We start from the raw sequence: 1,086,186 nt of genomic DNA on the forward strand, positions 1-1,086,186 counted from the left end.
CAATGTGTGTATTTTCTAGAATGGAGCTGGAACTTCCTGTGTGGCTCTTGTCTGATCTGACAGCAGCTTTTGCATATTCTGGTCAATAGGGAGAGAAGAAGCTATGAGGGCCCAGCCTCCCACCCAAACTAGGCAGCTGTCCGAGTTAAGCCATGGCTACTAATGGGCTCAAGTGCACCTGATCTGTGCACAGCGGCTGCGCCAGGAGTACAGGCTGTTCTTGGCGGCAACGGGGGCAGGTGCCAGGTTTCCTGGAGCTCTGGGCCCTGGCCAGCCCCCACCCAGAGTCTTGGCCAGAACAGCGGCCTGATCCCCTGTCAGGACTCCTCAGTCCTGGACGAGCTTCTGGATGGGGCTTGGGATTGGCAAAGCAACCCTACCCCTCCTGTGGCAGACAGAAAAATGGCCCCTAAGATGTCTGTGTCCTAATCCCCCAAACCTGTGAATGTGTTACCTCACATGGCAAAAGGAACTGCAGGTGTGATTAAGTTAAGGATCTTGAAATGGAAGGATTATCCTGGATTATTCAGATGAGTTCAGTGTAATCAACAAGGGTCCTTATAAGATGGGGGTGGGGAAGGAGATTTGAGGGAAGCAGAGGTCACAGGGAGGCAGTGTGCTGGAGAAAAGGGCCATGAGCCAAGGAATGCAGACAGCCTCTAGACACTGGCAAGGGCGAGGAAATACATTCTCCCCTAGAGCCTCAAGAAAGAATAGAATCCTGCCAGCGCCTTGATTTTCGCCTGGTGAAACTAATTTTGGACTTCTGACCTCCAGAGCTATAAAATGATAAATGTGTGTGGTTTTAAGCCACCAGATTTGTAGTAATATGTTACAGCAGCAGTAGGAAACTAGTACAGATTTTGCTACTTGAAGTGTTGCTGTCACAAATACCTAAAAATGGAAGTGGCTTTGGAAATGGGCAGGAGCTGGAGGAAATTTGAGGTGCATGATAGATTGCCTTGAATACCTCTGCTCTGAGAAGGGGGGTGGCTGAGGTGGGGATGGGGAACACCCCTCCATCTGGAGACCTGAGCTGCCCAGGCTCCCTATCCACAGGTCTAACGTGGTAGAGAAGACTGGAAGACTGCTCGGGTGGGCCCTGGAGTGGCTGGCCTGGCACCAGGGGCAGCTATGGAATAGGACTGCAATCAGGGGAAAGGAGGCAAGGCTGGCTTCCATGGCCCATCTCTGTGGCATGGGGGCCACCCAGGCCTTCAGAGAGGATGTCAGGGACTGGATCCAGCACCTCTTGAGTATATGAAGATGAGCAGGGGCCCTGCACTCTGGGTTGCCAGTACCACATCTGTGAAATGGGCACAAGAGTGCCTGACTTCAAGCTGATGGATCTGAACCCTCTGTGTGAGTTGTGAAGGGTTTGTCTCCTTCCAGTCATCAGCCAGTGCCCAGCTCCTGCTTCGGGTCTGGACTGGGCTTTGTGGCTCAGATAAAATTGAGTCATTCCTGGGATTCTCGGCCTGCGATAACCAAACCTGAAATGGCCAGCTAGAGTCCTTGATCCTGTCCCTGTTCAGGCTGGCCAAGTCCTAGGGCTCTTGAAGCCATGGTCCCATCTGAGGAGCCACAAGGAGAGCTACTGGGAGTCCAGGCATGGGCTGATGTGCCTCATGGAAGGTCTGGGAATCTGGATTCTCCTAATATGCTTTCGATGAAGCCAAGAGGGCCTGATCATATTGGGAGGGGTGGATTTTTAGCAAGACTAACGTCTACTCCTTGATCTCCCTCTTTCCAAACAGTTCCAAGGAAGGGGCTTACTAGGAGTCACATAGCACTTACCTCCTGACTTGTTGTGCAGTGCTCTCCACCTCCATTGCTGCCAAGGGCCTGTGGTCATTTACTTGGATGGTGTGGCTCTTTCATATGGCTCTTCAGGTAGCTCCTAAACAGAACTGACTTCAACCATTGCTGAGGGGTTGGGTGGAGGAGATGTCAGGGACAATGGGACCCATGACTCTGACTAGAGCCTGGGGCCACCCTAAATTGGAGAGTGGGATGTTAAGGATAGTCAGCTCGAGAGTGTGGGATGCCATCAGACATGCCAGAAGCAGTGTTGGACAACGGACAAGGGCGTCAGGAGATCCAGATGCGACCAGTGGTGGCATAGGTCAGAGACAGCCCTTGAGGTAAAATTGGGAAGACCACCCTCCCAGGCCCAGTAACCAGGCATCTCCACATGCCAGGTGCCAGGTGCTGCACATGCTGGCATAAATCCTGTCTGCACATCAGGAATGGCTTTCTTGGCCACTAGACAGGTGAAGAGACTAAGACTTAAGTTGCCCAACATCACACAACCAGGAAGCGGCCATGCTGGGGTTAGAACCAGTCCTCTGATGTCCCAGCTAGTGGGCGGGGACTTTGAGCAGGCCCCCTCTGGAGGCTGACTGCATCCCAGGGCCTCAGTTCCCGGAGAGGCTCAGATCCCTGGGGGTGGGGGGAGCGGCAGGGCTGACCTGAGTTTCCAGACAAAGGGGAAAGTGGCAAGTCAAACAGAAGCACCAGACGTGGAGCAAGCTTCCTTCCTTCCCAGGTGCCCAGCTTTCACACTCCGCAGCAGAGGAACCAGATGCAGAGCCCCTGCATGCGGGGGAGGGGAGGGCAGTGAGAGTGGCTGCTACCGAAAGGAGACTGATGTCCCCTGGACGTGGGGTGGGACTGATAGACATCAGACTCTGCTTCTCAGCTGACAAGTGGGCGGGAAGGTGAGTCCTACCTCAGCATAAGGGGTATGAAGCCTGCCTGGTGGTGGAGGCGTTTTAGGTCCCCAGGCCCGGGAGATCCTGGGAGGAGGCGCTGGGTGGATGTGCCTAAAGCCCTCCTTGAAGGCATTCCACAGCTCAAGAACTAACTACAGCTCCCTCTCTCTGCCTGCACAGAAGTGCGCCATCTCTTCCTCACTCTGCCCAGCCCTTTAGAGCTGTGGAGTTTGTTCTTTCAAAGCAAGCTTCATGTGCAACTCCACCATGTAGTTTTACAAAGATAAAAGCAGTACCTTAAACATGAATGTATTTTTAAAGTTCAAATTCTCAACATTTTCTCAGTGTTAAGTCCATCAGGAGGACAGCAGTGAACACACGTTTGAACTGGGGGTTGGGATAGGAGTTGCAGTCTCGGGTCAGCTTTGGTGTCTAGCTTCTTTCAGGGTTTGATTTCAGTGGCACAGGACCAAGTGACCCCTGACCCCCACAAAGAGGTGGTTACAAGTGGTGGCAGTGTTTCTGAAGGCCACCTTGCAGTCTCTTTCATTCACAGGGACAGCAAGAGAAGCTTTATTTCAAGCTCAGCACAAACCCGGTTCTCTGGACACAAGGGGAGGAATCTAATGTGTCATAATTTGGTGGTGTGCCCATTTGAGTCTGTGCGTGGTTTTTAAAATTGGGCTCCTTACGATAGCTAAAAATATGAAAAGAACAGAGAGGGAAAGCGAGAGGAAGGAAAGGAAAGGAGGAAGGGAAGAGAAGGGAATGAGGAAAGGGAAGGGAAGGGGGAGGAAACTCATGTGTGGCTCCTTTGGGTTCTTGGTGTTGGCAGCCTCTGCCTCCGCCTCTCCTGGGAAGCCCACCCTGGGCTGCTTTACCCCCACAACCTGGAGATTCCCAGTGCCTCCTTTCATTTAGTGTCTGTCTCAGCAGGTGAATCTGGGCCACATGCTCCTGAAAAGTCTCAGGAGTCCACAATCCCCTCTCGGCTCCAATGTGGACCGATTCAATCCCTGATTCTGGGGTATGGAAGAAGGCACCAAGCAGGGAACAGGGACTAGGGGCTTCCCCCCAGGGTGTATGGTTGTGCCTGCACGGGTGGGAGGACTGGGGAACCCGGTGCCCCTGAAAGCCTGGGGTTTCTGTAGTTCTGGGTACCTTCATTTCTGAGAATTTGCTTTGGAAAGAGAGAAATGAGAAGCAAAACCCTAGGGCCCAGCACCACCCCCCCCCCCCCCCCCCGCCTTCCTGCCTTCCTTCCGCTGAGTCACAGCCAAGAGCTCAGCACCTCAGCCTCCTCTTGGGGCCACTTGGGTGGGGTGGAATTCAGGGTCATGTGAGGATGCAGCATCTGGGACAAGTCTTCTTTTCCTGCCAACATCCTCTGTGAAGTTACTGAGGGCTGAGGCTACTTCCCAAGCTTGGGGAAGGGGTGGCTGAGGTCCTTATCTGTCCTGTCTCTCCTCCCATTGTCAGGCCCATTGTTCACCCACAAGCACTGAGCACCAGCTGTAAATCAAGCCAGCGTTGGGGTGGTTCAGGCAGGAGGTCCTGTCACTGAGGAACTTGTGGACTTGGACAGGGACTTCTCCTGACAGACCCCCAGTGAGTGGTTATGTCCTTAGGTTTGCTCTAGTCAGCAATGGGGAGCCACAGGAGGCCCTAGGCTCTGGGGAAACCAGGCCACATCACACACGCACCTGTTAGAGACTTGCACACCCCTACACAGGTGCCCCTGTATACAGGCATGTGCACAGGTGTGGGACTTAAGCACTTGGGTCCATGTCCATGATCACAGGTGTCTGTGCAGGGCTCCCATGGTTGGAGGAGCTCTATGCTTCGGGAGCCAGGTCAGGACTTTGTGTGTGTTAGGGGGGTATCACCCCATCTGAGGCCCAACCACTGTCTCTGAGTCATGGGAGCCCATGGGAACTTGAGTACTATGCTCCCATTTCATGGGGAAAAAAGCTGAAGTCTGGAGAGGCCCCCCATCTCAGCCAGGCTCACACAGCAAGTTAGGGGAGATCTGAGAGGGGAGTGAGCCTGACCTGGGTGCCTTGCCCACATTCCTGACCTCTTTGACCTGGCATTTGGGGCTTGACACCCCCCTGATGACCACACTGCGTTAAACTCTGCGAGATAAGATTGGTGATTCTCCCAGAAAACTCACCTGAGGACCTACCACAGGGTCTTCCCAAGCTTTATGGACCATTCCCAGGGATTTCCCACATGCCACGTCTTTGGTTGGGCCATCCTAGATGCTTGGAATGCTGTCTCTTGCTCTCACTCTCAATCTTCCTCTCTCTCTCCCTCTCTATTAATCAAATGAAATCCAGCTTCCATATTCGACTTAAATGCTTACTCCATCTTTTCTGACCCCATGGAACTTTTCCTGTCTCTGGCCTCCTCTGAGCATCTCTTCCCCTTCCACCCACTGCTCACCCACCTACTAAACATAAAATTGATCTTTAGAGGCCAAGGCTGGCAGTGGAGAGTCCTTGAGTTAGAGACGGTGGGAGCCACATCCAGGCCAGCTCAGCCTTTCAGACTTTGTCAGTCACTGGGGTGGGCCTGGAGCTAAGACAGGAGACAGCACTACCGGGTGCCACCACCTGCCCCCAGTCCTGTCCCTTCTCTGAAGCGGCAGCAAAGTCCTGCTGTGTCCTCCGAGGGCGGAGGAGACTGCAGCTGACAGAGAAGGCCTGTAGCACTGCGCTCGAGGCAAGATGGGCCCCTCAGAGTTTGTCATTCCGGATTGTGTTTATTCCTTCACACCCCTGAGCACCCCTCAACTATGTGCCAGGTCTGTGCCTGTGTTTGGCAGGTGAAGGGTGAGGGCTGGACAAAGTGTAGAGAACCCTCAGGTTTGTTGGGTGCTGCTGTTTCATAAAATGGCCCCAGACTGAGTTCTCCGCTCCTTCACAGAGCTCTTCCCTTCCACCTGGTCTCGGGAAGGGGGCTTGGGGGCTGCCTTTGCCCCACGAGGCTCTAAGCCCCATCGCTACATGGCCATGCCCTCACCCCTAACAACTAAGAACTCTGTCCAGGGCTTTAGCTGCTGGCTTTGCTGTGTCTCAGGGAATGGACACAACCGACCTACCCTCTGGAATGGCCAGCTTGTGTCCAGCCTCTAGTGCAGAGGGCCCAGCTTGGGGAAGGCCATCGGGATTTCACCTGTGCCCCTGGCTCAGGGCCCTGGAGAAAGTTTGGTGGCTTATGGGGGGCGGGGTAGGAGGGGAAAGCTCACAGCTGAGGGGAAGGTGGTTTTCAGTTGCTCGTGCCTCATTTCCTCCCCTGGCTATCCCAGACCCATGCCCCTAATGAAAAGTCAGCTTTGCTGCTTATCTACTATACAGCTATACGGTGTTTGTTGTTGTTTATTATACAGGGAGATAGCCTAACTGGTTCTTGCTGGTGTACTGGAAAGCTGTTAATGTATGTGGTTTATCCTATAACTGGCCACTTTTTGGTTTCTCTTAGATCTGTTGGTCGTTGCTTCCCTTGGATTTTCTATGCCGATATTTTACCACTGAAAATAATGATAAATTTGTTTTTTTCCTTTCTAATATTTATAGCTCTTATTTTTTTTCCTTGTCTCATAGCTTGGCTAAGACCTTCAATATAATATTGAAAAATGGTGATGGCTAGAGTACTTGTATCGTGTTTCCCACACATGGAGTGATACCTCTGGTGCCTCCCTACCAAGTGCACTTGCTTTGATTTTGGGTAGACAGCCTTTCTCTAGTTAAGGATGGCTCAGTCTCATCCTGGCTGACTCTGTTTTGTTCATTTATTTTAGAAGCTTATTTATTTGCATTATTCATGTAATAAACCTTCAGTGAGTGTTTGTTGATTGTCAGGCCTACCCTTGGTACCAGAGTATGAAGGAAAAATGGACACAGATGCTGCCCATAAGGAGTTCATGGCCTAATGGAGGATAGAGGGACGTAAACAGGCCTTTATCCTTGGACCACATGGCATGCACTTGATGGCGGTCTGCTCAGCACTGTGCAGGGCACTGGGGATGGGCAGTATTCGGATAAGACCCTGCTCACACAGAACCCCTGGTGGGGTCACATCCTCTCCCACTGAAGTTCCCACACGGCAGTTGCAATGCTCAGCCTAAGGCTTTCTCTGATGCACAGGCCAGCTTGGTAAGTGCCTGAAAGGTCATCCCCCGGAGCAGCCCTAAACCAGTGAAGGTAGGAGTTGGTGGATATGCATCCCAGCTTTCCCACTCCTTGGGTGGAACAACCATGAGGTGTGTTCTATTTCATCTCTCAGCTTGAGGACTGAGCTTCGGTTGCCTGCAGAGGGAAACTGCTCATTAACACACCTGCCTAAGTTTCCTTTCTTTCCCTGTCTCGCTTCCCCTCTCCTCTATGTCAGAAACTGGGAAGGCTCTGTGATTTTGCCCCACTTGCAAGCTAACAAGTTAGCCCCTTATATTCCCAAGGATGCTGGCAGAAGGCACAAGACTCGTGGTTCAGAAATAAAGATCAGTTTGTTACAGTAACAGTGGTAGACCCAGGATCAGCATTTTCTTGCACCACTCCTGTGAAGCTCAGTTTCCACAGGATGACCCAGTAAGTACCAGATGGTGCCTGCACATGCAGTGGTTTGCATTACAGGAGAGAAACCCTGGGGTCAGGGGGCCCAGATCTTTTATAATAGGCTGCAAGCAAACCTACCAACGTTGCCTCAGAGGGAGATACTATCTTTGTTATACTGGACAATAAACAAATCCTCCTTTTTCCCCTAGAGGGAGATACTATCTCTGTCTTCTAAGGCTGTTTGGTATAATAATCACCCTTGAAAGGATTGCTTGGAACAAGGGAGTCATTGAGCCTATGGGCAAGTATACAGAAATATACTTTCAGAGGACCATGGAGAATTGTCTCCCAATACCCTACTGGTGATTCTTGGCATCACCTCCCAAATAAGCTGTTTGTATTTGGATCCTTGTCTTAGGGCCTATTTCTAGGTGAAGCGCCCCCCACCCCACCCCCTGTGCCTGAGACAGGGAGGTGACATTAAATGGGCATTAATGGATTTCTGACGTGACTCTCTTTGCCCCAGACTAACCTGTCCTGAAAATGATGCAGGGGAGCACATGAAAGAAGAAGAAGTTTCCTCACCCAGAATCAATATTGTTGTAACCCCTAGGGAGATGCTCTAAAGGGCTTATAGGGTTTTCTCTTTCATGTTTAAATATTTAACATTTATGATGGTTGGCTGCCTGTGCGAGGGAGACGTTGGACTTCCTTTTTTTCCCCCAAAGCTTTCCAATACCATCTATTGGAAGTTGTGCCTGATCTGTAAACCATTCTCCTCTCATCTGCCTGGGGCCTGCTATTTAGAACATATCACAAAAACAAAAACAATCAATTCACAATAAATGGATTAAAAAACACGTGGGCATCACCATCACTGGGGATTTGACACTCAGTGCTGCCATAGTGTGAGACAGACCCAAACACCCACTCATGCCCCAGGGAAATTCAGGGAGGTTGTGACCCTGCCTCAGAGTTCACAGAGGATTTGAATGTGAATTGGGAAGGTTTATCTCTATAGAAATATAGAAATATTTAACAGTGAATAAAAGTTTTAAAAAGTTAAAGTTTTAGTTTCAAATCTTTTTTTATTTAAATGTTGACATCAGTTCGCTATAACTTATAATGTATATTTTGCCTTTTCATTTTTCTAATTTTGCTTATTTTTAAAATAGCTTTCTGGAACATATTTTAAATAATTTTCAATTTTTTAATATATTTAGTTTAATTTATATTTTTGTGCTCTTTGAATATATCACTTTAGTCTTTTAAATCATTACTGCCAAGAGGATAGAAATTATATGAAAAATCTTGATTATAATAACATAACCAATAGTTTTAATGGAATAAAACAAGAACAGTGAATGTTACACAATAAATATATAATACTCTGTGAATTAGGCATGTCTTTATTTCGTCTAACACCACTGAACACCTGGACGTGAGCGATAATCGTGAAACTCAATCATCTTTGATATCTGACTTTCTGATATTTTTAAAAAAAATTTTATAATGTTTATTTTTGAGAGAGAGATAGAGTGTGAGTGGGGGAGGGGCAGAGAGAGAGGGAGACACAAAGTCTGAAGCAGTCTCCAGGCTCTGAGCTGTCAGCACAGAGCTCAATGCAGTGCTCAAACTCATGAACCATGAGATTATGTGACCTGAGCCGAAGTCGGACGCTCAACCAACTGAACCACCCAGGTGCCTCTGACTTTCTGATATTTTTATGTGACTTCCAGACATAGAAAAACTACAGGTTTTCAGATTTTGTATTGTTACGAAAGTTTCTTTGTTGAGTAGGAGAATAGAACACATTTTACTAGCAGTTTATAGCTTGATTTAGGATTTTTAAGTATTTAGATTCTGTAACATGGGCTTCCATTTGTCCTTTTGCCTAGAGCACTGCAAGCATCAGGGCCTGTGCTCCAGTGGGAAAAGCAAATGTGTCCTCGGGTCCCTCTTGCTGCAACAAGGGCCAGAGAAAGAGCACTGCTGGGGCTCATGTCTACATGGGCTCATGTTACGGGGAAGCGGAGGGGTGGGGTGGGATTAGGGAGGAAAAACCCCAAAGAGAAAGAAAGCTACACATATACTCCTTGCCACGATAAAGGTAAGTGATAACATCGTCTCTGTTTTACAGACGATGGCTCACAGACGATTTGTGACTAGCTCAAGTCACGCAGGTGGCCTGGCTCTGAAACCATCTGCAGCAGGGCTCCAGTATCCCCTGAAAACCCAGTAGATGACACCGGCAGTTCTTCTCATTCCTGTTGGGTGGGCTCCGGGTCCAGTTCTCCCATGGTGGGTTCTTTCCAGCCGGCTTGACCTGGGTGCAGGTGCCCAGGCATCTAGGTGGTGGAGAACTCAGCCTCCCCACCCACTGCCAGCTGCCTCAAGTAGCCTCTGAGAACCGGCACTCCCAAGCACAGGCACAGTGATGAACCATGTCCCTAGGCTGCCCCACCATCCTCGTACAGGGGTCAAAGGACCTCTCTCATAGGCCTGCCTCACGGCTCCATCAGGGCACTGAACCTCAGCCCTTCTCAATCTCAGGACTGGCCCTGCAGGATGGGTTGGGGGCCCCATTCTCTGGGATGTGTTAGGGTTGGGTGGTAGCAGGCTTGGGGCTGTGCTCAGTGAGAGGCAAAGAGTGACCTGAGGGCATGAGGGGAGAGGCAAATCTCTGCCCACACTGCTATCCAGGCTTGGTTAGGGAGGGTTCTCCATTTTTCTGAAGGCAAACATGCCCTGAGTGGTTAGAAGGCTGCCCCTAGCCAGAGAGGGAGGTCCTTACTTGCCCTCTGTGCCCATCCTGACCTGCCCTCCAGCTCCCTCAGCCAAACTTCCAGGCTCCTGCTCTGATGATGCTGACCCCGCGACCCTGTAATGGGAACACTGAGCTACACCCTCGCAGTGTAGCTGGACCCTAACCCTGTCCCAGACCCAGGTCATAGCCCCCACAGCCTTCCTGGGGGCCCTGTAGCATCCCCCCCCCCCCCATTATCCAGGCAGGGAAGCTGAAACTCCAACTGGCCAGATGTGTGCTTCAGGCTGCATAGCTGGGCATTGGGCTGGGACTACTCTACATGGCCTGACTCTGAAGCCAGGGCCTGTACCCCAACCGTGGGACAAGGATCTGAGGGAAAGGCCATGTAGGAAAAGACTGGCCTATAGGAGTGATAGGAGATCTGGCCAGAAGCTGTCTGTCCATCAGGAAGGGGGACTCTGTGAGTCAGGCCTGGCATTGCTGACCCCACCTTGCTCTCCCTCCTAATCTCCTGAGCCCTTCACACCCTGGCTGCTCAGTGGTCTGGGCAATATACTCATGCCCAATAACCCACCTTCACCTGTGTGCCCACACCTGCACAATGCCCCCCACTTCCCTACTGTTTCTGGTTGTCCACTCTGTGCCTATTCCTGGGCTAGATGTTGAGTACTGCAGAGGCCGTGCCAGACTTGGGCATCTCCTGAGGCCCAGCAGACTTAGTGCTGAAATGGGGGGAGTCCTAGGAGACCCCTGCAGTCAGGTAGGGCTTCCTGGAGGCAAGGACCAGAGCTGAGGCCCCAGCACCCTCTCCCCCTCACCGAGGTCACTGCCTGCCCTCTGAGCCTCTCTCCCTGGAGTGGCCAGCAGGTTCCAGGAAGCGTCCCCTCACCCTGCAGTGCTGATTCCAAGAACTGCAGCTCCTGGCAGCACTAGCTCAGGATCCTTTCCTAGAACACAGGCCTCACCCCGCCCGGCTGCTGGAATCTCATTGGGCAGCTGGTGGAGATAATGGAGGAGGGGGTGCCCTGGGAGGAGCCTCTGTAGGAACCAGACACTGGGAGGGGGGCCCAGACTGTCAGCCCAGAGGGGGCCAGGAGGTCAATGAGTGTGAAGACACTCTGACTCTCCCCCGCTTTCATTTGTTGGCTGTTGGGGGCGGGCTGGGGGGGGGGGGGGGCGAGCCCAGTGAATTCAGCTCAGAGCCTCCCTGCACACACAGGAGCCTTGCTCCTTGGATCCAGAAATTCTGCTGGCTGCTGCAACTTCACCCTCCATATCCGATTTTCTGCCACCAGCTTGGCATTCTAGGGTTCCATTCCATGAGCGAATGGCACAGGCCTTACTCTGGCCCCATAGCAGGACTTCATCAGATAACCTCCAGAGGGACAGGCCAGGGGACAGAAGCATCAGGTTCTAAGCAAAGAGTGAGGGATGGGACAGTCTTAGGGCCCTTGGAAGGACATGATATCATTAACATTATTAATCCTGTTATAATTTCACCTAGTGTGGTTAGGACAGAGGAAGTCACCCCACCCCATACCCCGGCAAATCAGGTCAGGTAGGTGGGGATCTGGGGTGACAGCCCCGGATTCATGGACAAGGACAGGGCCCAGCTTCCCTCAAGGTCACTGGGCCTCTCCTCTGGGGCGAGTCCTCCACCCCCACCACCTCTGAGCTGGCAGCAGGCCTGCCTGCCCGCCTGGGACCTGCCAGATCACGTTGAGCAACCAGTTCCTGAGAAGCGTTGAAGGCTGTTTGGTTTAAAATTAACTCCCCCGCTCCTCCCTCCCCTGCCTGTGGGCCTCCTCTGAGTTCTTGGAAGAGGCGCTCTGCTCTTTCTTCCTGGGAAGAGGCCTCCAGCCGCAGCTATGCTGCGATTCTAGTGAAAACACCTCACTCAGGGTGGGGGTGGGGGAGTGCCCATACCACGCCTTCTCTGCACTCTGAAAGACCCAGGGATCCTCCTGGAGTTTAGCATGCCCCAGTTTGCCCACTGAGACCCAGAGGAGAAAGGGGGTGATTGTCAAGGTGCTGATAGGGTGCTACTGCCCCCAGAGCCCACAGCCCCCAATCAGGGACACGGTGCGCTGGCTCTCAGCAAAGAGGTAAAGGGCTATAGAGACACAGTCTGGGCACCTCTGGGGTAAGGAGATCACACACGCTGGCAGTGAACTCAGGACTTTTGCTTCTTTGAGACGTATATGGATCAGAGAGATAAAGCAACCTGCACAGGGTCACCCAGCTTTACTGGCCAGGCTGACAACACTGACCAGGCAATGGCAATAATGCCTAGGGGCAGGCCCCACATGCACCTACATTGGGGTTAGAGTGCTCTCTGAGAGGAAACCGTTGTTTCTCACCCACACTCCTCTAACTGCCCTGGGAACCCATTTTCTTCCCGATAGGTCTTCATCTTCCAGTGTCTCCTTGAGCTCCATGTCTCTGGCGCTTTGGAAAAAAGGTTTTCTGAGAACCTGCTCTTCTAACAGCACCTCCTGCCATGGCCATCTACCCAAAAGAGCTGAGGAAAATAAAGGAATGTTGGCCAAGTGGAAAGGTCAACACACGTGCACGTGCACGCACATGCACACACACACACACACACTCATAATGATGTTGCTCAGAAGTGGGACTGGTGGGGGTAGGGAGCAGTGAAGTACTCTTTGGAAAGAGGCTGAAGGCCTAGAGGCACTTTCGAGAACAAAGGTTTGGCCCAACCCAGACTACAAGTAAAATTTTCACCTCTGATGGAGGAAGACCCCAGCTTTGGTGACATGAAAAGCCCTATCTGGCTCATCTGATGTTGGATGAAGGGAGAATCCTTGGAACAGGGCTCCACCTGGGGAGCATTTGCTGGGCATCATTCCCCTTCCAGCAATACCATCCCAGTGTGGGTCTTGCTAGTGGGGACTATACGTGGAACTATCCTAGCAGACTGCCTGGAGGAGTCATGGCAGTCCTGAGTTCCCTCAGGCCTCAGAGACCACTTCTAGTGCTCTGGGCCCTGCCTGCTTCAGCCAGGCCAGGGTCATGGAAGAAACTATCTTTCCATTAAGCATAAAGCTTTGGCCACACCAAAAAGGCTCCTCCTGCTCTAGGCCTGCCTCATCTCACGTTCATAGGTGAGCATCATCCCACTTACTCCTTGTTACCCCAAAGTCAGATCCAGTCACTCTCCAACCCCCTGGGGCATGGGCACTACCAGTATTTCTATTAAAGGGAGAAACTGAGGTTCTTAGAAGTTAAACTACTTGCCTGGAGTCCCAGAGTGATTTTGGAACTGAGATTTGAACCCTGCCTATCTATTGTTTTCAATTTGGCTGGTTTGCCATTTCAAAGTATCCCTAGGGGACTTTCATGGGAAGTATGGTGTGTGTGTGTGTGTGTGTGTGTGTGTGTGTGTGTGTGTATGTGCGTGTGAGATATTTCATAAGAAGACAAAGAATGGCTGTTTTGAATCTATTATTGAAAGTGTTTTCTCCTCTCCAGGCTGGAGACAGTTGGGAAAACTCAGGCTCCAGGGAGATTCCCCAGGATGCAGTAGGTATCTAAAGTAGACAGGAATAAATGCTGGGGAAGTTAGGGAAGGCTTCTCAGAAAAGGGGCATTTGAGTTGGGCTTTGAAGGGTGAGTAAGAGTTTGCCCTGGACATTCCCATATGAATGATACAGTGTGATGGGCTATTAAGAGGGAAGAGAATGGAATGGATTGCCAATTTTGGAAGCCATATCCTGGAACCTGGGGTAAGGCACAGGCAAGATATGGTGGGGGAGGGGGAGCCTGTGAATATCAATAAGTGGGGAAGGCAGGGCAAGGTCCGGTTTGTGAGCACCTCAAGATGGTGGTAGGGCTGAGGAGGCCATCAGGATGGTCCAGCTGGGTGAGTGAATGAGGCTATATCTGGGCAAAGCAGCCATGGGGAGCAGCAGGAGGGCAACTTGAGAGGGACAAGGGGCAAGATGGATGGACATGGGGATGTGAATGTGGGGGTTGTCTCCAAGATGGGGGGACAGTGAAGGTGTGTCTAGGGGCTAGTAAAGAGTCCAGGTCTGGACATGGGGAGTCTGAAAGGCCATGAACCCAGCTTTTTGAGTTGCCAGCTAGCAGGCAGCTGACTCCAGTTCAAGAGTTCTAGGGGGAGAGGGACAAGTCCTGGCCTGGGACTCAAAGTCCTGGGCTCTAACCCCATATGTCCACTTCCTCTCTTGGTGACTATGGACAAGCTACTTTGCCTCTCTAGGTTTCAGGCTTGCATCTTTGAAATGGGGTAGACCCAGAGGCACCTGCCCCACTCACCTCCATCACCTGTAGCTCACCTATGAGGTCACAGACCACTGAGGGCTGGGAGAGGAACAGGCCTGAGGGAGACCACCCCCTAGGTGTGGGGCAAGGGTGGCAGATGGCCTAATCTTTATTGTCACTGCGAGAGAAGTTGCTAGAAGGTTGGGCTGGCTTTGCCTCCATCCTAGCCTTTGCAGAGACCAGGCCAAAGGGTCTGTTCACTAGGACCAGAACCCAAGGTCATTGGCAAATGATGCATGAGAGTGGAGGGCTGGCCTTGGAGGACAGAGCTGATGGGGAGAGGGGCCACTTACAGCTCCAGGTGGTTCCAGCCCAGCTCCCCTGCAGCCCAGATGGGGACCTCAGCAGACATCAACACCTGCCCAGACCACCTCTCAAAAAAGATGAAAACAATGGACAGAAACAGTTACAATGACAGCTGAAGCAGGTGCCAGATTGAACCCTATCACACTCTCCTCAGCATTACCTCATTAATCCTCCTGGGCTCCTCATGTCCCCTCTGAGGGAAGTGCTGTCACTCTCCTCACTTCACAGCCAGGAACCCTCTCAGGTTCTGTGAGGTTGAGGGAAATTCCCGAGAACCAAGTGGACAGCACAATCCAGACTGGAGGGGAGTTTGGGGTAAAACCAGGGTGTAGGGGTTGTGTTATCCAGGATTAAACCTCCAGGGGTCTCTTCTTCTTGGGTCTCAGATGTGGGAGGCTCAGCCTGCCACCCAACAGTGACCATTGCAATGATCCCTCGGGCAGCTGGTTGCATGGCCTAAGCTGGGGAGGAAGGCCTACACCGTGTAGTCGGGGTGGTGAGAACTCACCATGAGAGGTTGTAGAGTTTCTGGCAAAGCTTGAGCCTGCTTTATATTAAAACTGGTCTAACAGGTTGGTATGAGGGGACTGCCTAGGCCTGCACAGGCTTTACTTATCCTGGAGTAAGAGAGCCTCGGCGAGGTCCCCAGAATCCTCTCCTGCTTTCTTGGTCTGGACTTCTTTCAAGCACCTGTCCCCCACTTGACCGTGGGCAGCTCTGCAGGGTGGGAGAGAGCAAGCAGCCCCTCTGAGATAGCAAGCAGCCCGGTCCTGCCCTCAGCCCTATTCAGACTGGCATTCAGCTTTGGCCCAGCGAGATTTGCTCAGTTGCAGATTAAAAGCTGAGCCCAGGTACAGGGGCACTGATGACCCAGGTGGTGTTAGGATACTTGGTGATCATGAGAGAAACATCCCAGCAAGACCTCACTGACAAGAGGAACCTGGCTGACCTAGTGGTAACTCTGTTCCAAAGTCATTCCAGAAGGCTGAGTCTAGCAAGGGGCACCATGCAGAATCATCCTCCAAACCCACCTCCTCATGACCTGGTGGAATCCTCTGGGGGTGCAGCCTCCACCCCCTGCCTCTGACACCTCCTTCAGAAAGTGTTCCTGACCCCTTACTTCCTTTCTGTGTACCCTCAGCACCTGCAGTTGCCAAGGCTTTAGTATGTCAGCCCCTGGTGGCAGAGCAGAACAGAGGTCATTCCAACAAGCTCTCAAATAAAGGTTTGAACCCTGGCTCTGCCCCTCACAAACTGTGAGACCCTGAGAAAAAACACCACCTCTTTCTGAGCCTTATTTCTTCTGCTGTAAATGGGGACAACCTCTGCCGGTATTCAAGGCTGCAGCATGAAGTCCTGGGGCACAAACTCCACCCAGGATCCCCAGGCTGTAGTCCTCTCCTCCTGCTCCCCACCACAACCACTCCTGCCATAGCCTGTACCTCTCAGCCTCCTTTCCAGCTTCCTGTCCCCAGGCCCTGTTGGAGGCCATCCCCCACCCAGCTGACAGGTTCGCCCCTGAGAAATGAACATTAGATTATAGCATTTCCCTGTTAAACTCTGAGGAGGCCCTCCACCACAGTAGAATAAAATTCATGTGCCCCCTCTTCTCTCTCCACCTTTCCTGTGTCTCCTCAGCCCTCCTGGACAGCCATTCTGGACTTCTTTCTCCTGATCATACCAAGTTTGTTGTTGCCTCAGGGCCTTGGGATTGGCGGTTTCTTCTCCCTGGATGTCTTTTTCCTATGTTGTCTGCATAGCCAGCTGCTGCTCTTTGCTTGGGTGTCCCAGCTCAGTGGCCCCAGAGCTTTCCCGAACCCTCTCATCTGCAGCAGTGTCCCCACACCCAAAAGCCACTCTCTGCCCTGTCCCTGCTTTGCTTTCTTTACACTCTTAAAACTTGTCCTGAGTATCTATTTGCTCATTTGTTTATTGTTTCCTGCTCACCAGCCCAGGAGTCCCATGAGGAGGGGGACTGTGTCCCTCCTGTGTCCCCAAGGCCCAGGTGGAGTCTGGCCCAGCTGGTGCCTGAGGAGCATGTGTGCTAGTAAAGGACTTAACCAATGGGGGTTACCATCAGTTATTGTTTGTATATTGTGCAGGGTCCTCCACACCCAACCAGATGGCTCCTCTATTTCTCCCTGGCCAGTGCTGTTAGGGCTCCCATTACTAGCCCGGAACGACCCGGCAGTGAATGTACTGACCAGAGGGTTTTCAGCATCTGTTAGGCTGGGTCTCTGACTTGGGTTTGGGCCTGATGACCTGCCCTCTACTGTCCCTGTTCTGGGCAGGCACCACTCACTCCCCTGACAGGGAGACAAGAAAAGATTGAAGCAGAAAAATATCAGGTGTTGGAAGTATCTGGCAGCCCCAGGCAAGGTGACAAGTATCTCAGTCCCAGGCAAGAGCTGGACCCTGGCTTGGGCTAAGGCAAAGGTGAGGGGGACAGGACCCTGTTGATCAGACCAATGTCTGGTCCAGAGACCTTAGCAGGCAAGGACATAGGGGGATAAAACCAGCATCTAAGATCAACTTGCCTGCAAGCTGCCAACCCCAGATGCCTGTCCTTGCCATCTCACATAGCAGCGTGGGGACAGACAGGCAGGCGGGACCCCTCAAGGTAAGCTCTGCTCTGTACTTTACTTCCTCAGCCACTGCCTTGCCCACTCTGGGCCTCAGTTTCCTCATCTGTGGAGTATGGGTCATATTCAGGCCCACTCCCATGGTTGTGGTGAGCACTACAGGAGGTGCAAAGCCCTTGTCCATTGCCAGCACCTGGCAGGCACCCTGAGACACCTCCCCCTCCGAAGAGTTTGTGGGTTTCCTCTTGCTACGGCAGTTTTCTGTCCAGGCCATGGCACCAAGTGGGGAACACCCTGCCTTCAGCCCCTCTGTGTCTACTACTCACCCATTGGGTGACTCAGATTTGTAGGTGGAGCAGACAGCAGGGTCACCTCAGGCACTTTGGGAGTCACAAAGGGGCTGAGATCCAGGCTGAAGCAATGAGGAACAGCAGACATCCCTGGCAGGTCATGGTGACCTGGAGGAGGTGTGCCGTCGGGCCCTGCAGCCAGCAACAGAGAAGGTGCCAGGCTGGGCACCTGGGCCTGGGCACTAGTCCCAGTAAAGTCAGCCTTCGCTCACCTCTTATTCACTCACATCCAGTGTCAGCTCTATTCTTTGCCATAACTATCTGCATGCCCATAACGTTTGGCTTTTTATCCATCCCTTCCTGCCTCCTCCGTGTCATCCACATACCAGTCCTTATACCTTCCTGCTCTCAATCTTCCAGCATTTGTCTCTTCTAATCATCTAAGTCCCAAGAAAACAGGAAGGTTAGGATTATTTCTAAAATAAGGGTTAGAAGGTTATGAATGAGCTTCAGAGGATCTTTCCTATGAGTTATTCAAGTGAAGGTGCAGAAAATTTCAGGACACAGTGGAATTTACATTACAAAGTCAGACCATCAGATAATGGAGAGTTTTCATTTTAATTGCCCTTCCATCTACTTCTGGTGTGTAGGGCCCTGAAAGGAGAGGGTCCCCCAACCCCAACTGGCCTGTGCCAGAACCTCACCAGGTCCCACCTCAGGCCAGACCCTGCCAGCTTACTGGCCGCCATCCCCAACTCCATTGTTCTGTCCCACTGCACAGCATGACTCCTTCCCCAGGCCTCCTTGTGGTTGGTAGGGAATATGAGCTTCCCAGTCATGCCCTGGTGCTTTTGTACTCCCTGTACTTTCTCACTGGAATGACTGGCCCTGACTTCTCTGTTGGCCTCCTCCTCTCAAAAGACACTGCCTCCAGGAGTGGGTGCCCCCACAGCACCCATCCCCCAGCATTCTCTACTTCCAGTCTTTGATATCTCCTGTTTACACGTCTCTCCAGTCTGGTGCTCCTCTGCCACCATCCCCCGCCCTGGCAGTCACCTGGTCAATGACCCTGCAGGCAGTCCAGCTGGCCTTCACCTCCTGCCTCCCATCCTCCAAGGGGAGCAAGAGGTAACGAGAGAGGAAGGCTGCTCCCTGTACCTCCCCGACTCTTCAAAGGGTCCCCTAGCAGGGCCTGCTCAGCCACAGGTCACTGGGCCCCAGCTGACCCAGATGTAAAGTGGGGGAAAATAATATCAAAGGGGACAAATTGTGTAAGAACTCAAAAGAGGTCTCACTGAGGTCTCCTTAAATGAAAAGTACAATTTTATTGTCAATACAGAAAAATCAGTGGAAGAAAAAAGACTACCAAACTGGGTTTTGCTTGTTATAATACTTATTTTATAAAGTCTTATCAGATAGGTATTTCTTTCCCTCTCGTGTGCAGGCACCTTCCTGGGCAGGAAGCCGACCCAGCAGAGCTGGAGCAGCAGCTGTGGAGCCAACATGCTGGTTCCTGACACTGCACACATGCTCCCGCAGGCTGGTGCCCCACCGAGACCAGCTCTGTGCAGACAGGGCTCTGCCCTGCGAGGGGGTGAGTGGCAGGCTCTGCTGGGCACTGACACTTTGGCTTCATTTTCTTGTCTGCTTTCCCACCCTCCCAAAACAGGGCTGGGGGCAGAAGAGGGTGCACACATTCACAGGTGGGTGGGTCAGTGCCAGGATATCCAGAACTGCCTTGGATCCAGCAACATGTCTCAGGATGGGGCTCTCCACCAGGAGGAACCAGAGAAGTTGGGGCAGAGCTGGGGTCTCCAGAGCACTCAGGGCTCAGGGCAGAGAGGTGGGATTGGCTCACCTTGAGACAAACCCAAGGAGAATAAATAAATAAATACTGTATAACTTTATAGTTCCTCAGCCTGGCCTGTTCCCCCATCAAGGGACTGTCACTGTCAACCTCAGTTCCTCTGGCCGCCATCCTTCCTGAGACAGGCTGGCTAGAAGGAGGGGGCCTGCCCCACCCTGTGGACTGAGACACCAGGGCTGGCAAAGTCTATACAGTTCAAGAGCCCACAACAGGCAAATGGGGGCCTGGGCCTCACCCACAAGGTGAGACAAGGTCCCGCCTGTCTCCCTCTCTTCTGACACATGGCTCACCACAACGGAGCCACATGGGAGCTGGGGCTGTTGACCTTCAAGTTGTGTGACACTTTTCTCTACCCTCACCCCCAGCCTTGCTCCTGCTGACTCTTCCTGGTCCAGCTGTCAGGTGCTTGCAGTCACTAGGATAACTGGAGGAGGGATGATGGGAGCCCAAGTCCAGCTGGGGCCCGTGTCCCTTCCAGGGTATGTCTGGGTGAGGCTAGGCGGATGCTCAGGTGGGTCAGAGCTGGAAGGGGTACTGTCGGAGGTAGTCAGCCATGCGCCGGGGCAGTGGCAGGCAGTCTACATCAGCCACCAGACGGTTGATGACAAGGCGGCACAGGTGCTGCAGGCTGCGTGCACTGCTTCTGCGCACAAAGGGCTGCACCAGTTTTAGGTGCACGGCGGTGACTGCAGGGGCAGGTAGTGCTGGGTCACCAGGTGCATCTTCCTTAGGGGTAGGCAGGGCTGGGGTGGGTGCAGGTTCAGGGCTGTCACTTCGGGTGTCAGCAGTACAGGAGGCCACATAGTGCTGCACGAGGCTGACCACGTCTGGGAAGGCCAGGATGCGTGGCCTGGACAGGCAGTTGGAGTCCAGGCGGAAGCTGGAGTCAGCGTACTCAATGCGTACGTTGGTGGGGCCTCGAGTGGTTTTGACAGACAGAGTGAATAGATAGCTGGGGTGGGTGCTGTCACGTACCAGGAACGTGCCCTCTGGCATCTTCTGCAGGTGTTGTCGGGCCTCGCTGGCCGTAATGGAACCCCAATACCAGCCTAGGCAAGTGGAGACGGGGCCAAGAGACTAGTCACAGTGGAATTTAGTTGGGGGCACCAACACAGGGCAGAGCAGGACTCTGCCTCCCCCTTTACACTTCCATGGGGAGGACTGTACCCCCCCCCCCCCATCAGACTCTCCTGGGCAGGGCCATGTCTCTCAAACCAGACTCAACAGACAGAGCTAAGCTTTCCCCATTGGACTTCCCAGGACAAGGCCTGCTTCCCTCCTCAAACTCACCAGATTCCCGAAGGTAAGAGAAAGTCTTGGCTATGCATAGCAGATCCTCCTCAGGGTCCAGCACCTTGGGTTCACTCTCTGGCTGGGCTGGGGTCTCCTCTGCCACCTCCTCCAGGAAGGACCCGGCAGGCAAAGGCTGCATAGCTGGTTCGGGCAGCTCCAGGGACTGGGTCCACAGGGGCCGCTGCCCGATCTGCTCCACAGCCAGCAAAGAACAGGGTCTAGAAGGGGGTGGATGGGCAGTGAGTGGAGGCCCTATGCCCTCCTGTTACCAGAGACCCTCTATACCCCAGACCGGCTATATGACTTCTGGCCAGTCCATCTCACTATGAGCCTCAGTTTCCCCTTTGCCCACTCATGGGCTCAATGAGATCAGTACCCCGCCTCCCAGCTGTCATCACAAAAGGCTCCTTGATAGCTTCCCCTACATGTTGATTCTCTTTTGAAAGAGACTTCTCCACCCTCCTGCATTTATTGAACATTAATTAGTCTATTTTGCACCAGCTGACAACACAGATCATGCCCTATAAGATTTCTAGCTCACAATGGACAACTGATGTCCCTGACAATGGTAGGATCCAGTGCAAAGAAGCCTCACATGGGTGCCCTGTTGGTTGAGGTGGGCTGATTAGATTAAATGGCGCTGGTTCTGCTTGAGCCATGGCCTGGGCCTTCATGGGGTGCTCCAGAGAGGTCCCAAAATTATGATAGGATGCCTAAGGTCATATGCTACCTCCCCATGGATAGGAGTATCTGTAGGAGGGACCGCGGTCCACACTGGCCAGGGCTTAGAGGCTGGAACAATCTCCCTAAACAGGTCAGACTCCCATCCTGTTTTCTGCTCCTCCCAGCTGAGGGTCTGGGGTGGACAGTGGCTTTAAAGGCACTGGCATATCCCACTTCCCATAAACAGGACCTCCCACCAAAGAACAGGGGACTCATTCTACATTCCAGATCCCACCCTGGCAAGCCAGTCCTACGAGGCTCTATGACCTTATGTAAACCTTGCTGTTCACTAGGACTGTTCAGCTTCTCTACCCCCTCATAAGGGATGCTACCAGCCCAGATCCTGAGGGGGTTGGCAACACCATCTTGTCAGGTGACTAGAGTTGGGTTGCTGAGCCAGTCCCAATCTGAGCAGTAGCTTTTCTCTAGGGGAAGGCCACCCAGCATGGTGATCCCGGGACTTCCAGGGAATGAGGGGCAAGGATTGGCTCCCAGGAAGAGACTGCTGATCCTTCCTCACTCCTCAGAAAATACATCCTCAGGCCTCAGTTCTGGGTCTGGTCCCCTACTGGGCCGCAGGACACCAAGATAATAAAACCATGGGCCTTGCCTTCAAGGAGAACTTATAACCCAAAGTCACAAACACAAAGGGTGTCATGGGGGAGTCAAGGTCTGCCTGTTCCTGAGCTGAGTCTGCCAGGCCAAAGGAAGGAGTAGGGGGAAGGCACTCCAGGCAGAGATGAGAGCATGGGTAAACTGTGCCAGAGATTGCTTATGAGGCAGGATGAGGTAGGCAGAAGCCTTGGCAGGATGCAGGCAGAGGAGCCAGATCTGACAGTGTAGGTTATAGGTGAGCATTAGAAGATGTTAACAAATTGGGAGAAGAGGCCACAAGACCCTGGCACACCACAGTTTGTTTAATACTTTTCCATACCCACTCTCGGTGTACTGTGGGAGCTCTGGAATCCTAGTGGGGGAGCCACGTTCCAAGGAACTAGCTGGTGGCCTGCCTGCTGGGACCCAAAGCTCAGCTCAGGCTAGCCAGTCAGGCCAGAGCGCCTGGGGGTGGCCATGTCCAGACAGCTTAGCAGGGCACTTGTGGGCATGGGCACCTCCAGGGTCAACAAGGTATCTGGGTGTGTAAGGAGCTGTATTGGTCCCCACAGTTCCTGGTGAGTGACTGTGTATCTTAGGAGGGGTGTGTCCACAGCTGTTGTCATGGCGGGGGCGATGGCTTGTGTGTTCCAGGTGTGGGTGGCCTGTACCTGTGTGTGCCTGTTGTGGAACCCAGCCTGTGCTTCCCACCTGGGGATGCATGCCAGTGGGGCAAACTCAACCCTGAGGGTGGACCCCCTCAAGCAAAGCTGGGAGCCCAAACCTATATTTGGGAATCTCTGCCCCCTACCTTGGGAGGGCACCAGCTGGTTTGTGGCTGTGTGTGTGGAGGTCTTAAAAATCTTGCTCCCTGACACCCAACACTGGTCCTGAGGTTCCAAGGGACTTTTAGCTGGAACAAAGTAAAAAGAGAATGTGGGACTTCAGAACTGGGGGGATCTGGAGGACAGGGTGCGGGGGTGTTCAGGAGTCCCAAAATTCAGAGGAGGGGTATGCTGGAGACGGCCAGGGAGAAGTATAGTAGTATAGTTTTCCTGGCACCTCTGGGTTTCCTCCCTGGAAGCAGACCTGCTCAGAGCAAGGGGCACTTCAGCCTTGCCCCACCTTCCAACCTTCTTCACTTGGTACTATGCCAGTTTTGATAACAACAGCCACTGGGCCACCCAGCTCTTCCTGGGTGTGGAGTGCTCACTCATATCTTCTTTCTCACTCCCTGGAGCTTTCTGAGCTCCTGTCAGATCAGTCTGGAGAGTATCAGACCCATTGTTGAAGGGGATGCTGAGGTGGAAGGAATGCTGAGGAAGAATGCTCAGTTGAGGCCAGGACTCTGTCTTACCAGCCTCCACACCATCCTAGTCTTTGAGGAAAGTTGGAGAAGGGAGGCAGGAGTCAAGTCCTCACTGGGATCCCAGACTGGACTGAGGAGGGGCAAGGCAATTGTGGGGGTGCCACGGGCAAAATTCAGGCTCTTCCAAGACCTGCTGCTTAGCCAACCTGGGGGGAGGCGAGGATCTCAGACTGGCTTCCCAAGAAAAGCCTAATTGCTAGCCCATGGCAGAACAGTGAAATCGGAGAGGGGCAGGGGCTAACCTAAGGTCAGCGGTAGGCCCTGCGGCCTGCAGGCTAGGGTAGAGCGCTCTGGGCCCAGAAGGGGGTCTGGGCAGGTGAGCCACGTCTTGGAGGATGAACTCCGCTGGCGTTCAGCTGCTCCAGCCAGAACCCAGGCTTAGGCTACCCGGTGCTCCTCCCGTCGCCAGCCGACCCCCAGTTTCACTACCCACAGTGCGAATAGGGTGGTGACGGTGTTGTCACCATTCCCTGTTGTCACCCTGAGGTCCTTCCGCACTCGGTCATTTCCGACCCGTCAAGCCCTCTCAATAGCCGGCAGCTAGCACGAGGCGGTACTCTCCCGAACGCCGGGCGCCGTCGCCCGGCTGGGACGGCGAGCCGCGCTTACCCCTGAACGCAGAGGACCATGTCCCGGCAGCGGCAGCGGCAGCTCCGGAGCTGAGGCTCAGCCGGACGGTGGCGGCTGGAGGGAGCCCGTGGGCGCAGGTCTCGCTCGTAAGGCAGGCTCCCAGGGCGCACCGGCGACGGGATGGGAATGAGAGGCCAAGGCACTGGCTGGCCGGGAGGGCGCTGGGGGCGGGCCGGGAGGGTGGGGCGGGGCGAGCCGCCTAATCTTTTGTCCTCTGTGTCCCAGCCCTTCCCGGAAGCGACGTCTTCCTAGAACCGCCGGCAGTGCTGCCGGCCCGGGGAGGCGCTGGCGGGGGCGCCGGCTCCTAGAGTAGGCTCAGGGCCGCTAAAGGAAACACCTTTGACAGATTTCCAAGAACTTTCCAGGAAAATGGGGCGGGGCCCCACGCGCCGACCAATCGCAGCTCGGGGGGGGGGGGGCGGGCCAATTGCAGTTTTGAGATGCGAGGCAGACAAACTAGCCGGGTTGAGCGTGACCTAGGGACCACCAGGGAAAAACCGGGTTGAAGAAGGCCAGGGCGGGGCAGGGGTTCTCCGGGACAGGGGTTCTCCCCACCCGAGCGCAGACTTCTTTCGGGCATTCCGCTTCACTGGGGACAGGCCCCTGTATCTCTCTGTAGAACTGGTGGCAGCACGAGGCAGGGTCTTGGGTCTGTTCTCCCAGCTAGCGGCTCCCTCAAGGCGGTCTGTCTGGTGTGCAAGCGCCCCCTGTGGGCCGCACTTGGATCTCCGGACTCTGTGTGCGGTGGTGGGGAAACTGGTGGCATGGGGTGGGGTTTGGAGAAGGACATGAGAGGAGGGGAGGGGCACAGAGGGGGGCCTCAGATCCGAGCAGGTCCGCGGGGGTCAAGGATCCATCACAGCCAAAAGGATCCAGGCGAGAATGTTTTCTCTGAAAGACTTGAGGGAGAAGGCACATCCCAATCTTGGGATGGGGGCAAGTGTGGAGACTTCATTACTCACTTGATGGCTTGGGCACTGGGAGACCACAGCATGGGGCACCTATGTAGGGTGCAGTCTCTTCAGTAGAAACTGTCTACCGCTCCATTATTATGAAGACAAAGGGGCTTCAAGCTGCCAAGCAACAACTAGGATTTGAACCTGGGTACCTGAGTCTCTATGGGGTCAAATCCCAAGTTCTCTACCTCAAGACTCTGTCTTCCCTCTAACTGTGAGTATTTTACAGAACACTTAGTATGTGCCAGGTGCTCTCAGCGATTTCCAGCCTCATTTCATTGTCTAACCATTATATATTGTGTCCTCTTTACAGGTGAGGAGATTGATGCACAGAGAAGTTAAAATGCACCCTAGATCTCACAGCTGACAAGTGGTTAGTTGGGGCTTGTAGCCCAGTTCCCCCCAGTGCCCCATCGTCTCTAAGTGCCTTGACCTAACAACTCCTGGGCATCCTTCAAGATCCAGCTTTAAGGTCCTCAGTGAAGCTTCCTGCCTCCAGGCCAGTCCATGTCAGAGTACCCCAATGGTGTCCCCTTGAAAGCTCCCTTACAGATGTCAGTGATTATGCAGTTCTGTATGTTAAATTAGAGGGCCCCAAGGGTTTTGCCCTCCAGCCACCTTTCGTGAATTTGACAGTTATGCACCTGTGTGCACAGTATGTGGCCTGCCCCTGTTTTGCCCCAGGTGTTGTGGGTCCCCTTGGCCAACTCTTTATCACCTTTCCTGCTGTCTGCTCCCTACCCACTCTTGCTCTAACTGCTAGGCCCACATCGCCACCCAGTGGCGAGTCCTCTCATGGTTTCACTCAACAAATTTCCATATTCCAGAATAACCCCTCCTCCCACTCCAGGGATTGGCCTTGTCACAGGATCTCCCTGCTTCTTCCTACCCCAAACAGTCACAAGATGGGTCAGTCACAATAATACCAGCAGTGCCTTCCTCAAAGTCTGGCTTATTTGGTCTCTCTACTCTCATCATTTGCAGCCTCTCCTCCCCCTGAAGGACAGTTCACATGTGTATGTGTGTAGGGGATATATTTAGCCCTCTCCCCCTCTCCCCACACTCACTGGACCTCTTTGCCACTGTAAGCTATTCCAAAGGCCTCAGCCCTAGACTTCTTGGACATACAGCTATCATGGAGGACTGTGTGGCAAAGTCTGCCACCATGAACCCACCCCTGCCCAGCCATCCCAAATGCTGAATTCTCCCATCAGTGTGCAGGTGGTTGCTGGAAAATGAGCAGCTAAGGGAAACCACACCTTCTGACTCTCTTGGATTAAATGAGCAGTTGCAAAACATTTGTCTATGATGGACCTACATGGGAAATGTGTGTGCTTTTGTAAGCACTGGCATTGGTTATGGAGACTGCAAGAGGACAGGCATCACCAGTGCTTACTTTTTACATTTCCCTATGGTTTGAATTTATTATAACAACCAAGTTTTACTTATGCAATTAAATTTTAATTAAAAGGAGGTAAGTTAAAAATACAATTATAAAATGTTTAGAATAATTGTAATCTAATTCCATTTTTAGAAAATAAGATATCTCAGCAACTACAGCATACACTGAGATAACTTTGGCTGGGACAAGGAGCCACCCTCAGCTGCCTAGCACTCTGCTTTTGAGTGGGACCCTGCTTGTCCAGAATGAGATCTTGCTCAGCTTTGGGCTCACCTGGCCCAAATAATCACCTCCAGAGGGAGGATCCTTCTCCAGTCTCCAAGCTGCAGAAGTTTCCAGATCACAGGGCTTCCTCCAAGGCTCTGAGATCTTGGATCAGATTCTTAAGTGGGACTCAGGGAGAGAGATTCTGGGTCCAGCTAGGCATAAATGTGTGTATGTGTGTGGTGTGCATGTGCATGCCCATGTGTCTGTACACATGTGTACATATTTGTGCATTTGTGTGCATATTTGAACATATGTGAGAGCATATTTGTACATGTGGATGTAGGAATGGGGCAGGGAGGCACAGGGGAGGAGAGCATCATTTGAGGGTAAGAGCTGGGCCCTGGAGTTGTTCTTCAGGGGTTGGGATGGAGACTCTGCCATGACAGCTACTGATCTTAGGCAGGTTGCTTGATCTCTAGGGCTTGTCTGTCTTGTAGGCTGTGTGGGATGTGTTTAGCCCTGCCTACTCTGGTTCCAGCGAGGTCATGGAGTGCCCAGGTAGAACACCCACACAGTGTCTAGTCCAAAAGAAGGGTTCAGTACGGTCAGTTGAGGTCATCATCAGGGCCTCTGCTTAACTGAACTCTGCTAGCTTGAAGAGTGTTTCAAGGAGACAGGGCAGAGCCCTGGGTACTTTCCTCCAGCACAGCAGGTTCCAGCTCTCCAGGAACTGCTCTGAAGAGCCTTGGACCTACAGGACCCCAGGAATCCACGTGCACCTACGTGCGTATTTGTGCTGGGGCATGCATGGGAGGTGGGTGAGAGCGCTAGTCCGGCCCAATCCCAAAGTCAGAAGGACTCAGAGACACCTACGGGTGGGACCTAGGCTGTGCCTGCAGTTATGCCAGTGGCCTGTAGATGGCAGCAGAGGCCCGCGCAGATATCATGACCCAAGGCTCCCTTTCCCAGTACCAAGTGAACCACCTTGTTCCAGTCCCTCAGTCTGAGGGTTGGGGAGTGAGAGGGGTGTGCTGGTGTAGTGCAGATTTGTCCCAGGAGAGAACAACACCCACTGCGACTCTAGACAAGTTGTTTCCTCTCAGGGGTCCTCAGTTTCCTCATCTGTGAAATGAGGTGTTTAACAGCCTGTGTTGGGAAAACTATCAAAATACCTAAGGTATAAAATGGGCTCAGAATAGAGACCTAAATGTGGAAGGGAGCACCACATAGCCAAAGAGTATCTGGGGTGGGAGGAGGCGATTTTGTAAACACGATACCAAAAGCTCAAACCAGAAGGTGAAAAGTTGATGGATCTGACAAATGGGAATTTAGGATATCTGGTCTAAGGACGCTTCATCCCAAAGGGGGGGGGGGGGGAAGCCACGGATATGAGCAGGAGATGCACAGAAGGCGAGAGACACCCAGAGCCCACAGGGATGGGAAAAACGCGAATCACAACGAAATGCCATTTCACGTGGCTCCATGGCAAAAATTAAGACTTTAGGTACGCTGGCGGTGGGCCACCACTAAGGAAGTCGCAAGCCTTACAAGCCTTGCTAGAGGGCCGTCTGGCAGCGTGCAGAGAAAACGCCCGACTCAAGTGGCTTCCTGTGGCTCCAAGAGAAACTGCGCTGTCACTTCGTAGGTCGCTGGTAAGCTCCGGGGCTCTCACTGCCCTCGCGGTCCCGGGGCCCCGGAGCCTAGGAGGTTTCCGCTCTCCTTCGGGAAGCCACGCCCCCTATTTCCGTCGGGGCTCCGGGGCGGGGCCCGCCGGAGGCTCCCTCCACGCCCGGTCCTGCCAGGGCCCGCCTGGCCCTTTAAGGCTGACCAAGCCCGGCCTCAAGTCGGGGACGCGCGGGGCGGGAGGGGGGGGGGGCGTGGAGGAAAGGAGGGGGGCGGTCACGTGGGCCGCCGGCGGCGCGACTCGGCTCTAGGCACTCGCGGCCGCTGGCTCCCGGGACCGCGGTCCCTGCCCCTCGCCGGCGCCGCAGCCAGGTACTCTGCTGTCAGATACGCCCTTGCCAGGTACGCCCTCATAGGGCCCCCTCCACCTCCCTCTCCCAGAACCTCACGGTCACTTGGCGCCCGACCCTTTACCCTCTAGACAGGTGTCAGGCCGGACTCCCTAGTGCTTGGTTGTGCGACCACCCCTCCTGCCTCGCCTCTGTACTCTCCCGCAGTTCGTCCCGAACTCCCGGCTCCGTCCACGACCCGCAGCCCAGACAGGCTCTAGGGCTCCAATACTGGGGTGTATTGGAGGAGTCTGAGAGGAACTCATTCTTCCCTTCTCCCTCAGGTGGCCCTGGACGCGCCAGGCTGGGGTCGCCTCTGAGCGCCCCGCGGGGGCCATGGATGACGAGACAGCAGAGGAGCAGGGGGGCCCCGCGCCACCGCAGGGTGCACCCTGCGGACCCGGCTCAACTGGCGCTCCTGCCCTCGGGGGGCGGAGGGAGCCCAAGAAGTACGCAGTGACCGATGACTACCAGTTGTCCAAGCAGGTGCTGGGCCTGGGTGTGAACGGCAAGGTGCTGGAGTGCTTCCACAGGCGTACTGGGCAGAAGTGTGCCCTGAAGGTCAGTGACCCCTCCTGGGTGACTCGGAGGGCCCAACAGCAGAGGCTTGTGGGTGCACATATGCCCAGGACCCCTGCTAAGCTTCTTATGATCAGTATCTCCTTTCATCTTTACACTACCTTGTAAGGTCAGGCTCCTGGTCCTCCTTGCTTTACAGGTGGGGAAGTCGAGGCTCAGCTTAGCTAAACTCAGGATGTCCCTGAGAGCAAGGGGTGGAGTCAGTGTGAGTAGAGTCTGCTCTACCCGGAAGCAGGGAAGGAGCGGTTCCTGACTCTGGGGTTATTGCTGGCTGGGCTTCTGTGTTCCGGCAGGGAGTGGGGGTGGGGGGTGGGGTCTTACTCAGCTTGGTTGTTCCTTCCATGAGAAACTCTTCTTCTCTTTCTCCTCCCCCCACCCTTCCTACTCCCCTCTCCTCTTCTTCTTTTTCATGAGAAGCTCTTCTGACTGGAATGAATCTGAGTTTCCTTCTGCCTGAGGCTGAGTCCCCACCAAGGCTTGGGGTGGGGCTGCTTTCTCCTATGGCCCCTGCCTGCCTGGGCTGGAGGGGTGGGAAACTCCCAGGGCTGGCTGGTGGGTAAGGATGGTGCCCATCACATCTGTGAGCAGGAAGCTGCTGATGGGCTCCAGCTGAGTCACCGGCCCCATGTTGAAAGGGGCAGGCCCTGCTTCAAGCCTGACCCACCCTGGTTCCTGGGCAGAGGGTGGGCCAGCCATCTATTCATGTCACACCACAGCCTCCCCTGGAGGCCTGGCTAAGAACTCACTGATACAGATGGAATCCAGGGAGTTCTGGAGGTGGTTGATCTAGCCACATAGTTCTGGCTTAAGTCACTTAGTTCTTGGCCCAGGACCCTGCCTCATACCCAGAATGCCTTGAATCTGTCATCACTGGGAAGTTCACTCCATTGTGGTTTGTGCCAGTGGCCACCTGGATGGGTAGATCATGGCAAGGAGAGCAGCTTTGGAGGTTAGAATACAGCGAAGGATCTTCTCATTTTACAGACATTGCAATTATGAGCTTGAGTGCAGGGTTCTGCAGATGTGGCTCTAATCTCTGGCCTGCATTTGCCAGCTCTGTGACCTTGGACTAGGTCCTGGACTCTGGAAACCAGGTTTCTGCCTCTGTTCAGGGGGAAAGATAAGGGGTTTATGTGAGCTTGGAATGTGATGGTGCCTGTAGAGTAATTGGTACTGGGTCTGGTGCAGGCCTGGAGAGGCTACAGGACTTATTTAGGGTACAGTGTCTGCAAGTAACTGAGCAGGGACCTGGGCCCAGCTCCTTGTGTCTTTCTTAGGGGCACTGGGGCTGATAGGATGGGTCTGGAGGTGGCTGGTCTGGGCTGGCAAGGCTGAGTCTCAGGCACAGCTTCTTCACCTACTAACCCAGTAGTGAAGTGGGGTTTGGGGTCCTCCTCTGAGTCCTTCGAGGGGGAAGTGGCTGTTCTCAGTGGGGAGTTTCCACCTCTTCCCTCAGCACCATCATAGCTCTCTCACCTCTTATGAGGTCAGGGGCAGTTTGGGTAGGCAAGGGGCCAAATGAGGCCAGAGAACCTCTTCTTAATACCAAGCCTTTGGCCCTGTGTGCCACGGCTGAGTTCTGACCAGCCCCTATGGTGTTCCAGATGCTGTGAGCGAGGCAGGGATAGAGGGGGAGGCCAGAGACTGTGGGCCCAGGCAGCACCGCTTTAAGCAGAGCTGGGTCTAGGCTCTTCCCCATAGATGCTGTGTTTGACAAATGACTTGGGGGGGGGGGGGAACTTCTGACTACAACAGTTTCCAAAGCACTTCCTCTTGAATCTAGGGCTTCAATGCTTTCTCTGTTCTGGACTGCGAACTAGGACAGGCCTAGAATAAATTCTCCTGCTGTACCCCTTTAGGCTTTATGGGTGAATATGGCTAGGGCTACTGCCTTGGAACCTTCAGGACCTGGCCCTAAGTTGGCCCTCAAGGGGTACATGGATTAGATGTGGGCCCCACTCCAACACTTTCCTTTTCTTGCCCCCAGCCCCCTTCCAGTGACCAAGTCTGGAAGTTTCTACCATCTGGCAGGTCTTTACCATCTTTCAAGATGGCACTAGTACAACCTCTGGCACATCGTACGTGTACTGTGAGTGGTGGCTCTAACTTTGAGGAAGAGGGTAGCATTTTTCTGCTTAGCCTCTACCCCCTGCCATCTCTGCCCTTCTTGGTGGTCCAGGCCAAGTGCCCTGGCCTCTCTCCATGCCTGTCCTCTTGGCCTTGTTGTCCAAGATGGCAGATACTGCTTACCCTGAAGCCTGGAATGTAGCAGGCCCTCATCAAACAGGAAGAGTTGTGGTCAATGTCCTGTAGCCGTTGCTATTCTCTGGGGGCCCTGGAGGAGCAGGCTCCTCCCCGGGGAGCTGGGCCTCTTCCCCTTTCCCTCAGCTCCTGACACTGCTGTGGTTTATCTTGGCTTCACTCACACTCAGCTATTCTCTCTTGAGGCCAGTTTCTGCTGCTGGCAGGTCCTTCCACTCTTCAGTCCCCCCTAAGCACTTGTTGCAGTCCCGTTGGCAGGACCTAGAGAACTGCCCGCCAAGCATGGGGGGTAGGGGACTGCCTCCTACTGACCTCCTGCCTACCTCCTTCTAGGCCTACCTAATGAAACAGTATGCCTCAGTTTCACTCCTAACTGGGCACAGCCTTGTATATCTGTCCCCCATTAGTCACCCCACCACATTTGAGACACAACCCCTCAATCCTCATCACATATGTGAAAATTGTGACCTGGAGTCTGTGGTCAGAAATCATGTAGCTTGATTAAGATTATAGCAGAGGCCAGAATCTCTTCCCCTCCTGATTTCCTGCCCAGCCCACTTGTGGTCCTCTGCCTCAGGGCAGGCAGAAGTAGCCATGGCACTTAGATAAATAAAAACCTAAAAAGCTTTGAGAAGACAGAGGGGTTCTGCATGCGGAAGAAGTGGATTCTTCTTTCCTACCACTGCTCTCTGGGCTCTGGGGCTAGGGGCCCTCCTCTCTGACCACTGAGTATGTTGGAGGCCCCAGGGCTCCCAGTGCTCTCCTCTTCCCTTCTTCTTCAAATAGAATGGAGTGGTGGGGTGCTGGGTCCCCATGCCGGGGAGTTCCCCACATTGTTCCATGGGTGGGGCTGGCCTGTTGAAGCTGGTGCTGTGGAGCTGGATTTGAGGCTGGGTGGGGCCACCAGGCAGGCCGGTACTTTCTCATTTGGCAGCAGCCACCCCCTCACCTACCAACTCCAGACCGGTCAGATCAGCCTTGGCGGGGCCATTTGTTACCGAGTCAACAAGTCAGGAGGCGTGTGGAGGGGCCGGCAGTCCTGTGCAAAGGAGTCCCCAGTAGGGCTTTCACTGTGCCCAACCACTTCCCCCACCCCCACCCCAGGCCGTCCCTCTCCTGGAAGGAAAGAATTTGAGGAGCTCATGTGCTACCATGCTGGTAGAAAGTTCTGAACTGCCAGAGGTGGGCAATTTGCTGTTTAAACAAAGATTCTAGGAAAGGCATCAAACCCTAAAACCTGCAAATAGTGGAGTTTTTGGCAGAGATTGTTTGAGCTGCTTCGTACCTGCTCATGCATTTGCAAGCTGTGCTCAAAGCCTAAACTGCTGCTGGGACTGCCAGGGTCTTCCCACCCTATCCAGGAGCTGACACAGTCTTCAGGCCTTGGTGCTGCAGATTCTAATATTCTCAAAAATGGCCAACAGTTTCCCAGACTGTTCTGATGGGTCCTATCCCCAATGCATGAGATGTGTTATGTTACCTAATTCTTGTCATTCCCATTTTATGGACAAAATTGTTGCTATTCAGCAAGGCGAATGACTTGCCCAAGATGCACAGCTGATGAGTGGCAGGACTGTGACGTGAGTCCAGACAGTTTGATGCCAGAGTCTTAGCATTTAAGTCACCCTGTGCCTCATGCTAGTTTATGGGGACAGGGGATGGTTTCTAAGACTTGGCCCCTGGAAGGGTGCTGTCATCATCTTCCGTGGTTCCACTGGGAGCCCTGATAGCCCCAGCTGGGCCCCAAGTGATGCTGCTGGTATTTGTCTCTATCTGCCCAGCTCTCCTCACTGTGTAAGACTGTCTGCTTGTGAGCAGACAAGTAGTCCTGCAGGCCAGCACACAAGGACCATGACGGCTGTGGGACTGCCTCAGAAAGGTTGTGTGGTTTGTCTCAAGCCTTTTGAGTCTCAGACAAGCCCAGCCCAGCAGAGTCCAGGCTGCCACAGGCAGGAAGTCAGGGTGGTGAGTGGGCGAGAGGAAACTGTGTCAGGGGTGGGCCAGCCAGGGTAGACTTCCTGGAAGAGACCGCCAGCTTTAATCCAGGCCTCTGATCTGAGAAGGATGTGGATGACAGAGGAGGGCACGGGGTGTGTGTGACAGCATGCTGGTTTGGACAGCTCAACACCTACCAGCTCAACACACTACTCACAGTCGTGTGTCCTGGCAGGACGTGGCTGACCTCAGCAGGGCAGGTGTCCAGACCCCAATAAACCCTGGGGAGCCATAGAGGGACTGAGGGCTCTGTGGAAGAAGGGCCTTGAGAAAGGGCAGCCACTTTCCCTCTCCATTTGCCCACAACTCAGATTCATACCTCACCCCTAGGGGCCTCTGTCTATCTTTGGTATCCTTCCTCACAAAGTGGGCAAAAATCCTCCCTCCTTCCCCCAGAGCTTTCTTTCGTAACATCATCAGAACCATTGTAGAGCACTGTTGCTCAGGGTGCTCGAGGAGCTTCTGGGTCACCTGGGCTGTCATTCAGTTCAGGCTGTGTGGGAAGCGCCCGGTCTCTGTAACGACAGAGGTCTGTCGTGTCTCTGCTGAGGTTTGTACTTGGGGAAGTGAGTTCCCTGCATGGATCCCTCATCTTTCTCTCCAAGGGCCTCCTTGGGATATCATCATGGGATACCCCTGTGAGTGGGCAGCAGGTGGAGCATCTGGCTTTGCAGTCCCCCCACCTCCTTTGGTTCCAGCCTCGTGACTGGCTGCCATGTGTCCAAAGGTGATGGTCACCAGGCAAGAGCTGAAGACTGCAGTCAGCCGTAGGTGTGGTAAGAGTGTGCACCAAGCCCTCCTGCATGGGTGGGTCTCCTGCTCTTAGGACAATAAGAACATGGCTTTCACTGGCTCCCGTGATTCTCTAGGAGAATTTTGGTTCTGCTGGCCTGCTCCTGTCTGTTCAAGATCTTATGTGTTCCCACATGAGAGGCTGCCTGGGGTTGAGAGAGAGCAAGGCTCTGGGCTTGAAATCCTTCCTGCCACCTTCTCCCTGAGTGACCCTGGACAAAAAGGCACTTTTGGAATCTTTTGCAAAATCATCATCTCTGTGGTGTACTTGAACCCTGGGTTTGAACATGTGGCCGGAAGGAAGATTCAGTCTTGGTGGCTGTACCTATCCCTGTGTTCCTGTTATGATACAGCACAGGCCAGTAGACACTCTTAGAGGGCAGAGCTCTCATTTGGGGCTGCTAGAGTGCATTTTTTGGTGGCGTGTTATCAGTCTTTATGAGGACTCCCTTGGGCTCATCTTGCACCTGGGGAAGCCAGCCCTTTGTGGGGTGAGAAAGAATAGTGTGAAAGGAACTTTGTATCCTGGACTCCCCCACTCCCTACCCTCCCACCCTTTTGGAATTAAGTGGATTAGGCCCTGTGTGATTGTGAATAAAGTCCTGCTGCTGGGAACCATGGGGGTTTTGCTTAGAGCAGGAGTATGAGAGGAGGCTGCTGCTTGGGGGAATAAGGAGCCTCAGGAGGCCTTTTTAGCACTGGACAGGCCAGAGATGCTGAGAATATTGATTTTGGGTTTTTTTGTGGGTTTGGTATTAGGGTTGCGTTTTTTTTTTTTTTTTTTTTTATAAAAAATTTTTTTTTTTTCAACGTTTATTTGTTTTTGGGACAGAGAGAGACAGAGCATGAACGGGGGAGGGGCAGAGAGAGAGGAAGACACAGAATCGGAAACAGGCTCCAGGCTCTGAGCCATCAGCCCAGAGCCCGACGCGGGGCTCGAACTCACGGACCGCAAGATCGTGAGATCGTGACCTGGCTGAAGTCGGATGCTTAACCGACTGCGCCACCCAGGCGCCCCGCCTTTTTTTTTTTTTTTTTAAGGCTAGGGCTTTGTCCTTGCTGCTTTCTCTTTATGGCACTTTCTGTTCTGTCTCGTCCATTTCTTCTTTCCCCTCTCTGTTTCTCCTGCTGTCACTTAGTCCTTCCCCTCTCTCACCTTGCCACTTTCTGTCTGAGGAGTTTCAGGCTTAGCTGGGCCTCTTCTCTGCGGCCCACAGGCTGAGGGCAGGCATAGGACAGATGGGGCTGGCCAGGTGCTGGGAATTCATCCTAGTCACTCTGAAAGTCTCCCCCCAACAGGGTAGGGTAGGTGTAGGGCAGGAAAGAGGAGCATCTGGCTGTGCCCATGCCACTCACAATGTCCCCTCCTGCTGCTGGCCTTGACCAGTTGCTGGTGGCCTTGGCAGCCAGAGCAGTGGAGTCAGGAACATTTGGGCCAAGCTTGTAACCCGAGGTGTCTTCTGTGGAGTGTGGGAAGTTAGTTTCAACTGTAGCCTCCACCTTTGGGTCTTCTTTTATGGCTCAGTGGTTTGAGACTTTTGCTCAGGACAACAGTGTGAGACCAGGAGCACTGTGACTCCCAAAGATTCTCTGGCTGAGACTGAGGAGAGGAGCTGGGGTCTGAACCAGGGCCTCAGAGCCAGTGGGAGGAACTTGTGGAGAGTCTGGGAGGGCTTGAATGTTAGATGCAACCTACCTCTACTCTAGAAGCCAATACTGTCTATGGGCTGCCCCATACTAGCTGGGATGAGCACCCCAGAACATCTGACTCTCTAGCCTGCACCCTGAACCTGACCCCCTCACCTTACTGACCCTCAGAGGCTATTTTCAGGGGTGTAATGGGCCAGGGCCTGGAGCTGCCACACTCATCACCCCATTCCTAAGGGTTCAGCCTCCAACAAGGGGCTCACAACTTGTTCTGTAGGTGTTCCCCCAACATAACATAAAGTTTAATCCCCCTTCTCAGGCTGTGACAGAGGGACTGGCAAGTACTCTCCATGCTCTCTGGCAGGCAGTGGCACACAGAGTAGGAGTTGGGGGTGGGGGATGGGATAAGAGCACACACTTATCCCTTGAGTGCTTCCTACACACTAACCACAAACAGAAGAATCTAAGAATGGGTTGTATCACTCCAGTGTCAGGATGCAGAGACCGAGACTCAGAAAGGCAAAGTAACTCACTCAGAGTCACAGAGCAGGGGCATGCCCTGGCTGGGCTGGAACCCTGGCCTGTGGGCAGCCAAGTTGTGGCTCGCAGCTATCCCTGGGGATCAGGAGCCAGATCTCTCTCCTAGGTCACAGTCTACCCATCTATAAGATGAGGAGCTGGCTGCTCTGCTTGACAAGGTCCCCCGCTTCTAGCAGTGAAGACTTTTTTGGTGGGCAGTGATCGTGGGCAGTGCTGGGGAAGCAGACAGGCAGGTAGTGGCACAAGTAGACAGGCAGCGTGGAGACTGGCTAGAGGGGGCCCCAAGATGCCACTCCTGAGCTAGCTAGTAAATGTGCCAGGGGAACAGTCAGCTGTGTGACAGGGACAGGAGCTCTGGGTTTATGACTCAGCTTTGAAGACCTTTTTCCACTGTACTCCATTGCCCAGTTCAAGCCTTTAGTCAGGCTGAGCCTGTACCAGGGTGCATCTTTACCCTAGGGAGGCCTGAGAGAATGGGGATGAGTCACTGTTTGCCCATTCCTATGACAGGAGTGTCCCTCAGTGCTGCCAGGTTACTACCCTGGTCTCTCAGAGGACTTCCCCTTCCTCATGGCTATGGCTCCATGGCATGATCAGAGACCAGGAAAATTTCCCAGAAGCTGGCTGGGTGTGGGAACCCTCAGAGCCCTCTAGCTGAACAGGAGCAGAAGAGAGAGAGGGGCTGGCAGGGGGTGGTGGTGGTGGTGGTGGTGCTGGGGGGCACCAATGGAGATTGGAAGCCACTTGCCCCTGCCTCTCCTGGGAGAAGACTGAGTAAGGTAATGGATGCCTGTGCTCACCCAAGCCTGTGTGGGGAGCTGCAGGGACATGGATGAAGCCAAGTGAATTGAGAGCGATGCCAGCAGATACAGTGTTGGCTGTTGGCTTCAGGAAGAGCAGGTCTGGGGGATGGAGTTAGAAGTTTCCCTAGGGTCTTTGCACTGTGCCTCTTGGAGTAGTCCAATATGTCCCCCCTCCTGTCTCCCACACACATTTATTCCTTTGTTATCTTTGTGACATCTCCAGGGGGACAGAATCTCAGGGGTGCCGAATCTCCTATCCCTAGGGCTGGCCAGGGGCATGGCCTGATGGGTGCCCTGGTCATATCCTCACTTGCCTTGGTCACCTTTTGCTTAGGGAAGGTGGCCACTGCCCTCTGTAGCCCCAGCAGCTATGTAGGCATCACTGTGGCACAATGTGGGACACACACTGGCTGAGGTGGGAGTCTTCGTGAGGAGGGACCATTGAAGGAACATTGCTTCTGAGGTTAGAATAAAACATTTGTATTTGCTGAAATCTTCCAGTCTTAGGGTGAAAATGTCTCATTTTTACACTGTCATAGGAGAAATAGAACCAGGGTAATGTTTCACTAATTATGTAGCTGATTTTGACAGAAAAATGCTTTTTTCCTCTAAGAAGTTAAAGGAGGATAATAGAACCTGTACCCTCTGAGTATGTACTCAGGGACCTCACAAGGCACCTCAGCTCCTCCCCCCAAACCCCCCACTGTCAGAAGGCTGTGGGCAGAATGCTGGGATCTGATACCTGCCTGGGGCAAAGGGAGTTCTTGTCCTGCCACTTCATGTGTAATCTCTGAGTGGGGTGTGTTTGTGTGAAGGTTGTAGCTCTCTCTGGGCCCCTATTTCCACCTGTGAAGTAGATGTTGGTAGTCCCAGACCAGCCTGTCCTCCTGTCCCCATTGCCACGTGTGAGGAGCCTGCACACCACAGATGGGGAACTGGGGCTCAGAGAAATTAAGGAATAAGCCCCAAGGTCATTGCACATTTTGCAGAAGGGGACTTTGCTCAAAAGGATGTATGGAGGACTTGAGGGTATAAAGGTGGCTTCCACTTGAGGGAGTGAAGATATGCCTCTCCTCTAGTCTGCCAAGCTGAGAGCTGGGTGAGTTCCCTGGCTTGGGTCCCCAGCTCTCCACCTTGCTTCCCCACCTGCCCCCAGGGTCTCTCCCCTGAGATTAGCCTTCTCATCCTCTCACCACCAGGAAGGGTCTTTCCCCTCCTCACTGAGCTTTTCACAGCAAAACAGAATCCATAGACTCTTGATTTTTCATTAATTTTTGCAAAGCCAGGTCTAATCCTGCCCCTCTCAGGATTTGAGACCATTTTCTGTGACCTGCTGGATTCCAGAGGCTGGGATCCCTCTGGGTGCCAGAGGCTGCATCTGGATTTCCCCAAGTTTTGAAGAACAGGGACATGAAGAGTGTGGGGCCACCTGAGGGCAGACCCAGGGGAATCCTGAAGCCAAGCAAACCTTGAAGCCCATATCCACTCAGTATGCACTTGGTACTGTGCTAATCTAAGCCCTCTGTGTATTCTCATTCCATCTTCATGGCCATCTGGGAACTTGCATACTGTCACTGTTCCCATTTTCCAGATTGGACCAGTGAGGTTCAGAGAGGTTGAATGGTCTGCCCAAAGCTTATAGGCAAGTGGAGGATGGAAGCGACCTCTGCTTCTGGCATCCGGGTCTATCTGACCTGGAGTCCCATGCCCATAGCTAGTCTTTCATACTACATGGCTCCCAGCCTAGGGTACTGGGATCTCTGGGCTTGCCCAGCCCACACTTATGTTCCTGCTGTTTCTGTCCCTCCCTGCCGTGGAGCCCAGCTCAGCTCTCTCTTTCTGGAAGCATTCTTCCCCTCTCCCACCCATCTCCACCTCTCCTCAGACCTGGCACTTCTGCCTTTGTTTCCAGGTTGTCTGTAGCTGGTGGGAAACAGATAAACTGAGGCCATCAAAATTTAGCAAATCGAAGGAGTCTTGCGTTCCTGACTCGACAATTTCCAAATGTGTGTCGGATCTCCTGTCCGCAGAGGTTCCTGGGAAGACAGCCACCTTGGAGCCTCAGCCACCCTCTCCCATCCTAGGGAGATGGTCAGGGAAGCTCCCAGCTTATCAGCTGTCCTACCCTCGTCCCCGCACTTCACTCCCTGTGATCAGGTGCTCTGGCCTTGGCCTAGAAGGGGGTTATTTGGAGGCTCCCCTTATTCCTAGGCTCCCTTGGCTAGGCTTCCCCACCTTGCCTGCTCTGCCAGGTTCTGGATCTAGAAAGAAAAGAAACGGGAGAGAAGGAGCCAGGACTAGTTCCCTAGGGCTTGTATCCTCACCAAGTACCCTAATTTGCAATAACTCATCAATAAACCCCAAAATCCTTGAGGACAGACTGCCTGTGGATGCATTCCCAGCCCTATCTCTGGGCCTAGCCCTCAGGCAGGGCTAGTAAATATTTGCAGAAGTAAGGAAGGGATTTGTAAAATGGGCAGGCCTCCCTGAGCATGAGGGTTGAATCTTGGTTCCCAAAAGACTCCTGGATGCCAGAGGTGGCTTACATATGTAAGCCATGAGACCCCGAGAAGCCCCAAAACCTCCCTGCGCCTGAGTCTCCTCGGCCACTGTTACAATAACCACCAAGTGGCAGAGCCTAGTCTAGACCCCAGGGTATGGGGCCAAACCCCACATATGAAAGGAGCAAAACAGCTATCTGCGTGGTCCCCACTGCCTAGATACCAACAGGCAGGTTCAAGTCCTGACTGTCACTGCCCAGCTGTGTGACTTTGGGCAAGTCACCTAACCTCTCAGAATCACCATTTCCCCACAGTTAAAAGGATGAAATCTTCTCATGATATGGTGAGCACTGAATGAGGTGATGTCTATGACCAAATGCTGTGGCCAACACACCGCTGGCCGAGCACCAGGGAGACAGTTGTCATGAAGGGGTTGCTAAAACTGATCTGACTTTATCAGTCCCCGAGCATCCAGCTGGGGCCTGGGCATTTGGGGTCTGTGGTGTCATGCAAGCTGACCTCCCTGGAACTTAGCCTCTGAGGAGGAGAGGTAAATGGACAGGGCAAGTGGAGGACAAGATATGGTCAGAACTTAATGAAGCGAGGTCTGATCTGGCATGAAGCCAACTAATGCATAGCTGCAGAATTGGTTCCATTAGCTCCTTTAATGAGCTACAAAAGCTGGGGAAATGAGTGTGTGAGAGAATAATGGCACACGTCTGATGCTCTAATTCGAAGCTGTGGCTAAAAAGTTAGATTTGACACTGCCGGCACCTCTCCAAACAGCACTAGTGTCCTTGGATGGGGATGGGAGTGGGGGAGTGGAGGCAGTGAATGAGGGGAAGAGGGGCATGGCTCTGGCTTTATAAGAAGATACTGAGGCCTTAAGAAGGAAATTCCTGCTTCTGAATCCTGAACTTGAGGTCAATCCATCCCATCCCATCTCTGAGGCTATGGCTACCATTCTGAGTGGACAGAGCAGCTTGCAAGGGTCAGGGGCTAGCAGGGGTGGCCCTCATTGGTGTTAGCAGCACAAGGCAGGGGTGGTCTCAACAGCTGGCTCTAAAATGAATCTTGCCATTCCAGTGGCATGTATTTCTCATAAAATTAGAGATCTGTCACCATGGGAAAAAAATAATACCAAATAATCAGACTGGGAGCCAGAAGGGATCTTAGATATGGCTGAGTTGAACATTCTTGTCAAAGAGGGAATGTGGTAGGTTCAAAGTGTGTTTATTTATTTATTTATTTATTTATTTATTTATTTATTTATGAACGTCTTAAATTTTTAGTCCTTTCTTTACAGGTTACCTAGACCACTTTTGATTAAGAAAACTGTAGAAAGTTATTAAGTGCCACAAGCAAATGCCAGGCGGTGGCACGTGTCAATTTTCCACAGAGTCCTGCTTTGCAGGGTGTCTGAATGTGCTGCTCGGGGTCTCCACTCACATTCGCTGGAGTCAGTTGCGGCAGAGTTAAGTCCACAGGTCGCTTCTCCCCATATTTATTTGTAAACTCTTCAGTGTTCTTACAGAATTTTTTACGGTCCTTAAGAGTATTCTTCAGCTAGATCAGCCTGAAGTGGTACATGGGCTGGGGGTCGTTCACCAGTGCTCTGAGGGACTGGATTACTTGGTCGGCTTTGGTTGCTGGCTTCCAGTTTTCAGCACTAATTACCGGCAGACAGACCTGCCCCTTTTCATTGATGTTTGGGTGATAGATCTTTGTTTTAAATATGATCTTCGGTGGTTTGAATGGGTACTCTGCTGGAAAGTTTATTTCGATTCTGAAGACCCCCTTATCATATGGAGGGTTGTCAGAACAATAAGCCCTTGCCAAGTCAATAAATTAGCTTCATCAACCTGGATGTTCTGGAAGCTTTTCATTCCACATTTGCGGATTTCTTCAAGCTCCTTCATCAGCCTCCTGCCGGCCGCCATCTTGGATCTGGTGCTGCTTCAAAGTGCTTTTTCTTATCCATAGCCTCTCTCTGTAGAGAATAGAGGTTTCCCCACAGTGAACAAAATGTGATTTTAAAACCTGTATTTTCCTATAACATTCTGTCCAATTCTGCTGCCCGAGTGTTGGGTGTTGAACATGATGTAATCAATAGCCCAGAAATGCAGCTCTTCAGCATTCTGGTCTGCCCTTGCCTGAGGCTGGGACTAGACCCCCAAGTGGGAGAAGATGTGATAGGGGTTAGGGACATACCAGTCCTTCTACCTCTCTCTTTTCCATACTCTGGCACAGAACAAAGCTGAGATTCCCCAGAAAATAAAGGGTCTGGTGATGTTATCTCAGCCTCCTGGTGGATGTGCCAGGCTACAATGCCAAGTGCTGGCCTTAGTCTTTAGGAGGGAGTTTATTATCAGATAGTTTCATGCAAATCTCTCTGTATCTTGGAAAATTATTGTCAAAGGCGTTTTCAGAATGTCACACTTTTCCCTCATGTAAGGTCTGATGCAGAATCCCTTTAAGAATTTGGTCTTGGAGGGGTGCCTGGGTGACTCAGTTGGTTATGCATCTGACTTGGCTCAGGTCATGATCTCACTATTTGTGAGTTCAAGCCCCACATTGGGCTCTGTGCTGACAGCTCAGAGCCTGGAGCTTGCTTTGGATTCTGTGTCTCCCTCTCTCTCTGCCCCTCCACCGCTCTTGCTCTGTCTCTGTCTCTCTTAAAAAAATAAACATTGAAAAAATAAAAAATAAAAATCTTAAAAAAGAAAAATAATTTCGTCTTGAAAAAAGTTCAAGGAATGTCTGTGCTTCTCTTCATGGGGTGATAAAAGCAGCAGAACCTATCTGGTTTTCTTCTTTGCCAAAACTCCCAGGAAGCTCAGAATTAAATTGTATTTTCAGTTGTAGTTATGAGTTAGTTACATGGGTGTCTGGTATATTTAATTTTTCTCTTCATTCTAAAGAGAATCTGATGTTTTTTGTTTTATTTGTCATGCTTTAGGATTATAAAATGCCTGAAATCATGTTGTCAAATGAATAGAGGAGTGGAAATAATAGACTTCTAGTGGCTCACTGGACAGTGAGAACAACTGGATACCTGGCTTCCAGGAGATTCCCTTTGCTGTAAGAATGATGTCTCTCAAGCCGTGGGTTGTCAAGAACTCCAGAGTTAATATTTCTTAATTTGTTAGTGCCTCACTGATGGGAGAGATTGGAAGCCAGCTCTCTTTCCCCGGAAGGAGTGGGTGTTCCCCTAGAGGCCACACAGCAGCTTGGCCCAGGCTGCAGGTTAACTGGCTGGAAGTGTGGGGGTTGGGGTGGGGTGGGGGAGGCTGCCTGTCCAGGCTGGTGGCCTTGGGACTTCCTGTGTGTGAGACAGATGGAGATAGTGTGAACACTTTTACCTGAGAAGAGCCCAGCCCTGGGGTTAGCTGGATGTGGACACTAGATATGTGGGTGAGCATATGGGCCTGTGTGGATGGCCTTTCTGGGTCTGGGAGGTGGTGGTAGTAGGGTGTTGGGGCTTGTCCCAAAACTGCGTCTTCACAGAGCCACTGCAGACATCCCAGCTCTGTTTGGTGCCCTAGGAAAGCAGACAGAGTGCTTTTACAGCTCTGGATAACGTGAGGTGATGCAGAAGATGGGGCCTCAGTGAGAGAGGAGGTCTGAGCAGAGGGGTCTGGGCTTGGTCACCTGCTTGGGCAAGGCTGTCACAGGTTGAGTTGTTGTAGCAAGACCTCAAGTCTTTCTTGGGCACCTCTCTGTGTCCAGTACTCTGGTAGGCACTTCAGAGAGAGAGAAAATGTTGGATGAATAGATGGACAGATGGGTGGTTCCCATCTCTGGGGGTTCAGAGTCACTATTGCAGGGAATGGAGACACATGCATACCCACAGCCCCTCACTTGCACACTTCCCCCACCCCCCATGCTCCCTATACCCATACACCCTCAGGGACACACCCCTATACATGCATGTACCCATGTTCCCGTGCACATCCCTACACACACCCCTGCTCTCACACACACCTATGCACACGTTTATTTCAGAACAAGTTTCCCGAGTCTTGTAAGCAGTAGTTTTGGCCAGTGCCTCTTCAACTTGGTGTCACCCCCTCCTCCCATTTCCCCTAGGGGAGGGGTTGTCTGGACACTCTCTCAAAAGTCCCTTCTCCTCCCTGTTCAGCCTTGCCACACTCCAGCTTGGTGGCCCCAGGGCAGTGACTTCATCTTCCTGAACCTCTCTTTCCTCAGTCTATAAATTGGGGTTGCTCGTCCCGCCCTGCTTGCCTCATAGGGCGGCACCAGCATTCCCATGAGATAAGGGGAAAGAGAGCGTTTTGTCAACTACAAATTGTTTTCCAAACAGTCAAATGTTGCTATTGCTTTCCCAGCTCCTGAACTCAGGACCTCCTCCATCTACATGTGAAGGCTGTCCTTGGGTGGGACGGAACACAGCAGGGAGGGAGAGAGGGAGCCTGGCCAGTCCCAAGGCTCCCGTTCCACCTGGTGCCGCTGGAGGGGCATGGGCCCCGCTGCCTCAACCTTTGTCAGGGTCTACTGTCTGCTGGGGTTGGCAGGGATCTTGGCCATTTGGCTGTAGGGTCTGGGGACAATTTGGCAATGGAGAGTGAGGGAGAAGGGAGAGGTGGAAACTGCTTCATCAAAGCCTGAGTCTAGAGTGGTGTCATTTGTTCAAGGATATGTCATCTCAGATTTGATGCTCATCTACCTGTGGTGCGGGCCCTTACCTCAAGTACAGCCAGGAGCCCACCCTTAGGAGAAAGCCAGGGTTCTGTCTCACAGGTATGTGGGTGCCTGCTGGGCATAGCTGGAGCTGCCCAGGAACCATCACTGACACTTAGTTTTGGTGGACCCCTGGGGGGTCCAGGGGACATGGGATGGGAGTGAGGCAAGGGTGGGGGATCTGCTGAGGTGACAGATCTTTTTCTTTTCTTCCTGGCCGTGACTAGGGACCAGGTGGCCCCCATGAGGTTCAGGTATTTGGATAGGTGTCCGTGGAGACTCAGGGGCTGCTCCATGAAGGCAGTGATGTGGGAGTGGGGCTATGGTAGTTACTTTGCAAGGAGCTTCTGACCTTTGCACCTCTGAACCTCTGAGAGATTCCCTTCTCCCAATCTAGCCCAAACCCCATAGTTTCTCTCTGTGAGAAACTGAGGCCCAGAGATGCAAAGGAACCACCCAAGGTCACACTGAGAGTAAGAGTAGAACCTGAGCCTCCTATATCTTACCCCTGTGCTCATTTCTATGCCTGGGAAAAAGGGGCTCTTGCTTGGAGACATCTTTTATGAAGGATTGTATGGACTCATGTACCTGCATGACTGAAGCCAGTTTATAGCAATAGCCTGTGGGCTGGAGCAGTCAGGATGGGCTCCTTGGAAGAGGTGGTAAAATCTGGTTCACAATTTGTTGAGCTTTCCTGGGTCCTCCTCAATTTAATCTTATTCTGTCCTCATGGTGAGTTGTGAGGGTTTCATCCTCTTATCTCCACTTTCTAGGTTTACTTGTTCAATAAATATACAAGTATTATCTGAGCCAGTACTCTGTGCCAGGCCCAGAAACTGGGACCCGCAGGTGGCCAGGCAGATTGGCCATGCTCTTGTGGGCCCACAGTCTCATGAGGGAGGCAGCATGGTGCCAGCCTGGCTGGGGAATCAGCCGTGTGGCCTGGGACCAGTTACTTTCCCTCTCTGTGCCTCCATTTCTCAGCTAAAGAATGGTGATAACAAAACCCCTTGCTCCTAACATTTATAAAGTGCTCAGAACAGAGCCAGGCACATTGAAAGTGCAATATCTATATGTGTGTGTTTGTTTAAAGAGTTATCAAAGGAACAAGCTAATTGTAGGTTGTGAGCCAGTGCTTCACAGGAGGGAGGTAAAAAGGGTGATGACGTGGGAGCTTGCTGGGGAGCTGGAAGTGTTTCTATCTTGATGGGGGTGTGGGTCACGGGGGTGTGCAGCTGTCAAAACTCATTGAGTTGGGCTCTTGAGACCTGTGCATTTTACTGTATGTGAAGTATACCTTAATGAGCAAAACACATGTATAAAAAAAGAAAAAGGGTGAAGGGAGAATGAGGAACTCTTGAGGTCCTCTTTAGTCGGGGTGGTCAGGGAGGGCTTCTGAGAAGAGGTGACATTGGGGGGACTCCTGGAAGAGGAGAAGGCTCTGGCTATGGAGAAGAAAAATGAGGAAACTGAGGCTCTAAGAGGTTTGGGGCCACACTCAAAGCCAACCCAAGGGATTAAGAGTGACAGCTCAGGAGATTTCTTGATAGCTGGGCCTGGGTGGGACCAGGTCCACGGCTCTGGCCCCTGTGATCTCCCCTGCAGAGAAGTCTTCTGGGGGCAGCCATATCTCCACCCCTGTGCCTGTTTTCAGGGCCTTGGCACTCAGAAAAGGACTATTTTAATCCGTGTGGGAAATGGGTTCCTAAATATGGACTGAGTAGGGTGGGAGCCATTCAGAGGCTCCAACTCAGGGCAGCTCCACCTGCTCCTCCACTTCAGCAAAGCACAGGGTACAGTCTTAGGCCATGAGGCCCTCTGGCCCTCCTTGGCCATCCACTCCCTTCCCCCCACTCTCTCCCACACCTCCCTTCTAGCACTGTGCCCACCCGCCCGTCTTTTGTTTGTTCAGGAGCTCAGTGTTTTCTGTTGGCCCCAGCCAGGGACCTGCAGCTGGACCTGCCCTGCCTCTTCTCTAAAACTGCTTTCAGCCTGATTGGAGGTACAGAGACAAAAACCACAGGGGGAGGTGCTGGGAGGTCTTTGCAGACAAGGAGACATCTGAGCTGAGCCCAGAAGTTTCCTCAAAAAGAGGGAGTTGGCCCAATGGGGAAGGAGAGAGGCAATGGTACATGTGGCATAGGCATAGAGTAAGGCTGTTTGGGCCTGGTAAGTACATTATTCTGACCAGAACAGGAAGGGTTGGGAGCCAAAGGTAGCAGGCAATGAGAGGAACGCAAGCCCTGAATGGCAGGGGAGGTGGTGGCTATTATTTGGAGCCATGGGGGAGGGGATTTAAGGGGTTGGGGCAAGGATAGGTAGGGCCGAGGACCTCACTAGGAGTGTTCCAGCTGTGCGCTTGGGATTTTATGAGAGAAGAGAGAGGACTCTGGTGTAGGAGTGAGATGCTAGTAGCAGGGCAGAGTGAAGAGGGGGTCCTGGAGCCAGTCTGAAGACCCCTCCAGGACACAATCAAGTCAGACCAGACTGGGCAAGAGATAGCAAGGGGCAGGGAGAAGTGTAAGGAGGCCACACAGAAAAGAGGTGTAGAGGGAACAGAGCAGGGACGGAGGATGGTACATCTTGGGTCCTGTGGCTAAAACTGGGGTACCCCTGGCTACAGCCACCTCAGGTAGTGTGGTGAGTGGGAGTGACTGAGCCCCTGCCTCCAGCACTGCAAACAAGAGTCTGGTACTCAGGAGCTGTGTGGGCAGAGAACTGAGGGATGTTCTGGGAGGCAAAGGCAGCGTGAGCAAAGGACCCATGGTTTCCAGGCTGGGAGTCTGCCTACAGCAGCCTCCATGCACACCCCCACCCTGGACTGGTTAATGGAGCAAGGACCCCAAAACTGGTGGAGGGGCTTGCCCAGCTCCCTGCACCCCCAGGCTAGGTCATGGTTAGCTGCTGCAGAAATGGGGGAACAGCTATGGGGCAGCAGGCATGAGAGCCTACTGCCTTCCTCTGTGCTCCTGTCTACCTTAGCCTAGAGAGCTTGGTCCCAGAGCTGTTCTTCACAGTGCCCTGCAGAGGGGAAGGCAAGGCCAGGGATGGTACAGGGTCCTGCAGGTACTGAGCAAGATAAAACTGCTCTGAGCCGTAGGCTTGAATTCTGACCCTGGTCCTCAACCCTGATCAACTAGGAAACAAATGGGGCTGGGTCTCAGGTGAGCAGCCCTGTGGGGAGATGGTTTGTCCCTGTTCTCCACATTCTGGACCACCTCACCCTGCATGCTGACTTCTCCTCCTCCCCTATACCTCCTCTGAGCAGGACCACTCTGGGGGGCCTTGCTCATTTCCAGCAACTGGCATTATGGTTGGCAACCATAGCCTAGGGCTGAGTTAACCTGAATGAGGATCCTGATGCCCGCCCACCCGCCACCTGCCTTGCTGTGATGCATCCTGTAGGGATGACTCTGTTATTACTCCATTTTACTGAGTTGTGGGCTTTGACTTGGAGCTGTGAATGTTTGCCTGAGGTCATACTGAGTCACTGGGAGAATTCAGCCCCAAACTCAGGCCTCATCTGACCAGGATGTTACCTCCCTCAACTAGGGTGCCCCCTGCCCCCAGACACTACCTATGGGTCTACAACTCTTGTGCCATAACATTGCAAAAGTGCAGCTTGAGGGATGTGTGGCCCCTGACCTGGGGTCTCATACCTGATGTGTGATTTGCTTACAAAGCCCACTCAACTCCCACTTCCCTGGCTGCCCTGGAGAAGGCATGCAGGGCTTCTTTAGCCTCTGAGTCTTTCTAAGCTGTCAGCTATCCCCAGGGCCTTCCTGTGGCCATTGGACCACAAATCAGAGAAACCTAGATTCAAATCCTCATTCTTCCCTTTATAAGATGGGTGACTTTGGGCAGGTCACAGGCCTCTCTGTGCTTATGTATTCTTGTCTGCAAAGTGAGGGCAGTGGCACTATCTGGGTGGCTGCTGGAGAAGTGGGCTGTGAGCCTGACACTTTCTGTGCCTACCTGCCCTCAGCTCCTGTATGACAGCCCCAAGGCCCGGCAGGAGGTGGACCACCACTGGCAGGCCTCAGGAGGCCCCCACATCGTGCGCATCCTGGACGTGTATGAGAACATGCATCACAGCAAGCGCTGTCTCCTCATCGTCATGGAATGGTATGCTGGCCTCATTGGTACTCCTGTGGCCCCCAGGCTCCCACCATTATTCTAGGGGCCCTCTCTGCTCTTCAGATAGCAGCTATGGGAGGCACTCCAGCCCTTGAGGAGTAATGGAGGGGCAGCTGCAGGCATTGCCCATAGAGCTGTGCAGCTGCTAGCCACAAGGCCGTTCCCACAGGATGGGAAGGGAACCATGGGGGCTCCAATTTGGCTTCCCTGAGTGTGATTTCACTTTGGGAAGAGGGGCTGGAAGAGTTGTCAGAGAAAGCCGCCAAGTCCTGATTGTGGGTCAGGGGAGATTTGTGGGGGAAGCAGGACACACACAGTCACCTCCTCGGTTTGTACTCCTGTGGTCCCTCCAGATACTGGGAGCCAGTGGCCTCTTCTACCTTGGGCTTCTCCCGATAGCACTGTGGCTCAACCCTAGCCTTCCTCAGACCCTGGGCCTCGTGTCTACACCTCAAGCTCCTCCCCAACTACCTTTAAGTCCTTCCTCATCCTATAGGTTAACAGCTCTGGAGTCAGATTTGGGGTTCAGATCCTGGCTCTACTACCCACTGGCTGTGTGATTTTAGATAGCCCTTAATCTCTGTGAATTTTTGTAACTGCCATGTAAAATGTGGAGGAAGATCTAAATGTAGTATTCACCCTGTACCTGACTCCATTCTAAATGCTCCATGTGTATTGCTTATTCAATCTGTGCAACTCTGTGACACTGGTGCTATAAATCCCATTTTACAAAAGAGGAAGCTGAGGCACAGAGAGGTAAAGGGACCAGCCCTGGGTCACATAGCAGTGCATGTGAAGGGTTTGCCCAGGGTACAACACCCTGTAGGTGTTCAGAAAGCTGTTGTCATGATGATGACAATTGACATCTCCTCCCTTATATGAAGAAGCTGAGGCTTGGATGGAGGGTTAGGGTGCCCAAGCCTCAACCAGATGGGGGCAGTGATCCTGGTGAGGATCCCTGGGGAGCCCACCCTATTTCTAAGAGTCCAGTTAAACCCACCCAAGCTGATGGCCCACTACGCACCAAGTTCTTCAAGGCACAAGGAGGCTGATGCTGACTGTTTCCAGGGGCAGAGCGGCAGGGCCTGAGGTCTGGGCCTGTGATTCAGAGCAGGGGCAAGCTGACACTTGATTAGCCCACTCCCTGCTTACAGTCACTTTTCTCTTCTAGCATGGAAGGTGGTGAGCTATTCAGCCGGATTCAGGAGCGTGGCGACCAGGCTTTCACTGAGAGAGGTATGTGCATGCAGCTGGACCAGAGGGGGTGTTCCAACTGAGATGAGTCACAAAAAGTAGCTGTGTGATGCTGGGCAAGGCCCTGCTCCTCTCTGTGCCTCAGTCTATGCAGCTGAATAAGAGATGGTGGGATAGAGTGTTCATCCTCCCAAGGAGTTCCATGAATTCAAAATACCTTGTCAGAGATGGACTCTTCATGGCTTTGGGATGGAGGCCTCAAAGCCTCTTGGTGCCAATGAGCATCTCAGCTGGGAAGAGGTAGCCCAGGCCTGAGGAAGGAGGTAGAGGGGGACTGTGCTTTCTACCCCCAGAGGAAATTAGGATGAATGGGGGTGAGGGTATAGGATGGGTGTCCTGGGTGGCAGGACTGCTATCACCATCTTGTGCTACTCCAGGGGGGTGATAGGGTGGGGGCCCCAGGCTGCTCGACTTTTGACTGGCATCACTGCCCCCTCCTCTATGTCTGCAGAAGCTGCAGGAATCATGCGGGATATTGGCACTGCCATCCAGTTCCTGCACAGCCGGAACATCGCCCACCGAGACGTCAAGGTGAGACTCTAGGACCCAGGTTGGGGGACCAGAGAAGGGAGTACACAACCCTCAATGGCTCCCAGTACCCACTAGATGGAGGCGAGTTTCCTTGATCAGCATTCAAAGCCTCTACCCCCTGGCCCAGACTGCTCTTCTCAGCCACTTCTCCCATGGTTTCAGCATATTCCTTCTGCTCTAGCCAGATGGGTCTCCTTGTTTCTTTTAAACACTGTGTAATCCCAGTAGGCTTAAGCATAAATGAGTGCTTGCCTCAAGCCAGTAGACACTGACAAGCATCTTGTTTAATTCTCATATAACCCTGTGAGATAGGAGCCATTACCCATTTTACAGATGAGGAAGACAGGTCTCAGAGAGAGATTGTACCTTGCCTAAGCCTGCACAGATGCCACACTGGGATTCATTCATTCTTTCTTTCAGCAAGGACTTTTATGAACATGCAATGTACCAGGTCTCAGACAGGGACTGCCTGACACTGTTGTGGCTTCTGTGAAGTAACAGCCATAGTTTTGGTAGATTAGGCCCTCTAACGCCAGCATTTTAAGGGAAAGAAGCCATTTGCTGGGAGGCAAGGAGGAACCAGTTGAAGTAGTCCCAGCTCCTGGGTCTGTTTGCCCTTTCAGTGGATGGGATTCAGACACTTTCTAGAGGTTCAGCTCTCCAAATGTCCTATCTAGGGAGGACTGGGTCCTATAGGTCATCAGGATTGGATGCATAAAATGCAAACCGCATGAGGCAGTCCCACACACATATGTATACACGTGCCAGCCACCATCAGAGCAGAATCTGTGAGTCCTGAGCCCTCTACCCCAGGCTTAGAGCATCACCCTGAGGCTTACTTCCTCCTGAGACTGGGCAGAGAGGAGTGGAGGGCCCAGCTACAACATCAGGCTCCTCCTCTGGCTGAGTACTGCCAGTCCATTTATCTTTTGATTCTGGATACACATGGAGCCAGGACAGACTCACCTTCTGAACCCTTGCTTTATTTTGGTCCTGGCTTCCTTTTTTTCCCAAGGAGAGAAAAGCCTTCTTTAGAGGTGACTCCCTTGAATAAACTAAACATGCTTTCCTGCTTTCATCCCAATCCAAGATCAGATCATCTCAAATAGAACTGGAGAAAAAGCTTTCACTGGCTCCAAACTGGAACTCCATCCAATACCGTGTCCTTTTACCCCAGCTCTGCTTGAGGGTCTCTCCTTTCCTCCAGAGCCCTAGGTCCTACCTATTCATTAAAAACCAGCTTCAGGACTGCCTCCTCCATGCAGACCTCCCCGCTTCTCTTTTCCTCAGGCTCTCTGTGCTTTGCAACCAGGAAGAATAGCCTCTGTGCAGCTCCTGGGACCTAAGTGGTGGGGGCTTTCTTCCTGAGCAACCTCGGGCAGGGCTGCCCTGCTCACTTGTTCCAGGTTGGGCACAGGACACGGGCTTGGCAACATGACAGCCTACCTTGCCCCAGAACCTTCATTTTGGTATTTCATGGCAGCATTACCAACACAGGCTTCAAAGTCCCTGCCCCTGGGCTCTGTGTGGCACTTGGCTTTTCACAGCTTTGGCTGAACACCTGCCTCTGTTTCCCTTCTGTGAAAGGAGGCGTTACCTCCCAGCCACCTTGGTCTTCTCCATATTTGGCCCACATTGTTGGTAACCAGGGTCTTTTTAGTGAGATGGAGCTGGTTCCTCCTGAATGGATTGGGGTGAAGGAAGTCTGCCTGAAGATCATTTTGGGACTCTGCCCCTGCTTGGTGCCTAACTCCAGACCAATGTTTTATCTTCCTGGCCCAGCCTGAAAACCTGCTCTACACGTCCAAGGAGAAAGATGCAGTACTCAAGCTCACTGACTTTGGCTTTGCCAAGGAGACCACCCAAAATGCCCTGCAGACACCCTGCTACACTCCCTATTATGTGGGTGAGTCCTTGGGATATGGTTTGTATGTCCCTACTCCCACTGGACCCTGCTGTGGTGTGGGGCAGCCTATGGGTTGCAGAAGCCAAAGGGTTAAAGCCCAGTAAGGAGGGAGGAAAGGATTCTATGGAGGCGGTGACGTGGGGGGCCGGAGGCTGCAAAAATATTCTCCCAAACTTCAGCTTCTGCTTTTGAAAATAGATCCAGGAAAATTCTGGCTGTGGCCTGTGAGCTGAATGACATCACAGCAGCTCTAAATATATACGTGATAAAAGGCTGCCATCAGCTCGGGACGGAGCCCAACCGAGGTTGTTTTTCTCCAGTTTTTATCTTCCTGGGATTCATATTCACAAAGTAGGCAGTCCTCCCCTATTACATTAGAAGGATACAGGGCACCAGCCACTTGTCTTGAGGGAGAGGGTCCCTTAGACGAGGGCATGGACAGGATTTGGGGGTGTCACATACTCATGCTTCCAGAGAAGCTCCCTGTGTGAGTGGGAAGCCCAGATCTGGAAAGTGTCCCTACTGTGAGAGAGGGGTGATGACTCTATTTACAGAGGGCTCTTTTCTCTCAGGGAGGCCTTCCAAGAGAGCTGCTGAAGGGGTGGGGAACCCTTGAGACAGCTGAAACGGTATCCTGTTTACCAGGATGTGTTTTGCAGTATTTTGGCTTGGAAATCTTCTGGCCTGCCCATCATTGCACAGGTGGGAAGAACAAGGCCCCATGGGATGGTAGCCAAGCTGAAAGTGGAAACCAGAGCCCTACCCTTGGCCCCTCCTTGCCCGTGATCTAGGCTGTACATTTAGGGAGACAAGGGACACAGAGCAGCTGGTGGCCTGAGGCCCTTAACCTGTGGCTGGACTCCACCAAATCCCAGACTGACCTTCTCTCCCTCTCCTCCGTCACCAAGGCTGATATTGGCCTGAAGAAGCTAGGAAGCTATCATTCTTTACAGCCCAGCCTAAAAGCGGGTTTATTTTTTCTGGGAGCCGTTTTTCCTCCCCCAACTTCACACACATGCTGCCTTCCCAGAAGGTGCCAGACACCAGTCTGCTCTGCCCCACCCCCCAGCCCAGGCACCTGCTCCCCACCTTTCTCAGGCTTCAGGCTCCTATCTGGGCTCTAAGACCTTTGGGCTGAGAGCCCTCCTGTGCCCTCTGCCCTGCTAGCTCCTGAAGTTTTGGGTCCAGAGAAGTATGACAAGTCGTGTGACATGTGGTCCCTGGGCGTCATCATGTACATCCTGTGAGTACCACCACCTTCACCCCTATACTACCTCCTCATATCCTCAGAACCACTTCTGCTCTGCCCCCCTCAAACCTTTGGTGAACCTTGAGTGGGTCATTTTTCATGCAGGCTGCCCTTCCCTTTTGGTCAGGGGACACCCCTCCTTCAGGCTGCCTGAAGGTCTCTCCTTGCCAAGGGAAGATGGCATTCCTAGCATGACCCCAGAGTCCAGAGGGCTGGTATTCTTGCCAAGGTGGCTGCCATAGTGGCTGCCTGTCTTCCCAGTCAGGGATTTGGGGAGGGGAATGGGTCCACCCTGGTGCTGCCCTCACACCTGTGCTGAATGACCTCCACTCTCCTGCAGCCTATGTGGCTTCCCGCCCTTCTACTCCAACACGGGTCAGGCCATCTCTCCAGGGATGAAGAGGAGGATCCGCCTGGGCCAGTATGGCTTCCCCAATCCTGAGTGGTCGGAGGTTTCTGAGGATGGTGAGCTTGCTCCACTGGACCCCATCAGCCTTCATTCTGGGAGATACCACTTTGGTGTCAAAGCAACCTACGTTCAGATCTTGTGTGTGTGACATCCCATATCCCATATCCCAGCTGTGTGGCCCTAGGAAGGTTACCCAAACTTTCTGAACCTCAGTTTCCATATCTACCAAATGGGCTCAAAACTCACCTCCTCAAAATTTCCTCTAACTCCTGTCCCTTATTAATATTTTCCCTTTGAGGACCCTGTATCCATTCTCTATGGCTACTTAATGAGCTCTTCCCAACACTTAGTAACTTAAAACAAGAAACAGTTATTAGCTCACTGTTTCTATGGGTTAGGAATCTGGGGGCACATGTAGAGTGGGGTGGGGGACTGACTCTGAGGGACTCTGTAACTTAACCCACTCTCCATTCTTCCTCTAGCCAAGCAACTGATCCGCCTCCTGCTGAAGACAGACCCCACAGAGAGGCTGACCATCACACAGTTCATGAACCATCCCTGGATCAATGTGAGTGCCTCTGTGCCCTGTGGTGGGCAGAGTGGCAAGCTGGAGTGGGGCCATAGGCAGGAGGGTGATGTCTCTGGAGGTCCTGGGGCAGGCCACAGATGTGTGATAGGACCCCACCAACAGCCTGACTTTGCCACTGCTTCAGTCAGGCTCCTTTGCCTCCCTGAGCCTTGGATGTCCCATCTAAGACAGGAAGAAAGGGGGTGGGGTGGGGAGCCAGTGCTGTCCCAGGTGCCTGCAGGTTCTAATCCATGGGCTTGGGGCTCCTTCCAGCAATCGATGGTGGTGCCACAGACCCCACTCCACACGGCCCGAGTGCTTCAGGAGGATAGAGACCACTGGGATGAGGTCAAGGTAGGTGGATGCTGCCTCAGTCTCCTTACAGCTTCCTGGGTTTGGAAAGAGGGACTCCAGGGTGGTGGCTACCAAGATCCTGCGTCATCAGCCACTCCCCCATGCCTAGACACAGGACACCTGACTGCACTGGTGTCCAACTGTGGCACTCAGAGCACTGGGCTGTGCTATTGCATTCAGGATGGTGCTCCTGGCTCATGGGGACTTTGGGCCAGGGGCTTAGTGAAGGGGCTTTGGCCATAACCCCCCTACAGTTTCTATTTTGGAGAGTGGTCAGCCTGGTTTTAGACTTAGCGGAAGCCAGGTTTGAGCACATGGGACAGCAGCTCAGAGCCCCAGGATACCCTGGACACAATCTTCAAGCTTCATGTCCTGGGTGCCTTTCAAGATGATGTCCCCTGCAGGCCTATGGTTCTTAGCAGGTGACATTGGCCAAGGTCCCTCTCCTACTTACACTAGTGTGGTCCCAGGGAGTCACTATACTTTCTGTGCCTTAGTGGATAAGCTCAGGGTCCACCAGAAAGGACTGTAGTGAGGATTATGTGACACAAGGGGATGGCCCAGTGCTGGGCGCTTGGGCAATAAAGGCTGTCACTGCCCTCATTGACATTAGTAAGGGGCTAGAGGCAGGAGGGTGATGGTTCTTGAGGCCAGTATGTCCTGACCTCCGTGGGTATCTGTCCGCAGGAGGAGATGACCAGTGCCCTGGCAACCATGCGTGTGGACTATGACCAGGTGCAGATCAAGGACCTGAAGACCTCTAACAATCGACTGCTCAACAAGCGGAGAAAGAAGCAGGCAGGCAGCTCCTCAGCCTCACAGGGCTGCAACAACCAGTAGCTCATGGGGCCTTGGATGAGCTGGGCCTCTTGGTGTGGCGTATAGATCCGAGTGTGCTGTGGCCCTGACCCAGAGGGCCTGGGGTCATTATTTGTAACAAAAGGATCGTTTTTTGTTGTGTTTTAATTTGTCACTTGGAACATCAGGGTGGGAGACCTTGACTCCAAACCTCATTAGACAGGGCCCAGAGCCTGGGAGTTAGGGAGCCACCTGCCTCAGCTGCAGAGACTTTGGCCAGAGTGGCCCCAGTGAGACATAGGTCTGTTCTGCGCTGGGACATGGCCTTAGACTTCTAGGCTACTGGGGGTTGTGGCAGGCTTCCCTCCTCCCATGGAGATACCCCCTCTGTAGGGTAGGCAGATGGGCCTGGCCTTGGGAAAGGCATCTGGCCATTGGTTGCTATGGTGACCAGGGACCCAGTTGCTGTCTCTGAATGCTGAGTAAGAGAGTAAGGGAGGGAGAAGGGCCAATGGAGGGTCCACCTCTGCCTCCTTGGAGAGGTTTGTCTCCCTCACACTACTTGCCCCTCTCAGGATTCCTCCCTTTGGTCTCCTCGAGGCACCAGGGTCAGTCTGCCTGCCTCGCTGCGGGGTCCAGCCCTATCTTGCTGCAACCCCATCCCACAGGCCCCTTGGAGCTCTCTCTCTGCAGAGTCCCTGGGCCTAGTGATCCTGTTACTACCCCTTACCCAAAGAGTGGCTTCTCATCTCAGGTGAGGGTGGGAGGTATTTTTAACCCTTTTCTACTTTGGAAACTGTCACTGTGACAAAAGCCAGCACAGTTCTCCTGCCCCCACCCGCTTACCGGATCCCAGGCAGGAAAGCTTCTCTCTGTAACAGTTCATCCTCCACCTTGTCCTGGTTGATGGCAGGGACTGTCTCTTGGTGTACTTTTTTGAGGGTGGATGGCTGAGGACAGGACCAAGAGGCTTCCCGTTAATCAGGAGTCTCTTTCTACACTCCAGGTCAGACCTGAGGCGGTAGAGGGCTGCTGAGTGATGCTTAGAAGGTCTGGTTCTGGGTCCTGGCTTCAGCCTGAGTGGGACAAGAGAGGACCTTCCTTGCTGGTCCAGGTTTAACCAGGCCCACACTGCCCAGAATAGCCTCAGGGTTCTCAGTGCCGGATATGGACCTGACAAGTGCCTGATACACATCCTGGTTCCTGACCCCTCTCTCTGGCTGGGAAGCCCTAGACCACATCAGATAGGAAAACACCACTGGGGTTTACATCTAGATATTAATAAACACCATTTTGGCATTTTCTCCTGGTTCCTAGGTTTCTCTGTCTACGAGTGGACAAAAGTGGCCCAAGGGCAGTTGCTCACACCTACTAGTGACTGCACCCCCTTCAGGCTTGGTAAACATGCCAGGCTGACTCCAGGGCCACTGTGGCCTTGCCAGGCGTGGAAAGGTCAGAGGAGTGGAGGAATGGCAGCTGTCTCATGCCACCAGCTCTGGGGTGCCCAGTGCACTGTGTGTGTGACACCCACCCCCAGGCCCCGCGTGCACCAGCGTCTGCCCACAGTGGCCACCCCCAGCTGCATGCCAGCCTGCTGAAGGGCGGGCAGAGAGCCTGCTGCAGCACTGAGCTATTTTCAGAAGCTGCCAGATTTCATTTGGCAGCGAGAATGTCGGGGAGGGAAGGGGGCGGGACGCTGGAGACTGTCTTTTGACTATTCCGGCAGCAGAGCACCCTCTGCCCTCGGGAGCCCTTGCGGGCAGCCTGGGCGGGGGGGGGGGGGGGGGGGGGGGGGGGGGGGGGGGGGGGGGGCTGACTCTGGCATATTCCCTCAGCTCCTATCTTGAAACCTCCCAGTTTTCCAAGAGCTCATCTGGCACCTGCAGCTCTCCCTCCTCCACCTCCCGTCCCCTCAGGGTATGGAGGAGGGAGAAAGATGGTAGAAGGCAGGGAGAAGCCAGCACTCCTGAGATGTAGACTCCTTCCTAGTTTGGCGACCTTGGACAAGTCCCCAAGCTTTCCCGCCTCATTTCCTCAACTGCAGTGAGGAGGTAGTACCCACCCTGGGGAGTCATCTGGGGGATCCGGGCCAATGCTGTGTGTGAAGTGCTTAGTGAGCTGCCTGGTGCATGGCTAGTGCCCAGCACTCATGTGCTACCCTAGCATACTTAGCCATCAGGAAGGAGAGAAATACTTGAAGTTGCCAGAGGGATAAGGAACCCAGCCCCAAATCTACCTCTGGGACTTCCCGCCCAGAAAATCAGGCTTTTGCTACCCATGGGGTTTCATTTCCAAGAGCCTGCTCTCCAGAGCAGCATCATATGGGCTTTCTGAATCGCAGTTCCAGTCCTGGGCTTCAAGAAGGGTGGCCCACCCTTTTGAAGGGCTCCTGGGCTCCCCAGATGAATTCTGGGGGCCTCACGGAACCTGTGGTTCAGACCAACCCTCCTCGTGTACTCTGCCCAGTGAAATGCCGGCCAGATGCAAAGACAGATAGTCTTTCTAGTCACAAAGCTTAAGAGCTGCAGACAGACTCCTTTGCTTGGTTGCTGAGTATGCACTGTGCCTGAGCCCCCGTGCTGGGTGCAAGGAAAGCAGCAGTGAAAGCTGCATACAGGGCTCTCAGGAGATTTATACTCATCAGGAAGAAGGATAAGCTATCACACATATGTGCCGAATCACAGGCTCAGTATGATCTGTGAAGAAAGGACGTGGCTTGAGAAGGAGGTGTCATAGGGCCTTTTAAGCCAAAGAGATTAATGCACACCAGTGGCTAAGGAGGGTGCCTGATTAATTTATAGGATTGAAGTCAGAATTGCAGGGACCAGGGTCTTGGGGACAGAGGGACTCTGTGCCCCTCAGCTCTGCTTGTCTGTGCTTCTCCCTGGGGCTGGCCTTGATCTTCTGCCTGCATAGCCTTCTTGGCAGCTAAGACCGTGGTTTTAGCAGTCCCAGAGGGGAGGCATCTGCCAGGTGCCTACACTCCAGACCCAGGGAAGGATTTTTATTGGCCATATGTCACCCATCACTGTTGTGGGGAAGTGGCAGGGGGTGACTAGGCCAGGGGGGTGCAGCAGAGGTAGTTAGCAAAGGAGAGGGTGGAATGATTGTCCATGTCTACTTGGCCACTTTCAAGAGCCCAAGAGAAGCATGGCTCCTTGATCTCTGGTATCAGGTATAGGTCTCACAAGCCAGGGCTAGGAGGCTGGATGCCTGGCTAAGTCACACTCTTTGGGCCTCAGTGTGGCTATCTGTGAAATGGGAGCAAATGTCTAACAATCAGGTAGAATTAGGTGAACTAAAAAGCCAAGTGGCCACATGTTCTCATCAGCCTGTTCAGATACAGGCATTTGCTTGGCCTGCGTGGTGGTTTTCCTGGGAGCTTTCAATAAAGAATCCATAGAGGTGTACTCACATGTGTGCATGAATGAATGCATGTGTGTGTGTGTGTGTGTGTGTGTGTGTGTGTGAGAGAGAGAGAGAGAGAGAGAGGTTGAGAGAGAGAGAGATTGCTTCCCAGTGATGCTTCCCCTGACCCAGCTGACAGCAGAGTTCTCTGTCTTGCAAACCTGGTGCTGGCTGGCTTCCAGGAGGCTGGTTCATTGCTATTCCACACCAGCCCCTCTCCACCCTCGATTCAGCCCCTCCAGTGCAGCGTCAGAATTGAGCCTCAAATGCAGCCAGCCGCAACCTCTGCAGGGGGCTCAGTGCTCCCAGGCCTGCTTGAAACTCTCTCTGGCAGGCATGGGGAGGAAGCATAGGCCCTGGGTAGCTGTCTCCAGACCTGACTGCCTTGGGCTGAGCCTTTGCATCTCTAGTGGGTCCTCACAGCTGCCCTCAAACCCAGCAGGATAAAATTCTTCCCTTTGTCCCACTGGGCACTCAGCATGTTCACCCCTTGGAATTGAGGCCAGCAGCCAGGGAAGGGTCTGGGAAGTTCACTTCCTTCCCTTCGAGTGGGGTAGGGTGGGGTTGGGTTATTTAGTTTAGAGCCAGGACACCTGAGTTTTGGTTTACATGAGGCCTTGGGCAAGGCTGTTCCACTTTTTGAGGTTCCCCAACCTCATCAGTAAAATGAGACATTGATTAAGTAGGGCCAGATCCTTTCTGTACCCTTGGCACACATGCTGCCACCAGTTGATGGCAGATCACACACTTTGCTGGGTCTTGGTTTTCTTATCTTTTAAATGGGAGTAATCCTCACAAGGGTGGGCAACGTGTGGTGGAAAAGGGGAGAGGGACAGCAAGTCCAAAGGCCTTGGTCACCAATGTTGCCCAAGTGTCTGCTAGGTGACAAGTCAAGGTGCCAGGATTCTGCCAGTTCTGCCCTTTCTCTGTTTTCCATCACCAGGAGAAAGCAGCTAGAGAGTCAGAAAGTTGGAAACTCAGGGAACCAGTTTGCTGAGGCTCAGAGTAGTTGATCAGGGCAGGTTAATTGGGGTGTGGAGCCACCTGCTGGTCACCTGAGTGAGCATTCAGTAGATGCCTACTGTGTGCCAGAGCCTGAAGGAGCTGTGGTCCTGCCCTGGTGGAGGGGGAGGCTACAACATCACAGTGAACAGCTGCTGTTTATTGAGTGCCTACTGTGTGCCAGGCACACAGTGCTGGGACTTTACATGGAGCATCTAAGTCCTCACATTCCCACCTTACAGATGGAAAAACTGAGCCCCAAGCTCTTAGTCACTGCTTTTCATACTGGAGAAGGTCAGAGGAAGGAATACTACTTTTAGCTGGGGACAAACATGGAAGGATTCCCAGATGTGGTGACATGTGAATTTGGAGAGACAAAGATTTTGGAAAAGGGCATTCCAGCTGGCAGGTAGAGGGGGAGGCAAGGTGAGGCAGGAATGGGATGTGCTTGTGTGAAGAATGGAGAACAAGTAGGTTTAGTGGGTGAGAGGCAACCATGGCAAGGAGATCTTTCATTTTTTTAAACCCCATCTCCTACAGGAAGGCAGAGTGGGGGCCTCAGGGATGAGGCAGTGGGCACCTGGTAGCAGCTTCCCCCTCTGAGCACGCCCAGAGCAATCTCATGTATCCTCCCCTCCCCACATCCACATGTGCTTCCCCTAGAGATACGCACAGCTTTTGATGCTAGTTTATCAAACAACCTGTCCACCTCCTCTTTCTGCTGTGGCATTTTCAGGTGGCTCCTGTGTTGCTTGTCAGGGGCCAGATCTTTTGACACCTGGTTCTCTGGGTCTTCAGGATGTGGTAGAGGGGTCCTAGGGCCCTCCACCCCTGCTTCCAACAGAGCTGATTTGTGTACTGGAGTTTCTCCTGAGATGTAATTTGAACAAGAGTTTACATGGTTAAAACATTTTTATTGACCACTGAACCAGAGACAAATAAAATGTATCTCAAATCCTGCAGATAGGCATTGCAATCCCATTTTACAGATGGGAAACCAAGGCTCAGAGTGGCTAAGTGGCTTGCCAAAGTCCATGACTGAGCTCTGAAATGGCAAACTATCTTCAAGATGGTCCTTGCTCCACTATCCCCGTCCTCATAGAGGCCAGACTCCATGAGGACAAGCAGGAAGCAGCTGCCTGCACTGTCTGGTGGGCTCCAGCCAAGTGCTAAGGGGGAAGCAGTGGTGACCTGTGATCATGGCTCTTATAGGCAGGCTTACTTTCCTCTTTCTTGTGGAGAGTTCAGAGAAAGGACAAAGAAGAGGTAATGGGGATGAGGTGGCATTGGGGAGCCTTCCTTATCCCAAAAAACCTGCTTCTGCTGCAGGGGCAGTGTGGATAAAGCAGATTACACCCCCATCCCCACCCCCAGGCTTCATCTGTGTTCACAGCAAACTGATCAGCCCTCAGACCTGGCCGTGATTCTCTGTGCAGGAACCTGGTGAATCCTTCAGCCACCCCCTGGAGCGGCTCCCCAGTGTCGAGACACTCCCCAGTACACCTTCACATCCAGCTGATGAGACCTTGGTTCATGGGCCATGTCTCCCAACCTGGGCTGTTGGGGGTGCATGGAAGGTCTCAGGGCCTGCCATGGAAAGGCCAAGTGAGTGAGGGGGCTGGGCTTCCCAGCTCTGGGCCTAGCCCTCCAGTCCCATTTTCAGCCCATGTTTTGAGCACCTAGAATGTGCCTGGAATGTCTCATATAAGATCTCCTTTAATTTCTGTCTCTCCATTAGCCCTCTTGGGCAGAGGTTATGCTCATCTTGCAGGCAAAGTCACTGAAGTTTGAGGAGTACCAGCTTCCCATATGTGGTATGTGGCAGGGCCAGGTCAGAACCTGGAAGTTTGGGGCTCTATAAAAACCTCCCTAAGAGGAAATCTGTCCTTGCCCAAAGAGTCCCAACCCTGGCTGATTCCTTCCCTGACCTGGCCTGGCTGAGGTGTCACAAGCCTGTCCTTTCCTTCTGCTGGTCTTCTGTGCCCCTGGCTGCCAGAGGAAGGGCTCTTGAGGATCACTTCCTATGCCCTCTAACCTCTGAACCTGGGAAGGGAGTGCCGGTCCCCTCTCAGGGTGGCTTAAGGTCAGGGCACTTTCCTGAGGATTAGATGGAAGTTGGGCCAGGTTGTGCAGCCTGGGGTATCCTCCCAGCTCTGTTCTGTGACCTTGGACAACTGTCTTAACTTCCCCGAACCCATGTGGACAAGTGACACTTGTCCCCTAGCCTATGAGACTGTGAAAGGGAAGGCACAGAGCCCTGTAGAGCTCTCAGCATGCTATAGGTCCTGAAAAATGTCACCTCACACAAGAGACTGTGGGGTATGATGGTGTACAGGAAAGTATTGAGTCTCAAGCTAAAAGCCTTTAGAAAGGAGGCTATCTTCCTGGGAAACGCTGCAGTCAGAGCTCCTGTCTGATTGAGCTGCCCACCTATCCTCGGGACATCTTTCTGTCTCTGAACATTCCTGCCAGGCCAGAGCCTAATGGGTTGTGCAGAGGGGCTGGCCAGGGCTGTGGGGGGGAGACACATGAGGTAGAGGAAGCTTTGTGCAATGGCAACCAGGCAGGTCCAGAGAACTCCTTCTCACAGGGTCATTAAGGATTCCTGTGGGGGCACAAGTCTGGTCACCGCACCAGCCAGATGAGGGGATGAGCTAACCCAGAGTGCCTAATGTGGGCAAGCCCTCTGGACTATTGGCAGGAGCAAGCTAAGCAGATGGAACTCCTTCTTTAATGACAGAGCTCATAGCCAAAGTGGGGTGACAGGGATAGGGGAGTCAGGGAAGGTCTTTGAGAAGGGCACACTCAGCTAAGGAGGAATACAAGAAGTTGGCCATAAGAAGAGCAGGAGGAGGGGCACCTGGATGACTCGGTTGGTTAAACAACCAACTTTGGCTCAGGTCACGATCTCACAGTTTGTGAGTTCAAGCCCTGTGTTGGGCTCTGTGCTGACAGCTGAGAGCCTGGAGCCTGCTTCAGATTCTGTGTCTCCCTCTCTCTCTGCCCCTCCCCCTCTTGTGCTCTGTCTCTCTCAAAAATAAACAAAAAACAAATTAAAAAAAAAAGAGCAGGAGGAAAGGCATCCCAAAAAGGGAGACTAGCAAGTGCAAAGGCCCTGGGGCTGAAAAGATCTTCAAGTATCTGAGGAGGAAAAATTAGCATAATGTGCCTGGAGAGTGCTATTCTAGGTCAGCCTTCCTTGTACAGAAGTGAGTGTGTGGGCAGCCTTATGGAACACCAGGAAATTGGAATTTTGGAGGTGTCTTTCTCTAGGCTCTGCCAATGACCATCAAGAATAGGATCTGGCTCAGGACAGCTCAGACAGATGTGAATCAGCCCTCACCTTGCCTTTGACTCTACAAATAGAATATGAGCTCCTGAGACAGAGTTAATATCTAATTGTTGGCAATCATTTGGATCCACTAAACTGTGGACATAAAGCTTGCTGGTGTTGTTAACATCAGCAAAGTCAGTGCCCGTGTCTGTTTCTTTAAAGATAAGAAGCAGTAAGACAGCACTTAACTCTGGAGGCAGATTCTGTAGAGATAGGGTGCTGCCCTCTGGGCCCAGGAGAGAGGAGCTTGCTTCCAATCAGTGAGCTCCTGTAACCGGGGTTCACTCTTATTAGAGTTATGTGACTGTTCAGGTGTCAGATCCTGGGGTGAGGGGTTTGCAGAGATTCTCAGCAACAGTTACACACCATAATCTCAACCAGGAGAAGAGAAGGCCCTCCTCTCTCCAGCTCCTGAGTCAATGCAGGCCTCCATCCTGGGCTGGGAACACTGCCAAGGGATGAGGGGACCCCAAGGTATTCTTCTCAGGACAGGTACCCCATCTCCTATGCCTAGCCCTGGAAGATTTTCTTCTTTCTGTGGCTCTTGAAGTCAGGTGGGTTTTCTCAGCTAATTCTGTGGAATAAATCCTGCCCAAATGAAGCAGGGAGGGCTGCCTGGAGGAGGCAAAGATGCAGTGGGTGGGAGGAGGTTTAGGAGAAAGACAGGAGGCCAGGTTCTGTCCTCTGGGAGGAAGGAGGTCAGAGGTCAGCTGACTCATGCAATGCCACACAGAAGGTTAGTAGTGGAGCTGTGGACAAAGGAAGGCTCCTTGGAGATGGCCATAAAGTTGGGGGTGGGGAGGAGGGCATCAGAATGAGGGGGACCTAGAAGAGCTTGTGGGTTTAGGGCTTCTGATGTTTTCTCCTCGGAGTCCTATTACCTGGAGGGCAAGTGGTGCCTCTTGGGGCCCTGTACTTTCTCAGCTCCATGTGTGCCCTCCTGGATCGGCCAAACCTAGCCACCCTCCAAGGATGGGAGTGGATCCAGGAACAGTGAAAGTCCATACACATGTCGTTCAGACACAGCATTGGGAGCAGTTCTAGATAGGATCTGAGAAGGTCAGGGCTGGAAAGCGCCTTATTGTATTTCATTCCCATTTTATAAATGAGAAAGTTGAGGCTCATAAGCCAGCCTCTTAACTTAGACTGCCTGCTCCCACATGTCCAGCCTCCCTGTCCTCTGGTTTGCCAGCTTCCCTTCTCTGGCCTCAGAGTTCTCTCTCAGGTCCTCCTGGTGCCCACCTTCCTCTGCAGAGCTGTTTTCTCTTTTCGCTTGCTCTTAAATGGGACCTTGTCAGCAACTTGCCATGACTCTCATTTAGTCTTCATTTCCATAGGCCTTCATGTGAGAGGAGTATCAGTGCTCAGCACTGGGAGCAAGAGGTAAGGGGCTCTGCCGGGGGCATGCACAGAAGGGCAGGTGTGCAGGAAGGCTGGTCCTAGGCATGCTGGGAGGCAGCGGCCTAAGCCTGGAGGCCTGAAGGGTGGGGCTTCCCTATGCAGGGGGCTTCTTTGAGTCTGAGACCTCCAGCTCCTGGGCTGGCTGCTGATGTCCCTCTCTCTGCCACGCCCAGGACTGGGACTGCCGGAAGGCTGGACATATAAGGGATTTCCTGGTTGTGCCTTGAGGACAGAGAGGGCTGCAGCTGTGGAAATTTTGGAAGACATGCCTGTTTGATCTGGAGTCCTTGCTCTCCAGCTGAAGGCATGACTGCTCCCTGTAGCCTCCTTCAAGGTGGGAGCTCCAGAGAAGAGAAGCTGCCTCAGCCTGGCTGGCACCTACATTTACTACCAGCTCCTTGAGTGATACCACTACTTAGCTTGGTTTGGGGCTCTTAGCCTCAGCTGGCCACGCCTAGTGCTCTCTCACTGGCCAATGGTTGCCAATGCCAAGGGCCACTATCATTCTCCCTTCTTGGGGTTCTCTCTCCATCTAGACAAGATGTGGGCCACATCCTTGACCTGGATGGAGGTGGGAGAGGGGAAAGCCTCCCCTCCTGCCCTCTTCCCCCAGAGTATCTTCCACAGCCTCCAGTCTTCTCCCCATGGATGTCACAGTGCTTGGTCCAGCACTGCCTATTCCAGGTTCTACAGTAGGCCAGCCCCTGGAAGACTGGTCACTGCTCTTTCCTGGTATAGAGAAGGGGTTTTGGTGTCAGGAAACACCTGCAGCTCTGGGGCTGGCTGCTGCCTGTGATCTTGGACAAGGCTCTTCCCTGATTTGGAATCTTAGTTTCCTTGCCCATAAAGCAGCCACAAGGATGCTCACAGGGTTCTTGAGAGGATTCAATGTGAGAACATAAGAGAAAACACCATAACCAGGGAGTCTGCTGCCCCAAGAGTTGAGATAGTCTAGCTCAACTGGAGGGAGTGGGGGGCTCTGGACTATTTCTAGTGTGGGGAGAGGAGAAGGGTCTGGAGGGAAGGTGGCATCTGCTCTGAGAAGAGGACCTGCTCTGAGAGGGGAAGTTAGGAATCCAGAGGCTCCCATGCTTTGCCAAGGCCTCTGACACTGAGGGTGGTGTGCCATTTACTCCCAAGGATTTCTAAGAGTCAAAGCTTGGGGCTCAGGGAGCCAGGGGAAAATAGTGTTGGGAGCCAGCCTGAAAGAAGGAGAGAGTAGAGGGAGGGAGCAGGAGATGGATTTCTCTTCTCCAAAGGCTACACATGAAATTAAGTCTTCCCTCAGGCCTTGGGTGTTGCATTCTCCCACCTCCTGCCCACAGGACCAGTTGGCAGGGATGAGAGAGCTTCATACTGGTGAGGGCCAAGGATCACCTCCCAAGCACAAGACAAACCCTGAGGTTACCACCTGGTTCTAGGCCCAAGGAGGGAAAGCATTCATCCCCCTGCTCCAGTCCATTCCTGGCAGTCTTTGTCCAGCTCCCCAAGCACAGATCCATACCTACTCCTGCTCTCTAAGGCCAGATTTCTGAGCCCAGAAGTTAAGACCTGGCCTTGATCTGATGAATGAAGCAGGTCAAATACATGCTATATGCTCCCAGGCCTGATTTATCTAACCTTTCAGAGCATGTCTGAGATGGAGCTATGGAAACTACACAAGGAGTAGCACTGGGTCTGTGATGGGCTCCAAGAACAGTCTGTAGGTTTGTCATTTGGCCACTGTTCTGGTCAAGCAAGTAGCTTCCAAAGTGTGTTTCTGCATTATAGTTTATATAAAGTGAAATCTTAAGTGTAAATCTAAGTCATACTTTATTTTTAAAATATTTATTTATTGAAATATTTATATTTTAATAATATTTTAAAGACATACACATTTTTTTTTCTATTTTTTAAGAGGTTTACTTTTTTATTTTTTTATTTTTATTTTTATTATTATTTTTTTTAATATATGAAATTTATTGTCAAATTGGTTTCCATACAACACCCAGTGCTCATCCCAAAAGGTGCCCTCCTCAATACCCATCACCCACCCTCCCCTCCCTCCCACCCCCCATCAACCCTCAGTTTGTTCTCAGTTTTTAACAGTCACTTATGCTTTGGCTCTCTCCCACTCTAGAGGTTTACTTTTTTAAATGTTTGTTTATTTTGAGGGGGAGGGGGGCAGGGAGGGGTAGAGAGAGAGGAAGAGAGAATCTCCAGCTGGCTCTTTGCTGTTGGCATGGAGCCTGAAGTGGGGCTCGATCTCACCAACTGTGAGATCATGACCTGAGCTGAAATCAAGAGTTGGATGCTTAACCTGATGAGCCACCCACACACCCCCAAGAGGTTTAACTTTTTAAAAATAATTTTTAAACATTTGAATATAGTTTTGTGACGTACAATGTCACATTAGTTTCAGATGTACAACATAGTTATTCAACTTTGGTATACGTTATGCTATGCTCACCACTAGCATAGTTACACTATGTCACCAGACATGCTAGTATGGTACCATCGACTATATTCTCTGTGATGTGACTTTTATTCTCATGACTTACTCATTCCATAACTGGAAGCCTGTATCTCCCACTCCCCTTCACCCATTTTGCCTGCCCCGTACCCTCTTCCTTCTGGCAACCATCAGTTTGTTTTCTGTATTTGTGGGTCTGAGCCTGCTAACTTAGATTATTTTAAACTAATGCATATACTCATGTAACCAGGGTTCTAGTCAGAATATAGAACATTTCCATCACTTCAGAAAGTGCCTAATAGTCCCCCATCACAGATGCTGATCTGATTTCTATCACCATAGGTAAGTTTTGCCTATTCTAGAAGTTCATTTAAGTGGGATTACACAAGTATGCGAGTATGTAGTTTTTCGTGTCTGGCATCTTCTGCTTCTTTTCAAGATTTATCTGTGTTGTTGCATTAGTAGTTCTTTGCTTTTTATTGTTGAGTAATATCCCTTTTATGAATATACCACAATTTGATGGTTATTGGGCTGTTCCAGTTTTTGGTTACTATGAAAAAAAGCTGCTATGAACATTCACATATACATCTTTATATGGACATCTGCTTTCATTTCTTTTGGGTAGATATTTATTTATTTATTTATTTAAATGTTTATTTATTTATGAGAGAGAGACAGAGAGCGAGCAGGGGAGGGGCAGAGAGAGAGGGAGACACAAAATCTGAAGCAGGCTCCAGGCTCTGAGCTGTCAACACAGAGCCATACGCAGGGCTCAAACACCGTGAATCGTGAGATCATAACCTGAGTCGAAGTCAGGCACTTAACCAACTAGGCCACCCAGGCACTTCAGTTTTGGGTAAATATTTAGGACTGAAATGGCTAGTAAATAACTAGAAGTGAAATTTCTCGACATACATTAAGTATATATTTAACTTTTTAAGAAATGCCAGATTTCAAAAGTGGTTGTATCCTTTTATGTTCCCCTGGCAATTTATGAGACTTCTGATGGCTCCACAACCTCATCAACATTTGGTGGTATCAGTCCTTTTTATTGTAGCTATTCTGATGGATGCATAATATTTCATTGTGGTTTTTCGTTGTTTGCCTTTCTCTAATGATTGATGATGTCTTCATGTGATTATTGGCCAATTGTAAATCTGTTCAAGTATTTACCCTATTCTCAAACACTGGGTTGTTTGCCTTTTTATTATTGAGTTACAGTAGTTCTTTATATATTCTGGATACACATCCATTGTCATATATAGATGTTGGAAGTGTTTTGGCTTATCTAATCCTGGCTTAGCTACTCATTTTCCTTTTTAAAAAAATGTTTATTTATTTTTGAGGGGGGTGCAGAGAGTGAGGGAGACACAGAATTGGGAGCAGGCTCCAGTCTCTGAGCTGCCAGCACAGAGCCCAACGCAGGTCTCGAACACATGAACCATGAGATCATGAACTGAGCCAAAGTTGGATGCTTAACTGACCGAGCCACCCAGGCACCCCTATCTACTCATTTTTTTAATGGGTGCTTAAAAAATTTTTTTAAAAAATATTTATATATTTTTTCAGATATAGAGAGACAGGGTGCGAGAGGGGGAGGGGCAGAGAGAAAGGGAGACACAGAATCCGAAGTAGGCTCCAGACTCTGAGCTGTCAGCACAGAGCCAGATGTGAGGCTCGAACTTGCAGACCATGGGATCATGACCTGAGCTGAAGTTGGTTACTTAACCGACTGAGCCACCCAGGCACCCCAATGGGTGCTTTCGATGAGTGGGAACTTTTAGTTCTTTTGAAGTTCAAGATATCATTTTTTTTCTTTTATGATTAGTGCTTTTTATGTCCTCTCTAAGAAATCTTCACTTACTCCAAGGTCATGAACATCCTTTTATGTTTTTCTCCCCCCCTTAATCTGTATAATTTTAGCTTTTACATTTGGGGCCATGATCCACCTGTTATTGATTTTTGAATGTGGTAGGAGCTTAGAGTTGAGGTTTATATTTTTCTTGAAGAAAAATAAGTATTTCTTTCCCTGTCAAACTGCTATGGCACTCATCAAAAGCCACTTGACTATATATGTGTGGGTGTAGTTCTGGACTCAAATATCTTCTGTCCATCACCTGATTGTCTACATATCTGCCAATACCATATTGTCTTGATTACATTCAATCCATGAACATGGCATATCTTTCTATTTAGGTCTTTTACATTTTTTTTCTCAGCAATATTTTATAGTCTTGCACATCTTGCATTACATTAACTGCTAGTATTTTCAGTTTTTGGATGTTATTATAAGTAGAATTAAAAAAATTTTTAAATTTCCCAATAGTTGGTTACTAGTTTATGAAAACACAATTGATTTTTTATGTATTAATGTTATATTCTGTGGCATTGCTAAACTTACATATTAGCTCTAGTAGGTTTCTACATTTAAAATAATGTTATCTGTGAATAAAGACAGCTTTACTTATTCCTTTCCAATCTTTATGCCTTTATATTTCTTGCCTGTACACTGTCTGGGACTTCTAATACAATGTAGAATAGCAGTAGCGAGAACAGAGTAGAGGCTTTGTTTCTCTGGAGGCCATTCTTTTGACTGGAGGAATGACATGCTGTGATTTACACTTAAAAAAAAAATCCTCTGGCTGCCTGAGAAGAATTGTAGGAGCAAAGTGAAAGCAGGGAGACCAACAAAAGGCTGTAGAATTCTGAGTGAGAAAGGGTGTGGTTTGGTCTGCGATGGGAGATCTGAGATATATTTGGAGTTAGAGTCATTGGACGTGAGACCACTCAATGGATGTGGGGGAAGGAAAGGGGCAGCAAGAATGACAGCTAGCATTATTGTGAGCTGTTGGGGTGATGGATCTGCTGCCTCTTGAGAGGAGGAGACATTGGGTGTGCAGCTTTGGCCACTGTCATTTCAAGGTACTATTAAGACATCCAAGGTGTCAGGAGGTCTGCCCAAGTAATGGAGCTAGGGGGCACAGCTTTTGGGAGACATTAGACTTAGATTGGATCCAAAGCCACAAGACCAGACAAGAAAGGGGAGATTGTGGAGGAGGATGAAAAGGAGACAATCTTGGGGCAGAGGCCCAGGAAACTTGAAAGAGCTGGGAAAGCAGTAAGGTAGGAGGAAAACCAAGAGTAAGGTTTTTGGAACCTTTTGCTTCTCTTGAAGCAAGTGTTCCAAGAAAGGGATGGTTACTGTGTTGGATGCTCCTAAGCAGGAAAAGTGGGACAAGGACAGAGAGAGAACATCACAGTTTCCACCACGGACATCTTTGGTGGCCTTCACCTGGGCACCTCAGTGGGGTGATACAGCTTGAAGCCCAGCTGGAGAGATGGGGGCTGTAGATAGGGGAAAAGGAGGCAGTGAATGCAGTGAAGGGGGGTGGTAGCCTTGTCCAAGCAGTCAGTAAGGAGGATTGCAGGGCTCTAGGTGTCTGCTAAGAGACCTCACTGGCCAGGGGGAAAAAGAAAAATCGGCTCTGTGCTCTGGAAGTCAGGGGCCGGGCCAGCCAGTGTAGATGAGTAGATAAGACACCCTGGGGAGGGAAGAGAGGATGAAGCATAGGAATCTATGCTCAGTGCTGTCCCTGGCTCTCTGTCATGAAAGCCCAGCTTCAAGAACTCCTCCATGCTCATCACCAGGAGGGATGATCTCTAAGGAGGGTGGAAAGTGGACCCTGGGGTGCAGGGCAGCAGTGTGGCCCAGTTCCATGTGCCGCATCTGTGTTTTGTTTTCTGAGAAAGCTGCACTGCTTTGTACAGGTAAGTTTGTCCTGAGAGCAACATATACTCTTTGGGGAATTGCAGAAAAGAGGGAAAGGTTTACTTCTGGGTATATTTTACTCTGGTTTGTTTCTACATGCAGTTGTTCTTGCATAATTATAACTATGCTATGAACAGAATTTGGGGCCTGATTATTTTTCACTGAATGTTATGTAATAGATATTCTCCATGTGGATATATGGCTTTCATTGTTGTTAATGGTTGCATAAAACTGCAAGGGGGTAATGCCCCATGTTCAGTAAATTCATGCCCTACTTGTGGTCATTTGGGTTGCTTCCAATATACAGACAGTATTGCAGTGAATATCTACGTGGATGAAGCTTTTCCTTGATCCATTTTCACAGAATTAATATTTGTGGGTTTGTGATACTCACTTGCCTTATTGGGGGGTCAACTAGAGCCACCCGAGTGAGAAATACTACATGAGGCAGACTGCTCTCACATACCTGACTGCCTGCGCACTGTCATTTAATTTTTTTTTCTTGTTATTTGATGGACCAAAGAAGGGGCCTTGTAGCTTCAATCTGTCTTTCTTTGATGGTTAGAGAGGATGCTAATTTTTCCATTTGTTCATTTACTCAATTTCCATTTGTTCTATTTTCCCTCATTGGGAGAGGAGATCCTATCAAAGTGACCTAGTGTGGCTTTCCCAGTGGCTCAACAGGCCCTGCCAGGGCTTTCCTCACCCACTGTAGTGATCTAAGGTCAAAATTTTGTAGACACAAAGTTTTGTGTCTGTCTGTTTAGACTGTCTCCCCCTCACTCACCAGCCAGTTTTTGTGGTCACATTCTTTCTCCTGAAGGCCTCATGAGGCCCTGGCTGCCCAGTTTTCAGTGCCAATTCTCCAGGTTAGACCCACATCCTAATATCAGGGAACCGTGGAATAGTCACTGCAGCCTTTCAGCCTGCCCTGTACTTTCTCCTCTAAGCCATCCTCAACTCTGCCCCCAGCCACTTCCCCTAGATCTGGCAGAGCCTTTGGGCAACATGCCTTGACCGACTGACCAATCTAGTCTCTACTGACTGCTAGGAATTCTCTGTCATCTGCCTCCATCCACCTGCCACCTCTCCCAAGGAAATCTCAGACTCAAGTGTGACCCAAGTGTGACCCAAGGTCACACTGGCTTCGTTGCTGCGTCCCCCACATCTTTACTACTGCTTCTCTCTCTGCCTTAGTTCATAAGATCTCCAGCAAGAGTGCCTCTTTACTCCTGAGCCATGTTCAACTAGACTCATCCTTGAAGACCTTGCCTCCTTAGTCAAGTCTTCCTGGATTTTTCCAGTCTACTTGGTCTCCCTGCCTTTGAACATCTGTAGCACTTGTAATCTACATGGGCTCTCTGTAGATTACAATAAGTAGTCCCCTTTCCCCCATCCCACTTCTGAAGGAGTTGAGAAATAAAACCCAGATGGAGGGTAAAGCATCACCTTCTTCATTGATGAAGGCTGGTGGAAGGGGGCAGGAAGCAGCTTACTGTGAGACCAGTTGGACCTGTGAACTGAGCCCAAGATTCAGCCAACCTCCTCCCTCCTCCCATCCCTCTAGCATCACTGCTCTGGCGAGTGAGGCCCAGGGATCACAGCCAGTGGAGACCAGCATCAGGAAAGGAGCATCAGGAACGAGAAATCCACCCCTTTCCCCACAGTCCATACCTCAGGGAGAAGTACTAAATTCTGTCTTGAATTATTATTTAGTCACTTTCTGTGGGTCTGGTTGCTTCTACTCCACTGTGAGCTCCTTAAGGTGAAGTGTGCACAGCTTCTGATCCTCACAGTGCCTTCAAGTGAGTAAAGAGAACTGGCTCTCAGAAAGCCCCTCCTTCTTCATGCACACCCACCCCTGTGAGGTCTGCAGTTCTGTTCTGAGGGCTTCATTTCTCCATTGATGCTAGTGTGAGTAGATGGAAGTCCTATAGGTGTAGGCAGGGATGTAACCACTGCCATTCACTCAGGCTGCCTTTCCTCAGAGCAGGCTTCCATGAGGGTGCAGAGTGTGGGGACACAACTCCCGGTGCCCTTGTACTAGGAGTGAGAAGAGAAATAAATAAGCAGTTGGGGTGCTACATACATGCTTTGCTCAACCCACAATTGTGCTAAGAGCCTACTTTGGGCCTTTACCAGACTGATGAATGATTGGATCATCCAAGGCCTAGGGGATTAATTATTTTTGGCTGGGCAGGGGATTCCATGGACAGAGCCAGGTCACAAACTCCACTGCTCTGCTGGCTGCTGCTTTCTAGAGGAATCTGAGCCCTCACACAATTTGGAGCCCACCTGGTAATGCCTGGATCCCAGAGCTGTGGGTGCACACACATCATTGCACCACGTAGAGTTAGAAAAAGATTTCTCTAAAAATAACCACCGAGGAATATTTAATTTGATAGAAAGACTGTGACTAATGCATGAAACAGAGAGAGTCTGTGTGACAAGACACAGTACAATAATGGGGAAAAATTCATGTTTGACCTTTAAACCAGTGCAAAATGAAATCGATCTAAGCCTTGGCAGCTGAAGACCCTGTGGCTCTAGGGAAACTAGCTATGAGCAGGGTATGGGATGATCATGGAGGAAAAGTGAAGGGAATATGTGGCTTTTAAAGGTGTTGCATCATGGAAATAGATCAGGGAAATCAATACCTTTTGGTGTTAGATAGAGAGAAGGTGGTGCTGAGCTAAGTGCTGGCTGGTGAGAGGCGGACGCGGGAGGCCAGCCCAGCTGGATGGGGGTGACTGAATCACAGGCTGGCTCTAAGGAGAAGCAGATTCCACAAAGGCAAGGAGACCCAGTGTTTCTGGGCAGCAATTGGAGCTGACGGGGCGGGGAGTGAGGTTCCAATGTTGAGCAAACACTTGCCCTGTACTAGACTCTGTGTTGAGAGCTTCATAGGCATTATCCTCCTAATCATCCTGACACATAAGCTGTTATTATTCCCATTTGACAGAGGAAGAAACTGGGGTCAGAGAGATGACGCTACTTGCCTGGGATTGCCCAGTTGGGAAATGTCTGGAGCTGGATGTGAACGCAGAGCCTTCAAGTTCTATTTGCTGCTACTAGGTCATTTAAACTTGAAAAAGCCCAAGAATGACAGGTTGGGTTTGGGGCAGGCTGAGTGTGTTGTGGTTTCAGTAGGGCCACATGGTGACAAGTTCTCATGGAAAATTGCCATGGATCCTGGCATGGCAGGTTTCTGGGTTGTGATCATTATCCTTATCTTTCCATAATTCATGACTGCATTTTATAAACTCTGATCCATCAACCTCATTGCTAACTGGAGAAGAAAATAGTCTCCATTTCTTAGAGTTGCTCTTCCTCAGTGGCAACAGAGAGAGTGCTGGTCCTACAGGTCAGGGTCCTGCATGTTCCAAGTACACATCCAAGGTGTATTCTCTGGAGACAGTTCCTCAAACATTTTTTTTTTTCATCCTCTACTATATACATGTTCCTGGAGGAAGAGATTAGCAATGGTCCCTGATTAGATTTAGGGCCAGTTGTTTCTTGGGATGCTTGGTGATATTCTTTCTCTAAAAAACTTTAGCATGGGCAGGGCTGGGGGTGACGAGCAAGGTGTTGAGATCAAAGTTGAAGAAGGGGGGCAGAGACCCTCCTGGACTTTGGAGGGTTGGCTCTGACAGGAGGCAAGCTGCTTTTCCTCTCTGAGCCTAGAAATGAGGGCTGAAGCTAGGTTTGGTTGTGCCATCGTGAGAATCAGGGAAGGATTGGCTTGACCAGGAGAGAAGGAAGCCCAGCGTGGTCCTGGGTGAAGAGTAGTTCTCCATAGCCTCTGTTGGGTGATCCAAGAATTGGGGAGTGTGCCTTTGAGCCCAGTACTTAAGGGGATGGGTCTTTGCCTTGGTTGTTCTCCCAATAAGACCAGGATCTCCTTGAGGAGCCTGATCTTAGGGCTTGGTCTTACTCTTGTCTCTCATCTCTGCTTCTGATCCAAGGCCTGGTAATTGTTGGTACCCCCAATATCATGGGACCCAGCAAGGCCCCAGAACCTGGCCTGCTTCCCACACCAGCCACATCTCTCCCCATTCTCCTCTTGCTTGCACTTATCACATCCTGGTCCCATTTGCCTTTTCATTCCTCAGATACATCAAGTTCCTTCTTCACCAGACCTCCCTCCCTAAATGCTGCTCCCTCTGCCTAGAACACTTTCCTTCTTTACTTGGCTGATTTGTCTGCATTGTCAGTTTCCAGTTTAAACACCACTTCCTCCAGGAAGTCTTCCCTGATTTACCAAACTAGGTCAGGCCCCTTGGTAGATGCTCCCTTTGTACACTGTACTCTTCTGTCCTAGTACTTATGTCTCTAATTAGAGATTCACTTGTGTGAATAATTGATTCAATTCTTCTACTCCCCAACAAGATGGCAAACTCTGTAATGGAAAAACTATCAACAACTTCTGTTCTGGACCTGGTCCATAACAGGTATTCAATAAATATTTGGTGACTGATTAAGATTTTCCACACCTCAAGGTGAAAAGTATAAGGAACTGGTGGGAATGAAGGTTCCCTTTCTAGCTCTGGCCACATAGCAATTCAGAGATAAAGTAGGTGGTGCTACACCAAACAGGCTTTGTTTTGCACTTAACTCAAGTGAATTAGTGAAGACATTGCAATTGGTTGCTTTTTATGTGTAGAGAAATTACCTCTGTCCTGATTTGCAATATCTATGCTATTTTGGGCTGTTTTTCTCTTTTGGGCCTATTTGTATTGGAGCAATAATTTCACCATTTGGCTACGCAGAGGCCCAATTAATATTACAAATATGGTCCCATAAAATTCACTTCTTGACATTAGAACGTTTTGTTGCTAATTACTCTCCAAGGTTTTTAATTTCAATTCCTCCTTGGTGACTGAGTGCAGAAATTCAAGGGCACAGTTATTTCCCCCGAAGGGAAAGGAGAACTAAGTAATGCCAAGTTTCTATCTACTTGCCCTTCCTTCCTGTGGGGTATTTGTTTTTCATGCCTTCTCCTCCCTTTTTCCTGGCCAGAAACAAACAACAAACAAACAAAACCCATTTTGGAACAATGATATACATTTCTGGGAAAATAAAAACACTCATTTGCTAATGTATTCATTCAAGCAATATTTACTGAGCACCTACTGTGTGCCAAATCCTGTGTGCTAGGCACTAAGAACACCAAAAATAATATAGCATGGCACTGTCTTGGGGTAGCTCAAAGTCTTGAGTGGGCAGGGAGTCCTGAAGAGCCTGTGACATATCTGGGGGTACTTCTCATGGTAGAGCTTGATAGACACAGCCCATCCACGAGCACCACATCAGTCCCAGTGGTTGAAATCAGGGAGGTTTTGGGCATTTTTCATTTGAAAATCTTGGTTAATCACAGGGAATCTGCATTTTAATAATATTTTGAATGGGTTGATAAAATAGGAACAGATGGTTAAAGTTTGTCATTTTAGGGAAAATAATGAAATATTGCACTGCTTAATCTGTCTTTTTCACACTCTTCCCTATCCCCTCCCCACCGCGAACATATTCAGATGTAGCAAAATTTAAAGCAAAATACTAATAATATCTTCTTAGTCTCTTAGGTCTCTTTCCTGAAAGGACCCCAACTTTGGCAGCCAGTTCTGTGTTAACCTACTCTGTTAGCCCTTTACTCCAATGTTGCCTCCTGAGAGGAGAGTTCCAAAAAGGTGTTGCTTTGGGGTGTTGCTTTTTGGGATGCTTGTGCATCTCTCTGCCATGAAGAAAACTAGCTTTGTAGATGCTCTATTAACCAGAGTAGACTCACTCCTAGAGGATCCCAGTGGGGCAGAGATGACTTGGGAAACAAATGTTTCTGAGCCTCCTATCCACCTGCCCCTGGGCTGTTTATGTGCATAAGTCCTAGTTGCAAGCACTGCCTGATCAAGAGAAGGCAGAGCTAAGTCTACCATCACCCGTACTTTGCTTAGATTTGCCACCATCATCTGTACTCTGCTTAAATTTGCCTCTATTACCACTGCATTTCTCTGAAAATTTCCCACCATTCTGCTTGGACAGAGTATCTGATGAGATCAACCATGAGAGAAGGAAGCGAATGCTGCTCTTGCACCATGGCCAGAAACTCTTGGGAGACTGAGCATTGTGTACCACTTGCCTACTGCTCACCGACTTCAGTAGCAAGAGCCTCCAGGATGCTCCTGGATAAACATCATCTTTGTGGCCACACATTGTTTTACGAGCTGAGTCATCAGACTGGCTGGCTCCTTAAATACTGGTATCTGATTCTCCAGGCAACAGAAAAAAAAAAGGGGAGAAGATGTGAAGTGTAGCTCATTGAGCTTTGTAGAAGAGTGCCAGTCTCGTTGTCCGAAAGTGATGGGGGGATTTATCATTATGATGTTTGCTTATGTTAAAAAATTGATTAATTTAAGTTCTATTTAAGTGAAAAAGATGATGCTGTCTGCATTTCTTGTATGTTATATACAAAATGTTTGGTTATGGGCTATTTTTAATAGCCACCAATCTTGAAGAACTTCCTGTTGAAGACTTGATTCCTTCTTTAGTCAGCAAGTTGCAATTTATCATCTGAGGTAATGAGTTCCATCCAAAAGTAATAGTGACATGTTAAGTCAAACTGTTTGCACACTTGTTTCTTAAATAGCAAACCATGTTTATATTTTACATAGCTACTCAATAAGATGTCTCAATGAATTTTTTAAATTTAATTTAATTTTCTTAAATGTTTATTTATTATTGAGAGACAGAGAGACAGAGCATGAGCATGAGCATGGGAGGGGCAGAGAGAAGGGGAGACACAGAATCTGAAGCAGGCTCTAGGCTCCGAGCTGTCAGCACAGCCTGACACGGGGCTCGAATGCACAAATCGCGAGATCATGACCTAAGCTGAAGTCGGACGCTCAACTGACCATCCAGGCGCCCTGATTTTTTTTTTTTATTTTAGAGATAGCGACAGAGAGAGAGCGCGCAAGGGAGAGGGACAGAGGGAGAGAGAGAGAGAGCGCAAGGGAGAGGGACAGAGGGGGGGAGAGAGAGAGAGAGAGAGAGAGAGAGAGAGAGAGAGAGAGAGAGAGAATCTTAAGCAGTCTCCATGTTCAGCCTAGAGCCCAACACAGGGCTTGATCCCATGACCCTGGAATCATGACCTAGGCTGAAATTAGGAGTCAGACGCTCAACCAGCTGAGCCACCCAGGTGTCCCATCAATGAATTTTTAATTAAAGCCTATATCAAGGAAATGTGCCTATATCAAGGAAATTTACTCTTTTTAACTCAAGTTTCTCAATTGGGAGATTTGTGACTTGCTGAAATAAATTTCTCAGTTTTCTTTTCCAACCTATTGCATTATGATCTCAGATAACATACAGGTAGATAATTCACCCAAGAGTATATGTTGAATTCCTGTTTGATGGTAGGCATTATGATAGTCTCTGTGTGGGGTAAAAATAAACAGAGCAATCTTTGCCACTTAAAAAGGAAACAGATGTTTGTCAATGTGCAAGGCAGACCCATCTGATCTCTTGGAGGAAAGTGGGGTGAGTAGGTGCTACAGGAAAGGCCCTCATGGGAGAGCAAAATCTCCTTTTGCCAAGGGCTGTTGGGAAGTTTAAGGGAAGAACAGCCCTTGGAGGGTGAGGAGGATCCATGAGTTTCAAGAGAGGAGAATACATGGGTTGAGTGATACTGTATGCAAAGGCCCAGCCAGAGCCAGGGAAGAGTAGCTGCTTGTATATAGAGTTGGGACATCCCTGGGGACTTCTGGGAGAGCAGTTTCTGGAGGTGACAGGGTCAGAAACCAGATCATCTGAGAGTCAAATGAATTGCATTAAAATAAAGGGATTTGGAGTGGTTGATTATTCTTCACAGTCATCTAGAGGAGGAAGAAAGAAGGAATGGAAGCTGAGGGTACCAACAGGGCAGATGTTGTTGGTATCACAGAAGGAGCCTATGGAACAGAACTGGGTGAAAATGGAGGGCAGAGAGCAAAAATGGGGTGGTGAGTTCTGGGGATCCTAAGAAGGAGCAGGCAGTGAAACTGGGTGGTGGTGAAAACATAAAGAAGTGGATGGAGAGGAGGGGAAGGCAGGGTGCCAAGGGTCCTGATTTTCAGAGGCAAGTTGAAGGTTGGCTCACATGTTGGGAGGGGTGTGTGTATGGGGGGTGCAGTGAGAGTGGACTGACAGCATGAAGAAGGGCTCAGAACAGATGCTGTGGGTATATGAGAGCAGGTGTATATCTCTGCTGAAGCCTGATTCTCCATGACGTGCTCTTTTGCTTCAAGAAAACAATCTAAATTTAGTACAAAGAGCAAGACTGTAGGGGTCTGAGATTTATCAGATGCCCCCTTCTCACCTTGGCCCATTTTCTTTTCCCTTTACCAGTTGGGATTAATGCATTCCCATCCCTGAGCTGAGGTGTGCAGTTGTTGATTGGGAGTGTCTTTGTCTGGGGAAGCTGTCATCTAAGATGAATCCAGACTGGGAACAAGAGAGTAAACTTTGGGAAAACCAGTCATTGGGCTCCGAGACTGTGATCATGTACATCAGCCAATGGAGTGGAACTAGGAAATGAAATAAGAGCTTTAAGTTTGTTCGTTCAGAAGGTCTGTATAACTTGGCCCACTTGCTAGATAGCTCCCTTTTTGGGAATGTGGGCTTCATTACATGGTGACATTCCAGGGTGGTCATTGGGCAGGGGTCTTCTGGGAACACTTAGCTACATAAATAAAGATAACTCCTTTATTATGTTCTTGGACTCCCCCAACCCCTCAGTGTATCTAGCTCTTGAGAAACTCAATCATTTACAGAATATTTTCCTAATACAGGAGTGTGCAGCCTTCACTGGTGGAAGGAGTGAGTCTATAGGTCAGGATTTGGGGATCTGTGGCAATAATCCAGGTGAGCTTAGTCAGGCCTGGAATGAGTAATCATAAAGGGCATTATGAAGAAAGAACCAATAAGATCTGTTGATTACCAAGATATTCTTGTACTAGTCTTGCTTCCTACTCAACAAGTGCGCATCAGGTGTTAGGTAGGTGCTGAGAGTGACTTTAGCCTGGAGCTTGCCTTTTGGGAGCAGTCTTAATGGGAGAAATAAGGCACAAATGCACACAGCTGGAATCCTAGGCAAAAGAAGGGGAGGATCCAGTCTGCTAGCTGCAGGATCTGGGAAGCTTTCCTGGAAGTGATGCACTGATCTGGGCTTGGAAGAGTGTTCAAGGATGTTCAGTCAAGTGAGGAGTGACACCAAGGTTTTGTCTGGTGACAGATGCTGGTGACAGAGATGGATAAATATGCTGGGATTAGGGCTGGGACCACAACGTGGTCCAGATGCAGGTTAAAGAAGTCCTGCAGTTGCCAGGATTATCCTGATCTTTGGAGAATGGTTGACCTAGGGTCACAAGGTGATATTTGGAGAAGTAAGAGGGAACAGATTTTTTTGGGGGGGGGGTTGGAAACAAAGGAGGAAAGTTTTGGGACTGAGCCAAAAGTCCGAATAGCCTATAAGGCAGAGACCTAGGAGGAGCAGAGGCGGTGCCCAGGGCAGGATCCCAGATCCTAACAAGGAAGGGTTTCCTTACTAAGAAGGCTACTCTGATTGTTCACACTCCAAGAATTTACCGCATAGGACAACTCAGCGAAACAAGAACCAAGGAGGCGGTAGGGCTTCGGCCTAGAAGGCATCCCAGAGACGAAGAGCGAGGGGCAACAGCGCCCCACCTTGTTCTCCCGCGGCGACCCCACCTTTCGGGTCCGGCAATACGCAGGGTGGCTCCCAGGACCTTTCCGGGATGGGCAGTGTCCACACTGTTAGCGACACTGGGATGGGTCTGAAAACAGTATCCTTCCCTCCTCCCTTCTCGATCCTCCCTCTCGGACAGAGTCCCGCGGCAATCTCGCTGTGCCAGGCAGGAAGCACCGGACGCGCAAGACTCTAGCGGCCTAGGGCCTCCCACCTGCCCAGCCCGCCTCTACCATCATTTGCTACCGCCGAGGGCGGGGGTCCACGGAGGAGCTAGGTCTGACCCCCGCGGGGCCGTCCAATCGCCTCTCGCGGATTTCCCTCCGCTGGCGCGCGGCGGCGGCGCGTGAGCTCGCGCGCGGGCTCGGGGGGCGCGAGCCCGGGCAGCGCGAGCCCCCGCGCGCCGGGAGTGGCGCATGCGCGGCCGTCCTGCGAGCCCGCTGAGGCGAGCCGAACCGCGGCGGCGCCGGGAGCAGAACAGCGGAGCTGTGAGGGACCGAGCGGCGGGGCGGGAGCAGCGGCGACGGACAGGTGGAGAGACCTCGCCCGCGCCTCCCGGGACTGCTGGGCCGCTCGCGGGAGCCTCGCGGTTCGGACGTGGCGGCGGCGGCATCCCGGACGGCCTGTGAGGGATGCGCCGCCCACTGCCCCGCGCCGCCTGACCGCCCCCGCTTCGGCTTGCGGTGCGCCACAGCCGGGCCCGCGGCCGTCCCCGCCGCGCTGTCGCCCGGCCGCCGCGCCCGCGGGGCCGCGCCCGGCCCGGCCATGTGGACCCCCACGGAGGAGGAGAAATACGGCGTAGGTAGGTGAGGCTCCGGCCTGGCCACAGCAGGGGTCCCAGGGACGCGCCCTTGCTCTGGGCCCCGTAGCGGCCCCGCCTCGATTCGCGCCCGCGCGCTCCCGCCCCTGCCCGCAGGCTGCGCGGCCTCGGCGCGGGGCGGGCGCGGCGGGGGCGGCGGGGGCGGCGGGGCGTGTGGTGCTGGGGTGGGAGCGGGCCTCCGGGAGTGGGGAGGGCGGCAGGGGGCGCTGGCGGTGCGGCCTCGGCAGGTGCGGCGGGCGGGAGGGGCGGGCACGGTGGGCTGGGCCCCTGTGGCTGCGTGAGGTTTCTGGTGTGGGGTACAGGGCAGTTTTACCCAAGAAGCCAAATCCTGAGAGTCTTGTTTTCTCCGCACCTAATCTCAGTTTTAGCGAGTTTCCGCACCTGAGTTGCTGAGCCCGATGACTGTTTATTTTTTGGACTGGAACCTTTCAAATGGATAAAAAACGTTGACATCATTTTTCCAGTTCAAAATTTTGTAGACATTTGACTGCAAGTGTTTGGTCTGTTTTAATTTGTTCTGCATTCAGTATTAGAAATAATTACAGTGGGAAGTGTTTTTGGACATGTCTCAGTGTTACGTTTAGTGTGTGTATGTAGTACAGTGTCGTTAAAAACAAAAACACCAACAAACCTGTTTTCAGGTGAGACTGTTATTCATCTTAGAATCCTCTTTTTATCTTACAAGTGTTAAACTCCAGAAGCTAAATGATTCTTGTAACATTAAACTTCTTTAAAAAGAATGAATATTTAATAATACAAAGGGTTGAATGTTAGTTTTCCTTTTAATAATGCTAGTGTTTTGTGGCAATAACATGATAGAGCTCAGCCACAATGCATTATTGTAAGTCCTGTGCCATCTTATTGGGTTAAAAACAGATTTAAAAGGTTGAGTGTACAGGTTCCCCTACCTCCCAACTTGTAATGGAAAACTATGGATGGGGAAATCTCTCTAAACATAGATTTTTATTTCTCATGTTTTTTTTCACCTCAGTTCAATCAAGATTTAACTCACAATTCACTACGAAATAACTTAAAAAAATTTTTAAGAAGAAATTTATTGTCAAATTGGTTTCCATACAACACCCAGTGCTCATCCCAACAGGTGCCCTCCTCAAATGCCTATTACCCACCCTCCCCTCCCTCCCACCCCCCATCAACTCTCAGTTTATTCTCAGTTTTTAAGAGTCTCTTATGGGAGCGAAATAACTTTTTAAACTGGCAGTAGTAACAAACATTTAGGAATACAATCAGGCAAGTTATGTGAAAGTTGAATTTATTGAATTTTAAGGACCTGCAGAGAGATCTTCTATGTTGGTATAAAATCCTGTTTTGAAAGGTAACTTTCTAAAGTTTTTAATTAGCTCTGCTACAATGGCATGATAGTATGCTAGGATGGAAGCGATAAAAGAAGCCCTAGTGCTTGAGTCTCTGTTGAGAAGGAATTGGGAAATGATGCAAAGAGCCGGGATTCGCCTGTGGGGACATTTTACCTTTTCTCTTAGTTCTCTAAATACTATATATATATATATATATATATATATATATTCCATGAAATGAAGAGTTGATGGTTTATCTTCTCCATAACTTGCTTTCAGAACTGCTGAACTAGAATAACAAATAATTGATGTGAAAGTGGCACCTAAGTGATGATTCCTTCTGGGAAAGAATCCTTCAGTAGGAGAGTTAGCAGATTTCTGAGTCCTGGCTTCTCTTTACTGGTGTTGTGGGCAAGTTAACATCATTTTCTTAATGTGTAAATTGGGGATAATATTTACCTACAGGGTTGTGAAAATCAAATGAAAGTGTACCAGATGCTTAATAAATGTTAATTTCTTCTTTTCCCTGTAGTACTCAGAGTAATAATAATACCAGGTATTTCCTCTGATGTGTTCTTAGAAGGACACAGTGCAGGGTAATCAAGATAGGCATATGTGAATCTCCAGGCACTAGGATTTGGTGTGTGATTTAATCAGGAAGATGGAATGAAATTCTTGCATTCTTAGGACTGTGGGTTTAGCTTTAGAAAAATGGTTATTTCCTGTGGAGAGGACACAGCATTGGGCACAGGGAAGGACCTAAATGCTTTGTAAATGAGAGATGTTGTTATTCTGAAGATATTAACAGTTGTGATTTAGCGTACTTTAGATGCTTTTCCTGCCAAACAAGGCATCTCTTTTCCTACTTTCTCTCACAGCTTTGTTCTACTGTCCCTTCCTCAGTTATGGTCTGAAAGTTCTTGTAGAAATTGTTCAAAACTCAGGGTACATCTCTTTCCGTAAGCACGTTAGGATACACTCTTAGGCTTTTTATTTAGTAAAATCTGGTTCAGCCTATAAAGTAGCTTAAATGTTATACTTACAATAAGAAAAATAGTCAATCAAAAATAGTGTGTTAGCTGCATTATTTAATTGCTAGTTTGAAAATCTATTATCATTATTCCTAGGAGGTAGTATTTTGAGTTTCAGCTTTGATTTTTATGACCAGCTTGGAGCATAGGTTTCTATCTCTGCTTGTTTTGCTTATTGCTTATTGAATCCTTACAGCAAGGAGGGAAAACTTGTACCTACTCCCTACCAATTTGGAGAAACTGCTTGGATGTTAGTGAGGGGAAAAGTCCCCTGTTGCAGCATTGCAAAGGATTTTTTTTCCATTGCAGCTATTCATCTGTATTTGACATTGGTAAGGTGTTTGAGATTCTGTAGAAACATTTTACTTTAGCTTTTGTTTTTTTTTAATACAGGAATTCTATACAGGTTACAACATTTTCAAATTATTTGATTTATTCACCTAGAACTAGGTGATAAATGAGCTTCTATTCATTGTAATATTCTGTGGTTGACTTTAGAGGAAGGGGAGAAAACTGTTCTTTTTTGAGGTTTAGTCTTGGGTCAGTCACCGTGTTGCTAGGGATTCTTACTTAATGTTATACCATATAGAGTCCCAGAGCAGTTCTAATGTTATCTTCATCATACAGATGAAGAAACTGGATCTCAGAGGTGGTTAGTCCTTTTTTGTCCTTCAGCAATTGAATATTCTCCTTATATTTCTTCTTGGCAATGGGCAATATTTTGTGATACACTTGGCTTTTTTGCTATCCTTCTTTAGTATTAAAAGGGCTGTTTTTTACTGAACCCGTTAGCCATGTTTTGACTCTTTATGTCTCTTTCCCTCTGAGATTCTGTTTTCCTTTCTGTTGCCATGAATGCTTAGAAAGCCCTGTATCTTTCCATTCTTTATTTTACATTTCCAAGAAGCTTCCTCTTCTAAAATGCATTAGGTGAGAACAATCCACCTATTTTTGTGAAATAGTTGTCTTTTCCCATGTTGATGGCACCCAAACTACCCAATATAGAAACCAAAGATCAAGAAAATACTTTTCTCATCCTCTGACAGCAGCAGCAGCAAACACTGATAACAAAACAAGAATGTTTATAATTAACTTCTAAAATAGAATAGCAGCAAAAGTTTGAATACATATGTACTAGTTTGTCATCTTAGGGCTGGAAGCTTGCCTCAGGTCATTATCTTGTTTATTCTGCTGTCATAAGGTAATTTTTTTTTTTTAATAACTCAGGGCATTTGTTGTTTATTTCCTAATCCACACTTAGTAAATAAACCATAACAGTTTTTCCTCATCACCAACCAGAATACCTGATATTTTAGTTTTGTAATGTTATATTTATTTTTATCTTGTATAAAAAGTAATTCATATTTTCTGCCTTATTTTTACCAGATTTCCTTTTGCTTGATTTTTCCCAGATAGAACAAAAAAACACTTTTTAAAAAAAGCCCTGGGTCCTTAAAAGAAATTTACCTTGTAAAGATCCTGTGGTGCAGAGGCATCTGAAGGCGGAGAAGGAATAGGTTGATGAAACCAGATTGGAAAGAACCAGTGATCACAAAATTTCACTAAATCTGTTGGTAAATAGGCTAAAATAGGCTACGGTTCAGTGAAATAGTGCAAAGGCAGTGGGCTTTTTAGTTACTTGTTCCATGAGGGAATCCCAGTGTTTGAAACCTCTGTAAGGGCCCCATACCTCTCACAGGTAAAGGCATCTACTAGGGATAGAGAATATATCATATACCCAGGACTTTATTTTGTTTTAAAAAATGAGGATGGGGGCGCCTGGGTGGCTCAGTTGGTTAAGCGTCCGACTTCGGCTCAGGTCACGATCTCGCGGTCGGTGAGTTCGAGCCCCGTGTTGGGCTCTGGGCTGGTGGCTCAGAGTCTGGAGCCTGCTTCTGATTCTGTGTCTCCCTGTCTCTCTGCCCCTCCCCCATTCATGCTCTGTCTCTCTCTGTCACAAAAATAAATAAAGGTTAAAAAAATTAAAAAAAAATGAGGATGTGCTTGATGTTTTATGATTGGGGTTTAGTGTTTACAGGGAGCTTCCACATTATGATTCTACTTGAGCCTTACACCATAATATGTCCTCTCCCCTCTTTTTGAAACAGGTGGGAAAGAAACTTTAGCTGAGAGGAGTTAGGGACTGATCTAGGGAATTTAAGTCAGTTAGTGCTGAGTTGAGATTTGAACGTAGAACTTTGGGAGTCTAAGCCACAGCTTCTTTTATTACATCATGTTGCTTCTGAAAGGACTTTGTCAGTAGCGTGTATCTGTGGCTCAAAAGATAAGGCATTCTTGTGGTGCCTGAGTGCCTCAGTCGGTTAAGTGTCTGACTTTGGCTCAGGTCATGATCTCACAGTTCGTGGGTTGGAGCCCATGTCGGGCTCTGTGCTGACAGCTCAGAGCCTGGAGCCTGCTTCAGATTCTGTGTCTCCCTCTCTCTGCCCCTCCGCTGCTTGCACTCTGTCTCTCTGTCTCTCTCTGTCTCTCTCAAAAATAAATAAACATAAAAAAAAGACTACATAGTTATATTTATTGTTCTGCTTCTAATTGTAAAGACTTGCACTGGTAATGAATACACATTTAGGACATGACAAGTCAGAAGGCACGTTTTTAAAGAGCTCTGAAGGATATGTTCGCTTTTTTAAAGACACTATTAGCTGAGAGGAAAGAAGTTGAGTTTGGCAAATATTTATTGAGTGCCTTTTCAAACCAAGAGGTCTTTGTTTTTTTTTTTAATTTTTTAACGTTTATTTATTTTTGAGAGAGAGACAGAGTATGAACAGGGGAGGGTCAGAAAGAGAGGGAGACACAGAATCTGAAACAGGCTCCAGACTCTGAGCTGTCAGCACAGAGCCCGACGTGGGCCTCGAACTCACAGACCGCGAGATCATGACCTGAGCTGAAGTCGGACACTTAACCGACTGAGCCACGCAGGTGCCCCAAGAGGTCTTTGTTTTGATCTGTAATTCTGTAAAGTAAACAGGAAATAGCCAACAGGAAATTGTCAACATTTTGTTTTAATGTTTATTTTTGAGAGAGAGAGAGAGAGAGAGAGAGAGAGAGAGAGAGAGAGCGCGCGCACACACACACACACACGGGGGAGGGGCAGAGAGAGAGGGAGACACAGAATTGGAAGTAGGCTCCAGGCTCCGAGCTGTCAGCATAGAGCCTGATGTGGGGCTTGAACTCACAGACCATGAGATCATGACATGAGCTGAAGTTGGATGCTTAACCGACTGAGCCACCCAGGTGCCCTACTGCTTAATAGAAAAGTCACTATGCAACAATATTCTGTAGTCTATTCAAATATTATAGTTCATTTTATCATGCAGTGTTAAGGGGCGCCTGTGTGGCTCAGTGGGTTGAGTGTCTGACTTCGGCTCAGGTCATGATCTCGCGGTTGATGAGTTCGAGCCCTGCCTTGGGCTCTGTGCTGACAGCTCAGAGCATGGAGCCTGCTTCGGATTCTGTGTCTCCTCTTTCTCAGCCACTCCCCTGCTCATGCTCTGTCTCTCTCTGTCGCAAAAATAAGTAAACATTAAACAAAAATTATCATGCAGTGTTAAAAGAGAATGTGCTTTAGAAACATTAAACTAAATTGTAAACATGACACCTTTTTCTGTTTAGCAATTTTAGACATATTTGGAAACATAACAGTCTCAAGATAATGGTCATTGAGGTTTGAGGTTGAAAGTACTTTATATATATTCATATCATATTTTTACATTGGTGCTAATTTTAATTTTTAATAGTTTGTATTTTGAATCTTTCTTTTGAAATCTGTGTCTTTATTCTTGATGATAAGAATGATCTGAAATTATTCCCAGTGTGTAAGCATTATTGGATATGCTATATTAGGGTTTTAATTCTAAGATTATGCTTTTACTCTAATGAACAAACCTGTTTATGATTTTGCTCTCGACTCTTGCATAACCCCTTTTGACACATTTTGTACGGAAAAGCAAGATTTTTTTTTTCACATAAAGCCTCAAGGAACTTAAAAAAGTCTTCAAAAATACATTGCCATATTATTTTAGCTGTGGTCCAGGTACTTGCAGATGATTTGCTATATCACACAGTAGGATACTCTAGTAGAAATAATTACTATGTTGGGAAATGTCATTCAGAAGCTTCCTGTTTTCCTACTTTTCTGCAGTGGAATAAAATCGCAGCCTCCTGCTTCCATCTGTTTCTCCTTCTCTCTTCGAAACTCATTCATGAGCTCTTACTCACTGGTGAGTGAGAACCAAAACTGATGGAAGAATTAGTGTTATGATGAATGCAGAACTTTGTATTATAGACTTAGTAACATACCTCAGATAGATGTGCATTTGGCCTTTATTCAGATTCATCTAGTGAAAAGCCCTAACCACTTTTTGGGATAGCCCTATTTTATTGTTTAGAGAGCTGTAATTCGAACATTCTTCCTTACTGAATAGACTCCCTATAATTTCTTAGAAGTCTGTGTTCTGTGCCTATATTTAAATAATTTGCATCATAGCCCTTCAGTAGTTTATAACATTTTAGAATTGTAAGGCATTTTAGAGATACATGGGTTTCAGGCTCTAGAACTAAGTAAGTCTAGTTGGAATAGCTGACATTCATTAAGTGATTAAGTGTTTACCACATGCCTAGCACTTTCATGTTATGTCTCAAATTTGCTTTTCAGCCTCATCTGCTGACCTACTGGTACTTTATAATTTAGTGGAACTGAACTTTCACCAAGTCTTTCAATCTCGACTTAATTATACTAGTGCTGTCATGTGCCAGGACTATTTGTCACCAATTAAGTACTTGTTATTTACTGCATCATGTCTCATTCATATTATTCCTTTTATGTGGGGTCTTTTACCTCCTCCATCTCTCAAAGTTTTTCCTGCCTAGCTAGGCTCCTTTCATATATTGTTATCTTTGTAAATCTTTTTAGACCCTTGACCCTCTCTTTCTCCAATTAGATAGATTTTATTCTTTTAAGTTCATAAAACTTTGTACCTTATAGTGGTATATTTATTTTGTCCTCTTCCACTAGACTAATGTGTTTCCAATTTTTTACTATGCCCTACAATAAGAAGTACATTTAAAGTTGCTATCTCTGGGGTGCCTGGGTGGCTGTAGTTTCGGCTAAGTATCAGACTTCAGTTCAGGTAATGATCTCGCTGCTCGTGGGTTTGAGCCCCACATCGGGCTCTGTGCTGACAGCTTTGAGTCTGGAGCCTGCTTTGGATTCTGTCTCCCTCTCTGTCCCTGCACTTATGCTCTGTCTCTCTCTCAAAAATAAATAAACATTAAAAACAAAATTGCTGTCTCTTGTGTGTGTATCTACACATACATAGACTTGTATACATATATATGAAAAAGTTAAAAGTTTTATGATATAGTACTGTGTATTTTGTACAGTGTACTCTGATATTTTCTGTTAAGTGAGAAGTATTGGTGGCAGCTCACTCAATGGATCTTGTGACCCATGGTTAAAAAAAACCACTGCTTTAGGCTATAAACTCTTAAAAGTAGGGATTGTGTCAAATTTATCTTTGTATTCTTGGCAGATATAACTCAGTGCCAGGCATGTAGAAGATTTTAAAGCTTGATTTTTGGACTTTTGAGCTACTATCTCACACTAATTACTCATACTGAAGTTACAGCAGTTAAACCCTATATTTTATTTTACATGAACTGAAGTCAAGTCTCTTCCATCCTGAACTTGTACAATTGATAATAAATATAAAAGTAAAATTATTAGTTTTATTTAAAAAAGATTTTATATTTATTTCCATTACATTTCATCAAAGGGGAGCATATTTGATTTGCCCCTATTGGTCCTAAGTTGGTAGGGGGCTAAACGTATTTGGCTCAGCAGTACAGCCTGTCAGGTCTTTTTGAAGCTTGAATTTTCAATGTCATATATTATTATTTTTTTGAACCTTTATCTACCCAATTGACAAATTTGTTTTCTTTTTCCAAGTGGTTGGTAAAAGGGTTGAACAGAATCAGAAAAAAATGTTATCTAGTGGGAAATGTCTAGTTTATAGACAAATATGTTTTGCTATTTTGAACACAAATAATCTGAATGACTTATTGACATTTTATGAAATTGCCAGCTGTGCCACTTTTGTGAACCTATTCGTGTTTGGGATTAGGGTGGGCTCATAGCCAGATTGTGGTCCATAACCAAGGGGGAAAGATGTTGCTAAAGTGGTCTGTGTGGCCTTATATTTAAGTGTGGAGAACAAAGAAATTATAGCACTAGGAAGATGTTAAGTCCATTTTCATCTTCTGTATGAAATTTCATGTACATTTCATGTACAGGAGGAAGGGTGGCCCCAAACTTTTCTTGAGTTTTGTTTTTGACATTCTCTTCACATTCCCTATACTCTAGATATGCTGGACAACTCATCCTTTTTCCAGACAGGTTTATAACGGCCCTACCTTTGTCACTTTGCTTAGATTATTATACTATGACAGGAATGCAATGATTATCTTTCTCTGCCTGGGAAATGCCAACTTAAAAAGCTCAAATGTCATCCCTTTGATGCCTTCCCAGCTCTGCTGGATATAAATAAGCACTGTTGCTTGCTCCTACAGCAGTTGGTACCAACCTTTGGTATGGAACTTATCCCTTTAGATGCTTAATTACATCTCTTTGCCTTGGGGAATTAAGCTTCTCTAGGACAAGGAACTTTATCTTCATGTTTGTAACCCCAGGACCTAGCAAATAGTGAGTGATCAATAAATGCTTAATTAGGATTCCAATCTAGTGAAGAATTTTATTTTGCTTTGTTAATCCTTATAGTATTTTATTTTTTTCCCAGTAAAAACTTTTAGTTTTATTAAATAATAGTTAAGAAAATATATGCCAAATGGAGCTATGTTTTAAGTCAAATGCTATGAATCATTACCTTTCACTGATCAAGTGACCTTCGGGGTGTTTACCTCTACAGAAGCCTTCTCCTTAGTTCTATAACAGTATGTCCAAGATTGTTTATATAAAACTAAACCTTAATGAAAAATAATTTCTTTCCTCTCTTAATATTCTTTTTTTTAAAAATAATTTACATCCAAATTAGTTAGCGTATAGTGCAACAATGATTTCAGGATTAGATTCCTTAGTGCCCCTTACCTATTTAGCCCATCCCCCTTCCCACAATCCCTCCAGTAACCCTCAGTTTGTTCTCCATATTTATGAGTCTCATGTTTTGTCCCCCTCCCTGTTTTTATATTATTTTTGTTTCTCTTCCCTTATGTTCATCTGTTTTGTCTCTTAAAGACCTCATATGAGTGAAATCATATGATATTTGTCTTTCTCTGACTAATTTCACTTAGCATAATACCTTCCAATTCCATCCACATAGTTGCAAATGGCAAGATTTCATTCTTTTTTTTTTTTTTAAATTTTTGTTTCAACATTTTTTATTTACTTTTGGGACAGAGAGAGACACAGCATGAACGGGGGAGGGGCAGAGAGAGAGGGAGACACAGAATCGGAAACAGGCTCCAGGCTCCGAGCCATCAGCCCAGAGCCTGACGCGGGGCTCGAACTCACAGACTGCGAGATCGTGACCTGGCTGAATTTGGACGCTCAACCGACTGCGCCACCCAGGCGCCCCAAGATTTCATTCTTTTTGATTGCCGAGTAATACTCCATTGTGTGTGTGTGTGTGTGTGTGTGTGTGTGTGTGTGTATGTATATGTGTGTGTGTGTATATATATATATATATATATATATATATATATATATATATATACCATATCTTCTTTATCCATTCATCCATCGATGGACATTTGGGCTCTTTCCATACTTTGGCTGTTGTTGATAGTGCTGCTATAAACATTGGGGTGCATGTGTCCCTTCGAAACAGCACACCTGTATCCCTTGGATAAACACCTGGTAGTGCAATTGCTGGGTCTTAGGGTAGTTCTATTTTTAGTTTTTTGAGGAACCTCCATACTGTTTTCCAGAGTGTCTGCACCAGCTTGCATTCCCAATCCTGATAGTATTTTTTTAAATTTTTTTATTTTTATTTTTATTTTTAAATTTTTTTTCAATATATGAAATTTATTGTCAAATTGGTTTCCATACAACACCCAGTGCTCATCCCAAAAGGTGCCCTCCTCAATATCCATCACCCACCCTCCCCTCCCTCCCACCCCCCATCAACCCTCAGTTTCTTCTGTTTTTAAGAGTTTCTTATGCTTTGGCTCTCTCCCACTCTAACCTCTTTTTTTTTCCTTCCCCTCCCCCATGGCTTTCTGTTAAGTTTCTCAGGATCCACATAAGAGTGAAAACATATGGTATCTGTCTTTCTCTGTATGGCTTATTTCACTTAGCATTACACTCTCCAGTTCCATCCACGTTGCTACAAAGGGCCGTATTTCATTCTTTCTCATTGCCACGTAGCACTCCATTGTGTATATAAATCACAATTTCTTTATCCATTCATTAGTTGATGGACATTTAGGCTCTTTCCATAATTTGGCTATTGTTGAGAGTGCTGCTATAAACATTGGGGTACAAGTGCCCCTATACATCCTGATAGTATTTTAAAAATCAAGCTATAAATCTGATAATATTTAGTTGTTAGAATTTTGTGCCATCATGAATACACTTTTTTCCCCTCTTAGCCTTTCTATTTCTTGAGCCTGTTAAGAAGGTTTACTGCTGAGTTCAAATGACTGACTTTGGGTGGCAGCCTTAGAATTCCAGTATGAATCCATTTCACCTAGAATTTCACAGTTATCACAACAATGATTCAGAAGTCTTGTAGCAGGTAATTGGGTGTAGTTTGAAATTACCCCAACAATTCTTCTTTCATTTGACATCTTTGGGGAAGCTGTGTTTTGGATGAGTGACTTTTCCAGAGAACTCAAGGTTAAACCTTTAAAAGCACCAAGAAAAGATTTTGTCTTTTTTTTGTTGTTGTTGTTGTTGGAATTTTTTCTGAAATGTAATGTATTCTTCCCTGTATTGTGAATTCAGTATGTGGAATACATTTAAGCTTTCTCTTTTTCTGTGTAATAATTTTCCTTTTGAGTACATTATATATGTATGTTCATTAGAGAAATGTCAGTATATATAGAAAAATACACACAAAAAGAAAATAAGGATGATATCGTACTTTTGGTACCCACACATAACCCCTCTCAACATATTAGTGTATCTTTCTAGTCTTTTTGTATAAACACATTTAAGTAGACATTTTAAAATAAATTTAAGGCCATACTGTATATATTGTCCTATAATCTTTTGTTTTAAATCTATTATACTGTGAATCTTTTCTTATGTCTGGCATGTTCATTATTTTATTTATTTTTTTATTTTTTATTTTTTTTAACGTTTATTTATTTTTGGGACAGAGAGAGACAGAGCATGAAGGGGGGAGGGGCAGAGAGAGAGGGAGACACAGAATCGGAAACAGGCTCCAGGCTCTGAGCCATCAGCCCAGAGCCCGACGCGGGGCTCGAACTCACGAACCGCGAGATCGTGACCTGCGCTGAAGTTGGACGCTTAACCGACTGAGCCACCCAGGCGCCCCTGTTTATTGTTTTAATGACTGCTGTTCCATAATATGGATATACTATAATTTACCTAGCCTCCTACTTCTAAACAGTTGGTTGCTTGAAACTAACTATTGCCAGGACAGTGAGGGTTCTTATTTCTCTGTACCCTTGTCAGCTTAGGACATTATTTCCTCCACAGATTTGCGTTTTTCAAAAATTCAAAATTGATACATGCTTGAAAGGAATAAATCTTTAAGCATTGCAAAAATAAAGTGTTCCCTATTGCCAGTTCAACTTCTTGGGCATCAGTTATTTAACTGAACTTTCTGACTATTTGATATTATTAATAGAAACAAATGATTATGATGCTAATACAGTGATACTTGTTTACTTCCTCACTGAAATCCCTAATTCCACTTAGTGACTCTCTTGTTTGCTCCTTTTCTCATCTGATTGTGATGCTCTTAGGGAATTTGGGGTGATATGTGGGACTCTGACTCACTATCAATGACTTGAAATATGTATTTAATTTTTTTTGTATGTCTGTACATTCCTTTTCTTGGTAGATACTTTGAGTATTATCCTTTTCTTTCTCTTACTGGTTAGCCATTCATTGTTGTTCTGTTTCTGTCCCCAGCTATACACTTGCAAGCTAGAACTGAATTGAACTTGTTCAAGGGAAATTGGGTGATCAACTGTGTGAAGAACTAAAGTGGCTTCTCTCTTTTTTGGAGTGAGATTCAGTGCCTTTATGATAGATTCAGTCCTGCTGAAAGAACTTTCTGACTCATGGTGAAGGTGGGGCTCTATAGGAAGGCTCATCTTTGGAACAGAGGCAATGCTGTGAGAGTGATAGAACCTGATGCATATTTGGTCTGTGCAGAGGGCACTTTCCCTGTGAATGGGTGTTATAGACATGACATGACCTGGTAGTGCTGCAACCATTTTGTTGTCATGAGGAGAGCCAGGAAGGAGGGGTTTTGTTTTACTTTTAGGTCTGGGAAAGGGATTAAAAAGCATTATGGTTTGAGGGAAGGAACCTTTGGAAAATAAAATCTTTTGATACATTTAAACATTGAAATATTAAACAATTTTTAATGTTTATTTTTATTATTTTTTAATATGAAATTTATTGTCAAATTGGTTTCCATACAACACCCAGTGCTCATCCCAACAGGTGCCCTCCTCAATGCCCATCACCCATCCCCCCCTCCCTCCCACCCCCCATCAACCCTCAGTTTATTCTCAGTTTTTAAGAGTCTCTTATGGTTTATTTATTTTTGAGAGAGAGAGAGAAAGACAGCATGAGCAGGGGAGGGCAGAGAGGGAGGAATCCAGAACAGGCTCCAGGCTCTGAGCTGTTTGCACAGAGCCTGATGTGGGGCTCTGTACCATGAGATCATGACCTGAGTCGAAGTTGGATGCTCAACGGACTGAGCCACCCAGGCACATATTGAACATATTGAAATATTTAAGCTCTAATGAGACAGTGGTATATGACTATAAGTAATGATACTGTGTTTGTCCCACAGAGCACTCATTGTTTTTATTGATTTGCTTTCTCAGATGCTGTAGCAGGTTTCTGTGTTAGTAATGATCTATTTTAATTGGTCAATTCTTTACCTCAATATTTAAAAATTATTTTTATTATGGTAAAATACATTTTACTCATTTTAAGTGTACAATTCAGTGTCATTAAATACATATAAGTTTTGTATAATCATCACTGTTCTTTATTTCCATAACTTTTTGATCATCTCAAACAGAAAGTCTATACCTCTCCCTACATCTCTTGGAACCCTTTATTTTACTTTGTTTCTCCATGAATTGGACTATTCCAGAAACTTCATATAAATAGAATCATACAGTATTTGTCCTTTTGTTCCTGGCTTATGTTACTTATAGCATAAGGTTTTCAAGGTTCATTTGTGTTGTAGCATATTTCAGAATTTCATTTCTTTTTATGACTGAATAATATTCCATTTTATGTGTATATATGACTTTTTTTTATCCATTCATCTGTTGATGTACAATCGTGTTGTTTCCGTCTTTGGGCTCTTGTGAATAAAGCTGCTGTATGAACGTTGGTGTGTAAGAACACTTAGTGTGCAGGAAGAGTCCTTTTTTTTTAATGTTTGTTTTTGATAGCGAGAGAGAGAGTGCACACATGCATGTGCACAAGTTGGGGAGGGGCAGGGAGAGAGGGAGGGAGACAGAGGATCTGAAGCAGGCTCTGCGCTGACAGCAGAGAGCTAGATGTGGGACTCAAACTCATGAACTGCTAGATCATGACCTGAGCTGAAGTTGGATGCTTAATCAAGGTGCCCCTTGAATCCTTATTTTCAATTCCCTTGGGTATGTACCTAAGCTTGGAATTCCTGGATCAAATAGTAATTCCATGTTTAACTTTTTGAGAAATTGCCAAGTTTTCCACACCAGCTATGCCATTTTACATTACTAGCAGCAGTGTGTGAGGGTTCCACATCTCTACCAACATTTCTTTTTTAAAAAAAATTTATTTATTTAAATTCAAGTCTGTTAGCATACAGTGTAGTATTGGTTTCAGGAGTAGAACCCAGTGATTCATCACTTACATATAATACCCAGTGCTCATCTCAACAAGTGTCCTCCCTAATGTCCATCACCCACCTAGCCCATCCCCCCATCCAGCTCCCCTCCAGCAACCCTCAGTTTGTTCTCTGTGGTTAAGAGTCTCTTACGGTTTGCTTCCCTCTCTTTTTTTTTTTTTTATCTTATTTTTCCTTCCCTTCCCCTATGTTCATCTGTTCTGTTTCTTAAATTCCACATATGAGTGAAATTATATGATATTTGTCTTTCTCTGACTTATTTTGCTTAGCATACTACACTCTGGTTCCATCAACATTGTTTCAAATGGCAGGGTTTCATTCTTTTTGATTGCTGAATAGTATCCCATTGTATATATATACCACGTCTTCCTTTTTTAAAAATTTTATTTTTTATTAAAAATTTTTAAAAATTTTTATTTATTTTTGAGAGAGAGACAGAATGCGAGTAGGTTAGGGGCAGAGAGAGAGGGAGACACAGAATCTGAAGCAGGCTCCAGGTTCTGAGCTGTCAGCACAGAGCCCGATTCGGGGCTCGAACCCACGAACCGTGAGATCATGACCTGAGCTGAAGTCAGGCGCTCAACCGACTGAGCCACCCAGGCGCCCCTATTTTTAAAAATTTACATCCAAATTAGTTAGCATATAATGCAACAATGATTTCAGGAGTAGATTCCTTAGTGCCCCTTACCCATTTAGCCCATCCCCCTTCCACAACCCCTCCAGCAACCCTCAGTTTGTTCTCCATATTTATGAGTCTCTCCTGTTTTGTCCTCCTCCCTATTTTTATATTATTTTTGTTTCCCTTTCCTTATGTTCATCTGTTTTGTCTCTTAAAGTTCTCATATGAGTGAAATCATGGTTTTTGTCTTTCTCTAATTTCACTTAGCATAATACCCTCCAGTTCCATTGATGTAGTTGCAAATGGCAAGATTTCATTCTCTTTGATTGCCGAGTAATATTCCATTGTGTGTGTATATGTGTGTGTGTGTGTGTGTGTGTGTGTGTGTGTGTGTGTATACACCACATTTTCTTTATCCATTCATCCATCAATGGACATTTGGGCTCTTTCCATACTTTGGCTATTGTTGATAGTGCTGCTATAAACATGGGGGTGCGTGTCCCTTCGAAACAGCACACGTGTCTCCTGTAGCACGTCTTCTGTATCCATTCATCAGTCAATGGACATCTGAACTCTTTCCATAATTTGGCTATTGCTGATAGTGCTGCTGTAAACATTGGGGTGCCTGTGTCCCTTCGAGTCAGCATTTTTGTATACTTTAAATAAATCTATTTTTTATTTTTTTGAGGAACTTCCATACTGTTTTCTAGAGCAGCTACACCAGTTTACATTCCCACCAACAGTGCAAAAGTGTTCCTTTTTCTCTGCATCCTTGCCAATATCTGTTGTTTCCTGAGTTGTTAATTTTAGCCATTCTGACAGGTGTGAGGTGGTATCTCATTGTGGTTTTGATGTGTATTTCCCTGATGATGAGTGATGTTGAGAATCTCTTAATGTGTCTGTTAGCCATCTGGATGTCTTCTTTGGAAAAGTATTCATGTCTTCTACCATTTCTTGACTGCATTATTTGTTTTCTTGGGTGTTGAGTTTGATAATTTCTTTATAGATTTTGGATACTAACCCATTATCTGATATCTAATTTGTAAATATCTTCTCCCATTCTGTAGGCTTCCTTTGAGTTTTGTGGATTGTTCCTTTGCTGTGCAGAAGTTTTATCTTGATGAGATCCCAGTAGTTCATTTTTGCTTTTATTTCCCTTGCCTCCAGAGACACGTCTAGTAAGAAGTTGCTGTGGCCAAGGTCAAAGAGGTTGTTGCCTGTTTTCTCCTCTAGGATTTTGATGGTGTCCTGTCTCACATTTAGGTCTTTCATCCATTTTGAGTTTATTTTTGTGAATGGTGTAAGAAAGTGGTCCAGTTTCATTCTTCTGCATGTTGCTGTCCAGTTTTCCCAGCATCATTTGCTAAAAAGACTGTCTTTTTTTCCATTGGATACTCTTTTTCTGCTTTGTAGAAGATTAGTTGGCCATACAATTGTGGGTCCATTTCTGGGTTCTCTATTCTGTTCTGTTGACCTGTGTGTCTGTTTTTGTGCCAGTACTATACTGTCTTGATGATTACAGCTTTGTAATACAGCTTGAAGTCCAGAGTTGTGATGCCTCTAGCTTTGCTTTTCTTTTTCAGCATTATGTTGGCTTTTTGGGGTCTTTTCTGGTTCCTACAAATTTTAGGATTGTTTGTTCTAGCTCTGTGAAGAATGCTGGTGTTATTTTGATAGGGATTGCATTGAATTCATAGATTACTTTGGGTGGTATAGATATTTTAACAGTATTCTTCCAATCCATGAGCATGGAATGTTTTTCCATTTCTTTGTGTCTTCTTCAATTTCTTTTTTAAGCTTTCTGTAGTTTTCAGCATGCAGATCTTTAACCTCTTTTCACCAACATTTCTTACTTTTTTCATTTTTTGATAATAGCCATCTTAATGACTATGAAGTGGTATCTCATTGTGGTTTTGATTTGCATTTCCCTAATGATTAGTGATGTGGAGCATCTTTTCATGTGCTTATTGGCCATCTGTAGATGTTCTTTGGAGAAATATTCCATTGTATATATATGTCACATTTTGCTTATTCATTCTTTGTGTTTGGACATTTGGGTTGTTCATACCTTTTGGCTATCGCAAATAATGCTGTGGTGAACATTTGGCATATGAGTATCTGACTCCCTATTTCCAAATCTTTAGGGTATATACCTAGAAGTAGAATTCTTTATCGTATGGTAATTCTGTGTTTAGTTTTTTGAGGAACCACTATACTGTTTTTCATAGCGCCTGCACTATTTTACATTCCCACCATCCATGTGCAAGGATTCCCAGTTTCTCTACGCCCTTTGCCAGTACATGTTACTTTCTGTTCTTAAAAAACATATTTTTATTACAGCTATCCAGATGGCTGTGGAATGGGATCTCATTGTGGTTTTGATTTGCATTTCCCTAATAATAATGATGTTGAACTTCTTTTTATGTGATTATTGGCCATTTATAGGTTTTCTTTGGAGAAATGTCTATTCAAGTACCTAGCCCATTTTTTTTTCTTTTCCAAATTTTTATTTAAATACAGCTAGGTAACATACAATGTAGTATTAGTTTCAGGTGTAGAATTTAGTAACTTATCACTTACATACAACACCCAGCGCTCATCACAAGTGCTCTCCTTAATGCCCATCATCTATTTAACCTATCCCTCCTCTTCCCGCCTCTCCTCCAGTAACCCTCAGTTTGTTCTGTGTAGTTAAGAGTTCTGTTTCCTGGTTTGCCTCTCTTTTTTTTCCCTCTATGTTCATGTGTTTTGTTTCTTAAATTCCACATATGAGTGAAATTGTGGTATTTCTCTGACTTATTTTGCTTAGCATAGTACTCTATAGCTCCATCCATGTCATTGCAATGACAAATTTCATTCTTTTTTTTATTTCTTTGCCTGTTTTTAAATAGATCTTTTGTTGTTGTTGTGCTTCTTTTTATATTCTGGATATTAACCCTTTATCAGATACGTGGTTTGCAAATTTTTTTCTGATTTCATGGTTTGCCTTTTCACTCTTTTATACTGTCCTTTGATAGTATAAGTCCTTTGATACACATAAGTTTTTGTTCCTGTTTTTTTAAAATTTTTTAAATGTTTATTTATTTTTGACAGAGAGAGAGAGAGACAGAGCATGAGCAGGGGGAGGGGCAGAGAAAGAGGGAGACACAGCATCGGAAGTAGGCTCCAGGCTCCGAGCTGTCAGCACAGAGCCTGACGACGTGGGGCTCCAACTCACAGACTGTGAGATCATGACTTGAGCTGAAGTCGGACGCCCAATGAACTGAGCCACCCAGGTGCCCCGATACAACATAAGCTTTTAATTTTGACAAAGTCTAATTTATCTGTTTTCTTTTGCTGCCTGTACTTTTGGTGTCATAGCCAAAAAAAAAAAAAACAAAAAAAAAACAAAAAAAAAACATGACCAAATTCATCATGGAGCTTTTCTTTTGAGAGTTTTATAGTTTTAGCGTTTACATGTAGATCTTTGATCCATTTTGAGTTAATTTTTGTATATGGTGTAATGTAGGGTTCCAGCTTCATATTTTGGCATGTGGATATCCAGTATCCCAGCACCACTTGTTGAAGAGTCCTTCCCCATTGAATGGACTTTTAGCATCTTTGTTTGAAAATCACTTGACTATATATGTGAATCTCTACTTCTTTTTTTTAAAATTTTTTTTGTACATTTATTCATTTTTGAGAGACAGAGACAGACAGAGCACAAGTGGGAGAGGGGCAGAGAGAGAGGGAGACACAGAATCTGAAGCAGGCTCCAGGCTCTGAGCTGTTAGCACAGAGCCTGACAGAGGGCTCAACTCACAGATTGTGAGATCATGACCCGAGCTGAAGTGGGACGCCCAACCGGACTGAGCCACCCAGGCCTCCATGTGAGTGTTTACTTCTGAGCTCTGTTCAAGTATTTATCTGTCTTTATGCCAGTACCACATTGTTTGGATTACTGTAGTTGTGCAGTAGGTTTTGAAATCAAGAATTGAGTTCTCCAACTTTGTTTTTTCTCAAGATTGTTTTGGTTATTTGGGGTCCCTCAAGATTCTGTGTGAACTTTAGGATGAAATTTTCTGTTTTTGCAGAAAATGTCATTGGAATTTTGATAGAGATTGCATTGAATCTGTAGATTGCTTTGAGTAGTGTCATCTTAACAATATTCTTCCAATTAATGACCATCGATGTCTTCACATTTATTTTGGTTGTTTTTGTTTTCATATTGTTCATTGTTAGTACATGGAAATACAACTGATTTTTGCATGTCAGTTTTATATCCTGCAATTTCTGATGAACTTCTGAGTTTATCTATTAACTCTGATTTTTTTGGGGAGGGGTATAGATTCTGTAAGGTTTTCTACATGTAAGACCATATCATCTGCAAAGAGAGATAATTTTAGTTTTTCTTTTCTAATTTGGATGCCTTTTGTTTCTTTTTCTTGCCTAATTGTTGTTGTTGGGACGTCTAGCATTATGTGGAATAAGTGAAAGCAGGCATTTTTGTCTTGTTCCTGATCTTAGGGGCAAGAAAAGCTTTCAGTATTCATCTTTGAGTATGATGCTAGTTGTGGATTTTTCTTATTGGTTATTTTTTCTTTAGCTTTATATTAATTTTCCATTTCACTTAGTCCAAACTATTACTTGTTAATGGCCTTGCTTTGCATGTTTGTATCTATAAAAGTATGTATCATATGAATCTGGGCATTTAATCTCTTCCTTCTCAGAATTCATGTTTCATTTTGCTGGTCGTTCTGTGTCCTTCCTCAGTCCCGATTCATTCTTTCTTATCATATTAGTTAATATTTAAGGTGAATATACTAAGAACATTTATATAATTTTAAAGAATAATTTATTTTTTAAATTTTTATTTATTTTTTAAAGAATAATTTAAATCTACACAAGTTAACATGTGGTTATTGTTGGAAAACTAGATGGTAGAGATGAATAAAACACAATTTATTTGGCCCTAATCTTACTACTCAGAGATATTTATATTATGGTTCCCCCTAGATTACTCTAATCAAATGAAAATGATTTGGAAGTTGAATTTGAAGATAAGCTATTTAAATCTTCTTGAGTCAGCACATAAGAATGGTTCTCACATGTACTTTCACTTAGGGATATTCTAGCTAATTCTTCACTCCATAGAGACTATGTAGTTTAAATTCCAGTGTTGAGAGAAAGGAACTCATGCGATTGTAATGGTTGGAGATTGGTGGAAGCATTTTAAACAGATTTAATATGAAGATATAAGTGGATAGAAATTGTTGAAGAATAATTCATCCCCAAAAATGTAGAATTTGAAATGATTTTAGTTATGATTTGGGGGTGGAAGATAAAGATGGTACTGAGATTAACATGATACAAAGATCGGCAAGATAGTATCAGCTTTAGTTGTTATATTGAGCCTTTGGTATTAAGAGGGAAAGTTTCTTGGCAAGAGTAGAAGAGGAAGAAGTTTTTTTTTTTTTTGAGGTAATTAAAAACATAGGTAGTAACATGAAATCAAAAGTATAAGTCTAACTGGCAAGTCAAGATACCTCACTGAGTTTTTTTTTTTTTTAATTGATTCAGTATACATTTGTAGAAGATTTGGTACCTAGGCTCTGTGGAACAATGAAGGAAGAAGGCACAGGTGTATCTAAAAACCTTTAATCTGGAGGATTGTGAAAATTAGATTTGGGAAGTTATATTTTATGAAGGTAATAGTTGAAACAATGCCAGTAGACAGGAGTTTTTAGCTAAGAATTATATATTCATGGAATTTTGGGTCTGGAAGAGACCACAATGATGTAGCTCAGTCTTTATGTTTTTCTGATGGAATCAGCAAGGTCAGAGATGTATAGTGACTTGCTCGTGGTCACCCACTTTGGCTGGCTATTTAGGTCTTGAATTCAGATCCTGATTCCCTTTACAGGGTTTTTCTCCTGTATCACTCAATCTTGGGAAAAACAAAAAAAACCCACATGAGAAGATAGGAATCAGCCTAGAAATATTTATCAGATGCCTGCAATGTGGCATCAAACATTCCTGCTCTTGAGGAATTTATTCAAAGGATTCTTTCAATTATAATAGAAGTCCATCTCAAATTGAAGCAGAAGGGAGAATGTATTGGTTTATGGAACCAAAAAAGACATGAATGAATCTGGCCTCAGGATAGACTGGGACCAGGGCCTCAAGACATCAGAACCTCTCTGTCTCCCTCTTATATTTAGCATATGTCTATGTGTTAGATTCTTTTTTTGAGGTTATTAACTTTAAATTTACTCCTTTAATTATTGGGAAACATAGCTCCTGGAATCTCTGGGGTTACATCTTTACAGTGCATCATGGAATAGGAAAAGAGTTATTTCCTGTTGGAAAGACTTCAGGGAATGAATGTTATGGCCCAGTCTACTTCACATGCCAACCTTTGGTTGAAGGGGGTCTGACTGACAGTCCCAGTGAATGACATAGAGTGGGGAAACTTTTGTAAAGGGTGAGGATTAGGAATGCTTGGCACACAGAACAGGAAGAAGACTACCGGACACACATACACATCATGCACACACAAAACCATAGTAAATGTCAAATGTAGAAGTAGAATGTGCCACAGGAGTTCAGAGTCTGGGGACACCAGGAAATATTCCCAAGGGTGAAATAACTGAGTCTTGATGAGTGAATAGGATTTTTGTGAGCAAAGAGGAAGCATGAAGGGAGATTCAGCCAGTAGGAAACAGTGAGATATGACCTAGAGACTTGTGCAGGGTGTTTTTGGAGAACTACGAATAGACCCAACTCCTGTGACATTGGAGAAAATTGGGAAGATGCGTTTGGTTGATAGTGTGAAGGGCCTTGAATGCCAAGTTAAGGAGTTTGACCCTTATTCTGTGGCAGTGGGGAGCCATTGAAACATTTTGATCAAGGGAAAAGATATTTTGGGAAGGTAATCGGAGGAGCAGAAGAGTGATTTTAGATCAGAAAAACTAGATAAAGGAATAATGGAATTTATTTCCAGAGGAACTAAGCAATACTGTTCCTAACATAGAAAACCTATAATAATTGTGAACAAATCACTTAACTACTTCCTGTTTGCCTCATCAGTAAAATAAATATATCCATCTTTCCTTACTTGAGATCAGAGTTTATATCTAATTTTAGTAAGAAAATATTGTGTGGTAGTAGGCATTATTGCTTTATAAATGACTTTATTAACTTTGATACGTATGAGTGTTCTTCTCTATGGTATTTGGAAATTGTAAGTTGGAAATAGATTATTTGTTGAGGAAATGACAGTTATGTTTTATTAGTTCATAAAGTAAATGGAATTAATACCTTGGGCTTGATTTTCTTTTAGAATATTTCAATTAGTTAAATGACAGAAACAAGTTCTGAAATTAAACTTTAGTGTGATGTGTTAATATTCTTTTTTTCATTTTAGTCTTACAATTTTTTTATTACTAAGAATTCTCAAAACTGCCTTTGTAACTGGGATTTTTGACACCTGTACCCTTTAAAACAGTACTAGAACTGCTGTGTACACTGTTTGTGCTCTGGGGGTCTCGAATTCTTGGAGACAATGCTCTTTCAACTCTTCTGTCTGCATCTCTCCCTAGTAATTCATGGTCTCTGTGGCCAGGATGGGAGACAGACCCACTTGCTGTCCTTTTTTGTCTATCCTCCATGCCTCTACCCTTAGCTTCCCCCTTTCCCACTCTGAAGGCGTTTCTTTGAAATCTTTGTACTTCTCCTGACTTACCAGGCATTACATGCTCACCTTCCCACCTCATAATTGAAACTCATTTGGGACTCTGAATAGCTAGTTTATCTCTTACATTAAGGCATTTTCAACCCCTTTAAAATTTCTCTTTGCCCAAAGTGTGTTTGAAAAACATTTTAAAAAGGTAGCCTCTAACTTAAAGTGCTTTATCTAGAAATTGAGAAAGATTATCCAGTATCTCTAATTTATAAGCAGCTGGTTTTTAAAGTTGAGGCTCAGAATTTTGTTCTGAGGACTAGTGTTTGTATTAAAAGGTTTAGCAATAATTTTTTTTTTTAAATTTCACATAGAGGAAAGTAAGATTTACTATTCTATGATATTTTCGTATTACTAGAATTATACTGAAAAGAGTACAACTTTAGAGACACTACAGAATGCTTATGTAGGTTCAGTATGCTTATACGTGGCATAAGCAAATACAGTGTACTTAATTCAGAAGAATCCTTATGGATTTAAAAAAGTTATGGAAGTAATGCTTGTGAGAGACTCCTTTTAACTCATACCCCTACACCTTCCTCCCAGATGTATCCCTGTTTCCCCCCTCAGGTAACTGCTGTTGGTGTTTCAGACTCTTTCTATGTGTAGATAAAAATGTACAGATGTACATATTTTTTCACAGTAAGCACTGGAATAATAATTTTAAACACATAGCATTTACTTTGTACTAGGCACTATTGTTAAGTACTTTACATTTATTAACTCTTTTTTTTTAAATTTTTTTTAACGTTTATTTACTTTTGAGACAGAGAGAGACAGAGCATGAACGGGGGGAGGGTCAGAGAGAGAGGGAGACACAGAATCCGAAGCAGGCTCCAGGCTCTGTGCCATCAGCACAGAGCCCGACGTGGGGCTTGAACTCATGGACCGTGAGATCATGACCTGAGCTGAAGTCGGCCGCCCAACCGACTGAACCACCCAGGTGTCCCTATTAACTTTTTTTTATGTTTATTTATTTTTGAGACAGAGAGAGAGCATGAACAGGGGAGGGTCAGAGAGAGGGAGACACAGAATCTGAAGCATTCTCCAGGCTCCGAGCTGTTGGCACAGAGACTGACGCGGGGCTCGAACTCACAGACTGGGAAATCATGACCTGAGCCGAAGTCGGGTGCTTAACTGACTGAGCTACCCAGGCGCCCCAACATTTATTAACTCTTTAAATCCTCACTGTAATTCCATGAAGTATATATTATTATTAGCCCTGTTTTTAAAGATGAGGAAACGGAGACACGGGAAGGCTAAGCACCTTGCTCAAGGTTATACAACTGGTAAGTGGTAGAGCTAAGATTCAAACCCAGGCATTCTGGTTTTGGAGTCTGCTTCTTCAGCCACTAGCTTTAGTAGGAAGATGCCTATGTCTCTGTGGCCACTAAGTCAGAACAAACCTACTTTTGTCCCAGATCATTGACTTAAGGAAACAAATCTTGGTTTTGTTTTTAAAACCTTTTAGGTAAAAGTTTATTATGTATCATTCGTGTTTTATAGCTGTCATCTTTCCTCTATTCTCATGGTGCTTTTTTGAGGGGGAAAAGGGGTAAATGTCAAATTCCATTTTGAGAATCTGTTTAATGTTATGGACCATTTCTCTTCAGGAACATCCACATATGCAAAAATAAAAGTTTACTAGACATATCGGAGTATTTATGGACTTTAAGCTCATCTTTGGGCTAAGCTGAAGAACCTCTACTTTAAACATTTCAATTTGTCTTTTCTCTCCATTGTATATACATTGTTTTTAGCCAGCTCTTTATGTTACTAATTTACTTCTTTATAGGGTTGTTTCTACTTCTTTTTGTTTCTACTTACTATTTTGCTATTTTTCTTCTTATTTTAGTATCATTATGTACTCATGGATTTTTATTTATTCCATATGATATAATTAGTAATTTTGACTGTAATTCTCAAATTGTTTTAATGATTTTTTTAATGTTTGTTTATTTTTGAGAGAATGCAAGTGGGGAAGGGGGAGAGAAGGGGGATAGAGGATCCAAAAGCAGGCTTAGCCCTGATAGCAGTGAGCCCAGTGTGGGGAGTTGAACTCACAAACTGCGAGATCATGGCCTGAGCCGAAGTTGGGCACTCAACTGACTGAACCACCCAGGTGCCCCAAATTGTTCTAATGCTTTTATTTTATTTTTTTAATTTAATTTTTATTTTTTCTTATTTATTTATTTATTTATTTATTTATTTATTTATTTATTTATTTATAATATGAAATTTATTGTCAAATTGGTTTCCATACAACACCCAGTGCTCATCCCAACAGGTGCCCTCCTCGGTACTCCTCACCCACCCTCCCCTCCCTCCCACCCCCATCAACCCTCAATTTCTTCTCAGTTTTTTTTTTTTTTTTTTTCCAACGTTTATTTATTTTTGGGACAGAGAGAGACAGAGCATGAACGGGGGAAGGGCAGAGAGAGAGGGAGACACAGAATCAGAAACAGGCTCCAGGCTCTGAGCCATCAGCCCAGAGCCCGACGCGGGGCCTGAACTCACAGACCGCGAGATGGTGACCTGGCTGAAGTCGGACGCTTAACCGACTGCGCCACCCAGGCGCCCCTGTTCTCAGTTTTTAAGAGTCTCTTATGTTTTGGCTCCCTCCCTCTCTAACCTTTTTTTTTTTTTTCCCTCCTTCCCCTCTCCCATGGTCTTCAGTTAAGTTTCTCAGGATCCACATAAGAGTGAAAACATATGGTATCTGTCTTTCTCTGTATGACTTATTTCACTTAGCATAACAATCTCCAGTTCCATCCACATTGCTACAAAAGGCCATATTTCATTCTTTCTCATTGCCAAGTAGTATTCCATTGTATATATAAACCACAAGTTCTTTATAGAAATGGATTATTTTAAAAAACAATCTGTGACTCTATAACTTTTGGTAGGACTTTATCTGCCTCTAGAAGTGTGTGTATCTGAGGTTGAGGATTTTGAAGTGAAGAGTTAAGATTTATGATTTACTTTTGTATTCTTTGGGAAATTTCTGAAATTATAGAGAATAAATACGTTGTTTTAGTGAAATTAAAAATATGGGTAATGGAAATAAATGAGTTATAGAGCTTATTTTGCGTTTATACAGAAATTCACTTTCAGTTCATGAAAAACTTGTTGAGGGGCACCTGGGTGATTCATTTGGTTGGGTGTCCAACTTTGGCCCAGGTCATGATCTTGTGGTTCGTGAATTTAAGTCCCATATCGAGCTCGCTGCTGCCAGCCCAGAGCTCGCTTCAGACCCTCTGTTCCCCTCTCTCTGCCCCTCCCCTGCCTGCTGCACTCTCTCAAAAATAAATAAAACATTTAACAAAATTAAAAAAAGAAAACTTGTTGAGAACTTATTTTGTGTTAGGATGAGCTCCTCTTCTTCAAGAATTCATGGTCACATTTAGCATGTTAAGTACAGTAATTCTGGTATGTCTTATATATTGTGGGTGATACAAGAAAAGTGTTATTATCTTTACTCTTATAAATAATATTCTTTTAATTTTTTAATAATTTTTTTACTTTTAGAGAAAGAAAGTGTGCATGCATGTGAGGGCAGAGGGGCAGAGGAAGAGGAGAGAGAGAATCTTAAGCAGGCTCCATGCCCAGGACAGGGCCCAATATTGGGCATGATCTCATGACTCTGAGATCATGACCTGAGCCGAAATCAAGAGCTGGATATTTAACTGGCTGAGCCATCCAGGCACCCTGATAAATAATATTCTTTATTTCAATATGTATTTTGAGCTCCAGATGCAGAAATTCCAGTATTTATTAGGTATCTACATTTGGGTATCTCACCAGCACATCAGCTACTTGTCTAGATGACTTATGATCCTCCACAGTCTCTTTCAGCCTGTTCTTGTTTTAGTACTTTTTTGCCTCAATAAATGATACCAGTCATATGAAGCTAGAATTTTGCCAGTCCATATTCAGTTAGTCACCAAGTATTAAGGATTCTAAACATCTCTGGGGGTAAGGGTAGCAGGCCACCATTATCTCTTTTTGGATTGCTGGATCAGTGTTTTTGATTGGCCTACCTGCATTCAATTTTGGTATTCTTCTCTACTCCCTTCTCTACACTGTAGCTGCCTGAGTGATTTCACTAAAAACAAATCAGATCTTTTACTCATTTGCTTAAACCCTTTTTATTGCTTCTCTTAGAGTAACATCCGGATTACTCAAAATGATTTAACAGCCCCTTGGACTTTTGGCTCCTGCTTACCTCTCTAGCTTCATTCTTTGTTACCAAGTCATTAATCTGCTATATCGAACTTTTAAGTTGCTTAAAATGTTGCATGTTCTTTCTAGACTCTGGATCTTGGAGATTTGACCCTGGTTTATTTCTCTTAACTAGATAACTGCAAGTCTCACTCTCTCCAACTGTATTCAACCAATCTAACATTTGTTAGTTCTTAAGAAAGTTATGCTTTCTCCTGCTTCTTTGCTCTTTGTGCATGCTGTTCTAACACATTTTTTTCCCACCCATTTTTGTCTTATATTCATGCTTCAGTTTTCAGCTTAAGTTTCCTCAAGGAGGCCTTCCTTGTCCCTAGACCAGGTTCAGTTCCTCTGCTCAATGCACACATTGTACTTTTTATGTACTTTAACATAGCTCTCAACACATTGTATAGGGATTGCTTGTTTTTTCTTCTCCACTAAAGTGTGAGCTCTGAAAGGGTGGCAGTGAGGTATTTATTTTTTTACTACTGTATCCTCTGCACCTGGCATCTTGCCAGACATATGGAAAATGCTCAGTGTATGTATTGAATGTTGACCAGTGAGTGACATAATTAACTTTGCTTGGGTAGGTTAGGGAATATTTCAAAGAGAAGGAAATGCATGGGTTGAGGCTGAAAAATGAATAGAACTTTTCAGGAGGTTGGAGAGAGAGTGATGAGAGAAAGGGCATTTTGGAGAACATCATTTACAAAGGAGTAAAGGTATAAAAAAGCATGAAGCATAAGGGAACTGATTGCTCATAGTTCCAACCAAGTCAGGTACAAATTTGAGGAATTGTTGAAAGATGAAGAGATCAAGTCATAGAAGGCCTGATACGCCATATTCATCTGTTGGTATTGGGAACCATTCATGTTAAGGAGAGAATTTTATCATCTGCTAAACTCTTACTGTGTCATGGGATTTTTCTTAAAATATATTATCTCATTTAATGCTTACATCAATCTTCTTTCTGACAACTGAATTTCATCTGGGCTGACTGAAGGCTGCTATCTTATATATCCTGATATATTTGGTGTTTATAATTATATCCTAAGCAGAATCATATTCTTGGAAGTCAGGTTTTATGTATTATGCTTCTCTGTATCCCACAGAAACTTTAGGTCAGTGTTGTTATAGTTTTATCTCTTCCTCCAGTTTTGGTATAGTCTTACCAGTGCTTCTTTTAAAATGCCTCTCAGTTGATCACAGCATACCAGATGTAATGTGATCATTTATTTTACAGTAGACTAGAGCTTTTATTGTCTGTGTTCTGTGCCCTGAGCTCTTTGTTGATGAAATTGACAACGACATTGACATTTTTTCTGGAGTAGCCATTTTGTATTGTTTGTTTGTGTTAAGTCACCAAATCTAACCAAGCTTTTCACATGAAGTACTTTTTTTTTTTTTTTAATTTTTTTTTTTTTTCGAACGTTTTTATTTATTTTTGGGACAGAGAGAGACAGAGCATGAACGGGGGAGGGGCAGAGAGAGAGGGAGACACAGAATCGGAAACAGGCTCCAGGCTCCAGGCTCCAGGCTCCAGGCTCTGAGCCATCAGCCCAGAGCCTGACGCGGGGCTCGAACTCACGGACCGCGAGATCGTGACCTGGCTGAAGTCGGATGCCTAACCGACTGCGCCACCCAGGCGCCCCCTTTTTTTTTTTTTTTTTAACGTAAGCTCTACATCCAACATGGCGCTTGAATTCCAGACCCCGAGATCAAGAGTTTCATGCTGTATCGACTGAGCCAGCCAGGCATCCTGAAGTACTTTTAAGAACTTTTGTATTTGTTTAAGTGATGTTTTGGAGCATAAATTAGGGATTTCCATCTTTCTTCCTTTTAGGGATTTCCATCTTTATTCCTATTAAACTTCATTCTATTGGTTTTAGCCTTGAATTCTGACTTATTTATCTATTTGGATATCTACGTATCTATCCATCTATCTATATCTACACACACACATGTTTATGTATTTATTTTGAGAGAGAGAGAGAGAAAGAGCAAGAGCAAGCAAGCATGCTCATGTCCACTAGCAGCGGGAGGGGCAGAGAGAGAGGGAAGAGAGAATCCCAAGCAGTCTCTGCCCTGTCAGCACAGAGTTGGATGTGGGGCTCGAACCCATGAACTGTGAGATCATGACCTGAGCCAAAATCAAGAGTCAGATGCTCAACTGACTGAGCCACCTAAGCACCCCAGATATTTTTTAACTCATATATTTAAATAGCTAATAGATGGCTTAAAAATCTCAAGATATAAAGGGCTATACAATATTGTGGTTTCCCTTGACCACCCAGTCCTTCACTCTTTCCACAGTTGTTCTTTATGTATTCTCTCAGAGTTTCTATATGCATATACAGTATAAGCAAATATTAATGTGTATTCTTATTTTTAAATATTTTTGTGCACATAAAATGCATGTTATACTTACTATACTTAGTGTTTAGCACTCTTCCCTCCTATCCCAACTTAGTGTTTCTTGGAGATATTTCCAAATAATCCATAGAGAGCTTTCTTATTTTTAAAAAATGTTTATTTATTTTGAAAGAAAGTGGGGAGGGAGCATCAAGAGAGAAGAAGAGAGAGAGTCCCAAGCAGGCTCTGCATTGTCAGTGTGAAGCCTGCCACAGAACTTGATCTCAGGAGTGTGAGATCATGACCTGAGCCAAAATCAAGAGTCAGATGCTTAACCCACTGACTGAGCCACCCAGGTACCCTGAGAGCCTCCATTCTTTTTTTTTTTCTTTCTTTCTTTCTTTCTTTCTTTCTTTCTTTCTTTCTTTCTTTCTTTCTTTCTTTCTTTTCTTTCTCTTTTAACTTTTTTTTAATGTTTATTTGAGAAAAAAATTTTTAATGTTTATTTTTGAGAGAGAGAGCGTGAGCACGTGTGCACGCACACATGAGTGGGGGAGGGGCAGAGAGGGAGGGAGACCCAGAATTCGAAGCAGGCTCCAGGCTCTAAGCTGTCAGCATAGAGCCCCACGTGGGGCCCGAACTCACGGACTGTGAGATCATGACCTGAGCCAAAGTCGGATGCTCAACCGACTGAGCCACCCAGGCGCCCCTAATGTTTATTTTTGAGAGAGAGAGAGAGAGAGAGAGAGAGCGAGTGAGCGAGAGCACAGGTGAAGGGCAGAGAGAAAGAGGGAGACACAGAATCTGAAGCAGGCTTCAGGCTCTAAGCTGTCGGCAGCACAGAGCCTGACACAGGGCTCGAACCCATGAACCATGAGTTCATGACCTGAGCCAAAGTCAGACGTTTAACCAACCAAGCCACCCAGGTGTCCCTCTTTTTTTTTTTTTTTTTTAATGTATGGCATCTTTTTCTTTCTTTCTTTTTTTAAGTTTATTTTTGAGAGAGAGAGAGTGCATGAATATGCAAGTTGGGGAGGGGTAGAGAGAGAGGGAGAGAGAGAGGATCCCAAGCAGGTTCTGCACTATCTATGTAGAGCCTGATGTGGGGCTCAAACTCACGAAGTGTGAGATTATGACCTGAACAGAAATCAAGAGTCAACTGAGCTACTAGGGTGCCCCAAAAGCTTTTGTATTTTTAAAATGTGCAGGGTATTCTAGTTTATGGATATGCCATAATCCATTAATCAGTCCTTTATTAATGGATATTTGAACTATTTACATTTTTCACTAATCTGTGTTATAGGGATTGACCTTGAATGTACTTGTCAACCTTCATTTACACTTGTGCAAGTGTATCTGTAGGATAGACCATAAATGTTAGAGATGTTAAGTCTGTGGGTAAATGCATTTGCCCTTCAGTGGTGGTTAACATTTTTTTCTATATAGATCTTGCATTATTTTCTAAGTTTTCTAAGTTTGTTCCTATTTATCCTTTTGTTTGCTGTTGTAAATGAGATCTTTTTTATTGTATTTCTATTGATTGTATATGTTTGTTTATATTTGTGTATATATACACATATGGACACAATTTTAGTCTTATTTTCATTTTGTTTTTTTAGTTTATTTTGTTGGTTTTCTGAGTATGTAAAATCACTTACAGAATAGATTTTCTTGTTTTCCCACACCAAATTGTATTTTATTATTTATTTATTTTTTTAAATTTGGGAGAGAGAGAGAGGGAGGGAGGGAGGGAGGGAGGAAGGAACAGAGAGAGAGGGAGAGAAAGAATCCCAAGCAGGCTCCACGCTTTTCACGCAGAGTGCAATGTATTTTATCCATATTTCTGCTTTATTAAATTTATTTAATGTTTATTGTCAGTTCTTTTTGTGAAGTTTTCTCAGAATTTCATCCTCTGATACTTTCCTCAGCAAAGAATCATGGACAAGAATTTTTGGTTGTTTAGAACACATTTGTAACTTTTATACTTTAACTTTGTACTTTAAGGACACCTTGGTGGCATAGAACATACTTTGCCTACACTTTATTTCCTTTAGTTTCTCTTTCTTTCTTTCTTTCTTTCTTTCTTTCTTTCTTTCTTTCTTTCTTTCTTTCTTTTTTTCTCTCTCTTTCTCTCTCTCTCTGTCTCGTTTTCTCTTTCTTTTCTTTTCTTTTCTTTTCTTTTCTTTTCTTTTCTTTTCTTTTTTTCTGTGTAGTGGTGATTTTATTGGTATAGAATACATTTCCAAGGATGGAATGTCAGGTTCAAAGACTCTATGTATTTTTAATTTAATAGATATTGTTACATGACTCTTCATAAAGGCCATAACAATTTACATTTCTAGCACAGTGTATGGAAGTGCCCATTTCTTGCATCCCAGCCAGCAATAAATATTATCTGTCCTTTGAATTTTTTTTCTTGTTTGAAAACTGGGAAGTGGTTTCTCACTGCTATTTCAATTTGCATTTTCCTAATTAATTTGCATTTGGATTTGATCTTGTTTTTGTTGGATACTTGCATTTGTATTCTATGTGCGTGCATGTATTGATGCTTTGTCTCCCCCTTTTTCTTTTGGGTCTTTTGTTCCACTCTTGCCAATATTTAAGAGCTCTAGATACATTAGAATATTATTTCTTTGTCTTTCATTAGCCTTACAATTGTTTTTTAAACTGTCATTTCTCTATTAACTTTGTTTATGCCATTTGTTACAGCTATTCATATATAGTCAATACGATTTCTCACTGTCTCCAGAATATATGTGTAACCGCCTAAATTTATTTTTTTCCACAGTTTTATTATTTATTTATTTTTAAATTTACATCCAAGTTAGTTAGCATATAGTGCAACAATGATTTCAGGAGTAGATTCCTTAATTCCCCTTACCCAGTTAGCCCATCTCCCTTCCCACAACCCGTCCAGTAACCCTCTGTTTGTTCTCCATATTTAAAAGTCTCTTAGGTTTTGTCCCCCTCCCTGTTTTTATATTATTTTTGCTTGCCTTCCCTTATGTTCATCTGTTTTGTATCTTAAAGTCCTCATATGAGTGAAGTCATATGATATTTGTGTTTCTCTGACTGACTAATTTCGCTTAGCATAATAGCCTCTAGTTCCATCCATGTAGGTGCAAATGCAAGATTTCATTCTTTTTGATTGCCGAGTAGTACTTTGGCTATTGTTGATAGTGCTGCTATAAACATTGGGGTGCATGTGCCCCTTCGAAACAGATAAATACCTAGTAGTGCAATTGCTGGGTTGTAGGGTAGTTCTATTTTTAATATTTTGGGGAACCTCCATACTGTATTCCAGAGTGGCTGCACCAGTTTGCATTCCCACCAGCATTGCCAAAGAGATCCTCTTTCTCCACATCCTTGCCAACATCTATTGTTGCCCGAGTTGTTAATGTTAGCCATTCTGACAGGTGTGAGGTGGTATCTTATTGTTTTTTTTTTTTTAATATGAAGTTTATTGTCAAATTGGTTTCTATACAACACCCAGTGCTCATCCCAACAGGTGCCCTCCTCAGTACCCATCCCCCACCCCCCCTTCCGCCCACCCCCCATCAACCCTCAGATTGTTCTCAGTTTTTAAGAGTCTCATGGTTTGGCTCCCTCCCTCTCTAACTTTTTTTTTTTCCTTCCCCTCTCCCATGGTCTTCTGTTAAGTTTCTCAGGATCCACATAAGATGTTTATAGCAGCACTTTGAACAATAGCCAAATTATGGAAAGAGCCTAAATGTCCATCAACTGATGAATGGATAAAGAAATTGTGGCTTATATACACAATGGAATACTGTGTGGCAATGAGAAAGAATGAAATCTGGCCATTTGTAGCAACGTGGATGGAACTGGAGAGTGTTATGCTAAGTGAAATAAGTCATACAGAGAAAGACAGATACCATGTGTTTTCATTGTGGTTTTGATTTGTATTTCCCTGATGGTGAGTGATGTTGAGCATTTTTTCATGTGTTGGTTGGCCATCTGGATGTTTTCTTTGGAGAAATGTCTATTCATGTCTTCTGCCGGTTTCTTCATTGGATTTTTTGTTTTTCGGGTGTGGAGTTTGGTGAGTTCTTTATAGATTTTGGATACTAGCCCTTTGTCTGATATGTCATTTGCAAATATCTTTTCCCATTCCGTTGGTTGCCTTTTCATTTTGTTGATTGTTTCCTTTGAAGTGCAGCAGCTTTTTATCTTGATGAGGTCCCAATAGTTCATTTTTGCTTTTAATTCCCTTGCCTTTGGAGATGTGTCAAGTAAGAAATTGCTGTGGCTGAGGTCAGAGGTTTTTTCTTGCTTTCTCCTCTAGTGTTTTGATGGTTTCCTGTCTCACAGTCAGGTTCTTTATCCATTTTGAGTTTATTTTTGTGAGTGGTGTAAGAAAGTGGTCTAGTTTCATTCTTCTGAATGTTGTTTTCCAGTTCTCCCAGCATCATTTGTTAAAGAGACTGTTTTTTTCTTTTTAAAGTTTTTGAAGTCCAGTAAAATTTCTAAGCTACATCTTACTCTGAGCATTCTATAGTACTGTTTCTTGGCACAAAGCGTGTGTTTCAATATTTACCTTAAAAATCTTTATTGGGGCACCTGGGTGGCTCAGTCAGTTAAGCATCTGACTCTTGATTTTGGCTTAGGTCATGATCTCACAGTTCGTGCGTTCTAGCCCCACTGTCTGTGCTGACAGTGCAGAGCCTGCTTGAGATTCTCTCCCTCTTTCCCTCTCTGCCCCTCCTCTTCTCTCTCTCTCCAATCAATCTTTTTCACACCCCCCCACAGGAAAACTTCCCCAAATTATATCTTTATAATTATATTCCTAAATTACATCTTTCTTTGTTTTGTGTTTGTTTAGTTATTTCAGTTAGGCATATATTGGATTCCTTTTGCTGTTTCTCTAGCTGTACTTTTCCCTTTAATTCTGTTTCAAATTTGTGGGTTGATGTTTTTAATCAGTTTTAGAAAGATGTCAAGCGTTACCTTTTGAATATTACTATTTTTCCCTCTCTTTTAGTGGATACTAGTTGTCAGTTTCTTAGGCCTTTTGAATAAGTTCCACATGTCTATTATATACTTCTTGTTTCTTCCCCATTCTTTTCCTCTCTGTTTCAGTTTAGGTATTTTCTATTGATCTCTCTTCAGTTTAATTCTGTGTTCTGGTGTGTTCAATCTTTTTTTTTTTTTAAGGTTTAATTTTTTTGAGAGAGAGAGAAAGAGCGAGCGTGAGCAAGCTAGCTGGGGAGGGGCAGAGAGAGAGAGAGGGAGACACAGAATCTGAATCAGGCTCCAGGCTCTGAGCTGTCAGCACAGAGCCCAATGTGGGGCTTGAACTCACAAACCATGAGACCATGACCTCAGCCGAAGTCCGATGCTTAAGCGACTGAGCCAACCGGGCACCCCCTGTGTTCAATCTTCTTATAAACTCCTGTTGAGTGCTTTATTTCAGTTATAGAATTTTTCATTGTTAGAAATCATATTTGATTAGTTTTTATAGATTCTAGTCCTCGTTGAATATCTGAAACATTATTTATTTTATATATTTTTTCTGAATTTTCTTTTTATTTATTTAAAATATTTTTAATGTTTATTTTTGATAGACACAGAGCACGAATGGGGGAGGGGGCAGAGAGGGGGAGACACAGAATCATAAGCAGGCTCTAGGCTCTGAGCTGTCAGGCCATGAGATCATGGCCTGAGCCGAAGTCAGTCGCTTAACCGACTGAGCCACCCAGGCACCCCTGAATTTTCTTTAAAAAAAAAAAAGTTTATTTTTGAGAAAGTGCGAGAATGCACAAGCAGGAGAGGGGCAGTGAAAGAGGGGGACAGAAGATCTGAAGTGAGTTCTGTGCCGACAGCAGAGAGCCTGATGTGGCGCTTGAAGTCACAAACCATGAGATCGTGACCTGAGCCAAAGTCAGATACTTACCCCACTGAGCCACCCAGGGGCCCCTCTTAATTTTCTTTAACTTACTAATCATAGTTTTTAAAAAAATCCTATTTGGTTAGTACAATATTTGGATCATCTGTGAATCTTCTATTATCTAGGTTTTCCTCTTGATTATTGGTTATATTTTTTGTCCCACTGCATGTCTAGTAAGTTTTTATTGTATGATGGACATTGCATATAAAAGAATAGTACAGACTCCAGATACAATCTTCTACTGGAGAGTGTTTCTGTCAGTCCAGTCAGGGATTTCAGTAGTTAGATCTGTGTTGCAGTTTTAGTAAGAGTTGGGTCTAGGTCCCCCTTATGGTAAAACCTTCCTGAGCTTTTTTATTTGAGAGACTGGTAGATCATGGTCTTTGTGAGTCCTGAAATGCTGTAGAAGTTTAATTTATGTCATTGAGAGGTTTTTGTCTTAGCACACCACTAAATTTGGCAAACTCCTTTGGGTAAGACTGGTTTTCTATTTGAAGCCTGTCCTTTCCTTTGGCAAGTGTTTATTTCTAAAACACTGTGAAACTTCAGGAAATTTCATTCTCCCATAGAGACATTTCAGCACTTCTTTGTAATTCTCTATGTATCTCCAGAATTTAGCAGATCCTGTGGGGTCATGTGTTTGAGCCCTGTCAAATTTCCAATTTATTACACCAGTCCCTTGTAACTACTAAATGCTTTGCTGGTTTCTTTTTGTTTTGTTTCAATAGCAACTCTTTGTCTGGAACAAACCCAAACTTCAACCTATATACATAATTGGCACATGCTCTGAAGGAAGAAAAACAGCTGACATTTGTCATCTTACCTTGGACTGTTTCTCTCTTCTTTGGAATTTTAGGTCATCTGGTGTTTGTTGTTTCCACAGTTTTCTAATGCCTTTGGAAATATGATATTTGTGATTTATTTAGCTTTTTCTAATTGTTATGGGAATGTTAGCCTACTGTTACTACACATTAACTGTATTGCAATTTACATTTTGTGTTCACTTTTCTAATTTCTATCCTCTACCTTTTACTATGCATTCTGTAATTCTGTGGTGCTTATTTTTTCTTGTGCCTCTTTTAATTTTGTCTTCATTTCTGTTACTTTTTTTTCTTTTCTCTTTTCTTGAGCTGTGTACATTTTTGTCTAATTTTTTTCTGTTGTCCTAACATCTCTTTCTTGAGTTCTTGTACTTATGCTTTGTGGTCCTTTTTCATAGAGGCTTTATTATGTTTTTTAATGGTGAAATGCTTGATCACAACTTTTATCTTCTCCAGTGTAAAGTGATGGATATTCCTTGTCTGTTGGTAAATTTTGCTGCTCTTGTCCACTATTTTTCATTTCGTATTTTATTTTTTTTTATTATTATTATTTTTTTTTGCAGGCAGTAATAGACTTTGTTTATTTTTTATTTATTTTTTTTATATATGAAATTTATTGTCAAATTGGTTTCCATACAACACCCAGTGCTCATCCCAAAAGGTGCCCTCCTCAATACCCATCACCCACCCTCTCCTCCCTCCCACCCCCCATCAACCCTCAGTTTGTTCTCAGTCTTTAACAGTCTCTTATGCTTTGGCTGTCTCCCACTCTAACCTCTTTTTTTTTTTTTTTTCCTTCCCCTCCCCCATGGGTTCCTGTTAAGTTTCTCAGGATCCACATAAGAGTGAAACCATATGGTATCTGTCTTTCTCTGTATGGCTTATTTCACTTAGCATCACACTCTCCAGTTCCATCCACGTTGCTACAAAAGGCCATATTTCATTTTTTCTCATTGCCACGTAGTACTCCATTGTGTATATAAACCACAATTTCTTTATCCATTCATCAGTTGATGGACATTTAGGCTCTTTCCATAATTTGGCTATTGATGAGAGTGCTGCTATAAACATTGGGGTCCAAGTGCCCCTATGCATCAGTACTCCTGTATCCCTTGAGTAAATTCCTAGCAGTGCTATCTCTGGGTCATAGGGTAGGTCTATTTTTAATTTTCTGAGGAACCTCCACACTGCTTTCCAGAGTGGCTGCACCAGTTTGCATTCCCACCAACAGTGCAAGAGGGTTCCCGTTTCTCCACATCCTCTCCAGCATCTATAGTCTCCTGATTTGTTCATTTTGGCCACTCTGACTGGCATGAGATGATACCTGAGTGTGGTTTTGATTTGTATTTCCCTGATAAGGAGTGACGCTGAACATCTTTTCATGTGCCTGTTGGCCATCCGGATGTCTTCTTTAGAGAAGTGTCTATTCATGTTTTCTGCCCATTTCTTCACTGGGTTATTTGTTTTTCGGGTGTGGAGTTTGGTGAGCTCTTTATAGATTTTGGATACTAGCCCTTTGTCTGATATGTCATTTGCAAATATCTTTTCCCATTCCGTCGGTTGCCTTTTAGTTTTGTTGGTTGTTTCCTTTGCTGTGCAGAAGCTTTTTATCTTCATAAGGTCCCAGTAATTCACTTTTGCTTTTAATTCCCTTGCCTTTGGGGATGTGTCGAGTAAGAGATTGCTACGGCTGAGGTCAGAGAGGTCGTTTCCTGCTTTCTCCTCTAAGGTTTTGATGGTTTCCTGTCTCACATTCAGGTCCTTTATCCATTTTGAGTTTATTTTTGTGAATGGTGTGAGAAAGTGGTCTAGTTTCAACCTTCTGCATGTTGCTGTCCAGTTCTCCCAGCACCATTTGTTAAAGAGGCTGTCTTTTTTCCATTGTATGTTCTTTCCTGCTTTGTCAAAGATGAGTTGGCCATACGTTTGTGGGTCTAGTTCTGGGGTTTCTATTCTATTCCATTGGTCTATGTGTCTGTTTTTGTGCCATCATTTCATATTTTAATGGCAATGCTATTCTGGTTGTTTTTTTTTTGTGTGTGTGTGTTTTGTTTTTCTTTTCTTTTCTTTTCTTTTCTTTTCTTTTCTTTTCTTTTCTTTTCTTTTCTTTTTTTTATGAAATTTATTGACAAATTGGTTTCCATACAACACCCAGTGCTCATCCCAAAAGGTGCCCTCCTCAATACCCATCACCCACCCTCTCCTCCCTCCCACCCCCCATCAACCCTCAGTTTGTTTCTGGTTGTTTTTTAAACACACCTTTATTGAGGTATAATTCACACACAATAAATTGTATATATTTAGAGTGTGCCGTGTGATACATTTTGATATATGTATGTATAATATTTAACTATAAATATATATGCATTATGTTTCTAATTATAATATATATTTATAATCATGTTTCTAATTATGATGTTATATTTATAATTATAAACTCATCACCACAGTCATGATAATGAACATATCAGTTACTCTCAAAAGTTTCCTAGTTCCTTTTGTAATCCCTCTCTCTTGTCTTTCTCTCACCCATTCTTAGGCAACCCTGCTCTACTCTGTGTCATTATAGATTAATTTGCATTTCTAGAATTGTATATAAATGGAATCAAAAGCATGCATTTAACTTTTGGTATGACTTTTTTTGGTAAGTTTATTTATTTTGAGAGAGAGAGAGAGTGTGTGTGTGCAGGAGGGAGAGAGAAAGAGGGAGAGAATCCCAAGCACCCTCTTCACTGTCAGCATAGAGCCTGATCAATGGCTTGAACTCATGAAATGGGAGATCATGATGTGAGCCAAAATCAAGAGCCATACACGTAACTGACTGAGCCACCCAGGTGCCTTGGTCTGACTTTTTTTACTCAGAATAATTATTTTGGGATTCATTCATGTTGCATATCTCAATAGTTTTTTTCCTTTTTATAACTGAGTAGTACTGTTAAACATTAAATTACAGAGAGACACAAATATTTTCTAAGACCAAATAGACTCATAACTGGCTGCTTTTATCCCAGGGGAATGGTGGGAGGAGGTGAGAAACTGTCACATATAGGATAGAAGTCAACTGAACTTTCAGAGAACTTTTGACGATTGATCAGAATCTTGAAGACCTCCAGTCACAGAGCAAGTTTGCACTCACCTGCTAGTCATTTTCCACTGTGTCTTCACTTAGTTTGGGGTGGGAGTGTGCCAGAGGCTGAGAAAAGGGCAGGGGGACTGTGAGGAAACCCCCAAGATTCATGGAGTCTTTACCAAGTGAATGGAAGTGATGTGCCAGTGGTTGGGAATAGGGCATGAAAGGTGAGAGAGATCTCCCTGAGATAAATGAGCACTTCATCGGGAGCATAGCAGCAGCTGCTGAAAACTGGGAGAAGGCAGGTGGGTACAAAGTGATTTCCCAAGATATAAAAACCAAGGTGCCTAAGAGGCTGGTAGCTTGGCTGTAAATCAGAGAGAGAGAGAGGCTGAATGAGATCGAGATCTTCTGTGGCATATGAAGCAGAGACATTTCTTATGGTTCAGCTGGGCTGGAAAGTCATAGACCTTAAAAATCTTGCTGGTGCTCAAATCTCTAATCTTGCTGAAGAAAAAGTTATGATTCTCTATCCAAACATTTGTGAAACAGTGGTGAGCTAAATTAAAATAGTTGAAATAAATCAAAGGTGAAATAAAGCTAGACCCAGCCTAAGTACCCAGATTGACTCAGTCTCCTAGCCTAGTGGCTCCTATTATTGTCTGGCATACAATAGAAAATTGTGAGACATGCAATGAAAGAAGATAAAAATGACTCATAATCAAAAGACAAAATAGTCAATAGAAGCAGCCTCATAGATGACCTAGATGTTGGCATTAACAGAGAGGGACTTTAAAGTAACTGTGATAAGTATGCTTTTCATACGTGTATGAACAGGTGAAGAATTTCAGCAGGGAAGTGGAAACTGTAAAAGAATGAGCCACATAGGAATTTTAGAACCAAAAAGTTCAGGATCATAAATGAAGAATTCATTTGATGGGCTTAGCTGCAGGACAGGACATAGCAGTAGAAAGAATAAGGCAACTGATGGTGCCTTAGAAGTTATCCATGCTAAACTAAAGAAAAAGATGGATGATAATAAAACTGAACAAGTTTTGAGATCTGTAGGATACAATCAAATTAACATATGGGTGCTTGGAATCCCAAAAGGAGACTAGACAGAAAATGGAATAAAAAATAATTGAGAAAATAATGGCTGAGAATTTTCTAGTATTAATGAAAGATACCAGTGCATAGATCCAAAAAGTTCACAGAAACCCAAATAAGATTACCTAGGTAAATTACATTCAAAGAAAATCTTAGAGATAAAAGGCACCTTAGTGGAGAAACAACAGGAATAAGTAATAATGTCTCAGAGTTTATAGCATGTGTAGAGGCAAAATATGACAATAGGAACACAAATGATAGGAAAATAGAGATACTGAAGTCAGTTCTTACATTGTTTCTGAGGTATTAAAATATTACTTAGGGAAAGACTATAGTAAATTAAGGATGCATATCGTAGTCTCTAAAGTACTAAAAATACCAAATAGTGTACCTAAAAAGCCAGTAGAAGAAACAAGTGAAATTGTCAAGTATGTTCAATTAACCAGAAACAAGGGACATGAAGTTACCAGTAATAACAGAGTAGGGAGGTTTAAAGATTCACCCGTCTACTGAAGCAACAATTAAGCTGGTAAAAACTGTTATTATGAACTTTTTTTGAGCTCTGGAATCTAACAAAAACTATAAAACCAGGTGAATGCTTAATGAAGAAAGAGGCTTATAAATTTTGGTAAAAGGGTATTGTGGTCCTCTTACTTACCCACCTGCTATCCCCTACATTGCCCAGCTGGTAACAGCTGTGGGAGCAACAGCCCATGTACCTGGTATGGGTTTCTAGTGCCAGAGTGGGGCAATATGGATTTTATTCTGAAAGAATTAGGGTTGTGTACTTTGACCTGTCTAGTAGTGCCATGAGTGATTAGCTCAAGGTCTTACATTTGTTTTGACCCCTTCAGAACTCTCTCAGGCTGGAGTAGCCTTCTTGGACAATGTTCATTTAAATCACTTAAAGGTGTATGGTACCTGCAGCCACCTGGGGCAAAGGACAACAGATGGGACAAGCAGCAGAGACATTGAAAAGCCTAGGAAGGGATAGGGGGTGAAGGAGATAACATGGGGAAGTAATAGGCTTTACACAGTGTTTGCCAGGGAATCAAAAGTCTATGTGTATGCCAAGGGCTAGCCACATGCTCAGAAAGACCTGAACTTGCACTTCTGGCTTATTTTTAGGCTCTCTGTATGCAGAAATGAAGGTTAGGGCAGAATTGTAAATGGCCTGGCTAAGCATTGAAGGAATGCCCTAATTCAGGCCAGTCTGCATAGACCAGGAGAGTACTTCTCCTCACCTCCTCATTTTGGCTCCAGGTCTTTAAGAAAATCTCTGTCAGATCTCAGGCTGAGCACTAAGCCAGTGAACAGAGACTTCAGTGGTCACATACCACAAAAAATACACTTTTACAAAGCTAGTTTAGGAAAGTCACTAAACAAACAATTATAACCCACAACAAGCAGAAACAACAAACTCTGGTGAGTGAGAAGAATCAAAATTGTCAGTTACTACATTATAATAAAAGTGTCTAGTTTCCAAGAAAAAAGATTATGAGACATGCAAAGAAACAAAATCTGTAGCCCATTTATAGAAAAAAAGAAATGAACAGAAACTGTGCCTGAGGATGCCTGGACACTGAACTTACTACACATGACTTTTTATCAGCTGCCTTAAATATACTCACAGAGTTAAAGGAAATCATGGGCATAGAACTAAGAAGTCCAGGAGAATGATTATCCACAAAAAACGAAGAACAGAGGAACAAAGAACAAATGGGACCAAAAAAGCCAAGATTATAGACTTAAACCATATAAATAATTATGTTAATTTTTAAATAGACTAAATTATCCATTTAAAAGATCAACATTATCAGACTGGATAAAAAAAGCAGTACATAACAATACACTGTTAACAGGAAATATACTTTAAAGATGAAGATATAGATAATAACTAAAATAGGTTAGAAAAAGATGCTGTACAAACATGCATAAGAAAGCTGGTTTTGCTGTATTACTATGAGACAGAGTAGACTTCAGGGAATACTACCAGAGACAAAGAACAGTTAATAATGATAAAAGTTTCAATTTACTGAAGATTTAAAAATCTTAAATGTGTATATAACAATTAATAGAGGTTTAGCACATGTGAAACAACAGTTGACAGAACTAAAGGGAGAAATAGATGTATCTATAATAATTGGAGATTTATCTTTTAAATATTTAATTTTTTTTTCAACGTTTTTATTTATTTTTGGGACAGAGAGAGACAGAGCATGAACGGGGGAGGGGCATAGAGAGAGGGAAACAGAGAATCGGAAACAGGCTCCAGGCTCCGAGCCATCAGCCCAGAGCCTGACGCGGGGCTCGAACTCACGGACCGCGAGATCAGGACCTGGCTGAAGTCGGACGCTTAACCGACTGCGCCACCCAGGCGCCCCGAGATTTATCTTTTAGTAAGTGATAGATGAAGCAGACAAAATGTCAGTTAGATTTTGGAAGATTTAAACTACACTACCAACCAAAACTTGACACAATTGAAATTTTAGATGACTATACCCAACAGAGGACACAATTTTTTTTTAATGAAGGTATTTATTTATTTATTTATTTAGTAAATAAACAGGACACAATTTTTTTTAAAATGAAGGTATTTATTTTGTTTTGAAGTTTATTTATTTACTTCATTTTATTTTTTAAATATAATTTATTGTCAAGTTAGCTAACATACAGTGTATACAGTGTGCTCTTGGCTTCGGGAGTAGATTCCCATGATTCGTTACTTACATACAGCACCCAGTGTTCATCCCAACAAGTGCCCTCTTTAAATTGCATATGTTATCACCAAGATAGACCATATGCTAACCCAAAAAACGTATCTTAAAAAAATTTCTTTTTTATTTTAGAAAGCGAGTGTGAACAGGGGATAGGGAGAGAGTGAATCTTAAGCAGGCTGCACGCTGAGTGTGGATCCCAGTGCGAGGCTTGAACCCATGACCCTGGGACCATGATCTGAGCTGAAATCAAGATCAGTTGCTCAACTGACTGAGCCACCCAGGTGCCACCAAAAAACATATCTTAATAAATTTTCGGGGATTGAAATAGTAGAGTGTGTTCTCCAACTAGAATAAAATTAACTTAGAGATCAATGATAAGATAATCAGGAAACCCTCACATATTTGGAAATATTTCTAAATAACTCATCAGTCAATTATAAAAAAACCACAAAGGAAATTAGAAAATGTTTTGAATTGAATAATGAAAACATACTATCAAAATTTGTGGATGCAATAAATATTGCAATGCTAGAGGAAATTTTATAGTTTAATTTTTTTATTTACTGAAAAAAATTTTTTAATGAGCTTTTTACTTTGGAGTGATTTTGGGTTTACAGAGAAGTTGCAGAGGTGGTGCAGAGGGATCCTGTACCCCTCATGCAGTTTCTCCTGATGCCAGCCTCTAAGGTTTCCATGTTGCTTTTGTCCAAACCATGGAAACAGTATTGCTCCATTGACTGATAGAAGGCTCTTTCCCCTGGGCATTACTCTCAGGCCTATTCTACCCAGGCCGCACCTCACACATAGCAATTCTGAGCCTGCTCTAGGCTGTAAGAGTGTCTCTGTGAGACTCATTCAGGGTCTATCTGACATAAGGTGAGGTTCTGGACTTTCAGGGGGAATTGCGCAGGGGTGACTGCTCTTCTTGTCACATCATAGAGGGGAAGTTTTATTTATTTTTTATTTTTTATTTTTTTTAATATGAAATTTATTGTCAAATTGGTTTCCATACAACACCTAGTGCTCATCCCAACAGGTGCCCTCTTCAATGTCCATCATCCACTTTCATAGTGGGGAAGTTTTAAATGCTTATATTGGAAAGAAAGAAAGATTTTTTTCTTTACAAGTTTTTATTTAAATTCTAATTAGGTAAAATTCAGTGTAGTATTAGTTTTAGGTGTCGAATTCAGTGATTCATCACCTACATACGGCACCCAGTGCTCATCACAACAAGTGCCCTCCTTAATAGCCATCACCTATTTAACACATTCCCACTCCCCTCCCGTCTAGCAAGTATCAGTTCTCTATAGTTAAAAGTCTGTGGGTGCCTGGGTGGCTCAGTTGGTTAAGTGTCTGACTCTTGATTTTGGCTTGGGGAATGATCTCATGATTCATGGGATTGAGCCCCATGTCGGGCTCTACACTGACAGGGAGGAGCCTGCTTGGGATTCTCTCTCTCTCCTCCTCTCTCTGCCTCTCCCCTGCTCATGTTCACTCCCCCCCCCCAAAATAAATAAACTTAAAATAGTCTGTGTCTTGATTTGCCTCTTCTCCCCATCATGTTCATTTGTTTTCTTAAATTCCACGTGAGTAAAATCATATGGTAATTGTCTTTCTGTGACTTACTTCATTTAGCATAATACTCTCTAGCTCCATCCACATTGTTGCAAATGGCAATATTTAATTTTTTTAAGTTTATTTATTTATTTTGAGAGAGAGAGGGTGTGTGAATTTTGCAAGTGGGGAGTGGCAGAAGGTGAGGGAGAGAGAGAATCTCAAGCAGGCTCTGCATTGTCAGCATGGAACCTGATGGGCTCAAATCCATGAACTGCAAGCTCATGACCTGAGCTGAAATCAAGAGTTGGATGCTTAACTGACCGAGCCACCCAAGCACCCCAAGATTTAATTCTTTTTTTTTTTTTTTTTTTTTTTTTTAAATTTTTTTTCAACGTTTATTTATTTTTTTGGGGACAGAGAGAGACAGAGCATGAATGGGGGAGGGGCAGAGAGAGAGGGAGACACAGAATCGGAAACAGGCTCCAGGCTCTGAGCCATCAGCCCAGAGCCCGACGCGGGGCTCGAACTCACGGACTGTGAGATCGTGACCTGGCTGAAGTCGGACGCTTAACCGACTGCGCCACCCAGGCGCCCCGATTTAATTCTTTTTTATGGCTGAGTAATATTCCATTGTATAGATATACCACATTTTCTTTATTCATTTATCAGTCGATGGAGACTTAGGCACTTTCCATAATTTGGATGTTGCTGCTGTAAACATTGGAGTGCACGTATCCCTTTGAATGAGTATTTTTGTATCCTTTGGGTAAATAGTAGTGTAATTGCTGGATCGTAGGATAGTTCTATTTTTAACTTTTTGAGGACCCTCCATACTGTTTTCCAGAGTGGTTGGAAGGCAAGAAAGATTTAAAGTGAATAATCCAAGGTACCTACTGGAGAAAATAGAAAAACAATAGCAAATTAAAATAGAATGAAATAAAAAAATCAGAGCAGAAATCAATTAAGTAGAAAATGGATGGAGACTAGAGAAAACTAGTAAAACTAAAAGTGATTTTTTAAAAGGATTAATAAAAATGATAAGTTCTTAGTAAGACTAAATTAAATAAAACATTCATAATGAGAGAACATTAGAGAATATTATGAATCATTTTACTTAAATTCCTTGAGAGGCACATTTGAACAAAATTGACACAGGAAGAAATAGAGTGATACTAAATTAAATAAATTGTTTTTAATAAAATAATTTTCTCACAAAGAAGACTCAAGTCCCAAATGGTTTCATGTGTGAATTCTGTGAAACATGCTTTTCGAAAGCAAAAGAGGGTGAAACATTTCCTAACTCATTATGAAGCCAGTGTAACTTTTATCTAAAACCCTAATAAGATTAAAAGAAAATTATAGACCAATATCCTTTATGATTATAGATGTAAAAACTCTTGATATAAGCAAATAATTTATATAGATTTATACAATGTATATATTTTATATAATGCTGGATTTACCAATATAATAAAAGGCACATATGAAGAACCCACATCTAACATTATGCTTAATAATGAAACATAGAATGTTTCCCTTCAAACTTCAGGAACAAAATAAGAACATCTGCCTTTATAAGTTTTATTGTTTTATTTTTTTAATGTTTATTTATTTTTGAGAGAGAGAGACAGAGCGTGAGTAGGGGAGGAGCAGAGCAAGAGGGAGACACAGAATCCAAAGCAGGGTCCAGGCTCCGAGCTGTCAGCACAGAGCCCAATGTGGGGTGCGAACCCACGAACTGTGAGATCATGACCTGAGCCAAGTTGGATGCTCAACCAACTGAGCCACCCAGGCACCCCTGTAAGTTTTATTTGACATTGCTTTGGGAGCTTTGTTCCATAAATCAAGAAAAAAAGTACAAGCATACCTTGGAGATGCTGCCGGTTTGGTTTCCAGACCACTGCAATAAACTGAATATCACAATAAAGTGAGTCAAATGAATTTTTTGGTTTCCTAGTGCATAGAAAAGTTATGTTTATACTATAGTCTATTAAGTGTGTAGTAAAATTATGTGTATTAAACAGTGGACATCCCTTAAGTCAGAGAAAGACAAATACTGTATGATTTTACTTGTATGTGGAATTTAAGAAACAAACGAGCAAAGGAAAAAAAGAAAGAGAGAGGCAAAGCAAGAAACCAATTCTTAACTAGAGAGGACAAACTACCAGAGGGGAGGTAGTTGGGGGGATGGGTTAAATAGGTGATGGGGATTATGGAGTGCACTTGTTGTGATGACCACTGGGTGTCATATGGAGGTATTGAACCACTATATTGTACACCTGAAACTACTATTACACTATATGTTAACTGGAATTGTAATAAAAACTTAAAAAAATAAAAAGCATTTAGAGTCTCCCTCCAAAAATTAAAAGATGCTGTATTGCTAAAAAAAATGCTAACTATCATCTGAGCTTTCAGCAAATTATATTATTTTTGCTGGTGGAGGGTCTTGATGTTGACAGCTGCTGACTGATTAGAGTGGTGGCTGCTGAAGGTTGAGTGTCTGTGGCAATTTCTTTAAATAAGATAACAGTGAAGTTTGCTGCATTGACTCTTCTTTTTACGAATGATTTTTCTCTGTAGTATGGGATGCTGTTTGATAGCATTTTACCCACAGTAGAACTTCTTCCAGAATTGTAGTCAGTTTCTTAAATCCTGCTGCTGCTTTATCAATGAAGTTGATGTAATATTCTAAATCCTTTGTTGTCATTTCACCAGTCTTCACAGCATTGTCACTAGGAGAAGATTCCATCTCAAGAAACTAGTTTGTTTATCCATAAGAAGCAATTCCAATGTTAAAGTTTTATCATGAGGGGTGCCTAGGTGGCTCAGTCGGTTGAGTATCAGACTTTGGCTCAGGTCATGATTTCATGGTTCGTGGGTTCGAGCCCTGCTTTGGGCTCTGTGCTGACAGCTCAGAGCCTAAAACCTGCTTTGGATTTTGTGTCTCCCTCTCTCTCTCTGCCCCTCCCCCACTCATGCTCTGTCTCTCTCTCAAAAATAAATAAACGTTAAAAAAAAGTTTTATCATGAAATTGCAGCAATTCGATCACAGGTTCAGACTCTACTACTAATTTTGGCTCTCTTGCTATTTCCATCACATCTGTGGTTACTTTCTTCACAGAAGTCTTGAATCCTTCAAGGTCATCAATGATGGTTAGAATCAGCTGCTTTCAAACTCCTGTTCATATGGATATTTTGACCTCTTCCTGTGAATCACGAAAGTTCTTAATGACATCTAGAATTATGAATTCTTACCAGAAGGTTTTCAATTTACTTTGTCCAGATAAAGGAACCACTATCTATGGAAGCTGTAACCTTAAAAAATTCTTTTTTTTTTTGCCTCAAAGAGTGACGTTTATTCAAAGAAAAAAAGAAAAAAAATGACAAGATGTCCATCCCTTGGTTCCCTTCCCTCCCCTCTCCTGCTCCTCTTAAGCCCCCCATGGACTGAACCCTCAGTAGGGCTAGGTAGCAGGACAGTTCCTTAGATGAGTTCAGGAACATTGAGGGGCATCTCCTCAATGGAGGTGTTATGGAGGGTTTCCCTGTATTGAAGAATCCTCTTGTCTTTTTCTGTCACTATGTCAATAGCCACACCATTATGGCCAAATTGTCCACCAGGACTGATTCTGTCAATATAATTTTCCCTGTTGGTGGGAAGGTCATACTTGATGACTAAAGAAACCTGTGGCACATCAATGCCTCTGGCCAGCAAATCAGTAGTAATCAGTACTCTGCTAGAGCCAGTACTCTAGTACTCCTTCATGATAACATCTCATTTAACATCTCATTCCATATCTCTGTGCATAGCAGACATGGTGGGGTCTTTGGTGTACATCTTTTCAATGAGTCAATAAACCTTTCTTAGGGTGTTGATGAGTATGACTGCCTGCATGATGGTCAGGGTTTCATACAAGTCACACTATGTGTCCAGCTTCCACTCCTCTCCTTCCACATTGAAGTAGAATCAGTGGATACCCTTCAGGGTCAACTCCTCCTTTTTGAACAGAATCTGAATGGGGTCCCTCATGAACTTCTTGGTCACCTCAAGCATGTTGGAAGGCATTGTAGCTGACAGCAATACCACCAGGGTGTTGCTGTTGAGCTTTTGGAATATGTCATAGATCTGGTCCTTGAATCCGCGGCTTAACATTTCATCAGCTGGATGGAACTAGAGGGTATTATACTAAGTGAAATTAGTCAAAGACAAATACCACATGACTTCACTCATATGAGGACTTAGACACAGAACAGATAAACATAAGGGAAGAGAAGCAAAAATAATATAAAAACAGGGAGGGGGACAAGACATAAGAGACTCTTGAATATGGAGAACAAACAGAGGGTTACTAGAGGAGTTGTGGGAGGGGGGATGGGCTAAATGGGTAAGGGGTATTAAGTAATCTACTCCTGAAATCATTGTTGCACTATATGCTAACTAACTTGGATGTAAATTAAAAAAATAAAAGAAAAAAACATTTCATCAACTTGTCCAGTACAAGCTACTTGATGTATTTGGGAGACAGGTATTTCTGGTTAAGCATATCAAACACATGACCTGGGGTACCCATGATGTTATGGGGATCTTCCATCTGCAGCTTCTGCACTTCAGAATGTACATTGGTCCCCCCAATGCAGGCATGGGAGGGGGCACCCATGTAATATCCTAATACCATGACTACCTTCTGTATCTGCTGAGCTAACTCTCTAGTGGGTGCCACGACCGAAGCCTGTGTAGTCTTTAGATTCAATTCCATCTTGTTGCAGAATTAATGTGGCAAAAGTGGCTGTTTTCCTAGTCCCAGATTGGGCTTGAGCAATCATATCATAACCCTGATACAAGGAAGAATGCCTTGTTGCTGGATGGCAGAAGGCTTCTCAAAAACATAGGCATAGATGCCACAGAGAAGGGACTCACAGAGGTTCATGCCATTACAGCTGTCAACTTATTTCAGTTACTCTTGATGATACCTTCAGGTGCTACCCATCAGGCCATTCTCTGGATCAGGAATCCTGACCTCAGAGACATGATCCTTAGAAACTAGACAAAATATATTTCTTAAATAAAAATACTGACAGTTGAAACTATTCCATGAGCCATGGGATAAAATGGATGGTTAGCAGGCATGAAAACAATATTAATCTTGCAGGATATCTCCATCAGAGGTTTTGGGTGATCAGCTGCATTGTCAATGAGAATAATATTTTGAAAGGAGAATCTTTTTCCTGAGTGATAGGTATTAACAGTGCCCTTCAAATATTAGTAAACCATGTTGTAAACAGATGTGCTGTCTTTTAGGCTTTACAATTCCACTTATAGAGCACAGGAAGAGTAGATTTAGCATAATTCTTAAGGGCCCTAGAATTTTCAGAATGGTAAGTGAGCATTGGCTTTCATCTTAAAGTCATCAGCTGCATTAGCCCCTAACAGGAGAGTAGCCTATCCTTTGAAACTTTTAAGCCAGGCATTGACTTCTCTCTAGCTTTCTAATGAAAGTCCTAGATAGCATCTTCTTCCAATATAAGGCTGTTTTATCTACATAGAAAATCTGTTGTTTAGTGTAGCCACCTTCATTAATTATCTTAGCTAGATCTTCTGGATAACTTGCTGCAGCTTTATGTCAGTACTTGCTGCTTCATCTTGTACTTTTATATTAGGGAGATGGATGTCTTCTTTCCTTAAACCTCATAAACCAATGTCTGCTAGCTTCAAACTTTTCTTCTGCAGTGCCCTCATCCCTCCCAGTCCTTTGTAGAATTGGATTAATTTGGGGGCTTAAAGGAATGTTGTGGCTGGTTTGATCTTTTATCCAGCATATGTCATCCATATCAGCAATAAGACTGTTTTGCTTTCTTATAATTTGTGGGTTCACTGGAGTAGCACTTTCAATTTCCTTCCAAAACATTTCCTTTGCATTGACAACTTGGCTAAGTGTTTGGTGCCAGAGGCCTAGCTTTTGGCCTATTGGCTTTCGACATGCCTTCTTCACTAAGCTTAATTATTTCTACCTTTTGATTTAAAGTGAGAGACTTGACTTTTCCTTTCAGTTGAATACTTAGAGGCCACTGTAGGGCTATTAATTGGCCTAATTTCAATATTTTTGTGTTTTGGAATAGGGAGGTCTGAGGAGAGGGAGAGAGACAGGGGAATGGCTGGTTGGTGGAACAGTCAGAACACACATAATATTTACTGGAGGAGTTAAGATGGCAGAGATAGGGAGACCCTGAGCTTGCCTTGTCCCTTGAACACAACTAGATAAATGTCAAATTACTTTTTTTAATGTTTATTTATTTTTGAGAGAGAGAGAGTGTGTGAGTGGGAGAGGGGCAGAGAGAGAGAGGGAGACACAGAATCTGAAACAGCCTCCAGGCTCTGAGCTGTCAGCACAGAGCCTGACACGGGACTTGAACCCATGAACTGTGAGATCATGACCTGAGCTGAAGTCAGATGCTTAACTGACAGAGCCACCCAGGTGCCCCAATATCAAATTATTCTGAACACCCAAGAAATCGATCTGAGGACTGAGAGAACAAAACTGCACATCTGTAAGTAGGAAAACAACCCCCTCGTGGAGGTAAGAGCTTTGGAGAGTTGATTTGGTGGGCACTGTGGAGGGGAGGGAGCTCTGATCACGGGAAGAGGAGTGAGTGAGTGAGAGACGAAGAATGAAAACAGAGTGACATCATGTGCAGGGGATTTCACAAGAAAACTCTTCCCCCAAACCATTGACTGGGAAAAGAAGAGGAGCTAAGCTTTTATAAGTGGCAGAGCACAAAGTGTGAAGTTGGAGGTCTGTGCCATTGCCAGGGTCTCTCCTGGCAGACTTGGTGGTGCTCCAGTGGAGAAGGAGGGCAGAAACCCAGGAGTAAGTAGCATGGTCTGAGGATCCCCTGGGTTGCATGGGGAGAAACAGTTCCCCTTCTTGGTGTAGATTTGGGAGAGGTGGCATGGCTTCTCTGCGTACAAAAGACCCTGCAGATGCCATTGAGCTGCCCCATTCACCAGCAAAGAAACAGGGCCTCCCACTGAGGGCCTTGGTGCTGGCTTTCTGCTGCACTTTACCATAAACTCTAAGCTGCTATGTACTTGCATGATCATTTTCTGGGACAAACCAGCAATCGGCTACAATGCAACAAGACTCTCCCTTAGAAGATCAGTGCAGGTCTGTGTCATAGGGTCTCTGAAATTTGGAGTTTTGAAACCCAGCTACACCTGAGCTAAAACATGGGATGCTGTGCCACCTGGCAGACAGACGACTTGGACACACACCGGGTGAAGGCAGGGATCTGACAGAAGCTGGGGACACAGGAGGGTTGATTGTTTTGCTCTTCTGTGAGGGCTTCCTGCGTAGTGGCAGGCGGGAGCTCCTGTCTTAAGATGAGAGAGCGGGGAAACTCCCATTTTCTCTCCCATTCATGAGCCCTGACCCATGTCAATGAGTAAAACAGTGCCAGCAAGTAGAGGCTGGAGCCACTTACATCAAGCCCCGCCCCCCTGCATCCTGCAGGTGCATCTCCACTAGGACAAGACCTTCTGAGAATCAGTGCAGCAGGCCCCATTCCCAGAAGACCAGCACAAACCCCTGGCTTGTGCCAAGTCTACTGATCATTGAGTTCTGCAAAGGTTTGGCTGTAGGGGAAACAGGATCTAGTGTCCCTTGGGTTTTTTTTTTTTAATGTTTATTCTTTTTTTAATTTTTTAATTTTTATTTAAAAAAAATTTTTTTTTCCAACGTTTTTTATTTTTGGGACAGAGAGAGACAGAGCATGAACGGGGGAGGGGCAGAGAGACAGGGAGACACAGAATCGGAAACAGGCTCCAGGCTCTGAGCCATCAGCCCAGAGCCTGACGCGGGGCTCCAACTCACGGACCGCGAGATCGTGACCTGGCTGAAGTCGGACGCTTAACCGACTGCGCCACCCAGGCGCCCCTTTTTAATGTTTATTCTTAAGAGAGACAGAGCATGAGCGGGGGAGGGTCAGAGAGAGACAAACACACACACAGAATCTGAAGCAGGATCTAGGCTCCAAGCTGTCAGCACAGAGCCCCACGGGGGCTTGAACTCACGGACTGCAAGATCATGACCTGAGCTGAAGTCAGACGCTCAACCAGCTGAGCCACCCAGGCGCTCCTGGGTTTTTTTTCTTTTTAATGGGATACAGGAAAAGCATTTTTTTATTTTTAATGTATTTATTATTATTTTATTTATTTGATCTAGCTTCTTTTCATAAGCAGACTCAAATACACCTAGGATCTACTTTTGCTTTTAACAAGCAGACCAAAACACACAAAAGAACTAGCTTCCCTTTTAATTTCATTTGTTTGGTAGTTTTTGGTTCTCTTCTTAATATAGCCATTACTCTCAGGAGCAGGAATAAAACAGGCTTTACTAACAAAAAACAGTGACCTTGATAATTTGACAAGATGGAGGAATTCACCTCAAAAGAAGGAATGGGAAGAAGTAACGGCTAGGGATTTAGTCAATGCAGAGGTAAGTAAGATGCTTGAACTAGAATTTAAAACAGTTAAAAGGATACTAAGTAGACTTGAGGAAAGCATAGAAGACACTAGAGAATCCCTTACTGCAGAGATAAAAGAAATAAAAACTGGTCAGGCTGAAATTAAAAATGCTCTAACCAAAATGCAAACTAGAATGGATGCCATGACAATGAGGATGAATGAAGCAGAGAATGAGTCAGTGATATAGAAGATAGAATTATAGAAAATAATGAAGCTGAAAAGAAGAGGGAAGCAAAGGTATTGGGTCATGAATGTAGACTTAGGGAACTCAGCGACTCCTTAAAGTGTAGTAACATTCATATCATAGGAGTCCCAGAAGATGAAGAGACAGAAAAAGGGACAGAAGGTTTATTTGAGCAAATTATAGCTGAAAACTTCCCCAGTCTGGGAAAGGACACAGATACCAAATTCCAAGAAGCACAGAGAACTCCCATTAAATATAATAAAAGCCAGCCATTACCAAGACATATCATAGTCAAATTCACAAAATACATAGACAAGGAAGGAATTCTGAAAGTAGCAAGGGAAAGGAAAGCCCTTCACCTGTAAGGGAAAACAGATAAGGTTCTCAGTATATCTGTTCCAGAAATTTGGCAGGCCAGAAGGGAGTGGCAGGATATATTCAACATGCTGAATGGGAAACATATGTATCCAAGACTACTTTATCTAGCAAGACTGTCATTCAGAATAGAAGGAGAGATAAAGAGTTTACCAGACAAACAAAAACTAAAAGAGTTCATCATGACCACTAAACCAGCATTTTAAGAAATATATATATATATTAAAAAATTTTTTTAATGTTTATTTATTCTTGACAGAGAGGCAGAGCATGAGTGGGGGAGGGGCAGAGAGAGAGCGAGACACAGAATCCAAAGCAGGCTCCAGGCTCTGAGCTGTCAGCACAGAGCCTGATGCAGGGCTCGAACTCACAGACTGCAAGATCATGACCTGAGCCGAAGTCGGATGCTCAAGTGACCGAGCCACCAAGGCGCCCCCGAAATATGTATATATTTTAAATGTTCATTTATTTCCTTTGAGAGAGGGGCAGGGCAGAGAGAGAGGGGGTGACAGAGAATCCCAAGCAGCCTCTGTGCTGCCAGAACAGAGCCTGATGGGCCCAAACCCCCAAACTGTGAGATCATGACCTGAGCTGAAACCAAAAGTTGGACACTTAACTGACTGAGCCACCCAGATACCCCTATTAAAGGGACTCTTTGGGGGGGGGGAAGACCAAAAGCAACAAAGACTAAAAAGGAACAGAACATCACCAGAAATACCAACTTTACAGGTAATACAATGGCACTAAATTCATATCTGTGAATAATTACTCTGAATGTATATGGACTAAATGGCTCCAATCAAAAGACGTAAGATCTCAGAGTGGATGAAAGAGAAAAACCACAAGATACATGTATATGCTGCCTACAAGAGACTAATTTTGGATCTGAGTCACCTGCAGATTGAAAGTGAGAGGGTGGATGGGGCGCCTGCTCAGTCGGTTGAGTGTCCGATTTTGGCTCAGGTCATGATCTCACAGTTTGTGGGTTCAAGCCCCACAATGGGCTCTGTGCTGATAGCTCAGAGCCTGGAGCCTGCTTCGGATTCTGTGTCTCCTTCTTTGTCTGCCCCTACCCCACTTGTGCTTTATCTCACTCTCAAAAAAAATGTAATAAAAAAAAATTAAAAAAATAAAAAAAAGTAAGGTGATGGAGAACCATCTATCATGCTAATGGACATCAGAAGAAAGTCGGAGTAGCCATACTTAGACAAACTAGATTTTAAACCTAAGGTTGTAACAAGAGATTAAGAGGGCATTGTATCATAATTAAGGAGTTTTTCTATCAAGAAGATCTAACAGTTGTAAATATATGCCCCCCAACTTGAAGAAGCCAGATATATAAATCAGTTAATCACAAATGTAAAGAAACTCATTGATAATAATACCATAATAGTAGGGGACTTTAACCCCCCCCTTAGAGCAATGGACAGATCATCTAAGCAGAAAATCAACAAGAAAACAATGGCTTTGAATGACACACTGGACTGAATGGACTTAACAGATATATTCAGAACATTTCATCCTAAAGCAGCCAAATACACATTCTTTTCGAGTGTACACAGAACATTCTCTAGAATATATCATATACTGGGTCACAGATCAGCCCTCAACAGGAACAAAAAGATGGAGATTATACCATGTATATTTTCAGACCATGATGGTATAAAACTTGAAGTCAACCACAAGAAAAAATTTGGAAAGACCACAAATAACATGGAGGTTAAAGAACATCCTACTAAAGAATGAATGAGTTAACAAGGAAATTAAAGAAAATATAAAAAGTACATGGAAGCAAATGAAAATGAAAACATGGCAGTCTGAAACCTTTGGGATGCAGCAAAGGCAGTCCTAAGAGGGAAGTATATTGCAATACAGGCCTACCTCAAAAAGCAATAAAAGTCTCAAATACATAAAATAACCTTATACCTAAAGGAGCTAGAAAAGGAATGGTGGCGAATAAGGCCTTAAGCCAGCAGAGGAAGGGAAATAATAAAGATTAGAGCAGAAATAATATAGAAACAAAAACTCAGTAGAACAGATAAATGAAACTAAGAGCTGGTTCTTCAAAAGAATTAATACAATTGATAAACCCCTAGCTGGACTTATCAAAAAGAGAAAGGACCCAAATAAGTAAAATTATGAATGAAAGAGGAGAGATCACAACCAGAACCACAGAAATACAAACAATTATAAGAGAATATTATGAAAGATTATATGTGAACAAACTGGCTGATCTGGAAGAAGTGGACAAATTCCTAGAAATCTACAAACTAACAAAACTGAAACAGGAAGAAATAGAATATTTGAGCAGACCCATAATTAGCAAAGAAATTGAATCAGTAATCAAAAATCTCTTGACAGGGGCACCTGGGTGTCTGATTCAGCTAAGTATCTGCTTCTTGACTTCAGCTCTGGTCAAGATCTCAGGGTTCATAAGATCAAGCCCTGCATTGAGTTCCATGTTGACAGCACAGAGCCTGCTTCAGATTCCCTCTCTCCCTCTCTGTCTCTGACCCTCCCCCTGCTCACTCTCTCCATCTCTCTCTTAAATAAATAAACATTAAAAAAAATCTAAGAAACAAATGTCAAGGGCCAGATTGCTTCCCAGGGGAATTCTACCTGACATTTAAATAAGAGTTAATACCTATTCTTCTCAAATTGTCCTAAAAAATAGAAATGGAAGGAAAACTTCCAAACTCATTCTACAAAGTCATCATTACCTTGGTTCCAAAACCAGACATACCTCACTAAAAAGGAGAATTACAGGCCAGTATGCCTGATGAACATGGATGTAAAAATTCTCAACAAGATACCAGCAAATTGAATCCAACAGTACATTGGAAGAGTTATTCACCATGATCAAGTAGGATTTATTCCTAGGCTGCAGGGGTGGTTCATTATCTGCGTATCTATCAATGTGATATACACGTTAATAAAAGAAAGGATAACCATATGATTTTGTCATTAGATGCAGAAAAGACATTTGACAAAACACACCATCGATTCTTGCTAAAAACCGCACATACCTCAACATCATGAAGGCCATATATGAAAAACCCACAGCTAATACCATCCTCAGTGGGGAAAAACTGAGAGCTTTTCCTCTGCAGTTAGGAACAAGACCCGGATGTCCACTCTTACCATTACTATTTAACATAGTACTAGAAGTCTTAGCCTCAGCATTCAGACAACAAAAAGAAATAAAATGCATCCAAATAAGCAAAGAAGACAAACTTTCACTATTTGCAGATGACATGTATGTAGAAAACCTGAAAGACTCTACCAAAAAATTGCTAGAATAGATGAATTCAGCAAAGTCACAGAATATAAAGTCAATGTACAGAAATCGATTGCATTCCTATACACCAATAATGAAGCAGCAGAAAAAAGAATCAAGGAATTGGTCCCATTGCAATTGTACCAAAAACAATTAGATACCTAGGAATAAACCTAACCAAAGAGGTAAAGGCCTGTATTCTGAAAACTGTAGAACACTTATGAAAGAAATTGAAGAGGGCACAAAGAAATGCATTCCACGCTTATAGATTGGAAGAACAAACATTGTTAAAATGTCTTTCTACCCAAAACAATCTACACATTTAATGCAACCCCCATCAACATACCAACAGCATATTTCACAGAGCAAGAACAATCTAAAATGTGTATTAAACCACAAAAGACCCTGAATAGCCAAAGCAATCCTGAAAAAGAAAAACAAAACTGGAGGCATCATGATTCCAGATTTCAAGCTATACTTTATAGCTGTAATCATCAAGACAGTATGGTACTGGCACCAGAACAGACCCATAGGATTAATGGAACAGAATAGAATACCCAGAAATGGACCCACAACCATATGGTCAACTAATCTTTGACAAAGCAGGAAAGAATATCCAATGGAAAAAAGACAGACTTTTCAACAAATGGTGCTGGGAACATTGGACAGCGACATGGCAGAAAAATGAAACTGGACCACTTTCTTACAGCATACACAAAAATAAATTCAAAATGGATGAAAGACTTAAAGGTGAGACAGGAAGCCATCAAAATCCTAGAGGAGAACAGAGTCAGCAACCTCTTTGACCTGGCTGGAGCAACTTCTTACTAGACACATTGCCAGAGGCAAGGGAAACAAAAGCAAACGTGAACTGTTGGGACTTAATCAGGAAAAAATTTTGGGGTGCCTGGGTGGCTCAGTTAGTTGAGCCTCTGACTTCAGGTCATGATACCACAGTTTGTGAGTTCAAGCCCTTCATCAGGCTCACTGCTGTCAGCACAGAGCCCACTTCAGATCCTCTGCTCCCCGCCCGCCCCCGTCCCTCCTCCACTTGTGCTCTCTTTCTCAAAAATAAATAAAAAAAGATAAAAAGCTTCTGCCCAGTGAAAGAAACAATCAGCAAAACTAAAGGGCAGCCTAGAGAATGGGAGAAGATACTTGCAAATGATATATCTGATAAAGGATTAGTATCCAAAATTTATAAAGAACTTATTAAACTCAACACCTAAAAAACAAATAGTTCTGTTAAGAAATGGGCAGAAGGCATGAAGAGACACTTTTCCAAAGAAGACATCCAAATGGTTAAGACACATGAAAAGATGGTCAACATCACTCATCATTAGGGAAATACAAATGCAAACCTTGATGAGATACCACCTCACACCTGTCAAAATGGCTAAAATGACCAACACAAGAAACAACAGGTGTTGGTGAGGATGTGTAGAAAAGAGGAACACTCTTGCATTGTTGGTGGGAATGTAATCTGGTACAGCCACTCTGGAGAACAGTATGGAGCTTCCTCAGAAAGTTAAAAATAGGACTGTCCTATGCCCTAGCAATTGCATTACTAGGTATTTACCCAAAGGGTTAAAAAATACAGATTCATAGGGGTACATGGACCGTAATGTTTATAGGAGCATTATCAACAAAAGCCAAACTGTGGAAAGAGCCCAAGTGTCTATTGACTGATGAATGGATGAAGATGTGGTGTATCAATACAATGGAATATTACTCAGCCATCAGAAAGAATGAAATCTTTTCCATGTCACCATTTGTGACAACATGGATGCAGTGGGAGTGTATTATGCTAATCAAAATAAGTCAGAGAAAGACAAATACCATATGATTTCAGTCATAGGTGGAATTTAAGAAACAAAACAAATGAACACATGGGAGGGGGCAAAAAGAGAGAGGGAGCAAACTATAAGAGACTCTTAACAATAGAGAGCAAACTAAGGGTTGATGGTGGGAGATGGGTGTGAGGTAGGCTAGATGGGTGATGGGTATTAAGGAGCACTTGTTATGATACTCACTGGGTGTTGTATGTAAGTAATGAATGTCTGAATTCTCCTCCTGAAACTCATATTTCACTGTATGTTAACTAAGTAGAACTTAAATAAAAATTAAAAAAAAAGAATATGTACATTTATTGATGAAGTTTACCTGTCTTATATGGTCACGGTTCATTGCACCCAGTATAGTTACAATAGTAATATTGAAGATCACTGGCCACAGATCAACATAACAAATAAAATAATGATGAAAAAGTTTAAAATATTGCAAGAATTACCAAGATGTGACAAAGAGACATGAACTGAGCTAATACTGTTGGCAAAATGACAGTAATAGACTTGCTCAAGGCAGGGTTGTAACAGACCTTCAGTTTGTAAAAAATGCAAATCTGTGACGCACAATAAAGCAAAAGTGCAATAAAATGAGATATGCCTGTAGCAAACTTGAATATTGGAATTAAAGAAAGAAAACCCTTAAACTTGCAGCTGACCATGATTATGTACACTGTAAAGAATCTAAAAAGAAATTACTGGAATTAATTATGTAGTTGGCAAGGTCTCAGAACAAAGCCAATGTATGTAAAATCAGTTGCTTATTTTTGTTTTTCTAATGAGCAATTTGTGCAATGGAAGAACATGCTTTACAATAACATCAGAAACATTGAATACCTAGGGATAAATACAACGAAATTTGTAGGATATGTAGGAGCTCTAATTTGAAAATAACAAAACATTGTTGAGAAATTAAAGATCTAGATAAGTTGAGAGATAACATGTTCATTGGTTGGAGGACTTATTATTATTATCCCAGTCAATATCCTACCAGAGTTTATTCTGCAGAATTTGAGAAGCTAAAATTTATATAGCCACAACAGTTTTTAAAAAGAGTAGTGTTGGAGAGTGTATGCAGTCTGATTTCCATACTTCTTTTGAAGGTACAGTGAGCAAGGTAGTATGGTTATTGGTGCAAAGATAGACATTTAGATTAGTGGAATAGAACAGAGTCCATATATACATAACTGACTTATGTACATATTGATTTATTTGTGTGTTATATGGACTCATGGATGTGGGGATTTTTGACAAAGAGACTATGTAATTGAGTGAATAATGAATGAACAATCTTTTAATCAAATGGTGCTAGAAGGCCTTGATACTCATACATAAAAATGAATCTTGACCTCCGCTCCACACCATATACAAAAACTAATTTGGAATGGTTCATAGACTGAAAAATCCTCTTTTTTTGAATTTATGAATCTATTTTAGAAGTCTTTTCTTTTGATACAAAGCATGTAGTTGGGTCTTGCTATGCTTGTCAAACTGAAAATGTCTTTTAATGGATGAATAAAGCCCATTGACATTTATAAATATGACTTAATTTTTGTGTTGACCCTGCCACATTTTAAAAAATAATTGATATATGAATTATACTTGTTATATTTTTTATACTGTGATGTTCTCTACATCTTTCTGTGCCTTTGTTTTAATCTTTTAGGTATTTAGCAACACTTCTGTTTTTATCCAAGTAATACTTTTTTTCAAATGCCCTTAATATCCTGTTTTAGGGTTTTTTTTTGTTTTTGTTTCTTTTTACTATTTTTACTGTTTAGTTTGCCATTTTCCTGTGTTATCCTTTGACTCTTACCTTTATACAATAAACAGTAAGCTAATTTCACTTTTCTTCTTCCTTCTCTTCCTTCCTTTAATATTTAGTTGCATTATTTGTATGTTGTCGAAACATACAAAATTTATATATTATTTTAATCCTCACTTCTGCCTCTTTTATTAGATCTATAATTAAATATACCAAATTCACAGTAATTTCCCTTGTAGTTCTTTCTCTAGCCATCTCTTGTTTGGATGAGCCTCATTCTTTAGTAGTTTGTTCAAGAAAGGGAAATGGGTGTAGAATTTCTGGATTATTTAATGCCCAACACCTAAAAAAATATCTTGGTACTTGAAGGACAGCTTGATTTGATAGACAATTCTTTTTTAAAAATTGTTTTTAAACATTTATTTTTGAGAGACAGAGACAGAGTATGAGCATGGGAGAGGTAGAGAGATGGGGAGATACAGAATACGAAGCAGGCTCCAGGCTCCAAGCTGTCAGCACAGAGCTAGACACAGGGCTCGAACTCACAAACTGCGAGATCATGACCTGAGCCGAAGTTGGACGCTTAACCGACTGAGCCACCCAGGCGCCCCAGTTTGATAGGCAATTCTTGATTCATACATGCCTTCCTATGGTTTCTTGAAAATGCTGCTTTATTGTTACCTTGTTTTTGAGATTTCTGATGTCAGTGTAGTTTTCTTGTTTTCCTGATTTTTTTTGATGCCTTCAGGGATTTTTTTTTCTTTAAAGTCTATTAGCTTTTCTAGGGCATGTCTCAAAGTTTTTCATTATGGGTCAATTTCCCAAGTGCCTGATGGATGATTTCAATATGTAGGTTCAGGTTTTCTTTTGTTGTAAGAAACCTTTTTCAAATTACAGTTTTAATTATTAGGCACATTCCAGTGTTTCGCTTTTAGCTTTTAGGAATTCCATTTAAACTTTAAGTTTAAAATATTCACTTGTCTTCCATTTCAACTACTTTCACTTTCACTTATTTATCTCATTCATATTCTCATTTCCTTTTTTTTCTTCAATACACAGTATGAAGTTTTCATTCAAATCTGATCTTCATTTCTGATATGATTTTGACTTTTTCTTCTATTTTCACTGGATTTTTTTTTGAATCAACTTGTTTCTTTCCTTATTGTTTTCTGGTCCATTTTTAAAGAACGTTTTGTTTTATTTATTTCTGACAGAGAGATGGGGGAAGCAGAGAGAGGGAGAGAGGATCCCAAGCAGGCTGTGCTGTCAGAGTGAAGCCTGATGTGGGGCTCAAACTCACAAACCATGAGATCATGACCTGAGCTGAAACCAAGAGTTGGATGCTTAACTGACTGAGCCACCCAGGCACCTCCATTTCTGGTCTATTTTTGTTTTTATTTTTCAAACTTATAATTCAAGGTTTTTTTTAAATCCTCATATACTTAGATGCTACAAGTGTGTAGTTGTGAGTCACAGTTTTCTTCTGCTCCATAGTTAATTTTTTGGTGGGTTGGTGAGGGGGGAACTTAGGACTTTTATTAGTTGAAGTGTTTTCAGCTTTGCTTTTCTTTTTCCTCATAGTAATTTCATATAGATGAAGAATGTTTCTTCATCATTTCATGAGCACAGCTGGTTTTTGGCATGGTTTATAAGATTCCTGGTTCAGAAGTGATGTTTTCTGTTGTAGCAAAGTATAATCTCTTTACTGGTTCTCTTTTGAATGAGTGTTGGTGGTGAAGGTTATATGTCTTTTGACTTTTCTTTCTTTGTTTTTTTTTTAAGTTATTTTTTCAGGATCCTAAATTTCCCTCTTTTTTGTCCCTTCATTTTACCATTTAAGAAGATTGCCTTTCCCGGCACCTGGGTGGCTTAGTTAGGCGTCTGACTTTTGCTCAAATCATGATCTTACGGGTTTCTGGGTTCAAGGGCTCTGAGCAGACAGCTCAGAGCCCTTGAACCTGCTTTGGATTCTGTGTCTCCTTCTCTCTCTGCTCCTCCTCTGCTCGTGCTTTGTCTCTCAAAAATAAATAAGATATTAAAAAAAAAAAGATTGCCTCTCCATTATCCCCTGAATAAATCCCTTCCTAAGACAGTTTTTTTAGTTCCATAGCCACTTTTAAGCACTTTCTCTAAGTTTACACTGATCTACTAGAGTTCTTTTTTCAGTAGTTTTCCCCTTGGAATGGATTTTCTCTTTTTGGGGCTGATTTTTTTTTTTTAATTTTTTTTCCAACGTTTATTTATTTTTGGGACAGCGAGAGACAGAGCATGAACGGGAGAGGGGCAGAGAGAGAGGGAGACACAGAATCCGAAACAGGCTCCAGGCTCTGAGCCATCAGCCCAGAGCCTGACGCGGGGCTTGAACTCACGGACCGCGAGATCATGACCTGGCTGAAGTCGGATGCTTAACCGACTGCGCCACCCAGGCGCCCCATTTTTGGGGCTGATTTTTGTTCAATCTTATTTCATCCATTTTCCTCTCTTTTTTTCATTGCGGTACACCCCAACCACCCATTTGATCTCTACAAAGGGTTGGAGTGAGAATTCTGAAAACATTTCTGCTGGAAATTGGTATTTATTCTACTTATAGGTAATTTGAAGTTTTTAGTGTTTTGTATCTTTTAGTTGTGTTGACAATGTGGAATTTTTGTGATTTTACTTCTTTTCCTTTGTGGTCTGTAGAGTTTGGGAGGATTTGTTGTGATTTGGATTTATGTAACTGCCATTACCCCAGTAGTCAAAGATGGAAGCTAATGACAGTCTTGAAGGTTTTATAAATCTCAAAATCGTGTAAGCAGCAGTAATTATTATGTAGTTGCTAGTGTTATGTAGCAAATTTTTAATAATTATAAAAGCATCCAGGTTGCAGTGGTATTCAGTTGGTTATCCTTCTGCATTGTTTTCATTTGAAGACTTACTGCCCTGACTACATGCTGTTCATTTCACAGTATGCCTTATAACTCTCCTTTGTAATGGGATCCTATTCTTGTCTTTCCCAAATGATATCATAAAGTATTTTCAAATCATGTATCTAATAAGAGGGTAATATCTAAAATATGTAGAGCACTCATACAGGTCAATAAAAAAAATCTGATTTAAAAATGGGCAGAGGAACTGAATGGACATTTTCCAAAGAAGATCTACAAATGACCAAGAGGTACATGAAAAGATACTCAAAATCACTAATTATCAGAGAAGTGAAAATCAAAACTACAGTGAAATATCACCTCACATCTGTTAGAATGGTCATCCTCAGGGGCCCTTGGCTGGTACAGTCAGTAGAGCGTGTGACTCTTGATCTTGTGGTTTTGAGTTCAGGCCCCATGTTGGGTAGAGATTACTTAAAAATAAAATCCTTAAAAAATAATAAAATCTTAAACAGAAGGAATGGTTATCATCAAAAAGGCAAGAGATGTGTTGATGAGGATGTGGGGAAAAGGGAACTCTGGTGCACTGTTAGTGGGAGTGTAAATTGGTGCATTTACTATGGATAATAGTATGGAGGTTCTTCCAAAAATTGAAAATAGAACTACCATATGATCCAGCAATTCCACTTATAGGTATATACATAAAGGAAATGAAATTACTATCAGGAAGAGATAACTTCATCTCCAAGTTCATTACAGCATTATTTACAATAGCCAAGAAATGGCTACCTTCTAAGGGTCCATTGACAAATGAATGGATAAAAAAAGTGGTGTACCTTGGAATGTTATTCAGCCGTAAAAAAGAAGGAAATCTTGCCATTTGTAACACAGGTGGACCTTGAGAGCATTATGCTAAGTGAAATAAATCAGGCAGATAAAGAAAAATACTTTATGATATCTAAAACCTCAAATTCGTAGGAATAGAACACATGGGAGGTTGCTAGAGACAGGGGATGGAGAATGGGGAAAATGGGTGAAGATGGTCAAAAGGTACAAACTTCTTTTTATAAGAAAAATAAGTTCTGGGGATGTAATGGACCATATGGTGACTATAGTTAACAATACTGTGTTTTACATTCGAAAGTTGCTAAGAGTAAGTCTTAAAAGTTCTCACCGTGAGAAAAAAAACATTGTAACTGTGTGAGGTGATGAATATTAATTGAACTTATTGTGGTAATCATTTTGAAATATATATTAAATCATTAAGTTGTACACCTTAAATTAGTACAGTTATAGTTGTATCTCAGTAAAACTAGAAAAAAGAGATTAGAAAAGCTAAAATGCAGTTCTGTGAAATATTGACATAAGCAAGGCAGAAAAGGAGAAACAGAAGAACAAAAACCAGGGGCAATAAATAGAAAAATAACTAACAATCACAAACCCAGTTGTATAAAATAATCATGTTAAATGTTAGTGCACTAAATATTCCAGTTAAAAGGAGGGCTTAATTTAAAAAAAAAACAAGACCCAACTATATATATGAAACTACCTATAAATGAAATTCATTTTATTTATTTATTTATTTATTTATTTATTTATTTATTTATTTATAAATATATTTATTTATTTTGAGAGAGAGAGTGTACACACATGAGGGAGGGGCAGAGAGAAAAGGAGAAAGAGAATCTCAAGCAGATTCCACACTGTCAGCACAGAGCCCAACATGGGGCTTAATCTCATGAATGGTGAGATTGTGACCTGATCCAAAATCAAGAGTGGGATGCTTACTGACTGAACCACCCAGGCACTCCAAAACTCACTTTAAGTATAAATATATAAGTGGTCTGAAAGCAAATGAATGGCAAAAGATACATCATGGTAGCAGGAGGTATAAGGAGATGGAGTGGGTATATTAATACCATAGAAATGATTTAAGGTTAACAGAAATAATGAGGAACATTTCATAATAATTAAGAGTCAATCCATCAGTTTCTCCTTTCAGTTACAGTTGACATAAAACTAAAAATCAGTAAATCAGTAAATCAGTAAAAGCAAAGATCTGAACATTACCAACTTACCTTGACATTGATATATATAGGATACTACGCTCAACAACACAAATGCAGATTCAAATGCACAGATTCAAATTATGTTTACTAGGATATATCCTATTTTGGGTTTTAAAACAATATGTAATAAATTCAGAAAGATTGAAATCACAGAGTATGTTCTCTGAAAACAGAATTAAGTTAGACATCAGTAACAGCTGTGAAAATCTCAAAAATTTGGAAATTAAAACATTTCTCAATAATACTGTGATCCAGGATGAAATCATGGGGTGCCTGGGTTGCTTAGTTGGCTAAAGGTCCGACTCTTGATTTTGGCTTAGGTCATGATATCACAGTTTGTGGGATTGAGCCCCTCACTGGCAGCACGGAGCCTGCTTGGGATTCTCTCTCTGCCCGTCCCCGCACTCCCCTCCCTCCCCCTCCCCCGTCAGACTGTCTCTCTCTCTTTCTCAAAAATAAATAAACATTAAAAAAGGATGAAATCCCAAGTGAAATATGGGAATATTTGGAACTGAATAATGATTAATACAACATATCAAAATTTGTGGGTTGCAGCCAAAGCCATACTTAGTGGGTAACATGTAGCTTTAAATGCTTATATCAGCAAATGAGAGATCTAAAATCAATGATGTACAAAATAAAAATCAGTGATCTGAGTTCCCACCTTAGGTAATTAGAAAAAGGAAAAGCATATTAAGTCCAATTTAAGTAAAAGTAAAGAAGGATAGCATAAATCAGTAAAATGAAAATAGAAAAACAATACAAGAAATCAATGGAAATGAAAGCTTGTATATTGAAAAGAGAAAGTCACTAAGCTTACAGACTGATAGAAAAAAGAGTGGAGACACCAATTACCAATATGAAGAAGAAAAGAGTGTACTACTACAGATCCTACAGATATTAAAAGGATAATAAGGGAATATTATACATTTTATGCTTATGAATTTTGCACCTAAGGTGAAGTGGAAGATTCTTTGAAATATACAAATAACAAAAGTTATTCAAAGAGTAATAGGAAACTATAATAGCCATATATTCACTAAAGAAATAGAATTTGTAATTAAAAACTGTTCCACAAAAAAACTCCAGGCCCAGATGGCTTTAATGACAAATTATATAAAACATTTTAGGTAGAAATGATACCAATCCTAAACAAATTGTTTCAGAAAAGAGAGGAGAGAACAGTTCCTAATTTATTATTGGAACTGATATTAACTAATACCAAAATCAGACAAACATATTACAAGACAACTACAGACCAAAATTCATCATAAACGTTGGCACACAAATCTTTTTTTTTTTTTAATTTTTTTTTTCAACGTTTATTTATTTTTTTGGGACAGAGAGAGACAGAGCATGAACGGGGGAGGGGCAGAGAGAGAGGGAGACACAGAATCGGAAACAGTCTCCAGGCTCTGAGCCATCAGCCCAGAGCCTGATGCGGGGCTCGAACTCACGGACCACGAGATCGTGACCTGGCTGAAGTTGGATGCTTAACCGACTGCGCCACCCAGGCGCCCCGGCACACAAATCTTTTTAAAAAATATTTATTTATTTATATCCAAGTTAATTAGCATGTAGTGCAACAATGATTTCAGGAGTAGATTCCAGTGATTCATCCCCTATGTATAACACCCAGTGCTCATCCCAACAAGTGTCTTCCTTAATGTCCCTTAACCCATTTAGCCCATCTCTCCTCCCACGGGATATCCCCTCCAGGGACCCTCTGTTTGTTCTCCTTATTTAAGAGTCTCTTATGTTTTGTCTCCCTGTTTTTATGGCACAAAAATCTTTAATACAGTTTTAGTAAATTAAGTACAAAGGTATATAAAAATGATAATACATCATGAACAATTAGGGTTTATCAAGAGAATGTGAAGGTTGGTTTAATATTAGAAAATCATTCAGTTTAATTTGCTGTCTTAATAGGATAAATAAGAAAAATCATATAATTTTCATAAATGCAAAAAAGTATTTGACAAAATTAAACATTCATGACAAGAACTCTCAGTAAACTGAGAATAAAAATGGCTTTGCAGCTTCATTAAGGGGCATTTACAAAAATTCTATAGCTAACGTAACTCTGTTGTGACTAGTTCAGCGCTTTTCACTAAGATCATGATCTGTAAAAGTCTAAAGCTGACGTCATAAATAATGATGAAACCATACATTTTTTTCCTCTTAAGATTAGAAACAAGGCAAGGCTGTCCATTCTCGCTTTTTCTATTCAGTATTGTATGGTGGTACTAGTTATTGCAATACAACAGTAAAACACACACATACACACACACATTGTAAATATTGGAAAGGAAAAGCTAAAACTCTTTTACTTTTTACTTTTTATTATTTTTTAAAAAGTATTTATTTTGAGAGAGAGAGAGAGAGACCTGCGAGTGTGAGCTGGGGGAGGAGCAGAGAGAGAGGAGAGAGAATCCCATGCAGGCTCTGTGCTGTGAGTGTGGGAGCCCGATGTGTGGCTTGTCTCACAAACCCTGAAATCATGACCTGAGCTGAAATCAAGAGTTGGACACTTAACCAACTGAGCCACCCAAGCACTCCTAAAACTCTTTTATTTATTTTTTATTTTTATTTTTCTAAAATTCTTTTAAATGCACACATGATTGTGTATGTAGAATTCCCTAAGGAATCTAGGGAAAAAAGCTGTTAGAACTAATAATTGAATTTAGTAAGGTCACAGGCTGTAAAGTCAGTATACAAAGCCAATAATATTTTTATGTTAGCAGTGGGCAATTATAAATGGAATTATAAAACAACTTCTTTTGCTAAAGAGACTGTCTTTTTTCCATTGGATACTTTTTCCTGCTTTGTCAAAGATTAGTTGGCCATACATTTGTGGGTCCAATTCTGGGTTCTCTATTCTATTCCATTGGTCTGTCTGTTTTTGTGCCAATACCATACTGTCTTGACATACTGGATAAAGGGCTAGTATACAAAATCTATAAAGAACTCACCAAACTCCACACCTGAAAAACAAATAATCCAGTGAAGAAATGGGCAGAAGACATGAATAGACACTTTTCCAAAGAAGACATCCAGATGGCCGACACATGAAATGAGGCTCAATGTCACTCATCATCAGGGAAATACAAATCAAAGCCACAGAGAGATACCACCTTACACCGGTCAGAGTGGCTAAAGTGAACAAACAGATCAGGAAACTATAGATACTGGAGAGGATGTGGAGAAATGGGAACCTTCTTGCACTGCTGGTGGGAATGCAAACTGGTGCAGCTGCTCTGGAAAACAGTGTGGAGGTTCCTCAAAAAATTAAAAATAGAACTACCCCATGACCCAGCAATAGCACTGCTAGGAATTTACCCAAGGGATACAGGAGTGCTGATGCATAGGGGCACTTGGACCCCAATGTTTATAGCAGCACTTTCAACAATAGCCAAATTATGGAAAGAGCCTAAATGTCCATCAACTGACGAATGGATAAAGAAGATATGGTTTATATATACAATGGAATACTACCTGGCAATGAGAAAGAATGATATCCTGCCATTTGCAGCAATGTAGATGGAACTGGAAGGTATTATGCTTTGTGAAATAAGTCATACAGGGAAAGACAGATACCATATGTTTTCACTCACATGTGAATCTGAGAAATGTAACACAAGACTGTGGGGGAGGGGAAGGGGAAAAAAAGTTACAGAGAGGGAGGGAGGCAAACCATAAGAGACTCTTAAGGACTAAGAACAAACAGGGTGGATGAGGAGTGGGGGAGGGGAAAGTGGGTGATGGGCAGGAAGGAGGGCACCTGTTGGGATGAGCACTGGGTGTTGTATGGAAACCAATTTGACAATAAATTATATTTTAAAAAAACCACTTCTTTTATGATAGCATTAAAAAATACTTAGGAAAAACAGAGTGCCTGGGTGGCTCAGTCGGTTAAGCATCCGACTTCGGCTCAGGTAATGATCTCATAGCTCATGAGTGCAAACCCCGTGTCATCACCCCTGTGATGATGGCTCGGAGCCTGGAGCCTGCTTCAGATTCTGTGTCTCCCTCTCTCTCTCTTCCCCTCCCCCACTCACACTCTGTCTCCCTCCCTCTCTCTCAAAAATAAGTAAACATTAAAAAAAATAAAAAAAATACTTAGGAACAAAATAGGGAATGATTTGCAAGACCTGCAAACTGAAAACTGCAAAATATTGCAAAGTGATATTAAAGGAAACTTTAATATATGCAGAGACAAATTATGTTTATTGGAAGTTTCAGTGTTGTTAAGATGGCAGTTCTTTTCAAACTGACGTATAGATTCATTACAAAGTCAAAGCTTAGGAGACTTTTTCTTGAATAAGTTGAGAAGCTGATTTTAAAATTTATATGGAAAGACACCATACAATAGTAAAAACAATCTTGAAAAGGAAGAATAATACTATACGATACACAATATCTGATTTTTTTCCTTTTTCTTTTTTTCTCTTTATTTTTTTTAAAGTAGTCTCCACGCTGACCGTGGAGTCCATCACGGGGCTCAAACTCACAACCCTCAGATCAAGACCCAAGCTGAAATTGAGTTGTACACTCAACCAACTGAACTAACCAGGCACCCCTTACAACACCTGATTTTAAGACTGGGTGATGGGCATTGAGGAGGGCACTTGTTGGGAGGAGCACTGGGTGTTGTATGTAAGTGATGAATCATGGGAAGCTACCCCCAAAACCAAGAGCACACTGTATACACTGTTAGCTAACTTGACAATAAGTTATATATTTATATACTTACTTACATCAAGCTACTGTAATTAAGACAATGTAGGGGCGCCTGGGTGGTGCAGTTGGTTAAGCGTCCGACTTCAGCCAGGTCACGATCTCGCGGTCCGGGAGTTTGAGCCCCGCGTCGGGCTCTGGGCTGATGGCTCAGAGCCTGGAGCCTGTTTCCGATTCTGTGTCTCCCTCTCTCTCTGCCCCTCCCCCGTTCATGCTCTGTCTCTCTCTGTCCCAAAAATAAATAAACATTGGAAAAAAAAAATTAAAAAAAAAAAAAAGACAATGTAGTATTGTAGAACTATTGACATAGAGATCAATGAAATTAGATAGAATCCAGAAGTAGACCCATACTTATATGTTCAATTGATTTTGACAAATGAGCTAAGTCAGTTCAGTGGGGGAATGGATAGTCTTTTCAAGAAAGGGTATAGGAACAGTCGGATTTCTGTATGAAAAGTAACCTCAACCTTTTTCTTAAGGCAAAATTAACTTCAGATGTGTCACAAACTTAAGAGTCAAAACTATTAAATTTCTAGAGGAAAATGAAGAAGAATATCTTTGTGACTTTACGTTAGAGATTTCCTAAATAGGACACAAAAGGCATAAAGTATGAAAGGAAAAATTTTGATGACTTGCACTGAATCAAAATTAAAAATTTTGCTTTGCAAAGGACACAGTGAAGAAAGCAAAAAGGCATCCGCAGTCCTGGAGAAATTATTTGCAGAACATTTGTATGGCAGATGATTTGTAATCTCAAAACCCAGTAATAACAACAAAAGAATGGGCAAAAGGTTTGAACAGTCTTTACAAAAGAAAACATAACCAATGGTCAATGAACTGAGCCATTGGTTCAGATGTGTCCACATCTGCATCACCCAGTGGTCATTTTGGGATTGGGTGAATAGACAAAGTGTGGTGTGTCTATAGAATAAAGTACTACTTAACAATTAAAAGGAATGAACTGTTGATACATGCAACAATTTGAGTGAGTTTCAGGGGGGTTAATGCTGAATGAAGTAAGTCCATCAAAATGGTTACATAGTGTATGACTTTATTTTTATGGCATTCTCCAAAAGACAAAACTATAATAGATAGAAGACAGATCAGCAGTTGCCCTGAGTAAAGATGAGGGAAGGTGAGACTTGAAAGAGATAGTATAAGGGAGTTTCTTTTGGGGTAAATGGAACTGTTCTGAATATGGTTTGTGGTTATAGTAGCACAAATCTATGGATGTGCTGATTCCTAGAACTATATACCAAAAGAAAAAGTTTCACTATTATAATTTTAAAAATAAAAAGTTAAGTCTAAGATTCATCAGTATTTTGTGTAGCTCTAGTATATTGTACTTCATTAATCCATTCTTCTGTCAGTTCATATTTTTTTCCCTTCTCTTTTGTTATTAGGGGCAGTGCTGCTATGAACCTTCTTGTGTTGCCTCCTGGCATACATGTATTTTTTTTTAGGGTATGTGATTAGGAAAGGAATTGCTGAATTGTGGCATATGCAAGTTCCAATCTGAGAAGATAATGCCAAATTGTTTTCCAAAGTGCTCTCAGTTTACATTTTTTTCCTACAGCCTATAAACTTTTTGCATGTCTGAGAATATCTTCGTTTTTAAAAAATTTTTTTCTTAAAAACTGAGAATAAACTGAGGGTTGATGGGGAATGGGAGGGAGGGGAGGGTAGGTGATGGGAATTAAGGAGGGCACCTGTTGGGAGGAGCACTGGGTGTTGTATTGAAACCAATTTGACAATAAATTTCATACTAAAAATTTTTTAAAAAATATTTATTTATATTTCAGAAAAGAGAGAGAGAGAGGGGCAGTACGCAAGTGGGGGAGGGGCAGAGAGAGAGAGACAGAACTGGAAGCAGGCTCCAGGTTCCGAACTGTCAGTACAGAGCCTGACGTGGGGCTCAAACCCGTGAGCCATGAAATTATGACCTGAGCCAAAGTCAGACACTCAACCACATGGGCCTCCCAGGTGCCCCTGAAGATGTCTTCATTTTATCCTAACTCTTATCAATAGTGTAGATATAGAATGCTAAGTTAGAAATTATTTTCCTTCACCATATTTAAGGCAGTGTCTATTGTTTTCTGGCTTGCAGTGTTAGAAGTCTGTGACTCCTGATCTTTTAGGTACAATCTGTTTTTCCTATTTGGAAGCTTATTAATAGAATCATAATTCTCCCAGAATTCTGGGATTTCACAATACGTTCACAAATTTCACAGTTATGTTCTTTGGGTTGGGTTTATTTTTGTCCAATATGTTGGGTCCTTGGGGCCCCTTTTTATTAACTCTAAATAGATAGCATGATGCATGAAATAAGTCAGAGAAAGGTAAATACCAGATGATTTCTTCACTCATGTGGAATTTAAGAAACAAAACAGATGAACAAAGGGGAATGGGTGGAAAAAAAGAGGGAGGCAAACCACAAGAGACTCCTAACTGTAGAGAACAAAATGAAGGTTGCTTGAGGGAGGTGGGCCAGGGATGGGCTAAATGAGTGATGGGGATTAAGGAGGTCATTTGTGATGAGAACACTGGGTGTTATACATAAGTGATAAATCACTAAATTCTGCTCCTGAAACCAATATTGCAATATATGTTAACTAGAATTTAAATACAAATTTGAAACATAAATGATAGCATGAGAATGCCTGAAGGGTAAAAAGTGTTGGATACTAGAATTTGGAGAGCACAGTGTTAGAAAGGGGCTGGAGTTTTTTTTGTGTATGTTCACATAATCCTATTTTTTGTACTCATTGCTACTCCTAAGATGTGCCTGGTGTCACCCAATCTAGAATAAAAATGCATTTACTTTTCTGGAGAATAAACTTCCAGCCATTTTCCTGAGTGGAGGAAAGGGGATACACTGAGATAATGGATTGGAGGAGGTAAATCTAATGTTCTAAATGCTGCCTAGAAATTTTATATCAATCTTTTCTTATTTTAGCATCTCCCTTGAACTCCTTCCTCCCTACCTCCTTCCCGCCACTTCCAGAGTTACCCGTTACTGCCAGTTCTTGAGCTTGTTAAGAATTTTGAGGTGTAAATTGGGTTGGTTCTTTTTACTATTGGTACGGGTTTGGTTTTCTCAGACTGGTCCATCTGTTTTTCAGCTTTTAAAATTACTTAAGTTTTGTTTCCTTTCCCATTTCTTCATCGTATGGGTTACAGGATTAAAAATAAATTTTTTTCTTAACTGTGGTTTTAGTTAGATTTTAGGAGAGAGTGAAATTAGATGTATTTGGCTAGCTTCCTTTACACTTTAAATTTAAAAATTTTATGGTTTCAGTATTTGGTGGATCAGGGAAAATGATGATTTTTAAACTTTTACATCCTAACACACCTGGTAAATCATCAAGAAATTACTTCTCATGTATTAGGATACTTGGAGTATAGGGTCTGAAGAAGTTTTTCCTACAAAGAACCAGAAGTTCTGTTTTCTTGAATGCTTGACCCAGGAACTTAAGATTGAGTGCTGTATGCTTGCAAGGTTTTTAGAAATCTGTGGCTGTTTTTCCATGGATGTCAGTAAACTTAGGTGCATGTTCCTCAAAGAGTGGCCATAGCTTTCATCAGTTCTCAGGCAAGTTAGGTTTTAAAGTGAAGTGATATACGGGTTTTATCCTATTTTCTATCCTAGGTAAAGATTGGATCCACCCTCTGAATCCCAGCATTTTGTCAGTGTTGGCCTTTTATTCAGGCAGTTATAACGAGGGACTGTTTCCAAATCACAATAGAAAATTTTAAGGTGTTTTTTCTGCCTTGAATAAAATATCACTTTCTTTTTATTACCTGTTTACAGTTTATCTGCTGTGTCTAATGAGCCTGGTTTGTATTTTCTAGGTTTATGATTTTGCATCAGTAGTCTTAAAACATTGATATTTCAGGGCTCAGTGTATGGTTGCTAGTAGGATTTTTTTAAATCAGTTTTTGAAAATCATTTTTTTGTATTTCTAGGTGGAAACAATTCTCTATAATTATGCTACTGCATAATGACAATTTTCCAGCTAAATAAACAGCATGTTGAGATTGTGTGCTATGGTTATTGTACTAACTTTTGGAGTCATGTTCTTCCACTTGAGTTTTTTAGAGTTTTATTTAGATTTAGGTGTACTTTAAAATATCTCTAGTCCAGTACTTTTCATCTCTTTTAGTTTTTTGTATTATCTTGCTGTCTTGTTTTCTCATTGACCTATAGTGGGGAATGGTTTAATTGTCCTTCAGGCAGGACAGGTATATATCAGTGTATTGCACTAAATTATGTTTTTGTTAGGTGAAGTCAGTCTACCAATGTGTCTTTCCCTTCTTAATTGTTTTTATTTTATTTTTAGACTAGCTGTCATTTTGTGACTATATATTTTGCATTGTCCTGCAGTATCTTCCTTCAAACATTTCTGCTTAAAAAAAATTGAACTACCCATTCTTCAGCACTTCATTTTATTTTTCACTTTAGCATGCACTTGACCATCTGACATACCACATATTTTTGATTTTTTTTACAACCTTTTTATTTCCAGAATGTTTAAGCTTCACAGGCACAAGGGTTTTTGTATCTTTTGTTGACTGCTGTGTCTCCAGAGCCTAGAATAGTGCCTGACATATGATAAATACTTGTTGAATGGATTTCTACCCATTCATATGATTCTCTTTTTCTTTTCTTTTTTTTTTTTTTCAACGTTTATTTATTTTTGGGACAGAGAGAGACAGAGCATGAACGGGGGAGGGGCAGAGAGAGAGGGAGACACAGAATCGGAAACAGGCTCCAGGCTCTGAGCCATCAGCCCAGAGCCTGACGCGGGGCTCGAACTCACGGACCGCGAGATCGTGACCTGGCTGAAGTTGGACGCTTAACCGACTGCGCCACCCAGGCACCCCTGATTCTCTTTTTCAAAACAAGTATAAAGAGAAAGGTTTTGTTTAGGACACAGTCCTAGATTTGAATCCTAATTTGACTTCTTACTAGTTTTGTGATCCTGTTCACTAATTGAACAATTTGTTACCTTTTTCCTTCTCTATGAGACTTGGCAACTAAATTTGGATTTAAAGTGAGCCATCCCAGTTCACCTTGACTGCTTGAAAAAAAAACATTACCGAATTATAATTGAGATACAATAAGCTGCACCTACGTAAAGTGTCCAATTTGAGGGACACCTGGATGGCTCAGTAGGTTGTGTCTGACTTCAGCTCAAGTCATGATCTAATGGTTCATGAGTTTGAGCCCTGCGTTGGGCTCTGTGCTGACAGCTCAGAGCCTGGAGCCTGCTTTAGATTCTGTGTCTCCCTCCTTTCTCTTTGCCCCTCCCCTGCTCACGCCTGGAGCCTACTTTGGATTCTGTATTTCTTTCTCTCTCTGCCCTCCCCCACTGTACTCTGTTCCTGTCTCTTTCTCTCAAAAAGAAATAAACATTAAAAAAGTAAACTGTACAATTTGGTAAGTTTTGACATATGTATTCACCCTTGAATCCATCACTATAATCTCTCCCAAAAGTTTCTTTAATCCCACCCTTTTATCCTTTATCCTTTCTTTCCCTTCTTGTCCCTTTCCTTATCTTCAGACAACTACTGATCTGCTTTTTGTCACTGTACATTAGTTTGCATTTTCTAAAATTTTATATAAATTAGTCCTACTGCATGTACTCTTCTTTTGCCTGCTTCTTTTCATTTAGCCTAATTATTTTGAGATTTATCTATGCTTTGTTTATCTATTGCATGTATCAATAGTTCATTCCTTGCTGAATAGTATTCTATTGTATAGACATGCCACAGTTGTTTATTCATTCATTTGTTGATGGGTATGTGGGTTGTTTCCATTTTTTTGCTAATTACACATAAAGCTTCAATGAGCACCCATGTATATAGGTCTTGGAATGGTTGTCTTTTTCCTTTCCTCTTGGGGAAATAAATACCTGGGAGAGGAATGGCTGGATTATGTGGTATGTGGTTTAACTTCTTTTAGAAACTGCCACACTTTTTCCCAAAATGATAGTGCTGTTTTATAATCCCAGTATATGAGAATTCCAATTTTTTCACATCCTTGCCAACATTTGGTATGGTCAGTCTTTTTAATTAAAGCTAACTATCTGTAGGTATGTAACAATATCTCATTGTGGCTTTAAGTTTGTATCATGTATTAGAACTCAATTACTTTTTATTGTTGACAGTATTTTTTTTTTTTGGCTGACAGTATTTCTGTGTGTGTGTGTGTGTGTGTGTGTGTGTGTGTGTGATGTCTGTGTGACATTTATTTACTAATTTGTTGAAGGACACTTAGATTGTTTCCATTTTTTGGCTATTGTGATTAATGCTGCTGTGAAAATTGATGCATATGACTGAGTCCCTGTTTTTAGTTCTTTTTGATATACACGTAGGAGTGGAATTCTTGGATCATATGGTAGTTCTATGTTTAACTTTTTGAGGAACCACCAAACTGTTTTTCATAGCACCTGCACCATTTTACATTTTCACCAGCAATGTACAAGGGTTCCAATTTCTCCACATCCTTGCCAACACTTACTATTTTCTGTTTTTAAAGAGAAAACAGTAGCCATCCTAGTGGGTGTAAAGTAGGTTTCATTTGCATTTTTCTAATGACTAGTGAAATTGGACACCTTTTCATGTGCTTATTACAGCAATTTGTGAAATGTCTATTAAATCCTTTGCCTGTTTTTGAGTTGGATATATTTTTTATTTTTATTTCTGTTAAGTTGTAGGACTTTTTATAGATTCTGTACATTAAAGACATGGTTGTCTTAACATGGTTAGAGATATTTTCTACCATTCTGTGGACTGTCTTTTCACTCTGTTAATAGTGTACCTTGATGGACAAAAGCTTTTAATTTTGATGAAGTCCAATTTATTTTCTTTTGTTGTGCTTTTGGTGTCCTATCTGAGAAACCATTGTCAAATCTAATGTCATGAATTTGCCCATTTTCTTCTGTGAATTTGATAGCTTTAGCTCTTATATTTCGATCTTTGATCCATTTTGAGTTAATTTTTGTATGTGTGTAAGGTTAAGATCCAACTTCATTTTTTTGCATGTGGATATTCAGTTTTCCCGGCACCCATTTCCCAAAGTCTTTTTTCCCCCATTTGATGGTCTTGGCACTCTTGTTAAAATCTGTTGACTATGTGTGTCAGGATTCATTTCTGGCTTTTAATTATATTCCAGTGAATCTATGTGGCTGTCTTTATGCCAGTACCATATTGGCTTTTTTCTTTTTTTTTTTAATGTTTTTTTATTTTTAAGAAATCTCTACACCCAACGTGGGGCTTGCACTCACCACCCCGAGATTAAGAGTCATATGCTCTTCTGACTGAGCCAGCCAGGTACCTCCCATATTGTTTTGATCAGTGTAGTAGGAAGTTTTGAAACTAGAATGTGTGAGTCATACAACTTTGTTCTTTTTTTTTTTGTTTTTTATTAGAGAGAGAGAATTCACGTGAGCAGGGAAGGGGGCAGAGAGAGAAAGAATCCTAAGCAGACTCAGTGCTCAGCATGGATCCCAATGAGGGACTTCATACCATGATCCTGGGATCACAACCTGAACCGAAATAAAGAGTCGGAACTCAACCAACTGAGCCACCCAGGCGCCCCAAACTTTGTTCTTTTTTCTTTTTTTAAATTTTTTAATGTTTATATTTGAGAGAGAGACAGAGCGTGAGCAGGGGAGGGGCAGAGAGAGACGGAGACACAGAATTCTAAGGAAGCTCCAGGTTCTGAGCTGTCAGCACACAGCCTGATGTGGGGCTCGAACTCACACATCATGAGATCATGACCTGAGCCAAAGTTGGACGCCCAACCTATTGCTTCACTCAGGCACCCCACTTTGTTCTTTTTTAAGATTATTTTGGCTACGTGGAGTCTCTTGAGATTCCCTATGAATTTTAGGGTGGGTTTTTCTATTTCTGCAAAAAATACTCTTGGGATTTTGATAGGAATTGCATTGGATCTGTAGATAGCTTTGGGTGGTATTGTCATCTTAACAGTATTAATTCTGTCAGTCATGAACATGGGATATGTTTCCACTTATGTAGATTTTTAATTTCTTTCAGCATTGCTTTGTAGTTTTCACCATACAAGTCCCATGCGTCTTTGGTTAAATTTATTTCTAAGTGTTTTATTCTTTTTTGATGCTATTGTAAATGGAATTGGGTTACAACCAAGGAAAGTATCTGCACTGGTACATCAGGGATATATCCAAAATATGTAACACTGAATTTTTGGTGGACAAGACTCACACTGCCTGCTCTGGCACCAGGCAGTTACTCCAGGAAAACCAGTTGCTATTCCCATTGCTGGACAGGGGTGACGAATGGGTTGGGATAGCTGATTTGCATATATTGTTCTGCCCAGGATCAGCAACATCTCCCTTCATCCCTTCATAGTGAGCACTCCTCTATAAGTGTCCAGTTAGGTTCCAGCATTCCAAGATAGTTGATTCTTGTCATTTTTTCCAGTTCACAGGTTCTTTCAGTGGAGGGACCAACTTGTAGAGCTCTCACTCTGCTGTTGTGTGTGACATCACGCTTATTTTTGGATTTTAAGAGTTTTTAAAAATGTATTTAGGACACAAGTCCTTTATCAGATATATGATTTGTAAAGGTTTTCTTCTAGTCTGAGTCTTGTCTTTTCATTCTCTGAACAGTGTCTTTCAAGGAGCAAAAGTTTTAAATTTTGGTGATATGCAGTTTATCAATTTGTCCTTTTATGGATTATGCTTGTCAAAGAAATGTTTGCCTAGCCTGAGGTCACGATGATTTTCTCTGACATTGTCTTCTGTAAGTTTTATAGTTTTAGGTTTATATTTGGGTCTATTATCCATTTCATCCATTTCAAGTTGTTGTTGTTGTTTTTTAATACAGTACAAGGTATGGACGTAAGCTCTTTTTTTTTTTTAATTTTTTTTGTGTAGCTATCCAGTTGTTCTGGCACCATTTGTTGAATAGGCTATCCTTTTGACACTGCAGTTTCTTTGTGTCTTTTAAAAAAATTAGCTGTCTGTATATGTGTGGGTTTATTTCTGGAATCTTTATTTTGTTCCACTGATCTGTTAGTCTGTCTTTACATTAATACCATGATGTTTTGATTATTGTAGCTTTATAATAATTATTGAAATCAGGTAGTCTTATTTTTTGAGAGACAGTGCACGTGCACATGTCCATGCATGAGCAGGGGAAGGGCGGAGAGAGAGGTAGAGGGAGAATCCCAAGCAGGCTCCATGTTGCTTTCAGCACAGAGCCCACCCTGGGGCTTGATCTCATGAACCACGAGACCATGACCTGAACCAGCATCAAGAGTCAGATGCTTAACCGATGGAGTCACTCAGGTGCTGATGAAATCAGGTGGTCTTAATATTCTGTTTTCTTTTTTAAAGTGTTTTGACTGTTTTGTCTTTCATTTCTATATAATTTAAAAAATCAGTTTGTCAGTTTCTACAGAAAACTGGGATTTTGATTGAGATTGCACTGAATCTGTAGATCAACTTGGAGAATATTGCCATTTTAACTGTATGAAGTCTTTCAACTAATAAACAGGGCATATCTATCCATTTATTTGGGTCTTCTATAATTTGTCTCAGGAATATTTTTCTGTGTACAGATTTTTTCCACTTATTTTTGTCCTATTTACACCTATGTATTGCATATTTTGATGTTATTTTAAATGATAATATTTTTCAAAATCTTTTCTGTTTTCTGCTATTATACAGAAATGTGATTGATTTTTGTGTAGTGATCTTGTAATAAATAAGTGTACTAAACTCACTTGCTAGTTCTAGTTACTTATTTGGTAGATTCCATTTGATTTTCTGTCATCTGGATAGTAGATAATAGATAATCCTGTCATCTGCAAATAGAGTTTTACTTCTTCTATTCCAATTTTGATGATGCTTTTTATTTCTTTTTCTTTCCTGACTGTGCTGGGTAGGATCTTCAATACAATCTTAAAGGTGGTGAGAGCGGGCATATTTTCTTTTTTCTGATCTTAGAGAGAAAGGATTCAGTCTTATAAAGTTGACTTCTGAAAATTAAACTAGTGAGCTCTGAAAATTAAACTAGTAGATGTCAGTAACCACTGTGGGGGAAAACCAAGAGGTTATGTAGGTTGCCAAAGAGTGTGAAATGTTCTCTGTAGAGAGCAAAGACTGCAGTGTGGTCATAACTGGGGAAGGAATGAATAAAGGGCATGGACGGTCAAGAGAGTGGAAAAGAGAGTTCCAGAGAGCCAGATGTTGGTAGTATTTGTGTGCTCTTCAGAGAAGAGAGACATGAGGTTTTTTTTTGTTTGTTTGTTTGTTTGTTTTTTTAACAAAGTACAGTTTCTGGAGGATAGTGCTCTATGGTGGGATAAGGTTGGTACTTTTAGGCTTTGTATGACTTGTATGAAATACCTCCTTTAAACTCTTCACCCCCTTTTACAATGGTTTTTTGCTTACCAAACTGCCTTCTAATACACTTGTGTATTCTCCTACCAGTAGTATTGCCTTGAAAAAGGCACATCAGTGTCTTGGATGATGGGAAAGAAAGTTCTACATTAAAAAGTTAATTATTTAGTAGATTAATTATTTGGGGGGATTAATTATGAGGTGACTACTGTGACTCAGATGAACTCTCTTGGAATGCCTTCTCATTTGTTGTAAGAAGTAATGCTGTCTTTTAGTTCTCTTAGAAGACTGTCATTTTAATTCCTCTTGCTGATAACTAACTTCCCTCTCCTCTCTCCTCTTCCTCCCTCCTTTCCCCTCCCCTTCCTCCCCTCCCCCCCTCCCCTCCCCTCCCCTCCCCTTCCTTCTTAAGATTAAATGTGTTAATATATGTGATATGCCTAGGAAAGTTCTGGAAATGGGAGTAGGTCTTCATCAGTTAGTCTATTTCTGTCAACATTCATCTCCTTCCTATAGCCTTTATAGGTATAGCTTTAAATAGCCTTCCTTTACTCCAAATATTTAATTAACATCTTATTCTGTTTCCACAGACTAGCACAATTTAACATTTAATGTTTGCATAGCTGTAGATGATATTCTTTTTGTCACTTATGTTGGAAGTACATTTCTAGTATGGTATGGCACAAGGGAGTGGGAATAGGGAAGGAAAGATTATATTTAGGGCAAAGGGAAGTTGAAAGGAAAGTAAAAGCTATGGTTTTCTTCTCTACCTGGCCTTTTAAATAGTTTCAGACAGTTTTCTTATTAGTACCTGTGTTTATCTGGTTTAAAGGCCTAGTGGCTTATTAAGGATAGACATTTTCATGAATCAGTTTACAGTCAGTATCTCTTTCCAAACTTATTTTTATACCTATTTTTCTCAGTCCTGTCAGTGAACATCATGTTTGACTCCCTCTATGGATTAAGCATGGCTCATAGAAAAATTCCATTGTAGGTGCTCCTTATCACTCAGTAACTATTCTAAAAAGGAAGGAAGGGAAGTATCTCTAGAAGCAAATTACAGTTACATTGTTATATTTACTTTCTAGTGAGATATTAAATAAAAACTTGGGCCCTTTCTGTAAATTTAATCATTACAGATGCACTGAGGTGGCATTTAACGGATATATCTATCTATCTATCTATCTATCTATATATATATTTTTTTAGAAACTAGCTCCATAGTTAATACTCTTCTTTCCATCTCTGTTTTCAATTTGTTATACACACTAGATTTTTTCCAGTGTCCTACTAGCCCTTAAGGAATATATAGTATACTTTTTATTTTGTATTGCAATGTTTCACTTGCTTTGCATGAGGTAGTGCTAAAGTAATGGCTAATTACCAGTTGTGAAAGAGGTGTGGGTTACTTTGGCATTATCCATGGCCAATTTTGTGTGATTGCTATCCATGTTCTCCCAGGGTGTGCTGCTCCCTCAATCCAGCTCAAGGAACGCAAATTAACTTCATTATGGGCTCAAACAAAACTTAGTTAAGAGGACAAATCTGTTCGAAGAAAGCATATATTACCAAGCCAAACAAATTATTTTTGTTTGAAGCACATATTTTTCTTTTTATTTTCATTGGTATGGATAATACAGAAATGACTATTGTTGGGATTGTTTCTCATTTAATCTAATAATTATCCTGGCGTTAACAAATAACAATGCAATAATGCTTCAAATGCAAACTATTTTGTAGTTTTTTGACCTAGAAATAAGAAAAATAATCATAAAATATGTAAGAGACTGAAAATATTTTTGTGGGTTTCTTAAGCAGTACTAAGGTGATAATGTGGTACACAGTCTGTATTAAAACTATTAAAAATTTTTTTAAATGTTTATTTATTTTTGAGTCAGACATTTAACCAAATGAGCCACCCGAGTACCCCTTAAATGGTCTCTTAACATTAATGTTCCCTATGATTAGAATCAGTCGCAAATCTTCATCTGTCAGTGCTGATCTGTAATGAGATTTTATGTTTTTCATCTTTAAAAAAAATTATTTTGAGAGAGGGAGCACGAGTGGGGATGGGCAGAGAAGAGGGAGAGAGAGAATCTCAAGGGGCTCAATGCTGTCAGCACAGATCCCAAAGCAGGGCTTGAACTCACAGTGAGATCATGACCTGAGCTGAAATTGAGTGTTGGATGTTTAACGACTGAGACACCCAGACGCCCCTCTGTTTTTCATCTTTATAAATACTTTTTAAGACAGATAGATATTACTAAATACTGATGTCAGTCTGTAGGCACATATTTAATTTGAGAATATTCATTATTTGGAAGGCATTTATGGAATTTATTAGCATCTTCTCTTGTTATTTGCCTTTTAGCCTGTCATTACATTTGAGATTAAAGTATTTCCAACCGATGGTGAGGTGGAAGTTCCTCAGTTGTACCATTATATGGGTTTTGAAATACGAAAATTTCCTTTGCAGTTGCATTGAAGTTTATTTTATTTTTTTTGTTTTTTTTGTTTTTTTTTCCTGAAATTTATTGACAAATTGGTTTCCATACAACACCCAGTGCTCATCCCAAAAGGTGCCCTCCTCAATACCCATCACCCACCCTCTCCTCCCTCCCACCCCCCATCAACCCTCAGTTTGTTCTCAGTTTTTAACAGTCTCTTATGCTTTGGCTCTCTCCCATTCTAACCTCTTTTTTTTTTTTTTCCTTCCCCTCCCCCATGGGTTCCTGTTAAGTTTCTCAGGATCCACATAAGAGTGAAACCATATGGTATCTGTCTTTCTCTGTATGGCTTATTTCACTTAGCATCACACTCTCCAGTTCCATTCACGTTGCTACAAAAGGCCATATTTCATTTTTTCTCATTGCCATGTAATATTCCATTGTGTATATAAACCACAATTTCTTTATCCATTCATCAGTTGATGGACATTTAGGCTCTTTCCATAATTTGGCTATTGTTGAGAGTGCTGCTATGAACATTGGGGTACAAGTGGCCCTATGCATCAGTGCTCCTGTATCCCTTGGGTAAATTCCTAGCAGTGCTATTGCTGGGTCATAGGGTAGGTCTATTTTTAATTTTCTGAGGAACCTCCACACTGCTTTCCAGAGCGGCTGCACCAATTTGCATTCCCACCAACAGTGCAAGAGGGTTCCCGTTTCTCCACATCCTCTCCAGCATCTATAGTCTCCTGATTTGTTTATTTTGGCCACTCTGACTGGCGTGAGGTGATACCTGAGTGTGGTTTTGATTTGTATTTCCCTGATAAGGAGCGACGCTGAACATCTTTTCATGTGCCTGTTGGCCATCCGGATGTCTTCTTTAGAGAAGTGTCTATTCATGTTTTCTGCCCATTTCTTCACCGGGTTATTTGTTTTTTGGGTGTGGAGTTTGGTGAGCTCTTTATAGATTTTGGATACTAGCCCTTTGTCCGATATGTCATTTGCGAATATCTTTTCCCATTCCGTTGGTTGCCTTTTAGTTTTGTTGGTTGTTTCCTTTGCTGTGCAGAAGCTTTTTATCTTCATAAGGTCCCAGTAATTCACTTTTGCTTTTAATTCCCTTGCCTTTGGGGATGTGTCAAGTAAGAGATTGCTACGGCTGAGGTCAGAGAGGTCTTTTCCTGCTTTCTCCTCTAAGGTTTTGATGGTTTCCTATCTCACATTTAGGTCCTTTATCCATTTTGAGTTTATTTTTGTGAATGGTGTGAGAAAGTGGTCTAGTTTCAACCTTCTGCATGTTGCTGTCCAGTTCTCCCAGCACCATTTGTTAAAGAGGCTGTCTTTTTTCCATTGTATGTTCTTTCCTGCTTTGTCAAAGATGAGTTGGCCATACGTTTGTGGGTCTAGTTCTGGGGTTTCTATTCTATTCCATTGGTCTATGTGTCTGTTTTTGTGCCAATACCATGCTGTCTTGATGATGACAGCTTTGTAGTAGAGGCTAAAGTCTGGGATTGTGATGCCTCCTGCTTTGGTCTTCTTCTTCAAAATTCCTTTGGCTATTCGGGGCCTTTTGTGGTTCCATATGAATTTTAGGATTGCTTGTTCTAGTTTCGAGAAGAATGCTGGTGCAATTTTGATTGGGATTGCATTGAATGTGTAGATAGCTTTGGGTAGTATTGACATTTTGACAATATTTATTTTTCCAATCCATGAGCAGGGAATGTCTTTCCATTTCTTTAAATCTTCTTCAATTTCCTTCAGAAGCTTTCTATAGTTTTCAGCATACAGATCCTTTACATCTTTGGTTAGATTTATTCCTAGGTATTTTATGCTTCTTTATTCCTAGGTATTTATGCAATTGTGAATGGGATCAGTTTCTTTATTTGTCTTTCTGTTGCTTCATTGTTAGTGTATAAGAATGCAACTGATTTCTGTACATTGATTTTGTATCCTGCAACTTTGCTGAATTCCTGTATCAGTTCTAGCAGACTTTTGGTGGAGTCTATCGGATTTTCCATGTATAATATCATGTCATCTGCAAAAAGCGAAAGCTTGACTTCATCTTTGCCAATTTTGATGCCTTTGATTTCCTTTTGTTGTCTGATTGCTGATGCTAGAACTTCCAGCACTATGTTAAACAGCAGCGGTGAGAGTGGGCATCCTTGTCGTGTTCCTGATCTCAGGGAAAAAGCTTTCAGTTTTTCCCCGTTGAGGATGATGTTAGCTGTGGGCTTTTCATAAATGGCTTTTATGATCTTTAAGTATGTTCCTTCTATCCCGACTTTCTCAAGGGTTTTTATTAAGAAAGGGTGCTGGATTTTGTCGAAGGCCTTTTCTGCATCGATTGACAGGATCATATGGTTCTTCTCTCTTTTTTTGTTAATGTGATGTATCACGTTGATTGATTTGCGAATGTTGAACCAGCCCTGCATCCCAGGAATGAATCCCACTTGATCATGGTGAATAATTCTTTTTATATGCCGTTGAATTCGATTTGCTAGTATCTTATTGAGAATTTTTGCATCCATATTCATCAGGGATATTGGCCTGTAGTTCTCTTTTTTTACTGGGTCTCTGTCTGGTTTAGGAATCAAAGTAATACTGGCTTCATAGAATGAGTCTGGAAGTTTTCCTTCCCTTTCTATTTCTTGGAATAGCTTGAGAAGGATAGGTATTATCTCTGCTTTAAACGTCTGGTAGAACTCCCCTGGGAAGCCATCTGGTCCTGGACTCTTATTTGTTGGGAGATTTTTGATAACCGATTCAATTTCTTCGCTGGTTATGGGTCTGTTCAAGCTTTCTATTTCCTCCTGATTGAGTTTTAGAAGAGTGTGGGTGTTCAGGAATTTGTCCATTTCTTCCAGGTTGTCCAATTTGTTGGCATATAAGTTTTCATAGTATTCCCTGATAATTGTTTGTATCTCTGAGGGATTGGTTGTAATAATTCCATTTTCATTCATGATTTTATCTATTTGGGTCATCTCCCTTTTCTTTTTGAGAAGCCTGGCTAGAGGTTTGTCAATTTTGTTTATTTTTTCAAAAAACCAACTCTTGGTTTCGTTGATCTGCTCTACAGTTTTTTTTAGTTTCTATATTGTTTATTTCTGCTCTGATCTTTATTATTTCTCTTCTTCTGCTGGGCTTAGGCTGCCTTTGCTGTTCTGCTTCTAGTTCCTTTAGGTGTGCTGTTAGATTTTGTATTTGGGATTTTTCTTGTTTCTTGAGATAGGCCTGGATTGCAATGTATTTTCCTCTCAGGACTGCCTTTGCTGCATCCCAAAGCGTTTGGATTGTTGTATTTTCATTTTCGTTTGTTTCCATATATTTTTTAATTTCTTCTCTAATTGCCTGGTTGACCCACTCATTTGTTAGTAGGGTGTTCTTTAACCTCCATGCTTTTGGAGGTTTTCCAGACTTTTTTCTGTGGTTGATTTCAAGCTTCATAGCATTGTGGTCTGAAAGTAAGCATGGTATAATTTCAATTCTTGTAAACTTATGAAGGGCTGTTTTGTGACCCAGTATATGATCTATCTTGGAGAATGTTCCATGTGCACTCGAGAAGAAAGTATATTCTGTTGCTTTGGGATGCAGAGTTCTAAATATATCTGTCAAGTCCATCTGATCCAATGTCTCATTCAGGGCCCTTGTTTCTTTATTGACCGTGTGTCTAGATGATCTATCCATTTCTGTAAGTGGTGTATTAAAGTCCCCTGCAATTACCACATTCTTATCAATAAGGTTGCTTATGTTTATGAGTAATTGTTTTATATATTTGGGGGCTCCGGTATTCGGTGCATAGACATTTATAATTGTTAGCTCTTCCTGATGGATAGACCCTGTAACTATTATATAATGTCCTTCTTCATCTCTTGTTACAGCCTTTAATTTAAAGTCTAGTTTGTCTGATATAAGTATGGCTACTCCAGCTTTCTTTTGGCTTCCAGTCGCATGATAAATAGTTCTCCATCCCCTCACTCTCAATCTAAAGGTGTCCTCAGGTCTAAAATGAGTCTCTTGTAGACAGCAAATAGATGGGTCTTGTTTTTTTATCCATTCTGATACCCTATGTCTTTTGGTTGGCGCATTTAATCCATTTACATTCAGTGTTATTATAGAAAGATACGGGTTTAGAGTCATTGTGATGTCTGTATGTTTTATGCTTATAGTGATGTCTCTGGGACTTTGTCTCACAGGGTCCCCCTTAGGATCTCTTGTAGGGCTGGTTTAGTGGTGACAAATTCCTTCAGTTTTTGTTTGTTTGGGAAGACCTTTATCTCTCCTTCTATTCTAAATGACAGACTTGCTGGATAAAGGATTCTTGGCTGCATATTTTTTCTGTCTAGCACCCTGAAAATCTCGTGCCAATTCTTTCTGGCCTGCCAAGTTTCAAAAGAGAGATCAGTCACGAGTCTTATAGGTCTCCCTTTATATGTGAGGGCACGTTTACCCCTTGCTGCTTTCAGAATTTTCTCTTTATGCTTGTATTTTGCCAGTTTCACTATGATATGTCGTGCAGAAGATCGATTCAAGTTACGTCTGAAGGGAGTTCTCTGTGCCTCTTGGATTTCAATGCCTTTTTCCTTCCCCAGTTCAGGGAAGTTCTCAGCTATTATTTCTTCAAGTACCCCTTCAGCACCTTTCCCTCTCTCTTCCTCCTCTGGGATACCAATTATGCGTATATTATTTCTTTTTAGTGTATCACTTAATTCTCTAATTTTCCCCTCATACTCCTGGATTTTTTTATCTCTCTTTTTCTCAGCTTCCTCTTTTTCCATAACTTTATCTTCTAGTTCACCTATTCTCTCCTCTGCCTCTTCAAGCCGAGCTGTGGTGGTTTCCATTTTGTTATGCATTTCGTTTAAAGCGTTTTTCAGCTCCTCGTGACTGTTCCTTAGTCCCTTGATCTCTGTAGCAAGAGATTCTCTGCTGTCCTGTATACTGTTTTCAAGCCCAGCGATTAATTTTATGACTATTATTCTAAATTCACTTTCTGTTATATTATTTAAATCCTTTTTGATCAGCTCATTAGCTGTTGTTATTTCCTGGAGATTCTTCTGAGGGGAGTTCTTCCGCTTGGTCATTTTGGATAGTCCCTGGCGTGGTGAGGACCTGCAGGGCACTTCCCCTGTGCTGTGGTGTATACCTGGAGTTGGTGGGCGGGGCCGCAGTCAGACCTGATGTCTGCCCCCAGCCCACCGCTGGGGCCACAGTCAGACTGGTGTGTGCCTTCTCTTCCCCTCTCCTAGGGGCGGGATTCACTGTGGGGTGGTGTGGCTCGTCTGGGCTACTTGCACCCTGCCAGGCTTGTGATGCTGGGGATCTGGCGTATTAGCTGGGGTGGGTAGGCAAGGTGCTCGGGGGCAGGAGGGGCAGGCTTAGATCGCTTCTCCTTAGGTGATCCACTTCAGGAGGGGCCCTGTGGCAGCGGGAGGGAGTCAGATCCGCTGCCGGAGGTTTGGCTCCGCCGAAGCGCAGAGTTGGGTGTTTGCGCGGAGCGAGCAAGTTCCCTGGCAGGAACCGGTTCCCTTTGGGATTTCGGCTGGGGGATGGGCGGGGGAAATGGCGCTGGCGAGCGCCTTTGTTCCCCACCAAACTGAGCTCTGTTGTCCGGGGGCTCAGCAGCTCTCCCTCCCTTTGTCCTCCAGCCTTCCGGCTTTCAGAGCAGAGCTGTTAATTTATGACCTCCCAGACGCTAAGTCGCGCTTGCTGTCGGAACACAGTCCGCCCGGCCCCTCCGCTTTTGCAAGCCAGACTCGGGGGCTCTGCTTGCCGCCCCACCTGCCCCGGCTCCCTCCCGCCAGTCCCGGCTCCCTCCCGCCAGTCCGTGGAGCGCGCACTGCCTCGCCGCCCTTCCTACCCTCTTCCGTGGGCCTCTCGTCTGCGTTTGGCTCCGGCGACTCTGTTCTGCTAATCCTCTGGCGGTTTTCTGGGTTATTTAGGCAGGTGTAGATGGAATCTAAGTGATCAGCAGGACGTGCGGTGAGCCCAGCGTCCTCCTAAGCCGCCATCTTGCCGCAACTCCTGCATTGAAGTTTAAAAAAAAAACTGCAGGAACTGTATTTTGAGCACAAAAATGTGTACAATCCAAATTTGGGTTAGAATGGAGATGCTGTTTCTTTTTTTTAACTTTTGAAAGTATGAGGAGTTTATAAAGCAGCTTAACATTAGTTCACATTGGCATCAAAATATCTCTAATATAGTTATGTTTCACAAATAAGTGTGATTTTAATTGGATTCACTAATAAACATTATCAAGACTGGAAGCAAAAATTAATTTCCAAAGCCATTTATTATTTGATAATAGTGGATGAAGGAAGTTCTCATTCAGAAAAATTGCAGTCACAGCTTGAAATACAATAAAACTGCAATAAAACTTGACCACTACTAAGCCATCTTGCTGCTGGATACTTTAGCAAGTCAGTATACTTCCCTTATGTTTCTTATAAAAATTCACAGAGGTGAAGATGATCAAGTCCATGTGAGCAAATGAAATGAAGTTCATTGTTGGCTAATGGCAGACTAACACATGAGAGTCATATAATTTCTGTAGAGTACTTGCTGATGATCATACAATGAATAACCACAGGTTTTAAACATCTTACATTTTTATAAGCTTTGGAAATTGGTCTAATTAAGTTATTTTCAGCTCATGTATATATTTACTACCATTAATTATAACACATCTTAGTAGCTTCCACTTCAGATGGTACCGAGTTAATGTCTCAACTTGTTCAGTCACTTCAGACTTGGAATTGACTTCTTGAATATAACCGAGCAGTATCAGTAATATATGTTGACTTATTAAGAGTCAAGGAAAGCCACTTGCATTTCTTTGCCTTTAAAAAAAAGTATATCATTCGGTGGTTTTAATGTATTTAAAAAGTTGTGTAATCATCATCACTGTCTAATTCCAGAAAATTTTCATCTCTATAAAGAATCCCTGTATCCAATGACAGTCACTCCACATTCCTCTCTCCCCTCCAAGGATATAGAATTTACTAATCTCTCTGTATCCATGGATATGCCTATTCTGGACATTTCATATGAATGGAATCCTACAATATGTAGCCTTTTGTGTCTGGCTTCTTTAATTTAGCATAAGTTTTCAAAGCTCATCATGGTAGTAGCATGTATCAGTACTTCATTCTTTTTTATGGATGATACTATTCCATTGAATGGATATACTGCATTTTGTTTATACCTTTATCCATTTGATGGATATATGGATTGTTTCTACTTTTTGACTATTACAATTGTGTTATGAACCTTTGTGTCTAACTTTTTGTGTGAGCATATGTTTTCAAGTTTTCTTGGGGTGTATACGTAGGAGTGCAAATTCTGGATCATATGATAATTACACGTTTAACTTTTTGAGGAAGTGCCAAACTGTTTTCTACAGCAGCTGCACCATTTTATATTCCAGCAGCAATACATCCCTACATTTTTTAAATGTTTATTTATTTGAGAGAGAGAGGGAGAGAGAAAGAAGGGAAGAGAAGAGAGAGAGGAGAAGGGGCCGAGAGAGAAGGAGACCCAGAATCTGAAGCACAGAGCTGTCAGCACAGAGCCTGATGTGGGGCTTGAACTCATGAATGTAGAGATCATGACTTGAACTGAAGTCAGACACTTAACTGACTGAGTCACCCAGGATCCCCAGCATCCCTATATTTTTATTGTCAAAATTTTTTTAATTTGCTTTTTAAAAAAATTTTTATTTTTTTAATTTATATCCAAGTTAGTTAGCATGTAGTGCAACAGTGATTTCAGGAATAGATTCTTTAATGCCCGTCACCCATTTAGCCCATCCCCCTCTCCCACATCCCCACCAGCAACTCTCTGTTCTCCATATTTAAGAGTCTCTTAAGGACTGAGAACAAACCAAGGGTAGATGGGGGGTGGGGGAGAGGGGAAAGTGGGTGATGGGCAGGGAGGAGGGCATTTGTTGGGATGAGCACTGGGTGTTGTACGGAAACCAATTTGACAATAAGTTATATTAAAAAAAAAAAAGAGTCTCTTATGTTTTTGTCCCCCTCCCTATTTTATATTATTTTTGCTTCCCTTCTTTTATGTTCATCTGTTTTGTGTCTTAAAGTCCTCATATGAGTGAAGTCATATGATATTTGTCTTTCTCTGACTTATTTCGCTTGGCATAATACCCTCTAGTTCCATCCATGTAGCTGCAAATGGCAGGATTTCATCCTTTTTGATTGCTGAGTAATACTCCATTGTGTGTGTGTGTGTATACATATACATATACATATACATATACATATACATACACACACACACACACACACACACACACACACACACACACCCCGTATCTTCTTTACCCATTTACCTATCCATGGGTATTTGGGCTCTTTCCATACTTTGGCTATTGTTGATAGTGCTGCTATAAACATTGGGGTGCATATGCCCCTTCGAAACAGCATACCCGTATCCCTTGGATAAATACCTAGTAGTGTAATTGCTGGGTCGTAGGGTAGTTCTATTTTTAATTTTTTGAGGAACCTCCATACTGTTTTCCAGAGTGGCTGCATCAGTTTGCATTCCCACCAGCAATGCCAAAGAGATCCTTTCTCCACATCCACACCAACACCTGTTGTTGCCTAAGTTGTTAATGTTAACGATTCTGACAGATGTGAGGTGGTATCTCATTGTGGTTTTGATGATGAGTGATGTTGAGCATTTTTTCATGTGTTGGTTGGCCATCTGGAGGTCTTCTTTGGAGAAGTGTCTATTTATATCTTTTGCCCATTTCTTCACTGGATTATGTGTTTTTTGGGTGTTGAGTCTGATGAGTTCTTTATAGATTTTGGATACTAACTCTTTATCTGATATGTCGTTTGCAAATATCTTCTCCCATTCCGTTGGTTGCCTTTTAGTTTTGCTGATTGTTTCCTTCACTGTGTAGAAGGTTTTTATTTTGATGAGATCCCAAAAGTTCATTTTTGCTTTTGTTTCCCTTGCCTCCGGAGATGTGTTGAGTAAGAAGTTGCTGTGGCCAAGCTCAAAGAGGTTTTTGCCTGCTTTCTCCTCAGGGATTTTGATGGTTTCCTGTCTTACATTTAGGTTTTTCATCCATTTTGAGCTTATTTTTGTGTATGATGTAAGAAAGTGGTCCAGGTTCATTTTTCTGCATGTCGCTGTCCAGTTTTCTCAGCACCACTTCCTGAAGAGACTGTCTTTATTCCATTGGATATTTTTTCCTGCTTTGTCAAAGATTAGTTGGCCATACGTTTGTGGGTCCATTTCTGTTTTTTTAATTCTATTCCGTTGATATGAGTGTCTGTTTCTTTGCTAGTACCATACTGTCTTGATGATTACAGCTTTGTAATACAGTTTGAAGTCCGGGATTGTGATGCCTCCAGCTTTGGTTTTCTTTTTCAAGATTGCTTTGGTTATTCAGGATATTTTCTGGTTCCATACAAATTTTAGGATTGTTTGTTCTAGCTCTGTGAAGAATGCTGGTGTTATTTTGATAGGGATTGCTTTGAGTATATGTAGATTACTTTGGGTAGTAGCGACATTTTAACAATGTTTGTTCTTCTAATCCATGAGCATGGAATATTTTTCCATTTGCTTTGTGTCTTCTTCAGTTTCTTTCATAAGCTTTTTATAGTTTTCAGTGTATATTTTATCTATTCTTATCTTTAAAATTTTTTTTCAACGTTTTTATTTATTTTTGGGACAGAGAGAGACAGAGCATGAACGGGGGAGGGGTAGAGAGAGAGGGAGACACAGAATCGGAAACAGGCTCCAGGCTCCGAGCCATCAGCCCAGAGCCTGACGCGGGGCTCGAACTCACGGACCGCGAGATCGTGACCTGGCTGAAGTCGGACGCTTAACCGACTGCGCCACCCAGGCGCCCCTGTCTATTCTTATCTTGATGAATAGTTGGGTTGTTTCCAGTTCTGGGCTATTGTGAATAAAGTTGCTGTGAACATTCTTGTGGAAGTTATTTGTTTTGAGTCACTTTGGTGAGGAGTTTATCAATTTTTCTGCATCTTTTTTTTTTTTTTTACTGAAGTATAGTTGATGCACAGTGTTACATTAATTTTAGGTGAACAACATAGTGATTCAACAACTCTATAGGTTATGCTATGCTCATCACAAGTATAGTTAACCATCTGTCACCATATAACATTATTATAGTAGCATTGATTAATATTCCCTATACTGTACCTTTCATCCCTGTGACGTTCATTCCATAAGTGAAACCTGTACCTTCCACTCTCCACCCATTTGCCCATTTCTTCAAATGCTGCCCCTCTGGCAACTACCAGTTAGTTCTGTGTAATAATGGGTCTTTTTCTGTGGTTTTTTGGTCTGTTTTGTTTTTAGATTCCACACATAAGTGAAATAATATGGTATTTTTCTTTTTCTTTCTAACTTACCTCACTTAGCATAATATCCTCTAGGTCCATCCATATTGCTGTGAATGGCAAGGTTTCTTTCTTTTTTATGAGCAATATTCCATTGTGTATATACACATATATATGTATACCACATCTTCTTTATTCATCTACTTACAGACACTTAGGTTGCTTCTATATCTTGGCTATTGTAAATAATGCTACAGTAAACATAGGGCTGCTTATATCTTTTTGAATTAGTGTTCTCATTTTCTTTGGGTAAATACCTATTAGTGGAATTACCAGGTCATATGGCATTTCTGTTTTTAATTTTTTGAGGAGCCTCCATACTGTTTTCTGCAGTGTTTGTACCAATTTACATTCCCATGATGAGTGTTCCCTTTTCTCCACATTCTCACCAACACTTACTACTTTTTGTCTTTTTGATACTAGCGATTCAAAGAACTTACTTTATTTTTATTTTTTGTGAGCAAAATGTAGCTCTTTTTTGTTTCAGGAGTAGAATTTAATGATTCATCACTTACATATAATACCCAGTGTTCACCATAACAAGTGCCCTCCTTAATAGCCATCACCCATTTAGCCCATCTCCCTCTGTCAACCCTTAGTTTTCTATCATGAAGAGTCTTTTGTAGTTTCATTCCCTCCCTCTCTTTTTTCCTCCTTCCCATATGTTCATCGGTTTTGTTTCCTAAATTCCCACATATGATTGAAATCGTATGGTTTTTTTTCTCTGACTTGTTTCGCTAGACATAATACACTTTAGCTCCATCCACATCATTGCAAATGGCAAGATTTCATTCTTTTTGATGGCTGAGTAATATTTCCTACATCTTCTGTATCCATGTCGTTGCAAATAGCAAGATTTCATTTTTTTATGGTTGAGTAATATTCCTGTTTGTGTGTGTGTGTGTGTGTGTGTGTGTGTGTGTGTGTGTATTACATCTTCTTTATTCATCTGTGGATGGACAGTTGGGTTGCTTCCATATCTTGGCTATTGTAAATTATGATGCAATAAATATGGGATTCTGATTGGTATGACATATTTTCTCTGTTGTACATTTGCTTTTTATTTCATTAATTTCTGTTTATATTTTTATTATGAGTACTTTGTTTCTCACAGTATATTCATATTTATTTGATGATTCTGTTTTTCTCAATGTTTATTTTTGAGAGAGAGAGACAGAGCGCAAGTGGGGCAGGGGTAGAGAGAGAGGGAGACACAGAATCCGAAGCAGGCTTCAGGCTCTGAACTGTCAGCACAGAGCAGGGCTTGAACTCATGAACTGTGAGATCATGACTTGAGCCAAAGTCAGATACTTAACTGACTGAGCCACCCAGGTGTCCCTACTTAGTTATTCTTTGTAAAACTATCTGTTTTGGGGTGTCTGGGTGACTCAGTTAAGCATCTGACTCTTGATTTCATTCAGCTCAGGTTATGACCTCACAGTTGTGGGATCGAACCCTGTGTTGTGGTTGTGGGATCCACACCCAGTGTGGAGCCTGCTTGAGATTCTCTCTCTCCCTCTCCTCCTACTCCTCCCCTGTGCATACATGTGCTCTCTCTTTCTCAAAAAAAAAAGCCTGTTATATTAGATCAGAAGCCTCCAGTGTTTATTTCTTCTTAAGTAATTGAAGTATATTTGCCCCAGAAGGACAGGTGAACGTAAGTCATGCTGATGGAGAGAGACACTCTGATTACAGAAGCATTTTCACACACATGCACATACCACTGAGGAACAGTAATTTTGCCAAAATATATTTCGGTATTCTGAGCTACTTAATATTACTGCTCAAAATACAGATTAAGTTGAAAGGGGCTTAGAAATTTGAAAGATGAATTAGTGAAGAAGGGAGAGTATATATTTAAGAAAAGTTAGGGCTTAATTTCAGTGACATTGACCTTGTCCCAGTATTTAAAAATGCTAACAGATGGGGTGCCTGGGTGACTCAGACTTTAGCTCAGGTCATGATCTTGCAGTTCGTGAGTTTGAGCCCCACCTCGAGCCCCATATTGGGCTCTCTGCTGTCAGTGTGGAGCCTGCTTCAGATCTTTTGTCTCCCTCTCTCTGCCCCTCCCCTGCTCACGTGCATTCTCTCTGGTTCTCTGAAAAATAAATAAACATTAAAAAATCTTTAAAATGCTAATTGATGTGTTTGCCTTTGTTTTTCTAGTGATATGCAGCTTTCGAGGATCTGTCCCTCAAGGGTTGGTCTTAGAAATAGGAGAAACGGTCCAGATTTTTGAAAAATGTGAAGGTAAGTATGGATGTATACAGCACACAAATAGTGATGCTTTTGGGTAGCATTATATATATTTATTTTGTGGTAATAGATTATCAGCAATCGTTTTGAAATGATAAGCAACCACATTATGGTACATTGGGTAGCATTATATATATTTATTTTGTGGTAATAGATTATCAGCAATTGTTTTGAAACCCTAACCAACCACATTGTGGTACATTGTTATAAAATCCTTCCTGATCTATTTTTATCATAAAGGTATGAGCTATTTTGGCTCTAATAGCAACAATTAAATAACTAATTGTTAGCTCTCAGAATGTAATTTTTACATATTATGTCAAATGATTAATTTTGATTTTACAATCAAATAGATAATTTTCTACCCATGCTTAGCTGCATTTGAATAGAATTGAATTGTAATTAGTTCATCTGTGTGTTTCTGTTTGATTGGCTGGACATGATGATCAGTTATAATTAAAACAAGGCAGTAAATATGTGCTCAAATGAAGTTTGGCTTGACTATTAGCCTCTTCTGTGACATATGTGAGTATTTCTGCTGTAACATTTATGTATTATTGAACATGTGATATTTTTCAAAATCATGTACTCAGGAGTACTCCTGTGTCCCTTGGGTAAATTCCTAGCAGTGCTATCGCTGGGTCATAGGGTAGGTCTATTTTTAATTTTTTGAGGAACCTCCACGCTGTTTTCCAGAGTGGTTGCACCAGTTTGCATTCCCACCAACAGTGCAAGAGGGTTCCCATTTCTCCACATCCTCTCCAGCATCTATAGTCTCCTGATTTGTTCATTTTGGCCACTCTGACTGGTGTGAGGTGATATCTGAGTGTGGTTTTGATTTGTATTTCCCTGATGAGGAGTGACGTTGAGCATCTTTTCATGTGCCTGTTGGCCATCCGGATGTCTTCTTTAGAGAAGTGTCTATTCATGTTTTCTGCCCATTTCTTCACTGGGTTGTTTTTCGGGTGTGGAGTTTGGTGAGCTCTTTATAGATTTTGGATACTAGCCCTTTGCCCAATATGTCATTTGCAAATATCTTTTCCCATTCCGTTGGTTGCCTTTTAGTTTTGTTGGTTGTTTCCTTTGCTGTGCAGAAGCTTTTTATCTTCATAAGGTCCCAGTAGTTCATTTTTGCTTTTAATTCCCTTGCCTTTGAAGCTGATATTAACATTTATATGAAAATGCAGAAGGTTACAAATAGCCAAGATAATCATGAAGAAGGCAATAAATGGAAATTTTATACTACTGGATATCAAGTTTTATTATAAATGAAGACATTGTGGTTTTGGGGTAAAGACAGAATAATGAAACAGAATAGGGAGTCCAGAGACAGACTATGATGTATATTGTCCAGTGATATATGAAAAAGGTGATAATTGCAGTGCATTGGGGAAATGATGTCCTTTACTAGAGGTGATACTGGGCCACCTGGAATAAAAAAATGATAGCCTATTCAATAAATGGTATTGTGTCAATATCGAAAGCAATGAATCTTGATCTCTACCTCATACCATTTGCCTTATATACAATTCCAGATGGAAGGTAGACCTAAATATGAAATGTAAAACCATAATGTACCTTGAAGAAAGTAGAGGCAAATATTCTTCTTGGCCTTTGGGTAGACAGACAATGATTTTTGATAAGGATCCAAAAGCACTAAGCATAAAGGAAAAGATTGGTAAGTTGTACTTTATTCAAATGAAGATCTGTTGTTCAGAAGACATCATTAAGGAGAGAAAAAAGGCAGGTTAGAGAGTGAGAGAGATGTTTGACAAGACTTGTATTTGAGTATATAGGGAACTACTACAAATCAAAATTAAGACATTACAATAGAAAAATGAGCAGAAGGCTTGACTAGGCTTGGCTCTTCACAAAACAGATACTCCAGTGGCTCATAAACATATGGAAAGGTGTTTAATTTCAGTCAGCAGGTAAATACAAATTAAAACCACAGTGAGATACAACAGTACAGCCACTGGAATGACTAAAATCCAAAACACTGGCAATACCAAGTGCTGGTAAGGATATAAAACAACTGTTAACTTTTATACACTGCTGGTGGGAGAGGAAAAGGGATAACCAGTTTGGAAAAGTATTTGGCACTATTTACTAAAGTTGAATCAACGCATACTGATGATGTAGCAAATCTCTTTGTAGGTATATATCCAAGAGCCAAATACATGTATAAGATGTTAGTAATTGCTTTATTCATAATTGCTGCAAAGTAGGAAAAAACCACATGTTCATCAACAGTAGAATGAGTAAATAAATTGTGGTATATTGCTTCCAATGAATGTGATATGGAATGGAAAATGATATATTGTTACAATACGGATGAATATCACAGATACATTCTTGACAGAAGTCAGATGTAAAAGTTTATGTTATGGTTCTGTGCTCATAAAGTACAGAACCAGGTAAAATCAATAGCTGGTGATATTTGTCAGAATAGTGGTTAGAAAACCACTCCTATCTCGCTTCTTTTTCTGAGAGTATATCTATGATATTGTTGTGTGTAGTAACAATCCATTTTCCTTTCTGTATCACATTCAGCTTAAGGGTGTGTGTATGTGTCAAATGACTGGAAGACAGGAGTGACATTTGGGATGCTGATAACATTTTACTTATCTGAGTGGTGGACATACAGTTGTATATTCTTTGAAAGTTTACTTAGTTGTAGACTAATGATTTGTACACTTATGAATGTTACATATCAATAAAAAATTTACTTTAAAAAATAAAAGGACTTGGAAAAAATTTTTATAAAAGTTAAAAAATGTAACAACATGGAGGCATCTAAAAAAATGTGCTGAACAAAAGACCCAGATGTGAAAGTTCACATTCTATATGATTCCACTTATATGAACCTCAAGAACAAGGAACACTACAAATCTGTGGTGATAGAAGACAGAATAGTGATTTCCTGGGAGAGTATTGACTGGAAAGAGGCATGAAGGAACTTTCAGGGTGATTGAAAATTTCTGTCTTGATGAAATATGGGTTACATGGCTGTTACATTTGCCAAAGCTTATAGAATGGTACATTCACAATGTGCATTTCACTGTGTGTAAATTATGCATCAATGAAATGGATTTTTGCTAAAAAAGGACAAAAGTCAAATTACAGACTGGAAAAACTTTTTTGGTGATATAACTGACAAAGATAAATAGAATATAAAAGAACTCATAAACCAGTGAAAACAAGTAACAGATGAATAGAAAAATGGAGAAAAATATGACCAGGGATTTCATAGCAGTCTTGTCAGCAGTCAAGGAATAGCAAGTTACAATCAGGATGATGAACAATTCCATACTCATTAGAAGACTAAAATGCCTCACATATTGAGTTGTTGGCACAGTTGTTTCAGTGGGCATGCTTATACACTGGGGATATCTTGTGATGGTATATGTGCATATCCTGTGATTTAGCAGTTTAACTTCTAAGTTTATACCTCAAAGAAGTGTTTTTAAGGTAGCCTAATAAAATCATAAGTGGGTTACAAATTCTATTTAGTGCTCACTATCAGCATTAATAAAAAATAGATTAAAGTGTCAAGAGTATATTGCTGTATCAGTTATGATCCAATTACAGTAATAATTTGAATAGGGAATATTTAATATAAATGTTAACTAGTAAAAAGTGGCTACCTATTTACTGAAAGGGGTAAAAAACATTCAAAGGGATATAGAAATAACAAATGCAGAAGTCAGCAACTACCTCAGCAACTGAGGTAGAGCCAGTAAGCAAGGAACTAAGAATTTAAAAGAATATTCCCTTGCCTCAAGGCAAAGATTCAGATCCTTTTGGAAAGGTCATGGCTGTCATAGGAACAAGTAGCCTGTCAAAGGGGAAGAAACTTTCCAGAGGGCATGGATTAGAACTCATCTATAGGAATAATCTGCTGGGTAGCAGAAAAACTTACGGAATGACATGAGTGAGCCAGAGCTGTCCATAGGTGTAGCTCCTCAGACTTGCCAGAGCCTAAGAGCCATAGCTTGTCTGTGGAGGTGACTGAGGTAAGCACCACTGGGCCTCCAACATGCCAGTCACCTGGCTAGGCTGCTTACAATAAAACAACAGTGCACCAGAACCAAGAAAGGAAGCTCTCCTTTCTGCTCTGGCCTTGCATTGTCCCATTAGTGCCCTCTATTGACAAAGCCTAATGCTGGACGTTTTGACAAAGAAGAAATGGTGATATGTCTATATTAGTCTGGGTTTTCCAGAGAAACAGAACCAGTAGGAGATATGTGTGTATTATATTATACACACATATATATGTGTGTGTATATATATATGTGTGTGTGTATATATATGTATACATATACACATATATATACATATACACGTATACATACACACACATATATACATATACACATATACATATACACATATACACATACACATATATACATATACCCATGTACATATATATGTATATATATTACAAGGAATTGGTTTGCATGGTAATGGAGGCTAACAAATCTTAGCATCTTCAAATGGCAAGCTAGAGAACCAAGAGAACCAATGTTCTGGTCACAGTCAGAAGGCCTGAGAACCAGGAGAACTGATGGTGTTAAGTTCCAGTCTGATTCCAAGCCTGAATGCAGAATACCAGAGTCCTAGATTGAAAACAGGCAGAGAAAGTGAAATCTCTCTTACTCCATCTATTTTTTTATATTCAGGCCTTCAGTAAATTGGATGAGGCCCGCCCACATTGGGGAAGACAATATGCTTTACTCAGTTTGCTAATAAAAAATGTCACAGTATGATCCAGAAATGCTCTCACAGACACACCCAGAATAATATTTAACCAACTATCTGGGCACTCGGGTGGCCCAGATAGTTGATACATAGGATTAAACATCATAGGGTTCACTTCCAGGATTAAAAAGCAGGTTAGAGAAAGGTAGATTTGGTGCAGGGGTAGTCAGTTGGTATCTGGCTCAATTGCATGTAACATCATTAAATTTTTTTTCCTTGAGATTTGCTTCAATTTTATGTGTATGGGATTGTGATATAAAATATATTTATAAATCTGGGCCATGGTAAAAAATATTTGAATGTATTGATCTGGAGAAACTTCTATATATGTACACATAAAGACACCTACAGCATTGTGTGTAGTAGTAAAAAATTGATAACATCCTAAATGTCTACCAACAAGAGAAGGTTAGAGAAATAAATTATGGGATATAACATACATCATGGTGATTATAGTTAGTAATACTGTATTATATACTTGAAAGTTGCTAAGAGTAGATCTCAAATGTCACCATAAAAAAGAAATGGTAATTATGTGACTTGATGGAAGTGTCAGCTTGCTTTTATGGTTGTAATAATTTTGCAGTATGTAAGTGTATCAAATCAACATGTTGTATACCTTAAATTTACACAATGTTGTATGTCAATTATAGCTCAATAAAGCTGGAAAAAATTTTAAAATAAAAGCAATAAAATAAATTAATAAAACAACATGAAAAATAACACACTTATATTTCTTTTTCTTATTTTTTTTCTATTTTATTCTTATGTATTCACTCTGTAGTGGAACATAAGACTTTAGTTCAGTTATTCTCTCCTATCCCAAAGATATATAAACATGCTTCTTACATTCTTCCAATATACTTATCATCCTTGTTAAATTAGTATTTTTTTATTACTGTAATTAATTCATGGCTGATCTATATAGCGTATTGTCATTATATCTTGTATTACCGTTTTGTTCATCTAGAATTAATATTTGACATATATATTTAAAAAAATATATTTATATACTTTATATATACATGTATCACCTTTGCTTTACCCATTCATCTACTGATGGACACTTACATTGTTTCTGTGTTTTGACTATTGTGAATAATGCTGCAGTGAACCTGGAATACAGGTATCTAGTTTTAAGTTTTTCAGCAACTTCCATACTGTTTTCCTTAGTGGCTGTACCAATTTACATTCCCATCAACAGTGTACCAGGGTTCCTTTTTCTCTACACCCTTGTGAACATTTGTTATCTCTTGTCTTTTTGATGGTACCCATCCTAACAGGTGTGAGTGATATCTCTTTGTGGTTTTGATTTGGAATTTTGATTTAGAAATTGTTTTGTGACAGCAGTCAGGGGACCTCAGACTATTACTTGATTTTGGTTGGTTAGTTAATGTTATTTTCCCCGTCATAAATAATGTCAGAATCTAATTGTTGAAAAAGCCAATTCAGGTGGGTACTCTGTCTTCATCACATCCCCTCTAAGCAAGAATTACATTTCAATTCACTTGCTGGGCTCATGCTTGTAAATGAAAGTATGTAAAAAAAAATCTCTGGTTTCATTATTGAGACAGTGTTTGTTGCTTATAACATATGCTTTATGCTTGAAGATTCATGCCAGTTATCCAGATTGTGTGTTTCCTGATTTGTTGTCTGTATAGCTCTCTGAAGACATCTTATTCATGCCCTGTTTTATTATCTAGATTCATGATCCATAGCCTGATTTGACTTTGAGTCTCCTGCTGTAGATTTCTCACTCAGTTCCAGTTTCCACTTTACCTTGAACATTTCTATCCCCTTCCTCCATTATCTTAGTCTGATTTGCCTTAGGTGCCTATTCCTGTGCTGTCCTTAGCCCTAAAATTGATGCTTTCTTTTCTTTTCCCTTTTTTAAAAAGTTTATTTATTTTTTTTGAGAGAGAAAAAGAGAGTGTAATTGGGGGAGAGTAGAGAGAGAAGGAGACAGTGAGAATCCCAAGCAGGCTCTGCATTGTCAGTGCAGAGTGCAATGTGGGGCTAGAACTACTGAACCAAAACAAACTGTGACCTGAGTTGAAATCAAGAGTTGGTTAGGTTTATTCGTAGGGATTTTATGGTTCTTGGTACAGTTGTGAATGTGTACAGAAAGTTTCTATATTTCTCTTTTTGTTGCTTCATTATTAGTGTATAAAAATGCAACCGACTTCTGTACATTAATTTTGTACCCTGCAACTTTGGTGAATTCACGTATCAGTTCTAGCAGACTTTTGGTGGAATATGTCAGGTTTTCCATGTAAAGTATCATGTTGTCTGTGAAAAGTAAAAGTTTGACTTCATCTTTGACAGTTTTGATGCCTTTTATTATATTTTGTTGTCTGATTGCTGATGCTAGGACTTACACTACTATGTTAAATAACAGTGGTGAGAGTGGACATCTCTGTCGTGTTCCTGATCTCAGGGGGGAAAGCTGTCAGTTATTCCCCATTGAGGATATTAGTTGTGGGCCTTTCATAAATGGCCTCTATGATGTTTAAGTATGTTCCTTCTATCCTGACTTTCTTGAGGGTTTTCATCAAGACAGAATGCTGTATTTTGTCAAATGCTTTCTCTGCATGTATTGACAGGACCGTATGGTTCTTAGCTTTTATTTAAAAGATCTGTACGCTGAAAACTGTAGAAAGCTTATGAAGGAAATTGAAGAAGATACAAAGAAATGGAAAAACATTCCATGCTCATGGATTGGAAGAATAAATATTGTTAAAATGCCAATACTACCCAAAGCAATTTACGCACTCAATGTAATACCAAGCAAAATTGCACCAGCATTCTTCTCAAAGCTAGACCAAACAATCCTAAAATTCGTATGGAACCACAAAAGACCCCGAATAGCCAAAGTAATATTGAAGAAGAAAACCAAAATGGGAGTGATCACAATTCCATACTTTAGCCTCTACTGCAAAGCTGTAATCATCAAGACAGTATGGTATGGGCACTAAAACAGACACATAGACCAATCGAATAGAGTAGAGACCCCAGAATTGGACCCACAAATGTATGGCCAACTAAACTTTGACAAAACAGGAAAGAGTATCCAGTGAAAAAAGTCTCTTTTTTTTCATTTATTATTTATTATTTATTTATTTTTAATATGAAATTTATTGTCCAGTTGGTTTCCATACAACACCCAGTCCTCATCCCAAAAGGTGCCCTCCTCAATACCCATCACCCACCCTCCCCTCCCTCCCACCCCCCATCAACCCTCAGTTCTCAGTTTTAAAGGGTCTCTTATGCTTTGGCTCTCTCCCTCTCTAACCTCTTTTTTTTTTTCCTTCCCCTCCCCTATGGTCTTCTGTTAAGTTTCTCAGGATCCACATAAGAGTGAAAACATATGGTATCTGAAAAGACAGTCTCTTTAACAAATGGTGCTGGGAGAGCTGGACAGCAACATGCAGAAGAATGAAACTAGATCACTTTCTTACACCATACACAAAAATAAACTCAAAATAGATGAAGGACCTGAATGTGAGACAAGAAACCATCAAAACCCTAGAGGAGAAAGCAGGAAAAAACCTCTTTGACTTCAGTGCAGCAATTTCTTAACACATCTCCAAAGGGAAGGGAATTAAAAGCAAAAATGAACTATTGGGACCTCATGAAGATAAAACGCTTCTGCACTGCAAAGGAAACAATCAACAAAGCGGAAAGGCAACTGATGGAATGGGAAAAGATATTTGCAAATGACATACCGAACAAAGGGCTAGTATCTAAAATCTATAAAGAACTCACCAAACTCCACACTCGAAAAACAAATAATCCAGTGAAGAAATGGGCAGAAGACATGAATAGACACTTTTCCAGAGAAGACATCCAGATGGCCAGCAGGCACATGAAAAGATGCTTAACATCACTCATTATCAGGGAAGTACAAATCAAAACTACAATGAGATATCACCTCATGCTGGTCAGAGTGGCTAAAATGAACAAATCATGAAACTATAAATGCTGGCGAGGATGTGGAGAAATGGGAACCTTCTTACACTGTTGGTGGGAATGCAAATTGATGCAGCCTCTCTGGAAAACAGTGTAGAGGTTCCTCAAAAAATTAAAAATAGAACTACCCCATGACCCAGCAATAGCACTGCTAGGAATTTATCCAAAAGATACAGGAGTGCTGATGTGCCCCAATGTTTATAGCAGCACTTTCAACAATAGCCAAATTATGGAAAGAGCCTAAATGTCCATCAACTGACGAATGGATAAAGAAGATGTGGTTTATACATACAATGGAATACTACTTGTCAATGAGAAAGAATGAAATCCTGCCATTTGCAGCAACATGGATGGAACTGGAGGGTATTGTGCTAAGTGAAATAAGTCAGGCAGAGAAAGGCAGATACCATATGTTTTCATTTATATGTGGATCTTGAGAAACTTAACAGAAGACCGTGGCTGAGGGGAAGGGGAAAAAAAAAGTTACAGAGAGGCAGGGAGGCAAACCATAAGAGACTCTTAAGGACTGAGAATAAACTGAGTGTTGATGGGGGTAGGGGAGAGGGAAAGTGGGTGATGGGCAGGAAGGAGGGCACCTGTTGGGATGAGCACTGGGTGTTGTATGGAAACCAATTTGACAATAAATTATATTAAAAAAAAAGAGTTGGACACTTAAGTGAGCCACCAGGTGCCTTGATGCAGGCTTTTCTGTAAGAACATTTCCACTCTCAAGCTGAAGATTGTAAATATGATATTTCTTGAATTATATTATAGGTATAATATAGGTATATATTATGTTATATTACATTATATTAATTCATATGTATATAATTATATAAGTATATAATATATAGGTATAATACACTGTATTATATACTTGAAAGTTGATATACTTACATACTGAAAAATTATAACAACCATAACAGCAAGCTGACACTTCCATCAAGTCACATAATTATAATTTCTTTTTTACAGTGGCATTTGAGATATACTCTTAGCAACTTTTAAGTTATATATAATATAGGTATATAATATATAGATATATATATAACCTAGCTTCAGCAATCAGACAATACAAAGAAATAAAAGTCATCCAAATCAGCAAGAAGGAAGTCAAACTTTGACTCCTCTCAGATGACATACTTTATATGGAAAACCCAAAAGATTCCACCAAAAAACTGCTAGAACTGATCCATCAATTCATCAAAATTGCAGGATATAAAATCAGTGCATAGAAATCGGTTGCATTTCTATACACCATTAATGAAACAACAGAAAGAGAAATCAAGGAATCGATCCCATTTATGGTTGCACCAAAAACCATAAAATACCTAGGAATAAACCTAATGAAAGAGGTGAAAAATCTATACAGTGAAAACCATAGAAAGCTTATAAAAGAAATTGAAGAAGACACATAAAAGTGGAAAAATATTCCATGCTCATGGATTGGAAGGACAAACACTGTTAAAATGTCAATATTACCCAAAGCAATCTACATATTCAATGCAATCTCTATCAAAATAATACCAGCATTTTTCACAGAGCTAGAACAAACAATCCTAAAATTTGTATGGAACCAGAAAAGACCCCAAATAGCCAAAGCAATCTTGAAAAAGAAAACTGAATGGCACAAAAACAGGCACTCAGATCAATGGAACAGAATAGAAAGCCCAGAAATGGGCCCACAAACATACGGCCAACTACTCTTTGACAAAGCAGGAAAAAATATCCAATGGAATAAAGACAGTCTCTTCAGGAAGTGGTGCTGAGAAAACTGGACAGCAACATGCAGAAAAATGAATTTGGACCACTTACTTATATCATACACAAAAATGAGCTTAAAATGGATGAAAAATCTAAATGTAAGATAGGAAGCCATCAAAATCCTTGAGGAGAAAGCAGGCAAAAACCTCTTTGAGCTTGACTGCAGCAACTTCTTACTCAACACATCTCCGGAGGCAAGGGAAACAAAAGCAAAAATGAACTTTTGGGATCTTATCAAAATGAAAAGCTTCTACACAGTGAAGGAAACAATCAGCAAAACTAAAGGGCAACCAACAGAATGGGAGAAGATATTTGCAAATGACATATCAGATAAAGGGTTAGTATCCAAAAATCTATAAAGAACTCATCAGACTCAACACCCCCCCCCCCAAAAAAAAATAATCCAGTGAAGAAATGGGCAAAAGACATAAATAGACACTTCTCCAAAGAAGACCTCCAGATGGCCAACCGACACATGAAAAAATGCTCAACATCACTCATCATCAAAACCACAATGAGATACCACCTCACACCTGTCAGAATCGTTAACATTAACAACTTAGGCAACAACAGGTGTTGGTGTGGATGTGGAGAAAGAGGATCTCTTTGGCACTGCTGGTGTGAATGCAAACTGGTGCAGCCACTCTGGAAAACAGTATGGAGGTTCCTCAAAAAATTAAAAATAGAACTACCCTACAACCCAGCAATTACACTACTAGGTATTTATCCAAGGGATATGGGTATGCTGTTTCGAAGGGGCATATGCACCCCAATGTTTATAGCAGCACTGTCAACAATAGCCAAAGTATGGAAAGAGCCCAAATGTCCATCAATGGATGAATGGATAAAGAAGATGTGGTGTATATATACAATGGAATATTACTCGGCAATCAAAAAGAATGAAATCTTGCCATTTGTAGCTGCATGGATGGAACTAGCGGGTATTATGCTAACTGAAATTAGAGAAAGACAAATATCATATGACTTCACTCCTATGAGGACTTTAAGATACAAAACAGAACGTAAGAGAAGGGAAGCAAAAATAATATAAAAACAGGGAGGGGGACAAAACATAGGAGACTCTTAAATACAGAGAACAGAGGGTTACTGGAGGGGTTGTGGGAGGGGAGATGGGCTAAATGGGTAAGGGGCACTAAGGAATCTACTCCTGAAATCATTATTGCACTATATGATAACTAACTTGAATGTAAAAAAAAAATAATAAAAAAATATGTGCATTTCCAAAAAGAAAGTCTTGTGGGTGAGAGACTTATACAAATAAAGCGACAATCATTCAGGGCTTATCAAAAAGAGTTTATGATGAGCAAATGTTTGGGAAATCATAGTAAAACAACATCTTAGTGTGTATCTTCCTGTAAGTGAAGGTGCTTTAAATTAAGTGTTATTAAATAATGTGTATATATAAGAAATGATAGTGAATATTGATGATTAACACATTAAAATTAGAATGACTATTAAGAGTTTATTTCTGAATTTTATCATTTGTTTATTTTGAAATAGCATTATAAAAAGGACTTCAAGAAAAAATATTCAACAAGATTTAAATAACTACTTTCTTAAAAAATTTTTTTAACGTTTATTTATTTTTGAGACAGAGAGAGACAGAGCACGAATGGGGGAGGGTCAGAGAGAGAGGGAGGCACAGAATCCGAAACAGGCTCCAGGCTCCGAGTGGTCAGCACAGAGCCTGACGCGGGGCTCGAACTCACAGACTGCGAGATCATGACCTGAGCTGAAGTTGGCCGCTTAACCGACTGAGCCACCCAGGCACCCCATTAAATAACTACTTTTAGTAACTATTTGAGATCATTGATTTTTATGGAACACAGAAAACAGTTTGTAAGATAGGAAAGAGAAAAATGTCATCCAAAATTTTGAAACTAAAAGTGTACAAAAGAAAAAAAAGTATAAGTCCTCAGTCTACGAAAACAAGAACTACAAACAAATCTTGATCTGTTCATACTGGGTTTGTTTTTCATAGTGAAATGTGTACATCAGTCCTGAAACTATTTTGGGTGTGTGTCATCTGATTGAATAACTGAGAAGGGAGCTGCAGACAAGGGAGATCATTGTGTGCTTAGAACCAAATTGGAGGTATCAGTATAAACTCATCATTTCTAATATAAATATAGTAGTTTGTCTCCAAATCTGGCTACTATCAACTTCTCTCCCTGTACATGCACACCAGTCTGCCTAAGAGAGGTGGTATCATTGTCTCCACCTGTTTGAATCCGAGCTTGTCTGTGTCTACTTTTACCAGTAGAATATTTAGGAAAGGACATTGGGCAACTTTGAGACTTGCCTGCAAGAGCAAAGGCAGTTCTGTTTCCCCCTCATACTCGTGGGATACCTCCTCTCAGAATCTACCCATCATGCAGTGTAAGCCTAACCTACATGGAGAAGACACCTGGAAGTGCTCCAGTTGAAAGTCTTGGCTGAGCTTTCAACTGATGGCCAGCAGCAACTGCCAAGTCTTGGATGTCAATTCCAGTCAAACCTCTAGACACCTCCAGCCCTGACCACCATTTAACTACAACTGCTTAAAAGCCCCAGGTGAGAACTGCCTCGCTGAGCCCAGTCATAAGTGCGAGAGACGTTAATAAGCTGTTGTTTCAAGTCATTATGGCTTGGGGTGCTTTGTTATGCAGCAACAGACAGCCAAAAACTACTGAAAGACCTTGAGGGGGAAAAAACCACTCCCAAAGCAATGATCTTAATGCCCAGATCAGAGTTCAAATTTTTCTAAATATCATTCCTCATTAAGAGCAACCAATTTTTTGTTTGCTTTAGAAATGGATGATTCTGGGGGCACCTGGATGGCTCAGTCCATTAGGTGTCTGATTCTTAATCTTGGCTCAGGTCACAATCTCATGGTTCATGAGACTGAGCCCTGAGTTGAACTCTGCACTGACAGCACAGAGCCTGCTTGGGATTCTCTCTCTCCCCCTCTCTCTGCCCCTCTTCAGCTTGTGTTCACAGGCTCTCTGTCTCCCTCTCTCTCTAAAATAAAAAAAAAAAAACATTAAAAAAAACCCCACAAAAACTGAAGCTGGAGGCATTACAGTCCCGGACTTTAAGATGTATTACAAAGTTGTAATCATCAAGACAGTATGGTACTGGCACAAAACAGACACTCAGGTCAATGGAACAGAATAGAGAACCCAGAAATGGACCCACAAACATATGGCCAGCTAATCTTTGAAAAAGCAGAAAGAACACCAGTGGAAAAAAAAGACAAAGTATGGTGTTGGGAAAACTGGACAGTGACATGCAAAAGAATGAACCTGGCCCACTTTCTTTACACCATACACAAAAATACTCTCAAAATGGATGAAAGATTAAACATAAGACAGGAAGCCATCAACATCCTCGAGGAGAAGCAGGCAAAACCTCTTTGACCTTGGCTGCAGCAACTTCTTACTCAACAGGTGTCCGGAGGCAAGGGAAAGAGAAGCCAAAATGAACTGCTGGCACCTCATCAAGATAAAAACCTTCTGCCAGGTGAAGGAAACAATCAACAAAAGTAAAAGGCAACTGATGGAATGGGAGAAGATATTTGCAAATGACATACCAGATAAAGGGTTAGTATCCTAAATCTATAAAGAATTTACCAAACTCAACACCCAAGAAACAAATAATACAGTGAAGAAATGGGCAGAAGACATGGATAGACACTTTTCCAAAGAAGACATCCAGATGACTAACAAACACATGAAAAGATGCTCAACGTTACTCATCATCAGGGAAATACAAGTCAAAACCATAATGAGATAGTACTTCACACCTATCAGAATGGCTAAAATGAGCATATCAGGAGACTATGGATGTTGGCAAGGGTGTGGAGAAGTGGGAACCCTTTTGCACTGCTGGTGGGAATGCAAACTGGTGTGGCTACTCTGGAGAACAGTATGGAAGTTCCTCAAAAAATAAAAAGCAGAACTACCCTATGACCTGCAGCTGTACTGCTAGGGTATTTATCCAAAGGATACAAAAATGCTGATTTGAAGGGGCATATGCACCCCCAATGTTTATAGCAGCACTATCAACAATAGCCAAATTATGGAAAGAGCCCAATGTCTACAGACTTTGAATGGATAAAGAAGATGTGGTGTGCACACAATGGAATACTACCTGGCATTCAAAAAGAATAAAATCTTGCCATTTGCAACACCATAGGTAGAACTGGAATGTATTATGCTAAGTGAAATAAATGAGTCAGACAAAGACAAATACATGATTTCACTGATATGTGGAATTTGAGAAACACAACAGATGAACATAGGGGAAGGGAAGGAAAAATAAGATAAAAACAGAGAGGGAGGCAAACCATAAGAGACTTTTAACTACAAAGAATAAACTGAGGGTTGTTGGAGGGGAGGCAGGTGGGGGGATGGGCTAAATGGAGGGGAGGCAGGTGGGGGGATGGGTACTAAGGAGGGCACTTGTTGGGTGAGCATGGGGTGTTAATTGTAAGTGGTGAATCACTAAATTCTACTCCTGAAACCATTATTATACTATATGTTAACTAACATGGTTTTAAGTAAAACTTAAAAAAATATATTTAATAACAAGTTTCTCTTTTAAAGTAGTGTGAAGAATACAAACTAGTTGAAAAATTAGTTTAAAAAATAATATTTTATTCTAAGGGATCTAAGTAATATAAAAACTTACTATGTTAGTTTTTCTGTGATTAGGATAAATCCAAATATATATATATATTAAAATTTTTTTTTAAATCTTTAGTTTTTAGAGAGAGAGAGCATGAGCTGGGGAGGGGCAGAGAGAGAGATGGAGACATAATCTGAAGCAAGCTCTAGGCTCTGAGCTGACAGCACAGAGCCCAACATGGGGCTCGAACTCACGAACAGTGAGATCATGACCTGAGCCAAAGTTAGAGGCTTAACTGACTGAGCCACCCAGGTGCCCCAGAATGAATCTAAATGTTGCCATAATTATTTTGTTTACAGAGGGAGGAAAGTAATTCAGTTCTCAAGTTGCTCAAGGTGAATCTGTCAGTGAGTCAGCAAGGTCAGCCAGGTGAAGTCATCTAGAAATCTCCTGATATCTTTTCTAATTTTTGATTTATGTATATTCCAACCAATAAGACTATTTTGTGCCAGCTTTCAATTTGTTTAAATTTGGTTTTCCTTTTCTTATCTTGTCTCTCTATAATATTCAGACTAAGAATCAATATCCGTATCAGTGTACTAGTTTTAACTTTCTGATACAGCTGTAGAAAGAAGATATTTCATTATAACTTATATTGTTGAAAAGTTATATAATACCTTCCAAGGTTGGGTACCTGCCTTATTAGTGTACTTAGTGTACTACTGTACTTTGTTGGATAAACATTCCTGCCAATTTTTAGTGGCATTTTATTTATTTATTTTTTATTTAAAAAAATGTTAATGCTTATTTTTGACACACACACACACACACACACACACACACAGAATCGCAAGCACACTCCAAGCTCTGAGCTGTCAGCACAGAGCCCATCGTGGGGCTTGAACTCGTGGACTGAGAAATCATGAGCTGAGTTGAAGTCGGACACTTAACCGACTGACCCAACCAGATGCCTGTTTAATGGCATTTTAAAAACTTAAATTTTAATGAGATTTTATGGATAAGAAAAATGTACATCTTTCTGATAAGAAAAAAAAAATTCCCTTTTAATGATAATGATTTTATTTCTGTTCACTTTAGGAAATGATTTATGAATGAAAATTGTTACAGATATTCAAATCAGATGACTTAGTGTACATTAAGATAGTTCTGAACACTTAACCATGTTTTAAATGCCTTTGGCAGATTTTTTCATTATGTTTGCAACTTAAGTTAATGTTTAAAATTGATAAGAAGGGAGCCTGGGTGACTCAGTCAGTTGAGTGTTCGACTTCAGCTCAGGTCTTGATCTCATGGTTTGTGAGTTCAAGCCCCACATCAGGCTCTCTGCTGTCAGCACGGAGCCTGCTTTGAATCCTCTGTCCCCTTCACTCTCTGCCCCTCCCCTGTTCATGGGCGTGCTCTCTCAAAAATAAGTAAACCTTAGAAAAATAAAAGTAAGAGTTTCATAATAATCATTTGCTCTCTACCTACCATATTTTGGCAATAGGTAGATATTATACATTCATTTTTTTTTCAGTTAATGCTCAAAATGACCTTTGAAACATTACTACTTCCATGTTTAGATGATGAAACTTAAGCTTAAGGTGAAGGGAACATAGGTGGTACGTGGCAGACAAGAGGATTCTGCTTGTCTGCTCTGAGTCAGCTATTTGGAATTCATTGAGACTCTAGTTTGGAAAAACTATTTCTTGAGATCCATTTACATTTTTTTAAATTGTTTTATTTCTTTTTGAGAGAGAGAGTGCGTGTGAGCATGAGCGGGGGAAGGGCAGAGAAAGACAGGGACAGAGGATCTAAAGGTGGCTCTGTGCTGACAGCAACAAGCCTGTTGTGGGGCTCAAACTCAGGAGCTGTGAGAACATGACCTGAGCTGAAGTTAGATGCTCAACTGACTGAGTCACCCAGGTGCCCCTTGAGGTCCATTTCTAAAGCCTATTGGGTTTTGTGGAGCTTGGTGTTTCTCCAAATAGGTTACTTAAAAAGTGAACAAATGAACACTTAACAGATATATTTATGAGATTTTCTATTTTTGGACATTTGAGCAATAGGGTTTTAAATTAATGGTTTTCTGGTCACCGGGAAGGTTTTCATTCATGGAGTATTTTATGAGAGTTTGTTAAGTTAGTAATATACTTTGGACTATAGAAAGAAGACTCAAAGTTTGAAGTTTAAAGTCTTTAAAGATTTTTTTTTGAATGTCTAGTTTTGAGAGAGAGAGAGAGAGAGAGAGAGAGAGAGAGAGCAAGCAGGGGAGGGGCAGAGAGAGAGGGAGACACAGAACATGAAGCAGATTCCAGACTCTGAGCTGTCAGCACAGAGCCCGATGTGGGGTTCAAACTCATGACCATGAGATCATGACCTGAGCCAAAGTTGGATGTTTAACTGACTGAGCCACCCAGGTGCCCTGAAGTTTAAATAGATATGTGTTTGTCTCCCTTGGATCTGTGGTGGGCAGAGGAGGATTGTAAATTTTTTTGTAATTTTATGTATATACTTGAAATCAAATTTGTCAGAGGTTTAGAGTGATGCTGATAATCTAAGTCTCATGTGATCTTTGACAAGTGAATGGCCCAGGCATTTCAAACTTTTGTTTCTCTTCTCTTTGTATTCTCATTTCCTACACATTCACTGCTCTTTCCTAGTGTGTCTTCATTGGGATACACCATTAGTTTTGTGGAGAGGATACATGAAACAGATCTTTGGAGATCAGAGTTCTGTTTCTAGTTCTGTTGTGGATGATTTATGACAGCATGACCTTGTGGTGCCTCAGGTTCCCCTCTATAAGATATGCAAGATAGCTATTTTTTTAATGGAAATTTTAGCTACATAGGTGAAGTTTGAGCTTTTGGAGGAAAATTACAGTTTATTTTAAGAAATTGCTCACAATTTTTTCTATCACAGTTTGGGTGCTACTACTGGGACTGAAAAAGATTATGTATCTTTGCATCAGATCTTTATTCTTTTTTGTGTCAGGTCTTTATTCTTTTTAATTGTATTTTTATTACTAAATATGACCATAAATTTACAAACACTTTAGTAACAATTTATTATGGCATATATATCTGGATGAATCTTATGCTTAGAGAAGGCACGTTGGTAGATTATATAAGGATTCTAGTAATATTGAGTTTTTTTCAAAAAATATTTGGAATGCCCCTCAAAGTAACCTTACAAACTCTAAAATGTTGAAAATTTGCTACTGTGTTGAAAATAATGGAACTTTTAAGTTACAATGGAGTATTGAATATTTGTACTTGATTTTGCTTCTTTCTGAAACACTACAGAATGAAAGTATAGGGATTTAAAAAATGCAATACACCCACTAGGACAAGCAAATTTGGCAAGGCATTGGAAGAGTGGAAAACATGACTTAACACACCCAAGATAGCTGAACCCCAAGCATGTAGTAGGAATAGCTGGGAACCAACCTTATTTACACTGCAGATCCTTAAAAGGCATAGGAAGTATAGCATCAGGTACTTTTAGAAATGAGGATGAAATCATACAGGTCTTCTCCCTTGTTTCATCTCCTTTGGTGGCAGCTCTCCCTCCCTCATACTGATAAAAGTTTTGAGGTTTTTTTTTTTTTTTTTTTTTTTTTTGATAGAGGATAGAGCATCTGTGGATTGGGAGACTTCCTGCACAGTTCCAAAGGAAATAGGCTTTGTATTTAAAATGGGATTAAGTGACAGCATTCATACTGAATATTGAATATAGAAACTTCTAGCCTTCATCTCCCACTTGGCTCTCAAAATCCTGGCAGCCAGACCTTTACCTTCCAAAACAGGAGATTAGAAGACTCTTTTGGGACGGTCTAAATAGGGCAAGATGAGGGACTTAAAGATGTTGATTGTGCCAGTTATTGACTTACTGTCTCTGAGTTCTGAACCTACCCTTCTTAGCCCTTTTTTATGATACTAGAGCTGGAGACTCAGCAAACCACATTTCTTCTCTGCCAGCTGAATCTTTATTAGGTTCTGCCAATAAGAAGGCACTGTAGGGAGACTACTAGGCTGGAGGATGAAGGGCTTGGTTCTTCCTGTTTTTATTTTATCCCTGTAGCAAACTGCTCTGCAGGCAGTTGGTCCCTATAGTATTCTCTATGGCAAGCAGTGGTCTTGGTTCTGATGAGTGGCCTCCAGCAATTCTCACTGTAGCAGTTTCTGCAGTAGTCTACCATTTCATCAGAGATCAGTATCTTAGCTTTTTGGGACCCCTTCTGTAAGTTACTAAGCTTTTTTTCTTGTTTACTTTTAACTTAGCCTTAAAGGTGGCAATATCTTTTCATAGTTGCTACCTTGGTTATATCTTAGAGTTCATTTTTACATTTTAGTCATTCACTATCTTTTACCTATTTAATGATTTAATTTTTTTTTAATGTTTGTTTATGTTTTGAGAGAGAGAGAGAGAGAGAGAGAGAGAGAGAGAGAGAGAGTGAGTAGGGGAGGAGCAGAAAGAGAGGGAGACACAGAATTGGAAGCAGGCTCCAAGCTCTGAGCTGTCAGCACAGAGCCTGACATGGGGCTTGAACCCACAGACCTCAAGATCATGACCTGAGCCAAAGTCGGACACTTAACTGACTGAGCCATCCAGTGCCCCAATGATTTTTTTAAATATTAAATTTTCCTGTTTGAAAGATTGGTTTTTGTGTTCTGACTAGACCCCAGTTGATACCCTGATGTCAGGGTTTTCACAACAAATGGTAGTCCCATCTCCATATAGTGAATCATAAGGTCAGCAAGATTCACCCATGCATTTAGAGTTTCCAGTTAGCTTTTTATTTCCTTTCTTTTGAATATGAACAGGCAATTAATGCTACAAGATATTTGAGGATGCCTCTAATATGAAAGATGGCTCCCTTCCTGTCCCCCCCGCAAAAAAAAAAAGAAAAAGAAACTCATGGGAAAGAGTCTACATAGGGTGAAGAAAACTTAAAAAAAAACACAAATAAAACTTCCGAATAATGTCCTCAGAGATAAAGGAAGATATTGCATCCATGAAACTAGAATAGTATACTATTAAAAAGGCAAATTAGACAACAGCAAAGAGCTCTTGGAAATTAAAAACATAACAAGAATGGAAAACCTCAGTAGAAGGATTTGAAGATAAAATTGAGGAAATTCCCCAGAAAGTAGAGCAAAAATACAAGTCATAGAAGGTTAGAAAAGATAATACAATTCAAGGTTAGCTTCAAGAGGTACATCATTTGTAGAGATTCAGTAACTCAGAGGAAAGAAACTGAAAGATAGAAATAAGCTATGAAATAATTCAGGAAAAATTTCCAGAATGTAAGGACATGGGTTTCCATACTAAAAGGATGCAGCAAGTACCTAACACAAATGAATGAAAATAGACCCATATCATTGTGAAATTTTAGAATATTGGGACTAAGAAGATTCAGCCACCATTCAAAGATAGAAATGTATGTACCATACAAAAGATTGGACTTTAACTATGGAAGACAGTGGAGTGGTGTCTTCAAAATATTGACGGAAAATGATTTATAACCAAGAATTTTATAACCTGACCAAACTATGAATTGAATATGAGAATTTTACTAAATATATTTTCTGACATGTGAAGTTTCAGTTGTCCTCCCATATAACTTTACTCAAGAAGCTATGAAGGGATGTGTTTCTGTAGAACAAAGCAATAAGTTAAAGAATAGAAAGATGTGGGATTCAAGAAACAGGAGAACCCAGCACAGGAGAGAATCTTGAACACCAGTGCTCATCATAACAAGTGCCCTCCTTAATAACCATCACCTATCCAGCCCATCCCCTACTCACCTCCCTTTGTCAACCCTCAGTTTGTTCTCTGTTGTTAAGAGTCTATTGTAGTTTGTTTCCCTCTCTTCTCTTCCCCCCATCCCATATGTTCATCTGTTTTGTTTCTTAAATTCCACATGAGTGAAATCATGTGGTATTTGTCTTTCTCTGATTGACTTATTCCACTTAGCATAATACTCTCTGACTCCATCCACATCATTGCACATGACAAAATTTCATTCCTTTTGATGGCTGACTAATACTCCATTGTAGAGATTTATCACATACATCTTCTTTATCCATTCATCAGTCGATGGACATTTGGGCTCTTTCCATAGTTTGGCTATTGTTGATAATGCTGCCAAAAACATCAGGGTGCATGGACTCCTTTGAGTCTATATTTTTGTATCCTTTGGATAAATATCTAATACTGCAATTGCTGGATCATAGGGTAGTTCTGTTTCCTTCCTTCCTTCCTTCTTTCCTTCCTTCCTTCCATACTTATTTATTTTTGAGAGAGAGGGAGAGTGTGAGTGGGGGAGGGGCAGAGAGAGAGGGAGACAGAGGATCCAAAGAGGGCTCTGTGCTGAAAGCAGAGAGCCTGATGTGGGGCTTGAACTCCCAAACTCTGAGATCGTGATCTGAGCTGAAGTTGGACACTTAACTGACTGAGCCACCCAGGTGCCCTTATATATTAAATCTGAAGACAGAATGACCAGTTGAGCTTGCCCTGGAATTTTATGTGTACTTGACTTATATAGACAAATTCCTACTCTGCTCCATACTCTGCTGCCTGTATAGCTGAGAATATTCATTCTGCCACTGTAAGTCTGTAGATAGAGGGCAAGGGATAGTCTGAAGAGTTTTTGTGAAGAAAAGGGACATCTAGAGGGGAAATAGATGGGTAGAAGGGTGGCAACTTTTGGAGATGTGGCAGTGAAGAGCTGTCTAGTAGTGCAGAAGCTTTAGAATTAGCTCTGTTGTAACTTGGAGTTTTTCTCTGCAAAAATGTAATTTGAAGTCCATAGTATCCTCTGACACTTAGTAATGCTGAAGGCATAAATTTTATGTGGCTTTATTAGCTGTTTTTTTTTTTTTTAATATGTCTTTTTGGAGGTCGTGTGGAGAGATTTGATGCCTCCTGTTATTCTGGTGCCAAGTAGGAATCACCTATTCCTTTAACTTTTATGTGTGTGGTTTTTTTTGTTTTGTTTTGTTTTGTTTTTTGAGAGAGAGGGCACCAGTGAGTGAGGGGCAGAGAGAGAATCCCAGCAGGGACGCGGGACGCCGGGGGGGGGGCGGGCGGAGAGAGAGAAATAGCATATAATAGGGCTTTATTTTTATTTATTCTGACAATCTGGATTATTTAGTCTATATGCAGGTGATTTAATTATTTTTTTAATTAGGTTTAAGGCTGTCACCTTGGTCTTTGTGCCTTATTTTATTACTTGATTTATCATTTTTTGCATGCCTTAAATTAACTTAGCATTTTTATTCTATTATTTTTCTCTATTAACTTGTTGGTTTTGAAATATTTTATTTGTAGGTGGTTATCCTAGAGTTTAAAACATGCATTATTGATTTATTAGAGTCTACCTTAAATGTGTACTTTTACTACTTCCAGCAACACGTGAACGTCGCAGTGATTTCATTGCATTTACCGTCTCTTGCCTTTTGTTACCACTGTTGTCATATATGTTGCTTCTATCCATATTCATTTGTTTGTTCACATTTTTAGCCTTTCTAGTGCTTTTCCTTTCTCATTTTTCATGGTTCTACCTAGGATCATTTTCTTTTTACCACAAGTACTCCTTTTAGTAGTATTTCTTTTAGTTCAGGTTTGCTGCACGTTCATTCAGCTTCTGTTTATGTGAATCTGTTTTTAATTTGTCGTCATTTTTGAAAGATGTTTCCCCTGGGTATAGAATTCAAGGTTCATGAAGATGTTCTTATAACATTTTAAAGATTTTACTATCGATTTTCAATTTCCATAGTTTCTGTTGAAAAGTTAGTGTGTGTGTTTTATTGTTCCCTTAAAGGTAATGTGGTTCTTATCAGCTCTTTAGCTTCCTGGCTGCTGTTTTCTGCTGGGCTTCTTGGAGCCTTTCCCTGCATCCCAGTTAAGGAATTGGGCAATCCCAAGAGTGGAAATTTTATTGGTAGCTCTCAATGTTAACCTTTTCCTCTTTATATCAGTGGAACGGTCATTTTTGCTGGCATGCTTTTATGGAAAAAGTCAGGTGAATGAAGATCTCACTTTAATGTTCTCTTTTCTAAAGGATGATAGTACCTCAAGTCTTATCTGTGATAGTTGCTATCTTATGCTTTTCACAGTTGTTTCATGTATTCATTCAGGCTTATATTTGTCCAGTATAAATGGTTTGTCAAGGCTAAAACCAAAAGTTTGTAAATGTATTTTATATATTTTTGAATTCTACAAGAGTTTTAAAAACATCTTAATCAATGGCAGTATTATTGAAATTTATGGCTCTCCAGAGTGACTAATAAAGGGAAGAAAAACTCATTTGAAAGTAAAGGATGTCAGTTTTTTTAAAAAAAGTTTATCTATTTCGAGAGAGAGAGACTGAGAGGGAGAGAGAGAATCCCAAGCAAGCTCTGCCCTGTCAGCGCAGAGCCTGATGTGGGGCTCGAACTCAAGAACCATGAGATCATGACGTGAACTGAGACAGAGTCAGACACTTAACCAACCGAGCCACCCAGGTGCACCAAACGATCTTAGTTTTATTTTTATTTATTTACTTATTTTTTTCAGTATAGAATTTTTTTTCAATATATGAAGTTTATTGTCAAATTGGTTTCCATACAACACCCAGTGCTCATCCCAAAAGGTGCCCTCCTCAATACCCATCACCCACCCTCCCCTCCCTCCCACCCCCCATCAACCCTCAGTTTGTTCTCAGTTTTTAAGAGTCTCTTATGCTTTCGCTGTCTTCCACTCTAACCTCTTTTTTTTTTTCCTTCCCCTCCCCCATGGGTTTCTGTTAAGTTTCTCAGGATCCACATAAGAGTGAAACCATACGGTATCTGTCTTTCTCAGTATGGCTTATTTCACTTAGCGTAACACTCTCCAGTTCCATCCATGTTGCTACAAAGGGCCATATTTCATTCTTTCTCATTGCCACGTAGTACTCCATTGTGTATATAAACCACAATTTCTTTATCCATTCATCAGTTGATGGACATTTAGGCTCTTTCCATAATTTGGCTATTGTTGAGAGTGCTGCTATAAACATTGGAGTACAAGTGCCCCTATGCATCAGTACTCCTGTGTCCCTTGGGTAAATTCCTAGCAGTGCTATCGCTGGGTCATAGGGTAGGTCTATTTTTAATTTTTGAGGAACCTCCACACTGTTTTCCAGAGTGGCTGCACCAATTTGCATTCCCACCAACAGTGCAAGAGGGTTCCCGTTTCTCCACATCCTCTCCAGCATCTATAGTCTCCTGATTTGTTCATTTTGGCCACTCTGACTGGTGTGAGGTGATATCTGAGTGTGGTTTTGATTTGTATTTCCCTGATGAGGAGCGACGTTGAGCAAAAAGATCTTAGTTTTAAATGTGCCACTGATTTGTCGCCCATTGTTATCTTTTATACTTAGTGCTGATAAATGAAGATTTAAAATAGCATGAAGTTAGTGCAAATAAGTACACTAGATCATTTGTTGACAGTTTTCAGTGAAAATAATGGAAAGATAATTTTTTATTAATATAATTTATTGTCAAATTGGCTTACATACAACACTCTGCTCATCCCAACAAGTGCCCTCCTCAATGCCCATCACCCATTTTCCCTCTCCCCCACCCCCTTGTCCACCCTCAGTTTGTTCTCTGTATTTAATAGTCTCTTGTGATTTGCCTCCCTCCTTCTCTGTTTGTGTCTCTTTTTTCCCCCTTCCCTTCCCCCATGGTCTTCTGTTAAGTTTCTCAAGATCCACATATGAGTGAAAACATAAGATATCTGTCCTTCTCTGACTGACTTATTTCACTTAGCATAATACCCTCCAGTTCCATCCATGTTGCTGCAAATGGCATGACTTCATTCTTTCTCATTGCCAAGTAGTATTCCATTGTATATATAAACCACATCTTCCTTATCCATTCGTCAGTTGATGGACATTTAGACTTTTTCCATAATTTGGCTATTGTTGAAACAACTGCTGTAAACATTGGGGTACATGTGCCCCTATTCATCAGCACTCCTGTATCCTTTGGGTAAATTCCTAGTAGTGCTATTGCTGGGTCATGGGGTAGTTCTATTTTTAATTTTTTGAGGAACCTCCACACTGTTTTCCAGAGTGGCTGCAGCAGTTTGCATTCCCACCAGCAGTGCCAAAGATATCCTCTTTCTCACGTCCTTGCCAGCATTTGTAGTTTCCTGATTTGCTCATTTTAGCCACTCTGGCCAGTGTGAGGTGGTATCTCAGTGTAGCTTTGATTTGTATTTTCCTGATGATGAGTAACATTGAGCATCTTCTCATGTGTCTGTTGGCCATCTAGATATCTTCTTTGGAAAAGCATCTATTCATGTCTTCTGCCCATTTCTTTACTGGATTATTTGTTTTTTGGGTGTTGACTTTGGTAAGTTCTTTATAGACTTTGGATACTGGCCCTTTACCCAATATGTCATTTGCAAATATCTTTTCCCATTCTGTTGGTTACCTTTTAGTTTTGTTGATTGTTTCCCTTGCAGTGCAGAAGCTTTTTATCTTGATGAGGTCCCAGTAGTTCAATTTTGCTTTTAATTCCCTTGCCTTTGGAGATGTGTTGAATAAGAAATTGTTGCGGCTGAGGTCAAAGAAGTTTTTGCCTGCTTTCTCCTCTAGGATTTTGATGGTTTCCTGTCTCACATTTGTGTCTGGAAAGATTATTTTGAATGTAGACCTTTTGAATAAATTTCCACATTTTGAGGTTGAATTCTCTGTATAAATTTATGCAAGTGGTTGGCACTTTGTTTCTTGCCTGTTATATAACAGGAAAAAGGATACAGAATTGTGTGAGCTGTGCATATTTTTTTTGATGTACCAAAGGAAAAAAAATCAGTATTTTTAGATAATTATAGATTTTGGTTTTGGTCCTTGATTTTATAGTTGGTCATTTAAATGATTTCTAAAGTAGATCTACATGGAAGTCTGCCTTTCATAATGAACCATGATTTTTTATTAAACTATTTTTAATCATGACATGGAGTAGAAGAGAAGTTTTGGCTTGTCTCTACTTCTGTGCCACTACTATCCCAGGATGGCGGTGGGGATAAATAAATTTCCACTTATTTCCTTTTGTTGATGAAGACTATGTTACACCTTTGAAATAAAAAGTTTGAAACTTCTTGTTGAAGGGTACTTTTTGCTGAACTGCATTTGGTGCTTTTGATCTGACTTGATTGTTTTGTACCCAGAATCTTTGTAAAGAACTGCTGTTTGTTGACCATCACATGGCCTGATCTATACAGAGGCTTCATTCTTTTGGGTTAACACTGTTGACACTGTTCTGCAGCCTCTTTGTCAGTAGCCATTGTAGTGGTACTGTTGGCTCTTTTTGATAGTATAACCTCACTTACATTGGGTGACTGGGAAGGACAATTCACAACCTAAATAATAATGCATATTTAACAAGGCAGTAAAGTCAACAGTGTTTGAGATTATAAATATGAAAACACCTAGCACAGAGCATAGCATAGGGACAGGTGACCACTATATTTTTTTTTAAAGGGAAAGTTTTCCCTGTCATTTTATTTATTTATTTATCTAAAAAGTAAACTCTACTCCCAACGTGGGGCTTGAACTCACAACCCTGAGATCAAGAGTTGGAAAAAAATATATATATATAAAAGGGAATGAAAAAAAAAAAAGTTGGATGCTCTAAGGACTGAGCCAACCTGTGCTCTGACTACTACTTTTTGTCTATATGTTTAAGTAATTGTAGCTTTCAGATGAATATATAGAGATATATATTTATATATCTATAAAATAAATAATATATATGTTAAATAAATAATTAAATATATATTTATATATATTAACACACAAGACTCAGAATATTTTTCTTTTTTAAAAATGTTTATTTCTGAGAGAGAGAGAGCACGTGAGCACATGTGCAGGGAGGAGCAGAGAGAGGTGGAGACAGAGAATCCCAAGCAGGCTCTGTGCTGTCAGCACAGAGCCCAATGCAGGGATTGAACTCATGAACCATGAGATCAGGACCTGAGCTGAAATCAAGAGTTGGACACTTAACCAACTGAGCCATGCAGGCACCCCCAGAATATTTTTCTAAATAGACTTTTCTATTAATTAATTGGTATTTCCATTTTTACTTATTGCTTTTCTAACCTGAAGGGATTAAATTTTTAAAAAGTTTCTTTTAAAAAAATCAGAGTTTAAGTGACTTTTTTTTTTTAATATACACAAAGGGTGTTTAACATGACTAATCATGGAAGATGTAATCCAAAGTTGACAAATGTTAATTTTTGCACTTATCTCATTTCCTTTTTTTTTTATGTTTATTTTTGAGGGAAGAGAGAGAGAGAGAGAGAGAGAGAGAGGGCTCGAACGCACAAACCACGAGACCTGAGCCGAAGTCGGACGCTTAACTGACTGAGCCACCTAGGCACCCTTCTCATTTCCTTTTTTTTTTTTTTAATGTTTATTTATTTCTGAGACAGAGACAGAGCATGAGTGGGGTAGGGGCAGAGAGAGAGGGAGACACAGAATCAGAAGCAGGCTTCAGGCTCTGAGCTGTCAGCACAGGGCTCGAACTCACAAACTGTGAGATCATGACCTGAGCTGAAGTCGGTTGCTCAACTGACTGAGCTACCCAGGCACCCCTCTCGTTTCCTTTTTTAAAAATTATTTAAATTTCTTTATTTAAATTAAAGTTAGTTAACATACAGTATAGTATTGGTTTCAGGAGTAGAACCCGTCACTTAAACACCCAGTGCTCATTCCAACCAGTGCCCCCCTTAATGCCCATCACCCATTTAGCCCTTCCCTCCATCTACCTCCCCTCCAACAACCCTCAGTTTCTCTTCTGTATTTAAGAGTTTTTATGGTTTGCCTCCCTCTCTGTTTTTATCTTATTTTTCCTTCCCTTCCCTTATGTTTATCTGTTGTGTTTCTTAAATTCCACATACGAGTGAAATCACATGATATTTGTTTTAACTCACTTATTTCTCTTAGCATAATACACTGTAGTTCTATCCGTGTTGTTGCAAATGGCAAGATTTCATTTTTTGATTGCTGAGTAGTATTCCTATATATATATATATATATATATATATATATATACACACACACACACACCACATCTTCTTTATCCACTCATCAGTCAGTGGACATCTGGGCTCTTTTTATAATTTGGCTATTGTTGATAGTGCTGCTACAAACAACAGGGTGCATATGCATTTTTGGTAACCTTTGGATAAATATTTAGTAGTGCAATTGATGGATGTTAGGTTAGTTCTATTTTTAATTTTTTTGAGGAGCCTCCATACTGTTCTCCATAGTGGCTATACCAGTTAGCATTCCCACCAACAGTGCAAAAGGGTTCCCCTTTCTCTACATCCTCACCTACCTATATCTGTTGTTTCCTGAATTGTTAATTTTAGCCATTCTGACACACCTATCTCATTTCATTCACATAGTAAGTACTTAGCACTTATTGGCAATAAGGACTCATACACAGTACTGTGCTTCTCCCCTACTTCTGTGGCAATTATCTAGTATTCTCAGTTTCTTCTCTTTATACAGTAATTACCTTTAAACAGTATAATGCTTTCCTGAGTTCTGTTGTTTTTGAATGTATAGTGAATCCTTAGCTGTCTTTCTAAAATTTATAATTTGCTTCTTGCTCTTCAGTCTAATGTGGTTATATTTAAAAAAAATCTATTTTCTATATTTTTTTCATCTCCTTTGTGGACCAATTGCTTAAGTAGACTACACTTTGAATACCTTTTAAATTCTAAAATCCCTAGTGATTTCAGTATGAAATAGGATGTAGCACTACATTTCTGCTAGAAATTTAGTTTCATTTGTTACCTTAATTTTTAATCACATTTTACAAAATGATATTGACATGACATTGGTATCATGGTATGATATTTTTAATGTAAAAGTTTAGTTATACATTACTAAATTTTCTAATTTCACTAGTATATAATTTTATAATTTATTTTACATGATTTTCCATTTTTAGTACATATAGTCAGTGATGTTTAAGTTGATGAAATGCATATATGTCACTTTTTCAGTGATCTATAGTAGGATTATGATATCTGGGTGAAAGAAGTTTACAGGTTGGGACTGTTTCTATATCAGATGAGGCCAAGTTTGGAGGAATGTGAACTCCATAAGCAAATAATTTTTTTAGATATTTGTGCCACAGTGTCACTACAAGCTTTCATCAGGTTACTAAAATCAAATCTGATTTTTCAGTGTCCACTTAATATCCTAGAGTCTTTCGTTTTAGTGTTATTTTTCCACTTTACTTTTCTATTGTTTGTCATTTTCCATCTTGTGGACCTTTATAAGTAAGTTTTTTTAAAATATGAGATTATGATTTGCATTGATTTTTTTTAAGTGGGATTATAGCCTGCATTTTATTTTGTTTACTTGTTGTTAGTTCTTTTCCTGTCTCTTTCCAGCAGAGAACTTTTCTCAGTAGTGACTCTTATTTCTTGTGTTGATGATGTTGATATAAAGACTTTTTAAAATATAATTTATTGTCAGATTGGCTTATATACAACACCCAGTGCTCATCCCAACAAGTGCCCTGCCTCACCCCCTTGTCCACCCTCAGTTTGTTCTCTGTATTAAGAGTCTCTTGTGATTTATCTCTCTCCCTCTCTGTTTGTAACTATTTTTTCCCCTTCCCTTCCCCCATGGTCTTCTGTTAAGTTTCTCAAGATCCACATATGAGTGAAAGCATATGATATCTGTCTTTCTCTGACTGACTTATTTCACTTAGCATAATACCCTCCAGTTCCATCCATGTTGCTGCAAATGGCATGATTACATTCTTTCTCATTGCCAAGTAGTATTTCATTGAATATATAAACCACATGTTCCTTATCCATTCATCAGTTGATGGACATTTAGGCTCTTTCCATAATTTGGCTATTGTGATATAAAGACTTTTTGTAAATCTAGCTTAAGGAAACCTAGTTTGGCTTTTCATGGAAAACTACACATACACCTAGTAATAAATTATATATGAAAACTATATAATAAACTCTATAGACAAAGAAAATAAGCCTTTTCTCTTAGGCCAGTCTATGTTTTAGGATATTAAATCAAAAGAGACGTTTTGGTTTATTTTAGCTCTCATATTCCTAAAGTACTATCTTCATCTGGTGGATTTTGGTAGAAGTCTAAGTCACAAACAGGACGGCCATTAGATGGAAAGCTCTAGATAGTACTTTGTATGAATGTGAATTATGAGTGAAAGTTGAAACAGAGTTACAAGCATGAGAGATTCACTGGTGGCTTTTTAAAACAAAGTTTATTTGGGGGGAGGGGCAAGAGAGACAGGGGGAGACAGAGAATCCTAGGCAGACCCCACACTGGCAGTGCAGAGCCCGATGCAGGGCTCAAACTCATGAACCCTGAGATCAGGACCTGAGCCGAAGTTGGATGCTTAATCAACTGAGCCACAAACGCACCCCTCACTGGTGGCTTTTTAATAATAAATAAATTGTGATTAAAGTCATATTTGTTAGGCAAATAGTTTAGATTCTATCAGTGATCACTAATTACGGACAGATTATATGGTAAAAAAAATTCTTATTTTGCTGGAAGAGTTATTCACTTTCCATGGGTTTGGAGGCTCTTTATACTCATTTACTCTGATTTTGTGTCCAGTGATTGTACTTTCTGTTGCAAGTAGTAAATCTTCTCTGTAAGAGTGTATCAACATTTTGTTGGTAAGAAGGGAAGATACAGATGTTAGCTTGTGCGCTAATTTGACCTTTGTTAATTGGGTAAGAGTATTTTTTCTTTTAATTTACATCCCAACTTTTCCAAAAATGACTTACGAGAGCTGTTTAGGAGTTCGTATTTTTGGTCCCCCAATGTTTCTTAGAATGAGTCGCATTAAGAAACTTCAGGCTGCAGTTATTTTATTTCATAAGCCTAGTCTCCCCCATGAAGTCTCCACTTGATAGTACTTAGCAAACAGAGTTTTTTAGTGTATATTATTTCTCTGTCACACCCTGCCCCCACCCCACAACTGAATTACTACAGTGTGTCAGACATTGTGCAAGGCACTTTACATGTATCAGTGCTAATTTTATCAACAAACTTGCCAGGTAGGTATTATCACCCCTTATATTACAGATTCACTCTTTCTTGTATTTCCCAAATATTTGAGTACCTAATGGAGGTGAAGCACACTTCTATCTCTTGGAGCTCAGCTGTAAAAGAATGAAATGAAGTCCCTGTTCTCATTGAGAAGAATAAAGGATAAAATAGGAAGAAGGAAATAGACTATGTGCATTGGGGTGGGGTGGGAGGCTTCTGCTATGTATTTATATAGGATAATCATAGAAGGTCTTTCTGAGAAGATAACATTTGGACAGAGAATACGTGGAAGTGAGGAAGCAATCCTATGGTTTTCTGAGAGAAGAGCAGTCTAGGCATACATGCAAAAAGTATAAAGGACTGAAGTGTGAGAGCTTGCTTAGTGAGTTGAAGGAATTGCAGGGAGACTGGTGTGACTGTAGTAGAGAGGTTGGTTGGGAAGGAGCAGAGAGAGTGGTGGGAAATGAGTCCAGCAGACTGTAGTAAGGACTTCGGATTTTACTTTGAGATGGGATGACATTAGACAGTTTGACAGAGGAATAACATGCTCAAAGAGTTATACTTTACTTTTGGAATTTGAAGACAGTACTCAAACTTTTCCTAGTAGTTCTTGCATTGTAAAGTTTCATCACCAGACATTTGGGTAAAGGGAAGAATTCTGTGTTTCTCACAATAGTCCTGTGAATAACTTGTCCCTACCTTAGAATTAGAGAGTTGCACCCAGTTACTGAGGAAAGGAAGATCTGGGGTTTCTGAAGGCAATACTTGTTTAGCATTTCTTTAAATTCAATCATGATATTATGACTTAAGTCAAAGATATACATGATAATTGATTCTCTGAAAGCAGCAGTTTTTGTAGTAAATTATAATATTGAATGTTGTAATAATGCCTTCCTTTCTTCATTCAATATTCCATAAAAATTTAAACCTGAAAGTGTTAGAGTATAAAAATGTGTCTGAATCTTAAGTTCCTAATAGTGATCAAGCCATCAGACATTGACTTAAGATGGGAAAGACTCTGATATACTCTTCACTTAAATGCATATGATGACAGTGAGATTGATGAGGACTCAGGCAATATGACCAAGGGGGTTTTACTTTGTGTCTCAGCATTGCGAAATCTTGGTAGTCAAAGATAAATGTGGAAAACGAAAGGAAGGATTATAGCTAGATTGTCCAGGGTGCTTGTAGTAGAAAAACAGACATTTAAAATATGCTTTATTGTGTTAGCTAATTAAAAACGTCTCTTTCCTGTTGATTCTTAATGGTTTTAGAAATATTTGAGTTGTTTTCTTTTTGATTCTTTATCTGAGAAGTTATGAACTTTTTTGTTCTATATGTAAAAGACAAAACGATTGAGTTCTCTTTCTTCTCTCTTTTCTTTCTTCTTATGCTTTCTTCACTCTCTTCAGTTCTAAATCTTGTATAGAATGGGCACATTTACCAAAATTTGTAGCAGTGTTTTGGTTTTAAGAAAAGGTGATGCCTGAAATTCGTTGAGCACAGTTCTCATGACCCTCACAATGGTAGCATCCCATGGAGGTGATAATGTATTTTTGAAGTTGCTTAGTATTCAGAAAAACTGGTCTAAGTCTTCCTCTCTTCTTTCTTCCCCACCTCCCAATGAGAAGCAAGAGTTTGTATTGCAGTATAATATATATATTTAATTAATAAGGAAACCGCTTTTGATAAGCAATATTTTGAGGATTTACTGGGTGAGAAATCATTGACCTTTGTAAACATGTTACCTGATCAAGTGTTTACTTGAAGTCTTGAGGTGGTGCTTTATCCTAATAATTCTCTCATTGTCATTTTATAAAAACCTTAAAAAAAGTGACATATAGTCATGTGCACCAAAACATCTGTGTAATTATATTGAAGCATTTGGATTCTGTAACTCCTTAATAGTTTTTCTTTGAGTAGTACAAGGGAGATGTTAACATGAATGGCATTGCAGTCAGATAAAAAATGACCTGTCATAAGATTTAACAAGGTAGCCTCAAGAATTTGTGAAATATGAGAAAGTATAGAAGGATGACCAGTACTTTGATACTGTGTGTAATATATTAAAGGCAACAGAGCATTCCTGTAAGTCTCCTAGTGCATATGTATAGAAAATTCTCTAAGGATATAATTCTCAACCTTTTCAGGCCTAGTACTAGCCTGCCTTTTTATCCCTTTATAATAGGTTTATTGAGATAGAATTCACATACCATAAAATTCACCCTTTAAAAATATACAGTTCACAGGGCACCTGGTGGCTTAGTTGGTTGAGCATCTGACTGTGGATTTTGGCTCAGGCCATGAGCCAGGGTTGTGGGATTGAGCCCTGAGTTGGGCTCCATGCTGGGCATGGAGCCTGCTTAAGATTCATTCTTTCCTCTCTCTCTCCCTCCCTCCCTCCCTCCCTCCTTCCCTCTCTCTCCCCTTCTAGCTCTCTCCCCCACTTGTGATCTCTTTGCGTCTAAAATAAAATTTAAAAAAATGTACAGTTCACTGTTTTCATGGTACAGAATTGTGCAGCTATCACCACTAATTTTAGAATAGTTTTATCACTCGAGAAAGAAACCCCATTTCCATTAGCAGATACTCCCCCACCCCTTGGCAACCACTAATCTACTTTGTGGATTAGCCTATTCTGGACATTTCATATAAATGTAATTATTCAATTTGTGTGTTCATGGTTCATCTATGTTGAAGCATGTATCAGAACTTGATTGCTTTTTATGATTAAGTAGTAATGCGTTGTATGCGTATGCCATATTTTATTTATCCATTCATCAGTTGACAGACATTTGGGTTATTTTTACCTTTTGGCTGTTATGAATACTGCTGCTGTGAACACTTGTGTGCAGATAGTTGTTTGAATACCCATTTAAAATTTATTTGAGTATATACTTAAGAGTGGAATTGTCAGATCATATGGTAGTTCTGTCTTAAATATTGTGAGGAAATAACAAACTGTTTTATTTCTTTCTTTATTATTTTTTAACCAATAATAATATTCCTATTTATTAATCTACCAAAGGAATTGCTACATTGTATGGTAGTTCTTATTTTGATTTTTTAAATATGAAATTTATTGTCAAATTGGTTTCCATACAACACCCAGTACTTATCCCCAAACTGTTTTCTTTAAAAAACTTTTTTTTTTAACATTTATTTTTAAGGGACAGCATGAGCAGGAGAGGGGCAGAGAGAGAAAGAGACACAGAATCTGAAGCAGGCTCCAGGCTCTGAGCTGTCAGCACAGAACCCAACATGGGGCTTGAACCCATGAACTAGGAGATCATGACCTGAGCTAAAGTCAGACACTTAACTGACTGAGCCACCCGATGCCCCTGGCAAACTGTTTTCTAAAGTGTCTGCACCATTTTACAACCTATCAGTAATGTTTGAATGTTCCAATATCTCCATATCTTTGTCAATACTTGTTATTGTCTGTGTTTGTTATTGTAGCCAGTTTATTGGGAGAGAAATGGTATCTCACTATGGTTTTGATTTGTATTTCTTTAATAACTAATGATGTTGAACTTCTTTTGATTTTTTTATTAGTCATTTGTGTGTCTTCTTTGGAGAAATGTTTATTTAAATCCTTTTGCCTGTTGAAAAAAATGATGTATCTTTTCATTTTTAAAAAAGTGTTTATCTTGAGAGAGAAATAGAGAGTGAGCAGGGGAGGGGCAGAGAGAGAGAGAGGGAGAGAGAATCCAAAGGAGGCTCCAGGTGACAGTGTAGAGCCTGATGTGGGATCCGAATTCATGAACTGTGAGATCATGGCCTAAGCCGAAATCAAGAGTCGGACACTTAACCAACTGAGTCATGCAGGCGCCCCTATCTTTTTATTTAGTTGCAAGAGTTCTTTGTATATTCTGGATACTGGTCTTTTATTAGGTATGTGATATACAAATATTTTTGCCCATTCTGTGGATTGTATTTTTTTGATGTCCTTTGGGGAATAAAACTTTTAATTTTGATGTAGCTGAATTCATTTATTATTTTTTTTTCTGTTGCTTGTGCATGAAACCAGTGTTTAACACAAGGTCATGAAGATTTTCATCTGTATTTTCTTATAAGAATCTTTGAATTTGGAAAGCATAAATATTTTTAATATCTTCTCTGGCAACTCAGACCCCCCTTGCCAATTTCTAGAAATTTCTCTAAAATGCAGTAATATCCCCATTTCAGTGGTAGTGTTTAAGGGATAATATACAGAAGTAGAATATCAGTGTCATACAGTATGCATATAACAAATACTGCATTGTTTTTGAAAGCGAGGACCATTTATTATCACCCTCGCTAGCAGGATCTGATTTCTCTACATGCTCTTGCCAATATCTGCTTTTGTTAGAATTTAAAATAAAGAGTTAACCAATGTGGTAGATGTGAAATGTTATCCTGGTGTGTGTGAGTGTGTGTGTGTATGTATGTATATATATTTATTTTAGTCAGGTTATTGTGGTATAACTTATGTGCAACAAATGTCACCCTTTTGGAGTGCTTGTCTATGCATTTTGATAAATGTATAACCCTATAACCATCACCACAGTTAAGATACAGAATATTTTTGTCACCCCCATATGTAATATCAGGCTCCCTGTAGGCAACCTCCCTTCCAATGCCCTTCCCCCCAGCCCTGGCAGCCCTGATGTATTTTCTGGTCCTCTAGTTTTGTGTTTTCTAGAATGTTATATAACTGGAATCATATATTACATAGCCTGTTGTGCCTGGCTTTTTTTTTTCACTTAGCATAATGCATTCAAAATTCATTCATGTTGATCTGTGGCTTGCTTTTTCTGAGTAGTATTTCATTGTATAGATTCAAGCCACATTTTATTTATCCACATAGCAGTTGATAGATATTTTAATTGCTTTATTTTTGAAGATTATGAATAAGGTTGTTTTAAACATTGTATATAGATTTTAGTATGGACTTTTTTTTCATATTGGTGGGATTGGTGGGTCATATAGTAAGTACATTAAAAAATACTTTATTTTTTAGTGTAGTTTTAGGCTACCAACAAAACTGAGAAGAAGTACTGAGAATTCCCATATACCCTCTGCTCTTACACATGCACAGCCTCTCACACTATCAGCATCCACACCAGAGTGGTGTACATTTGTTACAGTCAGTGAGCCTGCATCAACACATCATTATTACCCCAAATACATAGTTTACATCAGGGTTCACTCTTAGTGTTCATTCTGTTGGTTTGGATAAATGTATAAAATGACATGTACCCACCCTTATAGTATCACACAGAATAGTTTCACTGGCCTAAAAATTCTCTCCACCTATTTATCTATCCTTCCCTCCAACCCTTGACAACCACGATCTTTTTACTGTCTCTCCATGGTTTTGCTTTTTACAGGATGTCATGTAGTTGGACTCATATAGTATGTGAATTTTTCACATTTCCTTTTCTCATTTAGTAGTATGCATTTAAAGTTCTTCCATTTCTTTTTGTGGTTTGATAGCACATTTCTTTTTATTGCTGAATAATATACCAGTGTCTGGATGTACCACAGTTTATTTATCCATTCACCTACTGAATGATAACTTGGTTGCTTCCACATTTTGGCAATTATGAATAAAGCTGCTATAAACATTTGGTGCAGGTTTTTTTTGTGGACATAAATGTTCAACTCATTTGAGTAAATACCTTGGAGTCAGACTGATGAATCATATGGTAAGAGTGTATTTAGTTTTGTTAAGAAACTGCCACACTGCCTTACAAAATGGCTTTACCATTTTGGATTCCTACCGGCAATGAATGAGAGTTCCTATTGCTCCACATCCTTATCAGCATGTGGTGGTGTCAGTGTTTTGGATTTTGGCCATTAATAATATGTATGTGTAGTGGTATCTCATTTTAATTTATAATTCTCAAATCACACATAATGTTGAACATCTTTTCATATGCTTTTTTGATATCTGTAGATCTTCCTTGATGACGTGTCTGTTCAGGTCTTTTGAACATTTTTTTTTTTTTAATTTTTTTTTTCAACATTTATTTATTTTTTTTGGGACAGAGAGAGACAGAGCATGAACGGGGGAGGGGCAGAGAGAGAGGGAGACACAGAATCGGAAGCAGGCTCCAGGCTCTGAGCCATCAGCCCAGAGCCCGACGCGGGGCTCGAACTCACGGACCGCGAGATCGTGACCTGGCTGAAGTCGGATGCTTAACCGACTGCGCCACCCAGGCGCCCCTGAACATTTTTTTTTAATATGAAATTTTTTGGCAAATTGGTTTCCATACAATACCTAGTGCTCATACCAACAGGTGCCCTCCTCAGTGCCCATCACCCACTTTCCCCTCCCTCCCACCCCCTATCAACTCTCAGTTTATTCTCAGTTTTTAAGAGTCTCTTATGGTTTGGCTCCTTCCCTCTCTGTAACTTTCTTTCCCTCTCCCCTCCCCCCTGGTCTTCTGTTAAGTTTCTCAGGATCCATGTAAGAGTGAAAACATATGGTATCCGTCTTTTTCTGTATGACTTATTTCACTTAGCATAACACTCTCCAGTTCCATCCACGTTGCTACAAAAGGCCATATTTCATTCTTTGTCATTGCCACATAGTACTCCATTGTATATATAAACCATAGCTTCTTTATCCATTCATCAGTTGATGGGCATTTAGGCTCTTTCCATAATTTGGCTGTTGTTGAAAGTGCTACTATAAACATTGGGGTCCAAGTGGCCCTATGCATCAGCACTCCTGTATCCCTTGGGTAAATTCCTAGCAGTGCTATTGCTGGATCATAGGGTAGGTCTATTTTTAATTTTTTGAGGAACCTCCACGCTGTTTTCCAGAGTGGCTGCACCAATTTGCATTCCCACCAACAGTGCAAGAGGGTTCCCATTTCTCCACATCCTCTCCAGCATCTATAGTCTCCTGATTTGCTCATTTTAGCCACTCTGACTGGCGTGAAGTGATATCTGAGTGTGGTTTTGATTTGTATTTCCCTGATGAGGAGTGACATTGAGCATCTTTTCATATGCCTGTTGGCCATCTGGAGGTCTTCTTTGAAAAGTGTCTGTTCATGTCTTCTGCCCATTTCTTCACTGGATTATTTGTTTTTTGGGTGTGGAGTTTGGTGAGTTCTTTATAGATTTTGGATACTAGCCCTTTGTCTGATATGTCATTTGCAAATATCTTTTCCCATTCCATTGGTTGCCTTTTAGTTTCGTTGATTGTTTCCTTTGCAGTGCAGAAGCTTTTTATCTGGATGAGGTCCCAGTAGTTCATTTTTGCTTTTAATTCCCTTGCCTTTGGAGATGTGTCAAATAAGAAATTGCTGTGGCTGAGGTCAGAGAGGTTTTTTTCCTGCTTTCCCCTCTAGGGTTTTGATGGTTTCCTGTCTCACACTCAGGTCCTTCATCCATTTTGAGTTTGTGTAAGAAAGTGGTCTAGTTTCATTCTTCTGCATGTTGCTGTCCAGTTCTCCCCGCACCATCTTTTGAACATTTAAAAACAAATTATTTATTAATTTTGAGAGAGAGAGAGAGAGAGAGAGAGAGAGAGAGAGAGAGAATGAATCCCAAGCAGGCTCCACGCTGTCAGCACAGAGCCTGACGTGGGACTCGATCTCACAAACCATGAGATCATGACCTAAGCCAAAATCAAGAGCCAGAGGCTTAACTGACTGAGCTACCCAGGCACTTCTGCCCATTTTGTAATTGAGTGTTTTTTGTTAAGTTTTAAGAATTTTTTGAATATTTTAGTAACAGATTTATATCTGATATGTCTTTTTTTTAAATTTAAAAAAAAAATTTTTTTTTTTTTAACGTTTATTTATTTTTGGGACAGAGAGAGACAGAGCATGAACGGGGGAGGGGCAGAGAGAGAGGGAGACACAGAATCAGAAACAGGCTCCAGGCTCCGAGCCATCAGCCCAGAGCCTGACGCGGGGCTCAAACTCACGGACCGCGAGATTGTGACCTGGCTGAAGTCGGACGCTCAACCGACTGCGCCACCCAGGCGCCCCCTGATATGTCTTTTATAAATATTTTCTCCTGGCCTGTGGCTTGTCTTCAAATTCCCTTGAGAGTGTTTTTTGTAGAGCAATAGTTTCATTTTAATGAAGTCTAGCTTGATTCTTTCTTTCATGGATCATGCATTGGGTGTAGAATCCAAAAGGTCGTTGGCATACACAGGTAATTTAGATTTTCTCTTATGTTATCCAGAAAACTCTAGCGTTTTTAAATTTTATTTTGAGAGAGAGAGAGAGGGAGCACGCGTGAGAATCTCAAGCAGGCTCCACATTCAGCACAGAGCCTGACATGGGACTCTATTCCACAACCATGAGATCATGACCTGAGCCAAAATCAAGAGTTGGACACTCAAATACTGAGCCCCCTAGGGTGCCCCTCTGGAGTTTTAAGGATTGTATTTTACATTTAGATCTTTGATCTGTTTTGATTTAATTTTTGCGAAGGGTGTAAGGTCTGTCTCTAAATTTATTTTTTTATGATGATGTCCAGTTGTCCCAGCACTCTTTGTTGAAAAGGCTACCTTTTCTCCATTGTATCACCTTTGTTCCTTTGTCAAAGATCAGTTGATTATATTTATGTGGGTGTACTTTTGTGCTCTCTGTTCTGTTGATCTGTTTGTTCTTTCTCTAATACTGAACTGTCTTGATTACTGTAGCTTTATAATAGTTTTGAAGTCAGGTAGTGTCAGCTTCCATCTTTTTAACTCTCCTTACGTTAGATTATGTTACATGTTACCTATTCCAGGTCTGTTACCTTTTCATATAAACTTTGGAATCAGTTTGTCAATATCCAAAAACAATTTGCTGAGATGTTTACTGGCAGTAGGTTGTCTTATCATGCACTGAAGTTTTAAGTTCTGATGTAGTCCGGTTTATCTATTTTTACTTTGTTGCCTGTGCTTTTGGTGTAATATCCAAGAAATAATTTTCAAGTTTATATCCTGAAGATTTTAACTGTTTTTTTTTTTCTTTCAACGTTTATTTATTTTGGGGACAGAGAGAGACAGAGCATGAACGGGGGAGGGGCAGAGAGAGAGGGAGACACAGAATCGGAAACAGGCTCCAGGCTCTGAGCCATCAGCCCAGAGCCCGACGCGGGGCTCGAACTCCCGGACCGCGAGATCGTGACCTGGCTGAAGTCGGACGCTTAACCGACTGCGCCACCCAGGCGCCCCCTTTAACTGTTTTTTAAGAGTCTTTTTAACTCTTAGAAGAGCAAAAGCTTAAAACTTTTATGAGGATTACATTATTAATTCCTTTATAGAGTATGCTTAAGAAATCTTTGTCTAACCCAAGGTCACAAAAATGTTGTCCTGTTGTACCAGTTTTACACTTTTACATCTAACTATATGATACATTTTGAGGTAATTTTGTTTATAGTACAAGGTATGGGTAGCAGATTTGTTTTGTTTTATTGTTTTTTTTTTTCCTTTGGTATACTTTTTTTTTTATTTAATTTTTTTTCCAACGTTTGTTTATTTTTGGGACAGAGAGAGACAGAGCATGAACGGGGGAGGGGCAGAGAGAAAGGGAGACACAGAATCGGAAACAGGCTCCAGGCTCTGAGCCATCAGCCCAGAGCCTGATGCGGGGCTTGAACTCACGGACCGCAAGATCGTGACCTGGCTGAAGTCGGACGCTTAACCGACTGCGCCACCCAGGCACCCCTCCTTTGGTATACTTATGTCCAATTATTTCACCACCATTTGTTTAAAAAAACTTATTTCTCCATTGAAGTACTTTTGCACCTTTGTTGGAAATCAATTGTTCATTTAAGTGTGCATTTATTTCTGGGTTTTCCAGTGTATTTCATTGATCTGTGTATCTATTCTTTAGCCAGTACCATACTATATTTATTAAGGTAGGTTTATCTTAAGTCTTGAAATTAGGCAGCATGAGTCATTCACATTTTTTATACCTTTTCAAAATTATTTTGGCTATGCTAGTGGTCAGTTGCCTAAATTTTAGAAATAATAGCTATAAAAATTTTTGCTGGGATTTTGATTGGCATTGCATTGAATCTACAGACCAATTTAGGGTTAATTGGCACCTTAACAAAACTGAGTTTTACAATTCATAAACATGGTAAACCTCTTAATGTATTTTGGTCTTCTTGATTTCCCGTTTTGTCCTTTACAGGGCTGTTAGTTTTCTGATTTCCATCACTAATGTGGGGTTTTGGTTTTCTTTTTTTTTTTTTCAGTATATGAAATTTGTTGTCAAATTGGTTTCCATACAACACCCAGTGCTCATCCCAAAAGGTGCCCTCCTCAATACCCATCACCCACCCTCCCCAACTCCCACTCCCCATCAACCCTCAGTAGGGGTTTTGGTTTTCAAGCCTAACACAAGGCTGCAGGGAGGATATGGGATAGGGGAATTTTAACAAGTCTTTGTTCTTACCAAGATTCAAGTTTCTTGAATAAATACTGTTTGGATTATTTCAAGTAAACTGTTAGACATGTGAATTCAACAAAGTCACAGGATATAAAATCAATGTACAGAAATCAGTTGCAATTCTATACACTAATAATGAAGCAGCAGAAAGAGAAATCAAGGAATTGATCACATTTACATTTGCACTAAAAACCGTAAGATACCTAGGAATAAACCTAACCAAAGAGGTAAAAGATCTGTATGCTGAAAATTATTGAAAGCCTATGAAAGAAATTGAAGATGACACAAAGAAATGGAATAACATTCCATGCTCATGGTTTGGAAGAACAAATATTTCTAAAATGTCTGTACTACCCAAAGCAATCTATACATTTAATGCAGTCCCTATCCAGGATAACACCAGCATTCTTCATAGAGCTAGAACAAACAGTCCTAAAGTTTGTATGGAACCAGAAAAGACCCTGGATAGCCAATGTAACGTTGAAAAAGAAAACCAAAGCTGGAGGTATCACAATTCTGGACTTTAAACTGTATTTCAAAGCTGTAGTCATCAAGACAGTATGGTATTGGTACAAACACATACATATAAATCAATGGAATGGAATAGAGAACCCAGAAATGGACATACAAACGAATGGCCAACTAATCTTTGACAAAGCAGGAAAGAGTATCCAATGGTGGGGGATGAAGACAGTCTCTTCAGCAAATGGTGTTGGAAAAACTGGAAAGTGACATGCAGAAGAATGAAACTGGACCCCTTTCTTACACCATACACAAAAATAAATTCAAAATGGATGAAAGACCTAAATGTGAGATGGGAAACCATCAAAATCCTAGAGGAGAAAACAGGCAGCAACCTCTTTGACCTCAGCTGCAGCAACTTCTTACTAGATATTTCTCCAGCGGCAAGGGAAATAAAAGCAAAAATGAACTATTGGGACCTCATCAATGTAAACCTTCTGAACAGCGAAGGTAACAGTCAACAAAACTAAATGTTTACTTCCAGAGTTCTATACAATTCGAATTAGAAAGTTTTTGCCAGGATTCTAACTGCTTTTATTGAGGAGAGGCTTTTTGGAGATCCTTACTCTGCCATTCTTGCTGATACCGTTCTCTGTTCTGTTTCTTAAGATATTATAACAAGTATTAATAAAGATATTGAAACTCTCAAGGTATAAATTGAGTTTCCCAAATTTATTATCTCAGCTGTTGAACTAAACATAAACAAGGATATTTCTTCTTTTATTGTTTGTTAAGATTTCAGGAAAGTTGATTACTTTCCTCATAGCTTTGTTGTGAGATTTAAAGGTTAATACATGGAACAATCTCTCAATTACAGTACATGGAATTAAGAACAATAAACTCTCAATTATTATTAGCTGTTATCAATAATTTCCTTTCCTTCATCTTCCTCCTTTAGATACCACTCATTGGAGATTCCCCCCCACCTTTTTTTTGATGCAAAGCTGAGTTTTACTATTGCTTTTCAAGTCATTGGTTTTATACAGTGCAAGAGAAAATTCATCACTTCTTGTCCAGTTCAAAAGGGCAATGGCATTGGTATATACAAGAAGAAAAGACTTGAACATTTTCTGCAATGATAGCTCAAAGCCTATGGAGAAATCATTCTCAAAAAGTTTTATTTGTATGTGAGATTTATCAATATGCTTAGTTCTCTAAAAAAAGTTTTCATAAGTGCTTTTGGTGTCTTTCAATTGTTATTTTTTTTTTTCCAACGTTTATTTATTTTTGGGACAGAGAGAGAGCATGAACGGGGGAGGGGCAGAGAGAGAGAGAGAGGGAGACACAGAATCGGAAACAGGCTCCAGGCTCCGAGCCATCAGCCCAGAGCCGGACGCAGGGCTCGAACTCACGGACCGCGAGATCGTGACCTGGCTGAAGTCGGACGCTTAACCGACTGCGCCACCCAGGCGCCCCTCAATTGTTATTTTTAAAGGACATCCAATTATATGATCTGCTTTTTCCTCTGTCCCTGTATAATCATTCAGTTTCCATTTACTAGAAAATATTTTATAAGAGTACAATATTTGGGATAGCAAAGAGGAAAGGACGTTGATTTTTTGAGATTATAGATATCAAATACTGTTATTCTGAAGGCAAAGATAACTAATAAATATAAGTAGGAAATGAATATATATTACTAAAAAGAGACTGTTTATTAGGATCTAAATTGAAAGGATATTTCCCCAAGGAAATCAAAGAAACTCTATGCAGGCTTAGAAGCAAAAATCTTCAGAAAACATCTGCTTTTAAATAATGGAGATTTTCCTTTTTAAACCCAAGAAGAAAAACTATAACAAAACTCTAAAATAATAGATTAGAATTGAGAAAATTTGGTAATATTTCCTTTCTCTGAAAATTGTTTTTATTGTGTAATGGAAACTTTCATTATTATTGCTGTGTATGAATGCTGAGAGGGAATAAATGAAGCACAGACGTCAACATCAGCATCTAGAAAACCAAGAAATGTTCATAGAGTTTAAGTACAGGTCCTTTGAGGTATTTTAAAATTTTTTGTGTTTTATTCAGTTGAAAGTTTTGCCTTTTGAAGAAAATTGGAAATGTGTTTATTGTAAGACTTTTCCTTTTAGAGTAAACTACTCCTAATAAATCCACCATACTTGTACCTATCTTGGCAAGTTTTACATTAATTTTTTCCCTAAAAATTCTCATATGGTGTGTCTTATAGGAAATGACAACAATATGATGTTAATTTCCTTTGTATGCTTTGTTTTAGGTTGGTACAGAGGAGTTTCAACAAAGAAGCCAAATGTAAAGGTATGATAAGTTCATTGTTACTTTTTCTAATATAGGAACCTAACTAGTATGTTTGTTGGATATAAAAACAATTCTTACCTGCACATCTTTTAATCTTTTACAGTAGGCGCACTCATCCTTTCCTTTACAGAACTATATCAGATGCTGCTGTGTGTCAGCAGTATTAAAATGTTTCTCTTTCTTTTTTTTTTTTAATTTTTTTTTTCAACGTTTATTTATTTTTGGGACAGAGAGAGACAGAGCATGAACGGGGGAGGGGCAGAGAGAGAGGGAGACACAGAATCGGAAACAGGCTCCAGGCTCTGAGCCATCAGCCCAGAGCCTGACGCGGGGCTCGAACTTGCGGACCGCGAGATCGTGACCTGGCTGAAGTCGGACGCTTAACCGACTGCGCCACCCAGGCGCCCCTCTCTTTCTTTTTTAATGTTTATTTATTTATTTATGAGAGAGTGAGAGAGCGCACATGCAAGCTGGGGAGGGACGGAGAGAGGGGGACAGAGAATCCCAAGCAGGCTCTGCACTATCAGCACAGAGCCTGATGTGGGGCTCGAACCCACAAACCATGAGATCATGACCTGAGCTGAAATCGAGAGTCATATGTTTAACCGACTGAGCCACTCAGGTGCCTTAAAATGTTTTATTTTTTTTTAAGGACAGAAAATGCATGTATGATCATAGCTGCAAAGTTTATTTTGAAAAAGCCCATTAGGACACTTAATATTTTTTTCCTTCAAAAAGTAGAGACTTTTTGTAGAGATTTGACAAAAAGTAAAGACTTATTCATAGTCCTAGTCCTGTGGATCCATGGGATTATTTAGATAAGTTTATTTCTAAAATACAAAATAGAAAAAACTTTCAAATAATGTTCAATTAGATGTCTTTGTTGATGATGATATTCTTGTTAAAATATAAATTTAAACAAGACTTTTTATGAATAGATTTTATGTATTTATTCTGTTTCCAGTTAATATTAATTTAATCAAACAAAATATATTTTAATTGGCAGTTATAATACATTTAGGAACATTGTTCTTCAGGAATGTATTTGCAAAAACTGCTTTCTCCTCACTCTTTCATATCATTAATATTAGAAGCTTTTATATATTTCTGTAGCTTAATGTTTAATGTATTTTGCTATTTTCTTGTACAGATAAATAATCAAAATGATCATATACTGTTTTTATTAAGAAAGAAAATTGTTCAGAGTTCTAATCATCAATTTTTCCAGTACAATCATTCATTTTATTAGTTTTTATTAGTTTTTAATGATTTTAAGAAGACAGTATCTTCAAATTTTAATTCCTTGCAGCCAGGGCATCTTACCCTTGGCACTGTTCACATTTTGGGCCAGATAATTCTTCATTGTGGGGGGCGGTCTTGTGCATTATAATATACTTGGCAGCATATATGACTCCTACTCAATAAATGTCAGTAACATTTCCCCCCTTGAAGTTGTGGCAGTGAAAAATGTAGACATTGCCAAAATCCCTTCTCTACCACTACTCATCAGTAATGCTTTTGTGAAAATAATTTCTGTATTTTATGTATTTGTCTTGATTTAAAATTACCAAAAATTTAGAATTTGAATAGATGAGAAATCTCATAAATTATTGGAAAGTTGTAATTTGTGATATTACATACTTTTTATTTATTATAGGTAATATTTGTGACCTTGGCCACCCTATCACCTTGTTTCCAATACTAGTGTTTGAGGATCATTGTGGAGATGATAGTCATTCAAATTATAGTATGTTTGTAATTAAACCAACAATTGATGAACAGTGTATGGCTTTGAAACCTTGTTGAGTGAGACATGAACTATGACACCCTTAAAATATTATCTACTACTGTATAACAAAGTGTATCAAAATTTAGTGGATTAATTTAATCACCATTTTATCTCTCATTATTTTGTACCTTGACTGGGGCCACCTGGACACTTAGTTATATGGCTATAATCATCTGGAGGATCAGCTGGCTGTGGTGTCCAAGAGGGTCTATTCACATGTCTGGCATCCTGACAAGGATGGCTGGAAGGCTCTCCTCAGCCAGATCACTGATATAGCTAGACTTTCCATATAGTCTCAAGGCTTCTCCATATGACTTGTCTAGCAGATAATCAGAATTCTGTTTTAGAGTTAAGGAAAGGTGCTCAGAATCTCATACCTATTTTTTAAATTTCCTGCAACAAAGGTGTTTAGAGACTGTAGGAGAGACTACCTTGTGATTAATCTTAGGAATGATTTCATAAGCCAATCAAAATGAAGAAACCAAATTAAACTAATCTTAAGCATTAGAGCTCATTTTTGTCTGATCAGACTCTCTTAATGTCTTTACTTTTGACTAATGACTTCTGTATTTTGGTAATACCAACTTCATTCTAGCGTCTTAGGTTATTGTAGCATTTATTAATAAAATAACTGTATGCCTTTGAATAGCATGTGTTTGTATTCTTAAACTTTAAAAATTTAACAACTGGAAATAAAGATAGAGATAACCATTTCATGTGGCAATGATATTTTGTGGAACCATGGTGAAAATTCTTTATTATTTGTAAAATATAATCATTTAATGATTCTACACACTTTATTTTTTTTTTTTTATTAAAAAAAATTTTTTTTTTCAACGTTTATTTATTTTTTTGGGACAGAGAGAGACAGAGCATGAACGGGGGAGGGGCAGAGAATCGGAAACAGGCTCCAGGCTCTGAGCCATCAGCCCAGAGCCCGACGTGGGGCTTGAACTCACGGACCGCGAGATCGTGACCTGGATGAAGTCGGACGCTTAACCGACTGCGTCACCCAGGCGCCCCAATTCTACACACTTTAAAGTGATAAAAATGCATTTCTATATATCTTTTATATATAATTCTGTTTAATTGTATATATAATTTTATTTTATATTAATTATATATAATTAATATAATCACAATAAGTAAAAATTTCAGTAGGTTTTTTATAGCTGTTCGTGTTTAAAGAAAATTAAAAGGCGACTTATTAGTATGTCTTGAGTTGCGTTTGACTTATAATAAAACTCATAATAGCCTGAATAAAATAATATCTGAACTAGATAGCAAATAGAGCATTCAGAAGTATTAATAAGTGGTAAAACATTTCTTTCTATAAAACAGTTTATAAAACTCTCAAAGCTTAATTGTTTTGTTCTTCATGAATACTTTGTAGTAAGATACTACATTCTTAAAGAAAAACTGGGATGAGGAGCACCTGTGTGGCTCAGTGAATTAGGCGTCTGACTCTTGATTTCAGCCAGGTCATGATCTCATGGTTCATGAGATCGAGCCCTGTGTTGGACACTGTGCTGACAGCACAGAGCCTCCTTGGGATTCTCTCTTTCTTTCTCTCTCTGCCCCTCTCCTGCTTGTGCATGCTTGCATGTTGTGCGCGCGTACACTCTCTCTCAAAAATAAATAAACATTAAAAAAAGGAAAATAAAAACTGGGATGATTATAAAATATGCTTTAAGTTACATATTTTTGTGACTATATATTGAAGTTTTACATTTTAAGAGGATACTATGTAGGAAAAATAAACTACTAAATTTTATGCCCAGTGATCTTAAGAATGATAGGTTTTTGTCTTTTGCATTTTTTGAAGGCTTTATTTTTGCATCATACACTCCAGGGTAAAACTTATTTAGGCTTTATAATTTTAGAAATCAAAAGTTTTTGAGACATAATATCTTTTGGTGAAATGTCATGTTACATAATTGTTAGGCTTGCCAAAATATTAGCTTTCTTAAGAGCATACATAAAGAATTAAAAAATAAGAGAGTTAGATAAAATTAAGAAAAGGACAACAGATATTTGATAATTTTGTGTTTTTAAATAAAATATATGCTCATGAGGAAAAGAATGAAATTCTAGAAAGTTAATATTTCCCATTTTGTAATTAGGTTTTATGTAATAACTGTCAACTAGATACCTAGAATTCTGCCAGATAGCTACAAGGCCTTATAGAATGTTTTACATCATAAAAGCAGAGGTATAGAGGCATGAAATTGCAAGGCATGTTCAAGGAATGTTAGATACTCCAAACTGGCAAGAGCATAGTACAGAAAAATGATGGATGCCAAAGCAGGAAAGGTAGGTTGGATCTATATTTGAAGACTCTTATATGCCAGAGAATATAAGGAATGCTAAAGAATTTGGATTTTGTCTCTCTGGCAACAGGGAATCTGCCATTTAACAGAGGAGTGTATCTACCATTGCCACACAGCATAATTATAAAATGGAGTTTATTGGAGAAACAGTAAGCACCTGTTAAAGATACATATTGAAGTATTTATGCATGAATTCTAAAATTCTCTCTAACGTACTGCATTAGGTAAAAATGTGTATGTGGGGATTAATGAATCAAGATTGACAAAATGTTGGTACTTATCAAAGCTGAGTGATGTGTTCATGGAGGTTCGTTATGTTACTCTGTCTAATTTTGTGTGTATTTGAAATAGGGATAACATTATTACTTCAAAGAATTGTTATGAGGAATCAGTGAACTTATATGAAGCTCATAACAAAGTGCTTATTAGCACATGATAACAGCACAATAAATGTTTGCTTCTGTTGCTATAACAACTACTGCTATGGTAGTATAGGGCTGCAAGTGAGACTTGAGATCACCTTAGAGGACAAAAAAGAGGAACTAGCACAAAGAGACTGAGAAATGGAGGTTATAATTGGCTAAGGAGAAGGAAGTGTGTTTTTTGTTTTTTAGAACATGGTGATTAATGATTTCAAGTACTGTGGAGTAGCGTAGTAGAATGTACTGAATAGGGGGTATTGTGTTTTACAATTAGAAGGCCATTGGTGATTTTTTTTTTTTTTAATTTTTTTTTTTCAACGTTTATTTATTTTTGGGACAGAGAGAGACAGAGCATGAACGGGGGAGGGGCAGAGAGAGAGGGAGACACAGAATCGGAAGCAGGCTCCAGGCTCTGAGCCATCAGCCCAGAGCCCGACGCGGGGCTCGAACTCCCGGACCGCGAGATCGTGACCTGGCTGAAGTCGGACGCTTAACCGACTGCGCCACCCAGGCGCCCCAACCCATTGGTGATTTTTAAGAGACTCCCTTTATGTGGATCCTGAGAAACTTAACAGAAGACCATGGGGGAGGGGAAGGGAAAAAAAAAAGAGGTTAGAGAGGGAGGGAGCCAAAACATAAGAGACTCTTAAAAACTGAGAACAAACTGAGGGTTGATGGGGGGTGGGAGATGGGTATTGAGGAGGGCACCTGTTGGGATGAGCACTGGGTGTTGTATGGAAACCAATTTGACAATAAATTTCATATTAAAAATAAAAAGAGAATCCCATTTAATAGGATTGATAGTAGCAGAGAGCCAGAGTCTAGTGAGTGGGTAACGGGTGAAAGGAAGGAAGTAGATGTAGATTCTAGGGAGTATAAGGTTGTTGGTTTGGGGAGTAGAGAAGTCTGATGAACATTTTGCATTTGATTTATGTAAAATTCTGGAAAATGCTGATAATTTATAATGCCTTAAACCAGTTTAGTGGCTGCCTACTAATAATGTTGAAAAGAGGAATGGATTACAGAAAAGATAAGAGAAAACTTTTGGGGATGATGCAAATTTCTTTATTTTAATTGTGTCCATGGTTTCACTGTATATGTACTATATGCCCAAACCATCAAATTCCACACATGTGTGCAGTTTATGGTATATCAGCAGTGTGTCATATATCAGCTATACCTCAATAAAGTTGTTTAAAAAAACCATTAAATGGTTTTTTACATCAGACCCTGAAGATGTGATTTCACATTCACTCTGAGAGTTATCATTTCAGTTTCTCAATTTACTTCTACCTGTGGTGGTTAATTTTGATACAGACTTGGTCAAATATGAAGTAATCCTGAGAACTTATCTGATGTTATTTTTAAATGAAGGGAAACTATAGTTGTCATCAGTAAGAGTTCTAACTGAAAATCTTTTTAAAATGACATTTATCGTTGTTACTCAACATTGGAATTTTGTGTTTGTGATCTGGAATTTATCTAACAGCCACATGTTAAGTATACTCCATCAATGGGCCTTAATTATTAGTGTGTTTGTATTGTTGTAGGTGGGGAGAAAGTGGTAGAAGTTGAAAAGAATGAAGGCTAGGTGGTATTTTGTGCAAGGCTTACTTGTGTTTGGAAGTCCTCAAGACCACCCTTAAGTTTGAAGATTTGCTATGAAGACCCACCGGATTCATTATATAGTTGCTCTCAAAAGCTATGAATTACTTTTTGTATTCTATGAGGAATCTGCAAAGGGAAAAAGATGAATGCAGTAAAGTCTGGAGAAATCAGCTACAGGGTTCCAAGAGTCCTTTTCCAGTGGAGTCACACAGGACAAACCTAATTCCCCCAACAACACTGTAACAACACATGTGAAATGCTGCCAACCAGAGAAGCTTGTTTGAGACCTGGTGCCCAGAGTTTTTATTGTCACTGGTGATATAGGCACCTTCTACTTAGTACATAACAAAATTCCACACTCCCAGAAGGAAAGCACGTATTTAACATAAACCATATTGTTTGTGCCAAATAGTTTAGGCACAGTGAGCAATTCTTACCAGTTAATGGTGAGAACTCTCCACAAATTTAAGTTTAAATATGAGAGTTTCAGTTGGTCCATGTTTCAGCAACAGTTTTCATTTTTAGTCTTTTAAATTTTAGCCATTCTAATGAATGGGCCAGCAGTATCTTGTTCTGATTTTAATTTTTATTTATATGATGACTCAAGAGGTTAAAAACTTTTTCAAATGTTTATTGACCTGTTGCCTCATTTTTCTGTGTAGTATCTGTTTATGTCTTTCACTTACATTTTACTGGGTCTTTTTTTTTTTTATAGAGTTATGTGAATTCTTTATTCTGAATACAAGTCCTTGTAAATATTTCTTCTAGTTTGTGGCTTGCCTTTTTCTTTTTTTTTAAAGTTTATTTATTTTGAGAGAGAGAAAGCGAGCACGCAGGGGTGGGGTAGAGAGAGAGAGAGAAAGGAAACTGGAACTCTGGAACCATGAGATCATGACCTGAGCTGAAATACTTAACTGTCTGAGCCACCCAGGTGCACCTGGCCTTTTTATTTTCTTACTGTTGTGTTCTGAAGAGTAGATTTTAATTTTGAGGAAGCTAATTTGTCATTTAAGTTTATTTTTGTTTTGGTAGAGCTAATGTTCTGTCTTTAGTATCTTTGTCTAATTCATTTTCTGTCAGTTAGGTTAGTTGTATTTTGTAGGAAATTTGTCAAAAATACTTTTGATTTTTTTGTTATAGTTATTCAAGCTATTTATTATTTTTTAATGTCTGTAAGATATTCAGTGGTAATCCCTCCTTCATTCCAGATTTTAGAAATTTGTGCCCTCTTTTTTTCTTGATCAAATCTACATAGATTTTTGTTGTTTTGTTGATCTTTTGAAAAAAATTAACAACTTTTGACTTCAAACATTTTTTGGTTGATTATTTCAAAGATCACTGCTTTCTATTATCCTAGTCATTTTATTTACTTTCGGATTATTCACTTTTATTTTTAAAAGGTGTTTTTGGAAGTGCCTGGGTGGCTCAGTTGGTTGAGCATGCAACTTCAACTCAGGTCATGATCTTAGGGTTCATTAGTTTGAGCCCTATGTTGGGCTCTGTGCTGACAGCTCAGAGCCTGGAGCCTGCTTCAGATTCTGTGTCTCCCTCTCTTTCTGCCTCTCTCCTGCTCACACACACACACACACACACACACACACACACACACACACTGTCTCTCTCTCTCTCTCAAAAATAAATAAAAATAAAAACATTAAAAAAATAAAAGAATGAAATTTTGCCCTTTGCAATGATGTGGATAGAGCAATTATGCTAAGCAAAAATAAGTCAGTCAGAGAAAGACAAATACCATATGATTTCACTCACATGTGGAATTTAAGAAACAAAACAGATGGACACAGATGGGGAAAAACAGTAAGAGAGGCAAATCAGAAAACAGACTCAACTGTAGAGAACAAACTGAAGGTTGCTGGAGGGGAGGGGGGCAGGGGGATTGGTTAAATAGGTGATGGGTATTAAGGAGGGCACTTGTGATGAGTACTGGGTGTTGTATGTAAGTGATGAATCACTAAATTCTACATCTGAAACTTGTATTACACTGTATGTTAGCTAACTGGAATTTAAATTGAAAAAAAATTTTAAATGTTTTATTTATTTTTGAGAGTGAGAGTGCAAGCAGGGAGGGACAGAAAGACAGGGGAGCAGAAGATCAGAAGTGGGCTCTGCGCTGACAACAGCAACCCAATGTGGGGCTCGAACTCACAAACTGTGAGATCGTGACCTGAGCCTACATCAGATGTTCAACCAATTGAGCCACTCAGGCACCCCAATTAACTGGAATTTAAATAAAAACTTACACTGTTTTATATTATCTCACAGTTTTTTTGTTTTTGTTTTTTTTACTGCTGTTTAATTTTTTAGGCTTTTCCTCAACTATGTTCCTTTATTTGTGTGGTTTTAATACTAGGTCTTCAAGTGTGCTGCTCTTTCTTCCACAGTATTTAATCTTCCATTAAATACCTTGAATGAAGTTTTCACTTAGATGTGTTTTTCAGCTCTGTTATTTCCATTTTGTTCCATTTTGTATATTTATTCCACTTTCATTATGTTCATGGTTTCTTTTAAATTCTTGAGGAAACTTTAATAGTTATTTTTAACTTCTTTTCTGCTAGTTACAATTGTATATCATTTTTGGTCTATTTTTATTGATTACTTTTTCTTCTGATTATGGTTTATATTTTCTCATACCTAGTAATTTTTTGTGTTTTCTTTTCCAGAACTTTGAAGTTGTGTTGTTGAATTTATTGATCTGAATTTTGTCATCTTCTTTTAAAGAAAGTTTAATTCTTTTCTTTTTTTAAGTAGGCTCCATGTCCAGTGTGGGGGTTGAACTCATGGACCCTGAGACCAAGAGTTGCATGTTCTACCAACTGAACCAGCTAGGCACCCCAGAAGTTTAATTCATTTTTGCAGGCAATTAATTCACTTGTAATTCAGCTTGATCCTTAAGGTTTGTTGCAGTATGTCTACAGTAGCCTTTACTCTAGGATTGTTTGACCTTGCTCTTTACATGCAGTCTTACTGGGTCTTCATTGCAAGACCATGTGTTCACGGAGTTCTTTCATTCTGGTGGGTTAGCATTTAAATGTGTACCAATCTTATGTTTTTTCCAGGAATTGTTTAGTTTACAGATGTCCATTAATTGCTCTTTTCCTGGACTTGTATAGTCTCACTCTGTACGATTGCAGCTTAGTTTTCAGGCAAAGACTCAAGGAAATCTCTATGGGGAATCCTGTAATTCTTAGCCTTCATGATTTCCTTCTGTTCTGTCACACAGAATCCATCTCTTCCACTCTTCTTTACTGACGTGTACAGTGTTTACTAATGTTTACAAATGTTTACAGTGCTTTGCTCTGTGCTGTCCTGTTTTGATCTATAAAGGCCTCTAGACAAAAAGTGTTAGAAAATTGTATGACTCACTTCCTTTGTTTCCCTTCTCCTAGTGATCACACATTACTGTGCTACTGGTTGTCTAGTTTCTGAAAACAGTTGTTTCACATACTTGGTTCAGTTTTCTAGTTGTTTTTGACAGAAGACAGGTCCTGGTTTTCTTTGTTATACGTTATATTTTTGAGATAATTAAGGATTCATATGCAGTTATAATAAATATAAAGAGATCCAAGTCTTCCATTGATAACATCTTATAAAACTGTAATACAATATAAAAACCAGGACAGTGACATTAATATAATCAAGAGGCAAAACATTTCCATCACCACAAGGATCTCTCATTTTGCCTTTTTGTAGCAATACCCACTTCCCCTCCACGTCTACTCCCTTGTGTTTTCTGGCAACCAGTAATCTGTTTTATTTTTTTTAGAATTTCATCATTTAAAAATGTATGTAAGTGGAGCCATACAGTATGGCAACATTTTGGAATTGGGAATTTTCACTCAGCATAACTGTCTGGAAATTTGTCCATATTGTTGCATGTATCATTCCTTGGGGCATCTGGGTGGCTCTGTCAGTTTAACATCTGAATTTGGCTCAGGTCATGATCTCATGGTTTGTGAGTTCAAGCCCTGCATTGAGCTCTGTACTGACAGTGTGGAGCCTGCCTGGGATTATCTCTCTTGCTCGCTCTCTCTGTCCCCCTCCTTGTGCGCGCTCGCTCTCTCTCTCTCAAAATTAACAAATACACTTAAAAAATAGTGCATTCCTTTTTATTTTTGAGTTATATGTTATGGCATGGATATACCATTTGTTTAACCATTCATATTTTGAAGGTTATCCAAGTGTCCAGTTTTTTGCTATTAAAAGAGAACTGTTATAAACATTTATGTACAGGTTTTGTGCTTTCATGAATAAAAGTTTATATTTCCCTGGAGTAAATTCCCAGGCATGCACTTGTTGGTTTATAGGGTAGTTGCAGATGTAGTTTTTAAAGAAACGGTCAAACCAATTTCTAGAGAGGTGGTACCATTATACATTTCCACCTGCAGTGTAGGAGAGATCTAGTTTCTTGGCATTCTTACCAACATTTGATTTTGTCACTGTTTTCTATTTAGTCATTCTGATAGGGGTAGTAGTATCTCATTGTAATTTTAATTTGTATTTCCGTAATGGTTACTGATGTTGAACACGTTTATTTGCCATCTGTATATGATCTTCACACCTTTTACCCATTTTCTAATTGGACTTTCTGTTTTTAACTATTATGTTTTGGAGTTCTCTATATATTCTAGATACTAGTTTTATATCAGATGTGTGGTTTGAAAATTTTTCTCTCCATCTGTATGCTCTTGAACAGAGTCTTTCACAGAGGAAGTTTTAAATTTTGGTGGAGTGTGACTTGAGAGGGTTTCCTCTCATGGATTGTGCATTTGGTATAAAATCTAAGAGTTCTTTGCCTTCCCTTAGATTTCCTGTGTAGAAGATTTTCTCTTATGTTTTTTCTAAAAGTTACATAGTTTTATCTTTTAAGTCTTTGATCTATTTGAAGTTAATTTTTAGAGCAGGTTTGATGGTGAGGTTGACTTATTCCATCTATACCTGATTTGTTGACACTATCAGGGATATTGTTTTGTGTATGCATGTCCGGTTGCTCCAGCTTCATTTGTTGAAAAGATTATTTTTCCCCTATTAAATTGCTGTTGTAAAAACAGCAACAGTATATTTGTGTGGGTCTGTTTCTGGTTTCTCCGTTCTATTCCATTGATCTATTTGCCTGTCTCTGTGCCAATACTGCAAGTCTTGATTTTTGTAGCTGTCTTGAAATCTGATAGACTGATTTTATTCTCACACTTTATTCTGTTTAAAAATTCTTTTATGTATTCTAGTTTATTTTTCATATAAACTTTAGAAGAATCTTGAGAATATGTAAAAAATCTTGCTAGGATTTTTTAGGGATCATATTAAACATGTGTACTGGTTTGGGGAGAAATGATAGGTTGAGTCTTCAAGTCCATGCACATAGTCTATCTCTTTGGTTATTCAGCGTTTTTGACATTTTCATATACAAGTTATGTATCTGTTTTGTTAGGTTACACCTGAGTATATCCTATTTTTGAGTGATTATAAATGGTATTGTATTTTAAATTTCAGTGTGCTCAGGTTCATTGCTAGTATCTAGAAATACAATTGATTTGTGTATGTTTATTTGTGTCCTGTAACCTTTGTTTAACTCTCTTATCAGTTATAGGACTTTTTTTTTTAACTTGGGATTTTCTACATAGATAATCATGTCATTTGCAAGCAGAGTCATTTTTATCTCTTCATTTCTGAACTGTATGCCTTTTATTTCCTTTTTAAAATTAGTGCTTTATTGGGGCACCTGGATGGCTCAGTCGGTTAAGCATCCGACTTCGGCTCAGGTCATGATCTCATGGTTGTGTGAGCCCCAGGTCAGTCTCTGTGCTGACAGCTCAGAGCCTGGAGCCTGCTTTGGATTCTGTGTCTCCCTCTCTTTGCCCCTCCCCTCCTTGTGCTCTGTCTCTCTGTCTCTCAAAAATAAATAAATATTTAAAAAAATTTAAAATTAGTGCCTTATTTCACTGGCTAGACTTTCCAACACTATGGTGAATATGAATGGTGCCCTTGATCTTAGGGGGAAATATTCATTCTTTCACCATTAAGTATAATGCTTCTTTGTAAGTGCTTTTCATCAAATTAGGAAGTTCTCCTCTATTCCTAGTATTAATTTTACTTAATATTATTTCAGCTTTATTGAGATATAATTGATAAAGTTGTATATGTCTAATGTGTACATGATGATGACTTGATATATGTATACTTTGTGAAATGATTTACACAGTTAATTGATTAACACATCTGTCACTTCACATAATAACTTTTTTTTTTGCTGGTAGAAATGCATAAGATCTATTCTTACAGCAGATTTCTAGTACACGACCCACTTTTATTAGTCATAGTCAATATGTAATACATTAGATCCTCAGAGCTTTTTGTCAGCTTATATAAGTTTATTATTCAGCTTATAGCAGAAAGGTTGTACCCTTTGACCAGCATGTTCACAATTTCCCCACTTCCTAGCCCCTGGTAGCAACCATTCTACTCTCTGTATGAGTTCAATATTTACTTATTTATTTATAAAACATACACTATTTGTCTTTCTATGTCTGGCTATTTTCATTTAGCATAATGTTGCAAATGGCAGAATTTCCTTCTTTCCTTTGGCTGAATAATATTCCATTGTGTGTATGTGTGTGTATATCCCATCATCTATCTGCTTATCCATTGGTAGACACTTAGGTTGTTTCCATATCTCGGCTATTGTGAATAATGCTATAAGGAATATGGGAGTGCAGCTGTCTCTTTGAGACATGATTTGTAGTTAAGATTATATCTTGCAGATACATAGCCAGAGTGGAATTCCTTGATCATATGTTGGTTCTCTTTTTAATTTTTTGAGGAACCTAAATAGTGTTTTACATAATGGCCAGAGCAGTTTACATACCACCAACAGTGTATGGGATTTCCTTTTTCCACACTCTCAGAGACTTATCTTTTTTTTTTTTTTTTTTTTTTTTTTTTTTTTTGATAATAGCCATTCTAACAAATGTGAGGTGATATCTCATTTTGGTTTTGGTTTGTATTTCCTTGCTGATTAGTGATGTTGAACACTTTTTCTTATACCTTTCGGCTGTTTGTATGTCTTTGGACATACAATGAAATGTGTATTCAATTCCTTTGTCCATTTTTAAGTCAGTCAGATTATTTGTATTCTGCTTCTGAGTTGTAGGAGTTACAGGAGTTATCAGATTTATGGTTTGCAGATATTTTTGTTTCAGTATGTTTGTTGCCTTTTCATTTTGTTGTTTTCCTTTATTGTGCAGAGGCTTTTTGGTTTGATGTAATCCTAATTGTCTGTTTTAGGCTTTTTGTTGCCTGTGCTTTTGGTGTCATATCCAAAAAAGTCATTGTGAAGACCAATGTCAGGGAGCATTTTCCTTGACTTTTCTTCTAGGATTTTTATGGTTTTGGGTCTTATATTTAAATCTTTAATCTGTTCTCAGTTGATTTTTGAGTATGATGTGTAAGGGTGTATTTTTATTCTTTTGCATGTTTATATCCAGTTTTCCTATACAATTAATTGAAGGGAACTATCATTTCCTCATTGTGTATGCTCAGTACCTTAGTCATAAATTAATTGGTTGTATATGTATGGATTTATTTTTGAGCTCTCTATTCTGTTCTTTAGATTTATGTGTCTGTTTTTATGCTAGTGCCTTACTCTTTTGATTACTATAGCTTTTTAATATAGTTTGAAGTCAGGAAGTGTGATGCCTCCAGCTTTGCTCTTCTTGCTCAGGATTGCTTTAGCTCATTGGGGTCTACTGTGGTTCCAGATTAGTTTTAGTATGGTTTCTTCTGTTTTTGTGAAAAGTGCCATGGAAATTTTGGAAGAAATTGCATTGAATCTGTAGATGGTTTTGTGTAGTATGGCCATTTTAACAGTAGTAATTCTTCTAATCCATGAACATGGGATATTTTTTAATTTTTTGTGTCTTCTTCATTTTCTTTCATCTATGTCTTAACAGTTTTCAGTGTACAGATCTTTCACCTGCTTGGTTATATTTAACCCCAAATATTGTATTCTTTTTGATGCTATCGTAAGAGGATTTTATTAATTTTTCTGTCTGATAGCTCATTTTAGTTTAAGAAATGCAGCTTATTTTTTGTATATTAATTTTTTATCTTGAAACTTTAACAGCTTTATCAGTTCTGAAAGTTTTTTGGTGGAGGCTTTATGGTTTTCTATATATAAGATCATGTCATAGGCAAAACAGAGACAGTTTTAACTTCTTCCTTTCCAAATGGTTGTCTTCATTTATTCTCTTGCCTAGTTGCTCTGGCTAGGACTTCTGTGTTGAACAGAAGTGGTGAAAGTAGGCATCCTTGCCTTCTAATTGGTTGTAGAGGTAAAGCTTTCATCAAATATGTTTTCTGTGAGCTTGTCATATGTGGCCTTTATTATGGCAAAGTGTATTCTATCTATACCTCTCCATCTATACCTGAGAGTTTTTATCATAATAGGCTATTGAATTTTGTCAAATGCTTTTTCTACATTTATTGAGATCATATTTTTATCCTTCATTCTGTTAATGTATGTATCACTTACTGATTTTCATATGTTGAACTATCCTTGCATTTGATGGATAAGTCCCACTTAATAACAGTATATGATTCTTTTAATACGCTATTTTTAAATAAAATTTTAATGTCTATTTATTTTTGAGACAGAAACAGTGCACGTAGGGCAGGGGCAGACAGAGGGGGAGAGAGGATCCAAAGCAGGCTCTGAGCTGACAGCTGCGAGCCCATTGTGGGGCTTGAACCTATGAACTGCAAGATCATGACTTGAGCCAAAGTTGGATGCTCAACCGACTGAGCCACCCAGGTGCCCCTTTAATGTGCTGTTGAATTTGGCTTGCTAGTATTTTGTTGAGAATATTTTTGTATCTGCATTCATCAGGATATTGGCCTTTAATTTTCTTGTTTTGTTAAGTCAGCATTACCTTGATACATGACAAAGATGTCTGGCTTTGGTATCAACATAATGCAGACTTTGTAAAATGAGCTTTGAGGTGTTACTTCCTCTTCGGTTTTTTGGAAGACCCTGAGAAAGATTTGTATTGATTTTTCTTTAAATCTTTGGTAGAATTCATCAGTTAAACCATCTGTTACTGGAGTTGTCTTTGTTCAGAGGTTTGAAACATCTGATTTAATCTTCTTAGTCATAATTGGTTTGTTCAGATTTTCTTTTTTTTAATGTTTATTTTATTTTTGAGAGAGAAAGAGAGAGAGCATGAGCAGAGGAGGGGCAGAGAGAGGGATACAGAGGATCCGAAGCAGGCTCTGCTCTTACAGCAGAGAGCCTGATCTGGTGCTTGAACTCACAGACCATAAGATCATGACCTGAACCGAAATCAAGAGTTGGACACTTAACCAACTGAGCCACCCAGGTGCCCCTATTCAGATTTTCTATTTATGATTCAGTCTTGTCAGGGTATATGTTTCTAGCAATCTGTCCATTTCTTTTAGGTTAACCAATTTGTTGGTATATAATAGTTCATAGTAATCTCTTATAATCCTTGTATTTTTATGGTATCAGTTGTAGTGTCTCCTCTTTCATTTAAAAAAAAACTATTTTTTTCCAGTGTGGCTGCACCAGTTTGCATTCCCACCAACAGTGCAAGAAGGTTCCCATTTCTCCACATCCTCTCCAGCGTCTATAGTCTCCTGATTTGTTCATTTTAGCCACTCTGACTGGCATGAGGTGGTATCTCACTGTGGTTTTGATTTGTATTTCCCTGATGAGGAGTGATGTTGAGCATCTTTTCATATGCCTGTTGGCCATCTGGATGTCTTCTTTAGAGAAGTGTCTATTCATGTTTTTTGCCCATTTCTTCACTGGATTATTTGTTTTTCGGGTGTGGGGTTTGGTAAGTTCTTTATAGATGTTGGATACTAGCCCTTTGTCTGATATGTCATTTGCAAATATAACATTGTGGAGGTTCCTCAAAAATTAAAAATAGATCTACCCTATGACCCAGCAATAGCACTGCTAGGAATTTACCCAAGGGATACAGGAGTGCTGATGCATAGGGGCACTTGGACCCCAATGTTTATAGCAGCACTTTCAACAATAGCCAAATTATGGAAAGAGCCTAATGTCCATCAACTGATGAATGGATAAAGAAATTGTGGTTTATATGCACAATGGAATACTACTTGGCAATGAGAAAGAATGAAACATGGCCTTTTGTAGCAACGTGGATGGAACTGTAGAGTGTTATGCTAAGTGAAAGACAGAGAAAGACAGATACCATATCTTTTCGCTCTTATGTGGATCCTGAGAAACTTAACAGAAGACCATGGGGCAGGGGAAGGAAAAAAAAGGTTAGAGAGGGTGGGAGCCAAAGCATAAGAGACTCTTAAAAACTGAGAATAAACTGAGGGTTGATGGGGGGTGGGAGGGAGACGAGGGTAGGTGATGGGCATTGAGGAGAGCACCTGTTGGAATGAGCACTGGGTGTTGTATGGAAACCAATTTGGCAATAAATTTCATATTAAAAAAATAAAAAATAAAGAAAAACAAAAAATAAAATAAAAACTATTTAACTTCAAGTTAGGTAATACACAGTGTTGTATTGGTTTCAGGAGTAGAACCCACTGACTCATCACTTACGTATAACACCCAGTGCTCATCCCAACAAGTGCCCTCCTTAATGCCTATCACCCATTTAACCCAAGCCCCCTGCCCACCTCCCTTCTAGTAACCCTCAGTTTGTTGTGTATGTTTAGGAGTCTCTTATGGTTTGCCTCCCTCTCTGTTTTTATCTTATTTTTCTTTCCCTTCTCCCATGTTCATCTGTTTTGTTTCTTATACTCCACACATGAAGTGAAATTAATATTATGTTTGTCTTTCTCTGACTTATTTCGTTTAGCATAATACACTCTACTTCCATTCATGTTGTCGCAAATGGCAAGATTTCATTCTTTTTGATTGCCAAGTAGTATTCCATTGTGTATATATATATTGTGTATGTATATACACATACATACATATTGTGTATATATATACATATATATATATATATGCCACATACATACCATATATTCTTAATCTATTCATCAGTCAGTGGACATTTGGGCTCTTTTTATAACTTGGCTATTGTTGATAGTGCTGCTGTTAACATTGGGAGGCATGTTCCCTTTTAAATCAGCATTTTTGTATCCTTTGGATAAATACCTAGTAGTGCAATTGCTGGGTTGTAGGATAGCTCTATTTTTTTATTTTTTGAGGAACTTCCATACTGTATTCCAAAATGGCATCCTTGCCACTTTGGAAACATCTGTTGTTTCCTGAGTTGTTAATTTTAGCTATTCTGATAGATGTGAGGTGGTATCTCATTGTGGTTTTGATTTGTATTTCCCTGATGATGAGTGATATTGAGCATCTTTTCATGTGTCTGTTAGCCAACTGGATGTCTTCTTTGGAAAAGTGTCTTCATGTCTTCTGCCCATTTCTTCACTGGATTATTTGTTCATTCTCTTTCATTTTTGATTTTATGTATTTGATTCTTTCTCTTATTTTCTATGTTAGTCTGGCTAAAGGTTTTTCAATTTTTTTTATCTTTTCAAACAACTAGATCTTAATTTCATTGATGTTTACTAGGCTCTATTTTATTAATTTCGTCTCTAATCATTATATAAACTTCCTTTTCCTAATTTTGGGCTTACTTCATTATTTTTAAAAAATATTTGTTTATTTATGTTGAGAGAGAGAGTGCACATTCATGTGCAAGCTGAGAGAGAGGCAGGGAGAGAGGGAGAGAAGAATCTCAAGCAGGCTCCATGCTGTCAGCTCAGAGCCCGGGCAGGGCTAGATCTCATTAACCATGAGATCATGACCTGAGCCAAAATCAAGAGTTGGATACTTAATGACCCAGTCACCCAGGTGCCCCCTAAGTCATTATTTTTATAGTTCCTTGAGGTATAAAGTTAGGTTGCTCTTTGAGTATTGTTTCCTTATTTTAGGCATTTATCACTATAAACCTTCATCTTAGAGCTGCTTTTTCTGTATCCTATAAGTTTTGGTATGTTGTGTTTCCATTTCTATTTGTTTCAGTTATTTTTTGACTTCTCTTTTGATTTCTTCTTTGGCCAATTTGCTGTTCAGGAGTGTGTTGTTTAATTTCCACATATTTGTGAATTCTTGTTATCAATTTCTAGTTTCATACCATTGTGGTTAGAAAAGATAATTGGTATGCTTTTAGTCTTCTTGAGTTGAAGACTTGTTAAAAAAAATTTTTTTTTTAACATTTATTTATTCTTGAGAGACAGAGTGCAAGCAGGGGAGGGGCAGAGAGAGGGGGAGACACAGAATCTGAAGCAGGCTCCAGGCTCTGAGTTGTCAGAACAGAGCCTGACATGGGGCCCGAGCCCACGAACTGTGAGATCATGGCCTGAGCTGAAGTCGGACGCTTAACCAACTGAGCCATCCAGGCACCCTGAGTTAAAGACTTATTTTGTGGCCTAGCATGTTCTCTACCCTGAGACTAGTCTGTGTGTGTTTGAGAAGAGTGTGTATTATGCTGCTGTTAAATTGAATATTCTTTATATGTCTGTTAGGTCCATTTGTTTAAAGTGTAATTTAAGTCTAATAATTTCTTACTAATACTCTGGATCTAACCTTTGTTGAAAGAGGGAATTGATATTCCTTACTTTTTTTGGTAATGTGGTCTGCTCTCCCTTCAGATCTGTTAGTATTTAATATATTTAGGTGTTCTGTTTTTTTGGGGTATACACATATTTGCAATTGTTTTATCCTCAGGATGAATTAACCCCTTTGTCATTATATAATCAACTTCTTTGACTCTTGTTTGTGACTTGAAATCTAATTTGTCTGACATAAGTATAGCTAACTCTGCTTTCTTTTGGTTTACATCTGCACGGACTATATTTTTTTAATTTCCTTTGAGCCTTTGTTTATCCTTAAAGGTAAAGTGAGTTTCTTATAGGCAGCATGTGATTGGGTTATATTTTTAGTCCATTCAGCAACTATATTGCCTTTTAATTGGAGAACTTAATCTATTTAAATTTAATTATTAGTAGGTTAAGGACTTAATAATGTTATTTTGTTAATTGTTTTCTGGCTCTTTTAGTTCACTTGTCTTTCCTTTTTCTCTTCATTTGCAAATTGGTGATTTTTCATCATGGTATGGTTTGATTACCTTTTCTTTACCTTTTTTTTTTAAATTTTTTTTTAAGTATTTATTTATTTTATTTATTTATTTATTTTTTTTTATTTTCAAGTAAAGAGAAAGTTTTTGTTTTTATTTTATTTATTTATTTTTTTTTCTGAAATTTATTGCCAAATTGGTTTCCATACAACACCCAGTGCTCATCCCAAAAGGTGCCCTCCTCAATACCCATCACCCACCCTCTCCTCCCTCCCCCCCCCCATCAACCCTCAGTTTGTTCTCAGTTTTTAACAGTCTCTTATGCTTTGGCTCTCTCCCATTCTAACCTCTTTTTTTTTTTTTTTTCCTTCCCCTCCCCCATGGGTTCCTGTTAAGTTTCTCAGGATTCACATAAGAGTGAAACCATACGGTATCTGTCTTTCTCTGTATGGCTTATTTCACTTAGCATCACACTCTCCAGTTCCATCCACGTTGCTACAAAAGGCCATATTTCATTTTTTCTCATTGCCACGTAATATTCCATTGTGTATATAAACCACAATTTCTTTATCCATTCATCAGTTGATGGACATTTAGGCTCTTTCCATAATTTGGCTATTGTTGAGAGTGCTGCTATGAACATTGGGGTACAAGTGGCCCTATGCATCAGTGCTCCTGTATCCCTTGGGTAAATTCCTAGCAGTGCTATTGCTGGGTCATAGGGTAGGTCTATTTTTAATTTTCTGAGGAACCTCCACACTGCTTTCCATAGCGGCTGCACCAATTTGCATTCCCACCAACAGTGCAAGAGGGTTCCCGTTTCTCCACATCCTCTCCAGCATCTATAGTCTCCTGATTTGTTCATTTTGGCCACTCTGACTGGCGTGAGGTGATACCTGAGTGTGGTTTTGATTTGTATTTCCCTGATAAGGAGCGACGCTGAACATCTTTTCATGTGCCTGTTGGCCATCCGGATGTCTTCTTTAGAGAAGTGTCTATTCATGTTTTCTGCCCATTTCTTCACCGGGTTATTTGTTTTTTGGGTGTGGAGTTTGGTGAGCTCTTTATAGATTTTGGATACTAGCCCTTTGTCCGATATGTCATTTGCGAATATCTTTTCCCATTCCGTTGGATGCCTTTTAGTTTTGTTGGTTGTTTCCTTTGCTGTGCAGAAGCTTTTTATCTTCATAAGGTCCAAGTAATTCACTTTTGCTTTTAATTCCCTTGCCTTTGGGGATGTGTCGAGTAAGAGATTGCTACGGCTGAGGTCAGAGAGGTCTTTTCCTGCTTTCTCCTCTAAGGTTTTGATGGTTTCCTATCTCACATTTAGGTCCTTTATCCATTTTGAGTTTATTTTTGTGAATGGTGTGAGAAAGTGGTCTAGTTTCAACCTTCTGCATGTTGCTGTCCAGTTCTCCCAGCACCATTTGTTAAAGAGGCTGTCTTTTTTCCATTGTATGTTCTTTCCTGCTTTGTCAAAGATGAGTTGGCCATACGTTTGTGGGTCTAGTTCTGGGGTTTCTATTCTATTCCATTGGTCTATGTGTCTGTTTTTGTGCCAATACCATGCTGTCTTGATGATGACAGCTTTGTAGTAGAGGCTAAAGTCTGGGATTGTGATGCCTCCTGCTTTGGTCTTCTTCTTCAAAATTCCTTTGGCTATTCGGGGCCTTTTGTGGTTCCATATGAATTTTAGGATTGCTTGTTCTAGTTTCGAGAAGAATGCTGGTGCAATTTTGATTGGGATTGCATTGAATGTGTAGATAGCTTTGGGTAGTATTGACATTTTGACAATATTTATTTTTCCAATCCATGAGCAGGGAATGTCTTTCCATTTCTTTAAATCTTCTTCAATTTCCTTCAGAAGCTTTCTATAGTTTTCAGCATACAGATCCTTTACATCTTTGGTTAGATTTATTCCTAGGTATTTCATGCTTCTTGGTGCAATTGTGAATGGGATCAGTTTCTTTATTTGTCTTTCTGTTGCTTCATTGTTAGTGTATAAGAATGCAACTGATTTCTGTACATTGATTTTGTATCCTGCAACTTTGCTGAATTCCTGTATCAGTTCTAGCAGACTTTTGGTGGAGTCTATCGGATTTTCCATGTATAATATCATGTCATCTGCAAAAAGCGAAAGCTTGACTTCATCTTTGCCAATTTTGATGCCTTTGATTTCCTTTTGTTGTCTGATTGCTGATGCTAGAACTTCCAGCACTATGTTAAACAGCAGCGGTGAGAGTGGGCATCCTTGTCGTGTTCCTGATCTCAGGGAAAAAGCTTTCAGTTTTTCCCCGTTGAGGATGATGTTAGCTGTGGGCTTTTCATAAATGGCTTTTATGATCTTTAAGTATGTTCCTTCTATCCCGACTTTCTCAAGGGTTTTTATTAAGAAAGGGTGCTGGATTTTGTCGAAGGCCTTTTCTGCATCGATTGACAGGATCATATGGTTCTTCTCTCTTTTTTTGTTAATGTGATGTATCACGTTGATTGATTTGCGAATGTTGAACCAGCCCTGCATCCCAGGAATGAATCCCACTTGATCATGGTGAATAATTCTTTTTATATGCCGTTGAATTCGATTTGCTAGTATCTTATTGAGAATTTTTGCATCCATATTCATCAGGGATATTGGCCTGTAGTTCTCTTTTTTTACTGGGTCTCTGTCTGGTTTAGGAATCAAAGTAATACTGGCTTCATAGAATGAGTCTGGAAGTTTTCCTTCCCTTTCTATTTCTTGGAATAGCTTGAGAAGGATAGGTATTATCTCTGCTTTAAACGTCTGGTAGAACTCCCCTGGGAAGCCATCTGGTCCTGGACTCTTATTTGTTGGGAGATTTTTGATAACCGATTCAATTTCTTCGCTGGTTATGGGTCTGTTCAAGCTTTCTATTTCCTCCTGATTGAGTTTTGGAAGAGTGTGGGTGTTCAGGAATTTGTCCATTTCTTCCAGGTTGTCCAATTTGTTGGCATATAAGTTTTCATAGTATTCCCTGATAATTGTTTGTATCTCTGAGGGATTGGTTGTAATAATTCCATTTTCATTCATGATTTTATCTATTTGGGTCATCTCCCTTTTCTTTTTGAGAAGCCTGGCTAGAGGTTTGTCAATTTTGTTTATTTTTTCAAAAAACCAACTCTTGGTTTCGTTGATCTGCTCTACAGTTTTTTTTAGTTTCTATATTGTTTATTTCTGCTCTGATCTTTATTATTTCTCTTCTTCTGCTGGGCTTAGGCTGCCTTTGCTGTTCTGCTTCTAGTTCCTTTAGGTGTGCTGTTAGATTTTGTATTTGGGATTTTTCTTGTTTCTTGAGATAGGCCTGGATTGCAATGTATTTTCCTCTCAGGACTGCCTTTGCTGCATCCCAAAGCGTTTGGATTGTTGTATTTTCATTTTCGTTTGTTTCCATATATTTTTTAATTTCTTCTCTAATTGCCTGGTTGACCCACTCATTTGTTAGTAGGGTGTTCTTTAACCTCCATGCTTTTGGAGGTTTTCCAGACTTTTTTCTGTGGTTGATTTCAAGCTTCATAGCATTGTGGTCTGAAAGTAAGCATGGTATAATTTCAATTCTTGTAAACTTATGAAGGGCTGTTTTGTGACCCAGTATATGATCTATCTTGGAGAATGTTCCATGTGCACTCGAGAAGAAAGTATATTCTGTTGCTTTGGGATGCAGAGTTCTAAATATATCTGTCAAGTCCATCTGATCCAATGTCTCATTCAGGGCCCTTGTTTCTTTATTGACCGTGTGTCTAGATGATCTATCCATTTCTGTAAGTGGTGTATTAAAGTCCCCTGCAATTACCACATTCTTATCAATAAGGTTGCTTATGTTTATGAGTAATTGTTTTATATATTTGGGGGCTCCGGTATTCGGTGCATAGACATTTATAATTGTTAGCTCTTCCTGATGGATAGACCCTGTAACTATTATATAATGTCCTTCTTCATCTCTTGTTACAGCCTTTAATTTAAAGTCTAGTTTGTCTGATATAAGTATGGCTACTCCAGCTTTCTTTTGGCTTCCAGTCGCATGATAAATAGTTCTCCATCCCCTCACTCTCAATCTAAAGGTGTCCTCAGGTCTAAAATGAGTCTCTTGTAGACAGCAAATAGATGGGTCTTGTTTTTTTATCCATTCTGATACCCTATGTCTTTTGGTTGGCGCATTTAATCCATTTACATTCAGTGTTATTATAGAAAGATACGGGTTTAGAGTCATTGTGATGTCTGTATGTTTTATGCTTATAGTGATGTCTCTGGGACTTTGTCTCACAGGGTCCCCCTTAGGATCTCTTGTAGGGCTGGTTTAGTGGTGACAAATTCCTTCAGTTTTTGTTTGTTTGGGAAGACCTTTATCTCTCCTTCTATTCTAAATGACAGACTTGCTGGATAAAGGATTCTTGGCTGCATATTTTTTCTGTCTAGCACCCTGAAAATCTCGTGCCAATTCTTTCTGGCCTGCCAAGTTTCAAAAGAGAGATCAGTCACGAGTCTTATAGGTCTCCCTTTATATGTGAGGGCACGTTTACCCCTTGCTGCTTTCAGAATTTTCTCTTTATGCTTGTATTTTGCCAGTTTCACTATGATATGTCGTGCAGAAGATCGATTCAAGTTACGTCTGAAGGGAGTTCTCTGTGCCTCTTGGATTTCAATGCCTTTTTCCTTCCCCAGTTCAGGGAAGTTCTCAGCTATGATTTCTTCAAGTACCCCTTCAGCACCTTTCCCTCTCTCTTCCTCCTCTGGGATACCAATTATGCGTATATTATTTCTTTTTAGTGTATCACTTAATTCTCTAATTTTCCCCTCATACTCCTGGATTTTTTTATCTCTCTTTTTCTCAGCTTCCTCTTTTTCCATAACTTTATCTTCTAGTTCACCTATTCTCTCCTCTGCCTCTTCAAGCCGAGCTGTGGTGGTTTCCATTTTGTTATGCATTTCGTTTAAAGCGTTTTTCAGCTCCTCGTGACTGTTCTTTAGTCCCTTGATCTCTGTAGCAAGAGATTCTCTGCTGTCCTGTATACTGTTTTCAAGCCCAGCGATTAATTTTATGACTATTATTCTAAATTCACTTTCTGTTATATTATTTAAATCCTTTTTGATCAGCTCATTAGCTGTTGTTATTTCCTGGAGATTCTTCTGAGGGGAGTTCTTCCGCTTGGTCATTTTGGATAGTCCCTGGTGTGGTGAGGACCTGCAGGGCACTTCCCCTGTGCTGTGGTGTATACCTGGAGTTGGTGGGCGGGGCCGCAGTCAGACCTGATGTCTGCCCCCAGCCCACCGCTGGGGCCACAGTCAGACTGGTGTGTGCCTTCTCTTCCCCTCTCCTAGGGGCGGGATTCACTGTGGGGTGGTGTGGCTCGTCTGGGCTACTTGCACCCTGCCAGGCTTGTGATGCTGGGGATCTGGCGTATTAGCTGGGGTGGGTAGGCAAGGTGCTCGGGGGCAGGAGGGGCAGGCTTAGATCGCTTCTCCTTAGGTGATCCACTTCAGGAGGGGCCCTGTGGCAGCGGGAGGGAGTCAGATCCGCTGCCGGAGGTTTGGCTCCGCAGAAGCGCAGAGTTGGGTGTTTGCGCGGAGCGAGCAAGTTCCCTGGCAGGAACCGGTTCCCTTTGGGATTTCGGCTGGGGGATGGGCGGGGGAAATGGCGCTGGCGAGCGCCTTTGTTCCCCACCAAACTGAGCTCTGTTGTCCGGGGGCTCAGCAGCTCTCCCTCCCTTTGTCCTCCAGCCTTCCCGCTTTCAGAGCAGAGCTGTTAATTTATGACCTCCCAGACGCTAAGTCGCGCTTGCTGTCGGAACACAGTCCGCCCGGCCCCTCCGCTTTTGCAAGCCAGACTCGGGGGCTCTGCTTGCCGCCCCACCTGCCCCGGCTCCCTCCCGCCAGTCCCGGCTCCCTCCCGCCAGTCCGTGGAGCGCGCACTGCCTCGCCGCCCTTCCTACCCTCTTCCGTGGGCCTCTCGTCTGCGTTTGGCTCCGGCGACTCTGTTCTGCTAATCCTCTGGCGGTTTTCTGGGTTATTTAGGCAGGTGTAGATGGAATCTAAGTGATCAGCAGGACGTGCGGTGAGCCCAGCGTCCTCCTAAGCCGCCATCTTGCCGCAACTCTCTAAGTTTATTTATTTTTGAGACAGAGAGAGACAGAGCATGAACGGGGGAGGGTCAGAGAGAGAGGGGGAAACAGAATCGGAAGCAGGCTCCAGGCTCTGAGCCATCAGCCCAGAGCCCGACGCGGGGCTCGAACTCATGGACCGCGAGATCGTGACCTGAGCTGAAGTCGGACGCTTAACCGACTGAGCCACCCAGGCGCCCCTACCTTTTGAATATCTGTTGTAGGGTTTTTTTCAGCAGTTTCTTTTATTTTATTAAATTTTTTATTTTTAAAATTTTTTTAACGTTTATTTTTGGACAGAGAGACAGAGCATGAATGGGGGAGGGGCAGAGAGAGAGGGAAACATAGAAACGGAAGGAGGCTCCAGGCTCCGAGCCATCATCCCAGAGCCCGACGCGGGGCTCGAACTCACGGACTGCGAGATCGTGACCTGAGTCAAAGTCGGACGCTTAACCGACTGAGCCACCCAGGCGCCCCAGTTTCTTTTATTTTTTAAAAACAAAACAATTTCCAATTGTTGATGGCTAGTATATAGAAATACAGTTTATTTTAGCATATGGACCTTATATCTTGCAACCTTGCTAAACACATTTAGTTCTATTATTTAGGGGGTAAGAAGATTCTGTTGGGTTTTTCCCACAGATATTATGTCATTATGACTAATGAAAATTTTACTTCTTCCTTTCCAATCTGGATGCCTTTAATTACTTTTCTTACCTTTTTGTACTAGCTAGAATGTTGTAGGTTTTTCTTTGTGGTTGCAATGAGGCTTATATGAAACACCGTTTAACAGTCTGTTTTATGCTGATAATATTTTGGACTTCAATCTTATATACAAATTGTACCCTTTTACTCCTACCCACATTTTATATTTTTCATGTTGCAGTTTACATTTTCATATATTATGCATTCTTTAACAAATTACTGTAGCTGTAGTTATTTTTAATACTTTTGTTTTTTACTCCATACTAGAGTTAATTGATTAATATGCCACTATATAACAGTTCTAGAGAATTCTGAATTTATAAACTTACCTTTACCAGTGTGTTTTATATTTTTATATGTTTTATGTTACTGATTTGTTAGTGTCCTTTCATTTTTGCATGAAGAGCTTCTTTCAGCATTTCTTATAAGGCAGATTTAGTTGTGATGAACCCTCTCAGTTTTTGTTTGCCTTGGGAAATCTTTCTCTGTCCTTTAGTTTTGAAGGACATCTTTGCCAGGTAAAGTATTCTTAGCTGGCAATTTTTTTCTTTCAGTACTTTGAATGTATCATCCTACTCTCTTCTGGCCTGCAAGGTTTCTGCTGAATTCTGCTGATAGCCTTATGGGGGTTACCTTGTAAGTTACAAACTTTTTTTTCTCTTGTTGCTTTTGAAATTCTCTTTGTCTTTGATTTTAGTCAGTTTTATTACAATGTGTCTTTGAATTGATCTTTTTGGGTTGGATATTTTTAGGAGACTTAGCTTCATGAACTTGGATATTCAGATCTTTCCCCAGATTTGGGGACTTCTCAGCCATTATTTCTTTGAATCAGATTTCTGTTCCTTTTTTTCTCCTTTCTCCTTCTGGAACTGCAGTAATGCATGGATTGTTTCCCTTGATGGCATCCCATAATTCACATAGACTTTCTTTACTCTTTTTCATTCTTTTGTCTTTGTTCTCTTCTGGCTAGATAATTTCAGACTTCCTATCTTTAATCTCGCTGATTCTTTCTTCTGCTGATGTAGTCTGCTTTTGGCACTTTCTTTTACATTTTTCATTTAATTTATTGTAATCTTCTGCTCCAAAATTGTTTTCTTTTTATGATTTCTGTGTATCTGTTGAACTCATTTTGTTTGTGTATTGTTTTCCTGATTTTGTTTAGTGGTCTTTCTGAAGTGTTTTCTTGTAAGTCCCTGAGCTTTTTATTTTATTTTATTAAGAAAATTTTTTTTAAACATTCATTTAATTTTGAGAGACAGAGAGAGGCAGAATATGAGCAGGGGAGGGGCAGAGAGAGAGGGAGACACAGAATTGGAAGCAGGCTGCAGGCTCAGAGCTGTCAGCACAGAGCCTGACGCGAGGCCCGAACTCACAAATTGCGAGATCATGACCTGAGCTGAAGTCGGACGGACGCTCAACCGACTGAGCCACCCAGGCACCCCAGTCCCTGAGCTTTTTAAAAACAACTACTTTGAATTATTTGTTGGGCAAATTGCATATCTGCTTCTTTGGGCTTGGTTACTAGAAAAAATGTGTTCTTTTGGTGTATCATGGTTCTTTTATTTTTCATGTTCCTTGAAGTCTTGCATTTCTTTTTTTGTGTTTGAAGAAGCAGTCACTTCCTCCATTTTTACTCACTGTCTTTGGTAGAGAAATACCTTTTGTCATCCTGGATGGGTATTCTGAAGCTATCTTAGACCTTTCTTTTGAAGGTACCTGCTCCACACTGCATACTCCTTTTTGGAATGGGTTTCTCAAGATTGTGTGCATTCTCTCAATCCTGTAAAATCAGGCCAGTTGCTAACAGTCTCTTGTTTGCTTTACCTAAAGTGGTGCTGAATGTTCAAGTTTCTGTGCTTTTTCCAAGTCCTAAGGAGTTGGGTGACTTTCTGCATGTGTTCAGAAACCATCTACAAAGGGTTACATTTGTTGTTGCCCTTGGTGGTACACACAAGGAGCTGGCCATGGAGTTGGGGAGTTGGGAGATGCACAGCATGTTGAAGGTGCCATTGCACCAGTTGGGAAGGTTTACAGGTGAGGTGTCCCCATTGGCTCATGGATAGACTTCCTGATGGAGCCTGTAAAGTGATTAGTTGGATCCTTTTATGTCTTTTGGGAGCCCTGACTGTTCTCCTAGCCCCTTCTTGCCCTACAGTTGTGTAGTACACCTCGGTATTCTGGATAGGGTGAGAAAGAAATGAGCCTCTTCAGCAGCATCCCACAAAGTTGAGGAAGCCAGGTGCTCACTCAGATGCTCTCATATTCCCCCATGGGAGAAATCACAGATCTAGAAGTTCTATCTTGGCAGTGATCTGGGCTGCCTCGTGAGGGATAATGCAGGTAAAGTGAAATTGTTCTTCTTACCCTCTTCAGTGCATCTAGTCTCAGATTTGCTTTTTTTCTCCAACAGTGTGCTGGAACTTCTGAACTTCCACAAGGTCATTCTTGTCTGTGGTTGATTATTAAAAGTAGTTTATTGGTGGGAAAATGATAGAGAACTCCTTCTCCATTTTGCTTATGGTACTTCTCTGATGTTTTTTGCTTTTTTTCCTGAGAGTTTTCTTTTTGTCATGAATTGGTGTTGAAGTTTGTCATATGCTTTTTATGCATTAATATTATTATGTGGTTTTTTTTCATTAGATTTAATTTGGTAGATTACATTGATTGGTTTTTGAATATTGAAAATAACTTGCATCTCTAAAATAAACCTCATGCATAACTCTTATATATTGGATGTTCTATTTGATAACATTTTGTGAAGAATTTTTATATCTATATTCATGAGGGATATGAGGCTATAGTTTTCTTATGCTATCTTTGATTTTGGTATCAGAGTAATACTGGTTTCATAAAATGAATTGCAAAATGTTTTTATTTTTCTCTTTTGTGGTTGTGTAGAAGTAGTGTTCACTCTTCAATCATTTAATAGAATGAAGCAGTGAAGCCATCTAGGTCTGAAGATCTTTTTCTTAGGAGTTTTAAAATATGAATTCAGTTTCCTTAATAGTTATAGGTCTAGTCAAGCTAGTCAAATTATGTTAACCCTTGAATAACATGGGTTTGAACTGCCTGGGTCCACTTCTATGTGAATTTTTGATAAATACAATACAGTACTGTAAATTTGTTTCCTCTTCCTTCTGATTTCCTTAATAATATTATTCTCTAGCTTACTTTATTGTAAGAATACACTCTATAATATAACATACAATATATGTGTTAATTGACTGTTCATATTGTCAGTAAGGCTTCTGGTCAACAGTAGGCTAATAATAGTTAAATTTTTGAGAGGTCATCGTTATATATCGGGTTTTGACTGTGTGGGGGATTGGTGCCCCAACCCTGTGTTATTCAATGACTAACTGTATGTATGTTATATATATATATATATATATATATATATATATATATATTATATTGATTGAGTTATGGTAGTTTGTATTTTAAAAGGAATTGATCCATTTCATGTATGTCATCTATTTATGTATGTAGAGTTTTTGAAGTATTCCTCTATTATCCTTTTAATGTATGTGTAATATCCCATTTCATTCCTGATATTGATAACTTGTGTCTTATATGTTTTTTTCTTTGTTAGTCTTGGTAGAAATTAGTTATGGGGCGCCTGGTGGCTCAGTTGGTTAAGCATCCAACTTCAGCTCGGGTCATGATCTCACAGTTTGTGGGTTTGAGCCAGCTGTTCTGACAGCTCAGAGCCTGGAGCTTGCTTCGGATTCTGTGTCTGCCTCTCTCTGTCCCTCCCCTTCTCGCACTCTGTCTTTCTCTCAAAAATAAATGCTAAAAAATAAAAAAAATAAATTAGTCCTGTTGATCTTTCCAAAGACCAGCTTTATATCTCCTTGATTTTTCTGTTGTTTTTCTGTTTAAATTTTGTTGATTTTTACTCTCTTGTTCTTTTTGCTCACTTTCGTTTTATTTTGCTCTTTTCCTTCTAATTTCTTTTTTTTCATTTTTATTTATTTTAGGGAGAGAGTGTGAATGGGGGAGAGGGGCAGAAAAAGAGAGAGAGAATCCTAGGCAGGCTCAGTGCTCAGTATGGAGCCCAACGTGGGGCTTGATCCCACAATTCTGAGATCATGACCTGAGCCAATCAGGAGTAGGATGCTCAATCTCCTGAGCCACTGAGGTACCTGTCCTTCTAATTTCTTGAGGAGAGAGCTTAGATTATTGATTTGCAATTTTCCTTTTTATTTTAATTTTTGAAAAAAATTTTAAAAATTTTATTTACTTATTTTTTTTAAGTAGGCTCTGTGGTTAACATGGGGCTTGAACTCAAGCCTGAGATCAAGGGTCTCATGCTCTACTGACTGAGCTGGCCAGGCACCCCATGCATTTTCCTTTTTTTTTTTTTAATGTTTATTTTGCACAAGAGAGGAAGTGTATGCATGCATGTATGGGGGTGGGACAGAGAAAGAGGGGGAGAGAGAATCTGACAGCACAGAGCCCAAAGTGGGGCTCAATCCCACGAACGAGCTGAAATCAAGAGTTGGATGTTTAAATGACTGAGCCACCCAGGAGCCTCTCCTTTTTTTTAAAAAAATTTAATGTTTTATTTAGTTTTGAGAGAGACAGAGAGACAAAATATGAGTGGGAGAGGGGCAGAGAGAGAGAGGAGACACAGAATCCGCAGCTCATGACACAGAATTGAAAGTCATGAACCACGAGATCATACCTGAGTCAATATATACATTTGTATTTCTCTAACTTATTTCACTTAGCATAATGCACTCTAGCTCCATCCATGCCATTGCAAATGGAAATATTTCAGTTTTTTATGACTAATACTCTATTACACAGACACACACACACACAAGCACACACACACACACAAGCACACACACACATACCACAGCTTTATTCATTCATCAGTTGATAGACTTTTGGGCTCTTTACATAATTTGGCTATTTTTGGTAATGTTGCTATCAACACTGGGGTGCACGTGACACTTTGAATCAGTAGTTTTGTATCTTTTGGGTAAATCCCTAGTAGTGCAATTGCTGGGTCATAGAGTAGTTCTATTTTTAACTTTTGGAGGAAGCTCCATACTGTTTTCCAGAGTGGCAGCACCAGTTTGCATTCCCACCAACAGTGTAAGAGGGTTCACCTTTCTCCACATCCTCACTGATATTTGTTGTTTCCTGAGTTGTTAATTTTAGTCATTCTGACTCCTGTGGAATTTAATAAACAGATGAACATGGGGAAGGGGAAAAAAAGAGAGGGAGGCAAACCATGAGAGACTCTTAACTATAGAGACCAAACTGAGGGTTGTTGGAGGGGAGGTGGGCAAGGAATGGGCTAAATGGGTGATGGGTTTTAAGGAGGACACTTATGATGAGCCTGAAGTTTCTCCTGAAACCAATATTACATTACATGTTAACTAATTACAATGTAAATAAAAAGTTGAAACAAACAACAAAATAATAATATATGCATTTAATGCCAATAAATTTCCTTTCAGCATTTCTCTACCTGTGTCCCAAAAGTTTGATATATTATATTGTCATCTTAATTCAGTTCAGTGGAATTTTTATTTGCTCTGAAAAGTTCTCTTTGATGTGTATGGACTATTTAAATGTTTATTTACTTTGAGAGAGAGAGAAAGGGGTAGAGAGAGAGAATCCCAAGCACACTCTGCACTCTCAGCACAGAGCACAACTCAGGGCTTTATCTCATGAACTGTGAGATCATTACCAGAGCCAAAATCAAGAATCAGATGCTCAATGAACTGAGCCACCCACGTGCCCCTGATGCATGGATTATTTAGAAAAATTTTTTTTATATCTAAGCATTTGAAGATTTTTCTGTTATCCTTCTGTTATTTATTTCCAGTTTGATTTTATTGTGGTTGAAGGAAACATTCTGTGTATGATTTTGATTGTTTTAAATTTGTGACATTTGTGTTTTTGCCCATGATATATATCTTGGTATGAGTCATATGTGCACTTGAAAAGAATGTGTATCTGCTTTTGTTGAGTGGATTATTCTGTGAATGCCACTAGATCCTATTGGTCAGTGGTAGTGTTGAGTTCTTTATCATTGCTCTTTTTCTGTTTAGTTCTGTAGGTCTCTGACTATAATTGTAGAGTTGTCTATTTTTATTTCTGTCAGTTTTGCTTCACACATTGTGTAGCTCTATTATTTAGTGCATATACATTTATGATTGCTGTGTTTTCTTGGTAATTGACTTTGTATCATTATATACTGTTCCATTTTTGTGTCAGAAGAAAAAAATTATTCTGGCATCTACTTTAATATTAATTATTGCTTTTTTTCATTAACTTTTGCATGTTTTTTCATGCTTATATTTCTAATTTGCCTAGGATGTTGTATTTATAGTTACATTTGTAGTTAGTTTTTTGTAAACAACATATTATTAGGTCATGTTTTATAATTTCTCTGGCTGTGTGTCTTTTAACTAATTTATTGAGATTATCTACATTTAATGTCATTATTGATTTGTTATTAAGTCTTCCATTTTATTTTTTGATTAAAAAAAATTTTTTTAATATTTATATATTTTTGAGAGAGAGGGAGAATGTGAGGAGGGGAGGGCAGAGAGAGAGAAGGAGACACAGAACTCAAAGCAGGCACCAGGCTCTGTGCTGTCAGCACAGAGCCTAACACGGGGCTCAAACTCACGAACTGTGAGATCATAACCTGAGCTGAAGTTGGACACTTAACTAACTGAGCCATCCAAGGGCCCCTTTATTTTTTTTATTTCTATTATTCTTTTCTCTGCTTTCTTTTTCCTCCTCCTTGTGGGTTACTTGAACATTAAAATTTTTAAAAATGTTTTTATTTATTTTTGAGAGAGACAGAGAGTGGGGGGTGGGGAGGACAGAGAGAGAGAGGGAGACAGAGAATCTGAAGCAGCTTCAGGCTCTGAGCTGTCTGCACAAAGCCTGATGCAGATTGAACCCATGAACCATGAGATCATGACCTGAGCCGAAGCCAAATGATTAACCGACTGAGCCATCCTGGCACCCCAGAGCATTTCTTGAGAATTCCATTTTAATGTATCTGTAGTGTTTTTGAGTATATGTCTTTGTAGATCTTTTTAGTGGTTATTCCTAGGTATTATATTGTGAATGAGGAACTCATTACAGTGTATTGGAATTGCCATTTTTCTGGTTGTGTGAATTGTAGAAAACTTGTCTCTCTTTATATTTGTTTACTTTTCTCTTTACAAGTGTGTCAAATATTTTTTCTCATACATGAACCACAACAGATACTGTTATAATTTTTAATTTTTCAAACCATCATACATAATCTTAAAAATTCAAGAGGATGAAAGTCAATCATATTTCCACACGTTTTTGCTTACCTTCTTTTTTCTTTCTCCCTGATGTTTCAAGATTATTTTGTTTTACCATTTTTCTTATATTTAGAGAATTTTCTCTTCTTTTAGGCTAGATCTGCTGGTAACAAATTCTTTTAGTTTTCTTTCATCTGAAAATCTCCTGACTTCTCTTTCATTCCCAAAGAATATTTCCAGGGGGTATAGGATTCTAAGTTAACAGTTATTTTTTTTTTAATTTATAACATTTATTTATTATTGAGAGACAGAGAGAGACAGAGCATGAACATGGGAGGGGCAGAGAGGAGGAGACACACAATCCGAAGCAGGCTCCAGGCTCTGAGCTGTTAGCGCAGAGCCTGACTCAGGACTCGAACTCCCAAACTGCTAGATCATGACCTGACCTGAAGTTGGACACCCAACCGACTGAGCCACCCAGCCACCCCAATAGTTATTTTCTTTCAGCAGTGAGAACTTTTTGCCACTTCCTTTTGTTCCTTATGTTTTATTAATAAAAATTTAAAAATATTTGGTATTATAAAATTTAAAATTTTACAGTTATATTATAAAATTTAAAAAATAGTGGTAAGATTCACATAACACAGTATCTTCTGTGTTGACATTTAGTACATTCCTAGTGTTTTACAACCATTACCACTATCTAATTCCAAAATCTTCTTGTCACCCCAAATATGAACCCTTATACCAATTCCCCTTTCCCCCCAGCCCTTGACAACTACTGTCTTTGTGGGTTTGCCTATTCTGGATACTTTCGTGGCCTTTTGTGTCTGACTTCTGTTACTCAGTATGATGTTTTCAAGATTATTTATTGATGTGACATATATTTGTACTTAATTGCTTTTATGTCCGAATAACATTCCATTTTATGACTATACCACAGTATGTTTGTCTGCTTATCAGTTGATGGAGATTTGAATTGTTTCCATGTTTGGCTACTGTGAGTAGTGATGCTCATCCTCTCTCGTTTTAGTGAAAAACTCACTGTCATTTGAATTTTTTTTCCACTTGAGGTTAGGTATTGTTTCCCTCTTGCTACTTTTTTCTTTTCTTTTCTTTTCTTTTCTTTTCTTTTCTTTTCTTTTCTTTTCTTTTCTTTTCTCTTCTCTTCTCTTCTCTTCTCTTCTCTTCTTTTCTTTTCTTTTCTTTTCTTTTCTTTTCTTTTCTTTTCTTTTCTTTTCTTTTCTTTTCTTTTCCCTATAGTATTCAGAAATGTAAGTATGTTGTGTCTTGGTATGTGTTTCTTTTGGTTTATTCTGTTTGGGGTTTGGTCAGCTTCTTCAATATGGAGGTTTTGTCTTTTGCTAAATTTGGGAAGTTTTCTGTCATTTTTAAAAATTTTAAGTTTTATTAGACTTTATTTTTTAGAACAGTTTTAGGTTTACAGAAGAATTGTACAGAAAGTACATGGGGCCCTCCTTCCTCTTTCAGCTTCTCCTCTTATTCACATTCTGCATTAGTGTGGTACATTTATTACATTTAATGAACCAGTATTTATACACTCCTAATATTATTTATAGTTTACATCAAGGTTCACTCTTTGTGTTTTATGGTTTTGACAAATGCATAATGTCATGTATCTATCATTACAGTCTCATAAGAATAGTTTCATTGCCTTAAAAATACCCATCTATTCATCCCTTTTCTTATCCTCCAGGACTTTTGGCAACCACTGATCTTTTTACTGCCTCTATAATTTGCCTCTTAAAGAATGTTACTTAGGATCATATAGACTGTAGACTTTTCAGATTGACTTCTTTGTGCAACATGCAGTTAAGATTCCTCCATGTCTTCTGGTGGCTTGATAGGTCATTTATTTATTTTTGATTTTTTTAAAGGTGTTATTTTTTTTAAGTGGTCTCCACACCCACATGGAGCTTGAACCCACAGCCCTGAGATCAAGAGTTACACACTTCACTAACTGAGCCAGCCAGGCACCCCAGTAGCTCATTTCTTTGTATTGCTGAATAATATTCTATTGTCTGGATAGAGTATAGGTTGTTTCTTCATTCACCTATTGAAGGATATCTTGATTGCTTCCAAGTTTGGGCATTTACAAATTAAGCAGCTATAAACATTTGTGTACAGGTTTTTGTGTGGACATAAGTTTTCAATTCACTGGGTAATTACCAATGCATGCAGTTGTTAGATTGTATGGTAAGAGTATATTAATTTTATAAGAAACTTCCAGACTGTCTTCCAACGTGGCTGTACCATTTTGCATTCTCACCAGCAATGGGTGAGAGTTCTTATTGCTTCATATTGTCACTAGGATTTGTTCTGTTCATGTACATTCTAAGCCTTGCCTTTTTTCTTTCTTCTCTCCTCCTAGGACCTGATAATAAGAATGTTAGATTCTGTTTTGTTTTTGCCATAGTCATACAGGTCCCTGAGTCTCTTTTTTTTTTTTTAAGTCTGTTTTCTCTTTATTGTTTAGTCTCCCAACACTTCTAAAATAAAAAGTTGCAGGGTTTTCCACACCAACAACCAATTCTACAGATGTCTGGATACCCGCTGGGTGTCCAAAATTCAGTCCATTTCTGGCACTAACTCTGGGTCAGATCCCACATGTTAAGTGCTCAGTCCCACAAGACCATCTTCACTTCAGATGCCAATCTCAAGTCCTAGACTTCTATACTTCTGATCAACTAGTATAAATTGAGGGTTCCTATGATCCCCTTCTCATGTTTAATTATTTGCTAGAACAGCTCACAGAACTCAGGAAGACAACTTAATTACTATTATCAGTTTATTATAAAGGATCCAACTTAGGAACAGCCAAATAGAAAAGATGCTTACGGCAAGGTATGTAGACTGGGACATGGAGCTTCTATGTCCTTCTTGACATAGTAACTTGATGTGTTCATTAGCCTGGAAGCTCTCTAAACCCTATTGTTTGTTTTTATCAGAATTCCATTATGAAGGCATGATGTATGACATCACTGGCCCTTGGTGATTAGCTCAGTCTCCAGCTCCTCTTTCCTCCCTGTGGGTTGGAGAGTGGAGCTGAAAGTACCGACCCTCTAATTGCATGATTCCTCTGGCATCTCCCATTCTGAAGCTATCTGGGGGCCCACCAAGGGTCACCTCATTAGTATAATCCCCAGTAGGGTTGAAAGGGACTCATCATGAATAACAAAAGATGCTTCTATCCTTCAAAGAGTTTTAGAAACTTTTGTGTTAGGGACTGGAGATGAAGAAATATATATTTCTTATTACATCATAATATCACATTCCAAGTGTTATTTCAAATTTTTCTGACTATGGCTCACTGCTTCTTTCCCATGCCTCCTCCATTCTACTGTTTAGACCATTCAACATTTTTGTTTCTTTGTTGAAATGTTTTTGTTTCTTTGCTGAGACTCTGTAGTTTTTTTCTTCCCATCGGTTTCATGCATATTTGTAATTGCTCACTGAAACATTTTTATGATGGCTCCTTTAAGATATTTTCAGATAATTCTAATATCTTTGTTTTCTTTGTGTTGGCATGTATTGCTTTTTTTTCCCATTCAATTTCAGATCTTCCTGGTTCTTGGTATGGACCTGGAACTTTGGGCATTATGTTATGAGATATTGCTTCTTATTTAAGCCTTTTATTTTATTTGGCTTTTCTTGACAATGCTGCTGTAGGAGAAGGAGAGGGTTTGCCTCATTATTGCTAAGTGGGGGCTGAGGGCCATGTTACCCACTCAGCCTCCATTGACACTGAAGGGTGCACACTCCTGTTATTGTTGATTAGGTGTAGGAATTGTACCTTCCTAGTAGTCTTCCACTGATTATTTAGTGGCTGGAAAGCATTGCCTTCTGTTCCCCATGTGGTCTCTGATGACACCAGGAGGAGGGTGGTAGTCTTGTTACTGCTTAGCAGTGGTGAAAGCTCCTACTCTGTCTTAGGCCTCTTTGGACACCACAGTGGAATGATGGAGGAGTCTCATTAATGCTGATTAGGGGCAGAAGTTCAGGTGGGCTTACTGCCACTGAGTGGTGGGGGCTTGTTATTGCCCACTTGGGTAGAAAGTCTTGACTCCTAACTTGGCCTTCTCAGACACTATTCCATTGCAAGGTCCAGGTGTGTTATTATAGCCCAATAAAGGTAGAAGTCCATTCTTTCCAGTTGACCTTCCTTGTGTGGGTGGGAGTTGGGCCACAGCTTTTTTGGGGGAGAGGGTTGATGTTTGGAAGCAATGTAGTAGTTATTATTGAAAAGTTTTCTTTGTTGACATGCTGACTCTTTCCTGGTTCTTAAGACTAGAGAGAACATTCTTTTTTTTGTCTGTGCCTATTGGTGTTTCTAGGTTTCTAGCTTTATCAGATTCAAATAGCAGATGTATAAGGTAAAAGAAAATCTAGGGAATTCACCACTGTATTCTTTCTTGCATCCCAAGGTCCCTAGTTGGTCCACCTTTCCCCTCTACTTTTCAGACTCTTCTTGTTTTTATAAGATGTATTTATGTCTAGAGTTTTTAATATATGATATATATCATATGCTTTGTATATGTTATACATGTTATATGTGTGAAATATCTATATACTTACATATATATTACATATATGTCTCTGTTATATTTATAATGCCCGGAGTTTTTCATTGTACTTAGGAGGAATGGTGAAAACTATGTCTTATTCATCTTCCTGGAAGCACATGCTAATCCTGTATCTTTTTAACTTTTTATTATTCTTCCTTTATAGATAATGGGCTGTCATCATTTAGTTTTGGTTACATGCAGTTATGTGTTTTATCCGTTTTAAGTCCATATTTTCCTGTATTAGGATTTCCTGTTGGTATAGGTTATCTTTTATTATGGGCTGAAATATAAAATGCATTACTGGTAGACTTGATGTCAGCATCATGGTGCTATAAGATGTCCCTAGTTTTTGTCCTCACCCTCAACAACAAATATTCTGTACACAGGGGACCCAGAGAAGTCTCACCCAACTGTGCATTGAGTAATATACAGACCTCAGTCAGCTGTGTACCGTGAGGTGACTGTGTTGTCATCTGGGAGCTTCTGAAGGCCCTTGGGTTCTTCAGACCCTTGGTTACCCTTGGGTAACCATTGGATGAGGAAACATTTGTTGATGTATAGGTTTCTATAGGTGAAGACCCAGCACTCTTTTGGAGCAGAAAATAAGAGTTTGACATTGGAGTGGGTAATAGGAATAATTTCACTTTACCTGCGTCAACTTTACCAAAAGGTAGCAATAGATAAAGACCAAAGGAGATCTTTTTAGACCCATGATTTCTCCCTGAGGGCAAGAGAGAGCATGAAAGTGAGCATCCAGCTTTTCCAGCTTCGTAGATGCTGCCAGAGAGGCTCATTTCTGTCTTGCCATATTCAGAGTCCTAAATTGGGAGTTCCATGATTGAGAGGTGGAAAGAGTTTGGGAAAGTGGCACGTAGAATTTTTGGGTGGCATTAAACAGACGCAGAGCCTACTGTGCAGTAGACTCTATCAAGAAGCCCACCCATTAACTTCTGGGAAAGCCCCCCACTCCGGATTCCCCCATAGGCCCATAGACATCCTCAGTGCTTTGTGTGCCTCACCTACACATACCCCCCCACACTGTAGCTGGCTTACTGTGCATACTCTTTAAGGTGGTGGCAAGAGCCAGCTTTGGAACACTGCTCATGAGTATATACAGAAAGCACACAGAATCTGTAGTCCAGAGACCACAAACTTGAGCTTTAGTGCCACTCTTGGGAAAACATGAGAGAGGCTGTCAGCACTCAACCTGGTGCATTATAGGATCAATAAAGGCATACGTGCTGAAGAATTCTGCCACAAAAGTGAGCAAGAAGCTTGGAGCAGGTTCGTGGAAGGTCTGAGAATTTTGCAGAGTCTCTAGGAGGGACATTGGAAGGTATTTCTACCCTGGTGGGAATTAGTAAAGACTGGAGGGGGTGACTGCTACTTCAAATGTGAACACCATAACACAAAACTTCCAAGAAACATGAAAAACCAAGGAAATAAACACCACGAAAGGATCATAAAATTTTTTCCAGTAACTGAATCCAAAGACATGGAGATGTACAATTTTTCTGATAAAGAATTCAAAGAGCTGTATTAAGGAAATTTGATGAGCTAAAGAAAACCCAGAGAGACAGTTCATTTAAATCAGGAAAATAATACATTAACAAAATGAAAAATTTATCAAAGAATTAGAAATAATGAAGAAGAACCAAACAGAAATTCTGGGGTTGAAGTATTCAATGAATGAAATGGTAAAAAAAATGCAGTAGAGCACATCAACAGCAGGCTTGATGAAGCAGAAGAAAAAAATAAGTGAAATTAAAGATAGGAACTTTAAAATTATCCAGTCAGAGGAGAACTGACTAGAAAAGAAGAAAAAAAATGAGGAAGAGTGAAGAAAGCCTTTATGATCATTGGCAGCTATCAGTAGGACCAATTTGTGAATCATTGAAGTTCTAAAAGAAGAAGAAGAAGAAGAAGAAGAAGAAGAAGAAGAAGAAGAAGAAGAAGAAGAAGGCAGAAAGCATATTCATGGCTGATAACTTCCCAAATCTAGGGAGAAATTCGGACATCCAAGTTCATGAAGTTAATAGGCCACCAGATAAACTGAACGTGAAGAAATCCCTTCTAAGAGACATTATAATAAAACTGTCAAAGTTACAGACAAGGAGAGACCTTAAAAGCAGCAAGAGAAACAAAATTTGTAACTTACAAAGTACTCCCACCCCTGATTAGGCTGTCAGTGGATTTCTCAGCAGAAATATTACAGGCCAGAAGAGAGAGAGATAATTATTCCAAGTGGTGAAAGAAAAAAGAACCACACCAACCAAGAATACTTTACCTAGCAGAGCTGTCCTTCAGAAATTAAAGAGAGATATAAACTTCCCAGCTAAACAAAAGCTGAGGGAATTTATCATCACTAGACCTGCCTTACAAACAATGCTGAAAGGAGTTCTTCAAGCTGAAATGAAAGGATCCTAATTAGTAACATGAAAAAATGAAAATATAAAACTCTGGTAAAGGTAAGTATATACTCAAATTCAAAATACTCTAATACTATAATATGGTGATATATTAGCTCTAGTGTTAAAAGATGAGAGTGTTTAAAAAACTATAGCTCTAATAATTCAAAGTATAGGTAAATTGTGACATCGAAAACAGTAAGAGCAGGGGAGAGTAAAAGAGTAGAGTTTTTGTATATGATCAAAATTAAGTTGTTACTGGCTTAAAATAGACTGTTACAAGTTGTGTTACATAAATACCATGATAACCACAAAGCAAAAACCTATAGTAGAATCACAGAAGATACAGGTATGGGAATCAAAGCATACCACCATGGAGAATCATCAGTTCATAAAGGAAGGCAGCCAAGAGATGAAAAAAGGAACAAGGCAGCTATAGAACAACTGGAAACAACAAGATGGTAATTCTTTACCTATCAATAATTACTCTAAATGTGAATGAATTGAATTCCCTAATCAACAGGCCTAAAGTAGCTAGAATGATTAAAAGACAAGGCCCTATTAATTACATACCACCTTTAAGAGACTTACTTCACCTTTAGGGACATACATAAGTTGAAAGTAAAGGGATAGGAAATGATATTTTGTGCAAGTGAAAACCAGAAGAGAGCATAGGTAGTTATATTTACTCCAGGTAAAATAGACTTTAAGATAAAAATTGTTGACTAGAGACCAAGAAGGTCATTGTATAATGATAAAGGAATCAGCTCATCAGGAAGATATAGCAATCATATCTATAGGTGCATCAAAAACTAATATATTAGTATGTAATAAATATATTAAACAGATACAGATTTGAAGGGAAAATTAGATGATAATACAATAGTAAAAGGACACTTCATTACTTCCGTTTCAGCAATAGATTATTCAGACAAAATCAACAAGGAAACACTTGACTTGAACTGAACTTTAGACCAAATGTATCTCACAGACATAGATACAACACTTCATTCACCAGCATCAGGATATACATTCTTCTCAACTGAAGATGGAACATTCTTCAGAATAGATCATATGATAGGCCACATAACAAGACTTAGCAAATTTAAGAAGATTGAAATTATACTATGTATCTTTTCATACCACAATGGTATAAAAGTAGAAATCAATAATGGGAAGAAAACTGGAAAATTCACAAATATGTGCAAATTAAACAACACAGTTCTGAACAAGCAGTGGGTCAGAAAATCAAAAAGGAAATTAAAAAATATCATGATACAAATGAAAATGGAAACAGCATACCAAAGCCTATGGGTTGCTCCAGTGTTAAGAGACCATTTTATAATAATCAATGCCTTACAATAAGAAAAAAGAAAATGTTGGGGCGCCTGGGTGGTGCAGTCAGTTAAGCGTCCGACTTCAGCCAGGTCACGATCTCGCGGTCCGGGAGTTCGAGCCCCGCGTCAGGCTCTGGGCTGATGGCTCAGAGCCTGGAGCCTGTTTCCGATTCTGTGTCTCCCTTTCTCTCTGCCCCTCCCCCGTTCGTGCTCTGTCTCTCTCTGTCTCAAAAATAAATAAACGTTGAAAAAAAAAAAATAAAAAAAAAAAAAAAAAAAAGAAAAAATGTCAAATAACCCAACTTTACACCTCAGTGAACTAGAAAAAGAACCAACTATGCTCAAATTCAGCAGATGGAAGGAAATAAAGATCAGAGTTGGAAAAGTGAAATAGAGACCAGAAAACTATAAAAGGATTAACAGGGGCGCCTGGGTGGCTCAGTCGGTTGGGCGTCTCACTTAGGCTCAGGTCATGATCTTGCGGTCTGTGAGTTTGAGCCCCACATCAGGCTCTGGGCTGATGGCTCAGAGCCTGGAGCCTGCTTCGGATTCTGTGTCTCCCTCTCTCTCTGCCACTCCCCTGCTCACACTCTGTCTCTCTCTCTGTCAAAAATAAATAAATACTAAAAAAAAAAAAAAGGATTAACAAAACTGAGAGCTGTCTTTTTTTTTTTTTTAAAGATAAACAAAATTGACAAACGCTTAGATTAAAGGGAAAAAAAGGAAAGACTCAAAATGAGACATAAAATAGGAAGCATTAAAAATGATACCACAGAAGGGTGGCTTAGTTGGTTAAACGTCTGACTCTTGAATTTTGGTTCAGGTCATGATTGCATGGTCCTGAGATAGAGACCCACGTGGGGCTCTGCACTGGGTGTGGAGCCTGCCTAACATTTTCTCTTGGGGTGCCTGGGTGGCTTAGTTGGTTGAGTGTCTGACTTTGGCTCAGGTCATGATCTTGCAGTTCGTGGTTTGAGCTTCGATTCAGGTTTTGTACTGACAGCTCCAAGCCTGGAGCCTGCTTTGGATTCTGTGTCTCCCTCTCTCTCAGCCCCTCCCCTGCTCACACTCCCACCTCTTTCTCTCTCTGTCTCAAAAATAAAACATTAAAAAAAAATTCTCTCTCCCTTGGGGCACTTGGGTGGCTCAGTCATTTGAGCCACTTCGGCTCAGGTCATGATCTTGCGGGTTCATTAGTTTGAGTCCTGCATTAGGCTTGCTGCTGTTGGCCTGTCAGCACAGAACCTGCTTTAGATCCTCTCTCTGCCCCTCCCCCGCTTGTGTGCTCCCCCAAATAAATAAATATTTTAAAAACTTTAAAGATTCTCCCCCTCTACCCCTCTGCCCTCCCTTGCTTGCCCTCTCTCTCTCTCACCAAAAAAAAAAAAAAAAAAAAAAAAAAATGGTACCACAGAAATACAAGGGATTATAAGAGAATGCCATGAACAATTATTTGCCAACAAATTGGATAATATAGAGGAAATGGATGAATTCCTAGAAACATGTAACCTACTAAGGATAAATCAGGAAAAAATAAAAAAAAATATTAATGATCCAGTAATGAGTAAGGAGATTGCATCAGCAATCAGATTCTTCCAACAAAGAAAGTTCAGGACCTGATGACTTTACTGGTGAATTCTACCAAACTTTAAAAAATTAATACCAATTCTTCTCTAACTCTTGCAGAAAATTGAAGAGGAGGAAACACTTCCAGGCTCAGTTCATTAGGCCAGTAATACCCTGATACCCAAGCCAGATAAGAATGCTAAATGAAAAACAAAACCAAAGACAGTATCCCTGATGAATACAGATGCAAAAATTCTCAAAAAATTTTAACAATCCAAATTTAATAGTACATTTAAAGGCTTTTATGCCATGATAAAATGGGATTTATCCAAGGAATGAAAGGATGGTTCAACATTATCAAACTAATTAATGTGATACACCTCATTGATAGAATGAAAGATAAAAATCATGTAATCATTTCAGTAGGTGCAGAAAAAACCATTTTGACAAAATACAAAATCCTTTCATGAATAGAATTCTCAGAAAAGTGGGTTTATAAGGAACATATCTCAACATAAAAAAGGCCATCATATGACAAACCCACAGCTGATGTCATACTCAATGGTAAATGGGTTTGAAATGAAAGTTTTTCCTCTAAGATGAGAAACAAGACAAGAATCCTCATTTTCACCACTCCTGGCCAACATAGTACTGGAAGTCCTAGCCAGAGCAGTCAGGTGAGAAAAGGAAACAGAAGGCATCTAAATCAGAAAGGAAGAAGTAAAATTGTATTTGTTTGCAGATGATTTGATATATGTAGAAAATCCTAAAGACTCCACCAAAAACCTGCTGAAACTAATCAGCAAATTCAGTAAAATTGCAGGATATAAAATTAACACACAGAATTTAGTTGTGTTTCTTACTCTCTAACAATGAAATATTTGAAAAAGAAATGCAGGCAACAGTGCTATTCAAAATAGGATTGAAAGGGGCGCCTGGGTGGCGCAGTCGGTTGAGCGTCCGACTTCAGCCAGGTCACGATCTCGTGGTCCGGGAGTTCGAGCCCCGCGTCGGGCTCTGGGCTGATGGCTCAGAGCCTGGAGCCTGTTTCCGATTCTGTGTCTCCCTCTCTCTCTGCCCCTCCCCCGTTCATGCTCTGTCTCTCTCTGTCCCAAAAATAAATAAACGTTGAAAAAAAATTAAAAAAAAATAGGATTGAAAACAAGCAGATGGTTAGGAATAAATTTAACCAAGGAGGTGAAATATCTGTATACTGAAAACTATAAAATGAATTACTGCAGTGTAGTTGCTGATGGCCTTGTGTGGTATAGATTTATTTTTGGTAGTGATGTGGGCCAAAGAGTATATATAAAAGAATTGAGACCATTTGTGTTGTATTTGAAGGGATTCATACATCAGGGAAAAATAACGAAACACTGATTGCAAAACTTCATTTTTTTTTAAAACAATACATCTTTTTGTACCTTAGGAATTGAAATCAAATTATGGCAAATATCAAGATGGAAACTATTTAGAAAGAATAAAAAGAGAAATATTTATGGAAACTTCCAAATTGGTTCATTCTGGTGAATATAAATGTTTGTCAGAGTCCGAGAATTGTTTCTCTAGCTCAGAGCTGGGTAATGTATAAGTTGTTGGTTAGGGGATAGTTTTGTAGATACATGCCAAGCTTTGTATATAAGTCTATATCCTGAGAGTGATTAGGTGGAATATTTCCAATCTGTAACTTAAAATAATCTTTTTGGTTGTTGCTTAAGATCACAGTTTTCACCTGAAGATAGACTCTGAGTGCAAATGACAGTGAAATTCCTATCTAATGTGTATAGTTTGTGCAATTTTGCATTCTTAATATGCAAAGTGGTTGCTACATTAAGAGTTCTACTGTATTGTTGATTTCCATGCTGAAATCTGGCTGCTATTTTAGTATATATGTGATGTTAATCAGAAATTGCTTTTTCTAATGGGAAATCTTTTCTCTTTTACAGGGTATCTTTCCTGTAAATTATATTCACTTGAAAAAGGCAATTGTCAGTAATAGGGGGTGAGTAGTTGGCCTTACTAAATTTATTCATAATTTTTATAGATTGTGGATGAAGGCTTTTTTTCATTTTGGTTTATAGTATAAAATATGCTATTAACATGTTTTCCTGCCAAAAATAAGTTTGCTTTATCATATATAATATAATATATAATTCTGAGAATATAACTATTTCTTAAAATACTGACAACTTTAATATCTTTTCTTCTGTACCTGAAAGGTAACCTGGGTTGTGAATTTTCTAAAAACATAATGCATGCAGTATGTTTTTAATAATTTATTTATTACTTTGAGAATAGGTTCTAATAGGATAACAAGTACAATCTGAATAGAAGAGAGCAAGATGTAAATACATCAAAGTGTTAACATTTGTTGTTTTTGCACATTCACATTGTGACTTTTAGAAATTCTTTAATGTCATGCTCTAATTTTAAAAGTAATAAATATGTGTTATTATAAAATTGTGATTTTATTTTCCAGAATTTATCATTTTAAAATATAAAATTTAAGGTACTATATAAGTGTGATAGCTTTTGGTACTAGAAATAATGTTTTTGAACAGAGGTTGAGTAAGCATCAGAGTTTAGTTAGGGCTTAATCAGGAAACAAGAACTTATGAGTCGTTTTACAAGGTAGAATTTAATATGGGTTATTGTTTACATACATGTTTGAAAATGAAAAAAAAAGAGGAAATACTGATGTAACCAAAAATAATAACTACAGAAAGAAGTCTATACTCTGTAGGCTGGGGATACAAAAGATAGTGGGCTGGGGATATTAGAACTCAGGATCTGAGAAGATGGGTCTTGAGATACCGGAGCTCAAACATCTGAGGAGTAAGAACATCACATGGCTGTTGCTGGTATATATGAAGAACGGCAGTGAGGCTGTTTCTGGGAATGCCAATAACAACTGGAGGCTGGGACCTATTTTCTCTGGTTAGGAACTGTGTATAGAACAGCAAGAAACACTTCTTCTTATCTCCTTTTCCCCAGTATCTTTCAGGTGCCCCCAGTAGACAGAGGAGCTTGTGAGGCAAAGTTGGCAAATCCCAGCCTCAGAGTCAGTGCCTAGAAGGGTGGATTTAGAGATGAGAGGTATTATTAGGTGACTGGTATGCATTCTAAGATAAAATTTGTTATTGAGGAATAGTAAGCCTGTAAGAAGATTCTGATATGAATGCACGATCAGCATACCTTTTTTTTATTCTCCTTCTTCTTTTATAAAATATCAAAGACAAACGGATATAGAGAAATGAAACTTGAAAATCCTCTTTTAGTGAACGTTTGCAACAAATAGTCTATTTCAAATTTATAGGAAAGGATTGCCAAAGTCATCAAGACTGTATAGAAGTTGTGTGGAAAAAGGAAGAGAGAGTGTCTAGACCTGGACCAGGAAGGCATATATTCCTGAAAGTACTAATAATGTGAATAATAATTTCTGAATGTGAATAGCTCACCTCAAAATGCAAAATATAATGCAAAAATACAAAATTCAAAAATAATGCCCCTGATTTATAACACTTAGTTCAGTAATAAGACTGATAAGAGCTGAAATTGACAGAAACTGCATGGAAGTGAGATGAGACAAGGAGATAGAATGTTTAGGGATCTAGAAATAGAGTACCTCAGAAAATGCTAGCAAAATAATACACTTCCTGATTGATAACCAGGGACTCATCGTAAATCCAAGAGCAATGTTCCCTGTTTATAATAGTTGTAAAGGAAATTAAGGACCACTTTGTTAGCAGAAAAATCTCTACCTCGATTCAGTTTGTTTCTGGAAGGCAAAGGAGATATGGCTTAAATAATTATACAGAGCAGCCATATTTGTTTTTCTTTTTTTTTTAATGTGTAAGAGAATTGGTTTGATTTCTTTTTTTAAATTTTTTATTATGAAATTTATTGTCAAATTGGTTTCCATACAACACCCAGTGCTCATCCCAACAGGTGCCCTCAGTACCCATCACCCACCCACCCCTTCCTCCCACCCCCCATAAACCCTCAGTTTGTTCTCAGTTTTTAGGAGTCAGAGCAGCCATATTTGTTGGAAGCACACTTTCTCTAAGGAAGCAGAGAAATCGTTTTTTTGATGTAAATTTTAGAAAGCTACGTAGAATCAATTCAGTAGGCAAACCTCCCACAGTTTGGTGGTCCTAAATAATATTTCTGAAATCTGAAGAAAGTATTAAAAAATTGTCTTTAGGTACTGAAATGCAATCAATGTAGGGAGGATCTTTTTTCCCCCGTTTTTATTTAAATTCCAGTTAGTTAACATATAGTGTAATATTAGTTGCAGGTGTAGAATGTAGTGATTCATCACAAGTGCCCTCCTTAATCCCCGTCACCTATTTGACCCCTCCCTGCATCCACCTCCCCTCAGGTAACCATCAGTTAATTCTCTATAGTTAAGTGTTTGTTTCTTGGTCTCTCTCTTTCTGTCAGTCTCTCTCTTTCTCTCTTTAAAATTTTGGAGGATCTTGGGGAATTTTGATCCTTGAAGGAAGGGATTCATACAGGAAGAGTTCATGTTTATTTTGGCTTTTTTTCCACAGAGAATTTTTCAGTTTTCTGTCAACTGGTGGAGCAGATTCCAAACAGAAAGTGGTAGTCTTTCAGGGATGAGGAAACAGGCTGGAGTTTGGAACTCTCAGGGAGATTGGAAAGTAAGAGGTTAAAACCTGGAGAGAAGAGAACCTCAGAGAATTAGGGTCTTAATCTGTTTGCAAATTCCCCTTAAGTAATTGAGTTAGTTCTAGCTTCTTTTGAGCTATGTAAGAGTTGAGGAATCTTAGAGAGTACAGCTAGCAAACTGAATAGACTTCACCAGCCACTTAATATTGGTGAAAAAAATATTAGAGTTCAAGGACTGGCAAGTTATAGGGGCCTTGGGAAAGTATTTTGGACTTTTTGTTGAGATTGCTAAAGGAACATACCCTGTAAATAAGGGCTATGCCCTTGGATAAAGGACCAAACTAAAGATATATAGGGCAAAAGTGAGATAGTCTAGCCATAACAAAGCGTAAACATCTGAAAACAAGGGATGTTAGAAGAATACTGTCATTCAGAAATAGCCAGTGTAATATGTTAATGTGATTTCCCATTTTTTTAATACATGGTATTTTTACTCTGTTCCCTGTTATGAGTTAATTCTCCTTTATCATTTTTTCTCCCCCACTCTTATAAATATTACATTGATGATATATCTCTTTTTGGTATCCTTTTTCTTCCTTAATTTCTATGGCTATTCTTGTTCCATTCTTCCTCTTGGGTCTCCCTTCATCATTCTTCTCTGACTCCTATTCCAAGCCCTTAATCCATGAGCTTTATCTCTACTCTAATCCTTTATGTGCAAAATGTGCCTTTTTTGTTCAGGTAGAGTAAGGTAGACAGTTTCACTACAGTGTGTGAAGGTGACGTCAGTAAAAGGAGATGAGTCCAGAGTGGCAGCAAAGGAATAAATATTGTAGGGCCTTGTAGGCTATGTCAGGGGTGTTATCTTTTATTGAATGATCATGGAAGTCACTAAAAACTTTCAGAAAGAGAAGGGACATATTTTTAATTTTAAAAGTGTTATTCTGGGCTGCTTTGTTGAAACTAGAACTATAGTGGGGAAAGGTCAGAAGCAAGGAGACTTGGTAGAATACTATAGAGGTCCATGGAAGACAGAATGATAGCTTGGATTCACATGTTCCCTGGTGTGATGAGAAGTGGTAAGGTGCCATATATTTTGAAGTTAGAGCTGACAGTATTTGTTGAGCATGTAGAGTAGACAAAAAAGGAATTGAAGATGACTTCAGGGTTTTTTGTCTTAATAACTCTGGAGATGTGGTTGCCATTCACAGAAATGTGGAAGCTTGGGAAGGGATATATTTTGGGGAGGAAATCAAAGGATTCAATTTTGGACATGTTAAGTTTAAAATGACTCTTAGACTCAAGTGGAGATATTAGGTAAGCAGTTGACCATGAATGTGGAGTTCTGAGGAGTTTGGCGCTTCAAACATAGATTTGGAAGTCATCAGCATTCAAATGGTATTTAAAACTACGGGGCTGGATGAGAACAGTAAAGGAATTTCTGTAGATGGAGAAGTGAGGCGAAGACAGAATACTGGGGAACTGTAATGTTTAAAGATAAAGTGAAGAAGAGAATCAGAAGAATCTAAAAAGTTGTGGCCAATGAGGCACGTAGAGAAATGAAACAGTAGTGTCTTGGAGACCAAGCAAAGAAAGTATTTAGAGGATGGACTAATCAAATATGTCTGGTGTTGTTGAGTAAGATTGAAGATCTAGTTAGGAGCAGTTGGGGTAGACTAGTAAGAATGAAAACCCAATAAGAAGAAATTTTAGAGAGAATGAAAGAAGAGGAAGTAGAATACAGGAAAGACTCACAGGCCAAAGACTTAAGACTCTTATAACCATAACTGAAGGGCAGATGGCAACATAATTTGGTTTTGGGATAAATTCTTCTATGTAATCCTTTTTTAAAAATCATCAGACTCTTCTTACCTAATTTTTTATTTTGAAAAATTTCAAATCTATACACAGATTACAAGAATAATATAAATAACACCTATATCCTTTCCCCTGAATTTAGTAGTTACGAGCATTTTGCCATATTAAGCTCATGTTCTCTCCCCAGCCTTGCTTTTAACATGAGAGTAAGTTTTAGACATTCTAATACTTTACTGTTAAATATTTGAGTATGTGTCTTCTAAGAAAAAGGACATTCTTTAACATGATCACAATATAACTATTACACTCAAGAAATTTACCATTGATACTAGTACTATGATATATCTAGTTCATATTCAAATATCCCTAATTTTCCCAAGAATGTCCTTTTTATAGCTGTTTTTGTTTGATTGCTTTTTTTGGTGGGGGTATGGTCTAGGAGTCAAAAAATTAAGTATTTTCAGGCTTTCAGTTATGAGATAAATAAGTCTTGGGGGGGAAAGGTACAGCATAAAGAATATAGTCAATGCTTTTGTAATAGTGTTGTTTGGTGACAGATGATAGCTACACTTGTGGTGAGCATAGTGTAATACATAGAGAAATTGAATCACTATGTAGTTCACCTGAAACTAATGTAACATTCTGTGTCAACTATACTGAATGAAAAAAAAATTTAAATCTTCATAATCGGTGTATAGAAACGAGACAGATTTCTGTATATTCATTTTGTATACTGAGATTTTACTGAATTTGTGTATCAGTTCCAGCAGTTTTTTGGTGGTGTCTTTTGAGTTTTCTATATAGAGTATCATGTCATCTACACATAGTGAAAGTTTGACTTCTTTGCCAATTTGGATGCCTATTATTTCTTTTTGTTGTCTGATTGCTGAGGCTAGGACTTCCAGTACTGTGTTAAATAACAGTGGTGAGAATGGACATCCCTGTCTTGTTCCTGACCCTAGAGGAAAAGCTTTCAGTTTTTCCCCGTTGAAGATGATACTAGCTATGGGTTTTTCGTATATGGACTTTATTATGTTGAGGTATGTTCCTGCTAAACCTACTTTGTTGAGGGTCTTTATCATGAATGGATGTTGTACTTTGTCAAGTGCTTTTTCTGCATCTTGAGAGGATCATATGGTTCTTATCTGTTTTATTTCATGTTATGTTATGTTATGTTATGTTATGTTAGAGAACATCTTAGCAGGGGAGAGGGACAGAGGGAGAGAGAAAGAGAGAGGGAGAGAGGAAGAGGGAGGGAGAGAGGGAGATAGAGATGGAGACAATCTTCAGACTCCATGCGCAGTGTATCATGCTCAATTTGTATCAAACTGCTTGATTTGCGAATATTGAACCACCCTGGCAAACCAGGAGTAAATCCCACTTGATCATGGTGAATGGTTCTTTTAATGTACTGTTGGATTCAGTTTGCTAATATTTTGTTGCAAAAAGTCTCTTTTTCAGTGTTGTCTTTATCTGGTTTGGAATTGGTAATGCTGGCCTCATGGAATGAGTTTGGAAGTTTTCCTTCCATTTGTATTTTTTGGAACAGTTTGAGAGGAATAGGTATTAACTCGTCTTTAAATGTTTGGTAGAATCCCTCTGTGAAGTCATCTGGCCCTGGACTTTTGTTTGTTTGGAGATGTTTGATTACTGATTCAGTTTTTTTTTCTAGATATCAATATGTTCAAGTTTTCTATTTCTTCTTGTTTCAGTTTTGGTAGTTTATACGTTTCTAGGATTTTATATCCATTTCTTCCAGATTTTCTGGTTTGTTGACATATAATTTTTCAAAATATTCTCATAATTGTTTGTATTTATCTGGTGGTGGTTGTGATTTCTCCTCTCTCAAACACGTGATTTATTTATTTGGGTCCATTCTATTTTTGATAAGTGTGTTCTTTTTACCTTTTATGATGTTTACATAAAATCTCTGGGTCAAAGAGCACCATAGAAATGCCCAGGTCAGTTGTTTTGCAAAATGTCCCTCAGTTTGTATTTGCCTAAATGTTTTTTCCTAAGTGGGTGATGGGCATTGAGGAGTGCACGTGTTGGGATGAGCACTGGTTGTTGTATGGAAACCAATTTGACAATAAATTTCATATTAAATAAATGAATAAACAAACAAATAAATAAATGTTTTTTCCTGGTTAGACTCAGCTTAAGCATTTTAGATTGCAATACTACATAGGTGGTGTGGTGGATTAAAACGATCATATTTCTCCTGCAGGTCCTCCTAGCGCATGATATGATTAGCAAGACCAGGGCTTGGGGCTCTACCTTAGTAAATAGTAGCCGAGAACAAAGGCCTCAATCAGTGAACATGCATTGTGTTTCTATCACGTGCCTTCTTCATTGTATCCTGCCATACCTGTGGAAAAGATGACCCTGTGCTCTCAATGCTTCTTAGGATATATCATCTGCTTCTTGGAAAACTTGTACCATTTGTGCTGAAGTGCTTTTGTTTTTGTTTTTTATTTGGTTGACAGGGAATGAAATTACTTGAATAGGCTATGGAAATTTTCTTGTGGGGACTTTTAAAATTTACATAGTTTTCAGTTAGCTTTTAAAGTTTTTCTTCACATCTGGCTTTTCTCATTCTTAAAATGATCCACCAGTTTTTGTAAAGTTTCACTGAAAAAAATATACATTTGTATATTTGAAGATAGTAAATTTGTAGTAAATTTGAAGATTTTAGGGCTGATAAGAAAAAAGATATGGCTACAAGATGGAAGGAACATACTATGAGCTTTATTTAGGCAGAACTTTGACGGGTTGTAAAGGTAAGTCCCTAACAGCTGGAGACCTCCCGGCAGCGCAGGGCCATACCTATAACAGGAAGAGGGCACAGGAACCCCTGGGAGAGAAGGGACTTATGTATCTAGATTATGTTACTTAGCTGCATGATGGGAAATCTCTGGGTCAAAGAGCACCATAGAATAGCAGTAGCTTATGATCTTTTATAGTCGAGGGTGGGTCTAAACTGTGAATAGCAGTTATTGAGTGCAGCTTTATTAATGTAAAATGACAGGCTCTAAATGGCTAAAAATATGCTTATTTGGGTTATATTAGAAGCAGTTGGATGTAAAATTTTGGCACTGGTGGGCTGTGAGCTAATGGTGCTCTCTTGCTGTGAAGAAGTAAATAATACAGGGCCCAGTATACAAGAGACACTTTGGCACATTTATATAACATCATTACATTATGAAACACAAATATTTTTTATTTTAAATTGTGGGAAGTTAGTGGCATGATTTAAATTAGGAATAGCCAACTTCCGTAGTTTTAGGAGTTGTCAGTTTTACTGATTACTAACCAAACTTTAGTTTACTTGAAAAATAGTTTACTTGAAAAGAAGCTTATAAATTTGACCCTAGATTCCTAAATTTATTTTAGGAGGGAGGCACAAGGTATTACAGGTAGGCCGATGACATACTCCTCTTATGTTCTGCTTAAGGAATTATTCATGTTCATATTATTTTTTGGATTTGCCTCTTTACTCTGGTTTAATGAATGTGGTTTCAAAGTGGGTTGAGTGTGTGTGGGAGATTGCATATAGGAAAATACATGTGCGCTGTAAGGAACACATGAGAACAGCATCAATTTAAATACTAATGTATAACATTTCTTTTCTCTGGAACTTTTATTTTTGTTTGTATATTTACTGAAATAATTTCTGTCTTCATTAGAGATGAAAATCAGAACTGATTTTTACAGAAATTCCTTTTTGCAGTATTTTTTCTAAATGTTCCATTTTCCCTCTTTACTAGATAATTTTCATCAGCTTACAACTTCTTGAACTCATTACTTTGTTTTCTCAGAGCAAAATTTCTCAAGAGTTGGTTATGCAACAGTGCTTATTGAATATGAATAAGTAGTCTTTTGGTATATTATGTTCATTTTTACTTCTTTATATTTTTGATTTTTAAAAACATATAATTCTGTAACAAAACTTATTTATACTACTAGAGAAAATAGGCAAAGCCTAGTAACTTGCTGGTGGGAAAACTGCAACTTGTATGTGAATTTTTCCTAAATACTTAAGGTAGAGAGAAATGTATGTGTATACACACACTCTAAGGCTGTATTAAATTCTGAGTTGAAATTCATATTCTCTTTGCTCAGAATAAGATAATTAAGTCCCTATTTAAGTATTTGTTTTGTTAGTAACATTGTACCTTAAAAATATTCAGGAGTATGTAAGTTAGTTTAATGTTTGAGACGTGCTTCAGTTTGAACAGATGATTTTTCACCATTTAAGAAAGAATGTGGTTGGGGCGCCTGGGTGGCTCAGTTGGTTAAGTGGCCGACTTTGGCTCAGGTCATGATTTCGCGGTCCATAAGTTTGAGCCCCGCGTCGGGCTCTGTGCTGACAGCTCGGAGCCTGGAGCCTGTTTCGGATTCTGTGTCTCCCTCTCTCTGACCCTCCCCTGTTCATGCTCTGTCTCTCTCTGTCTCAAAAATAAATAAATGTTAAAAGAAAGAAAGAAAGAAAGAAAGAAAAAAAAAAGAAAGAAAGAAAGAAAGAATGTGCTTGAACAAGAGGGTATTATTCTAAGCGAAATTAGTCAGTCTGAGGAAGACAAATATCATATGACTTCACTCATATGAGGACTTTAAGAGACAAAACATGAACATAAGAGAAGGAAAGCAAAAATAATTTAAAAACAGGAAGGAGGACAAAACCTAACAGATTGTTAAATATGGAGAACAAACAGAGGGTTACTGGAGGGGTTGTGGGAGGGGGATGGGCTAAATGGGTAAGAGGCATTAAGGAATCTAGTCCTGAAATCATTGTTGTACTATGTGATAACCAACTTGAATGTAAATTAAAAAATAAACTAAAAAAAAAAAAAAGAAAGAATGTAGTTGATAAGAGTCACACATTCACCATGACTAAGCCATGCCAGTGCATTGGATATAATGTGTTTTTGTTTCTGCAAAGCATATGACAGTCTCATTTAACATCCCTTTGTTAGGCAAGATGCTAACAAAGTTAATTTATAGATGGTTGGACATCTATCAAAGAATGTTTATCACTTCTTTCTTTGTGCCAGTGTTTATTGTACTTAGATTATTCCAACCTGTGTGTCTTCATCTTTAGCTCAGTGCCTGCCATGTAGCAGACACTTAGTAAACATGATGGGTAAATGAGTAAGTTAGAGACTTTAACAATTTGATAACTAATATAGTAGTTTTCTGATGGCAAGGCATAGGACATAATTCTTATCCATAGCCATACTTAATAAAAAAGACTAGATAACCTCGAAATACAAATAAAAACAATTTTCCTTACATTATTGGAAGGATCTAAGGTAGCTCACAGAAGGAAAGGAAAAGCTAGTGTCCCAGTTTTCAGAAAGGAGAGAAGCTAGAATGGTTCACTAAATCTGGATGTAGAACTTACTTAATGGACAGTCTCTTCCGGGTGCCACTCTTGCAGTTTTATACTGTTTTCCATCCATCTGTTACTCTTTTTGAGACTTGCATTAACAAGAGAGTGGCACTTATACACTAATAATGAAGCAGTAGAAAGACAAAGAAACTGATCCCATTCACAATTGCACCAAGAAGCATAAAATACCTAGGAATAAATCTAACCAAAGATGTAAAAGATCTATATGATGAAAACTATGAAAAGCTTATGAAGGAATTTGGAGAAGATATAAGGAATGGAAAAACATTCCGTGCTCATGGGTTGGAAGAATAAATATTGTCAAAATGTCATTACTACCCAAAGCTATCTACACACAATGAAATCCCAATCAAAATTGCACCAGCATTCTTCTTGAAGCTAGAACAAGCAATTCTAAAATTCATATGGAAACACAAAAGGCCCCAAATAGCCAAAGTAATTTTGAAGAAGAAGACCCAAGCAGGAGGCATCACAATCCCAGGCTTTAGCCTCTACTACAAAGTTGTAATCCTCAAGACAGCATTGTATTGGCACAAAAACAGACACATAGACCAATGGAATAGAATAGAAACCCCAGAACTAGACCCACAAAAGTATGGCCAACTAATCTTTGACAAAGCAAGAAAGAATATCCAATGGAAAAAAAACAGTCTCTTTAACAAATGGTGCTGGGAGAACTGGACAGCAACATGCAGAAGGTTGAAACTAGACCACTTTCTTACACCATTCACAAAAATAAACTCAAATGGATAAAGGACCTGAATGTGAGGCAGGAAACCATCAAAACCCTAGAGGAGAAAACAGGAAAAGACCTCTCTGACCTCAGCCACAGCAATTTCTTACTTGACACATCCCCAAAGGCAAGGGAATTAAAAGCAAAAATGAACTATTGGGACCTCATGAAGATAAAAGCTTCTGCACAGCAAAGGAAACAGTCAACAAAACTAAAAGGCAACCAACGGAATGGGAAAAGATATTTGTAAATGACATATCGGACAAAGGACTGGTATCCAAAATCTATAAAGAGCTCACCAAACTCCACACCCAAAAAACAAATAACCCAGTGAAGAAATGGGCAGAAAACATGAATAGACACTTCTCTAAAGAAGACATCCGGATGGCCAACAGGCACATGAAAAGATGCTCAACGTCGCTCCTCATCAGGGAAATACAAATCAAAACCACACTCAGATATCCCCTCACGCCAGTCAGAGTGGCCAAAATGAACAAATCAGAAGACTATAGATACTGGAGAGGATGTGGAGAAACGGGAACCCTCTTGCACTGTTGGTGGGAATGCAAACTGGTGCAGCCACTCTGGAAAACAGTGTGGAGGTTCCTCAGAAAATTAAAAATAGACCTACCCTATGACCCAGCAATAGCACTGCTAGGAATTTACCCAAGGGACACAGGAGTACTGATGCATAGGGGCACTTGTACCCCAATGTTTATAGCAGCATTCTCAACAATAGCCAAATTACGGAAAGAGCCTAAATGCCCATCAACTGATGAATGGATAAAGAAATTGTGGTTTATATACACAATGGAGTACTACGTGGCAATGAGAAAAAATGAAATATGGCCCTTTGTAGCAACGTGGATGGCACTGGAGAGTGTGATGCTAAGGGAAATAAGCCATACAGAGAAAGACAGATACCATATGGTTTCACTCTTATGTGGATCCTGAGAAACTTAACAGAAACCCATGGGGGAGGGGAAGGAAAAAAAAGAGGTTAGAGTGGGAGAGAGCCAAAGCATAAGAGACTCTTAAAAACTGAGAACAAACTGAGGGCTGATGGGGGGGTGGGAGGGAGGGGTGGTGAGTGATGGGTATTGAGGAGGGCATCTTTTGGGATGAGCACTGGGTGTTGAGTGGAAACCAATTTGACAATAAATTTCATATATTTAAAAAAACCAAGAGAGTGGGAGAATAGAAGAGGTTGGGTTGTGTGCATCCAATAGATTTAATAGATTAGATATAATATATGCAAAAAAGCATTTGATTAAATCAGTATTCATTTAACTACATGTTTTTAGGACAATAGGAAAAGGCCTCTGGAAATAACATTGAAATTTTATTTTATTTATTATTAAAAAAATTTTTAAATATGAAATTTATTGTCACATTGGTTTCCATACAACACCCAGTGCTCATCCCAACAGGTGCCCTCCTCAATGCCCATCACCCACTTTCCCCTCCCTCCCACCCAACATTGAAGTTTTAGAGACAACATTAAGGATGTATCACCAATTCTACTCTAAAACTGCTGTATCTTAGTATACACTCTCCATAGTCTTAATATTTTTAGTACACTATTTCATTTTATTTTCCTATATTATGTTTAGCATCTTGCTTGTCTGTATACATATGAGATTTGTCTGTGATTTTCTTTTCTTGAAATATCCTTGACTACTTTTGGTGTAAAGAGTAGTTTATAGAATGAATCTGGTAACCTTCACACTAGTTCTAGACTTTGAAAAAGTTAATGTAGAGAGTAATCTTTATTTTTTATTTTTTTTTCAATATATGAAGTTTATTGTCAAATTGGTTTCCATACAACACCCAGTGCTCATCCCAAAAGGTGCCCTCCTCAATACCCATCACCCACTCTCCTCTCCCTCCCACCCCCCATAAACCCTCAGTTTGTTCTCAGTTTTTAAGAGTCTCTTATGCTTTGGCTCTCTTCCACTCTAACCTCTTTTTTTTTCCCCTCCCCCATGGGTTTCTGTTAAGTTTCTCAGGATCCACATAAGAGTGAAACCATATGGTATCTGTCTTTCTCTGTATGGCTTATTTCCCTTAGCATCACACTCTCCAGTGCCATCCACGTTGCTACAAAGGGCCATATTTCATTTTTTCTCATTGCCACGTAGTACTCCATTGTGTATATAAACCACAATTTCTTTATCCATTCATCAGTTGATGGGCATTTAGGCTCTTTCCGTAATTTGGCTATTGTTGAGAATGCTGCTATAAACATTGGGGTACAAGTGCCCCTATGCATCAGTACTCCTGTGTCCCTTGGGTAAATTCCTAGCAGTGCTATTGCTGGATCATAGGGTAGGTCTATTTTTAATTTTCTGAGGAACCTCCACACTGTTTTCCAGAGTGGCTGCACCAGTTTGCATTCCCACCAACAGTGCAAGAGGGTTCCCGTTTCTCCACATCCTCTCCAGTATCTATAGTCTCCTGATTTGTTCATTTTGGCCACTCTGACTGGCGTGAGGGGATATCTGAGTGTGGTTTTGATTTGTATTTCCCTGATGAGGAGCGACGTTGAGCATCTTTTCATGTGCCTGTTGGCCATCCGGATGTCTTCTTTAGAGAAGTGTCTATTCATGTTTTCTGCCCATTTCTTCACTGGGTTATTTGTTTTTCGGGTGTGGAGTTTGGTGAGCTCTTTATAGATTTTGGATACTAGCCCTTTGTCTGATATGTCATTTACAAATATCTTTTCCCATTCCGTTGGTTGCCTTTTAGAGAGTAATCTTTAAAGATTTGATAAAACTTGATTATAAAAATGTCTGGACTTGGAGAGTAGTAAGCAAGACAATGCAATAGGAGTTTTCTACCATCATCTCCTCACAGAACCAACTATGAATGAGATTACCTTTGTGGAATCTGGATGTAGGACTTACATAATGAACATCATGTTCAAGATGCCATTCTTAAAGTTTTACACTGTTTTCCATTCCTGCACTGCTGGGATTACACTTAAGAAATGTTAGCAGACTATTGAAGCCAGAAATCTGAGAATAGATGCATTGAAGAGAGTAGTAAGAACAGTTTCACTTTACCTATGTCATCCCTCCCCAAAGGTGTTACAGCTCAGTGACAAGAGAGATTCACTTGGTCTGAACTTTTTCCACTGGGGGAAAGCGAGAGCATAGTGAGTGAGTACTTGGCTTTCCAGCCATGTAGGATGCTGCCCCAGAGGCCCACTTTTTTCTCACCATACTGAAGTAATCTGCACAGCAAAGTGGTTGAGAGAGGCTGGGGGCAGGTAAGAGATATGGGGACTTACAGCAACCAGGGCTCAGAAATCATCAAAGGGTCACAGATCTGACTGACTAACCACTTTGCACACTCCCACCAAGAAGTCTGCCCCTGAGCTAGTGGAAACATCTTCCTACAGATTCCTCCAACTGGTCCATGGACCCCTCAAATGTTCTTGATGCCTTACCCACTCTTCTTGTCACTGTATCACCTGTGCCCATGGATAGTGTGTTTGCAAGCCTTTGCATATGGCTCATAATTCTGCAGAAATACAGATAATCTTTGTAGGATCAGGAGAAGACAAACAACTTGAGCATTTCAGGGTTTTGCCCAGGGATCACCTGGCCTGGCTTTGTGAGATCAAGAGAAGGCATCTTTAGGAATTCTCACTAAATCAGGAGTAAGAGATGTGGAGCAGGAGCATACATAGAAAAGGTCTGAGAGAACTTCATAATTTATTCTTGCACTGACTAGTAAAGGCATTTGTCTCCTGAAGTCCTTCAGCAAAGACTAGAGAAGATAAGTTCTTTGAATTAAAGACAGAAATGCAAAACTTCAAGGAATAAGAAAAATTAAGGAAATATGACACCACTAAAGAAGCACATTAGTTTTCAATTTACTATCCTGAAAGAAGTGGAGATCTATAAATTGCTTGAAAGGTAATTTAACATAATTATTTTCTTTTTTTTCCTTAAAAGAAAAAGAAAAAAAAGAACATAATTATGTTAAAGGAAGCTCAGCAGCTACTAGAGAGCATAGATGGATAATGAAATTAGGAAAAGAACATATGAACAAAAAAGGAAGTTCTACAAAGAGATAGAGCTGAAAAAATAAAAGAACCAAATTCTGGAGCTGAAGAATACAGTAAACAAAATGAAAACTGTAATTGATAGTGTCAATAACAGACTTGGTCAAAAAGAAGAAAAAATCTGTGTACCCAACAATAAGTCACTTGAAAATATCCAGCCAGAAGAGAAAAAAAAAAAAAAAAAAAAGAAAAAGAAGGAATGAAAAGGAATGAACACAGTCTACAGGATTTATGGAATCATCCTCTTGAACTAGTAAATGCCTTGTGGTAGTCCCAGAAGGAGAGGAGAGAGAGTTAGGGTAGAAAACTAATTTAGAGTAATGGCTAAAAACTTCCCAAACCTGGGGAGAGATACGGACATCCAGGTCCATGAAGCTCAAAGCTCTCTAAACAGTTCAACCTAAAGAAGACTTCTTCAAGACGTGTTATATCAAACTGTTAAAAGTTAAAAACAAAGAGAAAAATTTGAAAGTAGCAACATAAAGAGAGTAGTTGCATAGAAGGGAAACTCCATAAAGCTATCAGCAGTTTCACAGCAGAAGCCTAACAAGCCAGGAGTAAATGAGACGATGTATTTATAGTTCTGAAAGAAAAAAAAACCTACCAACCAAGAATACTTTATCTGGCAAAGTTATCTTTCATATAAGAAGGAGAAATAAAGACTTTCCCAGAAAGATAAAAGCTGAGGGAGTTAATGTCCACTAGATACATTTTATAAGCGATGCTGCAGGGTGTTTTTGAAGCTGAAAGGGGTATTAGTTAACATGAAAACATATGAAAGTGTAAAACACATTGGTAAAGGTAAGTATATAGTCAAGTTTAGAATATTTTAATACTGTAATGGTGTGTAAACTACCTTCAACTCTAGTATAAAGGTGAAAAGACAAAGTATTACAAATAACGATAGCCAAAACACTAACATTATTTTTCATAGAACTAGAACAAATAATACGGAAATTTTTATGGAACCCTGAATAGGCCAAAGCAGTCTTAAGAAGAACAAAGCTGAAGGTATCATAATTCCAGACTTCAAGATATATACTACAAAGCTGTAGAAATCAAAGCAATATGGTACCAGCACAAAAGTAGATACAAATGATCAATGGAACAGAAGAGTCCAGAAATAAACTTACGCTTATATTGTCAGTTAATCTATGCCAAAGAGGCAAGAATATACAGTGGGGGAAAAGACAATCTCTTCAATAAGTGATGCTGGGAAAACTGGACAGCTACATGCAGAAGAATGAAACTAGACCACTTTGTTACCCCATATACAAAAATAAAATAAAAATGGATTGAAGACCTAAATATGAGACCTGAAACCATGAAACTCCTAGAAGAGAACACAGGCAGTAATTTCTCTGACATCAGCTGTAGCAACATTTTTCTAGCTATATCTCCTAAGGCGAAGGAAAGAAAAGCAAACATAAATTATTGGGACTACATCAATATAAAAAGATTTTGCAACAGCAAAGGAAACCATCAACAAAAACAAAAAGGCAACCTATTGAATGGGAGAAGATATTTGCAAATTATATATCTAATAAGGGGTTATTATTCAAAATGTATAAAGAATTGATACAACTCAACACCAAAATACTAAATAATCTCATTAAAAATTGGCAGAAGATTAATTGACCATATAGTTTGAGTTTTCTGTTCTATTGATCTGTGTGTCTGTTTTTGTGCTAATAGCAAAGTATTTTGATCACTACAGCTTTGTAATATAACTGGAAGTCTGGAATTGTGCTGCCTCTAGCTTTGCTTTGCTTTGCTTTGCTTTTTAAAAGTTGCTTTGGCTATTCAGGGTCTTTTGTGGTTCCATACAAATTTTATAATTGTTTGTTCTAGCTCTGTGAAAAATGCTGTTGGTATTTTGATATGGATTACATTAGAAGTGTAGATAGCTTTGGGCAGTGTAGACATTTTAACAATATTTGTTCTTTCAGTCCATGAGCATGGAGTGTCTTTCCATTTCTTTGTGCCCTCTTCAGTTTCTTTCAATAATGTTTTATAGTTTTCAGAGTACAGGCATTTCACCTCTTTGGTTAGGTTTATTCCTAGATATCTTATGGTTTTTGGTGCAATTGTAAATGGGATCAATTCCTTAATTTCTCTTTCTGCTGTTTCATTATTTGTGTATAGAAATGCAATAAATTTCTGTACATTGATTTTGTATCCTAAACTTTACTGAACTTGTGTATTAGTTCTAGCAGTGTTTTGGTAGAATCTTTCAGGTTTTCTATATATAGTATGATGTCATCTGGAAATAGTGAAAATTTTACTTCTTCCTTATTGATTTCATTCCCATTATTTCTTTTGGTTGTTTGCTGTGGCTACGGCTTTTTAGTACTATGTTGAATAAAAGTGGTGAGAGTGGACATCTTTGTCTCTTATTCCTGACCTTAGGAGAAAAGCTTTCCATTTTTCCCTGTTGGGGATGATGTTAGCTGTGGTTTTTCATATAAGGCTTTTATTATGTTGAGTTATGTTCCCTCTAAATCTGCTTTGTTGAGGGTTTTTTATCATGAATGGATGTTGTTCTTTCTTAAATGCTTTTCTGCATCTATTGAAAGGATCATACAGTTTTTATCCTTTTCTTCGGATATTTTAAAACCTTGGCTACAATTTATGATTATATCCCTCCTTTTACACTATTATTGTTTTGGTCTTTTTTTAAAATTTATTTTCACATGATTAGACCTTTCTTAAGTGTGTTTTGATTTAGCAAAGAATTTACATCGCCAGTCCTCCCTATTAGCTCTCATTGTTTTCTATTTCATGAATATGTTTTAAATTTTTATAAGTAATATTTTCTAATTTCTAATTTTTTGGACCTCTGGCTTTTATAAAACTTAAACAGGGGCACCTCTGTGGCTCAGTTGGCTGTGTCCAACTTTGGATCAGGTTGTGATCTCACAGTTCATGAGTTCGAGGCCTACGTTCAGCTCTGTGGTTACAGCTTGGAACCTGGAGCCTGTTTTGAATTGTGTGTCTCCCTTTCTCTCTGCCCCTTCCCTGCTCACGCTCTCTCTCTCTCTCTCTCTCTCTCTCTCTCTCTCTCTCTCTCTCTCTCAAAAATAAACAAACATTTAAAAAAGTAAATATAAAAAAATTACACAATTTTTAAAACTTTGTCAGTCTGGACACTCTGTGAATTATATTTAGTCTTTTCTAATTCTAGAATTGAAGAGTATGGAATTCCCTCTTTGTAATACTTTAGTTATATTATACAAGGTATTGTAGTTAGTATGTGTTTCCAAATTGATAATCTCTAGAATATTCTCCTTTAGCTTCATAAAGTTTATATTTTGCTCTTCTGTAATTTGTGGACTGTAGTATAAGTTAAATCTCATCACCACACCCTTTAAAAATGGTGAGAAAGGAACAAGGAAGATAAGAATGAAGTAAAATTTATAAATATATATGATAGAGCAAGGAACAATACATAGTAGATGATATAGACATGTTTCTCTACCTAGTTGCAGGTATTAATTTTCATTAACGCACTCCTTTTTTTACTACCCATTTTACGATGTTTTTTCTTTAGCACCTCAGCTATGGTATTTGAGCCTTTGGTGATTCAGTATGATAAGGGATGATATAGTTTTTTCGTTAACATTTACCACAGAGTATGACAATATTAGGATGTTCCTTGTGGATCCCTTTGGTTCCATCTGTGTGTTTCCCTACTTCTGTTATATAGCAGTAAACCTGTTTCTTCTTGAGGACTGGCAAAAATTAAACACAACAGCCAATACCAAAACCACCTCTTTTTTCCCACTTGTGTGCCCAGTGGCAGGAAGAATTTAAAACTGAAACAGCCTCATGGTAATCTCACATTCAGTGTAATTGAATCATGTTCTCATCTGGTATGTTCATATTTCACTTGGATTCTATATCAGTGGAGTAAAAAATCCTCAAGAGATTGGAACCTAAAATTTTACAAGTGAGTCATTATGTTTGAGAGTGAGAAGTGTCCCTTCCATTACTACTTCTTTCTTGACCCATGTTCTGTCTTTGGGAAAAACATAGCTATATTGGTTCCTGGTTCAGAGCATTTATCACATCATGTGGATAGTGCCCAAGTCTTTAAAAAGATAGCATGATGAATTATTTTAGAGTCCTCTCTGTTGTTCTGTACAGTCCAGTGTTCTGGGTGATGAAGTAATTAGTAATGTCAGTTAATCCTGTGGGCACCAGTCTATTATTTTACTTCTTTTGGTTTCAAGTGAGGTCCTTCCACATATTTCAGTTTTACCCACATTAACATGATGGCAAATAAAATATTGAGTAGTCTACTGAAGGTCATGTTTCCAGAGATAAAGGAGGCAGAGGAAGTAAGTCCAAATCCCATCCCTTTTATGGTGAATGGAGTCCAGTGTAGTACACTTGCCAAATTGTATTGGCTAATCCACTTGGAGGATGATACTATATCAGAGTCTCAGCATTACCCGTTGCTACTAGCCAGTTTTCATTCAACACTTGTACCAGATCAGCCTTGATGATCAGGGAAAGTCCATGGAGTTAAGCTTATTAATAGCTGTAGTGCCTTTTACCACATTCATTGTGGGATATCTGGGGAAGGAAACAGACTGAATTAATGGGACACTTGGAGGAGTGTTGGAAAATTGGCTTCCTTTGCAAGATAACTCTTTAAGTCTTAAGGAAGTCTTTAAGGAAGGCAAGGACACCCTCTTGAGTAGAGAAGGAGGGCCTTTTTCTACTGCAAAGGGAAGTATATTAAGGGTGGAACTTGGGCTCTTTTAAGTGTCCCATGTCATACTTTTATTTCTACCATGCTTTCTAATCAGTAGCCTGCCTTTTATCTTCGTATTTATGGGAAGACATAAATTCAACTGACCTTGTAATTCAGCAAACATCAGGATCAAAACTAGAGTTTGGTTTTTGGTTTTGAGCCCTGAAAGTGAAAGAGAAGATTAATATAAGTGAACTCTTACGCAGAACATCAATAAAGTGAGCATTCAGCTTTTTGTAGCCCTGGTTTTCTGACCACAGATGATCCTTCCAATTAGATATTACAGAGTATATTAAATTGTCTCATCTATCCATTCTACATTTGCTAGATTTATTTAACTCTTAGTTTATTTAAAAACATTTTTAGGGGCGCCTGGGTGGCGCAGTCGGTTAAGCGTCCGACTTCAGCCAGGTCACGATCTCACGGTCCGGGAGTTCGAGCCCCGCGTCGGGCTCTGGGCTGATGGCTCAGAGCCTGGAGCCTGTTTCCGATTCTGTGTCTCCCTCTCTCTCTGCCCCTCCCCCGTTCATGCTCTGTCTCTCTCTGTCCCAAAAATAAATAAACGTTGAAAAAAAAATTTAAAAAAAAAAACATTTTTAATAATTTTATTCAATTATTTTTATTTTTTATATTTTAGTTAATATAGAGTGCAGTATTGGTTTCAGAAGTAGAAAGAATTCAGTGATTTCTGAATACAACACCCAGTGAGCATACAACACCCAGTGCTCATTACAACAAGTGCCTTAATACCCATCACCCATTTAGCCCATCTCCCATCCACCTCCCTCCATCAGCCCTCAGTTTGTTCTCTGTTGTTAAGAGTCTCTTGTGGTTTGTTTCCCTTTCTTCTCCCTACCCCTTCCCATGTTCATCTGTTTTGTTTCTCAACATTCCACATATGAGTGAAATCATACTATATTTGTCTTTCTCTGACTTATTTTGCTTAGTCTAATAATTCTAGCTCCATCCATATTGTTGCAAATGGCAGGCTTTCATTTTTTTGATGGATGAGTAGTATTCCATAACACACACACACACACACACACACACACACACACCCCACATCTTCTTTATCCATTCATCAGTTGATGGACATTTGCACTCTCTTCATTGTTTGACTATTGTTAGTACTGCTATAAACATTGGGGTGCACATACCCCTTAGAATCTGTATTCTTTTTTTTTAAAGATTTTTAATGTTTATTTTTGAGAGACAGAGAGCGATCAGGGGAGAGGCAGAGAGAGAGACACACACAGACTCTGAAGCAGGCTCCAGGCTTTGAGCTTGTCAGCACAGAGCCTGACATGGGGCTCATGAATCATGACCTCATGAATCATGAGATCATGACCTGAGCCGAAGTTGGATGCTTAACCAACTGAGCCACTCAGGCACCCCATCAAATCTGTATTCTTTTACCATTTGGGTAAATTCCTAATAGTGCAATTGCTGGATTATAGAGAGTTCTATTTTTAGTTTTTTGAGGAACCTCCATACTGTTTCCAGAGTGGCTGTACCAGTTTGCATTCCTACCAACAGTGCAAGAGAGTTTCCCTTTCTCCACATCCTTGCCAACACCTGTCTCCTGTGTTGTTAATTTTAGCCATTCTGACAGGTGTGAGGTGGTATCTCATTGTGGTTTTGATTTGTATTTCCCTGATGATGAGTGATGTTGATCATCTTTTTATGTGCCTGTTAGGCATCTGGATGTCTTCTTTGGAAAAATGTCTATTCATGTCTTTTGCCCATTTCTTAATGGGATTGTTTGTTTTCCGGGTGTTGAGCTTCGCAAATTCTTTATAGATTTTGGATAGAGTTAAAGGGAGAATCAGTAGGTCAGCAGTACCAAGAAAGTTTCTTCCTTTTGATTATGTAGTCCAAATTACCCTTTTATACTTGTCTTTTTTTTTCTTTGACCTCATTGTTGGTCTATTTTTTTTTTTAACGTTTATTTATTTTTGAGACAGAGAGAGACAGAGCATGGACGGGGGAGGGGCAGAGAGAGAGGGAGACACAGAATCGGAAGCAGGCTGCAGGCTCTGAGCCATCAGCCCAGAGCCCGACGCGGGGCTCGAACTCACGGACCGCGAGATCGTGACCTGAGCTGAAGTTGGACGCTTAACCGACTGAGCCACCCAGGCGCCCCTCATTGTTGGTCTATTTAACAAACTGCTTTCTTGTTTTTTTTTTTTTAAGTTTTAATTATTTATTTATTTATAGAGGGCACAGTGAGTGAAGGGCAGAGAGAGAGAGAGAGAGAGAGAGAGAGAGAGAGAGAAGAGAGAGAGGGAAGAGAAGAGAGAGAGGGAATCCCAGGAGGGGCAGAGAGAGAGAGAGAGAAGTGAGGCTTACCTGAATTGGGCTCATGTTTACCTGAAATGGGACTCAAGCTCACCCGATGTGGGGATCGAGCTCATCTGATGTGGGTCTTGAATTCATGAACCATGAGATCATGACCTGTGCAGAAGTCAGATGCTTAACAACTGAGCCACCCAGGCACCCTTAACAAACTGTTTTGAAAGTCAACCTCAGACTTACTGTGCTTGTAGCTGTATGGATTTCTATTGCATGTGTTCTAGGAACCTTGGCATTACCATCACCACAGCTGATTGGGGATTTGGGGGCTTGAAATCAATAGATGAGAGAGGGAATAGGAAGGGAATCAATAATGGTGCGCATGTAAGAAATACTGGAAAAATTATTGACAGCTGCCAAAGAACAATAATTTGAGCATCTCAAGGGCTCTGGGGTAGACTTCTGCATTGTGCAGTATTAGACAACTTAGAGAAGAACACGCTTATGTCCTAACTTATCACAGCATGACATGAAATCAAAAGTATAGACTTTCTCTGATTATGCTTTCTTGCTCATCTTACTTCATTGCCTTCTAACTGCTCTCCCCCCTTTTATCCATGCTCTCCTACAGTTTATTCTCAACATAGCTGCCAGAGTTATGTGAAAAAAATCATTTTATACTTGTGTTTAAAATCTTCCAATGGCAGGGTGCCTGGGTGGCTCATGAACATCCAACTCTTGATTTCATCTCAGGTCATGATCTCATGGTTCATGGGATCGAGACCCGTGTCAGGCTTCGCGCTGACAGCATGTGGCTTGCTTGGGATTCTTTCTCCTTCTCTCTGTGCCCTCCCCACTTCCCACCCCCCACTGCTTGTTCACCCCTGCTCACTCACTCGCTCTCTCTCTCTCAAAATAAACTTAAAAAGAATTAAAATCTTCCAATGACTTTTATTTCATTCAGAGTAAAAACCAAGTTCTTATAAAGGCTTACAAAGTTATATGACCTGGCTTTGCTCCTTCTACTCTCCCTATTTCTGAGTCTACTTCAGGTACAGTGACTTCCTTGCTTTTATTCGAACATATCAGGGATGCTCCTGCCTTAAGGTTTTTGTTCATGCTGTTTCCTATGCTTGGAGTACTGTCCCTGGCTAAAACTCTGTTACTTCATTCAGGCCTTTTCTCAAATCTCAGTGAGACACATCCCGACTACCATATTTAATTCTGCCTCCTCATTCCCTTCACCAACTTAAAACTGAATGCTCCCACAGGACTGCTGCCTCTTTAAACTGTCACTGGGGGTGCCTGGGTGGCTCAGTTGGTTGAGTGTCCGACTTTGGCTCAGGTCATGATCTCACAGTTCATGGGTTTGAGCCCCACATCAGGCTGTGTGCTGACCTCTTGCTCAGAGCCTGGATCCTGCTTCAGATTCTGTGTCTCCTTCTCTCTCTGCCCCTCCCCTGCTCATGCTTTGTCTCACTCTGTTTCTCAAAAATAAATAAATGTAAACTGACTGTTGCTGCCACCAAATTGATTTCTTTCTACTCTCTTCTTCTTTGGGTAATTGGTTTTCCTTTCTAAGTCTGTGGTAGGTTGAGCTCAGGTTATGAGCCTGTACTATAATAATAGAAAGGCTGAGAAATCAAGTGTCTATTATCTTCTGGTTGTATAGTGGAAGGCAACTCTGTCTCTACATTTGGGGTTTAATCACAGTTTTTCTGCAACACTGCCGTTCTTTTCTGCTGGGAATCCTGTTATGAGTAGGTTGGAATTCTTTCACTTATCTCTCATGTCTCTTGAGTACTCATTCATACTTTGGGTTACTTTTTTGCTTTGACCTACATTCTAGAGTGATTTCTTCACTACTCACTTGCTACCAATTTTCTTTTGAATTCTGTCCAGCATGTATCCTTTCTGTTGAGATTTTTCCCCCCTACTGCTAATGTTTTTTGACATTTAAAAAATTGTGATAAAATATTCATAACATACAATTTAGCATTTTAACTAGTTTTAAGAGTGCAATCCAGTGGCATTAAGCATATTCACAATGTTGTGCAACCTTCTTGAGTATTCAACTCTAGAATTTTTCGTCATCCCAAACAGAGACTCTATATTTCTTAAACAGGTAACTCCCATTCCCACTTCCTCCAGCCCCTGGAAACCTCTCTTCTTTCTATCTCTATGAATTCTCCTATTCTAGGTTCCTCATATAAATGGAATCACACAATATTTGTCCTTTTGTGCCTGGCTTATTTTACTTAGCACAGTGTTTTTGAAGCTCATGCATGCTATAGCATGTATCAAAATTTCATTTATTTTAAATGTTGAATAATATTCCCTTATATATATATGTATTGCATTTTATTATTCTATTCAACCATCAGTGGACATTTTCTTCATATACTTTTCATTTGTAAAATTCCTAGTTGGTTCTTTTGCACATTCATTAGCTCTTGTTTTATTTGTTTTTGCTTGTGTTGCTTCTTTTTATTTTTTAAATGGAAGTTAACTAATTTCTCTAAACATTATAAAAAATTTTTTTATTATTACATTTATTTATTTTTGAGAGAGTGAGACAGAGTGCAGGTAGGAATGGGCAGAGAGAGAAGGAGACACAGAATCCAAAGCAGGCTCCAGGCTCTGAGCTGCCATCACAGAACCTGACACAGGGCTCGAGCCCACGAACCATGAGATCATGACTTGAGCCGAAGTCAGACACTCAGCCGACTGAGTCACCCAGGCATCCCTCTCTAAACATTATAAACATATAAAAATGTTTATCAGACTTTTATAAAAATCTGAGGAGATTTTTAATATTATTTTTAAACCTTGACCATTACATTTTTCATATGTTTTAGAATTTTGGTTTTTAGAAGTGAGAGATTTTGTTTTTCCCCTCCTTCTCTCCCTCTGAGCACATCTGTATAGTGCTTATGCAGTTACCTCTGTTTGCTCCCAAGGCCCAATGTAGACCCAAGTTCTACAATAACATTTTAAATCTCTTTCCCCATGGTTATATTTGGGCTATGGCAGATCATGACCCTAGGCTGAGGGGAGGAGGGAACTGCTTTAGGCCCAATCTATTTAGTTCTAGAACCTTTAAAAGCCATAGTTCCAAGTGAGGTTCAGTAGCAGTTTTTTCTGCTTGGCCTATGCAATAGTATGTTTGTAATAATACTCTATCTGAATTTTAGGAATTTTTAGGATATTGATTTTGTGTTTATAATATAAGAAAAATGAATCTGTTTTAGTTTAAAAGGCGAAAGATTTATACGATTTGAAGAGAAACCAGAGTATGAATCTGTTTTAGTTTAAACTTGATTAGTATAAATTGAAGTGAGTCCAAAGCCTTAGAAATTTCAAATAGGAATGTAAATTTCCCATAGATGTCCCTGGTTAAAATAGCTGAGGATGTAATATATGAAACTTTCCATTTTATTCCATACATTATTTCTGCATTAATCTTATTAAAACACAACACTCTTTTTTTTTTAATTTTTTAATGTTTATTTATTTTTGACACAGAGAGAGACAGAGCATGAGCAGGGGAGGGGCAGAGAGAGAGGTAGACACAGAATCCGAAGCAGGCTCCAGGCTCTGAGCTGTCAGCACAGAGCCTGATTCAGGGCTCGAACTTACAGAGTGACAGATCGTGATCTGAGCCGAAGTTAGACGCTCAACCACCTGAGCCACCCAGGCACCCCAAACACTCTTTTTAAAACATTTTTAAATTTAAATTCTAGTTAATTAACATACAGTGCAATATTGGTTTCAGGAGTAGAATTCAGTGATTCATCAATTACATATAACACCCAGTGCTCATCATAACAAGTATCCTCCTTAATACCTATCACCCATTTAGCCCATCCCCCACCTCCCTCCCTCTATCCACCCTCAGTTGGTTGTCTATCTTTAAGAGTCTCTCATGGTTTATTTCCCTCCCCCTTTTTTAGAAAATATATTTTTTATTTTTTAGAGAGAGAGTGCAAGTGGGGGAGGAGGGGAGAGAGAGAGAGAGAAGAGAGGAGAGAGAGAATCTCAAGCAGGTTCCATGCTCCTTGTGGAGCTCTACATGGGGCTCGAGCCCACACTCTGGGATCATGGCCTGAGATGAAATCAAGAGTCAGATGCTCTGGATAAAGGGCTAGTATAAAAATCTATAAAGAACTCACCAAACTCCACACCTGAAAAACAAATAATCCAGTGAAGAAATGCGCAGAAGACATGAATAGACACTTTTCCAAAGACATTCAGATGGCCAACAGACACATGAAAAGATGCTCAATGTCACTCCTCATCAGGGAAATACAAATCAAAACCCACTGAGATACCACTTCATGCCAGTTAGAGTTGCTAAAATGAACAAATCCGGAGACTATAGATGCTGGCGAGGATGTGGAGAAACGGGAACCCTCTTGCACTGCTGGTGGGAATGAAAAACTGGTGCAGCCACTCTGGAAAACAGTGTGGAGGTTCCTCAAAAAATTAAAAATAGATCTACTCTATGACCCAGCAATAGCGCTGCTAGGAATTTACCCAAGGGATACAGGAGTGCTGATGCATAGGGGCACTTGGACCCAATGTTTATAGCAGCACTTTCAACAATAGCCAAATAATGGAAAGAGCCTAAATGTCCATCAACTGACGAATGGATAAAGAAGATGTGGTTTATATATACAATGGAATACTACTTGGCATGAGAAAGAATGAAATCCTTCCATTTGCAGCAACGTGGATGGAACTGGAGGGTATTATGCTAAGTGAAATAAGTCAGGCAGAGAAAGATAGATACCATATGTTTCACTCATATGTGGATCTTGAGAAACTTAATAGAAGACCATGGGGGAGGGGAAGGGGAAAAAAAAGTTACAGAGAGGGAAGGAGGCAAACCATAAGAGACTCTTAAGGACTGAGAACAAACTGAGGTTGATGGGGGTAGGGGAGAGGGGAAAGTGAGTGATGGGCAGGAAGGAGGGCACTTGTTGGGATGAGCACTGGGTATTGTATGGAAACCAATTTGACAACAAATTATATTTAGAAAAAAAATAAAACAAAAAAAATAATAAAATTCTTTACTTGCCAAAAAAAAAAAAAAGTCAGATGCTCAACCAACTGACCCACCCAGGCGCCTCTCTTTCCCTCTCTCTTTTAAAACACAACACTCTTATAACATCTCCTGTGTCTCTTTCCATAGGGCCAGGTTTAAATCTCTTAGCCTTGCCCTGATAATACCTTCTGTCTTTTCAGTTACCTGTGTGTCCCCAGCATGAATCCTTTTTAATATGTTTTGCTCATTGTTTTCTCTGTACCTTTTTTATAGCTTATTACAGCCTACAGGGTCCTCTCTCTACCTCCTTGCTTTTCAAACCTAACCTTCCTTTGGGAACCTCACTTCCTTCATGAAGCTTTATCGTCAGTTTACAGTGAACATTTTCCTTCAGAATTGCACAAAAACTTATAGTTGATGTCACATAGCATCTATTTGTGCTTTATATTTAAATTTTGTTATTAAGATTGTGATCTCCCTGATTGTTTCTATAAATCTCCTGATTATCTCTGTAGCACTCTTAAAAACATAGAATATAAAAATAATTTCAGAAATTAATGTTTATATGCAGTTATCCAGTAATTTGAAGAAATAAAGGATGTCTTCTCCTTGAATTCAGTTTTTTGTAGTAAGTCATTAAGACTTCTTTTTCAGATCTGTCATTTGTCACTGGCTTACTCTCCTTAATCTGAGAAGTTCAGTATGACTTATTTTTAAGAGTTAAACTAAATTAAACCATTTATTTAAACTGTTGTAGTAGTACCTGAAATAATTGGTAAAGTTGAGTCTTGGAGTCACTGCCTTGGATGCTAGTGACACAAGGAAAAAAAATATATCCCATTTTACTCTTAAGCCTTTGATGAAAGTTTTTATCTATCTATCTATCTATCTATCCATCTAAATTCTAGTTAGTTAACATACTGTTTAGTATTGGTTTCAGTAGAACCCAGTGATTCATCAGTTACCTAGAACACCCAGTGCTCATCCCAACAAGTGCCCTTCTTAATGCTCTTTATCCATTTAGCCCATCCCCAACCCATGCCCCCTCTAGCAACCCTCCAGTTTGCTTTCTGTATTTAAGAGTCTGTATGGTTTGCCTCTCTCTCTGTTTTTATCTTATTTTTTCTTCCCTTCCCCTATGTTCTTTTGTTTCTTAAATTCCATATATGAGTGAAATCATATGATATTTGTCTTTGTCTGACTTACTTAGCATAGCACACTCTAGTTCCATCTATGTTGTTGCAAATGGCAAGATTTCATTCTTTTTGATTGCCGAGTAGTATTCTATTGTACATATATACCACATCTTCTTTATCCATTCATCAGTCGACATTTGGCTTCTTTCCATCATTTGGCTATTGTTGATAGTACTGCTATGAACATTGGGGTGCATGGGCCCCTTTGAATTAGCATTTTCATATCATCTGGATAAATACCTGGTAGTGCAATTGCTGGATCATAGGGTAGCTTTATTTTTAATTTTTTTGTTTGTTTGTTTTGAGAGAGAGTGAGCAAGCGCCTGTGTGTGCACATGCACACTGGAGAGCGGGGGAGGGGGAGAGAGAGAGAGAATCAGAGGATCCAAAGTGGACTCAGTGCCAACAGCAGAGAACCTGATGTGGGGCTTGAGCTCACAAACCATGAGATCATGACCTAGCCGATGTCAGACACTTAACTGACTGAGCCACCCAGGTGTCCCACTATTTTTAATTTTTTGAGGAACCTCCGTACTGTTTTCCAGAGTGGCTGCACCAGTTTGCAACCCCACCAATACTGCAAAAGTGTTCCCCTTTCTCCGCTTCCTTGCCAACATCTGTTGTTTCCTGAGTTGTTAATTTTTGGAAGTTTTTATTTTAATCAGCTTATAAATTTGATCAGTGTGGATAGTTCTCTGGCATCATTCCAAGAAGATTCTTTTTATCTGTTGGACTGAAGCACACAAAATACAACAATAAAGCCATAAAACACCATCAAGTAACATATATTCATTGATACTCAATGTACTGAGTCATCTTTGAACACAGTGGTTTGTCACCTATCATACTGTATAAAGACATAATACATAATGATAATAGTTTGTATAATATTTTGCTATTTCCAGGTGGTTGAATATGGTTAATAAATCAGAATTATAGATTCTAATCACCTCAGCATATCAGTATATAAAATTTTTATACCAGAAAATATTTCATTATCCCTCACAATTGGCATAGACATTATAAAAATATTACCAAGTTATGCCCCTACTTTGAACAACCTTTCAGTAACTTTTCAGTCGTTTTACTTGAGTTAAGATCTGGAACATTTAGTATCATTTGAAAAGGCCCTGTCAGAGCTGGCTTCAGCATTACTGGCTTTTTTAAAGTTCTTGTTTATGTGAAATTCTTTCTAATTTTGGTGGCTTCTTGTGTACTGTTTCCTCTGCAAGTGACACCATACCTGGTTTTCTCCCTCTCCACACACTTTTCCTCTCATGACCTTTTTGTATCTTTTGGGCCATTCTACTTCTTCAGAGAAGATTTCACTGATCCTTTCTTTTTAAATCATGTCTCCCAGCTAAAATCTCTCATTGTACACTTTAATTTCCTTCTTAGATTCATCACTGTTCATTTATGTATGTTGTGATTATTTGTCTGTTAATTGCCTATCCAGAACAAGAGCTCTCTGAAGATAGGAACCCTGTCCACTTTTGTTCACTGATAAATCCTTGGCAGTTAGTACAGGGAATGGCACCACAGTCGATGCTGCTTACGGGGTAGGCTGAGGGAAACCCAGTACCTTTCTGACCCTTTCCAGGATCAGAATTCCTCTACCAGACCCAGAATTCCTCTACTGACACAGTTTTCTAAGAAAATAGAATACCAGTATAATGAAGGGTTTATAAAATGTTTTAGAAATCAGTGCGTGGGTCCCCTTCCCCTCATTTCCATCAGATCTTTGCATTACTGTTAAGTGTTAAAGGGCACAAATAACTTAAAAAATTAATTTAAGCAAGACTTGGGCAGTATATGGTCTTTCCTTAAAGAAAAAGGCTTAAAAACGGTCTTTAAAAAAATTCTGTTTTAGGGGCTCCTGAGTGATTCAGTTGGTTAAGTGTCTGACTTCGGCTCAGGTCATGATCTCATGGTTCATGGGTTCCAGCCCTGCTTTGGGCTCTGTGCTGACAGCTCGGAGCCTGGAGTCATCTTTGGATTCTATGTCTCCCTGTCTCTGCCCCTCCCTCCTCGCCCTATGTCTCTCTGAAAAATAAACTTTAAAAAATTATTTTAAAAATCCTTTATTTTGTATTTATTTTTTTCTTTTTTGTGTATTTTTATTGAAATTCTAGTTAACATACAGTATAATACTAGCTTCAGGTGTACAGTATAGTGGCTCAACACTTCAGTACAACACCCTGTACTCATCACAAGTGCCCTCTTTATTTCTTTTTTCTTAAAAAGTCTGTTTTAAAGGCAGTATTTCTAAAAGTAAAATTGAGGACTTATATAGCAAAACCCAGGTATTTTTACATTAATTCAGTCCATTTACATTGTTGCATCATATTACTGCAAAAGAGTCTTTAATCAGTTGGATGTACCTCTCCTTTATATTTGCATGAATTTAAAATTTGAATTACACACATTAAAAATGTCAATAGATAACATTCTGGTATTTTATCAAAGATAATGTGGCTGTTTGTTGTGTGTCTGGTTGTAGGCAGTATGAAACTGTGGTTCCACTTGAAGATTCTATTGTGACTGAGGTTACAGCAACTCTACAAGAATGGTCCAGTCTGTGGAAACAACTCTATGTGGTAAGTAGTTGATAACTAGCTTACTAGATCATTAAAATTCCATTATACCAAGTGAAAAAATTTATCTTACCTATGCCAATTACAAATTTTTAGATTTCTGAATATTTGCAACTTTTCAATGTATGTTCCTAATATTAACTGAGACATAGTACACGGAATGTTGTTCAATCTGAGGGGAATACATTATTTGTATGCCTGCAGTCCCTCCACCCTATCCCAGTCAATGGAATTTAAGTTCCTTAACACCAGGGATTTTAACTGTCTTACTCACTGCTGTAGCTCCAGAAGCTTTCATAAAATAGGTATTTACTGAATGAATGAACAAACTTAAGAGTTGCATTGTGAGCCTAATGGTGGGTAAAGGCCAAGAAGTTGTATCCACAGTTTCTTATAGCTAGTAAGCTGATAGGAAATGTCATATATGACATGCTTTGCTAAGCCCGTAATTAATAGAAAGATTAGTAAAAACCCAGCCCATATACTCTGGAAACAGGAGAGTGATAGGACACACAAAATCAGGGCTAAACATGAGTGACAAGGTTTGGGTTCGAACAAGATGGAATAAACACATTCTGTATATTCTTCTTAGTAATTACAACAAAAATCCTGGACAAAACCCATAAATCACCTGCCAGAAAACTCTGAAAGTAAAGGAAGAGAAGGTGGAGTGATTAGGGACCTTTGGACTCAAGGATTGAGTGAGTTCCCTGATTGTTGTTTTTTCTTGCCACCCATATACTTTGGCCTGGGCTCTAGATAAGCCCACAACCTGGATATACTGTTGGGTGCACACAAAAAGCATCAAAGAAAGCCTTTTTTTTTTTAAGCCAAAGGATGGCACAGCAAGACAGAAACCTTTTAATCTATCCTTTCTGTTCTCCAGACAAACATTGCAATAAAAGCTGCACCCTCATACCCACCCAAATAGGCATTGCAATAGTGGAACTACTCCATCTCATACACACACTCTTACTCCCATGTGCACTAACACATGTCTCTCTCCAGTGGAGCCTTAGGTCAAACACTGACTTCTACCCCTCCCCACTATAGTAATTAGGCAGTGCCTCTCTTCATTGGAGTCTGTGGGAAGATTCTGACTTTCACTTCACCACCACTTGCAAGGTGGCACTTTTCTACAGCAGAGCCTGTGGGTGGGACTCTGGATTTCACAACTACCCAGTGTTAACATAGTGATGCCCTTATTTTGCAGAGTTCTGTGGGAAAAACTATGACTTCCTTCTATGCTCTAAAGTAAGGAAGCAGCCTCCATCCACAGAGGAGCCTGTGGTTGGAGCTCTTGATTTCCATTTCCCTTATAAGAATAAGTGGGTCCCATCCCAGCTGAGCCTATAGGCAAAACTGACTTTAACCTCCCCATTACGAGATAGTGCTCCGCTCTAGTACACCACGTGAACAGTCCTCTATTTTTCATCCTTGTCCTGCTGAAATGAAGCAGTGCTTCTCCCCACCCAAATCCATGCAGAGTGTAAGTGAAGTAGAGTTCTGCTATCTAGGTAACACACAAATGGGGAAAACCAGAAGAGCACTGGAAATACTTCATATATGAAATTGACATATGAATCACAGACCACAAAAGTGAGCCTAGAATTGCATTCTGAATCTAAGCAGATTGACCACCTACTAAAACAGAAGTTTTAAACAGGAATCTGAATGTCATAGTACAATACTTAAAATGTCCAGTATACAGACTAAATTTATTTGTCATGTAAAATATCAGGAAAACTTTAAGAAGAAAAGATAATCAACAGATGCCAACTTTGAAATTACAAAGACATTGGAATCATCAACAGGGGTTTTTTTTTTTTTTAAATTTTTTTTTCAACGTTTATTTATTTTTGGGACAGAGAGAGACAGAGCATGAACGGGGGAGGGGCAGACAGAGAGGGAGACACAGAATCGGAAACAGGCTCCAGGCTCTGAGCCATCAGCCCAGAGCCTGACGCGGGGCTCGAACTCACGGACCGCGAGATCGTGACCTGGCTGAAGTCGGACGCTTAACCTACTGCGCCACCCAGGCGCCCCTCATCAACAGGGGTTTTAAAACTGCTTTTGTAAAATTGCTCCAGCAAGCAATTAGAGACACTCTTGTTTTTTTTTTTAATTTGCATCTTTATTTACTTACATTATTTTATTTATTATATAATTTATTGTCAATTTAGCTAACATACAGTGTATACAATGTGCTCATGGCTTTGGGAGTAGATTCCCATGATTCACCATTTACATACAACATCCAGTGCTCATCCCAGCAAGTGCCCTTCTCAATGCCCATCACCTGTTTTACCTGCCTCCCCACCCCCTTCCACCCTCAGTTTGTTCTCTGTATTTAAAAGTCTGGGTGGCCCAGTTGGTTAAGCGTCTGACTTCAGCTCAGGTCATGATCTTGTGGTACATGAATTTGAGCCCCATTTGGGCTCTGTGCTGACAGCTCAGAGCCTGGAGCCTGCTTCAGATTCTGTATCTCTCTCTCTGTCTGCCCCTCCCCTGCTCATGCTTTGTTTCTCTCCCTCTCTCATAAATAAAAACATACACAAAAATTTTAAAAAATAAAAATAAAGGTCTCTTATAGTTTGCCTGTTTGTAACTTTTTTTTTCTTTCCCTTCCCCCATGGTCTTCTATTAAATTTCTAAAATTCCACATATGAGTGAAAACATGATATCTTTCTCTGACTGACTTATTTCACTTAGCATAATACCCTCCAGTTCTGTCCACGTTGTTGCAAATGGCAAGATTTCATTATTTTTCATTGCCGAGTAGTATTCCATTGTGTGTGTGTGTGTGTGTGTGTGTGTGTGTATACACATACACTGTATACACTCTCTCTCTCTCTCTATATATATATATATGCACACATATGTATATGCACACACAGTATATATAGACACACTATATATATACACACACTATATACACACTATACACACACACACACATCTTTTTTTTTTTTTTACACCACTTCTTTATCCATTCATCATTTGATGGGCAGTGGGCATTTAGGCTCTTTCCATAATTTGGCTATTGTTGATAATGCTGCTATTAACATTAGGGTACATGTACCCCTATGAATCATCACTCCTGTATCCTTTGGATAAATTCCTAATAGTGCTATTGCTGGGTCATAGGGTAATTGTATTTTTAATTTTTTGAGGAACCTCCACACTGTTTTCCAGAGTTTCTGCACCAGTTTGCATTCCCACCAGCAGTGCAAAAGGGTTCCCCTTTTTCCACACCCTCACCAACACCTGTTATTTCCTGAGTTGCTAATTTTAGCCACTGTGACTGGTGTGAGGTGGTATCTCAGTGTAGTTTTGATTTGTATTTCCCTGATGATGAGCGATGTTGAGCATCTTTTCATGTGTCTGTTAGCCATTGGGATGAAGTGACACTCTTGAAACAAATGAAAACACTCTTGAAACCGCAGCAAGGAAATAGAAAACTTAAAGAATCAAATGAAAATTTTAGAACTGAAAAATACACTAACAAAAATTTAAAAATTACTAGATACCTCAATAGCAGAATGGAAAGAACAGAGGAAGGAATTAGTGAGCTTAATGATGGATCAAAAGAAATTATCCAGTCTGAATAATGGAGAGAAACTAAATGGAAAAGTAAACTTAGCTTCAGAGACCTGTGGGACAATAACAAAAGATATAACATTTAAGTCATCAGAGGACTAGACAGAAAGGACAGAATGTGGAGTTAAAAAAAATTGAAGAAATAATGGCTTAAGTCTTCCCAAATTTGGTAAAAGATGTAAGCCAAGAAGTCGAGTAAACTCTAAACAGGATAAACCTAAAGAAATCCATGCACAATCACATTGTAGTTAAATTTCTGAAAATTAAGGCACAAGAAGAAAATCTTTGTATATATGTATATATATTTAAAAAAATTTTGGGGCGCCTGGCTGGCGCAGTCGGTTAAGCGTCCGACTTCAGCCAGGTCACGATCTCGCGGTTCGTGAGTTCGAGCCCCGCGTCGGGCTCTGGGCTGATGGCTCAGAGCCTGGAGCCTGTTTCTTTTTTTTTTTTTTTTTTTTTTTAATTTTTTTTTTAACGTTTATTTATTTTTGGGACAGAGAGAGACAGAGCATGAACGGGGGAGGGGCAGACAGAGAGGGAGACACAGAATCGGAAACAGGCTCCAGGCTCTGAGCCATCAGCCCAGAGCCTGACGCGGGGCTCGAACTCACGGACCGCGAGATCGTGACCTGGCTGAAGTCGGACGCTTAACCGACTGCGCCACCCAGGCGCCCCCCTGGAGCCTGTTTCCAATTCTGTGTCTCCCTCTCTCTCTGCCCCTCGCCCGTTCATGCTCTGTCTCTCTCTGTCCCAAAAATAAATAAACGTTGAAAAAAAAAATTAAAAAAAATTTTTTTTATGTATTTTAAAATTCCAATATAATTACTATACAGTGTTCGATTAGTTTCAGGTGTGCAATTTTGTGATTCAACAATTCTGTACATTATTCAGTACTCATCATGATAAGTGTACTCTTAATCCCTCCCCTTCACCTATTTGACCCATCCCCCCACCCGCCAAAGAAAAAGTTTTAAAAGGGAAACAACACATTACCATTAGGGAAATGACAATTTGAATGACAGCAAATTTGTCGTCAGAAACTATGGAAGACACAAGGGAGTGGCCCAACATTTTTCAAGTACTGAAAGAAAAAAACCCTGATGTTACCCCAGATTTGTGTATCCAGGAAAAATATATTTCAGGAATAAAGGAGAAATAAACACATTTTTAGATGAAGGAACCCTAAGAAAATTTGTTGCCGTTGGATTGGTTCTAAAATAGTAGCTCTAATGGATATTTATCAGATACAAAGTAAGAGATAATGTAAGGACACTTGGAATATAGGAATGAAGAAATCAATAGAAGGGGTAAATTCTGTTAGGTTTTTAAAGTAGTCTTTGAGGAGACAAAGCAGAAATTATAACACTGATATGGATTTCAGTGTATGTAGAGGTTTATATTTAAGAAAGTTGTATCTAAAATGGTGAGGGAAAGGGACATAAACTGTGGTATCTGCATTCTATTTCAAGTAGTAAGATGTTGATACTAGTAGATTATAATACATTATGCATATATGTTATAATCTCTAGAGCAATCATTAAAACTGTTACACAAAGCAATATAATAAAAATGCTATCAATAAACCAAAATGGAATACTAAAATGCTCAAATAACCTATACGACATTAAGAAAGGGAAAACAGAGGAAGGTGAAACAGAGGGAACAAAAAAATAAATACTAAAATGGTGGATTTAAATCCTAATATATGAATAATAAAAAGATGAAAATTGGCAGAGTTGATAAAAAAGACTTAACTGTGTGCTGTAAGAAACTCCACATATAATGACATAGGAGGTGAAAAGTTAGAAAAATACATACCATTCAAACAATAAAAAAAAGCTTGAATGGCTACAGTAAAAAATATTATTATATTAATTATGAATTATTTCTTCCTTAAATATAAATAAAAATAAATAAAATGAATTATATTACTATTAATTAAAGTTGATATCAGAATAAAGAAAAGGGATATCACAGAGTGGTAAAAAGATCAATTTACCAAGAAGATGTAACAATATTAAATATGCATGCACCAAAAAACAGCTGCAAAATAAATGAAATAAAACCTGAAAGGACTGAATAGAGAAAATGGAGAAATCATTTATTATATTTGGAGATTTATGACCCTTTCCCCTAGTAATCGATATAACCACTTGACAAAAGTCCCCAAGGATAGTGAAGAACTGAACAATGCCATCAACCATTGGGATCTAATTGAAAGTTTTAGACTGTTCCATCCGATAAAATTGGAATACAGATTGTTTTCAAGCACATGTGGAACATTCATCAAGATTGACAATATCTTGGGTCATAGAACAACTCAACAAATGTTCAGTAATTCATGTCATACAAAGGATAATCTGACATTAATGGAAACAAAATAGAAATCAGGACCAGACAACAGGAAAATATTGAAGCACTTAGAAATTAACACACTGTTAAATAATCCATGGATCAAAGAGGAAGTCTCAAGAAATAAAAAATATGTTTAAATGAATATAAATGAAAATATAATGTATTATCTGGAAAACAGTGTGGAGGTTCCTCAAAAAATTAAAAATAGAACTACCCTATGACCCAGCAATAGCACTAATAGGAGTTTACCCAAGAGATACAGGAGTGCTGATGCATAGGGTCACGTTACCCCAGTGTTTATAGCAGCGCTTTCAACAATAGCCAAATTATGGAAAGAGCCTAAATGTCCACCAACTGATGGATGGATAAAGAAGATGTGGTGTATATATACAATGGAATACTACTTGGCAATGAGAAAGAATGAACTCCTACCATTTGCAGCAATGTGGATGGAACTGGAAGGTATTATGCTGAGTGAAATAAGTCAGAGAAGGACAGATACCATATGTTTTCACTCATATGTGGATCTTGAGAAGCTTAACAGAAGACCATGGGGGAAGGTAAGGGGAAAAAAATAGATACAGAGAGGGAGGGAGGCGAACCACAAGAGAGTCTTAAATACAGAGAACAAACTGAGGGTGGATGAGGGGTGGGGGAGAGGGAAAACGGGTGATGGGCATTGAGGAGGGCACTTGGGATGAGCACTAGGTATTGTATGTAAACCAATTTGACAATAAATTATATTCATAAAAAATATAATGTATTAAAATGTGTGGAATGTAGTTGAAGCAGTGCTGAGAGGGACATTTATAGCATTAAGTGCATATAATTAAAAAAAACATGGTATCAAATCAATAACTACTTCAAGAATCTAATAAAAGAAGATAAACCCAAGCAAGCAGAATGAAAGAAAAAATAAAGAGCAGGGATTAATGAAATTAAAAATAGAAAAGAGAAAAATCAGTCAAACCAAAACCAGTTTTTAAAATATCAATAAAATTAATAGACGTCTACCAAGACTTACAAAGAAAACAACTGAAATAATAATTACCAATACATTTGGACTAAATAAAGAGATATCACTGTAGATTCCACAGACATTAAATTGACAATAAGAAAATGTTATAAACAACTTCATAACATGTAAGTGAGAATCTAGATGAATCAAACAAATCCTTGAAAATCACAAGTTGCCAAATTCACCCAAGGTAAAATAGGTAATCTGATTATGCTACAGGTATTAAAGTAATTGAATTTATGAAAATCCTTCCCAAAAAGAAATGTCTAGGCACAGATAGTTCCACTGGTGAATTCTACCAACAGTCTAAAGAAGAAAAGACAGCAAAATGATTCAGAAAAAGCATTTGAGGAAATCCAACACTCTTATGATAAAAATGCTCAGCAAACTTTGAATAAAGGGAACTTTTTCACCCTGAGAAAGGGCATTCATAAAAACCTACAGCGAATATCATACTTAATTGTGAAAGTCTGCTTTTGGGAACAAGGTGAGGAAGTCTGCTTTTAACAGTTTTATTCCACATAGTACTAGAAGACTTAACCAGTGCAGTAAGGCAAGAACATCCTATTCAAAGCCCAGATCTACCCCCACTACCACCCAAATACAAGATATGCTAAGAAACTGAAGCATGTTTGGTTAGCATTAGATCAGTTTAATAAAGTATGTGCAACACTTGTCTACTAAAAACTATATAAAACATTACTGAAATAAATTAAAGAAGACCTAAATAAATGGAGCAAGAAGTCATGCTTGTGGGGTGGAAAACTAAATTTTGTTAAGATATCCATTAATTTCAAAATGAATTTTTGCATCAACACAGTAGCAAACAAAATTTCAGTGCGCACTTTTGGATAGAAATTGATTACATTGATTCTGCAATATATACTAAGTTGGAGTATGTGATTTTTTTGTGTGTGTTTGTGATTTCAAGACTTACTATGAAGTACAGTAATCAAGACAAAAGGTATTGACAAAAGGATAGGCGTATACATCGGTGGAATAGATAGAGATAATAATTGACCACACAAATGTGGTCAGTTAATTTTTTTCATTTATATATTTTAAATAAAGATTGTATATAATTTAAGGTGTATAACATGATGATTCAATATATATGTAATTGATGAAATGAGTGCTAGAGGCAACCTAATAAGCATGTCACCTTTTCCTCACATAGTTACCGTTCCTTGTGTGTGATGAGTGCCCTTGAAATGTACTCTCAGCGTATTTTTAGTAATCAATGCAGTATTGTAGAGTATAGCCCTCATGCCTGTATGTTAGGTCTGTAGCTTTTTCATCCTCTGTAATTGGAACTTTGTACTCTTTGACCAACATCTCTGTTCTCTGCTTCTGTAATTTATACTTTTTTAGATCCTGTATATGTTATTTAAAAAATATATGTGTGTGTGTGTGTGTGTATTACATACATAATATGTATGCAATCCTAAATGGTATACATTTGTTTCGGTGTTTATATGGTTAGAATTACTCTGTACATATTTTTCTACAACTTCCTTTTATCCCTCAGTAGTATGTTCTCACATTTATTCATGTTGTATTAGTAGTTGTTCATTTCATGGTTATATAGTATTCCATGTGATTATGCCCTATTTATCCATTCCACTCTTGGTTGACATTAAGGTTAATTCCATTTTTTTTTTTTTGCCCATGTTCAAGAGTGAGACTGGTCTGTAATTTTCCTTTCTCCAGTGTCCTTGGTCTGGTTTAGGTATCAAGGTTATACTAACCTCATAAAATGAATTGGAGAGTTTTTTCTTTTTCTATTTTCCTAAAAAAGCTTATATAAGATTGTGATTACCTGTTCCTTTATTTTTTTTTTTAATGTTTATTTTTGAGAGAGAGTGAGCACAAGTGGGGGAGGGGCAGAGAAAGAGGGAGACACAGAAACTGAAGTAGCCTCCAGGCTCTGAGCTGTCAGCACAGAGCCCAACATGGGTCTCACACTCACGGTCTGTGAGAACATGACCTGGGCCTAAGTTGGACGCTCAACCGACTAAGCCACCCAGGAGCCCCTGTGATTACCTGTTCCTTGAATAGCTGATAGAACTAACCTTTAAACTAGGATAGTATTTTCTTCATTAAATGATACTTTAAATTACTGATTCCATTTCTTTAATGCGTTTGGAATCATTCATGATTTGTTTTTTTAAGAGAGAGAGGGGATGGGGAAGGGCAGAGGCATAAAAAGAATCCCAAGCAGGCTCTATGCCCAGAGCAGAACCCCATATGGGGCTTAATCTCACAACCCTGAGATCATGACCTCAGCAGAAACCAGAAGTCGGATGCTTAACTGACTGAGCTACCCAGGTGCCCCCATTCAGGATTTTTCTTGTCAATTTTGAGAATTTCTTTGTTTTAGGAATTTTTCTATTTCATGTTTTTAATGGTAAAGACATAAGTTGCCTTCTGCAATAGTTAATTCCTGTTTTCACTCTTAATATTCTTTATTTGTGCCACCTTATTCATCTCACTTTGACTTGCCAGAGATTTGTCTATTTTAGTAACCTTTTCAGGTAATACTTTTGGCTTTGCTAACCGTAAATTATGGTCTCATTTTCTATTTATTTAATTTGTGTTCTTGTTTTTATTTCCTTCTACATTTTTTGTGGGTTTACCCAGTTTTTCTTTTTCCAACTTATATATAGTTGGAAACCTAGCTCATATGTTTTTGTTATTTTTATTTTTTTTTATTTTAGAAAGAGAGAAAGCACGAGTGGGGGAGAGGGACAGAGGAAGAGAGAGAATCTTAAGCTGGCTCCACGCTTGGCAAAACCTGACATAGGGCTCAGTCTCATGATTATGAGATCATGACCTGAGCTGAACTCAGGGGTCAGATGCTTAACCAACTGAGCCACCCAGGCGCCCCAGCTCATTTGTTTTTAATTCTTTCTTTAGGTATGTCTAGTGTGCTATGTAACGAGCCATGAGTTCATTGATTACATTTGTTCTAGAAACTCTTTGGTTATTTTTTTTAGTATTTATTTTAATTCCAGTTAGCATACAGTGTTATATTAGTTTCAGGTGAATTACTGTAATATAGTAATTCAACATGTCTATAAATCACCCTGTGCTCATCATGACAAGTGCACTCCTTAATCCCTGTCATCTGTTCCACCCATCCCCCTCAGTGCCTCCCCTCTGGTAACCATCAGTTAGTTCTCTATAATTAAGAGTGTGATGGCTAAAATCAGCAACACAGGAACAACAGGTGTTGGTGATGATGTGGAGAAAACGGAATACTTGTGCACTGTTGGTGAGAATGCAAACTGGTGTAGCCACTCTGGAAAGCAGTATGGACATTCCTCAAAAAGTTAAAAATAGAATTACATATGATCCAGCAATTGCAATACTGGGTATTTACCCAAAGAATACAAAAACACTAATCAAAAGGGATACATGGCACCCCGATGTTTATAGCAACATTATTTACAGTAGCCAAGATACGGAATCAGCCCAAACGTCTACTGATTGAATATATAAAGAAGATGTGGTTAGATATACAACAGAATTACTCAGCCATAAAAATAATGAAATCTTGCTGTTTGCAATGACATGGATGGAGCTAAAGAGAATAGTGCTAAGCAGAATAAATCAGAGAAAGACAAATACAATATGATTTTCCTCATGTGGAATTTAAGAAACAAAAACAAACAAGCAAAGGAAAAAAATAAGAGACAAAGAATTCTTTAGTTATTTTTTTTTAAGTCTGCCTGGTTAGTTTTTACAGCCTTTTCTTCCTGTTATGTACTGTGCTCATTTATTTCTTTAAACATAGTTGGGGCGCCCGGGTGGCGCAGTCGGTTAAGCGTCCGACTTCAGCCAGGTCATGATCTCGCAGTCTGTGAGTTCGAGCCCCGCGTCGGGCTCTGGGCTGATGGCTCAGAGCCTGGAGCCTGTTTCCGATTCTGTGTCTCCCTCTCTGTCTGCCCCTCCCCCGTTCATGCTCTGTCTCTCTCTGTCCCAAAAATAAATAAACGTTGAAAAAAAATTAAAAAAAAAATTAAATTTATTTTATTTCATTTTTAAATGTTTATTTTTGAGAGAGAGAACGAACTAATGGGACAGGAGCAGAGAGCGAGAGGGAGACAGGATCTGAGGTGGGCTCTGCATTGACAGCAGAGAGTCTGATGTGGGGCTGGAACTCAGGAACACTGAGACCATGACTTGAGCCAAAGTTGGTCACTTACCTGACTGAGCCACTCTGGCCCCCCTGATTCAGTTGTCTTTTTCTTTGCTGACTCTTGTGTATATTTCCTTGTTTTAATCCTGGTTTTGGTGGTTTTGTTTTTGTTTTGCAGCTGATGTTCTTTGGAACTATAACTCTAGGAATTCTTTAAAGCTAGGGTAAAAGCATTTCTCAGAGAAAATTTACATTTGTTTTTGCCAGGTTCTTGGGGTATTACCTGTCTTAGAAACATGTTAAAGTTTATATTGAGGTATTTGATAGGAATTGCATTAAATGTGTAGGTTGCTTTGGGTAATATAGACATTTTAACAATATTTCTTCTTCCAATACATGAGCATGGAATGCTTTCCATTTTTTGGTGTCATTTTCAGTTTCTTTCATTAGTGTTTTATAGTTTTCAGTGTTCAGATCTTTTACCTCTTTGGTTAGGTTTATTCCTAGGTATTTATGGTTTTTGGTTTGCTGTAGTGATCGAGATAGTATGACACTGGAACAAAAACAGACACATAGATCAGTGGAACAGAATAGAAAACCTAGAAGGAACCCACAACTATACAGTCAGTTAATCTTTGACAAAGCAGGAAAAAATATACAGTAAAATAAAGTCTCTTCAACAAATGGTGTTGGGAGAACTGGACAGCAACATGCAAAAGAGTTAATCTGGACCACTTCCTTACACCATACACAAAAATAAATTCAAAATGGATGAAAGACCTAAATGTGAGACAGGAAACTATCAAAATCCTAGAGGAGAACACAGGCAGTAACCTCTTTGACATTGACCATAACAACTTCTTTCTAGATATGTTTCCTGAGGCAATGGGAACAAAAGCAAAAATAAACTTGGGACTTTATCAAAATAAAAAGCTTCTGCATAGCAAGGGAAATATGCAACAAAACTAAAAGGCAACCTACAGAATGGGAGAAGATACTTGCAAATGACATATCTGATGAAGGGTTAGTATCCAAAATGCATAACAAATTTATAAAAGTGAAGACCCAGAAAACAAATAATCCAGTTAAAAAATGGACAGCAGACATGAGTAGACATTTTTCCAGTGAAGACACACAGATGGTCAACAGACACATGAAAAGATGCTCAGTACCACTGGTCATCAGGGAAATACAAATCAAAACTACAGTGAGATATCACCTCACACCAGTGAATGGCTAATATTAAGAACATAAGAGACAACAGGTGTTGGTGAGGATGCAGAGAAAGGGGAACCCTCATGCACTGCTGGTGGGAATGCACACTGGTATAGTCAATCTGGAAAAAAGTATAGAGGTTTCTCAGAAAGTTAAAAATAGAACTACCCTGTGATCCACCAATAGCACTACAAAGTATTTACCAAAGGAATACAAAAATACAGTTTCAGAGGGGTACATGCATCCTGATGTTTGTAGCATCTTTATCAACAATAGCCAAGATATGGAAGCAGCCCAAGTATCCATTAATTGATGAATGGATAAAGAAGATGTATATATATATACAATGGAAAATTACACAGCCATCAAAAAGAATGAAATCTTGCCATTTGGAAGGATATGGATGGAGTAGAGAGTATAATGCTAAGCAAAATAAGTTAGAGAAAAACAAATACAATATGATTTCACTCAGATGTGGAATTTAAGAAACAAATTATCATAGGGGAAAAAATGAGAGAGGCAAATCAAGAAACAGACTCTTAACTGTAGAGAACAAACTGATGGTTACCAGAGGGCTGGTGGATAGGAGGATGGGTGAAATAGGTGATGGGGATTAAAGAGTGCACTTGTTGTGATGAGCATCAGGTGTTGTATAGAAGTGTTGAATCACTGTATTGTACACCAGAATCTAATATTACACTGTACATTAAATAACTGGAATTTAAACAAAAACTTAAATTTAGATTGAGGTTTCTTAGTCTGCAACAGTAGAGTGAATTCTCTCCTCAGACACATGGGAGTGCTCATTTGCAGTTATTGTTCCTTTTTGTGACTCATTCCATCCACAGTCAAGGCTGAGATGGATATGTAGTCCTGTTTCTCTCTGTGATAGGTGGGATTTATTTCCTCCGAGTTCATCTCACTGAGGGCATCTGCTTTCTAGAATCCTAGCCTTCTGATATTTGATTCCACCTCCTACCTAGCTCTGGCCTAAGATATTTGGCTAAAACCCATGGATTAGTGGGTATCCCCAGGGTAAGTGCAGGTGTGATGACAAATTCTCCTTATTTTGATGTAATAGTAGTTTCTGGCTTTACTTTCTTATGCACCCAGCCATATATTATATATTTTGCTTTCATTTTGCTGTTATCTATTATTTACAGATTTTATGTTATATGAAGGGGTTATCTCTATCTGATTGGTGATAGTTCTACATTTTAAAGTAAGTGTTCTATGCTCCTGAAACCTTCTGTTTCTTTTTTAAAACAGCTTTCTCCAAGAGTCCCTTTCTCTTAAAAACTGACCATTGGGGCGCCTGGGTGGCGCAGTCGGTTGAGCGTCCGACTTCAGCCAGGTCACGATCTCGCGGTCCGTGAGTTCGAGCCCCGCATCAGGCTCTGGGCTGATGGCTCAGAGCCTGGAGCCTGTTTCCGATTCTGTGTCTCCCTCTCTCTCTCTGCCCCTCCACCATTCATGCTCTGTCTCTCTCTGTCCCAAAAATAAATAAAACGTTGAAAAAAAAACCTGACCATTACTTATTGATGGTCTATATGGACTCAACACTGTTTATACATTTATAACCATTTTCTACTCATAGCAGCATTGTGAGATAGCATTAACATTCTCACTTTTTACTCTGGTAAGTTGCACAGATAGGAAGTTACTTAAGGTGACTTGGTAACACGCTACCTCCCTCTTTCTTCCCCTCTCAGGTTTTATTGGACAGGAGTTGATGGGTAAACAAATTTGAATTATCCTTTTTGCCTCAATCTTGTCTCTAGCCAAGTCCCAGAAAGATTCACCAAATGTTTACATTGTAAAAGTAATCCTCATTACTTCTCCATATTTGACTTCATGCGAGTTCACAAATAAAAAACCAGTATCTTCTTCCAATATGGATTCTTTATGGACTGCATAATGGCTTTTTATTTAAACTAATTTCCGGCCAGTATTCAGAGTAAAAGTAATACTGAAATATTGATCCACTGGTGAGCATTTGGTCCTGATCTATGTAGGTAGAACAATGGATGTAAAAAAAGCTTATTTTAAAAAAATGTATATTTATTTATTTTGAGAGAGAGAGTGCACATAAACAAGGGAGGGGCAGAATCCTAAGCAGGCTGTGCGCTGTCAGCTCAGACCCCAACTTGGGGCACGAATTCACCAACTGTGAGATCATGACCTGGGCTGAGATCAAGAGTTGGACCCTTAATTGACTGAGTCACTCAGGTGTCCCCCCCTGCCACGTTTTTTAAAAGTTTATTTATTTATTTTGAGAGAGAGAGAGAGAGAGCAAGTGGGATAGGGGCAGAGAGAGAGAGAGAGAGAGAGAGAGAGAGAGAGAGAGAGAGAATCCTGAGCAGGCTCTGTGCTGCCAGCGCAGAGCCTGACCCTGGGCTTAATCTCACAAACCGTGAGATCATGACCCCAGCTAAAATGAAGAGTTGGATGCTTAACCAACAGAGCCACCCAAGCAGCCCCTAAAAGATTATTTAAAGATGTACTATTTTGTTTAATCTGCCGGGAGAGTTTTCCTTCATTCATATTAGTATCACTAAGGCTGTTTTGGATTGTCAGATAATTCTCTAATAGTAGTAAGCCATAATTTTAATAAGAATGTTTTAAGCTGTTGTCATGTGTAAAACAAGCTTGAGAAAGAACACTGTTTATGAAAACTATGAAGAGATACAGTTCTAACGTAAGACTGAAAACTGAAACCTAGGATCTCACTACTGCTCTAATGCTGTAACACTTGATTTCATCATGCTTACCCTTGGATACCATTATGAACTGTGGCAGTTATATTACAGCGTTCATTTCTAACATTCTGTAAAAATGAAGTTTCTGTGAGAAGGGGCATCCTCCTGTTTAAATGTAGTTTGGGCTGAGTTATGAGGCTTCTTTAAAGCACACTTTCAATAGAAATGCACTTAATGTTTCAGGCAAACGATGACAGATTGGCTGGGAAGCTTGAGTTCTCTCAGAGGCAACCCAGAGGGGTTACATGTCCTCTTCTGTGCAGAGCAATTGGGTGAGCAAATATATACCCAAGGACATACATTCAATGAGATATAACCATCTCTGAGGCTTACTTTGTAAATTTGAGTTATGACAGCAGCATATTTAAAGAGCTTAAAATATTATAACACTTTCCTAATTCCTGGGAGCTCCTGTTTTTATCTAACAGGAGCTGAAAGTGATTATTTCAGGTATGAGATGTTCTAAAGCTGTGGATCAAAAACATGCAGGAACACAGCATTTTTAGAGCTGGCTCAAAGAGTATAAATCTTTGTTTCTTCCCCAAAATACTAAATTGGGGGCTAAGAAAGTCTGTTATTATTGTTCATAGAAAAGAGTATTTCCAAGAAAGCAGATGTCTGCCTTTCTCAAAATTCTCTCCTAGAGAAGGACCCGTTTTTTTTTTTTTTTTTAGAAACCTGCTTTAGAAGCTGCATATATTTTCATGCTGTTATCCTTACTACCAGCTCTAAACGATGAGTCTGATGTATGTGTGCTATTAGCTTCTCTGTGCCCTCTGAGGATGATGACACTTGTGCTGCAAATTATCATTTCAAATCAGTATTTACTCATTCCTGGGACTTCACCCACAGCTGAGCTTGCCTTGACTGTGATTCTGAGTTTTTAGTGAGGACAGCTGCTTATTTCCTATGCACTACTTTTTTTTAAGCTCATCAGTTCATCAGCCACTGTTGTATTTTGTTCAGAACTTTTTATTTTTTTAAAGCAGAACATGATCATATTTCAATACACAACTTCTGTACAACCAAAAAGTAAGACATCACAGTAAAATGTTGGTAAGAAAATAGGGTATTTCATTTGCAGTACATGGCAAATGGTTAACTTCCTTAGACATAAGTCTCCTAGAAACCAGTTACAAAGACACTAATATTTAAAAACAACAAGTTGCCTTTTATGGAAGATGTTTTAGGTAAATATATGAGAATAGGAAAAAATCCGTGATTGGAGAGCAACTCCAATTTAAAAAATAAGAAATTTTAGTACTTGCACACTAGCTTTTTGAAGATTGTATTGGTGTGTACAGATATTTTAAGAATCACACATTGTCAAAGGAAGATTCCCTGATTCTTCAGTATAACCTCTTGTATAATTAGATTCTTTATCTTTACCTTGTGAGTCACAGACTTAGGCTTAATTCATTTTGGCTATATTTATGATATGAAATTGAATAAAAACAAGTAGCCTAGTATTAATTTTGTGAAATACAGGTTGAATTTTGTTATGAGTTATACTGGCATATATTTGGTTGGTATGTTGCAGCTTCAGTGCTTGGCATCCGTTTTTCCAGTTTATCTTTACTACATTCAAGAAGTTAGGCTGGGAAGATTGCTTTTGTTTTATAGATAAGGCAACTGAGAATTAGAGAATTAAGAGCATCACAACCAAGCTGAAGGAGATAGATTTTGTCTAGATGAGTAGGCAAAATGGAACTAGAATCTAGGTCTCCTTGACTTCAAGTTTTCCATGGTAAGAGATTTAGACTCAGTTAAACTGAATAAATTCACAGTACTTGTTAACCATGAATTGTAAAGATTTTAAAATGAATAAGTTGGTATTTTATATTAATCAAATTTTTATTGTAATATCTGAGTAATGCTAATAAGTGGACAAATTATAATATTGTACCTTTTCCTTAATATTTCCTTAATATTTTCCTTAATATTTTCCTTAATATTGCCTTTTCCTTAATATTGTATATTTGTTTCAAATGTTTAAAATTTTAGGAAAATTTTGATCCATAATACTGCAAATAAATAGCTATTGTTTAAATATGGAAAGAGAACCTTTCTGCCAACAGAAAAGAAAGTATTTGTAGCTAGGTATTGACACTGAAATTAAATTGGCTTCAAATTTAAACTTAATATAAAATAACTTTCTTTTAAAAACTGACATTTAATGAGCATTAGGTTTCATTTCTTATTACTCCTTTAGCCTTTGTAATCTAAATTACCTAGATGGCATTTCAAATCTTGGATGGTTTTAGGACTGCCTTTCTCTGAAAATCACAGTTAATCTGTCAGAACCAAATGCTGGAATACTTTTCCATTGGGTGTTACTAAAAATAGAGCACCAGTTTTTTTCTGGTTTTTGTTTTTGTTTTTGTTTTGGTTTTGGTTTTGGTTTTGGTTTTGGTTTTGGTCTCCTCATTCTGAGAACTTCCATAGCAACACATTGTTAAAGTAGAACAGTGTATTTCAGGGAGGAATTTTTTTTTAAAGACAAATAGCATTTCTGTTTACTAAATCTGTGGTACTCAGGTAAATATTTTAAGGAATGCTTACATTATTGAACACATGACAGAGTTTCAGAATACACCAGATGGATACTTTCAAGTTTTCATCCAGAAACCTTCTGATACATGACAGATTGTTTGTATTATTCCCTAAGTATCTTTATTAAATTTTAAATATTTGTATTAAAACATGCAACTGAGCAATATGTGAGAATAATTCTAGTTCTCTTCATTTGTTTTTTGACTTCACTAGGTAAATTTAGAAGAAAGGATTTCTAAATGACTTATTACCTAAAGCCAAAATTTTCACTCCATAATTTCCTCACTTTATTCTCCTTTTATCTCTTTGAAAGCTTATTTGCAACTTAATTTTTCTTTTTTTTTTTTGTTTTTGTTTTTATTTTATGGCCTCTCAGTTGTGGTTGGTTTTTTTTTGTTTGTTTTGTTTTGTTTTTGTTTGTTTTTCCTGGAGATTTCTTTTCTGCTTCTCCTACCTTGCAGGCATCACATATTTTCTCACCTGTAGCAGTTCTTCCTTTGATACAACTTTCAGCTTCTCCTCTTTCTGTCTAGTCCCACTGCTGTCATTTGAAAACTCATCCTCTCTGGTAAGATTTAGTTTGTTTCCTCCTCTAAACTATTCATATCACTTTTATGTTATTCCTCTGCTTATAAGCTCTCGACTTAGGTTGTCTTCTGTGGGCAGAATAGCAACACATTCATTCTCCTATATACACTGCCTCTGCTCACTCAGGCTTGTGGTTTCACAAGAATGATGATTCTCAAGGTGTGATGAGCCAGATCTCTCCACTAAACAGCGTCTCTTTATTTCCAACTGCCTATTGGCTTATTAGTCATATCTACCCAGATGTGTACTACACGTGACTCAAGCCCAGCATGTCCATTCTAGGCTCTTTGCTCTCTCATCTTTTTTGTGTCCTCAGGCTCTTGTGAGGATCAGCTATGATAATACTTATGTAAATGTAAATTTTGGATAATCATTGTTCAGGATACACTTGTGGAAGTGTATGTGATTAATGGTGGCCAGTGCTGAGCATCACACAAATTTTACATATTCTTAATCAGAGGAAAACAATAATGCATTTATTCCGTTGTCCATTCAACAAATATTGAATATTCAGTAGTTTTCAATGTATTGTTCAATGTTCAATACATTACAGTGTGCCCCACCTTGCTGCTGGGATTTAGCAGTTAATAGAAAAGATAATGTCCCTGCCCTTTCAGAACTCGCTTTCTAGAGTGGGAAACAGATAATGAACAAACAAGAAATGTATTTAATATATTCTGAGATACAGGGTGTTTTATATTTTTGATTTATATCAGAAATTTGGAAGCATCTTTTAAAATACATTTCTGTAATTTACATATTTTAAAGGTAATCCATTTTATGTATATAGTTAGGTGATTTTTAGTAAATTTACAGAGTAGTGCAAACATCGCCCCCTCCACCTTTAAAATATTTCCATTACTCCAAAACGGTCCCTCATGTTCATTTGTAATCAATTCACACTCCCACAAAGGCCCAAGTGACCATTTATCTGCCTTCATTCTCTGTAGATTTGCCTTTTCTGGGCATTTCATTTAAATGGAATCACGTGATATGTGGTCTTTTTATATCTGGCTTCTTTTACTTAGTATAATGTTTTTGAGATTTATCCATGTTGTAGCATGCATCAGTAGTTCATTCCTTTTTATCCTGAATTGTATCCCATTCTATGCATATGCATTTTGTTTATTCATAGTTGGTGAACATTTGGATTGTTTGTATTTTTTGGTTACTGTGAATGATCCTGCTATGAACATTTGTGTACAAATCTTTGTGTGGGCGTGGACGTGTTTTCATTTGGGGTGGGGGTAGATACAGAAGAGTAGAATTTCTGGGTCACAGGGTAAATTTATGTTTAACTTTTTAAGAAACTGCCAACTTTCCTACAGTATCTGTACCATTTTCCATTATTACCAGCAGTCTGTGATGGTTTCATTTTCTCTATATTTCTAGCAACACTTGTTATCATCTGCCTTTTTTATCATAGCTATTCTGGTGGGTGAGAAATGGTATCTTACTTTAGGAATTTTTTACTGTTTTAAAAATTTGAATATAGTTGACACATAATATTACATTAGTTTCAGGTGTACAACATAGTGATTCTGCTTCTCAATATATTATGCTATGCTCACCACAAGTGTAGCTACCATCTGTTAACATACAATGCTATTACACTACCATTGACTATATTCCCTATGCTGTACCTTTTATTTCTGTGAGTTATTTATTTTATAAGTGGAAATATAAAGTATTTAAATATAAATAAATATAAGTATTTAAATATATTAATATAAAGTATATAAAGTAGGAATATAGCTCCTACTCCCCCTACCCCATTTTGCCCATCCTCTCACTGCCCCTCCCCTCTAACAACCATCAGTTTGTTCTCTATATTTATAGATTGGTTCTGCTCTTTATTATTTTGGTATTTTAGATTCTACATATAAGTGGAATTATTTTATATTTTTATTTATCTGACTAATTTCACATAATACCCTCTAGATCCATCTGGGTTTTTTGCAAGTGGCATATCTTACAGTTTTGATTTATATTTCGTTAGTGGCTGATGCTGTTTGACATCTTTCAAATGCTTATCCATTCATGTATCTTCTTTGGTAGAATGGTCATTCACATCTTTAGCTTAGTTTTTTTTAATGTTTATTTATTATTTTTTTAAATATAATTTATCGTCAAATTGGCTAACATACAGTGTGTAAAGTGTACTCTTGGCTTTTGGGGTAGATTCCTGTGGTTCATTGCTTACATACAACACCCAGTATTCATCCCAATAAGTGCCCTCCTCAATGCCCATCACCCATTTTTCCCTCCCCCACCCCCATCCTCCCTCAGTTTTTATTGGGTTGCTTGCCATCTTATTGATTTGAAAAAGTTCTTTGTAAGGCATTCAAATTGGTAAGGAAGAAGTAAAACTGTCACCATTTGTAGGTAGCCTGATACTAACCATAGAAGTTATTATTAGAAGTAATACTATTATTAGAAGTAATACTATTAACTATTATTAGACGTAATACACGAATTCAGAAAAGTTGCAGGATGGAAGATTAACATACAGAAATCTGTTGCAGTTCTATATACAAATAACAAAGTAGCAGAAAGAAAAATTAAGAAAACAATTTCATTTATAATTGCACTAAAAACAGTAAAATACCTAGATATTAACTTAAGGAAATGAAAGACTGGTACTCTAAAAACTATAAAACACCGATGAAAAGAATTGAAAACAACACAAACAAATGGAAAGATATTCCATGCTCATGGATTGGGATATTTAATATTGTTCAAATGTCTATGCCACCCAAAACCATCTACAGACTTTCTTTCTTTCTCTTTCTTTCTTTCTTTCTTTCTTTCTTTCTTTCTTTCTTTCTTTCTTTCTTTCTTTCTTTCTTATTTTTTAATAGATAATTTATTGTCAAATTGGTATCCATACAACACCCAGTGCTCATCCCAACAGGTGCCCTCCTCTTCAGTGCCCATCACCCACTTTCTCCTCCCCCACCCCCCCATCAACCCTGTTTGTTCTCAGTATTTAAGAGCCTCTTATGGTTTGCCTCCTTCCCTCTCTGTAACTTTTTCGCCCTTCCCCTCCCCCATGGTCTTCTGTTAAGTTTCTCTGGATCCACGTAAGAGTGAAAACATATGGTATCTGTCTTTCTCTGTATGACTTATTTCACTTAGCACAACACTCTCCAGTTCTATCCATATTGCTACAAAAGGCCATATTTCATTCTTTATCATTGCCAAGTAGTATTCCATTGTATATATAAACCACATCTTTATCCATGCGTCAGTTGATGGACATTTAGGCTCTTTACATAATTTGGCTAAACAATCTACAGATTCAGTGCAATTCCTATCAAAATACCAATAGCATTTTTCACAGAACTAGAACAAATAATTGTGAAATTTGCATGGAACCACAAAAGACCCCAGAATAGCAAAAGCAATCTTTAGAAAGAGGAACAAAGTTGGACATAGGAAAATTTCAGATTTTAAGATGTACTACAAAGCTATAGTAATCAGAACAGTATCATACTGGCACAAAAATAGATCAATGGAACAGAATAGAGAGTCCAGAAATAAACTTATGCTTATATGGACAATTACTCTATGACAAAGGAAGTAAGAATATACAATGGAGGGGCACCTGGGTGGCTCAGTCAGTTAAGCACCTGACTCTTGGTTTCGGCTCAGGTCATGATCTCATGGTTCGTGAGTTCAAGCCCCACATCGGGCTCCGCTCTGACAGCATGGAGCCTGCCTGGGATTCTCTCTCTCTCCCTCTCTCTCTCTGCCCCTCCTCTGCTTTCTCTGTCTCTCAAAATAAATAAACTTTAAAAAAATTAAAAAAAAAAAGAATATACAATGGAGAAGACAGCCCTTCAATTAATGATGCTGGGAAAACTAGGCAGCTACATGCAAAAAAATGAAACTGGACTACTTTTTTTACACCATACACAAAAAATAAAATAAGAATGGATCAAAGACCTAATGTGAAACCTGAAGCCATAAAGCTTGTAGAATAAAAACATAGACAGTAATCTCTTTGGCATTGGCCTTAGCAACATTTTTCTAGATGTCTCATGAGGCAAGGGAAACAAAAGCAAAAGTAAACTGTCAGGATTATATCAAAATAAAAAGCATATGCACAGCAAAGGAAACAATCAGCAAAATAAAAAGGCAACCTTCTGAATAAGAGAAGATATCTGCAAATGTTATATTCAATAAGGGGTTAATATCCAAAATATATAGAGAACTTAAACAACTCAGTATCAAAAAAAAATCTAATCAAAACGAACAAAGGACTTGAATAGACATTTTTCCAAAGAATGCATACAGATGGCCAACAGACACATGAAGAGATGCTCAACATCACCAGTTGTCAGGGAAATATAAATCAAAACCACAATGAGATATCACCTCACACCTGTCAGAGTGGCTAGTGTCAAATAGGTAAGAAAGAACAAATGTTAGTGGGAATGTAGAGAAGAAGGAACCCTTTGTGCACTGTTGATGAGAATGTAAATTGGTGCAACCACTGTGGAAGATAGATAACGTGGAGGGTCCTCAAAAAATTAAAAGTAGAAATACCATATGATTATAATAGTTTATTTTTTTAATGTTTATTTATTTTTGAGACAGAACATGGACGGGGGAGGGTCATAGAGAGAGGGAGACACAGAAACAGAAGCAGGCTCCAGGCTTTGAGCTGTCGTCACAGAGCCCGACGCGGGGCTCAAACCCACGGACCGTGAGATCATGACCTGAGCCGAAGTCAGACACTTAACTGACCAAGCCACCCAGGCACCCCTGATAATAATAGTTTAATAGTAAATTTTACATCTTGGAAGTGTGCATCCTTTACCTCTGTTCTTTTTCAAAATTGTTTTGGGTATTCTGGGCACTTTGCATTTCCATATAAATTTTCAGATTAGCTTATCAAAGAAATTAGGAAATATCTTAAAATTAATGACTTACACTTGGCAATTTGTTTCTTTCACAGTGATGTTGCTTACACTGAATGATATCTTAGATTTGGGGAAATATGGTAAAATATCAAATGATGTTACATGCAAAGGAGAGAAATAATGCAGTGAGAAGAATAGGAAGTTTTGGGGGTAATGTTGCATTGTTGTTGTGTAAACAGTGGTGAAACAAGGCCTTCTGGATAAGGTGACTTTTGAACAGAAACTTGAAGAAGGTGAGGAAATGAACCATGGTGAGATCTGGAAAGTGGTCCTATCAGAGAAAGAACAAATTTAAAAACTCTGAGTTTCCTAAGTCAGGAAAACACTGGTTTTTTTTTCCAATGACCAAAGATGAAATCATAGTATTATGGCTTTAATTAGACTTTTATCTTATTTATTTGAAGGTTAAGTTGAAAGTCAATTAACCTTTATTTTAGAGAGAATATGATTCTTCCAAAGACAGTACAACATTACATGATATAATTTATCCTTTTACCATCTTGGTTCATTCCTTGGACTTCTTATACCTCTGATCCATTCAGTATAAGGTGTATGAAATGGCCTCAGAATTTTAATAGAAAGGTACTAGGATCTTCTAAATGTTTCCCCATCTTCATTTCTTGTGGGAAGAAATCTCAAGCATAATTTTGCTTAGTCCATAATATATAACTACTAGAAATCATTGAAATCATCCATCTAATAAGAACCCATGTCAACAAAAGACTTCAAGATATATTTTATGAAAGTTATGATAGCTTATGATATGTGCTTGAGTGAAGATTCCTCTGCAGATATCTAAAGGCTGTTATATAGTTCCCTGATCTTGATATTAAAGTGACTCACTCCACTTTTCACACCAGTGTGGATCTTGCGGTCTGTGGAATTCTTTTGTGTGAGATTTTCCCACCTCCTAGTTTCCATTGGGGCTTAGAATAATATTTGCCATGAGAAACAGCTATATTTCTCAATAGATAGATGTAGAGAATATCCAGTTTGGTCTAAGAGCAAGAATGGGTGACACTACTTTTCTTCCCCAGAGCTCAAATAAATCCATGTATGATACCAATATTTAAGCCAGATTTTTATTAAAACTCAATAGGCTTGTAGGAAAATACTATTATTATGCAAGGAGACCGTTAAATCCAGTGAGATCTGTAGCTCAGAGAATATTGCTAATGGCCAGGCTCTGTGTGTGTATGTGTATCATATATGTGATATATGTGAGATATGTATATTCTGTATATATCTATCTAAAATTCTGTTCTTCCTTGTATGTACTTTGATACTTTCAAGGTTCTACCTGATTCTTTTCATTTATGAGTCTTTTCAGTCATATAAAGACTGTATAAATATCCCTACTTTTATGTAGTAGCTTTGTAAATTAATCTCAGTTTTAAATGCATCAAACTAGCTTTTTAAATATACTGTTTGTTAAACCCTCTTGTAAAATATGTTGTGGTATGTACCCATAATATATTACATGCAAGTCTTGAGTTTCTTTTATCAGCACCTCTGAAGTATTACATAAGCTTTGTACTTTTGTGATTGTCTTTAGGCTTTTCTCATTCTACTTACTAATAGTAAATGTGGCAGTGTTCTTCATCCCTCCCCTTGTGGCATTCATTGTATCTATTTTATTTAGTTCGTGAGTGTAGGCATGAAACAAAATATTAACAAGTCGAATCCAACTATATAAAAAGGATGACATTATGACCAAGAGTTTATCTCAGAAATACAAACTTGGTTTCACATTTAAAAATCAATGTAGACTTCTGCTCTCGCCCAGGATGGAGTAAGTGGAATTACTCATATTCTTTCACTTGAACAGCAACAACATGGACAATATAAAGAAACTGGGTATGAAGCAACAATGGATAGTGATTTTTGAGAGATAGGGTATAAGGTGAGCCCTAAGACTGTCTCAGCTTACTACTTTGAGACGGTTTCTACTTTGCATCATAGGGAGATGAAATTCAAGTGGAGCCCAGGAGACTCTAGAAACTGAGAAGGCAGAACTAGATTCTGGTGAGAACAAAGCAGCCAAAGTTGGCAGGACACAGTACTGAGGAGAGAGCTGTAGAGAGGAGAGGAGGGAAGGGGAAGGGAGAGGAGAAATCCTAGAGATCTGCAGAGGGTCTCTTCAGAGTATTCAGTAGGATGATGATCAGTTCATGCATGTGAGGAAACTACTCAAGGCTTGAGAAACAAATCATTAGAATGATTATAGTACAGTACCTGATATTTACATTGTACTGGTAATAGTGCCTATTCCTACTAGTCACACTGAAAAAAACTTTTAATTTTCATGGAGCATTAGGTAGACTATTCAGAAAAGTCTTACCTCAAATGTGGGAAATTACTGTCTGTGGATTGAACATGGCAAATCATAAAATATTATAAAAGCAAGACATGAAAGAATCAAACTGTTTCTAAATGGCTTAACTGTATCCCAGAGTAAAACTCAAAGATATTTATAGAAATGTTGAAATTCCCAGCACCCAAATATAATCTATAAGGAGGAGAATAATTAATCATTTGAAATCAACCCTGAACTGATATAGATGTTAGGACTAGAAGACAAGGACATTAAAATGGTTGTTATATTTAGTATGTTCAAAAACTTCATTGGTATACGGGAGATATAAAAAACCTTAAGTTGAATTTCTAGAGATGAAAAGTTTAATGTTTGGGTTGAAAATGACACTAGATGAGATTAACAGCAGATTGAAGATGGAAAAATTTAGTGAACTTGAAACAGCAATTTAATTACTTAAATGCCTTTAAGTGGTAACTAATAGTTTGAACAAAAATATTAACAGCATTTTGTGGGGTTTATAAGCTATGTGTAAGTAAATGAATAGCAATAGTATTATAAAGGCTGGGAGGGGAGAAATTGAGGTGTACTATTATACTTTTGTAAGGTTTTATACTTTCATGAAGTGGTATAATACCACTTGAAGGTGGATGGTGATAAGTTAAAGAGTGTGCTACAAAGCCTAAAGCAACCACTAAAATAACAATGTGAAGAGTTATGACTAATAAGCCAATAAAGAAGATAAAATGAAATCATAAATATTTCCCAATTAATCCAGAAATAGGTGGAAGAAGAGGAAAGGAGAATCATAGAATAGATGGGAAAAATATAAAACAAATAGCAAGATGGTAGATTTATACCACAATGATATTAATAATCATACTAAATGTAAATGGTCTAAACACTTGATTTAAATGGGAGAGGTTAGATTTATACCACAACTATATTAATAATAATACTAAATGTATATGGTCTAAACACTCAATTTAAATGGGGGAGGTTAAATGGCCTAAGCACGCCAGTGAAAAGATGGAGATGGTAAAATTGGATTAAAAAAAGAAAGCCCAGGGGCACTTAGGTGTCTCAGTCAGTTATGCGTTCAACTTTTGATTTTGACTCATGTCTTGATCTCGCAGTTTGTGAGTTCTGGCCTCCCCTTAGGCTCTGTGCTGACTCACAGAGCCTGCTTGTGATTCTCTCTCTCTCCCTCTCTCTCTCTGCCCTTCCCCCACTCACTCACTCTCTATCTTAAAATAAATAAACTTTAAAAAAGAATATGCAGGGGCGCCTGGGTGGCACAGTCGGTTAAGCGTCCGACTTCAGCCAGGTCACGATCTCGCGGTCCGTGAGTTCGAGCCCCGCATCGGGCTCTGGGCTGATGGCTCAGAGCCTGGAGCCTGTTTCCGATTCTGTGTCTCCTTCTCTCTCTGCCCCTCCCCCGTTCATGCTCTGTCTCTCTCTGTCCCAAAAATAAATAAACGTTGAAAAAAAAAATAAAATAAAAAAGAATATGCAGTCAACAAAATCTGGATCGTGGGAAACTGTAAATAAGATGAATAAGGTACTTAAATAGATAGATTTTAAGGAAATGAAGGGACTGTGATAGAGTAAGAATCTATAGGTTAGGAGAGACTTAAAAGACATCAACGTTTTTTAGATGGGCAAGATTAAACTATAATGTGTATGAATGTACATATGGGTGTTAAAACTAGAAAAAACATAAAGGAACTGATTACTATAAATGTTAGAATAATGAATAGTTTTGGTGGGAGAGATAAGGGCTGTGGTTGGGTGAATGTCTGGGGTGGTAGCATAGTTCTGCTTCTTGACCTGGGAGGTGTTCACCTTATAATAATTCATTAAGTCATACATTTGATTTGTGTGGTTTTCTGTATTTGTGTTTTAGTTTAGAATAAAAATGTTTTTTAAAAACTTATAAGAACAGCTGAAAACAGAGTGGATATAGCCAAAGAATAAATTAGAAATCTGCAAATTAATATCAAGGAAAATCACTTGCAACACCCAACAAAAATACATATAAAAATTGTGAGAGAATTATTTGAAAATACAGAGGACATTCAGGGGATCCAATATCTGCTTAGTATGAAATAAAATTGAAAATAGCTAGAAATAATAGAAAAGCTAATTCCTGTGCTGTATACTATAGACTGAAAGGCCCCCCCTGAATGTCAAAGTAACTATATCTGTCCATCCATTCATCCATCCGCATCCATCTGTAAACATAAATGTAGACACACATATCTACATATACATATAAGTGTACAGGTCTTAAATATACATATAGATAATATCACATTGTGTGTGTGTATATATACATATATGTATATATATGTGTATATACATATATACACGTGTATATGCATATATACGTGTATATATATGTGTATGTATATGTATACATGTATATATGCGTATATACGTATAGTTTTGTTTTTAAGTTTATTTCTAAATGTTTACTTCAGCAGAGAGAGTGTGCACGTGTGTGGGGGAGGGGCAGAGAGAGGGAGAGAGAGAAACTGAAGCAGGCTCTATGCTGTCAGCGCAGCATAGAGCCTGTTGTGGAGCTCAATCTCATGAACTGTGAAATCATAACCTGAGTTGAAATCAAGAGTCAGACACTTAACCAACTGAACCAGCCAGGTGCCACAGTTTATTTATTTATTATGAGGGAGGGAGAGAGGGAGGGAGAGAGAGAGAGAGAGAGAGAGAGAGAGAGAGAGAGAGAGAGAGAAAGAATATCACAAGCAAGTTCTGCCCTGTCAGTGCAGAGCCTGACACTGGGCTTGATCCTATGAACTACAAGATCATGACCTCAGGTGAATCGATAGTTGGACACTTAACTGACTGAGCCATCAGGTACCCACATTATATATATTTTTATGACACTTTTTTTCACTTTTGTATTCCTAAATTGTCAGAATATTTACTTACCTGGTTATTTTAAAAATCTTAAATATAAACTTGTGTTTTCTCAATCACTAAAATTTCAAACTGAATGTATAGTTCTGTGTCATCATATGGAACATGTTAATGTATTGGACATATGCTCTTAACTTTTAATTACTATTAATAGCCCTTAGTGAACATTTTGTATACTAATTTTAAAAAAAAATTTTGATGTTTATTTTTGAGAGAGAGACAGAGTACAAGCAGGGGAAGGGCAGAGAGAACAGGAGACACAGAATCTGAAGCAGGCTCCAGGCTCTGAGCTGTCAGCACAGAGCCTGATGAGGGGGTCAAACCCACAGACCGCAAGATCATGACCTGAGCCAAAGTTGGACGCTCAACTGCTGAGCCATCCAGGTGCCCCTTGTATACTAATTTTTAGCTATATCTTCAGTTGTCCTTTTAAGTAGATTTGTTGAAGAGGAATTTTTGCTTTTCAACAAAAATTTTTTCATTTATACTCTTACCAATATATTAGATGATCTGGTTTTCCTCCCACATCCTCACTGATATTAAATATTAATATTTTTTGTTTTCCATTTAATAGATGAAAAGGTCTCTGATGATTTTAACAGGGGCATCATTGAAATACTTTTACTTGGTTCTGATTGTATAGTTTATCACATTCATAGACTTTTGAGAGGATGTATTTGTTGCATACATTGTATTTATTACCCATTTATTTATTTATTTATTTAATTTTTTTCAATGTTTTTTTTATTTATTTTTGGGACAGAGAGAGACAGAGCATGAACGGGGGAGGGGCAGAGAGAGAGGGAGACACAGAATTGGAAACAGGCTCCAGGCTCCGAGCCATCAGCCCAGAGCCTGACTCGGGGCTCGAACTCACAGACTGCGAGATCGTGACCTGGCTGAAGTCGGACGCTTAACCGACTGCGCCACCCAGGCGCCCCTATTACCCATTTAAAATGACAACTCTGCTTATAGTCAGTTTAACAAATATATATTAAATACCTACTGTGATTTGCCAGGCATTGTACTTGGAACCAGAACATATAAAAATGATTAAGACAGGTTACTGAACCCAGAAACCTCTATAATACTTAAGGTAAGCATTTTCCCACTATGAATGTATTTTCAGAGGCTTTGAAAAACAGAATATTTTAAATTTATTTAGTAAACCAGGAATGTATTGTTTCCATAACATACCCATCTGTTCCTCTTCTAATGTTTTTTGTTAATCTTTTTTTAATAACATTTTTTATACTATGCCAGTGTGGCATGTTTTTATCCTCTTTGCAGTCTATCTTATGCTTACCTTTACTAAATATCTACGTATATTTGTTTTTACTCCTCACTTTCCAAATATTTGGACTCTGAACCTTGAGCATACTTACTTGAATAGCATTAGTCTGAATCAGTCTGTCATATTCAACCAATATTCACTGAGACCCTACCATATGTGCAGACCTTCCCTATATTAGGACCTGGAAATAAAAAGGTAAATGGCCTGTGATCTTTACCCTAAAGAGTGGTGAAAGAAATAGATGAATAAATTGATTAAAAAAAACTAGGCAAGTTGAAAACTATGTCCACACAGAAACCTGTACATGGGTGTTTATAGAAACTTGGAAGCAACGAATGTGTCCTTCAATAGCTGAATGGGTTAATGGACTGTGGTACAGCTTGTGGTAAGCATAACATAACGTATGGACTTGTCAAATCACTTTATTGTACACCTGAAATTAACATTGTATTGTCAACTATACTCAAAAAAATTTTAATGAAAATAATATGTATTAATACTGAAAAATCTTCAGTAGGCCAAAATAAAAATGTAGAATCCTAAACAAACAAACTGTGGTACAGACAATGGAATATTATTCAGCACTAATAAGAAATCGACTATCAAGCCATGAAAAGACCGGGAAGAGCTGTAAGTGCATATTACTAAAGTAGTGAGAAAAGCTAATATGAAAACACTATATACTGAGTAATTCCAACTGTATGACATTATACAAAAGGGCAATGTATGGAGACAGTAAAAAGATCAACAGTTGTTAGTGGTTTGGGGAGAGGGAGAGATGAATAGGCAGAGCACAGAGGATTTTAGGACAGTGAAACTATGATACTATAATGATGGATACATGTCGCTATACATTTATCCAAATCCGTAAAACATACAAAACCAAGAGTGAACCCTTATTTAAACTATGGCTTTGAATGATAATGATGTGTAAATGTAGGACCATCAGTTGTAACAAATGTATCACTCTGGTGGGGGCTTTGATAATGGGGGAGGCTATGCATGTGTAGAGGAAGGAAATACATGGGAAATCTCTGCACTTTCTTCTTAATTTTGCTGTGAAGCTAAAACTGTTATTAAAAAGTCTTTGTTTAAAAAACTATGTAAGTACAGACTTAACAATCTAGTGTAAAACCCAAATATTATGTCCATTAATTCCTTCTTATCATAAACCCCTTTAATCCTCATGTTTGATTTAGTCTGTGATATGTATCTCAAGAATGATTACGTATTCAACTGTGAAGATGAGTGTGGCTACTGTAGATGCCACGTTCAGTATGCAAATGTGGGGTGCCTGGGTAGCTAGCTCAGTCAGTTAAGCGTCTGACTTTGGCTCAAGTCATGATCTCACAGTTCATTAGTTTGAGCCCTTCGTCCAGCTCTCTGTTGTCAGCACAAAGCTTGTTTCAGATCCTCTGTCTCCCTCTCTCTCTTTCCCTTCTCCTCCTGTGTGTGTGCTCTTTCACAAAAATAAATAAACATTAAAAAATATATATGCAAATATGACTAATTCACACACACACACACACACACACACACACACACACACACACACCCTACTCTGTCCTCACCCAGTTGCACAATGACATGATCTTAGTATAGTCTTTCTTAGGCTGGTTCTCATTGTTACTAGAAAATCTTTTGGGATTTCAAAATGAACCTATTAACAGTTTGCATTGCTTTCCCAAATGTTTTGAATATCATATTCTTTTGGGTTTTCTCTCTTGAGATTATGCTAGATCTGTTCTTTCTGCCTTACATCTGGCATGTTTTATATTTTAAAAGACTAGCATTAAAAATATTTATGAGAAGCATATTAAATTACATAGCATAAAAACAGTATACATTTACGTTGAACTCTGTATGTCATCAATCTAAGCTCAGGCTTATATCTTTACAAGAAAGGGTCTGATGGAAGGATCCTAAAGTTGTTCAAGCATGGTTCTTTGCTTTGTGGGAAAAAGTATCATTTATAGGAATAACACACTGTGGGATCCTAAAGTGCTGGAGCCTGGAAACTCATTGCTTAGCAACCACATACTAACTCTGTCTATTCTTCAGGCAACATTCTCTAATTTTCAATCTATTCTTTTTCTTTTATTTTCTTTTTTGAGTATAGTTGACACACAATGTTATATTAGTTTAAGGTGTACAACATAGTGATTGAACAACTCTACCTATACCTTATGCTGTGCTCACCCCAAGTGTAGCTACCATCTGTCACCATATAAGGCTATTACAATAGTACCATATATTCCCTATGCAGTGCCATTTATTTCCATGACTTATTCATTCTATAACTGGAGGCATGTTGTATCTCCCATTCCCCATCACCTATTTTGCCTCTCCCCCCAGCCTCCTTCCCTCTGGCAACCATCAGTTTTTTTCTGTATTTATAGGTCTGATTCTGTTTTTTTGTTTATTCTCCAGTCCACTTCGAATGGTGTTTGGTGTTTCATCTTTTTCAGCTATAGACATTTTAATGTTTTAGCAAAGACTGCTTCTTTTCTTTGTGATTACTTCCCATAAGGGCCATATGTCAGGGATTATGCATTCTTAATTGCTTTTGTTTCCTTATAGTCTCTTTATCACAATGCTGATTTTCTGCTATTGAACACACATTGGTGGGATTGATATATTCATAAGAAGTGTTTTCTTTTTACATTGATTAATATTCAGAAATTATATTTATAAAAATATATAAATTTATTATCGATCTTTTAAAATTTAGTTTAATGTATTAATACAGGTAAATAGTAGTTATCTTTTTAAATTACCATGTATTGATTATTTGCCTAATCTAATCATTACAACCATTGGTGAGGAAATACAATTATTATTCCATTTTATATAGGAGGTTACTGAGGCATAAATGTTAGATAACCTGTTAAAGGTCACCTTTGATCACTAACACTTTAGTGGCTTATTACAGGTACTTAAAATTTTTTTTTGTTACTGAAATATGGTTGACGTACAATGTTACATTAGTTTCAGGTCTACCACATGGTGACTTGATAGTTCTATACATTACATAGTGCTCACCACAGTAAGTGTAGTTACCATCTGTCACCATGCAACATTTTTACAACATTATTAATTATTTTCCCTCTGCTGTACTTTTCATCCCTTATTTATTTTATAACTGGAAGTTTGTACGTCTTGATCCTCTTCACCTTTTTTACTCATCCCCTCTCCCACCTCTTCCCCTCTGGAAACTACTAGTTTGTTCTCTGTATGACTTTGTTTCTGTTTTTTGTTTGATTGTTTTGTTTTTCAGATTTCATATATAAGTGAAATCAGATGGTATTTTTCTTTTACTCACTTCACTTAGTGTAATATACTCTAGTTGTATCTGTATTGTCACACATGGCAAGATCTCATTGTTTCTTATGGCTTAGTAATAATACACTTCGTGTATGTGTGTGTGTGTGTGTATGTATGTATGCATGTGTGTATATATACACATATGTATATATACACCACATATTCTTTATCTATTGATGGACACTAGCATTCATTCCGTAACTTGGCTATTCGTGAACAATGCTGCAATAAATGTAGGGGTGTGTATATCTTTTAGATGAAGTATTTACATTTCCTTTGGGTAAATATCTCATAGTGGAATTATTAGGTCATGTGGTATTTCTACTTTTAATTTTTTGAGGAACCTCCATACTATTTTCCATAGTGACTATACCAGTTTACATTTCCACCATTATTACATGAGGGTTCCCTTTTCTCCACATCCTTGCCAATGCTTATTATTCCTTTTGTCTTTCTGATACTAGCCATTCTGACAGGTATGAGGTGATATCTCATTGTGGGTTTTTATTGTAGTTTCAAGTTTTTATTTAAATTCTAGTTGTTAACATACATTGTAATATTAGTTTCAGGTTTACAATTCAGTGATTCATCACCTGTATACAATATCCAGTGCTCATCACAGCATATGTCCTCCTTAACATTCATCACCCATTTAACCCATTACCCTGCCCACCTCCCCTCCAGCAATCCTCAGTTTTGTTCTCTATACTTCAGAGTCTGTTTTATGGTTTGCCTCTCTCTTTTCTTCCCCCCTGTGTTCATCTGTTTTGTTTCTTAAATTTCACCTGTGTGAAGTCATATGGTATTTGTGTTGCTCTGACTTATTTTACTTAGTGTAATACTCTCTAGCTCCATCTGCATCATTGCAAATGGCAAGGTTTCATTCTTTTTGATGGCTGAGTAATATTCCATTGTATCTATCTATCTATAGTTTTATATATATATATATATATATATATATATATATATATATACACACATACATATATATACTGTATCTTTGTCAATTCATCAATATGTGAACATTTGGGTTCTTTGCATAATTTGGATATTGTTGATAATGGTTCTATAAACATCAAGGTGCATGTGCCCCTTCAAATCCATATTTTTGTATCCTCTGGGTAAACACCTAGTAGTGCAATTGCTGGATCATTTTTTTTTTTTTAACTTTTTGAAGAATTTCCGTACTGTTTTCCAGAGTGGCTGCTCCAGTTTGTATTCCCACCAGCAGTGTAAGAGCATTCCCCTTCTCCACATCCTCACTAACATCTGTTGTTTCTTGTGTTGTTAATTTTGGCTGTTAACCAGTCATTCTGACAGGTGTGAGGTGGTATTTCATTGTGGTTTTGATTTGTATTTCCCTGATGATGAGTGATGCTGAGCATCTTTTCATGTGTCTGTTAACCATCTGGATGTCTTTAGAAAAATGTTCATTTCTTCTGCCCATTTTTAAACTGGATTATTTGGTTTTTTGGGTGTTGGGTTTGCTAAGTTTTTTTTATAGATTTTGAATACTAACCTTTTATCACATATGTCATTTGCAAACATCTCCTCCCATTCTGTAGGTTGCCTTTTAGTTTTGTTGATTGTTTCCTTTGCTGTGCAGAAGCTTTTTATTTTGATGAGGTCCTAATAGTTCATTTTTGCTTTTGTTTCCTTTGCCTCAGGAGATGTATCTAGAAAGAAGTTGCTACAGCCAATGTCAAATAGGTTACTGCCTGTGTTCTCCTGTAGGATTTGGATGGTTTCCTGTCTCACATTTAGGCTTTTCATTCATTTTTAATTTTTTTATGTGTGTATGGTGTGAGAAAGTGGTCCAGTTTCATTGTGGTTTTGATTGGCATTTCCCTGATGTTTAGTGATGTTGAACAGCTCTTCATGTGTTCTTTGGCTATCTGTATGTCCATTTAGGTCCTCTGCCCATTTTAATCAGATTATTTGTTTTTATGGTGTTGAGTGAGTTTGAAATTTTTGCATACAACCCACAGTTAGAAATACATTTTATATTGCAACCCAATACACACATATAAATAAATGTATGTGTGTGTCTACCAAAATGTATGCAGACACAGCCAAAGATACACTGAAACAAGTATAAAGTAATAAATCAAATATAAAGTAATGAAACAACACTTATTCTATAGAGTGTACTCTATTATGTCCTTATTTCTGGTTTAATTAATTTTTATTATTTATTTATTTATTTATTTATTTATTTATTTATTTATTTATTTTTCTGTTTTATTCTAAAGCAGTTCCTGATCCCAACCCTCTAGATTTTTTGACTTATTAATAGGATGCAATCCACAGTGTACAGAGTACTGGTTTAGAAAGTACTATTAATTATATTATTTAATTTCAGTAAAAACCTTTGACAGGTAAAAAGAAACATGGCTTTGGAGGAAAAATATTTCCTTAAGGCCACATAGCAAATACATTATGAATCCAACATTTATAACTTTGCCTAAGTCCCACCCATGTTCTTATTTTTCTTCCTTTCTACCCACTATCACCAGCTGAAGGAGAAATCATTTTAAGGGAAAATAACAAGCTATTGTATTGTGGCTTATTTGTGCAAGAATACACCAGGAAAATACTTAGAGTCTTACATTTAAAATTAATTTTCATGGGGAGCTTGGGTGGCTCAGTCAGTTGAGCATCTGACTCTTGATTTTGGCTCAGGTCATGGCCTCACAGTCATGGGATTGAGCCCCATGTTGGGCTCCATACTGAGAGTGGAGCCTGCTTGGGATTCTCTCTCTCCCTCTCTCTCAAAATAAATAAATGTTACAAAAATTAATTTTCATGATGTTTAAGGTTAAATAGAAGAAATACATTAATTTAAAGCTTGCCGTCCAATTTGCTTTTCTAAGTAAGTGAACTGAAGTCTTAATGTTTCAAAAGTGAGTTTCACAAAGTGATTTTTATTATCGTGCTGCTATAGGAGTAACCTTGTTCATTTAATAGACTTAACTCTCATAGTCAGAAACTAAAAAAGAATAATTAATTTGTATAGGCTTATTATGTTAACTAGAATTTTGTGTTTAGGTGAGATATACTATTGTTATTCATACTCATGACCCTCAACGTAATGACATTTATTGACAGTTTACCCATAGATTCTTTTTCATGGACATTTTATAAATTGAAGTTTTCATTGTGTCTCTATGTAACCATCAAATACTGGAATCCGATATTTAGAATCTAAACAATAAAATCATACACATCACTGATAGGAATATATAATTTACTCTGGATGTTCATGTGACCATATTTTATTCAATGACAAAGAAAAATGACAATTTAAAGAAAAGTGGGAATGAAGATTAAAACCAACTTTTATAAATGGGATTAATTTTAGTGTCATCTGAAAGTTTTCTGTTGTATTCCTATTTGTAACTAATAAGCACACTATAAGTCTTATCCAATACCTGAGCACCTACTCTGCAGATAATTTACATTCAGTTCCTGCCTTCAGGAAGCCCACATTCTTACTAGAGAGATCAGTATACAGATAATAGTGTTGTGTGACAAAAGCTGTGAAAGAGGTCTGAGGTAAGGACTCTGGGAAATAACAGGTGGGGGGAATTTTATTGTGTCTGGAGGTGATAAAAGAGGATACCAAAAGAAGTTTTCTAGATAGTTTTATCTATGAACTATCTCATAGATAATTAGAATTCTGACTAGTAGAGAAAACAGGAAATTTTCCAAGCAGAAGGAACATGAGGATGTGAAAGTACATGGATATTCAGAAGATTATAGATGGTTTTATGTAGCATAATTTTTGATATATTAAAGGAAAACAAAGTTTATCATACTATTTAGGTTTTCTATTTGTCTGGAATAGACTTTTTCAGTTACTATTGTAAGTAGTGTTCGTTTATTTTTTTTCTTTTTAAATGTGTATTTAAATTTTAGTTAACGTACAGTGCAGTATTGGTTTCAGGAATAGAATTCAGTGATTAATCATTTACAACACCCTGTGCTCATCATAGCTAGTGCCCTCCTTAATACCCATCGCCCATCTATCCCGTCCCCTACCTCCCTCCCTCCATCAACCCTCAGTTCTCTATCATTAAGAGTCTCTAACGGTTTGTTTCCCTCTCTTTTTTCCCCCTCCCATATGTTCATGTTTTGTTTCTTAAACTCCATATATGAGTGAAATCATACAGTATTTGTCTTTCTCTGACTGACTTATTTCACTTAGCATTATACTCTCTAGCTCCATCCACATTGCTGCAAATGACAAGATTTCATTCTTTTTGATGGCTGAGTAATATTCCATTGCACAAGAACCCAGGAAAATCTAAAGTGGTCAGGCTGCGAAAAGATTGGGCCTTTGGTTTTGGTTTGGACCTAAAATGGTTCTGGGAACTCCATTGGCTTAAAAATTTTTTTTAATGCCTTTTTTTTTTTTTGAGACAGAGAAACAGAGCATGAGCAAGGGAGGGGCAGAGAGAGGGAGACACAGAATCCAAAGCAGGCTCCAGGCTCTGAGCTGTCAGCACAATTCCTGACATGGGGCTTGAACTCACGGATTGCAAGATCATGACCTGAGCTGAAGTCGGATGCTTAACCGACTGAGCCACCCAGGCGCCCCTGGGAACTCCATTGGCTTTGAATGTTGAAGTTCCTCCAGACTCAGTCCTATGCCCCCTTTTCTTCTCCTCACTACTTTCTTCCTAGGTCATACCCACAGCTTCAGTATCTATCTACCAGTGTCTACCAGAAATTTATCTCTGGCCTTGACTTCTCTTCTGACATTTAGACCCATATATCCAACTGCCTTCTTGCCACCACTAAATTTAATAACCATGGCTGTTTTACAGTCTGTCTGATAATTCTAGTAACTCAAGTCTGTTTCTGATGTTTGGTGTTCTATTACTGATTTTATCCTGGTACCCTATGTTTGGATATCTGGCTATGTTGCTCATTTTTTTGAAATTGAATTTGTAGAGGTACTTTGAAGGGTAAGGTAGAAGAGCCTTCCTCTGCAGAGAATTTGCGTTTACTTCTGCTAGATCTAGGAATACTGGTCTGGAACCACTTTTAACAGAAATAAAATTGAGATGTTTTTGGACTACACCAGGATGCACATTGAATATAAAATTCACAGAAAGGCACTGCAGTAGTGATTATAATCTTTAGGGAAAGGTTCCCTACTCCATCTTCTTTAGCAGTAGACCATCTCCTTAGTCCTGTGGAATGATATGGCTTCTTCTAATTTCTTTATATCCAGAGTGTAGCCTTTTGAGGTTTTAGTTTAATGTGGAAGTACCTCCCATTAGGTTCTTCACTTGGGTGAGTTCTCACATGTGTCTTCCTAGCCTGAATAGACTGTCAAAGCTGTGGTTTTGCCTAGATTAACAATTGTCCTTCAGGGAGATGTAGTTTTGGTTTCTTAGCTTCTTTCTTTGAGTTTTTACTTTCTTTCAAAATTAGGCTTAATAATTCTTTATCATAATATTGGCTCTTTGATGCTTTTAAGAAACGGGATTTCTGAAATATTTTATGTAGTAATTTTAGATATTTTTAGAAAGAAGATTTAAATAACCCAGCCTAGAATAACTGGAATTGGAAACCTTCCTACTTATCATCTCTCTGAGATTGTCTCAAGGCACCTCAAACCTGGCACTTCCAAAAGAACACTCCCAGCCTCCTCTGTTCCTCTACCTTGGTCTTTCTCCATTGTTTATCAGCCTATCTGTGCATATGAAAAATCCATATGAACTCATCATCTAGTTTTCCATTTTCTTGCTACTAAATATCTTTTTAATCTTTCCACCTCCATCGCTTCCATTCTGATCCATCATTTCTCACCAGTTAAACTGTAGTAGAATGTACAGCTCCGTTTTTAGGGTCTTGTATTTTGGTTTTCATAGTATAGCCAAAATTACCCTTTAAAAATTGATGTAAATAAAACAAAACAAAACTTCTAATACATGAAAAAGATTGGTAGTTACTAGAGGGGGGAGGGACATTGGGAGAGGGTGAAATGGGTGAAGGCGGTCCAGAGGTACAAACTTCCAGTTATAAAATAAGTAAACTATGGGGATGTACAGCATGGTGACTATAGTCAATAATACTGTATTGCACACTTGAAAGTTGCGAACAGGGTAAATCTTAAAAGTTCTCATCACAAGAAAAAAATTTTTGTAACTTTGTGTGATGACAGATGGTAACTAGACTTACTGTGGTGATCATTTTACAATGTATACAAATACTGAATCATTGTGTTGTATACCTGAAACTAACATAATGTTATATATCAGTTATACTTCAGTTAAAAAATTGATTTGATCATGAAATTGCCCTGCTTAAAATCCTTTATTAGCTTACCATAATTTTCAGAACAGACACCCAAATCTTTATTGTTGTTGATCAGGCCTTATAGGGTCTGATCTGTGCTGCCCCTAGCCACAAGGTCTTGATGGAAGGTCTGTGTAATATATGACTAGAAGAAGCTATCGGTCCCAGGTTATGAAATTGCTTTTTATTTTTTAAGGCTGTGTGAAGCCACCAAAGTTTTTTTAAGCAATGGAAGGGTATAATAATATCTGCTTTTACAGCACTGATGATGGAGTGGAGTGGCAAGGCTGAGGAATCTGTGAAGGTGAGAAATACTATAAGCCTGGGCCAGAAGAATGGCAGAGGTTGCATACAAGAAAAACTTTAAAGTGGAATTAGTGAGATCCAGCAACTTGCTATATGTGGTTGATAAGTCAAAGAAAATTATAGGAAGATATTTCACATGTAAATTTATCAAACAGTCACTATATATTGGACACTGTTATAAACACTTTAGTATATTCTCTTTTATTCCTCACAGTCACCCTGTGACATAGGTATTATTGATATCTTCAGCTTTTCAGTAAATTCTGACATGGAGAGATTAACTGCTTTTCCCATTTGGCACAGCTGTTGAGCAATTGAGATGTTTCAAACCAGGCAGTGTGATTTCAAACCTGTGCTATTTCTCACCTGAGAAATCCAGTGGACTGTAGTTGTGTTAGCTAAAACACAAAACATAAGAAGGGGAGCATACTTTGAGGAACTGGTGTATATATGTCTGAAAATGAGGAAGAAAGGGAAAATAGATTAGTTTGTTTCTGGGCATTGAGGAGAAGATCTCTGTAAACATTTGAAAATGTGGGAGTGGATTTTCAGAGGGAGAGTGGAATTGGAGAATGAGGTTGTACAGTCATTAGTGATGTTTAGAGCCACAGAAGGTCCCAAAATTATCTGAGGAAGAAATGTGATCTCATAGAGATACTGTAGCTTTTTTTTTTTTTTAATTTTTTTTTTCAACGTTTATTTATTTTTGGGACAGAGAGAGACAGAGCATGAACGGGTGAGGGGCAGAGAGAGAGGGAGACACAGAATCGGAAACAGGCTCCAGGCTCTGAGCCATCAGCCCAGAGCCCGACGCGGGGCTCGAACTCCCGGACCGCGAGATCGTGACCTGGCTGAAGTCGGACGCTTAACCGACTGCGCCACCCAGGCGCCCCGATATACTGTAGCTTTTAATACCTTCTTCACTTCACATACTCATATAACACCTTTGAAGAGCACTTAGCACAGTACTTGAAGCATTCTGAGAGATTAATAAATGTTACTTGTTATTATTGTGTAGCATATAAAAGTATGGGAAGCAACAAAAACTTTGACATTTGTGTAATTTACTTAAATTGATTTATGATGGTATCTTAGGCATGTTGTGAAAGATCAGGCTTTCCATAGAATATAAATGCCTCTGTATTCCTGAAACAGCAAAAAGGGTTTGGACTGTTATCTTTAGGATTATTTTTTATATAGCATTCTGTATTGATGTACACAACTGTTACTGTCACTTGTTAACATTCTCAGTAGAACGACTATGCTCCTTCAGGGATTAAATTAGTCAGTTGATTTAAATGGCCTCTGACATCTGTGATAAAGAACCTGAGTTATAACTTTTTGACAGGGGAATGACTGATGTTTTTTTTTGTTTTAAACAGATTCAGGTATGGAATTTTTTTTGGCTGTTTAATGAGCGCCACCTATAAAGTTTATTTAATATTTAATGAAGAGGCACAGTTCTTAGCATTTATGCTCTGAAATGTTACTTGTGTTCTGAATTCCTGCTCATCGTTCACATGGCTTTGTTCAGTTTAACATGTGCTGAAAAGGTGGAGATCAGGTTACTTAAGAAACTACCAAAGAAACTAAAGTATGGAGTCTGTGATTAGGGGATGTGGAAGGCGTATTTTTAAGGACTTGGTGAAGCAAATAGGATTGCTGAACCATCTATGACTGAAACAATATCAGGAAACTATTAGGTCTACAGCAAAAAATAATTTGTGATCAGCCATTATTTCTTGAGCTCCTCCTCTTCTGTGGTCTGTGTTTTGCAGTTGGTGAAAAGGGACAGGGTAGAGTATAGAGAATGCACTTAAGTATAAAATATGGCCCTAGACTTCCAGATACTTACAGGCCTTGGGGGAAGTAAAGGTTCACACAGGAGAGGTGATAAAGGGCAATTAAAAAAAATTCTACCTACTCCCTAATGCAGTGAGTACTAGGTCTTGAAAGTTGGAGGTAAATGAGGACAGTTCAGGAAGGATGGTCAAGAAAAGAAAGTAAATTTAAAAGATAGGATCACTGCAGGGTAGGAACATAATAGGGAGGAAGTGTTCCAACCTAGATAAATTGGGCAGAGTCTCAGAATGTCAGGCATTGGTCTTAGAAATAAGACCAATATGGTGCATCAATTTATTTAGTCATTGTTCTCTCACTAATTATCTCATTGTTCTCTCCTGTTTGCATGAATATATGCAGGATGTTGAGACCACACCTAATATCCATTAACAACAATAGTTAGTTTTAGGTATCACTGCCAGTGTAGGTATCTTTGTAAGGAATTTATTTTAATAACGTTGCTAAAGTTACCAGAAATGTATTAAGAAACCAAAATTTCTTATAACTCAATGAAGGCAGTTTTGTAGAAGTCAGGTTTGAGAAGTGGGCATATAAAAATATCAGCCTGAAACTTAGTTTAAACATTGCTGACTACACATATATGTAGCCATCCTGATTCTAAACAGTTAAAAAGTGGGGGAGATACCATAGCTTTTAATACCACCTTCACTTGGAGGTACAATTTCTTCTTTACATTCTCAAGAGAGCTCTGTGTTTTCTGGCCTTTGACAATTGTATCATTATGCCTTTTCTTCTTTGAGAACAAGTAGGCTCTAATAGACACAAGGCTGGTTATCTAGTTGACCAGGAGTTGCACCTAAGACTTTCAGACAGCTAACAGGCAAACATATCCTGAAGGAGGTGGACTCTGGCTGGCATCTGTGTAACCCCCAGGGACCTTCAGCTGATTTTTGTCACACTCATATTTGTATACACAGACTCACAAACAAACATTAATGCCCACAAATGTTAGTTTGCTTCACTTTTCCACTTTTTGCCATTGTCTTAGTCTATAAATGAAAGAGTTAATTGCCTATTTTTTCTGCATCACAGTGGTTACCTTTTCTGAAACAAACAAACACAGCTCCATGTCTTAAGTATTGTATAGCGGAATGATTTTAAAGTTCCTGGATGAATTTTGGCCAGAACAAAAAGCAGTACTAAATAACAGCTATTTATGGTATTTTTCTAAATGCCAGTAGCAAGATTTTTATATGGGCATTTCATTAAAAAAACAAGTACAACTACCAGTAAATATATGAAAACATGCCCAAACATACATACAAGTAAATATAAACTAAGAAGAGATACAAAGTTTCACTTATCAGATTGACAAAACTAAAAAGATTGACAATACCCAGTGTTTGATATTGATGTAGATATAGCCATTTTGGAGTAAAATTTGACAATATCTTTCAATCTGTTAAATGTTAAATGTGCACACCATTCTACAAAGCAGGTCCACTTCTAAGATTATGGCGCAGATATGCCTTCCCTGGATCACTAAGACACAAGAATGTCTGTGGTACCATCATTGCTAATTATAGAAGATAGGAACAACCAAAAGTATTCAGCATGGACTAATTAAAAGAATTGTGTTGTATTCATTCATTTGATAAAGTTAAAAAAAATAATCTCATATGCCCTCTCAGGAAGTTTTCCTCCTAGTCTTTTTTTTAAATCTGTAATTCCTTTTTCCTCCTCATTCTCTAAGGCATAGATAATTTTTCAGTAAGCCCCATTATTTCTATCTTTATATCTTGAGTCTCTCAATTTCTCTCCATCTCTACTTTTTTTCTCACTGATTTGATTCTTTGTTTTTAATGTTTCAAGTTTTTACTTAAATTCTAGTTAACATATAGTGTAATATTAGTTTCAAGAGTAGAATTTAGTGATTCATCACTGACATATAGCACTCAGTTTCATCACAATAAGTGTCGTCTTTTTTAAATTAATTAACTTAAATTCAAGGTAGTTATAGTATTGTATAGAATTGGTTTCCAGAGTAGAACTCAGTGATTCATTGCTTAAGTAAAACACCCAAGCGCTCATCCCAACAAGTGCCCTCCTTAATGCCCATCGCCCATTTAGCTCAGCCCCCTACCCAACCTCCTCTCCAGTAACCCTCAGTTTGTTCTCTGTATTTGAGAGTCTCTTATGGTTTGCCTCCCTCATGTTTTTATCTTATTTTTCCTTCCCTTCCCCTATGTTCTTCTGTTGTGCTTCTTAAAATCAACATATGAGTGAAATCATATGATATTTGTCTCTGACTGACTTATCTCGCTTAGCATAACACACTCTAGTTGCATCCATGTTGTAGCAAATTTTTGCTAGCCAAGTGGCATTCCATTGTATATATATACCACATCTTTATCCATTCATCAGTTGATGGACATTTGGGCTTTTTCCATAATTTGGCTATTGTTGGTAGTACTATGAACGTTGGGGTGTATGTGCCCTCTTTAAATCAGCATTTTTGTATCCTTTGGATAAATACCTAGTAGTGCAATGGCCATATCATAGGGTAGTTCTATTTTTAATTTTTTAAGGAACCTCCATACTGTTTTCCACAGTGGCTGCACCAGTTTGCATTCCCACAAACAGCGCAAAAGGGTTCTCTTTCCACATCCTTGCCAACACCTGTTGTTCCTGAGTTGTTTATTTTAGCCATTCTGACAGTGTGAAGTGGTATCTCATTATGGTTTTGATTTATATTTCCCTGATAACGAGTGATGTTGAGCATCATTTCATACGTCTGTTTGCTATCTGGGTGTCTTCTTTGGAAAAGTGTCTGTTCGTGTCTTCTGCCCATTTCTTCACTGGATTATTTGTTTTTTGGGTATTGAGTTTGCTAAGTTCTTTATAGATTTTGGATACTAACCCTTTATCCAATATGTCATTTGCAAACATCTTCTCGCATTCTGTAGGCTGTCTTAGTTTTGTTGATTGTTTCCTTTGCTGTGCACAAGCTTTTTATCTTGATGAGGTCCCAATAGTTCATTTTTGCTTCTCTTTCCCTTGTCTCCAGAGACATGTTTAGTAAGAAGTTGCTGTGGCTGAGGTCAAAGAGGTTGTTGCATATTTTATCCTCTAGGATTCAGATGGTTTTCTCTCTCACATTTAGGTCTTTAATCCATTTTGGATTTATTTTTGTGTATGGTGTAAGAAAGGGGGCTTATATCATTCTGTATGTTTCTGTCCAGTTTTCCCAACACGATTTGCTGAAGAGACTGTCTTTTCCCCATTCAGTACTCTTTCCTGCTTTGTCAAAGGTTGGTTGGCCATTCATTTGTGGGTTCTCTATTCTATTTCATTGATCTATGTGTCTGTGTTTGTGTCAGTACCATACTATCTTGATGATTATAGCTTTGTTAATATAGCTTGAAGTCCAGAATTGTGATGCCTCCAGCTTGGGTTTTCTTGTTCAACATTACTTTGGCTATTCAGGATTTTCTTTGGTTCCATACAAATTTTACAATTGTTTGTTCTAGCTCTGTGAAGAGTGCTGGTATTTTTTAAAATTGTATTTATTTATTTTAAGAGAGAGAGAGAGAGAGAGAGAGACGGAGGGAGGGAGGGAAGGAGGAGGGGCAGAGAGAGGGTAGAGAGAGAATCCCAAGCAGGCTCTTTACTGCCAGTGAACTCACAAACTGTGAGATCATGTCCTGAACTGAGATCAAGAGTTGGACACTTAAGCAACCAACTGAGCCACCCAGGTGCCTCAGATGCTGCATTATTTTGATAGAGATTGCATTGAATGTGTAAATTGCTTTGGGTGGTAAAGACATTTTAGCAATATGTGTTCTTCTAATCCATGGCCATGGAATGTTTTTTCATTTCTTTATGTCCTCTTCAATTTCTTTCATAAGTTTTCTAGCTTTCAGTGTATAGATCTTTTACTTCTTTGGTTAGGTTTATTCCTAAGTATATTATGGTTTTTGGTGTAATTGTAAATGGGGATTGATTCCTTGATTTCTCTTTCTGCTGCTTCCCTTTTGGTATATAGAAATGCAACCAATTTCTGTATATTGACTTTATATCCTGCACCTTTGCTGAATTCACCTATCAGTTCTATAAATTTTGTTGGTTTTGTTTTGTTTTTTAAACTCAGGGAACTAATCATCATGCTTTACTTAGATCTTGAGGCCCCCGGTCTACCTTTAAAAATTTTTTTTTTCAAAGTTTATTTATTTTTGGGACAGAGAGAGACAGAGCATGAACGGGGGAGGGGCAGAGAGAGAGGGAGACACAGAATCGGAAACAGGCTCCAGGCTCTGAGCCATCAGCCCAGAGCCTGAAGCGGGGCTCGAACTCACGTACTGCGAGATCATGACCTGGCTGAAGTCAGACGCTTAACCGACTGCGCCACCCAGGCGCCCCTAAAATTTTTTTTAATTTAATTTTGATTTTTTTTAATGTTTGTTTATTTTTGAGAGAGAGTGCATGAGCAGAGGAGGGGCAGAGAGAGAGGGGACAGAGGATCTGAAGTGGGCTCTGTACTGACAGCAATGAGCTGAATGCGGGCTTGAACTCACAAACCATGAGATCATGACCTGAGCCAAAGTTAGGTGCTCAACAGACTGAGCCACCCAGGTGCCCCAGTTCTGCAGTTTTTGGTGGAATCTTTCAGCTTTTCTATGTAGAGTATCATGTCATCTGCAAAGAGGGAAAGTTTGACTTCTTTGCCAGTTTGAATGCCTTTTCTTTCTTTTTGTTGTCTGATTGCTGAGGCTAGGACTTCAAGTACTATGTTGAATAGCAGTGGTGGGAGTGGACATCCCTATCATGTTCCTGTCTGAGGGAGAAAGCTTTTAGTTTTTCCCCACTGAGGATGATATTAGCTGTGGGTCTTTCATAATGGCCTTTTTGATGTTGAGATATGTTCATTCTATTCCTACTTTCTTGAGGGTTTTTATCAAGAAAGGATGCTGTATTTTTTCCACGCTTTTTTTGTATCTATTGAGGATCATACAGTTCTTATCTTTTCCTTTATTAATGTGATGTATCATGTTGATTGATTGCAAATATTGAACCAGCCCTGCAGCCCAGGAATAAATCCCACCTGATCATGGTGAATAATTTTTTAAAAATATTTTTTAAATGTTTATTTATTTTTGAGAGACAGAACGTGAGTGGGGGAGGAGCAGAGAGAGAGGGAGACACAGAATCCAAAGCAGGCTCCATCCAGGCTCTGAGCTGTCAGCATAGAGCCAGATGTGGAGCCCGAACTCATGAACCGTGAGATCATGACCTGAGCCAGGTCAGATGCTTAACCAACTGAGGCACCCAGGCGTCCCAATAATTCTTTTAATATACTGTTGGATTTGATTTGTTAGGATCTTGTTGAGAATTTTTGCATCCAGGTTCATCAGGGATATTGGCATGTAATTCTCCTTTTTAGTGGGATCTTTGTCTGGTTTTGGAATCAAGGTAATGCTGGCTTCATAGGATGAGTTTGGAAGCTTTAATTCCATTTCTATTTTTTGGAAAAGTTTGAGATGAATGGTTATTAATTCTTTAAATGTCTGATAGAATTACCCAAGGAAGTCATTGGCCCAACACTCTTGACTATTGGGAGATTTTGATAAATGATTCAATTTCTTTGCTAGTTATTGGCCTGTCCAAATTTTCTATTTCTTCCTGTTTCAGTTTTGGTAGTGTGTGAGTTTCTAGGTATTTGTCCATGTCTTCTATATTGCCCAGTTCGTTGGCATATAATTTTCATAGTATTCTCCTATAATTGTTTGTATTTTTGTGGTGTTGGTTGTGATCTCTCCCATTTGTGATTTTATCTATTTTGGTCCTCTCTCTTCTTTTTGATGAGTCTGGCTAGGGGGCTATCAATTTTGTTTATTCTTTCAAAAAAACCAGCACTTAGTTTCATTGATCTGTTCTACTGGTTTTTTGTTTGTTTGTTTCTGTATCATTTATTTCTGCTCTAATCTTTATTATTTTCCTTATTCTGCTGGCTTTAGGCTTTGTGGCTCCTTTTCTAGCTCCTTGAGGTGCAAGCTTTAGTTGTGTACTTGAGACCCTTCTTACTTTTTGAGGTAAGGACTTTTTGAGCTTAGGACTAACTTTGCTGCATCCCAAAGGGTTTGTACTGTCATGTTTTCATTTTCATTTGCTTCCATGTATTTTTTTTATTGTTTTCCTAATTTCCTAGTTAACCCATTCATTCTTCACTAGGATGGTCTTTAACTTCCATATATTTGAGGGCTTTCCAAATTTTTTTCTTGGGGTTTATTTCAAGTTTCATAGCATTGTGATCTGAAAATATGCCTGGTATGATCTTGATCTTTTTGCACCTTTAGGATTGGCCGATTGTGACCCAGTGTGTAATCTATTCTAGAGAATGTTCCGTGTTATGTGCACTCGAGAAGAATGTGTATTCTGCTACTTTAGAATGAAATGTTCTGAATATATCTGTTAAGTCCATCTGGTCCAATGTGTCATTTAAAGCTATTGTTTCCATGTTGATTTTCTGCTTAGATGATCTGCTCATTGCAGTCAGTTGGGTATTAAAGTCTCCTATTATTATGGTACTATTATCAATGTGTTTCTTTATATTTGTGATTGATTTGTATATCTGGCTTCTTTCAAGTTGGGGGCATAAATGCTTACAGTTGTTAGATCTTATTGATGGATAGATCCCTTAATTATGATAGGATGCTCTTCATCATCTCTTGTTACAGGCTTTGTTTTATTTTTTTATTTTTTTCTTTAAATTTAACTTAATTTTTTTAATTTACATCCAAATTAGTTAGCATATATGATTTCATAGTGCATCAATGATTTCAGGAGTAGATTCCTTAGTGCCCCTTACCCATTTAGCCCATCCCTCCTCCCACAACCCCTCCAGTAACCCTGTTTGTTTTCCATATTTAAGAGTCTCTTAGGTTTTGTCCCCCTCCCTGTTTTTATATTATTTTTGTTTCCCGTTATGTTCATCTGTTTTGTCTCTTAAAGTCCTCATATGAGTGAAGTCATATGGTATTTGTCTTTCTCTGACTGATTTCGCTTAGTATAATACCCTCTAGTTCCATCCACATAGTTGCAAATGGCAAGATTTCTTTCTTTTTGATTGCCGAGTAATACTCCATTGTATATATATATACCACATCTTTTTTTTAGCTTAAAATTGACATATGGTTTTATTTTATTTTTTCTTTTCTTTTAACGTTTATTAATTTTTTTCAATATATGAAATTTATTGTCAAATTGGTTTCCATACAACACCCAGTGCTCATCCCAACAGGTGCCCTCCTAAACACCCATCACCCACCCTCCCCTCCCTCCCAACCCCCATCAGCCCTCAGTTTGTTCTCAGTTTTTAAGAGTCTCTTATGCTTTGGCTCTCTCCCACTCTAACCTCTTTTTTTTTTCCTTCCCCTCCCCCATGGGTTTCTGTTAAGTTTCTCAGGATCCACATAAGAGTGAAACCATATGGTATCTGTCTTTCTCTGTATGGCTTATTTCACTTAGCATCACACTTTCCAGTTCCATCCACATTGCTACAAAGGGCCATATTTCGTTCTTTCTCATTGCCATGTAGTACTCCATTGTGTATATAAACCACAGTTTCTTTATCCATTCATCAGTTGATGGACATTTAGGCTCTTTCCATAATTTGGCTATTGTTGAGAGTGCTGCTATAAACATTGGGGTACAAGTGCCCCTATGCATCAGTACTCCTGTATCCCTTGGATAAATTCCTAGCAGTGCTATCTCTGGGTCATAGGGTAGGTCTATTTTTAATTTTTTGAGGAACCTCCACACTGCTTTCCAGAGGGGCTGCACCAATTTGCATTCCCACCAACAGTGCAAGAGGGTTCCCATTTCTCCACATCCTCTCCAGCACCTATAGTCTCCTGATTTGTTCATTTTGGCCATTCTGACTGGCGTGAGGGGATATCTGAGTGTGGTTTTGATTTGTATTTCCCTGATAAGGAGTGACGCTGAACATCTTTTCATGTGCCTGTTGGCCATCCGGATGTCTTCTTTAGAGAAGTGTCTATTCATGTTTTCTGCCCATTTCTTCACTGGGTTATTTGTTTTTTGGGTGTGGAGTTTGGTGAGCTCTTTATAGATTTTGGATACTAGCCCTTTGTCTGATATGTCATTTGCGAATATCTTTTCCCATTCCGTTGGTTGCCTTTTAGTTTTGTTGGTTGTTTCCTTTGCTGTGCAGAAGCTTTTTATCTTCATAAGGTCCCAGTAATTCACTTTTGCTTTTAATTCCCTTGCCTTTGGGGATGTGTCGAGTAAGAGATTGCTACGGCTGAGGTCAGAGAGGTCTTTTCCTGCTTTCTCCTCTAAGGTTTTGATGGTTTCCTGTCTCACATTCAGGTCCTTTATCCATTTTGAGTTTATTTTTGTGAATGGTGTAAGAAGGTGGTCTAGTTTCAACCTTCTGCATGTTGCTGTCCAGTTCTCCCAGCACCATTTGTTAAAGAGACTGTCTTTTTTCCATTGGATGTTCTTTCCTGCTTTGTCAAAGATGAGTTGTGGCCATACGTTTGTGGGTCTAGTTCTGGGGTTTCTATTCTATTCCATTGGTCTATGTGTCTGTTTTTGTGCCAATACCATGCTGTCTTGATGATTACAGCTTTGTAGTAGAGGCTAAAGTCTGGGATTGTGATGCCTCCTGCTTTGGTCTTCTTCTTCAAAATTACTTTGGCTATTCGGGGCCTTTTGTGGTTCCATATGAATTTTAGGATTGCTTGTTCTAGTTTCGAGAAGAATGCTGGTGCAATTTTGATTGGGATTGCATTGAATGTGTAGATAGCTTTGGGTAGTATTGACATTTTGACAATATTTACTCTTCCAATCCATGAGCAGGGAATGTCTTTCCATTTCTTTAAATCTTCTTCAATTACCTTCATAAGTTTTATATAGTTTTCAGCATACAGATCTTTTACATCTTTGGTTAGATTTATTCCTAGGTATTTTATGCTTCTTGGTGCAATTGTGAATGGGATCAGTTTCTTTATTTGTCTTTCTGTTGCTTCATTGTTAGTGTATAAGAATGCAACTGATTTCTGTACATTGATTTTGTATCCTGCAACTTTGCTGAATTCATGTATCAGTTCTAGCAGACTTTTGGTGGAGTCTATCGGATTTTCCATGTATAATATCATGTCATCTGCAAAAAGCGAAAGCTTGACTTCATCTTTGCCAATTTTGATGCCTTTGATTTCCTTTTGTTGTCTGATTGCTGATGCTAGAACTTCCAGCACTATGTTAAACAACAGCGGTGAGAGTGGGCATCCGTGTCGTGTTCCTGATCTCAGGGAAAAAGCTCTCAGTTTTTCCCCGTTGAGGATGATGTTAGCTGTGGGCTTTTCATAAATGGCTTTTATGATCTTTAAGTATGTTCCTTCTATCCCGACTTTCTCAAGGGTTTTTATTAAGAAAGGGTGCTGGATTTTGTCAGAGGCCTTTTCTGCATCGATTGACAGGATCATATGGTTCTTCTCTTTTTTTGTTGTTAATATGATGTCTCACGTTGATTGATTTGCGAATGTTGAACCAGCCCTGCATCCCAGGAATGAATCCCACTTGATCATGGTGAATAATTCTTTTTATATGCCGTTGAATTCGATTTGCTAGTATCTTATTGAGAATTTTTGCATCCATATTCATCAGGGATATTGGCCTGTAGTTCTCTTTTTTTACTGGGTCTCTGTCTGGTTTAGGAATCAAAGTAATACTGGCTTCATAGAATGAGTCTGGAAGTTTTCCTTCCCTTCTATTTCTTGGAATAGCTTGAGAAGGATAGGTATTATCTCTGCTTTAAATGTCTGGTAGAATTCCCCTGGGAAGCCATCTGGTCCTGGACTCTTATTTGTTGGGAGATTTTTGATAACCGATTCAATTTCTTCGCTGGTTATGGGTCTGTTCAAGCTTTCTATTTCCTCCTGATTGAGTTTTGGAAGAGTGTGGGTGTTTAGGAATTTGTCCATTTCTTCCAGGTTGTCCAGTTTGTTGGCATATAATTTTTCATAGTATTCCCTGATAATTGTTTGTATCTCTGAGGGATTGGTTGTAATAATTCCATTTTCATTCATGATTTTATCTATTTGGGTCATCTCCCTTTTCTTTTTGAGAAGCCTGGCTAGAGGTTTGTCAATTTTGTTTATTTTTTCAAAAAACCAACTCTTGGTTTCGTTGATCTGCTCTACAGTTTTTTTAGATTCTATATTGTTTATTTCTGCTCTGATCTTTATTATTTCTCTTCTTCTGCTGGGTTTCGGCTGCCTTTGCTGTTCTGCTTCTATTTCCTTTAGGTGTGCTGTTAGATTTTGTATTTGGGATTTTTCTTGTTTCTTGAGATAGGCCTGGATTGCAATGTATTTTCCTCTCAGGACTGCCTTCGCTGCATCCCAAAGCGTTTGGATTGTTGTATTTTCATTTTCATTTGTTTCCATATATTTTTTAATTTCTTCTCTAATTGCCTGGTTGACCCACTCATTCTTTAGTAGGGTGTCTTTAACCTCCATGCTTTTGGAGGTTTTCCAGACTTTTTCCTGTGGTTGATTTCAAGCTTCATAGCATTGTGGTCTGAAAGTATGCATGGTATAATTTCAATTCTTGTATACTTATGAAGGGCTGTTTTGTGACCCAGTATATGATCTATCTTGGAGAATGTTCCATGTGCACTCGAGAAGAAAGTATATTCTGTTGCTTTGGGATGCAGAGTTCTAAATATATCTGTCAAGTCCATCTGATCCAATGTGTCATTCAGGGCCCTTGTTTCTTTATTGACTGTGTGTCTAGATGATCTATCCATTTCTGTAAGTGGTGTATTAAAGTCCCCTGCAATTACCACATTCTTATCAATAAGGTTGCTTATGTTTATGAGTAATTGTTTTATATATTTGGGGGCTCCGGTATTCGGTGCATAGACATTTATAATTGTTAGCTCTTCCTGATGGATACACCCTGTAATTATTATATAATGCCCTTCTTCATCTCTTGTTACAGCCTTTAATTTAAAGTCTAGTTTGTCTGATATAAGTATGGCTACTCCAGCTTTCTTTTGGCTTCCAGTAGCATGATAAATAGTTCTCCATCCCCTCACTCTCAATCTAAAGGTGTCCTCAGATGTAAAATGTGTCTCTTGTAAGCAGCTAATAGATGGGTCTTGTTTTTTTATCCATTCTGATACCCTATGTCTTTTGGTTGGTGCATTTAATCCATTTACATTCAGTGTTATTATAGAAAGATATGGGTTTAGAGTCATTGTGATGTCTGTATGTTTTATGCTTGTAGCGATGTCTCTGGTACTTTGTCTCACATGATCCCCCTTAGGATCTCTTGTAGGGCTGGTTTAGTGGTGACGAATTCCTTCAGTTTTTGTTTGTTTGGGGAGACCTTTATCTCTCCTTCTATTCTAAATGACAGACTTGCTGGATAAAGGATTCTCGACTGCGTATTTTTTCTGTTCATCAAATTGAAGATCTTGTGCCAATCCTTTCTAGCCTGCCAAGTTTCAAAAGAGAGATCAGTCATGAGTCTTATAGGTCTCCATTTGTAAGTTAGGGCACGTTTGTCCCTTGCTGCTTTCAGAATTTTCTCTTTATCCTTGTATTTTGCCAGTTTGCCTGTGATATGTCGTGCAGAAGATCGATTCAAGTTACGTCTGAAGGGAGTTCTCTGTGCCTCTTGGATTTCAATGCCTTTTTCCTTCCCCAGTTCAGGGAAGTTCTCAGCTATTATTTCTTCAAGTACCCCTTCAGCACCTTTCCGTCTCTCTTCCTCCTCTGGGATACCAATTATGCGTATATTATTTCTTTTTAGTGTATCACTTAGTTCTCTAATTTTCCCCTCATACTGCTGGATTTTTTTATCTTTTTCTCAGCTTCCTCTTTTTCCATAACTTTGTCTTCTAGTTCACCTATTCTCTCCTCTGCTTCTTCAATCCGAGCCGTCGTCGTTTCCATTTTATTTTGCATTTCGGTTAAAGCGTTTTTCAGCTCCTCCCGTGACTGTTCCTTAGTCCCTTGATCTCTGTAGCAAGAGATTCTCTGCTGTCCTGTATACTGTTTTCAAGCCCAGCGATTAATTTTATGACTATTATTCTAAATTCACTTTCTGTTATATTATTTAAATCCTTTTTGATCAGCTCATTAGCTGTTGTTATTTCCTGGAGATTCTTTTGAGGGGAATTCTTCCGTTTGGTCATTTTGGATAGTCCCTGGAGTGGTAGGGACCTGAAGAACACTTCCCCTGTGCTGTGGTGTATAACTGGAGTTGGTGAGCGGAGCCACAGTCAGACCTGATGTCTGCCCCAGCCCACCGCTGGGGCCACAGTCAGACTGGTGTGTGCCTTCTCTTCCCCTTTCCTAGGGGCGGGATTCACTGTGGGGTGGCGTGGCCCGTCTGGGCTACTTGCACACTGACAGGCTTGTGGTGCTGGGGATCTGGCGTATTAGCTGGGGTGGGTAGGCAAGGTGCACAGAGGCAGGAGGTGCAGGCTTAGCTTGCTTCTCCTTAGGTGATCCACTTCAGGAGGGGCCCTGTAGCAGCGGGAGGGAGTCAGACCCACTGCCGGAGGGGTGGCTCCACAGAAGCACAGTGTTGGGTGTTTGCACGGAGCAAGCAAGTTCCCTGGCAGGAACCGGTTCCCTTTGGGATTTTGGCTGGGGGATGGGCGAGGGAGATGGTGCTGGCGAGTGCCTTTGTTCCCCAACAAACTGAGCTCTGTTGTCTGGGGACTCAGCAACTCTCCCTCCCTTTGTCCTCCAGTCTTCCCGCTTTCTGAGCAGAGCTGTTAACTTATGACCTCCCAGATGCTAAGTCCGCTTGCTGTTGGAACACACTCCCTCCGGCCCCTCCACTTTTGCAAGCCAAACTGGGGGGCTCTGCTTAGCCGGCAAGCTGCCCCTCCCCCCCGGCTCCTTCCCACCAGTCCGTGCAGGGCGCACTGCGTCGCCGCCCTTCCTACCCTCTTCCGTGGGCCTCTCGTCTGCACTTGGCTCCTGAGACTCCATTCTGCTAGTCTTCTGGTGGTTTTCTGGGTTAGTTAGGCAGGTGTAGGTGGAATATAAATGATCAGCAGGATGCACGGTGAGCCCAGTGTCCTCCTAAGCCGCCATCTTCCCTCTCTCCGACCTATACCACATCTTCTTTATCGATTCATCCACCAATGGATATTTGGGCTCTTTCGATACTTTGGCTATTGTTGACAGTGCTGCTATATACATTGGGGTGCCTATGTCCCTTCGAAACAGCACACCTGTATCCCTTGGATAAATGCCTGGTAGTGCATTTGCTGGGTCGTAGGGCAGTTCTATTTTTAATTTTTTGAGGAACCTCTATACTGTTTTCCAGAGTGGCTGCACCAGTTTGCATTCCCACAAGTATTGCCAAACAGATGCTCTTTCCCCATATCCACACCAACGTCTGTTGTTGTCTGAGTTGTTAATGTTAGCCATTCTGAGAGGTGTGTAGTGGTATCTCATTGTGTTTTTGATTTGTATTTCCCTGATGATGAGGGATGTTGAGCATTTTTTCACGTGTCGGTTGGCCATCTAGATGTCTTCTTTGGAGTAGTGTCTATTCATGTCTTTTGCACATTTCTTCACTGGATTATTTGTTTTTGGGTGTTGAGTTTAATAAGTTGTTTATAGATTTTGGATACTAACCCTTTATCTGATATGTCATCTGCAAATATCTTCTCACATTCTGTTGGTTGCCTTTTAGTTTTGCTGATGGTTTCCTTTGCTGTGCAGAAGCTTTTTCTTTTGATGAGGTCCCAATAGTTCATTTTTGCTTTTGTTTCACTTGCCTCCGGAGACGTGTTGAGTAAGAAGTTGCTGTGGCCAAGATCAAAGAGGTTTTTGCCTGCTTTCCCCTTGAGGATTTTGGTGGCTTCCTGTCTTACATTGAGGTCTTTAATCCATTTTGAGTTTATTTTTGTGTATGGTGTATGAAAGTGGTCCAGTTCATTCTTCTGCATGTCACTGTCCAGTTTTCCCAGCAGCACTTGCTGAAGAGACTGTCTTTATTCCATTGGATATTCTCTCCTTCTTTGTCAGAGATGAGTTGGCCATATGTTTGTGGGTCCATTTCTAGGTTATCTATTCTGTTCCATTGATCTGAGTGTCTGTTCTTGTACCAGTACCATATTGTCTTGATGATTAGAGCTTTGTAGTATAGCTTGAAGTCCAGGATTGTGATGCCTCCTGCTTTGGTTTTCTTTTTCAAGATTGCTTTGGCTATTTGGGGTCTTTTATGGTTCCATACAAATTTTAGGATTGTTTGTTCTAGCTCTGTGAAGAATGCTGGTGTTATTTTGATAGGAATTGCATTGAATATGTAGATTGCTTTGGGTAGTATGGACATTTTAACAATATTTGTTCTTCCTATCCAGGAGCATGGAATCTTTTTCCACTTTTTTATGTCGTCTTCAATTTCTTTCATAAGCTTTCTATAGTTTTCAGTGTATAGACTTTTCTCCTCTTTGGTTAGATTTATTCATGGGTATTTTATGGTTTTTTTTGTGCAACTATAAATGGGATCGATTCCTTGATTTCTCTTTACGTTGCCTCATTGTTGGTGTATAGGAATGCAACCGATTTCTGTGCATTGATTTTATATCCTGCAACTTTGCTGAATTCATGAATCAGTTCTAGCAGTTTTTTGGTGGAATCATTTGGGTTTCTTGTATAGAGTGTCATGTCATCTGTGAAGAGTGAAAGTTCGACCTCCTCCTGGCTGATTTGGATGCCTTTTATTTCTTTTTGTTGTCTGATTACAGAGGCTAAGACTTTCAATACTATGTTGAATAACAGTGGTGAGAGTGGACATCTCTGTGTCTTTCCTGACCTTAGGGGGAAAACTCTCAGTTTTTCCCCATTGAGGATGATATTAGCATTGGGTCGTTCATATATGGCTTTTATGATCTTGAGGTATGATCCTTCTGTCCCTACTTTCTTGAGGGTTTTTTGTCAAGAAAGGATGCTGTATTTTGTCAAATTCTTTCTCTGCATCTATTGAGAGGATCTTACGGTTCTTGTCCTTTCTTTTATTGATGTGATGAATCACATTAATTGTTTTGCAGATATGGAACCATCCCTGCATCCCAGGTATGAATCCCACTTGGTTGTGGTGAATAACTTTTTTAATGTATTGTTGGATCCAGTTGGCTCATACTTTGTTGAGGATTTTTGCATCCATGTTCATCAGGGAAATTGGTCTATAGTTCTCCTTTTTAGTGGGGTCTCTGTTTTGGAACCAAGGTAATGATGGCCTCATAGAAAGAGTTTGGAAGTTTTCCTTCCATTTCTATGTTTTGGAACAGCTTCAAGAGAATAGGTGTTAACTCTTCCTTAAATGTTTGCTACAATTACCCTGGGAAGCCATCTGGCCCTGGACTCTTGTTTCTTGGGAGATTTTTGATTACTAATTTGATTTTTTTACTGGCTATGGGTCTTTTCAAATTTTCTATTTCTTCCTGTTTCAGTTTTGGTAGTGCATATGTTTCTAGGAATTTGTCCATTTCTTCTATATTGCCCATTTTATTGGCATATCATTTCTCATAATATTCTATTACTGTTTTTATTTCTGCTGTGTTGGTTGTGTTCTCTCCTCTTTCATTCTTGATTTTATTTATTTGGGTCCTTTTTTTTTTATCAAGCTGGCTAGTGGTGTATCAATTTTGTTAATTCTTTCAAAGAACCAGCCTCTGGTTTCATTGATCTGTTCTACTGTTTTTTTTTTTTTGGTTTCGATAGCATTAATTTCTGTTCTCATCTTTATTATTTCCTGTCTTCCGCTGGTTTGTGGTTATATTTTGTTCTTTTTCCAGCTCTTTAAGGTATAAGGTTATGTTGTATATCTGAGATCTTTCTTCCTTCTTTAGGAAGGCCTGGATTGCTATATACTTCGGTTTTATGACCACCTTTGCTGCATCCCAGAGGTTTGGGGTTGTGGTGTTTTCATTTTCATTGGCTTCCATACACTTTTTAATTTCCTCTTTAACTTCTTGGTTGACCTATTCATTCTTTAGTAGGATGTACTTTAGTCTCCAAGTATTTGTTACCTTTCCAATTTTTTTCTTGTGGTTGATTTCGAGTTTCATAGCGTTGTGATCTGAAAATACGTGTGGTATGATCTTGATCTTTTTGTACTTACTGAGGGCTGATTTGTGTCCAAGTATGTGGTCTGTTCTGGAGAACGTTCCATGTGCACTGGAGAAGAATGTATATTCCGCTGCTTTAGGTTGAAATATTCTGAATATATCTGTTAAGTCCATCTGGTCCAATGTGTCATTCAAAGCCATTGTTTCCGTGTTGATTTTTGATTAGGTGATCTGTCCATTGCTGTGAGTGGGGTGTTGAAGTCTCCTACTATTATGGTATTACTATCAATGAGTTTCTTTATGTTTGTGATTAATTGATTTATATATTTGGGTTTTCACACATTTGGTGCATAAATATTTACAGATTTTAGGTCTTCTTGGTGGATAGTCCCCTTAATTATGATATAATGCCCTTGTTCATCTCTTGACACAGTCTTTATTTTAAAGTCTAGATTGTCTGATACAAGTATGGCTACTCTGGCTTTCTTTTGTTGACCATTAGTATGATGGTTCTCCATCCCCTTACTTTAATCTGAAGGTGTCTTTAGGTCTAAAGTGGGTCTCTTGTAAACAGCATATAGATGGATCTGTTTTTCTTATCCATTCTGTTACCTTATGTCTTTTGATTGGAGCATTTAATCTATTGACATTTAGAGTGAGTACTGAAAGATACAAATTTATTGCCATTATATTGCTTGTAGAGTTGGAGTTGCTGGTGGTGTTCTCTGGTCCTTTCTAATCTTTGTTGCTTTTGGTATGTATGTATGTATGTATGTATGTATGTATGTATGTATCTATTTATGTATTTATATTTTCAACTTTTCTCCTCTCAGAGAGCGCCCCTCAAAATTTCTTGCAGGGCTGGTTTAATGGTCACAATCTCCTTTAATTTTTGTTTGTCTGGGAAACTTTTAATCTCTTCTTCTATTTTGAATGACAGCCTTGCTGAATAAAGAATTCTTGGCTGCATATTTTTCTGATTCAGCACATTGAATATATCCTGCCACTCCTTTCTGGCATGCCAAGTTTCTGTGGATAGGTCTGCTGCAAACCTGATCTGTCTTCCCTTGTAGGTTAAGGACTTTTTTTTTTTTTTCACTTGCTGCTTTAATGATTCTTTCCTTGCCTGAGTATTTTGTGAATTTGACTATGATATGCCTTGTTGATGGTCGGTTTTTGTTGAATCTAATGGGAGTCCTCTGTGCTTCCTGGATTTTGATGTCTGTGTCTTTCCCCAGGTCAGGAAAGTTTCCTGCTATGATTTGCTCACATAATCCTTCTACCCCTTTTTCTCTCTCTTCCTCTTCTGGGACCCCTATGATTCTGATGTTGTTCCTTTTTAATGAGTCACTGATTTTTTATAATTCTTAAATCATGCTCTTTTGCCTTAGTCTCCCTCTTTTTTTCTGCTTCATTATTCTCCATAAGTTTGTCCTCTGTATCGCTGATTCTCTGCTGTGCCTCATCCATCCTTGCCACCACGGCATCCATTAGAGATTGCAGCTCAGTTATAGCATTTTTTATTTCATCCTGACTAGCTTTTACTTCTTTTATCTCTGCAGAAAGGGATTCTAATCTATTTTCGACCCCAGCTAGTATTCTTATTATCGTGATTTTAAATTCTGGTTCAGACATCTTGCTTGTATCTGTGTTGGTTAAGTCCCTGGCTGATATTTCTTCCTGCTCTTTCTTTTGGGGTAAATTCCTTCGTTTCATCATTTTGAAGGAAGAAAAGGAATTAACAAGGTAGAAAAAAGATTAAAAAAACTAAAATTAAAAAATATTAAAATTAAAAAATTAAAAACACACACACACAAAATTGAATAAATGATGCTAGATCCTAGGTATGTTTTGGTCTGGGTGTTGAAAGTGGCTTGATAGATTAGAGGAAAAGGGGGGGAAAAAAAGAAAATTGTTCGAAAATTTGAAAAAATGAATACACTGAAGTAGACTAAAATGAAATGATGGAAGTAAAATAGAATTTGAAAAAAATTACAGAAAATTAAAAAATATATATAAAAATTAAAGAAAAATATTTTTAATAAAAATTGAAAATAAAAATGAATTTTTTCTTTCTTTATTGAAGAAAAAGAAAAATGAAAAAAAGAAAATTGAATAGTTGGACTGGCTAACAGACTGACATACAACTGAAATTACTTCGTTTTCCCCTAGAAGTCAAACTATGAAGCACTCTATAGTCCATAAATTAAGTAGACAGTGAGACTTGTGTTTTTGAAGAGCGATATTGGCCCAGTTGGGCAGGGCTTAGTGTAACGGCTCCATTCTCCACTAGATGGCGTTGCTAGCCTACTGGGGTGGATTGTTGTGGCACTTGTAGGTGCATATGTGTGGGCGCAGTGAAAATGGCATCACCCACTTACCCAGTCTCTAGGATTGGAAGTCTGTTCTCCCTGATCAGCAGTTGGCTCACCCGTCCTTTGTCTTTGACTTCTGTCCACTCCCCGCTTCCACACTGTCTGTAACCAAGCCCCAGGCAGCACCTCCCTCCCAAGTTTTGTCTCAGATGCGGCTTCCTTACCCAGCCCCCTACTTCTGAGGGACTGTGGCTTTGACTCCCTCCGCCCCTCTGCGGAGGGTCTCACTGAGCAATGACTGGGTGCCGGCCACACTCAGGAACGCTTGTGGGACCATGCTGCTTCTGCTGCCTAGAGACTGCGGCCAGGTGCCAGCCCTGCCCCAGAAAAAGTTCACGAAACAGGGTAGCAGCAGCACCTCAGGGATTATGGAAAATCACAGCACACATCTGGTACCGGGCTTCACCCCCAATGACCTTGGTCCAACACCAGCTAATGTGGCTGTTCTCTGGGGTCTGCTGGACCCAGATGGCCTCACAGCCTCTACCAAATGTCCTTCCTGAAGTGGAACCACTTCTCCCCATGTGGCCTGAGAACCTCCTGGACACCACTCTGCTCCTGGGAATTCACCCTTCCCACCAGAGCACCAGCAGGTATTGAGCTGTTGATTTTTAGACTGTGCTCCCCACTGTTTACAGTTTTAATGGAATTTAAACCCTCTCCTTTCTCCTTTCTCCCTTTTTCGTTCAGTCCCTGTGGGCTGTTTCCAATTTTCCACTTTCTCTCCAGCTGCTTTTGGGGAGGGGTGCTTTTCCCATATTCTCCCCTCCCCCTGACTCCGTCCTCTCTCTGCATGCAAAAGCTGCTCCCTGCCATCCACAGCTTCTCTCTCCCCAAGTTCACCTCTCCACACTGCGTGCCTGCTGAATTCTGTGGTTCAGGTTGTGCAGATTGTTGTGTTAATCTTCAGATCAGTTTTCTAGGTGTGCACGATGGTTTAGTGTTGGTCTGGCTACATTTCATGGACGCGAGACACACAAAAAACTTCCATGCTTTCCGCCATCTTGGCTTCTCCCAGTCTTTGTTTTAAAATGTAGTTTGTCTGGTCCAACTTTCTTTTGACATCCATTAGCATGATAGATCATTCTCCATCCCCTCACTTTCTTTTTTTTTTTAATGTTTTTATTTATTTTTGAGAGACAGAGCATGAGCTGGGGAGGGGCAGAAAGAGAGGAAGACACAGAATTTGAAGCAGGCTCCAGGCCAAGAGCTGTCTGCACAGAGCCCGACAGAGGGCTCAAACTCATGAGCTACAAGATCATGACCTGGGCTGAGGTTGGACGCTCAATTGACTAAGCCCCATCCATCTCCTTACTTTCAATCTGCAGGGATCCTTGGGTCTAAAATGAGTCTCTTATAGGCAGCATATAGATGGATCTTGTTTTTTTTTTAATCCATTCCAACACCGTGTCTTTTGATTGGGACATTTAGTCCATTTACATTCAGAGTGATTATTGAAAGATATGGATTTAATGCCATTGTGTTATCTATACATTTCTTGTTTGTGGTGATGTTTTGGTCATTTGTAGTCTTTTCTGCCTTTCATTCACAGAGTCCCCCTTAGGATCTCATGCAGGGTGGTTTACTGGTCTTGGCCCTGTAAATAAGCAGTTGCTAGGCACAGAGGGGCAGGGTTTGGTGTAAGTGGGTCCTGCCTCTACTGGGGCTGCTGTGTTGCTCTCTGAAGTTCCACTGTGTTGGTATTGGGTGGGGGGGGATGGCACTACCCCAATCTCTCATCCCTAGAATGAGGATCTCAACCCCTCAATCCCTTTGCTGAGGCAGCCCTCACAGAACAGCGAGGGCAGTCAGCTTGCCTGTACCACAACTCTCCTGTGTTTTTTCTTTGGCATGCAGCTGAGATTCAAAACCCAAAGTCTTAAAGGACCTGGTACCACATGGATCTGCTTTTCTTCTCTGGAGTAGAGCCTCTCCACCCTGCTGATAGAAGGCCTTTGGCTGGCACCTGCAGGATCTTTTGTTCTTGGGGAGGCAATAAACCATCTTCCAAAAGTAGTCCAGGAAGGTGACTCTTCTCTCCCAGTGCATCCTGGAGATCTCTTTACCACTCTATGCATTCCAAGGCCAGCTCCCTCCTCCCCCAGGAGCACACACCACACCTCCACTCCAGAGGAATTTGGGCACTTCCAAAACCTCAAGAGTTTGAGTTCCAAAACCTGTTTTCAAAAAGAACTGGGACATTCAATACTTCTTTTTCCCCAGTCCATGGTCCAGAGAGGTTTTCCTCTTGTGCTAACTCGATGCCACTCTTTCTCAACCCCTCTTTTTTTCCTCTCCATTTTGTCTCTCCTTGGAAAGGGTTCCCCCTCTGTGGCACCATCAGTTTTCTCTCCTTCAGTTCACTTTCACACACATCACACCTGCCAAGCAGTCTCCCTCCAACTGTGGAGATCCTTCTGCCACTTTGCAGATTGATTTTCTGGTTATTCCAAGTAACCTGACCTCAATACAGCTGTGTTTGAGGGGCAAGGAAAGCCTAGGGTCCCCTACTTCTCCACCATCTTAAATCTTCCCTCAACCAAGTGCCCTCCTTAATCCCATCAACCATTTAACCCATGCCCCTGCTCACCTCCCCTCCAGCAACCCTGAGTTTGTTTTCTATAGTTAAGAGTCTCTCTTATGGTTTACTTCTCTCTTTCTCTTTTTTTCCCTATATTCATATGTTTTGTTTCTTAAATTCTACATATGAGTGAAATCATACAGTATTTGTCTTTCTGTGATATGGGTGGAGCTGGAATGTATTATGCTTGCTGATTTGATTTGGGGGGGGGGGGAACTGTGTAACACTGGCCTAAATTTTAAAAGAGGAGAAAGGAGGAAGTGGGATGCATGTGGCATTTTATTTTATTTTCCTTTTGTTCATCTCTCCATACAACAAGAACCATAATCTGTTTAAAATGCATGTGGAATCATTGTGTCTCTTCACTGATCAGCTTTTCAGTGCTTCCCATTTCATTTAGGATAAATATCAACCCCTGGCCATGATCCCTGCCTGTAATCTCTATTTCCCTGTCCCATTTGCCAAAGCACCAAACTGTTTCCCACCTGGGATCTTTGTTCTTGCTTGTTCTTCTGCTTGCAGTGTTCATCCCCTGACTCTTCACTTTCTGATTCTTCCTTATTCTTTGGTTTCTGCTTAAATGGTGCTTCCTCTGAGAGGCTTTCCCTAGTGGTTTGAAGAACTATTTGTTATTTGTTATCATTCTACTTTGTGGATTACTTTCAATGACATTTTCTGTTTATAATTAAGCTTTCATTGTTTCCTCCACTAATCTGTAAATTTTTTGAAGATGAGCACTTCTTTTATCTTTGTATATTACCTGACAGTGCACCTATATATACACGTTTGTTCAGTTTCCTAATAAAGATTCATTAGGCCTAACCTAAAAATATAGAGTATCTATTAAATAAATGAAAGAATGTGTATCTGTTGAAGTTAAAATCAGCATATGCTAAATAAAAATAAACAAGTTGTAGGGCAGTGTATATAAGGAAATATGTTAGTTCTATTTTAGTATAACGTTAGGAAAAAAGTTACTCATATGGTGATGTACATATATAGACAAAAGTCTGAATATATATTTTTATACACACACACACACACACACATACACATTGAACCATTAGCGTGGTTACTGTGGAAGTAGGACAGGGAGTGGGGTTGGGAGAGGTGCACACAGAAAGTAGAGAACTTTGAATTTAATTTTACATTATTTGTGTTTTAATAAGAACGTATTGTTTCTATAACTAAAAAAGGTAGTAAATAGGAGTGCATGGATGGCTCAGTCAGTCAAGTGTCCAACTCTTCATTTTGGCACATGGATTGTGAGTTCGTGCCCCACATTGTGCTCAGTGCTGACAGTGTGGAGCCTGCTTGGGATTCCCTCTCCCTCTCTCTCTCCCCTTGCTCCACTTGTTCTTGCTCTCTCAAAATAAATACACTTTTAAAAAGTAGTAAACAAATGAGAGACTAGAAAGAAACAAACTAAAATGGTAACAGTGAACTCCCTCATCTTAGAAATGGGGCCCAAGAAGGACCAAATTCCTCCTGATTTCCCAGCCCTTGCGTTGGTAGATGCTTTGGTGCTACACTGGTTGCATTGAATGCACTGCCCCAACTCACTCCTTTTGAAGATTGAAAAGTAACTAGCTGAGTATAAGGCTGAGTTAGAGTTGTTTTGTAGTTATTTACTGAATAAGAATTCCTGTTGGTGGCCAATGCCAAGAGGAAAAAATCATTTGATAAAAACAATTTGCTCAAAGTAAAACAAACTGGAGGTACATTTTTTTATTTTTCTATTGAAGATATTGTTGCTTTCTTCAGCAATTGGAGGGATCTAATTTTATGAAGTTGAGATCCTATGTTAAAAACTTTTTTTTTCTTTTTTTTTTTCAACGTTTATTTATTTTTGGGACAGAGAGAGACAGAGCATGAACGGGGGAGGGGCAGAGAGAGAGGGAGACACAGAATCGGAAACAGGCTCCAGGCTCCGAGCCATCAGCCCAGAGCCTGACGCGGGGCTCAAACTCACGGACCGCGAGATCGTGACCTGGCTGAAGTTGGACGCTTAACCAACTGCGCCACCCAGGCGCCCCTGTTAAAAACTTTTTGAAATGAATGATAATGTTAACACTTTTTGAATGCTTGCTGTATTAAAGACATTGTTATCAAGTTTTCATAGCCGCATTGAAGAAAATGGTATTATCTACATTTTATAGATGAGGAAACTGAGATTTAAGGAGGGAACAAAAATTGTCCCATATCACAAAGCTAATAAGTGGAAGAGATAGGTTTAACTGTGGTTTTTTTTTTAGTCCTCATCCCTCGGGCATATATCTGATGTACCCCAGACGTTTGGCTCCTAATTATAGTTCTCTTAATATCATTGGAGAGCTTTAAAAATAAGACTTACACCCAGGCTCCACACCAAGCATTTGAATCAAAATCTCTGGAGATGGCATCCAGAAATTTTTAAAGAAAAAAACAATAACAAACCCTGAGGTGATTTTGATGCAGTGAGGGCTATCCCAGATTATTGGAGCTGACATTGGTAGTTTGCATGTGAGAGGGCACCATTCATTTAGCTTGAGGTGGGGAGACAACAAAGGGAAAATAAATCTCTCATACCTAAGCATAGGCACCTGATATTCCAAAGGCCATGCTCTAAATACTTTTTTCCTGGAATCTTCTTACATATAGTGGTTAAAATATACAGTATCATTAGCATATCAATGTCTTTTAACTTCTTCAAGATCTGAAAGTTTAGTTCCTCTAGGTCTTATTATTTCTGTGGGAAAATGTCCAGAGTCTAATAAACAGTGTAAAGATTAACAAACATTATGACTTCTTATTTATTTACTTATTTATTCATTCATTCATTCATTCATTCATTCATTCCCTCCAGGTTTTTATTTAAATTCCATCTAGTTAATATATGGAGTAATATTAGTTTCATATCAGATTTAGTGATTCATCACTTACAAACAGAATAGAAAACCTAGAAATGAACCCACAATTATATGGACAATTCATTTATGACAAAGCAGGAAAGAACATCCAGTGGAAAAGACAGTCTTTTCAACAAATGGTGTTGGGAAAACTGGACCACTTTCTTGTACCATACACAAAAATAAACCCTAAGTGGATGAAAGACCTCAATGGGAGATAGGAGACCTTTAAAATCCTGGAGAGGAGCACAGGCAGAAACCTCTTCAACATGGTCCATAGCAAATTTTTATTAGATCTGTCTCCTGAAGCAAGGGAAACAAAAACAAACTATTGGGAGTTCATCAAAATGAAAAGCTTCTGCACAGTGAAGGAAACAAAACTAAAACGCATCCTATGAAATGGGAGAAGATATTTGCAAATGACATATCTGACAAATGGTTAATATCCAAAGTATATAAAGAATTCATAAAACTAAACATCACGACTTTTTTGGTAAGGGATTACTAAAATTTAATACACAAAACAATAAATTAGAAGTTAGTTTAAAAATATTTATTTTAGGGATACCTGGGTGGCTTAGTCAGTTAAGTGTCTTAAGTCTTGATTTCAGCTCACATATGATCTCATGGTTCCTGGGATTGAGCCCGACGTCAGGCTCTGTGCTGACAGTGTGGAGTCTGTTTAGGATTGTCTCTCTTACTCTGTTTCTCTCTGGCCCTACCCCACTCACACTGTCTTTCTCATTTTCTGAAAATAAACGTTTAAAAAATATTTATTTTATAAACAAAAAACTATCGTTCAGATACAAAATAGATTTAAATGCTACTCCTGGAGTTTGATTAAATAGACTATAGAATTTTTTTCTTTTTGAACATTCTTTGGTTAATTTCAGACCTTAAAACAGTCATCCCCAAATATTGGCTTGAAATGTTATCATTAATCTGTACTTTAAATAGTGTTCATCTAATTTTTATTGAATTTTAAGTTCATACAACCAACACTAAGGTCTCTTTAAGAATTAAAAAATACAAGTTAAAATTGCAGCTTATTGTGGTATAGCATTTATTGCTACCAATTAATCAAAATTACTAAAGAATTTTTATGTTGAAGACACCACAGAACAATATTCCCTAACTCATGTTTAGCAGAAAATGACAACTTACATTGAAAATCTGTGTTCAATTTCAGTTAAATGTAAGTGTAGGTAACAGTTGTTGGTTAACTTGTCATTTTTTCAATTCAGTATGAAATTTCAAGAGAGTTGTCAAAGGCCTGTATTATTTTTAAAAAGTATTTTGTAAATTGGGATAGAATTCATATATTACCAAGTCACCCTTTTATTTATTGTATTTATTTTATTTTTTAATTTTTAAGTTCTTATTATTTTCTTAAATTGTTCTATTAGTTTCAGGTGTACAGTATAGTGATTCAGCTACACATTACTCAGTGCTCATCACAATAGGTGTACTCTTAATCCCCTTTCCCTATTTCACTTATTCCCCTTCCCTATCTCTCCTCTGATAACCATCAATCAGTCTGTTCTCTATATTTGAATCTGTATTTTGGTTTCTCTCTCTTTTTTTTGTTGTTTATTTGTTTTGCTTATTAAATTCCATATATGTGTGAAATCATATGGTATTTGTCTTTCTCTGATTGGCTTATTTCACTTAGTATTATACCCTCTAGATCCATCCATGTCATTGCAAATGGCAAGATCTCATTGTGTTTTATGGATAAGTAATATTCCAGTGTGTGTGTGTGTGTGTGTGTGTGTGTGTGTATCCCATATCTCCATTATCCAATTATCTGTCATTGGACATGGGTTGCTTCCATAATTTGGCTTTAATTTTAAATAATGCTGCAATAAACATAGAGATGCATGTGTCTTTTTGTGTTTTTTTTCTTTACAATTACTTTTTTTTTGAGAGAGAGAGAGAGAGCAAGCAGGGGAAGGGCAGAGGGAGAAGGAGAGAGAGAACCTTAAGAAGGTTCCATGCCCAGCATAGAGCCCACCGCAGGGTTCAATCTCACGACTGTGAGATCATGACCTTAGCTGAAATCAAGAGTCGGATGCTTAACTGACTAAGCCACTCAGGCACCCCATCATATGTCTTTAAATTAGTGTTTTCATATTTGGGGGGTAAATACCCAGTAGTGTAATTACTGGATCGTGTGGTAATTCTATTTTTAGCTTTTTGAGGAACCTCCATACTGTTGTCCACAATGGCTGCACCACTTTGCATTCCTATCCCTAGCGCACTAGGGTTCATTTTTCTTCACATCCTCAAAAATACTTGTTGTTGTAGTAGTTTCAGGTGTACAGTATAGTAATTCAGCAGTTCCATTACATCAGTCTCCCTGTGCCCATTATGACAAGTGCACTCCTTAATCTCCATTACCTATTTTATCCATCTCCCACTGGTAACCATCCACTTCCCTCCCCTCTGGTAACCATCAGTATGTTCTCTATAATTAAGATCTTTTTAAACATTTTTTTAATGTTTATTTATTTTTGAGAGAGGGAGAGAGAGAGAGAGAGGCAGAGAGAGAGGGAGACACAGAATCAGAAGCAGGCTCCAGGCTCTGAGCTGTCAGCACGGAGCCTGATGTGTGGCTCGAACTCACGGACTGTGAGATCATGACCTGAGCTGAAGTCAGGCGCTCAGCTGACTGAGCCACCCAGGCTCCCCTAAGAGTCTTTTTTTTTTTTTTTTTAAGGAGAGATAGAGAGTGCAGGAGGGGCAGAGAGAGAGGGAGAGAGAGAGAATTCCAAGCAGATTCCACATTGTCAGTGCAGAGCCCAGTGTGGGGCTTGAACTAATGAACTGTGAGATCATGACCTGAGCTGAAACCAAGAGTGGACGCTTAACTGACTGAGCCACCGAGGTGCCCCAAGAGTCTGTTTCTCGATTTGTGTGTCTCTTAGTTTTTCCCTTTCCTTGTTTGTTTTGTTTCTTAAATTCTGCGTAAGTGAAATTATAATGGTATTTGTCGTTCTCTGACTTATTTCACTTAGCAGTATACTCTCTAGCTCCATCCATATCATTGCAGATAGCAAGATTTCATTCTTTTTTATGGATGAATAATATTCTATTGTATATCGATGCCACATATTCTTTTTTTTTTTTTTTTTTTTAATTTTTTTTCAATGTTTATTTATTTTTTGGGGGGACAGAGAGAGACAGAGCATGAACGGGGGAGGGGCAGAGAGAGAGGGAGACACAGAATCGGAAACAGGCTCCAGGCTCTGAGCCATCAGCCCAGAGCCTGACGCGGGGCTCGAACTCACGGGCCGCGAGATCGTGACCTGGCTGAAGTCGGACGCTTAACCGACTGCGCCACCCAGGCGCCCCAGATGCCACATATTCTTTATCCATTCATCAATTAGTGGATACTTGGGCTACTTCCAAATCTTGGCTATTGTAAATAATGCTGTTATAAACACTAAGGTGCATGTATCCCTTTGAATTAGTGTTTTTGTATTCTTTGGTTAAGTACCCAGTAGTGCAATTGCTGGATCATAAGGTAATTCTATTTTTGAGGATCCTCTATACTGTTTTCCACAGTGACCGCACCAATTTGCATTCAGTGCAAGAGGGTTCCCCTTTCTTCACATCCTCACCAACATGTTATTGTGTTGTTGATTTTAGCCATTCTGACAGGTGTGAGGTGATTGTCATTTTGATTTGCATTTTCCTGATGGTAAGTGATGTTGAGCATCTTTTCATGCGTCTGTTAGCCATCTGTATGTATTTTTGGAGAAATGTCTGTTTATGTCTTCTGCCCGTTTTTAATTGGATTATTTGAGGGCTTTTTTGGTGTTGAGTTGTGTAAGTTATTTATGTATTTTGATCACTAACCTTTTATTGAAGTTGTCATTTGCAAATATCTTCTCCCATTCAGTAGGTTGTATTTTAGTTTTGTTGATTGTTTCATTTGCTATGCAGAAGCTTTTTATTTTGATATAGTCCCACTGATTTATTTTTGCTTATCTCCCTTGCCTCAGGAGACATCTTAAAAAATGTCGTTATGGCTGAGGTTATAGAAATTACTTCTTGTGTTCTCTCAGATTTTATGGGTCTCACATTTAGGACTTTAAATTTATTTCGAGTTTATTTTTGTGTATGGTGTGAGAAAGTGGTCCAGTTTCATTCTTTTGCATGTTGACCAGTTTTCCCAACACCATTTGTTGAAGAGACTTTTTCCCATGGCGTATTCTTGCCTCCTTTGTGATATTGACCATATAAGCATAAATTTGTTTCTGGCCTGTGTGTTCTGTTCCATTGATCCATCCATGTGTCTGTTTTTATATGAGTACCATACTGTTTTGATTACTACAGCTTTGTCGTATATCTTGAAATCCGGGATTGTGATACGTCCAGTTTGTTCTTCTTTTTCAAGATTGCTTTGGATATTCAAGGTCTTTTGGACCTACATACATTTTAGGATTATTTATTCTAGTTCTGTGAAAAATGCTGTTGGAATTTTGATAGGGATTGCATTAAATCTGTAGATTGCTTTGGGATTGCTTATGGACATTCCAACAATATTTACTCTTCTAATCCATGAACATGGAATATCTTTCCTTTTTTGTGTGTCATGTTCAATTTCTTTCATCAGTGTTTTATAGTTTTCATAGTACAGGTTTTCACCTCCTTGGTTAATTTTATTATTAGGTATTTTATTATTTTTGGTGCAATTATAAATGGAATTGTTTTCTTAATTTCTCTTTCTGCTACTCCATTATTAGTGTATAGAAATGCAATGGATTTCTATACATTGATTTTGTGTTCTGTGACCTTACTGAGTTCATTTATCAATTTTAGGTTTTTTTGGTGGAATCTTTAGAGGTTTCCATTTATAGTATCGTGTTATCTGTAAATAGTGAAGGTTTTACTTCTTCCTTACCAACTTGGATGCCTTTTATTTCTTTTTTTTATTTCTTGATTGCTGTGGCTAGGATTTCCAGTACAATGTTGAATAAAAGTAGTGAGAGTGGACATTTTCATTTTGTGCCTGATCTTAGGGGAAAAGCTGTCAGTTTTTCCCCATTGAATGTGAGGTTAACTGTGGGTTTTTCATATAAGGTCTCAATTATGTTGAGGTATGTTCTTTCTAAACCTACTTTGTTGAGGCTTTAATAACGAATTGTTGCACTTTGTCAAATGCTTTTTTGCATCTGTTGAAATGATCATATGGTTTTTATCCTTACACTCTGGTGTCTGACATTGATTGAGTTGTGAATATTGAACCACCCTTGCATCCTGGGAATAAATCCCATTTGATCACGGTGAATGATTTGTTTTAAGTTCATTTATTTCTTTAACTAAACTCTACACCCAACATGGGGCTTGAGCTCATGACCCTGAGATCAAGAGTTGCATGTTCCTTTGACTGAACTAGCCAGGCACCCCGGTATATGATTTTTTTAATGTATTGTTGGATTCAGTTTGGTAAATCTTTATCAAAGATTTTTCCATCTGTGTTCATCAAAGATATCGTCCTGTACTTTTTTTTTTTTTTTTTTTTTTTTAGCGTCTTTATCTGGTTGTGGTGTCAGGCTAATGCTGGCCTCATAGAATGAATCTAGAAGCTTGCCTACCTCTTTTTTTGGCGGGGGGGGGGGGCGGATAGTTTAAGAGTAAGCATTAACTCTTCTTTAAATGTTTGGCACAATTCACCTAATTCACCTATGAAGCTATGTGGTCCTGGACTTTTGTTTGTTGGACATGTTTTGATTACTGATTCAATTTCATTGCTGGTAAGTGGTCTTTTCAAATTTTCTATTTCTTCTTGATTCAGTTTGGGAGGTTATATGTTTGTAGGAATTTATCCCTTTCTTCTAGATTGTTCAATTTGTTTACATGTAGTTTTTTGTAATATTCTCTTATAATCCTTTGTATTTCTCAGGTGTTGATTCTTATTTCTCCTCTTTTATTTCTGATTTTGAGTTTCTCTCTCTCTCTCTCTCTCTTTCTCTCTCTCTCTCTTTGATGAGTCTAGCTAAAGGTTTATAAATTTTTTTGATCTTTTAAAAGAACCAGCTCCTGAGTTCATTGATCTGTTCTTTTCTTTTCTTTTTTTTAAGTTTATTTCATTTATTTCTGTTCTCATCTTTAGTATTTCCTTCCTTCTACTGGTTTTGGGTTTTGTTTGTTTTTCTTTTTCTAGCTCCTTTAGATATAAGATTAGATTGTTTACTGGAGATTTTTCTTTCTGAGGTAAGCCTGTATTGCTATAAATTTCCCTATTAGAACAGATTTTGCTGCATCCTAAAGATTTTGAACTGTAGTGTTTTCATTTTCATTCGTCATCTTGTATTTTTTGTTTCCTATTTTATTTCTTGATTAACCTATTGTTTAGTAGCATGTTATTTAACCTCCATGTATTTGTAGTTTTTCCAGATTTTTTCTTGTGGTTGATTTCTAGTTTTATAGCATTGGAAAGAATGCATGGTATGATGTCAGTCTTTTTGAATTTGTTTAGACTTATTTTGTGGCCCAGTATGTGATCTTTACTGGAGAATACGCCATGTGTACTTGAAAGACTGTGTATTCCACTGTTTTAGGATGGAATGTTTTGAATGTATCTGCTGGTCCAACGTGCCATTCAAACTAACTGTTCCTTGTTGATTTCTGTTTCAGTAATCCATTCGTATAAGTGGGGTGCTAAAGTCCCCTCCTGTTATTGTATTAGTATCAATTATTTCCTTTATGTTTGTTATTAGCTGTTTTATTACTTGAGAGCTCCCATGCTGTGTGCATAAATATCTACAATTGTTGTATCTTCTTGTTGGATTATTCCCTGTGTGATTATTTAGTGTCCTTCTTTGTTTCTTGTTACAATATTTGCTTTAAAGTCTGTTTTGTCTGATATGAGTATTGCTAACTTAGCTTTCTTTTTACTTCATTTGCTTGATAAATGTTTTTCCATCCTTTCATTTTCAGTCTGCATGTGTCTTTAGGTCTAAAATGAATCTCTTGTAGACAGCATATAGATAGGTATTTCTTTTTTATCCATTCCATCACACTATATCTTTTTGAGTGTTTAGATCATTTACATTCAAAGTAATTATTGATAGGTATATATTTATTACCATTTTGTTACTTATTTTATGGTTGTTTTTGTAATTTTTCTCTGTTCCTTTCTTCTCTTGCTTTCTTCTCATGTTTTGTTGGCTTTCTTTAGTGATATACTTGGATTCCTTTTTCTTATATCTATTACCAGTTTTTGATTTTTGGTTACCATTAGGCTTATATATGACATCTTATGCATATAGTAGTCTATATTATGTTGATAATTGCTTAAATTTGAACCCATTCTAAAAGCACTAAAATTTTACTCCTCTCCCTCCCATGTTTTAGGTGTATGGTGGCATACTTTACATCCTGGTATTTTGTGAATCCCTTGACTGATTTTTATAGGTACACTTAATTTTATTGGTTTTAAAGTCACTCTTTTGATGTATACAATACAGTGGCTTTTAGTGTATTCACAAAGTTACACAGCTATCATCACTAATACCAGACTATTTCATTACCCCCAAAAGAAATCTGTGGAGCTGTGTAATACTTGACTTTTTGTGTCTGGCTTCTTCTGCTTTGCATATTTTTAAAGTTCATTCATACTGTGGCATGTATCAGTATTTAATTCCTTTTTATGGCCAAATAATATTCCATAGTTTGGATATACCACATTTGGTTTATCTATTTAACTGTTGATATTCTTTGGATTATTTCCACTTTTTGACTAATATGAATAATGCTATCAACTTTCATGTACAAGATTTTTCATGGACATATATATTCCTTTCTTTTGGTTATATACCTAGGAATGGAACTTCTGGGTCATATGGCAACTCTGTGTTCAACATTTTGAGGAATTACAAAACTGTTTTCCAAAGTAGCTACACCATTTTACATTCCCACCAGCAGAATATGAGATTCTGATTTCTCCACATATTCTTTTCAGTTTGTGGCATAGCCATTGCAGTAGAACTCTGCCCTGCAGAGTTCCCCCTTTAGGGTGAGGCACTGGGCTGGCTCTGTATGGTGGAGACTCATATGGTAGACTCTCAAGGGCTGGAGGTAGTACGTAGCCCTTGCTTTTACTCATGTATTTATATTTATATCAAGGATTTCTCCAAATAGAAACCCATTTAAGTACTGTGCAGTAGACACCCTCTGACCTCTAAACTTGAAGCACCACAGGGTCATTCCTCCAGCTTCTCCTTATACTCTAGGTTATATGCAGCTTTGTGGCTTTAAAGACTGACAAGGCACCTGGGTGGCTTAGTTGGTTAGGCATCAGCTCAGGTCATGATCTCACGGTTTGTGAGTTTGAGCCCCATGTCAGGCTCTGTGCTGACAGCTCAGAGCCTGGAGCCTCCTTCAGAATCTGTGTCTCCCTCTCTCTGCCCCTCCCCTGCTCATGCTCTCTCTCTTTTTCTCTCTCAAAGAATAAATAAACACTAAAAAAAATTTTTTTAAGACTGATCTTCATACTGATGACTTACAAATTTGTATCTCTAGCCAGACATTTTCCCAGTACTCCAGATCCAGATATCCACTGTCTTTCTTTCCTTTTTTTTTAAATATAATTTATTGTCAAATTGGTTTCCGTACAACACCCAGTGCTCATCCCAACAAGTGCCCTCCTCCCTGCCCATCACCCACTTTTCCCTCTCCCTCACTCCCCATTTACCCTTAGTTTGTTCTCAGTCCTTAAGAGTCTCTTATGGTTTGCCTCCCTCCCTCTCCCTTTCCTCCCCCCTTTCCCTCCCTCATGGCCTTCTGTTAAGTTTCTCAAGATCCACATGAGTGAAAACAAGTGGTATCTGTCTTTCTCTGCCTTTCTAACATCTTTACTTGGATATCTAATAAAAATCTCAAACTCAACATGTTCAAAACAAACCCTTTACACCCTGTCCCCCCACCTTGATCTTCCTCATCTTATTAAATGGCAATTTTGTTCTGCTAGTAGCTCAGGTCAAAGCATTAAAGTCCCTTGATTTTTCCAAACTTAAAAAAAATGTATTCTTTGTCATGTGTATGCACTGAAGTTGCTGTTCCTTTAATATGGTTCAACTACAATTTTCAGAGAGATTTCTTTGAATGCTAGTTGCTGAAAAGACCATAAAATAACATGCAAGAAAACCAAAAACCTCTCCTTGTCTTTGCATTTTGGCTCTGTGCTGGGTATTTCTTCAAAATAGTAGCTAGGTTTGCACTGAGCCTAGGAATCAGCCCAAGGTGAAAGGTGAGAGTCTTCTTTGGTCTTGTCTTAGCATGAGTACTTTTGAATGTCATAATTTCAAAAATAATCCTCTGCCAGATTTTTTTTCCAGACCTTAAGTTGTCTATTATATGTCTTGAACCATAATCTTTGGTTCCAGGTGTCTGTAGTGTGTTAGTTCACCTTATACCATTTTCTGATAAAGCCTGGATTTTCAATCTGTATCCATACTAGGCTAAAGAGAGATAAGTGCCTTCCACCAGTCCTTCAAGTATCCCTCAGACAAGTTAGAACAGACACACACAATTATTTCTGAGTGAAGTCTGCTCTGCTCCCTTTAGAACCATGGACCAGCATCTCTTACTTGGTACACAGCCTGATGCTACTTTGACTGCCACCGCTTTAGAATTGTGCCATACTAGAGTCTTGGGCAAGGACAAATAAAAATACTACAAAACTTTCCTGCCATTTTTAAGTTGTGTTTTTCTTGGTTCAACATTCACTTAGTTTCTGTAATCCTTTGACCATTTTCCTGAGTTCTGACAGTATTGGTTCTGACAGGTTTTGCTTGTTTTTCAGTATTTCTATGAGGAAACAAGTGCTTGGAGCTCCCTACTCTGCCATTTTCTAGTGTCACATAGTTCATTTCTTTTTATCCTGAGCAGTATTCCACTGGATGGATATACCACAAGTTTTCTTCCTATTTGTAAATATTTGGGTTGTTCCCAGCTTTGGTCTCTTCTGAATAAAGCAGTCGTAATGGTTAATTTTATGTGTCAACTTTATTGGGCCATAGGATGCCCAGATATTTGGTCAAACATTCTGTGTGTGTCTGTGAGGATGTTTTGAATGAGGTTAACACTTGATTTTGTAGACTGTGTAAAGCAGATTGCTTTTTCTAATGGGGTTGGCCCTCATCTAATCAGTTGAAGGCTTGAGTAGAACAAAAGGCTGATCCTTCCATGAGTAAGGGGGAACTCCTCCCACCTGACTGGGACCTTGGTCTTTTCCTGCCTTTCCTGTACCATCAGCTCTCCTAAATCCCAGCTTGCTGACTGTAGATCTTGAGACTTCTTAGACTCCATAATTGTGTGAGCCAATTCTTTATAATAAGTCTCTCTGCATATGTATACACATCCTGTTAGTTCTGTTTCTCTGGAGAACCCTTACTGGTATAGTCATGAACATCATGTACACATATATATGTCTTTTTATTTCTCGGGTATATATCTAGGAGTAGAATAGATCATATAGCATAGGGTCTAGAAACATAAAGAGTCAAACTTGTGAATGTTTGTTTCCAATATAAAATAATGTTTCAGACATCCAAATTTTCTCCATAGCTGTCCTCAGTGTTTTGAATTTTTCTGTTAACTCGTTTTAAAAAATAGTAACAAAAGAGAAAATGAGAAGAAAATTTCAAATAGATCTTAGTGGCTTTTTACATTGCTTAAAGAGTCACTTACCTGTTTTAGCAGAAAATGATGTATTCAACCTGAGTAATATATTATTATACTTTGTAGTCTGTAGGTTAGTTGGGAATGGGAGCAGGGGCCATGCAGTAAAACATAGAAGACAGGGTCTATTTACAAGTGAAAGTCTAGAATCACTATTTTCCACATTTCCATATATACTTTTTATTGGTAAAATCTTAAAACATGTAGAGACAAATTTACAAATACAGTTTAATAGAATTATTCACATTTAATAGTTTAATTGAATTAAACACATATTTAATAGAATTAAACACATATTAATAGTTTAATAGAATGATTCACAAGGCTGCAAATGAAAGGCATACATTCACTCTATGGATTTATGTGTAGTAGGTCTTAATGAACTTTTAAAGTCTTGACTCTACTAGCTGCTAGGGTATTACTAAAAATTAACATGTTTCATGTAAAATTAGGTAATTTACCTAATTAGGTAAAATTAGGTAAAATTACCTTCTAAAAGCTCAATAAAATTTAAATATGTAAATACCTGGTAAAGGTGATTGTGGTAGGTAGCCTCTAAAATGTACTCCCATGATCCTTGCCCTGTCTTTCGGGATTTCTATACTTTGAAATCTCCACTTGAGTTTGGGCTGGACTTAAATGACTTGCTTCCAATGAATTGAATACAAACAGAAATGATATAAGATATCACTTCTGAGATTAAATTTTAAAAAGACTAAAATGTATATCTTGACTTCTCTCTGTCTCTTTTCCTATCTATCTATCTATCTATCTATCTATCTATCTATCTGTGTCTCTTTAATCATTTGGGGGATAGCCAGCTGCCATATTTCTTTCTTTCTTTCCTTTTTCTTTAAGTTTTTATTTTAATTCCAGTTAATTAACTGGAATTAACTGTAGTTAACATACAGTGTTGTATTAGTTTCAGGTATACAATATAGTAATTCAGCACTTCCATAAATCACCCTGTACTCATCACAAGTGTACTCCTTAATCCCTATAACCTATTGAATCCATCCTCTAACTCCCCCTCACCTCTGGTAACCATCAGATTGTTCTCTATAATTAAGAGGCTGTTTCTTGCTTTTGTATTTGGCTCTCTCATTTTTTCCCTTTCCTTGTTTGTTTTGCTTTATTTCAAGGCAGACTATGGAGAGGCCCGAGTTAGTAAGTTTGGAAGCAGATTTTACTTCAGCCAGGTCTTGAGATGAGTGAAGCCCAGGTCAATATATTGCTTGTTAACCCCCATGAGAGATGCTGAGCCTGAATCACTCAACTAATCCATTCCCAGATTCCTATTCCATAAAAAGTGAGGTCATGTTTTAAATTTGCAACCAAATTGTATGGTATTTTTTTAATGCAGCAATAGATACGTAACTAAAACATCTAACAGATAAAAAACACTTAAGCCTTCTCTTGCAATGAGTATACTAGAAATTGTGGTTACACTCATGCTTAGTAAAGCAGAATTTTGGAACCAGTAAGAGCCTGAGACATGATTAATCATCTCCAAGATACTGTATATTCTTCTTAGCTTATTTTCTTTCTCCTTTCTACAATAATATAAGCTTCTTGAGAGAGGAGAGTTTTAAAAGTTGTTTTGTGCATTGCTATAACCCCAGTGTGTAAAATAGGTTAAGTATATGCTTCCCCTACCATCCTTCATTAGATGGTCAGAATTTCCATATTCTATGGAAATGTAGAATAGTGATGATCACAGTGACTTGCTTTAAAGATATAGCCTACCTTACGATATCAACAGAGGAAGATGGCGGTGTAGGAGGACGCTGGGCTCACCCCGTCCTGCGGATCACTTAGATTCCACCCACACCTACCTAAATAACCCAGAAAACCACCAGAAGACTAGCAGAATGGAATCTCTGGAGCCAAGTGTAGACAAGAGGCCCACGGAAGAGGGTAGGAAGGGAGGAGAGGCGATGCGCACTACACGGACTGGCGGGAGGGAGCCAGGGCGGAGGGGCAGCCAGCCGGCAAAGCAGAGCCCCCGAGTCTGGCTTGCAAAAGCGGAGGGGCCGGACGGAGTGTGTTCCGACAGCAAGCGGGACTTAACATCTGGAAGGTTATAAGTTAACAGCTCTGCTTGGAGAGTGGGAGGGCTGGAGGAGAACGGGAGGGAGAGTTGTTGAGCCCCGGACAACGGAGCTCAGCCTGGCGGGGAACAAAGGCGCTCGCCAGCACCATCTCCCTCGCCCAGCCCCCAGCCAAAATCCCAAAGGGAACCAGTTCCCATCACAGAACTTGCTTGCACCCCGCAAACACCCAACGCTGTGCTTCTGCAGATCCATCCCTCCGGCGGGTCTGACTCAATCCCGGTGCCGCAGGGCCCCTCATGAAGCAGATCTCCAAAGGAAAAGAGAGCTGAGCATGGCTCTCCCGACACTGTGCACCTTGCCGATCCACCCCAGCTAATACGCCAGATCCCCAGCACCACAAGCCCGGCAGTGTGCAAGTAGCCCAGACGGGCCACGCCACCCCACAGTGAATCCCGCCCCTAGGAGAGGGGAAGAGAAGGTGCACACCAGTCTGACTGTAGACCCAGGGTGGGCTGGGGGCAGACATCAGGTCTGACTGCGGCCCCAGCCACCAATGGAAGTTATTCAAGACAGCACAGGGGAAGTGCCCTGCAGTTCTGCACCACTCCAGGGACTATCCAAAATGACGAAGCGGAAGAATTCCCCTCAAAAAAACCTCCAGGAGGGGCGCCTGGGTGGCGCAGTCGGTTAAGCGTCTGACTTCAGCCAGGTCACGATCTCGTGGTCTGTGAGTTCGAGCCCCGCGTCAGGCTCTGGGCTGATGGCTCGGAGCCTGGAGCCTGTTTCCGATTCTGTGTCTCCCTCTCTCTCTGCCCCTCGCCCGTTCATGCTCTGTCTCTCTCTGTCCCAAAAATAAATAAATGTTGAAAAAAAATTTAAAAACCTCCAGGAAATAACAACAGCTAACGAATTGATCAAAAACGATTTAAACAGTATAACAGAAAGTGAATTTAGAATAATAGTCATAAAATTAATCGCTGGGCTTGAAAACAGTAAAAAGGACAGCAGAGAATCTACTGCTACAGAGATCAAGGGATTAAGGAACAGCCAGGAGGAGCTAAAAAATGCTATTAATGAGCTGCAAAATAAAATGGAGACGACCACAGCTCAGATTGAAGAGGCAGAGGAGAGGATAGGTGAACTAGAAGATAAAATTATGGAAAAAGAAGAAGCTGAGAAAAAGAGAGATAAAAAAATCCAGGAGTATGAGGGGAAAATTAGAGAACTAAGTGATGCACTAAAAAGAAATAATCTACGCATAATTGGTATTCCAGAGGAGGAAGAGAGAGGGAAAGGTGCTGAAGGTGTACTTGAAGAAATAATAGCTGAGAACCTCCCTGATCTGGGGAAGGAAAAAGGCACTGAAATCCAAGAGGCACAGAGAACTCCCTTCAGACGTAACTTGAATCGATCTTCTGCATGACATATCATAGTCAAACTGGCAAAATACGAGGATAAAGAGAAAATTCTGAAAGCAGCTAGGGATAAACGTGCTCTAACATATAAAGGGAGACCGATAAGACTCGTGACGGATCTCTCTACTGAAACTTGGCAGGCCAGAAAGGAATGGCAGGAAAACTTCAGTGTGATGAACAGAAAAAATATGCAGCCAAGAATCCTTTATCCAGCAAGTCTGTCATTTAGAATAGAAGGAGAGTAAAGGTCTTCCCAAACAAACAAAAACTGAAGAATTCATCACCACTAAACCAGCCCTACAAGAAATCCTAAGGGGCATCCTGTGAGACAAAGTACCAGAGACATCACTACAAGCATGAAACCTACAGACATCACAATGACTCTAAACCCATATTTTTCTATAATAACACTGAATGTAAATGGACTAAATGAGCCAACCAAAAGACATAGGGTATCAGAATGGATAAAAAAAACAAGACCCATCTAATGCTGTCTACAAGAGACTCATTTTAGACCTGAAGACACTTTCAGATTGAAAGTGAGGGGATGGAGAACTATTTATCATGCTACTGGAAGTCAAAAGAAAGCTGGAGTAGCCATACTTATATCAGACAAACTAGACTTTAAATTAAAGGTTGTAACAAGAGATGAAGAAGGGCATTATATAATAATTACAGGGTCTATCCATCAAGAAGAACTAACAATTATAAATGTCTATGTGCCAAATACGGGAGCCACCAAATATATAAAACACTTACAAACATAAGCAACCTTATTGATAAGAAGGTGGTAATTGCAGGGGACTTTAATACCCCACTTACAACAATGGATAGATCATCTAGACACATGGTCAATAAAGAAACAAATAAGGAAACAATGATACATTGGATCAGATGGACTTGACAGATATATTTAGAACTCTGCATCCCAAAGCAACAGAATATACTTTCTTCTCCAGTGCACATGCAACATTCTCCAAGATAGATTACATACTGGGTCACAAAACAGCCCTTCATAAGTATACAAGAATTGCGATCATACCATGCATACTTTCGGACCACAATGTGATGAAGCTTGAAATCAACCACAGGAAAAAGTCTGGAAAACCTCCAAAAGCATGGAGGTTAAAGAACACCCTACTAAAGAATGAGTGGGTCAACCAGGCAATTAGAGAAGAAATTTAAAAATATATGGAAACAAATGAAAATGAAAATGAAAATGAAAATACAACAATCCAAATGCTTTGGGATGCAGCAAAGGCAGTCCTGAGAGGAAAATACATTGCAATCCAGGCCTATCTCAAGAAACAAGAAAAATCCCCAAATACAAAATCCAACAGCACACCTAAAGGAAATAGAAGCAGAAAAGCAAAGACACCCCAAACCCAGCAGAAGAAGAGAAATAATAAAGGTCAGAGCAGAAAGAAACAATATAGAATCTAAAAAAACTGTAGAGCAGATCAATGAAATCAAGAGTTGGTTTTTTGAAAAATAAAAAAAAAACCTGAAAAACGTCTAGCCAGGCTTCTCAAAGAGAAAAGGGAGATGACCCAAATAGATAAAATTATGAATGAAAATGGAATTATTACAAACAATCCCTCAGAAATACAAGCAATTATCAGGGAACACTATGAAAAATTATATGCCCACAACTGGACAATCTGGAAGAAATGGACAAATTCCTAAACACCCACACACTTCCAAAACTCAAACAGGAGGAAATAGAAAGCTTGAACAGAACCATAACCAGCGAAGAAATTGAATCAGTTGTCAAAAATCTCCCCAAAAGTAAGAGTCCAGGACCAGATGGCTTCCCTGGGGAATTCTACCAGACATTTAAAGCAGAGATAATACCTATCCTTCTCAAGCTATTACAGAAAATATAAACGGAAGGAAAACTTCCAGACTCATTCTATGAAGCCAGTATTACTTTGATTCCTAAACCAGACAGAGACCCAGTAAAAAAAGAGAACTGCAGGCCAATAGCTCTGATGAATATGGATGCAAAAACTCTCCATAAGATACTAGCAAATCGAATTCAACAGCTTATAAAAAGAATTATTCACCATGATCAAGTGGGATTCATTCCTGGGATGCAGGGCTGGTTCAACATTCGCAAATCAATCAACGTGATACATCACTTTAATAAAAGATAAGAACTGTATGATCCTGGCAATCGATGAGAAAAAGCATTTGACAAAATTCAGCATCCTTTCTTAATAAAAACCCTCGAGAAAGTCGGGATAGAAGGAACATACTTAAACATCATAAAAGCCATTTATGAAAAGCCCACAGCTAATATCATCCTCAATGGGGAAAAACTGAGAGCTTTCCCCCTGAGATCAGGAACATGGCAGGGATGTCCACTCTCACCGCTGTTGTTTAACATAGTGTTGGAAGTGCTAGCATCAGCAATCAGACAACAAAAGGAAATCAAAGGCATCAAAATTGGCAAAGATGAAGTCAAGCTTTCTTTCACTTTTTGCAGATGACATGATAATATCCCAATAGACTCCACCAAAAGTCTGCTAGAACTGATACATGAATTCAGCAAAGTCGCAGGATACAAAATCAATGTACAGAAATCAGTTGCATTCTTATACACTAATAATGAAGCAACAGAAAGACAAATAAAGAAACTGATCCCATTCACAATTGCACCAAGAAGCATAAAATACCTAGGAATAAATCTAACCAAAGATGTAAAGATCTGTCTGCTGGAAACTATAGAAAGCTTATGAAGGAAATGGAAGAAGATATAAAGAAATGGAAAACCATTCCGTGCTCATGGGTTGGAAGAATAAATATTGTCAAAATGTCAATACTACCCAAAGCTATCTACACATTCAATGCAATCCCAATCAAAATTGCACCAGCATTCTTCTCGAAGCTAGAACAAGCAATCCTAAAATTCATATGGAACCACAAAAGGCCCTGAAGAGCCAAAGTAATTTTGAAGAAGGAGACCAAGGCAGGAGGCATCACAATCCCAGACTTTAGCCTCTACTACAAAGCTGTAATCCTCAAGACAGCATGGTATTGGCACAAAAACAGACACATAGACCAATGGAATAGAATAGAAACCCCAGAACTAGACCCAGAAAAGTATGGCCAACTAATCTTTGACAAAGCAGGAAAGAATATGCAATGGAAAAAGGACAGTCTCTTTAACAAATGGTGCTGGGATAACTGGACAGCAACATGCAGAAGAATGAAACTAGACCACTTTCTCACACCATTCACAAAAATAAAATCAAAATGGATGAAGGACCTGAATGTGAGACAGGAAACCATCAAAACCCTAGAGGAGAAAACAGGAAAAGACCTCTCTGACCTCAAAGGTAAGGGAATTGAAAGTAAAAATGAACTGTTGGCACCTTATGAAGATAAAAAGCTTCTGCACAGCAAAGGAAACAATCAACAAAACTAAAAGGCAACCAATGGAATGGGAAAAGATATCTGCAAGTGACATATCGGACAAAGGGCTAGTATCCAAAATCTATAAAGAGCTCACCAAACTCCACACCGGAAAAACAAATAATCCAATGAAGAAATGGGCAGAAAACATGAATAGACACTTCTCTAAAGAAGACATCCAGGAGTTGCGGCAAGATGGCGGCATAGGAGGACGCTGGGCTCACCGCACGTCCTGCTGATCACTTAGATTCCATCTACACCTGCCTAAATAACCCAGAAAACCGCCAGAGGATTAGCAGAACAGAGTCGCTGGAGCCAAACGCAGACGAGAAGCCCACGGAAGAGGGTAGGAAGGGCGGCGAGGCGGTGCACGCTCCACGGACTGGCGGGAGGGAGCCGGGGCGGAGGGGCGGCTCGCCGGCCAAGCAGAGCCCCCGAGTCGGGCTTGCAAAAGCGGAGGGGCCGGGCGGACTGTGTTCCGACAGCAAGCGCGACTTAGCGTCTGGGAGGTCAGAAATTAACAGCTCTGCTCGGAAAGCGGGAAGGCTGGAGGACAAAGGGAGGGAGAGCTGCTGAGCCCCCTGACAACAGAGCTCAGTTTGGTGGGGAACAAAGGCGCTCGCCAGCGCCATTTCCCCCGCCCATCCCCCAGCCGAAATCCCAAAGGGAACCGGTTCCTGCCAGGGAACTTGCTCGCTCCGCGCAAACACCCAACTCTGCGCTTCTGCGGAGCCAAACCTCCGGCAGCGGATCTGACTCCCTCCCGCTGCCACAGGGCCCCTCCTGAAGTGGATCACCTAAGGAGAAGCGATCTAAGCCTGCCCCTCCTGCCCCCGAGCACCTTGCCTACCCACCCCAGCTAATACGCCAGATCCCCAGCATCACAAGCCTGGCAGGGTGCAAGTAGCCCAGACGAGCCACACCACCCCACAGTGAATCCCGCCCCTAGGAGAGGGGAAGAGAAGGCACACACCAGTCTGACTGTGGCCCCAGCGGTGGGCTGGGGGCAGACATCAGGTCTGACTGCGGCCCCGCCCACCAACTCCAGGTATACACCACAGCACAGGGGAAGTGCCCTGCAGGTCCTCACCACGCCAGGGACTATCCAAAATGACCAAGCGGAAGAACTCCCCTCAGAAGAATCTCCAGGAAATAACAACAGCTAATGAGCTGATCAAAAAGGATTTAAATAATATAACAGAAAGTGAATTTAGAATAATAGTCATAAAATTAATCGCTGGGCTTGAAAACAGTATACAGGACAGCAGAGAATCTCTTGCTACAGAGATCAAGGGACTAAGGAACAGTCACGAGGAGCTGAAAAACGCTTTAAACGAAATGCATAACAAAATGGAAACCACCACAGCTCGGCTTGAAGAGGCAGAGGAGAGAATAGGTGAACTAGAAGATAAAGTTATGGAAAAAGAGGAAGCTGAGAAAAAGAGAGATAAAAAAATCCAGGAGTATGAGGGGAAAATTAGAGAATTAAGTGATACACTAAAAAGAAATAATATACGCATAATTGGTATCCCAGAGGAGGAAGAGAGAGGGAAAGGTGCTGAAGGGGTACTTGAAGAAATCATAGCTGAGAACTTCCCTGAACTGGGGAAGGAAAAAGGCATTGAAATCCAAGAGGCACAGAGAACTCCCTTCAGACGTAACTTGAATCGATCTTCTGCACGACATATCATAGTGAAACTGGCAAAATACAAGGATAAAGAGAAAATTCTGAAAGCAGCAAGGGGTAAACGTGCCCTCACATATAAAGGGAGACCTATAAGACTCGTGACTGATCTCTCTTTTGAAACTTGGCAGGCCAGAAAGAATTGGCAAGAGATTTTCAGGGTGCTAGACAGAAAAAATATGCAGCCAAGAATCCTTTATCCAGCAAGTCTGTCATTTAGAATAGAAGGAGAGATAAAGGTCTTCCCAAACAAACAAAAACTGAAGGAATTTGTCACCACTAAACCAGCCCTACAAGAGATCCTAAGGGGGACCCTGTGAGACAAAGTCCCAGAGACATCACTATAAGCATAAAACATACAGACATCACAATGACTCTAAACCCGTATCTTTCTATAATAACACTGAATGTAAATGGATTAAATGCGCCAACCAAAAGACATAGGGTATCAGAATGGATAAAAAAACAAGACCCATCTATTTGCTGTCTACAAGAGACTCATTTTAGACCTGAGGACACCTTTAGATTGAGAGTGAGGGGATGGAGAACTATTTATCATGCGACTGGAAGCCAAAAGAAAGCTGGAGTAGCCATACTTATATCAGACAAACTAGACTTTAAATTAAAGGCTGTAACAAGAGATGAAGAAGGACATTATATAATAGTTACAGGGTCTATCCATCAGGAAGAGCTAACAATTATCAATGTCTATGCACCGAATACCGGAGCCCCCAAATATATAAAACAATTACTCATAAACATAAGCAACCTTATTGATAAGAATGTGGTAATTGCAGGGGACTTTAATACACCACTTACAGAAATGGATAGATCATCTAGACACACGGTCAATAAAGAAACAAGGGCCCTGAATGAGACATTGGATGAGATGGACTTGACAGATATATTTAGAACTCTGCATCCCAAAGCAACAGAATATACTTTCTTCTCGAGTGCACATGGAACATTCTCCAAGATAGATCATATACTGGGTCACAAAACAGCCCTTCATAAGTTTACAAGAATTGAAATTATACCATGCTTACTTTCAGACCACAATGCCATGAAGCTTGAAATCAACCACAGGAAAAAGTCTGGAAAACCTCCAAAAGCATGGAGGTTAAAGAACACCCTACTAACGAATGAGTGGGTCAACCAGGCAATTAGAGAAGAAATTAAAAAATATATGGAAACAAACGAAAATGAAAATACAACAATCCAAACGCTTTGGGACGCAGCAAAGGCAGTCCTGAGAGGAAAATACATTGCAATCCAGGCCTATCTCAAGAAACAAGAAAAATCCCAAATACAAAATCTAACAGCACACCTAAAGGAACTAGAAGCAGAACAGCAAAGGCAGCCTAAGCCCAGCAGAAGAAGAGAAATAATAAAGATCAGAGCAGAAATAAACAATATAGAAACTAAAAAAACTGTAGAGCAGATCAACGAAACCAAGAGTTGGTTTTTTGAAAAAATAAACAAAATTGACAAACCTCTAGCCAGGCTTCTCAAAAAGAAAAGGGAGATGACCCAAATAGATAAAATCATGAATGAAAATGGAATTATTACAACCAATCCCTCAGAGATACAAACAATTATCAGGGAATACTATGAAAACTTATATGCCAACAAATTGGACAACCTGGAAGAAATGGACGAATTCCTGAACACCCACACGCTTCCAAAACTCAATCAGGAGGAAATAGAAAGCTTGAACAGACCCATAACCAGCGAAGAAATTGAATCGGTTATCAAAAATCTCCCAACAAATAAGAGTCCAGGACCAGATGGCTTCCCAGGGGAGTTCTACCAGACGTTTAAAGCAGAGATAATACCTATCCTTCTCAAGCTATTCCAAGAAATAGAAAGGGAAGGAAAACTTCCAGACTCATTCTATGAAGCCAGTATTACTTTGATTCCTAAACCAGACAGAGACCCAGTAAAAAAAGAGAACTACAGGCCAATATCCCTGATGAATATGGATGCAAAAATTCTCAATAAGATACTAGCAAATCGAATTCAACGGCATATAAAAAGAATTATTCACCATGATCAAGTGGGATTCATTCCTGGGATGCAGGGCTGGTTCAACATTCGCAAATCAATCAACGTGATACATCACATTAACAAAAAAAGAGAGAAGAACCATATGATCCTGTCAATCGATGCAGAAAAGGCCTTCGACAAAATCCAGCACCCTTTCTTAATAAAAACCCTTGAGAAAGTCGGGATAGAAGGAACATACTTAAAGATCATAAAAGCCATTTATGAAAAGCCCACAGCTAACATCATCCTCAACGGGGAAAAACTGAAAGCTTTTTCCCTGAGATCAGGAACACGACAAGGATGCCCACTCTCACCGCTGCTGTTTAACATAGTGCTGGAAGTTCTAGCATCAGCAATCAGACAACAAAAGGAAATCAAAGGCATCCAAATTGGCAAAGATGAAGTCAAGCTTTCGCTTTTTGCAGATGACATGATATTATACATGGAAAATCCGATAGACTCCACCAAAAGTCTGCTAGAACTGATACAGGAATTCAGCAAAGTTGCAGGATACAAAATCAATGTACAGAAATCAGTTGCATTCTTATACACTAACAATGAAGCAACAGAAAGACAAATAAAGAAACTGATCCCATTCACAATTGCACCAAGAAGCATAAAATACCTAGGAATAAATCTAACCAAAGATGTAAAGGATCTGTATGCTGAAAACTATAGAAAGCTTCTGAAGGAAATTGAAGAAGATTTAAAGAAATGGAAAGACATTCCCTGCTCATGGATTGGAAAAATAAATATTGTCAAAATGTCAATACTACCCAAAGCTATCTACACATTCAATGCAATCCCAATCAAAATTGCACCAGCATTCTTCTCGAAACTAGAACAAGCAATCCTAAAATTCATATGGAACCACAAAAGGCCCCGAATAGCCAAAGGAATTTTGAAGAAGAAGACCAAAGCAGGAGGCATCACAATCCCAGACTTTAGCCTCTACTACAAAGCTGTCATCATCAAGACAGCATGGTATTGGCACCAAAACAGACACATAGACCAATGGAATAGAATAGAAACCCCAGAACTAGACCCACAAACGTATGGCCAACTCATCTTTGACAAAGCAGGAAAGAACATCCAATGGAAAAAAGACAGCCTCTTTAACAAATGGTGCTGGGAGAACTGGACAGCAACATGCAGAAGGTTGAAACTAGACCACTTTCTCACACCATTCACAAAAATAAACTCAAAATGGATAAAGGACCTAAATGTGAGACAGGAAACCATCAAAACCTTAGAGGAGAAAGCAGGAAAAGACCTCTCTGACCTCAGCCGTAGCAATCTCTTACTCGACACATCCCCAAAGGCAAGGGAATTAAAAGCAAAAGTGAATTACTGGGACCTTATGAAGATAAAAAGCTTCTGCACAGCAAAGGAAACAACCAACAAAACTAAAAGGCAACCAACGGAATGGGAAAAGATATTCGCAAATGACATATCAGACAAAGGGCTAGTATCCAAAATCTATAAAGAGCTCACCAAACTCCACACCCGAAAAACAAATAACCCAGTGAAGAAATGGGCAGAAAACATGAATAGACACTTCTCTAAAGAAGACATCCGGATGGCCAACAGGCACATGAAAAGATGTTCAGCGTCGCTCCTTATCAGGGAAATACAAATCAAAACCACACTCAGGTATCACCTCACGCCAGTCAGAGTGGCCAAAATGAACAAATCAGGAGACTATAGATGCTGGAGAGGATGTGGAGAAACGGGAACCCTCTTGCACTGTTGGTGGGAATGCAAATTGGTGCAGCCGCTCTGGAAAGCAGTGTGGAGGTTCCTCAGAAAATTAAAAATAGACCTACCCTATGACCCAGCAATAGCACTGCTAGGAATTTATCCAAGGGATACAGGAGCACTGATGCATAGGGCCACTTGTACACCAATGTTCATAGCAGCACTCTCAACAATAGCCAAATTATGGAAAGAGCCTAAATGTCCATCAACTGATGAATGGATAAAGAAATTGTGGTTTATATACACAATGGAATATTACATGGCAATGAGAAAAAATGAAATATGGCCTTTTGTAGCAACGTGGATGGAACTGGAGAGTGTGATGCTAAGTGAAATAAGCCATACAGAGAAAGACAGATACCATATGGTTTCACTCTTATGTGGATCCTGAGAAACTGAACAGGAACCCATGGGGGAGGGGAAGGAAAAAAAAAAAAAAAAGAGGTTAGAATGGGAGAGAGCCAAAGCATAAGAGACTGTTAAAAACTGAGAACAAACTGAGGGTTGATGGGGGGTGGGAGGGAGGAGAGGGTGGGTGATGGGTATTGAGGAGGGCACCTTTTGGGATGAGCACTGGGTGATGTATGGAAACCAATCTGTCAATAAATTTCAGAAAAAAAAAAAAAGAAATAAATCAATAATCAAATAAAAAAAAAAATAAAAAAAAAAAAAAAAAAAGAAGACATCCAGATGGCCAACAGGCACATGAAAAGATGCTCAACATCGCTCCTCATCAGGGAAATACAAGTCAAAACCACACTCAGATATCACCTCACGCCAGTCAGAGTGGCCAAAATGAACAAATCAGGAGACTATAGATACTGGAGAGGATGTGGAGAAACGGGAACCCTCTTGCACTGTTGGTGAGAATGCAAACTGGTGCAGCCGCTCTGGAAAATAGTGTGGAGGTTCCTCAGAAATTAAAAATAACCTACCCTATGACCCAGCAGTAGCACTGCTAGGAATTTACCCAAGGGATACAGGAGTACTGATGCATAGGGGCACTTGTACCTCAATGTTTATAGCACCACTGTCAACAATAGCCAAATTATGGAAAGAGCCTAAATGTCCATCAACTGATGAATGGATAAAGAAATTGTGGTTTATATACACAATGGAATACTACGTGGCAATGAGAAAGAATGAAATATGGCCCTTTGTAGCAACGTGGATGGAACTGGAGAGTGTGATGCTAAGTGAAATAAGCCATACAGAGAAAGACAGATACCATATGGTTTCACTCTTATGTGGATCCTGAGAAACTTAACAGAAACCCATGGGGAAAGGGAAGGAAAAAAAAAAAAAGAGGTTAGAGTGGGCGAGAGCCAAAGCATAAGAGACTGTTAAAAACTGAGAACAAACTGAGGGTTGATGGGGGGTGGGAGGGAGGGGAGGGTGGGTGATGGGTATTGAGGAGGGCACCTTTTGGGATGAGCACTGGGTGTTGTATGGAAACCAATTTGACAATAAATTTCATATATTGAAAAAAATATATATAATTTATTGTCAAATTGGCTTCCATACAACACCCAGTGCTCATCCCACAGGTGCCCTCCTCAAAACCCATCATCCACTTTACCCTCCCTCCCACCCCCATCAACCCTCAGTTTGTCCCGTTATTTAAGAGTCTCTTAATGGTTTGCCTCCTTCCCTCTCTGTAACTTTTTTTCCCCCTTGCTCTCCCCCCTGTTCTTCTGTCAAGTTTCTCAGGATCCACATATGAGTGAAAACATATGGTATCTGTCTTTCTCTGCGTGACTTATTGCACTTAGCATAACACTCCTCAGTTCCATCCACGTTGCTATAAATGGTCAGATTTCATTCTTTCTCATTGCCAAGTAGTATTCCATGTGTATATAAACCACATCTTCTTTATCCATTCGTCAGTTGATGGACATTTTGGCTGTTGCCATAACTTGGTTATTGCTGATAGTACTGCCATAAACATTGGGGTGCATTTGCCCTTCAGATCAACATTTTTTTCTATCCTTTGGATGAATACCTAGTAGTGCAATTGCTGGATTGTAGGGTCGTTCTATTTTCAATTTTTTGAGGAACCTCCATACTGTTTTCCAGAGTGGCTGTACCAATTTGCATTCCCACCAAAAATGCAAAAGAGTTCCTTTTTCTCCACATCCTTGACAATATCTGTTTTTTCCTGAGTTGTTAATTTTAGCCATTCTGACAGGTGTGAGGTATCTCATTGTGGTTTTGATTTGTATTTCCCTGATTATGAGTGATGTTGAGCATCTTTTCATGTGTCTTTTAGCATCTGGAGGTCTTCTTTGGAAAAGTGTCTATTCATGTCTTCTGCCCATTTCTTCACTGGATTATTTGTTTTTTGAGTGTTGAGTTTGCTAAGTTCTTCATAGATTTTGGACACTAACCCTTATCTGATGTATGTCTTTTGCAAATACCTTCTCCCATTCCATCGGTTGCCTTTTATTTTGTTGATTGTTTCTTTGCTGTGCAGAAGCTTTTTATCTTGATGAGGTCCCAGTATTTGCTTCTCTTTCCCTTGCCTCTGGAAACATGTTAAGAAAGAAGTTGCTGCGGCCTAGGTCAAAGAAGTTGCTGCTTGTATTCTTCAGTAGGATTTGGATGGTTCCTATCTCACATTAGGTCTTCCATCCATTTTGAATTCATTTTTGTGTATGGTATAAGAAAGTGGCCCAGTTTCATTCTTCTTCTTCATGTCACTGTCCAGTTCTCCCAGCACCATTTGCTAAAGAGACTGTCTTTTTCCCATTGGATGTTCTTTCCTGCTTTGTCAAAGATTAGCTGGCCATACATTTGTGGGTCCACTTCTGGGTTATCTATTCTAGTACATTGATCTATGTGTCTGTGTTTATGCCACTACCATACTGTCTTGATGACTACAGAAGTCCAGAATTATGATGCCTCCAGCTTTCCTTTTCTTTTTCAACATTCCTTTGGCTATTTGGGGTCTTTTGTGGTTCCATACAAATTTTAGGATTGTTTGTTCTAGCTCTGTGAAGAATTCTGGTGTTATTTTGATTGGGATTGCATTGAATGTTTAGATTGCTTTGGGTATTATAGACATTTTAACAATATTTGTTCTTTCCTCCATGAGCATAGAAGCTTTTCCATTTCTTTGAGTCTTCTTCTGTTTCTTTCATAAGCTTTCTAAAGTTTTCAGCATATAGATCTTTTACCTCTTTGGTTAGGTTTATTCCTGGGTATCTTATGGTTTTTGTTGTAATTGCAAAACCATAAGAGAGCCTTAAATACAGAGAATAAACTGAGGGTTTCTGGGGGGTGGCATGGAGGGATAGGTTAAATGGGGATGGGCATTAAGGAGGGAATTTTTTGGGGAAGAACACTGTGTTTCATGTCATATGTAAGAGATGAATCACTGGGTTCTACTCCTGAAGCCTAGACTACACTGTATGTTAACTAACTTGAATTTAAATAAGAAAATAAAAATAAAGATACTGCTTACTTAAGTGGAATATATTTTCTACAGTCTTTCTGTTTTGAAGCTATATATATTATTCATACACGCACACATTACACTTACAAATGTTTTATTTATTTATTTGTTTACTTATCCCAATTTAGATAACATACAGTGTGGTCTTGGCTTCAGGAGTAGAATCTAGTGATTCATCACTTAAATATAACACCCAGTGTTCATCCCAACAAGTGCCCTCCTTAATGCCCATCACCCATTTTCCCTACTCCCAATAAGCCTCAGTTTGTTCTCTGAATTTCAGAATCCATTATGTATTTTTAACATTCCATATTTTATTTGATAATAGTACCTTATTGAGATGGACTTAATATTATTTTAAAAGTCCTTTGTTACTTCATTTAAAAGTCCTTCATTATTTCATTTAAGAGTGATGACCTTCTTTATAGGTCACTGTGTTTCATCTTTCATGTTTCTGCTGAGGTTACAGTCTCAGCCACAGTGTCCTGGTCACCATATTTAAAATTGTAAATGTTTATCTCACACTCCTTCTTTCTTTCTTTTTTTTAATACAAAATTTATTGTCAAATTGGTTTCCATACAACACCCAGTGCTCATCCCAACAGGTGCCCTCCTCAGTACCCCTCACCCACCCTCCCCTTCTTCCCATCCCCCATCAACCCTCAGTTTGTTCCAGTTTTTAAGAGTCTCTTATGTTTTGGCTCCCTCCCTCTCTAACCTTTTTTTTTCCTTCCCCTCCCCCATGGTCTTCAGTTAAGTTTCTCAGGATCCACATAAGAGTGAAAACATACAGTGTCTGTCTTTGTCTGTATGACTTATATCCCTTAGCATAACACTCTCCAGTTCTATCCATGTTGCTACAAAAGGCCATATTTCATTCTTTCTCACTGCCATGTAGTATTCCATTGTATATATAAACCACATATTTATCCATTCATCAGTTGATGGACATTTAGGCTCTTTCCATAATTTGGCTATTGTTGAAAGTGCTGCTATAAACATTGGGGTCCAAGTGCCCCAATGCGTCAGCACTCCTGTATCCCTTGGGTAAATTCCTAGCAGTGCTATTGCTGGGTCATAGGGTAGATGTATTTTTAATTTTTTGAGAAACCTCCACACTGTTTTCCAGAGCAACTGCACCAGTTTGCATTCCCACCAACAGTGCAAGAGGGTTCCCGTTTCTCCACATCCTCTCCAGCATCTATAGTCTCCTGATTTGTTCATTTTGGCCACTCTGACTGGTGTGAGGTGGTATCTGTCACGCTCTTTATTTCTTAATCATTCTTTTTCTCTGTAGCATTTATCACCTCTAAGATAATATATATTCTACTTATGTAATATTTTTTCTTCTCTTTCTACTCTAATGGAAGCTTCGTGAAAGGAACTTTTTTTAAAGAATTATGTTTTGTGCATTGCTATAACCCCAGTATCTAAAACATGGCACATTGTGAGTCCTCAGTAAATATTTTATGAGTTAATGAATGCCTTCGTTGTCAGAATTTCTTTTTTTATATATAACTTTTTAAATGTTTATTATTTTTAAGAGAGAGAGAGAGAGCGAGCATGAGTGGAGGAGAGGCAGAGAAAGAGGGAGACATAGAATCTGATGCAGGCTCCAGGCTCTGAGCTGTCAACACAGAGCCTGATGTGAGGCTCAAACCCACAGATCTGGAGATCATGACCTGAGCTGAAGTCAGATCCTTAACCAACTGAGCCACCCAGGTGTCTCTATTGTCAGAATTTCTGAGAGAAGCATGTATTTTGAATATGTTAAGTAAATCATATAAAATTGCTGGTATTTGATCAATTTGGATATAATAAAATGGCACTTTCATATTCAGCCTAACAAAATAGCTGATATTTTTGGCTATCCACTTGAAATATCACTAAGAATTTTTTGTAAGATATTTATGTAGTTTATTTATTGTCACTAACCGAATTACATGATGATACTATGTAGAGGCACTCTTGATATGAATATGATTTTGAGATTTTAAGATCTCTATTAATAGAATTCTTCATTATTTATGCCTTTTTTTGTTACTTAAATTTTTTTTCTCATCTCTTCCACCAGTAACATAAGGAATATATTGAAATTGTAATAGTTGCATTCTACCTTTTCAACTGCCATTGCTTAGAGACACTGTTGCTAACTGAATCTCAGAGGTATTTCTGACTGATAAATAGTAGACTGGGTCATAATTGCCTTGTCAATACTTGCTGAAGAATGGACATCCAGGAAGTACACTTGACCCTTGAGCAATGTAGGGGCTGGGGGTGTTGACCCCTTGCACAGTGGAAAATCCGTGTATATGAACTTTTGACTCTCTAAAAACTTTACTACTAATAAAGTAGTATTCCTTTATTATTGTTGTTGACTGGAAGCCTTACCAGTAACATAAACAGTTGATTAACTCATATTTTGTATGTTATATGTGTTATGTACTGTTTTCTAACAATAAAGTAAACCAGAGAAAAAATATTACTAAGAAAATTATAAGAGAAAATACATTTACTGTACTGTATTTATTGGGGGAAAAATCTGTGTATAAATGGACCCATGCAGTTCAAGTCCATGTTGTTGTCCAAGGGTCAGCTACAGTTGTAGAGTACACTGAGTCTAACAGAAGGCAAAGCTGTCCTCTCCGGTCAGTATTGAGGAAGGGGGCCTGCAGGGTGCTCTTTTTGAGAGGCTTCTGTGATGACAGGCCCAGAGCACTCAAAAAGATGGCTCCTTGCACTTCCGCTGCCATCATCAAAAAGACAAACCAGCTGTCTCTGTGGAACCCAGTCCAGGACCTGCAGTCTTGCTCTACATTTCAGTTTCTTACTTTCAGTATTTTCAAAAGGAAAAAAACGAAGCCCATGTTCTGACGGGATTTTTACACTGTCTTTAGAGGACAATCTAGGAGAAGAAATATTGGAATTGTAAGAGCATTTTGTTGCAAAAATAGTTCTGATTGGGGATCCTGCAGAAAGTGTAGCTGATTTGATAGCCTTATCTATGTCTCACATTCTTCAGTATGTCATCTACTCATTGTCTATGCATTTTGCTGACTGAAGTGTAAAAATATGAAGAATTAAGAGTACTGAATATTCTGTATCTGGATATGTAAAACATAATCATGTGAAAGTCTTACTTCATGGATTAACTCTTTTTCTGCCTTCCTCCCTTAAATGTCTTTAGCCATGTTTTCTTGTCCATCTGTAAAATCCCTTTGGGTGTTCTCATACATACCCATTGCATCCACAAACTGTAAATCTCTTTAGCTCCATCGTAGACTTCTGCCATGAATTTGACTCCTATAGCCAACTATTCACTGAACTTCTCTACTAAATCCCATAGATATTTCAACTCAACATATTTAAAAATGCTCCTCCAGTACTTCCCAGTACAGTCCCCTTAAACAACTCATGAAGAAATCTGGGAGTCATCATAGGCTCCTCCTTTTTCTTTACCCCTTTGAATGATCCAAGTTTTATCAATTCTGTTTCCTAAATACTTCCTAAATCTATCACCTCACCAGCTATACCTCCACAGACCTTCATCACTTCTTACCTGGACTTCCTACCTGGTTTTACTGTTCAGACTCATTCTCTCTTGCATTCTGAACCTTCATCAGCAGTGTATCCAATATTATTCACACTGCTTCCAGAATCACTTCCTAAATTGTAAGTATGACCATATGCTCCCTCCCTTTCTCCCTTCCTCCCTTTCTTCTCTTCTTTCTTTCTTTCCATCCATCCATACATCCATACATCCATCATATTATTTCTGATTAAATGCCTCCATTGACTTACTGTCATGTACAGTAATACATGATACAGAATGCAACCAGAATACAACCCAGGCTCTTTAACACGGTATACAAAGCTTTTTGTGATTTAGCTCTACTTCCTTCTCTAGCTTAATCTCTATCTATTTTCCCTGCTAATGTTCCTAGAAGGTTCTAGTTCTTCCACACCTCTAGTATCTTCTTCATTCAGTTAATCCCTGCTCCAGCATACCCACTTTTGAGAAGCTTTCCCAGGGTTCAGTGCCCAGCTCCTAAGGCTGCCTCTCTGTAGTATCAGTTAATTTGAGTATATCCTAACTGCTTGTTCATTTGTCTGACGTTTTCACCAACCCTTCTGGACTTTGAGCTTCTTAAAGTCAAGGACTGTTTTGTTTTGTTTTGTTTTTCATCTCTATCTACAGTGTTTACCATGGGGTTTGGCACATTGTAGGGGCTTGGTAAATGTTTGACTTAATGGATGGGCATAATGATATCATGAAAGAGTAATTGATAAAGTCACATGAGCTGTCTGCTGAACAGTTTCCTTACCACTACTTGAAGATGATAGTATTGCCTCACAGTGCTGCTATAATAATTCTGTGCACTAGGGAACTCACTTGAGCTCTGGGTCTTCCCCCTGCTGCATCTAAGCAGTGACCTTGGGTGAGTCATTTAACCTTTCCAGACTTTGAATTCTTCATCTGTCAAGTGGAGGAGAGTACAATATCTGCCTTCCAGGTTTGTGGTGAAGATTACAAGAGATGTGTTTTTCAAGAACTTAGCAATGTCTGAAATGTAATAGGAATATATATGTTTTCCTTTTTTCCTTACTTCATGTTCCCTATTATTTAATTGCTAATTTCTTTCTGTATTTCAGCATTTGTTCTTGGGAATGCCAAAATCTTTGTGTCATTTTCAGTCCATGCAAGTACTTAAACTATAGATTCTTTTTAGGAAAGGCATCTCTCCTTTATCTCCAGCTTTTATAGTCCCTCTTGAAATCTTTTTTTCTGCAAGGAAATATTTTACTTTCTCCCCATAAAGCTCATGATTCTTATGTACCACTTTGTACCATAGTTATTTCTCTGGAGTTACAGTGTTTGTGTGCTTTTAAAGGCTGGGCCCATTTCCAGACTTACATTCTCCAAATTTAAAAATTTGCATTTACTCTTTTCAGTCATACATTACTTTCATCTAAGCCGTATATGGATAAATTCTAGGATTAGACACACAGTAGAGAGAATTGTTAGTTTTTTAAAAAACATTATTTATTTAAATTCATCTTAGTTAACATACACTCTAGGATTGGTTTCAGGAGTAGAACCCAGTGATTCATCACTTACATATAACACCCAGTGCTCTTCCCAACAAGTGCCCTCCTTAGTGCCCATCACCCATTTAGCCCATCCCCCTACTTACCTCCCCTCCAGCAACCCTCAGTTTGTTTTCTGTCTTTAAGAGTCTCTTATGGTTTGCCTTCTTCTCTGTTTTTATATTATTTTTCCTTCTTTTTACCTGTGTTCACCTGTTGTGTTTCCTAAATTCCACATATGAGTGGAATCGTATGATATTTATCTTTCTGTGCCTTATTTTGCTTAGCATAATATACTCTAGTTACATTCACATTGTTGCAGGACTTCATTCTTCTTTATTGCCAAGTAGTATTCCGTTGTATATATATACCACATCGTCTTTATCCATTCATCAGTTGATGGACATTTGGGCTTTTTCCATAATTTGGCTATTGTTGATAGCACTGCTATAAACATTGGGGTGCATATGCCCCTTCAAATCATCATTTTTGTATCCTTTGGACAAATACCTAGTAGTGCAATTGTTGGATTGTAGGGTAGTTCTATTTTTAATTTTTTGAGGAACCTCCATATCGTTTTCCAGAGTGGCTGTACCAATTTGCATTCCCACCAACAGTGCAAAAGGGTTCTCCTCTTTCCACATCCTCACCAACACCTGTTGTTTCCTGAATTGTTATTTGTAGCCATTCTGACAGGTGTGAGGTGGGATCTCATTGTGGTTTTGACTTGTATTTTCCTGTTGATGAGTGATGTTGAGCATCTTTTCATGTGTCTGTTAGCCATCTGGATGTCTTCTTTGGAAAAGTGTCTATTCGTGTCTTCTGCCCATTTCTTCACTGGATTATTTGGTTTTGGGTATTGAGTTTGCTAAGTTCTTTATAGATTTTGGATACTAACCCTTTATCCTATATGTCATTTGCAAATACCTTCTCCTATTCTATCAGTTGCCTTTTAGTTTCGTTGATTGTTTCCTTTGCTGTGCAGAACCTCTTTATTTTAATGAGGTCCCAGTAATTCATTTTTGCTTCTTTTTCCCTTGTCTCTGAAAACATGTTAAGTAAGAAGTTGCTGTGGCCAAGGTTAATGAGGTTGCTACCTATGTTATCTTGTAGGATTCACATGGTTTCCTGTCTCATGTTTAGGTTTTCCATCCATTTTGAATTTACTTTGTGTATGGTGTAAGACAGTGGTCCAGTTTCATTCTTCTGCATGTCAATGTCCAGTTTTCCCAACACCACTTGCTGAAGAGACTTTCTTACATTGGATGTTCATTCCTGCTTTGTCAAAGATTAGTTGGCCATATATTTGTTCATCCATTTCTGGGTTCTCTGTCCTGTTCCATTTTTCTGTGTGTCTCTTTTTGTGTCAGTACCATACTGTCTTGATGATTACAGGCCAATATCCCTGATGAACATGGATGCAAAAATTCTCAACAAGATCCTAGCAAATCAAATCCAACAGTACATTAAAAGAACTATTCACCGTGATCAGGTGGGATTTATTCCTGGGCACAGGGCTGATTCAGTATTCACAAATCAATTAATGTGATATATCACATTAAAAGGAAAGGAAAAGAGGGGCACGTGGGTGGCTCAGTCAGTTAAGTGTCTGATTTTGGCTCAGGTCATGATCTCATGGTTTGCGAGTTTAAGCCCCGCATCGGGCTCTGTGCTGACAGCTCAGAACCTGGAGCCTGCTTCAGATTCTGTGTCTCCCTCTCTCTCTTCTCTGCCCCTACCTTACTTGCTCTCTGTCTCTGTCTCTGTCTCTCTCTCTCTCTCTCTCAAAAATGAATAAACATTAAAAAGAAATTTTAAAGGGGGTGCCTCGGTGGCTCAGTCGGTTGGGCGTCCTACTTCATCTCAGGTCATATGATCTCACAGTTTGTGGGTTCAATCCCTGTGTCAGGCTCTGTGCTGACAGCTCAGAGCTTGGAGCCTGTTTCGGATTCTGTGTCTCCCTGTCTCTCTGCCCCTCCCCTGCTTACACTCTGTCTCTGTCTCAAAATAAATAAACATCAAAAAAATTAAAGAAAAGAAATTTTAAAGGCAAGTATAAGAACCACATGATCCTCTCAATTGATGCAGAAAAAGCATTTGACAAAATACAGCATCCTTTCTTGATAAAAACTCTAAGAAAACAGGGATAGAAGGAACATATCTCAACATCATAAAGGCCATATATGAAAGACCCACAGCTAATATCATCCTCAGTAGGGAAAAACTGAGAGCTCTCCCTCTAAGGTCGGAAACACGACAGGGATGCCCATTCTCACCACTGTTGTTCAACATAGTACTAGAAGTCCTCGCCTCAGCAATCAGACGACAAAAAGAAAGAAAAGACATGCAAATTGGCAAAGAAGTCAAACTTTCACTCTTTGCCGATGACATGATACTCTACCTGGAAAGTCTGAAGGACTCCACCAGAAAAAAATGCTGGAACTGATACGTGAATTCAGCAAAGTTGCAGGGTATAAAATCAACATACAAAAATTGGTTGCATTTCTGTATACAAATAATGAAGCAGCAGAAAGTGAAGTCAAGGAATGGATCCCATTTACAATGGCACCAAAGCCCATAAGATATCTAGGAATAAACTAACCAAAGAGATAAAAGATCTGTATGCTGAAAATTATTGAAAAGCTTATGAAAGAAATTGAAGAAGACTCAAAGAAATGGGAAAAATTCCATTCTCATGGATTGGAAGAATAAATATTGTTAAAATATTGATACTACCCAAAACAATCTACACATTCAATGCAATCCTTACGAAAATAACACCAGCATTCTTCACAGAGCTAGAACAAACAATTTTAAAATTTGTTTGAAACCACAAAAGACCCCGAATAGCCAAAGGAATGTTGAAAAAGAAAACCAAAGCTGGAAGCATCAAAATTCCAGACTTTAAGGTGTGTTACAAAGGAAATTGTTAGTTTTTTCAACCTGGTCTTCTGCACTGTGTTCTCTGTCACCTGACACTGTCCTCTTACTGAGCAGAGGACATGCGACATATGTAATTCAGCAATCGATTGACTCTTTTAGGGCATTTGTTTCCTTAACAGTCACACCAACCACTTTCTGACTTTTCCACCAAACTGCTGCTGCTCAGAAGTGAACTTCAAGTTGTCTCCTTGGGAAGAGTGATAAGAGACTCTAACCTGCATCATGTATTTATCAGTCGTGTCATCTAAAAAGAAATTATTTTGTAACTTTATTCCTTTGAGAGATTTGATGATCTATGAATTCAGAAAAATTTTGAAGATGGAGGTATAAATAAGAGAGACAGTAGTCCCTTCTCATGAATATCTTAAATATCCCAAGAAATGACAGTACTTTAATCTCCCAGTTACCTCTGTTATCCAAGAGTGTCAAAGAAATATAAATAGAATAGAGCCTATAAGAAAGCCTGGATAATGATGATTTGGAATTAAGTTGGGTGGACTGTGAGTTCGTAGGTCAATTAACACCTGTTTTTCAGGATTATATAGTACATTTCCATGAAAGTATTAAAGGCTTTTGCAAAATATACATACATTGCAATGTAATTATTGCTAGATGGAATGGAATTGCTGGCTTATTACCTATTACCTAATTAGACAAATGTCCAACTTTAATAGATACTTCCAAACAGCTTTCTAAATAATTATAGCAACTTACTTTCCTAGCAACAGTTTATAACCATTCTGTATCCTTTTTTTTCCATCAGAATTCTTAGCTTTGTCAGTCTCTTTAATTTTAGCAATTCTGTTGAGCATGTATTGGTATTTCATTTGATTTTAATTTGTTTTTTTCCTACTGAAGCTCAACATCTCTTCATAAGATAACTAACTTGACCATTTGGGTATCAGCTTTGTAAAGTTACTGGTTTGGTTTTTTGTTTGTTTGTTTTTTTTGGTTTTTTTTTTTTTCCCTGGGACCTGGGTGGCTCAGCCTATTAAGCATCCAACTCTTAATCTCAGCTCAGGTCTTTTAAAATTATTATTATTTGAGAGAGAGCGAGTGCAAGAGTGTGGTGAGAGGGTCGGGGGGGGGGGGTGGAGAGAGAGAGAGGGAGAGGGAAAGTGAGTGAGTCTTAAGCAGGCTCCACACACAATGCGGAACTTGACGTGGGACTCATGACCTGAGCCAAAATCAAGAGTCAGATGCTCAACTGACTGAGCCACCCAGGCTTCCCTCAGCTTAGTCTTGATATCAGAGTCATGAGTTCAAGTCCCCTGTTTCCATGCTAGACATGAAGCCTACTTAAAAAAATTTCAGCTAAATTAAAAATGTTTTTATTGGTTTGTAGACATTTTTATTTATCCTGCATAGGAATCCTTTGTCATACACATTGTTAGAAATATTTTACCCTACTACACTGCCACCTGTATGTTTAATCTCTCAGTGGTATCTTTTAGTGAACTGAAATTCTTCACTTCAGCATAGTCTTATTTATCAGTTTTTTCCTTTATACTTAGCACTTTTTGTGTCCTGTTTAACAAATTGTTGTCTAACAGAAATTTATGTCTATGTTATAATCTAGAAGCTTTATTGTTTAGTTCTCACATTTAAATGTAAGATACATCTCCAATTGAATTTTGGTCACGGACATATGGGGTCAGTTGGCCAGTTAACCTAGCACTGCATATCAAAAAGATAATATTTTTTTTTCTCACTATACTGCAGTGTTACCTTTGTCCCAAGTCTAATGAGCATATATGTTTGAGTCTGTTTACAGATTCTATTTTATCCTATTGGTTTATTTTTTTATTCTTGTGCCAGTACAACATGTCATAATTAATGTGGACTTACAAGTCTCAATATCTGCTAGTATAAATTCTCCAGAGTCTTTAAGATATAAGGAAAATTTGAAAGATTTTCTTGGCTATTGGTGGCCCTTGATATTTGTACCTAAGTTTTAAAATGTGCATTTCTTGGGGCACCTGGGTGGCTTAGTCAGTTGAGTGTCCAGCCCTTGATTTCAGCTCAGGTCATGATCTCACAGTTCATGGGATTGAGCCCTGTGTCAGGCTCTGTGCTGACAACATTGAGCCTGCTTGAGGTTTTCTCTCTCTCCCTCTTGCTGCCCTCCTCCCGCCTCAAAATAAATAAACATTTTAAAAAATAATAAAATGAACATTTCTTAAATTAAAAAAATTGAAATTTACTCTTTTCCCCCTCATTAAATCCCTTCTGGAATTTTGATTGGGATTGTATTTGAATCTATAGGTCATCTCTGGAAGAATTGACATTTTAACAATATTAGGTTTTCCAATCCGTGAACATGGTCTGTACCTCCTTCATTTATATAAATCTTTAATTTTTCTCAGCAGTGTTTTGTACTTTTCACTTTAGTGGTCTTGATTGTATTTCATTAGCTTTATTCTTAGAAATATGTGTTTATTGTTGCTATTATAAGTTGAAAAAATTTAGCTATTTATTTTCCAGTTGTTTGTTAAACTCCCTGTGTTTATGGTAGATTCACTTTGTATTTAGTGACCTCATTGAAGCTATTACTTGTAATGGTTTACTTATAGATTCTTCTGGAAGTTCTGTGCATGTATAATAAATCATGTTATTCATGGAAGATAACAATACAAAACATTTTCTCTTCATGTTAATTTTAGTAATGTACTTAAGTAATGTATTCATACAGATTGGAGTTCTTAGCACCTAGTTGAATCTATGGCTTGATGTTTTTCACTGGCTTTGAAAAATTCTAAGTTCAAATATTGCCTCTGTTCCATACTTGTTCTTGCCCTCTTGGACCCCAGTAACATGTGCTCTAGATATATGCACCATCTAGTTATGTGTGTGCTACTAACATACATGGTAGCAATATGTATTTTATGTGTATGAAAGACACACTACATCTGTATTGTGTCTCTTACGTTTATTTTTCATTCTCTCCATGCTAAGCTCAGATATTTTCTACTGATATATCTTCTAAACTAACTAATGATTTCTTTTGCTTTACTTTTTGAGTTCTTAAGAACTTCACCTATTACAGTTTTCAGTTTTAGAATTTTCTACTTGATTTTTATGGATTCCAGTTGTGTGGTGAAATTCTGTATCTTCTCACCTGTTTTATTGAATATATCAATTATAGTTAGCATAAGGCTATGTCTCATAATTCCAATATCAGGCATGGATCTCTTTCTTTTGATTGTTTTTCCTTTGGTCATGTTTCTTAGTAAGTCTGATAACTTTTTATTGAATGCTAGATACTGTATATAAAAAAATATAGAGGCTTTCTCCTCTTCTCCAAGAGAAGATTTATCTTATCCCTACCAGGAAGTTCCAGTAGGGTCAGATTATCTGATGAGGCTGTATTATATATAGTCTTGGTAAGGTGTGGTCTACCTCTGATTCACATGCATTTTTTAGGATATTTCCTCTAGTGGTTCCAGTTGAGAGACTAGATTGCTTGGTATGTTCTCTCCTTCTTGTCAAGTCCTCAATCCAGTTTTTGTCTATAAAACTCTGCTCAACTTGTACTTTTAGCTTGCTTTCTGTTAGTCTTTTTTTTTTTTTTTAAGTTTATTTATTTATTTTGAACTCAGGAATCACAAGATCATGACCCAAGCTGAAATCAAGAGCTAGATGCTTAACTGACTGAGCCACCCAGGTGCCCTGTTAGTTTTTTTTAACACTGAGGAATAAGCATTTTAAGAATAAGCAAATTGACTGGCTCAGTTGGTCAAGTATCTGATTTCAGCTCAAGTCATGATCTTGTGATTTATGAGTATAGGCCCCGTATCAGGCTCACTGCTATCAGCACAGAGTCTGCTTCAGATCCTCTGTCTCCCTCTCTCTGCCCCTACCCTGCTAGTGCTCTCTCAAAAAAATTTTTTAAACGAAATAAATAAAAATACATTTATTTATTTTTTTTTTTTCAACGTTTATTTATTTTTGGGACAGAGAGAGACAGAGCATGAACGGGGGAGGGGCAGAGAGAGAGGGAGACACAGAATCGGAAACAGGCTCCAGGCTCTGAGCCATCAGCCCAGAGCCTGACGCGGGGCTTGAACTCACGGACCGCGAGATCGTGACCTGGCTGAAGTCGGACGCTTAACCGACTGCGCCACCCAGGCGCCCCAATAAAAATACATTTAAAAGAACAAAGCCAGAGGTATCATGCTTTTAGACTTAAAACTACACTACAAAGCCATAGTAACAAAAATAGTATGATACTGGAACAAAAATAGTTAATGGAACAGAATAGAGAGCCCGGAATTAAGTCTTGGCATATACAGTTAATAATACTTAACAACAGAACCAAGAACACTCAATGGGGAAGGATATTCTTTTCAACAAATGGTACTGAAAACTAGAAACAAACGTAAAAAAATAATGAAATTGGACCCCTGTATTGCACTACTTACAAAAATTAACTTGAAATGAATCAAATATTTAACCATAAAACCTGACACCATTAAACTTCTGGAAGAAATTTTAAGGATGAAGTTCATTGATTTTGGTCTTGGCAGTAATTTTTTGAGCATGACCCCAAAAGCACAAACAATAAATTAACAAATGGGACTACATCAAACTCAAAAGCTTCTTTGCAGTGGAAGAAACAATTGATAAAATGAAAAGACAACCAACAGAATGGGAGAAAATATTTACAAACCATGTATCAGTTAAGGGGTCACTATCCAATATATATGAAGAACTCAATGAACTCAATAACAGTAAAACAAACAATCTATTTTAAAAATGGGCAGAAGAACTAAATAGACATTTCTCCAAAGAGGATATCAAAATGACCAATGGATACATGAAAAGATGCTCAACATCACTAATCTTCAGGGAAATGCAAATCAAAACCACAAAGAGCTATTACCTTATAACTGTTAAAGTGTTATCAAGAAGACAAAAGACAACAGGTGCTAGTGAAGATGTGGTGAAAAGGGAACTCTTACTCCTTGTTGGTGGGAATATAAATTGGTCCAACCACTATGAAAAACAGTATGAAGCTTTTTCAAAAAATTAAACATAGATCTTTCATACTGCCCAGCAGTTGCACTTCTAGGGTATATACCCAAAGAAAATAAAAACAGGATTTCAGTGACATCTGTGAACTCCCGTGTTTATTGCAGCATTATTCACAAGTAGCCAAGATACAGCCCCAAAGTCCATCAACAGATAAATAGTTAAAAAATAATTTGGGGCATACACACAATGGAATATTATTCAGTCATGAGAAAGGAAGATTTCCTCTTAATTGTGACATCATGGATGCACTTTGAGCACAATATGCTAAGCAGGGTAAGTCAGACAGAAATATAAATACCATACTATATCATTTATATGTGGAATATAAGAGTTAAACCTGTAAAAAAAAAAAAAAAAAGTAAAATGGTGGTTACCAGGGGATGAAGGGCAGGGGTCAGATGAGATCTTGCCATTTGCAATAATATGAATAGACCTAGAGAGTATTATGCTACGTGAAATAAGTCAAACTGAAAAAGACAAATACCACACGATTTAACTCTTATGTGGAATCTAGAAAGCAAAACAAGTGAATCAACAAACAAAAAGCTGAATCAGACCTGTTAATACAGAGAACAAACTGATGGCTACCAGAAGAAAGAGGGTTAGGGGGATGGGCAAAACGAGTAAAGAGAGTGGGAGATAGAGGCTTCCAGTCATAGAATGATTAAGTCACAGGAATAACAGACACAGCATAAGAAATACAGGCAATGATATTGCAATAGCATTGTATGGTGACAGATGGTAGCTACACTTATGGTGAACCTAACATAACATATAGAGAAGTTGATTCACTATGTTGTATGCCTGAAACTAGTGTAACGTTGTGTGTCAACTATACTCAAATAAAAAATTTTTTCAAGTAAAAAATTTTAAATATATTAAGCAGCCTGTGTATTAGTCTTTTCATGGAATAAATGTTGTATGAGAAAATTTAAAAACATCCCTAGAATGCTAGCTTGTAAAAGATTTACGGAGTAGCATCATACATATAGACCATTAATAAAGTTTTGTTTTCTCTTTTTGTTTCATTCCCTTAATCATTTACCAAAAGAACTGTTTTATACCTTACAAAGTAGTGGTAAGCAAAAAGTGACAAAAGTCCCAGCTCTTAGAAACATGTTGGTGAAGAAATCTGGTTTTCTTTCTTGAAGACAACTTACAGAAAAGGAATGATTCCCCAAGTTGTTGCAGCTTATTTTAGCAGCATCAGATGAATCTGTCATACAGGGGTTAAGTTAAATCATTGTCTGCTATGGTCTGAATGTTTATATCCTCCCCAAATTCTTATGTTGAAAACCTAGTGCTTGATGTGATGGTATTAGAAAGTGGGGCCTGTGGGGGATGCTTAGGTAATGAGAGTGGAGCCCTATGAATGGAATTAGTGCTTCTGTAAAAGAGACCCCAGTGAGCTCTCTAGACCCTTCTACCATGTGAAGACACAGTGAGAAGTCCACAGTCAGCAATTCAGAAGAGGGCCTTCACCAGAACCTAACCAAGCTGTCACCCTGACCTTGAATTTCTAGCAGTAAGCAATAGATTGCTATTGTATATAAGCCAGCCAGTCTATCATGTTTTCTTTTTTTTTTTTTTTTTAATTTTTTTTTCAACGTTTTATTTATTTTTGGGACAGAGAGAGACAGAGCATGAACAGGGGAGGGGCAGAGAGAGAGGGAGACACAGAATCGGAAACAGGCTCCAGGCTCCGAGCCATCAGCCCAGAGCCTGACGCGGGGCTCGAACTCACGGACCGCAAGATCGTGACCTGGCTGAAGTCGGACGCTTAACCGACTGCGCCACCCAGGCGCCCCTATCATGTTTTCTTATAGCAGCCCAAAAGGACTAAGGCATTATCTCATCATATAAAAGAAAACTGCGTTTTTATTAGTCTTCCTTCTCTTTAACCATTGATGATCTTGTTAAAAGCAATAGTATTGTACCAACTATATTAAGTCAGTCATTTCTAAGACTGAATATACAGAAAGGGAATTGGTCTAGGTAAGTGAGAAGTTAACCATAAGAATGGTAAAAAGAAATGGGTGTTCTTTTTAACATGGGAAAGAAGAGTAGCTTAGCATAGATCTCTTGAACTTTCATTTCTCTTAACAAATATCGGAGGGGAGCTAAGAAGAGCGTATGTTGATTCATTGTTAGTTATAGAGTATGGTGATAACACGTTTGCGTATTAGTCATGTTCTTCTAGTGTTTGACAATAGCTCTTAATGCAGGAAGAAAAGGATTTTTAAAGACAATTAAGAGCATTTCCAGTACTGTTTCTTTGCATATGCCATTTCCTTGGATTTGAGCCTTGAAATAGCTTTACCCGGGTGTAATTCCAAAATAGGCTTTTGTTTATTCTCCTTTGAATTTGAATGTGATACTGCTGATGAATTAAACTTACTTTTTATAGATGATAATAATAATAATATGACATGATTTCTTTTTTCTAAGATGCAAATAGATTGGTTCTGTCCTTAAAACAAGGATCAATACTGACAATAATTAAAAGCTTATTATTATCTTATATTGTTTTTACCTACTAGCACTGTTGTTTAGATGACAACTTCATGACACTTAATATCATTTCATCTTGCTGAATTCTTGGTCCCAAGGTATTTTAAACTTTCAGCTAAAGGGGAACTCTAAATTTTTACTCATGATCCTTGAACTATGACATAAATCTTCCATAAACTTAATAAATGCTGATCAGAGTCAAAGGTCCCATAAAAAATGTCCCGTAAGGATTAAGAGAAAAGGCTTGAACTGGGGAGGAATTCATTGCATCACGCAAGTTGGTGACTCTAGGGAATGTCAGTAAAAGGCAATTTAGAGGCTTCAATGCTGAATCTGTCCTGAAAGGCAGTAAAAGAAGGTAAAAATGAGGTTATCATTTCAAAGAACCTTTGAAATAAGAAAACAAGTTTTCTCTCTGAGAGTTAATGACAAAAGCAGTATGTAATTGTTCATAGCGTAGTTGTAGTTACCTTACAAAAAGAATACAACCTGCTACACTTTTTAGGAACTAATACTAATTTTATCTAAAGAAAAATTGTCAGCCAGAAGAGTGATTTTTAAATGATAGAAACACAGGGAAAAAAGAAGTATCACAGAGTCAAATGTTAGTACTACCCATCCAGATACTTTTTAGGGAAAAGGGAGTTCTGTTAGGCTGGCCCTACCTCTTCCATTCTGGGGGCATATTTTGTCTGGTAAGCTAGGTTGTATATGCAGTGGGTTGGCAAGGTTCTAGGATCCAGGCAGGAGAAAACTGATTTTTTCAGAAGTCAGCTATAAAATGAAGAGGAATTCAAGATTTGAGCCAGAGAAAGGTAAAAGCCAGGCACTGCAGTAGAACTTAACTGTTCAGAATAATCAGAACCACTGGAAATTTCATGAGGCTCAGTCTACAGAAGCACAGAGGCATTTATACAGCAGAGAAAGATCTGGTTTCATTACATTGTGGAGATGCATGCATTAGACCATGAGACTATCCTTTGAATATCCAAATAACACACTCATTTCCAATTGTTAGGTATGCAATCATCTGATGTTTTGACTGTTTATGTGTGTGTTACTAAGGCCAGTGCCAACATCAGTCTCTCTTACTGTTCCTCATTGTAGAGCAATAACTTAACATATCATTTTATTATATTTTCTTTTGAACCTCAAGTGAGGGTTGAGATATTCACACTTGCTGGTTTATGGCACACTACTGTCATTTGTCCACTTAGAGCTTTCTCTTGTTTATTTATTTTTGTTTTTCCATTATTCTCTATCTCTACTCCTATTCTCCCACCACCACTACTGTGGGCAACTATCCTAATATATTTAACATATGTTCTTAAATATGTTATTATTCTCCAAAGAGTTTTTATATGTGTGTTTTTAATTTTGCATAAGTTATTGAAATTTGTATTTCCCCAAATAATACAATGTTGCTATGTGTACATCTAAGTTATTATTTCTTGCTGTTGCTCCTAGTTTGCCTCCCAACTTATGATGCTACAGATAGTTCTATGATAAACATCCCATAAAAGTTTCCTCAAGAACCTGTTTGAGACTTTCTCTGGGATGTCACTGGGAGTAAGATTGCTGCATTATAAAATATATGCCTATTTTCCCAAATTTATTGAGGTATAATTGGCAAATAAAATTATGTATATTTCAAGCGTATAACACTATGGTTTGATATAGGTATACGTTGGGAAATATTTTACCACAATCAAGTTAATTAACACATCCTTTCCATCACATAGTTACTTTTTTTCCAGTGTGTGTGATGAGAAGGCTTAATATCTACTCTCAGCAAATTTCAAGTATATAATACACAGTACTACCAGCTATAGTCATCATGCTGTACATTAGGTCACTATGTATTCATCTTAGTCATCTTATAAGTGAAAGTTTGGACCCTTTGGCCAACATCTCCCAATATCTCCCACCCATCTCACCCCCAGCCACTAGCAACAATTATTCTACATTTTGTTCCTGAGATTGACTTTCTACAATATAATATAGGGGTGCCTGCGTGGCTCAATCAGTTAAGCATCTGACTTCCACTCAGGTCATGATCTCACAGCTCAAGTGCTCTGTGCTGACAGCTTGAGCTGGGAACCTGCTTCAGATTCTGTGTTTTCCTCTCTTTCTGCCCCTCCCCTGCTCACACTCTGTCTCTCTCTTTAAAAAATAAAATAAACATTAAAAACTTAAAAAATAAAATATAAATAATATAAATAAAATATACTAAGAATTTTATATAAGAACCTTACACTAGAATGTACTACATACAATGATATACAAATTAATGCACACTATGTAAGAACCCTAGATAAGACCCTTACACCAGAATACATTTAGTTTTCCCCTTCTAATTTTTCTATTATCATTGTACATTTTACTTCTACATATGTTTTTGTCCTGTTTTGTTTTACAGCTTTATTGAGGTATCATTGACAAAATCATAAGATTTTCAAAGTGTACGAAGTGATCATTGATAATTTTTTAAAAATAAGTATAATTGATAACACAGTGTTACATTAGTTTCAGGTGTAGTTTCATAGTGATTCAACTTCTCTATACATTATGCTGTGCTCACCACAGGTGTAGCTACCATCTGTCACCATACATGCTATTACAATATCATTGACTTTATGCCTTGTGCTTTGCTTTTTATTCCCGTGACTTATTTATTCCATAACTAAAAGCCTGTATCTGTCACTCCTTTCACCCATTTTCCACATACCTCCAGCAGCCATTAGTTATCTGTATTTTCAGGTCTGAGTCTGCTTTTTGTTTGATTGTTTATTCATTTGTTTTGCTTTTTGGATTCTACATAGAGTGAAATCATATGGTATTTGTCTTTTTCAGGTTGACTTATTTCACTTAGCATAATATTTTCTGGGTCTGTTCATGTTATTGCAAATGGCAAGATCTCATCTTTTTTATGGCTGCATAATATTCCAGCATGTCTATATGTGTGTGTGTGTGTGTATGTATGTATGTATGTATGTGTACACACTACATGTATCTTCTTTATCCATTCATCAGTCAGTGAGCATTGGGGTTGCTTCTATAATTTGGCTATTGTAAATAATGGTACAATAAACACAGGCATGCCTATATCTCTTTGAATTGGTGCTTTCATATTCAACAATCAACAGAACAAAAAGACAAACAACTGAGCTAAAGAAGATATTTGCAAATTATATCTCTGTGATAAGGGGTTAGTATGCAAAATATATAAAGAACTTATACAACTCAACACCCCAAAACCAAATAATCCAGTTTAAAAATGGACAGCAGACATGAACAGACATTTTTCCAAAGAAGGCATACACAGATGGCCAATAGACACATGAAAAGATGATCAATATCACTAATCAGGGAATTGCAAATCAAAATCACAATGACGTATCCCTCACACCTGTCACAGTGGCTAAAATGAAATAGGCAAGAAACAACAAATGTTGGCAAGGATATAGAGAAAGAGGAAACCTCCTGCATTGTTGGTGGGAATGTAAATTGGTGCAGCCACTGTAGAAAACAGTATGGAGGTTCCTCAAAAAAACTAAAAATAGAAATGCCATATGATCCAATAATTTCCTAGTGGGTATTTACTCAAAGAATATGAAAACACTATTTCAAAAAGATATATAGACCCCTATGTTTATTGCAGCATTATTTACAATAGCCAAACTATAGAAGCAACCCAAGTACTCATTGACTGATGAATGGATAAAGAAGATACAATGGAATATTACTCAGCCATCAAATGAAATCTTGCCTTTTGCGACAGCATGGATAAATCTAGAGAGTAGTATTGTAAGTGAAATAACTAATAACTCAGAAAAAGACAAATACCATATGATTTCACTTATATGTGGAATTTAAGAAACAAACAAATGAACAAAGAAAAAAAGAGACAAAGAAACAGACTCTTAAATATAGACAACAAACTGGTGGTTACCAGATAGGAGGTAGGTGAGGAGATGGTTGAAATACATGAAGGGAATTAAAGGTACACTTATGATGAGCACTGAGTAATATAGAGAATCATTGAATCACCATATTGTACACCTGAAACTAATATAATACTTAACTTTAATTATACTAGAAATTAAAAATAAAAAATAAAAGATTTATCAGCAAAGTTTTTATAGTATATTGGTTTTAGTAGTTTACTTTGAGTTCCATGTTTATAAGTAAATGCCTAAAGAAATTTTATTAGGGTTGGTCATTATTCTGAAGTCCATTCAACTCTGGGACATGGTCAAAATCATATTAGTGCTAAGAGCCAGACCATGGATAGTTGTAAGTTTACCACATAATTATCCTCTTGTAGGGATCTTTCTAGTGAACTGGATAACCTTGTCCAAGTAGCACATCTTTGCATTACTATATGTGAGTCTTAGTCTGTTGATCCTCATTAAAGAGATGGAGCTGTGCTGATGAAAGGAAATGGAGTTACCTCTTCTGTTCTCTCTACCAGTCTGGAAATTACAAAAAATTGGGAGGCGTTCAGGGTGGCTACATTGAACAGTATATGGGGCTAGATATACCTCTTTGTGTTATCTAGAGTAGTGGTTTCCAAACATTTTTATTGTGTATCATAACCATTAAAAGTTTTTCTTTCAACATGCATGTGTGCACACACCCACATATACACTTACCTATAAATCATATACATGTACATGTATGTTTACGTTATTTAAAACATACTATAAAATATATACAACTAAATTTTAAACATCAAAAAGATTAATAATATTAATTTTATGTATTTTAAAACCAATATTCTGTTCAGTAAAATATCCTCAATAGTATCATCATTGATATATGAGAATTAGGGAATTATGGTATTAGAAGGTTGTATATAACCATATACATTAAAAAAAATTTTTTTTTGAGAGACAGAAAGAGACAGAGCATAAGTGGGGGAGGGGCAGAGAGAGAGACACACACACAGAATCTGCAGCAGGCTCTATGCTCTGAGCTGTCAACACAGAGCCCCATGCAGGGCTCAAACTCACAAACCATGAGATCATGACCTGAGCTAGAGTCAGACGTTTAACCGACTGAGCCACCCAGGTGCCCCTAACCACATACATTTTTAATGAGAATAACTTGATTGGAAATGTTTTATTTTTTTTATTAAATTTTTGGTTTTATACTTTGTGAGGCAGCAGTCTGATGGTGGTCCAATGGAGTCAAACCTAGTAGGACTTCATATGAGTAATGTTTAATTGTTTCTCATATTTTTCAAGAAAAAATTATGAATCGCTTCTGTCTACTTTATTCAGTGTAGCACATTCTTCAAAAGTAAAGGTTTATGTCATCAAAGATATAAAACTTCTTCATATAAAAAATTGTAAGGCAAGCAAAACTAAACAGTACTTTTTGAAGGACACGTACATAGGTAACTAAAATATGAAGGAACAAAAGGATACAAAAAAGACTGTGATTACCTGTAGGAGGTTGAAAAAGATTATTATTAGGGATGTGCACATGGTAAGATTCCAGGGCAAAGGCCAGATGTAGTGTGCCCCCAGCAGGGGAGCCATGGTCATAGTTTGGAAGCACATCTATAAGCCTTGTTGATGTTTGGAAGCCAAGACCAGAGCAGAGTGTCTGTTAGAGGGAGGGCACAGTTAACACCTGTAATAACCCCAGAGAGATGTTCTCTTTTTGTTGTTTTTGTTAAAAGGATGAAGCAATCAAAGTCACAGAGCTTAGTAAATTTGCCTAAGGCACCACAGATGGCAAGGTTGAAATAGAAGACCATGTATTCTTAATCCAGAGCTAGTACTCTTACCCGCTATGGTATATTGTCTGACTATATATTTTTTTTAATGTTTATTTGTTCTTGAGAGAGAGGGAAACAGAGCATGAGCAGGGGAGGGTCAGAGATAGGGAACCACAGAATCCGAAGTAGGCTCCAGGCTCTGAGCTGTCAGCACAGAGCTGGACACGGAGCTTGAACTCACAAACTGTGAGATCATGACCTGAGCTGAAGTGGTACGCTTAACCAACTGAGCCACCCAGGCGCCCCATATGTCTCTATATTACAGAATCATGAAACTCAAGAGCCAGGGGTCAGTAGTAGGAAGACAGGAGATTGGATAAATTTCACAGATTGTTTTTAATGGTGATAAACTTGAGGGGTAAAAGGTGGGATGGGGGGGGTTGAAGTAAGTTTGTGTTTTTGTTTAAGATTTCCAGCTGGTTTGTTTGTTTGTTTGTTTGTTTGTTTCAGTAGGTAAGACAAAGTCATTTAAAAGGACTAGAGCAGACAGGGGTCGGATTTAACACAACACAGTCCCTTTATGCCCTTGGGATTATGGCCTGGTGTGAAAATACTGTTCGAGATGCATCTCTAGATAACTTGAATGCAAATGTGCACTTTCTGCCTTTTCCCTTTCTTTGCTGCAGCAGGGTGACTCCTATCCTGAAGGGGCTTGGATGGCAGGGTAGCTGCTATCATTCTTGCACTGTATATACATATTGTCACTGGAGCGTGAAAGCTGTGAATGAACAGATACAATTCTCTACAGCATTCTTCTGCTATGGAATGTGTTTCCTTTCTCATCCACTCTGGGAATGAGATATATATATATATTTTTAATTTTTTTTTAACGTTTATTTATTTTTGGGACAGAGAGAGACAGAGCATGAACGGGGGAGGGGCAGAGAGAGAGGGAGACACAGAATTGGAAACAGGCTCCAGGCTCTGAGCCATCAGCCCAGAGCCTGACGCGGGGCTCGAACTCACGGACCGCAAGATCGTGACCTGGCTGAAGCCGGACGCTTAACCGACTGCGCCACCCAGGCGCCCCTATTTTTTTCAATATATGAAATTTATTGTCAAATTGGTTTCCATACAACACCCAGTGCTCATCCCAAAAGGTGCCCTCCTCAATACCCATCACCCACCCTCCCCTCCCCCCCACCCCCCATCAGCCCTCAGTTCTCAGTTTTTAAGAGTCTCTTATGCTTTGGCTCTCTCCCACTCTAACCTCTTTTTTTTTTCCTTCCCCTCCCCCATGGGTTTCTGTTAAGTTTCTCAGGATCCACATAAGAGTGAAAACATATGGTATCTGTCTTTCTCTGTATGGCTTATTTCACTTAGCATCACACTCTCCAGTTCCATCCATGTTGCTACAAAGGGCCATATTTCGTTCTTTCTCATTGCCATGTAGTACTCCATTGTGTATATAAACCACAATTTCTTTATCCATTCATCAGTTGATGGACATTTAGGCTCTTTCCATAATTTGGCTATTGTTGAGAGTGCTGCTATAAACATTGGGGTACAAGTGCCCCTATGCATCAGTACTCCTGTATCCCTTGAGTAAATTCCTAGCAGTGCTATCACTGGGTCATAGAGTAGGTCTATTTTTAATTTTGTGAGGAACCTCCACACTGTTTTCCAGAGTGGCTGCACCAGTTTGCATTCTCACCAACAGTGCAAGAGGTTTCCCGTTTCTCCACATCCTCTCTAGCATCTATAGTCTCCTGATTTGTTCATTTTGGCCACTCTGACTGGCGTGAGGTGATATCTGAGTGTGGTTTTGATTTGTATTTCCCTGATATGGGAATGAGATATATAAAAGGTCTAGCTTTTCTGTTGATTCTGACGGGATCAATGTAGGTTTGGCTGGTTTCATTTGTTAATATTTAAAGTAATAAACATCAGTGAAGGCTGGATTGAGACTCAGTTTAACTTTGTGACCCATAGTAATCTGCTTGAGGTAGAGGATGGAGGAGGGCCTTTTATGGTAGGGGTTATTTAATTTCATCTTTAAAAAAATCATATATATGTATATATGGGTTTTTAAATCATATATTAAAGGCAACTAGGCCTTAAATGAAAAACAATAGTTTTAGGTCCTGTTTCTCCTCATTCTTGAATCCCACTATACACACATTTTACTCAGCACTTTTAGTTATTTCTTCTGATACTTCATAATCTAAAGAATATTATTTTAATGTATATCTTGATTTTTTTCTATTTTAGGTATAATTTCATGATCTTCTGGTATAGAAAATGAGAATTAAGCTCTGAATGTTCTTCTACATACATATATACTCTTCCCTCCTCCAGTATTTCCATAATAGTTACATCACCATTTTGTTGTTGTTGAATCAATATGCAGTTGTTACTATGCCCATATAACTATTTTCACATCTATTTTCACACTATTTCACATCTTTATAGTGAATTAAGTTTACATTTCCTTTCTTGTGTAACTTTGTTTTTTTTGTGGTTAATAATTGTTTCTCTTTTCATTTGTCTTGTTTCCTCTGTTTTCTAAGTCTTAACCTTCTAGCAGAATTGAAAATCTCCTTTGAATATGCTTAAACACTTTAGATATTTTACCAGTTTTTTTTTTCTCAGTGATATTTTGTATGGAACCCTCCAACCTCCTATGTTAATCTGCCTTTAGAATTTTCTTTGCCCCTCTCTTAGGTCCCTCTGTCTTCTGGATTAAATCAGTGTCACCTTAATTATTGGTTTACTTTCTAATTTGATGAATCACTGTCTCCATAGCTTCCTGAGAAAAGTGTGTGGGAGAATTTTTTTTTTTTTTTGAGATTTTACATACTTTAAGTGCCTTTACCTTAGCTTGATTCATAGTTTGGCTTGGAATAAAATTCTTGGTTACAAATAAACTACAGAAGTTTTAAAGCATTCCTTCATTATTTCTAGTTTCCAGTGTTGTTGACAAATCTAGTGTCATTCTATTTCCTGACTCTGGTTGACAAGTTTTCTTTCTTTCTTTCTTTTTTTTTTCCTTTGACAAGTTGTTTTCCATGAAAGATTTTAGGATCATCTCTTTGTTCCCAGTGCTTTGCAATTTTACAATAGTGTGTCTTAACTGGATCTTTTTTCCTTGATTATGATCACTATTCCTGAGTTCTATCATCACAGAAACTCATTTCCTTCAGTCCTGGGGCATTTATTGTATTAGTTTCTTGTTTTAGTTTCTTCCTGTCTGTTTCCATATTTCTCTTTTCCTATAATTCTTTTATTGGAATTGGACATCCCAAAATTATTTGTTAATTTTATGTTTTCCCCCCATTTATTCATTGTATTACTTTTTTTGTTCTATTTTACAACAGAATTCTTCAACTTTCTATTCTATCACTTTTACTGAATTTTGCTTTAAATTACATTGATCTTATTTTTAACTTCCAAAGTTATTTTGGGCTCTGGATCTTTTTCTCCTTTTCTGTTTTATCCTCTTCTTATTTCATGGATGTACTATAATCTCTGTGTTCTCTGAAAATACTGATGATTAGTTTTTTGAAATTTTCTTTTACTCCTGGCATTGTTTCCGTTTCCTCTAGTTTCCATTTTTCTGATTGTTTAGTCTCTTTCCTTCATGTTGGGAGTTTTCTTCATTATATGGTGTTCTTTCCTATTGATATTTAAGAATGAGGCATTAAAAGGGTTCCTGGGTGGCTCAGTTGGTTAAGTATATGACTTTGGCTCAGGTCATGATCTCACGGTTCGTGGGTTCAAGCCCCACGTTGGGGTCTGTGCTGACAGCTCAGAGCCTGGAGCCTGCTTTGGATTCTGTGTCTCCCTCTTTCTCTGCCCCTCCCCTACTCATGCTCTGTCTCTCTTTCTCTCTCTCAAAAATAAATAAACATTAAAAAAAAAGGATGAGGCATTAAAATGTTGCCAGAACACTCTGTGAATGGAACTAGTATTTACTAACCAATGGACGTTCTGTAGAGTGATCAGAGAAGGGATGGATTTTCATGGGAGAAGGGGAGCAACTGTCAGTATTTCTGGGTCTTTTCCCCTGGGCCTAATTTTCCCAGTGAGGAACCTTGCATTCTCTTTCCTAGGATGATGTAGTAAACCTGGCTGTCAGCATTTTGGGAGCTCAGTGTGGGAAGGGCACCAGGGATCCCATCATTTACTACCTAATCTTTGACTTAATTTCCCAGTTTTTAGTATCATTTGCTCTTTTTGGTGTCTCCATGGTATAGACCCTGTTTTAACCTCTGCAGAGAGTAAACTATCACATGGAAAAGGTATCCAGTGGGGAAAGCCTGGATAATGATCTGAAGGTCTTACAGACTTTTTTTTTTTAGTAGAAAAAAGATAGACTTTGTTTTTTTACTTTGGAAAACTTTTGTTTGTTTTTTAAGTTTTTATTGAAATTCTAGTTAGTTGACATACAGTGTAATATTAGTTTCAAGTGTACAATTTAGTGATTTGACACTTTTTTTTAACGTTTATTTATTTTTGAGACAGAGAGAGACAGAGCATGAAGGGGGGAGGGGCAGAGAGAGAAGGAGACACAGAATCGGAAGCAGGCTCCAGGCTCTGAGCCATCAGCCCAGAGCCCCTCACGGGGCTCGGGCCCACAGACCATGAGATCGTGACCTGAGCTGAAGTCGGACGCTTAACCGACTGCGCCACCCAGGCGCCCCTGATTTGACACTTCTAAACAACACTCAGTGCTCAACACACAGCCAACTGCGCACCTTAATCCCCATCACCTATTTCACCCATCCCCCCTTTCTCCTCCCCTCTCATAACCATCAGTTTGTTCTCTATAGTTAAGAGTCTTATAGACATTTTTTAATGTTTATTTATTTTTGAGAGAGAGACACACACACACACAGAGTGTGAGTCAGGGAGGGGCAGAGAGAGAGGGAGACACAGAATCTGAAGCAGACTCCAGGCTCTGAGCTGTCATCACAGAGCCCAGCACAGGGCTGGAACTCACAAACCACAAGATCATGACCTGAGCGAAGTTGGATGCATAACTGACTGAGCCATCCAGGCACCCCAAGTCTTAACAGACTTTTAAAAGACTTTTAACCAATCCTGTTTCCATTCCCCAGGCATGCACTTCAGATCCACCACACACATACGCTTTCAGGGGTTCCTGGTATCTCCGATCCCTGAGTCTTTCTTCACAGACAATAGATTTGATTCTTACTGATTGATTTCCTTCCAACCCTCCCATCCTCCCCACGTGTATTCCCCTCCTTGTCCCCAGGGCTCAGTTTTCAGTCTTTTATTTTCTGCAAGTTAACCTACTTTCCACCTTTTATCTGTAGAATTTGGAGAAAGGGGGAATTGTGCATTGGGAGGATTGGGACTGGTTTCCTATTCATTTCCGTATCTGAGAAGAGGTACCTCCACGAAAGGATTAAATGTTGTCTTTAAGTAGAGGTTTGTTCTATCTTGTGTAGAAGGGCTACCTGTGAGTCTGAGAATGCTTTAGCTGTCCATAGCTCCCTGTCAGGTAAGTTCACTCTGTTCAGAGTTGTGAATGGGTGCCCTTGATATCAGCAACTGCAGCCTCCATTTTTTTGTATCACTAACACTTTCCTTATCTTTCAGTTGACTTTGCTCCCTTCTTATCAAGATTCTTATCTGCTCTAGTGAAAGAATATGATCAGCTTATTTAAACTAAAATAGAAAGAATTTTTAAAGTCTTAGCTCTCCTGGAAATACTTGTGTTATAAAATAAGATTGACACTATGAAGGTCTTATTTTGGTTATTATTAAGTCTGTTTGGGTTGGGAGTGGAATGAAGAAGATATCATGGCCCTTCAGAAATGGAGGAATAAATATCTATGCCAGGCAAATAGATTGTATCAGGCGCACCCCCATATTCGTGAACAGTTTAAAAAGAATTTTCACATTGCTGCTTTGCATTTTTATTTCTTGCAAACATGTGCTTGAAAATCACTGTGAAATAGCTTGGATTTAGGTACTGTTTTGTTTCACAGAAATTTCTCTTTTGACCTCAGTTTTGAGCCTTGGCCAACTGTGTCATGGAACAACCTTAAAATGACAGTCTAAATTCCTGGGTTTAACGATATTTTTGGCAGAAAAGTCATCAGAATGGCAAGTACTGCAGTTTAGATATTTTTATATTATACTGGGATTAGTTGGGGTGCCAGGGTGGCTCAGTCAGTTAAGCATCCAACTTTGAATCAGGTCATGATCTTGCAGTCCATGAGTTCGAGCCCTATGTCAGGCTTTGTGCTGACAGTTCAGAGCCTGGAGCCTGCTTCGGATTCTGTGTCTCCCTCCCTCTGACTCTCCCCTGCTCGTGCTTGCTCTCTCTCTCTCTCTCTCTCTCTCTCTCTAAAATGAATAAATATTGAAAAAAAAGAAAGAAAGTGAAAGAATAAGACACCTACCTATATATAAATAAAAGCATGTTCAAAAAGTAAGAAGTAATGGGATGCCTGGGTGGCTCATTTGGTGAAGTGTCTGACTCTTGATTTCGCCTTGGGTTATGATCTCATGGTTTGTGAGATAGAGCCCTGCATTCGGCTCCATTCTGACAGCTTGGAGTTGGCTTGGGATACTCTCTATCCATCTTTCTCTGCTCCTCCCCCGCTCATTCACCATTCACTCTCTGTCTGTCTGTCTCTCTCTCAAAAAATAAAAATAAAAAAAAGTAACAAGTCATAGGATAGTTCTGTTTTTTTATTTTATTTTTTATTTTTTATAATTTACATCCAGATTAATTAGCATATAGTGAAACAATGATTTCAGGAGTAGATTCCTTAATAATATAAAAACAGGGAGGGGGACAAAACAGAAGAGACTCATAAATATGGAGAACAAACTGAGGGTAGCTGGAGGGGTTTTGGGAGGGGGATGGGCTACATGGGTAAGGGGCATTAAGGATAGTTCTATTTTTAATTTTTTGAGGAACCTCCATACTGTTTTCCAGAGTGGCTGTACCAGTTTGCATTCCCACCAGCAGTGCAACAGGGTTCCCCTCTCTCCACATCCTTTCCAACATCTGTTGTTTCCTGACTTGTTAATTTTAGCCACTCTGATAGGTGTGAGGTGGTACCTCATTGTGGTTGTGATTTGTATTTCCCTGATGATGAGTGATGTTGAACATCATTTCATGTGTCTGTCAGCCATCTGGATGTCTTCTTTGGAAAAGTGTCTATTCATGTCTTCTGCCCATTTCTTCACTGGATCGTTTGGTTTTTGGGTGTTGAGTTTGCTAAGTTCTTTATAGATTTTGGATTCTAACCCTTTATCTGGTATGTCATTTGCAAATGTCTTCTCCCATTCTGTAGACTTTTAGTTTTGTGGATTGTTTCCTTTGCTGTGCAGAAGCTTTTTATCTTCATGAGGTCCCAATAGTTCATTTTTGCTTTTATTTACCTTGATTCTGGAGACATGTGTATTAGGAAGTTGCTGCAGCCAAGGTCAAAGAGGTTGTTTGTTGCCTATTTTCTCCTCTAGGATTTTGATGGTTTCCTGTCTTACATTTATGTCTTTCATCTATTTTGAATTTATTTTTGTGTAAGGTGTAAGAAAGTGGTCCAGTTTCATTCTTCATGTCACTGTGCGGTTTTCCCAACACCATTTGCTGAAGAGACTTTTTTTTTTTCCATTTGATGTTCATTCCTGCTTTGTCGGAGATTAGTTGACCATACATTTGTGGGTACATTTCTGGGTTCTCTGTTTTGTTCCATTGATTTATGTGTTTATGTTTTTGTTCCATTGATTTATGAATTTATGTTTCTGTGCCAGTATCATACTGTCTTGATGATTACAGCTTTGTAATACAGCTTGAAGTCGGGAATTGTGATGCTTCCAGCTTTCCTTTTCTTTTTCAACATTCCTTTGGCTCCTCAGGGTCTTTTGTGGCTCCAAACAAATTTTAGGATTGTTTTTTCTAGCTCTGTGAAGAATGCTGATGTTATTTTGATGGAGATTACATTGAATGTGTACATTGCTTTGGGTAGTATCAACATTTTAACAATATTTATTCTTCCAATCCATGAGCACAGAATTTTTTCCATTTCTTTGAGTTTCTTCAGTTTCTTTCATAAGCTTTCTGTAGTTTTCAGTATAGATCTTTTACCTCTTTGGTTAGGTTTATTCCTAGGTATCTTACGGTTTTTGGTGCAATTGCAACTGGGATCGATTCCTTGATTTCTCTTTCTGCTACATCATTATTGGTGTATAGAAGTGCAACCAGTTTCTGTACATTGATTTTATATGCTGTGACTTTGCTGAATTCATACATGAGTTCTAGCAGTTTTTTGGTGGATTCTTTCAGATTTTCCATGTAGAGCATCATGTCATCTGCAAAGAGTGAAAGTTTGACTTCTTTGCCAATTGCATGCCTTTTCTTTCTTTTTGTTGTCTGATTGCTGAGGCTATGACTTCCAGTACTATGTTGAAGAATAGTGTTGAGAGTGGACATCCATGTTATGTTCCTGACCTTAGGAGGAAAGCTCCGTTTTTCCCCATTGAGGATGATATTACTTGTAGGCTTTTTATATATGGCCTTTATAAAGTTGAGAAATATTCCTTCTATCCCTATTTTCTTGAGGGTTTTTAATCAAGAAACGATGCTGTATATTGTCACATGCTTTTTCTGCATCTGTTGAGAAGACCATGCAGTTATTAATCCTTTCTTTTGTTAATGTGATGTATCATGTTGATTGATTTGCAGATACTGAGCCAGCTCTGCAGCCCAGGAGGAAATCGACTTGAATGTGGTGAATGATTCTTTTATAGTATTGTTGGATTTGATATGGCAGTATCTTGTTGGGAATTTTGGCATCCATGTTCGTCAGGGAAATTGGTCTGTAACTCTCCTTTTTAGTGGGGTCTTTGTCTGATTTTGGAATTAAGGTAATAGTGGCCCCATAGAATGAGTTTGTAAGTTTTCCTTCCATTTCTATTCTTTGCAATAGCTTCAAAAGAATAGGTATTAACTCCCCTTTAAGTGTTTAGTAGAATTCCCCTGGAAAGGCATCCAGCTCTGGACTCTTGTTTCTTTGGGAGATTTTTGATTACTGATTCATTATCTTTACTGGTTGACCCATAACCAGTAAAGAAATTGAATTAGTAATCAAAAATCTGCTAAAAAACAAAAGTCCAGGGCCAGGTGGCTTTCCAGGTGAATTGTACCAAACATTTAAGGAAGAGTTAACACCTATTCTCTTCAAGATGTTCCAAAACATAGAAATGGAAGGAAAATTTCCAAACTCATTCTATGAAGCCAGCATTACCTTGATTCAAAAACCAGACAGAGACCCCACTAAAAAGAACTGTAGACCAATATCCCTGATAAACATGGATGCAAAAATCCTCAACAAGATATTAGCCAACCAGATCCAACAATACATTAAAAAAATTATTCACCACGACCAGGTGGGATTTATACCTGGGATGCAGGGCTGGTTCAATATCCACAAAACAATCAATGTGATTCATCACATCAATAAAAGAAAGGACAAGAACCACATGATCCTTTCAGTAGATGCAGAGAAAGCATTTGACAAAACACATTATCCTTTCTTGATAAAAACCCTCAAGAAAGTAGGGACAGAAGGAGCATACCTCAAAATCATAGAAGCCATATATGAAAGACCCAACGCTAATATCATCATCAATGGGGAAAAACTGAGAGCTTTCCCCCTAAGATCAGAACTGAGACAGGGATGTCCACTCTCATCACTGTTATTCAACTAAGTATTGGAAGTCTTAGTCTCTGTAATAAGACAACACAAAGAAATAAAAGGCATCCAGATTGGCCAGGAGCAGGTCAAATTTTCGCTCTTCGCAGATGACATGATATTCTATATGGAAAACCCAAAAGATTCCACGAAAAACTGCTAGAAATGATTCATGAATTCAGCAAAGTTGCAGGATATAAAATCAACGCACAGAAATCAGTTGCATTCCTATTCACCAACAATGAAGGGACAGAAAGAGAAATCAAGGAATCGATCCCATTTACAGTTGTACAAAAAAACCCCATAAAATACCCATGATTAAATCTAACCAAAGAGGAGAAAAATCTATACACTGAAAACTATAGAAAGCTTTTGAAGGAAATTGAAGAAGACACAAAGAAATTGAAAAAGATTCCATGTTCCTGGATAGGAAGAACAAATATTGTTAAAATGCCAATAGTACCCAAAGCAATCTACATGTTCAATGCAATCCCTATCAAAATAAAACCAGCATTCTTCACAGAGCTAAAACAAATAATCCTAAAATTTGTATGGAACCAGAAAAGACCCCAAATAGCCAAAGCGATCTTGAAAAAGAAAACCGAAGCAGGAGGCATCACAATCCCAGACTTCAAGCTATACTACAAAGCTGTAAGCATCAAGGCAGTATGGTGTTGGCACAAGAACAGACATTCAGATCAATGGAACAGAATAGAGAACCCAGAAATGGACCCACACACATATGGCAAACTCATCTCTGACAAAGCAGGAAAGAATATCCAGTGGAATAAAGACAGTCTCTTCAGCAAGTGGTGCTGGGAAAACTGGACAGCGACATGCAGAAGAATGAACCTGGCCCACTTTCTTACACCATACACAAAAATAAACTCAAAATGGATGAAAGACCTCAATGTAAGACAGGAAGCCGTCAAAATCCTTGAGGGGAAAGCAGGCAAAAACCTCTTTGACCTTGGCCCAGCAACTTCTTACTCAACATGTCTCTGGAGGCAAGGGAAACAAAAGCAAAAAAGAACTACTGGGACCTCATCAAAATAAAAAGCTTTTGCACAGTGAAGGAAACAATCAGCAAAACTAAAAGGCAACTGACAGAATGGGAGAAGATATTTGCAGATGACATTTCAGATAAAGGGTTAGTATCCAAAATCTACAAAGAACTTATCAAGCTCAACACCCAAAAACAAATAATCCAGTGAAGAAATGGACACAAGACATGAATAGACCCTTCTTCAGAGAAGACATCCAGATGGCCAACCGACACATGAAAAAAATGCTCAACATCCCTCATCATCAGGGAAATACAAATGAAAACCACAATGAGATACCACCTTACACCTGTCAGAATGGCTAACATTAACAACTCAGGCAACAATAGATGTTGGCAAGGATGCGGAGAGAGAGGATCCCTTTTGCACTGCTGGTGGGAATGCAAGCTGGTGCAGCCACTCTGGAAAACAGTATGGAGGTTCCTCAAAATATTAAAAATAGACCTACCCTATGATCCAGCAATTGCACTACTAGGCATTTATCCAAGGGATGCAGGTGTGCTGTTTCAAAGGGACACATGCACCCCCATAGCAGCATTATCAACAATAGCCAAAGTATGGAAAGAGCCTAAATGTCCATCAATGGATGAATGGATAAAGAAGATGTGGTATGTATATACAATGGGGTATTACTTGCCAATCAAAAAGAATGAAATCTTAACCATTTGCAACTACGTGGATGGAACTAGAGGGTAGTATGCTAAATGAAATTAGTCAGAGAAAGACAAAAATCATATGACTTCACTCATATGAGGACTTTAAGAGACAAAACAGATGAACATAAGGGAAGGGAAACAAAAATAATATAAAAACAGGGAAGGGGACAAAACAGAAGAGACTCATAAATATGGAGAACAAACTGAGGGTTACTGGAGGGGTTGTGGGAGGTGGGGTGGGCTAAATGGGTAAGGGGCACTAAGGAATCTACTCCTGAAATCATTGTTGCACTATATGCTAACTAATTTGCATGTAAATTTTAAAAAATAAAAAAAAAATAAAATAAATATATCTTTACTGGTTATGGGTCTGTTCAAATTTTCTATTCCTGTTTCAATTTGGTAGTTTATATGTTTCTAGGAATTTATTAATTTCTTCCAGATTGCCCTATTTGTTGGCATATAATTGCTCATAATATTCTCTTATTGTTTGTATTTCTGTGTTGTTGATTGTGATCTCTCCTCTTTCATTCGTAATTTTATTTCAATCATTTCCCTTTTCTTTTTGATAAATCTGGCTGGGTTCATTAATTTTGTTAATTATTTCAAAGAACCAGCTCCTAGTTTTATTGATCTGTTCTACTCATTTTTTTTTATATCATTGACTTCTGTTTTAATCTTTATTATTTCTCTTCTTCTGCTGTTTTGGGACTTTATTTACTGTTCTCTTTTTCAGCTCCTATAGATGCAAGGTGAAGTTGTGTATTTGAGACCTTTATTCTTTCTCTAGGAAAGCCTGGATTGCTATATACTTTCCTCTTATGGCCACCTTTGCTGCATCCCAAAGATTTTGGGCCATCATTTTTTCATTAATCATTGGCTTCCATGTACTTTTATTTCCTCTATAATATCTTGGTTAACTCATACATTCTTTAGTAGGATGTTTTTTAATCTCTAAGTATTTATGGTCTTTCCAAATTTTTTCTTGTGGTTGATTTCGAGTTTTATAGCATTGTGGTCTGAAAATATGCATGGTATGATATCAATCTTTTTGTACTTGTTGAGGGCTGATATGTGACCCAGTGTGTGATCTATTCTGGAGACTGTTCCATGTTCACTCAAGAAGAATGTGTATTCCACTGTTTAGGATGAAATGTTCTGAATATATCTGTTAAGTTCATCTGGTCCAGTGTGTCATTCAAAGCCATTGTTTCCTTGTGGATTTTCTACTTAGATGATCTGTCCATTGCTGTAGGTGAGGTATTAAAGTCCCCTACTATTACTATGATATTATTATCATGAATTTATGTTTATGATTAATTGATTTATATATCTGGCCTCTTCCAAGTTGGGAGCATAAATATTTACAATTGTTAGATCTTCTTGATGAATAGACCCCTTAATTATGATATAATGTGTTTCTTCATCTCTTGTACAGTCTTTGTTTTAAAATCTAGTTTGTCTGATATAAGTATGGCAACTCAGGCTTTCTTTTGATGCCCATTAGCATGATAGATTGTTCTCCATTCCCTTACTTTCAATCTGCAGATGTGTTAGGTCTAAAATGAGTCTTTGTAGGCAACATAGAGATCTTGTTTTTTTTTTTTTTTAATTTTTTTTTTCAACGTTTATTTATTTTGGGGACAGAGAGAGACAGAGCATGAACGGGGGAGGGGCAGAGAGAGAGGGAGACACAGAATCGGAAACAGGCTCCAGGCTCTGAGCCATCAGCCCAGAGCCCGACGCGGGGTTCGAACTCACGGACCGCGAGATCATGACCTGGCTGAAGTCGGACGCTCAACCGACTGCGCCACCCAGGCGCCCCGAGATCTTGTTTTTTATTCATTCTGATAAACTGTGTCTTTTGATTGGAGAATTTAGTCCACTTACATTTAGAGTGATTATTGAAAGATATGAACTGAGTGCCATTGTGTTGCCTGTAGAGTTGATGTTTCTGGTGATGTTCTTTTTATTTTTATTTTACTTTTATTGAATATTCTTTTTTTTTAATTTACATCCAAGTTAGTTAGCATATAGTGCAACAATGATTTCAGGAGTAGATTCCTTAATGCCCCTTACACATTTAGCCCATCCCCCCCCACAACCCATACAGTAACCCTGTTTGTTCTCCATATTTAAGAGTCTCTTGGGTTTTGTCCCCCTCCCTGTTTTTATATGATTTTTGCTTCCCTTTCCTTGTGTTCATCTGTTCTGTGTCTTAGCACTCATATGAGTGAAGTCATGTATTTGTCTTTCTCTGACTGACTAATTTCACTTAGGATAATACCCTCTAGTTCCATCCACATAGTTGCAAATGGCAAAATTTCTTTCTTTTTGATTACCGAGTAATACTCCATTGTATATATTACCACATCTTCTTTATCCATTCATCCACCGATGGACATTTGGGCTCTTTCCATACCTTGGCTATTGTTGATAGTGCTGCTATAAACATGGTAGTGCATGTGTCCCTTCAAAACAGTACACCTGAGCCTAAATGTCCATCAACTGATGAATGGGCAAAGAAATTGTGGTTTATATACACAATGGAATACTACGTGGCAGTGAGAAAGAATGAAATACGGCCTTTTGTAGCAACGTGGATGGAACTGGAGAGTGTTATGCTAAGTGAAATAAGTCATACAGAGAAAGACAGATACCATATGTTTTCACTCTTATGTGGGTCCTGAGAAACTTAACAGAAACCCATGGGGGAGGGGAAGGAAAATAAAAAAAGGTTAGAGAGGGAGGGAGTCAAAACATAAGAGACTCTTAAAAACTGAGAACAAACTGAGGGTTGATGGGGGGTGGGAGGGAGGGTAGGGTGGGTGATGGGTATTGAGGAGGGCACCTATTGGGGATGAGCACTGGGTGTTGTATGGAAACCAATTTGACAGTAAATTTCATATTAAAAATAATAATAATAAAAATAAATTAAAAAATTTTTTTTCTTAAAAAAAAAACAGTACACCTGTATCCCTTGGATAAATGCCTAGTAGTGCAATTGCTGGATCATAGGGTAGGTCTATTTTTAATATTTTGAGGAACCTCCATACTGTTTTCCAGAGTGGCTGCACCAGCTTGCATTCCCACCAGCAGTGCAAAAGGGATCCTCTCTCTCCGCATCCTTGCCAACATCTATTGTTGCCTGAGTTGTTAATGTTAGCCATTCTGACAGGTGTAAGGTGGTATCTCATTGTGGTTTTCATTTGTATTTCCCTGATGATGAGGGATGTTGAGCATTTTTTTCATGTGTCGGTTGGCCATCTGGATGTCTTCTCTGAAGAAGGGTCTATTCATGTCTTGTGTCCATTTCTTCACTGGATTATTTGTTTTTGGGTGTTGAGCTTGATAAGTTCTTTGTAGATTTTGGATACTAACCCTTTATCTGAAATGTCATCTGCAAATATCTTCTCCCATTCTGTCAGTTGCCTTTTAGTTTTGCTGATTGTTTCCTTCACTGTGCAAAAGCTTTTTATTTTGATGAGGTCCCAGTAGTTCTTTTTTGCTTTTGTTTCCCTTGCCTCCAGAGACATGTTGAGTAAGAAGTTGCTGGGCCAAGGTCAAAGAGGTTTTTGCCTGCTTTCCCCTCAAGGATTTTGACGGCTTCCTGTCTTACATTGAGGTCTTTCATCCATTTTGAGTTTATTTTTGTGTATGGTGTAAGAAAGTGGGCCAGGTTCATTCTTCTGCATGTCGCTGTCCAGTTTTCCCAGCACCACTTGCTGAAGAGACTGTCTTTATTCCACTGGATATTCTTTCCTGCTTTGTCAGAGATGAGTTTGCCATATGTGTGTGGGTCCATTTCTGGGTTCTCTATTCTGTTCCATTGATCTGAATGTCTGTTTTTGTGCCAGTACCATACTGTCTTGATGATACCGCTTTGTAATACATCTTGAAGTCCAGGATTGTGATGGTTTTGGTTTTCTTTTTCGAGATTGCCTTCACTATTTGGGGTCTTTTCTCGTTACATACAAAGTAGGGTTGTTCTAGCTCTGTGAAGAATGCTGGTGTTATTTTGATAGGTATTGCATTAAATATGTAGATTGCTTTGGGTACTATTGGCATTTTAACAATATTTGTTCTTCCTATCCAGGAACATGGAATCTTTTTCAGTTTTTTTGTATCTTCTTCAATTTCCTTCATAAGCTTTCTATCATTTTCAATGTATAGATTTTTCACCTCTTTAGTTAGATTTATTCCTAGGTATTTTATGGTTTTTTGTGCAACTGTACATGGGATCGATTCCTTGATTTCTCTTTCTGTTGCTTCATTGTTGGTGTGTAGGAATGCAACTGATTTCTGTGCCTTGATTTTATATCCTGTGACTTTGCTGAATTCATGGATCAGTTCTAGCAGTTTTTTGTGTAATTTTTTGGGTTTTTCCTATAGCATATCCTGTCAACTGTGAAGAGGGGAGTTTGACCTCCTCCTGGAAGATTTGAATGTCTTTTGTTTCTTTGTGTTGTCTGGTTGTTGAGGCTAAGTCTTCCAATACTATGTTGAATAACAGTGGTGATAGTGGACATCCCTGTCTTGTTCCTGACCTTAGGGGAATGCTCTCAGTTTTCCCCATTGAGTATATTAGCACTAGGTCTTTCATATGTGACTTTTATGATCTTGAGGTATGCTCCTTCTGTCCCTACTTTCTTGAGGGTTTTTATCAAGAAAGGATAATGTGTTTTGTCAAATGCTTTCTCTGCATCTATTGAGAGGATCATGTGGTTCTTGTCCTTTCTTTTATTAATGTGATGAATTACATTGATTGTTTTGTGGATATTGAACCAGCCCTACATCCCACGTATAAATCCCACTTGGTCGTGGTGAATAATTTTTTTTAATGTATTGTTGGATCCTGTTGGCTAATATCTTGTGAGGATTTTTGCATCCATGTTCATCAGGGAAATTGGTGTATATTTCTCCTTTTTAGTGGGGTCTCTGTATGGTTTTGGAATCAAGGTAATGGTGGCTTCATAGAAAGAGTTTGGAAGTTTTCCTTCCATTTCTATGTTTTGGAACAGCCTCAGGAGAATAGGTGTCAACTCTTCCTTAAATGTTTGGTACAATTACCCTGGGAAGCCATCTGGCCCTGGACTCTTGTTTTTAGGGAGACTTTTGATTACTAATTCAATTTCTTTACTGGTTATGGATCTGTTCAAATTTTCTGTTTCTTCCTGTTTCAGGTTTGGTAGTGCATATGTTTCTAGGCATTTGTTCATTTCTTCCAGATTACCCATTTTATTGACATATAATTGGTTATAACATTCTCTTATTATTGTTTTTATTTTTGCTGTATTGGTTGTTATCTCTCCTCTTTCATTCTTGATTTTATTTATTTGGGTCCTTTTCTCTTACTTTTTGATCAACCTGGATAGTGGCTTATCAATTTTGTTAATTCTTTCAAAGAACCAGCTTCTGGTTTCATTGATCTGTTCTATGTTCTAGTGTTTTTTTAATTTTGTTTTGTTTTTTGTTTGGTTTGGTTTGGTTTGGTGTGGTTTCAATAACATTGGTTTCTGCTCTAATCTTTATTATTTCCTGTCTTCTGCTGGTTTGGGGTTTTATTTTGTTCTTTTGCCAGCTCTTTAAGGTGTAAGGTTAGGTTGTGTATCTGAGACCTTTCCTCCTTCTTTAGGAAGGCCTGGATTGCTATATACTTTCGTTTTATGACTGCCTTTGCTGTGTCCCAGAGGTTTTGGGCTGTGGTGTTATCCTTTTCATAGGCTTCCATGTACTTTTTAACTTCCTCCTTAACTTCTTGGTTGGCCTGTTCATTCTTTAATAGGATGTACTTTAGTCTCCCAAGTATTTGTTACCTTTCCAAATTTTTTCTTGTGGTTGATTTCGAGTTTCATAGTGTGATCTGAAAATATGCATGGTATGATGTCGATCTTTTTATACTTGCTGAGGGCTGACTTGTGTCCAGGTATGTGGTCTATTCTGGAGAAAGTTCCATGTGCACTGAGGAAGAATGTATATTTCGCTACTTTAGGTTGAAATGTTCTGAATATATCTGTTAAGTCCATCTGGTCCAATGTGTCTTTCAAAGCCATTGTTTCCTTGTTGATTTTCTGGTTAGATGATCTGCCCATTGTTGTAGGTGGGGTGTTGAAGTCCCCTACTATTATGGTATTATTATCAATGAGTTTCATTATGTTTGTGATTAATTTATATATTTGGGTTTTCACACATTTGGAGCATAAATGTTTAAAATTTTTAGGTCTTCTTGGTGGATAGACCCCTTAATTATGATATAATGCCCTTCTTCATCTCTTTACACAGTCTTTATTTTAAACTCCAGACTGTCTGATAGAAGTATGGCTACTCCGGCTTTCTTTTGTTGACCATTAACATGATAGATGGTTCTCTATCCCCTTACTTTTATTATGAAGTATTGATTTGATTTGGAGCATTTAGTCCGTTGTAGTTGATTGGAACATTTAGTCCATTGATGTTTAGAATGAGTATTGAAAGATAGGAATTTATTGCCATTGCTTTTCTTGTAGAGTTGGAGTTTCTGGTGGTGTTCTCTTGGTGTTTCTAGTGTTTATTGCTTTTTGTTTGTATGTATGTATGTATGTATGTATTATTATTATTTATTTAATTTTTAAAATCTTTTCTCGCCTGAGAGAGTCCCCTTTAAAGTTTCTTGCAAGGCTGGTTTAGTGGTCACAAACTCCTTTAATTTTTGTTTGTCTGGGAAACTTTTAATCTCTTCTTCTATTTTGAAGAGAGCCTTGGTGGATAAAGAATTCTTGGCTGCAAATTTTTCTAATTCAGCACATTGAATATATCCTGCCACTCCTTTCTGGCCTGCCATGTTTCTGTTGGTAGGTCTGCTGCAAACCTGATCTGTCTTCCCTTGTAAGTTAAGGAATTCTTTTTCACTTGCTGCTTTAATGATTCTTTCCTTGCCTGAGTATTTTGTGAATTTGACTATGATATACCTTTTGATGGTCAGCTTTTGTTGAATCTAAATGGAGTCCTCTTTGCTTCCTGGATTTTGATGTCTGTGTCTTTCCCCAGGTCAGGAAAGTTTCCTGCTATGATTTGCTCACATAACCCCTCTACCCCTTTTTCTCTCTCTTCCTCTTCTGGGACCCCTATGATTCTGATGTTGTTCCTTTTTAATGAGTCACTGATTTCTCTAATTCTTAAATCGTGCTCTTTTGCCTTAGTCTCCCTCTTTTTTTTCTACTTCATTATTCTCCATAAGTTTGTCCTCTACATCGCTAATTCTCTGCTGTGCCTCATCCATCCTTGCCACCACGGCATCCATTAGAGATTGCAGCTCAGTTATAGCATTTTTTACTTCATCCTGACTAGCTTTTACTTCTTTTATCTCTGCAGAAAGGAATTCTAATCTATTTTCGACCCCAGCTAGTATTCTTATTATCGTGATTTTAAATTCTGGTTCAGACATCTTGCTTGTATCTGTGTTGATTAAGTCCCTGGCTGTTGTTTCTTCCTGCTCTTTCTTTTGGGGTGAATTCCTTTGTTTCATCATTTTGAAGAAGAAAAAGAATGAATGAGGTTAAAAATAATTAAAATTAAAAAATTAAAATTAAACAATTAAAAACAACACACACACACACAAAGTCAAATAAAGGATGCTAGATCCTAGGTGTGTTTTGGTCTGGGTGTTGAAAGGGGCTTGATAGATTAGAGAAGAAAGGAGGGGAAGGAAAACGTTTGAAAAGTTGAAAAAATGAATACAATGAAATAAACTGAAATGGTTGAAGTAAAACAGAATTTGAAATTTTTCAATAAGGTAAAAAATATAGTAGGAAAAATTTAAGAAAATTATTTTTATTGTTTTTATTGTTCCCTTCATTTTTATTTCTCTCACATAAAAGGACAATTTTTTCAATATGAAATTTATTGTCAAATTGATTTCCATACAACACCCAGTGCTCATCCCAACGGGTGCCATCTTCAATGCCCATCACCCACTTTCCCCTCCCTCCCACCCACCATCAACCCTCAGTTTGTCCTCAGTTTTTACGAGTGTCTTATGGTTTCCTTCGTTCCCTCTGTGTAACTTTTTATTTACCCCTTCCCCTTCCCTCTGGTCTTCTGTTAAGTTTCTCGGGACCTACATAAGAGTGAAAAAATAAGGTATCTGTCTTTCTCTGCATCACTTATTTCGCTTAGCATAACACTCTCCAGTTCCATCCACGTTGCAACAAAAGGCCATATTTCATTCTTTCTCACTGCTGCATAGTATTCCATTGTGTACATAAACCACAATTTCATTACCCATTCATCAGTTGATGGACATTTAGGCTCTTTCTGTAATTTGGCTGTTGTTGAAACTACTGCTATAAACATTGGGATACAAGTGCCCCTATGCATCAGCACTCCTGTATCTCTTGGGTAAATTCCTAGCAGTGCTATTTCTGGGTCATAGGGTAGGTTTATTTTTAATTTTTTGAGGAACCTCCACACTGTTTTCCAGAGTGGCTGCACCAGTTTGCATTCCCACCAACAGTGCAAGAGGGTTCCCGTTTCTCCACATCCTTGCCAGCCTCTATAGTCTCCTGATTTGTTCATTTTAGCCACTCTGACTGGTGTGAGGTGATATCTCAGTGTAGTTTTGATCTGTATTGCCCTGATGAGGAGCGATGTTGAGCATCTTTTCATGTGCCTGTTGGTCATCCGGATGTCTTCTTTAGAGAAGTGTCTATTCATGTTTTCTGCCCATTTCTTCACTGGATTATTTGCTTTTCGGGTGTGGAGTTTGGTGAGCTCTTTATAGATTTTGGATACTAGCCCTTTGTCTGATATGTCATTTGCAAATACCTTTTCCCATTGTGTTGGTTACCTTTTAGTTATGTTGATTGTTTCCTTTGCTGTGCAGAAGCTTTTTGTCTTCATGAGGTCTCAATAGTTCATTTTTGCTTTTAATTCCCTTGCCTTTGTGGATGTGACAAGTAAGAAATTGCTGTGGCTGAGGTCAGAGTGGTCTTTTCCTGTTTTCTCCTCTAGGGTTTTGATGCTTTCCTGTCTCACATTCAGGTCCTTCATCCATTTTGAGTTTATTTTTGTGAATGGTGTGAGAAAGTGGTCTAGTTTCAACCTTCTGCATGTTGCTGTCCAGTTCTCCCAGCACCATTTGTTAAAGAGACTGTCCTTTTTCTACTGGATATTCTTTCCTGCTTTGTCAAAGATTAGTTGGCCATACGTTTGTGGTTCTAGTTCTGGGGTTTCTATTCTATTCCATTGGTCTATGTGTCTGTTTTTGTGCCAATACCATGCTGTCTTGAGGATTACAGCTTTGTAGTAGAGGCTAAAGTCTGGGATTGTGATGCCTCTTGCTTTGGTCTTCTTCTTCAAAATTCCTTTGGCTATTCGGGGCCTTTTGTGGTTCCATATGAATTTTAGGGTTGCTTGTTCTAGCTTTGAGAAGAATGCTGGTGCAATTTTGATTGGGATTGCATTGAATGTGTAGATAGCTTTGGGTAGTATTGACATTTTAACAACATTTATTCTTCCAACCCATGAGCACGGAATGGTTTTCCATTTCTTTATATCTTCTTCCATTTCCTTCATAAGCTTTCTATAGTTTCCAGTAGACAGATCTTTTACATCTTTAGTTAGATTTATTCCTAGGTATTTTATGCTTCTTGGTGCAATTGTGAATGGGATCAGTTTCTTTATTTGTCTTTCTGTTGCTTCATTATTAGTGTATAAGAATGCAACTGATTTCTGTACATTGATTTTATATTCTGCGACTTTGCTGAATTCATGTATCAGTTCTAGCAGAATTTTGGTGGAGTCTATTGGGATATTATGTCATCTGCAAAAAGTGAAAGAAAGCTTGACTTCATCTTTGCCAATTTTGATGCCTTTGATTTCCTTTTGTTGTCTGATTGCTGATGCTAGCACTTCCAACACTATGTTAAACAACAGCGGTGAGAGTGGACATCCCTGCCATGTTCCTGATCTCAGGGGGAAAGCTCTCAGTTTTTCCCCATTGAGGATGATATTAGCTGTGGGCTTTTCATAAATGGCTTTTATGATGTTTAAGTATGTTCCTTCTATCCCGACTTTCTCGAGGGTTTTTATTAAGAAAGGATGCTGAATTTTGTCAAATGCTTTTTCTCATCGATTGCCAGGATCATACGGTTCTTATCTTTTATTAAAGTGATGTATCACGTTGATTGATTTGCGAATGTTGAACCAGCCCTGCATCCCAGGAATGAATCCCACTTGATCATGGTGAATAATTCTTTTTATAAGCTGTTGAATTCGATTTGCTAGTATCTTATGGAGAGTTTTTGCATCCATATTCATCAGAGCTATTGGCCTGCAGTTTTCTTTTTTTACTGGGTCTCTGTCTGGTTTAGGAATCAAAGTAATACTGGCTTCATAGAATGAGTCTGGAAGTTTTCTTTCCGTTTATATTTTCTGGAATAGCTTGAGAAGGATAGGTATTATCTCTGCTTTAAATGTCTGGTAGAATTCCCTAGGGAAGCCATCTGGTCCTGGACTCTTACTTTTGGGGAGATTTTTTTTTTAATATATGAAATTTACTGTCAAATTGGTTTCCATACAACACCCAGTGCTCATCCCAAAAGGTGCCCTCCTCAATACCCATCACCCACCCTCCCCACCTTCCCATCTTGGGGAGATTTTTGATAACTGATTCAATTTCTTCACTGGTTATGGTTATGTTCAAGTTTTCTATTTCCTCCTGTTTGAGTTTTGGACGTGTGTGGGTGTTTAGGAATTTGTCCATTTCTTCCAGATTGTCCAGTTGTGGGCATATAATTTTTCATAGTGTTCCCTGATAATTGCTTGTATTTCTGAGGGATTGTTTGTAATAATTCCATTTTCATTCATAATTTTATCTATTTGGGTCATCTCCCTTTTCTCTTTGAGAAGCCTGGCTAGACGTTTTTCAGGTTTTTTTTTTGTTTTTTTTTTTTTTTTTCAAAAAACCAACTCTTGATTTCATTGATCTGCTCTACAGTTTTTTTAGATTCTATATTGTTTCTTTCTGCTCTGACCTTTATTATTTCTCTTATTCTGCTGGGTTTGGGGTGGCTTTGCTTTTCTGCTTCTATTTCCTTTAGGTGTGCTGTTAGATTTTGTATTTGGAATTTTTCTTGTTTCTTGCGATAGGCCTGGATTACAATGTATTTTCCTCTCAAGACTGCCTTTGCTGCATCCCAAAGCATTTGGATTGTTGTATTTTCATTATCATTTGTTTCCATATATTTTTAAATTTCTTCTCTAATTGCCTGGTTGACCCACTCATTCTTTAGTAGGGTGTTCTTTAACCTCCATGCTTTTGGAGGTTTTCCAGACTTTTTCCTGTGGTTGATTTCAAGCTTCATCACATTGTGGTCCGAAAGTATGCATGGTATGATCGCAATTCTTGTATACTTATGAAGGGACGTTTTGTGACCCATATGTAATCTATCTTGGAGAATGTTGCATGTGCACTGGAGAAGAAAGTATATTCTGTTGCTTTGGGATGCAGAGTTCTAAATATATCTGTCAAGTCCATCTGATCCAATGTGTCATTGTTTCTTTATTTGTTTCTTTATTGACCATGTGTCTAGATGATCTATCCATTGTTGTAAGTAGGGTATTAAAGTCCCCTGCAATTACCACCTTCTTATCAATAAGGTTGCTTATGTTTGTAATTGTTTTATATATTTGGTGGCTCCCGTATTTGGCACATAGACATTTATAATTGTTAGTTCTTCTTGATGGATAGACCCAGTAATTATTATATAATGCCCTTCTTCATCTCTTGTTACAACCTTTAATTTAAAGTCTAGTTTGTCTGATATAAGTATGGCTACTCCAGCTTTCTTTTGGCTTCCAGTAGCATGATAAATAGTTCTCCATCCCCTCACTTTCAATCTGAAAGTGTCTTCAGGTCTAAAATGAGTCTCTTGTAGACAACATTAGATGGGTCTTGTTTTTTTATCCATTCTGATACCCTATGTCTTTTGGTTGGCGCATTTAGTCCATTTACATTCAGTGTTATTATAGAAAAATATGGGTTTAGAGTCATTGTGATGTCTGTAGGTTTCATGCTTGTAGCGATGTCTGTGGTACTTTCTCACAGGATCCCCCTTAGGATTTCTTGTAGGGCTGGTTTAGTGGTGATGAATTCCTTCAGTTTTTGTTTGTTTTGGAAGACCTTTGTCTCTCCTTCTATTCTAAATGACAGATTTGCTGGATAGAGGATTCTTGGCTGCATATTTTTTCTGTTCATCACACTGAAGTTTTCCTGCCATTCCTTTCTGGCCTGCCAAGTTTCAGTAGAGAGATCCGTCACGAGTCTTATCAGTCTCCCTTTGTATGTTAGAGCACGTTTATCCCTGGCTGCTTTCAGAATTTTCTCTTTATCCTCGTATTTTGCCAGTTTGACTATGATATGTCATGCAGAAGATCGATTCAAGTTGCGTCTGAAGGGAGTTCTCTGTGCCTCTTGGATTTCAGTGCCTTTTTCCTTCCCCAGATTAGGGAGGTTCTCAGCTATTATTTCTTCAAGTGCACCTTCATCACCTTTCCCTCTCTCTTCCTCTTCTGGAATACCAATTATGCATAGATTATTTCTCTTCAGTGCATCACTTAGTTCTCTAATTTTCCCCTCATACTCCTGGATTTTTTTATCTCTCTTTTTCTCAGCTTCTTCTTTTTCCATAATTTTATCTTCTAGTTCACCTATCCTCTCCTCTGCCTCTTCAATCTGAGCTGTGGTCGTCTCCATTTTATTTTGCAGCTCATTAATAGCATTTTTTAGCTCCTCCTGGCTGTTCCTTAATCCCTTGATCTCTGTAGCAGTAGATTCTCTGCTGTCCTTTTTACTGTTTTCAAGCCCAGCGATTAATTTTATGACTATTATTCTAAATTCACTTTCTGTTATATTGTTTAAATCGTTTTTGATCAGTTTGTTAGCTGTTGTTATTTCCTGGAGGTTTTTTTGAGGGGAATTCTTCCGCTTCGTCATTTTGGATAGTCCCTGGAGTGGTGCGGAACTGCAGGGCACTTCCCCTGTGCTGTCTTGAATAACTTGCATTGGTGGTCGGGGCCGCAGTCAGACCTGCTCTCTGCCCCCAGCCCACCCTGGGTCTACAGTCAGACTGGTGTGCACCTTCTCTTCCCCTCTCCTAGGGGCGGGATTCACTGTGGGGTGGCGTGGCCCGTCTGGGCTACTTGCACACCGCCGGGCTTGTGGTGCTGGGGATCTGGCGTATTAGCTGGGGTGGATCGGCAAGGTGCACAGGATCAGGAGGGCCAGGCTCAGCTCTCTTTTCCTTCGGAGATCTGCTTCATGAGGGGCCCTGCGGCACCAGGATTGAGTCAGACCCGCCGGAGGGATGGATCCACAGAAGCACAGCGTTGGGGTTTGCGCGGTGCAAGCAAGTTCCATGATGGGAACTGGTTCCCTTTGGGATTTGGCTGGGGGCTGGGCGAGGGAGATGGCGCTGGCAAGCGCCTTTGTTCCCCTCCAGGCTGAGCTCCATCGTCCGGGGCTCAACAACACTCCCTCCTGTTCTCTTCCAGCCCTCACGCTCTCCGAGCAGAGCTGTTAACTTATAACCTTCCAGATGTTAAGTCCCGCTTGCTGTCGGAACACACTCCGTCCGGCCCCTCCGCTTTTGCAAGCCAGACTCGGGGGCTCTGCTTTGCCGGCGGGCTGCCCCTCTGCCCTGGCTCCCTCCCACTAGTCCGTGCAGCGCGCACCACCTCTCCGCCCTTCCTACCCTCTTCCGTGGGCCTCCTGTCTACACTTGGCTCCAGAAAATCCATTCTGCTAGTCTTCTGGGTTATTTAGGCAGGTGTGGGTGGAATCTAAGTGATCCACAGGATGTGGTGAGCCCAGCGTCTTCCTATGCCGCCGTCTTCCCAACAGAAATTTTAAGAAATTAAAAAAAATTTTTGTTGTTTCTGCGTCCAAGAAAGAAGAAAGAAAAAACAATGTAAGAAAAACAGAAGCAAAGAAAATGAACAAGCAAACAGAATGAAATCCAAATGAAGCTGCATCCTGTTCCCTTAGAACTTATACTTTGGAGCACGCTTTAGTCCGTAGAGTAAGCAGGTGGAAGGGATTTGTGCTGGTCTTCTGGGGGATGTGTCTGGAGGGCACAGGAGCATGGAGCTTGGTGTAGTGGCTCTGTTCGCCACTTGGTGGTGCTTCTTAACTCACTGTGGTCTATCCATGAGGTAAAAGTGGCTTCACCCAGCTCTCTAGTCTCTGGCTTGGAAATTTTGTGCCCTCACAGACACACTATCAAGCACCCCTCCTTTATCTCAGGCTTCCGTCAGGTCCCCACCTTTACCCTGTCTGTGTCCAAGCTGTCTGGCTGCCAGGTGTTACTTCGCTCTAGATTTTTATCTCAGATGGGGCTGTGTTTCAAAACCCAACACTTCAGAGACCCCTGCGGCTTTGGACCCGTGCTTATTCTCTGGAGGAGGGTTTTGCCCAGCAATGGCAAGTCCTGGCTTGTCCCTGAAAATGTTGTGCAGCAGCAGAGGCTCAGAGTTTATGGTAAATCAGAACACACAACTGGCACCAAGTTTTGCTGTATTCTGGTGTCTTTGTTCCAATATCGGTAAATGTGGCAGCTCTCCATGGTCTGCCAGGACTTTTGCCTGTGGAGAAACCATATGGCCTCTACCAAATGCACTCCAAGCTGGGGAACTGCTTCTCCCTGTGTGGTACACAGACCCCTCAGACCACACTGACTAATCATGGGAGTTTGCTCTACTTCTTCACCAGAGTACCACCAGGCACTGAACTCTGGACCTTTAGATTCTTTGCTCCACTGTTTATAGAATCCTGGCGATGTTAAAACCCTCTCCTTTCTCTTTGTCAATGGTTTTGGGGAACAGATTTCTTGTCTAGTCCCCTGTGTTTTCACTCTTTCTCTCCAGCTTCTTTTGGGGGTAGTACTTTTCTTGTGTGATCCAACGTGCTGCACTGTCTCCCTTTCTCTTTCTCTGTCCTCTCCACAAAAAAGGTTCCCTACCCTCCATGGCTCCATGGCTTTTCTCTCCTTCAGTTTACCTCTCTGCACTATGTACCTGCCAAGTTCTCTGGCTCAAATTATGTAGATTGTTGCGTTAATCCTCAGATCGATTTCCTAGGTGTTCAAAATGGTTTTATGCTAATATAGCTGCATTTCAGGGGCAAGACAAGCTCAGGGTCTCCATACTACTCTGCCATCTTAACTCTCCGCGCCCTTTAAAAAAATTCTCCTGCATTTATTTTAGCCTTGACAGGAACTAGGGATGATTATGCAGGAAAGCTAAAACTTACCACCAACCTAATTGTACTGTTATTTTAATCTACTGAGGAGCAGGAGTCTCAGTAGAAAAGCATCGTTCAGCCAAAGTGAAACATTCAACTGTCCTGTGGTGTCAAGTGATCCTAGGTAAATTTTGTACTCTGTGGCCAGTCACTCAAGATTGCTCACCTTGAATGGTGTATGTTTTCTGCCAGCAAACCCAAGAGTGCAGTGTGGTGTCAGAGCAGTGCTAGTGGAGCAGCCTCTAGTGCTAGGAGCTCTGGTCACAGAGCTCGTTGGGTTGGCCTGGAGAAAGAAATTAGCATCACATTGATTGTAATAATAGTTCTGCTTTCTGATGATGTGACCCGTTTCATTCTTAGTGCAGAGTTAGCATTCCTGGCTTCATATAATTAGAAACAACTGATTTTGTAGTTGGAGAAAATACTGTACAGTTTTTCCAATTATCTGCATAACAAACTACTCCAAGTCTTAGTGGCTTAAAGCAACTGTTTATTATATTTCATTCTTCTCTGGATAGAGTGAGCTCAGTTGGGTGGTTTTCACAGAGAGTTTCTCATGTTGCAGTCAGATTTTGGTAGGGGCTGTAATCTCCTGAAAGTTCTCCTGGGCTAGGGATAGCAACTAAGTTGGCTCACTCACACAGTGGGACTGCTTAATGGAGTGTCTCCTTGTGGCCTTTCCATGCAGCTTGGGCTTTTAACAGCATGACAGCTGGATTCTAAGAGGGAACCTTCCAGAAGGAGCATATATTCCAAGAGACAGGAAGCTGAAGCTGCTGGACAAGTTAAGGGCAGCTTCTAGAACTAGCTTTAGCTTCCTGCTGTTGTGTTCAGTTGATCAGAGCAGTCTCAGTGCCTTCCTAGATTCAAAGGTGTGAAGAAACAGACTCTATCTCATACTGGACGCATGTGAAGGTCACATTTTTGCAGAATAGTACTTGGGATGGGAGTATTGTAGTCATCTTTGGACAGTATGGTCTGTTAGAAACTCTTAATAAATGACTGTTTAATGCCTTAAAGGAGTATATTAGTATATTTTTGCATTGATATTGTATATATATGCGTGCGTGTATGTGTTGCATAAACACTGTATGTGTGTATATGTGTGTGCGTAAATATACATGCATACACATACATATATGTGATACATACATACTTACATACATGATATTTCAGCTTCAATATACATCATTACCCTTGGCTTAAAAAACACACACAACCACACTTTTAATTAGTGTTCACAAAACTCAAAATCGTCTGACAGTCGAACTCTCTACCTCTTGTCAAGGTTGTGTTACCACTCTCTGTGGAACTTTTACAACTTTTTCCCTATTCTGAAATCTCTAACACTCCCTCCCACCCTAGTCACTCTCGGCTGATGACCTTGCTTCTTTTTTTCCTTGAGAATAAAGCACCTGGAGGAAAAATTTAGTTTTCCTGTCACCAAATCTCCCAAATGCCTTTGTCATTATCCGTATTCTATGCTTTTCCTCTGTGACAATATATGGAATATCTAGCCTAAGCAGAGCTTCCCTTCTTGGGGACCCATCTCTTCTTGGCTACTCAAAGACTTAATATCTGCATCATCAAATTTTTTTCTTTTTACTGTATCGTTCCCTTCAGCATACGAGTATCCTGAAATTTTGTTTCATTGAAAAAAACCCCTCCCCTGATTACACAGCATTATTCTACTATCTTATTTCTCTGCTTCCAATTACTGAAAATTCTACAAGAGTTGTCTGTGTTCTGTTCCCATTTTTCTTCTCTCCCATTACTCTTGAATTCACTCCAACAATTTCATCAAAACTGCCCTTATAGGAATCAGTGATGGCCACCACAAACCCAAATGCAGTGGCTAACTCTCAGTCTGTATTTTATTTAACCTCTCAGTCAGTGCATTTGACAAAGTCCTCATTAAAACCCTGTATTCAGTACACTCCTACTTTTCCTCTCATTTCACTCCTTTCTCCTTCTTTGTTTCCTGTGCTAGATACTCCTCTAGATGACCTCTAAATACTAGAATTCAATGTCAAACCTAGCATGTTAAAATTGAACATTGTTTCCCTCCTCCAGTCATGCTTCCCAGGCCAAGAAAAAGAGAAATCCTTGACTCCACTCATATCCCACATCTGATATATCCACAGATCCTGACAGCTTTAACCTACAAAACATGTCAAAACCCCAAGCCCTAAAAGTTTTACATTATGCTTCTTACCTTTGTCTAGTCAACTGTAATCCTGTGGATTGTTGTAATAAATAGCCTGCTGACTGGAACCCCTGCCTTCCTTTTTGGCTTTTCGTGGTTTATTCTCAGCAGCACTCAGAGTGATGCTTTCAAGCCTTAATCCTATCACATCATTCTTCTCCCTATCTTCAGTGGCATTCCATCTTGCTTGGAATAAAAGCCAAACCCTTTAACATGGCTTACCAAAGCCCTGCCTGATCTGGTCTCTGGTACTTCTCTGACTGCATCATCACCACTCTCCCCCCTTGTTCACTTTGCTGAAGGTACACTGACCTCTCTGTTCTCTCTGAACATGCCAAGTCCACTTCCACATCAAGGCATTTGTTCTTGCTGCTTTTTATGCCTCTAAAACTTCCCCAGTTTTGTTTTCAATTTGTTTTAAATTTGAACTTCCTCAGTTTTCCCAAATGCTATCACCTTGTTTCATTCAGGTTTCTAGTTAAAGTTCAGCTCCCAAAGAAGCCCACCCTACCTGAAGTATTACCTTCCCCCGCTCCCCAGCCAACTATTTCTACTATTTGCCTTTGCCACCCACTATTTCTACTCTGCTATAATTTTATTTTTAGAACTTATCACTACCATTATTTATTTGTCTGCAGTCTGTCTCTGCTCTCTAGAATGAAGCCACAAGAGTAGGGACTTTTTTTTTATATGAAATTTATTGTCATATTGGTTACCATACAACACCCAGTGCTCATCACAACAGGTGCCCTCCTCAATGCCCATCACCCACTTTCCCCTCCCTCCCACCCCCCATCAACCCTCAGTTTATTCTCAATTTTTAAGAGTAGGGTGGGGACTTTTGATCACAACATAGTGATAGCATTCATCAGGTGCTTCATAAGCGTTTGTAATCAAGTGATTGAATAAATGCTTGTCTGTATGTATGCAGTGGATTATTGGGTATGGTTTGATGGGAAAATAATCTAATTTTCTATTTTAAACTTTGGTGGCCCTATTTTATCAAAAATAAATGAATATGCTGGAAGGAGACACCACATTGCCTTTTTTGCTTACCTTAAGATCTCAATATTCTAAATGATATAATATTCTTAGGCCTTTTTATATGAACTGACAAGGATTTTTAAGTTCATTCTGCCAGCATTGTGTGCCATCAAGGTACTTAACTTTTCTTTGTATAAACATTGAGTGAAAAAGGATCTCATGCTATTAGCAATGATGTAGTTAGAGTGCATGATTCCTAAGGTCTTCTATTTAAAAATACTTTGCCTGTGAGGGGCGCCTGAGTGGCTCAGTCAGTTAAGCGTCTGACTTCAGCTCAGGTCATGATCTCGTGGTTCATGAGTTCAACCCCCACACTGAGCTCTGTGCTGACAGCTCAGAGCCTGGAGCCTGCTTCAGATTCTGTGTCTCCCTCTTTCACTGCCCCTCCCCTGCTTGCACTCAGTCCCTCTCTCAAAAATAAATAAACATTAAAAAAAATAGTTTCTCTGTGAGATGGATTTTAAAAGTCTAATGCTCCATTAGATGAATTCTAAGTAGCATGAGGTCTTGAACATTTTAATCATAAGATCATTGCCATGAATATTAGCTGATTCTGCTGGTTTGTCATTTACTTTATTATTAATTTTATTTATAGTTAACTTTAATCAAGCTTATTTTGGCAAGTGTCTTTTTAGAGGAAATTCTAGATAGAGGCTTTCCTAACCCTATAGTACAGGTTGATCTGACTTTAAAAAGCATTCTTTATAGAAAAGTTACATTCCAAGAGTTTTAATTATCATATAGAATCATGCTTCTCTATAACCGAAAGAGAAACCTAAAAATTTCCAAACCAGGATTGCACTTGTGAGCAAATAAGACTTTAGTTTTTAAATCTATATTCTTAAGTAAATCTTTTTCATCAAGTATCTACTGTCATGGCATTTACACTTTTTATCTGTTAAAAGCCCTATCATGTCCATAATTAAGTTCATTAAGATGTTTCCATTTAACTCTTAAAAAGGTGACATTTTTTATTAAACTGAAAAGAGTTCATATCTTTGACACTAGGGATGCATATTGTTTACAAAAGCTAATTAAAACTAGATGAGGCCTGGAAACCTGGAGTGAATATTGCTCCAGAGATTGTGGCTTTTTATTGGAACCTTAGTTCCTTCAAAGTAGGACAAGTGATTCTCTCTTCCCTTCCCCAACTTGAGTATCCCTCCTAGAGAAACCAGAGATGTTACATACATAGTAATTTCTGACAGGGAAATCAGCTGTAGACTCCTATGAGTCTAACTTTGTGTTCTGATTAAGTTTAGTAACTCTGATTTACTGGAAAATGAATTGTCCAGAATGGAGTAGAGATAAATGGTATTTTGCATGATCCAGATGAATTGTATTACTTGTTAGATGTTATCTATATAGAGATGTTTAGACAGTAGGAACTAAGTACTTTGTTTTAAGATTCTTAAATATGCTCCTCTTTACATTGCCTTTTTTAGAGATTCAGAGAAATGAACACTTCATAGTTTAACTATTTCTCTTTCTTTTTTCATTCTTTTTCTCTATCCCTTTTTCATGTCACCCAAAACCAAAAATGCCCTTTCAGAAACACAAAGTAGATCTTTTCTACAAGCTACGCCATGTGATGAACGAACTTATTGACCTTCGAAGGCAGCTACTGTCTGGTCACCTCACTCAGGATCAGGTGCGGGAGGTTAAGCGGCATATCACCGTGCGCCTGGACTGGGGTAATGAGTAAGTATGAATATCATTTGGGCATTTCAGTTACTTTATGTTAGCTCAGTTCTTACAGAGTTTGAACCTGATCAAAACTCTCTTTAGTGTTGAAAAGACTTTATTATATTCCGCACTAAGCTTTGATCATTTTAAAGATGAGTAGTTGTTTCTTTTGGTTTAGCAAAGGGCACTTACTGGCTCTACACACTGAAACTCACACAGGTTTTATTTTATTTTATTTTTTATTTTTTTAAATTTACATCCAAATTAGTTAGCATATAGTGCAACAATGATTTCAAGAGTAGATTCCTCAGTGCCCCTTACCCATTTAGCCCATCCCCCCTCCCACAACCCCTTCAGTAACCCTCAGTTTGTTCTCCATATATCTCAATTTTTATTTTCACTTCTGGAATAATTTTTTTTTCAATGTTTATTTATTTTTGGGGGACAGAGAGAGACAGAGCATGAATGGGGGAGGGGCAGAGAGAGAGGGAGACACAGAATCGGAAACAGGCTCCAGGCTCTGAGCCATCAGCCCAGAGCCTGACGCGGGGCTCGAACTCACGGACCGCGAGATCGTGACCTGGTTGAAGTCGGACGCTTAACCGACTGCGCCACCCAGGCGCCCCTTCACTTCTGGAATATTAAATAATTGGACTGCATTATCCTGTGAGGTCTCTTCCAGCTCAAATTCCTTGATTCTAGATCTCAGTAATCAGAGTACACTTTTGTTTCATCTTTTAGTATCTTTATTTTTTCAGGTGATTTCTGTGTCTTTTACATTTTATAGCCATGCAATTTATCTGAGTATGCATGTACTCCAAATGGGAACTGTCTACATCTCTACTTCAAAATATTCTTAACTAGTTTGTCATTCAAAAATAGTCCTGCATTTATGCAGGAGGTATGGTTATTTGTCATATATAGCATTCTAAGACTTTGGCATGGGAAGCTAGAGTAGATAGTATTCAAATTTTATTTCTTCCTAGATATAATAATTGATACAATTCTCAAGTGATTTTGTCTCATTATCTTAAAATCAAGTCCATTGAACTTTAAAGTGTCCAGGTTGTTTCCTGGTCATACATATACTTTATGTATGTTTTAGTACAAGTCTTTAGCTCCTCACCCTCTCAAGATGTCATTGAAATGAAAAATAAAAAGAATGGGAGGGGGCCTAGCAATAAATGGAATATATGAACTCATTTCTAGAAGCTGGAATGTAGATAGAGTATTAATGATGAAGGAAGCCCAGTATACGTGGAAGAAACTTTAGCTAATGAAAGAGATGTTCTGTCCAGCAGTTTGCAGAATCATGGAGGAGCATACCTTGGTGCTTAAAAAGGCAGGGGGATTGCTTAAAAGTATATAAAAGGAAAAACCCACTGCCATGAGTAGAAAGACTGGCAGCCAGTCATTTCAGATAAACAAATACAAAGACAGACTGCCTGGGGGGAACTGGGCAACAAGAGTGTACTCTGGGACCTTTATTACAAAGCCCTCCATATTGTGTTATGTAAGGGTTTCAAATTGTAATGACCAGATCCCTTCCACTTACCAGAAAGAAACTTTGCTAGTCACCCACCATGTGCAAAAACTCCCCACACTTCTAGTGCTTTTTAAATTGGGATGGACAGGGGCACCTTGAGGTGGCTTGGTCGGTTAAGCATCCAACTTCGGCTCAGGTCATAATCTCACAGTCCGTGGGTTCGAGCCCCGTGTCAGGCTGTGCTGACAGCTTGGAGCCTGGAGCCTGCTTCAGATTCTGTGTCTCTTTCTCTCTCTGCCCCTCCCCCACTCATGCTCTGTCTCTCTCAAAAAAATGAATAAACGTTAAAAAATTTTTTTTAATTAAAAAAATAAATAAATTGGGATAGACAGTTGAGTATCACCAGGTATTAAAAAAAAAAAGTTAGGGAGGGAGCCAAACCATAAGAGACTCTTCTTAAAAACTGAGAATAAACTGAGGGTTGATGGGGGTGGGAGGGAGGGGAAAGTGCATGATGGGCATTGAGGAGGGCACCTGTTGGGATGAGCACTGGGTGTTGTATGGAAACCAATTTGACAATAAATTTCATATTAAAAAAAAGAAAGAAAAGATTAGATTGATAGTGATATGGTTAAAATAAAAAATAAAGGAAACCAAAAAAAAAATCCTTCCATAGAGAAGAAAGACCAGGATAAACAAAATACTTTGCACCATTGGAAGGAAATAACCTGGCCCTCAAGACAACTAGAGATTAGTAAAGAACTTAAAAAAAAAAAAAAATCTCTCAGCACCCTCAGAGAGAGTCAAGATCCATTATGTAAAATAAAGTACTCTGAAAAAGAAATAGAGAATGTGATTTCCCAAATAAAACATTCAAAAAGAGAACAGTGAGATAATTTTATGTTATTTCTGGGAAAATAAAACAAAAAGATGGGAAATGTTTGAAAAAAGAAGAGCAATACAAAGGTTCAGTCCAGGGGGCCTAATATCAGATAGTGTAATTTCCAGAAAAAGAACACAGGCAATAAAGAGGAGATCCTAAAGAAATGATAGAAGAGAATTTCCCAGAGCCAAAGAGCCAGGAGTCTTGGATTGGAAGATCCCACCAAATACCTAATATAATGAATGGGGAAAAGCCCAAAATCCACAGCAAGGCATTGTAAGATATTTCAGTATTCCAGGGATGAAGAGAAGATCCTAAAAGGTTTTCAGGCAGGAAAACAAGTCTTCTTACAAAATAATAAGAATCACACCAACCTCAAAAGTTTTATCAGTAATACCAGATTCTAGGATATAATGAAGTAGTATCTTCACAATTCTGTAGGAAATGGTTTGCCAGCCAGAATTGTATTAACAGCAAAACTATCTAATTAAGTGTAAGGGCCAGCTAAAGCCATTTTAAAGTATTCATGGAAGTGGAAGTTACCTTTCATGGCTCCTTTCTTAAGAAGGGACTTGACAAGTGAATGTGTTCTTACAAAAGTGGAACAGCACATTAGGCAGGAGGAAACACAAAATCTAATAAAGTCGATCCAACCCAGAGTGGTGCTGTTCTTCCTTAGAAAAGAAAAAAAAAGGGGCGCCTGGGTGGCGCAGTCAGTTAAGCGTCCGACTTCAGCCAGGTCACCATCTCGCGGTCTGTGAGTTCGAGCCCCGCGTCGGGCTCTGGGCTGATGGCTCAGAGCCTGGAGCCTGCTTCAGATTCTGTGTCTCCCTCTCTCTCTGACCCTCCCCTGCTCACTCTCTGTCTCTGTCTCTCAAAAATGAATAAACGTTAAAAAAAAAAATTTAAAAAAAAAAAAAAGAAAAGAAAAGAAAAGAAAAAAAAAAGTACAACCCTAAATTGGCTATTTGTGAACTTTTGAAGTGACAGAGTTATGTCCTTGTTTGTTTCATTAAATTACACCCTCTCTTGACTGTCAGTAGGGTTACCTGGCACACACCACAGACTCCTTGTATGATATAATATGGATTCAGGTGTACCATAGACCAGACAGTATTCTCTAAATCTAACTTCAGCAATAAAAATCTTAGCAAAATACTGTATGTTACACATGGCATAGCTACTGATCCTATTTCCTCAGCCACAAACAGTACTGTTATAAAATGGTATTGTATTTATTAATAAATCAAAGGCAGTAATAATTTCAAAAATAATATTACTATGTGCCAAGCAAATTGTAAACTTGAACCAATGACACCAAGTTGTATATAAATCATTATGTTGCAGTTTAGCTGTAATTATACATACCAGTAAATAAGGAAGAGAAATATTCAAGAAGTATCAATATCTCTTTATAATAAAACATGGAGAACAGACCAATCAGATTTGGCAATCAAATCTGAAAACTTAAAGATACATGATAGCTTGGAAATGAGTTTATATCATATTTGAAAAAGGCAAAGACCACTAAGAATACCTGTCAGTAAATTGCAGAGCTGTTACACCTTCATTAATAACTTTTACTCAGCAAAGTGTGTATGTGTATTGGGGGGTGTATTTATATGTCCATTTTAATAAACATACAAATCAGGAACATAGTTCTATCCTCCTCCCTACTTCTTTCCTTACACCCTCCCTTCTCCCCTATTCCTCCTCTCCCAGCTTCTCTCTATCCTCTTCCGTCTTTTCTCTATCCCACTGCACTTCTTTCTTTTCCTTCTTCCTCTTCTTTCCATTTATCCCTTTACTCCCAGTAGAAAATGTAAAACCTTGAGTGAGACCTTTTACATATATCATTACTAAAGGAAAAAGACATATTGCCCCCAAATCAATAGGACTATTTTCTCTGGTTCTCACTTGAACTAACCCTTTAAATTTTTTTCCTTCTTACTTTGAAAAAAGTAATATAAGTAAATATTAATCATATGTAATTTTAAACTTTTATGCCTTTTCCATAAGTCTTTACAGAGACATCATAGCTCTGCCTTTTCAAAATCTATTTCAGAAGCTATTAAGAACAGCTAATGGGATGCCTGGGTGGATCAGCTGATTAGGCATCTAACTCTTACTCTCAGCCCAGGTCATGATCTCACGGATTGTGAGTTCAAGCCCTGTGTTGGGCTCTTCTCTGACAGAGCGAAGCCTGCTTGAGACTCTCTGTCTCCCTCTCTCTGTCCCTCTCCCACACATGCTTTCTCTCTCTCTTTCTCAAAAATAAATAAATAAACATTAAAAAAAAAAAACAGCTATTAATTATGGAGTACATCTGCTTATATAAGGTGGCAGGTACATGGTCTAACTTATGCATTTTTAACTTTATTTATATTTTGAGAGAGACACAGCGTGTGAGGAGGGGAGAGGCAGAGAGAGAGGGAGAAGGAGAATCCCAAGCAGGCTCCATGCTGTCAGCGCACAGCCCAATGTAGGGCTCAATCTCACGAACCATGAGATCATGACCTGAGCTGATATCAAGAGTTGGATGCTTAACCACCTGAGCTACCCAGGTGCCCCTTACATATGTATTGTTATAATGAAATGCTATTATGCATTTCCAAGACAAGAGCTCTGTTTTCCCTGATGAGGGAACTGAGGCTCCAAAGTACTTTTTCCAGTGTTGCATAGTGAGTGGTAGAGCTGGGTTATGTACCCAGAACTGATCCCAAAGCTCATATACTTTAGGCAGGACCTTACCATCTCTCCAGTTTTTCTAAGATATTATTTTATTTTATTTTAGATGTTTATATTTGTTTTTGAGAGAGAGAGAGCACACGCACATGAGTACAAGTGGGGGAGGGGCAGAGGAAGAGGGGGGACAGAGGATCCAGAGCAGGCTCTGTGCTGACAGCAGAGAGCCTCATGTGGGGCTCAACCCCATAAACTGTGAGACCATGACCTGAGCCGAAGTTGGACACTCAACTGACTGAGCCACCCAGGCGCCCCCACCATCTCTCTGATTTTTAAGTGTGAGTCTTAAAACCAAGCAAATTATTGCCAGTATTTCTAGTTTGTGGGTTATTTGATCTTTGTCTTATTCTCCTAGTGTGAATACTGTATGTCCCATTATATATCTGATTTAACACTGAATTAGAACTTCCAAGGATAGAAACAAAACTGGTAATATACTTTTTTAAAGAGTTTAAATTAAATACAGAGCTCTCCACATCTACATAACCAATTTTTATTTTGTTTCCTGAGATTAAGAATATATTAATAAGAATATATTATTTATTTATTATTTATTTCTAAAAATTATTATATTAAAATTCAGCATCCTTTATTGATAAAACCCCCCAAGAAAGCAGGGATAGAAGGAACATACCTCAACATCATAAAGGCCATGTATGAAAGGCCCACAGCTAATATCATCCTCACTGGGGAAAAACTAAAGGCTTTCTCCCTAAGGTCAGGAACATGACAGGGATCTCCACTCTCACGACTATTGTTCAACATAGTACTGGAAGTCCTAGCATCAACAGTCAGACAACAAAAATAAAGAAAAAGAGTATAAATTTACAAAGAAGTCAAACTTTCACCCTTTGCAGATGACATAATACTCTACATGGAAAACCCAAAAGATTCCACTGAAAAAGTGCTAGAACTGTTGCATTAAGTCAGCATAGTCACAGCATATAAAATCAACAATCAAATTGGTTGCATTTCTATATACCAATAATGAAGCAGCAGAAAGAGAAATCAAGCAATAGTTCCCATTTACAATTGCATCAAAAACCATAAGATACCTAGGAATAAACCTAACCAAAGAGGTAAAAGATCTGTACACTGAAAACTATAGAAAGTTTATTAAAGAAATTAAAGATGACACAAAGAAATAGAAAAACATTCCACGCTCATGGATTGGAAGAACACATATTGTTAAAATGTTGATACTACCCAAAGCAATCTACACAGTTAGTGCAATCCCTATCAAAATAACACCAGCAGTCTTCATAGAGCTAGAACAATCCTAAAATTTGTTTGGAAGCACAAAAGACCCCAAATAGCCAAAATAATGTTGAAAAAGAAAAGGAAAGCTGGAGGCATTGTAACTCTGAACTTTAAGCTATATTACAAAGCTGTAGTCAAGGCAGTATGATAGTGGCATAAACACAGACACATAGGTCAATGTACTAGAATAGAGAACCCAGAAATGGAGCCACAAATATATGGCCAACTAATCTTCGACAAAGCAAGAAAGAACATCCAATGGGAAAAAGACAGTCTCTTTAGCAAATGGTGCTGGGAGAACTGGACAGCAACAAGAAGAAGAATGAAACTGGGCCACTTTCTTATGCTGTACACAAAAATAAATTCAGAATGGATTAAAGACCAGAATGGATTAATGTGAGATAGGAGCCATTCAAATCCTACAGGAGAACACAGGCAGCAACTTCTTTGACCTAGGCCACAGCAACTTCTTACTTAACATGTCTCCAGAGGCAACAGAAAGAGAAGCAAGAATGAATTATTGGGACCTCATCAAGATAAGAAGCTTCTGCACAGCAAAGAAAACAATCAACAAAACTAAAAGGCAACCGATGGAATGGGAGAAGGTTTGCAAATGACATGTCGGATAAGGGTTAGTATCCAAAATCTATAAAGAACTTAGCAAACTCAACACCCAAAACCAAATAATCCAGTGAAGAAATGGGCAGAAGACACGTATAGACACTTTTCCAAAGAAGACATCCAGATGGCTAACAGACACATGAAAAGATGTTTCAACATCACTCATCTCAGGGAAATTCTAATGAAGACCACAGTGAGATACCATGTCACACCTGTCAGAATGGCTACAATTAACAACTTAGGAAACACCAGGGGTTGGCGAGGATGTGGAGAAAGGGCAACCCTTTTGCACTGTTGGTGGGTATGCAAATTTTTGTGGTCACTCTGGGAAACAGTATGGAGGTTCCTCAAAAAATTAAAAGTAGAACCACCCTATGATCCAGCTATACCCTACTAGGTATTTATCCAAAGGATAGAAAAATGCTGATTCAATGGGGTTCATGAACCCCAATGTTATAGCAGCGCTATCAACAATAGCCAAATTATGGAAAGAGCCCAAATGTCCATCAGCTGATAAATGGATAAGGAAGGTGTGGTGTGGTGTGTGCAGGCGCGCATGAGTGATATGGAATATTACATGGCAATCAAGAAGAATGAAATCTTGCCATTTGTAACAACATGGATGGAACTAGAGTGTCTTATTCCAAGTGAAATAAGTCAGAGAAAGACAAATACCATATGATTTCACTTATATGTGAAATTTAAGAAACACAGCACATGGACTTAGGGGAAGTGAAGGAAAAACAAGATAAATAGAGGGAGACAAACCATAACAGACTGTTAAAGACAGAGCGAATTGAGGGTTGCTGGAGGGGAGGTGAATGAGGGGATGGACTAAATGGGTGATAGGCATTAAGGATGGCATTTGTTGGGATGAGCACTGGGTGTTATATATATAAGTGATGAATCACTGGGTTCCACTTCTGAAACCAATACTACACTGTATGGTAACTAACTTCAATTTAAATAAATAAATTTTTAAAAAGAATTATTTGGCAAAAAAAATTGGAACAATATAACATATTTATTGGCCTATTTACATATGGGTACACTCATTTCATAAGTAAAAATTGGTATCATGTAACAATCAGCACTTATAATGTTATGTTCTTCTGGACCACTTTCTTACTCCATACACAAAAATAAACTCAAAATGGATGAAAGACCTAAATGTAAGACAGGAAGCCATCAAACTCCCCGAGGAGAAAGCAGGCAAAAACCTCTTTGATCTTGGCCGCAGCACCTTCTTACTCAATGTGTCTCTGGAGGCAAGGGAAACAAAAGCAAAAATGAAGTACTGGGACCTCATCAAAATAAAAAACTTCTGCACAGTGAAGGAAACAATCAGCAAAACTATAAGGCAACTGACAGAATGGGGGAAGATATTTATAAATGGCATATCAGATAAAGGGTTAGTATCTAAAATCTATAAAGAACTTACCAAACTCAACACCCAAAAAACAAATAATCCATTGAAGAAATGGGCAAAAGACACGAACTGACACTTCTCCAAAGAACACATCCAGATGGCCAACCGACACATGAAAAAATGCTCAATATCACTCATCATCAGGGAAATACAAATCAAAACCACAATGAGATACCACATTACACCTGTCAGAAAGGCGAACATTAACAACTCAGGCAACAACAGATGTTGGCGAGGATGTGGAGAAAGAGGATCTCTTTTCCGTTGTTGGTGGGAATGCAAGCTGGTGCAGCCACTCTGGAAAGCAGCTACTCTGGAAAACACTCAAAAAACTAAAAATAGAACTACCCTATGACCCAGCAATTGCACTGTTAGGCATTTATCCATGGGATACTGGTGTGCTGTTTCGAAGGGACACATGCACCCCCATGTTTATAGCAGTACTATCAACAATAGCCAAAGTATGGAAAGAGCCTAAATGCCCATCGATGGATGAATGGATAAAGAAGATGTGGTATATATATACAATGAAGTATTACTCGGCAATCAAAAAGAGTGAAATGTTGCTATTTGCAACTACGTGGATGGAACTGGAGGGTATTATGCTAAGTGAAATTAGTCAGAGAAAGACAAAAATCATGACTTCACTCATACGAGGACTTTAAGAGACAAAACAAATGAACATAAGGGAAGGGAAACAAAAATAATATAAAAACAGGGAGGGGGACAAAACAGAAAAGATTCATAAATATGCAGAACAAACTGAGAGTTACGGGAGGGGTTGTGGGAGGGGTGATGGGATAAATGGGTAAGGGACACTAAGGAATCTACTCCTGAAATCATTGTTGCACTATATGCTAACTAATTTAGATGTAAATTTTAAAAAATAAAAAATTAAATTAAAAAAAAGTTATGTTCATATATTTTTAGAAACTGAAATATAGGAAGGGCATAAAACAAAGTTGTGCTCAAATGAGCTGGCCGTTATCTCTGCATAAGTCTGTTCAAAGAGTAAGTCAGTTAATTATATCCTCTCCAAAGGAATTTTAAAATTATTTCTAGTAATATAATTTTAATGTGTTAATATTTTCAGCACCTTCCATAAAGATGTTACTAGAAGTTTCTTCTCTTTAATCTCACATTATATAGCATAGCTAAATTAAATTTGTGTTAATTCAGGATTGACACATTTTAACTGATCTTTACCTTAGAAAAACACCTAAGGAATGCTTTATTCATAGAATAATTTATGAGATTTTTGTATTTCTTCTTCAGGTAGAAAGTACAGATTTGAATATAGTCTAAACACTTTATAAGCTGTTGAATTAGGGTAATGTTTCTATTGATCATAAATATCAAATGAAACAATCGGTATCTTTTTATTCCAAAGTCTCAACATTAAGACAAATCACCAATAAATACATAATTTCCAGTTCTTCTCTTGTCTTTATCTTCTTCTGTCATATTCTCCTACCGCCCCCCCCCTTTTGTACCTTCTCTCTCAGATTTTTCATATATCTTAACCCACCCATATCCCGTTCTTCCCGCTTAGTTCTTCCCTCACCAAGAAATTCCTTTTAGAGGAAGCAGCACAAGCAGAAGCTTGGGTTGTAGTATGCAGAAAATCCTGCTACCCCATCCCCCACCCCAGCAAGTTTCCTCTGAGTAGATTTTAGCTAGGACTCGGAAGGTCTTATGACTCAGTACTTTTCCTTTAAGGACATGGTGATATTGTCCAGCTTTAGGACATCTGAAATTAGCAGAAGTTTCCAGTGACTTCTTAGAGTTACTCTGATACAGGGTGTTGTGCCTGTCAATTAGTAACTTGCCATATCCAAGAAATCTGAGATAACAATGTTTAAAGTATGCATGTGTCAAAATCCTTTGGTGAAGTTATGTTCAAATGGCTAAATTTCTCTCTCCCTCCCTCTCTCCCCTCAGTCCTCTCTGTGTCTGTCTCTCTGCATCTGTTTTGCTCATCATCATCCCCTGAACTTAGCACAATACCTGCCCTTGGCAGGCACCATGTGAATGTATCTAATACAACAGGTTTGTTTTTATGCCTGGTGACCACTCATTCACCAATCTGTATTTGTTTCCTCTGGATTGATACACTGACACAAAAATCATCCCTCAAACTATTGTGACTAAATTGATTACAGTCACTTATTAGTACTTAACCGTCATGGTTATTAGTAGAAAGATAGCAGGTAGAACTGGGAATACCATAGGCTCAGAGTAAGACAGACATAGTTTGAGACAAGCCCAACTCTGCTGCCTTAATAGTCCACCTAGTTAACCTCTCTGTACTTTAGTTTTCTCAATTTTAAAATGGATCTAATACTGTCTACTTCCCATAGTGCTTAAAGATGATATATATAAAATGCCTGTCCCAAGTAAATGTTCAGTAAAGGGTAGCTGTTATTAGTTATGTCATATTATATTATTGTATAAATATAAATATACTAGGCTTTCATTAGTGTAGTTATTAGGCATATGCTCTCTTTACAATAAGCGTTAGAAAAAGCCAGTACATACAGGAAATCCTAGTATCGCTAGTCTTTCTCAACCAATTTTGGGAGAGAACTAAGTTCTGGCGCCTTAACACATCCATTGTATATGATTAATTAACTTCAAATTATTTTCTATGTTCTGTGGTTTAGATGAGGAACCCCAGAAGAAAAAGATACAATAGAAAATAGAATATAAAACATTCTTACACACACACACACACACACACACACACACATATTAGAATGCGCATATATATGTGCATACATATATATATATGATTCAAATAATTTGATACAGAGTTTCAGGGCCTTTAAAGAGCTGCACCTGAAAGAATGTAGGACTAGGAATATCTTTTATTCACTGCTGTGTCCATAAGTTCAGCATGAGCCTAGCACAGAGTAGGTGGTAATAAAGTATTGAACTATTGGAATGAATGAGTGATCAGTGCCAGGTGGCAAGACAAGACTAAATGTTTTTGTGAAGAATGTGCACCTATAGGATTAGACTATTTTTGAAAACTCAGCTCTGTACTACATCTGTATATAGATATACATAGATGTATTAATTCTCCTGCTTGTGTCCCTCTGTTCAAGAGTCTCTTTTTCAGATATTGTATCTCTTTGATCACCATCCTTGTAATTTAAGCCATATTTTTGTTAATGATGCCACACGTAATTATGATAATTATAACAGCAGTAATAGTTTGCAGTGCCAGACAGTGTGCTAAATGCTTCCATGGATTGATCTTTACAACAGCCTGTGATAGTAGATAAGATAGTGTGGCCTGGTGGAAGAGCCAAAATGCAAACCAGGCAATCTGACACCAGAGCCCATGCTCCTCAGTACTCTGTTGCACTGCCTCCCCACGCTGCGAAGACAAGGAAGAGACTAAATTGACCACTCCCTGCACTTACTGTTCACTATTCTTAGAGTAAACCACTGAGAGAAATAGAAATAGTCAGAAATCTCTTTTCCAGAATAAAATTTGTAGTGAACGAGTGTGGCTTCTCACCATGCAGCATCTCTGCCTTTTTTTCAGTGAGGCCAGTCCTCCAATTTAGCTTTGGAAAACTACTCTTCCTCCTTTGAAGACTATCTCAGTAGAAGGAACTTAGTCTTTGGTTTTTATAAGATCACCCATTAATAATTTTTCTATTGCCTATGATAATGAAGTCAAGAAACTAAAAGGCACTGTGCTCTAGTGAGAGGGGAGAATCAGTGTGATGAATATGAACATTTGCTTGACTCACAACTGCTGTATTCTCCATACCCAGCACCATTGGTGGGAAATGATAGGTCCTCAGAGAGTACCTATGGGGTGAGTGGATGGGTGTCTGCATGGATAGTTGAATGGACAAGCAAGCTAAGTGTATCAGAGTGCTAAGACAGAGTGTACATAAATGCCAGTCTCCAGACATGCCCATTGCTCTGTGTGGTACACAACCACAGAGCATATACACTAATCCTAGTCCTATTGACTTAGGTCCATTGGAATTTTTTTCTTATGCTGTTGTTTTGAAAACATCTGTTTTGAGTGGAATATGTGCACAGTATTTTTGTTATTTAATTGTAATATTTAGACTATCATATATTTTGTGAGCACTAATGGTTAAAGAATATGTATGGAATTTTGATTCATTTTTGTATTTAAAATGTTTCAAAAGAAGGACTACAGAAATTTGGAAAATGTTTTTAATGATGAGTTGGATGATTCCACTTCCCTAATGCAAATACTAATGCCATTATGGGGCGCCTGGGTGGCACAGTCGGTTAAGCGTCCGACTTCAGCCAGGTCACGATCTCGCGGTCCATGAGTACGAGCCCCGCGTCAGGCTCTGGGCTGATGGCTCAGAGCCTGGAGCCTGTTTCAATTCTGTGTCTCCCTCTCTCTGCCCCTCCCCCGTTCATGCTCTGTCTCTCTCTGTCCCAAAAATAAATAAACGTTGAAAAAAAAATTTAAAAAAAAATAAATAAAAATCTTTCCTCTGTTTTTCTAAATGTATATAAAAGTATTTTAAATACTTTGAGATCATATCTGCAAAATTATCTTTATGGTGTAAATTGCTTTTTATGATAAGAAAGGTAGAAAGGATGTGCTTCAGCTTTCTCTTGCTTTCCATGACACTGCTGCTTTTACATCCCTTAAGTGTTAGAATCCAGAGACCTGAAATATCAGAGAATTAAGAATAGTTAATATGAGGTGACTGAATGGAATATTTCCTTGATGTAAGAACTCAGGATCCCAGTGGTGAAAAATGAAATGTCTTATCAACTTAAGTATATTCTATAATCAGATTCAATGGCATGGCTTTACCATTAAACTGTAAGCTATCATAGTTAAAGCCAACAGTGTATTACTACTGATCTCAACATGCAAAACTGAGGATTTTGTTTTTTGCACATAGTACCAAAAATTATTTCTTCTTTAAAAATTCATGTTTTTCTATTAAGGATAATGTAAGGTATAATATATATATAATAGAAAAACTTGAGTTTTTATCTTTTAGTAGAAAAATAGATTTCTTCTTTATTCTTGCCTGCTGAAAAGTACCAATCTAAATTTTGATTCTTAATCATGGTAATCGCTTTAGCCTATACAATTAGTATATTTGCTCCCACCTTTTTCATATAAGTTCTTATTTTTATTTTAGCAATCTTACTGCAACTTCTTTAACCTCTTCATATCTTTTCCTATGAATAGGTTATAAATTATAAAGAAAACAAATCTGCATTTTGGATGTACACATAGTTTTATCTTAGATGAGTGGTGCTTTTATGCACAGAAAGAGTCTACGGAATTAGTTTTTCTAGCATCTTCCTTTAAAAATTTTTTTTAATGTTTATTTATTTTTGATGACAGAGCATGAGCAGGAGAGGGGCAGAAAGAGAAGGAGACACAGAATCCGAAGCAGGCTCCAGGCTCTGAGCTGTCAGCACAGAGCCCAATGCAGGGTTTGAACACAGGAACCGTGAGACCATGACCTGAGCCACAGTTGGTTGCTTAACCAACTGAGTCACCTAAGTGCCCCTATTTTGCTAGCATTTTCTAAAAGCAGTTCATCATCTAGGTGAAGAGAAAAAAAATATACTCCTTTCATTGTCTATAGAATACTTTTGCGAGATGCAGTGATTTATAACCCTTGTGCTGTAGTATAGGGTGGTCACAGAGCAGCTCTGACACCCTGATAAGAGTTATTGACTATCTCCTCAGAAAAAATTCATACATGAATACACACATACTGTTGTAAGCAGTTTTGGGGGCCACAATTCCCTAACTCCATTTGACTCCAGGTTTAGAAAGTAAGAAAGGAGCTAACATTTACTGAATATAAATTATGTTTCATATTTGAACCCAAGATTTCTGGTTCTCTGGAGTTATTTTCACTGTTTCATACTAACTGCCAATCAATTGCCAATCACTATCTTTTATTCTTTCCTCCCCTAGTTATACCAGATCTTCTGAATATGGGGGTATTTTTAGGAGTAATACTCCTTGGTTAAACTTTCATCTAAAGTTTCTTAAGATATTGACTAATGTGTGGTAAAGTCTTTACTATAACCAATGTCAGTATTAATTAAATTGGAAATGAGATAAAAACTCAACTAGGGGCTCCCAGGTGGTTCAGTCAGTTAAGTGTCGACTTCGGCTCAGGTCATGATCTCATGGTTCATGGGTTCAAGCCCCACATCAGGCTCTGTGCTGACAGCCTATTTCGGATTCTGTGTCTCCCTCTCTCTCTGCCCCTCCCTGCTCATGCTCTATCCCTGTCTCTCAAAAATGAATAAACATTAAAAAAATTTTTTTAACTCTTATTCATTTTTGAGAGACAGAGACAGCTTGTGAGCGGATGAAGGGCAGAGAGAGAGGGAAGCACAAAATCTGAAGCAGGCTCCAGGCTCCAAGCTGTCAGCACAGAGCCCGACGCGGGGCTCAAACTCACAAACTGTGAGATCATGACCTGAGCAAAGTCGGACGCTTAACCAACTGAGCCACCAAGGTGACCCCCCCAAAGTTTTTTTAACTCAACTAAAACATACATTCTTTGAGTTTGATATCTTTCAGAGGTGATTTTTATGTGTTTGAATTACAAATCTACTTAGATCCTGAATGATTTTTTCTTGCTAATGAAAGTAATGCATGACTAAGCCTTGAGCATACTTGTAGGATTGGTAGGATGAGAAAAATGAACATGACTTATCAATGATCTATAGAAAATACATTCTTAATTCAAACAATCTGTTAGAGACATGATATTGAATAAATTTATTTTTCCATCAGAAGGGGGAACTACTTGGGGATTAAAACTATCACAGTCTTAAAATCCCCAGCCTCATTTATTTACCTACTGGTGAGCACAATTAGCTGTTACTGTATAAAGGCATGTCCCTGCTGGGGTAATGTCTCAACCTCTGTACACAAGGTTATGGCAAATAAGAACTTCTGGGCACATAAAAGGAGATGAGTAATTGAAGGACATGGCATGCTGAGTGTGTTCTTTCTCTTTACTAGGCATTTGGGCCTGGACTTGGTGCCTCGAAAGGACTTTGAAGTAGTGGATTCAGACCAGATTAGTGTCTCAGATCTCTATAAAATGGTAAGAAATCTAACACAGGGTAAGCTTGTTCCTACACACTTCATTATTTCTTTTGTTTGTTATTCCTAATTACACTATGAAACAGTATTGCTAAAATTGTTCCTTTGTCTTTGTCCCAGTGTATGTAAGGGATCTGCCTTATTCTGACACTACATATCACCATTGCTTTCTAAATGGAAATACTGTGCAAGGCTGTATTGTAATATCCAGGGATCATTTATCTGTTGGTTTTGCTAGTGAATGGAGTTCCTTCAGCCTGCATCCAAAATTCTGTCTCTCACCACCTCTTAAGAAGGGAAGGTAGTTGAAGCTGTAAAGATCCAGTTTATTGGTTAATGTAGTGATTGAACCTGGAAATAATTTAAAATATAGTAAGAGACAGACGTGATACATCCTTAGCTGTCTATTGGCTGTTACTAAAATGTATTGAGTTAATTGATGATGAAGATTACATTTTACAGCCTGAATGAGAAGTAACTAAAGGTAAAAAAATTTTAAGGTAAAACAAATAAAGATCAGAAGCCTCAGGTGACTATTAAGCTTAAACTAAGGGACTGGGTAAAATATTGCTTTGTGGAGTTATGTATTTGAGTGTTTATTGAAAGAATTACAAGTTTCTACTTAAGGAAAATGTAATTTTTTAGGTAACTTTGAGGATACAAAGTATGTTGCCTGGTCAAGGACCTTTGGAAATTTGCCTAAGTAACACACAAGTAACATATCAATTGCTAATGTATATTTGCTAGTGTAGGAAAGCATTTGTGTATAGTTGCCCTAACTATGCTCTGTTCAGTATGATGCTGTAAAGCATGAGATTTAGAGATTAAAGAAGAACAAGACTTATCCCATCCCTCGAGAATATCACCATCTGGAGTGTCGATGTTCTTTACCCTTTCTGGGTCATGGAGATCAGAGAGAATTTCTTCCCAGGACAATGCAAGTATGGTTTTGCATGCAAAGTTTTACCCTCAATTTTAAGTAATTGACAGTTACTTCTGATGTTTTCCCATGAAGTCCATACATGGCCCCCAGGTTGAGAAACTAGTCTAGTGGGATCAAATAGACCACAAACAAACAATTGCCGTATATGTGCTGTATGCCATAAATGTATTAAGATGTTGTTAGAAGGAGTGACTGATTATCTGGGGCTGGGAAAAATCAGTGAAAACTTCCAGAAACAGTAATACTTACTGTAAACCTTGAGGGGTAGACAGGGGATCACCCAGAAGACAAACAAGAAGGAGAGACATTCCAAAATGGAATAGAGAAGTGGTAGTTCCAGGAAACTATCAGATATTTGGTAAGTTTGGCACGTAAGTATGTGTTAATAATTGGGAGGTAAGTCACAGAAGGAGGCAAGGGTCAGATCATGAAGAGTTTTATAAGCCCCATGTTACACTTTGTCCAGTAGTCTGGTATAGCTATGGGAGTAACATGATCGGATATGGGTTTCAAATGCTGACTCTGTCTATAGAGAATGTAAAATGCAGAAGACTGGAATCAGGAAGGAAAGAGACCACAGAAGTGATTCAGGCAATAAATAATGACTAGACAGCAATAAGAATGAAGAAGAAATGCAGTAGAGAATCTAGATGTTAGTAAATAAAAATGATGAATTTTGATCAATTAGATGTGGAAAGTGAAGGGTGATTGAGAGTTTGAGGCTAAGACCTCCCCTCAGAATGGTGGCTTAGAGGATGCTATTTTTGATGAGGATTTTGCATTTTATTCTAAGTGTGACAGAAAGCCTATGAAGGTATTTGAGCAGAGGAATCACATAATCTGGCTTACATTTTAAAAGGATCCCTCCAGCTGATGTGTGCAGAAGGACCAGAGTGGGGCAAGAATGGAATTAGGGAGCAGTCATTCAAGCAAAATATTTTAATTTTTGGTATTTGGGCCAGAGTTGGAGCAATGAAAGTAGTAAGAAATTGTTGGATTCTGAATGTGTGTTGGAGACAAATCCATTCAGAGTTGGTGATAGATTGATTTGGTATATGTGTGTACAAAAAAGAGGAAGATCAGAGAAGAATGACTCCTATGTTTTGATCTTCCCAACTTTGACCTTGTAAAAGTGGAATAGGAAATACTGTGGGAGAGGCAGGTTTCGGAGTATAGCAGTGGAAATCAATACATTGGTCTGGTTTTTCTTTTCAAGTTTGATATGACTTTTAGACTGTCAAACTGAGATGTTGAAAGTCTGGTGTTCAGAAGTGAAGCTCAGATATAACAACTTCAGAGTCATCAGAATATTATGTGGTATTACCATTTAAAGATGTTGGATGAGATTACCATTACCTTCCACAAACCTTCATACAGTGAAACCCAGTATTCAGCAGATCCTACACAGCACTTCTGGACAGCCAGACATCAATAAACATTGGAGGAAACCTCCCACATAAAAGTCAGAGACAGAACAAATACATGTGAAAGGAAATTGGAAGAAACAGACAAGTCAATAGAAGAAAATGGTGGTTACTGTCTGCAAAGAGAAATCCAGAAACAGCCAAGAAACAGAGTAGAACAATCTAAGAAGCAATTGAAGGAGTTCTAGAAAATTACAAATGAGTTAACTGGGATAAACTTGATAAAAATATTAGAAAACAGGATGACACCAATAAAAAATTAGCAATAGGAGAGAAATGTTAGGAAAGTTAGAGGTTTGATCCAAGAGGTCCAATATCCAGATAATGGAGTTAAAGAAGAAAGAACAGAGATAAAGAAATAAAATTACTGAAGAAATCATATTAAAAATTTTTCCAGGGTAGTGATATCACCAAGATGGTGGAGTAGAAGATTCCATCCCTGTCCTACCATGAAGATCAACATTTAGACAGGCACAAATGAAAGATAGCTCTGGGAGAGCTTAGAAGAAAACCATCACTTAAGAAGCTTCAGCAACACAGTGGAGCAAAAAACCTCAGAATAATCAGACAAAAAGCATAGGAAGAACACTTTCATTTTGCTACATCATTCCATGCCCCAGGCTGGCACTACTCAGCACCAAGAAGGAACTCCCTAGCCTAAAAGGATTCCCCTCTCCAGGAAAAGGAGAAGAGGATAGGCGACCAGCCTTCCCAGCCCTTCAGGCACTGTATAAAGGATCCTCTTCAATTTTACCCCATCAAGGGACTGGCAAAGCTGAGACATCTAGAGATAGGTAGGAACAAGGAAAAGGACAGGGGCTACCCATATCTGCCATGCGGCAAGAGTGACCATGGTTCCCACTGGCCTGCTGGGTATAGGATCCCAGCAGCCTTCACTTCTGAGGACTTGAACAACCCTTATAGATGCTGCAAACCCCCTCAGCTTTCATCACTGAGGTCCTCGTCATGGGCCCTAGGAGACTGCTGCACCTCAGCATCTTTCACCTTTGAAGAAACCAGTGGCCAGCAAAGCTGCCACAGAACCCCTGCAAATTTTCTCACCCAAGTTTTTCACCCTGCAGGTATTTGCATTCACAGATGCCAGCCCACTAAGCACCTCCTGCTCCCTCCCCACCCCTCTCTGGGGCATTAAATATGCAGCAGCTAGCCTAGACCCTGTGGCTGTGCACATGTAACATGCAAGCCTAGATTCCCATGGCTGACCTCTGGGTTGTGCATATGTTCATATGTAGCCCCTGCTGCTGCGTACCTGCTGGCCCGACTTCTGTGATTGACCTTCATTGCCGTGCATGCTCCCATGGTGAACTCCTGTATACACAGGAGTGTATGCCAATAACCAAGGCCCCCACAGCTGCTTATGGGCCCAGATCTGCCCTTGACAGTTGTCCGTGGCCTTCATTGCTGGGCACACCTAAAGCTAACCCCTGAAGCTATGCACCTGCATACTGCCAGGCCAGTCTCTGTCCCAGTCTCCACTGCCTCCTACAGCTATGCGAATGCATGCCAGTAACCAGAGCCCCTGCAGTTGCTAGTGCATGTGCAGTTGGCATCTGCCTCTTGTGCTGGTCCCATTAACTGTGTGTCTTGCAGCTTTCCCCTGACACTTTGCAGGTACCTTGAAGCTGAAGGTATACCTACTACTAGCTCTGACCACCACTGCTGCCTGCCCAGGTTCCTAGACACTGGACTTGGAAGAGCCACTGAGGACCCCACCAACCATTGCAGACACTGTAGACCCTCTGCACCTCTCTACGAAATCCCATGGTTGTCGCTATTGTTGACCCATGTGGCCTAAGCCAGTGAGACACACACTCCTGGCCCCAGAATTGCCATATGCCCTACACTTGGCATCCTGCACCACTAGACCCAGAGTCATAGCATTCTCTAGCATCCCCCTACCTATCAGTGAAGATCTTTCCTCACTGAACTCATTCAGTATAGTCTTGAAATGGTGACTGCTCTTCACATACACAGATAAATATTCAAGAGTACAGGAATCACAAAGAATCAGGGAAATGTGACATGAGCAAAGGAACACAGTAAACTTTCAGTGACCCCAAAGAAATGGAGATATACAAATTGCTGACAGATAATTCAAAATAATTGTTCTAAGATGCTCAGAGGGCTTGTAGCCCTCACAAAAAAAAAAAATTCAACAAAACTGGGTAAATAATACAAGAACAAAATGAAAAGTTCAACAAAAAGAAAATATAAAAAACAATGAAATAAATTTTGGAGCTGAAGGATACAAAGACTGAAGAATCAATAGAAAGCTTCAATATCAGAATGGACTTCTACAACTATATGGTCAATGAATCTTCAACAAAGCAGGAAAGACTATTCAATGGAAAAAAACAAGACAGTCTTTTCAACAAATAGTGTTGGGAAAACTGGACAGAAACATGCAGAAGGATGAAACTGTAACACTTTCTTACAACAGACACAAAAATAAATTCAAAATGAAGGACCTAAACAGGAGACAGGAAACCATCAAAATGCTAGATAACACAGGCAACAACCTCTTCAACCTTGGCCGGAGTAACTTCTCACTAAGAGTAACATCTCACGAAAGGCCAGAAAAACAAAAGCAAACATGACCTATTGGGTCTTTTCTTAAAATGTATTACTTTAAATTTTTTTTATATAATTTTATTTTTTAAAATTTACATCCAAATTAGTTAGCACATAGTGCAACAGTGATTTCAGGAGTAGATTCCTTAGTGCCCCTTACCCATTTAGCCCATCCCCCCTCCCACACCCCCTCCAGTAACCCTCAGTTTATTCTCCATATTCATGAATCTCTTCTGTTTTGTCCCCCTCCTTGTTTTTTATATTATTTTTGTTTCCCTTCCCTTACATTAATCTGTTTTGTCTCTTAAAGTCCTCATATAAGTGAAGTCATATATTTGCCTTTCTCTGACTAATTTCATTATTTTTTAGTTTTTTTAACGTTTATTAATTTTTGAGAGAGAGAGCATGAGCAGGGAAGGGGCAGAGAGAGGGAGACATAGAATCCGAAGCAGGCTCCGGGCTCTGAGCTGTCAGTCTAGAGCCTGACAGAGCTCTAACTCATGAACTGTGATATCATTACCTGAGCTGAAGTTGGATGCTTAATCAACTGAGCCACCCAGGCACCCCAAACTATTAATCAAGATAAAAAGCTTCTGCACAGTGAAGGAATGATCAACAAAACTAAAAGGCAGCCTGCAGAATGGGAGAAGATATTTGCAAACAACATATGTGATAAAAGGTTAGTATCCAAAGTCTGTAAAGAACTTATCCAACTCAACATCCAAAAAAATAATAATAATAATAATCCAGTGAAGAAACGGCAGAAGACATGCATAGATACTTTCCAAAGAAGACATCAGATGGCTAACAGACACATGAAAAGATACTTAACATCACATCATCAGGGAAATACAAATCAAAAGCATGATGAGATACCAGCTCACACCTGTCAAAATGGCTAAAATTAACAACACAAGAAAGAAAAGGTGTTGGTGAGGATGCAGAGAAAGGGGAACCCTCTTGCACTTGTGGTGGGTTGCAAACTTGTGCAGGCACTCTGGAAAACAATATGGAAGTTCCTCAAGAAACTAAAAATAGAACTACCCTATAATCCAGCAATTACACTATTAGGAATTTACCCAAAGAATACAAAAATACAGATTCAAAGGGGGTACATGCACTCCAGTGTTTATAGCAGCTCTGTCAACAATAGCCAAATTATGGAAAGAGCTCAAATATCCATCAACTGATGAATGGATAAAAAGATGTGGTACATATATACAAGGGAATACTGCTTGGTGATGAAGAAGAATGAAACCTCTCCATGCAACAACATGGATGGAACTAGAATGTATTATGCTAAGCAAAACAAGCCAGTCAGAGAAAGACAGATACCGTGACTTCACTCGTGGTATTTAAGAAACAAAATAGATGAACATAGGAGAAAGGAAAGAAAAATGAGATAAAAACAGAGAGGGAGGCAAACCATAAAAGACTCTTAACTACAGAGAACAAACTGAGGGTTACTGGAGGGGAAGTGGGTAGGGGATGGGCTAAATGGGCGTTAAGGGCACTTGTTGGTAGAGCAGCAGGTGTTCTATGTAAGTGATGAATCACTGGGTTCTACTCCTGAAACCAGTACTACACTGTATGGTAACTAACTTGAATTTAAATAAATAAATGTAAATATTTTTTAAATGCCAATGGGATTATTTAGAAATGAAATTCTAAATTTCATATGGAACCACAATAGACCCTGGAGGCATCACACTTCCTGATTTCTTTTTTTTTTTAATTTTTTAATGTTTATTCATTTTTGAAAGACAGAGAGACAGAGCACAAGCAAGGGTGGGGCAGAGAGAGAGGGGGGCACAGAATCTGAAGCAGGCTCCAGGCTCTGAGCTGTCAGCAGAGCCCAACGCAGGTCTCAAACTCACGAACCGCGAGATCATGACCTGAGCCAAAGTTGGATGCTCAACCAACTGAGCCACCCAGGCTCTCCTCTGATTTCAGACTACATTATAAATTTATAGTAATCAAAACAGTATGGTACTGGCTTGATGAACAGACCAATGGAGCAGAATTGAGACCCCAGAAATAAACCCACACGTATATGGTCAACTAATGTTTGCAAGGGAGCCAATAATATTCAATGAGGGAAGGATAGTCTCTTCAGTAAATGTTGGGAAAACTGGATATTCAAATGCAGAAGAATGAAAATTGTACTTCTATCTTACACTGCTCACAAAAATTAACTCTAAGGACTTAAATGTTAGACCTAAAACTGTAATCTCCTAGAAGAAAACATAAAGCAAAGCTGCTTGACATTGCTGTTGCCAGTGGTTTTTGAATATGACACCAAAAGCACAATAGCAAAAGCAAAAATTAACAAGTGGGACAACATTAAAATAAAACAGTTTCTGTGCAGCAAAAGAAACAATTAACAAAATGAAAAGTCAGCCTACAGAAGAGGAGAAAATATTCACAAACCATAAAGGGTTAATATCCAAACTATGTAAGGAACTCCTAAAGCTCAAGAGAAAAAAACAGTCTGATTTTTTAAATGGGTAGAGGATCTGACTTTTTTCCAAAGAAGACACAAAAATACATGAAAAGGTGTTCAGTATCATTAACCGTTAGGGAAGCACAAATCAAAACCACAATGAAATATTACCTCACATCTGTTAGAATGCCTGTCATCAAAAAGACAGGAGGTACAAACTTCCAGTTATAAAAAAAATAATTCACCGAGTTGAAAGTAAAGCCTAGGGAATATAGTCAGTAATAACATAATGACATTGAATGGTGACAGATGGTGACTACACTTAACTGTAGTGAGCATTGAGTAATGTATCGTATTGTTGAATCAGTGTTGTACACCTGAAACTAATATAACACTGTATGTTGATTATATTTTAATAAAAAATAAAAGAGAAAAAGAATTTTTTCAACATTTATTTATTTTTGGGACAGAGAGAGACAGAGCATGAACGGGGGAGGGGCAGAGAGAGAGGGAGACACAGAATCAGAAACAGGCTCCAGGCTCTGAGCCATCAGCCCAGAGCCCGACGCGGGGCTCGAACTCACGGACCGCGAGATTGTGACCTGGCTGAAGTCGGACGCTTAACCGACTGCGCCACCCAGGCGCCCCGAGAAAAAGAATTTTTTAAAAGATGAGATAAATAGTGGCAAGGATATGTAGCAAGGAGAACTCTCGTGCACCATTGTTGGAAATATAAATTTGTACAGTCACTGTGAAAAGCAGAATGGAGATTCCTCAAAAAATAGAAAATAGAACTGTATGATCCAGCAATTCTACTTTTGGGTATATATCCAAAGAAATTGGAATTCAGATCTCAGAGGATAGCTGTACTTCCTTGTTCATTGAAGCACTATTCACAGTAGCCAAGACATAGAAACACTTAAGTGTCCATTGATGGATGAATGGAGAAATAAAATACAATATATATGCAATAAAATATTAATCACCCATAATAAAGAAGGAAATCCTACCATTTATAGCAAAATTGATGAACCCTGAGAGCATTATACTAAGTGAAATAAATCAGAGAATGACAAATAATACTTTATGATCTCATTTATATGTGGAATTTTAAAAAGCTGAAATAATAGAAACAAAGAGTAGATTGTTGGTTGCCAGGGGTGGGGAGTAGGGGAAATGAGATATTAGTCAAAGGGTACAAACTTTCAGTTATAAGAGGATTAAATTCAGGGTATCTAATGTAACACATGGTGACAGTTGTTCACTATAGTGTATTGTGTACTTGAAGGTTGTTAAAAGAGTAGATCTTAAATGTTCTCACCATACCAACAACAACAAAAAAAGGTAATTATGTTAGGTGAAAGACGTGTTAACTAACCTTATTTTGGTACTTATTTTGCAATATTATATGTGTATCAAATCATCATGTTGTGCACCTTAGACTTATATAATATGTTAATCATATCTCAGTAAAGCTGGCAAAAAAAAAAAAAAAAAACCTTTTCCAGAGCATAGATATGAGTCTCCAGGTTGAAAAGTCCTAATAAGTATTTAATACTTAATTGTGAAATTTTAGCTCACTAAAGTTGAAACCTTCCAGTGAGAAAAATAGGTCACCTACTAAGGATTTGTCCTAAGAATAGCATTTGTCTTCCTAATAGCAACGCTGAAAACTAGAAAATAACGAAACACTGCCTTTAAAATTCTGAGGGAAAATAAAATTTGTCTTAGAATTCTGCATTTACTCTGCTATATTATCAATCAAATGGGAAAGTTGCCCGAAGAAAATTTTTGTCACTCAAAGTATAAAAACAAATGAATAAAAAGTCTCTAACTCTTTTTTAGGAAACTACGAAACAATAAATTATTTGTTTAAAATAAGGGAGTAAACGAAAAGATGCTATTAGCATCTTTTGCTATACAGCATCCTGTGCCATACAGGAAAGGGAATGAAAGGAGAAGTGCAGAGAATTCTCAGGTTACCATCAGAGGAACATTCCAGGATGACAGTTGTGCAATAGGCCTAGACAGTAACTGGTCTAGATGAAAGCAGAGGGTCAGTCAGGAGGAAATGTCTCCAGGAGAAAAATGACTTCATAGAGTATTTGGTAGTTTTATCCATAGCAGTCTACATATTTAATGCAATCCCTATCAAAATACCATCAGCATTTTTCAGAGAGTTAGAGAAAACAATCCTAAGATCTGTATGGAACCACAAAAGACCCCGAATAGTCAAAGCAATCCTGAAAAAGAAAAACAAAGCTGGAGATACCATGATTCTGGATTTGAAACTATATTATAAAGCTGTAGTCATCAAGATAGTATGGGACTGGCACAAACACAGTCAATGGAACAGAATAAAATACCCAGAAATGGACCCACAACTATATAGTCAACTAATCTTCAACAAAACATGAAAGAATATCCAATGGAAGAAAGACAGTCTCTTCAACAGTTGGGAAAACTGGACAGCAACATTCAGAAGAATGATGCTAGACCACTAGCTTAGACCATACACAAAAATAAGTTCAAAATAGATGAAAGACCTAAATGTGAGATAGGAAACCATCAAAATCCTAGTGGAGAAAAAAGGCAGCAACCTGTTTGACCTCAGCCAGAGCAGCTTTTTTCTAGACACTTCGCCAAAGGCCAGGGAAACAAAAGCAAACATAAACAATTGAGACTTATGATAAAAAGCTTCTGCCAGTAAAGGAAACAATAAACAAAACTAAAAGGCAGCCTACATAATGGTAGAAGGTATTTGCAAATGACATATCTGATAGAGGGTTAGAATCCAAACTCTATAAAGAACTTAGCAAACTCAACTCCCAAAATACAAATAATCCAGTGAAGAAATGGACAGAAGACATGAATAGAAACTTTTCCAAAGAAGACATCCATATGGCTAACAGACACATGAAAAGATGCTCAACATCACTCATCAACAGGGAAATACAAGTCAAAACCACAATGAAATACCACTTCACACCTGTAAAAACAGCTAAAATGAGCAGCACAGGAAACAACAGGTGTTGGTGATGTTGTGGAGAGAGGGGAACCCTTTTGCACTGTTGGTGGGAATGCAAACTGGTGCGGCCACTCTGGAAAACAGTATGGAGGTCTCAAAAAATTAAAAATAGAACTATCCTGTGATCCAGCATTTGCAGTACTGGGTATTTATCCAAAGGATATAGGTGTACTGTTTTGAAGGGGCACATGTACCCCAATCTTTATAGCAGTGCTATCAACAATAGCCAAGTTATGGAAAGAGCCCACATGGAGTGTCCATTGACTGATGAATGGATGAAAAGATGTGGCATATATTGAATACTACTTGTGATGAAAAATAATGAAATCTTGTCATTTGCCACAACTAGAGGGTATTAGGTTAAGCGAAATAAGTCAGAGAAAGCTATTAAATGGCTTCATTCATATGTGGAATTTGAGAAACACAACAGAACACAGGGGAACGGAAGGAAAAATAAGATAAAAACAGAAGGAGATAAGCTATAAGAGACTCTTAAAGACAGAGAACAAACTGAGGGTTGCTAGAGGGGAGGTGGGTGGGAGATGTGTTAAATGGGTGATGGGCCTTAAGGAGGGCATTTTTGGGGACAAACATTGGGTGTCATATATAAGAGATGAATCACTGGGTTCTACTCTTGAAGCTGAGACTATACTGTGTATTAACTAACTTGAATTTAAATTAAAAAAAGCACACAATGAGATACCACCAAACTCTCTCACTTTGGAGAGAGCCCAAATATCCATCAACTGATGAATGATAAAGAAGATGTGGTATAATAATGAAGAAACAGGAAGAGAAATAAAGAAACTGAGCCCATTCACAATTGCACCAAGAACCATAAAATACCTAGGAATAAACCTAACCAAAGATGTAAAAGATCTGTATGCTGAAAACTACAGAAAGCTCATGAAGGAATGGAAGAAGATACAAAGAAATGAAAAACCATTCCATGCTTATGGATTGAAAGAATAAATATTGTTAAAATATCAATACTTCCCAAAGCTATCTACACATTCAATGCAATCCCAATCAAAATTGCACCAGCATTCTTCTTAAAGCTAGAACAAGCAATCCTAAAATTTGTATGGAACCACAAAAGACCCCTAATAGCCAAAGTAATATTGAAGAAGAAAACCAAAGCGGAAGGTATCAAAATCCCAGACTTCAGCCTCAACTACAAAGCTGTAATCATCAGGACAGTATGATATTGGCACAAAAACAGACACGTAGACCAATGGAATAGAATAGAGACCCCAGAATTAAACCCACAAATGTATGGCCAACTAATCTTTGACAAAGCAGGAAAGAATATCCAATGGAAAAAAGTCTCTTTAACAAATGGTGCTGGGAGAGCTGGACAGCAACATGCAGAAGAATGAAACTAGACCACTTTCTTACACCATACACAAAAATAAACCCAAAATGGATGAAGGACCTGAATGTGAGACAGGAAACCATCAAAACCCTAGAGGAGAAAGCAGGAAAAAACTTCTCTGACCTCAGCCGCAGCAATTTCTTACTTGGCACATCTCCAAAGGCAAGGGAATTAAAAGCAAAAATGAACTATTGGGACCTCATGAAAATAAACAGCTTCTGCACTGCAAAGGAAACAATCAACAAAACTAAAAGGCAACCGACAGAATGGGAAAAGATATTTACAAATGACATATCAGACAAAGGGCTGTATCCAAAATCTATAAAGAGCTCACCAAACTCCACACCCGAAAAACAAATAATCCAGTGAAGAAATGGGCAGAAGACATGAATAGACATTTTTCCAAAGAAAACATACAGATGGCCAACAGCCACATGAAAAGATGCTCAACGTCGCTCCTCCTCAGGGAAATACAAATCAAAACCACACTCAGGTACCACCTCATGCCGGTCAGAGTAGCTAAAATGAACAAATCAGCAAACTACAAATGCTGGCGAGGATGTGGAGAAACAGGAACCCTCTTGCACTGTTGGTGAGAATGCAAACTGGTACAGTTGCTCTGGAAAACAGTGTGGAGGTTCCTCAAAAAATTAAAAATAGAACTACCCGGGGCGCCTGGGTGGCGCAGTCGGTTAAGCGTCCGACTTCAACCAGGTCACGATCTCGCGGTCCGGGAGTTCGAGCCCCGCGTCGGGCTCTGGGCTGATGGCTCAGAGCCTGGAGCCTGTTTCTGATTCTGTGTCTCCCTCTCTCTCTGCCCCTCCCCCGTTCATGCTCTGTCTCTCTCTGTCCTAAAAATAAATAAACGTTGAAAAAAAAATTTTAAAAAAATAGAACTACCCTGTGACCCAGCAATAGCACTGCTAGGAATTTACCCAAGGGATACAGGAGTGCTGATATATAGGGGCACATCTACCCCCATGTTTATAGCAGCACTTTCAACAATAGCCAAATTATGGAAAGAGCCTAAATGTCCATCAACTGATGAATGGATAAATATGTGGTTTATATATACAATGGAATACTGCTTGACAATGAGAAAGAATGAAATCTGGCCATTTGCAGCAATGTGGATAGAACTGGAGGGTATTATGCTAAGTGAAATAAGTCAGGCAGAGAAAGACAGATACCATATGTTTTCACTCGTATGTGGATCCTGAGAAACTTAACAGAAGACCATGGGGGAGGGGAAGGGGAAAATAAAAAGTTACAGAGAAGAGGGAGACAAACCATAAGAGACTCTTAAAAACTGAGAACAAACTGAAGGTTGATGGGAGGTAGGGGAGAAGGGAAAGTGGGTGATGGGCATTGAGGATGGTACCTGTTGAGATGAGCACTGGGTGTTGTATGGAAACCAATTTGACAATAAATTATATTTAGTTTTAAAATAATAAAAAGGAAAATGTGTGTGTATATATATACACACATGCATTCACACACATATGCATACAATGGAATATTACTCAACTTCAAAAAATGAAATTTTGCCATTTGCAGTGACGTGGATGGAGCTAGAATGTATTATGCTCTAACACAGTAAGTCAGAGAAAAACAAATACCATATGATTTCACGCATGTGGAGTTTAAGAAACAAAACAGATGAACATGGGAAATTGGGGGAGGGAAGAGAGGGAAACAAACTACAAGAGACTCTTAACAATAGAGAACAAACTATGGGTTGATGGAGGGAGGTGGATGGGAGATGCGCTAGATGAGTGATGGGTATTGAGGAGGACACTTGTTGTGATGATCACTCAGTGTCGTATGTAAGTGACGAGTCACTGAATTCTGCTCCTGAAACCAATACTGCACTGTATTTTAACTAACTAGAATTTAAATATAAACTTGAAAGAAAAAGAATATTGTACCATATGGAGGATGTTTTTGAAAGGTATTTTATAAAGCTGTAGAAGAACATAGGAAAGGGCCCTGTAACTTAAATAAAACTAAGATTGCCTTTTTAAGAATTTTTTATTATTTTCAATGTTTATTTGTTTTTGAGAGAGAGACAGAGCATGAGCAGGGGAGGGGCAGAGAGCGAGGGAAACACAGAATCTGAAGCAGGCTCCAGGCTCTAAGCTGTCAGCACAAAGCCCGACGTGGGGTTCAAACCCACAGACCATGAGATCATAACCTGAGCTTAAGTCAGATGCTCACTGACTGAGCCACCCAGGCGCCCCAAAAACTAAGACTTCTAAAACAAAAGCAAAATGTAGAAGAAAGGAAATATAATTGAAATACACTGTTTGGCTCACCAGTGAACAATATTTAAGTTACAGTCACTAACAAGTTTTAACCAAAAATTGGGAGATATTAGGAAGATAGATGAAGGGAAGTGAATATAAACAAATGTGAAAATCCTCACTACCATTATAAGAAGCTAATAAATAAATCTAAAACTTCACAAAAAGAGAGCTTTATAAATGTGACATTTAGAAATACTTGATAAATTTTAGAAAAAAACATAATAAAGAGTTAAAAGTACTTATCTTAGGAAATAGTACAGGATGAACAGAGGACTGATAATTTTATTGCAAGACTTTTTTTTATGTTTGCCAACTTAATAGGCATGATTGTTTCTTATTGTTTTAATTTTCATTTGATTACTAGGGAGGTGGAACATAGTGTTATAAGTCTACTGATTGAATTGCATTTTTTTTTCTGAATTATCAGTGTGTCTCTGGCCCATCCCCCCCCAACTGGTAGTCTTTCAGCAGTTTATTTTTTTAATATGAAATTTATTGTCAAATTGGTTTCCATACAGCACCCAGTGCTCATCCCAACAGGTGCCCTCCTCAATAACCGTCACCCACCCTCCCCTCCCTCCCACCCCCCATCAACCCTCAGTTTACTCTATTGCAAGACTTTTAAGGCTATTTAACTTTTAAACCTATGTGCTTATATTACTTCTAATACATTTAAATGTTAATTTTAAAATGTTGACTTCTCAAAAAGACCAAAGAAAGATTCAAGTCTCTTTTTTTTCATTTTATGCTGTCTTTTATCCCATGTATTTGCCTTTAGATAAAAGAACTAGATATTCAGAAGAAAAAAATGATTTTGAAAGTCCATAAATTTATTGAAAACAACTTATTTTTATGTTAAATTGCATATAGTAAATGCACAGCAAGTGTTTTGATTAAATGTTAAATTTACCAAGAAGTTTCAAAGGAATAACCTTTAAAAACCTTTTTGTATTAACATTTAAATCTATTACTGGAAATTACAAAGGCTCCATGTGAAACTTTCTGAATATAATATTCCTTGTCACTCATTTTGCAAGAAAACCTTTATGAATAGGATTATACCTTAAGTTTACATTTAGAAATTTTGTCTTTCATTAAAAAGATCAATCCCCTGTGCAAGTGTTTAGTGGTAATAATTGGTAAAAATCTCTTTATATGGACAGATTTTCTATTCTATATGACAAGAACCAGAAGAATCCCCTAATTCTCCTCAGTTCTTGCTTCTGCATAATAACAAGTCCAAATGCACTTTCAACGACAGAGAACTGGTGCCGCCCAAACTAAAAAGCATTTCAAAGGGCAACAACAAAGTATTTGTGTTAATTTTAATTAGCTATGCCTCTTTGGGGAATGTGGACACTTGAAGATTATATAAGAGCTTCTAAATTGCGGGGAGATCTAACAGAATACTTACATTATAACCTCCTGTTATGTTGTTATCTTTCCACATTAGCATGTGTTGGGAACTGTATTAGTCTGTTATCTTCTAGTGCTAATTAATGTTTTTATTAGATCAATGTTTGTACTTTCATTTCTGGACTTAAATCAATTGATTAAATTTGCTAGCAATGAAGCATCGTTTTATTAGTGATCTGACTAAATAGATCTTGTATTTCCTTGTAAGACCCACAATACTTAACACAGTTCCAAATATATATAGCAGGCAATTAATTGTGTTATTCAATTGAATAGAATGTCTGAAGTTGCAGGGTTTTTTCCCATATTGGTAGACTTTTGTAGACTAAATGAACCAAAGACTTCAAAGGGCTGAAAACGCCTTCTGTATGGGGGAAATTTGGCAGAATAGTAATGTAGTGCATACATTTTTTTAATGAGAAATGAAAATTTATTCCAAACACAAAGGACACAAAAGCAATTGTAAGAGAATATTTTCTTGAATTATCTGGTAATAAATGAGAAAACTTGGATGAAATAAAAAAGCTTTCCTAGGAAAAGGTAGATTACCAGTATTAACAGAAATACAGATTTAAAAGAAAGAAGTATTAGTATTTGGTTCACCAGACAGACATCTGGCCAGCCAAATATTTTTATATATACTCAACAGAGGTCTTTGAATATTTTATGTTATTAATTATAAAATATGATGGTAACATTAACAGCAAGCAATTCTATAGGGTTTATAACCTATGGAAGACAGATTGCAGGAGACAAATTGCTGAATGGTTAGGTAATAACATTTTCAGCGCTAATACATTAGGCCATATTTTTTTCCAAAATGACTATATATACCCCCACTAGCAATGTCCATGCAATTCTTAATTAATTTATATTTTTGATGTACATTGCCCTATATTTGTACTTCAAATATAAAATGATTAAGATAGGGTTTTTTTTGCTCTCTGGGAGGGCAAAGTCTAGAGTTAGGTAGCAAACACACAGAAATAATACATTATGGCCCTAATACAGGTGGTGATGTTTCTGAAGAGGGATATTATCAGCTGGCCAGCTGAATGCCACCTAAAGGGGAAGTGGTTTTTCCCTACGGTGCCATGAAAGAGGTTCCAGAATGTCAGTTTTGATGCTTTACCCACACAACATTTGTTAGACTGGTTTGAAAATTCTCCTCAAATTTGGTGCTTCTAAAATCTAGAATGACATTTGTTATTGTCAAAAGGGAGTTCACCGAAATTAGCTATAAACTCCTGTATGTAGTTATAATTGAATATTTGTGTTGAGGATTGGTAGTCATTTTAGGAGTTAATCAGTAACTCCACTTGAGAAGAATCACTTAGTGTAGTCCCTGAATGTAAAATAGAACAATGGAAAGCATTTTAGGCCAATAACCTTCCCAGTGGGATATGGGTCAGTAAACCATAGAAAACTTTTTTTTGAAAGCCTGAGTTTTAAAAATGTTTCATTTATTTTGGGAGAGAGAGAACACAAAATGTGTGCACATGTGAGTCAGGGGAAGGGCAGAGAGAGGAAGAGAGAGAATCCCAAGCAGGCTCTGCACTGTAAGTGCAGAGCCCAATGTGGGGCTCAGTCTCACTAAGCATGAGATCATTACCTGAGCTGAAATCAAGAGTTGGTTGCTTAATGGACTGAGCCACTCAGGCATCTGGAAAGCCTAATTTTTTAGAAACCTTTTTGTATACATTTTCTTTTATACATATACATTCTATGTGATGATTTCCCCAGCTGTTGGAGGCCTATTTTATTATATTTAATATGCATCATGGGAACATATAGTCCCATCAATGAACATTAATAATCAATAATAAATTACTAATATAGCTAATAATACACATGAATATTTGATAATTAGCAAATATGGCTAGTAAGATACATTTAAATTAACATCTATTGTATTCAGTTTTCCAAATGGACACATTTAACCCTAAATTAAAAAAATGAAATCAGTCTACTCAGCAACCATCCTTCCTACCCACGTGGTGTAGAATAGTTCACCAAATGAGTGTTGTCTCCCACTTCTAGGTCCCAAAGAGAGCAAATAGAAACTCTCATTGTTGCATTTAACAAGACCAGGGACTGAACATACCAGGTTACCATACCAGGTTAATCTGCACAAAACCCTGTGAGGTTGAGTTCAGCACAAAATGTTATCCTCACTTTTATATGAGCAAAGACAAATGTGAGTCAAGATTTAAAACCAGGTGGTCTCACTTCTGCACTTAGGTCCCTAACTGCTGTTCCATGCAGCTTCCTGTTAGGTAATTTGAGCCTCACAGTAACTGAGAGAAAGACAATAAAAGCTTTTATCTCAGTTTTACAGGTGAGGAAAATGTCTCTTGGAGAGAGTAAGCAATTTATCTGATTTCACAACCCTTTTACATTTAGCTGGGATTGGAATCTGCTTCTTCTAACATCAGCCAGCAGCAAAGGAACAGCATGTTGGGGGTGAGGGGTGCTTCAGGTTAAAGACTACACATCCTCCAGAGTAGAAAGCCTGAATAAGCTGGATCTTGCAGCTCAGGAGGTGGTAGAGGGTGTGGAGCAAACAGCACCAAAGCAAAAATCTACTAGCAAGAGCCCATCACTTGGGTGGTTGGTACTCTGAGCTGGAGAGTCTTGGGTTTGAATCCAGACTTTGCCACCTTCTTGCTGTATGATCTTCAGCACGTCACTTTCTTACACCAAGATTTTTATCAGAATTAAATGAGAACATATAAGTAAAAGACTACAGAATGCCTAACATATAGAGGCTGCTGAATAACAGTTACTTTCTTTCCCAGTTGAGTGAATTTTTCTTTTTTTCTTTCCATAGCACTTATCTAGCCGGCAGAGCGTACAGCAAAGCACATCCCAGGTAAGCAGTCTAACTAGGCCTCCCAGTATTTCCCTCAGCTCTTTCTTTTAAGAGGTCACAGCATGGGGATGCACCAGCCAGTGATAGCCACCCCTGATGTCTTGATTGTGTGCTGCCTTTAATCTAAATGGCCCTGGTCTCTGAGCAGATTTGCCTGGTCTCCACTCACTGCTCTGTGCAAATTTACTTAAGCACAATTAAAATAAAGTAGACGGGAGACTAAAATGAATCCATCTGGGAGAAAATAGAAGTGTCATTTAGTATGGTAGCTATTACCATCTAACAATGTAAATCAAGTGCATCAGGGTGACAGTGTCTCCAAAAAATAACTTTGAATTTAGAAGTTTGTGGAGAATTTATAAATTTGTGATCTTGTGGAGACTTTAAATTCACTCATAAGTTGGAATTACTGTTCCTATATCTCCTCCACTCAGTTTACTTCTCCCAGCTGCATATTTGCCCACTTCAAACCAAGTATATTGACACAGTACTCCCTTACTAGCAGAGAAAACACCTTTTATCTCTCTTAAATTATCCCCTTTGGTAGTATGAGGAAAGCCAGTCATTTAGTTTTCATTTTATTTATGACCAATGCATGAATAACTAAAATTGGAATCACTGCTTTTGCCTTCCTCATTAGGTAGATACGATGCGCCCACGTCATGGAGAAACCTGTCGGATGCCAGTGCCACATCACTTCTTCCTCAGTCTGAAGAGTTTCACCTACAATACCATTGGAGAAGATACTGATGTCTTCTTTTCCTTATATGATATGAGAGAAGGCAAGCAGATCAGGTAAAAGTTACTAGAGGTTGTGGTGAGGTTGAGATTGTATAAGGATGGTATTGGTTGGGTCATAAGCATCTCTGGCCTTCAGAGAAGATAGATGACAGAGAAAGAAAAACAAGATTAGGTGACCTCTTCTTACTTAGCAGGGAGTTTTGCCTCAAATCCCAGTTTACCTTGAAGTCACGTGTGGCCTCTTTTTTATCCTGTGCCTATTTCCACATGGAAGTTCAACCCCAGTCTTGGCTGTTACCACCTCAGAGAGAGAAGACGATGCAACTCTTCAGTGCTAGAGAAAACGCATAAGAGAAACATAGAACAAAGCAAGTTCAGCAGAGAGGTCCAGCTCCAGAATACAGTACCCTGGGCCCTGCCTTGCTGCACGTGGGAGAGAGGGTTCACAGTGTAGTAGGTTAATGGTGTCCTGTCTAAGAGCAGCCAAGCCCTCAATGCCATTCCAGCCCTGCAAAGGGGAGAGAGCATCTTCCAGACTGAAGGGAAGGTTGGTCTGATTCCATTGTTCCTCTTTTCCTTGGATTGGAAGAGAGGCCACAGAACGGGTCTGATATGCAGCAGACCATGTATTTGGGCAGAGCAGTGAAGCCTTTAAGCATGAGCAAGTGCAGCAGTGCTTTCATCGTGAAAGGTGGGAGGAGTCAAGGAGACATTCCAGGCTTCTGTTTCTCTACAGGCCAGCACGGCTGTGATGGGTGAGATGATCTTTATAGCCAACTTAGACTTTTAGGGCATCCAGACATTTCTCTGTGGTCATCTTCTAGGTGGGGTGGGGAGAAAGTAAATTTGGGGATGCTTTTATATTGCTTGGAAACTTCCTGTATTCAAAGTGCTTTATGGGTTTTTTATTTTTTTTATTTTTTACTTAAAAACTGAAATCATGGTTTCATTTTTCCAATTGCATGTTATATACAAGAAAATTAAAAATGAAAGTTATAACAGTACAAAAGGAAAGCAGTTAGTTTGCATGCTTCCCAGTACCTCTGTTCTTGACAGACCTTGCCCCGCAAATTAAAACACCTTGCTTCACTTTGGCATAGGGATAAAATGATACATTTACTGATGGGGGCATGTGGAATTTCCTTGTCACCAGTAGCTCCCAGCATGTGTGTCTAGGAAAGCTGTGGCTAAAGGTAGTTGTGGCAGGGATTACAGCTACAGCTGCTGTGCACAGGTAAGACTGTAGGTCAGGGCTATGGAGATGCAGATTCTGGCTGCTTCTGTTTTCCTCCTGGGTCAGAGATTTGTAAACTTATTACTTATTTTTGTATATGGAAGAATCCTTTCTTTCTTTTTTTTTTAACGTTTTATTTATTTTTGAGACAGAGAGAGACAGAGCATGAACAGGGGAGGGTCAGAGAGAGGGAGACACAGAATCGAAAACAGGCTCCAGGCTCTGAGCTGTCAGCACAGAGCCCAACGCGGGGCTCGAACTCACGGACCGCCAGATCATGACCTGAGCCGAAGTCGGCCACTCAACCGACTGAGCCACCCAGGCTCCCCAAGAATCCTTTCTTTAAGCTAAATTTTATGAGAAAGTTCAATAAATAAAACAGGTAAAATAGAACTACTTCACTGTTGAAGGGAAAGGGGAAATAATAGGAATCTCACTGTGCCCCTTAACCCCACCCAGTATTCTGTGTGACCACTGAAAGTCCATGGGCTGCAGTTTAAAAACCAGAGCACCCTGCTTAATCATCCTTGAGTGCCAGGGATTGTGTCTTCTCTTTCCATGATCACAGCACCACACACAGTGTCTGTGCTCAGTACATGCTTTCTTGGGCTTACTGCACAGAGAAGATCTAAGCCCAGCAGAGACACCCCAGCCCTGGTCCACGTGAGGTTATTAATGCATCAGTTGTTTTTTCTTTGGGCTTATTATTTGTAATTGAGCCTCAAGAAACAATAAAATATTTTAAAAGAAGAAAAGTGAAAAAAATGTTCTTTTTTGTAGAGCTGCTGGAAATGTTTTGATCTTTTAAAAACCCCTAGACTAAATTAGAGAACTATACCACCTTCCCATTCACATAATAAAACTGTAAGGTCCTTAGTTGAAAACACTACTTCCTTTCTTTAGTTTTAAGAGTAAACTAGTAAGCAGAATTTAAATCTAGATTTAATTGTTCAATATTCTTTCTTCTTTCCATTAGGATCTGTGTAGTTGTATGAGCCTTCAAAAATTTTAGTTCAGTCCCAACACAGTGTGGAAGTTCCTCAAAAAATTAAAAATAGATCTACCCTATGACCCAGCAATAGCACTGCTAGGAATTTACCCAAAGAATACAGGAGTGCTGATGCATAGGGGCACTTGGACCCCAATGTTTATAGCAGCACTTTGAACAATAGCCAAATTATGGAAAGAGCCTAAATGTCCATCAAATGATGAATGGATAAAAAAAATGATGAATGGATAAAGAAATTGTGGTTTATATATACAATGGAATACTACTTGGCAATGAGAAAGAATGAAATCTGGCCTTTTGTCACAACATGGATGGAACTGGAGAGTGTTATGCTAAGTGAAATAAGTCTTACAGAGAAAGACAGATACCATATGTTTTCACTCTTACATGGATCCTGAGAAACTTAACAGAAGACCATGGGGGAGGGGAAGGGAAAAAAAAAAGTTAGGGAGGGAGCCAAACCATAAAAGACTCTTAGAAACTGAGAATAAACTGAGGGTTAATGGGGGATGGGTGGGAAGGGGAAAGTGGGTGATGGGCATTGAGGAGGGCACCTGTTGGGATGAGCACTGTGTATTGTATGGAAATGTATGGAAACCAATTTGACAATAAATTTCATATTAAAAAAATTTTTTAGTTCACTGAGCTGATGATGCCAGCTATGTATACTTTCATAATAATTAGGTATTAAACTGGTCATATATTGCTTCCTTGAATTAGTTATCAGAGATCATGAAAAGTTAGGAATGTGTTAGATCAGGTGCACAGAGTGTTGATACAAAGCAGTCAATCTGATCAATCAAACAGTGCTAGTCTAGTGTTCAGTATCGCCAGGACACTCTCACCTCTGTGCTGAGGACAGGTTTGAGCCGGGGGAACAGGCTCGAGAGAGGACCAGCTCTTCTTGCACTGTAAGTCTCATTGCTGATCTGACAGACATATCTCGGGAGGCTCCAGTGCATGGCAGACTGCAAACCCACATAGCATATCCTGATAGATGTTGGTTGATGAGTGTTAAACAGTCTGCAGGAGGGAAGAAGCAGCAGCTGGTAGGACATTAGTAGCTCTGACTGTTTTTGTGACATTTTATCATTCTGAATAAAATTGTAAATATTTAGCCTTGAAATCTAAATCTCTGATTAAGATCTCTCCCCTGAGCTTCAGAGCCTCATTTCCTTTTTCCTACCAGACATCTGCCCTTATATGTTCCTCAGACATTTCTACCTCAGCATATCTAAACTGAATTTATTTTCTTTCCTCACACATACACTTCTTCCTGTGTTCCTTAAATCAAGTGAAAGGCATTATCATTTGCTCAGAGATCCATGTCAAAACTTTGGGATCCTTTTAGGCTCCTCTCTCTATATCTGCTTCCTTTCTCATTTAACCACTATATTTTATCAACTTCTGTCTCCCAAATATCAGCGAAATCACTCCCCCTGCTCCATCCCCCCTGTCACCCGAGATCCTTCACATTTCTCCCCAAATACAGATTCCCTGAATCTACTACCTTCCTACCCTGAGTTACTGTCCACAGCACCACCATACTTATCTTTTAATATATATATATTTTTTTCAGTATATGAAATTTATTGTCAAATTGGTTTCCATACAACACCCAGTGCTCATCCCAAAAGGTGCCCTCCTCAATACCCATCACCCACCCTCCCTTCCCTCCCACCCCCATCAACCCTCAGTTTGTTACAGTTTTTAAGAGTCTCTTATGCTTTGGCTCTCTCCCACTCTAACCTCTTTTTTTTTTCCTTCCCCTCCCCCATGGGTTTCTGTTAAGTTTCTCAGGATCCACATAAGAGTGAAAACATATGGTATCTGTCTTCTCTGTATGGCTTATTTCACTTAGCATCACACTCTCCAGTTCCATCCACGTTGCTACAAAGGGCCATATTTCGTTCTTTCTCATTGCCATGTAGTACTCCATTGTGTATATAAACCACAATTTCTTTATCCATTCATTAGTTGATGGACATTTAGGCTCTTTCCATAATTTGGCTATTGTTGAGAGTGCTGCTATAAACATTGGGGTACAAGTGCCCCTATGCATCAGTACTCCTGTATCCCTTGAGTAAATTCCTAGCAGTGCTATCTCTGGGTCATAGGGTAGGTCTATTTTTAATTTTCTGAGGAACCTCCACACTGTTTTCCAGAGTGGCTGTACCAGTTTGCATTCCCACCAACAGTGCAAGAGGGTTCCCATTTCTCCACATCCTCTCCAGCATCTATAGTCTCCTGATTTGTTCATTTTAGCCACTCTGACTGGCGTGAGGGGATATCTGAGTGTGGTTTTGATTTGTATTTCCCTGATGAGGAGCGACGTTGAGCATCTTTTCATGTGCCTGTTGGCCATCCGGATGTCTTCTTTAGAGAAGTGTCTATTCATGTTTTCTGCCCATTTCTTCACTGGGTTATTTGTTTTTCGGGTGTGGAGTTTGGTGAGCTCTTTATAGATTTTGTATACTAGCCCTTTGTCCGATATGTCGTTTGCAAATATCTTTTCCCATTCCGTTGATACCTTTTAGTTTTGTTGATTGTTTCCTTTGCTGTGAAGAAGTTTTTTATCTTCATAAGGTCCCGGTAATTCACTTTTGCTTTTAATTCCCTTGCCTTTCGAGATGTGTCGAGTAAGAAATTGCTGAGGCTGAAGTCAGAGAAGTTTTTTCCTGCTTCTTCCTCTAGGGTTTTGATGGTTTCCTGTCTCACATTCAGGTCCTTCATCCATTTTGAGTTTATTTTTGTGAATGGTGTGAGAAAGTGGTCTAGTTTCAACCTTCTGCATGTTGCTGTCCAGTTCTCCCAGCACCATTTGTTAAAGAGGCTGTCTTTTTTCCATTGGATGTTCTTTCCTGCTTTGTCAAAGATGAGTTGGCCATACGTTTGTGGGTCTAGTTCTGGGGTTTCTATTCTATTCCATTGGTCTATGTGTCTGTTTTTGTGCCAATACCATGCTGTCTTGAGGATTACAGCTTTGTAGTAGAGGCTAAAGTCTGGGATTGTGATGCCTCCTGCTTTGGTCTTCTTCTTCAAAATTACTTTGGCTATTCAGGGCCTTTGGTGGTTCCATATGAATTTTAGGATTGCTTGTTCTAGCTTCGAGAAGAATGCTGGTGCAATTTTGATTAGGATTGCATTGAATGTTTAGATAGCTTTGGGTAGTATTGACATTTTTACAATATTTACTCTTCCAATCCATGAGCGCGGAATGGTTTTCCATTTCTTTATATCTTCTTCAGTTTCTATAGTTTTCTAAGCTTTCTATAGTTTTCAGCATACAGATCTTTCACATCTTTGGTTAGGTTTATTCCTAGGTATTTTATGCTTCTTGGTGCAATTGTGAATGGGATTAGTTTCTTTATTTGTCTTTCTGTTGCTTCATTACTAGTGTATAAGAATGCAACTGATTCTGTACATTGATTTTGTATCCTGAGACTTTGCTGAATTCAGGTATCAGTTCTAGCAGACTTGGTGGAGTCTGTTGGGTTTTCCATGTATAATATCATGTCATCTGCAAAAAGTGAAAGCTTGACTTCATCTTTGCCAATTTTGATGGCTTTGATTTCCTTTTGTTGTCTGATTGCTGATGCTAGAACTTCCAACACTACGTTAAACAACAGTGGTGAGAGTGGGCATCCCTGTCGTGTTCCTGATCTCAGGGAAAAAGCTCTCAGTTTTTCCCCATTGAGGATGATCTTAGCTATGGGCTTTTCATAAATGGCTTTTATGATGTTTAAGTATGTTCCTTCTATCCCGACTTTCTCAAGGGTTTTTATTAAGAAAGGGTGCTGGATTTTGTCAGAGGCCTTTTCTGCATCGATTGACAGGATCATATGGTTCTTATCTTTTCTTTTATTAATGTGATGTATCACGTTGATTGATTTCCAAATGTTGAACCAGCCCTGCATCCCAGGAATGAATCCCACTTGATCATGGTGAATAATTCTTTTTATATGGTGTTGAATTCAATTTGCTAGTATCTTATTGAGAATTTTTGCATCCATATTCATCAGGGATATTGGCTTGTAGTTCTCTTTTTTTACTGGGTCTCTGTCTGGTTTAGGAATCAAAGTAATACTGGCTTCATAGAATGAGTCTGGAAGTTTTCCTTCCCTTTCTATTTCTTGGAATAGCTTGAGAAGGATAGGTATTATCTCTGCTTTAAACGTCTGGTAGAACTCCCCTGGGAAGCCATCTGGTCCTGGACTCTTATTTGTTGGGAGATTTTTGATAACCGATTCAATTTCTTCGCTGGTTATGGGTCTGTTCAAGCTTTCTATTTCCTCCTGATTGAGTTTTGGAAGAGTATGGGTGTTTAGGAATTTGTCCATTTCTTCCAGGTTGTCCAATTTGTTGGCATATAATTTTTCATAGTATTCCCTGATAATTGTTTGTATCTCTGAGGGATTGGTTGTAATAATTCCATTTTCATTCATGATTTTATCTATTTGGGTCATCTCCCTTTTCTTTTTGAGAAGCCTGGCTAGAGGTTTGTCAATTTTGTTTATTTTTCTCAAAAACCAACTCTTGGTTTCGTTGATCTGCTTTACAGTTTTTTTGGTTTCTATATTGTTTATTTCTGCCCTGATCTTTATTATTTCTCTTCTTCTGCTGGGTTTAGGCTGCCATTGCTGTTCTGCTTCTAGTTCCTTTAGGTGTGCTGTTAGATTTTGTATTTGGGATTTTTCTTGTTTCTTGAGATAGGCCTGGATTGCAATGTATTTTCCTCTCAGGACTGCCTTTGCTGCATCCCAAAGCATTTGGATTGTTGTATTTTCATTTTCGTTTGTTTCCATGTATTTTTAAATTTCTTCTCTAATTGCCTGGTTGACTCATTCATTCTTTAGTAGGGTGTTCTTTAACCTCCATGCTTTTGGAGGTTTTCCAGACTTTTTCCTGTGGTTGATATCAAGCTTGATAGCATTGTGGTCTGAAAGTATGCATGGTATAATTTCAGTTCTTGTATACTTATCAAGGGCTGTTTTGTGGCCCAGTATATGATCTCTCTTGGAGAATGTTCCATGTGCACTCAAGAAGAAAGTATATTCTGTTGCTTTGGGATGCAGAGTTCTAAATATATCTGTCAAGTCCATCTGATCCATTGTCTCATTCAGGGCCCTTGTTTCTTTATTGACCGTGTGTCTAGATGATCTATCCATTTCTGTAAGTGGAGTGTTAAAGTCCCCTGCAGTTACCACATTCTTATCAATAAGGTTGCTTATGTTTATGAGTAATTGTTTTATATATTTGGGGGCTCCGGTATTCAGCGCATAGACATTTATAATTGTTAGCTCTTCCTGATGGATAGACCCTGTAATTATTATATAATGCCCTTCTTCATCTCTTGTTACAGCCTTTAATTTAAAGTCTAGTTTGTCTGATGTAAGTATGGCCGCTCCAGCTTTCTTTTGGCCTCCAGTAGCATGATAAATAGTTCTCCATCCCTTCACTCTCAATCTAAAGGTGTCCTCAGGTCTAAAATGAGTCTCTTGTAGACAGCAAATAGATGGGTCTTGTTTTTTTATCCATTCTGATACCCTATGTCTTTTGGTTGGTGCATTTAATCCATTTACATTCAGTGTTATTATAGAAAGATATGGGTTTAGAGTCATTGTAATGTCTGTATGTTTTATGCTTGTAGCGATGTCTCTGGTACTTTGTCTCACATGATCCCCCTTAGGATCTCTTGTAGGGCTGGTTTAGTGGTGACGAATTCCTTCAGTTTTTGTTTGTTTGGGAAGACCTTTATCTCTCCTTCTATTCTAAATCACAGATTTGCTGGATAAAGGATTCTCGGCTGCATATTTTTTCTGTTCAACACATTGTAGATCTCCTGCCAATCCTTTCTGGCCTGCCAAGTTTCAAAAGAGAGATCAGTCATGAGTCTTATAGGTCTCCATTTGTAAGTTAGGGCACGTTTATCCCTTGCTGCTTTCAGAATTTTCTCTTTATCCTTGTATTTTGCCAGTTTCACACTGATATGTTGTGCAGAAGATCGATTCAAGTTGCGTCTGAAGGGAGTTCTCTGTGCCTCTTGGATTTCAATGCCTTTTTCCTTCCCCAGATCAGGGAAGTTCTCAGCTATTATTTCTTCAAGTACACCTTCAGCACCTTTCCCTCTCTCTTCCTCCTCTGGAATACCAATTATGTGTATATTATTTCTTTTTAGTGTATCACTTAGTTCTCTAATTTTCCCCTCATAGTCCTGGATTTTTTTATCTCTCTTTTTCTCAGCTTCCTCTTTTTCCATAATTTTATCTTCTAGTTCACCTATTCTCTCCTCTGCCTCTTCAATCCGAGCCGTGGTCGTTTCCATTTTATTTTGCATTTCGTTTAAAGCGTTTTTCAGCTCCTCCTGACTGTTCCTTAGTCCCTTGATCTCTGTAGCAAGAGATTCTCTGCTGTCCTCTATACTGTTTCCAAGCCCAGCGATTAATTTTATGACTATTATTCTAAATTCACTTTCTGTTATATTATTTAAATTCTTTTTGATCAGTTCATTGGCTGTTATTATTTCCTGGAGATTCTTTTGAGGGGAATTCTTCCGTTTGGTCATTTTGGATAGTCCCTGAAGTGGTGTGGACCTGCAGGGCACTTCCCCTATGCTGTAGTGTATAACAGGAGTTGGTGGGCGGGGCCGTGGTCAGACCTGATGTCTGCCCCCAGCCCACCCCTGGGGCCACAGTCAGACTGGTGTGTGCCTTCTCTTCCCCTCTCCTAGGGGCAGGATTCACTGTGGGGTGGCGTGGCCCGTCTGGGCTACTTGCACACTGACAGGCTTGTGGTGCTGGGGATCTGGTGTATTAGCTGGGGTGGGTAGGCAAGGTGCACGGAGGCAGGAGGTGCAGGCTTAGCTCGCTTCTCCTTAGGTGATCCACTTCAGGAGGGGCCCTGTGGCAGTGGGAGGGAGTCAGACCCGCTCCCGGAGGGGTGGCTCCACAGAAGCACAGCGTTGGGTGTTTGCGCGGAGCAAGCAAGTTCCCTGGCAGGAACTGGTTCTCTTTGGGATTTTGGCTGGGGGATGGGCGAGGGAGATGCCGCTGGCTAGCACCTTTGTTCCCCACCAAATTGAGCTCTGTCGTCTGGGGGCTCAGCAACTCTCCCTCCCTTTGTCCTCCAGTCTTCCCGCTTTCCAAGCAGAGCTCTTATGACCTCCCAGATGCTAAGTCCCGCTTGCTGTCGGAACACACTCCCTCCGGCCCCTCTGCTTTTGCAAGCCAGACTCAGGGGCTCTGCTTGGCTGGCAGGCTGCCCCTCCCCCCCGGCTCCCTCCCGCCAGTCCGTGCAGCGCGCACCACCTCTCTGGCCTTCCTACCCTCTTCTGTGGGCCTTTCGTCTGCGCTTGGCTCCAGAGACTCTGTTCTGCTAGTCTTATGGTGGTTTTCTGGGTTATTTAGGCAGGTGTAGGTGGAATCTAAGTGATCAGCAGGACGTGCGGTGAGCCCAGCGTCCTCCTACGCCGCCATCTTCTCCATAAGCTTAATATATATTTTTAATGTTTATTTTTTGAGGGAGAGAGACAGAGCATGAGCATGAGCGGCGGAAGGGCAGAGAGAGAGGGAAACACAGAATCAGAAGCAGGCTCCAGGCTCTGAGCTGTCAGCACAAAGCCCGACATGGGGCTCAAACTCACAGACCATGAGACCATGACCTGAGCCAAAGTCCGACGCTTATCCAACTGAGCCACCCAGGCACTCCCATATTTATCTTTTAAAAAATGCAAACTGTTCACCTCAGCTCCCACTTAACCTAAAGCTCTTGTTATTTAGTGTGGCACAAAGGCCCAGCATGATATAATTCTATTTCTTTAGTTTTATTTCCCGTATCGTGATGACTTCAGTATCTTTCCCTAAACATGCCTTGCTCTTTCATGCCTCCCTACCCTTGTTGGCTTGTTAAACTCCTATCTTTTAAAACTCAACTATGTGAAACTCTCCTCAGTATTTATGGGTAGAATAAGGCCCTAGGACTTCATTGTGCCCATGATGACACCCTGAACCTAGCTTTATCCCATACTAGATATTACATTGTAATGTACACATGCATATAGATTTTCCCCATTGGAATGGGAGCTTTCTTATGTACCATTTCTTTGTAACAGCTTTCTTTGTACCATTTCTCCCCAGTGAGTGCTAAGCACAGAATTTTGGATATTGGATCATTAGATAACTATTTATTGAGTGAATGAATGGATAAGTGCATCTGTCAAATAAGTACCAATCAATCTTCTGTGAATCAAGAAATTTTTATTTAATTGAACAGTTTATCAAGCATTTACTAAGAATTTCTTTTTTGGGGCCTCTGTAATGACTTCTTGTGATTTATGGGTTAAAAAGGAATGTCATTGACCCTGAAGAGGTCTGTACAGGACATTATAGGATTTCTAAAAGGTGGGAAACATGTTTTCCTGATTTTAAGTCCCAAAGCTGAGTGGTAAAGTAGGATTAAAGCATATGTCTACATGCAGCAAGACTTTTAAGCACACTAAGCAGTCAGGAAAAAACAAACAAAAAATAACCTTTCAGATAGAAGCTTTTACAGAGTCTTTTAAGTTAAAAAAATGGAAGTCCTAAATCATTGGTTGTTTTATATATTTTTCTAATCAGTCGCATTTCAGACCTTGCTTTGTATTTAGGATTAAACTGTATAGTTTGGGAAAGAAATACAATCAGCTTTACAATGTAATACACTGAGAGAAATGGCTTTTCCTGTCATGGTGACCACATCAGCCGTCACCAAGGTTTTGAACTCTATTCAAAGAACTATTTTTAAAGAGATAAAAGAGGGGGTGCCTGGATGACTCAGTCAGCTAAGTATCCTAGCTCTTGATTTCAGCTCAGGTCATGATCTCACAGTTTGTGGGATCGAGCCCCACATCAGAGGCCACACTGACAGCATGGAGCCTGCTTAGGATTCTCTCTCTCCTTCTCTCTCTCTGCCCCTCCCCCGACCCGCACGCATGCGTATGCGCTCTCTCTCTCTCTTTCTCTCTCTCTCAAAATAAATAAATTAACATAAAATAAAACAAAGGGATGCCTGGGTGGCTCAGTCCGTTGAGCATCAGACTTTGGCTCAGGTCATGATGTCACCATGCATGAGTTTGGGCTTCCTGTGGGGCTTGCTCCTGTCAGTGCAGAGCCTGCTTTGGATCCTCTGTCCACCTCTCTCGGTCCCTTCCCTGCTTGTGCTCTCCCTCTCTCTGAAAAATATATTGACATTTAAAATAAGAAGAAGAAAAAGGAAAAAGAAGTCAGAGAAGAGAAGGATCATTAAAAGACTGAGAAGCCAGAAAGGGCTCTTGGAGAAAATGAAAGTTGTTGAATTAAAGATTAGCCAGGATCTGGATAGGGTACTAATTCATTGTTCAACAGGTATTTATTTACCATCTTTTATCCTTTGGGATAGATGAGCAAGAGATAAGCAAGAGAAATATCTGCTTGTCTTTCTGGAGCTTATGCTGTAGTAGAGAGACTAGCTGTCTCTACTAGAGAGATCACCAAACACATGATTAAATGAATAAGTATGTAGTTTGAAAAGTGTGATAGGTGCTATGAAGGAAAGTCATGCAGAATGCTCCGAAACCTCACGTAGACTGGAGTGAGGGGAGGCTCTTAGGGCATCCATGCTGAAACTTAAAGTGATGTAAGTCATGTAAATCCTTATGTTTACTCATGTAAACATAAAGAGTGGATAATGTGGTCTAGGCAGAAGAAGGCATAGATGCAAGGAAAAAACTTGGTATATACAGAGAATTGAATGGTGGTTGGTATCCCTGGAATGTTTCGAGTAAGAGAAGGAAAGGATATCACAAGAGGGTATTGAAGAGATAGTGAGGTACCAGATTATGCAGGGCCTTATAGCCACAAAAGAATTTTGAATTTTATTGTAAGTTTAGGAGAGAAGATATTCAAGCACAGAAAGTACCAAAGGCAAAAGCATGAGTCAGACACAGTAAAGATATCAATGTATGTATGTAGGAAATTAGAAGAGGTTATTAGAGCTAGGAAAAGGTTTGTATTGACAGTAAACTCCAGGTCTTGAACCTGTTTCTTACCCATCTTTGCTCATAGCCCCTTTAATAATGAAAGAATTCAGTAAATGTCCGATCAAAAGATGTGTTAGAGACAAGATTAAATATATCTAGGATAGCCCTGAAAACCCAACACACTAATTTAGATTTGATGGATTAGATAACCCGTAAGAATTCTTGAACAGGGGAATAACATGAATGACATGTTGAAGGTGGTGATTTGAGATTATCACAGTGGTAATATATAGGTTAAACTAGAAAAACAGATAAGTTAGAAGCTGTTGCATACATGAAACGGTAAAGCCCCAGGATAAGGAGGTTAGTAGTAAGATTAAGGAAGATACAGCATCATGCCCTGTAAGGTGTGGACCCAGCTGATCACCTCTATACCCTGATTTCCTATCATTCCCCACTTGATCACTCTACAGTGGCCTCCTGAAAATATAACACATTTCTACTTTAGGCACTTTCTTTACATCTGTTTCCTGGATGTCTTCATGGTGCTTGCATCCTCCCCTTCTTCAGGTTTTGTATTTTGGGTTTGTTTTTGTTTTTTTGCAGTCACAAAATTTTTTTTCATTTTATTTTAATATACTTTATTGTCAAATTGGCTTCCATACAACGAATGATACCTTCTTCAGGTTTTTACTCAAGTGTCACCCTTTCAGGCTTTTCCTGGCCACACAATCGAATTGAAACCATCATTGCCACCATCTCCCACATATACATGCACATTCTCAGTGTCTCTTCCTTCTTTTGTATTTTTCCCTAGCACTTAACACCATCTAGCATACTAAATAGTTTATATATTTACCTTTTTATTGTCTGTGTTCCATCACTGGACTGTAAGCACTATGAGAACAGAGATTTTTTTTTAATTCTCTGAACGTATCTGAGAGAGTTTTGGCACATGGTAGGTACTCAGTAATTACTTATTGAATGGATGAGTAGTCTACTAATTATAACAATAAACTTAGTTACTCCTTTTATCTCTTTTTCTCTCTATTTATAAAACCTATAACTCAATGATGTGGTTTTTTTTTTTTTTTACCTTGGAGACAAGAAGAGTGATGCTATAATTACTGAAGCCAGCTGAGTGAAAGAAGTGATGAGTTCAATTTGGGCTATGTTGAGTTTGAAGTGATAGCTAGGGGCGCCTGGGTGGCGCAGTCGGTTAAGCGTCCGACTTCAGCCAGGTCACGATCTCGCGGTCCGTGAGTTCGAGCCCCGCGTCAGGCTCTGGGCTGATGGCTCAGAGCCTGGAGCCTGTTTCCAATTCTGTGTCTCCCTCTCTCTCTGCCCCTCCCCCGTTCATGCTCTGTCTCTCTCTGTCCCAAAAATAAATAAACGTTGAAGTGATAGCTAAACAACCCAGGCCATGTGGTGAGGGCATCTGGGATGCAGGTGAGATGTCACAGATGAAGATGAGAATTTTCATGGGAATAGTTTCTGCATGCAGAAACAAGGCTATCTGAGAAAGTAAGAACATATGTAAAGAGCAAAGGACAAAACACAGGGAATATTTCAGTCATTAAGAAAACATTTTATATATACCTAACACGCACAATGTACTACTGTCAAGTAATTTAGGAATTCATTTAAGATTGGGGAATAAGTGCCAATAAAAGAGAAGAAACAATTGAACATAGCTGGAAGCATTATACTACTTGATTTCAAAATATATTACAAAGCTACAGTAATCAAGACAGTATGATCCTGGCATAAAAACAGACATAATGACCAATGGAATAGCCAGAAATAAACTTACACATATATTATCAACTGATCTTTGTAAGGGTACCAAGAATACACAATGGGGAGAAGGATAGTCTCTTCAATAAATGGTGTTAAGAAAAATGTATATTCACATGTGAAAGAATGAAATTTTTCATACCATTCATAAAAATTAACTCAAATGGATTAAAGACTTAATACATAAGACATTAAATCTTAAAACTTATATAAGAAGAAGTTCTATAAGACAACAGAGAAACAGCTTATTGACATTAGCTATGGCAATGATATTTTGGATATGGCACCAAAAACATAAGTTTTGTTGCAAAAATAGACAAGTGGGATTTTATCAGACTAAAAAATTTCATTCTGCACAGCAGAGGAAACAGACAACAAAATGGAAAAACAACCTATGATATTGGAGAAAATATTTGCAAACCATATATATGATAAAGTGTTAATAATCAAAATATATAAGGAATTCCTAACCACTCAGTAGTGAAAAAAACCCAGGTAACCCATTTAAAAAATAGGCAAAGGAACTGAATAGACATTTCTCCAAAGGAGACAAATACATAGATAACAGATGTATGAAAAGATGTTCAACATGACTAATCATCAGGGAAATGTGAATCAAAATCACAATGAAATATCACCTCACACCTATTAGAATACCTGTCATCAAAAAACAAAAGACAAAAGTGTTGGGAAGGATGTGGAGAAAAGGGAACCCTTGTACACATGTTAGTGACATAAATTGGTACAGCCAGTATGGAAAACGGTATGGAGGTTCCTCAAAAAATAGAAATTAGAGAAAGATAAGTATATGATTTCACTCATATGTGGAATTTAAGAAACACAACAGATGAACATAGGGGAAGGGAAGGAAAAATAAGACAAAAACAGAGAGGGAGGCCAACCATAAGAGACTCTTAATTACAGAGAACAGAGAGGCGGTGGGTGGGGGGATGGGCTAAATGGGTGATGGGTACTAAGGAGGGCAGTTGTTGGGATGAACACTGGGTGTTCTATGTAAGTGATAAATCACTGGGTTCTACTCCTGAAACTAATACTACATTGTATGTTAACTAACTTGAATTTAAATAAATAAATTTAAAATAAAAATAAATAAAAATTTAAAAATAGAAAATAGAACTACTCTATGATCCATCAATCCCACCTTTAGGTGTACATCCAAAGGAATTTAAATTAGGATCTCAAAGAGATAGCTACACTCCCATGTTCATTGCAACATTATTTACTCTAGCAAAGACATTGAAATAACCTAAATGCCCATCAGTGGATGAATGGGTAAAGAAAATGTGGCATATACATGCAGTGAAATATTGTTCAACCTTAACAAAAGAGAGACACCCTCCCATTTGCAACAACATAGATAAACTTGAAAGACATTATATTTTGAAATAAGCCAGACATAGAAGGACAAATATTACATGATACCACTTATATGAGGAATCTAAAATAGTCAAACTCATAGGATCAGGGAGTAAAATGATGGTTGTCAGAGCCTGGGGGGGAGAGGAAAATGGGGAGGTATTGGAGACAAAGTTCCAGTTACACAAGATAAGTAAGTCCTAGAGCTCTACTGCACAGCATAGTACTTATGGTTAACAATACTGTGTTGTATACTTTAAAAATTTGCTCAAAGGGCAGAATGTTATATTCTTATCTCACACTATAAATAAATATTAATAATTAATAGAGTGGGAAGAAACTTCTGGAGGTGTTGGATATGTTTATAGCACAGATTGTGGTGATAGTTTCACAGGTATATACTTAACTACAAACTCATTCAGTTGTATACATTAAATATACACAGATTTTCATATGCCAATCATACCTCAATAAAGTGATTAAAGAAAAAAGAAATGTGGGGAGATGTGAATTTTCCTAGCAAGTATTGCACCTAATAAGAATTTAAGACTTCCTGAAGTGTATATATAACACATAACTGGCATGACAGACATTATGCAGCTTTGTTTCACTTATGCTCTGAAACAGAAGTTTCTGACATAAGCAATGATCTCATTACAGGAAAATAAAATTTTCTTCTGAAGGAAAAAAAACAGAGAAGGAATTACCTTACTCCCTTCTTTTTAAGATGGCATTTTCACTTCCTACATTCTGCATAGTTTAGCCATTTGTTATGTTCATCACTCACTGTCTGTTTCCCTATTTTGTCTTTTTAAATAAAAGCTCCTTCTGGGCAGGGATGTATTTATTTTGTTTACTGAGTTACCCAAGTGCCTGAAACAGTGCTTGCCACCTAATAAGTGTTCGGTAAATATTTGTGAATAAATGATTGTAACTATCCAGAATGTAGCAAAGAGATATAAGGTGATGAAAAATATGAAAGAAGTATGGGACATGGAGAACAGAATGAGAAAGAATAATAAACACCTAACTGGAATCACAGGAAAACAGAAAAGAGCAAAAGTTTTCATCATTGATGAAAACACAAAAGATTGCTTATTTGCTTTGCTCTCACAAGATTCTTCCTTGGGAGCAGGATGCTCTGACAGTTGTCAGAGGGTGGAGAATCCAAGATTGTTAAAAAGAGTTTGTCCTCTTCTACACCACCTCACTCTATAGTAAATGGTGAATAATAGAACATCCAAGTTGGTGAACAGATGAACATAAGGGAAGAGAAACAAAAATAATATAAAAACAGGGAGGGAGACAAAACATAAGAGACTCATAAATGTGGAGAACAAATAGAGGGTTACTGTAGGGGGTGTGGGAGGGGGGATGGTCTAAATGGGTAAGGGGCACTAGGGAATCTACTCCTGAAATCATTGTTGCACTATATGCTAATTTGGTTGTAAATTAAAAAATAATAAAATTAAATTAAAAAAATAAAAGAACATCCAAGTTGGGCCAAAGTGGTTTGCTCTTAACAGATAAGTATAAATGGGGAAAAGACATGAAGCTCACTGATGATTTATGGTGTCTTGATTGAAGGTTTCACCACCAAAGACTTTGGACTATTTGACTTTTAAAGCACTGTTGCAGGACACCTGGGTGGCTCAGTCAATTAAGTGTCTGACTCCTGATCTGGGCTCAGGTCATGATCTCACAGTTTGTGGGATTGAGACTCCCTCCATCGGGCTCTGTGCTGACACCACTGAGCCTGCTTGGGATTCTCTCTCTCTCTGTCCCTCCCACCCCTTCTCAAAACAAATAACTTAAAAAAAAAAAAAACACTGTTGCACAGATAACAATTAAAATTAAAATTTAAGAAAGTTCACAAAGAAACCGTTAGATTCCCTAATCCAATATAGATTCAGATGTGACTTTGTTTTGGAATATAGTTTATTGTCAAGCTAGCTAACATACAGTATATACAGTATGCTCTTGGCTTCTGGAATAGATTCCCATGATTCACTTACATACAATACCCAGTGGTCATCCCAACAAGTGGCCTCCTCAATGCCCATCACCCATTTTCTCCTCCCTCTCCAACCCCCATCAGCCCTCAGTTTGTTCTCTGTATTTAAGTCTCTTATGGATTGCCTCCCTCTGTTTATAACTGTTTTTCCCCTTCCCTTCCCCCATGGTCTTCTGTTAAGTTTCTCAAATATCACATATGAGTGGAAACATATCTGTCTTTCTCTGACTGACTTATTTCACTTAGCATAATACCTCTAGTTCTATCCACATTGTTGCAAATGGCAAGATTTCATTTTTTTCATTGGCAAGTAGTATTCCATTGTATATATAAACCACATCTTCATTATCCATTCATCAGTTGATGGACAGTTGGGCTCTTTCCATAATTTGGCTATTGTTGATAGCACTGCTATAAACATTGGGGTACATGTGCCCCTATGAATCAGCACTCCTGTATCCTTTGGATAAATTTCTAGTAGTGCTATTGCTGGGTCATAGGGTAATTCTATTTTTAATTTTTTGAGGAACCTCCACACTTTTTTCCAGAGTGGCTGGACCAGTTTGCATTCCTACCAACAGTGCGAGAAGGTTCCCCTTTCTCCACATCCTCACCAACATCTGTTGTTTCCTGAGTTGTTAACTGCTTTAAATGAGGTCAAAGACTGCCATTTACAGAGCACATCAAATTACTCTTATGGAAGAGCCATGGTACAGCTGTTCCTTTGTCTGCTTCCACATACTGGACTTTGTGAATAGCTGCTCACAGACTGTAAGAGTGTTTGTCAGCAGGTGGATGCTTTCCTGTGCCCCTCAATTTTGCTGAGTACCTCCTCCATGTTTACACACCAACTATTAACAAACCAGGTCATTGGAAAGTCCCCCTCACCCCCAAAAAAGAAAAATAAATGAATTACATTTTAAGTTTAGGATGCTAGAAAAAGATAAAGTAAACAAAGCAGAGGAAGAAAATAAATGAATTACATTTTAAGTTTAGGATGCTAGAATAAGAAAAACAAAGTAAACTTAAAACATACAGAAGAAAATAACAGAACCTAAAGAAAGGGTCAATAAAATAAAAACTGATTATCTGAAAAAAGAAACTTAAAAAATAGACATACCTGCTTTGGAAAAATGCCTGTTCAGGTCCTCTGCCCATTTTTAGATTGGATTACATTTTCTGGTGTTTATTTCTATTCTTTATATATTTTGGATACCAACCCCTTATCAGATATATCATTTGCAAATATCTTCTCCCATTCTGTAGGTTATCTTTTTGTTTTGTTGATGGTTTCCTTTGCTGTTCAAGAGCTTTTTAGTTTGGTGTAGCCCCAGTAGTTTAGTTTGGTTTGGTTTCTCTTGCCTGAGGAGACGGATCTAGAGAAAAATGTTTCTGTGGCTGATGTGAAAGAAAGTAATGCCTGTGTTTTCTTCTAAGAATTTTATAGTTTGTTGATATGGAACTCTTGGTGAAAATGCAAATTGATGCAGCCACTGTGGAAAACAGTATGGAAGTTCCTCAAAAAATTAAAAATACAATTATCAGGTAATTCTACTCCTGTATATTTACCCAAAGTAAATGAGAACACTAATTTGAAAAGATATATGCATCCCTATGTTTATTGTAGCATTTGCAATAGCCAAGATAGGGAAATAGCCCAAGTGTTCATCAGTAGATGAATGGATAAAGAAGATGTGCTATCAATGGAATATTACTCAGACATTAAAAAGAATTAAATCTTGCCATTTGCAATGACATGGGTGGACCTAGACGGTATAATGCTAATTGAAAAAAGTCAAACAGAGAAAGACAAATATCACATAATTTCACTCATATGTGGAATTTAAGAAATAAAACAAAGAAAAAAAGATAAAAAGCAGACTCTTTTTTTCCTTTCTCTTTATTTTTTTTTTTAATTTACATCCAAGTTAGTATATAGTGCAACAATGATTTCAGGAGTAGATTCCTTAATTCCCTTTACCCATTTAGCCCACCGCCTCTCCCACACACCCCCCAGTAACCCTCTGTTCTCCATATTTATGAGTCTCTTAGGTTTTGTCCCCCTCCCTGTTTTTACATTATTTTTGCTTCCCTTCCCTTATGTTCATCTGTTTTGTATCTTAGGGTCCTCATCTGAGTGAAGTCATATGATATTTGTCTTTCTCTGACTAATTTCGCTTGGCATAATACCCTCTAGTTCCATCCACTTAGTTGCAAATGGCAAGATTTCATTCTTTTTGACTGCCGAGTAATACTCCATTGTATATACATACCACATCTTCTTTATCCATTCATCCATCGATGGACATTTGGGCTCTTTCCATACTTTGGCTATTGTTGATAGTGCTGCTGTAAACATGGGGGTGCATGTGCCCCTTGAAACAGCATACCTGTATCCCTTGGGTAAATGCCTAGTAGTGCAATTGGTGGGTCGTAAGGTAGTTCTATTTTTAATTGTTTGAGGAACCTCCATACTCTTTTCCAGAGTGGCTGCACCAGTTTGCATTCCCACCAGCAGTGCCAAAGAGATCCTCTTTCTTCACATCCTCGCCAACATCTGTTGTTGCCTGAGTTGTTAATGTTAGCCATTCTGACAGGTGTGAGGTTGTATCTCATTGTGGTTTTCATTTGTATTTCCCTGATGATGAGGGATGTTGAGCATTTTTTCATGTGTCAGTTGGCCATCTGGATGTCTTCTTTGGAGAAGTGTCTATTCATGTCTTTTGCCCATTTTTTCACTGGATTATTTGTTTTTTAGGTGTTGAGTTTGATAAGTTCTTTATAGATTTTGGATCCTAACCTTTTATCTGATATTTTATTTGCAAATATCTTCTCCCATTCTGTCAGTTGCCTTTTAGTTTTGTTGATTATTTCTTTTGCTGTGCAGAAGCTTTTTATTTTGATGAGGTCCCAGTAGTTCATTTTTGCCTTTGTTTCCCTTGCCTCCGGAGACGTGTTGAGTAAGAAATTGCTGCAGGCAAGATCAAAGAGGTTTTTGCCTGCTTTCTCCTCGAGGATTTTGATGGCTTCCTGTCTTACATTGAGGTCTTTCATCCATTTTGAGTTTATTTTTGTGTATGGTGTAAGAAAGTGGGCCAGGTTCATTTTTCTGCATGTCACTGTCCAGTTTTCCCAGCACTGCTTACTGAAGAGTCTGTCTTTATTCCATTGGATATTCTTTCCTGCTTTGTCAGAGATGAGTTTGCCATATGTGTGTGGGTCCGTTTCTGGGTTCTCTATTCTGTTCCATTGATCTGAGTGTCTGTTCTTGTGCCAGTACCATACTGTCTTAATGATTACAGCTTTGTAATACAGTTTGAAGTCTGGGATTGTGATGCCTCCAGCTTTGGAAAAAAACAGACTCTTAAATACAGAACAGACTGGTAGTTGCCAGAATGGAGGTGGGTGGAGGGATGGATGAAAGAGATTAAGGGTATGAAGAGTACCATTATCTTAATGAGTACTGAGAAATGTATAGAATTGTTGAATAATCATATTATATACCTGAAACTAGTATAACACTGTATATTAATTATCTTCAAGTAAAAAAATTTAAATAGATGCAAAAGGTCAGTAGCAAGAATAATCAAGAAAAAAGACACAGATAAACCACACATATTAAAAAATTATATAGAACATATTTTTAAATTAATAACATAAAATTAACTTAAAAACATTTTTTAATGTTTATTTATTTTTGAGAGAGAGAATACAAGCAGGGGAAGGGCAAAGAGAGAGGAAGACACAGATTCCGAAGCAGGCTCCAGGCTCTGAGCTGTCAGCACAGAGCCCCAACACGTGGCTCAAACCCACGAACCATGAGATCATGACCTGAGCTGAAGTCAGATGCTTAACTAACTGAGCCCAGGCACCTCAAAATTAACTGTTTTAAAGTGAACAGTTGAGTGGCATTTACTGCATTTGCAGTGTTGTGCAAACCATCACTTCTGTCTAGTTCCAAAACAGTTTCATACCCCAAAAGGAAGCCCTGAATCTAATAAACAGTTGTTCTTTATTTCCCTCCTCAGCCCACTCCTGCTTACAGCCTCTAGTCTGCATTCTAGATTTATGTAGATTTATGTATTCTAAATATTTCACGTAAATGGAATGTATGTGACCTTTTGCATCTGATTTATTTTAGTTATAATGTATTTAAGGTTCATTCATGTTGTAGCACACATCAGTACTTCATTTCTTTATATGTCTCACTAATATTCCATTGTATGGACTATGCCACAAATTGTTTATGTGTTCATTTGTTGTTGGATAGTTGCAGTGTCTCTACCTTTTGGCTGTAGTGAATAGTACTGCTGAGAACACATATGCATATGTATTTGTTTGATTGCCTGCCTTCTATTCTTTTAGGTATTTATCTAGAAATGGAACTGCTGGGTCTTCTGGGTCATATAGTAATTTTGTGTTTTACATTTGAAGAACTGCCAAATTGTTTTTCACATAAACCTAACCATTTTACATTCCCACCAGCAATGTGTGAGGGTTCCAATTTCAGCACATCCATGTCAACACTTGTAATTTTCTTTTTTTCTTCTAGCTATCCTACAGGGTATGAATGTGAATTAACACCTCATTTTGGTTTGATTTGCATTTTAGTGGTGACTAATGATGTGAGCATTTTTCATGTGTTTGTTCACCATTTGTATATCTTCTTGGAGAAATATGTATTCAAGTCCTTTGCCTATTTTTAATTGGATTATGTGTTCTTTTTTGGAAATTTAAAAAATATATATTTTAACTGAATATTTTGTTTTGTTCCAGATTTTCATTTAAATTCCATTTAGTGGGGTACCTGGGTGGTTCAGTCAGTTAAGTGTCCAACTCTTGATTTTGGCTCAGGTCATCATCTCACAGTTGTGAGATCAAGCCCCATGTCAGGCTCCATGCTGAGTGTGGGGCCTGCTTGGAATTCCCTCTCTCCCTCTCTCTCTCTCTGTCCCTCCCCTACTCATGCTCTTGCTCTCTCTAAAAATAAATAAACATTTAAAAAATAAATAAATTCAAGTTAGTTAACATATAGTATAATATTAGTTTCAGGAGTGAGTAGAATTTCATGATTCATCACTTACATATAACACCCATTGCTCATCCCAACAAGTGCCCTCCTTAATGCCCATCACCCATTTAGCTCATTCCCTACCTACTTCCCCTTCAGCAACCCTCAGTTTGTTCTCTTTGGTTAAGAGTCTGTTTTATGGTTTGCTTCTCTCTTTTTCCCCCTATGTTCATCTGTTTTGTTTCTTAAATTCCACATGTGAATGAAATCATATAGTATTTATCTTTCTCTGACTGACTTATTTTAATTAGCATAATACACTCTGGCTCCATCCATATTGTTGCAAATGGCAATATTTCATTCTTTATTATGGCTAATATTCCACTGTGTGTGTGTATACACACACACACACACACACACACACACACACACACACATACGTACCACATCTTCTTTGCCCACTCATCAGCCAGTGGACATTTGGGCTCTTCCCATAATTTGGGTATTGTTAATACTGCTATAAACAATGGAATATTTAAAAAAAATTTTCATTCCAGTGTAGTTAATATACAGTGTTATATTAGTTTCATGTGTACAATATAGTGATTCAACAATTCCATGTATCACCTGGTGCTCATTATGACAAGTATATTCCTTAATCCCCATCACCTGTTTCACCCATACCCCCACCCACCTCCCCTCTGGTAACCATCAGTTTGTTCTCTATAGTTAAGAGTCTGCCTCTTGGTTTGTCTGTCTGTCTGTCTGTCTATCTCTCTCTCTCCCTTTGCTCATTGGTTTTGTTTCTTAAATATGAGTGAAATCATATGGTATTTGTCTTTTCTTGACCGACTTACTTCACTTAGTATTATACTGTCTAGTTCCATCCATATTATTGCAGATGGCAAGATTTCATTCTTTTTTATGACTAAATAATATTCGTGTGTGTGTGTGTGTGTGTGTGTGTTATAGATATCTCACACCTTCTTTATTCATTCGTCCATTGATGGACACTTGGGCTGCTTCCATAAATTACTATTATAAATAATGCTGCAATAAGCATAGGGGTGCATGTATCTCTTCAAATTATTGGTTTCTTATTCTCAGGGTAAATACTCAGCAATGCAATTACTGGATTATGGAGTAGTTCTATTTTTGATTTTTTTGAGGAACCTCCATACTGGCTTCCACAGTGGCTATACCAGTTTGCATTCCCACCAACAGTGCATGAGGGTTCCTTTTTTTCCACATCCTTACCAACACTTGTCATTTCTTGAGTTTTTATTTTGGCCATTCTGACAGGTTTGAGGTGATATCTCATTGTATGTTTGATTTGCATTTCCTTGATGATAAGTGATGTTGAGCATCTTTTCATGTGTCTGTTAGTCAGCTCTGTGTCTTCTTCAGAGAGGTGTCTGTTCATGTTTTCTGCCCATTTTTTAATTGGATTCTTTGTTCTTTGGGTGTTGGACTGTATAAGTTCTTTATATATTTTGAATACTAACCCTTTGTCAGATATGTAATTTGCAAATATCTTCTTCCATTCAATACATTGCCTTTTAGTTTTGTTGGTCATTTCCTTTGCTTTGTAGAACCTTTTTATTTTGATGAAGTCCCAATAGTTTATTTTTGCTTTTGTTTTCCTTGACTTAAGAGACATATCTAGAAAGATGTTGTTATGGCTAATGTCAGAGAAATCACTGGCTGGGGTCTTTTGTAGGATTTTTATGGTTTCAGGTATCACATTTAGGCCCTTAATCAATTTGGGGTTTATTTTTGTGTATGGTGTAAGAAAGTGCTCCAATTTCATTCTTTTGCATGTGTCCAGCTTTCCTAACACCTTTTGTTGAAGAAACTGTCTTTTTCCCATTGCACATTCTTGCCTTCTTTGTCATAGATTAATTGACCATATAAGTGTAAATTTATTTCTGGTCTCTGTATTCTAGTCCATTGATCCATGTGTCTGTTTATGTACCAATACCATACTGTTGTGGTTACTACAGCTTTGTAATATAACTTGAAGTCTAGAATTGTGATACCTCCAATCCTGTTTTTCTTTTTCAAGATTGCTGTTTGTCTTTTTGTTAAGTTATGAGTTCTTTATAAATTTCCTGGATATTAGACCTTCATCAGATATATGATTTGCAAATTTTTTCTCCCATTCTTTAGGTTGTCTTTTCACTTCCTTGATAATGTCCTTTGATGCACAGCAGCTTTTGGTTTGATGAGGTCCACTTCATCAATTTTTTTCTTTCATTGCTTGTGCTTTTAGAGTCATAGGACACATTTTTAAAATTACATAGATATACTGTGAACAACTTGATACCAATAAACTTGTGTTCATATGTGTAAGAATGTTATCTTTAGAGTAGCAAATATCTTAAAGCAGTCTAAATGTCCATAAGTCAAAAGATAACTAAGTATATAATAGTATAACCTTTGAAAAGACAGAAGTGAAAAGAAGTGAGAGGGAAACTGAATTAGGTTTCAATTGTTGCATAACAAATTTCAACAAATTATAAATTCAAAAAGACCCATTTTTTAGTTCACAATGATGTAGGTTAGAAGTCTGCCATAACATGGCTGGGTTCCCTGCTCAGGGTATCACAAAGCTGAAGTCAAAGTGTCAACTGGGCTATGATCTAGTCTGAAATCTCTAGGGGAAATATGCTTCCAAGGTCATTGGTTGTTGGCAGGATTCACTTCCTTAAAGTTGTAGGATTGAGGTTCCCATTTCCTTGCTGGCTTTCATCTGGGAGCTGCTCTTAGCAGCAAAAGATCACCTGCTTTCCTTGCTATGTAGCCTCCTTCATCTTTAGGTTAGCAACAGTGCAGTGAATCCTTCCCATGCTTTGAACCTCCGACTTCCTTTTCTGCAACTATTTGGAGAATTCTGTACTTTTAAAAGATTCATGGTCAGAGAAATGGGAACCCTCTTGCACTGTTGGCGGGAATGCAAACTGGTGCAGCCACTCTGGAAAACAGTGTGGAGGTTCCTCAAAAAATTAAAAATAGAACTACCCTATAACCCAGCAATAGCACTGCTAGGAATTTACCCAAAGGATACAGGAGTGCTGATGCATAGGGGCACTTGGACCCCAATGTTTATAGCAGCACTTTCAACAATAGCCAAATTATGGAAAGAGCCTGAATGTCCATCAACTGACGAATGAATAAAGAAGATGTGGTTTATATATACAATGGAATACTATTTGGCAATGAGAAAGAATGAAATCTGGCCATTTGTAGCAATGTGGATGGAACTGGAGAGTATTATGCTAAGTGAAATAAGTCAGGCAGAGAAAGACAGGTACCATATGTTTTCACTCATATGTGGATCCCGAGAAACTTAACAGAAGACCAGGGGGGAGGGGAAGAGGGGAAAAGAAAGTTACAGAGAGGGAAGGAGGCAAACCATAAGAGACTCTTAAATACTGAGAACAAACTGAGGGTTGATGGGGGATGGGAGGGAGGGGAAAAGTGGGTGATGGGCACTAAGGAGGGCACCTGTTGGGATGAGCACTGGGTGTTGTATGGAAACCAATTTTACAATAAATTTTGTATATATATAAGTATGTATATATGTGTGTGTACATATATATACATGTGTGTATACATACGCATACATATATGTATTTATATATATATATATATATATACACACATATATATACAAAACAATTATTTTTATAGAAGACACACACAAAAAAAATAAATAAATAAAAGATTCATGGTACTGGGTCATACCCAGATAATCTCCCTATCTTATGTTCAATTGTATCATATAATATAACCTAATCATGGGAGTAAAAGCCACTATATTTACAGTCACAGGGATTTGCAACCCCAGGATTGAGGGAGAAATTTGGAGGACCATCTTAGAATCAATCTACCTACAGCAGGGATTGCTTCTACATAAACGCATTCTATATATTAAAAAAAAAAACACACAAATATTGTCCAGTGAAAACAGCAAGTTTACAATTGTAGGTATAGTATGACCTGTATTTGTGGGGAAAAACTATATATGCTATATGCATATAATGCATATTACAATCTTCAGTAATTTTTTAAAAGACTAAAATTTCTAAGAATTCTTGAACTGACTGATATTTAAAGTTTTGGTAGTGATACTTTCTTAAAGTAGCTGGCAATAGTCTTATAGCAAACTATAACAAATATTGGCTTTTCTGGATGAGTAGATAAATAGACCAGAATGTTTCATTTATACTTCTTCCCTTCAAATAGCCAGCTTCTGATGTCAGTGTGTAACAAACATCTACTTTGCTTTGGAGTGATAATGAGGTAATAGAAGAACAAAGCCTATAAACAGCCAGAATTTAAAGTGTCCTTTGTATTTTTTCCTTAATATCATAGATTCCCCTTGTATAGCGAATGCATTACCTTTGTTAAAAAATTATTTTTTCTGTATACACATCTACTAAGATTGTTAACCATTGGGGTGCCTAGGTGGCTCAGTCGGTTAAACATCTGACTCTTGATTTTGGCTCAGGTCATGATCTTAAGGTTTGTGAGATTGAGCCCTGCATCAGACTCTGAGATAGTGAGGAGTCTGCTTGGGATTCTCACTATCTCCCTCTGCCCCCTCCCTGCGCATGCATGCTTTCTCTCTCTCTCTCTCTCTTAAAATAAGTAAATAAACTTAAAGAAGATTGTTAACCATTATATTAATCTATTTAATAATTACCACATAATTACTTCCTCAAAATAGTACAAATAATTTTCTTTTAGAATAGAATTTGTGTTATAATTTGTATTTGTTCTGTGTGGATTCACTTGTTCTTTCTATTATGGGAATTTTCATATTCATACAAAAAGTATTGTGTAACCAACTTATTTTCTGTGTACCTCTGGTGTGTCTGTTAATATGCCTAGTTCTCTTGCTGACTCTTTACCAATTTAGCAAAGTGCTCTAAAGTATCAGGGTACAAATGATTGATTTCATCACTCAACTGGCTTTCTCTGAGGAGCCTTCTCTTTGCCAGGTTTTTCTGCGAGGCCTTGAGAACACAAAGTTGCCCTCAAAAACTTAATCTTTCTTGATTATCACATGAAAACACTTATGTTAGCTATCTTTTCATGGCTGCTGTGCAGAGTAAGCTAAAATACTTCATTTCTTATTCTTCTGGAGTTTATTGAGCATTCAAAATACCCTTGCGTAGAATTAACTTCTTCTTGAAAATCAGCTGTTTCTGTAGTTGAAGTACAGAACTCTCCTTGAGAGTCCAGCATTCTACCCAAATGAGATAATTTGCCTCTGTGAAAATCTCAGGTGTCCTTGAAAGGAATTTTCCTTTAAAATGATATGTGAGAATTTTGTTTATTAAATCAAACAGTTTTGCTTCCCCCTGCAAAAAAGTTCATGTCTTACAATGCAACTGGAGCGTATTGGCCGGAGCTTAGGCAGCCGATGAGGGGCCTGCAGTTCAGTCTTGATCCTTCCACTCAGGGCCCCATGGTATGGTCTAGCCTGCCTTAACTTGCTCTGGAATATAGCCTCCAGCTCACTACCCAACACTGCCCCCAAGGATTTCCTGTGAGTCCCCATAGGAATAAAAGGAACTACCACCCTGGCTCAAGTGACTGTCAGCATCGCCTTCCTTTTCTACTCTCCTCTCTAGTCTGTCATTGTCAATATGCATATCTTCCTTGGAAATTACAGAGGTCTAGAGAAATTAAAAATTAGCTCAGTCTCTGTCTGTGATCATCCAGGGATCTATGATCTATGGATGGAGAAACCAACACACAGATACTTAAGTGAAACTTCTTATAATCCTATTGTCTTATAAGCTTTTTCATTAATATATTCTTATATAATGCAAAACTGAAAATATAGAATGAATACAAATATAGTTTAAACCTAAATATACTTCATTCCAGTGGCCAAGCCAATCCAACATACTTTCATATAATGCTTTTCATATATATGCCCAAGGCACAGGTCTTGTTCACAAACAGAGTAAAAATCTGCTAAGAGGTAGTCAAAGTGAAACTTTCACTTTATGTATATACCATTATCTATGATTTAACCTGTGTCTCTTTTCACCTGAGAATAAGATCAGAAGTTGGTCTCTTGTGTATGCCAATGATTATTATGCTCTGACTCTTGATGTCAGACTAGAGAAAACTTTCTTTTAATTTTTTTAAAGTTTATTTATTTTTGAGAGAGAGAGCGAGCACACATGCACGCACAAGCTGGGGAGGGGCAGAGAGAGAGAGGATGACACAAAATCCAAAGCAGGCTCCAGGCTCTGAGCTGTCAGCACAGAGCCCAATGTGGGGCTCGAACACACAAGCTGTGAGATCATGACCTGAACCGAAATTGGATGCTTAACTGACTGAGCCACCCAGGCACCCCTTGAGAAAACTTTTTTAATGTTTATTTATTTTTGAGAGAGAGAAAGTAGAGAGGGGAGGGACAAAGAGAGTGGGAGAGAGAGAGAATCCCAAGTAGGTTCCATGCTGTCGGCACAGAACCTGATGGGGGGTTCAGATCCCACAAACCATGAAATCATAACCTGAGCTGAAATCAAGAGCCAGATGCTCACCTGACTGATACAGTGTCCTATAGAGTTTAGATTAAAACATTAAAAGAAATGGTCAGGTTCCTTAAGAAGATTTTTGTTTACAAGGAATTTGCCTTTTGTCTAGACCATAATGCACAGTACATAGTAGAATAGAATGACTAATGCTTCTGACATAAGTTCAAAAGAAACTTTGGCTGGAGGGGCATGTGGAGAATTAAGGGGTGTAAAAATAGAAATTATAGTAGATTGGTATAGTAATTATTTATGAATTGGGTGTTTATGTTACACTTAACTATGTGCCTCCACTGTTACAGGCTCTAGAGATGGCTGTAAATAAAACACACAAAAATTGCTGCTCTCATGAAGCTCACATTCTGGTAGTGAGAATCAGTCCATAAATACAACAAATAAGTAAAGTGTATAGTATATTTGGAGAGAGAAGTCTTATTGAATAGAAAAAGTAAACTATAAGGGGGATTTTGCTATCTTGAATAAAGTCAGGATAAGCCATTCCAGAGAAGGTGAATATACCATGGGGCCATCTTCCAGAGAAAAGATCTCTTGTCTACCGTCCTCTCATCACTGGATCTCAAAATGACTCCAAACTAATAAGGTGGAGCGGAGGGATGGAACTATAATCAGCCTTCTCACCCTTGGTCATTTAAGGATAAGTAAACTAGATGGGAGGCCTTTGCCATAATCCAGATGAGAAACAAGGGTAGCTTGGATTTGGGCTGTCTTTTAAAGGTACAGATGTGCTGGTTTCATTTCTGGCATGGTAGAGTGTGCCCCTATCAGGCTAGCTCCTATTAGGCTAACCCCTGTTAACACTGGCTAAAAAACAAAAAACAATCACCTTAAGGTTCTGCGAAACGAACAGAAGCAGGCAGATACTGGAGGGGAGTAAAAACTTGAAGGAAGGGACCAACACAGGGTGAATTTCCTTTTTTGTGGTCTGGTCTGAGTTGTAGTCTCAGAACATTGTAGGGTAGCTAAAACTCCAGTAGAAAGCCTCCACATTTTTAGCCTGAGGAACTAATACATGGAGCCTGGGGCAAGCATGACCAGTGCAGGGAGTCTTGGGGAGGAGAGGGGAGGAGATGGAGAATCCCAAATTCTATATATGGACACTGCCCGTGTCAGCAGGTGATCCTGAAACACAAATAGGCAAGGCAAACTCAAAGAAGCTAGCAACTAAGGCTAAAAGAAAATTGAGATTTGACCTGCCATCAATCACAGGAGAAACTTTAAAGATTAAGCCTAAACAAGTTAATTCCTATTAAAACAAAAATACTAACTAAACCTCTTAAGAAGACTATAAAAGAATCCAGTGTCACAGCATAACAATTATAATGTCCAAGATACAGCCGAAAATTATGGAATATCCAAAGAACCACAAAAATGTAACCTATTCTCAGACAAAAAGGCAACCAACAGAAGCCAATTGTGAGAGAACTAAGGTGTTGGAATTGTCAGACAAGGCTTTTAAAGCAGCTCTTATAACATGTTCAATGAGTGAATAAATAGTAAAAACTCTCAACAGAAAAATACAAAATACTTCTTTAAATAACCAAATGGAAACGGACCCACAAATGTATGGCCAACTAATCTTTGACAAAGCAGGAAAGAACAGCCAATGGAAAAAATCTCTTCAACAAATCGTGCTGGGAAAACTGGACAGTGACATGCAGAAGAATGAAACTGGATCACTTTGCTGCACCATGCACAAAAAAAAAAAATTCAAAATGGATGAAAGACTTAAAAGTAAGACAGGAAACCATCAAAATCCTAGAGGAGAAAATAAGCAGCAACCTCTTTGACCTCAGCCAGAACAACTTCTTACTAGACATATCTCCAGAGGCAAGGGAAACAAAGACAAAATGAACTATTGGGACCTCATCAAGATAAAAAAGCTTCTGCACAGTGAAGCAAGCAATCAACAAAACTAAAAGGCAACCTACAGAATGGTAGAAGATATTTGCAAATGACAACCTACAGAATGGTAGAAGATATTTGCAAATTACATATTGGATAAAGGGTTAGTATCCAAAATCTATAAAGAACTTAGCAAATTCAACACCCAGAAACCAAATAATCCAGTGAAGAAATGGACAGAAGGCATGAGTAGACACTTTTCTAAAGAAGACATCCAGATGGCTAACATACACATGAAAAATTCCTTGACATCACTCATCATCAGAGGAATACAAATCAAAACCACACTGAGATACCACCTTACACCTGTCAAAATGGCTAAAATAAGCAACTCAAGAAACAACAGATGCTGGCGAGGATGCAGAGAAAGGGGAACCCTTTTGAACTGTTGGTGGGAATGCAAACAGGTGCAGCCACTCTGGAAAACAGTATAGAGGTGCCTCAAAAAATTAAAAATAGAACTATCCTATGGCCCAGAAATTGCACAACTAGAGACTTATCCAGAGGATACAATACTGAGTCGAAGGGACACGTGCACCCCAATGTTTATAGCAGCACTATCAATAATAGCCAAATTGTGGAAAGAACCCAAATGTCTATCAACTGATGAATGGATAAAGAAGATGTGGGGTGTGTGTGTGTGTGTGTGTGTGTGTGTGTGTGTGTAAACACACATACGTGCATATATACATACGTAATGGAATATTAATCCACAATCAAGAAGAATGAAATCTTGCCATTTGCGAGAACGTGGATGGGATGGAACTAGAGTGTACTGTGCTAAGTGAAACAAGTCAGAGAAAGATAAATACCCTAAGATTTCACTCATATGTGGAATTTAAGAAACACAACAGATGAACATAGCAGAAGGGAAGGAAAAACAAGATAAAAACAGAGAGGGAGGCAAACCATAAGACTCTTAGAGAACAAACTGAGGGTTTCTGGAGGGAGTTGCGTGGGGGAGAGGGCTAAATGGTTGATGTGCATTTAGGAGGGCACTTGTCGGGATGAGCACTGGGTGTTACATGTAAGTAAATTCTCGTGAAACCAATACTGCACTGTATGTTAACTAACTTGAATTCAAATAAAAAAAAATAACCAAATGGAGATTTTAGAACTGAAAAATATATCTATATTAAGAATATCTGATAAAAAAAATACATCTGGATGAGGTTAATTGAACCATGAGATGACATGAAAATATCTCTGGATGAGGTTAATTGAACCATGAGATGAGAATCAGTGAATATAAAGACCAATATGAATTATCCAGTCTAAAGAGAAAAAAATATTGAAACAAAGCAAAATAAACAACAAAACCTTATGGTGACAATTTCAAAAAAGACTCATACTGGAATTTCATAAGGAAACAGGAAGAAGAATGGGTCTGAGAAAACATTTGAAGAAATAATGGCAAATAACTTCAACAAATTTTACGAAAGACATAAATTTACAGATTCAAGAAACCCATCAAACACAAAACAGGATAAATATGACACATCATTGTCTAACTACTTAAAACCAATACAAAGGAAAATCTTAAAAGCAGCTAGTAAAAATGACACATTGCATACAGGGTAACAACACTTCAAGTGATCATGGGCTTTTTATCAGAAACTATAGCGACCAGAACACAGTAGAAAACATCTTTACAGTGTTGAAGGAAAGAACTTAGAAGTGATGAGAGAAGATGGCAGCATAGGAGGACACTGGGCTTACCGCATCCTACTGATTACTTAGATTCCACCCACATTTGCCTAAATAACCCAGAAAACCACCAGAAGACTAGCAGAATGGACTCTCCCGAGCCAAGCATAGACAAGAGGCCCGCGGAAGAGGGTAGGAAGGGTGGAGAGGTGGTGCATGCTACAGGGACTGGCAGGAGGGAGCTGGGGCAGTGGAGGGGCAGCCCGCCCGGCAGGCAGAGCCCCCGAGTCTGGTTTGCAAAAGCAGAGGGGCCGGACTGCATGAGTTCTGACAGCCAGCAGGACTTAACATCTGGAATGTTATAAGACAACAGCTCTGCTCAGAGAGCGGGAGGGCAAGAGGACACCGGGAGGAAGAGTTGTTGAGCCCCAGAAGACAGAGCTCAGCTCAGCAGGGAACAAAGGCACTGGCCAGCGTCATCTCCCTCACCCATCCCCCAGCCAAAATCCCAAAGGGAACCAGTTACTGTCACCAAACTTGCTTGCACTGCGAAAACACCCAACACTGTGCTTCTGTGGATCCGTCCCTCCAACAGGTCTGCCTGCCTCCCTCCCAGTGCTGCAGGGCCCCTCCCGCAGGGGACCACTGACAACAAAGCGAGCTAAACCTGCCCCTCCCGCCCCTGTGGACCTTGCAGATCCACCCCGGCTAATACACCAGATCCCATAGAAGCACTACCACAAGCCTGGAAGACTGCAAGTAGCCCAGATGGGCCACACCACTCCACAGTAAGTCCTGCCCCTGGGAGAGGGGAAGATAAGGTACACACCAGACTGACTGTGGCCCCAGTGGTGGGCTGGGGGCAGACCTCCGGTTTGACTGTGCCCCCCCCCCCCATCAACACAAGTTACTCCAGACAGCACAAAGGAAGTGCCCTGCAGTTCCACACCACTCCAGGGACTATCCAAAATGACAAAACGGAAGAATTCTCCTCCAAAGAAACTCTAGGAAGTAGCGACAGCTAACGAATTGATCAAAAACTATTTAAGCAATATAACAGAACATGAATTTATTTTTAAAAAATTTTTTTCAACGTTTATTTATTTTTGGGACAGAGAGAGAAAGAGCATGAACGGGGGAGGGGCAGAGAGAGGGGGAGACACAGAATAAGAAACAGGCTCCAGGCTCTGAGCCATCAGCCCAGAGCCTGACGCCGGGCTCGAACTCGCGGACCGCGAGATCGTGACCTGGCTGAAGTCGGACGATTAACCGACTGCGCCACCCAGGCGCCCCTAACAGAACATGAATTTAAAATAATAGTCATAAAATTCATCACTGGGCTTGAAAAAGGTATAGAGGACAGCAGAGAATCTATTGCTACAGAGATCAAGGGACTAAGACACGGTCATGAGGAGCTAAAAAATGCTATAAATGAGTTGCAAAATAAAATGGAGGTGACCACAGCTCGGATTGAAGAGGCAGAGGAGAGAATAGGTGAATTGGAAGATAAAATTATGGAAAAAGAGGAAGCTGAGAAAAAGAGAGATAAAAAAAAATCCAGGAGTATGTGGGGAGAATTATAGAACTAAGTGATGCAATGAAACACAACAATATCCGTATAATAGGGATTCCAGAGGAGGAAGAGAGAAAGCAAGGTGCTGAAGGTGTACTTGAACAAATCATACCTGAGAACTTCCCTGATCTGGGGAAGGAAAAAGGCATTGAAATGCAAGAGGCACAGAGAACTCCCTTCAGACATAACTCGATACGATCTTCTGCACAACATATCAGTGTGAAACTGGCAAAATACAAGGATAAAGAGAAAATTCTGAAAGAAGCTAGGGATAAACACGCTCTAACATATAAAGGGAGACCAATAAGACTAGTGACAGATATATCTACTGAAACTTGGCAGGCCAGAAAAGAATGGCAGGAAATCTTCAATGTGATGAACAGAAAAAATATGCAGCTGAGAATCCTTTATCCAGCAAGTCTGTCATTTAGAATAGAAGAAGAGATAAAGGTCTTCCCAAACAAACAAACAAACACTGAGGATTTCATCACCACTAAACCAGCCCTATGAGAGATCCTAAGGGGGATTCTGTGAGTGAAATGTTGCAAGGACCACAAAGTACCAGAGACATCACTACAAGCATGAAACCTATAGACATCACAATGACTCTAAACCCAATCTTTCTATAATAACACTGAATGTAAATGGACTAAATGCTACAACCAAAAGACATAGGGTATCAGAATGGATAGAAAAACAAGACCCATCTATTTTCTGTCTACAAGAGACTCATTTTAGACCTGAGGACACCTTCAGATTAAAAGTGAGGAGATGGAGTATCTATCATGCTACTGGAAGTCAAAAGAAAGCTGAAGTAGCCATACTTATATCAGACAAACTAGACTTTAAATTAAAGGCTGTAACAAGAGATGAAGAAGGGCATTATATAATTATTACAGGGTCTATCCATCAGGAAGAGCTAATAATTATAAATGTCTATGTGCCAAATATGGGAGCCCCCGAATATATAAAACAATCACAAATATAACCAATATTATTGATAAGAATGTGGTAATTGCAAGGGACTTTAATACTCCACTTACAACAATGGACAGATCATCTAGACACAGGATCAATAAAGAAACAAATAAAGAAACAATGATACATTGAATCAGATGGACTTGACAGATATATCTAGAACGCTGCATCCCAAAGCAACAGAATATACTTTCTTCTCCAGTGCACATGCAACATTCTCCAAGATAGATCAGACACTGGGTCACAAATCAGCCCTTCATAAGTATACAAGAATTGAGATCATACCATGCATACTTTCAGACCACAATGCTATGAAACTTGAAATCAGCCACAGGAAAAAGTCTGGAAAACCTCCAAAAGCATGGAGGTTAAAGACACCCTACTAAAGAATGAATGGGTCAACCAGGCAATTAGAGAAGAAATTTAAAAATATATGGAAACAAATGAAAATGAAAATACAACAATCCAAATGCTTTGGGATGTAGCGAAGGCAGTCCTGAGAGGAAAATACATTGTAATCCAGGCCTATCTCAAGAAACAAGAAAAATCCCAAATACAAAATTTAACAGCACACCTAAAGGAAATAGAAGCAGAACAGCAAAGACACCCCAAACCCAGCAGAAGAAGAGAAATAATAAAGGTTAGAGTAGAAATAAACAATATAGAATCTAAAAAAAAACTGTAGAGCAGATCAATGAAACCAAGAGTTGGTTTTTTTGAAAAAATAAACAAAATTGATAAACCTCTAGCCAAGCTTCTCAAAAAGAAGAGGGAGATGACCCAAAAGGATAAAATCATGGATGAAATGGAATTATTACAACCAATCCCTCAGAGATACAAGCAGTTATCAGGGAATACTATGAAAAATTATAAGCCAACAAACTGGAAAACCTGGAAGAAACGGACAAATTCCTAAGCACCCACACACTTCCAAAACTCAAACAGGAAGAAATAGAAAACTTGAACAGACCCATAACCAGTGAAGAAATGGAATAAGTTATCAAAAATCTCCCAACAAATAAGAGTCCAGGACCAGATGGCTTCCCTGGGGAATTCTACCAGACATTTAAAGCAGAGATAATACCTATCCTTTTCAAGCTATTCCAAAAAATAGAAAGGGAAGGAAAACCTCCAGACTCATTCTAAGAAGCCAGCGTTACTTTGATTCCTAAACCAGAGATAGAGCAAAAGAAGAGAACTGCAGGCCAATATCCCTGATGAATATGGATGCAAAAACTCTCAATAAGATACTAGCAAGTCAAATTCAACAGCATATAAAAAGAATTATACACCATGATCAAGTCGGATTCATTCCTGGGCTACAGGGCTGGTTCAACATTCGCAAATCAATCAACGTGATACATCACATTAATAACAGATAAGAACCATATGATCCTGGCAATCGATGCAGAAAAAGCATTTGACAAAATTCAGCATCTTTCTTAATAAAAACCCTCAAGAAAGTCGGGATAGAAGGAATATACTCAAACATCACAAAAGCCATTTATGAAAAGCCCACAGCTACTATCATCTTCAATGGGAAAAAACTGAGAGCTTTCTCCCTGAGATCAGGAACATGACAGAGATGTCCACTCTCACCGCTGTTGTTTAACATAGTGTTGGAAGTTCTAGCATCAGCAATCAGACAACAAAAGGAAATCAAAGGCATCAAAATTGGCAAAGATGAAGTCAAGCTTTCACTTTTTGCAGATGACATGATATTATACATGGAAAACCCGATAGACTCCACCAGAAGTCTGCTAGAACTGATACATGAGTTCAGCAAAGTCTCAGGATACAAAATCAATGTACAGAAATCAGTTGCATTCTTATACACTAACAATGAAGCAACAGAAAGACAAATAAAGAAACTGATCCCATTCACAATTGCACCAAGAAGCATAAAATACCTAGGAATAAACCTAACCAAAGATGTAAAAGATCTGTCTGCTGGAAACTATAGAAAGCTTATGAAGGAAATGGAAGAAGATATAAAGAAATGGAAAACATTCCGTGCTCATGTATTGGAAGAATAAATATTGTTAAAATGTCAATACTACCCAAAGCTATCTATACATTCAATGCAATCCCAATCACCATTGCACCAGCATTCTTCTCGAAGCTAGAACAAGCAATCCTAAAATTCATATGGAACCACAAAAGACCCTGAATAGCCAAAGTAATTTTGAAGAAGACCAAAGCAGTAGGCATCACAATCCCAGACTTCAACCTCTACTACAAAGCTGTAATCATCAAAACAGCATGGTATTGACACAAAAACAGACACGTAGACCAATGGAATAGAATAGAAACCCCAGTATTAGACCCACAAAAGTATGGCCAACTAATCTTTGACAAAGCAGGAAAGAACATCCAGTGGAAAAAAGACAGTCTCTTTAACATATGGTAGTGGGAGAGCTGGACAGCAACATGCAGAAGAATGAAACTAGACCACTTTCTTACACCATTCACAAAAATAAACTCAACATGGATGAAGGACCTGAATGTGAGACAGGAAACCATCAAAACCCTAGAGGAAGAAGCAGGAAAAAACTTCTCTGACCTCAGCCTCAGCAATTTCTTACTCGACACATCTCGAAAGGCAAGGAAATTAAAAGCAAAAATGAATTACTGGGACCTCATGAAGATAAAAAGCTTCTGCACCGCAAAGAAAACAGTCAACAAAACTAAAAGGCAACCGATGAAATGGGAAAAGATATTTGCAAATGACATATCAGACAAAGGGCTAGTATCCAAAATCTATAAAGAGCTCACCAAACTCCACACCTGAAAAGCAAATAATCCAATGAATAATTGGGCAGAAAACATGAATAGACACTTCTCTAAAGAAGACATCCGGATGGCCAACAGGCACATGAAAAGATGCTCAACGTCACTCCTCCTCAGGGAAATACAAATCAAAACCACACTCAGATATCCCCTCACGCCAGACAGAGTGGCTAAAATGAACAAATCAGGAGACTATAGATGCTGGAGAGGATGTGGAGAAATGGGAACCCTCTTGCACTATTGGTGGGAATGCAAACTGGTGCAGCCGCTCTGGAAAGCAGCATGGAGATTCCTCAAAAAATTAAAAATAGACCTACCCTATGACTCAGCAATAGCACTGCTAGGAATTTACCCAAGGGATACAGGAGTGCTGATGCATAGGGGCACTTGGACCCCAATGTTTATAGCAGCACTTTCAACAATAGCCAAATTATGGAAAGAGCCTAAATGTCCATCAAATGATGAATGGAAAAGAAATTGTGATTTATATATACAATGGAATACTACTTGGCGATGAGAAAGAATGAAATCTGGCCTTTTGTCACAACATGGATGGAACTGGAGAGTGTTATGCTAAGTGAAATAAGTCATACAGAGAAAGATACCATATGTTTTCACTCCTATGTGGATCCTGAGAAACTTAACAGAAGACCATGGGGGAGGGGAAGAAAAAAAAAGAGATTAGAGAGGAAGGGAGGCAAAACATAAGAGACTCTTAAAAACTGAGAACAAACTGAGGGTTGATGGGGGGTGGAGGGAGGGGAGGGTGGGTGATGGGCATTGACGAGGGCACCTGCTGGGACGAACACTGGGTGTTGTATGGAAACCAATTTGACAATTAATTTTATTAAACAATAAAATAAAAATAAATTAAAAAATAAAAAAGTGTTGAAATCCAAACACAGAATTATATATCTGGTGAAAAAAATTTCAAGAATAAAGATGAAATGAAGATATTTTCAAATAAAAGAAAAGTAAGAGAATATGTCACCAGTAGAATTGTATTTCAAGATAAGCTAATGGCAGCTAACTGGTTCTCCAGGCTAAAAGAAAGAATTAGAGGGAAACCCAGAATTTCAGGAATGATTGAAGAGCACTGGAAATGGTAAATATATGGGTAAATATAAAAGTCGATATACACATGCTAATTCCTCCCTCACTTCTTTTTTAGAGGATTATATGTGCAAACAAAAATGTTACAGAGCCTGCAGTGAACTGGTAACAGTTATTAAATGAACTAATGACTTGTTTTAAACTCTGAAGATGGACTTCCAGCATCAAGTCTACAGTTGCAAAAATGACTTTGTGTAGAATCTAGATTAATTCAAATAAAGGCATTCTCTCCTTTGCCCTATTTCTACTCCTGCCTCAAGGCCAAAGCCACAGGTAGAGTGATTCAGGCAGGTTAGCCACTCCCACTCCTATCCCAGCATGTACTTGGCTGCACACCTTGGACTGCTCATTCCCACCAGTTGCTAGTCAATGGAAGATGGTTCTCAAAGGATCCACTGTTCCATCCTGGTCCAACAGATCACTTAAATAGCTGCTGTAGTCTTCTCAAATACAGCTACTGCAGATCACAATCTTTAGAGCCAGTAGAAAGACAGTAGAAAGTGCCAGAGATTTCAGGGCCCAGGTTGGGATATCCATTGATCACCACTAAAGTCTTTGTTGAAGGGAAAAAAAAAATGACTGAGACATTTGTTAAAGACAGTAAGGCAGACTTTCTTCAGGATATTGTGATGGGTTTAAGGACCACCGCAATAGGATTTTGTTGTAGAGGAGAGAGATTGGGTTCAACTACAATTACATCAAGGAAAAGTGGGAATTTATGACCAAAGAGCAGGGTTGGGAGTCAGTGGATAGAAAAATCACATTGAGACACAATGACAACCACTGAATTTGAAGATCATCTAGGGAGGTTTTAAATGATGTGGTTTATTTTTTTTTTATTTAACTTTATTTTTTATTTTTTAAAATTTACATCCAAATTAGTTAGTATATAGTGAAGCAATGATTTCAGTAGATTCCTTAATGCCTGCCCCTTACCCATTTAGCCCATCTGCCCTCCCATAATCCCTCCAGCAACCCTCAGTTTGTTCTCCATATTTATGAGTCTCTTTTGTTTTGTCCCCCTCCTTGTTTTCATATTATTTTTGTTTCCCTTCTCTTATGTTCATCTGTTTTGTCTCTTAAACTCCTCATATGAGTGAAGTCATATGATTTTTGTCTCTCTCTGACTAATTTCACTTAGCGTAATACCCTCCAGTTCCATCCATGTAGTTGCAAATAGCAAGATTTCATTCTTTTTGATTGCTGAGTAATACTCCACTGTATATATATACCACATCTTTATCCATTCATCCATCGATGGACATTTGGGCTCTTTCCATACTTTGGCTATTGTTGACAGTGCTGCTATAAACATGGGGGTGCATGTGTCCCTTCGAAACAGCACTCATGTATCCCGTGGATAAATGCCTAGTAGTGCAATTGCTGGGTCGTCGGGTAGTTCTATTTTTAGTTTTTTGAGGAACCTCCATACTGTTTTCCAGAGTGGCTGCGCCAGCTTGCATTCCCACCAACATTGCAAAAGAGATCCTCTTTCTCCACGTCCTCGCCAACATCTGTTGTTGCCTGAGTTGTTAATGTTAGCCATTCTGACAGGTGTCAGGTAGTATCTCATTGTGGTTTTGATTTTTATTTCCCTGATGATGAGTGATGTTGAGCATTTTTTCATGTGTTGGTTGGCCATCTGGATGTCTTCTCTGAAGAAGTGTTTATTCATGTCTTGTGCACATTTCTTCACTGGATTATTTGTTTTTGGGTGTTGAGTTTGATAAGTTCTTTGTAGATTTTGGATACTAACCCTTTATCTGATATGTCCTTTGCAAATGTCTTTTCCCATTCTGTAGGTTGCCTTTTAGTTTTGCTGATTGTTTCCTTCGCTGTGCAGAAGCTTTTTACTTTGATGAGGTCCCAGTAGTTCATTTTTGTTTTTGTTTCCCTTGCCTCCGGAGACGTGTTGAGTAAGAAATTGCTGCAGGCAAGATCAAAGAGGTTTTTGCCTGCTTTCTCCTCGAGGATTTTGATGGCTTCCTGTCTTACATTGAGGTCTTTCATCCATTTTGAGTTTATTTTTGTGTATGGTGTAAGAAAGTGGGCCAGGTTCATTCTTCTGCATGTCACTGACCAGTGTTCCCAGCACCACTTGCTGAAGAGACTGTCTTTATTCCATTGGATAGTCTTTCCTGCTTTGTCAAAGATTCTTTGGCCATACGTTTGTGGGTCCATTTCTGGGTTCTCTAGTCTGTTCCATTGATCTGAGTGTCTGTTCTTGTGCCAACACCATACTGCCTTGATGCTTACAGCTTTGTAGTATAGCTTGAAGTCTGGGATTGTGATGCCTCCTGCTTTGGTTTTCTTTTTCAAGATTGCTTTGGCTATTTGGGGTCTTTTCTGGTTCCATACAAATTTTAGGATTGTTTTTTCTAGCTCTGTGAAGAATGCTGGTGTATTTTGTTAGGGATTGTGTTGAGTATGTGGATTGCTTTGGGTAGTATGGACATTTTAACAATATTTGTTCTTCCTATCCAGGAACATGGAATCTTTTTCCATTTCTTTGTGTCTTCTTCAATTTCTTTCATCAGCTTTCTATAGTTTTCAGTGTATAGGTTTTTCACCTCTTTGGTTAGATTTATTCCTAGGTATTTTATGGTTTTTTGTGCAACTGTAAATGGGATCGATTCCTTGATTTCTCTTTCTGTCGCTTCATTGTTGGTGTATAGGAATGCAACCGATTTCTGTGCTTTGATTTTATATCCTGCAACTTTGCTGAATTCATGAATCAGTTCTAGCAGTTTTTTGGTGGAATCTTGGGTTTTCCATATAGAGTATCATGTCATCTGAGAAGAGTGAAAGTTTAACCTGCTCCTGGCCGATTTGGATGCCTTTTATTTCTTTGTGTTGTCTGATTGCTGAGGCGAAGGCTTCCAATACTTAGTTGAATAACAGTGGCGAGAGTGGACATCCCTGTCTCAGTCCTGACCTTAGGGGGAAAGCTCTCAGTTTTTCCCCATTGAGGATGATATTAGCATTGGGTTGCTCGTATATGGCTTTTATTATCTCAAGGTATGATCCTTCTATCCCTACTTCCTTGAGGGTTTTTATCAAGAAAGGATGCTGTATTTTGTCAAATGCTTTCTCTGCATCTATTGAGATCATATGGTTCTTGTCCTTTCTTTTACTGATGTGATGAATCACGTTAATTGTTTTGCGGATATTGAACCAGCCCTGAATCCCAGATATAAATCCCACTTGGTCATGGTGAATAATTTTTTTTAATGTATTGTTGGATCCAGTTGGCTAATATCTTATCGAGGATTTTTGCATCCATGTTCATCAGAGAAATTGGTCTATAGGTCTCTTTTTTAGTGGGGTCTCTGTCTGGTTTTGGAATCAGGGAAATGCTGGCTTCATGGAAAGAGTTTGGAAGTTTTCCTTCCATTTCTATTTTTTGGAACAGCTTCAAGAGAATAGGTGTTAACTCTTCCTTAAATGTTTGGTAGAATTCCCCTGGACACCCATCTCGCCCTGGACTCTTGTTTTTTGGCAGATTTTTTATTACTAATTCGATTTCCTTACTGGTTATGGGTCTGTTCAAATTTTCTATTTCTTCCTGTTTCAGTTTTGGTAGTGTATATGTTTCTACGAATTTGTCCATTTCTTCCAGATTGCCCATTTTGTTGGCATATAATTGCTCATAATATTCTCTTATTATTGTTTTTATTTCTGTTGTGTTGGTTGTGATTTCTTCTCTTCCATTCTAGATTTTACTTATTTGGGACCTTTCCTTTTTCTTCCTGATCAGACTGGCTAGTGGTTTATCAGTTTTGTTAATTCTTTCAAAGAACCATCTTCTGGCTTCATTGATATGTTTTACTGTTTTTTTGGTTTCAATAGCATTAATTTCTGCTCTAATCTTTATTATTTCCTGTCTTCTGCTGGTTTTGGGTTTTATTTGCTGTTCTTTTTCCAGTTCCTTAAGGTGTAAGGTTAGGTTGTGTATCTGAGATCTTTCTTCCTTCTTTAGGAAGGCCTAGATTGCCAAATACTTTCCTCTTATGACCGCCTTTGCTGCGTCCCAGAGGTTTTGGGTTGTGGTGCTATCATTAAATGATGTGTTTTAACCATAGGATAAGAAGAAACTAACTCACAATTGAGGAGTGAATGGTCAGTGCAGAAACGCAGAGGCAGGGATGAGGATACTCTCTGAAGAAGTTTGGTAGAAAAGAGTAGCAGAGCTGAGGGGACTTTTAGAAGGGAACATGAAGATAGAAGAGATATTGTGATGAGGCATGGTCCTACAGGGACTGGGGAGAAGGGATGGAAATGCCTGGAATCACAAATAAGTTGGATTAGGCTCTGATAAATTTTGAAGACAACCATATCCAGTGATTTTTATTTTCTAATGAGGCTTAGGGAGAAATATTAATGTTTGGATCAGTCTCTGTGGGAAAGGAGGGATAGAAAGGGACAGGAGTGAACACTCCTTGAGTGCATGTGATGTGTCAAGCCCTATGCCAGGAGCTTTATAGTGTCACCTAATTCAGTCCCTACATCCACTCTAAATGTGAACACTTTGCTAGTATCCAGTCCAGGATTCAAGTCCTGGTCTGCCCCCTACTTTATTTCCATTACACCATACTGCCACAGGCATTCATAAGAGAATAGCCAAGCAGATTGCAGGATAACCATAAGATAGAAAGAAGAAACTTTTAAGGAGACCTAATGGTCATCGTCATGGATTCCAGCAGCCAAGGGTCTGTACTTGGTGACTACTCACTGTACCTTCTAAAAACAATAGGCAGATTTCTCTATCAGCAATCCCCTGAGGTACAGATTCTTGATGCCAGAATGTCGTATCACCGGAAGCACATCAGGAGCCTAGGTTTAAGAGAAAAGCTGAGGAAAAAAAACTTACTGAGATCAAAATAAAACATTTATCTGCTTCAGAAACCCTGAAATGTAAGTTGTTTTACTTCTTGGTCTGCCTTGAATTTTTGCACTGAAACATCTTTTTACTTCCATTAAGAAATTTGTGGGTTATATATTTAGGCTTAAACTGGTAAGGCTGAGTACCCTATGGATAGCTTCAGAATAACAGTTAGCTTAGTTTATCCTAATTAGTTAAAGGCATTTGTGTAGACTAAAAGCAAAAGAAGTGTGGCTATGGAGGAAATGGAGGAATCATCTTGCAGGCAGCGTCCCACTGCCCAGAAGAGCATCCTGGCATCTAACCTGGGCTTACAAGATGTATGGATGAATGAAGACACAGAAGTAAGCCAGGGAGAAGGAGTACAGAACCCTTTGGTACTCTATTCTCAGAAGATCGCGTGTGCACACAGACAATATGCGTATCCCCTTTACATCCTGCTTCTGAAGGTACACGGAGCTTCTGAAAGCTGTCTGATCCCAAATTCTGGAGACTCCCCTTTAAGGCCTAAAGAGCCCACTCTGGTAATGGTCCCTGTGCTATCTTAGTACCTATGCTTTGGCATCCACCTCATTCCACCTGTCTGCTCTGGCTGCACACTCTATTTCTGACCAGGGTGTGGTCAGCCATGACCAGTCTGTGGCTTTATCCTGCTTCCCCTGAGGATAATTCAACCTACCCATGGTTCATTCCCAATCCCAGTTCTGCCTGAGATGCTCCAGCCTCATACCTATAAGTCAGGACTCATCAGGATTCCTGAGCTTAACCTCTAAAGTTTGTCCTTGCCCTTGTCTTAAACTCTCTGAACTCACACCCCTGACAGAGCAGACCCTACCTACTTTATCATGGTTATTGCTGCCAGATAAGCTAAGACTACTTAACTCCTCTGTGCTTTCATTTCCTCAACTATAAAATAGTAGTGTCTTGCCTTTTCTGCACCATCATAGTATGTGTGGTTGACTGTTCCTTGCTGTATCTTCTCACAAGAATTTCAGGATCAAGAGATTCCTGGCCAAGAAACCAAAGCAGAATCATCACATTCCCCAGTGGATATGGATGAAAACTGGTAATAAAATCAGGTACAACTCCAAGAGGAGACATTGCGTAGCCACCAAGCTGGGTCTATAAGGAATCACATATGAGGTGGTACACATATTTATGCTGCATGAAGTCCACTTGCTCATATCATATACTATGTAAACATCACCACTACTTGAACAATGGACATGTTTTATTAGAAGATGATTTTTCTCTGTTACTATGCTTCTGCACCGGTAGTTTGGTTCAGTAATAAATATGGGAGACCTTTTGTTTGAAAAAAAATAGTAGTGTCTTCCTAATTACAGTGCCTAGAACAAGGCCCTGGAAGATAGTAAATCTCAGTAAATATTCACAATTACCATCTTTATTGTACGTGTTTAAGTTTTGCTCTTGAGTCCAAACATCTGTGTTCTTTATATGCTTTAGTTGGGCTTGTGAAAGATGGGAAGGGCAAATAAAGGTTAGTTCCCCTACAAAGATTCTTCCCACTACAGAGGCTCTGCTTTTGCTAGGCTGCCAGGCAGCCTTCCCTGGGACCTCAAGTAGCAGGATTCTCTATCAGCTTTGCCTGGGTGACAGGACAGCAGAGAGATTCCATGAAGCTAAGATGTCATCAGAGCCCTGTGGTGGCAGCAGCACATTTATAATATTCATTTATTGCCATGAAGCTCTTGAGAGCCTTTAAAGCAGGAAAAAGCTGTGTATGTACAGATTGGAGCCTTCTGGGGGGGGAACTACCCCTTTATTTCCCATTTTTCTCACAGCTACCTTGGTATTTTAATTGTGCTGTCCTTATAAGCACAAAGTCACTAGAATTCAAGAAGATTTTAAGTGGTAAAGTTTATTTTTATTTAGTAAGTCTCTATAAACTGTAAGCTTCTATGGTTGATTCTTTGAGGGGTGCAGAGATGTAGGCAATTACTGTCCCTGCTACTTTATAGACCAGAACACTGGACTTAAAAGATGTGTTAGAGATCCCTAGGATAATCCCTAGTGGTCACTCATTAGGAGGACTTTTGGGATTCAGCATACAGCTGTATTCATAGCTGAGATTTATTACAGTGACATACTAAGGATACACTGCTGGATCATAAGGGAGAAGGACACAGGCAGAGCCTGGAGGAATCCATGTGCAGGCCTGTTTATGCTTTCTCCCTCACATGGAGTGATCACACAGAGCACACTCTTCCAGCAGTGAAGATGTAGTAATATCTGAGTTGGCCCCAGGAAGCCCATTCGAGACCCAGCACCCAATGTTTATAGGTGGCTGTCATATACGCACCCTCTCCTTACCATGTATAAAATTCCCAGAAGGGAAGCAGAAGTTAAGCATAAACTGTATTGCTCACAAAAACAGTCTAGGCCAGTGATCCACCCTTAACTGTTAGGAACTCTTCAAGAACCAAAGGCCAGCCTTGCGAGCATACCTTTCTAAGGATAGCAGTTTCAGCCTTGCTATGTTAACTCTTCTGCATTGAGAAGGTGTCACATATGTACACACCAGATCTAATGCTAGCCTGTCAGAATTGCTGCCCTAAGTAGGGGAGAAACCGGTCCCTTCTGACTAATAGGGCCATAGAAGGCTTCATGCCACTGCATGTTTGAGCTGGGCCTCAAAAGATAGGTAGGAATTGAGCAGCAGAGAGAAATGGTAAGATAGGTTGCAGTGAGCAAAGAATACTTTTAGGGAAAGGCAAGCAGGCCCATCTGACATGAATCAAGGTATGTTGAGACTTAGAGACATAGCTATTTTCAAATTGGTTTATTTCTTTTTCTTTTTTTTCAAATTTATTATTTTGAGAGGAAGAGAGAACACACAGGTGCGCACAGGGAAGGGACAGAAAGAGAGGGAGAGAGAAAAGAATACCAAGCAGGCTCCACACTATCAGTGCAGAGCTGGATGTGGAACTTGATCTCACAAACCTTGAGATCATGACCTGGGCCAATCAAGAGTCAGACACTTGGGGCGCCTAGGTGGCTCAGTTGGTTAAGCGTCCAACTTCAGCTCAGGTCATGGTCTCACAGTTCGTGGGTTCAAGACCCGTGTCAGGCTATGTGCTGACAGCTCAGATCCTGCAGCCTGCTTCAGATTCTGTGTCTCCCTCTCTGTCTGCCTTTCACCCACTCACACTCTGTCTCTCTCTCGTTCAAAAATAAGTAAACATTAAAAAAAAGAAAGAGTCGGACCCTTAACCAGCTAAGCCACCTGGGCACCCTGGTTTGTTTATTTTTGCTCAATATTACATATCAAGAAAGACAATCGGAATGAGTACAGGCTTTGGAGAATCCAGACTTAAGTTGAAATTTTGTCTCTATACCTTGTTAGCAATGTTACTGTAATGTTGTTTTTAAAATAATATCACTAATTTTCCCACATTAAGGGAAAATAAAAAAAGAATTTGACATAGTTACATTGAAAATTGTTCCTATATTTTAAACTTCTTTTTGAGGAACCTCCATGCTGTTTTCCAGAGCAGCTGCACCAGTTTGCATTCCCACCAATAGTGCAAGAGGGTTCCTGTTTCTCCACATCCTTGCCAGCATCTATAGTCTCCTGATTTGTTCATTTTAGCCACTCTGACTGGCGTGAGGTGATATCTGAGTGTGGTTTTGATTTGTATTTCCCTGAGGAGTGACGTTGAGCCTTTTTTCATGTGCCTGTTGGCCATCTGGATGTCTTCTTTAGAGAAGTGTCTATTCATGTTTTCTGCCCATTTCTTCACTGGATTATTTGCTTTTCGGGTGTGGAGTTTGGTGAGTTCTTTATAGATTTTGGATACTAGCCCTTTGTCTGATATGTCATTTGCAAATATCTTTTCCCATTTCATTGGTTGCCTTTTAGTTTTGTTGACTGTTTCCTTTGCAGTGCAGAAGCTTTTTATCTTCATGAGGTCCCAATAGTTCATTTTTGCTTTTAATTCCCTTGCCTTTCGAGATGTGTCAAGTAAGAAATTGCTGTGGTTGAGGTCAGAGAGGTTTTTTTCCTGCTTTTTCCTCTAGGGTTTTGATGGTTTCCTGTCTCACATTCAGGTCCTTTATCCATTTTGAGTTTGTTTTTGTGAATGGTGTAAGAAAGTGGTCTAGTTTCATTCTTCTGCATGTTGCTGTCCAGCTCTCGCAGCACCATTTGTTAAAGAGACTGTCCTTTTTCCATTGGATATTCTTTCCTGCTTTGTCAAAGATTAGTTGTGGCCATACTTTTGTGGGTCCAATTCTGGAGTCTCTATTCTATTCCATTGGTCTACGTGTCTGTTTTTGTGTCAATACCATGCTGTCTTGATGATTACAGCTTTGTAGTAGAGGCTAAAGTCTGGGATTGTGATGTCTTCCACTTTAGTCTTCTTCAATATTACTTTGGCTATTTGGGGTCTTTTGTGGTTCCATATGAATTTTAGGATTGCTTGTTCTAGCTTCGAGAAGAATGCTGGTGCAATGGTGATTGGGATTGCATTAAATGTGTAGATAGCTTTGGGTAGTATTGACATTTTAACAATATTTATTCTTCCAATCCATGAGCATGGAATGTTTTTCCATTTCTTTATATCTTCTTCAATTTCCTTCATAAGCTTTCTATAGTCCTATGACCCAGGAATAGCACTGCTAGGAATTTACCCAAGGGATACAGGAGTGCTGATGCATAGGGGCACTTGGACCCCAATGTTTATAGCAGTACTTTCAACAGTAGCCAAATTATGGAAGGAGCCTAAATGTCCATCAACTGATGAATGGATAAAGAAATTGTGGTTTATATACACAATGGAATACTACTTGGCAAGGAGAAAGAATGAAATCTGGCCTTTTGTCGCAGCGTGGATGGAATTGGAGAGTGTTATCCTAAGTGAAATAAGTCATACAGAGAAAGACAGATACCATATGTTTTCACTCTTATGTGGATCCTGAGAAACTTAACAGAAGACCATGGGGGAGGGGAAGGGGAAAAAAAAAGTTAGGGAGGGAGCCAAATCATAAGAGACTCTTAAAAACTGAGAACTGAGGGTTGATGGGGGTTGGGAGGGAGGGGAAAGTGGATGATGGGCATTGAGGAGGGCACCTGTTGGGATGAGTACTGTGTGTTGTATGGAAACCAATTTGACAATAAATTTCATTTAAAAAAAGAAAAAAAAAAGAAAAAAACTTCTTGAAAAAAATTTAGAATTTTTAAATACTTTAAATTTTTTAGTACTTAGGAAATCTTTATTGGCTCTTGTTTCTTGAGATTATTCCTGGGCTCTCTCAGTCTTATTCTTTAAAAGCTTAGAAAATGTCGAGTAAAATATCTGACAGATTTAAGTATTCATTTGACTTTCAAGTTGACTCAGTCTTCTAGCTTCCACTCAAAAAACAATCAGGATTCTCCTGTGTGTATTTATTTTGGTTCCTATAAGCTCTGCTCTTCCCATCAGGATTCCCTCTTGACATATAATATGTTAAACAGAAAAACTTTACCTCATTGAAACACAGAAATAGCAGCAGAAATAGTGACACAAACAAGTTAATAAGTATAAATAATGTATATTCTGGTATCCATAGAGGACTCATGTCGTTACAATACTCATGCCAGATCTGTAGGAGTGTGTGTGTGTGTGTGTGTGTGTGTGTGTGTGTGTGTGTGTGTTGTATAGCAGACCATGAAAAAACATGGGCAAATGGTATTTTTCTTACATCTGTGAATATATACTCTTCCTACTCTATATCATGCCAAACAGAGAAAAACATGTGCAGTGAGTAAAGGAATGAAACTTAAAAGGACATAAATGTTCACATTCTGAACAAAGAACTGGAAAGCACAGAACAAAAGATTATCAATGTAAATGAGGGTAACGAGGGAGGAGGGGAACAAGATCAGAAAGATAACTCTTTCCAGTGAAAATTTGGAGTACTCCTGCCAGGTTCCCGCTCATCACATGAAGCAATGTATGAGAAGATGCTGATTAACTCTAAAGTGTAGTAACATGTTGATAATTGCTCTCATCCTGTTCAAAACCTTGGTGTGTGTTTGTTTCATTTCCATTTTGCTGTGTAGAAATTCCAAAACGTAACTGTGAAGACTGGAAAGCCTTATGCACTGAATTCCTGGAGACAGGGATGTTTGTTCAAAGTTTGTTTTGCTTGCCGTCAGATCCTACTAGTGAGAGTGAATTTTTGAGGCTATCCTTTTCTAGTTAGTAGAATATGCATTAAGAAATCATGATTAGATTATGTTGAGTATGATCTTTCATAAAAGACAGTCATTTTTCTATATTCCTGCCAAGACAGTGTTTTTACATGAAGCCTTAGAGAGCAAGCACACCTGAGCATTTAAGTCTTTCCCATTTGCATAGTAAATAAATTGGAAAACATTGTAATAAATAAATAAGAAAACATTAGGTCATGTTACCAGTGATTTGCTCTTAAATGCTTTATTTTTCTATGGTAATGCTTGACCACATATTTAAGTACAGTAAGATAAATTACAAGGTAGCATTTTTTCTATATACTTGAGGAAAGAGTTCTTAGCCAAACTGGTTTTTTTTTTTTCAGCTCTCACTCATTTACTAGTTTCTTTCAGAACTACTAGGTCTGGGTTACTCTTGGGAAGTTACAAAGGACCTATCTATGAAGGGTGCATTTGTCTATACCAGACAAAAGAACTGTTCCTGAACTCAGAGAAGCAGCCACTGCTCTAACATTGCTTATTTGGCACCAAGGGCTAGCATGATTACTTTCCTCTGACACTCCAGACTGTTTGACCTTCAGCTGAGAAATATAAAAGTGTGGCACTTCTTTAGGCCCCATAAATTAGCAAAACACGTAAGAGAGTCGGTCTTCCTGCCTCTCAACTTCCCCACATGCATGTACACCTTTCTTAGAAGTATTATGACTTGAATGTTGGAGACGGCAAAGATGAACTGATTTAGCATTGTGCTGTCCTGTCAGTGGGGCCTCACCCTCACTGCACCCCCATTTATTCATCTACATGCTTTTTATTGTTAGCATTGAGAGCCCGATCCTGGCATGCGAGCATAAATCATTAGAGTGAAAACAACTGTAGCTTCCCACATAACTGATCCTTAAGTTACCATTTAGTTCCAATTTCACGAGAAGTATGTTATTTCTAAAGACCCTTTAGGGGCTGCACAATTAGAAAAATGCTATTATAAATGTTCAAGCATATGTGATAACACGTTTACTCATGTGTCTCTTTTGCTTTTCGAGAAAATGAAAAGAATCTGTTTCCTGGGATTGTTTGTCATTTGAGTCTCTGCTTGTTCCAAATCAGGCAAACCATGGTTCCCATCACCTCTCAGTCTCCTGGATGTGAATGCCATAAACTTCAAATAGACTAGGTGTCACCAGCAGAGCTGGAATGAGAGTTTGGCATAAATTTTCTAATCAAAAGGGTCAGGTGCCCCATGTGGGTAATAGGGATTATGGGGCTAGCTGGACTTTCTTCATGTAGCACCTCTGGGAGCCTAATCAAACAGATTCAGATTAGAATTGCAACTTGACCATTCTCTCTCTACTTTCTGATCTCAAGCTAGGAATTTTACCCCTCTGACTCTGTTTCTTCAGAGATGAAATACCAATTATGAGGATTAAACATAAGAAAAAAGGCAAGAAAAGAAACACTTTAAACAATGTCTGGTATATAAAAGATGCTCATTAAGTAGCTGCTGTTGCTGCTGTGACAGCAAGTGATAAGGACCTGGGGCTGCATCTTCCACCCATCTCTTTTCCCTGAGCTTTAGACTTGGGCTTTTTATCGGCCTGTTTTTGGTTCACCTACATATCCCACAGAGACTTCAAATTCAGCGTACACATCTGAACTTTATATCTTCCCTGGTTGACACCAGATGCAATCAACTGCTACATGTGGTCAGCTTATATCTCACATCCATTCTCTGTCTTCTGTTCCTAAAAAGCATCATAGCTTGATGGGGCTGCTCCAATTATCCTGCGAGTATTTTCTATATTACCAACTTTCCTTCAACACTGTGGCCCTAGTGATCATTCTAAAGATTTAAGAGATCAACATTGTTTCTCATAGTTGAACTTTCCTGGCCTCTATAAGGCCCATAATGAGGTTTTCCAAACTTGGTAATCCTAACAACTGAGACTTTAAAAAAAATACAAATTCTTGGATTCTCTCCAGAAGTCCTCTTTGAGTCCTTTCCTCTGGAGATTCTGATCCAGAAGACCTGGGATGGAGTCCAGGAATCTTCATTTTAATAAACTGCCAGTTATTCCTGATGATAACCAAGTTTGGAGAACCCCCACATGTAAGTCCACACTGTGGATTTGTCCACTGTGTTACATAGCACTTTGATCACTCCCCACCTTTCCAGTGCCCTCCTAATTCATGCTTGGATGGAGCCTTCCCACCATCAAGTTGCCTCAGACCTCTGAGAGTCTGCATTTGAAGCACTCTCCTGAAATCTCCTTCTCTTCATCTCTAACTACCCCTTACCAAAGCTGAAAGCCTGGCAATATTGCAAGAATCCTTTACGGTATCTCCTTTGAGCAGCCTACCCTAATCCCAGTAGAACTTGTCAGCAGTCCCTTTCTATGTAACTATAGCATTTTCACATTGTGTTGTAATTTTTGCTTTATGTGGGTCTCTGAGTAGACTCAAAGCCTTGAGGATAGGGAGGGACCATTTCATTTCTCTATTCCCAGTATCCAACTCAGTTTCTGAAATATCCTAGAGGTTTATGAATGCTGGTTGAAAGAATGAAAAGGAGAGAAGAAGGCTGGAAAGAATCCTTTGAGTTGTACTAGTAGTTATAAAATATTCTTTGGAGCCCTGAAGTATCTCAGGGACAGGTAGTGATTGGTTAGCAAAGAGGCCTAAGTAGGGAGGACTCCTCCCTCTGTTCCGCTTCCCCCCACCTCTGATTCAACCAAAGTAGTTCTCTTTATAAATCTTTCATATATTGAACAGTGTAAGGTTTCATTGAAAAGAGAAAAGCTGATGCTAAAAAATTTGAAAACCACAGTAGTGATTTGCCTCTATGAAACCACTTTATATGCATTTCTGTTGTTGTGCTTCAGAATGCAGTGGGGAAACTTGAAGAACTTGAGAAATGAGCCAAGTGACCTAAATTGGAAAATGAATCTATGAGGAAATACTAGAGGTTTTTTAATCTGTTGGAATGTACTGTGTAGTACCACCTTGGGGCTACTTGTCCATTTTTAAGCACCTGGGAGGTTATCATGAGAAAGATGCTAAATATTTGCCATCCATCTCCACAGAGGACCAAATGGGAAACATGAAGATTAGTTGAAAGAGTTGAGAGAATTCCTCTGAATTTATTTGAGGAGCATGCTTATATTTCCAAAACAGAGTCTTCAGGAAACACTCTCCCTAAATATCAGAGACCGTTTCTGCTTCAGCATAGACTGGAACATCATTGGCAGTCACCGAACATTTGCTTTGAGGGATGCATAAATTACCACCCATAGAGATGTGTATGAATGTGTGAATTAGAATTTTCATAAAATCAAGTGATATTAAAATTAAGACACTAGGGGCGCCTGGGTGGCGCAGTCGGTTAAGCGTCCGACTTCAGCCAGGTCACGATCTTGCCGTCTGTGAGTTCGAGCCCCGCGTCGGGCTCTGGGCTGATGGCTCAGAGCCTGGAGCCTGTTTCTGATTCTGTGTCTCCCTCTCTCTCTGCCCTTCCCCCGTTCATGCTCTGTCTCTCTCTGTCCCAAAAATAAATAAACGTTGAAAAAAAAAATTAAGACACTAGTAGACTTGTCACAGATTCAAATTATGGAATTCATTTGTAGCAACTTGCTCAATAATGTGAAGTTATGAAATTAATGTAGCTTCATATACTATTCATGCATAGCTTATCATAAAGACAACTAAATGCAGAGAAGCTCTCTTATAATGTTGCTTATTAAACAGTAAGAATTTAACACCATCTCTTTTTTTCTTTTGAAAGAATTGGAGTTTTCTCACCCATATTTAAGGGAAAAACTGATATTTTGCTCTCTTATAGAAGATGTTTGTAAAACCTCAAGAATAAATTTTACTCTTTTGGCCACAGTTCCTTTCATACCTTTGGGAAATCTGTAGCTCCAGTTGGCAAATAGATTTGATCAGCATTTATCAAACTTTGTTTGTACAGATTCCCTTGCCTTACACAAAAGCAGCTTGTGGGGTCAAATGTCACCTGTCCCACTTGGTATTTAAAACATATAACATTTTAAGCCTCTGTGAAGTCCTAGAGGATAGACACCTGTTTAACTGTATTTAATTCAGAATTTCCCGCTTTTTTGACCACTTCAGGAAACATTGGATAGATATTTGCCTTCAGATACTTTGAATGTTAATAGAAAGCATCATTTGGAAATCTTGCCATTCACAACTACATGGATGGAACTAGAGGGTGTTAGGCTAAGTGAAATTAGTCAGAGAAGGACAAATATCATATGACTTCACTTATTTGAGGACTTAAAGATACAAAGCAGATGAACATAAGGGAAGGGAAGCAAAAATATAAAAACAGGGAGGGGACAAAGACATAAGAGACTCTTAAATATGGAGAACAAACAGAAGGTTACTGGAGGGGTTGTGGGGGGGTGGGGGTTGGGGGGCTAAATGGGTAAGGGGCATTAAGGAATCTACTCCTGAAATCATTGTTGCACTGTATGCTAACTAACTTTGATGTAAATTTAAAAAGTAAATTAAATAAAAAATTTTTAAAAAAGAAAGCATCATTTGTTTATCATACCCGAGAAGCTAGCAAAACAGGAAACAATTAGATGTATTCCCAAAGCTCCATGAAATGAAAAAACAGTTCTTTTTTTCACAAATTGTGAAGAAGGCTAGGTGAAACCAGAAGCATGAAAGGCTCTAGGAAATTTGAAGGTCATGTGGGCACTATAAGAACTCGGGCCTCCTCTCACTGTTGAGGAGAAAGGTAAGTTCTTGGATTCTGATAGGACCAGCAACCCTGCCACTCAGGAATTTGTTTTATATACCCTTTTATCTTTGGACCAGAGCTTGAAGTAGCCTCTCCAAACGACACACCTCTCTGTGGGTATCTAGCAGCTCCAAACAGCAACCTCCCTGATAGACGTCTGCCCTTGAGAGATTCACAGAGATTGGTAGTGTGAGAGTATAGCCGTTGCAGGTGTTCCTTCAAAGATGCAGAAGTAATGATACGTTCTCTTGAAAAGACATAAACTTCCTAAAAATACATTTATACTCCTGTATCAAGTTAAGAGCTAACTGGGTGGTTGTTAAATGCATTATACACATGTTGGGATAGATCAACTACAATAACAGAAAAATGTTACTTTGATGTGCTTGTTTCCTGTTTCTCTGATAAACTTCAACTTTCCATTACTAAAACTACAAACTTATTTGTATCTACACCTATTGTTTCCTCCTGCGTTCTTTCCTTGATTCTCTCAGTTCTTCTAGGACGTGGGAACCTTTTTTTCCCTTGCCAATTATTTTCTGTCTTTCCTCTGTCTTCAGTATCTCATTTTCTTCTAACATTGTCCTAATATAAGTACCTTGGGTGCCTGGATGGCTCAGTCGGTTAAGCATCTGACTTTAGCTCAGGTCATGATCTCACAGCTCATGAGTTTGAGCCCTGTGTCGGGCTCTGTGCTAACAGCTCAGTACCTGGAGCATGCTTCGGATTCTGTGTCTCCCTCTCTCTCTCTACCCCACCCCTGCTTGTGCTCGGACTCCCTCTCCTTCAAAATAAATAAACATTAAAAAACAATTTTAAAAAAAAGAAGTAAGTGTCCTTTGGCGCATCCCATCTTTTTTTGAAGTCAGGTTGTTGAACTGTAATTTGCATGTAGTAAAATTCACTCTTTTTAATACATCCTTTGATGAGTTTTGACAAATTTATAGTTGTGAAACCACCACCATATTCAAGAAGTAGAACTTTTCATCACCCCAGAAATTTCCCTCATGCACCTTTGCAGTCAATCCCTGCCCTCCTTCCTCAACCCTGGCAACTCCTGATCTGGTTTCCATCCTTACAGTTTTGCCTATTCTAGATTATAAGTGAGGATATACAGTATATGGTCTTTTGTGATTGATTGGCTTCTTTCACTTAGCATACATTTTTGAGATTCATCCATATTATTATATATCTCAGTAGTTCTTATTGTGAAGTAATATATATTTTATTAATATAAAATTATATATTTTATTAATAAATAAAAATATTTATATATTTTATATAATATATATATAATCCACCATTGTGTGGATATTCCATTATATGGATTGTCCAATCATTTCCTTTTGGACATTTGGGTTCTTTACAGTTTCTATTAGGAATAAAGCTGCTACAGATATTCACTTTTGGTCTTTGTGTGGACATAAGTTTTCATTTCTGCTGAGTAAATACCTAAAAGTAGAATTGTTGGGTCATGTAATATGTTTAACTTTATAAGAAACTCTCAGACTATTTTCTAAAGTGGCTGTACCATTTTGTATTTCCCTCAACAGTTTATGAGAGGTCTAGTTGCTCTACATTCTCACCAGTCCTTGGTATATCTAATCTTTAGTTTTACCATTCTAATAGGTGTATAGTGGTACCTCACTGTGCTTTTAATGTTCGTTTCTCTAATGATTAATGTTTTCTTAAGCTTATTTGCTATCGCTGTATGTTCTTTGGTGAAGATCTGTTCAAATATTTTGTTCATTTTTAAATTGAGTTATTACTTATAAAGAACTCTCAGAACTCAATAGTGTGTTCTCCATACAGTCCTTTCTTAGATGAGTGTTTGTAAATATTTTCTCTCAGTCTATAGCTTGTCTTTTCACTTTCTTAAGAGTATCTTTCTAAGAGAAGATGGTTTTAATTTTGATAAGTACAGTTTATCATTTTGTTGTGATTCATGATATTTTCTTAATAATCTGAGATCACAAATATTTTTCTTTAATGCTAAATATAGAAATAATAAATGTGAGTAAAATATAAAAATGTACTTGTCTTCATTTTTTTCCTGTGTTTTCTTCTTACAGTTTTATAGTTTTAGCTCCTGTATTTAGGTCTATGATCCATTCAAGTTAATTGCCTTGTAGGCAAGGATCACGGTTTAGTTTTTTTCATATAGATTGTTAAGCACGATTTGTTGAAATTACTATGCTCCTTTGATGAATTTTGGTGCCTTTATTGATAATTGTGTGTGTGTGTGTGTGTGTGTGTGTGTGTGTGTGTGTACACATGTTAAGAAAGACCTCCCTCAACCCAACATGCCCATTCAGCTATAAATTCATCACTTCCACCTTTTCATAGTTTTTCACTGAAGAGTAGTCTAGACTCACTGTTTCTGCCTTCTCACTTCTTACTTCTCACACTGGGCTCTTTCTCTACCATTCCACTAAAACAGTTATTGCAAGAATCACACTAGTCTCTTTTCTGAACTGTCAGGGACACTCTTGTGCTTCGCTCATTTGATTCTCAATGGCCTTTGACCTCAATGATCCCTCCCTCCTCTTTTGGACATTTTCTTCCCTTGACTGACATAACATCCCACCATCCTCCTTATTTTTGTTGTTTTTCTGTTTGTCCCCATTGTCTACTTTACTAGCTGTATTTCTCTTGCCTACTTCCTAAATATCAATGTCCCTCAGGATTCCAACCAAAGCCGTTTTTTTTCTTCTCCTTCTGTGTACATCTTCTCCTTATTCCCATCCAATCCCCTGGCTGAAAAAAGTCTCAAGTTTACATCTGGCCCAAATAATTTCTCAGCTTCATTTATGCATATTTAATTGTCTACCAGGACCACAAGCTTTATGAAAAAAAGTACCTTGTATGTATCTTGTTCCCATTTGTATTCCCATGTTTAGCACACAGAATTTAACAACTATTTGTTGACTAAATGAACAGATGAATACATGAACAAAGTAAGCAACCTATGAAGTTGATATTAATTCTAGTACAATATTTTAATATTTACCTTTTTACTGATACCACATGTATGTAGTGAGTACATGACTGTGGGCACAGGAGAAATAAATTACTTTTAGAATCACATACTTAGTCTTTGCCATGGCTCAGTTTTCCTGTTGCAGTTGGTGGGGAGCCTTGGGATGAAGAGGTGGGAAACTGAGCCTGGGCAGGAGCAGGCTACAGTGAGAGAGTGAAGAGACACCTCTCCAGATGTCACAAACACTCTGTCTCAGGTTTTTTAATCCAGTAATTTCCTTCAGGAATTAAGGAATAACTGTGTTGTTTGGGGAATAAAATATTTTAATGACCCCATTAAATGCCGATGGTAACTTTAGTTATAATACATTATTTCTCTTTGACTTTTTGCCCAAATTTTTGTAAGTCCCTATAACATTTTTTTTAGTACTAAAATTATTCCTAAGAGTTTTATAGGAAGACGTAAACTGGGTAATGTAGGTTCTTTTGGCTCTAGTATGATGAACATTTTTATGATCCATGGTTCAATCAGAGAATGTGTATGTTTGTTATGGGCTTAGCGTTATGACTGGAGCTTTGGGTGTATTTGGAAAAAAATACTAGATACTATCTTCATTTTGCCCCTCAGGGAGCACACACCTTTAGGGAGAGAAGAGCCACAACCAGCAAATAAACAACAGCTGTTAGGTAGTTTATAGTGTCCAGTGCATGCTGCTTGGCAAGAAAAATAGTGTCCTGCCATTAGACATGTACTTTTGGCCTTGCCTGTCACTATGAGCTGTTCTGAAAGTGTTTAGGGTTTCTCTATAAATGCCCTTTTTATTTGTTTTGGAGCATGTGGTCCCTTACATTTCTCTGTCTCTCTCTCCTACATTTCAGTGAGCGGTTTCTGGTGAGACTGAACAAGAATGGTGGGCCAAGGAACCCAGAGAAGATAGAACGAATGTGTGCCCTTTTTACAGTATGTGCAAATTCTCTTTCCCTTCACTGCTGTTGACTCTAGCCAGGGGCCTCCTGTGTGGATATTGTCACCCTGGAAACAAGCATTTATTCTTCTCCACACACTGGGGAGAATAGGACTTGATTTATGTTTCTATCAGGTTTTAATGAAATATTTAAAGAAAACTGAAATCAGCCACAATTTTTAATTGAACTTTTTGTTAAAGAAATATAATCAAATACATTTTACTAGTGTAGATTTTATAAGCTATTTAATAGAATAGACAAAACCTGAAAGAAGTCTTTCTTACTTTTCTTATTTAAGGCCACTGGGAATTTCTCTGATGTAGAAGTATAGTTTCTCTAAAGGCATCCACCAGATTTATAGCTTTGCAGTTTTTTAGTGAGTGCAGAGTGCATAGAAAGAGAGAGAAACTAAGTAGTTCATCTCTCTCACATACCAAATGGAGGGTCTTTTCCTCTATTATCTATACTTTCATTTTTTCCAAATAACCATGCTATCATTGATGGTCTCTAAGACCATAGGCATCAGCTCAGAGAAGTCTTATTAATCTGCTTATGGAAAGTGCTCAGTCTCACAATACCACGTTGCCTTATGAATTCTTCAGGTTGATTCTGATTTACTAAATGTTTTTTATTTAGTTAAAAAACTAAGTGTTCAACTTTGTTTATTTCAGTTAATTTATTTGCTAAAGGAAAAAACAAGACTATGTTACAATTTTAAACCAGTTTTGACTCTCACGGATTCTTTAATCTGCTTCAGTGATACTGAGATACATTAAGACCCATTAATGAAAGGAGGTGTGATAGTCTCACAGTGCCATTGCCCTTATGTGTGGTGCATGGTTGATAGGTGACAGTCAGGTAGCTCAGAGCTTACATTGTGCCTTTTAAACACAAGTGGGACTTATCTAAGGATCCGATATGTGACTTTCTCTGAAAGATAAAATTGGATTTGTTTACCTGACTTTTTTGTTCATTTACCACAACTTTATCTTTCAAAATCTCAATGTTACTGCAGAATCAGAAGCCACTTTCACGGGGATAGCTTCTAGTGAAAATGATCCAGATATACAGAAAGATTTATAAGACTAGTAAAGATAAAGTGATTTTTTTAATCCATCTTTGAATCTCCTAAACCTTAGGAGATAATACAGGAAGAAAGCAGGTAAAGCAGACCTATGAAGGCAGTTAAGGGAGGTGCAGTGGTTTAGTTTGGGAAAATCAACACTGTTTCTTCAGTAGGAAAGAACAAGGGAAAAAGTACAAGTTGCAGTTCCTTGGATTTAGGTTAGAATATTGGGGGAGAGCTTCTGAAGTGAGAGTGTCTAAACACTGAGATAATCCTCTGGGGCCATTTTTCTGAAACAATTAGTAAGAAATGAGACACGCATCTGTCTACAATGCCTCTGTGACTATAGGAGGTCTTTCTGGATCCTGGCTCTCTGATATTATTTGGTTAAAGCAGCAAAAGAAATCATTGATTCCTTGTTCTTTGGCATCAGAGCTTTGTGCATGTGCTATCCTTGAATATCATGAGTGCAGTCCTTGTCTCTTGAAAAATGAACTTAATTATGATGATGTTTCAATGTAATTACAGTAAATCAAAAATTTCATTTCGCAGCATTTTAATTATCTATATTGGCCCAGAGGCCTAAGCTGTACTCTGACTTTATAAATCAAAGATGCACATAACATTCATGATGTGCTCTTATTCTGCCACAATGGGAAGACACAAGGCTGCTAAAAATACCACTTCTATACTTCCCTTTGCACTATAGCCCTGGATTTTTTTAAGATCCCAAGAAGTGATTTGAGAAATTTTTACAAAGCACATGAAATTTTTGAACAAGATCGTCTTAGCCAGAATTTTCATGTTTAACTTTAAGTTATATGAAGTAATAATTTTGGTGGAACCTATTTTCTCACTTAAGACTTGAGTTCCTCCAGTGAGCTAAAGGGAGTTTTAAAGATTGGCATATGTGCTACAAAGTTTGAGAGTAAATGCACAAAAATGCAGCCAAAGCTGTGGTCGATGCCAGCCTGTTAGCTTACCTCAACATCAAGAAGAGAGAACCATACAAACTGCAGTTTTGCAGGATTACATAAGCAGACTTCAGAGCCACATTACAGACCAGCACATTACTCATGGTTCAACCCTGTTCTCTGTAAAACCTGTGTTTTTTTTCCTGACCTTGTTAGATTTCAGAGCTTCCTGTCCAGGAAGAATTTTATCAAGAAGGAGGTGTTTCATATTTATGTGAATGTCTAATACTGTGAGGATTTTGCTAACTTTCATGATAAACAGTGGCTATGAGTGTATGAGTGTGTGAGAACATGTCTGTGAATTTACTCATTATTCAATACCCAGTGATTCACACAAAGTGCCTGGCAAATACTAGGGCCTCCATAATGATTTGTTACATAAGTAAATGAATATGTTCATTTCTTATTATATTTGAGTGACCAAGTCAGAAAATGAACTTGTGCTGTTTTCCCTGCTTTCATTGGCATTAGATTTTCTACATTTATTTATACTCTTCTGCTTCTTCTGTAGCATAAGTATGAATAAATTGGCTTTGTTTTATATTTGTAAATCCCATTATCTCTACAGAAAAAGGGCAGTTCAGGCACAGGAAAGTGAGTTGACTTTTCCATGTTTCAAATGGAACATCATTAACTGAGTCTAAGATGCTGAACCCCAAGTAGGATTGGAGTATATATGCTCCAATGAGTAAATCTAAATTCTTATTCTGCTCACCAGATGAATGGTGGGAATCTCTCCTCCCATCTTGGTTTTACAGGACTTGTAAGTATTTTAACCTGGATAGTCATACTTGGTACTTAGTCTTAACGACTGTATGTTTACTAACTCTGTGTTAACTGTGTTTAACCATACACTTATGTTTAATGTGATAGCTTTCACATTGAAATTTGACATTTAAATTATGTGGGACTGACAATAATTTTACTTAAAATGTTTTTTTTGTACTGAATATTACCATTACGTATTTATTCACTTCAAATAAATACCACACAGAGTTCTGGGTACCATGTACAACATGGTCAGAAAGGGCCCCTACTTGGAACTACTTGGACAATACCATAAACTGTATTTAAGTTTTCTTTCTTCCACATACTAAGAGCCAAGAGAGAGGTCCTGTGCTCATGTGTACAGCTGATCTGATTATTGTTTGATCATCTTTGGTAACTGGCTTGAATTCTGAGATGTAGGGATTAGTAATTAAACTGGTTATTTGATAGTTTGGATTAACACAGTCCAAGCTATGTAGAAGGAACCATTTCATTTTGAAATGTGTCAAACATTTCTATATCTTTCAGTAAATAGATATATTTCAGTCCCCCCAAAAAAACACATATAAGTGGTAATCTGTTTTTTAATTTTTATTTGTTATTTAGTAGCCATTTTTAATGTGTCAAAATACAGTGATATTTTGAGGATGTCATTTTAAATTACATTTCTAAATTAAAGAAATTGGTGAAATGGAACCTGAACCATACTTTTTCAATATCAAAAGACATCTTTCATGTAAAAATATTTCTTAGTGTTTCCAGAGATACCAACTCGTGTTAAATTATTTTGTAATCTATTTCATTACAAGCACGTTTCATTATACCGTCAAGAATTTGGTGAAACATCATAACCATCTAGAATCTAAAAGTTTCAATTTCACCCTTGCACATTACTTTTTAATGTCTCCTTTCCTTTGGTATGTTTTGGCCCACTCCATAGGGTAGAGCTGGGACTGTGGGGAGGCAAGCAAAGCCCAGGACCCTGAGAGTGAGACCTCCTTATTAAACTTTGCACCTTAGGTGCCTTGCTTGCCTCACCCTGGTCCTAACCCTGCAACAAGGTATAAAAATAAAGCAAACATGGAGACTCTGGATCTCAAAGCTCATTCAAAATTATAACTGTCACTTGATTGTCCCTTTCCTGGATTTACTAAAAAGAAAAAAGCAAAGGGGACCAATCAGAAGATGAAAGATAGGAAGGAAAGGAAACGAAGGGACCTTTTCTTTAGAAGCAAAAGGGAAATCTTGGAAACCTGTCCCATTAAGGACAGAGGTTATTCCATCAATCATTATGAATTCACAACAGTATCTCAGAGTGAGCAGTGGTTGTTGACCTGGTGAAAAGTCTGAAACAGAGTATATATTAAAGAGTGTGTTATTACTTTAAGTACAATTGAAGTATAAATACATAATCATAATTTTTATAATGATAATTTTTATTTCAAAATGTGTTCTTAGCATAAATAACTTAATGTATAAAATCATTTTCATAACTCTAATTTTATAAGTTCCTGACTGGATCAGATTTGCTTACTTATAGGAAGCCCTTAGAATTTTCCAGATAAGATTATTTTCAGCATTATACTTCAGTATGGATGATGCATATCTGAAGTTAGAAATGGACATCCAATTATTGAGGTTTCATTAAGGCTAAATTAGTCTCTTCGCAAGGGAACATATCTACTGTATAATAATCATTGTGGACAACAGAACAAACATAAAATTAGTAAAGAATAAACTTAGAATTTTAGTCATTAATAAGCTGATTGGTGTTTTCCCATTTTTTTCCTGCATTGAACGCTCCTTTTGTTATATTTTCATGTGATATTAGAATAAACATGGATAAGGCAATATCAAGATGATTTATAATGTGAAAACTCTTGTAGATATTTGTTGGGTGTTCTCAATAAAAGCTGGAAAAATATTATCATTAAGATAAACTCCCAGAGGCATATAAGATATTCAAACTTTCACTGCAGGAATCTTATAAACACTAAACCTCTATGTGCTTTAGTCCCCCTCCCCATCTATAACATCTGCTAAAAGCAACAAAGGCAAATGATTGTGAGGTTCAAAATGAATTTTTATTATTTTCTGTGTATTTATTACCTTAATTTACTTGTTTTCTTTTCTTTCTTTAGGATCTGAGCAGCAAAGATATGAAGAGAGATTTATATATAGTTGCGCATGTGATACGAATAGGTACTGTCGACCTTATCCGTTCACATGACTAAGACCAGTCCACCTTGGGATAAGTATCTACTATGTTTGAGCTCTAGCATCTCCCTAGCTCTTACCTACAATGTCAGGTCTCAGGATGAGCATCTAGCTTGTATTGGAACTCTACCTTAGGCTCAGCTGCTCTGGTAGCTATGAATTTGACATAAAGGAAAGTATTTTTTTCACTTAAAATCTTCTGCTCCCTACTTGGTTTTGGACCCAAGCTCTTTATTTCAAGGGGTCTGATTTTTCATATTCTTTCTATCACAATGCCCTGCCTTTGTACCAGCTTTCCATTTCAGAGATCTTACAGCGGGTTGCAGGCTTGCCAACTTAACTGGTGGTGAATGGCCTTTGTTGGATTTTGTATCCAAAAGTATGTATCTGTGATATTTTCCAGTAAATTACTGTCCTTGCTGCAGTAGATGTATAGTATATCACTTTTACCACACCCAAGATGAAAACAGTGATTTTTGCTACTGTTCCGTGGTTGATTTGCTCAGCTTTATTTCAGGCATATGACATAATTTGGAGGGTGTGACTAACCAAGTCTTCCTTGATAGGTTTGGGTTCTGGCATATCTTGTACATTTTTGTCAAAGAATATTTTTTAATCCTTTGCCAACAAAACACCTATTTTGCTATACTTTTGGGTTCTGTTTTGCTGTACTTCATAAGCATTTGCTGAGGTTCCAGTTTGGTTTTTGCAAGTCCTCTTGCCACTATAGGCACAGCCTTGGTAGGCAGGACAGGCAAGCTCCCATTCACTTTCTGAGACTACTTTGGCTCCAGCAGTGGTTCAGGAGCAGCTGGAAGAATAACATATGGTTGTTTGGTTGGAAGAATAACACGTTGTTACTATCTTTGCATACATAGTTTTTACCTGGCAGCTAAAACATTAAACTTTATATCCTTAATATGCCTAAGAAGTTTAAGTCTGTTAACACACTGGTTTTTCTAAGAAATTTGTAAAACCACTGTTTCATTCTAATATTATTAATAAATGGACTGTTGGTATTAAGGTAGATAATAAGTATGATCGATTGAATGTGGTGCAAGGGAAGAGCCCTGGCCAAAGGCCTGTTTGGCATTCCTCCACATACAGATTCTGCATCCTCGGATGGCTCCCTTCAATCCTAAATTAGTCTTCCGATTTAGTGTATCTCTAAGCTAGCACCTATATTTCTGGCATCCTTGGATGACAATCAGGTGATACTGGAAAGGAGCATGGAGTTCTCAGTGTGACTGGTGTTTCCTGCTGTGCTCCAGGCCGGATGCTCCTGAATGACTCAAAGAAAGGCCCTGCTCACCTGCACTACCGGCGACCATATGGCTGTGCAGTCCTAAGCATCCTGGATGTTCTACAGTCGCTCACAGAATTAAAGGAAGAAAAGGACTTTGTTCTTAAGGTTTACACGTAAGTAATAGACATCAAAAATATTAATGATTTGCAACATAAGGCATTCCAGCACTACCCTTGAGAGCAGCAGCGTTCAAGCTTTGTGGGACACAAAACCACCAGAGTATGTAGGATAGGGAGTTTTTTGAAAATGCAGAGATTTTGATCTAAGGTTTGGGGTGGGGCTCAGGAAGCTATATTCTTAGAAAGTTTCCCACGTGATCCTAAAGCAGCTAACTTTGGAAAATTCTATCCTAAGCTAGAAGTCTGGCAGTATAATCTTCTAAACTGCCTCTTCTATTTAGGATTAACCAACATTATTACATATTTATAGAAAAGCTAATAATGCAATTTCTTATGTGTTTTGGATGTAAGAGTCATCTTTGTCTAATACTTGCCCCCTAGCTATTGTAACTGAGGTAGGTACCAATGCAGATTGCTTCAAAGAATGATCACGAGTCAAATTGCCTGTCTTTAAAGAAAAACAAGTTTTTCTGAGGAGCTGTGGCTTCACTCTTCACATCTGGGACCACAGATCCATAAGTCACACCCAGTTAGCCCTGGCATTATTTTTAGTGTTCAACAGCCAATGAATCTGCCTTATAGAAGCAGTGCATCCTCCTCCTGATTCTTGTTAAGCAATAGAAAAAAACAAATGAAGAAAAGAAACATGGAATTGAGGCATATCATCAGTCTTTTCAGGTAGAGACTTAGGAATAAATAGTAGTGCTGAAAACATGATCAGTGGAGAGTTTAGTGAGTTTTCAAAGCAAGTGTATTTCTAACTATGGAAATTAAAAAAAAACACAATTATCTGTCCTCTATGGTTTTAACCCAATACTGTTTTCCCAAATAAAATCTAATACTGTCAATCACCATGTTAATATATCTTCACCATAATATTGTATGGATATTTTTCTGTATTATCTGTTATGATTCAGGCATAAAATGAACTTACTTCACAATTACACTTAATTTGGGCCTTTATAAAATCAACCACACTTTTATTGATTTCAAAATAATCACCTATTGATTTCAAAATAAGACCCCCTTATTACATATTTTGCCATAAGCACTATTCTGTTCAGAGTTCTGTACTTTATGGGATGAGGATCTTTCTTTGGAATAGTAACCTAAAAAGGAAATTTTGGTGGGTTTTCTCTTCCTTTCATGCGTTAGTCACAGACTTGCTCCATATACCAAGTCTCTCCATCGATAGCTGGTGGGAACTGCTTCTTGAAACACCTTCCTCCCTTTGAAAAGGACTAAACAGGAATCCAAAATCATCATCAGTATATTTTACTCCACTATATCCTCCCCAAGGGCAAGGAGTTTATAGATAGCACTCCTGAATTGCATCTCTTTGCATGTATCAGCTGTTCCTTGCTTCAGTGTGAATTCTCATTGTGGAGAGGGACTTGCACAGCATCTCTCTTGAAATCATGCTGTCAGGCTTAATTGGCCTAATTGCTTCTAAAACAACAGAAGATGGTTACCAAAAAAGTTTTTGGAAGGATAATAGAGTCAAAATGTAGGATAATTTTTCCATTTGAAAATATTAAGACTGTCAGACTTCCCAAATGCATGTTTGTGAAATTGATTTTGTGCACAGTATGGAATTCCTCTAGGATTAGTGCTTTAAATCCACATCAACACAGTGAATCTAGCTCTCAGAAGAAGCAATGTTTTCCAATGAGTTTCATGAGACAGCTCTGTTAGATTAAATTGGAAACTTTAAGGGCTTACTAATTGCTATTGATAGTGTTTTAGCCTTTGTTAGGAAAGGATTTTGCAAAGATTAAAAAAAACCTTGCATAATTTCAATCAATGAATTGGCAAAGTATCTCATTAGTTGTTGACATTCTCATCATTTCTTTCATTATTCAGAGTCAGCCTCAACCAGCGAAGATTGAAGCTCCCATATGTTTCTTGCTATAACCATTGTTCTGGCTTTATAGATGTTGTTTAATGTCATGTGTGTGTGGTAAAGGCCTCACATCCTTTTAAGAAAATCTCAACAAGAAGACAAGACATGAAAACTAGGTTGCTTCCTAGTGTGCCAGAAGCCTTAAAAGTCACAAATGAATAACAACTATATGCAGTTCAGTCCGATATAGATGTCATATGTTTCCTCTTGGCCAGAGGGACTGGGGTCACAGGCAGGCACAGGGCATGTTGCACCTGGAGCCTAGGACACAAAAGGAGAAGAGTGCTAATAAGAAGCTAAAGCCAACACTGGGGTGAAGTCAGGGTGCCGTAAATGATGCATGTGACCAAATACATGATGCTTCTGAATGTGCAGTGACCAATTCAAATTCACAATGAGACAGTTCAAATAAACATTTTTAGGTCAACCTTAATGAAATAAGAAAAAACAACTAGAATATTAAATCTATTATGTTATATTTTAAATCATATTTTATATTAAATGTGTAGTACCCATTACATACTCAATCACGTTATATAAAATTGAGAAGTATTGCTTTTTCCCCACTCTCACGTGATATAAGAAAATTTTATTCAAATTCTTCATATGCAACCATGCCATCAGGTTTTTATCAACATTAGAGCCACTTTCTATGTCATCTGACATGGTTTTCCAAGGCACATTCTTTCACTTCAATCAGGTTGGTTTTGATTTATCACTCTTTGAATCCTTGATGATGCTTTCACTGAAAGTTCATCTTGAGACTCAATTACACTTTTGCTGGACATTTGGACACTTTATGTTTCTTTGTCTTCATTTGTCCTGTAAGCCCTTGTATGTGACCTTAATGATACTGCTATTTACTATGCTGCTTTTAAGGTGAGTTTTACAATAACGTCCAGGTCTTCAATTTGGAAGTCATACCCAAGAATTATTACTAAATCTGTGTAGTTTTGCTATTTAAAAAAAATGTTTTAGGGGCGCCTGGGTGGCTCAGTCGGTTGGGCGTCCGACTTCGGCTCGGGTCACGATCTCGCGGTCCGCGAGTTCGAGCCCCGCGTCGGGCTCTGGGCTGATGGCTCAGAGCCTGGAGCCTGCTTCCCATTCTGTGTTTCCCTCTCTCTCTGCCCCTCCCCCGTTCATTCTGTGTCTCTCTCTGTCTCAAAAATAAATAAACGTTAAAAAAAATTTTTTTTAATAAAAAAAAATGTTTTAACCGATTGTGTCAGATAAGCTTTATGAGCATCTAAAACTTGCATTGATTGAGATAATTTCAAGCTAATGTCACTTACCCTAAACAGTGCTCTGACATTCAAAATAAAGGGATTCAGAGAATGCCCCATAACATGAAAGGATTTGTGAGGATGGAAATGTAAGGTGGCAACCTCTTCTCTTTTGTGATGACTGGAAGGGACCCTCGTATTTGAGATAGACACAGACATTTCCTCTGAACACTGCCTTTGGTGTCTTTGTTTCATAGCCACTTTATCCACAAAACTGCAACAAGAGTACTTGTTTAGGAGACAATCTTAAATAGACACCCATTCATAGATGGGTAAAGGGCCATTGGGCCATCCTTATTTTGGTACAGACCAAAAAAAAAAAAAAAAGCTCAAGTCTTTATGTATAACAACATTAAATGAAAATACTGCTTCTCACTTGCAAATCACTTAAGGCAGTAGCTCATATTTCTCCCTCTCCTAACTCAGTTCTTCCCAATTTTCTGTGAATCATCTCCTTCCCAATTTTCCACAGATCATCATCTACCCAGGACTGTTACCTGCTGTGTCTGTTGTCAGTATATGAGAGAGCATCTATACCAAATGTCTGCTCAGGCCATACAAAGAAGACCTAAATCCAGAAGGTCTGTGCCCATGGAACTGCTCTGTTTTGACTTGCAGTGCCTACTATCTCTAGCCTCAGAGTCCAGTGGATTTGTTTGTGTGTTAGTGCTGCTGCAAAACAGAACTCATTAAATATAAGTGAGAGTAAAGAAAGTCAGCTCAGGATTACTCACTCCTGTTCATGAAGAGGTGAGAAAGCTCATGACTCTAACATATACCTAAGTGTTGGCGCATTGAGGTCCCAAGTATTTTCTGCCACAAGCTTGAAAAACACACATGCATTCTCCCTTCCTTTTCTGTTCTCCAGCGAGCGTGACTTTGAAAGAATGATGGCTTTAAGAGTAGACCAACAGAGAACTTCCTTCATGTAACAACTTTGGTAGCTGATTTAAAAGTAGCCAGATGGGGGGGCATAGGTGATTCAGTCAGTTGAGCATCCAACTTCAGCTCAGGTCATGATCTCACAGGTTCATGAGTTTGAGCCCCAAATTGGGCTCTGTGCTGACAGCTCAAAGCCTGGAGCCTGCTTCAGGTTCTGTGTCTCCCTCTGTCTCTGCCCCTTCCCTGCTCATGCTCTGTCTCTCTGTCTCTCATAAATAAATAAATAAATAAATATTTTAAAAAAATAAAATAAAATAATAAAAGTAGCTAGTGGTATGATCCCATCTTGATTTTTTTTAAGATAATACTTTCATCTATTAGAAGGTTGGATAGATGAGGGGATTGGTAGATAGAAGCTGTTAGATTTACAGAAATCATCCTAATTCCCTGAACTTCAGTTTCCTCATCTACAAAATTGAAAAAAAAAAAAAAAAGAATAAGGTAATATAAGAGACAAAAAAATCCATATGAACTAGTGAATCCAACAGGAAAAACTAGTATATAGATGAGAGGAAATAAGGTATAACCAAGAAATGGGCATGCAGCCTGTCCTCTAAAAAGGAGTTTCCTATATTATTTTTGCTAATGACTCTTGGTTATTGGCAAGTTTCACTTTTACATCTAAACTATAAATCCTATATAATTCCATGCATGATATCTTCATTACTCTATGGAGTCACATAAAATTCAACCTATTTTCAGTAGAAATGCCAGCATACATTTGCTTCATGCTCTGTACTCTTTCAGAGCCCTTCTAGATAATATAATCACACTGAAACTTCATACCAACCCTGTGCACTGAGTGGGGCTTCACTATCTTACAGAGGAAGAGATGGTCAACACCACAGTTGAGTAAGTGACTCAGTGAATTAATGGCATTTCTTCAAAGAACAAGAAATGGTACTGATCATGTTTTTTAAATAATGTTTTTAATGTTTATTTATTTATGAGACAGAGCATGAGCAGGGGAGCGACAGAGAGAGGGAGACACAGAATCCGAAGCAGGCTCCAGGCTTCGAACTGTCAGCACAGAGCCTGATGTGGGACTTGAACTCATGAACCATGAGATCATGACCTGAGCCAAAGTTGGATACTTAATCAACTGAGCCACCCAGGCACCCCTGAAGTGATCATATTTTGATTTAAAAATTAATCTTTCATTTAACATATAATAATTCAAAAAAAGCAACAATAACAAAAAATTCTAGGCATAGAAGGCATATCATAAGCTTTACTTGACATGTTATTTTTTATTTTTTAAAATTTACATCCAAATTAGCTAGCATATAGTGAAACAATGATTTCAGGAGTAGATTCCTTAATACCCCTTACCCATTTAGCCCATCCCCCCTGCCAAAACCCCTCCAGTAACCCTCAGTTTGTTCTCCATATTTATGAGTCTCTTTTGTTTTGTCCCCCTCCCTGTTTTTATATTATTTTTGTTTCCCTTCTCTTATGTTCATCTGTTTTGTCTCTTAAACTCCTCATATGAGTGAAGTCATATGATTTTTGTCTCTCTCTGACTAATTTCACTTAGCGTAACACCCTCCAGTTCCATCCATGTAGTTGCAAATGGCAAGATTTCATTCTTTTTGATTGCTGAGTAATACTCCACTATATATATATACCACATCTTTATCCATTCATCCATCGATGGACATTTGGGCTCTTTCCATACTTTGGCTATTGTTGACAGTGCTGCTATAAACATGGGGGTGCATGTGTCCCTTCGAAACAGCACTCATATATCCCGTGGATAAATGCCTAGTAGTGCAATTGCTGGGTCGTCGGGTAGTTCTATTTTTAGTTTTTTGAGGAACCTCCATACTGTTTTCCAGAGTGGCTGCGCCAGCTTGCATTCCCACCAACATTGCAAAAGAGATCCTCTTTCTCCACGTCCTCGCCAACATCTGTTGTTGCCTGAGTTGTTAATGTTAGCCATTCTGACAGGTGTCAGGTAGTATCTCATTGTGGTTTTGATTTTTATTTCCCTGATGATGAGTGATGTTGAGCATTTTTTCATGTGTTGGTTGGCCATCTGGATGTCTTCTCTGAAGAAGTGTTTATTCACGTCTTGTGCACATTTCTTCACTGGATTATTTGTTTTTGGGTGTTGAGTTTGATAAGTTCTTTGTAGATTTTGGATACTAACCCTTTATCTGATATGTCCTTTGCAAATGTCTTTTCCTATTCTGTCGGTTGCCTTTTAGTTTTGCTGATTGTTTCCTTCGCTGTGCAGAAGTTTTTTATTTTGATGAGGTCCCAGCAGTTCATTTTTGCTTGTTTCCCTTGCCTCCGGAGACGTGTTGAGTAAGAAATTGCTGCAGGCAAGATCAAAGAGGTTTTTGCCTGCTTTCTCCTCGAGGATTTTGATGGCTTCTCGTCTTACATTGAGGTCTTTCATCCATTTTGAGTTTATTTTTGTGTATGGTGTAAGAAAGTGGGCCAGGTTCATTCTTCTGCATGTCGCTGTCCAGTGTTCCCAGCACCACTTGCTGAAGAGACTGTCTTTATTCCATTGGATAGTCTTTCTGCTTTGTCAAAGATTATTTGGCCAGGGGCGCCTGGGTGGCGCAGTCGGTTAAGCGTCGACTTCAGCCAGGTCACGATCTCGCGGTCCGGGAGTTCGAGCCCCGCGTCGGGCTCTGGGCTGATGGCTCAGAGCCTGGAGCCTGTTTCCGATTCTGTGTCTCCCTCTCTCTCTGCCCCTCCCCCGTTCATGCTCTGTCTCTCTCTGTCCCAAAAATAAATAAATGTTGAAAAAAAAAATTTAAAAAAAAAAGATTATTTGGCCATACGTTTGTGGATCCATTTCTGGGTTCTCTAGTCTGTTCCATTGATCTGAGTGTCTGTTCTTGTGCCAACACCATACTGCCTTGATGCTTACAGCTTTGTAGTATAGCTTGAAGTCTGGGATTGTGATGCCTCCTGCTTTGGTTTTCTTTTTCAAGATTGCTTTGGCTATTTGGGGTCTTTTCTGGTTCCATACAAATTTTAGGATTGTTTTTTCTAGCTCTGTGAAGAATGCTGGTGTTATTTTGTTAGGGATCGTGTTGAATATGTGGATTGCTTTGGGTAGTATCGACATTTTAACAATATTTGTTCTTCCTATCCAGGAACATGGAATCTTTTTCCATTTCTTTGTGTCTTCTTCAGTTTCTTTCATCAGCTTTATATAGTTTTCAGTGTATAGATTTTTCACCTCTTTGGTTAGATTTATTCCTAGGTATTTTATGGTTTTTTGTGCAACTGTAAATGGGATCGATTCCTTGATTTCTCTTTCTGTCACTTCATTGTTGGTGTATAGGAATGCAACTGATTTCTGTGCATTGATTTTATATCCTGCAACTTTGCTGAATTCATGAATCAGTTCTAGCAGTTTTTTGGTGGAATCTTTTGGGTTTTCCATATAGAGTATCATGTCAACTGCGAAGAGTGAAAGTTTAACCTGCTCCTGGCCGATTTGGATGCCTTTTATTTCTTTGTGATGTCTTATTATAGAGGCTAAGACTTCCAATACTATGTTGAATAACAGTGGTGAGAGTGGACATCTCTGTTTTGTTCCTGACCTTAGGGGGAAAGCTCTCAGTTTTTCCCCATTGAGGATGATATTAGAGTTGGGTCGTTCATATATGGCTTTTATGATCTCGAGGTATGATCTTTCTATCCCTACTTTCTTTAGGGTTTTTATCAAGAAAGGATCCTGTATTTTACTTGACATGTTATTTTTAAGTGTCAATTCTTTATGGCCAATATGTAGTTTTTATTGCTGTGGCTTGGGTTATCATATTTCTTATTAACTAGTAATAATAAAGGCACAAGTTATGTTAAAAACTGCATTAATATTTGTGTGAAAATTTGAACATGTCTAACCAGAAGTAAACCCTAATAGAAATAAATGCAAGATATATCATCCATCACAAAGATACATGTAAAAACATAGATCATACAGTACAAAAACTGCTATAAAAGAGCATTTAAAAAATCAGAAAGGCTAGAGGAAAGGACAAAAGAAGTCCCATTCGTATCAATTATAATAATAAAAATAATTGAGCTGAAATAAAATCCTATTAGGTAAAAATTTCCAAAGTAAAGTAAAAACACAGAATCTATATATATGATATTCATGAGATTCACAAAAAAGAGACACAAGAAGTGTAAAAATAAAGCAGCTAAGTATAAGAAATACAAACAAATGTCACAATATTGATTATAAATTGTAAGGTGAAAGGTATGAAATGGGTGTGCTATGTCAGGAGTGTCAGGATTGGTAGAAAAAGAACATACACACACACTATAAAAGTAAATTCAGTTTCATATTTCATCCTCTAAGAATACATGATCTCACTGGAAACAAAGTGGCCTCTCAGGGCAGTCACAGACACAGCACGTGACAGCACCACTTACTCTCTCAGCCCCAGAATCCTCAGCAGAACCAGCCCCAGATTACATGGTCTCTGCAAAGTAGAAGGTTACTACTCTGCTAGTCATTAGATTCAGGGTTCATAGTCCCATTCTGGAGAAATTTGCCCAACAGTCTATGTATCTCAGTTTAAAGGAAGTTGACCAAATTCGGCCTTCTTAACTGGTGGAGAAAGGAGAGCCAGCACCCAGGTGTCCTTACCAACATCTCCACCCCCAGTTTGCCAGAATTCCAGAAAGCCCTTTTCTCCCTCCACAGGAATAGAGATTTACTTATACTGATATGTGGTGGAATTTATAGTGAAGATCTAATTGTCTTGACCTTAATGCATATAATAAATATTGACTCAAAATTATTATAGTCAGTTTATTACAAATACAAAGAGAAGATAAAAGTACAATAAAAGCAAGAGAATTTAATATGCATCTTGACATACAGGAAGACAAAAATAAATAAGGATGGAAATAAATATTTAAATCAGGTAAATAAATCTGACTTAGAGAATCTGAATAAGGTTGATGTGACAGAAAATAATAGTCAGCATCTTTGAACACTCATCATGGGCCATTGTTACTCCTCTTTTATAGATAAGAAAACAGGGCATAGAGCCATGAGGCATGTGCTTGAGCAGCCTGGTAAGAGACCATGCTCTTAGCCTCTTACTCTCCTACTTCCAGATAAGGTGAGCATAATTTGTCATCTAAATCAGGACATTCTGATAATCAAAAGGAGTGCTGTTGATGCCAGTACAGCAGGTGTAAATGGAGTATCCCAGCTCATCAAGCCATATGGTCCTCCCAGCTCTAAACAAATCTTTTATCCAATGAACAGAATACATCTTTTCCAGTGCATGTGGAACATTTACAAAAATTACTCATAGAAAAAATTTCCATAAATTCAATAAGGACAAGCCACGCTCTCAGTTCACAGTGCAATTAGCATATAATGCATCGTATTAGTTATCCAAAAGGGAAAAGCCATATAATCACCCTGATATCAAAAAAGATACTTGACGAAGGTCAATCTTCGTTCCCAATTATTTAATAATTTCAGCTTATTAAAGTCAGAATAAAATGCTGTTTGTTGCAGTTTGAGGAAGTTAATGGATATCAGTAATTTGGTTCTGAGAGCAAAATGTTAAGCAGCTATAAATAGAAATGGATATATGATGTAGAGTAGAATCAAAATTTATAGTGTGTATATGTACTCTCTATATGTGTGTATGTAAATAGTATAAATAAACATGTCACTTTTATTAGCAAGAAAACTTAAATTTGAGATCATAGTTTATTTAGATCTATGAGCCACACGGACTTTTATATTTGTTTCCCATGGCTACTATAACAGATTACCGCAAGTGTGGTGATTTATAACATAGAAATTTATTCTCACAATCTGGAGGCCACAAATCTGAAATCAAGATGCCAGCAGGACCACACTCCTTCTGGAGGCTCTAGGGGAAAATCTGTTCTTTGCATCTTCTGGGGGCTGTCAGCCTGCCTTGTCTTAGGGCTTCATCACTCTAATTCTGCTTCTATGGTCACATTGCCTCCTCCTCTTCTGTCTGTAACTTCTTCTCATCTCTTAAATCTTCCCCTGCCTTTCTCTAAGGACATTTGTCATTGAGGTTGGACTCACCCAGATCATCCAGGATTATCTACTGATCTCAAGAACCTTAATTTAATTACGTCTGCAAAGACCCTTTTTCCAAATAAGGTAACATTCACAGGTCCCAGGGATTAGGATATGGATATACTTTTTAGGTGCCACCATTCAACCCACTACAACTTGTGATTAATGTGAACCCTGAATTAGAAAGACTATTAGAGTCATCATCAATGTGGAGCCTCTGTGGTGGCACAGAGGGATTGTGTGTTTTCTGCAAACAGGTTGGTCCCAAAAGAGGGGAGAGGTAGAACTGAGATGTTCATGCCCAGGTCCTTCTCCTAAAAGCACTGGCCAAAGAAGTCATTCCTTCTCCCAGGAAAGTGACTACAAGGGGCCAAAAAATGTTACTTTTGGAAGAAGCCCTTCTATCACCTGGAAAGAGAAGTTAAATTAAGTATTCCTATTAAAGAGAGAGAGAGAGCATGCTATTTGTCTTTTTTTTAAGTCTGTGCTAAAATAAACATATATAAGTTGTAAAATAAGAAATAGTTTAAATTTCTCATAAATAAAAATGTAATTTCTCATGGCCTATGAGTGCACATCCAGAATATATCAAATTGGTTTATTTGTATCAGCTTGGTCTTGGAGATTCTGTTCAATTGGGCCATTTTTATAGAAATATGTGCTGTTTTTCTTCGTTCTTCTGGATACTTCTCTCTTTTTTTGCACTATAAGTAAGGACTACATAAAACAGTGGTCATCATCAGTAGTGTTCTTAAATCTGTAGGTTATTGCCTCTTTTCCAGCTTTTTAGGATTTTCAACCAAATAAAGGCCAAAATAAAGCAGGTCGCACCCAATGGGAGAGAATTTTAATATGGAGTATTTGCACTAAATTAAGTTTTAAACCATAGGCAAGACTAAATAGTTGTAGTAGAGACAAAATGGGAATGCTGACTGACATCAGGGACACAAGTACCCTGAAGCCTGGTGTAGGAGTGAGGCTTTCAGGGTTACAGTACTCTGTAGCCTCTTTTTTTCTACACCAGCTTTGGGGACCAGGCAGACCTATGTTTAGACTCCAGCTCATTTCACTCTTCTCAGTAAAATGAACATGGTAATACCAATCTTATAGGATTATGAGAATTAAGTGAAATAAAATATGGGAATATACTCTAACCACTACTTCCCTATAGTAGGCCCCCTTCTAAAAATGCAAACTTAAAGGTCCTACAAATAGCCCTCTAAAATTTCTTAAACATTTTTTTGTGTTGCTCCCCTTGGGGAAAGATGAGAAGAAAGTTGGGTGAATAGCCATCATAAACACGGAAATTTAGAAGTTAAAGAGGTGGTGGGAATGCAAGCTGGTGTAGACACTCTGGAAAACGGTATGGAGGTTCCTCAAAAAACTAAAAATAGAACTACCCTATGACCCAGCAATTGCACTACTAGGCATTTATCCACGGGATACATGAGTGCTGTTTCGAAGGGACACATGCACCCCCATGTTTATAGCAGCACTGTCAACAATAGCCAAAGTATGGAAAGAGCCCAAATGTCCATCGATGTATGAATGGATAAAGAAGATGTGGTATATACATACAATGGAGTATTACTCGGCAATCAAAAAGAATGAAATCTTGCCATTTGCAACTACATGGATGGAACTGGAGGGTATTATGCTAATTTAAATTAGAGAAAGACAAAAATCATATGACTTCACTCATATGAGGACTTTAAGAGACAAAACAGATGAACATAAGGGAAGGGAAACAAAAATAATATAAAAACAGGGAGGGGGACAAAACAGAAGAGATTCTCAAATATGGAGAACAAACTGAGGGTTACTGAAGGAGTTGTGGGAAGGCTACAATGGGCTCCCCATTGTAGAGGGATGGGCTAAATGGGTAAGGGGCACTAGGAATCTACTCCTGAAATCATTGTTGCACTATATGCTAACTAATTTGGATGTTAACTTTAAAAAAAAAAAAAAAGTTAAGGAGGTGGTGAGGAAGAGGCAAATGCTACTGTGTGCTCTGGTGCATGAGTGAATGAGAAAAGTATTCTGAACTCTGTTGAACAGAGCCTGCACACCTGCTCCGGTGCTTCTGGTGCTCTGGATACTTGGGAATCGCATGTAGAAAACCAAAAACCTCTCGCCTCTCTGTCCTATCCCTTGAGTAAAATCCCTGGACATGTAGTAGTTGAAGTACTATGCTGGTTATCTCCTCTGTGAGGAGAGCAGACTGCTACAGAGGCATTACAGACCTCTTTTCAATCATAATCCCTCGTGTCTCATAATTGAGGACAAACTACCAACATCAATAATCATGCTCTAAATATTAATTTGGGTATAACATGATGCTTCTATAATCACAACTCATTTGATTACTTAATAAATGTTTATATTTATAATTTTTCCTTACAAAATACCCTAGTGATTGGTTAAAATATGCTGATGACACCACATCCACTTAGTTTTAGATGATTTAAGTAACCCCTTGGCATTTAGGAAAGGGAGACATTTGAAAGATCAGTTAGGAAGTGATTACACTGGTCCAGAAGAGAGATGATAATGGTTAAACCAAGACCATGAAGAAGAGAGATCAATGAGGTAATACACATTGTCAATGTGAAAGTGGTTGACAAAGCAGTATCTCCACTGTACTGCCAAAAACCATTAATATTTTATTGGAGAAATGCTGAAGTTACACCATCTATCAGAGGGAAGGAGTTAATTTTCAAGACTCTTCTTTTGCAGTGAGAGGGGGAGTATGTTATTTATGACAAACTGTAGTCAGATTTCTGTTAAAGAAAGTAACTACTAATCTTGTAAACCTAGAAAGTGACAAAAAAAAAAGCTGACAGCAAGACAAGTCTTTGAATCCTCACCAGCTGGGCACTCTGATGTACTGACTGGTTGGAAGAGATGAGACAGTGAGCATGTCAGACAGGAAGGGCTGGATGTACTGCTGCCAGCACCTCTCACTTTTGATTTCCAACTGAGTTGCTAAATCACAAGTGCTCATGTTAAAGAACGGTCTCCCTCTTCCTTTGTTTGGAAGGAATTCTATAAGTAGAAAATTATCCTCACAGCTCTGGACTATGAGAACCTCATCTTTGATAATTCTTTGCAACATCTCTGAGTAACTGAGGCTTATTTATACTGACTCAGGAGTCCAAAGAGTAATAAAATTAAACTAATGACTAATTTCCTTTATCTCTGAATGACTTCTATACAAACCCTTTTACTTAGTTGTGTTTCACATTGCGTGTACTTCACGCTCCTGGACGACTTTTTCTGTTGTTAAGTCTTTACACTATTTTTTTGGTTCCTTACTCTTTGATATCTTTTTTATTATTTGAGTGTAGCTGACACACAACATTACATTAATTTCAGGTATACAGCGTAATTATTCATTTTCTCTATACATTATGCTATGCTCACCACAAAAAAAAAAAAAACAAATACCATACCAAATCCAACAATTACACTATTGTTTACCCAAAGAAAACAAAAGCACTAATTCAAAAAGATATACGCACCCCTGTGTTTATTGCAGTATCATTTACAATAGCCAAAATGTGGAAGCAACCCAGGTGTGTCCATCAATAGATGAATAAATAAGATATGGTATACACACACACACACACACACACACAAATGGAATATTGTGCAACTTAAAAAAAAAAAAAGATGAGATCTTGCCATTTGTGACAACATGGATGGACCTAGAGGGCATTGTGTTAGGTAAAATAAGTCAAACTGAAAGTCAAATACCATATGATTTCACATGCTAAAACTCTCACTGGGGTTTCCTATTTAAGTGGCCATGCTGGACTGCACACTTCTGAGTAAGCATGGAAAAATCCTGTAAGTTTTCCTTTGTGCATGGGTCTTAAATTTTGGAAGGTCATACCTTCCTATGCAACAGGGAAAGGGGGTGCCAAGGCTATAGAGACTCCTGTTGTCGCATGGAATTTTCAAGAGATGACCATAATCTCATTTCAGTTGTTTCATTGAGGTGTCTGCATTAGGATGAGGAATCCCTGGTGTCTGTCTGTAAACTATACCAAGTACTTGTGTGGTTGTAGCTGTCTTGGAATTGCCCGTTAGAGAAATTAACAGAGGTGCAGTGTTGTTCCTCTATTCTCTCTTTTGTCCCAATCTTGAAACCCCTAGGAAAGGACTTTATATGTTTAGACATTTCAACCTTTTCTGCTAAGCCTTCCTTCCTCTTGATTATAGAGGATTTCACAGTGGACCAAACTCACTATTCTCCTAAACTTTTCTTCCTCTCTTGGCCTGGCTGAAACAGCAACAAGCAAATATCCACACTGCTCTGAGCTTAATAGGATTTTCCTCTGGAGCCAGTATAAAGACTATTGAATGATGATACAAAGTCAGTGCAAGGCATGGCAGTGGTAATTGTCTAGAGGAACTATTATTTCCCCTCTCAGGAACTTGCCTCTGGAACCTACTGTGTGTGTGTGTGGGTGTGGGTGTGGGTGGGTGTGGGTGTGGGTGTGGGTGTGTGTGTGTGGTGTAAGAGACTAGAAGAGAAAACTTAGGGGCACCTGGGTTGCACAGTTAGCTAAGCATCCGACTTCAGCTCAGGTCGTGATCTCACAGTTCGTGCATTCAAGCCCTGCATCAGGCTCTGTGCTAACAGCTCAGAGCCTGGAGCCTGCTTCAGATCCTCTGTATCCTTCTGTCTCTTCCATCTCCCACTCATTCATATTCATTCTCTCTCTCTCTCTCTCTCTCTCTCTCTCTCAAAAAAAAAAAAAAAGAGAAAAGCTTGTGATGTAGGAGATTGCTACTTTAGAGAATAGGATATTTTGCCAATTAAAAATATTTGTTGACATTCATTTTAGAGTTTCCACCCTTTACCCAAGTGTGAATCTTCCATGAGCCTTAACAGAAAACATGCCTTGTCTAATTTAGTAAAACAGGAAAGTGAGTTTGAAGTTTGCCTTCAAAGTTGGTGTTTCAGTTGGAACATCAGACCAGATGTTTAAAAGTCTTGAGAGCCATAACACCTGTCCTTCTGTTGCAGGTGCAACAACGAGAGTGAGTGGTCCCAGATCCACGAGAATATCATCCGCAAGTCCAGCGCCAAGTATTCTGCTCCCAGCGCCAGCCATGGTAACATAGTTCTCTGGCTAGAAAACTTTGTGTTGCATTTACTGTTCCTGATCATACAGACCTATAGATCATACATTGAATTTGTGTGGATCAGCCGCCATATGTAAAGTTCAATTCCCCACAGACATTTGTTCTCCTGCCCAGTCATTTTCTACTATTTCTTTTTGTGATAATTTGAGACCTTCCCTAATACTTTCAACCAAAATACATTTTCTGTTCTTTCTATAATGGATTCCATGTGCTTTGATAGGTAACTTAAGTTCTAATTTAAATCAAAAGCAAACAAAAAGGTTTCAGAGTTTGTGACATTGTGAAGTCTGTGTTTTCCTGAATAAAGAATACACACCCCAGTCAAAAATAAAAGACAAATATTAATAATCACTTTTTCTATTCCTGTTCAGTGTTAGCATCACAAAGAAAGCCTGACACTAATGGGAATCAGTGTTTGGTCTGCCAATATCATTCAGGAACTGAAATAGACAATCTTTATTTCACAGCAGCTTTTATCTCCGTTCAATTTCTTTTCCTTTCCCCTCCTTTTCTTTTAAAACTGTTTAATTTCTATCTATATCTTGGTGTAATTCCACACATTAGAAAGATTGTGCTTTCTAAATTGAACATTAATTGCTTGATTAAATTAGAAGCACTATTTAAAAGCCTCTGAGCTTTTATATACCCTTGAAGATAGCTACCAAGTTTACATAGAACCATGCTTATTCCGACAGTTTTACCTATCATTTATTTCATAATATATTTTACATAACCTTATTTGTTTTTTAACTTTCATAGCCTCATTATAAATACAAGTGGGCCTTACATGACATTCTAAAGCCACTGCGAGGCATGGAAGTTTCCAAAGTTGTTAAGAAGTACTTAATTTTTTTCTTTATCAGGATCAGCACATATTCAACTAGGATGGCCCTCAGAGCAACTCCACACCAGAGGCTGCAAAGTTTGAGACCCTCAGATGGGAGTATTTGATTTCTCTAAAACTCTGTAGCACAGGGAGCCTCAGGGTCTCTCTCACAATTTTTAAGTGACTGTTTTTTTTCTATGTATGTGCCTGGATGCCAGGGAACTCCATGCAGTGCTTGAAAGGGAAGGGAGTCCATATTTCTCACCTAAAACTAGGCTAAAGCAGGAGGCAAATAAAATCTTGTTTTTAAAATATAAAAAAGTTAGGGGCGCCTGGGTGGCGCAGTCGGTTAAGCGTCCGACTTCAGCCAGGTCACGATCTCGCGGTCCGGGAGTTCGAGCCCCGCGTCGGGCTCTGGGCTGATGGCTCAGAGCCTGGAGCCTGTTTCCAATTCTGTGTCTCCCTCTCTCTCTGCCCCTCCCCCGTTAATGCTCTGTCTCTCTCTGTCCCAAAAATAAATAAAAGTTGAAAAAAAAATTAAAAAAAAAATATATAAAAAAGTTACTGGTGCAGTGGCTGGGTGGCTCAGTAGGTTGAATGTCCTACTCTTGATTTCAGCTCAGGTCATGATCCCAGTGTCATGGGATCGTGCCCCACATCAGGCTCTGCTTAGCATGGAGCCAGCTTAAGATTCTCTCCCCTCTGCCCCTCTTCCCTGCTCACAGCTTTTAATTATAAAAGAAAAAAAAAGTTACTGGTAATTTGGAAAACTCCCATTCATATCCATGTTTGTGGTGTTCTTTGCTTTATTTACTGTACTTGATTTGTAAAGAGTTACCTTTGGATACAAGTTCTTGGGACATGATATGATTAAAACATGAGAACATTTTGGGGAACCTGGGTGGCTCAGTCAGTTAAGTGTCTGACTTAGGCTCAGGTCATGATCCCCCAGTTCATGGGTTCAAGCCCTGCATTGGGTTCTCTGCTGACAGCTCAGAGCCTGGAGCCTACTTCAGATCTGTGTGCCTCTCTCTCTGCCTCTCCCCACTTCTCTCTCTCTCAAATAAACATTAAAAACTTTTTTTAAAAAAAACATGGAGAACATTTTAGAAGAAAGATGGTAGTAATAATACACTTTTTAAAACAGCTGAAAGAGGGGCGCCTGGGTGGCTCAGTCGGTTAAGTGGCCGACTTCGGCTCAGGTCATGATCTTGCACTCCGTGAGTTCAAGCCCCGCGTCGGGCTCTGTGCTGACAGCTCAGAGCCTGGAGCCTGTTTCAGATTCTGTGTCTCCCTCTCTCTGACCCTCCCCCGTTCATGCTCTGTCTCTCTCTGTCTCAAAAATAAATAAACGTTAAAAAAAATTAAAAAATAAATAAATAAAAATTTTTAAAAAACAGCTGAAAGAGTAGTTTCCCCCATTACCTCACCAGATTAAGATGCTGAATTGTGTCTCATTCCCTAGAGTGAGCAGGGATGGTGCCATCTTCAGTGTCTGTGGTTTTTGTCTGGAACTCACAAACACTGGCCATTCAAATGGTGTTAGAAAGGCACCCCAGACTTCATATAGCCTTAGTTAGGGTGTCCCAGTTAGAGGTCTCCATGTACTTGTGGAAAATCCAGGAGGAGAAATAGGCTGCTTCTCTTTGAAGTGTGTGTCTGATGGCTTCTAGGTAAGGCTTGACTTGGAAGCTGTTGAGATCTTGGAAATTACCTGTTTCAACTCCTTCATTAAATAAATGAGGAAACTGAAGCTCAATGAAGTGACTTCATGGCTAAAGCAGGGAGCCCTGGTTTCCATACTCCAGGCCACTGGCTTTCCACTCTGTTGCCAAGCTTCTCAGCATGGGTTTTCTACTACAGGATTTTAGGGTCTTCATGTCAAAAAATTTCATAGATTACTCAAGGAATAGTTCAGGACTTTATTAGCCTCCTTAATTAAAGACACGCCATTACACCTTTAGATTGAGAGTGAGGGGATGGAGAACTATTTATCATGCGACTGGAAGCCAAAAGAAAGCTGGAGTAGCCATACTTATATCAGACAAACTAGACTTTAAATTAAAGGCTGTAACAAGAGATGAAGAAGGACATTATATAATAGTTACAGGGTCTATCCATCAGGAAGAGCTAACAATTATAAATGTCTATGCGCCGAATACCGGAGCCCCCAAATATATAAAACAATTACTCATAAACATAAGCAACCTTATTGATAAGAATGTGGTAATTGCAGGGGACTTTAACACCCCACTTACAGAAATGGATAGATCATCTAGACACACGGTCAATAAAGAAACAAGGGCCCTGAATGAGACATTGGATCAGATGGACTTGACAGATATATTTAGAACTCTGCATCCCAAAGCAACAGAATATACTTTCTTCTCGAGTGCACATGGAACATTCTCCAAGATAGATCATATACTGGGTCACAAAACAGCCCTTCATAAGTTTACAAGAATTGAAATTATACCATGCTTACTTTCAGACCACAATGCCATGAAGCTTGAAATCAACCACAGAAAAAAGTCTGGAAAACCTCCAAAAGCATGGAGGTTAAAGAACACCCTACTAACGAATGAGTGGGTCAACCAGGCAATTAGAGAAGAAATTAAAAAATATATGGAAACAAACGAAAATGAAAATACAACAATCCAAACGCTTTGGGATGCAGCAAAGGCAGTCTTGAGAGGAAAATACATTGCAATCCAGGCCTATCTCAAGAAACAAGAAAAATCCCCAATACAAAATCTAACAGCACACCTAAAGGAACTAGAAGCAGAACAGCAAAGGCAGCCTAAACCCAGCAGAAGAAGAGAAATAATAAAGATCAGAGCAGAAATAAACAACATAGAATCTAAAAAAACTGTAGAGCAGATCAACGAAACCAAGAGTTGGTTTTTTGAAAAAATAAACAAAATTGACAAACCTCTAGCCAGGCTTCTCAAAAAGAAAAGGGAGATGACCCAAATAGATAAAATCATGAATGAAAATGGAATTATTACAACCAATCCCTCAGAGATACAAACAATTATCAGGGAATACTATGAAAAATTATATGCCAACAAATTGGACAACCTGGAAGAAATGGACAAATTCCTGAACACCCACACTCTTCCAAAACTCAATCAGGAGGAAATAGAAAGCTTGAACAGACCCATAACCAGCGAAGAAATTGAATCGGTTATCAAAAATCTCCCAATAAATAAGAGTCCAGGACCAGATGGCTTCCCAGGGGAGTTCTACCAGACTTTTTTTTTTTTTTCAACGTTTATTTATTTTTGGGACAGAGAGAGACAGAGCATGAACGGGGAGGGGCAGAGAGAGAGGGAGACACAGAATCGGAAACAGGCTCCAGGCTCCGAGCCATCAACCCAGAGCCTGACGCGGGGCTCGAACTCACGGACTGTGAGATCGTGACCTGGCTGAAGTCGGACGCTTAACCGACTGCGCCACCCAGGCGCCCCCTACCAGACGTTTAAAGCAGAGATAATACCTATCCTTCTCAAGCTATTCCAAGAAATAGAAAGGGAAGGAAAACTTCCAGACTCATTCTATGAAGCCAGTATTACTTTGATTCCTAAACCAGACAGAGACCCAGTAAAAAAAGAGAACTACAGGCCAATATCCCTGATGAATATGGATGCAAAAATTCTCAATAAGATACTAGCAAATCGAATTCAACACCATATAAAAAGAATTATTCACCATGATCAAGTGGGATTCATTCCTGGGATGCAGGGCTGGTTCAACATTCGCAAATCAATCAACGTGATACATCACATTAATAAAAGAAAAGATAAGAACCATATGATCCTGTCAATCGATGCAGAAAAGGCCTTCGACAAAATCCAGCACCCTTTCTTAATAAAAACCCTTGAGAAAGTCGGGATAGAAGGAACATACTTAAAGATCATAAAAGCCATTTATGAAAAGCCCACAGCTAACATCATCCTCAATGGGGAAAAACTGAGAGCTTTTTCCCTGAGATCAGGAACATGACAAGGATGCCCACTCTCACCGCTGCTGTTTAACATAGTGCTGGAAGTTCTAGCATCAGCAATCAGACAACAAAAGGAAATCAAAGGCATCAAAATTGGCAAAAATGAAGTCAAGCTTTCGCTTTTTGCAGATGACATGATATTATACATGGAAAATCCGATAGACTCCACCAAAAGTCTGCTAGAACTGATACAGGAATTCAGCAAAGTTGCAGGATACAAAATCAATGTACAGAAATCAGTTGCATTCTTATACACTAACAATGAAGCAACAGAAAGACAAATAAAGAAACTGATCCCATTCACAATTGCACCAAGAAGCATAAAATACCTAGGAATAAACCTAACCAAAGATGTGAAAGATCTGTATGCTGAAAACTATAGAAAGCTTATGAAGGAAATTGAAGAAGATTTAAAGAAATGGAAAGACATTCCCTGCTCATGGATTGGAAAAATAAATATTGTTAAAATGTCAATACTACCCAAAGCTATCTACACATTCAATGCAATCCCAATCAAAATTGCACCAGCATTCTTCTCGAAACTAGAACAAGCAATCCTAAAATTCATATGGAACCACAAAAGGCCCCGAATAGCCAAAGGAATTTTGAAGAAGAAGACCAAAGCAGGAGGCATCACAATCCCAGACTTTAGCCTCTACTACAAAGCTGTAATCCTCAAGACAGCATGGTATTGGCACAAAAACAGACACATAGACCAATGGAATAGAATAGAAACCCCAGAACTAGACCCACAAACGTATGGCCAACTCATCTTTGACAAAGCAGGAAAGAACATCCAATGGAAAAAAGACAGCCTCTTTAACAAATGGTGCTGGGAGAACTGGACAGCAACATGCAGAAGGTTGAAACTAGACCACTTTCTCACACCATTCACAAAAATAAACTCAAAATGGATAAAGGACCTAAATGTGAGACAGGAAACCATCAAAACCTTAGAGGAGAAAGCAGGAAAAGACCTCTCTGACCTCAGCCGTAGCAATCTCTTACTTGACACATCCCCAAAGGCAAGGGAATTAAAAGCAAAAGTGAATTACTGGGACCTTATGAAGATAAAAAGCTTCTGCACAGCAAAGGAAACAACCAACAAAACTAAAAGGCAACCAACGGAATGGGAAAAGATATTCGCAAATGACATATCGGACAAAGGGCTAGTATCCAAAATCTATAAAGAGCTCACCAAACTCCACACCCGAAAAACAAATAACCCAGTGAAGAAATGGGCAGAAAACATGAATAGACACTTCTCTAAAGAAGACATCCGGATGGCCAACAGGCACATGAAAAGATGTTCAGCGTCGCTCCTTATCAGGGAAATACAAATCAAAACCACACTCAGGTATCACCTCACGCCAGTCAGAGTGGCCAAAATGAACAAATCAGGAGACTATAGATGCTGGCGAGGATGTGGAGAAACGGGAACCCTCTTGCACTGTTGGTGGGAATGCAAATTGGTGCAGCCGCTCTGGAAAGCAGTGTGGAGGTTCCTCAGAAAATTAAAAATAGACCTACCCTATGACCCAGCAATAGCACTGCTAGGAATTTACTCAAGGGATACAGGAGTACTGATGCATAGGGCCACTTGTACCCCAATGTTCATAGCAGCACTCTCAACAATAGCCAAATTATGGAAAGAGTCTAAATGTCCATCAACTGATGAATGGATAAAGAAATTGTGGTTTATATACACAATGGAATATTACGTGGCAATGAGAAAAAATGAAATATGGCCTTTTGTAGCAACGTGGATGGAACTGGAGAGTGTGATGCTAAGTGAAATAAGCCATACAGAGAAAGACAGATACCATATGGTTTCACTCTTATGTGGATCCTGAGAAACTTAACAGGAACCCATGGGGGAGGGGAAGGAAAAAAAAAAAAAGAGGTTAGAGTGGGAGAGAGCCAAAGCATAAGAGACTGTTAAAAACTGAGAACAAACTGAGGGTTGATGGGGGGTGGGAGGGAGGAGAGGGTGGGTGATGGGTATTGAGGAGGGCACCTTTTGGGATGAGCACTGGGTGTTGTATGGAAACCAATTTGTCAATAAATTTCATAAAAAAAAAAAGACATGTCATTATAAAAAATTAACTTTGCTATAAACTGTCACCCATCTTTGTTAAACATTGTGGACAGTTAATTGCCTTGGCAGTTCTGTTTCAGAACTCAGTAGTGCTCTCCCTTCGAGTTAAATCATACAAAATTCAGAAGGAATTACTACATTAGTTTTAGGTGCTGAGACTAAAACTATCATTCATCGCTAACTCCCTTAGATTGGCCTCTTAGATATGTAGCCACAGAAGTAACTTTTAGTAATTCCAGTAGCATGAAGATCATTAAAAACAAGTGAAAACAAAACAGTTGAGAAATTAATTTTCTATGTATTTTTTAATGACTTATACAGCTTTCTTTATGTTTCTTGGGCTGGGATTAATTTACATTATTAATCTTCACTCATCTCTTCACAGAGATGGGGGTTGAGAGGGACAAGGGCCAGGTTGCTGACCTTCCAGTATTCCACACAAATGTGTGGGATATTTTTATGGGACAGTCTTAATCTGAGATGAAATTTAGTAAGAAAACAGTTTTCTTGTGTCAGAGATCATTTTAACAGAGAAACTGTAATAGAATTAGTTACTTTCAAGTTCTTTGGCTTGAGAGCCAGGTGATTGGTAGGTAGATGAGCAAGTGTTGCTAAAGGACTGGTTGCATATTGGGTAGGCGAGTGGGTCACTTTTCTGAGTTATTTACAGAGGCTCTTTTGTCCTGAGGACCATGCTTAGCATTATTTGGCATGCGCCTCAATCACTCAGGGCTTCAGAACCAGGAAGAGGACTCACATATTCCAGGATCCCAATTTCTACAAAAGCAGATGAAGTTTTATAGCCTCCATTGGTGACTTCTTTCATCCTTCATGTGCCTTTTCATGTGTTCTCTTGCATAAACTGAAGCCCTTTTCCTCTTGCTTGTCACACTTCAGAGCAGCTATTCAGAATTCCTTTTGGATAGCTCAAAAGCTAGATGCACCTCTCCCAGTGTCTTCAGTCTGCATCCTCACAAGTTGCACTTTGCATCTCTAGGCCAATTTGGTTGCTCAGAAAATGAGATAAAAGGTAGGAAAGATAGTCAGTGGGCACTTGAATGAATAATCCTTGCCAGTGCCAAGTGAGAAGGATGAACCCATTGATTTTCTTTTCCTTTGCCCTCTATCATCTCAGATTCTGGGAATTGTCTGATCCTTAGCTATCTGCTCCAGTTTAGGCTGTCTCCTAGGATGGTGGACCCCTGTTCGCCCAGAGGATAATATCTGATAGCCATGTAAAGATACCACAGATAAATGTGCTGGGGCTGTGGGGGAGGGGTTGTGAGTACCTCACAAGCTGCTCTCTTCTGAAGAGTTTATTGTGATCTGGATTCTGACCTCCAGCCTTTCAGGCTCATAAGTTATTTGTAGTTGAGTCCACCAAGTAATTAGGCTATAAAAAAAAATAGGGTGTTCAAAACCTAAACATTAACCAGACTAACAACTGGAATACCATATATCTGCTTTCCAGAGCACTGTGATCTCATTGTTAATGATACCTGGGACATCATATGTGCAATCTCAGGGTTCTTGGGGTACATGAATTTGGCCAAAGCAATAAGATCATCTTGAGGTTCTTTCTGAGTTGCAGTGGAACCCTGATGACCCCCCAGCCCAGCTATGAGAGTACATGTTCCTTGTTACTAGGATACTTTGATCTGACAGATAGAGTGCCTGTGACTGTTCTGTGTGACATCTCTCTTTCTCCACTTCTCCATTCCCTCTCTTCTCTCCATTTCCAAACCATTCTTTTTTTTTTTCAACGTTTATTTATTTTTGGGACAGAGAGAGACAGAGCATGAACGGGGGAGGGGCAGAGAGAGGGAGACACAGAATCGGAAACAGGCTCCAAGCTCTGAGCCATCAGCCCAGAGCCCGACGCGGGGCTCGAACTCCCGGACCGCGAGATCGTGACCTGGCTGAAGTCGGACGCTTAACCGACTGCGCCACCCAGGCGCCCCCAAACCATTCTTATCCTACAACTCTTGTCACTGTCTCCATTCTAGCCACTACTTTTCTGGTAATCCTAACTATCATAATTCCCAGGTTTTTAGATTGATGAGTTTGCTTCCTGCTGACACATAGATCAGCATCTTCATCATCCTATTAGCAGCTAATCTCATTCACAGAGTCTCAGAATCACTTCCTAACTCTATCTGGGCTTGACCTCCTAGCCTTCTAGCCAGTGGCTACAGTAGTAACCCTCGGGGGCAGGGGAGAGGATGGTTTCCAGGAGATTCTTACTTTGTGCAAAACTCCTAGGGTACATACAAGTAATGAAGTGGAAGCCAGCTCACCTGGGGACACATTACAGGTTCTCCCATGTTCTGAACAAAGCTTTTGGGATCATCTGGAAGATCTGAAGCTTATAGTCTAAAGCAAAGCTCAGCCCCACAAAACATCCCTTTTCCTTGAAGTGCAGTGGTTCCCTGAAGGGAACGTGATGTCTGCTCTGCTGCTGTCTTTACAAGCTGTTGCAAGGTTGAACCAGCAAGTTGCTTCCCACATTTTAGCATACTCCTAGCATAAAACAGCACCTCTTAGCTCATTCGTTTTCAGCTGGGGGGACATCCTGGCACAGGGTCTTCTTTGTTTCTAGTCTTCCATTGTTTCTGTAGATTTCTCTGGGTTCCTAAATGTATGGTTTATGTAGTTCAACCCTCCCATTCAGTGAGTGTTTGCTAGGGTCCAGCCAGACCCTGGGCTAGATGCTGAGGAACAGAGAAAAAGGCAACGCAGTCTCCCAGACCTCGGTGTGTATATAATAAACTAGTTCTCTGGGTTGTTGAGGTTATCTTTTCTTAAATAGCTTTCTAGAATGTTTCTTCAGAATAGTATATACTTTCTACATCAAAATTTTTCTCAAGAAAAATGCTAAACTTTGTGTATTTTCCTCCTGAAAAAAAATGTGACTCTTTATGTCATTTCTAGTACTACAAAACAGGGTGGAAATGTGGTTCTGAGTAAGAAACTGCTTATGTTTTTGCAGGTCTTATCATCTCTCTGCAGCTTCTCCGTGGAGATATGGAACAGATTAGGAGGGAAAACCCCATGATATTTAATAGGGGATTGGCAATTACAAGAAAATTGGGATTTCCTGATGTCATCATGCCAGGTAGGCTGCACTTCTTGGGACTGGGTTGGGAGAAGGGTTAGAAGGATGGAGTCCAGTGCTTCTCTCATGAGCAGATGGTAAACTGTGCTGTGGAGGAGCCATGCAGCCATTAAAAGCCTCTGTATCCCAAGCCAGGTTGCTGACTACAATCTGGAGTCAGTGGCTCCTTGTTGGCATTTTTTCAAGAAGCCTCCACATCATATTCACCAACGTGACATCTGCAACATGACAACCCAGAAGATGGGCTTTGTTGTCTCCTGTAGAGACTGGGTGGTAGGAACTGACATGGAGCTCTTCTTAGGGGGATGCCTTTTACTTTTTTCTCTTCCATTACATTTCCTAGAAAATTGGCTCACAAGAACTTCCTCTTTAAGGGGAAAAATATACCAAAATATGTGCCTGTAGTATTGATGAATCCAATTCATGTAGGAAAACCAGATGTATTTTAATGTATCAGAAAACAAATGGGGCAAATGGTATAAGTTAGGCACTAGGAATAGTACTACCTAGACAGTTTCTCAGGAATTGGCTCACTGTTCCCATCTAATGCCCAATGGAGAGCTAGTGCAGAAGGTGGAAATGCATCAACCCTCACGTGTGGTTCTAGCAGTTCAATCCCAGGTTCACATTTCCTAGTCAGGCAGATACAGGCAAAGCATCCAAAGTGGATCAAAACAGGCCATCAGAGCCACGAGGGCCTTAGGGTGTGAGGGAAGGATGGGAGTGACTCATATAGAGGGCAGGTGGTCTGATAAGCAGAGAAGATGGGAACAAAGACAAGGGAATCTGAACAGGCAAATAGCTGGTTTTCTGAATGGATTACAGGAGTAACGGACCTACCCTTTCCATTGAGTTTTAATGATCTGGTAAAAGCTTATTTGCTTCTGTTTGAAAGATCCAGGGCAGGCCAGACTGAACTGATTGTCACCACTCTAAATATCACCTATTTGGACTTCTTCATGGTGTTCTAAATCCGCTTGTTGGAAATATTTGTCAACACAAACCCAAAGCAGAGTATGGTCTGAGCACAGAGAAGGTCCATGTGATAGATTCCAGCTGCCTTACAACTTCCCACACTATGCCTGGACTTGTTTTCTGTTATCTGCTTCCCCCACTCGTAGACACTGTGAATGCAGAACAAGCTGCTGTGAACAGCCCTCATCTCCTGCTCTGCACACAGAAGGATCTGTGTGGGATCCTAGGCCACTCGATCAATTCCATGTTTATCTTTAAATGCTTGGGAGACTTCATGCTTATGAAGGGCCCACATCTGACTGTTGGAGAACGATGTCCTTCACAGTGTCCTGACACCATTCCACAGCCCTGGTTATCAGGACAAGAAGAGCCCAGGCATAGTCCTGGGTTCTTGACAAAATGTCATAGAAGAAAGAATAGATGGTTACCAAAATTGATCTGGTGATTTTTTTTAAGTTAGATATCCAGGCTCATGAAGTGGAGTCATATATTCTAAGAGATATATTTAAAGTCCTTCATTTCTTTTAGGAACTTAAGATTTGTACATTTGGACATTTCCTTCCTCTTAGCCTTCACAGTCAGAGAATTAAAAACAAGTGAAGTGAACAGAGATTAAAAAGAAACAAAATTTAGTGAAAAAATTCTTAAGCAAAGTTTTATTTTAAGAATTATGTTGTCCAACCCTCATCTATGGAAAGAAATCTTTTTGTAGAGCACCCTGCATCTCTTTGCATCATCAACACACAGGTTTGTAAAGGACCTGGGTATGCTAGACATGTCTTGGGAAATCAGCTGCATCAGGCATTGGTGAAGGAAGCTGAGGTTAAGGGAGTTTTCCCTCCCCTAGGCAGCTAAGGGACCATCATAGGATTTGTCTCCACAGGGTTCCACAGGGCTGAGCCCAACAGGGCTCAGACACTGGGCCATCCTGGGAGGTCCAGGCCAGGCCTGTGAGTATGCTGCTTCCTGGGTTGTCTGCCTTTGAGCACTAAGTGCCAAAACTGAAAGTAAGGATTGATTCACAGGCAGGAAGCAGTCCTTTGTGCATAATCTGGCTCCCTCTCTACCCTTCTTCCCCCTGAGGAAAGATTTTTTTTGCAGATGGGCACTCCCAAGGTTGTGAGCTAACAACTGACTGACAGACCTCTTAATGCACTCCACGATCTCATCAGAGTGGATTTGCCATTCTCAGGCCTGGTGACAGCGCTGGCCTGCAGGTTCTGCTGGAGCAACAGTAAAAGTGGTACAGGAATGTTTTACATGCAGTTGCCCTATCTTGGGAAACCATGTAGCCAGAACTCCCTTGGCTTCCTGGCCACCCGTCCACCTGCGGCTGATCCATCTGTCACCTGTAGGAGTATTGTACCTGGGCTGCATCAGTCCCTCCATCCTTACAGTGCTGGTGTGACCAAGTTACAAGAAGTTGCAACTTCTTGGCACATGGACATATATATGAGAAATGAACAAGGCAATTAATTATGTCAGTAACTGTGAGCATTCTAACACTTAAGTCTGAGAGATTGGAGTAAATGGAAAAATTATAATTACTCATAAACTATGATTCTTATTTTAAAACAGCATTTGATAGAAATTGTCAGGCACTCATTTGCAGAGGTCTTGTTTGTCAGGATGACCCAGATAGGGCTCAAAGCATATTGACAGAGCTTAGAGCTCTGAGTTACAGAATTCAACCAGGCTCTAGCCACACCAGTATCCAACATACCATTTTGAAAAAGGTCCCTCTGATGATCTCCCATTGCTTTCCAAGGGTGTGTACATACACATCACGTGACTACTGTGAACAGGAGATGTGCTACTCTGTGCCACAGCTGAAGTCCTGACTATACAGCTATCCAGCTCTGCTCATGACCCGTGGTAGCAAGCTAGAGGCAAGAGTGCTATTGCTGGTGGTCCCAGAAAAGACACACTCCAACCAAGGAGATGACATTCTAGACTATAGAAGAACAAATAGATATGGGAATTTAAGCCTAATTTTGAAACTAAGCATTCACAGCCTTTATTGGTTGGTCACCATATTCCTGAGGGCATGTCCTCCTTCTGTCCAAACTCACTTTAGTTCAGTTCAAAAGCTAATAACTTCTTTCCTAGGTTTTTTTTTTTTTTTCAAGAAGATGAGCAGGAAAGACCAGAGTAGGACAGGTGTTCCAGGTGAACAAGTTAGAGTTAACATTGTTCCCAGTGAAGTAACCAAAATAAAACTTTAAAGAGAATTGCTGGCCAAAAGACTATAAACTGGAAGGAATGATTTAAAATTTTTTGCTCAAGAAGAGGCTGTGCCCTCCTGCAGACCATCCCCAAGCTAGAAGAGCTGGGCCACCACCTCCTAAATCCCTCTGGAGTGCTTAGCTTTCCTGGAAAGCCTATTCCCTGGAGTCAGTAGTACAGAGTTCTGTCACATGGCTCTGTGGGAATTACATTTTAACTTGTTTTCTAAGTCTTGAATTTTTTTTAATTTTATTTTTTATTTTTTAAAATTTACATCCAAATTAGTTAGCATATAGTGCAACAATGATTTCAGGAGTAGATTCCTTAGTGCCCCTTACCCATTTAGCCCACCCCACCTCCCACAACCCCTCCAGTAACCCTCAGTTTGTTCTCCATATTTATGAGTCTCTTCTGTTTTGTCCCCCTCCCTGTTTGTATATTTGTTTCCCTTCCCTTATGTTCATCTGTTTTGTCGCTTAAAGTCCTCATATGAGTGAAGTCATATGATTTTTGTCTTTCTCTGACTAATTTCACTTAGCATAATACCCTCCAGTTCCATCCACATAGTTGCAAATGGCAAGATTTCATTCTTTTTGATTGCCAAGTAATACTCCATTGTATACATATACCACTAGCCAGTTTGATCAAAAAGAAAAAGGACCCAAATAAATAAGAATGAAAGAAGAGAGATCACAACCAACACAGAAATAAAAACAATAATAAGAGAATATTATCACCAATTATATGCCAATAAAATGGGCAATAGGGAAGAAATGGACAAATTCCTAGAAACAAATACACTGAAACTGAAACAGGAAGAAATAGAAAATTTGAACAGACCCATAACTAGTAAGGAAATAGAATTAATAATCAAAAATCTCCCAAAAAAACAAGAGTCCAGGGCCAGATGGCTTTCCAGGGGAATTCTACCAAACATTTAAGGAAGAGTTAACACCTATTCTCTTGAAGCTGTTCCAAAAAATAGAAATGGAAGGAAAACTTCCAAACTCTTTCTATGAAGCCAGCATTACCCTGATTCCAAAACCAGACAGAGACCCCACTAAAAAGGAGAACTATAGACCAATTTCCCTGATGAACATGGATGCAAAAATCCTCAACAAGATATTAGCCAACCAGATACAACAATACACTAAAAAAATTATTCACCATGACCAAGTGGGATTTATACCTGGGATGCAGGGCTGTTTCAATATCCACAAAACAATTAACGTGATTCATCACATCAATAAAAGAAAGGACAAGAACCATATGATCTCTCAATAGGTGCAGAGTTTTTTAAATGGTCTTTCTTGGTAGAAGAAACCTGCTTTTGAGTTAGTGTGCTCTGGCTCAGGGCCAGGTTTTTCCCAAATCAGTGGTTCTCCAGTGTTAGTATGTATCCGAGTCACCTGCAGGGCTTGCAGACACAGAATGCTGGGCCCACCCCCCATGAGTTTCTAATGCAATAGGATTGGCGTGGGACCCAACAATTTACATTCCTTATAAGCTCTGAGACGATGGTAATATTGCTTGGTTGGGACCCCTTTTGAGAACCATGTCCTAGAGAGGACTCTGCCTTAGGGAGGCTTTGTCCCTCCCTAAGTCAGACCTGGCACAAGTACTGCTCTCTGGGTTTGCTCTGAACTTGCCCATTAGAAAGCAACTCTGCAGGCATGGCATCCTTCTAGGGGACCCTCTGATTCTTGCCCTTGTGCTCAGAAATACACTCTGTCCATGGGGTGCCTGGGTGGCGCAGTCGGTTAAGCGTCCGACTTCAGCCAGGTCACGATCTCGCGGTCCATGAGTTCAAGCCCCGCGTCAGGCTCTGGGCTGATGGCTCAGAGACTGGAGCCTGTTTCCGATTCTGTGTCTCCCTCTCTCTCTGCCCCTCGCCCATTCATGCTCTGTCTCTCTCTGTCCCAAAAATAAATAAACGTTGAAAAAAAAATTAAAAAAAAAAAAAAGAAATACACTCTGTCCTTTGCTTTGACTCTTGATAAAAAGTGCATGCTTCATCACCGATCTGCAAGTGATGTTTTTTTTTTCTCTTTTCCTGTTTGTCTTAATTGTTCTTGTCTCTCTCTGTGCTGTCCCCTCATTGTCGCCCCTTTCTTTCTGGTGCAGAGATGAAGATAGTTGGGTGTAAGTTCCTGCTTTTGTGTGTCCTGTCTGCTTTTGCCTGCTTTGTTTCCATCTTCATTTGTTTCATGGAATGTTGGAATACTGGGTGGGGTATCATGTACATTATTAATCCTTCATCAGCCTCACCCTTTGGGGTAACTGACATAAAAAAAGAAGATACTAGCCCAATCTAGAAGACTGTGTATTACTTTAGGTGTTCATTAAGATCTGAAGTAACTAAAAACATAGTGGAATGTTTAGAAAACGTTAACAAGCCCTAAGTGTATAGCTACGGGGAAAGTTTGTATGAGACACATCAGCTACTTCCATTGAAAGGAAAATGAGTAGTGCTTATCCCAGGCTATACAGAATCAGAAAGGTAGAAAGCTTCTCTTTTCAGCTCTGTTGGACACATCTCACACAAAAGACAAAGGCATGACTTTTGAAAGAAAGCTCTCCTCAGGAAGAGTGATGAAAGTATTTGCCACAAGTAGTAGTGGTCAGTCTGACTGTCAAATGAGGCTTTGGCAATATCTAAGGGATGATTTAGGAATGATCACATCTGGTCTGACAACAGGTTGGAATAACCCAAGAAAGGAATAACCCTTGACCCAAGAAAGGAATAACCGTATATAAATGATGTCAGACCATGCCCATTCTTGTCTTCCTGTTAGAGCAGGGAACATCACTGATCTTGTAACAGTTGAAACCAGTAGAAGTGTGACACTGAAGACATGGTTTGAAAGTAAAATACTCATGAGTATATTTCTCTTACCCCAGTTCCTTTCCCCAGCAGCAGCTGTTGTTAACCATTTTCTGCTTAATTTTTTTTAACATTTATTTATTTTTGAGACAGAGAGACAGAGCATGAACGGGGGAGGGTCAGAGAGAGGGAGACACAGAATTTGAAACAGGCTCCAGGCTCTGAGCTGTCAGCACAGAGCCCGACGCGGGGCTCGAACTCACGGACCGCGAGATCATGACCTGAGCTGAAGTTGGCCGCTTAACCAACTGAGCCACCCAGGCGCCCCAACCATTTTCTTCTGTAAACATCCAGAGATAGGCTATGCACAAACCATATTTCATTTTTGTTTTTTTTCTTTTTGTGCAAATGGTAGAACACTATGCCCATTGTCCTGAGCTAAGAATTCTTGGAATTTATTCCGTGTGAATCATGTGGGACCACCTCTATTTTCTCATTGTTTTTAATGGGCGCATATGGTTCTACTTTCTGGGTGAATCACAATTTGTATAGCCCTTTATTGTGTGTATTTAGATTATTTCCAGTCTTGTGTTACTACAGTGATTCAAAATAAATATCCTTGTATTTAAAAAAAGAAAGAAGGTAAAGAACCTGTCTTTTCTAGATACTCTGAGAATTCCCGTAAGAGTCTTTTTTGGCAGGGGGAGAGGTCTCTTCTTTAAAATAATGGGTACCTGGGTGGCTCAGTCGGTTGGGCGACAGACTTCCGCTCAGGTCATGATCTCCCAGTTCATGAGTCGAGCCCCACATTGGGCTCTGTGCTGACAGCTCAGAGCCTGGAGCCTGCTTCAGATTCTGTATCTTCCTCTCTCTCTGCCCCTCCCTGACTCATGCGCGCGCTCTCTCTCGCTCTCTCTCTCTCTGTCTCTCTCTGTCTCTCAGAAATAAATATTTAAAAAAAAAAATAAGGGGCACCTGGGTGGCTCGGTTGGGCGTCCGACTTCGGCTCGGGTCATGATCTCAAAGTTTGTGGGTTTGAGCCCCACATCAGGCTCTGTGCTGGCAGCTTGGAGCCTGGAGCCTGCTTTGGATTCTGTGTCTCCCTCTCCCTCTGCCCCTCCCCCACTCATGCTCTGTCTCTGTCTCTCTCAAAATCATCATAAACAAACATTTAAAAAATAAAATAAGAACTACAACACATTACAACATTGGTCATATGCCTGAAATTGTCTAAGTTGAATGGTTGTTAATGTCTCCATATCCCCATGATGCTGTCGGAGGATTTCACTCCTATTCTGCCAAAAGATAAAATTGGTGCCATCCTGAGCAGGCTGCTATGTCTGCTGAGAGAGAGAAGGTTAGTTCTAGTTTCACATGATCTTAAGGGAAAGAAAGCACTCTCCCTCCTAATCCTATCTAGAAGTAGACAAGGTATAAGTAAATAATAGTGTTAAATACTAGTATCCTTGAACCCAAATCTTCCTAATATGTGGTATGACTAATTTATACAGAAGGAACATGAATGTAATAAAGAGTCTAAACAAGACTGAGTGCCCAAATCTGTATTGGCTGTCCTGGATTATTTCTCCTGGGATGGAATTCTACATAGGCTAGAGCCATGTGGACCCAAAATTCCTGGTAAGGCTGGAGTATCTGGCAGGAGATTCTCCTGCTAACAGATGCTCTGGTGCACAAGCCAGACCTCAGAGGTTCTGAAACCTCTCCAGAGACTGCTGTCAGAAGAGATATGCAAACACATTGTGAGCTCTGTTTCTCCAGTGTCATACCAGGGTGCAGGTCTTCAGAGGATCACACCTGGCCACTGAGGTGTGCAATTCTCTGTGACTGCTGGATGCAGCTCTGTCACAGTGTTCTCGGCCCCCTAAGATTTCTGGTAGCTGAAGAACACTGTTTCCTTCTAGGACCTCCCACTCCATAAAGACCCCAGAATGTTTCAGGCCAATCCCTGACATAAGAAGGTAGCTTCAGGTTCATTACTCTGCTCCTTCCCAGCAGCTGCTTATTTATACTTACAAGAATCTGGATTTTTGATGTGTATTTGCAGTGTAGTAAAGCTGTTCTTGACACATAAACACCCAAGCCAGGTATCAGGAAACTATAGTCCCTGGGCCAAATCCAGCCAGAGGCCTATTTTTGTACCACCTGCCAGCTGAGAATGTTTTTTCACATTTTAAAAGGGTTGTGAAAGCAAAGAACATGTAACAGAGACCTATGTGACCCAAAAAGCTTAAAATATTTACTATCTGGCTTCTTACAGAAAAAGTTGGCCAACCTCTACCTACTCTTAAGTCCCTAGTTCTCTGGCAAGCAGCTATACCAACAGCTGGCTACTCTCTGAGACTGTGAAAAGAACAAAGTTTATTCTGAGGCCCTCCTATAAGAACAACCTCATTCATTCATCTTTCCGTTCAAGAAACTCTGTTGCATGTCAGCTGAGCACTAAACAGAGATAAAAAGGCATTGCTGATGCTTTTAGATGCTCTGCCAACCTTAGGAAGCAGAGCACACCTAACAAAGGGAGGCAGAGTTGCCCTCAATAATACCTACTCCCACATCCCGCAGAAAAACCTCCCACTTCCATACCCCTCTCAACATTCCTCTGTTCTGCTTAAGGGCTGCCTAGTCCCTAACACCCAGAAAAATTTCAGCAGCAGCTTCCCAGCAAACCCCCATGGTCTGGTTCCCTGGCATTAAACCCTGGAGAACATCAGAATTGCCTTGTGATTTTTGGTTTTGTTTAAAGTATGTACACAAGCCTCACCCAATACCAACTGGAATCTCAAGAGGTAGACGCTAGAAATCTAGTTTTAATAAGTTTCCTAGGTGATTAGAATGCAGCCACCCACCCAGTGTTCTGTAAACTAACCTCACAAACTACTGCTCAGGCCTTCTCTTTCCCATCCTCATTGTAATGTGCCTGTCCTCATCCCTCTCCTGGTAATATTTCCTTGCAATTGGCGCTAAAGTTTATAGGAGCCTCCTGGAGACAGTGCCTTAACCCAAACACATGATTCCACTGTAGGCTTTGTGAACATGTAACATGTAATAAGGACAGCTGAAGAGCAGGGAATCTCGGGAGCTGTCAGGCAGGCCTGGGTCGTTAGATCCCAGGAGGCTTTCACATTGGCTGCTTCTTAGGTTTTCTCCTAGTTCCAGGAGAATTAGTGGAGAGCTCTATTTAAATGATCCCCAGAGAGCTTTTGACAAGAAGGCCCCAGCAACATTAACTATCACAGTTCTCGAAATTGAGGCCATAATTTGCAAAACTGCAACCCATAAAGAGGCCTAATACCTATTCTGCTGAGAATAGTCCTGGTGTAGGCAAGTCTGTTCTCCAAATAAAGAGCAGCAAAAGATCTGATGAAATCAAGCTGCTTCAGTCTGTAACTCAGAGGGTATGTTTACTTGTATTGATAAATTGTCTCAGCAAGATATCACTGAAGGTATTCTATTTAAATAGGAAGTTTTAAAAGAATGAAAGCTGTAGAATATCTAGCCCAGCCCTTCCATTTTAAATTAGCATGTTGATTTAAAATGCTCCAGAGGAGCTGCCCCAGAAACCATGGACTCACTCTATATAATCAACACAGACCAAATTCTGTCATTATCAATCTCCAAGGTAATGCCCACTTTTGTATGAGTATTCTGTATCATATATTGATAGGAAAAGCTCACATGTTTCATATGAAGGACACGTTTATTTATGGTTAACTGTTGTGGAGAGCCACAGAAATTTAAAATGTTTGTACAAGCTAGAATATTATTGCTGGTAGCCGGTATCTGCTTTTACAAGTCATGTGGATTACCTTGAGAATAACTTCTAGAGAGTGCTGGTTTAAACCAGAGTAATAGTTAAACAAAGTACCTATCCTGTAGATTAGACATTAAAATTCTCTAGACTATTCACTTTCTGCCAAATCAGTGTAGAAATTTAATAATTACTTAAATTCCATAGAAGAGCTAATGTGTAAGTAAAAGACTTTTATCAAAAGAAGGCTCTAAGATGTCTGTTTCAATTGTTAAAAATTCAAGGTGTAACCAACTGTGATTTGTCCTATTATAATACCAATTACCTATAATAAAGGTCCCATTTAATTTTGAATTTTACTTTTAGGAATGATTTTATTCAGCTTCTGCCCTTACAATAGCAAAATGATGGATTTGACTTTCCCTTCTGCTTTCCTTTCCTACCTTACCTGCACACCTGAGTGCTATTTTAATGATATGCTTGAAGGGCCGAAGCAGAGATGTCCAAAGGAGGCAGATTAAAGTCCAGACTCCTGAGAATTCGAAGTAGAGGCTTTTCTCAGCCAGAAGGGAAGTCCATGTGAACTGCAAGAATAGACATCCTCTAGGCTGTCCTACCTATCCAGCAGTTAGTTGCATTTGTATGTGATTTTCAGAACATAATTTCCTTTCCCTTCATGGTAGCCTCAGGGCTGTTGGGGAACAAGATGTTTTTCACACATTAGAGAAAGTTCCCTGGGCTGTCAGAGAATAATTAATTGCTTCTCGTTGGCTGTTCTTCCTCACTCATGCTGAAGTATTTTGAGAACTTCATTATGCAACTAAATAACCATGGCTGCACTTCTGGTATAGTAAGACCACCTGAATAATAGGTCTGGTCATGAAGACCTCCACAGCTCAAGATATATGCCAGTTCTAGTCTATCATGTTTCATGCATAGGAGATACTAAGACACTTGCATAATCAGAAAGGTAGTCTGTGCAGAAAATGAGCCATCATCATGTATCTGACCAAACCAGAAAGCTTACTTGCTAACCAAAAACAATATCTGTTTATTTCATTGTGATTCCAAGTAATGAACATTTTCAAATTTTTCAGTTTTGCTAAGAACTGAGGTAGAAAGAATGTTTTGAATTGGCTTACTTTGCAAGTTAATCTTTCCATCACCTCTCAGTTGAGTTCTTCAGGCTGTTAGCACATCTTCACTTTGACCTTACATGTTTTCCTATACCATTTTTTTCCCTTTGAAGATTTTTTTCCCAGGACTTTACATTGTTGTTGTTGTGGTTGTCATCGTGGTTGTTGTTTTGAAAGTCAAAATACCTTCTTTAGAATGTATGAATAAAATTGGTCATGTTACAAACTTAGAAGCTTAGAGCAGCCCAAATGAGCTCTTCTTATACATGAATAGACAATCCCCTTACCCTTAAAAAAAGGCAGATGTGGTCATTTCTTAGGTCATTTCGGCTTGCAGTTTGGGCTTCACCTGCCCAAGTCTCGAGCAGCAGATATTGGCAAAGTGGGCAGAAGTCAGAGAGAAGCAAAGAGCATAACAGATTGTTACCCCAGTGCTTTAGCACCTGTGCTTCTGGAAAGTCATCTGCTCCCAGAGCACTCGCAACACAAAGAAGAAAAAAAAATGACAGTCCAGTGACCTGGGTCTGGCATTCCAGTAAGGGATGGGATTTGGAGCTAAGCCTCCAGAAGGAAAAAGTAGTGTATCCTCTAGTCAGACTCAGAAGGGTTGCAAGTTGAAAAAGAAAACCCATAAAGGAAAAAGGAAACCACTTTTTTTTTGGAGGGAAAGGAGGAGTGATTAGTAGTTAAGTAGTAGACATAATACAATAAATGTTATTCCTGTTGATTCTAAAAATCTTCCCCCTTTGGAAGGTTTAGATTTCAGCTATTCTCCTGGAAGATAGAGAGACTGAGTAGTCACCTGTAATATAAGAGAAGATTCTCTGCCTCAGCTTTTCCCACCCTGGACAAACTGTGGTGAACAGCTTTAGAAATTAGACTTAGAGAGCACCTGACTAACCAACAGAGTGCTGCTGCACTGATATCAGTAGAATGTCCACCGTTATTAACCAAGCTTGCAATGCTCTGAGCACCCACCTCAACACTGGAGGATCCAAATGCTAGCCTGGTCCTCCGTACAAATGGGGCAGTGTGCCTCCTATGGTCTTGAAGACATGACATTTCTCTCCCCATAGGTGATATCCGCAATGACCTGTACCTAACCTTGGAGAAGGGGGATTTCGAGAGAGGGGGAAAGAGTGTACAAAAGAATATTGAAGTGACCATGTATGTGCTTTACGCAGATGGAGAAATACTGAAGGTAAGACTTGCCAGTCAGTTGGGAAAGGAGGCTAATCCTGTAATAATTTTAATGAGTCTATGGACTTTATTCAGAGACCCATTCATCAAGCAGACTGCACTCACATCACCACATATGCATTCTTCTCTGCCTTTTCTTCAAGGAAACCCTGCAGTATGCTTTGATAATGACTTCCAGTGTCACACAGCCTTTTTAGAAATTCTTCCCAGTCTGACCTCAATCCTTCCTGCTCCAATTTAGACCTATTCCCTCTAGTTGTGTCCTACATGTTACTTTTTCTGCCATTCTGTCTAGCATCAAGCTACCTACTTTTGGCAACTGTTATTAGGTCCCACTCTTTTTGTTCCTTAAGCTAATGAAAGCTAAAAAAAAGTTTCTCTTTGGTCAGGAGTAGGACTTAGGCACTCACTGGCTGGTACCAAGTTATGTTACAAGGAATAGCAGACTCAGGCTGTAAAAGATTATTTCCAGCCAATGCCAGTACAAGGATGCAAGTGTATCTTCTGTCACTCTTCATTCAAAGTGAAGACCTGGAGTGCTGTTTTTCCATTGTCAGTATGTCAGATTTCCCTCAGTCATGTCATGGTGAAGTCCCTGGCAAATAACAAGGCATCATTTGCACAGCACTTGACAGAAGGCAAATCACTCTTTTACAGACCTCGCTCCTATATGTTGACAATAGCCTTGTGAGGTAGGCAGAGCAGGAGTGGTCATCCACATTTTACAAAAGTAAATAGGTAAAATTAGTCAAAATAATCCCCCAAAGCTAGAAATAAATGGAGGATATTGTTTAATTGGTGGTAGAAGCACTGATTTTTGTTTCATTTTTAAAAGCCCATCTCGAAGACTAAGGCGTGTCCATTGTTGGCATGGATAATGCCAAGGTCAGCAGAGCTGTCAGCTTCTCAGACCACCCTTGTGCAGATAGGGAGCTGCTCCTGATTGTATTGCCTGCAACTTCCTGTCTTCCAGGAAGATGGGACTACATCTTCATGGCAATGTCTGAAAACAGGAGGTCAAATTAAATCTGGTCTGCCTTGTCTATATCCAAAGACAGTCAGCCACGGGCAACCTAAAATGCCAGTGCAACATTGGGGTAAGGAAGATTAGAAAACAGGCTCTCTCCACTTTATAAATTAATTCATTTTCTGATCAGGTAAAGTGCCATATACAGTTGACTTCTCCTGTGGAGTTCATTGTTTCCTTTCTTAATGAGATGAAGAACCTATCTTAGTGGTTCACATACACTGTTGAGCTGCCCTCCAGTTTATTGAGCAGCGTGTGTGGTTACTTTTGCCCCATGGAAAAGAAGGAGCATTGTTGACTGCTGATTCCTTATGCCATCTATACAGTTGTTTCCAAAAGTATTGAGTTTAAGTCAAATGAATTTTCTCATCTTGTAGATTTGGCCTGGTGGGAAAATAAGACTTGCGCAAAGGAGAAAGTGTCCTAGTGACAGAGAAATCCAGGGGCTTCCTCCAGCAAGATCACACTTTATTTTGCTTCTCTCTTCCAGGATTGTATAAGCTTGGGTTCAGGAGAGCCGAACAGGAGTTCCTACCACTCCTTTGTCCTCTACCACAGTAATAGTCCTCGCTGGGGAGAAATTATCAAATTGCCCATCCCCATTGACCGGTTCCGGGGCTCCCACCTGCGCTTCGAGTTCAGACATTGTTCCAGTGAGTGAGACTTCTCTCCACATTCCTTGGAAGATATGAATGTTCTATTGTCTCAGAGTTCTTTCCTCAGAAAGAGAATTAAGAGGGTTCTTATTGTTGGGGCAATAAAATGAGTTCTGAATAAATGGGTACTCAGAGATGGGGTGTCAACAGAGGCTGTTCTGTGTACAGTGACTCAAAACCAGAAAAGGTCTAGTACTCGTCCTTCTTTGTGTCTGGTCCAGACACTGGATAATTACCAGTGTTATCCTCCTTTGGATGTCTCCTGTGTACATATTAAACTGTTCCTTAAAGAGCCTCTGATTTATCAAGACTAGCAATCTAGTTTCTATTTGGGTCTAGATAGCCTGTGTACCTTGGGATATAAGTGGAAATTCAGTCATGTACATTTATCATCATTCCTGCAGTCAGGTATGTACCTAATTAATGAAAGCAAGGGACAAAGAAGTAAAGAATGTAGGTGATAAGCACAAGGGGAATTTCTGTTAAAACGCAAAGTGAAGGGCAAAAACAACTAACACTTAGCTCTGGTTGCAGCAAAGGACAAAGGGGAAAAGAAACTCTTTGGCTTTGCATTCTCACCCCTGATGCGGGATGATGGCACCACTCTCTCAGATGACATCCATGAGCTCTATGTGTACAAGGTATGGAGCCTGGCTGTCTCTCATCTCAACCTTCACACTTCTGAAGCCACTCTCACATATGGTTCTGAGTTAGGTGGCTTTCAGTGGGCAGGCCAAAGGATCCAGGGTAGTGCGCTGGTAGATGACAGCAGGACAGCTGTGGGCAGGCTTTTGTCATGTAACTACAGTGACCTTCCTCCCACAAGTAATGCCAGCAGGCCCTTTGTCCCTCACCTCCCACTCCACAAGTAATGGAAGTCTATTACCAGCTCCTCTGTGCCATTAGCTAGTACATTCAGAGACCTGCCATTTGAGATCATGGTTTTGTCAGCTATCACAGCATGGCTGCCACCCAAAGTTGCCTGCACAGCAGATGGAGGCCACCTGCCCCACCATGTTCTCTCTAAAAGGCATGTGAGCCATATGGGGAGCTTCTGAACAGAAAGCACTCTTCTAAGAGGACCTGAGGCCCAAGATCTAGCCTCAGGAAGAAGAGAGCAAATATCAACATCGAAAAATCTGTGACCTGAGTTTTCCACATGTCATGGTTCAGGAAACATTCTGTGTTCTCTACTTTTGCCTGCAGTGCGATGAGAATAGCACGTTTAACAACCATGCTCTGTACCTGGGCTTGCCCTGCTGCAAAGAGGACTACAATGGCTGCCCTAACATCCCCTCCAGCCTCATCTTCCAGCGCAGCACCAAAGAGTCTTTCTTCATTTCCACACAGCTCTCCTCCACCAAACTCACCCAGAATGGTAGGTGGTGGTACCTACAGGGTGCTGCGCTCCCTGTCCTCAGTGACTGGTTCCATGTTGCTGATACATGCTAAGGGAAACAGAAGTCAATTGCTTTTTGATGCCACAATGAGGGCATTCTTTTCATCTGAAGTTGAAGGAACCACTTGGTAATAGCAACCTGTAAGATTTCCCATGGTTTTATTAGCTCCAGAATGCACCTCCAGATTTCACAGATGTGTCTTTGCCCTTGATATCAGCACTAAAGAGTCTGTTGTAATGTTAGCAGCTACTTACTTCTCTTCCCCCAGATTCCACCTGTCCTTGGCAGGGAAAGTCTGGGTTTTGCTTGTCCTTGGCATAGCCAGTGTTCACTACTTTTGGGCTTGCTTTGTAGTGGACCTCCTTGCTCTGCTGAAATGGAAGGCTTTTCCAGACCGGATCATGGACATACTAGGGCGGCTGCGGCATGTCAGTGGAGAAGAAATTGTTAAGGTATGCCTTCCTATAATTCATAGATGCTACCTAAGTAAGAATCTGGGTAGAAGGTCTTACATCACCTTGATTTCTACCAGTATACCTCTAAGACCATTTCTCAAAATATAATTAGTGAGTAGGACTAGAGTTATTTTTCTTTTTCTTTTTTTTTCAGTTAGCTTCTTTTTTAAAAGTAAGTATGACATCAGGTTTATTACCTTTTAGAAACTAAGTTATAAACCCTATTTTCTGACTTTTTTTTCTTCCTAGAAAGTAAAATGATAATTAGAAACATACCCAGTGCTTTGTGCTGCCTCCTCTTCCTTCCTTAGGTCTCTTTCTCATTTTCCTTATCTGTAACCCTTTTACCACAAACCTGGCCTGAAGTCTTTCTGGCCGTACTCACTTGATTATCTAGAAGAACTCTAAATACTCTCCATTAACTTGTAGCTGCTGCTTTTGCCCAGTCTCTCACTTACAGTCCATACCAGAGACCTTTCCCTACTCCCTGCCTCAACTGCTTTCTCTAGATACCTTTGTGACATTTCCCATCTATGGCCCCGTCAGGCTGACAGCAACACTACAAGTCCCCTGTTGTCTTCTGTAAGGCTTCTCTGCATTGCACAGAGTGTTTGCCCACCTGACACCTCCTGATGGTGAAAGTGCTGCAGGTGGATTCTGCACAATGGACTGAAGTCTGCTGAGGAAAGTGGAGGTGCTTTTGATGATGAGCAAGAGCAGTGGAATGTAGAATGGACACTAAGTGTCAAGAAGACAACTTGTCATCAGTGAGCATTGCTCTGTCATTATAATTATCAAATCAATTAGCACAGATACCCTATCTATACTTTCATTTTATAGCTCCATTGACTCAGTAACACACAACATGCTGTCTCCAAATGAGAAACAATTTTAAAGTCTGTATACATCTGTATATTTTTATGAAGTTTTGTCTGAATTTTGTTTAAATCAATTAGAGTATCATAAATTTTAAAAATAACTCTTAACCAAGCTAATACTAGTTTTTGAAACTTAAGATCAGTTTATTCTCAGGGCATATTTTTCTTTTAAATATATCCAATATTGCACTGTATATTAACTAAAATATAAAAATAAACATATTTAAAATATCAATTAGCTGACAAGGTATTAAGAGAAGTGTATGATTTTTTTTTTGAGAGAGTAAGTGAGCATGAGTGGGAGTGGGGGTAGGGGCAGGGGAAGAGAGAGAATCTTAAGCAGGCTCCACGCCCAGCATGGAGCCCAACACAGGGCTCAATCTCATGACCCTGAGATCAGGACTTAAGTAGATATCAAGAGTCAGACACTTAACCTAGTGAGCCACCCAGGCACCCCAAAGTCTGATCTTTTTGAGGCTGAGTAGTGTTGTATTTCCAGTAAGAGACTATCTTATCAGCATATCTGCTTTTAGCATCAATAATTGATCTCAAACCACCAGAAGAGAGTGTGAAAAGAATGTGCCAGCATTTTTAAATATTATTTTTTACTTTTTATTAGACTATTTCAAATATACACAAAAGTAAAATGGTATAAAGAACCCTACATGTATCTATCACCTAGCACCAGCAGTCATCACCCTATAGCCAATCCTGCCCATCAACGCTGCCATCCAAACCTTCCACCTTAGAGTTGTTTTAAAGTAAGTTGTAACTTGGCAGTGAGAAAGAATGAAATCATGCCATTTGCAGCAATATGTGAATAAAACTGGAAGGTATTACGCTGAATGAAATAAGTCAGTCAGAAAAAGACAGATATCATATGTTTTCACTCATATGTGGATCTTGAGAAACTTAACAGAAGACCATGGGGGAAGGGAAGGAGAGAAAAATAGTTACAAACAGAGAGGGAGGGAGGCAAGCCACAAGAGACTCTTAAATACAGAGAACAAACTGAGGGTGGATGGGGGGTGGGGAGAGAGGAATATGGGTGATGGGCATTGAGGAGGGCACCTGTTGGGATGAGCACTGGGTGTTGTACGTAAGTGATGAACCATGGGAATCTACCCCAAAAACCAAGAGCACACTTTACACACTGTATGTTAGCCAATTTGACAATAAATTATATTAAATTTAATAATAAAAAATAAACAAATAAAATAAAATAAACATTGTATCATTCAGTTGCCTTTTGACCACAGAATGTTAGACTTTATTTTGGAAGAAGACTGTCAGTATCCTTGAGTATTATCCTCTCCCTTGGATTTTGTATCTTAGAAAGAAAAAGGCACATGTTAAAAACCAAAAACAAAATGGTACTTCTTTTACCCTCATTGACAGACCTCAGCAACAGCTTTCTCCCTTCTCCCAGAATACTGATTTCTAGACCAAAACATGGTTTCTATAGTTAAGACCTAGCCTGCCACACCCTCATTCAAATGTCCTCTAAAGAGTTAGGCCACAATAAAGAGTGAGGGGCTACTAAACTCTTTGGGGTCCCAGGAGAGTGAACTCTTTTTCTCAAAATGAATTTGGCATCAGAATCACTTAGATTGACTTTATTTCAAAATTACAATTCTACATGGATGTCCTATTTTTTTAAGTGACCGTTCTTTCTATAGAAATTTTGCACTTACCCAAGAGAAAGAGCCTCTCCAAATATCTCTCAGGGCCCTTAGCTAGGTGGAGGTGGGATCCTAGATTAGTTTAGTTTAAGTGGTGATTTGAGATCTTAAGAGATCTTTGAGTTTGTTTATTGGGAGATGAGTTCATTGGTGTATGGAAGTTTGACCATGTGTTCAAGGTCCTAAGATCTGAGCCCTCTGGTTTTTATGTTGCAGTTTCTGCAGGACATCTTAGATACACTCTTTGTGATTTTGGATGATAATACAGAGAAATATGGCCTGTTGGTGTTTCAGTCTTTGGTAAGTCTCATCCCTCCCGACTTTTCATTTTTATTTATTATTTCTGTCATATGTTTTTAAAAATCCAAGGGAAGCAGTTTATTAGAGTGAGTCAGTATAACATCTATGCAGATGTTTCCAATAGAAAAGTGGCTGAGGAGTGTCACCCAAGGAAGACCAACCAACCTACCAACCGGGCAGATCCCTACAGCATCAAATTTGAAGAATTCAGCATGGCCAGGTCCGGGCCTCAGTAGTTTTGATACCTCAGTCTCATCACTGTTGCAGAGTTGCCTAGCCCCTGAAATAGAGACCTACACCAATAAAAGGCTTGGAGACTGATATAGGAAACCAGATGACCTGTTTTTTCACCTACAAAAATAAGGTATAATGGCCAGGAAGAGCAGAGTCTCATCTGTGATGGTCTGAGCATCACACTCTCTCCCTTTGGGCAGTTGTTTGGGAACCCAAATCTCTGTAGGTTGCTTAGTGAGAATGGACAGTGATTTGAATGTTCAGTGCATTTTGCTTAATATATCCTGTCCTATAGGAGTGCTGTATATTCAAGAACCATATACTGTAAGTCTACCTGATAGATGAGGAGCAGAAGCGAGAGTTAAAATGGCACTTGCGTAGATTGCCCTTCTGGCTTTTCTTCCTTGCTTTCCTGGCCAGCCAGCCCCATTTCGGAAGGGCACAGCCTTTCATAGGTTGATCTGGCTCAGAGGACAGTCTTTTTTTTTTTTTGTCTCTTTTCCAAATTTTTTGAGACACCTTAGAATTTATGCCACCTTACACAGGTATCGCTTTGCCTTTTCCTAGTCTGTATTGTGTCATCCAGCATTATTATGAAGAGAGAGGCTCAGAGTAACACTAGCACAAACAGATGAGTCCAAGTCCAGACTGGGTGGCCGGGGGCTGTGGGAATAGAGCAGACAAGACAGAAATACAGGTACAGAATAGAAATCTTACGTTCTCTGCCCATGGAAAACACTAGAGAAAATACTGACGGTTTGTCATTTCTTGAAGAAGCAAGAGTTCTGTTTCCTGCTGGGGATAAGTCCAGGGTCTCCAGTGAACTGTAGTACCCTACATCTCCTTCAGGTATTCATCATCAACTTGCTCAGAGACATCAAGTATTTCCACTTCCGGCCTGTAATGGACACATACATCCAGAAGCACTTTGCTGGAGCCCTGGCGTACAAGTAAGTTCCATTTAGCATCATCATTAGGATTTGTGTTTGAATAGAAGGACAGGCTTAAAAAAGGTTCCATGACAACCACCATTCATTCAGCTGACATTTTTTTTTATTTTTTTTTTTAACATTTATTTATTTTTGGGACAGAGAGAGACAGAGCATGAACGGGGGAGGGGCAGAGAAAGAGGGAGACACAGAATCGGAAGCAGGCTCCAAGCTCTGAGCCATCAGCCCAGAGCCCGACGCGGGGCTCGAACTCACAAACTGCGAGATCGTGACCTGAGCTGAAGTCGGACGCTTAACCAACTGAGCCACCCAGGCGCCCCCAGCTGACATTTTTTTAACTTCATTTTTTTCTAATTCTGATAAAATACACATAATATAAAATAATACCATTTAACTAAAAAAAAAAATTAATGCTTACTTATTTTTGAGAGACATAGAGAGACAGAATGGGAGTGAAGGAGGGGCAGAGAGAAAGAAGGAGACACAGAATCAGAAGCAGGCTCCAGGCTTTGAGCTGTCAACACATCCTGATGCAGGGCTCAAACCCATGGACCCCGCACAAGATCATCACCTAAGCCGAAGTCAGACGATTAACCAACTGAGCCACCCAGGCGCCCCCCCCCCCCGCCATTTTAACTATTTTTAAGTGTACAGCTCAGTGGCATTAAGTATGTCCACATTGTTGTACAACCATCACCACCATCTATCTCAAGAACTATTTTCATCTTGCAAAACTGAAATTCTGTACCCCTTAAATAGTAACTCCCCATCACCTCCACCATCCCTTAGCAACCTCCATTGTTACACTTTCTCTTTTAATTTGCTTATTCTAGGAACTTCATGTAAATTGAGTCATACAATATTTATATTTTTGTGTCTGGTTTATTTCACTTACCATGTCTTCAAGTTCCATCTATGTTGTAGCATATGTCAGAATTGCCTTCCTTTTAAAGGCTGAATAATGTTACGTTGTATGTATGTACCACATTCTGTTTATCCACTCATCCATCAATGAATACTTGGGTTGCTCTCACCTTTTAGTTATTGTGAATAATGCTGCTATGAACATGGGTATACAAATATCTCTTAAAGACTGATTTCATTTCTCTTGGGTATATACCCAGAGGTGGGATTGACCACTATACTGTTTTCCACAGCAGTGGCTGCAGCATTTTACATTCCTGCCAGCAGTGTTCAAGGGTTCCAGTTTCTCCACATGCTCAAGCAAAGACTTTTTATTTTTTGTTGTGTTTGGAGAGGGATTTTTTTTTTTAGAGTCATCATGCTAACTGGTGTGAAGTGGTATCTCATTGTGGTTTTGATTTGCATTTTCCTAATGATTAATGATGCAGAGCATCTCTTCATGTATTTATTGACCATTTGCATATCTTCGTTGGAGAAAATTTATTCAAGTCCTTTGCCCATTTTTTTAAAATGTTTGTTTATTTATTTATTTATTTACTAATTTATTTGAGGGGGATGCACAGAGAGGGAGGGAAAGAGAGAGAATCCAAGCAGACTCCACGCCCAGGGCAGAGCCCAGTGCAGGGCTCAATCTCATGACTGCAAGATCATGACCTAAACCAATTTGAAGTGTCAGAAACTCAACCAACTGAGCCACCAGGCACCCCTCCTTTGCCCATTTTTTAATCAGGTTGTTTGGTTTCTTAAGTGCTGTTTTTCCAGTTCTATGTTGAGTGGAAGTAGAAAAAGAAGGCATCCTTATTCCTGATCTTAGAGGAACAACTTTCTTTCACTGTTGAGTAGGATATTGGTTGTGGTCTTTCAGCTGACATTTTAAACCATAGTTTACTACACAATTGTCATTCTTTTCCTTCCAAGAACTGGCAGCAAAGCTACTAAAAGTAAGTCTTGCTTTTTCATTGAGAAACATGAATAGCTAAAAATGGCACCAACATGGGGCGCCTGGGTGGCTTGGTTGGTTAATCATCTGACTTCGGCTCAGGTCATGATCTCACGGTCCCTGAGTTCGAGCCCTGCGTCTGGCTCTGTGCTGACAGCTCGGAGCCTGGAACCTGTTTCGGATTCTGTGTCTCCCTCTCTCTTTGCTCCTCCCCTGTTCATGCTCTGTCTCTCTCTGTCTCAAAAATAAATAAAAGTTAAAAAAATAAAAATGGCACCAACAATAAATGTCAAAGAAATAAAAAACTATTGATAAAAGATATAATATAAATGGTTAACATGGAAAACAGAAGTTATCTAAAACCATTAAGGCAATTTAAAATTGCCTCATTTTCTTCTATAGAATTAGCACAATTTTTGAAAATATATATAAAACCAACGGGTGACGAGGCTGTGGAGTCACTGGAACTCTGACACTTTGATATCACTCTGTAGAGTGGGCACTTGCTGTAGAGCGAGCAGGGAGAGGCACATAGGACCGTATACCTTTATCCAGAATCTGCTACTTACTAGTTATTGTTGTATGTTCTGGAGACGTAGAAATTTTAGACAAAACAAAATTACAGGTGAAGTCTAGGACTCTAGGAAAACTTTCTTATCAAAGAAAAAATGTGTGTCAGGGAAAGAGAGAAAGAATGATTATAATTGCTAATTAAAATGTGGCAACTCTACAGACGAGGCATGTTGTATGGTCTCAGATGATCTGAAGATTTCACATTTGTAACAGATCCATCACTCCATTCTGCCTCATAAGCAGTATATTTATTTTTCCTGTGTGGCAAATTCAGGGCTGCAAAAATTTCAAACTGCATTGCTTTTGAGTTAAAGTGGGGTTTCTGGAACTGTTCTCTTTCCCAGGGAGCTCATTCGATGTTTGAAGTGGTACATGGACTGCTCAGCAGAACTGATTCGACAGGACCACATTCAGGAAGCCATGAGGGTAATGTACTGAGCTCACTGTACATAAAGGGCCCACCCCTGCTGTTGTTTGTCAGTAATTTCAATGGTTTAGTGTGCAGAACAAGTGTCGACATCCCAGTACACTGGCCTGCTTTCAGGAATGCCTTGGACCACATAATTCCCCATTGTCCATCTTAATTTTGCCCCAGACCTTTATTCCTAACAGTGTTATCTTAAAGCAGAAAGGAGGGATGATGTACATGCAACTCCTGGCCATCCTTCCTGACTGGTTTTGCCAGCAGCATCCATCTCTGCTTCCAGTGGCCAAACATCATATCTCCTTCTAAACCAATGTTGGTGGCAACATTGATTAGACTTAAGATCTTCCAACTTTTCCTGTCTTCAGTGGTTACTAAACATTGTTTTTTAGAACTGTTTTAAGTAAAAAGAGCTGATTGGATGCACTGTATATGGATACATTAAGAAGATAATCTTAAAACCTTGACCTTTGGAAGAAACCGGAGTCCCCCATGGCAGCACTCCTGCATGGACAGGTTCCGAGATAAGGCAGCCTTTTGCATTTCTGGGCAGCTCCAGTTTTCAGGGGACCATCGTCATTGTGAGTTAACTTCACTTTCTGGTAACTTCTTTTCATGGTACTTCTGTGGAGACCCACTGAGAGAATGTTGATTTCTCTTTTGCTCAACAGTTCTCAAGATAGCTTTTTAAAGAAAGTTGCCATATCCCTTGGGAACTCACAGCAAGTTCATGCTTTCTCCCTTTCCGCCCCTACATTTTCTTGTTCTTGAGTTATTTTTTTTAGTTGCTTTTTAACCATGTCTTTCCCACCCTTTCTAGTTAGTAATAAAAGAAGAGTGGCAACAAAGTAGTTCTGCTTTTTCTCTGTCCTCTTTTAATTTCACATCATTTGCTCTGAGTACCATTGGGCCTGTGATTTTGTTGTTCTTGTCCACATGCTAACAGGTGAGACAGGTGCTTCCCTAAACATTACCAGACTGAAGAAGCAAAATAAAATCATAGGTCTGTGTTTCCCCTGCCTCTTCTCCGTATGTTCTGTAAAAATCTAAGGCCATAAGTATTATTTCTGTCCTTCTTCATATAATACATGTCTGCAAAGCAGTCAGCATCTGTTGTGGATGCCAAGATGCAAAGAAGAATAAGACAGACCTCTTGCCTTGAAGAACACATCCCCACTGAAGCATGCTCAAACACAGGTGTAGAGCAGAGTTCTGAGTGTGATGTGGGGACAGAGCCTGTATTCTGTTCTTCTTTAAACCCAGTACCTGGCAGCTGCCTCAGACAATATTTGAGGGGATAAAAGTTGAGTTAAATGCAAAAGATTCTATGTGAGTCCCTAAATTAATTGCTCAGGATACTGGAGAAAGCATCACAGAAGTTGTTTTCTCCTAACAATCAGTCATTCAGTCATTCCGTCAAGTCAGTGTTACTTAATACCTGCCATGTGTCAGACACCGTAGTAGACACTGGAGATTCAGCAGGGGCCCAAGCAGAAAAGGCTGTGCTTTCATAGCACTTGCATCCAAGTGGAGGAAAGACAGACAATAAATACACAAATTAAGTGGGGAAAAAAACTTGATAAGTAAGAACTATGAAGGAAATTTACTTCAGATCAAAATTTTAGGGAAAGTTTGTCTGAGGAGGTGACCTCTGGGCTGAAATCGATGTGAAGAGCTGGGAGATGCGCATTCCAGACAGGAAACAGCATGTTTAAAAGCCTGGGTGGGAAACAACTTGAGTTTTCAAGCAACCAAAAAATAGCTGATGTGACCAAAGCAGGGAATCAATTTCAAACATTAAATTGGATGTGTGAAGTGATAGAAAGGAAGAAGTGCTGGTTCCAAAGAATCTGGCTAGATCAGCTGAGTTGATATCAGGGTTACTTAGGAAGATGCAGAATTCTGGGAGAAGATCAGGTTTGGGTAGAAAGAAAGAAGATATCCATTTGGGGGAGCACTTTTCTGAGGTACTTTCATACTTATTCTTACCGCTGCAAACCTGTTTGAATGGCCTCTCATACTAATGCATCCAGTACTAAGGTTTTATCAAGTCATTTCCCCTTCTTCTTCAAGTTTTAGTTGACAAGTCCTCTTGACCAAACCAGTAAATCTCTAATCAGTTCTGTTTTCATCCTTCATAGGATGCGTATGGTCCTGGCCTAGCACCTCTCAGTCTGGTATGATAAAATGTGGACCAGGAAACCTCTTCTTACTCTTGATTCAATATATACTGCCACTCATTCGCATCTCTTCCTTTCACTTTCAAAGTCGTGGCCTTTCTAAGAAAGTTTGACCACTAAGGAATATGAAAATAAAGAGTCTTTCGTTTTCTTACTTGGTTATTTTGTTTGTCCCTTGTGAATGACCTGTAGGAGGTATCTTTGACAGGTTTGAGTCTGGTATTTGGCAAGATATTCTAAAAAGACAGCACACTTTTCACTGGTGAGCTATCTCAGGTCCCCCAGGGAACCATGAAGAGAAAAGAGCAGGCACAATGGATCTTCTTGGTGCTTGAAAGATTGTAATAACTTTTAGGATCTCTTTTTCTTTCAGGCTTATTAACTTAAGTAGAAATGCACAGAGTGGCTGCTTCACCGACCATTAAGTGTTTCATTGTCTCCATGAAGTGTTGGGAGCACCCTTGAACTTTGAACAAACTCCATAGGCTCCACCACTCACCTCCTTCCTCACTGGCCCACCCTCTTCTCTTTCCCCGGTTGCATTAGTCAGAGGCAACCGGCCATCACCTGGTCCTTCCCACGCTGGTACTGACCATAAAAATCAAGAGGAGTGGGCAAGGAAAGTCAGGGGGTGATGGATGACTGGAAGTGGACTTATTTTTTATCCCTCATGCAGGTTTTCGCAGGGCCATCTTGGACGTTGTTTTATATTTTAAAATTTAATGAAGATACTAAGCTCTCAGGCCCAGGAAATGCAAGCAATTTTTCTGTCTGGTTGTGCCCTTCACTGTGAAACTAGTGGATGTTTCAAGCCATTCAATACACTCTTGTGTTAGCTGTTTCAAACTGGAAAAAGAAAACAGGTCGTGAGGTACACATTTTCCCTTTTAAAATTAGAGTATGTAGCACACATCTCCCTGGTTCTTTTCAGACCAGGCATTAAAAGTCTGGAATGGAGGCTGTAGCATTTATGCTGCTGAGGCCACACACTTTAATTTTTTCTAATGCAATCTTCTGGTGCAAGGCTTGGAAGACATATTTTTCTAACCTAGCCATTCTACAATGCCTACTGAATTCTATATGGGCTGCAAAACAAAACAAAATGAGGTTTTGTTTTACCAAACCTTTTGATAGATACATAGGTCATGAAAGGTAGCTTGAGAATTGTTTTCTATTTTATATTTCAAGTAACTGAGCTCCATTTGTTTCATCCTTGGGTAAGTTTCTCTCCCAATGTCTCTGCCTTCCCAGTGTCTGGGAAATCTGTGGCATTTCTTTGATTAGAAAGCATAGTCTTAGATCTTCAATCTGTTCTCTTAAAAGATAATTACTGTGCTCATAAGCATGGGCCAAGCTGTAAGGACTCCTCAGAATTAGATACTGCTCCCAAAATAAGTTATGGGAGCTTCATCTTCTGCATTGTTCAAAAATTGTCTGTGGGAAGGTGTCCGGGTTTGGAAGAGGATAGAGAGTGGGTGTGTCAGGTCCACCTGGGGCTGTGCAACCTGGGGCAAGTTTTCTCCAGAGTTAATGTCCAGTGAGAAGGCTGGCACCATGTCAGACCCCAGCTATATCTCAAAGGTGCAGAAGGCTCCTTAAGGACTTTTCCTTCTTGGAATAAATTTAAGAGAGGTTACATCATTGCTTTTGAAGCCTCTTATTTCCAGACCTGAAAAAAATACAAAGAAACTTCATTTTCTTTGGATCCTATATGGTCTTGAATTCAGCTGTTGTGGTTCCTCAGTCTGTGGTTCCTCAATTCCAGAACCACAGAAACAGTTGTAAATTAATTTGATGATTCCTCAGTAAGAAGACAGCTGCTGCTCAGTGACCAGTTGGACTTTGGAGATAAAATTAAAAAAAAAAAAAGTGCTTGTCTCCACAGTTGAAGTTGTTCATCATCTTATTTGGGTATAGAATTTGCTGTTACTTTACCCTTTATTCCCTGCTGTGTTAGCTCTTGGCCATCTTTAACACCTCTCCATCCCTTTTACTTAGGCCTTGGAGTACCTTTTCAAGTTCATCGTGCAGTCCAGGATCCTGTACTCCCGAGCCACCTGTGGGATGGAAGAGGAGCAATTCCGGTCCAGCATCCAAGAACTTTTCCAGTCCATCCGGTTTGTGCTCAGTCTGGACAGCAGAAACTCAGAAACACTCCTTTTCACTCAGGTCTGTAAGCTGCAGGGAAATTTTTCTGCTGGATCCTTGTCTGTCTTAATGGCTGGTTTCTTTGTCCTCTGGCTTCTAGAGTTGAAGAAGCCCTGCCAGGCTCCTATGTGTTGGGTAAAGGGTGACGCAAGGAAATACCTAATAGAACAAAATGCTGTTTTTACTTCAAAGTCAGCTCTGCCCCAGCTACCAAATATAAGATAGCCCAGTGGCTTTAGGGTGGGGAAGAAGCACAACTTTATTCTCAGAAGGCTGTTTAATTTTTTTTTAATTTTTTTAACTTTGAGAGAGAGCAAGCACAACCAGGGGAGGAGCATGGAGGAGAGACAGAATCCCAAGCAGGCTCCATGCTACCAGCACACAGCCTGATGTGGGCCTCCAGCTGAGAACATTGAGATCATGCCCTGAGCCGAGATCAAGAGTCAGACGCTCAACCAGCTGAGCTACCCGGGCACCCCTCAGAAGCCCTCTTTAAACCAAATTTATTTAGTTACATACTTTTTGTCATTTATGAACATCTTATTTAAAGGGGATATTTAGAACATAATGGAGAATTTTATTTCCTAGTCACTGTTAATTTTTTTTAAAACTTTTTAAATAAACTTTAGTACTTGTCCATTCCAGAAGTTAAGAGTAAAATAGGCAGAAATAACTAGAAAACTTTGCTTAAGAATTAAGATTAGGGGCACTTGGGTGGCTCAGTCAGTGAAGCGTCCGACTTCGGCTCAGGTCATGATCTCACAGACTATGGGTTGGAGCCCCACATCGGGCTCTGTGCTGACAGCTCAGAGCCTGGAGCCTGTTTTGGATTCTGTGTCTCCCTCTCTCTCTCTGCCCCTCCCCTGCTCACACTCTGTCTTTCTCTCTCTCTCAAAAATAAACTTTAAAATTTTTTTTAAAGAATTAAGATAAAATTCTATTATAAATATCAGTGTGGGAAGGAAATTTGCTTCCTTATATTAGAAATGCCCAGGGGCGCCTGGGTGGCGCAGTCGGTTACGCGTCCGACTTCAGCCAGGTCATGATCTCGCGGTCCGTGAGTTCGAGCCCCGCGTCAGGCTCTGGGCTGATGGCTCAGAGCCTGGAGCCTGTTTCCGATTCTGTGTCTCCCTCTCTCTCTGCCCCTCCCCCGTTCATGCTCTGCCTCTCTCTGTCCCAAAAATAAATAAACGTTGAAAAAAAAAAAATTAAAAAAAAAAAAAAAGAAATGCCCAGTTAGCTAATCTGTTACCTTTTCCAAGTAGCTTCATCCTAGAAAGGATCCAAGATAGTGTTTATTACCCCAGTCACAAGGGGGTTATTTTCTTATACAAATAAATTCAGAATTTTATCTAATGGATTCCATTTCTTTGATTTTTTTTGAAGCCAATTATTATTCAAAACCTATCAGCAAAGATCAGACAGCCTCTCTCACGTCCATTCATTCAGTTGCTGCCAGGACTGTCATGAGTGCAAATATATGTTTAAATATCTCCTTTAAGATTAGAGTAGTCTGGGGGGCGCCTGGGTGGCTCAGTTGGTTAAGCATCCAACTCTTGATTTTGGCTCAGGTCATGATCCTACAGTTCATGAGATCGAGTCCTGAGTTGGGCTCTGTGCTGACAGTGCAGAGCCTGCTTGGGATTCTCTTTCTCCCTCTCTCGACCTCTCCCCTGCTCTCACTCACATTCTTTCTCTCTGGTTCATTCTCTCTCTCTCTCTCTCTCTCTCTCTCTCTCTCTCTCTCTCTCAAAATAAATGAACATTAAAAAAATATTAGAATAGTCTTTTTTTTTTGTTTTCCACTTGACCCTATGTTGCTCCCATGCCAATTGCCTTTAAGCCCCTTGGACCAGAGAACAGGTGAGCAACTGTGAATGAAACTCTTTAAGTGAGGATTCTTCAAGGTCTCCAGGTGCCTCTGTAAGAAAGGCTCATTTGATGGTCTCTCCTCCAGAGTACTCCAAGCAACTCCTCTTCCTCCTTGTGTCTCTCCTCTAGCTCATTGGTTCCTGCCAACAAGGGCCCAGGACACCTACTCTTCCTTTCAGCATACAGAGATGTGGGGAGCTCAGAGGTAGCTAGCAGAGCAGGGCAGATATGCTTTCTGAGAACTTGGCAATGCTTTGTACTGCATGGCATACTCCTATCTCATCAGGATAGTTCAGATTTAGTCTCAGCTTAGACCCATGTCAGGATCAGACCTGCTTCTTTGGTTCCAGGCTCATGTTTCATAAGTTTCAGAATTCTCAGCAAGTCTATGGTTCAGTCAGATTATGTCTTTGCTTCTGACCACTAGGAGATGTTAGGGTGCAAGGATCCTTCTGTTCTGGTGCATAAGTATGGGAAAGCTCACCATTTAAGAGAGATTTACTATTTGCTTTTGATTATAAAGGACCTGCTTTTCCCCCTTTGTCTTTTGTATCTAACTGCTTATGACAGCATGTTTTTGTGCTTGTTCTAATCATTGCAAAAAAATCTCTGATATCCCAGGGAGTTATAAATCTATAGATAGAAAATTCATGTAAGTTCTATTCTTGGGCCTGGCCTGAGCAGAATTCATGTAAGTTCTATTCTTGGTTCTGGCCTTAGCATAGACTGTAGAATGACAGACATGTTTCCCCATGGCATACATTTTTACTCACTCTAGGCCTGCTTGATAAAGCAGTCAAGGAAAACAGCCTCCCATTCACTACCTGCCATGCAGGAAAAGTATGCTCTCATCTTCTCATCTCAAAGTGACATTTCATTACCCTTTGTGAATTCTAGGTTAATAATGTAAGAGTATTGAGAAGTGGAAAAGCTTTCTTCATGTTGCTTCCATGTAGACAAGAGAGAATGAGGACCAGCATTTATTGAAAGCCAATGATGTGCCAAGCACTCTAACTGGAAACTAACTTCATGCATCTAATTTTTTTCATGCCAATACCAGGAGATAAGTGATATCATCATCTTTATTTTATAGATAAGAAAACTGATATTAGGCAAATAACTCACCTAAGGTGATGCGACAGATAAGTAGTAAAGTTGAGATTTGAACTCATGTCTAATTCCAAAAGCCATTCTCTTTCACCTATACTACTCTGCCTGTAAAAGGCTCTTGAACTATTATCAGGTTATCATAAAGAGTCTACCTCATGGGTCTACCAGAGCCAAGATCCATGAAGAGAAGTCTCCGAACACACAGACTCCTGCCCAAGCCCAAGGCCATCTAGGTTGCTGAACTCTATGCCAACATAATCATCAGTCGTCAAGAATTCATAGCTGACTAAATCCATACAGTCTCCATCCTTTTGGATTTACACTTGAGACTGCCAAGCATCACAGATGAAGGGCATCATTTATAAAGTCTTCAGATTTCATGGTTTCAGATAAATGTGTCCATCCTGGGGGAAATGGTCCAGCTCACAGAGCTGGATTGCTGGCTACAGGGCTGTGAATGGAGTTCAGCTCATGCTGCTTGGTGGTGCCCAGCTCTCTCTGCTATAGTTTCTTTGAGAGGTTCCTGGCTTGAATTTGAGACCAAAATTAGAAAGTCAAGTGTTTGATCATAGAGACAGACAAAAAATTTAAATCCATTTTGTAAACAAAATAACTATGGCTGTTAAACCATATTGAGCTGATTTCTTTTTATATTCCCTTCTCTTGCCAGCAAATATGCTGGCAAGTTAGGAAAGTTTCAAGTGGCCTGGGCCCCAGCAAATTTTGTTTTGGTTTCCTTTGTACTCCTCCCTGTTCTATGCCCCAAGGGTGCTGTAGGGATGTGTGGAGTCAAAGGCCAGGGAGGAGCTCATGTGAGACAGGGGTGCTACAATGCCTTTTCAGCCTCTTGTATTATTATTGTCTGAGCATGTGAGAAAGACAGACAACAAACTCTGTGCTAACTGCAGCTTCACTTGCTTCTGCAGGCTGCACTCCTCAATTCTTTCCCAACCATCTTTGATGAGCTGCTGCAAATGTTCACCGTGCAGGAGGTGGCAGAGTTTGTAAGAGGGACTCTGGGGAGCATGCCCAGCACTGTGCACATTGGGCAGTCAATGGATGTGGTGAAGCTGCAGTCCATTGCCAGGACCGTGGATAGCCGCCTGTTTTCTTTCTCAGGTAAATCAAGTTGGGATGAGAATCAGACTCACCTTTCCTCCTTTCCAGGGTGTTGTCAAGTGGTAATCAAAGGATCAGTTTTATCAACCATCATGCAAGAAGCCTGTGGCCCTAAAAATTCAGAGTTTTGGGTAAACTCCATTAGATACTACAGCCAAGATCTAGGCCTACTGCCTCACTCATGATTTATCCCTAGGGACCCACACCCTGGGGCATGCCCATGAGGTGGCCTGTGGAGCAACTTCTAGGCCTACAAGCCTAGCCAGCTTCCCCCACACCCAGCAAGATGGAAAGGAGGGGGAACAAGAGAGAATGGGATCCCAATGGGGATAAGGATAAGTCAAGGAAATAAGAGAGATCTTGAAAGGGGGCCCTGAGGACCGACTGTGTTTTCTTTGTTCCTTATCTCACCAGTCACATAGATTCCCTTCCTGTCTTTGAAAGACAGAGATGGACAGTGAGCCTTCCATACTCCCTAAGAGGTCAAGACAGACTAACAAATGATCAACATCCCAGATTGCCTTTCAGAAAGAACCTGCAGATTCACACCTGAAACCACATTCAAGAGATCATCCTGGCAGTGGTACCAAATATTCAGTGGCCAAATGTTACGATCAATATGAAACTGATCCTTTAAATGGAATGTTACAATGAGAATAAATTTCTAGGGCACAGGAATAAATCTGAAATTCGAGAAAAACAATTATTAATAGAATTTTTATAACTATAATTTTTGGTAATAAAAATTTTTTAATTGGACTTTTAAAGTATATGAACAGTAATTTCTCAACCAAGTGCTACACATAATTGCAATACTAAATAAATGTTCCCTTTAACTTAACTCTGCCAATGTAAGGTATTATTCATGGCAAAGCTGCAACCAGGAGAGTCATCTTTTCTCTACCAGTAGCTATTTATGGTAAACACTTCTCTCTTCCTCAGTTCCTAGATTAAAGATTTTATCACTGGTTTGGACACATTAGCACTGAGGCCACTGCACACATTCAAGCTTTGTGCACTGTTTAAAGATGCTTTCTGAATATATGGGAAGGGGGACATCAGACTGCTCTCACTGACATCCTTTATTTCTAATATTATTGCATGCACTTGCTGCTTCCCATAATCACTTAAGAAAAATTGTTCTTTGGGCAGCCTTGGTGGCTCCGTCAGCTGAGCGTCCAACTTCAGTTCAGGTCATGATCTCACATAGCTCATGAGTTCGAGCCCCATGTCAGGCTCTGTGCTGACAGCTCAGAGTCTGGAGCCTGCTTCAGATTCTGTGTCTCCCTCTCTCTCTCTGCCCCTCACCCACTCGTGCCATGTCACTGTCTCTCAAAAACAAATAAACATTAAAAAACTTTTTTTAAAAGAAAGAAAAATTGTTCTTAAACTTTATGTGGCAGTGACACGATGTAGTTGGATTTTGAGATGACAAGCCACCCCAGATTCTCATTTGCATCTCAATTTCACTGAATTCTTGAGTTGCAGCATGTTCCTTGAAGCAGCACCTTAAGGTGGTGTCTCTTAAGCAACACTTATATTCTCAGAGCACATCAGTTTGGTCTTTTCAGCTGGTTCCAGTAATAAACTGCTATTTTCTCAGCAGATAGTTATTGGTTGATATAAATCCTGCTATGTTGGTATAATTTTGGTCTGCAAAATGTATTATGAACTTCTCTTTTGTCTACACATCCTTTTAAACATAGAATAGCTATCATTCCATTTTATATTCTAAGTATTTGACCAGACAACCCCCAAATCTCTTGTATGTCATATAGTTTGTCTTTGGCTAAAAAAAAGATTTTCTTTCTGAATTTTATCTGAAACATGTAACTGTGGTCAAATGTGAACAATAAATCCAAAATGCCCTGGTGTGTTTGTATTACTGACAATCTGACTAAATCCTGCTGGCCAGGTATGAAGGTACCTGTAGAATCACACAGTCACTGACCACATAGGAGTGCAGAGCATCACAAACATGTTCACACTTGTATTTCACTTTGTCTTCTCACCACACCTGTGAAGTAAATCCAATTAGCACCTCATTGTACAGATAAGAAAAATCAAGCCCATTGGAGGAATCAACCTGCCTAAGGTCTTAGGATGAATTAATAAAAGATCTTGAACTAGGATTCAGCCTTCCTGACAGGGTTCTCTTTTTTTTTACGTTTATTTATTTATTTTGAGAGAGAAAGAGAGTGTGTGAGTGTGTGTGTGTGTGTGCACGCGTGTGCACATGCACACACTAGTTGGGGTGGGGCAGAGAGAGAGGGAGAGAGAGAATCCCAAGCGGGCACCTGGCTGTCAGCGTAGAGCCTGATATTGGGCTTGATCTCTTGAACTGTGAGATCATGACCTGAGCCAAAACCAAGGGCCAGACACTTAACCAACTGAGCCACCCAGATGCCCCTGTCAGGGTCCTAAATATAGTTGTCTCCTGATAGTGTTGTTCAGTTAACAGGGAGGAGAAAACTTAGGATTGGCAGTAAGGGTTAGCTAATTATCAAAGGCTTATGAGAAGACAAAATCCTGCTACTATTCCATTCATTGCTGTGGGCATGCCAAGCTTGTCCTCTAAGCCTAAGGGGAAAAGGAGGTAGGCCTAATGGCTGCCACAAAGTAAATGCTCATGGGGGGAAGGGGGGAGTGCCAGGCCAACTAGTCAGAGCATCATAAAGAGTGACCATTTATAATGCATAGCAGGTCTGCAGGTTCAATCAGTGTAGTTCATAGAACTAGGTCTGTCAATTGAATGGAATTTTCAGTGTAAGCTATGCTTTTAATTTGGGATCTAGTCGTTAAAGAGATTTCATTTGGGAGCAATTTCCTAACATTCATCCTGCACAAAATACCATAGATACTGAGGCTTAAAATGAGAAAGAAGGAAAGAGAAATGGAAGGATAATGCTGTGGGATGTCTTATAATGTCCAGGAAGTGGGCTTTTTGGCCCTCATAAGGGAAGGGAGTGGCCTCCATCTTCGCACTGGTTTCAACCCCATTTGCTTTGAGACCAGTTAAGTCTCGCAGTGTCACTGGCTCCCAGAAGTGGCTAGTTCTTCTCTAAAGGGCTTCTTCACCTTTGTGTTTTCTCTCTCAGAATCCCGCCGCATCCTGCTTCCTGTGGTTCTCCATCACATTCACCTTCACCTGAGGCAGCAGAAGGAGCTGCTGATCTGCTCAGGGATTCTTGGCAGCATCTTCTCCATCGTCAAGACCAGCTCTCTGGTAGTGGCCCCATGCCCACTCCATCTCCCCTCAGCTCTGCCCCAGTCTTGTATTACTTTAACCAGAGGCAGACCAACAAAGATCGCTTTGTACACTTCTCAGTCAGAGAAGCTTTCATCAGTGGCAGGAAGGTGCTCAAGTGAGCAGAGGCCTGTGTATGCTGAGCAGGCTTCTCAACACAACACAGTTTTGCTATTTGAAAAAGTTGCATTTCTGAAATGTAGTTCTCTCTAATACCAGAAAGCCGAATTCTGTGCCATATTCTGTTATTATCAAAAGGTATTAATCCTATGTTCCTGAGAGTGTTCTGAGGATACTAAGGCACAAGCACAGGGAGGCAAGCCCAGGCTGAGAGGCAGCTTGCTCATTCAGACTTTTCTGTCAGCTTCCTGGCAGCTTGATTCCACCCATATGACATTCCATACCATGCCAGATGAGGTCAGGACATAGGAGAGATAATTGTTGCCCACAAGAGTTCTGAGCCTCATGGGATGATAGAGTTGGACTTTAAAGATGAGGTTTCAACTGGTACTGCTTTTGCCTATTTTCTTTCCTCTTTACTTTTTCTTTTAAAAAGAGATATATGGTGGGAGGGGAAGGAAGGAAGGAAAGACATGTATCAGGCATGAATAAAGGTAGGAATTTATTTTAATGATATTTATTTTATATATTTATGGTAATAGGAAAAATGGTTATTTCTTAGAGAAAATTTGTAAACTATAGGAAAGTATAAAGAAAGAAATTAAGAACAAGAATGAGTTTTTTATTACAACATCTTAAGAGGAGATGAGGTTTCTGGAGAATAAAATTACAACTGTATTTAAAATGAAGGCCAGTATTCTAGATGAGTCTTTTTTTTTTTTGTCGGTTATATCCATATCCAAAATCTTGTCCCATTTTGTGGCTGTCTTTTCATTTTTGCTGCTATTTCTCTTGATAAACAGAATAATTAATTCTAATGCAACAGAATGTATGTCCTTTCATTTATGGTTACTGTTTTCTGTGTATTTTCCTAGAATAAAGTTAGATAGATACTCTTCTATACAAAATAAATAAAATAAAATGAAGGCCAGTAGACAGGTGATAAGAGTGCAAGGTTAGGCTATCCATGTGGAACAGGAGAGGTCCTGAAAAAAAAAAGAGTGTGGTTGGTTTGAGTGAGATACAGGGCCTCAATAGGGTGCTTTGGTGTCCAGACTTAAAGTACCATCTGGTGACAGGGCCCTGCTTGGCAGAGTGCCTATGGTGCTTGTAGTGGCCCTATTGTTTGCTCTTGGCTCCAGGAAAGGTTTGGCAGCTCTCCTTCCCACCAGGCCTCAGAGAGGCAACACCAAGCACATAAGGTCTATTAGCAGCCCAAGGCCAGACTTGAGGAAGTGGGAGACTTATTGCTAAATAAAGGAGAGAAATTGAAGGGAAAATAAAGGGAAGAAAAGGAATGGAGAAGGAATGGAAACAGTTTAAACCTGAAAGAGATGGTCTGGTTGTATCTGTGGTACTAGAGTCAGGTGCAACTAGTTGCTTACAACTAGTCAGAGAGACATCACAGGTGAGAGTGTTAGCGATCAGTATAGCAGATGATAAAGATGACTTTAGCACCAAGAGTTGCTCCAATTCTTCATGTGGAATGGGTCACAGTATAATTATATTGAATGAATGGATTGGGGTGGAATTTAAGCTCCATGAGCATAAAGATACTATCTTCCTTGTTCACCTTTGTATACTCAGATTCACGAAAAGTGAGTGGCACATGGTAACTGCTTAATGAATAATGGGTTGGTGGATGGATGGACAGATAGACATTTGTACCAGTAATAATAAAAAGAGGCTGGAGAAGGGACAGTGGGAATCTCTGTGAGATAAATAAAATTAGGCTACAAGATTTGAGATTCAACATGAGAGGTCTATAGAAGGACAGCACAGACACTTCCTAAATTCAGAGTGTGGTGGCTGAGAAGCAGCCCTCAGTGGGGGCCTGCCATTGTTTTTGTGAGGCTGCCTGAGAAAGACACACTGAGACCAGAGTCCTTCAGGTGGACCAGGAAACATGAGCAAGAATGCTGAGAAGCTCAAAAGAGAGATGTAGACATATCTGAGCAACAGTGGGGCCAGCAAAGCTTGAGATCACCTAAGAAGAAAGGCCTGAGAAGAAAACATTCCTTTTAAAGACTGAAATACTTCTATGTGCATTCAGGTGTGTGTTAGCAGTCCTGAAGGTGCCACCACCACACCTTGTGGCATGAATACCATTTTCTCAAAGTGTTAGCAATGTTGTGCTTTTTCCAGACTCTTCTAGGGAAATCAAGGTAAACAGGTACTTCACGACCTTTGCTTCTGCCTTGTATACTGAAATTAAGGTATCTACCTGAGGTTCAGAACTGTGGGTGTCAAGTGGTGCTGGGTTAGGCGAAGACCCGGCTACCATACCAGGGCAACAGAGACAGGTTTGCCTCACCTTTTCTCAGAGCTGTTGTCCCAGGTTCCTTGACATCTCATGCTAGTGAGGCCAAGAGCTCAGTGTTGAGAGTCCAATCAGAAGACCACTCCTGATGCCACACACTTTGTAAGTGCTGCCAGCTGCACGTCAGCCAGGTTGGTGCTAACGGTGTGTTCTCTCACTGCTCGCTCCAGGAGGCAGATGTCATGGAGGAGGTAGAAATGATGGTGGAGAGCCTCCTGGACGTGCTCTTGCAGACTCTGCTCACCATCATGAGCAAATCGCACGCTCAGGAGGCGGTAAGAGGGCAGCGGTGCCCGCAGTGCACAGCCGAGATCACTGTTAGTAACTAACATTCAGGTTTTCTTGCCTTCTTTTCTAACCTGGGGCTCCTCCACACCAACCCCACCTCCTCATAGCACCACCTTCATCTCCACCTCCCTGCATGGTTGTCAGCATGCTGCCTTCTTCCTTTCTCGCATCTAGCTCCTGTCTCCACTCTGAAGGCTCTATGTTTGTAGTCCCAGAAGTCTACTCTAGGGCAGATGTGGGGAATGCTCCCTGTCTCGCTTTCCTGCACACTGTCTCTGTTGGCCTTTGCCTTTGTGCCAACTCATTTCCTGTTCTGTAGAGTGGAGCAGAGATGCAGTAAGAGATTGAAGGGGGAAAATGGAGTATTCCTTCTAGTAGCAGGCTCTCCTAAATGATGTGCACAACAGAATAATTTTCTTAGAATTTGGTTGTATCTACAAACTAGTTATTTTTGTCCACAACATTTGTACCTAAATGTCTAGCATCAGGAAAAAATGTGATGAGTTAGAATTGCACTGGCATTACTGGACAATTAGAAGAGAAACAGCCTGGGGAAACGTCTCAGGAGGGACAGAGAGACAGTTCCCACTCCTCCACCCAGAGTGGACTTCTTACCCCTGATGGCAGAACACAATAAACAGGTTGCACGGACTCTTCCATTTGGCAGGTGAGAGACTGCAGTGGTTTCCTTGAAGCAAATTCTCTGTGGGAGCTAGCCAAACGCTAGGGAGGGAAAGGGGAACAGAGAGCAGGCATGTGTTCTGAAGCACTGGGCTTAGAAAGAATGTTCCCTTTGGATCTACTGTTGAGAGCACTCTCACTATAGGTAAAAACATGTACCCTGGTATGTCCTGGTAACCCATCCTTCTGACCAACAACTACACAATTCTTGCTATAGGCCTACCCCTGCTTTATGCACTTTACAAATATTAACTCAGTTAACAACACTAAATTACATAGTTTTAATGAAGATAATAATAACTGCATAATTTACTGAGCACTTCCTTTACATACTGGACTTTTTCACTGAAAAGTTTTATGTGCATTCATTCCTCCAATCCTCCTACTAAATCTAGGAATTATAGCTTATTATGCCCATTATTATGCCCATGCTCAGATAAAACTGAGGTTCATATACATGTATATGTTCTACACATATACATTTGTAGAATAATTTCATGTGTCTAGAAATGATTTGAGAGCCAAAAATATTGTTGTCAAATTTCCATGAGTTTAAAAATATTTGGTCAGCTTCCCTATGCCAAAAATTGCCATAAGATGGTAAAATTCTTGGAGTCCTTAAAACAAGGTCTTCTTCCATGTTATCCCAGTTGGAACTTGAAGGAATCTTAAAGGCTCATTTTTGTATCCATAAATTTTTACTTATCTTTTTTTTTTTTAATTTTTTTTTCAACGTTTATTTATTTTTGGGACAGAGAGAGACAGAGCATGAATGGGGGAGGGGCAGAGAGAGAGGGAGACACAGAATCCAGGCTCTGAGCCATCAGCCCTGAGCCTGACGCGGGGCTCGAACTCATGGACCGCGAGATCGTGACCTGGCTGAAGTCAGACGCTTAACCGACTGCACCACCCAGGCGCCCCAAACTTATCTTAAAGCCCATAATTCACCTTCTCATAAAGGTCAGTTTTGACTCTACTTTCCAGAAAGTTATGTCGAACTACTTTGTTCCATCTTCCTGTTCCAGTAACCACATGTAAGCTCTACGAGGTCCCCAGAAGAATTTTGAAGAAGGGCCATCCCATCTTGGAGCAATATGGGAAGAGCCCACATTCTGCCCAGAGAAGGCCAAGCACCCTGTTCTGAGTAATCCCTTTCAACTTCAGTACAATGGCCTGGCAATATATAGTGACAAAGGATTGTGTAGCCAAAAATTTCCTAGGGAAAAAACCGAGACTTGCTGTCTCACTTTGCAATATTTCTTTGTTATAGGTTAAGGTTTTACCATTAGTCCCATGCTACAGAAGTCTTATTAAAACTCCCAAGCCCTTCAGAAAACTTAGCAGAAAGGAAAACTCATTTTCAGGGCCAGAGTTCTCACCTTCCCTTTCATGATCATTGGGGCCATCTCAGACCCTTCCTTCTCTCCTTGCCCTCTGTGGATTGGGGAAACACAGCTCTTGTGATTAGTTGCACCAAGTGTTTTCTCGGTTGGTCCCCAGGGTGAGTATGTGTCCTGCCTTCTCTCGCTGCTCCGCCAGATGTGTGACACCCATTACCAGCACCTCCTGGACAACTTCCAGAGCAAAGATGAACTCAAGGTAGGCAGCAAACCTACCTCAGAACTGACTTTTCACCCAGGAAAGGAAACATGAGCTAAGACTGACCAGGGGCTTTCTCCTGCCAGGGGAGCAAGTACAAGTGACCAGCTCTGCCTAGGGTTAAGGGTTCACCAGCCCCACTTTACAGCTGTGAGTGTATGGCTTCCCAAAGCTGAAAGCCAGCAGTGTTCTTACACACCCAGACCTCAGTAACACTGGCAAGTTTTCACTAATAGCAGCCCTGTGACCATGTCCCTATATGAGAGACTGCTCTAGGCCATAGTAGCTGTCAGCAAACCAGAATTCTTCCCTTTCTTATGAACTCAACACTCATCTTATATTTTGCCCCTGCAAATCAGACTCTACTGTTTAATAACTATATGATAATTAATAATAATAATAATAATTTATTATTAAAACGTATTTCTGGAAGTGACCTGTAGAGAGCAAAAGTGAGCACTACCCATTGGCTACAGACTCCAGATCCAGAGCACCAGGGCAGATAGGGCAGAGAAATGGGCCATGATCCAGACAAGGGAGCATTCCCAAGCTTCCAGTGGTATCACTGCTGACAAACTACTGGGGCTATGTCTTTGCCTTAGAATGTGCTACTAAGTTCATCCCTTGATGAGCAAACTATTGCAAATTTTAGTTGTATGCTCTGCCTCCATTCAGAACCACAGCATTTGCATTTCATAATAATGCATTGTATTGTTTTTCATTTGCATGACCTTTATTAATCATATTGTATCAGTTAATAAGTATTAGGCGTCACTTGCTAGTATTTGATCTTGCCTGCCTTTCCACAGACATGGATCTCTGCAGATTGTTATCATTAACTCATTGCCATAAGGTCAGCCTATCTTCTTGGAGGGATGAACTTTGATAGCCCTTGAAGTGAGCCAAAAGTTAGCCAGAGCCCAAAGCTCACATCCAAGTCAAGCAGTGCTTGACCTGAAAATCCAGTGTTGGCTGTTCTAGAGCATTTTCATCATATGTGTTATACTAACTGATTTGCATCCAAAAGCTCAGGCTAGCATCATTCTCTTACTTTTTAGTTAAATGTTTTATTCTTATAACAACAATATATATACATAAATTTTTTATTTTTAAATTTGTCATTCATTTATTGAAAGCCTGCTGTGTGCAAGCACTATACCCAGAACTTTGTGGGTTTTTAAATTTTTAATTATACAGGGTCTTAAAAGTCAAAACATATTACAAAGCTTAACATAAAATGGTCGTTCCCTGCCTCAACCTGACCCATGTCCAATTGCTACTCCCCAAAAGCAGCCACTTTGAACTCTTTTGCTGTTCTTCAAGTTTCTACTGCCATTTAAAATTTTAACTGTCAAAAAAAATGATAAATAAAATTTTAACTGTCAGTTATTATCTATTTTCTTCTTCCCATGAAAGATGAGGGTGATTCTTCTGTATCATTCCTCCTCCCCCCCCCCACACACACACACATACACATCTTTCCTCTCTTTCTTCCAATATAGGTGGTTACTTTATTCCAATATAGTTTGCATACACTCTTGTTTAAATTGGTAATCAACTCTTCTTTATTACAGCTAGGTAAATACTGTGGTGACCCAACTACTATGCTACTATACTTCCTTTCTTGTAGAACTTTGTTTTTTCCTGGAATTAGTTGCTCCTTTTGTTATTTGCATGTTTCTTATTTCCTTTTGGTTTTTAAATCTGGCTAGGCTTTCCTACTACCTCTCTGTAATAAATCTCTCCTTCCAGCATTCCTCAAGGTCAAATCTGTTGGGTACTGTCAAGTCACTTTTTTTTTTCCTGGAAACTTGCCCTGTTTTTATTTGTTTCAGGAAACAAAGTTAGAGACAAAAGTTAGAGACTTTCCTCCTATATGTACAGACTTTTGGATGTCAGTCCTGGGTCTGAAAGTGAAGTGCTCTGGTGCTACTTAGAAGCTTTATATGTGTGCAAGGCTTGTCTCCAGCAGGCTTCCCTGTAGCTGACTAAAGAGGGTCTGGTCATTGGGTCAGACCATCCTCTAATTCCTATAGCTACTGGTGTGTTCTCTTGGGCTTGTTTATTTCCTGAGAGAGGAATCATTTACCCTTCCTAGGGATGGAGTAGCCTGCCAATATTTTGGGAACCAAATAACACAAAGGGTCTGGGGACCTTCCAGTTTAGCAGGTAAACTTTGTATCGGTGCCTATTTTCATTTTGGCATGTCCACCCTCATATGTTGCTGTATCCTTGAGAACAGATCTCAGTAATCAGCTACTCCAGAGAGCAGCCCTCAGTCTTCTGACAGGATGGGGAAAGCCTGGTCACCCAGGGACATGAGATGGCAGAAGGGATCTTAGGGAGACTGTCAATCAATCTTCCTGGTTTTAGCCCTCATATCTCAGTCCCACAGAGGTACCTGGTGATGCCTACAGTTTCTGAAATCCTTGCTTCCTGTTGCTATCACTTCCAAAGGCTCTTAGCTGTCATCTTTCTCAAGTATATTAAGTCAGTCACCATGAAAGCTTTCAAAATTTGTTCACCTCTTCTGATTACTGTGTTCTTATTTCCTGTTTCCTTTGTCTCTGTGGACATATGTATTTCTTAACTATCATTTTAGAGGATTTGAGCTGAAACAGAGATGAGGGAACATATGCAGTCCACCACATCAAATATAGAGTTCTGTACATATGTTCTTTTTTTCATGACAGCATTATTGAGATATAATTTGCATACCATAAAACTTACACTTTTAAACTATACAGTTCAGTGTCCCTGATTATATCCCTCTTAAAAGACATCACAAATTAACAAGATCAAGCTAATAATTTATAACTTTGCACAAAGAAAAGCCCAAGACCAGATGGCTTAATTGGTACATTCTACCAAATTTTTAAGGAAGAATTAATACCAATCCTTCACAAGCTCTTACAAGAAATAGAAGAGGAGGGAACCCAACTCATTTTATGAGGTCAGCATTACCCTGACATGGAAACCAAAAACAGACATCACAAGAAAAGAAAACTATAGACCAATATCCCTTATAAATATAAATGCAAAACCTTTAGCAGCATACTAGCAAACAGAATCCAGGAACATATTAAAAGAAGCATACACCATGATCAAGTGGGATTGAACACAGAAATGCAAGGTTGGCTTAATATATGCTAATCAATCAATGTAATACACCATTAAATAGAATAAAGGACCAAAAGAGGATCATCCTAATGGATGTTAAAAAAACACATTTTTTAAAAAAATCCACCAGCCTTTCATGATATAATCATTCAACAAACTAGAAATAGAAGGGAATTTCTTCAGACTGATGAAGGGCATATATGACAAATCCACAGCTAACATCAGACTTAATAACAAAAGATTGAATGCTTTCCTCTTAAGGTCAGGAAAAAGAGAAAGACATCTGCTCTAACCACTTATATTCATTATATTGGAGGATCTAGCTGGAGCATTTAGGCACAAAAAAGAAATAAAAGTCACCCAGGTGGGAAAGGAAGAAGTAAAACTATGTCCTCAAATGACATGATTTTGTTTACAGAAAACCCTAAGACATCCAAAAAATACTATCAGAAGTAATAAGTTCAGCAAAGTTGTAGGATACACAATTAATATACAAAAATCGTATTTCTTAGCACTAGCAATGAACAATTCAAAAATAAAATTTAAGAGACCAGTTCCATTTATAATAGTATAAAAACAAATAAAATAATTAGGAAAATTAATTTTAAAAGACATAAATAAATGAAAAGACACCCCATGTACATAGATTGGAACACTTAATATTGTTAAGACAGTACTTCACAAAGTGATATACAGGTTTTAATATAAGACCTCTCCAAGTTTGAGCTGCCATTTTGCAGATGTTGACAGTCTGATCTATAATTCATAGTGGAATGAAAGGGACTCAGAATAGCCAAATGGTCTTGAAAAAGAAAACAAAATTGAAGGATTCATACTTCCCAGTTTCAAAACTTACAAAAAAATAACAGTAATCAGAATTGGTACTAGCATAAAGATAGACATAAAGATCAATGGAATTGGATTGAGAGTCTAGAACTAAACCTTTATATTTAGTCATTTGATTTTCAATAATATTGCCAAGATAATTCAAAGAGTAAAGCAGTCATTTCAGCAAATGGTGCTGGGACAATTTGATATCTCTGTGCCAAAAAAAGAAAAAACAGTTGTACCTCTACCTCATATCATATTTTAAAAATCAACAGGAAAGGGATCATAGACCTAAATGTAAGAGCTAAACTATAAACCTCTTAGAAGGAAACATAGGAGTGTATCTTTGTGTCCTTCAGTTTAGCAGTGATTTCTTAGTTATGACACCAAAAGCAAGCAACAAAAGAAAAAACAGATGTAGACTTCATCAAAATTAAAAACTTATGTATTTCAAAGTATGCCAACAAGAAAGTGAAACAACCCACAGAATGGAAGAAAATATTGACAAATCATATCTACTAAAGGACTTGCATGTAAAATATAGAGAGAACTCTTACAACTCAAGAATAAAAAGGCAACTTGATTTCAAAATGAGCAAAGTATTTGAATAGACATTTCCTCAAAGAAGATACAGATGGCCAACAGGCATATGAAAAGATGCTCAGCGTCACTCCTCATCAGGGAAATACAAATCAAAACCACACTCAGATACCACCTCACGCCAGGCAGAGTGGCCAAAATGAACAAATCAGGAGACTATAGATGCTGGCAAGGATGTGGAGAAACGGGAACCCTCTTGCACTGTTGGTGGGAATGCAAACTGATGCAGCCACTCTGGAAAACAGTGTGGAGGTTCCTCAAAAAATTAAAAATAGACCTACCCTATGAGCCATCAATAGCACAGCTAGGAATTTACCCAAGGGATACAGGAGTGCTGATGCATAGGGGCACTTGGACCCCAATGTTTATAGCAGCACTTTCAACAATAGCCAAATTATGGAAAGAGCCTAAATGTCCATCAACTGATGAATGGATAAAGAAATTGTGGTTTATATACACAATGAAATACTATGTGGCAATGAGAAAGAATGAAATATGGCCTTCTGTAGCAACGTGGATGGAACTGGAGAGTGTGATGCTAAGTGAAATAAGTCATACAGAGGAAGACAGATACCATATGTTTTCACTCTTATGTGGATCCTGAGACTTAACAGAAGACCATGGGGGAGGGGAAGAGGGAAAAAAAGGTTAGAGAGGGAGGGAGCCAAACCATAAGAGACTCTTAAAAACTGGGAATAAACTGAGGGTTGATGGGGGGTGGGAGGGAGAGGACGGTGGGTGATGGGCATTGAGGAGGGCACCTGTTGGGATGAGCCCTGGATGTTGTATGGAAACCAATTTGACAATAAATTTCATATTAAAAAAAAGAAGATACATAAATTGCCAATACACCCATGAAAAGATGTTTAACATCATTAGTCATTAGGGAAATGCGAGTCAAAACCACAGTAAGACACCACTTCACATTGAGAGTGGATCTAATCAAAAAGACAAATATTAATTCTAGTTTAAATATTTGGTGGAATTCACCAGTGAAGCCATCTGGCCATGCACTTTTCTTAGTGTGAATCTTTTAAATTATTAATTTCATCTATTCATTTATGATAGGTCTATTCAGATTTTGTTTCATTTTAAATGAATTCTGGTTTTTTGTATCTTTCTAAGAATTTTTCCATTTCATTGAGGTTATATAATTTGTTGGTGTACATTTATTTATGGTAGTACCTTATAATCCTTTTTAGTTCTGTGTCATTGGTAATGGTGTCCCTTCTTTCATTCCTAGTTTTAGTAATAGTGTCTTCTTTCTCTCTTTTTTTTCCCTCTTTTTTCTTGGGTTTGTCAATTTTGTTGATCTTTTCAAAGAATCAACTTTTGGTTTCATTTTTTGCTCTGTTCTGTTCTCTCTGTTTCACTTATTATTCCCTTCTACCTGCTTCATGTTTAGTTTGCTCTTCTTTCTCTAGTTTCTTAAGGTGTAAGGTGGGTTTTGACTTGAGATCTTAACTCTTTTTATTTTATTTTATTTATTTTTGAGAGGGAAAGAGAGGGAGAGAATGAGCATGAGTGGGGGAGGGGCAGAGAGAGAGGGGGACAGAGGATCTGAAGCAGGCTGACAGCAGCCAGCCATTGTGGGGCTCAGACTCACAAACTGTGAGATCATGACCTGAGCCAAAGTCAGCTACTCAACCAACTAAGCCACCCAGGCACTCCAAGACCTTATCTCTTTTTAATGTAGGCACTATAGCTATAAGTCATAGCTTCATCCCATAAATTTTGATTTGATGTTTTCATTTTTATTCATCTCAAAGTATTCCTAGTTTCACTTGTGCTTTCTTGTTTAACCCATTGGTTATTTGGGAGTTTATTGTTTAATTCACATATATTTTTTAATTTATTTATTTTGAGAGAGAGAGAGAGAGAGAGAGAGAGAGAGAGAGAGCAAACACTGAAGCAGGGTGAGGGGCAGAGAGAGAACCCCAAGTAGAGAGAAAGAGAGAGAGCAAGCAAACACCGAAGCAGGGTGAGGGGCAGAGAGAGAACCCCAAGTAGACTCCACAGTCATCTCAGAGCCCAGTGTGGGGTTTGAACTCACCAACCCATGAGATCATGACCTGAGTGGAAATCAAGAGATGGATGCTTAACCAACTGAGCCACCCATGCACCCCCTAATACACATGTGTTTTACTTTCCCAAATTTCCTTCTACTATAGATTTCTAACTCCCTTCCATAGTGGTTGAAGAACATGCTTTATATGATTTCATTTCTCTTAAATATATTGAGGCTTTTTTTATGGACTGACATACATTCTGTCCTAGAGAAGAGAATGCATATATCCTTCTATGTGTATCCTGCTATTGTGGGATGGAGTGTCTTATATGTCTATTAGGTCTAATTAGTCTATAGTATTGTTCAGGATTTCTTTTTCCTTGCTGATCGTCTATTTAGTTGTGCTATACATTATTGAAAGTGGTATATTGAAGCCTCCAACTACCATTGTTGAATTGTCTATTTTTCCTTTTAATTCTGTCAGATTTTGCTTCATGTGTTCTGGGGTTCTTTTTTATTTTTTTTTATTTTATTTTTATTTTTTTAAATTTTTTTTTTCAACGTTTATTTATTTTTGGGACAGAGAGAGACAGAGCATGAATGGGGGAGGGGCAGAGAGAGAGGGAGACACAGAATCGGAAACAGGCTCCAGGCTCCGAGCCATCAGCCCAGAGCCCGACGCGGGGCTCGAACTCACGAACTCACGGGCCGCGAGATTGTGACCTGGCTGAAGTCGGACGCTTAACCGACTGCGCCACCCAGGCGCCCCCTGGGGTTCTTTTTTAAATGCATATATGTTAATAATTAAGTCTTTAAAACATATTGGCTCTTTAGTTATTATAAAATGTTTTTTTTTTTTTTTGGTCTCTAATGACAGTTTTTGTTAAAGTCTATATTGTTTAATATCAATATAGCCATACCAGCTCTCTTGGGTACCATTTTCATTGAGTATATTTCCTATCCTTTTACTGTCAATATATTTATGTCTTTGAATCTAAAGTATGTATCTTGTAGACCACATATAATTGGATAATGTTTATTTGTTATCCATCTTTCCATCTCTGCCTTTTGATTAGAATGTTTCATTCATTTACATTTACTGTAATTACCAATAAGTTAGGATGTACATCTGCCATTTTGCTGTTTGTTTCATATCTGTCTTAGATCTTCTTTGTCCCTCTTTTCCTCCATTTATCCCTTGTTTTATGTTAAATAAATATTTTTAGTGTGCCATTTTAATTCTTCATTGTTTCTTTTAGTATATTTTTAAAGTTATTTTCTTAGTGATTGCCCTGGGAATTACAATTAACATCTTAAAACTATCTACCAATTTCATTTTATAGTATACAAAACCTTGCTCCAATAAAACTCCAGTTCTTTCCCCTTTTTGTGCTGTTACTGTCATATAAATTACATATTTATATATTATAATCTCATCAACATAGTTTTATAAATATTGCTTTATGCAGTTGCCTTGTAAATCAAAAAGGAAAAGAGTAAATGAATTTACATGTATACTATCTTCTATATTTACCTATATAGTCACCTTTCCTAGTGCTTTATATTTCTTTTTATCAATTAAGTTACTTTTATTTAAGTCTGAGAGACTCCCATTAGTATTTCTTATAGGGCAGGTCTACTAATAAATTCTCACAGTTTTGGGGTTTTTTTTTTTACTCTTAAGAGTTTTTTTTTACATTACATTTTTCTTTACATTAAGAATGTCTTGATTTTGTCTTCATTTTTGAATGATAGTCTCGCTATCATTAGCGAGATATTCATGTTCATGTTATTTCAGTACTTTGAATATGTCATTCTAATACCTTCTGGCCTCCATCATATCTGCTGGTAAGTTACCTATTATTGAAAATCATTTGCACAAGATAAATTATTTTTCTCTTGTTGCTTTCAAGATTCTCTCTTTGTTTTTGGCATTTGGCAGTTTCACTATGATATGTCTGTATGTAGATTTCTTTGGTCTTATCCTATCTGGAGTTCATTGAGCTGTTTGGATGTGTAACTGGAGTTTTTTCATCAAATTTGGGTTAACCAATATTCCTTCAAAAAGTTCTTCAACATCTCCTCTTCTTTTTCTCTCCTCTTTTTCTGATTCTCCTATTATTTGTATGTTTTTACAATTGGTGGTGTCCCATAGGTCTCATGCTTTGTTTGTTTTTCTCCATTTTTTTCTTTCTGTTCCTCTGAACAATCTCAGTTGACCTATCTTTTAAATTTCCTGATTCTTTCTTCTGTCAGTTCAAATCTGCTGTTGAGCTTCTCTAGCAAAATTTACATTTTAGGTATGGTACTATTAAACTCTAAAATTTCTATTTAATGCTTTTTAAATAATTTATATCTATTTTATTGATATTCTCTATTTGGTGAGATATTGTCCTTGTACTTTCCTTTAATTCTTTGGCATGGTTTCCTTTAGTTCTTTGAGGGTATTTATAACAGCTGATTTAAAGTCTTTTCCTAGTAAGTCCAGTATTTGAGCTACCTCAGGTAAAGTTTCTCTTGACTTCTTTTTCCTGTGTATGGGTCATACTTTCATGTTTAATTTCACATCTTATAATTTTTTTGTTGAAAACTGGAAAATGTAAATAACATGGCAACTCTGGAAATCAGATCTCACCCCACCCCACATCCCAGGATTTGTTGTTGTTGCTTTTTTTTGTTTTGTTGTTACTGATATTTGTTTACTTGCTTGTTTAGTTACTTTCCTGGACTAATTCTTTAATGTCTGTATTCTTTGTTGTGTGAAGCCACTGAGGTCTTCATTCAGTTAGCTTAGTGGTCAGCTAACACCTGGACAGAGATTTCCTTAAATGCCTTAAGCCAATAAGTCTTTGATACTTTGCTAAGTGTCTGTATGCATGTATTGGGTCTCACCTTCAGTGCTCCAGCAGTTTACATTATTGCCTTAGCCTTCACTTCCTACTTCTCATAGAGCCACAAAGTCAGCCAGGGTGAGAGATTAGGTTTCTTCGGTCTTTCCTTGGAATACGTACAGCCCTAACGTGTGTGGACTTCCAGATTCCCACGTATATGTCAGAGATTTTCAAAGTCCCTATACATACATATACATATATATATATCTATATATGTATATCGATAGATAGATAGATAGATAGATAGATAGATAGATAGATAGATATAGATATCTATATATAGATATAGATATCTCATTCCCCAGATTTTCTTTTAACTCTTCTGGCAATTTTCTTACATGTTCTGATATGGCCTCTTCATGCAGCTAGGATGTTAAATCCTTATGGCTGATTTTTTCCCCAATAAATGCCCCCAAGTAAAAGGCTCTTCTCATTGAGTAAGCTCTGAACCAGATTGAATAAGCTCTCTGAATGGGAATTTCCTAGGTTGCTGCCAGACAGATAGAAAAGTTAATAATTTTCTGAGGACGGCACTTTTGAGGGAGCTCCAAAACCATTTTGTCCCTTCTAGTGAATGCTAAGCTGCTGGTTTTCACTACTACTGTAGTTCTGCAGTTGCTTGTTTTCAAGGATACCGTGGAGGTAGGAAGAAGAAGGGGATAGGAATAGGGCAAATTAAAATGCAATGAAGTCCACTGTTCCTACTAAGATTCAACCCATTTTTCTTGACTACTCCTTGGATTGTTGTAACTCCTTGCTTAACCTGTCTTTGCCCGTATTCTCATTGCTTTCATATAGGAGCACATTTTTGGAGGTCTTCATTCTGCCATTCCTAAAGTGCTTCTCCTGTCAATGTGTTCTTAACATCCACGAAAGCAGATTCTTAGCATCAAGTGCCCAAGGCCCAGGGCTCAAAGAATGAGACCCACAGACCCAGTTGGATACCGGTTCTGATGGGCTGTAACTTTCCCTATGCTTTGGGATTTAGGTACTAGCCTCAGTGGGTAGAGAGCTGCATCTGTTCTACCCAGTTTGGGTCTTCTCCCATCTAGCCTACATCTGACTCTCATGCAGTCCTCTAAAAGAGAAGTAACTCACAAAGGGAATCGGAATCTGACCCACTGATTCCACCCATTCTTATGGTCTAGAGGTCAGGAAAGCCCTGTTGAGAAAATGCATGCTGTAGTAGTAGTGGTGGTATCTCACATCAGATTTTCCTCCTGGATCAGGAATTCCTGCTGAAGATTTTCTGTGTGTTCCGGAACCTGATGAAGATGAGTGTCTTCCCTCGGGACTGGATGGTGATGAGACTTCTCACAAGCAAGTGAGTGTGGAAGCACCAGCATCAACAGAGCTATTCTCAGACTAGGGAGAGAGAGTGTGTGTGAGAGGCAGAGAGAAAGCAAGACAGAGATGATTGCCAAGGCCTTGGGAACAGAGAGAATAGGGTAAATGTGAAAAATGTTTGGAGGCACAATCAGCAGGACTTGACTGTTTACCATAAATTCAAGAAGAAAGCATTGAAGATAGTTCAAAATGGAGTCTTAAGTGCCTGGCAGATGATCCCATGGTTCATATAGAAAAGGAATACAAAGGATGTGAAATAATAATACCCAGAGAAGGTTCCTCCTTGAGAAAGACCTGTTTCATGGACCACTGGCCTTTGTTGCTCTCTAGTTGCAAGCAGTATCCCAAGCCCTCCTCTTCATTTGATTTGTGTTGTCTGCCAGATATTGCTTGCCTCCCACAGCTAATGCTCATTACGCACCCGAGACCTGGCTGTAAGGCTTTGACCACTTCTGAGTCCAGCCACAGAATTCACCCTTAGACTGCTCCCAGATCGCCTGTTCCATTCATATTTCTAGCCTGTACTTCTAATTGGCAAACCAGGAGAGTGATGCAGGTGGTAAGGTGCTGACTCATCTGGTTTCCCTCCACTCAGGAGAAGGCCACTTGGTTTCCACTTTCTAGCCCTCAGCCTTCTCCCACTGATTCGCTTTTTATGTTGGCAATACATGTAACATAGTGACATTATTTATGTTAGATATTCGCAAGGTATCAGTACGGTCTTTCTACTTTGTATCTTTTATGGAGCACTTTTTTTCTTTTTTCAAAATTGCAAACATTTTATAGAGAACAGAAGAATGGTTATAAACAAAGTTGCACATGTATTTCCTCAAATCATGGATTTTCCATTTGACTCTCTTTTGTTTCTTTCTCTTAGCTCTACTCAGAGCACTTCATGGTCCTCCTCAGCCCATCCTATAGCAACAGCCTCTTCTTTTAAGGCTTTTACCTTTCAAATTTGTTACTTCCTGTGCTGGTGGACTGGTCTCTCTAATGCACTTTTTTTGCCTTGCCTCTCTTCTGCACCAAAGCCAGGGTAATCAGTGTTAGACATACGTTCTTTTGCCTGGCACCTAAGGGCCTCTGTAATCAAACCCTTACCTGCCTGTCCCACTTCATTTCCTCTCTGCTTTAACCTGTGCCCTTGACTCTGGCAAGCCAGGCTCCCATTGCTCCTTGTATTTGCCCAGGCTAAAATTGAGAGTGATATTCTAGACCAAAGGCTGAAAACAAATGACTTATAGATAAAAATAATAGTATATGATAAGAGTTTATGATAAAAGGGATTTAATCATTATAAACCCTTATTATCAAGTAAAATAATAAAATTATTCTCTAAGTTCTCTGGTAGTCATTATATACATTCATTACCCAAAAGTCCTCAAAATACTAGAATCACTCTTTGAACTAGAAGAAATCTTAAAGAACCAACTAACTTCCCCCACCCCCTGTTATAGGGAGGGACCCTTGGGCTCAGGCAGAAGTTGTACCAAGGTCAGGTAATGGCAGAGCCAGGCCTAGAACCCACTGATGTTCTATGCTGTCCTGCCAACTATGGAGCATTTCTCCAAGACCAGTTTTCTGTGAGGTTTCTGCCATCTATCCATTTCCCTCATAGTTACATCTTATATGAGAGCAAGTTGTACTCAAGATGTTTACTCATAGGTCATAGATGCTAAGTTGACAGATGCCATTGTTAGTCTTTTAACTCTGCCAATGCCTTGTTCCCTTACTACAGTATTATAGTCACTACTGTCCAGTACCTGTCTTCTGCACTGCACAAGAATTTTACAGAGACAGACTTCGACTTTAAGGTAGGAGTTCCTGAGATCCATTGCTATATTTGTAATAACAGTAGAAAGCCAAAAAACAAGCTCACTGTTTTTGTTCCTGTTTTTGTTTTACTTAAAATTAACAACCATTTTATTTTACTCACAATTTTTCAGGTCAGGAATTTGAGATGGACTTAGCTAGGTGTCAGATGTGTGGCTGGGAGCTAGGGCAGGCTCACTGGGCTTTTGCTTTATTAATATGCTCATAGTATTGAACCACTTCCAAGTTTGATAATGACTAGGATATGACCCAAGAGTCTCCCTTTTGGAGGTACTGGGAGCCAGACATCCAGGAGTAGGCTTTCTAGGCCAGAAACAACACTATTGGTTTTAAGAGGAGTCAAGAAAAAAAAAAAGTGGTTTGCAAAGACATTTATAAAGGAAAAAAACCAAAATCTTAAAATTGTAAAATGAATTCTGTGCTACATCCATATATTTAGAATCTCTCCTTGCAAGGTTAAGGACTTGGGCTGTCACAAGTTTTCTCTTTCTCTGTCTCTCTAGGTGTGGAATTCTTATTTTAGCCTGGCAGTTCTGTTCATAAATCAGCCAAGCCTTCAGCTAGAAATCATCACTTCAGCCAAGAGGAAGAAGATTATAGATAAGTAAGACATATGTTTCTTATTCACCTCCCTACCACACATCCAGATAGGGTTATGTTTCCATGAGTGGTTCCTCAGAAGTCCACAAGGTTCTCACTGGGTAGCTTTCCAAAGAGCCAAATGTGAGAGTTCAGTTGACAGCCAAATGACGTAGTGCTGGGGGAAGCATTAGAGACAGTGCTGAAGTGCTAGCCTTATTGGGTTTATAGCCCCACCTTCCTGAACTTTCTCCCACTGAAAGCTGGATCCTGTGTTATTATTTCCAGGTATGGGGACATGCGTGTGATGATGGCTTATGAACTGTTCAGCATGTGGCAGAATTTGGGTAGGTCTTTTCTCCCTATTTTTCTCTTCCACATATTGCATAGCCAAATAAAAAGTGATAAGACTAGTAACTTCCCCCAGGTTTTATGGATGTTAATTCAGACCAAAGTGACCTTTACATATCTTTAATGTAACACCTCAGGTGGAAGTTGCCCCACATGTACACGGAGCCTTTTAGAGGGAGAGTTAGGCTGAGAAGCAAGACCCCAGTAACACACATGCACGTTCCCTTTTTTGAGAACTAAAGTCCAAAGGAGAAGAGTATGAAGGCTCTAGGAGTTTTTTCCAGCTTAAGAACTGATGCCAGTAAGATCTTCTGTACTCTTCATGTCCCAGTCCAAAAGTGGCAGACTCAGAAACATAGATCTTTTTTTAATTAAGTTTTTAATTTTAATCCCAATATAGTTAACATACAGTGTTATATTAGTTACAGGTATACAATATACTGATTCAGCATTTCTGTACATTACTCAGTGTTCATCATGGTAAGTGCACAGAAGTATAGATCTTGGAAATACTCAGCACATGAGCAAGGGCAGCTATTCATTTCCATAAATATTGAAACATCTTTTGGGTCTCTGGTATTCAGGCCATGCAGATCAGGTTTCTGCCACCAGTTGCACGAAGATTGCATGCAAGAAGGGAATTGCAGCCCCTAAGTGAGATTGATTTTAGCTCCCTTTCCTTCAGCAGCTTCTCTAATACCCAGTGCTTTGGATCTGAAATTGTCAGATTGTTTGGTGGAATCCTTGTATTGCCCTGGTGACTAGGAGAGCCATCCTTTGGTATTATAGGCTTCTGAGTGGCCTCTCAGGATACTAGAGAAGCTGTTACCCTGAAAAGCCATTACGCTTCCTAGCTATTACTGTTTTCAACTGAGTTCATGCCTCTGAAGCCTTAGGAATGGTGGTCATAAAATCTTCCAGTCCTCCATTAACCATCTCAGTCACTAACCCTGAAGCAGCAAACAAGGTGGGAGGCATTCCTGCCAGTGAAGATTAGGGCTTCCTTCTGTGAGTGGGGATACATTTCACCAAGCAGGCTTTCCAGTTCAGTACTCTTACACCCTGCATCCAGCATAGTCTGGGTATAGGTCTTAACCCTGAAGTTGACTCTGAAAGTCCCAGGAACACAAGGTACTAATAAACTGTACCAAATACCAAGATTGGGATATGTAGAATCAGCCTCAGGGCTAATATTGGCCCCTTAGATAGGCTTTCACAATAGAAGAAACCAAAAAAGATGCCAAATTTGCCTGATAAAGCTATTCTTGCCTCTATCTTGTGTGTGTGTGCCTGTGTGCGTGTGTGTGTGTATGTGTGTGTGTGTGTTTGTGTGTAAATGGCATTTTCTGGTCCTCAAGAACGGGTTTTACTTGGCTATAGCAATCATTACACTGGTCCACAGTTTGTCTCCTTTATAGACTCTGAAGGACTGAAAGTAAAGCTCTGGAAAATGGTTCACTCTGTTCCACCACTGCAAGAAAGAGAAAAGTTCTGTCCCACAGTCCTCAGGACTGGCCCTGGCTTCTACGAACATGCCCCAGATTGCAGGCCAGTCAAGGAAGTCTGCATCACCCACTTCCCGTGGAAAGAATGTTGGGGGATGAGCTGGTCTAGTGTGTGTATATGCAGTGCTACCATCAGAGTGCAATGTGAAGACAAGGGACAGACATGGGGAGGAGCACAGACAGAGTCCCTGAGCCATTCTGTCCAAGTAGGGCTGTGCAGGAGGCTCCTGCTAACTCAGGATGAAGCCTTTTGGGCAGACATGAGCACAGACTTTGAAGAGGCCCATGAACTTCAGGCCTCTGGTGGCTGGACCAGGGACTATGAAAATCTCATCACTTATTTATTTTTATTTTTTATATTAAATGTAATTTATTGTAAAGTTGGTTTCCATGCAACACTCAGTGCTCATCCCAACAGGTGCCCTCCTCAATGCCTATCACCCACTTACCCCTCTCACCCACCCCCCATCAACCCTCAGTTTGTTCTCAGTATTTAAGAATCTCTTAAATGCCTTTGGGCTAGAGGTAGAGACCCCAGGGATAGTGCGTTGTGTTTAAGCAGAAATGGATAAATATTCCTTGCTAAATAAATGCTGAACAATATGAAACTGTCATAGGTTACTCAGAAATCCTGTTCTGTCTAAAGTAGTGAACTCTGTTCCTTGACCTCGGAATGATTTTTGGGTAGTTTCCCCATAAATTCTTTGGGAAGGCAATTTATGCCTGTTGAACATTTGTTTTAGCTGGGATGGGCCAGTTTTATCTATGAATTCTAAAAAGCCAAGGAAAAGAGTATCTCAGAGAGCCATAGGGGAGAGCTTGCTCTCCTCTCAATGTTTCCAGGGCAGATGAAAGTATCTGCTATGGCCACACTTGGGAAGCTTCTATAGAAGGAGCAAAGAAAGCATAAACTAATATGTATTGGGTTTTGTTGTTCAGGTGAACATAAGATCCACTTTATTCCGGGAATGATTGGTCCTTTTCTGGGTGTGACACTGGTCCCACAGCCAGAAGTACGGAACATCATGATTCCCATCTTTCATGACATGATGGACTGGGAGCAGAGGAAAAATGGCAACTTTAAACAGGTAAGATGACACCTTCTCTCCTCTGGATGGACCCCTTCTGCCCAGGCAGGTGATCCAGATGGCCAGACTATGGTTCTAGTGGGAATGGCTACAGCCCATCTTGGCTTGCCCATCTTGAATCCTGTTCAAGGGTTTTCCCTTAATTGCTGACCAGAATTGATTTGTGGATTTTCTTCACGAAGCTAGAGGTCAGAAAAGAATAATAGGAAAGGAATGAACATGATATAAAGAAATTTTCTGTTCAAGGAGAGAGTGACTGAGACTGTGATCAAGTTTCATTCAGGAGAGGCCCTGGGAGCATAGTACCCTTCCTCTCTGGTGCATGGTCCAGGCATTTCTAGGGCTAGAGCCAAGATCAGATGACGTCTCATGGCTCATAGCCCAGAATTTCATAGACTCCTGCACAGAGGGGTGGGTCCAGAAGGTATAAGCCCTTAGCTTCTGACTAAGTCACTTCAGACTGTTCCTCTGTGCATACCTTCTGCCACCTCTAAGGCAGAGGAGATGGCCCCTGCCTTTTTATGTGTAGCTCCAAGGAATAGGACTAGGACCAACAGTAGTCAGTGAAGCTGATTTTAGCTAATAAAAGAAGTAACTTGCTAGCAACAGGAACTGTCCAGTGTAAGCTAGCCTGCTTTGGGAGATGGGGAGTTCTTTGCTGGTGATTCTCAAGCAGAAGCTCCCAGGAGACCTCTAGAAGAAATTTATGTATTGGATTGGAGACTGTACCAGTTTCCCAGTAAGCTCCCTCCTAACCCTGTGACTCTGAGATAACCAGTGGTCTTGTAGTGAGTAGTTGTAACAGTGAGGAACAGACCAGACAGACAATAATTTTTAAATTCTTATTTATTTGTTTGTTTTTAAGTTTACAAAGAGCAAAATTCATTCTTTGTGATTTAAAGTTCTGTAAATTTTGATAAACACATAGTCATGTAACCACCACCACAATCAAGATTTTTGAAATTCCTAAGAATTCCATCATGCTACCATTTTGTAGTCAAACCTTCCCCCTACCTTTAACCTATGACAGTCTGTTCTCCATCACTGTAGGTGTGCCTTTTCCAGAATGTCATTTGAATGAAATAATGTAGAATGTAGCCTTTTGAGTCTGACTTCTTTCACTCAGCATAATGCCATCCAGAGGTTCATCCATGTTGTTGCACTTACCAATTTTTCTGTTGCTGAGTGGTATTCCATTGCAGTTATTCACTATTTGAAAGACATTTGCACTATTTCCACTTTTTGTTGGTTATGAATAAAGCTATTAAAAAATATTTCTTTACAGGTTTTTGTATGAATATAAACTTTCATTTTTCTTAGGTAAATTTCTAGGAATAGGATTTTTGGCTATTGTAAATGTATGTTTAACTTTATAAGATGCTATCAAATTTTATTCCCAAATGGCTATGCCATTTTTTCTTTTTTTTTAATATAATTTATTGTCAAATTGGCTTACATACAACACCCAGTGCTCATCCCAACAGGTGAACTCCTTCCTGCCCATCACCCACTTTCCCCTCCTCCACTGCCCATCTACCCTCAGTTTGTTCTCAGTCCTTAAGAGTCTCTTATGGTTTGCCTCCCTCCCTCTCTGTAACTTTTTTTTCCCCTTCCCTTCGCCCATAGTCTTCTGTTAAGTTTCTCAAGATCCACATATGAGTGAATACATATATCTGTCTTTCTCTGATGGACTTATTTCACTCAGCATAATACCTTCCAGTTCCATCCACATTGCTGCAAATTTGAAATTCCAGCAGCATTGTATGAGAGTTTTAGTTGATCCATATGCTCATCAGAATTTGATATCATCTCTTTGTGTGTGTTTTTTAGCCATTCTAATAGATACATAGTTGTATATCTTGGTGGTTTTAATTTCCATTTCTTTAATGATTAATGATGTTGAGCATCTTTTAATGTGTTTCTGTCTTTATATCTTCTTTGGTGAAATGGTTATTCAAAACTTGTATTCATTTTAATTGGGTTATTTGTTTTCCTATTGTTGAGTTTGAGGGTTCTTTATGTATTCTAGATGTAAGTCTTTTGTTGAATATATGATTTACAAATATTTCCTCCCAGTCTTTAGCTTGGCTTCCCACTTACAATAGTGTCTTTCACAGAATGAAAATTTTTAATTCTTATGCAATCCATTTTATCAATGGTTTTCTTCTATAGATCATGCTTTTGAGATCATATCTGAGAAATCTTTGCCCAGGACCATGAAATTTTTTCTCCTGTGTTTCTTCTAGAGGTTTTATAATTTTATATTTAGATCTATTACCTATTTTGAGGTAGCCTTTGTGTAAGATGTGAAGTATAGGTCAAGACTTTTTTTTCCTTTTCACACATGGAGGTCCAACACCTTTGTTAAGAGAAAAACTATTCTTTGTCAAAAATCAGTTCACTGTATGTGTACAGTTCTCTCCACATGTACATAGTATACAGCTCTCCAGTCTTTCCATTGATCTATGTCTTACCTTTCACCATTCCCACACAGTCTTGATTATGGTAGCTTCATAGTTAGTCTTAAAATCAAGCGGTGTGAATCCTCCAAATTTTTTTTTCAGTATTGTCTTAGCTATTCCAGTTCCTTCTCTTGTAAGTCTCAGAATTAGCATGTCAATATCTGCAGAAATTACTGCTGAGATTTTGGTTGAGATTGCATTATAATCTGTAGATCAAATTGGAAAGAATTGATATCTTAGTAATACTTCTAGTCCATACTTAATACTTCTAGTCCATTAAGGCAATATATCTCTCCATTTTTTAGGTATTCTTTTATTTTTTCATTAATGTTTTATAGTTTCAGCACACAGATTTGTACATGTTGTTAGATTTATATGTTAAGTATTTCCTGGTTTTTGGTGCTATTATAAATTATTCTGATTTTTAAATTTTACTTTTGTTGCTAGTACATAGAAATACAGTTGTTTTGTATATTAATATTATATCCTGCACCCTTGCTAAACTTACTTATTAGCTGTAGAAGGTTTTGGAGATTCCTTGGGATTTTCTATTTAGTTAATCCTATCACTTTCATTTTTTTATGAAATTTATTGTCAGATTGGCTTCCATACAATACCCAGTGCTCTAATCCTATCACTTTCAAACAGAGACAGTTTTATTTCTTCCTTTCTAATCTGTATGCCCCCCCCCCTTTTTTTTTTCTTATACCTCATTGCACTGGCTAGGACCTCTGGTCTGGTGTTAAATAAGAGTGATGAGAGTGGACATCCTTGCTTTGCTCTTAATCTTCAGGGAAAGTATTTGGTGTTTCACAATTAAGTATGATGCTAGCTAGTTGTAGGTTTTTTATAAATGTTCTTTATCATGGGTAAATAGTATTTAACATAAGAATCCATTTTTGGAGTGTGCAACTCTAATGCCTTCATTTCTTCAGAAAATAATGACTTCAAACAGAAAAGAACTTAATTTTTTTTTTACAACCTTCTAAATTATGCAAAATGCACAACTGCATGATGAGAGAACCTAGTTATGGAGAAGCAGATGACATTGCAGAACTGCACCATGGGTCACTGAGTTTGTTAAAAGAGGGTCTAGGCTGTATTCCACCATTACAACTAGTGAATAAAGAAGGATAACCTTGTGGAAGACTAAGTTGGAACTCATTTCTCACACTTTAAGACTCAGCTGTTAAGCTGTGTTCTTTCCCTCATTAAGGCTATCGTGGGGTTCCTGGACAGCTGTCAGTTAAGTATCTGACTCTTGATTTCAGCTCAGGTGATGATGTCACAGTTTGTGGAATTGAACCCCGTGTTGGGCTTCACGCTGGCAGCACGGAACCTGGAATTCTCTCTCACCCTCTCTCTGCCCCTCCCCCGCTTGCACACGTGCACTCTCTCTCTCTCTCAAAATAAATAAACTTAAAAAAAAGACTATCATGAAAAATTGATATCAAGCAAGCCATGTAAACCTTGTTGACTCTGGTAAGCAAAATCTTGCTGCTGCTTCCGTTTGCCACCAAATATTTTTAAAAAGTGGTCTACTTGTAGCTTTCCAGTTTTCCAAGCACCATTTGTTAAAGAGACTGTCTTTTTTCCATTGGATATGCATGGGGCATTTGTACCCCAATGTTTATAGCAGCACTTTCAACAATAGCCAAATTATGGAAAGAGCCTAAATGTCCATCAACTGATGAACGGATAAAGAAATTGTAGTTTATATACACAATGGAGTACTACGTGGCAATGAGAAAGAATGAAATATGGCCTTTTGTAGCAATGTGGATGGAACTGGGGAGTGTTATGCTAAGTGAAATAAGTCACACAGAGAAAGACAGACACCATATGTCACACAGAGAAAGACAGACACCACATCTCAGGATGTGGATCCTGAGAAACTTAACAGAAGACCATGGGGGAGGGGAAGGAAAAAGAAAAAAAAAAAAAAAGGTTAGAGAGGGAGGGAGCCAAAACATAAGAGACTGTTAAAAACAAGAAACTGAGGGTTGATGGGGGGTGGGAGGGAGGAGAAGGTGGGTGAGGGGTGCTGAGGAGGGCACCTGTTGGGATGAGCACTGGGTGTTGTATGGAAACCAATTTGACAATAAAGTTCATATTTTTAAAAAAAAGTGGTCTACTCTTTTCATCACCACATTTCCATTTCCCACCCTCCTATCCATCCAGTCTAATATGTATTGTATACCCACTTCTGTTGAAGTTGCTCTCTGCAAGAACACCCATAACCTTTGGGGCACCTGGGTGGCTCGGTCAGTTAAGTGTTCCATTCTTGATTTCGGCTCAGGTCATTACTTCACAGTTCGTGAATTCGAGCCCCATGTCGGACTCTGCACTGACAGTGTGGAGCCTGCTTGGGATTCTCTCTCTCTCCCTTCTCTCTTCCCCTCCCCTGCTCTCTCTCACTCTCAAAATAAGTAAATAAACATTTTTTTTAATGTTAAGAAAAAAATACAACCCATAACCAAATTACCAAAATTTTTGTCTTGATTACAGTTGTGCTTTCCACAGCTTTGGCTCTGTTAACTACTCCCCTACTTCTTCCCACCTACTAAAAATATTTCTTCTAATTATAAAAACAATAGATATTTAATGTAGAAAAATTAAAATGCAAATAAGATATAATGAAAAAATTTAATCCATAATCCTACTATTTTAGTAACTTGTGGGGGAGACAGAGTATGTCTTTTTAGACTGTTTTTTCCCCATACATAGAGGTTTTTAAGTTAAAAAATGGAATCATTGTGTATATTGGGGTTCAGGGGCCATTGTGTGTATTGACTTTCAATCTCCCCTTTTTAGTAACATGTTTTCATCACCATCTCTTCGTGTCAGTTCATGCTCCTCTGTCCTGCCCTTATTTTAGAGGCTACACAGTAATCCATTGCATGGCCTACACCACAATGTATTTAGTCAGCTCCTAGTTTTAGAAACGTAAGTTCATTCCAAATTATTGTTGTTAATATTGCAAAACACATATCCATTCCTAATTATTCTCTGAGATAAACTTCTCAACTGTAATTCCTGGGTCAAAGAGCCTTCCTTAATTAGGTTCTTTTTTTTAATATGAAATTTATTGTCAAATTGGTTTCCATACAATACCCAGTGCTCATCCCAACAGGTGCCCTCCTCAGCACCCCTCACACACCCTCCCCTCCCTCCCACCCCCCATCAACCCTCAGTTTGTTCTCAGTTTTTAACAGTCTCTTATGCTTTGGCTCTCTCCCACTCTAACCTCTTTTTTTTTCCTTCCCCTCCCCCATGGTCTTCTGTTAAGTTTCTCAGGATCTACATAAGAGTGAAAACATATGGTATCTGTCTTTCTCTGTATGGCTTATTTCACTTAGCATCACACTCTCCAGTTCCATCCATGTTGCTACAAAGGGCCATATTTCGTTCTTTCTCATCGCCATGTAGTACTCCATTGTGTATATAAACCACAATTTCTTTATCCATTCATCAGTTGATGGACATTTAGGCTCTTTCCATAATTTGGCTATTGTTGAAAGTGCTGCTATAAACATTGGGGTCCAAGTGCCCCTATGCATCAGTACTCCTGTGTCCCTTGGGTAAATTCCTAGCAGTGCTATCGCTGGGTGATAGGGTAGGTCTATTTTTAATTTTCTGAGGAACCTCCACACTGTTTTCCAGAGTGGCTGCACCAATTTGCATTCCCACCAACAGTGCAAGAGGGTTCCCGTTTCTCCACATCCTCTCCAGCATCTATAGTCTCCTGATTTGTTCATTTTAGCCACTCTGACTGGCGTGAGGGGATATCTGAGTGTGGTTTTGATTTGTATTTCCCTGATGAGGAGCAACGTTGAGCATCTTTTCATGTGCCTGTTGGCCATCCAGATGTCTTCTTTAGAGAAGTGTCTATTCATGTTTTCTGCCCATTTCTTCACTGGGTTATTTGCTTTTTGGGTGTGGAGTTTGGTGAACTCTTTATAGATTTTGGATACTAGCCCTTTGTCCGATATGTCGTTTGCAAATATCTTTTCCCATTCCGTTGGTTGTCTTTTAGTTTTGTTGGTTGTTTCCTTTGCTGTGCAGAAGCTTTTATCTTCATAAGGTCCCAGTAGTTCATTTTTGCTTTTAATTTCCTTGCCTTTGGGGATGTGTCGAGTAAGAGATTGCTACGGCTGAGGCAGAGAGGTCTTTTCCTGCTTTCTCCTCTAGGGTTTTGATGGTTTCCTGTCTCACATTCAGGTCCTTTATCCATTTTGAGTTTATTTTTGTGAGTGGTGTAAGAAAGTGGTCTAGTTTCAACCTTCTGCATGTTGCTGTCCAGTTCTCCCAGCACCATTTGTTAAAGAGACTGTCCTTTCTCCACTGGATATTCTTTCCTGCTTTGTCAGAGATTAGTTGGCCATACGTTTGTGGGTCTACTTCTGGGGTTTCTATTCTATTCCATTGGTCTGTATGTCTGTTTTTGTGTCAATACCATGCTGTCTTGATGATTACAGCTTTGTAGTAGAGGCTAAAGTCTGGGATTGTGATGTCTTCCACTTTAGTCTTCTTCAAAATTACTTTGGCTATTCAGGGCCTTTGGTGGTTCCATATGAATTTTAGGATTGCTTGTTCTAGCTTCGAGAAGAATGCTGGTGCAATTTTGATTGGGATTGCATTGAATGTATAGATAGCTTTGGGTAGTATTGACATTTTGACAATATTTAGTCTTCCAATCCATGAGCATGGAATGTTTTTCCATTTCTTTATATCTTCTTCCATTTCCTTCATAAGCTTTCTATAGTTTCCAGCAGACAGATCTTTTACATCTTTGGTTAGGTTTATTCCTAGGTATTTTATGCTTCTTGGTGCAATTGTGAATGGGATCAGTTTCTTTATTTGTCTTTCTGTTGCTTCATTATTAGTGTATAAGAATGCAACTGATTTCTGTACATTGATTTTGTATCCTGCGACTTTGCTGAACTCATGTATCAGTTCTAGCAGACTTCTGGTGGAGTCTATCGGGTTTTCCATGTATAATATCATTTCATCTGCAAAAAGTGAAAGCTTGACTTCATCTTTGCCATTTTTGATGCCTTTGATTTCCTTTTGTTGTCTGATTGCTGATGCTAGCACTTCCAACACTATGTTAAACAACAGCGGTGAGAGTGGACATCTCTGTCGTGTTCCTGATCTCAGGGAGAAAGCTCTCAGTTTTTCCCCATTGAGGGTGATATTAGCTGTGGGCTTTTCATAAATGGCTTTTATGATGTTTAAGTATGTTCCTTCTATCCCGACTTTCTTGAGGGTTTTTATTAAGAAAGGATGCTGATATTTGTCAAATGCTTTTTCTGCATCGATTGCCAGGATCATACGGTTCTTATCTTTTCTTTTATTAATGTGATGTATCACATTGATTGATTTGCGAATGTTGAACCAGCCCTGCAGCCCAGGAATGAATCCCACTTGATCATGGTGTATAATTCTTTTTATATGCTGTTGAATTCGACTTGCTAGTATCTTATTGAGAGTTTTTGCATCCATATTCATCAGGGATATTGGCCTGCAGTTCTCTTTTTTTGCTGGGTCTCTGGTTTAGGAATCAAAGTAATGCTGGCTTCATAGAATGAGTCTGGAAGTTTTCCTTCCCTTTCTATTTTTTGGAATAGCTTGAAAAGGATAGGTATTATCTCTGCTTTAAATGTCTGGTAGAAAGAATGAAATATGGCCCTTTGTAGCAACATGGATAGAACTGGAGAGTGTTATGCTAAGTGAAATGAGCCATACAGAGAAAGACAGATACCATATGGTTTCACTCTTATGTGGATCCTGAGAAACTTAACAGGAACCCATGAGGGAGGGGAAGGGAAAAAAAAAAGAGGTTAGAGTGGAAGAGAGCCAAAGCATAAGGGACTCTTAAAAACAGAACAAACTGAGGGTTGATGGGGGGTGGGAGGGAGGGGAGGGTGGGTGATGGGTATTGAGGAGGGCACCTTTTGGGATGAGCACTGGGTGTTGTATGGAAACCAATTTGACAATAAATTTCATATATTGAAAAAAAATTAAAAATAATAAATGTCTGGTAGAATTCCCCAGGGAAGCCATCTGGTCCTGGACTCTTATTTGTTGGGAGATTTTTGATAACTTATTCCATTTCTTCACTGGTTATGGGTCTGTTCAAGTTTTCTATTTCTTCCTGTTTGAGTTTTGGAAGAGTGTGGGTGCTTAGGAATTTGTCCATTTCTTCCAGGTTGTCCAGTTTGTTGGCATGTAATTTTTCTTAGTATTCCCTGATAATTGCTTGTATCTCTGAGGGATTGGTTGTAATAATTCCATTTTCATTCATGATTTTATCCTTTTGGGTCCTCTCCCTTTTCTTTTTGAGAAGCCATGGCTAGAGGTTTATCAATTTTGTTTATTTTTTCAAAAAAACCAACTCTTGGTTTCGTTGATCTGCTCTACAGTTTTTTTAGATTCTATATTATTTCTGCTCTGACCTTTATTATTTCTCTTCTTCTGCTGGGTTTGGGGTGTCTTCTTCGGCTGGGTTTGTGCTGTTCTGCTTCTATTTCCTTTAGGTGTGCTGTTAGATTTTGTATTTGGGATTTTTCTTGTTTCTTGAGATAGGCCTGGATTGCAATGTATTTTCCTCTCAGGACTGCCTTTGCTGCATCCCAAAGCATTTGGATTGTTGTATTTTCATTTTCATTTGTTTCCATATATTTTTAAATTTCTTCTCTAATTGCCTGGTTGACCCATTCATTCTTTAGTAGGGTGTTCTTTAACCTCTATGCTTTTGGAGGTTTTCCAGACTTTTTTCTGTGGTTGATTTCAAGCTTCATAGCATTGTGGTCTGAAAGTATGCATGGTATGATCTCAATTCTTGTATACTTATGAAGGGCTGATTTGTGACCCAGTATGTGATCTATCTTGGAGAATGTTGCATGTGCACTGGAGAAGAAAGTATATTCTGTTGCTTTGGGATGCAGAGTTCTAAATATATCTGTCAAGTCCATCTGATCCAGTGTATCATTGTTTCTTTATTTGTTTCTTTATTGATCCTGTGTCTAGATGATCTATCCATTGTTGTAGGTGGAGTATTAAAGTCCCCTGCAGTTACCAGATTCTTATCAATAAGGTTGCTTATGTTTGGGATTGTTTTATATATTTGGGGGCTCCCATATTCAGCACATAGACATTTATAATTGTTAGCTCTTCCTGATGGATAGACCCTGTAATTATTATATAATGCCCTTCTTCATCTCTTGTTACAGCCTTTAATTTAAAGTCTAGTTTGTCTGATATAAGTATTGCTACTTCAGCTTTCCTTTGACTTCCAGTAGCATGATAGATAGTTCTCCATCCCCTCACTTTCAATCTGAAGGTGTCCTCAGGTCTAAAATTAGTCTCTTGTAGACAGCAAATAGATGGGTCTTCTTTTTCTATCCATTCTGATACCCTATGTCTTTTGGTTGGAGCATTTAGTCCATTTACATTCAGTGTTATTATAGAAAGATACGGGTTTAGAGTCATTGTGATGTCTGTAGGTTTCATGCTTGTGGTGATGTCTCTGGTATTTTGTGGTCCTTGAAACATTTCATTCACAGAATCCCCCTTAGGATCTCTCATAGGGCTGGTTTAGTGGTGATTAAATCCTTCAGTGTTTGTTTGTTTGGGAAGACCTTTATTTCTCCTTCTATTCTAAATGACAGACTTGCTGGATAAAGGATTCTCAGCCACATATTTTTTTTATTTATCACATTGAAGATTTCCTGCCATTCCTTTCTGGCCTGCCAAGTTTCAGTAGATAGGTCTGTGACTAGTCTTATAGGTCTCCCTTTATAAGTTAGAGCTTAATTACGTTCTTACAACCCCACTTCTCACAACTCTGCTGTCCTTTGACGTCTCAGACTGCAGGCTACCCTTTCTGTGTGCCCCACACCAAGCACTGACCATGCTGGCCTGTGTTAGCTGTTGTCCCTGCCTCCTCTACCAGATGATGAGCTAGGTATTGGGCACCAGGGCCGTTTCTTGTGCATTTTTCCTTAGAAACCAACATAGTCCCTGAGACATGTTAGATTCATGGAGATGAAAATCAAAGTTAACATTTATTGAGCACTTCTAAGAGCTAGAGCACAAGGACACCAAAGAAGACTGTTAACCACCATTACTCTTTCACAAACAAGGAAATGTAGGCTTAGAGAAGTAAATATCTTGCCCTGAAGTAGGCAGCTGGTTGTCACAGGACAAATATTTGTTGAATGTATAATAAGATGTCACTTGTCATTTCAGGAATATTGATTCCATAGAATAAAAGTAATTCTGAAAACACAAAATTGTCAATATTACCAACTATGACATGATATATATATATATATATATATATGTATATATATATATATATATATTTAATGTTTATTTTTGAGAGAGAGAGAAACAGTGTGAGTGGGAAAGGGGCAGAGAGAGAGAGACACAGAATCCAAAGCAGGCTCCAGGCTCCGAGCTGTCAGCTCAGAGCCCGACATAGGGCTCAAACCTACGAACCTTGAGATCATGACCTGAGCCAAAGTCGGACACTTAACTTCCTGAGCCACCCAGGTACCCCATGACACGATATATTTGAAGAACTTAGCATTTTATTTGACTTAAAGACATTGGTTTTGCATACATTGATCTACAGCATTACCTGTTTTGGATTTCTCAGTTTCTCCTAATAACTTCTCCCTTTATCAGCACTATAGAGGGTGATGAAGTAATATCCCCATATCTTCCCATCACCAACTCCTCTGCCTAATACAGAAGTTCTAACACTTGAATAGGCATCACAACTGGGAGGGCTTATTGAAACAGATTGCTTCTCCTTTTCCCAAGTTTCTGATCCACTGGGAGCCTGAGAATCTTCATTTCTAATGATATCTAATGACTGATACTGCTAGCCCAGGGGCCCATTTTGAGAATTCAAGGGAACTACTGCACCCATGTTTACACAGTCATACCCCCTGCTGCTCCAGGTCCCTTTCCCCTATTTGCCATGTCCTGTAAAACACATTCTACCTATACCTGCATGTTTGAAGAGAGATCCCTTATTATAAACAGACCCTTCTTCCCCTGGGAGGCTTGTGGGCCACTGATTGACCCAGTAAGAAGAGACAAGATTTGAACTGAGAATAAGATCCCTTGGCCTCTGGTCCTGGCTCTATCTGACTTTACATGACCCAGGCAAGTCCCTGCTGAAGTCTCTTCTCCACACAGAGAAAGACATGGCATCAATCCCTAAGGACCCCTGGTCTCATATTTTCTTTCTCTGAAATGCATATTCAAGCAGCTGACTCATCAGGCCATACGTGAATGTGTGACAGTCTCTGCAGAGCAGACCACTATAAACAGAGCCACATTTATTCATCCATTCTCATTTCCTGCTGAAGGGGTTCAGAAACCATAATTGCCTTCAATGAATTTTCTAATTCAATTATTTTTTTATAACTTCATTGCTTTAGGACTCTTTGGCCCTATGTGAAGTGAGAAAATGCTTCTGTTATAGCTCATTATTAAAAGCAGCCATGCCTCTTTGTTTATATGAAGTATTTATATAAATAATACCAAAATACCACATTTTTTTAAATATGATTTATTGTCAAACTAGCTAACATACAGTGTATACAGTGTTCTCTTGGATTCGGGAGTAGATTTCCATGATTCATCACTTACATACAACACCCAGTGCTCATCCCAAGTGCCCTCCTCAATGCCCATCACTCATTTCCCCTACCCCCATCAACTCCTCAGTTTGTTCTCTGTATTTAAGAGTCTTTTATGGTTTGCCTCCCTCCTTCTCTGTTTGTAACTATTTTTTTTCCTTCCCCTCCTCCATGGTCTTCAGTTAAGTTTCTCAAATTCCACATATGAGTGAAAACATATATCTGTCTTTCTCTGACTGAGTTTCTCTTATTTCACTTAGCATAATACCCTCCAGTTCCATCCTCGTTGTTGCAAATGGCAAGATTTCATTCTTTTTCATCACTTAGTAGTATTCCATTGTATATATAAACCACATTTTCTCTATCCATTCATCAGTTGATGGACATTTGGACTCTTTCCATAATTGGCTATTGTTGATAGCACTGCTATGAATATTAAGGTGCATGTACCCCTATGAATCAGCACACTGTTTCCTTTGGATAAATTCCCAGTAGTGTTCTTGCTGGGTCATAGTGTAATTCTGTTTTCAACTTTTTGAGGAACCTCCACACTGTTTTCCAGAGTGGCTGCACCAGTTTGCATTCCCACCAACAGTGCAACAGGGTTCCCCTTTTTCCACATCCTCATCAACATCTGTTGTTTCCTGAGTTGTTAATTTTAGCCACTCTTGAGTGGTGTGAGGTGCCACAATACTACATTGAAAATGTTTATTTTTTTTATTTTTAATGTTTATTAATTTTGAGAAAGACAGAGAGACAGTGGGAGCAGAGTAGGGACAGAGAGAAGGAGACACAGAATCCAAAGCAGGCTCCAGGCTCTGAGCTGTCAGCAGAGCCTGATACAGGGCTCAAACTCACGAGCAGTGGGATCATGACCTGAGCCGACTTCAGACGCTCAACCAACTGAGCCACCCAGGCGCTCCCAGTACCACATTTTAAAGGCTAATGAGGGGTTTAAAAGACTTTTATCTCACATCACTTATGACTAATTTCTCACCTCAGAGTAAATCCAGTGAGGCTTATTGGAAGTGGCTGAGCACTGCTGAACACCTTGCAGATCAGTTGAGTAGGAAAAAGTACAGTATTGCTCCTCACGGTTTAAGAATTCAGTAACAAATGCAGGTGCCCCAGTGAGGAGGCAGTGGCGAGGCAGCAGCCCCAAGGGCTCTAGGTCCTGTGGGGACAAACAGTGGAGCTTTTTATCCTGAAGTAGAATCTCTGAAGGAAACACTCATACCTTGCTCAACTCAGAATCATGTCAGCCATTCGAGTAAGGGCTAGCCCTGCTGCAAGCTTCCTTTGTGACTGGCTGACTAGAGGGTAAAGTTCTAACCAAATGTATTTTACCCAAATTCTTTTGAGTGTACATTTTTTTAAGAAAGAGAAACACTTGACAAAGACGTCTTTTGTATCCAAAATACTTTTCTTTACATGGAATCCTTGCCTTTTGACCCTAGACTGGGAAAAGAGTATCTGAGGTGTGTAAGTTCCAACTTTAAACCACTGGAGTGGGGAGCCTTCCTAATCAAGGGGGCAGAGTGGTTTCTTGGTGCTGTAGATGAGGTCCTGCCTTCCCTCGGATTTATTTGGTACAAGGACAAAATCAGGAAGCAGTTCCCAGCCATTCTCACCTGTGGTAGGAGCTAGATTTCCCAATCTTCCTCTGAGGTCAGCTTGGGTTCATGAAGTCTCTGCTTCCCTCTAGGTGGAGGCTGAGCTGATTGACAAGCTGGACAGCATGGTGTCAGAAGGGAAAGGCGACGAGAGTTACAGAGAGCTCTTCGGCCTGCTGTAAGCTGCTTTAGCCCCAAGCACCCCACACTGGGGGAGGGGGTGAAATGGGCTGATGAGGGGTAGGGGTGCAACCCACGCTGGCTGGGCTTCAGAGGGTGAGTATCAGGAGTGACCTAGATTGTTCCTAGTCAATAGGACAGTGGCATTATGGCAGCAAGCTCTCAGGGATTGCCATAGTTGACTAAAGAGGTAGAGACAGGCGGTAACTCTGAGCTCTTAGATTTGCTGATAGGAAAAGGGTCTTTATATGTCTTCATAGCATGCACTGTATCCAGTTGGGCACATAGCCCATGGGGACTCTCTGAGGGCTCAGTGCTGGCATTTCTGAGAGGTAAACAGTTAAATCCTTGCTTCATAAGATGGTACAATCAACTTTGAAAAAACACTACCATGGATCTTGTGACTTTAACAAATTGTGCCCACTCTCCAGGACAGCTTCCCTGTTTGTGAAACAGGGTGTTTGTACTGAGTGATGTCAGGGATTTTCCCAGGTCCACATTCATAGCTCCTGTCTTTTTTTTTTTAAACATTTATTTATTTTTGAGACACAGAGAGACAGAGCATGAACAGGGGAGGGTCAGAGAGAGGGAGACACAGAATCTGAAACAGGCTCCAGGCTCTGAGCTGTCAGCACAGAGCCCGATGCGGGGCTCAAACTCACGGACCATGAGATCAACCTGAGCCAAAGTCGGACGCTTAACCGACTGAGCCACCCAGGCGCCCCTCATAGCTCCTGTCTTGAAATGTTGGAGGCCAAGAGTCTTTGCCACAGGGCTAAGTCCAAAGGAGGGACTCGGGAGAGCCATGATTCTCCCAGATAGATAGTGATGCTGGACATTTTATCTTCCAAAAAAACAAAATCTTTAGACTTTTATAGCTCTAGAGTCCCCTCCCATCTCACTCATTATTTCCAGCTTTAATATTTTCTTTGTTTTCATGCCATTTTGAAGACAAGCCTATGGCATATTTTTCCAATAATAATACTGTACATTTGCTTAGAACTTTACAGTGTACAAATGTGTTGACGTTTCTTACTTAATCCTCACAACACACCTGTGAAGTGAGCAGGGCAGAAATTATCTTCATGTATAAAGGTGGTGAAACTGAGATGAGGAAAGTGTTAGCATGCCCTCGGTTGAATGACCTGTGAAAAGCCACTCTGGGGGGAGGACTCAGATCTTCCAATTTCAAGAAGGGGGAATCTTTCTGCTATATCCTACCCACTTTGTTCCTTAATGAGTCACACAAAATGTGAATTTATTTGAAATTTAAATAATTATAATTTGTGTAAATGAATCTATACCTTAATATTTTTCTTTTAGCTAAAGATGTTTCTAACTGTGGAAATAATGCAGAGAAATCTCTTCCTAAGTCACTAACAGATGATTTTACTACAAAGGAAAAAGCACACAAATAACTTTCACTTACTAATTACCTGACCAAATAGTGTTTCATAAACTCTTCTAAATCATGTTTGAGGACTGAAAACTTCCGAGAACCATAAAGCAGCATTTCCCAATTTGTGTTTTGGGGAAGTTGCTGGGGGAAAAAAGTAAGTGGTCAGTTCAGAAAAGATTCAGTTAAACAAAATTGAGCAGACCTCTATTACAGGACTTAGCAAAGCCTTTAATAGGCAGAAAGATGTGAAATATCTCTGACAGGAGTGTGTAGTGACCAGCATTTCCCAGGCTTGTTTGCTCGCAGAACACCTTTCTTGGTCCCCCAGGACAGCAGAGCTCTGGAGAATAGTTTGGGAAATACTGACACAGTGGCTTCATCCACACAGCTCAGAGGCCAGAGCAATGGTGTGCCTTCTCTCTCTAGTAATATAAGTCACATGGGAAACCCTCACTTTCCCAGAAGCCTCAGCTCAGGCCATATACTCTGTGTGGGGAAGACTGTCGCTGTCATGGCAGCATTAACAGCAGCCAGGTTGTGAGTGGGAGTGCCCAGTGCTGGGCTTTTAGCTGGGCCTGCCACTGCAGGTGACTTTCATGACTTTTAGGCAGTGAGGGACAGTGTAGAAGGGAATCAGGAATGAGACCTGGACCTGGGCTCATCACTAGAGCAAGCAGAGAGTCTAGGTCATCATCCCCTAGGAGAGATCTGTGGGAAGGCAGAGAAGCCAGAGGCTACCCTGAGGTGCCAGGAGCATGGGCTGGCAAATGAGAAAAGGACCTGGGCATTTAGCTCTTGGCTCTGGCAATTTTCACTTGGAAACATCCCCTGACAGTGGAGATGACCAGGTATAACTCCTAGTTTCACTCACTGCCCTTCATACTAGGCCCTCAAGACTAGTCGGAACCTTTTCCTTGGTTTACATGAAAAGCTGAGTTTGTATGTTTGCTGAGGATGCCTCTGAGTGGTGATGGAGGTAGTTGGCCAACTGCAAAGCCAGATCCATCCTCAATGGGCTCTTATTCAGCTGCTGTTTTAGAACAAACCTCACAGCATACACCTAAAGGGCTGGGGCTTTAAAACCCCTTCCTCAGTTCATTGGCATCCTTAGGAACTTATACAGGAAAATGGAAAATATGCTCATCTGTTCCTGCCAGTTCAGTAATCACCTTGTCTTTGCTTTCTGCTGCATGGAGTAGAACCCAGCTGTTTGGGCCCTACCCCAGGTAAGACTGTAGTGTGGTAAGTCTTCTGTCTCCAGATCCATCACAGGCTCCATGGGCTCTGGGACCTCACTTTTGTGCCCAAAGAAGGCTCATAAATTGTATACTGTGTTTGTTTCCCCCCACCCTCCAACTAATAGCCTACTGGAGAAGGTTGAACAGGAAACATGGCGTGAAACTGGCATTTCCTTTGTGACCTCAGTCACCCGGCTCATGGAACGCCTTCTTGACTACAGGTATCTTCTCAGGCACCTACCTATCTGACCTCTTGTCTGATCAGGATACTTGCCTCAGCAAGGACATCCTCTGACCTTAAAATTGAAACCATGTGGCCTTCAGGGGGAGGACTCTTCTGGTTTGGGTGCCATCATCAGTCATTGGGAATCTACTGATGGCCAAAGAGAGGGAAAGAGTCCTCTCCCAGGGGTAGGCCAGGGCTTCCTAGGATCCCCCCTGATATGTGAGCACATATATCCAGGAGGCATCCCAGGGACATGCAGGTTTCCATCTAGAAAGGTCACAGCTCAGAGCAATGCAGCGAACAACTGTAGGTCCTTTGTGCTGTGTTCCTGAGAGCCATATGACAGATGGGCAGGGAAATATCACCCGGTACAGAAGTGTGACACAGCAGGACTTCCAGTTGGTTTTTCCAGGCACTGGGGATCCTACTTTTCCATGCCTCCATTCTTTGCCTAAAGTGTTTTTTTCTGTCCCTTGGTCCTGACCATGAACAGATTAGAGGAAGCAGCCTGTGAGCTCAGAGATCTTTATGCTATGTTCAGTTTGAGAGTTCATGTAAAATTAGTTTTTTCATGAAATCTTGCTTTCTGTCATATCACAACTTTTGAATTACTCCAGATGGGGCAATGAAGCCACCATTGCAGGCTTCATTATTCTCTTAGCAGAGTTCATGTGGTGGCTAAGGGTACCTTTTAGGAGCCTAGAGGGAGGTGATAGGGAATGAGGAAGAATGACGGAGGAAATCCATCCCCAAGCAATAGTTGTCTGCTCTGTGCTACAAGACATGTAAACGCCAAGGGAGAGCACTTCCAACCCATGCATCAGGAAATGAGGGGGTTTAGGCCACCTCCAGTTGCTGCTGAATAGAAGGTACTCCTATGGCAAGACTTCTGCTTTGCAGAAGACTCAGGTGTCCAGTGTACTATCTGGACATGGAAATGGAATTCCTGAGAAATGGGTTCCCATCTTAGGCATCCCCTCTTCCTGTAGCACAGTTGTCCTTGTGCAAGTTTCAGCCCATTTTTCCTGGACCTTAAAAGTTGACAAGTGGCCTTTTGGGGATGCCTTTTAGAACAGTGGACTCCTTTGTTCATGCCATATCCCCAGCCTTTTCTGTACCTGCTATCAGACAGGGAAGAGGGATGCACAAAACTCTATACCTCCCCCTCCCTAAAACATTTACTAAAGGTTAAGCTCTATTCATTATGGCCTACCAGAAAGAGCCTAAATTAATTTCTTAGCCTAGTTCTAGCTTCCTGTTTGATTTTTGTATCTACCTTGTACAAACAGCTCAAACTCATGGCCAAACCCAATTTCATTCTCTTCCATTTCTTGTCTCAATAATGGGTTCATTAAAAAACAAAATTCATGTTCTTTCACATGGCAGCAAAGCCCCTTCATAAACTGGCCTTTGCCTACTCCTCCAGCCCTGTTCCTTGACAGTCCCAGCACCCATGTGCACATACTAACCTCCTAGTGTTGTTCCCTGTTAACACAAAAGGAAACACCACAATGTTTATCATGGCTCTTATCTGTTAAAAATACACTATGTGCTTTGTGCTTGACAAGCATTATCTCTAATCCCATAAGGAGCTGTGAAGGGTTATCCCTGTTTTTATCAGTGAAGAAACACCAGTGATAGGAAATGCCATTGCTGGGATTTGAACCCACATCTGACTCAAGAGCCATGCCCTATTCTTTCATCCATGTTGTCACCACTCACATCCCTTCTCTTCAGGCTTCTCTACATGCAATGTCCTCCCAAGAGTGGCCTTCCTACCAAGCCCCATCAAGGAAGTTTTGCCAGATAAAAGCTTACCTGGATCTGTATACACTTCTTTCAAAGCATCAGTCACCTTGCATGATGATCATTTGTCACCTTTCTGACTCATTCAATTGAAGAGAGAAGCCTCTTGAGGACAGGGACCTTATCCTTATCTCCCTGGTCCCCTGCATGGAGCCTTGATGGTCCTCTGACAAGTGTACAGTATATATTGACCAATTGGAAGACCGTGCAGGAACCAAAGTAGTCTCTTTTACCCCAGTGCAGTTTAGTGCAATAAGAACCTACTAAGAAAATAGTTGACAGATACATATACATTGATTAGGCAAATAATTAATAGGTTATTCTCCAGAATGATCTGAACCTAGAGTGTGAGACTCTGTTTTAGACTAGCATGAACCTTAAGTACTCAGAGGAGTACCTCTTCAACTTTTGTGTGAATGATACTCTGTGTCAGATATAAAGATGCTCACTGGTGGCAACTGTATTTCTCAGGTTAGGAAGCAGAGCCCCGTGGGGTAGGGGGAGTGGTTCTTAGTGCCCTGGAACATACAGGGACAGGGCTAGGGTTGCCAAGCCCTTGGGACTTTAAGTGGAACCTCCACCTGGAAGAGGAACTGGAGGTTATGGAGCCTTCCTTTCTCAGGCCTCTCCAGTTGCACTAAGGGCTGCCTGGGCCCTGGTCTAGGTCACCACAAGCCCAGTGCTCACAACCGGTTGCTTCAGAAGCCTCTTTAGGAGGGTCTTCCCTGTTCGTCCTCCAGAGAAAGAACAGGGGAGAGCAATGGCTGCACCCAAGTCAGAGGCTTTAAAAGGTGTCCTCTATGTTGAGTAGCCACACAGAAGTGATGCACAGCCACACAGAAGAGAAGAGGCAGCTGTTAGCAGTGCATGGGAGAGGTGGTCATAGAGCACAAAGGTGTAGGGAATGGCCCTGCCATCACAGGGTTGAGGACAATACTTTCCTGTTTAATTGACTTGGCAATGAAGTTCTAGTTATAGCCAAAAAGAAGGTGATGCCTGGTAAGTGTTTCAGATGCTTTCTAGAAAAAACAAAACAAACAAAAACAAACAAAAAAAAACCACTAAATGCCAAAGTAGCTAGTTGAGACCTCACTACTCTCTATCGGCCAACTTATTGGAGAGACAGATGCTTCCTGCCACTTTCTATGTTGCTTGTAACTAACTAGTTGGCCATCTGGTCCACCTCTTAAAAAGTCACAGCATTTTCCTGTCCCTACTAGCACTAAAATGTTCTGCAGTAGCCTGTTAAGGACCCCCATGTCTGACTACAGAGGAACCAAATGCCATATGGCAGTTAGGGAACCAAAAGAGGAGGACGACCTTGGTTTCAAATCCCACAGAGCTGCCACTTCTGATAGTAGCCCTCCATAGAAGGGAGGACACTTGGCTTTGCAGAATATCATGAGAGTTGTGTGGATTTTTCAGTATTCCTTTCTTTCAAAGAAGTTATCCCTTTGTGAGCTGGATTGCAGCTGGGAAGGCGGGGATAACTAACTTTGTCACATTATCACCCAGAGGTTCAGTGACTTGGACTAAGGCTCCTGACTCCCAACTGTGATGTTTCTCACTGGGCCCCATGCCTGTTAGTAGAGCAAAGTCAAGATACTCTCTCCACCTGATCTTAGTGGTCCATAAACCCACTTATGCTGCCTTTCCCTAACACACAGCTACACAAGGAACTATATCTATATGCCAGAGCACTGTAGACTGCCATAGAAGGAGACACAGCAAACAGATGGAACTCTGGCTGGCTGTGTGTAGAGGAGGCTTCTGGCGAGATTCACCATTCTGGTTCTCCTTCTCCTTTGTCTCCTTGTGCCAAGACTCTGCTACTTCCAGAGGAGCTTGGTTTTGACCAGTCCTCCTCTCTCCCTAGGGAAGGATCCATTCTCAGTGTTCCTGTTGTTCTGTGTCTCACAGACCAGCCTTGACCCCTCTTACACCCAACCCTGCTCTGATCAGCATGAATGTAACTCAGCCCTGGGTGAAGCTACCCCTAAATCAGAAAGAAACTTTAAACCTGCTGCTTCTACTTAGTACACAGGAAGGAAACCATAGGGAGAAAAGCCAGTAAGATGGTTAACATGGTGGCCATGCCACGGTTGCTGTAACCACAGGGTCTTGAAGCTAGGTCTCTGGAGTGGAGCATATTGGCTTCTGTTGAATGCTGTCCTACAAAATGAAACTTTCCCTGTAAGACAAGCTCTGTGCCTCTCCTTCTGGGGACTTGAGGATTTGACATTTATCTTTACTGATACATTCTTCTGTGCTGAGGATATTGGTACTACCCTAATGTACCATCTGGGCTCTACACTCTGCCACCAGAATGAGAGGTTCAGTTGAACAGAGATCTCTGGACCCTAGAAGTGGGTCCAAACCTCAGAGGGAGCTCACTGTATAGCCCCCACCTGTGGAAGCATTTTCTGTTGGAGAGCATCTTAATTTAGGGTTTAGTTATACTAATGCCTCTGTGACACTGCAGTTCTATGCATTGTTCCAGAGCCACCACTTCATGCCATGGGACATTCATCTGTGCTCTCCTTTCCAGGGACTGCATGAAAGGAGAGGAAACAGAGAATAAGAAGATTGGCTGCACTGTTAACCTGATGGTGAGAAGACATGGGCCCCTCCTCCTATCTGTCCAGCGGAATAGCTTCTGGCCTGCACTGTGACAGGCTTGGCCCTTCTACTGTGGCTGCAAGCCTGAGGACTTGAGTCAGGATATCAGCTCTGTCCCTAATATCTCAGAGACCTGCACCTCATCAGTCACATTTTCACTTGAGAAAAGAATGTTCTCCTTGGACAGAACTCTATCCTTGGCCTCTTAACAAGGTCCAGTCAACCATGAAATACCCTAATTCCCAGTCTGCCTTGGCACTCCTCCTCTTTCTCAATATTTGGATTCCCGCAGATCTGCCATTCGTTCCACCATACCTGGGGAGCAGTTGTGCCTTCTGGCTGATCCTTTCTCTTGCTGGTGCTGTCTGTGTCCATGGCCTGCCCTCCTCCTGTCCAGTACACCCAGGGCTTTGGCCAGCTGCCTGGAGCTCAGGTATGGCCTCCACAGGTGGAAACCTCTCTCATCTTTATGCGTATTTCCTTTTCTCTCTCACAGAACTTTTACAAATCTGAGATTAACAAAGAAGAGATGTATATCCGCTATATCCATAAGCTTTGTGACATGCATTTGCAGGCTGAAAACTACACAGGTGAGTAGAAGGGGGACCCAACCATGTCTCCCTGTGAGGAAAGACTGGACAGGTGTGCACAGCTAGCAGTGAAAGGCTCTGAACTGGTGCCTGCCAGATCTTAGCGGAGTGTTGGGGCCTATGTTGCCCCCTCACTTCATTCTTTCCTTCAAATCCTTTGTCACATATGGCAGAAAGCAAGCAAGCATAAATTCCACTTGTGCCTTCATGCCATGTCCTCTGCTGTCTGAGGCTGTTCTGCTCTCTCCTTGCCTCCTGTCCATCCCCTCTGAGGCCTCAAGGGTAACCTCCAAATTCTCATGCACTAGGTTCAGAGCATCCTGAGCTCACTGTCCCTCTCTAAGAGCAGAGCCTTCTTGACCTTGAAAACCTTTACAGCCAGAGCTACATGAGGCCATAACACTGAAATATCTGCCTAACTTCTGAACTTGCTAGCAGAACTGCTTTGCAGTCTAGGCTCTTCCCTGCAAAATGCACAGCAGCCCCACTTTGATTTTCCAATAGAAAGTATTGAGAGTGTTCATCTGGCTTTCTGACGGACCATATAGGTGCCCTTTCTACAATTTATTACTAAGGCCCTTTCTAATAGAACAAATTTAAAAGCATTTCAGCCTGCCTGTCACACTGTTTACTGAGTACCACTCAGTCAAGAGGGTATGTGCATGCATGTGTCTCCTGCCTGATCACCTGGTGCCATAGCTTCCCCAAAATAGCCACCTTCTTCACTGCGGTGACTAGCCACTACATCCTAGCTCTTGAGCCATAGGACTTGAATTTGTGTGACAAACCATGAAATTCAAGCTATTCTTATCCACAAACATTACTAGAATTAGATGGGTTTGTAGAAACACAGAACCCTCCTTCCTTATTTCTAGATGTAAGGGATTGTTTGGCATAGATGCCACCTTTTCTGACCACATAAGTTAACAAGAATTAAATCTGAAGTGACTGGACTGAATCTGCCGTTCTCTCTGTCTACTTCCACCCATGATTGCAGCAAGCCTCTGAGAAGACAATAGACTTTGATAAATTCCATATAATATAGAGGCATTTACTAAATTCCTAGAGGTCTGGGCCATGACTGAGAGGTGGGGTCAGGGATTTGGACAGAGAGAGAGGGTGCTAAGCCTTGTCTCTGGCGGCCTCAGGAATAACATCTGAAAAGGATATGATCAGAAAAGAAAAAAATTTCACCTGGTTTCCTAAATTCCAAAGGGAGCCCTTGAGTGCCTCAGGAGCTTGTTCCCCAGAAATAAAAGACTTCCCATCTGGATCCAGTAAGGAGGCATGTGCATCCCTGGGCAGGAAGGTCCAGTGACCAGAGCACAGGCAGAGAGGCAAGGATGAGGAAGAGCCTGGGGAGTGGCTGCAGGCAGGTGTGTTTGGCTAAAACTGGAAGTGGGTCACGGAATAGTTATAAATGAGATTCTTCACAGTTATTGGTAGCGGACTTGAGTAGGGCCTTGAAGGCCAGACAGAAGCTGGAGCTAATTACCTTGCCACTAGGAGATGCCCACCAAAAATGACCAAATAGAACAGGAAAGAGCAGACTGTATAATGAGGACCCTGATCAGTGGCTGTAATTAAGTGTGACTCATGCCTTAGAATTTAGGGCCACAGTATTTAGTTGTTCTTGTTTTATATAACTTTCTTGAACAGTTCCACATGTAGGGTAAAGTGTCACTGGGCCTCTGCCCTGAGTTCAGCATCAACTTTGAGCTCCTCCAGGAATGGAGCTTCTGGCTACAGGCCCATCACACACTTACCACCATTTACACGTCTCTCTGGTCCTTGTAGAAACAGTAGAGATGAAGGCCATGCTGAGGTCAGAAAATGTTGCTGTAGGCACTGGGGCTGGCTTAGGGAGGGCTGAGAGAAGACTTGATCAGTGCCCTCCTGCAAGAGCCAGTTCTGAGAAGGTTGGAAAGGAAGCTGTAATACATTGACTAAAAAAGAACCCAAGAATTGACTCTGACATGTCTGTGTCTCCCAAAGCAAGGTAACTTGTGCACAAATTCTCAGGTAGCTGGGTCATATTTCATCCGGAGCCCAGTATCGATAATTAGGCTATGAGAGGAAGTTGTCTACCAGGATCTTTGACTCCTTAATGCTATGGGCAAAGGTTATTGGCTGGCTGGGCAGCCCCTCTATGTAACCTTTGGTATCCAGTTTCCCTGACCTGGGCTGCACATGCCCTATCCTAGCAGAGTGCTTGGGCTAGTCCCCTGGCACCAGACTCCCCCTGGACCCCTGAGGAGAAGTCCCTGGATCTCCATATTGCCTGTTCCCCACAGAGGCCGCATTCACTCTGCTCCTCTACTGTGAGCTGCTGCAGTGGGAAGAACGGCCACTTCGGGAATTCCTCCACTACCCATCCCAGACAGAGTGGCAGCGGAAAGAGGGACTGTGCCGCAAGATCATCCACTACTTCAACAAAGGCAAGGTAGGTGTCATTAGGCAAGCTGTTCAGCTCTTTGGGTTCTACAATAATGCATGCCATCTAGGCACGCTGCAGAGGGTGGTGTGGGGGCGATAAGTGGGTGGATGTCCATGTATGTGCATCAGCTTTGGAGGCAGCATGATTTTCTCTGGGGAAAAAATATATAACAGTTTAATTCTGTGGTTTGGAAACCAATTCCAGATTGAGGGTATGAGACAGCCCCACAGAGCACCCTTGCACATCTATAAATGCCGATGCTCCTATAGCAGGGGCTTCTGCCCCTCCCCTTACATTTATTAGATTACATAGAGAATTAATGTTGATTTTCTAATCTGCCATAGAACATATGAGCTATAAAAACGAACGGATTTTAACCTTAGTCAAAGGAGGCCTGTCCTGCCTCTTACTGGTACATGTACTTATCTTGGATTTCCCTTCATCACAGCACAGACTAGACTTCTCTCATTGGGATTCTTCCCCATCAGGCTTGAATCTGTAGGATTGGCAGGCAGTGTCAGCATTGGTTTAGGCCTCCTTGGTGCTTCCCAGCCATCCTGCTCCTCTCTCTCAGCGGGCTCCTTATGGGGCTCTCTGACCACCTACAGTTGGTTGTGGCCCATACACTGAAAAGGCTGGGGTTGTGTGACTTGTTGATGCTGTTTGCTCATTATTCAGCTTTGATCATTGCTTTAAAAACCTGAATTTGGGGTGCCTGGGTGGCTCAGTTGGTTAAGCATCTGACTTCGGTTCAGGTCATGATCTCACAGTTCATGGGTTCATGTCCCACATCAGGCTCTGTACTGACAGCTAGGAGCCTGGAGCCTGGTTTAGATTCTGTGTCTCCCTCTCTCTCTCTGCCCCTCCCCTGCTCGCACTCTGTCTCTCTCTGTCTCTCAAAAATGAATAAGCATTAAATAATTTTTTTAAAGGCTGAATTTAAGGGGCGCCTGGGTGGTTCAGTTGGTTAAGCGTCCAACTTCAGTTTAGGTCATGATCTCACAGTTCGTGAGTTCAAGCCCCACATTGGGCTCTGTGCTGACAGCTCAGAGCCTGGAGCTTGCTTCGGATTCTGTGTCTCCCTCTCTCTGTGCCCCTTCCCCTCTCATGCTCTGTGTGTCTCTCTCTCCTTCTCATAAATAAACATTTAAAAAATTATTTTATTTTATTTTATTTTACTTTTTAATTTTATTTTTTATTTTTTAAAATTTACATCCAAATTAGTTATATAGCAAAACAATGATTTCAGGAGTAGATTCCTTAATGCCCCTTACCCATTTAGGAAATTGGGTTTTTTTAATGTATTTATTCATCATAAAAAAGGAAGATTTAAACATTAATGGCTTTTGCCCATAAATCAGAAAACATTCATTAGTTTCATATAACATAGGGAACATCTTTGTCAAAACCATTCACCCATGCAGGAACCTTTCCAGAATCTCAGGAGCTCTTGTATAACCTAGCCTGGAAAAGGGGCCCATGCTCAGCATTCGGGCAGCTACGTGTGACTGATCCATAGTGCTAGCCCAAAGCCTCCTCTTGTTGCTGGTCCAGGGCTGGACTTAAAGCCCCACACCACTATACTTTCAAGCCTGCCTTTCTGGCACCCAGCCCACCTGGAACTGTCATCTACCCACATCCCCAGCAAGCTCTGCCAGCTCAGGAGTGGCATGATCATGGTGTGAGTGTGCATAAGTGCTTTTAGTGTATTAGTTCTCTTTTCTTTCCGTGGGCACAGAGTACACAGTGGAGAGTTGTCTTGTTCTGACAGAGCCTACCAGTGGGACATGGGAACATTAATTGTTCCCCTCTTCACTAAACACTACAGTAGTGTTTAGAAAATCAGGTTTAAAGCTTAGTATGGATGAAAGAATGAAATGCAAAACCTGCTTGAGTATCATAAATGAACAGATTTGGGGGAAGGACTGGAAGGCTCCGTAGGCCACCTTCTTGAGGATTTCGCACTCATTCTAGTAACCCTGTTTTTTCTGTGAATTTCTGGAGTAGCAAGTTCTGTGCTGAGTGCAGAGCCCTTTCATAAGCTCATCCTCAAAGAGATATTTATCACATTCATTCTCTTGAGTTAATATAGAAGGTCCAACTTCTGTGTTTCTGTGCCTTAGTACCCCCGTAGAACCAGTGGATAGGGTTAACCGGCTCTTTAATTGAAGTTAATTATTATTAACTTCAAGTTAACCAGCTCTTAATTGAAGTTATTATTATTATTATTATTATTATTATTATTATTACTATTGGCTCCAGAAAAGCAAAACCAGGCTGCTGCAGAAAAGTGTTCCTGTAGGGTTCTTGGTGTCCAGAGAAAAGCTGCCTTGACAGCAGGAGGAGGGCAAAAAAGAAGACTCTAGGGATGGGCAGGTAAAGGGGTTATAGCCCTCAGCATTCCCAGCACACCCTGCCTCACATGCCAGGCCCTCTACTTTTCTTCCACACTCTCCCAGCCTCTCTGTTATATGCTTTATACAGATAACCTGACTTCCTTTGGTCCTGTGTTTATTTCCTGAGCACCCAGAAGGATTGAGTCAGAAGTTCAACTCATGGTCATACTCTAACCCTGGGCCATTCTCTTCAGTGATGAGAGCCTGGAGCCTGCTCCAAGCTGGACTGAGTTCCAGTCCACAGAGGGTCAGCACTCCCAGGCCAGACAAGGAGAAAGGAAAGAAGTAAAGTTGAAAAGAAGGAAGGAGAGGCTCAAAAATGAGAGTTGGTCCTCCATCGCAGGGCAGAGGGAGCAGACAGGAAGGAAAGCTAGCAGAGGGCTCTGACACCTGCTTATCTGGCATACAGACCATTAAGACTAGAGTAGCCTTCTCTGTGGGGCTGGGCTTGGGCTCTCCTGACTGAGAGTTGCTATTGCCCACACTCCTCTGAAGAAATGATGAATCTGTTGCTTCTAATATGTTGTGTGTAAACAGAAGTACAAAGACCACCAGTCTGAGTCCTGGGCCTTTGCCTTCCTTTTCACTTTGATTAGAATGAGCCCCAAGTGAGTGTAACGTTTGGATCATCCCTGTCAAAGGGGCCACAAGGATGTGTAAAAGCACCCATCTTGCCAGAGCTGGTAGAAATAATTGGATTTCAGACATTGATAAGAAGTTTTGGAGTTGGATTTGCCTCCTGCCAGAAGGCAGGAAACCAAGAGAAAAAATTTAACCAGGGATGCACTGTACCAGCAACACATTCCTCACCTGTGATCAGACGCAGCTCTCAAAGCCCCCAGACCCACCAGAGTTCCAGCACAATCCCTTAAGGCTGACAGAATGTCTTAAAAATCTTGGTCCTGGCTCACTCTAAAGATAATTGAGGGTGGGTGGGAGGAGGGTTTGGAGCAGGAGGGCAAATTACACAAATCAGGCAGAGATGCCAGCAAGGCAGATGAACATTAATCCCAGTAGGGAAGAAGACCTGCTTTACTGGGAGCTACAGGCTGCTAACTGGCTGAGTGCCATTAGCCCTACGTGGGGCCCTTATCACCTAAATGAGCAGTTCCCCATGGGGCGCTCTTGGCAAGCTGGCCACAGGTCTGTGCACAGCTCAGCTGCTTAGCCGGCCCCCATGGAGCTGCCTACCAGGCAGACCCTATTGAGGATCCTTGGCTAAAACCTGCCCAAGTAGCACTTGGAGCCGGAAGGGGGGCTGACATGTGCCCCTCAAAAGGGGTATAATATGGGAGTATAAAAGGTTTCCTAGCTCACTGGGGCAGAGGCATTGTATTGGCTCAGGGAGCCAGGGTGTATTTAAAAATTCCCTTTGGTTTGTTTCAAGATTTTTAATTGGCCCTGTGGTTTCAATCCATATGACATTAATTCTTTCAAAGGATAGAAATAATCTGCTCTTTTTGAGAAACACAGTCCCAGATGACATAGCATTGTCCTTCTCCTTGATGCTATTTCAAATGGTATTTTTTAAAAATATAGTTCTTACTATTAAAGCATTCATGTTGAAATATGACTAGGTGAAATTATACGATGTCTGAGATTTGCTTCAAAAACTCTGGGGGGCAGTAAGTGGTTGGGGTATGAATGATACAAGACTGGCAATGAGTTGCCAATGACAACTAGTCATTGTTGAGGCTGGGTGATGAGTACCTAGGGGTTCATTCTTCTCTTTTTCTATATGCTTAAAATGTCCTATAATAAAAATTTTTTAATTAGCGTTTAGAAGTTGGCAAGAAGAGCCTGGCTGAAATATCAAGTAAACCAGTGATTCCCAGTCTAACAAAAGAAAGCACTATATTAAAAAGCAGGGGAAATGGGCAGTACTGGCCCTTAGTGAAGGCCCCTTAAGCCCTCCACAGGCACCTGTTATATGGGCCTATAACTGTAACAGGGGCCACACCACAGAGACAGCCTGGGACCTCACTAGGCAAGGATCATCTGAAACCTTCTTTGATATTTGAATATTTCTATAAAGGAAGTTGTCAGGCCTACTACTAAGTCTTTGGGTAGCCACTTTCTGCTTGGTTTTTTTAACTGTTTCTGAGCTTCAGTGATCTTAATTCAAAACTCATTGTTTCTGGAGTTCCTGGGTGACACAGTCGGTTAAGCATCTGACTTTGGCTCGGGTCATGATTTCATGGTTTGTGGGTTCGGGCCCCACATCGGGCTCTGTGCAGACAGCTCAGAGCCTAGAGCCTGCTTCAGATTCTGTGTCTCCCTCTCTGTCCCTCCCTCACTCACACTCTGTCTCTCTCTTTCCCAATAATAAACATTTAAGGAAAAATTTAAGTCATTGTTTCTGCCCAGGTGTCCATTGACAGATGAATGGATAAAGAAGAGGTGGTATATATATATATATATATATATATATATATATACACACACACACACACAATGGAATATTAGCCATAAAAAAAGTGAAATCTTGCCATTTGCGACAACACGGACATAGTTAGAGAGTATTATGCTAAGCAAAATAAGTCAGAGAAAGACAAATATCATATGATCTCACTCATATGTGGAATTTAGAAAACAAAACAAACAGGCAAAGGGAAAAAGACAAACCAAGAAACAAACTCTTAACTATAGAGAACAAACGGGTGGTACCAGAGGGGAGGTGGGTGGGGAGATGGGTGAAATAGGTGATGGGGATTAAGGAGTGCACTTGCTGTGATGAGCACTGGGTGTTATATGGAAGCATGGAATCACTATATTGTACACCAGAATCTAATATTACATTGTATGTTAACTAACTGGAATTTAAATAAAAGCAAAAGTCATTGCTTCCTTCATTAACTTACTAAATAAATCTTTATTATCTGCTCATGCCTGGCACTGGTCTAGGCTCTGAGGATAAAGTAAATAAACAGGGTCCCTGCCCTCATGTAGTTTATCATCTATTGAGATTAATACAACAAAAAAGTAAATACCTTTAAAGATAACTTGGGAGTACTGAAACAGACAATGGCTGGGGAAGTTCCTGTCCTTGATGAGGTGGTCAGGAAATGGCCTTTTGGAGATAGAGACATTTGAGGAGAAACCTCAAAGTGACAACCTTGAGCTAGAAAGCCAGAGCACTGTGTGTTGTGCTCCACAGACTCATCTTGAGCAGATGTTCTTTGTGACAGATGAGTTGCAGGGGGCCTTTGGTTGTGCCCTCTAATGTATTTGATGAGTCTGGGCCATTCTGAGGATGTCTGAGGTGCTGAAGCCTTGTTCCTATTTCCAACACAGAGCTGGGAGTTTGGAATCCCACTGTGCAGGGAGCTGGCATGTCAATACGAGAGCCTCTACGATTATCAGAGCCTCAGCTGGATTCGGGTGAGCTTTGTCTCTTCCCCCAACCCAACCCTGACTGGAGGTACTAGCATTGTCCTGGCATCCGTTTCTGAGTGAGCATTCACTGCAGGTCTAGCCCTTGCTTTAGTGCTGTGGATGTACAGGAGAAGCAGAGGCCAAGGTTCCTACCCTTGAGATATTTGCAGTCTGACTGGGGAACTAAAACACACACCTGACAAATGATTATATGATCCAGACCCCAAGGGCCACTGGTGCTGGCGGAAGGGAGAAGCAGCATATGCAGGATAAGAAGGGGGAGTTCACGGAGGAGATGGCAGCTCACCTTCACAAAGAAGCTTCACCTAAAATGATTTTGCTCAGGGATGCTTCATATGAAAACTTTATAAGATCTTTCCCTGCTTTGGCTTGTGGTCACTTTCAAGCACCTTGTTCTTATTCCCTTCTTTGATGCAAAATATTCAAAAATTAAGTGAAATGTCCCATGGACTTTGAAGGTCTCCACCAGATTTTCCTGGCTGCTGGTGCTGGATTCTGAGCCATAACAGCTACAAACTTCAATAGCAAAGAGAAGCCAGCAGTGTCAGCTTACCCTCCTCCTGCACCCTCTGCAGCATGGCCAGCTGTGCCACGTTCCCTGATCCAGATGGATATTTGGATCTTTATAATAGATGTAGTTCTCTAGAAGTAGCTTCTTGACTGGTCTTTGGAGGCCACTGCTCCTCAGCAAGCTGGCTTGATTTAGTGTGTTACAACTATCTTCCCAGTCAAAATTCAGTGAGTTTTTCTGAATGTGAAGCCAGGTCAGCCAATACTAATACCAAACTTACTGATGTTGGTAAAAATCATAGATATTGGTTCAACTTTCAAAGTTTAAAATCTCCTAAATTGGAACCAGTACCAGTGATGCTGGCAACTGAGACTTTCTCACTGTGATTATTAGCATCTTTAGTCCGATGATAGATGAGCAAGAGCAATGCAGTTAGACTGATGGAAAATGGTGCTGAGAATAGCTGTTAGCCACCAATTAACTAACATGAGCTAGAAGTCATTTGGTGTAATGAGTATCAGTCAAAAACAGAAATCCCTGGGCAAAAAAAAATTTCATGTTAAACCTGTGCCCCCTGAAAGTTCAGGAAGCCTGGATCTGTATCAGGTTGGGCCCACCCACTGGGTAGGACATTATGAGCACTGGGCTGCTGTCCCCACCCTACCATCAGAGGATGATGGAAGAGGAGGGTTTCCTCTTCCATTATGAGGCAACCTGGGGAGATGCTGACCATGGCTAGGGGCTCACTTCTCACACAGTCTTTTCAAAAGACAGTGTCTACTTGGACCTGGGAGAACTTGCTTTGCACACCAGTAGCAGTCAGGCCAACCTAAATGCAGCTGCCTTTCTTGTTCACAGAAAATGGAGGCCAGCTACTATGACAACATCATGGAGCAGCAACGCCTGGAGCCTGAGTTCTTTCGAGTCGGCTTCTATGGCAGGAAGTTTCCTTTCTTCCTTCGGGTGAGTCCATTCAGGTAGTCACAAGAACTTATATTTTACACAGTAATTCATTTATAACCTGTTTTTTATCTTTTCCCCTGTTCTACTGAATACTACTTTTTGAAGGACTAACTAGTCAACAAAAAGCTTTTGGCTTTACTTGATTGGACTGGCTCCCAACTTTAGATTTTGTTTTACTCTGCTGTACTATTTTGTAGCTACCTGGAATATACAAGGGTGACTTTCTTACCAAATCAACCAAATTCCTGCAGGAAATGACCAGGGTCTGAGAATGACCCATAGGTATGTCTAGAAGCCTTCCAATTTATAGTTCCAATGCCTGTAATCCTCCATTGTGACTATTTTTAGCCAAATAGGACACCAGGACAACCTTGACCTAAACAGGATGCTGGCCTGTTGGGCTTTGTCGTTTAAGATGATGGCTCTACACCAGGCTGCACTGTATGCTCTGTAGCCAGGATTGAGAACCTGTTGATTTCAGAGAAGCTTGTGAGCTGTCAAATGGGATCTGGCTATGGAAAGCCTTTTATTGGCAGCCAGTTCTCTATCCCCGGATAGTGAAAGCCATTTCTCCCACCTGGAAGGCTGAGGTGGGATACCAACAGAGAAGGAATGACTGACTATAGACATACTGACACCAGCTGAACAGTTGTGATTCTCTTATTTATTCCACATAAGCCAGAGGCTCCAGGAAAAGTCAGTCTGGGCTTATAGGCTGCAGCCCATAGGGATTCATCATTCTCAGGGGACCTAAAAGAAGCTGTGCTGATGAAGGGGCCTTGGGCTGCAGTTGGGACCTAACACTAGCTCTGACTGTCCCCAGTCCCAATATCTTACTAATGTTCCATGTTTACAAGTCTCAACCAGCAGCTGGGAAAGTTCATAGAATCCCTTTGATATGTTTGGGATCCTGTCTTATTGGAAAAATTCCTTTCGTCAGTGAGCAATGATGAGCTTGGTATCACATCACAGGTCAGTTGGGCTTAGTGGCTCCTTTAAAAAAAAAAAAAGCCAGGGGCGCCTGGGTGGCTTGGTCGGTTAAGTGTCCGACTTCGGCTCAGGTCATGATCTCACCGTCCGTGAGTTCGAGCCCCGCGTTGGGCTCTGTGCTGACCGCTCAGAGCCTGCAACCTGTCTCAGATTCTGTGTCTCCCTCTCTCTCTGCCCCTCCCCTGTTCATGCTCTGTCTCTCTCTGTCTCAAAAATAAATAAACGTTAAAAAAAATTTTTTAATAGGGGCGCCTGGGTGGCGCAGTCGGTTGAGCGTCCGACTTCAGCCAGGTCACGATCTCGCGGTCCGTGAGTTCGAGCCCCGCGTCGGGCTCTGGGCTGATGGCTCAGAGCCTGGAGCTTGTTTCCGATTCTGTGTCTCCCTCTCTCTCTGCCCCTCCCCGTTCATGCTCTGTCTCTCTCTGTCCCAAAAATAAATAAATGTTGAAAAAAAAATTTTTTTTTTTAAATTTTTAAGAAAAAATAAAAAAATTTTTTAAAAAAGCCAGTCTGCTAGCAAGAGTCCAGGCTAACCACATTTTAGGTGGTAAGGCAGATCAACTTTCACATTTCCTAGGCAGTAATCATTCTAGGTGAAAAAGAAAATTGACTTCTGCAGGAACTAGTAACACTGACAGGGCTAGCAAGTACACGCCTAATTGTGACCTGCAGGAAGGCTTCAATTCCAGTCCACAGGAATGTTTCTAGCAGCAGAATGTGAATGAGGAGAGGGTCTCCTCAGGAGGACCAGACTTGACTTGTTCACTCTCTAGGGACCTTCCACTTCAGGCATCTCAGAAGTGGCATATTTGCTGCCCCCACCAGCAGAGATTATACAAAAGCAATGGAAGTAGAGGTCAGCAGAAGAGAAAGAATGAATTACACAAGAATAAGAAACCAAAAGCATCTCTATAAAGTCCTTAGACAAACTAATGATTCTGGCCTTGTAACTTCTTTCTCATTTTGTCTTTGCAAAGTACGCTTTATTACTATTTTATTCTCCTTGTTTAGTCCCACAATTTGTATATCATAAACCAGATTGTACTCTAAAACATCACTATTTTGGATACTACAAAATCAGGCCATTGGTATCCTCATTTCTTTCCCCTTCAAACAGGAGTTCTCCATCGTGGTTTGCCCTGGCTTACACCATTCATGCTTATGTCACAGGGTATATCAGTGTCTCAGGGTACGCAGAGCTTTCTGACAAGTAAGACCTGGCATAGAACCTGCATCTGAGCCATCCAAATAATGCTTGCAGGCGACAGTCTGAATGTTCAAATGTGGTTTCAGCAGTGCCAGTACGGGAGGAAGAATAACAATCGGTGTTAGGAAATGTCACCCATCAGTCCATCTCTGTCTCGACACAAGGGGCATTCCCTAGGAGCTGTGTTTCCTGCATGCAGATCCGCCTGGCCTAGCCACATGCTGCCTTCCCTTCCCTCCACTGCTCAGTTCATCTCTGGCAAATGTAGTAAGTCCCAGTAGAGGTAGCTGTTTGCCTGGTAAATGGCAAGGACAAAGTACAAAGCAGCAGCAGCCGGATCTGTCTCATGTGAGGATGCTGGGCATCCTCAACTTGAAACTGACAACCAGCATCAAGGTCAACGCTATGTGCCTTCTTCCTGCTGGGCCTTCCCCAGAAGGCTAGGCTACTCCCTCACCTTCCTTGAACACATAGGCCATCTATTACTTTAGCTCTGTCAGCTTGGTTTCCCTGGACCATCTGCCTCTCTTGCTTTGCAAATGTGATTATCTACTAATCTGCACAGGGACAGGAAAACATCCAGCCTTCCCTTCTTGGGGGAATTTCTGTTTCTCTTTATTTGACCCAGGAACAGATACTGGTGAGGGTTGTACATTTCTGAGTTGATATGAAAAGACCAATTCTTTACAATTATCTTCTTTGTCAGTTCTGCTTATCAAGCAAGGGACTTAGAAATGTCTCTTGTCCTTTAACTATTGGTCTGTTCACTGGAGAGGCCAGCCTGCTCCTCCTGACCGTGACTTCCCTTCTGGTATTGTTTTTCCATTCTGATTCATCCAGACATGTGGCCCAGCCTTAGCTGAGTTCTCCCATAGTAAGAGGAGAGGTGAAAAGGGGGCAGAAATTCTGTTCCAAAAGGTGTGAAGTCCTCCAGGACCTGGCCTATAATCATCCCTGTACCAGTAACCATATGGCTGGCCCTGTGGAACTTCTCTCTCTTCCTCTGAAGACATGCCAGGAGGGGCTGCCAGTGCCTGATGCAACTTTGTCAAAGTGGATCTAGTGAGGTAGTTGGGCAGGCAGACATATATCACCAGAGGGCTGGAGAAGTGTTCCATTCACTCGTGACCAGCTGTGAGGTAAGCATAGCAGGGTTGAGGGGGCCCTGTTATTACTGCAGCCCACTAGAAGAAAAACTGAGACCTAACCCAAACCAAATATGGTATTAACAGGGTTTTAAGAAATGTGTAGTTAGGATGATGTCTATTTGTTCTGCTGACATAATTGCAAAGGAATTTACTGCCCATGTAGTAAATAATTACTGAATACCTACTAGACGCTGAATAATGTTTGGACTGTTTGTTCCCACTAACCAAAGTGGCCCTTCAAAAGCATGCACTTGGTCACCCCCCTGTTAAGATTTATGTGGTGGCACCCCTGGAAATCATTCCTTGCAGGCATCTTCCTCACCCTCCCACCTCTCCACACACAACCTTTTCCTGTACAGGCTGTTGCTGCCCTGGTTGTCACTGTGCCCACATAGAGTACCCTTCCCCGCTCCTCCCTCAGAGCTGCCCAGGTGGGCCTTTCAGGACTCTTCTCAGGCATGGCCTTTTCTAAAATCCCACCCTTCACCTCTCACCCCTTCCTGGGTAAGGCACCCTCCCTCCTTTGCTTCCTGCAACTTGTGCCCTGCCTCCCGGCTGCCACATCACAGTGCAAGTCTCCCTTTTTCTGTCCCTCTCCCTTCTGGATCATCATTTCCCTTTGGGCAGAGTCTGAGTGCTATGCCCCATGCCTGTCACAGGGGCTCCTAGGACATGCTTGTGACACAAGTAGCTATTGACACCCATGTGGAGGTGGGGGCTGTGGGCAAGGCATAGAGCATGCTCTCTTGTTTGTGGCAGAACAAAGAATACGTGTGCCGGGGCCATGACTACGAGAGGCTGGAGGCCTTCCAGCAGAGGATGCTCAGCGAGTTCCCACAGGCGGTCGCCATGCAGCACCCCAACCACCCTGACGATGCCATCCTGCAGTGTGATGCCCAGTGTATCTTTCTATGCTTGGCGAGGGAAGGCGGGCTGGGGTCCTGGGAGGTGAGGCCCACCCAGTCAGCTGCCCCTATGCTATGTTGTTGGTCTTACAGGCTAAGTTACCCATAAGTCCTGAACAGAATATGTCCTCATCACTGAACCCACACTTAGCAGGACCCTCATGCAGCCTCGTACAGAAGAAGCATGGCATGCCCTTAGCTGTGGGTGCCTGAAGCAGGGCTTCTGCGGGACCTTCATCCCTCAGGCTGGGCTGCTACCATCACCTAAGTCCCTACCTGGCCCTGTGAAGGACCTGCCTAGGCATCCAGAAGCAGGCACTGTACAGGGTAATTGGGGATCCCACCAGAACTCTTGCCACAGGGATAACTACCATCTCTAGCCCCTGCTCCACTCCTGTGTGCATCTGTTATTATCCCTAGTCTTTATCAGGAGGACTGAGGTACAGCCCTGAGAGTGGGTATGGAGGGTATGGGGAAGGAGATGGAGAGTGCCTGTGTTTTTAGTGGTACTTGGAAGTGTGGATACAAATACTGGCCTCCCCCTCATCCCCCTCACACAGCTTCCTTGGAGACCTCATGACAGTCACCATGACTGTAAGCTTGTTCCAGGGAGGGAGAACAGGTGGACTCCCATGTTATCTCTCTACAAAGACCCCAAATAGTATTCTTATTAAAAGATTGTTCTGCAGTAAATACAGTTTACCTACATTGGGCAGGTTTAGGCCTTTGCAACTTTCTTGCTCCTGCAGTGTGGCCACCTGCGTTCTTCTGACCCCTTTCCCTTCTTTCTTGGCTGTTGACATCTCACCTTGGCTGAGTGCTCAGAAGGCTCAATGCTAGAGCGGGAAGAGGGTGCAGATAGGGAAATCTGGTCTAACTGTGCCTGAGTCTGCACAAGGGTCCTGCTCCTTGCTGCTGCCAGGAGGGAACAGGGGCTATGGGGCTCTTTTCTCCTTTGGGTGATGACAGGGGTCAGTATTCAGATCCATCCCTTGGGCAAGTCTGGGTTTCCCCTTCACTTCCTGCCCAGACTTGCAGATCTATGCGGTGACGCCCATTCCAGATTATGTGGATGTCCTGCAAATGGATAGGGTCCCAGATCGCGTCAAGAGCTTCTACCGTGTCAACAATGTGAGGAAGTTCCGGTACGACAGGCCTTTTCACAAAGGCCCCAAGGACAAGGAGAATGAATTCAAGGTGAACAACAGTGGGAAAGTAGGGGCAGTGGGGCCAGGGGCAAGCCCCACTTTCTCAGGATCTTGTCCCTGTCTCATCCCTCAAGCAGGCAGGTGTGGAAGAAATTGCTTAATGGCCTGTCCCTGTCTGTGCCATCCTTACAGAGCCTGTGGATCGAGCGTACGACACTGACCCTCACCCACAGCTTGCCTGGCATCTCTCGGTGGTTCGAAGTGGAGAGGAGGGAACTGGTAAGACACGTTTTGGATGGAGCTGATCTTCACAGCTGCTCCCTCAGCCCTGGCTCTGGGGACCTTTCTCTAAGGACCAAAGACAGAAAGAGAGCTTCGGCCACCTGCCTGGCCTAGACTGCCACAAGCCAATCCTGTGTCAGAAGCTTTGTACATCTTCTCCCTTTTAATCCTGACAACACCAGGGGAGCAGATATTTTTAATCTCCCAATTTACAAATGTGGAAACTATTCTCTGAGGTTCAGGAAGTCAGAGCTCTCTGACTTCAAAACTGATGTTCTTCACTCTTTACTATACTTCTAAGTGCCTAAAAATCAGAAGAGAACATTTGAAAGGGGTCAGGGAGTCTTAAGTCCACAGGAACAAGGGTGAGAATCAGCATCACTGGCCTTAGATCCCTGTTCTCAGGATCATTATGAAGAAGGGGTTGTTATCATGCCTGGGACAACATTGTGTGCCCTGTGCCCTGTGCCCTCAGGTGGAGGTGAGCCCTCTGGAGAATGCCATCCAAGTGGTTGAGAACAAGAACCAGGAACTACGGGCCCTGATTAGCCAGTATCAACATAGACAGGCACATGGCAACATCAATCTGCTCAGCATGTGCCTGAATGGCGTCATCGATGCCGCTGTCAATGGAGGTGTCGCAAGATACCAAGAGGTGAGCTGGGCCCTGGACCAAACCCACAACAGGCAGCCTTGCTGAGAAGGTGGTTCTCAGGCTCCTCTCCTTGAGACCCCAGCCTTCTAGGGCAGCCTTCCCAGCTAGCCCTCCCTTAGCTGTGCCTCAGCCGACTGGAGGATGGTCCCGGGCATGAGGCTCACTACCACTCCTCATTTCTGTGGCATGACTCTCCTATGGGACCGTCTCTTCTTTTTTATTCTCTGAACTCTGACAGATGAGTAATCCATCTGATTAGGGAAGGATGTTAAATGGCCTCCAAGAGGAGCCCTGGAGCCCAGCCCTTCACAAGAAGCAAGTTGTGGGTGTCTAAGAGACTGAGCCCTACACCCTGGCCACCAGCCCTACCTGCCCTACCCAGACCATCAAAGCTCTGTGAGGGACTGGGACCAGTACCCAGGCTTAGATTATTTGACCACCTTCAGTCCTTCTTGGATGCAAAAAAACATACCTCTGATTGCAGGAGGTCCAAGCAGGCCAGGCTGGAGATGGTGTGTATACCTGTGAGGAGTCAGGACCTTCCTTTCAAATGGTACCTTAGACTTACACTTCCTGGGTCCCCTCTAAGGGGTAGTCCTGGGAAGTCTTCCTGATTGAGCCTTTCCTTTCTCAGGCCTTCTTTGACAAAGATTATATTGCCAAGCACCCAGGAGATACAGAGAAGATCACCCAGCTCAAGGAGCTCATGCAGGAGCAGGTATGACTTACAGGGCTTAGAGGCCAGTGGCCACGAGGGAAAAGCTATGCACCACAGGATGGCTGCAGTTGTCAAGGTCCACTCCCTGACTTGCAGAGTGGCCTTATCTGTCACCCTAATAGGTCCATGTCCTTGGAGTTGGGCTCGCAGTTCATGAGAAGTTTGTGCACCCAGAGATGCGCCCTCTGCATAAGAAGCTAATTGATCAGTTCCAGATGATGCGGGCCAGCCTCTACCATGTAAGCTGATCCCTGTCATGCCCCTGCTGCCGTAGAACCAGATGCCATTCCCTGCAGACTGTGCAACAAGCCAAAGGAAAGGGTGGGGGGAATGTGAAGGAAAAGCTGTCCCCACCACAGAGGGGCAAGAGGCAGAGGTGAGTGTTCTATCCAGGGGAAGGATGCCCAGGATCCCCTCACGCACTCCCCTCCCTGAGGAGGAGTCAGATTCAAGGGCAAAGAATGTTTTTCAAGGTACTGTGCTGGTGAAGAGAGGTTTTCACATGAGGAAGAAAAGAGCTAAATTATGTGATCCACATGTAGATATCTCTTTGGAGATATTTTTCATCCCAAGAACCTACAGAGGTAAGACATAGCTTGAGCCAGCCCTCTCTCCCCATCTCCCTCTTTTCCCTCTTTCCCTTGCCATCTTCATGCCCTCTTGCTCCAGAAGTTCTCCCGACTCTGACCTGGCTCTTGGGCTTCAACAGCAGGGTTGGCCCAAAGACGGATTCACACAAGCAAAAGCAGAGCCTGTATTCCAGGACTAGTTTCCCCTCAGCAGTCTCGCAGGGAATGCTGGCTGGCAGATAACAGGGCCCAGGTGGTCTTGAAACCCCTGTTTATGTGCCCTCACCCCATTTTCAACAATAAAGCTGACTCCAGGTGTTTCGAGAGAAACCTATCTGCTAAATAGTCTGGGTGCCAAATCTCAAGAGGTGTGAACCTTATTATCTGTGACAAGGAAAATAGAGCTGTTTGGTGTTAGGCAAGGCCATCTCGGACAAGAGGCTCCTCTTCAGGGATAATCACTGGCCCTAGAGAGACTGGACCACTCAGACTCAGTGGCCTAACCTGTTGGGGTTGACTTGCCTTGTTCTTGATGCTGGTGGCCCCCAGTGCATGTCTCAACCATTCCTGCCCAGTTGTAGATAGCATGGACTCCAAAAAGAGAAAAAGAAGCTTGTCTGTAGTTTGAGAAGTGGGCACATTTTTCAGAGGAAAGCCTATAGGGCCTGAAATTTCTCCTTTCTGTAATGATCTTCCCATGGTATTTCAGGGTGAAACATGCAGAGAAAGTGAAAGTCTTTTGTGTTTCTACCTTAAAATTAAAATATCCATTTAGTGAAGAACTTGGGTAGTGTCACTAAATCTAATGGGTATTCTATTATCTCTCATTCTTGGTTAGTCTCTGCTATGTGCGAACTTTCTCATCACCACAAGTGACCCAAGCAGGCTAGAGCCTGACCACTAGAACAGGAGATGTTCTCTGCCATGCAAAGCTGTTGGGTCACTTTAGCAAAGATCACAAAATACTCACCCGCATACATCAAGGTCTCCAGGACACACATGGAGGTGTCCTCTCCAGTTTACCCTTCTTTTTCATTTCAGCGTGTTTTGGGAGAAGGGCATGGAAAACCTGCTGCTTCTTTAGGCCAAGCTCAGAAATATCCCCAGTAGGACTTAGGGCCCACATCAGGATTCTACATCGTTTGTCCCCATAAACTGTGTCACAGGCAACTTAACCCAGGACACTGAGAGTTGGGCCATTTAGCAGTCCAGTAAACCCAACCCCAGTCCTTATGTAAACTGACTGGCAGCTGTTAATCAACTCCTCTTCTCCTGCTTCTCAGCTCTTAGTCCACTTATTCTATACCAAGAATGCCTCTTAACACACTCCTGTGAACTCAGAGTAACTTCAGCCTTTTCCAGATGTGTTCTCTTAGTAGGGTCAACCCAAGGCCTCTCAGCCTCTGGTCTAGACTCCAGTGCAGTCAGGAGAGTGTTTTAGTCATGAAGGGGCCATTGCCCAAAAGAAGTCAGCAATTCAGGTTCTGCCAAAAGTATCTGATTCTTTTTCTTTTTACATTCTTCTTTTACATTTTTACCACTAGCCAGCCCTTCCCTCTCACCCCTTAATTACTTATTCATTGTTTACTCTGATGAAGGGACATTCATTTCTCAACAGGAGTTTCCGGGTTTGGACAAGCTAAGTCCTGCATGTTCAGGCACCAGCACCCCACGGGGAAATGTCCTAGCATCCCATAGTCCCATGAGCCCTGAGAGCATCAAGATGACCCACCGGCACAGGTACGGCCTTAGAGCTGGGGAGGGTCCCCTCCATGGAGGTAAGTCTGGATGTCAAAGGTCAGAGCAAGAAAGCCTGAAATAGTAGGTGTGTGTATTCACTCACATACCCTCTGACCCATGCATACATCAAACACACAGCTCCTGCCATAAGACCCATGGTCACATCCAGTCATCCTGGGAGAGAGAGAAGTGTACATGGTCCTGTGAGAACATAGAGGAGGGGGCATTTGGGGTAGGTCTTGAAGGATAAGTAGAAGTTTGTGAGGCAGAAATGGGATGGGGTTAGGAGGGTGATAGAACAAGATCCAGGCAAAGAGACTAACGTATGCAGGCATCTCAAGATGTGAACAAGCCAGCCTGGTCAGCCCTACCAGCAGAGTCTTGTGGCTGGAGTGCAGGATTCCAGGGCATGGAAGAGGGCCAGTTCCAGCTCTAAATGGGCCATGTTCATTCAGGCCTTTGGACTTGATCCCAAGGGGAATGAGGATCACCAGTCAGTTTAAGGGAAAGAACGACATGGTGATGTGGAAGCACATCAAGGTGTCCCTACTCTGAACTCAGGAGTCCTGGTCTGTCTGGGCTCAACTGAAGATACTCCAAGCCTCCAGGGCAGGAAGGCCAGATCAGAGGAGGAGCCAGGGAGAGGAGCCCCTTACTTGGGTTTGTTTTCCAATGTAAGTAGTAAGTTAGCACAGAGTGGGCCTCTATAAATAAGAAGGAATGAATGAAAAGGACTGCCTACTATTGATAGAGGAGGGTATTGATGAGCCTGTGACCACAGATATGGAAGGAAGTCAACAGATGGTTTCTAGCCAGCTATTTTGACAGCTTCCTCATACCAGGAAGATACCCCTGGCCTAGGAGCCTAGGAGCAAATCCCAGCAGGGGGTGGCTACTGGCTCAGAGTAACATCACATAGGAAGGGGACCTGGAATCCTTGACCTGATTGAGCATATCACTTTCATCCCTCCTAACTGAAAAACTATTTATATAATCAGATGGAGTGGCCATAAACCATTTAACTCCAAATAGAGACTTTGCCAGCCTACCATTGGCTCTGCCAGAACAGGGGCCCCTGAGCAGCAGGCAGGGATTCAGGACTGCCCCAGGCCTCAAATGGGTATAAGCATTAACTCTGAAACCCTCTAAAATAGTGTCATCTGAGGCTAGGGGTGACTGTTTCACACACACCCTTACACTGTCCCCCTACCACCTAGCAAGGTTTCTCAGCTCCCCGCCTGACTCCTCCCTATCTCCCACTCTTGTTCGCAGCCCCATGAACTTGATGGGCACAGGTCGCCATTCGTCATCCTCTCTCTCCTCACATGCATCTAGCGAAGCAGGAAACGTGGTGGTTCTGGGTGACAGCTCCATGGGCGAGGCTCCCGAGGATCTATACCATCATATGCAGGTACCAGAGCTGTCCAAGGAGTGTGGGCGAGAGCACCGTACCTGGAGGACTCGCCTCTCTGCTGGCTGATTTGGTCTGAGGGCTCATACCCCTGCCTAGTTCTCTAGTTTCTGAAATCAGAATACCCAGAGCCAGTAAAACTGCCTTCCCTCCACTCCATCTCATGTCAATAAAGTTCCCAGGCATTACTTTCCAAGAAGGAAATCTAGCTTCAGTCATGATTGCTCTTAGAGCCCATGGGAAAGATCCTCTGCCAAATTGCCTTCCTTCCTGGCATTTCTGATGGCTAAGTCCTGCATCCTATATGGGCACCACCATTACAATCGACCCAACAGCCCTGCTCCATGGGTGGTGAGGGTGACCTATAGTGCCAGCCACCATCCTGGCCCCCATCAGGACCCAGGGTACCTCATCAGACACTGGGTCTGGGCACCTCATGGCATGAAGAAGCCAACTCTGGGCCAGTCCTACAATCCTGGCCATTCAGACCTCTATCCTGCTGATTTTTCTCCCTTTGCAGCTCGCGTATCCCAACCCCAGGTACCAGGGCTCAATCACCAACGTCTCTGTTCTGTCCTCGTCCCAGGCAAGCCCTTCTTCCTCCAGCCTGAGTTCCACTCACTCAGCACCATCCCAGATGATTACCTCTGCCCCTTCCAGTGCCCGAGGTAAGGAGGGCAGGGCGCTGCTTGCAGAAGGGAGGAGAGGGCCTCATGAGCCCCACTTGTCCTCCTCTCATCTGTGGCTCTGTCTTTGAAAGCGGCCCTGTGACTTAGAGAATGTTCCCCTTTTAGCACTAAGGACTCAAGGGTTCCCAGCTCAGCAGTCTCTCTGTCTGGCTTCAGACCCTGCCCTGAGTAGCGGTTATAGCTATGCTACCACAGAGGTGGCTGGCTGTCGCATCTCCACCTCAGTAAGAGGACATGTGGCCCAGGAGAAAGCTCAGTTCTTTTCCATTGAAACATTTGCAAGAATAAAAATCAAAGTTAAGGCAACAATGAGTCTTATCTTGAGGAACTGAGGATGAATGCACAGTATGAAAATTAAATTTGAAGGCTAAACTTAACCCTGGAAAATATTATTCTAAAAAAGAACAGCAACCAAAAAGACCTTGTCAGCTAAGAAAGGCGTAATCAGGAGAGATGGCTCTGTGAAAAGCTATTTACTTTGCCAGTTATTGCCTGATTTCTTATTCATTGGTTCAATATTGTTTTCTGAGCCAGCATCTTTTTCACAATCTGATCCTAGTTCTCAGTGAAATTTGATTCTCCACCCTTTTAGACAGAAGCATTTAAAGTGGGATGGCAATCAGCTATAGTGACTAGGATCTAGTGCTTCTCAGGGTGGCTGTGCAGGATGGCAACAGAAAGGAGTGGTCTGAGCTCACCAGGCGGTCACTGGCTATTGCTTCCAGGCTTGCAGTCTCTCATGAGCTTGCAGTCAGTTGTCACCTGAGGCTGTAATCATCTAAAGGTTCAGCTAGGCTGCATATCCAAGATGGCAGCTGGCAGCTCAGCTGGGACTGTCCACCAGAGTCGCTTTGGAGGGTCTTTACTTGTACCTCGGGCTTCTCACAGCATGCAGCTGATTTTTCTCAGAACAGGCATTCTAAGGTACCCAGGCAGAAGTTGCAAGGCTTCTTATTACCCAGCCTTGGAAACCCATAATCGTCCTTTTGCCACATTCTGTCAACTAGTCAAGTCACTAAGGCCAACCTAGAGACCAAGGTGGGGAATGAGACTGCACCTCATGATGTGAAGAGTGGCATGTGTGTTTTTGAAGGGAAGGCATTGGTGGTTGCTGTCTCTGGAGACAAGCTATCACAGGGGCCAAACTCCAGGATAGCATATAGAGAAAGGCTGACAGAAGCCCCTTCCCTTTCTGGAGTAGACATTAAGTACAAAAGTAAACATTCCCAAAGCTGGGAATGGTGATGAGTGCAGAGGCAGCTAAGAAGGAGCAGGAATTCACTTCTAGGCTACACCATCCATGCAATCCATGTGCAGGCCTATCTGGAGAAAACCATAGGCCAGTATGTAGCGTACCAGCAGTAGGCCCTGTGAGAGAAGATGGAGAGAGATCTGGAATCGCAGAGGAAGACTGCTTTTTCAGATAGATGTGGTAGATGCAGTAGGAGATGCACTGGGGGCATGGAGGGAAGGGAGAAGTCTGCTCTTTTTTCTGGTTGTTACGGGTAAAGGGAAGGCTTTTATGAGAAGGTGTTCTGGAGAGTCCTTTGCATTGGAGTCCCCTCACCCACACCCAAGAGTGGTCATGACACCAGTGGCCTTCCTCACCAAGCCCATTGACACTCTCTGCTGTGGTCCCTGTTGAAATCTTCCAGAAGGCCTGCAAGGCACAGTCTATACTCCTGTAAGTAGGCAGCTCCCCCTAATGGTCAAAAGACTGAGTGGAGCTAGGAAACCTGGAGATTCTGATTGATCCTCCTTGAATACCTCAGTCATGCTGGGACATAGCCTCCCTTGGGTTTACCAGACTACAACTCAAGCAGTTCAAAAGTCCTGTGACACCAAAGCCCTTGTGGTATTTAAATGTTTTAATGAAAAGTAACCGTCATTCTCTGCTACCATGGGATTGGCTGCCCAGGGCTGAGGGCAGTGAGAGAAAAGTGAAGTGGCAGAATTGGAAAACTTGGCAGTAGCACAAAGCACCTCTCTGTTATAGCACAAGAGGGGCCTCCATCACATGGATTCAAATCCTCAGCACAGCATCTGGGGCCTGCAGGCTACTGTCCCTCCATCCTAGCACCCCTGACATGTATCAGCACATGGAGTATGCAGATGTGGGGTTGGCCTGGTGGGCCAGGCTGTGAGTTCTGTGAGGTCAGGGACCATGGCTAGCCTGAGTTAGGCAGTGTGCCATGTTCCAACCACGTGCCTGGTGTGGAATGGGTGTTAGGTTGGAGTTTGATGTAACTGGATTGGTGTAAAGGTGCATGTCTCTTTCTGTGCACACTAAGTAAAAGGGTCCTGTCCAGAGCTGTGGCTGGCAGGGCTCAGGGAGCATTCAGTTTCTTGCTGGGAAGGCACTATAGAAATCATTGCAATTAAGAACTCTTTTCCATTTTTCTCTAAACAGCCATTACTGATTTTTATTATACTGACTTCTTCAAGATATTTAAGGCTCATCTTCTTGGTCTAAAATGAGTGCAAGAGGAATGTCGCAGCTTCCTGGGGAAGCTGACTGCAGAGACCTATTTTAGTTGTGCTCTGACAGTGCCTTCATGGCATAGTCAAAGGAAGGCCCCAGGGACCTTGGGTTTCAAGGACACAGAGCCTCCAGAGCTGCAGGTTCACTTCTCAGATGGAGCCCTTGGACTCTCTAGCTTCACTAACAGCACGCCACAGAGGGGTTTCAACCACTTGAGCCAGCCAGAGGCTGCCCATGGGCTAGTTTCTCATGGACATGCTGGTGTCTGGAACGAGTGGTGCATGTCTGGAGGGCCTTCCAAATGATCCATTCCCAAAGAAAGTCAGAAAGCTGTTCTCTCTATTTCTGTGGAAGGTACCCTCAAGAACCATAGGCTGACAGGTTCCTGAAGACCTATAGCTATGGCCTGCATTGATGGGGACTGGACCACCACATCTGCTGAGGTCTGGCCTCTGTAACAGCCCCTCAGGCCAGAGGATATCACCACAGAAGCCTCACAAAAGAAGAGCAGGAACCAAGTAAACTCAAGAGCCTGGCTTAAAGCCCCACAACTCCCAGACTAGCTCCCATATGACCCCCAAGTTCACTGAAGGGCAAGTCTCAGAGAGAGAAACTCTGGAGAGCCACCTGTGTGTAGGGCCCTGGGCCCCCAGCCAGCCTGTCTCTGGAGCTATGGTAGGACAGCAAGGAAAGCAGAGGCCAGGCTCTGGAGGCCTCGAATATGGGAAGGAGAAGCCTTTGGGCAAAGGTGGTAGGGGGTCAGCTGAGAACAGAGCCAGTTGGTATCTGGAAACGGTAAGTGTGGGGAGACACAATGCGTCAAGTAAGAACCATGCCACTATGTTATCTCAGTGTCTCTGTCTCTGTGTGATGGCTCCATTGCAAGCTGGCCTGTGCCCATGCCTGGGCCCCCTGAAAGAGCCCAGCATCCAGGTCACCCCATATCCCAAGAGCGCTGGGTGCAGGGGGCCCTTTGGGGCCCAGCTACTGTCCTCGGTTCTCATGATCTGCCTCTAAGCATCGTGAGGGGGCTCTATCAGTGGGCCTGCATTGCCCCAGTCTGTAGTATGCCCACCTCAGTTGGGATGTCAGGTGCGGCCCCACCACCATCTCACCAGCGGGCTCTGCTTCATTCCTCCTGTGCTTGCTGAGTTCATCCTCACCCCAGCTGCAAGGGGACACCTACCCTGGTTCCCTGGCCCCAAGGATGCTTGCCCGCTGGGCCTTCCATCTGTGGCTTGTCATCTGTGCGTGATTGTTCTCACTTGGTTACAGGCTCTCCCTCTCTGCCAGATAAGTACCGCCACGCCCGGGAAATGATGTTGCTGCTGCCCACACACCGGGACCGCCCAAGCAGTGCCATGTATCCAGCAGCCATCCTGGAGAACGGACAGGTAGTGGACCCAGACTGCCCTCTGCTGCAAGTATGGCGGCCTGGGCTGCCCTCATTGCATCTGCTAGGCTTTCTATATTGCCCTGTGTGCCTCCTTCATTCTGCCATAAGACCCTCAGAAGGCTGCTGGGTGCCCACTCTGGACAGGACTGCAGTGGCTCTGAGGATCAGCAATCCAGATGGAGTGGACCTGTAGGAAGAATGCTGGCGGGTTAGAGCCACAGTTGCTTGTGTGGCTGTCCTTCTTGCCAACCCATTGCTTGTACAGCTTCCTGGACTCCTTATCCATAAACAGTCTAGCAGAGGAACCTCATTCTTTCTTATCCTGAGAAGGCAGTGGTGGACATGGGTCTGGAGGATGGTCTTCCTCCCTGTGTGTGTGAAGGGCATCCTCACTGAGACAGACTCTGCCTCTTTCATCCATCCATCTACCTGAAGCCCCTCATTGCCTCTTGAGGCTACTCTCTCCACCATTTGCACAGCTCTCTGGATGTCCTACCTGGGGGCCTTGAACAAAGAGATGTGGGGATTAACTCCTTCCTGTGCCCAATCTGCCTGCCCTTCTATCAGAGTCCATGAAAATCACCTCCAAGCAACTGTTACCTCAGCTGTACTTCCTTGTGCCTGATCAGCCCTGCCAGGTAGAGGGAGCAGGCCTGCTTGGCAGCTGCCCATCAGAACAGTGAGTCCTGTCCATGACTTTCTAGGCTTGAGTGCTGCCCTTTGCCTTATCCACATTGCTAACTTGGGCTTGTGCAAGGATCTCCAGGAGGCCAAGCCTGCCAGTGCTGAGGGGTAGAGGGGTGTCTCAGTCCTTTCTGCCAATGGGTCTCCCTGTCAGGACAGAGGGATACAGTTAGATACCCTCAGGTGCCTATGTCCTTTTTCTTGGCCATGTACAAGACAGCTTGGAGCCCAGCCAGGCATTGTAGGGAGGTGCCTCCAATGTTGACATGGCAGCACTCAGAGCCAGATAGCGAGGGACAGTCTTCCTATGGCTGAGCATGATCGGTACCACTGCTTTGATTTCCCTGTCTTCTCTTAATATGATCTGGCTCCTGGGCCCATAGCTCTGCCTCCTGAGGTGTACCTGGTTGTTTTCACCATCTTTGATATTTTTCTCCCCCCTCAGCTGCCAAATTTCCAGCGGGCCCTGTTCCAGCAAGTGGTCGGATCCTGCAAACCCTGCAGTGATCCCAATCTGTCTGTGGCTGAAAAAGGTATTGTTCCCCTTTCCAGGTGGCCTTCCCCCATGTCTGTCCCCATCCTGAGTGTCTGACTCTTGTCCCTGAGCACCAACTGGCCAAGGCCGTGCCACACTCCAACACCCAGGCCTGTCTGTGTGTCCAGAGTCCTGACCAACTCCTGTGCTCACTGTTTAACCCATGTCTGGTTTGATGCTAAGTTTGGATCCTGTTAGTTTATGTATCTCTCTCCCAAGGGCCCACCTTCAGAGAGGCCCCAGCTGCTACCTGCCCTGAGCCCACCTTTATGGAAACTCAGGCTGCTGTGTTCAGACTGTTGGGCTTCTCCCAACCAGCTCCAGGATTCGGCAGGCCTGATGGCCCCTTTGGTCACTCTCAACTTGGGCCCTCAGGGACCTCTCCTTATTGCTCAGAATAGGCCTGTGGCTGAGCAAGCTCCTAGAAGAATGGGAAGGACAGACCATGGCAAAGTGAATTTCCCAGAGACAGTCCTCTCCAAGGAAGCCCTAGGTACTCTGAGTTGAGTCCTCCTGCAGCCACTCTGGCCAGCAAGTGGCCACCTGCTATGAGTCTATCTTATTAGCAGGGATTGCAAGCCCATCAACTTGGGCATGAACCCGGGCAGTCCTTAGAACAGGGGATGTTTGGATAGTGGAGTTTTACCCTGTGTCCCGCTGCAACAAGCTAATGGAAGAACCAGACTTGGACCCTACATGACCCTGGCCCAAAGCCTCACACATGGAGATCTGACTTAATTTTAACACAAAGCAATACCTATATGAGGATTATGCTAGACCACCTGCCACCCAGAACCTGCCCCCGTATCAGCCCCTCTCCCTGTAGTTTCCCCTCCCTCTCCTTCATCTGGTGGAGCTTAGGGCAAATTCAGTCCCCAGGAATACAAGTTGCTGTCCCATCAGAACCTGTACCTCCAAAGCTGTCATCATGTTCTCATTGCACCTCCTCACCAAGTGCTGTCTACTGTCCCCACTGTCATTGTTCCTCCCTTGCTCACCACAGAGGACATGCCTCTGTGTCTTCTTTAAGGAGACCAGACACTGGGTCCACAACCTCAGTGGCTGGTAGGCATAGGTACCAGGTGCTCAACCACAAAGGATATGGAGATTCCCGCCGAAGATGACTTCCTAGCCTCAAGCCTGCACATCCCAGAAACATGCGGCTTACCTGGACCTTGCACCTATTCCCACAAAATAGAGTGCCATTTTGGCTTCAGGGGCCAAAATTCACAGTATCGTTTCTTCACCTGAGATGTGGGGCCATCTGAAAACTAGCCAAGAGCACAGAAGAGCTCAGAGCTCAAGTGGGTGCTGGTGGCCAGACCAGGACCCTATGCCAACCGGACAAAGAAGAACACCAGGCCTCAGACCAGGCTGCAGCAAGAAGCTGGACATGCCCATCCCCAAGTGTGGGAAGGAAAGAGGCTGAGGCCACAGCAAGCATGTCCATGCCACAGTGCCAGTGTTTTGTGGGCAGCAAATAAGACATTTGCCTAGTGGAAACACACAGGCCAGAGTAGTGGCTCCCTAAGTCTCTTCCTGGATCCTCCAGGGCAGAAGCTATACATACTTATCACCATTCTCTTGTCATCAGGATCCTGAGTCCCACAAGGACTCTGCTTCTCACTTGTCATCTCTCTTTGCAAGGCAGTGACTCTCAGGCCAGTGCTGGGCCTCCGTTCACAGAGACAGAGCAAGAAATGGCCAGGCCACAGTAGGGATTGCCCCCTTCTCCCAGGATAAGTCACTCCATCTTAGACTTTCCACTAGCCCCAGTGCATTTGTATCACATGGCAGAGGTCCATGGGCCTCATTGCTCACCAACATCAGTCTATAGGGTGAACTAGATGGTTCTGGATCACTGGAGTGGCTCAGGCAGGCACCCTTTGAAAAGCCCTGCAGCCTGCCAGCTTTTTTGCCCCATAACCTCACTGCCCGCAAGTTCCTGTGGGTTCTTGTGGGTGAATATCTGTGGCCCTGCAGTGAGAGCTTGGGCTGCCAGGACCCCTTTGGGGAAGCTGCCCAGACCCACCTCCAAGCTTCTTAATTCCTGAAATTTGGGGGCTTTTTTTTTTTTAGAACTTTTCTCTTTGGAGAGAGCAAGTTTCAGTGATGAGGACCTAGAAGCTCATGCCCCATCTTGAGGAGAGTCTGTGTGAGAATGGGCCTATCTTGTTCTTCGGTTGCCTCAGGCTCTCCAAGGAGGCCTTCTGGTGGAATCCACCTGGTGCTCATCAGATTCAGAATTCTTTCCTCCCTTTAGGCAACAGCCGAGTGCCTGCCCACCCAATCACTGCCACGCCCTCCCACCAGCCACCTGCCATCAGCCATCCCATGAGACTGAGCAGTCCTTAGAACTGAGGCTGTTCAAGTAGTAGAGTTCTACCTTGTGTTCTACTGCAAGCCCTTGAGTTCCTCACTAATGGGAAGGAAGGAGAAGGGCATAACTATCTTATCCCTGGACCACATGGGCCCAGCCCCTCCTGGCCACATCCTCCTTGAAGGCTAGACCCCAGCTCCTTCCTTTCCAGAACCTCTCTATTCCTTTAGGCGCTAGCATTTCCCACTCAGTACCTGGCGCTGGAAGAGCACAAACCCCAGCCTCTTCGGGCACACTTGAGTTATAACTGCCTCAGAACAAAGCTAGGGGCTAGGTCTCTGAATTGTGAGCTGCTTCCCTGCTGCTGATAGCCCAAAAGGGAGATTATGTTTGCCTAGCTCCATTAGAGAAAAGACACATTTGTTGTCAGTGGTATTTGGTCTCCAGGAGTTGGCCAACAGTATTTATATGTCCTCTGCTGTTTCTGCAGAGTGGCACCTTCTAGCCCAAGATCCAGCCATTCTTCCTTTCCTCTCCTCTCCTGCAAAGTTGCTCACCTCAGCTGTGGCTGGGGGAGAGGTGTGAACGGACCAGTATTCTGGTGCTGGCCTCCTTCCTTGGCATAGATGGACACTCTGTTTCCCTTTGTCCAAGGCCCGCTCTACCCTGCATCCATAGCATGTGGATGCCAGGAACTGGGCCTCTCTGCAAGCCTAAAAGCACCCTCATTCCCACAGCCCTCCCTTTTCTTGGGAAGCCACGGGTGGAACCAGACCTGAGCCACAACTCTTGGGCTGTATACTCTTCCCTCCAGCAGGCACACCAGTCCTTGCCTGAAAACCCTTTGTGCATCCCGAATCCAGTCAGTAGGCAGAGAAGCAGTAGGGTGGGAACAGCTTGTATGTTACCAGAGGCCTTTTGGGGGGCAACTCCTGCCCACACCCTGGCTGTGCACTAGCTCTAGGATGGGGCAGTCTGTGCCTCCCGCCCCCTGTGCTCCCTGCTTTTCCTGTTAGGCCAGGGCAGTTGGAGAGCCCTGACTTGGCTATGGTGAGGAGCTCTGTGGCCTGCATTCTGTCTGCATTCTGTCCCATCAGCCCGTTCCACTCTGCTCTGCTCACTTCTGTTCTCTGTCCTCTTCTGACAAATCCCGGAGGCTGCAGATGTTCACTCCTTGCTGCACTCTCAGCTTGCCTCACCCTGAGTACTCTTCAGACGTCAGTCCACTCTGCTGCTATCCTCTTAAGCAGCTTCTGTCCTTGGTCACTCTCCCCCATGGGCCACAGTGTCTCACGTGGCCAGTGTTTTTGGGGGGCTGGCATGCCACTCACACATGTGCTGGCTACACAGTGCACACCTGGAGAAGCCATAGGCTGTAAGATGGGCTTCTCCCTGAGGATGGCTCAGAAGTAACCTCCCTTCATGCCATCTGTTTCCACCCTTCAGCAGTGCCAGCAGCCCCCAGCAGCTGGAGCCTGGATAGCGGAGCCCGAGAGGCCCAGCCCTTCCTGTCTGCCCACATGGGGCGCATCCTGGCCCCCCCAGTGCCTCCCCGAAGCCTGCTGCATGGTAAGAAGACCTCCAGCGGGTCCCCCAGATAGCCCCTGGTTTCAGACTCGACTCAGAGGCGAGGGTAGCAGCCCTCGAGACTAAGAAGATGGGCCGTTCTCTGGGCTGACTCAGCCAAGGAAGAAATATCCCCACCACAGGAAGAAGCCTGCTGGGCTTTGGGGTCGTGAGGTTTCCAGGTACAGCAGGTGAGCTCAGGAAGGCCTTCCCAACCAGGGGGGCTGAAGACAATGGAACAGACTGTGCTGGCCGGCTCCTCACCAGCCTGTCGGAGAGCTACAACTGCCTGTGGCCCACCGTTCCATGGGCTCGGCCGTACTTGACCTTCTTGACCTTCTGTGTGGCACAGGCGCCTTTTACTCCAGCAGCCTGTTTTGGAGAACTTCAGTGAAAAAAGAGGTTTTTCTGTGACCTTCAATGCTGAGGGGTGCCCAGGAGACTCTTCCCACAGCCATGCAGTTGGAAGATGTGCCAGCACACAGCCTAAGAAAGCCCCAGCTAAGGCTCTTGTTCTATTCCCTTTGCAGGTCATTACTCCCTACACTTTGACGCCTTCCACCACCCCCTGGGTGACACCCCCCCGGCCCTGCCTGCCCGGACTCTGCGCAAGGTAATGTATTGAAGCAACAACCCCACAAAAGTGTGAAAGGAATCTTCTTGTCTGCTCTGGAATTTCCTGGGTCTACAAAAAGAACCACAGCCCTTCCGTGCTCCTCTGTCCCAGAGCAACCAGCCTGGCAGAAGCTGGGGGTGGCCAGAGCCACACTTGTGATGCAGATGACCCATGTGTCCTGCAATCAATGCGATGGGGACAGGGAGGTCAGAGGGTCCTGGGGACAGCAACACACGAGTACCCTGAATGTGTCAGCAAGGGGCAGTGAGGGGCTTGGGGGCTCCCTGCTGACACCACTAGGTATCGATGCACTATAGTTCAAGAAGTGAAAAAACATTTCCATGGTAGATCAGAGAGCATTTTACACTAGAGGCCAGTCAAAAGCAAGAAACAGGAGGCAGCAAAGCCTTATGAAAACTCCTTTTCTGCATGTTGGAAAAGACAGACTCTGTCACAGATTTTAGCAACAGAATGCATTCATCTGGCCCATGTCCCCTGGGGTTCTTCCTGCTCTCTGCACTGGCCTGCCCACCCAGCCCTTCTGTCAGCACCCCCGAGCCACATGGGATATAAATGCCTACCAGTCAGGCCAGGGCCATTTTTGTCCACAGAAATGTAGCTGATTCTGGGGTTCCACTGGCTTGCTGGGAGGCAGCTGCTGAAGAAACAAATGTGTAGCCAATATGTGCGGGTACTTGGTCCTCTCTTCACCTAGTGGGCCAGCCCACCTGTCTGGAGAAAGGGATTCTAATATGCCCACCCTTTCCTTTGCAGTCTCCTCTCCACCCTATCCCAGCCTCCCCCACAAGCCCCCAGTCAGGTCTGGACGGCAGCAACTCTACACTGTCTGGCAGTGCCAGCAGCGGCGTGTCCTCCCTGAGCGAGAGTAACTTTGGGCACTCCTCAGAGGTCCCACCTCGAACTGACACCATGGACTCCATGCCGAGCCAGGCCTGGAATGCAGATGAAGATCTTGAGCCACCCTACCTCCCTGTCCACTACAGCCTCTCTGAGTCCGCCGTTCTGGACTCCATCAAGGCCCAGCCATGCCGAAGCCACTCAGCACCGGGGTGTGTCATCCCTCAGGACCCCATGGACCCACCTGCGCTGCCACCCAAGCCCTACCACACCCGCCTGCCAGCCCTGGAGCACGATGAAGGCGTGCTGCTACGTGAAGATGCTGACAGGCCTCGGGGCCTGCACCGCAAGGCCTCGCTGCCCCCAGGGAGCGCCAAGGAAGAGCAGGCCCGCATGGCCTGGGAACACGGCCGAGGGGAACAGTGAGGGGCAAGGAGGCGGCTGGGACGCCGCCCTCTGTGAGCAGCTTGCCCATCCACTCCAGGTCTGAAAAGCAAGTCCCCTCGCCAGGGAGCCAGAGAGGCCTGGCACTCAGGAGAGAACCACCCCGAGTCTACGTTCTACTGCCGTGAACTTGTGTGTTGCCATGTACAGAGGCCGCAGCAGCATGAAGGGTTGTGGCTTCTCTTTTTATTTCATTTTCTACGTTTCCATTCTATGGGTTTTCCTTTCTTTCCTTTGTGCAGTAGATGCTTTCTTCCTCCTGCAGTTCCAGACCACGTGGAGCTATATGGAGATATTGCACAGAGAGAATTGCTTTGCAGCTTTGCAGGGCCCAGGGGTAGGAGCTCCAGGCCCTCCCTCCAGGGCAGAGATGCACAGAAGAATGGAAATTGCACTAGGGACTTCTTCTGTTGCTGTGTGGACAGAAGAACTCATGGTTGTATTCAGGGATCGCAAGGACCACGTGGACTACATGTCACAGGTGGACAAGAGAGCTACAAGCCGTTTTGCACAAATGCCTACCCACCTGCCCACTCTTCCATCCAGGAGTGCGAGACTGAGGGGCTGCTTGAGCCAACCTGCCAGCTCAGGCATGTGACCTGGCCTAACTGCATGCCCAGGGCACACTGCCAAGCTTCCATGGGCCAGCCCTGTCTCTCACTCTACCTTGGATTTTTCCATCGCTTTTATTTGACCATTTGCTCCCTTACATTCTCCATACACCTCATGCCCTGCAGGAGCCCCCTTGATGAATGGATCTGCACAGGTTATCTCCCACCCTCTGCCCCCTGGCGCTTGTGTGGGGGTGTGGAGCCAGAGGCCCTAGCAACCTTCTTCCCCATGGCCCAGGAGGCCAAGTGTTGAGAGACAAGCTGGTATAGAGCGAGGCTGGGGTGTGGCAGGGGCCAGAAATCCTCTTTCAGAAGTGGCCAGAATGCCTGTCATCCAGTTCCTGAATCAGGGATTTTCAGCACTACCTCTGAGCAGTGGGGCTGGCTGCCCAGCCAGGCTTCCAGCCCTGAGGACTCGTGGTAAGGTTCAGCAAGCTTCTAGGTAAAGAGGGTGGGAGGAAGCCCCTCCTTTGGAAGCAGAGAGCCACACAGGTTGAATTATCCTCTCTCAAGTGGCCAACTGTAGCTCACCGCCCCCCCCCCCCTCCAAGCCCACGGGGACCACCACTCAGGGTTCAGGGTGGGCAGGAGGGCAGTTTCTCCAGCCTTCCCAGTCTTTTGGGCAGAGCGCAATGGTATCTTTATAGGAAACTTTTTCAGGTCAGGGCACAGATTTTTCTCTTGGTTTATTATTGGGGGGGGGGGGATAAGGTGGGGTGGTAATAGTATTTTACCAGGGTGCTTCTAAGTTACTTAAAAAAAAAAGTCTACAAAAATTTTTTTTTCATTTGCATAAGTTCACAACTTTGATGGTCACAAGGCTGCCTTCTCCTTATTGAGCAGATGTGTTCTCCCCTAGTTCCTCTTCTGGCCAGGCCCTGGGCCCTAGATGTCCATCCTTTCCCCCACAGCCCACCTTTCCAAACAGACAAGGCCAGCCAAGGTGGTCTTTTCTTGTAAACAAATGCCAGCTTATTGAACAGGAAATGCCAGCAAGTAACCAATTGGGTAGATGGAGGGCCACATTACCTTCAGGGCATCTGGGGGTGTCTCCCACCAGTGTGGGTCGTTTCTGATAATTATAAGGATAGCTCTAGGTAGAGTGGGTGAGTCATGGCAACCCTGACCTCAGAGGGCAGGCGTAGAGTATGTGGTGTTCACAAGTGTTAGAGAGTTGGGGGCTAGCTCTGGATTTGAATTTTAGGTAGAAGGGCATCTTTAGATTTTAGGGCACTTCTGAACCTCAATCCCTGGACAAGGCAGTCATCACATAAGAACATCAACCTTCTCCACCTTGTAGCACAGGAGGGTAGGGAGGGCAGTGTGGGTTGTGGGTTCGTTTGGCCTTGCTTTTTTATGTAAGGTAAGCTAGGTTTGTCTTCCCTTTCCATTTTCCCTAACTGGATGAAAGGACATAATCCAAAACACTTTTGTTGGAGAACGGCCAGTCTGAGGGGAAGTGGGAGGCCAGAAATGAGAATCCTCTGAAAAGATTGTGAAATACTGATTTTCATTCGTTCAAGCTTATTTGTAAATACCTATTTGAATGCTGTGTATTTGTACAGGAATTTGAGCAAAAAATGTATAGAGTGTGATGTCCAATTGGTATTCAGCCCTATAAATGTGTTTTTAACCTCTGGCATTCTGTGCTTATTTAAAATAAGAAAACTTCTAACCATTTTTTTTGTGTATTTATGTTTAAAAAAGTGGTTTAAAAATTATCTTATACCTGTACCAGAAAGCAGTTAAGAGGAAAAACAATTTGTACTAGTGTCCCAAAAGGTATTTTACTGTATATATTGTGGTAGCATGTTCTAAATCCAACAAGTAATGTGAATTTTAGATGTAAATATCTGCCACTTGATTCTCCCCCTTTCCCCACTCCTTTGACTGCTGTGATGTGAATTAAAGATGAATACCTGATACTGACCCACTGAATTCACTGAATGGGAGCAGCCCAAGTGCCCCTCTCCATCCCTTGTCGCTGGGCTCCAAGCCCTTTAGCCCCATAGAAACCTCTCAGCACGGAGCCAGCCTTTTCCACGCCCTGCCTTCAGCCAGCCAGCCAAGCCCTGCACTTGGAAGGGAGGGCAGCCAAAGAGGAAACCCCCTCAAGTGCTCGTCGGCTGACTCGCGGGCCCCCACCCAGGAGGCGCCCCCGGCAGCCAGGGATCCTGAGGCTCGGTGGGAAAGCCGGAGGCGGCGGGCCAGTCCTTTAGCTCCCCGCTGAGGCGGGCCGGCTCGGATCGTACAGCCACAGCACCTAAGGAGGCCAGGCGCTCCCCGAGGCCTAGGACGGCCGCTCGGAGGGGGCCCTTCCAATGAGAAATCCTCCAGCCCAGCTTCTGTCCACCCCGGCCGGCGTCCAGTTAGCTCCTACAGGACGGGTTCCGGCCTGATGCGGACATTCAGCCTCGCGGGCGCAAGAGCTTCCGCAGACGTTCCCGAAGCCTGGATCCTCCGCCCACGGTATCGTTTGAAAAAAAGAAAAGAACCTCCCCGAAACCTGGCCTGCAGCGGTCTGCTCTCCCTGCCTGCCCTTGGGGCCCCGGGGCGGGGAGGGGTTTTTCGGGCAGACGTAGGTCCCAGAGCACGGACTACTCGGGACAAGTCTGGCGCAAAGCTGAAGCCGAACCCCACACCAGTCCGCGGCGCCCCGCCTCTGTCACAGCTGCTGCCCCTACTCAAGATGGCGGCCCGGACCCCTTCCGCCGCCTTCGCGGCCGCTTCCTGCCGGCCCCCCTGGTTCAATCAGCGGCCGACAACTGTCTAGGGCCAAGGGCGGGCGAAGCTACCAGCCAATAAGAAAGGGCAGCGTGGAGCGGCCCGTCTGGGCTCCCGGGCGCGTGGACCAATGAGAGTGCGGCGTGTGGGAGGGCGCGGGGTCCGCCCGCCAATGGGGAACTACGGCGCGCGGCCGGGACCCGGAGGCAGCTCCTCACGGCGGGCGCGGTTCAGTCCGGCAGCGGCGGCGGCGGCGGTGGAGGAGGAGGAGGATGTGGGCCACGCAGGGGCTGGCGGTGGCGCTGGCTCTGAGCGTGTTGCCGGGCGGCCGGGCTCTGCGGCCAGGCGACTGCGAAGGTGCGGCGGGGCCGGGGTCCGCGCACCGAGGCCGGCCTGGCGGCGGCTCTGAACCCACCCAGACCACCGAACGGCCGAGAGGCCGGGGCTGGAACGGGCGGGGGCGGCGGCCGTCCCAGCGGGGGCGGCGGCCGTCCCAGCGGGGTCCGCCCGAAGAGGGGCGGACGCCGGCCTAGAAAACAGTTCCTGGGCCTAGGAAACTGGTCCAACAAGAAAAAGTTGGGACTAGATCGTGCAGAAAACTTGGCTTGAAATTGAGATAACGCCGGAGTTTCTTTCCTTTCCCATCACTGGGCAGAGGCTCTCCCTGGCCCAGGTCGGGAGTCCCCAGGGCCGGCCATGGGCACCATTCTGGGGCCGGTGGGCCTGCGAAGCCGCACCTCGGGTTCGATGTTGTATTTGGAAATGAGAAGCATTTGGATTTTTGTCTTCGCCCTCCGGTTTGGCCTCTTCTGAGGTCACAGTGAGTCCATCCCAAGGACACGTGTTCAATCTCGGCTTAAACTTTATGGAAGGAGCAGGGAGGAGCCATGTGTGGGTCACTGGGTGATGCTCGTTCCCCATGTGCCCTAGGTGTACCAAGGGACCCCAGCAACCCGGAGGTGGGTTCTGCCCACCCGTGGGCACCTGAGAAAACCCGGTGATGGAAAAACTCATCTCTCACCTTGTCTGCTATTTAAATTGATGACGGAGTTCCCTCCTGGTGGATTGGGGTGCACCTTGGTGATTGCTGAGCATCTCCCTTCCCTCTCTTTTCCAGTCTGTATCTCTTATCTGGGAAGATTTTATCAGGACCTCAAAGATCGAGATGTCACATTCTCACCATCCTCTGTTGAAAAAGAGCTTATAAAATTCTGCCGGGAAGCAAGAGGCAAAGAGAATCGGTTGGTGAGTAGCTGGTTACCCTCCCTGGCTGGCCCTGCCCACTAGCCTGTTCAGGAGGTTAACTGTTCTGTTAGTATGCTAGTGTGGGACTCCAGTCTCCAGTGTTTTCATGAATTCTGCAGTTGTGAGGTTTTGTTACCCTGTTAGTATTGAATGAGCACGTACTGGGTGCTGGGCACTGGGAGTATCAGTGGGGAGAAATGACAGGCAAACAAATGACAGCAGTGGGATGAGTGTCCAGCAGAAAATAGACCACGGTGCTTTGGCAGAGAGGGGAGATGCTGATTTAGGCAAAATAGTCAAGAATCTCTCTGAGGAAGAGTTGTCATTGCAAGGCAGGAGGGAAGAGCATCCCAGGAAGAGGGAACAACCATGTGAGTGTTCAGAGGCCACGTGCAAGGACACAAGATAACAAAGTGGGCACAGGGTACGCCAGTGCTGAATTGGGACAAGAGCCCTAATGAAATGATGATTTTTGTAGCTTTAATTTCCCTGGCAATCGCTGGTTTGTCTTTTTTTATTTTTATTTATTTATTTTTTAATTTTTTAAATGTTTTTATGTATTTTTGAAGGAGAGAGAGAGCATGAACGGGGGAGGAGCAGAGAGAGAGGGAGACACAGAATTGGAAGCAGGCCCCAGGCTCTAAGCTGTCAGCACAGAGCCAGATGCGCGGCTCGAACTCACGAACTGTGAGACCTTGACCTGAGCCGAAGTCAGACGCTTAACCGACTGAGCCACCCAGGCGCCCCTGTGTGTCTTTTTTTTTAAAAGTCTGAATCCTGGGGGCGCCTGGGTGGCGCAGTCGGTTAAGCGTCCGACTTCAGCCAGGTCACGATCTCGCGGTCCGTGAGTTCAAGCCCCGCATCAGGCTCTGGGCTGATGGCTCAGAGCCTGGAGCCTGTTTCCGATTCTGTGTCTCCCTCTCTCTCTGCCCCTACCCGTTCATGCTCTGTTTCTCTCTGTCCCAAAAAATAAATAAACATTGAAAAAAAAATTTTTTTTTAAAAAAAATAAATAAAAGTCTGAATCCTGGCGACTCTTAAACTTATTTGGAGGTTGTCAGCTCTGGGACTGAGCATGTATTAAGAGCCCAGGGTTTACGCTGACTGAATCTGACCGCTGGTACAGAGAGGGCGTGAGGAAAGGGGGTCCTGGCAAAGAGATGTTTTGAGATATCAGTGTGTTGTGGAGGAGAAGGCTTTCAAGGGAAACCTCCTGAAGGTCATTGTCCTTTCTTGCTGCAGTGCTACTACATTGGGGCCACAGATGACGCTGCCACTAAGATCATCAACGAGGTGTCGAAGCCCCTGGCCCACCACATCCCTGTGGAGAAGGTCTGTGAGAAGCTCAAAAAGAAGGACAGCCAGATCTGTGAGCTAAAGTATGGTGAGTGTGGCTAAACCTTATTTAACAGACACGGACCCTCTGAGCTCAGGCATTAGGAGTCAACTTTGTAGCTGGGAGAGGCAGGTGAGAAACAAGAGCCTCGTGAGTTTTATAGCCGGGTAGACTGTGCTAAGTGAGGAGCAGGGTGGATCTGGCCTCATGGGTGGAGGTCTGAATAGGGCTCACTGAGGAGGTGACATTCAACATACTTTGGAGGTAGGCGGTGGATTAGCCAAGGGGAACAGCTAAAGGAAGAACATTCCAGGCTGAGCAAACAGGCAGTGCAGAGGCAGCCAGAGGCATGGCGGGTAGACAGGGCACAGAGGGCCTTGCAGATTGGTGAAGATTTGGCTTCAGATCTTTAATCTGAGTCAAGTTGGGAACATGGGATTTTGAGCAGAGAAGGGATGTGGCCTGACCTTTCCTGGCCATAAGCTCTGAAGGCCCAGCAATCTTCCTCATTTTGAAGAGAAATGCTGTGTGCGGACAGGCAGGCCAGGAGTTCCAGCTGCTACAGCATCTCTCTTGCCGACATCACTGGTGGGGAAAAGCAGGCCTCAGAAACAGGACCAGGAATAGTTGTCCTTGTCTGTAAAGTTTAAGCAGCACCAGCATATTTTACTGTGACTTGAGTGTCCAAGGGCCTGTGTTTGTCCACTTGTGTCAAGGATGCCCAGTCTTCTGACCGTGACCTGACAGGCTGTTGGCTCAAGGTCTCTCTGTGGTCACAAGTGGTTGTGGAGAGAGTAAGCTCTTGACCAGGGCCTGTGTTGGGAAATTGGAGCTAGGGGGTCTCTCTGCTCTGTCACTGTGGAGCTGTCATTCTACAGTGACTTGACCTCTACTGTGACTATTTTTTAAGGCACTTGGAGTGGGAACCACATTTCTCCTGTAAGGTTTCTCCTGTAAGAACCATGTAGCCCCCATCCCTGTCCTTGGCAATACTGCATGTCTGGGTGGATGCTGCCAGCGTGAGACCAGCCTTCAGGTGAAAGGGCCCAGGCCAGTTACCCCAGTTCAGGGCAGTGGGCACAGACACACACCTGCAGGTGTCTGGAAACGTCTGTCCCTCTCAGACCAGTAGGACTGCTTGTTTTAGCGGATGGGAGGCTGTGCTGGGGTGACCCATCCCAGGACTATGAGGGTCCGTGGCCGCTCCCACGAGCTCTCCCTACTCTCTCCTCCAGACAAGCAGATTGACCTGAGCACAGTGGACCTGAAGAAGCTCCGGGTTAAAGAACTCAAGAAGATCCTGGACGACTGGGGGGAGACGTGCAAAGGCTGTGCGGAGAAGTCTGACTACATCCGGAAGATTAATGAACTGATGCCTAAATATGCCCCCAAGGCAGCCGGTTCACGGACTGATTTGTAGTCTGCCCGCCCCCTGCTGCACCTGTGGGGAAAGCATTCCACTTGCGTCTTCCCTGCAGCCTTTTTGTAATTTATTTTTTAGGCAGGCTCCTGACAATGTCAGGTGTGAAGCCTGGAGCTCTCCTGCCGATGCTGGCTCTACAGCGCCCCCTGGGGGGTTCACTTTGTTCTGTTGCTGGTTTACTCTAGGACTTCAAAGTGTGTTTGGGAATTTTTTATTAAAGGAAGAACATTTCTAGCTGTCCCTGGAGAATTAAAGTGAATCTGAAATAGGATTTCAGCCCTAACGAAGATCCCAGCAGTTTATGCTTTCCAGTTCACAAGAGTTGTCTGCTATCTTCACATCTGCCCCTTGGCCGCCAGTGCCGGAGATGCCAGGCAGGACACGGGCTGAGACATGGGGGCTCGTGCAGGACTGGAGGCAAGCCCGGGAGAAGACTGGGTCCCATGCCTCACCCCGAGGTGACTTGGAGTGGAAGTCCCACCTGGGGAGCTGGAGGCCGAACAGCCTCTTGGCAGAGCACAGGGGGTTGAATCTGGTGTGCAAGGGAGGGGCTTATATCAGGGCTGGGTCCGAGCAGGACTGAGGGTATGTTTAGTATGGTTTTCTGGAACGATGACTTCAGTAGCTGCCTGTGTTCAGTACCATCACATTTCTAAAGATGCTCTTAGGCTGGCTTCCTCCACCAAGCACCATCCAGATCTGGCCATCTACTTGGTCATCTGAGTTTGTGGTGTGGGGTCAGTCCCAAGCCTCTGATGCCTAATTGGGGTTTTGTGAGATATGCAGGGGTCGGTTTATACAAAGAGTCAGTGAGAGCTTGCCTTTTGCCTTTGTTTACCCAAGATAAGTCTAAAATAGTTGAGGTCTTGTCCCCAGTGTCTCCAGAGTCTGGTTTTTTTAGTTACTTCTGGGGTTGGCTCTTGGGGAACCCAGTTGTCAGTGTAAGCTGTGGCTTGGTGGACACCCCTCTGCTTCAGAGACCACCTGAAGGGAAAGACCAGTAGTGCTTTTCCAAGAAAGACTTCAGTCTTCCTTTTTTGCAGTTTATTTATACAGTTGCTAAATTCAGTTTGCCTACACAGGCCTTGTCACAGCCTGCAGTGGCATCCACTAATGCAGTGGCCCCACATTTTGCACATCTGCAACACCACGTCTAAGAGGAAAGCAAGGCTGAGCCACTTCTCAGGCCAAGACTTCCTTGTTTTGGAGAATGAGCTGTTAGGATCTGACAAGCGCAGTGTCCTGAGCCCCTTACAGGCACTGGGAAAATCCACAGCTAAAGGCAGAAGCCTTAGGAGATGGATGGCCATGGCCTATAGGCCACACTGAACACAAGAACAGGGAAAACAACAACCGCTCCCACTGTAGGGCTTACCCCCGAGGTTATCTATGAAAGGGTTAACTCGTCTCTTCTGGAAGTGTAGGTCAGTTCTGGCAATGTTACAGGTGTTTTCGTGTAAGCTTTCCCCCTTGCACCTGCCTCAGCTGTTCCAGGAGTGGTTTATTTATGGTTGTGGGAGGAGGAGGAGGAGCTGGTAGGCTTTAACCCACCCCACAGTTGCCTTGCTGAAGTTGGGCCAGGTTCTGCAATGCTTCCAACAGCTCTCAGGGGAATGAAGCCATCCTGAGGGGGCTTGGGCGCCTGGGCAGAATTCATTCCACCCACCCCACTGGCCCCACATCTCGCCTGGAGGTGAACAGAAGGGCACTGGTCAGCCAGAGGTAAGCGTGGCAAGCTGTGGTAACTACTGGATTTGGCTTTGTCTTCACCCATGGCTCCGTGGCCCTGTCCTTACAGCCCACTGTCTGCTCAGGTGGCTGCAGCAGAGGGTAGGCCTAGTGGCGCCAAGGAGCCTATTCCCACTTGGTAAACGGCAGGTTTGCTGGCTCGCCTGCCAGGTCTGGCCTTGTGCATTCAGAGCCCATGGCCTCGCGGCCTTTACGGCGATCACTGCATAGGATACCAGAACGCTGAGGATGCCTGTTCTGTGGGCGGTGGGTCCTGGACGGGGCCTACGGAGGTTCTCGCGTCTGTCCATTCTGGACCCTAGTCGGGAGACGGCCGTGGTGGGGATTTGGGGGAGGCCACGTAAAGAGCCACTGGGTTAAGACCCGGGAGCCCGGCGCCCACAGACGCTGCCACTCCTACTCCACGCGTCGTGGGACACCCAGGGCCCGCAGCCCACGGGGGTCAGAGTCAGTGCAAGCCAGCCTGGCTCTCAGGAGGGCCATGAATTTCCGCGTAGCCCAGAGCCTTGGCCGCGGGGTGGCGTCAGAGCTCACTTTCAAGACCACCCGGGGTCACGTGGCACGGAGAGGCGCCGTCCGATGACGTATGCCGGCGCAGCTCTCGCCCCGCCCGCCGCCGGGTCACGTGACAGTCCGGCGCAGCCTGATAACGCGACGCCCGGCCCCTGGGCGCTGCTCCCACCCCGCCCCGCTGCCACCGCCGCGCCGAGTCCTTTTGTCCAAGATGGCGGCGCCGGGGGCGCTGCCTCCTCGGCCGCCGCCGCCGCCGCTGTGAGGGGCCTGCGGGCCGCCCGCCCGCCCGCTGCGCCGGCGCCATGAAGAGGCAGAGCGAGCGAGACTCGAGCCCAAGCGGGCGCGGCTCGTCATCGTCGGCCAAGCGGCCACGGGAGCGCGAACGGGAGGCGGAGGCGGGCGGGCGGCGGGCAGCGCACAAGGCCTCGGGCGGCGCCAAGCATCCCGTTCCAACGCGGGCCCGCGACAAACCCCGCGGTAGCGGGGGCGGCGGGGGTGGGCATCGCGACGGCCGCGGCGCCGGGGACGCGAATCACCGTGCGAGCAGCGGCCGCTCCTCGGGCTCGGGCGCCGGCGGCGGGGGACGCGGCGGCAAGGCCTCCGGGGACCCAGGCGCTTCAGGTGCTTCGCCCCGCGCGTCTCCGCTGCCGCCACCTCCGCCGCCGCCCGGGACCGAGCCCGCGGGTCCCGGCTCGTCGGCGGCCGCACCTGAGTACAAGACGCTGCTCATCAGCAGCCTGAGCCCTGCGCTGCCCGCCGAGCACCTCGAGGACCGGCTCTTCCATCAGTTCAAGCGCTTCGGTGAGATCAGCCTGCGCCTGTCGCACACGCCAGAGCTGGGCCGCGTGGCCTACGTGAACTTCCGGCATCCGCAGGACGCACGCGAGGCCCGCCAGCACGCCCTGGCCCGCCAGCTGCTGCTCTACGACCGGCCGCTCAAGGTGGAGCCCGTGTACCTGCGCGGCGGCGGCGGCGGCGGCGGCAGTGGTGGCGGCGGTGGGAGCAGCCGGCGAAGCAGCAGCAGCAGCGCTGCCGCCTCCACGCCGCCCCCAGGTCCCCCCGCCCCCGCGGACCCGCTAGGCTACCTGCCACTGCACAGTGGCTACCAATATAAGCAGCGCTCGCTGTCCCCCGTAGCCGCCCCGCCGCTGCGGGAGCCCCGTGCTCGCCACGCTGCCGCAGCCTTTGCCCTGGATGCTGCCGCCGCTGCCGCAGTGGGACTATCCCGGGAGCGGGCCCTGGACTACTACGGGCTTTACGACGATCGCGGGCGTCCCTACGGCTACCCGGCCGTGTGCGAGGAGGACCTGATGCCTGAGGACGACCAGCGCGCCACGCGCAACCTCTTCATCGGGAACCTGGACCACAGCGTGTCTGAGGTGGAGTTGCGGCGGGCCTTCGAGAAGTACGGCATCATCGAGGAGGTGGTCATCAAGAGACCTGCCCGTGGCCAGGGCGGTGCGTATGCCTTCCTCAAGTTCCAGAACTTAGACATGGCCCACAGGGCTAAGGTGGCCATGTCAGGCCGGGTGATTGGCCGCAACCCCATTAAGATAGGCTATGGCAAGGCCAACCCCACCACTCGCCTATGGGTGGGTGGCCTGGGACCTAACACCTCATTGGCCGCTCTGGCCCGGGAGTTTGATCGCTTTGGGAGCATTCGAACCATTGATCACGTCAAGGGAGATAGCTTTGCTTACATCCAGTATGAGAGCTTGGATGCAGCCCAGGCTGCCTGTGCAAAAATGAGGGGCTTTCCCTTGGGTGGTCCAGACCGAAGGCTGCGCGTGGATTTTGCCAAAGCAGAGGAGACTCGATATCCCCAGCAGTACCAGCCCTCACCCCTCCCCGTGCATTATGAGCTGCTGCCGGATGGATATACCCGGCACCGAAACCTGGATGCTGACCTGCGCGTGCGGGATAGGACCCCCCCACACCTCCTGTACTCAGACCGAGACCGGACCTTTTTGGAAGGGGACTGGACCAGCCCTAGTAAAAGCTCTGACCGGCGAAACAGCTTGGAGGGCTACAGCCGCTCGGTGCGCAGCCGGAGTGGGGAACGCTGGGGAGATGGGGACCGGGGCCTGCCCAAGCCCTGGGAGGAGAGGCGGAAGCGGAGGAGCCTTTCCAGTGACCGCGGGAGGACAACCCACTCTCCTTACGAGGAACGGAGCAGGACCAAGGGTGGTGGGCAGCAGGTGGACCGGGGCTCTGATCGCACTCCTGAGCGCAGCCGTAAAGAGAACCACGCCAGTGACGGGACCAAGGAGTCAAGCAGCAATTCTCTCAGCAACAGCAGACATGGGGCTGAGGAGCGGAGTCACCACCACCACCATGAGGCTCCAGACTCTTCCCACGGGAAGAAGACACGAGAGAGCGAGCGCAATCATCGGACCTCTGAGGCTGAGCCCAAGCCTCTGGAAGAGCCAAAACACGAGACCAAAAAGCTCAAGAATCTTTCTGAGTATGCCCAGACACTGCAGCTGGGTTGGAATGGGCTCCTAGTGTTGAAAAACAGTTGCTTCCCGACATCTATGCACATCCTAGAGGGGGACCAAGGGGTTATCACCGGCCTCCTCAAAGATCACACTTCTGGGAGCAAGCTGACCCAGTTGAAGATCGCCCAGCGCCTGCGACTGGACCAGCCCAAGCTCGATGAGGTCACACGGCGCATCAAGCAGGGGAGCCCCAATGGCTATGCAGTGCTTCTAGCCACCCAGGCAACCCCCAGCGGGCCTGGCACTGAGGGGATGCCCACAGTGGAGCCAGGCCTACAGAGGCGGCTTCTCAGGAACCTGGTCTCCTACTTGAAACAGAAGCAGGCCGCGGGGGTGATCAGCCTGCCGGTGGGTGGTTCCAAGGGCAGAGACAGCACGGGCATGCTCTATGCCTTCCCGCCCTGTGACTTTTCACAGCAGTACCTCCAGTCAGCACTGAGGACATTGGGCAAACTAGAAGAAGAACACATGGTGATAGTTATAGTAAGAGACACTGCCTAGCCCAGACCTGTTTCCAGCTCCGCATTTGTGTCACAAAAGCAGTCATTTTAAAATCTGATTCCCCACCTCCTACTCCCTTGGTTTGAATTCTCTGCTGGGTTATTTTGGTTCATTTGGTGGGGGACCAGAGTCCTGACCCCTACCAACACTAAGTTCTTAGATTTTTGAGGGTTTTTTTACAGCGATGAGCAAAGGGACTCCTGTCACATTGATTTCTAGTGTACAAGATACTGTCTGCTGTGTTCTGTATTTTTTTATTTTTTGACTAACTGTATGGAAAGTTGTCAGTAAAGCCTTTGTCAGAGGATGGATTTTTAATCCTGTTCAGAGTCTTGGTTTAATCAAGTTTTTCCCCACTGCACACAAATGCGCCATCTTTGCGGCACTGGTGTAGCTCAGAGTTCTGATGGATTGTCCGCTCTCAGTCCCTCAGCTCTTTGGGCTGAGTCAGGACTGCGTTCACATTTTTAACCTTGGCTGAGAGCAGGTGGGCTTCAATTTGCCTCTGGACCCTACCTTGCCTGGCTGAGCAAAGCCCATGCAAAGGAAAGGGGTGAGCCTAAGGTCTATAACCAGCAGCTGTGGTAGTTTTGGAGTTTTTGTTCTCTTGCCCTAAACGTGCGTGTTCATCCACTTGAGGTATAGCTGTTGGACAAGGTGCCCGATCTTGAGGTCTTTTTGCGAGCCGGTAGTCTAGCAGTTGTGTGGTCTTGTAGTCATGGGGAAGAACAGTGTAATATTGGTGCCAAGGGGCCTCGTTCTCACATATCCACGCAGGCTCCCCCTCTTGTTCAGCCTCGCAGCCTTAATGTGGCAGCCCAGGAATGCTCAGTTGGAGACTGAGCTGCCTCAAACTCCCAGGGACACTAGAGGCCAGATGTCAGAATGGAGGGTGACAGGAAGCTTCTCTGGGCTAATTCTTGAACTTGACCCAATGTTTGTGAATTCTGGTTCTTCCTTTGGTTATTTGTGGCTGATGTGTCAAAGGAACAGGCCTCTGCCCAGTAACTAGAGCTTTTGTGAGGGACATTGAATCCCCAGACGGAAGAATTTTTGCAATGCTGCAAGGGAACATGATGGGTTAGGAGGATGCTCTTAACTGGCTTACCTGTTTCTCAGGTGCAAGGTAAGAGAGAGTGCCTCAGCCTCTTGCCCTGCTGCTGAGGTGGAACCACTGGAAGAAAGGTGCTTCTGTGGGGAATGTGGTCACAGGTACCAAGCTTTGGCTTGTTGGCTTGAATGGCTTTGACTAGCACTGCCCAAGCTAGGGGGCAATGTGGAGGCATCCTTGAGCTGGGAGGGACTCTTTAAAGAATTACTAATGCTGTCATCACTGGTCTCTAGTGAGGTCATAGGGCAAATGAAGCCAGCACCATTGGAGACCAGAGAGGGAAACCAGTCATACAGCAGTTGTCACCATGTCCCAAAAGGCTCATTGTCAGAGCTGAGGGACAGCAGAAGCCCCAGTAAGAGAAATGAACCCCCAAAAGGCCGGGAACTCTAGGTTCTGTGGGCCATGCCACTTTCCTGGCCTGGCCCATTACCCCAGCTGGGGCAAGGCAACACAGGTGACAGCCAGATGTTTTGAGACAGCTGTGAAGTGGAGGCTGAGGCTCAGTGTATCCTGCATGGAGAATACATGCTTGTCCACAAGGACAATGAAGGAGGTGGCTTTTAGGGACCTTGGAGATTTAAAATGAACAGGGTAAGGTGCCTGGGCATGTACTGCTCACTGGGCTAAAGCTGGTACTCATGAGAGAACAAGCATGTTCACAACAGAAAACCTTAACAAAGGAGGTGTTAAATGTGTTTATTTGTCTGTTTGTACTTGAGCTGTGGCAACACCTGCAGGGTATCTAAGCAAGTCTATGGTGGGGGCGGGGGGACGGGCAGCTGACCACAGCTCCACCATCCTGGGGTAGCTCATAATGCCAGGAGTGGCCCTTATCTTGTTCAGAGCAAGCGAGGTAGGGGTGACCTGAAGGCACAACACAGGGCTTCCTGCAGATCTTCGAGAAATGCCTGGGTCACACACAGGCCAGAGGTGCCTTGCCCCTTAAGTCCCAAACTTCTTTGGGCTGATCCTTCACAGAGTGGGTGCTCAGAACCCAGAATACTACACCTCCTAGCATTCCCAGATGGAAACCTGGAGAAGACACTTCAACTCTTGACTTGTCCGCTCTTCAGGGATAGGTGTTCTCTGTTCCCAAAAGGAAATACAGAGTTTTAGTAAAGAGCCACGCCTACTGTGTGACCTTCCTCCTCCTCTTCCTTGGACCCTCTTCTCAACCACTTCCTTCCTTTGGCTCTTAAGACACAGCAGGTTCTGTGAACTTCTCTCAGGCCTTGGCCAGCACTAGTAAGGGTAAGTCAGGTGGTCAAGGCACTGGTTGATTTCAGACTGCTCCAGAGAGAACAATTTAACTGCAGGCATCAAGCACCTCCACCTGGGGGTTCGGGTCCTCTCTGAAGGGTTGCTTTAAAAAAAAAAAAAAAATCAACCTGAGGCAAAAAAAAAAAAAAGTGAAGAAAAGTTTGCCTCCTCATTGGTTTCCTAGTATTGTACAGATTTCTTCCTAAGTGACTCCAATCTTAAGCCCTGGTATAGTAAGAAATACGGCTGATGTCTCAAGCCTCTCAGGGCTCTTCCCTAAAGGCACGTTGTCAAGTCAACCAGAACTTTGCTTTCCTGCTGGAGGGCCTCATCTCCACCCCAGAGACCCGTAGGCACTCCCAAGAGCTGCCGGCAGAGTTTAGGGACACAGCCAGTGGCTCAGCTGAGTTCCTGTCTAGAATATAGCGCTTTTACTTTTGGCCTTTTAACCTGCTTTCTTCTGCATCCAGCACCAGCAATCAAGGCTACACCACGGGTCAGGTGTTAGCAACCCACTAAAGCTGAGGCATGAAGCTGAGACCTCTGCTCTCTAAAGGACCAAGAGCTAGCTACCTGACACAGGCCCGCGTTTGTGTGTGTGACAAATTGTATGGTATTCCAAAGCCCAACAGGGCTCTGCCAGCCCCTGGTGAGTTTTAGCCATGTTGTCTTGCTTGTTTACTTCACAACCAAATTTGTCCCCTCTTCTCTTGGCAAAGGGAGAAGAAAGTCTCTAGCCATGTGATACCTACATAATAGAAACCAAGAAGCTATTACTTGAGCGAACTCAAAGGAAGAGACAGGTCTGTTTACTGGGAAGGAAAGCAGGGTGAGGTGGGGTCAGTGAAAAGGTCAGAGCATGTGGCACTTCCCTGGCAGTAGCGCAGTTTTAACCAACCGCAGGCTGATTTTGGAGGCCCGAGACTGCATCTGCAAACCCAGGCTGCCCAAGCCCCCGCTGCCCCCAAACCGCCAAAAGTGAACAACTCCGGTCTGCTATCACTGTCCCTTGAGGAAACTGGTGACAGTCACCCACCCGACTATAGAGATGGCCAAAACGTTTTCACTCCTTAGCTTTGCCAGCATGTTTCTCCAAAACTCCCCAGGACCCCTAACTTGCCAGTTCCACCAAACACGTACGGCAGAGCTGCCTTCTTGAGTCAGTCTGGGACAGAGAGAGGTGCCCACGGTGGACAATGCCCAAGCCTCTCCTCCACCCCACGTGGTTGGTTCTCGGGCACAGACCGTTACTCCCTCTGGAGCACGGCTGCACACCAGGTTTAGACACTGTGACTAAGCTACTTTTCTCCCCAGAGTGCTTTATTTGGGCAGAATGTGTTCTCACCGCCATCCTGGACTGCCTCTCCCAGAAGGCGTCTTCTCTACTGGCTGGCTAGAGCTGCAGGGAAAGGGACCATCACACTTTGGTAAAGAGAACAGGGAAAGGCCATGAACAAACAAAGACAGACTTGTAGTTTATTTTGTATTTTTTTTAAATAAATACACTTTACATTAAAGAAAAAAGGCCTTTGATTTGTAATTTCCACATTGGGGAGAAAGGGAAGAAAAAAATTTTTGAAAAACAATCACAAAGAAAAATAGAGGGAGTGAACTTATATCCTAAGTTCCCTCAACTCCACAAAACCAATATCCACAACGACCTTGCTGCCCCCAAACCATGAAGGTGGGTGAACCTGGGCATTTACTCAGCAAACAAGCAGTGCCTTCCTCCCCACCTCGGGCACAAAGGAAAGCAAATTAACCTGACAGCATATGAGGCAACAAAACAGGTTAAAAAAATCATATATTATATTTATAATAAAATATTCTTAATCCTTATCAATTTAAGAAACCACGATTTTCCTTTTCATTTAAATACGTATGTAAAAATGCCTCTGTATTGTTCTTTAGACATCATTTTCTTCCATAGAAAATGAAGTGCAGGGACAAGAGACCTGGTGGATATAAGTTCATACCCTCAGTTATAAATGCCTGTTTTTTTTTTTCTTTTTAAGTTTTATAAAAAACTATTTCTTGTTCTTTAAGTAAAGAACGTTATACAAAGAAAATATATTGTGAAATAACCCCAGAGACATGTCCCCCCCCCCCCCCCTTGAGGAAAGAGCTGTCCATCCTAGGAGAAGGGGGGAAGCAGAATAGGGCCTAAACCCTGTTGTCTTTTTGTGGTTGTTATTGTTTTAGAAGGACCCTCAGATTCCAGTGAGGCTCTCTAAGCCATATTCCTCTGAATGCAGGGCATGCAGTTCCTTAAAAGACAGCCCTGGGAGATGGGGAAGGGAAGGTGTTCTGAATTCATCTGACTCAGTTTCTCGCCTGTCAAGAATGTCTTCCACATGATGATGGTCCCTCACTCATTCAGAGATAAGATGATGTCATCTTCCAAATCAGAGTTGTCAGAGCTGTCCGCTGAAAGGGAAGAAGACAGAGAGACTAGGTTATGCACTAGGCTTACAGGAAGCTTTTAGGAAGGAAACACCTACATACACACATTTATGCTTGAGCAGAGTTAACTGCCAGTTTCCAGAAAGGAGAAAACACAACAATTAACTACTTGGAGCTGGCTCTGGAGAATTTACTTGTTGGCAACAGTGGCCACCCTGGGGCCTTTTACTCTCGTGCCTTTCAAAGGGCCTGGATGCAATGCTCTCTGCTTTCTAGAGGTGCTTCCTGCTGGGGGCGGGGGGGGGGGGTGCTGGCTAAAGGGACAGGGCAAGCCCTGAAGCTTCAGCATAGCTGCAAAGGGGCAGGGCTGAGGGAGTAATGACTGAGCCCTTTGGCCTCGTGTCCTTCAGGGATGGGTGCACAGGCCTGCCCGATCCCCCTAGGACTACTAAAAAGGGAGTCCAAGCCCAAGCAAGAGTGAGATTTCTCTTAAACTCTCAACAACTCTCTTATCAAAGACCTCATAAGGGTAGAGACTGTCAACCTAGGATTCATTCCTCTGTAAGTTCTGAATATAATCAGCAGGGAACAAGCTCCCAGAAAGGTACAGGCCAGCATGCAGCAACACCAGAGGAGGAGTACCTAGAAACTCTAGGTTGGAGACCAGCAGGGAGTAGCTATGACACCGTGGAAGGTGGCACCGTGTCTCTGGCACAGGAGGAGCACTCCGCTTGACCATCGGCCTTCTCAGGCAGTGAATAGACCACATTAACACCTCTGGAAGGATCCACTGAGGAATGAAACTAGGCAAAAGAACCTTCAAAATGAGGTAGATACACCATTGTCTGGCTGATCAAGATCGGAGGGAAACATAGTACCTAGGCTCCTAAGGACTCTAGTACTTGCTGAAGGAAGGTGAGGGAAAGGTCTTGGTGCCCCTGTTGATTACAGTTCAGGAAGCCATGAGACCTTTTTAACAAGGTCTCCAAGGAAGTAGACAGATTGTGAGCGGGAGCCTTGCAAATGCCCACAGGCTGTGGAGTTCCCACATAGAGAGGGACACCAATGGTTCCAAAAAATTCCCCATCAGCCTTTCCCAGATACCTGAGAACTCTCAGGAAAGCTGAGGCAAGAACAATGCATGTTCCCAAACCTTCCTTCATTCACTACAATCTCCTTTACAAAGAAAACTGAAGTGGATAAAATGAAACCAGCAAACAGACGGCTGTGATACAAGAAAGCCCTGAATGTAAACAAGAGAGGTAACTGGAAAAGTCAGTGCTTCTGGGCCTACAAGGGCACAAGCATGACCCAACTACTGGTGAGGAGCAGGGATGTCAGAGCAGGAAGATCAGAGAACTAACATCTGAGCTGAACCAAACGGCCTTGTCAGCTTCCCTGCTGCAAGAACTCCAGGAGGAAGCGCCAACAGAAAAAGGTAGGGCCTGCTCTCCACAGCCAAGCACAGCACTGTGTCCCAGCTGTGGCAGACCTCCAGGGAGTCCCCTAGTGCTCCTGTGATGTATGATCCAACAATGCCAGACCACCTGCCTGACACCTGACTGTCAGCTGTGCAGCTGCTAAGAGCTTAACAACTGTGCCTCACATCTAAGGAGTATAAATGCAGCTGCACAAGGACTGAGACACAATCTTTAAGCAAATCAGGCACAGGGTCTGAGAGAAGCTTCAGGGCCTGGATGCAGACTCCATTCTTTGTGGTCAGGTGACAGGACATCTTTCTCTAGCTTCCTTAGCCTCTTCTCACCCTCAAGTGTTGAAGAGCCCCAACCCCAGACTCTGGTCAGGACCTCTCCTTCTGAAAGACCCTCTGAGGCAAAGGCAGTCTAGATGTAAAAAATCAATCCCTGCTTTAACCTGCTGCCTCTACAACACACAAGCTTTTGGGGAAAGCAGAACTGACTGCAACAGAGAAACACACAAGACTTCAGCGTCAAGGTGTTTTCTCTTCCTAGGGCTGGGGCTCTGCATGTGAAACTGATCATTGGCTCTCTATAGGACCTGGGCCTAGCAAAGTTATGGGGTGGCACAGGGCTGTGGTTTTCAATAGTCTCAGTGACTTTCATCACATCCTAAAAGGGCTACTACATGAGCTCAGAAAGGTTAAGAGCTAATCTGAGTAGCTCCCTCTGCTCTGCTGTAAACTCCGGGGCGGGGCCGGGGGGTGGGGGTTGTTCTCTACAAAACAGACAGCAATGCAGTACATGCTATATCCATGCTGCCTCCATATCACCACCTCTGTTCTGGAGCCCAAGCTGAAATGTCCTCAAGTTGTCGACTATTACAGCATATTCACATCATAAATATTCCCACCAAAATAAAGTAATATTCTCATTGCTAAAAGAATTAAGGTTCTCCAGATTACCTCTTGGGCCTGAAGGAATTTCCTAAAGAGTTAATAAAGGAGGCAGTAATTTTACAGGCCAAAAACAAATTTAGTGGCTTTATATTCAAGAATAAAAAAATGAGTGACCATCTCATGTCAGGAGCACCGCTGCCAGCTGCACTCCTGGCCTTGTTACTTGTAATTGAAGGAAACACAACTTGTACCCCATGTGGCACTATTCACAGATGACAAAAAGTTCACTAAAAATTGTCCTTTTACTCCCATCAATACTGTCATGTGTCCATGACCCTTAGTCCCTCTTACCTGGCTCTCTGACCATGGCTAGGGACAAGGCAAGTCCTCCTCCACTGAATCACCTCAACCTCCAATATAGAAAAATGGAAGCTGGTAAAGAGCAGACGAGCAGATAGAGAAGGCACTCCCTCCCAACCCCCACAGAGCCTCCTCAAAATACAACTTCACCAAGAGGATTTCTGTAACAAAGTCTCCCCTAAGCCAACTGCCTTCCATCTTGAAGGTTAGAAGCACATGTAAGATTTATCCCAAAGAAATTGGATTTGGGTCACTGTGGAATAGAATCTTTTATACATGTTTAAATATATACCGCAACCACCCTCTGCTTACACACACACACACATATATTCCTCCTACCACCAAACGCCAATGATTATAAAAACCAAGCAACTACTATGAAGACGCTTGGCATAAGTTGGGCCTAGGCCAGCACATAGTATTTCCTATAAATGAATTTCATGTAAATGTTCTGCATCTGTGCTGTTCGATATGGTAACCACATGTGGCTGCCAAGTACTTCAATTGTGGACATGAATGAGGAAATTAATTTTTAATTTAATTAAAATTTTAATGGCTGCATGTGGTTAGTAGCCACCATATTAGGCATAATACCTGCCATAGTTGTGAGAATCCTGGCCGGGTTAGCTACATGAATATGGCTGGGTATCAGAGAGACTGCTCCCCAGTCAGCCAGGGTAGCACAAGGAAGAACCAGGACCACAGCAAGTGCGTCACTGTCAACAGGCAGCCAGATATGTCCTCTTGAAATGGGTAGAGTATAATTGCAGAGCCAGCAAACTCTTAGAACTAACAGCTGGTTTATTTGGGATTCATTAGCATGGTCAGGGGTCAACTTCAGAAACTTGTCCTAAAGAGAAATTAGTAGGAAAATTAGAGGTTGTTCTTGATAACTTTGAGCTGGGGGCAGAGCAGGGGATGAGTGGGCAAAACAGAAGCCAAAGAGAAACATTTGTTGCCTAGCCTCTAAGAAGGCTTAGGCAAAAGCACAGGAAAAGATTCCAACACAAGAGAGCTTTTACTTCTTCGTAACTTTAAAAAGAAGGAGGCACAGCACCCCCATATGCAGCTGCTGACTCCGGCTCTGCCCCTCAGGAAGAACTACATTCTAAGGCTAATCCTCTAAAGCAGAAATCGACAGACTATGTGGCCCACCGGCCAAACCAAGCCCACCATGCATGTTTGTAAATAAACTTTTACTTCTGAATCAGAGCCACAATCATTAAATTATGTCTTGTGTCTGGCTGCTTTTACACTACAACAGCAGAGCTGAAGAGCTGCAAGAGACACCATATGGCCCACAAAGCATAAAATATTTAACTGTCCAGCCTTTAAGAAAAAGTTCGCCAACCTCTGTTTTACAGATGAGATAATAGCCTTTTAGTTACACAGCCTGGTGAAAGCAGAGGATTGGAGATGCGAAATCGCTTTTCCTCAAGGTGCCAGAGTGGTGAATCTATAGTTATGGGGCACAGAACCCTGGCGTGGCTTGCTGGCTGGGAGGGTGCAGGGAAGGGACCTCTCCCTGGGTACCAAGATTCAGCTTCAGGGTCAGCCCTACACTTACTGTCCCCCAGGATCAGTTCCACTTCCTCGTCCGCATCAGAGTCCTCGTCCTCCCCATCCTCTCCCTCCTCTAGAAGGTTCGCTAGCTCCTCGTCAGAGGGAGAAAAGTCATTGTCCCCATCCTCCCCTGCGTTCTCGTTGTTGTCATCCTCCTCCAACTCCGCCTCCAGCAACTGGTCAGTGTCAAGCTCATCTAGATCATCAGTGTCGTCATCATCTTCATCGTCATCTTCTTCCTCCTGTTCTTCCTCTTCCTGGTAAGAGAGCATGAGGTCCATTAAGAAAACACAGAGGCCTAAGCCCATGTGGGCCACATGGGGAATCTTTCCCTCCTTCTCAAAGGACAGGGGAGGAAACTGTCAGGAGAGAGAGTGGTAATCTAGATAATCTAATGAAGACTGAGACAGGCCAGACATGTTCCCCAAGATTCTCAAAGCACCTCTCAGATAAGGATTACTGGTCACTCCACAAAGGCATTACTGGTCACACAGCCCTTGCCCAAGAAAACACACAACTCACCTCACAGAGGTCTTTGCCAGCAGCATTCTAGGTTCCTAAATAACTAATAACAAAACCCAGGAGGCGCTTCTCTCTCTTGCGTCAACCAAACCAAGTAAAATCAGTTGGGGCACTGGAACAAAAGTTTCTACTAGAATCTAAAAAGCAATGCTTTAACAAGACAGAGAAAGAACACAGCTGCTGAGTCAGCTCCTAAGCCCTTCAAGTTCTTGCCCTTGCTCTTATAACCAAGGATGTGATCATCTAATTGTCCAACAAAACTGACTTTTACAATACAGAACATAACAGATACCCACATTTTCGGTTGTAAGCCGCACACAAAAACACACAAAAGTATGTTAGAGAAACCATCCTTCCTTCCACATTCTTAAGAGAGCTTTCCAAGGCAGGAAAACTACCAGAAAACTAACAAAATACTTGGTTCTAGGTACCCTGAGCTTTGTAAAGGATACATTCTGGCATCTGCCAGAGTTCAACTTTGCACTAGAATTCAAATTGTGTCCTCTCCTGCTTGAAAGGAAACCAAGACACCTCTGCTTTGATAAGGATGACAGGTGTTCCAAGTAAATGTAACCAACATTCACTTATCCTTCTGCTCAAACACCAACTGTCAACCTTGCCAGTAGCAAAGCGCTTCTTCTAATTCCTGCAATAAAATATAAAATTCACTTAATACATTGCCCTAATGAAAGCCAAGAAAGAACAAGCCCAACATGCACAGAAAAAAATATGTAGAACACATTTTTAAAAGTGCTGCTATATGGCAATCACTTAAAAACCAAAAATTCTGTGCTCATTTGGCCACTAGAGTTCATCAACTATAATGTAAATTAGGCTCACTCACATTCAGCAGAGTAGCCCTGCTTTATGGACTTTTGATAATTTTGGAACCATCCTTTAGAGACATTTTGACATACTGTTTGACCCAGTGACTTGGACTTTTCAACAATTTCTGGCAGCTATATGGGAAAAACTAATCCCTTTAAATACCCAGTAATCCTAAGGCCTGTACAAACGTGTATATGGTCTAGACCAGAGTTTGTATGCGACTGTATGTGAAAGCACACAACAGCCTGGTAACAGTGTTCCCACAGCCTTGGCCACATATCATCTCCACAAGGATGGCTAAGTAAGCATTCATCCACTGAAAAAGTGCTGAGAGTGCCTGGAGGCAGTAATGACAAACTGGGACACAGACAAGCTCCTTAGCCCCTACAAACACATGAGCTCATACAAATACTGGGAGAAGGCAGAAGGGTCAAAATTCAGGGAAATAATCCAAAGTGCTTACCAAATTACAACTCTTGCCTCTTTTTTCCAGGCATATTTTCATGGCCTTGACCAAAATTAGTTTAATCCATTAATAAAGTACCACAGTTAAAAACAAGTACATTGGGGCGCCTGGGTGGTGCAGTCGGTTAAGCGTCCGACTTCAGCCAGGTCACGATCTCGCGGTCCGTGAGTTCGAGCCCTGCGTCAGGCTCTGGGCTGATGGCTCAGAGCCTGGAGCCTGTTTCCGATTCTGTGTCTCCCTCTCTCTCTGCCCCTCTCCTGTTCATGCTCTGTCTCTCTCTGTCCCAAAAATAAATAAACGTTGAAAAAAAAATTTTTTTAAAACAAGTACATTAAAGAAGAGAATATCCGGGGCGCCTGGGTGGCTGTTAAGCGGCCGACTTCGGCTCAGGTCATGATCTCACGGTCCGTGAGTTCATGCCCCGCGTCGGGCTCTGTGCTGACAGCTCAGAGCCTGGAGCCTGTTTCAGATTCTGTGTCTCCCTCTCTCTGACCCTCCCCCGTTCATGCTCTGTCTCTCTCTGTCTCAAAAATAAATAAACGTTAAAAAAAAAAATTTTAAAAAGAAGAGAATATCCAAAGCCCTGTGTTTCTTAAGCCTCTATGGGACGATATATAAAATTTAAGACAGCATATTTTTTTATTTTTGATTCTAAAATTAATACATAGTTACTGATATGCATGTTTGGCATTATTTAAAGACTATGGGACAGGCAAAAATGCCCAGGCTTTGGGATCAAACACGCCTGGGTTAGAATCCTGACTTTGCCAATTACATGTTATGTAAACCTAGGCAATTTACATAAACTTTCAATGTCCCATAACTTTTAAAGGTCTACTGTTGAGTGGTTATGTAAAAGGTCACACTGTTCAAACAGTTATCTGTTAGCCAGCAAATTTCAGAAGGCCATTCGCTTTCATTTCTAAAGACATCAAAGCCTAGCTGATCCAAGAGAACTGCAAAAAACCTCCTAAATCAAAAGCAATCCTAGAAAACAAGTCACTCAGAGTGTGAGCTCTGAACCACACATAACATTCCAAATTCCTCCAAAAGACTAAAAATCCAACCCTTATTTAATCTTGATGTAGAAGAAATAGTTTATATATATTCACCCCAGAAGGCCATGAGGTCTTATAGGAGGACCATGAAAGGGCAAGGGCAAGGAGTAGGAAGGGGAGCTGTACCTGCATCTCAAGTAAAACCCATCACTTCATCATTTATACTCTATGATTAATGACCAACGCCGGTTTAATATATGTTGTTACACATGGATATAGCCATAAACTCACTTTCTAAATTTTAAATCTGAAACCCGAATCATGAAACAGCAGCTCACAAGATCTGTCCAAAATACTGTAGAATCTAATTCTGTGGCTGAACTCAATAGAAAGTCCAGGAAATAATTTTAGGAGCATTCTCTGCTGGTTTTAAGTACCTGGTTGGTAACATAAGCCCCTCTCCTTCAGTGGAAGCCAGCCTTCCACTCATGTTCCACACAGCGGTCCTCTCTGGATGTTGTTACCACAGTCACTCACTTCCTACCCCACACACCTAAACTTCCCTCACACTTCTCTCACTGGCTTCTCACCTTCTCTGAAGAGGGTAAGCTTGCATAAACCGAACTACTTCTCAATCCACATAGGCTCCACATTACTTCCACCTAAACCCTATTCTAGGTCTCTGGACCCACTGCCACCTGCTCAATCATTCCTTCAGTCTGTCCCTCTTCCTCTAACACTGGACAGTATGGCTTCGGCCACTGAACCCAAAGTAGACTGATACAATACCTGACTTTGGGATGATTTACTCTGCTTCACAGAGCTGTTGTTAGGATTGGGGGGGGGGGGGGGGGGGAGGGGAGGAACATGTCTGCATGTACGCATAATAATCTCTTTGGAAAGTGCCTGGCATATATGAAGTGTTCAACAATAGTTTGTTTTTCCTATTATAAGGACGGAAACCTATTTCCTATTACAAGAAAAAGGAAGGCCTGAATGGTCAATGGTGGGGCTTCTCTATAGTGACTGACACCAATCCTGGCCTCTGCACTGGGTTCATCTGTACCAGGTCTCTTGCAGATTTCCTAGGCACACAGGTTCCTACAACTTTTATTTGTCTTTATATTTCCTAATTCCTAAATCTTGAACTCTCAGACAGCTCTACCCATTCGTACCACAGAAGCTTAAAATCTATTAATTCTAAAACTGAATTCAAAGCATCTCTAAACCTAGTACCTTTTCCATACTTCTCCCAATTAGCAGGTGAAAAATCTCATATATCTTTCACTTCTCCCACTCCTATGGCTTCACATCCAGTTGACTATAGTGTTTCCCACAAATCTCAGGTCCCCAGGACTCCCTCCTACCCACTCTCCTTACACTCACCAACCACATTCTCCCTCCTGCTGTCCATCTCTGGTCTCTCCAGCTCTCTATGGTTATCCCATCCCAGATCCAAAACCCCAGGAGCCCCATAAACACGTCTATGTTCCAGAATTACAACAGAAGCACTATTTACTGAACATTTTTCTAATGCCAACTTCTGTGAATCTCAATTTCTTATTAAAGAGGTGATTTAATTTAATTTAGTCAGTGACTCCTATTCAGATAATGATTCTCAGAATCACCTGGGAAAAAGTTTTCCAAAATACATATTCCAGGCTGACAGAACTAACCTTTATGAATGAAGCTCACACAAGTGGATTTTGGAAAGATTCCCCAGGAATTGTGAAGTGCACCCCCAATGAAGCACTGCACAAGATGTCCTCTGAAACACCTTCTAGTTCTAAAGTTCTACTTTTTTGCAATAATATACCCTATCCACAGACTCCTAATGACAGAACCAAAAAAGTGATTCCAGGTATTCCATTGACCTTCTCTGCTACATCCAACTGTCTTATACTCTAGGACTTAATGTGATTTTTTAAATTAGTGCAGCATTTGTGTCTAGACCATTCAAAATTCTTCTTGAATACATGTCTCTTTTTCAAGAGAAATAGCTTTTAGCCTGTATTACCATCAAAAATATAACCAACCTCTTAGAAAACCAAACCTCTGGTCATACTTTAAGAATAGTTAATCTTGGGGCACCAGGGTGGCTCAATTGGTTAAGCATCCAACTTCAGCTCAGGTCATGATCTCATGGTCCGTGAGTTGTAGCCTCACATCGGGCTCTGTGCTCACAGCTCAGAGCCTGGAGCCTGCTTCGGATTCTGTGTCTCCCACTCTCTCTGCCCCTCCCCCACTCATGCTCTGTCTCTCTCACTTTCAAAAATGAGTAAATGTTAAAAAAAAATTTTTTTAGTATTAATAATAAGAATAGTTAATCTAGGGGCGCCTCGGCTCAGTCGGTTAAACATCCAACTCTTGGCTTCGGCTCAGGTCATGATCTCAATGGTTCATGAGTTCAAGCCCCACATCGGGCTCTGTGCTAACAGTGTAGAGCCTGTTTGTGATTCTCTCTCATCTCTCTCTCTGCCCCTACCTCACCCACATTCTCTCTCTCATAAATAAATAAACTGAAAAAAAAAATTAATTAATTAAAAAAATTAAAACAGTTCATCTAAAAACTAGGATAGTTTGGGGTACCTGGGTGGCTCAGTTAAAGGTCTGGTTCTTGATTTCAGCTCAGGTCATGATCTCACACTTCGTGAGTTTGAGCCCCATCAGGCTCTTCACTGACAGCGTGGAACCTGCTTGGGATTCTGTTTCCCTCTCTCTCAGTCCCTCCTCTGCTCACTCTCTTAAACATTTAAAAATCAAATACATACATACATAACCAGGATAGCTTTATAAAATGTAATTAAAACCTAAGCCTACTCTGTTGACATTCTAATGTGTCTTTTTTTTTTATAAAAGTTAAACTTCTGCTCCTCCTTTGGACACTTGCTCCTAGTGTTAACAATCATTAAAATAAAAGGTTTATTTCAGAGTCATAAACACTTGTGTTTTTCTCTCCTCATGAGCAGAATCTAATTCATGTACATTTTAAAAATTTAGGGGGAAAGAAAAAGGCCTTTCAGGAATCACTGACCAGGCTTATAGCAGGTGTGTAATCAGTAAAGACTCTTACCATCTGCTTCTAGGCAGTGCAGAACACACAGGAAGCACAGCACACAGTGTGTCCCAGATTCCAAAATGGAGTGGAGAAAAGAGAGCATTATTCCTTTTTAATTTAAGGTTAACTATAATTAGTTGAAATGTATTGCCTTTTCAAATTCTAGGAACAATTACCAATTAACTAATCTCTGGTTTTATAAGTATCCTAAAAGCCAACATCAAAGTTGACTGAATTGTTTTTTTTTTAAGTGACACAGACACCAAAATTCCAATGGATAATAAGAGCTTTCACAAATGACTTATTTGTGCTTTCATCAAATGCCTGAAGGCTGGAGGACTAGCAACCTTCTGAACCAAATATTATGGATGTCAAAACACATCATATATGTTTTCATTCAACAATATATTGATTCCATTCATCTCTTCTTGTTAATCTCCAAACTTATTTAAACATAAGGGTAAAAGACAACCATTTTTATGGTATGTAAATTATATCTCAATAAAGCTTTTTAAATAAATAGCTATTTAAACAGGTACTTTATGCTGGACCATTTTATCAGGTAGCAGCTGACCATTCATACCGCTGATTTTATTTTGCTAAAATGAAAAGGCAAATTCAAAGATGTCAGTCACAGGTGCCAGCATCCCTGAGCCATATAAGTCAGACCTGGGAAATCTGAGAAGACCTAAGAGCAGATATGTAGACTAGGACAAAACTTTGAATGGCAAATGACTTGTAAGAAAATTAATTCTCTAGTTTTAAAATTAGGTGAAGTGCACAAAGGAAAAATAGTTAAAAATAAAATCAAGCTGGCAGAGGAAAGACAGAAATCTGATGGCTGGTAAATACAGTAAAAACACTACTGCAAGATTCCAGGAGGACATGTGAATCAACAGAATTCAGGTTACAAGGGGAACATGCTTGAACAGATATGGTCTATCCCACTAAAACATCTCTAAATAAAAACCAAAATGCCAATGACTTAAGAATAAAACCAGTTCTCTAATGAGGTCCTTTAAATATGAAATGCACCAGACAATCCTTAAGGACAGTGGTGTCAATATGTAATGAAACAAGCCTTGAAATACAGAAGAAATGCTAACTCACCTACACTGCCTGCACAGACACCTAGTCTCCTCCCAGCTAAAGGCTTTTAGGTTTTTCCACAGACTGGGCCTTAGGGCCACTCGTTAGGACCCTCTGGAGTCTGCCCCTCTCAACCTTGGTTTTCCATGACAAGAAAGCCTCTGTTTGATCCTTCCTGCATTTGAGTATCAGAAGTCCTAACAACTACCCTACCTACCCCTTTTCTAATCTCTTTTTCCCTTAACCTCTCAAAAGGAAAGTTAAATAGAAGCACAGGAAAAAAATCAGTAAGTCCATTCTCTTAAGTTGTTCACAGCTAGCCATGAAAAATTCCCCTCTTATCACTTCGTGTCTGCAGAGCAATGAGGCCAACAAAGGGAATAGCAACTCTCCAGACCCAAAGGTGTCTAGGGCAATGCTAGCTTCTCTTTTCTTGACCTTCTCCTTCAAAGATAATGGGTGCCACATGGACTGGACACAGATGACAGTCACCAAGATTATTATTGCCACTCCCTCATAAACTGCAAGGATGTTGGAGGGTAGGAATAATGGTGTTGATAAGTAACTTCAAATAAGCCCAGTTTTTGGTTTAGGTTTACAGGACAACATGTAACATCCGAAAAGCTTGAGACACAACTAATATCTGGTAGTGATAAGATGGTCTGCAGCCACCTTTACCACTGTAATATACTGACAAACAGCTCAAAAACATCATCTTCTTTATCTATTCAAGGATAAAGTACATCTTGTTTCATGACACGTAAAGTGGAAAAAGAGTATGATGCATTAAGGGAGTGGGATGTCTAAGGTAACAACAGGCCATGAGAATAAAAGAACAGACTCTATTAAGAAACCAACCTAAGGCTCACCAACAATGAAGCAACAGAAAGAAATCAAGGAATCGATCCCATTTACAATTGCACCAAAAACCATAAAATACCTAGGAATAAATCTAACCAAAGAGGAGAAAAGTCTATACACTGAAAACTATAGAAAGCTTATGAAAGAAATTGAAGAAGACACAAAAAAATGGAAAAAGATTCCATGCTCCTGGATAGGAAAAACAAGTATTGTTAAAATGTCAATATTACCCAAAGCAATCTACATATTCAATGCAATCCCTATCAAAATAACACCAGCATTCTTCACAGAGCTAGAATAATCCTAAAATTTATATGGAACCAGAAAAGACCCCAAATAGCCAAAGCAATCTTGAAAAAGAAAACCAAAGCAGGAGGCATCACAATCCCGGACTTCAAGCTATACTAAAAAGCTCTAATCAAGACAGTATGGTACTGGTACAAGAACAGACACTTAGATCAGTGGAACAGAATAGAGAACCCAGAAATGGACCCACAAACATACAGCCAAATAATCTTTGACAAAGCAGGAAAGAATATCCAGTGGAATAAAGACAGTCTCTTCAGCAAGTGGTGTTGGGAAAACTGGACAGTGACATTCAGAAGAATGAACCTGGACCACTTTCTTTACACCATACACAAAAATAAACTCAAAACAGATGAAAGACCTAAGTTTAAGACAGGAAGCCATCAAAATCCTCGAAGAGAAAGCACGCAAAACCTCTTTGATCTTGCCTGCAGCAACTTCTTACTCAACACATCTCTGGAGGCAAGGGAAACAAAAGCATAAATGAACTACTGGGACCTCATCAAAATAAAAAGCTTCTGCACAACGAAGGAAACAATCAGCAAAACTAAAAGGCAACCGACAGAATGGGAGAAGATATTCGCAAAGGACAGATCAGATAAATGGTTAACCAAAATCTATAAAGGACTTATCAAACGCAACACCTAAATAACAAATAATCCAGTGAAGAAATGGGCACAAGACATGAATAGACACTTCTCCAAAGAAGACATCCAGGTGGCCGACTGACACATGAAAAAATGTTCAACATCACTCATCATCAGGGAAATACAAATCAAAACCACAATGAGATACTACCTGATACCTGTCAGAATGGCTAACATTAGCAACTCAGGCAACAGATGTTGGCAAGAATGCAGAGAAAGAGGATCTCTTTTGCATTGTTGGTGGGAATGCAAGCTGGTGCAGCCACTCTGAAAAACAGTATGGAGGTTCCTCAAAAAATTAAAAATAGAACTACCCTATGACCCAGCAATTGCACTACTAGGTATTTATCCAAGGGATACCGGTGTGCTGTTTCGAAGGGACACATACATCCCAATGTTCATAGCAGCACGATCAACAATAGCCAAAGTATGGAAAGAGCCCAAATGTCCACTGATGGATGAATGGATAAAAAAGATGTAGTGTGTGTGTGTGTGTGTGTGTATGTGTGTGTCCAAACACACACACATACACACACACACACACACACACACACACACACACACACAATGGAGTATTACTCGGCAATCAAAAAGAATGAAATCCTGCCATTTGCAACTACGTGGATGGAACTGGAGGTTATTCTGATAAGCGAAATTAGTCAGCAAAAGACAAATATCATATGACTGCACTCATATGAGCACTTTAAGAGACAAAACAGGTGAACATAAGGGAAGGGAAACCAAAATAATACAAAAACAGGAAGGGGGACAAAACATAAAAGACTCTTAAATATGGAAAACAAACAGGGGATTACTGGAAGGGTTGTGGGAGGGGGATGGGCTAAATGGGTAAGAGGCATTAAGGAATCTACTCCTGAAATTATTGTTGCACTATATGCTAATTTGGATGTAAATTTAAAAAAATAAGATTTTTAAAAAAAGAAAGAAAGAAAGAAACCAACCTAAAGCAACCATGTGACATTTGGAGGCTCTAACACCACTTACAAGCTCCACTACCAAGAAATACTACCAACAGGTACAAGTTAAATAGTACAGCACTCAAGAAAACATGAAGACCGTGTCACAAATAAATCAAAGTTCTGAAGTATCCTTCTGAAGACCTCTCCCTTTTACCCACATCTCAGAACTCACGTGAGCTTTAAACACTGCAGGCTCCTCTTACCCATGACCAAGGAAATCACTGAGGACCCTCCAAGCCATGCAGCTGGAAAGCATTAACAGAAATCTCCTTCCCCACTAGGGATCCCTAGCTGCATTGGTTGAAGTGGTTTCAACTCCAGAGCCTAATGATCCGTTTTAATAAATATGGCATTCAAAAAACTATGGTACTGCTTCTGGTTTCCAGTGTGGCATATAAGAAGCTTAAAGTCACCAATCCTAACACGTAAAAAGCTCAATAAACCGAAAAATCAACAACTCCTCTTAAATTCGACAGAGGTTTTGGGTCAGAGAGGCACCACTGTCCCCAGAATTGGAGACACCAACAAGAAAATACAGAGAATAGCAACTTGTCAGAGCATAAACCCAAAAGGATAAACCTTCACAGGAACCAGTGCCAAGGCAGGGAAACCTGAACTGTAACTGACAAATTGCTAGACACAATTCTAAGGATAAATGTGAGAGATAAAAACTCCAGGGGGACCCAGTCATCAGGGCCCCCACACTTTTGTGAGTTTTACCTCCCGGAGGTTGACCAGGTTCTCACGGTGAATATCAGAGAAAAATCCCCTTGGGTTGACCAGGTTCTCATGGTGAATATCAGAAAAATCCCCTTGGGCCTCCCACAGGAGGTGGAGGGGGACCATTTTGAAATACATCACAGCATTCTGTTCTTCTTAACAAGACCTCCCCTCAGGAGAAACTAACCAAAGCCTAACCTGCTGGGACATTATCAGAGCCTAACTGACCTGGGGGAAGGGAAATATCCAACTCCAGCCACTCTAGCCCTCTGATCACTCCCAAAGGGGATAGAAAAGACTGAGAAATGTGTGAAGTTCACAGTACACAAGTATAGATTCACTGAAACACTGAGACCTACTTATAGAACTATAAAACACTTCAGGGAGCCTGGGTGGCTCAGTTGGTTGAGCATCCGACTTCAGCTCAGGTCATGATCTCACGGCTTGTGGGTTCGAGCCCCACGTTGGGCTCTGTGCTGGCAGCTCAGGGCCTGGAGTCTGCTTCCGATTCTGTGTCTCCCTCTCTCTCTCTGCCCCTCCCCCACTTATGCTGTGTCTCTATCAAAAATAAATAAATGTAAAAAAGAAAAAAGAACTGTAAAACACTTCCCTGGCCCCACACCTTGCTACCACATTACTAAATACCAATTTACAGCAGTTCTTTTTACCCAGCACATGATATCCAGGTATCAAGAAAAAAATTATAAGACATACTAAAAAGGAAAAAAAAAACACAGTTTGAAGAGACAGAACAAGCATCAGAACCAGACTTAGATATGGCAGGGGTTGTAAGAACAAGAATATAAAACAACCATGATTAAGATGCTAAGGGGGCTCTCTAATGGATAAACTGGACAGCATGCAAGAACAGACAGGCAATGGGAGCAGAGCAGGGAAATTCAAAGAAAGAACCAAAAAGAAATGCTATCAATCAGAAACACTGTGGTAGAAATGAAGAATGGCTTTGATGGGCTTTATTAGTAGACTACACAGCTAAGTAAAAAATCTCTGAGCTTGAGGATATCTCAATAGATACCACCAAAACAGAAAAGCAGAGGAACAAAGACTGAAAAACACAGAATAAAATATCCAAGAACTGAGGGATGAGTACAAAAGGAATAACATACACATAATGGGAATTCTACAAGGAAGAGAAAAAAAGGAACAGAAGAAATATCTGAAGCAATGATGACTGAAAATTTTACCAAAATTAATGTCAGACACCACACCACAGATCCAGGAAGCTCTAAGAAAACTGAGCAAGATAAATGCCCCCAAAAAACCTATACCTAGGCAAAGAAAAGAAGATTAAAAGAAAAGATTAAAAAAAAAATCCTTAAAGAAGCCCAAGGGGAAAAAACATCTTACCTGTAGAGGAAAACAGATAAAAATTGTATCTCACATCTCCTCAGAAATCATACAAGCAAGGAGAGAGGGAAGTGAAATACTTAAAATGCTGAGAGACAAAAAACACTAACCTAGAATTCCATAGCCCTGTCCTGTGAAAGTATCCTTCAAAAGTGGAGAAATAAAGACTTATTCAGACAAAACAATATAAAACCTGAGGGAATTTGTTGCCAGTAGACCTGTCTAGCAAGAAACGTTAAATTCGGGGGGGCGCCTGGGTGGCGCAGTCGGTTAAGCGTCCGACTTCAGCCAGGTCACGATCTCGCGGTCCGTGAGTTCGAGCCCCGCGTCAGGCTCTGGGCTGATGGCTCGGAGCCTGGAGCCTGTTTCCGATTCTGTGTCTCCCTCTCTCTCTGCCCCTCCCCCGTTCATGCTCTGTCTCTCTCTGTCCCAAAAAATAAATAAAAAACTTTGAAAAAATAAAAAATAAAAAAAATAAAAAAGAAACGTTAAATTCTTCAGAGAGAAGGATAATCATCAAGGTCAGAAACTCCAATCTATATAAAGGAAGAAAAGCACAGGAGAAGGAACAAATGAAGGTAGAATAAACATTTTATTTTTCTTATTCTTTTTTTTTAATGTTTATTTATTTTTGAGAGAGAGACAGAGACAGAGCACAAGCGGGAGAGGGGCAGAGAGCGAGGGAGACACAGAAGACAAAGCAGGCTCCAGGCTCTGAGCTGTCAGCACAGAGCCCAATGCAGGGCTCGAAGCCACGAACAATGAGATCATGGCCTGAGCCAAAGTCAGATGCTCAACCGACTGAGCCACCCAGGTGTCCCTTATTTTCTCATTCTTAATTGATCTTTGTTCAAAATAATAGTTTATCCAAACAACACCAATAACTTGTGTGATCATGTATTATTATATATATATATGTACATATACTTATATATAAATGAAGGACAGCAATAAGATATGAGAAATACATGGGAACTAGGATTATTCTACCATAAGGTGCTTGTACTACCTGTAAAGAGATAGAGTGTCATTTGAAAGTGGACTTGGATTACTTGTAAATGTATATATTGCAACCTTTAGGGCAACTACTAAAAAAAGTAAAATTAAATAAATAAATAGAACTAATAGGCTAACAAAGGAGTGGAATCCTAGAAAAATGCTCCATTAAAACCACAAAAAGCAGAAAAAGAGTAGCAGACAGAAACAGGAAGAAAAAACAAGGGCAACACATAGAAATCAGCAAGAAATACAGTAGATGCAAAGCCAACTATATCAATAATCACTTAGAATCTCATTCCAAATGCATCAATTAAAAGACATTATTGATGTGGACCAAGAAACAAAACCCAGCTACATGTTGTCCCCTAGAAACCCACTTTAAATATAAAGACACATATAGATTAAAAATAAATGGTGGGAAAAAGATATACCATGCTAACATGAATTTAAAAAAACTAGGGTAACTGTATTACTTTTAGACAAAGCACACTTCAGACCAAGGAAAGTTATTAGTGATAAAGAAAGGCATTATGTGATGATAAAGGGGTCAATTCTCCAAGAAAACATAATAATCCTTAATATATATGTGCCTAACAGAACATCAAAATACACGAGGCAAAAACTGACAGAACTGCAAGGAGAAAATAATGAATCTACTTATTGTAATGGAGACTTCAATACCCCTTTATCAGAAATGGAAAAATACATCAGGCAAAAAACCAGTAAGGACACAGTTGAAATGATCAATACAATCAATAAACTGAGTATAATGGACATCTACAGACTACTTTGTCCAACAACTGAATACACATTCTTCTCAAGCTCACATGAAACATTCACCAAGATAGACGACATTCTGGGCCATAAAGCACACCTTAACAAATTTAAAATAGAAATCATAATAACGTTTGCTCTCAGACCACAATGGCATTAAACTAAAAATCAATAACAGAAATATAGCTAGAAAACCCCAAAATACTTAGAGATTAATTTTTTTAAATGTTTATTTACTTTTGAGAGAGAGAGAGAGAGAGAGAGAGAGAGAGCAGGAGCAGGGTAGGGACAGAAAGAGAGGGAGACACAGAATCCAAAGCAGTCTCCAGACTCTGAGCTGTCAGCACAGAGCCTGACGCGGGGCTCAAACCCATGGACCATGAGATCATGACCTGAGCCAAAGTCCGATGTTTAACTGACTGAGCACCCAGGTGCCCCAAAATATTGGAGATTAAACAACACACTTCTAAATAGCAAGATTCAAAGAAGAAATCTCAGAAAATACTTTGAACTAAATGAAAATGAAAACTCACATAAAATTTTGTGGGGTACAGTGAAAGCAGTGCATAGAGGGAAATTTAGAGCACTGAATGCAAATTATTAGAAAGGCAGACCTAAAATCAATCAGCTAAGTTTCCACCTTAGGGAACTAGAAATAGAAGAGCAAATCAAGGAACTCTTGGGTGGCTCAGTTGGTTGGATGTCTGGTTCTTGACTGCAGCTCAGGTCATGATGTCATAGTTCATGAGATCGAGCCCCCATGTAGGGGTCTGCACTGACAGCAGAGCCTACTTGGGATTCTCTCTCTCCCCTCTCTCTGCCTCTCCCCTGCTCACACACTCTCTCTCTCAAAATAAATATATAAACTTAAAAAAAAAAAAAAAAAAGAGCAAATCAAATCCAAAGTAAGCAGAAGAAAAGTAGGAATAGAAATTAAAGTAGAAATCAATAAAATTGGAAACAGGAAATTAATAGAGTAAATCAATGCAATCAAAATCTTGCTCTTTACAAAGATATAATAGGGGTGCCTGGGGCCCCTATAATAGGGGTGGCTCAGTTGGTTAAGCATCCAACTCTTTATTTCTGCTCTGGCCATGATCTCATGGTTCATGAGATAGAGCCCCATAACAAGATCCAAGCTGACACCGCGGAGACTGCTTGAGGTTCTCTCTCCCTCTCTCTCTGCCCAGCCCCTGCTCATACTCACTTTCTCCCTCAAGAAATAAAATAAAAAGATTGATAATTGATAAGCCTCTAGCAGGCTAAGAAAAAAAGAGGGCACAAATTACTAATATCAGAAATGAAAGAGGAGACATCATTACAGATCCCATGGACATTTAAAGGATAAATTCTATGAACAGGGCACCTGGCTGGCTCAGTTGGAGAAGCATGTGACTTCTGATCTCAGGGTCATAAGTTTGAGCCCCACACTAGGTATAAAGATTACTAAAATAAATAAGTATTTTAAAAATTCTGTGAACAACTCTATGCCCACAAATTTGATAACCTAGATGAAACAGACCAATTCTTTGAAAGACAACACCATTTGCCAAAATGCACACAAGAATGTGACAATCTCAATAGGGCTTTAGCTATTAAAGAAACTGATTCAGTAATTAATAACCTTCCAAAACAGAAAGCACCAGGCCCACATGGGTTTGCTGCTGACTTCTAAACATAAAAAATTACATCAATTTTTTAATATCTCTTCTAGAAGACAGAAGCAGATAAAATACTTCCTGACTCATTATATGAGGCCAACATTACACTAACAGCAACACCAAGGACATTGCAGTAGTCCCCCTCTCCTTATCCAACAGGGATGGGTTCTAAGACCACTCCCCCCAACCCACAGTGGATGCCTGAAACTGAGGATAGCACCAAACCCTGTATTTTTTCTTATACATGTACGCCTATGATAAAATTTAATTTATTAGGCACAGTAAGAGATTAACAATAACTTTTATGAATATGGTCTTTCTCTCTCAAAATCTTATTGTACTGTACTCACCCTTCTTGTGGTGATGTGAGATGACAAAAAGCCTACATAATAAGATGAAGTGAGGTGAATGACATAGGCACTATGATGTAGGCTACTACTGACCTTCTGACCATACATCAGAAAGAGGACCATCTGGAGGCACCTGGGTGGCTCAGTTGGTTAAGCGTCCGACTTAGGCTCAGGTCATGATCTCTTGGTTTGTGGGTTCAAGCACCATTTTGGGTTCTGTGCTAACAGTTCAGAGCCTGGAGCCTGCTTCAGATCCTGCCTCTTCCTCTCTCTCTCTGCCCCTCCCCCACTACTCTGTCACTCTCTCTCAAAAATAAACAAACATTAAAAAAAAATTTTTTTTTTAATTTAAAAAAATGGGGTGCCTGTGTGGCTCAGTCAGTTGAGCGTACAACTTCGGCTCAGGTCATGATCTCACAGCTTGTGGGTTGGAGCCCCACTGTGCTGACAGCTCAGAGCCTGGAGCCTGCTTCAGATTCTGCATCTCCCTCTCTCTGCCTTTTCCCACTTGTGCTGTCTCTAAAATAAACAAACAAACATTAAAAAAATTTTAAATATGGGGTGCCTGGGTGGCTCACTCAGTCAGTTGAGCGTCTGACTTCAGCTCAGGTCATGATCTCACAGCTTGTGAGTTCAAGCCCCGCGTCGGGCTCTGTGCTGACAGCTCGGAGCCTAGAGCCTGCTTTGGAGTCTGTGTCTCCCTCTCTCTCTGCCCCTAACCCACTTGCATTCTGTCTCTGTCTCTCTCAAAAATAAATAAACATTAAAATAAATGTTAGGGGCGCCTGGGTGGCGCAGTCGGTTAAGCGTCCGACTTCAGCCAGGTCACGATCTCGCGGTCCGTGAGTTCGAGCCCCGCGTCAGGCTCTGGGCTGATGGCTCAGAGCCTGGAGCCTGTTTCTGATTCTGTGTCTCCCTCTCTCTCTGCCCCTCCCCCGTTCATGCTCTGTCTCTCTCTGTCCCAAAAATAAATAAACGTTGAAAAAAAATTTAAAAAAATAAATAAATAAATAAAATAAAAAATAAAAAAAATAAATGTTAATGGGGCGCCTGTGTGGCTCAGTCGGTTAAGCGTCCAACTTTGACTCAGGTCACGATCTCGCGGTCCGTGAGTTCGAGCCCCGCGTCGGGCTCTGGGCTGATGGCTGGGAGCCTGGAGCCTGCTTCCAATTCTGTGTCTCCCTCTCTCTCTGCCCCTCCCCCGTTCATGCTCTGTCTCTGTCTCAAAAATAAATAAACGTTAAAAAAAATTAAAAAAAAAAAAAAAATAAATGTTAATATAATTAATAAATAAATAAATAAGGACCATCTGTTTCCAGACTGGAGTTGACTTCAGGTATCTGAAACCATGGAAAGTGAAACCACGGGAAGTACAGAGAGGGGGGAAGGGGTACTACTGCACAAGAAATTAAAACTACAGTCCAACATGTCTCATGACCACAGACATAAAAATCCTCAACACAATATTAGCAAATCATATCACACACTATGTACAAAGAATTATAAAAGCACAACCAAATAGGACGTACTACAGCTATGCAAAGCTGGTTCACATTTTAAAATCTAATTAATGTAATTCACTACTTCAATAGGCTAAAGAAATAAGATTTTATCAACAGATTCAGAAAAAGACTAACAAAACCCAACACCCGTAACTAAAAACTCTTGAGTAAGATGGGAATGGAGAGTAACTTCTTCAACTAGATAAAGAACATCTATGAAAAAAAAAAAACACAGCTTGGGTGCCTGGGTGGCACTGTCAGTTAAGCTTCCAACTCTTGATCTCGGATCAGGTCATGATCTCATAGTTCATGAGTTCGAGCCACACGTCAGCTTCTGTGCTGATGGCACGGAGCCTGCTTGGGGCTCTGTCTCTCCCTCTTTCTCTGCCCCTCCCCGCCTGTGCTTGCTCTCTCTCAAAATAAATAAATAAACTTTAAAAAAATTAAAAAAACACAGCTAACACCATACTTTATGATGAAAAATTCAAAACTTTCCTGCTAAGATCAGGATCAAGATCACTGATTTTCAAAATCATACTAAAAGTCCTACTTATCAGACAACAGGAAATAAAAGGGTACATTTTACAGAAATAAAACTGTCTTTGTTTGCAAATAATATGATTGTCTTTGCAGAAAATCCCAAAGAAATGACAATTAAAACTGGATTAAACAATTATAGCAGGGTTGCAGGATACAAGGTTAATTCAGTCTTTCCTATGTAACAGTTTTCCTGTACACCAGCAATGAACAAATGGAAACTAAAATTAAAAACACAATATCACTTATATTAGCCCCACCTCTCAAAATGAAATACTTAGGTAATCCATCAGGTATTAGGTAAACCTAACAAAATATGTACAATATCTGTATGAGGAAAACTACGTAACTCTGACGAAAGAAATCAAAGAATTAAAGAAATGAAGAGAGTCCATGTTCATGGATAGGAAGACTCAATGTTGTCAAGATGTCAGATCTTCCTAACCTGATCTATACATATAAACTCAATGCACTCCCTTCAAAATCCCAGCAAGTTATGTTGTAGATACCAACAAATGGATTCAAAAGTTTATACGGAGAAGCAAACAATCCAGAATAGCAAATACCATATTGAAGGTGAACAGAGTTGGAGGACTGGCACAACACAACTTCAAAACTTACTATAAAGTAACAGTAATCGAGACAGTATAGTATTGGAGAAAATATACAAATAGATCAGCGGAACACAGTAGAGAGCCCAGAAACAGATCCACATAAAGACAGTCAACTGATCTTGGACAAAGGAGCACAGGCAATACAACGGGTATTTAAACTGGGCGTCTATAAGCAAAAAAATTCATCTAAACACAGGTCTTACACTCTTTACAAAAATTAACTCAAAAAGAATCACAGACCTAAGTGTGAAATGCACAACTACCTATACAACTCCTAGAAAATAACAGGAGAAAATCTACATGACCTTAAATTTAAAGATAATTTTTTAGATGCAACCTCAAAGTCACAATTCACAAAAGAAATACTTGATAAGATGGACTTTATTAAGACAAAAACTTCTGCTCTGTGACAGTGTCAAGAGAATGAGACAACAAGCTATAAACTAAGAGGAAATATTTGCAAATGACCTATCAGAGAAAGCACTATCAGCCAAAACATTCAAAAAAACTCTTACGGGGCGCCTGGGTGGCGCAGTCGGTTAAGCGTCCGACTTCAGCCAGGTCATGATCTCGCGGTCCGTGAGTTCAAGCCCCGCGTCAGGCTCTGGGCTGATGGCTCAGAGCCTGGAGCCTGTTTCCGATTCTGTGTCTCCCTCTCTCTCTGACCCTCCCCCGTTCATGCTCTGTCTCTCTCTGTCCCAAAAATAAACGTTGAAAAAAAATTAAAAAAAAAAAAAAAAAAAAACTCTTACAACTCAATAAAAACACAAGAAACCCAATTTAAAAACAGGCCAATGACTTTGACACCTCACCAAAGAAAATCTACAAATGGCAAATATGGAAATGATGCTTCACATCATAAGTCATCAGGAAAATGCAAATTAAAATAACACTGAGAAAGCCTTCCACTTAGAGTCTCCCTGAGGTGTGCCTGGGTGGCTCAGTAAGTTAAGCATCCAACTCTTGATTTCCACTCAGGTCATGACCTGCCAGCTCACAGGATTGGATGGAGCCCTGGGTCATCAGGCTCTGTGTTGACAGTGTGGATCCTGCTTGGGATTCTCTCTCTCCCTCTCTCTCTGCCCCACCCCCGCTCGTACTTACCCATTCTCAAAATAAGTAAATAAAGATTAAAAAAGGAAAAAGAAGGAACTCCCTAAAGTGGGGAAGGGGCCCAAAACAGACTGTGGAGAAAGTCTCCTTCCTTTTGGTCTGGTACCAGGCATCAGTAAGGGTGTCAGGAGGTTCAGTTAAATAATTTTCAGAAAACATTTGTAGCAGGCTCATAAAACTTCAAGATCTTGATTCCTTTCTACTCAAAAAAATCAAACCACACATTTTGATTGTGTGTAGAGGTTGTTCAACTAAAGGAACATCTACTAATTTTTTAATTAATTAAATAGTGATATATACTACTACATACCTATTAAAATGGCCAAAATCCGAAATACTGACAACACCAAATGCTGGTAAGGATGTGGAACAATAAGAATTCTCATTTGCTGATGATGAAAATGCAAAATGGTATAGCTCCTTTGCTAGAGGGTTTGTCAGTTTCTGATGAAATTAAACATACTCTTCCCATACAATCTACCAACTGAACTCCTTAGTATTTACCCAAATACAAAAGCCTGCACATCAATGTTTATAGGAGCTTTATGAATAGAGAATGTAGTACGAGCCCACTTGACAGGAAAGATCTGCTGAAAGTCAGAAGTTTAAGAAATTCTTCACAACTGATACAGACACACCACATAGGCAAACACCCAGCATAATATGACCGTAACTTAAAATCCCCTATGAAAAAAAGCAAACTAATATTCTGTGAGACATACTACCTACCCACATTTTATAAATGCTTAATTTCCAAAAGCATCAAAATCTTCTCTCTACTTATAAGCTCCAATCCATTACTGTGAAAAAAGACTATGCTATAAAACTGAGAAAATGCAAACCACAACTTTATAAAGCTTAAGCCATTTCTGTGACCCATCTCAGCAGATTGATTTTTCTGTTTTGTATTGACATTGGGAATATGGGGGCTGCTCATCCTAAAGCCACACAAAGCACTAGTCCTGAAAATGAGGTCAAAGAAATCTCTAAAACAGTATCAGAGATTGCTAACATCCAAATTAATCTATAAACAGAACTCACAGAACTGTCAGGAACTGGGGTTAAAGTTTTATAATAACAAAAATCTACTTTCTTCAAAGTTTTAGTGATTTTAGTGACAACAAGCCTGCAGAATATGCCAACAGGTAACAAAAGCTGATATTAAAAAAATCCTTACAGCAAAAACCAGAAGACCATAACCTCTATAAAGTACAGCAACAAGAAATCTCAAAGACCACTGACCTGGTCCTCCTCTTCATCCTCATCCTCTGCCAAACGTTGCCTGCCCACTTCATACAGCCTGCATACCGTGTCCATGTTCAGAGCATCCATGCTGCCTTGGTTCTGAAAATAAAACACCCAGTCCACGAAGAGCAGTTAGTTTTCAGAAGGCCCACATCTACATCTCAGTTATAACTCGCACCCATGCACCTTGACCCTGTAACTGTCAAAGTTTCTGATACCCAAAATTCTTGAACTAACTCTGAAAATGTTATACGCAGGCCACAGAAAGGGAAAGAAAACAGGATAAGAAGGCTTTGGCAGGGCAAGCAATATTAAGCAAAAGAGAGACCACCATCCTCAGAATGAACCTGTCTTACTCTGTCAAGAGATCCAGACTCCTCTCAGAAAGGGAGCACAGTGACTCCAAGATATTAGAAGATGGGACTGTCCATGTTGTTTTACACTGGAATTTTCTTATTATTTCTCTTACAATGTAGATCTCTCCATCAAGCAAGTAGGTTATCAATAATCTACCTTTGGAAATGCATCAACTTTAGAACACATCTTAGATCAGACAAAATGCCTGTAGTATAACTTGAAAATGATCCTAAAGATCAAAACAAAACAGCAGCGTTTCTGCTAGCTCCCTTTACCTCAATGACAGCAAGATAGCAGTCTTTGGTGTCTGTACACAGGTCAAAGATGTTCCGTTTCACATCAATGGTTGCTGGAAAACAAAATGTGTCAAGACTCAGGATTGGACTACTGCTCTGACCTTAAAACCAGTTTTTCCTCTAAAGGAATTTCAAGGTGATTGCTCCTAAATAGTTCCATAACCTCTTGGCTTTTCAATGAAGAATTACAGAAAAGGATGATCTTAAATATGGAAAACCAAAACATGACAAAACGAACAATGTCTGCCCCTTCAAGCTTACCTATAGGTTTGTAGTCAGTTGCATTAAATGTTCGGAAGGATGATCCAAAAGGGCTTTTCATCCTCTCTTCCATTAAGTCATCCTCATCATCTGCCTGCAACATAGCTAATTGGGAGGAAGGGGGAAAGGGGGCCAAGGAGCAAAATACTTTTAGAAATCAGAAACATCCCCTATTCACAAGTGCAGAAAATATTAATGGACAATCAAGACTTCAGTGAGTTTCTCTGTAGTAAATTCATTCTATCTAATTAGTTCCTTTCAACGTATCCTACTAGCATACCCCCGAACAGTATCCTCAACCTTTCATCTAGCTCCCAACAAGTGTTATAGCTAAAGGCCAGCAACATCATAAAAGCACAAATGCAACAAGTTCGTAAGGATACAGATGGGAAATTAATGCATGAAATGTCTTTCTGTACAAGATGTACTTGTTATCTTCACCCTAAATCAACACTATTTTCATCAATAAACTTTGTCACCATTTGTGCTATCATTTTATCTTTTATGTTACAACCTTCAAATGCTTTCCAATTCATATTTGAGAGATATTTCCAAACCAAAAGGGGAGAGGGGAGAGAAGGGAGAAAAAGAATAATGTAGAGAAGTAAAAAGTTTATTACCTCCATACATCACTGTCCCCGTGTGGTTGAACACAACACGACACTGATCCAGAGCAGGAACTGTGTGTAAAAGATGGAAAGTGCGAAGATCCCACTAGGAGGGAAGTGGTCAAGGATAACTATTTTATACAAAATTTCTTATGTAAACTCATAAAAGAAATTCCAAAATATCTCTTTTTTCCTCTCCTGTTGAGATATGAATGCTTTAAAGGTAATGCTTTAAAGGTAAAGTAAAGAGGCACCCAGGAGGCTCAGTTGGTTAAGCATCCGACTTCAGCTCAGGTCACGATCTTGCAGTTCATGAGTTCGAGCCCTGCATCTCTCTCTCTCAAAAAAAAAAAAATATATATATATATAAAAACATGAAAAAATTTAAAAAGTAAATAAATAAATAAAAGTAAAGTAAAAATGCTTTCAAAGTAAACAAAAGCATATAAAATGCTTATTATCAAGTAACATCCTTGAAAATCTCCTATGGTATCCTCATATACATGAAAACTACACGAACTCCCTTCATCTCAACAGCATCAATTCACTTTACACTTGTGATTTCTGCAATGCAAAAGTAAAATCCTTCTGAAGATATAAAAGTCAATTTAATACCTGGAGAAGTAAAAGGTAAGAATCTGGTGGTCACTCTTCTCAATACAAAAAAAAAAACATGCTAATGAAAGTTCACTGGTAATTACCAACCATTAGAGATTAACTAACACTTCAAATCAAAAGAGAGGCACCAAATTATTACCTGTGTGGATACTTTAACAGGGTGTTGGTAGAAAGATAAATTATTTCTGCATCACAAACTAGATAACAAACGGAAAATAAGACATGGGTGTAAAGGATACAATCTCAGTATTAATGATGACCTCCAGCCCATTTGGATGGAAAACACCACTGATGTTCATGTTGAACTTGTCAAACTTGTGGATGGCTTGTGCAGAGCGGACATCCCAGAGGACGCCATCATTTAAGACAAGATCATCTGTAGGATTAAAGGTGGCACAGTTCCTCTTGTAGTTGTTGGCAAGATCTGGGTTAAACAGAGTCAACAGCTTGTTGCCAGTCTGAATATCATAAATCTTTAGAGAAGAAGGGGTGGGAAGAGAAAAATCAGACCAATCCATCCACTAACAATTCGAAGAGAAGCTGTGTAAAATATCTCTCCATGCTTTCCAAATCCCAACAAAATCACAAAAGCCCTAATACTGTAGAATACCTGGAAAGTATGAAGAGTACACCCATCCAAGCAATGTGTAAGTGCTTTGGTTCCCATTCAAGGTTTGAAAAGTCTCTTTCCCACAAGAAAATGAAAAGAGAGATGGCAATAAGGATAAGAAAACCCTCTTCTACCCCTCCCCCTTTCAAGAAACAGAAAATGTTTCTACAATAGAAACTGAGAAATTAAATTCATATGGATAGACCAATGATTAACCATAGAATACTATTAAAGAGCCACTTTTTGAAGAAAGGTGTCAATGACATACCCCTTTCTCCTTAAAAATCTCCCAATACACATATTTTAGCCCTACAATAGTAAAAGTTCCAAATGTACAATGTGCAACCCATACAGAGACCAGATCTTTCCCATCACCTTACACACATGCTGTAGTATTTCCAATCTTAAAAAAAAAAAAAAAAAAAAAAAGAATCCTCCTTTAATATAGGAACAATAAGGAGACACAAGAAAACAATCAAATCAAGATCATGAGACAAGACAACTAGCCTGGTCTCTTCAAAAGTCAATGTCATGAAAACTGGAGAAATGGTTCTTGGCTTTAAAACATTAGTAAGACATAACAACCAATGCAATATGTGAATCTTGGCTGGATCCTGGTTCAAAAAACAAAAAACAAAAAACAAAAAACAAAAAGCATTTGAAACCAAACACATCAGGAACAATAGGGAAAACTGAGTATGGAATGGATATTAGATGATACTTGGGAATTACTATAGATTTTCTGATATTTGATAAGAGTATAATTATGTAGTAAAATATCCCTATTGCTAAAATATGCATGCTGTAAGACTTAGAAATAAAATGTGTTTGCAACTTACTTTCAAATGATTCAGAAATACATACATATTAACACAGGAAGAACATATGGTGAAATATTAAACTGATGAATCCAGGTAATAGGTGTATGTACTATTCTTTCAATTTCTCTACATATTTTAACATTTTCAAATGAAAAGTTTGAGAAACCCTCCCTTCACAACCCCATATTCCCACCATTACCCTCAAGCTACTACACCCCACTTTTCTGTTTTTCTGCAAAAAACACTTCAGAAAACTTGTCTCTACTCAGTGTCTCCACTTTCCTGTTCTCTCATGAGAACAGATTTTCACCCCAGTGCACAGAACTAGCTCCTGATGAGGTTAACAAGAAGATCCATATTGTTAAATCAAAGGTAATTCTCAATTCTCATCTTATGAACTCATTAACAGTTTCTGACCAGTTGATCAATTCTTCCTTCAAAGGATCTTCCCCCTTGCCTTCTGGGGCACATCTTTTTCCTGAGGTCTCCTGCTGCCCATTATTTTTGGTCTCCTTCTCAAGTCCCTCCCTCACATGGCAAATTCGAAATATTGGCATATGCCAGGACTCTGTCCCCTCAGTTCTCTTCTCTAGCCTCCTTAACGATTTCATCTAGTCTCATGGCTCTATCAACCCGTGAATAACTCCTATATTTATATCCCCTATCCCAGACCTCTCTTCTGAACTCCCGTTTTGTATATTCAACTACCCATTCCCTACCTGAATGTCTAATAACAAACTTCCTGTGTCCAAAAACCCAGAGCCCGGCTGTATCACTTCTCATCACCTGTACCATGCCCTCCTGGGCCCAGCCCCACTACAGTCCTCACATGTGAGCTGGCCCGACACACTCCTAACTGGAAAGCCTGCTCTTGCTTCTCTCACAGAAACCAGACTCACACTTTAGGAACTTTACATCCCATCATGTGTCCTCTGCTCAGCCTCCAGTGCCTGCATCTCACTCAGAGAAGCCAAAGGTCCTAACAACACCCTATATATAAGATGCTACTATGATATGTGTCACCCATTCCCCCACAACACTGAGCTGAGCTCTTACCCCTCTTCCCTCTCCTACCTCCAAAGGGCTTTTCCCTCGGTCTTAAAACACTTTTCCCCCCCAGATATCTGCATGACACTTCCTTCAAAGGGAAAGGTTCCTGGGGTGCCTGGGTGGCTCAGTCAGTTAAGCATCCAACCTCGGCTCAGGTCATGATCTCACAGTATGTGAGTTTGAGCCCTGCACTGGGCTCTCTGCTGTCAGCACGGAGCCCAGTTCAGATCTTCTGTCCCCTCTCTTTGCCCTCCCCTGCTTGTGCATGTGCACTCTCAAAAATTAAAAAAAAAAGGGGGGGGCACCTGGGTGGCTCAGTCGGTTGAGCCTCCAACTTCGGCTCAGGTCATGATCTCAGAGTTTGTGAGTCCAAGCCCCGCGTCGGGCTCTGTGCTGAAAGCTCAGAGCCTTGAGCCTGTTTCGGATTCTGTGTCTCCCTCTCTCTGTCCCTTCCCCGCTCATGCTCTGTCTCTGTCTCCCAAAGATGAATAAATGTTAAAAAAAAAAAAAAAAAAAAAAATTTAAATAAAAATAAAAAATTAAAAAAAAAAACACTCCTTAAACATCACCCTATCAGTGATACTGACCATCCTAGATAAAAGAGAAGTCCCTCACAGCACCATCAAGCACTTCCTAACTTTTACCCTGCTTTCTTTTCCTTGGCAGCACTTACCACCTGACATACCATATATTTGCTTCTCTATTTGTCTCCCCAGTGAGGCTTCATAAAGGCAGGGACTTATATTTCATCTAAAACTTAGTAAGTATTTGAAAATAACTGCTGTGCTAATCATACCTTTCTTAAGTTGTCGGATTAGTTCATGTTTGGTCCCACATGGCTTATAACTACTTTACTACACTTCTAGATTTTATCTGGAAAGAATATCACTAAGTAATTTCTTGCTGCCCTTAGGACTGCCCTTCAGTCCAGAAGTTTTCATTACAAACAAATGGGCATAATCAGTTTGAAAGCAGTGGATTCTTAAGTACTTACGTGGGCAATGTCTCCTTTTGTACCTATGACTCGATCCTGAGAGTGCTTACTGAACTCAACATAGTGATCTTCTGTGAAGGAATGCCTACAGACAAACAACAAAAGTACTTAAGTGATACACCTTCAGGAAACAGTCACTGAGCCGACTGAAAATAAACATGATTCTCAGCCTCCTGCCTGACTATACTCATCTGAGGATTCTCAGCAACCAAAGAGGAAAAACTTATACTTAAGGTTTAAAAAAAAAGTATACTTAAGGTTTAAAAAAAAAAAAAAATCCCTCCATCAGTTTAACCAAGCAGATCCAAAAGAATTAATTAATTAGCAGGAATTACTTTGTTAAAAAAAAATGGATAACAAGCCACACGTCTTTGAACATACCCCAGCAAAGAGTACAACTATCATATGTGAACATGAGAAATTACACAGATGTGCCATTTTGGATTAGTGAAGGGTCAGCTGTGTGATGGGACTGGTAAGAATACTTGGTAAGAATATCTCAGAATTAAGGATAAAACCTTATTAAACATGAGCAACAGACAAGGAAGAGAGAAGTTAGCAATAACTCACAGCATTCATCTTTTCCCAAAAGGCTTCAAGTTGAAGAATCGGATGAAGGGAAATATAAATTAGGTAAATTGTAGAACAGAAAGAGTTGGGTTATAAAAAATACATACATACTTCATATCAAATACTGATTTCATTCCCCAAAGTGCAGACAGAGGCTGGCTCCAAGTAGCAGATGTCAGCAGCAAGGACCCATCCTAAAAGAAGAAGGAGGCCCAAGGTGGGTAGTCACATGCTTATATAAATGCTGTCTGCCTGTAGCATTTTAACATATAAGCTCAAAAATTATTATTGTATTATATAGAAAATAGAAAAACTACGAAGAACCAAGAAGTGTTCGAAACTGCTGGGATTTAAGTATGTGCACATGCAATGTCCTAAAAAAATACCTAAATTTAAGAAAAGACTAACTCCTCCTGAGCTAGTAACAAAAAATACAATAGTTCCAAGGGTAGGGGAAGAAAAAAACTTGGAAAGATGTCAAAGATGGTTCCACCTTTCTTAACATTTGGCCATATATCTCAGTCTCCCTCACCTGAAATATCAGTCAAGTGAAAACATTTCTTAGACTTTCTTAGCTAACAACTCTTAGGATTTTTTCAAAAAGAAAGCCCATTAAGGGGCCCCTGGGTGGCTCAGTCGGTTAAGCTTCCGACTGCGGCTCAGGTCATGACTTCACAGTTCGTGGGTTCAAGCCCCTGGAGCCTGCTTTGGATTCTGTGTCTCCCTCTCTCTCTCTGCCCCTCCCCGGCTCACACTCTGTGTGTGTGTCTCTCTCTCTCTCAAAATAAATAAACATTAAAAAAAAATTTTTTTTAAATACTTTAAAAAAAAAGAAAGCCCAATAAAGGCTGAGTCTCCTTTACTCTAGTATCAGGAAAACTATCCTTGTCATCTTAACAGTCCTAACTTTAGAAATAAAGGGGTCAATTCCATCCACAGAATAATACTAATAAACCATGACCCACTAGAACCATATAATGCTTTTTTCCTAAAAACTCACAGTACTTTGAGATTTATTTCTGACACAAGAAGAAAACTTCTGTGATCATAGTTTCCATCTGAGGCAAATTAAAAAAGAAAGGTTCACACACACATACACATACGACTCTTAGAAGAAGGTTGGCAAGCTTTTTTTTACTTAAAGAGCAGAACAGTAAACACATTAGGCTTTGTAAGCCATATGGTCTGTGTCACAACTACTCAACTCTACCATTGTAGCACAGAAGCAGCCACAGACCACACATAAACAGATAGGCATGGCTATGTTCCAATAAAAGTTTATGTACAAATTAACAGCCAGCCCACAAGCCCATAGTTCCCAAATCATCAAAGAAGAATGAATGAGAACCACCTAGGAAGGGACTCTTACCCTGGAAGGTTCAAGATGTGTGATAGCCGAGTTGTGACAGTTATAGCTGGCCTCCTCTTGTCCACTAAACACATTATAGAGCTTCAACTGCCCAGTGCAGGTGCCAAGCATCAGGAACCGCTCCCGTGCTGAGAATGCACAGCAAGTGAAACCACTCTCATCCTCATTGGCTTCCCTGAACACTGAAATAGGACGGAACCTAAGCAAAAAAAAAAAAAAAGAAAAAAAAAAAAGAAAGAAAAATCAGAGACAATGCACAAGGACTCCAAAAAAAGAAAACTTTGCTAAAAGGATGAAAGAAAAATTATAAAAAAAAAAAAAAAGAGCATTTATGTTTCAAATGGGTTCTCCCAAGATATCATAGTGACCTTCAGTGCTTCCTTTTCATTTTAAGTGAGAGAAAAGGACCTCCACTTCCAAGTTTTAACAATAACAAAAGTCCTCATATTTAAAACTTGTGATCCCCTCATCTTTATGTGAGATTTGTAAAGAATCAGAACAGGAAACAATTGGACCAGCACAAAAACAAGTTTGGGAGTCTAGTTAGGAACAGAATGTTGCATGAGTTCTAGAAAACACACTAGTTGTAACAAGAACACAGAGTATCCTTATCCTAATAATATCCTAACAATAACAATCACATAAGGAACCCCTGGTTGACAAAAGGGGGTACAGTCACATTACTCATGTATTTACACAAAGTGACAATCACTGGTATTTCAGACCAACAAATAGTCCAGCTTTCTGGAATCATCACACTTTGATTTAAATAGAAGAATCATTCCAATTCCCAGGTAGTGAGGTGGCCTCTCCTTACCTGCTAAAGATAAGGTGCCTATCAAAGCATCCGCCATCCACCCCTCCATACTTTGGAAATGATGCCCTGCGGTTTAGCCTTGAGGTAAAGTTTATTGGCGCTTGCCGCCTCTGTTTTGGCTCAGGACACTGATGAGGAGTAAAGAGGGAGAAAGGTGGGCAGGTGGCAACTGGGTTCTTGCAGCGAGCATGCTGCTCTCTAAGATATTCTGTGATGATACTGTCCAGCGTAGGTGGGGAAGGAAGATGTCTGTCCAACTGCTTTTTTATGGCTGGGCTTTGGCTATAGGCGCCATGGTCCGACTTCTGCCGCAACACTCTGATTTTCCTGCCATTGCAGGGTGATGGCCTCTCTCTGATAAAACTGATCCTACCAATCAAGGGGGAATTGCCTGCATAAGATGGGCCAGGCAAGGCTAGTGAACCTTGGGGGGGCCGTGGCTGAGGATGGGCAGTGGGGGCAGGAGGGGCAGTGGCACCCACAGAAGTATGGCTGCCCAGTCGAGTTGCAATACCATTGGCGATGCGAGGTGTTCGGGGAAGAGAGACAGGAGAAGCAGCAGCAGTGACTGGGGTGAAGGCAGAAGAATGAGAAGCGGCAGTCATGGGCAAGTCAGCCTCTTTCGTCAGCACGGTTGCTGTCTCCCCAAGCCCTTTAGAAATGAGATGGTTACGTATCAACAGAAGCAGCTCTTTCTCAGGGAAGGAAATCCTTGACTGGGCAACAACATCTGCTTTTTGCAGTCGTGCCAGAGACACATCAGTGCCAATGAGAAGAGGCTTTCCTGACACTCGTTCAATGAGCTCAGCAGCATACTTGCAGAACTTGACATGGTCACTGCGCTTGTCCTGCAGCACAGGCTCCTTCATCAACTGCTGGATCTGGCAGCTGCTGAAAAGGGGCAGTTTGCTGATGATCTGCCGGACAGTGCTACTGCGAGAAAGGCCCACTAGGGCCTTGCAGGCCAGAGCCCTTATCTGGTCTGCATCAGTGATGGGCATCTTGATGGATAATAAGGACAGGAGCACCTTGATGCCATTGTTGGACTGAACCACATTCCACATCTTGGCCAGGGTGTGCTCGCTACTTTTCGGAGTCTGAGGCAGCTTTCTCCGAGGAGTTCCAGAGATAAACTTGCCAATACTGGAAATTCGGTTATCCGGGCCACAAACACAATTGATGATAATCTGAAGTGCTGACTTCTGAATTTCAGCATCATGGATAAAGAACTCACCCTCAGCCACTCCCAAAATAATGCTGATACCTATTGGGGAGAAATACAAAACATTTTATATTGTTCTTCAAAAAACTAACAGCCAAATTCAATGATTGTTCCAGAGTCAAAATTTAGACTTCAATTCATTTTGTTCCACCTGAAACTACTGTACCATTTTATTAAAGGACAAGTAACTTTTTGAATAAAATACAATCAGTTCTACTACAATATAGCTTCATGATACAATACTTCATATGCAGTTGTTAAACAGGGGAATGAGGTCAGTATTATGTGGAAGTTACCAGGGTCATGTGCAATTTTTCCTGGGTTAAGGGGAGCAAAAATAGCAGGAATAAATTAAAACCTTTAGCAGAAAGGAGAAAAACCCTCAGCCTGGCTGCCACAATGGCATCAGGAACCCTTTCTGCTATATATGAAGAAAGTTAAAAACAAGTGGCTACACCTCAGGCTTTCTCCCCAAAGTGGTACACCCCAAGACCCACAGCCCATGCTCACCTTAGCCCATACCACTTCCCATGCTCACCTTAGCAGGAGCCCTTACCTGACCTGTTCTTAATACGATACATTTTCCTTTTATTATGTATGATAGCTTCTGTCCATTCTGAGCTGCTTGCCAATTATGGAATTAGGGCTCAGATTACAAAGTTGCTTTAAGTTTTCTACTGTCTGCCCTAACCCATTTTTCCCATAAACTTTATTTTTGGCATAAGACTCTGCAGAGTACAGGTTTTCAAGAATGAACTTGTACCATCATAGCACACGTATCACTTAGAAAACCTGAGTTCACCAGCACAACTGATTCCCTTATATAGGGGCAACTGGGTGGTTCAGTCAGTTAAAATTCCGACTCGGCTCAGGTCATGATCTCGCACTTCATGAATTCGAGACCCGCGTTGGGCTCTGTGCTGACAGCTCAGAGCCTGGAGCCTGCTTCAGATTGTGTGTCTCCTCTCTCTGTCCCACTCCCACTCGTGCAGTGTGCATGTGTCTCTCTCTCAAAAATAAACAAACATTAAAAATAATAATAAAAACATGGGGCGCCTGGGTGGCGCAGTCGGTTAAGCGTCCGACTTCAGCCAGGTCACGATCTCGCGGTCCGTGAGTTCGAGCCCCGCGTCGGGCTCTGGGCTGATGGCTCGGAGCCTGGAGCCTGTTTCCGATTCTGTGTCTCCCTCTCTCTCTGCCCCTTCCCCGTTCATGCTCTGTCTCTCTCTGTCCCAAAAATAAATAAAAAACGTTGAAAAAAAAATTTTTTTTTAAATAATAATAAAAACAAATAAAAGTGTATAGCACAACTTAGATGGGACAAGGCATTCTCCACTACTACCTTCTGTTCTAATATTGCAAATCAGGTACACAACTACGGCCAGAATTGCAAAAGAAAACAAATCCAGACCAAGCAATCACAAAAATGGAAAGGTACAACCTACCTACAGTGGAGACGGTGGAGCCAGCCTCATCTAGCACATCCACTGATTCTGCCAACTGCAGCTGGATTTTTGGCACAACAGTGAGAATAGCCAGAACATCCAAAGCAAAGCGCACAGTATCATTCCTGGACAGGAAAAACAATTAGTTAAACGGAAACTAGGAGACAGTCAAAACAAAAAAGTTAAACTGAGATACAGAATAGATCAGAACTACTACCTATGTGGCTCTGTCCCTAGCCAAGACATGAAGAGAGCATTTGTAAGTCACCATGACATTACTTTCAAAACAGTGGGGATGGAATTTTCCCCACTGCTAAAATTAAAAACAAAGGATAATCCCCAATGCTGATAAGGATGTATAAGGACAAATGCTCTCAAACTTTTGGTGGGAGTACAAATAGGACCCTCATTTTGAAAAACAATCTAGAAATAGGACACAAGATTCTAAAAATGTGCCTAAGCTTTAGCCCAGGAATTTCACCTGGAAGAATTTGTCCTAAGGAAATAATCAGAAATACAAACAAGGGGCGCCTGGGTGGCTCAGTTGGTTGAGCGACCGACTTCGGCTCAGGTCATGATCTCACGGTTCGTGAGTTCAAGCCCCGCGTTGGGCTCTGTGCTGGCAGCTCGGAGCCTGGAGCCTGCTTCGGATTCTGTGTCTTCCTCTCTCTCTGCCCCTCCCCTACTCATGCTCTGTCTCTCTCTGTCTCAGAAATAAATAAACATTAAAAGAAATTTAAAAAAAAGAAATACAAACAAGCATTTATGTGTTAAGATGTCCATTATCACATCATTTAAAATAACAAAAGAATTGGGGCGCCTGGGTGGCGCAGTCGGTTGGGCGTCCGACTTCAGCCAGGTCACAATCTCCCGGTCCGTGAGTTTGAGTCCCGCGTCAGGCTCTGGGCTGATGGCTCAGAGCCTGGAGCCTGTTTCTGATTCTGTGTCTCCCTCTCTCTCTGCCCCTCCCCCGTTCATGCTCTGTCTCTCTCTGTCCCAAAAATAAATAAACGTTAAAAAAAAAAAAAAATTAAAAAAAATAAAATAAAATAACAAAAGAATTATAAAACCTACACAGATAGTAGGAACACATGTGTGTTAAGTTATAGTACACTCATCTGATGAACTATTCTGCAGCTATGGACAACCCTTCTCAAAGAATTCTAAAGGACAAAGGGAGAGGCTCAAAATACAACATTAATAAAATAGAAAACACAAGATACAGAATTTTAAGTCTGACCATACCAAGTATTGATAAAAAGGCAGAGAAATGAGAATCCCCATATCCTGCTGTTGAGATGAAAATGGTAAAGCAACATCCAATAAAGATGAAATGCAGGCACCCTACAATCCAGCTATATGCATCATATCCCCAGAGAGACCCCAAAAGGAGGTACGTGGTATCATTCATTTGATAGCAAAAAAGGAAGTAACAAACACTAAATGTCCATCAATAGGGTAATAAACTAATATAGAAACACGTGAATTCAAATAAATATCAACATATATACATCTCAAAAACACAAGGTTGAAAAAAGCAAGTTGCAAAAGATGCATACAGGATAACATATAATTTAAAAACATACAAAGGAGTATTATATTATTGCTTATACACACACGTGTGTGGTATAAAAATATGAATGGAGAGATATACTCCAAATTCAGAAGATTGGTCACTATGGAGAGGCAGAAAAAGGAATTGAGAAAGAAGCAAATAATGCCACCACATGCCAACACTGCATAGTGGGTTGTTATGTTAGTCTCTGTACATTTTGTATATTGAATTATTTCATAAAAAGATGAATTTGGTTAAATTCTATGATCTCAATTAGGTATATTTACACACATTATGGAAAAAAGACTAGAGAAATTAACAGTAGCTGAAAATCATTTCCTTCTCTAACGATCTGTATATTCTAAACAGAAACAAGTATTTGATTTTTAGAAACAAACTTTTAAAGGACACATTCCCAATATATTTATATTTTCTTTGTAATCAAATATGAATTTGCCACTCAAAAAATGTATTTATAACATTCCTAGTTATCTTCTGAGCTTTCATCATCTTTTCAACAAAGTTCAAGTGAATATAATAATCTACTTTAATACTCTAAAACAGTGGTTCTCAGGGCACCTGCATGGCTTGGTCAGTTAAGGGTCCGACTCTTGATACTGGCTCAGATCATGATCTCACAGTCATGAGATCAAGCCCCACGTTGGGCTCACCACAGAGTGTGGAGCCTGCTTGGGATTCTCTCTCTCTGCCCCTCCCCACTCACACTCTCTCAAAATAAATACTTAAAACTTAAATAATAAAAGTAAAACACAGTTCTCCAAGTGTGGTTAAGGGAACCCAGTGATCTCTGAGACCCTTTCAGAAAGTCCCCTGATATAAAAACTATTTTCAGGGGCGCCTGGGTAGCTCAGTTGGTTAAGCATCCTGGTTTCGGCACAGATCATCATCTTGACGTTCATGGGTTCGAGCCCCATATTGGGCACTACGCTGACCATGTGAAGCCGGTGTGGGATCCTCCCTCCCTCTGCCCTCCCTGGCGTGCGTGCATGCTTTCTTTCTCTCTCTCTCATAAAATAACCTAAAAAAATTTTTTTTAATTATTTTCATAATAATACCAGGGTGTTAGTTTCCTTTCTCACTTTCACTCTCTCACAAGTGGCTACTAGAGCTTTCTGAGGCTATGTCATGTGTGATGTCACAAAAGAGTGAATACAGAAGCAAATATGAGATATTAGGCAGACATTTAAAAACCTTGCTGAAATCATCTGGTTTTATTCTGGAAACTTTTCATAAAAAATGCTAATGTGTAACGGGGTTAAGATTATTTTTAAGTAAATTCGTAAGTATTTTTACATTTACTCAGTTTTACTTTCTAATTGTTAAATATCAACAGATTTACCACAAAAACAAAAGCTCTTTGGGGTTCTCAATTTTTAATACAATAAAAGGGTCCTGAGACCAAAAAGTTTTAAAATGGCTGCTCCAAAAGTTATCTCCCTAGATTTACTATCCTGGTGTTTCACAAACAAGCCATATGCACCCTAAATAAGGCAGTCTTGTCTTTATGACAATGAATGGATAGGGAAAGAAGGTAAAGAATCACTCTTCATAAACTTTGTTACTGTCTTCTCTTCAGATTCTATCTTTTCCAAAATATAACTTTCTCTGATATCACAGTCAAGTAGAACCCACCCAAACTCCTGATTCTATCAGCTGTCCTTTTCTGAGCCTCATCCTGTTGTGCCCTGACTGCTTTTAACTGAATTGTGAAAATCATAAAAGCACAAAATACAGTTTTCTATGAAAGAAGATTATGTGTGGCTGTCAGCCAGTAGAGAGATGTTTAAAGTCTAAGTACCAAAAAAAAATACTGAACTGCAGTCTCAAGACAGGACTTCAAACCCACCTCTGCAGCTGTGTAAATTACAAAAGTTCTGTAAGAGCACAGACCTTGATGCCCATCTTTTGTGCAGTATTCATAATCATCAGAACCATATATATAAACAAACATTCTGTAAATTAAAAATATTATCTTCCGGGGGCGCCTGGGTGGCGCAGTCGGTTAAGTGTCCGACTTCAGCCAGGTCACGATCTCACGGTCTGTGGGTTCGAGCCCCGCGTCGGGCTCTGGGCCAATGGCTCAGAGCCTGGAGCCTGTTTCCGATTCTGTGTCTCCCTCTCTCTGACCCTCCCCCGTTCATGCGCTGTCTCTCTCTGTCCCAAAAATAAAAAAATAAAAAATTGAAAAAAAAAAAACCTCTCTCTAATCCCACCTTGCATAATAGGTCTTCCAATTGCAGGCAATAGAAATAAGCTGCAACAAGAGTTGAACACAAGAAAGTTTCAGGAAGACTTCAGCTGGTTCCCAATATAGTTGCGCTGGACCATACTCTATCAAAAACTCCATCATTTCCACAATCTGTTCATGAGTATATGAACACGCCTATAGGGAGAGATGCATATTATTAAAGAACTCTATTACCTGCTTGCTACCTTCCTCATCACAGCTCAATAGTCAACAAGTTTTGATAAACCTAAGTAATAACAGCTTTCAAATTTCACAGTTGAGTCAATAGCCCACATGTGAAATAATGAATGTTTAATCTTTTACTTATAATTAGACTCATAATACATTTTGCCCAAAAAAGGTAACAAAATGTTCACAACTTGTTGGTACATATATTTCACAACTTGAAAAAGAAGTACCACATAAAATAACTGGTTTGTTTTCAATTTGTGATTTTTAAAACACATCTTTATTCCAAAACACATCAAGAAAGTTAAAAAATGATACAGAAGTGGAGTAACAGACGTGCCCTTTCAGAAAAAGAATTCCACACAGAAGGAGGCAGGATATCTAGTACTTTTCATAGAAGAAAGACCTTTTATACACACTTCAGTTCATCTTTTAGTAGCAACTTACAACTAGGAGCAAAACAAGTCCCTGATACATCCATGTTCAAGTATTCTGCCTCTACACAAGGCAAGTATAATCCAACAATGTACATACTGCATAAACTCCATTGATCTCAATGAGTGTTAGGCCCAACAATGCTGTAAGAGTTAACTTTTCCTTTTATGGCAAGGTCCTCTCACCTTGTATGGGGGTTGAGGATGGACAAGAATGCCACCCTCAGTCCTCTGAAGTGACTGTTTTACTTGTTCCAATTTAATGGCCAGGTGAGCCTCAAAGTACTTGCGCAAGGCCATGCAGGTATGTTTCCCAGTTTGGCGGCTAGCAAATATTTCATCATCACTCAGAAGTGCACCCTGATCTTCCAAATTTAGAATCTCCAAAGTACTGATCTATTAGGAAAGAGACAAAAAGATGGGGAAAAAGGGAAGGAAGGAAAAAACAGAAAGAAAAAAGTAAAAGGAGGAAAAGGATTACAGTAAACTTTTATGCTCAACAAGACTAACAAACATCAAAGCACAGTTGTCTATGAAACATGTTAAGAGTTGCCATATATAAGCAAAACATTAAACAGTTACTGAAAAATTGCATAGCTTGTAATCATGTTGAAAGACATTCAGGCACAAAACCACTGCTTTAAGAAAGATCAAGAATGGGGTGCCTGGGTGGCGCAGTCGGTTAAGCGTCCGACTTCAGCCAGGTCACGATCTCGCGGTCTGTGGGTTCGAGCCCCGCGTCGGGCTCTGGGCTGATGGCTCAGAGCCTGGAGCCTGTTTCCGATTCTGTGTCTCCCTCTCTCTCTGCCCCTCCCCCGTTCATGCTCTGTCTCTCTCTGTCCCAAAAATAAATAAACGTTGAAAAAAAAAAAAAATTTTATAAAAAAAAGAAAGATCAAGATTATCAACACAATTCCCCCTGAGATTACTATATTCAAGGCAAGTCTACAATGGCAGAGTCCTCTAATCGCTTAAGAGAAGTAAAAGACTTCATTCACAAAAAATGATAGCAAAATTCTTCTAGTCAAAAGCTGCTTCTTGGGGAGCCTGGCTGGCTCACTTGGTGGAGCAAGTGATTCTTGATCTCAGGGTTGTCAGTTTGAATCCCACATGAGGTGCTGAGATTACTTAAAAATGAAATCTTAAAAAAAAAAAAAAAAAAAAAAAAAAAAAAAAAGGTTCCTCTCTTCAACACTACTGAAAGGCAGCCAAGACAAGCAAGACCCCTATTCCTCACAAAAAGAAGCCACTGAGAACCTCACCAAATTCACCAGACGACGAAGACCATCATAGCGGTCAAAGAGCTCCAACACAGCCCGGAAGGAGAAGCAAATTGAGAAAAACATGGTAGCATGGCAGCATCCTGAGGCATGAGAACATTCCATTAACCACAGAGTATAGTTCACCACGTCAGACAGAACATTGTGGGGATGCATACAAACCTGCAAAAAATAAAACAGTTTTTAAAAATTTCAGGCAAAGGAACCTTCAAAAAGGGATGAAAAATTCACCACTGTAGCTAGCTATCTGTGCAGAATACAATTATCATCACTAATTCAGTCATTCGGAGTTTAAAACTTAAGTTACAAATGAAATTCTGTAACAATCTATTCCAAACTGAACACCCTAAATTTAGATGCTTAAATTTGAGCTATTTACTGAATGCCAAATTTTGCAAATATTTACATCCTCTAATGCTCACAGTGCTCAGTTCCATAGGGTATCAGTTCCCACTTAGAAGGCAAGAGAGTGTCTGAATGGTTCAGTTGGTTAAGCATCCAACTCTTTTTTGTTTGTTTGAGAGAGAGAGAGAGAGAGAGAGAGAGAGAGAGCGCGCGCACAATCGGGGGAGGGACAAAAAGAGAATCCTAAGCAGGCTCTGCACTGCCAGCATGGAGCCCAATGTGGGGCTCAAACCCACGAACGATGAGATCATGACCTGAGCTGAAATCAAGAGTCAGACACTTAGCCAACTGAGCCACACAAGTGCCCCATAAGCATCCAATTCTTGATTTCAGCTCAGGTCATGATCTCACAGTAGTGAGACTGAGCCCAGAGATGGCTCTGTGCTGGGTGTGGAGCCTGCCTAAGATTTTGTCTCTCTCTGCCCCTCCCCAGCTCACATGTTTTGTCTCACTCTCAAAAAATAAAATAAAATAAAAAAGATGAGAAAGAAGCTCAAAGAGATAAGAGACTATCCATGGGTGATAAAAGTGACTTGAGCCTTCTGATACTAAAGTCTACAAGTTTGTTATCTATCCACTCACTGATTCGTTTCACATACATTTTGATGTCTCCTATGGATCAAAATGTCTCCTATGGATCAATGAATTCTAAAGCATTCCCCAGGTTTACTTTTTTATCTTAGCCATAATTAATTTTGTATACACACCTACAGATTAAGTTACTATTCTCAAAAGAATACATATCTTTGCATAGTATTGATCACAAAAGGGAAAAAAATTAAAACTAAAACATTACATTAACAAATATGCAAAGATGAATCAAGACATAGCTCAAGAAGAATTTACCAACTTCACTCTACCAGAAGAGCCAAAACACACAGAACATTAGAAAAATATTCCAGGCATGGAAATGATAAGAGCTTCCCTAGGTGTGTCTAGGGACCCACTACTTTTCAAATGTAACTCATTCACATTTTTTTTTTTAATCACTAAATAAACAAGTCTTAACTGGAAAAACAGAAGAACCAGATGGGGAAACTCTGGAGCCCTGAGAACGGGAATTATTTTATCTCCACCACACATTATTTGTTAACACATACAAAGCATCATCTGTTTTTATAATAGATTGACTCTAAAACCCAAAATATAACTCCATTAACAACATCTGACAAGAGCCCAAGAATTAATACTAATTCAACAGAAATGGCAAAAACTAAATAAAGCCCCTAGACCTCAATCTACCTTGCTTTTTTTTTTTAATTCAAATAGAAGAAAAAACAATCTTTTGTAAACAATTTTACATTTTTAGAATGCTTTGTGAAAGCCATATATTCATCATGTTCTCTGCTTCTTTCATTAAAATTATTTTCATTAAAATTTCATTAAGAAACTCCCAACTACTCATTTTTTTCTGTGAAGGTGCTAAAAAGTCTCCTTACCCAATCCCATTCCCAAATTCTAAATGGACTGGACTTACTCTTTCCATGGCATCCTGGTTGTAGGACAGGTAATACAAGCACATGGATACACCAGTTGCAGCCATAGAAGGACGAGGAATTTCCAGTAATTTCTGTACTCCACCATGCGCAACAAACTCTGTGGCAAACTTGTTATGGAGCAGGAGAGATGCAAGGTGCTAAACAAAGAGGACACATGTTACTGTGGAAGGATCTAGAATAATCACAAAATCTTTTCACAAAACATTAAATCAAGCTGCTAAATAAAAGGAATCCTCTGAAATAGACAACCACTCCCTCACAACAGAAATAAAACCAGTACTGCTTAAAGGGAAATAAAAAAACAGAGAAAACCCTCTATGGTATGTGAATTATATCTCAATAAAGCTGAGGGGGGGAAGAAAACCTATTAAGATTTCCTAACATCCCCTTCTAACACCAAAGGTTTTCATAAAGGTGAAAAACAAGAAATGAAAAATACTGCCATAAACAATGACATAGTCCCACAACCATTTTATTATTACATAGCTTCCCTAAAGGATTTTTCTTAACCTTCCCATTTTAATGCTTTTAAATATAATCAGTTCTATGTTCTAGTTTTGGCTCAGTCACAGACTTGTCATCTAATAAAATACCAAACTTTGTCTTTTTTTTTTTTTTTTTTTTTAATGTTATTATTTATTTTTGAAGGAGAGAGACAGAGCATCAGCGGGGGAGGAACAGAGAGAGAGGGAGACACAGAACTCGAAGCAGGCTCCAGGCTCTAAGCTGTCAGCACAGAGCCCGATGTGGGGCTCGAACTCACGACCGTGAGATCATGACCTGAGCTGAAGTCGGACGCTTAACCGACTGAGCCACCCAGACACCCCAAAATTTTGTATTCTTTTATACTGAACCTCATTATATATAACCCCAAATAACCATCCTCAACAAATTACCAAACTAGCAAATGTTTGGAACTTATCAGAATGCACTTTAAACAGATCTTTAAAAGCATGTTATCTTTCAAGTTTTGTTAACTTCCTGTTCAGTTCCCACTAGTCTCTCTGGGTAGACCTGGTCTTCTGGGCAATTTTAAAGGCAGGAAGTACAATGCAAGCAGCAGGCTACTTCATGACCTTCAACCCAGGCTAATGTGGACAGGGCCTCGGAAGAACTAGAGCTCCCCCTCGTGTTTCTCGTGCCAAGGTGTCTTCCAGATGGTGAAGCAGGAACAAAGTAGAGACAAAACAGAGTGGAAAGTATGTAACTTGATACAAATGTTGCCAGGGTTAATGGCAAAAACAACAGGTATGTACCTTCTTCAGAAGTTCTCTCAACACCCAGATTCAGACTAATCCTCATATGTAATTCAAATCTCTTACCTCTTTACTCTTTTTGTCTGTTATCCAAGTCTGTCCTCCAAGTAGCTAAACCACATATGGTTCCCTGCCAACCCTTAGAAGGTGGCATGTAGTTTTTCTCACGTCCCTACCATAAAGTGGCAGTTCCACTGCCAGGATAGGTAGAAGAGAAAAGAGAGTAATAAGCAGGTTCAACCTTACCAATACAAAGCCTATAACCTAGATCACTTTGCTCATGTAAGCAAAGATTCTACTTTCTCTCCTTATATTGTATCTCCGTATAAGGTCTGGTTCTTCAAATGACTACATTTTAACCCATTTTTATTTTAACTTAACACCTATCCCCCTCTCCTATACAACTGAACCTTCCTTTTGAACAAGAGTACATATCTTTCTACATCATTTCCCTGTAAGAAAGATCTCTTGCAACTTTTCCCTGTTCACCCTTATTTCATTTTCTTTAATCCCCTATGACTCTGCATGGAAATAGTTGAATAACAATATCCATTATAATTCCTCATACAAAACCTAAGGAAATAGCAACTGCCCAAATCCCCTCTTCCACTATATCCTGGTTCAGGACAGGATGCTGCATCTGAAAGCAAGACCTTTGGACTAGAGAGAACTCTGACCTCTAGCTGCATTCCAATGTTCAAAGTATAATGAATTTACACACACACACACACACACTACATCCACACACAGGGATATGTTATACAGGGTATGTCTGACCTCCTCCAAGTTTAAAATTTCTGGCATCTGAAAGGCAACTTTCCTCACCTCCATTTCATTTCAATATACTCTGGAACTCTGCTGTCCAATGCAGTAATCACTGGCCACACGAGACTAATTAAGATAAAAAATTCAATGCCTCAGTGACACTAGCTACATTTTAAGTGCTCATACAGCTAGTAGCCACTGTATTGAAAAGCAGAGACATAGAAAATTTCCACCATTACTAAAACTTTTTAAAAATTTTTTTCATGTTTATTTTTAAGAGAGAGAGAGAGAGAGAGACACACACACACACACACACACACACACACACACACACACACACAGAGTATGAGTGGGGTAGGGGCAAAGAGCAAGGGTGACACAGAAGCTGAAGCAGGCTCCTGGCTCTGAGCTGTCAGCACAGAACTTGACATGGGGCTCGAACTCACAAGCTGTGAGATCATGACCTGAGCTGAAGTTGGATGCTTAACCGACTGAGCCTCCCAGGCGCCCCTCCACCATTACTGAAACTTCTATTGGATAGCATAGCTCTAGAATATCAAAAATAAAGTTGTTTCTTTCTTTCTTTCTTTCTTTTTTTTTTTTTCCTTAAAGTTGTAACTTTAAAGAGCCAGAAAGAGCATCACTTCTTTTTTCAGAGGTCTTTTCTGGAAAAGTTTCTCAGGAAGAAGACAATACTCCTTCCTTTGTGCCCCATACTTTTTCCACAACATCTATAATATCTAAAAGAAATCATAGGCTTACATGACTGTCTTAACCAAACTATAAAGATTTGATTTACCTAATAGTGTAAACATCACAGAAAGGTACTCTGTTCATTAGTTACCTACTGAGTAGAATTGTATGATAGCCACAATGTTATTCATTCAATTTATCTCTCTCCATTCAGATTACTTGAATAAGTATGAATTTCATGGGCTAGCTAACCTGCCCTCCCCTATTTAGTGCCTCTGCAACCTAGGAAGTCACTTACCTCTACTGAATTTAGGTCTGCCTCTACTTCTTTACTCATTTTCCAATTCACATTTTGTTTACTCTAGGTAAGCTAACATCATACGCTATGTAAATAATGAAGAATTCAGAAAAAGTAATGTTGCCTGACAGAGAATATTTAAAAAGTAGGATATAAGGTACTATATACATATTTTTCCACTCCTATGCAGCAAAAATAACTGAGGCCATCCCCAGATCTAGATCCACTTTCTACTATTCAACCCTGTAGGACAGACTCCTGAATATCTGTGAAACCACTTAGTAAGTAAACCTCATCTCTTCTACAGAAATAAGAAATTTTCAATTGTTACTATTTTGACACCTCTGGCAATGAAAATGCCCTGAGCAATAAAACTCAGAGATGCTATACACCAAAATACATGGGTACATCCATGTCAATAAAACACTCAGTACCTAACATTTTCAAGAATTTTACCCCAAGTGGGGCACCTGGCTGACCCAATCAGTGGAGTGCACGACTCTTGACCTCAAGGTTGTGAGTTTGAGCCCCATGAGGTGTACAGATTACTTAAAAAAAAAAAAAAATCTTAAAAAATTTTTTTTACCTTGAGTGCCTCAAATGTAAGCAGGACATCATTAGTCTGTTTCAGGTCAATATAGAACATCATTAATTCCCGTGATCCAAGTTGCATGAATATGGGAAGTAACTGAAATGAAAACAAAAATAAATCTTAACACTGGGTTTATTTTCACATATTTCCTGTTCCATTATGAAGACAAAAGATTTTTAAAAAATGAGGTACCCCCCCCCACTCCCTTATAAACATACAAACCCACTTTTATCAAACAGACCTACATCTGAAGTGACCTAAGACTTTACCAGTGGCATAAGACTTCACCAGTTTGAGGCAAAGACTTTTCTGTATTAGAGTAAAAACACCTCAGAGTATAAAATGCTACCTAAAATATCTCAGAAATAAGCACTAGTCCCAAAGTGTGAACAGCATTCTTCCCAATAAGCTTACCTCCTGATATTCTCCTAGGGGGGTCAAATACTGGAGAATGAGTCGCTGCTCAATAGCAGGAGTCATAGGATAAAGAGTATAATTGGTGCCAATCACCCAAGGGGACATTTCTGACCAGCTGCTATTAGATAGCTCAACAAACATACGATCTGGATCAGATGCTGAGAAACCCAACTTCTGCTTGGCCTTCCTAAAACTCTCTCTGTCACCCTGTTTTGCTGACTTGTTTTTCCTCAATCCTCCCTCGTCAGGTTTGGCTGCTGAGTTCACTCTACTACTAGTCTTGTGGCCTGAATCAAGATGAAAGGAAATCTCCATGTCCCCAGAGGCTTCCTCTTGTTCACCATCCACTACATCTACAGCCATGTCGCCATAGTCCATATCCACAGCTTCTTCATCCAGAGGCAAAAGGGGTTCAGAGGAGAGCTTTCGCGGGCTGGGACGCTTGTTTTCCTGCCGCAAAGCCACTTCCTGAAGTTGTAGCTCCCTCAGTCTTCGAAGTACTATTGCCACCTATCAACAGATATTGGAATAAAAGGCCTTATTTCTTCTGCATCTTAATTTAAATGAGTCTTAATAAATAATTCTTATTTCCATTTAAGGAGAAGTAGATCCTCATGCAGTTATTTCAGTATCTGGAAATGGCAAAGATTTGATAAATATTTTGACCTAATTCCTACAGCTTAATGAAATAAACGGCTAGAACTCTCATTCCTCATAAAATTTCCCAGAGAACCCAAACCACATTTGCACATCAGACATCACTCATAGCTGATCTATCTGGATCAAGCTGGGCTGGACCATCACACCTGAAGAGGCAGACACTAGACATATTCATGATTTTAAAAAAATGTCCAGGGGCGCCTGGGTGGCTCAGTAGGTTGAGCGACTGACTTTGGTTCAGGTCATGATCTCACGATTTGTGAGTTCAAGCCCTGCGTCGGGCTCTGTGCTGAGAGCTCAGAGCCTGGAGCCTGCTTCGGATTCTGTGTCTCCCTCTCTCTCTCTGTCCCTCCCCCACTCATGCTCTATCTCTCTCTGTCTCAGAAATAAACATTAAAAAAAAAAAAAGTCTGAAAACACGAAGGTTTCTCAAACTTATATCTGTTGTAAATTGCATTGTTAGATATTGCCATCTACATAATTATACAATCTATTTTTCAAGTTCACTACTTTTTCATGTTTTAAGTACTTATTTTATTTTTTGTTTTATTTATTTTTGAGAGAGAAAGACAGGGTGCAAGCAGGGGAGGGGCAGACAGAGTGGGAGACACAGAATCTGAAGCAGGCTCCAGGCTCTGAGCTGTTAGCACAGAGCCCGATGTGGGTCTCTAACCCATGGAACATGAGATCAGGACGTGAGCCAAAGTCAGACACTCAACCAAAGGCACCCCTTAAGTACTTATTTTTTGAGCCAACACTAAAATATAGCATTATGCTTAGTTTAAAAAAAAAAAAAAGAAATTATGCCTGCAATTTACTTCGAACTACATAAAAAAAAGGATGGTGGATGAATAAAAGAAAAGGTGGATGGATGGATGGGTATGCATGGGTATAGTAAAATGTTCACAAACAATTTAAGTGGTATGTACACAGCTGTTCTCTATAAAATTCTATTTTGCTGTATGTTTGAAAATTTTCATAATCCAAATGTTGGGAAAATAAAGAGAATGCTTCTATTCTTTATCCAGTATAAACGATCATGATCCTTGATAAGATGAAAAATGGCTATTTTCAAGTTAAAAAAAGTAAAATCAAAACTATTATGAAAAGTAATTTTGAGGGGTGCCTGGGTGGCTCAGTCAGTTAAGCATCCAACTCTTGATCTTGGCTCAGGTCATGATCTCACAGTCTGTGAGATCAACCCCCACATCGGGCTCTGCACAGACAGCACAGAGCCCGCATGGGATTCTCTCTCTCCCTCTCTGCCCCTCCCCAGCTCGCTCTTTCTCTCAGAATACACAGACTTAAAAAAAAAAAAAGTTATCTTGAAATGTCAAAATTATAGCTATATTCCAGTACCATATAATGAATAAGATCTACCTTTTCGAGTTCAGGTAGTAAGGAAAGAACTTGTGAATACTCTCCCACCTTATACAAAAATTCTAACACAGTCCTTACCAGCTGTGAATTCTCATCCCTATAGTTGGCAGCAATGTCTTGATTCTCCATAGCACCTCCTAACAGTCCAGTAGAATACGTCCTCAATGGCTGATCAGCCTCTCGGGCCCATTTGAAAAGATTCTCAACAATTCCCTCCTATAGTAAAGGAAATGAAATAGTACAATTCAGCAAAGACCATTTTCATAATTAAAGACATAAGCAAAGATTTTAGTCTTATGAAAGAATCTCTTAAGATATTTCAATGCTGCTCATAAATTTAAAAATGCAAGTAAAGTGTCTAAGTGGATTAAAGTATCTGTGCATCTGTGAAATAGATTCCTATCTAGCCACTGACATTCAAGCTAAAGATCAATAATCACATAACAGTCTTACCTTAGATGTTTGAGACCCAAAATATTCCATGACCAAGTGGGAAGCACTAAAACTTCTATATTCTTTGAAGTTCACAATGCACAATTAACATTACTAATGAGAAGTTATCCATCAAAGTACTTAACACCACATATCCCAAACTCATTTTTCACTAGTTTTTATTATGAAATAGTACACATAAACATGCATACTCCAGGGGCAACTGAGTGGCTCAGTCAGTTAAGCACCTGACTTCAGCTCAGGTCATGATCTCATGGTTTGTGGGTTTGAGCCCCGCATCGGGCTCTGTGCTGATAGCTCAGAGCCCGGAGCCTGCTTTGGATTCTGTGTCTCCCTCTCTCTCTGCTCCTTCTCGACACGCGCGCTCTCTCTCTCTCTCTCAAAAATAAATAAAACGTTAAAAACAATTTTTTAATTAAAAAAACATGTATAGTCCAAAGAAAATGAAAATCACCCATGATCTACTTGATAGAGATCTTCCATGTGTTCCTCCTTATACCACTTGTGTCCTCTCTTCCCAAAAGGTACCCATGTTACTAAATTTTAACAATTTTCTCATTAAACATGTTAAAGTTACATGCTTTGAACTGTATAAACCACATGATACTGCATTTTTCTGCAAGTTATTATTCACCATTATGTTCTTTACATTCACCTATATTATTACATGTAATTGTCACAAATAGCATTCAACATAAGACAGACTTTAGACACAATTACTTATTAACTTCTATCAACCTTACGTGATTAGGTAAGTATTTACTGAAAAGGAAACTGAGTCACAATAAGGTGAAGTAACATTAAGTGAAAGCTGGGGTCTGATCCCAGGCAGTTGACCTCCAGATGTTCTTCACCTCCATATTTTGCTGCTATTTTGTTGGCTTAAAAACCACAACTCTGTGAGTCTGAGCCCCACAAGAGGGCTCTGTGCTGACAGCTCAGAGTCTGGAGCCTGCTTCAGATTCTGTGTCTCCCTCTCTCTCTGCCCCTCCCCTACTCGTGCCCTCTCTCACTCTCACTCTCAAAAATAAACATAAAAAAAATCTTTAAATAAAAAACTAAAAAAAATAAAATAAAATAAAAAAACAGAAAAAAACCAACTATTTTTGTGCAAGTCTATCCATAGCTATCCACAGAGCAGACATCTAGGATCAGAACTACTAAATCAGGGGGCACCTGGGTGGCTGAGTCAGTTAAGCATCTGACTCCAGCTTAGGTCATGATCTCACAGTTCGTGAGTTCGAACACCAAGTGCTAACAGCACAGAACCTGCAGCCTGCTTCAGATTCTATGTCTTCCTCTCTCTCTGCCCCTCCCCTGCTTGCTCTCTCTCTCTCTCTCTCTCTCTCTCTCTCTCTCTCTCTCTCAAAAGTAAATAAACATTAAAAAAAATAAATAAACTACTAAACAGGGGCGCCTGGGTGGCTCAGTTGATTAAGTGTCCAACTTCGGCTCAGGTCATGATCTCACAGTCTCTGAGTTCGAGCCCTGCATCAGGCTATCTACTGTCAGCACAGAGGCGGTTTCGAATCCTCTATCCTCCTCTATCTCTGCCCCTCCCTCACATGTGCACACTCTCTCTTTCTCAAAAATAATTAAAAAACAAAAAAAACAAAAAAAAAAAAAACCTACTGCATCATGGATGTAGGATGTGTGCATGCTCAACTTTACCAGAGAATGCCAGGCTATTTTCCAAAGTGACTGCAACAATTCACATTTCCACCAACAGTGAATACTTTTTTTCTACATCTCTGTCAACACTTGACCACAGTCATACTTTTCACCTTCTGTAGTCTGGTGGGTATAAAAACAGCACTGCATATAATTTGAATTCATCATTATTAATGAGGTTCAGCATTTTTTCATTCCTGTTGACCATTTAGGCTTCCATTTCTGTGAAATACACAGCTTTTACAAGTGTTTTATGATAAACACAAGTTCATAATTTTTATGTAATCATACTCAACAGTATTTTCTTTTAAATTTTGTGCACTTTGGGGCGCCTGGGTGGCTCAGTCGGTTAAGAGTCCGACTCTTGGTTTCGGCTCAGGTCATGATCTCACAGTGTGTGAGTTCGAGCCCTGCGTGGGGCTCTGTGCTGACAGCACAGAGCCTGCTTGGGATTCTCTCTCTCTCCCTCTCTCTGCCCCTCCCCCACTCACTCTCTCTGTCTCTCTCTCAAAAATAAATAAATAAATAAAACTTTAAAAAAATTTTAAAAAATAATAAAAATAAATAAATTTTGTGCACTTTGTATCTTAAATTCTTCCCTAAGGTCATGGAGTCATTATCCCATATATTTCTAAACATTTTAACCTCTTTTCAAAAAATTAACACTCTGAAAAACACATGCTGAGAAATTTTGTTTTAAAATATTGACATGAGGGGTTCCTGGGTGACTCAGTCAGTTGACATGAGGGGTTCCTGGGTGACTCAGTCAGTTGAGCTTCAACTTTGGCTCAGGTCATGATCCCACAGCTGGTGAGTTCAAGACCCGTATCCAGCTCTGTGCTGACAGCTCAGAACCTGGAGACTGCTTCAGATTCTGTGTCTCCCTCTCTCTCGCTCTGTCCCTCCCCTGTTCATTTTCTCTCTCTCTCTCTCTCTCAAAAAAAAAATTAATGAAAACATTAAAAAACTTTTTCAAAAAAAATATATTGACATGAGAAGTGCCTAGGTGGCTCAGTCGGTTAAGTGTCTGACTCTTTGTTTCAGCTCAGATCATGGTATCACGGTTCTATCTTCAGCTGTGTCTAAACTTCACTCTAATTCATCTACTATGTTTTTAAATTCAATAACTGTAAACTTTATACATACTAGCTCTCTGTTTCCTTTCCCAAATGGCCATTTTTTCTCCCATGGTCTTGGACTTTTGTTAAGAATTTAGATTTTTTTTTTTTTTTTTTTTTTACATATCCAATAATTTTGAACCTTTTAAACCATTCTTAAGTGTACAATTCAGTGTGATTAAGTACATTTGCAATGTTGCATAACCATCACCACTATGTTTTTCCAAAACTTATTATCCCAAACAGAAACTCTGTACCCCCACTTTCAATAATAGATAGAACAACCAAACATAAGATCAGTAAGGAAACATAAGAGTTGAACACTATAAACCAATTACACCTAACAGACACACAGAGAATACTCCACCCAACAAGACCAGAATATACATTCTTCTTAAGTATACATGGATCATTTTCCAGGATAGACCATGTTAGGCAACAACAGGGTTAATAAATTAAGAAGAATAAACTCTTACAAAGAATTTTTTCCAATCACATTGAAATTAAATAAGAAATCAACAACCTAAGGAAAACTGGATAATTCATATTGGAAATTAATACACTTTTAAATAACCCAGGGGTCAAAGAAGTCACAGGGAAATTAGAAATACCTTGAGATGAATGCATACCAAAATTTGTGGGAGGTGTCACAAGCATTGCTAAGAGGGAAATTCATGGCTGCAAACATACATACAATTAAAAAAAAATGGATCTCTAATCCCTCATAACCTAACTGTACACTTTAAGGAACTAGAAAAAGAGCAAACAAAACCCAAAGGTAATAGAAGCAGGTAATAAAGATTAGAGTGAAGATTAAGTAAAACAGCAAATAGAAAAATACAGAAAATGAAACCAAAAGTTGTTTCTTTGAAAAGATCCAACAATATTGACAAATCTTGAACAAGACCCAAAGAAATTTAAAAAATAAAAATAAAAAGGACTCACATTACTCTCAAAACTGAAAGAGAGGAATGGCTGGGTGGCTCAGTCAGTTAGGCATCCAACTCTTAAGTTTCAGCTCAGGTCATGATCTCAAGGTTCAGGAGTTCAAGCCCCACATCAGGCTCTGTGCTGACAGTGTAGAGCCTGCTTAGGATTCTCTCTCTCCCTCTCTCTCTGCTCCTCCCACTCTCTTTCTCTCTCTTCCTCAAAATAAACAAACTTAAAAAACAAATAAAATTTAAAAATACAAACAAAAGTTTGTACCAATCTTACTACCAATCTTGCAGAAATAAAAAAAACACATAAAACACTATAAACAATTATATACCAACAAAATGAATAACTTAGGTAAAATGACAAAATGGACAAATTCCTAGATACACAATCTACCAAAACTGATTCATAAAGAAAAACTGATTAAGACCTAAGTAGTAAGGAGACTGAATCAGTCATCAAAAATCTCCCAAAATAGAAAAACTCAGGACCAGATGAATTCATTGGTGAATTGGACACTAAACATTTAAAGAATACCAATCTTTCTCAAACTCTTCCAAAAAATAAAGGAACACTTCAAACCCATTCCATGAGGCCAGCGTTATCCTGATGCCAAAGACACTATAAGAAAACTATAGAACAATATCCCTTATGAATACTGATACAAAAAAACCTCAATAAAATACCACAGCAGCACACTAAAAGGATTATACACCATGATCAATGAATGGATTTATCCAGGAATGCAAGTATAGTTCAACATACAAAAATCAATCTAGTACACCAAACTACACACAATAAAATGAGTATGAAATTACTCTGCCAAAAATCAACACACTTTCATTAAAATCTGCCAAAAATCAACACACTTTCATTAAAATACTTAATAAATTAGGAATAGAAGGAAACCTCCTTAATATCATAAAAGCCAGTTATGAAAAATCCACACACTCAACATTATACTCAACAATCAAAAAGAGTAACAGACTTTCTCCCTAACATCAAGAACAAGACAGAGGCGCCTGAGTGGTTCAGCTGATTAAGCATCCGACTTTGGCTGAGGTCCAAGGGTGTCCAGCTCTGTGCTGACAGCTCAGAGCCTGGAGCCTGCTTCAGATTCTGTCTCCCTCTCTCTCTGCCCTTCCCCTGCTCATGAGTGCACACATGCTCTCTCTCAAAAATAAGCACTAAAAACAATTTTAGAAAAAAACGAACAAGACAAAGATGTCTGCTTTCACCATTTCTATTCAACATAGTAAGTTGTAGCCAGAACTGGACAAGAAAAAGAAATTAAAGGCATTTATGTTGGAAAAGAAGAAATAAAATTATCTCTATTCACAGATGACATGATATTTTATGTAGAAAACTTCTAAGATTCCACACACAATGTTAGAATAGATGAATTCAACAAAGTTACAGCATACAAAATCAGTTACATTTCTCTTTTTTTTAATGTTTATTTTTGAGAGAGCATGAGCAGAGGAGGGGCAGAGAGAGAGGGAGACACAGAATCCAAAGCAGGCTCCAGGCTATGAGCGGTCAGCACAAAGTCCAACATGGGGCTCGAATCCACAAGCCGTGAGATCCCTGAGCCGAAGTCGGACACTCAACCAAATGAGCCACCCAGGTGCCCCATCAGTTGCATTTCTATACACTAGTAATGAAAAATCCAAAAAGAAAACACATCCAGTCATTTAAAAGGGACTTCCTAATATCTTTCAGATATCTGTTCTATTTGATTCTTCTATTTTTATTGTTAATTCCTAATCCTGAAAAATTATTTCCTGGTGTATTTTGTAATGTTTTTGTGAACTCACTTCACCTGGAAATTGCTGTTCTCTGAAATCCATTATAGCCTGGATTATGAGAGCTTCCCCCAAGAGTAATTTTACATTTGCTTTTGTCAGACACTCAAGGAATATGGTTAGTTCAGGACAATTATTTTGTTAATTTCTTGACTTTGGGGTTCCTATTCATATGGCAGAAATTTCAAACATACACCAAAATAAAGGTTGTGCCCAGGGTGTCTCAGAGATTTATCCACCCCTACCCCACACCCTCACCCCCTGCCATCAGAGTGGAGTCACAGACTGAGAAACCAGTCATCTTCCATGGCAGTAGGCAGATACTTCTCTTTTGCACTGTTTCACTGAAGGTCCTTTGGGAGTACTGGTTTTACACAGGGGTCGAGGTCCCAGTTCCAACTGTTCAGCCAAGGTTTTATCTCCTGTCCTCAACTACCACTTTGTTTTTACAGTTACCTCTGGCACCTAGGGATTTCTCTAAGAGTTTATTGCAATTTACCTGGAATCTGTGTGTGCATGCAATAGGAAAGTTTCCAAGTTATCCTGGATAGATCTGGGTCTCCTCCCTTCTTTCTTAAAACCATTTTTTTCCCTCTCAGCTTCTGAAAGGTCATATATTCATGGTTTTCTTCCTACCTCACAGGATGCTGTGACGATTAATACATGATGCAAAACAAATGCTTAGCACAGGGCTAGCTAGCACTTAATAAATGGTAGCCATCCACCTATTAAATGATCTCATGTACACTTTTTTCATAAAGCACCTATTAACATTTTAGAGGAATCTTAATGTTCCAGAATATAAAATCTGAGAAACACTCACTTACAGATTATACTTTCTGAGATCTCAGTCTCTCTGATTTTATCCCTCCCACCTCCAATAATTTAAGGACAACCTCAAAGAGAAAAACATCAAAACAATACTTAAAAAATAAGTCCCTAGAGGTGGCTCAGTCCATTAATCATCCAACTTCAGCTCGGGTCATGATCTAGTGGTCCATGGGTCCAAGCCCTGCATCAGGCTCTGTGCTAACAGCTCAGAGCCTGAAGCCTGCTTCGGATTCTGTGTCTCCCCTTCTCTCTCTGCCCCTCCCATGCTTGCGTTGTCTCTCTCTCAAAAACAAACATTAAAAAAAATGTTTTAATAAAAATTTAAAATTTTTTTTAAAAAGTCCCTAAAAGTCCTGACCTAACACTGACAAACTTAACCATAGGAAAAACCTAGTACAGGAACACCTTGGTAGCTCAGTGGGTTGAACATTCAACTCTTGATTTTGGCTCAGGTCATGATCCCAGGATCACGGTATCAGGCCCCACATTGGGCTCCACACTGAGCATGGAGCCTGTTTAAGATTCTCTTTCCCTCTCCCTCTGTCTCTCCCCTGCCTGCATGTGTACACGACCTCACATGCGCTCTCTCTTAAAAGAAAAGAAAAAACAGGGCGCCTGGGTGGCTCAGTCGGTTGAGCATCCAACTTCGGCTCAGGTCATGATCTTGCATTTCATGAGTTCGAGCCCCACATCGGGCTCTGTGCTGACAGCTCGAAGCCTGGAGCCTGCTTCAGATTCTGTGTCTCCCCCTCTCTCTGCCCCTCCCCTGCTTGTGCTGTCTCTCTGTCTCTCAAAAAAATGAATAAATGTTAAAAAAAAAAAAAAGGGGCGCCTGGGTGGCACAGTCGGTTAAGCGTCCGACTTCAGCCAGGTCACGATCTCGCGGTCCATGAGTTCGAGCCCCGCGTCAGGCTCTGGGCTGATGGCTCAGAGCCTGGAGCCTGTTTCCGATTCTGTGTCTCCCTCTCTCTCTGCCCCTCCCCCGTTCATGCTCTGTCTCTCTCTGTCCCAAAAATAAATAAACGTTGAAAAAAAAAAAAATTAAAAAAAAAAAAAAAAGCACTCAGCTTTAAAAAAAAAAAAAACCTATTACATAAATAATATTAAAGTGCTCAGTTCTGTAACACGCTTAATATAATGAAGAAAACTACAGTCAAATAATTGTAAATAAAATGTAAAGCTATTTCACTATCTCTGAAAGTACAAATAAGCAACTTTAAAAAAAAAATAGTGGCTAAAATAGAATCAATTTAGTGAAATATCAGAATGTATCACACAAAGAGTAAACAGTGTTCAAAAAACTTCTTTTTCATATACTTACTGTATGTACTGGGTTGCAATGTAAAAACATGTTACTACAGTTCACAAAGTTTAAGAAATACTGCTGTAAAGCAGAGTCTGAACCAGAGCTTTGTAAAATACCAGTAGCCCATCTTTCCAAAAATAATGATCTCTAACTCATTAATTTACAAGTTATAATTGTATTTTAAAGTAAAATATTGATTCACACCAAAAAATTTGCATAGGATACTTCTGAAGGATAAAGATCATCATGTAATCCAACATTAAGGCCTCACAATCTCAAAGAAGTTTGTAATCTGTGCTCTAGGACACTGGATTCAAAGCTATGTTATTTCCTATCTAACATATGATTTTGCTTTAATAATTCACTTCTCTCACCAGAAATGAGTTATTATGAAACAAATTTTATTACTCAAAAAAATCCCTCAGTGTTTCTGACATCCAAAGGGTATTTACTTCATTCTAAATATACAATGATGCAACTACAAAGAACCAGAGATGACTTTCCTACAATGACAACCAGGACACTTTTACAAAGCACAATAAAATCATCTATAGTCTTCTACAAATCTTGCATATACTAATACACTGGTATAAAAGCTTCATTTGTCATCTTGGTTTTCAAAAGAATACATATTAAGGGGCGGCTAGATGGCTCAGCTGGTTAAGTGCCCAACTCTTGCTTTCAGCTCAGGTCAATCTCGGATCGAGCCCGAGCCCCACCCCCACCCCCACTCAGGCTCTGTGCTTACAGCTCGGAGACTGCTTGGGATTCTCTCTCTCCCTCTTCCTCTCTGCCCCTCCCCTGGTCACGCACATGCTCTCTCTCTCAAAATAAATAAACATTTAATAAAAAATGCATATTAAAATATTTCTGACAAGTATATAGATGTTTTTGGTCTCCCACAATCATAACTAATTGGAGATTTTTAAAACTTGTCTGTATACAATGTGCAAATTACAACATTAATTACAATGCTATTCTCTAAGATACCTTACGTGATACAATTGCGTAACAATTTCCTTAAAAGTTAAATGATGGGGAACTTGAGTGGCTCAGTCAGTTAAGTGTCCAACTCTTGATCTGGCTCAGGTCATGATCTCACCATTTGTGAATTCAAGCCCCATGTCAGAGTTGTCAGCACAGAGCCTACTTGGGATTCTCTCTCCCTCTCTCTGCCTCTCCCCGCTTGCACACACACTCTCTCGCTCAAAAAAAGAAAAATAAACTTTTAAAAAAGTTAAATGAAAATCTATTTCCAGATCTTTCATTTGGTTTCTACATTTAACTACACTAAGACCTCTAGATTATTTCAGAACATTAAATATTAATATCTTTGAGAAAAAGAAAATTATGTGACATACCCAATTCACACTGCAAATTCTTAATGCTGAGAACAAAATATCTGTATTCTAAAAATAGAGCAACAAATTTTTGACATTTGAAGTATACACACACACTCACTACCACAGTCACTATCAAATTACCACTTTCTGGTCTTCATAGTACTTATCCTTATTTGAAATTATCAGTTTATTTGTATGTGCCCTCCCAAATACATTATGTGAAATCTTCCATCTTGCTGACAAAAGTATTATCAACACCCACCATAAGACACAGCACAAAACAGATCTTCAAATATTAACGAAATATTAAATACTACCCCCAAAAAATTTAAAAAAATAAATAAATAACACAAGAATAGAATGGGTTTCCTCAAAGTAGAAAAGTCCTTCCTCACTAAGGAAGACAACTCATGAAGAATAAGAGTTTGGATAATATCATAAATCCATTCTAAAAACATACAATCTTAACCAGGGCGCCTGGATGGCTCAGTCAGTTAAGCATCTGGCTTTGGCTCAGGTCATGATGTCACGGTTCATGGTTCAAGCCCCACGTCAGGCTCTGCTGACAGCTCAGTGTCTGGAGACTGTTACAGATTCTGTGTCTCCCTCTCCCTCTGCCCCCCCCGGACTTGTGTTCTATCTCTCTCAAAATAAACATAAAAAAAAAAATTGGGGGGGCGCCTGGGTGGCTCAGTTGGTTAAGCGTCCGACTTCGGCTCAGGTCATGATCTCACGGTCCATGAGTTCGAGCCCCGCGTCGGGCTCTGTGCTGACAGCTCAGAACCTGGAACCTGCTTCAGATTCTGTGTCCCCCTCTCTCTCTGACCCTCCCCCATTCATGCTCTGTCTCTCTCTGTCTCAAAAATAAATAAACATTAAAAAAAAAAATTTTTTTTTTAATTTTTTTTAACATACAATCTTAAGACTTAAGATATACTACAGCACCTAAGCAGTAAGTACTCATGAAAACAATTACTCTTATATTTTTATTGATTTCTTATATTTCTATACCATTATTGTTATAAAAATGTGTAACAATTATCTTAACAAAGACAAATCAAACAGATCAACATTCAATTTAAAAATAAAATGACTTTTCCTTTTAGTAAGTACCTTTTCTTGAAAGACAACAGCAGTTTCTAGCCCTGGCATGATGTCCAATAGAAGTCTGCAAGCTGCAGTGTTTAAAGGGGGTTCTCGGCTTGTCATCACATATGCATTCACCAGCTGTAAAAAAACAGAGGAATACTTTTCATCTGAAATTCAACCCAGGCAAATTAATGAAGTCTAATAAACTCAATACATTCCCATCATTTCCCTAAGAGGTATTTAAGAAGATTATACCTAACAATTACTAATTAAACCCTTAATTATTATAACCCACTGAGCCATGATGGGATCATATGTTTCTTCTGCAGCTTTAATGTCAAATCCTCCCAAAAGAACAAATCAGCAACCACAGAAATTAAAGCTCAAAGAATATCAAGAAGGGGGGCCTGGGTGGTTCAGTCAGTCAGTTAAGCATCTGACTCCTGATTTCAAATCAGGTCATGATCTCATGGTCCTGAGATGGAGGCCATGTCAGGCTCCAAGCTGGGTATGGAGCCTGCTTAAGATCCTCTCTCTCTCCCTCACCCTCTGCCACTCCCCCCCTTGGCATATGCATTCTCTCTCAAAAAAGAGTATCCAGAAGAAATCACTCCCTATTCTTTTTTTAACCCCTATTCTTACATACACTTTTTCAGAAGGATAAAGCAGGGCAAGACAACCAACCCCCTCCAGATTCTTGACAATAGTTAATGAAAAACTTGAATTTTGTACTTCTACTATAAATACATTTAATATATACAAATTATAAACATATATAAATGCGTTAATAAAACTTCCTTCTAGTACTCAAATATTATTGAATCTCTACTACTAAGTGGCACTGTATTCCGTGCTGGGTATACAACAGTGAATAAGATGTAGTGCCACCATCAAAGGGTTCATAATCCAACAGAAGTGACAGTTGGAAAAACAAATATCATGAGTATACGATGCTACAGAAGTCTGTAGGAGGTCACACAACCCCTGCAGAGGAATCAGAGAAAGGCTTAGAGGGGGAGGGATTTCAAGCTAGAATGTAAAGGACAAGTAGGAGTAGCTAAGGAAGAGTGGGGAGGAGAGGCGAGACAAAGGGCAAGAATTTAAAATTAAAAGAACAAAAGCCAGAGAGATTGGGTTTATAAACTGAGGAATTTAAAATTCATCTTGAGGCCAATGGGAAACCACTAATAGATTACAAGCAAGAGGATGCCATGATCACTTTTTGCATTTTAGAAAAATTTCTGGGCTATAAAGTGAAGAATAGGTTGGAAGAGAACAAGACAAGATGAGAAATCAGTTAAGAGGTTATTACGATCACCAAGAGAGAGATGGTAGTGGCTAAACTAAGGTCTGGCAACAAGGACATAAAGAAATGGAGGGATTTATGAAGTTAAATGAAAAGGAATGATAAGACCTGTAAGTTTAACTGAATAAGAGAACTTGGAAAAATAAAGTTGTCTAGCTGGCTAGACAAGGACATCATTACTGAGCTAGAGAACAAGAGAAACAGACTATACAGCACACAATTAGACAGGTGGAATTCAAGGTGCCTGTGGGGAATATCCAAGTGGGGATATCCAGAGGACAGCTCAACATTTCCAGAAAAGCAGAGAAGAGACACTGGTGATCAAGAAATAAATTGGAGTTAATACAATACAGAGAATAATAGTTAATACAGTACAGATAATAATAATAGTACTTACTGAGCCCTCATGTACCAAGTTCTGTGCTAAGCACTTTTTTTTTTTTTTTTTAGCATATGTGCTGCCGAAGCGAGCATGGCACTTTTCACGACTCATTTCATTCAAAGGTTACAAAAATATTTTAAAGGGAAGATCATCCCTATTTTATAGATTAGGAAAATAAAGCTTGGAGAAAATGAAGTTTGGAGAGGCTTAAGTTGCCTCAAGATCAAACTGCCAGTGAACAGTGAAGTTCCATTTAAACCCAAAATATGGACCCCAAAGCCCATACTCTCAAGGATCATGCAATTTGGCCTCCAAAAACAAACCTAACAGCTACAACTTACTGAATAATTACTATCTCAGGCCCTGTGAATGCTATATATATATTCCCCCCACCTCATTTATTTCTCAACAGCCCTGAGTTAGAGAAGGTAGTTTTGTCTCCCTCCACATGCCCAATGCACACACCACAGTGTCAGTGCAGAATCATGCCTTATACATACATCACTCTGAGTTTTCTATTCAGAAATTCAAGAAAACGTCTATATTCCCAAACTCAAAATCATCTTGCCCTAGGATGAGTACAGATGCCTTGGGAGTCCTTGCCATATTCAAACAATGAAAATACACACCAAAGAGAAAACACCTTGGCCACGACCAGGACTTTGGTAAGAAAGAAATCCATGACGACTCTTAGCTTGTTGAACCAATACCAAACAAACAAACAAACAAAATCTACCCACACTATTCCCAACTTTGTCAAGACCTCAAGAGAAAACAAACTATTTACAAACAATAAAGGTATAGCATCCACTGATGATAATCTCTGGAGAAAAGTAAGAAGCAAACCTACTGCATTCATGAAATCATCATTCTTGAAGAGTATTCTCAGCAAGTGGCCCAGCATACACTCTGGATCAGCTCGACCTACCAAAAGAAGAGGGGAGGAACAAACAAAGGAATGAGTAAGTCATCCCAGTCAAGCAACTCAGACCTCTGGAAAGGCACCTGGGTTATTACAAGTACCATTAAAATGCCAGCAAAAATAAACAGAAACAAAGAAAAACTTTTTTGATGAATCAGATTTCAAAAGAAACATTCTCTAAAATTAAAAGTGACAATATAAAAACTTGAGACACTGCTCTCTAACTTTCCCATCTCCCAGCACATTGCCTACACAGCCATGCCAAACTAAATAAATGTGCAGTAGACCCAGACCAGCATTACTAAGAGTACACAAGGTCTAAAAAAGAATCATAAAGGAGCCTAAGAGAAAGAAAACCCCTGATTTCCCAGCCAGATTTAGGTAGGAAGCACTTCTTTTGATGGGTGGCCTGGAGGAGATAAGACTCCAAATCTAATCTCTTTTTCAACTATATACCAAAAGTAGCAGAAATGCATCCTCAAACCTGTAATGATATTCCAGGTTGTGGGGGCAGGCACAGGAAGGGAATCCCACTAAGTAATACCAACTCTAAAGATATGATAAGTTTGGCCATCTTAAATTCTCAGCTCCTGGGGAAAGAAAGGCCAGGAACCTAGAATCTACTCAATACAGGTAAAAGAATTAATGATTGGTAGAATTATTGGTTTTTAAAACAGATACCATCTATTTTAATTTTCCTTTAAGATCATTAGAGTGGCAAATTTAGTCAAACTCAAAATACAATTTAGGATAAAGAGAAGATGTGAGCCACTGCTATGAAGTTTCTACCAAGCTATAATCAGTATTCCAAGGTAAACCACAAAAAGAAAAGTTACAGAATGGTATCATAAAAACTAGATGAAGACCTCAGATTACCTTTCTCTCTTAATAAATGACAAAACTGGCATCCTCACTTTTATTAATAGAAATTATACCTAATAACATAAGAGGTAGGGAGGAAAAAACTGCCTGTAAAATTTTCTCCTGAAAAGTGTATCAATCATCATTCTGTCTCTCCCTTCTTCATACCATTTCATCCTTTCCAAGGCCTTTCCAAGGTCACTAAGCATGATCATCCCTCTTTTAATTCTTTTCATAACCCCATAAGTTAACTTAGTTTCTTCTCTCACATTCACATTTATACTTATGCTCTGATTGCCTCACTGAAGGTAAGAGTTAAATAGGTGAATAGTCCTCCAAAGTCACAAGTGAGGATGTCTAGGACAAGAGCAACAGGTAACATCACTTAAATAACTAGACACTCAATTTGAAATGCCTAGCTTACTTATATTTGAGAACAAAAGTCTAGGAAATAGAAATAAACCCTGTACCATTCAGGTATATATACAATGTTCTTATTTTTATAAGTCCCACTCATTCTCATCTCTCTCCACACATACAATATCTCTTTTTTCCACAAAGGACTGCTTCTCACTTCACACAGAGAAAGTTTGATTTAAGCTTTCCCACTGGTACTCTTAGAGAAGACATAAAATGGCAAAGTCTCAAGTCTCATATAGTTCTGTATCATACCAAATTCTATGCCAAAGCAGACTGAATTGTCATGGTTCTAATTAGCCCAAAATAAAACCAAATTAACATGAAATGGCATACTTCAGCTGCTGAGATACTAAAGCAGACATCAAGAACTCTATTTATTATTCAAGGTTCCAAGTATCCGTTTCATAACTAAAAGGAAGGCACTTAATGTATTCAACTACATTTCCTCATAGTAAAATGGTAATTATCCCTTTTATTCCTTCAAAGAATCCAAGTTCATAACTGTTTCAAACTTGTTTGAAAAATTAAAGCACAGAGAATAATCTCTTTTGTGTTAAAAGTCAGAAAGGGAGAACATTTTCCTTTAAGTAATCCTATCAATGGAGTCAATAAGGTACACCTACATAATTTAGCTCCTTAGTTATCCTCTATTTGATATGTAAATATTACAAAAATTTCAATTTTTCTAAAAATTTATTTTTCCTTACTACCTCACCTTCAGCAATATTTTAACAATTAGATGGTCTTAAAACTTAGCATGAAAGATGCTATTTCAATTTTCCTATTAAGCTATCTTCTTTTGTAAGAAAATTAGAACCAGGCTTAAGAGAACACAGGTCTCACCAGGATGTCGGTCATCAAATGGGTCTGGATCCCCCTTACGATATTCTTCAGTTTCTTTTTCAATCAATTCAGACATCCTAGCACAAAGGGAAGACAGGGTCAACTCTAGACAAGCATACAAAAAAAAAAAAAAAAAAAAAATGTACCACCACCTACTATAGTCAATTCAACAAAGTGTAAAATAAAAGTAAAAAGTGAGAAAAAAGATATTTTCCTAATGAACACAGAGATCTAAATAAAACAATGTCCACTCCCAAATTCATTCTTCTCTCCACTTGCCTGTCTCAAAAAATTGGACTACCATCCCCTCAAGGAGCCAAAAACCTAGGAGTCATCATTAAAACCTTCCCTTTCTCCTCACTCCCACAACAATTCTTTTTGGCACTACCTACACAGGTATCTCCTGACTTCATTTTTTTTTTTTTAAGTTTTGTTTATTTTGAGACAGAAAGAGTGCAAAAAGGGGAGGGGCAGAGAGGATCCCAAGTAAGTTCCACACTGTCAGCATGGAGCCTGACACAGAGCTCAAACTCAAGAACCATGAGATCATAACCTGAGCCAAAATCAAGAGTCAGGCACTTAACCAACTGAGCCACCCAGCGACCCTCAATCATTTCTTTAAATCTTGACCATTCCTATCCCTGCCCAGAACACCATCATCAAATGCTTGAACCACCTGCGACAGCCTTTTCTCCAAACTTCTTACTTCAATGTTTGGCAATTCATTCTCCAACTTCCAGCAACTTACCACAATAACCTCAATTAAATCCAAGTATGACCATGGCTTATACTAACCCAGCCTCTGTTGGCATCTCTAACTTCTACTCTCCATTCCAGTTTAATAAGCTTCAGTCACATGGTCTTCTCTCCTCTTCAGAGAGTTCACAATTGTTTCAGGGCCCTAAGTGCTTTTACTTCAGCCTGTGACATTTTCCCCCTACCCCCACTCCTAAGCTCCCACCCATATCCCAAGCAATCACTCATCTGCTTTCTATCATCACAGATTAGTTTTGCCTGTACTAGAATTTAATATAAATGGAATTGTTTACACTATTTTTACGACTGGTTTCTTTAGCTCAGCATATTTTGAGTGATCGTTATTTGTTACATGTATCAATAGTCTTTTTTTATTCATGCCTTCTTTTTGAAATAAGAAAAATCACATTTTGAATACTCTAAGACTGATATTTTAACCTACTGTAACGACAATCAAATACAAGGTTTTCACACTCTCCAGTATCTGTCATGCTCTGTCCTAACTCAAACTCTCCTATATGCTTTATGTCTACAAAACCATACTTCCTAGTCTTAAAAGTTAAGCAACCTGCAAAAACTCTTGCCCTTTCTGGTATATTTTTCCCCAGTAAGTCTCGAAAGTATTTCTACTTTTTCTACCCTTCCCTTTAAACTCTGAGAATTATCTTTGCCACAAAGGGCTGTGACATAAAATGTTTAGAATTACATACCATAAGATCTACTAGTATCTTCAGTTGAAACTAAGCAATACAGCACAGAAATTAAAAACATGGATTCTGGAGCCAGATGGCTAAGGTTCAAATCATACCTCTTCCACTGTGTGTGACTTTGATCAAGTTATTTAACCTTTCTGTGCCTCATCTGAAAGATGAGGGGAATAGTCCCTACCTTAGAGAGTTTCCTTGAGGTTTAAGGTAATATATGTACTCTGCTTTGAACAAACCTTACATGTGAGAGCTAGTTAAGTGTGGTTACAATGAAAACTGAATCGAAAAAAAACAAACAGAAAAACAATTTAAGGTAGATTTGACTGGGATAGGGCAGGAAGGAGTCTTATGGAGGTAGTACTCAAGTTCTTTAATGTGATATAGATGATAGTTTTGCAAGTAAAGAATCCATCAAGCAGAGTACTGTACAGTACATGTCTCAATAATATGAAAAAACAAACCGTAGAACTTGGGTAACGCTCACATAGCTTGGCCCAATTCCAGTCTCTTTTCACAGAATCAAGTCAAAGATTTGACTACAATAAATAAAAAAACATAAATAGTAAATAAAAAGTCTAAGATAAAAAAACATATTTTTCTTAGGGAAACTGCCAAAAAAGTAGCGAAAGTTGTGGCAAATAAAAGAAGAGGCAAGCCTGAAATTCATTTGCTGTTCATGGAATATACCAAAACACCCAAAACATGCAGTCAGTTGAGGTGGGGGTAAAGAAGAAACCACAGACATGTGAAAGAACTTCAGGAAATATCCAGTGAACTACCACACCCACAATTTGGATGACAGGAATTGCCCATTTCAAAAATACTGGACTTTTAACACATCCTACTAGCTCTTAAACCTGTCTAACGTTGAATATCCTTAAAGATCTTGCTCCATGTAACTTTATTTTCCACTCCTACCTTATATTCGCCCTTCACTATGGTAGAGGGCCCTTTCCTCACTGCCACAAAAACATGCCCCACACCTTTTGGGATGAGCACTGGTTGTTGTATGGAAACCAATTTGACAATAAACTTCATATATTGGAAAAATAAATAAATAAATAAAAATTTAAAAAAAAAATGCCCCAGTTCCTTCTCCCCTCGATGCTTTTTTTAGTCACATTTTTCACTTTTCCTAGAAAACCTTCTTTCTCTGCTTCTCGTCAAGCTATACCCACCATCTTTCAATTCCCTATTCCAAAAAACCTTTACCACAGGAATTAGGAGTTAAAACCCAAAATTCTAAGCTTAGGTCTCCACTGTCTGGCTGTCTTTTGCAAGTAGCTCCAAAGAAGGGTGCCATTTAACAATGCAGCTCTCAGTGATACTTTTAGTGACACATGAGGAAACTGAGGTTCAGGGAAGTATCTGATAGTTGCAACACACAAAAGGTCCTCAAATATTTGCTGAGTGAATAAAAGAAACTGACTCATTAACATTCTTTCCACACTCATAACCATTGCAATATTAAGGAACCATACTGCCCAATTTAACACCTCATTAGATATTAATTTGTACTACTACTCATTGTTTTGTATCTGCTAGTTGCCCCCCAGATGGTGATCTCCTTGAAGACAGAGCCCCTCTAGGCTTTACACTACTGAATATCACAGCACAGTGACTAAGTGGAGGGTCAAATATGATCATGAATGTGAAATATTCTTCAAAATAAAACACTTAGGAACTTTAGTATATGTACTCAATAAATACTTTTTCCAATTAGGTGAAACTACCACTAACATTGTTATCCCTATTTATGACTCTCTTCTTTTAGTTACAGCAATAGTTCATATTTTAACTGCACAATACTTAGACTCTTTAATTCACTGTGGCTGCATTTCAAGTATCTTGTGATCAGTAGTTCTTAATCTCCAATGCCTCTACAAATTAAAATCCACTTTCCACCCGTCAGCAATAATCCTGTTCCTAAAAAAAAAATAAACTGCACTTTTCACATGTTCCCCATGTATCAACAGCAACAAAGCATTTATCCCTATTTAAACTTTCAAAAGATCATAGTTCTCTTTATTCCTATAGAATACATCACTGCATAAACAAAAGGCTTTTTTCTCTGCTGTATCAAAGATTAGATGTTAAAGATCCCCATGTTCCAGTGACCTCCTCTTTAGAAAAACCATGGGCATTCCTCTCCAGCCTTTATTTTTCATTCTCCTGTTTAATACAATCATTTAGTAAAATTATGTCCCACATAGTTACTATGTACCAGGCATGCACATGTCATTGTCCAAGAAGACACCAATAAAAAAGGTGTAGTACCTGTCTTTAAAAAACTTACAATTTAGTAAAGTGACACATGAAAAAAAAAAAGAATTATAGTACAATGTGATTAGAGTTAAAATGAGGGGAATTATACCACATTTTATGTGTGTGTGTATATGTGCATATACACACATACATATACATATATATGAATGACAAGTATTAAAAAAGAAAAAAAGGAGTGCCCAAACTTACCTGGGAATGTCAAAGTCAGAGAAGGTTTTACAGACATGATTCTCAAAACTGATTCTTTGTCAGGCAGACAGACATACCAAAGAAAGGCATTTCAGGCCAAAGGAACACAGACATTAGAAAATACCGTACTATTCCTTACTGAAAGAGACTAATACTATGAGGCAGAAAAGGGAAGCGGGGGCCAAATCATAAATGGCTTCCTAGACTACTCTACAAAGTTTATATTTTATTCTGTAGGAAAAATGGAGTCAGAGAAGAATTACAATCAAAGACATAAAAATCAGATTTGTGTTTAGAAAGAGGACTCTTTCAGCCAATAGAAGGATGTACTGGAGGAGGGTAAACTGGATATGGAGAGAAAATTCACACTGCCTAAGAGGTCAATCAAGACATGATCAGTATCTAATGAATAAAGTGGTAAGGGGGAATAGGGAAGAAGAAAAAGCAGAAATCCTCCTTGGGGGCTAAATTGTACTAGAGAGGAATACACTGGGGAGATGGTTTTCAGGTTTTTAGTTTGAAACTATGTACACCAAGCAGGGAGTACAAAGGGAGTGAAAGGAGGAGGAGGCAGGATGAATATGATAAGCTCTATTGTAGACATGGTATGTTTCAGGTGTCTGCAAATAGCCAGGTAAAGATGGGTATACCAAGCAGCTGAGAAAAGGGTCTGAAATTTTTAAAAAGAGGAGTCTGAAGCAGAAATAGAAATTTTAAACTGAACCTAGGAATAATGTTTTAAATCATGGACAGGAACGAAACTAGGTAGAATATTCAGGGTGAAGAGAAAAGAGAACCACTAACAAAACCCTAGGATTGAAACACAGACAAGAGAAGAACCTAAAGAAAGAGATTAAGAACAGCCTCAAAGGAAAAGTAAGAAATGTAAGAGCTTCAAGAAAGTAGTGAGATAAAGATGGATTTAGAATTCACATTCAAGATAAAAATGTTCCCCTATTCTCCAATTTTTCCTTTTTTTTAAATGAATTTTTAAAAATATATAATTGTTTATACCTGGTAAGGATAGGTACCATGTCCTGCCCACTGCCATGTTCCTTTTCCCACTGCTCCAGCAGGGTAGTGAGCTCAGCTTTGGAGTCCACATGCACCGCTACTGTAGTCATGGCTTGGCCTAAGGAATCAAAAATATAAGTAAATAACACATGAACACAGGCAAATAAACTGGACATACTTCCTACAGTGATAAAGGGGGAGAAAAGGGATGAGCAAGCAACAAAAACTTAACTCTGAGACCCCCCCTCAGATAATTTCATTTGTGGTACAGTGGGAAACCCAGCACTGGGAGCCGGAATACTCTTCAAGTCCTCTCACCCCCTCCCAACTTCGGTTTGCTTAACTGTCAAATGAGACAAACTGGATGAAAACTGTGATTCTTACCTTTCTAGGATCAGGAACCCCTTTTGAGAATCAGACAAAAAGCTGGGATCCCTTTCTCTCCTCAAAAATGCATATGTCTACATACCACACATAGAAAAATCCCTTGACTTAGATCTCTGAGGACCAAAATTCTGAAGCTACATATTTTGAGAGAGAACGAGAGATAGAGCACGTGTGCACAAGCAGAGGAAGATCACACAAACACACACACACACACAGAGAGAAAGAGAGAGAGAGAGAGAGAGAGAGAGAGAGAGAGAGAGAGAGAGAGAATATCCCAAGCAAACTCCATACTATCAGAACAGAGCCCAATGCAGGGCTCAATCTCATGAACCATGAGATCATGACCTGAGCTGAAATCAAGAGTCAGACGCTTAACCGACTAAGCCACCCACCCAGGGTCCCTGAAGCTTTTTTTCTTTTTTTTAATAGAAAATGTAGCAAAAACCACTCCCCAAAATATTTTGCTCTCGTAAATCTTTGGGGGAAAGTTCTATGAAAGATAAACGATATATTCGTGTCAATTCTTAACAAAAGGACAAGAACTAAAGTGGATCATTACCAACATGAAAGTTGAGGAGCATTATAAACCCATTTATCCTTCAGGCTTCCTAACCTCTCTCACAGCTGATTTCCTAGGAAGAGCATGAGAGGATGGAAAGAAGTAGAGAAGTTGCTAGGTTGAGTGGTCAGTCCACGGATACAGAGGGACAGGGAGCTGAGACAAGCTTTGAAGGAGATGCCATGAGACATCCACATGAGGAAGAGAAGTTTATTTATAAGGGGCTCCAAAAGGGATAAATGAGACTCAAAGGTTTAGATGGCTTACAGACCAACTTCTTTGCCAAAGTAGTCTTAAGATCAAAATGTCATACTTTCCCTGCAAAATTTGTTTTCACAGAAATAGCAACCACTCCATAAAAACACTTTAACACTGGGGTGCCTGGGTGGCTCAGTTGGTTAAGCGGCCGACTTCGGCTCCGGTCATGATCTCACGGTCAGTGAGTTCAAGCCCCGCGTCGGGCTCTGTGCTGACAGCTCAGAGCCTGGAGCCTGTTTCAGATTCTGTGTCTCCCTCTCTCTGACCCTCCCCTGTTCATGCTCTCTCTGTCTCAAAAATAAATAAACGTTAAAAAAAAAAATTAAAAAAAAAAAAACCACTTTAACACTAGAAAGGGATTACTATCTGATCTAGAATTATTAACTCTTCTAAAGATATCTACCATAAGACCAAAGGAAATACATGTGAAAAATACCACCAAATGTCTAGAATGTAAGTATTTGTGGAGCACCTGGCTTGCTCAGTCAGAGGAGCATGCGCATCTTGATTTCAGGGTCATGAGTTCAAGCCCCACGTTGGGTGCAGAGATTACTTAAATAAATTTAAAAAAAAAAACTTTAAAAAATAAAATAAAATGTAAATATTCGTGTTTTAATAAAGTAGAGGCACTTCTAACAGTACATTGTGATTCATGTCACCAAAGGAGACTATTTCCAAATAAAAATTTTTTAAAGTCTTCTTTTCTGGAGAGAAGAATCCACATTTTTATTGTTTTAACTTTTTTATTTTTTCTTGAGAGAGAGCGTGAACGGATGAGGGGCAGAGGAAGGGAGAGAGAGAATCCCAAGCAGGCTCCAGGCTGTGAGCACAGAGCCCAAAACGGGACTTGATCTCACAAACCATGAGATCATGACCTGAGTTCAAGTCAGAAGCTTAACTGCCTAAGCCACCCAGGAACCCCCAAGAATCCACATTTTTAGCCTCTCTAGCCAGAGTCACAAAAAAGGAAATACTGCAGGTGTGACTAATACAGACCTCTGATTTTAACTTGAGAAAACCCAGGTTGTATTTTTCAGTCACCATGGACTATGCATTTTTTAAAATAACTGTATTTGGAATGATTTTAGATTTATAAAAATATTGCAAAGGTAGTACAGAGAATTCAAATATACCCCTCATCCAGTTCAGTTTCCCCTAATGCACCATAATAGTTTATAGCAGCACAATATCAAAATTAAGAAACCCAACATTGAGGGGCATGTGAGTGGTTCAACTGGTTAAGCATCAGGGACTCTCAGTTCTATGCATTGGCATATATATCTTAATGCCAGCAGCACAGTGTTTTAATCACTGTAGCTTTGTAGTAAGTTTTGAAATAAGTGTGAGGGGCACCTGGTGGTTCAGCTGGCTGAGCATCTGACTCTTGATTTCAGCTCAGGTCATGGTCCCAGGTTGTGGTATCAAGCCCCACTTTGGGCTCCACACTAAGCATGGCGACTGCTTAAGATTATCTCTCTTCCTCTCCCTGGTTCGTGCTGGAAGGAAGGAAGGAAGGAAGGAAGGAAGGAAGGAAGGAAGGAAGGAAGGAGAAAGAAAGAAAGAAAGAAAGAAAGAAAGAAAGAAAGAAAGACCCAACATTGATACTTTATCATTAAATAAACTCAACTTAATTCAGATTTCACCAGGTTTTCCATCCATGTCCTTTTTCTGTTCCAAGATCTCATCCAGGATACCATGTGGCACTTAGTTGTCATGTCTCCCTAATGTACTCTGGTTTACAAGAGTTTTTGAGTTGTTTCTTGTTTTTTTCAGGACCTTCACAATCTTGAGGAATACTAGCACTAGGAGTTGGGGTGGGGGGCACAATAATTTAAGCCAATTTTTTTAGACAGTAAAATTGTATGATGGAGATCTAGAAACTGGGCAAAGCAGTAACAGCAAAATTAATCTCTTAAAACACATCCCAAAAGTGTTAAGAAAAAGATGGCTTTCCTGGTGAACTCTAATAAACATTCAAAGAAAATTAACATCAATCCTCAAATCCTTTCACAACATAGAAGAGAAAGGACACTTGCTAATCTATTCCATGAAGCCAGCATTACCCTCATGCCAAAACCATATAAAGCCATCACAAGAAAACTACAAATATCTTTCATCAATACAGATGCAAAAACCCTCAACAAAATACTAGCAAGCTGAACACAGCAACACATTAACAGAATTATAGATCACGACCACGTGGGATTTATCCTAGGAATGCAAAAGTGGTTCAACATACAAAAATCAATGTAATATATTAATAGGATGAAGAAAAAGAACGCATGCTTATCTGATTAACAGAGAAAAAACATCTGATAAAATCCATTACCCTTTTGTGAAAAAAGAAAAAGTAAACAAACTCAAACTGGGAACAAAAAAGAACTTCCTCAACATGGTAAAGGGTATTTAAAAAGCCCACAGAAGGGCACCTGGGTGGCTCAGTCAGTTAAGCATTCGACTCTTGATTTCAGCTCAGGTCATGATCTCATGGTTCGTGAGTTTGAACTCCATGTCTGGCTCTGCGTGGACAGGGATTCTTGAGATTCTCACTGTCTCTCCCTCTCTTTCTCTGCCCCTCCCCCACTCACACTCTCCCTCAAAATAAATAAACTTTAAAAAAAAAAAACCCACAGGTAACATTATACTCAACGGTGAGAATGAAAGCTTTCTCCTTAAAAATCACAAAAAAGACAAGGATGCCTGCTTTCACACTTATATTAAACACTGTACTGGAGTTCTAGCCAGAGCAGTTAAACAAGAAAAAGAAAGAAAAAGCATCCAAGTTGGAAAAGAAGTAAAACTATCCTTACTCACAGGTAACATAACCTATATATAGAAAATCCTAGAGAATTCACAAAAAAAACGCTAATTAACAAATTTTAGGAAAGTTACAGAGTACAAGATCAACACAAAGAATCAGTTGTACTGCTACATGCCAGCAACAAACAATCCAAATATGAAATTTAGAAAATAATTTTGGGGCGCCTAGGTTGACTCAGCTGAGCATCTGACACTTCATTTCAGTCATTTCAGTCAGGTCATGATCCCAGAGTCGTGGAATCAACCCAAATTCCCTCTTGGGGCACCTGGGTGGCTCAGTGAGTTAAGCATCTGATTTCAGCTCAGGTCATGATCTTGTGACTCATGAGTTAGAGCCCCACATTGGGCTCTCTGCTGTTCGCATGGAGCCCGCTTTGGGATCCTCTGTCCCACTCTCTCTCCCCTCCCCCACTTGCTTTCTTTCTCTCAAAAATGAATAAACATTTTTTAAGTTTCATTTATAATAGTACCAAAAATAACAAAATATTAAGGAGTAAGTTTAACTCCAAAAAGCACAACATTTATACAATGAAAACTACAACATATTGCTGGAATAAATTAGAGAAGACTTAAATACATGAAAAGACACCTTATGTTCACGTTATTAGAAGATTTAATACTGTTAAGAAAGCAATACTCTCCGAAATGGTCAATAGTCAGTGCAATCCATATCAAAATCTTAATGACATTTTTTTGCAAAAATGGAAACACTGATAACTAAAACTATCTTTAAAAGAACAAAATTGGAGGATTCACACTTCAGATTTCATTTACTTATTGTAATCAGAGAGAGAGAGAGAGAGAGAGAGAGAGAGAATCCTAAGCAGGCTCCATGCTCAGCACAGAGCCCAATGAAGGGCTCAATCCCACAACCCTGGGATCATGACCTGAGCCGAAATCAAGAATCAGATGCTGAACCAACTGAGCCACCCAGACACCCCCCACACTTATTTCAAAACTTACTACAAGGCTACAGTGATCAAAATAGTGTGGTACTGGCATTAAGATAGACATATACACCAATGCAACAGAACCAAGAGTCCAGAAATAAAAATTCACATTTATAATCAACTAATTTTCAACAAGTATGCCAGACCATTCAATAGGGAAAGAATTTATTGAAAGACCAATAGATCATTATTAGAAAGACTAATGGTGCTGAAACAACTGGATATCCACATACAAAAGAATGAGGCTGAGGCCTTGACTCATACCACATACAATAATTAACTCAAAATGGATCAAAGACCTAAATGTGGAAACTTAAACTATAAAACTCTTAGAGGTAAATCTTCATGGCCCTGAAATTGGCAAAGGATTTTTATTTATGACACCAAAAGCATAAGCAACAAAAGAACAAACACATAAACTGGACTTCAATGTTTAAAACTTTTGTGCATCAAGTGACATTATCAAGAAAAATGAAAACACAATCCATGAAATGGGAGAAAATATTTGCAAATCATATCTGATAAGGATCTAGTATCCAGGATATATAAAAAACAATTCAACAACAACAACAACAACAAAAACCTGACTTAAAAAAGGGCAGAGAACCTGAATGGGCACTTCTCCAAAAGATGCTCTATATCATAAGATGATCTATATTCATCAAAGAAATGAATATCAAAACCACAATAAGATACCACTTACATCAACTAAAATGACTAGTATCAAAAAATCAGAACATAATGCTCATAAGGGTGCCTGGGTGGTTCAGTCAGATAAGTGTCCAACTCTTGATTTCGACTCAGGTCATTATTCTCCCAGTTCATGGGATTGAGCCCCGCATTAGGCTCTGTGCTTGACAGCTGCTTGAGATTCTCTCTCTCTCTACCCCTCCCGCTCACACACAGATGCTCTCTATCAAAATAAACATTAAAAAGAAGAAGAAAATAATGATCATTGGCATGGATGTGGAGAAAATGGAAAGCACACTGTTGGTGGTAACATAAAATGGCATAACAACTATGGAAAAGTTTGGTGCCTCCTCAAAAACTTTTTAAAAAGTTCAACATAGAATTACCATACGACCCAGCAATTCCACACTAAGGTTATATGCACAAAAGAACTGAAAAAGATACTCAAAGAAGTATTTGTACACAAATGTTCAAAGTTAGCATATTCACAATAGCCAAAAGGTGGAAACAATAGCCAAAAGATGTTTATCGAAAAATGAGTGGATAAACACAATGTGGTTACATTTATACAATGCAATATTACTCAGCCACAGAAAGAAATTAAGTACTGATATGTGTTAGAGCTGTGAAAGAAAACTGAAAATATTCAGGGCACCTGAGTGGCTCAGTGGGTTAAGCATCCAACTCTTGATTTCAGTTCAGGTTATGATCTCACAGTTCATGTGATCGAGCCCTGTGTCAGGCTCCACGCTGATGGTGTGGAGCCTGTTTGGGATTTGGGGATTTGTTGCTCTCTCTCTCCATCCTCCTTCCAAATAAATAAGTAAAACTTTAAAAAAAAAAATTGAGGGGCGCCTGGGTGGCGCAGTCGGTTAAGCGGCCGACTTCAGCCAGGTCACGATCTCGCGGTCCGTGAGTTCGAGCCCCGCGTCGGGCTCTGGGCTGACGGCTCGGAGCCTGGAGCCTGTTTCCGATTCTGTGTCTCCCTCTCTCTCTGCCCCTCCCCCGTTCATGCTCTGTCTCTCTCTGTCCCAAAAATAAATAAACGTTGAAAAAAAATTTTTTTTTTTAAAAAATTGAAAATACACTAAGTGAAAGAAGCCAGACACAAAAGGTTATATATTTTATGATTCTATTTACACAAAACATCCAGAATAGGTAAATTTATCAGAAACTTGCCTACTGGTTGCCAGGGGCTTGGGATTGGGGGAACATATGGAGTACTGTCTAATGGAAATGGGGTGATGAAAACATTTTGAAACTAAAAGACATTGTAATGGTGGCACAACATTGTTAGTCTACTAAATACCACTGAATTGAACGCTATAAAATGGTCAGTGGTCAATTTATGGTATGTGAATTTGACCACAAGTTTTTTTAAGTGGGAAAAAAATCAGGAGGAAATGCCTCTTGGATAACTTAAGAGATCAACATAGAACATATAAAGGCAAAGTTTAAGGAAAATATTATGTTTAATAAAGGTTAACTCAAGGGGCACCTGGGTGGCTCAGTCGTTAAGCCTCTGGCTTCGGCTCAGGTCATGATCTTGTGGTTCAAGAGTTCGAGCCCCACATCAGGCTGTCTACTCTCAACACAGAACCCCACTTTAGATCCTCTGTCTCCCTCCCTCTCTGCCCTTCCCTGCCTCGCACTCAATCTCCTCTCTTAAAAATAAATATTTAAAAAAAAATAAAACTAATGGGGGGCCTGGATGGCTCCATCAGTTGGGGGTCCAACTTCAGCTCAGGTCATGATGTCACAGCTCGCGAGTTGGAGCCCCACATCAGGCACTGTGCTGACAGCTCGGAGCCTGGAGCCTGCTTAGGATTGTGTCTCCCTTTCTACCCCTCCTCCACTCACACTCTGTCGCTTCTTCAAAAATAAATAAACACTTAAAATTTTTTAAAAAAATAAAAAGTTTAAGAAGAAAAAGGTAAAATCAAGGGCACTGAAATACTAAAATTTTAGAGTTCAATTTAGAAACACATATACTCTTTTGGCATCATTTTCAAAACTTCCATTTAATTATGTTTATGAATAACTGTAATTTGGGGAATAACTGTCACTTGCCCAGGCAAAACTTAAACTTGTAATTGACTAAATTAATATTGGGGTGCCTAGGTGGCTCAGTTGATTGTGTGCCCAACTTTGGCTCAAGCCATGATCTCACAGTTGGGTGAGTTCGAGCCCCGCATAGGGCTCTGCGCTGACAGCCTGAGATCTACTTTGGATTCTGTGTCTCCCTATCTCTGCCCTTCCCCCACCTCTCAAAAATAAATAAGCATTAAAAATAATTTTTGAAAATATCAATGATAATTTACTTTATTATCAATGAAAGACCATTAATATAAAATGTTAATGGTGCAGTCATCTTGTCATGCACAGGACAGTGAAGGTACATTACTCAATTCACCACGTTTTAAAGTGAGCTCTTTAAGTGGTACACAGAATTTATGGCCTATCCAATAGTGACACAATAGCTACCAATTACTGAATATTAATATGGGACAGACATTTGGCTAATTTCTAATGTTATTCTGAATTTTCACAACAACCCTACCCTTTTTTTTTTTTTTTTTTTTTTTTTTCAGATAATAAAAGGGGCTCAGAGAAGTCCCAACGACGAATCAATTGGTACTTTGGTAGAAAAGGATTTCAAGCATTCATATGCCAACTCTGCAAATATACCCGTGAGATCTTGGGTCAAGTTATTTAACTTCTCCAAATATCAATGTCCTTATCTGTGAAGTGGAAGTGGTTGTTCTGAAGGCTAAATGGAAATACTGTCCATGCAATGAAATAAAGGCCCAAAAAAATATGCGGAATGTCCTAAACCTAAAGGTTGCCTGCTAAAGTATTTAGAGATGATGTGTCTGCAACTAACTTCCAAATGGTTCCACAAAATAAGAAATATACACCCCACCTATAGAGAAAATATAACAAGATATTAACAATCATTGAATCGGAATGGATAAACAATCGTTTAAAATTTTCCATAAAAGTTGAAAAAAAGGGGCGCCTGGGTGGCTCAGTCGGTTGAGCATCCAACTTCGGCTCAGGTCATGATCTTACAGCTCGTGAGTTCGAGCCCCGCATCGGGCTCTGTGCTGACAGCTCAAAGCCTGGAGCCTGCTTCTGCGTCTCCCTCTCTCTCTGCCCCAACCCACTCGCATTCTGTCTCTGTCTCTCTCAAAAATGAATAAACATTAAAAAAAAGTTTTTTTAAGTTGAAAAAAATAAGAAGCATTTCCTTTACTAATTTGAACCAACTCTTAAGTATGTGTCAAATGAGAAAAGCAAAGTGTGTGTGTGTGTACACACTCATGTACACGCACCTTACCCCGGAACAAAAGATCACTGGAAAAACACACAAGCACCAGATAATATCTACTACTTTTGTGAAGGTAACAAATTTTCTGAGAGATAATGAAAGGAAAAATATTTTTTAGTATAGGTTGTTAACCTAGCTCTACCATTTTTCCACTATTTTGTAACCTTTTGTAATTTTTTAAATCATAAAATCTGTCCTCCCCAAATACACAATACTTAATGGCCTACCTGGCAGAAACTATACCAAAGCCTAAAATAAAGTCCATGTTAAGGACAGATCTTGTAAGGCTAAAATCGTGAAACAAATGTCTCAAAGCATTCTTATTTTTTAAATAAAGTTTGAAGATTCAAGTAAAATTTACCCAATAATAAGGATGACAAGATCACATATAACAATTTTCTATTCGGCGTCCATAACAATGACAAAATTAACATAAGGAAATTGATAATAAACCCAACTTCATTCACTCCAAACTATCTTGTGGTTCATTCTACCAGTTTCTTCCTCTACTAAATTTAACTGTACAACAGAACACTGCACTCAGCAACTACTCAAGGGATTCTGAGCATAAAATTACGTCCTTTATATTCCCCAATTTCTGTATTATCTCAACATCCAAAAATGTTATCACCAAATAGATAATACTGCTATGCACAAAAATCTTGACAGCATCAAGAAAAAAAAAAAAAAAACGAAATCAATTCCTAAAGAGTCTTAATATACCAGCTTTTATAAACCTTAAAGGTAAAGTTCAGTACACCGGAAAAAGAAAATTACAGGACATTGCCAATGAACTCCTCGCTCTGTACATTAACAAAGCGTTTAGAACAGGAAGATGATGCTAATAATTAAACGTGTATACTAATTAAAAGGCTTCGCTGAAAAGACTGAGTAAAGAAAAACTAAGGCCAATGTGACATGGACAAAGACGATTCATTTGGGACTCAAAAAGAACCATTACCCACACTCCAAAATTATTCTTCAAATTCGAAACCCAAGAGCTAGCACTACAGTAAGAGGAAGTGAGACGGAAACCGTCTAGGAAGAGAAGAGTTGAGCAAATGCCTGTCACCCTAGTTGAAAACGACTATAACCCCCGGAAATAGGCTCCCGGGAAGCTAGGCGGGCACTCCGAGGTTTGGTTCCCCGCAGTAGGACCCACACACCTCTCCCTCCATCCCTCCCCTCCACCATAGGGGTGGGAGGAGTGCCCGGAAAGCTCCGCCCCCCTCGCCCGGTCAGAGAGCCGGACGGGTGCAAAGGGAGGTGGCACGAGGCCGAGGGAGGGGAGAGCCCGCCCAGGTGACTGGAGCTGGAGGCGGAGACACAGCCAGGGAAGGGGGCCGCCGTACGGCAAGGAAGATGGAGCCCCCCAGCCCGTACGGAACGGAAAATGGGAAGACTAAGAAGAAAAAGATTAATGAGGAGAGGGGAGGCACCCCTCCTCCAGGCAGGGGCAAGCACACCCCTGCCCCCCACTCCGGGCGGAAGAGTTACTCTCGGGAAGCTTCTTTTGCGGACTGAGAGAAGAACGTGGAGGCCCCGCCCCCGAGCCAAGAATCTGAAGAAGGAAAAGTCCTGTCAGGCCCCAGACCCAGCCTCCCCGGCGGCCCGGCCCGCCCCCTCCTCGCCGGCGGCCCAGGCAGGTGCCGCCCCTCCCCCAGCCCGGCGCCCACTCTCTCTCCCGCCTTGACCACGCGCCCTGTCTCCTCTCGGCCCTCCCAGAGATCCGTCTCCCTCCTTCCCCCACTCACCTTCCCGGGCGGCTCCGCCGCTCCCCCCTGACCCCGCCAGCGGCCACAGTTCACACACACCGCCTCAGGTCCCGCACTCACTCTCCCTCACTCACACACAGCGCGACCACAGCTCCAGAGCGGCCCACATATTATGCGTCACTCGCGCTCTACGTGCCGCGCGCGCGCGCGTTCCGACTTGGCGCGAGGCTCGCTGGAAGGGGGCGGAAGGAAAACGCCAGCGCGAGGGAAGAAAAATCGAAGAGCCCGGGGCCGCCTGGGAAATGAAGTTCCTCTTCTAGGGGCGGGGCCCATCAGTCTTGATTGGCGCTTGAGTCCTTACTCCCGGCGCATTGACTTCTGGGATTTATAGTTTTTCCGCCTGGATGCGAACTGCTGTGTACTCATTGGCTGATTCGGAAGGCGGAAGCGCATAGTGAGGCACCAGATCCACACAAGCTGGCGTACGCTACGACCGCTTGACACCTTCTCAGTAACCTTATTCTGCCTTGTGTGACTGGAGTGAGCTTCTGTTTTAGTCTCTCATTTGCCCTATTATACCTAGAGTATACCATTATCTAGGAAAATATTTCCTACAAGCTTATCAGAAAGCACAGCATTCATGAAACAGAAGACACTGGTTTTGTCTTCCTTTCTGTTCAAGACTTAACCTGTGGGATCAGTATTTATCCTAGGTGTCATATGAGGCAGAGAAAAGGAAAAAATTAAAAGGCCATAGATTAAGGCAGGGTCATCTAATTTAATTCCTTTATTTTGCAGCTGGGAAAAGTAAGGCCCAGAGAGAGTGAAATGACTTACCTAGCATCCCACACCCAATTAGCAATGGAACCAGAACGATTCTTGCCTCTGACTCAGGTATCCCTTTTTAGGGATATGAAAAATATATGTGATTCCACAGCTGAGCAAAATCTCTCCCTGATAAGACCCTACCCAGCTTTTCTCTCTCCAGGAGAACTGAACAAGTTTTTATGCATTTCTATGCAGTCCTCACAGCCAACACTTTCACAGGGGGATCAGGAACCCAGCAAACCTGCCTGCTGCTATACTCAGGTTCCACAACTAGTAAGAAGCTGACCAGAGCCTGGATGCTGGATGTCTTGATTCCATTCCCCTTTTTCCAGAAAAGAGACCTCCCTCCTCATTTAACTATGTAACTTGGAGCAGCTGTTCAGACACAAAATTCTAGACTGTGGGGTGGCAGAGCCAGACTTGTCACCTCTCTGCAACCCTTTTACCTGCAATGACGGCACAGCTCACTTCTTTGTGCTTTTGGAACTTTGCCTATGTTAGTAATGGCCACTACCATTTCCTTTGACTTTACAGCAGGCTCAGTTCTGAGCCAGTGTTTAACCCACACTTTTTCATTTAACCTTCACTACTACCCCACAGGGTAGATACAGTTAGCCACCTATACAGATGAGAAATCTGAGCCCAGAGAAGTGGCCCAAGGAACGGGGATCAGATTTGTGGGTCCAGAGGCTGCACTCACAGCTTCCCTATACCTATCCTCCAGCGCTCCTTGAGCTGACTTCCTTACTGTGCCTCCCTGAGCCACAAAACCAAAATGCATGAGGTTAGTGCATTTAAGCCTTAGATACCCTCCCTCTGTCCATGGTCTAGGTAACACAGCTGTGATTTCCCCACTGGCTGGGAACCTGAAAGAGCCCTTGTGGGAACCCAGGGTCCCACTCACCTGCTCCTGGTGCAGCCTCAGTCTGCCACCAGATGGCACTGCTCCCCTTCAGAAACTCAGAATGGGGCTCTGGGTCAATGATGGGATTGAAGAGCATCACAGAGGGACTTTGGAAAAGCCAGGACCTGGCACAAAAACAGACACATAGACCAATGGAATAGAATAGACACTCCGGAATTGAACCCACAAAAGTATGGCCAACTAATATTTGACAAAGCAGGAAAAAATATCCAATGGAAAAAAGACAGTCTCTTTAACAAATGGTGCTGGGAGAACTGGGCAGCAACATGCAGAAGAATGAAACTAGACCATTTTCTTACACCATTCACAAAAATAAACTCAAAATGGATAAAGGACCTAAATGTGAGACAGGAAACCATCAAAACCCTAAAGAAGAAAGCAGGAAAAAACCTCTCTGACCTCAGCCACAGCAATTTCTTACTTGACACATCTCCAAAGGCAAGAGAATTAAAAGCAAAAATGAACTACTGGGACCTCATGAAATAAAAAGCTTCTGCATGGGGCGCCTGGGTGGCGCAGTCGGTTAAGCGTCCGACTTCAGCCAGGTCACGATCTCACGGTCCGGGAGTTCGAGCCCCGCGTCAGGCTCTGGGCTGATGGCTCAGAGCCTGGAGCCTGTTTCCGATTCTGTGTCTCCCTCTCTCTCTGCCCCTCCCCCGTTCATGCTCTGTCTCTCTCTGTCCCAAAAATAAATAAACGTTGAAAAAAAAAAAAAAAGCTTCTGCAAAGCAAACAATCAGCAAAACTAAAAGGCAACCAACAGAATGGGAAAAGATATTTGCAAGTGACATATCGAACAAAGGGCTAGTATCCAAAATCTATAAAGAACTCACCAAACTCCACACCCGAAAAACAAATAATCCAGTGAAGAAATGGGCAGAGAACATGAATAGACACTTCTCTAAAGAAGACATCCAGATGGCCAACAGGCACATGAGAAGATGCTCAACGTCACTCCTCATCAGGGAAATAAATACAAGTCAAAACCACACTGAGATACCACCTCACGCCAGTAAGAGTAGCTAAAATGAACAAATCAGGAGACTATAGATGCTGGCGAGGATGTGGAGAAACGGGAACCCTCTTGCACTGCTGGTGGGAATGCAAACTGGTGCAGCTGCTCTGGAAAACAGTGTGGAGGTTCCTCAAAAAATTAAAAATAGAACTACCCTATGACCCAGCAATAGCACTGCTAGGAATTTACCCAAGGGATACAGGAGTGCTGATGCATAGGGGCACTTGGACCCCAATGTTTATAACAGCACTTTCAACAATAGCCAAATTATGGAAAGAGCCTAAATGTCCATCAACTGATGAATGGATAAAGAAATTGTGGTTTAGGGGCGCCTGGGTGGCTCAGTCGGTTAAGCGGCCAACTTCGGCTCAGGTCATGATCTTGCAGTCCATGAGTTCGAGCCCCATGTCGGGCTCTGTGCTGACAGCTCAGAGCCTGGAGCCTGTTTCAGATTCTGTGTCTCCCTCTCTCTGACCCTCCCCCGTTCATGCTCTGTCTCCCTCTGTCTCAAAAATAAACGTTAAAAAAAATTTTTTTTTAATTGTGGTTTATATACACAAAGGAGTACTACTTGGCAATGAGAAAGAATGAAATATGGCCTTTTGTAGCAATGTGGATGGAACTGGAGAGTGTTATGCTAAGTGAAATAAGTCATGCAGAGAAAGACAGATACCATATGTTTTCACTCTTATGTGGATCCTGAGAAACTTACCAGAAGACCATGGGGGAGGGGGAGGAAAAAAAAGTTAGAGAGGGAGAGAGCCAGACCATAAGAGGCTCTTAAAAACTGAGAATAAACTGAAGGTTGATGGGGGGTGGGAGGGAGGGGGGTAGGTGATGGGCATTGAGGAGAGCACCTGTTGGAATGAGCACTGGGTGTTGTATGAAACCAATTTGACAATAAATTTCATCTTAAAAAATTTTTGTAATTAAAAATAGGAAAAGCCAGGACCAGGAGGCTGGAGAAGCAGAGCAGGAGCTATACATGGCCTGTAGAGTGGTCCTCTCTAGAACCTTTGCTCCACAATGCCTGCAGCCTCCCTACCCCTGCCAACACACACACAGCCACACAATTGATGGCACTCCCGGACTGCCACTCTGGGAAGGGGAGGAGACGGCACCCTTGTTTCCAGGCTGCAGATGCATTCCAAGCATATTCACTGATACATCACAGCACAGGAACGTGTGCCAGATACACAAGCATGCACACCTGTGCATTGGCACCAGGCCTCACAGACAACATTTTGACATCTAAGCACATACAAGCATAAATCCACAGATAGTCCAGGCCCACACACCTGGTTTGGTTCGGCACATTGTCCATGAATCACTGGAAAGAGATTCCTTGGCCTCTTTGGAAGAACATCTCTGGACTGTCCTCCTCTGCTCTGCCTGTGCTGAACCCCTCCCTATGGTGTGCCTCAGAAACAGCAGGCACCATCCAAAAGTCATGCTTACAGGGCTGCCTGGTGGCATATAAAGGGCAAGAGCAGCCCATCCCTGGCCCCAACACCAAGGGCTACAGAGTTGGATATGTTCTACCTGCCCTTACCCCTAAGCATGCCCATGTACTGGAGTAGGAAAATCAATAGCACCAAGTCCTCTGGGCCTCAGGATGTTCCACCCCTCTCTGCCACCCCTTCTTTCCAGTCACCTACTTCCAGACTCACCAGATCCGGGTGTTCTCACCAGAGCATTCCCACACTGGTGCCCACAGTTCCTGGGCCTCCTCCTAAAACTCCTTGGGACCAGAATATCAGGCCAGCTATCCCACATCAACCCCCACTCCACTGTTGGCTGAACAAGACTGCTTCCGCAAGTGTCCAAGTGCCACAGGAGCCACCATGGAGTAGCTTAGGGCTGTGAAGCTCTGAGGGCCCCAGGATGGACAAAGAGGGAATTCCAGTCATTCATTTGGTGCCCTCCTCCTGCCTGGGAACCTTGGCAGCCCCCTAGGAAAATAGAACACTTACCACCATTGCCCATGAGGTGTGCAAAAAACCACTCCTATATGACAGCATCCACATCCACCACTCTTGTTTTGCAGAGGGAGAAAATGAGACTCCACAGAGTTTGAGCCCCACTTTGTCCAGTGGCCACAGTAGCTGTGGTCTCCAGAAGTCAGTCTGTGCCTCCTATTCCCACAGGTTCAACTTCATAGAGGGGCCTGAGGCTCAAGTAGGAAATGAAGCAGACCATCCCCCCCAACCCTCCCCCCCCCCCCCCAGCTCCCACCTACCAGGGTCTCAACAAGACTGAAGGGCCTCCGGAAGAGCCCCATGCAATCTTTAGGACATACTTGTATTTTTTTATATATTTTTCATCTGAAATTAAAAGTGAGCTGGTCATCCTGGGGCACCTGGGTGGCTCAGTAGGTATGGCATCTGACTCTTGATTTTGGCTTATGTCATGATCTCACGGTTCACAGGACAGAGCCCCGTGTCAGGCTCTGCACTGACAGTGTGCAGCCTGCTTGGGATTTTCTCTCTCCCTCTCTCTCTGCCTCTCTCGCAAGCATTCTCTTACTCTCTTATCAAAATAAATAAATAAACATTTTTAAAAAGTGAACTGGTCATCTTATATTTTATCTGGCAACACCACCTCAGAACCACTGCTCAGCCCTGGACCCCAAGGACTCCCTGCATGTGGTCCCCAGAGCCTCTCTTAAATCATCTGCAAAATAGTTAGAAGCAAATAAGAACAGCTGCCTCCCAAAGGGTTTCATTAGACAGACAAAGCAGTCAAGGCTCCTTTAGCCACAAGCTGATGATGTGAGTGCTATTAGGCTCAAATTCTTCCCATCTACCCTTCTCTCTTTAACCCCTTTGGTTGTGGTCAAGAATAAGAAAATAGTTTTTCCTCTTTACTGGGAAGAGTTTGCAGATGGAGATGGGTCAGCAGTGGAGTCCAGCCTGGGAAGAAAATAGACCTGCATCCTAATACTGGTGCTCCCATTTACCAGCTGTGGAACCTTGGCCTAATCACTCCGCCTCCCGAGCTTCAGTTTCTTTTGCTGGAAAGTAGAAATAACATCTTCTTTCTAGCATTGAGGATTAAATGTGATAATGCATGTAAAATACTCGGCTTGAGGCCTACCACACAGTAAGTGTTAGAGAAGTGATGACTATTCCTATTTTGATTATTCTTGGTCTAATGCTGTCCCTGTTTAAGTTCTTCAGCTGGTTTCTCTTTGCCCCCAGGACTAGCTGCTGGCAGAGCTCAGGTTTTCCTCATTTAAATGAGAAATGAGCTCCTCACCAGAAAAAAATCCTGGGGCATATTTTCAAAAGTGCTGGGAAGTAGCAGAGGAACCACCCGGAGGGGGATCACCTGTCCACCTCTCTGTCCCACCCCAGAACTGAAAATTGCATGGATCAGAGGGTGGTTTAAGAAGATCTGTTCCTAGGCCTCCAGATGCTTTAAGAGCTTTAAGAGCTACCACTGATCAAAGGTGAAAGTAGTCAAGGCCAAGGAGCCCCTTAGATGTAAAGCCAGACATGTCACCTTCCCAAACCAGCCTATCCACCCTGCCTAGCTGCTGGGATAAAGCCTGTATCTAGAATCCTTGCCCAGAGCACACTTGCTTCTTTCTCTGGATCCTCTGGCAGGATGGTGATGTCACAAAGTAGAGGGCAGAGGGGGTGGCCATAGATATACTCTGGGCTACCCTCACAGTGAACCTGCCCATCACAAACAAGGGCTGCAGCATGAAGAGGGCCAACCTCTGCCTTCCAGGTACCTGCACTACCTATCAGATGACAGCCTGGCTGCCAGTTAGCATCCCTGCTGACCCCTGTGGCCTGCCCTTTCCAGAGACTATGCTCCAGGTAAGAGGGTGAGGAACAGGTGCAAGGAAGGTAAAGAGAAAGCACCCCCAGCCTCTTTTGCCTCACGTTCCTGGAATCATAAGTTCTTCCAGGAGAAACAACAGTGGAGTCAGAATTGGAGAGAAAAGACCTTGGATTTTTGACAATACCTGTTTGTGGCCATGAAACCTTTCTATAGAATTCAGGGATCTCAGTCCTGACCTATTTGAAGGTACTCTGGAGACCACAGGGGCAGACCCTGATGAAGACTCAGGTCACATAAAACATCTATCAGTCTTTTTACTTTGAAAAGCCTAGAGAAGATTAGCTTTGTGTAATGGAAGGAGGCTCATCTGACTTCCCATTCAGAGGCCAGAGATCCACCGTCACCACCACCACTTGAAGTAACCACCACCTCCTGCCCCTCCCTAAACCTTGCTGCAATGGACCTGGACCTCTGAGACATATTGCCAGGGTAGCCAGGAATATCCAGTTAGGTCTGGGAGTTGAAGTCATTAAGGAAAGGTGTTTCTAAGTGTAGAAGATGTCCTGGGCTCTTACCATGAGGCAGTTCCTCTTCATTCCCTCAGAGGTGGGGGTGTCTCTCTATGAAAAGTCACATGGTGTTTCTGGGGGGAGCCCCTCTGTCTAGCTCCTGCTTCATCTGGTCCAAACTTGTCACAAGATGGCCTTTTGTGAAGTCACAAAGCTGGCTGCCTCCCCACAGGACCAGGGACCAGGACAACCAGGGATTAGTGGGAATTACTTGGGGGTATGGAGGGCTTCAGAAGTGGCCTTTGGACTCTGAGGGAGGTGGGGGGTCTGGAGGGGCTCGGGTTGTAAAGCATGAGGGGATCAGTCGGAGACCTGGGGATGAGAACAGTTTCTCAGATCTTGGTCATTGCAGGGAGGTAAGAACAGCAGGCGCCTGGGTTTGTGGTCTGTGGTCTTTGGCCATCATCCTGTCCCTTGAGACCCAGAGGAAGAGGGTGAATAGAGGGCCCCACCCCAATTGAATACATATAAAAGTTCTGATCACTGATGTTCTGGATGTTCCATGGCAAAGAGAGGTTAAGACCTCTGAACTGGGGATTCAGTCTTCCCCTCAGTGCAATCCATCGATGGTCATTCACTTGTGGTTGAATTTTCCACCTGTTTCCTGGACAAGCACATGCCCTCACATTCTTCTGCATTGATAAGCAGCCCTGTTGGCCTTGGGATACCCTCACCCGTTGGACTGCTCAGAGGAAGAAAAATGTTGGGAGAATAAATGGGAATACCCAGAGCCCACTCTCTCCAGAGTATAGAAATTTCTACCACCAGAGAAGCCAACCCATGAAAGAAAACAGGAGGGAGAAGAAAGTTTCACTACATACAGTATACAAAGGCAACCACTGCTGTGGAAGGTCACAGTTTGTATGGGGGGGGGGATTCAGGAGAGCCACTTGATTGAAGTCTTGTTTAAAAAATTTCTTTTAGTATTTATTTTTAAGAGAGAAAAAGAGACAGAACACTAGTGGGGGAGAGGCAGAGAGGGAAACACAGACTCTAGGCTCTGAGCTGTTAGCACAGAGCCTGATGCAGAGCTCAAACCCATGAACCTTGAGATCATGACCTGAGTCGAAGTCAGACACTTAACTGACTGAGCCACCCAGGCACCCGTGAAGCCTTGTTTAAAAAAAATCAATAGGGGTGCCTGGGTGGCTCAGTCAGTTGAGCCTCCGACTTCGGGTCAGGTCATGATCTCACAGCCTGTGAGTTCAAGTGCCGTGTTGGACTCTGTGCTGATAGCTCAGAGCCTGGAGCCTGCTTCAGATTCTGTGTCTCCCTCTCTCTCTGCCCCTTCCCCACTCACTTTCTGTCTCTCTCTCTCTCAAAAAAAATTTTTTTTTAATCAATAAAAAATATTTTCTGTGAAGTTAAGGATTCCTGAGTTTCAGCTCTATGCCTCACCTTGTGTCCTGTGTCACTTGGGCTGAGGAGGATGCAGCACACGATGGAGATGACATGTCCTGCTCTCGAGGGCCCACAGTCTAGGAGCTGAGTGACTGTGCCCAGCTGCCTTCCTTTTTTTTTAATTTTTTAAAATGTTTTATTTATTTTTGAGAGACAGAGAGAGACAGCATGAGCGGGAGAAGGCAGAGAGAGAGAGGGAGACCCAGAATATGAAGGCTCCAGGCTCTGAGCTGTCAGCACAGAGTCCCACATGGGGCTCGAACTCACGAGGGCCATGAGATCATGACCTGAGCCAAAGTCGGAGGCTCAACCCACTGAGCCACCCAGGTGACTCCCCCTACCCCCCCCAGTTGCCTTCCTTAAAGAGAAAGCTATGGCCCAGGAAGTGGTGGGGCAGCCTGGAATCCCTTAGGGCCCTGCCTCCCAGGTCAGGTCCCTACATTTACCTGAAGGTAAGAACAGACTAGAATCATGAGGGCTTTTGACATTAGAGCCAAGGCAGCTTCACACTGCCTCTCGGGGGCTGAAGTTCTGGGTCTTGGGGTCATTCATTCTGTTAAGAGTGGCCCTCCCCCATGTGGCTCCTCTCTTGGCCATTTTTGTTGCAGCATTGAAGCCATACTTCCACAGAGGGTCTTCTACTGTATACTCTATGGAGCCTGCGAGTGTGCTGTGGGGACAGGTCTGGTCTAAGGGGTAAAAGACTAGAGGGCGACCCTGGGCAAGTTTCCCCATCAGAAGTTTACTAGAGCTATGGTTTTTAAATTTTGTTAGTATTATTTTAGTGTAGAATCCTTTTTTTTTTCCAGTGAAATCTTGTACATCTGTTCATCAAGTAGAAAAAAGAAGCCATGTTGGGAGTTGGAGGACACTGTGTGGCAGAGTTCCTACCAATTCTGAGGAACTCCTTAGGATTCTAAGGAACTCAGTTTGAAAACCATCTGTCATGTGACTTCCAGACCCATCTTGGCTTGGCCTGCCATAAATCTGTGACTTCAAAGCCCAGGCTTTAAAAAGAAAGAGAGCAGGCTAAGGAATACCACATTTAGTGGCCACCTCAGAGTCCTGTCCTGAGTAACTTCCCCCACTATCACTTCCAGTTCCTGGTCCTGACTCGGCTTAATTACAACCGCCAGTACATCTCCAACCCACCTCTCACCTGGCCCTCTACTCCTAACTTTGATTCTCTTTTATGGGTTCTGAAATCAGCATCCAGGGCTCTGTGGCCCAAAGCCCACATAGGTGTCCTAAGTCAGGAGCACATCAGGCACCTTTCTGTACCTGAGTTCAGTAGGCAGGAGACAGGAGATTCTCATTCTCTGGGTAGCATTCAGATTTGCCTCTCTTCTGAGATTCTTGTAGCCTCCAGAATTGTCCTTGTCCTTTTTTAAAGTTTTTTCAGAGATTTTTGTGTGGGTTTTTGTTTTTTTAGAGAGAGAGTGCACACGTGCATGTGAGTGGGGGAGAGGCAAAGAGGGAGAGGAGGAAAGAGACACTCAAGCAGGCTCCACACTCAGCACAGAGCCCAAAGAGGGGCTCTATCTCACAACCCTGAGGTCATGAGTTGAGCCAAAATCAAGAGTCAGACACTCAACCGACTGAGCCACCCAGGCACCCCTCTCCTTGTCCTTTTTTGAATGCAGGACATACTAATTTCATGGGGCTGCAAGCCTTACCTAGGAGCCAGAAAATACTCAGGGCAGCCTGGGTGGAGAGCAAACCCTGCCCTCCCCCATTTCTTTTCCTCAAAGATGCAGAGCAGAGAGCAAGGTGGGCTCCCCACCCCCAAACCTGTTAGCACTGGATTCCAGGGGCTTTAGTTTCAAAGAATCCATAAAAAGCATCATGGCCTTGGCTACTCTGAGGAGGACCAGAAATTCAAGAGGGCAGAGTAATGGTGCTGTGGACCTTGTTACAGAGAAAGGTAGTTACATTGTAGCAGAAAACAAAGGCTACTGCTTTTTCTCTGCCCTGATGGCTAGGGAGGCAGGGCAAAGACAGCAGACATTCCCTAGGGCCAGGCATGGTGAAGCAAAAACAAGGCTCTTCAGTAAGCTGACAGACTAGTACAAGGTTCTCAGCCCTAGCTGCACATTTGAATCACCTGTGGAGTTTTGATGCTCTCCCAGTGCCAGGAGCCTGTTCCAGATCAATTAAATCAGTATCTCTACAGATGGGTCACAGACACTATTGTTTCCCAAAGCTCCACAGGTGATTCATTCACAGCCAAAGCCAAGAACTACTGGTCTGGGGTGAGAAGCTAGCATCAAACAGAATGTGGATGTGATGCTCTTCACCCTGAGGTGGGCCTGGAGACTGAAATCCTGGGGGCCTAGTGAGCTGGGCCCTGCTGCTACTGGAAGCCATGGGATCCTCTGTTACTCTCCTACCTCACTCACCTGCCCACTCACCTGCCCACTCACCTACCACACACACACACACACACACACACACACACACACACACACACACACACCAGAGCACCTATTCCAGTGAAAGCGGGACAGAAGGCTCAGTGATCCAGCCCTGGGGAAGGAGAGCATGTGCCCTGATTTAGAATCCTGACCCTGTTCCTCTTTAGCTATGTGGCCTGACAACCCTTCTGGGTCTCAATTTCTCATCTATGAAATGGGGCAATAGTGCTTACTTTGAAGGTGGTTACAAGGAAGTACCCAGCTCACAGGAAGAGCACTAGAGATTGGGCCGCTAAGCAATAGGAGCCCAGACTCCCTCTGTCAGCTGAGACATGGCCGTAGAGATCAGCTGTCCAACTCTCTGGTTTTTCACATGAAGATCTCAAAGTCCAGAGGGGAGAAGTTTTCCCAGGATACACAGCCAGCCAGAACCCAATCTCCCTCTGCCCCAGGAGCTTCACATCATGGCAGCCTTCCTGTGTTGGGCTTTAGCTCTCCTCATCCAGCAAAAGTCCAAAAATGATCTCTAGGTCTTCTAAAGAAGTAAGCAGGGATTTTATAATAACCTTTAGAATGTCTTATTGGAGATGCTTGGCTGACCTTGGGGTAGAGGGTATCCAATCTGGCCATTTGGCCCCAATGGGCTATTTTTCCCCTGTCCCTTCTGATAGTCCTTATCCTAAAAAGAAGGTTCATCACCTCAGTGCTAAGGGTGAACCACCACCCCCCCCACCGCTGCCGGCCTCCCGAGGCTGAGGACTACAGAACAAGGATCCACTCTGCCCCTGAGGCCTGGGCCTTGGGTTAGAAAGAGTGGGCAGGGCAGATTGCTTTTCCATATAAGCTCTTTTTGTACTTTAGCTTTGAAACCACTGAGCATGTACTGCTTTGGTAAAAATAAATCGTATTGAAAAGTAAAACTATACATGTCACCATACATTTGTCCAAATCCATAGAATATACAAACACCAAGAGTGCTAATAAACTACAGACTCTGGGAGATGATGATGAGTCAGTGTAGGTTCACTGATTGTGACAAATGTACCACTCTGGTGGAGAATGTTGGTAATTGAGGAGGCTGGGGTGAGGGAGGAGGCGGGTGTGGGGGGGAAGTGTGGGGGCTGTGTACTTTCTGCTCAATTTTGTTGTTAATCTAAAACTTCTCTAAAAATGTTAAGTAGAGGGGCACCTGGGTGGTTCAGTCGGTTGAGTGTCTGACTTTGGCTCAGGTCATGATCTAGCAGTTCATGAGTTCGAGCCCCACATCGGGCTCTGTGCTGACAGCTCAGAGCCTGGAGCCTGCTTCGGATTCTGTGTCTCCCTCTCTTTCTACCCCTCTCCTGCTTGCATTCTGTCTCTCTCTCAAAAATAAACATTAAAAAATTGTTTTAATAGAAATAAAAATAGTAAGTAGGTAGACAGAAGTAAAACTGATATATACAGAGAATAATAGTACCCTTCCCATGGTGTCTGCAAGGATTATATGAGCTAATGGACATTAAGGACTTAGCCTGACCCAGGTAATTGCTCAGTATGAGTTGGCTTTTGTGTTTTATTCTAAAGCCATCTCTGTCCCGTGGTTTCCTCTCAGCTGCCACTCATGAGAGGGAGATGATGGGAACAGATCTTTCCCACCCTTTATCTCAGGATGCTGAGGCACCAGAGGCTTTGTCACTAGCTCAGTCACATGGTTTAACTGGTGATGCTACAGCCAGGCCTCCGGTGAAAGTTACTGACCTTTGTGCAGCTAGAGTTCTGCACTAAGTCCAGGCAGACACAGAGCATCTCCTTTGAGCAAGGTCCCATGCTCAGACCCTCAAAGTGTTCTTTCAACAGTCCTACAAGGTAGGCATCATTGCTCCATTTTAACAGATGAGTAAGCTGTGGCTCAGAGAAATTAACTGACTTGTCCAAGCCTGCTCGGCTATAAGGACAAAGTCCAGAACTCCTGCTTTCTCCATCAGGAAAGGAGGCACAGGAGGTGAGCATTCGGCTAGTACCCTAGCTTGACCTACGGTACTTATCCCCTCCTCCAGCAGCCTTTCGAAGATGCCACCTTGGAGGACAACATCTTCTTCCCAGAGAGACTTGAGCAGCCCAGTGGCCTCCACCAGGTCTGTTGGGATACCTGCTCTGGGGAAGGATGAGGAAGCATCCCAACCCCTCTCTTTTGGAGTCTGGAGTTGGAGATGCTGGAGTATAGAGGGCCTGATTCCCCATCCTCCCTCTCCCAGCCTACCCAGCTGCCTTTTTAGGCAGCTCATGCTTCCCCGTGTTAACTTTCTTGCCTACTTCCTTCTCCAGGTGAAAGGGAAATGATGAAGATGAGTTATCCTGAAGGCCCCAACCTTCATTGTGGTAGCTGGGCATAATCTGGGAAGGCTTCCTGCAAGTGGTACGTGTCAGGGGCAGACTGCAAAAAGTGGAAATAAATAGATGGAGAGAACCATGGGAAGAACCGAAACTGTGATTTCCCTCTCCTTATAACTGTAGGTGCATCACCTCCTGATAGACACTGATCTGCTCATTCTTTCATTCATTGATGGAGCACCATGTGCTGGGTAGGAAACAGGGTTCTACCTCATGTTCACAGGCTCCTCAGGTTGATAGCCACACAAACAGCCATACAATGTGACAGTGGCTGTAATGAACATATTCTGGGACCCCACAGCCTGCTAAAGCGCATCAGAGAATTCAAGAGAGTTGACATGTAGCTCCTTAAGGACCAGCTCTGTGTTTCCTAAACCCCAGATATACTTACATAGGAAACAAATGGCTTTTATAAAAACAAAAAGTTCACTTTGCTCTCACACAATATTGAGTGTTCCCTTGTGTTTATAACCCCACATCCAGCTATGGAAAAGTTTCTCTGGATCCCACTAGTTGTTAACTCTTTTTTTTTCCTGTTTTTTTTTCTTTTATTGTGATAAAATACATATACATATAAAAGTTTACCCTTTTAACCTTTTTAAGTGTACAGTTCAGTGGCACTAAATATATTCATAATGTACAACCATGACCACCATCCATCATCTTCATTGTAGCTCTTTTATTTTTTAAAATTGAAACTCTCTACCCATTAATATTAACTCCCCATTCTCTGTTCCCCCCAGTCCCTGGCAACTACCATTGTACTTTCTGTTCTGTGAATTTGACTGCTTTAGATACCTCAGGTAAGTGGAATCTTACAGAGGCGCCTGAGTGGCTCACTCAGTTAAGCTTCCAACTTTGGCTCAGGTCATGGTCTCAGGGTCTGTGAGTTCCAGCCCCGTATTGAACTCTATGCTGACAGCTCAGAGCCTGGAGCCTGCTTCGGATTCTGTGTCTCCCTCTCTCACTGTCTCTCTCTCCCTCTCTCACTGTCTCTCATGCTCTGTCTCTCTCACTCTCAAAAATAAATAAACATTAAAATTTTTTTTAAAAAGTGGAATCTTACAGTATCTGTCTTTCAAATGACTGACCTCAAGATTCCTCCATGTTGTAGCATGCAACAGGATTTCCTTCCTTTTAGAGGCTAAATAATATTCCGCGGTATGTATATATCACCTTTTGTTCATGCATTTATGCATCAATGGACACAGGTTCCTTCCACATTTTAGCTATTGTGAATAATGCTGCTATGAAATATGGATGTATAAATATCTCTTTGAGATGCTGTTTTCAGTTCTTCGGGGTACATACTCAGAAGTGGAATTGCTATATTATATGGTAAATCTAGTTTTAATTTTTTGTAGAGCCACTGTACTGTTTCCACAGTTGCTGTGTCATTTTACGTTCTCACAAACAATGCAGAAAAGTTCCAATTTCTCCACTTCCTCACCAACACTTGTTCTTTCTGTTTATTTTTTTTTAAGTTTATTTATTTTTGAGGGGGCCAGGCAGACAGAGAGCGTGAGACACAGAATCTGAAGTAGGCTCCAGGCTCTGAGCTGTCAGCATAGAGCTTGATAAGGGGCTCAAACTCATGAACTGTGAGATCATGACCTGAGCCGAAGTCGGACACTTAACCAACTGAGTCACCCAGGCACCGCTATTTCTGTTTATTTCATTGCTAATGTATAGAAATGAAACTTATTTTGTGTGTTGACTTTTTTCCTGCTACTTTGCTGAATTCGTTTATTAGTTCTAGCAGTTTTGTTTGTTTGTTCGTTTGTTTGGAATCTTTAGGGTTTCCTACATATGAGATCCTATTATCTTCAAACAGGGATTATTTTACTTCTTCCTTTCCAACTTAGATGCCTTTAATTTCTTTTTCTGGACTAATTGCTCTGGTTAAAATTCCAGTACTGTATTGAATAGAAGTGGCAAAAGCAGGCATCCATCGTTACCTTGTTCCTGATGTTGGAGGAAAAGCTTTCAGCTTTTCACCATTGTGATTTGGGCTTGTTTTTTGCTGTGGGTTTTTAAATATATGACTTCTATCGTATTGAAGTAGTTTCCTTCTGTTACTCGTTCTTTTAGTGATTTTATCATGAAAAGGTGTTGAATTTTGTCAAATGTTTTTTCTCTATCGATTGAGATTATGTGCTTCCTCCTTCTTCATTTTGTTAGTATTACTCTGATTGATTTTAGTATGATGAACTATTCTTGCATTCCAGGAATAGATCACAATTGGTTGTGGTGTATATTCCTTTTAGTATGCTGCTGAATTTGGTTTGCTAATATTCTATTAAGTATTTTTTCATCAATGTTCATAAGGTATACTTATATGTAGTTTTCTTGTAGTGTCTTTTATCCGACTTTGATATTGGCAATGTTGGCCTTCTAGGATAAGTTAGCAAGTGTTCTTTCTTCTTCATTTATTTGGAAGTTTGAGAAGGATTGGTATTAGTTCTTCTTTAAATATTGCATAGAGTGGCACCTGGGTGACTCAGTTGGCTAAAGTGTCTGGCTTCGGACCAGTTCATGATCTCACAGTTGTGAATTTGAACCCTGCATCAGGCTCTCTGCTGTCAGCACAGAGCCCACTTTGGATCTTCCCTCCCCCTCTCTCTCTGCCCCTCCCCCCACCTCTCAAAGATAAATAAACTTTTTTTTTTTTAATGTTGGGTAGAATTCACCAATGAAGCTATTAGGCTCAGGGTTTTATTTGTTGGGAGACTTTAGATTACTGATTCAATCTCCTTACTAATTGTAGGTCTACTCAAAATTTCTATTTCTTCATGATTTAATCTTGGTGGGTTTTGTATTTCAAGAAATTTGTCCACTTCATCCAGCTTACTATATTCATAATAATCTCTTACAATCTTTTTTATTTCTGTAGGATCATTAGTAATGTTCCCACTCCCATTTTTTTTTATTTTAGCAATTTGAATTAGATTTAGTAATCTCTTTTATTCTTGGTCTAACTAAAGTTTTGTCAACTTTATTGATCTTTTGTTTTTAAGTTTATTTGTTTATTTTTGACAGAGAGAGAGAGAGCAAGTGGAGAGGGGCAGAGAGAGAGAGAGGGAAAGAGAGACAGTCCCAAGCAGGGTCCACACTGTCAGTGCAGAGCCTGATGCAGGGCTCGAACCCATGAACTGTGAAATCATGACCTGAGACAAAGTCGGGCACTTAACCAACTGAGCCACCCAGGTGCCCCTATTGATCTTTTCAAAGAACCAACTTCTGGTTTCATGAATTTTCTTTTTTCTCAATTTCATTTATCTTATAGGTCTTTACCTTGCTACAAATCCTCTCCCCAGAAAACTACCCATACATCTCAAAGTCTACATACATATTGAGGGGTCTTTACTGATCCTTAAAACCCAGGGATCTCCACTGACAGATTAAACTGGGTAGAGAGCAGGACAAGGAAAAAGGAATGGAGCTGACACTTATGACTCATCAGGTGCTATTTCAATGAGAGCCTCTTAAACTTTATTGTGGTAGTTTGGGTTGGGTCCTTAGCATCTTTCTAACAAGCTCTCAAGTGAGGCCAAGGCTATTGGTTCTGGTCCCTGCTTTACACAATGAGGCTCTAAGCAACCCTAACCTCTCTAGTGCTGCTTCTCTGCCTTTCAGGTAAGCTCCCCTCTCCACAAAAGTCATCCCCAGGTAGGCAGGTGTCACACTGACTCCTCCCTTCCCTTATCCCCACTTGTAGTTTTGAAGACCAAACCATGACATTTCCTAAACAGCGCTGACCCCATTTGTCCATTTGTGCTCTCCCACACCCTCATTTTAGGCCAGCAACATCTGCTGGGATCATCACAGAGTTCTCACTACCCATGGTATGATCCCCTAACCTTCACGGTTAGTGCATTTTTTTTTTAGTTTATTTATTTATTTTGAAAGAGAGAGAGTGTACAAGTGGAGAAGAGGCAGAAAGAGAGAGGGAGAGAGAGAATCCCAAGCATGCTCCACACTGACAGTGCAGAGCCGGATGCAGGGATCAAACTTACAGGCCGTAAGAATATGACTTGAGCGGAAAAGAAGAGTCAGATGCTTAACCAACTGAGACACCCATGTGCCCCATATTTTTTTCAGTTTATTTATTTATTTATTTATTTTTTTTAATTTTTTTTTTCAACATTTATTTATTTTTTTGGGGACAGAGAGAGACAGAGCATGAACGGGGGAGGGGCAGAGAGAGAGGGAGACACAGAATCGGAAACAGGCTCCAGGCTCTGAGCCATCAGCCCAGAGCCTGACGCGGGGCTCGAACTCACGGACGGCGAGATCGTGACCTGGCTGAAGTCGGACGCTTAACCGACTGCGCCACCCAGGCGCCCCATTATTTATTTATTTTTGAGACAGGTGGAGGGGCACAGAGGGAGGGGGACAGAGGATCGGAAGTGGGCTCTGTGCTGACAGCCCTGATGCAGGGCTCAACCTCACAAACTGCGAAATCATGACCTAATTCGAAGCTTAACCGACTGAGCCACCCAGATGCCCCTCTTAGTGCAATTTAAATTGCAAGTTGTTTTAGACTTCAATGTGCCTTACAAGGGCATGTGTGACCCTAGTCCTGGTCACAACTCTAGTCTTGTTTCTTTCCATCTTAACTCGCACAGTTCCTACCTCTTGGCTTTTGCCTATTCTGTTCCCCCCTACTCAGAATCCTCTTCCCTGCCTTTTATCCAACTCTCACTCCTTCTCCTGACCTGGTCTGCCTGTCCCCCCACCTCCTTTTAGCTCAGCCAGGTTGGGAGCCTACCTGACCACTCCTGCCTCAGTTGGGGCCATTTTGATGATGCCTAAAACCCCTGAAACTCCCTTAATCGAAACAAGGTACTGAAGAGAAGGGGGTACTTTCTGGACTTCTCTGGCAGGAGCCCTCACCCTTCCTTCCCTCCCTCTTCTGAGACTCCCAGCCCAATGCCCTCTGACTCGTTGTGTCATAGCTCTCTGTACCTTCGAAACTTGAAATTCTTGGGATATAGAATCCAATTGGCCCATCTGTAATTAGGTATTCTCCCTGGGCCAATCAGCTACTGCTGGATAACTGAGACATATAGCATAAACATAGCCTCCAGGCCTCATTCCTGAGTGGGTGGGAAGTTTTGGAAAGGGGAGTGTGAGCTACGTAGTCTCCAAGATGTCTCCTGCAATTCTTAGGGTATTTAACCTGTGCTTCCGTCTCTTAGTGGTATAGCTGCTTGCTCCTGGTCTGCCTTCCCCAGTGGACATAAGCTCTAAGGACAGAGGCCAAGCTGTATAACTGTCTTCAGGGCTGAAACAGAATGTGCCCAATAAATATTTGTGGAATGAAATGCCAAGAAAGCCCAGAGAAAGGACTGGCCTTTATGTTCATGGAGACAACCCAGAAGAGATGACATTTGGGCCAGGAATTAAAGGAGAGTGAGTTTATGGGGCACCTGTGTGGCATAGTCTGTTCAGCGTCAACTCTTGATGTTGGCTCAGGTCATGATCTCATGGTTCATGAGTTTGAGCCCTGCATCAAGCTCTGCACTGATGGTGTGGAGACTGCTTGGGATTCTGTCTCTCCTTCTCTCTGCCCCTCCCCTGCTTGTGCTCTTTCTCTCTCTCTCTCTCTCTCTCAAAATAAAGAAATAAACTTAAAATTTTTAATTTAAAAAAAAGCAGAGTGAGTTTACTAACCGGGAGTAGAGGTTTAGGTTTAGCAAGAGGGTATGATGGCCCTATGGTCTGAGTTGGTCCAACCACACATTACTGAGCACCCAACAATTAACAACACATTGGGTGATTGCTGTGGGGCCAGGGTAAGGCCTGGAAAGGGGTGAGAAGTAACCAAAGAGGAGATTAGATTCCTAGAGTATCTAAACCAAATATTCCCTCCCCTGTACCCCCACTCGTAGTTTGTTCTCACAGGGATTAAGGCTGTAAAATAATTATGTTTGTGTGCCTGTATCTCCCAAGAGTCTCAGGGGCTGTGGTTTTTCACTTTTATATAACAAATCCCCAGGGTTTTTTGATGAACCTGAATCCCCTGATGGCAACATGACGACTGTGGACACCCCTAATATTCTGTTCAATATTCTGTTCAATACATGTTAGTGGAACCCAATTTTGTAGTAGACTTGGGGCTACTGAGATGGACCAACCTGGTCCCATCTGGAGGAGTCAAATATAATTTACAATAATAATGAAATAGGTGCCCAAGATAATTACAGCAGTACAGCTGAGTCTTGGGAATCCCAGCCAATCTCTTGGAGAGGTGAGTGTGAGCTTGTGATCATCTCTAGAAGATAGTGGGAGTGACTTAACAGTGAAAATGTTAGCCTAATTTTTTCTGAACTAAATAAACGTGCACATACATTTAACACTTCCAAAGAAAGTTTATAGCCATTTTCTCATTTCTTTTTCACCATTGCAAGCATATTATTTGCATTTTACAGATGAAGAACTCATCTCAGGGAGGTTAAGTGATTTGCCCAAGGTCATACAACATGTGGGAGGAGATGGTTCCTCCCCAACCCCCATTCTTGAGGAAGAACCCTTCACTGCTTGGAGGGAGTTATAACTCCTTCCAGATACTCTCAAATTATCTCCAGACCATGGAGCCTGTAAATGATGACCATTTCAGAAAAAGAGCTATTGAACACCTACTGTGTGGAAAGCATCATTTCTTCTCCCTTATAAATAATAAGCATGCTCTCAGAAAAAAAACAGTATAAGTCATTTACCCTTGAAGTAAATAAATTCTCCCACTTTCCCTAAACATCTTAAAAATATGTATGTATGTGTGTATGTATGTATGTATGTATGTATTTAATTTGAATTCTCAGATCTGAGTTCAAATTCTGGTTCCACTAGTTAGTGGCTGTGAGATCTCAAGCAACTCAACCTCTCTAAGCTTGTTTTTTGATTTTTTAAAATTGAGGTAAAATTGGGGCACCTGGGTGGCTCAGTTGGTTGAGCATCCAACTTCGCCTCAGGACATAATCTTGCGGTTTATGAGTTCAAGCCCTGCATCTGGCTCTCTGGTGTCAGCATGGAGCCCACTGTGGATCCTCTGTCCCCCTCTCTTTCTACCCCTCCCCTGCTCACACTCTCTGCAAAATAAATAAAATGTTAAAATTGAGGTAAAATTCACATAAGTTAACCACTTTAAATGAACAATTCACAATGTTATACAATCACCACTTCTACCTGCTTTTAAAATATTTTCATCACCTCAAAATAAAACCCCATATCCATTAAGCAATTACTTTCCATTCCATTGCCGGCTCCCCCACCCCCAGCCCTGATTTCTGTCTCTATGGATTTACCTATTCTGTATATTTCATATAAATGAAATCATACAACATGTGAGTTCTTGTGTTCATTTACTTAGTGTATTTTCAATATGGTACTACATGTCATAGCATGTAGCAGGATGTCTTCATTCCTTTTTGTGGCTAAATTACATTCGATTGTATATATATATACTACTTTTGTTTATCCATTCATCTGCTGATAAACACTGGGGCATTTCCACCTTTTGGATACTGTGAATATTGTTGCAATGAATGTTGGCATACAAGTATCTGTTTGTGAGTCCCTGTTCTCAATTCTTCGGGGGTACATCCCCAGGGATGAAATTCCTGTGTTACAATAATTCTACGTTTAGCTTTTTGAGGAACTGCCAAACAGTTTTCCACAGTGATTATACATTTTACATTCCTATCATCAAGACACAAGTATTCTAGTGTCCATATCCTCTCTAACACTTATTATTTTCTGGGGGTTTTTTGTTTTTTTGTTTTTGTTTTTGTTTTGCATTATTTTGTAATAGACATCCTAATGGGTATGAAGTAGTATCTCATTGTAGTTTTTATTTGCATTTCCCTAATAATTAGTGATTTTAAGTATATTTTCACATCCTTACTAGCTATTTGTGTATCTTTTATAGAAAAATGTCTATTCAAGTCATTTGCTCATTTTCAGTCTGGTTACTTGTATTCTGTTGTTGAATTCTAGGAGTTCTTTACATATTCTGGATATCAATCCCTTATCAGATACATGATTTGAAATATTTCTTTCATTCCATGGCTTATCTTTTTCACTCTTTGTTGGTGTACTTTGATGTACACCAGTGTTTCATTTTCATAAAACTTAATTTATATATTTTTCTTTTTTTTAATTTTTAAATGTTTTTATTTTGCGAGGGAGAGAGCACCAGTGGAGGAGGGGCAGAGAGAGAGGGGGAGACACAGAATCTGTACCAGGCTCCAGGCTCTGAGCTGTCAGCACAGAGCCCGACAGGGTGTGGGGGCAGGGCTCCAACTCACAGACCGTGAGATCATGACCTGAGCCAAAGTTGGATGCTTAACTGACTGAGCCACCCAGGTGCCTCTATATATTTCTTTTGTTGCCTGTGCTTTTGTTGTCTTATCCAAGAAATCATTGCCAAATTCAATGTCATAAAGCTATTGCCCTATGTTTTTTTTTTCTTTTAAAAATATTTTTATTTATTTTTGAGAGAAACAGCACTAGAGGGGGCAGAACAGAGAGAGGGGGATAGAGTATTTGAAGTGGACTCTGCGCTGACAGCAGCAAGCTCAATGTGGGGCTCAAACTCATGAACCATGAGATCATGAGCTGAGTGGAAGTTGGATGCTCAATCAGCTGAGATGCCCAGGTGCTCCTGTTTTGTTTTGTTTTGTTTTGTTTTTTTGTTTTAAATTGTTATTTATTTTTGAGAGAGAGAGAAAAAAAGCAAGGGAGGGACACAAAGAGAGGGAGACACAGAATCCGGAGCAGGCTCCAAGCTGTCAGCACAGAGCCTGACGTGGGGCTCGAACTCACTAACTGTGAGATCATGACCCCAGCTGAAGCTGGATGCTCAACCAACTGAGCCACCCAGGCACCCCTGTTTTTTTTTTTAAAGAGAGAACACAAGTGGAGGAAAGGGAGAGAGAGAGAGAGAGAGAGAGAGAGAGAGAGAGAGAGAGAGAGAATATTAAGCAGCCTCCCTGCTCAGCACTGAGCCTGATGGGGGCTTGATCTCACAGCCCTGGGATTATAACCTGAGCCAATATCAAGAGTTGGGCATTCAACTAACTGAGCCACCCAGGCGGCCTTGCCCTATGTTTTCTTTTAAGAGTTTTATAGCGATAGGTTTTACATTTAGGTATTTGATCCATTTTGAGTTAATTTTTGTATATGGTGTAAGGTAAGGGTCCAATTTCCTTCTTTTGCATGTAGATATCCAGTTTTCCCAGCACCATTTATTGAAAAGACCATCCTTTCTCCCACTTAATAGTCTTGGCATCCTTATAGAAAATCATGTGACCATATACACAAGGCTTTATTTCTGGGTTCTATGCTATTCCATTTGGTCTATATGCCTGTCTATGCCAGTACCACACTGTTTTGATTACTGTAGCTTTATAGTAAGTTTTCAAATCAGGATCATTTCCAGCTTTGTTCTTCTTTTTCAAGATTATTTTTGGCCATTTGGAGTCCCTTGCAACTCCATATGATTTAGGATGGATTGTTCCATTTCTGCAAAAGACAGAAACAAAAACACCTTGCAATTTGATGGGGATTGCATCAAATGTGTAGACTGTTTAGGGTAGCATTGAATCCAACAATATTAAGTCTTCCAGTCCATAAAAACAGAATGTCTCTCCATTTCTTTGTATTTAATTTCTTTTACCAATGTTTTATGGTTTTCAGAGTACAAGGCTTTTGTCTCTGGTTAAGTTTACTCCTAAGTATTTTATTCTTTTTGATGCTAATGTAAATAGGATGGTTTTCTTAATTTCCTTTTCAGATTGTTCAGTGTTTATGTATAGAAATGCAACTGATTTTTGTATATTGGTTTTGTGTCCTGTACCTTTGCTGAATGTTTATTAGTCCTTTTTTGGGTGGTGTAGAATGTTAAGAGTTTTCTACATATAAGAGCATGTCATCTGTGAACAGACAATTTTACTTCCTCTTTTCCAATTTGGATGCCTTTTATTTCCTTTTCTTGCCTAATTGCTCCTCTTAGGACCACCAGTACTATCTTGGATAGAAATGATGAGAGTGGGCATGCTTGTCTTATTCCTGATCTTAGAAGAGAAAGTTTCAGTTTTTCACCATTAACTATGATGTTAGCTATGGGCTTTTCAATAAGACCTTTATTATGTTGAGGTAAGTTTCTTCTATTCCTAGTTTGTTGAGGTGGTTTTTTTTTTTCATCACAAAAGGGCCAATTTGGATGCTTTTCATTTTTTTCTTGCCTAATTGCTCTGACTAGAACTTCCAGTACAATATTAAATGGCAGTGGTAAAAATAGACATCCTGGTCTTGTTCCTGGTCTGGAGGAGAAAGCTTTCAAAGCTTTCAGTACTTCACCATCGAGTACAATATTAGCTGTGGATTTTTTATAAGTGCCCTTTGTCATATTAAGGAAGTTCCCTTCCTTCCTAGTTTTCTGAGTGTTTTTATCATGAAAGGCAAGCCCTACCTCTGGGAGCATCCATGTGTAGTAAGGGCAGGTAAAATCTTCATGGCTCTGGAGTCCAGGGCCCCTCACATTACCCACCCAACCTTAACAGAGGGTAGGTTAAATAGAACCTCAGCCACTAAATCTAGAATAGAAATCTAGAATCCCAATTCATCAAGCCAAACCCTGAAGTCCAGTTAGGATGACTTCTTTTTTTTAAGTTTTTTTTTTTTTTAATGTTTATTTATTTATTTTGAAAGAGAAGGGAGCATGACTGGGAGAGGGGCAGTGAGAGAGGAAGCAAGAGAATCCCAAGCAGGCTCTGCACTGCCAGTGCACAACCTAACATGGGGCTCAATCCCATGAAAGAATGCCTAGAAACAACATAAAAACATATGAAAGTATAAAACTCATTGATAAAGTTAAATATACAGTCAAATTCAGGGCACTCTAATATTGTAATGGTGGTGCATAAATCGCTTTTTAATTTATTTTTTAAACATACATCCAAGTTAGGTTTTTTTTTTTTTTTTTAAGAGGGAGTGCATGAGCAGGAGAGAGAGAACCTTAAGCAAGCTCCACACTCAGCATGGAGCCTGGTGCCGGGCTCAATCTCACAACCCTGGGATCATGACCTGATTGGAAATCAAGAGTGGGATGCTCAACCTCCTGAGCCACACAGGTGCCCTTAAGTTTATTTATTTAAAAATTTGTTAATATTTATTTATTTTTGAGAGGGACAGAGTGTGAGCTGGGGAGGGGCAGAGAGAGAGGGAGACACAGAATCTGAAGCAGGCTCCAGGCTCTGAGCTATCAGCACAGAGCCTGATGTAGGGCTGGAACCCATGAACCATGAGATCATGACCTGAGCTGAAGTCCAACACTTAACTGACTGAGCCACCCAGGTGCCTTTAAGTTTTTATTTTAATCACCTGGTCCTCATCACAAGTACACTCCTTAATTCACATCACTTATTTCACCCATTCCCCCCATCCTCTGGTACCCATCAGTTTGTTCTCTAGAATTAAGAGGTAGGATGACTTAGTGCACCTGGGTGGCTCATTTAGCTAGGCATCCAACTTCGGCTCAGGTCATGATCTCATGGTTTGTGAGTTTGAGCCCCACATTAGGCTCCACATTGACAGTGCAGAGCCTGTTAGGGAGTCTCTCTCTCTCTCTCTCTCTCTGCCCCTCCCCCACCCATGCTTTCTCTCGCTCTCAAAATAAATAAGCAAACTTAAAAAAAAAAGTAGGATAACTTATTTCTTGTCCTCTTAGATCCCTGATTTGCTCCATGCTGTTCTGCTATCCAAAACATTATCCTTAAAGGCCCTTCTTCTTTCAGCTGAAGCTGAAAGCTATTGAGCTTTTCTGTACCTCTTTTAGGGCTTGGGGATCTGGGTAAGCTTGACAAGGTTCCTTGTTCCATGGACCTCACAATCTAATTAGGGTAGAGAGATGATAAACCTATGAAGAAAAATGTCAGGTAATATTAAATTTTCTGCAGATAGAGAAAATAGGGTGGTTTAATGGTCACTAGGCAGTTACTTAGATTGAGTAGGTAGTCATGGAGGGCTTCTCTGAGTAAGCTGATGAATTTGATGGAACTGAATGGAATTATTCTCTGTAGGACTTTTTAAAAAGCAACTGTTCCCATGACAACTATCTATGGACTTAACAAATGCGCATGGTCATTTATAACTATAGTAATGTGTGCTACTTTCCTAGGACAGTTGATCAACAGCATCTTTCACACCATTTCCAGCCAGTGCCAGCCCTAAAAAGTGATCCCTCAACACCACAGAATTTGGGAGCAAGCTACAAGCCACTTCTCTACTCTCTAGGACAGTCATCTGAGGTTCTCACCACACCCCATGCTGCCCCTGAGCTTTGGCCCTTCTGCCTAGAATTCTCCTTTCTTGAGCCTTTATATGCTTCTCTGTAGCATTCTTGGAGTGCTTACCTCATCAGGGTCTTATTAAATGCCTCCCTGCTCCTGATGGCCTCTCCCATAGTCTCTGTTTTATGTTCTTTTCAGCACTCATTAGAATTTGAAATCATTTTGTACTATTTGTCTCTCCTGTTTAGAAGGTAAGATGCTTCAGGGCAGAGATGTGTTTTCTTTTGCTCAGCACTGTGTTCCCTCGGGGCCTATGTGAGCACCTGAAATACAGTTTGGGGACAATAAATGTTTGCTGAATGAACATCCACATGGAACAGGATTGTATTAGCTAACACTCTACAGATGAGAATCTTCCAAGCTCAACTGTAAGCATAGTTCTTCATTCACTTCAGTGCGTGGGTATGAGAGTGGGCTCTGGATCTAGATGTCCTGTACTCAAACCCCTACCCTCTTCTTACTTGTCAAGTAAGATCCCCAAGCACTTTTTCCAACTTCGAAGGGATGCTAATTGTATATACCTCAATGTCAGTGGAAAGATTAAATGAGTTAATACCTATAAAATGCTTATAGTTATGCTTGGCATGTCTTGTTACTATTCCCTAGTATCCAGTGCAGTGTCTGGTACCCAGTAAGTAATTGCCAAACATAAATGGAATTTTATGGTACAGCAATTATTCCAGGCTTTCATTAGACATTGCGGTGGATTTCTTTAAAAAGCTTCCCAGAGGGGCACCTGGCTGGCTCAGTTGATAGAACATGCGACTCTTGATATCGGGGTCTTGAGTTCACACCCCACATTAGGCGTGGAGCCTACTTTAAAAAAATTGTAAAAAGCCTCCTAGAGATTATAATCTAGTATGAGGGAAGTGGTGTGTAAACAAAACGTTTAAAAAATATCCCAAGAATAGGATGGCTATTGAAGAGACAAAATTATCTGCCACTTTGGAACCTGGCTCATAGTGATGATGGCATCTAGGATCTTTGGCATCCAGAAGTGGGGATGGGCTCAAGTTTGGCTGATGGAGGAAGCATTGAGCTGGCTTCTATGGAATGAGGAGGTGGTGAAACAGGGTAAAGGTAGAGGGTGTTTTTTCCAGGTGTGAGTTCATAGTGATGGAGAAGGCCTAGTTCTAGTTTCTGATTGACTAGCAAGTTGCTGATGTGTTTTGTCTCAGGAAGATATCAGATTTTTAAACCTCGTTTGAAGGTAGGGCCATCAATAGGTAGGTATACATGTAACTCACTCTAGAAATTCCCCCCAATAGAACCCATTTTCCTACAGGTGGATTGGGGATAACATGATCTCCAAAGGTAGTTGTGAGAGCATAACATCATCCAAGTAGTCAGGGAAGCTTTGGAAGCCAAGGAAACCATGATGTCACAGAAGGGCAATAGCATCTTGGGAGGAGGGAATGGAAGGGGCTTCTATTACCAGGGGAGCCAGCCCTGGCCCTTGTTGCTCCAACCTCAGTGACAAAGGAGGAACGTAAGTGTGGGTATTTTTGATGGTTGTGTATTTAGTCTTTTAGGGGGGAGATAAACAATAAGATTCCTTTTTCAAGCCTCTGCCCAGCCTCACTGGTCTCTTTCTTCTCCCTTTGGTCATCTTTAAGATTCTTGTCTAAACTTGCTTCAGCCCTTGACACCAAATCCATTTATGTGCCACATACCAAGAGTCCAAGCTAAGAGACCAACTGGGGAAAATGCAAAGCGTGGAGCAGAAAGGCATCAGAATGCTAATCTGACCTCAGGATGCTGAGAGAAGTGAACCAGCTTTTGAGGGATCCTTTGTCCTTTAAGAGCCTAGGATGAATTCCTCTTACTTGAGGGAACTCAGAGCCTTCAAAGGATTTGAGTGTGCTTTCTAACCCAGGAGCCTGATGTTTTCCAAATGGCTATCACAATGCCTTTAGACAGGCAGAGTCCTTTCCTTACTCCCAGAAGATAATCTAGAAGGAAATATATGTGTGTATATGTGTGACACAGTGACAAAATTTCATTCAGGTACAAGTGACTGATATCAGAGCCCTTTGGAAAGTCTCTTCAGACAAGGGAGAAGGGTATCAAGGTAAACTTTCCTGAGTGTCAGTAGCCACAGGACTGAGAATGGGAAATTTGAGAACGTGTGAAAGCTGTAATACTTTTTGGAGCACCTCTGAAGATATAAATTCCCACCCATAGTTTGGAACACACACTTGCATTTTTATAACCTAATTTGTTCCAAAAATAACTATGTCTGATATCCAGAAGTGTGAAGGCTCAGAAGAAAAGGGAAGTAGGGAAGAGAAAGGATTTTTTATCTTCTTGATTTTGTGAGGAAAACAAAACAAGTCTTCCAAAAAAAAAAAAAAAGATCTGCTTTTATAATTTTCTCAGCATCTTGCCAGTGTTCACTTACTGGGAGGAGGAGGTGGAGGCGAAGGCGGAGGCGGAGGAGGCGGAGGAGGAGGAGGAGGAGGAGGAGGAGGAGGAGGAGGAGGAGGAGGATAACGACCTGGGGCTGTAGTGGAGAGAGCTGACACAATACACTCTTCTCATTAACTGGCGCCCACAGGGCAGCAATTCCCAATTTAAGGAAGGAGAATCTGCATCCTTACCCTTCCAACCGCTCCATACCCATCCGCCCGCCCCCCCCCCCCACTCCCCCGTGTCAGTGATTTAAAAAGCCCTTTCTTGTCCCTGCTGCTCTTTCAGGAAATTCTGAAGATAGCCTCAGACAACAGGAAACGGGACAGGAGGTGGGGGTGGAGGGGGGAAAACCGAGAGTTACATGGCACACATCAATTTCATGGGTCCTTGAGGGCTGTGCACAAACTCTGTATGAGACGGTAGTAATACCAGCGATCATCATTGGCAGCATTGCCAATGACCGTGCCTCAATGTTGAGCCCCATATCTCCGTGCCAGCCACTTGCATCATCGCATTCAATCCTCACAAGCCTCCCCCAAGTGAGGAATAAGGAGGAACCGAGGCTCAATTGAAGCACTGGTGGCTGGTGGGGTGCAAACCCATTCTGTCCCACCCACCCCGGAACCATTCCCAGGTGGATTCAGGCCTGGGATTTTCGTGCCACATTTACTCCTGAAACGGTCATCTGTAGCACAGATGGTTCTATCTAGGGACGAATTACGGTCCACCCGGCACTGGGGAAGAACGGCCTCCGGGCAGCTCTCAGCGGAACTTTCCTGTCGGCGGCGCGTGTTCCCGTCCGGGCGGCCGGGCGCGCGGTCCAGGAGGGGGACACTTTGTGGCGCGGACCGCGAGAGGAGCCTGCGAGCGCCGCCGCCGGAGAAGACCGACTCTCGGCCCGAGCCAGCCCGCGGCGCCGGGGCCTGGCCGGCCGCTTCCCGCCTCAGCCGCCACCTCCGCCCCCGCCGCCGCAGACGCAGCCGAGCAGGAGAAGCGGGAAGCGCAGCCAGTTGGCCCTGCCCGGCCCGGCGCGGCCCGGAGCCGCGGCGCAGGAGGTGAGTGCCGGTGCTGGCCCCCGGCTCCGGGCTTGGGCCGCCGGGACGGCAACAATGGGGGCCGAGTGGGGACGCGGCCCGGGCCCGTGGCGCTCAGCGGCCTGGGGCAGCAAGCCCGTCCCAGCGGCCCGGGCCTTGGGGCGCTGGATCCCCACTGGGGAACTCCAGTGGCCGGAGCCTTGGCTGGGGTTTTGGCCTCGACCCGGGGCCTCTGTGGCTTGGTATTTAGTATCTTGGTAGCCAGGAAAGGGAGTCACAGGGGCTCGGAGACTTAACTCCAGTGGTGTGCGCTCTTGACGCTTAATGCGGACACCCTGGAAGCTAACCATAGTGGGGTGGATGTGGGGGCGGGGGGGGGGGGCTTGCGTTTGGAATTCTAGGGCCCTCCGTGTGCCTGGTCCCTAAGGCACATCGGGATGTGTCTCCCCCCGCGCCCCCTCCGTCCCACGTCTGTGAACTTGGCCGACTGGGGTCTGGCTGGGGAGTAGAGGCACTGGGAGTTTAGCTTCTCTGGGGTAACCAGTGATTGGTTCCTGGAACGGCTGGAAGCTCAGCTGGGCACAGAGGAGTTGAGCAAAGAGCTGGATTCTCTGGCCCAGACGTATCCTGGCGTTGAGGGGTTCTCAGGCAGGGAACTGAATGTCACCAGAGTGTCACGGTGAGTAGCGTTGCCTCCCTTGGTGTTAGGGTGAGCTGGAGTTGTGATTTGGAGAGTGTAGAGAAGTGTTGGTAGGCTGCCGAGTTTGGTAGGTTGCTTTATGTGGGCCACGGTGATGGCAGTCTGGGAGATGAACAGGAGAACTTTGCAGAGTGGGCTTTCTGATAGAGAATGACCTCTTACTGCGGGGGAGTGGGTGACTCAGATCTGTTAGAATTCCCGTGCTTGCTAGTGGATGTGGCTGACTATTTTAGTGACTGGACACCAAGGTGGATGGGGCTGGAAAGGGCTTTTGGGGGCTGAATGAGTTTGTTCCAGAGTAGAAGACTACTGTGGAATCATTCCTTTTCACTCCAAGTCAGAATGGTAGCTGTCCTTGACAGTATTTTAAGTAAAGAATATCTTTGTGGTATTTGGATCCAAAGCTTTCTTCTGTACTTTTCTTTTTTTTTTTTTTTCCTCCTGTTTTTGAATTGTGACTCATACTTTCATTTCAGGACTGTGGCTATTGTTTGTAATGCTAGACAAACTTAGACACCATAATATATGTAAATTCTAGGGGTTTTCAGTCCAATTCTTAGAAATCTAAATTAATTTCAGAGCCTGTTTTCACTAATTTGTGTGTCATTGTTTAATGTGTGCAACTCTACAGAGGGATGTGAAAACCCTAACAGTTTATGTTTTTAAATGTTCTTTGTATCCCTAATCCATGAAACTTCATTTTCTCCTGCTGCCATGAAGTCATTATGTTGAATCTGTTAAATCTTAGTGACTGCCATTTGAGCTTTTACAGAACATTATCTTCTTCACTAGAAGTGTTCTCCATCTTCAGTGAATTTGGTCTGCACACTGTGTCTCATCTGTATTATTGAAGGCAGTGTGCAAACTCCAGCTCTGAGGCCTGCAGCTGTGCACCAGAGCTCTGTGTGTAGCATTCAGGCAAAGTTGGTGTGTTGTCTGTAGATGAGGTATCAAACTCTATACAACAAATGGCAGTATCAGACCATTGCACCTTCTGAGTTTATTTAGAGTGTTAAGAGGTACTGCCCAGTTGGAGTCTATAAATTTTCAGTGAAATGTGAGGTAATTCTGACTATCTGTAGGTTGTACTAATAGTTCTGGTTTTCCCCCCTTAATCTTTAAAAAATCCTGTATGTCCCTTGATTTCTGTCTCTTTTAAATTTTTATATTTTAAATAGTTAACTCTTTCATAAACCAGTGTCTGTTGAATTATGACAGGTATTGTGTTGGGCATCTTTACAATGGTGATATTTTTGGCATTTTAATAGTAGTTCTTAGTTCAGAAGTGGCTATAGGTCTGTGAAAGAAGAAGTGGTTCAGGTATATTATGCTTTTAATTGGTAAAGCTGCTGAATGAAGTTTTTTATACAGTATTAATTCTGACTAGTGAAAATTGATTGTCTTCATGTATTTTCGTGAAAAAGGTGAGCTATAATGTGTTCACATTAGTATGGGATTGTTTTTGCATTAATTTAAATACACCTGTTAACTTTAAGTATTTCTGTAGACAAACCACAGGTAACATTTTGTTTCTGTGTGTGTTTGTGAATAGTGATTTATAAATACTGTATATGTGCTTGGGTTCCCCAGGAAGCCGTCACACTTTCCTTTCCACTGTGGTTTGGGAGCATGAAGGCGTTGCTTACCCCCTTTGTCTGGTTCACTGTATGTAGGCTGGGAGTGTCTGCTGATCACTTGGAGTGCTGTCCCCTAGAACAGGAGGAATAAGATTGAGGTAAGGCTCAGTCTATTTGAAATTGCTTGCCTCTTGGTTTTCACTGCATACAATATAATGTAAATTATATTTGAAAAAAAATTTTTTTGCCTTAATCGTTAATCTCCATTCTGATCTAGTAGAATGAAATTCTGTCCTTTGCTCTCTTCTCTCTCTGTGTTTATATTTTGGCTAAAAATCCAAGGCACTCACATGATAAATTCTTTAAAATATCTTTCATTTTCTGTCTAGAATGTTCACTTGATCAAAGAAAAGGAAAAAATGGTTTACATATGTTGTTTTGAAAAAAAATTTTTTATTATTACATTTTATTTATTTTTGATAGAGAGACAGAGCACAAGTGGGGGAGGGGCAGAGAGAGACGGAGACACAGAATCCAAAGCAGGCTCCAGGCTCTGAGCTGTCAGCACAGAGCCTGATGTCGGGCTTGAACTCATGGACCGTGAGATCATGACCTGAGTGGAAGTCAGAAGCTTAACCGACTGAACCACCCAGGTGCCCCAACATATGTTTTTTTTTTTTTTTTTTTTAATTTTTAACGTTTATTCAGTTTTGAGAGACAGAGAGAAACAGAGCATGAGCGGGGAAGGGTCAGAGAGAGGGAGACACAGACTCCGAAGGAGGCTCCAGGCTCTGAGCTGCCAGCACAGAGCCCCACGCGGGGCTCGAACTCACGAACTGTGAGATCATGACCTGAGCCGAAGTTGGACGCTCAACCAACTGAGCCACCCCGGCGCCCCAACATATGTTGTTTTAAAAGCAAAGTGATTGCTGAAAGAAGTGTTTTTGAATACCTCTTAGTCAAATGGATTGACTTCAGAAACTCTTGAAAGAAGCCTTAGAGTTTTTGCTTTTTTTTTTTTTTTTAAATTTTTTTAACGTTTATTTATTTTTTGAGAGACAGAACTTGAGCAGGGAAGGGGCAGAAAGGGAGAGGGAGTTACAGAATCCAAAGCAGGCTCCAGGCTCTCAGCTGTCAGTACAGAGCCCAATGCGGGGCTCGAACCCACAAACTGTGAGATCATGACCTGAGCCGAAGTCGGACACTTAACTGACTGAGCCACACAGGCGCCCTGTGATTTTGCTTTATGTAGGAAAATTCTGAGGTGTCTAGTACAATAGGAAGGGCATGGTCTTTGGAGTCATCCCACCTCTACTTCTTTCTTGCTTTTTGACCTGGGTAAGCTGTTAACCTTTCTGAGCCTTGTTTTATTTATTTATTTTTTTCCTTCTGTAAAATGAGGATAGGATAACCTTCTCTGCAGATTGTATTGGGGACTGAAGATGAAGGCCTAGTACTTTGTAGGTAGTCAGTGCTTGCTGTTAGTAGTAGTGTCTTGCTCTTAGTAGCTGTTAGTGTAGTTAGAAGTAGTAATGGGGGCGCTATTTTCAGTAGTATTAGTAGTAGGAGCATAGCCAGGTGCTGGGCATGGATGAGGGGCTCAGTTTCTTTGTCTGGTGAGGAAGGCAGCCTGCTGTCTGCACCTGTTTGTACTCTGGACAGGTGAGAGAATTGCCGAGGTAGTCTTTATCTAGTACTGGTGGGCAGGAGTCCACACTATAAAGTCCAAGGTCATTCCTGGCACTGGTAGGTTTTTTTCCTGGCAGTTTCTATGGAGAAGCCAGGAGGTAACTGTTCAGCATGTCTTTGTTTTGAGAACTGTAAGCATTCCCATTTACACTGCTAGAGTATGACAGGCAGCATCATGTTCTGTGTATCCCATGGTCAGGATGTTTCTCTAGCTTTCGTCTTATCAGAGACCTGGCTTTGGTCTTTTTGCTAGGAAGGCTCCAGATGCTAGAGAGATTTGTCATCTTTCTCTAATTTGGGGTATTTTGATAGAATATAGCACTCTGTTCAGAAAGTTTTTGATGAACAGAAGGTTGACAGCCTTTGTTACAGAATTGTTCAGTTTTATTTTTTCCCTATGGGAGGAAAAAAAGAAGTCAAGAGAAAAGTAAGAATAAGTATAAGCCAGATAGAAGTAATTAGAAATAACCGGCCCTACAACTCTTCCAGTTTTCCTTAGTCAAATCCCTCCTCCATTGTGGCTGGTCTTTAACTTCTGTTAAAAGTAAATAATATTCCTTTAGCCTTAAAATACTGTGAACATCTAGATCCTAGTATGTCTCTATTTCAACATCTCACCTTTAGACTCAGCCACTCCTGTGTCTTTGTTCTAGTCCCTCTTCTGCCACAATTTCTCTGGCACTTGAAGCTGTAGTTACAGTGAACTCCTTGAACATCCCAGCATGCTGAAGCTATTCCTCTTCTAACTTTCTTTCCCATTCTAGTGATTCTCTGACTCTTAGTCTTGCATTTACCAGGAATTAAGGCACCACCATCTCTTAAAAGATTCTTTGATTCTTTCTGGATTAAGCTGAATGCCTCTCCTTTATCTGGCCATTGCAGTTCTGTCCAAGCTTCTTTCATAATTACTGTGTACACTGTACTCTTAACTTTTGGTATATTTGTGTGTTTTAGAGGCTAGGTTGTAATCTGCGTGAGAGCAGGACCTTGTCTTATTTATCCTTATATCCTAATACCTAACCATCTCTGGCACTGAGTAGCTACTCTGTAAATCTTTGTGGAATGAACAAATGAATGACCTCTGCATATGAAGTGACAGGAAATCATTCCTTGTGGAGCTGGTGGTGTGATGAGCATTCTGATTTTAAGGCTGTGTCTGATCCTGGCTGAAACAGTGCTTCTGCCTTTGTACTTACAGGTTGTTAAAAGCAATACTTTATTTTGATTGAAAATGTGTTGCTTATTCCGTATGTTCATAGCTTTCAGGCTGGGGGCGCTATTACTTGCTTTCTGTGGGTCTGGCAAAAGTTTCATTTGGAAAAAATGGAAGTTTTTCATTGGTATTATCTAGATTTTCCTTTGGCCATTTACTGCTCTGAGCGCTTTGTCCTCATGCATGAAGAAGAGTGACTAGTCAGTTTGGGTCACAAGGTCTCCAGACAGCTAGTGGCCAGCCTGGGAGTGGGTAACGAATTTAACACCAGGATGTTGTGACTTTTACCGGCTGATGGACCTTTTGGAATTGAGCTCAATGTCACCATTTTCAGGATACAAGATTAGTTGCTCAGACTTCATTCAGGAATTTGAACTCAGTGACTATGAAATTATCTGTACTAGTTCTTTGCTTAGCCTAATCCTGTACTAAAACTGGAACTGATGAATTAATTCTTTGTTAGGAGGCTATGTGTTCTGAGTTACTAACCTAGAAATTATGGAATTGTGCCAATTTCATAAGTCACCCTCTTGGTTCTTCTTTGTGGTAAGATAACTTGAGGGTGTACTATCTAAATTGATTTAAATTTTCATGGTTGATCAGATCACATAAGAATCCCACTGAAGGCCAAGTGTGAGGAACCTTATTAAAGCCTATATAATGTAGTCTTCTTTCATGCAGGTGACAAATATAACATACTGCAGAAAAGGAAAGCATGAAAAGTAGTTAAAGGTAAAAATTGATATGAGATAAGGAAAACTGAAACAAAGTATAAGGCACATTAAATGTGGCAAGCAACTGTTGAAGCTATTCTGTGAGCAGTGTTGAGATTTTGAGAAGGAAATTGTTGTAATGTAGGTTAGAAGCAATAAAAACAAAAATCATTTCAGTCAGCATAGGCACATTGGCTTTACTAGCGCCCACTTATGGTCTTAAAACATCATCAGTGAAAGTTATACATAGGCAGAAATGAAAATGTTTGCTTTATAAGTATACCTTGCACGTGTATGGTATTACAGCTCATAACTTTCATATACATTTCCTTTACTTTACCCTCTCAACAACCCTGTGAAGCAGGTAGCCCCATTTTACAGTTGAGGAAACAAACACAAAAGTGAAGTAGCTTGCTTTCAAGTGCACAAAGCCATTAAGAAGAAAAACTTCTAGGTTTTCTGATCCTAAGTTTAGGACCCCTTTTATGTCCTTATAGGATATTGTTATGGCTTCAGTTTGGGGGAACAGTTACCCCTTATTCCAGGCTTCTGGCTAGGAAAGGATACCCACAAAGAATGTAGTGCCACGCAGGGAGTAGAGCATCTGCTCTGTTAACAGTTGCCTGGAAACTCTGGAAGAGGCTGAATGGGGGAGGAACCTAGAGGGAGTGGAGCCCCACTGTCCTCACACATCACTTATTGGTCAAGGGAAAAACCCAGAATCAGGTGGAAATGTTTTTTGCAATATTTGACACTAGTAGTGGTCTTCCTCCTAACATAATGATATATAGGAATTGGACCCCAGAAAATGTGGGAAAGAATTCTTTAGGTGTGATTCTGACTTGAGCTCAGGCTCTCTGCCCTCATTGTGCCTTCCAGTTCCACTGTGTTCCCCACACCGTTTCTCCACCTTTCTCTTCCCCACTGTTTCACCCACCTCAGCTTGGATGCTGGTTTGCCATGGCCCACAGTTTCAGTGCTGCCTTCCCTGGGTCTGATAACCCTTTGCCTGCCTGACTTTGAATACTGTCTGTTCTGCCAGTTGCCATCCCTAAACTTTCACCTCTGGCTTCTTTTGTTAACCCTAGGTTGCTTAGTGATTTTAGGGAATCAGGAAAATGAGATGTGTTGACTGACCGCAGTTCCCACTGCTTCAGTTGAGTTGAGCTCTGACCCTCATGGTGCTCCTGTGCTGCCTTCTTAGGGTCCCATTCCCATAGCAACTGCTTGCATGTTTCCCAAAGCTCATTTTTTCTTTTTTTTCTTTTTAAAATTTTTGTTTCTTTTGTTTTTTATTTTTAATATTTATTATTTTTGAGAGAAAGAGAGGGAGCTTGCACATAAGTGGGCGAAGGGCAGAGAGAGAGGGAGACAGAGGATCCGAAGTGGGCTCTGTGCTGACAGCAGAGAGCCTGATATGGGACTTTAACTCATGAACACAGACCATGACCTGAGCTGAAGTCAGAGGCTCAACTGACTGAGACACCCAGGTGCCTCTTTTTTTTTTTTTTTTTAATTTTAAATTTTTAATTTTTTATATTTTTAAAGTAATCTTTACCCAGTGTGGGGCTTGAACCCACAACCTGAAGATCAAGAGTTGTAGCTCCACTGACTGAGCCAGCCAGGCACTGCCCCAAGGCTCATTTTTCCCTTAGGCCCTAGACCTGCCCTCCATCTCCCTCATTCATTTTTTTTTTTTTTTAAGTTTCTTTATTTATTTTGAGAGAGAGAACGAGAGAGAGAGAACATGGTGGTGGGGACAGAGAGTGAGGGATAGGGAGAATTCCAAACAGGCTCTGGAGAGGGCTCAATCCCGGGCACCGTGAGATCATGAGCTGAGCTGAAACCAAGAGTTGGATGCTTAACCAGCTGAGCCCCGGGCTCCCCTCTCCCTCATTCTTGACCATGACCTCACTTTAAGGCTTGTGCTCCCTATTTTTCCCCCTTGTCTTTGTATCATGACACTTTCATTGCTCAGAGTCTCTTGCTTTGGAAAGTCCTTAACTTTTTAACCCCACCCCCACCCCGCTGATTATACCAGTAATATATGAGCATGGTAAAATTCAGGCATTTTTTAAGTAAGGAAAGGAAACCAGAATCCCATGTCTCAGTGTTAATCACCATTAAGAATTCAGTCTATATTTATTCACATTTTTTTCTACTATGTATGCTAATGTGAATGTATGTGAAAGAGAGAGGTAAGTAATTCTTTTTTACAGAAATGAGATCACAATATAGCTACTCTTCTACAAATATTTTTCAATATGTATATAACTAATATATAATATATAACTATATTTCCTTACCCCCTGTTTTATCTAGGTCTCTTAATGCTTTGTGGTTTGGCTTAATGGTTTTATCTTGAACATTTTCTCCTGTTTAGTACATGTATCTATCATATATTTTAATAGTTACATAGTATTATATTGCATTGTATCAACTTTTCTAGTCCCCTGGTGACAGACATTTGTTTCTGTCTTTGTAGCAACAAGCATCCTTGTGTGTGTATATATATATATGTATATGTGTATATCTATATGTATATATATACACAATGCACCTCTTTGTATACATTGTATACATCTTTATATACATTGTATACTTCCTAGGACAAACTCCTACAAGTAGAATTTCTTTGTCAAAGGATACACATGTTGGGGTGCCTGGGTGGCTGAGTCAGCTAAGCATGGTACTTCAGCTCAGGTCATAATCTCATGGTTTGTGAGTTCGAGCCCCGCATTAGGTGCTGTGCTGATAGCTCAGAGCCTGGAACCTGCTTTAGATTCTGTCTTCCTCTCTGTCTGCCCCTCCCCTGCTTGCACTCTGTCTCTCTCTCTCTCAACAATAAACAAACATTAAAAAATTAAAAAACAAACAAAAGATATGCATATTTAAAATTTTTCTAGCAATAGGGGCACCTAGGTGGCTCAGTCAGTTAAGCATCTGACTTTGCCTCAGGTCATGATCTTATGGGTTGTGAGTTCGAGCCCCACATCAAACTCTGTGCTGATAGCTGAGAGCCTGGAGCCTGCCTCAGATTCTATGACTCCCTGTCTCTCTGCACCCCCTCTGGCACCCTCTGCCAACTCATGCTCTGTTTCTCTCTCTCCCTCTCTCTCAGAAATAAATAAACAAATAAAATTTTTCTAGATGTTACCAAATAACTTTAAAAAGATATTTTTTCTTCTTTAGCACTGAACATTATCAATATATTTAATCTTTGCCAATTTAAAGCCTATGTAACTAATTTGTTTGAAGCCTAGATAACATTTTCTTGTTGAGGAGAATGAGCATCTTTTCATGTATTTATTTCATATATTATCGATCAATTAATTAGTTAGTTGATTAATCGGTGTCTCCTTTCTAGCATCTTTCTGTTCTCTCCCCTTTTAGTTTTTACCTTACATGCAAGGTAGAACCATAATAACTTTACTTAGTTCTGGGCCTCTCATGCTACCCTAGCCTTCTCCTTCCTATCCTTGTTTCTTATCTAAAATGCAGTTTTACTGCCATTTCCGTACCACCTGTTTTATCTATGTGTCTTAATGTTTTGTGTTCTGGCTTCTGGTCTTATGTGTCTCCTGAACACTATTTCTGAGGTGAAATCCATGTTGTTTGGACATTTTTTCTTCTGGATGTTTGTTCTCCCTTGTTTTGACCAACTTCTCACTCCCCACCGTCTTTGCAGGGAGGGAAGTCACGCATGAATGAACTTTTTACTATGGAAAATTTCAAACATATATAGCAACAGGGAGTATAGTGTATTAACCCCATGTACCCATCACCCAGTTTCAACAATTATCAGCATTTCCCCAATTTTTTCTTTCAATTGTCCTCCTCACTTTTTTGTTGTTGTTGGTATGTTAAATTTTTTTTATGTTTATTTATTCATTTTATTTAAAAAAAAAAACTTTTTTTTAATGTTTATTTTTGAGACAGAGAGAGACAGAGCATGAACGGGGGAGGGTCAGAGAGAGAGGGAGACACAGAATCTGAAACAGGCTCTAGGCTCTGAGCCATCAGCACAGAGCCCGACGCGAGGCTGGAACTCACGGACCGTGAGATCATGACCTGAGCCGAAGTCGGACGCTCAACCGACTGAGCCACCCAGGCGCCCCTCATCTTATTTTTTAATGTTTATTTTTGAGAGAGAGACACAGAGTGCGAGCAGGGGAGGGGCAGAGAGAGAGGGAAACACAGAATCTGAAGCAGGCTCCAGGCTCTGAGAGCTGTCAGCACAGAGCCTCATGTGGGGCTCGAACTCATGAACTGCAAGGTCATGACCTGAGCTGAACCGACTTGGCCACCCACGTGCCCCTGTTGTGGGTATGTTTTAAAGCTAAATCTCAGACATTGTCATTGAGTGTATATGTCTTACTAATAAGAACATTCTGTTTTTTTTTAAACATCATTACCTTGCCATTTTCTACCCTACTAAAAATTAACACTATTTCCCAGATAGTGAGGACTTGATTTTTAATCCTGACTCTGATACCTGCTGTTTAACTTGGGCAATTTATAAGTTTGTTTTCTCCTCTTGAATGGTAGTGAGGATAATCATGATAATTCTGTCTCATCAGATTGTTGTGAGATTATCTCATATACTCCCACATAAAGTGCTTAGTACAGTGCTTTACCTACGTGGGGTGCAAACATATTTTGTCTCACTCTGTCTTTATTCATCCATTCATTCATTCAGCAGATATTTTTTGAACATGTGTGTTTTAGCCGAAGAGGAGACATTGACCTTGGCTTCTAGGATTCTGCACTGTCTTAATTCTCTGCCTTCCTCTCAGATGTGCCTTTGTAAAAGTCCTTCCTTTTGTCCCCCTGGATATGGATGTAACCCAGGTTTGTTGTTTTCCTTCTATTCCCTCTGTATCCTGGCCCTCAGAGACCTAGCTCTTCCACTCCCACCACCTCAGGCTCTCTAAGTGACTCAATTCTATAACCCTTGTTTCTTCATCAAGCAGTAAACCCACATTTCTTCCTGGCTTTTGGACATTTTTGTCTGACCAGGGGAATTACTGTAAAGTGCACTGAATTGAGTCTGCAGACCAGGACTGCAGCTACATCTTGGCCACTAACTTCATGGCTTGGGCAATTCAGTCACCTCTCTTGGTCTTGGTGTCCTCGGTCAGAAGGACAGAAGGGCTGAGTTAGAGTCTGAAGTCCTATCCAGCTTTAAAAGCCTATCAGCTGTGAGGAGGTGGTTTTAGAAGTGTCCTACTCAACATATATGGAACCATAGCCACCATTCTGCTCCCCAGACAAGTTTCTGGCTTCCCCACCTGGCCCGTCCCAGGAAATCCAGGCTTTACCCTGTGGCTCTTCCCTCTCATTTGTCTTCAGCATAAGACTGGTTACCTCATGGCTAGATCTTCAGTTAGTCTTGATTCCTGGCTCTTCCTGGAACATACCTTTGCATCTATATTCACATTGTTTCCTTTGGTTATGTTCATGTTGTTTCCCCTGAGTTCTGGCCATTGAAATTATGACCATCTTGGTAGGCTTAGTTCAGGTGACAGTTTTATCCATATTGGAAGTGAGTCTTCCCTCCTCTGACTCTCATGACTAGCAGTATATCAGTGACATTTCACAATATGCCTGGTACTTCAGATATTTGCATAAGTTTTTTCTTTTTTCTTTTTTTACCTTCTGGTTTGTAATCCCCTTTAGTACAGTTACCACATTTACGTTGTGTATTATTTTTCATCATACAGTATTTAGCATAATTCATTGTGCTAATAGTTTTGCAATAAATTCTTGTTGAATAAGTGAACTAAAGTGGACTTTGCTTCAAGGTAAGAACATTTATAGAATTTTTAAAATTTTTTAATGTTTATTAATTTTTTGAGAGAGAGAGAGTGAGTAGGAGAGGGGCAGAGAGAGAGAGAGAGAGAGAGAGAGAGAGAGAATCTAAAACAGGCTCCTGGCTCTGAGCTGTTAGCATAGAGCCTGATGTAGAGCTTGAACTCACAAACTGTGAGATCATTATTGAGCCAAAGTCAGATGCTTAACTGGCTGAGCCACCCAGGCGCCCTTACAGAAATGTTTTTAAACCCCAGAGTTCAAAGGATGTGATAATTAAATAGTCAAGAATGAAGAAGGCCTAGCTTGTGAAATGGTACTAATGGTACTAATTTAGACACTAATTCCTTGATTTCAAAATTCAAAGAATCCTCTCCTTTCCTGTCCTGTCTCAGAGTTGGGAAAATTTTTGACTTTTGGATAATATGACTTAGTTTCTCCAAAGCATTGCTGTTAACACTGTTGTCATCATGGAGTAGCTAAAGATAATCAACATTTATTGAAAGCTAACTTACCATATGCTAGGCAATGTGCTATTTTTTCACTTAATTTAAAAAATAATCTTATATGAGATATGCACTATTACTATTCTCATTTTATAAATGAAGAAACCTATGTTTAGAGAAATTAGGTAACTTCTTATTTATTATTTTTAAATGTTTTATTTTTTTTGAGAGAGAGAGTTTGTGTGTGAAAGTGCTTGCAGGGGAGGAGCAGAGAGAGAGGGAGAGAGAATCCCAAGTAGGCTCCATGCTCTTAGCACAAAGCCTGAGGTGGGGCTCGATCCCAGGAACTGTGAGATCATGACCTGAGCCTAAATCAAGAGTCAGAAGCTCAACCCACAGAGCCATCCAGGTTCCCCTTTTAATGTCCTTTAGATAGAAAACGGCAATGCTGGGACTCTGACTCAGGCCATATCATCTTAGAGACCATATTCTTTTTTTTTTTTTTTTAAGCTTATTTATTTTTGAGACAGAGAGTGTGTGCACACGCATGTGGGAGAGGCAGAGAAAGAGGGGAGAGAGAGAACCCTAAGTAGGCTTTGCACTGTCAGCAAGGAGCCCGATATGAGGCTTGAACTCACGAACTGTGAGATCATGACCTGAACTGAAACAAAGAGTCATTATTTTTTTTAAAACTTTTTCTTGAATGTTTATTTATATTTTAGAGAGAGAGAGAGACAGAGAGTGTGTGTGAGTGGCAGAGTGGCAGAGAGAGAGGGAGACACAGAATCTGAAACAGGCTCAGCCGAGCTGTCAGCACAGAGCCCGATGCAGGGCTCGAACCCACAAACTAAGATCATGACCTGAGCCGAAGTTGGACACTTAACCGACTGAGCCACCCAGGCACCCCTGCCCATATTCTTTTTTATTTTTTATTTGTGGTTTTTTTTTTTTTTCAGAGCCCGTATTCTCCTCCTCCTCCTCCTTTTTTTTTTTTTTTTTTTTTTTTTTTTTTTTTTTTAAAGTAGGCTGCACACCCAGCATGGAACCCAATGTGAGGCTTGAACTCAACGACCCTGAGATCAATACCTGAGCTGAGATCAATCAAGAGTTGGACCCTTAACTGAGCCAACCATGCCCCCTAGAGACCATATTCTTTAAAAAAAATTTTTTTTTTTCAACGTTTATTTATTTTTGGGACAGAGAGAGACAGAGCATGAACGGGGGAGGGGCAGAGAGAGAGGGAGACACAGAATCGGAAACAGGCTCCAGGCTCTGAGCCATCAGCCCAGAGCCTGACGCGGGGCTCAAACTCACGGACCGCGAGATCGTGACCTGGCTGAAGTCGGACGCTTAACCGACTGTGCCACCCAGGTGCCCCCCATATTCTTAATTGGTTTACTGCTTTCCTGTCCGAAACACATTTACTGCCAGTTGGCTCTTTTGGCATTTATTTTCACTCATCTCTTATCCAATAACTTGCATGAATTTCTTCATTTTTCCCTTCCCAATACCAGCTATCCTTCTGTTGTTCTTCCTGATGTGGGTGAAGGTATGCCTTTGTTCTTTGGAGTCATCCAGACTTCAAGCCTCAGAGTCCTATTTAATTCCTCCCTTTCCTTCCCGTGCAGCAATTCTTTGAGTTTTCCTTGGTAGTGCCTTACCCTTGCTCCATTCTTTCTGGTTTCTTTGCCTTCCTCTTAGCTGATTTTTTTCCCTCCATTCTTTCACCTTTGCAGTTCTGAAAGGATTGCCTTTCACCCTTCTCTCTCCAGTTAAAAATCCTTGTGTGGTTCCTGTATCTGAGGTTTCTAAAAGCCAGTTTTCAAATAGGGTCGTAATCATGTGTAGGACTTCTTTAAAGCATGTTAAGTCTTCAGAATAAAACTATGAGGCTGATGCTATTATTTGCAGTTTAGAGATGGGAAAATGGAGGCTTAATGAGACTGAGTCACTTACACAAGATCACTATTGGTGGGAACTAGGGAACTATGTATTTTTAATAAGCTCTTCAGATTCTGATACCCTGAAAACACCAGGTTTAGGAAACACCAGGCAGCCTTTAACTCCTTTTAGAATCCCTTCCCTAAATATCTTTGTGGTTCCAGTGACCCCACCATATCTGAAATTTTTGTAGCATTTGATTCTTGATTGTGCCCATCTTGCTGATGTATTTCCTGATAGTGTACTTCCCTGGCTGGTTCTTTCGCTGCCTCTCTGACTTTCTGTGTAGGCTGCTATTCTCTACTCCCTCATGGTTTGGCCCATGCTTGGCTACCCTTTCCTTTCTACACATACTCCCTGAGTCTCTTCCATATTGGTGCTTCAGCTACCTGAATATGGTAGGAACACCCAAATCTGTTTTTCTGACCCTAGTTCATTTTCCAGCTATTTCTGGGATTTTACCATTAACGACACTTTATATAGAGAGAGTAGGGAAGGGGCAGAGAGAGAGAGAGAGAGAGAGAGAGAGAGAATCCCAAGCAGGCTCCATGCTGTCAGCGTGGAGCCTGACGTGGGGCTCGATCCTAGGAACTGTGAGATCATGACCTGAGCCAAAGAAATCAAGAGTCAGATCCTTAACCGACTGGGCCACCCAGGTGTCCCTATTAACAACACTATTATCTGCACCATTGTTTGAGCTGGAAACCTGGGCCATGGATAAAAGCTTGGAGTCTGGAGTTAGAAGTCTGAGTTGAAATTGAATTCTACTACTCTCTAGCTGGGTAAAATTGGGACAGGCCACTTAACCTCTCTAAACCTTAGATTTCTTCTTTGTGGAATGGGGATAACCTTACTTTCCTCATGGTATTGTAGTGAAGATACAATGAGAGAATGTTGATGAAACGTTTAACGATTTGGTTGATATTTATGGTGCCCTTCCTGTGTACCAAGGACTGTGTTGGGTGCTGGGGAGATAGTGGTGAGTAAGGCTGCCCTCATGGGGCTCCAGTTGACTACTGAGCCCTTACTGTTTTTTTCTTCTTAGTCTCTAATATTTCCTCTTTTCTCCTTTCTCATTGCCACTACTGTGGTTCAGGGCATCCCCACCTTTTGCCAAGTGTTATAGCAGCTTCCTGCCTAATTTCCTTGCCTTCACACAGCCACCAGTGTTCCTTTTAAATTGGGAATTCAGATGATGCCACTTATCTTTCAGTGGCTCTCATTAGGGGCATATAGACTATGGGGAGCATTGCATAGAGATTGATATCAAGTCCATTTCTGAGCACAGCAGAGAAGGACTCATGGTATACTAGTTATATCTGCCAGAGACAGAGAAAGGAAAGTGTTACCAAGTGCCACATGTTTGCCAATCCTTGTATAGGACAAAGTTCAGGCTTCTTAGTAAGGTCTTCACGATACTGCTAGATCAGGATCTGGCCTGTCTGCTTCTCATCTCTTACAATTTCCCCATTTATTCCCCCAACCTATATTCCCATGGAACTGAACTTCAGCATATGTCATTCTCTGAATGACTTCATCCTTCTCTTCTTAAAGCTCTAATATTCAGATCCATTGCCTGCTCTGGAAAGCCTTCACCAGCTTTTCAAGGCAAAATTATCTCCTCCATCCTGTAGAACCTTATTTGCTCCTTCCTTCCCTTCCTTCCTTCTTCTGAAATATAATTCACATATCATAAATTTCACCATTTTTAAGTGTTCAGTCGAGTGGCTTTTAGTACATTCACAAGGTTATACAACCATTACCACTGTCTAATTCCAGAGCATCTCATTACTACAAAAAGAAAACCACGTTTATTAAGCCATCACTCCCTATTCTCCCTTTCCCCCCATCACGTGGTAACCACCACTAATCCACTTTCTGTTTCTATGGGTTTGCCTATTCTGGGCATTTCAGGTAAATGGAATCAGACAGTATGTGGCCTTCTGTGACTGGCTTGTCTCACTTAGCATGATGTTTTCAAGGTTCATCCATGTTGTAGCATGTGTCAGTACTTCATTCCCTTTTTAGTTGATTTTGAGAGAGAGTGAGCTGGGGAGGGGCAGAGAGAAAGGGAGAGAGAGAATTCCAAGGAGGCTCCGTGCTATCACTGTGGAGCCCAATATGGGGCTCGAACCCATGAACCATGAGATCATGACCTGAGCCAAAATCAAGAGTTGGATGCTTAACCAACTGAGCCAGCCAGGTGGCCCTGGATGTACTACATTTTGTTAATCCATTTATCAGTTGAACCTTAATCACATGTTGTATTTGCCAGATTGCTCACAGTGTGTGCTTACATATCTGTGTCAGTTAATGGGATGATCCCTGAAGGGTTCTAGTCATCACTCTATGTCCAGGATTCTCTCTGTGTATCTTCAGTGTCTACGAGTGCTGGTCAAAGGAGATGTTTAATAAGTATGTAGTGATGAATCATTTTATCTCCCTTTCCAGAAACCTGATACTTTCTGCCTTTTCAGTACTCCTCAGATCCAAGCCATGATTCCTATGTGGAATGTCCTCTCCTTCCCTCTTCACTTGTCCAGTTCTGTTGTTTTTTTTTTTTTAAGATTTTATTTTTAAGTAATCTCTATACCCAACATGGGGCTCGAACCTGTGACCCCAAGATCAAGAGTTGGCACGCTCCACTGACTGAACCAGCTAGTTAAGACAAACTTAACCCCCTTGTTTGTCTAATTCTGCTTTGCTTCAGGGTTGTTTCAAGATCTGCCTCCTCCAGAACCCCTTCCAGCAGCATTTAAACCTCAGATGCTATTGCTTTCTTCTCTGAACTCTGGTGCATTTGGGGTCTCTATCATTCATTAGACACTTAATAAATATAATCTTAGCTCAGTCCTTAACTAGATTTACAGTAGGCCCACCAACACTGATTCCTTTTTTGCATTCCCAATAAAAAGGTATTGTAATTATGTAATGGAATTACATCTAACATTTTACCTTACTCAAATTGAACTATTGTTTGCAAAAGGAGAAAAAAGAAAGAAATAATGACTTAAATAGTGAGGTAATTTCTACTCAGTGAGTGAGTACCCACAGGCAGTGTATGCAGGCAATGTTGTTAATATGGTTGACAAAAATCTATAAATTTAAAGAATTCTTGATCATTTGCAGAAGAGAAGTTGTTAAAGTGGTATGGTGATGAGTTGGTAAGTATTGTACCAAAAAAAAAAAAAAAAAAAAAAAAAAAGAATTGGGGGCCTTAGAGAATTGTTGACTTAAAAAGATTTGGAAATGATGAGGAGGACGAATAAGGAAAGCTTGCTAGCTGGAATCTTCATACAATTGCTTGACTGGTCCAAGCAGCAAAACACATGAAGGTTTAACTTCTGAACATTGTAACCCTTTGGAATTATTTTCAGTGTATATATCTACATGAGTACATACATGAAACTATTTGTACTGTATTTATGTGGGCACTTGAATAGGTTTTTCAAGGGTGACTATTGATGGTCTTTTTTCAGATGCTGTTTAGGCCTTCATGTGAGCCCTAGCTAAGATGGGGCCCCTGTAGTAGGTACCCAGTTAATTATTGTTGGCAGTTTGAGCACATGGTTCCTGGATGTGGATATGAATAGGGGCATTCACAGCCTGGAAAATATGATGCTACTAAGGATGGGGATAAGGCCAAGGAGGATTTGTTCGTTGACAGTTTGACTTTAATGAAAATACATGTATAAAGGCAAAATGCTGATTTTACAATTATAAAGTAAAACAAAAGAAATAAAGAAAAATAACATTTTTTAAAAGTTTATTTCTTCGTTTTGAGAGAGTGCACACGAGCATGTGCACACATGAGCAGGGGAGGGACAGAGAACGAGAGAGAGCAGAGCCCCACTCTGAGCTTGATCCCATGAACCTCAAGATCACCACTGGAGCTGAAATTAAGAGTCAGCCGCTTAACCAACTGAGCCACCCAAGTGCCCCTAACTTTTTGGTAAAACTCCCACCCAGAGATAAAAACAGTTAACCTTTTGGTGCATTTCCTTTTTTTTTTAATGGTTATTTTTGAGAGAGAGAGAGAGAGAGAGAGAGAGCATGCGAGCAAGGGAGGAGCAGAGAGGGGGTACAGAGATTCTGAAGTGGGCTCTGTGCTGAGGGCAGAGAGACCAATGCAGGGCTCGAATTCATGAACCACGAGATCATGACCTGAGCTGAAGTCAGATGCTTAACCGACTGAGCCACCCAGTTGTCCCAGTGCATTTCCTTTATTTCCTTCTTGTCTTTTTTTTTTTTTTCCTGTGCATATATAAATACTTGGATGAATGTTATTTTATTTTGTAAAGTGGGATTTAAATATTAATAAGCTTTTTGTGTGCTTTTTATTATAACATTATATTGTAAAAATTGTCTTGAAACTCTTCCCCTGAAATTTGCTCTACTGTGTATGTTCTCAGAGAGACCCTTCCTCTAATAGGTTAGAAGTCTTTTTGGCAGAGCCATCTGTTTCATATATTCGTAGATTTATTTGTTCAGAACCTCACCAGGCCTGTTTTGCAAGCTCTGGTTAGGGCAAATTGGAAGTCACCAATGCTCACTGAACCAGTGCTCTCAGCCCAAATTCTCCATCAGAGAGGCCTGTGGCACGGTCACATCTGTCAGATGGCCCCTGCTAGACTTGCTTTTCATCTATTGACTCTATAGTGGATATTTCAGGTTAAATGTTTTTAAAAACATTTTAGATGGTTAGAGGAAGGCTTGATTTTTTTTCCTTTGTTGTTGTTGGTTTTTTTTTTTTTTTAATTAAAATTAAAACCATGTGCTATGGCAGCATCTTAAAGAACAATTCCATGTCAAGGGCATTTTGGCCAGTTTTTCTCTCTTAAAGATTCACTTCTCATACTATTATTCCATGAGTAAAAGTAGCAAAGAATGATGTGTTGTGGAGTATAAAATCCATGTATTATGAGAAATCAAATCTATGAAGTAGTAACAGCATCAATAAAATAGCCTATTGAAGTAGAAACTGTTAGTCTTTCATATTTAATGTGTTTAAGTTTTGTTTCCTCCGATATTCTTCCTTCCTCAGGTTATGTCTCTCAATCTATCTAGCCTGCCATAGGAGTCTTGAATCTGTTTTTAAAAATTTTTTATGTTTACTTATTTTGAGACCAAGACAGACAGAATGTGAGCAGGGGAGGGGCAGAGAGGAGACACAGAATCTGAAGCAGGCTCCAGGCTTTGAGCTGTCAGCACAGAGCCCGATATGGGGCTTGAACCCATGAACTGTGAGATCATGACCTGAGCCAAAGTTGGATGTTTAACCAACTGAGCCACCCAGGTATCCCAGGAGTCTTGAATCTTAACCTGGGTAGAACATTTGGTTCTTACTGCTTATATAAATTTCATTTCTGGCTTAAAGGGAGACTATCTGTGTCCTGGATATTTTTCTTTTAGTGACTGTGGTGTCTTATGCTTGGTAACTTTTTGCCCCACCTGTCTGCTGGAGATCTGAACTGATATATTCCAGAGCCCTATTTGTTTCTTCTGGGAGTGGGCCTTTTGGTGTGTGTTATTCTCACTGTCTGTGCGTTCTCTCTCCTACTGTTTTATTCACTCATTGTAGATTTGGTTTATCCAGTTTTGTCTGGTTGGAATGCCTATTTTCTGGGCTTGGGGCCAATTTTTTACTTAACTTTTGGGTAAAACTGTACAGTATCCTAGCTGCTGTCTGCAGAGATGAGCTCTCCAAAAGCAGTTCTATTTGTTTAGAAACCAGATAGCACATATTATGGTGGAAGATGTTATACACATGCTGGAAAGAAAAACAGGCTCTCCCTAAGTGGAACATTGATTGTCTATATGAGAACCAGCATACTGCTGTGTACTGGGATGTCTCACATACTAGTGTTTTCAAATGGGCTCGAGCTGCGATAAGACTGTAGTGTTTTCATGAGAAACGTTGTAAAATAAGTTACACATCTGTGTAGGATTTGTGTTGTGCTAGGTTGTTAAGGGTTTATTGTGTTGCTGGGTCATATGCTTTGTGAACCCTTACTGCACCTGAAGTGTAGGTGTCATTACCCAGATGGGGAGAAGGTAAGTAATTTGTCCCAGTTAAGTAACGCCATTAACCTGGGTCTCTCTGACATCAAAGAGCTTCCACTCTGTGATATACCTACTGTCTCTTCAGCATTGCTGATAGTAAAAGCTGGGATATGCATGACATCTGGTCTCCAGCCTGGGCTGATGTCTGAGGAAGAGGTGACAGTGCCACCCTAGCCACTGGTTAGGGAAACCTGGAAGAGAAGCCTCTTGTGTCTTTTACTCTTGTTGAGGCTTGAAGAACAGCACTCCTTTAGCTCTTTATTTTACCTCCTAAATAGTTCTCAAGTCTCGCCTTTCCTCTGGCTTTTTAACTGGCTCTATTTCCTGTCTTTTATTCCATCTTCACATTTCTTCCAGCAAATTTTTCTCCCAGACCATGCTTTGAACTTACCACATGCTAAATACTGAGCTGTGTTATCTTCATAATACAGTTTACACTTATATTAATTCCCCACTTGAGCCTCTTAATAATCCTTGAAGGTAGGGGGTACCTCCATTTTACAGGTGAAGAAACCATGGCCCAGAGAGGTTAAGTGACTTGCCCAAGGTCACAGTAAAAAATGAGCTGGGATTTGTTTTTGGTTTGAAACTGCATATACCTGTTCTTTTATCCAACATTCTGTGGTGCAGAGTGATCTTTATAAAAGACAGATCTGATCATGTCATTCTGACCTTCTTGTAGGCTAAGATCCAATCTCCTTAGCATGTATTCAGGGTGCTCCATGACCTTTGCTCTCTTACTTCTCCAGGCTCATTTTCTACTCTGTCCTCATACTTCCCACTTTATGCTCCAATAGTACAAGTGTCTTGGATTCCCTTTAGCATATTCTGCTCTTCCTTGTCTTTGAATTATTGCGTATAGAGTTCCCTGTCTTTGAACTCTTCCCTCCTCTTCCCTGGTCATCTCCGATCCCCATCTCTAGTCTTCCCCACCCCACCCCCATACCTAACTCTGCCCAACTTTTCCTTCAAAAGTCACTTTGGGCCTCACTAACACTTGATCTGACCTGTGTTTGTGCTTTACCTTTGTGTCCCCACTAGATAGTAGTTGTTAATAAGTTTTTGTTGAGCTGAACAGAATTTTTAGACATGTGACTATCTAAAAAGACATTCCAGAGACCATCAAGCTTCCACAATGATGAGTTGTTTTGTCAGTTTTAATAACTGGGAGTAGCTAAAGGTCAATTTTGGATAGGAGGGATGTAACGTGTTACTAAAAACAGAGCTTGGGGTTTTTCTGATTTTGGCACTTGGATGTGTTAGAACTGTTTTTTGCAAAATCATCTTTTTCTTCCTTTTAAAAATTGGACCTCTACTGCTACACAGGATTCTTTTCACTAGTACCCTTGGAGGTTGTAATCCTTAAGTTATAGCTTTGGTTTCATGTGGTGATTGAGCTTTCCAAGTACTGGAGTGGTTCTCAGTCATCACTTCTTTCTCTGAAGCTTCACAGAACAGCCCGATCCAAGATCTCAGAGCCTCTTTATGTCAGTGTACAGAGAATGTGTGTTTTAGTAAAAGAACCTCTTGGTTTGTAAAGTCATGGGCTCTACGCCTTCCTCTCCCCACCCAGCCCCAGTGTGTTTATCACAAATCACAAGGGTCAGCAGTTAGAATGTAGTAATACCATAGCATTTGCCTTATCATTTTGTTGAGAGGGTTTTTCTTTTTAACTGTTTTCTGTGTGTAAGCATTTGGTAGTACATTTAGTGAATTTTAACTGATTGTTAAGTCTGCAGATAATGAAAGTATTGACTTTCCCTGATACTGGAAAAGGCCCAGGTGTGGGAGGATTAGTTACTAGGTGGTAGAGTATCAGCTTGTCCTCCACAGATCATAATCCCTTTCCTTTCACTAATGTTCCTCAATTCCCTAAATAATCTGTGGCTATTTTCAAATCTTCCTTAAAAATCGATTACAGTAGTCCCCCTTTACCAGTGGGGGATATGTTCCAAGGACCCCAGTGGATGACTGGAGCCACAGATAGTACCAAACTCTATATATGCTGTGTTTTTTTCTTATACATACATACATACCTATGATAAAGTTTAATTTTATAAATTAGGCACAGTAAGAGGTTAGCAGTAAAAAATGATAAAATAGAACAATCATAATAATATACTACAATAAAATTATGTGAATGTGGTCTTTTTCTCTCAAAATATCTTACTGTATTGCATTCACCCTTCTTGTGATGATGAGAGATGATAAAATGTCTATTTGATGAGATGAGGTGAGGTGAATGCTGTAGGCATTGTAACATAGTATTAGGCTACTACTGACCAGAAGGAAGACCTTCTGATAAGTAGATTACTGTACTTCCTGTCAAGTTTGGAGGCAGCCTAGATGGAGACACCTTTTGGAAAACAAAATTAAATAATTGAGCTAGTGATGTGTTTTTCAGGATTTTGAGTCAACTGGCTATAGCATCTTTCTCCTGGTGTTAATGTGTTGTGTAGATAAGCCTTCCGAAGTGTTTGAAGCTGCTGCCAGGTCCTAGTAAGGACTCAGGAAATCTCTAGGCCAGGAATATCTTTTCCAGAGCAATGAAGGAATTTGTCTGTGCCTTACACAGGAAATCAAATGCCTACCGTGGGCCACAATTAGAATACAGTAGACTTGGCGTCCCCCATTACATGTAACTGAAGATGTGAGATTTGTCATCCAGGATGCCTAACCAAATGTAAACAGAGCAAGAAATTAAAAATGGACTAGGTAAGAAGTATAAGAGGTGCTCTTGGAGTCTTCCTTCCCTTTAACCCTCTAAAGAAGAGGCTAATTAATATTCTTGGGGTTCAGTAAGCATGGATATTGGATTCTTATCTAAACCAGAGATAGGCTATTGAAGAAACTAGCCCAGATGTGATATTATAATAGGGGAAAAAGAGTTAAAGAGAGGCAGTTAGAGCTGTGCAGGAGCATGGAGTGCATGTTATGTATATGTTTATAATAGGATGCTGTTAAGAAACCACTTTTCATTTGAGGATCATGTTTGATTCCTTTCTACAAATCCAAATGGGAGAAAGTTTATTTCTTCTCATTTTGTTGATGACAGTGGAGGGTATGAGACTCCTGAAGGCAGTGTCTAGAGGTGAGGACAGAGAGGCCTTTTCACTCCTGTACACTACTGAGTTTAATTGCCAGTCTCAGGTGCTCTGGGAAGCCAACATAAATTGCATGGATTGAGCTTCAACAACATGTATAAATATTAAACCATCTTAGTCTTTCAGATTCTTTTCTGTATTTTATTTTATTTTTTAAAATTTATATCCAAGTTAGCATATAGTGCAACAATGATTTCAGGAGTAGATTCCTTAATGCCCCTTACCCATTTAGCCCATCCCCCCTCCCACAACCCCTCCAGTAACCCTCTGTTTGTTCTCCTTATTTAAGAGTCTCTTACGTTTTGTCCCCCTCCCTGTTTTATATTATTTTTACTTCCCTTCCCTTGTGTTCATCTGTTCTGTGTCTTAAAGACCTCATATGAGTGAAGTCATATGATATTTGTCTTCCTCTGACTAATTTTGCTTAGCATAATACCCTCTGGTTCCATCCACATTGTTGCAAATGGCAAGATTTCATTCTTTTTGATTGCCGAGTAATACTCCATTGTGTATATATACCACGTCTTCTTTATCCATTCATCCATCAATGGACATTTGGGCTCTTTCCATACTTTGGCTGTTGTTGATAGTGCTGCTGTAAACATAGGGTGCATGTGTCCCTTCGAAACAGCATACTTGTATCCCTTGGATAAATGCCTAGTAGTGCAATTGCTGGATCGTAGGGTAGTTCTATTTTTAATTTTTTGAGGAATCTCCATACGTTTTCCAGAGTGGCTGCACCAGTTTGCATTCCCACCAGCAGTGCAAAAGAGATCGATCCTCTTTCTCCACATCCTCGCCAACATCTGTTGTTGCCCGAGTTGTTAATGTTAGCCATTCTGACAGGTGTGAGGTGGTATCTCATTGTGGCTTTGATTTGTATTTTCCTGAAGATGAGTGATGTTGAGCATTTTTTCATGAGTCAGTTGGCCATCTGGATGTCTTCTTTGGAGAGGTGTCTATTCATGTCTTTTGCCCATTTCTTCACTGGATTATTTGTTATTTGGGTGTTGAGTTGGATAAGTTCTTTATAGATTTTGGATACTAACCCTTTATCTGATATGTCCTTTGCAAATATCTTTTCCCATTCCGTCGGGTGCCTTTTAGTTCTGCTGATTGTTTCCTTCACTGTGCAGAAAGAAGGTTTTCCTTTTGATGAGGTCCCAGTAGTTCATTTTTGCTTTTGTTTCCCTTGCCTCCGGAGACGTGTTGAGTAAGAAGTTGCTGCAGCTGAGATCAAAGAGGTTTTTTCCTGCTTTCTCCTTGAGGATTTTGATGGCTTCCTGTCTTACTTTTAGGTCTTTCATCCATTTTGAGTTTATTTTTGTGTATGGTGTAAGAAAGTGGTCGAGGTTCATTCTTCTGCATGTCGCTGTCCAGTTTTCCCAGCACCACTTGCTGAAGAGACTGTCTTTATTCCATCGGATATTCTTTCCTGCTTTGTCAAAGATTAGTTGGCTATACGTTTGTGGGTCCATTTCTGGGTTCTCTGTTCTCTCCATTGATCTGAGTGTCTGTTTTTGTGCCAGTACCATACTGTCTTGATGATTAGGGCTTTGTAGTATAGCTTGAAGTCCGGGATTGCGATGCCTCCTGCTTTGGTTTTCTTTTTCAAGATTGCTTTGGCTATTTGGGGTCTTTTCTGGTTCCATACAAATTTTAGGATTGTTTGTTCTAGCTCTGTGAAGAATGCTGGTGTTATTTTGATAGGAATTGCATTGAATATGTAGATTACTTTGGGTAGTATCGACATTTTAACAATATTTGTTTTTCCTATCCAGGAGCATGGAATCTTTTTCCATTTTTTTATGTCGTCTTCAATTTCTTTCATAAGCTTTCTATAGTTTTCAGTGTATAGACTTTTCTCCTCTTTGGTTAGATTTATTCCTAGGTATTTTATGGTTTTTGGTGCAATTGTAAATGGGGTTGATTCCTTGATTTCTCTTTCTGTTGCTTCAGTGTTGGTGTATAGGAATGCAACTGATTTCTGTACATTGATTTTATATCCTGTGACTTTGCTGAATTCATGGATCAGTTCTAGCAGTTTTTTTGTGGAATCTTTTAGGTTTTCCACATGGAATATCATATCATCTGCAAAGTGTGAAAGTTTGACCTCCTCCTGGCTGATTTGGATGCCTTTTATTTTGTTGTGTTGTCTGATTGCAGAGGCTAAGACTTAAAATACTATGTTGAATAACAGTGGTGAGAGTGGACATCCCTGTCTTGTCCCTGACCTTAGGGGGGAAGCTGTCAGTTTTTCTCCATTGAGGATGATATTAGCATTGGGTCTTTCATGTATGGCTTTCATGATCTCGAGGTATGATCCTTCTATCCCTACTTTCTTGAGGGTTTTTATCAAGAAAGGATACTGTGTTTTGTCAAATGCTTTCTCTGCATCTATTGAGAGGATCATGTGGTTCTTGTGCTTTCTTGTATTGATGTGATGAATCACATTGATTGTTTTGTGGATATTGAACCAGCCCTGCATCCCAGGTATGAATCCCACTTGGTCATGGTGAATATATTTTTTAATGTATTATTGGATCTGGTTGGCCAATATCTTGTTGAGGATTTTTGCATCCATGTTCATCAGGGAAATTGGTCTATAGTTCTTTTTAGTGGGGCCTTTGGTCTGGTTTTGGAATCAAGGCAATGCTGGCTTCATAGAAAGAGTTTGGAAGTTTTCCTTCCACTTCTATTTTTTGGAACAGCTTCAAGAGAATAGGTGTTAACTCTTCCTTAAATGTTTGGTAGAATTCCCCTGAAATGCCATCTGGCCCTGGACTCTTGTTTTTTGGGAGAGTTTTGATTACTAATTTGATTTCTTTACTGGTTATGGGTCTGTTCAAATTTTCTTTTTTTTTTATTTTTTTTTAACATTTATTTATTTTTGAGAGACAGAGAGCGACAGAGCATGAGCAGGGGAGGGGCAAAGAGAGAGGGAGACACAGAATCCAAAGCAGGCTCCAGGCTCCAAGCTATCAGCACAGAGCCTGATGCGGGGCTCGAACTCACAAACCACAAGGTCATGACCTGAGCCAAATGGCTTAAGCCGGATGCTTAACCGGCTGAGCCACCCAGGTGCCCCTGTTCAAATTTTCTGTTTCTTCCTGTTTCAGTTTTGGTAGTTTATGTTTCTAGGAATTTGTCCATTTCTTCCAGATTGCTCATTTTATTGGTGTATAATTGCTCATAATATTCTCTTACTATTATTTTTATTTCTGCTGTGTTGGTTGTTGATCTCTTCATTCTTGGTTTTATTTATTTGGGTCCTTTCCTTTTTCTTTTTGATCCAACTGGCTAGTGGTTTATCAATTTTATTAATTTTTTCAAAGAACCAGCTTCTGGTTTCATTTTCAAAATCTTTTCTAATTGAAATTAGGACCTTTTGTTTGCAGAGTTGCTTAACACTGGTGTTACTGGACCCCACTTGTCTTGTTTTTAAGGAAAGGAGGCTTTGGGAGTAGGAGTGTAGTTTCCTTGGGAAGTGACTGTCTTTCCCTAAGAGTAGCGCCTGCCTCCCCCCCCCCCCCGCAACCTTACGCTGTCTAGCATAGGCAGAACAGAGCCTGCTGTCCTGGTGTATCAGCAAGTATATTCTTCCTTCACAGTGTATTTATCTCTGCCAAATGTTGATTCTTATTACTTTATTTTTATTGTATTTTAAAAGTTTATGTAAGTTATCTCTACACCCAACGTGGGGCTTGAACTCACAACCCCCCAGATCAAGGGTGGCACACTCTTCTGACTGAGCCAGCCAGGCACCACGAATCTTATTACTTAAAAAAAAAAAAAATCCTTGTATGTTAATCCAGTTAGAACTAACATGAGAATTTTAAGCGATACAATTTGAAACATAGCTCAGTAGCTGTGGAAGATCAGATCAGAATGCCACAAGCGTTGTGTCCTGAGTCCTTGACAGAGGTGACTTAGGGTTGGGTCACCAGCTGGGATGATGTGATGAACCTCCACTTATCCCAGTTTCCATCATAAGAGCTGGAACTGATTTTTTTAACTATTTTTTTTTTTAATGTTTATTTATTTTTGAGAGAGAGAGTCAGCACAAGCAGGGCAGGGGCAGAGAGAGAGGGAGACACAGTATCTGAAGCAGGCTTCAGGCCCTGAGCTGTCAGCACAGAGTCCAACACGGGGCTTGAACCCATGAACCATGAGATCATGACCTGAGCCTAAGTTGGATGCTTAACCTACTGAACCACCCAGATGCCCCTTAAACTAATTAAAAAAAAATTTTTTTTTAATGTTTATTTATTTTTGAGACTGAGAGAGACAGAGCATGAATGGGGGAGGGTCAGAGAAAGAGGGAGACACAGAATCTGAAACAGGCTCTAGGCCCTGAGCTGTCAGCACAGAGCCCGACGTGGGGCTTGAACTCATGGACCGCGAGATCATGACCTGAGCCGAAGTTGAACGCTTAACCGACTGAGCCACCCAGGTGCCCCTCCCTTGAACTAATTTTTAATGCCAAAAAATGACTTTTAGGGGTGGCTACCTGTCAGAGCTTTTATTTACTATTTTGGGTGGTGGTTGGTTATTGTTTATTTTGTTTATCTCAAACATAGAAGAATATTCAGAATAATATAACAAAAAAATGTTCATGGCCCTCCAGCTTTGTCATATCTCAATATTATACCATAATCCTGCTTCAGATATTCATACTTAAAAAAAACAAATCAGAGTGAAGATATTTCACTTCTCAGTGCTGTTTACTTCCTTACCCCAGCGGTAACACTATTCTGAATTATATATTCTCATGCATGTTTTCCTTTTTTTATTGCATGTGTGTTTCTTTACAACATTGAGTGTTGTTTTGTATATTTTAAATGCTTTTTTTTAATGTTTATTTATTTTTGAGAGAGAGATACAGAGCGCGAGTGGGGAAGGGGCAGAGAGATAGGGAGACAACAGAACTGGAAGCAGGCTCCAGGCTCTGAGCTGTCATTACTGAGCCTGACGTGGGGCTTGAACTCATGAACTGTGAGATCATGACCTGAGCCAAAGTTGGACGCTCAACCAACTTGAGCCACCCAGGTGCCCCAGTTGTTTTATTTTTTAAACTTTATATAAATGGTTATTATCTTGTATTTATTTTTCTGCAGCTTTCTTTTTCACTTAATATCATTGAAGTTTATCCATATCGATTTATGTTATATTCTAGTTCATTTATTTCAAGTTGTATAACATTTCATTGGATGAGAGGGCTATAATATGTTTATGCATGTTCCTATTAATGGATGTTTAGATTGCTTTTTATTTTTCACTGATCCTAACTGTGTTACAATGAAGATTCAAAATTTCCTTGTATACCCGTTCTAGAATTTCTCTAGGAGCAAAATTTATAATTCATAGGGCTGAGCATCTTTAACCCTGGTAGATATTTCCAATTATTCAAAGTGTCAGTTTGCACTCCCACCAGTTGTGTGTAAGAATCCTTGCTTAGCAGCCTCCCCAGCATTTTGTACTGTCAGACTGTGGCAAAAACTTTATCGAATGCGTATAAAATGTTTCTTGGCCGTTTGAGTTTTCTCTTCTAAGAGTTACCCAGTCATATCCTTTATCTTCTTACTGTTTTTTTTAATTTAATTTATTTTTTAATTTACATCCAAATTAGTATATAGTGCAACAATGATTTCAGGAGTAGATTCCTTAATGCCCCTTACCCATTTAGCCCATCCCCCCTCCCACAACCCCTCCAGTAACCCTCTGTTTGTTCTCCGTATTTAAGTCTCTTATGTTTTGCCCCCTCCCTGTTTTTATATTATTTTTGTTTCCTTTCCCTTATGTTCATCTGTTTTATCTTTTAAAGTGCTCATATGAGTGAAGTTATATGGTATTTGTCTTTCTCTGACTAATTTTGCTTATCATAATACCCTCCAGTTCCATCCACGTAGTTGCAAATGGCAAGATTTCTTTCTTTTTGATTGCCGAGTAATACTCCATTGTATATATATCCCACATCTTCTTTATCCATTCATCCATCGATGGACATTTGGGCTCTTTCCATACTTTGGCTGTTGTTGATAGTGCTACTATAAATGTTGAGGTGCATGTGTCCCTTCGAAACAGCACACCTGTATCCCTTGGATAAATACCTAGTAGTGCAATTGCTGGGTCGTAGGGTAGTTCTATTTTTAATTTTTTGAGGAATCTCCATACGTTTTCCAGAGTGGCTGCACCAGTTTGCATTGCCACCAGCAGTGCAAAAGAGATCCTCTTTCTCCATATCCTCACCAACATCTGTTGTTGCCTGAGTTGTTACTGTTAGTCATTCTAACAAGTGTAAGGTGGTATCTCATTGTGACTTCTTACTGGTTTTTAAAGAGTTACTCATATATTGTGGATACTAATCCTTTTATTGGCTCTATATCCACAGGTATCTCCCAGACTGGCTTATCTTTGCTTTGTTTGTATTTTCTTGTGAATTTTCATTTTTGATGTAGTGAATTTATTGATCTTTTCCTTTTCAGTTTACACATTTTGTGCCTGGGAATTTTGATTAGAAGTGCATTTGATTAGATGTTCATTTGATTAGAAGTTTATAGGGAGGGGTACCTGGGTAGCTCAGTTGGTTAAGCCTCCAACTTGACCTCAGGTCATGATCTCACGGTTTGTGGGCTCAAGCCCCTCGTTTGGTTCTGTGCTGACAGCTCAGAGCCTGGAGCCTGCTTTGGATTCTGTCTCCTTCTCTCTCTGTCCCTCCCCTACTTGCACTCTCTTTCAAAAACAAAATAGTAAAAAAAAATTAAAAAGAAAAAAGCTTATAGGGAGAATTGACATTTTGTAATAGTCTCCATCTTGGAACATGTCAATCTTTCTGATTATTTAGGTCTTTTTTAATGTGTTTATTTCTTTTTAGTTTTTATTTTTTTAAGTTTATTTATTTTGAGAGAGGGAGAGAATGGGAAGGGCAGGGAGAGGGAGGGAGGGAGGGAGGGAGAGAGAGAGAGAGAGAGAGAGAGAGAGAGAGAGAGAGAGACTCCCAAGCAGGCTCTGCACTGTCAGCGCAGAGCCCCATGTGGGGCTCAAACTCATGAACCATGAGCTCATGACCTGAGTGGAAACCAAGAGGTGGACGCTTAACCAACTCAGCCACCCAGGCGCCCCTCTTTTAATGTCTTTAAATGAAGTGTTATACTTTTTGTCACAAAAATCCTAACATATCTTTCCCTAGATTTATTGTCAGGTAACATATGGTTATTGTTGCCATTGTAAATAATATTTTTAAAATTATACTTTCTAAATGGGTGTTAACTGCATATAGAAATAATAAAATAGGTTTTTCTATATTAATCTTTCGCATAACTGCCTTACTATGCTCTCCTGTATTTTTTTTTAGCTCCTGTATTTCTAATAGTAGTTTACCTGTACATTTTCTATGTTGAAATAATAGGATCCTCAATCGTTGACAGTTTTCTTTCTTTGTTCCAATTTTTATGGTTTCTATGTGTGTCTTATTTATTGGTTAGAATCTCTAACAACTTGATGTTGATAGAAATTTTGATAGCATGCAACCACGTCTTGTTCCTGAATTTACAGTGTATGTTCCCATATGTTCTCATACTAAATGTGGTGTGGTGGCTTTTGGTGGACTCCTTTTATCCAGTGAAAGAAGTTTTCACCTAGTTTGCTAAGAGTTTGTTTGCTTTTTTTTTTTTTTTTAATTTTTTTTTTCAACGTTTATTTATTTTTGGGACAGAGAGAGACAGAGCATGAATGGGGGAGGGGCAGAGAGAGAGGGAGACACAGAATCGGAAACAGGCTCCAGGCTCTGAGCCATCAGCCCAGAGCCTGACGCGGGGCTCGAACTCCCGGACCGCGAGATCGTGACCTGGCTGAAGTCGGACGCTTAACCGACTGCGCCACCCAGGCGCCCCAAGTTTGCTTTTGTAATCATAATAGTTCTAAATTTTATGAAAGTTTTTTATGCATCTTTTGAGATAGATGTAGCTTATTATCTCCTTCAATCTGGTAGTTGTATTTTCAGAAATTTTTGGGAAACTAGGGGCGCCTGAGTGGCTCAGTTGGTTGAACGTCCAACTTTAGCTCAGGTCATGATCTCACGGTTTGTGAGTTCAAGCCCCGTGTCGGGCTCTGTGCTGACAGCTCGAAGCCTGGAGCCTGCTTCGGATTCTGTCTCCTTCTCTCTCTGCCTCTCCCCACTTGTGCTCTGTCTCTCTGTCTCTCAAAATAAATAAATGTAAACAAAATTTTTTTTTTTTTCAACGTTTATTTATTTTTGGGACAGAGAGAGACAGAGCACGAACGGGGGAGGGGCAGAGAGAGAGGGAGACACAGAATCGGAAACAGGCTCCAGGCTCCGAGCCATCAGCCCAAAGCCTGACGCGGGGCTCGAACTCACGGACCGCGAGATCGTGACCTGGCTGAAGTCGGCGCTTAACCGACTGCGCCACCCAGGCGCCCCAACAAAAATTTTTTTTTAAAGAAATGTTTAGGAAACTAGTTTTAGTCTTTCCTGTTGGCTCTTGCTTTTGTTTGATTAGTTGTTCATGTGTTTGTACTTTTGGATTGTGAGTGCATCTTCAGTAAGGCTTTATCTATGGGACTCTTATGTGGCCCAGATTGGGGTGTGTCCCAGAGATGTTTTGCATTTACTTCTAGCTGACTAGTGTGTATCACTTGCCTGGGACCACTTTAGTTTTGATTAATTTCTTGGACTATGTAGATTAGATACTTTTTTCCCCTCCTCCAAACTAGGTTGACACAGCTTTTATGTTGTCTTCTATGTTGCTGGTTATTTTCTGTATCATTCTTTCCTGGGAGTATAGCTCTTCATGTTCTGTCTTTATGTAGAGGTTGCAGTCTTTCCTTTTTAGCTTCTTTGAACCCCAAGGCATTGTTTCTTATCTTCCACCCATCCCCAAGACTGGCACCCTCCTCTTCTCTTTGGACTGCCATTGTGTTAGCTCTCAAGAGTATTTGTGTTTTCAGTTTGCTTTTCATTCTTGGTCCTTGGTCCATTCTGTTACTTTTTTTTGGTGAAAACTGTTATGCATTTAAAATGGATGCATATTGGGGTGCCTGGGTGGCTCAGTTGGTTTAGCATCCGACTTCAGCTCAGGTCATGATCTTGCAGTCTGTAGATTCGAGCCCTGTGTCAGGCTCTGTGCTGGCAGCTCCGAGCCTGGACCCTGCTTCGGATTCTATGTCTCTCTCTCTCTCTCTCTCTCTCTGCCTGTCCCTTGCTCGTGTGTGCTTACTCTCTCTCTCTTTCTCAAAAATAAACATTAAAAAAATTAAAAATTAAAATGGATACATTTACGTAGAATTTTACCTATATGTTTAGATGTTTTGCATTGGGAAAATTTGCAAGATCTCCTGTCTGCCAAGGTGCCAAGCAGGAAGCTCTTGTCCAAATTATTAGATGGACCTTGTTACTGTGGTGCTATCTTGTTGGTTTCTACTAGATAGCTTCTAGAGCTGTTAACCTGGCATCTTCTGGTGCTGTCCTACCTTCATGACTCTCGTATACCCAGTATTCAAGTACTCACTATCAGTAATTTCTTTGACGGATAGTAATTTTAGAGACTTTGGGGAGCAAAAGTATAATCCATAGAGAAGCTATAAAATAGCACACTTAATCTTGGGTTTTACTAATTCTGAAATTTGAAATGGAATGTATTTCATAGTTCTTGATCAAGGTAACAGCAACACTAAAGCAGCATTTGTAAAATGGCACAAGTTCGTTCCATACTTTTATGTTAGTGGCATTTTTTAGAAGCCTGTCCAAGCTCAAAATATGTAATTATTCTTATAATTTCAATATTTTATTTATTATAGAGAGTTTATAAATAACTACAGTTTGTATAGTACTAATATCAAGTCAAAAATATACATAGAAGCCTGCCTCGTATGTCATATCCAAACTAGTGTAAAAATAATGTTATGAACTTCATTAAGAGCAGGCACATTTGGAATGTGAAGAGGCTCACTTGTCAGAATTGTTTGTTGTGGAAGCTATTGTTTTTTGTTTGTTTTTTGTTTTTATCTTTACTTAACGGGAGAGATGATTAGGAGATTCCGGAACTCCTTGTGATGTGGAGGGTTCAGTAGTTTCTTGATTAGCTTGGCTGAGTGGCAGCTCTAGCCCTGCATTTGTAACTAGGCCAGTGCCACCATTGACTTAGCTGAGCCTTTCATTCAGCTCCCTGTGATGTGACAGTGAGTTGCACTCCTTCTTGTATGGTGAGCAGGAGGGAAGCTTAGCTCCTCATCCTGTCCTTTTTCTGTCACTTACTACCTTTCTGTTTTTCATGCATTTGTATTTTGCCCATGGTGCTGGGGCAATGTCCACTTGAGAACAAGCCACAAGAATGAGTAATAACTACTTGTTAAGTAAAAGACCAGAAGATCGGAACTTCCTTAACTTTGCCCAAACCCAGCCCTGGAGTGTGTCCTTGAGATTTGGCAGTTGTCTCTAGGTGTTCCACTTTTATTCTTCACTCTCAATCAACTAGATTATTCTTGGATGGTGGATGCCAACTTTTGTAGGTTGGCATAGTGAGTGCTGATGCGACAGAGGCTTGGTTTAATTCCAGGGCAGCCTCGCCCTGGTTGGAGAGCAACTGTGCAGGCCTAGACTGTACCCTTAACTGCACTAGGGTACATGAGTATCTTGGGCACCAGGGATCGAGTATGTTTAGGGTGATTAGGGAAGAAAATACATTGTAAATTTCCTAGTGGGACAGAAACATCTTTTTTTTTTTTTTTTGTATTAAGGGTATCATTTTAAATTATGATTAGATTTGATTTGGTATTTTTATTTACTCAAATGCTACAGACTTCTTTGGTGTCCCCAAATGACACTGTTATTGATTCTTTCTGTTTTGGAGTCAGATAGTCTTATGGCTTCTTGCTCTGCATCATTCTTTGAGACATGTATATTGTATCACTTCCACAATGCCTGGCAGAATGTCTTTATTATGTCATACATAGGCTTTGGACTGAATTAATTGCTAGCCTTTCTGCCTTTTCTTTTGACCATTATTTCCACAAAATAACTATCAGCTACTTTTTTCTTTGAAGTATTTCCTCAAGCTTTTTGTTCATCTCAGTCCGTGACCTTTATCCCCTCTATCTTATAGTATCTCATGGCCATAAGATTACTATGTGGATTATTTTGATCTCTTGTACCTCCAATATGGTGTAATGAAGTTGTGGCCTTGCCTCCATGGAATAAGCATCTTTTTCTGAAGAGTGATGAGTACATGGTTTGGTGTATGTACCCACACAAGCCATGTTGCAGTCTTTGAGAGATGGCCTTTCTTCCCAAGGGTTAATGTCCATTTTTACATCCTTTCTGTTTACAGAGATGAGGTTTCCCTGCAGGTTCCCTTCTTACTTGCAAAATCTGTAGCCTGAGTTTTGTCCAGATTCCATATGCTTTTCCTCAAAGAATTATAGGAGTATTAGTTTGAAAGAAGAAGCTTTTTTTTTCTACTTCACTATATTGGCTTTAGGTCAAGTACACACTCTTTTTCCTCCACCTGTTTTTGCTAATGTTCAGATGTCACTGTTTTTGTCAATATTCATGTCCAGTGTTAGACCAGAGAGAGACTTATAGGGCACGTTTACTTAAGTAACTGGTTCAGTGGTATGAATCTTAAGCTACTTATTTCTTTAATGCTGAAGTGTGTGAGGTGTGTGTGTGTGTAAGAGCCTAAGAAACTGGGCACAGGTTGAATAACCTTGGCCATAAAGTAACAGTGAAATATGTAATCTAGATAGATTACATAAGTCTCCTTAGAAGATTGTTCAGAATTGGGCCACATCTACACAAAGAAGGAGGACAAGCTGGTGAGTCCAATTTCTACCTGCTGGTGGGGTGCTGTTTGTTTATGACATTGACCAGACCTAGAGCCTTCCAGAGGGAACCCAGGTGAGACTTGCCTCAGAGATGATTCCAGTTTCTGCTGGGCTCCTGAGGAAGAGGGAGAGAGGCCTACCCCCTACCAAGAGGACATCCTGTCTGTGCATGAGGATGCTGGGAGGCTTAATTTAATTAGCCTTTTTAACCCTATGTTTTTTGTGTCTTAACGGAAAGGAAGTTTCATACTAATTTGTTACTAATTAACTATAGAGAATAGTCAGCTAGGTAATCCTTCAAATCTGTACTTTGAAAGAAGATATTTTTATACTTGGTAAGTGTTTAAATCTTTGGAAAACTAGGAATAGATAATTTTATTCTCTTTTTCACTGTCTTTTAGAAGGTTGTTTATTTATTTTTGCCACTAAAGACTTCATTGGTGTATTTCCTAAAGACATTTTCTTATATAATCACAAAATAATTCTCAAGATCAGGAAATATAATATTGATATAATACTATTGTCTAAACCATAGTCCATATTCCATTGCTTCAACTATTCTCAGTTCTGGCTTTTATAGCTGTTTTCTTCCCCAGATCCAGGATCCTCATCCAGGATCCCATGTTGGATTTAGTCTCCTCTAATCTGAAATTATTCTTCAAGAATTATTTTATGTATATGGTGGGGTATACACGGTTAGCCCCTGGATTCTTGTCTTCTAGTTCATATTCTGATCCTTACTTCCTCATGGCATTCTGGAGAAAGGTGCTGCCACCTTGAGAAAAAAGGGATTGTATTTGAATGGAACTCATTTTGATTCTTCTACATTTTGGTAGCTACTAATAGATTTGGCAGTCTAAGAGGGTGTGTTGGCCAAGGGAGGTATCTAATAACAGGTGATGGTTAGACTCTATATGTAATTTGAACTGCTTGCATTACTAATGATCCTCATTGGTTCTGCTAGTTTTTCTTTACTCTCATAATCAGTTTTTATTATCCGTTGGAAATATAGAAAATAATGCATATTTCATCAGTGGTTCTTTTCCTTTTTTGTGATTTGAGAGGTAAATGCAGTATGGATTCCCATTTACAAATCCCTGTGCCATTTAATAATTTAAGTCCACTGGAAATGTGACATTTAGTAGTTTAAAGGTGCAGGCTACCTCTTGCATTGAAGTAAATACCACAGTTTATTTTTGCACATGTGAAGTCAAGAAATAATAGATCTTCAGACTTTTTGTTGCACTTTTTACTATGGTTTGTCACTTAAATCTTTATGGCACCGGGATATTTCCCAGTACCAATAACCAATTCTCTGATTCTCCAGATACCAAATGGGTGTCCAACAATTCATTTCTGACACTACTCCAAGTTAGCAGAGACCTAAGGCTAAGGACTCAGTCCCATAAGACTTTCCCCTACTTCAGATGCCAGTTGTAAATCCTTGGCTATCCATACTTCTGACTGACCATAAATCAGGGCTCCCATGACCCCCCTCCTTAGGCTCAATAATTTGCAAGAATGACTCACAGAACTCAGGAATATACTTATGTTTACTGGTTTATTTGAAAGGACACAGCTCAGAACAGCTAAGCGGAAGAGATGCATAGGGCAAAATATGGGGGAGGAGTGGCATGGAGTTCAATGCCTTTTCCAGTTGTGCCATTCTCCCAGTGTCTCAGTGTATTCACTGACCCAGAAGCTCTCTGAATCTCAGTGTTCAAGAGTTTTTATAGAACTTACTCTCCAGCTCCCCATCTCCCATCTTGGGAGGTTGGTGGGCAGGGCTGAAAGTGCCAGTCTTTTAGTCACTTGGTCTTTTTGGTGACCAGTGCCATCATGAGGCTGTCTAGGGGCTCTACCCTAAGTTACTTTGTTGGCATAGATTCAGCTGTGATCAAAAGAGGGCTCAGGGTAAACAGCAGAAGACACTCCTGTCACTCAGAAAATTCTAAGGGTTTGGGAGCTCTGCCAGGAACCAGGGAAAAGGACCAAATATATTTTTGTTTTGTACCAAAGGCACCATAGGAGTATGCACCTGACTAGTCTTACCATTCACTTTAGAACTGTGAAGAGTGGAGCCAGATGAGTTTACTTATATTGGTGTGCCTGGCTGGCTGGCTGGCTCAGCTGGTAGAGCATGTGACTCTATTTTTTTTTTTTAATATTTATTCATTTTTGAGAGATGGAGAGAGACAGAGTGTGAGTAGGGGAGGGGCAGAGAGAGAGGGAGACAAAGAATCTAAAGCACACTCCAGGCTCTTAGCTGTCAGCACAGAGCCTGACGCGGGGCTCGAACTTATGGACTGTGAGATCATGACCTGAGCTGAAGTCGGATGTTTAACTGACTGAGCCACCCAGGAGCCTGGAGTATGTGACTCTTGATCTCAGGATCGTGAGTTCAAGCCCCACGGTCGGTGGGGAGCCTACTTAAAAAAAAAAAAAAAAGGGGGCGCCTGGGTGGCGCAGTCGGTTAAGCGTCCGACTTCAGCCAGGTCACGATCTCGCAGTCTGTGAGTTCGAGCCCCGCGTCGGGCTCTGGGCTGATGGCTCAGAGCCTGGAGCCTGTTTCCGATTCTGTGTCTCCCTCTCTCTCTGCCCCTCCCCTGTTCATGCTCTGTCTCTCTCTGTCCCAAAAATAAATAAACATTGAAAAAAAAAATTAAAAAAAAAAAAAGCATAGAAACGTTTATGTCTTTAAGGAGCTTAGCTTAGCACACAGAGTGCCCAAGTTACTGGCAAAGCTAAATCAAAAACTTGAGGGGCGCCTGGGTGGCGCAGTCGGTTAAGCGTCCGACTTCAGCCAGGTCACGATCTCGCGGTCCGGGAGTTCGAGCCCCGCGTCAGGCTCTGGGCTGATGGCTCAGAGCCTGGAGCCAGTTTACGATTCTGTGTCTCCCTCTCTCTCTGCCCCTCCCCCGTTCATGCTCTGTCTCTCTCTGTCCCAAAAATAAGTAAACGTTGAAAAAAAAAATTAAAAAAAAACAAACAAACTTGAGTAAACATGTAAATACAGTGATATTAGCATATCATATTTTTCCTATAGAATATTTTGAAAATATGCATGTATATCACAAAATAGTAGTTATCCATTAAAATTTTAGTTAAATTGGTAGTAGATACCAATTTAGGAAAAACATGTATGCAACCTGTATACCATGTAGTTATAACTATTTAAAAATGAATGACAACTGAAAATCTAAAGCAATCAACATCAACTCAGCAAATTAGTGGCTATTTGCATTATAGAAGGATTCATGTAGAGTTCCTGCTATAGTTTTATTTTTAAAAGTTTTGATTTATTGAAATGCTACTAGCACAGAGCTTTTCAGGACTATATCTGGTACATAAGTTGACTAGATATGGAGAGATCTTCCCCAAAGTTGGTGTTGAATGTTTGCAGGACTATGAAGGGCAAACCATCCCTTCTGTGCTCAGCTTGTGTTTGTCTGAGTTTGAAGACAACCAGCCTTGAGCTCCATGGCTCTGTGATAGTTAGAAACTCCTAAGAGAAAGGAAGAGCCTCAGAGGGCTGGGGCTTTGGGAACAGACTGGTCAGGGACAGTGGAGGTGGTTGTAGATAGAGGGAGTTGGAGAGATGAGACACTGGCCATGATTTGGCTTCTCTCCAAGCCACTTCAGTCTTACCGTCTAGTAGATAAACCCGACCTGCTTTTAGGCTGATCTGCACTCAGGGCTGGTTTGGGCCTCAGCAAGCCTAGGGAAAGTAGGCCAAACATGCCCCCACCATGTAGATCCTTATCTCTGTCATCCTCACTTTAAGAATTGAGAGCTGTGTGGAAAGAGATACAGGGGTCACAAGTTGAATGGTAACATATTTAGCCAGAATTGCTTTTACTCTGTATTCAGAGATCCAGGGACCTTACTTTTATTTTTAATTTTAATTTTAATTTTAATTTTTATTTTTATTTTTATTTTCATTTTTACTATTTTTATTTTTATTTTTTTACTGCCCTTAGATTATACTGATGGTTTAAAATGTACATGTGGCGTGTGTGTGTGTGTGTGTGTGTGTGTGTGTGAGAGAGAGAGAGAGAGAGAGAGAGAGAGAGAGAAGAGAGGGAGAGAATTTTTCAGAGCCCAGATTCCTCTGGGGAACATTGGCTATGTCACATAGCCTTCTCACAGCCAAAGCTGTCACTGCTGCTTTAGTTCATATCTTACCAACTCAATTGTTTGCTGCCCTCCCTCCCCCCTTTTTTTCCATCTGACTCCATGGAGAATTAAATGAGCCTTTAATTTGCTCCTCTCAGCAGTGGCCTTCTAGAGTTTTACTCCTACTTATTCAAAATACCTGGGACTGACCCTGCAGGGATGCGCTGCTCAGTGACCTCTTGGATGAAGAACCTAAGTCAGGGAGCAAACACAAGAAACCTCAGCCCTTGGCCATTTTAAAGAGGTTGGGGATTATAGTAAAAGTAAAAATTTGACTTTTCAAATGTAGTATTAACTTTAGTCACTGAGAAAGTTTGCCCTTGATGCTGAATTACATCTATAAAATAACCTGTACACCATTAATATATCAGATTAATCTTGTACTTTTTTATCTGAATACAGTATGGAACTGTCCAGATATTTTTTGTTGTTCATGTAATGTGATTCTGTTTGTTACATTTTTTTAAATGCTAATTTTTCTTTATGATACCTGCAAATATGGACTCTAAGACTATAGATTTCAAACTATTTGGTCTCAGGGTCCTTTTATACTCTTAAAAATTATTGAAGATCCCAAAAAGCTTTTGTTTATATGGGTTATAATGGTTAATCTTCACTGTATTAGAAATTAAAACAAATTAAAAATATCAATTTCTTTAAAAAGTAATAAACTTGGAGCACTTGGGTAGCTCACTCAGTTAAATGTCCAGCTCTTTTTAAATTTTTTATTTTATCTTATTTATTTTTTATTTTTTAAAATTTATATCCAAGTTAGTTAGCATATAGTGCAACAATGATTTCAGGAGTAGATTCCTTAATGCCCCTTACCCATTTAGCCCATCCCCCCTCCCACAACCCCTCCAGTAACCCTCTGTTTGTTCTCCTTATTTAAGAGTCTCTTACGTTTTGTCCCCCTCCCTGTTTTATATTATTTTTACTTCCCTTCCCTTGTGTTCATCTGTTCTGTGTCTTAAAGACCTCATATGAGTGAAGTCATATGATATTTGTCTTCCTCTGACTAATTTTGCTTAGCATAATACCCTCTGGTTCCATCCACATTGTTGCAAATGGCAAGATTTCATTCTTTTTGATTGCCGAGTAATACTCCATTGTGTATATATACCACGTCTTCTTTATCCATTCATCCATCAATGGACATTTGGGCTCTTTCCATACTTTGGCTGTTGTTGATAGTGCTGCTGTAAACATTAGGGTGCATGTGTCCCTTCGAAACAGCATACTTGTATCCCTTGGATAAATGCCTAGTAGTGCAATTGCTGGATCGTAGGGTAGTTCTATTTTTAATTTTTTGAGGAATCTCCATACGTTTTCCAGAGTGGCTGCACCAGTTTGCATTCCCACCAGCAGTGCAAAAGAGATCGATCCTCTTTCTCCACATCCTCGCCAACATCTGTTGTTGCCCGAGTTGTTAATGTTAGCCATTCTGACAGGTGTGAGGTGGTATCTCATTGTGGCTTTGATTTGTATTTTCCTGAAGATGAGTGATGTTGAGCATTTTTTCATGTGTCAGTCGGCCATCTGGATGTCTTCTGTGGAGAGGTGTCTATTCATGTCTTTTGCCCATTTCTTCACTGGATTATTTGTTATTTGGGTGTTGAGTTGGATAAGTTCTTTATAGATTTTGGATACTAACCCTTTATCTGATATGTCCTTTGCAAATATCTTTTCCCATTCCGTCGGGTGCCTTTTAGTTCTGCTGATTGTTTCCTTCACTGTGCAGAAAGAAGGTTTTCCTTTTGATGAGGTCCCAGTAGTTCATTTTTGCTTTTGTTTCCCTTGCCTCCGGAGACGTGTTGAGTAAGAAGTTGCTGCAGCTGAGATCAAAGAGGTTTTTTCCTGCTTTCTCCTTGAGGATTTTGATGGCTTCCTGTCTTACTTTTAGGTCTTTCATCCATTTTGAGTTTATTTTTGTGTATGGTGTAAGAAAGTGGTCGAGGTTCATTCTTCTGCATGTCGCTGTCCAGTTTTCCCAGCACCACTTGCTGAAGAGACTGTCTTTATTCCACTGGATATTCTTTCCTGCTTTGTCAAAGATTAGTTGGCTATACGTTTGTGGGTCCATTTCTGGGTTCTCTGTTCTGTTCCATTGATCTGAGTGTCTGTTTTTGTGCCAGTACCATACTGTCTTGATGATAACAGCTTTGTAGTACAGCTTGAAGTCCACCAACTCTTGATTTTAGCTCAGGTCATGATCTCATGGTTCGTGAGACTGAGCTCTGTGCTGACAGAAGCATTCTTGGGATTCTCTCTCCCTCCCTCTCTGCCCCTTCCTCTCACTCTCTCTCAAAATAAATAAATAAACATTAAAAACAATTAAAATAAATTCAATATGTATTAAATAATTTTTAATGAAAAATAATTGTTTTCCAAAAGAAAAAAATTAGAAGAGTTGAATTGTTTGACACATTTGAAAATTTGAAAATGTCTGATTGAATAGAGATAGCTAGATCCTCAGATCGGCTTCTACATATAATTTGTTGTCACTTATTGTTTTGTTAATTTACTGTATTGTAGAAGTAGATGAGGAAGGCAGGTGGAAAATGGATAAGTGTTTTAATAGCCTTTTCAGGTAATTGTGGGTATTCTTTAATACTGTATCTAAACTCTGACAAGTGGTAGTTTCTTCAAGGTTAATTGTAATATGGAATTCGAAACCACATCCAGGAACTTCTTGTATTCTATTACATTAAAATCCATTGGTCTGTCTTGCACTTCGGATGGTTCTTTAACCCATGTATGATTTTGACTTTGTGGCTCCCTTGAAAGTGTCTTCAGGACCCCAGGGGTCCCTGGACCATCCTTTGAGAACTACTGTCTTAGAATCTGGAAGGGATCTTGAAGATGAACTAGAGTCCATCTCTCTCCTGGCTAGAATAAGAGGGGTGATGGAAGCTGAGGGAGAACTGATTTGACCAAGGTCACGCAGCTAGTTTCCCATAGAGCTATGGCTAGAATTTAGGATTTTGTTTTGTTTTGTTTTGTTTTGTTTTCTCTTTTAAGAGAGACAGAGACAGCTTGAGAGGGGGAGGTGCAGAGAGAGAGGGAGAGAGAGAATCCCAAGCAGGCTTTGCACTGTCAGCACAGAACCTGATATGGGGCTCAAACCCACACATCATGAGATCATGACCTGAGCCGAAACCCAAGAATCAGACGCTTAACCACTGAGCCACCTAGGCATCCCTGGAATTAAGATTTCTTGACTGATTCTGTAAACATGGCTCCAATGCCTCTGTTGTGCTTTGTGCTGAGTCCCTGGGCCTGGCCCCACTGCATTGCCTTTTGGGGAGAGTTGTCTCCTGTGGCTTTCCTCCTTAGAGCCCTGAATGTTTTGTTCACCTTCTTTTCCTTATTTTGTCTTAATTAAGCTCCACATTGCCCAAAGTCTCATTAATAAAATATTTCAAGCTGTGTCACTTTCTAGCTCTGTACCTGCTTTGTGTGTATTAAATGTGTTCTTAAGTGACTGAAAGGTTATTAAAAGGCATTTGGACTACATGTATGCATTGGGCTTTTGTCTTGCCCAGGAAAGGTGTTTTGAAATAATTTCAGAGATCCACAGTTGATCTCTCAGCAGACTGGAAGAATCTTGTTGATACCCTGTGAGTACTGGAAATGGACTGAACTCTTTTTTTAAAAAGTCTTTGAATTATATAAATTGCTTGACTAATGTGTTTCTTTGAAGTGTTGCCTAAAGTTTTAGACTGAATGTTTTCATGTTTTTAAGACTTCATACCCCTTGCAAATTAGCATAAATGCATGGTTTTGTTTATACTCTTAATGGAAAAAGAAGTGTACATGGCACTCACTGTGGAATTGCTTTGAGATAATTTGAGGAAATTTAATACAACTCAAGGTTACCAAAATTAATGAGGACATGGCAGTTTGGAATGGTTTCTTTTATATCAAACATAGCATCAGGATGCTGCCGAGGACCTCTGAAATTGCATGCATGGGCTGCCCCACAGTGGTGAGGCAGTATGTGCCCACAGTTCTATGATTTTAGTGTGCACTCTCCAAGCATGGTCTGCTTTGTGAACAAAGGCTTTGCTAGTATGTGTGTGTGTCTTTGTGTTTTTCTCTCCTGTGTATTCTCCTCCCCAGGGGTGTGTCTTAGGGCTGTGTCCGCATGATTAATTTCACTGATTCTTAGCCAGGCACCACTCTATAGACAGGTGACATTGTTTTTGAACTTAGCAGGGCGGAGGAACCAAATTTTCCTTTACTCTCAAGGCTGTAAAGGGCTGGCCTGGGATTGGCTGTGGGTTTCTTCATAACTATATTTGGTCTCTTTTAGCAAACACAATATATTAAACTGTAGACCTTAACATATTACTTAGGGATTGGATATTTACTTTTCAGAGTGATTCTTTTTAGAGTTTCTTTAAATAGCTAGTTCTCTAGTTTCATTAAGATAGAATTTGATTCCCAGAATTTGCTTTGTAGGAATACAGGTCCTCATTAAGGTGTAGCACACCCATAATCACTCTCCTAGCACTCCTCTTCCCTGGAGGTTGAGGCAGTGTTTCACATGGGCTGAGGAGCAAATGAGGGGGATACATTTTTTCCTTATCACCTTTTTCCTCACCTCTAACAGTTCTACTGAGAGCTGATTTCTTGAATCAGGCTGTCTGTGTTTGAAAGGCTGTGCCCACATGGAAGTGTTTGTATGTGTGGATACCCTTATAGACAGAATGTAATTGACTGTGCTGCTGCCCCCCAAGGTTAACTATTCCTCTGACATTTTCCCTTTGTTGCTTTTTTTTGTTTTTGGTTTTTGATGTTTATTTATTTTGAGAGAGCGCGCATGCATGTGTATAAGCAGGGGAGGGGCAGAGAGAAAGGGAGAGAGAGAGTCCTAAGCAGGCTCCATGCTGTAAGCCCAGAGGCTGAACCGTGAGATCATGACCTGAGCTGAGATCAAGGGTCAGACACTTAACCAACTGAGCCACCTGGGCATCCCTGTTGCTTTTTTGAAGGAGATCAGTAACAGCAAAACCTGCCCTTTGAGTCGTTGGTATGATTTTGAAGAGTGGAGAAAATTCATTTGTGTCATCTCTATAAAGAAATTTTAGTGGCTTTTGCAAGGTAGGGAAAGAGAATAACCAAATTTGGTGGGATTTAAGAAATCTATCACTCTCCACTTTATTCTGTTATGGGCATCTGATGGCCTGGGTACTATTTTATTTTTAAATAATTTTATTTTTTATTTTAACATTTATTTATTTTTGAGAGACAGAGACAGAGCGCGAGCAGGGGAGGGGCAGAGAGAGAGAGGGAGACACAGAATCTGAAGTAGGCTCCATGCTCTGAGCTATCAGCACAGAGCCTAATGTGGGGCTTGAACCCATAAACCGCAAGATCATGACCTGAGCTAAGGTCAGACACTTAACTGACTGAGCCACCCAGGTACCCCTGGCCTGGGTACTATTTAAAAATGTCCTGTACTTAAAATGTTTTGAGTAGGGGCCTGGACCAATGTCTCAAATTCTAGTAGTATGTGTGGTTGTTGATTTTTTTTAAGTGTTTTTTTTATTTTTAAGAGAGAGAGAGAGACAGAGCTTGAGTGGGGTAGGGACAGAGAGAGAGGGAGGGAGATACAGAATCCGAAGGCTTTGAGGTGTCAGCACAGAGCCCGATTCAGGGCTCGAACTCACAAACTGTGAGATCATGACCTGAGCTGAAGTCGTATGCTTGACTGACTGAGCCACCCAGGCGCCCCTGGTTGTTGATGTTTAATTGATATTTGCTTCTATCTATTAGGAGCTTGGGACTGAGGTTATTTTGAAGATGTTTGTTAACTAGGTTTACAGGAGGCTTCTCATTATTATTGTTTACCTCTAAGTGATTGTCATTCTTCCACAACCACACAATTTCTTCTCTGAAATGACAGACATTCAGATTACATTAAGGTACTTGCTAATTAAAAATTGTATTCTAAAAGCCACTCCATAATCAACCAAACACACTGTAAGCAAAACACTTATCTCAAGCAGTCTAGGATGAACCAGAGGGGTTATGCTGATTATAAACATTGACTTCCACATACAGAGTAGCTGCTGTTGAGTTATCATCATTACTCATCTTCAGAATAATTTTCATTTCCAAAGCTGCTGACATCTAATTGATTTACTACTTCCTTTCAAAACCTAATGAACTTAAAGATATAGGATAGTTATTCCCTGAGAAATTTGGCATTTGTCACTCAGTGAATGGTGACTCAGCATTAGTTATATTAATTTGTATTTGTGGAACACCTTTTTTCCCTGTGCCTTAATATACTTTGTGCGTGTTTTAGAAGTGCGTTATTAATGCAAAAATTTTAATTTTATTACTAAATCATTTCATAGATTTTTTTTGTTTGTTTCATTGTCTTGAGAGGCTAAGTGCATGACCCACCAGGACACATACACACTCATAATTCCTGTGGCTTTTAACCAAACAGTCTTGAACTTAAATTCTAGCTTTCTAGAACTCTAAAGGATCCAGTTTACTTCATTTTGTTTCAGGAGGACATAAAAATTCTGTTTCAAATTGTGTCTGGACCTTAATAAGAGATTTCAGTTCTGCAATAGTTTTTGTGTTGAATAATTAGAGACTTGTATTTTAGTTTTTATTTTGGAAGATGGGAGGAATTTTAGGATAACCTGATTGTGGATGTGGTTGTCTGTAGCAGTTTGTCATATAAAAGATTATTTATTTTGTGTTCTTCCTCCACATTTTATTATGAAAAATTTGAAATATACAGAAAAATGGAAAGAATTGGTCAGTGAATCTTTATGTTAACATTTTGCTATATTTGCTTTATCTCAGAGCAGTCTTTACCTTGTTTTTGTCCCCCTCAAGAAGAAATGACTTTTATAGCTGATAGTAAAGTAGACCAAGTGAGAGCAAAAGAGTGAGACAGACAGACATGCACAGTGCCTGACACATAGAAGAGTTAATAGAGCGCGTTGGCAAATGAGGGAGTGAACGTGAATGAATTGATCTAAATAGGACGTGCTTCCAGCTCCAGGCCACAAAGAAACAGTTCTCAGCTAAATACCTGCCTTTAGGGATTTACTGTTTGGTCTGAAGGTGAGAAACCGCAGAAGGCAAACCACTTTGCCAGGTAACCCATGTGAAGGCTTCAGTGAAGGTCAGCATAGTCAAGCATGGCTATTGGAGTTCAGAAGCAGGAATATGATCCCAGAAGACTGGGGCAGTTGACCAAGACTTCTTGGAAGAAATGGAGCTGGAATTGGGCTAAGAGGTAGGACAGAACCTGAGAGCAAAGATGGGCGCAGGAGCATTCTGGCCCATGGGGAGCCTGAGGTTCCCCACATACTTGGGAGGAGTGGGAGTGTGCTAAACAGCCAGCTGCCTGCTGGAAGCCTTCTATTCAGGTGGTTAGAGAGTGGACTGCCTTCTGGGTACTGCTCCAAGGCAGGACCTGGCCCTGCTCTAGGCAGTACCCACTCACTCCCTGTTCCTTGAGTACTCCCAGTTACTCTCACTCCTGGGCTCTGCCCTTGCTGCTCACTCTCCATAGAACACACTCTCCCCAGATGTCTGTGTGTCTCCCTCTTCTTCTGGCCTCTGTTCAATGAGAACTTCTCCGTGATCTCTTTCTGGCATGCACCAGCTTCTTAGCACTGCCCAACATGCTTCCTACTGTGTCCCCAAAGCCTAGTATAGTGCCTGTGATTATATATCTATAATGTGTATTTGTATATGTATGGATAAATAGAAATATAGAGAGTTGATGCTCAGGAAGTTGAAGGAATGAACAAATGGTAATTCTGAGGCATAGAGTGTGTTTGGTCACTTTAAGATATTTTCATGTCCAAGCAGCTAAGAGAAACTTGAGCTTCTCAGGGTTAGTGCACTTGTGAGGAAGGTGGAGATTCGGGTATGGTTAGCTTGCCCTTCCAGGGCATTCATCCTTGGCATTTTCTCTTTGAAAGAATCCTGTTCCTAAGTGAAGCCCTTGGTGATTCTGATGCCTCTTTTCTTTCTTTCAGGACCCCTGCAGTGTACCATGAGTCGGTAATGCCCACTGAGGACCTCTGGGAGCCATGTCAGACGAATCCGCCTCAGGGAGCGATCCAGACCTGGACCCGGACGTGGAGCTGGAGGATGCGGAAGAGGAGGAGGAGGAGGAGGAAGTGGCAGTGGAGGAGCACGGCAGGGATGACGCGGAAGACCTACTGGATGGTGAGTGGCTCTACTGAGTGACAGGGGTTGTCTTTTCTTTTCTTTTCTTCTAGTGGATTTTTTGCTGGAAGAGCATGGTATTTCCAGTTGGATTTCTTAGGTCATCTATTGTGAGAAGGCAGACACTGGTTGCATAGCAACAATTAACTCATATGCTCTTTCTCAGGAAGTGAATTGTTGTTCCTCTATCTAGGCCTCACTTTAGTGCTGGAAGAACCTTTAGCATTTAACTCATCTTTGACAGACATGTGGATTCAGATTCAAAGATTTGAGAGTAGAGCATACTTGCCCGAGTCATGGAGAAATCAGTAGCAGAGTCCTTGTGGCAAGACTTTGTGGTCTGGGGGTCATGGATTCATCAGATGGCTACAGGCAGGTGTGGGGGTAACCGTGAGTTTCCTGAAATTATATGCTCAATTCTGCTTGTATGGACATGAGGGGATTACCTAGGGAGAGATTCTCAGATGAAAGGTACACAACTCCGGAAAGCTTATTGCATCTCCTGTGGTGCTGCTCTGCCTCCCAACCATTTCTAGTGACTATAGATTGCTTCTGATGGGAGAGAACTGCACCTTCATAGCTGGTAGACCCCCTCTGGACTCCTATTTGGCTCAACCCTTCCTTTGCCCCCAACTTGTTGAAGTGGCATTGACTTTTTCTTCTCTAGTCCACTGTGAGGTCATCTGGCTAGCCATAGAGCTTCTCAGTTCATTCCAGCCTTGCATGGCATAGGATGGAGTTGTTTGCAAGCTTCCTGTTAACTGAGGAATAAAGTTTTTGTCTGTTGTTTATAACAGACCACACTAGTAGAACTAGGAAAATGTGCTACTATTCTTCTCCAGATTCTAGGAGAATGAACATCAATTCTGTTTCTTTGCTGCTGGTACTGTCTTCAGTTCTCATTCATCCTGACAGTTGTCACGTGGTTCAGGGATCAGTTTTTCCTCATTTATACTGTTTAGGTAGTCTCTGCCCTATTTCCACTTCACCTCTGGCAGGGAAATTACCATTTTATTTATTTATTTTTCCTGATATCATTTGCTGTCCACTGTAATTCAGTTGGAGTCCCCAAGATGGTACTGTAGTTCCTTTCTATATAAAGTAGAATAAGTAGAAATAATGGAAGATAGTGTGTGCTGGCACGGTATACCATCATACTGTCTTGCTTTGGTCTCATGGTTCTTAAGATGGCATTAGAGTGCCCCTGGTATCTGCATCACTTTTTGCTTTTTATCATTTGGGTTCTCAGAATTATATGTCAGCTACCCCCTAGATTCATGTCAGGTTTAGATTGGATTTTAGATGTTGCTGGTGGGCATAATGGATATATACACACAGTTTTCCCTCTTGGCTTCTTGGAATTCTGGTTTCCTTGTTCGGTTCTTAATTATTAAGACAAAACAAAACATATCCTTCTGTGCACTTTATTATTTATTTAGAAGCGGCAAGATTTTTTAAAATTATTTTTTAATGTTTATTAAAAAATTGTTTTTAATATTTATTTTTGAGAGAGAGAGACGGACAGACAGACAGACAGACAGTGGGAGCAAAGTAGGGGCAGAGAGAGGGAGACACAGAATCCAAAGCACGCTCCAGGCTCTGAGCTGACAGTACAGAGCCTGATGCAGGGCTCAAACTCAGAAACCGCAAGATCATGACCCGAGCTGAAGTCGGGTGCTTAACCAACTGAACCACCCAGGTGCCCCTAGAAGTGGTGAGAATTTAATTGTGATTTGTCACAGCTGTGTAACTGGAGGGTTTTTTTGTTTGTTTGTTTGTTTGTTTGTTTTACTATTTATACAACTCTCAGATGAAACAATTTTTTAAAAATTTGAAATGACTATTTTTTTATTGCCTTTAAAGTTCCGAGTGTTAAAGTGTTTGGTGGGTACTTTTTCTCTTGCCTTGCCAGGGTTATCTAACTTCTTGGAATTTGATTAAGTATCCTTTTGATGTTTCACTGTAGTGTTAGAGCTGTGCTCACCCAGGCACTCCCAAATGGAAGTGATACTTGTGTTACTTGTGGCAATTCTGCCCCTGTTTTAGAGCTCACAGTTTTCCTGGTTCTCTCATTTTGAACACTATGAAATTTTGTTGAAACATCTGAGACCTGCCTGTCTGTTCAGTCTTGCCTTTCCTGCCTTGGCTTGCTGGTCATCTCACAACCTTAATGGGTAGAGCGGCCCGCTATTCTAAAATTAGGAATAGCTATGAATAGTCTTAGCTGGTATAGTGTGATGTGGCCTTTTGTGGTCTTGGAGCAGTCTTTCTCAACCTGGGATGATTTTACCTCCCAGGGGACAGTTTACAACGTCTGAAAACAGTTTTGATTGTCACGACTTCTGGGAGGTGGGGGAGGAATGCTACTGGCATCTTGTGGGCAGAGACCAGGGATGCTGCTAAACATCCTACATTGCACAGGACAGCTCCGTCCTACACACAGTTATTGTGGCCAAATATCAATAGTGCTGAGATTGAGAAACACTTTCAAAAAAGAAATTATTACTTCAGCTTTTTTATTTGAAGTTTCATCTCTATTGGATAACAATAACTCACTTTTATAGTGCTTCTTCATCGTTTACACAAACATCTGAACAATCGTACTAACCTTTTCAAAGAACTGTCTTTTGGCTTTGTTGATTCTCTTGATTTGTGTATGTTTTCTTTGTAATTTCTACCTATAATAATCTTCCTTCTACTTCTAGCAGTACTTTCAAACTTCTTAAGAATGTGCTTACCTTTTTTTCCTAATAAAAACAATCAAAATTATAAATTTCCCTCTAAGTACTGCTTTAGTCCATCCCCTCACAAACATTTTGACATACTTTATCCTACTTTATCTTGATAATCCTATCTGTTAGGCAGAGCAGATACATTTTAGGGATGAGGAAACTGAGGCTCAGAAAGGCAAATGGCTTACTCAGTATAACTTTACAAGAAAGTGGCGGAGCTGGGCCTTTGGTTTCCAAAGTGGTACTCCTTTTTCAAATCCATGTTGCTTCTGAGACTATAGATTCATATCATTCCCTACCTGTAATGGGTTGCTTTCTCTCTTAGTTTGTACTTTAAGGAAAGAAGTTGATTGGTAATACTGTTGACTAGAGATGAGAGAACAATTAGAATAGCATGAGTAATGGCAAAGTAGAAGGGCAAGTATGGCATATGCTAGAGAATGGTGAGCTAGCTTGTTTGAGGTAGAATTGGACACATTAGGGGGATGACCAGAGTGAGACTGGAGTGGTGGCCTGGAATCAGGTTAGGAAGGAGTTTAGAATTTGTTTTATAGGCAGCATGGAATTGATGGAAGTTTTTACTGGGGAGCATTCATTAAACCTTTGATTTTTAGGAATGTTGTTTTAGCAGCATGAAGAAGAGATGGCCTATTAGATGGTGAAGACCAACTAGGTCTGTGTTAGAACTTTACAGAAAGGATTAATGAGGAGTTGAACTGTTTGGATCAGTTGACCTACACAGGAGTATTAAATGGTCAGATTTGTAACAGTGGAATTTATAGGACTTGGTGACTTACTTGATGTATGAGGCAGGTTGAAGATGGAATAGGTAAAGCCTGGGAAGATAATGAAATCTTTACAAAGGTGGGAAGAATGGTATAGGGAGTGGGGGAATTAGAGATGTAGCTTTGCTACATTAAATTGGGGCATTATCTCCTCCTTGATACTGACCTTTGAACATTGACTTGTGGGGTAGTAGTCTGAGAATAAGGAGACTTTGGCTCTTGGGGAGTAGCACCATGATTTTGTCTTTAAAAAGGTAGAGAGAAAACAGTGCTTTCCATTTCTAACACATTAGGGGCTCATGGCATGTTGTGAAACATTTTTGATTGGTTTTTGTTTTCCCTGTTTGTTTTTTTCTTTTTCTTTTAGAGAGAAAGAGCAAGAGAGCGAGAGAGCATGTGCATGAATGGGGGAGAAGGGCAGAGAGAGGGAGAATCTCAAGCAGGCTCCATGCTCAGCATGGAACCTGACATGGGGCTCAATTCCCTGACCCTGGGATCATGACCTGAACTGAAATCAAGAGCATACCCTCAACTGACTGAGCCAACCCAGGCGTCCCTCATTCCCCTGTTTTTCTTTTCTCCAGATGTCTGTGTTGAGTTTTCTCTATTCTCTTGGAATGGTGGGAGAAGTTGGATGTCAGCACCTTACGGGGTCTCTGATTATCAAAGGTAGAGGTTCAAAACCTGGTGCCTCTGGGAATTGGCTTTCCTCATGCAAAATGTTTTTCTGGTTCAGTATTTTCTTCTAGCTCAGCTTCAGGTCCAATGTCTTGCCCCAGATAAAGTACTTAGAAATATTTAGATGAAGGGAACTCCTAGAATAATCTAGTCTTTACAAAAAAAGTTCATTTTCTGCTGCATTTGTTGCTGCTTAATGTGTATTCCAGTGGATGTATAAGTGTTGCACAGCTGGTATCTGTCACAGAGTCCTATGTTTACATGGCTTTGTAAAAAGATCTTTCTTTGCCTTGGTGGTTCATTAGCACATTTGTTTTCCTCAGCATCACTCCACTGCAACTGTAAGTTGCACTGTAAGCATAACTCCACTGCAACTGTAAGCCTTCAGTGCAACTGTAAGTGATGGAGTTTAGACCAAGAGATATTTTCAAGGGTTTTCCTGTCTATACAAATGGCAAAGATCTTAACATCTGTTTCCCCAAGGTAGCTTCTTGTCCTCTTGCAGCAGGGAGACAGGGAGAAAAATAGCAAGAAACCTGGTCCTGAATATGCACTAGTGGTTGGGTGGGTGGAGGGGATGCTTAAAATTTAAACTATTAACAAGGATTTCATGTGTTTCTTATTAACATTCATCTGGATTAATGGATCCAATTCCTGATTTCACTTGTTCTCCAAGTGAATAATGAATCTTAGTTTAAAAAAAAATTTTTTTTTAAGTTTATTTATTTTGAGAGAGACGGAGACAGCATGAGTGGTGGAAGGGCACCTAGAGAGGGAGAGAGAGAATCCCAAGTGGGCTCCACGCTGCCAGTACAGAGCCCAATGTGGGGCTTGAACCCACAAAGCAGTGAGATCATGACCTGGGCCAAAACCAAGAGTCAGACGCTTAACCAACTGAGTCACCCAGGCACCCCTGAATCTTAGTTAATAATATGATTCCCCTTTCCATTACCACTTGTACTTCTTTTAGGCTACCTTTATTCTTGTGAAATATTTGCAAGGAAAAGCCAGATGTCCCATTTCTTTCCTACAGTATTTTTACTCTATTACCTGTGCCAGTTTCTCTGGTCTTTGCTTGGTTCTCCAGGAGGATTCTGGGGCCACCACCACTCTTTTCTTCTGAGGGCACTCTACTCATCCAAGCTGTTTGGCCCATGTTGTGAACAGCCTCATTAACCTAACACAAGAGTAGGGTTTTTCTAATGGAATATTACTAGAAAACAAACCAAAGCCCCAGCCAGAAACTGCAGACTTAAAGAACTTATTTGTTACTCTAAGAATGATTGCTTGCCAAAGGGTTTCATTTCCAAACTCATTTCCTCAGGCCGTGGTAGGCATACTGGGAGTTTATGAAGCTTCAGGATGAACATGACAAACCTTGTTGGAGTGCCAGTTTTATCAGGAGATAGGTGGAGTGGTGTTGGGGGTTGGGGGTTAGTACTTTGGTAAGGAATTTTTAAAAATTGTAATAAAAATTAGGCATAGAAAATAATTCATATGCATTTTTAAGGTAAAATAAGATTTTTTTTTTTTTTCAAATAAATTTCAGAGTTTAGAATTTTGGATCGTGCCATGAGAGTCCCCAAGGGATAAGAACGTTTTCTGCAGACATTCAGGACTCGTCAGTGGAAAAGTTTGAGAGGCCCTGGCTTAAGTTAATCAAGATCTGGACACAGACTGCCTTGATGGGCACATCTTTTTAGAACATGAAGGCCTTCTTTTTTTGTTGTTTTATTCTTGTCTGTTTTACATGGCATATCAGGATACTGAGATCCTGGAACTGGAGCTAGATATGTTCCTTCTGGAACCTGCTTCATAGCCATCTTATTGACAGAAAGCTAACCTCCTGAATATCAACTTTGGCCTCAGGCTGACCTCCTTCACCTTAGACCACTGAGTAGGGAAAGCTGATCTTCTCAACCTCTGGATCTCTGCCTTTCCTGCAGAGAGTTTGCTTTGTGCTTTTTCACTGACCCCTTTCTATTTGTCCTCTTTGCTTACAATGTAAAGAATTAGGGGTAAAGTGTTCTAGGCAGAGGGCCAGAGCAAAGGCCCTGGTGTGGGAACGAATTTGCTGTTTAAGAATCAGGAACATAGAGGCCATGGTGGCTGGAGCGTAAGAGAATAGAGGCCAGAGTGGTCTGGGATGAGATAGGGAGGGCCTGAGCATGTAGGGCCAGAGGTAGCAGTTTGAGATATACCCAAACCCTGGTTTTATTCGTTTGGGTTCCAACATGCTTTTTCAGATTCTCACCGCGAGTTCTGGACATATCATTAAACAGTAGCAGTCTGCAGGAAAAGTCATGCTCTCTGAGCAGCTGGAAGTGGAAGAGGTGTAGGGGAGCTTCCAGAAATTTGAACTAAGATCAGAGTGGGTGGGGTGATTTCAGCAATCTAATGGGAACTCTAACCAATGTTTTCTCCCTCCAATGGAAGCCCCCAAGGCCCTTCAGAAGGCAGCATAGTCTATGGAGTTGTAGTTTTCACCATTTTTTATGACCTTTCTGTTACATTAGACATTCTTAGTTTAAGCCTAGATTTCTTCCTTTTCTAAGAATAGTTTTTAAAGGAAATATTTATTTATTTTGAGAGATGGAGCGTGCACATGTGCACTCCCGTGTGAACCAGGGAGGGGCAGAGACAGAGGGAGAGAGAGAATCCTAAGAAGGCTTGGCGCTCTTGGTGCAGAGCCCAACACAGGGCTCAATCGGATGAACCGTGAGACCATGACCTGAGCCGAAATCAAGAGACGATGCTTAACTGACTGAGCCACCCAGGCATTCCTAGATCCATTTTTAAAAATTTAGTGTGATAGAATCCATTCCTGTTGTTCATTTTAATACTCAAATTGTCCTGGGTTTGGCTAGTGGGAGCCCATTTCAGCTGACTTCAGTATTCCTTTGACATGTTCCCTACAATTTGTGAGCACTTCCTTTTCTTTCTGGTACAACGGTGTTCCAAGCCTAGCTTGTATCTTCTCTGTTCTGACCTGGGAATTGGCCTTTTCTCCAAACTCCTGGTTTCTTTTAGAGGGAAATGGTATTTAGAAACCAAGATCTGGGGGCGCCTGGGTGGCTCAGTCGGTTAAGCGTCCGACTTCAGCCAGGTCATGATCTCGCGGTCCGTGAGTTCGAGCCCCGCGTCGGGCTCTGGGCTGATGGCTCGGAGCCTGGAGCCTGTTTCCGATTCTGTGTCTCCCTCTCTCTCTGACCCTCCCCCATTCATGCTCTGTCTCTCTCTGTCCCAAAAATAAATAAAAACGTTGAAAAAAAAATTAAAAAAAAAAAAAGTCTCTTTAGAAACCAAGATCTGGGCTATACATATGCTCATTACTACTAGGATATCATTGATTGTTGGCTCTTTTGGTCTCTAGAGCTAGGAAATACATTTATTTAAAAAATTGTGTTCAGGGATGTCTGGGTGGCAGTTAAGCGTCTGACTTCAGCTCAGGTCATAATCTCGTGGCTCGTGGGTTTGAGCCCTGCATTGGGCTCTGTGCTGACATGGTGAAGCCTGCTTCAGATCCTCTGTCTCCCTCTCTCTCTGCCCCTCCTCATTCATTCTCTTATTCTCTCTCTCTCTCTCTCTCTCTCTCTCTCTCTCAAAAATAAAAAAAAATAAAACTTAAAAAAATAAATTATAAATTGTGTTCATAACAGTGCTCTTAATTTTACTCCTTCTCCCATTCCTTATCTGTATCTCCCTTTTCACCCGGTGAGAACTTGGTTCCCAGTAGCATCACGGTATTTATTCATTTGTTCAATTGTACAGTGCACTCAAAATAGTTTCAGATATCCACTACAAACAATAAGTCTAAAGTTCAAGATTATTTTTGCAATTTTTTTTCCTTTTAATATATCTCACTTAAGCTGCATAGACAGAGTACTATATTGTCAAAAAGTTTACTTGGATTTTTGTTTGTTTTTCCAGCTTATCAAGGTTTAATTGTATACTGTGTATATACCCTTAAAACTATCATCAAGTTAGTGAGCATATTTGTCACCCCTGAAAGTTTCCTTATCCCCTTTTGAAGTCCTTCCCTCCCCTCCCTGCCTTCCAACCCTGTCTCTAGTGAACCATTGATCTGCTTTCTGCCCTTACTGATTAGTTTATATTTTATAGAATTTTGGTATAAATGAAACCACATAGTGGTTTTGTTAACGAAGTGGATATGGGTTGTGTGAAAGAAAGAAGGTAAGGATCAATCCCAAAGTTTTTGGATTGAACAGCTTGAAGATGCCATTTTCTGAGCTTGGAAAGATTGGGGGAGAGGCACAGAATGGGGACAGACAGAAGTGTAGTTTTAGAGACATGTTAAGTTTGACATGTCTTATGGCTCCAAGCTAAGATGTTGAGAAGGCAGTTAGTTAGATTACTGAGTTGAAGTTTAGAAGAGAAGTCTACATTGAAGATAAAAACATGGGCTATATCTGTATATAAATGGTACTTATGACATGGGACAGGATGAGATCATCCCAGGAATAAGAGAAGTAATCTGAGTGACTAAGCACTGGGCACTGGGGAGGGTGATAAAGAGGGTCTAGGAAAGAAGACTGAGAAGAAATGGCCACTGACGTAGTAGGAGACCCAAGAGAAAAGTGCTATGGTGGCTTAAAAAAAAAAAAAAAAAAACAGTTTCAAGGAGGAAGTGATCAACTTTGTTAGTTAAAGGCTAGCAATAACCAGGGTAGTATGAGGAGTAAGAATTGACTGCTGGATGTTTATAGTATTTGCAAATCAATCAACATGATACATCACATTAATAAGAGAAAGGATAAAAACCTTATCATCATTTCAATAGATGCAGAAAACGCATTTGACAAAGTAGAATATTCATTCATGATAGAAACCCTCAAGGAAGTAGGTTTAGAGGGAGCATACCTCAACATAATAAAGGCCTTGTATGTAAAACTCACAGTTAACATCATCAGTGGGGAAAAACTGAGAGCTTTTTCCCTAAGGTCAGGAACAAGACAAAGATGTCTACTCTCACCACTTTTGTTCAACATAGTACCGGAAGTCCTAGCCATAGCAGTCAGACAACAAAAAGAAATAAAAGGAATCTACATCAGTAAGGAAGAAGTAAAACTTACATTATTTGCAGATGACATAATACTATATATAGAAAACCCTAAATACTCCACCAAAAAACTACTAGAACTGATAAATGAATTCAGTAAGGTCACAGGATACAAAATCAATATACAGAAATCTGTTGCATTTCTATACACTAATAATGAAGCAGCAGAAAGAGGAATTAAGAAAACAATCCCATTTACAATTGTACAGAAAAAAAAAAAAAAGTAGCCTAGGAATAAATTTAACCAAAGAGGTGAAAGACCTGTACTCTGAAAACTATAAGATATTGATGAAAGAAATTGAAGACGACAAAAAGAAATGGAAAGGCATTCTGTGCTCATGGATCAGAAGAACAAATATTGTTAAAATGTCTATACTACCCCAAACAATCCACAGATTTCATGCAATCCCTCTGAAAACACCAACAGCATTTTTCACAGGACTAGAACAAATAATCCTAAAATTTGTATGGAACCAAGAAAGACCTCAAACAACCAAAGCAGGCTTGAAAAAGAAAATAATTTGAGGTATCACAATTTCAGACCTCAAGTTATATTACAAAGCTATAGTAATCAAAACAGTATGGTAATGGAACAAAAAATAGACACACATATCAATGGAAAGAATAGAAAGCCCAGAAATAAATGCACAATTGTATGGTCAATTAATCTTTGACAAAGGAGGAAAGAATATACAATGGGAAAAAGTCTTTTCAACAAATGGTGTTAGGAAAATTGGACAGCTACATGCAAAAGAATGAAACTGGACCACTTTCTTATACCATACACAAAAACAAATTTTAAATGGATTAAAGACCTAAATGTGAAACCTGAAACCATAAAAATCCCAGAAGAGAACACAGGCAGTAATTTCTCTGACATTGGTTGTAGCAACATCTTTCTAGATGTGTCTACTGAGGCAAGGGAAACAAAAGCTAAAATAAATTATTGGGACTACATCAAAATAAAAATCGTCTGCACAACAGGGGTGCCTGGGTGGCTCAGTCAGTTAAGTGTCTGATTCGGTTTTGGCTCAGGTCATGATCTCTCATGAGTTCAAGCCCTGCATCAGGCTCTGTGCTGATGGCATGGAGCCTGCTTGGTATTCTTTCTCCCTCTCTCTCTGCCCCTCCCCTGCTCTCTCTCTCTCTCTCTCTCTCTCTCTCTCTCTCTCTCTCTCTCAAAATAGATAAATAAACTTACAAAAACAATTTTTTTAAAAAAGATCTTTTGTACAACAAAGGAACCAACCAACAAAACTGAAAGATAATCTGACTGGGAGAAGAAATTTGTAAATGATATATCTGATAAAGTGTTAGTACCCAAAGTATATAAAGAACTTATACAACTCGACACAATAATAATAATAATAATAATAATAATAATAATAATAATAGTAATAAAAAAATGGGTAGAAGAGATGAATAGACATTTCTTCAAAGAAGACATCCAGATGGCCAAGATGCTTAACATCACTCATCATCGGGGAAATGCAAATTAAAACCACAATGAGATATCACCCCACACCTGTCATAATGGCTAAAATGAAAAACACAAGAAACAAGTGTCAACAGGGATGTGTAGAAAAAGGAACCCTCGTGCACTGTTGCTGGAAATGCAAACTGGTACAGTCACTGTGGAAGACAGTATGGCGGTTCCTCAAAAAATTAGAGAACTACCCTATGATCCAAGAATTGAACTACTGGGTATTTACCCAAAAAATAGAAAAGCACTGGCCCAAAAAGATACATGGATCCTTTGTTTATTGCAGCATCACTTACAATGGCAGCAGCCCGGGGCGCCTGGGTGGCGCAGTCGGTTAAGCGTCCGACATCAGCCAGGTCATGATCTCGCGGTCCGTGAGTTCGAGCCCCACGTCAGGCTCTGGGCTGATAGCTCGGAGCCTGGAGCCTGTTTCCGATTCTGTGTCTCCCTCTCTCTCTGCCCCTCCCCCGTTCATGCTCTGCCTCTGTCTGTCCCAAAAATAAATAAAAAATGTTGAAAAAAAATTAAAAAAAAAAACAAAAAAAACAATGGCAGCAGCCCAAGTGTTCATCAGTAGATGAATGAATAAAGAGGATGTAATGTGTATACACACACATACATACAATGGAATATTATTCAGCCACAAAAAGAACAAAATCTTGCCATTTGTAATAACATGGATGGATCTAGAAATATAATGCTAAGCAAAATAAGCCAGTCAGAGAAAGACAAATATTATATTATTTCATTCATGTGGAATTTAAGAAACAAGACAAAAGAAAAAAAAGACACAAACAAAAAAACAGACTCTTAACTATAGAGAACAAACTGATGGTTGCCAGAGGGGATGTGGTTGAGGGCATGGGTGAAATAGGTGAAGGGGACTAATAATACACTTATCTTGATGAGCACTGAATAATATATGGAATTGTTGAATCACTGTAATGTACACCTAAAACTGATATAACACTGTTAATTACACTGGAATTAAAATTAAAAGAGAATTGGCTGTCAGATTTAGCAGTGTGGGCGTCCTTGGTGACCTTGATGAGCATTTCAGTGCCATGATAGGGGCTAAAATAAGAACAGGTGGAGAGATTTGGAGACCCTAAGAATAGACAAGTTTTTTGAGGGGTTTTGCTATACAAGGAAACAAAAAGAAGAAGCAATAAATGAGGGGGCATTTGAGGTCAAGGAAAGGCTTTTTTAGGGGTGCCTGAGTGGTTCAGTTGGTTGAGCATCTGACTCCTGATTTCGGCTCAGGTCATGATCTCGCGGTTCATGGGATCCAGCCCCATGTTAGGCTCTGTGCTGACAGTGTGGAGCCTGCTTGGGATTCTCTATCTCTCCCTCCCTCTCTCTCTCAAATAAATCTAAAAAACATTAAAAATAAAAAGAAAGGCTTTTTTAAAAGTTAAAAAGTTTTATCCTTCTAACTTTTTGCCAGTGGGGCTTATCAGGTAGGGAGGGAGAAATGGATGACACAGTATAGTTGGGGGCAGTCCATACTGGCTCAAGCCAAGACCTGGGAAAAATCCTTTACCTCAGCATGTTAGTGTGTAATAGAAAGGAACACCCCTCAGGGCAAGGTAATCATCTTCCTCTAAATTTTTGTATCTTGGGCAAGACCTTGCTGAGCCTTCAGGTTCACTTCTGCAAGATGAAATTCTGCAACCTGAACTCTAGATCTGTTGTTTTCTCATTCTGGATGAAGACGTGGAAGTATGGGCATGTTTTTAGGAACAAAGAGGAATCACCAAAGTGGAGAAAAGGGCTGTGAATCTGCATGGAAGGCCAGTTTAGCCATGTTACTTGAATGCAAGACAGACAGTATAAATAGCTCTCTATTGCATTTTAGCATTTCTTTCTCAACTTAGATGACCAGCACCAGTCCTTAAATTACAGATTCACGACAGATCTTTTTATTCTGTATTTGTTTTATCCTCTTCCCTTCCCCAGAAAGTTGTATCACCTCTTCCTGAGACAAGTTGGATATCTGTTGTTGGACTGATTTTTTAGAGTAGCCTAAATCAAGAATTTAGGGTGACTTCTTACTAGAAATGAAGTAGTGCCAATTTTGCAACCATTTCCTGTCCTTTTCTCTGTGCCAGGCTTAAAGACACAAAGGTGCAGAGTTCGGGTGTGCTGGGGGCAGAATTGTTTGTAAATCTGCGGCAGGAAAGCGTGTCACATGTTGACCCAGTTGTTCAGAGTGACTTTGTAGGACCTTCAACCCTCTTTCCCAATAATCCAGGGGGTGGGAACTTCTGACTGTGAGTTTAATTTGCATTTCCCTGATTATTTAAGATGTTAGGCTTTTTCTATATGCTTATGACCATTTTCAGTCTTGTAAAGTGTCTGAACACATTTTTTGGAACATTTTTCTTTCCTGTCATCTATTTCTTATTGATTGGAATTCTTCATATCTGGTTATGAGTCTTATTGGGTACACACACACACACACACACACACACACACACACACATCTTTTCCTTCTATATTGCTTGGTTTTTCACTTTTAATTGTGTTTTGTGGGGCTTATTTTGCAGTTTTATGCTCCTTTTTATATTGTATTTTTGATGAATAGATGTTTTAATTATAATGAAATCAAATTTATTTTTACCCTTTATGTTTAGTGCTTTAGTGCTTCCCCAAGGTCATGAAGATATTGTTATTTTTTAGAAGCTTTAAATGTTTTACCTTCACATTTAGGTCAGTGATCCATCATGAATTGATTTTTGTATGGTGTGAGGTAGGGGTCAAGGTTCATCCTTCTCATTTCCAAATATGATTATCTAATTGATTCAGCATTCTGCATTGCATTTTCCTGTACCTTTTGTTATAAACTGAGGCACAGTACATACATAGCTGTCTCTGAACTCTATTTTTTTTCCACATAACTTTCAGGGAAATGGGAATAGAGGGGAAATTATGCAGTGTGGTGGCTAAGAGCATGAACTCTGGAGACAGATCAGTCACCTGGGTTTAGATCCTATCTTTACTACTTAATGGCTTTTTGAGCAAATTTCCTTATCTGTAAAATGGGAATAATGGTAGCACTATCTACTTAATAGGGCTGTTTTGAGGACTGAATGAGTTAATGTTTATAGCATTTGTAATGGCCTTGGACATGACTGGGGATGCAGTGCATGGGATCCAAATCTAGTAGGGCTCGCTGCAGACCTGGTGCTGGGCCTGTAGCTATTCACCAGCTACTTTGTCTGCCCTGACTTCACAGTTCCCAGCAATCCTCCTGAAGGAGTGTCTTTAAGTGTTTTGTAAATTGTATTCTGAAGTCTTATAGTAGTCTTTGGTCCAATTTAGAGTACAGAAGCAGGATGTGCCAGGTTTGAATAAAATTCCCCAAACAGCGTACCAAGAGAGAAAGCATCAGTTACTAACCTTGTCTCCCCAGATATATTGACAGGCACTGCAGCCTAACAATGTTGAGCACATGCTGAAATAAAAATAAAAAGGAAGAAACCTAGAGATGGTCTTCTATAGGCTTTTAGGCAGAGACCTGAAAGAGAATATGGGTTACAATTAAATTAGAATCTAACACATCCCTGTTAGATAAGGAAATGAGAAAAGAGGGACACAGCATCTGCAAAGGCCCAGAGCCTCTGAGAGCACCATGCTTTTGAGGCTAGAGAACATGGAACCGAGAGTGGGTGGGTGGAGGGAGGTTTTTGGTAGTCAGGTAGTGAGCTAGCAATCAGGAAAGGCATGAAGGATTTCAGATTTTATCCTAAGAGCAGAAGGGATAGTTTTAAAGTGTTTTAAAAGATCTTGGGTGGGTGGAGACTCTGACTAGAACGGATTCACAAAGCTCACTCTTTCTGCAGTGTGGATTGCAGGGAGGCAGGGAGACTCTGGAGGCCAGAGCAAGAATCCAGACCAGGTAGTACAGTGGTGTGGAGAGAAGAAGAGAGGGATATTTAGGTAATTTCTTAGGGCACAGAATTCATGACTGAATATGAGGAGATGAGAGAAAGCAAGAATGAATGAGGCTTTTTTCCCTTGATGGTCACTGAGTGTGGTGGAGGTCTAAAGAGTTGCTACTCTGTGGGGTGTGGGATGCTGGGAGAGCTACTACGGAATGCTCTTCCACTATAGAGACTTTGTGCTTATGTTCTTAGCCACTCTTCTTTTAATTGTCCCCTTCACCCATTAGGAAGCAAGGCTGTTGTGTAGTGTGCTCCTGGATAAGTACATATTTTCTTTGCATTTTCTACAGCCCCAAGGAAAAGGTTTGTTGTTTTATTTTTATTTCTTAAATTAAATTTAATTAATTAATTAATTTTTAAGTAATCCCTGCACCCAACATGGGGCTCAGACTCGTGATCCCAAGATCAACAGTCTCATGCTCTACTGACTGAACCAGCCAGGCATCCTTGTTGTTTTATTTTTAATATGATCAGCCAGAAAGGGCCTTACCAGTCTTTCTTTGATCAGAGCAACTCTCTAACCTTTTGCATTCATGGAGTTAACATTTAAGGTTCCAGCCAATGAGACTATTCCGAGAGTCTGTAATCTGCACTAGTTTATTATTTTGCCAAGGCATGACTTTTAATGATGCTGTCTTCAGGTTGGGGTGTGGAGAGTGAGTCCTGTCCTGTCCTGTCCTCCAGAGCATCTGCTCCTTAACCTACCCTGTTCTCTGCTCTCAGATCAGAAATTCTGACGAGATTGTTTAAATGTTTCAGTTGTACATGAATGCATTTTGTGGAAGAATTTATGTGCTGTAGCAGTACTCTCTAATTTGGGCATTTTGCAAAGGTATCTTCTCTCTTGCCTCCTGTGCTTTCCCTTCACGATGTCTGTTGTGAAGTCTGATTTGATGCTTTGCTTGTGAAACCCTACTCTTTGTTCACAGCCTTTTCTCACCTAATGAATCCTTCTGGGAATTTGAGGTTTTATTTTTTGTGGTTGGTAGCCTCAATACATCAAAATGTTCATGAGTAGAATGAAAAAGTAAAAGTTCTGTTGATTGACCTTCCCCCACCTCCTCCCTGCAATACAGATCCCTAGCACACTTTTGTTTGTCCATTGGACCAGCTTTACTGTCTTCTAGGTTAACAGACACAAGTAACACATTTTGAAGGATTATCACCTTAGTGTGTGTACACAAGTCCTCTCTCAAAAGACACAGAATGAGCTTTTGCTATTTCTCTTTGCTCATTCCCTCTTAAAAGAGGCAGCACTTAATGCCATCCTAGTTTCCTCTTGCTTGTTGTGGACACCCTTACATAGGAGTCCTAGTGGTGTTTGCATGTCATGGAAAGATTTGTATGTTATTCCGTGCTTCTGCCACCATTTAAAGTGGGTTTGCAGGCAGGAGAATGGGTGTGGGGTTTTGCCAGCCTGAGATCCAGAGGGAGGGGCAACAGTTCCCCAAGGCCATAAACAGGCTTATTCTCTTCATTCTTCTTTTAAAACCCCCACTTTGATGATGCTGAGATCCTGTTTTCCCCTGTTACACTCAGCTGTCAGGCTCAGTGGGGATGCCTGGAGATTGCTTTCTAGCCTCCTTGAGAGAGGCTGCCAATTGGAGTCCTCACAGAAGAGCAGGAAGCCCAGCATGGACTGACATGTCCCTTGAACCAGCTCCAGTCTTGACACTTCTCTCTGGTTATATAACATCAAGCAGCTGCAGCTTCCAGAACCACTTTATTCCTTATAGTGCTGAATGGCAGGTGGAGGAAGCACTGACCCTTTAGTGATCCTGAAGTTTCCAGGAGTAATTTGCTTGAGTATTTAGTTCTATTTTTATTTCTCCCATGTTTGCATCACTCATACTTTGGGAAATAAGCAAGGCAATAGTCCATTGCTTCAGTCTTCCCACTAAGGTCCTTAGCCTAGTCCCTATTTATTAATTGATTTATTTATTTAGGGTGATGTTTTTTAAATTTTTTATTATTTTTAAAAGTATTTATTTAGGGGCGCCTGGGTGGCTCAGTCAGTTGAGCGTCCGACTTCAGCTCAGGTCACGATCTCGCGGTCCGTGAGTTCGAGCCCCGCGTCAGGCTCTGGGCTGATGGCTCAGAGCCTGGAGCCTGCTTCCGATTCTGTGTCTCCCTCTCTCTGCCCCTCCCCCGTTCATGCTCTGTCTCTCTCTGTCTCAAAAATAAATAAATGTTAAAAAAAAATTTTTTTTTAAAGTATTTATTTAATTTTTTATTTTAACGTTTATTTATTTATTTTGGGAGAGAGAGAGCACAAGCGGGGAAGGGACAGAGAGAAGGAGAAAGAGAATCCCAAGCAGGCTCCGTGCTGTCAGTGCAGAGACCCACGCGGAGCTGGTTCTCACAAACCGTGAGATCATGACCTGAGCCAAAATTAAGATTTGGTCGCTTAACCAACTAGGCCACTCAGGCACCCCGAAGTTTTTTTTTTTTAATGTTTCATTTGTTTTTGAGAGAGAGAGTGCAAGCTGGGAAGGGGCAGAGAAGCAGGGGACAGAGGATCTGAAGCTCAACTGACTGAGCCACCCAGGCACCCCTCACATAATCTTTTTAAAAAATCTTTATTAGACAGTTAAGAGACCTTTGGAAGTAAAATTACAAGGGAAAATTTTGAGGAAAGAGTGGCCAGTCTATTATCACTCGAGACCTTTAGCAGATCTGGAAGGAAGAGCTCTCCCCACCCCAGGCAGCTGACTGAAGATCGCTAGGTGCCATGGTCACCAGGTGCCTTGGGTCATATGTTGCTCTTGGATGGGCTGCAGCTGTTTCCAGATAGGATTCAGCTCTTCAACTTTGCATGCTGGGTAGTGGGGTTTCCCTCCCTTAATGTGTTACAATGGCTAGGTGTCGTGTTGCTTCTGGAATTCTGGGGGATGGAAGGATGGGGTAAATCAGGCTGAGTATATATGATCAGCATTAATGTTTAGCATGGAGACTTCAGTTAAGGAGGGGAAAAAATTAGTGTGAGTTTTCTCATGGCTGATGGAATAATAAAGTTGAGTGATTGGAGTAAGTGTGGGAATACTTCAAGAACCAGCCTACATTTCTGAAGTAATGATTTCGGTTTTGACTACTGTAGGCGATGAAGTTTTTCAGATTTGTAAGTATTCTTTATTACACTTACAACTCCTTTGCTATTTATTTTATAAGTAGCATCTAGTCTGTGGCTTATCTCTTAACATTGTTGATAGTGTTCTTTGTTGTAAAAAAAAAAATCTGTAATTTTATTGTAGTCACTTTAAATAAGCTTTTCCATTGTTCAGTGGTCATTTATTTCATGGGTGGAAAAGAGGCATATTTTAAAGATTGGAATGTGGTTTTCATCAACATCTTTGTTCTTAAGTGTTTATTTTGAGAGGGGGGTGTGGAGAAAGCATGAGCAGGGGAGGGGCAGAGAGAGAGGGAGAGAGAAAAATCCCAACCAGGCTCCTTGCCATCAGCACAGAGCCCAATGCACGGCTCAAACCCACAAACTGTGAAATCATGACCTAAGCGGAAATCAAGAGTCAGACGCCCAACCGAGCCACCCAGGCACCCCTCATTTTTTTTTTTTTTAAGGATGCCTTGTGAAGAGCAGAAGTTTTTAATTTTGATGAAGCACTTTTATAATTTTTTTCGCTTGTGGTTCAAGCTTTTTGTATCCTGCTTAAGAAATCTTTACTTACCCTAGGGGTGCCTGGGTGGCTCAGTTGGTCGAGTGTCTGACTTCACCTCAGGTCATGATCTCACAGTTCATGGTTTCGAGCCCTGCATGAAGCTCTGTGCTGACAGCTTGGAGCCTGGAGCCTGCTTCGGATTCTGTGTCTCCCTCTCTCTCTGTCCCTCCCCTACTCTCACTCTTTCTTTCTTTCAAAAATAAACATTAAAAGAAAAGAAAAGAAATCTTTACTAACCCTAAAGTTGTGAATATTTTCTACTACATTTTCTGCTAGAAGTTTTATAGTTTAAGCTTTTATATTTAGGCCTTGATCCATTTTGAATTATTGTTTATGTATAATATGTAATGAGGTGAGAATTGTATCTGTTGCAAATGGTGTGTTGGAAAGATTATCTTTCTCCATTGAATTACTTTTAATTACCTTTACAAAGAATCAATTGACTATAAATGTGTGGTCTAATTCTGGACTGTATTATATTAATTACTATGTTTATCCCTAGGCAAAATCATAATTACTGTAGTTTCAATCAGATAGTACAAGAATTCCAACTTCATTGTTGTCTTAAAAAATTATTTTGATTACTGTAGGACTTTTGCATTTTCGTAAGAATTTTAGACTTCTGTCAATTTCAGTTGCAGGTAGTGGCCACAGTTAAAATAGCAAAGTGGAAGCTACATTGCCTTTTATGCTAGCCTTGGAAGTTATAGTGTCACTTCTGTCTTATTCTTTTGGTTATAAGCAAGTCATAAGCCCACCCAGATTCAAGAGAAAAAGATTAGAATTTATTTCTCAATAGGAGGAGGATCAGGGTCAAACTGTAGGAAAGCATTGGGATGAAAGATATTGTTACATTCATCTTTGGAAAAAAGACTTCCACATTCCAGCCTCTGGCCACAGTAATTCACATCATCCCACATGCAAAATACACTGCCCCCTTTCCTCAAGACCCTCAAAGTTTCATTCCATTTCAGCATCAGTTTATAGTCCAAGATCTTGTCATCTAACTCAGATCCATGTGTGAATGTGGCTTTTAGTTGTAGTTTCTTGAATTCACTCCCTAAGTACAGTTTCTCTTATCTGAAGACTTTTTTCTAAGTCTTTTGTTTAACAGAGATCTTCTAGGCATGCCTGCAAAATCTTTAGGAGGCTTTTAGTCTGTTTGAAAAGGTCTATGAGGCACTACTTTAAATATTTCTGAAATCATAACAAAGGATCTTACAGATCTACCCTGGATTTGATATCAATTTTCCATGTTACTACTGGTGATAGAGTTGCTAAACTGTCTGAAACAGTGTTTCTTTTCCTTTAGCTTTCTGTAACGTTTTCCTTTAAGCCTTCATCAATAATCTCCTTGAGACCCTTTGGGCTTTTATGACCAGTTTCCTTATGACCCTTCCAGCTTCTTCTCACCACTTAACACCAAACGCAAAACCATACTCTAATTTTTTATTGATTTGTTTATTCTTATTTACCCCAAGTACCAAGTTCCTGTTTCAGTTACTAATACTGTGTCATAAATTTCCCCAAAACTTAAATGATTTAAAACAATAACATTTATTATTTCTTTTGGTTGCTGCTTGGCTGACAGTCTAACATCTAGGCCATCTAGATTTCCCTCCTTCCCTCCCTTCCTGTCTGCCTTCCTTCCTTTCTTTTTCAGTTTTTTTAAAGTAAGCTCTACCCCCAGTGTGGGGCTGAAACTCACCACTCCAAGATCAAGAGGTTGCAAGCTCTACTGACTGAGCCAGACAGGTGCCCCTAGATTTCTCCTGATTGAATTTTTCTTGACTATGGATACTTTCCTGTTTCTTTGCATATCTGGTGATTTTTGAGTAAATAAAATGGTCTTTGTACATCATATATTGTAGAGGCTCTGCATTCTTGTTCATTCTAATTTTCACAGGCAGCTCAGTTACTGATTGATCCATCACCTTGAACTTATGAAGCCTTGGTTTTATGCCATTTTGGTACCAATCTGTGAAAAGCCCAAGATGTTTTCCAATCTAATTTGGTAGGACTCAATCTCTAAATTCTCTCTTCTTGCAGACCTTGTCAGGGCTTGGTTTTAGGCTTTGTTAGGGAGGATCCAGTATATAGGTCTTACTGTAGAATGTGGTTCATACTCTTAGGGACAGCCTTCCTTTTGTCTCAGCAGGATGGCAGGGGTGTTATATAAAATGTTAATGACATCTTTAAACTCTGGCAAGTCTACAACTCCCCAATTCCCCTGGCATTGCTCTTCCCCTAGCACTGCTAGGCTTCTAATATCTCTATGCTGCTCTCACTGTGGTCAGATATATACTCTGAATGATTTCACTTGTTTGAAATTTGTTGAGGTTTGCTTTATGGTACAGTATATGGACAATTTTGATAAATGATGCATGAGCTGTTGAAAACAATGTGTGTTTTGTCATTGTTGAGTGAAGTGTTCTAAATATGTTTGTTAATTCAGGTTTGTTGTTTCATTCAGTTCTTGTATAGCCTTACTGGTGTTTTTGTCTGTTGGCTCATATTCTTGAAAGAGACTTGTTAGTCTCTCATTATGATTGTAGATTTCTGTATTTCTTCTTTCAGTTTTGTCAGTTTTAATGTATTTTGACACTAAGGTGTTGTGGGTATACAGAATTGATATTGTTATATTTTCTTTGTACAATGACCTTTTGTCATTATGAAACATCCCTTTTTATTTCTAGTAATGCTTCTTACCCTAATGTCTCTTTCACCTGATTTAGTATAGATAGATATGTCAGCTTTTGATTAATGTTTATTAGTGTTTATTCTTTTACTTTTTTTTTTTTGGTCTATTCTTTTACTTTCAACTTTTTCTCTGTTCTTATTTGTTTTTCATGCTTGCACCAGTTAGTTGGGTTTTGTTTTTTTGATTCAGTCTGACAGTTTTAGTCTTTTAATTGAAATATTTAGTCAATTTATAGTTTATGTAATTATTGATAGAGTTGTGTTAAAATTTATCATCTTGCTGTTTATTTTCTATATCATCTTCTATTTTGTTCTTTTTCCTTTGGATTAATCAAGTTGTTGGCATTTTTTTTGTGTTTGTTTTTGTATGATTCAGTTTTCTCCCTATTGGCTTGTTAGTTATACAATCTTTTACTATGCTTTTAGTGGTTATTTAGGTTATGGTATGCATCCTTGTCTAATATAAATCATTGCTTTTATTACTTCCCCAACTGTATTAGAACCTTAGAACATTTTATTTTATTTTATTTTATTTTATTTTATTTTATTTTATTTTATTTTATTTTATTTTATTTTATCTTATTATTTATTTTTAACCTTACAGCATTTTAAATCTGTTTACTTCTTTCCTGCCTTTTAGGTTATATATCCTTATTTTAACTCTACACATTTTACTTAAAAAAAAATTTTAATGTTTACTTTTGAGAGAGAGAGAGAGAAAGAGTGAGTGAGTGAGCATGAGTGGGGAAGGGGCAGAGAGAGAGGGGGACACAGAATCTGAAACAGGCTTCAGGCTCTGAGCTGTCAGTGCAGAGCCCGACATGGGGCTTGAGCCTATGAAGTGGGAGATCATGACCTGAGCTGAAGTCAGATGTTTAACTGAGTCACCCAGGCACCCCTTAATTCTACACATTTTAAATGCTATAAAATGTTATTGTTTTTCTATAGTCAGTATTCATTATATTTGCCTCATCTATACCCTTTTTGTTCCTTTATTTATTTATTTATTTATAGGAGTTTATTTGAGCAAACATCAAATAGGGTGGTACCAACTAGAAGAGGTTAGGAGCCTTTCCTTTTATGGTGTTTTTCATTCCTTCATTTCTTTCTTTCTTTCTTTCTTTCTTTCTTTCTTTCTTTCTTTCTTTCTTTTCTTTGTCTGAGATCATTTTTTTTCTGGCTCAAGGACTCCCTTTGGTATTTAGGTTTGAAAATGTTTTTTGGCAACAAATTTAATGCGTGTTTCTGTTTGTCTGAAAATTGCTTTATTTTGCCCTCATTTTTGAATGATGTATTAGCTGGTACAAAATTCTAGGTTGCCAGTTATTTTCTTTCAACACTTAGAAGATTTTCCACTGTCTTCTAGCGTCTTTCATGTCTGAAAAATACATTGCCATTCCTATTGTTGCTCCTTTGAAGGTAATGTGTTCTCCCCCACTTATGACTACTTGTACAGCTTTTTATTTGGTATTAGTTTTCAAAAGTTTTGCTATAAGCTCCCTAGGAATGGTTTTTTGTTGTGTTTTGTTTTTTTCTATTTATCCTACCTGTCATCCATAGAGCTTCTTGATTCCAGTTATTATATATGTTATTTCTAGAATTTCCCTTTGATTGTCTTTTTTTATTGAGTCTGATTATTTGGTGACATTATCCCTGTTTTCATTTTCTCCATTTCTTTGTTTTCTTGCACATTTTATCAGTTATTTATTATTATTATTATTTTTTAAGTGTCTAGACCACCAGTGATTCTGGTTCTGTTTTCTGTTTATCACCTCTTAGTTTTGTTTTTTTTTTTTTTTTTTGATACATTATCTTATTTTATTCAAATACCAGTCTGATCACACATGGTCCAAAAACACTCAAATAACAAACCAAGTATAGACAGATGTTAAAGATTGGTCTTCAAATATCATAGCCAGTGATGCCACGCTTTCCTATGATCTCGCTGACATAAAATCACATCCACACCTCAGTAGCCACCAAACCATTCAGCAGAGCTTCCTTAACTGTGAGCTGTTTGAAGCTACCAGTTTGAGCACTCTTGACTATTTTTTTCAAGCTCTGAATAGCTGTAGGGATCTCAGCAGGGGTTGGAGGAACCAACTCAACCTTGGCATAGTGTCAAAATGTGGCCAATTGAGTCTTCGAGCAAGTCACAGCAGCCTTCACCAGCTCTGGGGCCTTCTCCGTGAGGTTACGGACAAACTGGGCCATGATTCCAGGATTTTCCCTCTTAGTTTTTGATCATTTGGTCTTGTCTCCTGGCATAGCTGGTAATTTTTCATTGAATGCTGGGCAGTGTACATAAAAAGTTATAGAGACTATGGATAATATCTTTAGAGAAGTTTTCCTTTTCTTCTTCTAGGCACATATAGTGGAGCTGATCACCTTAATCCAGCAGGACAAAGCTGAATAAATGTCAGATCATAGTTTATAAGCCTTTGTTTACTCCTGGCACACCCCTGTTTCTAGAGTAAGGCCATCCCATAGGTTCCACTTGAGAACGAAGGTGTTCCCTGGAACCATCTGCTCTGGTGGTTCCTAAATTTCTAATCCTTCTCTGCACCTTGAGATTGCAGAAACATATTCTCTGCTTTTCAGTGGCTTTTAGCTTAGCTTTTTAGTCTCCCATCTCACCTTTAGAGCAAAGCAAATGACCTGATGAAAATGAACTGAGTTTTTGGCTCAGTTTTGCTTTTCCCATTTCATTAGGATCATGGTCCCTCGTGTCTTCAATTTTTGTCTTTTTAGCCTCATGAAATTGTCAAAAGTTCTGGTTTCTTTGCTTTTTATTAACAGCCCTCAGTTTGGATGACTCTCTGTTTGCCCCAACACTCAGACTTGGCAAAAGAGGGGAATAAATGGCAGGAGAATGCTAGCTCACCTCTTCTTAATTTCCCTTTCTCTGTAATCTTGTCCCTTCTACTTCTGGTTCTCTCAGCATCTCTTCAATGCCTTCAAAAAGGTTTTGTTGTTTTTAAATTCAATAACATGTTTCTAGCTATTCTTAGTGCAAGCAGTGGTTTGCCTCAAGCTATTCCATCTTAGCTGGAAGCAGAAGCACCAAGCCAACATTTAAAAATATGTATATATTCTTATTGAGGTACATTTTAAAGTTATAATTCAATGATTTTTAGTATATTCACAAGGTTTTTAACTATCACTACTGTCTAATTTCAGAACATTTTCATTACTCCAAGAAACAACCCTGTTATCCATAGGCAGGCACTCCCATTACCCTCTATCTCAGCCCCTTGCAACCACTATCCTGCTTGCTATCTATATAGATTTACTTGTTCTGGGCATTTCTATAAGTGGAATTGTACAATATGAGGCCTTTTGTGTCAGACTTCTTTAACTTAGTGTAATGACTAAGCCAACTGTGTGTATGTGTGTGTTAAAATATATGTAACATGAAATTTACCATTTTGGCCATTTTAAAGTGTAGAATTCTGTGGCATTAAGTACATTTACACTGTTTTGTAACCTTCACCACTATCCATTACCAAAACTTTTTAATCATCCCATATTGAAACTCTGTACCCTTTAAATCATCACTCTCCATCACTTTCTGTCTTTATTTTAACTATGCTAAATACTTCATATAAATAGAATCAGGCAATATTTGTCCTTTTGTGACTGAATTATTTAATTTAACATAATGTCTTCAAGAATCACGTTGTAACCCAGCAATTGCACTACTAGGTATTTATCCAAGGGATACAGGTGTGCTGTTTCAAAGGGGCACATGCACCCCAATGTTTATAGCAGTGCTATCGGCATTAGCCAAAATATGGAAACAGCCCAATTGTCCATCAATGGGTAAATGGATAAAGAAGATGTGGTGTGTATATATATATACAATGCAGTATTACTCGACAATCAAAAAAAAAAAAATGAGGTCTTGCCATTTGCAACTATGTGGATGGAACTAGAGGGTATTATGCCAAGCAAAATAAGTCAGAGAAAGACAAATATCATATGACTTCACTCATATGTGGAATTTAAGATACAAAAAAGATGAACATAAGGGAAGGGAAGCAAAAATAATATAAAAACAGGGAAGGGGACAAAACATAAGAGACTCTTAAATACAGAGAACGAACAGGGTTGCTGGAGGGGTTGTGGGTGGGGGGATGGGCTAAATGGGTAAGGGGCATTAAGAAAGACACTTGTTTTTCTTAATGAAGCACTGGGTGTTATACATAGGGGATGAATCACTAGAATCTACTTCTGAAATCATTATTGCACTAGATGCTAACTAACTTGGATGTAAATTTAAAAATAAATAATAAAAGAAACAAAAAGAATCACATTGTGGCACGTGTCAGAATTTCTTTCTAAGGCTGAATAATATTCTATTGTATGTATATATCACATTTTACTTACCCTTTTATCCATCAGTGGATACCTAGGTTGTTTCCTTGTTTTAGCTATTATGAATAATGATCCTGTGAGCAAGACTGTATGTCAAGACTGTGCTTTCAGTTCTTTTGAGTATATGTCCAGAAGTGGAATGGCTGGATCACATGGCACTCCAGTGTTCTAACTTATTGAGGGATTGCCCTACTGTTTTCCATAGCAGCTGTGTCATTGTGCATTCTTTTTTTTTGGGCGGGGGTGGGGGGGGGAATAATGATGAATGCAATTTTATTTATTCTTTTTTTAATTTTATTTTTTAAATTTACATCCAAATTAGCATATAGTGCAACAATAATTTCAGGAGTAGATTCCCTAATGCCCCCTACCCATTTAGCCCATCCCCCCTCCCACAACCCCTCCAATAACCCTCTGTTAGTTCTCCATGTTTAAGAGTCTCTTATGTTTTGTCCCCCTCCCTGTTTTATATTATTTTTGTTTCCCTTCCCTTATGTTCATCTGTTCTGTGTCTTAAAGTCCTCATATGAGTGAAGTCATATGATACTTGTCTTTCTCTGACTAATTTCACTTAGCATAATACCCTCCAGTTCCATCCACATTGTTGCAAATGGCAAGATTTCATTCTTTTTAATTGCTGAGTAATACTCCATTTTGTGTGTGTGTGTGTGTGTGTGTGTGTGTGTGTGTGTGTGTGTGTGTGTATACCACGTCTTCTTTATCCATTCATCCATCAATGGACATTTGAGCTCTTTCCATACTTTGGCTATTGTTGATAATGCTGCTGTAAACATTGAGGAGCATGTGCCCCTTTGAAACAGCATACTTGTATCCCTTGGATAAATACCTAGTAGTGCAATTGCTGGGTCGTAAGGTAGTTCTATTTTTAATTTTTTGAGGAATCTCCATACTGTTTTCCAGAGTGGCTGCACCAACTTGCATTCCTACCAGCAATGCAAAAGAGATCCTCTTTCTCCATATCCTCACCAACAGCTGTCATTGCCTGAGTTGTTAATGTTAGCCATTCTGACAGGGGTAAGGTGGTATCTCATTGTGGTTTTGAGTTGTATTTTCCTGAAGATGAGTGATGTTGAGCATTTTTTCATATGTCAGTCGGCCATCTGGATGTCTTCTTTGGAGAAGTGTCTATTCATGTCTTTTGCCTGTTTCTTCACTGGATTATTTGTTATTTGGTGTTGAGTTGGATAAGTTCTTTATAGATTTTGGATACTAACCCTTTATCTGATATGTCCTTTGCAAATATCTTTTCCCATTCTGTTGGTTGCCTTTTAGTTTTGCTGATTGTTTCCTTCACTGTGCAGAAGCTTTTTCTTTTGATGAGGTCCCAATAGTTCATTTTTGCTTTTGTTTCCCTTGCCTCCAGAGATGTGTTGAGTAAGAAGTTGCTGCGGCCAAGATCAAAGAGGTTTTTGCCTGCTTTTTCCTGGATCATCATGGATTTTGATGGCTTCCTGTCTTACTTTTAGGTCTTTCATCCATTTTGAGTTTATTTTTGTGTATGGTGTAAGAAAGTTGTCCAGGTTCATTTTTCTGCATGTCACTGTCCAGTTTTCCCAGCACCACTTGCTGAAGAGACTGTCTTTATTCCACTGGATATTCTTTCCTGCTTTGTCAAAGATTAGTTGGCCATACATTTGTGGGTCCATTTCTGGGTTCTCTATTCTGTTCCGTTGATCTGAGTGTCTTTTTTTGTGCCATCATTGTGCATTCTTGCCAATAGTGCACAAGGTTCTCCACATCCTTGCTAATACTTTTATTTATTTTGTTTTGATAGTAGCCACCCTAAATGGGTGTACAGTGATAAGTTATGGTAGTGTCGATTTACATTTCCCTAATGATTAGTGATTTTAAGCATCTTTTATTAATTTGCCATTTGTGTGTCTTCTTTGGAGAAATATCTATCTTTTGCCATTTTGTATCAGTTTTTTGTTGTTACGTTTTAGGAGTTCTCTATATATTCTGGATATTAATCCCAGATCAGATACATGGTTTGCAAATATTTACTCTCATTCCATGGGTTGTCTTTTCATTCTGTTGATAGTGTCTTTTCATGCACAAAAACTTTTAAGTTTTCATGAAGTCCTGTTTGTATTTTTTTTTTCTTTTATTGCCTGTGCTTTTGGTTTCATATCCAAGAAATCATTGCCAAACCCAGTGTCATGAAGTTTTTTCCCTATGTTTCCTTCTAAGTTTTATAGTTTAAGGTTTTACATTTAGGTCTTTGATCTATTTTGAGTTAATTTTTGTATATGGTATAAGTTAAGGATCTAGTTTCATTCTTCAGCATGTGGATATTTGGTTTTCCCCACACCACTCGCTGAAGACTGTCCTTTTCCTATGAATGGTATTGGCACTCTTGTTGTAAATGCTTTGATCATGTACGTGAAGGCTTATTTCTGGGCTGTTCATCTTATTTCATTGGTTTCTATATCTGTCTTTATGCCAGTTCCACACTGTTTTGATTACTGTAGCTTTATATTAAGTTTTGAAATCAGGAAGTGTGTATTCTCCTTTGTTCTTTTTCAAAATTGTTTTTGCCTATTTTTGTAAGCAAAATTTTACTGGAACATAGCTACACTTGTTCACTTCTATGTTTATGTATGGCTGCTTTTGAGCTACTCTGGTAATGCTGGCTCATTACAACAGAGACTGTATGACCCACACAACCTAAAGTATATACTATCAAGACTTTTTATAGGCAATGTTTGCCAATATCTAAATATTTAAAGTCTTTGCCACTACAAATGCAAATAAAAACTAAGAAACAGCCTGAATGAAAAACCTTCTGTGATATACTGATAGCCTGCCATTAAAATGACAAGCATGTGGAGTGTGTCAAAGAAATATTTATATGTATGTAACAAGTGACCGAAGGAGAACATAAAATGATGTGTATTCATTGGTTATCAGTGTGGAATATGCAAATGTATATTAACAAACATGGAAAAATTGAGATCTAAATAGTTTAGAGATTAGTGCTTGTTACATTTTATCTTCCATTAAGACTTCTAAAACAGTTGTGAAGTTTTATTTTGGAAAATCTCAAACGAAATAAAAAAAGAGAGACAATAGTAAAATGAACCCTGTATTCCCAGTATTCTCTGCCATAGTTGTGAATACAAGGTTAGTGTTGTTTCTTCTGTTCCCCCCAACCTTGGATTACTTCCAAGTAGATCTTTTTTTTTTAAGACCTTACCAGCAACTTTTTTTTAATGTTTTTATTTTATTATTTTTGAGAGGGAGAGAGACAGAGAGTGGGTGAGGGACAGAGAGAGAGGGAGACACAGAATCTGAAGCAGGCTCCAAGCTCTGAGCTGTCAGCACAGAGCCTGACGCAGGGCTCAAACCCATGAACTGTGACCTGAGCTGAAGTTGGAAGCTTAACTGACTGAGCCTCCCAGCTGCCCCTGGAAGTAGATCCTTAATGTTGTGACATTTTGTCTGTAAACTTCAAAGTATATTTACTTTGTCTTCTAACATATAAAGTCCTAGAAACAGAAACACAATACCATTATCAAACCTAAATATTTTAAATAAACAATTCCTTGTATCATAAAATAGCCAGATAATCTCTGATTATCTTTTAAAAATTATTTTTACTGTTAATTCCACATTTCTACATTTAGTTCATTTGTCTTTTAAATTTCTTTAATCTGAGCTTTCCCTACTTCTTTTTCATTTTCTTTTTTTCCTTGCATCTTATTTTCAGAAGAAAAGGATTCACTTGTCACTGTAGTTTTATGCATTTCTAGATTTTGCTGATTGCATCCTTGTGGTCTTGCTTAACAAATTTAACGTAGTTCTTTTGTTTTCTAAAAATCATGGATTTTATCCTTATTACATTGTCAGCTGATTCAAATACATCAATACATTGTCAGCTCATCTTTTGCTTGGAAATCAGCTACCTGGATGTTGTAATACTGCTTTAACCACCTCTTGGTGTCTCATCTAAGAATGCCTCAGTTCGCCTGGAAATCCACCACAGGTACTGGCTGCTGCTGAAATCACTTCGGGTACAGATGACAATCTTGGTTACTCAGTGAGGCTGTCCTTCTGCATTTGACTTGGACTTCCATTCTGGTACGTGCTGTCCTGTAATCTTTCTCAGGTGTTAGCAGTCCCTGGCTCGCTCCATCACACCGCTGGTTCTCCTCAGGACAGTGTCAGGCCTCTCCAGTGGCCACTCCACTCTGCCAACATAGTTCTTTTTCCCTGTGGTTTTGCAAACTGGGAGTGAGATCTCAAGGTGTGTTGAGATTCAAGTAATGTTTTGACACACATATGTAACAGTTGCAGTGTATACATCCTATCGCATTACATCAAGAGGAATATGGTAAGGCTTAGAATTCACTGATCTTTGTTTATACAGATGGGTTGAGAAGAAGAGATGGAACATCTGGAGAAAGGGCCCTGGAAGTGTTTGTACCTTATACCCCCAATGAGTGAAAAAGAGATTTTTCTTTCAAAGCTCCTCATTTGCCTAGTCATATTTGTCATGGTGGTGTTCATAACTCATTCCTGAGAAGCTTATGTAACTGTTCATTGGTGTTTATATAACTCTGGTGATTGCTGCTCACAGCTGGCTCACGTGAAGGAGAAAGTTCAGGGGTATTTGTGACCAGACCTGATTCTGTGATTCTGAATTTGGGTCGTAATAGTCGATGACTTTTAAACCACATGTCTCTTTACCTCCTTGTTGAACCATTTCTCTTTTTCCTCAATGACTTTTGGTGGAGTATATCCCAGAATTTTAGGGAGGGCTATTTTTTGAAAGTTAATTATTTTGATTAGGTTGTAAATTTACAAGGTCCAATATTCAGAAGATACAAAAGAGCATGCAGTGAAAAGTTACATTCTAACTTAGAGGAAAATTAATTATAGAAATTTTGAAATAATAGTTTATTATTAAGAACAGTTTAAGATGTGGTATATATTGTGATACTACATAAAAACCAGAAACTTCATAATAAGCATCATGAAGCAGCAGTGAAGCACTTATAAAACATTGACTTACATGACAGCAGACTTTTTAAGTATTAATACATCTGTAAATTAAAGCTCTTTAACAAACAGACAGTAGTTGTTGAACCCAGAAGCTGAAGATTACTGATAAGGAGCTGGTTTAGACCTGTATCCTCTAAGAATACAGGGGAAACCTGTGTCTGAATTAAGTGTGCATGAGAATTGTATATACTATAATCATTTTATTTTTATATTTTTTAAATGCTTATTTATTTTGAGAAAGAGAGAGAGTGTGAGCAGGGGAGGGGCTGAGAGAGGGAGAGACTGAATCCCAAGCAGACTGCGCTGTCAGTGCACAGTCCGATGCAGGACTTGATCTCACGAACTGTGAGATTATGACCCGAGCCGAAATCAAGAGTCGAATGCTCAACTGACTGAGCCACCCAGGAACACCTACTGTGATCATTTTAAAATTGCTGCTGTACTTAGCCACGTTCAATCCTGGGTCAGATAGGAATTCATAGCTAGGCCTCACAAGTTGGAATGTTTGATTGTGAATTTGTGATACTGAAAGGTTATCAGATTCTGTTCCTCCTTCCAGAAACAGCCCACTCTGCAAGGCAGGAACCAGAAGAAAGAAATATAACAGTTGGCAACAAATTCCCACTCCTGGATAGATCAAGTTCAGACCCTTTGGCTTGACATTCAAGGCCTGCCCTGTATACTTTGACTCTGTCCTGTCTGCCTACTCTCTAACCTTGCTTCAAATGTTCCTCCAAGTGGTTACTCAATAAATTTGCTTGTGAAATAGAAACTAAAGGGCTTAAAGCCAGGAGAACATCAAATTTCATTATCAGAACCAGGTCAGAGAACCAAAGCACTAAGTTGAAGTGTACCAACCCAGCCTCAAGTGTAACTATGTAGGGCAAGCTGCAGTGTTGGTGGAAGTAGCTATTTAGCAATAGTTATCCCCTCTTAGGGACTCTGCTGTCCAGCCATCTGTTCCTTTGGGAGGAGGAATATTATGGCTTCCCTTTTAGTAGGGAAGAATTCAGGGCTGTGAGTTAGGAAGAAGGTGACAGTAATATTATGTGACAATGCCAAGGGAGTATTAGCTCTTTGGGGAGGGGGGGCTGAAGGAATGATAGTTCTTAAAGAAAACAGAATTGCTGAGCTTTCCTCTTGTAGTGCTTCAGGTGGAAATAGGAGAGGACTGTTTAAGGGGAGGGTAGTGGATTTGGGAGGGCAGCCAGTCGGACTTGCATCTCCTTCAGAGCTTCTCTTTTAGTTCTCATGTCTGGGTGGAGACAAAGCAGTAGCACCTTACTTTCTCAGTAGGTGGAAGATGTCCATAAGCCAGGGCTCATGTTGCATTCCCAATGCTTCTTGCCACCCTGGACTCTGTCTTTGGGAGACCTTTTGTAAAAGGCCTGCTGTGGATCCTGTGGTAACAGAGAACTGTGATGTTTTAACCTCTTGCTCATGTTAATGGTATTGCAGTGCCCCATCATGAACATTCCTTGTCTGGTGCCTCCCTTGGCCATTTCTCCTTTGTCTTCAAAAAGCAAAGGTTATCTGCTTTAAACCCTCATGGTCTCTCAGTGTGAGGGCCAAAGAAGATGCTTCCACTGCTGCTGCAGGGGAGTGAATCACTCTGGGTATTCACATGGGACTGTGTGTGCATGTGTGCACACATGTCCACATCCACTACCCATTTCTATCCCCAACTTTTACAGTGGCCACATCAACTTCCCCTCCTCAGCCAAACAACTGGCGGGAGAATGTAGAATGCTAGGAAGACAAGGCCTTGAGGTAGTCCTCCCTGGGACAGGGACTGACTTCTGTGCCAGCATCCAGGAAGGATCTGGGTCTACATCTTAGTCTGCCTTGGGCAAAGAGCTCCTGGGGAGAGACAGGGAAATGGTTATTGGGTTGGAAGGCCCCTCCTGCTGCTGTTTTGCTTAATTCATTTTGGCCAGTATTGAACTACGTGTATTTTTCCAACTATTCCACCTTATTTTAAGTCTATATTCCTGGGGCTCCTGGGTGGTTCAGTCAGTTGAGAATAAGTTCAGGTCATGATCTCACAGTGTGTGAGTTTGAGCCCCACATTGGCTCTGCACTGACAGTGTGGAGCCTGCTTGGGATTCTCTCTCTCCTACTCTATGCCCCTTCCCCACTTGTTCTCTCTCTCTCTGAAAATAAAAATAAATAAACTTAAAAAAGGATAATTTTAAAGTCTCTTCCTTTTGCTTATGCTCCTATATCTGCCTAGAATGTTCTTTCTTTTCTTTTACTGTCTGTTACCTACTTATTGTATTAGGTTAAACCCAGGTTTCACCTTTCCTAAGGAAGTACTCCACCCTCCATGACTGGATTGGGTGTCTCTTCCCAAAGTGTTGTTGCTATTAGGCACTCACCACATGTGTTTCCCCATGTGGACCATTCCATTGTGCCTTGGCACAGGGCCTGGTACTCAAATGTTCATATGTGTGTTAGGCTAAACTAAAAGACAGAGGGGGCAGGAGAAGCAGCAGTGCCTAGTTTGTGGCAGTCTCATGTGGAGAGATTTGGAATGAAGATGTGTACAGTCTCATGCGGCAGGTGTGTGTGTGTGCATGTGTATTTGTAAGAAACACTCATTTTGTGAGAAAAAAATGCAGTTTGTATCATTTCTGCTTCTCCTTTTGCTTTATTTTTGATTTTTGATTAGGATATATAAAGTTTGAGTTTTCCAAACAAATAAACACTGCTACCCAGAATGGCTGAATAAGCCCCATAGCTTTGTTTGCTGCTAGACTGTTCAATGTGATTGGGAGTATGGAGTTCCATGGAGTTTGGCAGACATGGGTTTAAAGAAGAGTATTTTCCCTGAGAGAGCTGGTGACATCCCCATTTTATAAATGTGGGAACCATGGCTCAGAGAAGTTGAACCCATGAACATAGAACTACCAAGTGGCAGAGCCCGGATTCAACTAGTACCACCTAGGGAGTAGCCCAGAGAGAAAGAGAAAACCACCATTAGAACATCATAATAATAATTACTCCAGGTAAGATCCACTGATGAATGTTAAAATTAGTGGGTAAATTTTAAGAAACAGAATATTTGCATCCTCAAGGCCTCAGAGTCCCCTACCACTCTAAATATTTATTTGCATATAGTTTTAACATATGTCCAGAAATTCTTTGATGCCCCTCTTTCCAGGAAATTGAGCTTAATTCATTTCCCATTGAATGTGGGCTGGGCTTAGTGATTTGCTTCTTTTATTATTTTTCTTTTTTTTCATGTTTGTTTATTTTTGAGAGAGAAAAGGTGCAAGTAGGGGGAGGGGACAGAGAGAGAGGGAGACACAGAATTCAAAGCAGGCTCCAGGCTCTGAGCTGTTAACACAGAGCCCAACACAGGGCTCGAACTCACAAACCATGAGATCATGACCTAAGCCAAAATCGGATGCTTAACCAACTGAGCCACCCAGGCGCCCTGTGATTTGCTTCTAATGAATAAAATATGGAAAGGTAAAAATATTAATTTTACAGTGGAGAAATCTGGCAGATACCACTTTAAACAAGTGATCAAGGCTAATGTCACCAGTAATAAGTCATGTTGATATCATGTACCCTGATAAGATGTGATGAGAAGGGCACTTTATCTCTATGGTATTCTCCACTCCCCCCACCCCAACCATAACTTCAGTCTAATCATGAAAATACATCAGATGCTCAGATTAGGGGACAGTCCACAAAACACCTGGCCAGTACTTTTTAAAAAATTGTTGAGGTCATGAAAGACAAGAATACACTGAGAAACTGCCACAGTTGAGAGAGACTGAGACATGACAGCTAATGCAATATGATATTCTGGATGGGATCCTATAATAGAAAAAGGACATTAGTGAACAACTGGTGAAATCCAAATAAAATTTAAAGTTCAGTTAAAAGCAAACAAAAATCATCCCACCAAACCCCCAAACTTCCTGAGTCCTTCCTGCCTGAAAGCCAAGTGGCATTGACTAGTGCACCTCAGTTACAGCATTTATGTTCTAGTTTTAAATTGCTCTTACCTTTGGGAAAGACCTTTTGGTTGTGTAGTGCTTGTATCTGGGAGGCTCTGGTGGATTTGGGGACAGGCTTATGGTCTGTATGACTGTCAAAGCCTGCCCATCCAGTAATCAGAATGCTGCTCAGCAGATTGAGGAAGAGGGTGTGCATACCCTCCTACCCCACCCCAGTCCTTGCGGGTGTTTGATGCCACAAATGACATTCCCTCTGCCAGGAATTTCATCCCCTTTCCGCCTCCTCAGGGCAATACCTTTAGATATTCTGCTCACCTTTCAAGGCTTCACTCACATTTTACCTTCCATATTTCTTGTGCGATAATACCACAAAGTAGTGTCTTTCATATTCCTGTGACCCTAAGGCAATTATTCTTGGTTTAGCTAATTACCTCTGGTTAGAAAAATGACGTCTTAAAATTTTAAGTTCTCTAGGTCAGTTAGCCTGTCCTTCCTGTGGTATTTAGCATACCTTGCCTTATTATGTCTAGAAAACAAACTCCTTGAAAGGAAGGAGTCTTATAAATATCCCTTGAAGCATCTTGGACAGTGTTTTCCATGTTGTAGGTCCTCATTGAATGGTCAATGAATTAAATGAGTGAACACTTTAAGACAGTGAAAGGAGGAATATTCCTCTTGTTGGCAGATGAGACTTGCTTAGTGTCACACAGGTGAGTGTGAGCTGTTTTCGGAACCTACTGTCACTTTCAGAGCATTCTGTGGCCATGAAACTTTCTTACTCTGATCATAGTGGTAAATTATAGCAAGTGTGAGGGCTATCATTTGTTGTGAGCCTACTCTAGAGCAGGCTTGGTTCTAGACACACACACTATTTAGTCCTCACAACAGCTCTGAAATGTAGGCATCACTATTCCCATTTTATAGATAAATCCATTGAGATTCAGAGAGATGTAAGTCACTTGCCTTAGATCACCAACTAATAAGATGCTGAGTTGAGGTTTGAACCTAGGTGTGCCTGGCATCAAAACCTGTTTTTCTCCCAGTAAATGTCAGTCCCTGGCACCTCTCTCCCTTTGTCTTTTCAGACCCATCCCTGGAAGACATGTGTGGCACTGAGTGTGCCCAACTGGAGGAAGATGGGCAGCGGCCACCGCGGTGCACTTCAACTACCTCATCTCAGTCTGAGCCTTCAGAGCAGCTTAGGCGCCACCAAGGCAAGAGCCTCACCTCCGAGGACCCCAAAAAGAAGAGAGCTCAGAAGCCCTCCCACATGAGGAGAAATATACGGTGAGCTGTGCTGAGGGTAAGAGGAGAAGGGAAGGAATAGAGAGAGATATTGCCTTCATTTGAAGGCTGTCAGTAGCAGGACTGGTTTGAGCAGGAGGGTCCCCTTTCCAAAAAAGAAAAGTATAAGCTGTGTGCCTCAATTAATAGTGGAGATGCAGCTCATGCAGCTCAGGACCACCCCCAGGCTGTCTGAGGTTATGGGGCAGACACGGATGGTGCTCAAGCTGTACTGGGGAGTATTCCACTCTCTGGAGGTCCTGGGAGACAGCCCAGGGATGATAGGGTGCTCTGGTTGGACTGTTTTTTTTCCTTTACTTTTCCCTTACATTTCAAAACGGGAAGATAGGGGCGCCTGGGTGGCGCAGTCGGTTAAGCGTCCGACTTCAGCCAGGTCACGATCTCGCGGTCCGTGAGTTCGAGCCCCGCGTCAGGCTCTGGGCTGATGGCTCAGAGCCTGGAGCCTGTTTCCAATTCTGTGTCTCCCCCTCTCTCTGCCCCTCCCCCATTCATGCTCTGTCTCTCTCTGTCCCAAAAATAAATAAACGTTGAAAAAAAAAAATTAAAAAAAAAAAAAAACAGAGGAAGATAAAGGAAAAGAAGTTGGGTTCTCATTTTCTTAGCGCTCAACTTCAATTGACAAGGGCCTGTCTGGCCCAAAGAAGGCTTCTTCCTTGAGCTAAGAGAATGGCAGATGTGAACTTCCTTCACTGTCTAAATCCCCTACAGTCCTTCCATCACATAACCATTTTGCTATCGAAAGGAGATAAATGATATCCTATTCTCCTACTCTCATTTTTTTAACATAATGATAGCTTGGAAGTATTATTCAAAGTTTACGAAATGAGGATGTGGGATAAATAAGGATCTATAATTCTACCCTCCTATATAACAACTCTATATTTTAATACTGCTTTTCAACTTCATGAATCATGTATTACTCTTTTACTTTTGATCTGTTATGTGCAAAGATGAGTTTTCAGGAGCATCTCTCAGGAAGTTAAATAATATGGAAAAATGTTAGCCCACAATCACCTGAATCTTGAAGTTCACCCCCCGCCCCACTCCATTTTTTTTTTTTTTTTTGCCTCTCCTGTTGCATGGGTGTGTGGGACTGACATGGCTTCTCCTCCTCTTGCCTCAGCTCTCTGAGCTCAGCAATGAGCTCTTTAGCTTGTCATTACATTGTCCAAATTTCCAGTGAACCAACCCAAGTGCTCACTCTTATTGTAATGTTTAGAAAGCTGCTCCGGGAGGATCAGTTGGAGCCCGTTACCAAAGCAGCACAACAGGAAGAGTTGGAAAGAAGGAAACGCCTGGAGCAGCAGAGGAAGGATTATGCAGCCCCCATTCCTACTGTTCCCCTGGAGTTCCTTCCTGGTAAGCAGCAGAGTTGGTGGGAAAGGCCCTGCCTGAAGTATAAGGAGAAGAGGCCTTTGGCACACACAATGGTTAAGGGCAGATCTGAAATAAGATCGTGGCCTCTCAGGAATCATTTTGAGTCATTTGGTTTCTTAGGAGCAGATGATCAGAAATATTTTACTGAAGAAGTTAAAATGGGGAGACCTGGGTGGCTCAGTCAGTTAAGTGTCTGACTCTCGATTTAGCTCAGGTCATGATATCATAGTTTGTCGGTTCAAGCCCCACCGTCTCCCACTCTCTCTGTCCCTCCCCTGCTCACGATCTCTCTCTCTCTCTCTCTGAAAAATAAACATTAAAAAATTTTTTTAAATAAGATGAAAAGTTAAGATGGTTAAACGTGTACCCCTCATGGGGACTCGGCTAGCTCAGTGGGTAGAGCATGCGACTCTTGGTAGCAGGGTCATGAGTTCGAGCCCCACATTGGACCTCGTTAAAAAATAATTATTATTATATTTTTATTTATATATATTATATATCTTATGTATTATATTTATATTTTATACATAATTTATATATTTTAGTAATATATACTTAATAACCAGGAGATAAGAACCAGTAAAGACAAGGGAAGTTAGAAAGGGAACTGAGGTGTTTGAGATACCCTCAACTTCTCTCCTCAGGGGATAGTCCCCTTGAGAGTGACAAAGGCAAAGGGCTGATGAATCATTTGGGGAAATAAGTTTACACTAAAGGTGGTTTTGGCATTCCCTTCCATCTTTTTTTCCCTAGAGGAAATTGTCTTAAGAGCAAACGATGGTCCCCAACTGCCTCCTCGGGTCCTGTCCCAGGAAGTCATTTGTTTGGACAGCAGCAGTGGCAGTGAGGATGAAAAAAGCAGTCGAGATGGTAAGGTCGAGCCAGAGGTGTCTCTGCTTCCTTCTGACTCAGTGTTCACCCTGATTGATTGGCTGTACATCTGAATAGAAATCAGTCCTTCCCCATTTATTTTGGGGTCTGACTGTGACAAATATCCCTGAGTCTCCTTGTAAATGTAAGGTTTTCCCTTGTCTTAACTTGAAGCCATAAAAGAGAAATAGTAAAACTCAAAATTTTATAAGTGATGGCAAGTTCTAACTTTGTTCCCATGCTGTAAGCTTTGATAATGGGCAGTAAATTATCTCTGCTCCCTGGGTTTTGGTTTTTGTTTTGTTTTGTTGGCTATCTCAGAAGTGATTGAACTGAGCTCTGGAGAGGAAGATACCCTGCATATTGTGGACAGCAGCGAATCTGTCAGTGAGGAAGATGAGGAAGAGGAGAAGGGTGGTACCCACGTGAATGATGTCTTAAACCAGCGTGATGCTCTGGGGCGGGTCCTTGTCAATCTGAACCACCCTCCGGAGGAGGAGAATGTCTTCCTGGCCCCACAGTTGGCACGGGCAGTGAAACCTCATCAGGTACAGCAAATCTTGATTCTTTTCTTTGTTTCCTTTCAGCTTCTTTGCTGAGGACATTACCTGCTGGTGGTTGTCAGCATCAGAGCCTGTGAAGTACTTGTTTGGTACCACGAGCAGTTATTAGAAAGCCCTGATCCTTCCTCCTGGCACTTGATGCTTCAGGATTTTTTTTTTAATTGGAATATGAATGTATTTTTTTATTAGGATGCTCACAAGAATGGCACACTAGTACTGTCTTTCTGATGTGATGAAGAATACATACATCTGACCCACACTGTGGCAGGGGTAAGGGCTCTCAGAGCTGGTACCAAGTATCCAGCTGCTATGTGGAAGCTGGATAATGGAAGACATCTCCATTCACCAGAGTGGATGTTTCTTTGACTCCAACATCTTTACTGTAGCTTCTAGTCAGGTCTCCATGCCTTGGGCCCAGACTTCTTCATTCCAGCACAAGTTGACCCTCTTTTTTCTTGCCACTGTGAACTCCTTCAAGACCTACGTCAACTGCCCCATGTCTAACTTGCCCAGACAGGCTCCGGAATTCTGCAACACATCTTTGGTATGCTGCTGCCCTGCCACCCTCAGGGTCATGGTTAGGAGTTGGGGAGAGGGGGAATAGCATCACATTACCAAAGCAAACAGCAGGGGCATATTAGCACATGACACTTGGACATACACCTAACAACCTCATAAGATACATGCTTTTTCCCAAGTGCTACATAATCCCCATAGAGAGCAAATACTTATGGAATGATTTTTTATGCCAGGCACAAGGGACACAAAGTGAATGGTGTTTACATACATCATGTCCTACACACAATGGGAAATTAGCACCTGAAAGCTAGAACCAGATCTCTATCTTGGCTCTTCCCTGCCTTTGAATGGTGTCACTGCTCTGTTTCTGCCTGTTCTCAGCATTTAGTTCATTTTTCAAAAGGGAGGATAAGATGGCAGAGAGAGTAAAATGGGAGATTGGACTGGGGTGGGTGATTAATATATGGGTAACAACCTGTAAAACAAAATAATACAAAAAACGCAAAATCCAGATTTAGTAGTATAATATAGGAAGAGAAGGTAGCTGGAAGTACTATATGCTAACCCAGACAATATGATACACAACCCCGCAGGGGGATGACTCAGTGAGGAGTGGGGCAGAGGCTGCCTCTTTAGACTAAGAGCCTTTCAGTTGGACAGCTGAATGGACTAGATATGCTGCTTCATCTGTAAGCTTTCTTTGATGATGATAAAACAGGTGAAGACAAGCCTGGACACCCCACAGGCCCACCCCATGGCCTGCTTGGAGCCCACAAATACATAAGGCACATTCTTATCCTCACATAGCAGCAGAATGTGCAGGATGATCTCCAGGGCCTCAGCATCTGCAGCCATCATGATGAACTGAGAGATGGCTCTGTTGAGGATTTTGGTGGCTTCATTAGCTCCTGAAGGTGCTTGTAGTTACATGGATGCTGAACAAGGTCCAGTAGTTTCTTGGTGAGGTGGGTATCTGCAAGGTGATAGGCCTTTGGATTTACATCAGCCCCAGTCATTTCTGTGATTCCATGGTCTTGCCACCCCTCTGGGAGTGCAGCCAATGTCAGAGCAGGAGCACACACTTCAGCCAGAAAGGAGGAGTAGATGCTTCAGGATTTCTGATGAATGGGAAGGGCAAGTCTCAGGTTTGCCATATCATGTAAAGGTATCAGATCTCTTGGCTTAATACTCTTGAGCTTTCTTCTGTGAAATCTGCAAGACTGATTGAGATGCTGTCTGCAGGACAGTGCCTTGGTTAGGAAATTGATTTGACTCTGGAAGTGGTTCCAGAAGAGATGTAAGAGTCAGAAGTCTGAGGAACTTTCTGATAGGAGGGAGCAGAGTAGATTTTGTTGACCCAGAGCTGTGAACCAAAACCAGTGAGTGGAGATTCCATGAAGGCAGAGGTTGACTCAATGTAAGAACTCTTCACAATAAGAACTCCTTATGGAATGGGCTATCTTGAGGTGAGCGGCTAAGGGCTGAGTGAGAGACCCTGTCAAGAATTTGGTACTGCAGATTTTTGCCTCAGATAGGCCATTGTACCAGGTGAATGATTGTCTGTGTTTTCTCTAAGAAGACTGTCATCAGCCAATAGACCATTCAGGGTACAGGGAGACTTCTGTAGCCATCCACACCAACTGTCTGGTATAGTGTCTGCTCCTTTACTTAATTCTAATTCCAAGGTGAATAAAACCGAATCTTGGTCTTTGCCAGCTCCTTTAACTATTGCCTCTGTTTGCCCTTTATCAGATTGGTGGGATCCGGTTCCTGTATGATAATCTGGTTGAATCCCTGGAGAGGTTTAAGACCAGTAGTGGCTTTGGCTGTATCCTGGCCCATAGCATGGGTCTGGGGAAAACTTTGCAAGTGATCTCCTTCATCGACGTCCTCTTCCGCCACACGCCAGCCAAAACTGTCCTTGCCATTGTGCCGGTAAGAGTTCAGTCACCCCTCTGAGGAGCTCTGGGTTAATGCCTTTCTGGGTACTAAACAGCTTGATGAGCTCATCTATGAGCTTGTTTCTTAAAATCCTTTTTCTGGACTTGGCTTTCTGACAGGTTAATACTCTTCAGAATTGGTTGGCAGAGTTCAACATGTGGCTTCCAGCACCTGAAGCCCTTCCAGCTGACAACAAGCCTGAAGAAGTCCAGCCTCGGTTCTTTAAAGTTCACATCTTGAATGATGAGCACAAGTAAGTGGCCTACTCTCTCCTCTTCTCCCTTTCCTTTTAGACTTCTTTCCAGGATCTGGATATCAGGGCACTAACCCAGATTCCTTTTGGTTTCTTGATGTGGTCATCCCCCCTGCCCCCCACTGCCCATTCCTTGATACTCATTTTTTCTCTACCTAGCTTTTCAATAAAGTCAGAGTTAGGTAGCTTGAAAATGTCTTATGTTCTGCTTGAAGGTGCTTTTATATCCTGAAAAATACGCATACATCATCCTATTTGCCCATGTGAATGGTAATAAAATTCAACATGGTGAAATGAAACTATCCATCTTCTAACTTTTCACCTTTTACATTTCTCTTTCTTAGAAGCCCAATCAGCAGTCTCTTTTAAGCCCCTGTTTACAGTTGACCTTTACTGGTACAACTTCCAAGTTTTGAAAAGGGTAAACTTTTGTTTTAGATTTGAATAAAATTATATTTCCATTCTATACATTCAATTTGATTTCCAAAATTCTAAAGCTATTTCTTGGTCCAAGCCAGCCATCCATGCTACCCTTTCCCCTTGTTGGCATGGGTAATTGAGAAGATAGACTTTCTCTTCTTCAGAGGCTGCCTTTTGTGATGTTTGGCACATACATCAAAATGAGGAGACTATGGGCGGCCCCCTAGGTGGTTGATCACCTGCTCTTCTTTCTTGGGTTTCAGGACTGTTAGTCCACATGCAGTTAATGAATTAGAATCAAGACTCAGTTGTTTAGGAGTGGAGAGACTGTGCTCTTAGTGTCATCTGGGCTCTGCTGCCCTTTCTCCTTTACTGCTTGTCCTTAGCTCTTTGCTCATCGGGGCCTGGGAAGGTAAAATGTAGAATATTGCCCTTGCTTTTACTATCTTGTGTTTATTATGGGAATAATTTGAAATTCTCCCTCAAATGTAGAATTGTAGTCATGCATGTACATCCAAGGGAGTCATTACTTTTGCTTGCCTTGTGCCATTGCATTTCCGTTTTTCTGATGTTTAACTTGTCATTGGTGACCTCCCCGTCCATCCTCAGTGCGGTTAGCATCTTTGGGATACTGGGAAGGGGGGCAGCCAGCAAGCCCTATGGTGCTGCCACTGAAGTCCTTGGCAATAAGGACTTCTGAATGTACATCAACACAGCTCTAATTGTGAGCAATTCTTTCTGGGGAGCAGTGGAAGCAATAATTTTTTTCTCTGTTCACTCTTGCAGGACAATGGCAGCTCGTGCTAAAGTGATGGCTGATTGGGTATCAGAGGGTGGGGTACTACTGATGGGGTACGAAATGTACAGACTCCTCACCCTGAAGAAATCCTTTGCCACAGGTAGATCGAAGAAAACCAAGAAACGCTCTCACCCGGTCATCATTGATCTGGATGAAGAAGATCGACAGCAGGAGTTTCGGAGAGGTGGGTAGCCTATCCTGGGAATACTCTTAGGGGTAGTGTTTCAGGAAGAAATAGTGTCTGTGGTAGCACTAAGTCAGATGTGAAGATTATTGATGTGAGTTGTATTGTCATGAACCAGAAATCCAGGTCCCTAAGATAGGTGGGATGACCTCCACTGGCTCTCAGAAGATATTGCTTTCCTTGCCTGTCATGGAATTCTGGGTGGGCCACTCATAGACTGGCTTAGGGAGACTCCCCTGCCCATCTGACCCTTTTTCTCTCACAGAGCAGTTAGGAAAGTGACTTTTCCTCTCATCACATCCTAGAGGTGTTCTGGGGTAGCATTAAGAAAATATTTACAAAGTATTTAAATCACTGATATGCAGAGTAATAATGATATTGTGACTTTATAAAAGGAGAATTTATCCCAGGTTTGTGTTTTGTTTTGTTTTGTTTTGTTTTGTTTTGTTTTGTTTTGTTTTAGTGAAAGTCATTCCTCTCGTAGTGATAGTTCTGCTCCATCTTCTAAGGGCTTTGCCTGTTTGGGGAAGAAAGTTTTTTTTAGGTTCAGAGGCTGTTTCATTTTATAGGTCTCTCCATGTATAGATTATGTTTGTGCTAGGTTTGCTTCTGTGGTAGAGCTGGGATGAACTTGCCATTTAGCAATGACTGGCAGGTAACTCCAGAAAGATTTTGTCCTTTAGCTAGCTCCCCACCAGCCAGCCTGCAGATGGCGCAGAGACACTGGCAATGGTGAAAGTCGACTGAAGTATCTGGATGATTCCCGTCAGTCTCACTTAGACCCATTTAAAAAAAAAAAAAAAAGGTTTTTTTTATAAAAATGTTTATTTTTGAGAGAGACAGACAGAAGGCGAGCAGGGGAGGGGCAGAGAGAGAAGGGGAGACACAGAATCTGAAGCAGTCTCCGGACTCTGAGCTGTCAGCACAGAGCCTGATGGAGGGCTCAAACTCACAAACGGTGAGATCATGACCTGAGCCAGAGTTGGATGCTTAACCGACTGAGCCATCTGAGTGCCTCTCACTCAGACCCATTTTTAATCCTAGGCTGGTAGTCTGTAAAGTCACACTCTCCGCCACCCAGTTGATATAAGCCCTAGGTAGGAATGCGAGGTATTTTACTTTGAGTGTAAAGGAGAAAAAGAAAAAAGATAAGGAAAGGAAAGAGGGAAAAGAGATATTTACTGCAAGAGTCAATAGTCCAGGTTAACGTGTCACACCAAATGCGCATGAGCCTGGATGGCTGGCTCCCTTTCACTAATGGGGGCTGACTCTTGCTTTCCTGCTTCCTTCATTTCTTCTGTCTCCTCCAGGGTGCACCCCTACTTCTCATATTGTTGACTAAGAGCAGGCCCTCTCACCCTCTGACTCCGGATCCTCTTCCCTCCCTAGAGTTTGAGAAGGCCTTATGCCGCCCTGGCCCTGATGTGGTGATTTGTGACGAGGGACACCGCATCAAAAACTGCCAGGCCAGCACCTCACAGGCCCTGAAGAACATTCGCTCTCGCCGCCGAGTGGTGCTGACCGGGTACCCCCTGCAGAACAACCTCATTGAGTACTGGTGCATGGTGGACTTTGTGCGCCCAGACTTCCTCGGCACCCGGCAGGAGTTCAGCAACATGTTTGAACGCCCCATCCTGAATGGGCAGTGTATTGACAGCACGCCTCAGGATGTCCGCCTCATGCGGTACCGGAGCCACGTCTTGCACAGCCTCCTGGAAGGCTTTGTGCAGAGGTGAGCCATCCTCAGGGCCCTGTGTTTTGAACCATCAGAGACCCATTGGTGTAACAGGCATGCAAAGCTGTCCCAAAGGGGGACTGTTACAGCAGGAGGGTCCCTCCCTAGTGGGTGATAGTAAAACTTTCCTTTTACTGAGTAGCTTTTCCTGAATAGCACACAAATGATGGATAGCCACTGTTTCAGTCCTCTGAAAGTTTGGCCTAGAAGTACTTTTCTCAGAAGTTAATCTTTGAAGTTTCTAGGGATACCTACCTTACTTGCTGAGAAGCAAAAGAGAGCTAGCCTTCTGCTGACTCTGAAAGCATAGAAATGCTGGTTCCCGGGGGCATGGCCTCACCAGTGTCAGCATCTCGGTAGATGTAGTTAGGCCGGTCTAAAACAATTTCCTTGTTTTTCCTTGTTAAGATGGAATATGTGCAGAAAGCTTAGAGAAACAGCCCTAGATCTGGGTATGAACCTGAAGCTCCCGGTCTCTGCCACCCAATCCTCTTTGCTTTAGTTCTTATCCTTAAAATGAGTTTCTTCTGATGGTCGCTAAACCAATCCTTATTGTTCTAAGTCTGTTGTGAATGTTGAGATCCTCAAAAGGAGGTGTGGCAGAAATGCAGGATTCTTTTGTTATCCTGCACTGACCCCTCCTGGCCACACTGGCTTGATGATTCTGATCTCTGCCTTCGTAGGAGAGGCCACACTGTGCTGAAGATTCATCTACCTGCCAAGGAAGAAAATGTGATCCTGGTGCGGCTCTCAAAGATCCAGCGAGATTTGTACACACAGTTCATGGACCGTTTCCGAGACTGTGGTAGCAGTGGCTGGCTGGGGCTGAACCCCCTCAAGGCTTTCTGTGTGTGCTGCAAGGTGTGTTGAGGCCTCAGGGAATACTGAGATATGAATGAAGGTTGCACATGGTCCCAAAGAAGTTATTCCTGCTAGGAGTCCTTGATAAGGGAAGAATAAAGTGACAGGGGTCCCCCTCGGTTTGCTGCATTGAAGAACTGGGGGCCCCAAGGAGAAATATGCTGGTTGTGTGCTGCACAGTTCCTGGGGGTGCCACTCAGCCTGTGATATAAATGGTGCTCCTTGCAGTTGTGCAGTTCATCTGGTCAACTTGTGGTACCAAACTTGAGAAATCACTTCCTTTCTCACTGATTTTTTTTCACTTGGGAGAAAGGGGTAGTGGAAAAACATTGTGGGGCAGTTTTTGACTGTTAGCATAATCAAGATTCAAGAAATATATAGCTTAGACAAGTTATTGGGGTACCTTGTGTTTGATTCTGCGTTTAATCAGATTGAGACCTCTTTCATCCTGATAATGTTTGAGAAGGCCCAGGTATCTAGCACTAAACTTCATGAATAGGTTGATGAGCCCTGACTTATCTTTATAGTATGTGCTTCTTGTTGACTAATGAAGGACCTGCTTCTTTGACAGCTGTCAGCCAACCTGTTGGGTATTATTCCCAACTGACCACTGCTTTAATGAGTCAACTGAAGGAGTATGTCAGGGGCAGATGGGATTTCAAAATGTTTCTTTTGTAACCACAGTCCTAGACCAGGGCCAGGAAGCTACAGCAGATATGGTCTGTGAGGATGCTACAGTGCCAACACACCCTTCCTATCCCCCCACCTCTGCCCCCACCCCAGGAATTCTCAATTCCTGCTGGGAACAGTCCCTGAAATGACTTCTGGTTGGTCATCTGTAAGTTAGATACGTTTGTCCATAGGAAGAGATTGGTCTTGTTTTGTAGTTTCAGACAGTAGTTGGCTGTAGCCACACAGTGAAACAGGGACATTCTTACCCTTATTTAAATAAGAATGCAAGGCTTGTGCCACAGCCTTTTTGATTATGCCTATGGGCATATGGGCATGCCTGCTGGTATGAACTCTTCCCCTTGTGTTATGGTGATCACAGTTAGTTAAAATGAATGCGTAGGCTCTTTGGCTATGAGGGAGTTGGAGATACTTTAATTTTTAGCGTGACAGTGTATGCTGTAGGACCAGTGTGTGTTTCAGCAAGCACATGTTTCCTGACTCTCTGGGACACCCTTAGCTTGTTCTCTGCCCTGTGTCATTTCCCCTTTAACTTGAACTCCAGATCTGGAATCACCCGGATGTGCTGTATGAAGCCCTTCAGAAGGAGAGTCTGGCCAATGAGCAGGACCTAGATGTGGAAGAACTTGGCTCAGCTGGGACTAGTGCTCGCTGCCCATCACAGGGAACAAAAGGCAAGGGGGAGGACAGCACCTTGGCTTCCTCAATGGGAGAAGCAACCAATAGCAAATTCCTACAAGGGGTTGGCTTCAACCCTTTCCAGGAGCGAGGCAACAACATTGTCACATATGAATGGGTGAGTCAAGCAGAAACTTCTATGCCCATAAACCACTGCTGAGAAGGGATGGTACAAAGCAAAGCCTATGTGGGAAGAGGGTGGGGGTTGTACAATGCATTGTGCTGCCAAGTCTCTGCAGGGAACTATAAAGGTTGCCCATGAGCTTCTGCCTTGGAAGGAGTGAATTTTATTTCTAGTGATCTGGCCACGGACCTTCTCTAAGCTGCCTCATTTCTCTATTGCAGGCCAAGGACCTTTTGACTAATTACCAGACTGGGGTCTTAGAGAACTCTCCCAAAATGGTATTGCTTTTCCACCTGATTGAGGAAAGTGTGAAGCTTGGGGACAAGATTCTCGTGTTCAGGTAGGAAGAGAAATTCCCCAGTATTACTGTGTATCTATAGTAGAGTGACATAGCCCCTACAGAGTAAGACTGTCTGGGGTAACCCCAGCTCCTTTTTTTTTTTTGTTTTGTTTTGTTTTGTTTTGTTTTGTTTTCATGCCTCTGCAAACCAGTGCTTCTTGTGAGGACCTTCTTGCATTTCATCTCATTCTTGGAGTTTCTTATTTTGCCCAATGTGATTTCTCTGCAGAGAACTGTTTAAAACCCTAGGCTGACATTGTAGTCATAGTCTAACCCTTCATATTGTGGCCCACATCAGATCTGGCCTGTGGCTTGCCTGAAAGCTAGTTTTTACATTTTTAAATGTTTTAAAAGAAGAAGAAGAAGAAGAAGAATATTCAACAGACTGAATGTGGTCTGCAAAGCCTAAAAATATTTAGTATCTGACCTTTTCCAGAAAACATTTGCTGACCTCTGATCTAATCTGCTTCGGTCCCTCCCCGGCCTTTTTTTTTTTTTTTTTTTTTTTTAATTAAAAACCATTAAGGAGGAGGGCACCTGGCTGGCTTAGTCAGTAGAGCATGGTGACACTTGCTCTCAGGGTTGTGAGTTCAAACCCCACGCTGGGTGTGGAGTCTGCTTAAAAAAAAAAAAAAATTTTTTTTTTTTTTTTTTGTTGCTTTGTATGTAAGGTCAAATAAGTAATATGATTTGTTCCAGAGTTACATTCTGTGGCCAGAGTTTTGAGTTCCATCAAGGCTTGACTCTTCAGGGAAACAGACATATTTTCTTTCAAACAGACATGCTTTCTTTTTGCTCTGGCTAGATTATGCCCCCATGAGAGCTAAGGGGTATCTTGGGAGCCTCAGAGTAAAGGTTTCCATGTGTGGCACACGTTGAGAGGAGAGCGGTAATTCTAACTGGGGGAGAGTTTAGTGTTCCACTGGTTTTATATATCACTTCTGAGGAGACTGCTTCTCTTTATAATTTGAAAGCCCTAATAAGACCCATAATTTTGATTGTGGCCTGTAGTTTGATCTAACGTATGTAACGTTGGTTTTTAATGCTGATGCTATTTGTTACTATGTACTGAGCTAAACCCCAGAATTTAGGGGAAGTAATTGAGGAAGAATTGAGGAAGTAATAGGGTAGCAAATTTAGTGGGGGTGGTGATAAGTGTATGGACGACTCTGCTCCCATTATGAGCTAGGGAGAATACCCCTAGTGGTTCTTTGTGGGGTTACCTCTTATGGGGAGCAGGTTCTGGGAGCTCCCACTGTCAGAAGGCTATATATGATTGTGAGTCCACTGGGGAACAAGATTCCCTTGGGTCTGGGAGCCTTCTGAACCAAATGTTGTCCCTTCCAGCCAGAGCCTTTCCACTTTGGCTCTCATCGAGGAATTCCTAGGGAAACGAGAAGTGCCCTGTCTACCTGGTGCTGATGGGCAAGGAGTACAGAAGTGGGTTCGAAACGTCAGCTACTTCCGTGAGTTCACTGCTGCTTTGTTTCTGGAGCCTTGGCAGGGTCTGCTTAAGGCTTTCCTTTCCTTCTCTGCATTTTTGTCTTCTACTCCGTTCTCCACCAAATGTGTAGGAGTATCCGGAGTAACCAAAAGCAGGGAGGTATTGAGAGCAAGCTGCTATGTGTGAGGCACTGTACTAGGGGCTGGGGAGCTTGGGCAAGATACGGGGAGAGCAGAGAAGTAGAAGACATAAACCTTGTCTTCATCTGAGATACAGCAACTCCAAGACAAATACAAAGCAGCACTGATCGAGTGCCCTTATAGGTTCTAAGGAGAATAGAATCGTTGTGGGAAGGATGATTGGAGAAGGATTCCTGGAGGAGGCAGAACTTGCAGTAGACTGGTAAAGATGGGGAGAATTTGAATATACAGAGTTAGTGGGGCCCAAAGATCATTCTAGGAAGAAGCAACAGAGTGAATATAGGCCATGATCATGCATTCTGTACAGGGGAGATAGTATCCCTAAGAGGGTGAAAATTGGTTCTTGAGGGGACAAAAAAAAAAACAAACTTAACTTTTCAAAAATATAAAGCTCAAATAGGCATCCAGTAAATAAACATATACAGTATATCTGTGGCATTTAAATTTTCATGAGGGACGTGTCAATTGGGGAAAAAAATGTATAAAAAGGCTTCTTAAAGGGGGTGGTCATGAAAAACAAAAGTTGAGAAATATTAACCTCATGTACTTACTGTCCAGATATTGACATTTGGGCCAGATAATTCTTTTTGTAGGTTGGGCGGGGGGGGGGGGGTGCAGCAAGGGGGTGCTGTCCTGTGCATTGTAGGACTTTTAGTAGCATCCCTGGTCGCTATTCATTAGATGACAGTAGCATCCACCCAGTTATAACATCAAAAATGTCTCCAGACGCTGCCAACTGTCCCCTGTAGGGTGAGAGGGCAAGGAAATAACCCTTGTTGAGAAACACTGGCCTAAAGGAAGTATTTAGAGAATAGAGGTTCATAGGTGGTAGGAAGACCCAATGCCGAGCTGTGCTTGGGAACTGTGGGAACTCAGGTTGGAAAGGTAGGTTGGGGTGCCAGTTGAAAGAGCCTCTAATACCAATTAAACTGATACTTCCTATAACAGTCATCATCCAGTCCTCCATGTGGTATTTCATCTCCTTAGCTTTGTCCTTTTCTCTCTTTTCCCTAGGGTGACAAATGTAGCCGCTCCTCTCTTATTCATGCTGCTGCTGCTTTTTTTTTTTTTTCCTTCCAAGATTTTATATAAATTCAAGTTAGTTAAGGGTAGTATTAGTTTCAGGAGTGACTTAGTGATTCATCACTTATATACAACACCCAGTGCTCATCACAAGTGCCCTCCTTAATACTCATCATGCGTTTAGCCCATCCCCCACCCACCTCCCTGCCAGCAACCCTCAGTTTGTTCTCTATAGTTAAGAGTTTCTTAGGTTTGCCTCCTTCTCTGTTTTTATCTTATTTTATTTTTCCTTCCCTATGTTCATCTGTTTTATTTCTTAAATTACACATATAAATGAAATCATGGGGTATTTGTCTTTCTCTGACTTATTTCACTTAGCATAATATCATCCAGCTCCATCCATGTTGCAAATGGCAAGATTTCATTCTTTTTCATTGCTGAGTAGTATTCCATTGTATGTTACATACATACAAACCACATCTTCTTTATCCATTCATCAGTCAGTGGACATTTGGGCTTTTTCCATAATTTGGCTATTGTTGATAATGCTGCTATAAACATTGGGGTGCATGTCCCCCCCCTTTTTTTTTTTGCTTGTGCCCCTTTGAATCAATATTTTTGTATCCTTTGGATACATACCGAGTAGTGCAGTTGCTAGGTTGTAGGGTAGTTCTATCTTTAACTTTCTGAGGAACCTCCACACTCTTTTCCAGAGTGGCTGCTCCAATTTGCATTACCACCAACAGTGTAAGAGTGTTCCCCTTTCTCTGCATCCATGCCAAAATCTGTTGTTTCCTGAGTTATTAATTTTAGCCATTCTGACAGGTATGAGGTGGTATCTCATTGTGGTTTTAATCATCCCTGATGATGAGTGATGTTGAGCATTTTTTCATGTGTCTTAAGCAATTTGTATGTCTTCTTTCGAGAAATGTCTGTTCATGTCTTCTGCCCATTTCTTAACTGAATTTTTTTGGTGTTTTTGGGTATTGAATTTGATAAGTTCTTTATAGATTTTGGATACTAGCCCTTTCTCCGATATGTCATTTGCAAGTATCTTCTCCCATTCTGTAGATTGCCTTTTAGTTTTGTTGATTGTTTTCTTTGCTGTTATTCATGCTTCTTAATTGAATGTTACTTTTTCCCTTTCCTTTGAACTTCCTTCTTTTCATCCATATGCCCCATCCCACTGCCCCAGATCTATTCTTTTTAATGTCTCCTTATAGTAAGCTCTTAATCATAGGAGTTTGTTAACAATGCAAATTCCTGGTGGAGGGACAACATCCATATCACAACACAGAACTCTTAGTCCTTCTGCACTCACCAGGATTTACAGGACTGAAGTAGAGAGGTCACCCTGAGCCAGCTTTTACCAAGCTTCCGTATTTAGAGTGGTTCTTATGCAATCTAAAGTCTAGGAACCTTGACCTTAGAATTAGTTTGTCTATTAAAGGGAGAAACATAGTTTGTAATCCTTGTTGCACATGGCGATATTTGAAAATTATAGGTGCCTGGGACTCACTGTAGACCCATGGAATGTCCATGGGGGTGGAATCAGAATACTGTAGTGTATTTGTTTTGTTTTAAAAATACATTTGCCCAGTGATTTTGCTGTGTACCCGTGCCCTTATATGTCCATTTCTTGTGATTTTCCTTCTGTCCTAGGGCTAGATGGTAGCACCCCTGCCTTTGAGAGGGAGCGGCTCATTAATCAGTTCAATGATCCCAGCAACCTCACCACCTGGCTATTCCTTCTGTCCACAAGGTGAGTGGATCCTGAGAGCGGAGGTCAGAGGGCTGTATTCAGGGCAGCTAGCCACGTGGGCAGGTACCCAAAGGCTCATCCAAGTTTCATCAGAAGAGATCTGCTCGGGTTTGTGACTTGTTTTTGAAGTCAGAGAGGGGACCCCAAAAGGAAGTTGTGTTAGAAGGGTAGTCATCATGATAGTGTCACGAAGTTCTTTGAGCCCTTCATTAATAATAGTCATACTTAGCTTTTCTCTCAGGAGTATTCTGAGTCTTAGATGATGGGATTAATGTGAAAGTGCTTTAAAAAGCAGAAAGTGTAATGTAACTGTAAAAGGCGATGGCATTATTTGTCTTATGCCAAGCAGCTTGAAGGCTGTGCTGTGTTCTGCCATCAGAATGCCCTTGATGGGTGTGAACTAGTCATTTTCCTAAGCTGTTAGACTAAACACACCAGAAACATCTGTATGCAGAGGTTTCCCTTCACCAAGTGACATCACTCTGGGGCCAGGATGCAGGGGCCTTACTAATTACAGAGGAGAGAGAGTGGGTTTTCTTTCAAAACTGGTCAACACTTCTGTTTTGGATTTTCAGGGCATACTTTTCAGGGCTTGAGCAATGTACTGTTCATCAGCAGGAGAGTACAATCCTCCAGTATGTCATGCTTATAACAAAGGAAGTGATATGGGGCTATCAGTCACAGTCAAATTTCAGTTTGAAAACGTTCTTTAAAACGAAAGGTTCTGTGACTGTTGGCTTGTGTTTTACAGGGCTGGATGCTTGGGTGTGAATCTGATCGGTGCCAACCGAGTGGTGGTGTTTGATGCTTCTTGGAACCCTTGCCATGATGCCCAGGCAGTGTGTCGGGTATACCGTTATGGCCAGAAAAAGCCCTGTCACATCTATCGCCTTGTGGCTGATTTCACCCTTGAAAAGAAGATCTATGACCGACAAATTTCCAAGCAGGGCATGTCAGGTAGGGCATCTTTCAGGCACAATATTATCCTTATTGTATCAGTGGTGGGAGGGGAGGGCCAGGTTGTAGGAACACAGGTAAGCTTTGAATCACAGAAAGTCAGCAGTTCCTCCCATCTCATTCTGATTCAAATAATTGCTTAAGAGGTGATTGACCCCAACTTGTCCTGGGCAGGTTTAATGATAAGAACTGAGTGTAGGTATACAGGTTTCTCTTATGATATTTCCATTTCACCAGGGCCTCAGACCTGGTCTTTGACTTTCAAATATGGGATGGACTGAGGTAGTTTAGATATTAGTGACAGTTATACCAACCACAACCTCTCTTGTCTGCCAACCTTTGTAGCTGTGCTTTTGCAGTCTTCTCTGCCACATACTGACTTTCTCCATGTCTTCTCACTTCTAGATCGGGTGGTGGATGATCTCAATCCAATGCTGAACTTTACCCGGAAGGAGGTGGAGAACCTACTGCACTTTGTTGAGAAGGAGCCAGCTCCCCAAGCATCCTTGAACATAAAGGGGATCAAGGAGCCAGTACTCCAACTTGCCTGTCTGAAGTACCCTCACCTCATCACCAAGGTGAGAGCCTGGGATGCATGCAGTTCCCAGTATAGCAGTCTCCACTCAGGGAAGCTTGTCTGGCAAACTACTTTCCTTCATCTGAAGCTTTGTTTCATACAGAAGACTTGAACTCATCTGGTTCTCTCCTTACCCTGTGAAGTTTCCCACCCCAGTCTTATTCTAGCAGTGCTCAGCTCAGCCATGTGGAATAATTTGTCCAGTGTGAGTTTTTCCTAGCAGAAAGAAGGGGTAAAGTTCTAGAAATGTAGTCTAGTAATTCTCTGAACTCTCCCATCCTTTTATTTTTTAAGTGTTTAATTATTTTGGAAGAGAGAGAGAGTGAGCATACGTGCTGTACCCGTGTGAGCCAAGGAGAGAGAGAGAGATAGAGAAAATCCCAAGCAGGCTCCACACAGTCAGTGTGGAGCCCAACGCGGGGCTCCATCTCACAAACCATGAGATCATGACTTGAGCCGAGATTAAGAGTTGGATGCTTAATGGACTGAGCTACCCAGGCGCCCCTCTCCCATCCTTTTGATATAGAAGGCAGATTTGGGCTATCTAAAGGTGGGGCTGGGTTAAAGTTGTGAGTTATACTCTTGACAAAAAGACAGTAAACCTGCTTATGTGTCTGTAAGCAGGCTCTTTGCGAGTGCTGGAGATAGTCAGCCCTTTCTCAGTTTCAGAGTAAGCCTCATTGTATATCCGTTGTGTTGGCACAGACTGATAATTAAATCAATGTCCTCCTATGTCCCCAGGAGCCTTTTGAGCATGAGTCACTGCTCCTTAACCGAAAGGATCACAAGCTGACCAAGGCTGAGAAAAAAGCAGCAAAGAAAAGCTATGAGGAAGACAAGCGCACATCCGTCCCCTATACCCGCCCATCGTATGCGCAGTATTACCCTGCAAGCGACCAGAACCTGACCAGCATCCCTGCTTTCAGTCAGAGAAACTGGTGAGTCACTGAAAGGGGAGGAAGGCCTGCTGCTGGGCCAGGCCCAAACCTTGTGACTGGTTCTGTTTTTAAAAAATTAAAAAAAAAAATTTTTTTTTATGTTTATTTATTTCTGAGACAGAGAGAGACAGAGCATGAGTGAGGGAGGGGCAGAGAGAGAGGGAGACACAGAATCAGAAGCAGGCTCCAGGATCTGAGCTGTCAGCACAGAGCCCGACACGGGGCTTGAACTCACAAACTATGAGATCATGACCTGAACCGAAGTTGGTCACTCAACCAATTGAGCCACCCAGGTTGAGCCCTGACTGGTTCTGTTTTAAACAAAGGGAGAGCCTATAACTTGCTTGCTGGCTGTTGTGAACCGACAGGTCCTGCTCTTGGATGAGGTTCCAAAGCAGTTCAGCAGCCCTGGTGTTTTAAGTGGCTCTGGCTGAAAGAGTGACCTACTGGCTTTGTGACTCAGAAGAGTCCTTCTAGACTCCTGGAGAGGTGCAGCTTCCCAAGACACAGAGGCCCACCCCTCCCACACAGCTGCCTTCATATCTGTAGCGCCTTGGTCCTAGATCTTGCTTAAGCAGTGAAGTTCAAGGGTGAAGGCCAGGTCTTTTGCGGGTCTTGGATTGCAGTCAAGGAATTCTGCTGCTCTTAATGGGATTTTCATTGTGTGGCTGTGCCACAATTCTGAGAAAAAAATCTTTTTCTTGAGAACAGCTTCCAAAGTATGAACATGATAGAAGCTAGTTGCTAAGCAAAGAGCTTCTTTGTAAGAAATTACAAAACATTATGCTTAATTTTTTTCATTTTAAGGCAAAGTACTTCATAGGCCTTACCAGATTGACTGCCTGATTGAGTGGTTTGCATTAAAATTTTTTTTTGTTTTATTATCCTTTTTTTAAAAGTTTTTTTTACCTTTATTTATTTTTGAGAGACAGAGCACAAGTGGGGAAGGGCAGAGAGAGAGAGAGGGAGACACAGAATAAGAAGCAGGCTCCAGGCTCTGAGCTGTCAGCACAGAGCCCAACTCGGGGCTTGAACTCACGAACCTTGAGATTATGACCTGAGGTGAAGTCGGACGCTTAACGGACTGAGCCACCCAGGTGCCCCTAAAACTTTTTTTCCTATGAAGATTACGTGTTAAAAAAAAACTTGACAAATGAGGTTCTAAGGGAAATGAAACCAGTAAATTTTACTTAAGACTAATTTTTGGTGAGTAAATTTGCTACTCTTTTTTTTTTTTTTTTAATGTTTATTTTTGAGAGAGAGACAGAGCATGAGCAGGGGAGGGGCAGGGAGAGGAAGACACAGAATCCAAAGCAGCTCTAGGTTCTGAGCTGTCAGCACAGAGCCTGAGGCGGGGCTTGAACTCATGAACCGTGAGATTGTGACCTGAGCCAAAGTCAGAAGCCTAACTGAGTGAGCCACCCAGGTGCTCCAAATTTGCTACTTTTTATGTACAAGATGCTTTCAAGAAAAATGTTATTCTCTTTCAAAGCCTTCAGACTTTATTTCTGTGTCATTTTCCAAGATACTATTATCTGGGAATGTTCTCCTTTCTTGTCCTCCACCTGTTTTTTTCTCTTTTCTGGGCTTCCCCATGAAGCAACAGGAATGGAGTAAGCCTGAACCCAGTGAGAAAAAAGCCATGTTGGGGGAAGATGTGACAAATGGGCTGGGCTGTGGGCTTTTGTGGCCCATCTCTGGTTCTATGGGAGGCACTAGCCTCTCACAGCACTTGATGAGCCATACCATGATCCTGTTGATTCTTCCTCCTGTCTGGGTATATGTGAGGAGGGCTTTCTGCCCAATTTCCTTGCTTCAACCCCTGCAGAGTAGGGAGCTTAGGCTAGATTCCTGTTACCCTGACTTTTACCCTGATCTGACTTTGAATTCTAGGAAGACTCCCACTGGCATCTGACCAGGGCTGCTAGCCCTGCTAGCTCCTGCAAAGCCACCCTGGGCAGACTGAGGAAATGAGACTCAGACATAGAGCATAGGAAATGAGACATAGAGCTTACTGTGCTCTATGGCCTATCTAGGAATACAGGAGTCCACAGGGCCCAGAGGGCTACCCAAAATTGCCTGTAGCAACCTCAGAGCAATGCTCTTCGGTCAGGTAAGAAAGAATATACCAGTCCAAGGAGGTCTTCCCCCCAAGACTGAAGACCAAAGGCACAAATTTCAGAAAGCTTAGAGACAGGGTCTTAATTTCAAAAATCTTAAATCAGGAGTAGTTTTCTCAAGGTACCAACATTCATTTGAAAGGAAAGTGAAGAATGAGGAGTGCATCATTGACCATCGGGTAACATTTGGCATGCTGGCATAAGATGCACAGCAGTGCTCAGGGTGGTCATGGCTGTGTGCCATTCAGAGACCCGGGTTCTGTGAACAGCGTTTTGGCTGCCACTGCTTTTGTAGTGGTCGTGACTAGAGGAGTACTTTGGACATTGGCCCCAGGAGGAGCCCAATGAAGTGTAATGTGGAGGAGAGAGGTGTCTGCATTACTTATTGAAACTAGAGGTTCCAGAGAGTAAAGATGGTTGATGTTGAACATGTGCTCTCTCAAGATCACCTGAACATGTGGCATTACATGCCTTTTCCTGGGTGAGTGGGGAAAATTACACCCCTTTGCCTTCAACTTGGCATGCACTGTGTTCTGAGGAATTTCTTCTCCCTTATTGCATCTTTACCTTTTCCTAACTTCCCTCCAAGGACTAATCCCTAATGTATGTAGACAGTCCAAATTCTAGAGGAGCAAATGTCACCTCAGATCTCCAAAAAGGTATTATTCTGCTGACATCTGATTCTTCTTTGACTCTGAGAGGCTGTATGTCTCATTGCCACTCTGTCTCAGTCCTGCTTCTAGTCTCCTTTTGAATTGGCCATACTCTGCAGGTTTTTCTGGTTCTTCTCAGTAGCAGCTGAGAATGGGGGCACTGTAGAATGGGGGAATCTGGAGAAACTCTGCAGCCTTTGTAGAAAGGTAAGGGCTGTTCTGCTAAAGTCTCTTAGTGTGTTTGTCTTTCTCTCACAGGCAGCCAACACTGAAGAGTGATGAGAAGCCTGTGGCCAGTGTTCGTCCTGTGCAGTCCACCCCCATCCCCATGATGCCCCGGCATGTCCCACTGGGAGGCAGTGTAAGCTCTGCCTCCAGCACAAATCCAGCCATGAACTTCCCGATCAACTACCTACAGCGCGCGGGGGTCCTTGTGCAGAAGGTGGTCACCACAACAGGTTGGGAACTCCTAGGTCCTCTTCCAGGGCTGCCTATCCCTTTTAAACTTACTTTGTTCATTCAGGAGGTATTTATTAAACACCTTTTATATTCTAGGCCTTACTACACTGGTACTGTGGGTAAAAATAGAGAAGATAGTCCCTGATCTTGAGGAATTTGCATTCTAATGGAATATCTTAAGAATTCTAACATGGAACTGGGTTTTCTTAAATGTGATATGTAGGATAGACACTGTAGAGATTGTGGAAATTTCACGGGAACACAGAGTTGGTCTGAGAGGTGTGAATGTGTTGAGTCCTGCCTGACTGTAGGGTCAGCTGGGTATAAACTGTCAACTTCCCTAATTAATTAGAATACCCGAATGTCACTTGCTTCTTTCTTTGTGAGTTTGATGTGAATTGAGCATGGTGGGCCAGTGGTAGGAGGCTGGCAGCCTGTCTCTCTCCGCAGTTGGTTCTTTGGGAAGGAAAGCATTTCATGGAGCTGTTTTTCATCTTATTACCTAGAAATATTCATGGTACATAAATTTGAATAAAAATACCTTAGATTTTTGAGTATGAAAATAATATGTGTCCATTATAAAAAATTGTGAAATGACTAAAGACAAAAAGCGAGCCCCTTATAATCCTACTTCTGCTGATTCTCAAACATACATTTTATTCTTTAGTTAGGTGTGGAGTAATGCCAGCAAGGAAGAGGATGAGGCCACTTTTGGAGCCTAAAGTGATGTGGAGCAGATGGATTCAGATGGCTTAGAGAGGAGGACAACAAACAAATATAGAAATAATCATTTGAACTAGAACTTTTTCCAAACTAAAACTATGAATTTTTAATTAAATCAAGGGAAATTGATCAGAAAGATGATCAGATTTTTTAAAAGGTTCTCATTCTCACAGTATTCTTTGCTAGGCAACTGTGAGAGGAGGCCCTGCTTGCTTCTCCTCCCTTGGTTCAGACCTCTGCTCCACTGAGAGGCTTTAGGGAAGCCACTGAGGAACAGGGGTAGACACGGACTTTGCATCTTCTTCCCTTCTCAGTCAGGTAATCTAAATCTGAGGTCTGTATCTTCACTAGATATTGTTATTCCTGGACTCAACAGCTCCACAGATGTACAGGCGAGAATTAATGCTGGTGAGAGCATTCACATCATCCGTGGGACGAAAGGTAAGAGCCCGACCACAGGGCCCATCCTCTACTTTTGGTTCAGAGTGTGGGACTGGGAAGCAGAATAAATATATATGGCCTGAGCTAGAGGGAGGATAGGAATCGTCCTATGTAAGAATGTCACATGTGGAGGAAGCATGAGAAGAAGCATTTCTAGGAGCTTAGCAGAGTTGGGGTGGGCCCAAAAGAGATCTGTCAGTGGCTTAAAAGAAGAGAGTTAGGGTCTCTCCATTCCTGTATTTTTGTCCTTGTTTTTATGGAGAATCTTGAGTTGAGTTTGAATAGACACCATGTTTTGTATCAATCACAGTGTGTTGATAGTGATGCTATCAACTAGAAGTGCCTGGGTACGACCTGGTGGTGTACTAATCATGGCAAGCCCCCACAGACATTTCCCAGAGCCAGTGTGGTGACTGGACTGGCCCTGTGGTTCTTACTGTGATTGCATGATGCACCTCAGCAGCAACCACCAGTGGACTTTGAAAAAACAAAGTTTATGACTCACAGGTCCTGGTAGGTGCACAGCACCCCAGGGCCACACAATGAGTTTATGGGTAGAGAAACAGGGAGAGAAGGCCTGGGTTTCTATTAGGATCCAGGAGTTGGGGTGGTTAGAGTTTTGCAGGTTACTCTTTATTGGTAAATTTAAAACGTAAGAGCAGGAATTAGGGAATGGGAAAGGAAAAGCAGGGTCACTCAGGGTTCAATTTTCTGGGTTACTCTGGGCTTTCTAAAAGGGGAACTTCATGGGTAGGCACAGTCTGGTTCCTTATCTACTTGTTTAGTTAGTAGCTGTCATACAGGTGCAATTGGCTTATTTGAGATAGATGCGTTTGAAGTGGATGCCTTGTTAAACAACAGCTTAATGCCTGGCACTTACACTGCACACAGGGAGACCAAAAGTGGAGGAAAAGAGCTGTGGAATGGGTTATTAGCTAACATGTATGTTGCTATGTTGTCTTACCCACTTGCTCAGAGTGGGGTGGAGGTCTCAATTAGGAAATGTATTGAGTAGATAAATTAGTATCTGTGGATTGCATGACAGACATTTTGAGTGTGGTAATTTAAAAAGTCCACTGCCTCTGTCCTGCTTATAGACTGTAGATGGAGATGAGATTACTGGAATGAGAAGTCTGGACTGGACATTGTCAGAATGCATTCTGAACCTATCATTCATATCAACCTTTACTACGAGGCTCCCTGAGGCTATTTAGCAAGGAGATTTTGCCCTAGCTTCTGTTGGGTCAAAGTACCTTTTAGGCTCAGGGAAAAGATGCCATGAAGTACATGACCCACAGAGAAGATTATACCCAGCCTCTTTACCAGACTCTTCCTAGCCTAAAGCATGGGTCAGCAAACTATGGCCCATGGGCCAAATCCAACCTGCTTGGATTCTGTAACTGTGAGCTAAGCATGGGTTTTACATTTTTAATTGGCTAAAAAAAAAAATCAAAAGAATACTGTTTTGTGACACCTAAAAATTATATGAAATTCACATTTCAGTGTCCCTAAATAAAGATGTTTGGAGCACAGCCATGCCCAGCTGTTTTCAATCTATAGTAGCAGAGTTGAGTGGTTGTAACAGACACCTTTTGGCCCACAAAGGCAAAAATATTTACCAGCTGGCCCTTTAAGAAAAAGTTTGCTGACCTCTAGCCCAGAGGCAGCCCTGACCTTCCAGGAGATTGATATCAAAAAACAGAGAAGGTAGGGTTGTGCCCTATGGGAACAGAATGCTGGCCTTAAATTATTCCTATCAAGGTAGAAGAAGGTGTTGAGGCAACGAGGCTCCTTCTTCCCAGATTAAGAGGACTCCTGCCAGAGTACTTCATCCAGAACCAAGGCAGCCAACTTACTCTCTTTCACAGCATCCTGTTTATTTTCTCCATTGCATTTCATCTTTCCTGATATTTTCTGGTATCATTGTCTCTTTCTCTAGAGGTTGAGCCCTGTGAGACAGGTCCCTTTTCTGTCTTAACGTTCTTCAGTGTCTACAACAATGCCTCATAGTCATACAGTCTTATGGAGTAAATGAGTAATACTGGGTCCACAGTTCAACTGGTCCACTTGTCATTTCAGGGGATCTCAAGAAAGGGCATAAGACCTAATTTTATAGCTGGTTTCCCAGCCCACGATGCCTAGGCCTGGGGTTCCCAGGGTTGGCTGATTGTGTATCTGCTTCTAGCAGCCTTCCTCCTGTTTTTCGTTAGGGACATACATTCGCACCAGTGATGGGCGGATCTTTGCTGTCCGAGCAACTGGCAAACCGAAGGTCCCAGAAGATGGTCGGATGGCTGCCTCAGGTATAAAGCTTCTACTTTCTATTGACCTGCATGGCATTTGTCTGTTTGTTTTGGTTTGTAATTAATTAATTTTTTGAATAACGTGTATATAGTTCACAATTCAAAAGGTTTAAGAGGGGTAAAGTGAAAAGTAAGTTTTGCTCTCCCCACACTCCCAGCCATCTATTGCTCCTTTCTGAAGGTGTTACTCTCATTTGCTTTCTTCAGAGATATATTATACATATACTTGGTACAGGAATGTGTGTGTGTGTGTGTGTGTGTGTGTGTGTGTGTGTGTGTGTGTTAAGTATACATATGTAACTTTTCTCTGTATTTAAAAAAAATTTTTTTTTGATATTTATTTTTGAGAGAGAGAGAGAGAGCGTGAGTGGGAGAGGAGCAGAGACAGAGAGAGGGAGACACAGAATCCAAAGCAGGCTCCAGGCTCTGAGTTGTCAGCACAGAGCCCAACGCAGGGCTCGAACCCACAAACCATGAGATCATGACCTAAGCCGAAGTTGGACACTTAACCAACTGAGCCACCCAGGCATCCCATCTCTGTATTTTTATTTTTTATTTATTTTTTTTATTTTATTTATTTTTTTTTTAATTTTTTTTTCAACGTTTATTTATTTTTTGGGGGACAGAGAGAGACAGAGCATGAACGGGGGAGGGGCAGAGAGAGAGGGAGACAGAATCGGAAACAGGCTCCAGGCTCCGAGCCATCAGCCCAGAGCCTGATGCGGGGCTCGAACTCACGGACCGCGAGATCGTGACCTGGCTGAAGTCGGACGCCCAACCGACTGCGCCACCCAGGCGCCCCTTTTATTTTAAACTTTATTTATTTATTTTGAGAGAGAGGGAGAGGGAGAGCTCAGGCAGGGGAGGAGCAGAGAGAGAAATCCCAAGCAGGCTCCACACTGTCACCGCAGAGTCTGACAAACCCACAAACCGTGAGATCATGACCTAAGCTGACATCAAGAGTCAGACGCCCAACTGGCTGAGCCACCCAGGCTCCCCCTCTATATTTTTAAAACAGATGCTAACTTACTATACTACACTGTTTATTTTTTTACTCACTAGTGTATCTCAGTACTTGTTCCTTACCATTTCTTTAGATGTGCCTTATTGAAGGTGTACACAGGATGCTGTTAGATGGGTATAACACAGCGCATTACCGAGTTCCCTGTCCTTGGACATTTACATTGTTTCACTCCCCTCTTACAGTACTGGTTCATAGTCATGTGGGTATGTCTATAGGATGAATTCCTAGAAGTGGGATTGCCAAGTCAAAGAGTGTGTATGTGGCACATTAACAGTGTTAGGAACTCTGTCCAAGTTCCCCTCTACAGGAGTGCCTCTCATCTATCCTTCCTCTGTGGAGTATGAGCACTAGACTGCTCTTGCTTCCAGCTTTTATTATGGAAATTTCCATACCTCCAGACAAGTTGAAAGAACAGCACGGTGAGCACCCATGTACCCTGCATCTAGGTCCAATGACTGTTACTGTTCTCATAAACTTTCTTCTGTCTCTCTCTCCCTTCCTATTATTGGAACTATTTGCAAATAGTGCTGAAGATGTCGTGTCATTTTACCTTTAAGTACTTCAGCACACATCTCTTAAGAGTAAGGACATTCTCCTCCTAGCCACAACACCATTATCACACTAAAAAGCTTAAAACTCCATAATAGTACCTGCTATCTAGACTATATCCCTACTTGTCCCAGTTGTCTTTCATGGCCATGGATTGGGTTTTGTTTTTAAACCAGGATGGACCTTTTTTTAAACTTCATTTTCCTTTTCCCTTCCATCTTGGTCACTGGCTGTCTCTGCCCCTGGAAGAGTCCAACTTATTGCAGAAATGATCTCTTAGCTTTTCATATTCATTATCTCCTAGAATTCACTTTGGTCGAGTTTCACAGATTGGGGACCTGGGGTGTAGAGAAGTTATATGTCTTATCATAGACTTGTTTCCTAGATCGAGAGATTTCTTTCTTTTTTTTTTTTTTTTTCCAACGTTTATTTATTTTTGGGACAGAGAGAGACAGAGCATGAACGGGGGAGGGGCAGAGAGAGAGGGAGACACAGAATCGGAAACAGGCTCCAGGCTCTGAGCCATCAGCCCAGAGCCTGACGCGGGGCTCGAACTCACGGACCGCGAGATCGTGACCTGGCTGAAGTCGGATGCTTAACCGACTGCGCCACCCGGGCGCCCCTCGAGAGATTTCTTTCTTTGTGACTGGGAAAAGTTGACTGGGTGATGTTTGGATATCAAACTCTTTGAATTTGGGGGACCACAGGACAAGGGTTTTTTTAATGGAATTTTTCCTATACTCTCCTCTCCCTGGCCATTCTGGTTCTCAGTTACCTACATTTTATCCCCAGGTTCCCAGGGGCCTTCTCTCGAATCCACAAGCAACGGCAGACACAGTGCCTCATCACCCAAAGCCCCCGACCCCGAGGGGCTGGCCAGGCCCGTCTCTCCAGACAGCCCGGAGATCATCAGTGAGCTCCAGCAGTATGCAGATGTGGCTGCCGCCAGGGAATCCCAACAGAGCTCCCCAAACTCCAATGCCGCCCTGCCTGGCCCCCCGGCTCAACTCGTGGACAGCAGTGCTGTTCCTGGGACAGCTCTCGGGACTGAGCCTCGACATGGGGGTCATTGCCTCAATAGTTCCCTCTTGGTGACCGGCCAGCCCTGTGGTGACAGGAACCCAGTGTTGGACTTACGGGGCCATAAGCGAAAGATGGCCACGCCACCTGCTGCCCAAGAGTCAGCCCGCCGGCGGTCCAGGAAAGGCCACCTGCCAGCCCCCGTGCAGCCGTACGAACACGGGTATCCAGTTTCTGGCGGGTTTGCCATGCCACCCGTCTCCTTAAACCATAACCTCACCGCTCCCTTCACCTCCCAGGCTGGGGAGAACTCCTTGTTTATGGGCAGTACCCCCTCCTACTACCAGCTGTCCAATTTGCTGGCAGATGCCCGCCTGGTGTTTCCAGTGACTACTGACCCTCTGGTGCCAGCAGGCCCCGTCAGTTCCTCCTCCACGGCTACCTCAGTCACTGCCAGCAACCCCACCTTCATGCTCAACCCGTCTGTTCCAGGGATACTACCCAGCTATTCACTCCCATTCTCACAGCCACTCCTGTCCGAGCCGAGGATGTTTGCGCCTTTTCCTTCCCCTGTCTTACCCAGCAACCTTTCACGGGGCATGTCTGTCTACCCAGGCTACATGTCCCCACATGCAGGCTACCCTGCTGGCGGCCTCCTCCGGTCCCAGGTGCCTCCATTTGACTCTCATGAGGTTGCTGAGGTGGGCTTCAGCTCCAATGATGACGAGGATAAGGACGATGATGTGATAGAGGTCACTGGGAAATAGCTGGGGAGCCCCTCTCCACCTCACTCGGGGCCCCCCAGCAGGTTGCCCACCAAGCTGAAAGGCAGCAATCTGGGCTTTCTGAGAATAGGGCACTTGGCAGGAGGGGAAAGGAAGAGGGCAAAGAAAGGTGGTTGACTGTAGTGGCAGGGCTCTGTTGCTGTGTAACAAAAGAGGCAAAATAATCCAACAGAGCAGCAATAGCAGGAAATCAGGGACCCAAAACAGGAATGAAGGGGCAGGGCAGCCTGCCTCTCTTCCTGCCTGCCTTGCTTATGCTGTGTGCTTGCTTGCTTGCCATCTGAGCGTAGAAGCTCACATCCCATTTCTGTCTTTGGGAACATTCTCTCCCAAGAGAGCTGCCTTACTGGGTGACTTAGCTTGGCCTGGAGAGGGGAGGGGAGGGAAGGAGGGTAAGTGAAGGAGGGTGGGCAGGGAGAACAGAATGAGATTTCATATGAAGTGGAGTCTTTCTGGGGGTGGGGGGGGGAAGAAGCAGACCAGGTGTGTGTGTGTGTGTGTGTGTGTGTGTGTGTGTGTGTGTGTGTGTGTGTACTTGTATGTAACAGAGCAGGGGTGGAGGTGGGAGGGGAGGGTGGGAGACACTAAGCGGGAAACTAAAAAATGAATTTATCTTTTTTAAAATGGAAATCAGAGTGTGTTGGTTCATGGCAACTATTAGTATCAGTATCGGGATGAGCCCAGGAAAAGAGCCATGGAACCCACAAGTTTCCTTCTGGTTGGGTGAAGAGAAGTCCCAGCTAATCCAAGTCCCTGGTTTTCAGAGCCACATTTATTTTAGAATTTGGGGGAAATTATGAGAGAAAATGGGCATTACCAATCTCTGTCTCTTTCCCCAGTGGCTGTCTCTGAGCAGATTTCCCTTCACAGGGTGTGAGATTGTATGCAGAGGCTGGGAGCGGGGGGGGGAACACTGTGTTGTGTGAGCAAGAGGTCATGCAATTGTGGCCAGAAAAGACCTTCTTCACAAGGATGGACCTGAGCCCCCAACCTGCCTATCCTTGTGGCCTTTCCTTTCCTTCCCCGCTAGAAAGCTCCATGTTAATTTATTTCTTATGGGCAATTATTTATTATTTGGACTTTCCATGTGTCTTGTTTTTCTTGGGGGGGGGGCGGTTAGATTTTAGGAGGGTAGGAGATAGGAAGGGAAATGTTAATATCTCCCAGATCCCATAGCTGCTGGTAAACAAGTCCCAGGTAGATGGTGAATTGACCAAGGAAAGAGAGTTGGGCTTGACCGAGGTTTACACTAAACAGCTATGTTTTCGGGAAATGGCCTCTCAGGAAGACCAGTGAATCTTGTGACTGGATAGTTAGTGCAGGTGAGACTCATTCCACAGAGATTGAAACTTGGGATCATGGAGTTTGCCATTGGGAAGTCGGTGACCCCAAATTTGGAGCTGTGTCCTCCTGGGATGACTTTAAGGTAGGCTCTCTATGCTGAATAGTGAAGCTCTGCATAGGTGACTGCTGGGTTGAGAGAATAGACTGCTGATTTCCTATTAGGAAATGTCTTGGCCTCCCCAGCCTGACAGATGATCATTGTGGCCTGGTGTCTGTTATCTCCATCCTCTTTGAAGGAACACAGAGCAGCCCTTCCTCTGTAGGAGCCTTAAGTCTGGCTTTTGTCTTAAAAGAATACATCAGTCATTCTGGGTCTCCTCTTTCTTGTTGCCAGTGGCAGAGGAGGGGGTATCTAGTCTTTAAGCATAAACACTGGCTGTCTTCCTATTGGCTCTTTTCCCCCTGCTACTGAGACTTTGCTAGTCAGTTCTTTATGAAGAACAAACCTGTCTGGCTTTAGAGTTTTGCCACCTATTCATGGGTCCCCACTGGGCAGCTGCTGCACCTGCCTCTTTCCAGCCTTGGAGGCAGCTTAGCCAAGTCTCCCCTAGTAGTAGTTGCTTCTGCAACTCTTCTGACAAGTTTGTTTCCATTGTTAGAGGGCTTTAGCACATTCTGGGGTATTGTCCCCAGAGAAGAGACAAGGAGATGGCTAATGGGGGTGCATGCATGCATGTGTGTGTGTTTGTGTGCTGTCCAGTTGCACCAAAAGTGGAACTTAAAGAGCTTTCTCTCTCTGTTTTCATAGGTACCCTGTCAGACACTTAGCTCTCCTACTCATAGAAGCCTTAGATCTACAATTTAGCTATGCAAATTATTTTAATAATTTTAAAATAGCAGTTCCAACCAGTGCTTTCTCTTTCAGAGGTATCCCAAGAATGATGGTGAAGGGACTCAGTTGGAGTGGGCTCTCAGATTTGAGGCTGGTGCAGTAGGAGCGAGCTAGCCTGGATCTCTGATTTGCAGAGCACACTCACAATCTGGGCTACAACTGATGCCTCTAAGGCCCCCAGAGCACTGGGATCCCAGAGGGGTGTGTGTGTGTGTGTGTGTGTGTGTGTGTGTGTGTGTGTGTGGTGTTAGGGAAGGAGGAATATGTCTGTGTTTACCTCTAGGAAATCACAGCAGCAGGCTCTGAGAATCTGGAAATTATCAGCAAAGAATTGAAACCAGTCACTGGAAGGATGGGCCTTTGAAGGTACCAGGAAGTGAATGGGTATTCTGAGAGGCAATACATACCTGCTCTCTACCCACTGATTCCAGGGGCTGGGTCTTACTTCAGGTCAGAAGAGGCAATAGTTTGGGGAAGCTGACCTGGCTAGAGAAGCCTTTTTTTGATATGTGCAGCTTATATTGTATAAAGGCTATGGGGTGGGATCATGGGAAATTAGAATGCTACCAGTTTCATGTTTGGGGGTTTTTTGTTTTTTAATCTGAAAAAACACTTTTCTGCTATCTCTTTGTGCTGGTAGGCAAGTGTGCATGCACATCAAATATGAGCATGTGTGTGAGGGAAGCAGGAAATGTCTCAGAGCCTAAGAACCATGTTTTACAGCCTCTTTGATCAGAAACACTTGGTGGTGGCTTTCAACCACCATCTAGGCCTGAGTGACAGAAGGATGGTGATAATGGGTGGCGGGGGTGGGGGGGTGGGGGGTGGGGAGGGATGTGCAGTGGATCAGGCCTCTCAGCATTTTCCCCTCACCATTGTCTTCCAAAGGATGTTTTCAAGGACCTCTCAAGCTTGATCCATCTGGCTTAGTCTGAATCCTCAGCCTAGGGAATATAGTACTACTTAATGATTCAGGATTACCATTTGTAATGATGTTCAATTTTCTTTTCTTAATATCTTTGTGGATGAAAATGGAACCAGAGACAAAGTAGCCATTTCATTAAGAAAGTAAATGAACCATGTTGGATCAGATCATTGGATATCTGCCAAGTTCATACCCCTCGAGTTGTGCTTTTTGAGCATCTATCTCTTCACCTGCTGACTTAAGGAGAACTCTTTCTGGTCCTTGGAACTCTCTTCTCTAGGAATTAGTATGTGGTATCTCTGTATATACTTGTGATTCACAACTAAATATGAAATTGCCCTCTCTAGGGCGTGAAGCAGTTAACTGGGGTAAAGTTTTGCTGATAGGTTGAAACAACCAAACTTTAGTGGTCTGGGTGGGATGGTCACTCCCAAAGCTGTCAGCAGAGCAAGGCTGTCTGTCTCAGTCCATTTGAGCCTGGCATTGCTGTGGCATTGCTCTGGAACCGAGTCCTCACCCCATGGGGAAGGTCTGGGGGTTATACATTCCTTATTCCTAGTGTTCTTGGCCATGACCCCCTTCCTCCTGCTTCCCAGTTCCCTGTGAGTCCTCAGAAGACCAGTCTCCCTTCTGAGTCATGGCCTCCTGTGCACCCAGATCAATCATTCTTTCCCCAGCAAAACTCTGAGATAAGAGCTCTTTCCCCCAACAGACCCCCAGGAGACTTTCTGGCCCTCCTCTGACTTGTTCCCAGGAGATCTGCACCTCAAGGCCGGAGAATGCTGCGCTTTCCATCAGCCACAGTCAGACTCTGTCCCCTCCTACTGACTCTTCTGCCCTATGTGTTCTGATGTGACCCCTTCATGTCTCTTCTGTGCCACTAGCTTGGCCCTAGGCCTTTTATGAATACCAAGTCTTAACGATGAACTTCCCGAGCAGGCAGTGGCCAACTTACTTCTTCATTCTTCAGGGACCTGAGTCTGCCCCTTTCCTCTCTCATAGGTTGGTTGGATATAGTAATCCAGTGCGTTGGGAAGAGGTAGCCAGGCAGGCTGTGGAGTCTGTAGTGCAGAGGGCTTGGGGAGATTTGGGTACTCTGTTACCACTACTGGGATGATATTCAGAAGAGGGGACCTCATACTGTGACCTGACCCAGGACCCTTCTCTGAAAGAGAGCTCAGCCCAGGGGTGTGTGTGTGTATGTGTGTGTGTGTGTGTGTGTGTGTGAAAGAGTGTGCGTGCGTGTGTGTGCACACGTATGCATGCATGTGCGCGCGAGAGAGTGTGCATTCGTGCATATGGGTGTAAACTGTTATCTGGTTGTGTTACTCAGGGTGGGCTGGGGACTCACGGGAAAAATCCCCCTCAGCCTGCCCAAGACTGGTTTTATCCTGTACCCTCTCCAGAAGGGTCAGGGGAAGGGGGTCCAGGTGGGTTGAGGGGGTCGCAATGGATAACCACTAAGGCCACACTGCTGCCGGGAGGAGTTGGGGGGAGGAGATATGAAGTGGCCCCAGGGACCTGGCACCTGGCTTTGGTTTTCCGTCTTCTTTCCTCAGGACGCCCCCTGAGGCCTGGGACCTGCTGCGCCTGGCTTTGAGGAGCATCTGTGTCTGGGTGCTCCAGCTGCTGGTGTGATCATGGGCTTCCCTCCTCTCTCAGCAGGGCAGGTGCTCCTGCCCCAGAGACTGGGCAACTGGCTGTTTCTATGACGTATTTATTTTTACTTGTGTTTCATGTCACTTTTTTAAAAAAGCAAACAGAACAATTGTAAGTCAGTATAACTGCCTATCAGTTTTCTTTATTTCTCTTTTTGTAAAATAAAATTTAAACTCCAGAAGGCAGTGTTGTTTGATCAAGGAATTGTCTGAACAGCTGGCTGGCTGACTGGGTGGTGAAAGGGATATAAACCTAGAGTATAGTGGGCACTGGGATGGTACTTGATGTGAGTGGGGTGGGGGAGAGAGGTGGGAATAGAGGGCAGACTGCTGGTAGGCTCTTTGTTGCAATGGGGTTCACTAGGCTTTTTCTGCCTTTGCTCACCTGAAGAGGACCACATTTCCAGGCTCTAGATGAAACATCGAAACTGACTCAGAGTGGCTTAAAGCTAGGTGATCCTCAATCATGGCAAGTCCTGCTGGGGCAGCCCTAACCAGACTGTGGGGGATTGGGGATTGGGTGCAGCATCAGTGCCTTCAGAGGATGGGAGATGACTGGTGGCAGGGTATGCAGACTGTCTTACACTGCATATGCCTTCTCCATTTGTCATCTGGGTTAGTGGATCTAACCATTGCCTCACAGAGAACTGTCCAGGGCTTTGGAATATGAGACGTAAGGGAAGGTGAGGGCAGTCCACTCTTTGTCTCCAAGTTTGGTCCCTGTAAGGGGAGAAGCCCTATGGAAAGAGTCTCTGGAAGTTTGCAGAGGGAGAATTAAAGTGGCTCTGTGGGGGTTTCTTGGACAGAGAAAGGCAGGAGGAGACAAAGGCCAAGTCTGGGTTCATGAGAGGATTCGTACTATAAGGTGGAACAGGTCTGCTTACACTTATTTCTAGAGGGAAGAGGACTGCGTCTTAGCTGCCTTAGCTGGTGGCCAGCAGAGGTCTTGCAGAGATCCCTACCAAAGGTTGGGCTTACTCTGTTGGGAGCAGCCTGAGATGAAAGGGAGGAGTGGGGACTTGTGGCCAGCAGCTTCTATCACAGGTAGACTCTCCATTGACAACAGAGGTGGTGAAGCTCCTAAGGCACACCCTGAACTCTGACGTGGCATCTGGAATTCCCCAGCCAGCCTGAAGGAAGTGAGCAGAGAGGACAAGATGAGGAAAGAGCAGCTCCAGACAACGGTTTCTTGGGACAATCTCATCAGATTCTGAGAAACAGGAAAAATGACCAGGTGAACATTGTGTTCAGAAGCTGTCTTGTCTCTGAACCATGAATTGGCCCTTATCTCACAGGAAATGCTTCCAAGTGTATAGCCCACTTGCCTGGAGCACCTAAAGGTTTTGATCATGTGTTTGATGTTCATAAGCAAAATCAAACTGCCATGACTCTGCCAGCCCAGCCCTGAGTGCCTGTGAGGGGCCAGCTGCTCTTCCTACCAGTGTTTGCCCAGAGGGCTGGGGATAGGCTTGGCCCTGTGGATGAGGGTCATTCTTTCCTGCCTGGGATTGGAACAGTGTGAAGTACTGGGAAAGGAAGCCAGGATTATGAGTGCCTCCGTGTGTTCAGTCTGCCCTTTGCTAGTGCAGTAGTGGAATCCAGAATAAGATGATTCCCCTCCCAAATATCAATCCTCTGTGTCAGAGGCACCAAGGTAGCTCATGTAGCCAAGCTTAGGAGCATAGTTGTTCCCTCTCCTACTCCTTCCACTGCAAGACTGGGCCTCTCAGGAGGGCAAAGTTTTATCTTTAGGGATCTAGAAGAGTGCTTTGTATAGTTTGTAGGTCCTCAGAAATATGAGCTGAGGATTCAGCCTATGTTCAAGGAGTTTACTCTAGAATACCTTAAGCTAGAAGGTCAGCCCAACCTCCCCCAGGCACTTCCAGGGCTCTGGGGAGGAGACTGCAAGGGGGCGGTTCCTGCTTAGCTCCAAGAGGGTAGGGCCTTAGTTCCGTTTCTTCAGTATCCCCAGCCCCTTGAACTGTCCTGGCAAGGAGTGTTACTCAGTAAATGTTGGGTGGATGAATGACCACTCCTGTGGTTGGGGGTGGGGTGGGGTGGAGTGTTGGAGGCATGACTGATATTTGCACTATTCCAGAGGTTGGATCCACTAGCTTCTTCCCTGAGTCCAAGCTGGGCGTCAGTTTCCTCAGTTGTAAAACGGGGGCAGGTAGCCTTGACTTGCTGGGTTCCCAGGTCCATCGGGAAGCTACAATGAGAGGAAGTGGCAGGACGAAGGGTACTACAAATAAATGCCATAGGCTGATACTGCTGTGCTGAACTTCCCAAGCCTCTTCAAACGCTTCACTCTGGTGCGGGCTTCCTTGGACCCAATCTGGCTCTCTACTGTGGGCCACCAGGCTGACTTACCCCAACACCTGGGGCCGGGTAAGTTTGTGGGAGGCAGGAAAGTGCTCAGTGGGCTCCGCCCCTGACAGCTCCTGGGGCTGGGCGCCGCTCGATGCTAAGACCGGGCGGGGCAGGCCTCCGCCCTCCGGTACCGCGCGCACGCGCCCACGGCCACGGCCACGTCCCGCCGCGAGAGGGGGCGGAGCGAGCGTGCGCGGCGGGCGCGCGCAGGCTCCGCGACCTAGCCTGGAGCCGCCTGCGCGGATCGGCGTCCGCGGCGGGCGGCCGCTGAGGTGAGGGCTGGGCCGGAGGAGAGGCGTCCCCGCCTGGGCGGCCTCACGCGCGCTGAGGGCCTGGAGCCTCCGTCTGTCCGGGCGCGACCTCAGGGGTTCCCGCGTCCCCTTCGTGACCCCCGCAACCCAGGGCGCTCTTTGCATCTCGTCTCGCCCACAGCTGGGTCCAAGGGCCCGGCTAGGTCCAAGGGCCCGAACGCGACCTTGGACCAGCCTACCACCCCGCGTTGCCCCGGCTTCGGCCACGGGGCACGCCCCGAGCCAGAGGAGCTGGAGCCGGGGGTGGAGGGTGGGGGTTGGGGAACTGAGGCAAAAACCGCACTTTAGCTCCGCCCCTATCCCTGGAGGCCGCGCCTCAGCCGTGGCTGCAAACTTTAGATTCTCTTAAGTTACGGAGGTGTGTGAGACCCCGTGAGGTCATGGCTGAAAAGAAAGGAGCTGGGTAAATAAGCGAGGCGCGAGTGAGCAGTGCTGGAAGCGCAGAGTGGGAGTCGGCGCACCTCAGTCCCGCGCAGGCCTGGGTCTTTCCGCCGCTCACTGGCACCGAAGTTTAAGGGCCCGGCCCACTGCCGCGGCGCAAGTGAGCAGCCTCAGGAAGCCTCGCCGGCTCGGGTCAGAGACGACCACCCCTGGTCTCTGACCCGAGGAGAAACCGATGTCAGCGATAGGGGCTGTTTCAAAGCCAGTTACAGAGGCTGGAACCCTCCAAGAAGAGGACTCTCCAAGAACAGGGGCATAAGCACAGCCCCAGTGAAGAGTTGACATTATGAGGCCGAGTTTGGCTTTTGGCTTCTGATTTCCGTAAGCGGTAGGAGGACGAGGTAGAGGTGCAGCCTTGTGGTGAGGAGGGAGTTCCTGTAGAGGCCCTAGTGGGCTTTCCCCGAAAAGGGAACAGTCAGGGCACGGTGCCCAGCTCAGTGGTGATTTTCTCTCTGCCCCCAGCACTGGAGTACTTGGAGCATTTGGTCCCTGCGGCGCTGGATGCCATGAGTTGCTAAAAGTGAGCCTGGCTTTTCAGGTGAGCTTCCTCGGCCCTTCTCCTGCCCTTTCTCTTGAGTATGGGGAAATACACTTTGCCCTGCCTCCCTCCTGTGCTGACCTAAGCTCTGGGGTGCATTTTCCCTCTCTTCTGAGTACTTTAGGAGGTGAGAGGAAGAGGGAGGTGGGAACTAAGTTCCTTTGAGGTAGACGGGGAATGTGCAGCCGAGAGGGTAGGTCAAAGTGAAGGATGGTCACTCTCAAGGCAACTGAGACCTAGCTGCTGAGTGAGAGCTTCCAGCTGAGAGCCTTGGGTTCAGAGATGTCCCAACATGGATTAAATGCTTGAGCCTTTCTGGAAATCCTGTCACTTGGGAGGAGAAAGTGAAAATGGCAGCCTGGAGTCAGACTGCCTGAGTTCCTAGTGCCTGCATTTTGGTCCAAGTCGTTCTATTTAGTGCCTGTGTGACCTTGGGGGAAGTCTCTTAACTTCCTGATCCTTACCTACCTTGTTTTGAGGATTAATAAAGTAGCTGTGTTTCAACATTTGGATAGTGCCTGGCATATAGTAAGTACCGTAGATTAGTACTACACTATAGTAAGTGAAAGATTTATCGTCATCATCATCATCACCAAGGAAAATAGGAATGAAACTAACTGGAGGCAAGATGAGTAGGATGGCCAATGCATCCAAAAAAAGCACAACTGTGGCGCAGGAACAGGGATGGCTAATACCAGTGTGATGCACCTCCATGCTATGACATCAAAGGTTTAGGAGTTTAGTTTGCCTCTTTGTTAAGGCAAACACTATGTGTATGTTGACTCCAAAGACCGTTTTTCAGCAAAAAATTTTGACACCCAGAACCCACAGGGAACAAATTATTCCATAGAGCTAAATTTCCCATAGGGCTGAAGCATTGATTTGCACCTCCCAAATCTTTTAAATTTTTGTTTATTTATATTTTAGAGCGAGAGTGCATGAATGGGGCAGAGGGACAGAGGGAGTGAGAGAGAAAGAGAATCTCAAGCAGCCTCTACACTCAGTGGAGCCTGATGTGGGGTTCGATCCCAAGACCCCGGGATCATGACTCAAGCCAAAATCAAGAGTTAGACACTCAACCTACTTAGCCATCCCGGTGCCCCAAATCTTTAAAATTTTCAATACTTGGAGTGAGAATATTCCTCCAGTGGGTCACATGTTTCCCTTCCTTTTTAAACTGCTGTGATTTTCCACCCCCCTGGGGGACTCAAATCAAGCCCTTTGTATAAGAGGGTTGGGCTTCTGGCCCCCAGCTTCGTAGAGGGCTGGACATAGAGGGCTGGACAGTCTGCCTTGAATGGCTCACACACCAACCTCTATGTTGTGTTCCTGGCCCTGCTTTTGGATAGCTTCTCTGTTTCTTTGTTGTTGTTGTTGTTGTTGTTGTTGTTGTTGTTTTCCTTGAAATGAGTGTCTTTATTACTTGTAGCATACAAAAAGGAGGAATGAGGAAAGGCCAATGGGAGGAGGGACAATTGTCAGATAAACGACATAAACACAAAAAGGAAGAAAAGACACCCTCACCTCACCCCAGGATGCCTTTCCACGAACTACCTAGTAGAGAAGGTGGGGTGGCAAGATCAAAACTACAAAAACTAATTCTAAACACCTGGAGATGCTGATGGGGAGAGGGACAGGGCAGCAAGTGGACCCAGCTGTGGCTCCCTCTAGGTTGGCACCCCTTCCCCATGGGATGAACTGCTTGGGCCAGGGATAAGTAATTGTTCTCCCTGGTGTGTTTCCATTTCTAACAAACTTGTCTTTCTCCTCTTTGTTTCTAATCTGTGGGCTGGAAAAGTGGGATGAATCTTGTTAGTACCATTGGCTCTAGTCTGGGAAGCACAGTGCTGGACTTTGTTCTGGCTGCTTTGGCTGATTTGATCCGATCTTTCCTTGGTTCTGGATGGGTGAGCTTGCTGGATAGCAAGATTCTGAGGGCCCGATGTGCTTCACAAAGGAGAGTTTCCTATGAAAGTCTCTTCCTGTGGTACATTTTCCCCATGGGGTTTTGTTCCTTATGGTTTCCCTATTTTTTAATAAATGATTGGACCCTGGCGCTTGCCCATCCTCCCTCTGATAGTGGTCCATGAGGCTTGGGGAAGCTGGGCAGGCAGTGTGGCTCTGCTGTGGGAAGGAAGAAGTAATGTAGGGAAAAGGCAAGCTGGCTTTCTTGCCCATCTTGAGGGAGGCTGGTCAGGGCTGGGAGTATGTCCATAGCTGACTCACTCCTGTTCACCTCTATGACTCAGTTTCCCCAGGTGTGACCAAGGCTGCCAGCTGACAGGCAGAGCTGTTCTGAGAGCCTCAACAATTGTGATTAAGAAATAAAGAGGCTTGCGGCTTCAGTCATCCTTTGTAGCTCTCTTCTAGGTCACTTCTGTGTGTAAACACCCTGGTCCCTCCTCCTCCTGGGTCAGAGCACCCAAGGCAGGGCTGAGGTTGGGCCATAAGTGGCTGGCGGGCAGGTGGGCACATTGGTCAGAGCAGGCTACCAGCCTCCTCTCCCTCCTGTCTCTTTTGCAGCTGTCTTGGGGGCACAGTGTCGGGGGCACAGAGCCATGTCTGACCTGCTTCTCCTAGGCCTGATTGTGGGCCTGACTCTGCTGCTGCTGCTGACACTGCTGGCCTTTGCTGGGTACTCAGGGCTGCTGTCTGGGGTGGTGGTGAGTGCCGGCTCACCCCCCATCCGCAATGTCACTGTGGCCTACAAGTTCCACGTGGGGCCCTACAGCGAGACTGGGAGGCTTTTCACCGAGAGCTGCAGTGTCTCCCCCAAGCTCCGCTCCATCGCCGTCTACTACGACAACCCCCACATGGTAAGGAGCCTCCTGTTCCCTGGCTGCGGTTCTGCCCCATGGATGGACATGGGGCCGGGGGGTTGTAGTTTCTGAGGAAGGGGTGGGAAAATCTGTGATCTGGTCCTGCAGACAACCTCTTCTCTGAGCTTGAAGCTCCTTCCAGATTTAGCTTGGACTCCTGTGCCAGGCATCCATATGCTCCTTTCTATTTGCCCAGGTCTGGTTCTTGGCTCATAGCTACCCATAGCTACCCATGGACTTCTGACTGCAGGGGGCCACAGCATTGTGTGTCTCTAGTTTCTGCCAAGGCTTTCGTCCCCTGCCTCCTCTTGCTGTCCCTCCCTCTTCCATCCCCATTTGAGGCCAGTACTCTAAGGCCAGGCTGTTCAGATTCTGCCTCTCTTTGGGGTCATACCTTGTTGTTTCTGTGCCTTCCCTCTTTTAGCTTTCCTGCTGTGGCTGCAGCTCCTGTGGGCTTGAGAGGGCAGGCCCTGGGCATGGGGCTTAGAATCCTACCTCTTCAGCCATTTTGGTGACTCCTGCCTCAGTCATATAGCATCTCTTTGGATGTCAAGCTGCCTGGTTGCAGGAGGGCCTGGTGGAGAGGAGGGGGCAAGTGGAACCAGGTGAGCTCCCCAGAATGTCTAGGATGCTGGGCTCACAGACGAGCCCAGCATCACTGGCACCCTGTGGGCGTCTGGCTGTACTTACAGCCTGTGGTGAGTCAGGGCTCACCAATGTGGCCTCCTGCCATGCCATGGGGTGGTACTGCCCACAGCTGCATGGGCTGGCAGCTCTGCGAAGAGTTCTTCAGCCTTCAGCTTGGAGCCTTGGCAAACAGGCCATTGGGAATCCCCAGCTCTGGTTTCCTTGTCTGAAGAGCTCAAGTAGGCAAGGCCTACAGCCTACCCACTGTCTGCTGACCAAGCCTCACTGGAGTACTTAGTCGAAACAAGGGTGTACTGACTGTCTGTGCCAGGTTCTGCATGACGTCTGCACTCCGGAGATGAACAGACCTGGCCCTTTCCTCAAAAACTTTCATGTGTTTGGCAAGTCAGCCCCATGCAAATGAATTTCTAATAGCCACTATACTCGATGCCCACAGAGCTTTGAGCTGTGCATTTGGGGAGGGTACTCAAGTCTGCCCAGGAGGCTTAGAGAAGAGGTCGACTTTAGCTGGGACATCTCCCGTGAGTAGAACTTTGCTCTGCCACGAAGGGCCTCCTGACTGAGGGAAGTACAGCAGTAAAGGCTTACAGACATGGGATGACAGGGGAGGTGTGGCCAGTGGACATGTGTGGGTGAAGAAAGTGGTAGAAAGGTTCACTGGGCCAGGCAGTGGGAAGAAGAGCAGGTTGGGAGGCAAGGCACAGCACAGTTTGCCCCCTGTGACTTAGGAAGCTAACTGGATGGCAGGTGGAGGAGAGGAGGAGATGAGACAGGGAGGCCATTGAGGAGATTGGGCTGGGCCCAGGTGAGAGGTGACATGGCCTGGTTGAGGGATGAATAGATGATGAGGATTTGAGGTCACATGGTTGGGAGATGGCACTAAGTGGGAGTCTAGAGCACTGGAACCTTAAGTGGCATGGGGCAGGTGCTAGGCTTCAGGAAGCTCCTGGACCAGATGCCCGACCCCCACCCTTGCAGGGCTCCGTTATGTAGGTCCCTGCCCCTCTTATATGCCCTCCCCTGGTCTCTGCCCCTCTTTCCTCACCTGATCCAGTTAGAGACTCTGCAGGCCTCAGTGGTGGGAAGGAGGAGAGTCCTTGCAGTTGCCTCTTTCCTCATCAGCATGTCCTGTTCCTAAAGCAGCATGTTGCCACTTGGGTTGGAAATGCTAATTCCAGGATGGGAAAGAGCCAAAGCAGGAGTATACCTTGAGGTCAGTGCTGGAGGCTGGTCCAGGGAAGAGTGAGGTAGAAAAACCCTGGCATGGAGTGCTCTTCCCATGGCCTCCTAGCCCAGTCCTCCATACAATTGTCCTTGAGGTCGGGTGGCCTTGGGTGTCCAGGGTTGGCTGGGTGCAGCCTGACTTGGGTGCCAGTCTTGGGGGACCACAGCCTGAGAGTAGAGCCTCAAGGCTGGCAGCCCTGGGTTCTGATTCTGTCTCATCACTGTCATGCTTTGGATCTTGATCATGTCACATAATCTCTCTGGGCCTCTGTTTCTTCATCTATAGAACTGTGTTAAGATATCTGCTTCATAGGTTGTCTGGAAAGAATCAAATTAAGTGACACAGGTGAGGCATTCATCCTACAACCTGGCCCTCAGTAGCTGTTTAACAACAACAAAAAGGGTGGACAAAATATTCATATTAATTAGGTACACTGAGACATTAGGCTGAGCTCTCATGACCTAGGCCTAGACCTTGGCCTGGCTATGGACATCTGGCTGGCTCAGAGGACAAACATATAGGTCAAAGTGGCCCCTCTGATCCTGTTCCTCTCAGTCCTGGGTCACTCTAGAAGATACTGTGTCCACATTCAGAGCTAGGTTATACCCTGACACCTGGGATGGCTCAGGGATGCTTAGTCTCCACCTACTCTTAGAGTTGGGCAGTATATTTCTGCCTAGAAGGGATTCTCACAAAAGTTTCAGGGAACCACGGACCCTCAGACTTCAAGTGCTCATGACTATCACAGACTATCTGGTCTCTAAGGACCTAAGGCCACAGGTTCCACAGTGCTTATGTTATAGAGGAAGAGACTGAGGATCATATAGCAAGAGTTGTATTGATCTCACACAGTTCACCCATGCTTTTTTTTTAAGCGGTATTCGAACACTTGATCTATGCCATGCTGCTGGGCACTGGGGCACCTCGGGGACCAAAGGGCCTAGCCCTCAGGACCTCTCAGTGTGGGTATATCAGGGGAGCCTGGGGGAGAAACCCCATCCAGTCCTGGGGAAGACGAAGAACCCAAGCCTTCTCCCTCGGCTGCCTCCCTAAGCAGTGTCCAGCATGGGGCCCTGTGTATTTGTGGTTCACAGAAGGAAGGGACAGGATCTAGGTTGCACTGTTGTGTGGCCCATCCCCACACCCTCTCCCTCTCCTGGCTGAGCACAATGGGGGCCATAACCTGCTTCTGTGTGAATGTAGGGAGGAATGAGGCTATTTCAGGCTCTGTGAGTGGGACAGGGAGTGACCAGGTGAGAGGTGGCCACCTGCTGTCATTGCTACCCTCCCCCATAATGTGTGGACTGACAGCTCTCTAGCCACTCCCCTTCTAGGCCTCAGCTCCTGGCCTCAGCTGGGCAGGGGGACGCTGGTTTCTGAGAAAGGCCTGGTGGGGCCTCACTTGGCTGTGGGCCCAGGAGTGACACTGGAAAGGGCACCACTGAGGCAGGGTCATGGCAATTGCTGTGGACTTTTTTGTGTCAAATGCTGTTTGAGCATATATATCTCATCAGCTTTGTGTCCTGGATTTGTCAGCATATGTATGTCAGTCAACTCCAGATCCTGGAGTTCTGTATGGGAGGAAGTTGCAGGGTCTGGGGAAGTGTTGGGCAAGATAAAGGATTCCATTCTCTATCCCTGAGGGCCTTTGGAGAGGTAGGACAAGGAATGAGGGAGCATGTGACAGGAAGTGGACAGACCCTGGCAGTGACTCATAGGTGTTCCTTCCCTCTCCAGGGCCCAACATTCTTGGAGTGCAGCCATTTCTTCTTCTAAGGACCAAGGGAGGGGGTGCGTTCCAGAGTCAGTCACCAATCTGTGCCTGCTCCCTTCCCTCAGCGCACAAGCATGTGAACACACACGTACACACACACACAGATCCATTTCTGCCCTTGTAAAGCTGGAGAAGGGTCAGAACTGCTCTGCTCTCAGCCCTGCTTCTGAGGTGCAGTGTGGGGGTCTGGACAATGACTTTAGCCTCCCCTCCTTGGCCTGGTCCCTCTGGGAGCCTTGGGTGTTGGTGGGAGGGAAGGAGCTGGGAAGAAGACCCCTGGTGGCTCACTTGATCCTGGCCAGCTCTGGCCTGTGGATAGGCTGTACTGGCTCAACTGCTCTCACCATGCCCATGGATCTGTCCTGTGTGCCAGCCTGGCCCTCCACCTGTTGCCCCACCCTCTGCTGCTACCGCCTCCACTGCTGTTTGGGCCTTAAGCAACCTGTCTGCCTGCCCTTGTGGGGAGCCTGACTGAGGCAAATGGGGCGTGGTAGCCAGTTCAGTTTACCTGGCTGAGGCCTAGGAGAGAGAGGGTGCTTGCCCTAGGCATGGGGCAGATATGGGAACTGGTGGTGCTTGGGTTCTGCCTTTAGTAAACTAGACTGTATTGAAGCTCCTTTTTTCTCTTGAGTCCACTGAAAGCCAGCTTGGGACCACCACGTCTGCAGGGGCTAAGGCTGGTAAGAGTATGGATTTAGGCCTGTGCTGCACTTCCCCTTCCCCTTTAGTGTGTTTGGGGATGGGGCGTCCTGCATTCCCAGGAGACATTGAGACCACATGGACCCTGGGAAGGAATGAGGGAGTGGGATTTCCCAGGGTTGACCTTTGACAAAGGGCAGTGGGAATGTGGGCTAGCTGGTGTTTCCCAAAGCCCAGACCATTCCCTACCTCAGTTACCTGCGATGATTTTCTGCTAGATGGAGTCCAGGCTTTTGCTCTATAAGCAGTTTAACTGTGTGGGGCAGCCCTGGAAAGGCACACCCCCTCTTCTCAGCAGAGCTGTCTTTGGTAGGGAGGAGGACTGAGGTGTGGGAAGAGAGGGCTTTGGACTCTTTCTGAGTTTGAATCAAGGCCCCACTGCTTCCTGGAGTGTGATTCTGAGTGAGTCACTTGGCCTTTCCAAGAATCTCTACCTCAGGGGTTTTATTTCTCTAGGGACTAAGTAATAAGGGTAAGGCCCAATACCTGGTCCCCAGTAGATGCTTAGCACTCTTGCCTACCCCCACCCCCATGCCTCGTGCCACTAGGATTTTGTACTTTTGGGAACCCTGCTTGCCTGCCTCTGGCCTAGCCTCCTGCAGGTCGCCGAGGCCATGTGACGAGGTACAGCATAGAGAGAGTCCATTGTGCAGGCCATTCCTAGCCAGGGCCTATATCTTGGGCTTCCAGGTGCTGTGGGTTGTGTGGCACAGCTCTGGGGCCAGTCTGCCTGGGTTCAAATCCGGACTCCACAACACTACCTTGTTGTGTGGCCCTTGCTAAATAGCTTTGCTGTATGGGTCTTAGAAACAGAATTGATAAAAGTACCTATCGCACAATGCTGTTTGGATTGAATGAGCTGATGTACAGAAGGCAGCAACCGGGGCAGACGGAACGCACCTTGTCAGGTACCAGCTGTTGTTACGATATGCTTGGGACTGAAAGTAGGAAGGCCCTGAAAGACTTCTAGGTGAGAGTTCCCATAAAGCCCCTGGACCCCCCCTTTGGAGGTTGGCATCCTGCTGACTCCCCTCCCCTCCAGCCTGAAATATGGGTCCTACCCTCTGACCCTGATGTCTGTGTCACTCCCTTCATGACTAGTCCTAGCCCAGCTTTTGCCTTTGGGTGCCACCTGCTTGGGGAAGTTGGTATGTTGACCTGCAGCACCTCGGAGGTTAAATGAATCCACTGTTCACCCTCCAGCAATGAACAGCTGTGGCTGCCCAGTGCAAGTGAAGGGCATTGTTGCTGTTTCTCCCCTTACTATGGGCAGCTCTGGGCTGGATATGCTGACCAGGGAGGAGTCAAGGCAGCCCTGCAGGCCTGAGATTGGCAAGCATTGCATCTCTCCTTGTCAGATGTTGCAGGTTATGAACCTAGGGCTGGCCATTTCTATTGACCAGCCATTGACCCCAAAATGGGCCAGCTGACACCATTTTCCTTTCCTGGATCCTGGAAGATAATCAGTCTTGTCCTGTTTCCAGTGAAGTCTTGGCTAGACAGGAACCTTCTTTTCTTCTTTTTAAATGTTTATTTATTTGTTTTGAGAGAGAGTGGTCATGTGTGTGGGAGGGAGGGGCAGAAAGAGAGAGAGAGAGAGAGAGAGAGGGAGGGAGGGAGAGAGAGAATCCCAAGCAGGCTGTGTACTATCAGTGCAGAGCCCAACATGGGTCTCAGTCTCACAAACTTTGCGATCATGACCTGATCCAAAATCAAGAGTCAGATGCTTAACTGACTGAGCCATCCAGGCACCCTGGGACCCTCTTTTCACTATGGCTTCACCAATAGGGTCAACCTGTTACTGCAAGACCTCTCTGGAAAGGGTAGTGGGGCCAATTTGTGTCCAGAAGCTTTAGATTCCAAGCAGACCACCCTCTTCTCCCATGCCAGGACTCAAGAGGCCTCATAGCTCTTGTTCTAGGCATAAGTACCCTGAGAAATGACTGCTACAGGGAGGAAAGGGAGCAAGCAGATGGAACTAAGAGGCCCAGGCTGACCTCCTAGGGCCGGGCCCAAATAGAGACATCGTATTGAACCAAGGTGGGTGGAGTTTCTAGCTGTCAGGACATTCCTTTATCTTCTAGGCTCCTGACAACCTCAGTGGGCCATTCTCTTGGAGGTGGGCATGGGCTCTCCAGGGAGCCCAGGGAAGCCTTCCCCTGCTCCTAAGCCAGCATTGCCATTCCCCAGCTAGTCTTAGGGCCTGTTCCCTCTTCTTGCTGGTGCCTGGTTCAGCTGCCTCCCGGCTCCAGCTTGGTACAGAGCTGCTTAGTAGTTGGTGGACTTGCTGAGTAACCACTTAGTTTGCCTTTTAGCCACTGGCCAGGGTAGAACAGGGTAGAGGTGGTGGGTGGAGGAACAGGAAATATCCTCACTTGTGGAAATGAGGGGTTGCTCAGACAGAAAGGAAGAACCTGTGGCTAACACATCTTCAAGATCTCAGAAGTCCTGCCTCCTTATTAGCTGCTTCCCTTTCCTTTGATGAGCATTCCTCTTTTCAAGTTGGAGGAAGAAAAGTTTTGCTCATGTGCAGGGCCCCTGTGTGTACATGTGCGTGCATGCGTGTGCTGTTGCTGAGCACAGCCCAAGAACTTAATGTGTGGACAGGATCCTGGGCCATTTTGTCTAGAAGCCTAGAGTGGTGGGGAGAGATGGAGAGGCTGTCAGTTACCATGCAGCATAAGGTCTGCTCCTTTGGGTGAACGTTTGGGATCATAGAGGAAGAGCTGCTCGGCAGAGAGCATCAGAAGGCTTTGAGTAGGAGGGTTGAGCTGAGTCTTGAAGAATGGGCAAGAGTTGCCCAGGCAGAAGGAACTCTGGAGTAGGGTGAAGAGGACACTCTAGGCAGAGGAAGTAGCTTATGCAAAGGCAGGAAGCATGGGAGGACGTGGCATGTCTGGGAAGCTGCAAATAGTTCTGTGTGGGCGTGTGCGGGGTTGTGGTGGGAGAGGAGGTTGGCAAGGTGGGCTGGGCCAGAACCTAGATTTGTCCCTCCCTCTGCCACTCAGATGCTCATGGGCACCTGCCCACCTGGGTTCTGGCCCCTGCTGGGGCCTTGGGGATGCAAAAAAGGAGTGTTAGGTGAGTGTGTGGGCAAATCTAAGCAGTATTGTGTGGACGACGTAAGGCAATGTCTCATGCTGGGCTTGGGAATTTCATCCTAGAGCTGAATTGGGAGCCATTGAAAAGTTCTAAGCAGGGTGGTCATGGGTGTTGTGGTGCTTTTTGGGGATTGAGGAGGATGTTGAGCTGGGAGCTCCATGAGGGCTGCTGAAGTGATCCCAGAAAAGATCCTGGGACCCAGTCCCAGGTGGGCCAGAGGTGATCAGGTGACCTTCCATCCATTTCTCCATCTAACCTATATTGAATATTTCTTTTGTGTATCCTAAGTTGCTGGGGTCTGGATCATGGTGATTGGTATTACAGCAGGCACTGTCCCTTGGTCTGTCAGCAGGAGGCCTTGCTGGTATGTCCAGGCTCAAGCCTTTGGTGTGAATGGAGCAGTTGCACCATCTGTAGACAAAAGGTGGTACTGCACTTGCCTGGGTTGGGTGGGAGGAGTGGCCAGCTGGCTAAGTGACTGCTTCCAGGTAGAGTTGATGGAGGCAAGAGTTTACAGCAAAATGTTGGGGGGGGGGGGGGCACAGAGCTACCCTGAAAGACTCCCCAGGAGGGTGCTTGAACCTGAAGATGGGCAAGGAGGAGCTACATGTTAAGAAGTTTGGTGAATGGGCATTCTCCAGGCCAAGGGTCACTTGTTTTTCCTGTGTCATAGCTATTAGTATAACCAACAACATTTACAGAGCACTTGTTAAGTTCTGTACCAGGATAAGCCCTCATATAAAGCATCTCATTTAATATGTCAATTCTGAAAGGAACTGGCACTCAAGAAACCAAGGGACTTATCCAGAGTCACACAAGTCAAGATTCACACCCAGTCCTGCCTCCCTCTAGAAGTCGTGGTCCTGACCACTGGACCATATTGCCTGCCAGTAAAGCCCTGAACTAGGCTTGATGATGTAGCATTCAAGGGTGTAGCATGAGTGCCCTAGCTGCAGAGAGCTGTGAGACTGCATAGAAGTGAGAGCCTGGAGTTGGTGCATGAGTCCCAGGCAAAGTGAGACTAGAAGGACAGAGCTAGATTGATCAAAGAGAGGCAGAGCAGGGCTGAGAAAACCCTAGGACATTGTTGACAGGGCTTGGAAAGGGAGGGAAGAGGCAAGAACAGGTCAAAATGACTTTGTGGTGCTGGGAAGGTAGGCTGGGAAGAGGAGCACCTGAGGTAGAGGGAGTTTGAATTTATGGGTCATTCACTGGGCCCCAGGTAGTGGGAGAAAGGGACCCTCGGGTCAAGGGAAATCTAGGATTGACAGCACAAGGTCTGTAATGAGTGTCTTAGATTCCAGACCAGATACCCCTGGGGGCATCAGGGTCTGGTATAGACTCAGGTGGCAGGAAATGAGACAAATTGGGACCCCTTGACGCCAGAAGGAAAGGTGAGTGCTGGGCCTTACAGGCCTGGGATCAGGCCTAGGAAGTGTGTAGACTCACATGGAGCCCCACCTGCCTTGGGTTTATGTGAGCCAGGAGAGGGAGGGCAGCTAGGGAGGGGAGCAGAGTACAGCGATGTGCAGGTACTGGGGGCCCAGGGAGATTTGGAGGGGAAGGAGCATTCTCCAGCTGATCCAGGAAAGGACTTGGCAAGTGTGGTCTGGGATGGGGGCATGGGTTGGAAAGGAGGTCCGGAGGCTCTGGTGATGGTGGCTGGCCCTGCCTGAGGAACCCGGGAAGAGGATCTCACAGTTCCATCAGCAACCCAGAGTCCAGTGTGGTCCCACTTCCTGATCAGTGCTTCCTGCAGCCTCTCCACAGCCAGCACAGGGTCTGGCATGCTTGTTGGAAGCATAAATGAAGGGATGGATGAGTCCTGCAGCAAGATGCTATAGGCTGGGGCCATGGATAGGTTCTAGCAGGAAAATACTTCTCTCCATCCTGGTATCTGGGGCTGTGGCCTGTTGGAACTGGTGGTTCTGCCAGGCCTGAGCTGTCACAGAACCCAAGTGGCAAGAGTTCCAAGAGCCTCCTTCCTTCGCCCAACACTAACACCCCTGCTCCCAACACTAACACTTCCTGCTCTTCCTCCCCAGGTACCCCCTGAGAAGTGCCGCTGTGCAGTGGGCAGCATTCTGAGTGAAGGTGAGGAGTCACCCTCCTCTGAGCTCATCCAGCTCTACCAGAAATTTGGCTTCAAGGTGTTCTCCTTCCCGGCACCCAGCCATGTGGTGACGGCCACCTTCCCCTATACCTCCACCCTGTCCATCTGGCTGGCTACCCGCCGTGTCCATCCTGCCCTGGATGCCTACATCAAGGTGAGAGACAGGCCTGGGGTATGCGTGTGCTGGGGGACAGCCAGTCCTTTGGGTGAAAGCCAGGGAGGACTGCCCAGGCTGGGAGGAAAAGCTGGTTTGGGGAGGGCAGCACCATGGGACCCCCATGGAGCAGGTGCCTGTGGAGCTAGGAATTTGGACAGAGGCTACTGGCATCTGTCCCAAATGCCCAAGACCTTGTGGGTGCCAGAGCATCTACTGGGAGCACAGGGAGCTTGTTCAGAAACTTAGCCTGATCAGTTTGGCTTTGGCTTGGACCAGAGACATTTTTAGTTCTCAGGCCCCACTCCAGGCTCAGATGGATGGCCAGGTCTACCCTGACCCTTTCCTGATGGAGGCCCACAGAACAAGAGCCCTGAGGCTTCGGTGGCTGGCAGGCCCCAGGTGTTACTGTGTTGCCCCTGGCCCGGCCCATGCATGGGCTTATGCACCTGCTGCCTGAATGCAGAGCTGGGGCAGTGGTGAACACTGTCTCCTTCAGTTCCTGACCTAGTCTTTAGCAACACTGGCAGGCTGGCCTACCTGAAGGAAGGAAGAGAGCCAGATACTAGGAGAATCTGATGAGGGGTCTCTGTGTCCACAGAGATTTTTTGAAACTTTCACTGTTGCACATCCCTCCTCCTCTGAAACATTTTGTAAACTTGGGTATTAGGGAAATGGCCCAGTTGGGCTTGAAAGCAATTGCTTATTCATCCATTCAGCTTGAATTTACTGAATGTCTATGTGCCACGTACTGTGCTGGACACAATGTGAGATGCTGGACACGGTGGTAGATAGGTATTGACAGCAAGTGGTAGAGACAGGTAATAAATATCAGACAAGGGGTGTCCAGCTGGCTCAGTTGGTGGAACACGCGACTCTTGATCTCAGTTTGAGATGTCAGTTTGAGCCCCACGATGGGTGTAGAGATTACGTAAAAATAAAATATTTTTTAAAAAGATAAATGTCAAACAAAAATGGGATATGTGCTAGAAAAGAATGGTGAGAAAAAGCAGGGGTCCAGCTTGGATAGAGTGGTTAGGGACAGCCTCTTGGAGGAGGTTACCTCCCGGGTAGAATCCTGAAAGAGCGCTTGGAGAAGGGGTGAAGAAGATTCCAGGCAGAGCAGAGTGGGAGCATGGGTTTGATCTAAAGGTGGTGGGAAATCACTTCAGTGTTGCATCCAGGAAAATAATACATCATCTCTAACCACGTGTATACAGAATAAGCTCTCTCATCCTGGGCAGTGGGTATTGGGTCCCAGATCATATTGGCCAGTGGAGGTACTTAAGAAGCTGTCAGGATTTCTAGTGTGAATGGTGGTGGCTTGGACTTGGGAAGTGGCTGTAGAGATACAGAAAAGGTGGAGATTTACACTCTATTTTGGAGGTAGAACTGATGGACTTGTGCATGGATTGGATGTGGAGAGGCTGGGGAAGGAGGAGTCACAGCAGGCTCCAGTCCCCTTCAGCCTGGGCAGGTGGACAGGTGTGTAGTGGTGCTTTTAACTGAGATGTGGAGAGCTGAGGGAGGACCTGGTTTGGGGGGTGGGGGGTGCAACCAGCTCTGTGGGCTGTATAGTGGGGGAGCTGCCTGGGAGACATCTTGATAGAGGTGTGGAATCCCCAGTGCCATGTGCAGTTTGGACTTCAGAGAGGATTGGGGTGGTAGATATGTTTAGGGACGTGAGCCAGTGGATAGTATACACCCTGGGGACAGTTCCTGGCAGCAAGGGCTGTGCACGGAGCGCAGCCAATGTGGCTAGGGTCAAGGAACGGGAGAAAAAAGTCAGCAGAAATTTGAATTTGGTGGATTTGAAGGAATTCGATGGCTTTGTTCTCTAGAGCAGCCTGGAGGAAGGGACAAAGCCTTGGTGATGGGTAATGGGAGCTCACACAGTCTTGGTTAGGGAGGTGTAGAGTCTGGTATCAGGGCTGGGGAATGAATGAATGAATGGGTCACCAGCTGTGGCCTTGGTGGTCAGGACAGGAAGAGAAGAAACAGGAGGGCTGTTGCTGTGGCAGGGCAGGAGCGTGAGGAGGACAGAGGTGGATTTCCTTTGTGAGCTGGCAGTGGCAGCTAGGAGGTGCTGGAGGGGTTGTGCTTGCCTGGTGGTAAGTTGGACTAGAGGCTGAGGGGCAAGGTGAGGCAAGAGGTGGGGTCGCTGGCTGGTGGTAAGGGCAGGAAGGCAGACATTGGTCCACTCAGCATGCTTCCTGAAGAAAGGCTGCTGTGTGGTGTCTCCAGTCCTGTCAGTGCCATCCTCAACCTCAGGATTGGCAGAGCACCCCCGGGAAGAGACTTTGTGGGTTCCAGACCTCAGAACAGGACGTGTGGCATGTGGTGTGGTGGCGAGCAGCTCAGCCACCAAAGCCTTTTCCTGGCTTCAGGGGTTTATTTTTAGACACCTTTGTCCAAATTTCCCGGCCCCTGACAGCTTCACAAGTTGCCTGGTTTTGACGTCACCTCTTTGATGAAAGCCCTTCCTCCTTCCTCCTCCCGTGGGAGCCTGTTAGCTGTGCTCTGGGCTTCATTCTCCTGGGGTGGGGGCTGGAGCAGGGGGCTACCATTCTCTTTCTTGCCTTGGATGAAGAAGCCAGGGGTATAGGAGAGAGCAAGGGGCTTCTCCAGGCATGTCTGTGAGGCACAGTGCTATGGGAGAAGAGAGATGCCAGACTGCCCCCAGTAGAGGCATGGCCCAAGGTGCTCTGATGGTTTCTGGAGACGGGTCACCTCTGCCCCTGTGTTTAGCCTGATCTTGTGTCTCAGGGAGCACATCACATGAAATGAGGAAGGGGCTCAGCCTGTAGTGGACAGGGGGGGTGGCCCTGTGCCTCTCAGCCTAGGAAACAGAAGATAATTATAAAGCTCCCTCCCACACCTGCCCTCTTCCCCCACTGCCCTGGGACCAGAGAAAGAAGGCTGCTAATGAGACTATGGGCTCTTCTGACTGTCCCAGCTCTGACAGATAGCTGCCTTTGTGTGTATGTGTGTGTACGTGTATGTGTGCCCTTCTTTTTCTCCGCCTCTCTGGCTTTCAAGATCTGAGGCTGGGTTTGCTGTGAAGGTGTTTCAAATGGAATGACAGCAGCCATCGGCTTTCTGTTTCAGGAGAGGTGAGGGAGGCCAGTAGTTGTGCTGCCAGAAGGATGGAAGGAAGGGCTTGGCAGGCTGGAGCAGGGGGCAGGGTGAATGGTCTCAGGGTTTTGGGTGAGGGAAGTGGAGAGCAGGTGCTGTCCTGGCAGTTGCAGATGTGCCTGAGGCTGGGGCAGGATTGATCTCATGGGACAGAAGGGCCCTAGGGGTCACTGTAAGGACCCAAAGATGAAGCATTTGTCAGGTTTCTGTGAGGATTCTGGGAGGATGGATAGATCCCCAGCTTTGTGGTCTGTGTAGCAGCCCCTGGCTCTCCGGCCAGCCCTCCCCACCTTGGCAGCCTGGCAAGCTGAGCTGTAAGGGCTAGAACTCTGCCTTTTTTCACATAAACCACCGGGGGGCCCTAGGCAGAGCAATCTGGGACAGCATTTGTGCGAGGGATGCCTGGGTACCACGTGACTATTATTTTATGTGGAAGATGCCCCAGCTTTGTCAGGCTGCTCCACCAGAGTCCAAGGAGGTGGCCTCAGGACAGGAGGAGACCTGTCCCAGGAAGTGGGGTCTTTTGGCAGCTGCAGGAGGAAACTGAACTTCCCTGAAATTTCAGGGCCACCGAAGAGTTGGGGCCCAAGTGTCAGCCCAGAGCAATAGGCAAAGGCTCCCAGATTCACCACAGGGTAGAACCAGTCTTAATGAGTGTTCAGGGAATGCTTGGGGCACATGGAGCGGACCAGGACCGAGTGAGAGGCCTGGGGATCCCATGTGTGAGACTGTGTGTGAGAGGCCCCTGAGCTCAGTACATGGCTCACAGCTATCTGAAGCAGTTGTTGGGGAGGTTACTGAGAGTGTGAGACTGCCCAGCCCAGTCCCCCTGTGCCTGACTACCTCTCAACAGCATCCCTGATCTTCATAATCCCCCTTCCCCAGGGTTTCTGCTTTTTAGGAGTTTTCAGGGGAGGGTCCTTGTGATGTTTGGACATCTCCTGAGTTTAGGGAGACAAAGGGCATTGTCCATGTGGGAGCTGGTTGGCTGGGTAATACAGGTAGGCCTTGGAGGTCAGGTATTGGCTGTTTCTCCATAGAATTGTGGGGAAGCTGGGGCAGATGGGGGCAGGGTGGATATAGTGAGCTGGTTGTTTGTGGGAGTCTTGGTGGTAAAGTTTTGGGACAGCTGGGTTGATGGGATTGTCTTACTAGGGGTTTAAAGTAGCAGGAACCCCAGACCATAGCTCTCAGATCTCTTTGGGACAGGAGTCTAGGGCTATGCTTAGGTGCCCCTGTGTCTTGGCAGCCAGGGGTATGGGACTACACTTGGTCCCTTACTTGTTTCAACTGGAGTAGCTCTTCCTCTGGGTTTTAATGAACCAGATGATCTTGTGAGCTTTTGTTTGGAGGAGGACATCTAAGGCTTAAGTGGTTTGAAAACCTCTGTCCTTAGAGAGGGGCATAGCTGGGCAGATGCCCCCTCTACCCCTGGCCAACTGCATGTCTGTTGCAGATCCCGAGGACGCTGTGGCAGCTGCAGTGTGAGTGGAGCTGGGAGGCGCCTGGGCTCATCCCAAGTGCAAGCCAAGGGCAGCGCCCCCAGAAGAAGCAGTTGTTTCTGGGGAGCATGACTGACTGGGAGTTGGAGCTGAGGGGAGTCCTGCAGTTCTCCCTGGGGTGGTGGTGACTGAACTCTTGAGTGGTAGATGATCAGATGGTGTCACAGAGCAGCCAGCTGGGGATAAGGAACAGGGGCCTCAGCAAGGTGCCTGCAAGAGTGAGTTGGTCTGTTGAGCTGTGGGAGTCTGTTGCTTCTTCCTAGTAGCATGGTGAGCCTGGGGTCCTCTCCAGTGGCTCAGAATCTTCTGTATGTGTTTCCACTTATCCTACCTGGGTAACCTTGAGGGAGTCAGTGCTGGGGACGGGCAGGATTTGAGTCCACTCTGGGGCTAGAACACTAGTGTGGAGTAACATGGCCCAGGCAGTGGGAATCTAGGTGAGGACACCCCAGTGGGATGTGAAATTTAGGGTAATCGCTCTCTGTGCCCATCACCTTTGCTGAGCAAATGTGGGAGGGTTCCTAGCTTTATGTTTTTTTTCAGAATTTATTTACTTTGAAAGAGAGAGAGCTGGGGAGGGACAGAGAGAGGGAGAAAGAGAGAGAAAATCCCAAGCAGGCTCCACACTGCCAGTGTGGAGCCCGATATGGGGCTCAAACCCACAAACTGTGAGATCACGACCTGAGCCAAAATTGAGAGTCAGACACTTAACCAACTGAGCCACCCAGGTGGCCCTGAACTTTATTTATTTTTTTTTTAATTTTAATTTTTTTTAACGTTTATTTATTTTTGAGACAGAGAGAGACAGAGCATGAATGGGGGAGGGGCAGAGAGAGAGGGAGACACAGAATTGGAAGCAGGCTCCAGGCTCCGAGCCATCAGCCCAGAGCCCAACGCGGGGCTCGAACTCACGGACCGCGAGATCGTGACCTGAGCCGACGTCGGACGCTTAACCGACTGAGCCACCCAGGCACCCCCTGAACTTTATTTTTAATAAGGGAGGCTCTCTTGGCAACTCAGCTCAGTTGCTTACCTCAGCAGTTATTTACTGAGCCCTCTTTTATGCTGCATTGTTCAGGGGATGGGGGAACCAGCTAGGAGGCAATCGTAGGGTCACAATCAAAGCCAACATTCCCTGGAAAAGGGAGGTTACCCAAGGTCAGTGGCTGAGTCCAGACTGGATGCCCTGGGCCGAGTATCATTCTGATGGTTTTGTGCCCTTTGCCACTTTGCCTCATCCATGAATGGGGCTGGGCCCAAGAGGTTCAGGACTTGTCATGAACTTGGGATACACTTGGGATGGTCCCCAGAGTGAGCATGGGTTGGCAGCAGTGTGAGCCAACATCTAATTGACCCTCTTTCTGTAGTAGGTGGGCAGTCAGAGCTGAAGCTACTGGTCTGGAAGTCAGCTTGGGGAGCCAGAAGCAAAGGCAGGAAGAGCCTGGCTGCCCATTTGCCCAGCAGGTTCCCATTAAGGAAGACCTTCGCAGTTGCTCTGGGCACAGGAAGCAGCTGCTGCAGGTGCCTTATTGGGCCTCATATCCTCACCCCCAGTGAGGTGGAGACAGCTCCATTCCCAGGCCTCCCTTACTGAGGCTCACTTGCCGGTGTTGCCACCTGCACTCTCAGCAGTGCCAGGACCTGGGGCTGAGTGACAGGCCCCAAGAATTCTTTCCTTGCCCATTTCCCCCAGTCACAGGGTTTAGGCATGCCCAGGGAGAGTGGGGTGGGAAGGGGAGGGATGGATTCACCAGGAAAGGCAAAGCAACCTTTGGAAGGTGGTGGCATTTAGGCTTAGCTTTGAAAGAAAGGTAGCATTTCCCGAGGTGAAAAAGGAGGTCAGGCAGAGTCACTGATTTGGGCATGGCTTATAAGTACATTGTGGCTAGAGTGCAGGGGAGGAGCAAAAGTTCAGGCCCAAGAGATGAAGCTGGGTCCTAAATGCCCCAGGCAGCCACTGATAGTGTCTGAGCAGATGAGTGACAGCATCCAAGCTGGGCTTTGTAACAGGACTTCAGCACAGAGATGGGGAGGGAGAGCTGGAGGCCACATAGCTGAGCTCTGAATGACACTCTACTCCCAGATGCCCTCAAACCAAGAGAAGCCCCCTACCTTATCAGGGCATGGCTTCCCTGACTCCTCTTAGTGAACTCCCCCTGGAGGCTGGTACCCACAGGAGGCCAGGTCTCTCCCCTCTGCTGGCCTAGGCCCTAGAACCTGTTCCTCAGTCTCTCTGGCTTCACCTCTTTCCCCTCCCCTACCCCAGGGCTGAAAGCACAAAGCCAGCCTTTGCTGGGGCGGGCGTGGGAGCCACTACTCTCGAAATACCAGCTCAGATGTGGTAGCTTGGCAGTCCTCAGGACCCTGGGGGCTGAGGCTTGTCTGGATGGTGCTGTGGGGTTGGGCTGTCACCAATCCAGAGGGAGTCTTCTTCCCTAGGCAGATGGGATTTACCAAGGAAGAATTCTGTTGCTCCTCTCCACAAAGCTTGGGATTCCAGGAATGAGGGAAAGGGGAGAGATTTTGAGGAGGGGGCTTGTCATCCAGAGCAGAAAAACTCTGCCCTTTAGCAGAGCCCTCAGATAAGGAAGTTTAGCTGTCTGATTATACAGATAGGAAAACCTAAGTCTCCAGAGAAAGGGCTTTCCTAGGGGGTGGGTGGAGGGCAGAAGTCAGAGGTACCAGTTAGAGATGAGAAATTCAGGACCGCCTCCTCACCTACCTCCCCTCCTTCCCCCTCTCCTCTTCATCCTTACTTGCCCACTTGTCCTTCCCCTCTGGCACTTCCTGATGTCTCTGGCTCCCAGGTGGTTGGCTTCATGGTTCCATCTGCACCGAGCAGCCTTCCTGCTGCTGGATAATCAGTCAGTAACATATTTGTCAGCTTGTGAACCTTACAGGGCTCAAGGTCCTTGACTGCACAGATGCTTCAGAGAATGGCTGGGTCTTGGAGAGGGGTGGGATGTGGAGCCTGCCATGGTAACAGCAGCGTCTGGGAGGCCGTGGGTCCCCTCCCATATTTGGAAGGGAGAGTGGGGGGGATCCCAGGGCTGAGCTTCCAAGTCTCCCATAGGGTCCTCACCCTCAGGCTCCCTGCCCCCTGGTCCTACTCCACAAGGACCTAAGAAGGCCAGATTGGGACTGAGCTGGGGTTGGAAATTGGCCTTCTGGGCCCTGGGAAAGGGAAAGGCTGGGCTTGGCTGCAGGGTCAGAGGCTTCCTGGTTCAGATGGGAACTAGTGTGCTTAAGGGCCTGGGTCTCCTGTGCCTACTTAGAGGGAATCACCCTCCCCTGCTCCTTAGTGCCCCAGTCTGCCCTGGTCTGATGGCTGCCGAGGCCCCCTCTTGAGCTTCCCAGGAAGCCTGGGTATGCAGGAATATGAGCAGAGGTGTAAATTGCATGGCAAGCTGTTGGCTCTGAGGTGAAAATGAAAAGTCTTGAGGCAGTGGCGCCAGCAGGCACAGCAGGCTGGGGTGCCAGGCACAGCGCCCTCCTTCCCCACCCTACTCTCCCTCACACCATCCCCTTTTTGCAGTCTTTCCCAGCTTCCTGCCCAAGCCTGGCTCCTCTGCCAGCCCCTCCCTTGCCATCTGGGGGGCTTTCAGGTAGACATGACCCCACAAAGCCTTCATCTGTTGCTTCCATTATGTTTTCTAAGTAGCTGACTGGTGCACAGAAAACTGGGCTTGGCTGTTTTGTTAATTTTGTGATCTTAACATTTGTGGTAGTTTCTCCAATTGACTCCTTTTGAGTTTTTCAAGTATATAATTGTCCTATCTTTCAGTGATGGTGTTTTTATTCACCTTTTCCAGTTTCTCACTTCTTTTAGGATCATCTGTTCCAGTCTCTTTATTTTACAGTTGGGAATATTGAGACCCATAGAGAAGCCATCTATTCATCAATAGCTAGGCTCTGGGTTCTTGCCTGGAGCTCTCTCTGCCACTTCTGCCCCTTCGCTCCCCTCCCTGGCAGCTCCATCTCACTCTTTGTCTCCTTTGCCCATCATTTTCATAGCTTCGAGCCCTCCTGCTACAAGTGGCGGGGGGAGGGTTCTCACCCACCCTTCTGCAGGCTCTCCCTGGTGGCACTGCAGGGACCCCAGAGCTATCTCGTGCTATCCCCTCCCACTCCACAGACAGGTTTAGGTTCTGGGCCAGAGGCTGTTGGGAGGCCCGGTGGGGATGAGAGACAGCCAGAGAGAGGGAAGCTGATGGAAGTTCCTGGGCAGAATAATAACAATGTGCCACATTCTAGCTGTAGCAGCGCCTGCTGTGCCTCCCCCATCACTTTGCACGTGTGATGCAGACCAGTTGCCTAAGGGGCCTCCAGGGTCTGAGCCCCCATTTGTAGGGAGTGCTGTGTGCAGGCGGGTGCACATTGGTGCCTGTGTAATTAAAAATGAGCATGCCTCACTTCACCCAGTGAGGAGATGCCACCACCTCGGGTGGGATGCAACAGCTGTTTGCTGGCATTGTAGCTGCCCAGCTGTCCAGCCTGGAATGGAGGGATGGGTAGGACTGGGCAGCTCAGGGTGAACAGGGAGGCTCAGAGCCCCTCACCCCAGTGAGGCAAAGGGCTGTGATTGGGTAGAGACAACAGAGCAGAACTCATCTTTTTCTGGGGCTCAAATGCAGGTGGGAGATGTGTGAACCAATCCTTGACCTGTACCCTTTGCCTCATCCTTTTGGGGATTTGAGTCCACCTAGCTCTGAGAAGACCCAGCATCCAGGCAGGTTGGGAGTGTGATCCAACCTCAGTCTCTACCTGGACCTGACCTTTTCTGCCCCACATCCCCTTCCCACATCTAGCCAAAGCCAAGGGCATGGGTTGGTTGGTGCCCAAATGAGAGTAGTTCAGGTCTTCTCTCTTACTCTCATCCTCCCCTCTCCTGAGGCAGTATGAACTACCAGGGGAAGCACTGCGGGTGGCATGGGGAAACCTTGGCCCACCATGACCATCTAAGCCTCTGTAGGAGCCCTAAGCTGCATGGGCCAAAATCCTTGCCTTCCACCCACCCAGTAATGAGCTCAGCCTGAGGTGAGAAGGGAATATATGGTGTGTAACCAAGGTAGCTGAGGCAGTAGCACCCTGGCAGCCTGTGTACACCGTTTCTTCCCTTGTTTATCAGCACCCCTAGGGGGATGAGCCCATGTCAGTGCAGCAGTGGTATTGGAGGAAGTGCCGTTGACAGGTCTCCTGGAAATCCCTGCATTATGAGTGGTGTTCCAAGTCCCCCTCTTGTTTCTTCTATGAAAAGCCCAGGTGGGAGGTAAGCCTTGGAGATGTGTCTGAGGAACTAGAACTCCTGAATCCAGTTTCTAGCAGTTCCTGGTGGCCCCTTGGCATAGTGACTTTTTTCCTATTAGGTGGGAAGGATTGTGGATGACTGCATCTCTCCCTCCAAGGAGAGAGACCTTGTGGTCTCCTTGATTCTGTGTGGGAGTGAGTTGCTTTGGGTTGTGGCTTCATCAAATAGCCGGTGGCTTCAGTGGCCAGAGTAGATTCCCCTGTCCTGTTGATGCTTCCTGGAGCCTCTGGCTTTCTGGGCTGTGGGAGGGGGTGTGCCCAGGGCTGGAAGGATACCAGGCCCATCCAGGCCCCTTTGCCCAGCAGTACCAGTCAGTGTGGCATTGACTTGGTGTCCTTTTCCCTTGACAGTCTGTTCTCCAAGGGCTCCCTGAGGCTAGCTGAGGGAGAGGCAGCTGGTCTTGCCTTTCTCCAATGATTTTCCAATATTTATCAGCTCATCGACATGCATCCCAGGTCACAGCTCCTTCTGTGTAGCAAGGACCTGAGAGCTGGCCCATGGTGTACCCTCTCTTCCCTCAGAGGCTCTACCTGGCTGCAGGGGGCGGGGGGGGGGGGGGGCAGGGCAAGGCTTGTTCTCTGCCTAATCCGTTAGGGACAGGGTTTATGGCTAGTCCTGTCCCTCATCCCCCAGCCCCAGTTGGGCTCATTATTGCTCTGGGGGCAGAACATGGAGGGGGGCTTGAGGAGAGGCTACAGAGACAACTATAAACCCCTCCCTTGCCTATGGGCCTGAGTTGGAAGTTTGCACCTTTGCTTTCCTCCTGCTTCCCTCCTTTGCCCCGAGTCTGAATTTTGACAGGACCTGGCATGTGTTAAAATGATTTGAGGCTGAGCCGTCAGTGAGATTTTTAATTAGCTCCCTGTCTCCTTCCACCAAGGAGGGCCAGGGGCCCCCGGGTGGTGGGGGGAGGACCAGGCTGGGTTTGGGTGGGAGGCTGCCCCTCCAGGGGCCTGGGGGCAGGCATGGGCAGCTGGCACTCCTTGTGTGGGATGCTATAAGGAGGGAGAGTTGGACAGGGAAGGAAGGGCTGTGTAGCCAGGCCAGTTCTCTCTCTCTCTCCTCTGTCTCCCCTGTTCCTCTGTTCTCCCCGATGGCTTTGAGATGAAGGCGACGGCAAGGATGGAGGATGCAGTTTCCATGGCAACGAGGCTGTCCACAGCCAGGCAACTTCAGAGCCGGGCTCTCCGGAGGAGGCAGATGCGCAGAGCAGCCACAGAGCTGCCTCTCGCCTGCCAATGAGGGGGCTGGCAAAGCAGGTGGTAAGGGTGGCTGCCTGGTACTGCCCACCCTGATGCCCAGCCTAGAGGGGAGACTGAAAAAAGGACTACTCTCTCTTATCATCCCTGTTACTTCCAGAAGGGAAGCCAGGCAGGTGGTTTGAGTGTTGACAAGAGTTGGCGTAGGGTTCCATTGTCCTGGAATTTCTTGGTGGGCACAGACTCTTGTTCCTGGGAGCATCTCCCAAAGCTAAAATTGTACATCCCTTCAGATATGGACTACCAGGTGGCTGATGACCACTCAGCAGATTTCCTCTGCACCTTTTGAATACCCAGAGCATGGGCATGTTGGTGAAAGCTATGCCCTGATTGGTTTCGGGGACCTTTTTCTTCCCTCTAGCTACCAAGGAAGGACTTGGACTTTTTTCAGGGAGACCCCCCCGACCCTGGGCTTGTGACATGGCATAGTTCACTGAGGGGGGCTCAGGTTTGGCAGATGCTCCCAGTGCTGGCATTAGAGTAACCCCCAGAGCCTGGTAGCTCCTACTTCCTGATGTCGTGTTTTTGTTCGTCCTCCTGAGGGCCAGGGCTGAGTGAGTGTGTGGGTAGCTGGAAAAGCAGAGGCAGCCATCAGTGTATGTGGAGATGGGAGGAGCTGGGCATGTGGACTCATGAGGTAGCATGAAGAGCACCCAGATTGGCAAAAAATACTGGACTCAAACTATTGAAAATAATGACTTTCCTTCACCGACCCTGCAGTGTTTGAGCACATGGAGACTTAGGGTGCAGGGCCTTGCCCGCATTACCCATGGAGTCAGGTGAGGTGAGCTGCAGGTGGACCTTGGCCAGGCCATCTACTTACCCTGCGGCGTCCTAGACATACCCTGTCCCTTCTGGCTGCTGGACTCCCTGGCTGATAAACCTTCCAGGCTCACTTTTCCTCTTCTCTTTCCCTGGGGGGTTCATTTTTACCCTTCTTCACTGCTTTAATTGGAAGGGGTTCCTCAACCCTAATGTTGGCCAGGGAGGTGGACAAGTGGAGTCCTAGAGTGGCTTCTCCCTACCAGGCAATAAGTCTTTCATTACTGCTAAGTGGAAGGCTCATTTCAGAGCTCATGATGAGAGCTGGGCATGTGCTATAAATAGTCGTGTTGTGAAGGCTGGCGGGTGAGCAGTGATAGGGCAGGGGCCTCACAGTCATCTTAGTGGGTAATTGCACTCCATGGCAGGAAAGGGGGGCAGGCTGGGGAGCAAAATGGGCTTGACCCCTGTTGTGAGTGTTTCTCAATGCCTCAGTGCAGCTCTGGCATGTCTTTGCCCCCTTCCACACACACTGGGGGTGGGGAGATCTTTGGGTTTTGTGTCCAGGCAGAGGGGAGTAGAATGCCTGTCTCAGAACTTGGGGCCCTATAAACTGGTACTTCGGCTCCCTGGGGAATTGGGGTGATGTTCGGTGCTAGTTCTACTTGTCCTGCCTGCCCCTCCAGCCTAGGGTCTGCCTCTTTCCCCTTGGCTGAAACTCTGGGAAGGTGCTAGAAGGGGTGGGAACCAACCATATCTGGTAGCCTTGAAGGTTGGCATAGACCTGACCTGGTAGGGGAATGGGAGTGCAAGAGGGGTTTAGTTGGCCGGGAGCCCCTGTCCAGGGTTTGTCAGTAACATGTCTGCAAGGGCAGGAGCTGGAAGCCTAAGGGTCAGGGGCAGTGACCTTTCCTTTCTGATATCTCTGGGTCAATCAATATTGTCAAGGGTGGAGGGGACGTCAGGGCCTGAGGATCCTGGGATGGGAAACCTAGCAGGTCACAGCTTGGCTTGGCTTGGGTGGCTGGGGCCACAGTTCATGGTGTCCCTGTCCCTGGGGTAGTCTGGGGCGCTAAGCTTCATGGCTCCTTGAGACCACTGCTTTCTGGAACAGTCTTTTGGTTGCAGGCATACAGATAGGACCAGTGGTTCCAGGCCCCTGGATTCTTTTAGCACCTGCCCCAGGGTGTTGTCCAAAGGACTCCTGTTCGTTAGACCACTGCCTCCTGGAGTATGGGGCCCTGCTCTTAGGGTGCTCTGTGTGTGCCTCCCTCAGCAGAGGTTTGGCACTTGGGGGAGATTGAGTTAGGAGACAGAGCCAGCCCCCTGGGAGGGAGTGCACAATCGACAGTTCCTAGGGCCTCTCAGGGACAAGTGGGTCAGAAGCCCCATAGGTCTCATTCCACCTTTTGCCACTTTCCAACAAGGGGCGGAAGCTGTGTGCCCACCCTCGGCTAGAGATCTACCAGCAAGACCAGATCTATTTCATGTGCCCGCTGGCACGGCAGGGAGACTTCTACGTGCCTGAGGTGAAGGAGACAGAGCGGAAAAGCCGAGGGCCCGCAGAGGCCACTGACGCCCAGATGGATGGCACAGGTATGGATGGTGGGGCCCTCTGTGGAGCCTCTCCCTGGACATGTGGGGCATGGTTTAGGAGACTCCTCCATGGCTGGGTTGGCACTGTGGGTGTCCAGGCTAAGCTTGACAGAGGTGGAGGAAGGAGACGTGCCTACCCCGGACCCACATGCAGAATTGCCTGTTTCCAGATACATGGATCCATGTAGATGTGGATTCACACATGTTACCCCTGGCAACACAGATACAAAGACCCTGCCTGGATTCCCTTCAGATGCAACAGGGAGTACCCTTGGAAACTGAGCTCACAGACAGCTGGATGCTCATGGGAGGTAGATGCAGCTGTTTGGGAAAAGCATCACTTGGGTGGGGCTCATCAGGGAGTAAGCCTGGCACTGGATCTGGAAGGTACAGAAGGGAACAGGTTGTTCTCCTGTCCCCCGGTATGGAACCCAGCCAAAAGAAGGATGCTTTCTCCCTTCTGAAGAGCAGCCAGAGAGCATGCAGAGGGCAGCCAGAAGATCAGTGCCTGCCCCTTCCACCAGAGCCAGCCTTCATGTCCCAGGTCCAGGCCAGCTGGTGGTTGGCCTGCTCTCAGCCCCCCTCCCTTCCATCACCTCTGCGACCCTGGGCTGTTCCCAGGAGCAAGGGGGCCTGCTGGTAATATCCTAAGGAATCCAGCCCTTGTCCATGCTCGTGGAGCCTTGTGTAATCGATTCTGGAGGCCCAAGACCTGTGGGAGTGGTACAGGGCTGGAGAAGAGCAGCTGTCCCTCTCTCCTTAGATTTCGTCTGCCCAGCCAGTCTTCCATAGCCAAGGTCACCCTAGAGTGGTGTACATTGTAGCAGGGGGTTGGGGTACTGAGAGTCAGTCTCCACTCCCTAGAGGCCGTGTCCAACACAGTTAACTTCATCTGCCACTTAATTATCTCCATGGGGCACTGCTCCACCCGCCTGGTGGAGCCCAGCAGACATTCTTCAGTGCCCCTACTGTGGGCACAAGATATGGCACAAGGTCAGCAGGCCCAGGCAGTCCCCAGGGAAGGAAGGGGGAGTGCCTTGACCTTCCTTCAACCTCCCTGTGCTGCTTACCCCACCCCCACCCCCACCCCGTCCTTGGCCCACCCACCCAGCTTCTCTCCCAAACACTGCCTGCCAGGGGTGTTGAAGGACTGCTTGGCACCTGCTGCAGCTGGCTGCAGCCATGGCTCCCACGCCCCCAGAGCCTTGGCCTGTCCTCCCCACTAGCCTGCCCGCCCACTCCCTGGTGGGGGCACCAAGGGGTCTGCCCACCTCTGACAGGGTCTGCCCTGACACCCAGGGCAGACTCTGAGCATGTGTCTGCCAGGTGCATGTCATTTGCATGGCAGTGTGTGCTGGGTACTTGGCTGCCCAGGGCTTGGCCTGCCCCTGCCTGCCTTCCCACTGGGGCCTCCACTTGGGCTAGGAGGTGAAAGGGGATGATTAGCTGCCTTATGCCTGTTATTACATTGATGTATTATTTAGCTCCAGAGAAGCAATGAATATTTGATCTCCCTGCACTGGCTGTGGGCATTGGAGGAAGGAGGGACTGGGGTGAAGGTGGTAGCTTCATTCCCTGCCCCAGAAGCCCTAGAGACTTAGGTGCTGTTCTTCCTTGCCAGGCCTCCTGTGCCCTGGGACACAGGCCCAAGACTCTGGAACTTCCTCTGGTGCAGACCTTGGTAGGCCTAGAGGGATGCCACTTCCCTGCCTTGGACTCATTTGCCAGAAATGTCCCTAGGGGCTGTCCTTATCCCAGCATACTGGGCCCCAGCCTGAAGGGGCCTCCCTGGGCTCCTTCCTCTGATCACCCCTAGCCTAGGAGCTGGGAGAGGGAGGAGGAGGCAGCTGGCAGCTAAGCAGGCAGGTTCCCATATCCAGATCCCAAGAGAGCCATTGGGTAAGTGGGCTGGTGGAACATGACAGTTTAATGGGGCCTGGGGGCCCCATTTCATTTGCTCTTTTCAGGCCTACAGCCCCTGGTGCACTGATTATCATTTAAGGAGTGACTAAGAGGCTGGAGTCCTGCCCCAGAGTCAGAAGGAACCACCCATAACTCAGGATGTAACCCAAGGTCACTCATGGATGCCTCTATTCTGGGCGTCATGATTGGGGCCCAGCCAGAAGAGGGCCCTGGACCAGAAGCCTGGCACTTCCAGGGTCCCCTTCACCTCTGCCAGTTGGCCCAAAGGACATCTTCTCAGGGCCAAGGGGACTGGAGAGCGGACTTCAAGTCTCCCCATCCTTACGCTAGTCCCCATCTGAGGCACAGTGTAAGTTCCAGGCCAAGTCCAAATGCCAAGCATTCCCCAGCTGCTCCTGGCTCGGGGCTCCATCACCATGGAGACAGGATCTGGGGAAGTTGGCCCACCCTTCACCTCTGTGATGTTTGACAGCTGCCCCTCTCCCTCTCACATAGGAAGGGAGACATATCAGCCTTCTCTCAATCTGGATTCTTACACAGCAGGCCTGAGCTCTTTGTCCCTCCTTGCCCCCTGCCAACTGTTGTCAGTTTCTCTGATCTGGGGAGATGAATTGAAGGGTTGCTCCTGAAGAGGGCAGATGAAGTGTCTGCTTGCCTGGAGGATGTGTTAGGGGTGGGAGGAACAGACTGGGAGGGACCTGAACCATCACCCCTGTCTCAGGGCTCTCCAGCTGCCCTCAGAGTGCTCTTCTGGTCCCCTTCTGCTGTCTTGTGGCTCAGGAACCACCAGTCATTGGAGATATTTAAGGGCTCCTCTGGGATGACCCATGCATATGGGAAGAAAGCCTTTAAAATGCTTTATCCCAGTACCTTCCTTCCTTGCAGCTGGTTTCCTAGGACTTCTCCATCCCACTCCTGCCCTAGCTGCCTCCTCAAATCAGGGCTCTGTGGGCCAGAGGCTGAGGCCAGCTGCCTTCCTGGATACGGCTGCTCCTTGGGGAGCCCTGCATGGGGGAGGGGACAAGAGAGTAGGCCTCCTGGTCCATTCTCCTGTCCTCATGCCTTGTAGGCACTGTCTGTAGCTGGCCTTGAACAAAGCTTTCTCTAAGCCTGAAATGGGGGGTGGAGGAGGGGACAGTACTTGAGTCTTTTTGTTCTACCCTTAGCTCCTCACCTCAGGGCTGAGTGGTCCTTAATGGACTGTTGGGGGGTGGGGGTGGGGCAGCAGGCTTTGTGGGTGTGCAGGGAGCTGTGAGGCTATTTCAGGGGAGGGAGAGGAGTGCACAGCTGACTGCCCTCCCCCGCCCTCTCTTCCTTTGCCCTGTCAGTGCAGCCCTGCTCAGGGCAGAGGCCAGAGGCCAGCTGCAACGAGTCTTCTGAGCCAGGGCCCGCTTTATTATTCATGAGCACACTATGTATGCTGGATTGCTGAACAAGTGATAAGGCCTCTGTCCTCTCCCTGGAGGAGGGGAGGGCATGGGGGTCCTAGCTAATGTGTACTCCCTCTTCCTGGTCCAGGAGCTGATACGATGAGTGACACGAGTTCTGTAAGCCTGGAGGTTGGTCCTGGCAGCCGGGAGACTTCAGCTGCCACACTGTCCCCTGGGGTGAGCAGCCGTGGCTGGGACGATGGTGACACCCGCAGTGAGCACAGCTATAGCGAGTCGGGCGCCAGTGGCTCATCCTTTGAGGAGCTGGACCTGGAAGGCGAGGGACCCCTGGGAGAGCCAAGGCTGAGCCCTGAGGCTGAACCCCTAGGGGCTGCCAAGTGGCCCCGGGAACCTAGTACCCCGGAGAAGGGTGAGGAGTAACCCTAGGCTCATACCCTCCTGGGGTGCAATCGCTAAGGAACTGAGCAGACTCTCCAGCCCTCTTCCTCCTTCACCTCTCAGGCCCAGGCTGGGGCCTGGGGCCTCAGGGGGACCTGATTTCCACTGCCCTGGGCTCTAGCTAAGCCTTCTTACCACACTTTTGGCTCCCAGGGCCAAAGGAGCCAGGGACTGTAATCTGCACCCAGACCCCGGGGCTACTGCCCCTCTGACATCTTTTTTCAGATTCACATTGGAGCTTCCAGAACCAGAATAAAGCATATAATTTTCTTGTTTCACCTGGATTTGGGCTGTGCATTTGTGTGTTTGTTTTACCCTGAGGAGCCCTGTGCAGATAGGTTGGGGTGGGCAGAAGTACCCCTAGCCTGGGGAGAGGAGGGAATATGTCAAGGTACCCTGGGGTGAGAGGAGGAAGCGGGGTATTGAAGGCCCTCCACTCCCTGCTCTGTGGCTCCAGTTGACAGCAGCGTTGCAGCAGCCCCAAAGGCTCCCCAGGCTGCTGGGAAACAGGCAGAACAGGTCAAGGGGAGTAAGGGCCGAGCATGGGGTGCCCTTCGGGGCCCAGGAGTGGGGAGCTCACAGCCTGCCTTTGCTTCCAAGGGATGCCTTTGTATCTGTAGCTCAAGTGTGCCCATGCTCATGCTGGTATCTAGTTAGCAGGTGAAGACATCCCTGCTGTGCCTGCCAGTGTCTGTGTACCTTTGTGTGTAACTGCACACACATGCATACATGCCTTTGGCTCTGTGTGTGTAACTAAGGTGGCTCTGTTCATGGTGGTCTCAGGTGAAGCTGTGCCCAAGTAGGCATTAGGATGTGATTGTGGCTGAGTGTGGCTGTATTTGTGTGGATGGCTATGTGGTTATATGCACGTGGTACTGTGCTGTATGTGTCTTAACTACATGTGATGGTACTGACAGAGGTGTGAGACTGGCTGGCTAGGAGCATCACTGTGGGGGCTTTGTCCATATACATCTATCTGTGTGTAGCTGTGTGTCTGTGTACAGCTGTATTGTGTGTTCACATGTAAAGCTATGTGCTTTTCTGTGTGTCACATGTAAAGCTATAGGTCAGTGCATCTGTGTCTGTGAATTTAGCTATATATGTGTAGATATGTCCATGTGTATGGTTATATGTATATGATGGGGTGTCTATACAGCTGTTTGTCTGCATGTAAAGTTATGTATTATGGCTGTGTGTACATCTGTGCGTATAGTTGCATATACTTCTCTGTGTGTGGCCATGTCCATATATACAAGTCTGTAAGGCTGGGTGTCTTTGTGTGCACGGCTGGGAGTGGTGGCTGCAGAGCTGGGTACATACATGTGGACATACATGCATGTCCATGTGCTGCAGTGGGACTGTGTAGGCCACTTCTGTGGGCCGCATAATGGGCCTCTGGGACTGGTGCTGTGTTTAAAGCCCTGTGTCTTTTGTGAGGCTGTCTTAGTGAGGGGGGCAGGGATTGCTGTGTGGTCCTCTTACCTCAGCACCCTGCTGCTATCAACCCCTCTGCTCCAAGGGCCCAGCTCATCACTCACTTACCCCAGGCAGCAGTTGCTCTGAACCAGCCAGAGAGGATGAGAGCAGCCAGGGCTGGAAGACAACATATCTGTCTCCCCAGCCTTGTCTGACAGCTCTGAACCCTCATTCTGCTGTCACCTCACCTACCTCCCATTAGCAATGGAGTTTGTGTTTGTGTTTGATGTGTGTGTTTCACAGCCGTGCTCTTTCCAACCCAGTGGGGGTACTGGGTTTCTGCATCCTGGGATAAAGTCTATCCTTTCTTGGTGACACCCCTCCCCCCTAACTGCCAAACACACATGTAGGTGCATGTGCCAGAGCGACCTGGGCTTGGCATGTGCTCATTAGCATGTGTCTGAGCTAGCTTTGCCTCTGCTGACACCTGTGGAAGAAAGGGCAGTGCCAGGGGAGCAGATATAGGGATGCTGTGTGCCTTAGCACCTAGTGTGTGCATGCTTCATGCAGGCTCCAGGGCTAAACCTGGGTGTGGACCCCCTCCCCCGAACCCTTCAGCACAATCAGGGGCTGCAGTTTATCCACCACCTTCTACCCATGGGGGCGTCCTTCTCCATTCTGCTGCAGGAGAGAAGAAGAGTCAAGAGCATCTTCTCAGAGCTGTCCTCCCTCTGCTCGGGCTCCAGCTCCTGTTCCCTCCTACGCAGCAGCCAGTTTCAGGAGCCTCCTCCCCACCCCTCCTCCCCTCCCAGATCCCCTGCCAGCCCCAGCATGTCCCTTAGGGTTGACCCTAGTCACTGGCTCTGTAGCACCCCCCACACACCCCAGGTTGATATATCTTTGCCATAAATATTTGTATATGAGGGTGGGGATTAGTGGAGGTTGGTGGGGGAGGAGGTCAGGGCGGGGTGTGTGTAGGGGGTGGATAGCAGCTTTAAAGGTCATCTGCAGGAAGAGGAGGCCCCATTCTCCTCTGACCGCCCCCCCCCCCCATCTCTTCCTCTAGTGACTCAGGCCCCAGCTCTCACGTAGGGCCAAAGACATATGCCCCTACCCCAGGCCTGGCATGTGGACTGAGCTGCAGTCTGTGGATGGAGAGAATGGATGTGAGGACAGGGAAAGACTCGTCGCAGCAGGCTAAGCTCTCTACCTATCTCCCACATGCCCCCTTACCTATCTCCCAATGGCACCTTTGGACCCTACGGCTAGCCCCTCCGCTCTCAAAGATGGAACGCCATAACACTGTGCGCACCTCCTGGGGCTCAGTGACCTTACCAGCCCCGTGTCCCTTGTCCCGTGCCCGCTGCTCTGTGGGATGCAGTCTGACCGCGGGGTAGAGGGGGCAGATAGGCACCTGCTCCTGCGCATAGCAGGAGCGCCCGAGGATTCAGCACCACGCGGTGGACAGCTCCGGGACGAAAGCCCCGCGAAGAACAGAAGCCAGAGGCGCAGGGCACGGAGCGGTGCAGGAGTCTGGAGGGAGGCGGAGGCCGGGTTGGGAGCGGGAGATCCGGAGTGGGGAGGAACGGAGGAGGGGCTGGGGGCGGGCCGGGGCCAGGGGCGGGGCGGGCCGCTATTGAAAGCGGCCGGGCGAGCGGGCGGACGGAGAGCGCAGAGCTGCCGAGAGAGCGAGCTAGTGAGCGAGAGCTGGAACCCTGCGCCCCCGGCTCCTCTCCGTTTCTCTCCGCGCCGGAGTCGGGCGCTCCAGGTAGGGTAAGCCCGTGGTGCCGCGGCCGCCGCCGACCTTATAGATCCTGACCCCATGTCCCAGCGTCCCGCGGGCCCTCGAGTTCTGGGGCGCTCGGGCCGGGGCGTCCAGCCAGAGCTCGCCAGGAGCTCTGGGAAGCGGGAAGACAACCCCAGGCGTCCCGCCTTTCTTCCCCAGAGAACGCACGCCCTGCATCACGCTCCTTCGTTCCTCCTCTCCTTACATCCTTTGGTCTGTCTTTCTGTCTGTGCCTCTATCTTTGTGTCAGCCTACCGGTCTCAATCACTCCTTGCCCAGGCCCCCTGGCTGCCCGCCTCTGGGATTCTATCTCCCTTCAGGGTATTGTCCCTGTCTGAATTTGGGTCCTGGCCGCCCCTGTGGGAGGCTTGTGGTTTTGACCCGTTTGGACCTCAGCCCCCATCTGGGTCCCTTCCTCATCTGTGTTGGTCTTCATGCTTGCCTCTCTCTCCTGGTTGCCTGTTTGAACTGCTGCTTTCCTGGTACCCACAGGATCCCAGTCTCCTTGCCCTGGCACCAGTGGGAGATTAACCCTGGGGAGCTGAGGGGCAAAGTGAAGAACCCCAGTCTCTGTGCCAGGACATGGGGTCCTTGAACTAGTGGCTAACCTTATTCAGCCTCAGTTTCCTTTTCCTAGCCTTCCCAAGCCTGCGTGATTGTGAGAGCCTGTGTGGGGTGGGCATCTGGGAGGGTAGCTGGGGCACAAATGAAGTGCAGAATGGAAGAGGGAAGGAAGGGTCCCTGAGGGCCAGGGCCAGGGTGGACAGGATAGGGAAAGGATGAGGATAAGGAGATTAGAGATGGTTCTGATGCTTGGTTCTGAGCTGAAGAAAACACAGGGGCATAAAGTCTCAAACGGTATTCTATGCAGAGCTGAGGTGCCCAAAAGTCTCACCTTGAGCAATTTTGAGATTTTGACTAGATGAACTGACCCTGTCCCTGGACACACACACATGCTCACATTGACTTTTCCTGTTGACTTAAGACCTGTGGCCACTTCAGTTTCCCTCCCTGGGGCCAACCTCTCCACCTTGCTGTCAAACTCCCAGGGTCTAGAGTCTCTATTATATCCTCAGTCAGGGGCTCTGGGGATGGCTTTTTAAGAACTAGAGGCTAGGACCCTTGGGTGCTCACCCTGGGTTCCAGGCTCTCTAGGAGTTGGAGACTACCCTTCGGAGATTTTTCCTTCCCTCTTTGGTGGTGGTTTCTCAGGCACAATGGCTCATTTCTGGGAATGCAAGATTCAAGATAGAGATTGGACCCCTAAGTTTATACTCTAACCTGGCTCCTGCTGCAAAGGTGTTGACTTTGGGGTCCTGGGAGATTTGTGCAAGGTCTTGGACACTCTTTGATTCACAGCAGGATTGGTGTTAGCTGAGTTCTCCTAACTTATGTCTGGGCCTCTACTCTCTGCCTCCCTCCCTCTCTGCTGAGTATGGAATGGGCACAGAGGCCATCTAAAGACCCAGATGAGGGCAAGGCTGAGAAACAGGTCAATGGGTGTCTCAGGAGCTTCTCAGCTTAGTCAGTGATACCACCTCTCCCTGGCTCCCTAGGAAAGTCCCTAGGTGAGGGAATTGGGGACGGCAGAGTCAGAAGGGGTAGCCACTCTCGGGTTCCACCTCTCCCTGTTTGTCTGTCTGTCTCTTTCTCTGCAGGAGCTGGGCCCCTTCTTATCTCTCTTCCTGCCTGTCCTTTCCTGGTCCCTGTTTTCTCCTTTCTTTGCCTTTGCTGCTTCTACCCTCATCCCCTGGAGGCCCAGGTCTGCTGGACCCATCCATCCCCTTTGGGACAATGGGATCACTGCTTGGGCTCCTGGCACTGCTTCTGCTATGGGGCACTGTGGCTGAGGGCCCCGCCAAGAAGGTGCTGACCCTGGAGGGGGACCTGGTCCTGGGTGGGCTGTTCCCGGTACACCAGAAGGGCGGCCCGGCAGAGGAGTGTGGGCCTGTCAATGAGCATCGTGGCATCCAGCGCCTGGAGGCCATGCTTTTTGCACTGGACCGCATCAACCGTGACCCACGCCTGCTGCCGGGTGTGCGCCTGGGCGCGCACATACTCGACAGCTGCTCCAAGGACACACATGCCCTGGAGCAGGCACTCGACTTCGTGCGTGCCTCACTTAGCCGTGGTGCCGATGGCTCACGCCACATCTGCCCCGACGGCTCTTATGCCACCCACGGTGATGCTCCCACTGCCATCACTGGTGTCATTGGCGGCTCCTACAGCGACGTCTCCATTCAGGTATGTGGGGCTGCCCAAATGGGGACTGGGGAGGGAGGCCAGAGGCAGGGGCCCAGAATTCCCTTTGAGCAGGGGCTCTAGGCTGCCATGTATTAGAAGGGGGGCGAGGAGTTTCCTTTAAGTAGCTTTTTACAGAATACCAAGAAAGTGCCCCTGTCACATGATGCAGGCTGACTTTTAGAAATTGTATAAGGAAAACATCCCACTTGCATCACATACACACACACAGCTGATGTTAAAGAGTCCTAAGGAGCTTAATAGCCAGGCCTCTTGGATCAGAACCCCAGGTGTGAATCCTGGCTCCCAGACATACTATGTGACACTGGATGCTATTTCTCTCTTCTGTGCCTCAGTTTCCTCCTTACAGAACAGGACTCATAACACTTGCCACTCTTAAGGTTGCGGTGGAAATTTAATGAGGTAATACATGCAAAGCTTGTGTCAGAGGCATAATCAATATTAACTGCTATTGTTATTAACCCACTTTATAGATGAGGAAACTGAGGCTTGAAGAGTGGCAGGCACTGGCAAAGTGGAGACATTCACCTAGAGCTCACAGCCAAGGGCCTCCAGCTCTGTCAGATCACCTCTCCATGGACTAGAAAGGGGTGAAAGATAGAAGCCAGGAGCATCCCAGAGAAGAGAAACAGGGATGGGGACCCCGGAGGAAGAGAAGCAGAATGGGTGAAGTGGGGGGAGGGTCCCTTAGGGTCTTTGGGGGGACAGGATTTGCAGGGGTGGGAAGGTAAGGGAATGAGACCCTCCCTCCTGCTTTCTCACAGACTGGCCCAGCTGATATCCCTGGGCATGTGTGGCTGCTTTAGCCCATGTGGGACCCTCCCCCTCCCTGACTGGGTCCCACCTCTTGCCTGGACACTTACCTGCCTGGTGCCCAGAATAGGTTGCCAGAAGATGTGGCCAGAACTGGGATCAGGATTAGGATTTGCACAGAGGGCCTTGGCTGGGGCTTCAGCTTCCTTTACGAGGCCAGCTAAGGGCACTGCAGTCAGAGGCAGGGCCAGGACCCCTGACCTGGCACACTTAGTCAGGAGAAATGAAGCAGGAGTCTGAACTGTGGAGGCAGCTTCTGACCTGGGATGGGGGAGACCTCCTCATCCTCTTACTGCAGGAAGGGAGTTACCTGTTCTGCTAGTCCCGCTGCTGGAGGTGGCCAGTAGCAACTTGGACAGGTATGGCTGTGCCGGCACCCACATCTGCCACATCCCACCTGCTGATGCTTTCAGGGGCCTCCAGGGTGCTTTCCCAGCATCCACCCTCTCCACAGTTCTTAGGGCTCCATGCATTCATCTCCAGGAGTCCAGTTACTTTCCTCCCACCCCAAGCTGCCTGCCTCCTGTACCAGGGCCCACACTTCAAAATTGGTCTGCTTTTTCCTTGTCTGAGTCAAAACAAGGCCCAGCCCTTCATCTTAGGCTGAACCTGCCTGTTAATGATTCCTCCTCATTTCAACCCCATCTCTCCTGCCCAAACCCCTATCGTCTTCCTTTTGCCTGGCACTGTGACCTCACATGCATTTTCATTTTTCCCTACTCAGCAGCCTCATCAGGCAGGAATGAGAAACTGAGGCTCAGGGAGGTTTGCTAACTTGCCCAGGGACACAGAGGCAGAAAGTACGAGAGGAGAAGGCATTGAGACTGTCAGAGTAAGAGCCTGTGTCCCAGGTGCAAAGGCAGGACCTAGCTCCCACGTGTGGAACCTGGGCCTTGTCCTGCTCTCACCTACCCATCCCACCATGTCCTTGTCTGTCTCCCACTCTAGCGGGCAGGTCCTAGGGACCCAAGGGTAGGAGATGGCCTGCCAGGTGGTCAGCGGTAAGCAGGAAGCCTTGTTTATTTCAAGTTCAGCCATCCGATGGCAGCCAAGATCTGGGTCTCCTTTCCTGAGGAAGCCTTTTCCTTCTTTCTCCATCATTCCATCAGGATGGACTCTGGGGAAAGGTTACCTGCCCCAGATAGGTAGAGAGCCCAAGATCCCTGAGCATCCCAGCTAGTGCCCTGCCCCCCACCCTGTGCAGCCAAGTACCAACCTCTCCCCAGCCCAAGCTTTGGGCCTTCCCTTGCTTCCCTACTTTTGCTACTGCTCTGCATCTGAAGGGGGACAGTAGAGGGGTCCTGGTGTGGCTCCGGAGCCAGATGCCTCAGCCCTAGGTCTTCTCTCTCCCAGCCCTTGGGAAGGAGTGGAACACTCCCTACCCCCAGAGGGAAGACACATCAAGGCAGGGTATGGGTCTTTGGGGAGAAGCAGACCTCAGGGCTGACTACACAGACACTTGATCCCAAGGTCGAGTAGCTGTGAGGAACACATCTGTCTTTCGAGTTTGACCTGATCTCTGATCTTGGCCCTCTCTACTGGTCCCCCAGGTGGCCAACCTCCTGCGGCTATTTCAGATTCCACAGATCAGCTATGCCTCCACCAGTGCCAAGCTGAGCGACAAGTCCCGCTATGACTACTTTGCCCGCACTGTGCCCCCCGACTTCTTCCAAGCCAAGGCCATGGCCGAGATTCTCCGCTTCTTCAACTGGACATATGTGTCCACTGTGGCGTCCGAGGGTGACTATGGTGAGACAGGCATCGAAGCCTTTGAGCTGGAGGCCCGTGCCCGCAACATCTGCGTGGCCACCTCGGAGAAGGTGGGCCGTGCCATGAGCCGCGCAGCTTTCGAAGGCGTGGTGCGAGCCCTACTGCAGAAGCCCAGTGCCCGTGTGGCTGTCCTGTTCACCCGCTCCGAGGACGCACGCGAGCTCCTCGCGGCCACCCGGCGTCTCAACGCCAGCTTCACCTGGGTGGCCAGTGATGGCTGGGGCGCCCTGGAGAGCGTGGTGGCTGGCAGCGAGGGGGCCGCTGAGGGCGCCATCACTATCGAGCTGGCCTCCTATCCCATCAGCGACTTTGCCTCCTACTTCCGGAGCCTGGACCCTTGGAATAACAGCCGGAACCCCTGGTTCCGTGAGTTCTGGGAGCAGAGGTTTGGCTGTAGCTTCCGGCGGCGAGATTGTGCAGCCCACTCGCTGCGCTCCGTGCCCTTTGAGCAAGAGTCCAAGATCATGTTTGTGGTCAACGCAGTGTATGCCATGGCCCATGCACTGCACAACATGCACCGAGCCCTCTGCCCCAACACCACACACCTGTGTGATGCAATGCGGCCTGTCAACGGGCGCCGCCTCTACAAGGACTTCGTGCTCAATGTCAAGTTTGATGGTAATGGGGCTGGCTAGTGTCCAGCAGTTTTCTGGCCTTCAGCAGGCAAGAGGGATCGGGTCTTCAGGTTCCATTACCTGACTAAGAAAACGTAGCCTACAGCAAGTGAGGGAGTCACCCGGGGGTGGGGGAGGGCTGGGATGTGATCCAGGACAAGGATGGCTAGACAGAGGGGACTCCAACTGAAGCCAGGGCTGAGGTTTCACTTTCTGGCCTGGTCCTGCACTGAAGGTCTCTAGTTCCTGTTTGAACCTTGCTCTCTCTCTCCATCCTGCCTCTTTATCATGCGGAGAGTAGGGACTGGGGGCCCTTGAGCCCATTCTCAGGCAGCAAAACATCAGTGGGAGTCAGAATAAGGGTGGGTTGAGAGTGAGCATCAGGTGGCACTCCATTTTCTGGGAAAATTCTATTCCTCGTCTTGATTTTCCATTCAAGGTGGCCACAGTCTCTTCATACCAAAATTTATTTTAATGAATGTTCCAGCTTTACAAAAAATGAACGCCTCAGAATCATCACTGTGCTTCAGGAAGCATCACTGTAGGAGCAGTGGGAGGGTGCCAGGGCCCCCAAAGCCTACTGGCCCAGGGTTAAGATGAATAATAATTCCAATGAGATTTATATTCAGAGTTGTGGGAGAATCAGGGGAGGGGTTAGGATTGGACTCGGGTGCATGAGGTTGCCATCAGAGCAAGGCTCAATTCAGCCCACTGAGCTAGGTAGGATTTATTGGAGGGCTCAAGTTGGATTCTGAGGACTTTGAGGCTGGCTTGAAGGAGCAGGGGTTACATGGAACCTGCAAGGGACTCCAGGCTGCATCATTCACCATATGGAGCCTTATGCACATCATCTGCTAGTATGAACCCCAACTTCTCACTGGGACCTGGGATGACAGGGGTCCTGCTTCCTCTTGAGCCTGGCTGGGAGATGTGAGGTTCCCGGGTGAGGGGAGATGGGGAAGAGAAGTGCCTTATGAGCTGCGTGATGAGCACATTTAAAGTTGGGGTTCAGCTAGCACTAATGTGAGTATTAGGACTAGAGGGGAGAGAGTTGACTTGTCATCAAGAGAATTAAGTGGGACCAGGACTTGACCTGAGGCTGAATTTAGGTGTGAGGGTGTCCGTGTTAAGTCTGGGGGGAGGGCTGCAGTGTGTGTTGTGATAAGGTTGGGGTCTAGGGTCTGGGGTCTGGGTTGGAAGTTACTGGAGACTAGGCATAAAGCTAGGTTTTGGGGAGTCATGGTTGGGCGTTGGTGTGGACATTAGGTTTGTGGAGATGCCTGGGCTTTGAGGTTGGGGTTTTATTTGGAGTTTAGAGTTGAGATTTGTTGTAGCCTCTCATTTAGAACAATGGCTGGGGTTAAGTCCAGCTTTAGTGTTGGGATGGGGCTCAGAAGGACAAGGAGTGGCCTCAGGTCGGGGTCTGGGTTCCATGTTAGGCTGAGGGTGGAGGTCACATCAAGACTACCCACCAATCCAACCTTCTCTTCCCTCCCCAATTCCAGCCCCCTTCCGCCCAGCTGACACACACAATGAAGTCCGCTTCGACCGCTTTGGTGATGGTATCGGTCGCTACAACATCTTCACCTACCTGCGGGCAGGCAGTGGGCGCTATCGCTACCAGAAGGTGGGCTACTGGGCAGAAGGCCTGACCCTGGACACCAGCCTCATCCCATGGGCCTCGCCCTTGGCTGGCCCCCTGCCCACGTCTCGCTGCAGTGAGCCCTGTCTCCAGAATGAGGTGAAGAGTGTGCAGCCAGGGGAGGTCTGCTGCTGGCTCTGCATCCCCTGCCAGCCTTACGAGTACCGGCTGGACGAGTTCACTTGTGCTGACTGTGGCCTGGGCTACTGGCCCAACGCCAGCCTGACTGGCTGCTTTGAGCTGCCCCAGGAGTACATCCGCTGGGGCGATGCTTGGGCCGTGGGACCAGTCACCATTGCCTGCCTAGGCGCCCTGGCCACCCTCTTCGTGCTGGGTGTCTTTGTGCGGCACAATGCCACCCCAGTGGTTAAGGCCTCAGGCCGAGAGCTCTGCTACATCCTGCTGGGCGGTGTCTTCCTCTGCTACTGCATGACCTTCATCTTCATTGCCAAGCCATCCACGGTGGTGTGCACCCTACGGCGCCTTGGTTTGGGCACCGCCTTCTCTGTCTGCTACTCAGCTCTGCTCACCAAGACCAACCGCATCGCGCGCATCTTTGGTGGGGCCCGGGAGGGAGCCCAGCGGCCACGCTTCATCAGTCCTGCCTCACAGGTGGCCATCTGCCTGGCGCTTATCTCGGGCCAGCTGCTCATTGTGGCTGCCTGGCTGGTGGTGGAGGCACCGGGCACCGGCAAGGAGACAGCCCCGGAGCGGCGGGAGGTGGTGACATTGCGCTGCAACCATCGAGATGCAAGCATGCTGGGCTCACTGGCCTACAACGTGCTCCTCATCGCGCTCTGCACGCTCTATGCCTTCAAGACCCGCAAGTGCCCCGAGAACTTCAATGAGGCCAAATTCATAGGCTTTACCATGTACACCACCTGCATCATCTGGCTGGCCTTCCTGCCCATCTTCTATGTCACCTCCAGTGACTACCGGGTGAGCCACCTGCCACAGAGTGGCAGCGGGGTTGGGGGTGGGTCCTGGACCTCTTGTTTCCTGGTGTCTCATTTACTCTTCTGATAACTCTGAGGCTCCAATAGGCTGAAAGCTCACCCAGCTTGCAGTGGCCCAGTTGGGACTGGATCCCAGGGGAAGGTGGGAAGGTTGAGTGGGGACTAAGACAATGGACAAGGAGGTGGAGGAGTTAGAGCTGAGATTTCAGGACTCAGATGTCACCCCCTAAGCTCGAGGAGAGGCATGGACTGAAATATGTCCAGATGGGCCGATGCTCTGCCCTGCTCCATGGAGGGGTTGGCTGCAGAAGGGGACACTTGGTTTCTGCTCTTGGGTAGCTCCTGGGCTAGTGGGTGGGTGACCAGGGGATCAACTAAAGAACTAAGTCAGGAAATGTTGTTGACTTGTTTAGGTCCTAGTGAGAGCACAGAAGAGGGAGGTGTGTGTGTGGTGTGTATGTGGTGTGTGTGTGTGTGTGTGTGTGTGTGTGTGTGTGTGTAGAGAGAGAGAGAGAGAGAGAAAGAGAGAGAGAGAATCATGGAGGGCTTCTTGGAAGAGGAGTCCTTGAACTGGGCTCTGCAAGACAGGCAGGTTTCAATAGGTTGGATGGAGAAGGTAGGGAAGGGCAGTCAATACAGAGGCCGATTGGAGCAGAGGGCGTGCATTGACCTCCCTTGTTGAGGAGGGGAGGCACAAATGGTGCAAGATAGGCAGAGGTGAGGGTGGAAAGTGGGAATGGGAATGGTGGGCTATCAGGCCACATGGTCTCAGAGGGTACCATGCTCTGATGCCTCTTGGAGCCTTGCAGTGTAGCACAGTGCCCCTGGAGTTGTGCAGCTCTGGGGTTGAGAGATGAAAGCAGGAAAGGCAGAGAAGCTAAAGCACAGAGCAGTAGGAGATCTAGGGGATAGGGTTGAGGGAGTTTTAAGCAGGTGGAAACTGTACCCCAGTTGGTGGCTTCCAAGCAAAGTTCCAACTGGCACTGAGTGTCTCATAGGTCTCCTCACCTTCTAGGGGGCCATGGCTGCTTTAAATGGGGGTGGTCAGGGAATGCCTCTCTGCAGAGGTGACAGATGAGCTGTCCTCTAGACAGTAAGAGGATCATCTTGGTGAATCCTCACGACTCTGGAGTAAACTCCATGGCTCTCCCCATTTTACAGACGAAGAAACGGAGACTCAGGGAGGTTCAATCCCTTGCCTAAGGTCACTCAGCTTGGGAGTGTAGAGCAGGGTCTGAACTGACAATCTTAACAATTAAAGGAGCAGGAAAATCGAGACAAGAGCCCCTGCAAAGGCCCTTTCCCCCAGGACAGAGGTATGGTGGGCAGTGCTGGGGGCCAGGGCGGCTGGGTTTGGCTGTTGTTGCACCTGCTGGGCCACCTGCCTGGTTGGTGGAGGCCAGGGCTGGGGAGGGAATATGCTCTGACTCAGCCTGCATTTGCATATGATTTGCATTTGCATGCCAATCATAGTTGGCTAAGGACTAACCTGGACACACACACACGCAGTATCCACACATGCACACATGCACACACACACACACACACTCATGCACACACACATACCTGCACGCATATGCATGCAGATACACACTTATACACACACTGGCAGACACACTCCGATGCACACATACATTCCTGCAACCCTGCATGTTCACCCCCCTCAGCTGGAACTTTGATCTCCCTGGGAAGGTGGTTCACGGGCTGACGCTGGGACTGTGCCCACCTTCCTAGAAATCCTTTGGGGCTTGGCAAATGGACCAAGACCCAGTGTTGGATGCTTACCATCTCCCCTACTCCCTAACCCTGCAGCCTGACAGGGGTCATGGGGCCAGATTCATCCTTGACTTCACCCATCCCAGGTGCAGACCACCACCATGTGCGTGTCGGTCAGCCTCAGCGGCTCTGTGGTGCTCGGCTGTCTCTTTGCGCCCAAGCTGCACATCATCCTTTTCCAGCCACAGAAGAACGTGGTTAGCCATCGTGCACCCACCAGCCGCTTCAGCAGCGCCGCCACCAGGGCCAGCTCCAGCCTCGGCCAAGGTCAGCATTCACCCTAAGCAGCCTGCTCTCTGCCTCAGCTCCTCAACATGGGGACCACTCCTTGGGTTGCTGGGATTCCTTGGCTGGAGGTGGAGAGCTCCTTAGATGAGGCTGGATAGGAGAGGGAGGGGTGAGGGCGGGAAACTTCCCTCCACACTCCTGCTTGCCCTGCTGCCTGCCTCTGTAAAGGACCTCAGGGTTGGCCCCAATCTCTGACTTCCTTTCCTAGGGTCTGGCTCCCAGTTTGTCCCCACCGTTTGCAACGGCCGTGAGGTGGTAGATTCAACAACATCGTCGCTTTGAAGACCCCACATTCCTGCCCCCACACAGCTGCTCCCTGGAATCCGGTGCACCCCCACATCCAGGGCCAGGAGGAAGTCAGCTGGAGCATTGCAATAACCCCAGCTCCATGCCCGCCCCCGCAGCCACTTACCTACCTACTTATTCCAACCCTTCAGAGTCAGAAGTCAGGGTCCTTGGCCCGGGAGCCTCTGCAGCAGCCACCAACTGTCCTCGCAGCGTGTCCTCTCCTTGCTAGGCCCAGGCAGGACTCAGAAGGGAGCAAGCCAGGGTCTACTCTGCCCTGGAACAGGATGGCTGAGGACCACCGGCCCCAATCCCCAATCAGCAAAGGTGCTTCCAGCCCCACCCTTCCCTCCTTCTAGGGCCTTTTTAATTTTTTACATAAGTTATTCTGGGATGGGGAGGGGGGTTATTGTGGGGGCCATCCCTCCCCGTGCATAGTAGTTTGTCCTGTGGTTTATTTTGTATTACCTGTAAATAAAGTGTCTTTATTTAAAAAAAAATCACTCGTTGCCTTTGACCCAGGGAGACCCGTCATGCCCTCCACGGCCGCCCAACCTTCCTTTCCATAGTATTTGTTGACTCTGATCTGTGCCTGCTCTGTGCCGGATGCTAGGATCTGGCAGCCAGCAAGACAGACCCAGTCCTGCTTGGTTGGGGAGACAGAAGATGAAAAAGCCATCCTCTCTGAAAAGGATCCCCCGCAGAGCAGCCAAGAAACTACTGGGATGAGAGCAGGGGTCTTCAAGGGACTCAGGCTCCTCTGACAGCGCAAGGGAGGACCCGGATGGAGTGGGCGGTAGGGCAGGAGGGGCGGCCGACTGTGACCCGTAACTGTGGGCTTTTCCACAGCTGGCCTGCCTGGCACTCGGAAGAGCTACTGGTTAGCACAAAGCCAGGCTGAGCCTTGGTATGGAGGGAACCAAGAGGAGACACAGCTGAACATTGCCTGTTCGGGTACCGTGTACAGAGCCAGAAAGAGCTGGTGTGGAGGGAGGAGATGAAGCAGGAAGGACAGAGCCTGGGCAGTTAGAGAGGTCATCTGCTGTCAGACTGTGAGAGGTGGAAGAAGGGGCCTCCTCCAGTCTCGGAGGAGCTCTCCCCCAACTGCCTGGGTCGTGGGGCCCGGGGCCCTAGGGCATCCTCCCACCCCCGCACTTGCCATCTGGGGCTCACCAGCAGAGGGCGCAGTGGCAGGTGTCAGGCACAGCGCTCAGCCAGGCAACCGCTGCCCTCCTGTGGCGTAGGGGGGCAGTGGGCACAGAACTCAAACAGGAGCAGAACCTGGCACCTTCTGGGGTGCCCCGGCACTGCGGAGTCTCAGAGGGACAAGGTCTTGTGTTGGGAGATGGGCAGGCCAGGGACATTGGTTGTTTTTAAGTTAATTCATTTGCAGTTACAGGCTAGCAAGGCTGTGGAAATTTGGGTTAACAATTTTAAAAATATAAACAGAAAACAAAACAAAACAACAATTGCAGGAGTGGCTCTTCCTCTCCAGCCAATATCTGAAGTGTAAGAGTGCCACATAACATACAAATGCCTAGTTACATTTGAACGGCACATAAACAATGAATAAATTTTTAGTATAAGTATGTCCCATGCTATATTTGAGACATAATTATACTAAACATTTTGTTGTTTATCTGACATTCAAATTTAACTGGGCCTCCTGTATTTTCATTTGCTAATTTTGGCAAGACTACTGGGGTGTCTCTTTTCAGGATCCCTGGTCTTGAATGACCCAGGCCTGGGTGCAGCCCCCAGTGGCTGAGCACCGGGCACTGTATCCCATGGGACCTGTGGTGCTGATCTGTGCTTCCAGTGTGGCCTTTTCTGGATCTTCCTGCAAAACTGGACCCAGGAAGCATTTGCCCACCTTCCCAGCTTCTGGACAGGCCAAGATGTGCTCTGATGTTTTGCACCGGGGGGGGGAGCAACCCTCCTTTCCATGGCTTCAGCTATTTACTTTAAAATGTAATAATAGGGGTGCCCGGGTGGCTCAGTCGGTTAAGCGTCCGACTTCGGCTCAGGTCATGATCTTGCGGTTCGTGAGTTCGAGCCCCGCGTCGGGCTCTGTGCTGACAGCTCAGAGCCTGGAGCCTGCTTCAGATTCTGTGTCTCCCTCTCTCTCTCTGACCTTCCCCCGTTCATGCCCTGTCTCTCTCTGTCTCAAAAATAAATAAACGTAAAAAAATTTTTTTTAATATAATAATAATAATAGTTTGTTAAAAGTAGTTATTAAAATGACTCATAACTAAGGAGGTACAAGGAATATTCAGTGCAGAATCACCTTCTGTCCCTGTCACCCATCACCTGGGGGCAGAAGGTGGATGAAGAGTTCCTGAAGGCCAGTCCTCACATCTGCCCACCACACCCCTTTCCTTCCACCACCACCTCTGCCTTGCCTTCTCCACGCCCACACTGTTGTGGGCAGAGAATCTGCTGGATTTCACTCCTCAACTCTCACATGTTGCTCGGACCAGGCCCTTCCAGCTGCCCCTGCCCCCGTCCTCCCCCTGGTCCTGACCGTCCTAGGCTTATGTCTCTGCTGTCCCTGCTCAGTACCACATCCATGTCCCACAAAGCCCTGGTGCCAGAACCAGGTGGGGGCCCAGGGGTCCCTGATGGGCTGGCCCTGCTTATGTGAGACTTGGAGTCCTCCAAGGAGAGCCCTGCCCTTTCTGGGGCCTGACAGCTGAGATGCCAAACATTTGGGGTTCTCTCCAGCCATAGGGAATTGACTGTCCTTCAGTGTAACCAGCAGTCTGCTTTGCTTGGGCAGCTGTCCTGTGGCTTTGCCCACAGCTCCACCCTGCCCTTCTGCCACCCTTTCACCTGTCCCTTGCACTGGTCCTGGGCAAGCTACAGCAGCCTGTCTGGGTGGGCCTGACTCTCTCTCTCTCTCTCTCTCTCAACCAAGAGTCCCTGTGGCATGGTCAAGGCCACTCTTTTCACAGCTCCCCCAGTCCTGTCATAGGATCAGGGAGAGTGAGCCCTTTCCAGAGGAGGCCCTTGAGATAGAAAGAATATTGAAATCCAAGAAGTTGGTGATGTATTGAGCAAAGGTGTTGGGGACAAAAAAAAAAAAAAAAAAAAATAGAGCTGAGGGGATGACACAGAGCTGGGGAAATGATTCAAGCTGTTCCACATCCCCTGGGTCCTGTGGGGAGACTTGCCCCATGGCTACATTCATATAGAGTTCTTTCTCCATTATCCCCACCCCACCCTGGCTGCTCTTGCCTCCTCCCTTGGGTTCTGGGGTCAGGAGAGGTAGAGGGGAAAGGAGGGGTCACTGAGGATCTCAAAACCCTCTGAAAATGTCCCCACCCCAACTTCCTGCAGGAAAGGAAAGGAGCCTGGCCTCCCCACCCATGGGCCAACAGGCCATTGAGCACTAAAGATGGGGTGTCCTCAGTCGGGGGGAGGAGCTAGATCTGGGAAAAACAGGGGAAGGAGGTGGGGGGCTAAAGGGAGGTGAAAAGCTGGAGGGTGCAAAGGGAGGGAGGAGAGAAATGGAGGAAACTGGGAGGAAGACAGTGGTGGGGGGAAGGGGGGTGGCGGGCAGCCAGAGGAGGGAGAAAGTAAAACATGGAAGCTTTAAACCCCAAGGGCTCTCATCAAGAAGGCAGGTTTGTTTATTTGTTTGTTTGTTTTTTAAAGAAAAATCACTTTATTCTTTCTGTGGAAACAATATACGCTCCCTATAAACAGTTTAAGCATTGTGGAAAAGTTTAAAAAAAAAAGTATTAGTTCCAGTTGCATGATTCAAATATAACCATCATTAACATTTCTGGTGCAGCATCCTAGACATATTTCCATGCATTTTTTACAGATAGAAGGAGGGATAGAAATACTTTCATAAAAATGGGATCATGCCATATGTCTATTTTCTTAGTGAAGATTTAATTTTACTTGATTCTAATTGAAGAAAATGAATCTGAAAGTAAAACTGAAGAAATTCTTGAACTTCACAGACATTTCTTCACCACACAAGATATGTTCCGCCTGAAAAATCACAGTAGGTTGAAGAAAAGAGAGAGTGACCTTTAGAGGTATACATTTGGCTAGTCTCAGGGAATCTGAGGTGAGTCTGACCTGTGGCCAACCTCACCCCATGAAGGAAAGGACAGTGGGCCCTCCACCACGTACACTGCACCTGTCCCAGGAATTGTTGTCTAAGTTGTCACTGTGCACTGTCGCACTGAGGCAGATGCCCACAGGTTCCAGGTGGCTCACGTGATGTTTGTATTTCAGCCATGCCACACCTGGCCCTCCCATCTCTGCATTCATGTTGGTTCTCATCCCTCAGGTATGGCGGCGTGGAAGCCCTGGGATACTGAGCTCCCTGTAATGAGTCCTTTCTCTGGGCAAAATAAACTGGGTGCTGGGATAGCCTCTTGGTCACAACATCTGAAACTCACTCTGGCGGTCTTTCAGCATCATTATGTTTTTATTAACCACATTTTCCTTATAGGCCATATTGACTGATCCCTTGTTGAGAAATTGAGAACATTAGCATTAGCTAGTAGTTTTACACTGTCCAGTTTTATCTCGTCTAAATTGTTTGGTAACAGTAATTTACTTAGTTATTTCATATTCATTGTTTATCCAAGGCATCCACAGGTTGCTGCCTTCCTCTTCCGCTTCCTCATTCCTGAGTTCAAACTTTTTTTTTTAAGTTTATTTATTTTGAGAGAGAGAGACAGCACAAGCAGGGGAGGGACAGAGAAAGAGAGGGTGAGAGGGAGAGAGAGAGGATCCCAAGTGGGCTCTGAGCTGCCTTTAAGAAGCCCCACACAGGGCTCTGTCTCTGTGGTCTGTGAGACCATGACCTGAGCAGAAATCAAGAGTCAGATGCTTAACCAACTGGGCCACCCAGGTGCCCCCTTGAGTTCCAACTTTTGATGTCACTTTTTTTTTTTAATTTTTTAAAAATGTTTATTTTTGAGGGAGACACAGAGTACAAGAGGGGGAGGGGCAGAGAGAGAGGGAGACACAGAATCTGAAGCAGGCCCCAGGCTCAGCACAGAGCCTGACTGGGGCTCGAACCCACCCACCACAAGATCAGGACCTGAGCCAAAGTCGGACACCCAACCGACTGAGCCACCCAGGTGCCCCTTGATGTCACTTTTAATTGTTGTAATTTTATTAAGTAGTTTTTCTTTTTCATGGAAGCCTTGTGGTCCCCATATTCTGACTTCTTTTATATTTGACAATGTCCTTTCCCCCCATTTTCCATGAATGTTATTACGAAGATTTTGTCTTATTAGCTTATTTTACCAAATTTTAATGTAACTCACATATATTTTTTAAATGTTTTATTTATTTTTGAGAGAGGGAGAGAGCACGAGCAGAGGAGGGACAGAGAGGGGGAAGGACAGAGGATCCAAAGCAGGCTCTGTGCTGACAGCAGAGAGCCTGACTTGGGGCTCAAACCCACAAACTGTGAGATCATGACCTGAGCCGAAGTCAGACACTTAACCAACTGAGCTATCCAGGTGCCCCTTTAATGTAACTCATCTTAATTAAAACATCCCTTTGTCTCTAATGATTACTTCCCCTTTTTGCTATGACAATTTTATTTACATATAAAAAAGTAGACTGCCTCCACTAAGCGTTAGCTATATCAATCTCTGGCCCATATTTTTTCAAATATATGCCTATTTTTTTCCTTTCACCCCCTTCAGAATTTTTAAATGTAAATCCAGGGGAACTTTTATCCTTTTAATTAAAATAATATACAACATTTATTGAGCATTTACTGTGCTCTGGACTGTGTGTGTATATAAGTGTATAAGAGTTCATATTGTACTTAGCTTGTTTCATTTAATCCAGTAGTCATGTTAGGTGCATTTTATTTATATACCCATTATACAGACATGAAATAAAAGTTTTATTGAAAAATGTATACAATTCATAGAGGTAGATCTCAATGCATTTTTTTCACAAAGTGAACACACCTTTAAACTATCACCCAGATTAGTGATGGAGATATTTTCCTCTTGACTTTGTACTTGAATAAAAATGAACTGGTTTTAGTATTTGGGGGTCCGTGCTCTTTTTTTAAAAAGTTACAACTTCATATTATTTCATTTTTATATATTTTAAATTTTAAAAGTGTTTGCTTTATAAAAAAATTGTGAGAGACGATACAGAGAGTTCCCACAGGCCCCACACCCAGATTCCTCTATTATTAGTTTACATTAGTAAATTAGTAACGAATAGTACATTTGTTACAATTAATGGGGAAACAGTGGTACCTTCTTATTAACTAAAAATTCATAGCTGATTCAGATTTCCTAGTTTCCCCCTAATACCCTTTTTCTGTTCCACGGTCCCACCCAGGATACCGCTTACGCGCTGTGGGAGGAAGCGGCCTGGGGCACGTGGCCGCTGGCTGCTGAGCCACAAGCTGGATCCGGGCCTCAGGGGCTCCTCGCCCCTCCCCTGTTCCTGGAATGCGCGCAGCCGCCATCCGACTGCGGGAGCCATTTTCAAGTAGGAGGCCTGGAGAGAGCAATGTGGCGCTGAGAACTTCTGAACGGGGCTAAGGCCTCAGATCCTGCAGGGTCAAAGACAAGCCTGGACCAGCCTGTAAGTCGGCTTGCTTCTTAAACCCGCCACCTATCAGTCTGGAGCGCCCTGGCCCTTCCTTCCGTCTCTCCTTGCCCTCCGTGTCCTCGGCCACCAGTTTTCCACCCAACAGGCTCCCCTTTTTTTAATTAAAACACACACACACACACACACACACACACACACACACACACACACACACACAACTTTTTAGGGGCGTCTGGGTGGCTCAGTCGGTTGAGTGTCCGACTTCGGCTCAGGTCATGATCCCGCGATTGGTGAGTTTGAGCCTGTGTAGGGCTCTGTACTGACAACTAGGAGACTGGAGCCTTCTTGAATTCGGTGTCTCCCCCTCTCTCTGCCCCTCCCCGCTCACACTCTGTCTCTCTCTCAAAAAATAAAAGTAAACATTAAAAAAAAAAAACCTTTAAAAAATATCTCTTTTTTCCCCGGTTTTATTGATACAGTCGACCCATATCGCTGTGTATCTCAGGTGTACAGCAGAGTGGGCTGACTTACACATATTGTGCAATGATCACCACAAAAAATTTAGTTAGCATCTGTTATCTCTTGGAGATAAAATGAAAAGAGAAAGCAAAACAAGGAAAAAAACCTTTTTTCCTTGTGACAAGAACTCTTGGGATCCACTCTGTTGACTTCCCTGTATAAGCTTGCAGCAGCATAGCTTCAGTCACTACGCGGGAGGGGACATCCCTAGCACTCACTTGTTTTGTCACTGGAGGCCTGTACCTTTGACCACCTCCTCACGGTCCAGACTCTTCCCCTCAAAACTTGGTGGGCACTTCTCTGTTGTCTTCTAGCCTTGAGTGGTTGCTGTAGGGAGATTTGAGGCTTGTCTGATTTTAAAACAAATATTGAGCAGTATTCTGCATACTATAAGATGCACAGATTTTAGGGGTACAATTCTGTGAATTTTGACAAACGTGTACCCTGATGTAAACATCACCCAAATCTAGATATAGAACTTTCTCTTTCCTCCTCAAAGATCCCCCTTGCCCCTTTTCCAGTAACTACCATGTCCTCCCAGAGATGACCACTGTTTGATTCTGATCACCATTAACTAGCTTTGCCTAGAACTTTATATAAATAGAGTCATACCGTATGTACCCTTTTGTGTCTGACTTTTTTCTCTAAATCTGTTTATGTGATTCATCCATGTTGCTGTGAGAATCGAATCTTTGTTTCTTTTTTATTGCCGAGTAATATTCCATTGTACAAATACACTGGAATTCCGCTCTCCATTCTCCTGTAGATGTATATTGGATTGTTTCCAATTTTTAAAGCTATTATAGATACATCTACTGTGAACACTTTTGAGCAAGCCTTTTTGTAGACATAGGTTTTCAACTTTCTCTAGTAAATGCCTAAGAGTAGAATGGCTGAGTCATAGAGTCAGGGATTTTTAATCTTTATCAGAAATTTCCAAATGGTTTTCTCAAGCGATTATGCCATTAAAAACTGTTTTTTCAACATGTATTAATTTTTGAGAGAGAGAGACAGAGTGTGAGTGGGGTCGGGTCAGAGAGAGAGGGAGACACAGAATCTGAAGTAGGCTCCAGGCTCTGAGCTGTCAGCACAGAGCCTGACGCGAATCTCGAACTCATGGACCACGAGATCATGACCTGAGCTGAGGTCAGACACTTAACCGAATGAGCCACCCAGGCACCCCTTGATTGTGCCATTTTACACCAATATATCCCAGATACTCTTTGTCACTTGCCAGTCCTTTTAACTGTAGTGGGTGTCTAGTGGCATCTTACTCTGTGTGTGTGTGTGTGTGTGTGTGTGTGTGTGTGTGTGTGTTTAATGTTCATTTTTAAGAGAGAGCGTGCATGTGTGTGTGCCTGTGAGCTGGGGAAGGGCAGAGAGGGGAACGGAGGATCGGAAGCGGGCTCGGGGATGATAGCAGCAAACCCAATATGGGGCTGGAACTCACCAACCACGAGATCATGATCTTAGCGGAAGTCAGATACTCAACTGAGCCACCCAGACGCCCCCTTATTATGGTTTTAATTTGTATTTCTCTGGTGGTAAATTATACTGAGCAGTTTCTCACCTTCTTTTCGGCTATTCTGTATCTTCTTTTTTGAAGTACTTCAAATCTTTTGCTCATTTTTATTGGGCTATTTATTTTTTTAATACTGTTTTGTAGGAATTCTTTATATGTGCAGGATGAGTTTATTGGATAAATGTATTATGAACCTTTTCCCTATTCTGTAGCTTTGCTTTTACTTATCTTACTCAGTTAATGAGCAAAGACTTTAATTTTGTTTTTTTATGGTTAGTGCCTTACATTTTTTTTTAGTATAGTTGACACACAATGTGACATTAATTTCAGGTGTACAGCATAGTGACTCAACTTCTCTATATGTTCTGCTGTGCTCACCACAGGTGTAGCTGCCATCTGTCACCAGACATGCTATCACAGTATCATTGCCTGTACTCCCTATGCTGTGCCTTTTATCCTCATGACTTATTCATTCCATGACTGGAAGCCTGTATCACGCACTCTTCTTCACCCATTTTGCCCATTCCCCTGCCCCCCTTCCCTCTGGTATATGGTTAGTACCTTTATGATCTGTCCAAGAAATCTTTGCCTGCCCCAAGTTTGTGAACATTTTCTCCTGTTTTTTTGGTCTATACTTTTTTTTTAAGAGGAAAAACTAATATAAAACTAACCATTTTAAAATTGGCAATTCAGTGGCATTTAATAAATTCACACTGTTATACAATCAACACCTCTCTATAGTTCTGAAACATTTTCATCATCTCAAATAAAACCCTGGACCCATTAAGCAGTTACTCCCCATTCTTCCTTCAGCCTGTGGCAAATCACCAATCAATCTACTTTCTATCTCTATTGATTTTCCTATTCTGGATATTGGTATAAATGGAATCATGCAGTATGTGATCCTGTGTGTCTGGCTTCTTTCACTTAGCTGATGGTTGGATACCAGACCGTTATCAGATGTATGATTTGTAAATATTCTCTCCTATTCTGTAGGTTGTCTTTTTGCTTTCTTGATAATGTCCTTTGATGCACTCACGTTTTTTATTTCGGTGAAATAATTTATCTATATTCCCTTTTGTTGCTTATGCTTTTGGTGTAACCTAAAAATTCATTGCCAAATCCAAGGTCATGAAGATTTTTACCCCTTGCCTTCTTCTAAGAGTTTTATGGTATTAGCTCTTATATTTAGGTCCTTGATCCATTGTGAGTTAATTTTTATGTACAGTGGGAGGAGTCCAACTTCATTTTTTGCATATGGATAGTCGTCTCAGCACTACATCTATCTGTATGCCTGTACCACACTGATTTGATTACTGTAATTTCATAGTAAGTTTTGAAATTGTGAAATGTGAGTACTCTAATTTTGTCCTTTTTTTTTTCAAAATTGTTTTGACTATTCAATTCCATATGAATTTGAAGATTTGCTTTTTTATTTCTTTAGATAAGACCATTGGGGTTTTGATGGGAATTGTACTGGATTTGTAGCCCACTTTGGGGATTATTGCCATCTTAAAATTATTAAGTCTTCCAACCCATGAACCCAGGATGTTTTTCTATTTACTTAGATCTTCTATAATTTCTTTCAGCAATGTTTTATAGTTTCCATATGTGAGTCTTTCACTTCCCTGAGTAGATTTATTCCTAGATACGCTATTCTTTGTGATACTATTGTAAATTATGGAATTGTTTTCTTAATTTCATTTTCAGATTGTTCATTACTGGTGTATAGTAACACAACTGATTTTTGTGTGTTGGTATTGTATCTGCCACTTTGCTGAATTCATTTCTTCTAGTAGTTTTAAAAAAAATTCTTTGGGATGTATTATTTGTGCAATTATGTCACCTGTGAACAGAGATAGCTTTATTCTTTATTTTCCATTTTGGATGCTTTATTTCCCTTGCCTAATTTATCTGGTTAGAACTTCCAGTACAGTGTTGAAGAACATTGGTGAAAGTGGGCATCCTTGTCTTATTTCTAATCTTAGGGAGAAAGCTGTGTCTTTTTACCATTGAGTATGATGTTAGCAGGGGCGTTTTCCTAATTGCCCTTTATCATGTTCAGGATCTTCCATTCCTTGTTCTCTGAATGTTTTCATCATGAAAGGATGTTGGATTTTGCCAAAAGCTTTCACTGCATCAATGGAGATGTTCGTAGGATTTTTTCCCCTTTGTTCTATTACATTGAATGGCTTTTGTATGTTGAACCGCCTTAAATCCCAGGGATAAATCTCACTTGGTCATTGTGTACAGTCTTTTTAATATGCTTTTGGATCTGCTTTAGTCGTATATTGTTGAGGATTTTCGCATCTATATTCATAAGGGATATCGATCTGCAGTTTTCTTTCCTTGTGGCATCCTTGCCTGGTTTTAGCATGAGGGTAATATTGGCCTCATAGAATGAGTTAGGAAGTATTCTCTCCTCTTCTGTGTTCTGGAAGAGTTTGGAAAAGATTGGTGTTAATTTTTTAAATGTCTAGTATAATTCACCAGTAAAGCCACCTGATCCTGAACTTTTCATATTGGGAGGTTTTTGATTAGTGATTCAATCTCTGATAGGTCTATTTCAGATTTTTCTTTGGGGCAGTTTTGATAATTTGTGTGTTTCTATGAATGGGTCCAATTCATCTATATTATCTGATTTGTTGGAGTATAATTGTTCATAGTATACTTATAATTCTTTTTATTAAAAACAATTTTTTAAGTTTACTTATTTATTTTGAGAGAGAGAAGGAGAGAGAATGAGTGAGTATGAGTGGGAGAAGGGCAGAGAGAGAGAGGGAGAGAGAGAATCCCAAACAGGCTCTGTGCTGACAGCGGGGCTCGAACTCCCAAACAGAGAGATCATGACCGGAACCAAAACCAAGAGTCTGACGTTTAACTAACTGAGCCACCCAGGAGCCCCTCTTATAATTCTTTTTAAAGCCACTCTTTCAAGGCATGATTGACATACAGAAAGCTGTACATATTTAATGTATACAATACAATTAGTTTGGAGATAAGTCTACACCCATGAGACCATCACTGAAATCAAGGCCATCCAAAAGATTCCTTCCTTTCTCTTTATTTACTAAATTAAAATTTTTTCTTTTTTGCTAAGAGCCCTTGACAAAAAAAAAATCTACCTTCTTAGCTAATTTTTAAGTATACAATACAGTATTGTTCATTATGGGCTCTATGTTGTATGGCAGATCTCCAGAATTTACTCATCTTACATAACTGAAACTTTGTACGCTTTGGCCGCCACCTCTCCCAAGCATTATGGTAATGATTATTCTACTCCTTTGAATTTGACTATTTTAGATTTCTCATAAAAGTGGGATCATGCAGTATTTGTCCTTCTGTATCTGGCTTATTTCACTTAGCATAATGTCCTCCAGGTTTATTCGTGTTGCAAATGACAGCATTTCCTTCCTTTTTATGGCCACTAATATTCCACTGTGAGTGTGTGATAGGATATATGTCACGTTTTCTTTCTTTTTTTTTTAACTGAAGTATAATTAGCATACAGTGTTATATTACTTTGCACAACATAATGATTCAACAATTCTGTTTTTTCTCACCCCCCACGATGATTCAGCAACTGTATACATTACTCAGTGCTCATCATGATAAGTGTACTCTTAATCCTCTTTATCTATTTCACCCACCACCACCACCACCCCCCATTTCCCCTCGGGCAACCATCAGTTTGTTCTCTGTATTTAAAAGTCTGGTTTTGGGGGAGCACCTGGGTGGCTCAGTCAGTTAAGCGTCCAACACTTGATTTCAGCTCAGGCCATGATCTCACGGTTTGTGGGATCAAGTCCCACGATAGACTTTGCACTGATGGCGTGGAGTGTGCTTGGGATTCTCCCTCTCCTCTCTCTTCCCTTCCCCTGCTCACTCTCTCTCTCTTTCTCTCTCTCTCAAAATAAATAAATAAACATTAAAAAGAGTCTGGTTTTTTGTTTGTCTCTTTTCTCTGTTTTTTATTTGTTCTGTTTATTAAATTCCACATGTGGGTAAAATCATATGGTATTTGTCTTTCTCTTTTTTACTTATTTCACTAAGCATTATGTACTCTAAGTCCAATCATGTTGTTGCAAATGACAAGATCTCATTCTTTTTTATGGCTGAGTAATATTCTATTGTGCATATAGACCACATCTTCTTTGTTCATTCTTCTATTGATAGGCAACTTGGTTGCTTCCATATCTTTGCTATTGTAAATAATGCTGCAATAAACATACAAGTGCATATATCTTTTAGAATTAGTGTTTTCATATTCTTTGGATAAATATCTAGTAGTGGAATTACTCAATCATATCGTAATTCTATTTTAAATTTTTTTAAGGAAACTCTATATTGTTTTCCACAGTGGCTGCACCAATTTACATTCCCATCACAAGTATATGGGACTTCCTTTTTCTCCACATTCTCACCAACACTTGTTTCTTGTCTTTTTTTTTTTTTTTTTGAGAGATAAAGAGAGAGAGAGAGATGGACAGAGAGGGAGAGAGAGAATCCTAGGCAGGCTCCACACTGTCAGCTCAGAGCCCTACAGGGTCCAGGCCAATGAACCATGGGATCATGACCTGAGCCAAAACTGAGAGATGCTTAACTGACTGAGCCACCAGGTGCTCCTTGTTTCTTGTCTTTTTGAGTCTAGCCATTCTGACAGGTGTAAGGAGATATCTTATTACGGTTTTGATTTGCATTTCCCTGATGATGAGTGATGTTGAGCACATTTTCATTTACCTATTGGCCATTTGTATGTCTTCTTTGGTGAAATGTGTATTCAAGTCCTTTACCTATTTGGTTTTTTTGTTTGTTTGTTTGTTTGTTGTTACTGAGTTGTAGGAGTTCCTTATATTTTTTGGATTTTGACCCCTTACCAGATAGATGGTTTGCAAATATTTTCTCCTGTTCCATAAGTTGCTTTTTCATTTTGTTGATTGTTTCCTTTGTTGTGAAGAAGCTTTTTAATTTTGTGGAATCCCACTTATGTATTTTTTTAAATGCCTGTGCTTTTGTTGTCATATCCAAGAAATCATACCAAGTCCAATGTCTAGAAGCTTTTCCCTATGTTTTCTTCTAAATGTTTTATTGTTTTAGCTTTTATATTTGAGTCTTCAATCCATTTTGAGTTGACTTTTATATGTGGTGTGAAATAAAGGTACAATATCTTTCTTTTGCATGTGGAAGTCTAATTTTCCCATTACCACCTATTGAAGAGACTGTTTTTTTCCCTATTGTGCATTCTTGTCACCCTTGTCGAAGACCAATTGATCATATATGCATGGGTTTATTTCTGGGCTCCCTATTCAGTTCCACTGACCTATATGTCTGTTATTATGTCAATACCATACTGTTTGATTACTGGAGCTTTATAATATAGTCGGTAATCAAGGAATAGGACACCTCCAGCATTATCCTTCTTGCTCAAAATTGCTTTGGTTATTTGGGGGTCTTCTTTGGTTCCAAATGAATTTTGCTATTTCTGTAAAAAAAAATGCCATTGGAATTTTGATAGAGATTAAATTGAATCTGTAGATTATTTTGGATCATATGGACATTTTGATGGCATTAATTTTTCTAATCCATAAATATGGGGTATTCTTCCATTAATTTATGTCTCTAATTTCTCTCATCAGTGTTTTATAGTTTAAAGTGTACAAGTCTTTCACCTCCTTGGTTAAGTTTATTCCCAGGTATTTTATTCTTTTTGATGTTATTGTAAATGCTACTGTCTTCCTAATTTCCTTTTCAGATAGGTCATTGTTAGTGTATAGAAATGCAACTGATTGGGGCATCTGGGTGGCTCAGTTGGTTAAGTGTCCGACTTCGGCTCAGGTCATGGTCTCACAGTTCGTGAGTTCCAGCTCCGTGTCAGGCTTTATGACAGCTCAGACACTGGTGCCTGCTCTTGATTCGGTGTCTCCCTCTCTTCCCCCTCACTCCACCCCCCCCCTTACACTCTGTCTCTCTCTCAAAAGTAAACATTAAAAAAATTAAAAAAAACAAAGAAATACACCTGAGAAATACAACAACACCTGTCTGTTTGTTGATTTTGCATCCTGAAACGTTACTGAAAGTGTTTAAGTCTAACAGGTTTTGTGTGTGTGGTGTGTGTGTGTGTGTGTGTGTGTGTGTGTGTGTGTGTGTGTGTGTAATTTTAGGGTTTTTAACATATGAGATCATGACATCTGCAAACAGATCATTTTACTTTTTTCTTTTGGATTTAGAGTTTTTAAAATTTTTCTTGCTTAATTGCTCTGAGTAAGACTTCTGGTACTATGTTGAATAGAAGAGATAAGAGTGGACACCCATTCCCTGCTCCAAATCTTAGAGGAAAAACTTTCACCTTTTCACCACTGAGTATGATTTCACCACTGAGTATGTTATTAACTTTGGGCTTTCCGTACATGTCCTTTATTATGTTCCTTCTAAATAAGTGTCTTTTTTTTTTAAATGTTTATTTATGTTTGAGAAATAATGGGGGAGGGACAGAGAGAGATGGAGATAGAGAAGCCCATGCAGGGCTTGAACTCATGAACCTGAGCATAGGTTGTTTAACTGACTGAGCCGTCTGCGTACCCCTGACGTGAGTTCCTTCGATACCTAATTTGTTGAGAGTTGTGGTTTTGTTTTAATCACAAAAGGGTGTTGAATTTTGTCAAATGTTCTTCTGCATCTTGAAATGATCATGTGATTTTTATCCTTCGTTCTGTTAATGTGGTATCTCACACTGATTCATTTGCGTTTGTTGGGATCTTTTTGTTTGTTTTGTTTTTTTTATTTGAGAGAGAGAGAGAGAGAGAATGGGAGTGGAGGAGAGGGGCAGCAGAAAGAGAGAGTGTATCTTAAATAGGCTTCACAGCGGGGGGGGCTGACATGGGGCTCGATCCCATGACCCTGGGATCATGAGTTGAGCCAAAATCAAGAGTCACATGCTTAACCGATTGAACCCCCAGGTCCCTGGGATCTTTGTATTCTAGGGATAAATCCTACTTGGTCACTTTGTATGATCCTTTTAATGAGCTAATAAATTTGGTTTGCTAGTATTTTCTTGAGGGATTTTGCATCTATATTCATCAAGAATATTGGCCTGAAGATTTCTTTTCTTGTGTTTTTGACTTTTGTATCAGGGTAGTGTTGGCCTCATAAAATGAATTTGAAGTGTTCTCTCTTCTTCTAATTTGTAAGAGTTTGGGGACTGTTTTTAATTTTTCTTTAAATGTTTGGTAGAATTCACCCATGAAGCTATCTGGTCCTAGACTTTTATTTGTTGAGAGTGGGTTTTTTTTTTTCAAAATTTTATTTAAATTCTAGTTAGTTAACATACAGTGCAGTATTGGTTTTAAGAGTAGAATTCAGTGGTTCATCACTTACATACAACACCCGGTGCTCATCAGAACAGGTGCCCTCCTTAATACCTATCACCCATGTATCCCATCCCCCACCCATCTCTCTCCATCAGCCCTTAGTTTGTTCTCCATCCATAAGAGTCTCTTACAGTTTGTTTCCCTCTTTTTTGTCCCCCATTCTGTATGTTCATCTGTTTTGTTTCTTAAATTGCACATATGAGTGAAATCATATGGTATTGTTTTTCTCTGACTGACTTATTTCACTTAGCATAATACATTCTAGCTCCACCCACATCATCGCAAATGGCAAGATGTCATTCATTTTGATGGCTGAGTAATATTCGATTGCATATATGCCACTTATTCTTTATCCATTTATTAGTCAGTGGACATTTGGGTTCTTTCCATAGATTAGCTATTTTTGATAATGCTGCTACAAACATCAGGATCCATGTACACCTTTGAATCTGTATTTTTGTGTCCTTTGAATAAATACCTAGTAGTGTAATTGCTAGATCTAAGATAGTTATATTTTTAACTTTTTGAGGAACCTCCATATTGTTTTCCAGAGTGGCTGCACCAGTTTGCATTCCTACCAACAGTGCAAGAGGGTTTCCCTTTCTCCACATCCTTGCCAACACTTGTTTCCTGTGTTAATTTTAGCCATTCTGACAGGTGTGAGGTGGTCTCTCATTGTGATTTTGATTTGTATTTCCCTGATGATGAGTGATGTTGAGCATCTTTTCATGTGTCTGTTAGCCATCTGGATGTCTTCTTTGGAAAAATGTGTATTCATGTCTTCTGTTGTTGGGAGTGTTTTGATTGCTGCTCTAGCCTTCCTTTTTGTTATTGGTCTGTCCAGGTTTTCTGTTTCTTGATTCAGTCTTGATAGATGATGTGTTTCTAGGAATTTTTTGACTTCTGCTGCATTGCCCAGTTTGTTGGCATATAGTTTTTCATAATAGTCCCTTATGATTCTTTTTACTTCTGTAGCATCAATTGTAAAGTTTCCTCTTTTACTCACAATTTTATTTATTTGAATCTTCTCTCTTTTTCTTAGTCCATCAACCCTTAATTTCATCAATGTTTAAATTGTTTTTGTATTTTCTGTTTTATTTATTTCTGCTTTATTTTTTTCTTTCTACCGATTTGGGGTTTAGTTTGTTCTTTTTATAGTTCTTTGCGGTATAAAGTTAGGTTGTTTGAAATCTTCTATTTTTATTTACTTATTTATTTTTATTTTTTAAGTAGGCTTTGTGCCCAGTGTGGGGCTTGAACTCACAACTGTGAGATCAAAAGTCAGATACTGTACCCACTGAGCCAGGCAGGCGCCCCTGAAATCTTCATTTTAGATAGACATTTGTTGCTATGAATTTCCTTTGTATAACTGCTTTTGCTACATCTTACAAGTTTTGGTATAAGGTATTTTCACTTTTGTTTGTTTATGAATATATTTTCTAATTTCCTTTTCTATTTCTTCTTTGGCTCAACAGCTAAGAGTTTGTTGTTTAATTTCTATGTATTCGTGAATTTCCCCCTTTTCTTTCTGTTATTGATTTCTATTTTCATTGCATTGTGATTAGAAAAGATACTTGGAATGACTTCACTCTTCTTAAGTTTATTAAGATTTGTTTTGTGACCTAGCATATGATCTATCCTGGAGAAAAAAATGTGCCCTTGAGAAAAATGAATATGCTGCTGCTGTTGGGGGGAATGTTTTACATAGGCCTGTTAGAGCCATTTGGTCTATAGTGTTGTTCAGTTCTGTTTCCTTATTGATTTTCTGTCTGGATGATTTATCCATTACTGAGAGTGGGGTATTAAAGTCTCCTACTATTTTATTGTATTGGTGTGTATTTCTCCATTTATATCTGCCAGCATTGGCTCTGTATACTTAGGTGCTTTGATGTTGAGTGTACGCATATTTCAAGCTGTTATATATTCTTGTTGCATTGACCCTTTAATCATTATACAATAACATTCTTTGCTGCTCTCTTGGTTCCCATTTGCATGTAATATCTTCCTCTATCCCTTCACCTGTAGCCTATGTGTGTCCTTAAATCTAAGGTGACTTGTAGACAGCATGTTGTTTGGTTTTGTTTTTATTTCTTATCTTATTTTTTTAAAGGATTTCCTTTTTTTTTTTTTTTTAATTAATTTGTTTATTTTGAGGGGGTTAGGGGCAGAGAGAGAGGGAGAGAGAGAATCCCAAGCAGGCTCTGCTCTGTCAGTGTGGAACCTGACACAAGGGTCAAACTCACTAACTGAACCTTAAGATAATGACCTGAGCCAAAATCAAGAGTTAGATGCTCAGCGATTGACCCACCCAGGTGCCCCGACTTTGTTTTTAAATCCATTCATCCATGCTTCTCGACCTTTTGGCTAAAATCAAGTGTAAATCCATTCATCCACAATATGTCTTTTGATTGGATTGTTTAGTCTATTTACATTTGAAGTAATTATTGATAGGTAAGGACTTACTCTTGCCATTTTGTTAATTGTTTTATGTCTTTTTTGTAGCTCTCTTATTCCTATCTTACTCTCTTATTGTCTTTATTGTGATTTGAAGGGATTTTTTTGTGGTGATATGCTTTGATTCTTTTCTCTTTATCTTTTGTGTACCTACTTTGGGTTATTTCCTTTGTGCTTACTGTGAGGTTTACATAAATTTATAGGTATGTTAGTCTGTTTTAAGGGGTAACAACTTAACTTTAACCATATATAAAAACTCTACATGTTATCCCCCCCCACACGTTTTGTTATTGATGTCAGATTTTACCTTTAAGAAAAATTTTTTTTAATGTTTATTTTTGAGAGAGTGAGAGCGCGCGTGCACATGTGAGTAGGGAAGGGGCAGAGGGAGAGGGAGACACAGAATCTGAAGCAGGTTCCAGGCTCTGAGCTGTCAGCACAGAGCCCAACGTGGGGCTCAAACCCACAAACTGTGAGATCATGACCTGAGCCCAAGTCTGCCGCTTAACCGACTGAGCCACCCAAGTGCCCCGGATTTTACTTTTCTAAAAATTTGTGCTTTCATTAACAACTTTGTTTATAGTTATTCTTTAAAAAAAATTTTTTTTTTAATTTATCCTTGAGAGAGAGACAGAGTGTGAGTGGGGGAGGTGCAGAGAGAGAGGGAGACACAGAATTTGAAGTAGGCTCCAGGCTCTGAGCTGCCAGCACAGAGCCTGATGCAGGGCTCGAACCCACGAACTGTGAGATCATGCCTGGAGCTGAAGTCAGACACCTAACTGACTGAGTCACCCAGGCGCCCGTTTATAGTTATTCTTAATACTTCTGTACTTTAATTTTTGCACCAGTGTTAAAAGTGATTTACATTACCATTACAGTATGACAGTATTCTGTATTTGTCTTTATACTTACCTTTACTAGTAAGATTTATACTTTCATATGCTTTCATGTTCCTGTTTAATGTCTTTTCATTTCAATTTAAAGAACTCTTGTTGGTACTTCTCATAAGGCATGTCTAATGGTGAAAAACTCCCTCAGGTTTTGTTGGTCTGGGGCAGTCTTTATTTTTACCTCATTCTTGAAGGACAGTTTTGCTGAATATAGTATTGCTGGTTGACATTTTTGTCCCCTTTCTGTTTGAGATCTTTCTCTTTTTTTTCATTTTTTAAATTGTTTTTATTTATTTTTGAGAGTGAGAGAGAGAGAGAGCACAAGTGGGGAAGGGGCATAGAGAAAAAGAGACACAGAATTTGAAGCAGGCTCCAGGCTCTGAGCTGTTAGCACAGAGTCCAATGCAAGGCTTGAACCCACGAACCATGAGATCACAGCCTGAGCCGAAGTCGGAAGCTTAACTGACTGAGTTACCCAGGCACCCCGAGATCTCTCTTTTTAATATAGACATTTTAAAATAGTAATAGTACAGCCATTACAGCTCTTTTGTTTACTGTTTGCATGGAATCTGTCTTTCCATCCTTTTACTTTCTTTTTTTTTTTTAATGCTTATTTATTTTTGAGAGAGACAGAGACAGAGTGTGAGCGGGGGAGGGGCAGAGAGAAAGGGAGACAGAATCCAGAGCAGACTTCAGGCTCTGAGTAAGCTGTCAGCACAGAGCCTGACGTAGGGCTTGAACTCACAAACTGTGAGATCATGACTTGAGCCGAAGTCAGACGCTTAACCAACTGAGCCACCCAAGCACCCCTCATCCTTTTACTTTCAACCTTTCTGTGTCTTTGAATCTAAAGTCTCTTAGGGGATCTTTAAAAATATCCCACTCCCTTCTCATCTCCCTGATTTCTAATGAGAAATCCATTAATTTTACTAAGTCTCTTATGCATGATGAATTTTTCTTTGGCTAATGTCAAGATTCTCTTTTTGTCATTGGCCTTAGACAATTTAATTATAAAGTGCCTCAGTGTGGGTTTCTTTATGTTTATCCTTCTTGGAGTTCATTGAACTTTTAGGATATTTAGATTATTGTATTTTATTAAATGTGAGATGTTTTCAGGCACTGTGTCTTCACATATTCTGTCTGTCCCTTACTCTCTGTCCTCTTAATCTGGGATTCCCATTATGCATATTTTAGTACTTTTGATGGTGTCTTGCTCTCCTAAGCTCTGTTCCTCTTTCTTCATTCTTCTTTTATTTATTCTCCTCAGACTGGATTGTCCTATCTTCAAGTTCACTGATTCTTTCTTTTGCCTGCTGAAATCTGCTGAAAACTACCTTTTAGTAGTTTTCATTTTGGTTACTGTACATTTCAACTCTAGATTTTCTATTTGGTTCCTTTTTGTAATTTATTTTTCTTTATCAATATTCTCTATTTGTTCATCCATTGTTGTCCCAGTTTCCTTTAACTCTTTGTCTCTGATATCCTGTAGCTTTTTGAGAATATGTAGGACCATTGATTTAGATTCTTTTTCTGGTAGACTCAATGTCTGTGCTTCCTCAGGGACAATTTCTGGTCATTTCTCCTGTGAATGTGTCATACTTTCCTGTTTCTTCACATGTTTTGTAACTTTTTGTTGAAAACTGGACATTTTGATTATAATGTGGCAACTCTGGAAGTCAGAATCTTCTCTCTTCCCAAGTTGTGTTTTTGTGGCTTGTTGTGGGCTATGGTTGTTTGGTTAGTGACTTTTCTAAATTATTACTTAAATTTTAAGTCTGTGTTCTTTTTTAAATGTTTATGTATTTTTGGGAGAAAGAGAGTGTGTGTGTGTGCATGCATGTGTATGGAGTAGGGGCAAAGAGAAAAGAGGACAGAGGATCCAAAGTGGGCTCCATGCTGACAGCAGTGAACCCAACATGGGGCTTGAACCCATGAACCATATGATCATGACCTGAGCCAAAGTCGGATGCTCAACCGACTTAGCCACCCAAGCTCCCCAAGTCTATGTTCTTTGTAATGTGTGGTCTCTGAAGTCTGTCTTCCTTTACCTGTGTTCAGCTAGTGATTTATTGGAAAATTTCTTGAATTCCAAGAGAGAGAAGAAAAAAGAACTCTTCTACTTTTTGCAAGTTGATTCTGCACTGGGACACTCCCTCAACACTTAACCAGGCCATTTAGCCTGGCCATCTGCCTTAGTCTTTGCTTCCAAACAGCTTAGGGATGAGACAGGGATGAAAGATTTAGGTCTTTGCAGGTGTCTTCTGAGCATAAGTCTTGCCCTGGTCATGAACATGGCTTTTTTAATTTCCCAGTACACACAGGCACTTTGAATGCCTTAATTTCTGAAGGAAACTATACCCAGATTTTCCCATGAGGCTTTTAGCACTCTGTTGTGTGCCTAATATATAATCTTTTCCCCCAAACAGCTGAGGTTGTTCATTTGCCTTACATTGTTCCAGGAACGCTCACTGATTTTCCACCCCAAATGAGCTCTGAGATTGGCAAACCGAAGGCAGGTGCCTTGCATTAGTCCTTCAGGTAACACCCAGACAGATTAGACCAGCAAACATGATTCTATGGTCTGCTCTGCTCTGGAATCAGTAACCAGGTCCCACACTGGGCTGCCATCTGCAAGACAGCCCTCATTCTGAAGAGGAGGGATGGGACAATGGCAAGTAAAAATTCCACAAAGTCTTCCTACTGTTTTTAAATTGCCTTTTTCTTTAATCAGCATTCATTTGGTTGCTGTAAACTTTTGACTATTTTGTAGAGTTCTGACAAAGTTGGTTTTGATAGTTTTTGTTTGACTTTTTGATGTTTCTATGGAGGAATGGGCCTAGGAGCCATCCACTGTGTCATTTTCATGGATATCACTACATTCCTTTTTTTTTCCCTAGAAACTTTATTTTTAGCTTTTACATTTAGGACTTAGATCATAAGTCTAGTTGACCACAAATGGGTGAGACTGTTTCCAGATTCTATTTTGTTTCATTGATCTATTTATCTTAATAAACACAACACTGTCTTAATTACTGTAGCTTTCTAGTAAGGCTTGAGGTAAGGTGAGGTAAGCTCTTCAATTTTATTTGATTTTTTTCAAGACTGTCTTGGCTGTTCTAGGTCCTTTGCTTTTCAACATAGGTTTTAGAATCAGCCTTTTAAGTTGCACAAAAACAATCTTCTGGAATTTTGTTTGGGATTGTATTGAATATATAGATCAATTTGTGGGAAACTGTAATCTTAGCAATATTGTCACTCAATTCATGAATATGGCATATTTTTTCATTTATTTCAGTCTTCTTTAATTTCTCTCAGCAATGTTGTGTAGTTTTCAGCATGGAAATCTTCTATTTCTGTTTCTTAGGCATTTGATTTTTTTTTTTTTATGCTATTGGAAATGCTTATTTAAGTTTAATTTCATTTTCCAGTTTTTTGTTAGTTATAATTTACTTTTTTACTGTGGTAAAATATACATGACATAAAATTTGCCCTTTTAACTATTTTTAAGAGAATGTTTCTATGGGATTAAATATATTCATGCTGTTATGTAACCATCACCACCATCCATCTTTTTCATCTTCTCCACGTGACTCTGTATCCATTAAACACTAATTTCCCATTCCCTCCTCCCCCTCCCCCTGGCAAACACCATTCTACTTTCTGTCTCTATGAATTTGGCTACTCTTGAAGTTTCATATAAGAGGAATCATAATAGTATTTGTTCTTTTGTGACTGGCTTATTTCATTTAGCATTATGTCCTCAGGATTCATTCATATTATAAAATATGTTGATGTTTCCTTCTTTTTGAGGGCAGAATAACATTCCATATGTGCTCATTTTGTTTATGCATTCATCTATCAATGGACACTTGGGTTGCTTCCACCTTTTGGTTATTGTGAATATGTTGCTATAACCATGGGTCATTCTATCTGTTGAATTTCTCCTTTCACTTCTTTTGGGTGTATACCCAGAACTGGACTTGCTGGGTCACATGGTAATTCCATTTTTAATATTTTGAGAATTGCCATACAAGTTTCTACAATAGCTGTACCATTTTGCATTCCTACCAGTAATGCACAGACTTTTCAATTTCTCCACATCCTTGCCAACACTTGCTATTTTGGGTTTTTTTGTTTGTTGGTTTTTTTCAGAAAAGTCTTCATATCCTAATGGATACAAAGTGATATCTTACCATGGTTTTGATTTGGATTTCCCTAATGATTAGTGATGCTGCACATCTTTTCATGTGCTTGTTGGCCATTTATATACCTTCTTTGGACAATTAATTTTTGTATATTGACATTATATCCCATGACTGTACTAAACTCACATATTCAAGTAGGTGTTCAAGTAGATACTTAATGACTTTCTATGTACACAATCAAGCTGTTTACAAATGCAGACAGCTTTAGTACTTTTGTTCTAGTCATTATGCCTTTTATTTTTTATATTAACAGAAAGCAGTTTTAGGTTTATGGAAAAATTGAGCAGAAAAAATTGAGCAGAAAATAGAGGTCCCATGGGCTCCCTGCTCCTCATCCTGCTGCACACAGTTTAGCTTATTATTAACATCTTGCATTAGCGTGGTACATTTATTACAATTGACAAACCAGTATTGCTGCATTATTATTAACTAAAGCCCATGGTTTACATCAGAGCTCACTTTGTGTTCTGTAGTTCTCTGGTTTTTGACAAATACATAATTTCATGTATCTGCATTTATAGTATCATACAGAATAAAATGCTCCTATGGTTTCACCTGTTCATCCCTCATTCCCTCCACCAGACACCTGCCAACCATTTACTGTCTCCATAGTTTGCCTTTTCCAGAATGTCATATAGTTGGAATCATGCAATATGTTACCTTTTCAGATTTAAGTTCAAAATTCCTCCATGTCTTTCTGTGGCTTGACAGCTTGTTTCTTCACTAAATGTTCCATTGTGGTATGGATGTACCGCAGTAAGTTTATCAGTTACCCATTGGAAAGTCTTCTTGGTTGCCTTCAACTTTTGACAATTGTGAATACAACTGCTATAAACATTCATATGCAGATTTTTGTGTAGACATAAGTGTTCAACTCACTTGAGTAAATACAAAGAAGCTGAATTGCTGGATCATATAGGGAGCCTATGTTTGGTTCTGTATTAAACCACCAAACTGTCCTCCAGAGTGGGTGTGCCATTTAGCATTCCCACCAGCATTGAATAAGCATTCCTGTTGCTCCACATCTTAGCCAGCATTTGGTGTTGTCAGTGTTTTGGATTTTTGACTTCCTAATAGATGTGTAGGGTTATTTCATTATTGTTTTAATTTTCAATTCTTTAATAATGTATTATGTTGAATATATTTTCATATGCTAGTTTGCCATCTGTACCTCTTTTCTGGTGAAGTGTCTGCTTGGTCTTTTCTTCATTTTTAATGAGTTGTTCATTTTCTTATTATTAAGTTTTCAGGGTTATTTGTACATTTTAGATAACAAATCTTTATCAACTGTCTTTTGCAAACATTTTCTTCCAGTTTGTGGTTTCTTTTCTTATGTCTCATAACCACTGTCTTTTGCAGAACAGAAGCTTTTATTTTAATGAGGTCCAGCTTATCAGTTCTTTCACGGCTCTCGGAGTATTATACTTCTGTGATCCATTTTGAGTTAATTTTGTAAAAAGTGTAAGGTCTGTGTCTAGCTTCACCTTTTTTGCATGTGGATGTTGTTTTTTAACATCATTCATTGAAAAAAAAACCTTTCCATTGGATTGCCTTTGCTCCATTTTCAAAGTTCAGTTGACTATATTTGTGTGAGTCTATTTCTGGGCTCTCTCTTCTGTTCCATTGATCTATTCTTTCAACAATACTGCACTATCTTAATTACTGTATCTGTACTGCAAATCTTGTAATTGCACAGTGCCATCTCATTTTGGGTTTGCCATGTGGGACAGAGAGAAGCAGAAGACAAGGCAGGATGGAGGCCCTGAATGGTGGAATCAGAACTGAGATTGGAGATGTATCAGGTGAGGGGCTTGAGAGCATGGGGTGAGCATCCTGGGAGCAAGAATGAAATGCCATCTGGGAATCCTTTTTCAGAGCTGCAAGGGACCAGTAGGAGATGGGCCCTTACTTGCTGAACTATCTTCTTAGGGGCCTAGTATGCTGGGCCAGTCTGAAGGTCAGTATATTTCTTTGTTGATCAGGCCTAGGGCAATATCTCTTGGGGACACAATGTCACTTGGGGAAAGAGCAAGAATGGGGATACAAAGTCCCCCAGAGTGTGCTCAGGACCACTCCTGCCCCAAGGCTACAAGCATCTCCCCTTCCCCCCCATCCCTACTTCTAGTGTTTCAGTGTATTCTCAGGGAGAGTTCCTTCTCCAGCTCAATTCTCAATGATGATGGGGAAGAGAAGGGAAGTTCTGTGATGTTCTGTGAGGGTTTGAGAGGTCTGACTCTGAAAGCCCCACCTACAGCCTCACCTCTGCTGAGGAGCTCTGGGTGTCTCCACCAATCCAGGTCGACTCTAGCCACAGACCTGGCTGCTAAAGGAGATCCTCTCTGTGGATTCCCATCCTATGTCTCATTGATTTCTTCTGCCTCAGGCTGTCTGTTGCCCAACACCCACAGGTCCAGACACCTCCGGTTCTCAAGACCCCCGGCCATTTAGAGGGACACCCAAGGTGGTAGTTTAGACCTTGGATGAAGCTTGGCCTTCTTGGGCTGGTCCCTGAGTCTCCACTGCTCACACAGGAATGGTGCCATATTCCTGGGGTCCTGTCTCTGGGGATAAGAGGCCCCACGTATTTCCCCCCCAACAGCCTCTCCCCATCCCAGCCCCAGCTACCTGTGTTTTCTTGCTTCCAAGAATTTTCCACCAAAGGAGCTCTCCCTCTGAATCCCTGTTTTACTTTGCATTCTTAGCTCATCGCAGAGTGGAAAGCCTTAATTACCTTGAGCCTGGCAAGCAGTTTGGAATTCTGCATCACCATCCCCAGGTAGGACCACATGGGCCTAGTGGGCTATATTACCTGAGCTGGGAAGGGCTTAACTCAACGGTTTTCAGATCATGGTTGCACATTGAATTCCAATGTCCAGGCCTCTCCACGGACCAGTAAAAGTAGGATCTCTGGATGTGCCCAGGCATTGGTATGTTTTGTGTCCTAGGGGATTCCAATGAAACATAGGTTGAGAATCAGAGACGTAAAGCCTTGCCAGCCTGGGTTTTAACCATCTCTCGCTGCAGGGGTGGTGCCTACAGGGAAAGTCATGCAGAATTCTGCCATATTCAGCATGCAGACCTAGCGAGTCTCCTACCTCTCACGCCAGTGAGGCGGGCAGATGAGAGCTGTGTCCAGAGCTCCTGGAGGGGTTCCTTTGGAAGAGCAAGCTATGGCTGCATCACTGCCATACTGCAGCTACTAGAGGCAATGGGTGTCAGACTGATCCCTGAATTCCCATCTCTGCCATAGCTGTTCTGGAAACACCCTCCCCTGAGCCCCACACGCATGCACGCACACCCCTGAGGAGAGGGGAAGCCTTACCCAGATGCAAGGCCCCTGAGGACCTCTGATTTCTGTACACTTCCTCCCACCCCTCAGGCAAGGCCACCCATTGCAGACACCTGGGGAGGGTCATGAGCCTCAGGCTTCTGGGAGACAGGTTCAGAGACAAATATCTGAGGGACCTTGAGCATCCAAGCAGAGGCTGTGAGAGACAGAGACAGAGGGCTGAGCCTGGGTGCTGAGAGTTAGCAAGAAATTCAGCCAGCACAGGCCATCAGCTCCTGAGACAGGCCCTGCAGGGGGCGTGGCCATCTGTGGGAGGGTTGGGGCAAATACAGTGGATCTTGGGGGGAGGCCAGAAGAGCTGCTTCTGAAGATGTGGTAAGATTTAGAGGTCATATCCCTAAACCAATGACTTCCAGTGGCATAGGGACAGTCCTTGCCTACCCTTGGACTCCCTCTGCTTGTTTCCTCAGCCCTACCTCCCTGGGCTCTCTCTCCCCTCCCCCACAGTGCCTGGTTTTCCCAGGAAGTGGCCAGCAGAGGGGAGGGAAACCTTGTCTCTCAACCCCTGGTGGTGGAAGCGGCAGGCACAGCTGCTGCTCCTGGGCTCCTGTCCTGGTCTTCCTCAGAGGCTAGCTCTGGCTGAGTATCCCCCAGTGAGGCACAGCTCCTGTCCTGCTGTTGCTCAGCTGGGTGCCCTGTCTTCCTGGCTCCCTGTCAAACACTGCACTGGCCCTGAGGACCCTGCCTAGCATAGGCCTGTGGAATCCTGGTCTTCCCAGATGGCTCTGGCTGCAGCCTGACTCTCTGGTGTCCTATCTTGAATGGAGATGCCTGGGGAGGGGCTGCAGAAAAATAAAGCCCAGTGCCTAACCCTGCTTGTGGAGAGAGCTGGGGTCAGGCTGGCTGAGGTGTCAGAGCCTGTCCTGGGTCCTGGGGTCTCTTGTGGGTACAGGATGGGTCAGATTTGCATTAAGAGTAAGGGCCTAGAGTGGGGTACCCTGGGATGGGCTGATCCCTCTTTTATGGCTCTAATTTCCAAAGAGCAAGAGTATGCTCAGTTAAGTGTCTTTATTGGAAGAGAGATCCAGTCTCCTTGGCTCTACTAGTGCCCTAGGTCAAGAGAATTTCGATGTCAAGTTCCAGCCGGCTGGCTTTGACCTCATAGCGGCCCTGGATCAGACCCCGGGTTTGACTGGTATGCCAGCGCCAGTGAGACTGGATGATGCAGGCCGCTTGGCGTGCCTGAAGAAATCGTCTGCGAGCCTGCCACATCCGAACCTGTGCCTGCACTTTCACCACTGCCCACTCCTGGCAGGTGTAGAGTCTTAGTGCCAGGCGCCGTCTCTGCTCCAGCATCTTGGCCTGCATCGACCTCCACCAGCACTGGATGACCCAGGCCCTGAGTGCTGTGTGCAGTAACGTCCGGCGCACCATGTTGCCACGCCACCATGACTGAATCTTTACGGCTGCGTTCTCTAACTGATCAGGGGAGGGAAGAACACGGAGATGCTCATTGGGGTACCCTCCCATTTCTGTCCCCATCTGTGGTGCTGGGTAGAAAGGGGGCCTGGCACAGGTGGCCCTGCCCTCCCATTTCCAGGCCCATTCATCTTATTTCCAGTCCCCCACTCATCAGTAGTCACTGCTTATTATCTGTCAGGCAGACCCTTTCTGTGTGGGTGTTACTCACATTTTGTGTGTCCATGGCCCTGGTCTTCAGAGTCCACTCATTTATCAGGCCACCCTAGTCTTTAGCCCCGCCCTCAACTGTTAGTCACCCCCCCCCCCCGTTAGACTCCGCCCACCTGCACACAGGTCTCCTCCCTCATCAGGTCCTGTCCATCCACACTTTTGCCACATCTCTCTCCTCTCTCCTCTTGTTCATGCCTCCTTCCGGATTGACCAGTCCCCTCATTTGTTAATTCCCATCATTTTGGAGGTCGGCCGTTATCTCTTGCTTGCAGTATATTTCGCAGACCCAACTAGCCTCTTAAGTCTTGCTCTTTCTACACTTTCCAGTCACTTGTTTCTGTTCCTGTTGGCGGCAGCAATAAGAGACTCATGCAGCTTTCCTTCAAGTAAGGGGTTTTACTTAGGAATACTCCTAGCCAGTTTGGATTTCCAGAAGCTTAAGTGTCAGAGCCCGTGGGAGGGCCTCCAAACAGTGCATTCACAGGCTAGTATGCTTTCATGTAAAATTTGTGAAAGCAAGACAGTTGAAGAGGCCCTCTGTCTCCCCCTGTCTGACCACCTCTGTCACTCTTCTACTGGGTGGTGTTGGAGTGGGTGCAGCCCTTTTTGGGACATGACTAAGGAGAAACAGAGCTGGGATATGCGTACTTAGTATGGGTTAAATGAGACAGATTTATGTCGTTCACAGTCACCGTGGGGAATAGATACATCCTTGCCAACCATTCCACTAGAAATGGCTTCCAGGAAGGCTCTCACCAGTTACTGTGTCATGGTAAGAAGATGCAGCGACACATGCTGCTACGGTGATATGAACATGCCCTACAGCGCCAGGCACCAGAAGTAGGTGGGCGGGGGAGGAAAACGGAGGCTTGAAAAGTATGGAGATAAAAGCTGCTCTGTAGAAAGTTCTTCCTCTTGTTAGACATGTAAAACCGTAACTGGAAGATTCTGTTCTCACTGATGCCCGCTTAAAACTGAGGTTCTGTCTTGTCGGGAATATACCTGCTAATGCAGTGAGACCATTATAAACATGCCATACTTTTCTCTTATTTTGGCGTGAATTTTGTGAAAGGGAATTGATCAGAATTCCTGTGATTTCAGTGCAGCAACTAGCAGAGCTACTCAGAACAAACAGTGTGTAAGCATGAGAAATCATACTTTACTTCATGGCATCCTGAGTATCTATAATAAATAAGTTTCTATCAAAAATGATATTACAAAATCATCATATTCAGAAGTAATCAAAGGTTATGCTGCAAAAAGATGTAGGAAAAGCATGATAGAGGTGGGAAGGTGAGCTAATATATACATGATGCTATGCTTTGGTATTTGCCAACTTTTGAGAATTTACAATTTGTTGTAATTTCTTTGTCCTTCATTATTCACTTGCCAATTTCAAGCCTGTAATTTTGTATTCTTTTTCTTAAAGTAGGCCTTCCAAATTATATAAGCCTCAGGCCCCACAAAACCTGGATCTGCCCTGCCGTGTGTAAGAATGCAATTGTGCAGCCAGGTCTCCTGGGAGCTCACAGAAAGCTGCGATTCCAGGATTCAGGGTTGGGACTGGAAGTGCGGACACAGGTGATACAGAGATGCCGGGCATCCTTTGGGATCTGGAAGGCCATTGTGGCTCTGGCTTTAGCATGCGTGTTAGCATTCATTTTTCTGCATGAGGGTTTGCTAGGCGTCTGCTGCTTGTTGGGCTATGCACTGTCTGTGGCTCCTGTTTATGTGTATTTGAGACCTTGTGTGAACGCTCATTCTCATGGCCATGGCATTGGCCATTGGGGTGTCTCAGAGGTTCTGTCCCTCTTGTCAGCCACACAAGCTCTTTGCATCATGTGAAAAGTCCTCTGGAGCAGACTCTGTTGCTTCCTTTAATGACTGTCAGTCTGGGTGAGCAGAGAGCTGATATCAGTGTCTTAAAGGCCTCCATCACTGCACTCAGCTGTTGGTCCTGGCATCAGGCATCTATCCACTCCCAGTCCAGTCCGCCAGATTTTGCAGAAGGGATCCACAGGCTGTGGGCATGGCCAGTGTTCAGAGGCTCAGTCCATCTGGGCCAGGTTGCCATGATCAGGGTGTCAGATCCCACTATTCCTTGTGAGTCTCTCCCCTACCCCACTCTGGCCTAGGTGTGTTGTTGCCAGAATACCTTGGCTTTGTCTCCTTATTAGAAGTCTCTGGGAGAACCTGCTGGCCCCTTTTATGTTCATGCTTTTATAGGTATTCACAAAGTGGCAGCAGATGGGTCCGAGAGGTAAGATTACAGACTACGAGCCTTGGTCTCTATTTCATCAGTCCCCTCCGCTCCCTAGCTTCTGGCTCTCTTCTCTTCCTTGCTTGATTTCTTGATCTGATTATAAAATGGTACATATGTTGCTAGCATTTCAAATAATGCAGAAACATGTAAGGTAGAAAGTAGATTTCCCATGAAATTTGCCTCCAAAGCTCTTTCTCCAGAATTTATACCATGCACAGACTAATTTACATTTTCTATTAAAAATAATTTCTTTTTAATTCATATATTTCAAGCTAAAATACCCCTTAGCAATCCTTCTTGGCATTAGTACTAATTCCAGCTTGGAGAGTATCCTGGACAATTAGTTATGCCTTTATAGACACGGTACATCCATGTACCTAAGGAAATATAAAACTGTTTTGTGTGTTTTATGTATTTTTTTAAGTTAATTGAGGTAAAAATTACATAACATAAAATTGACCATTTTAACCATTTTATTATTTTGTTTATTTAGTGAGACAGCACAAGCGTTAGAGGGAGAGAAAGAATCTTAAGCAGGCTCCACACCCAACACGGAGCCCAACACGGGGCTTGATCTCAAATCCCGAGATCATGACTTGAGCCAAAACGAAGAGTTGGTTGCTGGGGGCGCCGGGGTGGCTCAGTTGGTTGAGTGTCTGACTTCAGCTCAAGTCATGATCTCATGGTTCGTGAGTTTCAGCCCCGCATTGGGCTCTGTGCTAACAGCTCAGAGCCTGGAGCCTGCTTTGGATTCTGTGTCTCTCTCTTTCTCTGCCCCTCCCCTGCTCGCTCGCTCTCTCTCTCTCTCTTTCTCTCTCTCTGGCTCTCTCTCTGGCTCTCTCTCTCTCTCAAATAAATTAAAAAAACATTTAAAAAATTAAAAAAGAAAGAGTTTGTTGCTTAACTGACTGAGCCACCCAGGCACCCCTTAACCATTTTAAAGTGTATAATTGAGTGGCTTTTAGTACATGTGCCATGTTATACAACCATCACTGGTATCACTGCTATCTACTTAACCAACTGAGCCACCCAGGCGCCCCTCGGCTTGTTTTAATTCTAATTTTGCCCCCTCCCCCCCAGTAAACCGTGTATCCATTACACAGTCATTTCCCCCTATCCTTCTGTCACCCCAGACCCTGGCAGCTACTAATCTGCTTTTAGTCTGTATGGAGTTGCCTATTCCAGATGTTTCTTATAAATGGAATGAGAGAATAAATGGCCTTTTATGACTGGCTTCTTTTACTTTGCATGTTTTCAAGGTTCATCTGTGTTCTAATATGTATCAGTACTTCATTCCTTTCTATGGCTAACTACTATTTTCTTGCATGGATATACCACATTTTGTGTATCCACTCATAAATTGGCAGATATGTTAGTGTTTTTCGCTCTTTGGTGATTGTCAATAGTACTGCTCTGAGCATTTGTGTACAAGTATTGGTTTGAACACCTGTTTTTAGTTCTTTTAGCTATATACCTAGGAGTGGAATTGCTGGGTCATGTGGGAATTCTGTGTTTAACTTTCTGAGGAACTGCCAATCTGTTTTCCACAGCATCCAGGCCATTTTACATTCCCACCAGTCTCCATATCCTTGCCAACACTTGTTATTTCCCACTTTTAAAAATTATAGCATTTCATTGGGGTTATGATTTGCATTTGCCAGATGATGTTGAACATGTGCTTTGGGGGCATTTGCGTATTTTTCTTTGGAGAAATGTCTATTCGTGTCCACTGACCACTTTTTAATTGGCTTCTTTGTCTTTTCATTGTTGAGTTGTAAGACGTCTTTATATATTCTGGACTCTAGGTCCTTATCAGATATTTGATTTGAAAATATTTTCTTGGGGCACCTGGGTGGCTCAGTTGGTTGAGCGTCTGATTTCGGCTCAGGTCATGATCTCACAGCTTGTGAGTTCAAGCCCCGCGTTGGGCTCTGTGTGACAGCTCAGAGCCTGGAGCCTGCTTCTGCTTCTGTGTCTCTCTCTCTTTCTGCCCCTAACCCACTCGCATTCTGTCTCTGTTTCTCTCAAAAATAAATAAACGTTAAAAAAATTAAAAAAAATATTTTCTTCCATTTTGTAGGTTGTTTTTTCCTTTTTTATATAATGACGTTTGGTGCACAAAAGTTCTTAATTCTGTTGACATCCAATTTATCTATTTTTCTTCCATTGCTTATACTTCGGTGCTAGAGCTAAGAATCCATCCACTGCCAAATCCAAGCTCATAAAGTGTTACTCCTGTGTTTTCTTCTCAGAGTTGTATAGTTTTATCTCTTACCTTTGGGACTTCAATCGATTATGAGTTAATATTTGTATATGCTGTGAGACAAGAATGCAACTCCATGCTTTTGCAGAGGGTTACCCAGTTGTCCAGGCAGTGTTTGCTGAAGAGAATATCCTTTCCCCTGAGTCTTGGTGTCCTTGTTGAAAAATCAGTTGAACACAGGGGCTCTTGGGTGGCTCAGTTGGTTAAGCCTCTGACTTTGGCTCAGGTCATGATCTCGTGGTTCTTGAGTTCAAGCCCCACACTGGGCTTTCTGCTGAGCCTGCTTCAGATCCTCTGTCCCCTTCTCTCTCTGCCCTTCCCCTGCTCTTGCTCTCTCTTTCTCAAAAAATAAATAAACTTAGAAAATTAAAAAAATAAAAGAAAAATCAATTGAACATAAATCTATAGGTTTATTTCTGGTCTTTCAATTCTAATCCATTGATCTACATATCTAGATAGTACCATACTATCTTGATCACTGTAGCTTTGTAGTAAGCTTTGAAATTGAGAAGTTTGAGTCCTCCAACTTTATCTTTTTCAAGATCATTTTGGCTATTCTGACACCTTGGCAATTCCATCTGAGCTTTCCGTTTCTGTAAAAAAAAAAAAAGGCAGTGAGAATGAAAGGTATTGCATTGAATCTGTAAATCAATTTGGAGAATATTAAGTCTTCTGACCCATGAACACAGAATATCTTTCCATATACTTAGGTCTCCTTTAATTTCTTTCAGTGTTTTATAGTTTTAAGTCTACAAGTCCTACACCTGCTTGGTTAAATTTATTCCTAAGTATTTTTATTCTTTTTAAACAATTGCTTAGGTTTATTTACTTTGAGAGAGAGAGAGAGTGTGAATGGGGCAGGTGCAGAGAGAAAGGGGGGGGGACAGGATTTGAAGCAGGCTCTGTGCTGACAGCGGAGAGCCCGAGGCAGGGCCCAAACCCATGGTTCATCTAACTTGGATGCATTTTCCTTCTCTTTCTTATTTAATTGCCTTGGTTAAAACTTCCAGTATGATGTTGAATAACAGTGATGAAAGCAGATTATCTTGGTCTTATTCCTCATCTTAGAGAAAAAACTTTCAGTCTTTCACCATTGAGAACAATGTCAGTTGTGGGTTTTCCATAGCTGCCCTTTATCAAGTTGAGAAATTTCCTTCTACTCCTAGGTTATTGAATGCTTTTATCATGAAAAGATACTAGATTTTGTCAATTCTTTTTCTGTATCAATTGAGATGATCATGTGATTTTCCCCTTTATTAACATTGATTTTCATATGTTGCACTTGCCTTCCTCCCATTCCTGGGATAAATCCCATTAGGTCCCATTGTATAATCCTTTTAATATGTTTTTGGATTTGATTTCCTGATTTTTTTTTTGAGGTTTTTGCATCTGTACTCATAATTGGTATTGGTCTTTAGAGTTTTTTTCTTATGGTATCTTTGTCAGGAGTTGGCATCATGGAAGTGCTGCCCTCAAGGAATGAGTTAGGAAGATTCTCTTCTCTTCTGTTTTTGGGAAGAATGTTAGAAGGAATGGTATCAGTTCTTTAACGTTTTATAAAATTCACCAGTAAAGTCGGCTGGCCCTGGGCTTTTCTTTATTAGAAGTTTTTAAACTGTTGATTCAATCTTTTTCCTTGTTACAGGCCCATTCAGATTTTCTATTTCTTCTTCAGTCAGTTTTGGTTGTTTGTGTGTGGCTAGGAATTTGCCCATTTCCCCTTGGTTATCTAATTTGCTGGTATAGCAAATTGTTCGTAAGATTCTCATGATCTTTTTATTCTATAAGGTCCCCACTTTCATTCCTGATTTTACTAATTTGAGTTTTCAGTCTGGCTAAAGGCTTATCAATTCTGTTGGTCTTTTTAGAGAATCAACTTGGTTTTATTGATCTATTGTTTATCTTATTTTCTATTCTGTTCATCTTAGCTCTAATCTTTATTATTTCTGCCCTATTTGCATTTAGTTTGCTCTTCTTTTTCTAGTTTTTTGAGGTGGAAGGTTATTAATTTGAGATATTCTTTTTTTTTAAGTTTATTTATTTAAGTAAAGTATGCCCAACGTGGGGCTCAAACTTATGACCCTGAGATCAAGAGTGACTCTCTTGACTATTCTGAGAGCCACTGAGTCACTGAGTGACTCTCAGTGACTATTCTGACTAAGCCAGCCAGGTGCCCTGAGATATTTCTTCTTTTTTTAATGGAGGCATTCACAGCTATAAATTTCCTTCTGAGCACTGCTTTTGCTATATCCCATCCATTTTGGGATGTTGTGTTTTTGTTTTTAATCATATAAAAGTATTTTCTAATTTTCCTTGGGATTTCTTTTTGACCCACTAGTTATTTAAAAGTATGTTTTTTGGGGCATGCACCTGTGTGGCTCGGTCCGTTAAGCATCCAACTTCAGCTTAGATCATGATCTCCTGGTTTGTGAGTTTGAGCCCTGCGTCCCGCTCTCTGCTGGCAACTCAGAGCCCGGATCCTGCTTCGGATTCTGTGTCTCCGTCTCTCTCTGCCCCTCACTCACTCATGCTCTGTCTTTCTCTCTCAAAAATAAATAAACATTTAAAAAAAATTTTTTTAAGTGTGTTTTTAGTAGGGGTTGTCTGGGTGGCTCAGTCATTTGAATGTCTGACTCTTGATTTCGGCTCAGGTCATGATCTCATGGTTTGTAAGATCGAGCTCCACATCGGCCTCGGGCTTCAGGCTCTGGACTAACAACGGTGGAGCCTGCCTGGGATTCTCTTTCTCTCCCTCTCTCTCTCCCCCTCCTCCACTCTTGAACGTGCATACACACTCTCTCTCAAAATAAATAAATATTCTTTTTTTAAAGTGTGTTTTTGGAGCCCCTGGGTGGCTCAGTAGGTTAAGTGTCCAACTTCGGCCCAGGTCATGATCTCACAGTTCATGGATTCGAGCCCCGCGTGAGGCTCTTTTGCTGACAGCTTAGAGCCTGGAGCCTTTTTCAGATTTTGTGTCTCCCTCTCTCTGTGCACCTCCCCAGCTCATGCTTGCACTCTCTCTCTGTCAAAAATAAATAAACTTAAAAAAAAATTTTTTTAAATAAAGTGTGGTTTTGATTTTCACAGAGTGGTGAATTTTCCAGATTTCCTTCTATTATTTTTATTAACATTCTACTATCTATCTATATATCTATATCTATATCTATATCTATATCTATATATCTATATCTATATAGATATCTATATCTATATCTATATATCTATATAAATATAGATATATAGATATAGATATTTCTATTTTCATTCCATGTGGTCAGAGAAGATACTCTGTATGATTTCAACCTTTTTAAATTCATTGAGATTTGTTTTGTGGCCTAATATATGTTCTGTCCTGAAGAATGTTTTACATGCCTTCGAGGAGAATGGTGTTCTGCTGTTGTGGGGAGGGGTGTTCTCTAGATGTCTGTCAGGTCTGGTTGCTATATCGTGATGTCTAAATCTTCTCTTTCCCTAGTATCTTTTGTCTAATTGATCAAATGATTAGTCTCCAACTATTATTGTTGAACTTTCTATTTCTCCACTGATTTCTGTCAAGTTTTGCTTCCTATATTTTGAGACTTTTGTTACTTTCATATATGTTTATAATTATTACATTTTTTTTTTTTTGAGAGAGAGAGAGAGAGCTTGTGCAAGTGGGGGAGAGGAGCAGAGGGAGGGAGAGAGAATCTTAAGGAGGCTTCACACCCAGCGCAGTGCCCAATGCGGGACTTGAACTCACTGGCCTGAGATTAAGACCTGAGCTGAAATCAAGAGTCAGATGCCTAACCGACTGAGCCACCCAGGTGCCCCTATAATTATAACATATTCTTGATAGATTGACTCTCTTATTACCAGATAACGTCTTTGTTTTTTATACGATTTTTGTCTTAGACTCTACTGTATCTGATATTAGTATATCTGCCCAGCTCTCTTTTGGTACGGTTTTCCTGGAGTATCTTTTTCCATCCTTCCTCTTTCAACCTGTTTGTGTTCTTGGATACAAAGAGAGTGTTTTGTAGACAATATAGTTGGACCATGTTTCTTTGTTATAATCTATTCTGTCATTCTCTGCTTTTGATTGGAGAGTTTAAGCTGTTTAATGTAATCATGGATAAGAAAGAACTGACATTTTGCTGTTTTCTATATGTGATATCCTTGTTGTTTTCTTTCTTTTATTTAAAAAAAATTTTTTTAATGTTTATTTTTGAGAGAGAGAGAGACAGAGTACAAGCAGGGGAGGGGCAGAGAGAGAGGGAGACACAGAATCCGAAGCAGGCTCCAGGCTCTGAACTGTCAGCAAAGAGCCTGATGCAGGGCTCAAACTCATGAACAATGAGATCATGACCTGAGCCAAAGTTGGACGCTTAACCGACTAAACCACCCAGGCACCCCTCTTATTGTTTTTCAGTTCCTCCTTTACTGCCTTCTTTTGTGTTAGGTTTTCTAGTTTACCATTTTGATTCCTTTTTTGTTTCCTTTACTATATATTTTTAAATTTTTTGTTAGTGTCACTCCAAAGATCACAATTAGCACCTTAAATTACGACAGCCCACTCAAATTAATACAATTTAGTTTCAACTGTATATAAAAACTTTGACCCTGTATTGCTCCCCCCTCTCTTATGCTGTTATTGTCCTTACAGATTAATTTATTATTAAGTATTTAATAGTTTGTTGTTGTTGTGGACAGAATGTTTTATCCAGCTGAATTTCCATTTGGTTACTATTAATACAGAGAAACACCGCTGATTTTTATATATTTATTTTATGAGGCTACATGCCAAATTTTCTACTATTTCTCATAGACTGTTTTTCCTCATTAGATTCTCTTAGAGTTTCAAAGTATACGATCACATCAGCAACAGAAGGAAATAGTTTTTATTTCCTTTTCAAAACTTATACTAATTTTCCCATCCTGTTGCGTTTGCGGGACCCAAAGCACTGTGCATAATAGGAATGATAGAAGGCATCCCTGTCAGGTTCCTGATTTTATTGGAAATTGTTTTCTTTCCCCTTACCATTTAGAATGCTGTTTGCCTGAAACAAAATAAGTCTTCATCAATTTTAAGTAGTTTCTTCCTATTGCAGAGTGTTCCTAAGATCTGCTGAACTTTATAAGCATCCTTTTAGGCATATATTGACTTGGCCAAGTGGCTGTTCATTTTTACTTTGAATTGTTCACTAAGGACATATGCTAATTCTTCCTGATATTGAGCCATTCCTGGAATAAACTTGATTTAATCCCACTGTACGATTCTTTTGACATTGCTGGATTCTATTTGGTAATTTTTCTTTCACATTTTTACATTTATATGGATTAGTGAAATTGGGCTATTACCTTGGTCAGCAAACCACTGTACCTGCCCAAGCAAATCTGGCCAATTTTGGTACAATCCATGACCTAAGAGTGGTTTTTACATGTTTAAATGGTTGGGAAAAAATCAAAATAATAATAATATTTTGCAACACTTGAAATTATGTCAGAGTAAAATTTCAGTGTCCATAATAAAGATTTATTGGAACACTACCACACTCATCTATTTACATAATGTCTCTGGCTGCCTTTGTGTTCCAACACAGAGTTAAGTACTTGCAACAGACACCGTATGGCCTGCAAACCTTAAATATAGACTCTTTGGCTCTTTATAGGAAAAGTTTGCCAACCCCTGGTCTGTCTAGCTTTCTTTTTGGCGCCTATCTTTATCAGGTTTGGTGTGAATGTTAAGTTGGCTTCCTGAAAGGAATTGGAGAGTTTTCCCTCTTTTTTCCTATTATGTGGAATCATTTAAATAGATTTGGAATTATCTCCTCTGTAAATGTTAAATGAAACTCAGCCATAAAACCATCTGGTTCCCAGGCAATATTTAATACATAATAAATATAATCTTCTGTGGTAATTGATCTATTCAAGTTTTCAACTTTTCTTGGGTTGATTTTAATAATTTATATTTTGCTAGAAAATCATCCATTTCCTCAATATTTTCAAATTTGGTTAGCCATAAAATTGAACAGAATACTCTCTCCAAATAATTATAAATTTACTGTAGTCCTCAGCTCTCATTTCCTATTTTGTATATTTTTACCCCCTCTCTTTTTTTTAAATCTGGTTCATAGAAGTTTATATATTTTATTAGTCTTTTTCAAATAACCAGTCTTTTTTTTTTTAAATGTTTATTTACTTTTGAGAGAGAGAGAGAGAGAGAGAGTACAAGCTGGGGAGGGGCAGAGAGAGAGGGAGATACAGAATCTGAAGCAGGCTCCAGGCTCTGAGCTGTCAGCACAGAGCCTGACGCGAGGCTTAAAATCACAAACTGCGACATCATGACGTGAGCTGCAATCGGACGCTTAACGGACTGAGGCACCCAGGCACCCCTCAAATAAGGGGGTCTTAAGCTTATTTATCTTTCCTGTAATTTTTTTTTGGGGGGGGGTGGGGGGGAGTGTCTGTTTCAGTAATTTGAAATTTTATTTCTTTGTATTATCTCCCTTGTCCTCATTTGTTTTGGATTCTTCTATCATTTTTGTTCTTGTTTTTAATCTTCATTCAAAGGATGAGTACTGGGTTTCCACATTTTTGGTCTTTCTTCCTTAATAACGAAGGCTTTGTGGCTGGGAGAGTCTGTCCATGTCCAGGCTTCATTAGGAAATAGTCTCTTTTCAGAAAAAAATAACAAGTAGTCTTCTTTTTCTTTTTGCTGTTTCTGTAGTTTGTGGTTTTATTTTGGTTTCACCTTCCATCAAAGGTTTTCCTTAATTTCCAATGAGGTAACACTTTAAACATGTCTAACGTATTTGTTTCTGATATAATTAGACATACTGATTATAATTGTAAATTGAGGGGTGCCTGGGTGGCTCAGTTGGTTAAGTGTCCAACTTCAGCTCAGGTCATGATCTCGCGGTTCGTGAGTTCGAGCCCCACATTGGGCTCTGCACTGACAGCTCAGAGCCTGGAGCCTGCTTTGGATTCTGTCTCCCTCTCTCTCTGCCCCTCCCCTGCTCACGCTCTGTCTCTCTCTGTCTCAAAAATAAATTAACATTAAAAAAATTTTTTTTAATTGTAAATTAAGCTCTTTTTGCCAGCCAAGTGCATGCGAGCCCTTTGTAAATATTCTTGGATGTATGAAATAAATGATTGCTCTCCGTTTTGAAAGATGTCAAGTTCTGCATGTGTCTGATGAATTTTGTTTGTTATCATTTCTTAGTTCCCCTGTGCCCTTAGTTTTGGATACGGATGTTGAAATCTCTTATAATAATGATCACATTCTCCCTGCATTTTATACTTCTGGCAGTTTGTTAGTTAATTCTTTTGTCCAGAACACTGACAACTAATAAAATTTAAGGGGGGGTGAAGGTGGGAGATAAGTGATAAGTATATAAGGAAATTATATTTTCAAAACTTTAAGTGTTTAGCTATAAGAATTTTTATAAGTGAACTTTTTGGCAACAAAGTCACGTAGGGAGGGAAATGTTTCAAAACATTTGTTTTTCTAAAAGCATTTTCCATGGCATCTTATTTTGGCTGATTAGGAGCTCCCTCTAGAGGCTAGAAAAATTGCAGCACCAGGGTTTCTTTCTGTGACTTGTGAGTTCAGTAAGTAACATTTCTGTTTAGGGTTTTTTGCAGGAATCTTTCTAACACACTAGTCATTATTGGTGAGGGTTAGCATTGTCAAAACTAGACAGTGGGATCCATAAACCCCTTCGTCAGTGCACAGCAATCACAAATGACCATCTGTCCCAGTTCATGGAAAGCTCATTTATTTGTTGGTTTGTTTTCCTCACTGGAATGTGACCTCCATGCAGGTATGGACTTTCCCTGTCTCACTCTTTGCTTTAACAAATGCCTGTAATAGTACCTGGCACATAGTAGGGGTTCAGTAATTGTTGAATGGATGAGTGAATTTTTGAGCAGAAATTCTTTGCTTAGTGTTGCTTGGAATCCATGACTAGGCCTGGGGCCAAGGGAAGGCACTTGTCCAGGAACTAGGGCTGAGTGGCCTGTGCTCAGTGGGATTTATTTCACTGGATTAGACCAAATTAATTTACTCAACACTTATTTATTGAGCATCCACTCTGCCACAAAGTGTTGTAGAGGCTGGGGATCCAACAGTGAAAAAAAGCAGGCAAGATTCCTGTATTTATGGAACAGTTATATAGAGAATGTTTGGATAGCAATGTTTGTTATAGAGAAAAGTTGGATGGGGGGGGCAGAGCATGCTGGATGGAAAGGAGGTACCACTTTTATAGGGGTGGTCAGATTGTGGGTCACTTCATGATGAAGGAGGCAGGCAGGAAGCTATACAGGTATCTGGGGGATGGGAAGTGTCAAGGAGCTGAAGCAAGAATGTCCCTGTCATGCTCGAGTGACACTAGGGAGGCTGGTATGGCAGAAGCAGAGTAAGAGAGGAGGAAAGGAAGGAAGATGAAGTCAGAAAGATAAATTCAGGAGATACACCTCAGAGATGTGAAATACTAGAGAGGATGTTTGGGATCTTTCCAGCAAGGGGAAGAACCTTGTAAGTCAAGGGCAAGAGTGAGGCTGGGCTTTCCCACAGACGTCTGTACTTCCAAAAGTGGCTTCCAGGCTGCCTAATCAGAGATCATTTGCTTGCAAAGAGTCTGATCATGACCATGGTTGACAGATCCTAAGGTGGTGATGATGTGGCCGACACGTCAGGAGATGGGAGGTGTGCTAGGATGGCACAGGGTATATAAGGAAGACCACGGAACCAGATTCTTGCTGAACTAAGCTAAATTAAGAAGAGAATGCCCTTAGACCCCAAGGGTGAGGGGTGCAGGGACCATTACTCTCTCTCAGCTGTTGTCCTCAGGGCATCTGGTCAGTGTTATCCAAACTGCCGCCACCACCCTCCACTGACCAATGAAAACCTTGAAAATGAAAATTCTTGGGGTGCCTGGGTGGCTCAGTCAGTTAAGCACCTAACTTCAGCTCAGGTCATGATCTCACAGTTTGTGAGTTCAAGCCCCATGTCAGGCTCTTTGCTGACAGCTCGGAGCCTAGAGCCTGCTTCAGATTCTGTGTCTGCCTCTCCTCTCTGCCCCTCCCCCACTTGCTCTCTCTCTCTCTCTCTCTCTCTCTCTCTCAAAAATAAATAAACATTAAAAATAAAAGAAAATGAAAACTCTTGAAACCTGCCAACATCTGCTGATTCCAGAAAGGAGCAGTCTCCATTTGAGATAACAGAACAAGATTGACTTTCTGGACACTGAAAAGATTCTCTGCAGCTTCATCCTGTTTTTTTGGACTCTTTAATACCATTTCACAGACTGCTAATCATGCTGAGCTTTCTAGTGTGAGTGGGGGTGACAAGGGCACCGCCCCGGACTCTACTGCCTGGGCGGGGTGGAGCATGCCCTGTTGCCAGCACTTCTGCTGCATCTGGATGAATGTCATACTCTGCAGGCTCGGCTCCAGATGCAGAGCCTGGCTGCAGTCAGTACTGTCAGTGGGCCTGATCACCTGACTGGGAGTTGTCACGTTATGGTCACTCATCCAATGCTGCCTTAAGATGAGGCTCAGGCCCCATATGCACAACTAATGATGGTATCTGATGGAGTGGCCTGAGCCCCTGAGAAATCTTAGTGGATACATGAAAGGGGATGGAGCTATAGAAGAATGGCCTTGTCGTGGCAGACTTGCACATATGCACATAGGTTACAAAAGGCAAAATCTTGAACCACAGTGAATCCAAGTCTTTGACCGGACACGTTGGGATCCTCCTGGAACGGAGGAAGATGAGGGAGCAGAGGGCATGTCAGGAGCTGCTGTCTTCCCTGGGAGGCTGTTATGAGACCGTTGCCATCTCCCCCTGGGTTCTGAAGAAGAGCAGGGCTCTTTGCCCTGCCCCCCCCCCATAGAACTGCAGAATATAAAGCCACCCAGCAGTAGCTTAGATTGGGCCCCTCAGCAATGACTTGAACTGCAGTCATCTGGCCCTTTTATTTCATATCTTTCCTGTTGTTGCATGGGGACAAGAACCACAGGGACATGGCGCTTTGAATAATCTTGCTTTCACTGTCTACCAGAGTGATAAACTGTCTGAATCAGAAGTGGCCCACTGCATCCTTACCAGCAAGCCCAGTCAGGCGTTGGCCTTGGTTTTCCCTTGTCATGTGTCTTGAGGGTGTTTGATAGAAAGCCATGCACCAGGTGCAGTTTATCTGTCTTGGTTACTATGAAGCGTCTGGGCTGGGAGAGCTGCAAGTTAAAATGCTCACCTTGTGCCTGAGTAACTGGAATGATAGAAAAGACCAGTAGGAAACGAAGACACCGGTTCTCCGTGCCAGGGTGCTCCCTGTGGGTGGAAGGTGGGGAGGAATGCATGCGTGGGTAGCTGTTGGGCTCCTGAGGAGACCGACATTGCCACGCATGTGGATTTCCTGACCTGCGCTTTCTACAGAGCTAAGGAAACCTAGTGCTAGATGAAAGTCCACCATGTCTTGAGTTTGATGGCTAACCTACCCTGCTGGTGGTGCAACAGATCGGAACTTTGAGACTGAGAACAGAAAGAAATCCAAATATGTCAGCAGTCACCATAAGTGTAATGCATTAACTCAGCAATTAAAAAGCAGGTTCATAGATGGAATTAAATACATTAAATTCATCTACCAAATGTTTATAATAGGGACAGCTAAAGCAAAGTAACACAAATTCGAAAACAAAAAGGTGAAGATATATCAGGCAAACTCTCAACAAAAGAAAACTATTGCAACATAGAATAGAATAAATAGGACATAAAATGGAATTTAAACACTGGAAGGACTAAAAGTGTTTTATACTAGGGGTCAGCAAACTGTGGCCCACTGGCCAATCCAACCAACTTCCTGTTTTTATAAAAGTTTTTTTAGGACACAGCCACTCTTGTTTGTTTACATATTGTGTATGGCTGCTGTGGAGCTACAATGGCAGGGTTGAGCAGTTGCTACAGAGACTAGATGGCTGGCAGAGCCCAAAATATTTACTATCTGGCTCTTGGCAGTTCCTGTTTTTGTTTTTGTTAAGTTTATTTATTTTGAGAGAGAGAGTGCACACATGTAGTGAGTGGGGTGGGGGGAGAGAGAGGGAGAGACAATCCCAAGCAGGCCCCATTGCTCAGCACAGAGCTGGAAGGGGCTCGATCTCATGAATTGTGAGATCATGACCTGAGCCAAAAACCAAGAGTTAGTCATTTAACCATTTGAACCACCCAGGCGCTCCGCAGGTCCTTTTTTAAACCAATGAAAGGAACATTATTCCAAGAAGCCATAATAACTGGGAATGTGTATGTATTCAACAACATAACTTCAAAACGTGTAAATAGGAGCACCTGGGTGGCTTAGTCAGTTAAGCATCCAGCTTCGGCTCAGGTCATGATCTCGAAGTTCATGGGTTGGAGCCCTGCATCAGGCTCTGTGCTGACAGCTTGGAGCCTGGAGCCTGCTTCGGATTCTGTGTCTCCTTCTCTCTCTGCCCGTCCCCCACTTGTACTCTGTCTCTCTCTCTCTCTCTCTCTCTCTCTCTCTCTCTCTCTCTCTCAAAAATAAACAAACATTTAACTTGTAGAAAAAAAACAAAAAGCTGATAGAGTTACAGAGACAAGTAGAAAATTCTACACGTATACTTATCCTGGACATTCACAGGATAAAGTGGACCAAAAAAAGATAATATTTGAAATAGCTATTGGATATATGTGGAACCTTGTTTTTAAGCACACAACACTATCAGCAAACATTCTTGGGGCACCTGGCTGGCTCAGTCGGTGGAGTATATGACCCTTGATCTTGGGGTTGTAAGTTTGAGCCCCACATTGGGTGTAGAGATTGAAATTTTTTTAATCTTAAAAAAGAAAAAAATTCTTGTGCCCTGAAGTTTGAATTGTAAAAAGTAGAGACAGTTGAAAAGGGAGTAGCAGAGCTGAGGCTCATGCCTAGACATGTGAGGGTTATGAGCAGTGGTGGCCAAGCCCCAGTTCCTCAGTAATCAATGTTACAAGGCAGGGAAAAGAAAAAGAATAAAGATCATAAAGAAATGGTGGTAGCAAGAAAAGTTAGGACATAAAAATTAACCGAACTGGAGAAAGTGGCCCAGAGTGAGTTCTGCAAAAGCCCTGCAGAGCCCAAAGCTGCCTTGAATTCCATCCGCATCTTCAAGATGCTCCATTTTATGACCATTTCTTTACATGCATCTCCAGAACATCCTCTTCCTTATATTTGCTTCCATCACATGAGCTAGCCCAAGGGAATCCATGAAGGGAAACAAAGTAAAATCTCCTCCTGACCATGTCACCACAGCCATGACCCAGTGCCATGGCAGACATATACATAGATGGTTGGGGAAAAGCCCAGGAAGGAAGTCCTGGTGGACCTTGTCCTTCCAGTTGGCATTGGCTGCCATAAAAAATCTTGAGGTGGCTGGCTTGCTATAGAAGAAAATTAAGGGGCGCCTGGGTGGTGCAGTTGGTTGAGCGTCCGACTTCAGCCAGGTCACGATCTCGCGGTCCGTGAGTTCGAGCCCCGCGTCGGGCTCTGGGCTGATGGCTCAGAGCCTGGAGCCTGTTTCCAATTCTGTGTCTCCCTCTCTCTCTGCCCCTCCCCCGTTCATGCTGTGTCTCTCTCTGTCTCAAAAATAAATAAACGTTAAAAAAAAAAATTTAAAAAAGAAGAAAATTAAGGCACCAGCCCTGAGGTATTAAACCTTGGGATACCTGGGTTTCCTGTACCATCTCATGTAGTAAGGAGCAAGAATTTTATATACTGGGCTGCAGTGCTCAAATTTTGTTCCTCACGTACAATATCTAAAAAATAAAAAGGACCAACAGTGTGTCTGTGAAGCACGGAGGAGAGCTGGAGAGATACGTGCTGAGTGGCATCTAGATTTAGCTGGGAAGGACATCTTCAAGTACCCACAGAAGAAGAGGAAAGAAAGCTGACCCGAAGACAAGGGATCAGGCCATCAAAAACATGTGCAGGGCTGGCTAGAAAGAAAAGAAAACTTTGGACCAGTATTCCTTATGAACTCTGATGCCAAAATCCTAAAAAATACTAGCAAACTGAATTCAGCAGCATATTAAAAGCTTTATACACATGACCAAGTGGGATTCATTCCTGAAATGCAGGAATGGTTCAACATACAGAACCCATCAATGTAGTATACCACATTAACAGAATGAAGGGGAAAAAACCACACGATCATTTCAATTAATGCAGAAAAAGCATTTGACAAAATTCAGTACCTTTTCATGATAAAAACACTGGGCAAACTAGGAATAGAATGAAACTAAGTCAACATAATAAAAGCTATATATGAACATCACAGTGAACATGGTACTCAATGGTGAAAGACTAAAAGCTTCTCTAAGGTCAGGAACAAGATAAAGATGTCTGTTTTCACCACTTCTGTTCAACATAGTGTTAGCCAGAGCAATTAGGCAAGACATTTAAATAAAAGGCATCCAAATGGTAAAGGAAAACATAAAATTATCTCTGTTCACAGATGATAAGATATGATATGTAGAAAACATTAAAGATTCTACTAACTGTGATAACTAATAAATTAATTAAGCAAAGTAGCAAGATGCCAAGTCAATGATAGAAAGCAGTTGTTCCCGGTAAACTAACAATGAGCAGTCTGAAAAGGAAATTACAAAATTCACTTGCAATAGCATAAAAAAGAATAAAACAGGAACAAACATAACCAAGAAAATGAAAGACAAGTGTTCAATGAAAACTACAAAACATTGCTGAAAATAATTAAAGAAGACAAAAATAGATGGAAAACACACCCCACATGCATGGATTGGAAGACTTAAGGTAATCTATAGATTCAACACCATCTCTATCAAAGTTCAAAAGACATTTTTTGGCAGAAATAGAAAAAGTCCATTCTAAAATTCATATGGATTCTCAAAGAACTCTGAATAGCCAAAACAGGGGCGCCTGGGTGGCTCAGTCGGTTAAGCGTACGACTTCGGCTCAGGTCATGATCTCGCGGTCCGTGAGTTCAAGCCCCGTGTCAGGCTCTGTGCTGACTGCTCAGAGCCTGGAGCCTGTTTCAGATTCTGTGTCTCCCTCTCTCTCTGACCCTCCCCCGTTCATGCTCTGTCTCTCTCTGTCTCAAAAATAAATAAACGTTAAAAAAAAAATTAAAAAAAAAATGAATAGCCAAAACAGCCTTGAAAAGGAAGAACAAAACTGAAGGACTCACACATTCTTGATTCCTGATTTCAAAAGTTGCTACCAAAAAAACAAACAAACAAAAAAAACATTAAAAAAAGTTACTACAGTGTTACAGTAATCAAAGCACTGTGGTACCAGCATAAAGACAGACCAATGGAATAGAACAGAGAGCCCAGAAATAAACCCTCACTTATGTAGTCAAGTAATTTTTGACAAGGATGCCAAGACCACTCAAAAGAGAAAGGAAACTTTTTAAAAAATGGTGCTGGGAAAACTGTATCTTCACATGCAAAAGAAGGAAATTGGACCCTTATCTAACACCTATATTAAAAAATTAATTCAAAGTGGATCAAACACCTGAATGTAAGACCTAAAACTCTCAGAAGAAAGCACGGGGCAAAAGCTGCACAACATTCGACTTGGCAGTGATTTCTTGGATGTGGCACCAAAGATACAGGAAACCAAAAAATAGACAAATTGAGCTATAATTTTGTGTATCAAAAGACACTGTTGTCAGAGTAAAATGGCAGCCCACAGAATGGGGAAACATACTTGAAATCATATATTTGATTAGGAGGTTAATATCTAGAGTATATAGAGAACTAAAATTCCGTAAGAAACACCCCAATTTGAATAACAACTTGAATAAGTGTTTCTCCAAAGAAGATACAAATGGTCAATAAATACACGTAAAAATGCTCAACATCACTGATCATTAGGGAAATGCAAATCAAAACTACAGTGAGACACACCTTACATTCATAAGGATGGATACTATTTAAAAAAAACAAACCAGCAGAGGCACCTGGGTGGCTCACTCGGTTGAGCATCCAACTTGGGCTCACGTCATGATCTTGCAGTTAGTGAGTTGGAGCCCCACCTCAGGCTCGCTGCTGTCAGCCAGTCAGCGCAGAGCCTGCTTCAGATCCTCTGTCCTCCTCTTTCTGCCCCTCCCTCACTTGCACTCTCTCTCAAAAAAAACACAAAAAAAACCCACAAATAACAACTGTTGGGGAAGATGTAGAGAAATTGGAACCCTCGTGCACTGTTGGTGGGGATGTAAAATGGTGCAGCCACCATAGAAACAGCTCAGTGAACGCTCAAAAAATTAAAAATAGAATTTACCATGTGATCTAGCAATCCCACTTCTGGGTATATGCCCAAAAGAATTGAAAATGAGTCTCAAAAAGATATTTGTACACCCATGTTTATGTCAGCAATTTTCACAACAGTTAAAATGTGAAAGCCACCCAAGTGGCCATTGGCAGATGTATGAATAAACAGAATGTGGTATATACACGCAATGGAACATTATTCAGCCTTTAATGGGAAAGAAATTCTGACACATTCTACAGCATGGATGAGCCTTAACATTATGTTAAGTGAAGTAAGTCACTCACAGAAAGAAATGATTCCATGTATATGAGGCACCTCAAGCAGTCAAATTCATAGGACAGAAATTTTAACTTGAAAATGAGTAAACTGCTGATAACCACAACATAGGTGAATCTCAAAAATGTTATGCTAGGGGTGCCTGGGTGGCTCAGTCGGTTAAGCATCTGACTTTGGCTCAGGTCATGATCTTGCAGTTCATGAGTTCGAGCCATGTATGGGGCTCTGTGCTGACAGCTCAGAGCCTGGAGCCTGCTTTGTATTCTATGTCTCCCTCTCTCTCTGCTCTTCCCCTGCTCACACTCTGTCTCTCTCTCTCTCTCACAAAAATAAATATTTTAAAAATGTTATGCTAAATGAAAGAAGCCAGACGTTAAAGAGTACTTACAGGATGATCCCATTTATATAAAGTTAGAAAACCGGCAAAAGGAAAATACAGGTAAAATAATTCAGAATAGAATTTACATCTAGGTATAAAAGGTCTTGCCTGCAAACAGCACAAAGAGACAGAGAAATTTGCTATATCTTGTTTCGGAACGGTGGTTACCTGGAAATACAGAATTGTGAAAACTCATCAAACACCATTAAGAAGCACTTAATAAAACCACAAAGAATAAGGTTGTTCTCTATGGACTGACATGGAAGGTGTAAGTAAAACAAATTGAATTGCACAATATGGTCCCTGTCTAGATACATATTCTATGTATGTGTTATAAAGGCGTTATTTTTTCTTAATTTTTTTCATTAAAATTTTTTTTTAATGTTTATTTTTGAGAGAGAGAGCGAGCATGTGTGAGGTGGGACTCAAACCCATGAACCATGAGATCATGACCTGAGCTGAAATCAAGAATCAACGCTTAACCAACTGTGCCACCCAGGTGCCCCTAAAGACCTTATTTTTAAAGGGGGGAGGATTAGGGAAATAAACACTATAAAAATTTAACAATCATCTTTGATGAGGACAGTGGTGGCTGGGCATCCCCCATGGCTGGGTCTGCCCTTGTATGTACCAATAAAGGGTGTCTACACATTTGGCAGTTTCATGGATTTGAGAAGGGACCACTTCCTTTCCTTTTTCCTTCTCCTTCCTCAGGCAAGTTCTGCTTTTTCTAGCCCCTGGCCCTAACTTTGTATTACCTTGATTCCTTTTAGTATGGGGCCAGGTTTTTTATGTCTTTGCATACAACAAACAGGTCCCAGTTTTGTTCTGTTAGGTACTGGAATTTGGCTTATCACTATTTGACTTCTTTTCTCTCACAAAGCTGGTGCTCCATCATTTGGGCTTTCAGGCAGACTTAGGTTGGCAGTTCTTGGGTTGTGTCTCAGATCAGCTTCATCCCTCTGATCACTGTCTCTCTCTCTGAATGTCTCTGTCTCTCTGTCTGTCTCTGCTTCTCTCACACGCATGCATGCACACACAGTTGTAGATATGGCATGGATGTTCCTATGTCATAATTGATAATCATAATGGTCCTATCGGTTCCCATTGCTGCGCTGACTCCGCCTGTTTTTTCCTCCCCACAACAGTGTCCACATCGCCACATTAGCAGGGCTCATCATCCCCTTTTCTCTACCCTTCCCCTTCCCCTCTTCTCTCCTCCATTATGCTCAGATAACATTCCCCATGCTTTTTGCCTCTCTGTTCTCTCAAACTCCTGTCTGAATTAGGACTCCTTCAGTTGCAAATGACAGAAAACTGACTTGGCTTAAGCAAGAGACTTTACCGCTTCACTTAAAACTTACGGGGTGTATTAGTTTATGTGGCTGCTGCAACAAATTACCACAAACATGGGAGCTTAAAACAACAGAAATTTGTTCTCTTGCAGTTCTGTAGGCTGGAGTCTGAAATCAAGGTAATCAGGAGAGCCATACTCCCCCAACAAGCTCTAGAGAATTCCTTCCTTGCCTCTTCCAGCTTCTGCTGTGACCTCTGCCGTGACCTCTGCCTGCATCCTGACATTGCCTTCCCTTTTGTGTCTCTCTCAAAACTCCCTCGGCACCTCTCTGATGAAGTGTGCGTGTGATCGAATTATCCCATATAATCCAGGATAAGCCCCTCCTCACTAGACCCTTCACTTAATCCCATCTTTTACGGTAGGAGGTCACTTTCCCAAGTTCCAGAGATTTGATGTGGTTATCTTTTGGAGGCCCATTTTTCAAGGGGCAGATGTGGCTCAAGCTGCAGCTAGATTCAGGACCCCAGACAGTATTACCGGGTCCCTCCTTGATTCCTGTTTTATCTGTCTGGTCTGCAAAGCTAGGTGGAGCTTAAAATAGAGAATGCCATGACATAGGAAACCCTAGCCTACCTCATGCTCAGTCAACCTGATGGCCACTTATGGAAATCTATCACATAGAAGAGGGCCTGGGTCGAGGCCACCCTAAGCCTCTGCTCCTGATGACAGATCTGGCAAATCTCCTCTCTGAAATAGACCCTAGGGTTCAGGCTCACTGGGATGGGAATAGAGACAGGGAACATGTTCTAACACGTGTCCCTAGGGAGTATAGAAATTGGGCTTTATTTTTCTGCATCCCTTGCCCAGGCATCTCCACTCAGGGTAGGACAACAGAGTCTGGCTGTAGCCAGAGCCAGCAGGGAAGGTCAGAGCAAGAGCCGAGAAGCAGCATCTGTGCGTGCAGCCTCCCTCCCCAGGGGCTGAGTGACAAAGCATTCCTCCCTTCTGCTGGCCACTTCCTGGGAAAACCAGGTATGGAAGCCATAAAACAGTATCGTGGTAAGTCCAGGCATATTAGAAGCTATGATAAATGTAATCTGCAGTATTCCTCTATTAAAAATACAGAGTTTCTTACTGGATCAAAAGACACCCGTATTTTCTTGCCCGCTCTGCGCCTGAGCTGTTGCTAGCCGCACACACTCCCCACTGCTCTCCCATGGACCAGCAGGTGGTGGGGGGTAAGGTGAGCCCACCGCTCACCTTACATGGGCAGGTGCTGCAGAGGGAGGGCCAGATCCGGGCTGAGCGAGGCCTTGCACTTGACAGGTGAGCGCCGAGGTTGAGAAAATGGATTCCAGTGAACCGGAGACCCGGACAATGGAAACGAAGGGAGACCAAAGGAGTGTTTGAAAATCTCCTTCCAGACAAACTTGTGTTGCTTCTGGAGTATCCCTTGGAGCAGAAGACTCTGAACCCCAAACTCTGCAAAGCCTGGAGAAGACATACCACCTACCCCAGCAGGACACAGAGGTTCACCAGGGGTGGTGTGAACTGATTGTTAGGCACAAATACACAAAAGCTTACCAAGATGTGGAGAGATTCTTCCATGAGGTTCAGGCCATGGGCATATACATGTACTGGGGAGCTGATGGTGAGTGAGGATGCCAGACAGTCGCAGGTCACCCGCAGGTGCTTTGAGCTGACCAAGGAGCAGGTGGACAGATCCTCAGCCAAGGTGGTGGCTGAGATGTTGTTCTGAAAAGGAAAGATCACAGTTCATGCATCTACTCCTAGGTCTGGTGGGAGCAGGATGGCAATGACCCTGGACATCAAAGAAAGGGTCATGGGGCTGCTATAGCTAGCAACTAGTAGCAGCATCCAGGTCTTGGTGCTTCTCCTTCCAGAGGCTTCTCTCCCTAGAGCTCAGCTACTGCGTGGTGCCTTTGCCCCCTGCCCCGAACTTGCCACCTCAAGATACTGAATCTGAACTGGATCTCTTCTGTTAAGGCAGTTCTTTCACACAGATGATGAAAGCTGTCAGAGATACATCAGAAAACCTGCTGAACATTTTGCATGGATCCCCTCAGCATATGGCTGCACTAGATATTTCTAGAATTCCAGGAAGTCACAGAGATTCTGTATACTGGGACTAGTGAACACCATTTGATATTCTTCTCTGGGTCATTTCAGAAAGATTCTGCAGAATTATTTTGATGGATAGGTCTGTTGTTTAGATTTTTCCAAAACTTTTAAACCCTTGCTAAAAGGGCAGGGTAAGAATCCAAGATGTATTGATAATGAAACATAGTGGATTACTATTTTTATATTCCTGTGTGCTTCTGAATTTAATACCGTTTTAAAAAAGAGAAGAATGGTGTTACCCAAGAGGTATCCTCTGCAAGCTGGTTCTGTCCCTCTCCCGCCCACCAGTCTCCTTGTCACTTTCCTGGATGGTTCCAGGAGCATGAAGGGTGTGCTCCTGCCCTGATGAGGCACAGCGGGAGCCTGTGGGGCTGTCACCCCTTCCCCGAGCACACATACAAGGAAACCAAGCTTCCCAGCATGTCCGGAAGGAGGACGGTGTGAAACCATGCGAGAAAGGCCGTAGTGGTCTGTGCAGTCCTGAGATTGTGCCATGGGCTGCAATGAATGAGAGTGGTTTGGAGCCTGGTTCCAGGCTGTGTTCACCTGGCTCTGCATCTGGCCTGTGGGGGTAAGTGTGGCTTTAACACATTCCATCATTAGAAGCTCTTGGTCAGAATTCTCTACTGGTGACTGTTATTCTAGAAGGTTTACTGGGGGGGGGGGGGAGGTGCTGCTCTTCACTGTTACATGTGCTCTACGTATGACTGTATGTGCTTTGTTTACAAATCCTTTGGTACAAGAATCAAATTTTGATTTTTGAATTTTAATAAATGCAAGAATGCTGAAAAAAGACACCTGTATTTTGTTACTAAAACGTGATGGAAGTTGAAAATAAGGCAGTGGATAAAAATATAGCAGGGGTTCAACTTGTTAAAATCACTGTGTTGTACACCTGAAACTAATTTAACCTTGTGTATCAATGTACTTCGATTTAAAAACACACAAATGATCCAGGAGAGACTTCCACTTCTGATAATGCTGTGATAAGTAATTAGGATTAATCCATTTCCTGAGAATAACTGGAAGAACTGATCAAAATATATTTTTTTTAAATTTCTGCTTGAATGGATTGAAAAGTAACAATATAGGAGCTCCTGGGTGGCTCTGTCCATTAAGCATCCGACTTCGGCTCAGGTCATGATCTCATGGTTCGTGGGTTTGAGTCCCATGTCAGGTTCTGCGCTGACAGCTCAGAGCCTGGAGCATGCTTTGGATTCTGTGTCTGCCTCTCTCTCTCTGCCCCTCCCTCGCTTATGCTCTCTCTCTCAAAAATAAATAGACTTTTAAAAAAAGGAAAAAAATTAACAATATAGTAAAAAATTTCTGGGCCGTGATCTAAACTAAGAAAGAAATTAAAAGACGCAAGCCTGGCATTTGGGGGTTGTCCAACACCTATATCTCCAAGCAGATGCTTCCCGTGCCTTCCATGTGTCCCTCCCACCTCTGCCTGCATCTTCCAGCCTACACCTGTCTTCCCCAACCCCCTCATCCTGTTAACTTCACACTAACACCTTCCAACCTTAGATGGCTTCCTCTCTACATACCCCCTTTTTGTGGCTTTATTAAGTGCTTCTTAATAGAGTTTGATGAGTTTTCATAATTCTGTATTCCCTGATAACCACCATCCAAAATAAGATAAACAAATTTCTCTTTCTTTGTGCTGTTTGCAGGCAACACTTCTTACATTTTACCCCCAGATGTCAACTCCATTCTGAATTATCTTACCTATGGTTTAGTTTTGCCTGTTTTCTAACTTTATATAAATGGAATCATCATGTGAATGCTCTTTGATGTCTTTCATTTAGCATAATGTTTTTTGAGATTCATCTGTTATCGTGTGTATCAGTAGTTTGTTCACTTTTATTACCGTCTATTATTTCATTAAATGAATATACCACAATTTCTTTGTCTAGTCACCTGTTGGTAAACACTAGGGTTGTTTCCAACGTTGACCTCTTTGAATAAAGTTGCTATGAACAGGCACGCACAGCTCTTTTGCAGACATGTGTTTTCATTTCTCTTGTATAAATACCTATGAGTAGAACTGCAGAGTTATAGGGTGGATATATGGTTAACTTCATTAGAAACTGCCAAACCCCTTTCCAAAGTGCTATTTCTTACCTTCCCACCAGCAGTGTTATTAGAGATTCAACTGCTGTGTGTCTTTGCCATTGGGTATCTTTTCGTGTGCTTCCCAGCCATTCATAAACCTTTTGTGAAGCATTTAAGATTTTGCTCCAAACTCCTTGTTTCTAATGCTTATTTGGTTCCATTATTTGTTTGAACTGAAATGCGTGTAATTGAATTCTCTATTAATAAATGTTTAAATTGTCTCAACTTTATGTTTTTACCAACTAGCCAGAAATGACTGTCTCTATATACACTTTGGTGCCAGTGGGCCAGTATTTTCAGTGTGCTGCCTTTTTGGGCATTTGGCGTAGGAAAGAGTGGGAGGATTTCCACATTTTCACCAAAACAAACTCTACTTCTGGAACCATCCTGGTGCCTGAGTCATAGGTACACTTATGACATCATAACCCTGTCTCCTTCTTCCCTCTTCCTGCCGGGCTGTGGCTGGGAGAGCACAGACCTGGGGGCAGTGAAAACATTGAGCTCCTAATCATGGGGAATTTAGGGGATTGCAGACTGGAGGGGATTTGAACCATTTATGTCCCAAGTCATGGGCATTTGGTTTTGTGTAAGAGAGAGCCACCCAAAGTTACAGTCAGGGGAAGGTGGATTTGCACATTTAACTCAGGGTGCCAGTCCTACATTTAGGGTCTCTGGGCAAGGCAGGAGGTTGAGTGTTTGGTGGATTTGGCACAAAGTTGTACAAAGAGCACCTACCGATACCTTTCCCCTCTAAACTCTGATTACAGAAGGATGGCCAGTTTTGTGAAATCACAATAGAAGAAGACATTGATGAAACCAGATCAATGAAGAAGAAAGAGAAAAAAGAAAAAAATACAGCCTTCACCCACACCGCCACCCCCTCCACCAAAGGTGAGTGAGAGGTCCTCAAAGTTGAAGGTTAACTCCTAGTTGCAGCATCTCTGACCTGAGTCACTCAACAGTCATGGGTTGTCCTCTCTGTGCCCCATAGCATGGCATGATCCTGGAATTTGTCATCTGAATTAGGATCCACAGGTGAAAGATAGTGGTATCAATTATTCCTCAGGAACAATAAGCATAACCCCAGAACGTCCCTGGGCAACCAGGATGAATGGTTGGCCTATCCCAAGCTGGAGTGAGTAGGGATGGACTCATCCTTGATTATCTTCCCCTCTTAGTTCCTTCTCGGTCAGAGAAATGTGGGTGACTGAGGCACAGAGACTTGGTTGTAGGGAGGGAAACAAGTGGGGATCAGACCATGTCAAGCTGGGGAGTGGAATGGTGAGCCAGTGTAGGGAAGGCATTGCCACGAACAGGGAGAGCTGAGTGTAGAACTGTGTGTGTGTGTATGTGCACACATGTGTGCATGTATGCATGCTAACTAAAGTCAAGGGTGTGAGAACCAAGAAGAGTGAAAGTGAGAAATGAGTAAGACTCATTCTCACTCAGTAAGGACTCCAGACCATGTGGAGCAGGGAAACTTCTATACTGTGACTTCCCAGAGGGACACAGCAGGTTGTGGGTTGAGCTGGAGTCAGGCATGAAAGGTGAGCAAAGAATGCCACTTCTCCAGCCTCCCAAGTGGGATGTAAGGGAAGGGATATTGCACCCCAGGTAGGTGGCCAGGCCCATGTGCAACACGATACGTGATGTACTGGTTCCAGGCTGGCCAACGAGGTCCATGTCACCACGTGGTAGCTAGGACATATAAGGACCCTGAGATGCAGGGGACAGACAGTGTGACGTGTCCAGGTCCATTAATCAGAGAGGGGCAGAGACAGGACACCTATCTGGTCTACTGGCTCCCTGCCTAGTCTTCCTGAAATCCTGAGGAAGGGGACGTTGTTGACAAAGGATCAGGAACCATTCCTGGCACAGCCTGGAGCTGAGTTGGGTGGGGAATGTCCCCTGAGAGTCCCTTCTTTGTCTTTGCAACCTCTTCCCCCAAAGAAAAAGAAGCTCCCTGACCAAGAACAGAAAGCCATAAAGATCCAGGCCTGGTGGCGGGGCACCCTGGTGCGCAGGACATTGCTACATGCGACACTCAGAGCATGGATCATTCAGCAGTGGTGGAAGATGACACTGGCAAAGCTGCTGGAAAAGAGGAAACGAGCAGCCCTAGAGACCTACGCTCAGCAAGAATGGGCAGTGGTCAAGCTACAGTCCTTGGTCCGCATGTGGCACATACGCCAGCGATACTGCTGTTTGCTCCATGCTGCCCACATCATTCGGCTGTATTGGCGCTGGCATAGTTGCCATAGCCGTGGCTTTTTCCAGGGCAGCTATGACCTCACAGCATCCCATCTGGGACTAGAACTCAAGATTTTTCTGGGGTCACAGATTTGTCGGATTACAGACTGCATCCCCTTCCCAATAAAGAGCTAATCAGGTCTGCTCCAACTCTGTGTCACCAGATCTCTGTCACAAGCTCCAGGAGGTCCTGTGTCAGCAAAGGGTCAGGGAAAATGATGGCAGATACTGGGCATGTCACGGTCAGCTCTGAGGAAGTGGCCGAGGTCATCTGGGGTCCCTTGTGGAAAAGGATTCTAACTACCAGGTTCTGGGTGAGGGGGATCTGTAATTGATTAGCAGTGTCTGCCATGGGTAGGAGAGTTGGGGATGCAGGGCCAGCAACTCCACCAACTCCAGGGAGACTCCTTCACACTGTGGTCCATATAAATGGCACCTCCTGTAGTTATGCCACATGGAGGTTGTGTCCCCTGATGCCCTTAATTCTTCCATGTCTTCCCATTAAATGTAGAACAATTCAAAAAGCCCTCCCATGGTCTAGATAAGCCTGCAGGGTCTGGCCCTGACCACGTCGCCCTCTCCATGTCCTCCTTGGCCCACCCTGCTATTCAGACCTCCCCCGAACATTCCCATCTCAGCAGTTTGCACCTGCAGCCTCCTCTCCTTGGATGCTCTTACCAGGTGGAGCTCCCCCTCCATTCAGGTGTGTCTCTGTTCAGGTGCTCCATTCTCTCTCCTCAAGGAGACCTTCTTTGACCACCTTATTGAAATGCCTTCCCCACCTTACTGTACGCTCTAGCTCCTGACTCTGCTTTCCTCTTTTCAAAGTTCCCATCACTACCCAAGGTTATCTTGCCTCATTTTCTATTTTCTGTTGCCCCCACTAGAGGATGAGCTTCAGGAGAATAAGGACTCTGGGTTCAAATCTGTTTTCCCAGAACCTAGGTCAGTAGGTTCTGTTTCTTCATCTCTCTCCCTTTCCAATATGTTATTGTATGTATATTTTAGGTTTTGTATATCATGTCATTTTGTCATCTTAAAAAAAAAAAAAAGTCCCTTTCTGGGTTGGGAGACACTGCCCCGCCCAGGTCTAGCCAGTTAGTTCTTAAAGATAGCTAAGGACTCATCCCAGAGCACGCCTTTCATCTGCAAGCTAGCCTATTCAGTGAGGTATCTCCTTTCTCTCTGTCCTCTACACCCCATAGGGCTGTATTTCTCTGCCTTAATTATCCCAAGCCAGGTACTAGGCACCTGCCCACCCCCAACAGCTTAGGGGCCACAGAAAACACTCAAACCAGTCCATTCTAAACTGTTACCCTTTCCTGCCTTGCCTTTCCCACGCTGACATAGGCCATGGGAAAAGTTTTTCCCTCATCCTTGTCTTCTGCCACCTGACAAAAACCTGATAACCCTGTGTGACATGCGATGACCTCCTGTTTGAGACATTGAAGTATAATAAACTTTATTTTGTGCTTCTATTTTCTTGCAGCTGCACCTGACTGATCATCACATGAAAGAACACAAAACATGAATATAATTTAAGTAAAATTCACATAACCATTTTTAGATTAGCCATATAATATTAACGATTAATATAAGACTAAAAATTCAGTGGCCTTTAGTACCTTTGCCATGTTAAGCAACCACTGTCTTCTGTATCAAGTTCTAAAACATTTTCATGGTCCTAAAAGAAAATCCTGTACCCATTAAGGGGCACCTGGGTGGCTCAGTCAGCTAAGCATCTGACTCTTTATTTTGACTCAGGTCACAATCTCATGGTTGTGAAGTCGAGCCCCACATCGGGCTCCGTGCCTAGCATGAAGACTGCTTGGGATTCTCTCTCCCTCTCCCTGCCTCTCTGCCCCCTCCCACTCACACACACACTCTCTCTCTCAAAATAAATACATAAACATTAAAAAAGAAAGAAAGAAAACCAAAGAAAGGGTTCCTGGGTGGCTCAGTCCGTTAAATGTCCGGCTGCTCAGTCATGATCTCGCAGTTCATGGATTTGAGTCCTGCTTCGGGCTCTGTGCTGACAGCTCAGAACCTGGAGCCTGCCCCTCCCATGCTCATTCTCTGTCTCTCCCTCTCTCTCAAAAATAAATAAACATTAAAATTTTTTAAAATAAATAAATAAACATTTAAAATAATTTTTAAAAAAGAAAAGAAAACCTTATACTCATTAAGCGTTAATTCCCTGGTAGCCCGTCCTCCTGCCAGTGGCAACTGCCAATCTGCATTCTGTCTCCATAAGTTTACCTACTCTGGACTTTTCATATAAATGGAATAATAAAATATTTTGTCTGGTTTCTTACACTTCCTATGGTTTTGAGGCTCATCCACACCGTAGTATGCATCAGTACTTCATGACTTTGTATAGCTGATTAACATTGTGTGTCTATCTTTTTTAAATTTTTTTTTTCAACGTTTATTTATTTTTGGGACAGAGAGAGACAGAGCATGAACGGGGGAGGGGCAGAGAGAGAGGGAGACACAGAATCGGAAACAGGCTCCAGGCTCTGAGCCATCAGCCCAGAGCCCGACGCGGGGCTCGAACTCACAGACCGCGAGATCGTGACCTGGCTGAAGTCGGACGCCCAACCGACTGCGCCACCCAGGCGCCCCAACATTGTGTGTCTATACCAGCTTTTGTTTATCCACTCATTTTTTTTAACTTCTTAAAAAATCTATTTATTTTGAGGCAGAGGGCAGGAAGGGGCAGAGAGACAGGAAGAGAGAGAATTCCAAGCAAGCTCCGCACTGTCAGCACTGAGCCCCATGTGGGGCTCGAACTCACGAACCTCAAGACCATGACCTAAGCGGAAACCAAGAGCTGGACGCCCAACTGATGGAGCCACCCAGGAACCCCATTCCACTCATCTTTTGATAGATATTTGGATTGTGTGCACCTTTTGGCTACGTGAATAATGTCACTACAAATATTTAGCCACTACACGACATTACATTCCCACCAGTGGGGTACAGGGTTCTAATTTTTCTACATCTTTTCTGACACTTTTTTTTCATTTTTGCAAATTCTAGCCAACCCAGTGAGTGGGAAGTGATATCTCATTGCAGTCTGATTTACATTTCCCTCATGATGAATGATGTTGGGCATCTTCTTGTGCCTTTTGGTCATTTGTCCACCTCTGGAGAAAAGTCTGTTCAAGCTTTGAGAAACTTTTCATTAGGTTGTGGCTGTCTCTTTGCAGTTTCAATAAACATTTATGTAATGAATGACTACACAATCCTACCAGGACTTGAATTTGTGGCTTCACCATGGTTCACAGCCTATTTTCTGGAAACAGGTGCCCCACCATCCCTGAATGAATCTCTCAGACAACCATCCTAGGTCCTTCATACCCAGTTGACATGTTATTCTAGGATTTTTGGAATTATTATGTCTCTCTGGCAATGCTTCCATGTGTGTATGTGTGTGTGTGTGTATATATGGGCAATGGAAGGAGGATCTATTGGTCTCACCATTTCATCTACAGATACTGCTCTCTCTGTTGGTTTTCATCTCTCTATGTGTCTCGGTCTATCCCTCATAATTCTGTCTCTCATTATATCTATAATCTGTTCCTCAGTATCTTTCTCCCCCAGTCTGAGCCTCCCTCTGTCCTACACATTTCATGATGTCATGTCTCCTTGTCTCTGTTTTTCAATTCACTGGATTTTCTGGATCTGTACCTTTCTGGTGGAGATCATTAATAGCTAACCTGCCTTAGATGTATTTCTTCTCTTCTAGGTCTTGCTTGCCCCTTATCCCTAAGAGCCCCTCAAAGATGAGATGGAGAAGTCTCATGGAGGGTACCAATATGGTTGCTCCTGGATGATGGAGGCATGCACCTAACCTAAACTCAGCCTAGGACGTGCAAGTACTTAGAAATGTCAGAATATTTTACACATGTGGCCACAGCGATTGGTTCAGGAATGAGTGCATGACATAAGTCAGGCCATTGAGTCTCTGTTGTGGTGCTGTATTGAAACTCCTAGGATTACCAACTATAAGGATTATGAAACCGGAGCTGCTAGGGGCACCACATGGAAATAGCTGAGAATGGAACTGACACAGAGTAAAGTGGATCCATCAGTTGCCAAGAGAAAGACTAAGCCGTGAGGATTCCTTTGGGCCTCTGGAGCCAGCCATGCCTGAAGCTACAACTACCTATACTATGGGAATTTGTTTTGTGAGCCAATAAACCTTCATTTTCACTTATGTCAGTTTGTTAAAACAGCAAAAAAAAAAAAAATCTCACTAGATTGATAAACATTTAAATATTACTCAGGGATCAAAAAGAATGAAATCTTGCCATTTGCAACAATGTGGATAGAGCTAGAGTGTAGTATGCTAAGCGAAATAAGTCAGAGAAAGACAAATATCATATGATTTCACTGATATGTGGAACTTAGGAAACAAAAGGAAGTGCCTGGGTGGCTCAGTTGGTTAAGTGTCCAACTTCGGCTCAGGTTATGATCTCATGGCTGGTGGGTTTGAACCCCACGTTGGGCTCTGTGCTGACAGCTTGGAGGTTGGAGCCTGCTTCAGATTCTGTGTCTCCCTCTCTCTTTGCCTCTCCTCTGCTCGTGCTCTGTCTCTCTCTCTCAAAAATAAACATTAAAAATTTTTTAAATAAAAAAAAGAAAACAGGTGAATATAGGGGAAGAGAAGGAAAAATAAAATAAGATAAAAACAGAGAAGGAGGCAGACCATAAGAGACTCTTAAATACAGAGAACAAACTGAGGGCAGCTGGAGGGGAGGTGCCTGGGGAGATAGGCTAAATGGATGATGGGCATTAAGGAAGATATTTGTTGGGATGAACACTGGGTGTTACATGTAAGTGATGAATCACTAAATTCTACTCCTGAAACCACTGCTACACTATATATTAACTAACTTGAATTTAAATTTTTAAAAAAGACTTAAATAAAATGTAAGGACAAAAAAATTAAAAGAGATTGAATTTGATGTGAACTGCTTCTCAGAAAGTGGTTTTCAAAAATTAGTTTTTGAGTTATAAACCTGACAGAAGGTGTGCCTAGGGAATTCTCAAATAAGTGTGGAGTTATCTCTCATTTAATGAACCCAGTTCTTCTAATGCTGTGTAGTGTGGTGAAAAGGGAAAGTGCTATAGATTGATGGGTAAATCAGCTAATTATCTAGAATCAGAATGAATGAATGTGAATCTAATCATGGATTGGTCACCTATGAGCCAAATGTGGTGTCTTTAGCCTAGTTCAACAAGTCAGCAGGCAGGAGTCATGGGCAACCATCAGCCGTTTCATGAAACAACTGTGTTAGGAATGAATAGAATTGTAAGGTCCTTCTCTTGCCTCACTCGACTTACACAAAGCACATGTGTGCAGTCTTCACTTCTAGGATAACCTCTGAGCTGTGTCTCTTAAAGAAAGTGGACATCCTATTATATGTGTTGGATCGAAATAGAGCAGTGCTTTTCAAACTGTAGCATACATCACAATCATGTGAGGGGGCTCATCAAAGCAGATTGCTGGCCCCACCCAACATATCTGATTTAGTTTACAGGGTCCCAAGAATGAGTATTTCTAGTATGTTTTCTAGGTAATGCTGTGGCTACTGTTCTAGGGAACCCCACTTTGAGAACCACTGGGGTAGATCTTAACTATGTGGTCACTGTGAAGGACAGCATGACCAAAATAGCAGAGCCGCACATAAATTGGAGGTTTATTTCTCTTTTCCAAAGAAGTTGAGAAATAGGTGTCCAAACCCCGGGATGGCACTTCACAGGGTGAAGAATCCTAGCCCCTTCTACCTTGTTACTCTGCTGTATACAGTCTATGAGCCCAAGATCACCTCATGATCCCAAACGGCTGTTTCAACTTCAACAATCCCCTCCACAATCTAGCCAGCGAGGAGGAAGGAGAAGGAGAAAGGCATATTCCTTCTCTTTTAGGGCATATCCTTGAAGTTACATATGCCACTCTTGTCCATAGCTCAAAGGAGGTAACAGAAGACCGAATAAAAGGGGAGATATACCATATAGTTATTGATAGAATGACTCAACATTGTAAAATTGCAAGTTATCTCCAAGTTGATCTCCAGGTGGAACTCAATTCCTATAAGAATCTGATCAGGAGTTTTTGGGAACTTGACAAGCTGATAAAAAATCATATTAAGTAAGTGTCCACAATCAGTTAAGACGGTTTTGACAAAAAGACTAGAGCTAGGAGTATGGTAAAGCACATGAAAATACATCAAAAGACTGTAATAATAACAGTGTGTAGTTGAGACACTAAGAATCTAAGGTGAGGAGTAAACATTTAAATACGGATTTGTTGGATTTCCCTCATCCCATTCTTTTCCTTCATGTGTACAGCTGGCAATAGCCCCTCCTCCACCCTGGCTGAAGAGAGTTTTCTTTTCTGCCTAAGTTGAACCAGAGAGGATCTAGACTCCAATATTTCAGTCATGGCGGAAGGCAGAGGTGAAGGCAGAGGTGGCGGAAGGCATACTAAAATGGAGCAATTAATTGAAAGTGTGTAGGCTAGACAGTGAGGCCTCCAACCCTTGGTGCCAGCTCAGCTCCCTGAAGGCTTGCAGTCAGTCAGGTTTCATTCCACTCTCTGACTTGAGGTTCTGGGATTCCCTTCTGGGACATCAGTCAATTATTGCTACGCAAATGCTGCATGGCGGACTGCCACAAGCCTCAGTGGCAGGCAGCAGTAAGCATGCTGACCTAGGCTGTGTTTAGCTGGGGTAGCTTGTCTAGAGAAACTCTGCCCCACGTTTCTCATCCTCTTCTTCATACCCCGGGCACTTCCTTGTTGGCAATGGCAGAAGTCCAAGAGGGTAAACATAAATTGGCAAAGACTTTCAAAGCCAAGGCCAAACTTGCATGTCATCATTCCACCTTATTCTGTTGGCCAAAGCACATCACACTGCCAATCTAAGGCACAGGAAGATAGATTCTGTCCCCTTATGGGAAGAAACTACAAAGTCCCATAGGAAAAAGTATGAATGTAAGACCACTAAAGCAATCTACCACAAGCTCCAAAGAATAAAACAAATGAATGCTAATTTGGGGGGTCCCCCACTGAAACAAAACCCAACTCTGCCTTATTAACCTACTCTGAGTGGTACCAGTTAAGAAACCGCACCCATGCACCCTGAGCTTCCCTTTGGCATTTTAGTGCCACGCTCACACACATGAATAAACAACCAAGGATCATTAACATGAGAGACTGAAATAAAAAGAAAAAAGGGGACTTAAAAGAAAAGAGATCGTACTGGGAACAGAAGAAAAAGGTTTAAAAAGCCAAACTTAACAATTACCACTACTATTCTCTTTTTTTTAAATGTTTATTTATTTTTGAGAGAGAAAGACAGAACACGAGCCGGGGAGGGGCAGAGAAAGAGGGAGACACAGAATCCGAAGCAGGCTCCAGGCTCTAAGCTGTTGGCACAGAGCTGGTGGGGCTGGAACCCATGAACCATGAGATCATGACCTGAGCCAAAGTAAGATGCTTAACTGACTGAGCCACTCAGGTGCCCCTATTACTACTATTCCTAATAAAAGATAACAAATCAATGAAATAAGAATACTGTGCTATAAAAGAATAATCCAAGGACAAGAAAGAGCTCTTGAAAGTTAAGACTTTTAAAAATGGAGAATACCTTCTAAAAAAAGTAGAATAAAAAGACAAAGAAAATAGTGTAGAAAATATTGGAAAATTAGAGGATCAATCTATGATCTAATAGGTTTTCTCTAAGTATTAAAATGGAGAAAATTAAAAGGTAGAAATGATTTTTAAAAAACTAATACAATAAAGTTTCCAATAGTTGAATAATACAAATTTTATAAACTAATGTGCCCCATACAGTGAGTGGGGCAGGGAGTGGGGGAACATCTCAGAGAGGCTGAGAACAACATGTCTAGTGGGTGTGAGGGATCTGGGATGGTTGGCTCAGAAATGTTGGGACAGTTGTTTCTAGGGAGTAGGATTTGAACCCTGATGAAGACATAAATCTAAGACCTAGATGGAATCATGTATTCCTTCACTATGCAATCACTTATTGAAACAACAGTAATTTCAGAACATCCTAAAAACTAAAGATAAGGGATAAGGAGAAAATCTTAAAAGTTTCCAGAGAGGAAAAAATAAGTCACATCATATGGAGAAAGGAATCAGAGTAACATTAGACCTCTAGGAAAACAGTTAAAGCAATTCCTCAAAATTCTGAGGGAAAACTATTTTCAGTCTAGAATTCCATACTCAGCAACACTATCAATCAGATTTGAAGGTGTAAAAAAAAGTCATTTTCAGACATGCAAATCTCTACATATTGATATCCATATACTTTTCCTTAGGAAACTATCATAACATGTGCTCTATCCAAAATAGGGACTAAATCCAAGAAAGAGGGAGACCCAATGTGCAGGATCATGTTCTGTCACTTGGTGAAGACCTCAGTGTAAGATGTAAACCAGAATTTAACAGGAAAATATGTGACCCTGGATGAGAAAGCACTAATTTAAAAAATTTCAAAAGCACAATTACAAAGGGAGAAATGGATGGAATGATACCTGTGCAATGAATAACACCATGAAGAAAGTCAGCTGGCCGATGATTGTTGGGGAGAGAATATTTGTAACATCTATCCACAAAAGGTTGTCCAAGGAAGTCATCCAAGAGGATGATGGGAATCCAACAGAAAAAAATAGGCCAAGGACTCTATCAGGCAATTACACAGAGATGCTAGAAGGTCAAGATGAAATAATCATAAGAGCTGAAAGACACAGAGCAGTACTAAGACCAGGTGCCATTCCAAGGACTTCACCTTCATGAATCTCCACAAGAGCTCCTTGGAGGAAGAACCATGTTTCTATCTTCACTTTGCCCAGGAGGAAACAGACACCACTGGAAGACTTGCTCAAGTGCACACAGCTAGAAAGGGTCTGTGTCAAGGTTGGATCCCTGTTATTCACCCTGAAGAATCCTGCTCTGCTCAAGTCCCTAGTGAGAAAAATGCAAATTAAAAGAGCAAGGTGACACCACTTCACGTCTTTCAGTTCGGCGAAAATTAGGTGGTGATTGACAGAGGTTGCACTGGTGGTGCCACTGTGGAAAACAATCTGTCAGCATTTAGTAGCATGGAGGAACCACCTGTCCCATGACACAGCAAGCCACCCCTGTGTGCATTCCCTGGAGAATGCCTCCCATGGAGGCACAGACACATGCGGGAAGATGTTCCTCATGGCACTCTCTGCCATGGCTTAACTCATCTGTGGGGCAGAGAGTAGGGAAACAGGTTATCCTGGGTCATGAGCACATAGGGAGTCCCTATCTGTTGTCAAATTGTATATATATTTAAACATTTTCATGATAAAAAGCTTTTATGAAGTTGTGCAAGAAAGGATAGGGAACCAGAATGTGCTCCATGGCACAGTGGTCAGTGGCACTCACAGAGTCATGATAATATAAACACTAAATTGCGATTGGGGACCTAAATGGCAGCAAGTGACCTAGTGGGGAAGATGAAGGGAGAAAAAGTGAGGTTTTGGGGATGGGGCAGAAAGCCAAGTCCTCATCTTTTTTGGTGGAGAGTTAAGGTCTTGAAATGAAGAGACCACGTCAGCATGTCACTGAGGTCTGTAGGGGGCTATCCAGAGTCAGTCAAGAGATGAAAGTGAGCGTGCCTGTGAGATGGCAGTGGGGACAGCCAGAGGCAGCTGGTCTTGGAGGCAAGCCTGAATAACTAAGTGACTCTTTCAAATATGACCATTGCTACCACTAGAGGAATCTACACTGGGGAACACTGTCTCTTACATAATGACTCATGTTTGGAAAATTCCTCCAGCCCAGTAAATTTCAGACACTGAGTGGAAGGGCTTATTTTGTTTTAAGGAACATATATTGGCTTGTTAGGCACCAAACAACTGTAGAAATACAGGGGTTCGGCAGCTGGAGGGGAATAGAAATAGGCTGAGGTACCTCCATCCTGACCCTTCCTTACCCCCTTCTGCTCACCCTCCATACTCACAGTCTCACATACTCACATACTCACTAATTAAAAGAAGGATTTTCCCACATACTGAGGAAGGGCATGGAGGCAAAGAAGGCAAGACACAGGAAGCACCCTGAGCCCAGGAACCTTCCTCTGCACTGTGTAAGCAGCTCTCCTTAGTGATGATGACAGGAAAGTCTTGTGGGTGGGCCAGACTAGAGGTCATCCTTTAGACAGGACAGATTCACGGGGGCTATGGTTTCCCCAAGGACAATCCCTGGTCAATCCCTGGCAGGAGGGAAATGGGTAGATGTTTCCTCTTTACCCAACAAATTTGAGGCAACCTGGTCCCTGGATCATAGTTGCCCTTGTGACATCATGGCTATCTCCTCCTCTCCCACCCTTCCTGATTCTGCCAGGACCAATGGAGCAGCAACCAGAGGGGGTGTGAACACCTGAACTACTGCCCCAAACCATGGGCGGTAAATGCTGTGTAAGACAGCCAAACACCCCCTCCCTGGAAGTAGGGAGTTAGCCCATGGCAGAGGGAAGCACCAGATGACTTCAAAAGGACTCAGGAGGGGCACCTGGGTGGCTCAGTCAGTTAAGCGTCCCACCCTTGATTTGGGCTCAGGTCATAATCTCACAGTTGTGAGATTGAGCCCTGTGTTGGGCTCCATGCCATGGAGCCTGCTTGGGATTCTCTCTCTCCCGCTCTCTGCCCCTCCCCCACTCATGCTCCCTCTCTTCCTCTCTCACATTAAATAAATAAACTTTTTTTTTAAATCTTAAAAAAAAAAAAAAAAAAAAAAGGACTCAGAAAGAATGGGGAAGTAGACCTGTGAGGACTTTGCACAGAAACTGGTCCTCACTCATGCTTTCTCTCTATATTCTGATTGCAGAAGTCTGGTCCAGATAAGGATGCACTAGAGACTGAGAAGCTGAAGGTAGGTGGAGCCTAGGAGCATGAGAGAACCACAGTTCATTGACCATCTGAACACAGAGTTCTTGAAAGTGAAGGATCCATCTCTGGTCCCACAGCTGAGAAGTCAGCTCAGTGTTGCTCTCCTGTCCCCATAAATTCCCTCCCTATTCTGAGTGAGCTACGTTAAGTATGAAGAGACAGCAAAGAGGTGAGGAATCAGGATGCGGACAGGCCACTGGAAGGTGGGGCACAGTAGTGGGAACTGGAAATCCAGAGAAAGTAAAGCCTGGGTTTAGAAGGATATAGCGGTGACTGAAAGGTAGTGGAAATCAAAAGAAGTGAGGTAAAGGAAAACCCTCAAGGGGCTATGGGTTGGCATGAGGCATCAGGAGGCAGCATCATAGGCTGGAATTTGGGTTGAGATGTAGGCCATAAATGCAGAGGTTCATCCTCAGAGGACCTTTTGGTTCCTCACACTCATGGCAGGTCTTCTGGATCAGAAATTGTTTCCACAGAACCTGTGAAGATCACAGGGCAAGCATATCGCCATTTTGTAGATGAGGACACTATGACTCAGAAGATGACCAATACGTCTATGGCCACAGGTAAGGTAGAAGTAGAGGCAAAACCCCACCCAGGACTCCTGGGTCCTCAGAACCACCAGGGGAAAGGCTAGTTAAGAAAGAAGATCAGAGCTCCTTCGTGGCAGACACCAGACTTGTGGTTGTTCATAACAAATTCATGTGGAGTCCTCTGCTTTGCTTGGTTAGAGGCTTTGTCAAAAACGCCACAGAGCAAGAATCAAGGCAGCTGAGAAGATCCAGGCTTGGTGGCGTGGCACCCTGGTACGTCGCACCCTGCTGGTGGCAGCCCTCAGGGCCTGGATGATTCAGCTCTGGTGGAGAACACTTGTGTGGAGGCGGGTTCTTAAGCAGCGACGGGACCTGTTGAAGATCTATGTAATCCAGGAGGAGGCGGCAGTCAAGCTCCAGTCCTGGGTTCGCATGTGGCAGTGCCATCGACGTTACTGCCAAATATGCAATGCTGTCTGCATCCTTCAGGCCCCAAAGAGCTATTTTGCCTTCCAGACCAGTGATATTCTACAGGCACAATATGAAGTCACTCCCAACCAGCCGGAGTTCCATATTGAAATCCTATCAGTCTAAAAGTACCAGAGGGTGGAGAACTACTCCACTGCACCCCAATAAATGTCTGACCAGATTTTGTGTGTCTCAGTGACTCCTACACCATGAAGACCCCAAGGCCTCCACCTTCTATGTGGGAAAAGACAGATATCTCTCCCCCCACTCCCACCCTTTAGTGCTGACTGACAGTGGCCATATGCCACTGGCTCTATCCAAATCAGAAACTGCTACCTGAGGCTCTTCTCACACATCAAGAGCCAAGTGTACCATTCCATAGCCCTGGCACCATTATCTCCTGATCTTGCAGTTGGGAGCAGTTAGGCTTTATATTCCCAAAGACTCCAGGCACCTCTTCTTATGAGAGTTGCCTTTGAATCCATGCTCTGTTAGCCTGCCATCATGAGCCAGCTGGGGCTTGCACCCATTGGCTGTCTATTTGGCAAGCCCCTAGACAGAAGTCAGACACTTTGCTGGCTCTTGAGAGCAGTACAGCCCATAGAATTCACAGGAGGCTGACCTTAGTGGTGACTAGGCACAAGGTTTTTCAAGTTTTGTGCTAATTTAGATGCTGTTTTCTTTGGGAAATAGCAGGTATCATGATCTTAAGGAACCTCAGCTCTGCTTCCATCCTCAGGACCAGCTTCTCCAGGGTGCTGAAACACAAATAGGGCTCCCACTGATATCATTGCCACCCTATGTGTGACACCATTCTTAGTAACTTCAGTATTAACTTAGATGATGCTCCAAGCCCCTTGCCTCTTACCTCCAGTGATTTTGACTTCCATTTTACCTGAATCACCCACTCCTATAATTGCACCAGAGATTGTTGCTTTTCAAGCTGCCTTTAAGGAATGGCCTTTAAAAAAAAAAAGTGTCCAATCCATCATATACTAATTCTTTTGTAAAACAATAAAAATGAATTGTGGGAAAAAACAAGTAGAAAAGGTATACAGAATATAAGGCTTACTTTTGTTAGGCTGGACACACATAAAATTTCTGTTTCAATTTGCTATACAAATTTCTAAGTGCTTAATCTCAATCTTTGTACTTAATCTCAGTGGTAGCAAATGCTCACCATACTTTGGGTGGCATTGTCCTGGTCCTTGTCATAACTGACCACAGCAACACCAATACTGATTTTAATAATCTTGGTCTCTAACTTTTGCTTTCTATGCTTTAGGGAAGAAGTCAGAAAACTATGGCTTGCAGTTGAGTGGTTGTGATTGTGACATCAATCCTAAAATACTATTTCTGTAAAATACTTCACAGAAAAAGTTTGTCAACCTCTGTGTTAGAGTCGCTGATTCTTATGCATTGATCCAAATGTTTCTTCAGTCCTAATAAGGACTTCCCAAAGATTGACCTTACCAGTATTGTACTACCCTTTTCCCCAGCTCAGATTCCATTCTCTGTCAAGGATTCTCTTACAATTTTACCACTGTTGGCCCTCTCTCTCCACCTTTGTGTGAACCCAACCCTTCACCTACTTCATCCACAAGAAAAGCTGAATTTCCGTGAAGAAAAACAAATCACCATATTGCGTGGTTTGGGTTTATCTTCAAGACCACAGATGGGCAGACTTGCTTCTCAAGACACTTCTCTGTAAATTTGTTTTTTGACCTGAAGATTTCACATCACTTCCTTTTTCTTCAAATGCGCTATTCTTCCTCTTTTCCTTTTGACCTCAAATGATGATATCACTACACCCTTAACTGAGAAAATGGCAGCAGACTGGACTTCCGTCTCCCTACTGTCTCATCCTCCATCTCAGCTGGCCTTTTTTACCACACTCATTGCCTTCCTTGAGTTGAAGTGAATTATCTTTGCCCCATCCAATGCCACCCCTTCCACTTTGCTCTTCTGGTGCTCTTCTTTTCCTTTTGCCCACTGACACCTCCTGCCTTTGCAATGATGTTGTTCTGTAATTTCATTTGTTTCTCTGAACTGGTTTCTTGCTTTTCACCAAATCATTTACATCAGCATAAGTATCCTCCACCATTAAAAAGTCCATTCTTGACTACCTCCTATCCAGTTCTTTGCATCTTCTTAGAGCAAAACATGTTGTCACTGTTTCCTCTCTCGCTCTTCCCATTCTCTCATAAATTCACTCCAATTGGTCTTTCCTTCCCCCCAATTCCACGGAAGCTACACTGGTCAAGGGTATTGATTGAGAGAGATTGTTTACAAAAATGACCAAAATTACTGTCCTCCTTGTATCCATGCACCTTTGCAATGTGACTTTGTAGCTCGATCAATAACAGACAGAGGCTACTTAACCTCCTCTTGTATCTAGGCCTCCCTGTGACTTTCTTTGGCCAATAGTATGCAGTAAAAGTGATATTGTGCCGGTTGCAAGCCTAGACTTTAAGAGGTCTTAAACAACCATCTCCCGTGCGAACAAGGAGATTACCACTGTTGCATGAGACAACATATGGGACAGAGATGAGCTGTCTCTGATGAGGCCATCTTACATCACCAGCCCCCATCACACCTACCAACGGACCACATATTTTTAGCGAACCCAGTTGAGAACAGAAAAATCACCCAGATGATCCTAGCTCAAATTGTCACTCCACAGACCCGTGAGTTCTATAAATGGTTATTGTTTTGAGTCTCTATGTTTTGGTGGTTGGTTGAACAACAAAAACTAACACCATCTAAAATCACCAACTAACTTGCTTACATGAAAATGGTGAATCCTCTGTTCTCTGCCTTCTCTCTGTATCAGACTACAAGTTGACAACTCTCTCTTACTTGAAACAGTCTGTTTGGCTTCAGGAACATCACACTCTCCTGCTTTTTCTTCACTGGCTGCTTTTTGTTAATCTTATCAATGGCTTCTTCATTGATGAGCCTCTAACCTATGAGGGGCTCAATCATAAAAGTTCTTTTAGTCCCTCTTAATGTGTACTCCCAGATAACATCATCGACATGGTCTTAGCTATCTGCTATATTCTGATGCCATTCAAATCTACATCACCATCCCTGATAGCTCCTCTGAATTCCATACCCAACGTATGACTTCCCACTTAATGTCTTGCTTTGATGTCTAATAGGTTTTTTCAAACATAATGTGGCAGACAGGACGCCCACACTTCATGATTTTATCCAAAATTGCTTCTCCTTGTGCCTTGACCATTCACCACATCTGTTTGATTCAAATTCTCTTCTGAACCCTCCCTTTTACTTATCTCTATCCATCCCCATTCACATCAGTCCATCAGCAAATGCAGTCAGCTGCAGCTCTGCAATATAGTAATATCTACAATACAGTAGATAGTAGGATTGGAGAAACTGGATCTTATGTAGATGCTCTTGGGAATGTAAAATGGGGTAGCTGATGTGAAAATAGTTTGATGATCTCTCAAAAGTTAGGTGTAGAGTTACCATAAGACCCAGAAATTCCACTCTTAGGTATATATCCAAGAAAATTGAAAACACAAAAGCTTCCACAAAAATTTCATAGTAGAATAATAGCCAGAAAAGTGGATGCAACCCAAATGACTATTCAAACTGTGGTACATCCATACAATGCACCGCTGCTCAGCAGTAAAAAGGAACAAACTACGGATACATGGAACAATTTATATGGGTCTCAAACTAACCAATTCAGGGTAAACCCCCTCTGTCTTTGTCCTCTACATCCAGAAAGCCATAATCCTCTGCCTTAATCATTCGAAGCCAGGTATTAGACATGTATATAGCTTAGAAACCACAGAAATGACTCAAACCAGACAATCTTAACCTGTTTACCCTATCCTTCCTTGCCTTTCCCACTCTGACAGAGGCCATGGGAGAAGCTCTTTTCTTACTCCTGCTTTCTGCCACCTGACTAAAACCTGATGCTTCCCTGTGATCCTGTGTGACATGCAGTAACCTCTGCTTTGGGACCTGTAAGTATAAGTTTGGGGAGCTAATTAGTAACAAAAATACAAAGGAAAGAATAAATCTCACTGGAAGATAAATATATAGTAAAGTTAGTGGATTAATTACTTATAAAGTTTGTATGTCAAAACTACAATTTGAGATCACCTGTCAGAATGGCTAGAATCTAAAAATGAGAAATAACAAGTGTTAGCAAGGATACAGAGGAAAAGGTTGTGGGAATGTAAATTGGTACAGACATTTTGGGAAAGCAATATGGAGGTTACTCAAAAAACTAAAAATAGGGGGTACCTGGGTGACTCAGTCGGTTAAGCATCCAACTTCAGCTCAGGTCGTGATCTCACAGTTCATGGGTTCAAGCCCTGCGTCGGGCTATGTTCTGACAGCTCAGAGCCTGGAGCCTACTTCAGATTCTGTGACTCCCTCTCTCTCTCTGTGCCCCTCCCCAACTTTCCCTCTGTTTCTCTCTCTCTAAATAAATAAACATTAAAAAAATTAAAAATAGAAATACCATATGATCTAGTAATTCCACTACTGGGCATTTACCCAAAGAAAAGAAAAAACTAATTCAAAAAGACATCTGCAGTTGTATGTTTATTGTAGCATTATTTACAATAACCAAGATCTGGGGGCACCTGGGTGGCTCAGTCAGTTAAGCATCCAACTCTTGATTTCAGCTCAGGTCATTATCTCATGGTTCATGAGATTGAGCCCTGCATCAGGCTCCATTCTGAGAGCACAGAGCCTGCTTGGGATTCTCCTTCTCCCTGCTCATGTGTGTTCATGCTCTCTCAAAATAAATAAACTTAAAAAAATAACCAAGATCTGGTAACAATTCAAGTGTCTATTGATAGACAAATGGATAAAGAATATGTGACTTTATATGTATATAATGGAATACTACTCAGGCATAAAAATAAATGATATCTTGCCATTTGCAATAACATGGATAAACCTAGAGAGTGTTATACTAAGTTAAATAAGTCAGAGAAAGACAAATTCCATATGGTTTTATTTATATGTGGAATCTAAGAAACAAAATAAATGAATAAACAAATGAACCAAACAAAAAATCAGGCCTATAAATGTAAAGAGTAAACTGATGTTGCCAGAGGGGAGAGGGTGGAGGATGGGCAAGATCAATGAAGGGGGAGTGGGAGATACAGGCTCCCAGTTATAGAATGAATAAGTCATGGGAGTAAAAGGTACAGCATAGGGAATATAGTCAATGGTATTGTGATAGCATGGTGTTAGATGGTAGCTACACTTGTGGTGAGCATAGCATAATGTATAGAGTTGTTGGATAACTATGTTGTATACCTGGAACTAATGCAACATTGTGTGTCAACTACACTTAAATATAAAATAATAAAATAAAGCTAGTATTAAGGTTAAAAGACAAAAATAATAAAAATAACTATGATTACAATAATTAGTTAGGGGATACACAAACAAAAAGATGTAAAATATGAGATAAAAAGGTGTAAAATGTGACACTGAAAACATAAAACATATTGGGAAGAGTAATGTTGAGCTTTAGAATGGGCTCAAACTTAAGTTGTTATCAGCTTAAAAATAGATCGTTATAGGTATAAATTGTTATACGTATGCCTCATGGTAACCACAAAGCAAAAAGCTATAATAAATACCCATAAAATAAAGAGTAATAAGCATACCACTAAAGAAAGTCATCAAACCACCAAGGAAGAGAGCAGGAAAAGAAGAAAAGAAAAGAGAGGAACTACAAAAACAACCAAAAAACAACAGAATAGTAATGAGCACATATGTTTCAATAATTACTTTAAATGTGAATGGAATAAATTCTTCAATTAAAGGACATAGAGCGGCTGAATGGATTTTTAAAAAGACCCATCTATATGCTGCTTGTAAGAGATACACTTCAGATATAAAGACACACACAGACTGGAAGTGAAGGGATAGAAAAAGATATTCCATGCAAATGGAAACTAAAAGAAAGCTGGAATAGCAATACTTATATCAGACAAAATAGACTTTAAGATAAACATTGTAGTATGAAACAAAGAAGGGTGTTACATAATGATAAAAAGTCAATCTAACAAGAGGATATAACATTTGTAAATATTTATGCACCCAACATAAGAGTATCGAAATATATAAAGCAAATATTAACAGACCTAAAGGAAAAATTGACAATGTTACAATGCTAGTAGGGAACTTTAACACCCTCACATCAATGGATAGATAATTCAGCCAGAAAATCAGTAAGAAAACAATCATCTTAAATGACATGTTAGACCAGATGGAATTAACAAATGCACAGAACATTCCATCCAAAAGAAAAAGAATACATGTTCGAAATTAGTCAATCAGAGGAAGACAAATATCATATGACTTCACTCATATGAGGACTTTAAGACACAAACAGATGAACACAAGGGAAGGGAAACAAAAATAATATAAAAACAAGGAGGGGGACAAAAGATAAGAGACTCTTAAATATGGAGAACAAACAGAGGTTTACTAGAAGAGTTGTGGGAGGGGGGATGGGTAAAATGGGTAAGGGGCATTAAGGAATCTATTCTTGAAATCATTGTTGCACTATATGCTAACTTGTATTTAAAATTAAAAAATTAAATTTAAAAAAAAGAATACATGTTTTCAAGTGCACATGGAACATTTTCCAAGATAGATCATATGTTATGTTACAGAACAGAATGTAAGAGGATTGAAATAATATCAAGCATCTTTTCTGACTACAATAGAAATGTAATTCTTCATTACATGAAGAAAACTGGAAAATTCACAAATATGTGGATATTAAACCACATGCTACTATAAAACCAGTGGGCCAAAAAAGAAATCAAAAGGAGAAATAAATACCTTGAGACAAACAGAAATGGAAATACAACATACCAAAATATATGGGATGCAGCAAAAGTAATTCCAAGAAGGAAGTTCATAGTGATAAATGCCTACCTCAAGAAACAAGAAAAGTATGAAATAAAGAGCCTACACCTCAAGGAAGTAGAAAAAGAAGAGCAAAAGAAGCCCAAAGTTAATAGAAGGAAGGAAATAACAGATCAGAACAGAAATAATGAAATAGAGACTAAAAAGACAATAGAAAGTATCAGTGAAACCAAATGCTGGTTCTTTGAAAAGATAAACAAAATTGATAAGCTTTACCTAGACTCACCAAGGAAAAAAGCAGAGTCAAATAAAATCAGGAATGAAAGAGATGTTACAACTGATGCCACAGAAATACAAAGGATCATAAGAAACCACTTTGAACAATTAAACACCCACAAATTGGACTACCTAGAAGAAATGGATAAATTCCTGGAAACATATAACCTACCAAGACTGAACTCTGATGAAATAGAAAATCTGTACAGACTGATTATTAGCAGAGATTTAATTCATAATCAAAAACCTTCCAACAAACGGAAGTTCAGGACCAGATGGTTTCACTGGTGAATTCTACCAAACATTCAAAAAAGGATTAATGTCAATCCTTCTTGGGGCACCTGGGTGGCTCAGTCGGTTACGTGTCTGACTCTTGGTTTCAGCTCAGGTCATGATCTCATGGTTTATGGATTTGAGCCCTGCATTGGGCTCTGCACCGATAGCACAAAGCCTGTTTGGGATTTCTCTCTCACTCTCTTTCTGCCCCTCCCTGGCTAGCTCTCTCTCTCAAAAAATAAATAAACATTTAAAAACTTTTTTAAAAATACCAATTCTTCTCAAATTATCCCAAAAAATAAAAGAGGAAGGAACTCTTCCAAACTCATTTTACAAAGCCAGGATTACCCTGATACCAAAGCCAGACAAGGATACCATAAGAAAAGAAAATTACAGGCCAGGATCCCTGATAAACATAAATGCAAAAGTCCTCAACAAAATATTAGCAAACTGAATTCAATAGTACATTGAAAGTATCATACACCATGATCAAGTGGTATTTATTCCAGGGATACAAGGATGGTTCAAAATCCACAAATCAGCCAATGTGATACACCACATTAACAAAAGGAAAAGTAAAAATCATATGATCATCTCAGCCGATGTTGAAAAAAATGTGACAAAACTCAACATTCATTTATGTTAAAAACTCTCAACAGAGAAGGGTATAGAGGAAATGTACCTCAACATAATAAAGGCCATATATGCCAAGCACACAGCTAACATCATACTTAATAGTAAAAAGCTAAAAGCTTTTCCTCTAAGATCAGGAACAAGAGAAGGATGACCAATCTTGCCACTTTTATTCTACATAGTATTGGAAGTCCTAGCTAGAGCAATTAGGCAAGAAAAAGAAATAAAAGGCATCCAAATTGGAAATGAAGAAGTAAAACTACCACTATTTGAAGATAGCATACCATATTAGAAAACCCTAAAGACTCCATCAAAACACTGTTAGAACTAATAAACAAATACAGTAAAGTTGCAGAATACAAAATCAATACACAAAAAGCTGTCACTTTTCTTTACACTTTTAATGAACTGTCAGAGAAATTAAGAAAACAATTCCATTTATAATTGCATCAAAAAGAATAAAATACCGAGGAATACATTTAAACAAGGAGGCGAAAGACCTGTAAATTGAAAGCCACACAACATTAATGGAAGAAACTGAAGAAGACACAAATAAATGGAAATATATTTTATGCTCATGGATTGGAAGAATTAACATTGTTAAAATAGCCATACTACCCAAACCATATACAAATTTCAATGCAATCCCTATCAAAAGTCCAGTGTTTTTTTTTTCCACAGAAATAGAAAACAACTACCATAAAATTTGAGTAGAACCTGTACAAAAGACACTGACAAGCCAAAGCAGCCATGAGAAAGAAGAACAAAGCTGGAGGCATCACACTCCCTGATTTCAAACTATATTACAAATCTATAGTAATTAAAACAGTATGGTATGGGCATTAAAAAAAGACACAAAGGTCAATGTACCATAATACAGGTCTCAGAAATAAACTCATATACTAATGGTCAATTAATTTACAACAAAGGAGTCAAGCATAAACAATGTGGAAAGGACAGTCTCTTCAATAAATAATGTTGGGAAAATTAGACAACCACATGCAAAAGAATGAAACTGGCCCATTATCTACATATTATGCACAAAAATTAACTCAAAGTGTATTAAAGACTTGAATGTAAAACCTGAAACTATAAAACTCCTAGAAGAAAACATTGGTGGTAATCTCCTTGACATTGGTCTTAGTGATGATTTTTTAAAATCTGACACCAAAAGCAAAAGCAACACAAGCAAAAATGAACAAGTGAGATTACATAAAACTAAAAGGCTTCTGCACAGCAAAGGAAAGCATCAACAAAATGAAAAGGCAACCTACTGAATAGAAGAAAATAGTTGCAAGTCATATATCTGATAAGGGATAATATCCAAAATATACAAAGAACACATATAACTCAATAGCAAAAAAATCAAACAATCCAATTTAAAAATGGGCCAGTCTGGGTGCATGGATGACTCAGTCATTAAGCATCTGACTTTGGCTCAGGTCATGATCTCACGGTTCATGAGTTCGAATCCCACATCAGGTGAGCTTGCGCTCCACTTCAGATGAGCACAAGCCCTGCTTGGGGTGAGCTCAAACCTCAGTGGGTAAACACGAGCCCCACTTCGGGTGAGCCTGCTTCTCTTTCTCTCTCTCTCCCTCTCTCTCTTTGTCCCTTCTGGGATTCTCTCTCTCTCTCTCTCTCTCTCTCTCTCTGCCCCTTGCTCACTTGTGCCCTCTCTCTCTCAAAAAAAATAATCAATTAATTAATTAATTATAATAAAAATGAGTAGATCTAATACATTTTTTCAAAGAAAACACACAGCCAACAGGTACGTGAAAATATGTTCAACATCACTAGTCATCAGGGAAATGCAAATCAAAACCACAATGAGATATAACCTCACACCTGTTAGAATGGCTATGATTTTTTTAAAAAAGATAAGAAATAACAAGTTGATAACAGCACACCTGAGTGACTCAGTCGCTTAAGTGGCCAACTTCTGCTCAGGTCCATGATCTTGCAGTTTGTGGGTTCCAGCCCCACGTTAAGCTCTGTGCTGACAGCTCAAAGCCTGGAGCCTGCTTCAGATTCTGTGTCTTCCTCTCACTCTCTGACCCTCCCTCGCTCATGCTCTGTCTCTCTCTGTCTCTCAAAAAAAATGAATAAACATTAAAAATTAAAAAAAAAAAACAAGTTGATCAGGATGTGGAGAAAAGGGAACCCTCGTGCACTGTTGTGACAGGTAAATTGGTGCTGAAACTATGGAAAACAGTAAAAATAGAACTACCATACGATCTAGCAATTCCACTTCTGGGTATTTATGTGAACAAAACAAAACAACTAATTTGAAAAGATAACCTGCACCCCCATGTTCATTGCAGCAATAGTCAAGATATGGAAACAACCTAAGTGTCCATCGATGGATGAATGGATAAAGAAATTGTGGTTTGTATATACAATGGAATGTTACCCATTTTATGGAATACCCATAAAAAATAATGACATTTTGCTATTTATGATACCATGGATGAAACTCAAGGGCATTTTACTAAGTGAAATAAGCCAGACAAAGACAAATACGTATGATTTCTCTTATATGAAATCTAAAAAAAACCAAAAACTGGAAACAACAAAACAAACTCATAGATACAGAGAACAGATTGGTGGTTGTAAAAGGCAGTTTTGTTTTTGTTTTTGTTTTAAGTTTCTTTATTTTGAGAGAGAGAATGGGAGAGAGGCAAAGAAAGAAGGAAAGAGAGAATCCCAAGCAGGCTCCACACTGTCAGAGCAGAGCCTGATATGGGGCTTGATCCCATGAACCAAGAGAACCTGAGCCAAAGTCAAGAGCCTAATGCTCAACTGACTAAGCTACCCAGGTGCATCTGTTTTGCTTTCAGGAAAAAAAAACAAAAAAACAAAAACTTTACCATATGACCTAGCAATTCCACTTCTAGGTATATATCCAAGAGAATTGAAAATGTATGAGCATTGTATATGCTCATACAAAAACTTGCACATCAATACTTATAGGTATATTATTCATAATACTAAAAAAGTAGAAACAACTCAAATGCCAATTAACTGATGAGTGGATTAAAAATGTAGTATATACATGCAATGGAATATTATTTAGCCATAGAAAATAAGGACATACTGACATGCTACAAACATGAGTGGACCCTGAAAACATTGTACTAAGCAAAAGAAGCCAGACACAAAAAGCCATTTATTGTGTGATTCAAACCATATGAAATATCCAGAATAGGCAAATCTATAAAGACATAAAGAAGTTCAGTGGTTACCAGAGGTTGGGGTAGGGAAGAATGGAGATTAACTGCTAATGGGTATGGGGCTTATTTGGGGGCTTATGAAAATGTTCTAGAATCAGATAGTGGTGATAGTTGCACAACTTTGTGAATATGCTTAAAAACTACTGGATTGTACAGTTTTCAATAGTGAGCTTTGTAGAATGTAAATTATATCAAAAGAGAGAGAGAGAGAGAGAGAGAGAGAGAGAGAGAGACCTTTTCAGGAGATCCTGGCTGGCTCAATTCGTGGAGCATGAGATTCTTGATCTCAGGGTTGTGAGTTCTCAAGTCCCACATTGAGTATAGACATCACTTAAAATCTTAAAAAGACCTTTACAGAAAAGTTTTTAAAAACTTTACAGAAATATATAGAAGAATTATTTTTTGAAAGACGTAAAAGAATTCTTGTCAAAGGAAGGGATAGTCCATGGTCTTAGAAGGAGTATCAGAAGATAGCTTTTCTTCCCCCTAAAAAAAAAAAATCCTAGCAGGATTTTTTTAGGGGATTGACACTATGAAATTCTTGATGGAAACTTCTATCTTCTGTCTTCTGCCTTGAATAGTTTGTCACATTGGAAATATCTGAATTTGTAAGTTTTTTTAAAGTTTGTGTATGAATCTACCTGGTCTTGATGCCTTATTTATGGTGGATCTTCAGTAACCTTCTCAATTTATCAAGTTTTACATATTTTCTCCAATTAATTTTCATAATTTACATTTTGTTAGGAAAGCATTTCCTCTTAGTTTCCAAATTTGTTATGATAGCATTCTCTTACATTTATTTAATTCTCTTTGTGATTATTTTGCCTTTCTCATTCCATTTTTGTTCTCTTTCTCCCTCACTCAGGTTCATGGAGTGTTTATCTTTAATATTGGTCCTTTCAAAAATACCACATTTTCAATTTACTTTCCACCACCTATTTTTGTTTTCTATTTAATTTAAATTTTTACCCTTATTTTACTGCTTTTTAGATTCATCTGTTCTTTCTCTTTCTGGTTTCCTATGGTGTATTGAGGTACTGAAACCTGAGTCAAGGGGAGACAGGAAATGCTAAGTCTCAGAAAACACTAGAGAGCTCCACAGAGATACACTGCCATGGTCCTTCCTGCTCCCCTGTGTGACTGAAAATGAGGAAGGATGTGGGCGGGCCTCACTGGAGGACCCCGGGTATCAAATGGCCCTCACGCACCCTATCTTTCCACTCTGAGCTCTGGTACATCTCTGACAGGAGGGAAGTAGACAGGTAAGGTAGTACAAGTTCCCATGGAGCTTGTTTCTGAGGAAGACTCAACTCTGTGTCAGATATCTTAATCCTGATGTCATAATGCAGTTGGGAACTCATAACTGTCCCCCTCATTTTATTCATGCCAGACTTTGGGAAGTAGAGAAATCAAGGCTAATGAACCATCTAGAGATAAGCCATGGGGCTCAGATTTTGTGTAAGAGACATGGCCAGATTTACTAGGCAAACTAGGAGTGGGTGGGAATCACCCAGGACTTCACAGGTCTTGGGAAAAGAAGGGATGCTGAAGCAGGGGGTATCTTTGTACAGAGCCATAGAGAGAAACAGCAGTCTTAACTCATCCATTCATTTCCGATTCAATTCTGATGACAGACTCACGGCAATTTAATTGTACTTGTAATCGAAGATGTTGAAGAAAGAACCGAATGGAAGAAGACGGAGAAGCAGAAACTCAAGGTGAGTAAAATTTCCATGTAGTTAAGAGATATCCAGAACATTTATATTTGTGTCATAAGGGTGTGGAATTGTGCTCCTTATGGATCCTGAGTCTAAAATAATCAAGAGTCAGCTCAATATTGGCCTATTTTTCCTCCACTCCCTTCTCAGCATGGGCTCTCTGGGTATCAGTCTGACTGTGACATGAAGAGTGAATGGGGAGAATGAAAACCATCAAGAAATGAATGGGGCTGGGAGGTGATAATGTGAGGACTCTGAATTAGTACAATGTTCAAAATATGGGAAGGCTGGAGTAGAAAGTGGGTTGAGGGTGCTGAAAACCAATCAGAGTACTGAAATACATTGTGGCAGAGGGAAATCAGCCAATGATGGTTTGGGACTAGAATTAGCAGAGAATACCAGACAAAGGCATTATGAGGCCAAACCTCCAAAATCCAATAAGCATTGAAGATGTGGACCATGACTAACAAAGTCCCTCATATCCCTAATGCACCCTTCTAGCTGCTAATTGTTTTCCCCTTGATCTATACACCTGTGAGATAGTAGGGTGCTGTGACTCTGAGGGCAGAGTGATGTGCCCACAGTGGCAAAGAAGGGCTCACTATCCAGGTCTTCTGGCTCTTAGGCAGTGTCCTGCCAACTCCCCTTAACTCTCCAAAAAATGGTAACTGTTAAGAGAATCCAGGCCCCTTCCAGGAAGATCTTGGAAGTTGATGGCAGGAAGTTCCCTGAGTGGTCTCTCTTATCTCCACTTAGAAAACTTTTAAAAAACAAACAAAAGCAGCTACAGAGATCCAGGCCTGGTGGCGTGGCACCCTGGTACGCCGGACATTGCTGCACGCAGCCCTCAGGGCCTGTATCATTCAGCGCTGGTGGAGGCTGACCTTGGATAGCCTACTGCAGAAGAAGCGAAGGCAAGCCCTGGTCACCTATGCAAATACAGTGAGGGCCGTGGTCAAGATCCAGTCCTTGGTCCGTATGTGGCGTATCCACTGGCGATACCGTCAGGTGCTCAATGCCATCTGTGTCATTCAGTGCCACTGGCAATGCCACAACTGTCATACCTGTGCTCTCCTCCGGGGCCACTGTGTAGTCACAGCCACTCACCTACAGTTCCACATTGAGATCATCAACCCCTAAAGGTTGGCAAGAAGGGGCACTGTGTCTCCTGTCCCCAGTAAAAGTTTAACCTGGTCTGGTATGTCTCATGTTCTCCTCCAGCTAATGGAAATGTTGGGTCTTAGGCCATGCTGCCTCCTTTTCTTCCTGGGAAAGAACTTCAGTAAGGTTTTCCCCTTGTGCCCATGGACCCTATTTTGGACTGACAATGACCATATGCTGTTTACTCAGTTGTTGAAACAGAAACTGAGGTCCTTGTCTATCCTGATATATGACAGAGCCAGAAGTCTCAGTTCCCATTCCCAGTACCCTTCCTTTCTTCCCCCCTGGGGATCTGAAAGATAGGTGAGCTGCACCTCACCGAAGACCCTGAGCATCTCTGCACATGAGAAGAGACTCTGAGACTCTTCTCTGTCAGCCTGGGGTCAGGGGTTAACTGGGGTCTGGGTTACCTCAGACAAGGTATCTTTGACAAGCACCTAGAGAAAATGCCAACATTTGTCTGACTACTGGAAGCAGTGCAATGCAGCCTCAGGTGAAGACAGGAGGCTGGCCTTAGTGATAGGTGCAGCTAGGCATGTTGATGAGCAGCTGAGGGGGACTAACAGAGACTATGAGTTCATGGTACTCCAACTCTGTCTCCACAGCATCCTTACCCAAACTCCTCTCCTTAAGGGCTGTAGCAAACAGGGCTCTCTCTGATATTATCCCATCCCTACTCTTATCTCCACTCTCGGTGATTTTATCATTGGTCAGATTGTCCTATCAATCTCCTTGCTCTAATAAACCATTTTTGCTCCCCTCCTCAGCCACTCACTCCCATAGTCATACTAAAGCAGTGTGATTCAATGGAACTTTCTGTGATGATAGAAATGAACTGGATCTGTGCTATCCAACGTAGTAGCCACAAGCTACATATGGTTGCGAAGTACTTGAAGTGTGCCTGATGCAGCTAAAGAATTGAATCTTTGATTTTATTTTATTTAAATTAATTCAGGTTTAAATGGGCACATGTGGATAGTGGCTATTCTATTGGACGGTGCGACTGTAGACCTCACCAGTACAAATAATTTTTCTATTACCCAAATGGCTTTTTCTAGTGTTGCATTTTCTGATTACTTTATTCTTTCTTTCCAGTTCATCTTTCAAATACCCCCAATAGACTCTTTCTTCAGATATGATAAAGTCTTCCAATCTATTGACCCTACCTTTTTATTTTTTACAGCCATCACCCCTGACATGTCCTTGCATCTTTCTTTACCCAGTTCAGATTCTGCGGTTATTATTGTAATCTCTGCTCTGCACAACTTGACTTCTCTTAGCCCTCTCTCTGCAAGCATGTGTGGGGTGAACTCAACCATATACCTGCTCTGTGCCTGCAGAACAGTGAGCATGGCTGGAACAAAACAAACAACCTGAGGCATGATCTATCTCCGTTAATATTCATAACTGTAGATGTCTACTGGACAAATTTCCCAAAAAATTTCTCTGCTATGCTTGCATTTCCATTTTCTGAGTTGAAAATCCATATCACCTCCTCTCCAAATGTCCAGTTCTACATCTTTTCCCCTTGAACTGGATGATGGTATATGTCACCACACACTCAACTGAAGAAATGGGAGCAGACTGGACCCCCATCTTCCTACCACCACATTCTCCCTTTTCCTTCCCTCTAAATACAAACTAAATACTGTGAAAATAATTCAGTAGACAATCCTAAAAGGACTCTGAAATGTGGAAAGAAGGTGGATCGGCTAGGAACCTCAAGATTTAAAAATGTACACCATGATGAATTCTCTAGGTTTTCTTTTTATCTATCATATATCTCAGACTGGACACCAGAAATGTCTGCAATCCAGAACCACTAAGGGGTATAGAGGAAATAAAACAAAAACAAGAACAGCCTGCTCTCTATAGCCAAAGGAAGGGTAGCCTCACAGAAACTATGCAGGGAGACCCATACCTAGTGGCAATGACAGGCTAAACTGCCTGCAGTAGTGACACTAGTACCCAGATGGATCAATCCGTCTCATGCTCCAAATCCACTGGGAGCAGCAGGCATGATCTGCCCACAGCAGCAGCAATAATGGAACCCAGGCTTATCTACCCTCTCCGTACCCCACATCAGCCAGCAGCAGTGGCCCAAGCTATCCTCAGAAGCAGTAGCAGCAGAACCCACCACATTTCTTATCTGCTGATGGAAGCAGGCCTGATCTACCTTCCTGATGAAAGAGACTGAAGAAGATACAAATAAATGGAAACATTTTCCATGTTCATGGTTAAGAGGAGTTAATATTGTTAAGATGTCCATACTACCCAAAGTGATCTATGGATTCAGTTCAATCCCTATCATAATTCCTATGGCATTTTTCACAGAAATAGAAAAAAGAACCCAAAAATTTGTATCGAGCCACAAATGATCCTGAATAGTCAATGTAATCTTTAGAAAAAAAAGAACAGGGGCGCCTGGGTGGCGCAGTCGGTTAAGCGTCCGACTTCAGCCAGGTCACGATCTCGCGGTCCGTGAGTTCGAGCCCCGCGTCGGGCTCTGGGCTGATGGCTCGGAGCCTGGAGCCTGTTTCCGATTCTGTGTCTCCCTCTCTCTCTGCCCCTCCCCCGTTCATGCTCTGTCTCTCTCTGTCCCAAAAATAAATAAACTTTAAAAAAAAAAAAAAAAAAAAAAGAAAAAAAAGAAAAAAAAGAACAAAACTGAGAGGCATCACACTTCCTGGTTTCAACTAATGTTACAAAGCTATAGCAATAAGAACAATATGGTACCGCCATAAAAACAGACACACAGACCAATGAGACAGAATAGAGCACCCAGTAATAAACCCACACGTGTATGTCAATATTTGACAAGGGAGCCAGGAATACACAATGGGTAAAGACTAGTCTCTTCAATAAATGATGGGAAAACTGGATGTCCACATGCAAAAGAATGAAATTGAACCTTTAGTCTTGCACTATGTACAAAATAAACTGAAAATGAATTAAAGACCTAAACATAGACCTGAAACTGTAAACTTCTAGGAGGAAACATAGGAGAAAAACTGCTTGGCATTTGTCTTGGCAGTTGTCCAAGCAGTGATTGGAAACATTTGAAAAGAATTGGCTTTAAATGGTTGGTAGAATTCACCCATCAAGTATGTGAACTTGACTTTACTGGGAGATTTTTTTTTTATTACTGCTTGAATCCACTTGCTATTGATCTGTTCACATTTTGTACTTCATCATGATTCAGTCTTGGTAGGTTGTGTATTTCTAGGAACTTATCCATGTCTTCTAGGTTATTCAATTAGTTTGTGTATAGCTGTTCATAATAATATGATCCTCTGTATTTCTGTGGTATCAGGTGTAATATATACTCTTTCAATTATAATTTTATTTATTTGAATCCTCTCTCTTTTTTTTTCTTGGTTAATCTAGCTAAAGGTGTGTCAAAATTGTTTATCTTTTTAAAAAACAGCCCTTAGGTTAATTGAATTTTTCTATTATACTATTTCTGCTCTAATGTTTATTATTTTTACTCACTTTGGGCTTAGTTTGTTCTTCTTTTTTAGTTCCTTAAGATATAAAGTTGGGTTGTTTATTTGAAATCTTTTTTTTTTTTTAATGTAGGCATTCTCATTATCCACCTCCCTCTTAGAACAGCTTTTGCTGTATCCCATAAATTTTGGTATGTTGTTATTTTCATCTTTATTTGTCTCAAGGTACTTTCACTTCCATTTTTATTTCTTTTTTGACTCATTGATTGTTCAGAAGTGTATTGTTTAATTTCCAATTCCAAATTGTGCATTTTTCAATTTCCTCTTATTATTGATTTCTAATTTCATACCATTGTGGTCAGAGGAGATACTTGGTACCATGTCAATCTTCTGAAATTTTCCAAGACTTTTTTTGAGACCCAATATATGATCTCTCCTGAGGAATGTCCCATGTGTGCTTGAGAAGAATGGTATTCTGGTGCCATTGGGTGGAATGCTGTGGATATGTCTGTTTAGTCCATTTAGTCTATAGTGTTATTCAATCCTATTATTTCCTCATTGTTTTTCTGTCTAGATAATCTATCCATTGTTGAAAGTGAGGTTTGAAGTCCACTACTATTATTGTATTGCTGTCTGTTTTTCCCCTCACTTCTGTTAAGATTTGCTCTAGGGGCACCTGGGTAGCTCAGTTGGTTAAGCGTCTGACTTTGGTTCAGGTCATGATCTTGTGGTTCATGGGTTTGAATCCCTCATTGGGCTCTGTGCTGACAGCTCAGGCTGAAACCTGCTTCAGATTCTGTGTTTCCCTCTCTCTGCTCCTCCCCAACTCACACTCTGCCTTTCTTTCTCAAAAATAAATAAACATTAAAGAATTGTGTAAAAAAAATTTGCTCTAAGTATTTAGGTGCTCTGGTACATATCTATTTATAATTGTTATATCCTCTTGATGAATTGACTTCTTTATCAATATATATTGACCTTTTTAATCTTGTGATTGATTTTGAATAAAAGTCTACTTCCTCTGGGGCGCCTGGGTGGCTCAGTTGGTTAAGCTGCTGACTTCAGCTCAGGTCATGATCTCGTGGTCCGTGAGTTCGAGCCCCACGTCGGGCTCTGTGCTGACAGCTCAGAGCCTGGATCCTGTTTTGGATTCTGTGTCTCCCTCTCTCTGACCCTCCCCCATTCATGCTCTGTCTCTCTCTGTCTCAAAAATAAATAAACGTTAAAAAAAATTTTTTTAAAGTCTATTTCCTCTGATAAAAGGATAGCCAGCCCTGCTCGCTTTCTTTGGGTTATGATTTGCATGGAATATGTTTTTACATCTCTTCACTTTCAGCCTATGTGTGTTCTTAAAACTTAAGTGAGTCTCCTGTAGGCAGCATGTTGTTTATCTTGCTTTTTAAAAATCTTTTCTATGTGCCTTTTGAATGGAGAATTGAATTCATTTATGTATTTTAAATTTTTTAAATGTTTATCTTTGAGAGAGAGACAGAATGTGAGTGGGGGAGGGCAGAGGGAGAGGGAGACACAGAATCCGAAGCAGGCTCCAGGCTCTGAGCTGTCAGCACAGAGCCCAAAGCTGGGCTTGAACCCACGAACCTTGAGATCATGACTTGAGCCGAAATTAAAAGTGGGTGGCTCAGTCGGTTAGCGTCTGAATCTTGATTTCGGCTCAGGTCATGATTTCACAGTTTTGTGAGTTCAAGCCCATGTCAGGCTCTGCACTGACCCTTCAGAGCCTTCTTGGGATTCCCTCTCTCTCTCTTTCTCTCTCTCCCCTTCCCCTGATCCCATTCTGTCTCTCTCAAAATAAATAAACTTTTAAAAAGTAATTTAAAAAAAAGAGTTGGACACTTAACTGACCTGAGCCAAAATGAAGAGTAGAACATTTAACCAACTGAGCCACCCAGATGCCCCTCTACTAGAAGATTTGTGTGTGTGTGTGTGTGTGCGGTTACCATGAGGCTTACATAAAACATCTTATAGTTATAGCAATCTATCTTAAGATATTGACAACTTACCTTCAATTGCACACAAAAACTCTATACTTTAACTTTTCTTTCCATACTTTATATCACACTTTATATCTTTTTATATTGTGCATCTATTAACAAATTATTGTACCTATATTTTTATTACTATTGTCTTTTTTCACAGTTCCTTGTTTTTTTTAAAAAAATGGAATGTAGTTGACCCACAATGTTACATTATTTTCAGGTGTACAGCATAGTGATTCAACAACACTTACATTATTCTGTTCTCACAACAAATGTAGCTACCATCTATCACCATACAACACTATTACAGCACCACTGACTATAGTCCCTGTTTTGTACCTTTTGTTCCCACGATTTAATCATTCCATAACTGGAAGCCCATACCTCCCACTCCCCTCTATCCATTTTTCCCATTCCTCTACCCTTACCCCCTTCTGGCAACCATCTTTTAACTTTTACACTAGACTTAAAAGTGATTTATGCACCAGGGCGCTTGGGTGGCTCAGTCAGTTGAGTGTCCAACTCTTGATTTCATCTCAGGTCATGATCCCAAGGTTGTGGGATTGAACTCCATATTAGGCTCCACACTGAGAGTGGAGCTTGCTTAAGGTTCTCTCTCTCTCTCCCCTGCTCACACTCTCTCTCTTAAAAAAAAAAAGTTATTTGTGCACCACAATTACAGTATTAGAGTGCTCTGAATTTGACTGTATATTTTAACTTTACCAACAAGTTTTATACTTTCATATGTTTTCATGTTATTTCTTAGCATTCTTTCATTTCAACTTGAAGACTCCCTTTAGCATTTCTTGTAAGGTAAGTCTAGTGATGATGAAGTCCTTCTGCTTTTCTTCGTCTGGTCTTTATCCCTCCTTCAATCTGAAGGACAACAATACTGGGTGTAGTATTCTTGGTTGGAAGTTTTTTCTTTCAGCACTACAGCTATATCATCCTACTTCTTCCTGACCTTCAAGGTTTCTGCTGAGATTTCCACTGATAGCCTTTGTGTGTGTGTATGGTTTTTTTGTGGGGGAGGGTTCCTCTTCTATGTGACAAGTTGCTTTTATTTTGCTGTTTTTAAATTTTTCTCTTTGTCTTTGACTTTAACAATTTGATTATAATGCATCTCAGAGTCGTCTTCTTTGGGTTGATCTTGCTTGGGGTCCCTTGAGCTTCAGGTACCTGGATGTCCATATCTCTCCCAAAATATAGGAAGTTTTCAGCTATTATTTCCTTAAATACCTTCCTGCCCTTTCCCCTCTCTTCTTCTTCTGGGACTTCTATAATGTGTATATTTGTTCAGTTAGTGGAATTCCATTATTCATGTAGGCATTCTTCATTCTTTTTCATTCCTTTTTTCTTTTTGTTCCTCTAACTGGCTAACATCAGATGACCTGTATTTGAGTTCCTTGATTCTTTCTTCTGAGTGATCAAGTCTTATTTAAGTTTTCTATAGGTTTTCAGTCTTTCATTGTATTTTATAGCTGTAGAATTTGTTTCTTTTTTATGTTTTCTATTTTTATATTTCTTATTTTCTTCATTTTTTTCTTCTTTTTGCTTAATTATTTGTGTTCTCTTGCATTTCATTCAGTTTCTTTAAGGTGATTACTTTGAATTGTCAGGCAATTCACAGATCTCCATTTCTTTGGACTCACTTACTGGAACATTATTAGTTTTCCTTTGTTGGTGTCATGTTTGCCTGATTCTTCATGGTCTCTATTACTAGGTATATGGATGAATGTGGCTCCCACCAGGTCCCTAAGAAAGATCCTGCCAGGACACTGGGTAGGCCCTGGGAAGGCATAACTGGACCCAGATCATGGCTTAGAGGGGCTAGAACTGAGTCCCAAGGCTACTTCAGTGTTCATAGCCAGGACTGAGGTCTGCAGGCCTGGCTCTGGAGACACAGGTGGATGTGTTTTTCTAGTTGGTCACTAAGTGGGCAGGGCTACTTATGGATTGTAACTGGGATGGGCTAAAGCCAAGTCACAGCGCTGTTTCATGAATCTGCTGTCATACCAAAGTTGGCTGTCCTGCTTCCAGAGACACTGATGGGCATTTCTCCCAGTGGATCCCCAGGCTTCTGGGACTTTGTGGACTGAAGCTGGGAATAACTGGAGCCAAATTACAGTTCAATTTCAGGATTTCCAGGGGTACAGAGGAGCATGTTTTCCCCTGGACCCCTGGGCTGTCAGGATTGCTTTAGACTGCAGTTGGGAGGACCTTGAGGTGAGTCACAGGGCCATTTCAGGATCTGCATCAGACCAAGTTTGACAGGCTTGCCTCCAGGGGCTCCCAGGATGAGGTTGAGAGGGGCTAGAACTGGTTTACAAGCCATTTCAGGGTCCACAGCTGGGACCAAGGTCTGTGACAATTGCCTGAGACATAGATACACATGACTCCTCCCGAGTTCCTTGATATATGGTGTTGGTTGTAAGCTCAAGGCCAAACAGGGGACATAGAGGTATTTCCATGTTTGTAGACAAGACCATGGGTAGTGAGTCAGCCACCTGGGCATGAGCCTACATTGTCAAAATGGCCTTCTTAGGTCTTGACTCCACTGGGGTTTCACAATCTCTTACCTGGATCCAAGGTCTCTCACAGAGTACTTTTGTCCATGGGTGGCTGCCAAATTATTGCTGCTGAGGGGGAATATGAGCAGGGAGCCTCCTTTTTCATCATCTTGCTAATATTCTCTGCTAAAATATATACCTTTTATATTCCCAAAGAGGGGCACCTTGGTGGTTCAGTCAGTTAAGTGTCAAACTGTTGATCTCAGCTCAGATCTTGATCTCAGGATCATGAGTTCAAGTCCTGCATTGGGCTCCATGTTGGGCTCTTTGCTGGGCATGAAACTTACTTAAAAAACAAAAACAAACTCCCAAAACAAAACAGTAAAAAAGAAACAATCCAGATGGAAAATAAGCAAAAGACATTAACAAACATTTCACTGGAGAGTACATAGATGGCAAATAAACACTTGAAAGTATTAAGCATTCAACTTAATTAACCATTTGGTAAATGGAAATTAAAGCCACAGTGAAGGGGAGCCTGGCTCAGTCAGTGGAGTGTGCAACTCTTAATCTTGGGGTTATGAGTTCAAGCCCCACTTTGGGTGTAGAGATTACTTAAATAAATAAAACTTTAAAAAAAAACCAGTGGAATGTCACTACTTATCTATCAGAATGGCTAAAACAAAAAATACTGACAAAACCAAATGCTGGTGAAAATATGGAGAAACTGCATCTCTCAAAAATTGTTGGCAGGAATGTTAAATGACACAGCAACTCTGGAAAACTTTGAATTTTCCTAAATAACTAAATATGCAATTCTCATACAATTCTGAAATTGTACTGTTGGGTATTATTCCCGGGGGGGTGGGGGGGGCGGAAACTTATGTTTACATGAAAGCCTTTATATGAAGTCAAAGCTAGAGAAAACATGGCAGAAAGGATGGACAAAGAATCCATCTCTCTCATCTAGACAAGAACTGCACTGGAAGACTCTGTCTGATGTAGCTGTTTTGGAGCTCTGGACTCTATTTGAAGGCTTATAACTTCCAGAAACCTAGATGGTAAACTGTCATTAATTTTGGTCAATTTCAGCCCTTTGTACAGTACTGGCTATCCATCCCTGACCCTATCCCTAATCCCCAGCACTGTGGTGGGCAACCATGTATGGGTTCCGTAAAAATTTTTATTCTGTTTCCAAAAACCAAGGTGAGTAATAAAGATTCTGTCCTCTAAATATCAAGGATTTGTGCTCTGATTGCTTATTGCTGCTTGTGATCACAGAGGTACAGAGGCAGGCAGCCATTGTTGCAATTCCCAATCCCCACCAATTGTTTCAATACCCTTTTCTTCCAGCTAAAACAATTTCCAGAGGATTTAAAGATATGGAACCTTTTTTTAAAATTTTTACTCTTCACTTTTCTCTTTTTCCCTTATTGAGTACCGGACATTTAAGGACTAGAACACATATACAGGGTAATATAAAAAGTCATTATGTTTGCCCAGGAAAAGGTGTGGGCTCAAAATTTAAGAGAAGGTCTTAAATTTACACCTTAGATTAACTCCAAACACAGAGACACCTTACAACAAACCAACAACAACAACAAAACTAGCAAAATGAGGGAAAGTGTGAAAATCTGACCTGTAGAATCACCACATTATAAGATTCAAATTTCCAGTTTTCAACAACAAAAAATTCCAAGGTATACTAAGAAATGAGAAACTATATCCTATTCAAAGGAAAAACATTAAATCAACAGAAACTCCCTGAGATAAACAAGATGGCAGACTTACTAGAAATCGACTTTAAAACTGCTGTGTAAAAAGTGCTCAGAGAGCTAAAAGAAGACATGGACAAAGTCAAGATGATGTAAGAACAAAATGGAAATATTAAGAGATAAAAAACATTTTTTAAGTAGGCTCCATGAAGCCCAATGTGGGGCTTGAACTCACGACCCTGAGATAAAGAACTGAGCTGAGATCAAGAGTCAGATGCTTAACCAGCTGAGCCACCCAGGTGCCCCAAGAGATAGAAAATACTTTTAAAAAGTAATTCTTGGATTGAAAATTACAAGAACTGAAATGAAAATTCATTAGAGGGATTCAAAAGCATATCTGAGCAGTCAAAAGAATCTGCAAACTTGATGATAGGACAATTGAAATTATTGAGTCTGAGGAACAGAAAGAAAGATTGAATAAAAGCTAATATAGCTTAAAGACCTGTGGAAGACCACCAGCCTCTCCAGCATATGCATTGTGGAAGTCCTAGAAGGAAGAGAAAAAAAAGTGCAGAGAGATTATTGAAGAATGGCTTAAAACTTGGCAAATTTGATGAAATACATGAATATAAAGACCTTAAAAGCTCAGTGAACTCAAGGCAGGATAAATTCAAAGAGATCTATGCAAAGGAACACTATAATCAAACTTCCAAAAGACAAAGACAAAGAGAGAATCTTGAAAGCATCAACGGAGAAGCAACCCATTATATATAAGTGATTGCCTATAACGTCATCAGCAGATCTCACTGGAAACGTTGAGGCAGAAGGAAAAAACTGTCAAAAAAGAACCCCTACTGGGTTCTCAGCCACCTGGATGCCTCAGTCAGTTAAGCCTCTGACTTCAGCTCAAGTCAGGTCATGATCTCTCCGTTCACGAGTTCGAGCCCCGGTTCAGGCTCTGTGCTGAGCCTGGAGCCTGCTTCAGGTTTTGTGTCTCTCTCCCTCCACCCCTCCCCTGCTTGCTGCTAGCTTTAGCTGCACTGAAAGGGGAGGGGTGGAAAGAAAGGGAGACAGAATCTGAAGCAGGCTCCAGTCTCTGAGCTATCAATACAGCTGGTTTTTTTAAAAATAGGATCAAATCTTTGAAAATTATATATCTGGGGCGCCTGGGTGGCACAGTCGGTTAAGCGTCCGACTTCAGCCAGGTCACGATCTCGCGGTCCGTGAGTTCGAGCCCCGCGTCAGGCTCTGGGCTGATGGCTCGGAGCCTGGAGCCTGTTTCCGATTCTGTGTCTCCCTCTCTCTCTGCCCCACCCCCGTTCATGCTCTGTCTCTCTCTGTCCCAAAAATAAATAAACATTGAAAATTATATATCTGATCAGGTATTAATATCCAGAATATAGAAAGAACACCTACAACTCAACAACAACAAAAAACCTGATTCAAAAATGGACAAAGTATTTAATAAATATTTCTTCAAAGAAGATATACAAATGACTAGTAAGCATATGAAAAGATACTGAACATCACTAATCATTAGGGAAATGAAAATAAAAACTACAATAAGATACCACTTCACCTCCAGAAGATAGCTACTATCAAAAAGAGAGAGAGAGAAAGAGAGTCAGATTAGCAAGCATTGGCAAGAATGTGGAGAAATTGGAACCCTTGTGCACTGTTGATGGGAATGTAAAATGGTACAGATGCTACCGAAAACAGCACAGCAGTTCCTCAAAATTAAAAATAGAATTACTGGGGCGCCTGGGTGGCTCAGTCGGTTAAGCATCGGACTTCAGCTCAGGTCACGATCTCGCGGTCCGTGAGTTCGAGCCCCGCGTCGGGCTCTGGGCTGATGGCTCAGAGCCTGGAGCCTGCTTCCGATTCTGTGTCTCCCTCTCTCTCTGCCCCTCCCCCGTTCATGCTCTGTCTCTCTCTGTCTCAAAAATAAATAAAACGTTAAAAAAATTAAAAAAAAATAGAATTACTATTTTTATAATGAATTTTATAATAGAATTACTATTTTATAATGATCCAACCATCCCACTTTTGAGTATATACACAAAAGAATCAAAAGCAGAATCTCAAAGAGATCTTTGTACACCCATGTTCACAGCAGTATCATTCACAATAATCAAAAGGTGGAAGCAACCAAAGCATCCATTCATGGATGAATAGATAGACAAAATGTGGTGTATACATACAATAAATATTATTCATCCTTAGAAAAGAAAGAAATTCTGACACATGCTACAACATGGATGAACCTTGAAGACATGCTAAATGAAAAAGTCACTTCTACTACTACTGCTACCACTAATGTCTGATTCCATTCAAATGAGATTTTTACAGTGACCAAATTGATGGAGACAGAACAGAATGGTGGTTACCTGGGGCTGAGGGCAAGGGAGAATGGAGAATAATTGTTTAATAGTACAGAGTTTTAATTTTGCAAGATGAATAAAGTTCTGGACATGGATGCTGGTGATAATTGCACAACAATGTGAAATACTTAATGCCACTGAGCTGTTTATTTAAACATTGTTAAAATGGTCAATTCTATGTTATGTATATTTTACCACAGTTTTTTATTTTTTTATTTTATTTTTAAAATATTTTTATTTATTTTTGAGACAGAGCATGAGCAGGGGAGGGGCAGAGAGAGAGGGAGACACAGAATCTGAGGCAGGCTCCAGGCTCCAAGCTGTCAGCACAGAGCCCGATGCGGGGCCTGAACTCACAGACCGTGAGATCATGACCTGAGCTGAAGTCGGACGCTCAACCGACTGAGCCACCCAGGCGCCCCAACCACAGTTTTTTAAATGGCATTTTTTAAACATTTGGATGGGGGGAAGCAAAAAAGATGGCACAGTCCTCCATGTTACACAACTACAGAGGGTGCCACATACATGAACCACACTGTGAAAGAGTCTCTCCTGTGTTGGCCAACTTGGAGGCCCTGAAGCCCCCAAATCTCCTACCCATGGCAGACATTGCTAATCAATCTGTTCATAGGTCCTGTTCATCCAGCATTGGGCTCTCAGAATCTTTCTCCATGCTAGGAGAACTGGCACTTCCTCGGGACTGATTTATGAGATGCTATCATTAACTCAATGACCTCTTTGAAATCTGGCAAAGAGAGCAGAGGACACAGATATAGCAGACCTGATCATTCATTTACTGGAAGGGGTATGCACTGTTGCACTTTACAAGCCTGTAAGCCTAAAGAGATTTCAAGTTGAAGATTTAGTTGGCTTTCTTTGAGGTTGTAACGGCCCTGAATAAAGCCACGTGTTTGACAAATATGCCAGCGCCAATAGATCTGGATGATGCGGACAGCATGGAGCAAACGGCAGTAACGAAGGCGTAAGCGCCACATGCGGACCCAGGACTGCAGCTTGACCACTGCCCATTCTTGCTGAGCATAGAACTGTAGGGATAATCGTTTCTTCTTCTCCATCAGCTTCACCAGCATCTGCTTCCACCAGCGCTGAATTATCCACGCTCTGAGGGATGCGTGCAACAGTGTCCGGCGTACCAGGGTGCCCCGCCACCAGGCCTGGATGAACATGGCCGCTTCCTGTTTTGTGGTGGTCTTTATTCCAGGGCCTTGCAAAAGAAAATGGGACACTTAGGAAACTCATACATTTCAACTCCCAGGTGTGCCAGGAAGGAGCCCTGATCCTCTATCAACAATTGCCCCTTTCTCTGACATTCAGCAGAGCTTTTGTGGGCAATGGATGGACTCAGGAGATTAAGCAGGTGTCCTGCCTCTGCCACTCTCTGATTACTGGACATGGACACATCATCTTGCCCTCTGAGTCTCATGGCCTCCTCCTGAACTTGCAGTGTCACCCAGTTTTGCATGGACCTGGTTGGCCAGTTTAAAGCAAGAGCACCATAATCAGAAGTGAAAGAGATATAAGTTTCACCTGGACCCAACCACCTACGTACGGTTCATGTCTCTTTCCTCATACCCCTCCCGTTTGCTGGAGAAGTGGCATCTTTGTACCCCCTGCGCTCTCACCTCTGACTTCAGGTTACATCCACAACGTGCTGTCTCCCCTCTGCCTCACCAAAGTATTAAAAGACTCTTCCACCGTCTATACTTGAGCTTAAACATCAGTTAACACATACATTGGTATAAAGATACACGTGCACACACACTTCTAGACCCAATCTTCCTGTACCTCTATGCCAAACACAGTCCCCACCTTGTAGCTCCCAACCATGCATGGTCTAAGTTCATACTCTTTGCCCACCTCCCTGGCACAATCTATACACCTTGGCCAGACCCACATCTCAGCCTAAGGAGAAAATGGGGGAAAAGGATAGCCAAGGAAGAGTCAATCTGTATTCATTCCAGCTCTGTGTATGAGGACCATTCCTCTGTTTGCCTAGCACACCCTGGGTTTATGCCTGTTGTCCTGGAGCCGCGTTAATAAGTGTCCCTTCACTCACTGAAGCATCTCTCTTTGGATAACAAAGTTCATGGTCACAGACTTTTGGAATACTCCACTGAACCCCAAGGGTCAGAGATGTCACAAGTCAAGACTTTCCCCAACATAGTAAAGCCTATAACCATCTACACATGGAGGAGTGGAGTGGGTAATGGCAGTGATGTGGGTGGGAGTTTGGGGGACAGCCACTTCCTCTTCTCCCCTTTGCTCCTTCAACCTCTGTTCTATCAATATGACTTCATCACCTTTGACTATAACTTGGAAATTTTGCTGTCCTGTAATCAGAGACTACCGAGAAAAACATTGGAGAAAGTAAGGGTGATCTTCCCATCACTAGGTGACAAGTCAACCACACAGATTCCTGGCCTTTCCTGGGACCTCAGACATGGAAGGATTGGGGTTGGGGGGGGGGGTCTCATCCTGAGAACTTTACTGTCCTCCCAGAAAGCTCAGGTGGACCTAACTCTTTCTTACAAAACATTAAATGCCCATGACTTGAGGTGGATGGTCAAATCCCCCTCAGATCTGCACTTTACTAAATTACCCATGGTTAGGGGCAAGGTGGTCCCATCACTCTCAGGTCCATACTCCTCCAGCCACACACTGGCAGGAAAAGTGGAGGAGGGGTGAGAGATATGATGTCATAAAGACACCTATGACTCAGGCACCAGGATGGCTTCCAGCAATTGAGCCCCTTTCTAAGAAAAACCTAGAAGAACTGTCCTTTCTTTCCTACCAGAGTGGGCAGAGTTCTAGCTACAAAGAAGGACACCCCAAATACTGACCCACTGACACAAAAGTGTATAATGATACTCATTAAAGCCTGGATAGTATTTATTATATGGATTTCAGTTTATCTCAACAACGACACCCCAGATAACAATTAGAATGAGTGTTCTATGTACTGATATAGAACAGTGTTCAAGATTTAGCAAGATTAACAATCATCAAATCAAGATGAATTCAATATAAGTATATATTTATACACATGTTGTCACAAAAGCATTATTTTTAAAGGGGTGGGGATTAAGAAGGTAGATAAAAATTAGCAGTGATCATCTCTGAAGAAGACAGCAGAATTAGTGGAACAGAATAAACTCCCTCGTTGCTAAACCTCCTATGTCTGGCCTAACTGTAGGTCGTCTAGTTATCAGGCCTCTGGGAGAGCATTCATGAAGCCCCCAGGACTAGCCAGGGCCTTCGTCTCAGGCTCAAGTGGGCTCAAACACTCTCCTGTCTTCCTTTTCCCCTGAGAGCCTCAAAGTCACAGCCAGAAGATGGGTGAGGGGCAACCACTACACAAGAAGTGCCCCACTTTTGCCTGCTCCTTGCCTCTGAAGACCCACATGGTCATTGTGAAGACCTGGTCCCCTCTCAGGGTCACAGCCCCAGGGGTCATTGAGGAGTGCATTTGCAATGTGTAGAGTGGGCATGGGGTGGGGGCAGTGTGGGGCTATGCAGGGGGGTGGCATGTAGAGAAGACTCACACTCCTTACCCCCTTCTCCCTTCCCCCTTCCACCCTTTGACTAGCACTTCTGCTGGTCTAGGCAATTTCCGGGGGAGCAGTTATCCAGACTTTTATCCGTGAGTCTAGACCTTCATCCATGAGGTATCTGATTCTCTAGTTACCATACTTCTCCGGTCATAATTGTATTCATCTACCATTACACTGGGCAGCAAAGCACCAACAGATCTGCCAGTGAATCACCCAAGCAGCATTCATAGTCTTACCTGCCCCCATAGTGTGGCAGCAGCCCCCTCACCTTCTGATGACCAGGGTTAATTATCCCTGCCAGTATGGTGACTCCTTTCAACACCTGCTTGTCTCTTGGCAAAGGAGTCCAAAGTGACCGGGTCCCAGCCATAGCTTTAAGTTTAGTGGGACCCTTATTGTGACCCTTGATGACTACCCTCCTCCCTAGAAACTAGAATCCCCAGTCGTATGGAGCCTGCAGGGACACAAAGCCCAAATTCCCACATGTATAACTGGAAGGGTGCTCATGGATGCACCACCACTGCCACACATTGATTCTGGGACACATACATTCTACCTATTAGGAACCAAGCACCATGTAATGGGCCTTGATTTAGGGCTTGGGTTAGCAACTACAGCACATAGGTTAAATCCACCCCACTGCCTGTTTTTGTACATCCTGCAAAGAATGGTTTTTATATTTTTCAGTGGTTGAAAAAAAAAACCCACAAAAAAACCTCGTGACACATGAGAATTGCATGAAATTCAAATTTAAGCATCCATAAATAAAATTGTATTGGAACACAGCCAGGTTTATTTGTTTATAGGCTGTCTATTGCCACATTTGCACCTCAATGACAGATTTGAGTATTTGTGACAGGGACAGTATATGACCCTCCCATCACCTCCCACTGCTGCTCAACACATAACAAATGGCAGTGGTGCAGTTATAACTGAATAGTATTTCGAGTGCCACATATACTGCTTGCTGTGATGTATATTTTATCACCAATACATAATGTATTATGTCAAACAAGAACAGAGGAGAAAAGTGGACTTTAAATGTCACATTATTTGGCAATAGCAAAGCATTGTGTTCATTATGCAACATTATAGCTGTGCTAAAGGGATACAGCATTATATACCTACATTACCAGACTAAGCAGTCTGTATTATTCCTAACTCACAAGAAAGCAAAGATCTTAAAATTTAGCAATTTTAAATGGGATATCTCACCACAGCAGAACTTCTTTACAAAAATAAAAAATGAAAATGGGGCACAAAGTTTTCATACTGCTCATTTGTTAGCCAAGCAAGAAAACGTATTTACTACTGGTGAGCTAATTAAATTATATTTAATTGCAGCAGCTGGAAAAAAAATGTGATGACATAAAATAAACTTAACACTATTAGCCTTTCATGGGAATAGTTGCTCTGAGAGTTGAAGACACTGGGGACAAAACCAACAGTCAAATTAAAACAAGGAAAATGATTTCAAGTGGTTTTTCCTTAGCTGTTGATGAGTTAGCAGATGTTACCATACAGCTCAGCTGTTGTTCATGGAAGGGGTAAATGCCAACTTTAAGAGGCCTAAAGAATTCAGCTTTATGAATAGTCTGCATGAAAACAACTACAGTTGAGAATACTGGTTGAAGAAGCTGAGAAGAGACAAATTCAATGCCACCTGAAGTGGAATCTGCTAGGATGTGATAAAACTGATACAGTGAAAATACATGTGGAAAAAAGCAGAAAAATTAGGCTTAGTTGGACAAATTTACAAAGTTTATGAAAAATGTAAGGTGCTTACAGCCTATGGTTACTCATTATATTATTCATCAATAGGTATTTTGGGGAAAACATTTTAATCTACTGTGTTACTAAAGCAGGAACATCAATGATAAGCTTTCCTGCCATTGTTGACTTAACTATTATTAGTTCTGTGAGTTTTTCTCAGAAACAGAAGGTGAATGTTCTGATTTACCAAACACACCACAACTCCATGACTTGAACATAGCAGTAGCAAGAGCTACATAAGCCTTGCTAACTTGGAGCCTATGCTGTTGGGTCCATATATTGCTTCTATCTCTGCCTCCATGACCATCCAGGACCCATTGTTCCAGCAATAGAATGAGTGTCAGAAGTTGGCTGACATCAACCAGTCCAGTGTTTTTGTCTACTTCACTGTTTAGTGCCTATTCCGTGGTAGATGTACCCTGGTGGCAGGTGTTAACATACAATACAAAGATTTTTTACTCTGTGTATACTCCCGTATGTCCATCTATCTGCCTCTAGACCAGACTTCCTTGTCCCCATTGTTCAAGTCTTTGTGTTGCCAGGAAACTGACCAATAAGCCATTCACCGCTACTGAAAAGCCCATATATATTCTATCTCAGACCACTTCTCTTTCTGCATAAAGTAGGTGTTCAGCCTGAAACTCTGACAACTGAGAGGACTTTCCCCTCACCACTCACTGTCTTTCAAGGCTACCTTTGAATGAGGCTGTGGCTCACCTGCTCTTTGGGGATGGCATACACATACTAAGCTTAACAATCTGCAAGTCAGGCATTTTCCTCTTATGTCAGCTGGACCCAAGGGATTCCCTATAAGCCCACATGAGTATGAGCTTAGAGGGCTGATGGCACAAGAATGGTGGGTACTCAAGAGTCTACCTGCTCATGTAGTTTGCATCTTCAGTTTCCCATTGTCTGTCACCATTACTATCAGTGAAGTTAAGGAGGAGTATCACATTTCTTCAGATTCAAAGGGTTCAGGGGAACTTGGGAATTAAAGATTTGGGGGGCCATCAACCCAAATTATCCTATCCCATGTGTCAGAGTTCCATCTTTTTCCTGCCCTGATTTTGGCAGAACATCCTACCTTGATGGAGAATTTAACCTTCTTAGGATGTTGGCCACTTTGATGATAAGCCCTGGGCCTGGCCCTCAGCTTTTTTAAGCCCTACCATTGTAGACAAGAGTTTCTTCATATGCCATCAAGAAGGCACTCTGGCTTTTACACTTACTTTTTAATTACCTGTTACTTGTTCTCAGCCATCTGTTATCTTTTTCTAGAGCTTCATAGAGCCTAAAATAGCCATCCAATTCTTTATAGTTAATTCCCCCCTACTTTCCAAATGCTTGCTATGTCACACCAGCTAGTGGATATATATATGATCCCATTCACGCTTGAGAAGGTTTCCATTTAAACCACCACCCTGTGTCAGGGGCTATTTGTGCTGCACATACCACTAGTATTTGGGGTCCTTGTTGCCAACCAGGCACTGATGAAGTCAGTGATCCCACTTCAAAACCCCATCTTATTATCTTCTTTCTCAGGCAACCTCTGGCATCAACTGTTGTACTTTGGGTTCTCCAGGAAAGGAGATGGAGTTTAGTATTCAGGCTATGTATTAGGGAGTACCCTTGGGATCAACACCTATGGGAAGAAAGGGAAGGAAACAGGATTGGGTAGAGGGAGAAGATGCAGCAATTCAGCTGGCAGCCTTAGCAAGCACCACAGGAAGTTCTGTTGCTGAAATGGCCTAGCAAGATTGACCCACATTAAGTCCAAATGGCCAGGTCTTTACACATTCACTTAGATCAGTCATTGAGGGTGGTATCTGAAGGGCTTGACTTTGGGCAAGGCAGGCTCTTTGCAGCTGAAGCAGTCCCTGAAAGGGCTGACGGCTGCTATCAGCACTCCCAGGAGCCAAGGCAGCAGGTTCTTCCTTGAAGGGGAGTCTGTATAATTCATCTCCATGTCTACCAAAAGCAAGATCTGTTTAACTCAGAAGGAGAACATTTTTTAATAGATGGATATTACTAATTCACATTTATTGATTCCTAATATATATGGACTTACTACCATCTTATTTTGTGCTTTATATCTATCATTTTTTCTTATGATCTGTTTTTCTTTCCCTGTTTTTTGTCAGATTGAGTTTTCAGTGAGTTTGGAGGTTGGTGAGTTTCTTCCCTTCTACTATTTTAGCAATTGTGACAGAGATTGTGAGTTGCTTACCCATATCCACACCCTTCTTTCTTACCAAAAGAACTGATTTCATTGGAGTTGGCAACATGCTCATTTAAGTAAAATGACGTTTCTCAGGATGTCTTTTGACTGGAGTGGCCATGTGATACTCACTGGCCAATGAGATGTTGCTGGGTAAGTCTTTTGGGAAAGTTCCTTAAGAATGCCAATGAATCCTTTTTGTCATTCTGCCTGAACCCTCTTCTTCCCTAAAAAGTAGGCTTGATAGCCACCACTCTGGTAATCACTTTGAGGACATGAGAATAAGGCTTACATCTCTAAGATAATGAGGAGGAGCAGATGAGAAACTAGTAGCTTAGTTACATGAACTGCTACACCAGGCTTGGATTGTCCATGCTCAGATTTCTGTAATGTAAAAACAAACCCCTAGTTTGTTTATCTCCTCATATTTTAGATTTGTTTTCTCTGAACATAATTTCAAATTTCTATAAAAGTTATACAATTTATTCCTTTTCTTCTAGTACTTATTTATACTTAGATTCATTTTAACATTTACACTTTAAATTTTATGTCATGGAAAATTTTGACCCAATCAGTATCTGTCACTTCTACCCCAAATCTGGCAAGGACTTCTGCCCAATTTTCCTTACTTCACTCACTGCCTCCAGCATCCTCTCATGTTAGTATCATCTGAGATAGTACACATATTTTTAATAGAAAAATCTTTCTTGTAACAACAAATTTGAATGGCATCTGTACTCATTACTGCTTCTTATGTCATTCTCCTGGATTCATTTTCCTTTATTGTGGAATTCATTTCCCAGAAATACTTTGAGAGACTTTCAATGTAAACTTTGAATTAATAAAAATGTCTTTCATTTTTTGCCCTTAGACTTGAATGATGTTGTAGGTGGTATATCATTCAATGCTTACATTTCTTTTCTTTTAGAACATTAAGGGTGTCACTCCACTTAATCTCCTCACACCCAGTGTTGCTGCTGAGAAGGCTGAGGTCAGTCTGAAACTTATTCCTGAGTGGGTAGTTTCTGGATTTTTTCTTCCTCTTCAAATGTTTACGTATATTATCTTCATCAGCTATGAGACTGTGCTGCAACCTGTTTGGAAAACAGATGGATGCCACCTTTTTTAGGGCAATTGAATCTCCTTGATGAGTTCTGAGAAACTCGTTAATGCCTTGAAGGTTCCTGCTCTTCATCTCTGTGCTTCCTTTCTCAAGAACACTAATTCAACCATGAGTAGAACTTCTGGATCAGTGCTCCATTTTTAAATTTGCTTTTCTTCAACCTTTTCATTTCTCTGAATCTTTCCCTTTTCTTTTTTTCAATGTTTATTTATTTTTGGGACAGAGAGAGACAGAGCATGAACGGGCGAGAGGCAGAGAGAGAGGGAGACACAGAATCGGAAACAGGCTCCAGGCTCTGAGCCATCAGCCCAGAGCCCGACGCGGGGCTCGAACTCACGGACCGCGAGATCGTGACCTGGCTGAAGTCAGACGCTTAACCGACTGCGCCACCCAGGCGCCCCTGAATCTTTCCCTTTTCTGCTGTATTTCAAGAGTTCTCTTGTCAAACTTTCTACTCATTAACTTTGGTGATGTCCATTCTGCTATTCATCCCATCTATCAAGTTTGAATTTTAACACTGTTCCTTTCTAAGATCCATAAATAGCTCTTTTAAATAATGGTTTGTTCTTTTTTTTTTTTTAATTTTTTTTTCAACGTTTATTTATTTTTGGGACAGAGAGAGACAGAGCATGAACGGGTGAGGGGCAGAGAGAGAGGGAGACACAGAATCGGAAACAGGCTCCAGGCTCTGAGCCATCAGCCCAGAGCCCGACACGGGGCTCGAACTCACGGACCGCGAGATCGTGACCTGGCTGAAGTCGGACGCTCAACCGACTGCGCCACCCAGGCGCCCCTGGTTTGTTCTTTTATGGCTAAAATGTCTCCTCCCATCCACTGAGAATATTAATTCCACCTCTTTAAGTTGCCTTCTTAGTCTTTTCCCTTGGCCATTGTGTTTCTCATTATTGAGTCTAGGGATGCTTTTTTTCTGCAGTTGGTTTCCTCCAAAGCTTGGTGATTCTTGTTTGGGTACTCATCTTTGTCTTGTGATTTCCTCTTTGCCTCTTGATGATTGCTATGTCCATAGGTTGCAAGGGAAGCATGGGGTGGGATCTCATGGTGGGTGGTCTCCTGGGCAGGAGTCTTGCTGTGCAAGGGAGTCACATGGTATCAGGCCCTACCAATCATAGCTCCTCCCTGGAGATAGTCCTTCTCTTGCCAACCACATGGCTCAGCTAGAGCTGGGTGCCCCTTCTATGGTTATATCCCAGCTAGTCCCCACAGTAGCCACCAGCCCCTGCTGCCTCCTGAATCAGCTGCTTCCAAGCTTGGAGGGACTGCATGGCCATTCTCTTCCTTGATAGGAGACCTTTTTTTAGAGCTTTGATATATGTTCTTTCGGTGTTTTCACATCTGCCTTCTGTCCTTTAAGGAGGCCACATAATTTCTGTCCATTTTAGTTCCCTTCCTAAATGTTTAGGTACTATTAGAGATTTTTTATTTTAATTTTTTAAATGGTTATTTTGTTTTTGAAAGAGAGAGAACAAATGGGGGAGAGACAGAGACAGAGGGGGACAGAGGATCTGAAGTGGGCTCTGTGCTGACAGCAGCAAGCCCAATGCAGGGCTTGAACCCGCAAACTATGAGATCATGACCCAAGCTGAAGTTGGATGCTCAACCTACTGAGCCACCCAGGCGCCTCTATTAGAGATTTTTAAAATAAATATATTCTTTTTCTGTTATTCCTATGAATTTACACCGAGAGAAGAAGACCTGAACCTGTGTTCAAACATGTTGAGCCATTTTCTCATGGACATTTTTCTGGTTTTCTTTATGGTCATGTTTCGTTGAGGTTTGAGATAAAAATGTTGAAGCAGATTTTAATGACTGGGAATTTTTTTCTGCAGATGGTTTTTCTCTGTTTTTAAATGGAAATTGTAGTTTCCTCTCATCCTTTCCCTCATTTTAGTCCCTTCCCTTCCTGAACAATTTAGTCTGAAAGCCATTAGGCTGGGCAATGCAACATAGGTATACAAGGGCAAGAGAAACTGTGACACAGAACAGGGCGTGGATTCCAAGAGGGTGAGGAAGGTGTTGGCATAAGAGAGTTGCAAATTTGGATCCCAGGCAGAGTAAAGCAGGGCGGGGGGGGGGTCTGGACATGGGAGTTCAAGGCCATGGCAGTAGTAGGTATCATAGCATGGACAAGATGAAGAGGGCATCCTTAATGGTATAGGAAATCAGAACTTGAGTACAGCAAGGAGGGTATCTGTGCAGAGGGCATCCTGAAATTTCATGCCAGCCCCAAGTTAGGTGAGAGGGGCATTCACAGAGGACAGCAACCAATGCGGGAAACTGGAGCCTGAGATGCATGAAGAGGGTAATGGCCCAGCAGGGTGTCAGAGCTCAAGCAGAGTGAGGACAATGTCTGCATAGCCAGCAGCAGCCATGGAAGATTAATTACATACAGAGGAGACCAGATAAGAAAATGTATTAAGTATAATTGGGACCAGGTGTCTTAATCTTGGAAACAGGAGGTAGAAATATATAAAGTAGAAAACTAGAATGAACTCTGATTTTAGATTGTAATTGGAGATATCAGTGTGAACTCATACATTTCAATATAGATAGATGATAGATGATATAGATGATAGATAGATAGATAGATAGATAGATAATGTGTGCTTGTGTGTATGCACAAACATATATTCCCTATCTCTGTGCACTGAGAGGGCCTGGGACCATTGCACCCCAATGATAATGAGAACACCTTGCTGTGCTCTCTGGAGTACTCTACTGCATCCCCAAATTTGCAGATTTTCCCTGGCTGCCAGTTTTTAAGGTGGGTGTGACCCCTTTCCTTGTTTTGTTGCTGATGCTAAATTTTTTTTTTAATTTTTTTTTTCAACGTTTATTTATTTTTGGGACAGAGAGAGACAGAGCATGAATGGGGGAGGGGCAGAGAGAGAAGGAGACACAGAATTGGAAACAGGCTCCAGGCTCTGAGCCATCAGCCCAGAGCCCGACGCGGGGCTCGAACTCACAGACCGCGAGATCGTGACCTGGCTGAAGTCGGACACTTAACCGACTGCGCCACCCAGGCGCCCCACTGATGCTAAATTTTTATGGCACTTGACCTTTGTGCTGAAAGATGAGAATCAGCTCAGGAAATGAGCTCAGAGAGGTAAAATGTGTCCACAGCCACACAGCAGTGAGTGGTGGAGTAAGGGATCTGACCTAGGGTTTGACTCCAAAATCCTTGCTCTTTACTCTGAGACACTGAACACAAGAGGGAAAGGTAGTCAAGGAAAAAGACAGAAGTCCTTCAGAGTGAGAGACCAGAACCTGTGTGAGACACAGGGGTGGGACACAGAGGCACAGAGCTGGACATACAGAGCTCATGCCCCAATGCAATACAGAGAGCTGGAACCTGAGGCCTCCAGGCAGTATCTCAGAACCCTGTGAGCTGAAGGACTAGTTTGTCAGGGCAGAGCAGATGGAGCAGGACCAGATATAAGGCTTTTGAGCTTGCAGTCTTGATGGAGAATAACCCAAGACCCCAGGACCCTGTGTCTATAGGAAACCATGGGATAGCAGTGCCCAGATGGGCAAAGGGACAGCTTAACCTTGACCTCTTAATGGCCCCTTTATCACGACCTAGGCCCCAATCCCACCCCAGCGGGACAGCTTTTCATAGGAAGTGACTGTCAGAGGCCCCAGCTCCAGCTGGACCAGCCTCTGCTAAGACTGAGCCTGGGGATAGGGTGAGGGAGACATGGTTGACCTTTCTTAACTCTTTATCTGTGAGATGCTATGACCTGACACTCACTAGAGGGTTAGGCTAGCAGTGGAGTGCGTTCTTTCCCAGCTCCACTCCGGTGGAACCTCCCACAGGTCTGAAGGGGAATGAATCCTAGCCTCCATTTGGGACTGGAGGATGAGTTTGAAATAGGAATGAAGACTGGGGCTATGCACTCTTAACAATTTACAGTTTGACTCATTCTGACTTGGAGGCTGGGTATGAGGATACAGCCCCCAGTTGGGCAGGGAGTTTTGAAGAAGGTCGTTGAGAGGATATGACTGCACATTGACTTGCAAGCTGGACCCATGCAACTGAAGGCCCCTCATCCCCTCCCTTATCCTTGGAATGTGCATGCCACCCACCATGCCACAGTGGGAGCCTTTTTCAAGGACATAGCCTTGAGAGAGCAATGTGGCATTGAGAACATCTGGACAGTATATGTGTCTCAACCCTATTAAGGCTTATATATAAACTTTTAAGATTCTGGCAGGCAGGTGAGATCTACTCACCTTGCAGCCACACAAGACAAGCCTCATACATAAGTTCATTTACTTATTAAACCTGCCACCTACCAATCTGAAACAGCCTGCCTCCTCCTTTCCATCTCTCCTTGCCTTTTATAATGGGGGCCAGTTTATGAGCCAATGGGAATCATGATCACAGAGCTTGGGGTGGGTGGGCTCCTCTCATTCATGCAGGTGAGAGAACAAGCCCTAAGCAATTAGACCTAGGTGGGTGAATTCCCGACAAATGTGTTGCCATTGCCATCACTAACCCCCACCCCCACAAGGCCTCCATTATATGCAACCTTGGGGAGGGGCACCATTTACATGAAGGATGCTCCCAGAGTTGGCCCACATGACAGATAGGTTTCACCAACTTTTCTACTTATGGCAGACCTTGCTAATCAGTCTCTCCTCAGTCTGGACAAAGGCTCAGGATCCTTCCCCTTAACACGCTCGGGCCTTTGGACAACCCGGCCCATTCCTCAGTGCCAGATGTGAAGTATCTGCTATCATGTGCCCTGACCTCCTGGAACCTGTCAAAGAAAGAGCCTGGGGAAGACCACTTCACTGTTTTATTGGGAGGGGAATACACTCTGTCACAATGCAAGGCCCTGAGCCCAGCAAGATCTCTAGCTCCAGATGCAGCTGGTTGGCAGTGACTCTGTACTGGCCCTTGATGAAACCCTGGGAAGCACAGGAGTGGCACCTCCAGTAGGCCTGGATAATGCGGACAGCATTGAGCAAACGGCAATAGCGTCTCCGGATGCGCCACATGCGGACCCAGGACTGCAGCTTGACTGCCGCCCACTCCTTCCGTGTAAAGGTCTCCAGTGCTGTCCGCCGCCTCCTCTCCATTAGCTTTGTCAGGATGTGCTTCCACCAGCGCTGGATGATCAGCGCTCTGATTACCGCGTGCAGTAGTGTCCGGCGCACCAGGGTGCCTCGCCACCAGGCCTGGATCTTTATGACTTCTTGATTATTACTGGTAGAGGGCTTATTTTGATTTCTTGGGATCTTGCAAGAAAAAAAAAGGAGGGGGCATTTTGAGAATGTTCCCCACCCATTTGAGTTTGGGGGCATGCCAGAGAGGGGCCCAGATTCCCTATCTACAATCAGCTCTTCTTCTGAAGCTCAGGAGCACTGGACAAGGCACTGGCTGGAACAAGAAGACCAGGTAGGTGTCCTGTCTCTGCCACTCTCTGGTTAATGGACATGGACACAACATGTTGACCTCTGAATCTCAAAGTCTCCATCTGTAAAATGCGAGTACGTCTGCCCTGTCTATTTTATATGGATTAAGTTGGCCAGCCTAGGGCAAGAACACATGACCTATGGGTCAAAAAGTTACATGTTCCACCTGATCAAGACCTATGATCCTTCCTTTCAGACTCCACTCACCTGCTAGAGAAGTGGCATCTTTTGCTAATCCTGTCCTTTCATCCTTGACTCCAGCTCCAAACCACAACCTGCTCTCTTCCTCTGTCATGTTATGGTATTAAGTATCCCCCACCCCATAAAGTTTATTTCTTATCTTTTCCCCATCCTTACTCTTCTTGACTTTCACATTTTAACTCTTAACAAGCAAACATATATGCACATGCTCGCTCTCTCTCTCTTTCTCTCTCTCTCTCTCTCTCTCTCTCACACACACACACACACACACACACACACACAGACAAATATTGCTCAAGCTCAGCTTTCCATATGTTGGCTATTCCATTCCACAAACACAGCCCCTACATTCCCAGCCCCAGCCCTGTGTGGTCTTGGGGGATAGGAGCTCATACTTGTCTAGCTTTCTTATCAGCACCATCCACTGTCTGTGTCTCAACTGTATTTACATCTTCAGCCTGAAAAAGAAATGGGGAAAGAGGACAAACAAGAATGAGTTTATTCCTTTCTTAGTTCTAGACCATGCAAAAAACACTAGCTACAGGCACTAGGACACAAGGACCAGAGACATCCAAGTCAAGGCTCCTCCCACCTCTACATTATTCTCTGAGGTCAGTGGTACTGAGGATAAACTGGTCGGTTCCTCTTTCTGCTGAGACTCATCTTCAGTGGGTTCATTAATATTTTGAGGCTGGTCCCTCTCCTGCAATCAGCAGTTAGGGAAAAGTCAAGAGTGAAGCTGTGCTCCCTCCCTCTGCATTCAGTATCTCTAGCTTCCAGGGCTTCCCAGAGTATTCATATGCCAGGGGGATCCCCTCATCCTAAGAGATTTATGGAGACATCCCTAAAAAGCCTGGTTTGTCTGTCTCTCACTTACTCACCATTGGATTGGGTGTAGATGGTTCAAATCCCCTCAGGTCTGTCTTCCTCTAGCCATGGATGGGTAGATGGAGTGGAGGGGGAGACCTATGATGTCATAAGGGCAGCTGTGACTCAGGCACAAGGATGCTCCCAATAGTTGAGCTGCATCCAAGGAAAAGACAAAAGTGCTGTCCATTCTTTTCTGCTGGAAATGTCCAAAGCCCTGAATACAAAAGTAAGACACTAGAATATTGGCCCACTAATGTACAGGTATACAAAAATAACCAGTCATTGATCATATCCCTAATTGGTAAAAGTGAGGATTGATTTAATTGTTAACGGTCCATTTATACTCAGAGAATACTAATAAATTATAACTGTAAAAAAAATGAATTTAGGGGTGCCTGACTGGTTCAGTCAGTAGAGCATGTGACTCTTGATCTTAGGGTCATGAGTTCAAGCCCTATGTTGGATGTAGAACTTATTTAAAGGAAGGAAGGAAGGAAGGAAGGAAGGAAGGAAGGAAGGAAGGAAGGAGAGAGAGAGAGAGAGAGAAAGAAAGAAAGAAAGAGAGAAAGAAAAAAAATTTTTAATAATGAATTTGATTTATATGTACTGATGAGAAAGTGTATCTAAGATATATTTGTAAGTGAAAAAGTTGGAGATCATTATGATCCCATTCATGTAAGTAAAGTCATCAAGATACATAATTATACATATATAGTAAATGCATATAAAGGGGGAGAAAGGTATATGTACCAAATTGCTACCAATGATTACCTTGGAAGAGTTGAATTGTTGAACCATCCATATAAGGCCCAGGAAACTCCATGAAGCTTCCAGGACCACCTGGGGCCCCCATTGCAGACTGCAATGGGCTCAGGTGCCCTCCTGTCTTCTTCCCTGAGGGACTCAAGGCTACATTTTATGGTGAGGAGTGGCTACTATAGAAGTTCTTAGCTGTGTTCTTAGCTCTGAACCATACAAAAGGCACTTGCCAAAAGACCTCCCCACCTTTGCCTGTTCTTGTCCTGTGAAAACCCACCTGGTTAGTGTGAGTCCCTGGTAGCCCCTCAGAGTCACAGCCCCAGGTGTCACTGAGAGTGCATTTCTCATATCTTCCAGAACACTGAGGTAAGCCACATGACTGAGCAGTGGGGAGGAACTGAGAGAATATCAGGTAGGGCTCAAAATGTATCAAAGGGATGTGGGTCCTTCTAACCAGACTCCTTCAGGAAGCCTGCCCACAAGCCACTGAGGATGCCTCACCTTCAGATTCCCCAGCTGGCATATGGGCATCTCTAGCACTCTGTGCCACTCACCCCATACTCCCTTACCCATGGCTGGCTCCCTGTGTAGGCTTCTGAGGATGACGAGTAGAAGCCTTTGCAGATGGCCAGTGAGCATGCATACAAAGCCAGTTGACTCTGTGGGACTGAGAAAGAACACAATTTGAACATTCAGCATTGCCCTAGGGAAAGCAAACAGGAGGCTATCAGAATTCAGCCTGGCTTTACAGGATTGAGAGAAGACATACAATCTTAAGAATCCTCTCGAGAAGGAATAAGAAGTATGGAGCAGGTATATTTATTTTTGAAGGAGAGAGAGATAGAGCATGAGCAGGGGAGGACTAGAGAGAGAGGGAGACACAGAATCCAAAGCAGGCTGCAGGCTCCAAGCTGTCAGCACAGAGCCCGACATGGGGCTTGAACCCACAAGCCATGAGATCATGACCTGAGCTGAAGTCAGATGCTTAACCAACTGAGCCACCCAGGTGCCCCACCCCTGCAAAATTTAAAAGCAACAAGAGCAACATTTTCTCACATATAAGGGAAACTCCTTAAAGGTATCAGTGGATTTCTCAGCAGAACAGGCCATGAGAAAGTGATATATTCAAAGATATATTTAAAGTGCTAAAAGAAAAAAAAAAACCCTGCTAATCAGGAATAAAGCTGTCCTTTAGAAATGAAGACAAGATAAATACTTTCCCACACAAAAGCTGACAGTTCATCTCTCTCACCACAAGACCTGCTTTACAAGCAATGCTGCAAGGAGTTTTTCAAGCTGATATGAAAGGATGCTAATTAATAACAAAAACATATGAAAATATAAAGCACACTGGTAAAGGTAAGTTATACAGTCAGATTTAGAATACTGTCATATTGTAATCTGGTGCTGTGCTAATCACTTAATTTTAGTACAAAGGTTAAAGGGCAAAAGTATTAAAAATAACTATAGCTACAACAATTTGTCAATATATACACAATATAAAAAGATGTAAATTATGACATCAAAAACAGAGTTGGGGGAGGAGTAAAAGGGTATGTTGTATATACAATTGAAGTTGTTATCAACTTAGACTATAAAATGTTTTATGTCAGACTCATGGTAGCCACAAGGCACAAACATACAGTAGATACACAAAAGAAAAAAAAGGAAATCAAAGCATACCACTATAGGGGCACCTGGCTGACTCAGTCAGTAGAACATGTGACTCTTGATCTTGGGGCTGTAAGTTCGAGCCCCATGTTGGGTGTAGAGATTGCCTAACAAAAAATAAAATCTTAAAAAAAATTTTTTAAGCATACCACTGTGGAAAAACATCAAAGAAAGACAGCAAGAGAAGAAAGTAATAAAAGAACTACAAAAGAGCCAGAAAACAATAAGATGGCATTAGTAAATCTTTACCTATCAGTTAGTACTTTAAATGTAAATGGATTAAATTCTCCAATCAAAAAGACACAGAGTGGCTAAATGGACAAAACAAACAGAAAAGACCCAGGTAATGCTAGTTAACAAAGACTCACTTAAGTTTCAAGGACATACATGAGCCTAAAAGTGAAGGGATAGAAAAAGATATTCCATGCAAAAGGAACCAAGAGAGAACAGGGGTACCCACTTAGACAAATTAGACTTACATTATCTGATTTCAAGACTTACTGTCTTGGAAGACTATAAAGTTACAGTAATCAAGACAATGTGGTTTTAGTGTAAGAAGAGACAAACAGATCAATGAAACAGAATGAAGAAGCCAGAAATAGACTCACATTTACACAGTGTATTGATTTTCTTTAATGTATCAAGATAATTCAGTACAGAAAGGAAATGCATTTTCAATGGGGAAAAAAGAAAAAATCTTGACCCCTATCTAATATCATAGACAAAACACACCTACACATGATGTGTCATAGATCTAAACAAAAATTAAAGCTAAAACTATAAAGCTTCTAGTAGAAAAACCATGAGAATTATTTTGTGACCTTGGAGTTGACAAAGATTTCTTAGACAAGACAGAGAAAACACTAAGTACAAAATATTGATAGAATGGACTTCATCCAAATTAAAACCATTTGTTTATCAAAAGATAGCATTTTTAAAGGTCAGCTGGGTGCTCACTTGGGCAACCCATACACTAAAATTGGAACTATGCAAAGAAGATTATCATGGCTCCTGTGCAAGGGTGACCTACAAATACATGACATGTACCATATTTTTCAGTATGGAGACCACAGTCAACACACTGTATGACATGTTTGAGAGGTGCCAAGAGAGTAAATCTCTTTGTTTTATTATTATTTATTTTATTTTATTTATTTGATGGGGGAGGGACAGAGAGAGGGTGAGAGAGAATCCCAAGCAGGCTTCACACTGCCAATGTGGAGCCTGATGTGGGGCTCGAACTCACAAACTGTGAGAACATAACCTGAGCCAAAATCAAGAGTCGGATGCTTACCAACTGAGACACCCAGGCGGCCCTCTTTTTTGTTTTTGTTTTTAGATGTTATTTGTTTTGAGAGAAAGAGAAAGAGTGCATGAGTGCAAGTGAGGGGGGGCAGAGATAGAGGGAGGGAGAGAATCCCAAGCAGGCTCCATGCTGTCAGCGTGGAGCCTGAAGGGGGTGGGGGTGGGGGGGGTTGATCTCATGACTGTGAGATCATGACCTGAGCCAAAATCAAGAGTCAGACACTTAACTGACTGAGCCACCCAGGTGCCCCTGAGAGTAAATCTTAAAAATTCTCTTAACAAGTTAAAAAACTTCTATAACTGTGTGGTAACAGATGTTAACTAGATTTACTGTGGTAAGCATTTTACAATATATACAAATATCATATCATTATGCTGTACACCTAAAACTAATATAATGTTGTATGTCAATTATACCTCAACTTTTTTTTGAAGTCACAGGCTAAAGAAAAGAATATTCACTGTATATATTATATATACATAGAGACAGAGAGAGAATGTGACAAAGGTCTTTAGTCCAGGATAGAAAAACTTCTGCAACTTAATAATAAAGATAAGCAACCCAATAAAAATGGGCAAAAGACTTAATACTCCATAAAAGAAGATATACAAACAACCACCAAACACATGAAAAGTTTCTCAACATCGTTGCTTATTAGGGAAAGTCAAAACTTACGCTACAATGAGATACCACTACTTACCCATTATAATGGCTCAAATGAAAGAATTTTTAAAAACTGAGACCAAATGTTGGCAGAATGGAATGACCAATTTGGAAATTAGTTTGTCTGCCCCTGATAAAATTAAGCATACACATATACCTGTTCTGTGACTCAACAATTCCACTCCTTCATATTTACTTGAGGGAAATGAAAATGTATGTTCACAAAAAGACTTGTACAGGAATGCTTGTAGCATTACATTCATAAGAGCCAAATACTGGAGACAAGTCAAATGTCTATAAATAGGGGAATGGATAAATATTTTTATGAGTATACTCATAAAATACTATTAAACCATAAAAAGTAAAGAACTAACAATACATGTAATAACATCGATAAATCTCCAGACATTATGTTAAGGGGGAAAAAAGACAAACACAAAACAGAACATTTTGTATAATTCCATATACAAAGTTTGATAACAGGCAAAACTAATACATAGGGATAGAAATCAGAACCATGGTTGCCTTTGGGAATTAGGGCAGATTAGAAAGAGGCATGAAGGAATTCTCTGGAGTGATAGAAATGCCCTATATCTTGATAAGGTACAGATTTATGGGATGTATGCATTTGGCAAGACTTATTTAGCTGCACATTTAAAATTTCTTCATTTCACTATACATAAATTATAACCTTGATTTTTTTAAGATAAAGTTGAAATAAAGCCATTTTCAAAGAAAAATAAGAATTCAGAAAACAAAATTGCTAACAGATTCACATTAAAAGAAATGTTGAAGGAAGATCCCATATGGAAGCCCACATCAGCAGGTAGAATTAAAGGCCTCAGAAGTAGTGAACGTTGGGTAAATAGAAAAAAACATCTTTTTTTTTCTTTAAGCTTTTAATTTTAATTCCAGTATAGTTAACATACAGTGTTGTATTAGTTTCAGGTGTATAATATAATGATTCAACAATTCCGTACATTGCTCAGTGCTCATCACGGTAAGTGTACTCTTTAATCCCTATCACCTATTTCATCCATTCCCCCACCCACTTCCCCTCTGGTAACCATTAGTTTGTTCTCTATAGTTAAGAGTCTGTTTCTTGATTTGTCTCTCTCTCTCTCTTTTTTCCCCCTTTGTTTCTTAAAAAATTTTTTTAATGTTCTATTCATTTTTGAGACAGAGAGAGACAGAGGGTGAGCAGGGGAGGGACAGAGAGAGAACGAGACACAGAATCCAAAGCAGGTTCCAAACTCTGAGCTGTCAGCACAGAGCCCGATGCGGGGCTCGAACTCACAAACTGCAAGGTCATGACCTGAGCCAAAGTCGGACGCTTAGCTGACTGAGCTGCCCAGGTGCCCCTGTTTGTTTCTTAAATTCCACATATGAATGAAATCATATGGTATTTGTCTTTCTCTGGCATTTCATTTGGCATTATACTCTCTAGATCCATCCATGTTGTTGCAAATGGTAAGATTTCATGTTTTTTATGGCTGAATAATATTCCTGTGTGTGTGTGTATCTTTGTCCATTCATCTGTCCATGGATACTTGGGTTGCTTCCATAATTTGGCTATTGTAAATAACGCTGCAATAAACATAGGGGTGCATATATCCTTTAGAATTAGTGTTTTTGTATCCTTTGGGTAAATACCCAGTAGTGTGATTGCTGGATCATAAGGTATTCTATTTTTAAATTTTCTTGTAATTTTTTTTAAATGTTTATTTATGAGAGAGTGATAGTGCAAGAACAGGGGAGGGGCAGAGAGAGAGAGAGAGAGAGGGAGAGGGAGAGAGAGACAGAATCCGAAGCAGTCTCCAGGCTCTGAGCTGTCAGCAGAGCCTGATGCGGAGCTAGAACCCACGAACTGTCAGATCATGACCTACACCCAGGTCAGACGCTTAAACGACTGAGCCACCCAGGTGCCCCTATTTTAAAATTTTTGAGGAACCTCCATACTGTTTTCTACAGTGGCTGCATCAGTTTGCATTCCCACCAACAGTGCACGAGGGTTCTTTTTCTCCACCTTCTTGTCAATACTTTTTTTTTTTAATTTTTTTTTTAACATTTATTTATTTTTGAGACAGAGAGAGACAGAGCATGAACGGGGGAGGAGCAGAGAGAGAGGGAGACACAGAATCGGAAGCAGGCTCCAGGCTCTGAGCCATCAGCCCAGAGCCCGACGCAGGGCTCAAACTCACGGACCGCGAGATCGTGACCTGAGCCGAAGTCGGACGCTCAACCGACTGAGCCACCCAGGCGCCCCCTTTTTTTTTTTTTATTAAATTTTTTTTTAACAACACTTTTTTTTTTTAATCCATTCTGACAGGTGTGAGGTGATATCTCATTTATTTGCATTTCCCTGATGAGTGATATTGAGCATCTTTTCATGTGTCTTGGCTATCTGGACGTCTAGAAAAGACCATCTTTTTTTTTTTTTTAACTTTATTTATTTATTTTGAGAGAGGAGAGAAAGAGAGTGTGAATGGGGGAGGGGCAGAGAGAGAGGGAGAGAGAGAATCCCAAGCAGTCTCTGTGCTGTCAATGAAATGAGAGATTATGACCTGAGCTAAAATCAAGAGTCAGTGGGAGCACCTGGGTGGCTCAGTGGGTTGTGTCCAACTCTTGATTTCGGCTCAAGTCATGATCTCATAGTATGTGAGTTCGAGTCCCACATGGGGCTCTGCACTGACAACACAGAGCCTGCTTGAGATTCTCTCTCTCCCTCTCTCTCTGCCCCTCCCTGTCTCGTGCTCTCTCTCTCTCAAAATAAATAAATAAACATTAAAAAAAAAAAAGATTCGGTGGCTTAACTGACTGAGCCACCCAGGTGCCCCATAGAAAAGACCATCTTTTAAAATTTCTTTAAAATACCATGGAGTCTGGTGCTGGCAAGATGGAATAAGGGCATTACAGCTAATCTTTCCCAATGATGACACCTAAAAACTATGGCTAGAATACCAAAAGCAACTGGAGGGGCACTGGGATGGCTTAGTTGGTTGAGCACCCAACTCTTGATTTCATCCCAGGGTCATGAGATTGAGCCCTGCTTAAGATTCTCTCTCTCTCCCTCTCCCTGTGCCCCACTCACATGCCCTCTCTCTAAAATGAACATTTTTAAAAACTTGGGGAGATGGGGCGCCTGGGTGGCTCAATCGGTTAAGCGTCTGACTTCAGCTCAGGTCACGGTCTCACGGTCCGTGAGTTCGAGCCCCACATCGGGCTCTGGGCTGATGGCTCAGAGCCTGGAGCCTGCTTCCAATTCTGTGTCTCCCTCTCTCTCTGCCCCTCCCCCATTCATGCTCTGTCTCTCTCTGTCTCAAAAATAAAAACGTTAAAAAAATAAAAAAAAAAAGTTGGGGAGAAAGCAACTGGACTCTGAAAAGTGGACGATAGCAGGTAGATTGGGGAAGAAAGACAAAATTTGAACTGTCAATTTGTTTCCACATCAGAGCTGAAGGTGTCTCAAAACACAGAATTGCACTAGTGTGGGTGGCAAATGATCCAAGAGAAAGCCCCTCTTTTTTACCAGAGGGTCAAAAAAAGGCACCTCCTCAAGCCAAAGATTATGGACAGCATCCCTTCCCCCACTCCACCCCCCATTTTCCTGTTTTTGTTTTCTCCCACGGCTCTGCCCCATGGCAAAGTCATAGAGCTGTCACAGTGGTAGCACCATGAGCTTCTGAAAAATCATCTCCTTGGCTAGAGGAAACATCCAGGATACAATCCAGAATTACTCAATTTATAAAGATCTAGGAAAATCTGATTAATTCTTAAGGAAAAAGACAAGTATCAAGTATCAGACGACAACATTTACAAGTTTAATGTTTACAAGTATCAGACGACAACGTTTTAAACAGTTGTAACTATCTTCCATGATGGTAAAGGTGAATCCTTTATAAAATGAACAAAAACATAGTTCTCAGAAGAGACATAAAAACTAAAATAAAACAAAAGAGGGATGCCTGGCTGGGTCAATCGGTAGAGCATGCAACTCTTGATCTCAGGATCATGAGTTTGAGCCCACCATTAGGTGCAGAGATTACTAGAAGACAAACAAACAAGGGTCGCCTGGGTGGTTCAGTTGGTTAAGTGTCCCAACTCTTGATTTCGTTTCAGGTCATGATCTCATGGTTCTTGAGTTCGAGCCCCACATCAGGATCTGTGCTGACTGTGCGGAGCCTGCTTGGGATTCTCTCTCCCCTGTCTCTGCTCCTCCCCAACTCGTGCTTTCTCTCTCTCAAAATAAATAAACTTAAAAAAATTAAAACAAAACAAAAAACTTAAAGAGGAACCAAG

The 1,086,186-nt window shown here is 41.5% G+C and overlaps 14 protein-coding genes, 2 long non-coding RNA genes, 1 other non-coding gene and 5 pseudogenes across 54 annotated transcripts; 12 read left to right on the forward strand and 10 right to left on the reverse strand.

Annotated features, from left to right (window-relative positions):
* Positions 1–18,817: 18,817 nt before the first annotated feature.
* Positions 18,818–24,168, reverse strand: CISH (cytokine inducible SH2 containing protein). The gene is made up of 3 exons (XM_043587433.1): positions 23,973–24,168; positions 20,675–20,895; positions 18,818–20,433 (listed from the first exon to the last, which is right to left on the reverse strand). Exons 1-3 carry the CDS (start codon positions 23,990–23,992, stop codon positions 19,901–19,903), a joined length of 774 nt encoding a protein of 257 aa, XP_043443368.1. The 5' UTR covers positions 23,993–24,168; the 3' UTR covers positions 18,818–19,900.
* Positions 24,169–24,379: 211 nt separating this feature from the next.
* LOC122487270 lies at positions 24,380–28,267 on the forward strand. The gene is made up of 3 exons (XR_006298341.1): positions 24,380–25,163; positions 25,263–27,341; positions 28,056–28,267. It is a non-coding gene; the product is annotated as an uncharacterized LOC122487270 (long non-coding RNA).
* A 59-nt stretch (positions 28,268–28,326) lies between these two features.
* On the forward strand, positions 28,327–56,900 carry MAPKAPK3 (MAPK activated protein kinase 3). Of its 2 annotated transcripts, none has more exons than XM_043587435.1 (11): positions 28,327–28,583; positions 28,855–29,131; positions 48,376–48,515; positions 49,699–49,763; positions 50,233–50,312; positions 52,095–52,218; positions 53,386–53,461; positions 53,808–53,932; positions 54,359–54,444; positions 54,718–54,798; positions 55,486–56,900. In XM_043587435.1, exons 2-11 carry the CDS (start codon positions 28,907–28,909, stop codon positions 55,636–55,638), a joined length of 1,155 nt encoding a protein of 384 aa, XP_043443370.1. In that variant the 5' UTR covers positions 28,327–28,583; positions 28,855–28,906; the 3' UTR covers positions 55,639–56,900. The 2 variants fall into 2 exon arrangements, with proteins under 2 accessions (XP_043443370.1, XP_043443369.1); XM_043587434.1 differs by having other exon boundaries at positions 28,454–28,553.
* On the reverse strand, positions 40,963–41,641 carry LOC122487272 (annotated as a pseudogene).
* A 24,213-nt stretch (positions 56,901–81,113) lies between the features above and the next one.
* Positions 81,114–679,399, forward strand: DOCK3 (dedicator of cytokinesis 3). Of its 13 annotated transcripts, none has more exons than XM_043587437.1 (55): positions 81,114–81,500; positions 177,078–177,161; positions 221,539–221,579; positions 266,771–266,826; positions 297,287–297,383; positions 442,161–442,309; positions 457,743–457,827; positions 476,184–476,225; positions 476,866–477,020; positions 535,682–535,763; positions 540,718–540,778; positions 542,065–542,212; positions 557,437–557,525; positions 567,475–567,600; positions 572,926–572,943; positions 579,607–579,731; positions 581,248–581,410; positions 581,948–582,054; positions 582,620–582,791; positions 583,168–583,265; positions 586,045–586,128; positions 587,212–587,312; positions 590,094–590,175; positions 594,352–594,522; positions 598,410–598,602; positions 601,701–601,828; positions 604,460–604,606; positions 606,759–606,857; positions 617,534–617,628; positions 619,390–619,465; positions 619,988–620,088; positions 620,352–620,410; positions 622,859–623,007; positions 636,834–636,919; positions 639,520–639,546; positions 639,684–639,779; positions 644,139–644,199; positions 644,706–644,799; positions 647,094–647,242; positions 652,927–653,013; positions 654,398–654,502; positions 658,607–658,748; positions 659,783–659,949; positions 660,093–660,179; positions 660,658–660,837; positions 661,472–661,555; positions 661,678–661,794; positions 663,743–663,864; positions 665,137–665,275; positions 665,796–665,943; positions 669,722–669,840; positions 670,972–671,059; positions 674,828–674,950; positions 675,478–675,560; positions 676,338–679,399. In XM_043587437.1, the coding sequence occupies exons 1-55, from the start codon at positions 81,464–81,466 to the stop codon at positions 676,845–676,847; spliced, it is 6,234 nt and encodes a 2,077-aa protein (XP_043443372.1). In that variant the 5' UTR covers positions 81,114–81,463; the 3' UTR covers positions 676,848–679,399. The 13 variants fall into 13 exon arrangements, with proteins under 13 accessions (XP_043443372.1, XP_043443374.1, XP_043443378.1 ...); XM_043587439.1 differs by having other exon boundaries at positions 669,740–669,840; XM_043587443.1 differs by having other exon boundaries at positions 665,862–665,943.
* On the reverse strand, positions 129,128–130,296 carry LOC122487276 (annotated as a pseudogene).
* A 475-nt stretch (positions 679,400–679,874) lies between the features above and the next one.
* MANF (mesencephalic astrocyte derived neurotrophic factor) lies at positions 679,875–684,444 on the forward strand. The gene is made up of 5 exons (XM_043585937.1): positions 679,875–680,243; positions 680,338–680,557; positions 681,318–681,445; positions 682,688–682,829; positions 684,017–684,444. The coding sequence occupies exons 1-5, from the start codon at positions 679,875–679,877 to the stop codon at positions 684,199–684,201; spliced, it is 1,044 nt and encodes a 347-aa protein (XP_043441872.1). The 3' UTR covers positions 684,202–684,444.
* Positions 684,445–684,556: 112 nt separating this feature from the next.
* RBM15B (RNA binding motif protein 15B) lies at positions 684,557–689,783 on the forward strand. The gene has a single exon (XM_043587460.1). The coding sequence runs from the start codon at positions 686,769–686,771 to the stop codon at positions 689,463–689,465; it is 2,697 nt and encodes an 898-aa protein (XP_043443395.1). The 5' UTR covers positions 684,557–686,768; the 3' UTR covers positions 689,466–689,783.
* Positions 689,784–691,250: 1,467 nt separating this feature from the next.
* On the reverse strand, positions 691,251–782,027 carry DCAF1 (DDB1 and CUL4 associated factor 1). Of its 11 annotated transcripts, none has more exons than XR_006298343.1 (27): positions 776,510–776,616; positions 764,068–764,185; positions 759,116–759,192; positions 756,920–756,993; positions 754,406–754,519; positions 743,908–744,045; positions 741,787–742,299; positions 741,367–741,468; positions 737,747–737,905; positions 735,847–736,026; positions 734,771–734,980; positions 733,948–734,117; positions 730,159–730,283; positions 727,492–728,755; positions 726,675–726,873; positions 725,417–725,499; positions 724,736–724,820; positions 721,500–721,733; positions 720,655–720,748; positions 720,035–720,139; positions 719,753–719,826; positions 719,118–719,219; positions 704,370–704,378; positions 698,487–698,739; positions 694,174–694,266; positions 693,185–693,238; positions 691,251–691,665 (listed from the first exon to the last, which is right to left on the reverse strand). XR_006298343.1 is itself a non-coding variant. In XM_043587455.1 (25 exons), the coding sequence occupies exons 2-25, from the start codon at positions 764,175–764,177 to the stop codon at positions 694,208–694,210; spliced, it is 4,533 nt and encodes a 1,510-aa protein (XP_043443390.1). In that variant the 5' UTR covers positions 764,178–764,185; positions 781,913–782,027; the 3' UTR covers positions 693,292–694,207. The 11 variants fall into 11 exon arrangements, 8 of the variants coding, with proteins under 8 accessions (XP_043443390.1, XP_043443387.1, XP_043443386.1 ...); XR_006298342.1 differs by lacking the exon at positions 691,251–691,665 and adding an exon at positions 692,500–692,587; XR_006298344.1 differs by lacking the exons at positions 698,487–698,739; positions 704,370–704,378 and having other exon boundaries at positions 776,510–776,617.
* On the forward strand, positions 781,200–788,197 carry LOC122487277. Its single transcript, XR_006298345.1, has 3 exons — positions 781,200–781,372; positions 787,758–787,835; positions 788,026–788,197. It is a non-coding gene; the product is annotated as an uncharacterized LOC122487277 (long non-coding RNA).
* Positions 788,198–803,676: 15,479 nt separating this feature from the next.
* Positions 803,677–920,408, forward strand: RAD54L2 (RAD54 like 2). 3 transcript variants are annotated; one of them, XM_043587461.1, is made up of 23 exons: positions 803,677–803,911; positions 806,181–806,325; positions 851,186–851,378; positions 886,916–887,117; positions 888,355–888,494; positions 889,266–889,382; positions 889,704–889,930; positions 892,217–892,399; positions 892,525–892,658; positions 893,865–894,061; positions 895,451–895,793; positions 896,480–896,657; positions 897,892–898,143; positions 898,371–898,489; positions 899,837–899,955; positions 902,819–902,918; positions 903,670–903,875; positions 904,281–904,453; positions 905,194–905,390; positions 908,422–908,621; positions 909,697–909,786; positions 911,997–912,089; positions 914,455–920,408. In XM_043587461.1, the coding sequence occupies exons 3-23, from the start codon at positions 851,240–851,242 to the stop codon at positions 915,447–915,449; spliced, it is 4,404 nt and encodes a 1,467-aa protein (XP_043443396.1). In that variant the 5' UTR covers positions 803,677–803,911; positions 806,181–806,325; positions 851,186–851,239; the 3' UTR covers positions 915,450–920,408. The 3 variants fall into 3 exon arrangements, with proteins under 3 accessions (XP_043443396.1, XP_043443397.1, XP_043443399.1); XM_043587462.1 differs by having other exon boundaries at positions 806,264–806,325; positions 914,455–915,632; XM_043587464.1 differs by lacking the exon at positions 806,181–806,325.
* On the reverse strand, positions 874,247–874,671 carry LOC122487280 (annotated as a pseudogene).
* Positions 880,572–880,990, reverse strand: LOC122487281 (annotated as a pseudogene).
* Positions 891,113–891,496, reverse strand: LOC122486479 (annotated as a pseudogene).
* Positions 920,409–922,827: 2,419 nt separating the features above from the next.
* TEX264 (testis expressed 264, ER-phagy receptor) lies at positions 922,828–956,020 on the forward strand. Of its 6 annotated transcripts, none has more exons than XM_043587465.1 (6): positions 922,828–922,868; positions 923,811–923,886; positions 926,410–926,702; positions 936,199–936,420; positions 949,814–949,982; positions 950,153–953,085. In XM_043587465.1, the coding sequence occupies exons 3-6, from the start codon at positions 926,445–926,447 to the stop codon at positions 950,623–950,625; spliced, it is 1,122 nt and encodes a 373-aa protein (XP_043443400.1). In that variant the 5' UTR covers positions 922,828–922,868; positions 923,811–923,886; positions 926,410–926,444; the 3' UTR covers positions 950,626–953,085. The 6 variants fall into 6 exon arrangements, with proteins under 6 accessions (XP_043443400.1, XP_043443402.1, XP_043443405.1 ...); XM_043587466.1 differs by lacking the exon at positions 922,828–922,868 and adding an exon at positions 923,323–923,669 and having other exon boundaries at positions 950,153–953,086; XM_043587467.1 differs by lacking the exons at positions 922,828–922,868; positions 926,410–926,702 and adding an exon at positions 922,894–923,310 and having other exon boundaries at positions 950,153–953,412.
* A 780-nt stretch (positions 956,021–956,800) lies between these two features.
* GRM2 (glutamate metabotropic receptor 2) lies at positions 956,801–967,842 on the forward strand. 4 transcript variants are annotated; one of them, XM_043587472.1, is made up of 6 exons: positions 956,811–956,918; positions 958,595–959,180; positions 961,562–962,399; positions 963,901–964,976; positions 966,856–967,036; positions 967,266–967,842. In XM_043587472.1, exons 2-6 carry the CDS (start codon positions 958,731–958,733, stop codon positions 967,337–967,339), a joined length of 2,619 nt encoding a protein of 872 aa, XP_043443407.1. In that variant the 5' UTR covers positions 956,811–956,918; positions 958,595–958,730; the 3' UTR covers positions 967,340–967,842. The 4 variants fall into 4 exon arrangements, 3 of the variants coding, with proteins under 3 accessions (XP_043443406.1, XP_043443408.1, XP_043443407.1); XR_006298346.1 differs by lacking the exon at positions 967,266–967,842 and adding an exon at positions 966,155–966,309 and having other exon boundaries at positions 956,801–959,180; positions 966,856–966,963; XM_043587471.1 differs by having other exon boundaries at positions 956,801–959,180.
* A 27,357-nt stretch (positions 967,843–995,199) lies between these two features.
* IQCF6 (IQ motif containing F6) lies at positions 995,200–996,218 on the reverse strand. The gene has a single exon (XM_043587477.1). It carries the CDS (start codon positions 995,686–995,688, stop codon positions 995,257–995,259), a length of 432 nt encoding a protein of 143 aa, XP_043443412.1. The 5' UTR covers positions 995,689–996,218; the 3' UTR covers positions 995,200–995,256.
* Positions 996,219–1,022,286: 26,068 nt separating this feature from the next.
* IQCF3 (IQ motif containing F3) lies at positions 1,022,287–1,036,247 on the forward strand. 3 transcript variants are annotated; one of them, XR_006298348.1, is made up of 4 exons: positions 1,022,287–1,022,754; positions 1,035,005–1,035,049; positions 1,035,514–1,035,632; positions 1,035,798–1,035,891. XR_006298348.1 is itself a non-coding variant. In XM_043587476.1 (3 exons), exons 1-3 carry the CDS (start codon positions 1,034,578–1,034,580, stop codon positions 1,036,191–1,036,193), a joined length of 459 nt encoding a protein of 152 aa, XP_043443411.1. In that variant the 5' UTR covers positions 1,034,473–1,034,577; the 3' UTR covers positions 1,036,194–1,036,247. The 3 variants fall into 3 exon arrangements, 1 of the variants encoding a protein (XP_043443411.1); XR_006298347.1 differs by lacking the exon at positions 1,035,514–1,035,632 and having other exon boundaries at positions 1,022,290–1,022,754; positions 1,035,798–1,035,864; XM_043587476.1 differs by lacking the exons at positions 1,022,287–1,022,754; positions 1,035,514–1,035,632 and adding an exon at positions 1,034,473–1,034,595 and having other exon boundaries at positions 1,035,798–1,036,247.
* A 12,451-nt stretch (positions 1,036,248–1,048,698) lies between these two features.
* Positions 1,048,699–1,050,276, forward strand: IQCF2 (IQ motif containing F2). The gene is made up of 3 exons (XM_043587475.1): positions 1,048,699–1,048,822; positions 1,048,999–1,049,082; positions 1,049,839–1,050,276. The coding sequence occupies exons 1-3, from the start codon at positions 1,048,805–1,048,807 to the stop codon at positions 1,050,220–1,050,222; spliced, it is 486 nt and encodes a 161-aa protein (XP_043443410.1). The 5' UTR covers positions 1,048,699–1,048,804; the 3' UTR covers positions 1,050,223–1,050,276.
* Positions 1,050,277–1,063,065: 12,789 nt separating this feature from the next.
* Positions 1,063,066–1,066,230, reverse strand: IQCF5 (IQ motif containing F5). 2 transcript variants are annotated; one of them, XM_043585832.1, is made up of 2 exons: positions 1,066,101–1,066,230; positions 1,063,066–1,063,517 (listed from the first exon to the last, which is right to left on the reverse strand). In XM_043585832.1, the coding sequence occupies exons 1-2, from the start codon at positions 1,066,108–1,066,110 to the stop codon at positions 1,063,078–1,063,080; spliced, it is 450 nt and encodes a 149-aa protein (XP_043441767.1). In that variant the 5' UTR covers positions 1,066,111–1,066,230; the 3' UTR covers positions 1,063,066–1,063,077. The 2 variants fall into 2 exon arrangements, with proteins under 2 accessions (XP_043441767.1, XP_043441768.1); XM_043585833.1 differs by lacking the exon at positions 1,066,101–1,066,230 and adding an exon at positions 1,064,913–1,065,027.
* Positions 1,066,231–1,075,780: 9,550 nt separating this feature from the next.
* IQCF1 (IQ motif containing F1) lies at positions 1,075,781–1,077,622 on the reverse strand. Of its 2 annotated transcripts, XM_043585834.1 has the most exons (4): positions 1,077,492–1,077,622; positions 1,077,211–1,077,316; positions 1,077,014–1,077,076; positions 1,075,781–1,076,240 (listed from the first exon to the last, which is right to left on the reverse strand). In XM_043585834.1, exons 1-4 carry the CDS (start codon positions 1,077,500–1,077,502, stop codon positions 1,075,791–1,075,793), a joined length of 630 nt encoding a protein of 209 aa, XP_043441769.1. In that variant the 5' UTR covers positions 1,077,503–1,077,622; the 3' UTR covers positions 1,075,781–1,075,790. The 2 variants fall into 2 exon arrangements, with proteins under 2 accessions (XP_043441769.1, XP_043441770.1); XM_043585835.1 differs by lacking the exon at positions 1,077,211–1,077,316 and having other exon boundaries at positions 1,077,500–1,077,616.
* Positions 1,077,623–1,080,865: 3,243 nt separating this feature from the next.
* Positions 1,080,866–1,080,974, forward strand: LOC122488792. Its single transcript, XR_006298715.1, has one exon. It is a non-coding gene; the product is annotated as a U6 spliceosomal RNA (small nuclear RNA).
* The last annotated feature ends 5,212 nt before the right edge of the window (positions 1,080,975–1,086,186 follow it).

This window comes from Prionailurus bengalensis, chromosome A2 (assembly GCF_016509475.1).
Source record: "Prionailurus bengalensis isolate Pbe53 chromosome A2, Fcat_Pben_1.1_paternal_pri, whole genome shotgun sequence".
NCBI lineage: Eukaryota > Metazoa > Chordata > Mammalia > Carnivora > Felidae > Prionailurus > Prionailurus bengalensis.

Bases quoted from the DNA above. Each gene is read 5' to 3' on its own strand.
- CISH (XM_043587433.1), bottom strand. From the start codon at position 23,992: ATGGTCCTCTGCGTTCAGGG. The intron at 20,896-23,972 runs GTAAGCGCGGCT...ACCCCCTTCTAG, and splicing joins ATGGTCCTCTGCGTTCAGGG to ACCCTGTTCTTTGCTGGCTG. The intron at 20,434-20,674 runs GTGAGTTTGAGG...CCACTTGCCTAG, and splicing joins CTCTTACCTTCGGGAATCTG to GCTGGTATTGGGGTTCCATT.
- MAPKAPK3 (XM_043587435.1), top strand. From the start codon at position 28,907: ATGGATGACGAGACAGCAGAGGAGCAGGGGGGCCCCGCGCCACCGCAG. The intron at 29,132-48,375 runs GTCAGTGACCCC...ACCTGCCCTCAG, and splicing joins GGCAGAAGTGTGCCCTGAAG to CTCCTGTATGACAGCCCCAA. The intron at 48,516-49,698 runs GTATGCTGGCCT...TTTCTCTTCTAG, and splicing joins CTCCTCATCGTCATGGAATG to CATGGAAGGTGGTGAGCTAT.
- DOCK3 (XM_043587437.1), top strand. From the start codon at position 81,464: ATGTGGACCCCCACGGAGGAGGAGAAATACGGCGTAG. The intron at 586,129-587,211 runs GTAAGTCTCATC...CATCTCCTTCAG, and splicing joins TGTTGGTGTTTCAGTCTTTG to GTATTCATCATCAACTTGCT. The intron at 601,829-604,459 runs GTAGTGGCCCCA...TGCTCGCTCCAG, and splicing joins TCGTCAAGACCAGCTCTCTG to GAGGCAGATGTCATGGAGGA.
- MANF (XM_043585937.1), top strand. From the start codon at position 679,875: ATGCGGACATTCAGCCTCGCGGGCGCAAGAGCTTCCGCAGACGTTCCC. The intron at 680,244-680,337 runs GTCTAGGGCCAA...GACCAATGAGAG, and splicing joins TCAATCAGCGGCCGACAACT to TGCGGCGTGTGGGAGGGCGC. The intron at 682,830-684,016 runs GTGAGTGTGGCT...TCTCTCCTCCAG, and splicing joins GATCTGTGAGCTAAAGTATG to ACAAGCAGATTGACCTGAGC.
- RBM15B (XM_043587460.1), top strand. From the start codon at position 686,769: ATGAAGAGGCAGAGCGAGCGAGACTCGAGCCCAAGCGGGCGCGGCTCG.
- DCAF1 (XM_043587451.1), bottom strand. From the start codon at position 776,606: ATGCTCTTCAATCCCATCATTGACCCAGAGCCCCATTCTGAGTTTCTG. The intron at 741,469-741,786 runs GTAAGCTTATTG...TTTTCATTTCAG, and splicing joins CCCTAGGAGAATATCAGGAG to TTACTTCCCATATTCATGCA. The intron at 721,734-724,735 runs GTAAGTACTTAA...TCTTCTCTAAAG, and splicing joins CAAAAGGAGACATTGCCCAC to ATTTATGATATTCAGACTGG.
- RAD54L2 (XM_043587461.1), top strand. From the start codon at position 851,240: ATGTCAGACGAATCCGCCTCAGGGAGCGATCCAGACCTGGACCCGGAC. The intron at 895,794-896,479 runs GTGAGCCATCCT...CTGCCTTCGTAG, and splicing joins CTGGAAGGCTTTGTGCAGAG to GAGAGGCCACACTGTGCTGA. The intron at 899,956-902,818 runs GTGAGTTCACTG...CTTCTGTCCTAG, and splicing joins TCGAAACGTCAGCTACTTCC to GGCTAGATGGTAGCACCCCT.
- TEX264 (XM_043587465.1), top strand. From the start codon at position 926,445: ATGTCTGACCTGCTTCTCCTAGGCCTGATTGTGGGCCTGACTCTGCTG. The intron at 926,703-936,198 runs GTAAGGAGCCTC...CTTCCTCCCCAG, and splicing joins ACTACGACAACCCCCACATG to GTACCCCCTGAGAAGTGCCG. The intron at 949,983-950,152 runs GTATGGATGGTG...GCCTGTTTCCAG, and splicing joins CGCCCAGATGGATGGCACAG to ATACATGGATCCATGTAGAT.
- GRM2 (XM_043587471.1), top strand. From the start codon at position 958,731: ATGGGATCACTGCTTGGGCTCCTGGCACTGCTTCTGCTATGGGGCACT. The intron at 959,181-961,561 runs GTATGTGGGGCT...CTGGTCCCCCAG, and splicing joins ACAGCGACGTCTCCATTCAG to GTGGCCAACCTCCTGCGGCT. The intron at 967,037-967,265 runs GTCAGCATTCAC...TTCCTTTCCTAG, and splicing joins CAGCTCCAGCCTCGGCCAAG to GGTCTGGCTCCCAGTTTGTC.
- IQCF6 (XM_043587477.1), bottom strand. From the start codon at position 995,688: ATGGGGACAGAAATGGGAGGGTACCCCAATGAGCATCTCCGTGTTCTT.
- IQCF3 (XM_043587476.1), top strand. The intron at 1,035,050-1,035,797 runs GTAGGTGGAGCC...TTGCTTGGTTAG, and splicing joins TAGAGACTGAGAAGCTGAAG to AGGCTTTGTCAAAAACGCCA.
- IQCF2 (XM_043587475.1), top strand. The intron at 1,049,083-1,049,838 runs GTGAGTAAAATT...ATCTCCACTTAG, and splicing joins CGGAGAAGCAGAAACTCAAG to AAAACTTTTAAAAAACAAAC.
- IQCF1 (XM_043585834.1), bottom strand. The intron at 1,077,077-1,077,210 runs GTGGGAGGAGCC...TTTCTTTTTCAG, and splicing joins CCTCAGAGAATAATGTAGAG to GCTGAAGATGTAAATACAGT. The intron at 1,076,241-1,077,013 runs GTATGAGCTCCT...TTTTCTTGCAAG, and splicing joins CTGATAAGAAAGCTAGACAA to ATCCCAAGAAATCAAAATAA.